We start from the raw sequence: 1,084,648 nt of genomic DNA, 5'->3' as shown, positions 1-1,084,648 counted from the left end.
TTCATTTATTCATTCAGGGGTAGTAACCAAAACTTTCACATTATACAAATAGCATTTTTTAAAAAGACACTAAAATTATTTAGTAGCATATCAGTGTAGGAACAGCAATATGTATAATCTAAAGACTTGTGTAAGGGTTGACTAAATGCTTTCCAGTTCTAGAATTTTAATGATTCTTCACCATGAGTGGACTTAGAATTTGATTCAACATTTCTACTTTTATATGGTCAAAGAACCTTTGAGCTAAAGTAGACCTTAGAAACTCCAGGCCCAACTTCTTGATATACATGACAAGTTTTGATCCAGAGAAGGTAAATGACTTACACAAGATCAAAATGATATTTGATAATATATCTGTGACTCAAGTAATTTTCATCACATTCTGACACTATACCTAAAAAAAAAAAAAACGAAAAAAGAAAAAAATTAAGACATAAGTACTAGTTAAGTACTAGGGGCAGTCACATAATTCAATCTTCCATTCTACTGGAACTCTTCTACATGATTCCTGACACACAATCAGCTAGTCTGATAAAAAAATGATATATGAACCTCGCTTCTATTATTGGGTATCTCTAATTGCAAGAAAGGTTTTCATTATATTGAAATAAATTCTACATGCTTTTATTTCTCCCCTTAGTCTTATATTTTATGTACAAAATATCCTGGCTTCTTGAACCATTCCTCTTATGTCATGGTTTTCTCTGGTCCCTCTGCCCTAGCACATCAAGATAAAGTCTCATGTTTCAGGCTGATGTCTAGAAATAAACACAATGTGAAAAATGGTGTCTGGGTATCCCTGTAAGTATGTTGAAAGGTTACTATCTCTTGATGATGCCACAATAACTTTTGTTTTTTAAAATTAACTGTACTTTTTGTGTAATTCCATTTGTCCTTATGAAACACTAAAGCCCAAAGGTATTTTTACATGGACTGCTATAAATAGGAGGCTCATTTGAAATTGGTGTGTTTATATGTATCCTTTTTAAGTCAAAATTGGCAGAATTAAATATAACTATTGGCTATCATAATCACCATAATCATTATAAAAACTACCAACTGGGATAGTTAGTGGACCCAAAAAATTATGGTGAGGCAAAAAGAGTTTAGTCAAATTTGAATTCATGATGATACAAAAATAAAACACAAATAGTATAACATAAATCATAAGGTACTTTTGTTGCACACATCAATTCTCCATATTTTTTCCTCCTAAAAATGCTATATATTAATCAGTATAAGTGTAAATCTTCCACCCTAGTTGTGCTGATTACCCGTCTTATCAATTCACTTCTAGAAATAGAGGGCAAAATAGTGTGGGCTTTAGGATATATATATTAGAATGGGTTTGAGCATCTAGAATTGAATTCTATTAATATGGGTCTGATTTTGAATCTTCCTGGCCTTAGTCTAATAATCAAGTTGAAATCACTTACTACATTCAAATCTCCTAGGAAATGAACTAGAATGAAGAACAGCCCCTTAGAAGAGAAGTTTAGCAGAAATGGAATGGTTCTTAGGGCTAAATAAAGCTATGGTTAACATTAGACCTCTAACTCCTCCTAATAGTGACCTTAATGTCAAATCATCCAAGAATATCTTCATGTAATGGCAGATTTCCCTTTCTAGACAACAGAATAATTTCAATCAAATTCAATTATAGGGAGGCGGGGCAAGATGGCGGACTGGTGAGCTGTATGTTTTAGTTACTCCTCCAGGAAAGTAGGTAGAAAGCCAGGAACTGCGTGGACTGGACACCACAGAGCAATCTGACTTTGGGCATACTTCATACAACACTCATGAAAACATCGAACTGCTGAGATCAGCGAAATCTGTAAGTTTTTGCGGCCAGGGGACCCGCGCCCCTCCCTGCCAGGCTCAGTCCCGTGGGAGGAGGGGCTGTCAGCTCCGGGAAGGAGAAGGGAGAACTGCAGTGGCAGCCCTTATCGGAAACTCATTCTACTGATCCAAACTCCAACCATAGATAGACTGAGACCAGACACCAGAGAATCTGAGAGCAGCCAGCCCAGCAGAGAGGAGACAGGCATAGAAAAAAAACAACACAAAAAACTCCAAAATAAAAGCGGAGGATTTTTGGAGTTCTGGTGAACATAGAAAGGGGAAGGGCAGAGGCTCAGGCCCTGAGGCGCATATGCAAATCCCGAAGAAAAGCTGATCTCTCTGCCCTGTGGACCTTTCCTTAATGGCCCTGGTTGCTTTGTCTCTTAGCATTTCAATAACCCATTAGATCTCTGAGGAGGGCCCTTTTTTTTTTTTTTTTTTTTTTTTTTAATCCTTTTTTCCTTTTCTAAAACAATTACTCTAAGAAGCCCAATACAGAAAGCTTCAAAGACTTACTATTTGGGCAGGTCAAGTCAAGAGCAGAACTAGGAGAGCTCTGAGACAAAACGCAATAATCCAGTGGCTGAGAAAATTCACTAAACACCACAACTTCCCAAGAAAAGGGGGGTGTCCGCTCACAGCCACCATTCTGGTGGACAGGAAACACTCCTGCCCATCGCCAGCCCCATAGCCCAGAGCTGCCCCAGACAACCCAGTGTGACGGAAGTGCTTCAAATAACAGGCACACACCACAAAACTGGGCGTGGACATTAGCCTTCCCTGCAACCTCAGCTGATTGTCCCAGAGTTGGGAAGGTGGAGCAGTGTGAATTAACAAAGCCCCATTCAGCCATCATTTCACCAGAGTGGGAGCCTCCCTACACAGCCCAGCAGCCCAGAACTGCCCTGGGGGGACGGCACTCACCTGTGACACAGCACAGTCATCCCTCAACAGAGGACCCGGGGTGCACAGCCTGGAAGAGTGGCCCACTTGCAAGTCTCAGGAGCCATACGCCAATACCAAGGACTTGTGGGTCAGTGGCAGAGACAAACTGTGGCAGGACTGAACTGAAGGATTAGAGTATTGCAGCAGCTTTAAAACTCTAGGATCACCAGGGAGATTTGATTGTTAGGGCCAACCCCCTCCCTGACTGCCCAGAAACACGCCCCATATACAGGGCAGGCAACACCAACTACACACACAAGCTTGGTACACCAATTGGACCCCACAAGACTCACTCCCCCACTCACCGAAAAGGCTAAGCAGGGGAGAACTGGCTTGTGGAGAACAGGTGGCTCATGGACGCCACCTGCTGGTTAGTTAGAGAAAGTCTACTCCACGAAGCTGTAGATCTGATAAATTAGAGATACGGACTTCAATTGGTCTACAAATCCTAAAAGAACCCTATCAAGTTCAGCAAATGCCACGAGGCCAAAAACAACAGAAAATCATAAAGCATATGAAAAAACCAGACGATATGGATAACCCAAGCCCAAGCACCCAAATCAAAAGACCAGAAGAGACACAGCACCTAGAGCAGCTACTCAAAGAACTAAAGATGAACAATGAGACCATAGTACGGGATACAAAGGAAATCAAGAAGACCCTAGAAGAGCATAAAGAAGACATTGCAAGACTAAATAAAAAAATGGATGATCTTATGGAAATTAAAGAAACTGTTGACCAAATTAAAAAGATTCTGGACACACATAGTACAAGACTAGAGGAAGTTGAACAACGAATCAGTGACCTGGAAGATGACAGAATGGAAAATGAAAGCATAAAAGAAAGAATGGGGAAAAAAAATTGAAAAAATCGAAATGGACCTCAGGGATATGATAGATAATATGAAACGTCCAAATATAAGACTCATTGGTGTCCCAGAAGGGGAAGAAAAGGGTAAAGGTCTAGGAAGAGTATTCAAAGAAATTGTTGGGGAAAACTTCCCAAATCTTCTTAACAACATAAATACACAAATCATAAATGCTCAGCGAACTCCAAATAGAATTAATCCAAATAAACCCACTCCGAGACATATACTGATCACACTGTCAAACACAGAAGAGAAGGAGCAAGTTCTGAAAGCAGCAAGAGAAAAGCAATTCACCACATACAAAGGAAACAGCATAAGACTAAGTAGTGACTACTCAGCAGCCACCATGGAGGCAAGAAGGCAGTGGCACGATATATTTAAAATTCTGAGTGAGAAAAATTTCCAGCCAAATTCAATTATAGGTGGTGGGATGTAGGACCAATTCAATCAGCCTGGCTTGTTGAGGACCTTCTTAAGTCTCACATCCCTAGGAGTTTACATGCATCTACCTCACTTTCTTATATCATTTTCCTGCTTCTAGGCTCTAAGAACTTGGAGGAGGAAGTATCAAAGTGGCAATCTGAGGTTGTCTTAATCTTATGAAATGTTCATGCTTGGTAGCTGGACACTTGCGGTCCAGAGGGAAGAAACTCGGTTTTAAAGGATCACGCAGAAAAGTCCAGGAATTATACATAAAAGATTTTGTGCCCTTTCTTCGAGATATACAGAATTTGGGACTAAGCTTTGTTTGGCTCAGTGTGTCTACATATTGTGTATTTCTGCTAGTCTCTAACCCACTTCTTAGATGCTTAATTGGATGAGGGCAAGGGACCTACAATGGGTTGTGCTGAACACAGAGTTGCCTGGGTCAGCGGTAATATCTAAGGAGAGAAGGACAAAACAGGGTGGCATAAGGAAGTTTTCCTCAAAACAGGCAGCAAATATCTTTTTCAGTCCTAAAACTTCTAAGAAGTGTTAAAAATATATTTTGTACCTTTGATAAACATGCCTTACATGATTTTATATAATTTATTAACACGAAATTTTGGGGTTAATTATTCTTGTGGTGGATGGGGAGTACTTGAAGAAAGTATTTTACAAAATACTTTTTTACAAACCCTGAGCACATCAAATAGTTCCAAACTTAATATTTAAAAAAAGATTTCTGAATGTGCTCCCGCAGAATCGTATTTTTAAAATCATATTTTAAAAGAACAGAAACCATAGGTGATTATTGAATGAGACTATAGAATCTCCTATGTAAAATCTTGCATTGAGAAACAGCCATCTATAATTTACTTAAGAGGTCTTTATATTATTGTAACTTAGAAGTATAATGTTTTCTCCTCAATCACAACACTGTGCTCCCAATAATCCTTGAAGCAGATAAATTCATGCATTTCACACATTAGGAATATATAACTTATAAGGTAATGATTCAGCCAATGAAAGATGGTATAAATAATTCTGTCTTAATTAAAATAAAAGTAAGTAAGCATAGTAAATAAAGGACATCATATTCAAAATAATTTACACATCTTAAATGAGGAACCATGGGTATGCACAAATCCTTTTTTTCATTCACTCATTTATTGGATTAACCAGTCACTATGCAAGAAGGTGGAGATACCAAGATGAACAAAATGATAGCTGACCTTTAGGAGTTCACAATCTGTTATATGGAGGCAGCATGAGAGCAAATAATTATAACAATATTTTTATAGTACATTTTAAGGTAGAAACATTTATAGGCTAAAATGGGGTCTTAGGGGTAGTAAGCATACAATAAGCCAGACACTCCAGGTACTGATGATACAGTGCTGAACAAAAACACTTATGTTAAAGTGTGGGAGACAGACAGTAAAGATAAATAGGTATAGAGTATGTTAGGTAGTGATGAGCAGAGATGAGGTTTAAAGTATTTAATAACCAATATGACTAGGTACCAACCTCTCAGGATAGATAACCAGTCACCCAGAATAGATGTTCATCCTCCCAGCTGAATACCAGCCTTGGAATCAGCACCAATAACTAACTAACTAACTAACTAACTAAATAAATAAATAAATAAATAAATAAAGCATGGGAGGAAAATGAAATTATTTAATAAGGGGCTGTTTTAATTTCCTGGCTGCTGAGAGAAATACCACACGAGTTGGCTTAAACAATGAAAATTTCTTGGCTCATGATTTTGAGGCTAGGAGATGTCTAAAATAGAGGTGTCAGCAAGGCAATAGTTTCTCCCAGAAGGCTGTGGCATTCTGGGGCTGGCTGTTGGCGATCCTTGGGGTTCCTTGGCTTTTCTATCATGTGACAGTGCACATGGAAGCATCTTCTTTCTCCTCTAGGTTCCACTGACTTCCAGTTTCTGGCTCTTCCCCTTGGCCTCTCTCTCTGTTCTCATCTCTATAAAGCCTCCAATAATAGGATAAGTTGGGCCAGACCTTAGCTGAAGTAACCACATCAAAAGGTCCTATTTTCAATGAGTTCACAGCAACAGGAATGGATGAAGATTAAGAACATGTTTTTCTAGGGTACATATCTCCAAGCCACCATGGAGGCATACTGAAATTTAGACATTTAGAACTGAGTAGGTGACTTTTAAGTGAAATTCTAAAGATAGTAAGAGCTAGTTGTGTAGATGTTGGAGAAGGCAAAGGCCCCTAAGTGAGGGCATACCTAAAGTGAGGAACAGCAAGAAGGCCTTCGTGGTTGTACTGGAAGGTATAAGGAGAAAGTGGAGAAGAGGTCACAGAAATGAATTAAGGACCTGGTTGCTCTTAGTAATAATGTTGACTTGTTTTCTGAGTGAGATGAGAAGGTTTTGAGCAGATAGCTGACATGATCAGACATGTATTTTAACAGGATACCTCTGGCTACTGGGTTGAACACTGAATAATGTTTTGTTGGAAAATGGCAGTGTCAGAAATTAATACTAGGGGAGTTGGTGTTAAGGTAATGCAGGTAAGAGATGGTCAGAGGTGGCGGCTATGGGGGTGGAGAGAGCAGTTGCATTCTAGATAGACATTGCTGTGAAGTAGAGCCACCTGGATTTGCAGGTAAACCAGATGTGGGATGTAGGAGAGAGCTGTCAAGAAGGTACCAACTGGAAGAGCCAAGTAACTACATGTGGAATAAGACAGAGTCCATCTAGGACTATAAGGCAACACAATAAACAATTACAGGAAAGTGCAAATATTCCCAAAATAGGGGAAACACAAAGTTTCAAAATAGGGGTGCTTACTCTAGTCCATACAGGTAAGGGACTGCTTCTCCAGGGATGAAAGGAATGTCTCAGTATGAAAAAAATGAATCAAATTTTTTTAGGTGAAAAGAGGGAATGGGGAAAAGAGAAAAGTAACTACATTTATGTGGGGTGGGGGGAGAGGGTCCCAAGCACTTTTAACTTGATTATCTTACTGATGACCTCATTGTTGTATCTCCTAAAGGATAGTATATTTTTGCCAAACAATTTCCTGCCACTTGTAGGAAGTGGGTTCAAAGTCTGTATTCTTATGCATTCTTTCTTCCAAAAAGTATTTATGGAGACCCATTTTATGCTAGGCCCACTGTGTTGAGTGCTGAGGATGAGTTACATCTGGATCTTTCCCTCAAGGACTAAGAGGATAGTTTTATCTTCCAAGCTAACACTTAAGTACTTAATTAACTTCACTAAGAAATGCTTTAATTCTTTCACATTGCAGGTACACTAGATTTGTAATGTCATCCATAGTGTGTGTTACTGGAGTTACTAACTATTCAACATAGCAGGTTTTTGTTTTTATTTTTCCCTCTATAGTATCCTTAGAACCTGTCAAACTGCCTGTCATATAATATTTGTTAAGTAATGAATATATTACTGTATTAGTCAGGGTTCTCTAGGGAAACAGAACCAACAGGAGATGTTTGTAAATAGTATGAGATTTTATAAAGCTGTCTCATGCATCTGTGGGGATGCACGAGTCCAAACTCTGTAGGGCAGGCTGCGAGCTGGTACTTTGATGAAGGTCTTCCATGAGTTTCCCAGGAGAAGCTGGCTGGCCAAAGTGGAGATGAAACGTCTCTCTTCTGTCCAATGAAGCTATCACATCCCTCTTAAAAGCCTTCTGCTGATTAGATTAAACATCTCTCACTGCAGATGTAATTAGCCACAAATGCAATCAACGTACTGATGACTTAAGTCCACGAAATACCCTCATAGCAACAGATAGGCCAGTGCTTGCTCAACCAGACAGCTTTTGACATGTGTACCTAACCACCATAATTACTTTTCCAAATCTAATCTCATTTTTGTCAAAGATCATCAGGAAAGCCATGAAGAATTAGCATACCTTTATCTTTTGTGGAGATTTATTCTAGTAATAACATTTCCATAAAGTACCTATGCAAAAGGCTCTTAAATTGTTGCTTCTGTTAAGGATTTTTTCACATGTAAAATATCAATCATTAATAATCGTGAACTTAGTACCAGTTATAGAAGAGAAATCCTCTCCTCATCAATGTATCTACTTGCCATCTTTCTCATCTCTCATCAAATACTCAAAATTAGAATTCCTACCAGTATGTTTAACTTTGTAACTGCTTTCCACAGATTCACAATCGTTTCCCTGTCAAGTTCAACTTATCATTCTTGACTAAACATTTGATTTCAAAGCCCTCAAATTTAGAACCTCCTTGAATCACTTCCCTTATCTTTTTATATGATCCCTCCCTTTACTTGAGGAAGAAAGTTTCTTCTTTCTGATTCCTTGTGAAATCAAGTATAATTTTGTTCTTATTGAAAAGAAAGATCAATAATGATTATAACTGTATTTTATTGTGCATATAACTTTATAATCAGAGTTACTCCATTCCACAGCAATTGCCCCATCACATTTTGTAGGGAAAAGGAATTGATCTAGCAGCAAGAAAGCTCAAAGTTATGGATCTGTGAAAGTTATTAACCTCTCAATACTCTGTTTAGCTTTTTCCATTCTGCAAGAATCAATGATAAACACACCCATCCATTTTATGTTTTTCATTAAAGCAGAGAGTTAACAAGAAATGAGCCCCTTTTCTTCTGTCTTTCAACTTGGTAATGTTTATATTATTCGAGGAAGATATCCCCTCCACCCTGGTGCCAGCACGAAGTGGCAGTGCTTTGTTGAGCTTCCCTGGACAGCTGTGACTGCGATGTAGGGAGCTCATAGCCCACTGTAAGTTCCTCTTGGTTTGAAAGTAGCACAATCACCACACTTCTCTCCTGAATGAACTGAATTCCACACATCCAGATGCTAGTGCATTATCAATCTGGCCATCTTGATTCCCTCTTACTTTCATCCTCTAGTAAATTATTTTAAGACTGTTTTGGAAGTCTGAGGCTGAGAGGTGAGGAATTTCGACTTGCTCTCTTCCTACTTGTTTCTCTGGGTTGGAGAGAGGCCACAAATAAGTGCATATTCATTACATTTAGTACCTGTCTTTTTGTCAAATCATCTTTTCAGACCCTTTTGTTTTCTGAGCATCCATTTAACCACAGTAGTGAAACAGTGAAACTGCTTATTGCCTTCCATTGAAAATTAGGTTGTGGCCCTAAGCCAAGCCGCCTGAGCCAGCACTAATATAATTCACAACTGGAAGAAGAGAATCAATTAATCAATACTATAATTTGGAACTGACCATGGTAGTAACACTCACAGCTATTAGACTCAACTGACTGACACCATTTAGGATTAATGAGGTAGCAAGAACAGGTAAACCCAAGGTTCGTTGAAAGACTTTTCACCCTAAAATCAAAACTCCCACTCAGTTTTGTTATTTTTTTCCTGTTCAGAGATGCCACAGTGGAATCTAATATAAGTATTTGAAGGCCAAATAATCTTACCCATTCTAGAGATCTGGAACAAGAATTTTGATGAACCTTCTAGGGATTTCAGGAAAATAATTCAGTACAGTCAGTACAGTTGGCTCTCCTGAGAAATCTAAAGGTCTTGATCTAAAATTGCTTTTCCAATATAATTTGGGCACTCCTCCATTCAATCATATAATCAACTATTGGTATATTTATTATTTAGATATATAAATAACAGCCTGTTAAATTGTAAAATTTTAAAATAAGATTTTTAGAATATGTCTAAGCTGAAATTTCAAAAGCTAACCCAGGGGAATTAAACATGTTAATAGATTTTTTTTTTTTTTTTCCAATTAGAAAGCAAAGTATAGAAGAACCTCGTTTAAGTCTGACTGAAAAGGGGAAGGGGGAGTAACATGATGTATGTCTTATCTCACCATATATCTGAGGGATATAATTTGACCAGCAATATAACAAAATCTGTAGAGAGAGAGACTCTATAACAAGGGTTTGCCACCATTTTTTTTTAAACTGGAAAATTCAGTATGGAATTATCTCAATTTAATCTCCTAATTTTATTATGGCAAACAGAAGAAAGTCACCTGGAATATACTCCTGGAATTTATGTTTTCCTTCCAAATACATGCCATCAATTCACAATCCAATGGACATTAAAAAAATAAAAGTCCTCTTAGGATCAAAACAGAGACAATGAATTTTATATCACTAGAATAGTCTAGAGTTGGTTAGAAGTCAAGATAGGAGTTTTTGTGGTATGACTTTTATGTGTGTTTCTACGTGTTTTTTGAATCCTATAAAGTGAAATGAAACTTTAGAAATATCATGGAAATTTTGGATGGGAGCAGTTAAAGCAAGAAAGGGCCCCTATAAGATTTACTAAGAAAATAGTGTATTAGAAAAGATGGGCACCTTCAATTAAAAGCCTAATGTAATTTTATCTATACTGAGTTCTGCTAATACAAATTTATATACATATTTCATAGATCTCAGAGTTTATTTCCATAATGAGAGTATAAATTCTAAACAAATATCATTTCCTGAAATAAATAACATTTCTCCAATTTAATATAATATTAAATTTGACCAGCAATATAACAAAATCTGTAGAGAGAGAGACTCTATAACAAGAGTTTGCCACCATTTTTTTTTAAACTGGAAAATTCAGTATGGAATTATCTCAATTTAATCTCCTAATTTTATTATGGCAAACAGAAGAAAGTCACCTGGAATATACTCCTGGACAGCAATCATTTTGATTCTACTAATCTACAATAAATTAATTAAATTTAAAACATTTTAAAACATGAAATTTAAAAATGAAATAATACTTAAATAGAAAAATGATTTGGGATCTTAATGTTACTCTTTAGTAAATACAGTGCTATCTTTATCTGAGAAAACAAAGAATAAAATTTAAAGTGGAATTTTGTAATTTTTGTGTGTTGACCTTTTTCTTAAGAAGAATCAAATAATGCTTTTAAAGTTTATGAAGTTGAAAATCAAGTGAATGGTAGTTTCTCATAAAATAATAAAGTAATCAATTCAATGCAACAAAACAGGGTTTTTTCTTTAATGTTTGGTTCTTTATTCATGTATTTTTTTATATTCAACCTCACTTTTAAGTAAAAAGCTTTTAAGCCAGCCTGCAAAGTATATACACTACTATAGGATTGTTTTATTTTATTTTATTATTTTATTTATTTTTATATAAAAAAATTGTGTTATTTTCTTTTTATGCCTATTTATCCCCAAAAGTATTTAAATTAGTTTTTTAAAGATTAATGCAATAGAGTAAAATAAAATGAATTAAAAATTCCTAAAATATATGGAGAAGGGAATAATATAGATAAGAAACTAAGGTGAAATATGGGAGATAAAAAATAATGGGTAAAAGTTAAAAAGTAAAGTAGATTTGGAGCAAAGCAGTATGCAGCAGTGCTTTGTAGAGGGTCTTATATAAAGGAAAATGCCAATCTAAGCTTTCTAGAGCAACAGTTGGCAACTTTTTCTGTAAAAGGCTATGCAGAAAATATTTTAGACTTTAAGACCCACAGAAACACTGTGGCAACTAGTTAGCCCTGTCATTGCTACATGAAAATAGCCATGGGCAAAACGTAAGTGAATGATCATGACTGTGTTCCAATAAAACTTCTTTTACAAAAACCAACAGAGGGACAGATTTTGTCTTGCGGCCATAGTTTGTCCCTCTTCGAGAGACTACAGCCAAGGAGGAAAGAGTTAGTTACCTACCTTTAAGATAAAAATGAAAGATCGAATTCAAAGAAGAAAAGATTTTCTTGACACTAAAATGTGAGAGGACATTCTCTAAGGGAGGTTTGACAGTGGGCAATGTCAGTTACAACATCCCTATAAAAATTGAAATAGCATTTTCCATATAGCAGCTGGTCATAACACCATGAACATCTGTAAACTGAGTGTAAAATTCAGTACAAAATCTAATTTTTGTCCTTTGTAAGCAAAAAAGTGGACTGTTCTTTTTATTTTTTAGTTGGATAGTATATCAGTGATATTTTATATTTTGGGATCCTTTTTCTTTTTAAGTTCATCTTGCTTTGCTTTTTTTGTTTGGCATTGTTATGAAATAGAAAAATTACTTCCTCGATATAGCATGTGAAGCAGTATACCACATTGCATTGCATTTTTTAAAACAAGAACCATGTCAATATTAGGAGAAAGGTGAGAATTACTATAGGAATAGTGATGGGAATAAGAAAGAAATTACAATCTAGTAGGGAAAATGAACATTTAAACAAAGAAAGTATGATAAAAGTTATGATATGAGGAGACATGAGTTCTGGATTTGGACTCAACTTCAAATTTCAGATTCACTATTTATCAAGTATGTGTGCTATAGCACACTCCTTACCCTCTCTGGGCTTTGAATTCTTCATTTGTAGAGTGAGAATGATATTAATGCTGTCTAATTGGGTTGAAGAATTTAGTAAGAGAAGGCTTAGTACCAATGACTTATAGTTAGTTCTCAATATTTAATTCAGTCAAGGCATATATTCAAAAGGGAGATTCTAGGCTGTGATACAAAAATTTCAGTAGGTAGTGATGTGGCTATAACTCTCAAACTTCTAACCCATAGTTAGATTTTTTGAAGAAGTAGTAGTTTTGCAGATGATGTCTTTGAAGAGAGATGTTTTGTGAATATCCTTCCATCACCAACACACATAGACACACACCCAAAGGGTCTTTAAGGAGACCACTTAAGGAGCATAAAGGGTGTCCCTTCAATTTAGGGGATGCAGTGGACTAGTATCTGAACCAAGCTGGAGAAGTCTAAAAGCAAGAAGCTGGCCAAGGTGGTCTCTTAGAGCAGAGGCAAGGGAGGCTTTTAGGGCGATGGCAACCCCAGAATCTGTAGGGACAGTGGGTTTATGTGCATTTCCTTGGAACCACTTTCAAGGCACACCAGGGAAAAGCTCCAGTGGGTTGGTCCTGACCTCACAAGCTGGTCAGTTGGAGAAGGTAGAAGGAATCTGCCAAGAGCCAGGGGGGCTGCAGAAGAGAGCCCCCCAGGGATGGGAGCCAGGGGAAGTATCTCTCAACCCCCCATGAAAGGAACAAAGAATTAGCTTTGAATAGCTGCAGACTCCAGAGAGGATGAAATTACATCACATCCACAGCATCAGCCAAGTAACATCTTTTCTGCTCCTCTTATGTCTCCTCTCTTCCCCCTATTCCTACATGGAAAGGTCAGAAGCCACAGTAAACATAATGGGGGAGGAGAAGAGGATCAACTTAAAATCAAATCTAGTCTTTTAGCATATTCATGAACTAGGACATTTTAATTACTGAACTGAAACTTTATTTTATGATTTAAAGTCACCCATAGGTCATTTTAATATATAAAAGTGGACAGAGAAGTAAGGGGGTCCACCTGATAAGGGACAGGATAGAAACTAGACCCTATGAAAAAAATTCAAAGAGGCAATACTGGAGTAGGAAAAAAAAAAGGTGGTTTGTGATTATGTTTGGTTGCTTCATGATTACATTCCATAATTTATACCTGTTTCATGTTATATAAACTTGCTCAATCTATATCTCTGTCTATCTGTCTATAAATGGATTGAAAGCCTAGGAGCCTATCTTTCTTCATAATAAATGCATATTGAACACCTCTGAAAGGCCAGGCACTGTGCTGTTAGGTATTGGGAATAAAGAGGGGGAATAAAGGAGATTACATACAATCTAATAGGGAAGATAGACATTTAAGCTGGTGTGTGAGGCAAAATGACCATCCCCAAGATGTCTACATCCTAATCTCCAGAACCTGTGAATATGTTGCCTTACATTGCAAAAGAGACTTTGAAAGTGTGATCAATTTAAGAATCTGGAAATGATGATATTTAACCTGGATTGTTCTGGTGGGTCCAATGAAATCACAAGGGACCTCATAAGGGAAAGAGGGAGACAGGAGAAGCAGAATCAAAAAAGGAGATGTGATGGCAGAAGCAGAGATCAGAGAGACAGACAGGTTTTTAGATGCTACACTGCTGGCTTGAAGATGGAGAAAGGGCCACAAACCAAGAAATGTAAGTGACCTCAAAAGCTGGAAAAGGTAAAGAAACAGATTCTGTTTCAGTCTCCAGAAGGAATGCAGCCATGCTGACCCATTTTAGATTTCTGACCTCCAGAACCATTAGATAATAAATTTCTGTTGTTTTAAGCCACTAAGTTTGTCATAATTTTTTTTTATTAGTTACGGTCTCTAGTTTATGTTGATTGCATCTCTCCCCCAATGCCTCACCATTTTTAACACCTTGCAAGGCTGACATTTGCTTATTCTCCCTCGTAAAAGAACATATTTGTACATTTTATCACAATTGTTGAATACTCTAGATTTCACCAAGTTACACAGTCCCAGTCTTGATCTTTCCTCCTTTCTTCTGGTGTCTCACATGCTCCCAACCTTCCTCTCTCAACCGTATTCATAGTTACCTTTGTTCAGTACTTACGCTGTTGTGCTACCATCTCCCAAAATTGTGTTCCAAACCACGCACTCCTGTTTTCTATCACTCTGTAGTGCTCTCTTTAGTATTTCCTTTAGGGCAGGTGTCTTGTTCACAAAGTCTCTCATTGGCTGTTTGTCAGAAAATATTTTGAGCTCTCCCTCATATTTGAAGGACAGCTTTGCTGGATATAGGATTCTTGGTTGGCGGTTTTCCTCTTTCAGTATCTTAAATATATCACACCACTTCCTTCTTGCCTCCATGGTTTCTGCTGAGAGATCCACACATAGTCTTATTAAGCTTCCTTTGTATGTAATGGATTGCTTTTCTCTTGCTGCTTTCAGGATTCTCTCTTTGTCTTTGACATTTGATAATCTGATTATTAGTGTCTTGGCATAGGCCTATTCATATCTCTTCTGTTTGGAGTACGCTGCACTTCTTGGATCTGTAATTTTATGTCTTTCATAAGAGACGGGAAATTTTCATTAATTATTTCCTCTATTATTGCTTCTGCCCCTTTCCCTTCTCTTCTCCTTCTGGGACACCAATGATACATACATTATTGTACTTTGTTTCATCCTTGAGTTCCCAGAGACATTGCTCATATTTTTTCATTCTTTTCTCCATCTTCTCCTTTGCGTGTAGGCTTTCAGGTGTTTTGTTCTCCAGTTTCTGAGTGTTTTCTTCTGCCTCTTGAGATCTGCTGTTGTATGTTTCCATTGTGTCTTTTATCTCTTGTGTTGTGCCTTTCATTTCCATAGATTCTACTAGTTGTTTTTTTGAACTTTCGATTTCTGCCGTATATATGCCCAGTGTTTCCTTTACAGCCTCTATCTCTTTTGCAATATCTTCTCTAAACTTTTTGAATTGATTTAGCATTAGTTGTTTAAATTCCTGTATCTCAGTTGAAGTGTAAATTTGTTCCTTTGACTGGGCCATAACTGTTTTTCTTAGTATAGGTTGTAATTTTCTGTTGTCTAGGCATGGTTTCCTTGGTTATCCAAATCAGGTTTTCCCAGACCAGAAAAGGCTCAGGTCCCAGAGGGAAGAAATATTCAGGATCTGGTTTCCCTGAGGGTGTGTCTTAGAAAATTGCTCCACCCTGTGATGCCTCAGGTCACTGTGCTTTTCTGCCCAGCAGGTGATGCCTGTTAGCCTATAATTCTTGACTGGTGTGAGGAGGTATGGCCATGTTCTCCCAGGCTCTGGGGTCTGGTTCTGAATGGAAAGGGCCCCACCCCTTTCCTCCTAGAGAAGACAGAACCTTCAGGTGGAGGTCATTAGCATTTCAGTGGTCTCTCTCTCTGCTTGTGGTGTCTCCACCCTTCCCCGAGTCACAGCCCTGGAAACTGAAAATGACTGGGGCTTTCTCCACTGAGCCAAAAAAGAAACAGATAGTCCCCTTCAGACCCAGTCCAAGGCGACCCTCCGGCTCTCCAAAATCAGTGGTCACCCAAAGCCTCTGTCTGTTTTTTGGAGATGCGTACCTGTAGTGAGTAGTTCACACTCACTACTTAAAACCCCAGTTGGAGCTCAGCTGAGCTATATTCGCTTGCTGGGAGAGAGCTTCTCTCTGGCACCACAAGGCTTTGCAGCTTGGGCTATGGGGGAGGGGGTCTCACGACTTGGATCCGCAGGTTTTACTCACAGATTTTATGCTGTGTTCTTGGGCATTCCTCCCAATTCAGGTTGGTGTATGATGAGTGGATGGTCTCATTTGTCCCCCCGCAGTTATTCTGGATTATTTACTAGTTGTTTCTGGTTTTTTGTAGTTGTTCCAGGGGGACTACTTAGCTTCCACTCCTCTCTATGCCTCCATCTTGCCCAACCTCCCTGTCATAATTTTTTACAGGAGTAATAGGAAAATAATAAAACAGAAATAAAAAATATGTTATGATAGGAAAAGTACATGAATGTTGAAGTCATATGCAGTAGGATTTGTTAAGCTAATCCACGGAGAAGGGAAGGACTTCCTGAGGAAGCAAGTCTTAAGTTCAACCTAAGACTTGAAGGATGAACAGGATCTACTGGAAAAGAGGAAGGCTGAAGAGTATTTCAGAGAAAGCAAAACAGAAATAATACATGAAGGCTTAGAGGTGGACAAGAGCAAGGAATGTTGTGAAGATTTGGAAGAAGGCCAATATGTTAAAAAAACAGAATTGGAGGAGGGAGATGAGTGGTAAGACTGGCCAGTACACATTGGTCAGGTCATAAAGGGTCTGGTCAGGTATAACATGTTTACAAGGGAAATGGAAGCCCTCTAAAGAAATTTAAACAGAGAAATTTCATAATAATATTTGTATAATGGGGGAAAACAATTTAGAGGAGAGAGCTATTGGAGAAAGCAAGGTAGATTAAGAAGAGGTGGAAACCATTCAGAAAGAAGACGGTAGTTCCCTGGACCTGGGTGGTAGCCATAGGAATACAAAGAAAGTATCAGGAGAGCAACAATGTAATCTAAGCGATCTGGTGATTTACTAGACGGGAGAGGTGCCCTGGGTAGATGGTGCTACCATCTCTGAGACAGAGAACACAAGAGGAAATCAATTGTGGAAGAGGGATGAGGAGATCACGGGAGTATCTTTTGACAAATTAGGCTTAAAGTGTCCATGAAATATCCAAAAGGAAGTATTAAGTAAGCAGTTGGATATCTAGGCCTGGAGCCCAGGAAAGAGATCTGAGCTGGGGGAATATATTTGAGAGCTATCAGTTTACAAATGGTCTTTAGAATCTTGGGAGTGGAAGATCTTTCCAAGGCATTCTTATATTAGCTTAATAATTCCTTAAGAGTGGCGGGGGGGGACTGAAACTGAGTCTTAAGGCCATCAGTATTCTAAATGAGAGTAGAGCAAAAATAACATTTGAAGGAAAATAAGGGGAGGCTAGAGGGGAAGGAGGCAAACCAGGAGAGAGTCATACCATGAGAGCCAAAGAAATAGAGCTTCATGAAAAAGAGAGTATTTGAACAGTATCATATGCTTCTTAGAAGTCAAGCAAGACAGCTAAAAAGTGTTCACATTTTACAATATGGAAAAATTGATAATCTGTGTGAGAGTGGTGCCAGTGGTTTATTGCAAGAAAAAATAACATTCGAGTGAGTTCAGGAAATTGGAACAGAAAATATAGGTTACCACTTTCAAGAATTTTGACAGTGAAGGGGAGACAAGAGAGGGTACTAGCTGCAGGGAGAGTTTAGATTGAAGAAAGTTTCCTTTCATTTTATTTTCTATTTTGAAAATGCTGAAAAACATGCTGAAACTCTGTGACTCATCGAGAAGGGAAGAAAAATTTAAAAAACAAGGAGGTGCAAGATGGAGAATTTACTGTTTCTAAGGAATCCATAGGGGAAAGGGTCCAGACAGCAGGTAGATGGTAGACAAATTATGTAGGAGAGTAAAATCTTCCCTGTCCAAGGAAAAGGAAAAGATGGATTCAAGTAGGTTTCATGGGACACTGAGATGTCCAGGAGGTTTTTCTTAATGGGATTAAGTAATCTTCTGAATTCAAGGGGACAGATGGATAAGCTGAAGATTTGAGGAGAGTTGAGAAGGTTTCAAATAGTTTCTGTGGAATTAAGTTTCATAATGGAAAGCTAATAGGGTTCCCTGGCATTGGTGAGAGCCTGGGTATAATTAGTGATCATGAATTTATATTTGCACCAATCTGATCCTTTGTGTAACATTGTCTGTCAATGTTCAGAAGAGTTTACCAGCATCAGTGCATGCTTAGAGAAAAATATCACTGCAGAGAATTTTCTAGATACAGTTGATATTAGTAAGAAAGTAGTTGAAGATCTTCATCTGAAGACCTGGTGTTCATATTTCTTCCTCTGACAATGCTGAGTCCTTTCTCATGTAGTCCTGCTATTCTTTTAAGATTCGCCACAAAGAAACTCAAGATGAAATGCCTCTTAAGCTTTACTATAAATTAGAGATTTGAGTCCCATTTCATTTAGGGAAGGATTTATGAAGGGAGGTTTTGAAAAATGCAGCTAATTATGGTGTTTGTGTGTGTGTGTGTGTGTGTGTGTGTGTGTGTGTGTGTATGTATAGCTTATGTTAATAATGTTTCCATTACTGTCATATAATGCATTACATATTTTACCATTTAGAAATAAAAGTATGATATGATACACAAGTGTATATGTATTTATATAAAACATATTTTAAGTGTATCTATAATTTTGCCACAGATGTCAATGTACAGCTGCATCTTTATCACCAAGAGACGTGAGGAGAATAATGTGGAATGCTGGTTTTCTATTTAGAACCCTGCATGAATCTTTAAGCATATTTTCCCCCAGGATTTTATTTTATTTTTTAATTTACATTTCTTGTTTGTTTGTTTGTTTTTTTTTTAATTTCTCTAGCCTCTCATTTTAATTAAAATTAAATTTAAAAATTAAGTTTCTACTGATAAACTGCTTGGATTGGAGCCCAAATAAGAACCACACTTTCTCCTCTGTCCATCTCCTGATGACTTTAGCAAATTAAGTATAAATAGGAGGAAAAATGTTCTACATACAGAAAGGAAGAATTAGCTCTCCACTTCTATCTTATGACCACTAATTCTTTAAGCTCTCACAGAGAAGAGGTTAACAGATGAGTACCTTTGCTACTTAACCTCTGAAAAACTGGAAATATACAGAGAGGCTTTGGTTAACCTCCTTGTGGCAGAGACTGAGCCTGTGAATTTTTTTCCTGCAAAGCAGCTACCCAAGTGGGGATTATATATTTCCCAGGTCCTTTGCATCAGTCTGGAGCCAGATTACATATTCTCACCAATACAATAGGAAAAGAAATGAGGAGTATCACTTCCCAGCCAAAGTAGTTAAGAGTCAGGTATGCTTTTCTTTCCTGATCCATCAGACTAACAGAGAGGATGCTAAGATTCTTGAAGAAGTAGACACACAAGATGGAAATAGCCTAGGTCCAAGTAGAACATGAACAGATCTGAGATACCTGGTTTGGATTTTGATGTGAGCCAAAAATATGTGAAGCAACTGAGAATCATTCAAATAGATGCACCAAATCTCCTCAGCCATACATTTACTGACAGTCTCTTGCTTATTCCTACAAACAGCTTGGTCTAGTAAATGATGTGTTGGTTATAACTAGTGTCCAAAATTAAATTTATTTCTAAGTTCTGGGAACTTCTTAATAAATACATATTTAAGTAAAAATGTTGTCATTATGGCAGGTATAAACCCACTCATATTTAAAACATTTAAGGGGCCTTTACTATAGCAAAGTGACTGTCTTAGCTTGCAAAGTATGGGTAAGAAATACACAATCATACCCAGAGGCCCTGCACTGATAAGCAATCCTGTTCATCACTCCAGGTTGATTTTGGTTTCAATGTGTGCCACCTTGTGGGCCACAGACATTTCTGAGAACATCAGCTTTCACTGGCCCTCCTTCCCTTCACCTAGTCCCCCCTCCACAAATGTTAGCATTCCCTAAACTCTTGCATTGTAGGGTTGCTGTTCCTATTTAGATGAAATGTCTGCATGGTGTAGTTGTTTATTATATTGAGATCTAATGCCTGTACAAAGAGGCCAATTTGTGGTGGAAAGGCACGGTTTTTATTTTAGGAAAAAAAGGAAAAAAAAAAAACTTTTACTTAATAGATTTCTATATTTAAAAAATCAAAAGGCCAGTATATCACCCACTCCTAAAATTAAAGCATAAAAACACCCTTCAGTGCATTTTAGAGATGACATATACTAAGGCAATAAGCATCCCCAATTATATATATATATATATATATAAAATAAACTGATATTGTTTCTATGTTTCTTGATTATGCTATTTGGTGTTGAAAGTCATGCTGTTGCATTTATGCATTCAGTAGACTGTACCTTCCCAAGCAGACTTTTAAACATCTAAGAATTCTCACATTGTAAACACAAACACACACACACACATTATAAAATGAGATATATTTTTTTCTTCCACAATAAAAAATTGAATGCATTGAAAATATAGTGAATTTAGTGAATTTTACCTAATGAAAAATATTTTCTACTGGTAAGAAAAAAAGCATTTCTGTTGGTATTAAAATATACAAAATGGTATAAAAATAAAAGTGGCCACATACACAAAAAACTGGTTTTGTTGTTTCAATCGTCCCACACCAGAATACCCCTCTCTTTTTATATTTCTGATTTATTTATTATTGTTTTAGGAGAAAACATGCACAGAGCTGGAACATTCTTTACTAATATATATTAGTCTGGTTATGATACAATGTTGCTGTGCCACAAATAGCCCCCAAATCTGTTTGATTATAACAAAAATATTTAGTTCTCACTCACAAGTCTGTGATCCACTATGGCAGGTTTGATTCAGCTGAAGCTCAGGTTGAGGTCTTCGCCAACTGTCTTTTTTATGGAATGAAGAAACATGGGCTACCAGAGTCACGCTCTTCCCATGGTTGGTGGCATGAATGCAAGTAGCCAAGTCAAGTCACACACAATTCTACTCAGGCGTGCCTGTATCACACGTATGCACATTCCATTGGCCTAAGCAAGTGACACGCTAAATTCAACAGCAATGGGACAGGATAGTACACTCCTCCAGGGGTGGGGGCAGGGAACAATGAATATGTGCTGCACTATAATGCTTAAATAAGACAAGAATTTCTTTTATGTGACACTTGAAAAGAAAAATATGTGATTTTCTCAAAAACATACACACAGATACCTGTTATATTGTATATATGCCAAGAAGGTAAGCTTATTCCATTCTGGGTAAATACAATTTTACCTTTATGAAACTTAGTAAGTCTATCTTTTTCTCATCCAATCTAGCAGTTAAGTTTAATTCATTCATTCGTTCATTGTTTATTTATAATGATTATAAAAACTGAGGCTTATTGAAGAAATAATAATCAAGCTGAGCTCAAAACCAGAAGAGTTATAGATTTGGCTCTCTCCTTCACATTTCTTCTAAGCCCAGGAACATTGGTGCTCACCTAAAGGAATGCCATTTGTAGACTAACATGAGGCTTCCAAGACAAGCATATACAATATTCAAGGGCCATACAGTGGTATGAAAAAATCTGAAATGCAGATAACCCAGTGTTTGCAATTAGAGGCACACAGTGGGGAGACTGTAAATTTGAATGTCAGCATCAGGCTCCAGAAAGATGTATTTGGTTCTTCATTCACAAGTAAATGTGTGCCCCTCTCATCAGTTCTGGTTCATGAAGATTTTAATCAAGCAATTTATCTGGTTCATTTCTCATATGCCCTCATCAACTGCAAAGTCTACTCAACAGCCAGAAAAGATGAGGTCAGCCTTGAAAATAAGTGTTGGACTTGCCCAAGGCCCAGAAGAAACTAGGATGAGACAAATGAGATCTACTTCTTTTGGACTGGTCTCCATAGGGTCACAGCAATATTTCAAAGGTGAAAATTATAATAGAGCTATTCATTTGGCATCAGGTATAATTCCCCCTCCCCTACTACCCAGCCATAAGGTCAATAAAAACCAGACCCTTAATTTTTTTCTGAATTCTATGCATATGTGTCTTCCCCATAGTCCTGTATACACACTCCCATCAAGATCCTGTAGGGACTGCCTGAACTAATATGTGAACATCATAATTTCCCCATTGAGACTTGGAAAGCATTTTGAGGCGTGAAAGTGCTCAAATTTTACTTTAGAATTTATGTTCAATGATGTGATGGGAGAAAATTTTACCAAGATGTATAAGACAGAATATTGAGTTATACATGTTAAATGAAGATAAGCAAGGGAATGCAAAGAAAAAATTGAAATCAGAGGTGACGTCTCTATGTAAGAATTCAAATCAGATGCCACTAGAAGATACTATAACTCTCTTTCACCTGGAAGGTGGTTAAATGATTAGCTATGCTGCTGGTTAGTATTAGCTGATGCAGGCAAAGTGCAAGGGTGAATCAGCAACCAGGTCTTCATTCTTACCCCATCCTATCACACAGAGGAATTCAGCCTAAATCATCAGGCAGAAAAAATATTCCACAGTACGTTTCCTATTAAAGAAGTCTCTGGCTGTCTGTGTTACCTCTAATTCATCCTACTATTTATGAACAGCAAGATCCAAATCAAATTCAGTCCTTAAGTGATTGATGAACAAGTTGCTCTCACAGGTTGGTTGATAAGAGAACAATGAAGACATTGTTGGATGTGACAACCCTCCTGGTTCTTGGCAACACAGTGGGTGCCATCATAAAACCAGCCCTGACGTGATCTGGAGTATTACTTCATTCGCCTCTTCACATCACGCTGCGATGAAAACTGTCACTATATACCTCTTTAGACACTGAGCAATCTGTGATTTATCGAAGTGCCGACTTGCTGATGAACTGAAAAACAAACCCTATTTCTTCAAAAACCAAATCATTTTACATTAAATATATTTTCTGATAGCTTCTAACATTAAATGTACAAGATGGATTCATCAACAGAAAATAAAAACAAAGGAAGATTTTTCAAAGATTTTGCTAGTTGATATTTAACTCTTAAGTTTTTGAAGTCTATCTCATTTAAACAAAGCAAACTATTTTAACTCTTTCATCCCAAATTCTTCAGAATCAAATTCAAGTTCAACTCACTTTTGACACATTCTGCATCCTTTCCAAGATGCCTGCCAGCCTGGAGATCACTCCCACCCAGGAAAACAGGCCTCAACAGCTCTATGTCTGATTGCATAGTTGAGACACAGGGCGATATCCCAGGATTTGGGAAGCCTGGGGGGTTAGCAGGTTTGAGAAATCACCTGCTCTTGAGCTGCTAAGCTGGGTGGGAGAGGATGCTGCGGGGCGGGGGTGGGGCAGATACGCAAAAGCATCTGCCCCAACAAAAGTCTAGATGCTACAATCATGAATCTGAAGGACTAGATTTCATTAAGATTCAAGCCAGCAATGCAGGAGAGAGGGAGAAAATTTGAGAATGATCAGAGGGGAGCCTAGAGCAATTCCGTTAAGTGAAAGATTGCAATTGTCTTTGAGTTGCGGAAGAAACTTTTAAAGATAATGGATACCTAAAGGGGAAGCATTAGTCTGGTAGTAACATTTAAAACATGATCATATGTGATCTTGTTTTCAAGGTGTATCAGCAGGTACTTCCGATTCTGCTTTTCAGTTTTTTCTACAAACGTATGCCTATGGCAGAGAGTCATGGACAGTTTCCCTAGGGAGAATTTAATTGAAACTTACATGTGTTGTTGTTTTTCTTTAATCAAAAGCATGTATTCAAAATTTCCATTCTATGTTATAACATATCTGCTAGTATTTGCTTTAATATAAAATGTATTTTTAATTTTATGATTCAGGTCCATAATGTGAGAGACTGTGTTTATTTTACTAACCACTATATCCCCCAAACCTAGCTGGGCATAAAGTATATACCTTCACTTTGGCAGTAAATATTTACTGCATATTTGTTGAGACTCTAGAAAGATGCAAAGGTAATACTGTGTAATATAATGCTCTGATGGTAAGAAGAACATGCAAGGACATGGCCATGGTTGCCAATATCTTCTTATCTGTCATGAAATGCATAACAGAAAACATCCTTTTATGTTTTAAAAAAGCAAAGCGACTTTCTGGATCTGTCACTTCTTTAGTGTAATGAATTGGGGCAAGTGATGATTGTTCCGGTAACGAGCAGCAGCACATATTCCAAAGCAAAGTATCATCACTCGTGTTTGTAAGTTGTCTTCACCGGTAGCAGACTTCCTGTATATGAAGTATTGCTAGTGTTTGCTCTTTACTGAGCCATTCGTCAACAGATATTTAAACAGAAAATAGCCTATCATGCATGGGGACTGAGCTCAGAATTACTTCAGTGACCTGCCTTAGAAAATAGCACAGCTTGACAGGGGCCAGCATGATGTCTTACCCCAAGGTGAATACAGAGTTGGAATTTACAGGTCAAGGCATAAGGACAAGAGTGCTTTTATTGACTGTGGTTTATTTGCAAATTTTAGCAAAGAATCAAAAAGAGAGCCATTCTCCTTTCAAATAAAAGTTAAAGTTATTACCATCAGCATGGTTTTGGATAGAGCCTGGATTCTTCCATGGGGATGACTTCAGTATTTGATGAATTTGGTTGGTGAAGCTGATTGCCAGGAGTGTCTGTGAATTTGCTCTGTGGAGTCACATGCACAGATTGCCAAAACAGCTTCTACAGAAGGGGAGCACTAAAATATTTTGAAGCTGATACAAAAGGCAATACTAGTGAAAAACTTGAACTGGGTTAGAGAGAGCTCCAAGTTTTTTGGTAAACTGAATACTCTTCTGCATATCCGTTGCTTCTCCCTTATCTTCACCATTGCCTTGCAAATACGGGATGAAAAATCAACAATGATTTTTCTCCATGTCCCAAGCATGAGGCTAAGAGCTTTGTGTGGATTATATCTTGGCATCCTCACAGAACTTTTAAAGGTAGACAATGTTTTCATCCTCTTCATTTCCTAGACAACAAACTGAGGTGGTGGCTCATTTTGTACCTTGCCTAAAGTTACACAGATAGTAATGGGCAATGCTGAGACTCCAACTTACAGAAACTGCAAAAGCTGAGCTCTTAACTACTCCAAATGGCACCATGCTTATGTGTTAAATAACTGAAAAGGAAGCCTCTTAAACAAGTTTACAGAACTCTTCGGAAAAGAAAACCCTCGTCTAACCTGCTTACTCTCCATAGGGAGTGTTAGCCAGCCTATTAAATCATGCTCTCAATTACAATATTCATTTTTAACTGCAACATTTTGTTCTAGCTATGGTAACCATTTCATTTTCTTATTTTTATCACCTCAGATTTTATTATACCAGTAAATAGAACTGGAATTAAATATTCATTAATATCCTGAATAAATATCACTGAATGAGGATGGAATAGTACACTGAGCCATTCATTGCATTAGAATGGAATGTTAAGAGCTATTAAAGGGTGTTCTTTAGTGTGCTTTTCAAAGCAATAGCCTCACTTAGATTATTTTATTATATTTTAAGATTATTAGCATTTATGCCTCCTTTCATCCTCACCTGTACACACAGTTTCAGTTCAGATTGGAACCAAGAAGTCTCTTCTTCAATGATAGATGCAGAAACGTCGGCCATTTGGGGGTGAGCACTTGGTGTTCAGGACAGTACATCAGGATCAGGTTCTTCTGTAAAAAGCGGCTGTCATTCCCTCTCCCTTCTGTTGAAGTTAATTTTATTTCCACTTATAATTACAGGTTGAGTTCCTTAACTTCATATATAAATAATTGAATTATATTGTATTTTTCTTTAAAAACCAAGCGGTAAGCCCTTTTAAGTACCATTGAGATTCAGCTTACCATCTCCTTTTCCTGGTTTATTAAATCCCCTCTGAGATAATTTTTTAAAGCCTGTTAAAATTAAAGTAACCCCTAAAGTGAGACAAGCAATTTCGTTTTTCTCTAGCAAAAGTTATCTCTCTGGCAACAGAGTGATCACCAGTGCTCATCATTTTCTTCCACATTTCTGTATGTTTTCCCTGCAAACGTGATATAAAAGCTAAATGAATCACATATTATGCATGTTAACTTACATTTCAAATTATTTTCACATATTGTGCCTTTTTAAACAAGCCCTCCAGGTGATAGAGTTTTTCAACCTGTAGCATGCTTCAGAATAATCTGATTTCTCCCTCTGATTCAGGAGGTAGGTCCCCAAAATTTGAACTTTTGTCAACAAATTCCCTGGTGATGCTGATGATGCTGGTCTGGGAACCACACTTTGAAAACCACTGTTCTAGAAGACAGATCTGCAAACTTTTCCTGTAAAGGACCAAATAGTAAAAAATTTAGACTCTACAGGGCATATGATCTCTGTCGCAATTGTAGTTATAGGAAGCAAAGCAGCCATAGATGACAGGTAAACAAATGAACATGGCTATGTCCCAATAAAACTTTATTTATGGACACTGAGATTTGCATTTCATATAATTTTTATGTGATGCAAAATATTCTTCTTTTAGTTTTTTTCAACTATTTAAAAAAATGTTAATCCCATTCTTAGCTTGTGACCTATTCAAAATCTAGTGGTAGGCCAGATATTATCCCACATGCCTTAGTTTGCTGACACTGACCCTAGAAGAAGGAGAGAATGAGCAGAATCTTTAGTAGCAAAATTCATGGCAAGAGCCAGATGAGGACCTTAGCCTCAAAAGAGATTGTTAACAATATTAATTCCCCTAGGAGGTTCATTTCTATCATAAAAGGGGAAAAAAAAAAATGGAAATCCCAAAACCACAGTAATTGATTCCAAAGAATAATTTTGCAATTGGTAGATTGAGTCATTTATCATTATTCAGGTTTCCAAACCCTGTAAAAAATAGATTCAGAGACTGCTACTTAGTTGGTGAAATCAGCTTTGAAATGCATAAGATCAAATGACAGAAAATATGGTCTATTCTTGTTAAGAGGTTCTAATGTCATATTCATCCTGTACTAACAATATTTCAGTTTGATGATGGTTAAATGTATGTCTATACACACTGATTGGGTTCAAGAACTTTATAATCTATCAACTTCTAAGAATCATTTGAAAAGTATTTTTTTTTTTAATTTACAGCAAAATATTTTTGGATGGCCGTGTTATCACGTCAGCCATACTATATGTGTGTTTTGTGGTTATAGCTCTAAAGACTTTCTGGAGTTAGTGGCTGTAGTTGCAAAAATGGTCCACCAGTTTATAAATTATCTTCCTAAATCACCCTTCTATGTCTAAGGCTCACTGTTTTGTTTTGTTTTGTTTTGTTTTGTTTTGTTTTTGCCTTTGTTACATTTAATGGAAGCATATTACAGTGTTACTGTTGACCACAGGCTCCAGTTTGCTGAGGCTCGCTTTTATTAGTAAAAAATCCATACTACTTGTCAAACATATTGTTTGGTGTCCAATAGTAGAAGTAATTGTTATTTTTATTTTTATCAGAAATAGTCTCTAAGGCTGGCTTCTTGATGAAATAATCAAATATTTTTGGAATTTCAAATGCATCTACATTTAATCATGTGGATGTTGAATGAGGTGATCTCCAAGGTCTCTTTGAGCCCTAAAATAAATTAGTTATAAGAATCTATTCATGGTGACTGCAAATAATAATCAAACGAAGACTTCTTATTACAGTGGTGTACAAATTTCCTTGTGCATTACAATCACCTGGGCTTCTTATTAAAAATGCAGACTCCTGAGCCAAACCCCAGAGATTCTAATTCAAGACATCTAGGGCCCCCAAATTTGCATTCCAAACAATACCCTGGGTGGTTCTGGCATAGCTGCTGGTCCACAAATCATACTTTGAGAAATACTGACTGACTCTACCTGTAGTTGTAATATACATAATTCAGCTTGACAGCAGAATTAAATGGAAGGAAAATTAAGAAATGAGCTTTTGGCCATGCACAGTGGTGGTCTAGCATAGGTACTACAGAGTAAACAATCTAAAATCATAGATTTCTACAGATATGGGTTTCTGGATCACTTCTGTTTACAAATGGTGGAAATTGCTTATTAAAATCCCTCTTTAAGCCTCAATCTCTGACCAGAACCCAGTTTTATTATATCTCCCTCCCTCCTTGCTGCTATATCAAGGCAGACTGTTAACTCCCCACTAGCATAGCTTAGACATGAGTACAAATCTCTCTTTACCTTTTTCTTCCTAAGATCTAGTCTTAGAAGTCAGATTCTTGTTATTATTGCCCCAGTAGCTTTTGCAAACTGGGGGGTGGGGGGAAGTGGGGGAGAGGTTGCTAAAGTTTAATTAATACTTTTTTATACATGCATTTAATTTAGAAATTAAAGCATTTTGATGGTCAGAACTTACTGACAAATATAAATGCATCCCTGATTATTATACTTTTCAAATTACAAGTACATTCAATATCTAAACCTAAAGATATACAGTACACTTTTCTTTTATCACAAAGAGAATTATCATAAGCAATACTCATAGGAAATTCTCTGTATATACCTTATTACCCACTATTCTATACTCATCTTGCCAGAGGCAACATTCCCAAAGGGAACTTCAAGAACTCTTTATTCATATTTAATAGCATACACAAATGATCTGGTTTAGTTAAGGCACATGTTAACTACATCAGACAATGATTTGTAGTAGCCAACAGAGAAATATTTCTTAGCAAAACATACTTTGATTGTTAAGAAAAATCAGAATATGCATTAGATCTTTAATTACATGAGCAGTGCTATCTGGAATTTGAGCCATCAGGCCCATGGTTTTCAATTATATTAAATGGTGCAAATTCCAATAATTCCTTTCAGCGTACCAAAATTTGTTACAAATTTGTTTGTTGAACTTTCAGAATATCTTTAAAATGACAGATTTCACATGTGGTGAAGAGATGTAGTTAACCAGGACATGCTATGAATACTCTAAATAAGTGATGAAAATATTTTCTTATGCTTTTAATGACAATATTGCTTTTGTGGTATGCCAAATTGCCATTAACAGATATTTTAAATCACTTCAATAAATCTTAATGTGATTTTCAGATATCATTTAACATTTCCAGTTGACATAACAAATGAACCATTTCAGATTTCATTGAAAGCTCTTTAGTACATGTCAGCAGACTATTTTGGAATGGTTTCCAAAAGTGACAAATTGCAGTAAGTCAACTCACGGCAGCTCAGCACCACTGCAGCCATTACAGGTAGAATGCAGTGCTTTGGAAATCACAGAAGATTACATATCAAATCAGGGTTTTGTCACAGAGCATAAACAGCAAATAAAAATATGTCAGAGTGGGAGGTTCTCTTTTCTAATACTTAATTTTATTTAAATTTAGTTGTTGTTGTTTTTTTTTAATAACACATTATATGGATCTGTAATGAAGAAAGGGAAATACTCTCTACATTCATTTATCAGACATTTGGCAGAGTTGCCATGCTTTCATGATCATGATAAGGAAAGAATTGACCTTAGAAGAAGTATATCATCTAGCTCCACAGAGAACATCTGCTCCTAAGAACAACAACAACAAAAATTACACCTCCTGATGAATGATCACAAAACATGTACTAAGATGTAATATATGTAATAAGAAATTACTTTGGGTTCATTTCAGATCTTTTGGTACAACTAGCTCAAGTTAGGTATTTTTTTATACTTGTGTATGTGACTGTTGAAACTAATGATTCTCCACAAAAAGTCTGGAGTTATCAGGCCTTCTCTCCTTTGAAGACGAGTTATTGTTCATTCAAAACTCACTACCTTTGGGCAAATTATTTTTCCATCACACACAATGTTTGTGAATGCCTGATGTACTAAACTTTAAATATTAAAGATATTTGAAGACCCATGTTGTGATGATCTCCTGTGATTGTTAATTATGCCATTATAAAGCATTCACACTTTCCAAAATTACTGTGATTAACATCCACATTACCATAAATGATTTGCATCAATGATTTTCATTTAAAAGGACTCCCTTTCAATGCCTCATCTTTACTTGGAAACTATAATACAAGGTGATAACGAGTTCAACGTTTATTGGGGATAATGCAGTTAACATGATTAAATAATTGTAGTAAATGGAGGCAGTGCATGGAGTGTGAGAAAAATACTGTAATAAGAGTCAAAATTGCCAAATTCCAAACTACTGATTATCTTTGTGACCTTCGGCAAATCATTTTCCTTTTCAATGTATCAAATACTTCAATGATAAAATGTGGCATATATTTTATATAGTTGGTGTAAACATCAAATGAGAAGGTTAACTTGCAGGGTCTCAGAGGGAAACAAACGGCATGCTCACTTTAGGAATTTGAAAAGAATTTAACAAAGACACTATTGACCTAGGTGAGAGGCTTGGCGACCAGAAGGTGGTGAAGTGCTACCACATGAACTGTTACCACATGAGGAGAGGGAGCTCAGAGACAGAAAACTGTGTGGAGAGGGCAAATTCTCAGGAGCTGTGACTTTCTGTGGAGGGAGACAGCCAGTTCCTGGCTCCCTCTGCTCCCTGCAATGCTCCCCAGGGGTTGAACTCGCTTGGAAGCCCACAGGCAGGGGGTTCAACAAAGTGGCCTCTACAGGTCAACTTCCCTGTACATAGAGCAGGATGGGGAAGGGGAAGAGTGGACCTGGAGGAGCAAGTGGAAGACAGCCAGAATAGGTGGGGTATGTGAAAATACTTTGAAAATATAAACTAATAGAAAGATATAATTTAACTACAGAAGTCAGAAGTTCTGAATTTTTCTCCTTTTCCCTATTCCTGTGTAACTTCAGATAAGTGTTGCAGCTCTTTTTTATATCCAGTGGTCTACAGAAGCTGCAAACATCTTTAGCTAAGCTTTAAAAATGCAATGAATGTTATTGGAAACTGCTAAAATACAGCAGTCAGTTTCCAGGTCTGGAAAAGTCCCTGCCAAGTTAGGCACAATTTCTGAGCACTGATTTCATAGCCAAAGGAATAAATACATTTTGAAGGTGCTGGTGGGAAATACTTACCCATCCCAGCTTGTCAGATTACCAAGATGAAGCAGTTGTGAAGAAAACAAATCCTAAGGACAATATTCTCAATATCATTATAATACCTTGATTAGAGAGACTATAATTATAGAGAGACTATAATTAACAGCTCTATTAACCCACCTATCCTGCCCCTTATGTCAATCATCTACTGGTCTTGGTTCTGGGTCCCTAACGAGGGAGATATTAGAGCTCCCTGGAGGTGGCACAAGAACATCTGCTGTGCTGCTCCTCCAGGACGTCTACTAGCTCTGTGAAGCTTAAATAGTAATAAGCCAACATTTAAAAAGCATGTGTCCACAGCCCACACGTTTTGTAGAACTGCAGGTAGTCCCCACAAGTGCAAGAAAAAGGCTGGAGCTTCAAATAGTTTGGTTTCAGCAGCACCTGGCCTTAATTTCCTAATGGTGCCCCCACTGAGAATATCAATATAAGGATGGATGTGTATATGCAGCAGATAAACCATGTGTTTACAGGCATCCCCTGGAGAAACTATTATTGCTCCCTGGAAGAAAAGGAACATAAAACTGGTTATTAATGCTAAGCTCTCCTGAGGCCCATGAGTATCTAAATTAGATAACAAAGTTTAGAAACTTTAAATTTAGAGACTTTCTTATCTAAATTAAATATATAGATATAGATATGAGTATAGATATAGATATAGATACAGATATAGATTCAGAAAATACTTCTTTATTCTTAATTATATGTACTGCTCCACAAATTAGGAGATTTGGCCTGTAAATTATGCAAAGACCAAACATAGTTGGCTTAGGGAAAGAGTAGAACATATTGAATTCTATCCTGTATCTTGAACTGTGTCTTAATATTGTAGAAAAATAATGAGCTAACTTTGTGCCTCATTATCTTCAACTCTAGAAAGATTATCTATAAAAGAGAAAATACCACTCTAACTTAAGTCAGAATAAGATAACTGCTATAACATATGACCTCAAAATCTCAGTGGCACAACCCAACAAACATTTCTTATTTCCTCACGTTAGAGCCCAATACAAGTTGACAGAGATTACTCTGTTCCATGCAGTCTTTCAGGGACCCAGGGTCTGTTTCCCCGTGTCTCATAGTCTTCCCCTGGGGGTGGCGAAGAAAAGAGAAGGAGGGTTTCAAGACAGAGGGAAAGACAGAGGGAGAGAGAGAAGGAGAGGAAGAGATTGCGAATGAACGAAATACCTTGCAGGAGGTTTTTAAGGACCAGTCCTGAGTTGTATGTAATTTTTTATTACATTTCACTGGCACTCAGTCATATGGAAATGTAGCTATATGCCCAGAGGGAAAGGATATGGGCGTTGTTGAACACATAGCACTGTCTCTGCCACAATGGCTTTCACAACTTTATTATTATTATTATTATTATTATTATTATTATTTGGTAAATGTCCTTTGTAACACAGAATCAGAAAAGAGAAATAGTAAAGGATGGCAGTCACAGCCTTTAAATAATATCCAAATCTCCTAGATTCAAAGCTGATTAACTCCAGCAACATTTGGATGACACCTGGGACCCTGAACTCTTCAGATAAACTCTAAAGGTTCTTAGTGGGGATATGTATGTGTGTATACAGGCATATACCTAGAATTTAGCAATACAGGAAAAATTAAAAGGGGAGGTGTTTTCACTATCAAGATAAAACTCTGCATTTAGTCACATGCTGGAAACAGCAAAAGAGGGCTTTTTTTTTTTTTTTTCCAAATACAGATTTATCGAGTGATTCAACTCCTGTGAAAGGAATTTTTTTCCAGCTTCTAATCGCAATTTCATTCTAAAAGTGATAGACTGTTCTGAGGTCTTACAAACTCCTTATTGAGTTTGGTTTCACAGCTGTATTAATTTTTTAAAACACAATAATCTCTCTTTATCAAGAACAGAAGGAGATATACATATAATTTATAATAGATATTACCACCAATTCTTAATGAATAAAAATCACAAGACAACCAGGTATTAGGATCCTAAAATTTTCTTCTTTTCATCCTTTGTATGTAAATTAGTCTGAATTACAAAATGTGCATTTCCCTAAGTTCAGACTAATACATCAAAACCTCATGGAAAGCCATTGTCACCAGTGAAGTCTGATAAAAACCAAAGACCACAGAATGTGGTGTTGATGTAAATGGATGCCTGTCCTGGCTCTGCTATTTACTGGCTATATCTTCTTGGGCAAGTAACTCACTAAAGACAATAACTACAGGAAGCTAATGAAAATTATCATTATTCTGCTGCTACCTACTGCCAAAGGTAGTTATAAGAACCAAATGATACTGAATATGTGAGAACTATACCTAACTTCAGCTTAGAGGGACAGCATAATCTTCAACCTGAAAGGGACAAGTTTGATCTTTTTTTTTCAAAGAATATTTACCAGTGCTTATTAGTACCAGATATTTAGTTCTATATAAAATTCTAGTTCTACATTAAAATGCATAGCACAAGTTCAGTTGTATCTCATGTTCCTCACCTAGTGAAAAGCAAGCTAAGCTATATAACTTAAAGCTGTAGATCTTAGTCTTTGCCTCTCCACACAAACACAGATGACCTCTTCCCTTATCACAAAGAATACATGATAACTCTAAAACGTAAAAGCATTTATTGAAAGTGTAAGATATGGAAAACTATTGCAAGTCACTTTGAAAACAGTAACAAATATTTTGTGATATCTATGAATTTCAAGTAAAGTCACCTAACTACTTTTGCTTCAAGATGTGTTTGAACTTTATGTACAAATAGTACTAAAGAAAGATAATACTGTATAACCTTCACTGAGAATTTCTAGGTGATTACACTTCACATAGTGATTACACATAACTTCCACCACATCTTGGTGGGAAGGCCCACAAGATACCCACATGAGAGAGATTAAAGCTGAGGCTTAAAGTGGGTAAAGTAATTGCCCTTGCCTACTCCTTTAGGAGCCCTCAGATAATATAGTCATATATGGGAAATTTTTAGATATACAGTGTTTCTGGCAGAATTTTTTTATTTAATTCAATTCAGCAGGTATACATTCTTGTGTTCTGAAGTATCAAAGCCTATCACAGTAGAAAACCTTGGAGTTTACTATTGGACTGATCTAACCAGTGGTCCAGCTTCACCGTTTACCAACTGCATAGTTTTCAACAAGTCATGAAATATTCCTGACTGTCAGTCTTCTCAACTGCAAGATGAGATAAGATCTACCTCATGAATTCTTTTGTGGGGAGTCAAGAAACTACAAACAAAAGACAGTACTCAAGAAATGGAAGATGACATTGTTTAGGCCTGAGTTGTGGCCAGAAATAAAAGAGAATAAAAGCAACTCCTTAACTCCTTGCTCCTCAGGCTCTTTCAAATCTTGGGAGATAGAATGATGCATACATGAATCCAGCTACGAATCACAACTGACTGAGAAATACTTTCAACAGAAACAAACACAATGTATTGTGAGAGTCCTCAGAAGAAAAGATTAATTCAGACTTGATTGACATTTTTGTTTAATACTTTTGTTTTAGTAACTCAAACACATTGGTTGAAAAATAATCCCAGTCCTGGGTCAAAACATTTTATAAATAAAGTCTTCTACAGATTTCAATATGCATCTGGCTATTCTATAGTGAATTTAAACAAATAATTTCATAGCCTCAGAGAAATTGCAGCTAAGAAGGAACTACATATCCATTTTTCCAATCTCCTACATACTCAGATGGGAAAACAAAGGCCAAGATAAATAAAAGCTCCTGCAGAAGTTTTCCAAGTGATTTATTAGTAGCCCTATAACTTCTCAAGCTCAGGTTTGATTGCACCCAGACAATTAAGGTTTACAAGTAGGAGCAGCAGAATGGTTCCCAGGCATAATTGTTGTACCTGGTTAAAAACAACATAGACCAAGGAAGTGAGACAGAAAACTAAATGTTTAAGTATAAATAATTGCTACAATAGAAATAAAAGTCCATGTATCAAAGCTGAAAAGCACCAATTGTAACAGGAGAATCAATAATTCCTCTTCAGTAGCAATTTGCCTTACTTATTTGACTCTGTACTCCGTAAACTGTGGAAACATTCTTCTGTGATTCCATTAGCAATAAATTACATTTTCAGCAAGTGGAATTCTGTAATTGGGCTTTAGAGATTGTTTATTGGTAAAACTGATGCTTTATTCTTAAGGACTAAACAATAAACCAGAGGAAAATATCACCTTCCTCTCAGTGCACTGTCAGTGGAGATCTAGTTTATACCTGGTTGAACCAGGGAAATAAGAAATCCCCTGTCAAGTGGCAAACGTGAGAAGCAATCCCAGATGGGCATCTCACAAATAGGAAATAAACTACTCTAATACGGATACTTTGTTTTCTTCTAAAAATTCAGCCACAGTTCCCTTCTCTTTTTACACTTACATTGAGTTCATCACATAAACCAGCACCACAGGGTTAATTTTTGGTATTTTTTCTTTCAAGGAAGTTATCTTCAAGGAAAAATGCGTACAGTCAACCTGGTGACTATTCTTTGAAAATCTGAGACAGCTAAATGGAGGCACTGTAAATGGTTTACTAAAATTGCTAGATATTTGACCCTTAAAATATTTGCTTTACAAAGGGGAATTCTTTAATGTGAAATTAAATCACTCTTAATTTCTCATCTTATTAGTAAACATGTTGGTCTTTCTCCTTCGAATCTTTTCTTCCTAGAATACATACAGCTAGTGATCATGTTTTGGTGCATCACCATCATCCACATTTATGTTAAAAGGAATGAAATTGATTTATTAACTTAGTGGAGTCCAAATGATTTTAAGGTGTTTGTATTTCATTCCATTGAGAATCTAATTTTTTTTATTAATTTGTATAAGTAAATAATGAAGAGGAAAATGGTTTATAGGATGCTACTAGCATCCTAAAATGAAATAATTAGGTCACCTTTAATCTGAAAACTACCAGGACTAAAAGTGATGTTAATTAGGGACTTAAAAATCAAGCTGGAACTAAAATACTTGAACTCCTAGTACTTAGCCATTTGCTTTTCTTTTATATAAACATAAACTCCTTGCCACAGTGAATTACTCTCTATTCAAAATTTGACAAGGTAGTGGAAGCTGAAAATTCATCTTCAGGTATCAGAACACTACTTTGGGAGGTTAATAGAGATGTTTCATTAACAAAAGAAATAACTTGCTCCCTTAAATTACTATGCATGTGTGTGTATTGGCAATGTATAAAATAATTTCACATTTAATCTTTTTCTCCTCTACATTTAAAAAGCTGTTATAAACTAATGAACACATTCCAAAATTCTTATTCAACAGTGGGGAACAAGAGGGAAGATAATAAACCGTTTTTTCAATATGATTATTCCTAGCAACAACCGGATATAGCTAATATTCAGTCTTTAAACTGTTAAAAATTCTTAATAGAAAATTTTTAATAAAATAGTTTATTACAACCTAACCCATCCATTATAGCCAAGATTCTAACATATGAGATATGCTTACAATATTTTGACCCAAATAATTCAGTACTGAAATAATGTCAGCATTTCTTTGGTAATTAGGTTCTAACCCAATTGTTTCCCTCTTTAGTTTCCTTTATCATGCTTAGCATTTTCTAAGCATGTAGCAGAGAAATAAAGCATAGGAAAACTTCTTCTTTCTCTCTAGCACTGTCTCTTGCAATGAGAATTAGTTGACAGTGATGTGAAGAACTCGTGGTGGCAGCCATAGCAGGGAAAAGGACCCTATCATTTTGGATCCTTTAGACTATACACATGCATTGATTTTTGGCTGGTTTGTTCAAACAATTCAATCCAGAACAAAGGCAGTCAAATAATTTCTCTGAACAAAAGGATTACATAGGGAGCAATAAATCAAGAAATACTTAATTATTTTACTACTATGTATAAAGCATTGTCCTGGATGCTGGGGGGATGATGTGATGAAGTATAAAACTTCTGAGTCAAAAGTATAAAAACAGGGTGGAGAGACGTGAGTCCCCTTTTCAGCTATGCTACTACTTTTGTGAATTTGTGTAACACACTCACCTCTTTTAAACTTAGGTAAAATTATAATTCCAGATGCTACTCTCCTTGCAAAGAATTTACAATCTGATTAACATGGGCATATGATCTCAAATTGCTATAATTCAAGGTAAAGCATGATAAGGCCTGTATGACTGTCATTGTTCTGTCATTGCACAGGAATAGTGGAATGGAAAGAGGAGGAAGAGTCAAGAACAACTATGTTTGGATGTTAGGAATGTGCAGTCACCATGAAAACTGTAGGAGGAGCAGGTTTGAGGGATGGAGATCAAAAGTGGGGCTGAGTGGCCTATTGGAACATGAAAATCTCCTTCTTGTCCAAGATATATATACCCTAATCCAGGCCTTGTTTCAATGTGATTGCTCTTCTTGAGTGATGTGGGACTGTGCTGAGGCCCTCCAGAGGGACTGGGACTCCTTCTATTCTGCATGTGCCCAGGAAGCCCAGCCCCAGGGCCTTAGGGCCTTTCACTGTGGTTGTGCTGATAATAAACAACTGAGATATCTGGGTGCTGCCCCATTTCAGACTCAGTGACCAAACATGACCACCATTTTCCAGAAACATAATGATGATTCCCTCAGACACCCAGGATGGTCCAACAGTGATTCCCTCAGACACCCAGGATGGTCCAACAGTGATTTCCTATATATCCACATACTCAAACAAGTCTTTTTTATAATAACTCTTTCAGGACTTAAAAAGCTTCCCCTCCCATGCATACATTCTTCTTTTTTTTTTTTTCCTTGTTTATGCAACTGTTCCAGTTTGCTAATGCTGCCATTTCGCAAAACACCAAAAATGGATTGGCTTTTATAAAGGGAGTTTATTTGGTTACAATGTTACAGTCTGAAGGCCATAAAATGTCCAAGGTAAGTCATCAACAACAGGGTACCTTCACTAAAGGATTGCCCTTGGCATCCGGAAAACCTCTGTTAGCTCAGAAGGCACATGGCTGGCATCTGCTCGCTCCCAGGTTGCCTTTTAAAATGGCGTTCTCGAAAATGTCAATGTCACCTTCCAATGGCTGTCTTCAAAATGTGTCTCTCAGCTGCAGCTCTTCTCCAAAATATCTCTCTCAGTTGCTCTCCAAAATGTCACTCACAGCTGCTCTGCGTCTGGGCCTCTGTGGCTCTTTTTAAAGTGCTCCAGTGATCCAATACAGACCCACCCTGAATGGGTGGGGCAACACATCCATAGAAATAATCCAATGACAGGTCTCGCCCACAGTTGATTGGGTCACATCTCCATGGAAACACTGAACCAATAGGTCCCAACCTAATCCACACTAATATGTCTGCCCCCACAAGATTGCATTAAAGAATATGGCTTTTTCTGGGGGACATAATATATACAAACCAGCACAGTGACCTTCAAGAAACTCCCTCTGCTTTTTCTTTCAGTATTCTTAATACCTTAGAATGAATTGATCATGTGATATTAAATGCATACTCAGTTAATATTCATTTGAAGTAATGTTGATTAATATTTAGAAAGCTCCATGTTATGCAAAGTAAAAATCCCCAGGGAAGAGGTTGTTAGTAAAAAAAAAATTAAGGAAACTTGCCAAGCTGGGGGAGGAGTTTTTTTAAGTATTCACATTCTCATCCCCATGTATGCAGCAACCATTCCCTACCCCTAATTCCATATAATTCTCTTTTGGTGGGTCTAGGATGGGCCCTATGATGTAATACACTCCTTTAAAAGGCACTATCCAATATATTCTGATCAGCCAAATACAAGAATCATTAGACAAAGGACCCTTTTAGTGTACCTGAAAATAACTCTAATTTAAGATATGAAATGAACCATGATGAAATTAATTAGTAAAATATCTTCTGTTGAAATCATTACTCTTAGAGTATTCTTTTAAAATTTGTGTCTTTTATTTGTTATTTAGAAACTTTATTTGATATGAATGATGAATATAACACAATTTATATTGCATATTCAATCTAGTCTCACCATCAGTGCATTCTCAGTCTTTTACATGTTTAATAATATATCACTCATTTGTATAAAAAGGTGATTACTTAGTCTTATATATTTGCACAAAAGCATTAATGTTCTGTAGTGCATTCCTTCCCCAAAGAGTGAGAAGGAAAGGATTTGGAATCTGTAACATTGCCTGCAGTTCATTTAATTAAGATTGCATATTTGGTTAGGGACAAAGTAAATTCAACAAAGCATTAAAATCAAACATCCTCTTAATTAAACTTGAGAAGAGACTGACTTCATCCTAGATATTGTTTATTTTTATTAATAGAATGAGAGTTCTATGACTTCAAAGAAGGGATAATTTCTGTGAAATAAAGATACCTCTATCCAGCTGCATTGTCTGTAAGCTCAAGTTTGACCCATATCTCATCCAGTTTAATATTTTCTGAACAAAGGATTTCAAAGCATGAAATCCTGTACAAAGTATTACCGTTACTGATATTTTATGTAGTAATTTGGACACATGCATATTGGTACAGATGGACTTTTCCCAAATCCTGGTGGATTTAGGAGACTACACAATCTTCAAAACTACTGGCCCTTACTTAAGCTTGGTAGACTAAACAAGTCCAGCCCCAATGAGAGAAGCAGTACAGCTGCCTTTCAAATTAATTAAAGCAAACTTCTCAAAGAAAGCCTCTATCTTGCTGATCAGTCATAGTAAGAAATACATTTTTATTACAGAACCACTACATACATAAATCCCCACCCCACCCCACCCCCATAGTTAAATTATCTGTCTGTTCCAGTAAGTATTTGAATTGGCTACCCATATGTGAGGTATACATTAGAAATAATTTTATTTTTTCTTAACAGAGAAGCTCTTTTGGCATATTCTGATGCTTCAATTAATTTCAAATAGCACTACATGCTTCTGCATACTTAAGCAAAGTCCAACGCACTTATTAGCAAATGCACTTCTCTGCAAACTGACAATTTTTTCCCCTAGAGTCTGTTACAAAGAGATAGAGTATATTAATGCATATAGCCTGGTGTGGCCGATCCCTACAATCTGTTCCAGAGGATTTTATTGCTTGAATTCATCTGTTTATGCGCAATATTTCCAACATATTGTTTACTGATTCTTCAAACACATTTGTATGGCCCACAAAGATGCAATCATTTCTAGTCATAGATTGTCTATGGCTACAGGTCATATTTTCTTTTGAAAAATAGTTTTATTCTCCCACAAAGACTAAAATTGGAAAGAAAAAAGAAGGCAAATTGAAATAAGATTTTAAATGTATCAAACTTTAAATAGCAGAGATAAATGCAAAGGAAAGGAAGAGGCACTAAAAAGACCAGTAAATATATGGTTTGCCCCAGGTCTCAGTTTTTATTCCCTCAGCATATTTTATTTCTTACTTCAATCTTTCCGTTAACTTTCTCCTTTCCCAATCTTTCCAGTTTCTCTTCCATCCTATACAACCACTGCATTTTATTTTTAAACGAATGGTTTATTTTGCATTAAAGAAAAAAAAATTCAGGCGACAAAATTCAAATTTGCAAAGATTAATGGAGATAAAATTATTTATGTTATAAAAGCATTCACCATATGGTCCATTAAGAAAAAAATGCTTCTAAATAGAGATTTGATTTATATGCAATTTTTGAGCCTACTTCTGATGCGTAAAGGAACTGCAACTCTATCATCATAAAACTGGCACCTGCCAAGGCCAGCTAGTAAAATAACTACCCCTAAATATCTCAGGAACCCAACAGAACATTTGTTTTCACTTGTTTTCAGTATAGGATACCCAGGTGATCAGAATGCAGTGCAGTCAGTCTTAGGAAAGACATGTGGAACCAAATAATACAATGTACATTCATACAGATTCAGTCTTAAAAAAAGTTTTCCCTCACTTAAGGGAAAGTCTGAATAAAAGAACAATAAATGCACACATGGTAATCTATAAGTATTTTCTCTGGGCCATTCTTATTTTGGCTCCTAGATACTGTTTTTTTTCTGGAATTTATCAGAACATTTTTTCTCCACAAAGAATAAATGAACTCTTTTTTGCTTGAGTTCTAAAATATTTATGAAGCAACACAATGAAACAAAAAGACAGGTCTCTTAAACAGTTGAAATGGTTCTGCTCACATGATTTGCTAGAATTCCAATAAAATTATCTAGAGAAACTGTATAATTCTCATTGGAAATCTTTACATTTCATTGTAAACAGCTGAAAAGGAAATGGCCAGTGTTTCATGGCAACCATTTCCCTTCAGCATCCATCATTAAACCAGATTTCCTATATTTAGAAAAAGTATTTCAGGACCTGGATTTACCCCTACCAAAGCTCTCATCACATTATACTGCCATTATGTTTTTCATTTATACATTTCCAAAAAAATATCTTCAGTGCAGGAACTGTCTTCTTCAGCAATGTATCCCTAGCACTTAACCTAAGATGCACCAGTCCATCTTAATTAAAAATAATGAAAATTATGGCAATATGTAAGATTTATGTATCGTACCATTCCTCAAATGCTTTTATTATACCCATCTTTTAAATGAATAAACTGAAGCAGAGAGAAGTTATATATGTGCCCAAAATTAAGCAGCTAGTGACAGAGGTGATATTCAAACCTAGGGAGTCTGTACTCTAAACACTGTGCTATAGTGCCTTGACTATAACTAAATCCATAATAAATATTTGCTGGTTGAACAAATATAGTCTTATTATGTATGTAGGATGTAGTTGAGCAGTAGGTCTCACTTAAAATCATGTAAGGGGGAAAACCTGGCTAATGACTAACTCAAACAATGAGTTGAAATAGGGCATTTCTTTGTTGGGTTGACACAGCTACCTTTATTAGGGTGGAATATTACCATAGTGGTACATAAATTGTAAAAATCCTATCAGCATTTGCAACCATACTAGCTCTCAGGGGCCAAAAGCCTTGGGATTTTTTTGTAGTTCTATTGGTCGGACGAGGGTTAGGAGATAATAACAAAAGAATTATATAATGAAATATATAACAGAGAACAGGAAGGGAAAGCAGTTAAGTTTTAAGATCAAATTTATGTCATGGTTAAATAAAGCCTAGCGTTAGGAATATATGTAAGAGCCATAACCTCACTAAATGTGGTTCAGGTGCTCATATGTTGAAGCATTAAATTAAGTTGTTGTAGATATTTCCCTAATATATTCTTTTATTGTTTACTTGTCAAATATTCATTTATTCTGACTTCCTTAGTGCAATTTGAAATTAGAGAAATGATGGTACACATAACATTTTTTGCTAAAACTTAAGAGTCATAATTTTAAAATTATGCTCAGATCACAAGAAAAAAAATACTACTATCTTTAGGTGGCAGCCATGCTAACTTCTCTGCTCTAATATTTCCAGTTTTACTCATAAGAACATAGCTGCTGCTATGATGTAATTGGCATTTTCTTTTACACAAAGCCTGAACTTCTTTTTATCTAATTGTACTGACTTCTACAATTAATTTGGTAGGCATGAATATCATTGCATGCATTATATATGTGTATGTGTCAAAAAATCATATAATAGACTATCATATACAGAAACCTGAGGTGTATTCATGCTAACTAGATTCCTAAGTATGCTAGTATTTACAAATAATTTGTACCATTTGACACAAAATAAGTGAGAAAATAAGCCATGATGATACTGTACATGCAAAGGTAATTAAATGCATGTTTTGATAAATGTGCATTTGAATATGGATATTTGACATGTAATTCTGAATTAGGTCTCCTAAGTAATCTATTTACTAATGATTAGACGGTGTGTGCTTGTATAGTTAAGTATTGTATATCTGTGTATTTATGTCTCTGTGAAGATCAGAGAATGATGAACTGAAATATTTTGAAATACAGATATGTCCCATATTCATAAAGACCTATTAACGATGCTCTTAATTTGTGAGTTTCATGAAAAAAAATGAAATAGAGAAAGCCATCAGAGTCAAGTATATGCTTTGAGCTTTTATTTTCTCCATGTATTAAAACATCCGGAGTTAAATTAAACACATATACACTATTTATTGTGTCTACTTCTTTCAATAATGCATTATATTGAGGAGTTAATGGATTTATTTTAGGTCCAGGATAAAATTGGTAGCCAACTGGGAAGATACCAAGGTGCATGGAGGTAAAAGAAATAAGAGAATGAAAAGCTTGGGATACTAGCCATCTTTCTCTGATATGCCTTAATTAATCTGCCTTGTTGAACAGGTATTCTGGCAGGAGCAAATGCTGGCAAAGTTAGGAGATAGATGAAGTTTAATGAGATGCCTTGTCTCACTAAATTCCTTCCCCCAAGACTTTCTCTCTAGTTATCTTCCTCAGTTCATTTTCTCCAAGCTTATTTTGATTTTTCTCTGTACCCTCTCCTGAGGTGATCTCATCCAGACCCTTGGTTAGAGGCTAATAACTCCTAAATGTCATCTCAGGACCTCACTGCCACCTTCAGCTCAAATGTGGAAGCTCAATCACTTTATCTTTTCCATATGGATGTTATAAAGATACCTAAACTTAGGTCTGAAACAGAACTTTTGACTGTTCTCTCAAAACTATTCCTCCTAAAGTCATTCCTCTTCCATTAAATTTGATTTACCAAAGATCCCTCCCTTTTCTAAGGACCCCTTACATCCAATCTATGTACAAGTCTTGCCAGTTATGCCTTCCAAATATATTTAGAATCAATTCACTTATCGCCATCCTTTTACCACCCACCTAGTTCATGCCGCCATTATTTCTTACCACATGCTGCAAGGTTAACCAGCTAGTCAACTCGTATTCAGATATTATGGTCTTTTGATCAGTGTCCATTTTAATTGGTTAGGTGGCTTTTCCAATTAATAGATGCCAAAGAAGATTTTAAGTGTTTTGAAGCTCACCCCTGTTTTCCCTGAGTCCTCTCTTGTCACCTTCGACCTATTTTCTACATTGCAGACAAAAGTTATCTATTTAATAGATTATGGCTATCACTCTCCTGCTTAAAACTGCAAAGCCTTCCCATTGCTCATAGAATAAAACCCCATATCCTAGCCATATAATCTGTAACTGACTACATTGTAAACCTCATCTCCTACTATTCTTCCCTCATTCATCCAGACATGCTGGCCTCCTTTCTGTGCCTGAAATACTTCAGGTTCTTACCCATCTTACTCCAAGCTCTTATCCACATGGCTGACTCCATCTCATCCTTCAATCTCAGGTAAAATACCACCTCCTCAGAGAAGCCTTCAGTATCTGAAACAGCCTTGCCCCAATCAGTCCTTATTATACCTTTGTCTATTTTTTAACTGTTCTTTACTGCAATTTATTTATTGTTTATGTAGTTGTTGTCTATCTCCTCTCTCAAAGTACAGTTCTATGAAAGCTCAGCTCTTGATTTCTGTTTTATTCCAGTGCCTAGTGCAGTGCTTACAATATTGTACTTCTCAGTAAATATTTGTTGACTCCTTTAGAACAGTGATTCTCAACCTGGGACTATATTTTCTAATGAATTTATTCAACAAGCATTTCTTGAGCACCCATTGTGTGCCAGGTATTTTGCATAGGGTTGGAAAAGTAAAGTGAAAGAGAAAGTCTTTGCCCTGAGGTTCTCATTGTCTAAAGTGGGAGATATCTCTTTTAGTCATACAATTACAGCACTGGAAGGAAAATGCGAAATTAGAGGTAAGTACAGGTGTGATGGGAAGAAAAAAGTTAAATGGCATTAGTTTTAGGCCTGCGGCTTACCACAGACTCTGTGGCTTAAAATAACAGAAATGTATCCTCTCACGAGATGTGAGCCGAGCCATGCTGCCTCTGAAGGCTCCAGAGAAGAAACCCTCCCTGCCTCTTCCCAGCTTCCGGCAGTTGTTGGCCATCCTTGGCGTTCCTTCTTTCCTTGCTGCATCACTCCAATCTCTGCTTCCCTGTTCACGTGGCCTCTTCTCCCTGAGGCTCTCTATGTCTGTGTGTGTCCAGATCTCCCTTTATTTATAAAATCACCAACCACAGGATTCAGGGCCACCTAATCCAGCATGACCTCATCTTAATTTGATTACATCTGCAAAGACCCTATTACTAAATAAGGTCACATTCACAGGTACCAGGGGTTAGAACTTCAACATCTTTGGGGGGAACAAATTCAACTCACTACATAAACTAAATCACAATGGTAGTGGGGAGGGAGAGCAATAAGAACCACCACCACCACCACCCCAGGAGATCCTTCCCTCCTTGCATGTTGATGGCCAAATAGGAACACTTCTAATGGTAGAAGAATCCTCATTGCTGCAAAAGCAGGGTGCCACACAAGGGGCAATTTGATTGGGGAATCTGAAGGGATACCCACCAATCATGCTGCTTACATAGTGGCCAACTTTCTTCAAGTAAGGAGCCAGGTCTGTTAATAAAACCTGCCACATTGTAGAAAAAACAAGGTTAGGTAGGTTTTACTGTAATGATTTCTTTAAATGTCTCTTCTCCCATCAGACTGTAAGAAGATAAAACAACCTGGCACACTGAAAGAACCAGAAAAGGTGTTGTTGAATTGATATATGGCAGGAAGAAAGAAATGGAGGAAGAAGGGAGGGAGGGAATGAGGAAGGAAGGAAGGAAGGAGGAAGGACTTTATTGTTATAAGGATTTAACAAAATAGTGACAGGGATATTCAGTGTTTGGGTAATTTTCTTCTCTTAAGTTGGTCCAGTGGTTAGCAACTTTTGAAACAATTTTGAAATCTGTGTAAAACAGGGAAGATTGCCCAGATTTGTGACTTCTTCATGGTTTTCCTCCTAAAACATTTTTGATGCAAACATAATGGCTTATAAACTGGCAGTCAAAGCCACAAGGCTGGATGTAAACTGGCCGACTTTAGCTTTATTATTTGAGGTCAAAAAAGAAATAAGGCTTGAAATAGCAGCCATCAGATTTGAATTCACCAGGAATCAAATGAATCAGATTTGGTGTGAGCTGAATATTTGGTTTTATTAGTTATTTTTATTAGAGAGAGAGAGCAAGAGAGAGAGAGGTGATTTTAGAGCAGAGATTCTATAATTGCTTGATTATTTTAGTCTTATAATTGTATTGAAAGAAATTGTGGTCATTTTCTGTCATTTCTGCTCTGGTTTGATTTCAGTCTGAATTTGACCAATCATATTAGAAAGGCACTAATAAATATATTGATTATATGGTGATATTTTTTAAAACTGCTTTAAGATTGGTATTTAGAGAAAGCTAGAGATTCTTATTTTGGCCCACAAAGAAATACATGTCTATATATAGAGATAGATTGATAGCTATACATAGGTACGTATATATACACACACACATACATTTATGTGTCCATAGATTCAATAAAATGTATAAATTTTATTGGTGTGTGTAAATTAAACAAGGATGATGAAAAAAAAAAAAAAAAATGCACCTCTTTTTTCCAGCCCTGGGTATTTGTTGCTATCCAATACCTCTCCTAAGAAAATATCTATTCTTGCATCAAAGGCCTGCCTAGAGGCGTCTCTGCCACAGTGCTTCCTCATGCCCAGTGCACACTTACAGCTGGTATGGCTAAGGCCCTTGCTTCCTATGCACAGATGTGCAGGTAGCTATCATTTTCTCCACACTGGCTTTACACTTTAGATACTGACTGTAATACTTTCCTAGGCAGTTTATGGTTGTCTCCTTCCTACCTTTCTTTTTTGAACAACATTCTGCCATAAACCAATGGCTATCCATTGGTTAATCTCCTTCTTTCAAGGTGTGATTTACTTCAGATATATACCATTTTTTTCCATTTCTCTGTTTTTCCATCACCACTCCCCACATCACCCTCCACCCCCATACTTTGATTGACCATTGATTCATATGTGGATATTCCCATTCCCATTGAACACTTATCAAAATAATTTTTGTTTTTTTCTCAATTTGCATTTGATGCCCTCTAAGTCTTCCTTCAGCAAATGTTATATGCCTTTCATTCTGGAAATATTCTCTGTCATAATTTAACATAAAATAAACTACATGCTTTTGCTGTGAAGGATTGCAGATTTGACTGTACAAATTATCATTCCTTTGTTTAATTTTTTTTTAATGGGAGAAGTTGTGGGTTTACAGAACAATCATGCACAAAATACAGGATTCCCATATACCACCCTGCCACCAACACCTTGCGTTGGTGTGGAACATTTGTTACAATTGATGATAGCACATTTTTATAATTGTGCTACTAATAAAAGTCCATAGTTTAACTTAGGGTTCATTATATAGTGTAGTTCCATGGATTTTTAAACTTTTTTATCCTGTTACCATATATACACTCTAACATTTTCCTCTTAATCACATTCAGATATATATTTCAGTGCTGGTAATTACATCCACAATGTTGTGCTACCATCACTACCATCTATTACCAAAACCTTTCCATCATTCCAAATAGGAACCCTGTACATTTTAAGCCTGGGAAGTTACAGCCTATTATTGCTTTTTAAACCTTAATTTTGATAGGAAATCATTTTATCAATCTATGGGTTAATTACTTAGCTAACTGTATGGCTTTCTTGATGCCACTGGAAAAACTTTTTTGTCTCTCAGGAGATATCTGATTGTATGTTGCTAAGGCAGTAGAGTGCCAAACCAGCTTTCTCATCTGGACTACAATCAGGCTTATGATTTTATACAATGTCTAACTGGTAGTCTCCCTCAAATTGATAGTTAATGTATGACTTATTCTATTAATGGTCCTCTCTGTCATTCCGGGGGAGACTTGAACAGGACACACAGCCTTCCAAATAGGAACCTGTTTTAGAATCACAGAGAGATGTCCTAGCACCAACACCCAGGTTTCAAACACCAAAACTATTTTTTATGCCTGATTTGGAGCTGCACAGCATAGACAGCAGGAGGCCTTTCTACAGTATTGTCCTTAAATCTAACTGCAAATGAAAATATTAGTGTTTCAGTGTTTTTTTTTTTTATCCTAGACTCTTTTCCATTAAAATTGAAGGATTCTCTTGCATGCACAGAATTGTCCTTTGACTCTGATTTCTCCTCCTCTCCAAGAATATAAAACTTGCTAAAAAAATAAACAAACAAAAAAAACTGTGGATATAAGTGTTTTATAAATGTAGTAATGCAACCATCTACATATTGTGACCTCTAAAGATGTATTTCTTTAAAAATAAACGGAAGTAGCTGTAGTAATGGTGTTGTGTTGCCCTTTTTATACAAAGATTCTATTTACCATCATAAGGAATGGGATTGGGTTTGCATTGTTTGTTCAAAGGGGAGATGAGTTTTCCTAGCGTTGTCAGTACTCTCGTGCATTACCCCATGCACTGGCAGAAGGATTGCTTGAGAGTATGGGTGCAGTCTGTGTCTGTGAAACATAGTGTAGCTAAATGGGAAACACAGGATTTCAATCCAAGGTTCTCTGGACAGCTGAGCTAACTAACCATATGTTCATGCCATTTACTGCCGCAAGGATCATAGCATTTCAGCATGGGAGGGAGCTTAGAAACCATCAAGCTTAAAATCCTCTGAAAGACTTAGGTAACACTATGGTTTGTCTAGAAAGGAATCCAAGATTAAAATTAAAAAAAAAAAAAATCCAACATGGAGATATGACTATAAAGGAAATTTTTAATTGTAATTTAAATTTTAAAAAAATGCCTCTTGATGGTTTTATGCTTTAAGCTAACTCTGAATTCATCAATATGGGACACTACTTATTCAACCATTTCTATCATATGTTAAAGTTATTCTTTGAAATATTTGTCATTGATTTTTGTAATTATTTAAAGAGAAGTAAAGAGAGTAGAAGTTCTTGTTTTAAAAGGCTAAAGTAACCCCATCTGGATATATCTTTCCAAAGGCTAGCTCCTCTGTAAGTGTTGCTTCACCTCATCAGCAAAGCTGAAACTAATATCTGACAGGTAACAATGCCTCTTTTGTAACACGTCATTTCATTGTAAGATCTCAGGAAAGCAAATGTCACTGAGTGACATGAAGTCTGCAAATGTTAATAGTGAAAACACTTTTCAAGCATTAATTTTTTTGTTTTCAAAAATAGATGTTCATTAACTCTTGTTGGGAACAGTAAATAAATGGTGATGGTGAGTATTTTCATGTTCATTGGATTTTCTTGGGTTTGTTGACTTCAAGAATCTTTAGAGCAATTCATGGGTCAAATAATATTGTTCAATACATGAAACAAAAAAAATCTGCTCAGGTTCTTTACAGTGATAGAAACTTTCAAACAAAGATAAATGCTTTCTCACACTGCCATATGTAGTAGATGATTATTTTAGGGTCTACACCACTTTATTTAGGTTCTGTTTACTACAAAATAAATTATCCTCAAATAATAAACCATTAAACTTAAAATTGGATTCCTAGAAGTGTTATATAACCTCTATTAGTTTTATTTTCCTCATCAATAAAAGAAGATAATAGTAGTATTTACATAATTTCATTGTTATGACAATTAAATGAAATAATCCATAAGGGTTATAATATAATACTATATATATATACAGTATATAGTATATGTAGTATAGTATAGTACTTAGAAAACAACCAGTAAGTGTTAGCTATTAGTTATGTTTTAGATGGAAGCACAAGATACTCTGACAATGATTTAAGCTGCCTTGGAACTGTTTAAGCTTAGATGTCAAAATTTACTAAAATGTTGTAGTCAGCGTCCTTGGAAAGTTTGGCCTAGATAATAATTCCCAAATCTGGCTACGTAAAATTTTCTGAGGAAATTTTAAGCTACAGATACCAGGGTCTTACTCCAAACCCACTCAACCAGACTCTCCAGGGGTAGCACCTAGGGATTTACATTTTTTTTCACAATCATCTCCTGTTTTCTGTTTCATGATTGAGAACCACTCATCTAGATAACTTCTGGAATACTAATCCATTCTAAGACTCTGCAAATCTATGTCTAAATCTAAAAAGGGTAGCTTTTACCAACAAAAGTCATACACAGCTTTTATGTTTGACAAAATTTTACATTGCCCCAAATCTCATAAATGTACGTTTGATGAATGATGACTGATGCCAATGAGGCAGGCTGCCTGAGTGCTGCTGTGTTCTCTTTTTCATAGCTTTCTAAAGTACCACAAGTGGCTCATGGCACATGGCCTCCAGGTAATTGCTGATTCGGCATTCCCCAGGCTAATGTTCCTGGGACACTGTTCTGCAAGATGTTATTAAGAAGTCACATAAATGACATCTTTATTCAAATAAATCTGGGGAACAGGTTTCTTTACGCGAGTAATTCTCCACTCCATGACTTCTCAAAGCCTTCAACATGCCAATGTGTGCTGTGAAACTCCAAGAGAAGGGTATGACCACATATATTACAGGGTATTTAGAGTATAGGTTCTTGATTTGTTGCCTGTCTGTTGTCATCCTTCAAGGAAAAAATGTTTTATGGAACACACCTTGTAAAATGGTATGACTTCATTCATTATGTCCCAAACACAAATTTAAAATGTTGTATAGTTTGTAAGGGAGAAAATGGCCAAGACGGATGCTGAAGTCATGTAATCTTGCAAAGTAAATATATTAGAGGAAGATTTCTCAGATTCTGGACCTATGTCTGGATTTCAAAATCTCTTCAACTTCACCCAGAGAATAAAGTTTCTTACAATGAAGACATCATAACCCAAAGAGTTATCTCTTCACCATTTTTACCAAATCAGATTAAGATACTGGGAAAAGGCCAATCTTTTGTTATTGTTAAAAGGCAAGAGGTGGAGACTAGACAGCTGGTTTAAGGAAGACAACTTATTGGTTTACTCAGTAATTTATAGTGGAGTGACTAGCTTATTGAACCCACGTAGTCACAATAAAATAAACTCATAAATGTTAAACCAATTGTGCAGAGAATGGGGACACCATATAGTAAAGAACATAAAGGTTCTGTCGGATATTTTTAGGGCTGCTGAAGAAAATATTACAGGTATCCCCAATAATTTGGGTGTCTTGGTCTTTCCACATGATATAGATCTATATTAAACAATACTTTTAGATGAATAATGTCCATATCTAGTGCTTACTAACTTTTCTTTGTAATTGTGGAATAAAATACAGTGTGATTTCAATTGCAGAACTTGTTTAGAAGTGATGTGATCATTGGATTTGTATTATAATTTTTTTAAAAAGGGATCTCTCATAATTTACTCTAAGGTAGAGTGAGTACTTCATCCTTCATTGATTAAATAGAATTGGAATAATGAAAATAAAATAAATAAAGTGCACAGTATATTGAATTCACAGCTTTCTGCTTACCTTATTTGTTCATTCATCAGCTGTCCGTGTTCCTGAGTAATTTCCAGGCCACCAGTAAGCCCCTGTCATCTCAATGGAGGGGGGCTGCATCTTTATGTATTTAAGAGCATTTAAAAAAAAAGTGTGAGCGAAGCAGAAAGATTTTAGCCTCTTTGCATTGTGCCATGTAGGAGAGAAAGCAGTTTAGATTCTTGACATAGAGAATAAAAACGAACCTTCCTAGAAAGCAGATAGGAAGCTAGGGCGTGACTAAAAGGTTGCCAGGAACTTTATCACTGTGCATCCAGTGTGAAATTGGGCACAATTTTTCTATCCTTGCTTTAACTTCTGCAAGAACTGGTCAGTTAAGTGGGGCTAAAAGGATTGTATCTATTCATTCAACCTGTGAATCCTTGTAGTTTGGGGATGAAGTTTACCACGTACTCTCAGCTAGATCATTTGATCAGGTTAATAATTGAGAAAGAATTTTAATATTATTATTTATGTAATTTGGAATATCTGAAAGCTCATTTAAATACTTTTATTGTATTATTCAGCTTTCAAATCCTGCAGGGCCATTGTTAAGGGCTGTAACAATTGTTGTCTGGGATTAGCAATACCTAAAGTATCGAGTGTCCGCTATACTCTGTCCTACCGGTCAGAGGCAGAGCTGCCCTGAAGCTAATGAAGTTCATGCTTCAGGCTCTGTCTTGCACAGGCCCCATCTAAGGACTTGAAGCTAAATTTATAGGTGTAATTTTTAAAATCATTTTTCTGAAAAACGCCCCACCCCCACCCCATTGTGTAAACTTTAGATACCACAAAACCTGGATCCATCTCTTAATGTTCAATTCTGTTCTTTCCTCTACCTCTTCCATTATATATCATGTAGTACATCAATATAGTTTTTTCAGGCAATGGGAAAAATTACAGCTTCATTATTTCCTAAAATATTACTGTCTGTTGACATTACAGTTAGTTTCATGCTGTAAAAGATTATTTTTCTTGACACATTAACATTAAAATAAGACTTCCCAAATTCTGTTTATTCTAGGAAAGACTCTGGATCCATTTGTTCATTTATTAATCTATTTATTCAGTAAATTTTTATTCAATAGCTATGTTGCAGAATGGTTCTTGGCATGTGTGCTAGTTTGAATGTATTATGTCCCCCAAAATGACATTATCTTTGATGCAATCTTGTGTGGGTAGACATATTAGTGTTGATTAGATTGTAATTCTTTGATTGAGTGTTTCCATGGAGATGCAACACACCCGACTGCAGGTGATAACTCTGATTGGATAATTTCCATGGAGGTGTGGCCCTGCCCATTCAGCATGGGCCTTGATTAGTTTACTAGAGCACTATATAAGCTCAGACAGAAGGAGCGAGCTTGCTACAGCCAAGAGGGACAATGAAGAACGCACAGGAGCTGAGAGAGGAGCTTCAGCTTACAGAGACATTTTGGAGATGGCCTTTGAAAGCAGACTTTTGCTCCGGAGAAGCTAAGAGAGGACAAACACCCTAAGAGCAACTGAAAGTGACCTTTTTGAGGAGGTGAAGCCTAGGGAGGAACGTCCTGGGAGAAAGCCATTTTGAAACCAGAGCTCTGGAGCAGACGCCAGCCACGTGTCTTCCCAGCTACAGAGGTTTTCCGGACACCATTGGCCATCCTCCAGTGAAGGTACCCGATTTGATGTGTTACCTTGGACACTTTATGGCCTTAAGACTGTAACTGTGTAACCAAATAAACCCCTTTTTATAAAAGTCAGTCGATTTCTGGTATTCTGCATAAGGCAGCATTAGCAAACTGGAACAGCATGTATAGAGATAAAGTTTATTTGAATAACAAAAGATCTCCTTTCTCAATATGCTCACCAACTCTGTGTTGTGGGTGGGCAAGGTACTTAGTGAACTTATCAACTATATAATAATTTTAAAAATAGTTGCATGCATGGTATTTTGTGGGGTGTAACCATTTCATGTAATTATCTGATGTGAATCATTTTATTATGCTAAGTACAATATATAAGTTATTAAAATGGTAACGTATAAGTAAAACAAGATGTTAATGTAATTATTAATGTGTAAGGAAGCTACGTTTTACAAATCTAACAGTCCTTTTATATTCAAGAATTAATTACTTGAATATGAGTTGAGCACATCCTAGGAAAAAATATTTGATTTCCTGAGCTCTCATTTGAAAAAGATCCTAGTTTTAGATCAGATTCCAATTACGAACATGCTAAAAGTTCACAAAGAACAAAAATTACTTCAAAGTTTCTATCTGGCATACATATATGATTCTTCTTCTTTAAAGAGTCACCTTCCTTTAGTATATTTTGGAAGGAGAAAATGGGGTCTATATCTGTCCTAAGCCATCATCCAGCAAACTCCTGTTCCTGCATCTCAAGCTCCTCTCTGCCGCTGACCTTTCTGGAGCATTTATCTTTTGACAAATAGTTAATGAACTCCTACTAAGCACCAGACATTGCACAAAGCACTGGGGAGTTAGGAGTAAGCAAACTATGCTGCTGGATTAATTAAATAATCACAAGCACATAATTTTAAAATGTGGCAAGTGCTGTGTATGAAAGCACAAGGTATTAAGAAAAGATAAAATTGAAGAACCCAATCCCTGGGTACAGGAAGCAGGCTATGCAAGTAATACTGAGGTAAAATCAGAAGAGAAGGTTGACTCGAAAATAATCAGCCTTTCCCCCACGCAAAAAACAAAATGTAAAGTTTTTAGTTGCATCAGACTTTGCTAAAATGTGTTCAAATAATGGAAATAATTATTCTCAAGATAGGTTTTTTCCCCAAATCTAAGGGAAAAGCATCCCAAATTTAACTCTCCATAAATATGAATATACCCCAATATCCACACTTACTTGCCTCCCCTGAGGGCTCCTCCCTCAGATCTTGATGGTGAAAATCCATTTCACTGCCAGCATACCTCCTCCTTCCAGGGATTCTGTGGAATAGAATGACCACTGGGCAATACATTTACCAAAGTCTAAAAGTTTTTTAGCCTGAAACAAAATCACAGACTATGAATACATGATCCTTTTTATACCCCAGGCCAGAAGAGCAACCCAAGATAGGTTTGGGCAGCCTAAATCTGACCCTTTCTGATGTCTTCCCAACAGTAGAAGATGGAGATTGACCTTTTCATAATCACAGTCTCTAAGAACAACACTTTTTCTTGAGCTCAGTACAGTTCCAATTCAAATTCAGGAAGAGAATCTCTGCTAAAATGCCCCATAAATCTACCCTGAGAATAGAGGTAGTTCTAAGAACAGCTTTTGGATTTTGCCTAAAGCCCACAGATACGCAAAACCTGGGGCCTGTATCCCCCAGGTTACATCTCCCCCTATTGCTAACCACCTAGCTGTAAAAAGGTGGGATGAAAGCTTCACATTGATTTCCTTTTGGGGATGAGCAGATGAAATGCTTGATCAGAGAGTGCCTTGTGATCTTAGTGGGAGGAAGGAAGGCACCCCAAACCTCTTTCTTCCTCATGACTCCAGGGATGGATGATGAGAGGTTCCTCTGACACATGCACTTAGACTGTGGTTGAGGGTTTGGGGAAAATGCTGTTGCTGTGGTTAAGCCAACCTGGAAAAGAAACTTGCTCACCTCTTCTCTGAAAAGTCTTTTCTTCTCATATTGTCTTGCTCTAAAAGTCAGACCTGTTCTTGTCTTTTTTTCTAATATTGAGTCAGTCGGTATATAACCATAGCACACTGCTATCTATAAAGAAATCTGAGCCTTTATTTTATTTTACTTTCTTGGAGATAATTCTTCAAAGTTTGGAAGATATAGCTCTGCTACCTTGTGAATATGCCTGAAAATTAGTGTGATATTCCTCGCTGGTACCCATGTAGCAACAAAAATAATTCTATAGCATCATTCTACATGTCACCCATAACACAGTTCAAGTACCAAATGGAAAGGCATGATTTATGGCACTTCCAATTCTTATATCTTATTGTTATTCTCAAAGTCTGCTCAACTACTAATTCTTGAAGTCTGGGACTGGAGTTCTGGGTGTCACCACTTCAAAAGCATTCCTTTCCTCACCACATTTTCTTTCACCTAATGCCACAGTAATTGAATTGGGGAAAGGATAACTTTGGTCTCTTCACCTTGTTTTCTGCTCTTAATGGATCAACTCAGTTGATCCTTACTATAATACTGGAAAATCCCTCAGAACAACATGTTTTTCCTTTATTACAGATATCATACCCTTCTTAGGACCTTATGTGTGATCACTTGAACATTAAACTTTTAACAAATTTACTTTAGGCTCCAAATAGAAGGTTGGGTACAATGAAGATTTGAATATATAAAAAAGGAAAGAAGCAGGTGCTCTGAAAGTGGTGGTTTGTCCTACAGTGATCTTATCAACAGAGAAAACACAGTTTTTGTTTTTCCTCAGTGAAGATTTGTGATCCAAACACCTGTCAAAGTAATTCAAAGGGTACAAAACACATTTGCTATGGTCTCATGGATTTTATCTGCTTTCAAGTTATCTCATTGGAAATGGGATTCAGAACCTTTACTTCCTCATAATTTCTTTCAGAATTTTATTCAGACTAAAAATCCTTGTGATTTTAAGCCTGCACATTTATTCTCTTTCTTAAAAAGCTTTTCATTTTGCCATTTGATGAATATTGGAAGTGAGTGGATTATCTGGATAAAAAGAATTAGTTGAGGTTTTCATCAGTCAAGAGAGTAAAGCCACCAGAGGCTTTGAAGGAGTGCCTTACAATATAAATAGTCCTAATCTCCTTCAAGAATCGACTTGCAAGAAAGAGAATTTTCTCAAGGCCAGTGTTTTCAATCAGCTGGATCTGCAACAAGATTGAAAGCAATGCTGGTGATAACGGAAGCGAGAGCAGGAGAAAAGGCAGCGAGCAGCCAATGATCTGAGTCATGAGGAATTTAGAGGCTGGAGAGGAGGGGGAAATTAAGAAATCTCGCAGATCCCTAACTACTTCTACCTCTAAAACAGTCATCCAAAGCCATCCCGGCCCAAAGTGAAAATGTACCGTCTGGATGAGAGAATTGTTAGCTAGAGGAGGGCACCCATCGTGATGCTGAAAATTTAAGCAGTGCTTTAACAGTCCCAGTGTTTTCATTTTTCATGCCACAAAGAATCAGTGCCAGCTACAAAACAGGTGGAATTACTCTAGCATGGTTTTGTAGGCAGAAAGGAGAAAGGGATATGTGTTTCACCTGAGATGGTGGGGCAGCAGTAAAAGCAGATAAGGTGACAGGCAAAATGAGAAGAGAAATAGCTCCAGCGACAAATTGTTGGAGCCTGGACTCCCCACCACGGTGGCCCAGACCTCCATTTCTGCACCCTCTTTTCCCCCAGAAGAGGGAACAGAAGTGCTTCTGCAGTGCCCATCTTTGGTGAGGGGAGGAGAGGTTGTGTTTTTAATGTTATGCAATTTAAAAAGGAAAAGAAGTAAAGAAAGTGAATGCCTCTATAGTCATTTCAGGTATATTTTCTTGAGTTATGAGTTTTCAAAAATGTTTTCCTCCAGTTTATTTTCTTTACAAAAAGGAAAATAATTTTTACTGGAAAAGGGGGAACATATATCATTTCAGATCTTGCATCCAATTCACCTTTAAAATTCAGTGGTGCACATATATTTGAGGAACAGGCCATAGACCCTAGGACAAAATTGTTATAACAATACTTCTCTTTCCAGGTCTCTTGTTAGCAGATGTAAAATGCAATCTGATAATCACTATGTCTGACAGTTCCCCAAGCGTGTACTGAAGTGTCAGGAAAAAAAACTGTTTAGAATCCTCAGGTAGAGTATCTCTGGTGCCCACCCCCCACCCCCAAATTCTCCCAGCTACACTGCATTATGTCTAACCACTTCTAAACTTAGGACCCACCGTGCCCTGAGCAACCACCTAGGAGGCAGTGCTCTGAAGGGGCCTGCTCCAAAGACTCAAGAGTCAAGTGTTTGTATGAAATGCTTATTGGACAATCAACTATATTGAAAACCGGAATGTATACATAATTAAAGTAAACACTGAGAGAAGTTACTAAAAATCAAAAACACAAAACCAAACAAACAAAAAACAAACAGCTATTTCCTCTGTTTGGAACACTTTTCACCTCTTCTCTTTGTCTGTCAAACTTCTACCAATCCTTCAAAACTCAGTTTTACTTCACTTTCCCTGAAAAATATTTCCTTATCTCCCTAGGCTGGGTTAGGTGGTCCCTCCTGACCTGATAACTAGCCAGACAGCTCACTTTAAATTTGTTCTTCCATGTTGGACTGTAAGTTCCATGAGAACATAGATGACATCTTTCCATTGTACGCCCAATGCCTAGTACAGGGATTGGTAAACATTTTCTGTAAAGGACCAGGTAGTAAATATTATAGGATTCGTGGGCCATACATTTTCTGTTGCAAACACTCACCCTGTTGTGAAAAAGAAGCCAAAAATAATATATGAACAAATTGATGTAGTTGTGTTCTAAAAAAGCCTTGTTTACAAAAATAGGCTATGAGCTAGATTTGTCTTGCAGTTTACAGTTTGCTGAGCATGGCCTAACTCAATGCCTGGCACAAAATAGTGATTCAGCAAGACCTTTTGATAGTACATACTAAGGTGATGGTGGTCTGTAGGGACGGAGAAAAGAAGATGGATTTGAAAACTATTTTTGGTTGATGATTTGATTATCTAACATGAGGGGTGGGCAAATAAGAGAGGACAAGTCCAAGGTTTTGGCTTGAGCAAACATTTGGAGCATGTTGAATATGAGAAACATGATATACTCTAGAACAGTGGCTCTCAAACTTTATTGTGCATCAGAAACACTTAGAGGGCTTGTGAAAACACAGGTTTTTGGACTCACCCCCACAATTTCTGATTCTGGAAGCACCCAAGAATTTGCATAATATTCCCAGGGGATGTTAAGATTCTGGTCTGAAGACCATCCGTTGAAGAAAACTGTCCTAGAGAGATGTGGCAAAGTTTTTATTTGGACATCATCAGTATTGAGAATGAAATTACTTGAGGAGAGAAAACCCAGGACAGAATTTGAGGATACCTTAGATGTAACAGTACACACACTGTTATCCCTTATGCAAATCATTTGGACCCCTTTGAAACCAGAGAAAAATTCCTTTCATTCTTTCCCTGCCAGACCTTCTTCTCTGATAAGGAACCACAGTGTTGCTCCTGTTCTCTTCCCAGCTTTGACTCCTACAGCTTCTCCTTGGATCTCCTGGTATGGAATCAAGTTCATTTGTTTCAGGCCTATGAGATCCAGCTGTGCAAATGCACCTCTCATCTTCAATCTACATAGTTATTCTTAACATCTGAACTTTCTTTACACCTGACCCAGTGTTCCCAGCCCATCCCAGACTTTCCCTGCTCTGATGGGGAAGGCCACCATCTCTAGGTAGATTCAAATAGAAAATAGACATTGGTATTAAACAACTCCTTCCCCACCCTTTAGCAGAACAATGAGGAAAATATTTGAAAGAACCACTCTTCAGCATCCCAGAATGCCTTTCTCCTTCCTGCAACTCCTCAAAGTAACATACACAGATGCTGCATTTTTAAGGACTTTGCTGCTAATCTGTAGAAGGATAGAGATAAGGTATAACAAGTTTAGCAAGGTTTCAAAGTTGAAAAATATCTTAAAAGTCTCTAGATCCTGATCTACATCAGGTTACAGTCTTGTAGATATGGATGTCCAGTTGGAAATCTGTCCTCATCGTTTATTCATTAAGAAAGGACCTCACCAAAGCTTACCCTCCTCACCAACCCCTCATCATGATGATGCTTGCCCAAAGGAGAAGAACAGGCTGACTACTTCATAAAAGAAGAACCCTTTTCTTAGCTTCTTTCAGGGAGTGGGGTTGGGCCTGGAATTTGGACAGGGAAGTAAGTTCAGTCATATCTGTATCATATCTTTAAGTGAAGATGCCAGCTATTTACAAGGATATCTCTGAACAATAGCCACATGCTTATCTTGAGTGTTTATTAGCATTCCAGAGCTCCCCAACCCTGTCTGAGTGGCAGCCATACCAGAGGGCCTCAGCAATTGCACAGCCCTTTATCTCTGAAAGCACCATGCCAGAGACAATTACTGCTCACCTGGTAGTCATACTCCCCTCGCACTGAGGCAGATGTTGGTTACTGGACCTGGACAATATGCTGTGAGCAGAAATAGTGTGTGTCACTTCTGGGCAATGCATTTAAGATCTGGAAGATGAGCCTCCAGTTGTTTCTTCCCTTTCCTTGGTGACTGTGGAGACCAAGTGATGTAGGTGGCACACCCCCAAGGTAAAAGCAGCTGTATCCCTGCATCACAAATAGAGAGGTATCCTTGAGAGTCCCTCCAACTTGGGTGAACGTTGTATCAGTGTGACAAACCACTGGCATTCTAATGATTATTTGTTATTGCAGCATAGCATAGCCTATCTGGACTAATGCAATTGCTCTTATTAATACTAAATTTGTTCGTTCTGCACCAGATCAGATGAAGGTTTCTATTGTTTCCACAAACTGTGTTCACTATTAATGAAAGGATTATGGCTAAGACTAGAGAAGAAAATAAAAACAAAAGTCAAGTGGAAAAAAAAATAATTCAAGAAATAACATTCTGAGAAGAGAATATTAAACCAGACAGACAAATGCAAAGAACAAAAATTGTAAACGAAAAATGTTTAACTCAAGAAAACTATGATTCTAAATACTAGGAAACAGTGTTGGATGATATAAGCCCTCAAGGTTTAGAGAAGTATTTATTACATTGTTTCTTATTTTAAAGACATAAGGAAGAAGTATGACTACATCAGAAAAAAAGGGAAAAGCAGTAAGGATGGAAATTTTGAAGGAAAATGTGGTTCAAACATTTGTCACATATAAAAAGTAAATGGCAGAGCATTTAAGCCAGATTTTTCCAGGAAATATACACAGCAAAGGCTTTCAAAGAACAAATAAAGGCATGTAAGCTGAAGAGGGCAGACTTAAGTAGAGTGCTTTTTAGCCATCAATCCTGGAGATGACAGAGATATGAGCAACTGTAGTTAAGTGTGTATCATAAAGAATGTGTTACCATCTCTGAAGAAAAAGACAAATGGTCTGCTCCTGGTAAGATATTCAGGAGAGTTTGTGGATGAAAAACTTCCCATCCTAAGGGACATGGCCAAGAAAGACCATATATAAACAATTGGCAGCTCCTCTGTATCTCTCACTCTGTCCCTCCCATTTCACCTCTCTCATGTGTGTGTATGTGCATGTGTGTGTTTGACTATACACTATTGCAAACTGATCTAAGCCAATTTCATAGTTCACTATTAGTAGGCTCCTTATGGCAAATAAAGTTTCCCATAGTAGAAGCAGGTAAGGGTCTTTTAAAGTCTCATGCAAACAAGTTACACTAAATACAAGGCTAACATGGAATTTGGTCATACATACATTTATTGACAAACACGTGTGCAACTTATTCAGTAGCCTCCTTGTTGGTGTTTTGACCCCACCTTGTGTGAAAGATTTGCTTGAGGCAAATGCAACAAATATTCTAATAGCAGAATTCAGTGTAGCAACAAGAATTCTTGAAATCAGTGGGTGTACACTGGGTCATTTCAGGATCAGGCCTGCATCAGGCCCCTTTCAAAGGATATAAATGACTAGTTTCTGGATTCTGACACTCCATTCCTGAAAAGGCAGGAAGGCCTGCACAATATTTGTATCATTTATATCAGTAATGAAAAATAATTTCTAATATCCATTATGCTAATCAGTAAAACTGCTTATGTTAATCAGACATAAAAATAACAGAGGTAAAGATAGCTGAAATGTGCGTCTTTGGAGTGTGGGCTTCTGCTTAGAAGATTTAAAATGCTAGCTGTCCCTGGAGGGTGTTCTCTCAGTTAGGTTAACTGACCTCCTATAAGGTATAGATTAAACTAACAAACACAGTATATATATGTATATATCATACTGTCTATGCTTAAGAATTTTACATGATAACAGACTACATAATTCCAATTAATAGGGATGAATAAGGAAAAGATTTTCAGGAAAATACAAAGATAGAAAACAACTATAATGTACTGAAATCTATCTCTATCTATCTATCTATCTAAATGAACATCTAAACCACCATAGATAGACTTTGCTCAACATGACTTGACTCTTATTGGTAAATAATAACCCTATTAAAGCTAGGTAGGGCCCTGCATAAAAGAGATTTTTTTGTCTATGAAAGATAGTTTGGACAGATTTGGCTGTCATTTAAAGAGCCTATTTGTAGTATACCATTTGAGTATGTAGACTCAGCATATTGTGTCCACATTCTGCCTACTTTCACACCCGTATTCTGCCACTTAGTAATTGTGATTTATAATTCATATTCTTAAAATGGGAGTAATAATTCTTATGGATGCTGAAAAAATTAAGTGAATTAACAAACAAAGAATTTAGAAGAATTCCTAAAACATGGCAAGTAGTGCACAACTATATTTTGTTGTCATTGCTATTATTATAACTTCAGCATCCAAATTCTGTACACTTCCCTATGCTACAGCCGTGATGTGTGAAACATGGTGATAATAATGACTGTTGCATAGTATCCTGTCTAGAATAAATGAAGTAAGGTACCTGAGGCCCTGGTATGTAGCAGTGTTAGAACTCTTTAATCTATAGTTTCTTAGGTCCAATCCCTTGAAATTCTCTCGTAACCCAGCCATATATCCCATTTTCTATATAATGATGTCCTAGAGAAAAGCACAATAGTTCTAAGATCCTGTAGTTCCACAGAATTTCTGCCTTAGGAACCTGCATACCCTCCTCCACTTCCACCCCTTATACCAAAAAGGACTCTGTGTGTGATGGGGAAATATACATCCATCCCTGTGGGGAGAGGGAAGAGATTGAGTCCTGCTCTTGTGCATTAGGCAAAAACCTTAAATAGAAGGAAGTCAGAAATGTAAAAGTTTAAACCCCAAAACTCTACTGCTACTTAAACAGAGCAGTATCAATTTCACTTTAGTTGGATGGATTTGAAAAGCTAAACTGATAATCCCCTGACCATTTTCGGTGTGCAGCTCTCTCATTCAGTATATTTAATCCACTCTCCTAGATCATTATACAAGTGTTTTGTTTGTGCCATGGGAAATTCTGATCTTAGTTGATGAAGTACTCAGCCACCTATAATCTTGTGAGAGCCACAAATGACGATAATTGCAATTTATGGAGTAGCCTGGAATGAAGGACACAATATGCTGAGTCTAAGAACTAAGGTAATTGTATTTTTGTTTCAGATCAGCAGAAAATTCTAAAAAATGGAATGTCTTTTGAGCATTATTTCCAAGTCCATTTTCTCAATTTTTATCAACTATAGTCATTAAGGAATCACGGAAGAAAAGATAAGAACTCTCCAAGTTGACTTAGAGAATCTTCATAGAGAAGAGAGAATAAACAATGTATAATTAGTAAAAAGCTATGGGAGTAGCAAGGAAGGCTTAATGTACTGGAAAGAATACTGAATTGGTACTAAAGAGCTTTGGAGTTTAATGAGGCCACCCCTAAAGAGTTGCATGACCTTGAACTTTTCACTTCTCCTGTCAGGGCTCCTTTTTCTTCATCAGTTCAATTTGAGGTCCTGAACATGTTACCACTAGGATATCTTTCATTCCTTAGTTTCTATGACTGTAGAATATGCAAGCCATTACAACACTGTTGTATAAATATTACACATGTTATCTGAGGTAATGAGTCCTCTCCTTTAAATGTCTTAGACTTATTTCTCAGAAGTCTTCATTGTAATTTCTACAAGCATTATTTCTTTTCCATAGCACTCCAGTTCTCTTCTCCCATCTTATAGTTTCACGCTTGAATCCAATCATCAGTTTGTCTCACTCACAGCTATTATAAGTTCTCACAGTTTGGGAATCAAGTATAACTCACCTCTGTTTCCCCAGTGCTTAGAAAGTTCCTGGCACATAATGTAGAATGTTAGAATGAACAAATGAATAAGTGAATAAATGAATGAATGAGTGGTTTCATATTAGTGAGGCAGAAAGTAAACACAGTCACTGAGCACCAAATAATCCCATGCAATTCCACTGTGCCAAGTTTTCTTCAAGCCCCTATTTCATCAGGCCCTTTTGTCCAAAACGGTTGTTAGGGCACTTGTTTTGGCTGGGTGCAGTGGCATTTAGAGAAAATAACAATGGGCTTGAGAATTAGAAGTAACTGTTTTGCTAACTTCATTGTCATCAAATAGCCATTACAAAACATCTACCTGAGAAGGAACAGAGTGTGTATATAATCCAAGACTTTATCATCCATCTCAGAGATTGGCAAACTAGTCTGTGGGCCAAATCCACCTCACCACTTGTGTTAGTACAGCCGGTGAGCTAAGAATGGTTTTCACAGTTTTTAGCATTTGTGAAAGAAATCAAAAGAATTATAATATTTCATGGCACATGAAAATTATAAGAATTTCAAATTTCAGTGCCCATATATAAAGTTTTATTGGGACACAGCCACACTCATTTATTATTGCTTATGGATGTTTGGATGCCTCAAAAGTGAGCTGTGTTGTTGTGGCAGAGACTCTAGGACACACAAAACCTAAAACATTTGCTATCTGGCCCTTTATAGAAGAATTTGCTGAGCACTCTTCCTTCAGCTGGTCAAAGTTCCTTCTGTACTATCAAAATCAATTTAGAAAAGTGGTGGCTTTGTGTTTTGGGGATTTGCCTCACCTTCAAGAGGGAAGTATCTGTATCTGCAAAATTTGAAACAAGTTCATTGTTACTCTTTCATTTTTATGGAAGCAGAGAGGACACACTAAAGAGGAGGAGAATTCCTCTAATCAAAGTTTATTTTCCCACCCATTTATTTACATGACATTTAAACCAAGAACTAGTGTGGGCAATCATTTTCTTTAAAATCATGTATTTCCATTTAACTTTATAAATTCATAGCATGTTTATTTATTTATTTCACATTTTCTTTTAATCCACAATAATTTACCAAGATTTTTTCCATTCTAACTCACATAGACAGCTGACTTTTTTTTTTTAAGACATTCGCCTTGAGACGTTCGTAAAGCAGCATTATGCTGTCCATGAAGTTGGTACTAAGAAAATTAAAAGCTCTTCTCTAATGAAATTAGGTGAATGGAAGAGTTCTCTTGACCTCTTTTGCTCAAATTGAGCCTGGGAGTAAGCCATTAGAAAATAATATTGATTAGATAAAAAGTATTAGTTAATCCCACTAAATAAAAAGTCATAACACAGAACACCAGCCACTGGCAAGACTAGTGAGAATAGCAGGGAGGCTCTGAATAAGAAAATTGGCTTGAAAAGTGAAATTTATTTTAGACCTGTTTGCTTTAGTAGAAGCCTCCACAAATAAGAGCAAGGATAATTCAGTATCAAGGAAACAGGGACTGCAAGAGCTAAACGAATGTTTTATTGTAATCATTACCTGCTCTTGTTTTCTATTTGGGAGAAAAAATCATTTTCCTCAAATTGGAGTATAAATTCCTTGGAATTCAAACTAGCAACTCACAAGTTTTGTTTCTGTTTTTTGTTTTTTTTTTTTTTTTTTTTTTTTTTTATATTTACATTTTTTTCTGAGTGCTGTGTTCCAAAAATGGAGAAAAAATGTCTCTCCCAGCTTAATTTTTTAATGAATATTAATTGGTCCAGTGGGATCAGGATCACTCCCTAACTTCCCTATATAATCACATTGAAAAACTATTGTAGTCTGTATGTAAGAAAATGTTGTCAATAAATGTTTGTCCGCATGGAGTCAATTATCTGTGTAACGAGCAACCATGGTGGGAAAGTGCATCTTTCAGCTCCAGTTTGATGAGAGGGCAAGTCATTATCTTTCTGATTGATGATGATTAGGGTTTTGGAGCAGATCTGGTCTAACATGCTGGAGATTGCCCAGTGGCTGAAGGCCACGTCTCTCTCTCTACATCCCCATTGTTGGTAGTTATCTTTGAATGACTTGGAAGAAGCCAGAGTTCCAGCAGCCTGATTCTGGCTCAGTGGCTCACATTGGCCATTTTCTCTGCTTAGGGCATTGCACGGACCCAGGCACTACCTGTTGGTCATCATAGTATGGTAAATTTAAAAATTAAATGGTAAATTTAAAACAAAACAAAGGCACATCATTATTTCCTGTTTCTTGCTCTCCTCTCTGGATAAGAGGATATGCTCACTCCATTGTAAGACTCCCTTAAAAGTAAAAAAGCTATTAAAAATAAAGTAGCAGTGACAACCTAGTTATGTTTAGAACATAAGCAAGAAAAACGCTGGTTGTACTCTTCAGTAATTATATATAAAAGTCTAGGAAAATATTTAAATTTTAAAAGAGGTCCTATATGCTTGCTCTAAAACACTGATCAGTACTTTTTGTCTTGACAGATGGTTCATTTTGGATCATTTATCTAAATAAAATCAATCCCAAAACAGATTTTTAAAAATATCATACAAGTATAGCCTTAAATTTTTTTGGTATTTTAGGGTATGTCAGTATTGAACTCAAATCAATCACTCAAGATAGTAAATTAAGAATCAAGTGTTTTAAAAATTTATCCTTGTATTTAGGAATAGTTGAAACAAGGTTTTCTATGTCTTCGATGTGGGAATAATTTCCTCCCAAATTTGAATTTTGAAGTAAAAATACTCCCACTTACTATACCTGAGGGTTAATCACATGAATATTAGGAATAGAGAGGTGGAGCAGCAAGTAAAAGGGACACGTGTCATGGCTGGGAGTATTAGCACCTCAAGGTATTTGTAGAGAATGGCCTGGTTTTAATGCTTCAGAATTCTTTTTTTTTTTAATCAGGTGATACAAAAGATAATAATTCTCTCATAATTTCCCTATTTTGCAAATGTCAGTCATAACAATCATGTGCAGCACTTTTGGTTTGATCATCACACCAAGCTCTGTTGCTTCATGTATGCACCAAGAATATCTTCAGCATCCCTGTTTTAGTTTCCGTGGCTGCTTAAAGCAATATACCATCAGATACTTCAGCTTGATCAATGGGAATTTATTTGCTTATGGTTAGAGTCTGGGAAAATGTCCAAATCAAGTCATCATCAAGGCGATGCTTTCTTCCCAAAGACTGTGACTTTCTGAGCCAGTGATCCTTGGTTCCTCTGTCACATCGCAAACTACATGGAGGTGTCTGCTGGTCTCTCCCTTCTCTTACAGGTGTACTTGCTTCTGTGGTTTTCCTCTCTCTTTATCTGAATTTTATTCTCTCATAAAGGACCCCAGTAAGAGAACTAAGGCCTACCCTGTGCCCCGTCTTAATTGAAGTAACCTCATCAAAAGGTCCTACTTACAGTAAGTTTATAACCACAGGAATGGATTAGCTTTTGCTTTTCCGGGGTATGCAGAGTTTCAAACGACCACAATTCCTTTCCTTCTCTAGTCTTGATTTCATGGGAGGTGATGATGATAATCAAATCTGTACTGGTTAATTTTTATAGAGCTGCCAGCAAAATCCTCCAGCTTGTTTAAGAACATCATCCGTCTATGATTATTCTTCTGCCTTCTTGAAAATGAGCAACAGGCATCTACCTAATATCCCAAATTTCACCCAATGATTGAATTCTCAAGAATCTATTTAATTCAGGTCTCTCTGAAGGATAATTTATTATATTTATTAATACTATTTATTCATATGCTGAACATCATTATCATTCATTTGCCAAAGCTCTCATTCTCTTGCTCTCTACTCTGTCTCTCTTCTCTTATGTTGGCCAATTTTTTCAACTTTGAATTAACTTCTTTTGCACTGTGTGATTTTTTTGTAAACATTTTTATTTCTTTATTCTTTCAGAATAATCTGGTATAATAAAAATTGACAAATAAACTTGCTTGCATAGGAGGGACGCTATGTGAAATCAATTCAATCAATTCATACATTATAATTTCTTAAGCAATCAAAATACTGTAAGTGATTATGCACACAGTGCAAATGAGAATTTGGAAATCAAAGTTAGTGATTTAATATGAGACCAGCAGCTCCTTAAGATTAGGACCTGCAATACATCACTGTGTGTTCACTACAGATTCTTATATCTTACGTCAGTCAATACATTATTTTGAAAGAAGGAATGGGCCTGCCTAGAAATATTCCTGGGAACAGGGCAGGAACATTATGTTCAGAGATACAGCTATTATCATATTCTCAGGACTCTTTACCTTATCTGAGAAGATGCTGTTTTTTTGTCACCACATATTTGTTTTGTTTTGTTAGTTTCATTGATTTGGTACAAACAAATAAATGTAGTGAGCATCTTCCTGAATAATGTTCTGTCTACTTGCTTGTTCCAATAGGATGTTAAATTTTCTGGTCATGTCATCCTGTCCCAACATAGACGAATTGTGGGGGTGGTATTCCCCAAAAGAACAGTAGTGGTTAAGGCAAAACCAGCTATTTACACAACTCTGCATCACTAGGGATGGCGTTTTCAAGATACGTTTCAGAAATCAGTGTATCTCAGAACGTGATGCTCTTTCCCCATAAATTTTGGTGCCAAATGAAAGTGCTACAGAGTTGTAGGCATATTTGAGAGCAGATGGCAATACCTACTGCTGTGTCCAAATAGGCTGGTAGGCATATTTATCTGATATGTTTTTGAGCTATTGTAGGAAGCCAACCATCTCTCTTTATTCATTGCCCAGGGTCACACACTTTCAAGTAAAGATAATCCTGTCTGTAGAACTGGCTTGTGAATTAAAACTAAATATATAATATACCTGCTGAATTTTTACGTCTCTTCAGTTACAATCATCACAAAAAGAAGATTCTTTCTATGACTCTCTTATTTTTTTCATTTAAAAATATTTCTTTAAAGATTATATATAAGTAAGATTTTGCATATTAACATTATACACTAATTGGAACACATTTTCCTCTGAGTTACTTAAAATATAACCTTTTCAAATGTGTCATGCTCCCTAACCCTTCAGTATTGCTCTCTCCCATTCTAATTAATTCACATTGCAAAAGCAATGAGTTTGATCTCAGCTGTAGATCTCACAGTGACTTATCCTTTCAATGAGGTGATAATTGGTGTCTGGTTAATTCTATTCCTAGAAATCATGGGCCAAACAAAAGTAATCCTCACTTCCATTACACAGCATGACACTTTCAGTAGCACCTATGCTCTTTCTTGTGTGGAATATTTTTATTCTTAAAACATAATTCATTTATTATTGAAATGTATCCTATAAGTAAATATCTACTAGCTGGACAGTAGTAACTCGAACAGATATTGTCCTCACGTTTTGCACTTAGGCACATGGCCTGTGGCAAAAAAGATGTTAGTTATCTCCAAAAACAGAAAATGCGACCCACCCAGGCAAAGTTAAGGTATCTACTTGCACAGTGAACTCTATACTCTAGGACAGGTATACTCCACAAACATTCATTCAAGACAAAGAAGATTGTTGATACACAAGGTGCTTTCACATATTCTAATTTTAATTGGATAATATTTGACATATATGTAAGTACATGCATATCCTTCTGCATATATTTGTAAACTCTGAAGGAAATAATAAAATCAATAATCATTAACCCAAGTGAGGTACTAGAATATTAGCAGAACTATTGCATTCACTGGGCACTCTTCCATCACCTACCCCCAACAAATATGTGCATTACTGCTTTGTGTTTATCATTTTATTGCCTTTTTAAAAATTTTATCACATTTATATATACACCACACGCATGCACACACTCACATATGCAATTTTATTTTTGCTTGGTTTTCTGTTTTATTGAGGTCAACATACTTTGTGTAATCTCTTACTTGCTTTCTGCATTCAATATTATGTTTCTGAGAATTATTCATGTTATACATGAAATCACACTTTGTTCTTGTTCACTATGATATAAATATTCTGAAGTGAGGCTGTACCAGAGAGTATGTATCCATGCTTTGGTCTATAGATATTTAGGCTATTTCCAGATTTTTATTTATATGGACAATATCACTATGAACATAATTTTATTTTTCTCCTGGTGAATACATGCAAGAGTCTCTCTAGAAGTAGTGAACTTGTAAGGGTTCAAATAATTAACCTTACAAAATATGTCCAAATTGTTTCCCAAAATAGCTGTTATCGATTTACATTTTCTCCAAAAGTATGTAAGATCCATATATTTGCCAACAAATTACGTGAAGCACTGGGGACATAGTAAAGAGTTGTTACGATCATTATTATCCTCGGTAACTTTGCTGATCACACTGTGGAAACAAATATTAATAACAAATGTGAATAATAAGAACAAGTATCAATGATAATGATGATGATAATAATAGATCTACCCATGGGACAAAATCCACAAAGAAGTCAGAAACATGAGGCAAGAGAGAGTGTACAAGCGTTTGGAAAGAGAGAAAGAAAAGCAATTGGCAGAAGAGTCATCATTATGAGGGTGACTTTGAGCAATAAATGGTTAAACAGTATTTAATATTTTTTTTATAATTACATAAGATCTTTATACATATATTTACTTTGATATACATATGTATACACATACATATATATATGCATGTGTATATCGATAGTGTTAAAAATTCAACCAATTCCAACAAATAAAAACCTTTGACCAGTGGACGATCACTTCCCAATTGCAATCACTTTCCCAGCAGTAATTATTGTTCATGGTTTGATAGGTAACCGTCTTTCAGAATTTTTATATATAATGTGTGTTACATATATATTTTTATACATGGTGCTAGACAAGAAGCATCGTTCATGTTTTCTTTTCTTACTAAATATATGTCCAGGAAATCTTTTCACCTCAGTACACAGAGCTTGACCTCATTTCATTTAACTGATGGAGGTACCATGATTTAACCATTTGACAATTAGACTGTTGTGGCTGTTTAAGTCCAAGCAGTGCTGCACTAAATGTGCAAGTGTGCCTTCATGCCCGTGAGAGAATATGGTTCTAAATTAGGTGCCTGAAAGTAAAATTTCTTGGTCAAACTGCATATGCATTTTGATTGTTAATAGTTACTGCCAAATCTCACTTATAAAGACTAGGGCTGTGAGAGAGAATTTTACCCCACTTTTAAGCCCTGACTGGGTGATATGAAAAGGGTCACGTGATACCTGCACATGTGGTGGGTTGATTTTACTGGAAATTTTGTAGGACGGAAGGGTCAGCAGTTTCACTAAGAAAATTTCACCGTTAGAATTTCTTAGTGCATTTTCTCCTAAATTACCCTTTCAACCATATACATGGTTCGCTGCCTCTCTAACTGTCCTTTAACTGAATTGACTCTAAATCTCATTTCTAAAATGGTTTTTATGTTTTTTTTAATTGAGATATAATTTACACATGGTAAATTCACTTTTTTGTACGCTATTCTATGAGTTTGGACAAATATATATATACTCGTATCATTGCCACCGCAGATCAAGATATAGAACAATTCCCTTGCTCCCCCCAAATTCTCTCACACCCAGACACCGATAATCACTCATCTGTTTTCTACAGTTTTTTCTTTTCTTATGTCATATAATTGGAATCATGTAGTGTGTAACCTTTTGCATATGACTGCTTTCACTTAGCTAAATGCATTTGAGATCCATTCATGCTGTTGCCTGCTGTCAGTAGTTTCTTCCTTTATACTGTCAACTATATTCCATTGTACTGATATACCAGTTTTTTTATCCATTTTCTAGTCATGGTAGATTGAATTATGTACTGCAATTTAGCCATGTTCTTAATCTTAATCCACATTCCTCTGAGTATGAACCCATTGTAGATAGGATCTCTTGAATACGTTATTTTAAACAACACTACAGTGTTGCCCACTGAATGAGGTTGGGTCTTAAGCTGGATGACTGGAGTCCTTTTTAAACAGAAGACATTCAAACATAGCATGAGAAAGCCACAGGCAGGAGCTGGAAGCCAGAAGTCCATGTAACCCAGAAGAGTAAAGAAACAACATTGCTGTGTGATGTGAGGCAGGACACAAGCCAAGTTCCTCAAGGGTTGTTGGCAACCAGCACCAGAATATTACAGATCTTGGGCAAAAAAGCATCACCTTTCTGATGTCTTGATATTCGACTTCTCCTAGCCTGAAAACTGTGTGCCAATAAACTTCCATCTTTTAAGCAAACAGATTGTGTGGTATTTATCATATCAGCCTGGAAAACTAATATACTAGTTGAAGAACATTGGAATTGTTTCCAATTAGGGGTTTGATTGTGAACAAAACTGCTGTGCATTTTGTGTGAGCTTAAGAATGGAATTGCTGAGGTACATAGACATTTTACAAGAAACTGTCAAACTGTTTTCCAAAGTGAATGAACCATTTGTATTGCCACAAGCAATGCATGAGGGTTCCTGATGCTCTGCATCCCTGCCACTTGGTATAGTCAGTGGGTGTGTTATTTGTTTTTAGCACTTCTAATAGGTGTGTGGTAGTGTTTCATTGTGGCTTTAATTTGTATTTTGCTAAAATGTAGTGATGTTGAACACTTTACATGTGCTTATTTGCCATAAGTATATACATTTTTAATAGAAATTTTATTAGAGTAGTTGTAGATTTATGGAAAAATCCTGCAGAAAATACAAGGTTCTCATAGACCTCCCCCCATTATAATTACCTTGCATTAGTGTCATACCTTTGTTACACCTGATGAAAAGAATATTATTTTAATTGTAATATTAACTATAGTTCATCATTTGCATTAGGGATCACTGTGTTGGACAGTCTTATGTGTATTTTTTTTTTAATTTTCATTGTAGTAACATGTTTTTCTGGTTTGGTAATGCTGCTGTTAAGCTAAGGCATCAACAATAGGGTACCTTCACTGAAGGTTGGCCATTGGCATCCGGAAAACCTCCATTACCTTGGAAGGCTCTCAGTTGCTTTTCAAAAATGTTATTCACAGCTGCTCTTAGTTCCTTCTGTTTGTCAGCTTTTTATATGGCTCCAGTGATTTTATTCAGCCCACCTTGAATGGGTGGGGTAACACCTTCATGGAAATTATCCAATCAAAGTTCTTGCCTAAAGTTGATTGAGTCACATCTCCATAGAAACCCTCATTCAATAGGTTCCAACTTAATCAACACTCATACGTCTGCCTCCACAAGATTGCATCGAAGATAACGGTGTTTTGGGGGCCATGATACATCCAAACTGGTGCACATGTGTATAGCCTAAAATTTCCTCTTATAACTACATTCAAATTTATAATTCAGTACTATTAATTACATTCCCAGTATTGTGCTACCATCGTCACCATCCATTACCAAAACCTTTCCATTGCCCCGAAAAGAAACTCTGTACCAATTAAGCATGAACGTCCATCCCCTACCCTTACCCCAGCTCCTGGTAACCTGGATTCTAGTTTCTGACTCTGTGAATTCACACATACTAATTTTTTTCATATGAGTGAGATCATACAATATTTGTCCTTTTTTGTCTGGCTTATTTCACTCAACATGATGTCTTCAGGGTTCATCCATGTTATTGCAGATATCAGAATTTCATTCCTTTTTATAGCTGAATAATATTTCATGGCACGTATATACCAAAATATATTGTTTTTCTGATCATCAGTTGATGGACACTTGGATTGCTTCCATTTTTTGTCAACTGTGAATAATAATGCTATGAATAATAAAATGCAATATCTTCTCAAGTCCCAACTTTCTATTCTATCTAGAAGTAGTATTGCCAGGTTATATAGTAATTATGTACTTAACTTTCTCAGGAAACATCAAACTGTCTCTATAGCATTTTACATCCCCACCAACAATGAAAGTGTTCATATTTCTCCACATCCTGCAAAACTTATTTTCTTTCCCTCTCTCTCTCTCTCTCTCTCTCTCTGTGTGTGTGTGTGTGTGTGTTTAAGAGTAGCCATTCTAGTGGCTTTGAAATGGTATCTCATTGTGGCTTAGCTTTGCATTTCCCTAATGGTGAGCATCTATTCATGTACTTATTAAAACAGAAGAGAGGAAGGCATAAATTTACAAATGCCTTGGTGCAGAAATCAGTAACAGCATCCAGTCATGAATAAGAATCACCATTTTATGTTCTGAGTCTGCTATCATTCCCAGGAGAATTATCTGTAGAGAAAACCTTTGCCCTACAACAGAGAATACTCTTAGCATTTAAAAAACGTTCATTATTTCTGAGAGGTAGAGAACATGATAATGGGCTAACATTAGCATGTTTGTAACAATAGTGAGCCCAGTGTTTTGTTTTCATCTAAAACACTACTAACCTTCACTATGGCAAATAAAAGTTTAATTTAAGAGCAAGTGTTATACATAGGCATTACTTTCTAACTGGAGGAAAATCCCAAAGGTCAGCTGAAAGAAAATAAGGTTACAGAGGCACTCAGTAATCAGTTTATAATCCCAGCAGATACAAGGTGGCAAAGGAGAGATAAGAAAAGTAAAAAAAAAAAAGAGTATTTTAATCAAGTGTTCTCAGTAGGTCTTATTCCCATACTCCATGGAAAACTCAGCTGATTTTTAAGCACAATTGTACTACCCAGACTAATCCTGATAGTAAACACTGCTATGACTCCCAAACCTGAAAGAAGGCTACCTTCTCTAGTGGAATCATAGACTTTGCTCCATTGGCTTGTTCTGTTAGGTTTTTGTTTATTTCCCTGGGACTGGGGACTTTATGCAAATTTAGTACTTGTTGCAGGTAGATAGATATCTGAGTCATTCTACATGACTATTCATTTACTTATTCATGCCACAAATACTTACTGAGTGCGTCAGGCAGTGCTAAGTACTGGATAGGGCTAGTGATAGGAAAAGCAGTTAAGCTGATACTGTAAATGAAGGACACTTTTAATTGTGGTAAAACAAATACCCATATTGGAACTAAGTACAATTCCTTCAGCCTAATAACATTTTACAAACAATTTGCAAGAAAAACAACATTTTTTAAGGAGTGAAACTTTAATGAGAAAGAGAATCATATTGTGATTGGAGATTTACCAGAATGTAGAGTTATTTAAAAAATGCAGATATTGAGGAAAAAAACCCTTGTTTGCTCATCATTGTCAATGGAATAAGAGAACATCAAGAACTCAATAAGACTTATTTCAAGTGAATAGCAACTTAACTGGGAAGGATGCAATTTGAAATTATGATGTTTTGTGTAAGGACATGGTCTTTGTTCAAGAGCCATCGTTAATATGACCCCACTTAGGAAGATGGAAATGTTCTTCAAGTTTGCATATAAGTGCCAAAATGCCAATTGTTATTGTTCTATCTGAAATTGCTTCCCCCAAACCTAAAAGCAGCATTATAAAAATCACAATTATAGACACCACAAGCCTAAATAGCATTGACATCTTCATTATCAAACCTGGGAAAATACTAGAATATTATAAATATATAAGAGTCATCACCCATGTGGTCCCAGTTTCAGGAAGATGTTCTGAATAAAGACACACAGCTCATAATCAAAAAACAATTCAAAATCAACTTTTCTTTTGTATTTTTCAGATAGAATGAACAGTATAATATGCCACTGCATCATTATTTCTTTTCATCATCTTCCCATACAGAGTATAGATGCTCCCTCATTTATCACTTTAAAACCTTCCACAAAATTATTTTCCCCAGCCCTGCATGCATGTCTATCTTCTTCTCCTATCCTGATCCTTTTCTACTTGCTCTGCATTATAAAGTCTCAAAATCATCAGTCAGGCAAAATGGGAGAGGAGGACTCAAGTCAGCAAATCAGGATTCGCTTTAGAAGAAGAGAAGGGGGAAGTTTAGGAATGGCAATAGAATAATAATTGTCATTTTGCTAAACGAGATTTCTAGGCCCTTCCATGCTAATAATTGGTAGAGACTTAATCTTAAGGGGGCTTCATGTAGCATTTATTCCCACACACCAATGAGGAACTTTGGCCAGAAAAGCTAACTTCACTGCCCTGATCAAATAGCAGTATTCAATGTACAACTGGAAATAGATTCTCCCAGCTGCATACTTATTATCTGAGCACTGCATCTATCGTTGTCTATAGCAGAGGTTGGGAAACTATGGCCTGCAGGCCAAATCTAGACCATCACCTGTTTTTGTCAATAAAGATTTGTTGGAATACAACCAAACTCATATGTCTACGTATTGTCTTTGCCTGTTTGCACACTCTAACAGCAAAGTTGTATAGTTGGGACAAAGACCATATAGCTCACAAAGCCTCAAATATTTATTATCTGGCCTTTCATAGAAGAGCTCCTTGCCAAGGTAGAGTAGCTGCTAATTTGTATGAGGTCCTTTAAGAAAGGGCTCCGTCTCTTCCCACACCACCCTACACACACATGAACACGACCACATAACAGGAGTTCTGTGGACTCTTCTTGTGAGTCACCAAAATCTGAGAAAGGCCGTTCCTTTGCTAGGGGTTAAAAAATAGGAGTTATATTGAAAGAAATCCCCTGAGGTCCCTTCAAAGTAGGTCACATTTAGTGTGTGCTTATTATTTTCCTGTGCTTCTCAAACTATTTTATAATATTAACTTATTTTATATTCACACCAAACTTACCATTATTGATTATTAACACATGGTATGGTTGAGGAAACTGAGACAGAACAAAGAGGTAAAGTTGGCCACACAGCTCTGAAGTAAACAAAGTCAGGTTTCACATCCCAGAATCTCGTTCCAGAGCCCACAGCTTAAGTTCTAAGCAAGTCAAAACAAACAAACAGAAGAAAAACAAAACAAAAAAAAAAAAAAAAAAACCTTTGCTTTTGCAACTCCAACAAGCCAGCACTTGGAAACCCAGGTCTGATCTGGGATAGTCTGGATGATATATATAAAGGGTAATGCTCCTTTCAAGCATTTTTCAGTAGATATTTCTTGACCACCTACCACATGCCAGACTTCATTTTATTGTTTGGAGACAGTTCCTTTCTAATGTCACTTATAATTTATCAAGAATTTCTTTCTGGAAGGTTCGTGGGGAAAGAGTGAGGGCAAAAGAACAAATAGTCAAGGGCTCTTTAGGGAATAAGGTTATTATGTTTTGTTTGACACTCAATTATGCTGAATGAAGAGCAGTCATATTGTTAAAATGGAAGGAATGTGGATTTTAGTACTAGAAAATCATAAATTTGAATCTCAAGCTTCACTTTTGGAGAAGTTACCACACACTGTCTGAGCATCAATTTCCTTATTTTTAAGAGTTTAGAGTATTCACTTTCTAAAGTTTTCTGTAAGGATCAAATGAGATCATGTATGTGATGAAGTCTAGCATAATGTCAGCAACTTAGCTGGCACTCAGTTAACATCCTATCCATTTGTCCTGAAAATATTTGCCTATAAGTTTCTTATAATTCAATTCTGACTCAGAGAACTTCTCCTTGAAATGCCATCAACATTCCTTTATGAGAAGACATTCCCCCTCAGGGTTAGAGAAGATGCTTAAGGAATGTATCACAGCCCTCCCCATTCAGATTTATCTAAATATCACTGAAAAATGGTCAAGCATGCATTCTATGTGTCCCCAAATGTTCATTATTTGTGATTTTTATTCTCATATATGTTGATGTGTGCACATTCTATTTCTGACTATGATATTACAAACTCTATTTAGAGTCGAGAACCAAAACTTTCGTTGGAAACTAATTAGGGTACTTTGTAAATGTTTTGCACATTTGCAGTAGTAAAACAATGTTAGTCTCTTTCAATAGAAAAGGACAAGGATTCACTAAGTTTGCATTAAACTATGGATGTTTATTAGAAAACTACATTGGAGAAATAATGGAGGCAAAAATCTCTAAGAAACCCTGGATAAGCTACAGAGCCAGCTCACAGACCCTGGAAGTCAGTTTAAGAAAGGGGAAGAATTAGGATCCAGACAAGGGTGTTAAATAGATTTTCTTTTGTCTTTCCAGGAGCATGGATTAGCAGCTCCATTAGGAAAAATTAGCTTGTTTTCCCTTCACTATCACCTTGTCAAGACTATATTTAATTATTTCTTTTCTCTTTGCCTCATTGTTTTTTTGTTTTGTTTTGTTTTGTTTTTTGGAACTTTGATGCATGATAAATGCTACATACTATCTTTCTTTGTATCTTTCTTTGCTTCAGTTTGCTACAGTCAACGTTTTTATGTTTTTGTTTCTTTCACTGGATCAAATTCCCCAGAAGATGCTTTTGACTGACCTAACCAATCATCACAGTCCACTTTTAAAAACAGAAATTCTGCTCAAAGACACACTGGGTGCTGTTATTCAGCCCATAGACATGACAACCCTTGGGATATGTACCCAATCTTGGTCATTTCATCTGTGGCCAAGGGGACAGGGTCCTGGGATATAGGCTTAGCCCCTTTATTTCCAGTCTAGGATCACTCTCCATACCTGGGGGTAGAGGTAAGGAGAGGAGCACTGTGGTTTAAGTACAGGATGTCCCTGGAAAGGAAGGTGAGGATTTAGCATGCATACCGGAGTTTATAATGGTGAGTAAAGGTACTAAGAGTCCAGGGAAGGAGACAAAAAAAAAATCAGTAACACAAAAGTTGGCATGTGAGATCGAAATCAGTCTCTAGTTTCCTGTGCTCCTTCAGAGAAGCAATTTTTTTGTTTCCTCGGTAACTAGCACAATATCTGGTACATAATAGTTCATCAATGAATGTTTGTTGAATGCCTAATGAACAATATGATACTGAATTAAACCAAACATGTAAATGTTAGACAACCATCATATGATGCTTTCATTGTGTCATCTTCTCAGTAGATGGTACGAAGCCAACAGGAAGTTCAGTGTTCCATGTCCATAGATTTAGAATATTCTCATATTTAAAACCTTTTAAGTGGAGAGTAGAGGAGATCAAACTTAAGTTCACTTGGTGCCTTTCTGGAAGTGATACTGATTTTTTTTAAAAAATGTAAGTCCCAGTTATGTCATTCAGTTAATCTTTAACAGCATCACCTTGAAAATATATTCAGTATCTTATATAACAACTATCATGTGTTGGCTGCATTCATATTTGCTTTTGTAAGCCTAACCTAAAATGTTTCCACTGGTCTAAAGAAACAAACCCACAAGCATCTGCTAAAAAGCGAGCAGCCTGTAGCTAGAATCAAGGAACTGACAATCTTTGCTGGGGAAAATTTTGATCTGAGTAAAAGACCTATATTGAGGGAGATGTAAAATAGTGTGGAACTTGGGAAAGTCTGGTAGCCCAGAATATAAGAAATGTTTAAAACTTCTGGACACTTTATTTTATAGTAATGCAGGAAAGAGATGCATTTGACCTCAAATCCCTGGATATGACAATAAGGCAGCAAAGAGACAATTAAGGAGAAAAATATGAAGGCCAAATGTCAAAAATGAGAGTGTTAGCCCTGAGTTGTGACATTTTTAAAATGTCCTTGACTCATATTGAAGTGCAAGTGCTAATGTGGCCATTTATTTGTCTATTTACAAGAGGAAAAAGCCCTGAGACTTCAAAAGTGTTTGGAAATGGATCTTATTTTTCCTGAAAAATAATAACAAGTTTCTATTTTAAACCTAAGGGTCAAGACTAAAGAGAAATGGCCATTAGTATCAATAAAAGCTTACACATGCATCACACACATCTTGAAGCACGCATTAGAACAGTATATTTTTATCCCTGATAAATACTAAAATTTTCTCTGAGACATAAAGAAACAATCATTATAAAATATTTACACTTGGTGAGAGCAGAATATTTTTCCAAGGATTCTTGAATATTGGCTTTAATATAATTTAAATGGTGATATATGCATGTTTCCATCTTTCTTCCCAATCTTGATGATTAGGAAAAAAAGAAAAAAAAAAAAAAAAAAACATTATAATGGGAGAAAGTGTTGATTTAAAAAAAAATCACTAAAGTATATATTTCTAAGGCTTGCAAGCAGTCACAAAATTTTTGTTTTCTAATTAAATAACTATAAAATTACTGACTCATACACTTAATCAATATCCCCTTTTTGCGTTTGAGTATACAGTAGAAAGCAGAGGAGTTTTAAAAAGAAATTCTTTTCAGGGAAAGATAATCTTTTTCTATATGTGCTGAACATGGTTGATTAAAATTATCCTCCATCCTATAACTTAAAAAAATCCATATGATAGTGGTTTATAAGTACTTAAGCATTAGAAAAAGTGCTGTTCATATTTTGATAGATGTAGAGATCTTTTTGGATGACCCTTGATGAGAGATCAAAACAACACTCCTTAAGCCATGAAACTCTCTACTCTTGCTCTTTCATCAAGTGGCCTTCTTCAAACATCTTGTCCACATTTGGTCCTATTGTCCATAATTTGGAGTACATGTTTACTGCCAACATTAGGGACAAAGACCAATACATTACTTCTGCTTAAAAATAACACTCTCAGAGCCTGTTCATTTGCAGTCCTTGGAATATTCTAGAGGCCACACACATGGACTTTGGCTCCCAGAAATCTGTATCTATAGTGGCATTGAAAAAAAAAAAACACAAGTAGCACATGAACACTTTAAACATAGCTCATCAGCACTTAACTTGGATAGGCATAGAGCTCTAGCACTTAGAGCTTACAGCCTTGGGAAGTTACCAATCTCTAACAAAAGAAAAATAAAATAATAGAGTTTCCCTTCTAGAGTAGTGACCAGAGAATTCAAGTAAAGTGTGTCAATGAGCACATGGAATATCATAGCTAATACTTTATAATGAAATTACCATTCACATATAGCTTTTGTTCACTGCTGGGTATGAAAATTTCACATTATTTGTGCATATTTTAAAAAGAATTTTTAAAACACAATCTGGACTAGAGTAGCAACATGGTAGGTTGGGGAAGAAAAACTTGACTTTGGGGTAAAAAAAAAAATTTGGAATAAAATCTGTCATCCATTTCTTAACCCTGTGTAAACTTGGACAAGTTACATCAGGTCTCTAGACATCAGTTTATTCTATAAAGTGGGAATCATAAATGGAGAAACAAGGAATAAAATTCAAGGGTCTAACACAATAATTGATGCTCAATCAATGCTTGATAGATCCTAGCTATGGATTATGATTGACCTAATTAAATTAAATAGATCGTATCCACAATTGTACATGTGTATTTTACATAAAATACCACTATACCTGAATTTAGAGCACTTGGTAAGTTTTTAATGATTTAATATTGCATTAGTAGCTTCGTCTAGCACACTGTGCACACTTGAATATTAAACTTCAATTGAGACTATCTGTGTTTACTCCAGCAATACATCATTCCCAGTGTATTAATCTGATAAACTCATGAACTGGATGGAATCCCATCTCTCCCATTTTACCTTTGTCTATAACTGCAGCATATGGCCTGAATTTGGGCATGAAGTAATCTGATACTCCCTGAAGTGCATAATCTGATGCTCCATCTAGATGTCCTCACTCTAAGTTTGCTCAACAGTCAAGAGCTTCCTGACAAAGGGCAGACATGTGACCACATGGTACAGGGATCCAAAGAGCCCACCCTCAATTTGGGGCAATGTTGAAGGGCCATCCCAGCTCTAGAGCTCACTGTAGGATCAGCTGAGTCCTCTGAATGCTCTGTGCGACCATATTGCACAGAGCTTCTCTCTGCGCCCACTCTGTGTTCCTCCTGTGAAACTCCCCAGTAAATCTTGTGCACCCAACCGCCTTCTCAAAAACAGCTTCCAGAAAACACGATCTAAGGTCTTCCCTGGTTTCCTAGCTTTTAAAGAAGTGAAATATGCGACAAATAATTCTTTCCTTCTCTATCATCCACAGCAGGCAGTGGATAAATTCAAAGGGGAGCTGTTTTAAGAAGTCAGTTGGCCCTTTTGGAAGCTACAACATGAATATAGCAAACATATGAAAGTGCATCCACATTACACTTAACAGTCATTATTTACTGACAAATTTGGGGGATGGAATGTTATAATTTTGCATTTGAAATTATTTAGCCATGTGCAATTGATTTGATTGGCTGTGATTTTTTGGCATACTCCAGAATTGGAAATTCTTTCAAAGTGAGAAAAATTTACTCACCAAAATGTTTTCAAATGTAATAAAACTTTTATGAATACGAAATTTAATAATTAATGAAGTTGATATAATGTTATGTATTGCAGACATTTAATTAAACATTTATTCATTTTGATTTTGTGGTTTACTTTTTGTATTCTAGAGCCAATAAATTTTATTTCAAGGACTCAAATTTTATGTGTAGGTCTTTAAAAATCTCATAGGCCATTGAAAAATTCAAGGCCCTTGAAAATATCAGATTGGAGAGCCAATATACATTTACAAAAGTCAAATCAAAGGCTTTTCCCTTTTTACTATTAGCTCTTCCTTCTAGGCTAAAGACAGGTAGACACCCTTACCATGGCTTTTATATAAATAGGCTCTTTAGAGCTAACTTATGCTTGAGAGAAAGGAGAGAATGGAAAGGGGGGAGGGGACTATGTGAACCCAAAATTAACTCACATAAAGGAAGGGCCATCCCCTTTCACATTTCCAAGGAAATTTTCCATTTCTTCCACCTTTATCTTTTATGTGTAGCCATATCTGCATCTTTAACCATGGCCAATCATGTGACTAGTCCCCTCCCAATAAAGTCATATTTCACATAGATCCCCCCACTGTGACTTGTTAATGTACAATCTATATACAAAAAACAGTCACATGTCTTTGTAAAAAGCTGTCCTATTTAAGTCTCAGAAACTGACTTCTTAAACTAATTATTTTAGATCCCTGCAAATATATAGTAAGAACAATAGATACTGAAAGGTGTGTGTGTGTGTGTGTGTGTTTGTGTGTGTGAATCAAGAGAAGCCAACCACTGCTTATATTCAGCTTGCTCAGTCATAAAATCATCAAAGTCCTCAACAAAGAACTACAATATCAGGAAATTAGGTCCATCAAGTTTGTGCAAAATAATATTACATTTTCAGTCATCTTGACTTAGTCCCATTCTGTTTCTAGAAACCATGAAGAAATATATGCCCATAATATTTTTTCCTTCACAAAACAATTTTTGTTATACATATTAATATGTCTGAGATTGTATGTGATAGGACAGTATAGGACTTTGTGTTTTACCAAATGTATCTTCTAAGCTAATTGCAGTTCTTATTTCTCAAAATTCAATTTTAAAAATCTCTTTGGTATTCCATTTATGTGTTAATATTACATATCTTATTAGATAAAAATATATAACCAGCTTTAGTCTATGTCTCACGCAACACGAATTCTACCCAGTACATATAAAATACATGGACAGGTGGAAAGAGTTGACTAACCCTCAGTTTATGAGCGCATTTCGGAATTCTACAAGAACCTCCATACCACTACTAACATCTACTAGATGTTGGAGGTCTGTTTTAATGAGTGCCACCAACACTGGTTATATGCAATTTAATCCTAAAGTGTTTTCACTATCAATGACCATTTTTAAAAATTCTTTTTTACGTCTCTTATACTCTGTGCTAGTCTTAATCTCTTTTCAATTATCCTTTATGTAAACTTCAGTATTTCAGCTATCATAACATTTATCCCATGAAAAGAACACAAAACCTAGGAAAAAGGAAGCTATATTCTGAAATGTAGTCATCATTTCACAGTCAAAGTTATTTAACCTCTCTCAGCCTCAATTTCCTCATTTGGAAATAATATCTATTTGTAGGATTATCTTAAGGATAATAAAAACAGCTCACATACAATGAGGCCTTAAGTGGGTCAGACACTGTGTTACACAATTGACATGGATTATCTCATTTAATTCTCACAACTTCTCTGGAAGGTAATACTGTAATGGTCCTCATTTTACAGGTGAGGTAAATGAGAATACTAAAATTATAGATAGGGTACCTAAAATTATATTCAACATACTATATTTTATATATGGAATCCCATATCCAAAATAATCAAATCTTTTTTTTATGAATTTTTAGGAACTAAAACTGGCTTTTATCCTAGGGGGTATATTTGATTTCAAAAAAAGAAGTCTCATATCATCTTGTTACATGTACTCTCAGAGATATAATTCAAAACCAGGCAATCTGATTCCGGAGTCCATTTGTTTATGATTCTGTTACATAACCAGAGCACATGTGAAAATATCTTTCACAACCCTTGGCACATATGGGCTGTAAATAAATCTTGGCTGAATCTGAATCCAAATCAGTTCAAGTTAGTCTGTGAATTTCCCAAGAGGAACCTCAGTCTATTACTACATAATGTTTTCTTCAACATGCTCTTCTCCTTTTCCATCCTTCTATTTGTTTCTTTGCTATAAACTGTTCCATTGTTTTCACCATTATATTGTTGAAAAACTGTTCTTTTAAGTCTTATTCTGAGCCTCCATATTTAAGATTCTAAAATTAAAAGTCTCTCAAATATGTTGTCAGTGAAAGTCTGTTCAGGATAGCTGGTAGCTTTTCATACATACACCTTTATTCCGTTCATATGCCCTATTTTCCAACAAATGTTTATCCATTTTCAGGTTCAATCTTTGTGTAAAAATCAATATAGAAAAGAAGGAATGTACATAGAGTAAAATGCGACTCCACATAGCAGTCTAACATGGTGGTTAAATTGTGAGCTCGTAACACAAGACCATTTGGGAAATTTACTTCAGCCCTCAATGCCTGAGATTCTCCACCTGTAAAATGGAGATAATCCTCATAATACAACATCCTAGGGCTGTAGTGAGATTCAATGATGTAACAAACATCGAGTGTATAGAATAGTGCCTGTCTAATAGGAGATGCTTGGTAGATGCAGAGGTATTTTTTTAAGTATGGTTAACAGGATATAAAAAGATGTCTTACTCATTTCCAGTTCACCCTTAAATAAAAAGGACCCTAATCAAGAAAGATAATAAACAGCCTAACATCAGTAGCACAGGATGTCAGATGCTTCTGCCTAATAGTTTTTAAAATTCTCCTTATGAGAATGACTTCCAAATGACAGTCCATAATCAAAGGCAAAATGGAAAAATTAAGGTATGTGTATATGTATGTGTATGATGTGGTGTGTGTGTGTCTAAATTGACAACTCTTTCTGGGAAAGGATTTTCCTTTATTCTGAGATCATGTCCACACTAAACGTTTTCTTATCATTTATTTTTGAAATAATATATTGATTAGATACCAGTTGGTGTTTTAAAAATGTGTTTATATTGTCAAATTAAAAGTTGGCAATCTTCTTTCTGTCCCCAGAATATATTCTGATATTATTCTGACCAGGTTCTGGGTTACTCGCACAGCAGTGTTGAAGAAGGGATGTGATGTATGAAGTGAGATTATAAAACAATGGGACTATTCCTATGTGTTACACACGAATAGTTTAAAAACTTACCTTACTCTTGATAGAAGGAAGGCAGGCTCTAACTTGTAAGCACTTTCACTTTCTATAGCTATAGAACAAGTTGCTACAAATTTAGCAGTCTCAAGCAACACACATTTATTATCTGATAAGCACTGTGGTCGCAGGTTTGGGCTTGGCTCATCTGGGTCCTCTGCTCAGGTTCTCACAGGGTATAGACTGGACTGTGTTTTCATCTGCAGGCTTGACTGGGCAAGAATTTGCTTCCAAGCTCATTCAGGTTATTGTAAGAAGTCCTTTGGACAGTGTGACTGAGGGCACCCTCTTTTTGTTGGTACTCTAAAGCCCTAGGGGCCACTCACAGTTCCCTGATGCTTGTGCTTCCTCAGTAGGACTCCTTCCATCATCTAGACAGCAGAGACGATCTCTCCAACTTGGAATCTCTGACCTCGGGGAGGGTCTAGACTTCTTTTTAGGGCTTTCATCTTATTAATTCAGGCTCACCCAGGATAAGCTCCCTTTTGATTAACTGAAAAGAACCTGATTTAGGACATTAGTTACTTGAGCAAAATCCCTTTACCTTTGCCATATTCTATTAGTTAGAATCAAGTCACATGTCCCATCTGCACTCAAGGGATGGGGATTATATTGAGGGTGAACATGAAGGGTGGGGGAAGGACCATGGAGGCCATGCCAGGGTCTTTCCACCACAGAAAGAGATAAGTCAGTTTTCCCAATCTCATTAAAGGCAGAATAGTTAGTGTTGGGAAATAAGCAGTAGCACTAAGATACGCTGGATTCTAGTCTTGACTCTGCCCTTCATTAGCTGGTTAAGCTAAACCAGTCACTTTGAACATCAAGTGCTTCACTTACAAAATATGAATAAATACAAATTTTGGACTACACAATTCTTAAAGTTCCTGTCAAATGCTAATATTCAATGATTTTAAGATCCTCAATCGAGACATCAATCAATATTAAGAACAGAAAATGTGTTCCTATAACTGAAATTTCCAAAGGTTATATAAAATTTGCCTATTGCTTTTATTTTTCTAAAGACAACAATTAATCAAGAAAAGCCATAAAGAATAATGTGGGTTTTGTCTACTTTTTAAATATGCAAAAATAAAAATCTACACTAAATTCTCAACTTCTTTCATATTAGTCCCTTCAGAACTTTGATAAAGTTGACTGGATCAACTTGAAATCTTTGAATCATTTGGATCAATATGGATACCTGTTCTGAAAGAAAAATGAGAATAGGAACATGCAAGAACTTATCACAACTTATTTCTCCACCTCTATGTAGGAATAAGAGGAAAATAGTATGATATTTCTCGTAGCAGTATATGACTCCTTACGTAAAACTGGCTTTATGAAAATCACCTCAATTTGCTCTTTGACAATTTGGCATCTTTGAATTGCATGAATTGCTTCTTCAACCTTTTGTGTAAATCTAGATAATCAAGTGAAGTCAAGGCAGAATCTTCCTAATTGAAGTCAAGATTTGCTTATGAATAAATAAAACGGTGGGAGTTATGAAGCTCAGCTGGTCTCCTAAGCTCTGCTGATACTTGAAATCCATGAGTGATTCCCCAAGGCCTTTGTCCATGCAAGAAACAACTAGGAGCATATTTTACAAGGAAGTATCAGTTTACTTTAAATTGTATTCTCTGGCAGACAATTGGGAGAAAGGTGGTTTTTCTGTTGTTAATTTTAAGGTGTTTTTTCCTCCAATAGTAAATAATAGGCAATATATGATCCTCAAGCTAACTTTACGTAATAGCTGGATGATTGAATTTGGCATTACTGGAGCGAACTCGCTTTTATACTACTCCTACTCCAATGTTGCCAGAATCAGTTGTGGATAATGCCTGTGTTTTCTACAGTAAATTAAGAGGTTTTTATGTTTCTTTCATCTTCACATTCTAGAACTACCTTCATAAACTCAGTTCAAACTGGTCAAGATTAGGAGGAGGTGAGTCAGGTGTTATATTGTTCACTAAAAAAAACCAAATGATTGGCATTTAATAAAAATAGTTGATGACTTGACTTTACTGGTTTGAATTTCTCAAAAACAGGCCAGAACCTCCAATTTAGGGTTGTAATCTAACAGCTGAGATAGCATCCTGATAACTTTTCTTGCTTTGATTTTATGCTTTGATTATATTCTATCAATAAAATTTTGAACTTATATTTCTTCCACTTGAAGACAAGTTCCTAAACTTAACTGCTTTCCTCTTATTCCAAATAGCCCCTTTTGGACCTAAAGAGCTTTATAGTGGTTGTATTAAAGTAAATTTTCTGTGGATACTATTGTGGCTAGTTTTATTTTCTCCTTTAAAATTTCTGTATTTCCTGTTTTTTTATAAGCACTTATTTATAAATTAAATAATGCTATTTCCATTTGAAAAAAATGAATTCATTTTCTATTTATCAAGAGTGCTTTAAATGTCTTCTTCTTTCAGCTATGTTAGTTTGTGGAATTATGAGTTTCTCCTTAGGAAACTTTTCCTTAAGTGTAAGAATTTTTATATATACATACATACTTTCCATCAGGTTACAATCCTATTTATCATAGAATGAAGGCATATTCTTAATTTATGCCTTTATTGGGCTCTTTGATATTTCATTTTGAAATCCTATTACAAAATTGGAGATAAATCTATATGCATTTCAGCATAAATTATATAAATATACCTGAACATCTTCCCATAAAGAAAGCTAATGTAAATCATTAGTTGTGGAATAAGGATAAGGTAGAATTTTACTGGGTGTTCTAGGAATAAAATATGAAAACTGACACCAAAGTGGTTATTGAAATACAGAATTATAGTTAATACTAGAAGTTTTAAACAAATCCAAGGATCACTCATATATTGTTAGTAAGAATGTAAAGTGACACAGCCACTGTGGAAAACATTTTGGCAATTTCTTATAAAAGTAAAGGTGCAATTACCATACACCCAGAAATTGCACTTTTGGGTATTTATTCCAGAAAGAGGAAAAATTATGTTCACACAAAATCCTTTATGTAAGTATTCACAGCAGCTTATACACAACAGCCCAAAACTGGAAACAACCTAGATGTTCCTTAGTGAGTGAATGGTTTAACAAAGTATGGTACATCCATTCCACTGAATACTACTCAACAATTTAAAAAACTATTGTTCCATGCCACAACTAGAATTAATCTCAAGGGAATTATGCGGAGTGCAAAAAGTCCCCAAAGATAACATCCATTTGATTCCATTTATATAACATTCTTAAAAAAAAATTATAGATACAGAGTAGTAGTTGCCAGAAGTTAGGAGATGGGTGTTGGAGGGAGAGTGGTTAGAAAAGGACGACATGAAGGATCCTTGTGGTGATGGAAGTTTTCTGTATCTTGACCATGGTGGTAGTTACAGGATACAATTGTAATTACATGTGATACAATTGTGTAAAACTTAATACACACACAGACACACACAAACCGATGAGTACAAGAAAAACTTGAGAAATCTGAATAAGATCAGTGGATTATATCAACATCAGTATCCTGGTTATCTTGCTCTACAGTTCTGCAAGATGTTACCATTGAAAGAAATTGGGTAAAAATTACACAAGACCTCTCTGTATTGTTTCCCAGAATTGCAAGTAAATCTATAATTATCTTAAAATTTAAAAGTTTAATTAAAAGGAAAGAGAAAGTCAAATCCAAAAATTGTTTCAGCCGTAAGAGTAACCAAGTGGCTAATTGAAAAGACCCTTGAAACCTCTGAAGTATATGAATACATAGAAGATAAGTAACAATAAGAAGGGAAAGAGGAGACAGGAACAGAAGTGTTACATTCAAGTAAAACTCACAGGATGCTCATATCTAAGGAACATTGTACGCGCATTATGATACACGCAACCTGAAAAAGAAGCAAAAATGAACAAAAAGAAGACCAGTGACTCAGAGGAGCAGAACATTCTAGCTCTAGAGTAAATGCTTCTTCAGCCTTATTCACATTTAAGTCACCCATACAAAAGGAAGAGCATCCTTAATACATAATAAACTGCTCTTATTCTGAGGTAACCCATTGACCTGAGAATGGCTTCTAAAAATTTCTTAGGTGATAATTGCAACAACCTTTCTATAACAAAAGTCATTTTATTAAATAGAAGTCAAAATCTTGATTGCAAACTGTGGGTATATTTAAGTGAATTTATTGGGCATGGACACAATTCATGTTTCCACATTTTTTATTTAAAAAATAAATAAAACACTCAAGGCCATGGAAAAGTACTTTACTGCAGACCAACCCCTCTCCCCAACATGAGAACAAATACAAGAAAAAAGTCTTTTTGAAGAATCAGAGAACAACTAAGGCAAGCAAAATACTAATAGCCAGGATTCCAGAGCAATATGCAAAATAATCCATTCTGGTGAAGATAACATCAGTCATAGCCTCAAATTTTATGTGTATATATATATATATATATATATATATATATATATATATATATATATATATATATATATATCTGAAATTATATATATAATTTGAAGAATAGTTGGTTCACAAAAAGTCACACAGAAGTAAAGAGCTCTATGTCTATAATATATATATTAATTTGAAGATTCATAGGTTTACAGAAAAATCATGCAGAAAAGTAAAGAGCTCCCAAATACCCCACTCACAGGCAGTTTTCCCTGTTATTAATGCTTTGCATTGGTATGGTAATTTTATTAAATTGATGAAGTAATATTATTATAATTACAGTTTAACTGCAATTCATAGTTTGCAATAGGGTTCACTGTTTGCGTTGTACAGTCCTTTCCTATGTTTTATTTAAAAAATTCTTAATCTGATAACATAGAAACAACCAAAATTTACCATTTAACCACTTTCAAATATGTAATTCATTGGTGTTAATTACATTCCCAGTGTTGTACTACCATCACTACCATCTGTTGTCAAAAATTCTCATCAACCCAAACAGAAATTCTCTACCAATTAAGCATTCACTACCCATTCCCTATCCCCACCAGCCTCTGGTAACCTGTATTCTAGTTTCTGACTCCGTTAATTTGCATATTCTAATTATTTCCTAACAGTGAGATCATACAATACTTGCCCTTTGTATCTCCCTTAATTCATTCAATATGATGGCTTCAAGGTTTATCCATATTTTAGTATTTATTAGTATGCCACTCCTTTTTACGGCTGAATAATATTCCACGATATTTTGTAATTTTCCCTGTGATTTCTTCTTTGGCCCATTGGTTGTTTGAAAATATCTTGTTTAATTTCCACATATTTTTGACTTTTCCAGTTCTCCCACTGTTGATTTCTAGCTTCATTCTACTGTGGTCAGAGAATACACATTGTAAGATTTCAGTATTTTTTGTATTTATTGCATCTTGTTTTATGACCTAGCTTATGGACTAACCTAGAGAATGAGCCCCGTGCACTGGATAAGTTGGTGTATTCTGTTGCTGGTGGATGAAATGTTTTATATGCACCTTTTAGGTGTAGTTGGTTTATGGTGCCTTTCAAGTCTTCTATTACATTATTGGCCTTCTATCTAGATGTTCTATTCATTACTGAAAGGGGTGTATTGAAGTCTCCAACTATTAATGTAGTACCATCTATTCCTTTCTTGAAATCTGTCAATATTTTCAACATATTCTGAGACCCTGCTATGTTTATATGTATATTTATTATTGCTGTGTCTTCTTATTGAATTGACTCATTTGTCAGTATATAGTGTCCTTCTTTGTCACTTATAGCAGTTTTTCACTAAAAGTTTATTTTATTTGATATCAGTATAGCTATCCTAGTGCTCTTTGTGTAACAATTTGCATGTTTTGTTTTTTCCATGCTTTCACTTTCAGCCTGCTTTGAATTTAAGGTGTCTTTGAATTTAAGGTGAATCTCTTATAAATATCACATAGTTGGGTCATGTGTTTTTATCCATTCTACCAATCTCCACCTTTTGATGGGAGGTTAAATTCATTTACATTTAAAGTAACTACTGATAGTTAAAAGTAGCAGTACTTTCTTCTGCCATTTTGCTATTTAGTCTTTGTATGTCTTAAACCTTTTCGTGCCATTTGGCCCTCAATTCTTCCATTAATGTCTACTTTCCCATTCTTTTTTTTTTTTTCAATAAATAGTCTTGGACTTTATTTTACTCAAAGATACATTCCTGAGACATTTCATGAAATGTCAATAATGTATGTAGATTAAAGTAATAATATTGTTAATTATCTGGTATTAATAATCGTACTGAGAACATCCGTCTGCAACTTTTTTCTTAAACGGTTTTATTCACATACCATGCAGTCCAAACAAAGTGTGCAGTCAATGGCTCTTGTTATAATCACAGAGTTGTGCATTCACCACCACAATCAATTTGAGAATATTCTCATTGCTACAACAACAAAAAAGAAACCAAAACAAACAAAGAAAAAATAATTGCTTATCCCTTATACCATCTTATTATTGACACTTAGCATTGGTATAGTACCTTTGTTACACTTGATGAAAGAATATTACAATGTTAGCGTTAACTATAGTTCATAGTTTGTATTAGTTGTGTTTTTCCCATATACAATCCTATTATTAACACCATTTAATAGTAGCACACATTTGTTCTATTTCATGTAAGAACTTTGTTTTTTTTAACCTTTTTTTTTTTTTCCGCAATACATCTTTTAATATTTTAATGTGTTACTCTGGGATTTATTCCCTGAGCTAACTGCTCCTCAATTTTGCATCCAGCTAGTGCTATGACAGAGATTTCCCTGAGTGCCAAGAGCTAGCAAAAGCAAATACACCAATGTAAAAATTCCTTTCATAGTCTTCGCAAATTGGTTCTGTGACAGCTGGTGCCATCCACCAGAATTTAGCCCTCCCTTCAAGAATATCAGCCTGAGATAAAAGTAGGTGGGGTCTATTCATCTTCTGAGTCTTTTGTCCTGGGCTTGTCCTCATGACCACAGTAATTCCTCTATTTATAGGAATCTGAATGCCCCCTATAGTCCCTGTAAAATAGACTTCCACCCACCTCCTGCCCTATGGTATGTCTTAAAGCTAATAATCCTTTGGCCCAGACTTCTTTGATTTCATTGTTTCTGACACTACTTTAACTGTCATCAAGCTACCTCTGTCTGCAGGGCAAGTTCTGGGAGTGCTAGCCAGAGAGGAGTGTCTTGTTTGACTTGTTTAGGCTGCTACCTGATAGACCGGCATCAAGATACAGGCACCCAAGTGTGTGCATAGGTGTTACTCTGCTCCCTCCGGAATGGGAAGGTGCTCACATATTGCACCAGGGAGGAGTTGGAGATGGGCCAACAAGAGTATGGGTTTTTAGTTGTGTTTTCTTGATTTGGCACTCACCCTGTTACTCTTACCCTTTAACAGTTTTCCAGAGTTTTGAGGAAGATAGCTCTGCCAGTTTCAAAGATTTGGGGATGAATGGCAGGCTGGAATGCCTTATACTATCTTGGTTGACCAGCTGTCTGTATCATATTTTTATTTGTGGTGTTACTAGTAAATGAATAATAAATAATTACTAGTTATACCAGAACACAGGATCAAATGACCAAAAACTATAAGAAAAACAAACAATAGAAGCAGAGTCAAAATGATTCAGATATTATAGTTAATAAACCCCAATTTTAAAATAAATATGATTAAAATATTAAGAAAATAATGCCAAAATGTAGAACTTGGCCATTTCAATGGAATTAAAAGTAAAGAAAATAAAGAATCAAGTAGGAATTCTAGAATAAAAATTCAATAAAATTAAGACTCAGTAGAAGGGGTAATGATTAGAAAAAAACAGAAAAGAGGATTAGTAAACTAGAATATAGTTCAATAGAAAATATCTAATCAAATGCACACAGATGGGGAAAAAAAAACTGAAAACTGAAAATAAATAAATAAATAAATAAAGCCATATAAGACAAAGGGAAAGTTACTTTGTATGTGCTTTGGAGACCCAGAAAGAAAAGAAAGGAAAAATGGGGAAAAAACAAAATTTTGAGAGATAAAAGGCAAGACTTTTCTAAAATTGTCAGAAAATATCAAACCACAGATTCAAGAAGACTATCTAAGAACTCCAAAGCTATATAAATAAAAGAACAGGTCCTAAAAAGCAGCCAGAGAAGAAAACACATATTACCTTTAAAATAGAAATAAAAGGACTGGCAGTTAACTTCTCATCAAAAATAAGGGAAGTCAAAAGAAAATAAAATGATATTTCTAAGATGCTAAAAGAAAATACTGCAATCCAGAATTCCCCAACCAGTAAAAATGTCCTTTAACAATGAAGGTGTTATTAAGATATTTTCAGACAAAAAATCTGACAGATTTTTTTTCGCTAGATTTTTGCACTAAAAGAAATGCTAAAATAAGATGGAGCAAAATGAAAATGGCTATAAGTGAAAGCACTGAAATAAAGGAAAGATATATATGATTCTTTCAAGATAAATATTGATTTATCAGAGTATCTTGTGAAATTTTTAATATATGTAGGATTAAATTACACAACATTGTTAGCACCGACAATACAGTGTAAATTGCATTAAATGATTCTATGGTTCTTGCTTTGTCTGGTAAATGATAAAGGTACTGATTTACATTAGACTCTAATTTAAAGTCCAGGATGCATGTTTTTACTCTCTAATGTAACTACTAAAAGACGAGGAAAAAAAAAGTGTGTAACTCACAATGTAGTGGAAGGCGAAAATGAAATGAGGAAGAAAGATTGAATAATCCAAAAGACAGAAAGGAGGAGGAGAGAACAGAATGGAGAATGAGTGGGACAAATAGAAAACAAATGTAAGGTGGTATAATTAAACCTACCCATTAAAAATAAACGGACAGGGGCTTTGGGTGGCGCTGAGGCTAGTGGGAGTCTGCACTGCCACCGCTGCCACTGCTTGTGCTCCTGCTCTTGCTCCTGCTGCTGCCACCGCCGCCACCAGTGGCCGAGTAGTTTTCTTTTTCTTTTTTCTTTTTTTTCTTTTTTTTTTTGGTTTGCTGGATCCGCCATATTGAAGAGGACGGGCATCCGCGGCTGCGGAAGCTAGTCTCCGCCGTCGCCAGAGCCACAACCTCCCCACACCCGGCCCATTCAGGCCTCTGCTGCGCCGAGCCCCTCCCCACCTTGCTAAATTCACCGGCCTCACGGGAGCCCGCCGCTACGCCTCTCCCCCATGGGAGGCGGCCGCCTTAGCGCCCGGTGCTCCTGTCAGTGCCGGGAGCGAGCTGCAGCAAAGCGACGAGGCCCGGAGCGGGGACAGCAGCGGCGAGCAAGGGAAGGTGAAGCTGCCACTGCGGGAGGAGGAGCCGGAGGAGGTGACGCAGGAGAAACGCACCGCCCGGAGCCCGTCTGAGATACACGAGAGCCCCAGCCAGAGGGGAGAAGGGGGAAGAGAACCGCCGCTGGCCAAGAAGGAGGTGGAGGAGGAGGAGGTGGCCACCGCCAACGCCACTGCTGAGGCAGGGTGGGCTCCATGAGGAGCGAATCCCGGAGCCCTTGTGCAACCCCGTCAACTTCACACCTACAGCCCCGAGCCCGGCCGCCACCTCTCGACATAGTTTGTCGCCTGTCATCCCCGGGCCTGCGATGCACCCACGGTCAGCCTTGTCCTGGGACTGAGCTTTGCCACCACCTCACGTGCCCTGGTTTTCAGGAAAAGACGTTTGGGTCGTGCGGTGAGGAAACTGAGTCCCAAAGAGGTTTGGAAACTGCCTGAGATCACACATTACTCCTCCATGAAAGTAGGTAGAAAGCCAGGAACTGCGTGGACTGGACACCACAGAGCAATTTGACTTTGGGCATACTTCATACAACACTCATGAACACACCGAACTGCTGAGATCAGCAAAATCTTTACTCTAAGAAGCCCAATACAGAAAGCCTCAAAGACTGGCAATTTGGGCAGGTCAAGACAAGAGCAGAACTAAGAGAGCTCTGAGACAAAAGGCAATAATCCAGTGGCTGAGAAAATTCACTAAACACCACAACTTCCCAAGAAAAGGGGGGTGTCTGCTCACAGCCATCATCCTGGTGGACAGGAAACACTCCTGCCTGTCACCAGCCCCATAGCCCAGAGCTGCCCCAGACAACCCAGTGTGATGGAAATGCTTCAAATAACACACACACACCACAAAACTGGGCATGGACATTAGCCTTCTCTGCACCCTCAGCTGGTTGTCCCAGAGTTGGGAAGGTGGAGCAGTGTGAATTAACAAAGCCCCATTCAGCCATCATTTCAGCAGACTGGGAGCCTCCCTACACAGCCCAGCAGCCCAGAACCGCCCTGGAGGGACAGCACTCACCTGTGACATAGCACAGTCATCCCTCAACAGAGGACCAAGGGGTACACGGCATGGAAGAGGGACCAACTCACAAGTCTCAGAAGCCATACACCAATACCAAGGACTTGTGGGTCAGTGGCAGAGACAAACTGTGTGGCAGGACTGAACTGAAGGATTAGACTATTGCAGCAGCTTTAAAACTCCAGGAACACAAGGGAGATTTGATTGTTAGAGCCACCCCCCCTCCCTGACCGCCCAGACACACACCCCATATACAGGGCAGGCAACACCAACTACACACGCAAGCTTGGTACACCAATTGGACCTCACAAGACTCACTCCCCCACTCATCACAAAGGCAAAGCAGGGGAGAACTGGCTTGTGGAGAACAGGTGGCTCGAGGACGCCACCTGCTGGTTAGTTAGAGAAAGTGTACTCCATGAAGCTGTAGATCTGATAAATTAGAGATAAGGACTTCAATTGGTCTACAAATCCTAAAAGAACCCTATCAAGTTAAGCAAATGCCAAGAGGCCAAAAACAACAGAAAATTATAAAGCATATGAAGAAACCAAACGATATGGATAACCCTGGCCCAAGCACCCAAATTAAAATATCAGAAGAGACACAGTACCTAGAGCAACTAATCAAAAAACTAAAGATGAACAATGAGACCATAGTACGGGATACAAAAGATATCAAGAAGACCCTAGAAGAACATAAAGAAGACATTGCAAGACTAAATAAAAAAATGGATGATCTTATGGAAATTAAAGAAACTGTTGACCAAATTACAAAGATTCTGGATACTCATAATACAAGACTAGAGGAATTTGAACAACGAATCAGTGACCTGGAAGATGACAGAATGGAAAATGAAAGCACAAAAGAAAGAATGGGGAAAAAAATTGAAAATATCAAAATGGACCTCAGGGATATGATAGGTAATGTAAAACATCTGAATATAAGACTCATTGTTGTTCCAGAAGGGGAAGAAAAGGGTAAAGGTCTAGGAAGAGTATTCAAAGAAATTGTTGGGGAAAACTTCCCAAATCTTCTAAACACCATAAATACACAAATCATAAATGCCCAGTGAATTCCAAATAGAATAAATCCAAATAAACCCGCTCCGAGACATATTCTGATCACACTGTCCAACACGGAAGAGAAGGAGCAAGTTCTGAAAGCAGCAAGAGAAAAGCAATTTACCACATACAAAGGAAACAGCATAAGACTAAGTAGTGACTACTCAGCAGCCACCATGGAGGCAAGAAGGCAGTGGCATGATATATTTAAAATTCTGAGTGAGAAAAATTTCCAACCAAGAATATTTTATCCAGCAAAGCTCTCCTTCAAATTTGAGGGAGAGCTTAATTTTTCACAGACAAACAATTGCTGAGAGAATTTGCTAACAAGAGACCTGCCCTACTGGAGATACTAAAGGGAGCCCTACAGACAGAGAAACAAAGAAAGGACAGAGAGACTTGGAGAAAGGTTCAGTACTAAAGAGATTCGGCATGGGTACATTAAAGGATATTAATAGAGAGAGGGGAAAAATAAATATGACAAACATAAACCAAAGGATAAGATGGCTGAGTCAAGAAGTGCCTTCACGGTTATAACGTTGAACATATATAGATTAAACTCCCCAATTAAAAGATACAGATTTGCAGAATGGATTAAAAAAAATGAACCAACAATATGTTTCATACCAGAGACTCATCTTAGACACAGAGACACAAAGAAATTGAAAACGAAAGGATGGAAAAAATATTTCATGCAAGCTAAAGCCAAAAGAAAGCAGGTGTAGCAATATTAATCTCAGATAAAATAGACTTTAAATGCAGGGATGTTTTGAGAGACAAAGAAGGCCACTACATACTAATAAAAGGGGTAATTCAACAAGAAGAAATAACAATCATAAATGTTTATGCACCCAATCAAGGTGCCACAAAATACATGAGAGAAACACTGGCAAAACTAAAGGAAGCAATTGATGTTTTCACAATAATTGTGGGAGACTTCAACACATCACTCTCTCCTATAGATAGATCAACCAGACAGAAGACCAAAAAACAATAGAGACGATAAATATCACTAAAAGTTGGTTCTTTGAGAAGATCAACAAGATTGACAAGGCCCTAGCTAGACTGACAAAATCAAAAAGAGAGAAGACCCATATAAACAAAATAATGAGTGAAAAAGATGACATAACTGCAGATCCTGAAAAAATTAAAAAAATTATAAGAGGATACTATGAACAACTGAATGGCAACACACTGGATAATGTAGAGGAAATGGACAATTTCCTGGAAACATATGAACAACCTAGACTGACCAGAGAAGAAATAGAAGATCTCAACCAACCCATCACAAGCAAAGAGATCCAATCAGTCATCAAAAATCTTCCCACAAATAAATGCCCAGGGCCAGATGGCTTCACAGGGGAATTCTACCAAACTTTCCAGAAAGAACTGACACCAATCTTACTTAAACTCTCAAAATATTGAAGAAAATGGAACACTACCTAACTCATTTTATGAAGCTAACATCAATCTAATACCGAAACGAGGCAAAGATGCTACAAAAAAGGAAAACTACCAGCCAAGCTCCCTAATGAATATAGATGCAAAAATCCTCAACAAAATACTTGCAAATCAAATCCAAAGACACATTAAAAACATCATACACCATGACCAAGTGGGGTTCATTCCAGGCATGCAAGGATGGTTCAACATAAGAAAATCAATCAATGTATTACAACACATTAACTATTCGAAAGGGAAAAATCAAATGATCATCTCAATAGATGCTGAAAACGCATTTGACAAAATCCAACTTCTGTTTTTGATAAAAACACTTCAAAAGGTAGGAATTGAAGGAAACTTCCTCAATATGATAAAGAGCGTATATGAAAAACCCACAGCCAGCCTAGTACTCAATGGTGAGAGACTGAAAGCCTTCCCTCTAAGATCAGGAACAAGACAAGGATGCCCGCTGTCACCACTGTTATTCAACATTGTGCTGGAAGTGCTAGCCAGGGCAATCCGGCAAGACAAAGAAATAAAAGGCATCCAAATTGGAAAAGAAGAAGTAAAACTGTCATTGTTTGCAGATGATATGATCTTATATCTGGAAAACCCTGAGAAATCGACGATACAGCTACTAGAGCTAATAAACAAATTTAGCAAAGTAGCGGGATACAAGATTAATGCACATAAGTCAGTAATGTTTCTATATGCTAGAAATGAACAAACTGAAGAGACACTGAAGAAAAAGATACTATTTTCAATAGCAACTAAAAAAATCAAGTACCTAGGAATAAACTTAACCAAAGATGTAAAAGACCTATACAAAGAAACCTACATAACTCTACTAAAAGAAATAGAAGGGGACCTTAAAAGATGGAAAAATATTCCATGTTCATGGATAGGAAGGCTAAATGTCATAAAGATGTCAATTCTACCCAAACTTATCTACAGATTCAATGCAATCACAATCAAGATTCCAACAACCTACTCTGCAGACTTGGAAAAGCTAGTTATCAAATTTATTTGGAAAGGGAAGATGCCTCGAATTGCTAAAGACACTCTTAAAAAGAAAAACGATGTGGCAGGACTTACACTCCCTGACTTTGAAGCTTATTATAAAGCCACAGTTGTCAAAACAGCATGGTACTGGCACAAAGATAAACATATAGATCAATGGAATTGAATTGAGAATTGAGAAATAGTCCCCCAGATCTATGGCCGACTGATCTTTGATAAGGCCCCCAAAGTCACTGAACTGGGTCATAATGATCTTTTCAACAAATGGGTCTGGGAGAGTTGGATATCCATATCCAAAAGAATGAAAGAGGACCCCTACCTCACCCCCTACACAAAAATTAACTCAAAATGGACGAAAGATCTCAATATAAGAGAAAGTACCATAAAACTCCTAGAAGATAATGTAGGAAAACATCTTCAAGACCTTGTATTAGGCGGCCACTTCCTAGACTTTACACCCAAAGCACAAGCAACAAAAGAAAAAATAGATAAATGAGAACTCCTCAAGCTTAGAAGTTTCTGCACCTCAAAGGAATTTCTCAAAAAGGTAAAGAGGCAGCCAACTCAATGGGAAAAAATTTTGGAAACCATGTATCTGACAAAAGACTGATATCTTGCATATATAAAGAAATCCTACAACTCAATGACAGCACAGACAGTCCAATTATAAAATGGGCAAAAGGTATGAAAAGACAGTTCTCTGAAGAGGAAATACAAATAGCCAAGAAACACATGAAAAAATGTTCAGCTTCACTAGCTATTAGAGAGATGCAAATTAAGACCACAATGAGATACCATCTAACACCGATTAGAAAGGCTGCCATTAAACAAACAGGAAACTACAAATGCTGGAGGGGATGTGGAGAAATTGGAACTCTTTTTCAGTGTTGGTGGGACTGTATAATGGTTCAGCCACTCTGAAAGTCAGTCTGGCAGTTCCTTAGAAAACTAGATATAGAGTTAGTGTTCGATCCAGCGATTGCACTTCTCGGTATATACCCGGAAGATCGGAAAGCAGTGACACGAACAGATATCTGCACGCCAATGTTCATGGCAGCATTATTCACAATTGCCAAGAGATGGAAACAACCCAAATGTCCTTCAACAAATGAGTGGATAAATAAAATGTGGTATATACACACGATGGAATACTACACGGCAGTAAGAAGGAACGATCTCGTGAAACATATGACAGCATGGATGAACCTTGAAGACATAATGCTGAGCGAAATAAGCCAGGCACAAAAAGACAAATATTATATGCTACCACTAATGTGAACTTTGAAAAATGTAAAACAAATGGTTTATAATGTAGAATGTAGGGGAACTAGCGATAGAGAGCATTTAAGGAAGGGGGAACAAGAATCCAATAAGAACAGATAAGCTATCATGGGTAAATTTAACGTTCTGGGAATGCCCAGGAATGACTATGGTCTGTTAATTTCTGGTGGGTATAGTAGGAACAAGTTCACAGAAATGTTGCTGTATTACATAACTTTGTTGGGTAGAGTAGGAACATGTTGAAAGTAAAGTAGTTATCTTAGGTTAGTTGTCTTTTTCTTACTCCCTTGTTATGGTCTCTTTGAAATGTTCTTTTATTGTATGTTATTTTTTCTTAATTATTTTTTTATTTTTTTATTTTTCATACAGTTGATTTAAAAAAAAAAGATGTTAAAAAAAAAACAAGGAAAAAAATATGTAGAGCCCCCTTGAGGAGCCTGTGGAGAATGCAGGGGTATTGGCCTACCCCACCTCGATGGTTGCTAACATGACTACAGACAGGGGACTGGTGGTTTGATGGGTTGAGCCCTCTACCACAGGATTTACCCTTGGGAAGACTGTTGCTGCAAAGGAGAGACTAGGCCTCCCTATAATTGTGCCTAAGAGCCTCCTCCCAAATGCCTCTTTATTGCTCAGATGTGGCCTTCTCTCTCTAGCTAAGCTAACTTGAAAGGTGAAATCACTGCCCTCCCCGCTATGTGGGATCAGACACCCAGGGGAGTGAATCTCCCTGGCAACGTGAAATATGACTCCTGGGGAGGAATGTAGACTCGGCATCGTGGGATAGAGAACATCTTCTTGACCAAAAGGGGGATGTGAAAGGAAATGAAATAAGCTTCAGTGGCAGAAAGATTCCAAAAGGAGCCGAGAGGTCACTCTGGTGGGCACTCTTATGCACAATTTAGACAATCCTTTTTAGGTTCTAAAGAATTGGGGTAGCTGGTGGTAGGTACTTGAAACTATCAAACTACAACCCAGAACCCATGAATCTTGAAGACAATTGTATGAAAATGTAGCTTATGAGGGGTGACAGTGGGACTGGGAAAGCCATAAGGACCACTCTCCCCTTTGTCTAGTTTATGGATGGATGAGTAGAAAAATAGGGGAAGGAAACAAACAAACAAACAGACAAAGGTACCCAGTGTTCTTTTTTACTTTAATTGCTCTTTTTCACTTTAATAATTATTCTTGTTATTTTTGTGTGTGTGCTAATGAAGGTGTCAGGGATTGATTTAGGTGATGAATGTACAACTATGTAATGGTACTGTGAACAATCAAATGTACGATTTGTTTTGTATGACTGCATGGTATGTGAATATATCTCAATAAAATGAAGATTTAAAAATAAAAATAAATAAATAAATAAATGGACTAAATATTTCAATTAAAACAAAGTGTTTCAGACTTCACACAAAAAGAGTAACATCCAACTCTGTGTTGCATACAAGATAGCACTTACATAAAAGGAAATATAAATTCAGACAGATTGAAATAAAAAAGATAAAAAGATATACTAACCAAAAACTCTCTGAAAGTCATCTGAAATCACTGTATAAATATCAGAGAAATCCAACTTTCAGACAAGGATGTTTACTAGAAGCAAAAAAGGGACATTTCTTAATATAAATAGTCCACCAGGAAAACATAGCAATTTTATAATTGTCTAATACTATAGACAAAGATAGACCAAAAATATGTAAAGAATACATTGACATATCCACAAGGAGAAATAGAAAAATCTGCAATCATTATCAGAGACCTAACATATCTGTCCCAGCAACTGATAAAACAGATAGTCAATAAAAACGATGTCGAAAATTTGAGTAGCACTGTAAACTCATTCCAAATGAAATAAATAGACTACTACATTCAACACTGGCAGAGTGGACATTATTTTCAATTGTACATGGGCCATTTACCCAAATAAACCATATGCTTGGTGAATGTTCTATTTTGCTAATGCTGCCAGAATGCAAAACACCAGAAATGGATCGGCTTTTATAAAGGGGGTTTATTTGGTTACACAGTTATAGTCTTAAAGCCATAAAGTGTCCAAGGTAAGTTATCAGCAAACAGGTATATTCACTGGAGGATGGCCAATGGCATCCAGAAAACCTCTGTTAGCTGGGAAGGCACATGGCTGGTGTCTGCTCCAAGTTCTGGTTTCAAAATAGCTTTCTCCCAGGATGTTCCTCTCTAGGCCGCAGCTCCTCTTCAAAATGTCACTCTTAGTTGCTCTTGGAGCATTTGTCCTCTCTTAGCTTCTCTGAAGCAAGTGTCTGCTTTCAACGGCCATCTTCAAACTGTCTCTCATCTGTAGCTTCTGTGCTTTCTTCAAAGTGACCCTCTTGGCTGTAGCTCCTCTTCAAAATGTCACTCTCAGCTGTACTGAGTTCCTTCTGTTTGTCGGCTCATTTATATGGCTCCAGTGATTTAATTTAGACCCACCCTGAATGGGCGGGGCAACACCTCCATGGAAATTATCCAATCAGAGTCATCACCCACAGCCAGGCAGGGCGAATCTCCATGGAAACACTCAAATTTACGGAATTACAATCTAATTAACACTGATATGTCTGCCCACACAAGATTACATCAAAGAACGTGGCTTTGTCTGGGAGACATGATATATACAAACCAGTACAGTGAGCGTGAAGGAAATCTCAACACATTTGACAGAATTTGAATCATAACAAAGTATATTTAAGGACATTAGAATCAAGCTAGAAATCAGTTAATAAATATAGAAAGCAAAACCCCAAATGCCTAGAAATTAAACAAAAGGCATATAAATAATCCATAAGTAAAAGAAAATTTTAAAATTGATTTTAGAAATTATTTTAACTTAAAAATAATATAAATATGACATAAAAACCTGTGGGATACAAATAAAGTTTAAATGGAAACTTGTGGAATTAAATGCTATAGAGAAGCTGAACATCTCAATTAGTTGGAAACAACCAACAAATTGAACTCAAAGAAGTACAAGAAAGGAAACAATAAAGATTAGCACACAAATAAAGGAAATGGAAAACAACTGTAAAATAGAGCAAAGAAATAAAGTCAAATGCTAGTTCCTTGAAGAGATTAACAACAACTGTAAAACTCTGGCAAAACTTACCTAGAAGAGAGAAAGGGAGAAAAAGAGAGACAGTGGGGAGGGGGTAGAGAAAGAGAACAAATGATCAATGTTGGAAGTGGAAAAAGAGGACATCAACCATAGATCTTAAGACATTTTTAAGAAAATGAGAGAATACTATAGACAACTTTATTTTAATGAATTTGAAATTTTAACACAATTTCTTAGAAAAGCAGAACCTTCCATACTAAAACAAGGAGAAATAAGAAATATGATTTTTTCTTTTGTTTTTTAGAGATTAAAATATATTTTTAAATATCTAGACACAAGGAAATTCCTGGCTCAGATAACTTTACCAGTGAATTCTCCCAAATATAAGAAGTAGCACCAGTCTTACACAAACTATTCCAGGGAAAGGATAAAGAAGGGACACTTCCCAACTCATTTTATGAGGGCAGAAGAACATTGTGCTGAAACATTGATACCAATAAAAGAAAAGAATATTAACCTCACTCTCTCTCATAAACACAGATATGACAATCGTAAAATATTTGCATACAGAATCCATCCAATCACATACAGAAAAGTAACATATCACAGTAAGTTTGCTTCTTTTCCTGAATTGCAAAATATGAAAATTAATCAACTTAATTCCCTCATTTTAAGAGAGTAAAACAAACAAAAAAAATCATTTGATAATTTTAGTATACGGAGAAAAAATATTCAGTAAAATTCAACACCAATTCATAATGAAAATTTCTAGTGAATTTAAATTAAAGGGACATTCCTTAATTTGATAAAGGATATTTACAAAACCAAAACAAACAGACAAAAAACTACAGTGTGTATCATCCTTAAGAGTGAAGTATTGAAAGCTCATCGAGAAATAAAAACAAGGATGCCCAGGACCACCCACTTCTACTCAGCATTGCATAAGAAGTCCTGGCCAGTGTATTAAGTCATTTTTTTTTTTTTTAATTTTCAAATTAAAGTGATAAAAGGTATAAGAATTGGTAATGAAGAAATAAAACTGACATTATTTGCAGAAAATATGATTGTATATGTAGAAACCCCACCACCCCAAAATCTATAGGTAAACCATTAAAATTTTAAAAATGAACTTGGCAAGGTAAATTAATTCTATGTTAATATGTAAAAATCAATCAAATTTCTATATATCAGCAATGAGCAGATAGAAAAGGAAAATTTTTAAAGACTGTTTACCAGCAGTAGATGTAAATTTAATGTGCAACATGCAAAATCTTTATGCTAAAACTATAGAACATTACTGAGTAATCAAAGAAGACCTAAATAAATAGAGAGATAAATCTTCTTCTTTACCAAAATGGATTTTTACTACTAATAGTAAAATAGTAGCAACTACAGCTAACATGTATTGAAATCTTTGTACTATATACCAGGTCTGCTGCCCTTTTTGTGGATGTTCTTATATATTTTGCAACATTACCTTATGAGTTAGTCACTGTTTTTAATACCATTTAGTAAATAAGACAACTCAGACATACTGAGGTTAAATGGATTATATTTGTGCATTACATTAATAAATAGTCTGAACAGATTCCACTAATAACTACTGGAGAAACCTTGGAAATCTTCCAGAGATCTTAAGGTATGATTTCAAGGAGTAAAGAGTGTGGCTATGGGAGGAGTTTGTGGTTTAAACCCCTGGTCCAAGCCACCATCATCTCGCTCCTGACTAAAATTCCTTCTTCTATCCTAGCTGGCAACCCCATAATTTACTTCCACTCCTAGTGAGCAGTGAGTTGTTAAGCTGTAATTCAGATATTATCACACTTTTGCTCAAAATCCTCCATGTGGTTCACACTGCACGTGGAGTTAGAGACAATGTCTTTATGAATGACCACAAGGTCCTACACAATTGACTTTATATCTTACCCATCTTCCCCTATGTCACTGCACTCCAGCCACATGACCTCAAACATTTGCTGTTCCTCAAACATGCCAGGTACAGGCCAGCTTCCTTCCCTGTGCACTGGCTGGCCCATCTGCATGGAGCATGCTTCCCACAGATATCATAGATTTCCCTTCCTATGGGACCTTTTCAGTCTTTCATGTTGTCACTTTTTCAACAAGTTCCGTCCTTACCTCTCTGTTTAAAATTAAAACCTCCAATCCCAAGGCATTCCCCATTCCCCTTATCCTATTTTGTTTTCATAGCACTATCACTTTCCAACACGCTATTAACTTAATTTGTTTAATATGTTATTATCTATCACTTCCCAGTGGAATTTAAGCACCAATAGTGAAGGGATTGTTACATATCGTTTATTTATACTACTATATCCCCATCTCCTAAGAAAGTGCTTATCCCATAGTAAATTCTCAAAGAATATTTGTTGGATGAATGCTTAAGCCAAAAGTCCTGAGATATAAAAAAAGAAAAACTGAGTTTGAGACTGATTGTGCAGAGGACAGAAAATTCAAGGGCTCTTCTATAGTTCTGTGCATTTATTTTAAAACACATGAAATTGGCGACAATGTTTTATATCTCTATGATTGCTGTCTAGATCCATAAGCTATCTGCTCATCTCAGTGTTAGACAATTTCTTCTGAACACTATATTCAGGTCACAGTCCTAAATACAAATCTATAGGTCTTTAATGAAACATTATTACTGCCATGATTTTCATCAATTTGACTGAATGTCAGTACTAACTGTGCAACTCCATACCAAGCAATGTTGTCATTTGAAATCACTGGACTAACATTATTCAGTTCAGACAGTTTCTGTTATCTTCAGGCAAAGCAATGGAAATGTATTTGGTTGGGGACAGTTTTTGAATATAATGGGCTTTTTTATCCTTTGATATTGCATGCCATGTCCATCAATGTCAGACAGAAATAGCCTGACCTTGAAATGTTTGGTACAGTGCCGTGGATGAACTGAATCAGATCAATCAAACAACTGATTGAATCATTGTGTGATAATCAGTTCTCAAGATGACCTGAGAAAAGGCTTCATGGACTAGTAAATACTTTGACTAAAGAATGTAACTACAGATTCGCTTTAAAAAAATCCTGATGACCTATATACAGATTACCCAGCAGACTATTTTATGCTAGAGTAGTCCAGGGAAATGCAGCTGATAGCCATAGTTTTAATTCTGTGAAACTTGGAATCTTTAAAATTAGATGCATACAACAAATAGCAATAACAAATAGCATTTCATATTGTAGAAGCTACAGATGCTAAGAAAACTTGTAAAAGTCACTTATTGCTCCTTAAATTTACTTTTAAGATGAGTAATATAAATTATTTTTCTGAAGTATAACAATTTGGATATTATAGTAGTAGCACAAAATGAAACTGATTCAAGCATTAAGTTGATTTTTTGCTAAAATATGTGTTTCACTTGTATACGTTTTAAAACCATGTCACAGTCAATAAATTAATTCTCTAGGATTAGGCAAAGTGTTTATTGAATTAATACTGGGTCATATAAAGTGGACTATTCTCCTTGTATTATTGCAAAGCCTCATCGTACTTAAGCCATGTATGTCTCCCATCACCTGGCAAAAGTGATTTAGGCTGATAAAATTTACAGATACTTTTTATTGGTCTTATCTATCACATCATCTTTCCTTTTGGCATATCTGAGAAAAACAGTCTTTCATTTTGTGGTGCTCATTAAACATCTTGCTCTTAAAAGGAGATCCAACCTTTGCAACCCTGGGTTAAATGGTTTTTTAATGCATTCATTTTCACACTTAACATGTGTTTGAGCCCTACTATGTGCTAGGCCTTGCCCTAGGCACTAGGAATTCAGTGGTAAACAAAATATCCTAAGTTCTATTTGAGAAGACAAATGTTAAAAAAATGAAAAAAAATTAAAAGATAATTATAGATTATGATAAATGAGATGAAGGAAGTAAATATAGTGATGTGCTTGTTTTAGATAATGGAAGCCTTCTCTAATACCCTGAATCACCTGTGAAGACTAAATTCAAGTTATTTGATGAGAGTAAGCATTTCAGAACCTTCTCTTCCAAACCACTATTTATGCTATTTACTTTCAAAACCAATTTCTTACCTTCTTAAGTATGAAGGATTACACTGAATCACAGAATTACAGAGTGTGAGGGCTGAAAGCCACTTTCAGGTTCATCTGGTGCCCAGTCTACCTCATTTCAAAGATGAGGAACCTGACTCAGGAGGTAAGATGAGGTAAAGAGTTTTATAAAAATTTACCAATGCAATTCAGAAGTAGAGGCAAGACAAACGTCGAGGACTTTCAGCTGAATGTTCATCCCAGTGTTCAACCCTGGTCATAGAACTTAAGTGTCAAGGCTGGCATTCTATTGAAAGGAAAGACTTAAATGTCCTGCACAGATTAATTTAAGTCTTAGGAACCTCATATGAAACCTACTGTCATTGTAATGTCACATTTCTTTTACATGGTACCTTTTCTCAAATTCTCTCTTGCAAGTTATCAAATTTATACTTAAAGCACTCCAGTGAGATAAGCAGAGGTCTTTTATTGCTGAAGATTAAGGGCTGCCTAGGATTCGGAAATAAGCCACAGGATGCCTATTAAAATCAACTCAGCAAACTCATTGTAATCAAATGTAGATATAAGCAGCCATATGATATTTGCATAATAGCATGGCATTTAAATTACTTGTGTTGTTTTCACTATTAGCGTTATAAACCCCCTGAAACATACATTCAGTCCTGCTTGCTAACTCAGCTACAAGGTAGGACTTTATTTTCTCTAGCATAATCATGTGTATTGTATAGTATCCATCATGTCAGTTTTCCTGTGGGGTGGAGTCCATGGAGAGCCAAGGAAAGACTGTGATGACTGACAAGAAATTGAGAAACAGATTTCCACATTTGTAAACAATGTGTGTGTGTTGGGCGGGGCGGGGAGGCGGGGAGGATTAGTTTCTTAAAGCAGTTCTGAGGTGCATGTAAGAATTATTAGTTATTTTGGTTATTTATGGCTAATTAGTTGTTTACTAATTAGACACTGTCCATACTTTATTGTTTAGTGTCTGTGCCTTAACAGCTATTCATTATTTCTGTCCTATCTCCCCTGGTTATTATAATGAAGGTCAAAGTGTGTTTTAACATGGAATACTATCTGCTTTCTCTTATGATTTGGGTAACATATTTGAGCGCATTTATATAGTTGGAAAAGAACATAAGTAAAATTTTATACTGCTAGATAAACTTGAACTTCAACCAAATGCGGTAGTAAAGAGAGGACTGGTGCATGAGAGATTGGGATTGATTTTATGGGGAAAGGGCATGACATGGGGGAGAAATATTTGTAAAATGATTGGTTTGTTAATGTTTCATGTTCAGAGGAATTTTTTGTATTTCTTCTGCTGCAGCTGATTCTTGGTGTCCATTATCCCCCAAAGCAATAGGGTTTGGCATGTTTTGTTTTGTTTTGTTTTTAAACTTGCCAGGGATTCTGTTTGCAGGAGATTATTTGAGATTTACAGCCGGAGCAACTCTGCCTCGCTACAGGAAGAGAGAGGAGCTCTTTATTTGACCAGCTGAGAGAAATGTGCACAGAGGCAGACCTGCTAGTGTCACCAGGTCCCAAGGCCCTTAGTGGGATACAGAGTAGCAGCTGTTTGCTACAGGGAACAGATCAGAGGATTTCCATTTAATAAAATGGTGATTTTCTTTTATTAATATTTTAATGGAGCCTGGCTTCACCCTGTATGGATGTAACCCTTTCCATGTACAATTTAGGGGCAGTCAAATTGACAGATAATCTGAACCACTCATGAACAGCTTTGGGGTGTCAGAAATATTAGCAGGCCAAGCTATCCATGGGCAGAAAGGAAAAGGTGGGAGGTACCCAGAATAAGTGCTCTGAGCCCGAGGAAATAGAATATATCCAATAGTTTTTCTGAGTTCTCATTGTCTCGTTGGTTGTTTGCTGTTATTATAAAACAAGATTCAAGAATCTAAGGCTAGAAATCTGAAAGAGGTTATTCATTGCATTAGAAACGGGAAATTGCATTGAAATCATTGTATTCATGGAAATGACTATGGACCATAGTGGCTGTGATTACAAGAAATGAACTGTCAACAATCCCAGACATGTGTTCTTTTTTATTTTTTACTTTTTAAAAATTGAAGTATAACACACATATGGAAAAGAGCACGAAACAAAAACGCACTGCTAAAGGATTTTTACAAAGTGATAGCCACCATCCTAATTAAGAAATAGAGCATAGCCAGGACTCTCTCTGAAAGCTTCCTTCTTGTCCCTTTCCAATAGTAACCTTTCCCTTCCTCCTTAAAAATAACCACTATCCTAACTTCTAATACTAAAATTTAATTTGTCTCTGCTTTTGAACTTCATGTAAATTAAGTCACTCAGTACGTACTGTTTTGTTTCTAGCTTCTTTTTTTCTAACATTATGTTTGTGAGATCCCATGTTGTTGCAAGTAGGTACAATTTGTTCATTTTTATTGCTGTATTGGATTTTCATTGTATGAATATCCTGCTGTTTGTTTTTTCTGTTCCATTGTTGATTGACATTTGAATTGTTCCACATATTCAGCAGCATATGGTATTGTCAATGATTTTAATTTTAATCACTATAGTGAGTGGGACATGGTATATCATTGTGAGATTTCTTTGCTTATTAATGAGATTGAGTGTTTTTTCATATGTTTTTGGCCATTTAAATATCCTTTCTTGTTAACTGCCCTTTCAAATATCTTGCCCTTTGTTGTTTGGAATTGTCTGTATTTCCCTTAATGATTCCTAGGATATTTGAATTTAGTCTTTCTGGTTATATGTGTTGAAAATGTGTTCTCTTGTGGCTTTCTCCTAGTCCTTTAATTTTCTTAACTTCTTTAGATGAGCAGAAATTCTTAATATTAATAAAGTCTAACCTATCTAAATTTTATGGTAATGCATTTTTGTGTCTAGGTAAGGAATTTTTCTTCTTCCCTAAGATCATGACATTATTCTCCAATATTATCATCACAATTGTTTTCTTTAACATTATGAATTGAAATCATCCTGGAAATGATTGCTTTGTGATGTAAAGTAGGAGTCAACATTTATTTATCGAGATGATTTTCCTTTCTCCACTGCTGTACTGCCTATCTTTATCATAAATCAATTATCTATATATGCATGTGTCTCTTACTGGCCTCTATTATGTTCCATTGGTCTATTTTTCTATCTGGGAAGGAATGTCAAACAATTTTCATGAATGCAGCATTTCAGTAGCCCTTGATACCCAATAGAGAAAGTCCTCCCCACTGGTTATTCTTCTTCAAGAGCATTTTAGTTGTTCTTAGCCCATTGCATTTCCATATAAATTTTAAAATCAACTTGTCAAGTTCCAACAGTACACACAGAAAAACAAATGGAGAATTATCAATTTAGATTTTATTTGGATTGCATTACATTTATAAAACAACTTCGGGAGAATTGACTTTTTAAAATATTCAATCTTCCAATTCATGAACACGGTATACATCTCCATTCAATTAAGTATTCTATTTCTCTCAAAAAATATTTTGTACTTCATGTGTAAAGACCCTATGCATTATCATGTTTATTTTGATGCATTTAAAAATGTTTGGTGCTACAAATAGTTTGTTTTTATTTTTTTTTCTAATATTTATTAGAAATGCAATTGAGTTTTATATATTTGCTACTTGCAATGCAGGCTTTCTTTCCTCTCCAACTGGGCCCAGTGGAAAACACTGACTGGTCTCAGGATTTATAACCTCAACTGGGTCCTCAGTGCTGCCAACACCTTTCCTATTCCCTCCTTTCTTTTCCTCTATATTCCATGACTCACAGCCACTTTCCAAACTGTTCCAATACTTCTCAGGCCACCAAATTTTTTTTCCATCTTCTTCTCCCTAAACTTAAGTCCCACCCTAGTTCACTGAGATCAAATTTCTCTGTTTAAGTTTCTTCAAATGCCCTCTGCTCCAACTGAAAATGTTTGGGGCACTCACCTTTATCTCCATTGTAAATATATTCTATATCCTCCCTCATTTTCTCCTCTTTTCCTCCTCCTCAGAGAATGCAGAGAGCTTCCTTTATTCAAAGCTGAACCTCACTGTAATTCATGGGTTCATAACATGTTCCTTCATGACTCCTCCAACTTGAGATTCTTTTTTCCTTTGCTTAAAAGAGCACTCTGTAAAATTTCTCTGACCTCTGTTGTTGTGTAGAGATTATCTTCTAAGTCAGCCATCTGTGAGATCTGGTCATTCCAATCCAAATCCAAATCAGAACCAAAACAAAGATCACTCCTCCTTTTACACTTCATAGCACTGCATAACACACTCCTTTATACTAATTCGCTTTTCTCAGTTGACGGGTGGAATTGCAACTCCATCATAGAACATGTGGCTAAAAAGCTAGTCATTGGTGCAAGCCATAGTTTTCCCTTTATACTCTGTTTTTAACATTTAAATATTTATTATTTGCAACATTTGCTCTTCACAAATATAAATTATGTTTTAAAATATTATGAATTTCTTTTTTCTTGTAACCCCATTTTATAATAGGGTCTTTGTAAATGTTAGGGAATTTAAATCTTTGTAAATATTGTGAAGTTCTACAATCAAGCAGGGTCTGCATAGTAGACACTTTATTTTTTCCACAAGAATACTTATTTTTATAAAATCTTTTCACCTCTAATTATGTTTTGCTTAGGCTAATATTATAATAATTTTCCATTCCTTGCACATGCCCTGACTAATTATGGGAATAGCAACTCAGAAGCATGTTTGATAGCAGTGGGAAAAGGTTAGAATTAAGCATTGTTATGAATAAAAACTGAGAATTAGAAATTTCATTAATATTCCCCACATTCTCTGAAGCTTCACTTACCCTTACACCTTTCTGATGTTACTTGATATATAGTGGCCAAATATCCTTTATTTCCTTTTTATATGGACACACTGTACCAGGCAAGTAGTATGTCAGACATAACTTTATATTATAATCCTTTCATTGTTCATTTACCAAAACATTTCAGGATTCGTTTGTGTCCTAGTAGACACTAAACCTACTATAACATATAGTTTTCAAAGTGAAATCCATTTAAACTATCTAGAAATCTTTATTTTATGTTCATGTTAAATCTTACACTATGACAAAATAAAGGGAGAGGGTTCCAGAATTGAGGACATTGAATTGGATGTTCTCCAAGGTCCCTTTCAGCTCAAATGTAGAAAGGCCTCAGAAAGAATAGAATGCTTTTAAGTTTGTGGATGAATAATTTTTAATGTATTTTGTTCATTGATATACTGAAAAAAATACCTTTTTATTGAAATGTGATCAGATTATTAACCATAATATTAAGTATATTTCAATAGCCTTTTAAGGTTTATGAAGAGTTTTTGATGAGCATTTAATCATCAGAACCTCCATATAACAGATAAAGATTAAGATTAAGATGATATAAAGATTGAGATGAGACTGAGAAAGCGTAAATGATCTACCCAAGATCACAAAATGAGTAAATGGTGGAGTTAATGCACATAGAACCTCTGGAAAGGTCATTATTGCAGTCTCAGTGGAGATGTTGTACTAACATTTTAATTTAATTTTATTTTATTTTTATTATGATGGTAGCATAATATTATGAATGCAATAAATATCACCAACATTAATTTTTTAACTTCCAACATACATATTGGAGATTTGTTTGCTTAAAAATAAATCACATAATAAATATGCTGTAATTAAGACATATGCATTGCTTAATAAATAATAATGAAGAAAGAAATTCATTAATGTGTACAGCTCTACCCCAAACATGGAGAACCTGACAATGGTGGTAGAGAAGACTGGGCGTTACTGGATGCTTTAAAGGCAAAGATGCATCCCCTCTAACATCCTCAACGGCATTTCTGTCCAGTAAGAAAGTAAAATGGTCCTTGGAATATTTAAACATCTCTTCTTTTCAGATGAAAGTACTCATTGGCATAAATTTCCCAAGACAAATTCAATCACATTGAGAAGGAACTGGGGAATAAACACTGAGTGACCATGCTCAGTGATTTCCTTGAGGAGATGAGTTAATTCAAAACTGTGAGGTGTCAGAACTCACCACTCACTGATGAGGCATATGATGCACAGGCTAATGCAGGATCTGTATTGCTAACAATGTTTATTTTCTCAAAAGTTGCACATTTGAATTTCTCAAAATACTTTGTAACTCATTTGCTGTATTGAGGGATGCAGGTTTAGATGTTCTTTGTTCTTCTCATGATGAGGTCGATGAAGTTTCTGATCATCCATAAAAGCATTCATAGATTTCCATCTTCTTCAACATATGCTACTCCTTGAACAAGGCAGCTTGTGGTGGTCAATACAGGATTGGGCTTCACAAATGATTTTGTCGTCTTGGCAGACTCTTTTGATAAATGATGTCTGTCAGTCAAGAGAACTACTAATGTCATTTTGTCGCTTGCAGTACTCAACATTTACTTATTCTTTCCTTGTAGCAAGTCTAGCATTAACTTAATCCGTTTTGTCAGACATTATGAATAAAACCCATTCACCAGAACACAAAAACAAAGGACACAGAAGCCCAGCAAAATAAACAACTTGCAAAATATTCTCAGAATGATGATGAAGGGTATGTGGAGTCTGCCACACTGACACTCATGACATATCTATGTTTATAAACATATGCACATTTCTCAGATTTTTAAAATTGTTTCTTATTCAACTCAAATTAACGTATTTGTACTGAATTAGGGGCCTGGATTAGTGCATTCACTAACTAGGCTGCCTCCACTCAGAGCCTCAAAACCATCCCCTAAGGAGCCATCCGTTTGTCCTACCAGAGACAAAAATCTAATCTCATTTTCCTCCTCAACCCCCTCTACAAGGCTTCCCAACACCTACAGATAATACCTAAGTGACTTAAGTTGGCCTCTAAGATCCACCATGGCCTATCCCTCTACTTAGCTATCAAATACACCTCCTGCCACTCCTGTCTGCCTCACACTTCATAAGCCTATAGTGAAACGTGAGTCCCTAAACACAACAGTGTATTTCACAGCTCCATAAATTGGCCCAGGCTATTCCCTGTGCCCCAGCTTCAACCTTTTCCAATTCATCACCCATCCTGTGCTTGGCTCACTCTATTATTTTGTTCATTTTATTTCATTTTCATACACACACAAACACACAATTTGAGTTTTCAAAACATGACACATTTTTTTTCTTTTTTCATATTCTCTTTCTATTTTTAAATAGACAGGAAATAAACATGAAAAATAAAGTTGAAGTCCCCCTTGAACCCCAATTTTAATCCCATTGCCCACCCTCCTTTCCAGGGGCAACTACTGTCATACAGTTATCTATTCTTGTAGCCAATGTTTATTCTTTTAAAAAAAAGTCCAATTGCTGTGTGTGTTTTAATTTTACATAAATAGTATTATACTGTATTTATCATTTTGAAATATTTACTCAATTTTTTTATATTTATCTATGTTGATATATGTAGCCCTATCTACACCACTACTTTAAATTCAAGTATTCTGTTTTATAGAATGGATATACCACGTTTTATTTTTCTATCTACATACTGATGAGCACTGATATTTCTAATATGAGGCTTTTATAAACAATGGTGCAATGAATATCTTCATACATATTTTCTTGGACACTTGTGTGAAAGCTTCTCTAGGTATATCACTAGAAAAGTTTATCACATATGTGCATTATCAATTTTATTGAATATTGCCAAATTGCTCTTCAAAGGGGAGATATTGGTATCCATTGTCAACAGCAATATGTGACGTGTCCTGATTCTTGCAAACACTTGATATTTTCAATGCCTTAATTTTCATATTTTGTGATTAATAGGGAGACTAAACATCATGTTCTACATTAAGCCTCATGAACATATTTCAAGACTCAGCTCAGGAGTCTTCTCACCCAGAACATTTTTCCCGGTCTCCACCTTTGTGTTCCCTTTCGCAACTTTTTCAGAGTGTGTAAAACAGAATCTTGAAATCACTTGTTTCCCCCCTGCCTGCCATACACAACTGTAATCTCTTCAAGGGCTGGGACCTATTCTTATTTACCTTTGAATTGCCATCTCACACCACAATGGCAAACATATGAGTATATAATCAATAAATGTTTTTTTAAGTAAAGTGGAATACGGTAGTGCTCATTTCCAAATTTAGAATGGATTTGGAACACACTTGGTGGAGATTGCTGGATGACAGGGAGAAGAGCGGCCCGCAGAACCTTGGCCTTGACCTTAACCATAGCATAGTCTCTTCCCATGGACTTGTAGTGACGCTTGACCTAACCATAAGAGATTATTGGTAAAAGTCAGAGTAATTCTACTAATTCAAATTTCCATTTATTCAGAAAGAAGTACTTAATGCTATCAAAGAATTGTTAGGATCCCAGAGAGACTGCATATACTGTGACACGCCCTTTGGTTAAACTCTTCAATATTGAACAAGGTGTTTTAGCATATTGAGTTCTTCATTTATTAGTGTGTGTGTGATGTTGATAAAGTGATTTAAGCCTTCTGAGCCTCAGTTTTCCCATATGGAAAATTGAGACAATAACAGAATTCCTCTCACAGGATGGTTGTGAGGATTAAATATGATGATACATGTAAATGTATCACACAATACGTGGCACATTTAACACATAAAATGTAAGATTATAAATGACATAGTAGCTTTAATTATTATCATCACTACTGTTGTTTGCCTTTAATCTGAAAAGGAAAAAACAAAAGAAAAAGTCTGCTTTTCTGCTTATTACTTTACCTTACCCTGTTGGCTCTTAGTTTTATGAGAAATATTGATCTTTTACTAAGGAAATTAACAGAGGATCCCGTCTGGTCTCATGTTCTTTATAAAAATGGTCTAGCTGTGCAGTTGAATCTTGGCTTCAATCCATAACAAGCGATTATACCAAGAATACATTAGAATTACTTTCTAAATCTAATCTGCCAATAAACCTAACCAGCAAATAAACATTTTCAGTTTCCTCCAATTTTCATTTATGACACAACTCAAGTTAATTTTTTATACATGTCTTCTTTTTTCTTTAATAATGGTATTCGTATTCAGGACATTCTAAATGTCTAAACCCATTGACTCAACCAGGATGAGTTAGTTGTATAGAGCAGGCATCATCATCATCATCATCATCTGATTAGCATTTCTTCAGCACTGACTATATGATGAGCACAAGGCTTGAAGTTTTATAAGGAGCATCTCTTAATAGCCCTGTTATTATCATGTAACAATTCTAAGTGATAGAACCAGAATTTGAACCTGAGCCTCCTATGACCAGATTCCATGATCTGAAGTGCAATGTTATACTCTTCTTCTATTTGGTTAAAACTCATGAAAATGTTAATATTCAAACATTTCACATATGGTTCAACCTAATACATGATATCTTCCTTCAAGAAACAAACAAAAAAATATATTTAGCATGTTCACATATATTGTTAAATAAGATTAAAATTAACTCGCTCAATTGTCAGGAAATGCTATTCGATATTTGATACTATTGTTTTCCAAATGGAAATTGTCGTTCACTTTCTAAACTTATCTCAAAGGTCACTCAACTCATTACATGAGTAAGTTTGCTGCAAATTTCCAGTAAGTAACATTATTCACAAATTGTTCTTAGAGAGATGGCATACTCAGTCAGCTGGCTAGGATGGCTCTATTTCCTTACAATATTATTTTCTATTGCCATGAAAGAAACATATCTCTCAGAAGCATAAAGTTGCCAATGCAGCTTACAAAGGAAGTTTAAAGTTACCCATTTGTGCCAGTTTGAATATATTGTGTCCCCCAAATGCCATTATCTTTGATATAATCTTGTGTGGACAGATGTTATCAGTTTTGATTAGATTTCTTTGAGTGTTTCTTTGGAATGTGCCCCACCCAGCTGTGGGTGATGACTCTGATTGGATAATTTCCATGGAGGTGTTGCTACGCCCATTTGGGGTGGGTCTAAGTTGAATCACTGGAGCCATATAAATGAGCTGACAGACAGAAGGAACTCAGTGAAGCTGAGAGTGACATTTTGAAGAGGAGTACAGCCAAGAGGGACACTTTGAAGAATGCACTGGAACTGAGAGAGGAGCTTCAGCTTACAGAGACATTTTGGAGACGGCCTTTGAAAGCAGACTTTTGCTCTAGAGAAGCTAAGAGAGGACAAATGCCCCAAGAGCAACTGAGAGTGACATTTTGGAGAGAAGCTGAAGCCTAGAGAGGAACATCCTGGGAGAAAGCCATTTTGAAACCAGCTTTGGAGCAGATGCCAGCCACGTGCCTTCCCAGCTGACAGAGGTTTTCCGGACACCATTGCCCATCCTCCAGTGAAGGTACCCAATTGCTGATATGTTACCTTGGACACTTTATGGCCTTAAGACTGTAACTGTGTAACCAAATAAACCCCCTTTTATAAAAGCCGATCCATCTCTGGTATTTTGCATTCTGGCACCGTTAGCAAACTAGAACACCGTTGCAAGCCAGTGAATCCCTTGCAGCTTTGTTCTATATGTACACTATAGTCTAGTGTACAGGGGGTTGGGACACTAAAGGCATGAATTCTGATAGTGGATTGAATCTACCAGTAGGGTCATAGACAAGTCATTTAGTCTTACTGGATTTCAATGTTCTCATTTATAAAATGAAATCAGTATATATATTTCTCTTGCCCAGACGCAAATTCTATGAGATTATTTTTGATTCATTATAATGTTTTTTGTGGCAATGGAACAATGAGATTAGGAATATATAATTTTGAGAAGGTAGGATTGGAAGAGAAAGAAGATGTGTTACCTTTTGAGTAGCATACAATTTGCCCCAAAACAATATGGTTGAAATCAATTTGGTAGAAAACAATTTGGTAGAGAGTAGTTGGTCAGTTCTACAACTGGGTAAAATAAAGGCCTGAAGCCCCTTGCTGTTCTCTTATTTTTAAATTCTATGTGATGATGGCCTCTAGAAACTGTCAACCTTTTTGTTTTATAATCATGTCACAATCTAAACATTAATTTATTCCCTGTACCTGCAAAAAAGCTTTCTAAATGGATTGGACATACAAATTTCAAATGTCCTACCTCTATTTTTTTCAAGTTTTCCTAGAATTGCCATTGATTTTTTGATTTCTATGTTAAGAAATGAAAAAAGAATACCTCTAAATTTTGATGACAGAATGTAGCACCAAATGACACCAAGGTTGGATTTTGCATTTAACTGCATTTACATTTAGATCAATGCATTTAGAGAGAGATACGCAATAGTCTGTTTACTTTCACTTGACTAAACATGCTGTACTGCATAATGAAACATTTCAGGCAATGCATGTTGGTGAATTTTAAAGCATCCCATTTAATAAAATAGACCCTTCTTTAAATAAACCCCCTTCATGCTTAAAAACAAACAAAACTACAAAATTATTAAGCTACAAAAATTCATATTATAGTAATTATTGTTACTATATTTAATGTCATGTGTTATTTAACAAACACATTTGTTTGTTAAATAGCAAATATGTACAGGATGATCTTGATAGCTGAGAGACTGTAAAATAGCACAGAAGTCCTTGGTTAGGAATCAGAAGGATGGGTCTTCTTTGTAGGAAAAAAAAAAAAAAATTGAGAGTAGTGTCCATGAATGAATTCCATGTAATCAGTCTAATTTCTGTTTTGTTGTTATAAAATGGTACATTTTTTTTTAATCCTCAGTATGTAGGGACAGAGAACACATTAATTGTCTTTGGATCCTGACAACATGGAAGCCTGGCAAAAGGGAGAAGTCTATAGTTCAAGTCTGGGTTCTATTATTTTCTGTTAATTGTATGACTTAACATTTCTAGGCTTTACTGCCTTAATTTCTAAAATAAAGATACTCTACTAACATACCTTTCAGTGTTATGATCCTATAATTTCCAGAAGATACATTGAATGATGCTTTTCCTCAAGGAGAAAATGGTATGGGAGGAAGTTTTTGAATGTGGCTTGTCATTTATGCCTCTTCCTGTGGCAGGACAATATTTTTATAGATTTTGGACATGAGGAAACTGAGATACAGTGAGACCAAATGAACTGCACCAGTGCACACAGATTCTCTAGGATGGGGCGAGGGTAGCAAGCGTCTTCATCTTCCCAGCTCAGCTTTCTTATTCCATAGCCTCACACCACACCTTGCTGCCTCCTAGATGAAAATGGGAAGTGACAGAGGGCCTGTTATTCTCAATGTGGCTTCATAAACTTGTGTTCAACCCCAAGATGATGGGAACTAACTTGTTTCCTTTCTCAAAGTCCTTGTGTATTTGAATGAAACAATCTTAATGAATGGCAGCCATAATCTCTAAAAATAGAATTATTTCTGTAAATTAATATAAAGCAAGACTCAAAAGACCAGAGTGCACTCTTAGAATAGGAATGTAACCATATCATCCCGTTAGGCTCTCGCCCATTTTACTGTGCAGTAGGGCCTGCATGTAACTTTGTGAGGCATACCTCCAAACACCCATGGCCTCTGATTTCCCTTCTGCTCTGCTCTAAACATACTTTCACATTGCATTCAAACGTTAATTCATTGTAGTAATCACGGACACTAAATCAACATTGGAATATTTTCATTAAAAAGATAATTCTTTAGAAAAATGCTTATTCCCATTAGCATCCCCTGACCCAATATGTTCCACTTTGGAGTTACACTTTTTATATTTAGTATCTCTGAGATGGCAAAATGTGAACCAGAAGTGAAAGACACATATTTATGTTAATCTCATCCTGTCTTCAAATAGGAGAAGAGGTTAGTTGACAATGATCTAAGTACCAGTATCCCAATAGCTACTATAAGCCAAAACTACATTTGGGGGCTTCAGATGGTTTGGGTAAAGCACCTATTCTTGCATTTCTCTACTAGGGTTCCATGAGAAAATTAGAGTATCTCTTTTCTCAGTCCTTCCAAGAATAGTACAAAACTAGAACCATTTAGTGCAGGAAAGAAGTGATCCATTACCTACATTGGATGCTTTAGGGAGTAAGGCATAATTGTCTAGCAAGAATGTCCCTTGAGAAGGCCTGCTAGACCTTAGTTGTTGTAAAGAAGCAAAAAATCTGAACTATCTTGAGGATAGTAATAATAACTAATGTTGCTTTCTAGGTTATTAGATGCTTACTAAAGATGGCAAACCATGGGCTATGGTCACCTATTTTTGTAAATAGTTTATTGGAACACAATCATGATCATGGATTTGCCTATTGTCTCTAGGTGCTTTCCCAATAAAATGTCAAAGTTGCTTGCTTGATTGCAGAAGAAGCCTCATGGCTTGCAAAGCCTAACATATTTATCATCTCTACCTTTAAAGAAAAAGTTTGATGGCCCTTTTATAGAGTAATATCTCATATTGAACAGATTTTCATTTCCCCCTAAATATTGTCAATAAAAGGAATAGGAAGACTTTAGTAACAAAATGTTCACTAATGCTCTATTCAAACTATTTGGAGTGCAGAAATGAGGAGTTATTTTTTTCCAGATTAAGAATCCAAACAGAAACGGTATTTATTCAGTTCTCAATAACAGCCACCAATTTTGTTTTTCAGAAAATTTCACAAAAGTGATTGGACTACCTTCATATTATAATCACCACAACTCCCACTTTGACCTATCGCATATTGTTGGATATCTTTCCTTGTTAGGATAGCAAGAGACTGGCATTTTATTTAAGTACTTAGGTACAATCTATATAAATTGTGTCTTTATATAACTTCTAATTATAACAACTAGCTTTGTATGTATCTGAGGCGTGAAGTGTGCATTCAAGTAATTAGAGAGACATTATCAAGTGACTTCCACTTTCCTTTTGAAGCTGGAAGATATAGATAATAAAGTATGTGTCATTTTTACATAAAAATAAAGCATGAGTGCTATGCTAAGATAATTATATCTTCGTTCATATTTTTAAGCTCTGAGTTTATCCTTTCTTTGGCACATAACAAACAAAACTGGATTAGTTTACAGACTGTGCAGAACTGAGGCAGCTGAGGAGCGTCTGGATAAAACTGAACTCAGCAGTGTTCAATGGTGTAATGAATGATAGAAGCCTAATCATTTCTTATATGCAGGTCAAACATTCACCACCCTAAAATGTCTGCATATCTCAAGCATTCTGCAGTTTTTACACCTTTCTGATCATCTACTATTTTTTTTTTTGTTTGTTTTTCTTTAACATAAAATGTTTCCAGGCCCCAACAGCTGGTGCTTACTGGCTAAAGGAATGAACAGGAAGACAATGTGTTCAGAGGATTATGGAGCAGGCTGAGAGGGAGAAATTATGCAGAGTTTTATAAGCTTAGTCAGGCAGAAAATAGATTGGGGTGCACAAAGAAAATAATGTGTCATTCAAAGCTCGGCTTATAGACATAGCTTCCAAAACACAGGAGCCACCATGGGTTATTCTTGCATCTGCAACTTCAGTTGTTACCTGGAAGTTTGGGTGAAATAACAGAAGCAGGTCATCATGTCTTTCTCTCCAATGGTTTTTATTGCCTGCTTATCAAACCGATCAAATCACAATTCACAACCCATCCCTCCCCATACACATGCACACTCACCAACTACTTAAAAACCTATAATAATGGCAAACATTCTAGCAGTGTGATAACTAAGTGCTAAAAAGAAATGGATCATCTTTAAGGAAGATGAAGAGCATCCTCCAATCAACATCATTGACCCTTGAATGAAGCCTTACATTTTTTTTTTTTTTTAATTAAGCTCTGCTGATTTCCAGCAACCTTCCTGGTCACTCATAATTTCACCTTTCTGATTCATCTAAGTGCTCTAAAATTCCCGAGGTTGTAGAGTGTATTTCATGCTCCTAATTTGAACCATAACAGAACATGTCTAGTGGGTTGGTTGGAAATGATAATGTTTCTTCAGCATCTTGTTTTTTTAATAGTTTGGCTGAATTTCTGTCATCAAGAGCCTTTATTTCACTTCATTCATTTGGTTTTGTTTTGTTTTGTTTTGTTTCTGTTGATTATCCCAATTCTGTCTTACAAGCAAAATTTTGGTCCTAGGTACCTTGCCGCAAATTGTCTGAATGGCACTATCTTGAATAGTTCTTATTAACAGGCTATTATGGCAACATATCCAAAGTAACTATTTCATTGGTATCCTCAAGGCTTAAAGATATCTGTCATTCCTTCTGAAAGTTGATTAAGTCCAAGGGAAACTAATGGGGAAAAAAAGAAGAAGCTAGGAGAAAATGTTTTAAAATATCATCACTGTTTTCTCTCCCTAAGCAGAAAATGACTTGAAGTTCCTGGTATGGTCAATCTGTAATGACTTCAAACGTCCTGATAAAATTCAAGTTAAGAGCCACTTTCTCTAAAGGGCAGAATTATTACAGTTTTCTCTAAAGTGCAGAATATAACAGTGTCATTATTATTATTAAGTTAGACAGCTACTGTTTTTACATTTGGCACTGCCCTGGAAGAGACAGAAATGCCTAAACTAGTGTTCACAAAGTGAGTGAACAAAAATATTCCTACCATTCATGTACTGCCAGGAGGCAGTGAGAAATCACATATCACCCTGTTTGCTTCAAAAGTGTCCTCAACAGCACTGGGTCAAGCAGCATGTTTAGATATTTCTGGCAGATGAGCACGGGCCACTCGCAAGGATCAATGGCATCTGTCCTTAGCAACTGTGTGTATATGTGCCCTTTTCCCAAACAAACAAAGCCCAGAGCAAAGATAAATTAATGAAATCTTTGGTGACAAGTTGGATATTTTCAGATGGTATTTACCCATAGCAACAATTTCTTGTCATTCCTTAGCAACTCCAGTCTAAACTTTTATTTTCCACCTACAACTGTAAACAGACTGGATGCGCATGTTGCCATATTTAAAACAACTTTTTAATCTTCATTGTACTTTGCAGCAATTGGAGATACACAGGAATACCACTAATATATCAGACTTCCCAAGGAAAACATTAGCTCTTATTTAAATTAAATACTGACTTTGGCATTAAAAGTCTATCAGTGAGTTTAGTTTTTCTACTTGCTCATGTTCCTTTTAGCCTTTGGGGCATTGGGAATCAGACTATTTTTTCTTTCAAGGGTGGGGTGGCATGTTCTGCATGAGAGTTTAGTTGAAAATAAGCTACTTATCAGCCCTGCGACCTAGTAGAACTGAAGAGTAAAACAGAGAAGGTCATGGTCACCTGATAACAAAATCCTAGACAAATATTAAACTCTGTATTGTATAGCTTACCAAGTATTTAGAAACCTGCACCTACACCAGAGTAAATTCTTCATCAAAACCTCTCAAGGAGGAGAGGTATTTTTTTTAAGTTTCCCAACAGTACAGGAGCTTTCCAGAGTTTTCTGATGCAGGCAAATTAGAGAAGGTGAGATTTCTGTATCTTAGTTGCAAGACACTGAAACTGACTCTAGATTGATTAAGCACAGTACAAGTTCAACGTAGTTACAGAAAGCTTACAATATCAACAAGAGGGCTAAAGAACCAGGATCAGAAATGTGCAGGAACAAAAGAAGTTGGCTAACAGGCAGGATTACCTTGAAAATAAGATAAAATTCCAACTCGGTCATGATGAAACACCCATGCTGCTATCACTGAGCGCTGGGTGCCGTAGCGTGCGTCCATTGCTGTCGCTGCTCCCCATCAACTAGATATTGCAGCTGTTGTTGCCCATTGACTGAATATTGGTATCACTAAGTCCTGATTCAAAGTTCCAGGATGGGTACATCTGATTGGCTGAGTGTAGGTCATGTTCTTGTGCCCTGGAAACTAAGTATGGCATTTTCAGTTTCTTTCATAGAAAATGTGTTTTATTTCCCATCAAGCTTCAAAAGATACATGATTCCCTAAAAGAAGGAAAGAGGCTCAGATGCTGAGCAGGCAAAAAAAAAAAATCTAGTTACTCTAACTTCTCATCTACCTGCCCAGCACATCTTTCCTCCTTTCTCTGGTGATGTCACTCTGATTCCTTTGAGGACCTGAATCCTACTCCCAGTGAGTCTGAGGGAAGCTGCCAGTCCTATTACACCATAGCCTCCTGGTATGTGTCTCCAGTTACCAGTTAGTCTAGAACAAATCCCCAGTCACTGTGGTCGATACAGAGATGTTCATTTGGTCTTAGCAGAACCCGTCCGCTTTCCACCACAGGATTTTCCTCAGTAAAACTGGTAGGGAGGAATTCTCTTTTCTCTTTGCTTATGAGGCAGTAAGGATGAAGACTAGAGCTACTAGAACCTCTAGTTCCAGCCTCATAGAAGTAACCAGCCTGAAAGAATAAAACCTACATACAGGGAAGAGGAAAGAAAAGAGATGTGGAAAGGGAGATCCTACTGGTGTTTGAGTCTCTAGATCTAATCACCCATAAAGCCAGCATCAGCCAAGTGCTCTTTTAGTTTGTCTATGTTTGCCAATAAACTTCCATTTTATGCTCAAACTAGGACAGATTGGATTTCTGTCACATCGACAGCCTTCTAGCACATTGTCCTTCTTTTTATTTTTTCCAACCCTAAGGAGACCTACAATAATTTCTTACATTTTAAAGACTTCTTGTTCAAACCATTTTAAATGAATTGCAATTCCTTTTTTTTTTTTTTTTTTTTCCTAGAGATCCAGTAGAGCTGAGTAGGAGATTAATTGGATTCAGGAGTCCTGCTTGCTTCTTCTTCCCAGTTCTGCTACCAATCAACTCTGTGGCCTTGTGCACATCACTTAATATTTTTAGGGTTTATATAATGCATTTGTATGATGGGGTGAATTAGGTAATCTAGTCATAGAAAGTGCTAACTTTCTATGACTAGAATTTTCCACATGCCGTCTAGTTGTGAATGTATTTGCTCACTGAAGTCCGTACCCCCTGGGGGATTAATTCTGTTTCCTTATTTAAGAGCATGGAGGGAGGAACAAAGAAAAGGAAATTTTATGGATTAGACTTTAAAATATATTTCTATATATATTTCTACTTTTAATTTTGTTAGAAGTCCTGTCTTATAAAAGTCCTATCTTATAACAGTATAATATATGACCAATTATTTTTATGAAATACCCACTGTCTGCGTAGCAGTAAACTAAGTGCTGTGAAGTAACACCTTGTCCTCTAAGCAATCTAGAGAAGAAGACAAATATAAGCATGTGGAACATTCACAAAACAACATCAGGGCAGTGCATAGCCTTTGTATGAGAAGGGACAAGCTCTGGTCCTAAAAGCTGGAGAATTTCTCCTTTAGCACTGAAAAAAATAATAAATGAAAGCTTTTCTGAGGTTCTAAACTAATGACTGGTCTCAGCAAGCAACATTAACTGCAAGTGTACAGTCTATTTTATGTCAAAATTTCTTTGAGTTTTGCTTGAAAGGAACATTTAATTCTTTTCAGCATTTTATTTTGAACAAATGATATGACTGTGATTATGCTCATGTTATTGATAACCTATTCTGCTCAGCTTTTAGAAATTCTAAAATACCTTCTTGCAGCAATGAATTTAAAGTACAACATTTAAATGACTTCAAGTACAAAAAAACACTTTTGGAGAAAAATGGTGGATTTTTTTTTTTAAAGGAAATGTTATTTAAGAAAATCAAGGTGTGATGGCATCAATTTCTTTATGCAAGAGCACAGTTAAATATGTAAAGTAGCTGGCTAAAATTCTGTTTTATAAGTGTTCAGGATATGTTTTAAAAAAAATTTTACATTTTTAAAATCTCTAGGATTTTCTAACTTAATCCATATTTATTAAGGAACACCACCACACCTTAGTGGGAGGAAGAGACCGAAGCATATGGTGTTGCTTTTTTAAGCCTTGCACCAAGAAAACTGCCAGGCAGTGTATGTCGTGTGAAAACACCATCGAGTAAAAAGTACTGGTATTCAACTCCGAACACCTGGTTTCAAATCCTGGCTTTGCTGACAAATAACTGTGACCTTAACCTCTCTGAGCCTCCCCTTCCACATCTGTGAAAATATGAGATTTATATCCCTTGCATGGGCTTGTAAAGATTAAGTGGTATTACATATAAAACATCTATGAGCTTAGCACAGAGTAAATGCTCACTAAATGTTAGTTTCTTTTTTACCTCTTTGAACTTAAGTCCCTCATCTGTAAATGGGAATTGCAAAACACTGTCAGAAAGAAAAGATAAACTGTAAGTTCCAGTGTTACCCAGGGAAGATGGACTGCCCAAAAAACAGATCCAGGTGAGAATACACTGGGGCTGGGCACCACAGTAAGCGGAAAGCCCACCAGATTGGGCTCAGATATGTAAATATTGGTCCACCCAGAGAGCCTACCCTAACTTACATAAAAAAATAAATAAATAAAACTTGCAATAGATAGGCCGATTATTATTCCCCAAATTCTCTCTCTTCTAGTAAAAAAGTATGCACAGGAGTAAACAAAAAAAACAGCAATGAATCAAAGAGACGTTTGATGACTATGAAACCAAGACATGTTAGCTGAATTTTCAGGGGTCAGCAAACTTTTTCTGTCAATGGCCTGATAGTAAATATTTTCAGCTCTGAGTGCTATACAGTATCTGTTGCTACAGAGTTCCTTAACTACCCACCTTTGTTTCTCTACATCCTTTGCTTATTTCCTTATTTTTTTCTTTATTACTTAGGGGGAGGGAAGGGATTCTCATGAGCCTCTCCCTCTGCAATTTCAGGTAACACACATGAAAATATAACAAAAGCTTCTAACAAGTACATTGCATTCATTAAAGATTCAAAAAACTTCCTGGTGGGGGGAGGATTTTTAAATAAAAGTAAGAATAATAGTTATGCATATTAAGCCAATATTGAATTAGTCCCACTTAAGATGATGTAAAGTGATACTTCAAGGTCTGAGGACAGACTAAAATAGAATGAAAAACGAATATATGGACAACAGTTCGTATTGGTGTTCAGTTCCATCAAGCTCTGTCATTCTAACTGGGGGTGCTTAAAAAAAACAGTAGAAAAAGAAAAGAATTTTACTGAAGAAAGTAAAATGAATACAGCTAGGAAGGACCAAACCAGCCTTGGCCAGCTGTCCTGAGGTTGATCCCCAGCTAGGCAAGTCCCTTTTTGCTCATCACCATGCTATCAAAAATGCACTGCCTTCTCACTTGCTCCCTACCTCTGACCCAAAATCTTTTTAGATTTCTTATTCACTCCACAGTAAAATCCTGGAGGATTTTGTATCCGACAGGGAACAAGGATGAGAATGGGAAAGGAGGACGAAAGAGATATGTATTTAGTACTTGCTATGTGTTTCCAAATTTTTATGTCTTCTTTAATTAGGATCCTCCACCCCAACTCTTTGAAATTATTCCCATATTATAGGTGAGGAAACAAAAATAGTATATTTAAATTGATACAAAACCATGCTTGCCTGCATCTAATGTCTCTGCTCAGGTTGTCAGCCAGTCACCAAGGTTGGTTGTCACTGTGCTCCGAGGTGCCCTGAAATCAGACCTCCTAAGAATTTGGCCCTGGTAAAAATCAGATTTCTTCCACCCTCCCTAGTTTACTTAAATGATGTATCCTCATGAGCTTTGGATTTCCCTGTGGCCATTTTCCTAACCTGCTTCCCACCACCTGAAAAACCTTTAAGGAAGGGAAAGACAAGGAAATAATTCCAAGGGTATTTTTACCTTAAGCTCTTAATTAAGGAATAAAATTGGTTTCTCCTGCTAAAGAAATCTCAGAGATCTGTTGGCAGCTGGGAGAGTTATTTTTAAAGCAAGGAACCCTCTTCAGAACTCTGAGTTATACCACATAGGTATGCTCTATCCCTGAGAGAAGTAGCCCTGCTCTCTCATATGTGTATAGCATGGTACTTCTGAAAACTTCTCCCTGGAGAAGCTCATCTTAAGGGTTAAATCATAAAGAACATTTTCACCAATACAAGCTATTGTCCATATTTTCATTTTTCATTCTATTTTAGTCCCTCCTCAAACCTTTTATGGGATGAAGTGACATATAAATATACAAACTGGAGTGGGGGGGAGAGGGGTTGACAAACCCAGTAATCTCCCTCAGCTTCATTTTCCTCATCCATAAAATGACGGAGTTGGACTAAAGAGTGTCTAAGATCTTTTCCAACTCTGACATTCTGGGTTTGTTTTATCCTTTAAATACACATTGCCAGACTCTCTAGTTTGGATATGGCCTAGATTTAATTCTAGATACAGGGCACAGAATGAATTATTTCCTGATATTAATTGACTTGCTAAAGGGAGATACAATTGTGTAAATGACATTTTATTTTTAACCCAGTATACAGCCTTGCAGTTTGCACTGTGAAAGTGTAAACCATTGTGCATTCATGTTCACACAAATTTAACTTTCATTCTTAAGGACAGTTGGAAGCACTTCAGTTCTTGGAACTATGAGAAAATGTTCAATGGCTCGGGTTGTTGGTGTAGGCTGTGTTCTGTATTTTGTTCTTGTCAAAACTTGGGCAGGTTCAACCAAGAGGTATGCTGGAGGGGATGTTATGTATAGGGGGCTAAGAAATGAAGACTAATAGGAGAGGGGTAAGGGAAAGTATTAAACACAACTTTAATTCAACATACATTGTGCTGGGCCTATGAATAAAAAGACAAATAAGACATTTCAGGATTTCCACCTTCAGGACTTTGTCTAAGTCTAGTCTCCCTGCCTGGACTTCTCTTTCTCCATCCTCATTTGATCAGCCATTTCTTCTGCTTCAGATATGATATAAGTGTTACCCATGGAACAGGTCTTTCATTACTATCTCCCACACTATTTTTTCTCTTATGGAACTCCATTCCCTTCCATCACAGCATTTACCAAGGGTTGGAATTACATTTTTTACATACGTGTTTGTTAATTACTTAATTATTTACCGTCTACCCTCCCCTACCCCCACACCCACCAGACTTAAGCCTTGTGGACAAAGAGACCATATCTGTTTTCCTAGTATGAGGATTAATTTCATGTGTCAACATGGCTAGGTTGTGTTTGGTCAAGAACTGGCTTGCTTGAGGATATTTTGTAGATGGGATTTGCATCTATAATCTGATGCTTCTACAATCATCAACTGAGATTGTTCATCCATTCAGTTGGAGGTCTTAAAAACCAGAATTGAGGATTTCAGAGATCAGAAGAATTTCTGCCTGAACTTTAGCATTGGCTCACACCAAAATTTCTAGCCAGACATTTTCCTCTGGGGAATCTGTACTGAGAACTTCATCATCACCTTTATCAGAGTTTCCGGCTTGTGGCCTGCCCTATGGAGATCGGACTTTTTGGACCCATGATTGTATGAGCCAATTTCTTTGTGCTAAATCTTTTAATATATATGCATACAGTTGGTTTTGTTTCTCTGGAGAACTCTGACTAAATACACCTGGTATCAAGCTCAGTGACTGAAAGGCAGCAGGTGTGAAATTAGTATTTGTTGAATGAATGAACAATATTAATATATAGATGGATAGATTAAAGGCTGAATTGCTAGATAAATAGATATTTGAATGGATGGAAGACACAAGAACTCATAGTCTGTTGGAAGAGACATAGAAGTAAAAAGACATCATATGTAATAGGATAAATGCAGTGAGAAATGTATGCACGAAGAGCATAAAGAGGAAGGTCCCTAACCCAGTCTGAGATCAAAGAAAAGCTCCTGAAGGGGCAATGACTGAGCTGAATTGTGAAGGTCAACAGCAGCATAATAGTGGAATTAGTCAGGACAGAGAGAGGAGCCTGTGTTCAAAAAGGCTTGGACAACTGGAACTTCCTTTACATTTTATCCATGGGGCCATGGCGCAGTTGGCTATGTCCAAGTGGATGTCAGTACCTGTTAGTCTAATCCAAGATATACAGAAAGATGAGGGAGCCTGGGTGGCTGGTGACCCTCAAAGAGAGGCACTTGGAGTCTCTTGTTTCTGGGTAGTCATTTAACAAGAGGAACCTCTGGATAAATATATATTCACCTACTTTTCAAAAGACACAATCATCAATTCCCTCAAAATTGTTTTCAGAACACACCACTCTTTTTTTGTTTAGTGCTTTTTTTTTTAATTCAATTTTATTGAGATATAGTCACATACCATGCAGTCATACAAAGCGTACATTCAGTTGTTCACAGTACCATTATATATTTGTGCATTCATCGCAAAAATTAATTTTTGAACATTTTCACACACACAAAAATATAATAAAAATTAAAGTTAAAAAGAACAATTAAAGTAAAAAAGAACACTGGGTGGCTTTTTTATTTTTTGCCCCCTTTTTTCTACTCATCCATCCATACACTGGACAAAGGGGAGTCCGAACACACCACTCTTGATCTCCTTTAATTTGTTTCAGGCAGATCTAAATGCAAGGCACAACAGAAGATAGGGTGTTTATTTGTTTCTTATTAACTAATCTCAATACCAGGGGTTTGTTTTATGACTGTCCAATAGGAATATAGCATGATCTACACATTTAATTTTAAGTTTTTTAGTAGTCACATTAAAAATCATAAAATCAAAAAAGTGAAATTAAGTTTAATAAAATATTTTAGTCAAGATAGCCAAAATATTATCATTTAAGCATTGAAATCAATCAAAAAATTATTAGTGAGTGTGTATTTTGCATTTACAACATATTTAAGTGCTTAATGTAGCTAGTAGCTACTGTATTAGACACCACAGTTATAGGCCCTGTAAATCATCACAAAGTCAATATTCTCTTTTTCCATCAGCCTTTAGGAGAATCAAAGTTAAAGATGTGGCCTTTAACATCTTTAAAAGTTAAAGATGTTTCCTTTAAGGGAAAAAAAAAACTTAAAATTTCAGAACAGTTTTAGATTTACAGAAAAATTGCAAAGATAGTGCACAGTTCCTATATACCCCACACTGAGTTTCCCCTATTATTAATATCTAAAATTAGTTTAGTACATTTTTTATAGTTAATGAACTGATATTGGTAAATATTAACTAAAGTCAATACTTTATTCAGATTTCCTTATTTTTTACCTAAAACTCTTTTTTCTGTTCCAGGGTCTCATCTAGGATACCACATTATATTTGTAGTCAGGGCTTCTTGGTTGTGAAATACTTATTTTTTAACCATTATTTTCCTTTTAGCTCAATTTTTCACTTGCTTATTTTTTGTTTTTATTTGTATAAGCTGTTTTACATTTTTCCTCTATTTAGCAGAGCACTAATTATTTGCTACATTGTTTAGAAGAGATTCTGGAAATCCCCTTTATGCATACAAGCTTTTCCCAAAAAATGCTAATCATTTTTTAACTTGAAAGTTTTTAAATAATGAAGGCAACCCTAGCCAGAGACCAATGAGAATTTATGATTATTGAATTTGGATTTTCCTTGGGCAGAAAGGGAATAATCTTTATTTGTGAGTCAATTGTAATTCTTAAACCTTACTCAGTTGAAGAATAGCCTAGTTAAATTTCAAAAGCAGTAGGCAAATTAGTTGAATGTTTATACAAAGAAATAGTTAAGGACAGCATTTTAGATGCCATCACTGTCTTAAAAGAATCTTCCCTCCTTTGTAAAATTAAGGGCAGTTCACACCTTCCTTCAATCTGTTCAACAGATTCATTAAACTAGGTTCAAGATTGGCCTTATCATCTAATTCAGATAGATGGTTTAACAACTCCAGTGCTGTCTATGGCCAATGCAAAAATAAAACCCATGGCAACTTGGGAATGAAAGATCCTAGAAAAATGCAGCTAGTTGCCTACTGAAGAGAATAGGGGAGTCAGATTGATATGAATTCTTGCAGCCATTCTTTATCTCCCTAGTCATCAGATAGCATTTAGCCTGGGAAACATGGTGTACTGCTTAAGAAGCCAAAAATTTATTTTCTCATTCATGCAACAGTACTGAGCAGTTGATCATGTGCCAGATTCTATGCAAGGAACTATGAATACAAAGATTGATGAGAAGTAAAAACCTAAACTCACCATCTAGTGAGCCAAATCCCATGAGCTGCATTGTTCTGTCAGTCCTCATACAGGTCCTCAGAAGTTCCTCCTGCAAACAGTTAAGAAATCCAAATACCTCTGGGCAAGACTTCAGACCACTCCAGGTGCTGAAAGTTCTTGCTTGGCTAGAAAAAGGCACCCTCTGAATATTCTTGCACGTGATACCAATCAAAAGCAGTGGCTTCTTTGCCCATGGTGCTCAAATGACCAATTCCTGAGACACCAGAATTGCAAAGAGAGAAAGAGTTTACTGCTAGGCACAAAGCAGGAGATCAGATGGCCTATCAGCCTAAAAATTTGTCTCTCCAAGTCTAAGGAGTTCAAGGTTTTTGTGGATTCAAACATGGGGAGATGGAGTCATTACCATCTCAACAGCAAGTATAAGCAGAAAGGAGGGGAGATGAGGTAATTACCATCTCTATAGCAAGTATAGGGATGTAAAATGTAAAGGAGTGGAACCGTGCTAGAACTAAGTCATTGGTTAGTTTTGAGCTGATTCAAGTTGTTCCATTAGCATTGGGGGGTTGCCCCTGTGGTTACATGTTTCTAAAGTAAATAATAATAATAATAATAATAATAATAATAATAATAAAAAAAAAAAAACTGAGAGTCAGTCACCAGGTTTTTACTATCACAAGGTCACAAGATGAAAGCTATACAATCATTATCAGATTTCAAGGCAGCTGGATTACAGTTCAGAGATTTCAGGTATTTCCCTCTGTCTAGTCTAACATACCAGGAAGTAAAAAGGAATTTACACATTTACACATGTTGCAGTTATTCTCTGGTAAACTAATAAGCAATGTTAACTGCATGATGTTTATGTCCCATGTGCTATGCTGTTGATTCTCACTATAGTCCTTTTCGGTCAGAATTATTTTTATCCCTGTTGTACAGATGAGTCTTGTGGTTGGGAATCCTGTCCAGAACCAGTAAATGGGGGAGCCTTGACAGGAACATATGTTTTTCTGACTCAAGAGTCTGGCTGTACTGTAGCTACCATATTTGAGTTTAGGTCAGGAGCAGGTCTGCCTCTCCAATGCCTGATGTCTGTATCTTGTAGAATTGTTCATATGCTTGTGAAAGAAGAGTGCCTCAAATAAGAATGATCCTCTTCATGTACAATGCACTTAACAGCTTTCAAGTTACTTTTTGTACATGGTTTCATTTGATTTGCTCAAAAATCTTGGGAGACAGGTAGGGCAGGTATTTTTAAACCCAAGTTAGGTATTAGAAACCTGAAATTCAGAAAGATTAAATTACTTGCCCAAAGTTAAACAGCTAGTGAGTTGAACAACTGGGGCTCCCCTCCAGACCTTCTGACTACTAGTTACCTGTGATTGAAATTGGGGAATCCCAGCCTGGAGATGGACTCTCCATATACATTTCTACCAGAAATACAGAGATTCCAGGATTTCATCCAGAGTCAACTACTAGTATTCAAGAACGGAGCTAGTTCTCCCCCTCTGGACTGCACCATTCAAGACTGTCTTAAGCATCCCATTTTGCTCTCCTTCATGAGACTCATAAATAAAATTCTGTGTCTGCCTGTTAATTCCTGTGGCTAGAGAGTAATGCTTAAGCTTTTTCAAACTTATTTTTACTGGATTTCTTGGAGAATTTTGTATATTTTGCTTACCCCAAATTGGGCTCTGTTCTGCAGTTTTTATTCAGGTAGAACTAATGGAGTTTCCCCAGAGTGAGGGATGTGTAATCAATCCCATTGTTTAATTTCAATGGCTTATTACTGAGTGGGAGAATTGTTATCGCAGAAGGCAATTTAGAAAATCAGGTATGATTGACTCCAGTCAATTTGCATATTGCAGTACCAACAGCAAAAAGTCATGGTGTTTCATGCCAGAGATAATGTAGTCATTAAATTAGACCACCTGAGCAACTACACTCAGAGGACAGAGCAGAGTGTGTGTATGATGTATGTGTGTGTGTCTGTATGCATGTGAGCAAATGTATGTGTGTATCTGTGTTTAAACAGGAATGTATTCAAAATTGTTACCAAAGAAGAGAAAAATAATCTTCCAAGTAATCGCTAATATTTTCCAAAAGAGATTCACAATCAGAACCATTAGTTGATGATCCTCTTTACAGATTCTCACATGGCTGCCCTTGCATGTGACATTTGGGTTTACTGTGACTGTATATCCTTCCGGAAGAAGCTGGAAAGATGCCTCTGAGAGATGAGGGGATGAATGGAATTCTCCCTAAGCAGGGCAGCAGCAATCTGGGTTCTAATTTGAATCCAGCCTTTAAATGTTCGTAAGTTTTAGGCAAGTTAACTCATTCTTATGCCTTTGTTTCATTGTCCGTATCAGGGGTTTTGATTAGATGCTTTCTACGGTCTTCTCCAAAAATACAATTTGGTGTTTCTAATCCTGTCACATCCTTGGAAAATGAATGACTTTGTCTGAAAACAATAACTTGACTATTGCCAAATTGTGCATCATGTCTATGGACTTTACGCAAAGAGCAACATAAGAAATGAAGATCAAGGGAGAATAGAGGGGAGGAGTACAATTGTCCATTCCAGCATGCAAATATATCTCCATTAGGATAGGAAAGGATAAGTGCATGCTTGAACGCTGCAAAAGAAGGATCATGAACACCCATCTTCACAGGAGAAGATAGGGCAGCCCTCGTTCCAATTATAAGGTGGTCTGATAGGTCCCTTACAGAGAAAGTTCTCTAGGACACTCTATAGGGAAGGAAAAGGAAGGCAGGCTGGAAGAGAAAGCACCAATATTTGTTAAGAACCTACTAGTTCTACAGTCATCGCAAAATCTACAGCCATTATATCAAAATCCTTAGTAACTCTGAGTTCCATTTGCAGGAACCTGAACTTGAAAAGGTTAAGCAACTTATCAAATTAAAAACAAAAAAAAAATTGGTGAGCTGGGTTGAAAACCTGGTCCTAAGCTATTCTCAGCTCGTCTACACATTGTACATGCAGAAAATGTAGCATCTTTTAAATTATATCTATTTTTTTTTCCTAGCACCCATTTTCCCACCCCCATTTATGCACACCCTTTTCAGAGCATCGCCCAGAGGTTGGGAACATTGCCTCCTGTCCCGGGGGTGGGGTGGGAGCAGGATGCATTCACTGCTCTCCATTTCTTCTCTCCCTCATAATCATTTCTGCTTCACAACAGCCCATTTTGTCCATCTCAGCTTATTAAAAGCAAGTCCTCTCTGTTTTTATATAATATTCTTTTTATTGTTGGGAATGAAGTATCTTTAATGGTTCAAAGGCAGGCTGGTGCCGATGCTGGGAGCTGTGTCAGCACGGAGAAAGCAAAGCGGCACCATGAAAAGCAATTGCAGTTTTGAGAAGTAGCAGCTATTTGCAATCCTCGTTTCAAAAAGATCACTTTCAGAATGTGGGGTTGGGTGGAAATGGATGCAGTCATCATTTTCAGGGTTTTTGTTGGGCTGTGGCAGCTGGGAACTCTCTTTTCTCATCTCCTGCAACCCACAGACCCTCATGCAAAACAGGAGGTAAAAATGCCGTTGTCCCTAAAATAAAACTCGGCTGTGTGGCTGCACATTGTAAAGCACTTCTTTCTAGATATGAAAGACAATATTTATTTAGCATGAGGAAAGAAATCAACAAATTCCAATTCTTCCAAAGTTGACACAAATGAAAACATAACAAAATCCAGAAAAATAGCTTATTAATTGCTTGACATTCTTTTATAATACTACTTATTAATACTACTTTTATGGCTGCCTACTCTGATCAGATCATTTACGTGGAGAAATTGCAAAAATAAGCCTGGTTTTCCTCTAGAAAGATTGAAATTCATTTTTAATTATCAATAGTTTAGAAATTTTATTTCAGCTTCATATTTTTAATTCTTTTAACTTTTTATGTTAAAATAATTTCAAATGTGTAGGACAGTTGCAAAATAATTCAAACCCCATGCAGAGAACTCCAGCATACCTACAACTCATGCCCTCCCAGATCCACCAGTTTTAACATTTTGTCACCTTTATCATATCATTCTATCATCTATCGATCTATTTATCGCCTTTCCATCTTCTGAATATTTGAGAGCAGATTGCACGTGGCATACTCCTTAAGCACATATTTCAGTGTACATTCCTTAGAACAAGGATATTCACTTATGTGATCACGTTAAGAGCACTTATCAAGTTCAAGAAATTTAATATTGATATAAAGCTTATGCTCTATATTCCAACTTTTTAATGTCCCAAAATGTTCTTTTGAGCCTTTTCTCCTCCATTCTTAGATCCCATCTAGTATCATGTATTGCACTTAATTGCCATTATCTCTTTAGTTACACATTCACTTTTATTAAGTGTAGAAACTTATATACAACATCAATCTTCCCATCCTAAGGCCCCAAAACATACCATTTGGTGGGATTAATAATATGCATAATGTTACAGTACCCTCATCACTATCCATTAATAGAGCTTTCCCTTCACAGGAAACAGAAACCCTAAGCCCATTTAGCATTAACTCCCCTTTCCCCTGCCTCACGCCTCTGGCAATGGTGACCTGTACTGTATTTTCTGTCTCTGTAAGTTTGCATATTCTCTGATATTTTCTTTGGCTACCACAAGGCTTACATTTAACAACCTACATCTATAACTTTCTCATTTGCTTGGATGCCAACTTAACTTCAGTAATATGCACACACTATGTTCCTATATTCCTCCATCCCCTCACCTTTATATAGTTCTTGTCATCTATTACATGTTTATGTAAGTCCCAAATCACTGATTTCTCATTACATTTTGTGCATTTTGCCTTTTATATCCCATAGGAATCAAAAAGTGGAGTTACAAATAAAAAATACAATAGCACTGGTGTTTATATTTACCTGTGTTGTTATCTTTACCAGAGATCTTAATTTATTCATCATGTGGGTTAAGTCTTGTCTAGGAGCCTTTCCTTTCAACCTGAAGAACTTCCTTTAGCCTCTCTTGAGGGCTAGTCTAAAGGTGACAAAGTCCTTCAGCTTTCGTTTATCTGGAAATGTCTTTATCCCTCTCTCATTTTTGAAAGACAATTTGCCGTATATAGAAATCTTGGTTTGCAATATTTTGCATTCAGCACTTGAAATTTGTCTCCCCATGCCTTCTTACGTGGCAAGAAATCAGCACTTAATCTTATTGAGGCTCCTTTGAATGTGACATGTTGTTTCTCTCTTGTGGCTTTCAGAATTCTCTCTTTATCTTTGGTATTTGAAAATTTGATTATAACATGGTGCAGTGTAAGTCTATTTAGGTTTATACTGTTTGGAGTTTATTGAGCATCTTGGATGTGTATATTCATTTCTTTACTTAAATTTGGGAAGTTTTCAGACTTATTTCTTTGAATGTTCTCTGCTCCTTTCTCTTTCTTTTCCTGGAACTCCCACAATGTATATATGGGTATGCCTGATGGTGTCCCACAGGTTCTTCAGGCTCTGTTCAATTTCTTTGTTCTTTCTTCTTTTTGATCCTCAGACTGGGTAATTTCAATCATTTTATCTTCAAGTTTACTGATTCTTTCTTCTGCCAACTCCAATCTGCTGTTGAAACCCTCTAGGGAATTTTTAATTTTTGTTACTGTGGTCTTCACCTCTTTTGGTTTCTTTTCATAATTTCCATCTCTCTGCTGATACTCTCTTTGTGCTCCTCTTTCATTTTCCTTATTTACTATAGTTTTTGTCTGTGTTTTCCTTTAGCTCCTTAAACTATTTAGGGCCTTTCAAAAAAAAATCTTTGTCTGAAATGTCCCAAGTCTTGTTCTCCTCATTGATGGTTTCTAATGCTTTAATCTTCTCCATTGCCTGGACCCTTCTTGTTTCTTTATGTGTTTTATAATCTTTTATTACAAACTGGAAATTTTGATATTTTAATAAGGCATACCCATAAATACATTTGTTTCCCTAAGGAGAAGCAAAGTTTAAAAACTGGTAGGGAAATAAAAATAAAAAATAAAAATTATCTCTGGAATTTAGACTCTGAGTATCTATTTCTTATGCTTGGATCCAGCCAGTTAATGTCATAGCTTTACTTGAATGGTAGGAGCTTTGAAAAAATTGGGAAGAAAAGAAAGCTCCTTTCCCAGTCTTTGCAAATGGACCTGTGTAAGTGCTCTTCTTCGGGGTTTAACTATACAAAGAGAGAATAGCTCCAGGCTGAAGCATAGGAGCCTCTTTGGTCTTTTCATGTGTCTTGTCTTGGGCTGCACATTTCACCCTAGAAAATCTCCTGTATACACAGATAGGAATGCTCCTTCTTCCCTAGAAAACAGTTTATTCATGGTCCTGGGTAATAAACTATATGTCCCACAGCCAGCAATCCCTTGCCCCAGGCAGCACGAGTTGACTGCTCTCTCACAGCACTCTATAGGAGAGCTCTGTGTGCCACCTTCCACATTCAGGGCAAGTTTTAGGGCAGTGATTCCCTCAGTCCACCACCAGGCAGACTGGGCCAGACATTCATGCTCCCGATACGTGCTTGAGGGTTATTCTGCTCCCTTCATAACTGGTACCAGTAATCTGCACTGGAAGCATGGGCCAGCTCCGTACCAAGATGGTGAGGGGTTAGGAAGGGGCCAGTCAGGGTGCCATGAGAACCTACCACTTTTAAGTAGCCCTTTTCTTGATTCAACACTTGGCTATTACTGAAGTGCTTTAATTATTTTCCAAAGTCTTGAGAAAGATATTTCTGCCAGTTCTTACTGGTTGTTCAAAGCTTCAGTGGGGATACAGAGCCCTGAAGCTTCTCACTCCACCATCTTAATTGGGGTGGAAACTTGGCATTTTTGGTGGGAATAAAAGCTTTTTTAAAAGGAAAAATGTTCACAGGAGTCCAAGTAAAATCTAACCAGGCATGAAAAATGAGTGGTTTTCCTTAATAAATATAAAGGAATAAAAGTCTTTAGATAGACCCAATAGGTACTCTTCCCTTTAGTAAATTATCTCCATTTTACCCTTCTGGGTCTACCATTCTTCATTGCCGTGTTGGAATGCCAGCTTCTGCAAGGACACTTTCTCTCACCTCATCCTAGAAGATAATTTTTTCTTCTTTAGGTTAACTCCTAATATGTTTTTGTCTGAGTTCTTCTTTTGTCAGGCATTTTGCTTTCCTAGCCCTACTCTGGTACTCATGCACATGTCTTGTATTCTCTACTAAGTCTGCAACAACCTTCAGGAAATAATTCATGATTTATCTGTTATTTGAGTGTTTGTGAGTTGAGGGTCAACTAAGTGCCCAGAATCTTCTAGGTAAATACAAATATTGATAAGATGGATAATAATCAATACTCCAAGGTCTTACATTCAAGTGTGGAAGATAGACATGTAAACATACATACAAATTGCAAACTGAGGTATGCAGGATGCATATTGGATTCATTTTTATACTCTTTTAAATATCTAGTACCTTATTGAATGAATGAATAAATGAATGCAACTCCACTTTAAGTAATGGTAAAGGCCCTAAGGAGAAACAAAGATTAAAAACTGGTAGGGAAATAAAAAACTCAAGTTATGACATTTGGGTCCTTGGGAGCCACATTACTTTACTTTCGCTAGCCAATGCCCTGACTCTCTCTTTATTGCCTCTGTTTCTTCTATGCATGGGATATTTTAAGTACGAAGGGAAATCCTAGGGATGCAGCCAAGAGGAGTATAAAAAACATAGCTTTGAAGCCAGAAGACAGTATTTAAAAAAAAAAGAGAGAGAATAATATTAACAATCTGAGGGAAGTGTTTGATTGAGGATACAGACATTAAATGCTCCTGGAAACAATAAATCTGACAGTATTCAGGAGAAAGTTTGTAGGATAGGAGTGCTTACCAAAGAATGAGGAAAGGGCATACACATCTGGAGGAAAGTCCAAGTCCGTTTCATGTGATCCAAAGGCAGGAAAAAAAAAAAAAAAAAAAAAAAAAAAGGAACATGTGGTATTTCTTAGATTTTATGATTGAGTATTGTATTCTTACTGAGTAATGTTTTGGTGGTAAAATAGTAAGATGCCATCTACTTCCTTAAAACATTTTCTCCTATTGGCTGGTCCCTATTCCTTTCTATTTTTCCTTCCATAGGCTCCATGATGCCATGCTTCTTTGCTCTTTTCCCATGTCCATGACTGGTCAATTTATCTTTGTACACCATCCTCCTCCCACAGCCCTTCCCATGGTCAGTTCTTGCCTCTGTATTTGAACTGTCAAAAATCACCACCTAAACTTTCCATCCTACCAAGATTGTTTTCCATCATTAATTTGACCATTTTTCCTCTGACTTCCGTTTCACTTTACCAAAGCCTTAATACTTTTACTCATGGAAGTCCCACCATTATCTCATATCCAGCCATCTACCTGTTCATTCCATCTTTACTCCATAGAATGTTATCAGAATTCTACCACTACAATACATTCCAGGGCTTAAAAACTTCTCTGCACAAAAGATTCTCCCATCGATTCCCCCACATCTGTTGATTTTATCCTTATTCTCCCAGTCTCCTCTGGTTATAATATCAGGCATCTTTGACTCCCCACTCTCTTCCTATCTCCATGTCTAGTCATTCACCAAATTCAGAAAGTCTTCTTTTACAATGTCTCCACCATTTATGCCATCTCTCTCCATTGCCGCCTGTTTGAATCAACTTTTGTCATCTTGTGTGGGCACCTTTGAACAGGTTATAATTGCTTTCCATGTTTCTAGCATCTAGCTTCTCCTAATCATTCTGCACTTTTTAGCCTGATTGCTTTTCTTAAAAATACATGTTTAATGCCCCAGTCCCCTTACAATTACTCAATAATTCCCTAACTCCTATTATATAATATGCTTTTTTACCTGGCATTCAAATCTCATCTCATACTGGTCTCAAGTGCCTTTCCAATACTAACTGCTTAAAATGCTTACTTTCATAACTGATACGTGAATTTATGATTATGTAAAAATAAAGTTTGGGTAAAGCAAATTCTCCTGCACTGTTCCCCTTCATATAACATCCCCAATTCCTCTAAATCCTCTCCTGCTGTTATGGCTTTGGTATGTATGTTCCAAGATTATTCTATGGCCTACACAGGTAGATGATAGATAGATGAAGAGATAGATATGGCAGGATAGATAGGTAGATAGATAAATAGATAATAGATAAATGATACATAGATCAATAAGTAGCTATACACCCTCAGAAACTGTTTTCATTGAGTATGAATATTTACATCGCAGTTACCAGCCATGTGGATTTTACCATAACTAGATATTTTTTCCTTCAAAATATGCCTACGAATCTATACTATTTCTTTCTTTTTCATTGCCTCCCTATCATTCTATAATATGAATAAATAGTTTAACCATTTTTTTCTATCATGGAGAGTTAATTTGATTATATTTACCTGATAACGTATCTGGTGCAATGATCACCTATTTACCTGTCCATTCTAAGGTTTAATACCCAGATGTGGGATCACTAGGTCATAGCATGTATGCATTTTAAATTTTAATAGACATAATTAAATTTAAAAATCAAACTTCCTATACCTACTTTCTTATACTCTAAAATTTGAAACTTTATTTTCCAAAACTTCCCAAACCACATACCCAAACAAAATCATCACTTTGAACAGGATAGACTAGCTCTTGTCGCTGTCCATAGATATTTAATTCCTCACAGAGTGAGCCACATATATAGTTTAAATCTTTTAATATCCACATTACAAAAGGTAAAACTAAAAAAAGGTGAAATGGATTTTATAAATAATATTACATTTAACCTACTATGTCCTAAATATCATATTAACATGTAATAAATATAAAAAATATGAAAAAGATATTTCACTTTTTTTATACCAAGTCTTTGAAATCACACATCTCAATTCAGGCTAGCAACTGTTCAAGTGCTCAGTAGCAATATGTGGCTAGTGGCTGCCATATTGAACAGTGCAGCTCTAGAATTTACCTAGTGCCCACCACCTCCATTGTTTGCTCATCCTATATCCCCCTCTATTCAACAAAATTAAATCCTGATCATATCTCAAGGTTCTCCCAGTTTAAATTCTAACTCTCCTGGACAGCCTTCCCTAATCACTACAAAACTACAATCTCATCTCTGGAGATGTGTTGGCCATACTACCCAGCTTGCATTTCCCATATGCTACTTTTTGTAATTAATTCATGAAAACTGTACCCAGGCCAGATTGTCAATATCTTGAGGGCTGATACTTTTTTTGTCCCTGATATTACGTAGCAGAGCGCCTTTCATTTACTAAGAGAAGACTACTCTTAGTAAATATTTGTTGATGGAGTGATATAGAATGGAGTTAAAATAGTATAAGTTTGTGGATAGACTTTATTAATCAATGGTCTGATGTAATTTACCTGTTGGCTGTGATAATCTATATAACTCATTTCATTGTAAGTTTAACTATAAATTTTAATAAAGATTTATTTTCTAATCAATCAGTTAGTTTTGTTTCAGAATGAAATATTAGACAGAGACAAGTAACACACATTAAATGGAAAGTCAAATGGAATTAATATAGTTTTAGTTCTGTGATTTATCTGTATATGGAGTGATGAGGATATTGATAACTGAAAAATAGGGTTATGGAAGAAATAATTTAGCAAGCTTCAACTGATTATCTTATCAGTGTGAAGTAATTCTTGGAAATACATTTAGAAATTTTAATAAATTTTTGAATGTGTTGGGAAAAGTGACTTCATAAGGGATCTTCAACATCAATTTGTGATAGGGAGGTTTTGTAAAATTACCTTGTGGAAATGTTTAGAGGCGGTGGTGAACGGATATTCAGGAAATGGTGAATGAAATGATGGGTTGTATGTTTATATATGCAAGGAACCCTTGAAGAGATTTCGCACAAAGAATTAGTGCTTAAAGTAATGAGTCCTGGTGTAGAGGATAAAGAAGTTAAACATGGACAAGATTTCTTTCATCACAGAGGATTTTTTAACCATCATTTTATATAAGATAGAACTGTCAGTAGCACACATGGTGGGTAGTATGAAAGGCATGACTCAATAACATAAAAATCTAGAGTAAACTTGACATGTTACATAACATGTTAAAATAACATTATTAAAATAAGTGAAATCTCTGCTTAGAGAAATCCAGACTCTATTATCATAAAATGCCCTATTCTCCCTTCAGATCTATACATCCCCTATTACAACTCACATAACTTCCATTATCTGTGCCAAGGCTTTTAATATGTATTTTGATTTTATTGAGAACTTTTGAAGCTTAAAGATTTCAAGACACAAATAAATGGGTACAATGACTGGTATTAGACGAACTAATTTAGGTTAAAGTCCCATTTCAAACTCTTAAGATTGTACTATAATCTTCCTGCTAATAAGACTAATGCTGAAGTCCAAAACTTATAATATTTACAACTGTAATTTAGGAAAAATGCAATCCTAAACTTGATCAATATATTTTTTTAAATCTCTGGATGACTAAAAACCAAATTATGGTGTTTGTATAGTATGCTTGCAATTTGTAAGGGTTTGTTTTACCCACAAAAGCTATTGTCAAATGGATAAAAACTCAACCTGCTAATGCATGAATTGTATGTCTTCTTATTCTCCTTATAATTCAGGTTATTGTTAATTTAAATGCAGGCAAAAAATGCCATAGGGGAGGGCAAATTCTGTCCTGGTTGATAGTTAAATTTGGCAAATTCCACTGGAGAAATGGAAGGGATGGATAGTAAGTGGGCTAGGCGAGATGAAGGTTGTATGACAGAGGCTAAGCGGGAACCTGAGGTAAAGCCTGACAGAGTGACAGGAAGGTCACCACACATAGCAGGTGCCAGAGCCAGAGGGAAAAGCCATAATGGGGAAAAGCATGGAGGCACAGTAGGGGAGGCTCAAACAGGTAAGAGGAGTTACTCAAGAGACAGGGCACTGGAAAGGGAGGTTCCCTCCTAGAATGTCAATTGAAACTTGCCTTTTTTGCCTGGTAGGGCTCAAATGTGTGAGAAGGAGAACCCAGCTTAAAGAGAAGGGACATGGAGGCAGAGTAAGTGGGGAATGAGAGAACTATAAAGATGTCTGTTAATTGTAACTCTTAATAAAATAGTTTGAATTTCAGAACTCTAATTCCTATACATATTTGTTGTGTCTTATAAATGCTTGTTCAGCACAGAACAAGCATGTTCAATGCAGAATATGCCTTAAGAAAAGAAATAGAAACAAAAAATTGAGAGCAATAATCAACTTTTGGCTTAAAGGATGGAAAAGCATCAGAGCTACAGGCAGCACCATGATGTAGAAAAAATAAAACTGAACTAAGTCTGAACTTGAAATCAGATTCCATGGCTGGTTTGCTATGTAATTCAGGAAAAATCACAGTTTTCTAACATATGGAATGGTCATCAACTTGATCATCTCCTTCTATTCCTCCTCCTTCTTTTTCTTCTTCTTCTTCTGTTTTTTTTTTTCTTTTCTTCTTCTTCCTCTTCCCCTTCCCCTTTTCCTTCTTTATCATCATGATGGTAGCTACCTGTTACTTTACCATGGCCAACTCCTTATCATGCTCTCCAACCCCACATCATCTAAGATCTGACCTATGTCTCTTCTCCACCTCTTCTCGTAAGAGGCACTTTCTGGTTTTCTATGCTCCAGTCACACTGGCCACATTTGTGTTCTTCAAACGCTAAAGCTTATTACTGTGTTAGAGTCTTATAGTTGATATGTTCTTTCTGGAGGTCTCTATCCCTTCTTCTTGGCATGGCTGTCTCCTTTTTGTTATTTGTATATTATCCCCTTTCAGCAAGACCTTACTGACTTTTCTACCCAGTATTACCAGTACTAACCATTCACTAACTCATTACCCTGAGGTGCATATTAAAAAAAATTAAAAATATGGTTTTATTTATCAAATTGTCAAAGTGATAACATTAGAAAAATGACAGTGTCCACTACTAACAGCAGTGTGGGGAAGTCAGCACTGTCATATCTTGCTGATGTGGTGGACTAAATCATGTACCCCAATTTAGAAAAGATCTTGGTCTTGATTCACATTCCTGTGGGTGTGAACCCAATGTAAATAGGATCTCTTGAAGATGTTATTTTAGTTAAGGTGTGGCCCAACTGAAAGAGGTTTGTCTTTATGATGGATTATAGTCCTTTATAAGCAGAAGAAGTTCAGATATCAGGAGACTTATGGGTAAGAGTCAGAAGCTGAAAGTCAGTGGAACCCAGAAGTGAAAGAAGAGGACATCACCATTTGATGAGAAAGCCAAGGAACCCAAGGATTGCCGGCCAGCCATAATCCAACCAACCCTGGGAGGAGGCAACCATTCTAGCCTCTGAAGCCATGAGCCAATAAATCCAAAACCATTCTTTGGTATTTGTGATCACAACCTGGCAAAACTAAAATGGCTGGTGGGACCGCAAAAGGACATAACCTTCTTAGATTGCAATTTGGCAATAGGTATAATTTTTGTCATTTTATATGCAGGCTTGACCAAGTCCAGAAATTCATCCTAAAGAAATAATCACAATTGATGCAAAAGGATGGTTATCACAGGGCTGCTTAGAAAAAGAGAAAACATTGATAACTTCCTGTTTGATAGGTCATGTTTCATCTATAAAACTTAAAGTAAAATAAAATGAAACTATGCAGCACCTAGCAATGTTGTACATACACAATTCACATCATTTAAAAATATTCATGTAAAAAGTATGTAAACAATAGGAGCAATATGATACAATTGTTGAACTGATAGTATATATATATAAACACATAGAAAAAGGCTACTGTATTAGGGTTCGCAAGAAAGCAGAACCAATAGTAAATGTGTGTGTGTGTGTGTGTGTGTGTGTGTGAGAGAGAGAGAGAGAGAGAGAGAGAGAGAGGAGGAAACATGTTCTTGTAGTTTTATCTTTCTTCAGGATCTGAAGAGTTGATAAATTATTTTTAGACATGATTAATGATTGGTAAATTAAGTACAGTACACAAAATAAATCCACCGAATATTTCTTTTTAGTAATATCAGATGCCGCCTTAGCATCTGCATCTGATTATTATTGTTGCAGTGGTTTATTTCAGCAAATTGTAGTTACTTGAACCATATACGATCTTTTTGAGTACTTATCCCACTTAATCCCACCAACACCCATGAAGTTGTTTGCACCTTTCCCATGTTACAGATGAAGAAACAAAAATCCAGCAAGGTTATGTGATTTCCCAGTATCCCAGGAAGGCTGAAAGCAAGTGGAAACTATCAAAATGAAGTCTATCATGGATTATTCTCAAACTGAGCATTACTTTGAAGAACACCATTATAGCAGTCATGAAATTCTGCTATATAAAAAAATGACAGTACAGATTTTACAGTTTCCTTCAGCAACTCATATTACAGTTTTGCACATTCAATGTGTGTGTGGCACAAAACAAACTATTTTCCAAGTTCTGTAACTAATATTGACTTCTTTGAGTATTTTAGCAAGTCTCTAAACTCCACTTCTAGTTTGATTTATAAAATATGTATGTTAAAAAAAGGTATCAATGTTGCTTCAGAGGTTTACTTTAGATAGGGTGATTATATACACCTATTAAATAATGAATTAGGCATCCAAGAGCTTTTTAGGATAATTTAAAGATTAAACCAGAGGCAGATACCATAAGGCTAATTTACTGAAATATTATACCTTTGTTTTCCTGCCTATAGTGTGGACTTTTAAACAAGAATTAGAAATAGTCTCTAAGGAGCATAAGCAATCATTAAAATTAGCCTCTGGCTATAGAGCTCTTTTCACCCCCATACTGGTTACTTTTTAGGGTGAAGTAAACCCATATTGACTCTTGGTTCCTTTATCTATTCTCATTCAATCACCTTTTCCTCCATTCCATGTGAGCTGCTTACTCTCATCTATATGCTGGCAATTCCCAAAATCATTTGTGTAGCTCCCAACTTTTCCTTTAAGCTCTAGAAACATTTACCAAACTTAACCCTTGCATTTGGTTGTCTCATAGGCATTTCAAAATTAATACCTGTATATCCGAAATGGATCTCTTATCTTACCCTCAAACCTAATTATGCCTCAATACTTAACCATCTCAGGAAACGGCAATGCCATATTTTCAGTTTCTCAAGCCAGAAACTTGAGCATCATACTTAGTTCCCTACCTCACATTACCCTCACATCCAGTGCCCCAGCAAGCCTTTTATTTATACCTTCTAACTATATCTTGAGTCCATTCAACAGCCTTTACCTCCACAGCCAATATGGTATAGCCCAAACCTCTTTATAGCACATCCACTCCCAAACACCTTCTCCCTGGCCTTGGTCATTGCACAACAGTCAGATAACCTTTTAAAACAAAAATTGAAATAATGCCAACCACCATTAATTTTTTCAATGGTTTATCTATACGTTTCATGCTCTACATTAAATATATATTTCATAATTGTCTATGTTTTAGAGCTTTATTAAAGAATAACTGACAGATAATAAAATTGTTAAAGTGTGCAATTTGATGAGTTTTGACGTATGTGTATACATGGGAACCATCACCACAATCAAAATAACAAACATACCAATCACTCCCAAAAGTTTCTTTATGGCCCTTATAATGCTTCTCTCCCTCCTTCCCCACCCATGTCCCTAGGCAACCACTGCTTTATGTCACTTAAAAGCAGTTGGCATTTTCTGGAATTTCACAGAAATGGAATAATAACTCCACTTGCTTAAACGGTTCACATAAAGTTCTAATCGATTCCTTTATTTCCACTCTTACAAAACAGGAAAAACAAAACAAAACAAAAAAAACCCTCAGGGTGAGCAAGTTTAGTGAATATCATTGGGAAAATTCCAGCATTATTTGTCCAGGTTTTAGAGTGACTAAACTCCTGAGATACTTTTAAACATTTATTTTTTTTTTTAAATCAATAATATTTTTCATGATTTTTCACTAAAAGTTTAATAAGTTTTTTACTCATTGCAATTTTAAAATCTAGACTTCTCCTTTTTTAACAGTAATATCTTTGGGGAGATTCTGTCTTTCTAAATACCCTATGATGTTAGTCAAAACAATTTTTACTCAATGGACTTGATGTGTGTTTAGCAAAGAACTAAACCTTAACAAAAGTTTGCAGTATAAGGAATACTCCCTTTTGTAAGAACTTCTCATAAACTTTTCCAAAAGAAACTTGTTTTTCTTATTTAATAATATTCTATTACTATGTTTTATCCTCCATATTGCATAAATTTTTTGAATATGGAGTATATTGAATTGTTTTTCTAAACTATCATTCTTCTTCCAAGAATAATCATAGCATTTTTGGTGTCTTGTTGCTTTAAAAGGAACATGCTATGTTGCTCTTTACCACAATGAGTATGAAGGAAAATACCAAAATACTAATTTCAGTTCTTACCAGAATTCAACATTCTCCACAAGCTAAGTGGTAAAAAAAAAAAAAAAAGACAAACCAAAAAAACCACTAAATACGCAGTTTTTAATAGCTTCGTTTAGCAACATTTTAATTGTTGTCACATTTCATCTTTGTTTAGGGAGACGTCTGGTGCACACCCGTGGGATCTAAAGAACAAGTAAGATTTAAAACATGCCGGGATTTTGTGGTGGTTGTTGTTCTCTTGCTTGACATTCAAATTTTCTTTGTTTTATTACTTAATAGTGTTTCTTTAGTACTGTCAGTTGTAGCTTATTAGAAAAATGTTAGTGATTTTATTATGGAGTATGGGGAATAAAGTGAACTTTCAAATTATTTGGAGTCTTAAGAAAAGACGCAAATTTTCTGTATATGGTAGGCAGGCATCAAAATGTTACAGATAAAGTAAACTTTCAAGCCCTAGGTAATAGGCATGGTTTTATGGTCAAGGGTGAATAAGAAACCAAAGAGTGAATATTTACAAGCTGATGGTTATAAATATGTTGGAATAATTATCTTATTCTGATCTGATGCCCATCTGTGGAATAGGTCAGTAAGTGATTGACTTGATTCCCTAAACCCTACCTGTAGTGGAAGCATTATTCTATTAGATCCCAAGAGTCTGGACAGCGTGACAATTCCCTGAAAACCACTACCAATATTCAAATGAGATGCATTTGGGATGATGAGAAGAGAGCCTCAAGTTAATGGAGTAGCTCATAGAAAGGATGGGGTAATAGTTAAAGGAAAACAAATAAGTAAGAAAAATAAAAAGAAGGGAGAATTGAAAATAATATAAAGCAATAAGGGAGAAGGCAGATCACCATAAGAATAAAGAGAGTTAACAGATTACATATAGGTTTACAATACAAACATGTGTCACTGTCAACATTTGGAAGAAAGCAGAGCTAAAACAAATTAAAGAGTAGAAAGTAGAGACTGGAGACACAAAGAGATAGAGGCAGAATATGCAATAGGTTGTCCTTGAAGGAAAGGGTGTAAAAAAGTACTAAAAATGGTAGAGAGAGAAAGCTGAGTTTTAAATTTTGCTACTTAGCTTGTTTGACAATTTAGTTAGCTAAAACTAGAATTTTAATGATGTAAAGAATAGATGCATGAGGAGTTTTTCTATTTCACTGAAAAAGAAAAAGTTCTAGTCATCATGTAATTATTTGATGTTTCTGAGAATCTTGCTTCATGCTCAATTTAAGCCATGTTTAAGTGAAGAAACTGTTTCTTGATTTATTTCAAGTATTCTAACCTGGCTATACTCGTGAAATCACTTGCCTTCTAAAAAGGGAAAATCATGCATTTAGGGTGGTGGAATAAGTCATTAAAGTGTATTTCTAATCCACAGAAAGCGTATGCTAAACAATTCACATTTTCAGTCAGAACATTTCAAATTACTCCTCTATTCAGAGACACAAAACCCTAGAATTACCCTGTAGTTATGCTGTAATTGTAATTGCTATTGGCTGGAGAAGGAAAGGTTAACAGTAGCAGTGATCTCAATTGTAATGCACGGATTCACCAAGGAATCCTGTAGAAATTGACAATTTGTCTATCCCAAAGCGTAAACTGTAATGTTTCACCAAGGTAACCTCGATTTTCATTGCCACAAAGATACAAATAAGTGAGGACTTGTTTGTAAAAGCACTTGGTGATGTGTGGTTCTAGGATTATGGTAGTAGCTACTGCTCCTTTTAGTTGTTTGTTTGTTTCGGTGGCTATTATGTGTTACTCGCTTATCATCACATAAAAGCAGTTTCTTGATAACAGGAAAAAATTGGGAGTCTTTAGGATCCATTATGTATGAAGCTATCACTACTACTCCACCATCCATCATCCATTATTTTTTCGTAACTGCAGAGCAAATTTCAACTGTTCTAGGGTAGAAAGAGCCACTGTCTCTGAATCTAAAGTACTGGCTGAAATTCCAGGGCCACCATTAAGATCCACTTAACATTGTGTCCTCAAATTTAAAATAGGGATAAGTCTGCCTATTCACAGGATTGTTACAGTGTTTGAAAAGTTATCGATCTGAAAGTAACTGGAACTTTGTCAGCATTACTGGATGACAATACTGGTGAGACTTGGGTTCTAGTTCCTTACATGCTCCCATCCAGAATCCCATGAACCACACAAATGACTTTGCTGCAAATGTTTGTACTTGTTATTCAACTTTACCATTAAAAAACATTATTTTAGGGACAGATCAACTTGTCATTTAAAAATCTTTGGCTGTTAACATTCATTGCTCCCATACCTGGAGTGTATGAAAATTCCTTCAGCCTCATAAAAATCTCCCGTACCGGCTGCCTGACACCTTCCATTCCTCCAATAGAATGAAGCTAGGACTCCCTTCCCCATTTTAAAACCACTAGGCTAGGTAGTTTTGCATACATTGCCTCCTATAATTTTCAAATCAATCATGTATGGAATATTTGGTCGTTTCCATTTTTCAGATAATTCTTAGAAAAGCTTAGAAACGTGTCTGAGATCGCACAGCTCTAAAAAAGAAAGAGTTGGAATTGGAACCCAGAGCTCTTTCCACAGTGCGTGTACATTTCAAAACAACCTGCTGCCTTCACTGGTGAAGTACAGTGTTTTCAACGCAAATATTCTGGGGAGAATTATCACAGTGATTTAGTCCACACTGATGTGGAGAAAACGTTTAATGGTAGAGAGGAGGGAGAGCAAAAGAGATGGCTGGTTCCCAAGAAGGGCAAGCAATGCTGCAAGTGAAAGCCATGAGCCTCAAAGGCATTCTCACTGACTGGAGTTGTGCCTTGGCAAACTTATTGGCAATCTTCTCTTCCTTAAGAAAATCCAAAGATCCTCTTTTCTGTGTGCCCCAGCTTTTTGCTGATGGTCTGAAATCTGTGGTTCATTTGAATTGATCTAAATATACTTGCTGAAGTCAGGAAATGCACATTGAACCATCCCTTTGAGACAGAAGTCTCTTGAACTTCTTTAAGAAAAGGAAAAAGCTATTTAAAAATAACAAAAACCCTGAGGCCTTTGGATGATTGGTTGTTTGATTTTGAAAACAATGTATTTCTGTTCAACTGCATTAAAATAAACAAGTTTTATGCTTTTTTTTTTTGACAAATGGATCCTAAATAGTGTTGAACAAAACCAACAGGTAATCCTATTCTTGTTCCTTCTGACATTTACAAAATCACGTGAGCTCAGACATGCATACACAGAAAGATACTTGCACACATGTACACACATAGAATACATCCCTTTCAATGAAATATTTGGTATTATATATTTTGAAAAGTAGTAATGTAGAAAAAAGTAATTTTAAGAATAGGTTGAAATAATTGAGCCTTACATGTATTATGACATCTCTAAACCTTAAATAATTTACACCTATTTAAACACTGAGTTTAAATAGTCATCATCTTCCCTTGGAAACTGAAGACTAAATGTGTTTAGAAATATGTTTTCATTGTGTTACTATCATAGTAGAGATCTCTTCTTCCTCAGATTGTCTCCAGTGTAAACATACTGCTTGATAAAAATGACAGTTAAGTTAACTTGATTGCTAGGTAGCTGTATTGTCATTACCATAGATAAACATACTTATTTCCTCTTTGGGTTATTCCTGGTAAAGAATTTTTGGACGAGCATAACGCTTTCTTTTGGATTGATTGTGATCTTATTCATCCTACGTAATCACATACATATGCTATATACTTTTGTAAATGTATAGAAAAGTTCAGCAGAGAAAGTTGACTATTAAGATGGCATATTTCAGAACACGATAAACATTTAGAATGATATACAATAGAAGGAATCCAAATTGTACAACCCAGGCTTGTTTCCATCTACACTGTGAGAGCCAAGCCTTATCTTGGGATCATGGGGGATTTTATTTGCAAATATCAATTTTGCTCATGAAGCTCAAATGAATGTTTACAGAAAGAAATAATGTAGAAGCAATGGACCAAACAGTTGTTTATTTTATATGACCACCTCTTTACTTTCAAAAAGGAGTTATTGTTCTGTGAATCTTACACAGAACTTACAGTTCACTTGCTATAGGAAAATGTTCATTATCTTCAGTCACTACTGATTATGAGGATCAGAAGGCATCAAGAAGGCAAACATGCAGCAGCTAAGAGCCCAAGGGTGAGGGAGCCCTCAGACTGCAGTCCCAAAGTGAGGCTGGCTAAACCGCAAAATGCACCTGACAAGGACTCATCTTACCTAGGAACCCTAGCTTGGGCACTGATACTTTCAAGCCACCAGATGCCCTAGAGTGAAGGGAAGAAATGATTTAACTAATGAGCCACCAGCTGTGGTGCCTTCACCACCACTATGAAAAAAAAAAACAAACCACAGTGGTGCTATACCCAGGTACCCAGTTACGATGTCACTTTGGGAGCCTGACTCAGGGCAGAGCTGGCCCAGTATGCCACACTCTGACATAGGATAATCATGAGTAGTCCTGGTGGCTGGCTCCTCTATGCTCTGTTAGCACTACATATTTACATGTGGGAAAAATGTCAGTGCCCTGAAGGGCTATTTCATGGTATGAAGTAACTGGCCTGTAATACAGTCAACAGTGCAGCAGAGAAAGGAACAGAAGGCTTCTTGCTTGTGCCGTTGGGGCCAGAAAAGAACTGTTATTCATTAAGCATGAAATGTTACCAAACACAGAAGTTAGGACTATTATTAGTTCTGCCTTGTGAGTGATCACTTCTTTGCTATCATCGGTGATCAAGATAGGGCTTGATAATGTCAGTGCATCACTACAGGATGCACTCATGGCACATTTATTTTCCCCATCACCTTGAGAGTGGTTTCCAAGATTAATTCTAACGTCAGTGGCACCATATATTAATTATTGCTGCAGAATCTCTGTTTAATATGTCAGATTTAGTCACCCTTTTGTACTTTGATGTGAACACCCTAAAGTCTTGGAAATTGAAAAAAAAAAAAGTATAAGCACTGGTAAAAATTTTTCAAATATCATTGCCCAACTTTTTTTAAATTAATGTCTGTGCTATCATCATCCCTCTCTTTAATGCCCTTTCTTCCTGCACCAGTTAGTGCAGTTTGGGGGGTTTATCTGTTTTATTCAAGAAATTCAGACCCTCAAAACTTTGGTGAGATCTTGACCTAAGACAGTGACTGACTAATACAAATTTGATATGCATTTCTGGGGGTCTAGACTAGTTAATAGTGAATACAAAGAAAGAGAAGTCATGGATATCCTTTTAGCATTGCTGTGTTTGTGAAGTTTTACTCCTCTACCTGATGTTACTGGATGTAAAGGTAAAGATATGCACCATCTCATGGCAGAGAATGGTGATTCCTTATTCTCAATAGCAGAATGGCAAAAATACATACACATGGCATGAAATTTAAATTGATGGAGCTAGATAAAAATTACAGTACTATTCTGTAAATCTGCTTTAGTCTGACTGCTTTGTTCTCACATCTGTTTTAAATAGAGTAATCATTTTATATCGTAAAGAGTTTTCCCAGACCTGTGTGTTCAGGAAAAGCATCTTACAAGTTTGATATATATATATTTTTAGCAATTTTTATTAGAAATCCCCTACTGTAAGTTTCTCAGGTGCTTGGATTTATCTGTTTTGTAATCTTCTCAAATACCATGAATAATTCTTGACTTAAGGTACTCAGTCAATATTTTTTAACCATGTATCTATTGGGCAGGTGTATCAGTTTTCCATGCTGTGTAACAAATTACCACACACTTAACAGCTTTAAATAAGAGATGTTTCTTATTTCACAGTTTCTGTGGGTAGGGGGCTGGGCAAGGCGTAACTGGGTCCTCTGCAAAAAGGCAATCAGGATGTCAGCTGGGCCTTGGTTATCATCTGGAGGCTCTACTGGTGATGGATCTGCTTCCAGGCTCACTCAGGTTATTGGCAGCGTTCATGTCCTTGTGGCTACAAGACTAAGGCCCCCACCTTCTTGCTGGTTGTCTGCTGGAGGTTGCCATCAGCTCTTACAGGCTGCCCTGTGTACTCCGGGGTGGCCCTCTCCATAGACCCTCTCACAACATGGCACCTTCCCCTTTCAAAGCCAGCAAAGAAGGAGAGTTTCTAGCAACAGTTTGCTAGCAAGACAGAGTCATGTATAATATGACATAATCAAAGGAGAGACATTCTATCACCTTTCCTATATTCTATTGATTAGAAGCCGCCCCAGTTCCCAGCTACATTCAAAGGGAGGAGAATATAGAAGGGTGAGAACACCAGGAAGTAGAGATATCTAAGGTTGCTGCTACCTTAAAGTCTGCCACCATATTAGGTGTCATGTAAGAACTAGTGCCGGGACAGCTCTGTAATCCCAATTCTGAATTATGATTGCTATAGGAGAAAAAAAATATGCAAGTCTGGTCTTACTAAAGGAAATGCGGAATAGCTGTTAAAATTGCTATTAGGTGGAAAGTTTTCACTATACTAGATTTACTAAATTGCCAAGTCCATAGCATATCCCATTGTAGGAGGTTGAATCTTCAGGGACTAGGAAATATTCTTAGCTATATTGGCAATGACTAGCATATGAACCTCTTTTCTTCATGAGAGCATTCTGAATCTCAGGACTTTGAATAACAGGGTTTGCTCTTAATGTACACCTCACTTGTCTACTATTGTTTGGCCTGTAACAACCACAGAGGTGATTATATGCTACATAATTATATGTTGCAGTTAATATGTGCTTTACCATCTATTTATCTATAGGTCTGTTTTCTCAAATAACCACTTAATCTATGATATTTAAATCAAAAGCTCCATGCTTACTAGTCTTCACGGATGTGAGAATAATAAATGAATTACAAGCTATTCCCCGGGAACAGTGTATTGGGATATGTGGGACCATGTAACATAGGAGAAGCCACATCTGATTATCACTGAAAAACACCCCAGCTTCATACCTTCCTGGAGTTCACAAACAGATACTATTTCTGAGTGCTCCTGCAGACCATAATTGCCACTTTTCACTTAGGAGAAGCAGTCTCTAAGGCAACCAAGATACATACTCCATAGCAATTTACAACTAGGCCAACTAAAATGCAAGCACACTACATATGAACCCCAATGCAAAGGAGACTTTTTGCCATTTCAAAAATAATCAGCATAAACCATTGAAATCTAAGAATAGTTGCATGTATCCATGTTAACTATTGTTGGGATATCCTTTATGTCTCTTGTGCACTCAAACACTTGATAAACACTTGAAATTGTTGGCCCACCATTAGCCCTTCTCACATGGAACACTGAAGTGGCAATCCAACTCATGTGTATCAGTCAGGATCCTGTCTGGAAACTGATGTGCACTCAAAAAGGGATTGAAGAGAATTTAATGAGGTGACTATTTACAAATGGAGGGACAGGATTAAATAATAGTGAAGCACCCTGGGCTAACTACTACTAGACGCTCCTCCGTGCCTCGACTTTAAGGGATATTGGGAGGAAATGATTGTCAGAACCCATAAATGCCTGTACTGTTGAAGAAGGTCAGCTAATAAGAGCCTCACCACAAGTAAAGAAAAGCAATATATGACAACATGTGACCCGTCTGGTAAAATAAACATCACAACTCCTCTTTTCTTCCACTTTCCAATATTCTGTTGGTGCCTCCCGTTGTCTGACCCAACCAAAAGCCAGAGGTCAGGAGAGCCTGGTCAGTGCCATCCATAATTGTCACCAGCCTCACCAGGCACAGAGTATGGGGGAGAAATAGTAAAGAATGGATCAGGAAGAAAAAGCAAGGAATATCAACCTGTCAGTGTGCATTGCCTTAAAACCACATCAATCATCTATTTCATTTATTCTGATTTTTGCCTCTTTCCAAAACTCATGGCATTTTTAAGAGGGATTATTGAAATCTTGAATGGTCTTCTAAACATTCATAATTGAAATTTCTTCAAGGAAATTCCTAAGAATTCCCATCTTCCTACAGGTTGCCCAATTTTAGGACATTTCTAAAACTCCAAATCTTTTTTAGAGGAAGACCCAAGGAATATATAAGGAACAAAAAATATTCAAGATGCCTCCACACAGGCTCCAGTCACCCTTAAATTCTCAGACTCCTTGAAAGAATGCTAGTCAAAGTCTGGAGAGTGTTTCTGAAGGATACCATAAATTATAGCTTATTACTTAGTAGTTTTTAAATCTGCTTTTGCATTCTTCATAAAGTCACAGCACCCAAAAAAAGCTTTATGCCTAGATTTGAACTAGAATATTACAATATTGTTAATTCATCACAGAATGACATACTCCAGTTTTATCAGTATATAGACCAATATCTACTACATCCAAACTATATTAGATCCAGTCCAAATCATCATTCAACTTCTATTTTATTTCTAAGCACTCTAAAAATTGCTACAAATCATTGCATATTTTTTGACCCATTCCAACTGAATTCTTATCTTCATTCAATCTTTCTCACTTCCAGCATTAAATTAAAAATAACCACTGAAATTCTGGAGAATTCAATCTTTCTCATTTCCAGCATTAAATTAAAAATAACCACTGAAATTCTGGAGACTTCAGACATTAATATTAGTTCTATGAAAGCTATGCAACCCAATATTTCAATTCTATTGAGTTTAATTTCAGGCTTTGTATGACTTTGGAGAAGCTGATTTTTCTTAAATCTCAATTTTCTCATTTGCTAAACAGATTGTATTCCTTATAAACACTTGTTGTGGTTTTGATGCTGTGTAAATAAAAAAGTAATATAAATGTTGATCAAAATATTGAGTGTAATGGGAAATTTTTCCTAAAGGAACATTAGGTGAATGAAAGAATATTTATACTTTTACTGAAAGGCCTCTTATTTTAGTACACATATTAGTTTGATTTCATGTGTTTTTTAATCTTTCAAATGGAGAGATTTCACTTAATGCAGTACATGGAAACTACTTTGGTTCTTCTTTTAATTACAGTTATATAATTTAAGATTTTTCTGTATAATTTCTAAAATTCTATCTTAGGCAAAACTGTTTTCATACTCGCTTGACATGATTCTTCTTAAATTAATATTGTAATGAAAGAGAGGAAAAATAAGATTTTAATGGCTTCTCAAAAAATAGTTATAGTAATAAGGAGTATTTTTCTATCATTTTACTAGTAACTCCTGGTATATTATTTTTGTTTTGTTTTGTTTTGTTTCCTTGCAGTTTTATTGAGACATAGTTACATACAATACAATCATCCAAAGTGCACAGTTGTTCACAGTATCATTATATAGTTGTGCATTCATCACACAGTCAATTTTTGAACATTTTTATCACTCCAAAAAATTATAATAAAAATAAGAATAAAAATAAAAGTAAAAAAGAACACACCAAACAACACATCCCTCCCACCCCCCTATTATTCATTTACTTTTTGTCCCCATTTTTCTACTCATCTGTTCATACACTGGATAAAGGGAGTGTGAGCCACAAGGTTCTCACAATCACATGGTCATACAGTGTAAGCCAAATAGTTATACAGTTGTCTTCATGAATCAAGGCTACTGGGTTGCAGTTCAATAGTTTCAGGTATTTCCTTCTAGCTTTTCTAATACACTAAAAACTAAAAAAGGATGTCTATATAATGTGGAAGAATAACCTCCAGAATGACCTCTCAACTCCATTTGAAATCTCTCAGCCCCTGAAATTTTTCTTTGTTTCATTTCTCTTCCCCCTTTTCGTCAAGAAGGCTTTCTCAATCCTATGAGGCCAGGTCCAGGCTCATCCCCAGGAATCATGTCCCATGTTGCCAGGGAGATTTACACCCTTGGGATTCATGTCCCACATAGGGGAGAGGGCAGCCAAGTCCACCTGTCCTGGTATATTATTTAAATGACTAGAAAAGACTCTTTACAGATGCTGAAAACCTTGTTAAATCATTATTGGAATATCTTAACCCAGAATTTCATCAGTCAATTTCTTTACGCTTCCTTTTCCTCATCAAAAACAGAAGCCAAAGGTATAACAGGTGAGAAGTTCATACCATCTCTTTTCCCATAGAGTTGCCAGATTGGAGACTCTAGAATGTATTCTAGTAAAGAGTCATGAGTTGCTAATCACCCGTCATGGACTGTTGTGTCTCAGTTAGTAGATAGAGCAAGTGGGCATCCTAAAATGATGACAATATTATCTTTTCATTTATTAATTTTCTATATCTGTTTTCCTTAAGCAGAGTTTTTTTAAAAAAATTGCTGATTTTTAAGTGATAGCTGTTTTCCATTTTTTAAAAAAGTGCCTTCAATAGCCTCTTCTTCCATGACTTTGGATACGAATTTTTAGCCTAAGGTCAGTAAGAAAGCATTGGCCTCTCCCAGCAGAGACTGTCCCTTTAGTTCTTCTATAAGGAGAGTATTCCAGTTTGCTAATGCTGTCATTATGCAAAATACTAGAAACTGATTGGCTTTTATAAAGGGGATTTATTAGGTTACAAATTTACAGTTCTAAGTCCATAAAAGTGTCCAAACTCAGGCATCAACAAGAGGATACTTTCACTAAAGATTGGCCAATGGTATCAGGAACACCTCTGTCACCTGGGAAGACATGTGGCTGGCATCTGCTGGTCCTTTGCTCCCAGGTTGTGTTTCAAAATAGTTTTCTCCAAAATGTCTCTGGGTTTCTGTCTTCACTCCTCTCTTAGCTTCTGTGTGTCCTTGCCTTCTTTCTCCCAGGGTGTTTCTGTCTAAGCATCTGGGGGTCCTCTCTTTGCTTCTCTGGGGCAAACTCTGGGTTCATCTCTTAGCTTAGCATCTCCAAATGTCCTTCTGTCAGCATCTCCAGGCATTTCCAAGTGTCAGCGTCTGTGTTGGCATCTGAGCTCTCTTAAGTACTCCAGTGAACTAACCAAGACCCACCCTGAATGGATGGGGTCCACACCTTCATGGAAATAATTTAATCAAAGGTCTCATCCACAGTTGGGTGAATTATATCTCCATGGAAACACTCAATCAGAAGGTTCCATTCAGCAAGATTGAGTTAAAAGATCATAGCTCCTATGGGTTCCGTAACAGTTTCAAACCAGCACAAGGAGTCATCTGTGTTTGTAAGAAAGACTGGCCCCTTTATTTGACTGGATAGATTTGTCTCTGTGGACCAAACAGCTTGGATTCTATCTATAATTTTTATACTGCTGGAAGGATGATTCTAAAATGCATATGATTGTATGTCTCATTCCTCCTTATATCTGAGCCCTCTATGAAGCATTCAGAACTCTTTCTGAACTGATTCCTTCCTGCCTGCTGGCCTCATCTCTCTACCCCACCCCCATTTCATGCATCCTATGCTTTAGAACCACTAAACTTCTCGTAATGTTCCCCCAAAAGTACTGTGATTTGTTTGTATGTCTCTTTCAGTTAATTCCATGGCACTGAACAAACTTCTAATAGCCCTTACTGCATTATTATAACAATGAATTTACTAAAATTCATTGTTATAATGATTAATTATTATAATAATGCCTGTACTTTCCAAATGATGGTAAACAATTTGAAGACAGGGACAATATCTAATTCTTCTTCGTATCACTAGGGGATTACCTAGTAAATAGGAGGCACCAAATAAATGTTCATAAATAAAAAAATCATACTACAAAAACTGAGAAGTCTAGAAGAATCCTTCCCAATGCAGCTGCAAGAGTTGATTGATTTTATCAAGCAGGAAGAATCAACCTAATAATTCTTATCATATTCACATTGGTATATGTGGAAAGTGTTACTAAACATTTGGGCCAAATAATAAGATTTGAATCTTTTTGTTTCCAGTTTGAAATCAGAAAGGTTATGTCACTATCTGGTCTTATCTTTAACTTTCAATAATTTTCTGGGTTTCAGCTGATGCCTCAGAATGCAAAATTATGTTTCAATGCTGTAAAAGAGGCAAAAATTACTATCTGTTCATCAAGTCAATCATAACATGTAGTTTGCAGTTGTTGGAAATATAATTAGTAAAAGCAATATAAAAGATATATCGATTCAATGCCATTATTGTAGCCAGAGTCAGTCAAAAGAACTTTCTAAGGGTCCATATGCATACCACAAACTCGCTGTGGATTTGTCATCTTTTCTACCTCTGAATGATTATTCTGTGTTCACAAAGGTATCTTTTTATACAAATGTTTTAAAAATAAATTGGCTGCCCTATTTTTTCAGCAAAATGCTAAATGAGAGTGGAGTACACACATTCATACATATACATCTATTCATATATGTACCTAGTACATTCACAGCAACTTTTTTCCCTTCTGGAGTATAATATAGTTTAATATATGTGAAAAGTAGTTTAAAAGAACATAAATGGTGAAATGTAAGCTCAACCCAAACTTAGGTGTCTGAAAGAAAGTACTATTCAACTAGAAGAGTTTCTTCTTTCTTTCCTTGTAAATGCCTTGACAGCTCCCATAGTAGTATAATTACTATTTTAAGTACTTAATGCAAAGAATAAATATTGAATGACATGATTTGGTGAAGATACTTCTCTCAACAGGTAGAAATGAAGTCATAAATTTCTAGAACCTCAGATTTCCATGCTAAGTAATTCCCAGCCCATTTCCTAATATATGGCTGATAAATCACACTATTTCTTATTCTTCAGTCTCTCAATCAAAATGAATCCTATCTTACATTATATAAAGTGTCAAAAACCATTTCTGCCTAGGTTGTACCCTGGTTTTAGGAGTTAATTAGAATACTGAATCTCATATTAATACAAAGTTCATGATCAACATATGTTTAAATATGAGACTTCAGAGAAATGATGGCATATAGAAATCAAACTATATCTCATCTGACTTTAAAACTCCTCTAAAACATCAGTCTAAAATTTAAAATCACAATTATACAAAGACATTGAACAGAAGAAGGGTAAAAATGGTGAGGAGATGTCAACAAATTTTTGGAAGATGGACAATGGATGAGTTAGCAAAGTGAAGAAATCTGAAACCTATGTTCCATTAACACAGATAGTGGTGAGAAGTGAGCCAGTCCACTGCCACCATTCTGAAAACCTGGAAAGGTTCAGTACTTGAACTTACAGGAATCATGGAAGTAAATTAAAGGGCTTGACACTGAAACCAAAGGAACTATCTCAAGGATGTGCTTAGATCACCAAATACACCTCTCTCTCTCTCTCTCTCTCTCTCTCTCTCTCTCTCTCTCTCTCTTTCTCTCTGTCTCTGCCTCTGTGTGTGTGTGTGTGTATAAAAAATCAGGACCATCTGTCCTCCATTCCCATAGGACATTAAGGGTAGAAAATTTCAGAGAAACTGAACAACAACAAAAAATTAATGATATAAAATAAGAGGAGGATGGGAATGAAGCATGGTTCAGAAATTGTGAAAAAATAATTATCTCAATTATCTTTCCTGGACTTCAATGCCTCAATCCCAGGGTACCAGAACAAGAAATGAAATTGGAGTATATTTCTTTGGAGAAACATAATAGTCCTTGAGGAAATACCTACATTTAATGATATTTAAGGTTTGGTATTTCAAAGAAAAAGCTATCTCATTACCCAATCATCCTATCATAAAGCTCTCAGAGTAACAGTCATCTCCAGCATACACACACCAATACAGAGTTCCCCATAAGAACTTTTTTTTATGGCATCATTCAGATAGTCAAAGATGACCAGATATAAGAGGAAGAATCTCAACATAAAAGAGGACAAAATGGATAAAGATATAATGCAGGGAGAAAAAGTTTTAAAAATATTAGATCTGTGAAATGAACAAAGGAGCCCATAAAAAATTATAAAAGTCAAAAGATCCTGGAAATTAAAAAAAAAAAAAATTATAGATGATATACAAGATACAAAAGAAGGAGTGAAAAGTAAAGTTAGGACAACCTTCTAGAAAGTAAATAAAAAAAGAAAAAGTGATGATCACTTAGAAAATATTTTTTAAATGAGAGAATTAATCCAAAAGATCCAACAACTGGCTAAAATGACTCCCATAAAGGGAGACTGTTTTAGTTTTCTAACTACTCATACAGTGGGTTGGCTTAAACAGTTATTTATTGGCTCACAGTTTTGAACTAGAAGTCCAAAGTTAAAGCATCAGCAAGGCAGTGCTTTCTCCCTGAAGACTGTGGAATTTCTGGGGCTGGCTGCTGGCTTTTCATCCTTGGCTTTTCCATTACATGACAATGCACATAGTGGCATATTGTCTTTTCTCTCCAGATTCCGTTGACTTCCAGCTTCTAGCTGTTCCCCATGGCTTCCCTCTGTATTCAATTTCCTTTGCTTTTAAGGACTTCAGCCCTATTGGATTAAGGCCTATCCTCACTCAGTTTGGGCACACCGTAAGTAATAACAATTTCAAAGGTCCTGTTTACAAATGCTTTCACACCCACTGGGCCAGGGATTGGGACTTGAACATGCCTTTTGTGGGGGACATGATTATAATCCCCAACAGAGAACATATAAAAGTTTAAAGATATAATAAAAGACAATTTCCCTAGAACTGAAGTCATGATTTTCCAGATTGAAAGGATCTAATGTAATGCTTAATGTTTAATGTTCAACATGTAAATTTAAAAAAATGCCGACTTTGAAGTACATTATCTGGAACCAGCATAAAAGCTAAGTTAAAGTTTCCATACCCAAAGGTGGCAGGGAGGTGACCAAAGATCATATACTAAGGAATGGGAATAAAATGATAATATAGTTCTTAAAATTACATTGAATACTTGGATGCTAGAAGCCAGGGAATCTTCAAAATTTTATGTGAAAAGGACTTGCAACTTATCCAGATTAGCAACAGAATGTGAAGGTGTAATAAAGGCAATTTTAGACAAGCAAAGTATTTTAAAAATAACTTCCCATCTACTCTTTCATGGGAAAAACTGGAAGATGTGCTTCAACAACACTTGGGTGTAAACACATAAAACAAAACAGAGATCCATGAAACAGGGGATGAAACACAGGAATGGGGTAAGGGGAAATTCCAGGAAAATAGCTACATGTAGACATCTAAAGCAACAGATCCAGATTGGAACAGGAGGGTAAAAGGGATGTGGCATATAGATCTCTGGGAAGGAAATGGAATTGATGGAGAATTTGTAGCTGTTTCTGGATGTTTAGAAAGACATATTGTTGGGCTAGTATTAAGTCTGTTGGAAAAAATAGGGCCAACTACGTAAGAAATTAAGTAAAATTTTAAAATTAGTCAGGAACTTCTTTGCAGGTATGTTTGTTTAACATGCACATTATTTTTCCTTCAATTTTACTACATGCAGAGTCTTGGGAAGGTGAGAGAAATTACCTTCTTCCCTTTGCCCCTCCAACCTGAGCTATCTTTGGAGCTCCTAGTTAGCACAAAGTAATTTGTTGTGGAAAATAGAATCAAGTGATTGAGTGTAAGTAGGATAGAGCTGGAAAGCTCTGTTGGAATTATTTTTCTATTTTCATAAAACATTACTATATGCTACTGTGTAAAACTCTACACACAACCTTACTGATAGTTTGAAATGAAAATTAATTTCTATTTCCATTTCTCTCTTCTTAATGTATGTGGATGGGAACACACACCTACACAGAAACACTCTTTTATTTTATTTTATGCTTTGAAAAACCATGCTGTCAGAAGAGGTTTCCATAAGCTGAACTGACTTTTTCTTTGATAAAAACAGACAAATGATTAAACGTAACAAAATAGTCAGCTTCCTCTCCCCCAACTTACCAAAGGTTAGGGTAGAGAAAGAGAAAACCATTAGCTTTACTTGTCAAACTTTTTTTAAACATAATTTTATTGAGATATATTCACACACTGTACAATCCCTCCAAAGTATAGAATCATTGGCTCACAGTATCATCACATATTGGTTTATTCGTCACCATGGGCATTTTTAGAACCTTTACCTAGAGGTAATAAGTATAAATATCACTCATCAATGTTTCGAAAAAAATCACTCCCTCCTTTTTCTTACAATTACTGCCTCATTAAATAGGGTTTTTTTCCACTATAAAAAAGAAAAGACTTATTGAAGAAAAATAGTCTGTGGATCATTTGAATTCCAATTAATTTTTGCCATTGATTTCTTACAAAGTTAAAGTGTGATTTTTTTTTTTTTTTTATTATCAGGGAAAAGGATTGAAAATATTGATAACACTCCATAAAATTAATGGTTAGACCAGCAGTCAGATTCTTACATAATATCTTTTCCCAATTTCAGGGTAAAAATAGCAGGTAGATTATGTGAATAAATATGGTAATTGCAGCCCAATGGGAATTGCAAATTTAGAGTTCAATCTCCATTTTAACAAGAAGAAACCACTTACAAAGATAGAACTCTGGGTATCAATGACTCTTCAGGATAACTTTGGCCTTTAGAATTGAGTTCATAAATACCAAGGAAATGGATGACTCTTTCCGTGTCTATTCCCCAACATCAATAGACTTCCTTTTTAAAATTATATGTTTTCTTCGTTTTTGAGAAGAAGCAGCAGACACCGAAGCTGAAGAAGCAAAAGCAGAAGAGGGGGAGGAGGACAAGAGGAGAAGAGAAGAGGAGAAGAGGAAGATGAGCAAGAGGAGGAGGTGGAGGAGGAAGAAAAGGAAGAAGAATTCCAATTTATAAATCATGCATCATTGTATTTGCTCTCAGAGCTTTTCTATTATAGGAGGACCTAGAATGACAGATTCTGACTTTAATGTTGAAAATCATATTACATCAATTGGATACACCTCTAGTCTTTCTTTTGTGTGATATTCATATGCTTCAGACATAAAAGTGAAAGAAGACTTCACTGAATCGAGTGAACCATGCTTCATTCTAAACCAGGTAGCAGCCATCATATGGTTCATTGATGCGTTTTGTTCTATGGAGATTAAAGACTATTTAAAGTAAGAGGAGAAAAAAAAGTACAAGTTATTCAGACAGAAGCCCTGGAAGCTCTCTAGTAAAGGAAATTCCAGAGCTCTATATTTCCCATCACAAATATGGATTTATTTTTCTATAGCAAGGACTCATCACTTAGTGAGACTAGTTAAATGGTCTAGAGTGGTAGGCTGGCCACTGAACAATGAGAGGTATGAATTTGTCTTCCAGACATACCTAATTATGATAAGAAATCTTGATTTTCTTCCCCAAGAAGAAAAGGGATCTCTCATTTAAGAAAGCCATGATTATAACCAGTGAAGCTTTCTAAAATGTATTAGAGAATAATAAAGTGAACTTTATTAAAAAGCACCCTTGGGAGCAATCCCATCACCCTCTACAGCTGAGAGCAGCAGAAATTGTCTACGGTCCTTTTATACTGACACTTAGATTATACTTAGCTTTTTATAGAATGCCTTTTTACTAAAAGGATTGGGAGAGTATAATTACAGTCAACTTTTTAAATGATCTATGAATGTTGAGTGGCTCACTCAAGATATGAATTAATTTTGTACCTCTTTGTTTTGTTCATTAATTATTTCATGCATATTATATCTCTCTCATGACAATTATAAATGCATTATTGTTATTAAGACCTATCATTCATTAAGCACCTAATATGTACCATTAATTGTGCTACTTTCACTTACACATACTGTTTGTAATTCTCAAAACAGCCAGGCAAGGAAGTTCCCATTTTATCCCCATTTTATAGTAGAAGTAATTGGGCCTCAGAAACCTGGGTCACTACCTTTGTAATTGGCAGAACTGGAATTATAACAAAGGCTTTTCTGGTTCTAAATCTCATGCATTATCACCATAGCACACTGACTCTCTTAAGCCAAAGACCAAGTTTTCAGTTTCTTCAGTATTATTCAAAATGTCTAACAATGAACTGAGTAGATAGAAAGTGTTCTATATATATTGTTGGCTGACCTCTGTTTAAGACCCTCTAGCTATTATACTTGCTTCCATTTCAACTAATAGAAACAGACTATTCAGATCTTTCCCCTTAAAAGTCTAGTAAAAATATATGCACTGGAGGACATAAAGGGAGCAGGCTAGTGAAGGAATGGTTGATTCCAGCAAATGATTCTATTGGTCTGTAATAAGCATAACACCTGGGAGAGCGTGCAAATGGCACTGAAAATTAGCTCACTTTTGACTTCCCCATGCCCTGTTCAATTGAACAGAGCTTGCATTGAAAATAAGCCCTTTTTTTGTATACACACGTGTTTTAAATATGAGTTATGGCTTAGTGCAATGCCCTTACGCAGAAAGAATAATTACATCAACCCCCTTACTTCTCTCTTTTTGTTCCATCAAAAGAGATGAGCTTTATGAGTTCCAGGGGAGATTTGTTTTTCAACCCTAGCTTTTTTACATAGGCAGTTTTGCCCCGTCACCTAATGTGCTATGTAGTTATATCATCCGAACATAAATTTCTTTTCTCCCTGGGACTTTTTCACCTTTTGAAAATGGGAATGATCCATATGGCTAAAGAATGTCAGGACAGGAAACATTTGGGAGGAATTATAAGAGATGCAGTCATTCTGGATTTTGATTATCTTAGCCTGCAAGAGCTGAGTAAGAGAACAGCCACAGAGGCGTTGTGTGCCAAAAGCTTAGCATTCCAATGTCTTTGGAACAGATAGGTGATTTAAAATCGCTGTGACCATATAGCTCCAAAACAGATTCATGTTGAGAAGGTTGAAATGTAGGAGGAAGACAAGGGTTTTTATTTTATTTTACTTTATATGATAATTTGTCTAAAAGATTTTATATATAGCCTGGAGATATTTCACAGTTTTTGTGTGTATGTGTGACATATTCTTAAAGTTTAGAATGTACTAAGGTAATGTGCATGCTTACTAAATTATAGATTACACTAATATGAATGATATTAAATGTCAAAACATAATAATTTGGAGAGTTTTGGTTGACAAAACCTATTTAATTTATCTTTTAAATGACAAAATGCTGGTGTTTAAGGTGTCAGAATTCATAAGAACACACAAAGATTTCTCTTAAGGAGAAACATAAAGTCATGTCTACTAAATATCTGTCTTTGCAGTGCAACAAATTATTCATGGAATGAGGGGACTTAATTCCAGAGTTGGGTCTGTTTGAGAATGCAATGGCCACAAAACCAGGAAATCATTGGTTTCTTTGAAAAGCAACAAAAAGCATCTGAAGGATATTGTTGATGTCATTGTCATTTCACTATGTATTATAATGTAATCAAGCATTCAGAAATTGTGATTATTCTGATTTTACTAATATAGATAGATCTTTAATAACCCTAAAAAGAAGAGAAGAAGCCTCTTACCAGCTATCACAGGGCAGTTCAGAAACACAGAAAATGGCATCTACTTAAGGACATACAGTTGCATCAGCACATAGTCAAGCAACTTTCTTGCTAATGGTGCCATAAAAGCCCAGCTCAGCCTGTCATCCACAATTTACTATCCATCACTAAAAATACCTCATGCAAGGGTTGAGTAAATGTCTATAACTGACATTAAACAGGGCATCCAAAATGAACATTTAGACCTGGCTGAAAATCTCCACTCTAGAACTAGTCGTGTTTTAGCTAACCTCCCTTTGAAGTGCATATTTCCCAAAACTATAGTTAAAATATATTTATGTTAATGGACAGCAAGCACTTTTAGTCTTTTAACGTGGGGAATCAGTTTATCAAATCAACAAGTCAAGGACTTGGCACAAGCAAGACTAAATAAAATATGAAATAGGGGTTGCAGAGGGAGGTTTTGGGTTACAAGACAGGTGCAGATGCAATAGAGAGACTGCCTGGAGTGTTTGCAGGGGTCACAGTTTTAGATTCAACGGGCTATGTCTCAGCTGCTCATAGCAGAATGGGGTGAAGGTGGAATGAAAGAGCCCAAATCTAGAACCACACTAGCTTGTTGTAGTGATGCAGTCACTTTAGGATAGTGCCAAATCAACAAACTGAGGCAAGATCCAATAGAATATTATGCAAAATACATATTTCAATATAAGTTCATGGTCCAAGGTCCAAGTAGAGTTATCTAATGTATTTTGAAAGACACAATAATCCAGTGTCGTGTTAGTAAGCCGGCTCACCAGTGGGGAAAAGCATTTGCTGATTTTTTTAGTTTAAATATTGCCACTGGCTGATTTCAAACTATCTTCTGGCTCATGGAATTCCTGAATATTTAACAGTTGACTCTTGCAAGCCAGTAAGAGTTGGTTTCAGCATACTGCTTGAAGTAGCATTGAAAAGCAAAGGAAGGCAATAGCGTAGGAAGCCTTTTGGCACATCATGGTGACCCTTCCTTGATGGACTACAAGGTAGGGCTCCAATCTCTTTGAATATCCCTGTCAAGCAAGAGCAGCTTCCTCGAGTCTTAGAGGGAGTAGGATATTAAAAAGATCATAAAAATATCGAGTTGGGCACAAGGAAGTAGGCAAAAATGCAGTAACCAGAATGAGGCCAAAGAGTCAAGTTGTTGAAATCAAAAAAACATCTATTTATATATAAAGTAACAAGTAATACAAACTAGACATTATAAGGGAACCTTATTGTTAATGTGGAAAATTCTATTTGTGAAAGAATACCTCTGCACTATAAATCCTCTGCTTCTATAGTCAAATGCTTAATTATATTAGGACCAGGCATAATTTCTGAAGACGGTAAAAATAAGTTTATATAATGCAATAATTAATTTTATTTTTCACTGTGATTGATGCATCCTTCCTTTAAATGTTCTTCTGCAGATTGGTCTTTGTGGACTAACTAATGACTTGATCATTATTCAGGTTCCTTTTAATTCTTTTCGATATGTTAATTTGTACCTAGCGATTTATGATACATTTTAGTGCCTTATTAATATTAAAATCCAGAAATGTTATTTTCCTGACAAATCTTGTGGTAAAGACTTCTTCATATTGAACATTTTTTTTTTCTTCCTTTACCTTTACATTTGCCTGTTCATTTGGAGAGGATAAATATCCCATCTTCTATGTAATATATGGTATGAGATTTTATGAATCAGGCTTGGTTAATAATCTTGGTAAAGCAAGTAAAATGTTTGTTTATGATAATTAGTGATTTCATCAGTGTCTCAGAATGTTGTGTTATAGGGCTTGAACGCCCCTCCACCCACTCACCTGCTCACAGGGTTCAAGTCATGGAAATCAGTTACTGGGTTTAAGAAGTCGAGTGGGCAGGAACTAAACAGGGATTCTTTGGAGGAAACAATTCTGAAAGGAAAAGGAAAAATGAGAGAAGACAAAATGTGTGTAATACATATTTCACTCAGGATGGTGTGAGCAGGAACTAGCATGGCAAAGTGGATTTTAAAAACCATAACTTTGGAGATGGTAGGTTGATAAGACTCCAAAAGTTGATTCATAACTCAATCATTTATAACTCTGAATGTGTTGTTTCCACAAAAGCAATGTAGTGGTAGTCCAAAAATCCTATCAAAATCCTAAAACATTTGACATTATACTGACGGGAGCTCCAAGCCACAGTTCTCCTAAACTCCCCTAAACCTCTGATTTTTGAACCCTGATCCAGAGTTCTAACTATTAAATCTGAAGAAGCCTTGCTGTCCATTTACCTCAAGGTGCCTGGAGCAAATAAGGCTGGAGGTGCTTGCCTAAAGAAAGTTTCCCCATTGTACAGGGAAAGTGCTCTGGAGGAAGCCTGGATCTTCATTCCATTTTTAAAACCCACTACCTATGCAACCTTGTACAAGTCACTCATTCTCTCTGAGGCTCAGTTTCCTGAACTGTACAAAAGGGAAAATAATACCTAATGCACAGATTCACAAATAGTTTAAAGGCCTCAACCTTTGACCACCATCTCCCCCATGCACCAATGGGAACTTAAGTTCCAAAGATGTAGGAATACTGCTTTGTCTTCTTGCTTATTGCCATATCTCCAGGACCTAGAACAGTACTTTGCACATAGTGGTATGTAATACATTTCTGTTGATTGTGTAGAATGAAGGCAAGAATGAAAAGTGCTTAATAAACAAGGTGCCCTTTCCTGTTAATTCTCCCACCTTTCTCCACAGTTAAGGCAGTTTAAGGAAGTGTTAGCAAAGGATATGTGCTCTGTAGTAGAAAGTAAGATGAACATGGCTATTCCTTGGATGGGTCATTTTCTACCTGAGTGTTTTGTTGGGGCTGCTTGTATGGTAAGATATGGCTCACCTGCAGCCCTGAAAGCTCTGCATGACCCCTCCATTGTGAGTATGCTTCTGGCAAAAATCCACCAGAGTATTTTTCACAGTTTGGTTTTCATGGAACCATCACTCTTATTGTTATAGATGTCTCTTCAGAATAAGCTTTCTGTGTAACACATTCACACTATTACACTCAATGTGATAATTCTGCTTAACAAGGTTTAATTTGGTGGAATGAGAGTTGCCTGTATGTTCAGCACTCAGACCTACATAATAGCCATCTAAGGTAGAATTCATCAATTATGCTGAAATGTTTGTTTTTAAAATGTTTGGTGTCCAGATGGTGCCGTGGCAATGGCAGTCACTAAAAATGCTTAGACTCACAGACAATCTTGACTAAGAAATGCTCTTGCTAGTGGTAGAGGTCAATAGCAGAGGCAGACTAAATTAAAAAAAAAAAAAATCATCTAATAGATTGAAGCTTCCCAAAATAGAGTTGAAACAAGCACCTTGAGATGAACCATAATGGGACTCTTCCTCCCCACCTCCCCATTCCTATGTATCCTCTCTCCACTCCTACCTGCTCCTCTTCATCCAGCTGGTCTCCCTGTAGTAAATTGAAATAGTTTTGCAAAACAGATTATGTTAATGAAGTCAGACAATGCTGCTCTTGCTATTGGGAATTTATCTAAAGATCTTGATGAGGACTCCGATGGTAGCAGGACTGCTCCTCTAAAAGGGTGTACATCTGCAGTGATTCAGAACATAGCTACACACAGAGCCAATGGTGGTATTTAAAGCAATCAGTGAAGGCATCCACACTTTCAGCCTTGCTTGACATTTGTCTTGTATAATGCTGTTATTACAGATCCTGAAGTTACACCCAGAGTCCACAGTTATTCCTAAAAGCAGCATTTGACCAGAGTACAAGTTAGCCACCAGTTCTCTGGCATATGGAAGCTAATATTTCTGATCAGGAAATGAAATCCTGTGAAATATTTGCTCTGCTTTCCAAATGCTTTCAACCCTAGTTTATCAGGCTTTTAGGATATTGTTAGGAGGATTTATTTTTCTTTAACTGTCAACACATACACACACGCCAACCATTACCCTCCACATAACTTAATCTACAAACTTTGGTGATCAAAGCAGGAATCTATAAAATTTCAGCAAATTAACATTATTTGGAGCATATTTTGCTGTTTTGGTAGAATCCTCAAGGCCTAGTTGATAAGCAAAGTAGGAATATCATTTGCAAAAGACTGTCAAAATACTCCCAATCACATTTACACATCATAGAGGAAATAATGCTGTTGGTCTTTTTAAAATTATTATTAGAGAAGTTGTGGGTTTACAGAGAAATCATGAATATACAGGATTCCCATGTAACACCCCACACTGTTGGTGTGCAACATTTGTCACAATTTATGATAGCACATTTTAAAAATTATAGTGTTAGCTTGAAGTCCATGATTTAACTTAGAGTTCACTGTGTAGTCTAGCGCCATGGGCATTTAAAAAAAAATTTAATCTGTTACCATATATGCAATGTAACTTTTCCTGTTTAATCCTAATCAGATGTATAGTTCAGTGCTGTTAATTGTGTTCACTATGTGGTACTACCATCAACACCATCCATTACCAAAACATTTCCATCATTCCAAATAGGATCTCTGTACATTTTAAGGCTTAATTTCCCATTCCTTATCCACACCTTTTCCCCTGGTAACCTATATCCTAATTCTGACTTTATGAGTTTGCTTATTCTAATTGTTTCAAAACAGTGAGGTCATATAATATTAGTCCTTTTGTGTCTGGCTTATTTCACGCAGTATGATGTCTTCAGGGTTCATCCATGTTGTCGCATGTATCAGAACTTCATTCCTTCTTACAGTTGAATAATATTCCATGTATAATGTGCCAGTTTGGATGTATTACGACCTCCAAAATGCCATTATCTTTGTTGCAATCTTGTGGAGGCAGACATATTAGTGTTGATTAGATTGGAATCCTTTGATTGAGTGTTTGATTGGATAATTTCCATGGAGGTGTTACCCCACTATTCAGGGTGGGTCTGAATTAAATCATTAGAGCCATGTAAACGAGCTGACAAACAAAAGGACTTCAGAGCAGCTGTGAGTGACATTTTGGAGAGCAACTAAGAGTGACATTTTGGAGGAGCTGCAGCTAAGAGAGGACAAAACACCCCAGGAGCAACATTTTGGAAAACGCCATTTTGAAATGTAACCTGGGAGCAAGCACACGCCAGCCACGGGCCTTCCAAGCTAATACAGGTTTTCCAGACACCAATGGCCATCCTTCAGTGAAGGCAAACCCTTACCTTGGACACTTTATGGCCTTAAGACTGTAACTTTGTAGCCAAATAAACCCCCTTTATAAAAGCCAATCCATTTCTGGTATTTTCCATAATAGCAGCATTAGCAAACCAGAACAAATGTATATTCCATATTTTGTTTATCCATTCATTGGTTGATGGACACTTGGGTTGCTTCCATCTTTTGGCAATTATAATTAACTCCAGTATGAACATCGGTGTGAAAATACGTGTTTCAAGTCCCTGCTTTCAATTCTTTGGGGTGTATAGCTAGTAGTGGGATTGCCAGGTCATATGGTAGTTCTGTACTTAGCTTTCGAAGGAACTACCAAACTGGTTTCCACAGCAGCTGTACCATTTTACATTGCCACCAGCAATGAATGAGTGTTCCTATTTCTCCACATCTTCTCCCATACTTGTTATTTTCCATTTGCGTAATAGCACCATTCTAATGGGTATGAAATGATATCTCATTGTGATTTTGATTTTCATTTCCCTGATGGTTAATGATGTTGACCATATTTTCATGTGATTTTTGGCCATTTGTATATCCTCTTTGAAGAGATGTCTGTTCAAGTCTTTTGCCCATTTTTTAATTGGTCTTTGCCACCTTGTCAAAAATCAGTTGGGGGAGTCGGGCAAGATGGCGGCATAGAGAGGAGTGGAAGCTAAGTAGTCCCCCTGGAACAACTACAAAAAACCAGAAACAACTAGTAAATAATCCAGAATAACTGCGGGGGGACAAACGAGACCATCCATTCATCATACACCAGCCTGAATTGGGAGGAATGCCCGAGAACACAGCATAAAATCTGTAAGTAAAACCTGCGGAACCAGGTCGGGAGACCCCCTCCCCCATAGCCCGAGCTGCAGAGCCGCATGGTGCCACAGAGAAGCTCTCTCCCAGCAAGCGAATACAGCTCAGCTGAGCTACAACTGGGGTTTTAAGTAGCGAGTGTGAACTGCTCACTACAGGTACGCAGCCCCAAAAAACAGACAGAGGCTTTGGGTGACAACTGACCTGGGAGAGCTGGAGGGTTGCCTTGGACTGGTTCTGAAGGAGACTACCTGTTTCTTTTTTGGCTCCGTGGAGAAAGCCCCAGTCATTTTCAGTTTCCAGGGCTGTGACTCTGGGAAGGGTGGAGACACCACAAGCAGAGAGAGAGACCATTGAAATGCTAATGACCTCCACCTGAGGGGTCTGTCTTCTCTAGGAGGAAAGGGGTGGGGCCCTTTCCATTCAGAACAAGACCCCAGAGCCTGGGGGAACACGGCCATACCTCCTCACACCAGTCAAGAATTATAGGCTAACAGGCGTCACCTGCTGGGCAGAAAAGCACAGTGACCTGAGGCATCAAAGGGTGGAGCAATTTTCTAAGACACACCCTCAGGGAAACCAGATACTGAATATTTCTTCCCTCTGGGACCTGAGCCTGTTCTGGTCTGAGAAAACCTGATTTGGATAACCAAGGAAACCATGCCTAGACAACAGAAAATTACAACCTACACTAAGAAAAACAAAGTTATGGCCCAGTCAAAGGAACAAACGTACACTTCAACTGAGATACAGGAATTTAAACAACTAATGCTAAATCAATTCAAAAAGTTTAGAGAAGATATTGCAAAAGAGATAGAGGCTGTAAAGGAAGAACTGGACATGTATACAGCAGAAATCAAAAGTTCAAAAAACCTACCAGTAGAATCTATGGAAATGAAAAGCACAACACAAGAGATGAAAGACACAATGGAAACATACAACAGCAGATCTCAAGAGGCAGAAGAAAGCACTCAGGAACTGGAGAACAAAACACCCGAAAGCCTACACGCAAAGGAGCAGATGGAGAAAAGAATGAAAAAATATGAGCAATGTCTCTGGGAACTCAAGGATGAAACAAAGTATAATAATGTACGTATCATTGGTGTCCCAGAAGGAGAAGAGAAGGGAAAGGGGGCAGAAGCAATAATAGAGGAAATAATTAATGAAAATTTCCCATCTCTTATGAAAGACATAAAATTACAGATCCAAGAAGCGCAGCGTACTCCAAACAGAAGAGATATGAATAGGCCTACGCCAAGATACTTAATAATCAGAGTATCAAATGTCAAAGACAAAGAGAGAATCCTGAAAGCAGCAAGAGAAAAGCAATCCATTACATACAAAGGAAGCTTAATAAGACTATGTGCGGATCTCTCAGCAGAAACCATGGAGGCAAGAAGGAAGTGGTGTGATATATTTAAGATACTGAAAGAGAAAAACCACCAACCAAGAATCCTGTATCCAGCAAAGCTGTCCTTCAAATATGAGGGAGAGCTCAAAACATTTTCTGACAAACAGACAATGAGAGACTTTGTGAACAAGACACCTGCCCTACAGGAAATACTAAAGGGAGCACTACAGGGTGATAGAAGACAGGAGTGCGTGGTTTGGAACACAACTTTGGGAGATGGTAGCACAACAATGTAAGTACACTGAACAAAGGTAACTATGAATACGGTTGAGAGAGAAAGATGGGGAGCATGTGAGACACCACAAGAAAGGAGGGCAGATAACGACTGGGACTGTGTAACTTGGTGAAATCTAGAGTATTCAACAATTGTGATAAAATGTACAAATGTGTTGTTTTACGAGGGAGAACAAGCAAATGTCAACCTTGCAAGGTGTTAAAAATGGGGAGGCATTGGGGGAGGGATGCAATCAGCATAAACTAGAGACTGTCACTAATAGAATCATTGTATTATGCTTCCTTTAATGTAACAGAGGTGATATACCAAGGTGAATGCAGATAAGAGAGGGGGATAGGGGAGGCATGTTAGACACTTGACATTGGTGGTATTGTCTGATTCTTTATTCTACTTTGATTTAAGTTTATTTTTCCTTTTGCTGCTTCCTAGCTGTCATTTTTTTTTGTTTCCTCTTTCTTTTTCCTCTCTACCTTCTTTGACTCTCCCTCCTGCCTTGTGGAAGAAATGTAGATGCTCTTGCTTAGTATGAGCAGAATGTTCAATTAGGATGAACTTAAATGTTTGGAAATGAACAGGGGTGTTGGTAGCAAGATGTGAGAATAACTAATAGCGCCGAATGGTGTGTGAATGAGGTGGAAAGGGGAAGCTCAGAGTCATCTATGTCACCAGAAGGAAAGTTGGAGGTCAAAAGATGGAAATGTATAAAACTGAATCCTATGGTGGGCAATGTCCATGATCAACTGTACAAATACTAGAAATCACTTAATGAACCAGAACAAATGTATGACAATACAATTAGAAGTTAATAATAGAGGGGCATATAGGGAAGAACTATATACCTATTACAAACTATATACTACAGTTAGTAGTATTTCAACATTTTTTCATAAACAGTAACAAACGTACTATATCAATACTAGGAGTCAACAATTGAGGGGGGTTGGTTAGGGATAGGGGAGGTTTAGAGTTTCCTTTTCTTTTTTTATTTTTTCATCTTTCACTTTATTTCTTGTCTGGAGTAATGAAAAGTTTCTAAAAATTGAACAAAAATTAAGTGTGATGGATGCACAGCTGTATGAGGGTACCCAGGGGCAAGTGATTGTACACTTTGGAACTTTGGATAATTGTATGGTATCTGAACAATCTCAATTAAAATGGAAAAAAAAATCAGTTGGTCATAAATGTGAGGACTGATTTCTGAGCTGTCAATTCTATTACATTACTCTATCTGTCTGTCTGTATGCCTGTACCATGCTGGTTTGATTACCATGGCTATGTAATAAGTTTTAAGATCAGGAAATGTGAGTCCTTTAACTTTGTTCTTTTTCAAAATGGCTTTAGCTACTCAGGGCCCCTTACACCCTTCCATTTAAATTTGATGATTGGCTTTACCATTTCCACGAAGAAGGATGTTGGAATTTTGATTGGGATTGCATTGAATCTATAAATTGCTTTGGGTACTATTGACATCTTAATGATATTTAATCTTCCAATCCAACGTGGAATGTCTTTCCATTTATTGAGGTCTTCTTTAATTTCTTTTAGTAATGCTTTGTAGTTTTCTGTGTATAAGTTCTTTACATCCTTTATCAGATTTATCCCTAGATATTTGGTTCTTTCAGTTGCTATTGTGAATGGATTTTTCTTTTCTTGATTTCTTCTTCCCATTGTTCATTGCTTTTTGGGTCTTGATCTTGTACCCCACAAACTTACTGGATTCGTTTATTAGCTCTAGGAACTTTGTTGTGGATTTTTCAGGGTTTTGTGTATTTAGGATCATATCATCAGCAAATAGGGAAAATTTTACTTTTTCCTTTCCAATTTTGATAACTTTTATTTCTTTTTCTTGCCTAATTGCTCTGGCAAGAAATTCTGATACAATTTTGAATAATAGTTGTTACAATGGGAATCCCTGTCTTGTTCCTGATCCCATAGGGAAAACATTCAGTCTTTTACCATTAAGTAGGACATTAGCTGTGGGTTTTTCATACATACCTTTAATCATGTTAAGAAAATTTCCTTCTATCCCTAGTGTTCTAAGTATTTTTTGTCAAGAAAGGGTGCTGTATTTTGTCCAATGCCTTTTCTGTGTCATTCAAGATGATCATGTGCTTTTTCCCCTTTGTATTGTTAATGTGGTGTATTAATTGATTTGATTGTGATGAATCACCTTTGCATACCTGGGATAAAACTCACTTGATCATGGAGTATAATTATTTTAATTTGCTGTTGGATTCAATTTGCAAGTATTTCATAGAGGATTTTTGCATCTATATTCATAAGAGAAATTGGTCTGTGATTATCTTTTCTTGTAGTATGTTTATCTGGCTTTGGTATTAGGTTGATGTTGGCCTCATAGAATGAGTTAGTGTACCCTCCTGTTCAGGTTTTTGAAAGAATTTGAGCAGGATTGGTATTAATTCTCCTTTGAATGATTGGTAGAATTCACCTGTGAAGCCATCTGGTCCTGACCTTTTCTTTGTTGGAGGTGCTTGATGAGTGATTTAATCTCTTTACTTGTAATCGGTCCATTGAGGTCTTCTGTTTGTTCCAGAGTTGGTGCAAGTTGTTCATGTGTTTCTAGGAATTTGTCCATTTCATCTAAGTTGTCTAATTTGTTGTCATACAGTTGTTTATAGTATCCTCTTAGATCCTTTTTATTTCTATGGGGTCAGTAATAATGCCCCCTTCATTTCTGATGTTATTTATTTGCATCTTCTCTCTTTTTCCCTTTCTCAGTCTAGCTAAGGGTTTGTCAATTTTATTGATCTTCTCAAAGAAACAACTTTTTGTTTTGTTGATTCTCTCTATTGTTTCTGCTCTAATCTTTTATTATTTCTTCCCTTTTGCTTGCTTTGGGATTACTTTCTGTTCTTTTTCCAGTTCCTCCAGGTATACAGTAGATCCTGAATTTTAGTCCTTTCTTCTTTTTAAATGTAAGTAATTAGGGCTCTAAATTTTCATTGCAGCACTGCCTTTGCTGCATTCATAAGTTTTTATATGTTGTTTTCTCATTTTCTTTCATCTCGAGATATTTACTGATTTCTCTTGCAATTTCTTCTTTGACCCACTGATTGTTTAAGAGTATGTTGTTTAATTTCCACATATTTGTAAGTTTTCCATTTCCCACTCTGTTTTGAGTTTGAGCTTCATTCCACTGTAGTTGGAAAATACACATTGTATTTTTTCAGTATTTTTTAATTTATTGAGACTTCTTTTGTGACTCAACATATAGTCTATCCTGGAGAATGACCCATTTGCACTTGAGAAGAATGTATATTCTTTTTTTGTTGAGTGCATTGTTCTATAGATATATGCAAGGTCCATTTGGTTTAGCTCTACTTCCAGTCCTGTATTTCCTTATTGATCTTCTGACTAGATGTTCTATCCTCTATTAAGAGAGGTATGTTAAAATCTCCTACTATTATTGTAAAACCATCAAGTTCTCCCTTCATATCTGTCAGTATTTGCTTCATATATATTTATAATTGTTACATCTTCTTGAATTTTTCCTTTTATCAGTATATGATGGCCATCTTTGTCCGTCATAACTCTTTTTGACTTCTTTTGAGTGCCTTCTTACTTTTATATGGATATATTTCATCTATTTTCCTTGTGGTTACTATGGGGTTAAAATTTAACATCCTAAATATATAACAATCATATTTGTTATGATACCAACTTAACTTATTTGAATTCCAATCACGTTGCATACATCATTGTGCCGGTTTGAATGTATTATGTCCCCCAGAAAAAGCCATATTCTTTGATGCAATCTTGTGGGGCAGACAGAATAGTGGGGATTAAGTTGGAATGTTTGAATTAGGTTGTTTGCATGGAGATGCGCCCCACCCAACTGTAGATGATAGGATATTTCCATTGAGGCATGGCCCCACCCATTCAGGGTGGGCCTTGATCAGTGGAGCCATATAAACGTGCTGACTCAAAGAGATGGAACTCAGTGCAGCTGTGAGTGACGTTTTGAAGAAGAGCAAGCTTGCTAGAGAAGAATGTCCTGGGAGAAAGCCATTTTGAAACCAGAACTTTGGAGCAGACGCCAGCCACGTGCCTTCCCAGCTAACAGAGGTTTTCCGGACGCCATTTGCCATCCTCCAGTGAAGGTACTTGATTACTGATGTGTTACCTTGGACACTTTATGGCCTTAAGACTGTAACTGTATAGCCAAATAAACCCCCTTTTTATAAAAGCCAGTCCATCTCTGGTGTTTTGCATTCTGCAGCATTAGCAAACTAGAACAGATTTTGGTACCAGAGAAGTGGGGTGCTTTTGCTGCTGAGTTTGCAAATACCAAACATGTTGGAGTGGCTTTTTAAATGGATAAGGGGAAGATTCTGGAAGAATTGTGAGGAGCTTGATAGAAAAGGCAAAAACTGCTGTAAAGAGACTATTTATGGAAATATGGACTCTAAAGATACTTCTGATGAGGACTTAAGCAGAAATGATGAATGTGTTGTTGCAAACTGGAAGAAAGGTGATCCTTGTTTTAAAGTGGCAGAGAATTTGGCAAAATTGAGTCCTGGTGTCAGATGGAGGGAAGAATTTGGAAGCAACAACCTGGAATACTTAGCTGAGGAGATCTCCAGACTACATGTGGAGGATGTATCCTGGCTTCTCCTTGCAGCTTATAGTAAAATGCGAGCAGAGAGAGATAAACTTAGAACTGAAGTCTTGGGTTCAAAGAAACCAGAAGCTGATGGCTTAGAAAATTATGAGCTTCCAGGGGGTGGAATCCCAGAAACTACAGCCCAACATGAGGATGTAACCAAACATGGAACACAGCTGCCATTTCAGTACAAGGCAAGATTGGAAAAGGAGTTAAGCAGAAAGGATTTGCGGAAAGTCCTATTGTCTGATGGCTTTGACCCCTGCGTGCTTCATGCAAAGCCAACAGAATTTTTGCGAGATCTTTATAGACAGAGCCATTGCCAGTCTGGACTGGAGGAGACAGACAAGGAACAAACTGAAGGAAAAATTTCTTCAAAGACAGAGCCATGGAGGTTGAGGTCTGGAGTCAAGAGGTCTCGGACTGGGAGAGTGGAGTGGCCCACATGCATGGCAAGGGTGAGTTTGCCCCAGAAGTCAAGGGTGGGCTTTCCGCCTCGATGCTCTGGAGGAGTTTTGCCACCCCAAGCCCCAAAGAGGGTGGAGCATATTCCCTGGGAATTGGGGAGAGCCTGGCTGCCACCACACTGTTCTGAAGGGGTTGAGCGTGTGCACCGGAGATGGAAGGGAATCCGGGAGCTGCCCCGATGTTTGAGGAGGGTGGGGCCGAGAAGGTGGTCTCCCCAATGTGTGGATATGTTGGAACACTCACCCAAGCATTTGGAGAGGAAAGGGCTGCTACAAAGGCCCTTAGGAAGGTTTAGACTCCCGCTCTCTCAAGCCCCAAGGATGCAACGTTGTTCTATAAATGACTCTCAGACTTTGAAATCTAATGGAGTTTGTCCTGCAGGTTTTAGGAACTGTTTTGGTCCTGTTAACCCTGTTTTCCTTACTCTTTCCCCTTATGGCAATGGGAATGTTTATCCTGTGAATGTCCCTCCTTTGTATATTGGAAGCATATAACTTGTTCTAAGTCCACAGATCCAAAGCTAAAGGAGAATTGTGCCTTAGGACCCACCATGCCTGTAATTGATTTTGATGGGATCTTGTACTTAACTTTTGTTACTGAAATGATTTAACTTTTTGTGATATTGTGATGGAATGAATGTATTTTGTACTTGGAAAGAATATGTTTTTCTGGGGTCCAGGGGGTGGAATGTGCCGGTTTGAATGTATTATGTCCCCCAGAAAAAGCCATATTCTTTGATGCAATCTTGTGGGGCAGACAGAATAGTGGGGATTAAGTTGGAATGTTTGAATTAGGTTGTTTGCATGGAGATGCACCCCACCCAACTGTAGATGATAGGATATTTCCATTGAGGCATGGCCCCACCCATTCAGGGTGGGCCTTGATCAGTGGAGCCATATAAACGTGCTGACTCAAAGAGATGGAACTCAGTGCAGCTGTGAGTGACGTTTTGAAGAAGAGCAAGCTTGCTAGAGAAGAATGTCCTGGGAGAAAGCCATTTTGAAACCAGAACTTTGGAGCAGACGCCAGCCACGTGCCTTCCCAGCTAACAGAGGTTTTCCGGACGCCATTTGCCATCCTCCAGTGAAGGTACTTGATTACTGATGTGTTACCTTGGACACTTTATGGCCTTAAGACTGTAACTGTATAGCCAAATAAACCCCCTTTTTATAAAAGCCAGTCCATCTCTGGTGTTTTGCATTCTGCAGCATTAGCAAACTAGAACAATCATAGATTTGGTTTTTTGGTTTTATCTAAATTGTAGTCCTTATGTGGATGCATCAAAATTTGTTTATACATTTACTAGTTGAAAGACCTTTGGACTGTTTTCACTTTGGGGCAATCATGAATTAAAGCTGACATAATCATTTTCATACAAGTTTTTATGTGAACATAAGTTTTCTTTTCTTTTGGCTAAACACTGTGAGTTGGATAGATGATGAGTTGTATGTTAAGTGTATGTTAACTTTTAAGAAAATGCCAGAATGTTTCCCAATGTGGCTGCACTTGTTTGCATAACCATCAACAATGTTTGAGAATTCCAGTTGTTTCATATCCTTGTCAGCATTAGGTATTGCCAGTTGTGTGTGTTTATGTGTGTGTTGCTTTGTTTTTTGTTTTAGCCATTCTGATAGGTATGCAGTAGTTTCTTATTGTGATCATTTGTTACTCAGCACAAATATATTGAATCCATGTCTAGAAATATATATTTAATAAAAGAAAGAGATTTTTCTTTTTCTTGGGGCCTTGCTATAAGATCACAATGTGTCAGTTTGCCCCCTCAGCTCATGAAAACAGCCTTTCATAACTCACAGCAGTGTAAAATATAAACTAGTATAATGCATCCTAAAGGGAATTTTTAAGAACTAGTATATATCATTGCAAAACCTGAAACTTCTGTGAATTAGCTGTGCTCTGATTTTCTGGTGAAAAAACAATTCAGTGGCATCTTCTGTGTTAGAGGAACAGATTTCTGCACTTTGTGAAATTCTGTTTAATAAATAATATAGAAGTACTATCTTGAATAATGCTCATTCAAGAGGGTGAGCAGAGAGTATTCACTGTGGCTCTGTAAGATCCCATGTACCTTAATGTATTGAATTGAAGAATAACTCAACATAACATAGAAATTTTCAATCATCCCCATAAGTAGAGAGAATAATGAAAAATCCAGGAATCCATCATTAAGTTTCAACATTATCAATATTTTGCCAATCTTTTTATTCTTATCCCAATTTAGGGAAGTGGGGGAAGCCAGAGTCCTTCAAAGTATATTCCCGAGATCATGTAATTTCACTGGTAAATGCATCATTATGTACCTTCAGCAGATAAGAGATTTTTAAACATAATGTAATACCATTATCACACCCAGGAAAAAATTTAATATTATCTTACACCCAGACCAGCTTCAAATTTCCCTGTTGATAACATCATGTTTGTTTATATCTCTTATTTTTAATGTCACTTATTTGTTGTAGAAAATTTTCGGTTTTCATATAGAATGTCTCTCACTGTATCCTTGTGATTTTGTTGAACATGTTCTTCTGCCCCTATATCTTCTGTAAATGCCAGTGAAATTAAGAGGCTTCTTACTTGTTTTAACTAATTGTGGGGATGTGAGAATGGAAGATTTGGAAAGATGTGAAAATTACATTACCACCTCCATCTTCCCCCAACTCTGAAGGACTGTTTCATCTCACTTTACATATCTGCAAAGTGTCCATTTAGCTTAGTTTCTACCTGTAGGGTATAAGTAGGGCAACCAAGGGTATTTTCAATTGTCTTTGAGATGAAATCCAAATTTATCTCTCAATATTACCCAACATGAATCCTTCACTGCTACTCTTTTGTGCCTTTTGCCTTGAATTCCCTCGTTATATTTCTCTGTACAGAAAAGTAAATTATATTTGCCTTCAATATCTGCTTACCATGTCTGTCCTGCTTTCCTATTATTGACAAAATCCCTCTCCTGCTCTTCAGGCAAACTGTACCCTCCTGCTACTTTCTAGTTGCTGCAAATCTCCAACTTTGATACCCTATATAAGTTCTCTATGCACAAAATTACTCTCTACTCTCGTATCCCTTTTCCTGTATTCCCCATTTTTCTAATAATTGTCTTATTGGCCTCAGCAAGTTGTTAGATATAAAAATCATTTGTTTAGGTAAACAAAACCTGGTTCATTTGCATCTACTATCTGCCAGGCACTGTGCTAGGCCTTGTTAAAAGAACTATCTCCAAACATGTTAATTATCCTTAAATAACTGCCTAATTCATACTACATTGTAAAAAGCTGATCACCTTATCCCTTCTTAATCCATTGCTATTTGGTAGAATTTCAGTGAGTATACAAAGTGAAGCAAGTCATTTTAAACAATGGGAAAGTTGGTTGAGTTGGGGAGAGTGGCATAAAGAAAGAGAGAGCTGGCTGTAGGACAGAGGGGGCCTATGCTCGGTTCATTAAACTCCCCACCGCCACCCCTTCTAAGCCTACACAGCACCTCTCTAAATCTTGCTCATTCTCCAAAAGCATTGCTCAAGTCATACTTTGTGAATAAATGTTTCCTGAATCCTTCCATGTGTACCCATGAAGTGGTTGTTCCCAAAATTCTTCTGATGTAATGATGACTCCTTCCTATGAATTCCTTTATACTTACCATCCATCAGTCTATTACAATAGAAACTTCTCTAGATATTTGCTCCTGTTCATACTGCATCTCTCCAAACTAAACAAACTCTTGTATAATTCTTTGGATCCCCCAGAGTGTGACAGATAAAGTAAGTTATTCAATAAACATTTGGTACGTAAAGATTTTTTTTTCTGAAAAGCCTGAGAAACTCTTCCTTCATCAGGGCTTGCATGAAATAAAGGAAAGCTATAAGTTTAGTAAAACATGTTGAACAGAACTAAGATCAAATATGCTAGGCAATCTAAGATTTTCTTTCATATCAGCGGGGAAATTAAAATTATCTTGATTTTTCCTGAAACTATTAGGAGAATTTTTACACAAATAAATCATTGTATTATTGGCCTTTTGATTCTGTGGTCAGTGTTGCTCAGGCTATGTACACATAAGCAGTTCAGAAGTAAGAAGTAACAAATTTTCAGTAGAATGGACAATAGGATGAACACCACACAATGTAGGGAGAGCGTAAGACTCAGTGTTCATGTTTTCAGTTTGTAATAATAGTAGCTATAATTTGCTAAATATTTCCTTATAAGCAGACACTGCTCCAGATTCTACAAATGAAACTGGTTCTTTTAATCTTCCAAACAATACCATGACACAGGAAGTATTATTAAATTTTCAGATGAGGAAGTGGAAACATCAAAAAGTTAAGCAACCAGCCCTGGGGCTCATGGCTTGTAAGCAAAGGACAGCCATTTTTCCCTGGCACTCAGGTTCCGGAAACCTATATGACTTTCAATAAGACCCTTTCTGTGCTTTCATGTAAGGCACAAAATGTAATTCTTCTTTCTCTGATTGATTACTGAGATTAACCTAACACTTTTCGGTCACTCAAATCATCTTTGGTAGCCACTCAATAACTTCCAACAGCTGGGTGAAAAAGACTATAGGTCTCCTCCCCTGTAACCACGTATTGAACAGTGTGTTCACCAAGAAAGCAAATCACAGACCACTGACAAATATTTGCACAAATGCAGACATGAAGACAGCCATAGAGCATGCAACGGCACCTTGCTTCACCAGTTTCCCTTGAGGCAATATTATAATTTAGTTAACTTCCTTGTCAGAGTCAGGCAACAAAAAAACTCCAATAAACATTTAAACAAAGGACTGATTCAGAATCCTAAACCCAGAGCAATATTCTGAAAGGTGTAGGCTCTTGGCTCACAAAATTAGGATCCCTGTTAGTGCAAGGCCCAAAGTGGCCTTATATATTTCTAGCAAATATTATATAGAAAAATATATTTTTCTGTGTCTCCGTGGAAAAATCATGGCTAACAATCATTGTGCTGAAAATAACCAAACCTCTGATGTTGATCAAAGATAAAGATAGCCGCCTCTCTAGACTTCAGAGCAACAGCTCCACTGGGAATTAACCAACCTCCCCACCTCCAGACAAGCTTATGAATTACACTTAAATATTTATCACACTCTTTATTTTGGTATGATAATGTAAACTATAGATAATGTAACAAGTGCAAGTGCAGACAAACTAGTTTGAATAGTCTTTTATTAGAAGGGTGCTTTGTCAATTGTAATTGTCATTGTCATACTCTGACACATTGACGCTTGACATCTCAAAGTATTTCTTTCCAACACAATTCCAGGTTAAAAAGTGATTTCCATCAGCAAATTTATATAGCATAACAGAATCATCAGACATCAGATTCCTTGCTTGATGCCGCAAACAGAAGGCGATTCCCTAGAAGAAAGTAAATGTGGAATATAGGACAATTTGAGCTATAAATTCACCACCCAACTTCTTTTTCTCTCAGACCCTTTCCTTCCTAAATGTCTCCAGAACATTCTTTATGGCTTTATCCTACCATTCTGAATGCCACAACTTTGGATTACTAGTTCTATTACTTAATACCTATCTCCCCATAACCATATCATATAATACAAAAAAAGAAGTCTGAAACGAAAAATCTGCCCAGCTACCAAGTAGGTTCATTTTCATGAACAGTTATTTCTTTCTTTCTTTTTTGTTCCTTTTTTTTTTTTTTGTCTTTTACAATGGGGTTTATTAGTTCACAAATTTACAGTTGTAAGGCCATGAAAATGTTCCAATTAACACATTGACAGGATGATACTTCTCTGAAGAAAGGCCGATGGCATTTGGGGTTCCTCTGTCACATGAGAAGGCCCATGGCCAGAGTCAGCTGGTCCTCCCCCAAGTTTAGCTTCTGGTTTCTGTGGTTTTCTCCAAAATGTCTCTGGGCTTCTGTTTTAGCTTACCTCTTAGCTTCTCCCTGGGGGCAAACTCTGGATTACATATTTTGGCTTCTCTTAACAGTTATTTCTTAATTAAGTTCGTATTCCATGGTTATAGCAATCTGCATGAGTCCCTCTGTGTTCTTTCTACACATCTTCACACTAGTAGCCATTGCACCAGCCACTGAATTTGGAGGATTAGAAGTCCCAGACTGGAGCAGCATTAGGTCAAATGTGCTGCCCCTTTCCTCCCTGAGTTGGTCACCTGCTTGCAACTACTAGGCAGTTGTCTTCTCTTGATTTCAAGTCCTTCTTTGTACCTTGGCCTAAAATTCCTCCAAGCTTAGGGATAAACCTTACAAAGATTTAATCTTATCCCTGAGGCCCAGTTCCAGTTACCACTGCTGGACATCTGTCCCCCAAGCCATCATGCTTTCTCCTGCAAAGTTGTCTGGCTGTTTGCTTTGTCTAGGTTTCCTTCTACTGTAGCCTTCTTATTCTCTTCCATTATGACTCCCAGCTAATCCTGGACTGGCACATTCCGTGAACTACCATATCCTGGATATTATAGAGGGAAAATTCTATCATGGATAATCAAAATCAGTGTGTAAAATCTAAAATGAAGGCATTTATTTTAAAGAATTGCAAGTGATTGAATCATTCATTTCCTCATATTCTCTGTATGATTTTCAATTTCACAATTTTAAAAATAATTTATAATTTTAAAAGCTTTATACTACTAATGTTTAAATAATATATTTCTACCCAAGATCCTATAACCTTAATTCTACTGTTCCATTATTAGTGTCAATGTCCATTATATAAATATAATTTTAGACAGCTATAATCTAAACTTATCTACTATTTTACCATCTAGAGATAATCACTTGTTTAAAGTTTTAGTGATGATGTATCTCTTTTTTTTTTTAATTCTAGCTTACTAATATTTCTTTAGAGTTATTCTAACAAGTTAGGTGTTTAGGGATATATCTATATCTATCTATATATATGTATACATATATATGTATATATATATATATAATTAAATATATCTCTGAATTAAGATATGCAGGCAGATTTCCAAAATCTTTATTATGGACAAGCAAATATATAATTAGCTATTTAAAATACTGTTGATCTGATGGACAGGGAAAACTTACCTCCTAATTAAAATTACCCTAGCAAGCATCTTGCACAGAACTAATTTGTAATCAAAGCCTTCCAATTAGGAAAAAAAGAGAAAAAAACAAAAACATTTTTCCCGATCCATTTTGTGAAATAATCTGTCTCCATTCTCCTCATTTCTTGTTTTATATTTTTATTTTTACTTCCACACATATTTAGAAATGTGCAGGCACATCTGTCTTTTGCACAAAAGCTGATCCGTAAAGGGCGTCTGGAATTAAGCAAGTGCTCAATAAACATTACTAGATTAAAATGGGGGAGGGGGAATTAAATAGTTTTGGGTACTCACACATTCATATATTTACTGAACACCTACATTGTGCTAGACATTATTATAGCCACCACGGATAAGCTTGCGTTCCCTGCTGTCTGTTAGCTTACATTTAGGTGTAAACAGAAACCTGTAGTTTCCCATTGTTACATGTACCTCAGCATGTCTTTTGAACATATTCTGTAAACACACAACACTCTCTCTCAGATGGATAATATCCTGTAGTTGGTTGTCAAATTCAGTTTATTTTTAACCCTTATACAAAACTGTATCTAAGTTAATGTTGCAATTAAACATGTAGAAGTAAATTCATGTTGGCAATTTGATTTAACTTTTAGATTAAACTATCTTTTAAAATATTTCCTTAATGTTTCTCCTTGCATGGGTCCATGATTTCTGTCATTACTCCTCTTAATTCATACTTGTACTTCATCTACATTTTGAGCTTAAAATACATATATATTCCAGATAAGATATACTCTTTTTTTTTTTTTTTAAGTGAGTGTGCTAGTCACCTTCAACATTAGTTACGTCTTCTGCTACCCATTAGACTAATGGAGTGTTAAGGTTGTCACCTGATTTAGCTTCATAATTTTACAAATGAAGAAACTGAGCTCTGAGTTGTTAGAACCCAAAGTCTTGCCACTGATTTGTAACATCCACTAATATTAATTGCAAAATTCATCAGAATATTATAAAGGATGTGCTATAAATATTCTTATTCTAGAGGAAAAAAAATTCCAATTCTGAATGCAGCAAGTTCCACTAATTCTTGCCAATTTTCTTCTGAATCAATACCCCTAAAGGTCTGATTTCACTTCTTTTGAACATTTCTGCCTTGAAGAAAAGGTTGGTGTCTTCTTGTCTTCAAAAGCCCAACACAGAAGTTCCAGGAAACAGTTCTTCCACCAAAACAACTATTGAACTGGGAGGAACCACCTGAATCAACTATTTTGAATCTCCTGACTCTAGTAGAATACTGTGCTACATCTGGGGAGGAGTGGTAGGAAGAGGTTGATAAACTGTGGTAAATACCAGTGAGTTTCACCCTCCCTGCAGTGGCTCCCATTCCTCTTACCCCAGCCTTGTGGCGGACAGCAGTGGGGACTGGAGTTCAGACTCCTGGCACAGCTTGCTGGTGCCACACTGGTACATAATGACCCAGTCTTCAAAGCTTCAGGAATGTGTGGTCTGATTGCTCATCGCTACTTTTGAACAACTACTTCAGAACACTGGGAGCCACTCCAGGGGCAGCCATTATTCCATGCCCCCTTGGGCAAAAGTAACAGAGAAATTGTAAAGACAGTAACCATCTTCAAAACTATGGAAAAGAGTTAAAGGGCTGAATTAATTGGCAGATCCTGGATCAGGAAAACAAATCTTCAAAATCCATAGAAGAAGCTCCTGCTGCTTTTGCTGGTCCCTTCCCATGCCCTCCACAATGAGGAGTGGAGCCAGCTTGCCCTCCCATTGTGTGTCCTTGGCCTTGTTCCAGAGGAAGCAGAGTGGCCTCAGTGTGCATACGAGGGTGCACATATGTCAGTGTTAAGTCTATCAGGTGGAAGTCTGAGAAACTGAGCCAGGGAACTTGTCTTGGGATAGCTCTCCCAGAGTTTGTCCTGAGGGCATAGAAGCAGTTTGAAGACAGCTGGGACAGTGTGTGAAATAATTAAGTTGAAACTTCCTGGGGCAAACTGCATTAAGTCACTCAGGAGGAGTGAGAATCTGTTGGGAAGGGAGGAGAAGGGGCATTCACTCAGAACTCCTGTAAACTGTAAATGAGGAATTCCTAATGCTTCTACCAAGCACAAGTCCAGGAAAAGAAGCAGGCTCCAGTGGCTCCATGTAGGCTCAAATAAGACAAAGAGGGCCAAATAAAACAAAAATGGGTTTTACATTTGCCTTGGTTTGACCTTCTTGATAAGAGGGCAGAGTTCTGAAGGACACCCCCAACCAAAGCAGAGCCATAGGCAAAGACAGTGAAAGGTGCTCTTTGCTTTGGTTTATCTGTTTGATTAGCACCTGGCATTCAAGGAAATATCTGTCCTATCACTAACTGGATACAAACTTTAGGAACAGACAACTTAGGGACTGAGTCCCAGAGTTCATACTTTAAAATATTAAAATATACAGTGTGCAACAAAAGATTACAAAGCAGAGAAACAGGGAATGACCCATCCAAAGGAACAAGATAAAAATCCAGAATCCTTCAACGAAGAGGATCAGACTTGGGACTTACCAGATACAGACGTTTTTTTTTCATTAAATTCAGTTTTATTGAAATATATTCACATACCATATAATCATCCATGGTATACAATCAACTGTTCATAGTACGATCATATAGTTGTACATTCATCATCACAATCTATTTTTGAACATTTTCCTTACATCAGAAAGAATCAGAATAAGAATAAAAAATAAAAATAAAAAAAGAAGACCCAAATCATCCCCCCATCCCACCCTATTTTTCATTTAGTTTTTGTTCCAATTTTTCTACTCATCCATCCATACACTAGATAAAGGGAGTGTGATCCACAAGGTTTTCACAATCACACTGTTACCCCTTGTAATCCACATTGGTATACAATCGTCTTCAGGAGTCCAGACTACTGGGTTGGAGTTGAATAGTTTCAGGTATTTACTTCTAGCTATTCCAATACATTAAAACCTAAGAGGTGTTTTATATATAGCATAAGAATGTCCACTAGAGTGACCTCTTGACTCCATTTGAAATCTCTCAAATACTGAAATTATTTCGTCTCATTTTGCATCCCCCTTTTGGTCAAGAAGACATTCTCAATCCCATGATGCCGGGTCCAGATTCATCCCTGGGAGTCATATCCAGTGTTGCCAGGGAGATTTACACCCCTGGGAGTTGGGTCCCACGTAGTGGGGAGGGCGGTGAGTTCACCTGCCAAGGTGGCTAAGTTAGAGACAGACAGAGGGCCACATCTGAGCAACAAAGAGATACTCAGGGGGAGACTCTTAGGCACAATTATATGCAAGTTTAGCCTCTCCTTTGCAGTAACAAGCTTCATAAGGGCAAGTCCCATGATAGAGGGCTCAGCACATCAAACCACCAGTCCTAATGTTTGTGACATCAACGTCAGTCCTGGTGAGGAAGTCCAACACTTCTGCACTTTCCCCCAGCTCCTGAGGGGGGGCCTGTAAATATATTTTTATTCTCCCAGACAGAGACTTTTAAAAAATGATCCTCAATGTGCTCAAGGAGAGACATGCAAACATGGAGAAAGAACTAAATGATATGAGGAACACAATGAATGAACAATATGAGAATCTCTTTGAGATTCTTAATTGGAAACAAACAAATATTGAATTTGAAGAACACAGTAACTGAAATGAAAAACTCTCTGTATGGTTTCAAAAGCAGATGGGAGGTGGCAGAAGAATCAGTGATCAGTGATCTCAAAGACAAGACAGTTGAAATGATTCAGGTTGAGGAGCAGAAAGTGAAAGAATAAAAAAAAACAACGAGAACCTCAGAGATCTGTGGGATACCATAAAGTGTACGAATATTCTCACTATTGGACCCAGAAGGAAAAGAGAGAATTGACCAGAATGAATGTACAGATTAATAATGTCAAAAATTTAAATAAAGACATAAATATGCATATTCAGGAATCCCAACAAACCCCAAACAGTATAAACTCAAAGAAAACTGTGCCCAGACACATAGTAATAAAATTATCCAATGCAAAGGACAAGCAGAGATTTCTAAAAACTGTAAGAGAAAAGCAACAAGTTATGTGCAAGTAATCCCAATAAAATTAAGTATTGATTTCTCATCAGAAACCATGGAGGATAGAAGGCAGTGATATGAAATATTGAAAGTACTGAAAGAAAATGATTGCCAACCAAGAACTTTATATCCCACAAGACTTTCTTTCAAAAATGAGGGAAAAATTAAGTCATTCCCAGATAAACAATAGTTGAAGGAGTTATTACCACTAGACCTGCCCTATGAGCAATGCTGAAAGGAGGTCTTCAGTCTAAAAGGAAATTACACTAGACAGTGGATCAAAGCATCGTAAAGAAATAATGAACTCCCTGAAGGTAAGAATATGGATAATTATAAATGCCAGTAATATTGAATTGTATTTTTTGTAAATAACTACACTTCATACTTACAGATGAGAAAATGCAATTGCATAAAAAGTCATGATAAATGAATTGTTTTGGACATTAATGAACAAAAATGCAATTTGTCACAAGTACAACAGAAAGATGGGGGAATAGAGGGGTGTAGGAACTGTGTATGAGTATGCTATTAAAGATAAGTTGGCATCAAATCAAACATGATTTTTACAGATTCAGTATGCTTAATTTAGGTATCATGGTAATCACAAAGGAAATATATGAAAAATATATTCATAAAGAAATGAGAAGGGACTCAAAATGGTACAATACCAAACAACAGCAACAACAAAAAATACAAATAAACATGAAAATAGGCATTAATGGGAAAATTGAGGGACAATAAAGATATAAGAATTACAAAGACTAATTAGCAAAATGGCAGAAAGAAATACTGCTTTCTCAGTAGTGACTTTAAATGTAAATGGATGCCCAGCTATCCCTGAAAATTGAGAGAATGATCAAATGAGAGGGAGGAGGTATAATTGAAATATTAGGATTTAACAAATGACTGTGACTACTGACTTGCCATATAGATACTTCTTTTTAGTGTCTATTGTTTTAGAATAGTCAGAAGGAAATACCCGAAGTTGTTGAACTGTAATCCAGTAGCTCTGATAATTGATAATGATTGTATAACTATAGAGCAAAAAAAAAGAAAAAAGTCAGTTGACCATGTTTGTATGGATCTACTGCTGGATGTTTTGTTCTGTTCCACTGATTTTATATATATATATATATATATATATATATATATATATATATATATATAGCAGTACTGCACTGTCTTAGTTAACCTACCTCTATTGAAAGTCTTAAAATTAGGTAGAGTACAATACTAGTGGTAAATAAGGGGGGAAGGGGAGTAAGTGATACAGGATGTTTGGGGTTTTCTTTTTTCTTTTTATTTCTTTTTCTGGAGTAATGCAAATGTTCTAAAAATGTTCAGGGTGATGAATGCACAACTATGTGATGATACTGTGAACCAAAGATTTTATACTTTGGAGAGATGATACAGTGTGTGACTATATCTCAATAAAATTATGTTAAAATGTAAATGGATCAAACTTTCCTGTTAAAAGGCAAAGATTGGCAGAATGGATTAAAACTAATGACCCAAGTATATGCTGTCTACAAGAGGATCCACAAATTCAAAGATATAAGTAGGTTGAAAATGAAAGACTAGAAAAAATATATACCATACAAGTAGTAAGCAAAATAGAGCTGAGGTAGTTATACTAATATCAGATAGAATAAGCTTTAGGTCAAAAATAGTTACAGGGGTCAAAGATGGTCATTATATAATGATAAAGAAGTTAAGTCATCAAGAAGATGTAACAATTATCAATCTATATGCGCCTAACAGCAGAGCCACAAAATATATGAAAAGAATATTGGCAGATTTGAAAGGAGAAATAGATGCTTCTACATTAATAGTAAAAGATTTTAATACATCACTTTCAAAAATTGATAGAACAGCTAGACTGATAAATAAGGATAAAGGAGAATTAAACAATACTCTAAAGCAGCTAGACTAAACAGACATATATGGAACACTTTTACCGACAGTAGTAGAATGTACATTGTTCTTGAGTGCACAGAGATCATTCTCCACGTTATACCATATTTTATGTCACAAAACAAGTCTCAATAAATGCAAATGTATTGAAATCATACCATGTATTTTCTACAACCACAGTGGAATAGAGCTAGAAATCAATAACAGAGGAAGAAATGGAAAATTCACAAATATGTGGACTTAGACAACCAATGGTCAAAGAAGAAATCACAAGGGAAATTAGGAAATACCCAGAGGGAAATGAAAATGAAAACACAACATGTCAAAACTTATGGCAGTAGAGAACCATCGATTATTTACTTGGGATGGAATGTATGGTGAGTGAACAAAACCATATTAAAAAAAAAAAAAATGGGTTGATGACAAAACCTCGAGGGCAATATACTGAGTGAAATAGGCCAGACACATAAGGACAAATATTGCAGGGTCTCACTGATAGGAACTAATTATTATATGTAAACTCATAGACATGAAATATAAGGTACCACGATATAGAACAAGGCTAAAGAATGGGGAGTGGTTGCTTAGTATGAGTAGAATGTTCAATTAGGATGAACTTAAGTGTTTGGAAATGAACAGGGGTGTTGGTAGCAAGATGTGAGAATAACTGACAGCATCAAATGGTGTGTGAATGAGGTGGAAAGGGGAAGCTCAGAGTCATATATGTCACCAGAAGGAAAGTTGGAGGTCAAAAGATGGGAATGTATAAAACTGAATCCTATGGTGGGCAATGTCCATGATCAACTGTACAAATACTAGAAATCGCTTCCACGAACCAGAACAAATGTATGACAATACAATTAGAAGTTAATAATAGAGGGGCATATAGGGAAGAAATATATACCTATTGCAAACTATATTCTACAGTTAGTAGTATTTCAACATTTTTCGTAAACAGTAACAAATGTACTATACCAATACTACAAGTCAACAATTGAGGGGGGTTGGTTAGGGATAGGGGAGGATTAGAGTTTCCTTTTCTTTTTTTCTTTTTTCATCTTTCACTTTATTTCTTGTCTGGAGTAATGAAAAGTTTCTAAAAATTGAACAAAAATTAAGTGTGATGGATGCACAGCTGTATGAGGGTACCCAGGGGCAAGTGATTGTACACTTTGGATCTTTGGATAATTGTATGGTATCTGAACAATCTCAATAAAAATGAAAAAAAAAAAAAAAAAAAACTTATGGCAGTGCTGATGGCTAAATGTATAGCTCTAAATGCTTACATTAACAAAGAAGAAAGATCTCAAAACAGAGACCTAGCCTCAAAACTGGAGGACCTAGAAAAAGCAGAGCAAACTAAACCGAAAGCAAGCAGAAGGAAATAAATAACAAAGGCTAGAGTCAAGATAAATGAAATAGAGATTTAAAAAAAGAAGAGAGAATCAACAAAACCAACATTGGTTCTTTGAAAAGATCAATAAAATCAGCAAACCTTTAGCTAGAACTGACAAAGAAAAAGAGAGAGAAGGCACAAATACCTAAAATCAGAAAAGAAAAGGGGGCACAGAAATAAAAAGGACTAAAGAGCATGCTATGAACAAATGTATGCCAACAAATTAGATAATCTAGATGAAATGGGCAAATTCCTAGAAACAAACTACCTGCATTTAATCAAGAAGAAATATATTTCAACAAACCAATAACCAGCAAAGAGATTGAGTTAGTAATCAAAAACATCCCCCCAAAATACACCACATTGTCAAAATAAAGGGGGGAAAAATCATGATCCTCTCAATTGATGCAGAAAAGGCATTTGATAAAATCCAGCACCCCTTTTTTTTAAAAAATATGATTTTATTGAGATATATTCACACACCATATAATCCATCCAAAGTGTTCAGCTATCCAAGTAGTCTCCCATCAGATCTCAGTACCTCATTTACAGCACAAGTGACCCAACAATAGGCACACTCCCACCCAACGGTGATGGGGTGAGAGGATACTGGAATGAACAACTCAAATAACAACTACAAAAAGGCCATCAGGAAGAACAACTTACAGGGTGATGACTCCACCTAAAGGTATTTGGGCACTGAACACTGGTGTGTAAGGAAAATAAGGCACTGGAATGTATGTTGTGAAATATTGAGCTTTGGGGGAGTGGAGGACCAGGGAGTTCCCTATTTAGGCCCTAAATGCAAAATCCCAATTGCAATATACCTGACTGTTCTATTTTCTCACTGGAATGCATTCATCACATGTGGGCTCCAGAACCCTTCTTTATAAAAACAATTAGAAAAACAGAATAAAAGGAAATGACCTCAACATGATAAAGGGCATATATGAAAAACCCACAGTTAACATGGAATTCAATAGTGAGAGACTTAAATCTTTCCCTCTAAGATCAGGACCAAGATAAGGATGCCCACTGTCACCACTGTTATTCAAGTACTAGCTAGAGCAAATAGGCAAGAGAAAGAAATAAAAGGCATCCAAATTGGAAAGGAAGAAGTGAACCTTTCCCTATTTGGAGATGACATGATCCTATATAGAGAAAATCCAGAAAGATTTGCAACAAAGCTACTAAAGTTAATAAATGATTTCAGCAAACTGGTGCGGTTCAAGATCAACATGCAAAATTCAGTAGTAGTTCTATAAATTAGTAAGGAACAATCTGAAGAAGTCTTGAAAAAATATTCGATTTACAATAGTAACTAAAAGAATCAAATATCTAGGAATTAATCTAACCAAGGATAATAGAGGACTTTTATACAGAAATCTATAAAACATTGCGAAAAGAAATCAAAGATCTAAATAAATGGAAGGAAATTCCATGATTATGGATTGTTAAGATGTCAATTCTACTCAGAGTGATTTACAGATTCAAAGCAATCCCAATGAAAATTCCAAGTGCCTTCTTTGCAGAAGTGGAAAAAATCAATTTTCAAATTTATTTGGAAAGTTAAGGGGCCCTGAAATATCAAAGCCATCTTGAAAAAGAAAAACAAAGTTGAAAGACTCATACTTCCTGATGTTAAACTTATTACAAAGCCACAGTAATCAAAACAGCAAGGTACTGGCACAAGGATAGACATATAGACCAATAAAATTGAATTGAGAGCTCAGAAATCAACCCTCATATATATGGCCAACTGATTTTTGACAAGAGTGCCAAGTCTACTCAATTGGGAAAGAATAGTCTCTTCAACAGATGGTGCTGGGAAAACTGGATCTCCATATGCAAAAGAATGAGGGTGGACCCCCTACCTCATACCATATACAAAAGTCAATGAAAAAATGGATCAAAGATCTAAATATAAGAACCCTTACTATGCAGCACCTAAACAAAACTTAGGGAAGCATCTTCAGGACCTGTGTTAGGCAATAGTTTCTTGGACTTTACATCCAAAGCATAGGCAACAAAAGGAAACAATAGATAAATGGGATGTCATCAAAATTAAAAACTCATGTGCATCAAAGAACTTTAAGGAAAGTAAAAAGACTACTTTTACAATGGGAGAAAATATTTGGAAACCACATATCTGATAAGGGTTCAACATCTAGAATATATACAGAAATCCTGCAACAATAACAAAAAGACAAATGACCCAATAAAAAAATGGGCAAAAGACTTGAATAGACATTTCTCCAAAGGAGATATACAAATGGCCCAAAAGCATGTGCAAAGATGTGCAGCATCATTAGCTATTAGGAAAATGCAAATCAAAACCATAATGAGATACCATTCCACAAACCCTAGAGTGACTACAATATAAAAAATGGAAAATTACAAATGTTGGAAAGGATGTGCAATAAAAGCAACACTCCTTAATTGTTGGTGAGAATTTAAAACGGTGCAGCGACTGTGGAAAACCATTTGGGGTTTCTCAGGAAATTCAGTATAGTTACCGTATGATCTGGCAATCCCACTTCTAGCAAATACCTAAAAGAAATGAAAGCAGAGACTCAAATAGACACTTTCACATCAATGTTTATAGCAGAATTATTCACAATTTCCAGAAGAGTAAAGCAACCCAAGTTTCCATCAAATAATGAATGGAAAAATAAAAAGTGGTATACAACGGAATATTATTCAGTCGTAAAAAGGAATGAAGTTTTGATACATGCAACAACATGGATGGACCTTGAAGACATTGTATTGAGTGAAATAAGTCAGACACAAAAGGACAAATATTGTATAATCTCACTGATATTAAATAATTAAAATAAGGCAATTCATAGAGTCAGAAACTAGATTACAGATTACTTGGGGTGAGGGTGGGTTAAGGAATGGGGAGTTAATGCTTAAGTTTTAGAGAGTGTATAGTTGGATTGGTGGAAAAAATTTGGTTATGAATAGTGGTGATGATAGTGCAACATTATGAATGTAATTATCAGCTCTGAAATACATATTTGAATGAGGTTAAAAGGGGAAATGTTAGGTTGTATATTTGGTATTAAACTAATTTTTTAAAAATCCATAGAATTTTACAACACATAAAGTGAAACCTAAGTTAAACCATGGGCCATAGTTAATAGTACAATTATAAAAATGTGTTTTCATCAATTGTAACAGATGTACCACACCAATACAAGCTATTAATAACAGGGTGGTATATGGGAATCCTGTTTTTTATGCATGATTGTTCTGTAAACCCACAAATTCTCTAATAGAAAAAACAGATTTTAAAAATTTAGTTCTTCCTGTAAAACAATATGTTGGGGAGAGCTTAAAAAAATAAATTTTGTAATGTTAATGAAAATGGAGGGATTACAGTGTTAATCCACTTCTATGGATTTCTTTGTGGAAATAAAATCCATCATGAGAGGAGCTGATAACATATTTTTATCTCCAGTAGCATAAAATTCCAGGGTTTACCAACAAATTTAGTCATTAAATCAAGCACTTTATTATCTGACCCTACATAATGAACATTAAGCAAAGATACCAACCATAGCTTTAGTTATAAAAACCAGGATTTCTTATAGTTTTTTTAAAGAAAAATACTCTAACAGATATACTGTTAAATGTGATAAAGATACTAATTGGCCTCTGTATTTTTCTTTAGTTTAATCACCTAAATACAACTATGCAGGGACAATGATAAGTTAATCACTGTAAATACTAAATTACCTTTGGTCTGCTTTCTGATTCCTTTGCTCAGCCACTAATAGCTACCTTTTCTTTGGCCAGGGAGAGGGTGTGGGTGGTGGTGTTTACAGTATTGACTCCACCTGCCTTGTTGAAATGCTTTCTTACGTTGGCTGCCATATGCCTGTGCTATCCTTGGAAAGTATCTGCATTTCCAGTTACTCCCCTCCCCTCCCCTTGCCTCTCCTCTCCTGCTTTCTTCTCTTTTGTCTTCTCTTATCTTCCCTACCCTTACTCTCTATAGATATGTCCCACACATATCTACCATTATGATTCAATCTTCAGCTCCCTGTTCTTTTTACAAGGGTCATTCAGTCCTGTAGCTTTAACTGTTACCCCCAGGCTGAGGTTTCCCAACTAGACCTCTAATCCTGATTCATCTGAGATATATTTCCTTCTTCCTATTAGACATGGTCCTTAAGTATTCACCACAATCTAAATTCCACTATCTTTCTCTACAAATCCCATCTTCCTCTCAATTTATTTCTCGATCAGTATCAGCATTATTCTGAAAGACTGATTTTGTGATTATTTTGATTAATCCTCCTTTCCTCCCCAGCAGTTATTTTCTCTCAAAATCTTGTCTTTTCTTCTTTAAAAACACCTCTTTTAACCATCTTATTCCAATCATTCCCACTGCCATCATGTTATCCCAATCCATTTCCACACATCCAAATGTTATCTGCTATATCCTCAGAGCTATTTTCCTGATTGTCATTACCTATGTCAGTCTAGCCTGCAAACTTTTATCAGACTGTTTTTCATAAACACTACATGTATTGAATGACTTCCCCACTCATGAAGCTATAAGCGTTGTTTTATTGTGTATATCAGCTCAAGTCTAAACCACTAGCCAATATAAACACACTTACATAAAGACCCACTCACACACTCACACACTAGCATTTATTATTGCACCTGGCACATATTATGCACACAAAAATTTTGGTGTTTGGGTAACACATACACAAACACAAGAGATTTTCTTTCTCTTCTCTGCACATGGTTACCACCATTTATGTATATCTTCACACCCCGTGCTTACATTTTGAAAAAGAGTGAGAAAAACTGTAATGTCACTGCACTAGAGAAGTAATCATTCTGTTAATGTACTAACTATATACTCCTGCTGGAAATAGTCATGTTCGAGCATGATGTTAATAAAGCCATAATACTGGACTCTACCTAGTAGAGGCCAATTCAACGAAATCCCCTCTCACGCCCACCACACATACCAATATGCACACTCACACATCTTCAGCCATGACAGGTTATCTCACATCTGGTGACAGAGATCGGCGGAAACCTAATACCACTGATGGCAAAAAAATCCATAGCAAATATGTTTCCTATAATAGTTCTTTTAAGACACAGGTAACACACTGTAAGCTCAGGTAATATTTAGCATGGTTCTGAGGCAGTTGAATTCCAGTGATGTCTTATACTTCTAAGAGAAATGGGTTCATGGTCTATTTATTAGTGCATATTTTTTGATTGCCAATAACAAATATAAGCCAGGAAGCAAGCAATTCACAAGAAAAGAAATAACTGATAACTAATACACATAAAAATATCCAGTTTTTCTAGTACTCAGAGAAAGGCAATTTTTAAGGCAAATGTCATTTTCAAATATCAAAAAGTAATGACTGAAAAACAATCTTTAATGACATGAGAGTGCCCTGAGATGGGCCTCTCACACTCTGCTAATGGAAATAGAATCAATTTGGTATAATGGGACCTTTAAAACACTCTTAAATATGGATCCAGTACTTCTCAATCTAGTAATCTAGCCTAAAAAAGAAGTAAGCATATAATTTTAAATTTTTCTACAAACTTATCTTCTAAGATTTTGGCCACAATTATTTATAAAAGCTAAATATTGAAATCAATCAAAGTGTTTAAAATTGTAAAACAGATGAAGGAATAGTATACAATGATTTGTATATATATGTTTGAAAATTAACAGCTTGGCTAAATTTTTATGGCATGTTCTTGAATGAAAAATCAGGATACTAAACTGTTTAAAAGGTATACAAAATTTAAAAAAAGTATATGGACATAACTTATACTTTTAAAATATGTGTACATATATATTTAAAAACAGAGGAAGAAAATTATATGAAAAGAAACCAGTCATTATCTCCTGATTTGAATTATAGGTGGTTTTGTTTCCTTCTCTACAGTTTTCTGACTATTCTGTAATGATTAAACATCACTTTCATAAATAAAAATATCATTCACTTATTTAAAGTAAAAATGAAATCAAAGTCTGGATATCGATCTACAAAATTAACATTTGGATCCTTAATGGAGAGTTTCATAGAAAGTTGACAAATGCAACTGTGGCAAAATCAAAAACAGTCAGCCGGTGCTGTGAAGGCTAGTTTAATTGCAGAGCTCACTTAAAAGATTAACATGACTGCAGACTAATCCTTGTATAGCTGAATTGTATCCTTGCAAGCCCTTACCAATGAATTCAAAAAGTTAGTTTTGTATTTTAAATCGACCACCATAAAAAAAGCTATTATAGCTATTATTTGATGGAAGCAGCGGAGCAAAAGAAATAATGGGAACAATAGAGCAAAAACACATCTTTTGCTAATTCAAAGTAGGAAATGTGATTTTGTTTTCCAGCTGATGTTTTCATGAGGGTTTGTTTAACCAGGTGTCCATGAATATAAAGGTCTAACCAGTATTTTCCTTAACATAGGTATGCAATAGCTTCATTAACCTAAGGTTATAAGGTACACAATACTATTGCTGAAAAATATGAAATTCAGTCAACACATATATTATGTGTTGGCTTTTTTTAAAATGATTTTTAAACACAACACTTAAGAGTAGACTCTGGAAACACTGGCAAGACTTGTATCCCAGCTTCACCACCTAATTCCTGTATGATCTTGAGCAAGTTGCTTAACCATGATGTACTTAGGATTGTTGGAAGGTTAAATGATTTAAATATAAGCAGGGCCCATAAGTTCTATGTGAGTGTTACCTCTCATTCCTATTAGCTAGTAAAGCCTGTGTTAACTAATTTATGCCAAAGTTACTCAATCTTTAAAGGTTGATTCAGTATTAGAATCTATTTCATAATAAATTGTAATTCTTACTGCAGAATATGAAATAAGAATTTTTATGTTCAATAAAATATCACCATCCAGTTTTATCACCAAAGAATATTTGTCACAAAACTTTACATATGTGTATATGCTTAATCTTTGTATATTCTTAGTATAAAATTTAGTTCTTCTGTTTCCAAAAGTCTAAATAAAATACACTGCATATCTAAACTTTTCATAGTAAACATGGCCATGTTTACCATTTTGCATTTCTGATTACTCAAGGGAAAAAAATGTGCTTTTTTTTTTTTTAATTTCAGTCCATTGAACTTGTTTCTTAAAAACTGAGCCTGCAGAAAAAGTTAGAATGAAACGGGTCAAAGGAAATCTTTACTAGCTTGATTAAATAATATCCAAAGCTCAAAGAAAGTAAGTCCTGAGCAAACACTGTTAAAAACAAACAAACAAAAAAATCAGATGAGTGGCATAATGTATCTCATAGGAGAAAAACGAATCAATGTTAAAGAATTAAAGATATTTTATTTAATATATAATCCCTGCATCCACACGTCTGCAAAATGAATTATTTTCAGAGGCACATTCTTATCATAGATAAATTCTGCAAGTGACACCATAAATACAGGGCCACTAAAGAAAGGACTAAGCCCAAGGAGAAAGCAAACAGTCAAACTCAAGGCTGCAGATGACTTCTGTGACAAGAGTGAGAGGTTAACTCACCAATTGACTGAATTTATTTCTGGAATTAGCCTAATGTGCCTGAGAAGTCAGAAGGAAGATGGATTTTACCACTGCTTACTTGCTTGTGCTTCTAGGATACTTCTCATCCCAAGGAATTTATTGTATGTATCAGAACAGTTCATAATTTAAGTTTCAATTTCCATCAGTATGGTGTTTTATCATTTTGTGTTAAACTTCAAATAACTTAAATGATTTTTTAGGCTGATACCTCTCAAAATGAAGCTTAGCCATCAAAATTTGAGGGTTTTGTTATTATAATATTCTCAATATTAATTTATTTTTAAGGAAATGATCAGTTTCTGCTCTTCACCTTTCTTCTTAAGACACATTTTATGACCAAGAACTCATTAAATATTGCTAATTGTAATATTAACCTAAAAAATTCTTGATAATAGCTTGTTAAATTAATAATTTAACTAAAAACTACTATATTTCATTGCAAGTAGTACTTACAAAATGGACTTTTCAAATGCATACACACATACATTTTTTAGCTGACAGTCTATATTAAGTAGGACACAAATATACTAAATATATGTTATAGTATATATAAATAGCCTAACATTATTTTTAGATATATTTACAGTTTCAAGAGGTTCATAGGGAATTTTAAAATATTGGTCTGTGGATTCAGACAAACTCAGATATACCACTCTAATGGTGACAAATAATTTCTCTGAGCCTCTCTTTTTTTGTATGTAAAAAAGCAATACCAATACCTAGCTTTTTAAGTTGTGGTAAGGATGAGATCACGAAAGTGGATAAAATATATTGTAAGTTTCCTAAACACAGAAGAGGCACATAATATCTTCTCTTAAAGAGACAGGTGTACAAACAATAAGAATGTGAGTTGGGACACTTGATATTACTGCAGGACAATATCATTATTGTCTCTAGGAAGAAAGAGTGGATAAAGATGAATTGAGATTTTCTAACAGCATCAGAAGCTTTTCCTCTAAATTATTTGAAATTTTCATCAGTTGCCATTCCTCAAGAAACACTTTATTTTTCACCATTCTCCCTTAATGCAAGACTGTATCACCATGAAATCATCACTGATGATGTAAAGAAGTTGGATTTCATCCACAGCTCATCACGTCAATTTTGGCCATTCTAATTATTACTTGTCAAAATGCTACAAGTATGAAAGCAACCAAAGTATTAAATAACTCATAATGGAAAACCAGAGCAAAGAAAAGAAATGATTTATAAAGAAAAAAAGGATAATTTTGTTACATCATGCAGATTTTCTCCACAATATGTTACAGAGTAATAGAACATGGTATATGATTCAGCTCCTTCCAAATGAGGCTTATTGATGATCCGCTTTAACCATCTGAAATGTTAGCCTTACAGTGAATCCCTATGGTTTTCTCTTCTTGAAGCCACACTGTGAACCAAAAACATAGTGTTTACTGTCTGATGATTTTCATGTAAATAGTCACAAAAAGGAGCCTCTGAATATAAGTAGTCCTGAGCATTGAGAAAATTACAAGGAAAATAAATAATGTTTGACTATATTTGTCATCTCAAGATATAATTGTTGATCATGAATGAAAATTTAGAAGATGAAAATGGTGAACTCAGATAATCATGAAATAGATAGGTGGGATAGAAGTAATTTTAGGAGCGTTTCTATCCCAGAAGTCATAAAAATGTAATGAATTGATGATAAAGCTGATGATACTGGAGTTATATATTATCTGTCCTTTCCCTTCAGGTTGTATTTTCATTTTCCTTAGAGGAAAAAAAGTAAAAATCATACATAAATGTCTTATTTGAAAACCAACCTACAAAACTGGAAGAACCAATTGATAATTATTAACATGCTAATTTCAGGGTTGAATTCCAGGGAAGCATTTGCTTAAGATAAAGGTCATTTTTGGCAGGAGAACAGAGAGAGAGACATCACTTATGAGGCCTATAAAGGGAACCAAATGTCAGTTAAAGTTTCTGTCTTAAAAACAAAAACAAAAACAACAAATGCATGGTATGTAGCACAAACCCAGAACCACAATGAGGGGAAAAGTCATAATTTCTATAATAAGCCACTGGGATAGGTGCATTTTGATTAAATAGCACTCAAAATACTGGGTCAGTCAGATCACATGTAAAATTTGATGTGCCCTAATACTTTCTCCTTTTAATCTCTCCTCCATTCTAGAATGTGAAAGTGTTAGATTTAATGTACTAAATTTATTATGAAAACCTCTATTTTCACTTTCATTCATTTGTTGGCCTGCTTTTTCTTAATGTTTTCCCTATTGATTACAAAATTCATACTCAGACTTTAGCTTTCATTTATACTAAGGCTATTTAAAAGTGACCTTTTTTGAATATAATTATTTATTTGCCTTTATAGTGATGATGGAAGAATGTACAGGTGTCCTCTTTCAATACAAGTATAAAAATCTGTTTATAGAGAGTGAGGCTCACCTTCCACTGTGATGATGGGATGATATTGAATGATCCCAAAATGTCAATGGAAAACCGTTGGAAAGGGAAAACAAATTATTTCTCAATGTAGCCCCTTCTTTCTAACAAGTGGATTCCTTCTAACAAGAGGTTTCAAATTTTCCTGATTTGTAGACAATTAGAAAACAAAACAATCACTTTACCTTCATACACAGTATTTTAAAGTTGTATTAGGTATATTCACATACTTGATCTCATTTAGTCTTCAATAAAGGCATATGTGTAGGAGGCAAGGAATAAATTGATTCAGAAGGTAATTATTTATGCCCAGTCCTTTCTCCCTTTTTCCTTTTTTGAATATATCCGTGCACATACATACATACATGTGCATGTGTGTGTGTGTACATATATATATATATATATATATAATAAATTAGCTGTTTCTTCATTGATGGGGGAAACAAGAACTGGGCTGCTACATGCAGTTGTGCCACTTAGATACTTGGATGCCCAGCCAAGTAAGCACCTTACAAGTTTTCCCATAATTATTTTTTGAAATATTTGAAACTCAATCCAATGGCTTCATGGAATTCCCTTGAACACTGTAAACACTTGACTTTATTAAATAATATCTGCATAAAAAACCTCAAACTAAAGGACCGAATCATAAGGCACAATATGATCTGGAATAATTTCCAGTCCTAAGCAGCACACTAACAAGCCTCTATTTTTTAGTGTGTAGAACCCCCTGTGATGGTTATGTTCATGTGTCAACTTGGCCAGGTGATGGTGTCCAGGTGCCTGGTCAAGCAAGCACGGGCCTAACCGTTACTGCAAGGACTTTCGTGGCTCCTTAATAAACCAGAAGGCTGGTTTATTAAATCATCAGTCAATTGACTGCACCTGTGACTGATTACATCAATGAAGGGCGTGTCTTTCACAATGAGAGAATTCGATCAGCTGTATTTAATCCAATCAGTTGAAGACTTTTAAGAGAGAAGGAGAGAGGACCTTTTCTTCTTCTTCAGCTAACCAGTGTCTCCTGAGGACTTCATCAAACACCTTCACTGGAGTTGCTAGTTTTCTGCCTGCCCTACAGAATTTGGACTCGTGCATCCATACAGTTGTGTAAGACACTTATAAAATCTTGTATTTACGGATATCTCTTGTTGGTTCTGTATCCCTAGAGAACCCTAATGAATACACCCCCACTCCCCCAATTAATCACTTTCTTCAAAAAAATGATAAACTCATTAACAGCAAGTAGTGAGTTCAGGAGCACCAACCTTTTTTTTTTTTTTTCCCCTTCATTATCTCCAGTGCTTAGGTGTTTATTATGTACCCAACCCAAAAGTGTGCTCATTCTGGAGCAAAATCTATGTTATATAATGGGAACTGATTTTGGTGACAAACAACCCAAATATTAGAACAGCACCCTGAAAACACTGGGCTCTTAAGAAAATAAAAGAAAAATAGGAAATTCAGTTTGCAAGTTGCTGGAGACAAGTAATTCAACACGCTCCTCCAAGATTATGGGGAGCTTTCAGTTTTGACTCCTAGGAGGCCCATACTCATAAGTCTGAGGTTAACGTCAATGTCAGTTTTAAACCCATTATCTCCGTACAAATCCATAGGATGGAATTTTGGGCTGCAAAAACACATATGTTATCACTTCATGGTGTCTTTTATTTCTTATTTGGGTCCACCCTTTGCCCTGTATGATTCATAAATCTACACCATGATTCCTGAGAGATCTGCTTTGAGAAATAGCTGTAAGCACTGAATTCACCTTCAGAAGGCTTGTCTTTGTTTTTGTCTGTTGCTCAAGATAGGAATTTGGGGCTACATACATTTAAAATAATGTTGTTTCAGCTTCTTCTTAATGGAATGCCAGAGCTATTTTCTCTAACAGAGAGATTCCTTTTGTTTAGGGAAACATAACTCTCAATTTGTCCACAGGGAATTTCCTGTGATAGTTTTAATATCCTTGATAATGTTGATAAAATTTCTAGGAACCTAATGTTACTTTCCAATAGATAATATAGCGTGATATTATTATCTGTTAGATTTATTCTCCAGTCCTTTAGGAATACTTCAGAGGACGTCTGAATATTACAGAATAATTTTACTCATTGTAAAGGCTTTCAAAAATCATCTAAAACTAATTTTTAAAAATGATCTTTTGAATTTAAAGGACTTAAGCTTGTCTAGTGTGTGTCTGTACAGGGGCAACTGACCTACTTTTAACTTTTAAAAAGAAACAGACAAAAATGAATTACAAGTCTGGGTTTGTTGCCAAAACTCAGATTTTAGGCTTCACAAGAATCCATAATCTAAAGTAAACATAAGATAAAGAAAAAAGATGGCAGCTTTAGTGTATTCAAATTAATATCACTAAAAGCCAACTCTAAATAACTACATGTGTTTTGCCTTGCAAAATGGTGGATATTGTCAAATTTTTGCAGTAAAGTCAAGCAGGTAAGACATATAGCTTTTGCTTCTCTAAAATCAGGTGCTTTTGATATTCTGAGCCTCATTTACCATATCACTTAAGATTCCATGTGACAATTAACTCTGTCTTCAATTGCCCTTTGTGTCTTTTACTTCTCACACCCCTGCCACCTAAGGCTGTGAAGATTATATTTGCGCAGGGCATAAATGGGGGGGGGCACGCTCCAGTTCCTGCTGCACCCACCAAGTCCCTTCCGTGTCTCAGGGCTGAGTACCTGGTCTTTGTTCCAGTTAATGCAGATGGGGCTGGTTCCCTCAAGAGGATTTTGCATAAAGGCAACCTGACGATTCTGACTCCAAGTACCGAAATCTCCCTCTGTAGTTTCTCATTAACTCGTTTCATTGAACTTTTATCGAGAACTTACTTGGTTAAAAGTTATTGGCCAAAGCTTTATGGAGGGTACAAAGGTGAGTTCTGAGTGCAGGGCATTTGTACTCAATAGAACCAATAAAGGACTTAAGCCATAATAACCATACTACAAGCAGAGATTAAATTTGTTAGGAAAGCTGTAAACCATGCCCCCTGTACTTTGAGATTTAGACAAATTCAGCTCAAACTTCTTATTCCACATCATGTGGGAATTCAGTACCCTGCCTTTCCCAAATTTCAGTTAATTAACTAAGGGTTTACTGATTCAAATTCACTTCCAACTCCCAGTTCCTGCTTCCTCTGGATTCCATCTCACAATTTGTCTTATCTCCTAGAACCATTCCTTTCTCTTGGCTCTAACGCTTTCCTTGATTTACATTAAAACAAAACAAAATGAAACACCCCAAGGCATTTATGTGTGTAAAAGACAACAATATAAACAAGCGAAAACTGAGTATCGGATGTTTGTAACTAAGACTATCTCACTGGGCCCCTTTCTCTGTAGAATTTCTGCTATGTTACCTCCTCAAACTGGTTCTCTCGCTGCCTGCGGTTTTTCCCTGCCCCAAATGTCTCTTAGTTTCTTCAGGAGCAGAATTTAAATCTCTCTTTATTGCCTGCTTCCAAGACCTGCCTTTGGGGCCTCACTTTCTATCTCTAGGTAGCCCACCAAGGCCCTTTCCTAAACAAAGACAGCACCTCTCCTAAGAGACAATTAGGGGAGAGCATAAAACATCAGTTTTTCAGTTGCCTCAAAAGATGTATTGATAAACTGTTTTACAAATGTTGAAATAGAATAAAGCATCCCTCAGATGGCATTTAAACAAGACTTTGAGAATTCAAAAGGATGAAGATACAAAAAAGACAGAATGAGAGTTTTTTTAGAGAGAATTGATAGATTGAATGATGCCACATAGAAGCCTTTAGGAAGCCATGATAGTTTAGTTTAAATGGACAAAGGTTAACCAATGTATGATGAGAACTAGAATGCAAGAAATTGGAAATGCAAGGTAGAAGCAGATCATGGAGGGTGGTATATTCCAGGTTAAAGCATAAGGTTTTTAGGAGATATGGGGAGATTTTAATGTATTTTTATCAGGGAATGACATGATCCAAAGCTGCACTTTAAAACTATGAATTTGGTAACAGTGAGGAGGATAAATTTTGACAAAGGGTGAAAATTTGAGGAGTGTAAACTAGTTAGGTAACCAGTAGAGTGTAAAGGAGGTGGGAATGTTTTTTAAGCACAATCATGTTGCTGTGGAAGTGGAGTAGAGGGGATAGATATCAGAGATATTGTCAGTACAGAATCAACAAGACTTGGTAACTTTATGGTTGGTGAGGGGAGCAAGTAATAGAAGTTGTCTGAGAAGCATGTTTGGAAAGTGAGAAATGAGCTCCATTTTGGAAGCTTTTTATTGCAGAACACATGCAAAACATGATTGCCATCTTGATGCCCAATAGGCAATGGGAGAGGCAGGACTGAAGTCTGAAGAGAAGTTAGGTGTAGAGATAAAAATGGGAATGTCACCCCAGTTTGGGGGGTCACCACCTTTGCTTTCACTTTACAGGCATGGAAAGTGTCCTGCTCTAACCCCTCCAAATAATCAACAACGTCAGCTTATATTCAGTGCAAAGGGATAGGAATACTCTCCAATCCCATTATTCTGGAAATAAAAGTATTTAAAGCTCATACTTGGCTATTAAAAAATCAGACAATGGATATCATATCATGTAAACAGACTATGGATCAAATGTTATCCATGATCAAGCTTTTCCAGTAAGGGAGAAGGAAGAGCATAAACTCAAAATTAAATTTGGCAAAACATCTCTTTATATTGACAATCTGATGCAGTTGTTTTAAGTCTGTGAACCACTTGGTATTACCCAGATTCAACAATTACATGTTTTGGCTGTGGGAACATGAATTTAATACGTATGCTTTTACATTTCATTTATGAAAAAACTTGATAAAATACACTCCAAATTATCAGGCAAATAATCCTTTTACATATTTACTTGGCCCTACCAAACAGCATAAGGAACCTAGTATTTGATGGTGATTACTTAGTTATATTTGAATAAATTAGATCCTATCAATCATGCATTAATTCACTTATTCCACAAACATTTCTCAAACACGCACTATGTGTGAAACACTGTACTAACCACCAGGGAAAGATTCAAAACTAAAACAGTGATTATCCTGTCTTGCAAACACCACAGTGAACTTTCTCCAAATAGGGCAAAAGGAAGAGAGGGTGTAGAAAGAGTGTGAGTTGAATTCAAATGAGATACAATGAAATTCATGTAAATCTTTCATTTATGAAGACTTGTCAGAAAAAAACTAATTTGTTTCCTGAGGAAAAATTTTAAAAAGTGAGGGCTTTTAAAAATAGTATTGACAAATTAGAAGAAAATTAAATGTCCAACTCTAAATGATTACTTAAACAAATGATGGCATATCTATACAATAGATTATTAAACAACCACTGACAATCATGTGTTTGAAGCATATGTTCTCATAATGTAATACCAAGAAAGTATAGACAAAATTTGATATCAATTTAAAATGTGTTGTGTGTGTGTGTATACACACACACATTCACACATATATATGTGTGTGTCTTTTCACCAGAAAATAAAACTTGAGAGCACTTAGCACCATTGCACCATTCTTGGAACAGAATGATTGTTCAGTAATTATTAGCAATCATCATCATTATTTACCTTGTGGTGTTTTCTGAGAACTAAAATAGGTTATATAGATAAAGTAAATGTTTTTTATACACAAAGAACATATTCAATATATGTCTATTTCCTTTGTCCCCTTTCTATGGAGTTGCTTTAATGAATGGCCTCTAAAAATCTTTCTTTGTGCATAGGATCTGTCATATAAGACACTATTCCTGTCTGCATCCTAATTCTTTTAATTGATTCTAAGGTTGGTTATACATGGCATATAGTTAGTAAATGGATAACAGAGATTAATAAATATAAGCAATATATATGGTCAATCCAGATAATCCATTGAGGGGAAAACGGCTGTTCTCTGACTGATGGCCACAGGTGTCATTCTGAAAATAACCCTCTGATCTTGGGAAAGTGGCATATTTTAAGAAATATACACAGGATTCCAGGCAGTAATAGCACTCTAAAAGAAAGGCAATTTTCTTAATTTGAATCATAATGTACATACTTCTCAGCAATAACTTTTAGCTATGAGGATTATTTTTTTCTACTAGGAGTCGTCCATGAAGAGTAATATGCCTTCAAATCAAAGTGGAAAGAAACTTAAATTTCATCTACTAGTCCATTGAAGTTCTCTAAAACAACAAGTTAACAAGAGAAGCAATGTGGTTCCTAGTTGGATGTTGTCAACATGTTATCAACAGTACATATTTATTCCTCAGGACAGCATACAAATATTAGTAGACTTTCACTCATAACATGTTCTTGGGAAATTACCAGATAGAAGTTTGAACTTGATTGTAAGCATTACTAAGACATTTTTAGGTTGTCTTGTTCTCAATTTTCTCATTCATAAGAAAGAAATCATTTTCATCATGGTTTGTTGTAGGAATTAAATGAGATAATTCATATTAATATCCAGGTCAATGACTAGCAGTTAGTCCTCAATACATACTCATTTCCAGCTTTCTTTTTCTTCTTTCTCCTCCTCCTCCTCTTTTTCTTCTTTCTCTTTCCCTTCTCTCCTTTCTTCCTTCCTTTTTTTCTTCCTTCCTTCTTTATTTTCTTCCTTCTACATTAGTTCTTCCTAATATGGGTATGTTCTAAGATAATTAGTATATATTCATTTAAATGTCTTCATCTTCTTTACTTTAAAAAATATTCTTTAAGTCAGAATATGTTAATATTTCCCTGCAGTATATTTTTGGCATTCATTTTTTAAAGCAATTTTTATTGAGTATATTCATACACTATACAATCCATCCAATGTATATAATCCATGGCTCACAGTATATTCAGAGTTTTTTATTCATCACCACAAACAATTTTAGAATATTTTCATTACTCCAAAAAGAAAAAACCCCGTACCTCTTATACTTAGCATTGGTTTTGTACCTTTGTTACAACCAATGAAAGAAAATTAAAATATTATTGTTAACTATAGTCCATAGTTTGCTTTATGTGTATTTTTTTTTGTATACAGTCCTATTGTTAACAACTTGTAATAGAGATGTACATTTGTTATAGTTCATTAAAGAACATTCTTGTATTTGTAATATTAACCAAAGTAATAGTCCACAACAAGGTTCACTGTGTTGTACAGTCCCATGTTTTATCCTATAGCTTTCCTTCTAGTGACATACATAACCATAAACTTCCTCTTTGGACCACATACACATAGATAATTCAGTGCTGTTAATTACACTCACAATAATGTGCTAACATCACCTCTATCTATCTCCAAACAATCAACCTAATTAAAAATTCTTTACAAATTAAGCTTCAGCTCCCCATTCTTCACCCTCATTCTATCTTAAGTTTTTTTGTCCATTTTGAAGTTTTAAACTTTTAATTGCAGTTAGTGAATATGAAAGTATTTCTGAATAAAAATAAATCTATATTACTAGAAAAAAAACCTATATTCTAGATGTTAATGCTATGACCTTGCTTATTATAATTAGATCATATTAATAAGATCATACAATATTGTCCTTTATGTCTGGTTTATTTCACTCAATATAATTTCCTCAAGGTTTATCTATGTTGTTGCATGCATCAGGACCTCATTCCATCTTACAGCTCAATAATATTCCATAATATGTATATACCACATTTTGTTATCCATTCATCAGTTGATGGACACTTGGTTGCTTCTATCTTTTGATAACTGTGAATAATGCCACTAGGATCTTTGCAAAAAAGCAGTGTCATGAAATATTTAAGGAACTGAAAGAAAAACTTCCAGCTGAGAATTATCTGGCAATACTGCCCTTCAAAAATGAGGGAGAGTTTAAAATATTCACAGATAAACAAGAACTGAGAGAATTCATCAACAAGAGACCTGCCCTAGAATAGATAATAAACAGAACTCTGCAGGCTGAAAGGAAAAGACAGGAGAGAGAGGTTTGGCGGAGAGTGTAGAAATGAAGATTATCAGTAAGGGTAACTAAAAAGGTAAAAAGAGAGACAAAAAACAAAGGTTAAAATGGTAAAAGCCAAAGGATAAATTGGTTGAAGTAAGTACTACCTGTAGAGTAATACCACTGAACGTTAATGGATTAAACTCCCCAATCAAAAGAAACAGATTGGCAGAATGGGTAAAAAATCCTGTGATCCATCTATACGCTGTCTACAAGAAACTCACCTTAAACCCAAGGACAAAAGTAGGCTGAAAGTGCAAGTTTGGAAAAAGGTATTTGACACAAACAGTAACCAAAAAGAGCTAGGATAGCTCTGCTAATATCAGACAAAATAGACTTGAAATGCAAAACTGTTGAGACAAAAAAGGATGATATATTTAATAAAAGGGGCAATCCACCAATAAGAAATAACGATCATTAATATTTCTGCACCTAAGCAGGATGCCCCAAAATACATGAAGCAAATGCTGGCAAAACTGAAGGGAGAAATAAATATCTCCACAATAATAGTTGGAGACTTCAATACACCACTCTCCTCAATAGATAGAACATCTAGACAGAGGATTAAGGAAACAGAGAACTTGAATAATACGAAAAATGAACTAGCCCTAATAGACAAATACAGAGCATTACACTCCAAAACAGCAGGATATACACTCTTCTCAAGTGCTTCAGGATAAACCACATGTTGAGTCACAAAACAAATCTCAATAAATTTAAAAAGATTGAAATTATACAAAGCACTTTCTCTGGCCATAATGGAAAGGAGCTGAAATAAATAACAGGCAGAGAACTGGAAAATTCACAAACATATGGAGAGTAAACAATACACTTTTAAACAATTAGTGGGTCCAAGAAGAAATTGAATGATAAATCAGTGAATATTTCAAGACAAATGAAAACAAGAGCACAACAAATCTAAACTTATAGGATATGGAGTGACGTCATCAAATGGTGGCGTAAACAGCTACTGAAAACCTCTCCCCAGAGAGTCAGTGAAAAAAAAGACAATGCTCACTTGTTCAGAACTCAGGAGGAAGGTGTAGACTGGAGAGGATCCCACAGATGCTGAACCAAAGAAAGAGAAAAATATTATTTTGGAAAGTTCCACCCCAGACCAGCCAGTCCTCTACGCTTCCTCCCATTTGGTCCCACACAGCTTGGTCCCAGAGGCAGCAGCCGGGACCCCTCTGACCTCCCACTGGGGACACGTGGGGATTATAAAGTCTCTCACAGCAGTGAGACAGATCCCCACCTATATCCCAAGCCCACAGCGACCCATGGCAGGACTTAAGCCATGCGGGAGGGTGGAACACAAAAGGGCAACAAGGAAGAGTTTCAAAATGAAGGATCAGGGAGGCAACCACAAAGACACCCCTAAAAGCAGCAAATAGCCAGGCAGTAACTATCCAAATCAAATTTTGGGGAACCCAGAGGAGAGGGGAGGACATTTCAAGGCCTAGTCAGTGAGGGATGAAATGAGTGAAAGAAAATGTGAACAGACACGGTGTTTCCAGCCCTGGATCCTGGTGCTCATTCCCCACCCTTGAGGAAAACAACAGCTGGGGGCCTGATCCTTGCCCAGGGGATGGCTGGAGACTGCAGCAACTGGGAGAATCCACCACAAGTAAAGTGGGGGTCACAGCCCCACACTGAACCAGATTTTGGCCAAAGAAGTGACAGCACAGGTTCTGAGGACAATTAAGTCAGTGAACAGTGCCATCTGCTGGGCAGGCCAGAAGGTGCAAGTGGAAACTGCAGGGATTTTCAGAGCCTCTCCAGACTCCATCATAGGCACATTGGAGCTGGTCTACACCCCCTGCACAGGGACATGGCCCTGTTTTGGCAGAGAATAAGGATGACCCAACTGTCAAAGCAGTGCCCTAATATAAACCCAGATGTTTCAGGTTGCTAGTGCCATTATGCAAAATACCAGAAATTGATTGGGTTTTATAAAGGGGATTGATTAGGTTACAAATTTACAGCTCTAAGGCCATAAAAGTGTCCAAACCAAGGCATCAACAAGAGGATAACTTCACTGAAGAATGGCTGATGATGTCCAGAACACCTCTGTCAGTTGGGAAGGCACATGGCTGGTGTTGCTGGTCCTTTGCTCCTGGGATGCATTTCAAAATGTCTTTCTCCAAAATGTCTCTGGGCTTCTGTCTTCAACCCTCTCTCTCTCTCAACTCCTGTGTTTCCTTGCTTCTTTCTCCCAGGGTGTTTCTCTCTAAACATCTGGGGTCCTCTCTTAGCTTCTCCAGGACAAACTCTGGCCTTCATTCATCTCTGAGCTTAAAGATGAAGTCTCTCTGTCTGCATCTCCAAATGTCTGTGTTGGCCCCTGAGCTCTCTTAGGAAGTCCAGTGAACCAATCAAGACCCACCCTGAATGGGTGGGGTCCACACCTCCATGGACATAATTTAATCAAAGGTCTCACCCACATCTCTATCTATGGAAACAATCAAAAGTTTCCACCCTAATCAAAAGTCTAATAAGTCTGACCCCACAAGATTGCATTAAAGAACATGGCTTTTGTGGGGGACATAATAAATTCAAACAGTACACTGGGCAAAAACTAAACCCTAGACAAGAAAGAGAAATTGCACTTCAGAATAGACACATAAGATAATTGGATGACCAGATACCAGCAAAAAAATCACAGGGCATACTAAAACTCCCAGTCAAAGAAACAGATCAAAAGGACAGAGACGATACCAAATCTGGAAAAACTAATCAAAGATGTGGAAACAAATCTCCTGAATAAATTCAAAGAAAAGAAGGGAAACATATAAAGAGATAAAGGATATTAAGAAGACACTAGAAGAGCATAAAGAAGAATTTGAAAGCATAGGAAAATAACAGATATTATGGAAATAAAAGGGACTGCAGATGAAATTAAAAATATACTGGAGACACACAGCACCAAATTTGAAGAGACAAAAGAAAGAATCAGCTAGCTAGAAGACAGATCAACTGAATTTGAACAGACAAAAAAATGGAGGAAAAAAAGGAAAAACTTGATCAGGGTTTCAGAGAAAAGACTGACAACACAAATCACACATATATACACATAATGGGTATCCCAGAAAGGGAAGAAAAGGGAAAAGGGTCAGGAAGAATATTCAAAAAATTATGGCTGAAAATTTCCCAACCCTTATAAAAGACATAAATATGCAAATCTAAGAAGCCTAACATGCTCCAAACACAATAAATCTGTATAGACCCACACCAAGACACATAGCAATCAGACTGTCAAATATCAAAGAGAAGGGGAAAATTCTGAAAGCAGCAAGAGAAAAGCAATTCATCACATAAAAGGGAAGCCACATAAGACTAACTGCTGATTTCTCATCAGACACCATGGAGGCAAGAAAGCAGTGGTACAATATATTTAAGATATTGAAAGAGAAAAATTGCCAGCCAAGAATTCTCTATGTAGCAAAGCTGTCCTTCAAAAATGAGGGAGAATTTAAAGTATTCACAAATAAACAAAAGCTGAGAGAGTTTGTTAATAAGAGACCAGCCCTACAAGAACTCAAGGGATTCCTTCCAGATGAAAAGAAAAGACAGGAGAGAGAGGTCCAGAGGAGGGTACAGAATTGAAGAATTTTGGTAAGGGTAATATAAAGGATAAAAAGGGAGAGACATAAAAATAGATCTGACAAATAAAAACCAAAGGATAAGATGGTTGAATCAAGAACTGCATTTACAGTAATAACTTTGAATGTGAATTGATTAAACTCCCCAATCAAAAGACACAGGTTGTCAGAATGGATTAGAAAATATGATCCCTCTATAAACTGTTTACAAGAGACTCTCTTAGTCCCAAAGATGCAAATAGGCTGAAGGTGAAAAGATGGAAAAAGATATTCCATGCAAGTAGTAACCAAAAGAAAGTTGGAGTAGCTATACTAATATCAGACAAAATAGACTTTAAATGCAAAAATATTATAAGTGATAAAGGACACTATATAGTAATAAAAGGGGCAATTCAACAAGAAGAAATAACAATCATAAATATCTATGCTCTAAATCAAGGTGCACCAAAGTACATGAGGCAAATACTGGCAAAACTGAAGGGAGTATAGACGAGTTTACCATAATAGTGGGAGACTTCAACAAACTACTGTCTCCAGGAGATAGAACAACCGAACAGAGGATCGATAAAGAAACAGAGAACCTGAATAATATGATAAATGAACTAGACCTAAAAGACATATATCGAACACTGCATCCCCAAATGGCAGGATACAAATTCCTCTCAAATGCTCATGGAACATTCTTAAGGGTAGACCATATGCTGGGGCACAAAACAGATCTTAATAAATTTTAAAAGAATTATGCAAAATACTTCTCTGATCATAACGGAATGAAGCTGGAAATCAGTAACAAATGGAGAACCAGAAAATACACAAATATATGGAGGTTAAACAACATGCTCTTAAACAATCAGCAGGTCAAAGAAGAAATTGCAAGGGAAGTCAGTAAATATCTCAAGAAAAATGAAAATGAGAACACAATGTATCAAAGCTTATGGGATGCAGCAAAGGCAGTGCTAAGAGGGAAATTTATGGCCCTAAACCCCCTATATTTAAAAGATGAAAGAGCTAAAATCAACAGCCTACCTGAACAACTGGAGGAACTGGAGAAAGAACAGCAAAGTAATCCCAAAGCTACCAGAAGGAAAGAAATAACAAAGATTAGAGAAGAAATTAATGAAATGGAGAATAAAAAACAATAGAGTGAATCAATAAAACCGAAAGTTGGTTCTCTGAAAAGATCAATATAATGAACAAACCTTTATAAAGACTGAAAAAGTAAAAAAGAGAGAAGCTTCAAATAAAATCAGAAGTGAGAAGGGGGGCATTACTACAGACTCCGAAGAAATAAAAAAGATCATAAGTGGTTACTATGAACAACTGCATACCAACAAGCTAGACAACTTACATGAAATGTGCAACTTCCTACAAACACACAAACCAGCTACACTGATTTGAGAAGAAATAGACCTCAACAAACTAATCAAAAGTAAAAGGATCAAATCAGTCATCTAAAACCTACCAAAAAAGAAAAGCCCAGAACTGGAAGACTTTACAGACGAGTTTTACCAAGTCCTTCATGAAGAATTAATACCATTGCTGCTCAAACTCTTCCAAAAAATTGAAGAAGAGGGATCACTACATAACTCATTCTATGAAGCCAACACTGTACTAATACCAAAGCCAGATAAAGATAACTACAAGAAAAGAAAACTTCTAATGTATATAGATGCAAAAATCCTCAACAAAATACTTGCAAATAGAATTGAACAGCATATTAAAAGAATTATACACCATGAGCAAGGGGGTTTTATTCCAGCTATGCAAGGGTGGTTTGATGCCAGAAAATCAATTAATGTAATACACCACATTAAAAAATTAAAAGGGAAAACCACATGATCATCGTGATTGATGCAGAAAAAGCATTTGACAAAATTCAGCATCATTTCATGATAAAAACACTTCAAAAGGTAGGAATCAAAGGAAACTTCCTCAACAAGATAAAGGGAATGTATGAAAAACCCACAGCTAACAACATACTCAATGGTGAGAGACTGAAAGCTTTCCCTCTGAGATTGGGAACAAGACAAGAATGCCCACTGTCACCACTGCTATTCAACATTGTGCTAGAAGTTCTAGCTAGAGCAATTAGGGAAGAAAAAAAAAAAAATAGAAGGCATCCAAATTGGAAAGGAAGAAGTAAAACTGTTGCTATTTGTAGATAACATGATCCTATATTTAGAAAATCCAGAAGAAAATGACAGCAAAGATAATTGAGCTAATAAACAAGTTCAGCAAAGTGTCAGGATATAAGATCAACAGGCAAAAATCTATAGCATTTGTATACACTAGTAATGACCTATCTGAGGAGATAATCAAGAAAAAAATTCCAGTTACAGTAGTACCTTAAAGAATCAAATATCTAGGAATAAACCTAACCAAGGATGTAAAGGACTTGTACACAGAAAACCACCAAACATTGCTCAAAGAAATCAAAGAAGACCTGAATAAATGGAAAGACATTCCATGTTCATGAATTGGAATGCTAAATGTCTTTAAGTTGTCAATTCTACCCAAATTGATCTAAGATTCAATGCAATACCAATAAAAATTCTAACAGATTACTTTGTATAAATGGAGAAGCTAATTATCAATTTTATTTGGAAGGGTAAGGGGACTTGAATAGCCAAAAACATCTTGAAAAAGAAGAGTGAAGTGGGAGGTATCACACTTCCTGACTTTGAAGCCTATTACAAAGCCACAGTGGTCAAAACAGCATGGTACTCCCATAAAGGTAGAATATTGTCAATGGACTCAAATTGAGAGCTCAGAAATAGACCCCCAGCTCTGTGGTCAATTGATTTTTGATAAGGCTCCCAAACCCACTCAACTGGGACCAAACAGTCTCTTCAACAAATGGCGTTGGGAGAACTGTATATCCATAACCAAAAGAATGAAAGAGCACCCCTCTCTCACACCCTATTCAGAAATTAACTCAAAATGGATCAAAGACCTTAATATAAGAGCCAGTACCATAAAACTCCTGGAAGAAAATGTAGGGAAACATCTTCAAGATCTAGTAATAGGGAATAGTTTCTTAGACTTAAAAATAGGTAACTGGGATCTCCCCAAAATTGGATAGTTCAGTGCTTCAAAGGATTTTGTGAAAAGGGTGAAAAAACAACTGATACAATGGGAGAAAATACTTGGAAACCACATGTCTGATAAGGGTTTGATATCCAGTATATATAAAGAAATCCTACAACTCAACAATAAAGAGACAACCCAATTTTAAAAATGGGCAAAGGACAAGAATAGACCTTTCTCCAAAGAGGAAATACAGATAGCTAAGAGGCACATGAAAAAATGCTCAGCTTCACTAGCTATTAGGGAAATGCAAATCAAAATCACAATGAGATATCATCTCACACCTACTTGAATGACACCATTAAACAAACAGGCAACTGCAAGTATCAGAGAGGATGTAGAGAAACTGAAACACTTATTCACTGCTCATGAGAATGTAAAACGGTACAGCTGCTGTGGAGGATGCTTTGGCGGTTCCTCAGGAAGCTAAGTATAGAGTTGCTTTATGACCCAGCAATCCCACTACTTGGTATTTACCCAGAAGATCTGAAAGCAGGGATGCGAACAGACATCTGCACACCAATGCTCATAGCAGCATTATTCACAACTCTCAAAAGATGGAAACAACCTAAGTGTTCATCAATAGATGAATGGATAAACGAAATATGGTATACACATACAACGGAATATTATTCAGCAGTAAGGAGGAATGAAATCCTGAAGCATGCAACAACACAGATGAACCTTGAGGACATTATGTTAAGTGAAATGTTAGACACAAAAGAATAAATGTGTTATGATCTCACTGATATGAACTAGTTATAATATGTAAACTCATAGACATAAAATATCGAATATAGGTTACCAGAATATAGAATGAGGCTAAAGAATGGGGAGTGGTTGCTTAATATGTGCAGATGTTTAACTAGGGTGAACTTAAACGTTTGGAAATGGACAGAGGTGATGGTAGCACATTATTGTGAGAACAATTAACTCTTCAAGATCTAGTGATAGGCAGTAGTTTCTTAGACTGCTTAGAGGTTAAAACATGGGAATGTATAACGCAGTGAACCTTGTGGAGGACAATGCCCATGATTAACTGTACAAATATAAAAAGTTCTTTCATGACCTAGAGTAAATGTACACTATCATAAGAAGTTAATAATAGAGGGATACATGGGGAAAATGTACCTATTGCAAACTATGGGCTATAGTTAACAGTAATATTTTAATACTTTAATACTCTTTCATCAACAGTAATGAATGTACCACACCATACAATGGGTCAATAAGATGAGGGAATGAGAAGTATGGGAGGATTAGGATTTTCTTTTTTATTTTTATTTCTTTTCTAGCATAATAAAAATGTTGTACATTTGATCATGGGGCTGTGTGCACAACTATGTGATGATACTGTGAACCAGTGATTGTATACTTTGGATGATTTCTATGCTGTGTGACTATATCTCAATAAAATCACATTAAAAAATTTATGGGATGTAACAAAGGCAGTGCTGAAAGGATAATTTGTAGCCCTAAATACCTACATTAAAAAGGAAGAAAGACCTAACTGTACATCTGGAGGAACTAGAAAAAGAACAGCAACCGAATCCCAAAGCAAGCAGAAGGAAAGATATAAAAAAGATTAGAGCAGAAATAAAGGAAACCAATAATTAAAAAACAATAGAGAGAATAAACAAAACCAAAAGCTGGTTCTTTGAGAATATCAATAAAATTGGCAAACCCTTAGTTCGGCTGACAAAGAAAAAAAGAGAGAAGATACAAATAAATAACATCAGAGATGGGGGGGGGTCATTACAACTGACCCCAAAGAAATAAAAAGTATCATAAGAGGATACTATGTATGCCAACAAACATGACAACCTGGATGAAATGGACGAATTCCTAGAAACACACACACAACCTACACTGACTCTAGAAGAAATAGAAGACCTCAGCAGACCGATTTCAAGTAAAGAGATTGAATTATTCATCAAAAACCTCCTAACAAAGAAAAGCCTAGGACCAGAAGGATTCACTGGTAAATTCTACCCATCATTCTAAGAAGAATTAACACCAATCCTGCTCAGACTCTTCCAAAAAATTGAAGGGGAGGGAACACAGCCTGTCTCATTCCATGAGACCAACATCACCCTAGTACCAAAGCCAAATAGAGATAATACAAGAAAAGAACATTACAGACCAATGTCTCTAACGAATATGGATGCCATTCTTTTTTTATTATATGTGTCTAATAGAGTTATCGACTAGTTGCTATCGACTAGTAGTTATCGACTAATTATAACTAGTTAATGTTATCAGTGGTCGTCATCTAAAAATCTAATACACATTATTAGCAACAGGCACTGTGTTAGTCTGTTGAGAAAGACATGCATGTCAACAATACATGTGATAAAATATAATAAATGCTAGCATTGAAGTATATGTGGGGTCACTTGGTCGCTAGGTAAAAGAGTGCCAACTTAACTGTCTCCTGGAATGGGTTGTTTTGTGTTAGAACATTGTGATTTTTTTCCTAAACTTAGCTTGTCACAGAATTGTATGTTGTTTATTATGTTTGCAATTTTGTGAAAATATTTGAAGAAAAAGAGGTTTGTATTAAAATGGTTGTTTAACTTAATTCTCATGTAGGTTAAAGTGAAGAACTAACTTTAGTGAATGAGTATTAAGCTGGCAGGGACCAATGTTCAAATCTCAGCTCCACCACTTGCAAGCTCTATGACATTGGAAGTTGTTTATTTCTTTGGTCACATGTTTCTTAAGCATAAAATAGGGATTATGCTGACATCTACTTCTCAGATTTATTTTGAGGATTAAATAATGTATATTAAATGCTTGTCATGTAGTAAATGCTCAATAATGTTTTAAGAAAACTGCTGTAGTTTACTGCTATAATCTAAAAATATGCTCTCAAGTTTTCAAATAATGACAGATAATATTCATTGAACATTTACTATGTATCAGACCCTGTCCTAAATAAACACTTGCATATATCAAATCTGTTAAGCTTCAAAATAACTCTGTGAATTAGCTATTATTGTCCTTCTTATCTCACGGATAAAGAAAATGAGATACAGAAGCCAGGTGGTGACAACAGTCTGTCTGCCCGAAAAGCCAGTGAATTATACTGTTTTTTAACAGGCAGAGAGAGGCATGTTTTGTGGGATTTTTCCCTCTTATTTTCTCAATTGTGAATTATTTATCTGATTTATATGTTGGCCAGCAGGAGAACACCTTTGACTAATAATTTTCAACAAAAATTTATCCTCTAAGCTGATTCATATCTAATACATTTTTCTTTTGCTTTTACACATAAAAGCACTTGGCTCAATATAAAATACTAGGACTGTAACATTAAAAAAAAATTCTATAGACTTGAAAAAAAATTCTAGAAACTTGAAGCATGGTCTTCTAGCATTTTAGAGTTGTAGAAGAGAAGAATGGTAGCAGCTTGACTTTGTTTCTTTGTTGATGACCTGAATTTCTCTCAAGATGCTTTTAAGCTTCTTAAAAATCTTTGTAACATAACATTTTTATAAGAAAACACCTTTGGTTGATTCTGTGTTCACTAATGTTTTACAAGGCACAATCAAGGTTTTCTTCAATTCAGAAACATGACTTCAGATGAGCTATTTTCATTATTGCTTCTTTTCCGTTTGTTTTAGTTTCTTTTTTAAAACATTTTTAGGTGGAACTGTTCACTTTTGAAAAGTTTCGAAGAAATTTTTTTCTTTACACAACTCATTTGAGTTTGTATAATGTCAATTTTATTACCTCCAAAATAGGATTTAATTTAGTTATTATAATTGTGGTTTCCTTTTTCAACTATTGAAAGACTTTTCTATTTTTATGTGTGCCTTTCTTGATATTCTGCTGTTTCCTTGTTACTTTTTGCTGAATTCTTGTATTTTCTAAGCACTTTCTTATAATCAGTCATGTTGATAATGGGCATCGCTGTCTTACTGCTGTTCATAAAGGGAATTTGTCTAAGGTTTCCCCTCTGAATGTAATGTTACTGTAGGTTTTTGGTACACAACTTTTATCAAGTTTCCTACTTTGCTAAGGGTTTTTAAAAATCATATACTGCTGATGAAATTTAGCAAATATTTTTCTGTATCTATGGAGATGTGATTTTTTCCACTGTAATCAACTTTTATGGTAAATTACCATGATAGATTTCTAGATTGACTCATTCTTGCAATCCTGAGATAAACATATTTGGTGTGATTCATTATTTTATGTTAAACATTTTTTTACTGTGAAATATAACACACACACAAAAGCATATAAAATATGTAAATATAATTAATGGATGTTTATAAAGCAAATGCCCGTATAATAATGAGCAAGTTAAAAAATTAGAACATTATTGGTACCTTAAAAACTACCATGTGCTACTTCCTGATCTCAAACCTGCCAAGCCCTCATAGAAGAACCCTGTCTTTTCTGATAATCAGTTCCTTGCTTTTCTTTATTGTTTTACCAACTATTCTCAAACAATAGATCTCAAATAATAGATTTTTGAGACCAAGTGGAATAAAATTTTATGCATTTTTATATCTAGCTTCTGTCATTAACATTTTGATAGTTAGATTGTACAATGTTTTATATGTAGTCATGGTTCATTCATTTTCATTGATGTTTAATATATTTATTTAAACATTTTATTTTTGGTAGATATTTATTCTTTATAGCTTGAATCTATTGCAATTATTACGAATAATGCTGCTAGGAAATATTTTGTGTATGTATTCTGATGTGCATGCACATGAGTTCCTAAGAGTTGAATTGCTAGTTCACAGAAGGAATATGTATACATATCTTCTCAATTTTAGTAGTTGATGCCAAATTGGTTTTGAAAAATGCTTGCACCAGTTTTCAATGCTCTAGGCAAGTTATGGTAGGCTGAGGCCTAAAATGTGATAGGTATATATTAACTGGTTTCTTTACTATACCATAACCAAAATCCTAGTAAAGGAGAAGTGAACTATTTTATCTCCACTCTTCCTTGATTTAGCTAATTCAACATTTTAGGATATGACACTTGCAACACCCCACATACAGTTATCAGTTAAATTAGGAGTGAATTTCTAATTAATTTAGAAATCAACAGAAGCCAACAGGCTGCATACACAGATTAATCCAAAGTTCAAATGGCACCATACAGGTCCTCTCTTGTTCTTTCTCTCTCTTCCTCCCTTCCTCCCTTCTTTCCCTGCTCTCCTATCTCTTGTCTCTGGTCATTTGATGTCACCCCTAAGATGACATCCCTCTTCGGCAACCCATGAGGAACGAGACAAACTCTCCTGTATGTTCCAGTAGAAAATTCCAAGGCAACATGTAGTAGCATCTCTGATTCATGTGCTTTCCCGGATTGTGAGGACAGTTGAGGATCAGAGCACCAAGACTGACCACCTCATCAAGATCCCATGGTGTGTAGAAAGTTGTTTCTCCAAAGGAAAGATGCGTATGTAACTTGTTCTCACCAAATCATTATTGGTTCACTTACATCTTGCCTCCCTTAAAGGAGTCATTCATCTCTTTATTCCCATTGTTGAACAGAATGCATAGCACATGACAAGTGCACAATAAAAGTTTATTAAATGTATGAGAGACAGGAAATGTCTCTTTTTACACTCTGCTATGTAAAATGTACTTTACAAGATCCCATCCTGCTATAAAGTGGAGACTAAATCTAAAATTGCATAGAATGACAATGCATTGACCAGAATTTTCCATATAGAATACACTTCATATATATTCCTACATAGTTATTTCTGCAGAAAATGTACTTTTACTTATTTCACCTTGTTTGGAAGCAGATTTTGGTGCTGTCACAGTGAGTGAATGTTTCCTAAACTGTCACATGGTGTACTTAGAGAAATTGAAACTGCAGCCCTGGATTCTGTATGTTTCTAATAGTGCCAGATGCCATGAAGTCATATGCAGATGTCTTACATCAAGAAAATTATAGTAACAGTTGGGCTTCTTCATCTGAAGACTCCTGTTTAGGAGGGTTAAGTAGCCTAGCAGGCAGTGGAAACTGAAACTTTCTGTTTGGCTATGGGGCAGATATAATGCAATCAGCCACAGAGGATGCTCAGTTAACATTCTCAACCTTGATGCAGAGGACTGCCTCAGTGAACCTTGGACTCGTGCTTGGTAGAAGTCAGAGTAGAGGGTGTGCTTACTTTTGGCTAGTAGAGGCACTGATTCTTCCAAGTGCAAGATTGACTCTGACCTAGTTGAAAGAAATACAGAAGCAGGCCAAATGGGAGGAATATTCCACAATCAGGGTCAGTCATTTCCCAGCAGGGCCTGCAACTGAAATCACCATGATGACACTGAAAAGGAATGTGAGATCTCAAGTGGCCTTTGGTTTGATTTATTTGCAACTTTTGTTTCTAATTCAACCCAAGAAGATATCATTGTGCTTTGTGTACATTCTGTTCTTTCCCCCTGGAACTTCCTTCCCTCCCTGCCCACCTGGAAAGCTCCCACTTGTTTATCAAATATCAACTCGGGTTTTATCTCCTCTGTGAAGTTTTCTCTGGGCCGATTTAGGTGTTTCTCCATGCTGAGTTCTACTGAAACTTTTACATGTCTTTGTGATTGCTGGTATCTCGTATTATAGTTGATTGTTGCCATATGCCTCCCTCTTAGACAATGAGTGCCGTAAAGCAATAGAATATTTCTTTTCATCTTTCTACTTCAATCCCTGGAACATGGCAGAGATTCAGCAAAAATTGCTGGCTAAACTTATTAGTAATTTGATGTAGACCTTTAGAATTTCTTAAGTACTTTCTTATCCATTACCTCATTTAATCACCCCAACAATCATATGTGGTAGACAAAACAGGTATAATTTTCCTGATTTTATTAATGAGGAAACTGAAGCATAAAAAAAGATACATAATTTGCTCAGAATCAATAGTCATTGAGTGTCAGGATTAAACTAGAATGCAGGCCTTTTGGCTTCAGCCAGAGTTCACTTTGAGCCTTTAATTTTCCCATAGACTAAGAATCACTGCCTCAGGGCTGCCCAATTTTTAAAAAGTAGCTAGGCCGGCTGGAATACTTTCTATGATACTTCAATACCTAATCACCTGCTCTTGTTTTCAATACCTGGCAGCTTCCTCTATCTTTCAAATGTGTTTTGAACCCTGTACTTCAGATTTCTGGGTATCCACGACAGAATTTGTCTGGATGACTTTTACTGATCCTGCTGCCTGCCTAAAGTCCAATGTCCTAATAGGTGTCCTGGTTACTTGCCGCACATATCTTTCTGAATCTGTCAAAGTTTCCAAGGTAGGGTGGGCCGGTGATCATTCCATTGTGCTGCTGTTCCACGTGGATCGATACCGTTTATATGTATTTATGGTTAACAGTAGTAATTACTAAATTTCTCAGTGCTTGCTATGTTCAGGGCAAAGTGTCAGAATAAACTCATGATCTAGAACTATTATTATCTCTGTTATTCAAAGAAGGAAACTGAGGCTTAGAGAAGTTATGAAACCTGCCCCAGGTGGCACAGCTAGTAAGAGTCAAGGGGAATTTGAACTAAATTGTATCTAATTCCAGAAGGGATCTCTCTTACCCTACAGTATCTGCAAATTTTCATAGAATCAGCTACTACACAGAGTAGATAAATGCACAAACACATGCATAATAGGACCAGGGGAAATGCAGTGATGCTGATTCATCACCTGATAGATGAGGTGCTCAATTAACACTGTAGGAATTTTCATCTCCAGACCTTAATTTGGTTAACTTTATAAAAATGAGAATGCTTTTGCTACTGCATCAACACGTCCTGAGGGCAAACATTTGTTTTGAATATTGTGAAGCACTGAAAAGTTTTCAAGATCATGAAACTTTATCCGCCTGGCTTAGTGGAGGATTTCAAAGGAAATATAGTTGCCTTAGCTTGGCGACACTCATAAGATGCCTTTTATTAACATTAATTCCCAGTTTCAAACATTGAAATACAAATTTGCTTTAAACACCAACTACAAAATGCAAATGGGTAGAACAGTGTTAATCTTCTGACATTTAAATCTGATATTTGTACTTGTTATGCATCAGAATTTTGGACCAAGTCCCAAATGCCTACCATGAGTGTCTTATTTTTTCTAGGGCTGCCGAAAGAAATTTCCACAAACCACATGTTTAAAACAATAGAAATGTATTGTCCCACAGTTCTGGAGCCTCAGAAACCTGGAGGGGAGGATTCTTCCTTGCCTCTACTAGCTTCTGGTGTTCACTGGTAATCTTTGGCATTCCTTGGCTTGTAGATACTCCAATCTCTGCCTCAGTCATGATGTAGTCTTCTCCCCGGTGTGTTGGTGTCTCTTCTCCCCTTCTCATAAGGATACCAGTCATATTGATTCAAAAGCCTACCCTACTCCAGTATGACCTCATCTTAGCTTGAAAACATCTGCAAAGGCCCTATTTCCAAATAAGGTCACATTCATAGGTATTGGGTATTAGGACTTCAATGCATAGTTTGAGGGGTTATATTCAACACATAACAGTGACTCTCAGGGATGTCCATTTCTTAGTGCAACTCTCCTCCTTTGTTCTAAAATTGAGTTCTTCATATTATTAAAAAAAAAAGTCATAATTCTTCTTGTTTCCAGAACTTCCTATGTGTTGTTCCCCCTGCCCCACTCTACCCCAGCTGTCTTCTACTCATATATCATATATCTCCTATATATGGATTTCTCTGAGCTCTAATTCATTAACATATTCTCCCCTAGTATATGTTCCCACAGCAGCCTGCACTCCTTGAATAAGTATGTTTTCAGTGTTCATCCTCTGGTATCCTTCACTGTGTCTTTCACATGGTGGATGTTCAATGAATATTTGATAAATTAATGAATGAAGGTATTTTTGAGTCAAAGCCAGTGTTGTATAAATAACCATTATTAAAACAAGATAATTTTAAGCAAATATGTCTTGGCTTAGAGAGCTAGTTTGACATTTGAAATCAGGTATGCTTTTTCCTAATGTTCTGTCTCAGTTGTCACAATCGCCGTATCGCTTAAGATATCTGGGATGGCAAGTAACAGGAAACTCAACCCAACTAACTTAATAAAAATTCACTGGCTTACATTGTAGGAAGACCAGAAGGAGGAGTGGCCTTTTGGGTAACTTGATTCATTAGTTGATCTGGATTCTTTCCTTCTCCCTTCTCAGATACTAGCTATTGGACTAGCTTCATCCTAAATCCTATTCCCCCTGTGATTGCAGGATGGCTATAACAATTAAGCATTAATAATTAATGCTTCCTTAGCCATGTCCAGTGGGAGAGAGTGAGAGAGAATTTCTCTTCTATGAATCTCTCCAAAAAGTAAAAAAAACATTTTTCCAGGAATAACTCACCCCCCTTCCCTTTGCTGCTTTTTGGCGCAAATTCACTCCTGTGCCTGTCTCTGAAATAATCCCTATCACTGAGGGATACCATGAGCTGATTGGCATAGGTTCTGGTTCCCGTGTCAGTCACTGATGAGGAGAATGGGATTATCATGATTAGTTTCCTGAGCCTGCCCTTGGAGCTAGAATAAATTTCTAAATCACATTGCTGACTCTAAATGGTCAGAGATGAGGGGGACTGGTCCCCTCCTATCAACTACTCAAAAATGCACCAGTACAACTCTCATGCTCTTTGATTAAAAAAAAAAAAAAAGTTTACAAATCAATCAGATTGTTATATCAAAAACAAGATTCATTCTGGGAGGAAGGTAGAATTTATCCTTTTGAGGGATACATGCAGGAAGCAATTATGAATTCATTTTTTCCTTGTGTAGTCAGAGATAGAAGTGATGAGCAGGGCACAGTGAAGGCAATGGTCTTCATAAGTTACCAAATAAGTAACTTTTTTCTGTTATGATAGCCAATTCTGGCATCCCTCTCATATTCAAAAGCATTCATTCAATACCCACAGGATGTAGGAATTTTGACAAGTCACTTAGGGTGCTGGAATTAGAACAAAGACTAATGAATGCATCCTTCTAAGAGCTTTGATTAGTATTACATTTTAAGGAATATAAAACTGATGGTTCTTCCATACTGAAGTTTTACTTTTCATCACTTTTTTTGTGATCTTCTGGAGAACAAAATGCACTCTAAGGTTAAAAATGGTCTTGTTTTTCTGCGAATGATTTTTTTTCTCTTTGGCTGTAGCATTCCTTTCTGTTTTGTCCTCCATGTGTCCCCATAAATATCATTTTGGCACTGGAATTCTGACAAGCACTTCCCAGCACTTGCATACTCAGCATTAAGCCACTAAGATGTGAGATCATGTAAGATCTGTGCCATTTAATCATTTTAAATTGCTTTAACCAATGTATATTGAGAACCTACTATGTGTGAGACCCTATGCCAGGTGCTTAGAGCTATAGATGAGCCCATGTCTAGTCTTTGAAGAGCTTACAATAGCCTCGAAAGCAAACTAAGTAAAGATACAAGGAAGAATGTGATAAATGCAGATTGAATGGTGCCAAAAATAAGTGCTAAAGACTGTGAAGAGATGAGAGGTTGCTTGTGAGGTTGAGAAATGCTTCCGGAAGCAGTATTGGAGCTGGGACTTAGAGGGAGATAAGGTTTGATTTTGGCTGAGCAGAGAGGAGTCAGCATTTCAAGAAGGGAACAGAAAGAAATTCAAGAAGGTAGGATTGAGTAAGGTGTTCAGAAAATACTGAATATAGACAAGGCTAAAAGGAGTTGAGGATTCATGCTGTGGAATAATGCACTCTCAAGTTGGAAAGGAAATCCGGACCATATTACAAAAGGCCTGGAATGCCCTATATAAAATGTTGAATGTTTTCCTGGAGGAGGAGAGAGTCACTGAAAATTCTTGGGCTATACTTAGAGAATAAAATGATGAAAGCTCTGTCTCAGGAAGATTCCTTATGTGTGGAAAGACCCAGCAAGGAGAGTGAAAATTATAAACTATTGTTCTAGCTCATTGTCGAAAGGATTCGACAAAAGAGGTGGCAAGGAGATTAGTGAGGAAGAGAAGGATCTAAAAGAACCAAGAAGGAATGGGTGACCAGGCCTTAAATTGTTAACCCAATGACTAAATTCCTTTTACTGCCATTTATAAAGTAGGGACACCCAAGTGGGTACCAATGGGCTAAACAGTAGTTCTCAAACCTAGTGTCACATTAGAATCACCAGAGGAGTTTAAAAATGCTAATTTTGGGCCCCATCAAAATATTTGTCTTAAGTGGGCCCTGGGCGCTGTTTTGTTTTGAAGCAAATGTGTTAAAGATTAAGACCACTGGGGTAGATTATGGTGGGTTCAGTTTCTGTGAAAATTCTTTCTCCTTATTGCAAGGTATAGTTTATCAGGATTTTTTAGAGGAGAGGGAGGCAGGAACAGAGTGAAAGAAGGGTGCTGATTCTGTCATGGTTGGTGGCATTCAGAAACCTGATAGTTGCTCCCCTATTGTGAAGCATGTTGCACAGCTTCCGTCCTTGCTCCTGACTTTTAAAAATACAATCCGACTCAGGCAGTGTGCTGTTATTTTTCAAAGAAATTTGCACATATCCCACTAGTCACTTCTATATTCAGAAATTACAAAATGACTTCTCACTTTGAGGATTGTTCATTTGCTGCTGCTTTGTTTGGAAAAAAAGATTATTTCTTAATTTGTTTGTAGGACAAAAGACATTGTAAAATTGTTGTAATCAGATGCATTAAACATTTATGTTTGAGTGTCAGTCCAAAATATGGGATTTTTCTTCTTCCTTTTCCTCCTCTTGAAATCATCTTGTGTTTTATAAGGATAAACATCAGGAGGTGATAGACTTTATTCATGGCTGTTTCCCTGCATAAATGCTTTATTCTTCAAGAAAAGCATTTCTAATCAAGAGCTTTATCCCCATCACTCACTCCTCACTCTTTGTTCACACTGGGAGGTCAGCACCTTATGTTTCTGACATTGTAATTTATTGCTGTTGGAAAGATTATTTGTATAGGATTTCCACCATAATTCTACTTTGTTGCTAGGTCTTACCAAGTATAACTTCTTCAGAATACTTTGAAAAGAATACTTGGAATTCAAAAATGGCCAGATATATTTGGACACAGCAAATGGGTATAAATATAAATAGTATAGAGACAGATTTAATGTAAAATAAGGTGTGCATATATGCATAGATATGCAAATGAATGCTATATGTAGGTCTAAGGCATGAGTTGCTTTTTTACTGCAGCACAGGAGGGTTACAGTTGAGATGATTTAATGAGTTATCACTATATATATTTCAGGAATTAGATGTATATGAAGACTTTTTTATTATTATTAAAAGGCATATATTTTAAATTTCAAATTCTGATGTTTCCAAATGTGGTGAAGAATGTTAAAGGTTTCTTGACTTTTTGTCTTGTGGCTTGTAAATAAGCTTCTATAGAAGACAATAAGAAGCAGAGATAGCCTTTCAGAAGAAAGATCATTCTGTGAAAGGCTAAGGAAAAGTTTACATTCAAGGGCACCGAGTAGAGGGAATGAGGGAAAGGGCACTTCTGTGTCCCAGGAGCTGAGCTTTTCTGCTGGTGATTGTCTTCCAAATGAGAGCTCCCCCTGTAGAATAATTGATGTAGGAGCTTGAGGGGGTATCTCTAAGTAGGGCTCCATCTAATCGTCTAAGCAGATGGTATCTCCTGATCTTCTGTTAAGAAGAAAGCCTATCTCCTGTCTCTAGGAATCCCAAGCAACCTTTACTTTCAAGGCTTTATTTCAAATGTTTAAACAAACTCAGCCAACTTTTTTTTCTTATTCTGACCTCAGTGGAGCTAAAGAACAGCTGGCCTGCATTTTCCTAATAATAGCCCTTCATATTTTCGAAGAGAGTTATTATATCCTTCTTCAGCCATCTCTTTTCTAGATAAAATAATGCAAACTCTTTTAGTCTCTTATCAAGGGTCTTCTCCATCAATTTATTGCTCTTTTCCCTGGATGCTGCCTAAGTTTTCAAAATCCTTTTAAAAGTACAAAAGCCCCCAGAGTGAACAGAGCTTTTCGCAAGACTAAGAAAGATGAATCTCAGAAAGAATGTGGTTGTCTATATTTTCTGTCTGTAGTAAAAACCGACTTTGCTATAGTTCTTTAGCATAAATCGTACATTTTACATAGATTATTCATGTTATTTACTTTACATTGTTTATTTTTCTTTCATTAAACTTTAACATGGTCTTGTGAATCCATTGTTCTTAACCATATTTTTTAGCTGAAGAAGAAACCACAGATCCAGTTAACCAAATCCCTGAGAAAACAGAAAGCAACAGAATTAGGACCAGGACTGACAAATTCTTTGCACAGGAACTAAGAGCACATTAGTTTAAAACTCATTCTGTTATCTCTGACTAGAACAGTTACCCCACAGTCCAAGACCACCACTCCTGCTCTTTGGCCGGGTGTTCTGCATTTAAGAGCTTTAATGGTCCTTCCTCTGGGAGGACTTTTCTGAAACTCCCACACCTTGCTTGCACGTTCACACACGCACACCAAAGAGACTGGCCTAGTTGCCCTGTTACGGGCTCCCGTCACAACCTACACATCTCCTTGTCTAACTGAAACATGTATTTTATCAGAAAAAAAATATCTATCCTAAGGAATCACTTGATGTATACTGTGGAATCACTGGAGTGGATGAACAGAGGCAGCCACATATTTTTGAAACTGTAAATATTGTGGTCCAGTAGATATGCACATATATATACTAAGTGCTGTTATGGAATGGAAGTCAGTGAAAGTTCAGTTGACTGTCTTTGCTTATGCCTTGATTGCTGATATGTATCCTGGGACTTCAGGTTATGCCATATTGAAAGTCGGTAAAATTTATTCATTTATTTTTGTCAAATTCTTTTAATCCCTTTTCTTTCTTTCATAAAGCTTTTGTATTTTTTCACCATAGGATCATTTCCACATTTAATCCGATCCTCTTTGAAAATCTCAATTTTACCACCTTTTAAAGAACCACAGAAACATATTTTCCTTTCTGTGAAAATACCCTCTGCCTTCAAACAGCCTGCCCACTTATCTACAACCTGTTGAATTCTTTTCCTTCTGGCTTCCTTGAATGTAGAGTCCCCATCATCTCTATTTAATTATTCTGAAGTCACTCTGGGTCAAAGAAAGCTTCATTTCCCAATGCTTATTGGTGTGGGATTGTGTATAAATATGTGTAAGTCTGTGTTAAATAGAAGCCTAATATTTACATTTGTGCTGATATAGCATAATAGTAAAAAAATGGATTGTCAGTTAATTCAAGAATATAGTTCTAGGCACTCTTTTATAAGAGAATGCAAATAAAATGCAATACCTTGGTTACAAGTGTTTATATTAATGTGTTAAGTTTTCAACTGAGTTCCAAATTCCATGAAATATGATATATAAGAAAAAAATTATCAGTTTGTTTCTCTGACAAGTATTTATTAGACGGTGATGTTTAGTATATAGAAATGAACAAAATAAAGTCCCTGGCCTCATGAAGTTCACATCCTAGTGGGAAAAACAAAAAAATTAAATATATATATATATATATATATATATATAACATAAATATTTATAAATACATATATGTACATATATACATATGATAATGTTAAGTGTTATGGAGAAATAAATCATAATAAGTGATAGCCAAACAAGGGAAGAACACCCTTCCATACACACACACACACACACACACATGAATATATAATATATTTTATTTATAGTCATAAAAGGCCTTTCTGAAGTCAAGGTAGCATTTGAGCCAAGACCTGAATGAAGTGAGCAAGCAGCATTGTACATCATAATACAGAAGTTGGAATTTATTTCAAGTGTGATAGAAACCCATTAGAGGATTTTGAGCAGGAGAATGAAATTATGTAATTTATGTATTTTTCCTGCATTTCTACTTCTGAGTAGAGCAGAGAAGGTAGGGGGCAAGAATGGAAGCAGGGAGACCATTTAGGGGCTCTTGCAGTTATCCAGACAAGTGATGAGAGCAGTCTGGACTTGGGTGGTTGTGATGAAAATGGTGAGAAAAGGTTAGACATTGGATGTATTTTGCAAATAGATTAGACAGGATTTCCTAAATGACTGGATGTGGAATGGGAAAAAAAATCAAGTCAAGGATGACTCCGATGTTTCTGGCCTGAGCAACTGGGTGAATAGCCATGTTATTTACTGCAATATAGAAGACAGAGATAGGAGATGGAAGGTAGGAGATCAAGAATTGGGTTGGGGACATGCTAAATTTAAAACACCTATTAGATAACAAGGTAGAAATGTCAAATACATCGTTAGCTATATGAATCTAGATTTCAGTAGGAAGTTCAGTGTTTGAAGAGATAAATTTGAAGTCAGTAGTCTACAGGTGATCTTGGACCTGGATTAGGTCACCTAAGGGTAATGTGAAAAAAGAAGGAAAGAGATGTAGGACTTATTCCAGCCATACTTCTATATCTAGAGGACTGAAAAAGGAAATTAAGAACGAGTGGCCAGTACAGTAAAAGGAAAACTAGGGAAATGTGGTAAACCAGGAGGACTATGGAGAAAATATTTGAAGTTTGTGTCTACTAACACTTTCTCTGTCCCTGTCTCTCTTATCACACACACACACACACACACACACACACACACACTTATCCTAAACGAATGGATTAATACAATCATAAAACCCTCAGATTTAAAATAGGAGTGACTGTTTACATAATGGACATAAAGGACACCAACATGCTTCTTTTAAATAATGAGCTCTTCTGGTGTATCCCAGATAAATCTCAACCAGCAAAACTCTTCTGAAACAACTCTGTTGCAAACAAGCTGGGACCCTGGAGGTAACTTCCAAAATATATTTGGAGTGATCAGAAATTAACAATAAAATCTAAAAAGGTAGAACAAGTAGATCTGGATTCTAGTCTTAGCTCTGATACTTAAACAACAAAACTAATCTCTCTGGGCTAAGTTTTCACATCTCAAAGTGATTCAGAAAAGAAAGGGACCAGCTCTTGGATTCTCTCTAGCTGTAAAAGAACTTGATTCTTAATGCCCGCAAATGAGTTTATAGGACTTGATTCTAAGTCTTAGTGTCCTCAAATGAGTTTATAGGATTCTGAGGAGTTCTACCTATTGGGAAAGCTGGATGCTTTTTCTATTATACATAGAGAGAGTTTTATATACCATGTTTTGTGTGAGATCATGGCATACAATATAATGTCATGTAAAAATAGGTTTCCATTGTCATTACAAAGAGAATTACTTTTATATAAGAAAACTTTCTTCCCCCAGTATAAGGACTTGTTTGATAAACTGTGCAGTGCTCATTTTTTTTTTTTCAGAAGGTGACTGAATTGGTGCATAGAAGCAGATGGTCTTGCCCCACAGCTTTCTCCTCAACTGGACTCACATACTCTTCTCCATATGTTCCTAAATTAAAATGTTGGATGTCAATTATGAGGAATATGTTTGAGAACTTTTAACTTTGTGCTTAAAATTTTGCTTGAACTGTTTTCTTCTACAATGTGTCTCCTAACCATGCCTACTCTCAAGATTGAGATCCTGAGCTGAGGAAGTGGTGGACAGTAGGTAGAGATATTTGTTAGATTATTCAAGCCTCCATTTTCCCCTCCCCATGAATAAGAAAAAGGAGACAGAATTTGAATCCAACAAATTTAGACTTCAATCCCATTAGTAGTTTCACCTTGACCAAGTCACTTAATCTTTCTGAGCTTTCATTCTCTCATCTGCAAAACAGAAATAATAATGCCCACTTCTTACAATTGCTATGACAGTTTACTAGTTAACTTTGGCAAAGCCTAACACAGTGCTATACATGGTAGGCCATCAATAAATATTAGTTCCTGCATTACCCATCCTTCCATGCCCCCATCCATTCTTGAACTCAATGAAGTATCCAAGGTGAGCAGATATAATTTTCATTTGCCTTCTGGATCTGCATTTTCATTTAGTTTATGACTCTAGGCAGAAGTGAAAATCAAATTGTACCACTATTATACTATAATTCAAAATATCAACCCATGGAAGAAAAAAATCCCACAGTGTTTACAATGTTTCATGCTAACTATCTGGAAAGATGTAATATTTTCAGTAGTAGTTGAACTCTTAAAATATAAAACAACAACAATAATAATAAAGCATGCTTATGTGGGCAAGCTAATGTTATAATGAGAACCTTAACTCTTACATTTGCTGACCTGAATGTGTTTGAATTTGTAACCTCAACATCACATTAGTTGGATGTTTTACATTTAAAATCTGGTGCATCATTTTATAAGTTAACAAGCTTCTAGGCAAATTTTCAAAAGCAGTACGTAAATGGAAGTGATTATTGTTTATGACTAATCTAACTGCATTTTGACTGTTTTTTCTACTAAGGCTTTTCATGCAGATTAAGCTATGAACCAAGAAGTAGAGTTGATAATGGCTTCATATGAATAAAAGAAAGTGATTTCTCAGTGTAGTCTTAATAATAATATAACATTTAATATCATATATTATTTTTCCCACTATTAACATGTTTTATCTACCAATTAGTTTTTCCTTGTGGTGGGAAAACATCTTCATACAAATACACAATTCTAACAAAGAGTGCTCAAATAAGTAGCAAAACAGAAAGCTCTTTCCAGCAATATCTCTGTGACCTGACTTACTTCTATTCTGTTATCTCTTACATTCCAAATTAAACCAGAATGGTGAATTTACCCATCCTTTCTTGTTACTCGAGTTAACTTATTCCAAAGCAGGAAGCATCTAATCTAGCAGGAATCATGAAGGATAAAAAAAAGATGGATCCTATTAATAAGATATAGCATACTTTGTAATTTATTTTGTGCCCCTACACAGGTATTCTATACAGTAAAACAAAAAATGCTCCACTGTTGCAATCAATTAACAGTTGTATTAGCTCTCTTTTTTTAAGCCAGTGGATACCAATAATAATAAATAAAACAGTTGAAGATACATGAGACATAGTGGTTAAGAGCCCAAATTTTCCAGGTATATGCCAGGGTGTGACTTCCTGGTGGGTGATCTGGAGTAAGACGCTGAACCTGCGACTGATGATAATAGTAGTACTACCTCATCCGGTAGCTGTGGGGATTAGATGAGTTGATACAAGCAAAGCACTTATAATAGTGCCTGGCACACTGTATTTGTTTCATAAATATAAGCTATTATTTTTGTTGTTGTTTTGCCAAGGATACATCTGTTGTGTCTTGTCACAGCACCCTCTCCTCTTAAGGTCTCTGGAAGGCATACAAATATGCACAGAGAGAAAACTAAAACCTGAGCATGACTGAGATGTTGCACTTCCTACACAACCAACAAAAATAAAACAAAACAAAAACCACAGCAGTCTGCAGAGTTCATCTGCACCATCTGATGAATTTCTTCCCTAGGCCACGGCAGCATGAGTGTCCTTGAATCAAAGCAGGAAGGCGGTCTGTCTTGGTTACTTTTCATAATGCTAAACCCAGAATTTAAATATTACTTTAGTGAGGGGGGAAAAAAACAAAAAAACCAGGCCACATGTACACTAGAGAGCAGCAGAAGGGAATGCCAGAAATAGTCTAAGAGAGAATATTTAAAGGAGCAAGAGTGAGACAGAGACATCTAAAAACAGAAAGAGACGGGGCCATAACCAGAGAGAAGAGGGAGAAAGAGACAGAGAGACTGAGCTAGAACATCAGAGGCAGAAAAACAAAAAGAAATGATGAGATCAGCAGAGGGACAGAGACATTAAGAGACAGAAACTTAGAGAAAGACAGAGACTAACAGAGAAAGAGAGAAACAAGAGATAGGTCAGAGACAGAGAGAGAATGTTGGAGATATAGAAAGGGGACAAAGAAAGAGACAAAATGAGGCTGAGACAGACCTGATCAGGCCCTGGGCTGTGCTTAACTTTCTAGGCTCCTGGAGAGAGCTGGCCAGGGATGTGTTAACATTCTGACCCCAAAGAAGGAAAAAAGACAACAAATAGACCACATTCAGAGGTCTTTTGTCTTTACATGGTAACAGCAGCAGCTCTCTACTTTCCCTGACACAGAAGGTAAGAATGGTGAATGGAGAGCTTTGTGCTTCTACCAAAGGCCATCCAGCTACAGTCCCTAAGCCTGTGTGGTGTGATATGAGCTTTACATATTGTCCTAGTTTGCTAATGATGCAGAATGCAAAACACCAGAGATGGATAGGCTTTTATAAAACGGGGGTTTATTTCACTACACAGTTACAGTCTTAAGGCCACAAAGCATCCAAGGTAACACCTCAGCAATCGGGTACTTTCACCGGAGGATGGCCAATGGAGTCCGGAAAACCTCTGCTAGCTAGGAAGGCAGCTGGCATCTGCTCCAAAGCTCCGGCCTCAAAACGGCTTTCTCCCAGGACGTTCCTTTCTAGCAAGCTTGCTTCTCTTCAAAACATCACTCCCAGCTGCACTCTCTCAGTCTTTTTGAGTCAGCTCATTTATATAGCTCCACTGATCAAGGCCCACCCCAAATGGGTGGGGCCACGCCTCCATGGGAACATCTCATCAAAATTATCTCCCACAGCTGGGTGGGGCACACTCCAAGCAAATCTAACCAGCACCAAAACTTCTGCCCCACACAAGACTACAAAGATAATGGCATTTGGGGGACACAATACACTCAAACCGGCACACATATATAATATCATTTAATCCTTCTCCAAGTCCAGTATCATTACCCCATAGATGAATTGGGGCTCATAGAAGTTAAGTAACATTCCCAAGGACACACCAAGGAGCTAAACCCTCCAAACATATACTCTACTGCCTCCTTGGGGAAAAAATGTCTTTGTTTTAAGCCTTTAATTCGATTAATTTATCTTAAACCCTGGTGACTGCCACCATTTTTCTGATAGTGAGCATGAGACAACATCAAAATGAAGGAAAAATAACGGAAAAATTCAAGAATAGCTAGCTGGCGGTGTTGATTTAAAAGCTGGTTATCTTTTTCTTGACTACAAATGCCTTCAGTAACTAATTTATACTGTGTATTTGGCATGTGTTTATGTATTTGCCAGCAAGGTTGTTCAGAGTTTTGTATAAGTGAATTAAATCAATATCTCATGTTCTTTCTGCAATAGTAACATGGCTTAGGGTACTTTTCCAGTGGAACATGTGTGAGAGACCCTAGAGTGTTTTTAGTTGAGGCAAGAATATATTGCAGCAATTAAGAATTTTAGTGTGATTTTAATGTAAGAATATAATTGTTCATTGGCTTATTTGGTTTCCTGTTGGGGTTGTGTTTTTAACTGGGTCTTTTAAGGAACAGTGGAATTTGGTCTAGCTGAGGAAAAGGGGGGTGCATTCCAGATTGAGGGAACAGTAGGTACAGGGGCACAGAGGGAAAGATGGGTGGGGCACCTGTGGGCATCAGCGCAGTGGGAATCATGTTGCCAAGTTATATAATCAGTGATAAGACTGGAAAGATAGAGTGGCATCAGCTGATGGGGCTGAAAGTCAGCACAGGGACATGAATCTGAATCACCCATGTGGAATTTATTTATGTCTTTTTGTAAGAGTGCATCATAATGAGAACCATGCTTTAGGAAGATTCTAGTGCACAGGATGGATTTTTGTGGAAAGCCAGGTGAAAAGTAATGAAGTGATGACAGCAGGGGAAATGGAGAGGAAGGAAAGAATTTGAAATTTATAGAAAAGGAAGAGAAGGAAAAGTTAAAAGTTTAAAAAAAAAAAAAGGAACAATCCTTGGTGATTGCTCTGATATGGACATAAGCTGAGAGAATCGGGGAAGGAACACATTTTTTTAAAGCTGTTTCTGAAGAATTATTCATAATGAAGCGGAAGTTCAGACTCCAAATATATAGGGTGATCGAGGACAACCATAGAAAGGAAATCAGTCCTCAAGCCTATTTCCACTGTTTCTTTTCCTGTTTTTTTGTTTGTTTTGATTTTTATATATTTTGTTTAACCAAATTGGAGGTCTTTTTACAACAGCACTGGAATCTTCTTGCGTTGCCTTCCCTCAGTAATATCAGTAACCACTGTGGGGTTTTTAATTTCACTTTCTCTCAGAGCAGAATCTTCTCTCCATATTCAGCGATATGTTTGAGCTCCACACTGACAGCAAGCCCAGCAAGCTGATGGAGACTGTGCATGTTCCTCTCTCCTGTGCACCAGTCAAATTTTAATGCCCATGTCACCAACCCAGTGAAAGCCTAATGCCTCATTGCATAAAGAGGAGGCAGGAGATCAGAAATGGCAACTTGTACCTTTCCCTTTAGACAGGCTTAATAGAAGAGTTTAAACCCAACAACTGCAGAAGAAAATACGTTCTTAAAGTAGTTACTGGTAATGGGGAAAGTGGAAACAAGACCTTTTAATTTCACCAATCGATCAATGTGATGCCAGCAGGTTGACTTAAGACCTTTATTATTCGTTTCATATTGACCAGTTAATTAAGGCCCTTTAAGAAAGTCCTATCCTTCTGTTTTCGGCAACCTATTTCATTTACCCTGATTCACTGAGAAGTATCTTTCTTTTAAAATTGTTTTAACTTTTAATTTTCCAAATATGATAGTATTACTTTTCACTAATATAGTACTTTGAATTTGCAAGGCACTTTCATATGTAAACTCCTTACAACAGTATTCTGATGTATTAAAAACATTATGTATACACACATAAGCACACACAAATGCATACATACACACACACATCTATATAATTTTATTCTTACTCCATAAACAATTCCCCAAATACCCCATTTGTTGTTTGTTGTTGCTTTTAATACATGCTTCCTCACTGATTTTGAGAAGACAAGATTAACCAGTTTCTTATTTTATTTTACTTTTTAACTTGATTTTGGTATAATCAAAGTGTTTATGAATAAAGCATAAAGGACATGTGCAGCCTGGTCTGGGGAGAGGGTGAGGTAAAGTCTCACAGATGATGCCCTTGAGAAGGGATATCAGGAGTATCTGATGGGGGACTACTGTCATGCCAAAATAAAATCCCAACTTTCAAGCTGGAAACTACACCTCCAGTCCATCAACACTCTTTTTGTTTTCTTACCTCAAGCTAAGTCGTCTAAGCCGTGCATCTTGGGCACAAGAGGTGTTGAAACTAGGCAGTGATAGGAGTCATTGTAATAGGTTTGGCCTTGGCCCTTTTTATGTTTTTGCCATGGTAGTTTTTTTTTTTTTTTAATTCAATTTTATTGATACATATTCACATACCATGCAGTCATACAAAGCGTACATTCAATTGTTCACAGTACCGTTATATAGTTGTGAGTTCATCACCAAAATTAATTTTTGAACATTTTCATTACCACACACACAAAAATAATAAAAATTAAAGTGAAAAAGAACAATTAAAGTAAAAAAGAACACTGGGTACCTTTTTTTTCCCCCCATTTTTCTACTGATCCATCCATACACTGGACAAAGGGAAGTGTGGTCCATATGGCTTTCCCAATCACATTGTCACCCCTCATTAGCTGCATTTTTATACAATCGTCTTCAAGATTCAAGGATTCTGGGTTGTAGTTTGATAGTTTCTGGTATTTACTGCTAGCTATTCCAATTCAGTAGAACCTAAAAAGGGTGTCTATATTGTGCATAAGAGTGCCCACCAGAGTGACCTCTTGGCTCCTTTTGGAATCTCTCTGCCACTGAAGCTTATTTCATTTCCTTTCACATCCCCCTTTTGGTCAAGAAGATGTTTTCCATCCCATGATGCCGGGTCTAGATTCCTCCCCAGGAGTCATCTTCCACATTGCCAGGGAGATTCACTCCCCTGGGTGTCTGATCCCACATAGGGGGAGGGCAGTGATTTCACCTGGTGAGTTGGCTTAGCTAGAGAGAGAGGGCCACATCTGAGCAACAAAGAGGCATTCGGGAGGAGGCTCTTAGGCACAATTATAGGCAGGCCTAGTCTCTCCTTTTTTTGAGAAGAGACAATAAGATCTGTTCAAGGCACAGTGCCCAAAGGGGCATCAAGGTCAAATCAAGGTCCTATATTTCAGAGAAGTATTGGCATGGGAAAGATGGAGAGGGTCTCCAATCAGCAGGCCAGCCATGGTATCAAGAGTTCCTAGTGAGGAGTGTTGACGAAATTCCTAACTCAGGGTGAGATGCTGAATATTAGGTATAACTTTTTGCAAGATCTGCAAAGAGTCTTAGTCAATGACTAAAAGTGTGAGGATTAAAATTTAGTCTTCTCGAGACAAAATGCAAACAAGGTTTCAGGGACTTCCATGTGGGCTGGTATTGAATTCAGAGCCCCAGGTGTAGACGGACTGAGCCTGGGATATAGGATGGACTAGTCTGAAAGCCTTTGCCTTTACAAGCATCCAACTCTCAGAATGTTGGTTTTTTTTTTAACAAATTTATTTATAGTTAGTTAAATACAGAATTGATTTATGTTAAAAGTACTAACATTTGAAACTACTCTAGCTTTATTTTTTACTACTTTGTTTTAAAAAGGATTAACTGAGTTAAAAAAAAGCCCAGAGGTAAACATGTTTAATTTACATTTTTTCTGAAAAAAAAAACTTTATAGTCTTTCTTAGGAAAACAAGAAAAAAAGAAGAATGAATGAAAAGCTTAGGAAGACTATTACTGACCAGATATGCCTTTAAGTGACCCTCAGTGTCCAATCATCATCAGTGTTTATCCACATTGGTTTGCTTTCATTTCTATTTAACCAGTTCAAATGGTTGAGCGTCTTAACAATGAAATATTCTCAGCTGTCTCCTATAATCATTTGCAATGGAAAAGAAGGATATCTTGGAGATATTCCTTTTCAGATTGCCTCTTTAATTAGCTTTAGAAAGATTTGCAGCATAGAGCCCAATTTGGAAAAAGCAGGTATGTGTACGTAACTGTGTATAGAGGGGTGTTATAATATATCATACACATTTACATAGATATATAGATGAAGAGCTGTTATAAATATCTCCACTGATTCTATAAATTTTATTTCCACAGTTTTTGATGGAGGGAGAAATGTTTTTTGGTCATAGTAAATGATAAAGCCATTAAGTGTTAAAGAATGTCTTATCTTTCAAAATAAAGTCAAGAGCATGCATCTGTCTCTATATATGCTTAGACGTCTGTCTATTTGATGTGGTTATTCCCACCTCACTACAAAAAGACTTTGGAGACACTCCAGAGCATTTTTAAATGTTTTAGATGTTTCTTTCCTTGAGAGCAATTCAGAACTCAGAACACAGAACGGAGATGAGCTACTCAAATATATATCAAGGTTCTTTCTGGTGTAAGGAAAATGTTCAAAAGTAGATTGGGGTGATGAGTGCACAACTATAAGATGGTACTGTGAACAGTTGATTGTACACCACGGATGATTGTATGGTATGTGAATATATCTCAATAAAACTGAATTAAAAATATATATATATATATGAAGGACAGGGAAGGAAAGTATCTCCATTCAGGAGGAACAAGAATGGTTTCCAGAGGCAATAAATACAGACTGAAATCATCAGCATGAATAGTAGCAATGTTATCATGCCCATTAAGAGATTCTGAAAGATCTTGCAGTATCCTAAATCCTTAATCATATCCTGTACATCCAAAATTCAGTAGCATAGTCCAGAAAATAAAGAAAGAAGCCAATGGCAAGGAATCCTTAACATACTTCAGTAATTTGGGGGCATAACTATGAGTGCCAACAACCCACAGGCAGCTTCTGTGTGTTACAACAGTGCTGGACAAAGGTTGGTCATGTAATTATTAAAGAGCAATGAAGGAAGGAGGGGATTTGAACTTGTTTTAATTAATATGCTAACTAAGCTAATGTCTTTACTGAAAGCTTAGGCAAGCTGAGCTCAAATTTGCTTTGTAGAAAGTTTGTCTACAAAGACAGTGCCTTGTGGAGAGGTTAGAATCTTCAGAGTAATGGCACCATTTTAAAAATTATTATTCATGGTGGATCATTTGTACTGAAAGAATTTGTCCCCTAAGAAAGTTCATGCTAACAACTTTCATCCTTGTCCTTCTCCTAAATGGATCAGATTCAACAATGACATTTTACCAACACTCAAATATGAGACAGAGTATACAGAAATACTGTACATACTATACTACATATTATGACAAATGAAAATCCTGACAAGTTCAAGAATACCTATTAGGCAACAGGGAAAATTCTGTTGGGATTAATGGGATAAATTTTGGCTGCATGATTGTTATATTTTTAATGTGGTTATAATATATGTTGCACTTCCCATATTACCCATCTTAGTAAATGGCACTTACACCCAGCTCAGCAATCTTAGCTGTGTTCTTACTTTATCCAGTTAATCACCAATTCCTTTAGACTCTACATCTTTAAAATGTCTCCCATCCATATACTCCATAGCATCTCTTGGACTGTGGCAAATTCTTATAAACTGATCCCCACCCAGAATAGTCCTTTTTGCAATATTTCATATTATTAAAATTGTTCCTATTCCTGCCTTCTCTTCTGAACTGTAAACTTGGTGAGGACTATGTAAGTTTCAGTCTATTCTAATAAGAATAGGTCTTATTCATTCTCTCTCCTTATCACAGAAAGTTGCATGTAGTGAAAACTCGTGAAATGAATAAATGAAATTCAATCGTATATTGTCCTCATTTTAAGTGGAAAATACATATTTAGTTCTCTACTTACCATTTGAATCAAGGCAATAGGTTAACACGATGTAACCCCAATCTATTTTTGAACATTTTCCTTACACCAGATAGAACCTTGATATATACATTTGGTACATCTCGTCCCAAAGTATTCTATGAAAATGGAGAAAAACAAAACAAAACAAAACAAAAAGTAATTGTAATCTTTTGAGGAAAAAAGGAAGAAAACCCCATTCCACTGTGTTAATCATTTATTTATCAAACATTTATATATTGCTTTGGATCTTGAATGCTGAGCAAGGGTGAAGGAGTCAAGGTTTGGGAAGGACATTTCAAGTAGCACATGCAAAACAGGTGAGCTGTAAGGAAGCAGGCTGGCCTCTTTGAGGACAGGAGTACTAACAACGACTGGACCATGGGGTGCACAGAGGAGAGGACGGGGAAGCACAGTAAACAACACCAGAACTTTCTTTGTTACAGTCACCAGAGTGTTTTCTTTCTGAGTGATCCAGGGCACTTTTGTTGTTGTTTTTGTTTTTGTTTGTTTGTTGTTGTTTTCAGGGCACTTTTGATGCAGCCTCTAGGTAACTTGAAAACCTAACCCCTTCTTATTTTCATCCCACTCATAAACTATAATTCTGAAGATGTGGCTTTATAGGAAAGAGAATCAGATGTGAACACACATAAAATTAAATATTTTTCTATATGTGACGAGATGTAGATTCTGTACAATTCTAGCTGTTTTATTCTATTTTCATGACTCCTGTGATGGTCATAAAGTGATAAGGTAATGTTTTAAATTCTTTGGGGACATTTTAGGGTTAGCACTAGGCAGCTAATCTACATTTTCTCAGCTAGCCTATTATGGAGTGGAAAAACCATCAAATATTCTCTAATATTAGGAGGAATACATATTATCAGAAAGTGATAATTAATGTATGGGGCATCTGCTCAAGAATTTTATTTCTTACCTTTACCAAAATGAAATAAGCCAAAAAATGTGCTCCCCTCACTAGATGAGTTAAGAATGAATTCGTAAGTATGCCAGTTTGAATGTATTATGTCCCCCAAAATGCCATTATCTTTGAAGTAATCTTGTGTGGGCAGATGTATCAGTGTTGATTAGATTGTAATTCTTTGAGTGTTTCCATGGAGATGCAACCCACCCAACTGTGGGTGATGACTCTAACTGGATAGTTTCCATGGAAGTGTGGCCCCGCCCATTTAGCAGCGGCTTTGATTAGTTTACTGGTGCACTATATAAGCTCAGACAGAAGGAGCGAGCTTGCTACAGCCAAGAAGGACACTCTGAAGAACGCACAGGAGCTGAGAGAGGAGCTGCAAATGAGAGACAGTTTGAAGACGGCCATTGAAAGCAGACTCTTGCTCCGGAGAAGATAAGAGAAGAACACCCCAAGAGCAACTGAGAGTGACATTTTGAAGAAGAGCTGCAGCCTAGAGAGGAATGTCCTGGAAGAAAGTCATTTTAAAACCAGAACTTGGAACAGATGTCAGTCACGTGCCTTCCCAGCTAACAGAGGTTTTCCAGACACCATTGGCCATCCTCCAGTGAAGGTACCTGATTGTTGATGCATTACCTTGGACCTTTATGGCCTTACAACTGTAACTGTATGACCAAATAAACCCTCTTTATAAAAGCCAATCCATTTCTGGTGTTTTGCATCCTAGCAGCATTAGTAAACTAGAACAGTAAGTAAATCAAATTACTCAGTAGCACTATTATTTATTTCCATTTCATTAAATTAATGTGTATCCCAAGGGACACTCTGCACATGAAACCACTTTTAATTGCCCCCTGTTTAATGCATGAACCCTTATCCTTTGAAAACTAGCAATAATTGATTATGACTGAGGTCTAATCAGGTACCTGAAGCAGTCAGTGGTAAAACAGACCCATGAAATTATATGAGTGTTATCATATGTTTGTGGATATTTTGCCACAGGCAAACTAACTTAATGTTTCCATTCCTATCTCTTAGTGACTATTTCTCTCCCATGTAAGCAGTCAGTTGACTTTCTAGTTATTCAAAGCAAGGGTGTCTTAGAGATGAACTACTGAAAACTAAGCAAATTATAATTGTCATATACACCAAACCCTAAATTGCTTATCTTCCATAATAAAGTCCTAGATGGTCCAAAATTACATAAAATTCCCCTTCCACCTTCCCTCAGTTGATTTGAAGAAGCATTTGTCACACAAGATAAATGTATCAGAAGCAGGAGGAACAACAGAGACCTCACTGGGGGCTGATAGAGGGTAGTCAAGCCACTTAGCCAAGGGCGTGGCCCCCACCAAAGTTACATCAGAACTTTAGGGGGGAAAAAAAACCTTCAAGATCCACTTTATGTATTGTGGCTACTGGGATCATTTGGAGGCACAGGGATTGTGTGTCATCATCTGTATTGGTTATGTAACCCCAAAGGGCAAATGTGTACTACTTTTGGAAAGAAAAGAATGGTTATGAGAAAAGGACTAAATTACTCGGAGTAAAAGTGATTATCTTGTTCTTTGGAAGAGCTTTTGAAAAATATATTTTTCCAGCTTCTCATTTCATACAGCATTAAGCTTCATGTAATTTCCTAGTGCTGCTAGAGTGTTTCCAAGTGAAGCAAGCAGTAGGCTTTAAGATGCCTTCTCCCCCAGGGCTTCCAGTAAAGATAGCAAAGGAAGTATCCATTCTTCAGGCTTCCTGGGGACCTGGTCAGTGTGATTATGAGGCCATGAAGAATAATGTTAGATAGACTTTCTATTATTAAGTATTAGGTAATATTTTAAAAATCTGTCATGGGCCGATTCTTCAAATCCTCAAGACATATTTCTTTAAAGGTGGTCACCAGCTACACTTGATATCTGTAGGTCCTGATTTGGGTTGTAAAAGTTGGAACCAAGTTTACAAATTGAGCCTTCTCTTAATTTCATGTTACTTTTTTGTAAATGGTCCAGGCACCAAACAACTTTGTCTTCCCATCCTTCCTATGCTATCCTATCCTCTCCATAGACTAATATTTACTTGTAGTCAGTTCTCTTTCTCACTCATCAGTTCAGCATTAGTCATTTACACATCTGGAGTTGAGAGAAGGAGGCTACGCGGTGACTAGAGCCAAAGTCATGACCTTCCTTAAGCTTTTCACCCGGAACACCAGGGCCCGATCTTTCCCTCCTTTCCCAGCCTTTTATTTACTTAACAAAAGACTAATCCTAACTCACCTGCTAATGAAACATTTTACCCTCTGAAATGAAATATGAAGACCAAAACATGACCACCTATAATACTGATGTGGAGAATTTGCCACATAGAATCTTAGATTTCATGATTTACTCTATTTTAAATCTTTAAAGTCTTTGAGCATGAATGGTGGGGAAGAGTAAGACGTAAGTTTGCATCACTTTCTTTTTCTTTACAGATACTAAAAAACCCTCTGGAATTTTCTGATGTAGATGTAAAAAGCTCAAAAATAGACTTGGCTGAAAGACCAAGAAGTAGCCATCCGATGATGGCTCATAGCCAGATATTCTGCAGTTAGAAGCATTAAAATACGTTGTATTCATTTTTAAAAATATATTAGGTTAGAATAACTATATCAGGTATCCATTAGCTCATTGGAAATCAGGCAATGCATTAGGAGACTGATTCAACTCATTCTTTTAGTGCAAACCTGAGAGGCATTTTATTAGCGTCACTGATAGAACATGCTCATGCGAACTCAGCTAATCCCTTTGAAATCATCCAGAACAAAAGCTTAAATTTAGTATAACAAAGAGACAAATAATTACCTGTATGTTACTCTGGAGTGCTCTCATGAAAAAGACTAATCAATAGTGAAGTATGTCTTAGAAGGAGAAGGAAGGGAGGGCTCTTGCTTCACAATGTTAAATGGGAATTTTCCAGAGCTAGTCCAAATGTAGCTACAAACTGGCTCTGTGACCTTGGATAAATCATTCAGTCTGGACCTCAAACTCCCCATCTGTATAAAAAAGAGATTGGGTGACATAATTTCAGAGGTTCCTTTGAGCTCTAAAATTCCATTTTCTAAAAGAGAAAAAATCTAATCCAACTCGTCAGTTTTTCCCTGGGTCCAAATGATGTTTTCAGCCTCCAATTGTGTTAATACGGTCTCAGAGACAGAAGGTTTGTAGAGAATTTAAAACTTGAATTCCGAATGTTTTGGAAGATGCTGTGAGACACTGACAGAAAGAATGATCACGAAGGGGCCACTTCCTCTTTGAGAACATCAACTGGATGTGTCCCCTTAGGGAGTTAGCATCCCTTTTCAACATGAGTGGGTTGGGGTGATTGCTACCTGGTCGTCCCTGGAGATCAGGAGGGTGACTGGACTGGAGGAAGGGATAGAAACAGATGGGATGGAGTTTAAAAAAGGATTATGAATACTGAATCTCTATATGATTTTCTTTTCCTTATTTGCTAGGGTATTAGAAAAGCTAGTAGGAAAGAATTGAAATGGTGGAACTGTAACCCACAGCATTCTTTGAAATTTGTTCTATAGCTACTAATTAAATTGTAATTTGAAAGGTATCACCTTTCTGTATATATGTTATATTTCACAATAAGGAAATAACTGAAACTGTGGAACTGTAACCTATAAATATTCTTTGAAATTTGTTTTCTAACTACTTGTTAAATTTCACTTGGGAAATTATAACTTCTATGTATATGTTTTATATTACACAATAAAAAATGATTAAAGATAAAAAAATAAAAAAAAAAAGAAGGGGCCACTACATAATTTCAAAGTGAGGTAGCTGGGTGATGAACATGTGAATATGTAACATGAGCAAGGAAGGAATGCAAATCCTGTCAGAATAGAATTCATATTTGGGAATGATTATTTCCAGTGGAGAGAATTAGGAAATTGTCCATGGAGAACATTCAGTCATTCAATGAGCAAGGCACTGGGTTAGACTCTGAGAATAAGAAAACTTAAATAAGATACAGATCCTTCTTTTTCAAGTTCATGGTCTCATGGAAAAAACCATCAAGTTAACAGACATTTACTCTAATGTATTAGGAATGCTATGAGGCAAAGTTTATAAAAATGCTTGGGACAGTGACTGGGATGTAGGATTCACCCAATAAATACTAGCTTTACTATTCTTGTAATTTTTATTGAAGTAAGCATACGATACTATAACAGATGGTGGATAGGGCAACTGATCCAGACTGGGATGATCAAGGAGATATTCCCAGAGGAGGTAACATTTGAAATGTTTTGAGGGAAAGTAGCAGCTGGCTTGGTGAAATCTGGGCAACAAGCAAAAGGGAAGTTTGGTGATTAAGCCATCCCAGCCAGAGCATGCAGTTTGGGCAAAGGGGAGAATGATGAAAAAAGGAATGTCATGTTAAAGGGGCTGCAAGAAGCTTGGTAGTGACTAGAAGTCGTGAGGTGAGCATAGCAAAATGTGGGGCTATTGAGTTCCCTCAGGGCCAGACCCTAAGGTCCATTTTATGTCCTTCTAAGTAGTTTGGGTTTGGCTTGGAAAGAGGAAAGAGTCAATGAAGGGTTTTAAGCAAGAGAATTGTTATTCTGACTAAAATATGATTTTAAAAAATGGATTTAGAAGGGACAACTTATAAGCAAGAGACCAATTTGAAAGTTGCTGCTATAATCCAGGTGACAAGTTGAGGAGGACTTGAACTGAGGTAGTGGTTCTCTAATAGAGTTGTGGGGAGGGAAAAAGTATGAGAGATCATTAGAGGTGGAAGGTACAGGATTTGATGCCTGGACATGTGGGGTAAAGAAAAAAAAGTTGTGGACGACATCCAAGCTATTGACTTCAAAACTATGTATCTCCAGTTAAGTTTGTGGTTTTCGAGGAAGTTCATCCAAGTAGAGGTAACCATCCCCTCTAAGATAATAAATAATTTAGAGAGCACAGATTACACAAACATGGTAGTGGCAATTTGGGGGATGTTTTGTTTTGTTTTCCCATCTTGTTGAACTGTTTTCCACTCTCAGGACAAATACAGATGAATCTCATTCCTCAAAAAATAAGTGGGTGAATTTTATGCACTTTTTAGGTTTTCACCTTTCTAATCATTGCATTTTTTTCATCTGGGATACTTTGAAGAGGAGGGTGCCCTCCTCACCAAGCCCACCCCCACCCTCATTATCCTTCACCAACCCTGCCTAAAGGATCACCCTTGCACATGGAGAGATAACCAACAAGTATTTGGGTCTGAGCCTCAAGAAGAAGCTTTAGACTGAAGATAAAGACTTAGGCTGCCTCAGCTTATAGGGTGTAATCAGAGCCAAGGAAGTAGACGGAATTTCTCAGAGGAAATGTAGTATAAGAAGAGAATCAGGCAAAGGACAGAAACCCGGGAGGGCACCAACGTTTAAATGTTCCTAAGGAGACTGATCAGGAAGTATTGCTCTAGTTTTATTGCCTAAACTATCACAGTGTCTTAAAATAGTTAGGGAATATAACACATGTGACCTAACAAGGTACAGAGGTCATGACAGAGTTCATATCTACCAGTCATCAACGACGTGAGCAAATGGCAACTGTGCCATAAATGACAGCTTTGTAGGCACATTTAGGTTACCCAACTTTTTGAAATTTCATGCATGCCAAGCTGTCACAAAGAAAGGGAATCAGAGAAACATATCAAGAATGGGGTAGCTGACTCAGGCCCAGCCTACTGAATGGCCAGAAATTGGCAGAGGTGGGGATGGTGAGATGCAACAGTGCAAGGAGTCATTTAGAATTTCCTTCTCCAGGCAAGATTGGTTCTGCAAGTAGAAGAGAGGAGTTGCTGAGTTCCCTAATGATGGAGAGCCCTCAATGAACCTGTCTGTCTAGGGAGCCGAGTTGGTAAAAAGCTAAGACAAGAGAAAGGGGCTGAAAGGTTTTATGAAATTCAAGTATTACTTTTGATTCCCTGATTGTTACAAGGAGTGTATTTGCCTTCTGAAATAAACCCTGTTTCCCACAAAAAGATGCAATGGGCTGAAAGCTCCTAGCAATGAACTTGACACATAGAAAGCACTCATTGAATAGATCCTCTTCCTTTCTCATTAGGGACTAGATTTTGTACTTGCTTTCCTGCTTTCCTTTGCACCCACCAGAGGGCTGAACAACTATTAGGAGTTCAATAAATACATGATTGAAACATTGGTTGTTAGGAAAGAAATCAAGAATATTTGTGCATTTGTGAAAGAATTACATTTTTGGTTGGTGGTTTGCCAATGTTTCTTTTTCAATACTGTAGATTTACTTAAGGAACTCCTTTTCTCAGAAGGCACTGAATCACAGGAGTGATGTGAGACTGCTGGATTTAATAGTATCTTAGGCCCCTGGGACTGTGCCTTATTAAGACAAATAGTAGACATAATAATAAAATTAAAATATTTCTACTGTTCTAAATTTAGAAAACATCTCTCATTTTATATATGATAATGGCTTGTAAAACAGTTCTGTCTTTTCAGCTATGTAGATGGTATAATGCAGTTTATGAGAATTTTTAATTAAAACAATTGGAAGATTCAAATATAGAATGCATCTTCCAAATTTTGCAATGCCTTGCTCAAAAATCCAGGACTTAAAATCACATATGATCACTGCTTTGTGTTCAAGGACTCTGTAATGACTTTAGAGGGGTGGTACCTTCCTCTGGCCCGTAGGGCCATGGCTGCTCATGTTTATTACTCCTCAGTAGGTACAATGAGTTTATGAACAGAGTATCAAAGAAACTGACAACATTTGGGGAACTTGCCTATTTTTTTTTTATTGTTTCAAAAAGATTTAAGGTTGTTAAGCCATGTTATTATTTTAGAAGTCTATAAGCAATTACTAAAATATAAAAAGCATTTAGGAGTTTAAGAGGTGTATAGAAGTGGTCATTCTAAACCAAACTATCATCCCTGCCTATTAACCCCCCAAACTTAAAACCTAGATAGCCAGATGTGAAAAGATGTTAACATTGTCAACTACCTATAGTAGCAACAGTCAAAATTATGCTAGCATGAGCAGATATTTCTCCTCTAGTTATTGACCTAGATATTGACATTTTCAACATCCTTCTGCTAAGACCAACATAATATGGATATTTGAGAAAATAACATATACATCTGTAAATATAATCCAGGATGCTGAGATAGGAGATAATGTTTCATTACATATATTAATTTTACTTCAGTTTTCCTTTATACTGTCATAAAAAAAACAGTACTAAATTAGTGCTACTAGTGCTCACGAAGTAAACAATATCTTAGTTGGTGAATCTACACATTTATTTCTTTAGAATCATCTTCTCTTTCCATTTAAGGATGTTTTGTACCTTTAACTAGTACTTATTTCTATGGAGAAAAAGAGATCTTGTTTCCACAGCTGCTTTAGTTTCCTTTAGCAGCTGAGCTTTCCTGAGCAGCCAATCAGAAACTCCTTTTAGTCAAAACTGACAGTGATTAATAGGAGCCTTGGCGATCTACTTACTGATTGTCTCCATCAGAAAACAGAGATGCTTGTTCGGATTACAGCCTCTGTTGTAGCATGGGTTAGTATTCTTTTACTTATTTCCATGTACCATTTGTACACACATGCTTAGGGAGTGGGATGGATTTGGGTATTAGTCATTTTGATTCAACTATAAAAATATGACCAAGGCAGATATTTTCAATGGCTTTCCTCATTTCAAATAGATTAAGGGAAAATATTTTCTTGTTAACATTACTTAAAAATGAATACTAGTGGTTGTAACACACTATGAATGTAATTATGCCTAAGATGGACATCTGTACCTGGAAAAAGCAAGGTGTTTCTATGTGAGACAGAGCATTCTCAGTAAACATAATGCCCTCGTTGATCAGGAGACTTTATTGAACCAATTTTCCAGAATGAATACTTGAAAATAGAAATCTATGTCTGTAGAGATGCATAATTATTAGAGGGAAATTTATCAGCAGACTTTAGAAATATCTTAATTCAGGCTAAAATTTCTTCTTTATCCACAGTACCTAGATATCTACTCACATCCTTTCTAGACTTCCTAGGATTATAGAGGATCAAATTGAATTTATAGAAATTATCTACATGCGTGTGTGTGTGTGTGTGTGTGTGTGTGTGTGTGTGTGTTTAGATACTGTCAGAAACAACAGCTATGTTTTCTAGGATGTGTTGTCTTTTTTTAGTTAAGCTTATTAGGAGTTCTGAGGTTTGTCAACAGACTAGTCCTGAATAAAAAATGAAAACACAATAAATATTACTTGTACCAGACAGGAAAGTAACAGTGGAAGTGGCCATAACAATACAATTGTCAAGTTAAAGAAGACTTGGCCCATAAAATTACGTTATAAACTAGCCTTTGCTTGATACTTTTAAAATGTACAAAACATACCAGATTCCTTCTCAACAGTTGGCAACTAATTAATCAAAACTGTATGTTTTAAGAAAAGCACCTTTTAATCCATTCAGAGAAATAAGGTGTGCAGTGTATTTTCCTATATAGACTAAAAGTAATCAGCAACAAAAAATATATTCAATGCTGTTCAATCTCACCCTCTACAGATGGGGCTGTTGTCTGGTTTGATTCAGTTTCAGTGCAATTGTTCTGAAAGAGAAAAGGCAGTTGTTGTTGTTTCAGGGATGAAGTCCCTTAATTCCACTGTTTAAAGAACAGTGGGACATGGTAATAACAAGTTCCAAAGTTAATGCTGATTTCCCAGCAATTCATTATATACTTCCATTCTTAGGCCTTTTCTTCTTGCTTGTTCTGTCTCCCTTTCCGGGCCAGGGGAAGATCTGCTTTCTGCCTATTTTAGGAGTTTGATTTCAGATCGTTTTGTTAGGCTGTGTAGGTCAGCAGGTGTGCACCGACACATTACCCAGGTGGTCACTTAATGCAGTGTGATTGAGCATGGAGGAAATAAGCAACCCTTCCCAGCAGCAGGGCTGGCTGGCTGCTCTGGCAGGTGAACGCGATTAACAACTGACTTTGGGTAGAGATTTCCCTATATTCCCAACAGATGTCCCCCTAATTGAAAGCTTGTTATGGCGCAGTTGATTCTGAGAGGCCCCAAATTCCCTATAAAGTTGTGTGCTCTTTAAACATATACTACACCTCCCATCCTCAGAAAGAGAAGCTTATTTAACAATTACTCACCTGTGGGGGGAGAGTGAGCAGGCTCACACTGCTCACACAAGCAAAATCAGCCTTTAAAATAAAAGTGTAAACCTGTTTTTGCCTTTCAGTTAAATGATCTTTGGCAATAAACCCTGAGGACTGAATCATGCCATGTTGCCAAATGTTCCCTTTATGGGAGTGAAAAGATGCCAACTCTGTGTTCGCCAATGAAGTGATGTACTTACAGGTACATCCTTCCTAACTGTATTGACTGCTAGGATTATTTGTTTATTATATATACACTGTTATATTAAAAAATCAGGACATATTGCAAAAATGCATACAGCACATGTTTTTTAAGGAAATCAGGGTGAGGATAAAAGCAAAGGAAAAAAAAAGAAGAAACCAGGGATGAGTTATGTAAACAAAGTTATGCCTGAAGTTCCTGTTCCTCACTGTTGCAAGCTTAGCCTTGAGCTTTCTTGTTCAATGAAAAGAGGAAAATACAATCAGTTATGTGATTCCTGGTGCCCATACAATAAAACAAGTCTATTCCTCCTGGAGAGGAAAGAGAGGTATTTATCCCATGAGGCCTCATAAAGAGAACACTGTTATATGCAGAATTTGGCTGAACCCTGTGGTTTCTGTGTACAATTAACCTTGGATATTTGGTATCACAGGAGATTTTACAAGAAAAGTTTGATCATGTGGTTCATACATTTATATATGTAAATATTTATTGTGGTTCATTACGTTTAACAGATTGTATTTTATAGCCCATTGTTTCCAATTAAAAAAAAAAATAGGCCATGCGTTGTGAGTGATTTCCAGAGGGAATGATGTCAGGCATTCAGGATGGATTCATTCGACACATTTTCAGCTCTGCATAAGGTACCTTGCTACTCTCTGATTATATAAGGTGGTCGATTTCAATGGGTGTAGTAAGGGACTATATCACTGAGAATCTTGTAATCTACCATCCTATTTCTCTGTCCCTTTCATAGTCAAACTTTTCTAAAAGAACTCTCTCCTCACATTGTCTCCAGTTCATTGTTGCTCCTTCAATCTTACACCTACTCCATATTCTGGCTAGCAGGGCTGCCCATCCACTTCAGCCCACCATAGGTTCCATTATGCAAAGGTCTCCTGGGTGTGCCCACTACCTTTCTGACCACAATTCTTAGTCTTTTTTGCAGTGTTATTCTTCTGATGCAGCAATGAAGTGTCAGAATTCCCCAAGGATTAATTTGGGGTCATCTTCTTTCATTATCAAGGCTGTGTTGGCCCTCTTCTCTCACTCTCTCCCTTCCATTAACACCTACATGCTCTTAGCTCACTTGTTATTCTCTCTAAACCAAACTTCACTTCTGAGTCTGAGACCCATCTATCCATTGATATATATTAGATGTTTCAAAGGCACCTTAAACTCACTAAGTTCAAGATAAAATTCCTGATCTCCCTCCATAAAACCTGGTGCTCTTCCCATCTTCCCTAGCTTAGTGAAATTTAACCACCAGCCATCAGTTGCTCAAACTGCAACATGGGGGTCTTTATAAACACTTCCCCTCCCTGACACCCATGCCCAGGTGATCACCAATCCCTGTTAAAATCTTACTTCCTAAACACTTCTTGTCATTGTCCATGTCTCTTTCATTCCACTGTCACCACCAGCATCCTCTCTTTTACTTAAACTAGTGTTATAGCATCTTTGAAGCACATTTGCACTGCTTTGCATCCAATCTGTTACTCTTCCTACAGTGACTTTTTCAAATTACTGATTAGGATAACTCCCCATGGCCCACATACTCTTCTCCCCAGCATAAAACCCTTCAAAGGTTTTCCAGTTTTTAGGATAAAGATGAAAATCCTCAACATGACTTGTAAGGCTCCACACAGTTTTACTCAAAACCCTATATCCTACCTATTACTAAGGTTAAACAATAAGTTCTTGATAAATGATAGCACAGTGATTGTAAGTAAAGGAAACAATTTGAATTAGTTTAATTTAATAATTGTGACCACTTGGGAGTTTTTGTGCTTAAAATTTAAAACAGCAAAACAGGACATGAATAGCAAAGTGTAATATTTTTATTTGGTAAAAACAAATTTAAGTCCATGCATGACAAATTTACTGAATTTGAGTAATATCTTTAAAACTAAAATTTATTCTTCTTTTTTAATTGTTTATTTTAAAATTAAAGAATAACTAAAAATAGTAATGAATAATTATTACATGAATATTACTGAAAATAATTTTGGAACATGTTAAAAAGAGGTATTAAAAAATGACCCACTCTAAAAGTCAAATCTCTGGGTATGACACTGCCTTGAATCATGTTCCTTTCCTTCAGAGCACTTAGTTCCATTTGTAGTCCATATTTAGTAGGCTTATCATACAATTAATACCTGAATACCTGGCTAGACTGACTACTACCTGAGAACAGGCACCATTATCCACTTGCTCACCATTGCATTGGCAGAATCTAGTACAATGCTCGCAGGAAGTGGGTACTTAAATGTCTGTTGCATGAATGAAGAAATGAACAGGTAAGTAGACGGGCCAGGATTCAATCCAGTTCCAATGATTCAGGTAAGTAGACGGGCCAGGATTCAGTCCAGTTCCAATGAGTCAGGATTCAATCCTACTCCAAAGTCTGTCCTAACCACCAAAGCCTTACCAGTTTCTAGCCTCCCCCTACATTGCCCAACAGTAAGCATGCACACAGCCAGAGAACACTGGTAACACCCATTCCATCACTGCTTCTGGTTGCTTTTTATTTGAGAGAGAAGGGAAGGCAAGGGAGAGTGAGATGGGGCAAGGAAAGTATGCCTTAATGAGAATCTCATTCTTGCTGAGCACTTTCCTAAACTGAGGCAGAAGCTTACCAATATAGTGCAGTTAGATGGAAGGCACCCATTATACCACATATTCATTTGAATTAAGGGAAAATAGGAGCTATGCCCGATGTATGCCTACTCTGAGTAGAACCTCTCATGTGTAAATATTATACTTTGCTTGATTTTTGTGGCTTGATAAAAACAGATTGATGTTTGAAAAATGCCTTATGTATTTACTTATTTATTTATTTATTCGTTCATTTATTTTTACCTTTGATGCATTTGTGAACATCCACCAAAGGGCTGCCTTTAGCAAAAATTGACAAGGGTGGATTCTAGGTGTAGCAATGACTCCAAAGGCAAGGAACTCATACTTTATCGTGCAAATATTTATGGAACACATGATGTTTGCTTCTTTATCCCTTGGTCAATTACTTGAAACCACATCCCTGGTAAGACTGTGCTTACATATATGTGGAATGATCAAATCATGTTCTTAAAGGTTTATTTTTTTTAGAAAATTCTGTACTATTTATTTTGAAAGGGTGCAAAGTACATTATAAAGGTGATGTTACTGAGTTCCTTAAAAAGACAGGACAAATGACCACAGAAGGCTTTAGACTGAAGAGCAATATAGACTGTTCAAAACTGATTCTTTAATAAATGACATCATCACCATTATATTAACATCTGTGTAGTGCTTTTTGGCTTACTTTCATATCTCATTTGAGCTGCACAATAACATTAAATACAACATAAGTATTAATATCTCTGCTTTACCAGTTAGGAAACTAAGTTAATTACAGATTGCATGATAATCTGACCAGAGATCTATGGAAATCAATTGAGCCAAGAGTTAAACCCACATCATTTAACTCCACATTTAATTCTCATTTTATTTAATTTCTAAACAGTGGATATTATTCAGAAGAAATTATACATGTCCTGAATTAATCCATTTTCTTGATTTTAACAGTACAACTTTTTCTTTAATTTAATATCATACAATTCCTCCATCATAAATGCATAATTCAATGTTTTTTCATAAATGTGTATTTCACATCAATTACTACAATCAAGTTTTTGAAAATTCTCATCACCCCCAATGCTCCTGTTTTCAATCAGTTCCTGTTTCCACCCTTTGTCCCAGAAAACCACCCATCTGTTTTCTGTCTCTATAGATCTCTACAGATCTTTCTTTTCTGGAAAGTTCCTATAAATTGAATTGTACAGTAGTGGTCTTTTGTGCCTGGCTTCTTTCATTTAGCATAATGCTTTTGAGGTTCATCCATGTTGTAGGGTATATCAATAATTTGTTTCTTTATATTGCTGAATCATATTCCATTCTATGGATATACTACATTTTGTTTCTCTACCAGATGATGGACATTTGGATTGATTCCATGTTAGGCTATTAAGAATAATGCTGCTATGAATATTTGCGTATACATTCTTTGTATGGACATATGCTTTCATTTCTCTTGGGTGGACACATAGGAACAGAATGCCTGGGTCATCTGAAAAGTGTATATTAAAAATTTTGTTAAACTGTAAAAACGTTTTCCAAAGTGGCTATGCCAGTTTTCACACCCACGAGTAATGTATGAGAGTTCCACTTTCTCCACATCTTCACCAACACTTGCTATAGTCAGTATTTTATTTTTTTTAATTATAACCATTCTAGTGTAGCTATGGTAGTATCTCATTCTCGTTTTAATTAACATTTTTCTAATGTCTAATGAAGTAGAATATCTTTTCTTATTAGACATTTATATGTCTTCTTTGGTGAAATGTTTATTCAAATCTTTTCTCATTTTTAATTGGGTTGTCTGTGTTTTTATTATTGAGTTGTAAAAATTTTAATCTATTTATCAGATCATATAATTTGCAAATATTTTCTCCAAGTCTCTGGTTCTTTTTTTCCCGTTTTCTTAAGGGCATTGTTTGAAGTCAAAAGTTTTCAATTCTGATAAAATCCAAATTATTGATTTTTTTCTTGTATGGATCATATATAAGAAATCTTTGTCTAATCCACAGTTACAAAGATATTCTCCTATCTTTTCTTCCAGGCATATTATAGTTTTAGTTCTTGCATTTAGGTTTGTTATACATTTTGTTCTAAATTTTCTGTAGGATGTGACGTGTCTAAGCTATCTTGTTTTCTTTTTTTCCCCTGCAAGTAGTTATTCAATTCTCCCAACCCAATTTATTGAAAAGACCATCTTTTCTCAACTGAGTTGCCCTAGTACCTTTGTTGAAAATCAATCGACCTTAAATGTGAGGGTTTTTTTCTGTTGTCTCAATTTTGTTCCAGTGATGTATCTCTCTCCTTAGTTCAATACCACATTGCCTTGAGTATTGTATCTTCAAAGTTCTTAAATCAATAATGTAAATCTTTCAACTTCCTTGTTCTTTTAAAAAATTGTTTTGGCTCTTTTTTGCATTTTCGTATACATTTCCATATAAATTTTAATATATCTACAAAAAAGACTGCTGGAATTTTAGTTGAGATTGTGTTGAATATATAGATCAATCTGGAGGAGAATTACCATCTGAACAATACTGTCTTCCAATCCATGAATATGGAATGTCTCTCTATTTATTTATTTATTCTTTAATATTTTTCAGCAATGTTTTGTAGTTTCTGGGTACAAGTTTTACACTGCCTATGTTAAATTTGTTTCTAAATATTTTATTCTTTTATATTATTGGGGATAGATTGCATAATTTCATTTTTGGATTTTTCATTTGTAATATGTAGAAATAAAATTAATTTCAGTATAGATTTTATATACTATTATCTGGTTAAATTCATTTTTTAGTCCTAATTTTTTTTGTAGATTCTCTAGTATTTTCTACATGCAGTGTCATGTCATCTGTGAATAAATACAATTTTATGCCTACTTTTCTAATCATTTTTCTTTAATTTCTTTCTCTCATTTGACATACTACATTGCCTAGTAAATCCAAAATAATGTTGAATTAAAAATAGTAAAAGCATACATCTTTGCTTTATTCCCAATGTTAGGGGAAGAGCATTCAGTTTTCACCATTAGCTATTAAGTTAGCTGCGGGGTTTTTTCTGTAGATGCCTTACTTCAGGTTGATGAATTTTCTTCTATGCATAGTTTGTTGAAAGTTTTTATTCTGAATAGGTGTTTGATTTGTCAAAAACTTTTCTTGTGTTTATGGAGATGATCATATGGTTTTTGACTTTTATTAATTTTGTTTGTTACATTACCTGAATCTGGGAAATTACACTAACTTTGTATTCCTGGATTAAGTTCCACCTGATCAAGGTGTATAATGCATTTTTTTTTTTTAATCATCATTTTATTGAGATATATTCACATACCACGCAGTCATACAAAACAAATTGTACTTTCGATTGTTTACAGTACCATTACATAGTTGTACATTCATCACCTAAATCAATCCCTGACACCTTCATTAGCACACACACAAAAATAACAAGAATAATAATTAGAGTGAAAAAGAGCAATTGAAGTAAAAAAGAACACTGGGTACCTTTGTCTGTTTGTTTGCTTCCCCTACTTTTCTACACATCCATCCATAAACTAGACAAAGTGGAGTTTGGTCCTTATGGCATTCCCAATCCCACTGTCACCCCTCATAAGCTACATTTTTATACAACTGTCTTCGAGATTCATGGGTTCTGGGTTGTAGTTTAATAGTTTCAGGTATCCACCACCAGCTACCCCAATTCTTTAGAACCTAAAAAAGGTTGTCTAATGTGTGCGTAAGAGTGCCCACCAGAGTGATCTCTCGGCTCGTTTTGGAATCTCTCTGCCACTGAAGCTTATTTCATTTCCTTTCACATCCCCCTTTTGGTCAAGAAGATGTTCTCCATCCCACGATGCCCGGTCTACATTCCTCCCCGGGAGTCATATTCCATGTTGCCAGGGAGATTCACTTCCCTGGGTGTCTGATCCCACGTAGGGGGGAGGGCAGTGATTTCACCTTTCAAGTTGGCTTAGCCAGAGAGAGAGGGCCACATCTGAGCAACAAAGAGGCATTCAGGAGGAGACTCTTAGGCACAAATACAGGGAGGCCTAGCCTCTCCTTTGCAGCAACCGTCTTCCCAAGGGTAAAACTTATGGTAGAGGGCTCAACCCATCAAACCACCAGTCCCCTATGTCTGTGGTCATGTTAGCAACCATGAAGGTGGGGTAGGCAAATACCCCTGCATTCTCCACAGGCTCCTCAAGGGGGCACTACATCTTTTTTTTTTTTTTTTTTTTCCCTTGTTTGTCTTTTTTCTTTTTTTTTTTTTTTTTTTTTTTAACTTTCCCTTCTTTTTTAAATCAACTGTATGAAAAAAAAAGTTAAAAAGAAAACAAACATACAATAAAAGAACATTTCAAAGAGACCATAACAAGGGAGTAAGAAAAAGACAACTAACCTAAGATAACTGCTTAACTTCCAACATGTTCCTACTTTACCCCAAGAAAGTTACATAATATAGCAACATTTCAGTGAACTTGTTCCTACTACATCCATCAGAAATTAACAGACCATAGTCATTTCTGGGCATCCCCAGAACGTTAAATAGCTTATCTGTTCTTCTTGGATTATTGTTCCCCCTTCCTTAATTGCTCTCTACTGCTAGTTCCCCTACATTCTACATTATAAACCATTTGTTTTACATTTTTCAAAGTTCACATTAGTGGTAGCATATAATATTTCTCTTTTTGTGCCTGGATTATTTCGCTCAGCATTATGTCTTCAAGGTTCATCCATGTTGTCATATGTTTCACCAGATCGTTCCTTCTTACTGCCGCGTAGTATTCCATCGTGTGTATATACCACATTTTATTTATCCACTCATCTGTTGAAGGACTTTTGGGTTGTTTCCATCTCTTGGCAATTGTGAATAATGCTGCTATGAACATTGGCGTGCAGATATCTGTTCGTGTCACTGCTTTCCGATCTTCCGGGTATATACCGAGAAGTGCAATCGCTGGATCGAATGGTAGCTCTATATCTAGTTTTCTAAGGAACTGCCAGACTGACTTCCAGAGTGGCTGAACCATTATACAGTCCCACCAACAATGAATAAGAGTTCCAATTTCTCCACATCCCCTCCAGCATTTGTAGTTTGCTGTTTGTTTAATGGCAGCCATTCTAACCGGTGTTAGATGGTATCTCATTGTGGTCTTAATTTGCATCTCTCTAATAGCTAGTGAAGCTGAACATTTTTTCATGTGTTTCTTGGCCATTTGTATTTCCTCTTCAGAGAACTGTCTTTTCATATCTTTTGCCCATTTTATAATTGGGCTGTCTGTACTATTGTCATTGAGTTGTAGGATTTCTTTGTATATGCAAGATATCAGTCTTTTGTCAGATACATGGTTTCCAAAATTTTTTCCCATTGAGTTGGCTGCCTCTTTACCTTTTTGAGAAATTCCTTTGAGGTGCAGAAACTTCTAAGCTTGAGGAGTTCCCATTTATCTATTTTCTCTTTTGTTGCTTGTGCTTTGGGTGTAAAGTCTAGGAAGTGGCCTCCTAATACAAGGTCTTGAAGATGTTTTCCTACATTATCTTCTAGGAGTTTTATGGTACTTTCTTTTATATTGAGATCTTTGGTCCATTTTGAGTTAATTTTTGTGTAGGGGGTGAGGTAGGGGTCCTCTTTCATTCTTTTGGATATGGATATCCAACTCTCCCAGCCCCATTTGTTGAAAAGACCATTATGGCTCAGTTCGGTGACTTTGGGGGCCTTATCAAAGATCAGTCGGCCATAGATCTGAGGGTCTATCTCTGAATTCTCAATTCGATTCCATTGATCTATATGTCTATCTTTGTGCCAGTACCATGCTGTTTTGGCAACTGTGGCTTTATAATAAGCTTCAAAGTCAGGGAGTGTAAGTCCTCCCACTTCGTTTTTCTTTTTTAGAGTGTCTTTAGCAATTCGAGGCATCTTCCCTTTCCAAATAAATTTGATAACTAGCTTTTCCAAGTCTGCAAAGTAGGTTGTTGGAATTTTGATTGGGATTGCATTGAATCTGTAGATGAGTTTGGGTAGAATTGACATCTTAATGACATTTAGCCTTCCTATCCATGAACATGGAATATTTTTCCATCTTTTAAGGTCCCCTTCTATTTCTTTTAGTAGAATTATGTAGTTTTCTTTGTATAGGTCTTTTACATCTTTGGTTAAGTTTATTCCTAGGTACTTGATTTTTTTAGTTGCTATTGAAAATGGTATCTTTTTCTTGAGTGTCTCTTCAGTTTGTTCATTTCTAGCATATAGAAACATTACTGACTTATGTGCATTAATCTTGTATCCCGCTACTTTGCTAAATTTGTTTATTAGCTCTAGTAGGTGTATCGTTGATTTCTCAGGGTTTTCTAGATATAAGATCATATCATCTGCAAACAATGACAGTTTTACTTCTTCTTTTCCAATTTGGATGCCTTTTATTTCTTTGTCTTGCCGGATTGCCCTGGCTAGCACTTCCAGCACAATGTTGAATAACAGTGGTGACAGCGGGCATCCTTGTCTTGTTCCTGATCTTAGAGGGAAGGCTTTCAGTCTCTCACCATTGAGTACTATGCTGGCTGTGGGTTTTTCATATATGCTCTTTATCATGTTGAGGAAGTTTCCTTCAATTCCTACCTTTTGAAGTGTTTTTATCAAAAAGGGATGTTGGATTTTGTCAAATGCTTTTTCAGCATCCATTGAGATGATCAATTGATTTTTCCCTTTCGAGTTTTTAATGTGTTGTAATACATTGATTGTTTTTCTTATGTTGAACCATCCTTGCATGCCTGGAATGAACCCCACTTGGTCATGGTGTATGATTTTTTTAATGTGTCTTTGGATTCGATTTGCAAGTATTTTGTTGAGGATTTTTGCATCTATATTCATTAGGGAGATTGGCCGGTAGTTTTCCTTTTTTGTGGCATCTTTGCCTGGTTTTGGTATTAGATTGATGTTAGCTTCATAAAATGAGTTAGGTAGTGTTCCATTTTTTTCAATGTTTTGAAAGAGTTTGAGTAAGATTGGTGTCAGTTCTTTCTGGAAAGTTTGGTAGAATTCCCCTGTGAAGCCATCTGGCCCTGGGCATTTATTTGTGGGAAGATTTTTGATGACTGATTGGATCTCTTTGCTTGTGATGGGTTGGTTGAGGTCTTCTATTTCTTCTCTGGTCAGTCTAGGTTGTTCATATGTTTCCAGGAAATTGTCCATTTCTTCTACATTATCCAGTTTGTTGCCATACAGTTGTTCATAATATCCTCTTATAATTTTTTTAATTTCTTCAGGATCTGCAGTTATGTCACCTTTTTCATTCATTATTTTGTTTATATGGGTCTTCTCTCTTTTTGATTTTGTCAGTCTAGCTAGGGGCTTGTCAATCTTGTTGATCTTCTCAAAGAACCAACTTTTGGTGATATTTATCCTTTCTATTGTTTTTTTGTTCTCTATATCATTTATTTCTGCTTTAATCCTTGTTATTTCTTTTCTTGTACTTGGTTTAGGATTGGTTTGCTGTTCATTTTCTAGCTTCTTCAGTTGATCCATTAGTTCTTTGATTTTGGCTCTTTCTTCCTTTTTAATATATGCGTTTAGTGCTATAAATTTCCCCCTTAGCACTGCTTTTGCTGCATCCCATAGGTTTTGGTATGTTGTGTTCTCATTTTCATTCGTCTCTATATATTTAGCAATTTCTCTTGCTATTTCTTCTTTAACCCACTGATTGTTTAGGAGTGTGTTGTTTAACCTCCAGGTATTTGTGAATTTTCTAAGTCTCTGATGGTTATTGACTTCTAATTGTATTCCATTGTGGTCAGAGAATGTGCTTTGAATAATTTCAATCTTTTTAAATTTATTGAGGCTTGTTTTATGTCCCAGCATATGATCTATTCTGGAGAAAGTTCCGTGAGCACTAGAAAAGTATGTGTATCCTGGTGATTTGGGATGTAATGTCCTGTAGATGTCTGTTAAATCTAATTCATTTATCATATTGTTTAGGTTTTCAATTTCCTTATTGGTCTTCTGTCTGGTTGATCTATCTATAGGAGAGAATGATGTGTTGAAGTCTCCCACAATTATTGTGGAAACATCAATTGCTTCCTTTAGTTTTGCCAATGTTTCTCTCATGTATTTTGTGGCACCTTGATTGGGTGCATAGACATTTACGATTGTTATTTCTTCTTGCTGAATTGCCCCTTTTATTATTATGTAGTGGCCTTCTTTGTCTCTCAAAACATCCCTGCATTTGAAGTCTATTTTATCTGAGATTAATATTGCTACACCTGCTTTCTTTTGGCTTTAGCTTGCATGAAATATTTTTTCCATCCTTTCGTTTTCAATTTCTTTGTGTCTCTGTGTCTAAGATGAGTCTCTGGTATGAAACATATTGATGGTTCATTTTTTTTTGATCTTTTAATTGGGGAGTTTAATCCATTTACATTCAACGTTAAAACCGTGAAGGCATTTCTTGAATCGGCCATCTTATCCTTTGGATTATGTTTGCCATATTTTTCCCTCTCTCTATTAATATCCTTTATTGTACCCATACCGAATCTCTTTAGTACTGAACCTTTCTCCAAGTCTCTCTGTCCTGTCTTTGTTTCTCTGTCTGTAGGGCTCCCTTTAGTATCTCCAGTAGGGCAGGTCTCTTGTTAGCAAATTCTCTCAGCATTTCTTTGTCTGTGAAAAATTTAAGCTCTCCCTCAAATTTGAAGGAGAGCTTTGCTGGATAAAGTATTCTTGGCTGGAAATTCCTCTCACTCAGAATTTTAAATATATCGTGCCACTTCCTTCTTGCCTCCATGGTGGCTGCTGAGTAGTCACTACTTAGTCTTATGCTGTTTCCTTTGTATGTGGTGAATTGCTTTTCTCTTGCTGCTTTCAGAACTTGCTCCTTCTCTTCTATGTTTGACAGTGTGATCAGTATATGTCTCGGAGTGGGTTTTTTTGGATTTATTCTATTTGGAGTTCGCTGAGCATTTATGATTTGTGTATTTATGTTGTTTAGAAGATTTGGGAAGTTTTCCCCAACAATTTCTTTGAATACTCTTCCTAGACCTTTACCCTTTTCTTCCCCTTCTGGGACACCAATGAGTCTTATATTCGGACGTTTCATATTATCTATCATATCCCTGAGGTCCATTTCGAGTTTTTCAATTTTTTTCCCCATTCTTTCTTTTATGCTTTCATTTTCCATTCTGTCATCTTCCAGGTCACTGATTCGTTGTTCAACTTCCTCTAGTCTTGTACTATGAGTGTCCAGAATCTTTTTAATTTGGTCAACAGTTTCTTTAATTTCCATAAGATCATCCATTTTTTTATTTAGTCTTGCAATGTCTTCTTTATGCTCTTCTAGGGTCTTCTTGATTTCCTTCATATCCCGTACTAGGGTCTCATTGTTCATCTTTAGTTCTTTGAGTAGCTGCTCTAGGTGGTGTGTCTCTTCTGGTCTTTTGATTTGGGTGCTTGGGCTTGGGTTATCCATATCGTCTGGTTTTTTCATATGCTTTATAATTTTCTGTTGTTTTTGGCCTCGTGGCATTTGCTGAACTTGATAGGGTTCTTTTAGGGTTTGTAGACCAGTTGAAGTCCTTATCTCTAATTTATCAGATCTACAGCTTCGTGGAGTACACTTTCTCTAACTAACCAGCAGGTGGCGTCCACGAGCCACCTGTTCTCCACAAGCCAGATCTCCCCTGCTTAGCCTTTTTGGTGAGTGGGGGAGTGAGTCTTGTGGGGCCCAATTGGTGTACCAAGCTTGCGTGTGTAGTTGGTGTTGCCTGCCCTGTATGTGGGGCGTGTTTCTGGGCAGTCGGGGAGGGGGGGTGGCCCTAACAATCAAATCTCCCTGATGATCCTAGAGTTTTAAAGCTGCTGCAATAGTCTAATCCTTCAGTTCAGTCCTGCCACAGTTTGTCTCTGCCACTGACCCACAAGTCTTTGGTATTGGCGTATGTCTCCTGAGACTTGCAAGTGGGCCCCTCTTTCAGGCTGTGCACCCCGGGTCCTCTGTTGAGGGATGACTGTGCTATGTCACAGGTGAGTGCCGTCCCCCCAGGGCAGTTCTGGGCTGCTGGGCTGTGTTGGGAGGCTCCCAGACTGCTCAAATGATGGCTGAATGGGGCTCTGTTAATTCACACTGCTCCCCCTTCCCAGCTCTGGGACATTCAGCTGAGGTTGCAGGGAAGGCTAATGTCCACGCCCAGTTTTGTGGTGTGTGCCTGTTATTTGAAGCACTTCTGTCACACTGGGTTGTCTGGGGCAGCTCTGGGCTATGGGGCTGGCGATGGGCAGGAGTGTTTCCTGTCCACTAGGATGGTGGCTGTGAGCGGACACCCCCCTTTTCTTGGGAAGTTGTGTTGTTTAGTGAATTTTCTCAGCCACTGGAATATTGCCTTTTGTCTCAGAGCTCTCTTAGTTCTGCTCTTGACTTGACGTGCCCAAATTTCAATTCTTTGAAGCTTTCTGTATTGAGCTTCTTAGAGTAATTGTTTTAGAAAAAGCAAAAAGGATTTAAAAAAAAAAAAAAAAAAAAAAAAAAAAAAAACGGCCCTCCTCAGAGATCTAATGGGTTATTGAAATGCTAATAGACAAAGCAACCAGGGCCATTAAGGAAAGGTGCACAGGGCAGAGAGATCAGCTTTGCTTTGGGATTTGCATATGCGCCTTAAGGCCTGATCTCCGCCCTTCCCCTTTCTGTGTTCACCAGAACTCGAAAAATCCTCTGCTTTTATTTTGGAGTTTTTCGTGTTGTTTTTTTTCTATGTCTGTCTCCTCTCTGCTGGGCTGGCTGCTCTCAGAGTCTCTGGTGTCTGGTCTCAGTCTATCTATGGTTGGAGTTTGAATCAGTAGAATGAGTTTCCAATAAGAGCAGCCACTGCAATTCTCCCTTCTCCTTCCCGGAGCTGACAGCCCCTCCTCCCCCGGGACTGAGCCTGGCAGGGAGGGGCGCAGGTCCCCTGGCCGCAAAAACTTACAGATTTCGCTGATCTCAGCAGTTCCACGTTTTCATGAGTGTTGTATGAAGTATGCCCAAAGACAGATTGCTCTGTGGTGTCCAGTCCACGCAGTTCCTGGCTTTTTACCTACTTTCCTGGAGGAGTAACTAAAACATACAGCTCACCAGTCTGCCATCTTGCCCCGCCCTCTATAATGCATTTTTATGTGACTGGATTTAGCTTACTATTATTTTGTCAAGAATCATTGTATCTATGTTCCTGAGGAATATTGATTTATGTTTTATTTTTGTGAAGTCTTTGGTTTAGGTATCAGAATAATACTGGCATTGTAAAATGGATTACAGCGTATTCTTGCTTTCTGTGTTTTTATAGAGTTTGTATAAGAATGGCAGTATTTCTCTTTTAAATGTTTGATAGAATTCAACAGTAAAACAATATGGGCCTGGGCTTTGCTTTCTGGGAAGATTTTTTAACTTCAGGATCAATTGCTTTATTTTTATCTGTCATTTCAGATTCTCTATTTCTTCTGGAGTCAGCGTTGGTTATCTGTGTTTTTCTAGGAGTTTGCAGGCTCTCCCATTTGTTTCCTTTCAGGTTTGCTACTTGCTACTCAAATATATGCTGCTATATGAGGATTTTTGAATCAAGTCAGTCCCCTCCAACATTGAAGCTGTGGATTTTCAATGCAGTCCCTTTTTACTAGAACTATTGAGTTGACCAAGTGGTGGAGGGCATAGGAGGGACCCCAGGCATTGACACGACAGAACTCCACCGTTCCTGCCTGAAATTCAGCAGCTTTCCATGAATAATTGCTTCTCCATTGGTTATTTTTTACATTTTTTTGTCCAGTTTTATAGTTGGTTTCTTCATGAGATGACTTGCTAACCACTTTAGTCTTCTACACTTACAAGTACCATTTTATTTGGAAGAGATTATTTCAGGATGAAGTCCTGACTGATTTTTAAATGTTTCTTTTACAATATAGTATGTTTAATAGTGAAAAAAAAACCAATGAAGTAATGATGATTATAATAATTTGGTAAAAATAATATTAATCGCTGCCATTTTTTGGCTGCTTATACTGTGTCAGGTGCTTCATTGCATTACTTCATTTACTTCCTTGACCACCTTGTGAGCTAGATTTTTTTTTTTTACACTATACAGATGAGGAAACTGAGGTATATCAAGAAAAAGTAACTTCCCCAAATGTACACTGCAAGACAATGAAAGAGCCAGAAATTACATGTGGTGTTTTCTATTCTTAATTCACTCAAAGGAATTACAAAAAAATGTGGGACAAGGTAGAGTTACTTTGCTCCGAAAGGTACCAAAAGGGAGAGAGAGAAAGAGAGAAAAAGAGAGAGAGTAGCTGAATCTCCTACCACTCAAACCTTTCAACTTCTATAAACCTTTATTGCAAAGAAAAACTGAAAGACATTGGTTTCAAAAGCTTGTTAAAAGATGAAAATCACCATCTGGTCACGGAAATTACTCAATCCAGAGTCACTATAGGGTGTAGATCATTAAAAATATAGATAGAATCCATCATTTTCATTTTGTATTCATAGCATTAAAGAAATGTTTGCCATGTGTCTCTGTGAACTTAGGACCTACAGATTTATCTACACATGTGAAAATGAAATGCAAACCTAAATTATGGTCACTTAAGACTGAACTTGGAAAACTCAAACTGTAGCATTCCAAATGAAGTGGGGCTAGAGTAATTTTTATTTTTACATTTGATAACGTGTGGTATAAATTAGCAGCACAGACTTATTTGTTTCCTCAGCATCACTGCAAATACATCCATCAGGCAGCCCACCTGCAGGATATTGGCAATATCCTATGTCAAGACAAATCTTCTTGGGCCAGCCCAGGAAGGGAGAAGAGCAGGCTTATCCTTTATTCTCTGAAGTGTGCTCATAGTCCCCCATCTTTTTAGCACATTCCAAGGAACCATCGTGCATCTGAAGGGCCATAATGTACACAGAAAGAATAGTATTTCCAAGGGCAACCTGAGAGAGCACATGGGAGTAAGGCCAAAGGAACAACCAAATGAATATACATCTATGAAAACAGGAACAGAAATGCAAACTGTGGCCAAATTAAAATCACCATGGGATTTTTTATTTTGGAATTGCTTGATTTGTTTTAATCATAAACATTGGACTGATTTGAGTGTTATATTGACTCATTTAACTTCATCTTGACTTTGGGCCACCCAATCAGAGGAAATGACTGGTAAGAATGACCTTTAAGATAGAAAATATTTTATTTTCTATACCCATAATTCTAATCCTTCATGTCATTAAATCTTGAGTGTTTCTTCTAACTCTGTCCTTATTTTCTTAATCTTGCCAAGTTTCAAGTTTTTATCTTCAAACAATTTTAGGGTATGCACACCAAAAATGTCCAATATTCTTATTTCACATACATGTGGGTATCTATGTATGTTTATACTAAAAAATAATTATGCGAACTGAATTCTACCCCAATTTTATGAAAATTTGTATTCTGAGTATACAATCAAATGTGAAACTTTCCATACAAGGGTATTTATTCTTTTAGGAAAATGTCAAAAGTTCTCAGTAATACACGATTTTTTTGTATTTATTGCAAATAGTATTAATCACAACAAAAAATGTCACATGTAACCTTTGATTGCAAGCAAGATTGATGTATAAAAAGCTATAAAATCCCATATTGAGACACTTGGAGAAATTTAACTGTGGATTATAAATTAGATAATAGCATCATATCAATATTGTATTTTCTGAGTGTTATAATTATGTGAAAAAAATGTCCTGGTTCTTAGGAAATATATACTGAATTATTTAATGGAAAGTGTCATGATGACTGCAACTAATGCATAAAAGGTTAAAAAAATAAAATGGAGAGAAAGAAAGTGTTAAAGCAAATGTGGCAAAATCAGTGAAGGAAATATGGGTGTACATTTTAATATTCTTGCAACTTTTCTGTAATTTGAGTTTTAGAAAATTGGAGGAAAAAGAAATCATTGAAACATACTATGTTACACAAAGATATAAATGGATAAGTTTATGCTTGTTGCTTTAAAAATTATGACTATAAACTACTTGAATCACATTTTTTTGTAAACAGGAGACTTATACATATCTCCGAATTCTCAATTCAATTCCATTGTCAATATGTTTATCTATGTGCCAATACCATGCTGTTTTGACTACCATGGCTTTATAGTAAGCGTCAAAGTCAGGAATTGTAAGTCCTCCTACTTCATTTTTCTTTTTTAGAATGTTTTTAGCAATTTGAGGCATCTTTCCCTTCCAAATAAATTTGATAACTAGCTTTTCCATGTCTGCAAAGTAGGTTGTTGGAATTTTTATTGGAATTGCATTGAATCTGTAGATGAGTTTGGGTAGGATTGACATGTTAACATTTAGCCTTCCTATCCACGAACACAGAATGTTTTTCCATCTTTTTAGGTCCCCTTCTATTTTCTTTTAAAGTTATAAAATTTTCTGTGTATAGGTCTTTTACATCCTTGGTTAAGTTTATTCCTAGGTACGAGATTATTTTAGTTGTTACTGAGAATGGAATCTTATTCTTGAGTGTCTCTTCAGTTAGGTCATTTCTAGTGTATAGGAACCTTACTGATTTATGTGCATTAATCTTGTATCCCGCCACTTGCTAAATTTGTTTATTAGCTCAGGTAGCTGTGTCATTGATTTCTCAGGGTTTTCCAAATATAAGAGCATATCTTCTGCAAATAATGACAGTTTTGCTTCTTCCTTTCCAATTTGGATGCCTTTTATTTCCTGCCATATTACTCTGGCAAGAACTTCTAGCACAATGTTGAATAACAGCAGGCATCCTTGTCTTGTTCCTGATCTTAGAGGGAAGGCTTTCAGTCTCTCACCATTGAGTACTATGCTGGCTGTGGGTTTTTCATATATGCCCTTTATCATTTTGAGGAAATTTCCTTCAATTCCTACCTTTTGAAGTGTTTTTTTTTTTTTAATCTTCATTTTATTGAGATATACTCACATACCACGCAGTCATACAAAACAAATCGTACTTTCGATCGTTTACAGTACCATTACATAGTTGTACATTCATCACCTAAATCAATCCCTGACACCTTAATTAGCACACACACAAAAATAACAAGAATAATAATTAGAGTGAAAAAGAGCAATTGAAGTAAAAAAGAACACTGGGTACCTTTGTCTGTTTGTTTCCTTCCCCTACTTTTCTACTCATCCATCCATAAACTAGACAAAGTGGAGTGTGGTCCTTATGGCTTTCCCAATCCCATTGTCACCCCTCACCTTTTGAAGTGTTTTTATCAAAAAAGGGATGCTGAATTTTGTCGAATGCTTTTTCAGCATCTATTAAGATGATCATTTGATTTTTCCCTTTTGATTTGTTAATGTGTTGTATTACACTGATTTTTCTTATGTTGAACCATCCTTGCATACCTGGAATGAACTCCACTTGGTCATTGTGTATAACTTTTTTAATGTGTCTTTGGATTCGATTTGCAAGTATTTTGTTTGGAATTTTCACATCTATATTCATGAGGGAGATTGGCCTGTATTTGTCCTTTCTTGTAGCATCCTTACCTGGTTTTGGTATTAGAGTGATGTGGGCTTCATAAAATGAGTTAGGTAATGTTCCATTTTCTGCAATTTTTTGGAAGAGGTTAAGTAAGATCGGTGTCAATTATTTTTGGAAAGTTTGGTAGAATTCCCCCATGAAACCATCTGGTCCTGGGCTTTTATTTGTGGGAAGCTTTTGGATGACTGATTGGATCTCTTTGCTTGTGATTGGTTTGTTCAGGTCTTCTATTTCTTCTCTGGACAGCCTAGGTTCATATGTTTTCAGGAAATTGTCCATTTCTTCTAAATCAACTACTTTGTTGGCATATGGTTGTTCATAGTATCCTCTTACGATTTTTTAAATTTCTTCTGGATCCGCAGTAAAGCTCCCTCTCTCATTTATTATTTTGTTTTTTCGGGTCTTCTCTCTTTTTGATTTTGTTAGTCTAGCTAAGGGCTTGTCAATCTTGTTGATCTTCTCAAAGAAACAACTTTTTGTTTTATCAATTCTCTCTATTGTTTTTTTGTTCTCCATATCATTTATTTCTGCTTTAATCCTTGCTATTTCTTTTCTTCTACTTGGTTTAGGGTAGTTTGATGTTCATTTTCTAGCTTCTTCAGTTGTTCCATTAGTTCTTTGATTTTAGCTCTTTCTTCCTTTTTAATGTATGCACTTAGAACTATAAATGTCCCTCCCAATACCACTTTTGCTGCATCCCATAAGTTTTGATAAATTGTGTTCTTGTCTTCATTTGTTTCTAGATATTTAGCAATTTCTCTTGCAATTTCGTCTTTAACCCAGTGATTGTTTAGGAGCGTGTTGTTTAACCTCCAGTTATTTGTGAATGTTCTATATCTTTGATGGTTATTGACTTCTACTTGTATGTTATTGTGATCAGAGAATGTGCTTTGAATAATTCAGTATTTTTAAATTTATTGAGGCTTGTTTTATGCCTTAGCATGTGATCTATCCTGGAGAAAGATCCATGAGCACTGGAAAAGACTGTGTATCGTGGTGATTTGGGATGTAATGCTCTATATATATCTGTTAAATCTAATTCATTTATCACATTATTTGGTTTTCAGTTTCCTTATTGGTCCTCTGTCTGGTTGATCTATCTATAGGAGAGGATGATGTATTGAAGTCTCCCACAATTATTGTGGAAACATCTATTGCTTCTTTCAGTTTTGCCAATGTTTGTTTCATGTACTTTGGGGCAACTTGATTGTGTGCAAAGACATTTTTAATTATTATTTCTTCTTGTTGAAGTGTCCCTTTTATTAGTATATAGTGTGCTTTTTTGTCTCTTATGACATCTTTGCATTTGAAGTTTATTTTATCTGAGTTTAATATTGCTACTCCTGCTTTCTTTTGGCTGTAGCTTGCATGGAATGTTTTTTTTTCATCCTTTCACTTTCAGTTTCATTGTGTCTCTGGGTCTGAGATGAGTCTCTTGTAAGCAACATATTGATGGTTCATATTTTTTAATCCATTCTGCTAATCTATATCTTTTAATTGGAGAGTTTAATCCATTCACATTCAATGTCATTACTGTGAAGGCAGTTCTTGAATCAGCCATCTTATCCTTTTGTTTGTATTTGTCAGATATATATTTTTCCTCTTTCTCTTTATTTCCTTTAAGTTACCCTTACTAAAATGCTTCAGTTCTGTGCCCTTCTCCAGACCTCTCTCTCCTTTCTTTTTTTCTCAGCCAGTAGAGCTCCCCTTAGTATATTTGTAGGGCAGGTCTCTTGTTAGCAAATTCTCTCAGCATTTGTTTGCTGTGAAAATTTTAAGCTCTCCCTCAATTTTGAAGGAGAGGTTTGTTGTATAAAGCATTCTTGGCTGGCAATTTTTCTCTTTCAGAATTTTAAATATGTCATACCACGGCCTTGTGACTTTCATATTGGCTGCAAAGTAGTCACTACTTAGTCTTATGTTGTTTCCCTTGTATGTGGTGAATTGCTTCTTTCTTGCTGCTTTCAGAAGTTTCTCTTCAGCATTTGATAATTTGATAGAATATGTCTCAGAGTGGGTTTATTTGGATTTATTCTACCTGGAGTTTGTTGGGCTTCTATGATTTGCAAATTTATGTTGTTTAGAAGGGTTGGGAATTTTTCCCCAACAATGTGTTTGAATACTCCTAGCCCTTTACTCTTCTCTACCCTTCTGCAACACTGATGATTCTTAGATTTGTGCACTTCATATTGTCCATCATTTCCCTGAGATCTCTTTCAATTTTCTTTTATTTTTTTCACCATTCATTCTTTTGTGCTTTCACTTTCCATCACACTATCCTCAAGTTCACTAATTCTTTCCTCTACCTCTTCAAATCTGGTCTTATGTATCTCAAGAACCTTTTTAATTTAATCAACAATATCTTTTATTATCATAAGATCCACTTTTTTTTTTTTTAATTTACTCTTGCAAATTCTTCTTTATGTTCTTCTAGGGTCTTCTTCAGCTCCTTTATATCCTGAGCCATGATATTGAAGTTTATGAGTACATCTTTGACTAATTGCTCCAAACTCTGTGTCTCCTCTGGCTTTTTTAACTTGGACATTTGGATTATCCATATCTTCTAGTTTCTTCATATGCATTATAAATTTCTGTTGGTTTTGGCCTCTTGGCATTTGCTCATCTTGACAGGGTTTGTGCCAGTTTGGATGTTTTATGTCCCCCAAAATGCCATGTTCTTTGATGCAGTCTTGTGGGAGCAGATGTATTAGTGTTGATTAGGTTGGAATCTTTTGATTGATTGTTTCCATGGAGATGTGACCCAACAACTGTGGGTGAAACATTTAATTAAATTATTTCCATGGAGATGTGGACCCCACCCATTCAGGGTAGGTCTTGATTTAATCACTGGAGTCCTGTATAAAAGAGCTCACAAAGAGAAGGAGCTGCTGCAGCCAAGAGAGACATTTAGAGACAGCCATTGAAAGCAGACTTTTGCTAGCCCAAGGTTTGCCTGAGAGAGAAACTAAGAGAACCCCCAGATGCCTATAGAGGAATGTCCTGGGGGAAACCATTTCTAAACCAGGACCCTAGAACAGACCCCAGCCATGTGCTTGTGACTTCCCAGCTAACAGGGGTTTTCCGGACACCATCAGTATTCTTCAGTGAAGGTAGCCTATTGTTGGTACCTTACATTCGACACTTTCATGGCCTTAAGACTGTAACTTTTTAACCAAATAAACCTCCTTGTAAAAGCCAATCCATTTCTGGTGTTCTGCATAACGGCAGCATTAGCAAACTGGAACAGGGTTCTTTTAGGATAAGTAGACTTATTTGAACACTTATCTATACTTTGACTGAGCTACAGCTTGGTGGAGTGCACTTTCCCTGATCTATCAGCAGATGGCACTTCTGAGCCATGTCTTACCCTCACACCAGTTCTCCCCAACTTCATCTATGCACTAAGTGGGGGTCCCAACCACATGGAAATCCTATCAGTGCACCATTTTTTCCATGTACAATGGGGACTGCCAGCTCTGTGGGTGGGGGGCATGCCCTAAGCAGTTTGGCAGGGAGACTGCTTCAGGACACAGTGATCCCAGCCTTTCCCGGGGCTGCAGGTAGTGTACCCTGGGGCTGCAGACCTGTGTGTCTCCCCCTCCAGTTCAAATGCCCTGCAGTCCCTCTCTGTGGGGTGCCCATGGATACCTGGGATTAGGGGAGGGCTCCTGGCACTTCTGGGTGGCACCCCTGCCTCTAGGCTGTGCACGCCATGGGCTTCTGTGGAGGAAGGGTGGATGCTGTCGCAAACCCACCAAATGTCAAATTCCCTCAAGCTGGATTTCAGCCACGGCAGTGTGCGGGGTGTCTCCCAGCCAGCTGCAATAATGGCTGCATGGGTCATGGAAAGCTACCCCCTTCTGCTCTCGTCTGCCTGCTGCAATGTCCTGTCCCTGGCACAGGGGTTCTTGGCCGCAGGTCTGCTCATCTGTGGCACTGGCTGCCTGTACCCTGGTGACTTTCCAGGCTAGACATTCACCCACTTGTCTGTGACTTGGCTGGCCATTCCCCAGCAGCTTTCTGGGCCAGGCACTCACCTGCTCGTCTGCACAATCTTTTGAAAAGTATTTCTTCTCCAAATATATAACCCTTCAAGGGGATGTACACCATGGAAAAATAAATAATAGTGTGACTGGTAATACTTAAAAAAAAGAATAATTTGTTAATGAATAGAAGTCAACACTACTCCTCTCTGAGAAATTATGAACCTTTTCCCTGGACATGCTTCTGATGTTCACTTCCCCCCCTCAAGTCAGTTGCCTGGTGTAATAGATTTTGGAATCAGATTGACTCCTAAACCATTTACTAGCTGTGTGTCCTTATGTAAGTTACTTAATGGATTGGGATTCCTGAAGATGGTGAATCACTATTCGATTTCTCATCATTCAAGACAATTAGGACAAATTTTGATCTCCAAATTCACTCATTTTTCTCTTTACTTCTTAAAAAAAACTTGTGAAGAATCTACCGGTGGTGGTGGTTGGGTGGATGGAATAAAATATCTATCCCCCTCATTGCTACTATTATCTTTTGAAAAAATTGTAATGGGAAAAAAAAATTATTCTGGTCTTCAAATGGATTTCTAAATCTCTCATACTATGTGTTACATAGCCAGATTTATGAAGTCTTGTTTCTCCTTCTTCCTAGAAACTTATCATCTACTGCAATGTTTAAAATGCATGCAAATCACTGGGGATCTTATTTAAAACGCAGATTTTGATTCAGTAAGTCTGAGGTGGGGCATGACATTATGCATTTCTAACAATCTCCTGGTTAATGCTGATTTTGCCTATCAACCTCACTTTGAACAGAAAGAGTCTCTAGAAAATCTCAGTCACAAACAAACATATACCTAGAGGTTCAGGTGGAAGGTGAAATGACATTAATTATAATAAATAATATATTGATAAAATACATGAAATACATAATTGAGGAATAAATAATAAGCAAATGGAATGTGTGTTGTATGTGTGTGTGATTGTGTAGAAAAATCTGACTAAAACACTAAATCTGTATCCCTTATTTTTCAAGTAAGGAAACTGAGATTCAGAGAATTGTATGGAGTTATCCAGACTTACTGATCCAAAAACATAAAGCTGGTACTTGTGCCCATACCTCTGACTCCAATTTCAGGGAAGGATTTCCTAATCTTTTACTATATTAACAATGTTACTATTTTTGGTAAAGAAGAAAGGGGAACTATAATGTCAGGCAAAAGAGAATAAGGAGATCTAGAAAGAGAATGTGCTGATCTGAAATAAAGAATATTTTGATGTAATTGCAAAGGTTTTCAAGTAATTTATTTTCTGATGTAAAATCAACTATTGTGGCTTCTTAATTAGGAGTGGTTAGAGAAGTAAGGGAAAGAGCTAAGTGCTGGAAATTAGGAGTCCTAAATTCTAGCCTCAATTCTGATATTTTACTGCAGGAGCTTGGAGAAGTTACTTAAACTTTGTATAATATTTTGTGTTTGGTTTTTTTTGGTCTGTAAAATGGGGATAATAATTTCTGCCTTACTTATTGCATGCTGCTGTTTGGGAAACAGATGTAAAACAAATGTGCAAAATTATCAGTGTCCTACAAATGTATCATTATTATAACTATCATGATTAATATTTATGAATAATGTTTCCTCCCTTCATCACGGAGGAAAAGGAATTTTTGCTGTCGATAGAGTCACTTGTTTCTCTCTCTTCTGAAACTTCCCCCAGCCAGTTTAGCTGGTTATCTGAACTCAAGTTCTGAGCTGCCAGAAGCTGTCAGATAGTGCTCAGAAAAAATAAATGTTGGCTTCATGTTATGGTGTACGAATCCTGCACTGCTTCCTCACTGCGGGATATTTCAGAGCTACTGAGCTCCAGTGAAGCCTCCAAACCTGCTGTAAAGTTCTCTGTGACTTCTCCTCTTCCTGTGCCTCATATCATTTGCCCCTTTTCAAGGTCTCCTCTAATTCCACCTGGTCCCATTCCCCTCCATCTTCCCCGACATGCCCTTTGATAGTGTCTGTTTTTTGTTTTTTTCTATATCTCATTTTCCAATCTGATAAAGCCTGTTGATATCAGCACTATTAATTGTCATACCTGTGCTTATATCAGCAGGACATTTTTTATTTTAGAAAAATTAAAAACCAGAGTTGGAAGGAACTATATAAAACTGCCAGTTTCAGCATTCATAGACAAGAATAAAATTAAATCAGTATGGTTACTAAAAAGCATTGCTGGTCTTGTGCTAACCAGAACTTTTTTTTAAACAACTGAAACTCTATTCAATCAATGATGAATTATTTGGGACTATTTGCCCCCATATTTAATTTACATTACATGCTAACTTGGTTTATCACCTACAAATGTGACTTTTTTCTCAACATTTTGGAGATTCTGTGGAAAGGACTTGCAGCACCCTTACCATGCTATTCATACCACAGCCTCAGTTTTATCCCACTTTATTTAAATATGATGACATAATTGTAACTGGAAATTGGCAGAGCATCACTGTTCAGAGTCAGATTCTGGCCAATCAGTAACCAGACCTGATTATTCTAAAATTAATAGTAATGTTACTCTTAAAATAAAATGTTTGAACAACTCTCTATATTTACATTAAATTGGGGTTTGTTCTTTACTGGTTTAAGGTTGCACTTTTTTTATTACACTTTTTTTCAGATGAACAAATTAGCGATCTTGAAAGATTGTTAGCAAAATCCAAAATGTTCTTTTGCTGTCATTTTCTTTCAAAGTCAACATCTCTATTCTTGTACTCAAACATTGTAATGATATAATCTGTTGCCCACCTTTAAGAATACATTTTTGATGTATTGAAAGATATTTCTTTATTACCTTCTAATGATGCTTTTTCTGAGGAATAATACCCTTGAACCTAATTATTTTTAAATCAAAATGGCATTCTTAACAAAGTACTTATATAATAATGTCACAAAAAACCTACTTGATTGCATTTGAGACAGGTAACAATTGAACAGAATTGCCCATTATCCAGCTTAGTAGTATCATTTTGATACAACGTTCACCAAACATCTCAGTAAAACATTTTCAGAAAGAAAGAGAAATGCATTCATGAAGGAAAATGTGTTCATACATGTTTGGAATAATTTAGATTTGTTTTTAACAAAGATTCATGTTTCCAAATCCTTTGCTCCCATTCTAAAAGCTTCAACAAATATTTGTTGCTCTTTACATGTCTAGATTTTAAGAGGATGATCTTTTCCCATTGTACTGTTTAAGAAACCATGCCGACTGCCAAGCACTGATACACAAGGACATCTAAAACATGCACATACTAGCATCTGGGCGAGATCTAGCAATCCCCATGGTGACACATCACAAATGCGAGTGAAAGGAGAAACGCTGTTCCAAGTAACTACTCTAGTCCAAACACAGGCTGTTTCCTTCAAAACCATCCTCATCAACTGTCCCACAAACTGCTTCTTGCCATGAAACAGCCGCCACTACCATGATGGAGGAAGGAAAAATGGAAACAATCTGTTTTACAGGCACTTTTCTGGCAGATTTCTGCTTTGAGATATTAGTCCCACATCCAAGTATCACCTGCAGTTGCTGTCTATCCACATACAGAGGTAGGAAATGTGTTGGTTTTTATTTGAAGAGGAAGAATAACAAAAATGTAGAAACCCAATCCGATCCCTTCAACTGTGCAACTGCTTGAATTAAAGTTTGAATGTGCAGTCAATTTTTAAACTACAGAAGCACAGAGTCCATTATCTTCAACTCTGTTTTTTCAAGAGGGCATGCTATCTTTAGTTTTAAAGTGTTGTAAGTTAAAACAGACACCACTTAAGGGAACCAAGTTCAGAATTATAATTATGGTGTTCCTGGATTAGACCTCTTTGAAGCATATGCCAGATGGCTTTATAAACCCCACTCAGCAGATAAAATAATCTTTTCATCTTATGTAGTACTCTGTTAGCTCTGTAGTGGAAGGAAACAGCTATCTTAAAGAGAGAGAGAGAGGAAAAAAATGATTTGACATAAGAATTCATGAAGGGAGACATTTGATAGGTGGATCACTGATGCAGATAATCCAAAACAATGAATTTTCACAAAAACACTTTTATGAAACACTGTTTGTATTACATTATTGCTGATTTGCCTTCCTAGTGACATTTTGCTTTTTTCTTTTTGTTGCTTTGTACATGAAAAGTAGCCTTCTTATATATAAAATAAATGTATCTTGTAAAATAATAAAATCCAGCGGTTTACTTCCCATACTTAATATGACGTTTCACAGATTGTCTGCCTGATGTGCATGTTTTCTTATTCCGTATCATCATGTCAATGTTAGAGATAATTGAACAATATATTTCATCAGTGGGAAAAATAAGCTGGTTCTGAGGACTGAAAAAAAATGCATGAAGATATCCTTGTCCAAATCTTATGGATTAGATATTCAATTAAAGTGTTTGATGCAGAAAATATGGATCTTATCCAATCTGTTATTTTTATTTGATTTTGAATATCATTTTGTATGTGTACAAAGTAATACAATGCTTTTAACTCTCATTATTGATTATTTTTCTAGTTATTTAACTTAATCCACATGTTATGGAGATCTAGGTTGCTATCTCCATTTTATAAATAATTGTCAATAAAAAAACCAGGCAAGGGATTTAAGGGAAACAAGTTAAATCAAAATAGTAATAGATGCAAAAATAGTGTCATCAGGATCATAGATTAAAACAACCAAATCTTACATTTTGAGGGATGGCCTTTCTGAGTTCCTAATGAAATACCACAAAGGAATGAAGAAAAAAAATTGATACAAAAAGTGAGAGATCAAAGGGGTTGGTTACATATCACATATTGGATATGTGGGTGATCAGCTTTACAGATGTTCTGAATAAGATCCAATTATTTAATGCAAGGAAAAATAGCTAGAAAGTTGGCAAATCAAGTTTTGGTTTACTATCCTACTTTTATTTTAGAAAAAAACAATCATTTTTTCCATGTGAGAAAGACTTCTGTTCTTTATCCGGTCTTCAAGTTGGGTTTGGATCCTTTGTGTGAAATGGAAGAGGTGAAGAAGTCAAACTCAGCTATAAAGGAAATTCAAACACATTTTCATTTATAAATGCATACAAAGGACTACCTTCCTTTCAACTTCTCTTGTTTTGCTTATTTCCATATTACTTTGCGTACACATCACTGGAAGAAATAAAAATATCACTTCCTGTATTGGAAGCACTTATCCTCTTCTAATTCTTAGCAATACTCGGCAAACCTTGGATGTGCCTAGACTTCCTTTTAGATGACTGTATTGTCCATGAGCTTCCTCTCCATGGTCAGACCTCAAGAAGAGCAGGGCCAACCACAAGAATGCTCTCCTCTGGGAAAGTCCATGTGCAGAAAATCTTGAGCCAAACCAAAAGTCTCTACTTGTAGAAGAAATTTGCACTGGACCATAAGGCACTGGAGAAACTGACCAATAATAGAGTCAACTGAATTATATATTAGACTTAAGCACGTGGGAATTTGGGATAATTGATGTGAGGGGACAACATGGGAAAAACAGAGATAATAGCATGATTCTGATGGAGCAAGAGCTAGTTCAGAACAAATCTCAAGTACTGTGAATCTCAAAGTCTTTAAAGCATCAGAACCTTATCATGTCCAACATCACCATCATCTTCCCAGTCTCAAAAAAAAAGCTTTACCATCAAAGATTGCTTCATGCTTGATGTTTTGGTTTGCTAAAGTTGCCAGAGTGTAATATACCAGAAATGGGTTGGCTTTTACAATGGAATTTAATTAGCTTACAATTTATAGTTCTTAGACCATGAAAATGTCCGATTCAAGGCATCAACAGGATGATACCTGGACTCTGAGGACAGGCTGCCAGCATCTGGGACATCTCTGTCACATGGGAAGGCACATGGCCAGCATCTGCTAGTCCTTCTCTCCTGGGATTCATTGTTTTCAGCTTCTGGCTGTTCTGTCTCTCAGCTTCTCTGGGTGCTTCTCTGAATTTCTCTTAATTTTCTCTCTCAGGTTCTGTATATGTTTTTTCCTCTTATAAAGAACCCAGAAAGAGGATCGAGACTCACTTTGAATTAGGTGGGTCAGTCTCAGTCGAAGTACCTAATTGAGGGGTCCCACCTACAATAGGTCTACACCCACAGGAATGGGCCTAGTTTAAGAACATAATTTTCCAGGTTACATAACAGCTTCAAACTACCACACTTGATTAGTCTTTATTTGTCCAAATGCATAATTAGGCAACATCATGTAAAGCTTTCTTCTAGCCTGTATTTAAAACAAGTTTTCAGCCTGTCCTTCTGGGAAATCCTATATTACCCTGAGCTAAGTGTAGAAAAGTAGTTTCTATACTATATTGATAGGAATATATGGAACAGTTTTGATAAAATTATCGTTTCCTTAAAGAATAAACAGATTTTAAGAAAAAAATACAGAAGCATCAGGTTATTTTTCTCCTCTGAATATCTTTCTCCTAACCACAGGCATTTCTCCATCCTTTTCTGGTTTTCTTCTGTAACCTTCTCCTTGGTGATTATTTATTCTCCAGCTATTCTACCCTCTCATTAATATGTCCTTCAGAAACATCCTCCTGGGACATGGAGTAGGCATAAGAAATGGTGGACTAGGCATATATGATCCAAATTTTTGGATAAAGCTTTTGTTTGCTGCCTCTTTGGGTAAGTTAAAAGAGGACCCCACCTCATGGCAACTGCTTCATTTTCTTTGAACTAGTGATTCCTCTGGCTTTCCAGTCATCATGTCATTTAAATGGAGATATAGAGGTGAAGAGCATAGATTACGAAGTCAGACAGACATGAATTTGGATCCTCACCCAAAACCTGACATAGCTTAGTGGCCTTTGGCAAATTATTTGCTATGTAATAGAGTTACTTAGTCATACCTGCCTTCAGACCTCCTGGGTCTTGTCTTGTACAGCTCTAGAGAATTAGAATTGGTTGAAGTCATCCAAAGACCTGGGTCTGCCTGGAACCAGGCAGCAGCAGGAACTATGTCAGAGCCTTATCCCCACTTCTTTTGGGTCATGGAATTATGTGCTACCTGCTGCCCTTGGACTATGACCTGGAGCACTCCTAATCCTCAACCCGTTTCATACTAATCTCTTCTTCCAGTTCTTTTTGGCCCAATCTTGAAGATGAGGCTACTGCCTTGAAATCCTCCCTGTAATCTTCTTTGCAGTTTCTTGTGAACTGTGGCTCTGTCCTTTAATCTCAACTGACTTGTTTGTTACCTAATAACTGTACCTAACACTTGATAGTCTGATACCTAAGTATATAAGATCCATCTCCCCATATCTCCTACTCTTAGGCATTCCTCAGGTTTTCTTGTCACAAAACAGAAGAACAGAACTTTACTGCTTACCACCTAAAACCTGTTGTTGGTTAAACCTCAACTGCCAGAGGCAACCCCCTGGGAGACCTCTTGAATCTCCTCATAGCTTAGCATATTAGAGCATGGTCAGATCATTATGAAGGGGTCAGTCTACACTCAGGTTTTCCTTAGCCACCCCATCCCTAACCCTCACTGTCCTTACACTTCCCTCTTTACTCCAACTGTTTGCTCCCAAGTGTAGGGCAATTCTGGAGCTCTCAGACGGTCATTTTAAAAGGAAGAAACAATCTCCCTTCCATCAAAAGTTTATAATGCAACTGGAGAGGCAATACATCCCTATATAAAAGAGAATATAAGTAAAAATGGATAATGTATAAATCATGGATAAGTGTCAAAGGCATGAAAAGTAAGGTTGACAAGGGATAAGGAGGAAAAGCATCCTGAAAAGAGTGGGTCTACTGCTGGGAAGTGAGAAAAGGATGTGCATTAGTGGAGAAGAATGGAAAGAGGGTTAGTGGTAGTGATGAACCAGTCAATGAATAAGACACCCAGTCATAGATGTTGATTACAAGTTTGAACACAATCATTCCCCAATTTATATAGAATTTCACATTTTACAAAGTATTTTTACAAACATTATCTCATTTGCTTTTCACCAGGGTTTTGTGGTATGTGCAGACAGGATGTTACTAATTCTCACATTGTAAAAAAGATTTTGAGGACAGAGAAGTTTGGGATGCTGCCAGAACTTCATGCAGCAAGAAAGTATGGGTCTAGAATCAAATATTTGATCATCTGATATAGAGTTCTCTCTAGCAGGGTGCATACCCACCTCTTGGGTTACTACCCTCTCTACCGATTCCCAGAGGGTCTTTACTTCTTGGTCATGTCCTCAGCTTCTCTGTCCATCGGGACCCCATGAAACTTTTTTCAGCTAGATATTGAGTTCTGGTTCCACTTTGAGGTATGTCTGACTAAGAAATTCCTTTATGTGTTATTTTTCTGGTGGTGTAGCCCATGATCAAGATTCCCTTTGGGGCTATCAGAAATCTTGAGGGACAGTTCCAAAATCTTTCGTGTGTTTTCTATGTCTGCTTTTAGAGCAGACACCATTGATCTCTGGCAGCTCCCCTCAGAGTTTTACTTCCTGTTTCAAACTTCAGAAATTGTTTTTTATTCGTTCAGTTGCCATGGTTTCTTCCTATCTAAATCCCAGCCCAGCTCAAGCCACACCTCCTTGAACGTTCTACGGCAAAAGTGATACATCTTTTGCAAATTTCTCCAATGCTTTTTATCTTTTCACTCTTTTACTGTTAATCAGTTTGCAAACACCTTGAGAAGAGTGTCTGTGTCTTATGCTTCTTTTATATTCCCCACAGCAAGAAGTCCATGGGCATTTACTGAATATTTCTTGCTCAGTTGATTTTGGGCCTTTGCTTCTAACTTAACAAAATGAAACAATATGGTTTTACTTGGATAGTTTTATAATGAAAATAATCATCAGCAAATGTGATTTATCTGCATGCATTTAAAAGAACTTTTTATATATTAAAGGTTCTATTTGAAACATTTATTTTCTCTAATTTTTATCTCTTTCAAAAGTGGCATTGTTAATTCATTTTAGTATCTACATGAAATTGGAGCTAACCTATAATTCTGCTTCTTGATCTCAAAACAACTATAGGTACCTCTTTCTTTACCAATTCAATTAGAATGATCAACTTTCTGATCTGCTTCAACCAAGGAGAAATCTTGAATCTATAATACAGATTCAAAAGAAAGTAAAGGAGACATTTTACGTGCCTAGGGAAAGCTTTAGTATAGTACAAATTAATTATACCCTTCCATAATCTTCCTGGAGTTTCATATATACAGGCCAATTGAATCATGAAATTAAACCTAAAACTATTCAAATCACACAGACTATGGGATGATATTATCTTAGGATCACCTATTCCTGTTCATTAATGTATTGATAAAGTAAACAGTTTTATTACCTTCTTCCCCAGCATTTGTTCATGGTGATAACTAGTTTCAAAATTTTACTAAAGTTAGATATTAGATTGTGATTCTTTATAATGAAATTTCATTCATCACTGAGCCAGTGTTAAATTTCTAGTGTTCCATGTGCTATTTTAAGCTTGGGTACAATTTCTGCCATCTATATTAGTTTCAGCAAATGAAGAACCCGCGAGTCTGTACTCTTCTACTATATTATTTTAAGCTTAATGTTATTAGAAGCTATTGTGCTTGCAGACAATGGCAATCATGTCCCACAACCAATTCTGAAGGCAATAGGAAATGGAGAAAGTAGTTTAATAAATAGCTATTTCCTTTGCCTTTTTAAAGAAAATCATATTTATTTGAGCAGCTTTCTCAAGATAATACAATCTGCATTTTAAAAGGCAATCTTTTCTCCCAGTTTATTCACTTAAATGAAGTCACTGTTGCTCACAGATGTATTCCCCTGGTTTGCCCCATGTCAACACCCTGACGAGTGGAGTTGGACAGAAAAGAGACAGGAAATAAAATTCTACAAGTGTCCAGGATTTGGAAGAAGAGCAACTGAATATTTAAATAGCTCTCTTGCTTTTTTTTTTTTTTTTTTTTTTGAATTTTTGTAAAAGCATACTACAGAGGGCAGCAAATATTATCTGGCTCAGCATCATGCTGAACCTTGGAATTAATGTTGGGCTGCCCTCCCTGTCTTTGATGAGAAATGTCCAATTTTTTTCTGTGAAATGTAGAGTTTTCTCATGGCTTTTGTTTCAAGACTTGTAATAGTTAAATCTAGAAGGGGTTTTCCCACCTGTCTTGTTAGCTAAATTCCAGATGAGTCTCTCACATTTCAGGCGTGTTCTTTATCTTCTTTAAAGGCTGCAATCAAGTGTTATATGATGAAGTGCCATGTATTAAAAACCCAGGGATCATCTGAACATTAAAGTGAGTGCAGAGGCACTGGAACCACAGACACACATACAGTGTGGTACAAAGGACATTTTGTTCTCTATTTTATTTAGCCAGAGTAAGTTGAATACTGTTTGGGTTTCCTGAAACTACAGGTTGCCTTGTCTGAGAGACACTTTCCAAATACTTGGTGTATTTAAGAATCAAGCTCACTGTCACTGAATTTCCCAAATAAAACTCACAATCTGTTTTTTGAAAGAATAGAGAAAATGGGCATATATTACCCACTAATAATGTTGAACTCGACTTATGCTTTTATTTTGAGGACCAAAGAGAGGGAAAAACCAGAGGTTCTTTGAAGGACTTGATCTCATCGTGGTGCATCTTAGAAAATAGTTTATCTCATAGAGGTTTGATGTGGCCTATTCTCCCTTTTCTGGGAAAGTCTGAGAAGCAGAGAAGGAAGCATTGTTGTTCTTTCTTCTACTTCAAACCCTGAGCTTTAAAAAATCAACAGATACTAGGAGGGTCACAAGATTCTTTAAGTGTTGATATATATAGTTACCAACATAGGATGAGAGTGCTGCACAAGACTTAAAGCAAAAATTAAATGAGTTTCCAACTTAAAAAGTGGAAATGGAAAGCTTGAGACACCGTACATGCAAAAAGGACAATGCTGAACTGAAGTGAGAAAGGAGGAGACTCAGGCTCATGTCCTGTTTTTTTTTTTTTAATAATGAATTATGACAAATAAATAACAAGGCACAGGAAATATGATAAAAACTCCTATGTATCCATCAACCCAGATTAAGTAAATGTTAACTTGTCATATTTACCTCAATTTGTTTCCTTTATCAAAGGAAATTTCTTGCAGTATATTGAACATTCAGAAAACTAAACACTTATTAAGTGTACAGTTCAGTGACTTTTCATAAACTGAAAAGACCTATGCAGCCGGCACCCAGCTCAAGAAACAAACTCTACCAGCACCACAGAAACCCTTTGTGCCCCGTTACTGTCTTTACCCCCAGGAGAATCCACTCTTCTGACTCCTAACAGGATGCATTAGCTTTCTTTTTGTTTTGTTTTGTTTTTGTTTTATATAAATCACACAGTACATACCCTGGTGTATGGTTTCTTTAGCTCAACCTCATGTATATGAGATTCATCCCTATTGTTGCATGTAGTTATACAATGTTTATTTTCATGACTGCATGATATTCCATTGTGTGCATATCTTCAAATTTATTTTACTAAATAAAATGTTAGAGATGCAATAAATTTGGGCTGTATCCTTTCTGTCTATTTTTGATGTATTCTGCATATACACATATATCAATTAATGATATCCAAGCTGGCTCTGTGGGTTTTAAAAATTTAAAGAAATGGTATTTTACCATACATGCCATTCAATAATTTGTTTTTCTCTCTCAACATTATGTTGCAGAAATGTTTCTACTTTGATACATGCACACATAGTCCATATTAACTCCTGAATAGCAGACCACTGAATAAAGATACTAAACTTAAAAATCCATATCCTATTGATGGCCATTTAGGTTATATTCTCCTAGTGCACATGCACAAGAGGTTCTCAGTGCATTACCTGGAAATGTAATTGCTGGTCGGAGAGTGTGTGCCTCTTCACCTTTACTGCATAGTGCCAAATTGCTCTCAAAGTGAACACAGCAAAAAGTTATGAGCTCCCACGTTTCCTACATGTCAACACTTGGATATGTCAGACTTCTATTTGCTGGCTTGTGTTTGGTTGTTTTTTGCCAATTTGCTGGGGATGGAATGGCATCTCCCTGAATTGCTGGTAATATTAAACATCTTGGTTAATTCTTAGTCATAACACTTTGTTCCTATACAATCCTTTTGCTTTTCCACCCTCAGCTCCCTTCTCCACTCTCTATGCAGAGTTTATAGGTGGCAATACAGATTTCCATCTCCTTTTCTCCTATTAATTAAAAAAAGGGGGGTATAGCTCAATGCAGTGCTAATCCATCAAATTCTAATCTTTATGCCTGTTCTTTTTAGCATCTCCCCCAACTTGCTTCCTGTTCTTGCTGAATCAGTTATTTTATCTTCCTGTGTACCATCAATGTCTTTCTCTCTCAGCCCTGACTTCTTTGAAAAAAAAAAAAAAAAACAAAAACCTGAAGTCTCTTCTATCCTAAACATTTTTTCTTTATTCAGCATCCTAAACAAATGTGTAACCTGTCAGTCTCTTCTTCACTATCAAACTTATTAAAAGACCTGGCCTTTGTCCCTGTCCTCATGCCCCATGTCCCACTGCAATCTGCCTCTATCCCACTGAAATGGACAATCAAGATCAATGACCTCCTAATTTCTATGACTAATGCAAATTTTACTGTCTTTATCTTATTTTATTTATATGATACTCATGCCCTATACCCCCTACCCATCCCCCATTCAGTGAGTACTCAGTGTCCTCTCATTTCTCTGGGTCTTGTCATGTCCAGTGTCTGGTAAAATCCCCTCCCCTCCCAACTTCAGAAGCAGTGGCTCTTTATTCTGAACTTCTGTAAAGCCTTGCCATCACCAAGGCTTATATATATAATGTATATATAAAATATATTTATATGTAACTATATATATATATATATATATAGTTTTCAACTTTGTATTGTAATTACAATTATCTATGATAAGAGGGACTAGAGAATTTTTATTTCTCCATCCCTAGTGCCTAGTACAGAGTCTTAGCAAAGCAAATGTTGGTGAATGAATCAATACATTGGGCAAGGGTTTTCCTGGGGTGTCTTCCAGTTATAACACACTGGTTCAGAGTCTGTGATCATGAAGAAAGTGCCTTTCATCCTATACGGCCTCCCTTTCCCACTATGAATTGTTCTCCACCTGTTGGAGAAGTCTTGTGCCAGAACCTGAAGGATTCTACACTGGTCAGAACCAAATTCCTGGCACAAACTGAGAAACAAGTCTGACTGGAGCCAGTCTCCACGCTCTTACAGCTGAGGCCAGCAGGGGAGCCAGCTGAAGCCCAGAATCCCATCCCTTCCCTCCCATTTCTCCAAAATCCATTCAATCAGAGAAGAGAAAAGAGGAAGTGAGAGACAGCAAAGGGAAGAGTACGTGAAGGAATAAAAGAAAGAAAACTAGAGCATATAAGGGGTTATTAAGAAGGTAAAGATAATCACAGGGGTTTTCACTGTCTCACATGAACAGAGATCAAATGAAATCTTCTACAGGAAAACAAAGCTTTTAGATCACTAAGTCTGCCCAACATCAAGATTGCTGGATTCCAAGTGAATTTACATTGTCAAAGAGTATCTTTATTTTTAGTGGCTCCTAAAACTCTGTGGCATTTTCAAAACTGTAAATACTAATAAATGCTTTCAAGGCCTCAGTCCTGGCAAAAGTCACAATTAACATGTAACTTGGCCCAGTCTTGCCCTGTGAGATGTGTGAAGATATCCTGCCTTCATCACTACATTTGAGTAGCAGGGGCAGAATTGAGGCCCTTGTGTGGCTTTCCTACTGAAATAAAATTGCTGTTTTCCAAAATCATCAGTTGTTAATTTTGTGTTAAATTGTATGCTGCGAACTCGTGCATATATAACAAATGGCTCTTTTAAGTGTTAGCATTATTTTTTTAGTAATTTTTTTCCATGTTTGTTAAAGAACTATTACCTAAAACAAACAAAAAATATTATATTAATTCAAAGCCCAGAAGCTCTGAGAGGGGTATACAACACCTCGTAGTCTCAAATACAAGGGTTAATTGATTTCCCAAAGAACTTGATCCTTATTCTTAAATTAATAAATTCCACTTCAAAAAGTTCCCATGATTTATATATGCTTTATAATGATAAATGTCAACCCATGAAGAATTCTAGGAGGCTGCTGAATCCAGTCTATTAGTAAGAAGGCATATTTTGCCCATTTCCTCATTGAGATAGGCAGCTGTTGAATGTGGCCTTCTCACTCCCACATTTTAGCCTGCTTTCACAATGAAATAACCAATGAAAATAGTCAATTATAATAGCATCTTGCTTCCTAGAGATCACTGTACCTGGAATAATGGCTGTGCAGTATAAATAGCAAATAGATTATCTGCTTGCCTACAATGGTATGGAAGGCAACATTCTCTTAAAGTAAGGTAAAGTAAAATTTAGCACAAAATTGGAAGTGAAATTGCTCTAGGAATAGAGATGTTTAAGGGCATCTGAAAATAGGAACCAAATAAATTACATGAAAATAAAGGTATATCCATGCAAAGGTCAAAACCACTTTTTCTATAACACACATTTTAAACCACGGTGCCACACTGATTTGACCCTGATCCAAGAGATGAATTCTAACTAGTATGTGTTTCTGTGTCATTTGTGAGTTTCCAGGTACAAACAAGAGGAAGCACTAAGAACTTAGGAAGGTTGACATGATCTCTGTCAGAGACCAAAGACTTCCTAGGCTTGTGCACAGCCAAGTAGGAACATGAAATGGAAAAAAGTAGGGCCCCCTACTCTCTAGTGTATTACACCTGATAAAAGAACAATTTCCTGATATATCTGGATATTGCTTTTCTATGTGTTTCATTCTCAGTCACATTTCATTTTGAAATGCTGTTTTAGTTTCCTCGTTGCTAAGGCATTATCATGCAATGGGTTTGTTTAAACAGCGGGGATTTATTGGCTCACAGTTTTGAGGCTAGGAGATGTCCAAATCAAGGCATCATCGAGGTGATGCTTTTTCTCCCAGAAAACTGTGGCTTTCTGGGGCTGGCTGCCATGAGTCCTTGATCCTTGGCTCCTCTGTCAGATGGCAGTGCCCCCTCTGGGGTTTTCTTCTCTTTCTGTGACCTTCCCTATGATAAAAGGTTAAGACCCATCCTGGGCTATACCTAACTGATGTAACCTCATCAAAAGTTCCTATTTACGAGGGTTCATATCCACAGGATTGGATTAAGTTAAAGAACATGTTTTTCTGGGGTATATAGCTCCAAACCACCAGAAATGCTATGCAAGCCTTTTGCTCTAGTCTTTGTTATAGGTCATAAATGCCAAATTAGATATTTGCATGTTTCTGATGAGAATATTATCTAAGTTATATTATTTTGATCATGCATTCTATTCAAATATGGGCGCTGAATATCACCAATTAGGCTGGTGATCTATCTCAGTGTGTGCTTTTCTCATTCATTCATTCAACAAATATCTATGATATTGGCTACTATGTGGAAGGGACTTTGTTAGGAGCTGGGGCTTCAAGGGTAAACAAGACAGATGCATTATGCAGTGTTTCCTCTCATACTCAAGCACACATTTACACACATTCTCTCTTTCCCTCTTTCTTTCCTCCATTTCCCTCGATTTCTGGTTTTATTGAGTAACATCATATCATCATTATCAAGATGCCCAAGCCGGAATCCAGGAAGCCATCTACACTAACACGCTTTCCTCCCCTTCATTCCAATGCAATACATTCCTTAGCCTATACTGGCTTTGGGTTACTGCCTAGAGCACTGCAGTAGCATGGACACAAGCCTAGTAAAAGACACAATGAAAGTATTTATTTAATATCTTGAACAATTAGTTTTATATTCAATATTACAGTTGATCTTCACAATAACCTTATTAGGAAAGAACATTAACAGATCCATAGCAGAGATAAGAAAACTAAGGCCCATGGCCTTGGAATTAAGAAGTGGAGGAGGCTGAACTTGAATCCTAGACTGTTTGACTTCAAAATCTGTGTTCTTTCCACTATTCAAAACTGGTTCACATCTCATGTAGTATTCCCTGACTGGCTTCTCACTCATGAAAGTTTCCAGTAGAGACCTCTTCACACACACCGTTATCTCATCCCTCTGAGGTGATATTTTATATCTAAGGTGAGGCATCACAGTTAGAAACAGCCATAAAAAGACCTCAAAGTGAAGTACTTAATTTTAGAATGGATCGTTAGACTGTAGTCTGGTGCAGTTGGGAAAAACTCTTTCACAAAAGCCCCTATTGTAAATTCTGGTTTCACAGCTCGACGAAATACTGTTGTTTATCTTTTGGTTTCTTTATCAAAATTCCCTTTGGGACTAGAGCAGGATTATTTTATTGTTTACATTTTTAGTAATGCACTGCCAGAAAGCTTATCTGCCTTAATTTTAGCATTCAGAAAATAGGTATAAGACTGTAACTGAGGTGTAATTTCAAGTGTCCAAATGATGTCATCCAATTATATAATAAATGTAAAAGTCTTTGTAAATTATAAATGGTCATTTAAATGAAAGGCATTAATATGTTGGTAGGTAAACTGAGTCATGTGGTATTTGATCAGCACTCTTTTTAAAGAAAGCAAAACATCATGACTAATGCCAATTGCTTATTCTATAAAATAGTGAGGGGCATCATTTTTCTTTTAAATTTTCTCACTAAAAATGCAACCATTTTGTTTAAAATTCCCAAATTTATGAGCATCTATAATAAATTTCTTAATGTACTATATGTTAAATGCATCAGAACCTGTGGTCTTGCAAGAATTGAGATGGCTCTTCCAGTGCATTTTGGAAAGATAAAACTTGAGATCAAAGGACTCATGCACTCTCTCCAACTTGTTTGCATACATAGTTGGAAGTAGTGGTGGGATGATCATAAAATGTAGATACATTATTATGTGTATTGTGAATTTTTAAATGGCAACTGCAGAAAAGGATGAGATACCAACTATTAATAAACCTCAAGGATGTAGTTTTGTGCTCTGCAAGTGCAGATTTCATAAGTGCGTCTTCTGAAGTAAAAATCACATCTCTTTGTAACTGGAATAGGTTCTGAAGAAACAAAGCTTCAAGAGCTTCAGATGGGCAATTAAATTGTTGTAATCTCCTACAAGAGAGACGTGATTTATAAGGCAATGTATTTTTTTATGACACATGGATGTTTGTAACAGACCAGGCCAGTAAGTGTGAAGTTCAGATTTAAAAGGAAAGAACAGTGACACAACTTTCCTTTACAGGTGTCATTTGGCTTAAAACAACCTTTGTTAACCCAGTGACTGAATCATTTTGGATGTGTGCAAGTAGGGTTTGTGTAACAAATGTATACTTCTTCTGTCTGTGTGCAGGAGCCAGCACCTGGCTGCCAAAGAGGTTTTTAATGAAATAGGACTAAAATGATCTGTACATGTCTGTGTTTGACAGCAGTCTTAAACCAGACTTGGAGGGCTCAGCAAAGCTATGTCTTTGCCATCATAGTCTCACTTTCAGGAGAGGCAGCAGAGTGCAGTAGTTAACAACATGGGTTACAGAGTCAGATAAACTTGGGTTCAAAAGCCAGCTCTGTCATCTGCTAAATTTATATTTATACGACCTTGGGCAAGTCATTTAAATTACATTTCTGCACCTCACTTAACTCATATGTTAACAAAGCTACCTCAGAGGATTATTTTTGAGGATTAAATAATAGTATGCACTTTAAATGCTGAGCCCAGTGTACAGTACATAGTAAATAATCAGGAAAGGCTTGATACTATTTTTCATTCATTTACAAAGCATTTAGTGAATAACTGCCATGAACCAGATGAAATACACAAATGTAGTTTGTGTGTGTGTATCTTCAAATAATGAAGCACACCCCCACACTGCCTCTGCTTTATATGAAAATGTATAATTAGAGTTTTTAAGCAGTTTCTATCCACTAGCACATTAGCAAACAACAAACACTATTGCATAGTACGGAGTTTGTTTACTTGGCAAAATGCAGATAATGCAGCTGCTTCACAAAACAGTCAAACAAGGGTGTGTGTGCGCATGCTGATTGCAGAGTAAATTGAGCCCTGGGACTATATTTAATTAGAATGTGACATCATTTTAAAACTTGAATCATTCAAATCATGTATTTTAAATAAGTATTCTTAGTTCTTTAAGAAAACCAGTGGAATATAGTATATGTCACCCCCCCTCCACCTGACTGCATTCAATCAACTAGAACTTAAAAAGAAAAGGGTTATAAAGTAACTATTTAAAAAGCCATAAGGTCTATGTCATGACATAGCTGTCTGGGTCAAAATATATGTCCTGGAAAATAATGACCACATGCTATAAAATATAATTGATATAACAGCATAGGTCAATAAGGCGAGTCTTCATTCTATCCACAGATATTAGCATTGTGCAAGGGTTCCCTATGGGAATTACATAGTTAGTGAAATATCATTATGCATATCTTTCCATATATAGTTGTGCCTGTCTCTGTATGATACTGAACATCTGTATGAAAATCGAAAATTTCAATCAACTCTCCAGATGTCCCCAACTATCAGTGTGCTTGGCTTATGGACAAAACAGCTGGACTTCTGTTTTTCATTTCATTTTCTTTCAGATGTTTAGTCTCCTGTAGACACAATCTCTTTTTCAGTTCTTTCCTGGCACTCACCTTTGAGATTACAGTGGAATTACTGAAAAACGAAGAGTTTACCATATAAACATGCCCTTCCTTTGTTGAAAGAGGTCATTAATCAAAGAACTAACTAGGTCATACATGGATGTCGGTTGACAAGAAGGCAACAATGAAAAGCTTAATGGGAGAGGGCTCACAGAAATTATTTAGTTCAAGAAATAAAATCCTCTCCCTGCCTGTGTTAAGAGAAAGTGTCTCATCTGACATCAATAAGTTTAGGTTTCCAAAGATTGAGACAGCTTTGTATAGTGGAAAGGCATAAGTATTGGCCTTAGAAAATCTTGGGTATGAGTTCAAGTCCTGTCCCTTACTTGTAACATTGTGAATATGCTACTTGACATCTATTTTCCTTATTTCCTCTAGGAGTGACCAATGGTCCAGGTTTGCCTGGTATTCTCGCTGTTTATGCCCTGGAAAATCCTTCAGTCTCAGGCAAATGGGGTGGTTAGTCAACCTTGTCCATATCTGTAAGATAAAGGTGGTAATAACTTCCTCGTAGAGTTGTAGAGCATAGTGGTAATAAGTAAAGCATCTAGCACAATCAAGAACAGGGTCCCAAATGGGAACTATTATTCTCATTATAAATCTCTTCCACATTTCCTATTCTGTCTCCTCTCAGACCACAGGCTCATCTATTTCCATTTTATTCAAGACAATCAACACTGCACTTGATTATGATAGTCACCCTAATTGATCTCACCACATTCCCAAAAGGACCTAAATTTCGACACTGTATTCTCCATCAGTAATGTAATGGTCATGACCTTTACCTCATCCTCATGGAATCCAAAAGATAACCTCTTGTTTCCCACCAAGCAGACCTCCTCTGGCTCACATGCACACTGTGGAACCCCCAGTGCCCATCCTGAGCCTGACACAGAGTGGCCTTCAACAGATATTTAACTTCATTGTTAAATGAAAGAATAATGCATGACAAAAAAATAGAAAAACACAGGTGAGCTATGGCAAACCAATAGAGTGAACATTAAATTATGGCCCTTCTCTTCTCTACAAACTCATCCTTTCTGTTATGGATTGTACTTGACTTACTGCAGAAACATTGTTTACTCTCGTTCAGGAATCAAACAGGTGTTCTTCCCTTCCAAAACACCAGAACAAAACAAGCAACTTTCAAAATGCCTATTGATCTTTACCAACGAATCAGTCCAGTCTGTCCCCTCCCTCTCTCTGGATACCATATTGTCCCTTGGCTCTCAAGCCTTTGGTTGCTCGGCTGCTGTGTTGAAACACACACAGGCCATTTCCAGCCTTATCACTTGGTACAGCACCAAGTCATGCTTCTGCTTCCAGCCCTCTTAATGCCTAAAGCTGCCAGCGGCCAGGCATAAAGAGCAGCGGGCAACGAAGCCTCGTTATTTCCTTTCCCTGTGTTGCAGCTAAGGGTCCTCCTTCTCCAGGAAGATTTTTTCCTGATGAGTCCCACCCAATTTCTACAGAGTGCCAAGCTACTGGAAATAGATAGAGTGAGGTTTTGAATTTCAGCTTTGCCACTTACTGCTGCAAGGCATTAAATAAGTGTTCTGACTTCTCTAAGCCTAGATTGCTTCTTTGATAAAATGGAGATAAGAATTGTACTTATGATCAAATGGGGAAAAATAATTATGACATTTAAATAAGGTATATAAAGCATGGGGCTGAGTACACCATCTATGACAATTCACTCACTCTTACTAGTCGTAATCCTCCCATCATTCTAAATGTCCTATTTCTCTCTCCTAGAATTTTCTGGAAGAAGATAATTGTGATAATTCTTGAATATATATCCCCAAGTACTTTATGCTATCTTTGGTAGGCTTTTTATATCCATTACTGGACTGATTCTTGAAGCTGTAGAACGCCACTCTGTTAGGAAAGAGGATTTAGACTGGAGATGGGGTTAGGACCAAAACATTAAAGTGCCCCGAGTTCTTATAAAAATGACAACATGAGACCTAAATAAAAGAAAGCTGTTTTAGTTTACTAATGCTGCAGAATGCAAAACACCAGAGATGGATTGGCTTTTATAAAAAGGGGGTTTATTTGGCTACACAGTTACAGGCTGAAGGCCATAAAGTGTCCAATGTAACACATCAGTAATCGGGTACCTTCACTGGAGGATGGCCAATGGCGTCCGGAAAACTTCTGTTAGCTGGGAAGGCACGTGGCTGGTGTCTGCTCCAAAGTTCTGGTTTCAAAATGGCTTTCTCCCAGGACGTTCCTCTCTAGCAAGCTTGCACCTCTTCAAAACATCACTCACAGCTACACTCTCTTTCCTCTTTGAGTCAGCTCATTTATATAGCTCCACCAATCAAGGCCCACCCCGAATGGGTGGGGCCACGCCTCCATGAGAACATCTCATCAGAATCATTGCCCACAGCTGGGTGGGGCACATTCCAAGCAAATCCAACCATCACCAAAACGCCTGCCCCACACAAAACCACAAAGATAATGGCATTTGGGGGACACAATACACTCAAACCGGCACAAAAGCCCTCAATGGGAAATTGTCAGAACCACAGGGGAGAGAGGAAAGCTTACACTCTTGACCTCTCACCTTAGCATTTTTCTTCCTTCCACTTTCAAGTGGTGAATAATCAACATGTCAGAGTTCATCTATATCTAAATCAAATCAAGTCTGACCTTAGGGATAGTTACTCATAGTTCCCATTAGGTGTGTACTTGGAAGAAATTGTCATTTGTGCCCTTTGTTCAGTTTTTAAATTACCCAAGTTTATGGTTCTGACCAATTAAGCCTACTGGCACCACCCATTGAATATCCAAGGAGATTAGCTGCTGTTTAAGAAGTGCCTAGGTATTTGTGCTGAAAAGGATTTTAAGAAATCACCTCTCACTAGTCAATTCATATGGAACAAATTTGAGAGTTGAAAATTTCCTTTGGTTTTCATCTAAATCCTTATGATAGTTTCTGGTCTATAGGTAATGTTACTTAACCATGATGCCCCTTGGTTTCATCATCTGTGAAATGCTCTGCAAGATATGTAAAGCACTCTGCAAAATTAGAATTAATATAAGTAATTCAAGAGATGCAGTTTTTGGCACATAGTAGTGATCAGTTAATGGTATTCATCACCAATAGTATGGGTATCAATAAAGCATTTACCAGGAATTTTTAACATCTGGTCAGTATTCACTATGGAAAAATCATATATATTCATGTATCTATATGCAAGTGTGTGTGTGTGTGTGTGTGTATGTGTGTGTGTGTGTGTGATTTCAATCAGTTCACAGATTTATTTTGTATGAATACTATGCTTTACTTAGACTGACTTTGGAAGTCATGCTCTAAAATATGTTAATCAAAGACTCTACAATTCTTGCAGCTTGGTTTTTGTTGGGGAAAAGAGTCAACAATATTGTTTTTGAGTGTTCATCCTTACTAATAATATAAATGAAAGGAGGAAAAAATAGAAGACCCTGTTCATTCTTGCCCTATTGTACTTTCTTCAGACTACTTTTACTTGAACCCTGGTTGACTTCTCAGGCACGATCCTCAGGATAGTGTGGGTACCCCCTCTCTCCTTTATTTTTCTACCAGCCTGCTTAATGCTGGTCAGCCCAATCCCATACAGCAGGATATAATTTTGCTCCTGGTGAGAAAGTTGAATGGTACTTTCCTTCTCCTTTCCTTCCTCTGAATAAGCTGATAGGAGTCCAGTAAGAGTCCAGGAAAATGCCTAAAAAGGTAAATGAGATTTTATTTTGATGGGAGGAATGGCCAAACAACCAAAGAGAAAACAATGACCGGATGAGTATTCATCTCTCTGTGAATTTATGTGTTTTTTTCCTGCCATTTCTTCTGCTCTCTGGTCTGTTCTATTATGACCACCTTTCACTCCTTCCACTGTGCTATGCTCCTGCATGCCCACACTTTTAGTAGATCTCACACATTGGATTGTGGTTAGTTGTCTATATGTCTGTTCTAATCATTGATTTACATTGCTGTAAATACAGTAATTCATCATGACATATAGTAAAGCGCTTTCACTGTGTTGGACTGAAAGAAATATATATCTACATCATAATCATTTGCAGAATCCTCGTACAAGGAAGGTATTCTCATGTTTGAAAAGAAAAATGTGGCTAGATCTAATAAAATCTGATATAACTGGCCTAACAAGACCAAGCTATTCAACTGAATTTTAACATGAATTTATAAAGTTTTGATTACTATACAACTTTTCAGGTATAATCTCTCTCATGCGACTCAGCTCCATAACAGCAGGGAACATATTTGATTTCTTTTCCATTGTACCCCTAGTGCCTGACATACAGCAAGTGCTTAATAAATACTATTGAAGGATTAAGTAAATAAGTGAAGGAATGAATTGTATAACTCATATAAAATAAGGAAGACCCTTTGTCAATCCCAGCTGAATATCAGAAACAGCCTTAGAAGTAAAGTATTTGAGGCTAATGAACCAAAATACATCAAAGTATTTTAGTTCTATTTATTTCATGTTTAGATGAATTTGTTGTTATACACATGGGTACTCACTTCTTGTTAACACTCAAGGATGATGAAGAGCAGGCAGGAGTTGATAGAAAAATGCAGAGTGCCTGGACCATGTGTTTGTTTCTGTCCAGGGGTAATACTATTACTCCTAAAATGCACCCTGAGATTAACCAGTAATAGTTGGCTGTAAGGGGTTAGAAAGTTGATCAGTGAAAATAATGGTATTAAAAGAAGTGAGTAGGAGTTGACTGTACATTGTATTGCTCATAATTTCCAAGAAAGAGAGAAGAAGAAGCAAGTGGCTGGCGATTTCAGCATATAACATTGAGTTGGGACGAGCTGAGACTGTAAGTGAAGCCTCGGTCAGAAAAACCAACTTGAGAGAAAATCTAAAACCCTTCCGTACCTCTCCAACAGCTGCCATTAATATGCTGTTTATTCAGTGATAATAAATGTGGCTATCATCCCAGTTTATATTAGGTAGATTACTGGCAGAATATACTGTGGGCTTTCTCAGGGTGGAACTGTGGAAAATGACTGTCTTAAGTTTCCCTACAGTTGAGTGCTTGCCACCCAGAAATCCCCCCGCCTTTATTTGGAAGACAACATTCCAGACCCTACAACAAACAGAGGGTATATTTTCTCTATAAACAGTGTTACAAGTGGAAGGTTGAAAATGTTTGCTTTGAAAATTCTGTTTTAGGCAGTGAGACCAAAAAGCTTACTCTCTGTCAATAGGCTGCTCATCCTTTGTGACTTGAAAAGAACACTCTTCTCTTGTTACACATTTCACTGGATCTCAAAACATGTGAAGGTTGTTTGGAGCAGCCTCAGAGTATGGATGACTAGAGTCTTGGCTTCCAGAGTTGGTCAAGCCTCTCTTCATCTATTTCTCTTTGCATAGAGGTGAAGAGCAAAGTCTAATGAACTTTAATTCAGGAAAGTTCTCTTACCAAATTAAAAGAAGTTAGAATTCCAAGATCTAGGATTTGATTCTGAATCACTGAAATTCTCCCTCCAAAGGTTTAGAATATTTTAATGAGCCTACAATTCTCAATTGGGATAGGGAGTTGGGCATTAATTGGAAAGCAACATCCAGAACTGAAACAATAGCTGGAGCTGACTGCCACACACCAATGAGTTCCATGTTAATGGACCAAGGACCCCATGGTGTCTGTTTTTTGCTCATCATTGCCAGTGTTTGACAGAGTGCCTGGCATACTGTAGGCTCTCAAGAGATATTTGTATGAATGAATGAAAGAATGAAGAAATGAATGAATGAGTGAATAAATGAAGGAAGGAATGAAGAGCCAAGCCTACTGGGCCTAATTACTAATACCTCACCCCCACCCAGCAATTTACTGAAATCAGTAAAATCAGGCTAACAAAACCATCCTGGGCAGCTTTGCAGGTGATTCTCCATCACTGTCACTCACAGATCTTGGTGCTAATAGATCTTACTTATCTGAGTTCATAATGGGTCTAAAAGGACAACACATGCCTAGACATTTGGGGATCCAAGTCTCTCTATGGAATACACAAGAGTCTGAAAACATGTACTTTAGGCCTCTTATTCAATCTTTGCCTAGGGTAAAGTAACACTTCCTATGATTAGTAGAGTAAAAGTTCACCTTACTGACTTGGGGAGCCTGGTGAACACAGAAAAAGAAACAACAGTGGCATGGGGAGATGTAGGACTGGTGTCCACCAAGAGTCACCATTCTGCCTTGTGTTAGGCTTCCCAAAGGGAATTACCAGGTGTAAAGAATTAAATTAGTAGAGCACTTCTCTTTTCCTCATAAGCATGTACAGTACCTCTTTGTTTAGACTTTCCTTTTATCTTCATTCTCCAGTCCTCTACTCTGGACCTCACACACTGGTCCTGTGTCTTTTAATTTGCTTGGATGGTTACAGAGGCAGCTGAGAGCACAAGTACAGTTGCCATCCTTATTTCCCTCCAAGTACTGTCTGTGCCTGGAATGCAGAACTGCACAGAAGGACATGGTGTGGACCAATTCTACTGCTTTCTCATCATAGAAATGATCCAGCTATTGGGAACACCAGGACACAGTGTTACGTTAAGTTCCTCTGTAACTCTTCATATGGCTTCCTGAGAAATAAGGAATGACTGACAATGCAGGCTAAGCATTATCTTGAAGCATTATTAATATATTACCTTTCTAATGTTTATAAAACACTAACCCAGGGCTCATAATTCAGGGTTCTCTAAATCTTCAAAATCAACCATATAAATTGTATAGTGGTAGGTGTCGTCATAACTTCCCTCAAGACTATGAGTGGCAACAGCCAAAAGGGGATTGAACCCTCTCTTCAGTGACACTTATGATGGATAATGAGCAGCACTGTCAAAAGAGTTATGTCAGTGGACACCACTGTTTCCACCCAACATCCTCCATAATTTTCATGTTTAACAAAGTGAGAAGTGGATTATCTGAGAAGAGCTAGGGACATTTGTTTACAATATTTAAATGGAAAAGGGGCAAAGGATGAAACAATGACCTCTGGAAACTTTGTCCATTGCTCTGTCTCCTTTGTGAATGTAAAATGTCACTGAGGGTTATCGTTCTTAGCACCTGTGACTGGAAAAATGTCAAGTTTTAACTGAGATCTGAAAGTCCTTTACATTTCTTCTTGATAAAACAGTATTACTTTTTTAAATGGATGCAAATGTGAATTTTTATAATTTGACCTATTGTCTGAAAAGAGCCACTGAAAGACCAAAATAACAAAAGATGTATGCTCACTAAAATATGTAGATCTATTTAATTTAATATGCTTATTTATTGTTGCTCTGAAATCCTTTACAGTAGGAGAAATAAGCTACCACTATAAAAGTCAACTGATGCAGTGTCTCATAGAAGTCTAAAAACAGCTAAAAATTAGAAGTTTACCTACTCAGGTAGATTAAGTGATGTTCTAATGAACCATTAATTTGACATAGAAGTTATCCTAGGTTATTCATGTTTGACTTCTTGGAACAAGGCCCAGATTATGTTTCTTCTTCTAATTTGGCTAATACAAATTATTTAGAATATGAAGCATGTTGGTAAAGGAAAGGGACAAGAAGGACACTTTTTAAATACAATGTACCTTGGCCACGTATCAGACCATGATCTTGAACTTTGTAACTTTTAAAGATGTTTGCAAACATCTTTTTTTTTTTCATTCAAATATTGAAAACCGGTCTTATTTACAAAAGGGTACCAGGTCACTCGGTAAAGTTTTACTTCAGTCCTTAAAGAACACTAAATGGGCTGAGTTAATTTTGCAAGTAAATTTCCCAGATTTAAATGGTCAGAGTGCATTACCTTAGATGTATAAACCAATGAATTCTTCCTGACTAGGTTTCTGCCAGGAGCAAATAACGAAACCTTTAACCAGGAAATGACAAAGCTCCAAATTCTTCTGAGGATATTGCAGTGAAGTGATTACCCTGTAATATTACAGTGCATGAGCATTACAAAGGAGATTTATAGGCACAAGGAATTTTCAGGACTCATAACATGTTTCCCACAGAAAAACAGATTCCTGGTCTATTTCCTGAGCTTAAAGGAAAAGGTAAACTGGTGTTTGGTTGATTATAGACTTTTCATTGCCTCATTTGGTTTGATGACTACTCCCCACTATAGACCTTGAATGTAGTACTATTAATAAAACCAATCTCAGTGAATTTTTCAGCTATCTCTTATGAGTTGTTTAAATAACAACAACAACACACACATATATACACAGTCTTCTTGGTTTTAGGTTAACCTGGTAGAGAACATTAGAGCAAAAATGCAGTAAAAGCACAAGATCAGGACAGTTCTGTGTGCTCTGTTCTCTAAATTATATGCTCACTTACTGAAGTAATGAAAAGAAGAGATGTGCCAGTTAGAAAGATTTGAGCTCCAACTAAGGGAAAACCCAGCAAAAATGCTACCTAAACAATAAAGATACTTATTGTCTCTTATTATAATAAACCCAGGGAGAGGACTAGGGTAGTTCCAGGGTTGGTTAATTCAATGGCTCAGAATCATAAATAATTTGTGCTTTTTTCCATCTTTCTACATCTCACAGCAACTATATGAAGTGGGTATATTTTTCCTTCCTTTACAAGGAAAGTGGGGCTCAGAGAGGTTTAGGAACTTGCACAAAGTTACTCAGCTAAGCAGCTGAGCCAGAATTTCAGCCCTGTTCTCCTATTCAATATAAAATCATAAAACACAATATAGATACTTACATAAGCATCTATCAGAAATGTCAGCTTATCTCATAATTATCAACTCCCTGTCCCTGCTATACACTTCTGTAAATACACACTGAGATGTTCAACTTAGGCTTTAAATATGGTGGCCAACAATTATAATATCTTAGAATAACATGAGCTGAGACATGATGAAAAGAAAGAGTTCCTAGTCATTCCACTAGTCTTCAGTTGATTATGATTATACTAGAACTTCCAGATAGCTTTCCCATCTCCACTAGCAAAAGCCAGACAGATGAGCAGTTATGTTATGTATCTTTAACCACTTGAATACATTTAGTGATTAGAAATCTTTGTTTCAGTTAATCATTCTCAAAATCTTATGAGAGCATTATTTTTAATCTCAATTTCACACATGGGTGGCTATCTTCAGGGCTTCCATGTATAGTTGTGTAGGTTGGGGACTGCACAACTGTACATGATGATCTTCTTCTGCATGTCACCCTTGCTCCACCTGAAAGGATCTCCTCACCATCCACTAGAAAAATGTCCTTCATTTTCCTGTTTTGAAAGTTGCTTTAGTATCGCTGACTTAGGTCCAAACATATATCTGGATATTTTGCCTAAACAGTCATCATACATTCCTTAAGAGCCTGGCTTTGTGCGTGATGGTTCCAAGTACATGATTTTATGTAGTCTGCACAATAACCTTGTGAAATAAATATCATTATCTGTTTTACAGATAAAGAATCTATGTCTCTGGGTGTTTTAATAGCTTACCTCGTGACACATAGCTATTAATAAAGTTAGGGACTATGTTCTCTCATCTCCACTGCAATTTCCACTGTGATAAATTAAGGGAGAGAGAAAATTCATTAGAAGAGCAAGGCAACCAGGAGGAGTACTGAGGGGACTGGAGTCAGGGTGGAGAGCACAAAAATGTTTAAAAGAGGCCCAGAGTGGAGAGAAGAGACAAGAGGAGGAAGGCCAATGACAGCCATTTCCTACTCACCTGGATTTTCCAGAGACAGAATCGGTTGCTAGGCCAATTTCCTATTTATTCCAAATCTATTTGGCGAAACCAAGTTGGGAAATGCAAAAACAAGTCTGTTTCCAACATATATTATTTGCATCTACAAGGAACAGAGCCTCTCCAGCTCTAACTTCGCTTGAAAAGAAAGATAATCTCTGAAGTTTACAACTGAAGGTTTTATATTTGGCAGGATCACTAACCACGTGTAAGTCATGGGCAAGTCATTGAACCACTGTCACTGTTTTTATCAGCCATTAAATGGGGTGGTAAAATGGGGACATTATTAATGGGTTGTAAATTGTTAGTCATTCCATGTGGGTACAATGTAGAAATACCAAGGAAGCAAGTATAATATTGTCTCCATAAAATTTTACCCTAGGTTTAAAAATTATGTATTAAGAGAACTCAAAATCTAGATAACATGGAGGTTTGCCTTCTCAAAGACTGTAAGGACCTGCAGGATTGTCCAGTATGAGCAAAAATGCAAGGTTAGCTTTGCTGACCAGGGGCATGAACAGAATCCAGAAGATGGTGCATAAATGTTTTTACTTTTCACTTGGGGTGAACTATCAGTCCATACCGAGTCTACTACTGATGGCCTCCAGGATTCTCTTCCTTACCTCCCTCTCTTCTTCAGTTCTTACCAGTTATAATTCTCTGCAGGGTTGTAGAACCGTGTACCAGGACCAGCAGGACATGATTCTCTGATCCTTTTACTCTTAAGAATTAGCCACCTACATGATGCAGAAACTCTCATTCTGTTACTATTGATTGAAGATAATAGTATAATTTCCAGGCCTCATTAAGATGAAACAAATGAAGAAGAGGAAAGAAGAAAATTAGAGACAGAGAAAACCATTTATTCATTCAATTATTCACTCATTCAACATTCAACACACACACATACACGTGTGTTTATGTGTATATATATGTGTGTGTATATATATATACATATACACACACACACACACATACACACACACATATATATATATATATATGTATATATATGACAGGCCTTTTATGTGCTAGGCACCATCCTACAGGGAACTTTACCCTCAGGGAGCTTATATTCTGGTGGACAAAAAGAGGAAATAAGCATGTATTGAAAGCAACCACATATAACATGAGAGGTGGCAATGATAACTCAGAAGAAAAATAAAGCAAGGTAAAAGGATAGAGAGGATTGTGGGTGGTGATATTTTGTGTCAGGAAGTGAGTCAGGGAGTGTGGCCATGTATACGAAGTATATAAGGGCTCCTTCATTCAGTATTTATTGACTGCCTTTGAAGAGCCAGATTCTGAGCAAGATACAAGATAAATAAGACATGGTCCCTGCCCTCCAGGTGCTGACAGCTCAGTGGAGAATCTCGCCACCTGCTCCATTAGGCAGACAGATTAGAAGTCTCCGGGCATATTGCTGCAGTAACATTGTACACAGTGACCAATCTGAACAGATTGTAAGTATTCCAAAACTCACAGTGGTTTCCATAAAATAATTCTCACTTTAAGTAAACATTTTCAGTTGGTGAGTAACTCTATTTTCCACTGACAGCACTCATATTTGAGGGTTTCCTTAATGCAGCGATGACTCGTTTTTCTAATTGGTTGCCAAGGATTGTTTGGGTCCTTATTGAAATGTACTTGCTTAACTCCTCCAAAGCAACTTGGCTGGCTGCTTGTTGTTGTACTGGCAAATGCTGTGTCCTGTACTGAAAAATTTGTTCTTTCTGAAAAATTTGGATGGGCCCTGGATGATTTTCATTAAAATTAAAGATAAAAAAGAATAAATTGAATAAATTATATATTTTTCAAAAGTAAGTGGTGAGGAGAAGAACAGAACTATCCACAAGATTTACAGAAATGTAGGGCACATCCTTGATGATGTGCCGTTTTATGCTAGTTTATCATGCTTTATACAGATAACTGACTTAAAATTTCCTGCTACAGGGAGAAGACAGAGAAAATTAAAATTATGGTCAAAATACTAGCTTTTATAAACAAGCTGCTCTCTTTATTGTGTTTTTAATATAGCCTCCATATCCAGAGCTATACAAAGGTCACCAGTAATAATATGACATTGTTAACAAGAAAACTCAATCATGTGAGTGAACACTGAGCAGAGAAGTCTTTGTTTTCCTGAAGACAGAGCCTTTTTGATAGTGGATGGGAGATCATATCACACAGTTGTTCCAGAGTAAAGGAGACAGTCTCGCTGATACCTCTGCTAGCACAGATGATGATAATCTGCTCACTCTACAGGTTCCATGTTGGAACCTTCATCCTCTTCATAGTCTCACTGTCAAATTCCTCACCCTTTGCCACGGTAGAAGACCCAGGAGGGGAAATTATTTTGGCTAGGCTGAGACATAAGCACAAGTGGTACCACTTGTTATAAACTTTTCAGTTTTTGTTAGAGCTATGAACAGACTTAACAGTAGTCTCTTTAGCAGTTTGTTCTGTCACAGAAATGGAAGGAAGAGCTTTTGGCCCTTGGTGTTGATTGATTGCGTTGCTACTGATTTCCACAGGCTGCCATCTTGCAGTGAGTACATTTCTTCTCAGTGGTACCTCAGAATGCTGGTGCCGACATGAATCACACACTGGCTACAGCCAAAGATCTTTATTTCCTTGCTTCTCCTGATGGTGGATTTGGGCAGTTCTGCCTATCCTGTGATGGAGAAATTTCACAACACATTTTAAATTCTGTTAAACTATTCCTTTATTTGCCGTACCAAGGTAAAACCAATTTGTCAAGAATTTTTAAACTTTGGAGTCCTTCCCATTGGTAAAGCTTTTGCTTTTATCATGGGCTTACATATGCAGCTCCTACTGCTAAGGTCATGTCAGCTTTATGGGCAAATGACAGGAAGTTTTCTATCAAAAATACTTTGAAGGGCCAGGAAAAGTCAATCACTGGAAAAGATCAAGATCTTAGTTGTAAATGTAAACTTCTCTTAAAACTTGCAAATAATAAATTCTGCCAAAGTCTAATTCTTTCCTAAAATTCCCCAGTGGGTTCTTTGCTCCTTCCTAAATATTCCATGTTTTAAGGATGTCACTTTCTCTCAAAGTGAGATTTACTCCATTGAATCTTAAGTGGCTGGATATGTGGCTTATGTGTATGTTCCACATTTCTTTGGTGATAAGGTGCTAACTTAAAAACTTCCATTTTCAGCTCTGAGAATTTTGATTCTGAGAACATGCTGCAATTAAGTCACTTTCCAGGGTGGTCTTTCCGAATAAGAAGAGTGTCCCAGTTGTTGGTGGGTTTGGCTTAGGTTATGCAGTTTATTTGTTTGGGTTGTATGTTTTGAACACATGCCCAGAGCTTTTTAAAAGAGTGATGGGATTATTTGTATAAATGGGGTGGAAAGCAAGGGAACTTGCACTGCCAACACTTTGTGTAACCTACTTACATGTGTATTTACTTGAGAGTTTAAAAGGTATAAGACAAAACAGAGGAAAGAGAGGGATTACCTGGTGGTCTCCAAAAGAATAGCTGCCTTTTTCTTCTTAGCAGTCAGGAAGTGGAAGACACAAAGCTCTCCTATCCTTTTGAACTCCCAAATATATGGCAAACCGTCATGTATCTTTTTCCCAATATCCCTCTCGCCTTGAAGTGATGTCTGGACAAATGATAAACTTCTAAGGCAGCCAGAACGGTCACTTATGTCAAATGATCTGAGTGCTTCCACTCCCCATCCCTCCCCCACCCCTGTTTCCTTCAAGGCTAAAAGAGCCAACAATCAGCAGGTGTTTAACTTACAGGAGTGTGTGTTTGTGTTCACGTGGATGTCATAAACCTCACTGCTTTTCCATTGCCCGAGGGAAAACCACCGAAGTCTTTGGAACATCTTTTTCTTTTGACAGACAATTTCCCAGAAATCATAACCAGAACACTTGGAGGTTTTTAAACATTAGGGTATTACTAAAGTTGGGGTGGTGAACTAAAAGAATTTGGAAAGTTGGAGAATTGGGAAGATTGCGATGGTTGACACACACTTTCTCTTCTTTTAATTTTTGAGGGTTTTCCACTCTTGCATCTTTGATTCTAGGCAAATGTATTTCATTCCAGACATAAAATCAAAATCCTCTTTTTGCCAGTCTTTGCATGGATTAGAAATAATTATAAGGTAAAAATAACTTTGACTCCTCCCTTGAAATGAGTAGTTTCATTCTAAAGAAGGCTTTTTTTTTTCAAGTTATATGTGAGATGGTATTTCCAAAGTAGCTATTACACTGTTCTAATATATGGGGGAGAAAGGCCTAGCTGAGCAAAAGGGTATTTTACATTTAAGGCTTTTAAAAAAAAACAAACAACTGATGAAGTAAGACACATAACAACACAAATAGGTAATGGCTGATTCTCTCCTTGAGTATAACAGCTGGAACTAGTGGGATGCCAGATAGAATGCTGAAGCCCACTGAAATGTCTGCAGGCTGCTGAGCTTGTACTACAATGTCCAGTAAATTTCATGTAATTACAGCTCCCTGCTGAAGGAGGCCTGTGTTTGCTGCAGGTTGTTAGGACCTTAGTTATGGCCAGAAGGGTGAGGGGCAGGACACAAGCCAGTGCCAGCAGATAGGAGTTTCCTTCCAAGTGGGGACAACTGTTAGAACAAGCCAGCTGTGCAGATCAGAATTAAAAAGCTCGAAGATTTAAGTAAACTAGTGCCACCTGTGATTTTTTTTTTTTTTTCCTTTTAAAAAGCATGGAAGAAAGAAAAAGGCAAACCCTAGAAAAAAGGCAGCCTTTTTGGAAACGCCAGAATCTGTTCAGCTGCACTGGGTTATTTTCCTAGGAACAATAAAACAAATCAATGCACTTGAATTATCACAGAGGTTTTAAGAATGACCTAAAAGGCTTGCTGAACATTCGGCTGCCCAGGAAGTAGCCCAGATGTTTTGATTCAGAAAATCTGGATAAATTAATGAGTTTGGGCCATCTGTAAAATGGGTGCTTTACAATGACAACATTATTTAATAACAGCATTACTGGAGACTTGTCTCTTAAAGTTTTCTGTGAACTGCAGAGTGCCACATCAATGTTAAATGTCGATAATTTACTGTAGTGTGGATAGTGTCAGAGTTGCTCTTATTTGTTAAGCACTGTGTTAGGAACTCTTAGAAAAATAAAAGAAGTTGGATCTAGCTGTGTATTGATAATTTTTTATTGTTAGAGTTCACTGAGAGTACTTCACTTTCAAGAAAATGAATCCCTTAAGGAAAAAAATGTGAGCAACACCTTCTTTCACTTTTAGAAGTAGGAGACTTAAATCTGAAAATAAAGCATGGAATTGAGAGTATTTCCATTTTGTTTCCAAGGAGGTGGTTTCAATCTTTGTTCCTTTTTTAAAAAAAAAATCAGATTTATTTGGGGGTCGAATAGGGTGGTTGGAATTTTGGCTAGTTTGATATCATTGTTTCCTCTTTTAGTTGGGTTGCAGAGAATGAAAATCATTAGGGGATGCTTGTATTGTTCTTGAATGGAAGGGTTTTCCTTAATATGTATGCATTACTCACAGCACACATTTTTAGAATGCCTTGATAGTGCATAGTTCACATACTTCACACACAGTGGAGGCCTAGATGAATGAGCAGTAGGATGAATGGCCCTACTTGAAAACTAAATAATAAGAAATGCTAAAAATAACACACCAGTATAGGAGATTTGGACTGTTTCCTTTCTAGATACTACTTAACAATGGAGTTCAGTCAAAGGGCCATTTCATTTTCACTTATATAATAAAAGCACTTTCACAAGGAATCCTAGAGCTGGAAAAAAAATTAGAGATAATCTAGTCTAGTGGTTTTCAAAACGTGCTTTCTAGAGCTGAAAGAAAGGTTACTCCACCTTGGCTATGCATTAGAATTATTTGGCAAGGTTTTAAAATACAGATGCTGGGACCCCATGCTCAGAGAATCCAATTCAGCTAGCATTGGAGGGCTCTGGGCATATGTTTTTAACTATTTTCAGGTGATTCTAATGTATAGACAGGGTTTTGAACCACTATTCTAGGAGTTTGGCAGTCCAAACATTTGGACTTGTGGTCTGATGAACACACTTTTACTCTCTGGGGTCAATATGGTAGAATATACTAAACTGGAACAGTTGGGATATTCCTATGCCATATAGTGTTCCCAATGATTTCAAAGAAAGCATTAGACTGTAGAAGAATTCAACTAAACAGGGTTCTATAATGTCTTTGGACCAGACACTCTGTAGGTGTAACAGATTAAGAAGATTTAAACCCAGTCTTTTCCCTTATGGCTTTGATAGCCTTTCAATCTGGAGACACATGTGGACAGAGAGGTTAGCCTATGGCAGGGGCATGGGGGGGAAAGAGACAAGTATAAATATAATTTTAATAAAAGGCAAGTATGTTATGGATGGCACCATTTAGATTGAACCACAGACAGAATTATATAGCTTTCAGAATTTGCTCTAATTTCTCATTTCTTCCATACTCTGAAAAAATTAAGCAGTTTTGATGTCCATACTCTTAAAACACAGGCATGTTTTGGAGGTACAGGGATGAAACAGAAAAATAACAGAAGTCTCATGTTCCTTCTTACCTCCACTTGATACAATGTAGGCTATTTCTTGGGACTTACCAGGCAGGTGGTCCCTCTGATGGAGGGGAAAAAATTAAAAAGGATGGGTGTTGATTGGTCTTTTCAGCTTCTAGATGACTGGCCATTGGTTGTTTGTCAAGGAGAAGGCAAGGAAGAATATCTGTCGGACTAGATTTCCTTTTGTGCTTCTTGAGGTAAAAAACGGGTATAGTACTAGGTTGTTTCATCTTCTTGCATGGATCAGGAACAAAGCTGAATTAAAAAAAGAAATTGTTAAATGTTTCCATATGTTGGTCTTTACTTTGGTCTTAACTCAGAATCATTGCAATTTCTTTATTTCCTTCCTAAACACAGTCACCTGGCACAAGATCTTTAAAGATATGACTAAACAATGAGGCCTTTTCAATGAGTGTAGATATGTTTGCATAATTTCCCACTAAGTCTATCCAGTGCCTGCTCAAACCTATATTATAATTCCAATTAATGAGTAGATACCAATAAAACAAGCTGTTGGACATATCTTGGAGGTGAGTGCTTTCTATGATCGTTTTATCGAATTTCAATAGAATATTTAGCATAAGAGATTCAAAGAATCAGATGTTCCAAAGGAACAGTATTTATCAGTGTAGAGGAATCAGAAAAAAAGCACTATTTAATGAGATGATACTTAAGGGATGCATGGATGTGAGTTCAACACCATCCAACACATAGGTGTCAGAGAACTTTCTGGCAGAGTAGGAAAACTGTTCCATTGTACACAAACAGTATAGCATTTAGGGTATTGCCAGTAGGGAAAATGAGAATGGAAAAATGGGTTCAGTCAGCAATCCATTTGTGGTGGTTCTTGAATGCTGGAAGAACAGGAACCACTGAGGTTTTTGAGCATGGAGGTTACATAATCAAACATGTGCTTTATTAAGGTTAATTGGACAGCCCAGTGGGGAATGGATTGGGGCCAATCAGGAAAAGAGTTTATGTAGAAGAATAAATAAAAGACAATTATTGCACTAGTTCAGAGAACAGTGAAGACATTTGGACTGGAAAGATGGGCTTGAGGTGATTAGAAAAGGAGACAAAATGTGATTCTAGAGGACTGAACACAGACATATAACCGAGTGAGAATGGTGCTTCTACATTTATAAAACAAAGACTGACTTTAATAGACTATTTAAACTAATCAAATACATGGAATAGAATAGTTTTTGGTTTGCCTCTTTCTATCTCTGCTAGACCTGTTAGTGTGACTAGCAATTTTGGAGATGAGTCCAATGACTTCTGAAAATTAGGATGGGTTGAAGTAATATGAGATCATGTACAAAAAATGTTTGCAGACAAATAAATTCTTGTCCACTAAGTAGAGTGTAACTAGTTAAAAACGAAAACTTCAGTACTATCAGAAGTATTAAGTATCTTCTTTCACTGAACTAATCAATTATTATGACATTTTGTCAGGAAAATTGAAACTTTATAATTACTTTCATCAAGAATCCAGTGGAACTATGAATCTATCTATCCAGTCCCATTCAGATTGCGTTCTTATTCCTTGTCTGGGACATTTTTGCATATGCTGTTATTGGTGAGACCAACTCTGGCCAAACTCTAGGTCACTGTACCTTTCAATGGAGGCCCAATAAAAAGGAATATTAAGGTGACATCTGACCAGCTAAAGTGGTATCTAAGCACACATTATCATCCATTTGTTTATTCAGCAGACATTTTTTTGAGATCTGATTACAGTTCAGGTTCTGTGTTTGGTGATAGTGATACAAACAAGGATCGTGGAGATGCTCAGAGTTTAATGAGGGTGCAATTATACTCAATGAAATAAAGAGCGATAGGAAATAAAGGAGGAAAAAAAAAAGAAAGAAGAATGAGAACCAACTGGCAGTGCCAATTCATCCTATTTAGCGGACTGCAGGAATCTTCATAAAGACAGTGTTACTTCACATAAAATGGACAATTGAAAGATAAGAGTCAGTTTTGTGCAAATGAAATTCTAAGCAAATGCTGCTCCACTTTTCTGTCCTCTTAAATAATATAAACTCGGGTTGGTCATGTAACCAATAATTCAACTTTCACTCAAAATTTAACTTCATTTTCAGGTTAGGTCCCATGACATTGACCTATAGATAATGAAACTAAACTTTTCCTTATTTCAGAGAATCTTATTACCCCTCCCAAGAAACACCTGTGATTCATTTTCATTGTGTGCCCCAGTCTTGTGTTACTCAGTAAAATGGAGCCTGCTTCATCAGTTTTGGGTCTCTGTAGATTTTTCCTCTATTGAATGATTAATTACTAGCTTTCAGTTGACTTCTTAATCTTCTGCATTTTAAAATATCCCTACATTTCATAGTGCTTTGGTGTAAGATACAAAAACTAAATGGAAAATAAGTAACTGCAATTACTTTCCTCTTCATTTAGCTTTGCCTTTGCTACTAAAGACATCATTTGAAAAATGTATTAAAGATCATAAAAGTTTAAAACACAAAAATAAACACTAGGCAATTAATTTCCTTATTTAAAACATTAGCATTTAATGGTTAAAGTGACAAAAATGTACTTATTCCTAATATTGCTCACATTGTACCCATTCACTTTCACAATAGTTGTATTTTTAAAGGATGCTGCAAGTATATAAAGATAGGTAACCTCTGAATGTTTAAACAGAATAAGTTTAAAACAAAACCAAGACACAATTTTATTGTTAGGAAACACTGAAATCCAGTGCTTAATGTATGCATTAATGGGGCTTCTTGACAAATCACCTGTTAAATTTTAGCTGACAACTTGTCATATATTAATTATAAATAATTGTAATATACAGCTATGATAACATGCAGGAACAAAAAATAGGAAAGGTAATTAGAGTATATCCTTTGTTTTCTCCCTTCACTTCTAAGTCACAGAAAAAAAAAAATGCCCCAATATTTCACTTGGGTTGGGACAGTGCCAATGGTTAATGGAATGCCCCAATCTACTAAAGAATTTAATGGGAATATCCATTTGTCACAGTCGCATGCTGTAATCTCCAGTAGCAGAGCCAATGGAAAATAGCACCGTACCGTAACGTCCTCTACACACTGCAGGTGAGGGTGAAATGTAGCAGCCGAACTGAGGAGAGTCGGGAGAGGGCCTGGCCCTTCTAGACCTTTCTTTAGAGAACAATGTGGATTTCTTTAAGAGGACAGTGCTGCCTGACAGCAACAAGAGATGCTGCTTGGAATAAAAAGAAAGTGCATTTATTTTATATGTAGAAAGGTATGAATGATTGTGTAGCATATTTTAAAATCTTTTACAACCTCCTTGTCTACTTGAAGCCCACCTGTTTATAAAGAAACATTGGGCAGTCGAGTCAGAAAGACTAGGACTAGAGACTCATTTCAGTCACCTTCTATTTCTGTGTTCATGGTAGCGTATTTCCATCTCTCTGACTGTCAGCTTTCAAATCTGAAGAATGAGAATAACAACACCTAAACTTGCAGTGCTATTGGTAGAATCCATAGGAATATATACATCAAAAACCTAGCACAGCACCTCTGTGGGTAGAAAATAGAGGTTACTGCCTTTCTCTCTTCTTCAGTTTAGGTGGAATTCCAGTGTTGTGTGATTATTTTATATGTGTATATCTTGTGTCCCCAAGTGAATAAGATTGTTAGTTTAGGGTCTGTGTCTTGTATTTCTTTTATCTTTCTCATTGGTCAGTTCTGTTTGGAGCATGAAGTGAGTTACTGAGAAATGCTATATGAATGAAATCTGAAAAACTGTCATAGAAATTTTAACACTTGCAGAGGTCTTTAAGTTACTTGAGGATGAAAACCATTACTTACTATTTCATTTATGCATTTAGCAGCAAATTAATGAGTATATTAGACACAACCTAGCACGTGAAAGAAGAGGTCTCAGATATTAATTTCAGTGCATTATGAAACTGTTTACTACCTTCTGAACAGGTCGCTTGAACCTGTACTGTGTTTCTCCATTCTAATTGGATTTAATAAAAAATACACTGCAGTCCTCACAAAGAAAATATGATTGGAGACAATTATTCAATTCCTCAGTTAATAATTTATAGTCAGAATAGAAGAAAAAGCACAGACTTTGAAGCAAAATGGGTTCTAAATTCTAGCTTAGCCACTCACTAGCTATGTCAGCTTGGCCAAAGTACTTATACCCTGTGATCCCGGTTCCTCCCTTATATAGTGGGGCTAATAATACTTAGTTAGCAAGGTGCGTATTAAGATTGGAGATGAGGCAGTAGCTTTCGGACACTTTCTTTTAGTCACCACCCACGACTGAAATATAAATTTTACAAAACAATATTTAGTACATATAATGAACTCTACTTTCTTTCCTTCCCTGATGTATTTCATTTAAAAATTGCCCATGACCTAGTGGATTCGTGACCCAGTAAAGGTCATGATATGTGCTTTTTGAAAAAAGTGGGATATGATATGTAATATGCTTAGCATGATGCTTAACATATAATACAAATGTAATAGATGATTAATATTATCACTATCAATAATGCTTTTAGTCTTTTCGGATGCTTCACGGTAGGTGAGAATAAAATCTTTCAAGTACTTCTAGGAACTAACTCCCTTGGATGGGATCCAAAACAGACTCATAGTCATCATGTGCTGAATTCTGCACTAGAGGGGGTTGTGCTATACAGCAAAGCTCCTGTGTGCTATTCTTCACTGACTGTTAAAGCTGGAATGAACCAAAGAATATGCCTAGGCCTACTGCTTCATTTTCCCTCATGTAAATATTTTTAGTTTTAAAAATATTCTATATTTGTTGCTCATTGGTAAATTGGAAAAAAGGCTTCTTTGATCCAAAACTTGGTGATAATGATGAGTAGGAAGAGGGATGGGTGGCACTGGATCATGACATCTGGGTTCTTGTTCTGCTTCTGCCACCAAATAGTTGAGTGGCCTTGTACTTTCAGGGCCTCGGTTTCCTTACCTATAAAACGAAGTCATTTTAAAAGATGATTGGCCCACCTCTGATGTTCTTGGATTTCAAATATCTAAATGGTGAAATACCCCAGAGCTTATATTACATGCCCCAGGATGCTGCTTTGTTACAAATCTGCTCTGAATGTGTTAATATGCGTGTGGTGGGCTGTAATCTTACCCCAACTACTACTCAGATGCACAGAGCAAGTTTGGCTCCTCTGCTCAGTTTGGTTTTCCTCAACAGTATTACTCTGAATAAGGCTCAATCTCTTTTGGATAATAACTCAGACTTCCCAATCACCTCCCTCTATCCTTATTTTGTTTTCTAAGATGTTTGGTTATAGTGGGGACAGGAGCATCTGGTACCTCATGGTATCAGGAAACTTGGGTCCTGGCTTATGTCTCCCCTAATTCCTGTGGTGAGGTCCCTTTCCAACCCGCCTGTTGCTCCCCTTGGTAAAATTAACAAGTGCCAAATCCTCTAGCTAGTTTAACTTGCTACCTGTGGGAAATATTGACATTTTCCTCCATCATAATCCCAGATAGCAACGAGATTTCCAAGCTGGGTTTATGCAAGGTCTAACTCTGGATGGGGAAAGGGGATTCACCAGTTTATGAAGGAGGATGTGGCAATAAGAAAGCCAAGTTTTTTACAACTTGGGTGAGAATCACCTATGTGGAGGCTCAAATTTCTGAATTCATCCTTAGGGCAAAGTGGCAGGTGTCCATCATATTGCTCAGGCTTTCAGATCATCAAAAAAATTAGAGTGTAAACTGCTTATCCCCTCCCCCCCGCCCCCAGCAAATTGCTGAAAAACTAAACTTCATTTAGTAAGGCTCCTTTAGAAAAATGCCACTTCTTTTGGATGTGCATGGTAGGCAGAGGATTACTAACCAATCCTTCAGTGCCTTTCAGCAACACAGCACGCAGAGGGTGAAAAAAATGGTGGGCTTGAGTCAACAGTTAGGACACCAGAGCATAAGGTTAAAACTGAGGGTGTCTGCTTACTTTGCTCTTTCAAAGACAACTTCTGGAATATGGGAATAAGTACTGTGTGTACCTGTTGGTCTGAAAACAGTGAGCAAGGGAGGTGGCTGGAGACCCTGCCTTTAGTTTATTTAACCTCTCTGACCCAAGTTTCTAATAAAATTTTGATGGGCCAATTGCCAATGGTAGCTTCCAGCTGCTGATTTTTTCCCCATATGCTGGAGATCCTATGAGGAGTGAAGCAGGTCTTTATCAACAAGAATAAAATTCACCTCTTAGCTAACAACTGCACAGTACACTTTAGCCACCCGCAGATTCTGATTCTGTGGATGAAGCTTGTGTAGCTTAACAACTGGGTGCCTATCTAGAGAAAGGGTTTTATGGTGCCCTTCAGAGAAACTCAGGGGTACTGCATTTCCAACATTATAAAAGCAAGTAGCATGAAAGCAAAACAAGAGTTAGTACACTAAGATTCGGATCCAATACTTCTCTTTCTTCCTCTCTGCCTCCAAAGTGGATCCTACAAGCATCCCTGAACGAGGCTGCGAAGGTTAACTGGGGAAGGCACAAACTGAGTCTCATCAAAGCACACTTCTTTTGTTATCACTAATTTGATTAGGGAGCGACCAGTATTTTCTCCTCCTGTGCGTTCTTCTGTCCGAGTGCAGGAAGCACCCGGGCATGCATCTTCAGGAGATGAGTGAATCTGTTACAGAGGGTCTTCTCTGGCCTGGTGGATAGATGCTGGGGAGTGACGTCACCTCGCCCCCTCCTCTCCGCGTGTGAGTGTGGTGTCATGCCTCGTCTGCCCAGCTCTGCTGCCTGCCCCTCCTTCGCCCAGCTCTCCTGCCCTCTCAGTGGGTCAGTGGTCCAGACTCAGGGATTCGCCAGCAGGCGCAGCCCGCCCAGCTCTCCCCGCGCTCGCGCGTACCCACACTCACACTCACTCGTAGGCAACGCGCACACACACTCCCCCAGCGCTGGGGCCACCGCGATTCCGTGGGAACCCTAGCACGTTACGAGGATTTTTAAAATTACCCCGACAAGGAAACAAAGAGGGAAGCCTTTCCAATCACTTTCCCGAGCTTTTTCATTTAATTTCCCTAACACATCTCCTTGCCTCCAACCATAACCCCCGGGTTCACGCCAGGTCTGAGGACTGGGCTGGGCTAGCCACTCCACTTCCCGGCCCGTTACGGTGCTCGGGCCCGAGTCCAGGCGGCGTCTCGTGCCCTCTTCCTCGCCGCTCATCCCTCCGCCCCACGCGGGCCTCAGTTTTCGGTTACCTCTCGCGTGCGCTTCACTTTTAGGGGGAAGAAGAGAAGAAAGGGGGGTGCAGAAGAGGGCAGCCGAGTTGCTATTTCTGGCCAAAGAATCCGCTTTAAAAGAAGAAGCTGCAGGAAAGAGGAAACAGGAGAGGCGGAAGGAGGAGAGGAGACGCGGCCCTAGACCCCCCAGCCGCGAGCGGCGGCGCATCGAGGAGCGGGAGGAGGAGGAGGAGGAGGAGGGAGAGGAGACACACAGCGGCCGCGGCGGCGGCGGCAGCCGGGAAGCGGGCGAAGGGCTAGCAGGAGGAGCAGGAGGAGGAGAAACCGCCGCGGAAGCCACGGGCTCAGAAGGGCTAAGAGGACGGCCCGGGAAGAGAAAGAGGAGGAGGAGGTGGAGGAGGGGGTAGGGGTGGAGGGAGGGCGGGGGGACGCGCTCCCTTGGATGCTGGATTTAGGCTTTTTGGACTCACTCGCTGACTCTCCTCCACTTCCTCGCTCTGGACTGGGCTGGCCGCACGAGGGCCGAACGGCGACGGCGACCAGGGGGGCTCCCGCGGCGGTGGCCGCTGCTCCGCGGGATTAAATTGGCCGTCCGGAGGCGGCAGCGCGGGCAGGCGCAGGCGGCGCGGCCGTGGCGGGGCGCGAAGGCGCTGGAGGAAAGTGCTGGTGGCGGCGCGGGAGGCGGTGGCGGCGGCTGCCCAGAGCCAACATGACCAGGTAAGTCCCCTGAGCTGACCAGGTCCGCCCCCTGTGCCCTCCCCTCTTGCCGCCCGGGGCTCGCCCTGCGCGGGGAACCGGCTGCCCCAGCCTCTCCGGCCGGAGCGACACGCTCCCGCGTCCACAATTCCAGCGGCCCGGCGCCGAAGCGCACACTTTGCTCTTCTGAACCTCCTTGGGCAGAGGTCCTCCCCTGCGCGGTTCGCTTTTCGCTCGAAACCTCGCAACTAGGAGAGAGGGGATTCTGGAGAAAGGGGGTGTTTGGATATGTGTATTTGAGCGACCTCCTTTCTCTTCTCCTGGGGTGGGCGTAGTATTGGGGGAAATGGTGGAACGGTGGGGCAGTCCGACCCTACCCAGGGATCCAGTGATTACTATTTTAAGGAGGGCTGGTTATGGTGAGGGGGCGATTTCTTTTCTTTCTTTGCTCTGAACTAGTGGGGAGAGGGAGAAATAGCAGGAATCAAAGTCTACGCGGCTGCCTTGGAGAGGAGGGGGATTGTTTTGGAGACCTTTCCATGGAAGAATCAAAGCTCGTGGTTCTGCTACGGGAATCGGGTGTGCTTACACACATGGGAAAGGGAACCCAGAATTTATAATGAAAAGTCCAAGTTGTAGAAAACAATTTAAAAAGAAAGCCGCGAACCAAAGGTTCTTTGCTTTCCTATAGGTTTACTGTAGCTTTTATGTCTACGTGTGGAAAACTTGCAGTGTCTCTTCCTGCGAGGCCGATTTTCATTTAGAATCACTAACAAGTGGAGTTAGTCTTCTTATGCTTTAAAAAAAAAAATCCTGGACAATAAGTGTGAGCTTGGCTTTCAGTAATTGTGTGTTCTAGGATTTCGAATAGTAGCTCCATTCTCCCAAACCTGGGACTATTAAAATCCACTTGTATTGTTTCCATTCGCCTCCAAGTACAGAACTCGCAAAACGTCTGCTCCGTTTTCTAGATTCTTAGAGTGATCCCCCAATCCAATCTACAGTTTTCCGTTAAGCACCTAAGAAGATTCCTGAGGGACCATTCCCCTGTATTTCCCCGTAAGGGTTCTTTGTTTTGTTCTGTTCTTTTCCTTTCTTTAATATGCCCAAAAACAAAGTGCCAAGGACTTAACAGAGAGTAACACAAACATTTTTGAGCCTCTAAGAAACTGCTTGTGAGTTGAGACAGATTTATTTGCTGGTGGGCTTACAGAGCTACAAACGTGGACCTTTACCTTTGGTGTGTTCTTTCTGGCCACCCTGTGCACACATATGGTGTGTGAGTGAGTACACACATACTTCTGACCGTTTTTGGCGATTCTTTCTCTGTTTCAGAGTGCATACACTCACCACTCAACTTGGATAAAGCTAGGGTGATATACGAAGACTTGAAACATTCTGATTGAAAGGGATCTCTAGACACTACCAATTTAATGATGATGTTATATCCAGAAAAATGCTTAGTAGCTGCTACATTCATTTGAAAATATATTGTTTTATGCCCCAGATAGATAGGTAGATATTACTTTACTTTTTGCCTTAGCATAGAGGGAATAAATATTTCAGTATCCCTCCAAATTCTTGAAACGGACATCCTAATGGACAATAAAAAGAAAAATTTCCCTACCTCCCACCTCCCATAATTATGGACTATATTTTGCTTTTCAATGGAGCTAGCAATTCTGTGACAGATTTCTTACATTCACCCTCATGCTATCAGCTATTATTGTACTTTCAAAGTGTGAAATTGACAAGCTGGTCAGTTTCAAGAATTCTGCTGTCAGATTCTGTCCAGTTAAAAATTGCTAAAAGCTGTAAATGTGCCTGCCTGGAATTTTCTTTTGTAAAGAAAGGACAGCAAGGGAATGGGGAGATTAAAGGGTGTTATTAATTGTAGATCTTTTAAAATAGGTGTACTCCAATGTAAGTGTGATCTCTGTTGTTGGGAAATATGTTTATATTTCTACCACTGTGAAAGTGGCATTCAGTTTATATCTATATTTCATTTTAAATAGTGAGTACTTTACATAGAAATAATCTGTTCCTAAAGCCCTCAGTAATACTATAATAGGAATGAGATTCAAAGAGGAAAGTGTTGCTCTCAAATATATTTTAATATATATAATGTATTACTTTTGTAATGACATGTAAAGAAGTATGCGAATTAAACATTTTATTGTGTAGGTTATGTAATACAAATTCTTCTTGGGCCAGTGCAGTTGAACAGTTGCTGAAATAATGAAATGCAGTAATCTACTTTAATATATGTATTTCAGTAGATTATCATAGAAATAGAGCTGTTTAAAATATTTAAAAAAATTATTTGATTTTTTTTTAAGATTGACGTTCATTTAAAACCAGAATATATCAACGTCAAGAACTAAGGATTGGAATCCCCCTCATCTGCTGTGCTACTATTTGCTAAGCCACTAGGGGCCTGTATAACTGTTCTTATATCCAAGAGATACCCTTGTATGGTATACTCAGACCCTTCCTAGAGAGATATTAAAAAACAACAACATTGAAATAGGCAATCCCCCCTCACTTTTTTTCCTTTTTAATCTATTAATTCTTACTCTGATGTTAGTCATAGAGGTTGACTGAAGGGTTTTTCAAGAACATTATTTAGGACTTCTCTGATACTATGGTGGTACAAGGAAGATTTCTCATAGAGAGTGTGAAACATAAGAAAAAGAAAAGGTATTTGTGCAGATTCATCTGTGATCCCAGTTTCTCTGTATGTCAAAGATAAACAAATAGGAACATTAATAACTTTTTTTATTGGGCTGATAGGGATGTTATTTGCATAATGTAGGGTTAAAAGATAAATGAAGCAGAATTACTTTACAGAAAGTATAGTCATAGATTGATGGTGTGATTAAACTAGCTTTGTAAGTGCGGTGCAAGTTTGCATTGAAGGAGAATCTGAGGCTCTGACTACAGTTTAGTCAGCACTTGCGGGAGCGGGACTGAAGATGCACTGTACATTTTAAATGCCAGTTTCACAAATTTGGAATCAACCAGGCATGGCAATCTTGATAGACATTAGGCAATGAGGTCAAGTATACTTACACTGTTCTTTTGTTGATTTTCAGTTTTTCAAACTGACAAGGGTGACTCTTTGTAAAAGAGCACATTGTAAGTATTTGCATATTGGATTTCCTTCACATCAAACTTCATTTATCAATCCATTGAACAATTCTAGTTTTAAAATGATGCCACAGATAAGTAAGAATTCATTAACACCACCACATATGAAAAGTATCATTTCAGGAAACGTGGGTTTCTAGAAGTGATTTTGCTTTAAAATTACCCTCCTTTAGCTTCAGTGTGTATTTGTGCATGATATGAGAGTTGAAGTGTGTGTCTGTTCTTGTGATTCTGAGCCTGTCATTTAGGCTCACATCTTTAATTCCCAAAAGTTTCTGGGAATCCCCAAAATGTATTTTACTTTTTATGTAGTATACTTAATTTAAGGCCACAAAATATACTTTTGAGATGCTTATTACAAGCACACTATATGAAATACCAAATGCCAAGATATAATTATCCAGTTTTCCAGAATTTACAAAGATCTTTTTTTTTAATTATCCCCTATTTTCTTAAAGAAACAGTAGTTTTTTGGTTAGCAAGGTTAGTGTGAGTAAAGGGGTTGTATGTTAAGCCAGGCTTACTCTGAATATCTTATTACCTCATGGACTTCTGTACCTCTTCTTTGTTTAATCTTTGTACTGTTTTGTTTCTTTGAAAAACACTTTTAGGGAAGCTACTTACTTGTGATGGCACAAAGGCAACTTGTAATCTCAAGCAAAGTCAGCATTTAATAACGTTCCTTCTTGTATTATCCTTCATTTGCCAAGATGCAGCCAAAGAGAAGTTGATCACTCTTGAGCTGTAAGACTGAGGTTTCCTATATAACATATCCATGGAAGAAATCTGATAATGTGAAAGAAGATTTCTTAGAGGGTATTTGTCAGTAAATTTCATTCCAACAAATGTCACTTGTTTAAGCTTCTGTAATTTCATAGCACAGTGACATTTTTACCAAAGGATATGTTTGTTTTGGGATATATTTTCTATATGGATAATCTCATTTGCTTCTAATTAGTAGTTGGTAACACTTATTAAAATGTCATGCTTGGCTTGCATTCATTTTGGCAATTAAAAGCGACCAAATTCTCCCCTTTAAAGTCTCCTAAAGCAACATTGATTTTTGCATAGAGTGTAGAAAAAAATTTGAGTATGAGGAAACCTATTTTTTAATGAAAAATGGGTTTCAGCTCACCACAATTAAGCCCTGAAGAAAGATAGCAAAAAGAATATCTGACTTTTGCTTTCTGATTGTTCATTATATAGAATTATGGCTTCACAATTACAAGTTCAGCATTTTCTTTGCATCACAAGTCTTGAGAAGTCAAAGAGCAAATGTTCACACATTACAGCCTTCTCTGACCTCATATAACCTAAATAATAATGTCATGACAGAGTGGTCATGCTAGACTGAAGCATTAAAGAAATAGAATTCTTACAAGATATATTTCACAAAATTTCATTTAAGGCCTATATCCCTCGTTTCACCTTTCATGAATTACCTATTTGCTTTCATGTGACATCAGTCAGTTTGCATTTTCTTCTCCTAATATTTTATTTATAAAATATTTTAAGGCTTAGACATTAAAGAATTTTAAGTATTATGTACGTGTGTGTTATACTCCTCGTATCTCCCATAGGGGGGAAAATAGACTAAAACAATACCTGCAATGCCCTGCCTGCTCCTCCTCAAAGTAATTCATTTAGTATCTTTCTATGCATTATTTTCAGGTTCATGCTGATACATTTAATAGTTAGCTGGTCTATGGCTTTTTGAAAATTGCAAGGAAATAAGAGAAAATTAGAGCTTTTTCTTGGCTTTTTAACCTCTGCTGTCCCCCAAATCAAATCCCTGGATATCATAGATCAGTACATTAAAAGATTACAATTTGTAAAACTAAGACATCCCATTCGGTCTGAAGCCAGCATAACAGCAGACAAATAGTATTGCGGTAACTTCCATGTTCTTCCTGTACTCAACTGCAGCCAGGAAGCCTTGCTTTCCTTTGCAAATGGCTACTTTTAGGTAACAAGCCCCTCTTTGGTTCCTTCAGCATTTACCAAAAATATGTAAGAGCAAAAGCCGCCATCGGAGCCCAGGCATTTTCCTAGTTCTTTGAATTCGCTGACCAGAAACACTGTTTAACTTGGGTTCCTCTTTGACATTCAGATAACAATGTCAGGACATTGTGACCTTTATCACATTGCTGTTTACTGGATTTAAACATTGTAACTCTGTCAGGTTCATGAGATTGATTGAATTTATACATTCTTAATTGTCTTTTTTAACAGCCCTTGAGCTATACCCTTTAATGTAGCAGTAGCTAACTAAATTGAGGTCTGTGAATTCCATTTAGAAAATAGCATTTCTCAGTATTGCTTCTGCATTAGGAGAAATTGTACTTCCAAATATATAAAATGATCATCTGTAATCATTGAATAACAAGTAACAAGAGACTTTTTGAAGCTTTTGTAGTTGGACTTTTTTTTAACAAAAAGATTTGTATTAGTACTGATTTTGTAAATAATTGAATATCAGTTATTGCTTAATTTTGTTTAATCATGCAGATGCAAAATGCATGTAAAGATAATGCTAAATATTTGCAAAATCTGGACCAACTCCCTTCTGTTTTTGCTGTAGTGGAAAGAGCATAGATTTGATGTGCCTCAGTTCTGTCACTTATGATGTGTGTGATCTTGGGGGAACTTGCTTAACATTTCGGAGTCTCAGTTTTAGCATCTGTAAACTGGAGAGAATAAAACAGTTGTGAAAAATCAAATTAGATAATAAAAAGTCTTATTTTATATTTTAAATTTAAAAAATCCTGAATGAAGGACTCATGTAATGAACATACTTTATTTAATAACACTAATTTTTTATGATAGAGTTCTGCTGTATTTTGCTATTTGCTATATACATTTTTGCTGACTGAAAAATTCAGTTCTGTTGGATTTAGGTTTCTTGTGTATATTTACCCTCTTTATACTGTGGGGTGTACATGGAATCATTACTAGATGCTAGAAATCAGATGCTAGAAATCTGTTCCTGTCTTCCACGTTTATGGAAGTCTGTACACATCAATGAGCCATGATGCAATATTTTCCCAGAAAGTTTTTAAAGCAAAAGCTAGAAATGATTTTACCTAGAACGCAAAAAGAACATTTCCCTTAAAAGTCAAAATCTTATTCATAGAGTCTTGACTGTGTTTGATGTGGAGCTGCAGTTTGGGGAAGAAATGTTTAGAAAAACAGTTAATTAAAATTCTGAACCAAAAGAAGTGGCTTTTTTTTTTCTTTAATGGTAGTGCATCTTAGAAAGCTGTTTAGCTCTTTGCCCAGTGCAGCTGTCCTTCCCTGAAAGATCAGGTTTCAAGAGCGATGATGGATGGTGGGTGCCTGTAGCCAGTTGTGGGGTTTGCTCTGAGGTCAAATGTATTGATGGAGGATAGGAATTTACTGCCTTCTGTCTCTCCCAAAAATCTGCTCGTACAATTTCATAGGAACGCTAGGTACATCAATTGCTGATCCAGTGTCCCATTATAGGTCAAAAATGCATTTATTTTCAATATTTATTTTTTTTTTCTCCATCTCTCTTCCTAATACTTCACCCTAACTAAAGTGACACATTGAGCATACACTAATGTTTTCTTACCACACAAGTGGTCCCTGGCCCCTTGTAATATAGTAACTTACTTGTAATGTTATTTTAAGAAACAAAATATGGCTACTAATTCATTGTTTTCTGGTTGATGTTGCTCGGTAGGCTTTTTAGATACATTGCTTATTTTAAATGGATGTACCAAGATTATCTGGCTAACTGGGAAAAAGAGTCATTTGAAATATACTGAATCCACTTACTGGCCAAGCTGTCAATTTCATTCTTCTCCTTGGGAAAAAAGAGGAAGGAATTGTAATACATTCCTTGAGGGAAAAATATTGGAACCGTCTTCTACTGGAAATCTCTTGGGAATAGAAATTGTTCTTTCTGGGTTCCTTCTTTGACCCTCACTTTCTTCATCAACATTGGGTTTGCTTTTCACTTGATGCTTTGGCTCTGTCTCCATCTCTCTTCCAAGCTTTATGTAGTTAATCTTTGTAGATTCTGTTCCTTATAATCTCTTCTAACTTTATCATTTCCTTTCCATTCCTACCTTTCTATAGGTAGATGCTCAGCACACCTTACTAGCTTCCTATGTGGATTTTGTACTTTTCTCGTTTCTCCTCTTCAATTCTTCCTAAAAATTTTGCCTATCTGAAATGCACACCTTTTCCAGTCTGCAGAATCAGGTGCAAAATCCTTAGCACAGCAGTCACAGCCCTTTACAGTCAAACCATAACTTGTTTATCCAGTCTCCTCTCACCATTACCCCCACACATGCTGCCTTCTGCAGCATCAGGTTCCATACCATCAAGGAAATTCTGCTCTTGGGCACCAGTTTGCCTCGGCCAATACTGCTCCTGAGTCCTCTTTCTCTCCTTACCAGCTGTCCTAACTGGCATTCATTAAAATCCTTTTAATTACGCTCTCATTTTCTAATGCTCAGCTCAAGTGTTCTTTTCTTTGAATTGACTTGAACTAAAGAGGTTTGAGTTGAATTTAATTGAAATCATGAATGCAAAGAGTAATTATTTATTCATTAGAAATCTCTAATGATGATCCAGTCACTTAGGTGAAAATCAGAATTCCTTTAATTTTCTTGGTATTGTAGATACAGTAGTGGTTAATGTAATAATATAATAATAGTGATAGTTGTGCAGATTTACTGAGCACTTACTATATGCCAGACATCCAGCTCAGCATTTTACCTTCGGTGTCATGTTCATTCTCCAAAATAACACTACTCTACGTGAGTCAGATGCTTTTGTTATCACGATTTTACAGAAGATGAAGCTGATGCATGGAGATGTTAAGTAACTTGCACAAGTTTGCATATCTGGTACATAAAAAAGATGGGACTTAAAACTAATATTTTCAGTCATGTAGCATTAGAGCCTAAACTCTTATCCACTCCATTCTTAACCCCCTCAGTGTTTTAAGTGTTTGATACGAATTTTTAAAATTTCCTTCACATGTACCAGCAGGTACACCCAGTGAGATGGTGCTTTCTTGACTCAAATTTAGGAAGAATCTTAAGCATTATGTAGATTGTTCCTCTACCATTTTTAAGAGTCTCCGGTCTCTGCTTGGGACCGGAGGTGTTGAAAAAAAACTTTCTACTTAGGGGGTTTGGAGTAGTAGATGGCATTTTTTTGCAGTTGTCTTCTAACTCTAAAATTATATGCTTTCTGGCCAGGGACAGAAATGCCTGAGCTCTGGGATCAGCCCTGGAGCAGAAGCAGTTAAATGGAATATTTTCACTAAGAGTGGTTTTTAAAATCACAATGGCTGGCATTTTCATAGCTTCCCAACAGGTAACGAATCAGAAGCATTTTGCTAAAGATAAATTTAACTTCAGAAAGGATATCTCAAGAGCAGTTGCCCATCAAGAATGGAATTATGTCAAGTGACTGACGTGTGTAGTCCATTTGTTGGCAGCCTATCCTATACAATTTTATATGGGCACCTTTTATCAATTTTAAGTTTTCTAAAATACTGTTTTCACTGCTTACCTGTTAATTTCATTATGAGTAACGGATTATTCAATTTCTTTTTGATGTTCCATTTAACCAATTTTATTTAAAAAATTTGCTTTAAAAATTTTAAGCTTCCTGGGATGGTTTCTGAATAATTACGGTTTTATAAATGATAAAATATAGAATTTTACATTTGTTTGATGATTTGGAAAATTATTTTTTCCCTGACAATGAAGCACCCTGAAGTTTTAAATCACACATGGTACATAAAACAAAGTTACATGGAATTTTTTTTTTTAATTGCTCTTTTAGTATCTAAAAAGTTGTCATCTTCAGCTGGGTTTCTTAAATGCTTCTCACATGGCTACCCTGTCCTTCTAGCCATATGTTTTCCTATGAGCTAATATATAAACATAACTTCCTAGAAGTATGAAGCAGGTTATCCTACCTTATTTGGGTAATGTGTAGTGGAGGTTCTTCTACAGTTAGAGTCTTAATAAGTGCTTTTCAATGATAATAGTTATAAATTAAGAATGACTAGTTCAATAATTCTGTTATGGATATTCAAACACTGCTTTAAGAAATGATCATCTAAATTTGAATCTGGTTTTTACTATTGTGCAGACTCAACTTGAGTTTGATTTATTTTTCCAAAAAGAGGGGAGGGATTTCAGGAAATATTTAAATTTTGATTTTAAAATTTATCATTTAAAATCTATTTTACCTTAAATAATCTTTTATTATTTCAAATATGCTAAGATAAATATTAGCTTCCTTTCAACCAAATTATTCAGTACCTTTTAATATGTCAGCTAGCATCTGTTGAGCCCCATCATCTCTTGCCTCTCTGTTTAGTTTTGACCTCAGTACAGTTGCTTCTGTTTTCTGCAGCTGGAGTGATCTTTAAGAAATTAAAATCTGATTAACTCACCCCCCTCCTTAAATCTCCCAGTGGCTCCTCATTCCCTTCTGTATAAAATTTGAAATATTCCTTGGCAAAAACACTGGGTCCTTGATGTCCATCCCCTTGCCTGTTTCTGGCGTGTGTCTTGCCACCTTGCCATTCTCATATTCATTCTGTCTTCCCTCCCTCTCGCTGCTCCCCCTACCCCCATACGTACATTCCAGCCATACTAGAGAATGAGCTGTTTCCTGAATGCACCAGTCTGACTCTTCTTCCCGTATTTGAGCATGCTATCCCTTCCTTCACGTGGAGGACACCCCCTTCCATTTTTGCCTGACTCTTGTCTTACCTTAGGTGACAACTGTTCCAAATAGCCTTCTGACCCTACCTCCTTGCCCCAAGCCTGAATACCCCTTTTCTGTTCACTTAAAGAGCATGGAATAAATTTTGCATACAGCATCTATCATAACAGATTGTGATTGATTATTTATGGTCTGTTTTATCATGAGTTCCTTGTAGCCAAGATCCAGGCCTTGTTCCCAATTATATCCCCAGTACCTAGCTTGTTGCCTGTCTCAGTGTAGTAGTAATATTGGCACATTATTATAGAATATTCTGTGAACAAAGAAGTGTGCCCAGAAAAATCAGAAATGAGTTAGTTCATGGTCCAAATCTTTTAACCAGAATGCTTATATAGTCAGTTGCTCTTCAGTAATTAATTTTATTTTATTTGAGCTAGGTTCCACTTACCTAGTTCCCTACCAAACCAAGACAAAGCCAAATCTGAGTAGACTGTGTGTATCTACTCATATGCCACCAGACAAGACAAATCTGCCTTTACATCTGGCTGTGGTAGGAATTCCCAGATGCACTTAATTCTGACACATGGTCATTATTGAACCAAAAGATTTTGCCTGGCATGATTATAGCTCTTATTTGTTTTTGTTTTAAGGGGCCTCATCCAGCCTGCTGTATGTACAACAGGTGCCTGAGTTTTATACTTGCCAATCTGTTGTTATTGAAATGACCACCCTAACAGAGACTAACAGTGTCTAATAAAATTTATCTCGGTTCTGGCAAGCCAGGCTCACAAGAGCAGCAGCAGTAGGAACTGCAGTGTGGAAATATGCTGGTGGCAAATGTGCCTGGTGGAGCATGCATTGTTTTGGAAGGTGACCATATGTCCCCCACATAGGCCTCTTGTTTATGTTGAGCCATGGAAACTTCCTGCAGCCTAGCATTACTCAGGATTTGTAGCATCTCATCTTATTTTCGAAGGACTCAGTGGTTGGCATGGAGACAGGACTGGCCGTGCCAGCTTATCAATGAATGGCTGTGCCATGCCTGTAAGGCACAGCCAGGCAGCCTATTCAGGCTAAACAGCTGGCATGTAAGACGGCTTGTATATCCTGTCATCAGAAATTTGTCTCACTGATTTCATAGGCCCTGAAAGGACTGAAATATTACCAGAGGAAGCTGGGAGAGGAGTGTGTCAAATGATAACTAATGTTTGGACACTTTGATTCAAATGGTTTGTACAAGTTTGTTTCTTTGTTGTTGTTGTTGTTGTTTTTTCATGCTTTATAAGCTGGCTTGCTTTAATTTGCCACCGAAGGAAATAATCTCTTGACAACTGTCTTTCAAACTTCAAAGTGTAAGTTATGGTAAAAGTTAGAACCAGGTTTCATGGGGATACAGAATTGTGATTTTTTTTTTTTTTCTGTAAGGATTTTGGAGCCTTCATTTTCTCCACTTACTTAGCCTGTCTCGTTAATGCATTCATTCTTTAAAGCATCATACAGTAAACTCTGCTAAATGCAGGACACTATGGGGATAAAGAGATAACGAAAACAATGCTAAGAACAGTTTGCACTGACAAATAGTGACTTGGACTTTTCGAATTTTGGAAAATTTTTGCTGGGATAATGTTTACTTCCAATTGAAGAGCTTTGTGTTGTCATGTGGAAAAAGCTGCTGAGATTCCACCGTGATGTTAGAGCTTACAGGTTCCACTAAATAGTAATAATGAATAATAATAATAATAATATTAATCAGCAGAATAGGAGAGGGTGGATAAATCCTGAACTGCCTAGCTACACTTCACTTAGCTCCACAGTTAATTGAGTTCATGTAATATCCTGTGACCTAGCATACAGAATATTTCTTAGGTTAGGATTTGGCTCTTATTGGACCATCTTTTTATATTATTTATACCCATCCTACTTGAAAAAGGATTTGCAGCAGCTATTAAATCATATGCTTCATTATCCCTAATAAATCACCTTGGTAGAGCAGACAATGGATTATTGTACAGATGGTTAGTTTCTGAGAAATTTTTTAAAATATGCAGTATCTTGGCCATTTTATTTCAAAGCATTTTTAAAATGGTAGAGCCGTTTAAGGTGTATACCAGACTCCTCACTTTAGGGACTAGTGTTCATACTAAAAAAAGATACTGAGGATAATTAATACAAATGTCATTAACACTTGTTAAGAAATATATTAAAATGACCTGTTATCATTTCTGATTGTGTAAAACCTTTCAAAATAATCTATTTACTGTATAGAAGAAAAGATGCATAATAATATAGTAGGACTTTACAATATTAATGTTCTTTGCAACTGGCATGGAAAAAATAGGGAAGTAAATGAACAGATAGTGAAAACCTTGCATCCACAAGCATATATGAACATGATATTAGTTGTAGTGTAAGTAAAAGGAGAATAGATTATCTTTTAGACATTTACATATAAAGTTTTTTTTTCTTGGAATATTTAGCTACCAAAGTGATAAATTATAATATCTTTCTATATCACTTGTGAAAACTAAATGATTTTTGACTGCAGTTGTTGACCCTTTGCCATGGTAACCATTTCTCAGTTAGCAAATGAATTTTCAAAAGATGCTGGAAAGGACGTTAGAGTTAATCCCATTTTGTATTGTTGAGGAAACCAAGACCACGCACTCCCCATTGAAGAAACTGCACTGTCCCAACTAGCCCTATGTTGATGAAACCCAAAACCAGTCCTTTTCATCCTCAACACTGTCCCCTCTTAAACTGCCAGAAATGGGGTCCTGACACATACATTGTTTGTCCTGAGAGGTAGGAAGGTCTTGATGTCTGTCTTGATGAGGAATCTCCTGCCTTTTCTCATCAAGAGTCAGAAAAGGCAGGAGACAGAACTTTTTTCATCGTAATTTTTTAATTTAAGAAACCAAGTGTCCTTATCAGTTAATGAAATTAGATATTATTTAAAAGTCAGTTCTAACCATGTGAGGCAAGTGGTTGTCATATGGGACAGCACAGACGTGGAACATTTTGCTCTTTGCAGAAGAGTATTGGCCCACACGAGTCTATGTGATAGGTCTGGAACATAATTTTCAGGGCTACATATGTAATAAAATAAAGATAGACCATTACATATGGAGAATACCCACTGAGCTTAGTAGACAACAATGTGCCTGCCAGATGTAAATGAAAGATACTGTATCAGAAATGTATTCTCAAAAAGAAAGTGAATTAATAGCAATTTCTGTGCATTTTGTCTAATTACAAATATGCATACTCGGATTTTGTACTATCCAATGTGGAAAAATATACTTCCATGGACGTCAAATAAGGAAACAAATTGAGCACAATGGGTTCCAACAAATCCCCCCTCAGATTTCCCAGTGAGCTTTCTCTGTGGTTTTCTGTTTATCTTTGTCTTAGCCATTTTCACTGCATAGCTATGTGGAACGGATTAAGGAGTGGCAATGTGGTTGAAAGCAGGACTTTGTAGAGTGGTCATGTAATTTAATATCCAGAGGAGATGCTGTGAGAGTGAATGGGGTCCCTCTTAACGGGACAACAGGTATAGTCTGGGCTGTTCTAGGCAAAGCTAGTGAGTCTGATGTCTTAAAGCTCCCTTTGCAGAGCACCCCAAGCCTCCCCTTGATGTCTTTCCCCTTGTCATTTTCCTTAATTATAGGGCTCTCAAATCCTGTCATGGTCAGGCCACTCCAATGTCCCTTGTAATAAATACTGACAGCACATTTCAGAGCATCCTGTTAGAAGCCATTGGAAGAAGTCTGGGAGCAGATGAGTGACCTCCAAACTCCACCTCTGACAATCTGGTGGGGATGAGAGGCAAAGTAGTAGAGAGTACTGAGCCAATACCTTAAACAGCTCACCTCTCCCCCAGAGAAGGGTTAAAAGCTCAGTTTAATGTTTTTACAGAACTGTAACATAACAGATAGGGAAAGGAGAAGGGATGAAAAGCTGAACAACTTTATTATGACTGTTGGAAACATAGCTTCCTTTTCTCCTACCCAGTCCCTCTGTTGGTCACAGAACTTGAGATAATTGCTCCCAAATGCTTTCTCTTTTCCTTTCCCAGCATATGTCTCTCTCACCTCCCGCAGGGAGCACTATAGGTATTGGTATTTTTAGTTTCAGCGTTTGCATTCTGCAGATAAATTTTTTTTTTTTTTGCAGTGTTAGAATTGTTCCAGTAATAAGTTGTTATATTTTAAATATGCTTTAAAAAGTATTCAGAAAGTTTTAATGTAGTTTTTTGTTGTTGTTTTTGAATCAGTTCTGAGATTCCGTTTGTGGGTATATATCTCTAGGTTTTGACCAAAATTAACAGAAACAGGTTAATTTTTTAATCACAGGGATTGGGGATTTTAAAGGCAGTTGGTTGGGAAAACAATCAGTTTGTGTATTAAGTAATGCTTTTAGGTTTAAAAAAGATAAGTAAGTCTCTGTTTGGGACAGGGACTTGTGCCTACAGAATACAAAGTACATTTCTGGAACATAATAAACTGACAGTTACTCAGAACCATGGACTGTGTGTGGCTTCTCCCACTCCTGAAAATTCCTAAAATTTAAAAAATAGTTTTTTTCTTTTTTTAATAGACTGGTGTCTGTGTCTGCTGTAGTGTTTGTTTATTAATATCCTTGCCACAGAGAATTCACTGCAAGGGTGGAAGTGCCTAAGCCACGTGACGTTAACAGCACCCTTTAACAAAGTGGACAAGTGGAAATTCTACTTTGGGCCATTTAATCCTGTAGAATCTGGGGACACTCATCTCTTGCAGACTCTTATTTTTTAAGTCTTGGCTTTTTATTGTAATGATATGTACCATCTTTATCAATGACTGAGGTGAAAATCAGGTTCCTTCTTGTAATTCAGAGATCTAAATCTTGATGGACACAGGGCTATTGCAGTAGGTCGGGAGCTCTATTAAACAGCCACATGTTTTTCAATCTAGAAGATTTTAGTAGTTCCCCTCCTCAGACGTGGCCACCTCCCTGTAACCATGGCTTACAGCACTTGAAGTCAGAAGGCAGAACTTGAAATTGTCATTATTGGAAGGATGCTGGGAACTTGCAGTTAAGGAAACGTTGTGATTCGTACATGTCACCCATCGCTGTTGATGGAAGTCCCTTGTTACCCGCACTTGCGGAAGATGCAGTATCAGATCCTGGACAGTACCTTGTTAATTGATGGGATCAGCGCCAAAGGGCAATTAATCCATTAAAGGGCAATTAATCACTTTCAGTTGTTTAATTGTCTGAAAAAAATTTTGGGATGGGCATGATTATTTGTCAAAAAGATGTGACTTAGTTGCTACTGTTTTAAATTTATGTAACTGTAGGCTTGCTGAATTAAATCCTGAGTCTCAGTGGTAGCCTACATTCTGAATAGAGTCTAAAAAGGCATTAAAATATGGTACATCCCACTTGACTTTGTCCAACAAGTGTCCAAGTAACAAAGATAGCTTGGGTTACAATGGTTATCAAATGGGATGATTTGAAAGAAAGCATGAATGAAGGTAGTTTTTCTAATGCACTGCACTAATATTGTGATTAAGCAATACTATTTTTACCTTCTGATACAATAATTTTTTTCCATCTACTTTAAAGTCATAGAAGTTGTATGAACTTGTTACAGAAAATTTAGAAACAGAAAAAAAGTTACCAATAATCCTGTTACCTGAAAACAAGCCACTGTTCTCACCTGGGTAACTTTTCTGGTCCTTTATACTAGTGTTTGCTGTGCAGTACTTTGTAACATAACACTTAGTGTAAGTGTTTCTTTTCTCACCTAGCCTCATCAGGACTGTCATCCTTAATTGGCTCCCCAATAGTTCATTGACTAGATGCGTCTGTGTTCCTGTTGTTGGACATTGTTTTTTTTCCCCAATTTCTCCCCACCATTACAATTGCAAAGCTTTGAGGAACATCTTAATGAGATAGTTTTTTTCCTGTATTTTGCCTTCTTATTCTTAGGATTGATACATAGAAGTGGCATGACTAGGTCAAAGGAGATGACTGTTTTTAAGCCTTTTGAAACATATTCCCAAATTGGACTCTAGAAAAGGCTGTACATGCTGATAATGCCACCTGAAATTATTGAGGGTGGTCGGTTTGAAAATTGTTTAGGTTCTGTGGATTTTAATAGGCCAAAAGACTACCTCATTATAGTTTTAATACGAACTTCTTTAATTACTAAAGTGATACTTTCTCCCTCTTGTTTGTTTGCAAGTTATTTTTCTTGTTATGTGCTTTGTCTCTAGATTTCCTTTGCTTAAGGGCTTTTATTCATTAGTTCATGTTCTTTTTATACTAGGCATATTAGCTCTGTCATATTTGTTGCACATGTGTCACATGCCTGTTTATTGGTCTTATTTTAGGAAATTTTTTTACATACAGAAGTTTTGTTTATAAATTTATATAATTAAAACTGATAATGATCTTTTTCTGTATTATTATAATTATTTCTGTTATATTTAGAATTGGAAGGTCTTTCCTTCCTAAAGATTTTCTTCTGGTTTTTCTGACATTTTGCTTCTCTTGTTACTAGTTTATAATTATTCTTCAGTCTAGTGATTCCAGGTGGCATAGTTACGTGGAAGTATTAAATAACCTTGAAATAGTGTTATATTTAGTTCTACCATACAAATCAGGTACTGCTTTGCCAAAAGAAAATATTATAAAATCACAGCCAAGACTTACATGGTGACAGATGTGTTGTTCAAAAGATGTCAAATTGAATAACCTGTTCTTTAATCAATAAGATACTTTTGGTTACTATTCACAAGTTGGTTTTTGATGTTGTTGTTAGAAAACAGTATAGAGTTGAGTAAATTATCTGTATTAAAGTAGTTTGGGGTTGAATTTGAAAAGGATATAATTGCTTGGTTTTATAAGTGAAACACTGCAAAGCAGCTCACAGAACCTGAATGTTTCAAAGGAGAGAAATGTAGTTTGAAAACTGCACCTTCAAATCATTTGTAAGTGATATAAGGTTGTGATATAAGGGAAGGTTCTCAATAGATTTTTTCAAAATTGCTCATTACAGATCCTCAAACAATGCAACAGACCATTCTTCCTTCCCTAAGTGTTTGTGATGCCACTTTTAAAAAAATATTATTTTAAATTATTATAAATTTTAAGATCTGCTTCTGTTTGATTTATTCTGCTTTATTTTTCTATAGCTCCATGATTAGAGCAGTTGTAATATTATTTCAATTATAGTTTTATTCTGTATGTAATAGCTTGTTGTACTGGACCTTCCCCCACTTTTGCCTCTTTTAGATTTTTATTCTGTAATTTCTACTGTTTATTTGTTGAAATGAATTTCAGTTGACTCCAAGATTTTGAATTAGAAACCAAGAAGTCTTAATTCAGATTTTTTTCACATAATATTTGGGACGTATGCATGCTCTGAGAAGTGCACATTTTATATAAATTGTGTAGTCAAATCCTTAATTATAGCAGGAAATCTCTCTTTACAATATCAAAATAAAACAAGCTGACAAACAAATAAAACTGCTTTTGTTTTAAAAGTCCCAGTTTTAAAGCAGGATACTAGATAACGTATTTAGGGAATGTCTATTTTTACTTAAATTAAAATTCAGTTTTCATGATTCCAGAATTTTGCCTCAATTTGTTTTCTAGTTGGAGGAAAAACAGCATTCAATCTGCAGATGCCTCAGTTTCCCACATATTTTCTTTCTTTTTCCTATTTTAAAAATATGTTTTTATTTAAGTTCTGAACTTAGGATACTAGATTACTTTAAGAATTTACTATTGTGTTCTAAACTGAATTGCTACATTTTTTTGTAAAGATGGATTTTTATTATATACTTGGTACATAATCAGTTGTTCTCTAGATACTGTAACATTAAAACTTTTTATTTTTAACTAGGAAAAAAACAATCCAAGAAGAATACTAGGTTTCAGTGATTAACCAATAACTCTGGTCTTTTAGAGATGTGCCCAGGGCTCCCTTACTTTGTGAAACAGAGTGTGTCTTGTAGTTTGCTTTGTTAGTGTTCTATTAAGCAATCAAAACATTTAAGTTCTACATTTTAAGCAGTATTTACGCTTGAACTAATTCTCAAGTGTGAAGGTCACTATCTTTGACTGTATTTTATTATTATTTACCAATGTAACTATCTTTTAATTTATGTCATAAAGGGATGTAGCAGAACATAAAATCCAAAACTCTAGGCATGAAAAATGTCATTTGGAAAATGTTGCTTTGAAATTTATTCATACATTAATTAAACAAATATTTACTGAATCCCTACTGTTTCCCAGACATGGATGCAGGCACTGGGAATACAGCAGGCACTATTAAAGAAAAGGTTATTTCCTTAGGACGCTTACCTTCTAGTGGGGAGATAGTAAACAGCTAAACAATAATGTGCAAAATAAAGCAGATAGTGATCAGCACTATGAAGAAAAGAACATGCAGGGTGAAGGGATTTAACATGACCAGTGTGGGGAGTGAAGTGGAATCGGTGCTGCTTTCGGTGACGTGGTCAGAGCCAGGTTCTGAGCAGGGGACTGAGTAAGAAGAGTTCAGCGGAGACCACGTGTGCAGTGCCCTGAGGCAAGAGTGGGCTCCAGCTGCATTCTTCAGCACCTTGCAAAAGCAAATTCTCTCAACTTTCTTTTGCAGAGGCTACCATTCCAGACAGATCCCATTGTCTGTGCCCACATGCCTTAAATGCTGGGCCAGATCCAAATGTGCCCTGTAATCTTATCCTGACTACAGCAGGTACCCATGGCCCTGGGCAATGTCTAACCAGGCACAAGGGCCAGGATCCTTGGATTCCTGTACCACTCAGTGCCCTGGTTCTGCCTTGCTGACTCTGATTTCTGATGCTCTGGGGACCACTTGAATATATGCCTAGACTCCAGCCTTCCCTGAACGACTGACCTTACCTGGGTCCTTGCATGCCTGGATGGTATCTGCCTGACCCTTTTCACGCAACTGGATTTCATGATTCGGTCATGTCCACACTTTAAGAGAAAGCATCAACCTTGCTTTGAGTTGTTACTTTGCTCTGAGTAACTCCATGTAAAATGAAAAATTACGAAGCCATCTGTCATAAAGTTCTTCATGTGCACTTTCTTCTCTGCCCTCATTTAAATAGGAGAAATCTGAAAAATGGAAAGTTTCAATGTTTTTCTCAAGGCATGTTTGTTAGAAATCTTTGTCTTTACCAGCGTTTAAATTCCTATTGTGTAACATATTTGATCTTCATTTTCTTTTTCTCTACGTAGGCATAACAATAATAGCACCAACCTACCTTTTGGTATTGGTGTGAATTTAAATGAGATAATGTGCATAAAGTGTAGTGCTAGACACTTGGGAAATTCAATAAATATTATCAATTTTATTAGTATTTCTGCTGATATTGTTATTATTACCTAGTCCACCATTCTTCCTCTTTATATGAAAGTTTTGGCAATTAGATACATGAACAGTTAGTTATTGGTAACATTGTTTCTGATGTAAATAAGAACAGATGAATTACAAAAGTTGGTCAGATGTTTGAAAAAGTATCTGGCACAATTATTGGAATATCTTACACATTTTTATCTGTAAAAAATAACCCCTATCATGTGAATTATTAATTTTCCTTTTTTTATATGTATGTTATTTAACCTCTTAAAATAAAACTGTTTACTTTCTAATAACATGTATTTTTTAAAAAACTACCTAAAAAGCCTACCTAATTAAGGAAGTTGTCCTACTAATTGTAATAACTTAATATCAGGGGAAAAATATGTGGGCATGCTTTTCCCCTAAAACTATGTGAGTTTGGTTTTTGTAACTAGTACCACTGTAGTTAAATTATTAATGTAAATGTAGATTAATGTAGGTGAATGGCAAGCAAACAGATTCATTTGTATAAACCCATGATTCTTTTTGGAAATGAGAGAAAAAAGACCAGATGTTATTGTAATTTCTGAATAGTTTGTGTCATTATGATATGAGAATTTATAAAAACTGAATGTCTACAAAATGTCAGCCTAGATAGATGAATTTTCTTTATCTAAAGAAAACAAGTCAGTTGCCTTAGTGTTTAGTATATGTGTCGTTAATTGGTTATTTTTATTAAATGAATGTGGAGGATAGGTAACATTTTTCTTTAAGGAGAAATGGAAAGCAAATAAGCAACCCTGAAGTAGAGTTGTTTTTCAGGGTCAGAATTTTAACACACTTGTTAAATCATTTAAATATATTTACTGAATATTTTCCATTCAACTTTGTCTGGACTATATGCTACTATGAATGGCGCTGATTATTAACATGGCTTCATCTGGAGAGTAGAGCTTTATGTTTCTTAATATGAAAAAGAGAGATCATTTACATTCTGAAACTTTCTTATGAAATAGAAGATAATGAAAATTGTATAATAAATGATTATATTCTAAAAAATAATTATATTGAAATAATTATTATTTACAGTACATATTTCTACTTACCGGACTGGATTTTTTTCTTTCTCCATCTTTTTTCCTGTTACTTTTTGTATATCAGACTTATGTACCATCAAAAGCATCTAAGCTCAGATGTATTGCAGAAATTTCAAAGGTCAGTTGCTCAAATCAGTGCTAATAATCTCTTCAGAGGTCAGGCATTGGTGGAGTACTGTCCAAATAGGTAACTGTTCACCAGAGTCTTCCATGTCCAGGAAGTCAGAAAAGAACAGCTCTAAACTTCCTATCTCAACCACTAAATCCCACTTTTTTCTTTCTCCCTGTAAGCCATGTTGCTGTGCTTACAGGGAACTAAACTGGATGCACTGGATAAACTGGGTGCACAACCCAACCACTATTGTTAAGATTCCTGGGGCAGATAGAAAAAATATCAAGTCAATTGGGTTGCCAATATTTTCCCACATGCAATCTAAGAATAGGAAAGAAAATGCCTTCTGTGTTACACAGCTTTCTTGATAATGAACAATGGATATTAAATTTATGAGAGTCATGACATGAAGTGAAAGGTTATATTTCTTTTCATTTAAGATATTATTTTCTGTTCTTTGTGGTATGTGTAGTTGCCCATTTCATGGAAAAATGAAGACCCTGGCAGTCTTGGGGGACAGGGGAAGAGAGTGATAACTCCAATTTAGAGAAATATTGAATATCCATTCTCCTTCAGAAATGATGAGTTTTACAGCTGAAAGATTTCATATGTAAAATAATCCTCTTTGTGAAGTCTTGTGATCCTGCAGTGTGACCATAAACTTAATCAAAATCACTTTGTTAACAAAACAGACACAGTAGAGCCAAACACTGGTTAATTTTCTGTTTCACATAACTTGAAGTATACTGTGGCCTTGATCTCTCGGGCATTTCTGAAATGTTATGTGGCTGTTTTGGTAATTGACATAATTGCCTTTCTCTCTTCTTTGTAATCCAGTGCCTATTCTCCCCCACAATTTTCAAATTGTTGTGTGGTGTTTGCCTGAAACATGATGGCTTTGGCTCTCATTGGCCATATATCATACACATGACTTCTTTCTGTTGTTGTTCAGCTTTTGTACCTACAAAAAATGCACTTCTACCCACTGTCTGATTGTGCAGTGTCTTGTGTCATTTCTTACAGGATTTTTCTCAAGCAATCCCCTGTTAAGGTAAATTAAAGGCTGAACCAGAGCTCTGGGGATTACTGGATCAGTGTACACCACTTTACATAACATTTCCTTTCTGGATCCTCAGGTACTGTCTTAGCAGTCATCAGACACAAACACACACACGCATGCACACACATTTTAATCCTCAGTGACTGTTTGCATTCAGTGCATGTTATAGCTCTCAGAAGATTACAAACACTTTTCATACTGCCTTTTATCTGTCAGGCTGTTTGAATGATTTTACTGGACACTACTAAAGTAAGAAATGGATACAAGTAAATTATAACTTCTACCCATTTCTAACTGTCAAAAAAACACTAAAAGGAAAATAGAATGTGGCCTTTAACATTGTGGTTTGGAAAGCAATTTTTGCCAAATTAGTGTATGTAAATGGCTTTCCTGTGTGATACTTTGTGGTTTTGCAGTGTTTACAATACAGTTGACTCTTAAAAATAATACAGTTTTGAGATGAATAGCAAAGCATTTTCAGAATAATAAAATTCATTTTAACTATGGCTGAAAGGGACATGTCTTCTGTGGTTCTTTTCATTTCTTATTTGGAGATGATGTGTCTGATTCAGAATGGCTTTGAGATTACATTTAAAGTGATTGGTATGCGTTTATAAGAAAGTTTAGCAAGCTTTAATATCATGCACCTTATTGTTTCTATTCCTTTCTGAAATGACTAGCTTTTGTGAGTTAAACTGAGGCTTTCTTTTTAATTGTATGTGAAGTTTATCATTTCAAGCCCAATCTCTGAGCCCAGTTACATAACATACTTATGTGATTTCATAATGGAGTAGTGGAGACAAGAAAAGTGTACTTTGATACCCAGTAAGCCAGATTGATTTATTTTTTTAACCAAATCAGAGTTGAACATTTACTGACATTCTCCTGGGATTAAATAAGGAGGCCCAACGAAGATAATGATCAGAAATGAGAATTCTAAAAAAATACAGGATTCAATTCATAAACATTTAGAGGAGAGTCTAAAGAAACCGTTTCCCACCTGTTTCTCACTCTCAAGAAAAACGAAAACAAAACCATTTTCTCCTTGAGTGTCTTAGGCCTTGGAACTATCCCCTTACCTAGCTTGTGATATAGTCACTGAACTTGACAGGTTCTGTGGATTTCTTTCTTTCCCTCCTTTGTTTTCTCCCCTTCCTCCGTTTCCTCTTTTCTTCTTTCTCCTCCTCCTACCTGCCTTCTTTCCATCTTACCTTATGAAAAATAGTCTGGAATTTTGTGGATATTGAGACTATGATCGCAGCAGGAGTTATGATCAGAGAGGATGAAGTTTAGTGGAGAAAGAAGCTAGCAAACAGCACATTTGTTTCCATCTAACCAAACAGTTTGAGTACTCAGGCTGCTTTTCAAAATGCTGCTTTCCTTAGGGGAGTCTTTGAGGGATGAGCCTGTGTATTTTTTTTTTTTTTTTTTAAGTTATTCCTCTTCTCGTGCTTTGTTGGGAACATGCTGTACACTGTGGATCAAGAGTCCAGGTGGAGGGGTGGTTAAAACAATTGTAAATGCTGTTGGCTTTGCAACTGAACTGTTTACTTTTCAATCGTGTAGCAGGCAGTGTTCCACACAACCCAAACACATTCGTGAAACGTGATTGTAGACTAGCTTACAGATTTAATCATATATACAAAATAGGTCAAAAGCATATAAAAATATATTTCTTTCCAAAACGTAATTTAAAAGAAGAAGAAAATTTATTTTGGACTAGCTTATACTCAAGAGAGGATATATTTAAGTGCTATCCATATGTTGATATTGCTTAGATGGGGTGTCTTTCACTATTTAGGAAATTATTATTGAAAAAGTACACTTTCTACTACCCACCTGACCCATATCCATTTATATGTGGGCTACTGAATATGAATTCCTTTAGTTATAAGGAATCGCTACTAAAATGAATAGCAATATGAAAAGAAATCTTTAGTCATTGAAACGTGGTGGCAACATTTTGTTTACAATTTAATGTTATTTTGTTTTCCTATGTAATCATCGTGTTTTCTGTGGAAACAAAATTGGAAGTTGGACAGCATAGGTTTGATGTGGAAAAGTTGGATAACTCTGCTGTAAATGCCAAATTAATCCAATCCAAATATGTCCTATCTGTGCCCTAGGTTTGTTGCAAGGATTGATTGAAATAACACATGCACAGGGCTTAGCACAATGGTTGGCACAGTAAATATTGCCTTGTGTATTATCATTGGCAGACATAGCTTCTCAAGGCTGTTTTTGTCGATGTCAAGCTCTGTGAATCTTGGCAAAATGATTAAACTCCCTGAGCCTCACTTTCCTTATATATGAAGTGTATGAGTTGGTGACAGTGATACTAAATGTCATTTCTAAATCCACAACTTTTCTTAGTTCGTATTTTACTATACAGCTGGATCATGAAAATTTGTCAAAAAAAACACACACGCACACACACAAAAACAAAAACAAACCAGTTTGGTGTTCTGAAGCATATAAACCTTACAATAAAGTAAATGCTCATATTACTTGTTGGTTAATCTTTACTGGGAGATCACTAATAATTAATCAATTAAAGAGATAACTACCTGGGAAAGAAAGCAACAGGTTATACTTGGGTGGGGTTTTGGCATATCTTAAGAGGTGATTTCAGTTCCATGGGTTTATGGACAGATTTGTGAGTAACCTTGCATATGAATGGCCATTTGCACACTGTCGTCCTCTTTGTTTCTTCTCAGCCAGATAGAGTGGCCTTGCCCTTTGCTGTGGACTCCAGTGGCCACTGTCTCGAGTGAACACGACCATCTTGTGAGCAGTGTGTGCACTCTCTGTGGCTTCACCATGGCCTCCTTTTTCTCCCCTCATTGGGAGGAGCTTGAGACAGCCCTTTCACACGGCCATTATTCAACTACTTTAGCCTACTTTCTACGTTCCTTCCTGTCTAACTTCTTACTTAATACCACCTTTTTTTACCCTGAGAATCCCTTCAAAGTACCCAGAAGTCTCCTTCAGAATTGCCACAAAATTTTCCTGTATCTTTTCATCCTTTGATGATGTTCAAAATGATTTGTGAACATTTACAATAAACAAAATTATTGAAAAAGAGTAAGGCTAAGTGGTTAAGAGTTTGGGCTCTGGAGCCGAATTGCCTTCTTTTGCCCCCAGCTCTGCATCTGGTGAGCAGTGAGACTTCGAGCAGGTCACTTCATCTGTTTTTCCTCATTTCCTCATCTGTAAAATGAGGATAGTAATAGTAGCTGCTCCATAGGGTTGTTTAAAAAGTTAAAATGGCTAATATACGTAAGGAAACTAGAACAATGCCTGATTCAAATATATCAGCCACTCAATTAATTCAAGCTCTTTTATTTAATATTTGAATTTTTTGTTGAGTAGTATTATCCAATACTTATTTCTGAAACCATTAATGCCTCAGCTATACTACAATACATTTTTACAGAATTATACAGTTTATAAAGAGATTTCAAACAAGTAATATCCTTTGACCTTTAGAGTCATTTTCTGACGTATTACCATTATCCCCATTTTGCAGATTAGGAAGTGAAAGTGAGAGGAGGGTAATGACCTGAAGAAGATTGTGGTTAGTTCGTGGTAGATTGGGCTTTTTGACTAGATCGTCTGAATCCATGGTTGTTTTTTCATTCCATGCTGTCAATATATAATAAAAATGAATATATTTCTACAGAGAAATGGATTAGGAGTTGTGTTCATTCTCTTCCCAGTTATTGAGCCCCCAGGTGGTTGTTGATGCTCTGTCAGGTCCTGAGATCTGCGAGTGAGATGTCAAGCTCGCTCTCCTGCTTGCAGGAAGAGTACAGTACAGTGAGAAGTTGCAACAAACTGTCATGTGCCAAGAAATTATCACAAAACATCATGTGTGTTATGAGTCCTAGGGAACTCTGATAACCTTCAAAATTCCCCCTCTGACTATTCTTTTAACCCCAGTGGAAAGTTACTCAGCAAAGATTCTTGCCCAGAACGGATCGAAAGAACTATGCTGTGTGAAAGAAGCCACACACATAAATGTATGACTTCCTTTATATTAAATTTAAAGTAGGTAAAGCTGTTCTATGGTGCCAATAATCCGAACAGTGATTATCTTGGCAGCAGGTGAAAGGGAGTCGGGGTGGGTGGATGGCTGGGTGAGGGCATGATGGAGCTTTTCTGGAGTGATGGAAGTGTTCTATATCTTCATAAGGATGTGGGTTCAATGGGTCAAAAACCTATTTGTCAGAATTCATTGAACTACACTTAAGATCTGAGTTTTCACTGTGTACATTATACATTAATCATAAAAAATGAAAAATAGTTTATATTATTTACATTTAGATTGAGAACACTTTACTGGTAGTTATCTATACAACTTGGGAAGCTCTCAAACAGTAAATGTAAATTGGATGCACCCGACATATGGCATTGCTGGCAGAATGTAGTAGAGTATTTCTAAGAATATTTGTTTCCCTTGCAAGTACTTCATTATAAGGAACACCTTTGCCCACACATGATGTGAAGATGAATGCACTTTGTGTTATTTTAAAGTAAAGGACAAATCTGTCATGCCTTGAGTTACCCGACTTTACTTGGGGGTAGCATTTCACAAATGATATATGACATTTAATTTTGTTCTTTTGCAAGTATTTATTGTACTTTACAATGAACCCATATCGAATGTGATCTTGAGATTTTTTTTTTAATATTTTTTTGAAATGTATAGAAAATAACAAGGTTAGTTTCCTTCCCACTTTTTGATAACTGCAGCTGTCACAGAACCTGATGCAACTTTGTATATTTCACAGTAACTTTGGGCATTTGTGTGTTTAACACAAATCTTTAAATACCAATCATTTCAAAGCATGAACCTTTTGAAGCCTGAAAATTATTATCTTTCCATCAGGCCTGTGTGTTTTGTAGTTATTGAATCAAGTTTTTCATCTGTGTTCTTCATCATCCGCTTTGTGGGATTACTTCCTTTGTTCATAATGGTCTTACTAGAAAAATAGATCAAACAGTGCCCAATACATTATTGAATATATTATCTTAATATTATTTTGATAATGGTGATAAGTGCTAATTAAATGTGCTTCGGGATATTGTATTAATAATTATGAAAATGTAGATTTTTTGAGAAAGATGCTCTTCTGAAGAGTTTCACACCTATAATTTTAAATGGATCTTATTTAAATTCACTTAGCTATGGCTTAATTGGATTAGACCCATGTTTAGATTAATTCAAAAATTGTAATAGCCTCTAGGGAACAAGAATAAATCTTTGAGTGAAGAGATATGATAAATATCCTGTAAGTTCAAGGCATCCACTCTTTTGAAATGTAAATGATGGGCTGACTTAAGTTGCTCACCTGGGGTAACTTTTTGTAAGAGAAAACTGAAATTCTTGCATACTAAATAGATTGATAGGTTAGGCATTTGGTTATTCATCATAGATTTTGCTAGACTTTGGGCATTGAAATATGAATTGGAAATCGTCCTCAATGAGCTTAGTCTAATAGAGGAAATTGGAGAACAAATTATAGCAATTTAGAGTGATCTGTTTTAGTAGAAGTTCAGTGATCCTACAGAAGAGGGTGTAATCAACTCTGTTTTGTGTGTATGTTTTCTGTTTGTGTATCGAAGGGTGTCTACAAAGAATAGAAGAACCACAGTTGGATCTAAAGAGTGGGCAGAAATCTGCCCATTTAAACAAGGGGAGAAAGGGTATTCCAGGCCTCAGGAGCAGTGAATGACTTGAAGGCTTGCTCGTTTGGGTAGCCCTTAACCTTTTAAAGGCTTTAGTCTTGAGATGGTTGCCATTTACTGAGATGGGAAAGCTGGTGAATGAACATGTTGGGGGATGGGAAGATCAGATTGGAAACCTTTGGTTTAAGGCCCCCAGGAAACATCCAAGAGGAGAGGGGATTATGTATTATATGATCCTCTAGCTCAAAGGAGAGAATGGGCTGGAGATAAAAATTTGAGAATCATTGGAACGTAGATGACCATGAAAGCTGCGGAAGGGATGGTCACCAAGGGAGACAACGTAGAGAAGGAAGAGCCAGTGAGATGATACTATAGCATTTAGAGGTCAGGCTAAGGAGGTGAAATGTCCAAGTAGCCCAAGAAAGAGCAGCCTAAGCGGTAGGAAGAAAACTAGGATGACATGATATGGCCGAGTCCCCAGAGAGGAGGGCATGAGAGGAGGATGAGGGCTGAGCTGTTATGTTAAAATGAAAACAGAACACTGACTATTAAATAGTTTACTAGGGCATTCGTTATTTGTTCACCTGTAGATGGGAAGGCATTGAAGGATTTCATGCTGAGGACTAACCTGACCAGAAGCGTATTTTAGAAAGATCAACTGTGGGCTCTGAGACATCTGTTGACATTTTCTACTTTCTAACATGTTAAACTACCTTATCTTAAAGTAAATGACTGCAGCACAAGGAGTGGTTAACAGAGAGGGGGGACTGTGAAACTTAACAGAACTGGACTTGTATTCTCTTCTTTTGTCAGCTGTGGGACCTTGGGCAAATTGCTTAACCCCTGTTGGCTAATGTTTCCTTATTTATGATTTGGGGAAAGAAAATAATAATCCCCTCCTCCCTCAAACACAGAGAGGGTTGTCAGGATTAATGTGAAGTACAAATTAATTCTCAATAATACTAATTATTATCAATACTGTATTTGTAAGCATGTGTATGCCTTTCATAATGATTTCATCTCAGTAAAGTCTTACATTTTCCTCTTCCGCTGTGATAGTATTTTTTTAAAATTAACCCTCAGTTACCATGTCCTTAATCTTCCAACCACGGTATAAATGCAACAATTCTACTCTCTCTGGGAGAATTTCCAAATTGTAGTGAGCGCCTGGCTGTGCACAATTTAAAGTGCACTTTCCCTGTTGGAACACATGTTTATATTGGTTTACACTTTAGCGTTTTATTCCCAGTTCTTATAGCCTTTTACTTCTTGGTCTACTTTTGCTTTTATAGCAGTTAGGGTACTAGAGCCCTTGTTAAGGCAGACATTACCAGGATGTGGATAAATGTTGTTGGGGCAACAGACATAGGGGACTGGTGGTTTGATGGGTTGAGCCCTCTACCACAGGATTTGCCCTTGGGAAGACGGCTGCTGCAAAGGAGAGGCTAGGCCTGCCTATAATTGTGCCTAAGAGCCTCCTCCCGAATGCCTCTTTGTTGCTCAGATGTGGCCCTCTCTCTGTAGCTAAGCCAACTTGGCAGGTGAAATCACTGCCCTCCCCCCTACGTGGGATCAGACACCCAGGGGAGTGAATCTCCCTGGCAACGTGGAATATGACTCCCAGGGAGGAATGTAGACCCGGCATTGTGAGATGGAGAACATCTTCTTGACCAAAAGGGGAATGTGAATGGAAATGAAATAAACTTCAGTGGCTGAGAGATTCCAAAAGGAGCCGAGAGGTCACTCTGGTGGGCACTCTTGCGCACAATACAGACAGCCCTTTTTGGGTTCTGGTGAATTGGGGTGGCTGGTGGTGGATGCCTGAGACTGTCGGGCTGCGGCCCGGAACCCATGAATCTTGAAGACAATTGTATAAAAATGTAGCTTGTGAGGGGTGACAGTGGGATTTGGAGGGCCATGGGGACCACACTCCCCTTTGTCTAGTTTGTGGATGGATGAGTGGAAAAATGGGGGAGGGAAACAAACAAACAGACAGACAAGGGCACCCAGTGTTCTTTTTTACTTTAATTGCTCTTTTTCACTGTGTTTATTATTCTTGTTATTTGTGTGTGTGTGTGGTAATGAAGGTGTCAGGGATTGATTTTGGTGATGAATGTACAATTATGTAATGGTACTGTGAACAATCGAATGTATGATTTGTTTTCTATGACTGCGTGGTATGTGAATATATCTCAATAAAATGAATATTAAAAAAAAAATGTTTCTGGGGCAAACGTCAAAGAGAACAGACATCCTAAATCACTGGGGAGACTGTCAGTGCCTTAACCACAGTGTCTGAATGAAGCTTGGTACAAAATAAGAAACATAAGAGGGGCATAGCCCCTTGTGCATTTTTGGAACAGTGGAAGCTGGAAAATGCTTACTAAGCAAAACAAAAACAACTGAAAAATGTGTTTTCTGCTTCTACCGTGACTTTAATTTTTCCTAAAGTGGTGGCAACGAATTCTGTAGCTGCATGTGATCACACAATTTATAAAGACTCCTCATTGTTTCAGAGTTAACTTTCTTAGACAATTAAGGGAAATGTAGCACATGTTTGAGGATAGTATATATCTGTGCAGTAGCATGAGTCATTATTTTACCAAAGAAATGTGTTTTGTCTTAGAATTAATGAACATTTATTCTGAAATACTCTTTTTAAAAATAGTCCAATGTACTAAATATTGAATATCTGATACATCCATAAGCAAATGCAGTTTTATTAGTGGACATATAAGTAATTAATGCAAACTATCAAAATAGAAGTAGTCATAAAGAGAGATTTTCCTTATAATAACATTCAGTAATTGGTGTTTACTTTCTTAAAACAACAATACCAGGATCTAAGAAAGTCTTACTCAAAATGAACCCATCATTCGAAATTGGTTTCAAACTTTTTCCTAATATCACTTCAGTTGCACATAGATCTAATTATCAGTATGTAGTAATGGTATTAAATTAGGACCTTTGGTTGTAGCCCTAGGATGATAGATATGAAATTGAGATTCTAGGTCAAGAGGCAGATTTTTGTAGGAAATATTGAAGATTGATTTGGGGTCTGGGCTGAAAAGAGGAGAGGATTCATGAAGAGGATTTCTTTGTCATGAGCTATGTAATGACTCTCTTCCCCACTTCCTCAACCTCCGTAATTGGGAAAGGAACTTTCAAGGGAACACCTTTAGAGGTTTACATGTCACCTGAAGGTTGGGGGATCCAGTGGGTTGGTTTTGTATTCTTGCTTAGAAAATCTAAAAAGGGGAAGAGCCAGGCTAGTTAGCTGCTTAACACAAGATGGAGAAAAGCTGAGGTGACTGTGCTGGAACCGGCCTTCGCTCCCAGGGTGTCTCCTGTGGACAAGTTATAGGGCACCTGTGAGAGAGACAGTTGAGGCCATCTTAGGTCCTGTTCAAAGAGGTGCCAAGAGAAAGGAACAGGCCTCAACAGAAGTTACCCCAGATTCCTAGGGGCTGTGGAAGGAGTAAGTGATACACGTGAGGATTATAGCATCCACATCAAGTACAGCAGCTGACAGACTTTTAGGAATGAGCACACTCTGAAGAAACAATGACATTATACAGGAGACAGCTCTAAACACTGGCCATATCCAGAGAGCATGAAATTAGCTTCCAACTGTGACCAGGTAAGAACTTTCTTACTTCCTGTGCTGATTTGAATCTATTATATCCCCCAAAATTCCATTATCGCTGATGCAGTCTTGTGTGGGCAGGAAACATATTGGTGTTCATTGGGTTGGAGACTTTTTTTTAAAAAATTCAGTTTTATTGAGATATGGTGTGCAATCAGCTGTTCACATACCATCTTATAGTTGAACATTCATCACCTCAATCTATTTTTGAACATTTTCCTTACACCAGAAAAAATAAGAATAAGAATAAAAAAAAATAGTAATAATAAAAGAACACCCGGCCCCCCCCCCCACCCCACCCTATTTTTCATTTAGGTTTTGTCCCCATTTTTCTACCCATCTATCCATACACTGGATAAAGGGAGTGCGATCCATGGGGTTTTCACAATTACACTGTCACCTTTTGTAAGCTACATTATTATACAATCATCTTCAAGAGTCAAGGCTACTGGGTTGGAGTTTGGTAGTTTCAGGTATTTTCTTCTAGCTGTTCCAATACAGTAAAACCTAAAAAGTGTTATCTATATAGTACGTAAGAGTGTCCACCAGAGTGACCTCTCGACCCATTTGAACTCTCTCAACCACTGAAGCTTTATTTTGTTTCATTTCGCATCCTCCTTTTGGTCAAGAAGATGTTCTCAATCCCACAATATTGGGTCCAGATTCATCCCCAGGAGTCATATCCTGCATTGCCAGGGAGATTTATATCCCTGGGAGTCAGGTTCCATGTGGAGGGGAGGGCAGTGAGATCACCCACCAAGGTGGCTTGGTTAGAGAGATAGAGAGGGCCACATCTAAGCAACAAAGAAGCACTCAGGGGGAGACTCTTAGGCACAATTATAAGTAGGTTTAACCTCTCCTTTGCAGTAACGAGCTTCATAAGGCAAGCCCAAGATAGAGGGCTCGGCATACCAACCATCAGTCCTCAATGTTTGTGAGAACATCAGCAACAATCCAGGTGAGGAAGTCCAACACCTCTGCATCCTCCCCCAGCTCTTCGGGGGGCCCCAAATATATATTTTTATTCTCCACCCAAATCACTTTAGGATGTGTTGCTATTTCATTCTAATCTGTACAGACCTACCGTAGCTTACTTCCTATTCAAAGTTCCATGTAATTGTAGTGTTTCAACAAACTGACTGTAGAAGTTATATTGTTTAGAAAATATAGATCCTACACCAAATAAACATCTCTTCCTTTGGTCTCACATGGAAGTTGAAGTTTGAACACAGTCAGTTTCAACCTTTTGGGTTGGAAACTTTTGATTGGATGTTTCCGTGGAGCTGTGATCACTCATCTGTGGGCGAGATCTTTCATTGGATAATTTCCATGGAGGTGTGGCCCCGCCCATTCAGAATGGGCCTTGATTAGTTTACTGGAGCACTGTATAAGCTCAGACGGAAGGAGTGAGCTTGCTACAGCCAAGAGAGACACTTTGAAGAATGCACAGGACCTGAGAGAGGAACTGCAGTTTAAAGAGACATTTTGGAGATGTCTTTTGAAAGCAGACTTTTGCTCCGGAGAAGCTAAGAGAGGGCAAACGCCCCAAGAGCAACTGAGAGTGACATTTTGGAGAGAAGCTGAAGCCTAGAGAGGAATGTCCTGGGAGAAAGCCATTCTGAACCCAGAACTCTGGAGCAGATGCCAGCCATGTGCCTTCCCAGCTAACAGGTTTTCCAGACACCATTGGCCATCCTCCAGTGAAGGCACCTGATTGTTGATGTGTTACCTTGGACACTTTATGGCCTTATGACTGTAACTGTATAACCAAATAACCCGCCTTTTATAAAAGCCAATCCATTTCTGGTGTTTGCATTCTGGCAGCATTAGCAAACTAGAATATTTCCGTTAAGTTTTCTCCTTCTCACCACCTCAACTTGGTGGTTCGTAAAGTGTTGCTACCAGTGGAGGAGTAGAGGAATGGGAAGAGAGGTAAAAAAGGAGAAGAAGGGACTGACCACATTCTCTTCCACTTGCCATTAGATGCTGATCTACAGCTCACTCTAGTTGGGAGAAGGAGGTAGCTGTAACTTGTAAGTTGAAGCATGACTTATATGATGAACTGGGAAGTCTAATTTCTGAATTGGGACTATGGTGACTTAAAGTGACTGTGAGATATTATATTATCCAAGAATTAGAAAAGTAGTTAGACTGCTTGAGATTTTATGCTGGAGACAGAGAAGAGAACCTTCCCCACTGCATAAAATTTAAAGGACAGTGAAAGTTAAATAAAGATGCTCTGTGACTACACTCCATGACTCTTGCATCATTTTCTCTCTCTTTCTACCTATCTATCTGACATATAGAGGGTATATATATTTTAACTTCAATGAAGCATTCATTGAGAAATCTAAAATTCTCCTTCCTTTAATTTCCTGACATTTTATACTTAGCTAATGAATTTGAGCATAGTTTATTACAGTTAAGATTATATTCTGTCTGGCCCCTCTCCCTTCAAATAAAAAGCTGGATTGAGGGCAGGGAGTCTGTCTTCCTCATTTTAAATGCTGAGGTTTAAAGGGCAGGTTATGGAGCTAGATTGTCTGAACAGAATCCTAGTTCTGCTCCTTACTAGCTGGGTGACCTTTGGTAAAATTATTTAAAGTTCTGTGCCTTAGTTTCTATATCTGTAAAATGGGCATGATAATTGTACCTGCATTATAGGTGGTTGTATTAAACACACACATATCAAAAATATAAATATAAAAAATATTCTATATATATGCTTAGAATAGTTCCTGTCACATAGTTAGCACTCAAGTGGTAGCTAATAATAATACTGTTTTCTATGTTATTACTCCTATATTATTGTTATAAATCTGTCAGTTTCTGTCTTTTTCTCTGTTCTTACAGAGAGAGTAACAGAATGGAAGTTCAGAATATCTAAAAATGTTGCTTTGAAAGCAGATTTTTTCTGTTGTGAAATGGCTACTTTAAAATCCTGAAGCAAGGGTACTCAGCTCAGTGGCCATGGAAAGTCAAACTTTTATAATAAGCTGGTTTGCAGAGAGTAGTGTTGTATGGACAAGGAGAACAAGATGCACGAGAGGCCAAGTGTGATCTTTCTGCTTGATTTGTGCTCGCTGATTATGTGTCAGGTGAAAGAATTATCTAATTCCAGCTAACAAGAACTTCACAATGCTGCATTACAATGGAATATGGCCTTAACTAAGACCCTCCCAGATAATTTTATTGAAAGGAATTAAAATGTAATATGTGCCCCAGGTTTCCCAAAACACTTTTATATTAGTATTTTAAGTTTTCAAGCAAAGTCAAATGTGTGACAAAATGTGATAGTGTTTCCACTGAGCCATGGGATGATCATGACTCAGAAAGAAAGTAGTAGATATTTTATTCTTCATCAACGCTAGTGATTTCTTTTATCCTAACAAGGTTAAAGATAGTAAGTTCTTGTGTCTCTTCACTTTGAATGTTCAATTCTTGTTAAATAATCACTTCCTAGCATTCTTCTTTACCTTGTTCTGATGTAGTGATATTTCTTATTTAACCCAGCAGTCAAACATTGCAATTAGTGGGCTTTGTCCTTTTCTTTGTTAGCTACAGAATCCTCTATTCTTCAAAGAGATAACAGGGGTACTCTTTAGAAGTAATTGTTTAAATCTGTTGTAAGAGCAGATTGCTCTTGTTTAGAATGGCAATATTTATATTGGTATAAAACTGGCTAAATGTATCCTTGAAAGGGAAAATTGCAGTTACCAAATCCATATTAACAATTTGTCTGAAATTTTTAAAATGTCATAAATGCTGTATTAGCAATGATTAAATATCATATGTATAAGATGTAGTGATTTTGGAGGAAGCACATCTGAATATTTGATTTCTTCTTATAATGTCGTTTAAGATGAATCTAATTTTGAATTTAGGCAACCTGGACTTTTGCTTGTGTGGTTTTTCCAGACTACTTAATCTCTCTTGAGTCTTCAGTTTTCTCATCTGTAAAATGAGAATACCTACTTAGAATTACTGTGAAAGTTGCAGATAAGCATATACACATAAATTTTATGATAATATAATAATATATGTTAACAATGAATAAAAAAGCTCTTAGGGCAATACTTGGCTTATAGTAGGTGTTGACTGATTGCTTTTGCTATTATTACAAAAAACAGTATTATGAATATATGAGTTATTAAACTTAATTAAGCTTCATTCTTTCCCCCTAAAATCTCTGCCTCTCTGAGGCCGGGAATACGCATTATAAATCTTCAAGTCGCCACACAAACGTAAAGTGCTATCATTATTTAATATTAGTTATATAATTTTATAACTAAAGACAACACCAGTTTCTGTTATTGTATTCCAAAGTTTTAGATTGACCTGTAGCTTATTTACATAAAACTTCTAGAAATTGAAATGTTGATTTATACAATGTCTCCTTTTACATTTTCTAAAGTGTAATTCAAAGTTACAGTTTATCTTAAGCTAAAGTGACATGAAAGTCCTACTAAATTTTGAGCTCTTCAGATATAGCTGGATGATCAGTTTGGAAGTTTACATTTAACATTATTGATGATATTTTACCTTTCAAAAATTTTTGAGCAACTGATTTTACTTTTATTTGGTCTAAACTCTCTTCTTGGTTCTTATTCCATACTTGGTCATAGTTGTAAGTGTTTTGGAACAAAGTCTAAATATCAGAATTCTGGAAAATCTACCACTGAGTCTAGGAAGAAGACAATGCCTACTTAAATTTTAAGATGGATTTTATGTCAGAGGCTAGACCCACTAACTATCCACTTCCGTGATCAGTTTGCTTGTTTGGTATCTTATGAATTTCATCATTCCATGAAAAAAAAATTGGATGCATTTTCTATAAACATAGAATATAAAGTGAGATCAAAGGCCTTCTTCTAGTATTCTTGAGTAAAATTACAGATAGACATAATAATGATTTACTCAACAGTATGCATGATTATTTTCTTGTAAAATCCAGTTGCTCTGGAGGTGAGTGTCAAGTTACTAAAGTCATTAAAGCTGTTACTCATGATTTTTGTTTTAATAAGTGACGTTAACATGAGGAATGTCCTTTAGAAATGGAGTTATCCAAGCCGGAAACCATGTCAGAAACATAAAACATCTTTCAAATGTAAGGCTATTGTAGGTATTACAAATTCATCATACCAAGCTGAGAGCAAGTACTATTAAAAATAAAGAATCCATATGGTTTCTCTCATCCATTCTTCTTGACTTGGAAAATGATAATTGGTAAAGCTAGGATTTTTTCTATGTATGTTTTAACTGTAGTACAAGTGTATCTGAAGCACAGAAGGTTTGCAAAGAAATGATGATACAAAATATTCAGCAGGATGAAAGAATTCTCTTGTGTTCCCTGGAAGAGGGAAAAATGTCCACTTTAGAAAAGGCATGCACTGCCAGGTAAATTCTTTTCTTTTACTCCCATCCCTGAGAATAGCTTTCAAGAGACTTTTATTTAAGTAATAAGATGGAACTTAACCAATTTAAGATGTTGATGGAAGGAGTACATATTTCTCTAATTTTATATAGAATTTGTGCTTTTCACCTGTCTCTAATAGGGTAACAAATGTAGTGTTAATTTAGTGGAGTTATAGTTTCTATATGAGTTTGCTAGCAGAAGTTGACGTAAAAGCCTTTGTGAAGAAGCTTGATTGGTTTGGTTACCATGGCAACATGGCTGAATGGAAGAATGATTTCCTTTAGGAACCTTTCCTAAATGCTGTTCTGTACCTTATAACGATATCACTAGCTTGCCATCCCTTGTGAGGAGGTGAAAAGAGATCACTTCCAGGGTCAACTTTGTTTCTTGTGTTTATAGATTATCTTCAGCAATAAAAGACTGCTTGGCTCATCTCATTCTTTCCATAGCTCAACAAATTCCGTTCTTCAGTATATTGTGATAATAGGAACCTCATGCAGACGTTTGTGCCTTGAAATACGCAAAGAATAAACTAGATCTAGACCAGTAATGCATTTCCTAAAACTAATGTCTGTTATGGACTTTTGAGTCCCCGCTTATCTCTGTTTGAACTTCTGCAATTTATCAATAATTTGTCCTGTGAGTGATGTTGCAGTTTTAAGGAGACAAAAGGACTTAACCAACGAGTAGATCAGCAGGGGCTTCATTTAAAAGCCTTAGCTGTGGTTTGGTATTCTGGAATTACTGTAAACCTTAAGGCTTACATTTGAGATTTCCTTTGTTGTGTAGTAAATGTCTGCTCCATTAGCACAGCACTTGTGTACAAAAATACATTGAATCAGTCAAGTACCACCATAGGGTGTTTTCCAGTGGTTAAAACAGGCTAATGCTTATTTCCCTTGTACATTGAATAATAACAGCAGTAAGGCCTATTATAACTATTTTTCTAATCAGCCATATGTTTGTATGTTTTCATTTTCACCCCTTGGTTTAGGTCTTGGAATCAGATACTCCAAAATAGACTTAATGGCTTTAACTGAAGAATTGTATCAACACTGTTGCTGCAAGTAGTACAGTGCCTTAAAAGTTGCTTAGGAATGATTTTGTGCAGGGGGGCATATAAAAGGGGGGAAAAATCCCACAAAAAAAAAACACATGATCTTATACTGATACCATGAATATTTTAAAGCTTGCAACACAAAGCTTCTAATTTTTGATCCCATAATTGGTATCATAATCCATACACAATAAAATAACATTAAAATAGAGTTAATGCTTTATTTTGATGAGTAAACGTTAGAATTCAATTTTTTGCAACTACTTCTAGGTGCTTATTTTCAATTTCTAAACGAATCCCTGTGTCCGAGTTATCTGAAATGACCCTGACAGTTAAATAAGCTATTGGGAAAGATTGAATACATTTTCAGTCTAACTTACCTCAAATATTTGTGATTATGTATTTTGAACTTTGTGGATTCTCTTGGAAATATATATGTTTTAGTAGTACGTCAGTCTCAGTGATTAAAGGTGAAGCAGTTAAGTTTATGACAATAGAAGCACCAGAGGCATGATTTGAAAACTGAGAAATTATGTCAAATGTGGTATTTTCAAATGAGTGGCTCACTCTATTTCTTTCTGCATTGCTCTGTCACTGTCTCTTCCCTCAATAAAAAGGAAGAGAAAATTGAAATAAAAAGCCACATTCTATAAAGTGATGCCACCTTTAAATGTGGGATATGACCATTCTTGTACACTACCTGAATTGGAGCCACAGGAAAGCTGAGATGAATTTATTAATATTTGAGAACAAAATTTATTGACTAAGAAGAGGTAGTTTCAGACAAAACTGGCATATTTGTTCTAAGTTACTGCCTTCTCAAATGAACCATCCCCATAAAACCACACAGCTGCACATAAAAAGAGACCTTTAGATTCAATCATGGAAGCCCTCCCCTTCTATTCAAGTTAAGAACTTCTGTTCTAAATAGTCTTTATTGTTTTTGTAGACTCAGTATATTCTCTTACCAGTTTGATTTATAGATATCTGGACTCCATTTATCCAGTTTAGAACTTTCCTTCTTAATTTTCTCTAATTATGATGAAAGAAAAACTTTACATGGAATTTAGGATCTCACAGCTTTATTGAGGGATTCATGAATTGGGCAGCATCCCATTCAGAAAATAAGGGAGCTCCTCTGAGGGGACTGAAAAGGAGAAGCTCATAGAGGAAACAAGTGAGGGAATATTCTTATTGGCTGATGTTAAATTTCCATTTTACATGGTGCGGGGGTCTTACTACAGGGGAGCAGATATACATTGTATAGTATGGTATGCTTGTTGATTCTGATAAGTGGTCTCTACTGGATCTAAACTAGGTTGTCACGGTATTGCTTATCTGTTGTTCTGTGGGGTGTGTTCTGTTTTCTTGGAAAGCCCCTGCAGGCCAATTGTTTCTGTCTTCTGGAATAGCCCTCCTCAGAAAGGGAATTTCCTGGGCAGCACCCAATGCAGGTGGTCATTTTATTTTTCTTAACAATTATTTCTTGGATGATCTGTGTCAAAATTGGTTTTGTGGTCTCCAAACTTTTATCTCTTCCCTTGGATGTCTGTCTTCTGTATTGGGATATATATGCATACTAGGTACATGAAAGGTAAGTAAAGAATTGTATCAGGACTGTTGGTGCAAGTAGTACGGTACCTTAAAAGTTGCTTAGGTATGATTTTGTGCAGGGGGTAAAATAAAAAAAGTTAAAGTCCCCCACAAAAACGCATGACCTTATCTTGATACCATGAATATTTTAAAGCTTGCAACACACAGCTTCTAATTTTTGATCCTGTACATGTACAGGATAGGTACTTGTACCTGACGCTTCCTCATGTCATTCGGGGTTTGCTACCCAGGTATTTCTTCTTTTTTAACTTGTGTGCTGCCTTTGGACACTGCTGACCTCGCTGTTTCTTGGCTATTCTTACTGACTTCAGTTTCAGGTTGTCACCCTCCCCTGGTTCTCCTCACAGTTCCAGGAACACCCCTATGGATTCTTCCCTATTTTCGCACTACACTTAGGGCAGTTCTCCCTGAAGACTCCTTGCTTAGTCTTGGCTTCCCTGCCCTCACTTATACCATGGAGTGGTTCTCAACCTGCCTGCGTATAAAATCACCACAAATGCAGGAGATGTCCTGCTCAACTTATTTAACCTTGACTTTCTGGCTATATGGAGGGCATTTCAGGATGGACCCCCTAGACCATGTACCTTAATATTTGTATAAAGCCCACTTTGCATTTTTGTGGTTTGTTTTCAGCCCCAAGTCAATGAACATTTACTGAGCATCTGTTACGTTTCAGGCACTGTACTTTGTACTAGGGATATACGGTGCATAGTCCTTGGTTCTGGCCCTTTCAGAGATTAGCATTTAGAGGAGAAATGATAAATAGAAAAACCTGACTGAACGACAGTGTTCTGTGACTGAGGAAGGCCAAAAGAGATAGGAAAGCACCTAAAAGAAGTGACTAACCCAGACTGAGAGAGGGGGGTGAAGGTGGACTAGCATGAAGGAAGGCTTGCCAGACATGCCTTATTGTCATTTGCTTTTAAATCACTTTCCTCAAAAAATGACTCTTTTCTATGATGTTAGATATGAGAACCTGTTTTGCTTAACAAAGTATTCCTGGAACTGAGCCGTGCATCTCTTGTGTATTTAAATACCAAATGAATAAACACAGTTCTTTAACTGAGAGGCGGAGGCCTCACAATCCAGGGAAGAAGGGGAATGTTGGGAGTGGGACCAGCACACACTACGTTTGTCCCTTGGAATGTATTCTGTTTGTACTCCTGTTTTCAAACTTTCAAGGTCATCTTGAATTCTGATTCTGTATTCCTTAATGGTAAATGACTCCCTCCTGCCTCATCCCCTCCCTTCCCTCAAGCCTTCCTCCTAGTCTGGTCTGTTGCAGACTTAATGATGGTTCTAATTATTCCACTCCCCAAGTCATTAATGAAAAATGTCCACCAGTGTGCAGGGCAGAATTGACCACAGTGGATCCCCATTTGTTTTGCTTCCTCTGAGGCTGACACTCTTACATCGATAGCTCCTTGCCAGGCATGACCTTCCTGCCATTCATAGCTATGCAGCATGGATTCTGTTTCCCCAGTTTATTGGTGATTATGTCAGGAGGCACAGAATCAAAAGCTTTGCTACAATCCAAATATAAATTGTCTCTTTCTTCTTCCCCTTGATCTACTGGACTAGTCACTCCATCAGAGGAGATTAGGTTATTTTGACAGGAATGGGTCTGCACCAACGTATGTTAGCTATTACTCAATACTCTCTGTTCCTCAAACTGTGGGCAACTAGATTTTTTTTAGACAATGTTTCTGAGATAATTCCAAGATCATAATTCTTTCTTTAAAAAAAAGAATGTTTGGGTTTTTTATTAGGCTTCAAACCCCACCCAGTCCTTCCAAGAGTTTTTATACTTGATCTTAGCTAAAAGTCTGAGAAGAAATTTTTCAAGAATTATTAATGTTTGCAACCTCGAAGGGGCTCAAAGTTGCATTGGCTAGTTCTTTTAGTACAGTAGGTTGAAGGTCAGCATGGACTATAAAGATTTGAATGAAGTCAGTTTATTGAACTCTCTTCAAATTTCCTCCACCCTCTGCCTCTTATGTTTGATCTTTTTTAAGATGTACCTTTCTGAATCTATTAGGAAGTTTTATCATCAACAGAAATTATTTCTTCCTACAAGAGTGAAAGAAATATGTATGAACTGACAGAGATAAGGTTACCAAAGCAGAGAGTTATTAATTTTTCAAAGCAATCACCTGGAAAGTTTAACCAACTATTCCTAGTTCTGTAAGTGATAATTTTACCCATGAATGACCTGCTTAGTTTATTTTTCTAAGAACCCATTTATACAGATTAATATGCTTTAAATATATCTCTATCTTTATATATCTATATTCATATCCATATCCATACCCATATCTCTATATCCATATCTCCTATATCTATATCTATCTATATCTATATATCATTGCCAGAAATAATGCAGCAGATCTGTAACTCAGGACATCAGGACACATCTTCACTTTTTTAAAGGATGGAAGTCTTTGAGGAAATTGTCATTCTGTTTTAGGAATTCTCTAATGAGTACTTAGTTTTTTCTGTTTTGTTTGTACCACATGTAGAATAGGAATGTGTAACTTGTTCTGCTATTTATGCTGAGGTACCCACTGTCACTGGTGTAAGGAAAATCCCCATCTTTCTGAGCTGCTCCGGTATTCCTCTGCCAGTGTCAACCTTCCTGAATGCAGACCTGTCACTAAGGCCTCTGAGGCCTGAGATCTGAGCCTGAGCAGATGTCTTTCAAATGGAAAATACTTTGAGAGACTTAGAGAAAGGTATATATATCAAGACAGAGTTTGCATGGGAAAGAAAGTGAATTTCTAGTTCAAGTGTAAAGAAAATTAAGATTTAGTAGTAGAAGAGTATAAAGTTGAATTACAATATGTTTTGTTTTCCTGGGGGCAAGGCTGATTTTTTTTTTCTGATTACAATGACTGTGTGTGTGTTTGTGTGTGTGTGTGTATATATACATATAATAAACATGAGTTTTTTGGTTGACACAGCACAGTCTTTTTCAGGAAACAAAGTTCAGCTTTTTATGTGAGTAGCATCCTTGGGTCATAAGGCCCTTTGGGGCAGGAGTTAAGAAATGATTGTTCTATTCCTTAGTGACCTTAGCACTGTTTCTACTGATTGGGTTTAGGTTATAGTTGTAGCTAATATAGCTCTATTAAAAATTCTATTATATTCATTTATTCAGATCGAGAATCACTGAAGGGTCTTTCCAAATAATAATTCAGTCTGTAGGTTTTTATTGAACACCTACATTAAATCAGGTACCGGAGCTAAGGGACAAGGTGCGGAGTCCCTGTTCAGAGTGCTTTTATAGTCTGAGGGGGCAGGGACAATAGACTTAACCATGAGTGAGGCAGTTGAGCAGAGTACTGCTGACATTGGGGTGGGTGGGGGCGCCTCACTGGAAGGGGCATGGCTGGGGGAGGTAGTCAAGGAAAACTTTCCTCAAGTTGTATGCAGATGGAGTCCGTGAGCCAAGTTAGCCCTGCACCTGTTATTCTTTGGTCTGAACTGGGTTTACAGTTATATTAGTTGCTATAGTAGTTGCTTTCTGTGCCCTGTCACATTCCCTCAGCCACCTCTGATTTCAGCCTGAGCTGTGATTCCTTGAACACTGATCACAATACACTTCAGGCATTTACTGACTTTCTGCTCAGGGCTTTCTCACAAACTGAGCAAGCCCACTCCGCACTTAGGTATAGATGGGAAGCACAGGGGACTCCTTTCCCTCAGGATCAAGCTTCAGCCAGTAAAAAATGGGAGCTAGGGGATAAATGCCCCAGCTCCCCTTGTCCCTAGGGAAAATTCTGGGAGCCATTTGTGTCTCTGAGGCCCCTGGGACCTTGCTAACACCTCCTTGGTTGGTTTTTACTCATTCCTTGTCTCACTTTGCTCTCTTTTGCTTCTTGGAATCACTTCCCAAATAAACTACCTGTGAGTTCTTGCTTCAAGCTCTGCTTTAAGGGGACCCAAAATTAAAAAGTTGCCAAGATTTAAAAATGGGAAGATGGCACACAAAAATTCAGATTTCCCACTTCTCTTGAAACAAAGATCCTGTAACCCGAGAGTACCTTTCTTTATGGCAAAGTCAGCTGGGACTGAAGAGTGGCTGCCCTTTAAGGTGAGGTAACTGGCACTCTTCAGTCTATTGTAACCTCCACCCAGTCTGCATTTCCTCGTTAAATTACCTGCCCAGGCTCTAGAAGCAGGGAGTTTGGGACCCAGACTGAAGCATGAGTTGAGTTTTTCAAAAGTTAGTAGGACTTTGCCAGTCCTGAGGGAGCAGTCCCTGCTTGGCAGAGCTAACAGTGGACCAAATTCAAGTATATTGTTCCTGTCTCAGCAGGATTTTTTATTTTATATTTTTTGTTTCGATAGCCTACCTTTTTCTTATCAAAGTACATCATGCCATGGCAAAGGATGTAGTCATTCACTAGCTTTACTTAATTCCGACTTTTCCATCAAGTACAAAAGCCATGACCATCAACAATGATTAATTGGATCGTTATACAAACAACCCTACAGTAATAAACACCCATTGTGTGGCAGTGAGACATATGTTTGTCATCTCCATTAGGGGAGCACTTGGAGCCCAGAGGACTGATGAATTTGCCCACCTTGTCTTACTGCACAGCTGTCATAGCAGCTCTGATAGCAGGTGATAGTTCTGCAAGAGCATGTCAAATTGGTGCTTATCTGTTATGACATCTGTTGATGGACGCTTCCTTTTAGGTCTGATCCAGACAGTGACCTTGATATTCTTGGCAAGAAGTAAAGGCTTGCAATTATTGTTTTAAGAGGGAGAGACTTGTAGCTTGTGCCTCACACCCGTCATATCAAATTATCAGGCTGAAAGTGATAATACAATGAACACTGGCTCTCGACAGCAGTGTTATATCTACTGGATTTGTACACACATTACACCTTCTCCCAGCTATCTAATTGAAATCCGTTGTGTTATTGTAGAAGCACCACCCAGGATTTCAGGATATGTACACAGAGACTCCAGTTGCAGAGGGTAACACTTGTTTCATGAAGAGATTCTTGAGCATTAAATCTTTAAATCTAAAAGGCAGAAGAAAGTCAGTGGCTTACTTGAGAGTTTTATACAAATTATAGTGAGGTCTGACTGAGGAAGACTGAGCTTTGAGACAGATGGTTAGAATTGGATTACTAGTTTCACAGTTAGCCCTTGGGGAAGTCCCTAAACCTATGGAAAACTCAGTTAGTCTGCCTCTAAGATGGAGATGTTAATACCTACCCTGACTACCTTACACCATTATGTCAAGGTGTTATGAGAAACTTGGAAATGTTTTGATTGGCAAAGAATGGTACAAACATAAACTGGTGGTATTAATGTTTTAGTAATTTTAATGCACAGGCTTTTTGAAAAATTAAATCATGAAGTTTAAACAACTAATGCTTTCGAAGTTTGTAGAGACAGATGGAGTATGGAAGGCTGGATTTGGCACTAGAGTCAGATCTGGATTCAAGTCCAAACAGTGTAACAGCTGGCTTGGTGATCTTGGACATGTCAGTTCTTGGCTTAGTTCGTCTTGTTGGACTATGGTCCCTGGCATTCCTTCCAGGCTTATTTTTCTATAGACTGTGGCTACTCTTGCTAATCTGGCCACTCTGTCATTTCTGGTCCATCTCTCGGTGTTACTTCATCTATTTGTGATCATGAAGTACAGGCATTCTGTTAGTGCCTAAGTCAATACTTTTTAATTGCATAAAAAGCACCTGGAGAAGTATTTGAAAATGTATATTCTAAGGCTCCACATCAAGAGAGTCTGATTAAGTGAGTCCAGACAGGGTCCCAGGAATATAAATTTTTATAAGTATCCCATTTGAATCTGATGCAGGTGGTCCTTTGAAAAACATTGGTCTAGAGCATACATATATTTTTTTGTTTTGTTTTATTAAAATTCAGTAATGATTTGCAAAGTCAAAAATATATTGTTTTGATTGTTTGCTATTTTGTATTGAGTCTACTGGTTTACTTCCATCACTGAATTGGTTTTACATAAATACAATGGGCCAGCTGGTTAACAAGGATTTTGAGTGTCTCTGGGGTTTACTGTAGCATACTAAGAGTTTGCACACTTACTTTATTCCTTATGACTTTATGACTTTCCTTTAAAATTCTACTGGCATGCAAATTTTGTGTGTATTTGGTGTTTCATCATAGTCATTTTAGAATTCCTGGATGTGGAATTGGGTTAATGCTTTGCCAAGCATCCTTACTTTGAAAAAAAAAGGCTTGGTGATGCATTATCTTCACTGAGCAGGATTATGGTGAAGGAAGCTAGCCGGGAGCAGGACTGTGGTTGCTTTTGGTTAACTCACACACAATTTCCCTTTAGTTGAAGGAACCACTTTCCTAGGTTGATGATCGCACCTTTTACTTGAACCTTTTGCTTCCAAATCCCAAATCACTTAGAGATGTGGGCAGGATGTTGGAGAGAGAAAAAGAGGCAAAGCTAGATGATGCTGTTGGGTTTGAGTTAGTGTCCACTAAAAGGCCCAAAAGGAAATCATTTGAGTGCTTTCACCGCCTCATGCTAGAGTGCAGATGATTTTCGTATTACAGAGTAAATGTGTCCCCAGGCAGTGTTTGAGTTTTACTTTTCTACTTTATGTTGACCTTTATATTCTAGAGCAAACTAGAGTATGTAATAGAACACAAGTTCCGTTTAGGGGTACACTCCCTCCTTTTCTCCCTATCTCACCCCTGCCCTCTTCCAATGTTTATTATATAAAAGGGGTTCGCTGCTAAGATAAGATGGAAGGACTGTGGATACAAAATGAAATTCAACCAAGGAGCAGATCACACTTTTTGGAATTATTAGTAAAGTTGGGTTCTGAGGGATGTTGAAAGACCTTATTTTGTTTCATTTCATACAAGCTTATTTAAAAGGAGGTTGATGAAGATATGAGATGGGCTCTAACAAAAGCCATATTAATAACCAAAATCCTTTTTTAACAAAAGCTCTTCTAAGTTCATTAACCATTTGCAAATAAAATTACCCACACAGAAACCTAGTAATACTATCTAAATAGTAGTTCATTTCTCTCCTAATGTGAGGTTGCTTTGTTTGTTTGATTATACTGATTATAGTGTTCATTAGTACTGACTGCGTAGGTGCAGTGGTTCATATCTTCACACATACTCTAGTCTGAATGCTCATGGCTTCTATTTTCATCTTTAAAACCTTATTTCCTACTTCTTTTAGTGCCAGCAGTTATTCACTTAACATAAATATTTTTGTCACTGTAATTATGATGGAACAAAGGAAATTCATGGGTGTTCCTGCATTTTAGTTGTCCTAGTTACTCCTGTGATGGGATTAGGTTTTTATTTCCATCAACTTAGTTATATCAGTGCAAATCTATTTCTGACACCATTATAGTAGATTTCAGTACAACAGCCAAATGGAGGCGGGAGTATGTTGAACAAAGCGGTTTTTAAAATACATTTATATTAGTATACCAAATATCTCTTCTTTCAAAACCCCTTTAATGAGATGTCACGCATAAAAAGTCTGAATAGAATCTCAGTTTGTTAGTTACAGACGAGTAATGATACCATCTCTTTGGCCAGTCAAGATGTGAAATTAAAATATTGGGTTGCCTTAAATATGTAACAGTTAATTTCTGGTAGGCGTTGTCTTTATAGGTAATCTCTGAGAATGCACTTTTTCAGCTACTGACTCATAGAAGTTAATGCAGAAAGGGAGAAGGTGGTTTTGTTTGAATGTGGCAGGTGCTATTTAAATCTCTGTAAGTTCTCTGATGAGAGGTGGGTTTAAATCTGTTCAGTCCGCATGGATGTAGGTTCTGTATTTTTAAAAAAATGTATTAGTTTGAATTTTGAAACCAGTTTCCTGGTGGTGGTGTCAGTGTTTTTTTAAATCTTTGAAAATGAAAATATGATATTTCTGTGCACATTAAAATGGGAGAGTTCATGCCTAAGATACCTAGAAAACATTTATGCTGTAAATCATAGCATTGACATCTGAAAGATTTTCCTTTTCTGTCTCTGTCTACTCATTTTTTATAGTTTTATATAGCAGTTGAGGTTTATAGGTAGTTTCCAAAACTAACATCACCGTCTTTCTTACCATGATTGTTGTATAAAGATTTGAGTAAGAATTTCATTTCTGATACTGGATTGGATTACTTTGATGTCCATGCTACCATGTTAGAGAGGAGTCCACTTAGCCTGACCTTTCAAATGGGAAAAAGTGTAAATTCTAATCCCAGCACTAACTTTCTTTTTCTTGAGGAGGTAAGCATTAGTTTTCCTACTATAATTTGGAGCATATAAAACTCAGAGATTGTTGTGAAATTAAATGATGCTAGACCCTGAAGAAAGCTGATACCTTTTTGTTTTTCTTTCATTTTTCTTGTTTTTCTAGAGGGTGTCTGTAGGGTAGAATAAAACCAAAATGCCACACAGTTTCTGACCACATGAACAGACATCCAGTAGAAGATTCTGGTCACAGGGTGATGTGGTCCATTGAGCCTCTCCTTTTTTATCTCTTACTCCAGACCAAAGGACAAATCTCTAACTGGGTATAACCATCAGGATTCCCTTTTAAAACTAGAAGACTTAGGACGTTATAAGATTTGGGAGGTGTTAAAACATTTCATTGACCAACACAACCTGTTTTTATGAATTTATCCATTTAGCCAAAGGAACAGATGAACTTTTTGTAGCCAATGATTGTGTCTTAGTCTCTATTTCTCCAGTGCATTGCAGGATAGACACTCAGCAAAGGTCTATGGAATCAGAAAGAAGTAGAAGGTGGAGAAGGGTATTTGTTCTGATTAAAAAAAAGTTCATGCTATATATGTTTCTTCAGTGAGGATACTTGGTTTTATTGTGCCTGAACTTTTGTGCTATTAAGAGAAATGGTAGATTTCAAACATAAAGGAAAAAATCCAATAAATACTAAAACAACAGTTATTGATGTATGTTTTAGAATATTTTAAGGCAATAAATGTTTTGTTTTTTTTTTAACATGACTCATTAGCAGTAGTGTGTTTTTTCTGTCCTAAAATGTTGATACTATAAATAGGCCTACCAGAACAATGATTTCACAATTTTTGTAATATAAATATGAATGTAAAGAACTCAAAGGTTAAAGGCAATAAGGCTGTAGATACAATTGCTATACGATCTGAAAAGAGTAGATTATTGAGGAGAGTGCCGAAGATCTTCCGATTGAGTTTGATTCTCTCTTGGGCAAAACTAATTCCATTTGAGTTTTGCACCCATTATAAGCTTGTTTATTCCTTCAGGTAATTCATTTGTGGAGAAAACCTAATAACTATGATATATGTTACTATCCATGTTATGTAAGGTATATGTTTGTTCAGGTAAGAGTAAAGAAGGGACCTGTTTTCACAAACACTTTTCAAGTGTGTGTACCCGTTCATAAATAAAAAGAATAGCTAACATTGACCGAGTGTCCACTGTAAGTTAGTTGCTTTACAGACATTCCCTTGTTTAATCCTTTGAATTGCCCTTTAAGGTAAGAATAATTATTATCTCCTTTTATTAGGATAAGGAAACTGAGGCTGAAAGAAGTTAAGTAACTTCTCCAAGGCCATAAAGCTGCTAAATGTCAGCCCTGGGTTGCCATGTCCTTAGAACTTACATATTCGTTTAGAAGGAAGGAACTAGAATTTACAGCTAGAGATGGTCATCGCTGATGAGAATATCTGGCAAGTCGGATGTGCCCAGTGTTCAGGCAAATCAAGATTTCAGCTACGCTGCATGAACTTTTAAAAATTACTCACTTTAGTTGCGCCTCTCCTCCCCCACTCCATTCAATTTCCTTTGGTGTGTCCTGACTTCCATCTGGGAGAGCACAGAAAGAAGAAGGCTGTGAATGGTCTTCTGTTTGAGGATGTTTAGGCTACATAGTTCCTAAAGCCAACTGATAGTGGGATGAGAGTCAGGAAAACAACCTCAGGACCAGTGTTGTTTCTGAAGCAGATGTTTCCATACTAATTCTTTCTATTCCCAGACTTGGACCTCCAAGTTGTTCACCAAATCACCTCAGTGGATTAATCTGTAACAAGTTGTGGGAAAATGTTGGCTTAAATAATCAACCCTGTTTCTTTCTTCAGTAAGGTTCTATGAATATATGAGTATGGGCAGCTGGAAGGACCAGGGCTCATAAAGAGTCTAAGATATAATAAGAGAGCACTTTGACCACCAGTACACTCTGACTCTAGCCATGGGATGAACTAAAAGTTTCAAATTGGTAATAATAAATAATATTTTAAGATTCCCTAACCCTCTCTGTCACACCGTTTGAGAGATAAAGTAGGTATGATCTCATTTCAGATTTCCCTTCTCTTTCCTTCCTTTCCCTTTCCTTTCTTATTTGATTTATTTCTTACCATTTTTCTATGTCTGTAGTGTGCAAAGCATTGGGTAATATCATCAAAGGTTACTATTGAAACTTAGGAGAGGTCAGTCAAAGTGCTGCACAGTGGAAGAGGCAACACTAGGAGCCAGTTACACAGGGTGACCCTTGCTCCACATCATTAAAATGAATAAAACATGTTCAGAATTCCTCAAATGTTTCCTAATCAGTGAAATAAATACACAGGTACCATTTTTCTTTCCCACAAAGGGATGCCAAAATGATCACTGAGACTGAAATTTTTTTTAAGTATAGCAAGATCCAAGAACTGGTAATTATTGTGAATTGATAATATCTTCAGTTCATTTTTATTCTGGATTTATCCTTGCATTTTGACCCTATTGAAGGTAGTGCCTAAAACCACCATCATTGTGCTCTTGTGACACTAGCAAGAGATAAATGTGTAAGGATGCAAATATTTGTTTCAAAGCCAGGCATTATGCTTTACATATATTATTATGTGTTTATTCCTTACAAAATAAGCTTACTTTACTTATTAAATAAGCTTAGTTTACTCATGAGGAAATCAAGGCTCAGAGAGATTAAATATTTGGGTCATGGCCCCACAGCACTGATGTTCAAAACCATGTCTGCCTGACCTGGAATCCCCAGCTCATTAATTTATAATGTCCTTCTGATATCCTGTTCAATATCTTTTGGCCCTTTAAAGAGACTTATGTGATCTATAACAGCAGTCAAGTTTTTAAAAAAATATATGCATGCATATTTTTAAAAAGTGAGCCAAAAATAAAGTCATTAAATAATTAAAAAGTCATTAAATCCTTTGATGTCAAGCAGTCATTAGAAATATATATGCATATGCATATATGTGGAAGGGGGAAGAGGATGAGATGATGTTTGCTATTTGATCATATGCCTGTATCCATGAAAAATGATGAAAGTACAGTTGTAAGCCTGTGTATTTTGTTCTTGTAAACTCATAGATATGGATGTTTATTTATCATCCTAACTAAAAATTTATGGTGCTGTACTATATTTTTAAAGTTTCAACCGAATCCTGTTGGCATTTGCTTGGGAAGAAGTATGGATTCTTTGCTTGAAAACAAAAATATTTTTCTTTGAGTCTGGGAAAATCTTCCCTGGATTGACTGGGGTCACATACCAGTTTGAAAAAAATGTGTGTGGGGGGTGGGGGGGGAGGCAAACATTAAAAGTGTAATTAGAAAGGAAGATTTCTCAGTGGAGAACAAGTAGAGTAAATGAAAGTGACGGGTATTCATTACAAACTGCATCAAACATAAAATAATAAAGGTTAAATGTTAATTGAAGCTGCCTGCATCTGCTACACCGTCTTTATTGAGGAAGGTGGAAGTTGTGAAGGTGGTTGGAGTTTTAGTTGGCTGCTAAATCTTTGAGCTGGATCAATTGTTGAATTTAGTTTCTGGGAAGAGATATAAGCAAGTTTCAACTTTGAGAATATTGAAGATACTAGGAGTTTGAATGGTAACACTCCCTCCCTCCCCTGGCTGCTCCTCAACAAAATGCCTCCTTCCCCTTCCCTTCCCTTTTAAAAAAATTGTGTTAGCATATTTAATGCTTACATCTTCAAACTGAACAATTCTTGATCTCCTCCAGCCAGAAGAACTTTAAAAGTGTCTCAGGGATTACCCTGACTGAATTCTGTTTAATGAATCCTGAAATGACTCAAAGGGTTCTTTCTCATACCAACCACACCGAAACTGACACATATTGTAGCATCACTTACCCTGGGATTTCTTGAAGAAGGCCTTTAAGGTAGATGACACTAGAAAATGATTGCTGTTGGACTACTGGTGATAAATATATGTACAAATAAATAAATGCATTCAATTTAAAAATACAGAAAACTTTTGGAGGACAAGTTTCTTACAGATACCTGTGTACTCTGACATCGAGAAGACAAGAGTACTGTATTACACTGCCATAGGACTGTAATTAGTGGCAAATAAAACAATTCATGTGAAATTTGTGCAGTATCTCGTTTATTTATGTTCAGTTCATTAGCACTTTTTCTTAGATCTGTTATTAATCCTCATAATAACCCTACAAAGAAAGCAGGGTGGAGCTCATTCACCCACTTTATGCATGAAACACAGGCTATGAGTTATGTGACTTCTCAATGGCACTTAAGTGTAGAAATGAGACTAGAACCTAGGTCCTCTGACCCATAGATCATTGTATCTTTAGTCTGTGACTAAAATAACTATTTGTATATGATTTTGAGCCCTAGTAGGAATGAGTGTTGCAGATTAAATATATTGAACTGCCTGTAAACTTCAGGAGGACACAGCTTTGTTTTATTAACTGCTCAATTCCAGCCCTACCAGCAATGCTTAACATACAGTAAGTGCTTAGTAAACAGTTGTTAAATGAATGCGTGAGTAAAAAGAGCTCAGAGCTTTTAAATGATTTGCTACACTGGCTTTAGAATGCACCAGGAAACTTCTCTTTATTATAGATGATTCAGAGCAATTGTGGTAGATTTAAATATCTTCCATTTATAATCTGTTTCCTGTTAGTAAATATCAGAATTTCTCTGTTGATTTATTATGCTTAGACCAGCAAACCCAGAATTGTTTGGTTTTGCATTCTCTAAATAATCCCCTGTTTGAAAGCATTATTATATGCATTCTTAGCACAAAGAATATTTACATAGCACTTTGGTACAATTTAAAAGTTAAAATGTTTTGAAAGTAATTGTTACTTTTATATTCCTTAAAGAATTTATGGAGAACTGGACTTAATGTTCCTAGGATTTACCCTACATCATCAGGTTATTCAGTTTCAAGTTTTAAGGCTTGATTGGGAGAAGGAATATCAAAGAAGAAAAATGAAGATATGATACATAGATGAATATTTAGTCAGATGCATAAAATTATTTAATTATATTAATGAAGCCATATAGGAGAGAATTCCATTCTGCAAAGAATAAAGGGTGGTATTCCATGGAAATCCAGCATGAGCTATTTTATACAACTTTGGCTTGAGAACTTAGAGTCAACTTGCATCTTTCTTGAAAGAAAGATTCTGTTTAATTTATTTGCTGAGCGTCTACTCTGTTTCTAGACACCAAAGAGAATACGTGCAAAGATGGGAAGACTTACGCTTCACTTTCAAGGACCTCGTAGTCTAATAGGGCACAGAAGACAAATACACATATACCTTTTATACACAGTGGGATAAGTGCCTCTGCTTTGGCTCCATGTACTTTTGGGGGAAGGGAAATCACAAGTATTTGGGGGATGAGCTTTGCATATGTGGTGGTGTTTGAGATGGTTCCACAGAGTCCTTGCAGGATGGGGGAACTTTTGACCAGCAAGGTGGAACATTTGTTTTGTGTAGAGCCCTTCATAGGGTGTGATCCTTAAGAAAGGGCTCTTCCCAACTGCTTCTCATCATTTTACAAATATCAAGATTCATTTTTGCTCTTTTGCTACTTTGAGACTTGTGTTGGCACAGAATAAATTTAACTCAGAATTAAGCAATCTATTCATTTGAAAGCTTTGGAAAATGAATTTATGTGGAAGAGTTTAGAATTCATGCCTAAATGAGGTTTTTGTATTACTGAATATTAGAGCCATGGTTAACAGAGCTGAGAGTAAATCTCTTGGCCATTGCGTAAGTCATATTAGGATTTACCCTAATTAACAGCTTGAATTTATGTAATAACAATCAAATCTAGTGTACTTCAAGTCCCTAAGATATGGACTAATATTAAGGAATAACATTTTATGACAAACTTCAGTTTATCCCAAATGGTTAGGAATGGAATGTTACAGTTAATCTAATATTTTCGTTAAGCTAAGAAATTACAGACATATCTTAAATGGGTTATTCAGTTCCATAAATTAGAATAAAATAAAATGTTTAGCAATTAAAATATTCTGAACATAATTTGAATTGAAATTCATATTTAATTATTCAGTGAGTCCCTTCAGATTCTAGCAGTGTTCTAGTTTGCCCATAGGAGTATCTGTTATTCTTTGTTTTCTGGGAAATAAATAATGGCTATTTGGCCTTTCTGATTGTTTCAAATCTGGATTAATGAAACTTGAATTTCCCAACCATAAAATCATGACTTCCGTTATTAGACTCCTCCACAAATCCATGAAGTGGATAAAAGGGAATCACACTTGTAAAGCATTGAATTATCAGGCATATGATGATTTGATATGATAGGTTATGTCTTTTCACTTAAGTTAATGGAAACCAAATCAGGAAGCCACAGATATTTGAAGCATTTTTGTAAAATTAAATATTTGAGGGAAAAAGATTTAGATTTCCAATTTCTACTTCATAGTCTCAAGTACACTGATGAGCAATAAATATTCTAGGCAGCACAGTACTCTCTTACTCTAATGTGAGGATTATTTTAATTTAGTGGGACCATTCTCTTATCTGTCAGCCTTCTAAAGAACATTTTGTATTAATATTAAAGGTTAAATGTTCCGTTCCACTGGCCTTCACTGGTCCCTATTAGAAGAATACTCTCCATTTTTACACATTTAAATATTTCCCAACCCCAAAAGAAAGTTAAACTATTACAGTCCAGTATTATGAAAATTTGTTTGTATCTTCACAATTAAGAATTAAAGTGCTTTGCACCCATTTAGCCCTTCATTGGAGACTTCATAACCCATCCATTAACCTATAACATTTTCTGCCATGGCTATCAACAATGTGAACAGATCATTAAAAAAGGCCAAACTTGATTAGTTTCTATCAGAAACCTAAAGATAATTTGGTTGTTGTATTACATCATTTAGCACTTAATTTCTTCAGATATATTTTCTTTTCAAAGTTAAAAGCTTTTTGTTCTGTCATGTAACTATCTGAGTTATAAAAAGTGCCTTTTGATTATTTTTATTATACACGGTGAATTATTTCTGTATGTTTTGTTAGTTTATTTTTTAAACTAATAGGGCATTAAGAAGATCTGTTCCTGTTCTTTAGAGCTTACATATAACCTAGTGAGGAGTAGCAGAGATTGCTGTAAATATTTTGGGATATACATTTCCCCTTTAAGAAAATGATTTACAACAGTATTCAAGCCCTACTAATTTAGCACTTTGCTAAAGGGACCTCATTATTTATTCTTACATGGACTCTGTTAAAAATATTATTGAGATAATATTAAACAATATATTGATTGGTATGTAATTTTCACTACCTGAGATTTCATCTACCAATCTGTTGATCCATATATTGATTTGCTATCTAGTGTGTAAAATCAATTTTCCACCATACTTTATTTGTTGTAATTCCTAAGTAGGCTATTTTGTCATATAAAATAAACAAACACTGTTCTAGGTAATAGTAATATTTAATCATTTTACCTGTGCCCAAGCAAGCCTAATGAAATCTTTAAATGACCTCTGAAAGTGTTCCATCCTTTAGGCCAAATGATGTTTTGAATCCAAGAGACCTAAGTAAATGCCAAGATGATGAGCAACTTTTCTTTAAGGTTGAGCCAAAAATCATTCATTTGCAATACAAAAACTTGACTTAATGTTCCTTTGTGTACTGTCAGTCATCAGCCATTTATTAAAAAAAATTTGAACTATTTGATGATTCTTTTTGCGTAATCCTAAATTCATGTCATTCCTTCAAAATCCGGAGCCTTCACATTGTTGCTACCTATTAACTAAATAATTTTTTTCTTGTTAAATCTCTGCAGGTTTGTGAGGTTAAAAATATTCTTGAAACCAAAAGACAACTCTATAATTTACTTCTCATTTTATGGGGAAGTTAGGTTGCCCCCAAACTTGGCATCAGTCAAATAATCTATATACTTTAAATACCACTTGAGAGTCTACTGTAATTATTTGTGATTCTTGCAGAGTGGTTTGATACAGATAAAAGGCGATTTTCCACACATCTTCTTACCAAACAGAGTGTAATCTAATGGGCAGCAGTATGTGAAATAGGCTTAAGAATTATTTTCTTTCCGTACTCTCTGGCTCCTCAATTACATCCCCTATCCCCCTTAAGTTAAATATGTTGCACTTTCATCTGCTCTACACTATAGATGATTCGCATCTATTTTTGTAAGGATACTTTTCAAATGATTTTAAAGAGCAGATGTTTTTACATAGAATCCCCTTCCTTTTTCCTGATGCCTTTCCACATATAGAGGAGAAGAAATGCATCACTACTATCCTTGGTGAATTTCGCATATCTCTTTGATTCGGGCTGCTGCACTGTAATGCATGATAATGTGACAACTGCAGTCAAGCAAGACATTTCTTTAGTTTCCTAGTATTCAGTATCATTATCGCAGCTGTGCTGCTGGGATTTGAAGAACTTCTTCAGCTCTTCTTAATTCCCCCTAGAATCCTAGGACAAAAACGGAATCCCACCAAACCTGTCCACCTCTCCCTCTGCTAGCATTGATTCAGAGACCGAGTTGAGACAAGTTACAGACTGCCACATGAACTACAAAATCCAAACACCGACACATACGTGGTATATTTTTAGCACAGACACTTTTATTATAGATTTTTTTCTGCCCTAGGATCCAAATAAAAATACCTGCATTATTTTAAATTACATGTGCAGCTGTCTATCTTACCTGCCTTTCTAGAATATGATTCCTGACAACATTTGTCAGACCTCTGTGAAAACTACTACAGAAGTTAGTTTGGTGGAGTAGGAAGATAATAGAACTAAGAGTGTGAACAATTAAATATTGTAATGTTATCTTTGCTGTATAACAGATTACCTCAAATTTAGCAGCTTAAAACAGCTCACATTTGTGAACTCATTTTTCCTGAGGGTCAGGAATCTGGGAGTGGCTTAGCTCCGTAGTTCTGGCTTAGGGTTCATGAAGTTACAGTCATGGTATTAGGCAACTTTGCAGTCATCTGAAGGCTTGACTGAGGCTCAAGGACCTACTTTCAAGATGGCTTACTCATATCTGTTGACAAGAGTCCTTTGTTCCTTGATGGCTGTTGTCACTTGGGCTTTTGCTCCATAGAGCTTTTCCTCATGGCAGCTGGCTTCCCCCAAAGTGAGTGGTCAGAGAGAGAGAGAGACCTGGATGGAAGCTGATGTGCCTTTTATAACTAATCTTGGAAGTGATAGATCATCATTTCTGCTGAGTACAACCCTGGTACAATAATGGAGGGTAGTACTACAGAAAGTATGTGAACATTAGGAGGTAGGGATCGTTGAAGGCACCTGGGAGGCTGGCTACCAACCTCATCTATTTGCTGCTAAATTATTAGGTGACCTTACTAAGTCACCAGCTCCCCGAGCCTCAGTTTCCTTATCAGTAGTTGGAACTGATACCACTTCTTCCACTGGTCACTTGAATTATGAAGATCTTATGAGATAATCGATGTGAAGGCATTTTGTAAATATGAAATAGTTTCTACATGTGAGTTTGATTAATTAACTGAGTTGCTTTCTAGAACAATAAAAGAAAAGGAAAAAAAATGGGGGAGAAAGGAATGGAGAAAGGGAATTAAAAAGAAATAGGGGGTGGCAGCAATAGGAGGAGGTAGGTACAGAGCATTGATTCATTCAGACCGTCTTCTGCACAGAGTTGGGAAAGGTTTTGCTCAAAGAAAGGCTGATGGGAGCAGATTCGTGATTCCCTTAGCCTTCTTGAGTCAGAGCCTTCCAAGGCAGCCTCATTTTTTGGTTTCTACCTTGTGGGAAATTCTCTGAACATCATACACAGCTATATTCAAATACAACACATACCAAAGCTAAATAGAAGTGGTTTTTGAATTACTCAGCCTTACCTGATATGCTACTATTCCCGTCTCTCCACATAAGACCAACAAAATTTGCTTGCGAGCACTTCTGCACAACCAACTCTGATTTTACAAAGAGACTGAAGAAAAGAACATGGGATCTGGAGTTAGAAGCCCTGGGTCCGACAACAGCTTGGCTACTCACTGGCCAGGGTCTTCTGCTCTCTGGAACACTGACAGCACCATGTGAAGAGTCTGGCCAGCCTGCTGGCAGTTGACAGGACCATGTGGGACAGATACAAGCCACATTGCAGAGGCCCCTAAACCAGCCAGCCTGCCAGCCGCCTGACATGTAAGTGAAGCCATCCTAGGTCATCCAGTCTGAGCTGTGCCACCAGCTGACCATGGAGGTCAGCCACGCCAACCCAGATCAGAAGAACTACCAGGTTTACCCACAGAACTGTGAGGAATGACAGATGTTTGTTGTTTTAAGTCACAGTGTTTTCAAGTGGTTTGTTATGCAGCAGAAGTTAGCTGATACAATGTCTGCTTTCTTATTCCATTGTGGGCACTGTGAAGGTCAAGATCATGCCTTGTTTGCCGAACCCAGGATCTAGCATAGCACTGGGTACATTGTGTCTGTCTGATTAATAATTTTAAAATGAAAACCCTGGATCTCAGGAGAGATTCTGACTGCAGCCTACTCTACACCCCATCAGCTAACATGCTTCCTCTAGCTATGCTCTTCCTCTGCGATGGCACTTACTACATTTTTGGTGGCTGCTTTGTTTAAATGCCTACCCAGCCAGACTTTGAAAGCAGGGACCTCCCTTGTATGTACTCACTGTTATGTCAACGGCACCTATGGTTCAGTAATATAATTGGCCCTTAGCAAATATATGTTGAATAAATGAACCAATGTGGAAAAAAAAAAAAAAAAAAAGAGAGAAAAAAATAAAAAAGAAATAGGGGATGAGAAAGGATGGCATCTTTTCTCTGAGCAGTGACCAGAAATCTTTACCCTGCTTTGCCTCCTTTTTATCAATAGATAAGTTCAGTTTGCATACAAAATGGTTGCTTATGTCCTCAAAATATTTTATACCCTCTCTTTTAGGATTAAACAAAGAAGAGTTATTAGGAGCTCTTCTTCTCAGCTAGGGCAGATTTGATTAAAATCAAATGAATTTAAATCAGTAGTCAAAAAGGCTAGATTTAAATCATCAGTGCCAATACTCCCTTATTGCCTTCATCAAAAACTGAGCTGAATGCTAACCTCCATTATAAATACTTCTGCTGTCCATTAGGAAAAGACAGCTAAGATAGCCGTTAGCATTTCCATAAGCCACTGATCTTGGCTCAGTATAAACTAGAATCTAGAAAATGACTGAATTTATTATCATTTTCAATGCATAAATTCTGGAACTCATTTCTCCTATGGATGACTTTCAATTTCATTTTGGCATCCAATTTGTGGAAAATTCTAAACTTCAAAATTAAAGTAAAAATCCCTCTTCCCTTGGTACAATAAGTACCTGGAGATCATTCACCAACTGGAGCCATAAATAATTCAAATTCATGTGTCCAGAACCAAATTATTATCTTCTCAATCTATCCACTACATACACATGCTATTTTGGGAAAGTTATTTGGATGAGGAGGTCATTGTGACATTGCCTAAAAACAGTCTGTTTTGGCTTCTTTCCCTCAAGGAATGTCTACAACAGATCAATCTTTAAATTTTCTGACCTCACCCATGACTTGCTCTCTTTCTTGCAGTCCCTGAGCTTCATGCTCTTTCATAGCTGAGCTTGAGGGTAGAATGAAGGGATGGGATGAGGATCTGGCCGTTGAAGACATTCCCTAGTTTTAAAATGTGGTTTTGCATCTTGATTTGACCATTTTCGAATATTCTTTAAGTCAAAACTCCTGGGTCAAAAGGACAGAGTTGCCAGTTTTCCACCCGTTAAAAACAAGATTCTCCTATTCAATCTCCTGGTTAGCTCGTCAGTATCCTCATTCCTTCTTTGCCTTCATCCCCAAGTCCAGTCAGCCACTCTTAATTATGCTAACTCTGCAGTGTTTTCAGATCAGCTCTACATCCCATTACCTTGTCATTCTCTTGCAACTGTTCCACATTTAAAAATCCTTGTAACTTGTCTCCCTAAGGCTTCCACTTTCTTCTCCCTTTAGTTTATTCTCTCGGTGACTGCCAGTTACCTTAAAAATAGATACTGCTGTATTCTCATTATTCACCACCTTAAAATACAGGGTTAGCTTTTTGTTGTCCACAGCAGTGCTGGTCACTACAACTTTCTGCAATGATGGAAATATTCCGTATCTGTGCTGTTCACGTAGTAGCCGCTAACCACAGGTGGCTTCTGAGCCCTTGAAATGTGGCTAGTGAGAGTGAGGAATTGAATTTTTAATTTTGTTTTTTAATTAATTTAATTAATTTTAAATGGCCACATACAGCTGGGGTTACCACATGGACAGTGAAGGGCTCCGGGATATTGTTGTGAATACCTCTTTCCCATTCCCCACACAATAGGCTTGTATACAAATTGTATGTAGTAGCCTGTACACTTTTTCTTTTGCCTCAATACACATTAGGAAATACATTTTGTATCGTGACTGAGACATTCTTAAATAGTTACATTATGCAACAAATATTTATTGAGTATCTACTATATATTGAAGCACTGTTGACACATCCATGAATTAAAGAGACAAGATTCCCTGACCTTCTGGGCCTAACACTCTATTGATCGAGAGAGACAATATAAAATATATGTATAAAATAATAAACACAATGAAATAGTAGATAGCATAGTATATCAGAAGTCGATAAGAGCTATGGAAAGAAGGAAAAAAGCCAAGCAGGATAGGGAGAATCAAGAAAGCTGGTGAGTGTGGGGGCACAGGCTGTTGTATTGAAGAGAGTGGTCAGAGTAGGCCTCCTGGGGAAGGGGCCTTTGGACAAAGACATGAGGGAAGTGAAATTCGCTAGGGGGTGTGTGGAGGGGAAGCGTTAGTTCCAGGCAGAGGGAGAGTTGGTTCAAGTCAGTGAGTGGCAGCATTTGCTGTAACGTGGCTGTTGAGAAGAGCAGCTTCTTGGCCAAGTGCAGGATGAGCATTCCATTAGTAGAGGCAGCAACTATGTTCATGCCTCCCTCCATGTGCCATGGCCATATAGCCTCTCTCTGAGATATTCTCTCTACCATGCACTAAAATGTCATCTTTGGTGAACCTTTTCTAGTCATTCTTTAGGTAGTCAATTGTCTTCTTCCACTGCAGATGCCTCTTGAGGTGCTTACGTAATTTTGAAATGACTCATTTCTGTGTCTGTTTTGGCTAGGAGCTCTGATGCATGTTGTGGTAGACTTGAGTGGCTCCCAAAGATATTCAGATACTAAACTGTGGACCTTGTGTTTTCTTATATGGGAAAATGTCTTTGCCGATATGATTAAGTTAAGGATCTTGAGACAGGGAGATTAGAATATCCAGTTGGGCACTAAATGTAATCATAGGTAATGTATAAAAAGGAGGCATGTATAGAGAGATGACTACAGACAGAAGAGAAAGAGAGCTGTGGGACTGAAACGAAGTGAAGCAGACAGAAGATCCTACACCACTAGCTTTGAGGATAGAGGAAGGGGCCGTGAGCTGAGGTATGTAGCTCTAGACTCCTGGAAGGGCAAGGAAATTGGAGTCTCCCCTTTAGACTCCCAAGGGAGCATGGCCGTGGTAACACCTTGATTTTAGGCTTATGAGACTCATTTTGGACTTCTGGATCCCAAACTTGTAAGAGAAAAAATTCTTTTGTTTCAAGCCACTAAATTTGTGGGTTTTTTTTTTTTTTTTTTTTTTTTTGCAGCTGGATTAAGAAACTAATAAGCATAGATAGCTAGATAGAGTTACTTTTATGAATAAAATATGACATTTATAAGGCCCTATAAATATTAAATTGGTGATATAAGCATATCAAAATATTTGAGGTGTCTCATCTGCACTCAAGTGGGAGTCCCATGAACTTCCAAAGTTGTGCTACAGTAGAGTCAATTCCTGAGAAAGTGATTGATTAATTAATAAACTCTGTTGTTTAAAGGTAGGTTTAATATGTTAAAGAAATAGGATTAACTCAGGCCATCTTTCCTGATTTTTTTTTATTTGATTTTGCATTTGAAAACAGTTATAGCCAATTTGAATGATAAGAAATGTCATCATAGTAGGCGGTTGTTCTGATTTTCCTCCATTATGACATTTTCTTTGTTGATTCTAAGTAAAATATTCTTAGCCTAAGTTCAAGAATAACATATGACGTGTATCAAAAGGTATTTGACTAATTTTTTCCATCATAACCATGGCTACTCACAAACCACCTTTTGCTTGCTAATTTAATTGCCCTAAATGAATTTTGTATGCAGAATAACAGATGTGCTCAAGCACAGAATGTTTTCAATATGTCCTGTTATTAAGAAAAAATATTCGGTCTCATTTTGGCATAATGAAATATTTTCATTATAGATAATAACTGAACTGGATCTACATATTTCCCAATGTTATCAAAGAACACTTTTTAAATGGGAATGATATTTGTTGATAGGGGCTACAAAAAAATAAAAATGAAAAATGCTATAGCTGGGGGAGAAATGCTTCTTTTCTATAGGATGACTTTTTATCCAAGATTATCAGCGATTTGGATGAGAGATAATTGGGCGTGGGGCAACTTGGGCCAGGTAGCTTGGGCAGTCATGCCATAAAAAGAGGACTAGTAGAAATACCTCCAGAGGCTGAGGGAAACACACATTTCTTTTCTCATGAGTGCCTAGTAGGAAGAATTCAACTCTTGAGCTTTTCCGTGTCATCTTACCTTCTCTCTTCATCAAAGTTGACTAAATGAGACTCCTCTTTTGGCCTCCCCTCTATCAGTTTTATTCAATCATTAAGTAAGAATGTGATTATAATGTCCAGTGGGTTCATGTACTCTACCAAAAACAAAACCTGTTTCCACTTTATTTATGTGGGTTCCCAAATTTTACCTCTGAAATGAACATACAATTTAGTAACATCTAAGTATCTTTAGGTAGGTGAAGCCACAGGGGTTATGAACTATATCTGAGTTGCCCCTACCCTTATAATAACTTCCATGGCAAGCCATCTGCCAATGTAAACCTCTCCCTCATTGAGATTTTCTTTTGGAGTCCTTTTACCTCTCTTCTCCTTCCCTTCCCTTTTCTTCTCTCCCCTCCCCTCTCCTGACCTCTCTACTCCTCTCCTCTTCACACCACTCCACTCCTCTCTTCTGCGCCCTCCTCTACCGTCTTCAGCCTTAGGTACTTTATACACCTTTCCCCGAGGATTGAGGCATTTCCAGGTGAATCTAGGTTTTATTTGACATCTTCATACCAATATACATCACCATGTACAACCCTCTTGTAGACATTATAAAATTAGGAAAATGTATAAATTACACACATCATAACATGTCAACTGGAGGAAATGTGGGGGTGAAATGTTTTAAGATGAAAGGGAGAGCAAGTTATTAACATCTATAATAGGTAAGGGAAAGCAGGATATTAGGGCCTTAGTACCCATGTCTAATTTGGAGATGCAATATTAATTTGACTTCATATCACCACTGCTCTGGTGAAGAAGCTAGAAGCTGAGAGTTCTTAAACAGCAATCTTGAGTTGTCACAACAGCCTTGATTAAGTAGCCTGAGTATCTGTCTTCCCAAGGTTATTATGGTTAAGGGCACAATAGCCACAGTGAAACTTCTGGGCTGTTTAAAACACAGTTTAATGATTTTCTCACTATGGCTTATATCCCTTCAGCAGAAACCTTGATGTCACTTTTGAAATAAACATTTTGTTAGGTGGTGATAGTTAAGAATGTGGGTGCAGACACTAGGAGTCATTTTCTTGTTATTGACAGTACATCCATTTCTGCGGTTTCTGATACCAAACTCCATCCTTTTCCATTTATGTCTGTCTGGGGCAGATCGTAAAAGTAGATAGTGCCTAACATCTGCCAAAAATAGAAGTGACCACAGTGTTAACCAAACTCCAATAATTGTTCTGGATGTATTTATATGATGTTTTGAAATTTTCAAAGTTGACTATTTAATAAAAATAAATAAGTGGTAATTAGTTACATTGTTTTGGAGTCCTTAATATATGAATTAGGCCATGGTCATTTGCCTTAGTTATGCCAAAATCTCTCTCTTTTTTTTTTAATATTCTGGGTGGGTGTCTGAGTTGCCACCAGTAATGGATAATGTACATGATGTACACACATACACACACACACAAACACATAATCCAAATGAAGAGTCGTCTCGGACTCTTTCCTGTCTGGTGTTTGTTATCCATTTATAGCAATTGGAAATGACCCTGTTGTACAATCTAGAGTGCACATGTCATTCAGGAAGAAAGATTTTAATAGCCTTTGTTTCCTTTCTAGAAGCCCGAGAAGCTACCTATATGTGTGTTTGTGTTTTTTAACTTTGTAATACAAGAGAGTTTTTGTGTTCATGTTTTTGCTAGTTTCTGTGCTGTCTTTATACTGACAATAACCTCAACCAACTTAGTTTGAAGATTCTGTTTAACTCACTGAACTTGGAGGACCTCCAGATAATTTTACTCTGTGCCTAAGATATCCTTGTTTAATCCTCCATAGCCTTATGCTATTTCAGTGTGATTTTATGTCATTTCCTTCACTAAATCAAATGACAGTAATTTTGTGACATGGCTTTGACTGGAGGAGTCATTGCTGATAGCTGGAGCCCAAATTCCTCCTGATGATTTGACTAAACTAATATGGAGTTAAAGGGAGTGGCAGAAAACAACGATAAGTCAATTCAGATTAGTTCCTTTTATTACAAGTGTGAATGCAAACTATAGGGCATCGCAAGATAGAATTCTTGTTGTGATTTGGACAGAACCATGGCTACAGGAAGTTTTTGAAATGGTTCTTGTATGTAATATAAGTTGGCAACCCTACCTGATGAAAGCCCCATACGTGATTCCATTTGCACTAATCAAAGTTATAATACAGTCAGCTCTCTTCGTAGCTACGTTAGATTTGAATGGGGTAGAGTTTCTTCCATGGATTACCTTTATTCCTGTTATTCATGTCATCTCCCCGTTGCAGTCTCTTTCTGTTAAATATGCACTATCCCTCACCGAATTTCTTTTCTTGTGTATCTATGTGTCTGTATACCAACCCTTATTTTTGGTGGGCTGTGGGAGGCCTAGTGGTTTCTATTGAACAGCTTCATAAGGAGCCCAGCTGTTAGCTGTCAAGGGTTTCTCTTTTATTAGTCTCAGAAGGCAGGGCTGGCAGGGTGCAGCATGTTGGTACAAGAGCCCAGCTGTTGTAATGGTGCTCCCGGGGTCCCTGATCATTTGAAACTTGAAGAAAAATTTGACCTTATTGTGGCAGTTGTTTCTGTGTGTTCATTTGTTTGTTTTTGAGGGGCTGGTAGTGCAAGCTAAAGAGATGTGGATGTGAACAGTGAAACGTACAGGCAGTATGGAGAAAAATTCAAGTTGTTTCTGCTTTTCAGACTTTTAAGTAGTAGACATTTTTGGTGGGGAGAGTTTAAGATATTGGGGAAAAATGCTTAACTAAGGTGGGTGTAGATATATTTATTGTGGCATGCCTTTATTTGGTAATTGTGCTAAGCAGTCTTGGCAAAATTTATTCACATTTTTAAAACCAGGAGATAAGAAAGCTAAGTATTTCCCAGAGGCACACTCTGAAAAGTTTGACAGAATTGAAAGGTTTCAGTGCTGTTTAATTAAAAGAAAGAAATGCAATAAGCCAGATTGTGCTTAAAAGGGACTTTGCTTCTTTATGTGGTCTTGTCTTTCAAGTTCTCTCAGTGATTTCTTCGTGCCAGTATTTTTGGAGATAGTTGATTAAGTTGACCAAATTATAATGGAATCATACCTTAAGAAATGTAAATATCTGCTTTTACCTCATTGTGAAAGATTGACATACAGAACACACAGAATAGCACACATTTATAGTTAAGAAATGTAACTTATCTAAAATGGGAAACCTTGAGAGAAATGCTTGGTTGGGACTGAGTCATTACCCAGTTAAAAATAACCTTTCCAGGTCATGTCGTTTTGTTTGCTGCAGTGAAATAAGTTTATTTCAGCAGAATGAAGCCATTATTAGCTTGGCAGAGTCCACTTGTCAGAACTTTATGGAGCAGAACACCGTTTGGCTGGGAAATTCAATAAATACTGTAATGTGAGAGGAGTTAAACTCCAAGGGCTGAAGGGGCAAAGTGTGGGGGATTTGTTGCTAATTCGTTGTTTTACAGCTCCAGTAAGAAAGCATTAGGATATGTGAAGAATTATTAGAGGTCAGACACTCAAACCAAGGCAGCAGGACTTGTGACTAAAATATAAACTCTGAGGTATATTAGGATGTGTATCACTGATGGGTTAACGTAAACATCAAAGTGTCTTCATTCTCCAGTTTTGTTTTGTTTTTTTTTTATTTTTCTTTTTTGGAGGGTAATATATCTTCTTTATCTGTTACCCTGCACTGTCCGGGAATTTCTAGAGGAATAAAGTACAACTGAAAAGCCTATGACAATATAATCCAGTCATCAGACTGGTACCCAGTATTAAAATGGAACTGAGCCATTTGTCATCTTAACAGTGCAAGTAAGAATGGCCAAACTCAAGCGACAGCGGGCTTCACCTTGAGGCAGTGTGTTGGAGTGACTCTGGTTTGGTGACACCAAGTTCCTTAACTTCATCAAGCCTCAGTGCCCTTATCTGTCAAGTGGGGCTAAGCAGTGGTACTTAGCTCTTAGAGTTGCTGAGAGACTAAATGAAAGAATGCATATAAAGTTCTTAGCCCAGTGTTCAATAAGTGGTAGCAACTTATTATTGCTAGGTCAACTCTTAGTTTTTAATACCAATAGCTTTAAAATATCCAGAAAATTACTCATGACAGGAAAAGTCTTTAACTTTGTGGGAAACAAATAACTTAATAAATGTTATGCTCTATTTATGTCATTCTACATTCACTTTTGAATGTCAGTGTAAAAAGGTGTACTTTTTTACATATTTTTTTGTTAGGTACCTGTCATTTTATTAGGTAGCTATTTGGGTTTAAGTTTTAAATTTATTCCTTTATGAACATTTCCATTCATTGTTATGATTCATAGATGTTATGTTTATTGGCCCTCAAATATTCTCATCTTGTTGATATTCTGTAATTTGATTGATCTTGTTGTGGGTTATTGAGGAAATGCAGGGTGAGTCTTTTAGGGATGGGAAAGATTCAGTTGAATGGAGAAAAATGTGGGTTAGGGAAGAAACCTGTTTTGAAGTATTTGGAAATTGTTTTCTGACCACTTACGCTGTTGGATTTGATATGAAGGGGAAGTATAAACTATTTTTATTTTCATTAATTCTTATCTCAGCACTGAGGTAGGTTGAAGGGTCCCTTCATATTTATTCTCAAAAAGGATGTATTGGGTAAAAGGTAGACATATCATTAAAAGAAATCGAGAATGTTGGCTGCAAACACCATACTTTTAAAATAATTTACTGGAAAGTCTCATGGACTGACCCTTGATCCACCTCACCTGCTGGGTGTGTCAGGCCTATGTAGTAAGATACAAGGGACCTTCAACTTGTCAGAAATTGTTAGGATGTTAGAGACAGGGCACACACTAAACCTCTTTTGGAAAAGGGTGCTTGGTGTAACATGTAAGAGTAGTTTGCATCATTTGCTCAACACCCTGACCTTCTCACATCCCCTGCAGAGTCTGATTAAGATTCAGAGTATTCTGGAATTCATTTAATTAAAGCACTGCCGTGGAGTCTATTATTGCTAAATATTAGCATAGTGCTCTTTGTGACCTTTAAAGTATAGAGTGTGGCCACAAAATACAGAAGTTATTCTTCCTTCATTTTTAGGATTTTTATAACATATCTTCCCTGTTTTCTTATAGTAATTAGTGGTACTTTAATTTTAAAAATATGCCTTCCATTCATGGTAAATATTTTGACGTATTTTTTCCTTAGATAGGATGCAGAGCTCCTGACCCTGTCTCTCTTCTTTCACTTAATACCTTTATCTCCTAAGGGTATTTTCCTTGGAACTGATAAATTCACCTCCATGGATTAAAACAGACATCACACCACGGGCTCCAGAGACAGCCTCTAAGCCTTCCAGAGGAATCACCAAAGTCAATTAAAAAGGAGCCCTTTGACTCCTACGATTCTTTAGATAAACAGTGCACCTCTTGACAGCTAACTGATTACCAGCTGCTGACAATCTATTGTACTTCCTGTGTCTTTCCTTTAATCTGAAGGTTTACCAAGGCAAAGCATTTTGCTGGTCATAAACTGCAGAATATTTTTATCTGGAACTGCAAAAAATTACTGGGGAAATAAGAGCTAACCTTCCCCTAACTCCAATTTAATTCTACTTGTAATTACACTTAAACCTAAGGAGAAGATTTCTTCTGAGTGTAATGGCTCCTGTGGGCATTTTTCGCTGGAGCAGGTTAATTTATACTTAAAATATCGGACTACAGCTGATCAATAACAAGTCTGTGATGTGCAAGCACTGGAGATACTGTAATCAAACATACCTCCGCAACTGATACACATCCAGCCACTTCCTAGCTTATCCTTGGCAGGAGGTCTTTCCTTTTCTGGCATCTATACACTGGAGTTTAAGGATGTTTTATTTATTTCTGTTCATTTATCTCAAGCTTCTTGGTAATACAGTATTTCTTGGTCTTAAGGGTCACACGTGATAATTCATATTCTTTTAAGGTGTGTCGTCAAGGCTTGTCCAAGATTGTAGGAATTCACCCTAGAGAGTCATGCTAGCTGAGTGCCTGAGCTGTCTTTGACACTGGGGTTGCTTCCGGTACTGTGTGTATAGACTGAAAGCACCTTGGCTTGAAAGTACCTGTTAGGGCCATGTTTGCTTGGAACTCTTCCAGGACCTTCTTCTCCCAGTGTGGCGGAAGTTGATCTCTTCAGTGTCAAGTGAACATAACCTAGTCTCGAGCCACATCCAGAGGCTCCTGACTAGATTATAAACCCCTGAGGCTAGTGTCAATATTTCTAATTATTTCCTATCCTCCACAGAGCCGAGCTCAGAATACATGCTTAAGGAACATTTCTACATGTTTCTCTCAAGGGAAAAGGGACAGGTTTGTAACAGTTCCCAAAGCTATCAAATGAGATTCTCTTTCATAGATTGTCTGATTCTGCGTGGTGGAATAATTGTCTAGAGTTTTTACTAAATTTAAGTATTACACTTTACAATGTTATGCTGGTAATTATGATCTATCTGGTGAATTAGAATGGTTTTATTTCCATTTATTTGGAAGATGCTATTCTTTTTCCCTAGCAGGAAGATACTTTACAGGTATTTCCAGAACTGGAGCCACTGGAGGCTTATGACTTTGAAAATTTGACACCTTAGCTTTTCTCCTACTAAGTTTTTGACAGTGCATTGTGGTATAAGATTTAAAGAACATTGTAGTTAATAATAGTAATTATTCCACTCATCTATTTACCTCAGTTAATCAAAAGGCAATTAAATGAGAGTCTTTGTAAGATAAACGACATCTCTTACTGAGACATCTCTCACTGATTGTTCCCATTGTCCAGGAAGTTTCCTTGGGACAAAAAAAAATCAACATAATGTGTGAGCAAATATGCCTTTTCAGGCCCTGCTGACTACAGCAGTCACAAAACCCCATGATTTGGCTGCTGAGTTTGTGGAACGCCAGCCTCAGGCAGAGAAGCTTGTTTACTGTGCTGATTAAAAGGAATGCTTGAAATCACTGAGGAGATAGTGGCATCTCTGACTGTGTGTGTGTGTGTGTGGGGGGGGGGGTGTTGGTAAAATTATTTGTAGTTGTAATAATGTGTTTGACACTCTTTGGTGGTGAATGCTAGCTGTAAATTATCTGTAAATAGAGGAGGATATTCTTCCCTGGGAATATACATTACTGTTTAGCTCTCTTTGACCCCTCCACCCCCTGCCCCCATCAGCATGCTCATCTGTCCTAATGACATGTGTGGTTGGAAGGGCTGAGAGATGGCTGAGAGGAGAGAGTGTTAATTCATAAAGAAAGGGTTGAGGGCAGGCCCGTGTTGCTTTGGTTGGAGGTTGAAATGTTTCCAGAAAAGAAAAAACTAGAAAATGTATACACAGAAAAAAGGAAAATGAATGAAAATTTCATTTTGTATTTTGGATAACAGAATCCTAAAGTAGTTCTTCACAATTTATATTATCTATTGTCTTATTCACCCCCCCCATATTTATATAGTGTGTGTATATATATGTATTTGTGTGTGTGTATTATAAAATAGCCCATTATGTGGAGTATGAGGATATTTCCTTTCCATTTGTGTAGAAAGAGGCTAGTTCTCTTCTTATCTAGTGTCTTTATCCCAGGCCTTGGCCCTGACCCTCTTCCCCATTCCCTTGACCTTTCTTTCTTAGAGTGGGTCCATACGTATGGTTGTTGTATAGAATTTAGAGTGAAGATATAATAAAGATTCATGTTTATGGCTTTTTACTCTGGTCTTGAAAAGTTGTTTTCTTGTTATTAATAGTGGTGATAAAATAGTCATCACCATGTATTAAGCCTTTAGTATGTGCCAAACACTATGGTAAATTCTTGACTTGTGTTATCTCATTTAATCCACGCAATAACCCTGTAAGGTGTGTATTGTATTATCTCTACCTTTATGTGCTGTAACTGAGTCTCAAGAGGGTGAGTGATGTACCCAGGGTCACCAGGTGGGTAAGCGGTGAAAACCCAGGCTGTCTGAAGCCGGTGATACCACTGCAGTCCGTGGCCTCCCACTTGCAGTATTATTGATCTTCCTAAGTACAGGTTTTCCTTCTGTTGCCAATTGAATGAGCTGAAGTACACACTCAAGAAAACAACTGAATGTATGTATTTTATGTATTAAGATGATGCTTTCATTAACAAAGCCGAGTGTGCCTACAGGACTGGGAAGTCCTAGCCCAGGTTATAGAGCAAAGGTGAGAATAAAAGAAACATCAGTGAGCTTAGTACGCAGTATGGAGTTTAGCTTCAGTGTTGGGCAGATGCGGGGTCAGTAATCTGTCCAGACACTGCCTCTGGTATCTAAAATGAGGATAAGTCTTCAGAGGTCATATGCTGACCTGTCGGGAACATAGCAGATACTGGCCAGGCTGAAAGTGAGACCTGAGGCCCAACACAAGTCAAAGGACAAATGAACTTTGGTGTCTCAAAAATATGATTACAAAAGGCAGTCCACCTCAAGTTTTAAGCAGGGAATCATTTTCATACTAGCTTTGGCTTATTCTAGCCAAGATGTTAAAAATTGTGTATCAGCTCAAGATGGCCTCAAATTAGAGCTGCTGTTTTTAGTGAATACACAAAACAAACAAACAAGCAAAAACCAACAAAATCCCTAAACACTAAAAAGTACCATGAAACTGTCCAAGAAAAAATGCAGTGTATTTGCATGCAGCACACAAAGGTTTCAAATCCAAGAGACCATGTTACCTCTTCTGAGACAGTGAGTAACCAAATCTAAGATACCATTTTCTATTTTGAAAATACTGCTGTGGAAGACCCTCCATGGACTGTTCAATACCTCAAGAAGGCCTCAAAGAGTTCTTTCTTCTCTTGCGGTCTCCATTGTGGATGTTCATGGTGGGTCATGGGGAGTACTTTTGGACAGATGGCACTTTGGATGAAGACAAGAGTATATGCTTGAATCCAGCCATTAAAATTAGGTCCCGTAGGGCCCTATCTTAGGCAAAATGGATCTAGAACTACATAAATTAGGAAGTGAAGTAAATAAAAATTACAGTAAATTTTGGAATATGAGCATCTCTCTCTCAACACTGATGATCATGCCACTGATGTTTATAGATGCATCATTTATGTAAGACTGCTAAATCCTGGATTATAAAAAAATTAATGCATTACATGCTCAAAATGGGAAACATTCTCAGGACAGTTTTAGGTATATTAAAACGAAAAAAGAGCATAGCTCTAATTTTTTTCCTGTTACTGAATTTACTCATTTTTATTAATTTTAGTTATAAACACTCCATATTCACCAAACCTACACTACTGCTTCCCCACTTCTCCCATGCCCTGGTAACCTCTAATCTATTTTCTGTCTCTGCAAATTTACTATTTCTAGACATCTCTTATAAGTGACATCGTGCGATGTTTGACATCATGCAATATGTGTCTTCCTTATTTCACCAAGCGTAATATTTTCAACATTCTTCCATATTGCACCGTGTCTGAGAACCTCATTATTATTTATGGTTAAATATTATTCCATTCTGTGTATGCCATTCATTTATTGGTGAATACTTGAGTTGTTTCCAACTATGTGCTGTTATAAATAATGCTGCTGTAAACATTAGTATACAGGTATCTGTATGAGACCCTGGTTTCACTTTCTTTGTGTATATGCCTAGAAGTGGAATTATTGGGTCATATGATAATTCTATATTAAATTTTTGAGGAACCAACCATGTTTCTTTCTACAGTAGCTGCAGCATTTACATTCCCAACAACAGTGCACTAGAGTTCCAATTTCTCTGCATTCTCTCCAACATTTTTTTTTTTTTTAGTAATAGCCATCCTTGTGAGTGTCAAAGGGTAATTCATTGTAGTTTTGATTGGCATTTCCCTAATAGCTAATGATGTTGAGCATCTTTGGCCCTTTATATATCTCCTTTGAAAAATTTCTATTCAAGTCCTTTGCCCATTTTTAAGTGTTGTTTGTCTTTTTGTTGTTGTAGGGTATAAGTTATTTTTATAGTCTAGATATTAAGACCTTATCTGATATATAGTTTTCATCTGTTTCTACCATTCTGTATGTTGTCTTTTCACTTTCTTGATAATGTCCTTTGCTGCAAAAAAGATTTCATTTTGATGAAATAAAGTCTTATTTTTTTTTTTTTCTTTTGTTGCTTGTGTTTTTGGTGCCCTATTTAAGAATCCTTTGCTGAATCTCAGGCCCTTCTAAGAGTTTGATAGGTCTAGTACATATAACCATGCCTTTGATCCATTTTGAGTTAATTTTTGTATATGGTGTGAAATAGGGGTCTAACTTCATTCTTCTGCATGTACTTATCCAGTTTTCCCAAAGCCATTTGTTCAAGAGACTATCCTTTCCCCATTGCAAGTACTTAGCACCCTTGTGGAAAATAAATTGACCATACATGCGTGGGTCTATTTCTGTGCTTTCAATTCTGTTTCATTGATCTATATGTTTATCTTTATGTTAATATCACACTTTTTGATAACTATAGCTTTGTAGCATAATATGAAAGCAAGAACTGTGAGTCCTTCAACTTTGTTCTTCCTTTTCAAAATTGTTTTTGGTATTTGGAACCCCTTGCAGTTCCATTGAAAAAAGAAAAGCTGATGAATCTTGATAGGGATTGTATGGAATTTATAGATTGCTCTGGGTAATATTGACATCATAACAGTGTAAGTTTTCTGATCCATGAACATGGGATGTCTTACCATTTATTTATTTAAATTATTCAGCAGTATATTTTAGTTTTCACTGTGCAAGTCTTTTATATCCTTGGCTAAATTTATTCTTAGGTACTTTATTATTTTAGATGCTAGTGTAGACAGAGTTTTAAAAAATTTCCTTTTCATATTGAATTTCTTTTCATAGAAAACAGTATCAACAAAATTATCTTTGTCTACAGTTTTGGAGAAGAAGGCATATCAACTATTTTCAAGGTTATATGAGAATGCCATGCTGTTAATTAATTTGCATTGAAGTCTGCAGTGAAGTTATTTTCCTCTTAATGCATATTTTCCCCAGAAGGAAATACGAAGGAGGACAAATGTGTTAATTTTTTACCAAGTTAGGCAGCACCTCTGTTTAAATTCCTTTCTTAAACGTACTAATTTGATAAGAACATTTAAATGATAATTTAAAGGTTAGATCTTATTAAAAAAAAGCCTATTCTAATTATTTACACACATCTCTTTCTGAATGGAATTTTTGCCCATCATCTCTTCTGTTTTGAGGATATCACATATACTGCTGCTAGAATATTTTTTCAGAGCATATTGGATCTTTATCATCACTGCTACTATTTTTTTGAATGCCTGTTTGCTGTACTACCTCATTTAATTGTGGCAACATTCCATTTTCCCACAGCAAACTGAGCCTCAGTACAGTTTTATGGCTTGCCCAAGATCCAGTCTCACTATTCACTGTCTCAAAATCAGGGTTCAGTTCTTCCAGTCTTCCATTCAGGGTCCTCTAATTTTTTGTAGTTACTGAACCAAACAAATCCTGCGATAGTTTCAGTGAACATTTATTATCACTTGCCCTTAAATATCAAAGGAAGGAAAACAAAACAGTCCCTCCCCCCCAAAACCCAAACTTCATTTCTTTTTGTTGTAACTCTTAATTTTCAGCACTTTGTTCCTAACCCAGCCTCCTTGAACTCTGCCTACTACCAGGATTCGGGAAATTCCATGCTATTTGTGCATTTATTAGTTTATGCAACTGGTACATTCCTCCATTCCTACAGGCTTTTGGATCTTAGTAATTAGTGGTTTATAATTGAGATGACAGAATGTTATATAACTGAGGTCTTTCTAGCTTTTTGTCCCTAATCTGAAATACTTATATTTTCCACACCAGTTATATATGGTATCTTACCTGATTGGCCTTTCCAAGAATATAGCTTTCCTACTGCAAAGCATTAAAAGACTCTACCAGGAAAATGCTCTTCCTTTAAATGCTGTTTTTAAAAATTGTGCTTCACCCTCTGCTGTTTGCTCTGAAGTATTTGGAACCATTTTTCCAGCTATGTATTTTAAATACCAATATAGTCAATTGATTAAAAAGTTGTTTGTAAAGGATGTTAGAGTATCTGCTCCATTTAATGCATCACTGGGCATAGCAAATAATGGGAATCTACTGATTATTTTGCTGTGACTCAATATCAAAGATTATTCCCCTCCATATCTCCTCTGCCCCACAATATAGGGTAGATGGGGGAAATCTAAGTCTCTTTAGATTTACTACATTTCTGATTGAAAATATACCCCATATAATGAAATATCTTGTTAAACAATAGTTGAATTACTGCTCACCTCTAATATAGTTTCTCCCTTTAAGGCAATTTTTTCATGTCCATTTTGATTACTCTTGTGTATTTGAAAGACTGGCATGTTCGAAGAACCCTGTTTCCATCTCCACTGTTGCCACTCCAGGCCAGTCCCCATCATCTCTTTTCTGGTATCCTGCAATGGCTTTCTTGTAGTTCACTGCACCCATTTCTACCACTCTATTCCGCTCCCTGCACAACAGCCAGAGGGATATTTTCAGAATGAAAATCTGATCTGGTCATTACTCTGCTTAAACCACTTTAATGTCTTCTCATTGCATTTATTTAAAGTAAAATCCTTCACAAGGGCTCTAGGGTTCCCCGTCATTTCACAGGTTCATCTCATCAGCTCTCCACTGAGCTCTCCAGTCTTCCTCCATGCTTGCTTCATAGAGTTCCCAAAGGCAGTGAGGTCTTTCCTGTCTTAGATTTTCCTCTGAGCAACCGAGCTTTTTGGACATTCAGTAGTGGTTTTTTTTTTTTTTTTTTAAATGTGTTTTTCAGATTAGCCATTGGACACATTTGTTCTAAGTTGAAAGGTAATTTGTCTGAAAAGGATGTCTGGAAGTTGAAAACAAACATATTGATCATATACTAGAAAATGTAACATACTGGTTAAGATAAATTAATCCTACGTGTGCCTACTTCTCGACACCCTTGTTACTCCCATTCCACAGAAAAGAAAATGGCGAATATGAGGGGCTTGTCCAAAGTGATAGCTGAAGAAATAGACGTTAAATAAAGTTACAGTACAAAGTAATGAACGCCATGACAGGAATAGGATGACAGGTGCCTCTGAGAATTGAGGAGGGCTGACTAACTCCTGCTTGGGTGGGAGTGAGGGAGAGCAGAAGGCAGTGGGGAGTGTGTCACAGAAGGCTTCATAGAGACCTTATATTTGTGTTGATTATTTGAGGATGAATAGGACTTTCTCAGCAGCCAAGGCAGGGAAGGGATGTTCTAGTCAGAGGGGACAGCATGTGCAAATGTACGGAAAGAATATGCTGTATAAGTGAAGCTGTAATTATTTTTATTTGTGAATAATGATTATTATAAGCAAGTGGCAGAAGATAAGCTGAAGGAGTAGACAAGATTTAAATTATGAAGCCAATTTTGAAATCAATCTAAGAAACTTAGGATTTATCTTAATTAGGGGAAGTCGGTAAAGTGTTTTAAGCAGGGAGTTACCTTATCAGATTTGAGTTTTATAAAGAATTTAGTTTTCAGGCAAGGGCAGTAAGGGATTGATTTACTCTCCTACCTGAAACAGACACGTATTTGAAACAACAGTCTTTATGAGAGTGGACATCAGGCAGTGAAGAACAGTGATGCCTGTCACAATAAACCTAGTGAGTCTTATGACTGTCCAAGCTTTTTGCTTTGAGAGAGTTTCTAGGCTGTGGCATGGGGAGGTGGAACCCAGGCACCAGCGGGTAGACCAATGCAGCTAGAATTTGCAGGATTGAGTACCTGAGAGGAGAGAGTGGCAAAGAGTACCTTGAGTGTTGAGCAAGGGTTGACCAGCAAATACATGTGAAGAAATTGAGTCTGGGGTAAAAATCCACCCAAAAGGATAAAAGGCAACAATCTCCATAGCTGGCAAAGGGTGGGGAGCAGTGCCTGTTTCTACAACCTAGGGTAAAATCCCGTAATTTGCAGGGCATGCAGTAGAAGAGTCAGAAGAGTTCTGCTTCCAAAGTGGGGAAAAATTGACTAGACTAAATCCGAGCTGCTCCTGCCTAACAAAAATTAAAAGCAAGAACCCGAACAATCATCATATTTCCAGTAAACTTAGCCACATCCCAGAACAGAGATTAAGAATATTTATTGGAATATAGAAGTATCAACACACACAAAAAATAAAATTAACAGGGTCAGGCATCCAATAAAAAATTACCAGGCATACAAAGAAGCAGAAAATTATCACCTATAATGATGCGAAAAATCAATCAATTTAAACTAATCCAGAGTTGACGCAGATGTGAGAATTAGCACGCAAGGGCAACAAAATGGTTTTAACTGTATTCTTTATAGGCAGCAAGATAAATAGAGACCTGCAATTAAAAAGAGATCTGAATTAGACTTCTAGACATGAAAAATACAGTGTCTGAGATGAAAAATATACTGGATGGGATTAACAGCTGACTAGACATTCTGAAATAAAAGATTAGTAAACTTGAAGGCAGATCATTATAAACTATTCATAAAAGAAATAGATAAAAGAATGAAAAGTTAATTCTAACATATAATTCTGTGTATATTTTTCCAGGAAGGAGTGAATAATTTTGATTCAGTGGTTACTAATTCCTACACTCTGATGTTTCCTAATATTGATTAGTCAGTGAAATACTATTTAGAACAGCTGTTTGATTTATGATCCAGTTTTGCTTGACTTGGTAACAGGTCTGGGTGCTCTGAAAAAGGTACTCCGGACAGTTTCCCAGGATGGTGTTAGGAAATGACTGATGCCTGAACGGCGTCAGGAACACAAAGCTCACAAGTGTAGCTACTAGTTTCATTGGCTAAAACAGTGATCAAATACTTGTCAGTGAACATATGTATGTGTACATGCAATTTGAGGAAAGTGTTCTATTTTAATTATCCTCCAGGTATTTTATTTTATTTTTTCTCTTTCAGACTTGGTACTCTGGCTAATTTTTTGTTTTTGTTTTTGTTTTCAGATATATTTTTTTCATTTTCTTTTTTTTATCCCTACTCCCACCCCACAAATCCTCAAGTGAAAATCAGGGACAAGATTTATTTTGGAGATTCATAATAAGGTCTTTAGCTTTTACTGAATACTTATTTTAAGTCCAGGTGTAAGTTTATTACCCTTACTTACACTTGTCACCTCTCATTAGTGGAAAAAAGATTTTTTGTTTCACCATGTCAGGTAAAGTGCTAGTTGATATATTAATGAATAAAATACTTGTCTTAATTCTAAACTCTAAACATTTCAGAAGATACAGTCTTTAGTATTATATGCATGTGTATACACACACATGAATGCACATTTCTGTATTCCTGGTTTTCCTTTATGATGGGAAAAACCTGACTATAACTAGGAAAATGTTGATTAAAAATAGATTCCATAATGAAAGTATTTCGTTGGAGAGAGTTGGCAGTTTTAATAAAGAATAAATGCTATTATCAAAGAAAGTGTGCAATGAGAATTTTTATTCAGTTCAGTGAATGCTGATAAAATCAGTAAGTTTTCACATTTCTGTTGTTTTGCCTTTCGACTGAGTTCATATATTTGAAATTTTTGCCCATTAATATATGAACGTTTTAGAAGAAGGCTACATCATAGTAATTAGTGGAACACACTATTTCAATGATATATCAATATTCTGTTGAAATATATATATTATATGTATTTTTTAATGAAAGTATTCAGTTTTAAAAAAGGGCTAACCAAATGCTCAAATAGATCCTTTTTTGTTTATTACCTGGGTTTTAGTCTGAAGTGTAAGATTTCACACTCAGAGAGGCTTCTTAGTTAACTAGAGTGAGGGATTGGCTGCACTGATGTCTACTAATCATTAAATTATCTATATTATAGAGTTCAGAGACATCATATTTTATGATAGAAAAATAAATTATTCTTGAATGGAAAATAGACATAGCACATATTTCTTTATTCTTTTGAAGAAATCCTCTCGTTTTTTTTGTAATCATTTTGTTGAGTTAGCATAGACAGTTATCTTTCACTTATTACACGTATCAAAATGATTAACAAGCTTTGAAGCAAACTTTAAAAAAATCATAGCTCTCTTTGCACATTAATATTTTGCAGGCAATTTCTTGGTTTTCATTCATCTGAATGTCCATTATTAACCATTTACATGTCCTCTAGCTTGTTATTCACTGGCATCCTTGCATGGGGTGAGAGGTTTCTATGTTTCTTTTTTTCAAAATTAAAAAAAAAAGTTAAAATTTGACTGTTTACAAGAAAAATTCCTTGTTTTTCTTTTTAGAGAAGGAAAACAATGAACTTTCTAAGATTTAATATTAATTGAAGAAAATTATCCCTTCTAACATCAGTATTTTCACATTAGAGCCATTTCATTTTCACATTGAAGGCTAAATTTTAGAAGGAAGCCAGTTTCATTATAGTTGGCATTCAAATAGAGTGGTGTGGACACATTTTTTAAAATTTTATCACATTGTATTTTTGGTACTTTTCCACCATATTTGAGAAGTGGGGAAATCCATATGACTGCAGATACCTTTATTGTCCATTGCCTAGGCCAATCCATGTACACTGCAGATGTCCAATAAAGATTGATTGATGATGTTATTCATCTGAAACACTCTCAGGTTAAACTTGGAGTGAGTGCTTAACATTTTCATCCTGCTGTAATTATGCTTGTGCAATTTCCATTTAGTTCTTAGTACGACTGTTTACAAAACTTGCATTGTGAGGAAGCAAAACGCAGATATATAAATAGTGAATGAGTAAATAAAGAAATTCTGAATGAATCCAAACAAATATTAGATACACAAATGTTTACTAACATAATTCTTAGTAAACATTTTAACATAAACTCATTTGTTATCTTTATAAATTTCCGTTGATGTTGGACAGTTAAATATACATATATAAATATTTCATCTGTTACATAAATATTTTATCTGTTATGTAATATATTATCCTTGAATGATTCATAAATCATTGATAAAGTTTGGCATTATGCTAACACAAAGGATTAGACTGGTTTCTTTTGGACAATCACTTCCCCTCTATCTCCCTGCCATAATTACAAACACCCTTAAAACACTGCAATACATCATTTTTATACACCATTATTGTATGGTAGAAACAGCATTAAACGATTAGTAGTACTAATCCCTTAGAAATTATTAAGTGAGTGTTTTATTCTGTGAGCCTATTTCCTTGATTCTTAAAAGAAGAACTAGATTACTTTAACCTCTAATGATCATGACAGAATAAAAATTCTAAGCATGTTTTATTTTCTTTTTGTTCCAAAAAAGTCTTTAGATTATATCCTCATGTCATCAGAATTAGGGGGAAAATAATTCATTAGCAAAGAGATCAGTAGCAGCATTAGTCTTCTGTGTGTTGTTTGTTGATTAGTTACTTGTTTTACTTTTTAACTGGGTGATTTGTCATATTGTAGCTAAAGTTTCAAGGATTTTTTTTATAGATGTAGATTGAGGGCAAATAATAATAATCATCTTTTATTCTAGACCCTGTAGCAATTTGAGAATTCTGTGAATATTGTCTTCCTGATCTTTTAATTACAGTAGTGATATATATTTCTTGCAAAATATTTTCAGAGTAAAATTTCCTCTTCACCCTGATTCTCACTATCTTTAGTTGCATATGTTTCCTTTTGGATTTTTTCCTGTATGTTGGGAAATGTGCACACCACAGAGGGCCTTTTTTCTTTGTTTTATTAACACAAATGAGATCATGCTATGAATGGTACTTAATTTGGGCTATACATTGAAATCACATGCTAAGCTTTAAAAATATTCTGATGACTGACTGAGTCTCATCTTCAGAAATTCTGATAAAATTAGTCTGGAGTGTGGCCTGGACATCAGAGTTTTTAAAAGTTCTCTGGTGACTCTGATATGTGGCCAAGGTTGAGATCTCTACCATGGATTTTGAAATGTGTTCCTTTCACTTAAAATGGATTATGGCCACTCTTCCATGACTAAAGATACAATGCATCCTCACCAATGATTTTTCAGTTTTTTTTTCTCATTTTTGCCATTATAAAAAAAAATGCCTGCAATAAATGTGCATGGTTCTTTGGGGTTTTTGTTTTGTTTTTTGTAAATTACCTGTGGGTACCATCCTACCATCCTAGAAGGGGAAGTACCCATTCAAAAAAATACAGGAAATATCATCTAGGCAGTTTACTAACTTCCTTACCTTCATGGTTATTTGTTTTGGCTTTGGCTTTGGTTTTGTTTTGGCTGAATTTTGGACATTCTCTCTTATCTTTGTTGAAAGAGACCACATGTGTTATTTGCATCAAGTCCCCACTGCTTGCAAGAGAACTCTTGGGATGGTCAGCACCAGTGATTATCCAGCCTCTTCTCCTCCTTCAAGGGCCTCCTAATGCTGTGCTATTCCAGTGGTCATCTTTTTTTTTTTTTTTTTTTTAATCTTCATTTTATTGAGATATATTCACATACCACGCAGTCATACAAAACAAATCGTACTTTCGATTGTTTACAGTACCATTACATAGTGGTACATTCATCACCCAAATCAATCCCTGACACCTTCATTAGCACACACACAAAAATAACAAGAATAATAATTAGAGTGAAAAAGAGCAATTGAAGTAAAAAAGAACACTGGGTACCTTTGTCTGTTTGTTTCCTTCCCCTATTTTTCTACTCATCCATCCATAAACTAGACAAAGTGGAGTGTGGTCCTTATGGCTTTCCCAATCCCATTGTCACCCCTCAGAAGCTACATTTTTATACAACTGTCTTCGAGATTCATGGGTTCTGGGTTGTAGTTTGATAGTTTCAGGTATCCACCACCAGCTACCCCAATTCTTTAGAACCTAAAAAAGGTTGTCTAAAGTGTGCGTAAGAGTGCCCACCAGAGTGACCTCTCGGCTCCTTTTGGAATCTCTCTGCTACTGAAGCTTATTTCATTTCTTTTCACATCCCCCTTTTGGTCAAGAAGATGTTCTCCGTCCCACGATGCCAGGTTTACCAGTGGTCATCTTTTACATCAAGGTTATAGCTGCTGTTATTGCATATATATTGTTCTATTTATTAGAGAAGTTGTGGGTTTACAGAGCAGTCATGCATAAAACATAGGATTAACTTAGAATACTATCCTTTCATGGCCAGTGTCAGTCTTGGAAATCATTTTGGTCAAAATCTTTGTTGTATATATGAGGAAATGAGGCCTGGAGGAGCTGTGTAACCCTGTTGAGTGCCATACGACTGAAAAGTCATAATCCTGGTTTGGAGACCAGGACTCCTTCTCAGACCCTTCCCTGGCCCATCAGTGTATTCTTACTACATGTTGTAGTGGTTACCTACTGCGGTGTAGAAAATTATCCCACATTTTACAGCTTGAAACAGCAAACATTTATTTCTCACAGTTTCTGTGAGTGAGGAATGTGGGAGTGACTTAGCTGGGTAGTTCTGGTAGAATCTGTCATGTGGTTCAAGTCAAAATGGAGGCCAGAGTTGCAGTCATCTCATGGCTTGCCTGGGGGATGTATCTGCTTCGAGGCTCATGCATGTGGCTGCTGGCAAGTGGAAAATCCCCTTCTGAGCTGGCTTCTATGGTTGCCGGCAGGCCCTGGTTTCTCACACTGTGGGCCTCCCCATGGGCTGCCTGAGCATCCTCACAATGTGGTAGCTGGCTTCCCCCAGGGAGAGGGATTCAGAGACAGAAGGAGTGCATGTGAGCAAATACCCAGGTCAGAAGCCACAGTCTTTTTATAGCTTTATCATGGCAGTGTCATCCATCTTCTTTGCCATATTCTCTTGGCTAGGAGCAAGTCACTGAGGCCAGCCCACACTTGAGGGGGACAGGGGATCATGCCACACCTCTTGAGGGAAGGCATATTGACACATTTGTGGACATTTCTTTAAACCACTATACTTGTGTTTAAACTTTATTCAGCATTTAGTAATGGCAAGATGCATTGTTTTGATTCAAAGGGCATTTTATTTCATTGGCTGACCTTAAAAAGAAACTAGTTGATCATTTTATCATAAGCATAGCAACTAAAATAAACTTGCAAAATTCTTATAGTAGCTTAGCAATGTCTTAGAGGTTGCCTAGTTTATAAATAGAGGATAACATAGGTTCAAAAATGTAAACCTATGTATCCTCATCCCTAGTCATGAAACAATGACTAAACTCCAGGCTGGCAGTTGTTCTGTTCATACAGATCCCACAACAAATCTGTTGGTTGTGCATGCAGCACGCAGGGGTCCCAACCTTCAGACAACAGGACTTTCCACAGATCCTTTCTGGATAACTCCGTCTCCAATTCTGATTTGCACTGAGTTTGGCTGACTGGTTAAATCATCACATGGGACTCTGTTCTCTGGGGACCCGCTTTCTGAAAATTTGGAGTTTTCTAAACCATCAATTTCTGGTTTCTTTGTACCTAAGAGTTCAGTTCTTAGCTTATCCCTTTCCTCTCACATTTTACTGTATATAAGCTGCAAGGAGAAGCCAGGCTGCACTTTCCACATTTAATTTAGAAATCTCTTCATTAAGTATCCCAGCTTGCTGCATTCAAATTCTGCCTTCCATCTGACGTCAATTTTGCCAAATTCTCTGCCACTTTAAAACAAGGATCATTTTTTCTTCCAGTTTGCGGTGACACATTCATCATTTCTGTCTGAGGCTTCATTGGAAGTACCTTTAGTGTCCATATTTCTACCAACAGTCTCTTCAAAGCAATCTAGGCCTTTCCTGTCACACATCTCACAGTTCTTCCAGAATCTTCCCCTTATCCATTTATAAAGCCATTCCAGCATTTTTGTATTTGTGTCTCACAGCACCCAACTCTTCTGGTGCCAAAATATGTTCTGGTTTGCTAAAGCTACCCAAATGCAATATACCAGAAATGGATTGGCTTTAATAAAGGGGTTTTATTTAGTTACAAATCACAATTTTAAGACTGTGAAAATGTCCAAATTAAGGCATCAACAAGAGGATACTTTCTCTGAAGAAAGGCTGGCTGGTGTCTGCTGGTCCTTCACTCCCTGGTTTTGTCGCTTTCACATTCTGATTCCGTTGGCCTTCTTTCTGAGCATCTGTGGGTTCTCTCTTGGCAGCTCCAGGGTGTTTCTCTCTCTAGGCTCTCTCCAAATGTCTCTGCCTTTTATCCTTTCACAAAGGACTCCAGTAAAGGATTAAGACCCACCTTGAAAGGCTGGGTCACATCTCAATTAAAACAACCTAATCAAAAGTTCCCACCCACAAATAGGTCTGCACCCGCAAGAATGGATTAAAAGAATTTAGTGTTTTCTGGTTTGGGATACTTAACAGCTCCAAACCAGCAGTCATTAAACGATTATATATTAATTTATTCATCACATGATCCCCTCTCTGCCAAATAGCCCATTATTGTGAGTATTCCATAAAGTCTGTATTTTTAGTGTCAGACTCATGATCCCTAAAATCTTAATGCCTAAATTCCAGATGCTTTTAATCTCTAAACTGACAGGGTGTTACTGGGAACATAAGGTAAATGCTTTGAAGCAAAACAATAATGTGTTTTCAATGAAGAAGCCTTTCTGTATTGCTAAAATCTGAATCAAGAGTTTGCCTCTCTTGCTGTAGCCTCTTCATACCATCCCTTATAATGAAGCATATGGCTTACATCACAGTTAAGTATGTGTAATAGGAAGAAGGAAAAAAACGTGTTTTACATATGTGTCATGTCTAATATGATGCCTTATGCCCAGCAAACATAGAAGACTGAGACTTGACATTGGTCCTGAGATAGAATAATAGAGTATTCTTAATTCACTTAAAATACTGCAAATGGTTTCATGTTTTCAAGTAGTTAATACTCCCTTCACTTTTAATATTTGCATTTTATTCTTAAGAAACAGTCCCCTAATAAATTTTAATGAACCCTTGGAACCATGACATTTAGAAAGCATTGAGAGAAAATAGTTCAGTCGTGCATTTACCATGTTTAGTGAGCTTAAAAAAAGGAATTCTTAAAAAGTGTGTTTTGTGACATTTTGTAAAGTATGTTTGTTTCCAGGTTTTTGTGCATATGTTCTCATTTTCAGGTAAGACATTTTAATTTGATGTTAGAGAGTGGTAATTTATGGTTATTTCCGTTTAGAAAAATAGTCTTCCCTCAAAATAGTAAAATTCAAAAGACTGTGACCATTGTTTTAAATACCTCTTTCTTTAAAATGTGTTGTTCCTTTCCTATTTTAAATTAAGAAATGATCTAGCAAGTCACTGGTAATTATTTAATGTAAAGGTAATGCATAGTTTAAGTTTGCCTTTTTCTATTTTTTAATATTTTAATTTTCTTCTTCAAATCACAATCAGTATATGGCTCAGAAAAACATTTCATCAGTCAATTTGAAGCTTTTTTTTTTTTTTTTTGTTAACAATGTCTAAATATTTCATTGGATTTTCAACTCTAATATTTGGCAGGTTTTATCTTTTCCAAGGTCAGGTATACAAATAGCTGCACTTTGGGTTAATCTGCAAATATCAGATACCGCCTAAGAGTCTGTTTTGACCACTCAGTGGGAGCCTTTTGGGGGCTATTCTTAAGATATGATTGGCATTATTATTCACAACTGGAGTCCTATGTATTGATTATATAGTCTCTTCTGTCTCAAAGCTAACAAGAAAGATTGGGGAGAAAGTGTATCTTCTCTAGATCTCACTTAGCTTGAGACCATCTTTACTTGGTAAAATAACCAGGCAACTGCTGGAATCTGAATTTGTATCTGGACCAGTCTGAGTTTCTGAACTGGATCATGGCAATTCCTGAGCCCTTGGGTTGGTTATTAAACATGGCAGCCCATTGGGTAGCCTGAAGAACTATGTGTGGCATTTCCCTGTCACCCTGGACAGTGAGTCTCCATCTCCTGCTTGAGATAAGTGCAGGCAGCCAAGTCCAGTGACCCTTTGTCCCACGCATTCTGTGCTTTTTCTCACCATGGGAGGCAAGCTTTTTCTTGGAGGAAGCTGTTTTGGATCACTTCCATATAACTGTATCCCTGGGTATTATAAAGTCTTCTCCCTGCCATAAAGAGAGACATTTTTTCCTATGGGTCGGCTGGAAAAGAAGAGGTGGAGAAAGTGCTTTTAATTTCAAGGGTCAGAAGGTAGGAGAGCATGTTGCAGCAGGCCATTAATTTTGAAAGAGGTTTTCTATTGAAGAAGACTGTTCATCTGGTGATATGATAGGTTAGTTGTGTTGCTCTCTCCTCAATGCCACAGAGATGATCTTGAGGAGCAACGTATTGATTTATTTAATTGTTTTCTTAAGGAAAATGCTAGTGATTGGATTGAATTAGAAAAAGTAAAAGGACTTATGCTAAGAAGCAATTATTATTATTGTTATTATTACCATTTTGATTATAAATCAAATCAACATAGTTGATTTGTCCAAAGGGTTGAAAATGTCCATGAAGGTGATATGTGAAATTTTACTGATATAATTCTAACCAGAAAAGGTACTTGTTTTGTACTCTCAGCTGGGAAAAAAATTCCAAAAATCAGCCTCCTTTCAGTGTTAAAACTTGAATCTCTCTTGCATTGTATATCTTGGTGAAAATTAGAAGTGAGATAGTTTTATAGAATAATAAAGAGAGATGATCAAGAATTGCACTGATATATTTAATTCAGTGAGGGATACTTTCAGTTTTTTGACTGCACTACTTTCTAAAACTCTCAGTACATTGGGCCTTCCACTCTCCCATATGGATCTGTATCCATATCCCAAAGCTTCTGTAGTTTAGGTCATTAAAATAGTTAGGTTTAATCTTCAGTCTTATATCCCCACTCACGTTTCTTTTAAAATAACTATTTTTTAGTATACCTAAATTGAGTATCTGAGTTTGTTTGACCCCCCTGTGATTTATGTGTTAATGGTGCCTCAGAGACCCTGGTTTACAACTCACCAGAGAAGCAAGGAATAGTGGACTGTATTTCTATTTCTAGGCCACTTTGCAGATACATTTTAATATTATCTCTGCAGTGGCAGAAATTACTGACCTTTAAAGTTACTTTTTTCCTTAGTATCACTCTCTCCATTTTCTTTCCCATAATGGACTATACATCTTTCCATTTCTTTTCTTCCATTGAGGTTATTAAGAGTATTATTACATGTTTAAACAAACTTTACAGGCAGGATTAGCTGTATGTTCTTAGGATTATAGCTCCTTAGAAGATGTATTTTAGATCTTGTGGCTAACTTTTGCACCATCTGCTTTCTGCGCTATCACTATGTTTGTGCTTTGAAATCTCTTGGAGGGTCATCTCTGCTCTATTTCTTTGTTACCTTGATTTGTGCTCTCCATCCCACAGTCATGATGAACAATAATATCATGTGGCACATAGCTTTATGCAAAAAAGCCATGCCAAGAAATGTTGCAATTGATTGTAGCCGTGAAAAAGAACGAAGTTTTTCCATTTTAAGTTTGTTATTCATATTATACATTACTAGATTATTTTTTCCTGAACTACTGAATTTGTTTCCTGTTAAAATGTCATGGTCACTTTTTGTAGTTACCATATTAAAGTTATTGTCCATATCTCAGTTGAGAATTGCTTATTTGCCTTGTTGGGATGTAAGGGCAACCACCTTCTCTTTTATCTGTAAAGTCTATTTAGGTCAGTTTTTAGATCAACTGCTTCTTAGACTAAGAAATAAAATCAGCTTCCATCTTTTCTCTCGTATTTTCCTACTTGCAGCTTCATTCCACAATCAGCTGGTGACACAAGAAATGCAAAAAAAAAGCTTAATGTCATTGCTCCCCCACATTATAATCATTTCAGTGAAAAAAAAAAAAAGACTGAACGTTAAATTATTCATTTGTGAAATTCCAAAAAAAAAAAAAAACAATTGTATACCTAGTTTTTGGTAGATACTGCATCTAGAAGTAAAACTAGTCACACCTCTGAAGTCACAATTCCCAAATTCTGTTAAAAGGAAAGCAATGTGCGATTTTCTACCTCAATTTGCTTTCTTCTTCACTTGGAGAGAGCAAATAAAATCTTTTTTTTTTGTTCTAGTGGAAAGCCAGACCACCAAAAATGGTCACGTGAAAGGCCATTGTCTTCTTCAGATCCATATTCACATCAGAGAGGTGTACGTTACCTTGTAGAATCTACCAGTTAGACTAGGCCGGCACCTCTGTAACACACGCACACGCACACACACACACACACACACACACACACACACACACACACACACTCTCTAAATACTTTGAAACAGAGGTCAGCAATAAAAGTAAAAAATTAACTAGAAATAAAATAAGGAACCACACAAAATCCCGAGCAAAATAAGACTGATTTCATTTATTTTATACCTGTTATTTAGATATAAGAATCAGGCAAAGGAGAGAAAAGCTGAAATTATTTAAATAAAATAATAAAATGTATTTTTTAATGACTGACTAAACCTTTCTTGTTAAAAAGGTGTTAGATTGGCATCCCTTGACATGGCTTCTCCCAATTTCCCCTGAAAATATTCTATGGACCCAGACAAAGAGAAACTTTGAGTAACACTGGAATCTAAAACTGACAAATTCTTTGATCAAGTTCTCATGGGCATTTCCAGTAACACAAGGCTAGTGGACTAGGATGGAGGGGGGAAAAAATCAGTGTTTTTTTTTTTTGATAATGGAAAAGAGCAGTTTTTCTAAAAAGAGAAGAAATCCTAAGAAGATAGGACTTGGTCCCACCTTAACTGTATCCCCACTGACCCAGAGATCCTGTATTTGTGCCATTCAGAAAGTGGTTGGCAATCTTTTGACTGTACTACTTTTAAAAATTATCTGAACATCAAGGCCCTCCACTTTGTATTTTATAGTAGTACATTTTGGGTACTCCAGTCTTTCCTACATTCCTTTGATTCTGTTTTAAGTTAACTAGGCATTGGGAGTATAGGAATTTCTCATCTTGATTCAGCAGAACCACCTTGGCTCAATCCAGCTCTAGCACCCCTGCTGCCCAGCTCTGAAGAGGACGTTACACTAGCATCCATATGGGTAGCAGGTAGAGAAGAGACACAAATTTTGCTGCCGAATCTATTGACAAACACAGTGTTTGGATAGGTCTGTCAGAATTTGAGGATAGTAAATAATAAGAAATAAATAAACATGAGTCCATGAAATAATACTTAAGCACAAGGAAAAAGGAAGCTTGTCCTGAGTCTTGGGAGGACTGGAGGAACCACTTTTCAGAAAAGGATTTATTATAGTTATCAGGAGAGGAGTTTTGAATGGATGTTTTCATCCTCAGCAGGGAGTACAGAAAGTCATAAGGAGCAAGAGAATGAGGGGAAAAAGAAAAGAAACTGAAAGGGAAAGGGAACTTGATTAGGGAAAAAGAAAATTTGAAGAAAACAAAAATTGGTGACACCAGATTAAAATACTCAGTGGCTCCAGCACAGAGCAGAATTGACACTGCAAAAACAATTGGAAAACTGTTATGAAAAATAAACAATTCTAGGATGCAGAGGACCAGACAAAATATTGAAAATAGTGAGGGAGATGAAAAATGGAGGGCAGAGGGACATATCTGTCCCTTTGAAATTATTAGTTGTCTCCCAAAGAAATAATAATAATGAGATCAAAATGAAGATTAAAAAAGAACATTGTGAGCTTAAAAATTACCTGATTATACAGATTGAAAGAGCTATCATGTCCTAGGCAAAATTAATTAAAAAGGGTGCACACACAAATACACACATATTTAAATTTTCTTATAAACATTCAAATAGAAAAGAAACAATGTAATTAAAAATAGTGTACAACTCAGTGTCATTCCTGAATCCTTTTTGTAATCAATTCTGGTTTAATATATCAATTTTTTAAAAAATTATTTAATGATAATGATAATAATAATAATAATAATAGTATTAGTTAACATTTATTGGATGTTTTTTATGAGCCAGGTCAGGATGAAGTACTTTATGTGCATTAATTTATTACTCATCTGATTTTTAAATTATGTACTTTATATTTATCCTTATTTAACCATGAGTTAAAGAAGTGATTTGCCCAAGGTTACACAGCAGCATCAATCAAAAATCCATGTGTCAGTCTCATCAGCCATCCCATGCAAAGACAATCTCAAAGAACATAAAATGAAATAGATCCTTTTCACTATCACTTTATCATCTTTACCTTCTAAAATAACTAGAGGGCCTTCCTAATTAAAAAGTCACTGTAATCAGGACTCAGGATATGATGAGGTTAGGAGATTGTATCTTCTTAATGGAATTAAGTAGAAAATTTAAAAATAGAACTGTTTAATATGCCCCCCAAAGGATACATATTGATTATGCATTGATTAATAAACCAATAAGAGACTATTAAAATTTAAATATATAAGCATCTCATAAGACATGTTTATTTAACATGTAATTTGTAATTGTGATAATTTTTGAAGCATCTGAATATCAAATAAAACCTGTTGATTACCATTCTCCATAGCGTGAATACCTGAAAATATTTAACCATATATTAGAGAGTATAGATCCATTTTTTAAATCAAAACATTAATGAGATTTTAATTTTTTTGCATTACATAGTTTAGTACAGTTTAAACTTTAATAACTTCAGAACAACAAAGATTACAAACTTAGAGAAAAAAATAGTTTACTAAAATTTTACTAAAACTTATTTAGTTTTGTGAATTTTGAACTGTAAATGTTAAATTTTAATTCTTTGTGTCAGTCAGCATTTGTCATCTTGGTCTACATTGCCTTATCTCAATCATGGTTTGGGAGGTGTCTGATGCTTGGTAGCTCCGAACTTTTGGGCCATGCACTGGTTGCTCCGTTAAACCTCAGTTTTCTCATCTGCACATGGGGATAAATCCTACTTTGAGGGGCCTTTGTGAGATTAGACAGCCGTAAGAGGGGAGCTGCATAGTGTAGTCCAACTGACCTGCTACTGAGGCTCAGCCTCTCCCAGCTTTATTATATGTCAGGGAGGTTATTTTTCCTGGAGTCTTGTTCTCCTCATCTTAATCAAAAAAGAATGCTTATTTTTGAAGAAGCACATTGTGTAGAATTTTAAATGAGCTCCATAAATATTAGATATTAGCTGAGAAATTCTTTACAAAAAAGCGTTTTATAAACTGTAAGGTATGGCACTATGTTTATTCTTTTCTTGCTTTGTTACTTCTTGGTGACATCCCCAAATTTATGGGCCATTCATTCTAGTATTGTTCCAGCTTATTTTATTTTTCTTCTAGAATATAGTGAGGCATTGGATCTGTAGGTCCAGAAATATATTGCTTTGTCTCTTAAATAAAATGACACAAGATACCAAAGCCTAATTTAGAAATGACATACAGTGCCAGCTCTTCCTAGCCTTAATTTTGCAGGAAAATTCAAACCTAATTCTCTAAGGCATCTGTTGTATTTGATGAATTAACTTCTCTCTTGTGCATGTAGAACAGTACTAGCTTTGTACCATCCTTTGGTGAATTCAGTCACTGAAATTATATTCTTCAGGGTTTAATTATCTTGTGTAATCCCGGTTGAGAAAGGCTGGCTAAATTTTGTTTTGTTTTTAATGATAATAGTCACTAGTTTCTTTCCTCAAAATCTTTCCTGCATCCCTGGTTTTAATGCACTTTTGTTGCTCACTGATTTTGATGAGGTAGGGAGGAGGCAGCCGTTATTTCATTTCACAAAGATGGAAATCGAAGCACGATGTCAGAAATTGTCTCCAGAGCCTTCTTGAAATAAGATAATGACAAAGTGGAGAATGCAACACCCGTTCAACCCAACCACTAGACTGCTTCTGTGGGATCAAGATTTCAAATTATAATATGATGTCGTGTGTTTTAAACAGATATCGATACCAAGGAAGTAAGAAATGTCTAATGCCACATAGTACATAGTGGGATTATATTATCACATCAGTGGTGTGATTTGCATAAGCTTTCTTGGAATGCAGCTTTATGGTTTATTGTTACCTCGTTCATTAATATCTCAAAGACAGCCCATTGACAACAGCGTAGTTCTAGCCTTTTCTTTTAAGTCATTTGAGATTCATAGGTCCACGTACCCTTACTTTTCCTGCTGCTAGTTTGAGATTTACTGCCCTGCAGGATAAGCTCAGCCAACCTTGAGGGCCTACTACAAATTGTGTTTATCCACATCTTAATTCCTTGTGTATGATCACTCTAGTGTATATACAGTGGCCAACTTCTTGACTCCTGAAAATGCTTTGAACATACCAATCTCTAAATCTTGTACTTATTACTGAAATGTTTTTTATTCCTCTCAAATCAAGATCTTACATAATCTTCAAGATCTTAGGCAAATACACCACTTTCACAAGGTCTTTGCTAAATACTGAGAACATATTTTCCTCCTCTAAACATACATGGTGTTTATTATCAGAGCCATTTATTTGGTTCCTAACATATATTTTCATGCATTGTTAATTTTTCATATTCCTTCATTTCCAAACATATAGTAAATTCCTCAGAGGCATTGCCCTTGTCTAACTTTTGTGTCTGACATCAGTTAGCATGGTGTGGGATACCGAGAGTTGACATTCAATAAATATTTATTCATTCTTTGGAAAACATTTTAACTCTTTGGCTTTATCATTAAATAATTTATTTTCTTACTATTAGTGTATAAATAAATGGAAGAAATGTATGCTGAAATTAAGTTGTTATTTTGAGGATTTACCCCCTTTTTCAGTTCATGTAACTACCTTGGAAGTCCTTAAACATTGAGTAAAGCTTGCAGATTAGGCAGTAATTTCTTCAAAAGGCTAGAACTCGAGGGCTTTATAAAACCTATCCTCAAGTAACCTAGCACTGTTCCCTGCAAAGGGTATACAGTCATTGTAGCCAACTGGTAGCCCACTGCCACCACCCTCAGCATCACCTTGTGAATAGGAAGAAATTGCAGATGGGATTACTGCATTGATTTTTATGTAATTTGCAAAATAAGGTTATGCCATGCATGTTTCTTATATGTACTTTTGCACAGTCATAGATATTTAACAAAATTGAAAATTTTCCTCTCTGTGAGACTTATGGTCTATTGGGAATGGGGACAATAAACATGATCAATAACTTATATGAGATGTTGAAAGTAATAAAAGTTATAACATAAAACATCTAGGAAAATAGAGACAGAGAAGGGTAGTAATGTGGCCAAGATGAATCAGAAAGACAGTGCTAAATCTGAGCTAGAACTCTGGTTCCTTGACTGCTTGTCACTGCCCCTTTCTTTGGACTCCACAGCTTCTCCTGGATCCATGGGTCATCCCTCTTTATCCACACTGATGCCATACCCCATGTTTCAAAACCATTTCCTCCTACTTGGAACCAAAAGGCTATATCTGACCTAGTAACAGAATGTCATAAGTCTTTACATCTCAGTGCTTCTGGTTGGTCACTTACTATTTCTGCCTTCTATAAATGTTTCCAAGAGAAACTCTAATTTGCATGTAATGTTGACTTATGTAGTGCTTAGTGACCAATTTCTTTTATTTTCTTCAAAATGATCAAGGTATACCTATGATAAAGTATGCATTGATGAGCAGCTTCCCAGAAACAAAACACTATTAAGTTTTCCCAGGTGAAGTTTTTTTTCTTGTTTTTTTTTTTTTTTTTAATTTTCATTGATTTAAACAAGCAACCCATTGTATGAAGACAGCACAATTATTCATTTATTCTAGCATTGATGAACATTTAGGTTATTTACAACTCTTTTGAATAATGACATTTATATTAATGTTAGGGTAATACTAGAAATGAAAGTGTTGGGTCATAAGGTAAATATATATGTAGCTTTATTAGAGACTGACAGTTTTTTTCTTTAATTTGCTTCACTTTATTGTGCTTCAGAGATATTGCGGTTTTTTAAAAATTCAGTTGTATTAAGATATATTCACGTACCCTACAGTCATCCACAGTGTACAGTTGTTCACAGTACCATCATATAGTTATACATTCATCACCAACCTTTGAGCATCTTCATTCCTCCAGAAAATAAAAAAAAAAATAAAAACAAGAATAAAAATACAAGAAGAACACCTAAAACATCCCATCCCCCATATTATTTGTTCAATTTTTGTTCCCATTTTTCTAATTATCTGTCCATATACTGGATAAAGGGACTGTGAGCCATAAGGTTTTCACAATTGCACAGTCACACCATGTAAGTGACATAATTATAAAATTGTCTTCAAAAATCAAGGCTACTGTGTTGCAGTTCAACAGTTTCAGGTATTTCCTTCTAGCTATTCCAATACACTAAAAACTAAAAAGGGATATCTATATAACACATAAGAATAACCTCCAGAATGACCTCTTGACTCTATTTGAAATCTCTCAGTCACTGAAACTTTACTTTGTTTCATTTCTCTTCCCTCTTTTGGTCAAGAAGGCTTTCTCAATCCCATGATGCAAGGTCCAGGCTCATCCCCAGGAGTCATGTCCCAGTGAGTTTACCTGAAGTGTTGGCTTAGAGAGAGAGAGGCCACATATGATCAAAAGAAGAGGTTCTCTGGGAGTGACTCTTAGGCACAATTGTAAATAGGCTTAGTCTCTCCTTTGCAGTAACAAGTTTCGTGAGGGCAAGCCACAAGATAGAGGGCTTAGTCTTTTAAATTGGTGATCCCCAATGCTTGTGAGAATATTAGTAATTCCCCAGGTGGGGGAAGTTTAATATTTTGGCATTTCCCCACAGTGCATCAGGGGGCTTTGCAAATACATTTTTATTCTCTACCCAAATTACTTTGGGATATCTCGGAGTTTCACACTAACCTGTATAAACCAACAAGATCTTACTCCCTATTCAAAGTTCCATGTAATTATGGTTTTTGAGTAAACTGACTGTACAAGTTAAATTATCTAGTGTGCTACAGAAAATATAAATTTTTGCACCAAATAAACATCTCTTCCTTTGGTCTCACAAAGAATTTGAAGTTTTGAAACATAGTTAGTATTGTCCTTTACCCTTTAGTCTGAATTGCCTTAGTCCTTACCAGATCTGCTTTATTCATATCTCTAATTGAATTCTGAACTCATTTTCAGCTTTTTTTTTTTTTGTAACAGTTGCTGTGTGGAATGATACGACATTCATAGCTACCAAACTCTAGCTCTGAGTCTCAGGTGTCACACAGATACTCGAAATTCTAGGGACAGTCCAGATTATATACGAAGAGCTCAGCCTCTCAGAATTTAGAGATAACCATTACAACTCAGGAATAGATGTGACTGCTGTAAGAGCTTACAACCTAGGGACCTTTACAATAAGCCTTCCCCTGACAACCTGTGCTCTAAGATTCAATTCTCAAAGTTTGCACATCATAGTTAGCCTGTATTAGTGAGGCATTATAATGTTTGTCTTTTCGTTTCTGGCTTATTTCACTCAAAATGTTGTCCTTAAGATCCGTTCACCTAGTTGCATGCCTCATAATTTCATTCCTTCTTGAAGCTGCTCAATATTCTATTGTATGCATACACCACAGTTCACCATTCTGTTCATCAATCAATGTACTCTTAGGCCGCCTCCATCCATTGCAAATCATGAATACTGTCACCATAAACACCAGTGTGCAAATGTCCATTTGTATCCCTGTTCTCAGTTGTTTCAAGTATATACCCAATAAGGAGGTTGCAGGATCCTATGGCAGCCCCACACTAAGCTGCTGGTGGAACCACTATACTGCCCTCCGGATGGGCTGTACCATACTACTTCCCTATGAACAGTGACTAGGTACATCCCTCTCTCCATGTTTTCTCCAGCAGTTGTATCCCTCTACGTGTTCCCTCTCATGCAATTTTATGGAGATGTATTCACATATCATACACTCATCCATGATGTACAATCCGTTGTTCATAGTATCATCATATACTTGTGCATTCATCGCCATAATCATCCCTTGAACACATTCATTACTCTGAAAAAAAAATTAAAATGAAAATAATAAAAAGAATAAAAAAACAAACATAAAAAGGTCAGACAACACCACCACCACCAAGAATCACTTACCCTCCCTTATATGCCCCTTTTACAGACATTTAGCTTTAGTATATTGCCTTCATTACAATTAATGGAAGCATATTACAGTGTTACTATTAACTATATACTCTAGTTTTCCTTGATTATATTTTTCCCCAATACCATCCATTTCTCAACACCTTGTAAAGTTGATATTCATTTGTTCTCCCACATGTAAGAACATTTTTATGTTTGTACATTTAATCACCATAATTGACCACTCTAGGTTTCACTTAGTGAAATACAGTCCCACTCTTTATTTTCTGTCTTTCCTTCTGGTGTCATACATGTCCCTAGCCTTCCTCTTTCAACTTCACTCACAGTCATCTTTGTTCAGTGTAATTAGAATAGTATGCTACCATCACACATTATTCTGCTATCCATTTCTGGATCTATACAGTCAATCTTGTTGAATGTTCTATACTCCTGCAGCATCAAATGCCCAACCTGTACCCTCTTTCCGTTTCCTGATAACCTGTGTTCTCAGCTTTAACTCCCGAAGTTTGCTCATTAATGTTACTTCATAATTAGTGAGACCATACAATATTCATCATTCTGTTTTTGGCTGATTTCTCTCAACATAATGTCCTGAAGTTTCATGCATATTGTTATATGCTCTGTGACTTTATTCTGTCTTACAGCTGCATAATACTCCACCGTATGTATATACCACAGTTTATCCACTCATTCTTTGATGGACATTTGAGTTGTTTCCATCTCTTGGCAATCGTGAATAATGCTGCTATAAACATCAGTTTACAAATGTCCATTCATGTCTTAGTTTTCAGTTCCTCTGAGTATATATCTAGTATTGGAATAGCTGGGTCATATGACAAATCTATACTTAGCTTCCTGAGGAACTGCCACACTGTCTTCCAGAGTGGTTGCACCATTCTTCATTCCCACCCACCAACAGTGAATAAGTGTGCCTCTTTTTACATCCTCTCCAGCACTTAGAGTTTTCTGGGTTTTTTTTTTTTTTTTTTTTTTTTTTTTTTGACAATGACCATTCTAGTAGGTATAAAATGATACCTCATTGATTTGTATTTGTTTTGATTTGTATTTCCCTAACAGTCAGTGAAGTTGAGCATTTTTTGATATGTTTTGAGCCATTTTTATTTCCTCTTCAGAAAAGTGTCTGTCCATGTCTTTTGCCTATTTTGATTGGGTTGTTTGTCTTTTTGTTGTTGAGTTGTGGTATCCCTTTGTGTATTTGGTATATTAAACCCTTATCTGATACCTGGTTTCCAAGTATTGTCTCCCATTGTGTAGGCTGCCTTTTTACTTTTCTGACAAAGTCTTTTGTTTTACAAAGGTGTTTAATTTTGAAGAGATCCTATGTATCTATTTCTTCTTTCATTGCTCACACTTCGGGTGTACTGTCTAGGAAACCACCTCCTATCACAAGATATTTAAGATATTTCCCTACATGTCCTTCTAAAAGTTTTATGGTCTTAGCTCCAATGTTTAGGTCTCTGATACATTTTGAGTTAATTTTTGCATAAGGTTTGAGCTAGGAGTTCTCTTTCATTCTTTTGGATATGGATATCCAGTTCTCTCAACACCATTTATTGAAAAGGCTGCTCTGTCCCCGTTGCAAAGGCTTGACCACATTATCAAAGATCAGTTGTTAATAGATGAGAGGATCTATTTCTGAAAACTCAATTAGATTCCATTGGTTGGTGTAGCTATCTTCATGCCAGTACCATGCTGTTTTGAGCACTGTAGTTTTGTAATATACTTCAAAGTCAGGTAGTGTGAGACCTCCCACTTTGTTCCTCTTAACATATTTTTGGCTATTTGGGGCACCTTGCCCCTCCAAATAAATTTGGTCATTGGTTTTTCTATTTCTGCAAAGTAAGTTGTTGTGATTTTAATTGGCATTGCATTGAATCTATAAATAAGTTTATGTAGAATTAACATTTTAACTATATTTAGTCTTCCAATCCATGAACACAGTATGTTCTTCCATTTTTGTAGGTTCTGTTTGATTTCTTTTAGCAATTTCTTGTAGTTTTCTGTGTATACGTCTTTTGTGGCCTAGGTTAAGTTTATTCCTAAATACCTGATTCTTTTGGTTGCTATTGTAAATGGAATTTTTTTCTTGATTTCCTCATGTTGCTCATTACAGGTATATAGGAACACTACTGATTTTTGCGTTTTGATCTTGTACCTTGCCACTTTGCTATATTCATTTATTAGGTTTGATATTTTTGCTGTAGATTTTTCTGGATTTTCTACAAAAAAGATCATGTCATCTGCAAACAGTGAAAGTTTTACTTCTTCCTCTCCAATTTGGATGCCTTTTATTTCTTTTTCTTGCCTGATTGCTCTAGCTAGAACTTTCACCACAATGTTAAATAACAGTGGTGACAGTTGGCATCCTTGTCTTGTTCCTGATCTTAGAGGAAAATCTTTCAGTCTTTCCCTATTGAGTATGATGTTAGCTGATGGTTTTTCATACATTTCCTTTATTATACTGAGAAAGGTCCCTTCTATTCCTATCCTTTTGAATGTTTTCATCAAGAAAGGATGTTGAATTTTGTCAGATACCTTTTCTGCATTGATTGAGATGATCTTTTGGTTTTTCTGCTTTGATTTATTGATGGTGGTGTATTACATTAATTGCTTTTCTTGTGTTGAACCAGCCTCACCTACCTGGAATAAATTCCACTTGATCATGGTATATAATTCTGTTAATGTGCTTCTGGATTTGATTTGCAAATATTTTGTTGAGGATTTTTGCATCTATATTCATTAAAGAGATTGGTCTATAATTTTCTTTTCTTGTGGTATCTTTGTCTGGCTTTGGTATTAGGGTGATGTTGGCTTCATAGAATGAGTTAGATAGCTTTCCCTCCTCTTCAATTTTTTTTGAAGAGTTTGAGCAGGATTGGTACCAATTCTTGAATGCTTGGTAGAATTCAATTGTGAAGCCATCTGGTCCTGAACTTTTCTTTTTGGGAGCTTTTTGATGACTGTTCCGTTTTTCACCAGCCAGCAAACCCTGGGATTGTTTTAGAGTGCTACTTTACCTGTTGGGTCATCCCTATTTCTCAACTTAAATGGGGCCAGTTTTCCGGGCAGGGAATGTAGACCAGTTCCACTGGCCCTGGGATAGGGTCTAGAGAGGTTCTAGGAAGTCCTAAAATTCCCTTGTACCTTCCGGTCTGCCCAGAAGATGGTGCAGTTCAGTAGCTTAATTGTCCTCAGAAGGTGTTTACCTTGTGGATCCAAAGCTGTGTATGACCAGGTGAGGCTGAATTACCTCTTGTTGCCCAGGTGAATCTGGCTGGGTGGGGCTAAATTACTTTTTAGAGCCCAGCTGAGTCTGGCTGTGTGGGGCTCAATTATCTCTTGGATCCCAGCTGAGTCTGGTTGGGTGGCGCTGAACTGCCTCCTGGTGCCCGTTGTCTGACCAGGCATGGCTGAAGCTCTGCGGGTTTCCTACACCCGCACTTTGCTGTGTCAAGTCTGACTCAGTGTGGGGCTGTGTCCCCCACTCCCTCTTCGGCAAAGGACTACCCCAGCTGCCACAGTTTTCCGATGTCTCCCAGGCAAGTATCTGGCCACTGGCTGTTATTTTCCTCAATGGTGGGGGAAGGGCTTTTTCATACTCCGGCTAGAAGTGGCCTCTGCCCACGTTTTCTCAGACTCTTCTTCCCTCACTGATCTGGGCTTTTCCCCCTGCTCTCCAGATGATGGGGATCTGTCCCCCACTGCTATAAGTGATTTTTTAATCTGTGTTCCTGGTGGGAGGTGAGAGGAATCCTAACTGCTGGTTCTATGTTCCCTCCGTTCTTCCGGAGACCAAGTGTGAGAGGGAGGGGAAAGGACCTTTCAGCCTGCAACCGAATTCTCCTACCTTATATCTTTTTCAGTTTGGCATCTGTAGGGTCCTTCTCCCGTCTATATCCTCTTCCAGAGTTCTGAACAAATCAAGGTTATCTCCCTTTTCTGCTGAATATCTGGGGAGAAGTTTTCGGCAGATGTTTATGTCGACATGTTGATATCCCCTCCGATATTGCGTTTTTTACAAATTGAAGGTGACAGATTTTCAAGGTGGTTTTACCAATTTGCACTCCCACCAGCACTGTATGAGTGTTCTAATTATTCTACAACCTTGCCAACATGTGGTATTGTCTAATCTCTGATTTTAATTTTTCTGCAGTGTTTATAGTTTCTCATTGTGATATTAGTGTAAATTTCCCCAATGACTGATAACTTCAGTAGCATTGCATATGTTTAGTGACCATTTGTGTATCTTTTTATGACATGTCTGTTCAAGACTCTTATCTATTTCTCTCTGTGTATGTCTCCTTCCTGCACATCGGTATGAGAAAGACAGACAAAACAATAAAAAATTCTGTAAATAGTATTAGTACTGTGATATCTTCTTCCACTCTGTGGGTTGCCCTTTCTTATTATGTATTTGGATGTACTGACATTTAAATTTTTAATTAATGCCAGCTTATTTCACAAATATTTGCCTTTCTCAAGCTCACAAAGATATTCCCTTGTGTTATTTTCCGTGAGATTTATTGTTTTTCTTTCACGTTTAGGTCTCTAATCATGCAAAATTAAGTTTATGCCTAGTATGAGGTAGGGATTCAAATCCGTTTTTATTCATATGTATATCCACTTGACCCAGCCTCATTTATTGAAAAGATTATCCTTTTCCACTGTATCACAGTGATGCATTTGTGTATGTATCAACTTCCAGTGCATAGGTGGGTCTGTTTCTAGACATTATTTTTTTTCCAGTGGTCTGTTTGTCCTAGAAACACTACTTCATTGTTTTAATTTCTGTGGGCTTATAATAAGTCTTGATCTCTGTAGTATAAATACTTCAATATTTTTTGTTCTATAACATTGTCGTGGCTATTCTTGGGTCTTTGCATTTCCTTATGAGTTTTAGAATCAGTTTTTCAATTTCCACAAGAAAAGCTGAAATTTATATTGAGATTATATTGAGTTCATACATTCCTTTGGGGAAAATGGGCATCTTTTATAATAATGAGTGTTTCAAACCATGTACCTACTATAATCATCTGTTTAGTTAATCTATAATTTCTTACTAGTACTATGAAATTTTCTGTGTAGAAATATTGCCAGTTTTTGTTAGAGTAATTCCTAGATTCTTTATATTTTTTGATGCTGCTGTAAATAGCACATTAAAAAATTTATTTTCTAATTGTTTGTTGTAAGTTTATAGTTCAGTTGATTTTTTGTATCAACCTTGTGTTCAACAAGGTTGCTTAACTCATTTATTCTAATAGCAATCACATCTCTTCAGTTTTTCATTCATTGTAGTAAGTAGTCAAGTTGACAGACACAGCCAATATGCTCTCAGGAACAAGCCTGAGGAGCACACAGGCTGTGCAAAATGTCATTTCTGTAAAAAGCTGGAGTGAAAATTGCCTTGCTTTGAGATTATTAATCCAACTTGAATTGTGGGATTTATCCCTGGGCAGAAACTTCTTGAGGAAGACAGCATCTAGGGGGATAACATTATGCTAAATACTACCTGTCAATGCACTTGGTGAGAACAATTGAGATTTCAGACATATACGTCACTTCAATTATATTATCAGGAAGGAACGTCATGCTATGTGGTTTTAGCCAGTGCTTAAATACATTCTAGAACAACTTTGCTCTCTGAGCTATGTCATAGGAGGTATTTATAATAGAATGAAGGGGGCAAAGAGGCAAAATATGTTCCAACTTACTGAGTTTTTGAAATTATAGAACATGGTATCCTGCCTAGAAGATCTAAAAGCTAGTGATAATAATTTTACTAGGAGAAAAAGGAAAAAATTAATTCACTTGTTAGCCATAGGAAGCCAACTTGCCTACATGAGTGTTTAAAGTGGGGCAAAATTACAGAAAAAACATATATTTTTTATTTTTGATTTACAGTGAATGAGGTAAATATTTAATCCATTGGTGTCATAAACTTTTTTAATGCAATTTTATTGAGATATATTCACAGACTATAAGCCAGCCAAAGAATACAATCAGTGGCTCACAGTATCATTATATAGTTGTGCATTCATCACCACAATCAATTTTAGAACATTTTCATTACTCCAAAAAATAAATAAATAAAAATAAAAACAATACCAAAACATCCCATACCCCCCATCCCTCCCTACAATTCATTTACTTTTTGTCCTCATTTTTCTACTCCTCTGTTGATACATTGGATAAAGGGACTGTGAGTTGCAAAGTTTTCACAATCCCCTGGTCACATAGTATAAGCTATATAGCTATACAATCATCTTCAAGAGTCAAGGCTCTACTGGATTGCAGTTCAACAGTTTCAGGTACTTCCTTCTAGCTTTTCCAATACACTAAAAATTAAAAATGGATACCTATATAATGCATAAAAATAACCTCCCGAATGACCTCTTGACTCCATTTGAAATCTTTCAGCCACTGAAACTTTATTTTGTTTCATTTCTCTTTCCTCTTTTGGTCCAAGAAGGCTTTCTCAATCCTGTGATGTCAGGGCCAGGCTCATCCCTGAGAGTTATGTCCCACATTGCCAGGGAGATTTACACCCCTGGGAGTCATGTCCCATGTCGGGAGATGGCAGTGAGTTTACCTACAGAGTTGGCTTAGAGATAGAGAAGTCACATCTGAGAAACAAAAGAGGTTCTCTGGGGGTGACTCTTAGGCACAATTATAAGTAGGCTTAGCCTCTCCTATGCAGTAACAGGCTTCATAAGGGCAAGCCCCAAATTTGAGGGATTGGCCTACTACAGTGGTAGTCACCAGTGCATGTGAGAATATCCCCAGGTGGGGAAGTTTAATTTTTTTTAATTTTCTGTCCCAAATACTCTGGAATATATCAGGGTATTAAATAAACCTGTACAGAATAGCAGGATCTCATTTCCTGTTCTAGGTTCCATGTAATTACGGTGTTTAAATCAACAGACCATACAGGTTAAATTAGATAGTGTGCTACAGTAAATTTAAATTTTGCACCAAATAAGCATCTCTTCGTTTTCACACAGAAGTTGATATTTTAAAATACAGTCAATATCATTCTTTACTTTGTATTCTGATTTACCTTAGTCCTAACCAAGTCTGTTTCATTCATATCTCTAATTGAAGTCTGATCTCTTTTTCAGCTTCTTTGGCAGTGCTGCCTTTCAGAGCTGAAGAACTGTATCTCTGGGTCTCCTGTGTCACTCAGATACCCAAAGTTCCAGAGAACTACTGGGCTATACCCAAAGAGCTGAGCGTCTCGGAATTTGGGAGTAACAGTTAAAACTCAGGAATAGATGCGATTGCTATAAGAACTTACAATCTAGGAGCCTTTACAATGAGCCATATTGAACATTCTGTATTCCTAACTCATTGATTGCCCAATCTCTGCCCACATTCTATCCCCTTGATAACCTATGCTCTCAAATTCAATTCTAGTGTTTGTTTATTATAGTTAGTTTATATTAGTGAGACCATACAATATTTGTCCTTTTATTTCTGGCTTATTTCACTCAACATACTGCCCTCAAGGTCATTCACCTAGTTGCCTGCCTCACAACTTCATACCTTCTCGCAGCTGCTCAATATTCCATTGTATTTATACACTACAGTTCATCCTTTCAATTCATCAGTTGATGTACTGTTAGGCCACCTCCATCCATTGTAAATCATGGATAATGCTGCCATAAACACCAATTTGCAAATGTCTATTTGAGTTTCTGCTTTCAGTTTTCCAAGAATATACCTAATAATGGGATTGCAGGAGCATATGACAGCCTTATACTTAGTGTCCTGTGGAACCACCATACTGCCTACCAGAGGAGCTGCACTATTCTACTTCCCTGCCAACAATGAATAGGTATATATCTCTCTCCACATCTTCTCCAACACTTGTATCTCTCTGTTTAATTTTTAAACAGTTTTATTCACACCCCATCCTAAGTGAACAGTCAGTGGCTCCTGGTATGATCACATAGTTATGCATTCACCATCACAATCCATATGAGAACATTTCCATTGTTACTGCAAATAAAGAGGAGGAAAAAAGAATAAAAATTCAAGACGTAAAAAAAAGAAGAAACAACAACTACAAGAATCCCATACTCCTCTCTTATATCCCCCTCTTATTGACTTTTAGCTTTGGTATATTGCCTTTGTTACAATTAATGGAAGAAAATTACCTTGTTACTGTTAACTGTAAACCCTAGTTTGCACTGATTGTATTTTTTCCAAATACCATCCCATTTTCAACACCTTACAATGGTGACATTCATTTGTTCTCCCTCATGTAAAAACTTTTTATAGTTGTACATTTATTTACTCACCATCATTGTCCACTCTAGGATTTGCTAAGATATCCAGTCCCAGTTTTTATCCTCTGTCTTTCCTTCTGGAGTCATATTTGCCCCTAGTCTTCCTCTTTCAATTGTACTCACACTCAGCTTTATTCATTATGCTTACAATATTGTGCTACCATCAGATAGTATTGTGTGTGTTATTAACTTTCGCTGCACAACATACCGTCTCAAAGTATAATAGCTCAACCCAAGCATCTATTTATTTATCTCACAATACAGTGTGTTGGCAGTATCATCTGGGCTCAGCTGGGTGATTCTTGACTGATCCACTTGCTGATCTGGGCCAGGCTTGGCTGATCTTTACTAAACTTGCTCGTAAATCTTTGGTCAGCTGGACCAGCTGGGGGATGGCTGGTCCAAGGTGGCTCACTGAGCAGCTCGTCTCTGTTCCACATGGTCTTTCATCCTCAACCAGCCTGCCTAGACTTGTTCACGTGGTGGCAGTGGGAAGCATCCCCATATCAGCAAGTCGAAGGTAGCATGCAAAGATTCTTTCTGAGGTTTCCTGGGCTTCTCGAGACCCAGGCTCAGAACTCACACAATATTGCTATTGCGTCTGAGCTATTCTGTTGTTCGAGGCATGTCACAAGGCCAGCCAGAGCTTCAGAGTTAGGGGGACTTTTTTTTTTGACACCTTTCATACCCTCCATGCAACAAACTAGTGTTCTATACTGCATTTGTAAGAACAAAGGTTAAATACTGGTAGCCTTAAGTCTATTTAGTTAACTAATAAGAAAAAGAACAAAACTAACTGACTTCATGTTGGGGTGTTAAAAGCCTTGCTTCAATAATGGAGGAAATCCTGCAGTGAAAACTAAGGGATGAAATGTAAAAGATAACTAAGACTTAAAAGCTAATTTGGGAAGCTGGTCTGCAGTTGACTCACAGCGGGGCCTAGAGTCTAAATCCCCAAAAGAAAGGATTTTTAAATTATTGGAAAGGCCTTGTTTTCTAGTAGTCTGAATTCTCTTAGAATGTTATTGAGTGTTAGTATCACTACTAACATTACAAAGTTTAAAAGGATCAAAAAAAAAAAAAAAAAAAAAGACTTTCGTTGTACCAAACTTCAGAAACTTTTATTTTATTTGTTTTTTAGTAAGTATGTGTAGAAAGCCTTTCCGGAATCAGAGATTGAGAAGTGTGACCACTTCAGTGAGGCCAGGTATACTCATCACTTCTTTGTGCAAAAAAGCTGATTTTTTTAGTTTTCAGGAATGCAAATGAGAACTAACATGAGGTACTTCACTTTTCAACCAAAAAATTCCAAAGAAGTTAGATTTCTCAATAGGAGAGCAGTGGAGGAAGAGAAATTTGTTCAGTTTTGCTATGGTATGTTGCTGTGTAAATGAGAAAATGGCAGCTTTTGAAAACATTAGAAAAGTAACACATTCTTTCTGATGGTTTTAAACAGAATTGGGAAGGGGAGACCGCTTAGGAATGCTGAGAAGTAAAATGGGGAGACTTTCATAACGGGTCAAAAGACTTCAGGATCTAGCACAATGGCTAGGTTCAAATAAATGAATTGGAAGTCTCTACAAAGACTTGGAGGCAGGGTGGGGAATGGGGGGTGAATGCATTTTAAAAACCATTGGCAGACAGCCACTGAAAAAGTCATCTAAATATAAATCAGACCAAGTCACTCCATAGTATAATAACCTCCAGTGTCTTCCCATTGCATTTAAAATGAAATCCAATCTCTTCCCTGTGGCCTACAGGCCCTATGCCATCTGGGCCCAGCTTCTTTTCCCAGCCTACATCTTTTATAAAATTGTCTGCCCAGCCTGCGGGCTCCTGCCACACCCAGCTCACTCCTCTCTCCAGGCTTCTACCCTGTCTGGTTCAGGGCTCAGCCTGGAAAGCTCTTCGTGTTGTCTCGTCATTCAGGTCCTAGCTTACCTGCCACCTCATTAGGGTCCTTTCTTTCCACTGAGCTAGAGCCCCCCTCTTTCCTGCCTCAGACCAGCTATTCTTACCCCAATACCTTGTTTCATTTTCTTTATCACACTTACTAGTTAAGTTGTGTTTTCATTGCTTGTATTTTTGTCTCTTCATACTGAAATATATCAGGGACCTAGTCCCTTGTCATCATGTTCGTTCTTATATGACTCGTACCTATCACCATGTCTGGCTCATAGTAGGTGTTGAAAAATTATTTGTGAAAGAAAAGAATGAAGGAATTCACTTTCAGAACAGAAACAAAGTTGGTCTATAACATTATACTAGATGAGCATAGCTAGTTTACAATAAAGTGTGGACATTGTATGAAAATCTCAAAAACAATAATGTCTTTGCCCCTCTGTGTGTTATGTCACACAGAGCCTTTAAAGGTTTGTTATTACAGCAAATGTTTGAATCCAGAGGGGATTAATGGACAAATCAGTAAAAGGTTTCATTTTTGTCTGTTGTAACCTACAATAGATGTGGAAAAAAAAGCGAACTGCAGAATATCTAGGACAGCAGTCCCCAGGTGATTTGTGTGGTGTAAGAGACAATTGTAGAACTTCTATTTCTGTTTACTTATTTTTTAACTTTCAAATTTTGCGTGTTTGACAATGTATTTAGCTCATTAGTAGTGTAGTACCTGTATATAATTCATATATACCTCTTCACATTTTTTATCATGCATCATATTTATTCAGCAATATGGGACTTTTCAAAGTTTTTCAGAAAATACTATAGCACATCATAGATAATTTTAAAAATATTAAAGGAAACATAATAAAGGAAAGAGTCAGTTTATTCAGTTCGTGGTAGAAACAACAGTGGGTAGACCATGAAAGGTAGAGAAATTCCTAAAAAGATGGTATCATTTGGGGCTTGATCCCCCACTAAATAATAGCTTAGGCATCACTCCCTTCTCAACCACTCTCCCTCCACATCTGCCCACTAGCCCCATTCCTTGCTCTCTCCCCAGGCTTGTGCCTACTCTATGGGATCTGGCTACTCTTCTACCTTGGAATATAAAAATCTGTGTTTCAAAAGGCCCATATAATGCCTAAATCTAGCAGAACCCTCTGGTGGTTGTTCTTATTTGGAATTTCCTTTTCGTTTAATGGTGTGGGCCATTCTTTTGAGATTACAATTCATATCTATTAAGTTTGGTGTTGAGAAAGTTACCACATCTAGTTTCTAGTAGGTTTTTAATGACTTCTAACTCCTTTTTTTTGATATCTGCACTGTGTGTTTTGTTTGAGTATTTTATAGATGTATAATAAAATGACAGTATTTTACAAAGCCTTTATCTCGAGGTCTGGAATATACTTTCTAAAAAAGTGACTATGGGAAAAATACATTTTTTTCATTGTTGATCTGATACATCCTGGTATAGAAAATGCGGAGTCCTTTCAATGCTGCAGGAAATTTTTGTACTTTATTATCAAATCACTGTAAAATGCCAACTGCTTTTGAAAAATAACCGCTGTGCATCTTCATTTCTTCTTTCAATATGGCCGTGTTGCCCTCAGCAATGTTATAATAACGTGCACTGGCATCTTTCCGCCTGGATAACTATACTGTATGACTCTTGCATTCACCATCTAACATATTCCTGCCTCTTCCCAATTAGTCAACAGTATCCTTGCTAAAATGTAAACAAAAAAAGTCCATAAAAGAGAAATTGATGAGAATATAAAAAATCATTATTCTTAGGGTAGAATAAACATGTGTCTGCATGTTAGTAGTTCACTTACTACCTACTAGTTAGTGGTAGTCAGTAGTAGTTATTTATATGTAAACTCTTTGACTCTAAGATACACAAGTACATAATAATGGGTTACTGAGTTAAAGATTTACGCTTTGGAGAATTTTTGACTCATGCAATAAACTTACATTCGTGAATTATTTATCTGTCTAGGACAGTGCCTCTCAAATACTTTTATCCGGTGATATCCTTTCATCCTTCCTCCCTACAACCCACCTTTAAGGTTTCCTTCCCCCTTCATTTGTGCCAATGCTTATATTGTCCCTCATCCAATTAAAGGAGAGAGTTTTTCCTTATATTGTTCATTCCAGAAGTAATCATGGCCCCACCTAAGCTAGGTATCTCTGTTTTAGTAAGTCAGTGATAGAAGCAGAATGCTATATCGGAAGGAAAATTGTCCTGGATTCTAAACCTTCCTCTGAGACAAACCGACTGGTTCTGTTACATCCTTTTCCATCTTTCATTGTCTCTTAAATGAGGGGGTTTCCCAAGATGTTTCTTCTGTTTTTTGACAATCTGTGGTTCCATTCAAGGAGGGAGGTAGATGTTTAAAAAAAAGAATGTACTAACAGTAAAGCGTATAATATAACTGAATAAAATAAATTTGCAGAGTAGGAGAGGGGGAGGCTGTATTTTGAATATCTGTGATTGATATTTGCCCACTCTGTGTTTCCTTAGGTTATGTTCCTGTTTGTTTTAGTAACCATTTATTTGGTCTCCACACAAAACCTAATTCCCTCACTATGTGAGTGGTTAATATGATTTGAAAGAGACACAGGCTCAATCATGAGGACAACATTGAAAAAATTAAAAGAGAATATTCTCTAATTCCAACTTTCCCAGCTGTTCACGGTGGCCTCTCACCATTGCACTTTCTCTCTCTGTCACTAGCACTGATTTGAAAGAACACTCCCTGGAACTGAATATTCCTTTCCTGAGGCTGTGTTCCCTGGAGAAGAGCTCAGCTCCCATCACTCTTGTGGGCCTCATGTCTATTCACTGACAGACATCAGTGCAATGTCTGCTCCGTTTAACAGAGTCATTCTTTTAATTGGGAACAATAAATAATTGCCTAAGTCTGTGCACTGGATTTCCCATAAGGCAGGCCAACTTTGATTCTAGCGTAGGACAAAAAGGGAAATTTAGGTGTCATCCACAGTGTTTTGACTTCCATGCCCAGAAATTCAAATCTGTTTTGTGTTTATGTATTAAAATTGCACTGGAAATACTTACAATTGGTGAATTTAGAAAACAATGTACTAGAAATAGGCCTTGATTTTTTTTTTGAAAATTTCCTAAACATTAATGAGCTGTTCTAGGATAGTGTTGTTCAACCTCAGCACTGTTGACATTTTGGGTTAGATAATTCTTTGTTGTGGGGGGCTGACCTGTGCATTGTGTGATTAGCACACTGCCATTAGCATAGTACCCCTTCCACTGTGATAACAAAACTTCTCTCCAAACATTGCCAATTCTTTCCTCAGAGTGGGAGCAAAATTGCCCTTGGTTGAGAACTATTGGTTTAGAAGTTTGAGCATACTGAGAGTGGAGCTGTAAATATACCATCTGCGACTAGGTATTTGTCAAGCTCTAGTAACGAAGTATGTAAAATGATCAAAAAGCCCTTCATTTTGTGGTAACATAATCTTAAGGGGTGGGGAATCAATGCTAGGCTAAACCCAGTGGGTTAAGAGAATATAAAGAAATTTCATTTCATTGTAAATAAAGTAAAATATACCATGTAAGGTAAGACTTCATTTCTATGTATGAATGAAGTGGAAGTAATAATGAAGTAGTGATGGAAATAAAACAAATAGATATAATACTAGTGAAAACATTATCTGTGATGTATTATAAAAAGTTAAATATGTTTAAATAGAAAATATTTTGCACGCTTTAAAAAAAGCCCCCTTTTAATTTATCAGATAATGAAAAAGGAAATCAGTTATACTGAGTTAAGAATGATGGTTTCACATTAATTTAAATGTCCCAAAATCAGAATGATAGAATCTGGCTGGGTTGTATATGTGTCTATACTTTGTGAGAAAGATTAGTTCCTACTGATTTTTTTTTTTTTTTGTGATGTCTTTTTGGAAGAAAGGAACAAGTAGCGGAGTCCCAGCATGTTGAATAGATTTGTATATTAATTTTTCCATTGCTGGATTCCACTAGTGTCTTATAAAATTAGGTAGACTATTTCCCTTGTAACAATCATTTAAAAGAAATTAGATGCTGTTTTCTAAAGCCATCCTTCTGATCACACTCATAAATTATAGCTTCATTTGTAAGGAAAAAATAGGTAGGGAGGGAGATGAGAGTTTTTTTCCCTTTCCTTTCTGTTCATTTTTCATGGCATACCTCATTTTTACTTCCCAAAGGAGAAAGAAAGTATCAAAGTTAATGTCATTTTGCTGCTTCTTTAAGTAAACATTTATGTTCACCTCAAATGTAAAGTTACTTGAAATCCTAAAGTTACTTGAAATCCTATATTTATAGTAATTTCGAAAGTGACTCATACTATATAAAGTTCAGACCAATAACTATTGGCCTTTTTCTCCATGTATTGTAACTAAACATGCAAAAGGATCTTCTAAGGTGTCCATGTTGGTAAGAACTATTTCACGCTCTTAAAATTCATTTCATTTTTCTGAAAAATTCCTGTGTGCCCACTAGCAGTCACTTGGTATCTTCCTGTTAAGTGCTGCGTAAATCCAAAATGAGAAGACTAAATTATTACTTTGTATTTATATATAATAGCTCGTGAACTCTGTCTTCATTTTTTTTTTTTCCAATTTACTGTCATGAAAACATGTTTAGTGCAAAATCGAGAAAAATTTAGAGCTTTTTATGTGATGTGCTATTATGTGCAAGTATAATTTTAAGGAGTTTTGGGTTTCTCCATAAAAATAATTCCTTCTCTTCTTTGGGTGTGAGTATTTTATCCAGAACTATATTGGCTGTGTAGTTATCTTTTGGTGTTTTATTTAATGTAACAACTATCTTCTGTTGCTATTTTTTTTACTGAGGCATGTTTTCCAGAGTTGACATTGAAGTTTTTATTGTTGTACCTATTTACAAATGTGTTTGGCCTTTCACTAATATGAATTAATTCTGTGTGGCCATTTCAGAAAAACTTGACAAATCATTTCATGTAGATGTTTAGAAATACACTTGCCTTTCCTGTCTATGCAACATTGTCATATCTTTGCTGACAGTTCCCATTTCCATTATATTCCAAATGGGTTTTCAGTAGTGAGAAATGCAGCCCTTGTAGCTATGATAAGAAAGTCCATATTTAATATATTTTCCCCTTCTAATAGCAATATTTCTGTTTGGACATTTTCCCGTTATACACTTATCCACTTATCGATCCTACCTTAACATTCTATGAAGTAGTTTTAAAAAATGAACTGCTTTTTTTTTTTTTGGCAGGATAAGGACAGGGATGTGGAAGTAAGTGACCCACATGTTAAGTGGGCTTCTTCACACAACACAGTGAATCTTGAGAGACTGATCATTAGGAAGCCAAGTGCTATAAGGACTCAGAATTTCCCCTTCATTGTTTTGGTCTGCAATCCAGAAAACACAGACCTTGCGTATAGCTGTGTTGACCAGTGCTGTTGAAACACAGAGCTGTTGTCTGTGCTGCGCACTGTGGTGACTGCTAGCCACACATGATTTTTTGAAGTTGAATTAATTAAAACCAAATAAAATACACATGTTTTTCCTCAGTTGCACTAGCTGTATTTAAAGTACTCAATTACTGGTCAGAGCCAGTGGCTACCGTTATTGGCTAGCGAGGATAAAGCACATGTCTGTCGTCGTAGAAAGTTCTACTGGACCACGCTGGAGGATTCCAGTCCTGTGCCACAATAGACTACTTAGGGGGCTCTCTTCTCTTGGAACACCAACATATAAAAATGGAATATTGAAACTATTTTTATTTCCCCTTCTCTCTTCATGTCCTTGTGCTGTAATTCTACAGCGAGGGCACAGGGGATTCATAGAGTGCCCCCCCATCCCACCCCCCGCAGGTCTCCATCAGGCCCCCCACTCCTGATTTCAGTGAGAGCAGTTCTGCTTTGATCTGTTTTACAAATTGGAGCTTGCTGGTAACACATCTTTTGTACAAATGGTTCCTACTCTTAAATAATTGGAAACCTGTTTTAGTAGATTTATGGAGGGCTTGGTTGTTGGTTCCGGAGGCTGGTAAAAAGAAGTCACAGCATTTGGAGACTTCCTTCTCCCAACACCAGGTTCCCAATACAGTGACTGACTATATGATTTGTACTCAAGGAAATATCATTATATTTTTTGCTTCTCAGATGTGTAGAATTGAGGGTAAAGGTTGTAAGACAAATGTCTCTATTAGAGACAGTAGTGGTTTTATTTTTATAAGTTTTTGTAGAGAACTTCTTTTTCTTTAATGCTCAATTCTTTTCCTTTCTCTTCCTGTTTTCAGAATAATTATTTGGTTTCCTAGCTTCCTCCTGAATCAACCAATACAATTTTTAAAATTATGAACTTATGAATTTTAATATAGTGTGTTTCAGTTCATCTCACCTATTATTCTTTTTGCCGCTCATATTTTCCCGTATTTGACTGATGGAGCATCTTTCCTTGGCCCTATTTTTAGATATAACCTAGTAGTCCCTGAAAGCTTCCTTGCTTCCTGGTATGACAATATGTTCCAGACTCACTTTGTACATATCCTACGCAAAACCTACAATCAGCTATTTCTCAAAGGGACTCATGATATTTTTAAAAGAAGAAAAGCCTCATTTTGCCCTTTTTTCTTTAATGTTAACAGACTGCAGAAACACATATCAACAGTACAGAAAGCTGAAAAAAATAACAGTCCTTCAGCATCCATCTTAGTTTGAATATGTATATAGTTGTTGCAGAAAAAGGTTCCATTATTGAATTGAAGAGAAAGAAAGTTGGATATGTGTCAGTTTATGTGATCACTTAAAACAGTGATTCGTTAAGGCTTTTAGCCAAGTGCGCTTTTTATTGTTCTAGTTCAAATTATATTACATGCACTGCATGACCCTCTAAATTGTTAGCTTCTCCAATCACAAATGTACATAAATGCAAAATTAAATATTAAGTTACCTGGAAATCAACACATTTTTTGCTTCGTAGGACCTTTGTGCTGTGAAAAATAAGAAACCAGGGGGCTTTTTAAAAATTTTAACTCATGAACAGTTCAGTTTTGTCTGTGTGTTCCTATTAATGAAAGACAGAAGTGGTAAAGTATATAAAAATCTAAAAGGTAGCCTATTCTGAGAGCTATTAGACGTAGCAAGGTAATCTGTGTTGTAAGCTGAAATGTGGCACTTTTAATATCTTAGAACTCCTTTTCTTGCCCTTTAGAGTGTCTGGCAACCAGTAATATGGACTAATGGAAACTACTTGTAATATTCATTCATTCTCTTATCATTTGTACTTTAAGTGTTCCCTTACTAAACCATTTCTCATTTTGTTCTAAAATTTACATTCCACATAACTGATATGCCAGTCAGCATTTCCCTTTTGGCAGTGTTTCCTCGTAATAAACAAGATACAGTGTGGGGATTGGCTGGGAGGAACGTACAGAATAGGTTTTATCATCACATTTCTGATCTCCTTTTGCTGTGTCTTAGCCAAGGACGTAGTTCATTTAATCGTAAATATGTCTGTTCATATTTGCATACATTTCTAGACTGCTAGATCCTATCTCTCTTCCAAGTCCAGAGGTAACATTTGTAGGTTCTTTTGAAAGAATTTGCTCTAGTAGGAGGAAAAGCCAAATCATCCCTTTCCTGAGAGAGTGTTTCATCCATCTCCATCTTTGTGATTGCACAGAGTCATTATGTAGCAGTTGGCTCTGATACGCTTGCACAGACACAAATTGAGTCGGACAGGACTGATGTCTCCTGGATTCTGCTGTCATTTGAAACACTGGCGATGAAGAGGGGATGAGTGGGGAAGAGCTGATTCCTTTAGCACTTTCACGTGATGTTTTGAGATTTTTAACATTTGATAGCCGTGGATTGCTTGATACGTTGTTTTCCAGGTTAGATTGATAACAATACCTGATTCATAGCAGCTAGTTAGTTTTTGGTTTCAAGTAGATGTATTTCAGTATACAAGCTGCTCTTCATGCCACCCAGAAATCTGTTAAAAAGAAAAAAAAAAGCTATCTAGTGGATGGTAATTAGAATGATTTTCACCCTTCCTTTTATCTTTCTTGCATGCAAACCACTCATGCATAGTAATGAAAAAGATAATATCTTTTTTAATTTTTATTTTCATGCTCAGGCTCAGTTCCAGAAAAGACAAGCTATAGTATCTGTATTACAATTCTTTTTAAAGTACATGTTATTTTAGTGGATTAGGATATTTCTGGATATCTCTAGTATTTCATGTAAAGGATTTTTGTATGTGTGTTTAAAATATCCCAATATACCAAAATTAAAGGTATGCAGTTTCATTTTGCCAACTAATTTTGATAATCATTCTCAGGTTCTTAAAGTGATAGAGGAAGCACTAGTGTTTGGTTTACTCTGTATTATTTTATTAAGAGCCTACTCTGTGTAAGATGCTGTATAAGATTTATTGAAGGGTCTACAGGAACTATTATTTATCACTTAAAGAGTTATGCTTCAAATTATTGCTTGGAGCCAATTAATCATGGCTTCTTCTCCTTTCCATTCCCATCAGGACCACCATCACTCTTTTATGTCCTGTATTACTTCTCACCTGGGACTCTCTCTATGGCCTAATAGCATTCTCTAAGTCATCCCATATTCAGCTGCCTGTTAATCTTCCCAAAGCCTGCTCCCATGTTGTTCCTCTGCTCCAAAACATTAAATAGCTCTTTTTAGACTGACGTCCAAGGTCCTCCATGACCTTTTTTTTTTTTTTTTTTTTTAAGCCTGAACCTTTTTTTTTCTTTTTTCTTTGGCTCATTTTTATCTGGTTCCTTAATGTGTCCATCATTCCAACTCAATGTATGGTATCTGGACCAGCAGCATCAACCAGCATTACCCAGTAATGTATTGAAAATGCAAATTCTGGGCCCTACCCCAGATATACCAAATCACGCAGTCTCAGGAGGGAGCCCTATCTGTTTTAACAAACCCTTCAGGAGATTCTGAGGCATGCTGATATTTGGGATGCCCTGCTCCAGCCAAATGAGGCAACTCACCTTTTCCAAGGTATCTTTCCCACTGCCATAACCTTTGCACGGAATGCTTGGAATGCCTTTCCCTCATCTTGTTAAAATCCTTCTCAGACATTCAAGGTCCAGCTTGATACGTTGCATTTTCCATGGTGCCATTCCTGATCCTAACTTTTATGGTATTGTTTGGTTTCCCTTACTAGTACTAATTGCTTATTAACTTGTACTAGTTATCTGTTGTACCTGCCTTATTTTCCTTACCAAATTGGAAACTCTTCGAGGATAGAATCTAACTCATCCTTCTAACTCGCAACACCTTGTGCTAAGTGGCACTCGGTGATACCTTGCACACAGTAGGCTTCTAAAAATAGTTTGTGGTACATTGATTTTACACAGAAGGTTGAGAAAACTAAGCCCTTGCCTGGGAGGCACATAAAAAACCTATTAAGTCAAAGAGGCTCATGCTAACTATTGTTTTGACTTATTGAAGCCAAACTAGACTTGAATGTTGATGTGTCTTCAGGGAAGAAGCCAAATATGCTAGTGTAAAAAATTGTAACCTCTACTGTTTATTTGGAGATGTTGAATTAAGCCTGTCATTTCACCTGGTGTCAAGAAAGCAGCTTCCATTATTCTGTCAATAATAGGCTTTTATCCGACATGATAGAAATTTCTCTAAATCTCTCTTATAGAACTGGTGTGCTCTCTTCCACTGATGTATTCACATAGTGTTTCCTCAGAAGCAACAATTCCTTCTCCACAGTGTGTTGCCAAAAAGGTGTCCCAAGCAGAGAGTGAAATGCAACATGGTTGGCTTTAGGATGCCCTTAAAATGGGAACAAGATACATTACGGCTTCCATGTTTCACCAGCCAAGTTGTTTCCTTCTTAATGCAAAGGAATCATGGTTCCAAATTTATGGTGTATTTAACGTGACTTGTGTCTCTTAAGATGGGAAAAAGAGTGAGAAATCTAAATATCTTTGTGCTTTCTTCCCCTTCTTTTGTTTTCCTCTCCCCTTGCAGGCTCTGAAAGTATTTCAGCTGAGATTTCAGACCGGACAGACTTGCTGTAGCTTCAGAGGCAGTGATTCCAAGCTGCCCCAGCATGCTGCTGCCAAGCTACAGGATGCTGCACGTAGCCAGGCCGCTGTTGCTGCTTCTCACTTTCTTCCTCCATGCGGATGCTGAGAGTAAGCCATTCTCCCCTGTTCTAGGGGCTCTGACTGTAATGAATGGTTTTGTTTGCAGTTGGCACTAGGCTCAGGGCCTCTGAATACATTTCCTTTGGAAGTAAATCCTGGGACACTGTGGGATCCTCCTTGGCTACCAGCCAGCCTTTGAAAGAGATTATTGATGTGACTTCCTTACCATTTCCTGTCCTTCTTAATGCCTCTTTTCTTGTGCATCTAACTGCTCCTATTGTTGTTGTTGTTTATAATACCTCATACCAGCCTGGTGGCAATGGCATTATGAGACCTGTGGTATAACTCAAACAGAGGTTAAACAGTTGGTGGTACCAATAAGTAAACATTATTCAGACCCTTTAGAAATTTCTTTAGTTTTGTGGATTATCTCTTAAGTTTAAAAAAAATGCACAGTGTCACATTTAGCCCGATTTAATTGGCAAGCCCCTTGTAGCTGTCATAGCAGCTGTTCTAATGTACTGTTTCCAACAGCTGTCGTCGCATACAGTATTCAAACAAATCAAGCAGAACTGACAACTTTGTGGCTGGATGAATGGTGTATGAGTGTGAGGAGAATTCTGTGGCATGCAGATACGAAAGTTCAGATTACTGGACCCAATTTATGAAACTGAGATTTTGGTCAGTTAGCTTGCCAATTAATGAGAAGTTAATATCTCCTTTGTAATTAGGAAATCATTAGGTGTACCTTGTTTACATGTGTTTCTTTCCCCATCTGTTCTGTGGCCTCTGGAAGAGATGGCTTGAAATAGGCATGTCTCAGGCTTGTACTCACTAACATGTCTAGTTTCTTGGTAGGGGTTTAGTTCACATAGGAGTTGGCATTTTCTTTTGCAGTCCCCTAGTACTATTAAAACGAGTGACATCTGCAGTTATTAACTTTTTCCTCTATTGACAATTTCAGTGAGATTGAATTTGATTCATGTAAAGGATGTTTTGAAGACAAGGATCCTGTGTCATCTTGGCCCCTAACTATTAATTGCACTTGAACAACAATTCCCTCAATAGCAGCCAATTTCCTTTTATAAAAAGGGGGCTCTCTTTTCTATAGAAAATTTTTGAGGAAAGAAGTTACATTAATAGTAGGATACATATGGGACATGCATGTTTTAAACACAGCCTTCTCCAGTTAATAATGTATATAGTCTCCTAATTAGCACTTGGGAGTGTTGGTTTAAGGGGAAGCCAAGGAATTTCTAGTGCAATGCCAGCAAACAATTAATTGGGAAGAGATCCAAATGTAAGATGCTCTTGTTTATTTTAATGTCATTTATGTCAACATCTATTTTAAAGTTGCAATGTAAATTTACTTCATTAAGAAAATGAGACGTATGGTTTTATTTTTCTGTTTTGGCCTGAGTGAAAAAGCAAGTTGTTTTACACTTGTTAATTTTTGGCAAAGGCATAGTAAGAACCCAGGAACCCACTTTAAAATCAGAAGGCAGCTAGAGATATTCCTAAAGTTTCTAGATACAATTGTCGTAGATCCATGAAGTTATCCTTCGAGATAAGTAAAAATCTTCTGCTGAGCTGCTGCACTTTTGCTTAATTCCCTCATGCAAAATGGGAAGATTTTAGCAAGTTCTTTTAAAATCATTTTTAAAGAGCAGTCCTACGACAGACCTTCATCTTCTCCTCATTTCCCCCCCTCTTTTCCTTCTCCCTCTTGCTCTCCTTCTCCTTTATCACACTTATTATATGAGAAAGGCCTACAAAAGAAATCACTTAAGTCCCTCCTTTCTAGCATTTTTTAGTAAAATTAAGATATTTACCATGGTATTTATTTATGTGATGCTAGCTTACAACCTGAAGATGTTGCCTGAAAAAGAATCCATTCTCTCCTACTCTCTCACCCTTCCCATTGCTGATAAGGAGAGAGGACAGGCTTCTTCTTTGACAAATGATTTTGTTCAGTTTTGCTTTTGTCAACTTAACCTTGATTAAGAATATGTTCCCTTTAACAGATTCATTTGGCACTGTTGCATAGCATGTGTATCCTGAGAGTTCCTGGCAAAAGAGGAGAAATTAGCCATATTTTTTAGGTACATTTTAAAAGAAGAAAGAACATCGATTAGTAAGAACATCAATTAGTAAGCTACTGGAGGATATTTGCATGACATGAAAGTATGTGTTAGAATTGGAGATATAATTTAGTCGTGAGGAAGAGTTTAAAGAACTGTTGGTAAAATAAGATCTCAGTCTATTAAATTGTGTCCTTGTCTTCTGTTGAAACACAGAAAAAAAAATGAAGGTATAAGTAACACTAAAGAAAAATTTTATTTTTCACCATCATGTAATGAGAATATTTCTCAAACTTCCATTGCCTGGGCCATTTGTTTATGCTTTCCTTGGCACATGTTGCTATATTTATTTTTCCTTTTACCTAGCTGTGTTATATTTTCATCCAAGGGTTCAAGAGTTGTATTTCAGAATTTAAGCAAAACTACTAATGTTAGGGCAATTTAGAACTCTGAAATAATGTTGTTTTTTAAAAAAATTTCCTCCCTTTTGAAAAAGAGGACTATGTGAGGGTGGGGGTAGCAAGGAAAGAAGCCCTCTAGTTTACCATGTTAATTTAATGTGTTTAACTCACTCCCTTTTGAAATGAGTAACTCCAGATAGCTGAGGAATCTGGATTATAATCCACTATGTAGAATGCCTTAGCAAAGTCTTGGGTGTAATGTTGTCTTAAATAGGGGAGCTCTTATGAGCCTTGGTTCAAACCTAAGTTGAAAAATTTAAATAATTTAGCAGAAAATTACAGTGTTTGCCATTGCCAACTTAAAATGCCCTATAGATCCCCACTGTTATCTTAATTAAAGGCTAGATGTGTTTATGGATCTCATTTCTTTTCATTCCTCTGTCTTGAATGCTCAGAATGATTTTGCTCGTTTCTTGAATGCATGGATGCAGGGAGAGCGGTGGTCCAAGGGAAGGGCCAAGTGTGACTTGTGAATGAGCACCATGAGCAGCTCTTCCTCGTGCAGGGCCAGAAGGTTTTCTGGTTTAGGTATATACCGTGGTTTGATTGCGGTCAATTCAGTGGTGACATGCATGCACGTTAAAGATGAATTTACACTACATTAGTGGAATCTTGAGGTGAATTCTTTTGGTTGAGTTTTCATAATAGCTTCTGGTAGTTTTATTTCATTTTTAGCTTTAGTTTGCTATTTGTCTTTTTTTTTTCCCCCCTTAACTAGATGAAGGTGAAGAACCTGCTTTCATCAGACCAGTTTCACTCTAATGAAATTGCTTACAGTTTACTGTTACATTCCAGACCTGAGTTTATACTTTGGCCACTATAATTGGAACTGAGTGTTTACTGGCTCACTGTTAGAAATCCAACCCTTGATAGTTTAACTCTTCGAGTGGTCTGGTTCATCCATTTGCTTGTTGACATTTTTTTCTGTCTCAGGTGGAGAACTCTCCCTCACTTACCTTTCTTATTCCAAAGGAACCTTGCTGTAATCACCACATACTAAACGTATTTTTGTCCAATATGAAAACATTTACTTTTTTGTTTGTTTGATTATATCCAGTGGATCGTCTTTATTTCTTGAGCATTATAGAACAGACTTGTGTCTGTGAATAAGTTAATCATTGTTGCCTTAAGTATTTCCTGATGGGTAGCAGAGAGTATGGTTTTGAATTCTGGCTGTCGCTTTGTAACCTGGAGCAAGATACATCATGCTCTTTGCCTAGTTCCCCTGTCTTTAAAATGTGGATGATAGCGATGATAATAATGATGATGATGATGATGGCATACCTACTCTTCGGCTTCTGTGAAGATTATATGAGTTTATGTAAAACATGTAGAATGGCAGTTGACATATGTTAGGTATTCAGAAAATATTAGCCACTATTCTGTCATTATTCAGCACATATTTTTATTGAGCATGTGTATTAGGTACTGTGCTAAAATCTTTTATTTGACCTACCAAATATTAAAATTTAGGTGGTTGATAAGCCAGGCTTTCTGGCAGCATTTTAGAGTCCCCACCTTGCTTCTTTATAAAGTCCTAAGCATAGCTGATTCTTATAAACTCTTGCCCCCAAGAATTAAACAACCTCTGAAGATCAAGAGGGGAGAAATATGAAGCATGTCTGCTTGAAGTTTCTCTCTTAGAATTACAAATTTAAACTTAATTTGGCTTGGTCTAATGAACAATGGAAGGTGCACCATCTTTCTGTTCTATTGCTTTTTGTAATGCATTTTCTTGAGCTACTCAGAAAGAGAAGCTGTAGATAATTATTGTAAGTAAAAATGCAGTAATGGGCCAGTGACCCAGAAAACTGGAGATGTGGAGGTGAACGTGATGAGGAAGAAAGTGGGTGCTGGTGAGTTATTCTGGGTGGCCAGGAATTTAAAGGAAGAGCCAAAAGATGGGATTGAAGGGCAAGGCAAATAGTTCCACTGGCATTTTACAGAAATCATTGTTGAGAAGTAGCCTAGGTCAAGTAATGACCAAAATGAAGTTAGGACTGAAAAGATGCCTTTCCTATATCACTAAAATGTATACCTTCCAGTAGGCAGAACAAGTTAAAACTTGGAGCATTCATATGTCTTTTAAAACATGTAGAATGGCAGTTGACATATGTTAGGTATTTTTTTTTAGCTTATGAGTGTTTTTTGCTAACTACCCCAAACCATTTAACAGTCTTTTAATAGGTAAATTTCTTAGGGTGATGAAAATGTTCCAAAATTAGATTGGGTTGGTAGTACTAATTGGGTTTAATGTTACTAAATACATTGAACTGTGTACTTCAAATAGATGAACTGTGTGAAATGTGAATTATATCTCAGAAGTACTATTGAAGAAAAAGATAAATTGCTGCTTATCCCAACTCTTTGGTTAGAGTCCCTTTGGTGTAAGTGACCTAAAAGGAAATAGTTTTTTTCTTCTTCTTTTTTTTTTTTTTTTTCCTGTCCACTTAGAATAAGGCTTGCTCATTTAGGAGAGCCGGGAGAAAGCCAGTTCACTTACCAATTTTATCAACGCCTTCCTTGTTTTCATTTTTTTCTGAATTTACAGAGGTGTGGCAAACAGAAAAGCGTTGCTTCTCTCTTCTCTTTCCTGCCTTCACTTCAAAATAGCTAAATTAGCAACATCCAACTACCTGCAGCAAGGAAAATATTCTAGCTATTTCACTGATCTTTTAGCCCCATTGCGGAGCTCCTGTGCTTTTCTAAATTAATTGCTCCCAATAAATCTGTTCCTACCTACTAAGGTTAAGAATATTTCACAAAATCAACAAATGTGTATACATCAAATCATTTTATTGAGTGTAGTGGGACTTCCTTTTTTAATCCAAAGTATGACATATATATATTTTTTTAATCTCTAATCTCTCTTTGTGATGAAGCTGTATGCTTGAAGGGTAGAACAATATCTAAAATATTTGTGAGATAGTTGTTACTATTGCTAGAAATCTGGTGGTATCTGACACTACTGTTTTATGACTTCCTCATTGCTTTCCCTACACATTCTTAGTTTCTTTAATCTTCCTCATTCAGCTACTGTTTACCTGACCCATTTCAAACAACTTTGGTTTGTTTGGGGCCCTGACTCCTCCTGGCCCTGTTGACATGCTTCTTTCGTGAAATGAAGAGTCAAAGAGAAAGTACAGGTGATTGGGTGTGGAAAAGCTGTTTTAGAGCAAATGACCTTACCTATAATTTTGTATTTTCTCCACTTTGCTTTAGCTTTTCTTAGTCTGTCACTAAATTATTGGGGTGTGTGTGTTTTTGTGTGTCTGCTGTGTGGAAAGCTTTGTGCAGAACAGTGGGGATAAGATGTTGAAAAAGTGTGGTTCCACAATAATTTGTAAGCCATCTTCAGATTTCATTGCTTAGTTTTCAGAGCTCTCTAGCAATATTCTCAGACTTTATCGTCAGGCAGGAAGTAGTGCTTAAGAATGTGGGTTCTGGAGCTGGAGTGCCCGGGTATAAATTCTGCCTCTGCTGGGTGGTGATTCCCACCACGGACAAACTACGAATCTCTTGTCTATCACTATATCTGCAAAATAAAGAGAAAAACTGCACATACTTCATATACTTATCATAAGGGTTAAATAAAGAACTGCTTGTGAAGCATTTTGTATAATAGGATTAAATACTTAATGTTAGTTGCTACTATGCTTTTTTTCTCATTAGTTGGCATCCTTTCCAAATTAGAAGCATCTATGTTTAGCTCTCTCATGGTACTTATTATCCCATTAACTTCATAATTTGAGCACTGTATTTTAAAAATGTAAACATGTGTCTTTACATGTTTACATTTGTAAGTCCAAAGGGAATTGATGATTGACTCATTCATGTATCCCCTTAATACATGTTTATTAGTTACATACCAGGTGCCATGCTTTGAATTAATTACTGGAGATACAATGGTGAGGAAAAAAGATGTGATTCCTGCCCCAAAGAGCTTGAAGTTTCATAGGCTACATAAATATTAATATTAATGTGAAAAATTTACATTTTCTGTAATAAGTGTTATGAGAGGAAGACACCAAGCTAAGTGCCTCATCTGGTCAGAAGAGTAACACAAACCTTTCCTGAGGGAATGATTTATTTGTTTTTTTTATTTGAAATGCTTTTAAACATTTCAGTAAGTAGCAGGAATTTTACAGGGAGTTGTTAGGCACCCTTCACCCAGCTTTCCCCACTGATGAAATCTTACATAAATACAACAGCAAAACAAGGAAATCAACATTGCTACAATGTTATTAACTAAACTATAGACCTTTTTTTGATTTTACTAGTTTTTTAATATACACAGATTTTTTTACGGGTATATAGTTTGGTTAAATTTTATACATGTAGATCTAAAGGAATGGTTTTTGAGCTAGTATCTGATGGCTAAATAGAAGCTCACTCAGCTGCACCTGAAAGAGAAGAGCTTTTAGGGCTGAGGAAAGAGTGCTCAAATACCCCAGAGACAGGGATAATCAGGTGTCTTTTGACGTTTGAAAAACCCAGTACAGCTGGAATCCAGACAGCTAGGAGAGAAGATTCAGACATGGCTAGAGAAGTAGACAGAAACTGGCCAGTGCAAGGCTCCATAGACCTCCTTCAAGATCTGGGTTATTATTCTAAGAATAGAGCAAAACACTGGCTGATTTTTAAGCAAGGGAATGACAGGAAGAGATTTCTATTCTAAAAAGACCAATCCAGCTGCAGGATGGAGACAGACTTTGGAGCCAGGCCAGCCAGAGTGGCTGTAAATCTGTTAAGAGGCTAGTTGGAACAGTTATGAGGAGGATGTGGTACAGGGGACCAGGGAGGTTAGAGAGGGGAGATGGCTTTGAAACCTAAGAAATAATTTTAATTGAGTATTGTGAGATGCATTCTCCTAAAATTTGACCATCAACACATTGTTATAATTTGGAGTACAGGAGAGATGCAAGCTAAAGCCCCTCCCCTTCCCTCCTTCCTTTCTCTCATTGCTATTAAGTGAATGTTTAAGATGTTTATAAAGGAGGGAAAGGGGGAAAAAACCCTTTAAGATGCTTGTAAGAGAGTGAGAGAAAAAAGATAGCTTGTTTGTTTACCACTAAAAGGACATTTGAATTTTTAAGATATAATGATTTCAAGGTTGGTAACTAAGGAAAACCCCTCTAATTTCTATATTTATCTTTCAAAAGTAAATTTGGATCACATCATTTATTTTAAAATTAATAATACTCCATTCAGTAAGTGCCTGCTGTGTGCCCAAGACAAGCCAGATCTAGGTCCTTGTTCTTACAGAATGTATTTCTAGTTGCGAGGGCCTGGGAGGGGGCAGCAAGACAAGGCTGTGAACAAAAAATAAATGAACAACTGACTTTGAATAGAGATAAATAGTGCAAAGATAGTGAAACAGGAGGATGTTGGGGAAGGGAACACTTCTTCATTTTATGTCAAGGAAGGCATTGCTGAGATACGGCATTTAATTTGAATGACGGGAAGGGTCAGCCATGAAAAAATTGGAGTTCAGAGTACCTGGGCAGATGAACAGTAATTGCAGAGCCCTAAGGAAAGCCTAGAGGGTTCACAGGATAAGCGGTGACCTGGGAGACAGCAGCATAGCTGGGTGAGGAGAGAGGGAAGAGTATGGGTAGGGAGAGGCCAGATCAAGTTGCCCTGTTGATGTTGGAAGGAATTTGGATTTCAAATGTTAGGCAAGTGTGTTGGGACAGAGATATGTTCTTTGGATACGTATTTGTAAAACTTGAGTTGGGTACTACTGTCCTCTACTGGAATGAGTTAAATCTTATTTTGTTCACAAGTAGCGCACAGAAGGTTTGGTACACCTGATCAAGTTATACATTCGTTATCTAAACAGCCAACTGAAATCTCCTTTGTACTAGCCACCATATACTTTGAACACTAAAGCCCTTGGTGAACAAAAGCACGAGTGTCTGCTTTTAGCTTTTTATCTCTGGCCAGTCTTGTTTTTCTTTTAAAACAGATGATAGTTTTATATTGGAAACATGTGATTAAGTCTACACTTCCCTTCATCAATATCCATTGCTGGATAGGGCTAAGGAGGGTGCTATGTAAAGTCGGGCTGTAACTGGAGGGTAATAGCCAACACAGAATTGCAGGGAAGAAAGGGACTTGAAAAAGTCTTTTCTCTATATTCTTCCATTTACTCAAGATTATAGCAATCGAGTTCCTAAGTGATGAGTATATTTCCTGTGTAGATGAAAGCTTTTTCATAAAACCTTTCCAAGTAAACTTCCATTTGGGAAAAGGTATCTTTATTGCTTATGTGATTTAACATATTTGGATTTAGTTTAAGCCCAGGTGGAATGTGGGGTAATAAATAAAATGAAGCTTATTAAACCATAAGTTAAATGTGTTTTCTCTAAAATACTACATGGTGTTAGCAACCAGGTTGGGCTTAAATTCTGGTTCTTCTACTTACCTGGAACAATTTTCTCAATTCTTCTGATCCTCTGGGGATGCTCATGGTTCTCACAGGTTACTGAGAGGTTTAAATGAGATACCATGTATGGAGGGCTATGGGTGCCTGATTCAGGATATGTTCATTTTTATTCTTTCCATTGAGTATATGGTTAATACCTGAGCTATCCAGAAATCACCTATCTAGCATTTTCACCTATTGAGATTATTTTCAGATCAAGAAATTAAGCAGCATATACCTTAGAACAACAACAAACAAGACAAAACAAAACAAAAATATCCCTTGTATCATAGATTTGTATTACAATTCATGTGCTGAACTTACTGAAATCTCTCCATTTCTGGGTTTATGGCATCATGTAGCCCAGAGTTTATCAACCTTGTTACTACTGACATTACAGGCTGGATAATTATTTGCTGTGTGCGACTGTTCTGTGCATTGTAGTGTATTTAGCAGCAGCACTGGGGCCACCAAAATATCTCCAGACATTACTAAATGTTCCCTGGTGAGCAAAATAGCCCTGGATGAGGACCACTGGTGTAGTGGAAGGATTGGAGCAGTGTGTTGGGGCAGAGGCTAAGAGAGGGAGATTTCTATCCTTTCAGTTTCCATGGGGTTTGAAGGGGGGAATTTCATCAGAGATATGATGGATTCACAAGTTCATGAAATAATTTATGCAAATTGGAAAAGATAAATCATGGTTCTGTTTAATATCTGTATAACTAGAGGCAGATTGCCTAACTTTTTCAGGTCTTGGTTTAGTGACCAAATGAGTTAACCAATGCAAAGTGCTCAAAACTACACCTTGCACATAGTAAGCACTAAGTAAATATTAGCCATTGCTATTATTATATTAACTATGTATTCTATAATTTATTAATTATATCATATTAATTTTTTTTATTTTTGTAATAGAATGTGAAGATAGCCATCCCAGAGCAATGGTCATGATAATGGTTTCCCTTTGTATAGTTATTTTAACCCTATTTCTTTGATCTCTTCTGTTCCTGAATATTTTAAGGGTAGACAGGTTACCTTTTATCATCCTGACTTCTCACGTGAAATGAACCAAGGGTCAGATTCGCTGACCTGCTGAGAGCAACAAGGTGAGTAGGTTATACAAGAGCCTGGAACTCAGCTCACTTGACTTCTTATTTAGGAAAGAGGCAGAACATCTGTCAACAGCAAGCACAGGAATTCAAAATTCACCACCGGAAGGCCCAGCTCTACAGTATAATGTGGATCTTCATAATCATAATGCACATTTGGAGTCATGAAGGAAAGGTTATATTATATTTACAGTTGAACTGTGTAAGAATTAGAAAATCTTTGGATAACTTTTAGGAATGCTCCCATCCAACTGTAATTTAAAAAAAGAACACTTCAGCAATATGGAAAATACTTGAGTTCTATACAACCAGTGTTTTATTGTAAAATTATTTTCACTTTTCGTTTGACTTTCTTTTTGCTGTTACCTGTCGATTGGATTCCAGATTGTCAGCACTAAAGTCTGCCTTCAAGATTTTATCATCTTAATCATGATACTTGTGACCATGCTCATCATCGTGGTGTAGAAGATTAGAGATCATGGCCAAAATATTTTACAACTGTTCTCGTCAAGGTGTAGTCTGTTTTTCTTCCCTTAATGTGGGTTGGTCCCGTGACTTGCGTTGGCCAACAGGATGGTGCAAAAGTGATGCTGTGTCAGCATGGGGCTGAGCCCTTTGGAGGCTCAGTCGTTTCTACACCTTCTCGGTGGCAATTTGAGTCATATATAAAAATGCCCAGCTACCCTTTCGGAGAGATCCCACAGAGAGAGAGAAATGCCCAACCCGCCACAGGCTGCTAAGGCCACCCCCTCTGAAAAGCCAGATTTGTGAGCGAGATCATCTTTTGGCTTTCCAGCCCCAATCCAACCTTGGCCCCCAGACTGTAAGCCACCAGAGTGGTCTCAGATGAGGGCAGGAGAAGAAAGGCCCAGCTGATGCTTGGAGGGCATAATCCTCTGCAAAGAAATCTTTTCCTTTGGCAAGTTTTGGGATGGTTTGTAATGCAGCAGCAATAAATTAAATGAAATAAATAACTGAAGCACATGGTGATTTTTAATTATTGTCAAAATGAAGAAACTCCCAACTTGAGGAGCAGTCTTGGACCTCTAGTACTTTTAACCTTACCTCTCCTCTGAGATTGTAACACAGAGGATGTTCAAGATATCAAGCACTTAGATGCAGTTCTCTATTGGAACAGTGAGCCTATTAATATACATCATTTAAAGCCCTACCTGGTTTTGAAATGCTGAAAGTTCTTTTTTACACATTTTGCACTCCTTTTGACCAGTGGTCCACAAACAGTTTCTGTAAAAGGTCGTATGGTAATATATGGTAATATTTTAGGCTTTGTGGGCCAGCTTGTCTCTGCCATAACCAATCGACTCTGCTGTTTTAACAAGAAAGCAGCTATAGACAATACTTAAATTAATGGGCTTGGCAATATTCCAGTAAAGCTTTATTTACAAAGATGTGTGGTTTGCTGGATATGGTTCGTGGGTTATAGCTTGCGGATCCCTGCTTTTGATACTACTTACTTACAATTTCTCACCACTCAAGGGAAAGTGGAGAATATTGATAAGCAGAGAACCTTATCTTAAATTGGTGAGATAGTTAAGGGAATGAGTAAGTTTCATTCGCCTCTTTTAGCACTTTTCTTTGTTAGTAATGTTTTTGGGAGCAGATTAATTAGAAAAAATAAGTTCAAGGAGCACATCTCTTGATAAACAGATGTTTAATAGTGTTTAACCTTTAGAATTTATGCTGGAAAAGCTCTGTTACTGCAGTTTATGTCTTTAGGGGTGGGTGGGTGCTTCATATACTCAACTTCCAGTGCTGCTTCAAGTTGCAAAATCTTGTGGAATATGAATAATTTATTAGCTGTGGGATAGTTTTCCTTGAATCATAAGCCTGACATTTGGAATTGTGAGCATCTTAAATATAGAGAAAAAGATGCTGGGAAGTGTTACATTTGCAAGGAATGTTGTAAAGGGGTCTGTAAAACAAAACAAAACAATATGAAACAAAAACATGTTTGTAATCATGGTATCGAAGCCTGATAATGGTTTCATAAAAGGAAACGTCACGGTGAATTTGATCACATCACAGGCATTAAAGTGAATTTCTGGTATTGATGTATAACGTACCATTTCAGTGCTTACAAATCCAAAGCAGAATAAAACTTATAGAGGAAGCATCATTGATTCAGCAGTGCAGTGCTCCGAAATAACAGTTATGATCTACTGTGTCAGCAAATTGAAAATCCTTCTTGGGAGATGAGGAGGGGGCAATAGGCAATTTATTGCCATTGGAATGCCTGACTCATATAGGGAAGTTTAAAGAACCAACTATTGCTAGTTTGTCGTGGCATCTGGTAAAAGATGCAAGTTTCTGCAAATGTATGAAGAGCATAACTATGTTCTCATAGGGACTGAGACTGTTTAGAGTTGTATGAAGAAGTAGGCCTAATTAGATTAAACAAAAAAATCTTGGCTGAATATGAAGGAAAATGACTAATGGTTACGTCTATTCAACTGTGGAGTAAATTCCACAGGGAAAGAGTGAGAGCCCCACAGCATGAATCATTTGAAGTAAAGCAGCAGAAACCACTGTGGAGAACTACTGTTTCTGAAATAATTGAAACTACACCAGCAAAGGGATAAAAAAGATCATTTAGCAATTGCAAAACACATAATTCTTTTTTCATTTTAATTGTTCTGATTTGAAATGAGAGATGGAAACAGAAGGGATATTATGATAATTATAATAAAACAATTCCTTGTATTCTGGAATCTGTTTTCTCCAGCGAGCTTGCAATTTAACAAATGAATCTGACACCACCATTGGATAGGGAATGAATTGGCTCACTTCCCCTTGGTGTATTTACTTAGGCCACTAAACACCTCTTTGAAGCCTAAAAGAAGCTTTCACAAATTACTCAGTCACCGGTATTCTGGTTAGCTCAAAAAGTTCTGCCCCCCCCCCGCCCCCCCCAGCTTTGCTTGTATTTTCTCCCTTTCCCTTCCTCACTATTTACTGTTGTTCTACCAAGCCTTACCTACTTTTCCACTTTTATTCTTTTCTGCTTTGTCCTCTCTTTTTTATGCCTACTTTGTTCCTAAGCACATGGAGATAAAAAGATGAAACTAAGTAACAGTTCTTAGATTGGTGGGAAGATAATAAAAAATAATTACAATACAGGGAATTAAGTGCAGTTGTTAGAGGGATTATTAATAGGTGTGAAACAGCCAAAATTGTGGAGGGCTTTAAACTTGAAGTTTGCCTAGGATATCAGTGATTCTCAAAACGATGACGCATCAGACTCTCTTGGGGATACATTATGGATTCCAAGATCCCACACTAACCAGTAAAATCAAAATATGTGAAAATAAGGACCAGGCATAGGTATATATATATTTTAATGCTCCTTGGTTCATTCTCAAATGTAGTCCAGCATTACCATCCTCTAGTCCAGGCAAATGAAAACTGGGAAGTGACGGTTCAGTGCATTTTTGATAGATTGTGCACAGCTGTGTGGAGGATGGATTTGAGAGGTTGTGAAGGAAGGTTTAAAGATGAAACAAGATAAGGATCAGGAGAATCTGAACTGTGGTCGTGGTTATAGGATAGAGAAGGGGGGCCAGATGCAAAATGCATTGGGGAATTGGAATCTGCAGGACTTTATAATGGGTTGAACTTGGTAAATACCAATGAGTCATAGTAGGAACAGCTAAAGAGGTAGGGGAGATGTAGCCAAGGGAGTGGACACTTATTTGTGTATTTCTCTTCCATCTCCTCCCCTCTTTGAACCTAATGCACTTTAATATGGTTTTTGCATGTCTCCAGAAGTTATCGTAGTTGTCCTATATTAGTGTTGTCTAAATGTCTTATTTCCCATGTTTGGAGCAAGGACATTTACTCACCTCACATCCTTGCCTCCTTCCCTCCATTCCAGTTCCCATCCCAGTACTGGGCCTTGAAGACGGCCAGTGGTAGCAAATTCAGATGTCCACAGTGACCAGGCAAGTAAAATTAATTATCGAAATAGGCCAGTTCACCTCTTTGGAAAGATTGTAGTGGGTTCCATGAGGGAAGCAAGGACGTCAGCCAATTGGAAACCCATGCCCATGCTGATTTTTCTAGAAAAGCTTGAAATCCAGGTTTATATGTGAAATATCCTGAATATTTATGTATCGTCTTGCGTTAAAAATCATTAGCAACAGTCATACTGTGTGGGAGGCCAAAGGGAATACCTCTTCAGGATGTATCTGGTTTGGGACCACAAGTTTTCAAGAATTGGAATGACTAACATTTCCCAATTCCAGCAATTCCCAACCCTTTCTGCTGGTAACAATAGCAGAAAATTTAACAATGCACCAGCAGCAAACATTTGGGCTGCTTCTTTTTGTAGAAGGTGAATTAGAGAATGGATTCTATTACCTGGAATCTTGCACTAAAATGTGAAGTAGAAGGACAAATTTAAAATACTTAACTGCAATTATATTACATCCTTCTGGTGAATGGTTTCATAAAAGGAAACGTCACGGTGACGTTTCTAGAACGATGAATTTTTCATTCACATCTGTTACTTCCCCATTTCCCGCATTCTAACAATGAGGTCTAAGGACCTCAGGTGGCCCCTGAGAGCCTAAGGCTGGGGAAAGAGGCATCCTCTCTCTGCTCTTGGTTTCATCCATCTCCTGAGCCAAGGCAGCTTTGGTTGCTGGGGCTCCTTTTGCTCTCAGGAGCTGCTCTGGCTACCCTCTGTGAGGCCCTGGAATGTTTAAGGATAAAGAGCAGTGGAACAGTTGTTCAGCCAGTGAATTAGCATTTCAAAGGGCGATGTTCAGAAGGGCACTGCCCCAGTGAGCAGCTGGGTGGAAACAGGAATTTACTCATACAATAGTGTCTGGGTAATGAGATATTTCTGTGAAAATGATTTTCTAATTATCTGAAGACTAAAGGTTTGGTAGTAAAACTTTTTGCTTTGTCCTTGTTGATGGAATTCTTTCTGAAAGGTACTTTGCCTTTCTCAATATTAAACAGATCAAATGAAGCATGGCTGTTGCCTGGTGATTTGGTTGACACAAATTAGGGATATCAATTTTCATATTTCTTTCTGGTATATTGAGATACCCTCAACAATTTCTGTGGTATATAGTTGGCCAGACTGCTGCATTTTTGTAGGTCTATCTATGCTTTATACTTTTAATCAGAAAAAATATGGTATAGTGAAAAGAGCTTTTGCTTTCAAATAAAAAGATGAGTTCAAAACCTGTCTCTTGCTGTTTATTAGATGGGTGGTTGGACAAGTTTATGGGCCTCTCTGGGAATGGGTTTTGTTTGTTTGTTTGTTCATTGTTAAAAAAATAAATCTACTACCTGCCAGCATTTTGCTGGTTTCTGGGATGTGATAGTGAAAAAGAGACAAGCAGGGTCCACCTGTGTGTACCTTTAGATAGCTCTTCTATAAAATGGGGGATGAGAGCCCTATCATGCAGCTGTTTCGTGAGGATTAACTATGATAAAGTATGTGACGTAACTGGCAAAGATTAGGGTCTCAGTAATTGGACGATGTAGCTGCAGGATTTGTTTCTTTCCCCACTCATAGTTGCCAGTGCCTTCTAATTTGTTACCTTAAATTTACGCCTAGCTGTTTTCTTCCAGTGATATTTTTTGCACCCACATTCCATTGCACGGATGTTCAGGTCCTGGAAGCCTGAGCTTTCTACTTTCTGCTTTCCAAATACTTTGCACACATGGTCCTTAAGCGTTTCATTCATTCCAGGGCTTTTGAGATACATCAGTGACCAAACAGACCAAAAGAATACCTGCATCATGAAAGTCCTGTTCTTGGAGGCTCAAAATTATGAAGTAAAACAAATGCCTCCCAATAAGAAATAAAAATTATGAATAAGTAAAGTAAATGATATGTTGATCAGTGATAAGTGCTATGGGGGAAAAAAGACCAGGGTAGGGGCAATCAGGGGTGTGTGTGTGTGTGTGTGTGTGTGTGTGTGTGTGTGTGTGTGTGTGTGTGTAGGAGACATTCAGATGCAATCTGGAATTGGGTGGTCAGGCCAGGTTTCATTGAGAAGGTGATCTTTAAGCAAAGATTTGAAAGAGGTGAGGAAGTATACCATGGAGGAAAAGTATTCCAGACTGGAAGAACAGCCAGTTTAAATACCCTCAGTTAGGAGTTTGCCTGGCAAGTTCTAGGAATAACAAGGGGAATAAATAGAAAGAATGCAAGGAGAGAAGCCTGGCGCAGAGAGCCTGTTGGGGAGAACTGACCTAGTTAGACAGGTCAGGAGGCTTCCCTGGGGCAGTAGTGAGTTGAGATCCTAAGGACTATTTAGGAGTTTACGAGTTACATGGAGATACAAGAGCCTTCAAGACAGAGACAACAGCTTGTGCCAAGGCCCTGAGGCTGAGGGAACATGGCAAGTAGGACTGACTGAAGGAAGACCAGTGTCTGCAAAGGACAGGATAAAAGAGACTCAAGGCAGAGGGCAATGAGAATCTATGCAAGGGGGAAGGTGAAGATGATTATGTTTGGATTTTGTTAAGTTATGCTGGTGACAATATGGAAAATCTTTTGTTGCGCTTGATGCAGTGATGGTTCAGATGCAAAAAATCCTCTTCCAGGTAATGGATTCACATGAGCACAAAGCAGAATGAATGAGAAAGAAAAAGCACCTACATGTAGGGAGTAGCAGTTCGGGAATGTCCCAGAGAGCAGAGTTCAAACCAAATGTCAGTTCAAGCCTGGAATTCTGGCCCTGAACAATTAGTTATGTAAGAGAAGTTGAAATTTAAAAAAAAAATTCTTTACTTTTCATTCTCTTAGGTTCTGTTTTAGAAATAAATTAAAAAAAAAAAACACACATCGATGCGTAGGTTTCTAAGCATGCATTTATTTTGAGATATTTGAGTTTAGTAAAGAACTCAGTATTTTCTTACTTTCTAACTTCATTAAAAATAAATGACCTAATGCTGTAGATTAAGGTACATATTCTCTAGAAGATGAGCTATTTATTCAGTAAGCTGATTCTTCCCTGGTGGGACCACCTATGAAATAGCTGCATTTTCAACTCACTTTGTCCTTGGCTTGTAAATGACCACTGTTCTGCATCCATGAAGCAGTCCCTGCCACTGACCACTTTCAGGAAGCCTTTACATCCCCATGCTATCACCACCCCTCCCTCCAAAAAAGGACAGTGTTTAAAATAACACCTGTAAAAGGTTTTTATAAAACCTTTTAGATTTTAAGAATATCTTATGTTGTTCATTATTAAATGGTCACACAATTGGTAAATAACATATTTCCTATTGAAATGACAGAAATATCAACCTTTTTGGGGTAATGTTATTCTTTTTTATTCAGAACAGGAAAATTCTGCTTCTATAGTCTATCCTTAGCCTTACAGTATCCAGTCAAAATACTATTTTCCAAAATTATGGAAGATAGTTCCTTTCTTCCCTGTCTCCTTCAGTACAGTTATATGACACATTTGTAAGGCAGTTAGATTGATTTGTCACAGTCTGCACTCTGTCTTTACCTCCACGTCCTGGGTGATTTTAAAAATTTATATACAGTAAAATTCATTCTTTGTGGAGTACAGTTCCCTTGGTTTTGAAAGATACATGGAGCTGTGTATCCTCCACTGCAGATACATACAGCGGTTCCATCACCCCTGAAATTTCTTCATGCTGTCCCTTTAGGGTCAACCAACTCCTTCCCCTCCCCATCAGTCTCTGATGACCAATGATGTGGGTTCAGACCCATTGCTTTACCTTTTGCATTTAAATGGAATCATAGGATATATAACCTTTTGGGTCTGCTTTTTTTTTTTTTTTTTTCTTTTTCACTTAGCAAATGCATTTAAGACTCATCCATTTTGCTGTATGAATCAAGAGTTTTTTTGTTTTTTTGTTTTTTTTTTTTTTGCTTAAGTTGTATTGTATATATAAACAGTTTGTTTATCCATTTATTGGTTAAAGGACATCTGGATTATTTCAAGTATTTGGTGATTATGAATAAAGCCGCTATAAACATTTACAGACTTGGGAAAAAATAAATAAGTCTCTGAAGGAGTGGTTCTTGGAATTTTCTTTAAAAAGAAGTGGGGGCGGGGGGAGACATGCCCAGGTCCCAACCCCAATGAATTGAATTAGAATCTCTGTGGATGGGGCAAGTCTAATGGTACAGTATAAAAACTTCCCAGGTGATCCTATTGTGCAATCAGAGTTGAGAATTACTGCTTGGAGACATGTATTTTTGGTAAATCAGCTCTCTAGGGTTTTCTTTATTATTTTTTCTTGGCAAGGTTTAGTCATTATATTTAGGTACTATAAAGATTCTGCTTTAAATTAGTTGTTTCTCTTAAGGATTTAATTTCATTTCCAGTAGGGAGATACTGTATGCTAATTAAACCAAGGCCTTTTTAAAGGTAAATTTACTGAGGTTTAAGTAGTCATGATAGAATTGTATTTATAATATGCCAATTACATGCCTCAAATATATTTTAATAATTATATATTTGATTAAAAGGAGTACTTGTTAGTATATAGTGTAATTATATGTTTGAATAAACCACCACTAGAACTGAATGAGCTTCCTTAATTAATAAGATAATTATTTTATATTGCTGATGAACTATATTATTACCCTATATATATTGGTAGTGAGTTCTTAAAATATTTTATAATGATCTCTAACAACTCTGTAATCAATTATGTTGCATTAAAGAGTGAAACAGCATCAATGTCCTTGTGAATTGGCCATTTGAGATATTTTACATTGAAATAAAGTAAGACACATTTTACATCAAGCGTTAATTATATAAGAATACATGGAAATTCTTAAATTTCCCCAAACCAACTAGAAATGTTATTTTAAAGTTATATAATTTTATGATCAAAATGTTTACCAAGATGGGCTTTTTTTCCCGCTTTACCGTACCCTAGTTTTATTCTGTTGATAAAACTTGAAAAGATCTTGAAAATAATAAAAAACTAAAGATGAAAAGATCTTGAAAATAATAATGTGATCACCAAGTGCTAGAAATTTCTTCACAGTCAAGTTCCAAGAAATAATCTTTTTAATAAAAGTGTTCACAGTATTCAGCAGGTTATACTTACCTAGGTAATTGTTCATTTTGATGTAAAAACACATTCATGATAATGGAACATATTGTTGATATCTTGTTGATTTGCCTCTTACATGTTAATTGTTAATGGACATGAGCCTAAGTTAAATATTTACCCTAGAACATTGGGGAGACTCAAGAGTGTCAGAGACTTGCTTTCCTGCAAAGGGCTGAAAGGAAACTCATGACCTGGAACACACAGGGTCCACTCTCAGGAGAAAAGCCTTTCTGGCCTCAGTGACAGAAATAGCTAACAGTTATTGAATTTGCATGCTTTGTGACTATAAGGATTATCTCATGTAATAATTACAACAATACTGTGATTTAGAAACCTTTATTAGCCCCATCCATAAGATAGGGTAAATTGTAATGCTGAGAAGTTAACTAACTTGTCCTTAGTTGCTGTTCCTAGTAAGTGGTGAAGCTGTGATTGATACCCAGGCAGACTGACTTCAGAGATCATGTGCTTAATCCCGCCACCACTCTCTTTTAGCATCATTTGCCCCTGCCTTTATTAAATTCGAAGATACGCTATGCCATTCTCCCCTAGCACACTGGACTTCTTTTGTAAGCCTAGTCACTTTTCATGTGTGTGTGTGTGTGTGTATGTGTGTGTGTGTGTGTGTGTGTTTGTGTGGTGATTCCTGTGTTTGGGTCTATGAACTTTTCTCCCCTTTGGGCCTAGAGGCCTTCTTCTGTGTTATGGGTATATTTGGTCAATTTTGATTTGAAAGAGAAAACACGCACCAGAGCAGGTGGACTGAGCAGTGGAGTAGATGTGAGAGTATGGATTTGGACACTGGTATGTGTTGCATGGGTTTTTGCCTAGGGAAAGGTCATTAAAAATAAATGCATTCATCCAACAGTTACAGCATTTAATGTACATAATTTAGATTATGCTATAAGAGGGATCATGGTTAAAACACAGTAGTGCAAGGGTCTTCTGCATTTAATGTACATAATTTAGATTATGCTGTAAGAGGGGTCATGGTTAAAACACAGTAGTGCGAGGGTCTTCTCACTGAGTTACATCCAGTATGGTTAGGGAATCAGACCATAAAACATTAAATTCTAAAGTAGAAGGAATGTGGGGAGGCAAAATGTCCAGTATTTTAACTATTCTCTTCTTTAGGGTTGTGCCCCCACCTCCCACCCCCAAGTAATCCTTGCTTCCTGTCCACATGTCTTTCTTATAAAATCTGTGAATTTCTTAGCCTGTACTAAGAAATTTAAGAAACTCTTCCAAGAACAATGTAGTCACGTATCACTGCTACTTTTGGATGGATTTCAATAAAGGTTTTACATTCTTACATGCTTACTTTGAAGTAACTCGAATTACAGAAGTAAGGCGACCAAAGGGACATGTTCCTGTCTTTGGTGCACTGCTTGCTTTAGATAGACATACTTTGGTTTAAAATTAAAAAAAAAAAAAAATTGTGGCATGTTAAATAGCCACTGTCCAGATAACACCATTTCACACCCATCTGTAGCCAAAGAATTGTTCAAATGACCTTGTATTTTTGCTTCAGGTAAGGTAGGATTATATCCCTTGTAATTTGTTCTGTATTATACTCACATATTTTACTGCAGGAACTGAGGAAAGAGTGTAGTCCTTAAGGCCCTATCTTCAAAACAGAAAGTTTGGATAAAGCTAATTGATTGTAGGCTTGTTGTTGTTCATTATCTTAATTAGTCTAGATAATTAAATCATTAATTGATTGGAGCTGATCCCTTGCTAACAAACAGTAAAACTCAGTGCTTTTCTGCTTGATCCCATAAGAACTGCCATTTCAGTTCTTCACATACTTCTTTATTTGTGGCGTTTTGGGCTGTTGAACGATGTAAGCTTTTCTTTGCCCTTCCAGCAGAGACCATGGCACAGGAGGATAATGTTATCCTGTGGTTGGAGCTGCTGCTTATGGGATGTGCTTCAATGAAATCAGGAAACAGTCCCAACCTGACTGTGGTTAATTAACACTGGACGGCAAACCGCACAGATGCAATCCGTTATGAAGACAATCCTGAGTCTGGCAATTAACTTTCATCTTTTGTTGTGTTTGTGTGACTCTGTTCCTGTGACAGGATTTCCATCAAAGGGCCTTGACACCCATTCCTGCCTGGTGTATGCCCACACAGGCATCTTTAGTCTTTTTCCCCCATCCAAGTTCACAATGTTGGGATAATCCGTTTCCTAAATATATGAGGTTTCTTTTTAAACTTCAGTGCCATCTCACGGGGCTGAGAGAGGAGGATGCTAAATAGAGGGTTTCTGGTGAATTGGCAAAGCCACAAAACTTGTCTTCAGGTGCTAAAATATGACATGTTTCACAAAGCCATTTTAAGTCTGAAAGGTTGGCATTTAAAGCAAATCACTAATCCAATAATTGCCGTAACACTGGAACCAGACTAAACAAGAGGAAAAGGTAAGGGAGTAGCCGTTTTACTTTGTAATTATATTAAACCTCCAGGTCAATCCCATCATATTTAATTTCAGAAGGGAAACTTTTATAGTAAACTTGGTTTTATCAGGTTTCCTTGAATACTATGAGTTTTTCTTTCTTTTTTTTTAATTTGATGTTCTTTTTTATTCTATTCCTTTTGAGGAGACTTGTGGGAGTAATGAAATTCATAATGAGCTTCTTTTCTCCTTTGCTTGAACTAACTGAGCTTGGCAGTTACTTGGAAGAATTTGAGTCTTGTTCTTTTTTGGTTGACACGAGAGCAAAAAAGCAGCAGAAGTAGGTTTAGATGAATGCCTGACTTGGAATGTACACATATGGATATGATGCTGCATGATGCTCCTAATCACAGCTAGCCATTTTTACTACTGACACGCTTCCAGACAGTTCAGCTTGTGGAAAAAAATAGTGAACAAATATAAATCCCAAGTGGTATTAGCAAAGGAAACTTCTAAAGAATTTTGGTTTCTGTACCATAACTACTTTATTATGGCTGGAATTTTAAAGAACAAACATATATGTAATTATGAATGGATTTTCCATATAGATGTGTATATGCCTCCTTTAAAAATATTTTACATGAATGTAAAAATTGTGATTTGATAGTCTTAGTGTAATATGCATTTAATTGCATTATATCCCAGGAAGCAGATATAGCTATATATCTTCTTTGCTGTTGCTTCTTATTTTTTGTAAGAAAGAGACAAGGAAATGCTGGTTCAGAAAATGAAAATGATGTTCCCTAAGTAATAGAAGAAGAATTGAAAGTTCGAAACTTTTATGAGTATTTTTCTGTTTATATACATTTGTTTTACAATTTAAAAATATTTTGTTCTAAAATAAATTTTGGAAAATGAGTGTATCAATTGAGAATTAATATTTTTTACCTGCAGGAAAGAAAAATTTTGACAGTCTTTGGTAGAGGAGAGGTCAGGGGCTGAGCCCTTTTCAAACTTCCCGTTGAAAATAAGAACAATGTAATGAGAGAAGTTAATGGGAGTGTGTTGTAACCTATTTTACATGGATATGAATTTTATGTAGTTATGACTTTGAAACAGTACAGAGAGAAAAGAAAAACATTTGGGAGCCACTGAACACCCATTTCTTTTTACTATCTAAACTACATTATCTGTGTAATAGGCCCCTGGGCTGTTTTATATGTTTTATTTATTTATTTATTTTTAATTGGGTTGTTAGTCTTATTATTGAGACTTACGAGTTCTTTTTTTTTGGCCAATTTTAAAAATTTTATTTTATGAGCAACACTCCTCCACTCCTCTTCTCCCATCCATCTCTTCCCAGCTGTCTATCTCTGTGAATTAGCTATCTCTAGTCATTTCTTATCAGTAATATTATACGATTTTGCATGCTTTGCTTGTTTCACTGACCATAATGTTTTCCAGTTTTTTCTATGTTGTATCATATCTCATAAGTTCATTTCTTCTTATGGCCAAATAATATTCTATTGTGTGTATGTAACACATTTTGTTTATCCATTCCTTTGTTGATAGACATTTGGGTTGTTTCTAGCTTTTTGGCTATTGTGAAAAATGCTGCTATAAACTTTGGTATACAAGTCTCTTTGCAGCCCTGTTATCATCCTCTTTGGTTGCATACCTAGAGGTGGGATTGCCAGGTCAAATGGTAACTCTATATTTAACTTTTTGAGGAACCACCATATTGCTTTCCACAGTGGCTATACACTTATACATTCCCACCAAAAATGCACTGGAGTTTCAATTTTCCACATTCTCTCCAACACTTATTTTCCATTTTTAAAATAATTACCATCCTTGTAAGTGTGAAATAATATCTCATTGTGGTTTTCATTTCATTTCCCTAATGGCTAATGATATTCAGCGTCTTTTCATGTGTTTATTGTTCATTTGTACTACTGTCTTTAGAAAAATGTCTATTCAAATCCTTTGCCCATTTTTAAATTAAGTTGTCTTTTTGTTGTTGAGTTGCAGGCATTGTTTATTTATTATGGATGCTAAACCCTTATCTGAAATATGGTTTGAAACTGTTTTCTCCTATCCTATAGGTTATCTTTTCACTTTCTTGGTGATTTCATTCAATGCACAAAAGTTTCACATTTTGATGAAATCGAATTTATCTCTTGCATCTTTTGTTGTTCGTACTTTTGTTGTCATACGTAAGATTCCAATGCTAAATCCAGGGTCGTGAAGATATCCCCCATGCTGTCACCTAAGAGTTTTATAGTTTTAGCTCCTATTTTTAGGTCCTTAATCCATTTTTTGTTGATTTTTGTATATGGTGTGAGATAGGGGTTTAATTTCATTCTTCTGCATGTGGGTATCCAGTTTTCCCAACACCATTTGTTGAAGAAACTATTCTTTCCTTACTGTATATACTTAACACCCTTGTCAAAAATCAATTGCCATAGATATATAGGTTTATTTCTGGACTTTCATTTATGTTCCATTGATCTATTTGTCTGTCTTTCTGCTGGTATCATACTGTTTTACTTTCTGTTGCTTTGAAATGCAATTTGGAATTAGGAAGCGTGAGTCCTCCATCCCTGTTCTTTTTCAAGGTGGTTTTGTCTATTGGGAGCCCCTTGCAAAATTCCAAACAAATGTGAGGATTGGTTTTCCATTTCTGCAAGAAAAAGAAGCTGTAATCTTAACAGGGATTTCATTTAATTTGTATTCTGCTTTGGGTAATATTGATATGTTTACAGTGTTAAATTTTCCAGTTCATGAAGATGGGATTTCTTGTCATTTATTTGTCTACTTTAATTTCTTTCAGCAGTGCTCTTTAGTTTTCAGTAAAAAAAAGTTATTTTTATCTTAAGGTAAATTTATTCCTAGATATTTTATTCTTTTAGATGCTATTGTAAATAGAATTGTTTTCTTAATTCATTGTTTCTTAATTTCTCTTCAGATTGTTCATTACTAGGAACACAATTGTTTTTTGTGTATTGGTCTTGTACACTGCCACTTTGCTGAATTCATTCATTAATAGTTTTCCTGTGGATTCCTTAGAGTTTTCTCTGTATAAGATCATATTATCTACAAATAGAGATAGTTTTAGTTCTTCCTTTCCACTTTGGACACCTTTTAGTCCCTTTTTTTGCCTAATTGCTCTGGCAAGAACTTTTAGTACGTTATTGAATAGCATTGGTAAAAGAGGCCATCCTTGTCTTATTCCAAACCTGGGGGCAAAACTTTAAGTCTCACCATTGAGTATCATGTCAGTTATGGGTTCTTCATTAATGATCTTTATCATGTTGAGAAAGTTCCCTTCTATTCCTGCTTTTTTGAGTGTTTTTATCAATAAAATGTGCTGGATTTTTGTTGAATGCCTTTTTTTTTTTTTTTTTTTTTACGTTTATTGAGATAATAGTGTCAGTTTTTCCTTCATTCTATGGCAATAGTGTATTGCATTGATTTTCATATGTTGAACCACTCTTGCATTCCTGGGATGAATCCCACTTGGTACTGGTGTATAATCTTTTTAATATGCCATTGGATCCCCTATTTCTCTTTTAAATTCTATCAGTGTTTGCTTCATTTATTTTGGTGCACTCTGCTGTTAAGTAGATATGTGTTTATAACTGTTAATTCTTCCTGTTGATTTGACCCTTTCACCAATATATAATAACCTTCTGTGTCTCTTATATTATTTTTTACTGCTTTTAGGTACACATGTTTATAATTTTTAATTCTTCTTGTTGATCTAATCCTTTTACCAATATATAATGTCCTTCTTTGTCTTTGTAATAGTTTCTTTTCTCTTTTAATGCAATTTTATTGAAATATATTCATATACCATACAATCATCCAAAATGCATAACAGTTGTTCACAGTGTCATCATATAATTGTGCATTCATCACCACAATCACTTTTTGAACATCTTCATTACTCCAAAAAATAAAAATAATATAAAAATAAACGTAAAAAAGAACACCCAAAACATCCCATACCCCTCCATCCCCCCTATTATTCATTTAATTTTTGTTCCCATTTTCAACTCATTTGTCCATACACTGTGAAAGGGAGTGTGAGCCTTAAGGTTTTCACAATCACACTGTCACACGATGTAAGCTATATAGTTATATGATCATCTTCAAGAATCAAGGATACTGGATTGCAGTTCAACAGTTTCAGATATTTCCTTCTAGCTATTCTAATAAACTAAAAAGTAAAAAGTGATATCTCTATAATGCATAAGAGTTACCTCCAAAATGATCTCTCAGCTCCATTTGAAATCTCTCAGCCACTGAAACTTTATTTTGTTTCATTTCTCTTCCCCCTTTTAGGAAGTGAGTTTATCTGCCGAGTTGGCTTACAGAGAGAGAGGCCACATCTCAGTGACAAAAGCGGTTCTCTGGGGATGACTCTCAGGCACAATTATAAGTAGGCTTAGCTTCTCCATTTCAGTAACAAGCATCATAAGGGTAAGCCCCAAGGTCAAGGGCTCAGTCTTCTAAGCTGGTAGTCCCCAATGCTTGCAAGAATATTAGGAATTCCCCAGCTGGGGAAGTTTAATATTTCCACATTTTTTGCCAGTCCCTCAAGGAGGCTTTGCAAATACTTTTTATGTTCTGCCCAAATTACTCTGGGATGTATCATGGCTTCACACTTACCTGTACAAACCAACCAGATCTCACTCCCTATTCAAGCTTCTCTGTAATTATGGTGGTTGAGTAAACTGACCATACAAGTTAAATTATAGTGTGCTCTAGAAAATGTAGATTTTGCACCAAATAGACATCTCTTCCTTTGGTTCCACACAGAAGCCAAAGTTTTAAACCACAGTTAATAACATCCTCTGTCCTTTAGTCTGATTTACCCCAGTCTCACCCAAGTCCATTTTGTTCATATCTCCAATTGAAGGCTGATCTCCTTTTCAGTCTCTTTAATAGTTGCTTCATGGGGCAGTGCCAACACTCGCAGCTGCCAAACTCTTGATTCCAAGTCCCAGGTGCCACACAGACACCAGAAGCTCTAGGGACGGGCTGGGTCACACAAAACAGCTCAGCATCTCAGAATTTAGAAATAACTATTATAACTCATGAATCAATATGACTGCTGTAAGAGCTTACAATCTAAGAACCTTTACATAAGCCTTCCCCTGATAACCCATGCCCCCCGATTCAATTCTCAGAGTTTGCACATTATTGTTAGTCCATATTAGTGAGGCATTATAATGTTTGTCTTTTCATTTCTGTCTTATTACACTCAACCTACTGTCCTCAATGTCTGTTCACCTCATTGCATGCCTCACAACTCCATTCCTTCTTACCACCACTCAGTATTCCATTTTATGTGTCCACAGTTCACCCTTCAGTTTATCAGTTGATGTACCCTTAGGCCATCTCCATTCATTGCAAATCATGAACACTACCGCCACAAACACGAGTTTGCAACTGTCTACTCGTGTCCCTGCTCTCAGTTCCTCTAAGTATACAACCAATACCAGGGTTGCAGGGTCATATGGCAACCCTGTGCTTAGCTTCCTTTGGTGTTCCTTTTGGTTCCTTTGGAACAACTTCACCGTCCTCCAGATGGGCTGGACCATTCTACTTCCCCCACCTAATGGTGGTGAATGAGTACATCCCTCTCTCCACATTTTCTCCAGCACTTGTATCCCTCTGTTTATTTTTTAAACAGTTTTATTCACACAACATACAATCCATCCTAAATAAACGCTCAGTGATTCCCAGTATAATCACATAGTTATGCATTTACCACCACAATCTATATGGGGACATTTCCATTTCTTCCTCATTGAAAGAGGAAGAGGAGAAAAAAATGAAGAAAAAAAAAAATAGAAGAAAAAATAAAATAAAATAAAATACATTGTAAAGGTCATACAACAACAACAGCAAGAACCCCGTACCACTCCCTTATATCCCCATCTCATAGATATTTAGCTTTGGTTTATTGCCTTTGTTACAATTGATGGAAGCATATTTCTTGTAATAGTTTTTGACTTAAATAGTTTGTCTGATGTTAAAATAGACCCTTGCCATTCTCTTTTGATTACTATTTGCATGAAATATTTTTTTCCATCCTTTCACTTTCAACTTATTTGTACCTATGGATGTAAGATGGGTCTCTTGTAAACAGCATACAGTTGGGTCATGTTTCTTTATCCATTCTACCAATCTCTGCCTTTTGATTGGAGAATTTAATCCGGTTGTATTTAGGAAAGTTACTGAAAAAAATCAAGATTTTCTTAATGCCATTTTTCTCATAGAGTTTTGTAAGTTATAACATTTTTGTCCCTCCTTTCCAAGATTACTACTTTCCTTTTTGTTTAGATGATCTTTTTACTGAATCATTTTGAATCACTTATCCTTTCCTTTGGTGTTGCTTTTCAAGATGTTTTATTTATGATTACCATGGGGATTAAATTTAACTTACTAAATCTGTTGCAATTTAATTTGCGTTGATTCTTACTTGACTTTAATAGCAGACACATACACAGTCCCTGTATCACTGCACCCTCCCCTTTGTGTTCATGTCTCAAATTACATCTGTAAGTATTGTGCACCCAGTAACAAACATTTATGCTTGTTTTGTATGAATTTGACTTTTGTTCTTATAAGAAGTAAAAGCATTACATGTTAAGCAACATTGGCATATATATTTACTCATAAAGTTACTTACACTGGAGATCATTAATTCTTCATCCAACATCAAGGTATTGTCTAGTATCCTTTCCTTTCAACATGGGTGGCTCTCTTTAGCATTTACGGTAAGGCAAGTATATTGGTAATGGACTTCCTCACTGTTTTTCCTGAAGTGTCTTAATTTCTTCCTTACTCTTGAAGGACAACTTTGCTGGGTATATTATTCTCAGGTAACAGTTCTTTCTGTTTACTTTTTTTCTTTCAGCACTGTAAATATATCCTCCCACTGCCTTCTGGCCTCTATTGTTTCTACTGAGAAACAGAGTGTTAAAATTATTAAGGATCCCTTAGGTGTAATATGTTGCTTCTCTTTTGCTCTTTTATAAGATTATGTGTTTGGGCTTGGCCTTGGACAGTTGGATCATAATGTGCATTGGAGCAGATCTGTATGGGTTCATCCTGCTTTGTGTTTGTTGAGTGTCTTGGATTTGTATATTCATATCTTTCTTCAGATTTGGGAACTTTTCTGCCATTATTTTTTCAGATATTTTTTTCTAGCCCTTATCTCTCTCTTTTACTCTGGGAGTTCTGTGATGTGTGTATTGGTATGCTTACTGGTGTCCCACAGGTTCTTCAGGTTGTATTTTTTTTTTAATTCTTTTTTTTTTTTTTTTACTTTCTGTTCCTCAACCTGGACAGTTTCACTTGTTTTGTCTTAGAATTTGTGGATCCTGTCTTCTGCCTCCTCAATCTTCTCTTGAACCCCTTATTGAATTGTTCACTTCAGTTATTGTACTTTGAGTTCCAGAATTTCCATTTGGTTCTTTATCATTTCTATCTCATTACTAAAATCCTCATTTTGTTCAGAGATTGTTTTCCTGATTTCCTTTAGTGCTTTGTGTTATTTTCCTTTAGTTCATTGATCCAATTCCTGAGAGTTGTCCTAAGATCTTTTAATTAGTAATTCCAGAGACTGCACTTCCTTTGGCATATTTTCCATGAAATTCCTTTTTCCCCGAGACTGAACCATATTTTCTGTCTCGTTGTGTATTTTGTCACTTTTTTCTTGAAAGCTGGGCAGTCTGAATATTATGTTGTGGTCACCCAGGAAACCTTGTTCTCCCAGTCTTCAGTCTACCAGACTAAGAACAAGAAGGGGGGAAAAAAGGAGAGAGAGAGACATAAAGGGGGTGTGGGGGGAAGAGAAAGGGAGGATGGAGGGGGAGAAGGAAGAAAAACAGACAAAGCACTCACTAAAATAAATGAATAAATAAAGCTAAAAATATATAATGAAGTGCAGTGTCTCCAAATCTCTTCTTGTGTGCTATTGGGAAGCCAGAAGCTACTGCTTTCAAGGTCAAAATCCTAGGCCAGTTTCCCTGATTATCTCTCAGGGATCTGCCAGACCAAGCAACACATGAAAGAGAATGAAGAAGTTCAACCAAGAAAAGGTGCAGTGGATCATTAAGTCTTGGTAGATGCTGGTTTTATGCTACAAGCCTCTGCTTCTCTGAGAAGGTAGAAACCAAGGCCAGAGACCATGCTGTGTCCTCAGGGATCTACCAGACAGGGAAACACCTGTATCCAGAAGGAAACAAACAAATAAAAAACCAAAAAGACATGAGCTTTTTAAGTACAGGTAGATCCTGGTGGGAGGCTGGAGGTGCTGTTCCCCAGAGGACTGAAATTGAGGCAAAATTGCATGCTGGTTTTTCCTGGATCCCTCAGACTGACCTTGATCCTCCATCCCAACTTTTAGAGGAGAAGGTTTCCTTTGCCAGCGTTAGTCTCAGCCGGCCCCTCCTGGGATCCAGACAGTGTTGCTGCAGCTGCAGCCATTTCTGCAGCAGTTGCTGAGGTGTTGAGAAATGGAGACTGGTCACTGGTTAGTGCATTCACATATAAAAGCTGAATGCTTGGCAGCCTCTTCTTCCTCTGGCACACCTGTAGTTGTTCTAAATATCCATTCTTGTTCTAGGGTTACCACCTAGTTAATTCCACCTCTTTCATTTTTTCCAGCTCCTTCATTTTTCTAGTGGAGGGAATGATATTTAAAAATTCCTACTCTGCCTTTTTGCATCTGGTCTCTCATTTTATATGTCTTAAGCTCCCATATTTATTTGTATAATGTTTTGCAGTATACATAGGACTTTCACACACATAACCTCATTTATCCTTTATTGCATGTTCTGTGAGGGGGACATCATGCCCATTTTAGAGTTCACAAAACTCATGAATAATGAGCTAACACTCAAATCTTATTCTAAAAGCAGATTGTCCTTTAATTTTACTATAAGCCTGTTGCATGCCTTCTTCCCTCCCTCCCTCCCTTCCTCCTTTCCCTCCTTCTTTCCATTATTCATTATTCAAATATACCTATGAGACCCTGTTACTGAGAGAAGACCGGTGTGGCTGGAGTTCAGTGAGTGTAGTGAGAACATCAGGAAGTGTGGCAGGAAGGAGAAGGGCAGCCAACTCTGCAGGGCCTTGTTGGCCTTGGTGACAAGTATTAACCCTGACTGTTCTGTGAGGTGAGAGAACATTTTGCTTACACACTGGTGATGTCTGTGCAATTGGAGAGAAGTGAGTGGATTAAAAAAAAATGCAGAAATGTGGGATAAACAAGACTGACTAAATTATTTCATCAGATGTAGAGGGTGAGAGTTAGAAAAGTGGTGACTCCGAGATCTCTGTTATGGCCCCTGGTTGGATAATTGTAGTATTTATTGAAATTGGTAGCATTAGGGAGAGGGCAGGGATTGGTTGGGTTGGATTGGGAATCATAAGTTTGGTTTGAAACATTAAATATGAGCTGCCTGTGAAATAACTGACTGGAAATGCCAAATAAAAAACTGGATATTTGGGCCCAGAACTCAGAAGAGAGGTCTGGACCGGAGACAATCTCTTGGGAGTCAATGGTATATAGACCCAAGGAGGAAGATGAATGAGAATGAGAAGAAACAAGCCCTTGGTTCAGGACACAGCCCTTGGAGACCCCCAGCTTATATAGAGGTTGAATACAATTGGAGAAGTCAAGGGAGGGAAAGAGAGAAAGAAAAACCACAGAGTAAGCAGAAGAGCTGGGGAGGGTTGTATCCTAGAGATCAAGCACTGAGATGTTTGGAGGAAACACAGAGTGGTCGATGCTGTTAGATGCTACTGAAAGGTCTGAAAAATGTCCATTGGATCTGTTCACTTAGGGGGGATTGATGACCTTAGGGAAACTTGAGCTTGTAGAGCGGTGGAAAAGAAGGGGTAGGGTGGAAAAGTTGTTTAAGAGAGAGGTAGAACACAGAGAATTCTGAATCTGAAAGTGTTCATTTAAACAAATAACTCAAAGCAGAATATTTTTGAAATGGCATCATAAATACTCATATAACTAAAAGGAAAACTTTAAACTTCTAGGTGTCTAAACATTATAATTTTTCTTCCTTTTCTGCTAATCTCTTCACAGTATAGTTTCTGTATCACTACCATGAATATTTGGTACTTTCTTGGGGTTGTAGAGCTAAATGATTTTTCATATTATCAATTGGTATAACCCCCAAATCAGTTCTTCATGATCTAGTCTATGACCACCCTCCTGCATTTTGTTTGAAGAAGCCCTCTTGTTACTCTTCAATCATGCTGAATTTAAAGTTCTCCAAATACATTGAGTTGATTCCGTGCTGCTGACTCTATCTGAAATGCCCTCTTCCCTCTTACTTTTAGACTGAATTAAATTGCACCTTCTTTATTAGGCTTTCCTTTAAAGACCCTGGGTGATCCTCTGTGTTCCTCTACTGAACAGATTTCTATAATAAAAGCTTCCAACTCTCCTTACCTGTTTTTATTTCCATCCATCTCTCCTAAGCTGGAGTTTCCAGCTTGTTTATTTACTTTGTGTGTTTATATATTCTCTTTGCCTAATGAAGTAGGTAATCAAATATTTGTTGAATGAGTAGATGAATCTCAGGAGCTCTGAAAAGTACAGGGGAGGCACAACAAATAGGTGTAGTACTTTATTTAAATTCCTGTATGCCTTACTTGCAGCCTATTTCTTTGACTTTACACATAATTCTAAAATGCTTATTTATCTGGCACCTATGCTTTCCTGTGTAAGCTTAGAGAAACCCCAACATCCAGACCCACTGATAAACCTCATAAAACTAGTGGCTGTCTGGAAGTGAAATACAAAGCTATTCAAATTAGTGGAGAACAAAAAAAATTCTAAAATAACAGTGAACAAAATATGAAAAGTAGTTAAGAGTACTTTAAAAGAAAAAACAGTGCTTTAAAAGAGCAATAAAAAACAGGTGGTTTACTAGAGCCTCCCATCAGTCTAAAGAAAAATGAATAAATAAATGTATTTACCAAAATATGATGTAACTAAACCCTAACCTATTGGAAAATGATTTGGACATGTTTTATTTTCTAAAAAAACTGAAAGGCCTTTAATGTATTTAGAAAAATTTTTCATCAACTAAGCTTAGAATAGAATGTGGAAATAGGTGCAGTTTATTGGAAAAACTCACTTCTGTTTGACTTATTTCTAATGATGGCAGTTGTTGAGATGGTATTGTAAACACAACAGAGCATTTGGGTAGATTAAAAAATTGAGGTGTGGGTATGTGTAGAATAAGAATTCAGGCGATAAAGAATGAGAAGGGAAGAATAGCATGTAGCAAACATTAGGGAATTTAGGGGGAATCGCCAAGCATTAACATACATACATTTATTTTCTGTCATTATAATAATGGACTTGAATTATTAAATGTGTTGTTCTATCTTTCCAGGGTTGGATACTGTATCTCCAGGGCAATAGAAAGGATTCTTATTTCTACTTTTTTCCTAAATTATGGCACTAAGACAAAAACAAACTACCTTCATTAAAAATCTTCAACTTCTATACTTCCTCTTTTTTAAATTAAATTGTTGATAGGCAAAAAGGCAATGGTATTTACAGGACAGAGATACCGCAAATAAACATAATTAATATTCTAGCAACTCAAAGACTGGCTAAAGGTTATTTTAAAGTAATATATCAGAGTTAATGCAATGTTAGATTTTTTTTTTTTTTCAGTTGTTCATTGTTTAGTGTTGTTAAAATCATGGGTTTTTTTTTTTCTAATTACTCCCTGTGAAAAGATTTTTTCCCCCTTCTGTGTACTTCTAGATTAAATTTCTGATCTGTTTTCACAAATGAATGAAAACACTGACATGACTGAAGTTCTGTAACACAGTGTATTATTTTTCTCATTCCTTACAAATAATAAAAGCACATCATAATACATCTCTGCTTTTAACAACTGACCTCTACTGTGCTGTGGAACTGTGTAATTGAATATCACTTTTTGTAGAGAGAGATGCTGAATAGAAAAAATGAATTTAAGTACATCCTGACAATAAAGCAGTTGCTTGACAGTTGTGAAAGTTCTGAAATGGAAAAGCTGTCTTTGATTGCTCTTGGCTGACTATTTTTCTCTTCTAAGTGGAATTTAAGAGTTTACTGTAATACAGTAAATAATAATTTAGATGCAGTTTTACTGATGGCAGCACAGTTTCTTAAATGAAAGTAATATTGTACTATGAAGATAAAATTATATAGTTTCCATTAAGAGATACACTAGCAGAATGTCACATGCATTGATGAAAAGAATTGAGTGAATTCTGGAAAAAATGAGCTATTTAAAGTGACACCATAGAGAAGAGATTTAGGAAAAAAAACATTATTGAAAATTGTATTGCAGTTCTGAAATTGCTGATATATTTTTGCATGCTCCATATTTTAAGAATGCAGCCCTCTTAAATTTTGGAAGTGGTTCCTAATTTTTCTGACATTTGAATAAGGTGAACTGTTATAAACAGGAAGAACATAGAGAATCTGATTTATAGATTTTTAAAATTCTATAAATTAGTGTTTTTTAAATGGCATTTTTGGTTTTTGCCCCCATCACAGTAGATTACTATCTTGCTCTGCTTTCTATTGAGTTTAATGTAAAATGTGGTACCTGATTGTGTAACATGTAACCACAATGTATGGATGTTTTTCTACCATTGCACCATCTTCTTTTTCAATAATGTTTTAAACGAGGTAGTGTGATGGATAATATTTCAGAAAAGAATTAATTTCTTGCAACTTAGGTTATCCTAGTACATTAAACATTCATATGAGTATATGAAGTTGTATTCATGGAAATCACTGGCTCAACCAAGTAGATTCACAAGTCAGAAACACTTGGTTTTAATTTCAATAGGCTTTCATTAGATTATTTTCAAATGTTGTCCAATGGAATCAGTTTATTTTCCCATTTTCTCTATTAAATAAAGCTATTAAATGTATTCTACAGGATCCACTGTAGTGGAATTTAATTCTGGTTGTTAAAGAATGTGTATAAAAATGTCCCTAAATGGCTTATAGTGAAAAATAGTGGTGGATTGAGAAGAACATTGGCTACCTATTTAGATTCTTTCGGGAATTAATCTCTTTACTTTTAATAATATGAATTCTGTTGATATAGCTTCTTTGTCTGCCTCATCTTTAGATCCAGGATATGTCTGAAAGTCCTGCAAAAAAATCAGAAACTTGATTTAATAACTTGCCACTGCAGCTGTTTGGCATCTGTCCTCAAGGCAAAGAGTTGAACTGATAGGTTTCATAAAGAAAATGAGAAATCATCAAACAGTTCATCTGAATTTCATTACTTGTTAGAAATTCACTCAAAGGATCATATTCAGGTTTTTTTTTTTTATTTTTCAGGAGTTATGAAAAAAAATGGTGTGTAAATTGTGATATCAAAAATTCTGATAGGATATTAGAATTTCATCCTTTAAGAAAAAGGATTCATAACTTCACATGAGTGCTGTCCTCATGAAAGATTTGCCCAGGAGTTGCATTGTGCTCTCAGTTTCATAAGTACAGATCCTGGTGTTGAGGTGATGCTTTTCAGTGCTGTAGTAATTTTGTTGATATTTTGAGTTTGGGAACTCCCACACAAGAATCACTTGTGAGTTGAGGAAGGCTTTCCAATAAAAGCATAAATTCTTCTCACATTTTTGCCAAGTTTTACTGATTCTAGCCCTTTTGTACTCTTAAAGTATGATATACAGCTTTTCACTGTGTTAGATAAAAAAGATACCAATAATGTAATGAAACTTTATAGCACAACTATGAACATGTATTTGTGACCCATAAATTAAATACCAGGTTTAATAGTTTTAAGAAATATGTACATTTACAAAACATTTGATCTTTTAGGTATGATTTTAGCATAAGGGCTGCAACCTGGGATGACTCTTCTTGGGCCTTCTTATCCCCTTCATCATACCCAACACAAACATAAGTGTCCCGGTTCTTTCATTTGGAACTAATATCCCTGAATTGAATACAACAATGTCTTACTATTCTTGGCTTGCAACCACAAACATTTATTTGGATCCTCACATCATACATGGCGGTTGTGGGTTGGCTGTTGATGGAGTTCTCTGTCTTCTCATTTGGGAGTCAAGCTGGAAGGGATAGCCCTTGTTAAACATATGCCTTTCTTATAGTAGTAAATGAAGGCGAGAGGTTGGGCTGATCCACCAGTCACATTTAAATCTTTTGCTTGGACCTAGCATGAGTCATGTCTGCTAAATTCCACTGGCCAAAGCAAGTCACGTGGCAAACCTATGATAGGGAGGTATTCCTTTTACAGGGAAGAGAGCAAAAACTTGGAAATGATCTCTCACAGACAGATAATAAATTTGATAGCAACCGTTGTAGCTCCACATTTGGTAATTGTAAATTTTGGTTTCTCTGTTTTCATGTTGAGCATACTGAAATTTCTGGGACCTACTTCAGTTTCCTTGTGGGAAGACGTTTGCTGTGGTTGTTGAGCAGTGAGACAGTATTTACTGGGCATATTAAGAATGGGAAAAAGCACTGAAAACCAAGGATAGGATTGCTATGCAGTATCCCAAACCAAAGAGACTGGTACAAAACTGTATAGTTTCTTATAAAAAGGCAGTTTCTTTTTTTCTCTGGAAAAAAAGAAATTTCTTCTTTATGCTTGCCCTAGGGACAGTTTTCAGGCTATTTGAAGATGAGGTTGAAGGTGTAGAATCCCATCAGGAGGCAATTGAATGTATGGTCATGGAAGCATGCCTATGTTCAAAGATAAAAAGAATTTTTTTGTGGTTTTCCACAAGCTTGACTCTTAAGTAAAGCTTGACACAGTACAAGCAAAGATAAAACTTTCAACAAAAAATGGCAGAGGGATATTGAGATCCAGCTATTCGTTGATAAATGTACATCACCTTTACACTAGTGTCGCACATCTTATTACATGTATTTTTTATGTTTAAGCAATCTCAGAGATCCTGTCTCGAGAAGTTGAACTATGCCTATAGTTACAATTTCTAATGCTTTCCCTTCCTATTGTTTTCCCTCTCCTTAGTCGCTGGCTCTTATCTACATTTCCAAAGATTGGCACAATCTTAGAAGCTACAGCATTTATTACAAATGAAAATGAGCTAATATGAGAAACACCTACTGGCATACAGTAGGTGTTCAGTAGAAAGTAGCTATTGTCAATGCTTCTACTATAATTTTTATAATATCTAAATGATCAGCTTGGATCCTCATCTCTCCTGTGTGAGTGACATTTAAAATTGCCTGCCTTAAATGGAAAACTGTGTAAAGCCTTACATTTGCATATAGCTTTAGATAATAAAATTTCACAAATGCTTATTGAGGACTTGTGGTGGACAAGGTGTTCATTGATGTACAGTAGAGACTACAGCAAAATACAAGCAATGCCATCCTTGATCCTAGAGGGTTTTCAGTCCCCTCTGGTCACTTACAATTGAAGAGCTGATGAGCTTTATGGTATTGGATGGAAAACTAAGGGCCGTATTATCTGAATGATAACCCAGATTCACCAGTAAGCTCTGGCAGAAAGTCTTAAGTTTTTCCAATTATTTATTCTTCTCGCCAATTCCGTCAATAATGTGTTTCATAAAATTGTGTCACTCAAACACATGCACATGCACATACACACACGTATAGGGTAACCTTAAAAAAAAAAAAACCAAACAAAAACCAGAAACAACAGATTTTATTTGAAGTGTGTGTCAAAGGGAAATCAATACAGTCTGGAAACCCCACTAAGTCAAGTATGCTTGAATATGTATTTAAAGAGCTCCATGATCCTTCTCGTTTCTCCATGCATTAAGCTGATGATAGTACCTGAAGGGTACTTAAGAGTCCTTTTCCCTTTTTGTCCCCCATAAATGTAGTTAGTCTACAGAAAGTGAGACTCTTCCTTTAATATTCAGCAGACTCTGATTTAATTTTGTTCCTAGTTCCATGGTTATGATTTTCTTCAGTAGTAACTTGAATTTTGTCAGAAGGCTATTCAAATATTAGAAGATAGTCCTGTGTTTTATTGAGGGGGAGCAAAATTGAATTCTGCTAGGCCAGAAAATGTTATTGCTATCTCCATGCTTCCAAGAGCATTTTGTAGCCAATTTGATTTACAAATGAAAGAGAAGAAAAACTAAACCGAATAAATAGTTTTTGGAAATTCCAAGGGAGCATCTTTTCCTTCTGCACACCTCTGGTAATAGCAACAATAGTTGATACTAATCTGGAGATGGATATTTTAAAAGGAACCATTTTTACAGCTCTCAGAACCTTCTGCAGCAGATGCGATTACTGCCAGGGTTCATAGAACCATTAAAATCTCACATTTCTTGTAATAAACTCAGAACCCCTTTCTTGACTTAAAAGTCTGTTGGTCTGGCGACTGTGCTCCTTCCTGCCTTCATTTGTGTGAAATGTAGGCTCACTACCTTTTGGTTGCCTTGAGAAAGACTTCATGCATGGTCTTCCCCTCTTCTTGGAATTTTCTCTCTGCCTGACCTAATTGATTCTTTCTCACCTGCTCCCTATTCATTGAGGCCTTTAGTGACCATGATAAGTAGGTCTTTCTATTCTGCTATCTCTGCCTCACCGCAATTATCTCAATTAAAACATTTCACCTTTTGATGACTTGATTATTTCTTGCCTCCCTTTTCCAGGATCATAGAAACTGGACCTTTTTTTCTCAGTGCACCTAGAGTCTATTGTAGTATTTGACACAAATAAGTGCTCAATAAATATTTATTAATTAAATGAATGCATCAATGAGTTAATGGGAAGGAGCTCAACTGCATTTCAGATATTTAACCCCCCCATCTGTAAGATGGGAGAAAAGGGCCATCAGAGATAAGGTGCCTTGTCACAGTGAATTTGTTGCATGGCAAAAACAGTAGAAGCCACATCTCTTGGTTTCCTGTTCAGCATTTTCTTCTTTCTATTATTTTATGATGCTGCCTTGAGAAACCTAACCTGAAGCTGAGTTTTGGTCAACCATCTGCCTGCTGCCAGTCTGTTTCCTGGAGTGTCTCTTGGGTTGTACTTTTACTCTCTTAGGTCAGGTGTAATATTGGACTTTTTAAGGGATCAAATAGGAAACCCAAACATATTAAGAAGCCAGTTAAATTTTTTTGTAATCTGGAGACTGGTTTGGAGCAGGTGGTTGGGTTAAATTTCCAACATGATAATGTGGAAATAGAGAGATAGTAAATGAGTGTGCATATATCACTCCTATATTTATGCATAATCATGTCTAATTTAAGAAGACTGGATATTCACAAACAAAAACCTTCCATTGAAAGGACTTTTTAAGCAGTGAGCTTCCCTAGCACTTTAAAACATAATTTAGCTTATCAGAGATTAGTTTATCAAATATCAAGGATCATTTCCCTTATAATTCTGTGATTCTATAAAATTTAGCTGTAGTAACTTTGATTTATGGGTGAGAAAATAGAATAAAATGTGTACTCCTTATCAGAATTTACCTGTAATCATTTATGCAACTAATTACCAATGATAATGGCTCTTTGGAATGCAAATTGGTATTTGAAAGTGCCTAAACATAAAACAGATTATTTGACAGACATTGTTGGTTGCCTTATTGATAGGTGTTTCCTTCTCACTTGTTAGTAACAGAACCCAAATTTTCTTTACCATCATTCTAAATGGAATATGTGCCAGTGGAGACTGGTTCCTAAGTGGCAAATCTTATTGGTCCCAAAATATAGCAGTCTCACTTTCCTGGCCAACTGATGTGCAGTTCAGTTCTGGCCAATGAAAATCAAAAGAGAATCTATTGGGAAGTTTTTGAAATGAGTTTCTTCCCTCACAAGATAGGGACATAACACAGGCGTGTCCCATTTTCTGTTCCTAAACTTTGTCTTCTGTTTGTGGTGGTTGGGGCTGCTGCAGGCATCTGGGGGTCACAGGAGGGGCCATTAGGAGAACAAGGCAGTGCAATGAGAAAGGCAGACAGAACAGAGGAGGGAAGGAAACTGAAACCTTAATGCTGTCATCCAGTCATGAATAAACCACCATGTCTCAGGTCTTATTATGTGGGAGAATATGCCTTTATTATTTAAGCCACATTTAGTAGAGGTTTCTGTTACTTGCAGCCCAAAGTATTTTTGGCAGATACAAGTTCTGGAAACTAAAATAGTTTAGGTAAACTAAAAAAGATGTAGCAGAGTTTACAGTCCCAATCCACTAGGCTACACAGTGAGAAAGATATCTACATCAACGTTACTTGTTTTAAGATTTAAGCAGCTAGAAGGCTAAACAGAAAAAAATAAGTAGTATACAGACTGCCAGCATTAACAAATATTGGAGACTAATTGTCCACAGTTCAAAAAGAAATCAAGATTAAATTTTGTGAACTTTGTTTCATTTGTCTGATTTGTGTAGAAATGTCTAGGCAAAAGCAAATAATTTTCCTTGGCACATGCTGAAAACAAGTGTTTTTAATCCTGAAGAAAATGTATTGTTCTTTGTCATTTTTATCTCTTGCTAGTGGGCATGTTTAGAACCTACCTAAAAATATTTTTCTTGTAAATTCAACTTTTCAAGGAAAAATACCAGTTCTCTGAACATTTATATTTCATTGGGATTTGCTACAAATCATATTTTCCATCAGACTTTACTCTAGAAGTTGCTGTTAGTATGAATGTTATCAGTATGAATTTTCTTTGGAGTTACAGATGTCTCTAAATTGGGTACCTCTGTGGGTTTGCTTCTTTTTATCAAAAAAGAAAATAATTCCAAGTTTTCCATTGCTCCCCTATGGCTATTTTCTATTTAAGCTTCACGTTTCTTCTAGAGTCAATTTAGGTAAGTTGTATCTTTTCCATAAAATTATTTATTTCATTCAGATTTAAAAATTTATTAGCTGTACATTGCAAATATATTCAATTATTTTAGAGAATTTCCTTATCTATTGTTAGATCATCTTTTTACATATAGGTAAAATATGGAGAGATTTGTCTCCTTTAAAAAATAAGTTTTAAAAGAAGTGTGGTAGAAGAAAATTAATGACACAGTTTCCTTTAGAATACTTTACTGGAAGTTGTACCTAGAAAGATGTGATCCCCAATTGCTTTTGAAAAGTAAATATTATTTACTGTTAAATTATTAAAACATCTGCTTCCTCCTACCTCTTCGTAACCCATAAGTCTAGAGCAGTACTTTTCCACTTGGTGTTTAGGAAAATCTGTTTGGGTGCTATTAACAGGTATATTGAGAAAAAGTCATCCATACACAAACACGTTGAAGAAACACAAGTGCCTTAGTTTTCTTGTCTTATGTGTGGAGGGGATTGTTCTTTCTGTCTTGGTTTGCTTCTACTGTGGGACTACTCAGAGCAAGTAATATGCAAATGTATGCAAAGTAGTCTCATAACTCTACTCTATAGGAACAGCTCATTCAATTCAGTTAACGTGCTGTATCTCCTCATAGCCATAGCATATTTTCTTAGACTTCTCTTCTGTCGCTTACATTGAATATAGGCAGTTGATCTATATGTTTCCCCTCATAGGATATGAGCTTCTTAAGGAAGCTTAACACCTTTATTTTCTCTGTACTGGCAAAGAGTCTGTGAAGACTTAAGTATTTGGAGGAGTGAAATAATACCTTAATATTTGTTATGGGCTGAATTGTGTCTCTCAAAAAGATATATGTTCACATTGTAATCCCCTGCTCCTCTAAATGTGACCTTATTTGGAAATGGGATCTTGGAAGATGTAACTAACTAGCTATGATGAGGCCAAAGAGGATTGAAGTGAGCCCTAGTCCAGAATGACTGATGTCCTTATAAGAAGAGGAAATTTGAACACAGGGACAGACAGACAGGCATAGGAAAGAACACCATGTGATGACTGAGGCAGATAGTGAAGTGCTCCAGCTTCAAGCCAAGGAAGCTGAGGGTTGCAGGCAAACAATGGAAGCTCGTCGAGCCAAGGAAGGATTCTCCCCTACAGTTTTCAGAGAGAGCATGGCCCTGCTGCACCTGGATTTCAGACTTCCAGCATCCAGAACTGAGGCAGTACATTTCTGTTGCTTTAAGCGACCCAGTAGTTGGAACTTTGTTATGACAGTCCTGATAAACTACGACAATGCCTACATTCTGCTATGTGCCACCAGGATACAGGTTCACTCTGTGTTTTCTTATATCCCAGTCTAATTCCTTTGGAGAAGTTGGTTGTGGAGAAAAAGGCTAAGTTTGTCAAGACAAAGAGAGCAAATGGTCCTATGTGGGAAGTTTTCTGTCAGGTCCATGAAAGACAAAGAGAAGGTAGGGGTGTTTTATGATTTGAGTAAGGTTTCAGGAAATGGGCAGAATTTTTATAGCTGTTCCAAAAGCAGGGGTGGGAGATGTGGTGGCGGGCTGAGAGGCAAAGAAAAAGGCTGTGAAGCTACTGTTCGAACTTCAGATGCTTAGGACATGAGCAAGCTTCTCAGAAGCCAGAGTGTAGAACAATACCACATGGCTGGAGAATCACAGACATTACAGTTTTCACCTTTTTAAATTTACTTCAGGGTTCCATGACATGCAGTATTTATCTTGAGATCCTTTTGAGCCTGGATTTGAATCACACTGGTATTAAACCTGGTGTCTGTGAATGGGATCCTTAGCTGACAAGGGAATCTAGTTTACTCCCAAGCTTTTGCATTTTGATTTAGCTTTATACTTTTGTCTTTTTCATAAAGTTTGCATAACTCTTGGGGAACATTGCAAACTATATTTCATTTTCAGAAACAACCCACTAGTGAGAAAATCTTTAACTTAATTTGCTGTATGAGAATATGAATAGGAAAGAAGTGACTTTTGTCAGAAATATGCTTCAGGAGAAGGTCCATAAAAATGTTTCTGAATTTGTGAATTTGTGGATTCTAAAAAACGTGAAAAAAAAGAATGTTTTTTGGATGTCTAGAGGCCTTTGTGCCATATGTTTACATAACACTTCAAAAGCACTGCAAGTCCCTTATTTCCTGGATCCTTACAACAGCTTTTTGAGGTAGATTGGAAATCAAAGATTGGGACTAAATGTGACTTTCTATGGTAGAGATTGCTTGTGCTCATTGGTATGTTCTTTTCTTTGTGAGCACAGCACTAGATCACGTTTTCCAGCTTCCCTTGCAGTTAGATCGGGCCATGGTTAATGGAATCTGAATAGAAATGATGTGGGAGTTGTGCCACTTCTAGGATAAGGGGTTTAAGAATGGGAGTGCCTTTTTCATGCTCTCACTTGCCTCTCATCTGTTGGCTGGAGGCAGGGGATCCAGTGGAAGAGTCTGCAGCATTAGGTGATGATGAAACAGAGAGATGGAGGAAACAGAGTTTCCTGAATGTCTGCATGAAGCACAGCCTCCCTGTGATATTAATGAGAAATAAATTATATTCAGTTAAGCCACTGAGATTGTAAGTTGTTAGCCTTCTCTAGTATACCTTCTGACTCCTTAGTCTAATGCATTTTCGTTACTTGGTGTACTGATTTGAATCTCTTTTGTACCCCAGAATACACCATGTTCTTTTTAGTCCTTTCTTGTGGGTGCAGACTTATTGTGGGTAGGACCTTTGGTTTTGTTGTTTCAATTGGGATGTGACCCACCCAGTTCAAGGTGGGTATTATTATTTTCTGAAGCCCTTTATGAGAGAATAAAAGGCAGAAACACAGAGAGGGCAGAGAGAGAGAGAAGCACCCAGAGATACTAAGAAAGCATCCACAAACGCTCAGAGAGAAAGCTACTGAAAACAGAAGCTAAACGTAGGAGAGAAGGACCAGCAGACACCAGCCATGTGCCTCCCCATGTGACAGAGGAACCCTGGATGCCAGCAGCCTTTCCTCAGAGAATGTGTCTTCCTCCTGATGCCTTAATTTGGACATTTCCATGGCCTTAGAACTGCAAATTTGTAACCTAATAAAACCCAATTGAAAAAGCCAACCCATTTCTGGTGTATTGCATTCCAGCAGCTTTAGCAGACCAGAATACTTGGTATTACCCATTACACAAATGAAAATCTTGTATTTTATGTATAAATTAATGCAGAGTTGTTTTAGAGTCTGAAGAAGGAATGTGGTATGATCAAAAAAGACAAAGAAGACTACTTGATACCATTAGGGTGGAGTTTGAGGCTGCTAAGGGAAGAACAGTCAAATAACTAAGGAAGTAGATGCCCTCAGTTCTGGACCCAGGAGACATTGAAATAGAAGGAAAGAAACAGGGTGTATGCAGGAAGAAACAACATGTTATGAGTTGAATGGCATTCTTTCAAGGCTTTTGGTTTTGAAACATAAGCCAATATATTCTTGACATGAGACAGGACTAATAGGAAGGAATAAAGTTGTACAAGGTTGCTTTTGGTATAAAGTTAGTATTAAATTACAGGACTATTTGATCATGCCACAATGGGAATGAGAAAGAAGTCATGACAAAGTTATTTTTAAGTAAGCTGGCAAATACTGAGGTAAAAATTGTTAGGTCATTTGGAATCTAGTTACTATTTTACAACCTTGAAAGTAGTTCAGTATGCTTTTGCATCAAAAGAATGTGAGGCAAAGCACCTTCAAATTCTGTAGAATTCTTATATAATGAAGATGTCAAGAGACTTGTGAAATTTGAAAATATATTGAAATTCTCATGTACCAGGAGAGGCTTATTCATTCCTTTCTCTTTTCCATGTTTCTGTCTCTCTCTTTCTCCCCTGTTTGAGGCAGGCATTACTAATCACTCATGTTATTTATACAGTACACATGCTATTTCCATACCAATTGCTCTGTTATTTCTAGAGGATACAAAGTTCTCTAAACATGGTGCCCTGGACAATCCCTTCAGGAGTTTTTTTGTTTTTGTGTTTTGTTTGTTTGTTTGTTTGTTTTCTCTTTTTTCCTCCTGGAGGAAAGGGAGCATGGTCGGGAGGGGGGAAATAGAAGTGAATACCCCTGTGTTTGTATCAACTGCCACTTTAATCCAAGTGGCATTCTGGTCCCTCTTTTCTACCCTGTGTCCTTGAATCAAATGAGAGAACACACATTTTAGAGCCATGGCCATGGGGAGTATTTAGGGCTATGACCATGAGGAATAATTGTGTCAATGTCATTTAATTAATCACCTAAATTCTTTTCTTCCCACTCTGTTTCAAAATTGTTTTTCACCCTGGACTCTTAATTAAGAGAGACATCATCACTTTCTTTCACTTGCTCTCAAAGATTTACCTTTTCAGGAATCATTAGATCTTCCCTTGGTGTAAGGAAAGAAGCAACATCCCAGTCAAATCCTTTTCTACACTTACTATCAAGTCTGCTAAATATTAAAAAAATAAATTAAAATTCTTGGCTAGCAAGGAAGCTTAGGTACTTGAATGTTGAAAGTACATATGCATATTTTGAATGTTGAAATAAAATAATAAATTCTTTAGCTTCAAACTTTGTCTATGAAGAAATCTTACCCAAATAAAATTTTAACATTTATTGGTTACACCTTTCCAGAATTTGCCCATGTGGCAGTAGTATTGTGAAATTTTTTTTTTCCTTTTCTCACCATCTTTTGTTTTTCTTCTCTCCACTCCATTAATACCTCACTCTCTTCTTTGTAATTCTAACCTCAATCACTTGGGGAATTTTGTTCCATTTTAAGAGAAATATGTTGTCCATTCTCTTGAATAAATTAGCCCCTCTTGATAAATTGCTGAATTTATTTTTAGGTCTAAATATTTTAAAGAGGTAATTTATGCTAAGTCATGAGGTCAAGAAAATAACCCAATGTTATTACTCTGTTACATAATGGATTCAGGATTGCTGAGAGAGAAAATTTTAATCCTATCCAAATAAGCATTCCCTTTTCTTTCAATGTGTACAGAAACAGTAATAATTGAAATTCGAGGTGACTAAATGGATATCGCACCCTGCAGTGACAGATTTCTCCAATAAGTGGGAAGACTCCAATAAGTCTTCAGGTAGCAGGAAGTGAACTAATCACACAGGGAAAAGTAAATTCCTTTCTCAGCAGTGACTTACTCATACTCTATTTTTTTTTTCTTTTCATTTTTCTATCCATCCAATTTTTGTTATAGTAATAATGTGACTGCCAATTATAGCTGGAATCCTATTGCCGTATTTTAACTTTTTTTTTTTTTTTGTAAAGATGAATCTGAGAGTCACTTTACTGGTGACCAAGTTGCTGCTGTGGAGGTGCTCCACTTTCCCCAGAGAGATGGCTTTTAAGAGTTGCCCAGCCTCACTGGGGCACTCCCATTGTTCAGGAGGAGTGAATGTATAGAAAAAAATTATAATGCATCTACCATGCTTCTCATCAGGAAACTCAAAGAGCCTCTGTTTGCCCATATTTCAGTTTCTTTCACCCAGACTTACACAATTTAGAAGGTCCTTCCAGTGCATTCACAAGCGTATTGTAGTATGTAGTATGTAGTAGTATGAGAATGGGCACATATGTTTAGAATTATGAAGTTGTAGACCTGCAGGTGACTTTAGAGGTAACTGGACAAACTCAATTCATTTTATGGATGAGAAACCTGACATTGAACATACTTCAATACATAGTTGTTTTGTGCATCCCTCATAATCTCATTTAATAGTAGATGGAGAGATTGGTAGGAAGAATGTATCATTTGCAAAGGTCATGTCCCATGTGATGTGACTAATAAACCTCAAAAATGTGCTTTATACTGTCTTAATAATAGTAACAGCCCCATCTCCAGCAATAATAACAGTATATATTTATCCAGGGCTTAATGTATGTTGCTTGCCGTTCTAAAAGTTGTATACACATATCTCATTGAGATTCTATGATGACCCCATGTAGTAGATGTTGAGTGAGGCTTTCCCTGACGTGAGAAAATAAATCCGAGGCTGAAAAAGTTAGTGGCAGAGACAAATTTGAACCACAAAATTCAAAGGCTGTTCTCTTTATCTCCTTTGCTGTCACTGCATTCCTTTAGTGACCACAGAACTAGACATCCCAGAAGAACTAGGAAGACTCCAAGTCCAGGGCACTTTCAGCTCAATCTGATGGTATTCACAGTGTCTGTGTACTGAAGTTGGTAGTTAATTCATTTCTGGTGCCTTTTCAAGAAGTACTCTGCTCTTTTAACTAGAACATACAATAACTATATCCAGGTCTAAATCTTTCTCTTGTTAGTAAATATTTTTCGTTTTAAATCTTGAAGTATCTATCTTTTACTTTTTATCTATCCAGATGTCATTTGATTTATTTATTTATTTATTTATTTATTTCATTTTTAGCACAGATCTGAATAACCCAGAGTATATATTATTTTTTCTTCTCCCTGTACTGAAAGATTAAGGGCTAATGGGGAATCAGAAAGATAAGAAGGAAAAAAAAAAGGAAAGATAAAAATACATGTGTCTCTTGCTTCTGAAAACTTGATACATTTTGCAACATTATTAGTTTAATGGCCATGGGCAAGAGAGGGGATTAGGATGATTTTTCATGCATTTGCAATCTTTTTTCTAAAACCAAAGAATTCTACTGTCATTACATTGTGAACTTTTTTGTTGTAATAAGGAATAATTTTTCAGACCTTCAGAATTTTAGAAGACTTTTCTGATCCTTTGAGAGGTTACATATGTAGGTAAGCAAAGAGCAAAGGTTTCAACCCAGGTCTCTTAATTCTTAATCAGTCTCACCATCTACCAAATAGCAAAACTGATGTTCGAAGTTCTCAGGGACACATTTGGTGCATCAAGTGTGAAACTTACTATGAAAAAAAAGGAGAGCACCTGGGAAACATGTGACTTTAGTATTTGCCTTTTCCTTATTCCACATATTTTCTTTGGATAACAATATTGTACCCCAAAATGTCAGTTTTCTTGCTTGACATTAAAAAATTGGACTGAGGTTCATGGAACCCACACTTCTTTCTGACCTTGGCTGTAACTGCAGCCGTAGTAAACACTGTTGTTTGTTGATGTTGGCACTTCAGGAGGGACATATCAAGTACAAGAAGCCACTGAGACCATGTGGTTCACATCACATACCTGGAGCATATGGTTTGTATTGTCCTTGCCGAACTCTCTTTAAAGGGCATTCATCTTGGTTTTCTTTCGAAAATGCCATAGTTTTATTTCTGGATCTATTAGAATTTTTTTTTCATCCTTCATAAATTTCTGGCAGAGTTTTGAGACACACCAAGGCAAATTTTAATATAAGAAATTGGAAAAGCTTGAAAGGAAGCACTTTCAAACCAAATGCAGGATAAGGATTGTTTTCTCTATGTTTTCTGCCAGATATTCCAGATATTCCCTTAAACCAGTAAAATCTAAGGACTGACTTTGATTTAATAAACAATATATATGGAATATTCTTTAAGTAAAGTTTTCTAGAGCTTGCTGTATTCAGAATTGTGACCAGTGGCATTCTTATTCTTTGGGATGGTATAGGATGTCTTCCAGGAGAACTTTAATTGACTTTTCTTTCAATCAAGAGACTGAAAAACCAATCTTATACAGGCTCTTCACTCTCAGAGGAAAAATCCTATCTATATGTTAGATTCATTGAGAAGTTAAAAGATTTTAAAAACTTGATCCAGTTGATCTACATTTGTTTGGTTCTCTGCCTTGATAGAATGTAAAATTAAACTCCCTGTAGCTAGCTTTCACCACTTAACCTATGCCTTAGAAAAGTATTTTTAAATGCATCAAACTTATTTTGGTTTTCATTTTATTGCGTGGTTTCACTTAATCACAGATGATATTTTACCTCTTCATCATTTCACTATTAGTTGTTACTAAAATTAGGATGGCATCTTGTTAGAGCTTCATTCCTGGACCTCCTAATCAAAATAATTTTGCTTCAAATCCCAGCTTTGCCAGTGGGAAGTTTGTGAAGCCCATTTTTAGCTTCTTTGAGTCTCCTTTAACAGTCTCTAAAATTGGGGCTGTTATCTATTTTATGGAATTGTGATAAGGATCAAAGGGGGCAATGTATATTCAAAGGATGTTATTTCTGAGATATAGTAAGTGTTTATTAACCTATCTGAGTTATTTTCAATGAGAATTACAATCTTGTGCATGTGGATTTTTTCCATGAGATGGTTCTCTGTGTAAGACCTGAACATGGGGAATTCTCTCCCTACATCTCCATGCACAAATGCAGTCATATCTCAGTACTCTACTGCTTTGAAATGTGTCAAATTTGGTAGTCGACGCATTTTTGTGCAAGAATTTTGTCCTGGTACTTGTTGTTTGTTTGGTACTTGACGCACAAGCTAGAACTTGTTAGTGTCAGTTGCCTAGTGACTTGCTACCCTTTCCAGCAGAAACAGAGGGTCACGCGTTTAGTCACAAGGTAGCTTTTGCCCTCTGCATGTCCCTTTGTGGTCTTATCTTAGTTTCTGTGGTCATTTTTTGTATTTTGCACTTTTCTTCTCATCATGGGTCCTAAGAAAATGAGCAGTAATAGTGCTGAGCAGAAAAGAAAATTACTTCACACCACCATTGAGCGAAAAAGGTAACAATAGGCAAATAAAAGAGCGGTATTCACATTACTGATCCTGCTAGGGAATACGGTATGCCTAGAACAACAGTCTCCACCGTCATGAAGAATGAAGAAGCAATAAAAGAGACTGATGTTGCAAAAGGAATTAAAGCAATAACAAAGCAGCATTACCAAACACCTTGAGGAAATTGAAAAGCTGTTACTGTATTAATTTGGGTAAACCAGAAGCAGTTAGCAGGCGACATTGTATTTGAAGCCATGATATGTGAAAAAGTGAAAGTGTTGCAGGCCTATCTTTTGGAAAACGAACCGGGACTGAGTGATGGGAGTGTTGAAGTTTTTAAGGCCAGCCACAGCTGGTTTGATAATTTTAAAAAGAGGACTGGCATCCATAGTGTTGTAAGGCATGGTGAGGCAGCGAGTGCTAATAAAAACACTGCTGATGAATTCGTCAGTGAATTTCAAGACTACGTAGAGGCTGAGGGTTTTATTCCCCACCATGTTTTTAACTGTGATGAGACTGGACTTTTTTGGAAAAAAATGCCAAGTAGAACCTACATCACAAATGAGGAGAAGGCATTGCCATGCCTCAAACCAGTGAAGGACAGGCTCACTCTATTGTTTGTGAATGCAAGTGGAGACTTAAAACTCAAGCCTCTACTAGTCTGTCAGTGAAAACCCATGAGTTTCAAGAAGTGTAATGTCATAAAAAGCAATACCATGTGATGTGGAGGGCAAATAGCAAAGCCTGGGTCACAAGGCAATATTTCATCGAGTGGATAAATGAAGTATTTGGTTCCTCAGTGAAAAAATATTTGCTGGAGAAAGATTTGCCTCTGAAAGCTTTCCTACATTTGGACAATGCACCTGCCCTCCCTCCAGGCTCGGCGGATGGCTAACTGGGGGAGTTCAGCTTCATCACTGTAAGGTTCCTGCCCCTCAACACTACTCCTCTCATCCAGCCCATGGACCAGCAGGTCGTTTCAAACTTCAAAAAGTTGTACACCAAGGCGCTTTTCCAGAGGTGCTTTGAGATCACCTCTGACACCCAGTTGACCCTCACAGAATTCTGGAAGGAGCATTTCAATATCCTGCACTGCCTTAACCTTATTGTTAAGGCCTGGAATGAAGTCTCTTAAAGGACAATGAATTCAGCATGGAAGAATCTGTGGCCAGAAGCTGTGACTCAGAGAGCCTTCAAAGGGTTTGAGGCCGACCCTGAGCCTGCAGGTACAGAGGGGACAGTTGTGCAGGATATTGTGTCTTTGGGCCAGTCCATGGGTCTGGAGGTTGAAGCAGCTGATGTTGAGCAGTTAGTGGAGAACGTCGTGAGGAGCTCAGCACTGAGGAGCTGCAGGAACCACAGAAGGAGCAGCACAAGAGGTGGCTGAAGAGATTTCTTCAGGTGAGGAAGACATAAGGGAGGATGTCCCCAGTTCCTTGATAAAAGAAATGTGTGCAAAATGGGCAGAAGTCCAAAACTTTGTGGAGAAGTACCATCCAGACAAAGCTCTTACAAGCATAAATGTGAATTTATTGAATGACTGAACAATTTCACATTTTCGGGGAATTCTGAAAAGATGACAGAAGCAGTCCTCATTGAATAAGGTCATAGTGAAGGTGACAAAGAATGTGTCAGAGACTGTGGTGCAAGTTGAAAAAAGGCAGAAAAGAGAAAGAACACCTGAAGTGCAAAAGTGCCCATGTTCTATTGAAGGGGGCTCTTCTTCCAAGCAACACTCCATGTAACCTCTCCTCCTCACCACTCGCCTTCCACCATCCCACTGGGCCATGGACTCTCCTCAGTACAGCTAAAGTGAAGTTTTTATTTTATTTAATCTAAGTATTTTTTAATTTTTAGGTTTATTTTTCATGTAAAGTAATGATATACAACCGTATCTTTTATGTATTGCCTTTAAAATGTGCATTGTCTATGGTTGGGGAACACATTAAATTTATTTACATTATTCCTTATGGGAAAAATTTGTTTAGTACTTGTTATTGGTACTTGTTGCACTTCCTGGAACCAATTGACAGAGTACTGAGATACCACTGTACAACATGCAGGCTTGTACATATGCGTTAGAAACACGCTCCGTGCTAGCTGTGTTCGATCTTGAGTCCTTTTTTGCATATTCTTACATGTGGTCAATGTTGCTTAAAACTAATTTGAGTTTTTAAAAAACTTGAGTTCTTGAAATAAAATCAGCATAATATCTTAAACGGTAGCAGAGGAGTCTTTTTTCTTTTTTTTCCCTTAAGGATAGAATTGGTACATAGCGTGAACTGTGCACTGAATTGATTAAGAAGTTCAAGGCTTGTGAATGCTTTGATAGTGTGTGTGTGACTTCAAAGGACTATTGTTTCCCTTGGGAGGCTCCCTTAGTATTCAAATGAGGGCACTTGTTTTTGAGCATCGCACCAAGAGCCAGACTGGACAGATGTTTTTTAAAATATGTTGCTGAAAACAACTGAAACTAGAATTTAAAAAGAAAACCATCAAATCTACCTTTAGTCTTTTATTTTAAAGGCTGAGTCTAGAATTTGGCATATAAATAAGGGTGGGGGGTGGGGCATGGTGATCATCCAACATTTTCTTTAAATGAAAAACAGCTTATGTTAAGGTACTGTTTTTGGAAAGATTTCAGTCTGAAAATGAAAATTGGTTCATTTATACTGGCCTATTCCCCTTGTGTGACTGTGTTATCTCTTTGCATTCTTGAGCATCTCCAAATCTATATGCTCCTTCTATGTTGTTAGCCTTACAAAATACTTAAACATGTCTATCATTCAGTCAATTTAAAAATAGGCCATTTGTGTTAAAAAAAAAAAAAAAAAAGAAAGAAAAAAGGCTCAACTGGTTGACTGACATTTTATAAACCAAAATACTGGCTGGTTTCCAAATTGTTCCTGATGTGTTTGTTGCCCTGATATAGATATACACTCAGCCTGTTGCACATGCAGTTTATCCCAGGAATCCTTCTGGAACCCCAACAAAACGGAAACATTGTGGCTGTGTGCAGTGTAAGCTTTTGGCTGTCAAATTTGTTGACGGAACCTTCAAAAGTGATTTCTTTCCCCCAAACTTCAGCAATATTCATGAAAGAAGACTATTGGTCCATTGGGCCTCCCTTCTTCTCCATTCCAAACACAATGCACCTTTCCCCCCTCTTTCTACATTTATACACGTCTTTATAGAGGCCCTTTTTGTTTCCTTTAAAAGATGATTACTTTCATCTTTTGCTTTTGTTTTCATTTGCTGCCAAAGAAAGCTTTCTCTTGAAGCTTCCAAAATATAAATATGGCGTTTTTATAAGCTCAATCCATTGTAATAAAATGCAATGCCTTTGTCCTTGAAAATACAGAACAGAAGGGCACCTGACATCCAGCTCCTGATGCAGCCCATCCCTGGAATAGCATCAGTACAGGTGCAGAAATTTACTCAAAATGACCTCAGGCTGGGGGAAGCTGACCACTTTTTCTCCCTCTCTAAAATCTTGAAATTTGTGAATATTCTCTTGACGCATGCATATTAATCATATACCCACAGAGAGCAGTCAGATTCTTTGAATGAAAACATTCATTGTGAAATAAATCAGTATAATTATAATTCATAGGAGCACTTTTGTCAAAGAGCAATTTGTAACCCTTAAAATCAAAACACAGCAGGCACCCTTAATATTTTACAAAATAAGTGTCTTCTTCCTAAATGGTTTCCTATTAATCGACTTTAATGTTGTACTCCCTCTTATTCTTACACTGTTTTGCATGAATATATCTAGAAGGAAATATAATTTCATATTAATCTGTAAGTCATATGGTCCAGTGTCTTTGATTGAGATTAGTCAAAAAGGGTGAAATGGGTGAGGATTGTTTCACTGAGCCCAGCACCCCAGCTGGGGCCTTAGTGTTTTGCTATCCCTGTGACGTGGACTTTCAGTGTGAGGCCGGGAGGAGGAGGGCAGGATGGTGCACTTTGCGGTAAGGAATTGGGCTCCAATCTTGGTTCCACCATTCAGTTGTGCAGCATTGAACAAGTTGTTTAGATTCTCTGAGCCCGTTCCTCCTCATCTGGAAAAGGGGAGGGGTGGGGGTTGGAAAATGGTTGTGAGGAGAAAGGGTAATATTCAAAATATAGTTCTTGGCCTGTAATGAATGTTTTTATTTCTTCAAAGATTTGTATTGTTGGCAATGAACACAGCATGTGGGGAGTGTTCCAGTTACTATGGCTGTGTACCGAATTACACAAAAACTTGGTGGCTTAAAAAAAGATAGTTATTATCCTCATGGATTCTGTGGTTCAAGAATTCCGACAGAGCACAGCAGAACTGACTGTTCTCTGCTCCACAGCATCTAGGGGCTGAGCAGAAAGACCTGAAAGTGGTTAGCTAGAATCATCTGAAGGTTCACTCATTTTCACACCTGCTGGTTGGTATTGGGGAGACTGGGTCATGGAGGGGCTGTTACAGAGGTGAGGTCTCCTCAGGCATCTCTGTATCTGGATGTGGCCTCTTCATATGTTCTCTCCTGCATGGCAGCTTCTGAGTGGTTGGAATTCTTACATCTTGGCTCAGGGCCCCTAAAGCACCCTTCTAAGAAAAAGGGTGGGAAGGAAGACAGAAGGGAAACACCACCAGGAGTAGAGCTGGTGGAAGCTGTATCCTTCTGATGCCCTAGCCTCAGACGTGGTATCATCCCTTCCAGCCTGCTCTGTTGGCCAGTGCAGCCCCTCGCTGCACTGAGACTCAAGAAGAGGAGTGCAGACCCCCACCTCTCAGAGGGAGGAGCTTCAGTATATCATTGTTGTAAGAGCTTGTGGGATGTGGTATGTACATTTTTGGAAAATACTGTCTGCCACAAGTTGATAATGAGGATAGTGCTCTTATCTAGAGCAGAGGAATTTTGTTTTTTTTACTTTTTTTTTTTTCCTCTGACGAAGAGTGTAGATGCATTCTGAGAGGCAGTTGGAGCCAGATCTGGAGGGTTATTAATGCCAGTGTGAAGAAAGGGACCTATGTTTCTAGGCAGTGGAAGTTCACTGGAATTTTCTTTTCATTTCATTTTCTTTCTGTGAAAGGGATTGACTTCATGAAAAAGATGCCTACCCGAGTTATGAAGTTCCATTTTTCAAAGAAAATTATCTTCTATGGCCTCACATTCTCTCCTGTGTTTCTGTAAACATGGCTTTCAAACCTGACAGTCAAATCATAAATCCAAAGTCAGATCTGAATAGAATTGATGAGAATCCCATTAGAGAGACATCATAACATATGCAGAAAATGCAGCGCTTTGCCTGGCACCCCGAAGCAGTGTGCTTTCTTGAACAGGCTCACCTATTCTTCCGAGTCCTCTGCCCTTTCTTTATATTCCTATCAAGAAAACTAAGATGGGGAAGTCCTGTAGACTCATTTAGCCATGATTTGAAATGTTGCTGTTGGGATTATAGTGAAAACCCATCTATCTGGAAGCCATAGCCTTGAATGCTAAAAACAAACAAGAACAAATACTATAAACAAAACAGCAACCCCTCCCCAATACAAGAGACAGTAAAATACAAAACCCAAAACGATCACAATAGGTCTAACTGAGAAGAGCTAAAGTAAAGTAAAGAATGTCCATTCCTTGCACTTACAGGGTGGGGGAAAAAGAACCAAAACCCCCCCAGTTTAATAATACTAAATCCCTAACATACAATGAAAACATGCTCATGCAAACCTGTTCCTTTTTAGCCTCCTTAATTTTCCTCAGATGGCAGTGTTCTGTTCAACTATTTAATAACGTAAAAGCTTTACAAATCAACTTCCATGAGGAGGATAACAATTTGTCTGAACTATTGATAAAGAAATTTCTGCAGGTATAAGTTAAGGGTAGAAAAAGTGTTAATTATTTAAAGGCAAAGTTCAGGCTCTTGCCTGTGGGAGCTCCTGTTGTTAATTTTTGTTTGTCATGCTAAGAGTGTATATCCTGGCAGGAGTCACAGTTTCATTGAAAGGGCTTAATGAATAAATTTATATTCTTACTTAGTCTTCTCTAGTGTTAAAGCACTATTTGATATTTGCCTAATACATAATGCATGTTTATAGTGTTTTGGTGCACCACATGCATTGTTGTGGCCAACTTTTTCTTGAAGAACAAATATTAACCCTTACTGCTGTTTTGCTGTCTCATTGAACATGATGCATAATGTTATGCTCAGAAATGTGTGATATGAAGTGCTGGCATTTTTATATTTAAGGGGATTTTTATGTGATCACATTCTTTGTGAGAAATGTTCTCAGAACTTTTTGGATGCCATTGTGCATTGTGTTATTCTACAGTGGCCTGTTGTCAAGCACCTTTTAGAGTCTAAACACTGTATTAGATACTGTGAATATATTAATAGATATGCTTTTTAAGGGAGGAAGGGTGATTTTTCTGGTTTGCTAATGCTGCCGTTTATGCAAAATACCAGAAATGGATTGGATTTTATAAAGGGAGTTTATTTGGTTACAAAGTTACAGTCTTAAGGCCATTAAGTGTCCAAGGTAAGGCATCAACAATAGGTACCTTCACTGGATAAAGGCCATTGGCATCTGGAAAATTTCTGTTAGCTGGGAAGACACGTGGCTGGTGTCTGCTCGCTCCCAGTTTGGGTTTCAAAATGGCATTCTCCAAAATGTCTGCGTCAGCTTCCATCAGCCGTCTTCAAAATGTCTTTCTCAGCTGCAGCAAGCTCCTTCTGTCTGAGCTCTTACATAGGGCTCTAGTAAACTAATCAAGGCTCACACTGAATGGGTGGGGCCACACCTCCATGGAGATGATCTACTCAGAGTTATCATCTACAGTTGAGTGGGTCACATCTCCATGGAAACAACCTAATCCAAAGATTCCAACTAATCAAAACTAATACATCTGCCTCTACAAGATTGGATCAAAAGATCATGGCTTTTTCTCAGGGACTTAATATATTCACACTGGTACAGTGATTAATAAACAAATATTGCTGTTGTTGCTTCTTCTATTGAACATTTTGCTGGAAACAATGACAGTGGAGAAATGAATTTATATGCAAGTATGAGGATTTTAAGGTCATAATTAAAAGAATATTTACAGGGGAGTATCTCTACAAAAACCATGTTACCTCTGGCCCTTTCACACTCCTGAAAGCTGGGAGCCTTACTCCAGCATTTTCCCTCTGCTAACCTGATCCTTGTTAAAGAAGACGCTTCCCCAGGATATATAAGCTGGTGGGGGCAGTGGGTGGGAAGGGAGGGTGGTAGGACTGAGGAGTAGAGCTTTAAAAGGTGCAGTGCTTTTCTCAGTGAAAAGAATAAAGCTAGAAACAGTAGTACTATCTTAAGTTGCATGTCTACACATATGTGTAACCCACTCTATAACTTTTTTCTTTCATTTTGTTCACCAGCTACAGTTCTTTCAATTTTTAAAAAAAAAATTTGCTTTAACAACTAAGATCTTTAAAGAAAAATGTATGTTAAAATGTTTGGTATGGTTATAGGGATTTTACCATTAACTGAAAATTAATTCCTGACGTCTAACAGAGTTCATCTGCACATGGGTTGGTAGGGGCCTTTGGGTGAAGAGGTAGGGGAGCTGGGGAAGTGTTGGCATGAGGCGCAGTTGGGGATAATGCAGATCTCTGCAGGGTCTACAGGCTGAACAGGGAGGGCAGCTCGAGGGTATTAGCAAGGCCAGGAGACAGGTGGAGAAGAAGAGAAGGATCTCTTCCCAAAGGTGACTCCTTCAAAGTTTTGGACCTGGAAAATGGGGTAGCAAGCTTTCTTTCTCTCCTCTTCCATCCTCCATGGTCCTACTCCTTTCACAGCATGGCTTCCTCGTCCTGGACCGGAACCTCCCCTTAGTGCTCCTCGTGCTGGGATTTTAAGACATTGATGGTCATATTATTTCCATGGAACATTAGCTCCAAATTTCATATAATGTATTTATAAACAGATGTGCATACCTTAGATTGTTCTGAGGATTGAAAGATACATAGAAGTATGTATATAAGTATATACATAAAGCTAAATATCACTATAGAAAGTATATAGATTTCCATTTGTGTTATATATATTGTCTATATAGAATAAATATGTATAAATATGAAATTGCTATTGAATTTAATATTTTTTTGCAATTTTGTTTTAAGAGATTTCGAATCTCATGATCACACGGATGTGGAAAGGTGGGCAGGCACTCATGATGTCAGGGAGAATGAACAGAGGAAAAGACATGGCAGTAACTGAGTGAAAAAGGCTTATCCTGGGAGTTGTGTTCCTTTCCGATTTGAGGAATAAAGGAAGGAAAGAGATGTAATTAAACTTTAGAATATTATGTGTCCTAAGGTGTATTTTAATTAGGTTCTTTTCTATCTGTGGTTCTTTCTATTTTATTATTTTTTTTATCAGAGAAGTTGTAGGTTTACAGAAAAATCATGCATAAAATATAGTTCCCCTATACAGCTACTATTAACACCTTGCATTAGTGTGTTATATTTGTTGCAATTGATGAAAGAATATTTTTATAATTGTATTATTAATGTAGTCCATGGTTTACTTTAGGGTTCACTGGGTTGTACAGTCCTTGGGATTAAAATTTTTTTTTTTTTTATTCTAGTGACTTATTTAATTAGTCTTTGAGGAAGAACAGGTGGTATAATTGAAAGCTGTGGGTTCTTTTCAAAATGGGTTTTCCATTGTTAGCTCTTTATGCTTCTGACAGCTTTTAGAGCAATTTCTTTTTAATTTGTTCTCCTTTGATTAATTAAGTTGATTTCATAATATATCAGATTCTAGATGATATATTTCTAATTGTGAAGTGGAAATTAAAGAGCTGTATTATTTAATATTTACAAATAAGAGTTTATAGGTGATACCTCAATATGACATTTAACCTCCTTGTTAATGTAACAGATTACATATGCATTTGAAGGAGATAAATTTACTTCCTGGTCAGTTGGTTATCTGTTCTCTAACAGATATGTGATGATATCCATTAGAGAACCATGGTCTACAAAATATAAGATATTGTAGAACCATGGACTACAAAATATAAGATATTGGTGTTAGAATTACACATTTATAAATTTGAGAACCTTTTATTAAACTAAAAGTTTAGGAATATACATACTACACTCTTTTTATTCATCAATCATAATCCATCCAAAGCTGAAGCTGTCAATACCGTAGTGGAGGAAAAGCTCCTCAGGCAAGAAGACACAGTTAGTGGAGAACAAAGCCTGCTTCCGCGGTGATCTCAGCCATGGCAGGTGTCTCACGGGAGAGACATGATGCCACTGTCTGTCCTTTCACCTGACATCTAAGTATTGATTGTAAGTGTTTATTTCCTAAGTCACATGTGTTTTCCCAGCAACATATTTGGTGAATCCTTTAAAAGAAAACATATGGAACAGTTGTTAAGTGACGTTGTGCTCAGGTGCCAAAGGTGTTCTATGCTGTCTGATAATGTTTCCTATGTAGAATTATGGCCTCACATATACCCCATAATGGTGGCAGGAAGCCTTGACTGAAATCATTCCCTTCATTAACTAAGGTGATCACAATGAATGAGAGGCGGCCCCATCATGGCTCATTTATCCTTCTCATAATTGTAAGAAAGCACAGAAATTTTGAAACAATTTTTAAAATGAGGAATTTAGAGAATAATTTTAAAGAACGCCTCCATTTCCAGACCAGAAATCAAGTCAAGAGAATGTGATGTGCTGAAATCAAATCTCAAGGGTTTGCTTCAAGGAGGTTGTGGGATGATACGAGTAATAGGATGAGAATTCACTGCTTTAGGATGCGCAGTACTCATTTTGAAACAACTGCGTTTTCGCAACCATAGATGGAGTCCTTTTTGTGGGCTGCTGAGGCTAAGGGTTGTTACTCCTGTGCTACCATCTTCCAATCCTTTATCATCTCAGTTTCTACCCCCATCCCTGTATGTGTCTCCAACAGGGTCATCAATTTAACTTAGCAATTCTGAGGTTTTTGTGTTTTTGTGATACGCATTTTGGCATGAGTTGCTCTGTATATTATTGGAACAGGGTGGTTAATGCATATTTGCATATATCATTTTCTTTTTTGCCAAAGCATTTTATTTTAGGTCATTTAAATTATCCTTGCTACTACGAGACCTTACTTTAACCCATACATTAGAAAACAGGTTTCAAGTCATGTAATCAGTTTTATTTGTTATTAGAGTGGGTATAAACGTGCTATTTGTTTTTATGTATCTTTGGCCATATGGGCATAGTTTTACACATAGAGAAATCTGCTCTGCCAAACTACCAGAAAATACTTATTGCCTTTCAGAACCGTTAGTACTGGAAATGGCTTTGGGAGATTGGGATTGGTAAGTGTACTCTCTTCTCTGCAGTCTCATTCTACTGAAAGCAAATGTGGATCAAGACACAGTATGGGCTTTATTAATGGAAAGTATTGTTTGGAGACCTTGACGGTGCTTTCCTTTGCCCTCCTTGAACTTGGACTCTGGAACCCCCTGCCCTTGTATCACCCACTTATCTTCAGACTAGGAAGTTAGAATCACATTTCCCTTTGTCTGTTAAAGTCATGGAGGCTTGTGCTTAAGCACCTGCAATGACTGACCTGGGAAAGTTTGAGTTGGACAAAGGGAGGAGAGATGGGAAAGAGTAGAACGTGAAAGAGGAAGAGTGGGCAGGAGGAGATACACAGGCTGGGCATTTTATGCAGGGGTTTTGCTCCCCTGGTTAATAGGATCTGGACGATCAGCCTGCCCCTCCCCTTACTGTAGGAAGGAGGGGAGGGGTGGAGGGAGGTGATATGCATCATATGTCATATACTCCATACTTCCACCTCCTGGGAGATAGAGCAGAAAGTCCTTCTGCTCTAAAGAAATGCGAGGCATTCTACTCTAAGCACTAACTGGTCTTAAAACATATCTTCATCTGAAAAGCTGTTTTATAGTATAAATAAAATGCATAGGAGTTCAAATAGACTGTATAGGAGTGACTCAGTGTCATCACTGCAGGACTTTCCAGAGTATTTAATATGGCATATAACATTATACACTGTTAAGTCTCCAAGAAGTTCCTTCAACTTAAGTGACCATGGAACCTGTTCTCAGTAAAGCAGCTGTGAGGACCCAGTGGCCAAAGGAAGCAATTCTCTGATGATTTCCTAAAAGATGGAGTTGCAGGAGGAGGAGTGTAAGTTTGATTTGCTCATACCTGCAAGTATGGATATGCATTAATGTATACACACATGCATTTTTTTTTTACTGGGACATCTATATTATTTATGCTCGTTTATATTGATGTTTTGTTCTTATTTAATTCTTATGTGGAATACCCAGAATCTTATTAACATTTTTATTATTCAGTGTTTGTAATGCACTGCCTTCACTCTGACATAAATGTCAAGCTCTGAGACCATGGGAAAACGTCAATATTTAAATTAGAATAATTTTGTTTAGTTACCCACCATTGTTTTATGATTGCATTTTGTTGAATGATAATACCTCTCAAAGTTACTATTTTAGTTCCATAAACCATTAAAATCAGCTCAGTTTAAATTTCAAATAATTTTACTTAACCAGTAGTTATGTTATCCTCTTCTAACATTATACATTTCAGGTACCTACATGTAGAGTTAGAAGTAGGAAATATTCAGAGGCTTATGGTCATTTTATGAAATGTGTCAGGTGTAGCTATTATATTGAGAGACAGACAGAGACAAGGATGGAGAGATACAAAGAGATGTAGACAGCAATAGAGAGAGACAAAGATGGAGACAGAGAGAGAGAGAGGGACAGAGAAAGACAGACATGGAGACAAAGAGAAAGAACTAAATTATGAAGAAAGCAGAGGTTCTGGCTTCTCTCATCTCACATTATGCCAAAAAAGTCTTGTTTTTACTTCTGTTAAAAGAACAAACCACATAACAAACTCAAGTTTCATTGGATGGATGTTAATTTTTGAGAAACCATGGCTTTGAAAAGGTCAAATAGTTGACATTAACTTGTCAGAACAGTTAATCTAGGATTTCTGGGGTCAGGGTGGTGTGGCACATGGGGTGTGAAATGGAGCCAGAATTTGATTTGCCCTTTGTTCCCTGTCCATGAGCTCTACCAAGAAATTAGTTTATCTGAATGTTTAATGCATTGAGAACTTTTAAAAATGAAATTACAATATGGAATTCCTGTATAAATTTTTGCACGTGTTTTATTTTCACACTTCACGGCTGGGATTCCAAGCTGTCACACAGGGAAACTGTCAGCACTGAGACAGCACGAGAGATGCAAGTGGCCTATAGACTTGCACCCACAAAGAGTATGGGACTGGGGGGTTCAGGCACAGAAGGCACTGAGATCCCCAACTGATCAAAACAACCAACCCCCATACTTCCTCTGAACCATCAGTCTCAGAGCTAAGTAAACGCAGTGTTCACTTCCCAAATGCTGTTCCCACTGTTTCTGGTGCCAGGGCCTGTTAATAATTTAGCGAGTATTGCAGTGTCTCACAGGGAAGTAAGACATTTTGGAATAAAAGTTGTAACTGACATTCTACTTTCTGCCTGGCCTGTCTCTGAAAACAATCCGGCTACCACATTTTGATTGTTGGGACTTTCAGTTTAGAAATCTCATGAGCTGGGACTTGAAAATCAGTCCTGTGTGGGAAATCTATAATTTTGTATTAAAAGGCAATAAACTTTATGGCCATATTAGGCACACGAGTCATTTAAAAATGCCATTTGCTTATGTCTTTGTCCGTTATGGTTCTTCAAGTCAAAATGAAACCTCTCACTTTCCCCAACATTCACTCTATTCATTTGTTTCATTCATTAGAACATTTTATAAAAACATGTTTTGTGTGCCTACTGTCTGCCTTACATGCAATACTTAAAAATATGGATAAACAAAAACCATATGAATCTCTGGTTGCTAAATTAAGTAGAGGAGATAGATGAGAAAGCCAGCAACCACAGCAAAATGGTAGATTCCTTAAGGTAGGTTCAGGGAGTTATGGGGAGGAAATACAAATAAAGGAGCATCTCTCAGACCTCAGGAGATCCAAAGTGTCTTCCCAGAGGAGGTGATACTTAAAGGAGATCCTGATATCCTGAAAGTGAGCTGGGCAGACAGATGGTGTGGAGGTTGACATGCCAGGCAGCAGTTCCTCTACATGCAGAGGCAGTAGGAGCCGCGTCACCTCTTCAGGGCCCTGGAGGGGTTTGCTGTGGTTGGAATAGGTGTGCTTTTGTGTTGAGTACTGTGGGGAAAAATGGTACAGAGAAGGGGCTCGGGTCGTGATGAGCCCTGTCTGCCGGACTTGACCCTGAAGGTGGGGGTGGGAGAGGCTGTAGTACAGTATATCATGCAAGGAAGTAACGATCCGGGTTGTGTTTTAGAAAAAAATACCCTGGCTTCACTGTGAAGGGTAGAGCAGAGTAGGGTGCTATGCAAATAGAAAGATGAGTTATAAAACTCCTATAATTGTTCAGAGCAGAGAGTTCCAGGGGTTGACCCACAAAGGGGCCATAGGGGTGGAGAGGAAGCGATGGATATGAGATCTAAGATGCCAAAGGTAACATGAGATGATGGATGTGAAGCACAGTACCTGGAAAGTCAGCGATGGTGTTGACGGAGCCACACTACTCCATTTCGTGAGTGGAAATTGGATGTGGTGAGCAAAACGGAGGGACCTCTGATTACCAGTTTTCTTCCTTTTTTTCTTTTGGTGTGTGGTGGGGCAGGTAAGTAAGTGGAGGAAGGTGATGACATGAAGAAATACAGAAAGACAGGTGGATTTGGGAGTGGAACGAGTGGGGTTTTCATGTGAGGAAATGCTGACTGTGACGCATATTCATTGTTTAATGAATCCTTAATGCCGGTTAACATTATTTAAACACTTAATATGTGCAAAGCAGGTGCTAAAGCCCTTATATTTCAACTTTGCAACAATTTCATAAAGTAGGTACAGAAAATTTCGCTCTTTACACGTGAGGAAACGTGCTTAGAGAGGATAACTAAAATGCTCAAGGTCACAGAGTGAGCAGTTGAGATCGGGATTGAAACGCAGGTTAGTCACCTGCAGAGCCCAAGTACTCAAGCAGCACCTCGTAAGGCCTCCAGTAAGTCTCCAGTGGATACGATATTCACTTAACCCAATCATTTAATATATTAGGGCCTGAAATAAAGAATGCTGATGTTGCCCTGTGTTTACTTACTGTAGGAGAGAAAGCTTAAAAAACAAACAAATAAGCAAAAACAAAAAGAAAACAAAACCAAGGAGAAATGTTGTGCCTTGGTTATTTCGGTTGTAATTTACAAGCCTTTTCAGATGCATTGGAGATTAAATGCTTCTTGACAGTATCCAGATTTATAGTAAAGTTCAGAAGTAGGGGACCTTGGCTAGGTTAGTGAAGAAACTAAAGAAATCTTGGAAAATGATAAAGTATAGTTCGTTTTGAAATGGACTGTGACCTTGTGAAATGAGAAGCATTTTTTCATCTTTGAATGTACCTTAATCATAACTTAGCCCAGGGGAGCCAAACATTTTATATGTTTTAACAAGCTAAGTGATTTTATAAAAGTGCTGTTAGAAGTATTTATTTTAATTGGACGTTAAGAATTGCTTTAAATCACAGCTAGCGCTATGCATAGAGCCTTATTCCAGGTTAACTTTCACAAGTAAAGTAGCACAGCTAATTTTTTACCCATCAAAATAATTCTCAGTATTGGAGTTCTACTTATTTTTACTTGTATTAAGTTCCCGCATAGTACATGCATACTATTTTTAAAATGTGTGTGTGCAGTTTAATGAAATTCCCATTTAATAGTTACTGTATTTTTACTCTGCATTAGTTACAGCAGTGTGACATACTGAAAGGAATAGTTTTACTTTAGCCACAGTGATTGTCTACCTGGGGAAGGAGTCTGTTCTCAGGAGACAGTTGGCAATGTTTGGAGACATTTTTAGTTGTCCCAGATGGGTGGGGGTGCTACTGATAATGTAGTGGGTAGAGACCAGGAAATCTGCTAAACTTCCTACAGCTGCCCACAACAAGGAATTATCTGGCCCAAATGTCAGGAGTACTTAGGCTGAGAAACCCTACTTTAGTGCAAAAGGTACGCCAATTGAACATGGCAAGGAGATATTTCTTAGCAGCTAAGTAAAAAATACTGATGCTAATTGATATGCAGGATGAGCTAGTAATATACTAGGTAAACAAAGTAAAGGAATAATTACAAATATAAGAAGAGAAAAATTGAGGGAGATAGATGAAGGAGAATTAAGAATGGAATAGAAGAATGGCAAAGTGTAGACTATAGTAATCATTCCCCCAGGGGTACATAGCCTGGAAGACTAAAGGGGGTATGAATAAGTGGCAGTTGTGATACTCATGTTTTCCTTCATATTAAGAAAAATGTGTTATTGCTATTATTAATGATTTATAGAGCATGAAAAATGTGTTAAGTGCAGTGCAGAATATAGACTCAGTCACCACCCAGAGGGCTTTGAGCTTATAATTATGCAAATGGACATACATAAGCTTAGGATGGGGAAAGTAGTTGACAACATGACAGAGAGGTCACAACTGTTCTGAACATACGATTTGCACTCACATTTCAGTTAAGCATTAATTGTGTTTTGTTTTTGTTTTTAATGGAGAAAAAGATTTTGAGAAGTGATTTGATACCACCAAACAAAATACAGAGATACTGGGTAATGTGAATTAGCTTGAAATATTCATAAGGTATTATAAGGCAATTCCATAGGAAATAAATACAGGTTTTTTTTTTTGGAAATAACCAAGTTTAATAAACTCATTTTAACATAGGAAATAGCTGGGAGGTCTTTCTGTTTCTTTTCCATATGAATTTTCCAATTACAATCATTTGCTTTGTCTATTGGTCTTAATAGGCAGAATTAGAACAAAGAGGAATAAAAGGATTTAGCCCTGTGAAAACATAGACACACACACACACACACACACACACACACACACACACACACACACACGGGGGGGGGAGAGAGAGATGAAGAGAGAGAGAGAATTAAAATAAAAATGTTGCAGAATGAAGGTATGTTGCACTTTCCTTGCTTATTATAGATACATTTGAGTTCTTAATTGAAAATTCTTTTATTGGTTTGCATTTTAATGTGTTTATCTGAAAAGTATACCATTTCTGGGGCAGAATATGGCCTTCTCTAGTTATGAAATAGTACTTTGCTAACAGTATTTTATAACTGAAGTCTTTCCATTGGAGAAATTTCTAAATTTGTGTACATTCTTTTTAACTCTTTGGGTAACAGAAGAACAAATTATTAATTGCAAGAATGCAGAGTTAAATTTGAATTACAAGACACCCAGCATATTACTATCAATATAAGTAAGTTGCTGTTGAACCCTAATAAAGCATGAAAGGGTAACAGCTAGATAAAGGTGGAGAGCTGAAATGAAAATTTTAGTCAATTATTTTTTGTGCGTATATGTAGTATCAAATTATTTGGGAAAATTAATGTCCAACTCAGGTGATTTTTTCCCTTTTATTTTGCCTTTGGCATCAAATGATGAAAATCTATTTTCATCAACTACTTAAATCTCATTCTGTTTGATTAGAGAGCTCTGTTCTAATAAAATTATTTTCAAGTCTTCTTAGATGTAAGAAGATTTAGCAGTAATTTTTTTAAAACAAGAAGTTTATATTAGAGGTTCCTTTAGTGTTAGATTGACTTTAAATAGTCATGAACATGAAAAACATGCAGAAATATGATAAAAATCAATAGATTATTTAACACAAGTTTGAGGAGATAATAGCATTAAGGGAAAATTAAGTCTAGATGGAAATTTGTGACATTTTCCCCATGTATGTGAAATGTTTGTGGACCTGTTAGATGCTTGCCTTACCTGCATGATTATGTAAGTATTGTTTTGAGTAATGCCTGTTTGGCAATGTTCGGTTACTCCAAAATATCTGAAATTATCCTGGGTTGTTTTCATTGAATTCAGGAAACATAGTGCCAGGTGTAGGTGTGATACTTTGTAGATACAATTCTTTCACATGGAACCACAAAAAAGACATTGTAAGATGCCAACTTTTGAATCAAGCAGCCTTTTCAAGAAGTAGGTGGGTAGGAAAATAATTGTTTGGGATTGCTTTTTAGCTATATGTCCCTTTTAATTAGATGCATCATTTTATATTACTGGACTTGAGTGTATTTCCACACTCAATAAAGACATTTCTCCAACTCTTTTAGATAAAATATTTGGCTAGATATGGTTTTTTAAAATGGGTTTTGGAATTTATTGCTTTACCATTTCATGGATTAATTTTTTAAACTATTTTGCTATTTAACATTTTCTCTATATTGGGGGAATTATTGTTCCCTTTGCTACTTTTAATTTTAATTTTAATGATACCACTACTGTTGTCAGTCACCTTTTCAAGACCTTACTCATTTATGTGTTCTTTTAGTTTCCTAGTTGCTAAAACAAATACCATACCACAGATCAGCTTAACAACGGAATTTACTGGCCCATGGTTTCAGAAGCTAGGCGGCTTGCTTCCTTCCAGGGTCAGTATCTTCTGTTTGACTGGCAATCTTTGGGGCTCCTTGGCTTTTCCATCAAATGATGATGCACATGGCGGCTTCTCCTTTCTCCTCCAGGTTCCATTGGCTTTGGCTTCTGGCTGCTCGCTGTGGCCTCTCTCTCTCTCTGTCTGACTTTCACTCTGCTTATGAAAGACTCCAGTAATTGGAATTAAAGCCCAACCCGATTCAGATGGGCCACACCTTAACTGAAGTAATATCTTGAAGAAATGTTATTTACAGTGGGTCTACACCTACCAAAATGTGGATGAAGACCATGCCATATTGGGATACATAATTCATTTGACCCAATATGCCTCACACCTTCCTTTACTTTAATAGCATTTTTAGTCCATTTAGCAAATATCATTTTTTAGGGATGTTACCTTGCATATTTTAAAATTATATTAGACGAACCATATGATTTTTCTACAAAATTAAACAGCTCAGATTTGAGATTATTCAATTTAGGATGCATTTATTTTCTATTTTGCCCTTAGTTCATTAAATTTTATTTTTTGCTTGTTCTCTTCAGCTGATACTCTCCAACCACTTGTGCACAAGTAGAATTGGAGTACAGACGAATATCTTCATTGCCAAAATATTAAGTAAAGGAGAACCCCCGCCCCAAGCAAGCTGTGTTTGTCCTCACACTTCCAAGAAATTTTTGCCTCAGTTCCTACCACCCACTTCCCTTCAATCTGTCTTCCTCCGGAGAAACTTAGCTGAAGTTGCTCTCTCAAATTTACCAGGGATCCTCTAGCTGCTAAAAGCAATGACCTTTCCTCAGGCCTGGTTCTCTGTAACCCCTCTGCAGCATTACATGTATGAGTTCTGCAGGGCCTTGGCATCACAACACCAAATCACTGTCCTTTTCTGACATTTTCTTCCTACCCCAGTCAGTGGGTTAGAGAATAAAATTTGAGGTTCAAATAGTGACCTGTCCATTTGCTAGCTAGCTGAGTGATTTAGATGAATTATTTGGAATTCTTATTTGATTAATTGCAAAAAAAATTATCAGAAAATACCAGATAACATCAGATTAGCAATCTGAACCTATTCAGCACAAGTAAGTAAGGGAGGATAGAGGAAGAAAGAAATCATTTCATAGGGAGCTGGAAAGCCCCTATTGGCCATTCCCTTCTCCTTCCCCACCCTACAGCACCACTCACTCCATGGCCCTGAGCCTCCAGGAGCTAAACATTGCTGATGGCCTTTATTACTCTAACCTAGCATTCTGGGTGACCCACTTCTTAACTCCAACTTAGTTTTCCTTGCTTATCTCTTAACTTGTCTCGAGCAAACCTGCTGCTCTAGCCACACTCTTCTAATTTACTATATCTTAAAATATCACCATCATTTCCTTTATCCATGCTGTTCTTCCTGTGAGGATTGTCACCACCTCTGTTTCCCATTTAACCAAATGCAATGCATCTTTTAAAGCCCTCTTCATGTCCTTCTTTCTCCATGGCACTTTCTTAGATGAATTCAGTATGGACAGGAAGGGAATGGACACCCACTGTCAATACTGAACCCCCACAAAGCTGATCACTTCCCTTGTTTGAGCCCCCTTCTTGGGGCAGCTGGGGAAGGGCTGGGTTGGGTGAGGTGGGTACTGGGGGCAGAACCTGCTGTGGAACTTCTCAGTCAGGGCTGCAGGATGTGGCTGTACCCATGTGCTAGGAGTTAGTTCTCTTCAGGCTCCCTCTAAAATCTGGGATTCTTTGCTCCTTTTGTCCTCAGTTTTAGATCTTGGACATAATACTGAGTCTAGGAACATGCCACTTGGAATTCTACTATGGTCAGGTTGTGAGTTTTAATTGAAAGATAGTTGATATGAATCACTTAGCACAGTGCAGGTACATTGCAAGATGTTCTAAATGTTTCCCACTATTTTATTATTATTACCATTTGCTTTCTGCATTTCTTTCTTTCGTAATAATTTCACCAACTCTTTAGATAACTGACTTAAAAAATTATAAAGTTCTGTGTCTCTGTTTTGATGCAGTGTTAGATTTTTTACTTAAGATTTAAAATGAGAAAGGATTGTATTCTATATAGAATGATATTTTCTGAAATACCACAAATTTTTTTAGCTTAATCCTGAAGTTGCCTAGAAAAAGAAGTGCATGGAAAACCATTGTGAACATATGTATCTCCATGTATTTCTTTGCATGTAATCAGAAGGTAAGCTGTCTAATTTGGCCTTATTTGTATATTTGGTACTTAACCTAATTTGTTCTTTTTTAGGTACCCAATAATCCCCTTTTAATTAGAACAATAATTGTGATCATAAGGAATAGATTTCACTACAAAGAATAAACTAATACTTGGCCCTTGTCAGGCCTGCTTCTTCATTATTTAGTATCACACTGCTTTTGGTGGTGTTACTCTGAGTGAAATGGTGCTGAAAAGGCCAGTTAGCACCTGGCATTTCTTTCCAAGATGGTGTATTATTTTTTTTACTTTTACCAGTAAGTAGCCAGTGGCCATTGGGAATCATGTCATTTATAAAAATTTAAATAAAAGCAGCCAACCTACCCCAAGATATTACTTTTCTAGTTAGTTGTTTCTTCATTTTCTCAATTTGTATCTTGGAACTGCATTAATTACTTGTAGAATAAAGTTTATCACGGGTGTGGTGTAAAAGGATAGATGAGAAATAATATGGAAAAATTTTGAATTTTCCAATTTTGTTGAAAACAGGTCCTTCCAAACCCCTTTACTTTTGTAGATGATATTTAAATGACATTGTCTAGATAATGTGTGTACACAAGACAACATGTTTGTGGTTAGAGTGGAGAGCAAAAATTCACAGATTTTTATAGCGGGGCAGTGCCAGAAGGTGGAGGTCCTGGATGGCTAATGAGTAGCATTCATTCAGAAGGAGATTACAGACTGCCTGATGTCTTTGCAGAACAGTCAACAGGACATCCATTAACCTGGAAGCTACTGAGAATTAGGAATAATAGACTTCAGTATGTATTGCACAATTATGTCTCCTTTTTCTTAAATGTTGCCTAGAAGTGTGTAGATCTGTTGGGCCAGAGGGATGCATGTATCTTCCCTTCCTCTGCTTGTCTTGGAACATAAATTGTAGGTATTCTGAAGAAGGCAGTTTCTGTGAAAAAAGAATATTTGGCTTCAGTTTTATAGCTAGAATTTTATGAGACAAGTGACAGCTATGGGAAGCCAAGTCAACTCCATTAAGATTATGGTCTTCATTCTTAAAATTTCTATTCCACCCCCTCTCACAATATATTTGTGTGGTTTATCTCTAGAAAACAACAGAAACAGAAAAGGTAATAAGGAAATCTCTTGCTTTTCCTTCTGAATAAACATTTAGTTTCATTCTACATTGCATGTTGACCTAATGCTTAAAATATTTGAAGTGAATCACAATCATCATTTGAGTTGTACTTTCTTGTTCTACTATATTTAATGATTTGCTCAAATGTTGACATGATTTCACAGCAGAAAATTAAAAAAAAAAAAAACTTTCCATTTAAAAAATCAGAGTTTCAAGTAGGCCTTCAGTATAAAAATATGGACAAAAAGTGGCATTTTCTATTGCAATAAAAAGCTGTAAGTGCTCCTAGTTTCAAATATAAAGTGGAATTCATTCAGGAAAAAAAGCAGTTATAAAATACTCAAATTATTGAGCAATAATAATTAGGGAGAAATAATTGTTCAGTTCTTTATTTAACATACTTTATTTTAATGGAACCCTTTGAATTAATAAGTATACCCACACATTTTTGTGTGTGACAGTAATAACCACAGCATATCTTATCAGATAATTAACTTCCACAAACATAATAACAAGTCTGTGGAACAGCAATGACACTGTTATAATAAAGTATTTCTTTGGATGTTGAAGTCTTAAAAGAACTGCTTAAATTCAAGCTGCTTCCTTTTTGCAAAAGGACTGCCACTTTTGTTACTATGAGAAGTGTAGGCAGGTATTCTGTGAAGAGAAATAAAAGGAGGGGGGCAATATAGAATTAGATAACAGAAAAAGAGTGCAAAGAGATTTAAAAGTAAGCACACACACCATCAGGGAAGGTTACATCACAACCCTGTATTATTTTGGTAGACTGAAGTCCTAATAATATCTACATTGATCTTTAATTAGGATAACCGACTTCATAGTTGAACTCTTCTTTCTAATTCTGGTAAGCGGTCCTCTCAGTTGCTCTTGAAAAGATAAACTCATGGGGGGAAAAGCTGCATTTTATTTCTTTTCTCTCTTTTGAAGTAATTTTTATTAAAAAGCAAGCTTCATATTATACAGTTCCGTGTGGACACCATGTAACTCACCAGTGAAATATAGCCAGCAGGAAGGGGTTTGGCGGCATAAAACAGTTGTTGAAATACTAGGAGAGAATGAAAACCTACTGCATTTTGGTGGGGAAACAATAGCTAGGTTAATATTTGTTTCTGTTTTGATAGTAATGTGACACATTTCAGACAAAGTCTTCAGTTTAAAAACGTCTTGTGAAATAACTGTTTCTTGCAATAAAATCCAAACTTGATTAGTTTTTGAAGGTAAGCAAACATTTTTCTTCTGATTTGCTTTAACTGCTGCAGTCTGACAAATCCTAGGTGTACTCCCTGAGAGATTTTAGCATTCTACCAGGAAAGGATGAAGTATTTTGTGTTTTACATAATTTTTCAATTGTATGCAGTTGGCAAAAATTTTCCAGACTGTGCATATTGAGTTTTGCCTTCAAGGTCCCATCATTGTTAAGAAGTTATGCAGGTAATTTCCTTTTCATTAAGCTGAAATGCATTCCTTGGTGATCTATTTATGGAACACAAGAGATTTAATTTTAAAGTTTGGTTAAACCTGACTGGGAAAATATTTCAAAGCAGTTTCTGGCTGTATACAGCAATAGCATAGTGGGATACAAACAACACAAGTCATGTCTATGTCAGCAAACGTGCATTTAAGAGGATTATATACTATAAAAGCCAGAGCTACCCACACAGTAGTAACCTCACACAAAGTAAGTATAAGCTCTGATATTATCCTCCTGGATTGAATGTTTTCAACCCCTTCAGTATAATTGAAGGGGGTTGAAAATGATTGATAGCTTGTCAAATCATGACTAGTGGTCCACTTTTCTACATCAATTATAGATAACCCTCCTATATTATTGTTGCACTTTAAGCATTTAAAGAGACCTATGTTTTAGGAAATGTACTATAAAATTAATTGTTAGATTCAATATTCAGTTTAATATACAAATGCTATGAAATTTTAGAATTAACCAGAAGGAGATTTTTCATTGTTACTTCACTATAACTGCATGGGTCATAATCACTCAGTAAGTAGGAGGAGAATTGAAACATAAACATTGAAATAACAGTTTAACTATGAATCAACATTTCCATTTTGTTTTTCTCACCGCATGGCAGAGTAATAGTAGGATATAATTAATGATAGTATTGCTATTTTTTTGCTTTCTGCTTATCTTGTTATATGATACCCAAAAAGCTTAAAAGTTACAGAAATAGTTTTAAATGGGGTAAAATTGCTGTTATTCCTGTTTTTTTCTTTATCCTAACATGTAACAGTAAATTTTCTATTGCTTTTGTTAGACTTTTTAAGTGAACTTTTTATTTCTTTTTAAACATTTTACTTTCTAACACATTTATTATTCCTAAACATTAAAATTTCCCTTAAGAATGCAGATCTATTTTCCAAAAACTCAGAGTAGGTCATGCATCATACAGCCTTTATCTTAGAACTGGAAATGCCTACACCATAAATAAGACATTCTGCTTTAATGGGTAATGAGAAATGAAACTGATATGAATACTTGAGTTTCCTTCAGTCTAATTCAGAACAGTGAATCAAACTCCTGGACTGAACTGAGAACTGACCATTATGAATAAAGGCTCTCTCCATCAGAATTTTCTCTAAGAATTATAGTGAAATATGATTTATCTGATGTCCTCAAATGCTTTATGTCTAGGAAGGTCTTTATGTCCAGGGCATCTTTGTCTCCTCGGCTTGTAGGTGCCTGATTTAAAATAAAGGACAGGAAATGTAGACAGAATATCTGAACTTGAGACATTGCTCTGTAGCTACAAAGTTTTGTGAGCCTCTGATTCATCATCTGTAGAAGGCAAATACTATAAGATCTTTCATAGTGTGTGTTTGTGTATCTATTAAGGAAGCAATATGAGGGGTTTCTCTGAACTTGGAGATGCTATGTGAACGTTAGTTTTCAGGGAGTCATACTGATCACAGCCACTACTGTCCAGGACACCTGTGGGGGTTGGGAGATGTCCTCTCAGACGATGCAAAGAATGTTAGGAATAATGTGGAAACCAAGAGTCCTTGTATATAAACCACCCTTAGTCTTTGTTGGTTTCTTTTTTAACTGCTGTGCCTGAAACAACATAACGCTTAGAAGATTCAAATCCAGGGGTTTGTGAGGTCATGGCTGAAGAAAGGAGTAAGTCCAGGTCAGTTTGTGGTCTCAGAAGTGGAATGAGGGCAGTCAGCCAGGGTCAAAACCAGAAGTTCAATGAGAGGCTATGAGCCAGCTAGGAGGAGATGCCAGAGACACAGCTGCAAATGGGAGCCAAGGATAGATCAGTGTCAAGAAAGTAGAACTGGTAACAGGAGAAAGGAATGTGGGAAACAATTTTTTTATGCAGTCCAACTAATTTGGATTGGTGTTATCTTTGCCAGTGTGTCTGACTCAGGCATCCTCCGTCAGTGGGCTTACCCCTCAGGATCACTGCTGTGAACTGAGCTACAAAGATTCACAAGCAGTAAAATAAAACAAATGAAACATCCAAACTATAACCTTTAAATATTTGCAACACTAAAAAATAAACCCTCTATTTGTATAGCTTTCATTGCCAGGGTTTGCTGAGTCTTCTTTAACATTTATTTCCCCTCTTACCTGGCTTATCGATTCTTCTTTAGCATACGTTTTTTTTTCATTCACCTTGCTCCTCAGTCTGTCCACCACAGTTTATGATCACAGAGTATAAGTCAGAGGAAGAAGGCAGAAAAGGGCTCTGTGAACACGACAAGAAAAGTGAATGCTGTCTGGTTAGCATTAAACTGAAGTAGACATAGACATTATTATTGTATTTTAAATAGTGAAATTTCAAAATGATGACTTTAATTGTAAAGATATGCTAAGTTCACTTTGGTATCCTCTGTCTTAAGAATTAGATAGAATGTGTTTGTTTTATTTTAGAAAGATTTCAATAAAATATTTTTAATATTTGGGAAAACTAAGATGAGTATGTTTGCCTTTGGGGGAAATCGTTTCTAAAGAACACATCCTTGACTCATTAGGAAAAGGTAATGGCTATGTTAGACATTTGAGGTGTACAGAATGCCTCCACTAATTTAGATGACTTTTTTTGAACATTTTTTTTTTTTTCTCATAGTAGGTGGGCTGTTATTACAACATCCTTCTAAGTGGTATCTTTCTGCCTTATTTCTCCTCTGGTGAATACATCCCTTGTGCTGATAGCAGAATACTCTTCCTAAAACTCAAATTTGATCAGCATAGAGAAATAATTTTAATAATCATAGTGAAGATTGATATTAATTGTAAGGACATCCAATAACTTAGGTAGAAAATTCTCAAATTTGAATTCCTCCTTTGTTCTCAGACAAATCCCCTTAAAATGAAATGACTGTGAATAGCCCCACATTTGCTTTGGGGCTTTCCCTTCTTTTACTGCTTGCTTCACCCACTTAATTCTGTGTACAGTTCTGGGTTCAAGACCCCTCTGATAGGAATCTCTTGTACTGATGTTTAAAATTCACATAACATACTCCTTCAGAACGTTGTGTATAATCTGTAAGAAGTGATAGATACTTTGGAAGACGTATCCCTGGATGGAAAGGTTTAGAAACCTTTCTTCTTAACTGGTTTTACTAATTACTTTTGACTTATGATTGTTATGGTGATAACAAAAGGGTAGATTTGGAGGAGTCTTAATGACATATTGAAATATTTTGGCTGATAAAATATATAAAACTTTTTCCTGTCTTGAGTCAGTTTTGAATTGGAATATTTCATAACTTCTCTGGCATGATAGCCACCATCTGGCCACCATAATCTCCTAAAATTCTGGCATCCAAATTTCCTTGGCATGTTCTTTGAAGAAATTCATTTTTCAGATTTCTCTAGAACCTCAAAGGGCCGTGACTATCAAAAATGGGGAGAAGAATACCGGGTGTCATAACTATCCTGTCCCTTCCTGTTCAGAAATATTCTGCTTCTAAGGGATGGCACCACTTTTTCCTCTTGGACTTTCTTCTGTCTTCTGTCTATTGAGACCTCATCTATTTGCAACAGCCCTGAATCCACCTGGCCCACAAGTGGCTGAATCTCTTGCTTAGACTTTAAAGTTTTGAGGAAGACTATCTGATCAATTACTTAGAATAAGGTACCCATTTTCTGGACCAAAAAGCCATTCCTAGGAAACAGCTGGATCCTGTAGGGTCCTGTAGGAGATGACTGGATCCTTGCAGACTTTGTAGGGTAAACAATGAGAGCACAGCTCTCAGCCCGTCTTCTTAGCCCATCTTCTGTTACCGCTTCATATACCTACTTCCATCTTGTGCTCCACCTATTCGGATTTACATGCCATTGGTTTAAAAATCATGCACTTTGATTCTTCATTGCCTTTTCTCTGATTGAAATTGCCATCCCATAATCCTTCTTCATTTTATCCTAATTATATCTATTTTGATGTACAAATTACACCTCTTAAAAGTCTTTAGATTTCAGCCAAAAGAGATGAAAGAAAAAATATATCAAGTAGAGGGGACAGCAAGAGTAAAAGTACAGAGGCTTGAAATTGAATATTTCTTTCTTTGGACTTTATCAGATAGCATTAACAGATTATTTTCTAGAATAATGTAGTTTTATTTTCTTATTTGTCATGGTGAATTAGCTCTAAAAGATAGTGACTACAATATGGTATTTTTTTACTCATGAGGACTTAGTTTAAATAGATGTCATTTTAGATCAAGAAAAATCCTTTCTCAATGTTTTTAAAGTTTTATTCTTTCTTCAGAAAAGCAGATCACTGGTAATTCTGATTATGGCAACATTTCTCAGGTGGAAATTTATGTGATCATGGATGTTAGTGAAAGTAATATTCACATGGTTTGTTTTGATGAAAAAAACCATTGTGGAGGCAAATAAACTTGGAACCTACTCTCTTGCAAAGATACAATGGATTCTCAGTTGTCCTTGTCAGTGGGAGACTTGCATGGTTTCGTGTGTCTCTGTCCTCAGAGAACTGGCAGTCATGCTGATGGTATTTATTAAAGAGCCTTTATTTCTCAGGAGGCAATTGAGAAATTCCGAACCTGGACACTACTCTCCCCTTTTTGTATGAATCATCTTGCCATCGCTAGATTTAAGTGGGTTAAAAAAATATTGGGTTATTGATTAAGAAAGGCTGGTCTAGTGACTGCTGAGCAGAGTCAGCATATAAAATTTTACAGAACATACTCTTTTTGGATGTCCAGTTTTCAGGATTCAATTTACTTTTTCATTAAATCAGTAAACTCATTATATCAGAGGTCTTTCTTCTGAGAATTAAATCTCCTTATAAAGTCTGCCAAGTCTGCATACAGTGGTAAGGTAAATTATTAGTTGTTGTGAGAAAACTAAATTTAGTGGCAACTACCTGGTTGTCTGAAATGATAAACTAGTAATTTCTGTGATGGAGATCATTTTTAAAGTTTCAGCTCCCTCATACTTCAGAGAATTGTGGTATATGCTAAAGTGCATGAAACCCAACATAGTGTTCTTAGGACAAAGAAGTAGCTTAATAGATGTTAAATCTTTGTTTCCTTTTCCCCTCCATCCTTTTATTTTTCAGGATACATTATTAAAAGGTTAGTGTACCTAATTGTATCATAATTTTGATAAACCTTGAGTGGAGAACTTTTATATGACAATCCTAAAGACATCCTCAAAATACAAACTACAAGAACTGATGATGAATAAAACAGTCAAAATCGAAAGTACAAACATAATCTTGAAGAAGGAAAATGCTCTAACTTTCAAATAATAGTAAATCACCAAGAGACTTAAAAATTAAGAAATAAGTACAGCAAAATCTGCAGTATACCTAGAGCAAATTACATATATATAATTTTAAAATCTAGGACTAGCTAAAAGAAAAAAAAGGCTCTAAGTTTACCTGAGAATAGTGGTAAAAAACAATCATATATGTTTACTTAAATGAAAATAAAGGCTAAATTAAAGTCTGCTACAGATTAAACCAGGTCTTGGAGTTTAGACAGAGAGCTCCTGGGGACTTACAGTCTCCTGGACCTGAGAACATCTTGCCAAATCAGTGTCCCATCCCCGGACCCTCTTCGACATTGAGGGTTGTTATGCTGCAGATTCACAGATGGAACATGGTTCCTGGTGGGCTGAAAGCTGAGTCGACAGCCCTTAGGGCCTTTGAGCAGCAGCTAAACCTGATCCTGACAGAGTTCATCTGTAAGATCTGTTCTGGTAAAATAGCTGTAAATAAAATCCCCAGGTATTCTCCAAGAGTCACTTTAGCTACTTGGTTGACCGTCTTCCTGAATCAACCTTCTGTATAAGGTGGCTACTAAAGGACAGAGTTATTCCATCTTGGGTTTTGTCTCTCTTCTTTTTTTTTTTTTTTTCCCAGTTCCTCTTTTGAAATTTCTGAAGGATGAGAATAAATCCAAGGCTTCCTAAGGCTGAATGAATCAAAAGGCCTGCAGAGAAAATAATCAGCTCATGAATAATTAGAACAGACACTATGTAAAAGTTGGCAATAAAGATGGGTTTCAGAGCTTAATTATCATTCTAGTTAATTGTCTGGAGATCTGTTGCATTTTTATGTATTTCCGTTGGCCATTTTGGTTATCGGTAATAGAGTATCAAAGAATTGCTTGGCCAGTCAAATCCCCTTGAAGGAAGTATTTTCCAGGAGCAGCAACAGAGACCAACTCACCCTGTGTAAATAGGGCGTGGTTTCCAGCTAGGTACAGAAAAGGAGAATTTTTGACTTGGCATTACTTCTCTCCTCTTCACATATGCTCTTATCTAGGTGCTAAAGAAAATTGCAAAAGTAATTACAGGGTGCAATTCACAGTATTTTATGGAACTCTGAAGGCACATTTGGCAATCTAGTCCCCTTGTAGAAAGTTCTGAAGTCATTTGATAAATTACACTTAGATTGTGTACTGATACTAATAGGCAGGACAATGTCTTCTGATAGTTAACTTATTAAGAACTACCCATCAAGGCTCTTGATAAACTCTGAGAAAAATTGCCTTAATGGGAAAAGTCAGAACAACTTAATAGGACACATGGGAGTGCTTTGAGGGAACCTGTGCTAGTTTTCATGTAGTACTTGTGGATTTACCAAATACTGGAAATTTGTTGCAATTAACTGTATGATTTAAAAAAAAAAAAAAAAAACACCAAATTAGATTCTTATATGCAAATAAACATTCATAATAATATGCGTAAGAAAAAAATCAGTTCTTATAGAGATTTAATTCCTATAATCTGTATTACTACAAATGTTATTTACAGGTGTTCACTTATATGTTAATTAGACAACATGCTAGGTTCCAAAATGAACAGGAAAAACAAAGTTCATTCTTACAATTTTTGCTTTATGTTCTTAATTCATTTATTTTGAAGAGAGAGAAAAAATAAATGTTCCCTATAGATAATTAATTAAAAAGACAAACAATATTTTGCTGCTAAGATTTTTGGCTGAAGGGAAATACATCTGTTAAATTTAGAAAAAGATTCTGAGTATTTATTATAAAATAAATATTAAGAAAGGGATTCAAACAATGTAATAAATAATTCGAAGTGGAGTGTGTAAATTCAATAAACCTTTACTTATAGGCTACTGTGTGCTTTGTGTTGTTTTGTTTTCCCTTGAATCCTGTATGCTAGTTGCTGCAGAGGTTATAAAGCCTAGTTAAAAGTGTGCCCTCCCTTCTGCAGTATTTAGCTTTGGAGATAACTTGATATTATGCAGGTTAAATTAAGGACCAAGTCCAAGGGTTGATGGAGAGTTTGGAGGCCCAAAGCCTGTACAATTTGGTGGGGTCTTTTTCAGACAAAGAATTCAAAATTATGAATACACAATTAGGTACAACAATGAATAATTCTTTAGAATAAGAAAAGAAATCATAGCAATCATAAATTTTTAGAATGCTGATGAATGCTAGGAAAATAATAAAATCTAAAAAAAGTATAATATTTTTATTAAGTCTCTGCTGCACCTCTAAAATTTTTTTTCCATTATATTTATTTTGTTTGTCTAATCTTTGTCTTTTCATTTGTCTATTTTGTAATATCACTTTCCATAGGCAGAATACAAAGATAGTTTAGTATTCCCTCTAGTAATGTTGATGAAAGTTTGTTTTTTTTTTTTAATTGCTATAGATTAGAAACTTTTAGTGTAGTTTCATCACTTAGTATTGGTAATGTGATAAATATCTATGATATATAAGCTGTGAGATTTCAGGGCAGTCCAGTTTTCTTGTGTAGTGACAGATCATCACACTCTCTGAATCTACGACACTCATCAACCAGTTTGTCATTGATGTCCTCATGTAAGGTGCTGGGTGAGTTGGCAAAGTGAGCAGTAGGACTATTCCTGGAAATCTTTCCCACACGGGCAGCCAGCAAGAATTTAACGTGAACCACTTTAATATGTCGCTCTGAACCCAAACTAAATATATCCCAATTCAATTTCCCTAGCTGATTCCACAAAATTTCCTGTAGCCCCTCTCACAGCTACTCTGCTTGATGGGAAGTATGAGTGGCCTTAAAGCAATTGGGAGAAAATTTCTTACTATTGCAAATTTTACAAAATATACGATCATGTCAATACATGTAGAGCCTGTGCAAATGAAAGACTCCGAAGCTGAAGCTTCCTTAATGTGAAGGTTAATCTGCTTCTGACCACGAGAGAGGTCTAAGTTTTCAGAGACCTTAAAAGAGGTACTTGGTTGAGATCAAAAAAGAATAGGCTTCCAAGCTGCAGATATGATGCAAAAATATTTTAGAAGAATGGAATAGCTTTAACAAATATGCAAAGACAGGGTTCTAAAACTTTAGTATTCTTAAAGATCATCTGGGGGAGAGGTGAGCAACATAGAATCCCTGGCTTTACTCTGGACATTCTGTTCATGATTTGAACTGGAAACAGAATATGCATTTTTAACAAGTTATACAAGGTGATTCTGTTGCAGGTTGCTGTGAATAGTATTGGAATTTTAAAAACATATATGAATTGTAATATTTTCTGAAAGGCAATGAGTTTGATCTGTTTGTGAGTAGTGAGAGTTGAGGTCATGTCATGTGAGTTAGGGCTCTGATGTACAAAGTCTTGTCTGCTAGTTTTAATTAATTCTTTCAACAGAGCTTCCTGTCCGGCATGAAGTGGGCAATAGTAGGGAGCTGCTGAGGACGTTTGAGTAGGCCATGACCTGATAGGAACTGCACTTTAATTGGACAGCACTGTCTATTAAATGGATTGTGTGAGTTTGGGGAGGCCAGGTGTACATTGTCCTTTTTAATAAAGCTAAAGTGATAAGTCCTGCACAAGATGGGATATTATAAATGAGATGGGTGAAAGAGATATTAAAAAAATTTCACGGAAGTGAGAATGGTCAAGAGTCGTGCTTCAGGGAGGATAAGAAATATGAAGATTGTAAAAAGTCCGTATGTGTGGTGTTCCCAGAGTCATTAGTGACTGAAATATAATTGCTCTCTTGCCATTGAATTTTTTTCAAAGTTTCTTAATCCCCTTTATGTATTTATGTAACACCTTCATATCCTTACTATTGTTACTTAAAATTTGAAGTTCAAGGTGTAATATGTAAAGTTAGTAAAACAAACACACTTTGTGGAATGTCCTTTTCATAATTTGTGGGGAGAGAGGCCACTGTGCACTCAAAGCAAACAAAATTGTTGAGCACTTTGCTGTTTCAATCCTCAGATTCCACTAAATTCTGGCCAAAACTGGCGTATCAGCCTTCTAGCTGTTACGGTATGTATTCTAATCTTAGTTTTAAAATAAACTTTCCCAAAGGGATGTGTAGGAAAGTAGAGATCATATTTGAGAATTACTTAGGTGTTTTAGGGAAAATAACACGTGAAGCATCCTTATGTATAAAAAGTTCTACTATATTTTGGGATAACCAGAGAGTTGAATACTTTATCAACTAGGCTGAGTTGCTACTTTGTGATAAATATGCTCTCATCTTTGCTTTCATGTTTTATTTTATTTTTTAACTACTAATCATTCAGTTTTATTCTCCTTGCCTGTTTATTATTAATCTAGTCCCAGTTGAATTTCCCAGTTACACATAGGAATTTTGAATCAATTCATATTATTTTATGTGCTATATATGTGAAAAAGTATTACTATAAAAAAACAAACAAAACAAAACCTTATCAGAAAGACTGATGAAGAAATAAAAAAAAATCTTACAGGAAAAAAAAAAGAACTAATAATATCACCTATTAGAATCAGCTTGAGAATCTAGCCACAGACTTGGCAAGTTAATGATCTTGAATAATATTACAGTCCTTGTGGCAAAATTCCAAAGAAAGGTTTAAGTACATAGGAAAGGAAACCAATTACATTATTCATGTATTAAGTTTATTTTATTTTTTTTTTACCAAGAATGATTATTGGTTGTTTCAGTAGGCACTTTTTCTTCATTGTAACCTTTAGTGCTATGAAGAAGTGAAAATATATTTTAATTTCTAGCAGTGTTTGAATTCCATGGAAGGATTGGAATCTTTGTATATATGTATTTTTATACTGGCTTGTATTCATAGGTTAGAATGATTAAATTACTTTTTCAACAAAAGTAAAAGTAGATGCCTGATTCATAAATATTTATTTTTCCTGCATTTGGCTTTAACCAATATATGTTCATATATGAAGGATACATGCTCAAATCTCATGAACTCACTAATAATTCAATAATAATTTTAGTTGAGACAATAAGCCTTGGTTAGGGCTGCAATATTAGATGAGTGCCTACTGATGACATGGCCTTTGTTAGGTGATAAGAGTAGAGATGAAAATATCTCAGGCTCTGCCCACAAGAGGCTTACTAGCAGGACAGAAAGAAGATGACCAACTAATTATAAGCAGTGTGAAATGTGTATAATGGAAATAGTTACATGGAACAGAGTAGTACAGAGTGGGGATTAATTCATTCTCTTTGGCAGGAGTCTGACTCTGGGTGACCAACCGTCCTGGTTTGCCTGGGACTGTGGGGTTTCCTGCGATGCAGAACTTTCAGTGTTTAACCTATAAAAGTCCTGGGCAAACTGGGACAAGTTGATCATCTTAGGTCTGACTTTTATTGAGCACTTACTGTGTGCTATTATTATTCATCCCTATGAATTATAGGTGTTAACTCAAGTGCCCAATATCAAGCAGTTTCAAAGGCAGTAAAGCCATGATTTGAAACAGGTCTATCTGGCTTCAGAGCTTGTGTCCCTGAAAACTGCCTTGTATATACAAGAGACAATAAGGCTGTTCCAGGCATATGCTGAAAGAAATAGATTGATCTTTTGGGGGAACTACAACTTGTTCTGGTTTGTTGGAGAGTCAAGTGTTATTGAAGAGTTTGGCAGATGAGTCTGGAGAGGGACTTGGGGTCTGGAGAGTGAGATATGAACGTGTTGATGGACTTGGAATGCATTCTGGATGCAGAGCCAGCAAAGGACTTTAGGGAAGGGAAGGATATGACACCTTTGTGTTCTAGATAGATCTCTCAGGTGTAACATTATAAGGGCAAATTGGAGGGACAAAAACAGAAAAGGATAGCAGCTGAAACGTCATGCTTACTCAAGTGAGTAGATATGAGGGCCTGGATCACAAGTTTGTGGCATTAGGGATGGGTTAGAAAAGAGTGAAAACTAAGTATATTTAGATATACAGCCAGGCTTGCTGATCGGTTGTGTGCCTGAAATGACAGGTAGGATTGGAAAATGAGGTCAAAAGATTTATAGAAGTAGGTGTACTAGGGTGGATTAAGGAAGAAGGGTCTGAGAAGGGGAAGGAAAATTCCTTTTTGGATATACCTAAATTGAGGTACCCAAGGGATATGCAGGAAGAGATGTCTGATAAGTATGAAGTAGGCAGTTTGGGAGCTCAGAGCAGATGTGTAAATTGGAAATATAGGATCATTTGTCATGAATCAGTGCATTGTAGAAGGTTAAGTTGTCAGGGAGCAGACAAGTTTACTCAAAAAGAGTGAAGAGTGAGAAGAAATGAAGATTGAGGCATGGCTGCTGGAAACTATGTCAGAGGATCTGGCAAAGAGTGTAAGAGAATAAAGTCAAAGTCTGAAGGGAAGAAGGACCATCCAAATAATGATATATTCTGGAAGCCAAAGCAAGAAAGGAGGAGTCTGTGGAGCCAAAAGTCAGAGGCAAGATCAAGACTGAAGAGCATTAACGATTGGCCTTATCCGTTAGGATGTCTTGGTGACCTTACAATGAACTTGTATCCTGAGATAGTAGTAGAAACCAGATTGCAGTGGATGAGGAAACAGAGATGATGATAGATAATGCTTTGGAGAAGCTTAGATGAAGAGGAAAAGAGAGAAAATTAAAGGGAAAAGCAGAGATTGGGGAAGGTGTTTTAGGGCTGTTCTAAAGCAGTGGTTGTTCTTAATTGGGAGGAGGGAGGCATGATTTTACCCCCACCCCCAGAGGGGATATTTGGCATTCCAGTTTTGGTTGTTAAAACTGGGGAAGGATGTTATTGGCATCTAGCGGGTAGAGGCCAGGGATGCTGCAATGCACAGGACAGTGCCCCACAACAAAGAATTATGTGGCCCCAAATGCCAGTAGTTAGAATCCCTGTTCAAAGGGAAGGGGCTTTTAGAGAGAGACTGGAGATCTTGAAAGTGTACAGAGATAGTACAATTAATGAAGGAAGGTGCTCCGGAGGATGAAGAGAAGAGGTTTAAGAGCACAAGTGAAGCAGTTGTTCTAAACAGGAGAAACTGAGGGGAAGAATGGTAAACAAGTTAGAAATTCTTGCACAGTGGATAGGATGTGGTGGCCATCCAGTTTACGCTAGATGGTATTATTTTCTCTGTTGAAGTAGGGGGCAAGAACATCCATCTCTTGGAGGTGAGAGGTCTGTGTAAAGCTGACTTCTGGAGAGTGGTAAAGAGTGAGAGGATGATTGATAGTTAACTAAAGATACTCTTGAGGCTGTAGATCATGAATTTGTAATGGCAGCGGCTCTTACAGTGCTGTGATTTTCTCAGGCAGGGAGCAACCATTCAGGATGACAAGAGGAAAAGGCATGCTACCGAACTTGTAGCGGATCCGTCTGACAAGTGCTGTGCATGGGAAAGTGTGAGAGTTCCGAGCACTGGTGCGAGTGGTTCAATCGTTAGGCTGAACTGGGCTGGGTAGTGAGGAGAGCCTTTATGCTGATCCTTAAGGAAAATAATGACTATATACCAAATGCGTTTCATTTAGTCCAGTCTCTTAAGGGTACGTTTTATAGCTGCTTTGCTCTCCACATTCTAGTCACTGGCTTTATCTTTCTTTATAGTTTATTTTGCCATAGAAAGATGCTCTAAAAACTCCAAAAGCTATTTATTTAGAGATTTGGAGTAACCAATACATATTTAATCATTAATTGCAGCCTGTCCATTTTGATGCTCTTTCTTCTTATTCCTCTCTGCAACAACAACTCTGAAAAGAGACCTACTTTCACGACATTTTTAGATCCACTTTGAAAAGCAGCTTTGACCCTGGGATACCAAAAAATTCTGACAGTAATATTTGACAAAGGCACCACAAAGAGCATTAAAGCAAAATTTCCCTTCATTAATTTAGTGACTGTGACTAGGTTATGTCATGATTCAGAGAAAGTAGTAGTGTGTATCACTCAACATCATTTGGGATCCTAGAGGCTTTATCTTTTCATTTGCTGCTGAATAAAGGTTTATCGTAGTATAATTGGCTGCAAGCCCTTCTTCTAATTCTGGAAGATTAAGTTCATCCAAGCCCTTCTTCTAATTCTGGAAGATTAAGTTCATCCAGAATCTCACATATGTGGTCCAGCACATTTTCACAAGTGCTCCTGTTATTCAAATAACAAGGAAAGCATTTTCGTCCTTTCCCAGTGATCTGTGGTCACTTAAAAACACTTTAAGACGTGTCTAAAACTGAAAGTGCTTGGAGTTACACATGGATATTTTAGAGTCATGTAAAAAGGCAGCACAAATGTTCAATTGGAATTGTTAATATTTTAGAGTATTTATAGCAACTAAAGCTGCATCCTACCTGGCAGGATGTCCTTCAAGAGTGTCATTTATTTTACCCAGTGTAACATGGGCAGTGCATCCCTGTTGAATGAATAGGGTGGCTGCAGCATGCCTCAGTCTGGCAAGAGGCCTTGGGTATCTGCAAATGTGTTCTCAGGATAGCAGGGGGCTGGGTCCATCAGCTGTCAGCCACAGCTTCTGTTTATGCTCTGAACAATAGCCATGTGCCCGGGCAGTAATTATTGGTTGATTTTCCTTCTAAAATAAGTGTCCTAATAATTTGTCACAAAACCAACTTAAATTGCTATGATGTTGCCTGCAACAGTTAAATTAGCGGCGGGGGTTAGTGAGGGAGAGAAAGAAAGAGAGCCACAGCAAGTAACGTTTCAGTTCATTTCCGTGTGTGTGGTGTATTTTGGTAAATAGTGTAATTAAAATCTCGTTTGCAGGTTTTTCACAAAGGTTACTTCTGTGTAGGAAAACCCTTTGTTTTCCTACTTAATACCATGAGCTGTAAATTAGAGAATGGGGGGTGGCGGGGGGGCGGGGAGCTCTTTGGCAAATAAAGGTCCTTACAGTCTAGGCTGCTTTGGAATGCCTCCCATATTCCTGGGGCTCAGATAATGTGTTTCTCTAGAAAAGCATGCATAATCTGCCCTGAAATGAGCTGGTACCAGGGTCTGCACAGCCCAGGGATACAAATTAGGGACTTGGTATTTAAAAATCAATCCAACTGAAAAGTGTTTCCAGAATATTCGGGTAGTCTTACCGTGTAACTTATAGGTTCAAGTGTTACCCAAGTTCTCTTACCAGGAGAGGCAAAATGCATATTTATGTAGATAAATCCAGAGCTTTTCAGACAATGGAAACAAAATGATTGGTCGGAGCATAACAGATTGGGGAAAGCAAAAAAAAGCCCTTCTCCCTCCTCTTGTTGGTTTTCTAAGTTTGTAGTGAGTATGTATTTCATTTCACATGTGGCAACCGTGAGATATTTTCCTCCTCATATTTACATGCTGTCATGTAAATGCTGATAGGGTTTTTTTCCTGAGATGTTGCTTATAAAAAAGAGCAAGGATTGCATTATCCATTATGCTCAGTTCCATCTAGGGTCCATTTTATTAAAGTTCTTTAAGGGTTTATTTTTATTTACAAACCACCAAATTTAGACCTATCCTCTATCTCTTTGTCAGGCTCCAATTAATGTCAACTTGAGTTGTCTTTATGGACAGGGACAGACCATGGCTGTGTGTGATCATCTATTATTATCATTACTTGCTTGTACATGACTTCACAGCCCTAGCATAGAACCAGTTGTCATGCTTTCCATCTTTTGTGCCCCCAAATAGCTGGTTGAGTAGACTCTGGGAATGGGCGGGTGATGGGCCCTACTTGAGAATGCAGAGATCATTCTTGGTCAGCAAGATTAACTCAGGGAGACATATTAAGGAGCACTTTCCCATGTCAGACTTGCATACATGAATGTAGATTCTTTCTTTTGACTCCAGAAATGAACTTTGATATTATTTTAGAAAAGATAGATTTAATATGTATAATAAATACCATTCTGTTGCTTGTTACATGTGCCCAATTGGAAGGACACCAGAAAATAAATATTTTTAATATCCTACAAAATGTTATTGTTCTATTGATTACCTAATATTGAATAAGAATATTTGGAAGCCTGCAAATCATTGCCAAATACTTTTTGGCTTAGACTGTTTGATATATAGAGAAATGAATTTTAAAAATCCCTAAATTTAGCAGATGATACCTGGACATGGACCTAAACTTTTCATATTACCAAAAATAATTGTACTTGCTTTAAAAGTTTTGGATACTTACAGTATGCTAGTTATATATACACTTATGTCATAAAATTATAACACAAGCTTTGTGAACTTAGTATATTGTGGTCCCTTGAAGGATATTGGTTGAAATGTGAATAATGAGGGGCATTTTTCAAATATATATTTTTAAAATTACCATTTCAATCTTAAAATAAAAACAACACTGGTGGATGGGGATTACTTTTTTTTTTAAGTTTGTAATTTCTCTTTTCCAATGTTTACTTGTTATTCATCTAAATACTTACTATCAGCCCATGACAGTAGTTGAGCAGACCTTAAATAAACATTGAGTACCAAGGAAAGATTTTGAAATAATTAAAATTTTTTAAAATCCCATCATTGGAAATATTTAAAAGTCAAAATATTATTTATTTAAATGAGAATATCATTATAGACTTTCCTTAGAAAATACCATCATTTTTATTCTATAGAGATACTATTTTGCCCATTAATAGATTTCTTATGATAACACTTCTAAATTTGACCAGTAAATACATCTGAATAACTTTTAAAATCTGTTTTATGACTCACTGAAAGTGTGCATATGTGCACCCACACTCTTGTTGTATCTACATAGGGATATTTTAGGGACTTTGATTTCTCACAGTGACTTGCCAATTTAACCATTGTGAAATTGATAGATGAAAAATTGCAATCTATTTACTCTTGGAAGACAAATCTAACTTACAAGAAATGATCCAGCCTTTTGCCAGTTGTGGTAACACCTCACTTTGGAGGACAAGGGTTTTAGCAATTCATGTGGGCTCAAGGTCTGTTAGCACTTAAAGCCACATCAGTAGAACTTCTCTTTGTGGGACTGGTTGGCTACTGATGTCTCAAGTGAAGCTGATACAGCTTATCATTCTTGTTTTTCTTAAACAATAATAAAACATAATTAACATGATTGATACGATTGAAATATCTTAGATGAGAAATAGTAGTATCTATATTTTGAATTCTGAGAACCTAAAACCAAGAAAGACAAATTTTTGTCTTTCTTTTATTTTCCTCTTTCTTTGCCACTTCAATTATATTTGCTCTCATGTTTCTTTTCAAATAAGCCAATTACCTTTACTGTGTGATCCAATTTGCAGGTACATGATAAGCAGCAGGTTAGAATAAAGAATAAATGATTACTTTTAATGATGATCAGCACATCTGATATGATAAATTATGATTAATGACTAAATTAGCAGTGAATGATGTAAATGAATCTGCTTTGAAAACTGAGTCTACAAAAAATATGCTGAAGGTCGGTAGAGCATTTTTTTTCCTTTCTTTTTTCCATCAAATACAGTGTTTGTGTTTAATAGCCTTGTGAGTGTATTACTATTTAGAGGAAATAAGAAAAATTTTGTGTGATTTGCCTACATCTCTGTTGTATGAATCTGGGAGATTGCATGACTTTTCTTCTATTTTAGTGTTAGGGCCTTATCACTCTACCGAACAAAAAAAGATGTGCAAATATGCATCTTGAATGTATAAATAGGTGGGAAGCAAACCTGGAGCTTGAAGTGGGAAATGGTGCTGCTGGTAGCTTGTTTTCATTAAGAATGCAAGACTGGCATAAGGTATGGCAAGAAAGTTTTCGCAGATTGTGCCTAAGAGTGATTCAGGACCACTTGCATGCTTTCCTGAAATTTATGACACTAACCAGTGGCTCCTGTGATCATCTTATAACAAAACAGATGGCCAGACTTACCCAGCACGTCCATAGTTCAGGGAAGTTTTATGGGCTAGACACACTGAATGTAGAGGATTATTTGTTTGGGTCATAATATTCCAAGACTCTATGTTAAATGAAAAAGTTATGGTGGTAAGACCATATAACTTTTACTGTTGTAAAGCAAGTGTTTATGACCCAAGCATTATTATACCTTGAATTATTTATATTTACACCTTGCCACAAAACACTGGGTAAAAAACCACTGTTACTTTGCTGCTCTGCCCCAGCTCTTGTCTCCATGCAATGAATAAGTCCTGTTGTAAAAGGCGTACCTGTGTTGAGAAGCAGCAGAATCTGGGTTGCATACTGTTTTAGGTGTGAAGTAATCTCAGGCAAGGTCAGAGGTGCTGAAGGCAGTTGACAGGGCAGTCTGATGAGGGCATCCTGCATGGAGAGTGGGGGTGGTTCTAGAGCTGAGAGGTTAGTGGGCGGTGCTCATGAGGTCTGTGTTCACCGGCCGTTCACTAGATGCTGAGCTTTGTGCTGTGTTTTCTAGTATCTCATTTAAACCTTCACAAAAGCCTATAAGACAGGTAACTGTTATTAGCTTGATTCTATAAATGAGTCTCAGGTTTAGAAATTATGTAATTTGTCCAAATTTATGCCTTTAAGTAGCTAGATCATTATATATTGTATTTTCATTCAAATTTTGAATATATTTGATAAATAGTCCTATTTCTATTAAAGCTGGACAAATGACTTAGTCCTTAAAGTTTTTCAATGGAAGGTCTATCTACTTTCTTATAATGTTGTAAAATAAATTTTTTTAAAGAAGGGATGAACCAAATGTAAATCAACTGTATTTTCCAGGCTTACCAGAGCTCCCAATTAATGTTAACCAAACTGAGATGAGTTTCTGCTGAATATTCCCAGGATACCGCCATTCAAATTAAAAAAAAAAAAAAAAAAAAATTATTAAATATAAAAATAAAACTTAAATAAAAAAATTTAGCATTCTTTGTACTCCATTATCCAAATAAACGGTAAATATTTGAAAATTTATATACATATATAAAAGACTTAATGATTTGTTGGTGGAGCTAAATAAATCCTAAGTTAGGAATTTTCACACAGGGCCAAGGGAAGTGACTGAGATGAAGAGATAACCCTTATATTTGAATTAGAAATTTATATACTATCATAAAATGACTAATTCATTTGAAATCTTATCTGAAATTTTTGAAAAATAATTTGAAAGACTAAAATGAACTTGAATGTCTTAACGTTTTTAAAGTAAAAATATTTTTCTATACTATAAGTGCTTTTTTCAATAGTTTCATTTTATATCATTTTTTTCTGTTCTTTTCCTCTTTCTTCATTGGTCTGTAAGTGTTTATCTCTAAGTATTGCCCTTACACTCTTTTTTCACACAAGAGAAAATGGAAAAGGCAAGGTTTGAGGAGATTTTTTTTTTGAGAGATGGATTGTCCAGTACTTTCCTCAAAATTGATCACCCTCTGATTCATTTTCCTCTTTCATCTTCCATCCCTCCTGTTTAGCTAAAGAGAATCAAAATTGGTCAATAATAAAGTGATCATTCTCAGGTTTAGCGATGAGCCAGGTAATTGAGTGCTATGCCGTCACTGATGTAAATAGATGCATTGCTTTTTTTTTTTTTTCATTTTTATTGAGATTGTTCAGATACCATACAATTATCCAAAGATCCAAAGTGTACAATCACTTGCCCCTGGGTACCCTCATACAGCTGTGCATCCATCACACTTAATTTTTGTTCAATTTTTAGAAACTTTTCATTACTCCAGACAAGAAATAAAGTGAAAGATGAAAAAAGAGAAAAAGAAAAGGAAGCTCTAATCCTCCCCTATCCCTAACCAACCCCCCTCAATTGTTGACTCGTAGTATTGATATAGTACTTTTGTCACTGTTTATGAAAAAATGTTGAAATACTACTAACTGTTTTAGTTTGTAATAGGTGTATAGTTTTTCCCTATATGCCCCTCTATTATTAACTTCTAATTGTATTGTCGTACATTTGTTCTGGTTCATGGAAGCGATTTCTAGTATTTGTACAGTTGATCATGGATATTGCCCACCATAGGATTCAGTTTTATACATTCCCATCTTTTGACCTCCAGCTTTCCCTCTGGTGACATATATGACTGTGAGCTTCGCCTTTCCACCTCATTCACACACCATTCGGCACTGTTAGTTATTCTCACATCTTGCTACCGACACCCGTGTTCATTTCCAAACATTTAAGTTCATCCTGATTGAACATTCTAAGCAACCACTCCCCATTCTTAAGCCTCATCCTATATCTTGGTACCTTATATTTCATGTCTATGAGTTTATATATTATAATTAATTCCTATCAGTGAGACCCTTCCATAATTGTCCTTATGTGTCTGGCTTATTTCACTCAGTATATTGCCCTTGAGGTTTGTCATCAACCCATTTTTTTTTTTATATATGGTTTTGTTCACTCGCCATACATTCCATCCCAAGTAAATAATCGATGGTTCTCTGCATGGTCATACATTTATGTGTTCACCACCTTCACCACTATCTATCTAAGGGCATCTACATTTCTTCCACAAGGCAGGAGGGAGAGTCAAAGAAGGTAGAGAGGCAAAAGAAAGAGGAAAAAAAAATGACAGCTAGGAAGCAGCAAAAGGAAAAATAACCTTAAATCAAAGTAAAGAGTCAGACAACACCACCAATGTCAAGTGTCTAACATGCCTCCCCTATCCCCCCCTCTTATCTGCATTCACCTTGGTATATCACCTTTGTTACATTAAAGGAAGCATAATACAATGATTCTATTAGTTACAGTCTCTAGTTTATGCTGATTACATCCCTCGTCCAATGCCTCCCCATTTTTAACACCTTGCAAGGTTGACATTTGCTTGTTCTCCCTCTTAAAAGAACATATTTGTACATTTTATCACAATTGTTGAATACTCTAGATTTCACCAAGTTACACAGTCCTAGTCGTTATCTTTCCTCCTTTCTTGTGGTGTCTCACATGCTCCCCACCTTCCTCTCTCAACCGTATTCATAGTTACCTTTGTTCAGTGTACTTACATTGTTGTGCTACCATCTCCCAAAATTGTGTTCCAAACCACACACTCCTGTCTTCTATCACCCTGTAGTGCTCCCTTTAGTATTTCCTGTAGTGCAGGTGTCTTGTTCACAAAGTCTCTCATTGTCTGTTTGTCAGAAAATATTTTGAGCTCTCCCCCATATTTGAAGGACAGCTTTGCTGGATACAGGCTTCTTGGTTGGCGGTTTTTCTCTTTCAGTATCTTAAATATATCACACCACTTCCTTCTTGCCTCCATGGTTTCTTCTGACAGATCCACACATAGTCTTATTAAGCTTCCTTTGTATGTAATGGATTGCTTTTCTCTTGCTGCTTTCAGGATTCTCTCTTTGTCTTTGACATTTGATAATCTGATTATTAAGTGTCTTGGCGTAGGTCTATTCATATCTCTTCTGTTTGGAGTACGCTGCACTTCTTGGATCTGTAATTTTATGTCTTTCATAAGAGACGGGAAATTTTCATTAATTATTTCCTCTATTATTGCTTCTGTCCCCTTTCCCTCCTCTTCTCCTTCTGGGACACCAATGATACGTACATTATTGTACTTTGTTTCATCCTGAGTTCCCGGAGACATTGCTCATATTTTTTCATTCTTTTCTGCATCTGCTCCTTTGTGTGTAGGCTTTCAGGTGTTTTGTTCTCCAGTTCCTGAGTGTTTTCTTCTGCCTCTTGAGATCTGCTGTTGTATGTTTCCATTGTGTCTTTCATCTCTTGTGTTGTGCCTTTCATTTCCAAGATTCTGCTAGTTGTTTTTTTTGAACTTTTTATTTCTGCCCTATATATGCCTAGTGTTTCCTTTACAGCCTCTATCTCTTTTGCAATATCTTCTCTAAACTTTTTGATTTGATTTAGCATTAGTTGTTTAAATTCCTGTGTCTCAGTTGAAGTGTATGTTTGTTCCTTTGACTGGGCCATAACTTTCTTTTTCTTAGTGTAGGTTGTAATTTTCTGTTGCCTAGACATGGTTTCCTTGGTTATCCAAATCAGGTATTCCCAGACCAGAAAAGGCTCAGGTCCCAGAGGGAAGAAATATTCAGTATCTGGTTTCCCTGAGGGTGTGTCTTAGAAAATTGCTCCACCCTTTGATGCCTCAGGTCACTGTGCTTTTCTGCCCAGCAGGTGATGCCTGTTAGCCTATAATTCTTGACTGGTGTGAGGAGGTATGGCCATGTTCCCCCAGGCTCTGGGGTCTGGTTCTGAATGGAAAGGGCCCCACCCCTTTCCTCCTAGAGAAGACAGACCCCCCTAGGTGGAGGTCATTAGCATTTCAGTGGTCTCTCTCTCTGCTTGTGCTGTCTCCACCCTTCTCCGAGTCACAGCCCTGGAAACTGAATATGACTGGGGCTTTCTCCACTGAGCTGAAAAAGAAACAGATAGTCCCCTTCGGACCCAGTCCAAGGTGACCCCCCGGCTCTCCAAGGTCAGTTGTCACCCAAAGCCTCTGTCTGTTTTTTGGGGTTTTGTACCTGTAGTGAGCAGTTCACACTCGCTACTTAAAACCCCAGTTGGAGCTCAGCTGAGCTATATTCGCTTGCTGGGAGAGAGCTTCTCTCTGGCACCAGGAGGCTTTGCAGCTCGGGCTGTGGGGGAGGGGTTCTCACAACTTGGATCCTCAGGTTTTACTTACAGATTTTATGCTGTGTTCTCGTGCATTCCTGCCAATTCAGGTTGGTGTATGATGAGCGGATGGTCTCGTTTGTCCCCCCGCAGTTATTCTGGATTATTTACTAGTTGTTTCTGTTTTTTTGTAGTTGTTCCAGGGGGACTACTTAGCTTCCACTCCTCTCTATGCTGCCATCTTGCTGTTTATATGATGCATTGCTTTTTAAAGATAATTTTTTAATAAGTATTAAAAGTCCTAAAAACATACTGGCTATTTAAGTCCAGAAATTTTACCTATATGACTGAATCATGCATATCAGAATTTTGCATACAGGAGTGATTACATATAGGAATTACAGTGTGAGCAGAGGTATAATTACAAGAATGGCCATTCAAGCATTTTATTATCCTGAAAAATTGGAAACAACCAAAGCATTTAAAAGTCAGTTAAAATATACCTATATTCTTTATTATGTAAAAATAATGTTACATTTAGATATTTCTCAGCATAAAAATACTTACAATGTATTTTTAAGTAAAATGTTGGTTATAAAATAATAGTATAGTGTCTTTTTCTTAAAAAACGTGATTTGCTAAATGAGCATAGAAAAATTCTCAAGTTTTTCTCATGAAGATGATAGCCGTTAGGGTGTTTAAAAATATCTCTTTTTTATTTATTTCTTTTTTCTAAATTTACCTATAATAAACATATGATCAAGACAATGAAGTCATTGTACTTAAAATAACACAAAAATGTTAGGGAGGAGAGGGGCTCTGTGACACTGGTGACAGAGAGTAATATTTATAAAAGAAATGAGATCCATTGCATTGTATTATAATTCATCTGAGCTTATCTTCTGTGATGGATGGGGCGCATGAATCTGTGATTTGGCTATGCTGCATTTTGCCAACTTAGAGCTTGGTATGGATCCATTAGTCTCCCACCATGTCTCATCAGTGTTTTGCAATGTCACTATGTATTACATATAATTTGTATTCCAGAGCTAATTTATCAAGCTGTAGGTAAATGTAATTCAAAAATAGGCACAGTTATCATGTTTACAATATTATTATCCATTCTAAATATTCAAAAGGGGCTAGCTAAGCAGTGGAGGGTATAGCTCCTTGGCGAGCCTCTTATCAAGCACATTTAGATTCAGCACCTACCACCATGGGTGAGGCATGATTAGGAGTCATCAGGCTTCAGAGGTGACTAAGGCATAAATGTCTTTTCGAGGTTCTGTTAATGATGGGAGAGAGCAAACAGTCGTGCATAAAATAACCAAAATTAAACATAGATTGTTGTAACACATAAGAGATGTACAGAAAGTGTGATAAGGGAGTTGAAAGGATGATGAACTACGTCAAGATAGGAAAATCAGAGAAGGCCTCATAGGATTTAATTTGAGCTTGAATAATGGGTAAGTTGTATAAATTCCAAAGTGAGGAAGAATCCATTTTGTACGAGGGAACAGCATGTACAAAGGCATTGAGGTGGAGAATTTTCAGTTCGTGAAAGAGTAGGAAAAATATATATGAAAATAGGTTGATTGCCAGTATCCTGAAAGATTATAAAGGCCATATAAGACTTCTGGTTTTATTTTATAGCAGCAAGCTAAAAAAAGTTGGTTTGGTTTTTGAGTGGACAAGAGCTGTAATCATAGATGCATTAAGAAACCAAGGAATGAAAAGGGAAGGGAAAAGGAAAGGCCCGCAGCAATGTGTAATATTGATTGTAAGGCTGAAAACCTGAAGTTAGGACTACTGAATGGGAGGTTACTGATATGATTCAGTGATTCTCCATCCTGACTGACATTGGAATCCTCTGGGAATTAATTACCATTGCCCAGACCCATCTACCAATTTTCTATTTTAATTGGTCTGGGATGGACTCCTAGAATCAACATTTTTTCTGAGGCTCACAGGTGATTCTAATGTGCATTTAACATAGAGAATCACTCCCAATGTGGTTGGATATGAAAAAGAGAGAGTGAAAATTGTGAGAGGTAGAATCAGCAGGACTTAATAATTGATTGGTTGTGGGGGCAAAGAAGAAGAAAGAGGATATTGAGGCTACAAGGCTGGTGTTTTGGGGAATGGGAGTGTCACAAACAGAAATGAACCTTCTCAGGAATTGTAAGACAGATGGCACTGTGTGTTTTCAACATAATAATTTTGAGTTGATGCCGGTTAATAGTCCAGGCAGTTAGCAATAAGGACCTGGAATTGAGGAAAAGTTCAGGCAGAGATATCTTTTCATTAAATCAGATCTGTTTTTCCTGTCTTCCTTTCTTCCTTCTCTTTCTCCTTCTTTCCCTTCTTCCTTCCTTTCTGTTAGTGTACATGTCAGTCCTTTGTCAACTTAAATATCGATAAACAGAGACATAGACGTTATCTATCCAATGGAAGAATACTTAATAATCACTCTCAAAGAATTGAAAGTTGAAGACTTAACATAATTTAGGATGTTGAGTTGCATAGAAATATGCAATTGAAAAGCCTTGAAAAGGAAGAGGGTATATCAGTGTCAAGAACTTTCATGGGGCATTTATCTTTTTGCATCATGAGCAAACTGAATGTAAAATAGAATATACTGAATTTGTCTACTATACTAAACTTAGAACTTAGGTGATTTGCTTATAAATTTTGTGCCATTGATTTTGCCTGTTGACCAGGTATCATAATGAGTTATAGTACCCCTAGTTTTAATTGGCTCCTTGAATGATATTATATCTTAGGAGAAGAATTTCCATGGGTAGCACATTCTGGATAAAATATCTTACTGAAGGATAATTGCTGTAGTAAGCACAAAGTACCTACCAAACCCTTGAGAAAACAATCTATATATACTTTGCAGTTAACTAAAACAGATTTCAAAATATACAATAAATACATTTAGATATAACTTATTGTCTGTGCAGTGCTTTTGTAACTTTCCTTCTTGTAATTTGGCACAGTGAAATATCAGGGCTTCACCATCAGATCAAAAGTCATTGATTCACTCAATCTCAATGAGCCTTCTTTCCTTTATCCCCTACTCCCTTATCCCTCCTACCTTCTTTCCTTTGAAATTTCTTTATTTCTCTAAATCTCTGTATAAATCTACAAAACAGTAATAATTATATTATCTTATAGGACTGTGGAAAACAGTGGATATAATCTATACATACAAAATTTAGTCCCGTGCATTAAAGCCACTAAAGAATAATTATTTTATTATGTCATTCTGAAGTATAAGGTTCCTTAAATGAATCAAATATTAAAGGCAAAATATTGTTTTGGGAGTTGTATTAAAAATGAAGTACCATAAATGATTAAAAAATTGACTTTGAAGATCCCTCTTGGCCATGAGTGTTAGAAGTGACCAGGTTCAGATTTTAACATTTCCCACATTTTTGTTGTTGTTTTTAAGCAGTTTTATTGAGATAAATTCACATTCCATATGATCCATCTAAAGTATACAGTGTCTTCTAGTATATTCAAAGAGTTGTGCTTTTATCACCACAATCAATTCTAGAACATTTTCACCCACAAGAGAGTTGACTATGTTATACAGCTCCATGTTTCATCCTCTGGTTTTCTTTCTAGTGACATACATGACCCTAAACTTTCTCTTTCAACCACAGTCACACCCATATATCATCATTGTTGATTACACTCACTTTATTGTGCTCCCATCACCTGTATCCATTTCCAAACATTTAAAATCAACTGTATTAGAAATTCTGTACAAATTAAGCATCAGCTCCCCATTCTCTGCCTTCAGTCTGTCTTCTGTTGACCTATGTTCTGGACATTAACACCTTGAGTTTGCTAGTTATATTTAGTTTATTTTAGTGAGGTCATGCAATTTTTGTCCTTTTGTGTCTGACTTATTTCACTCAACATAATGTCCTCAGGATTCATCCATGATGGCACATGCATCAAAACTTCATTTCTTCTTACAACTGAATAGTATTCCATCATATGTAAATGCCACATTTTGTTCTGTTCATCGGTTGATGGACACCTGGTTTGTTTCCATCTTTAGGCAGTTGTAAATAATGTTGCTATGAATGTTGGTGTGCAAATGTCTGTCTGTGCCCCTGCCTTCAGTTCTTCTGAGTATAGATCTAGTAGTGGAATTGTTGGCTCATATGCCAGTTCTGTACTTAGCTTCTTGAAGAACCACCAAACTGTCCAGAGCAGCTGTAGCATTCTGCAGTGAATAAGTGGGTTAGATGTTCCCTTGGGCCACAGTTTATGTAGAACATCTACTGTGGAAGCACCTCAGGCCAGTGTCTGTGTCAGTCCTCTGTCCCTCCTTACCAGTGATGGTCACACCGGGACCTCTCTTTTCATGTTTGTCCATGTATTTGTACAGCTGTCTTACACACACTATCCTTACCATACTCCAATCTCAGTAAAAAATCAAATGAGCTTTACCGAGAACCCATCAACCACACAAACTCTGGCTGTGTTTGGGGCAGTGGCAATCAGATGTCCATGGCTGGTAGGGAATGTAAAACCTCAGGACAGCTCTTGCCCTCAGTGCCTTCTCCTGGCCACAGCCCTTAGGACAATCGAAACTCCACTCCTGTGCCCTGCGTCCCTCCCTGTGCCCTGTGTCCCTCCCTGACCCCGGGGGCCCTGTTCCTGAGCTTTCCTTCTCAGTCCTCACCCTGGCCCTTCCAGAGAAAGATAGATCAGAGATGGACTCAATTGATGGACTCATAAATTCTGCAGATACTTTTTAAGAATGATGGAGAAGTGTAGCCAAAGTGATACTTTTTAAGAACAATGGGAAAGTGTAGCCAAAGTGAAGACAGCAAACTTTGAAAGGAAGGAGATTCTTAAAAGACAGGACTATCAGCATATTTTTATTGAACATTCCCTTATCCTCTCCCTTAGTATCATTTAATAGCATTATTAACCTTCCCCTTTCAAGATTTTAAGTTCATTATTGTGACAAATATCCCTTTAAAAACAAAGATCTCTATTTAAGGAAATGTTAATCAGCTATAAGAAACAAAGCTGATTAGTTACAGGCTGTTAATTCTGTTCCCCATGTGACATATTTTCTTGATGTCTGCAAAAGCAGCTTATCATTAGAATTAAATTAAACAAATGGTACCCTCATTTCTTACCTTCACTTTTGGAGCCTGTAATCCTTTCTCTGAATTTGTTTTAAGTGACTCTCAGTAGGCCAATCATGTTACCTCAAACCTGAATTTTCTTCTTAACATTTAAGAATTTTTCATAAATTCCTTTCTTCCATGGATGTTGCTAGTAGATGTCAATGACTGCCCTCCATTAATGTCTAACTATACTTAATGCAGTGTACTAAAAGGAGCATTTTGTCCTCATTAGAGCAATTTGTTAAGGACAGTAGAAGGCAGTTTGCTGATCTTGGTTGGTTCTCTCTCCTAAATTTAATAGCCGTAAGTGTGGACTGAGTTTATCACTTTGTCTTCAGAGAGCCTCGCAAGTTGAAATGCGATATGGCATCAAAATGTAACAACCATTACATGCAAAGGTACTGTACATTGATTATACTTTAAGATACAATCTAATCGCTTAGGAGTAAAAAAAAAAATCAGTCAAGAACCTATGGTTACTCTTGAGCTGTGTAGGAAGTAATAATCTCCTGGATTCCTAAAGCTACTGCCTGTTCTGTGAATGCATCCTGAGAATGCTCAGTCCTTGAAAATAGTAAGAGAACATGACTGACACGTTCTAGAATATCAGCCATGCTTCTCTTCTGACTCATGCATATTTAGCTTCTCTACTTTCCATTTAGAAAATAGACTTTCTGGGTAATAGTAATTTGACCTCAACAGGGCCCAGCATTAGTTTAATAAAGGATCACACCCCTCACTTGTCAAAACTAGCTTGAGCAGAAATGTATTTTGCAAAGCACAGTGTTGGCAGGTGCAGGTGGATAACAATGGCAGTTAACTATAGCAGTAATGGACGGGCATCTCTCAGTACTGGTGACTGAAAGGTCCTAATGCCTTCCTTCCCATGTTTATGCTCTTGATATTTCTTTTTCTGCAGACCATGTTTGGCATTGATGATTGTGTTTCATGGGATAAAAAGAAGAGGTTTCATTATTCAGATCTGAGGCTGTCCTTTTCTGTGACTCTAGTAGAAATCTTTGTTTAATGGTTTACTCGTTTTCTCTTCCTTTTCTCCCCATTTTCAGAACCACTTAAATTTGGGTGGTATCCATGACAAAATAAGGCAGAAGATTCATTTTTTTCCTTTTATTAAGTTGAGATATAGAGAAGGGGAAGTGGATGCTGTGTATTGTTATACCCCTATGAAAATAAACATTTTTTCTATGCATTTCACTTTATTTTGCATTTTTCTTTCTTGAGCATTTATTAGGGTCATGAAGCTTTGTGTCCTTTCTGTTGCAAATCATTTCTGTGACTGGATGACTGACCAGCATTGATGGCATCAGTCTGAGAGGTTGACCAGCCAAGACAATTCATTGTGCAACCAGTATGCTTATTGAAATAATTTTACTTTATTATCTAGACTCTTACCTTATATTATAGAATGATAGCATTTCTCCTTTCTATGGTTTGGATTTTTTTGGCAAATGTAGAAAAGTTGGCATTGGGACATGTAAGAAAGTCATGATTTTCTTGTCTCTGAAGGCCAATGTCCTTCATATATAAAAAGCAAACAAATAAAAAATACAACTTAGGTTACATGCTTCTGAAATGCCCCTCCCTCACCCTTCCTTCCTTCCTTCCTTCCTTCCTTCCTTCCTTCTTTCCTTCCTTCCTTCCTCTTTCCTTTCTTCTTTCCTTCCTTCCTTCCTTCTTCTGATCAGCTTCTTTTTCTTGTTTTCAAAGACTAAATGGAAGACCCCCTTTCCCCATGCCCTTTTTGAGAATACTGAACCATTGCAATGGAAGGTAGTAAGATTTAAGAAGATAGGGTTCCAGATTCTGAAGTGGATTCTGATTGTTTTCTTAAAGAAATTTTCTACATTTTGATAGATGAGATCATTTACTTGACGTTGCCTTCCTCAAAATTCTAGTAATAACAGACAATATTTGTGTCTTTGGTACATTCTTATACTTGTGAAACTTCAAGGTATGATCAGAAAATAAAGCGAATTGGGATGGTAGATATGTCTCATCTCAGAGTGCATGGAAATTTACCTTGTCTGCTTTTCTTTTAGAAAATAGAATTTCTATTTTTAATGCTAGGACTTCTCTGGAGTCCTACCCACTCAGTTATTTCCAGGTGACCTTTCTACCCTAAGCCCTTACAGTGGCAGCCAGATAAAAGAAGCACTTGCCCGAGTAGCCATTGTCTATTTGCAAGATTGTCCAAAGCTCCACATTTCCTTCACTCATTGGGATGAAAGATGAATACTACCACTTACAAATCCCAGTGTAGGGAAAATGGCATCTTATATTCTGGACTAATTTACTTTCTGATTAATACACACTTGTTTTATATGACTGCCCTTAGCTCCCGTCACACGTTTTTGCAAGAAATTTCAAAACAGGACTTAAATAAGAAGCTGGGGTTGTTAGAATTTGTTTTTATCCAGCTTGAGAATTTTGAAAGTATGGACTAGATAAGGATTGTACCTAAAAAGACAGTATTGCAATGTTTACTAGTGTAACCATACAGTGCATTTTATCTTTTTCTAGGAAAATTTCCTAGGAATTTTAATTATATAATTACATTTTCTATATTAGATGCTGGCAAGTGAGTGGTTATTATCAATTTGCATTGTTTGTGACAGCAGAATAAAAAAAATATCAAAACCTGTAATATCTGATGTGTGTTTGTTTTCAGAAAAGTGACATCAGTGCACAATATTTTTTAATTCCTCTCACTGTTAATCAATTTCAAATCATTTTAAGTACTTTCAGCAGCTTCTGGTAATCATCTAGTTTGTATTGCTACCCAGCAATGCGGTGAGATGTGGTATCTTGCTGGGCTGTTAAAACCTGCTTTCTTTCCCAGTGTTTCTGAACTTTAGTCCCCATGTCCCACCATTTCTATTATCACCAGTAAGTTGAATTTGCAGGTATGGTGAAGACTCATTCTCCAAGATTAGCATTACAAAGGTGCCTTTCTCCCTTTCTCTTCTCTCCTTCCCTTACATGAACATATTATACTAAGTCAGAAAACTTTAAAATTGAAAAGGGTCTCTCCAAGATGATTTATTTCATATCTCATAATTTTGCAGGGAAGAAAACAGTTAAGTTAGGTGATTTTTTCCCCAGATCATCCACATTCATAATGGCAGAGTTGAGATGGGATCTGGGTCCCTGACTCCAGGAAAAACAAAATGAGTGTCAGAACACACCATGTAGCCAGTAGGCATATCATGTGGGAAAGATGGAAAGCATGTAGAGAAAATAGGGTTGATGAGCAAACAAGGATGAACTGTCTTCTTTCTTAGAATCTGAAGATTGTTTTCAATATAAATCATAGCAGTGGTTAATTAAAAAGATTTTCCAAATGACAAAAAACTGAAAAGCACTAGGAGACAATACTCCTTGTAGAACGGAAACAAAATAATGAAGTGGGAAAGTAAAATATTTTCAGCTTTTAAAAATTTCCTATATAACATAATTGTAAAAATTCAAGGATGTGCAAAAAATGTAAAGAAGTGGGAAAAATATGTAAAATACCACCTTCCAAACCATCATCATTAGCATTTTAGTGTAGTTTTCCCATCTTTTTCTATGCATTTTCTTTATTATCTGACATCCCTCATATATTATTTTATATTATGCTTTTGAGGCTTATCATTGAATCATAATACTAGAAATACTAGATGGAAGATAAGTAGCTTTTTAAAAGGAAGAATGAATGTTAGAAACATTTAATGGTGATGGAGGACATTTAAAAAGCCTCCAATTTCCAGCCTTTCATCCTTAGGAATCTTTATTCTTTATTCTACTTCTACATCTTTCTTTAAAGAAATCTTTTTTTATTTTGGCTATTACTTTGAGGCTTCTTGACTTATCTTCTTTTGCACATATTGTGGGGTTATGTTTTAAGTGAGGCAGCGCTAAATTTCTGGGTTAGAGAGGCATTTACCATTTTTTCCTATTCCTCTTGCATGCCAAACCGTGTAATTCAGGGCTACATTTCTTGCCTCTTTAAATTTTTCTAGAATTTCTCTTAAATGTCACTAATTTTAGTAGCTCAGCAGTGGCAGTGCTGCTTTCTGGCACTATCATGATAGTGACAGCAAAGCAAAGAGCTAAAATTTTACTCACTTTGATTGATGAGCTCATTTTGTTACAGAGGACAAATTGGATTTTTTTAAATACCGGTAATAAAAATTAATGTGCGATGTTGCTATTTGGATGTTATTGGACCTCTCCCTTAATACTGATTTTGGCAATAAAAGCACCAACAGATAGCTTGACCAGAAGGTTACCTCTTTCCCCTTTAAACTATCCTCAGAAGTAAAAGGTGCCTTCCTAACTTTGTACTCCTAGTACATTTATGCATGTCTCTGTGTATGTATGCACGTATGTGTGTATTTATTGGCAGAAGTGGAGTTAAGAGCTGTGGGGAGAACAGTAGTAGTAGTCTGTTTCAACTTTCCCTTTAACTGTAATGCTTATTTCTTTTATTTCAGCACCTCCAAGGTTTACACGAACTCCCGTTGACCAGACAGGGGTCTCTGGTGGAGTTGCCTCTTTCATTTGCCAAGCTACAGGAGACCCAAGACCTAAAATTGTCTGGAACAAAAAAGGAAAGAAAGTCAGCAATCAGAGATTTGAGGTATTAGGTCCATTGTTCTGTTTCTCTGGGGGAAGAATGTATGCTATTTATTTGTTTCACTCTTATATAAGGCACCATAGTCACTGGGATACCAACTGGCATTTTTTTGGTTGCATGTGATGGAAAACTCAACTCAAAATGGCTTTAAAACAAAGGGAATTTGGGGGTTCACGTGGCTGGCTGGCCTTTGTCCTTGTGCCAGTGCGCAAATAGTGTTCCAAGGATCCATCGCTGACAGCTTCATCCTCGGCTGCTTCCCTATAAGGTTGTAAGATGAAGCCTCATATGCTTGCACAACCAAGTCTAGTCTCATGTCCCTTCTAAATTCTTCCTATTCCATTGGCTCTCATTGAGTTACATACCCAGCCCTGACGCAATCTGTTTGCACAGGTGGATGGTATAGGCTAATTAGTTTAAGCCAATCAGAATCAACCTCTATGACTATGAATGGGGACAACAACCATTGCGTAGAATGAGGGAGCAGCGTTTTCCTAAAGGGAATTCAAGTTCCTATTACTAAGAGGAAGGGAAAGGGATGCTAGGCTGCAAGTGAAGTTGCCCACTACACCTTGCACCTGTATAGCATGAATTATACTGACAGTTTTGCTCAGTGTCTTCGAATAAAATGTTCTTCTGTAAGAAACGCACACAAACAGGTTGATAGTATTGTTACACCTATTGAAAAAAATTGCTTTTTTCTATTCAAGATAGTTCAGTGCATTGAATATAATGAAACATAAGTGAGAATTCTTTTTAGAGTGTGTAAGGAACCCAATGGTTTAGGAATTGACTCATTCTGAAGAATAAAAATCTGTGATAAGCTACAAAGAGAAAGCTTGAAAGAAGCACACATTGTCAAATCTGTAATTTAAGACTTGAAAAGGATAGCATGATTCTTAGAGGGTACTAAGACCCCAAACTGTCCCAAATTGGAAAACCCAGTTCTCACCTGTGTGTCTAATCTGCTTCATGGCCTAATTCACTATTTGGCAAATTAAACATAATTCCTAGTTCAAAGAAACATAGAAACTACAAAATTCACAACCTTTTAACTTTATTCATTTTTCAGAAGTTCTCATAGTGGTAAATGATTCAAGTAGATAACAAACGTAATTAGTTAAGCCAGAGAAAATTGAAATCTGGGCTGTAATTTGTAAATGATAATTTAAAATTGAATTTAAAATTAAATACTCACAGTTATTTAAAGATTTAATGGGAAAGAATGTCTTAAATAATCTTTGGAAAAATATTTCCTACATCATGTAAAATTTGAGGGGAACTTTTTCTTTTTTTGTTTAAGTGAATTTGAATTCCTTTGTCAAAGAGGATTTTGACATTCTTGCCAGTGACCATTGCTTCTTGAAGATCATCTTGTAATAAAGATTAAAGTAGAATATTAAGCATTTCAGCTATGGACTCCCCTCAGTATGTAATTCCTAATGAGAATCCTATAAACACATACAAGGAAAATTAATTACTTTTACATAAAGCACCTATATCATACGTTATTGGGTCTTGTGTTGAAAATCTTTAGTAGTATCTGTAACAGTAGATGTATTTTTCCACTTGTCTATAAAGTTCATGAGAACAGTGGATGTGGCTTTTGCTTCCTTTTCCATCCTAGTGACAAATAGAGTGTCAAGCCCCCATAGGCACACAGTCAATATTGGAAATTATATGTGTTTTTTCAAGTTGAATATTATACTACAAAATAACTCAGAATTGTAAATTGTACAGTTTAGTATTAAATATGTATTAAATATGTTTAAATCTTCCTCTGCATTAAGCAGTAGGATACACATACATAATTTTTTGAATTATAGAATATTTGACAAAGATTCCAGTAACTATTAAACTTTTCTTCCCTGAGACTCATAGTAGATTCATTCTAAAATGTGTCCTTAATAGAGTTGGAGATAAATTATTGAGTGAGAAATAGGCAATTTTGGATATCTTCATGAGTTTAGAACACACATAGAATGAACTAAGGACTTGAAGTGGATATATATAGAAAGCATTCAGTCTCCTTCCTCCATCTGTTAACAGTCACACACACTCATACACAAAATCTGGGATCATACACAAAATCTGAGCATCACATATATGTATTTATAATTCATTCTCAATTTAGTCACAATTTAGGAACATTTAAGTTTTACTCACAGAAAAATGAAAAAAAAAAAAAGAAAAAAAAAAAGCACAGTAAATAGAAAGAACACAGCATAGCTATAAAAGAGTCAGGTAGAGGATTCCACAATCTTGTATACATATTTATGGTCATCATCACTTTTGAAAAGTAACTTGAATTAGCTGACAAGTACTTGGGATTACCAGTGTTACTAAACTGTTTCAGAGTAGAATCCATAATGAGGGAGAATTCCAGATTACTGTTTAGAGCATTAATTTTCTGCCTGGTGAAGCAAGAATGCCCTAAAAATGCAGAAAATGCTAAACTAGAACAAATACTGGAATGATTTATGGCAAAATTAATGCATGCCATCAGGCTCTTGGGTTGTGAAAGCCGTCCCATTGGCTGCCTAAGTATTAGATTTATGCAGTTTTTCTTCATGGTTCGCTCATCTCTACTGTTCAGGATGAGACACTTTAAATCAGAAATGCTATGTGTGGTGGCATGCATTAATTCTTCAGCCTACTGACCAATTATGGAACACATCTTCATGCATGTGCTTATGTGCTGTCAGAGACAGAATAATTTTAAGAGTTTATCCATCATAGCAACAAGTCTCTTGTGAAATTAATAGGGCCAAATTGCCCTAAATACACATGCTGGAATATTTTCATGAGTAAACCCTGAACAGTTTTCAGTAGAGCCTGGAAAAATCTGCATTTTTGCATTTGTAATTTCATGTTTTTTCCTTTGTTTGTTAGGTAGAAGTTTCATTAAATTATGCTAAATATTCCATTTCACTTCTGTATCAAAATTCAATTTCAAAATTCTGTTAAGTTGGTTGGAAGCCCCAGTGGCTGGTTCACCACTGCATTAAGAGGTTTAGCTGAGAGGTAGACAACTGTAACAACACCTGTGACAGCTATTGTTTCCTCTAATAGGTAATAGAGTTTGACGATGGATCTGGATCAGTTCTGAGAATACAACCCTTACGGACTCCGCGGGATGAGGCCATTTATGAATGTGTGGCCTCTAATAATGTGGGAGAAATAAGTGTGTCCACTAGACTCACAGTTTTACGTGGTAAGTGCTCAAGTTTATGGCTGTTGCTGTGTCTTTGCTGAAATTCTGTCTCTCGGGTGTTCCTTTGTAGGACTGTGAAAAGGACTAGAATTGTATTAGCACTTAAATGTGAAACAAATTAAAATGAAAGGTTTATAAGGTCACTCTGGTGGGCAGTCTTACTCACTATATAGATAACCCTTTTAGGTTTTAATGTATTGGAATAGCTAGAAGTAAATACCTGAAACTATCCAACTCTAATCCAGTAGCCTTGACTCTTGAGACAATTGTATAAAATGTCACTTACAAGTGGTGACAGTGTGATTGTGAAAACCTTGTGGATCACACTCCCTTTATCCAGTGTGTGGATGGATGAATAGAAAAATGAGGACAAAAGCTAAATGAAATATAAGGTGGGATGAGGGGGATGAGTTGGGTGTTCTTTTTTACTTTTACTTTTTATTCTTATTCTTTCTGGTGTAAGGAAAATGTTCAAAACTAGATTGGGGTGATGAATGCATAACTCTATGATGGTACTGTGAACAGTTGATTGTATACCATGGATGATTGTTTGGTATGTGAATATACCTCAATAAAACTGGATTTAATTTTTAAAAAATTAAAGGTTTATAAGGATCAAACTTATAGACAGTGGGAGCCTTCCCTTGTCATGGTGTTTTTAAGAAATGCTAATCAGAGAGAAAGAAAGAACTGATTTCAAAATGCCAGGTACCAGTTTGCTTTTTGGTAGAGATCTTAGAAAGGAAATAGGGTATGCGGCTCTTTTGCATGTTATCATTACTTGTGCATGAATTTTTCATACCTGGTTCAGCAGTTACCTTTTAACAAATGATCAGAGCTGACACTGACATTAGCAAAATTAAAGGAAGAGCCTGGACCTAAAAATGAGTTCTTCTCATTAAGCAGTTGGTTAGAAACAAGTATGAGAAAGGCACATTTGTCCTTAGTGTCAAACAAATATGTTTCTATTTCCGTCTTGTATCATTCTTGAATCAACGTCTATTGATGCAAGTATAAAGGTGAATCCTCTTCTATCTCTGACTGCATTGCTTCTGTAATTTGACGAAAGCATGGGATGCTTTGCCAAATCTCCAGTACGATGTGTCCACCTTCTGACATGACAGTGCTAGAGAATAAAGGATAATGATTAATACTCCATCGTATATCTCTATTTCAGTCTTTTGTGTAGAGATAAGAACATTGCCTGAGTTGGCTTGCCTATCAATTGACATTTCTCGACTATAGCACTTCTGTGTCTGTTCCTCTTTGCCATTTTTGTCTTGTTTTGCTTTGAGCCACATTTTGTTTGATGCCAGCAATTAGGAGATTAGACTTTCTTAAGATGAAGGGAATTTGAAAGAAGGGATCAAAATTTAATAATCACAGCTGACCATAGGTAGATTGGGAACACCCCCCCCATTCCATTATTTTTTTCCATTGAGTGATTTTTCTGTTTCATATTTTTTATAAAATCAGATGCATTTTTCCTTCCAGATCTATTTGGTTCCACATCTTGGTCTCTTTCTAAAAGGTGCACCCTTCTTTGGAAGGTATGCCAGATTTACCTGGTAGATTTGAGATTAAAAAAAAAAAAGCACAATACAAAATATCTAAACAAAAGTAAATATTTAATCCAGTAATCATATAAAATGTGATTATTTATTTATACATCCTTAAATGTGTTTCAAATGATATAAATAACCACCTTACTATGTTACAGGGAAAATATTGATAACTGGGTGATCTTCTTTTAAATTCATTAAACAGAATACTTCTAAAATACAGAGGAGTCAGATTTGAGCTCCATTTTGGCCATTTTTGTAAGCTAAGCTGATGCAAGAAGTTCTCCATTCCACTAAAAATACCTAGGGATGTTGACAGAATATCTGAAAATAAAGTACATTTCCAGACTTGCAAACAAGTAGGGAATCCTCAGAGAGGACGCCATTTGTAGCCTTATAGTTATAAAATAAAGACAATAATGCAATGGGTTATATGCTTTAGGGCTGGAGTTTTAACTCGCCAGAAGGACAGATGATAGGCAGAAGAGGAGAGAGATTAGTTTCTATATAAAGGTGAGCCTTCTAACAGTATGCCTTTAGTGTAGTAACTCAGAGTCCAGAAGATAACACAAAAGCTGGTCAACATAGTGACTCTCATAGAGCCTATCGAAACTCCTCACCCCACAGGGAAACCTTCACAGTCTGGGACAGAGGATGCCAGAGAAGGTCGTAGTGCCTCAGATGGGCTCATATACTGCCTACAATCCAGTTCCAACCCGTGAGGGACAGTAAGCCCAAGCAGTGAGGGAAGAAATTATAGCCTGTAATCTACAGTTAATTGAACTGTAGTACTGGGCTTTAAAATAAAAATGTTTAAAGTATTGGAAAGCATAAGGAAAGTAATACAATGTATAGGGTAAGAACAGCGCATTAGAAGAAAAGAGCAGACAGGAGTTAGAACTCAGATTTTAAAACCAGAAGGAATCTGAGACTCTGTTCATACATATTACATATTATGCACTACAAAAAAGATGCATATGTATGAATATATATGCTCATATAAACATAAATGAAAGGTCTGAAAATTGTGGAGCGTTTTATTTAAAAGATATTCATATCTAAAGCGTAATCGGACTCATTTGTTGATCTCCTTTTAAAAATTGATCTCCATTCGTTCACATGGTTTAGAACTAATGCTATTATATAGAAAGGGTATTACAAAGGTACATACAATGCAATAAAACTTGTTTGAAAATTCTTAGTTTTTTATCTTCCAAATCCCTTGTACCACTTAAAAGGAAAATAATTAGTTATTTGGCTTGACTTTATGCATTTGATGAAGACATTGACAAAAAGTTGGAGGAAAATATGACTATATTTCAATATTCACTGGATGTAAGTTTTCCTTCCTCCCAGCTAAAGTATTCCCTGTCTCATCTGCCCTTATCTAACTACACCATGGGTACAACAAATGCATCAGAAAATTTTAATAGCGATCTTGATTTTCTATGTGAGTATTTGTCAAATGGAAGTATATTTGTAGTAAATTTTATGATTCTGGTAAAGTAGTTAACTCTTCCTTTTTAAAAGAATATTTTTAGCAGTTTTGGAAATGTTTCCATGAGAAAAATTCAAAGATATTTTGTAATATGAAAAAGTAGTCTAAACATAGCCTTAAAATAGAATACTTTCATACATCCTTGTAGTATGAAATAAATGGGGTTGGAATTATCTTTCTGTTTCCTAGAGTTATTTCTATTTAAAATTTCTAAATAACTACTAGTAATTCTACTTATAATAGTCTTTTAAAAATATTCCAGTGTTAAACTGACATTCACAGAATATCAGCATTGTAAACAGTTAACTAAATGAATATGAAGAAACTCACACTACGTTTGATGAGCTTTTTGTCCATTTCAAGTTCACATTCTCTCACAGATCATGTTGGCAGACTCCCGAACTCCTCTCATCTGCAGTACGTGGAGGAGACTTTGCTCTCTTCATCCAGTGGCCTGCATCAGATGCCCGTTTTGTCCACTTGAGTCGTTCCCTTTTTCCTTACTCTGCTGGCAGTGCCAAAAATGTGCCAAGTGTTGTGACAGGCTTTGTCTAAGTGGGTTGGATTGAGATCACCAATTTATTTCACACAGGCTGCTGGAGAGCTTTATTAATTGGAGATTCAAACATCTGATCTGTCTGGCTAATGCAGAAGACACTGCAATAATACTCTTACTGCCCATGCATATTGAAGGGAGGATTTCAGGGGAAACTTCCTCTTGGAAATTGGTTTCGAATTACTCCAGGTCTCAAAGACTGTTTTCGTAAGGAAGGATAACTACCAACTTTAGACTCAGCATGTCCTGCAATCAGGTATTTGGCTCATTGCCATTTTTACACTGTTGACCATGGTTCATGAAAGAAGGAAGAGGAGATGAGGGAGTTACATTTGGTACTTATGATCCCTAGATAATTTCTAAAAATCTTTTTTCTGATTGCCCTTTCTGTGGAAACACAAACAAATACCAGTTTCCTAGTAGGTAATTTCTAAAAATCTTTTTTTCTGGTTGTCCTTTCTATGAAAATACAAAAAAATACCAGCTTCCTAGTCATGTATCACAGTTGGAGGCTGAGTATATCTATCATACACATGCTTTCCTCCTCAGCAGAGCTTTAAGTGCAGGCCTCAGGTCTCACAGAGAGGTTATTAAGGGCTGGGCCTCACCTAATTGTGGGATGCTGCTAAGAAATATGAGTTAGATATTAGGCTCTCAATGAGAAGCAAGCATAGCAGTAGAAAGGGTATTTTAAGAGGAATCATCTTCCCAGTGTGCACCTGAAATTGGTTCTGTCTGAACCTTTGGTTCATTGGCCACCATTTCTTCCTGACCAAAGATATCAACAGAAAAACTTGTAATATAAATTTACCTAATGATAACTGGGGACAGAAATGTTCTCTCGTATACATGTGATCAGCCACTGGGCAAGGAAAATGAGGTATCACAATGCATAGACTTTTCTTCCTATTAAATGAGCAGGCGCACCTGTCATTTGAGGGCAAGAAGAGAGGCATGAAGAATCCCTTTTTCTTGCCCGCATAATTCCCTTTCTGTAAGAGCAAGTTGTAGAAAATTTTAATCAACTTTGCCTCCAAAAAAAGTCATGTTTCTTGACTTTATTTTTATTTTTGTTTTTGTTTTTATTTTTATTTTTATTGTTAAAAGTAGTAATCAAAATACATGTCACATTTTTTTGGCATCTGAAACAGCATTGTCATTTTTTAAGTTTTCTGGATTATTTTCCCAAATAGCACTGCCCCCAAACTACCACCTCTACCACCAAACAAGAGGTTGTGATATCCAAGTGTTGCTTATAGGAAACTGGCTTATACCTGCAACATATAAAAAGTAAAATTAACATCTAAAAATGTTAGCTGAACAAATGTGAGACATTTTAGTTATCTAGTTTAAGCAAACATTTCTCACTAACTGATATTTATGTCAATGCTTATTGTACATATCAATATATTGTATTTCATGATTGATCAACATAAAGACAGAAGAGAATATACAAAGTTCCCAAGTCTTGGAGTCAGGTAATCTGAGTTCCAGCTCTTACTCTGTCACAAAATAACTGTGGCATCCTAAGCAAATGTGTTAATTTTCCGGTTTTGGAATTTTTTTTGCCTCCCAGTGAAGGCATTGAATTGGTGATCACTCAGATCACTTCTCTCTAGCTTTCTGTGATTCAGTGACATGCCGATTTCAGTAAGTCAGTTCTTGCAAGATGGAAGAAATATACTCCCTGAAGGTGACTGTTACTAAGATAGTAAAACAAACAGTGAGCAGTCAGATGAGGCAGAGAAGGCATTTCATTGGGAAATAGAGAGAAATGTTTGCATAATATGTCTGTTTAAAAAAACGTGAGCTGTTCAAGCAGTTGTTAAAAAAAAAAAAAAAACAGAAAACAACTTTTACAATCTTTCAGAGAGAAGGCAGTCAACTCTCGGCCATTGCGCAGTACCCTGTGATCAGAATTAGCATGTTCATTACAGTCTCATTTTATTAATGCCTCTTTTTGAAGATGAACACGGTTGTCCCCGCTGTGAAAATGGTACTTTGCCGTTTATGTTATAAAGTGGTCTCGGCTGGGGATCCAGGCTTGGAACATTAAAGAACAAAGCACAGCTGCTTGACTGTCACACAAAAGGATTTTTATGAAAGACTAAAACAAAAGGAAGGGTGGCCATCACAGAACAAACTTGCTGGCAATTATGGCACTGAGTGAAGATTACTTGAAATAGCTTATAAAATAGTTGAGTACTTGGAATAAATTGATAGCAACATGATAAATTCTTCCTGTGTACCCTATTTCCATGCTGGAAAGAGGTGGTGTAGGCCAGAGCCATTTAAGTAAACAAACTTCTGGCTTTCTGGTAGTATCATTTTTAGCACTTAAAAATAGCTATTTTTTACAAAATCGGGAGCCATTGTGGACAGTTCCATGGGAGACACTATTAAGGGGAGACATTAAAACTGAGAAGATTTGGGTGAAAATGGATATATAAGCTGAGACTGTTCATGGTTCCTTGTGATCCATCTTTTGAAGTCTACTATGTTGGTGGTACACATTGACTTCTTTTGAAATAGTATCACTTGTTTTTCCACACTTGGGATTGTCAGTGAAAAGTGGTCAGAGAGAATGAGGGTACTTGTAAATCATTGCATTTAGATAAGAGTACTTTTCTTTCTTGGCCTCATATTAAAATATTGTTTTTAACATTTTTGTATTGAATATAGAGTCCTATGATTGCTTACTGTTGATTGATCTATTAATGAAGTATGAAAATATGCAGCTAGAAGGGAATTGTGGACTTTAGCTAGCCTGAGCCCTTTATTTTAGATATAAGAAGAAACAAGATCCAGAGAGTTTGAAAGGATTTGTTCTTGGCCATATGTTTAAGAGTCTCTTTGGGTTTTATCTTTTCAGAAGTGATCTCTGCTGTGTTAGACTGTGACAGTATTTTATCCCTTTAGATATTTACTTTTGATATATAAGACATTGTCCTGGAGGGACACTGTTCTTCCAGCAGACGAGTCCCCAGCCAACCATGATGTGTAAGAAAATAGTGCTTAAAACACTATGGGTGTATAAGGTGTGGTAAAGGCCTGCCTGGATGATGTGTCCTAGCAGGTAAGAGACCTCTGAGTTGAGCCTTGAAGAATGTGTAGGATCTTACCAGATGAGAGAGTATTAAAGGCAGAAGAAACTTTATGACAAGATTGCGTCGATAAGCGATTGCTAAATATTTAGTGGTAGTGGTGTGGGGGGTTGTAAGCATTAGTAGCTCAGAATGGGATAGAAGTAAAAGTAGTAGTAGAAGAAAATGAGGTTGGGGCATAGTTCGCTGGCTGTGGAGATTAAACTACACAAGAGTTTTCAGGTCACTAAGTTGACAAAGACCATCTCTGAGTTGAAATTGGCAAAGAAGAATATGAAAATGCTTTACTTCAAGTGATATATCAAACAATTCAGTCACAAGCATAATTGATGTTCATAATTTAAAAACAGGATATATGGTTAGCTTTCATGGATAAATTTTGAACAATTTTTTAAAAATTAGATTTTCTGGCTTTCAAAATTAGTTTTATTTTAAGCCACTAATTCTGATGAAGTTTTAAAAGTTGTACAACATAATTTATTGGAATTTGGGGCATAGATATACCAAATGCCTCATCTAATGTTTAATTATCAAAATTCTAATTACCTATCTCCTTAGAAGACTAAATAATTTATGTTATCTTATTAAAAAAACAATGACTTATGAATTAACGCTACATTAAACATAACTATGATGACACACATGCTAGTATTTGTAATATATCTTATTGAAGATATACAGTAAAATTTTAAGTCTATTTTATCTGTGCTCTTTCAAAATGAGTTTGTTATAATTTAAACCTCAAAACCTTCTTATACCCCTTTTTTGTATCCTTAAACTTTACTCCTGATATTTAAACTTCACCCCTGCATTAAACATTTATTATTTGCACTCTTTAACACAGTGTATTTTTTTTCCTAATAGATTTTGGCCAGAAGTATAGCTATATTAAATGTTTTCAGATATGCATGATATGTGTGTTCTTGTTGTAAATTTGATCACAACTTGGGTTTTCCCAGAGAAAAATCCTGTTTTTTTATTTTATTTTATTTTATTTTATTTTTTTAGAGGATAATTCAGAAAGAACAGTTTAAGAGAATGTATAGTGAGACTACCAAATCAGTGTTAAAAGTTTTCAGGCATTTTCTAACCTTCTGAATATTGGAATACATAATCCTTTTAGTTTGTTTTTATGTTTATTTCTATTGTTGTTTACTTCCATGGGTAACCACCAATCTAACATTTAGCAACAACTAGAAAATTAAAATTAAGTTCTGTAGAAAAGTATTAGCTCATAATGATGGCTTTCAATAAAGGCAGTTATGAATTATCAATACATACACATTATGTAGTTAAAAACTGTTGAGAAGATATATTTTCATATATGTATATTTTTCATGCAATGTATATATAATGTACATGTTTGACCTGTTTAATTTGACTTTTTAGCACTTTCCACCATGTGAAATAGTACATGTTATTTCTTAAAACTTCTTCCTTTAACATACCTTTGAAGCTGAGCTGTTTATTTTGCCTTTCTTGTGCTCTGATTTTGTTTTGTCTTTCTTGTGCTCCGATGAATCCCTAGCCCCTAAAACAGTACCCTGCACTTTGAAATTCAATAAGTGCTCATTAAATGAATGCCTTGTTACAATGATGGGAGGGAAGCATCAAGAACTCTGGAAGAGAAGTTTCCTGATTTCCTGTGTCTTATAAAGTATTGTTCAGTCCAAAGGACTAAAAACAGCTTTTTACATGGAAATAAGGTGATACGGGAGTTGGGCAAAAAAAGGCTAAACACTCCTGTCAATACTGTGCACATGTATTACTGAGGTATTTGAAAGACTAAATGTTATTTATTGGTACAACTGTCACTAGCATGCAATACCAATAATTTTAACATATTTTTCCTCTTAAATTTATGCTTATTATTGTCTTAACGCACATTACCATGTTCTTCAGAAAGCCTATACATTAGGGCCAATTGGTCAATTACTTGGACTGCCTGGGTCATATATAATATAATTTATTTTCTATTGCATTGGGACTATCATGGGTCACAGAACAGATAAAAGCCTATCTTTGTTTTTCAATGCCTATGAAAATGCAATGTTAGTTACAATTTAGAAGAAACAGAAAATTGCAAACATCAACATTTCAAGAGTTAATAAAAGAGGTATTTTGTTGTTTTATCTATGTTACCACCTTTGGTGTAGGAGAAGTCACAAAGTGTGTTAAGACTATGGGTTCTGCAAACAGACAGACCTGAGTTCAAATTCTGGCTCTATCATTTGTTCTATGGCCATATGCACATTTCTTAACTTCTCTAAGTCCAGGCTTCTGTATCTGTCAAGTGGAGATATTATGACTACCTACTGCCTAGGTTTGAGAGGAGGATTAAAGGAGATGATCCAGATAAAGCTCTTAAAGTGCCAGGCATTTGGTAAATGTGAATTGTGGTGGTGGTTATCATTATCAACAATATTATCACTAACATACTACTATAATTATCAAGTGTTGACTTTAAATTATTTTGATTAAAGGTCTGTGCCCTATTTGTGAAGCAGAATTTTCTGGCAGAAGGAGAACCATCCTTCTAAGGCTAGGAAAACACATTTTTTTTATAGCCATTAGGTAGGGCTACCTTGTCCACTAAATTGCCGTGTGTTGCAGATGAATGAGGCACCATTTGGACAGTGGGCTCCACTTCATATTTGAAATTTGAATGTTACCCTGTTACAAGTGACTGGAGTGTGCACTTAGAAACTGAGATGAGCTTTCCTTTTATCCTAACCAAAATCATGCTTACCCTAGAGGTTCCATGAGGACAGGATTTTATATTGCCGTGAGGGAGTATAGTGCTTGGTTTGTTATAGGTTTTCAATAAATATCTATTGACTAAGTGAAGGAATAACAAGTTTAACAATGAAGTTCCTAAATATTTTCCCCCAGAATTATATCATTTAAAGTTTTATTATAAAAAATCAGAAATACCAGAATATGTTGCTTCTACATCTAAGATAAGCATTCAGTATTTGAGAGCAATTTATTCATTAATTTATCCATTCGGTAATATGGCTCTCTCTGTGAGAGAGGAGTTGTGCTAGACTAAGAATAAAATGATGGAAAAGACATTACTCCTGTCTGCCTTCAAGGAAGCTATAGTCTCTATGATATGAAATCATGATTTTGGGTAAATTGACAAGACAGCTATACATATAGACTGTGGATGGAGATAATGAAGCTTATTTTTATAAGAAAAGTGTTCTCACAGTAATTCTGCTTACACCTTTTCAACCTAGAACTTGTGGTAGGAGCTAATGTCTCTGAGTATTCCATCAATATGACATTAAAGTTTGTTGAAATGTAAGATGTGTTTGACATATGAGGCACTGACTGACAGAAAAATTCAATTCACCATTCTTTTCTGGTGAAGAAAAACGTCTGAGAGAAGATTATATTTCATTTGTAGGAAGGTTTGCAGTATACTTTGCTTGGGTTTTGAGAAAATATGATGCAATAAAAAATCTTAAGTAATTACCTTGAGAGTAATATTCCCATTTGTTTCTCTCCCAACTAATAGTAAAAGGAGTTTTTATTACTGCACTTAACATTTTTTATGACTCCTTTTTGCTCTAGGTGGAGATGACAAAGCAGACCTAAATATGAAATGATTTTAAAGTGTACTAGTAAAATACCTTAAAACATCTTCTCCCTCAGAAGACTTCATTAGGCAAAATTGATTTTCATAATAAAATAGTCATTTATTAAAAAATGGGAGTTTTAGGTGTTTACACCCTTGAAGAAAAGCCATTAACATCAACTCCAAACAGGAACATTCTTAAGACATGTTATTTTTGTAAGACCTGACAACTTGGGTTAAAACACTGTACCCTAAAGAACCTTTTATTTATACTTGGGTTTTACACATGCCACTATATCTTACGATGATAGATCTGAATTTCCAGGTATTGCCAAGCCTGACTACAAGTGCTAGAACCAACTTACTATGGGTCCCATTAATCATTGTTGTAAAGATGCATTAATACAGTTAGCACTCACTGGCGCAACAGCAAATGGAATTCCCTCCTCTCAGCTTACAAGCAGATAAATCATTGTCTAGAAGGGAGAGTTCACTCTGACTTAAATTATTCTTCACAGTAATTTACCATAAAACAACTACAAAGAGCCAGGGAGGACATTAAATGCTGCCCAGTAGGACTGAGGTTTTGCCCAGTATAACTGGGGTTTTACCGAATTTTTTCCTTAGTTCTGTATCAACATGATGTAAAATATGGCTCTGATAACTTGAATACAGATAGTTTTTTTAAAAACATAAAAATGTTTTACCACATTTGTAGCATTTACTGCATACAACATGATGCAAAGGTTGAGTTGATTTTAAATAAGCCTGACTAAATATATGTCAGCAGCACTGACTAGCTCAGGCACCCCTCTTCCTGTGCCCTTCAGTGATCGTAATGCATCATTGGTCAGAGCCCCAGCCAAGCCATGGCCTTACTCCAGTGCGAGAGAATCTATATGGGATTGGCAGAGTATTCTAGTTTGGGGTTGAGATAAAGGCACATTTACACTGCAGGTAAGGAAGCTTCAGTGTCTGGGCCCTCACTTGCATACCCCTTCCGAAGATCTGGGAGGGCCTAGTGGTATGTTCTGTTGTATGTTTTTTAATTTGCAAATGAAGGATTTTTTAATTTGTTTTCTTTAAGGTATGCCTCTAAATTTCATAAGCTTAAGTCACAAAACATGGCTTTGCCTGGCATAAAACCAAGGGAAAGAAGATTTGCATTGTATTTTACAGACGATTGAAAAAAATACAGTCCTCCATACCAACGTGTCTGCCATACAGGGGCGAATGTCCCACCCCTGACCCTCCCCCAGTGATCCTCATAGACTTAAGTACCTCACCCAAAATTCATAATTATGAGTCCCTAAATTTATGGAGATGATCTTAGCTCTTTTTCTTCCTCCTCTGTTTAACATACCGTTCTACACATGAACTGTTCTCTCCTATAATGGGACAGTTGTGCTCATTTCATAAAGATTCCCCCTTTAGCCCAGCTTTAATCTGGTAATTTTTTTTAAAATTTCTCCATTCTTGAAGGTCAATTTTTTTCTATATCCCCTTTTTCTATCTGAACATCACCACCACCATCACCACTGTCACAGATGCAAAGCAGTCTTTTCAGAAAGACACTCTAGATTCATAATTTTATTCTAATATAATGTAGTTCTAAAATTCAGTGTCATTATTCACTAAAATCCACCAAATGATTTTCTGAGCTTACTCTCTCAGTGATAGCTTGTCACGTGTATCAAAGCAGAAGAGACAAGGAGGGACGAGCGGTTGGGGCTGCTTTCATAAAAGGTTCATCTGTAAAATGAATATTTAGAAGGTCTTTAGATCTCCTTTCTCAGTGAGCAGACATTACAGAACCTCTTTGCTCATGAAGGTTTCCCAGGTTATTGGAAAAACAGAAATAAAAAACAATTCCTATAGAATTAAGACTCACCAAATATGCAACACAATATACAGATGTGTGAATTTTAGTATATAGGTATTCCCTGGACAAGATCCCAAGAGATCCTTAACTCTGGAAGAGGGAACTGCTAAGAACTTGGCTAACTGCTTAAGGGAGAGTTAATGAATATTGTGGAGGAGCTATAGGCTCAAAGGTGCCACAGTTCAGAAGTGGCTTGACCATACTCTCATAGCTATTAGATGTGGCTGTTTCCCATGTTTTCTGACTCAAAATCTTGTTCTCTAATCACTGCTTTCTGCTGCATTTTGATGCTGTGTTCTGAAGGGAACACTCTCATACAGTGTGACATGGAAAAGTAGAGGGGTTGATTTTTTTGAGGTAAAGCTCTAGATCCTGAGTAGAAGGATGGGGGTGTGAGAAAAATTTCTTAACTGCAGTAAAAGGGACCACCAAGTTGGCTATTTAAGGGGCATTTTGTCATCGTGCTTGAGTTTTTCCTTAGTGAAGGTAGGAAGAGAGCCATGAGAGCATGAAAGGGTGGGTTTGAGTGGGATATAAAAGGGATGGATGGTTGTGAAAAAGAAAGCGAATTAAAAAGTATATACTTTAAAGAAGACTTAGGGATCACCAAAACAGCAAAACGCTGATTAAAAGGGTGCCTCCTAAATGTCTGTCTAAGTTAACTACAGGAAATTAAAACGTCAATGCTAGTCATTTCAGACATATTGAACTGCATCATGATAGTGTTTTATGACCCCATGACTTTCTCTTTCAAACCTCTGGTTGATGGAGATTAGTGATCTCTCTCATCCTGAGCCTGATTTTCTAACAAAGAAATAGTTCTCCTTCATTAACAAAATAGTTCAGAGAATCTTTGAGCATGACTTTATACGCTTTATATTTTCATGGAAATGAATGTATATAATCACTTTGCTGCTTCTTTTTGAATATTATCTGTTGCTAGAATTGTTGAGATAACTGAAAATACCAAGACTCCATGAGTGTGGTCTTTGCTTAATCTTTACCAGAGAATCAGGGGCATGGCAATCTCTTTGTCATAGCCCAAATAACTAATTATTAAAGGAGAAATATTCCCTTTCCTATGCCACAGAGAGAGGGGGCCATTTTGTGAAACAATTTTCCTTCCATTGCCCATTGAGAACAATGGTTGGTGGAAGTTTTACAGGTCTTATTGTTGAGGAGGTGACTTTAAATTATTTTAAGTAAATGCTTCTGCAAATTAAGACTGTAGAAGCAGCAGTGAGAAGATCCTCACAGTTCTACTCGGTTGGACAATTCTTCATTATACTGACAATTTAATTGGGTGTAAAAAGAAATGGCAATTTTAAATCAAGGGCTTTAAGTGGGACAACCTAACGGTTTCAAAGTTAGTATGGTTTAAAAATCAGCAAGATTCACAGAAGGTACATCTTTAGTTCTCTACTTAGTTATTTCCTATTGAGAAAGTTCTTTGTTGAAATCGCCCTATCTGATGTGCTTTTAAATGGCGACTTTTTCAAGAGTCTGAAGATGAAGAAATTGAATTCACCCTAAGTGAATGTATATAGATACACATATAGGAATTCCTATCTTTATGAAGGTTCTTCCACTCAGTTTTATTTATTCCAATGCTTGAATGACTATTGTTTTATTGTTATTTATTTATTTATTTTTAAATCATATTTTTATTGTAGAATATAGCATATAAACATAGAAGTGATAACTTTCCAAGTGTAATTCAACAAGTAGTTAGGGAACAAACCTCAAAGAATATTATGGGTTACAGTTCCACAGTTTTAGCTATTTCCTTATTGTGAAATACATTTACAAAAAGTTAATATCTTTTAAAGATACTTTCAATGATTTAACAACTAGTTATACAGGACCTAGCAGAATGGATGCTGTAGAGCAGGCATTCAATAAATATTTGTTGAAATAATATGTGTTAGTAAATTTTATGAGTTTGTATTGCCTAAGTGACACATCTGAGGTTGACTATAGCCTGCGAATCAGGAATAGAAATATGACTTCCATATAGCAGGTTTTGCATATCCACTTGATGCGCAGTCATCAAGCATTTCTCCAAGATGATGTTGCAGTTCCCTCTCCTGAGAAGTATAAACTTTGCGCTGCCTCCCACACCAGCCCGTATCAGAAGTGCTAAGTAAAGTTCTTAGTTCCTCTTTTTCTCTATCCCTTCTTTCCTCTCTCTCTTCCTTCTTTCCACAGATATTTTAGGTAATTGTCATTAGTAGCCAGCAACTTATTGTATACCCATGATCCACCTAAAGTTCATGAGCTCCCAGTGTATTTTGAGTTGTATTCAAAGGAAATGTATTACTTTTATGAAGAGGAGTCAAGTGAAAGTAAGAAGATTTGTAAAATTAATATTTGGACAAAATTACAGAAAGTAGAGTGTGTGTGCATTCATGTGGGCATTTGAATAAATGCCGTTTTATATATTAGCTTTCTCCATTTAGACCATTACCAACTAAAGTGCTTCTAAATAAGGAAGTGGTGGTGTTGTGTGCCAGCTGAAGTTCTGGATGAGTTTCATATTAGATGATGAGGGTAGTCTCAACAACGTAGAGGGCATAATCACTCCAACAAGATTAATAGCAAGCTAAATTGTTAGCAGTTTCAGCCAGAGCAATTTAAAGCCACAAAACCAGAGAATGAAGCTTCCTAGAGCCTCTGTAATAACATCAGCACTCTTTAATTCTCATTTGAAAAGTGGTTCTATTTATGAGATACTCTGTGAAAATAGGACTTCTACTTGAGTGCTTTCAACTTATGAATGAGATTTGTCTATATGATAAAAACAGTCAATTATGTTTTGATAAGGAAAGGTGAATTCCTTTTTATATTTGTTATCATTCATAATTCTCTTAACCATAGACCACAGTTCATTATCTAATCTGGAGTTGTCATTCTTTATTCAGTCCGTCACAATATCTGAGTAAGGGTAAACTGCTTTCAATTTTGAGATGCCCCATTTTTTAATGCATTGCCTTTTAAAATTCCATGAAGATATGGTAGCTACCTCAAACTATCAAGGCATGGTATTTAGTATTAGAAATACAGAATGATGCCCTGTGGACCAGGTATTAGATGGCATTATAAAAACTAAATTTTTACCTAGATCATCTGCCAGGTTACACAATTTGAAAAGCCTCCTGATACCTCAGCACTTACATAAGCTTGGCGGGAACATTCTTTTCTCTTATCCAAACTTTTCTGCAATGTCATTGACCTATTGCTGTCCAGTAGTTTTGTACTTATAGTCCAATACCTAAAGTACTTTGTCATGTATTTAGAAAGTCAGGAAATGATGATAAAGAGGATTATAATATGTGTAAATAATCAGTAATTCACTCCTATACCCTTGATGTTGCTTGATTAAGTAACTCTTCTTTAAACACTTATAATTCACAAACTTCTTTTTAAATTTCAGGGAAAGTATGTGAACAACAGAAAATGAATACTTTTTAAATGGTACTAAATCAGTGAAGATTATTTTCTCCAAGGAGGTATGCTCAAGACAGTGAATATAGACAAGACTATATTACTACAGACAAGACTAGCTAACATATATTTATATTTTATTGAAGCTATAATATGTATTGATTCCATGTTTAAAACTATGGACAGGTCTCTTAGAATGGAAAGAAAATTGTACTTCCCAATAAGGTCAAGTTTATTATTTGTAGCAGGCATTTTCCTCTTAAATCTATTTCATTGATGCCAGGACAGTTTTTTCCTAACTGTAAATTAGAATAAAGCTATTAAGTAGAAGGCAGGAACAGTCATTGGGTATATATTGATAGCATGCTGGATTTTATGTGTAGGAAATTCTCTTAGAAGGTCTTATTAGATATTTTATACCTGATTCTAGTCTTCTAAAGCAATGTGGATTAATGCTTATGAAAATACATATAACTAAACTTTTAAAGCAGAGGCACGACTTTTTATCCCCCAAACACATGAAAGGCCAATGCTTACTTCCACGAGGATAAATGAAATGAAAATAGACCTCATTCAGACAGCTTTTTCCTCATATATAAATAGCGGTGCTAGTTTGTCTTTTCCCCAAGCAAGCACACTTGATTTTTCATGAATACTTGGTGTACTTACCATGCCCTCCTTGAAAAATTTGGGCCATAAGGTTTAATTGCATACTCATCAAGCAAACAGACTTGGAGGTATATTCTCTGAGCTGTGGACTCCCACAGCTCCCATTAATGCTAATGGGAGTTATACATGTGTATTGAGGAGAGAATAATACACTCTTTGAAGCTGGAGTTGCTAAATGAGTGCTTTCTTCAGCTGTGCTCAGCTTCAGTGGCTAAGCTGAGTTAGAGTGGTCTAAAATGCCTTTCTCAGCAAAGCCCCCAGAATGTCATCAAAGCAGTGTGGCAGTGAGAGAGGCAGCTAAAAGAAGGCTTTCTCTTCTCCAAAATAGAGAAAGAATTATCAGGCCAAACAGAAGAAGGAGCAAAGAAGTCAAAAGAATGGACACTCGTTTTCTCTAAAGTGGCTTGAGCTATTCAGTTAAGAAAACTAGACAGTAATTGGCCCATTTCTTTGGGGTGGAGATGGGAGTGCTCATCCCTTGTGGATACTTGGTAAAGTATGAGGACTACCTTGGGCTGAAGATTATGCAGCTTTGTCTTAATCTTAGACCCACAGACAGGCAGAGGAAGTACTGATCCATATAAGTCATTTGATGCATGTAGTAGTAGCCTAGACTTTCATGATCCCAAATTTCCCCCTTTTGCCTTGTATAAATTCCTTTCAAGCAATAGCCTTTGTATGGATATGAGAAAATTACGGAATTCAAGGAAGACAGGGTTCTACACAAAAGGGAAAGGAAGTTCTCTTGGTCCTAAAAAAAAAATGTGTAAGTGATTATCTTCACTATTATTAAATTTATTGGGTTGGTTTCATTGATATTGGTTTGGGGGCCAACTTCTGTAGTTGCAATATAAGACTAATGAGTTCAGCAGTTCAGTCATTCTATGACCAGGTACACTTTTGTTCATGGTGAGAGACTTCCCTGCCCATAATCAGTCTGATGTGACACCACCCAGATTAATGATGGAAGCTGTAAAGAAGGCCAGTAAAGAGTTTGTGGATGGCTCAGTATAATGCCGTCACTACTTGTGGAAACATAACCTAGATCACATTTACTAATAATGGATTAATCACGCCATGTTTGTATCTGAAAGGCAGTATGTTACAAATAATGTGTATGAAACGACAGAATACAAGAGAAATTAATATTCTGGCTAATTGCCTTCTAGATTTACCAAACTCTGGGGTCTTCAATTTTACTATGTTTTATAGGAAAAAAATAGTACAGGAATAACAATATTCTTCTATGAATAGGAACCGTTTCTAAGAAGACAGGCTATTTATTCCTATAAGAAGTGTTTGCAGAAGATACAATTGGGCTGAGAATGTGGAAATGTAATTCTTTTGTTCCCTCAGGGGGTTAAGAAAAATAAACCAGTTATGAAACTGGTGGTTGCTTCTGTGGATTGTCATGTAGAAGAGGGATTAGACTCATTTTGTTTTAGCTCTGACAGCAGAATGAGGAGCAGAGAGTGGCAGATTTTTGGATTAATCCCAGGAAGAACTCTGGAATGATCTCAGCCTCCTGAAAATTACTGGGGCAATGTTAGAATATAGAGAGAGGTGAACCATTATTTCAAGCTTCAGAGGGAAAACAGGGCATGTTGTCACAGATTCTATGATGCTATATTTTAATCTGCCCTTCATTCCCACTTGGATTTATTTTTAGTTGAAGAGAAAAAAGTCTCATTAGAGGAATAGTCTCTCAACTATTTCTTGGTGTGGCTAAAGTGCTCTGTTCCCAGGAAAAAGGCATATTAATATTTTGTAATGATAACATACTCTACATTAGTATCAGGGCTGTGCTGGTCTCTCCCTATTCTCGTAGCTCTTTTTCTCCCATAAATAAACTGAGGCTATTAAGACGAAGGAATTCAACTTGTCTTTGAAAACGTTTGCTTTGTAACTTCGTCTTAGTATGTACACGAATTTTACATGTTGTAAGCAGTCTTTTAAAAGCCATAATTGTTAAATACTTATTATGTGTTGGATGTAATGGTAAGGTAAAATGCAACCCCCTCCCCCACCTCACATACAAGATTTAAGTAAAATATAAGCCTTTTATTAATTTAATAAATTTCAGGATCATAGTATTGACTGAGGCTGATGAATATAAACATGAAAATATTTGTTATTGGTGTGATTTTATTGATCCTTTTCATTTTGTAAATTATAACAGCTAATAATTTTTCAAATGTACTGTAGTAAGTTAGCAGTGCCATAGCAGATTGCAGAAGACATCATGATTCAAGGTCATTTATTGAATTTTAAATAGTCACACTTGAGACAATTGTTGGAGAATGTGAACAGTCTTTCATGGAAATTAATGTAAAATTTCTTCAAAGTTTAATTTCACTTTTAATGTTTTTTTATTGTTGAACCATACACAAATGATACATAAATGCATTCTCTTTGAAAACATTTCAAACCATAAGAAGTAAAACAGTGAAAGATTCTCCTCATCTCCTCACTCCCCAGAAGCAACATATGGTAGTAGTTCGGTGTACATCTTTCCAGATCCTTTTCAGTTTACTGTAGTTCTATAGCTGTGGAATGCACATATATGGATTTATAGTTTTGAGTTTATTTTGCTTTAACCAGTGAAGTCTTATTATGTGGATTGTTCTGCAGTTTGGTTTTATTCTTTCATAACAATAACTTGCTTTTTTTCCATAGCTTGCATGATTCTGGTGTCAGAACATACAGATCTACCACTATAAGGCTACATAGTAATCTGTGGTATAATGCTCTGTAATTTATCCATTATTAATGACTATTTCATACAATGCTACTACAGAGAATGCTACAAATACCCTTAAAAGATGTCTTTTAATTGGGGTAGCTGGTGGTGGATACCTGAAACTATTAAACTACAACCCAGAACCCATGAATCTCGAAGACAGTTGTATAAAAATGTAGCTTATGAGGGGTGACAGTGGGATTGGGAATGCCATAAGAACCAAACTCCACTTTGTCTAGTTTATGGATGGATGTGTAGAAAAGTAGGGGAAGCAAACAAACAGACAAAGGTACCTAGTGTTCTTTTTTACTTCAATTGCTCTTTTTCACTCTAATTATTATTCTTGTTATTTTTGTGTGTGTGCTAATGAAGGTGTCAGGGATTGATTTAGGTGATGAATGTACAACTATGTAATGGTACTGTAAACAATCGAAAGTACAATTTGTTTTGTATGACTGCGTGGTATGTGAATATATCTTAATAAAATGATGTTAAAAAAAAAAAAAAAAAAAAAAGATGTCTTTTGTGCATGGTAGAATTTTTGTAAGATAGCCTAGAAGTTGATTTAGTTTCAGGTAAATTAGCATCAGCTCAAGGCCATAGATAGAATACATATAGGTTTATAATATGTATAATATTTGAGGATCAATGTCACTGAAGTAATCTGAAGTATAATATTTTGAGAACACTTTCATAGTATGTATTACATATTTATAAAATTGTATTCTCTTGAAAAGTTATTTCAAGTGAACATTTTTTCACGTTTACTCGATTCACTTTAAACTTGTTGCCTGATATAACTTTTAACCAGAATTTACATTTTATTTGTGTTTGGGGATTTTAAAAGAACTTTTCAGGAGAGTTTTTTTCTTTATGGACTTTGATTATACATCAGTCTGAGGCCTCAGACACCTCCAGTGAGAGGGGGAAAGACATACACACCCACAAACTAAAATTGACTGTATAATAAATTCTAATGTGGACAGAGATTTTAAGGGTGGAGAAAACCTTTAATCATCATTAATTACTATTTTTTAAGCCACCAATGCTCACCTGTAGAGAACTGTTTAATCTTATATCATGGAAAGGAGGGACAATTCATTCCTATGAAAAAGACCCTGCACATTAAACATAGAAACTATACAGATACTTAAGAAACCAGGAGGTAATGAAAGAGCAAATGCTAAAGTTTTAAAAAGGTTATCAATAATTTGGTAAGAGTTTAAATGCCATAGCTTGTGCCTAGAAAGATGTACAAACCATCAGTGACAAGGCTGCAGCCCTCAGTTCAGACAATATAATCACAAAAACAGGTAAGTGCATCCCTGAGTTTGGATTGGGACTTGCTGTCATTTGCCAAGTTTACTTGACTATATGGGGCCATTTATCCCATCCAGTAGTACCTCAGACAATAACCCAGTGAAGATGAGGTTTATAGAAAATTATGCAGACTGACTCTCAGCATAAATACATCAAGTTTGGTTTCCTAAGAGAAACACATTTCTTAGTACAGACTGATTTGAAACCAGTCACAATCTTTGGGACCGACATGCTGTTGGCACAGGCTGTCTCTATTCCTCTGAGTAATTTCCTCATTATACCAGGTCAATATCAGTTGGAAGAACCATAGCATAAGGACTTGAGTTGGGTGCTTTGGCCAAAAAGGAGCGACTATAACACTGATTTCTGTAGGCTTCCATGTTTCCTGCTGGAGCAGACCTACCTTGGTTGGCCGTTGTCTGTGGTAAGCTGCCCAAAGCTGATTAAGAATTTTTTTTGTTGACAGAAAACATATCCTGTTGTTTTCGTTCAAAGGTGAAACTCCTGGCCCACTGGAATGGGATGTGGGGCTGCAGTGGATTGTCATGGTTAGAGTTTACAGAGATAGCCACCTCTCTTCTTTTGAATCTTATTGTGACTTGTAGCATGCCAGGAAAGTAGAAGGAAAGCAAACCTGGTTTCCTACTGGAGAAAGGTCAAGTTTCACTAATACTTGGATGGTTCCATTGGGCTCAAAAGCAGGTTTCCCTCTCGGAGGCCACATTCTTCTTTCAGCTGGCAGCACGGCTGTCTTGCAACTTCATCCAAGTTTGAACCCTCTGGATTTCCCTTGACGCATCCCTCTGCCTTGCCTTTTCTGACCAGTCATCTCCAAGTCTTGTTAAAACCAAGTCTTTCTAAAAGTTACAGCATAATGCCCTTTCTGCTCTGTTTCTCTCCTCCCATCTTTCACACTTGTCACTGTTCCCAGTGATCTCCCTCACCTTCACCTTCTAATGTTGTCTTTATGAAAATGTCATTTGTAAGTAGAAAGTCCTGCCAGTATTTGTGATAATTTAAAATATGTATGTCCTCAATGACTTTGACAGAGTCAGTATAATTTAGCTTTGGGCTTTGTGACTTTCAATTGAACAGTTAAGCATTTTTCCCTGCACTCTAGAGGGTTTTCTTTTCATAAAGAAAAGGGTTTTCAGTTGTGAAAAAGTTAAGGAATTAGATTGGTTTTAGTTATAATAAAAAAAAATATGATCTTTCAGGTATATAATTTGTCTCATCAAACTTTTGAATGTCCCAGTATTTAAAAAAAAGTATAATGGTGAATTTACATTTTAAGACTCATATTTCAATTTTAAAGTATAAAATCCTCATGGTTGTTAGTGTGGAAAATTTTTATGTAATTATCTAAGCTTAGAAAAATTCACTTTCAAAATGGTAACAGTTGATTTAATACAGTTATTTTCTGAGGCTTCTTTTATTTTTTCCCCTCTCCTCCAAATCAGATCACTTCCTGTTGTGTCATTTAATGAAAGGGTTATATGGATAATAAAAATGTTAGGAAATTAAAGGTCTTCAAATAACTAAATAGAATAACACTGTAAGAATAGACTGAGTTGAAATAATGCCCATGTGGTCTAAAGTAGTGACTGAAGCCACACTGGTGTGCCAAGGCAGCAACATAGCACAAGATTATTAAATTGAATATTTCTGAGTAAATGATTTCACGTCATTCCGTAAAACCTCACACATCCACTTCTTTACCCAACTTTATAACACACAGTGCTGTTTAACCCTGCATATAGAATGGCTTAAGTTTTCATTTTACCTAACAGAGCAAGAAAGGAGAGAAAGTCCTCAGCCCTTGTATTTGGTTTGTGCTCATATAGCTGTAGGGGGCCATGTGCTGTGGAGAGAACACTGGACTGGGAATCAGGAAACTTGGGATCCTGTCCTTGAATTGCCACTAAATGGCAAAATGACATTGACGAAAATTCTGTGAAGAGCACAGTGTTGTCTCTACTTAACAGGTATGGAAACTTAGGTTCAGAAAGTTGGAAAACAACCTGGCTAATGCCAGAAAACTACTAAGTGATTGTCTTACAAAAGCAGTTGCACCGTGTTCAAGTGCTAAAAATACATATTGTTCTTATGTTTACAAACCCCTGTAGCCTACATATCAGCTTGTCAATCTCGGTATGGTCCTGAGGTGTAGGTAGGGAATTACTTCTCCCATTTGACTAACAGAGAGGCTGAGGTGCAATGAGACTTAGTAACTCAACTAATAATCAGAGCTCAATCTAAATCCAAGCTTGTCTTCCTCAGTAATTGCATGGGAATTTTTTTAAGTGGGAAATATCCTGATTTTTTTTTCCCCTGTACATTATGTGTTAAGAAAGGAATAGGTAGAGTTAAAAAGAGAGAGAAGGTGAAGTGATAAAGACAAAAAATTTAAACTTGAAAGAGTTCCTTCCATTTCTATGAATTATTGGCAGACCATTTATTATACATTAATTTAGTAACAACCTTAGAAGTCTATTTGTGAAATAAAATACAATTAAATGGAGACTTTCAAAATTGGATTTTGTGTTGATGTAAAGTTTTTATATAATTTTACTCATTACATGCCCCCACTGTATGAGAGATGGTAAATTGCTCATGTTTTTGACTTCTCTGTATGGATGATCAGAGACCTTCACATTATTATGTGAGCTTCCATGTATTGAGTGTCCACTATGTATTATGTGCTTGTCACACATTACCTCCCTTTATCTCCAATATAACCCTACATGGTGGGTGAGACTTTCCACAACTCACGGATGCAGAAACTGAGGTAAAGTAAAGTGCTCCAACCCACAAAGTATGGAGCACAGCCTGACTTGGAAAAACCCAGATTTTAAAGTCCATACAGTCCTTCCACACCATGCTGCTGACACTGTTGGAGTGATCCTAAGAGCATGTAGTCCAATGCTGTCATGCTAAAACACTCAGGTACTAGGGCATAACCAAAGGTATGCAAAGTTAGCAAAATGAACATGGCCCATTGCGGTGGTTTGGAGCTATGTACCCCGGGAAAATGTAATCCATTCCTATGGTGGTGAACTCTTGTAGATAGGACACTTCGATGAAATTACTTTAGTTAAGATGTTACCCAGCTGCATCAGTCTTAATTCTATGACTGAAGGCCCTTTAGGGAAGGTCATAGAAAGAAAGTTCCAGAGGAGCAGCCAGAAGCTGTAACTCATTGGAACCCAGAAGGGAAGGGAGAAGCCGGGAGAGGCCACCGTGTGCATTGCCAGGTGACAGAAAAGCCAAGGACCAACAATAGCCAGCAGCCAGCTCCAGGATGCCACAGTCTCTGGGGAAAAAGCATCACCTTGATAGCACCTCGATTTTGGACTTCTAGCCTCAAAACTGTGAACCAATAAATTCTTGTTGTTTAATCCAACTTTTTGCATGGTATTTGCTTTGGCAGCCAGGAAACTAAAACACGCTTCTTCCTGGAATATCAACCTTACTCAGAGATTTAGTGAAAACTAGCGTTATTTTAATATTAAAATAAAATTAGATTTATTGAAGAGTTAAATAAATGTAAAATTATCATTTGGTTTTACGACGAGATATTACATCAGAGAAATTTTGATGTTATTTAGGGTTTCCTTGGACTCTGTCCCCGAACCACCTTGGTCCTGTGACTTAAGGCGTACTCCATGGAAAATACTGTGACACCTATCCTTGATCTGGTTCCTCCACTGGGAAGTCATGCCCGAATGTATGTAAAATGTTTCGGCCACATCGACTTGTGCTGATTCTCTCTTTATGGGCCACTGATCCCTTCCCAATGGTAGGTATAGAGAACATATGGCCCAATTAATGACGATCCCTGATGAAAAATGCTTTTAGGAAGAAGACTTTTAGAAAAGCCTCCATAATTAAGAAAATCAAGAGAGAATTTCTCTCTCTCTCTTTTTTTTAATTCTTCAGGCAATTTCTTAAGTTCTTTTTACATCATCTATTTGCTATCACTTACCCAATGGGAATTGCTAGTCACTTACTAATTCCAGCAGAGATTTTCCAATATTTTGGTTAATTTGATAACTGTGGGTAGCCAATTCAGATTCCGAAATGTCGTGCAGCAGAGGAGGGTCAAGCCAGAGGAGGAATGGCAGAGACTCTTACAAGCTCTAAGCGACTCTTTAGAAGGAGTGTGCGCTCATCCGGTGACCAGGGGTCCCCAAATGGTACCACAGTGATGTTTTGTTAAGTGCTGTTTTAGGGTTCAGAAATATACCATGCTCCTCCTACTCAATTTTTCCTATTATTCCTTTTCTAGGGTAATCAAAACAATTTGCTAAGATTTCACACTACACAGTTCTCCATTACTCTTCAATGACAAATGAACTAGATAATTCAAAGCTCCAAATTCCACTTTGAGGCTTAAACTATTTAGTTCAACTATTTGGTACTATCCTGTTAGTAAGGTAATAGTAAGATTTTCACTTTACCTTGTAATTGTGTAGACCAGTCCTACAGAAGAGTCTAGAATTTGTAAAAATGCAGTCTAGAAAGTCTAAGTCCTATTCCAAGCTGTATGTGGAATGAAATAATGGAAAAATGTTGTCCTAGGAGATGGGGTTACAATGTGATACATGTGAGAGGCCAGCATCCTCTAATTATAGGTATGTGTGTTCCATGTGTGGGAAGGAACACTGCACAGTAACTTCAGTAAGGTGCTACTCAATGCATGCACATGCATCACAAAAATAACACTTTTTCTCATAAAATTAACCACAAAATGAAAACATCTTTTAAGGTTATTGTTGCCTTAAACTTATAGATCTATATTTGCATCTCACTGTACTAAAGTGAATATTTATTTACATCATTTACATGGCCAGCCTGTTTCCAGAAATGTATTGCCCAACGTCTCACAAATCTCACAGTAATTAGCAGATTGGGAATTGGACCCTGGACTCTCTGACTCTCAGACCTCTGTGTTTTCCACTGATCTACACTGATGCTCTTCTCCTTTGTGTTCAGTAAAAATTCCCCATGTTCTACAACCCAGCAATTTCAGGTCATCTAAAAAATTGTTTTGGTGAGAAAGAAGGCAACTTTCGAATTGTTAGCTTGTCCAGTCTAGTGAGCTCAGAGAGCAGGCAAAACTATGATGATGAAGTTAAATTCACAACCCATTAAACCTAAGCCAATAGTTAAGTACAATTATGCTTGGCATTTTCAGCTTACATAAATATGAAATTGTCAAGTTTAATAAGCTTCAAAAATTGCTCCCCCCAGTTTCTTCCAGCTGCATTGCTTTAAGGTCTGCCAAGGCATATTATTTTGGTAAAATGTCTTGTTGATGAAGAGGTTGATAGAAAAAGAGTTCACTTGTGTCACTTGATTTTTGATGTATGGGCAATTAAACAATTTGACAGGCTAGAGGCTACCAAAATAATCCAAATAATAGATTTAATAGATAGTAGTTTTGTTTTGTTTTTTAAATAACTTAAAAACTCAGAAACCAAATTGCTAAATAAGTTGCATGTATGAGGCTCATTGCTACCGTGGCTTCAAGAACCAAAATCTTGATCCTTAGTCATTTTTCGTATGTTTATGGCTCATATTTCTAATAGCACACTGGATAGTGCCATCTAAATCTATTCCTGTAATCTTAAACTAAACATGTTAGAAGCTTAACTCGTTTTCTCTCCCCATTTGCTACATCTTTCGTCTCAGTTAAGGGTACCACCATACTCCCTATTATGTAAGCCAGAAAACCCATACTCTTCCTTTGTTACTCTTTTCCCCTTATTCCACAGAAGCAAGTACACCATAGATTCTGTCCATTTTACCTCAGAATTGCTACTTACATTTGATCCCTTTTCATCCAGTCTATGGCTGACTTAGCTCAAGCCTTCATTACTGCTTTTGGGAACTTTGCAAGAGATCTTACCTGGTTTCTATGCCATGTATTCTTGGCATCCATTCTTCTGTCACCTACTTTGATTTTATTCACTAGTATCTATAGGATAAAGTTCAAATCCCACCATATGAGTCTAAGGCTCTTTGGTCTGGCCAGTGTCTTTCTCTGGCCTCATCTCAGGCTACCCTCATCTCATGTAATGTACTTTATGTTCTTGGCAGACTAAACTCCGTTCCCTTCTCAAAAAATGCCATGCTGTTCTTGATGGGAAACACCTTCTAATGTCTGCTTTTTTAATTCAAAAGCACATGTTGTTATTATTTTAAACAGAAATAGAGACCCATGAACTCACCCTTCACTCATACCAGTGGTCATCCTTCTCCTAATCTACTGAAGTTTTCCATTAAGGGATTTTAACATGATTTCAGTAAAACTAAATTGTGAAATCTTTGCAGGCACAATCTCTTGTTTCCTCACAAGCCTGCACAGTACTTCTAATCAATATGTATTTATCGATAAATGAATTGATTTTATTAGTGGATGGTAGAGTTGTGCCATGCACTTAATGTCAATTCCCTTTAAAAGTATCAGCTATCCTTGAATTCATATTCTAAGTGGATTAATCATCTAATTGCTTGCTAAACATTAGTGACTGTAATTGAAAGCATCTTCTCTAATAATTGAAGTGTTTAATTTAAGAAATGTGGTTTGGGGGGCTAAGGTTCTTCTCTCTTTTTATTCAGATCATGGAAATAGTTCTCAAATTAGTGAGGAAGGCCAACATATTAAGGGGAAGCAGTCTTCATATTTCAAAGTAAATAGTCTCAGGACTAATGACTGGAAAAGCTGTCATTACGGTCATAGACCCAGCCTTTCCACCTACACCAAGAGTTTAATCTGTGGTCTAAGTACAGTATAATATTTAAGAAAAGATATATTTTTGAAATTTTTTGTATTGCAATTACAATGAATATAACCTTTAAATCCAGTTTAATCTAATAATTGTCTGTGTGGTACCCCTGCTGCTGTTTGCAGAGTAATGAATGATTTTTCTAAGACTAAGTTAAGCAACTTAAAATGTTGAAAGCTCCGAAGTCAATGCAATTTCATTAAAATCATTATTAGTTTCCGGTAACGATTATAATATACTTTCCATGGAATACAAATCAGTTTGAAGGTAGTAGAATATTATTTGTGATTGAAAATCCTTCTTTGAAAGTTAAACATTTATTAAGGCAGACAGTTATATTATTTTGCAGTGTTGTTGGACTCTCTTCATCTTCTACATAAACACTCAGAAGTCTGTGGAAGACTAATTCAGTGATGGGTTTCACTAAAGAAACAACAAGAGGAATATGTTGAGCAAGTATATATACAGATGTATAGAATAAAGATGTAGTTAAAGCTATGATACAGATATAGATAGGTATATATGCATCTGTTTTTATGGATATATAAATGCTTGCATATGTATATGCATGTATCTACATGTATGATATAATTAAGTATTTTTCTTAGTTTAGACCTGGTGCTCGCTCTGGAAAAAAATATTAATGCATATGAATTCATTCAGGTTCGACTGTCTTTTCTCTTCAAGGTTGTCTGTGGTGTCTTAACACATGGGATCATCACCAGAGGAGGTTGAAGGGAGGGCCTTTCTGTTTTTATGTCAGATAAAACATACTGATTCATATTGGATTTTTAAAAGCATATATTTTGTTTCTCACAATGTATATCTTTCTCACAGAAGTTCACAGTATCCATTCTCTCCTGAAAGAATGGTCTTCATGGTTTCCTCCTTCTTCCTGGTGAGCTTCATAAAAAGGTTTTATCTTATGGCAAGAATCACAAGCAGAGAACAATATGAAAGGCACCCTATGTCATATTTAGCTTCATTAACAATTCTTAATTTGTTATATCCTCATCAAATGTTTTGAATTTAAGACTATCTCCCTTCCCTCCCCCACCTCTGAAGTCATCTGCAATTGCACATAATTGGAAAAGAAGAGGCAGCACCACAGGCTTTTAGAGACAAGGTGGTATAAAGTCTCAGAAATCCTGGATAATAAGGAAAGTGAGTGTCAGTGATGTCTAAGGCCCTTTATGCCTCTACAAATAGACATATTTCAAAGGACCTCAATTGTGAAAGCATGTTAATGTTAATGGCTATATATTATACAACTATAGGCGTGGTAGAAATGGTAGGCTGCCAAGATGGTTTGCCAAAGGCGTTTGGTTGGCTTCCTCACTTTCCTTTCACCAGTTTGCTGGATATTGTGCCTTAAGGTATGTGTAGAGGGAGTTCCCTTCATGTTCCATTTGTCCCTGTTCTGCTTCTGTTCTGTGGCATGCTGCTGGGTGTCAGTGACTGGGTGGGAAGCTGGAGGTCTGCCACCTTCTGCCCCATTCTCTCCTTGCACACAATGCACTGTATCATCAGTGTTGGGGCTTATCATTCTTCTCCTTACAAGACTGAGCCCCCCCTTAAAAACTGGTTCTGTGCTTTCATGTCTAGATTCCCAGAACCTAGCATAATGTCTGACATATAACAGGTGCTTGATACTTTAGCCTTGAGTTACTGAAAAAATTAATAAATGAGTTAAATTTCATTTTTCAACCACGATAGTCTTTGCCCTTGATCATTTGGATTATTTGCTACTAGCTTAAGAAACTACTTCGTAACACCACCGTCAATCAATAGGGTAAAAATCCTCATTGGTAGGGTAGAGCTAATCCAACTCATAATGGTCTGATGTTCCTCATTGGTGGGTAAACTGCAACTCATGCTGAAATCTGGGTGGAGTTTTTTAATGATTTACAGAAATGAAGTTAGGTGCTTGGGTGATGAACCTGTTAATTTGGAGGAATAATTGAAATAAGAATGTTCAGGAAAACCTAATAAAGTAGTACTATTTTGTATTTGCATATTCAAGCCTTCTTTTAAATTTAGCAATATTAAAATACATTATGCTTATTGTTGTTTGTGTTCAAAATGACCACATTTGATATGTTAAGCTTTAGAGCATAGTTGTTCATTCAAAAATTAATTACAAACTCTCAGATTCAATTAAATGTAAATGTTATATCTTTTTTTTAATATAAATAGAGCGTCGAATGCTGAAGAAATGTAAGCTGTTCAGTACCTTTTGTGTTTTGTGAATTTGTGAGGTAGAAATTGAGAAGAGAACACATAATAATCGAAAGGAAATTATTTTGTTTTCCACTCTTACTATTTACCCCTGTTTTGTATATACATAAAGTGTTTCATAGCCACTTGTGCTTAAATAGACTTCCCAATTTAACCTCCTTAAGGTTCTTGGTTTTTGCTTTTCAATTAAAGTCCAACATTTTCCTCTTTTTCCTCTAATGGAACAGAACCCTACACCCATCTATGTTTTGCTACCTTTGTCTCCAGGTATTTAAATTTCTAGACTTGGGATTAATGATTCCAACTCTCTCATTGATTAACAACCCAAACATTTTAACACCGTAGAAGGCAGCATTTCTCTGAGACGGTCAGATGGTTTGGTTTCCTTTACAATGTCTTTTCACATGAAAGATCCTCTCCCTTTATGGTATTCTGAAAAGCGAGCTGGACTGTACACTTGATTGGTTTTTAGGAAAGATTTGCTGGGGTTAAAATGCATGATCTGATATAAAAATTGTGTTTTTAGACAATTTTCTAATGGTCACATAAAATGATTTACTCTTCCATGTTAAGTGATCCTATATCCTATTCTTGTAGCATTTCTTTCAATACTTTGACATTTCTCAGATACTGGTTATTTTTTTTTCCTGATAACACTCTGTAGAAAATTTGGGGACCGCAGAAAAGTCTAAAGAAGTAAATAAATCAGAAATTAAAATTACCATTTTCCTGTGGCTCTGGGATAACATTTTGGTGGATTTTCTTTCAGGCTTTTTTTCCTATGCTTATATGTATTAACTATTAAAGAATTAAAAACTAAATATTAAAGAGATAAAAAGGACTTTTTCTTCAAGTCCCAAAATGAGAGATGATAAAAGAAGGCATAAAAAGTTTTTAATGCCTTTGCAGTTTTGTTCATGATGCTGAGTCCTTTGTATCTTTAAACACTTAGACCAAGAAAAATGGGTACATTTTTCTTTTAAATAATAAGAAACATTGTGACAGTGTAGTAATGGATTATACTGTCACAAGAGCTTAATGAATAATGAAAACAATTATCTGAGTATTGTTACCACCCCACACATTCTATAGCTATGCTAAGCAACTTAAGTCTTAGGGAATACAGGCAGGGTTCTCATAGCTAGCATTCACGGTGTCCAGGGCCATATTGGATAAAGAAGCAAAGCTGCCTGGGAACATCAGTGAGCATGAAATTGATATGGATTTAATGCCTTACAAAAAGTGTTCAGAAATCTGAGATGTAGCTCTAAATGTAAACTTGAATGCTTTCTGTTTTTTTTTTTATCTTTCCTTTTTTTCTCTTCTGTTTTCTTCCCTCAGTATTTTTTTCAATTTATTTTTTTTCTTGTATTGTTTGTACAAATGCACTGTATGCTAAATTTTTTCTGGAACAAGGCAGGCATAGTAGTAAATGCATCAATAAATAAACAAACAAAACTTACAGTACTGTACAGTGAAGATATAGTAAGTTTCCTTGAACTCAAAGTTTATCAGTGAGTATAGAAAAATAATTTACATTAAGAGGAAAATGCAGATGTGTAGATATTTGAATCTTAATCCTTGCCTTGGTGTTTTCTTACCTTTATTCCCAGTTTTTGAGGCTAACCTACATTGCATGTAAGCCATTTTGAAGACTGTTAAGTCAAAGACAGTTCTTCCAGAGTTAAATCTAGGAAAATGTAGATTCTTACTTAACCTTTCCTTATGGGAATAAAGGAAAAGAATTGGTAATGACAGTCATTTGTAATTTATGATTGTAATTAAAAAAATACACTTGCTTGTCCCTGTTACAATTGATTTCTTGAAGCAAATCTACCATATTTTTTAGTGTAATTAATAGAAGCCATAAATCTTTGCAAGCTGTTTCTGTTAACAGCACAGTAATATAAGAACATGAGGTTTTAGGATGACATTATGTTTGATATTTAGCTAAAAATTACTTGCCCCATTTAATAAATGTGCCAAATGGAGTCCACACATAGCTCATTAAAAACCAAAACTTTCAAAAGTTTAACTTGGTTTCCCAACACCTTCTGTAGTCAAGCTATACTTTTCCTTAATAATAATTATTATTTCATTTGCATTGCTTTGCTTAACTGGGAATTATTTGGGGTTTTTAAATATAGATTTTATTAAATGTGGTTTATGTGTATAGATTTCCTGATAGTTTTATATATATTGCAAGGATTTCTGTTAATTGATGATGTGTTAATTAAACCCCAGTTCCTTAAGATGACCAATGGATGTATCTGAAGCAACCCCATTCTTCAAATAACTTAATTTTGGCATTCCTTACTTTCCACATTGTTTCTCATTCTGTGAAAGCTTTGTCATATAGTTTCTTTTTAAATTTTAGTGATTTTTCTTCTAAGATAATAACTAAATCCATGGACTATACTGTAATATAGATTTGATTGAATAACAGTATGTAATGAAGTTTTTTGTTTGTTTGTTTGTTTTTACCTCTCCCAGTAAACTCAAGAGTGATTTAAAAGTAATTGTTGAGGCGTTATTAATTTTTGAGACAGTACTACTGATACGTAATTTCTGAAATGGGATATTATATTCATATTAATTAAGATAATTCTTAATATATAAGGTAATATATGTTATAGTTTTATATTTCATAATGATTATTAACTCTCACATTAGCTTAAATTACCACAAGAAATTCTCCAGTTTCATTGAACAAGATGAATCACTTCTATAGAAAAATAAAATATTTTTAGATTCTGTGATTCTCGTATCATTTAAATAGTATTAGGCACACAGATCTGCAATTTTAAAAATATCCACACCATGGATTAATTTTACTTTTTATTTTTAAATTAGGCTGTCTGCTCTGTGAAGACAAGGAGTTCTTCTGATTCATCTGTATATCCTCTATTACATTAAATATAGTAGACAATAAGAAAAGAATGTTTGTTAAATTAACATTAAAATTCATTTCATATCTTAAGTAATAAATGAAACCAAATTTTCTAAGTACAAAGGCTATATCTTGATGGTCACTTAAATTGGTGCCTGCGACTTTGTCAGTTGTTGACTTGTTATATCTTATATATATAAAAGATACAAACACGAAAGATATGCACATACACACCCACTCTCTTTGTTTATATCCTGGTGTAAATTATAGTACACGTGTTTAAAAACCACATTAGTGTCTTTCTTTTTCTACCTCTAAGCAAAGAATGCCCCTGTTGCACTCCTTTCCCCAACTTTTCTCTTCCTACCATGTCTGTCAGAATATGGATTTATTGTCTCTGAGTCAGCTCTGATTGACTGTATTTCCACATTTCAACATCTGCCTGAGCCTTCTAGTCTTCTTTTGCCTTTTTTTTTTTTTAAGAGGAAGCACATTACACAATTGCTTCTGCCCTAGCTATGCCTATGTCCTCAATCTTTTCACACATTTTGACCTATGAAATTTATCCTATGTAATTTTCAGTACAAGAAAAACATCTTTAAACTCTTAAGTGGACTTTTTGGTATACCAAGGGTGGTTTGCCAGGATTTTCATTATATATTTGAGTTTCTGGATAGTTGTCCTAGTAATTTTAATGGTTGGGAAAAAGAGAATGGTCAGCTATGGTATGTTTGATGAAGTAAATATACCTTATATTTTGAAGAGTGGTTGAAATTTCTTTTTAAATTTGTTATTTTTAAAACATGATCTAAATCATTAGGATTTTTTGTCTTAAAAAACAAAAGACTTTAAAACAAAGGTTAAATTTTTTAAAGAAATTGATAGGGTTGGGGAGTGGGGGTTGTAGAAGAGAGGTTACACTTACTGTGCATGATTCTACATGTCAAACCAACCTGGAAGAAAATCACTAGAACCAGTGAAAGTTACTGGGATTTAGACTGTATATTAATATAGTACATTTTCTGGTTTTGAAAATGGTAACTTGTGGTGTAGAGAGGTCCCTGTCCCTGACATATGTATATATGGTATATGTGCATATATGGGATATGTCTATATGTATATCCTAGTGAGAAGGGCCACTGTAGATTCCAGAGGCCAGCTTCTTGAGAATCAGTGGCTCAGTGGAATTGTCAGTAGTGAAAGATGGAAGTTCTCTCTAGTCATGTTGTATCCATCTCAGCAGATTGTATCTTTCTCACCAGCCATTTGCCAAAGCTGCTCTGGCCATCATGAAAATCCACAGTACATGTTCAGTGTTGTTGGCAGTTGTATTTTCTATAGTGCTACGTGGCTTTGTCACTCTTCTTCTTAAGGATATGACTCCAAAACCATGATTCACAGCTATCACCCCAAAAGTAGATAGTTGCAGCATTACAGCCCCTTTCTGGGACACCCCTGAAGGACAGTGTTCATTCAGTGGACTGAAGTTCCAGTAGCGTAGCGTAGTGTAGTGTAGTAGTGAAGTTCCAGTAGGTTGTTCATTTTTCTTGGAAGGAGATGTGGCCAGAATCCTATTTGTATACTTATTCATGGGCTTTGGCCAATGGTTTGGCTGGAGGCTCAGGAACTTGGAAGGAACATGACTAGAAAATTGGTGAAAAAGATGTCTGGGGGAGAACTATATGCGTACACCTTTTTGAGTGGGTGAAAAACATGAAGATATTTATGTCCCATGTAAATGGTCACCATGGGGTGACTTTATGAAAGAAAGTTTTTAAAAATCAAGTGGATGGGATGACCTGTTCTGTGAATACCAGCCAGCATCTTTCCCCAGCCACTCCTGTCATTGCCCCTTAGGCTCTTGAACAAAGTGGCCATGGTGTTAGGGATGGTGGTAATGCATGGGGTCAGCAAATGGTCTTCCACCGCCACTGGTGAGTGCCCAATCTGCCAGTGGTAGCGACCAATACTCAATCTCTGATACGGCACCATTCACCGAGGTGATAAGCCTGCTACCTGGTGGCAGGTTGTTTACATTGGAAAATATCCATCCTGGAAGGGGCAGTGTTCTGTTCTTAGTAAAACAGACACATACTCCAGATACGGATTTGCCTTCCCTGAACACAGTGTTTCTGCCAACACTACCATCTGTGGACTGCCTTAACCACTGTTATGGTGTTCCACACAGCATTTGCTTCTGACACTTCATGGCAAATGAAATTCAGGAATGTGCCCATGCTCATGGAATTTACTGGGTCTAACTATGTTCCCCATCATCCTTGAAGCAGCTAGATTGATAAAATGGTGAAATGGCCTTTTGAAGACTCATTTATTGCACTAACTGAATTAAAATACCTTGCAAGTTTGGGGTAGTGATCTCCAGGAGGCTGTATATGATCCAAATCAATGTCTACTCTATGTTGCTATTTCTCCTATAGCCAGCCTTCATGGACCCAGGAATCAAGGAGTAGAAATGAGAGTGGCACTGCTGATTATTATACCTAGTGATCCACTGGAAGATGAGTTTTCTTCTTGTCCCCTTGACCTTAAACTCTGCTGGTCTTATAGGTCTTAGTTCCAAAAGAGGGAGTGCTACTACCGGGAGACTAATTTCAATGAACTGGAAGTTAAGACTGCCACCTGGCTACTTTGGGCTCCTCATTTTTACTGGCTGGAGTGATTGATCCTGATTATCAAGGGGATTTAGGACTGCTAATATTTAGTATTTAATATTTAATACCTTGTGGTTGAAATGAATGGGAAACTGCAACAGGCCAATTCAGAAGGACTGCTAATGACCCAGAACTTTCAGGAGTGAAGATTTGGGTCTCTTATCAGGCAAAGAGCAGAGAACTGCTGAGGTGCTTGCTGAGGGTAAAGGGAATATGGACTCGATAGCAGAAGAAGGTAGTTATAAATATGAGCTATGTCCACAAGGACCATTTGCAGAAACAAGAACTATGATGGTTATGAGTATTTCTTCCTTGTTTAATTAATATGTCTGTGTATATACATAAAGCAAATAACTGTTTCTTCCCTATCTTGTCCCCTTATCATATAAGTTGTGACTAACCTTATGACTAACTTTATGTCACGGTATTTAAGTTACAGGAGATCCAGTTTAAGGGTGAACATTACCCAAGGATTTAGATTCATTTCTGGGGAAAGGATTAGTGTATTTCCACCTGTATGCAGGAAAGTTCAATTATGTTTGGCAGAAGTATGACTGTCAGTGTTTTTATTTAAAGCTATATGTATGATTTAAGGAGATGTATATGGGTGCCAAATTGAAAGAGGGTGCATTGTGATGGTTAAGTTCATGTGCCAACTTGGCTGGGTTATGGTGTCCAGTTGTTTGGTCAAGCAAGCACTGGCTTGATTGTTACTGTGAGAGTATTTCATGGATTTAAATCATTAGTCAGTGGATTGCATGCATCTATGGCTTATTATACTTCCATCTACTAAGGAGATTGCCTTCAGCAATGACAGAAGTCTAATCCAACTAGTTGAAGGCCTTAAAGGATTTAAGGATGGATTCAGCAGTCAGAAAGAACAATTTCTATCTACTTCAGCCAGGCAGCTTTTCCTGGGGAATTCATTGAAACCTTCACTGGAGTTCCCAACTTGCGGCATTCCCTTCAAAACTCGGATGCCACTCTTCATGGTTGCATGAGCCAATTCCTATAATAAATCTCATAACATTTACATATATACATGAAATATAGAAATTAATATATGGATATAGATATAGATACAGATGATATAGATATAGGTATCCTGTCAGTTCTCTTTCTCTGGAGAACCCTGATTAATCCACACAGCAATCTCTCTGTCCTTACCACTGATCTCAGAGTCAAGCACTCAGTAACTGGTCAATTCAACCTTTGTTGAACGAATAAAGGGAAGACTTCTGGAAACCTGTTCCTTATGTAGCTGAGATACATTAAAGAACTGCGGAATTAGAATAGTCAGTGTCCGAGTTGTGAGTGTCCATGGTTTTGACCCTAATCAAGGTGAAGGATGTATACCAAGTCTACCTCCTTATAGGCAATATGCACATTGTTTATTATCACTGAAGCACAGGGATGCTTTAGACTGGTTTTAAAGGTTAGTCAGCTAAAAAAGAAGGTTATTATATCTGAGCAAGTCACACTTGGTGTTAGTTGATTGTATTTGAGGAGAGTTCTTTTGAGTTTGAGTAGTTGAGGATTTCATCTTCAAAAAGAGCCTAGGAAGAGGTCATTGAGTTTTATCTGGTTAAAGGACTGTATGTTCAATAACTCTTATTAGAAAAAACAGCTAAAATATTTGAATTTCCATGTTAAAGTCACTATGTGTTGCTATTTTTTAACCCTGTATGTTTAATCTTAAAGTCATTTTGATGAATATATGAAACTATGAGGCTGGACGTCAGTTAATTCTGTAAAACCAAAAACAAGCTAGCTATCCTAGATTACCATGGATGCTATGGCAAATACTACAAACTAGTTGGCTTAAACAACAGGAATTTATTGTGTAACAGTTTTGGAGACTAGAAGTCCAAAGTCAGGTTGTCTCAGGCCATTCTTTCTCTGAAGCCTGTAGCATTCTGGTGGTAGCTTGTCAGCAACCCATAATTTGGTCTCTGCTCTGTCACGTGGCCATTTGTCTCCTGTCTCTTAGTCCTGACTGTGTCCAAATTTCCTCTGCATATATGGACTGCAGTCATATTGGTTTAAGGTCCCCCGATTCAATTTATTGTCTCCTTAACGCTTTCAAAGATCCTTCTTGCAGTTGGGTTCATATTCGTAGGTCCAGGGGTTTGGGACTTGAACATGTCTTTGTGGGGAGACATGATTCAATCCACAACACTAGCCATTTTTTTTTTCTCTCCTCTGCCCAGAAAACTATACTACTTGATATCTATCCAAACTTGAAAGAGAAAAATTGAACTTATTCTCATTAGTGGTAAATAGACTCTTTATACTGCAAACTGTACAGTTAAAATATTTACATAGCTAATACGGAGTTCAAATATAAAGCTTCGAGTTCTGTATCTCATGACTAAACTGAAATTCTGTAATATATATTATAATCGAGGTTGTTATTTCTACTTTGGTTTGCTCTTGTGGCTCATGGAATGTCAACTTGTTCATTACTCTGAGACTTGGTGCTTTAGCCAAGTAGACTTTTCCTTGTGAATTCTTAAAATAATCTCCAATTAAATCATTTGGAAGAATTCTACCCCCTCCCACATTCTTTCTCCTCTTACTTCCATTTTCCGTAAATTATTCTGTTTGATTTTGATTGCAATCAAGCAGCTATCTTTCGAAGATGAAAACAGACCTGCCAATAAAGAACCACCTTGGATCAGTGTGCAGAAGGCGCAGAAGTCAAAATGAGGCTGGATTCTCCCCGCTGAAGAGTTGAGATGCATCTTCCTTTGAAGAAGTTTTGCCCGTCTTAGAGCAGTAGCAAAATGTGATTTTATTTATACAGGGTTGTGGTATACATAATATTGCCCATCCCAGGATGTCCACATGCTAATCTTGGGGATCTGTATATATGTTACCTTACATGAAGGTAGAGTTATTGTTGCTTAGACTAGGTCTAGTGTCCTTGATTATCCAGATGAGCCGAATGCAATCACAAGGATCCTTAAATGTGAAACAGGAAGGCAGGAGAGTCAGTGTCAGAATGATGAAATCTGAGAAAGACCTAACTGGCCAGTTCTGACTTTGAAGATGGAAGGGGAAACATGAGCCAAGGAATACAGATAGCCTTTTGAAGCTGTCTAGAGCCTTCAAAAATGAATGCAGCCCTGGTGACACCATGATTTCTGCCCAGTGAGACTGACTTTCTGTTTCTCTCAGGCAGAACTGTAAAACAATAAATTTGTGTTGTTTTTAGGTACTGAATTTGTGAAAATTTGTTACCTCTGTCATAGGAAACCAATTGCCTTCCTTCATTAGATTTGAAATCATCCTACTTCTTGGTCTGTAGCTTATTAAACATAAACCTCTTTTACCATCCATGCTTTGTGATCCCTGCTGTTATACTGAAGAAACATTTTCCTTAGAGTCATGCATGTGTTTGAAAATCATCCATTGAGTTCATACCTAGAAGTAGTCACAGTTAACACAGTGTCTTTGTTGGGTTTGGAGGGAAGAAAAACAGACAATATAGCCCTCAAATGTAGAAATAAAATCTCTAGGAGGGGAGGAGAAGGATTGGAAAATTGGTAAAATTATGGTCCATAAAAGACACGGGTACCTAAGACTTGATTGGTCACAACTAACTGTGCACCCCCTGATCAGACTGCTAAACACCCGTATTTCAGGTAGCATTTACTACCATGAAAGTCTTCTCCAGGCAAAATACTCCAAAACAAGGCATTACTATCCTTAGAATCTCATACTTGTAATATACCTGTGTATCTCTTAAGGGATATAAGAAATGTATCTGTTTAAGATACTTTAAACATCTGTTTTCCATTATCAGCTTTAATAAAATCAATTTTAACTCACTCTATACAATATCTATATAACCTTAAGTATGGCCATATTCAATTTTCAGAAATCATTGCCCATAACCCCAGTAATCTTCTGTTACTAATAACAATTCTATTACTTAACCATGTGAAAGCAAGTGATTTCTGAAGTCTCCAACATGATTTCCTTCTCAAATTATGTATCCCAAATTTGCAGGTGCAAGTTTTGAAATTGCAGCTAGCCACTATGTGATCTTTTGAGCCTTCAGCAACATTCACTGCAATGTAAAAATGTCATAACAGGTTGTGTGGGCATAGTTCAAAAAGCGGAGGAATGTGTCAAGTTTCTCATGCCAATGGAAGCATGACTGTTGATTTTTGAGGTGGCAGACATGCCAAGGCATCCAAGTACCAGGATGCCATCCAAGGCAGGTTTCTGGAGAGGAACAACCCCTGCTGGGAACTCACTGTCATCTTCAGAAATTGGATTGTGTTCTGAACTCCATGTTCTAGTAGTCAAGTGACAAATAGCTTATGGTGACAGCATATCTCTACTCCAAGTACCATCTTGTTTTCAACATTGTTAACTCATAATTAGAATTAGATTGGAAAGTTTTCATATTTTCTTTCTTCTTTGCTTCTTCTTGTGATGGAAGATACATAAATAAAGAATGAGGAGATGAGTCAGAAAGCTATTGAAATTAAGGTTTGTTGTTTAATATGCAATCCCATGATTCATGAGAATCATATCTAGAATGTTTTATGGATTCAAATGTTATTGCATGAGGTACAGACTTTCAGTGTTGTATCAGTCAAAAGTTTTACTTTTCCTAAAGGCACACATCCTAAGTATATGTTTAACTTCTTGAGGAGCATGTTTGGTTGGTTGGTTTGTTCGTTTAGCACAGCTGTTCCTCACAATTTAAGGGTTAACCAAAATGAATTGCTACAAAAATATTTTTTTTTCAAAATCTTACTTTATACTGGAAATTTGTATTCTGAATAATGTCAGTTTCATCCACTTTCGTATCACTCAGAATTTTCTATATCACTTTCATATTCTTTATTTTTTAGTTTATAGCAATGCACAAAGAATTACATAAAAATACAAATTCCTAGGTTTCTCAGTGGAAATTCTGAAACAATGGGTTTGAAATATGGTACAAGAATACCTGTTTTAACAGTTTCCTCGGTGACCCTTCTGAACTATAAGTTGCCCAAAGACTGCTTTAAATAAGAATGACAGTTACTATTATTTCTGCTGGTTGATGAAGAAAGTGAAACAAAAATTCAGTAATACTTCTTAAGGTCACCAAGCCGGATGAAATCTGGCTTCAGCTATTCTGAAGTTGGTTCTTGGTTCTTTCCATTGGTTGATGGTGCAGGTATGTGTATGGGAAGAAAATGAAAACAGCTTTCATCTTTGTGTTTTCTGGTATCTGGTTCTTTTACAAGTCATGTTTATGGAATCTAGTTATGATAGTACTAGCTATGATAGATTTATATAAGAATATACTTTTGCCAAAAGATCATTATTTCTATCATGAATCAAAGAATTTAAGTGCTATTAAATCACTCATGGTAAAATTAATTCATTTCCTTTCCTACTGTTCTCATACTGTAGGAGAATAGAGCTTCCATAACACATTTTGGTTATAGCAGTTGCCATGAGTTTAGTATGTTTGTGACACAAAGAAATGTCAGCTGGTAAGATTTTATTCAAAATATAAAGACTACAGCTGGTTTCTTATTTCTGTCCATTCTAAAGATACTGCAGCTAACCTAATTTGTATGGGCCCACTGGATCGTGCCTATTTGAGTTAATGAAGCTCTTCTCTTAACAGGAACCCTCCAAAGGAAAATAAAAACACAGAATGAAATTTCAGAATGCAAATTAGCCTGGCTTTTCTGGCTTTCACTCTTGCAGGTGGAAGACACAGAGTAAAAAAAATCTTTAAATTAAAGCCAATTACACCACATAGTCAAAGATCAGGTTTACCTAAAATTGTCACAGGGGATCTATATGTGTTCTGGGGAGAAGAGCCCAATCGCTGGTAGAGTGTTGAATGCCCTTGGCCACGCTTGAGATGCAAGGAGCTGTTATATACTGCTTAATTCTAGTAACTTGGATTATTTCAAGTATCTGTAGATATCTTTATGGATTTACGGTTTTCATTTAATCAAGGGAAATATAAATTAAAGAATTATTTGCAACACAGAGGATTTACATTTATGGATCTCTGTTGAAGTGTTGCCCCTTCCTGCTAAGTAGTTTATTCCTGTCTCCTAACACATTTCAAATTTCCTGGTTACTTGGCTCTAAAGGGCTTTGCAGGGCCTCTGAGGTCAACTTATTTCAAACGTAAGTCTATATTTTCCTTCCAGGATATAAGAGAAATTTTAGTCTACGAAATTTAATTTGATGTCTCTCCCTCATTCATTTCCCCGTTGAATTTTATATGATGAGGAAACTTTAAGGAATATCATAATAGAATGGCTATATTTTACTGATATTACTCAAATAATGTTTATATATATTCAAATCCTGGAAATATGTTATGTTACAACAGTGACAAAAGCCAACATAAATTCACTCTCAAAGTATTGGAAAGAGGTCAGCAGTATTAGAAAAATCATGGAATTATTGTAAAATCTGCTGACTTTTTGTATTGTTTAGAGGTGAGCAGAATTAGTAGAAACCTAAGAAATCAAAGTTAAAATCTAAGTAACAATTTTAAAAGTGTCATGTGCAGACTTCTATTATTTGTAAGCGGTGTATGGTGTTAGGCTCTGAGTTGACTAACTCACTTTCACATTTTAAGATCAGTGGTGAGAATTTCACCTGGAATGTGTTGTATTCACTTGAGCCCCAAAGAACTGAATTATTTCCTGTCATTTTTTAAAAGAGAAGTATAGTGTTTGTTATGTGCTCGCACCCAATGTATTATGGGGGTAGAGCCCTTAGACAGAGCCTTACGATTGTTGAAAAATAATGGAAAATCACTTAAATATGTTTAAAAAGAATGAGTGCATAGTGACAAACAGAAAGAACACCATCCTCATAGCAATAATAAAATGCAGTTTTATTTTTGCTGAATTCCAAAATGCCCAAATGTTGAAAGAATGACACAATAAGTGAAAGCATGATAGTAGAGAAAAATCTAGGAACTTTATTTTGCAGTAACCAAACAAAGGATTAAAGAAGTACCAACACCAGTATTTATTACACACACACACACAAACACACACACACAGACACACACACATCAGCAATCCAAAGGGAAGCCAAGATCTTTGACACCTCCTTACCCAACACAGTGGTCAAGGGTTTGGTTTCCAGACATTACCAGAGGAGAAATTTTGTTTGTATACCGGGATTCTTGTTCTCACTGATATGACCTCAAAAATAATTAAATGATTCCTAGGATAAGGTTTAGAAATGTGTTTTTTTTTTTTTAATGAAGGTACAAGTAAACAATTTTGTTTTGTAAATATGAAATTAAGAAAGTACAGAAAATAACATAGTGGATGAATACCTATTGAATAACGTAATGGATACACATCTATTAAATGCTTTAGATATAAAGAAACAAAAACGTTATAATTGAAATCCACTTATCATCATCCTCTTTTCCTGTCTACTTATTACTTCACCAGAGTACAAAACTATCAAGATTTTGGTATATATTATCCCAAAGGAAGATTTATATTTGAATCATATGCATGTATCTTAAATAGTATATAGCATTGTTTTGTTTCCAAACTTTATATAAATTGTTATCATAATTTATGTAAATAGTATATTTCTACCCTTTTTTTGCCCAATGTTATGTTTTTAAGTTATCCATGTTGACACATGTAGCTCTAGATCATTCATTTTTTTTGCCTTTAATATTCCATTGAATTGATAAATCCAATTTTATTAATTCATTTTTAAGTTAATAGACATTTGGAGGATTTCTAATTGTTCACAGTTACAAGCAATGCTGCAACTGATATGCTTGTACACGTCTCTTTACTAACATAAGGACAGACACTCCAGGTATTTGCCTTGAATTTCAATTGCCCAATTGAATAGAAAGAAAAATCTTCAACTTTACTAGATAGTGACACATTTATCTTCAGTGGTTGTACCAATTTAAATTTCTGTCAGGGAATAAGGTTTATTTTTTTCTACATATCCTTGGCGAAATTGGTATTTTAAGAGTTTTCTATTTTGCCAATTTGATAGGTGTAAAATGGTATCTTGATAAGTTTTTTTTTTTTTTTCCTGGTTCCTAATGAGACTGAACATTTTTATATGCATATTTTCAATTTAGGTTTCATCTTCTACAAATCGCCACTTTATATCCTTTTCCCATTTTTTCTCTATTGTATCATTTTTTTTCATCAATGTGTGCAAGTTCTGTATTAATTCTATGTTAGTTACATCATCACAAATATATTCTCTGTGGGACTAGTCTATATACCTTTTTTTTTAAAATTTAACAAGAGTTTTAAATTTTAGTGTAGTCAGATATATCAAACTGTCTTTATGGTTACTGCTTTCTGTGTCCTGTTTGAGAATTGTTATCTGTCCCAAGATCATAAGTACGTTCAACAAGATTTACTTTTTCACATTCAGACCTTTAAGTCTCATGAAATTGATTTTTCTCTTGGGTGTGAACTAAGGATCTGATTTTTTTTCCCCATATGTCCAGATTCTAACTTTTGGATAGTCCATCCTTTCTTTCCTTATTTGAAATGCTGCCTCTGTCCTGTATCAAATTTCCATGCTTGGTGTGTCAGTCTTTTTCTGGTTTCTTTATCCTGACCATTCTTTGACCATTCTTAAAATTCTTTCACTTTCAATAATTTATACTTTCTAGAAAGTTGTGTTTCATCTAAATTTCAAAATTTATGGGGACGTATTTTCTTTGTATTCCCTTATACTGTTTTAAAAAATGTACTTTATCTCTTGTTCTATCCTCCTTATCAACTTCATTTGGTTTTTTTTTGTGCCTATTCTCTTTGTTCTTAATCAGACTTACTGGAAGTTTAGTTATTTAATTAATGTGTCCAAACAGCCTGAATTTTGTTTTGCTGATCCTCTCTACTGTTTGTTTGCTTTTATATTTCACTATTTTCTACTTTTACCTATTACTACTTTCTGCTTTTTAAAGATTACTCTTTTTCTAATTTTTTGATTTGAATAATTCACTCATTTATTTTTGGTTTGATTTTTTCTTCTTAAATATATTTGCCTGGTGTCTACAGCATCTTACTTCCAGTCACTTTATCTTGGCTCTCTGTATCCAGCTTCCAGTAGTTCACATCCTAAAGCTGAGTCTCAGGACCATTCAAACCACTAACCAATTAATTTGGGTAAAATAACACCTTGCAGAGTGTGTGCCATGATAAACATGAGTATATGCAAATACAAGTTCGAATTATCAAATACTGAAAATTAGGGTTTTAGCAGTTACCAACCACAAATCTGCTTTTTATTTGTTCACCAAACTTATTGGGAAACAGGATGCACATGAATAAATGATCCGCCATGTTTAGCTTCCTACTTACCAGAATCACTGCTAAAACATTTGTTTCTTATTCCATTGCTAAGGAAAAAGTCACCCACATTTACCACTCATAAAGGCATTGTATATATTATATAAATGTTCATATATATATATATGTGTGTGTGTGTGTGTGTGTGTGTGTGTGCGTGCGCGCGCTGATTTTGTTCAACTCAGTGTGTAATATCCATTTTGTGGTATTTACAAGTAGCTCCATGGCAAGTTAGCTATTTTCTTTAACTGAAAAAATTTCTAAACTGTAGCTCACTATTAAAATAGGACTGTAGACTGTGTCATAATGGACACCCAAGATTATTTTTATTAACTTGTCAAAGACATTCTGATTGTGTGGGTCAAGTCATCATGTGCCTTGTTATCTTTACATAGCAAGATATGCAAGGTGCTATTTTCCCTCGCCAGAATAAGAAGTCCACCAGGGACTGCAAATTGCAGTATATATTTAAAACTGGAGGAAAGAAATATTTTGGGTCAATATTGCACAAGAAAAATTTTATTGCACTTTTTAGTTTTGTAACTTCAGGTGATCTGTAGTGTTACAAGCTATTTTCTTATTAGTGCTTCAGTGTGTTAGTCATGTATCATTTTAAATCTCTTCTGGTTGTCAGCTATCTCAAGTATAATATGTATTGCATTTCTTTGCAAATCATCTTGTTACTTCATTTTTCCAACAGCAAGCTTGTTCTTTCTCGTGTCTACTGCTATTGATAACAATTTTACTATAAACACTTAGCAAACTGCAAATATGCTGTCTTGATGCCTGACATTACCAGGACACATTTGTTATTAATAGATATGCAGCCACCCCCCACCCCTTACAGTGATTTTTTGGCTGCAAGTTTGTGGAATAGTTCAAAAAACTATTGTAATTCCCTCAAACACTGGCAAATGTTAATGGCTATCACAAAGGAGTGAAATCTGATTATGTCACTGTCCTGTTTTCATACCTCTAATGATTCACCTTTGCCTGTGGGATAAAATCCAGACTCTGTATAACCTTTGACTTCTATTTATCTCGTCTCACTAAACTTCCTACATTCCTGTCCCTTCTGCTTAATTTCCTGGTCTCCTTTTTCACTATTAGTAAATTTTTCTCATGTAACACAATCCCACACTTTAAAACTCCTCTTTGCAATTATTTGCAACTCCTTTAACACAAATCTGGTCAATAAATTTCTTGATCTGTAATATCTTTATAAAAATGTCTTAGGTAACATTATGGTTCTTTGGTTTACAGCTATATTGTGCCTTTTGTTCCTCTAAAATGTGAGTTCTTTTATGGCAGAGACTGGGTTTCTTGTCCTTTTGTTGCCTAGGACTTATTAAGATGCTTGGCATGAGTAGGTGATCAATAAATGTCAGTGTGAATGAATGAACGTGCACTGAATGAACAATCCTTATCTCTTTCTACTGGGCATATTTTGACACAAGGAGTTTATATTTGATATAAAAATATATTTAGGAAAATTTCAGCTTTGAAATATCATTCATGTCACTTTGATTATATGTGCTTTTCTTTTTAAATTTTTTATTGAGTTTCGTTTGTATCCTAAGCATGGTGTTAATACCAGGCCTGAGGTGAAAAGAAGCCTGTTTATTACAAAGATTAAGACCCTGAGAAGATGAAATGGACAATTGGTCTGAAATGCTAGTTAAACAGTGCTTGCACATTTAAAAAAATACTTTGTCATCTCTATCAAATTATTTTACGAGAATCTGTCATAGCAATTTCCTTTTTTCCTTCTTTCTTTGCCATTATTTATTAATCAAATTATTTAAATTTTGAGATCATTTTCCTCACAGATTGTAGCTATTTGAAACATGGAGTTGCTAGATTTTATATATACAAAGTGCCCTCTCTGGGATGAAAATTCAAGTGTTGTAGAGCCAATTTCTTTCTAACATCCCGTGTTATGCCATCACATAACAGACTGTCGTATCATGGGTTCTAGTTCATTTCTCTTTGTTGAATACTTAAAAAATCTGTTGCAATGGAATATATAGTGCACTAGCTCCTCTATATCTTGTATTTGCAAAGGAAAAATTTAAAAATTGTTATGTTTTGCAATATTTAACTTTGTATTTATTTGTAATTTTTTTCCTAGGGCAGATAACAAGTATGTGATTTTTTTCTTAAAATTTATAAAAGTATAAAACAAATAAACTTTGGTTCCTCAAATAAGTTGTTTACAATATAAAATAGTGTGTCCATTTTCAAAAGCCATTGAGAAAGAGCCAAACTGCTCATTTTTAAAGTGAATTATGTCTTGAATGTCACTTTAGTGCCATTGTGTTGACTAAAACTGTCTGTGAACTGAATCGTGTCCAGCAACAGGGAGATCTCCATGAGAAATCTATTTCTGCAGTATTAAGTAAAATTTTATTTCAGTAAATAGGTTATTTCTCAATGCAAACCTATATTTTTAAATAATTCATTAGTATTTTAATAGCAAATTGCATTATCTAAAATGTGGTAGATACATTTTATTTATTTCCTTGTTATATGTTAATATATACATATATAAAATCAATTTCACTTTAGACAGTATTTGTTCAAATGTTTACATTCATCAATTCATAAAAAAAGTATTTATTGAACATCTACTGTTAGACACTCTTCTGGCAAATTGACTTCATTTTTCATATTATATACTTCAAAATAAAATGATAAAGGGGAAAAATTATCCTGCCCTATAACATCCCTCTTTAATTTAATAATCTACTTCAAAGAACTATCTACACATCATCTAAACAACTTCAAAAAAAGTGAAAAATCAGTTCACCTAGCATGATGTGGCCTTTAGAAGTCATGATGTACCATGTAAAATATTCTGTACAATTAATTTCCAATTCATTGGCAGTTCTTATTGTCTGCCTGCCTTTCTACCCTCTTTCCTTTTTTCCCTCATTTCTTCCTTCTTCCCTTCCTTCCACAACATTTATTTTCTTACAGAGGTGAAAAATATATTACCTCTGCCCCAAAGTACCTCAGAAATATCTATAAATCTAGTTTAATACATTTAAAATTTTAGATCAGCAGTTGAAGTACTCCAAGATAGTAGGGGCAGAAGATGATACCTGAAATGAACTCAATTTTAAAGGACTAACTCCATGTAATTTGAAATTTTAATTCCTATCTATACTTTTACTCAAAATAATTAGCAGAGAAAAATTATGTGAAAATTATGTTCAAGTCAGTATTGTACTAAATAGTCGCCATGTGTAAAGACACTGTAAATGGTACTTAGGTGTGGGGAGTAGAATGCAAAGCCTAGCACCCCGTTCTCCTTCCAGGCACTTCATCATCCTGAAATACATGTTTAAATATTTTGGCCAGTATGGACGGACCCTGATCTCCACTGCTCGGGCACGAAATTGCTGCCTTAACACTTATCAGCCCATATTTATACCACACCTGACTGGTAATCAAGGCCTCCACAATTTCTTAACCCATAGATAGCGCATTTGTTGTGTGGACAGACTACAGAGATAGGATGGCTTTCCTTATAGATAGAGAAACAATAACGTTCTAAGACGCACAAATCTGAAACCATGTATAATAAAACCAAATGATATGTAGGAATTGGAAGGCTCTAAGCTACAGCATCCCCAGTTGATTGCCTAAGGAAATGATTTGTAAATGGGCATTCACTCATAGCAGCAGCTCATGAATTAACGATCCTGTGCCCTTGCATGGAAAGACCCATATGTGATTTTGTATTCATTTTTCATGGTGAATGTGTATGATGGTAAAACTGCTAGCAATGCATGATGTAAACTATTGTTTTAAAATTATCATCTAATACCTCCCTAAAATTTAAAGTGTCTTATGTACAGACCCTTGGTGTGTTAACAGACTTTATAAAATACGACTAAATTGACTGTTAAAGTCTAAGCAGACTTATCAGTTTTTTTGCTCATGTATTCAAAAAATGTATATTGTATGTTCACAGGAAAGATGAAAACAATGAAAGAAACCTCAATTAAGTGAAGAGTCTGATATGGAAATGGAAACGTGATTTAAATAGAGCAGCCATTCTCAAACATCAGTGTGTATCAGAGTGCTTGTTACATCACAGATTGTTTGCCTTCATCGCCAAAATTTCTGAATCAACAGGTCTGGGGTGGAGCCTAAGAATTTGCATTTCTAACAGGTTCCCAGGAGATTCTGCTCTGTGGACAATCCTTTGATAAGCTCTGCAGCAAAGTATGAGTAGAACGATAAAAATGAACAAAAAGTACCTCCAGAAATAGAAACAAGGCGACCCTAAAACTATTTGAGAGTTAAAATTGGCTTTTACAAGGAGGTAATAGTCCTGCCAAGACTCGAAGGCTGCCTTGGAGGTTCCTAAGCAGACAAGAGGTAAAGGGCATTCCAGGCAGAGATAATCGCATATGGTAAAATGATGTGGTGTATTCACAGAGCCATGAGTAGATCAGAATCTGGAGTGAATGTCATGTTGGAGAAAGTAGAAAAGGGAAGGTGAAGAGGTTGGGTAACCTTTGAAGGAAAAAAATAAAATCACAGAAAAAAATGCAATTTTGAAAGTTGGCTCTGGCTGCAGTATGGAGGAAGAATGGATTGGAGGGATGAGTGCTGAAGTTAAAATAGACAATATAAGATGTGGGTCCAGACCAATCTAGTGACAGGAGGATGGGAAGGAGAAAGAGATATGACTCAGATGTAACGTCAATAACAATTGGATGTGGCCAGTAAGGAAGAGTCACTGAAGTGACTTTGATTGGCCTGCTGGTTTGGTAGAGGTGGCATTTATTGAGATTGGGTCTTTAGAGAATAGAATATATTTGTAGAGGTTGTAGTAGAAGGAATAATTTATTTTGGTTATGTTACGTTTTGTTCTGTCTTGTTAAACATGCTGTCAGAGAGGTTCAGGAAAGAGGCATGGTTATCTGTATATGAATTATTTTGCTGCTCTATTAGCTTTGATATATATAGCAAACAAAAAATATCTGTGTTTATATATATTCATATTGTATATATTAATTTATACAAAAACAAAGCTACACATAACCCTGATTTAATTATTATGGCCTCATCCTACAAAAATTTTGTTTGCCTTACTTTTACAATACTACTTAAGAAACAACCAAAATCTGAAATTTTAGAAAACATTGGAAAGGGCATAAAGTATAATGGATAATCTGTAAAAATGAAAATTTTGGCCATAAAGCAACCATCTTTTCTCCCTACAAGTAATAGTAAGAATCTTTGATTCTATCTTGGAGGTCTTCCTCAAATGCAGAATTATTCCTCTTAGTTGGAAATGGTGCTGTAACAACACTTAATCTCATTGTTTACACTTAGTATAGACATTAACATCATTTTTATAAATATACATTCAGGAATTTCTGCAAGTATTACATACCAATAATTGGTTGAAAACTGTGCACATTAATATTTAAGAGGAAAGAAAAAAAAGGCTTCAGTAATCCTCCAGCATTTCAGGATTTGATGTTATAGGGATGGAGAAATAGTTTGTGCAAACATTATTCTCCTCCAAGCTGCATGCATACTAAATATCATCTATTACAATATGTGTGATTGAAAGGCTGTTAGGGACATCTCATTTGTAAATGTTAAGCTGACCAAACTGATTTCTCTGCTGAAATCATTGTAGCACATCTCCTGTTTAGCAGAGACCTTCAGTCCTGAGAAGAACCGTACCTACACAGCACAATGCTTCACACATAGTAGGTGTTTCATAAATTTTACTTAATGAACTTAACAACTTAGTGTCACATCATTTCTTACACCTATTTCTTCTTTGTTTTTGCATCTTAAACTTATTTTGAAAAACTGAGTAGTTGCTTTCTCCCATTCTGAATTTTTATTGAAGAAAAGGTGTGTCTACTTGCTTTTCTGACATTTTAATGGAATATTTGTGGACTTTGGTACTTCATCTTTGCTTGCAAAATAAATACACAAGCCTCTTCTGCAGCTAAGTTTTTACAGAGCTATCAGTCCAAGTTGACATTGTTACCAGGTAAAAACAGATAGCCTGGGGGAGAACAAGATAGCAAAGGGTGCTTATTAGCCTGTAATTTATCTGAAAAATTGAGAGAGTCGTAAATATGAATTTTCATGCTGGCAGCTCCATATAGAGCTATTTCATGAATTTGGAATTGAATCACTGCTTTTTCTAAAATTTGAGGTTAGGGCTTTAGAGTAAAGAGAAAGTTCACGAACATGTAAAAATTTGAGTATGTTGGTTCTAAGAACTGAATAAGAAAATCTTATTTTTTTCTCACACACACACACACACACACACACACAGTTTGAGCTACCTTCAGGAAAAATCTGTCTCACTCAGAAAAAATACTGTAACACCAACTCAAAAAAATCTCATCCTGCTAAATTCAAAGTCAGAGATCTTCTGTCTGTCTGCATTCTAAACTTCTAAACACGTGTTTTCTGAATACAGTAAGTTATATAACCCCTCTGATGAAGTGTGATGTATTTGTATCACTTTAATTAAATAGATGAACAGATTATCTCCATGATTTTATTGCTTAGGTAGGATTGGTTTGCTTTTGCTTGTCTTTATTTGTGTAATATTGATTTCCTATTTGATGAAAGCACTTCCTCTCTTGGGTATGCACATCCTTCTTTTTAAAATTTATTTTATCATTTGTGACTACATACGGATCTCAGCATATCATTTTATACTTTTTTTTTTTTGGAGTTTAGCATTGAGTCATTAAATGAGATTGATAAGTAGTTGAGCAATTCATTGAGTTTTAATAGCTCTGGGGTAGGAATGAAACTCTGGCTCAAGATGGATATTTATTTCATGGAATGGAGAAAAATGAAAAGAACCCACAAGAAACTGTGCTTTGAGCTCTACAAGTAATTAAAAATTTTTTCTGGAAGATTCAAGAGAAATAATATTCCTTCTCTCAGATATTAGTTTTCATTTTGCTGTGTAAAAACACCTGATAAAGTGAATGTTCTTTGGGTGCTTTGAAATTATGCTTTAATGGACATTTTATTATTTAATGCCTTTTGATATTATTTAATTAATATTCATTATTTAATAATAATAAGGTAGTTTTAGGGATTCTGAATTAAAGTTTCCAGATAAATTTATGAGGGTGGTGTCACTATAACCACTATGATTTCCAAATTAAATACTTTGAAGTGACACTTCTTGGGATGGTAATAGTCTTGATTGACATTGCCAGTAGAATATTCCTTATTATAGTTTATATCAAGTACTAATAGTTTAATGGTGATATTAATGATGGTTTTGATAAAATTAAGAGGCAACTTCCATTTTCTTCCAGTCTTTTCTTGAGATCAATTGAGAAAAGTTTCAATCAGAAAGACTGAAAGATGAATGGAATAACAGGCCCTCTTCAGTATCTGTAGGAAATGTAATAGATTTGCACTGAAGTTGAGAGGGAAGCCGAAGCATTTCTAGAATACGAGATAAATGGTTTCTTGTTGGGGAGGAATAAAGAATGCCTCTGGAATTGACACTTCTGTCAAGTGTCTGAGAAGATAAGGATGAATGATTAGTGTTACCATACTCAGCCCTAAATGAAAGTTAAAATATTCATCAGAGGAATTATTTTCCACCAACTTCATGCACACATGAGTTCTAAAATTGTTCCACTGGAATTGAAATATAAACAAAATGTAAATATTACCCTCATTCATGTTATAATCATAATATTAAATAGTAATTACAGTGTTCCTCATAGGTGAAAAATGCAGAATTGATAACAGTGTTCCATAAATAATCCTGCTAATGCTTTTTGCTTATGTACATATTACACAACTTTTTTTTTTAGGGAAAAGAGAGGAACTTTTATCATTTCCATGCAGAAGAAGTAAAACAAAGGTTTAATGAAGGTTAGCGACGTGGTAGATAGCCAAGAAAGATGACTCCATCACTTTTGAATTGAGAAAAAAATGAGTTCCTTCTGGCTTTAAGCCAGTTTTGATTTACCCGGCTGATTGCAGTGAATCCAGAGTGAACTGACTTCTGAAGACTGCCTCCAGCTCTATATACAATGTGGGGTCTCCCCATTCTCATATCATTCCAGAAACTTAACTTCCTCTTCATTCTGTTGAAATAGCCTGGTTTTTCTAGAGTATTTATAGATTATTTGCCTATCATTTTATTGATGGCGTAAGTAGTTTAAATATATGAGAAATGCATGTGCATGTCTTTTAGTAGCACCAATATCTTTCTTAAGTTGCATAATAGAGAAAAATATGTATGTTTTCTGTAATTTTTGTAGCATATAGTAGCCTAATTATAATAAAAATAAACTTAAGGGTATCATGGTAGTTTGAAGCTGTATGTACACCAGGAAAACATGTTCTTAAATCTAATCTGTTCCTGGGGGTGTGAACCCACTGTAAATAGGAACTTTTCCAATCAGGATGGGTCTTAATGCTATTACTGGAGTCCTTTATAATCTGAATGAAATTCAGACAAAGAAAGAAAGCCACAGAGGGAGCAGCCAGAAGCCAAACATCAGCAGAACCTGGAAGAGGAGACACCGGGAGACGCCACATGAGCCTTGCCTTACGACAAGCTAAGGGCCAAGGTTCACCTCAAGCAGCCCCAGGTCTCCAGTTTTCAGGAAGAAAGCATCGCCTTGATGATACTTGATTTGAATTTTCTTTTAGCCTCAAACCATGAACCAACAAATTCTCATTGCTTAACCCCACCCATTTCGTGGTATTTGCGTGAGAAGCCCAGGAAACTAAAATGAGGGATTAACAACGACAACAAAACAAATAATAAACCCAGTATTGACAATATAATTTGTGAGAACCAGTTCAAAATGAAAATCTGGAGCCCCTTGTTGGAAAATTCTTAAGAATTTCAAGGCGGTGATGGCAGATCCTTAAACTCAGTGTGTGGGGTCACTGTTCAACTGCACCAGTTGTACACTCATGAAGCAGTCCTTGAACAAACCAACTCACAGAAGTTTATCCTCACTAGTGGTCAAAGAAATGCAAATCAACAAAGGAATCTATACAATTTGCAAAGCTATTTGAACATTAAAGTAACATTAAATTATATTTAACATTTAATTTTAACATTAAATTATCAGAACATGTTAAAATGGCAACCCCCAGTTGCCTACCATCCATTCACACCTACTGCATTAGAACTAACAAATAGCAAGAAGCCTGAACTACTCATATCCTTTGATCTGGTATTTCTAGTCCTTTTAGATATAGAAATAATAAATTTGATGAACAAAAATAGTTAGTATAGGGATTGCAATAATGGCAATAAATTATAAGCAATCTAATGCACTCAACTGGAATAATAAATTATGATATTTCAACAACAATGAATATTAAACAGCTTTTAAAATGTTAACCTTGTAATACAATGTTGAAGCTTTGGAAATGTTTATGATCTATGTGAAAATAGCATCGTGTAAACTAATATGAACATAGTACCATGTTTACTCTATGTAAATATAGTATGCACATATGCAAATATATTAAAATGTGGGGTAATATGCAAAAGGAGAAAACTTAAGTTAGTGGGAATGTTGCTGCATAGTCCTTTAAATATTTTTTCAAGCCGATGAGTGACACATGTAATTCCAACCTAGACTTCCTACTAGGGTTTTATCTAATCTATTTCTGAATACCTCTAATGAGGATGAATCAAGTAACACTCAGAGCAGTTATTCTATTGCCTGATTGTCCTTGGAGAATATTTTATGATGTCCAATTTCTTCCCTTTTAAGCTTTAGATCATTATTCCTCATATTAGCCTTCTAGTACCATTTTAAAAATAATTCCATAATCCTTTCAAATTCCTCAGTTGCTTTTTCCCAAAGTGAATGAAGTCTCCCTGAAGTCATCTGTTGTGTGACTGTCCCATGGATGCAGGTTGGAAAGCCTTGGCTCGGCAGTGCTACTGCAATGTGAAGACCTCTATCCTCACATCATATACCAAGGATTTTATGTAAGAGAATGTAATAGAAGATTTTTTTTGGAGGAATTTTTGGGAGGGTTTGGTTTTGCTTTTTATTGGAGAACCTTTAGAGACTCTCTCTCTATCCAGACCGTTATTTTACAAATGAAGAAACTAAAGCAGAAAGATTAATACTTGGCCAGAGCCACAGCTAAGTAATAAAGATTGTGAAAAAGCATTTTGCACTGCAGTGCCAACCTTAAGAGTTGTCAAATTTTGGCTGTACACAGAAATAGATTAGATAAAAACCTAGTAGGAAGTCTAGGTTAGAATTACATGTGCCACTCATTGGCTTCAAAATGTGTCCAGTTTGAAGGCATTACTGTAGGGACAAATCATATCTGATACTTTGAGTTTCCCTTAAAAGAAAACAAAACAAAAAACACTTGGTCTATCTACTTACCAAATTTATTTTTTCTGTATCTAAAAGTAATAAATTCCCAGAATGATTTTGCTCAGTTGTTTATCCACCAAAAAACTAATAAGCCCTCCCAAGCAAGTGTGTGATTTAAAAAAACAAAACAGAAGAAACATTGTTTTTTTAGTCGCTTAACTTTGCAAAGTGCTTAGTTTCATTTGTTTATGCATAGATGTTTTTATGGATGTATTTATGGGGTTCTGCATGCCAGGCTTTATAATTTTCGATTTTCTTTTTAATTTCTGGCCGGTTTGCTGCCACTTAAATGTCTGAGGTTGACTCTTGCAAGAAGTAGAGCGGAAAGTCTTGTTGTTGGAACCAGCTAACCCTGTTTCTTAGCTGTGTGGCTATTCACCCCCAAATTCCACACGGTGTTAGAGAGTGAATGGTAGAGAGATTAGTAAGGGAGCCTTAAGAGAGAAGTTTACTAATGACAAGAAAGCAAAACTTGTTCAGTTCTAGTGATAAACACCAAATGGCTTATTGCACAAGGTAAAAATTGACAAATGGAAAATACCCTCGAAACTCCTGAGCATGAGCACTTTGCCCTTACTTGTGGGCACACCGTAGCAGCAGTGTGAGGGCTTGGTGCTTTTATGTGTTTGCCTGTGGAAACGATTTCACTTCTGAAATGCTTCAAGAGTGTTTAAATATAATGGGCTTTGTAATGCCCGCCTGGTCTGTAGCCTGTGGAGTGCATTCAGCCCATTCAGCTTGAACTCCATTTTATCTAGCTCTTTATCCATTAATTTTCTCCTGACCTTGGGCATAAAATATACTGGCTTTTTATGCTATGGCACTTTTGCAGACAAAGAGAAATAGCATTACCGATCCATCACCATTATGAATGATACAGCTTAAAACAAACACAGGTCAGAGACAGATATTTTAAGAGCAGATTTGTATTGATTCCATCACAACATTCAGCTAAAAGGAAAAGAACTCTGAGACTATAAATGATGAAGCAAATTTTGACAAATAGCCACAGCCGTGCCAGTCAGCTTAGGAATGTGCCTCACGGGCAGTCATTGCTAAGAAAACAAAATTTGTTGTTATTATTGAAACCCACCTCCCTTAAATGTATTTATTAGCTTACTTTACACACCACATTTTGGCATGACAGTTTTTTTTTTTTCCTTTTTCTGGGTGACTCTGACTCCTGAAAGCATTTTTGTTAAAAGAAACAAGAAGACTTACGAGATTCCTTAATCTTTATTAAGTTGTTGCTTTTGTAATAGTTACACTACCCTTTAATAGTAAGTGGTGGCTTATTTGTTTTGCAATTTGTTTTTGAGTGCTGCTCTTTGGGTCTTTGAAAGTTTCAGTGTTACAGCAAATAGCATGTTGTTCAAACATAATAAATTGTGATTAGTGTATTTCTTATCACCGTTACTGTTAATAATCCCAATTCACATATACGGATTCCCACGATTTAATATAATGGATTCACGTATATCACCAGGTTATGTGGACTTAACCTATTTTCCTAGTCGTCGAGATTCTGACGGACTAGAAGTCTGCCATAGGCACAGTCATGCTGGTTCTCATAGGAGGCTGCACAGCCAAGGAGATAACAGCTATTCATACTGTTGGGATTGCACTTCCACTGCAATTCCATTAGGCAGTTTGTATTTTTTATTTCCCAATTCACTATATTGCATACCCAAATGCTGTTGTTGTGTCAGAATTGACAGTAGATAGCTAGAGAATAGATGCTGAAAGAAAGCATATCAGGAATCACGTGAACTTTTGAAAATTCTGGGAGGACAAAGGAAGACATCTGTTTTTTCTGAGAGATGAAGAAGTCCAAAATGTTAAGCTGATTTTCCCAACACTGACATATGACCTTATGGAGTGTTTTATAATTAAGCCAAATGGTTTGTTGCTGCTTTACAAATGACAGTATTGAAAATATATTTTAATAATTTTCATCTAATATTCCTGTCAGAATTATGGTAGACCACAAAATGGGTCAGCATTGCTATTGAGCATCTAATTCACATATAATGTGAATTTAGATGTACAATTACATTGTTATCCAATTGGCATTTGTCAATGCAATACTGAATATGAGTCTTTTGATATCCTCTGGACTCAACGGTTATGTGTTCACAATCCCATAGTATATCTCCTATGTAAAATGTTGGATTGTTATAAAGGTAAATTGCTTTTTATACTTTTCCAAATTTATTTTAATACATTTGAACTTAAGATCTGTAGTGAAAACTAAAGGAAAGAACACTGGATTGAAGTCAGAGGACTTCACTTACGGTATTGGATCTACCACAAGCCACAGACAAGCCATTCTCTCTGCATTTAGTTTCCTTGTGTATAAAGTACAGGGTGGAACCAAATCACTTCCTTCTTCATTCCTTTCTTCCTTTTCTCTCTCCCCTTCCTTTCTCCCTCTCCATTATCTATACTACATTATCTATATTATACTGCATTGTTTTGAAAATTAAGCAGTAATGTATGAAAAGGACCTTTTAAGGTATTTGGAATGTAGCAACTACTAAAAATTGGTAGAACTATTCCTTCTTCCTGCTTTCTCTCTTCCCCACCTACTACCCTTATGCTTGAGTGGTTTTTATATGCAGAGCACAAGTCCTGTGCAGGATGCATCATTTGCAGAACCTGCCCTCTAAGTGTTCACATTCTAATTGAGGAACAAAGATTGATTATATATACAGACAATTTGCAAAAACACAAAATGCTACCAAATTAATATCTTCCTTAAGTAAAAATGAAAAATAAAAATCAAACTTGCCTTTGTAGAGGGGATTCATAAGATATTTTTCAGGGATTTTTTAAATATTGAGAGCTTTAAAGTCTCTTTTTTTAAGGATATTACATGGCTACTGTTCTGATAAATCAAATGAGAATAATCAAACCAAATTGTAAGATGTGATTCTTACTTCTCATTCTTTAAGAATAAATGGCCGCAGATGAAGGAGACTGCAGACACATCAGTGCTTAGACGGGCAGGAGGAGGTGTGACACATCAAGGGCTCCAGTTTTTCTCCAGTTTTTATAGGAAGTCATATCAGAGATGCTCTTCCTTATAGAGAAAGAAGAGCTTTTCTAAGGATGACACTAATAAAGATCTTCACCTCTTTACCTGTCTGTAACAGAAGAACTGCAGGCATTTTCATTTTACTGTTAATTTCTACAGGTCTATAATTTCAAACAGGTTGGAGGTAACTGTCCACCTGATGTAATTTGGTGACATTATGTAGGGTAAGCTTTCTTCTGCAAAGTATTGACCTAGCTGTCTGTAATTCTGCTCCATACCCTTTTCTTCTGGGAGTTTTAAGGTAACAGTTCCTTGGAGTGGAAAGAGATCATCAGTTGAATCCTCGTTAGAGAATACCTGAAGGAAGTTTCTCTTAAGGGTCTAAAATGAATTTACTCGATCTAAGAGAGGTTCTTTGGTCTGAGACGAGAAGGCTTCTGGAAACAGGAAGGGGGTTTCTGGTAGAGAAGGTGAAGCACTGTCTACAAACGTCATGATTTTTGTTTATAGCCAGACACATGTTTCTGAATATAAATTTGAGAAGCACATTTCTATTCAGTGGAAACCATGTCAGTGTTTGTACTGCCATATCTGAAGTATTCGATTTGGACGAATAACAAACAAAAGTCATGAGGACTCAACTAAGTATTGCCATGTTTACTTTATATAGTACCTAGAATGTAAAAGAGTATCTATCACTTATAGACATCTCTTGGAATGCTGACATTTCTTCTAAATTCTATGGTAGGTAGAGCCCTTCATATGCTTCTAAAAACTTAGGTTATGCTGGAGGGTTTTGTTTGGCATTTGATTTAAGAGTCATTAGAATCAGTAGTTGTTATCAGTTTAGAAGTAATCAGGAGTGTCTAATAACTGTATAGAAAATCAAATCTACTGCAGACCTATAATCTGACCTTTTTCTCTTGCTCCTCAAGCTGAGAGCCAGTCTGGTGTGTTCTCTTATTTGTGTTTTACAAAAGGTTAATAATCAGCCTTTCACAACCACTCAGTTCAAAATCTGTTTAGCCCAGATATCTCTAGCAGCTTAATTACCAATTTTTTCATAGGTGATTTCAGAGTGATAGGAATGAAAGGTTCCAGAGGGATGAACAGTAAGTCTTGGCTTTGGTTGGTAATGCACAAGTTTCTGTCATAGTACCTTGAATTCGCCATTAGCACAAAACAAAAAAAAGGAAATAAGGGAGGAAAAGAGGAAGGAAGGGAGGAAAAAAGAAAGGATAGGAGGAAGAGAGAGAGGGAGGGAAAGTACTCCAAAGTATGCATGGGCTTTCCAGTTCTAGTTGAATAGCTTTGAGATGTTCAAACCCAAATATTAACTACACAAGATGTTGATAAACTACATTAATTGTAATTTAACACCTCCACAATGTACAGAACACTCATATATGATCTTGCTAAGAAAAAACTTTTTGGATTTTAAAATTATTATTAATGGATCGGATGAAGTATTTTGAAAATATCATGCTTCTGTTTCTATTTTAATGAATTGTCTATGAATATTAACCCCTTACATATCTTAGGAGAATCCATAGAAAACGTTGACAGCTAGTTCTGCTAAATCCCCATGGGGAAAATAAAAAGGTCTCCTTTCTAAATATCTACTCACAGTGATTCCTGCTTAATTTAGTCCTCAGGTAAGATTAATTCACCCAATCATGCATTTTTTCAACATGTCAAGGTATACCCGAAAGAATTCTATGCTTGGAATCTGAATACTCATATCAGGATTCTACTTTCTTGAATAAACATATATAACTTAGCCTATTAATCATACCCCATGTGAGGAAGTTGGATTTGAAAAAAAATGATGATTTCTTACAGCCTGAAAGTTGAAGGATTTGTTCATTCATTGATCAAGCATTTTGGAATATCTACTATGTGCCAAGCCAATACTGAATTAGAAATTTCTGGACCTGAAAGGGCTCCCAGTCATATGCAGAAGATAACACAAATACAAATTCATTCATTCATTCATTCACTAATAAAATATGAGCAACCACTATGGTACCCAGCAAAGTGGTGGAAGTAGTGATGACTAAGGTGCCATCCCATTCCTCAAGGAATTCAGCTCAGTGGAAATCAGAGTGTTTCCCCAGATAATTGAAGCACACGTCTGTAGTGAGGAAGGAGTTGCCCACATGGTATTGTGGATTCACATGAATAACTGGGATGGGGAATAAGAAGATTTCCTGGCAAAAAGTGGACGTCAAGGCAGGACTGAAGTTTCTAACAGGAGCAGAAGCCAGAACTAAGATGAGTAGAAGCATCTACCCAAGGAAGTGAAGAGGATGAAGAAATTTTTCTGAGACAAAACATTGGTAGACAGTGTTTTCTGAGACAAAACATTTTTCTGAGACAAAACATTGGTAGCGCTTTCTTTGAAATTGTCAACAGGGTGGGGATCTAGGTAACTATGTTTCAAAATCTCCTCTGTTCTCAAAAATTATAGTTTGTAGATAGTTCATCACTGTTCTGAATGTTAGACTCTCATTTGCAAATATATGATGTGTATCTACCATATTTCAGGCACTGAACTAGGCACTGAAGATCCATAGATGAATTATTCAGTGCCTGCTGCCCTCAGGGAGCTTACAGCTTGTTAGAGTTTCTGGTGGTCTACTCAGATCTCTGATCCTTCAAATCTTGTTTGACTCAAGACAGAGGTATGTCTGTACTGAGCTCACCATTAGGGCCAACCTCTGTCCTTTACTGAGCTTCTGCAGTGGGGATATTCCCAAAATGGTAGGGTTTGATCGCCAGCGTTTGACGTGCAGCTTTCCTTATAGTTCAAAGAGCAATTTAGGGAATGTAGCTTCCAAACCTGTCCGTTTCTTTGTTTCTTAGGAACAGGAGCGAAGAAAACAAGGGAGTTCCAGCTATTCCTACAGATTCCTAAACAGGGATCCTTTTATTGATTTCCTTCTTGAAGTAAAAATGCACTGAAACCCTAGAGCAAACAGTTCTCCCACTTATAACCTTCTTCATATGTTTCTAACAGTAGCTTAAAAAACTGTCTCTGCCAAAGGGAGTGCATTGGTCTATAAATGAAATTTATTCTATCCGTTTCACATTCAGTATATTTATTTTCAAAGGAAGTATTTTCAATTCTTGTTCCACTGGTGATTTTATTCTGTACCCAGCTTACCTGGGAGCCCTAGTTTTTTTATAACTTTCGCATATGTGATATATAATCCTTCAAAACCAGTCCTAAAGTAACTGAAGTCTCATTAAGTTAGTCTTGTTTTCTCTATGTAGAAACACTTATTGAAATGAGACTTTCTGTTTCTGTAATATAGTATGGTTTCACAAGGTATATTTTTGTTACTAATGTTTTGATGGTAAAACAGTTAGGAGCAGCCTATCTCCAATTATTTATAATATGCATTTCAGAAATCTTACAGAATAATTAACCAGAAAAGTGAAAATTTTCATGATGTATTTAGCAGTTTAAAATAATATTTAATAGCAAAAACTAAATACACTGTTGTATTTTTTTCTTTTCTTTTTTCTCTTCTTCATGACTAAACAGGGTAATGTACTTTAGTTGATAGAATTTTTGTTATGTCAAGCATGGTATTCCCAATGCAAAAAAAAAAAATCTATTTGTATTTGCTGTACTGCTTCCATGTAGATTTAAAATATAAAATTGCAAGGGGAGAAAAATATGGGAGGAAAGTGTCTCCTGGAACGCTGCCCATGCTTGGGAATTGCCTTTCAAACTCAAGTCTAATGCAATGATCTGCACTTAATATTTGATGAGAAAATGAATCTCACCTGTTTTGTGGCTGATGAATTAATAGCTTATTGCTCAAGCAACCAAATGTGGTTCTCACACAAAAACAGCTGTAAGAAATTACTGTTCTAAGAAATAGTCACATATGAAAATAGCAGTTGGATGATCACAGTAAGGTCTACCACCTCAGGATAAATAGTCTTGTGTGAAGAACTGTGGTATCTGTCACTGCAAGCTCTAAAGGCCTCCGACCCCACCCTTCCCTGACTTAGCCATGTTCTTGTCACTGTGGTTTCTTGTACTCAGGGCCACGGTGGTCAGCTTGAAACCATACTAGTGGGGAGCAGACAGCACTACCCCCTTATCAAGGTTTTTTTTTTCTATCTTTATAACAGCATTCATAGTTACTTTCATTTAAGTGCATTTTTGAGTGAAGAATCCATCATAATTTTAGAGATTAATTTTCCCAAAGATTTTTTTTAACCAATTGCTTAATTGTTGTATACCTAGAATACAGGGAAAAGAAATATGTGCTTAATTGGACACTACAATGTTATATCATTTAGGTTGTTTAGATCGTTTTTTAAATAATTCCTGAGGTTCTCTCCCCAAAAAGCAAACATATGAACATATTAAACATACCTATATACTCATTTGAATAAACAGAATTTTCAAGAAATTCTTACCTAATCAAAACCAATGTGATATGACTTGATTGTGATGTTAAGTTTTCATTAAGAATAACCTGGTGAAATATTTATCATACATACATGCGTGCACGCACACACATATTTGCAGCTTTATTGCAGTATGATTGATATATGATAACCTGCACATATTTAAAGAATACAACTTGATAGGTTTGAAATATATGTGTCAAATATATGTATGTATATAGAGAGGTAGTTGATAGATAGATAGATATCCCTGTGAGACCCTCACCCCCGTAATCCTCCATCTTGCCCACACCAGCCCTCCACCCCAGACCTTAACCCCCTCCCCAGGCAAACACTGATATTTTTTCTGTCACTATAGTTTAGTTTACAAGTTTTAGAATTCTATATAAGTAAAATCATACAATATGTACTCTTTTTTTTGTTTAGGCTTCTTTTCACTAAGCATACTTGTTTTGAAAGTTGCAGGTTGTCGTGTTTATCGGTAGTTAATTCTTTTTTATTGCTGAGTAATATTCCTTTTCATAGATTTCCTTATCCATTCACCTGTCTTTTCAAGAAATAGTGTTAGAAAAGTTAGACCTTGTGCCAATTTGAAATTGTTGTGAACCCCAGAGGAGGCATGATCTTTTAACCAAATCTTGTTGGGTGGAATCTTTTGATTATTTACATGGGGATGTGACTCACCCACCTTTGGGTGAGAACTCTGATTATATTATTTCCATGGAGGTGTGGCCCTGCCCATTCTGGGTGGGTCTTAATTAGGTCACTGGAGTCCTTTAAAGAGAACTCACATAGAGCAGTGAGGACAAAATTCCCCAAGAGAAGCTGAGAGAGACATTTTGGAGAGAAACTAAGAGCCAGTACAGATGCTGGTGCTTGGAAATGCTTAGAGATGCAGACAGAAGGATGTTTGGAGATGCTAAGCTAAGAGATGAAGACCAGAGTTTGCTCCAGAGAAGCTAAGAGAGGACCCCCAAAGGCTTAGAAGGAAATGCCCTGGAAGAAAGAAGGAAGAATGCACAGGAGCTGAGAGAGAGGAGTGAAGACAGAAGCCCAGAGACATTTTGGAAAAAGCCATTTTGAAACCAGAACCCAGGAGCAAAAGAACAGCAGATGCCAGCCACTTGCTTCCCGGCTAACAGAGGTGTTCTTGACACCATTTGTCTTTCCTCAGTGAAGCTCTGGCAAACCAGAACAGACCTCCATATGCAAAATTAAAAAAAAAGGAACTTCATCCCGTGCCTTGCACCATGTGTAAAATGAACTCAGAATAGAACATAGACCTAAATATGAAACCTAAAACTATAAAATTCTGGAAGAAAACTTAGGAGAAAAGTTTTGTGACTTGGGTTAGGCAAAAAATCCTAGATACAGCCCCAAGACCACAATCCATAAAAGGGAAAAAAAAATGTTAACTTGAATATCATCAAATACCTCAAACCATCAAACAAACAATACCTCGCTTCAAAAAAACACCCTTAAGAGAAATGACAAGCCACAAATTGGGAGAAAGTTCTAGAAACATATTTAGTTTTAGAGAATTATACAAAATTGCAAAGAACAATGTAAGTAATAGCATTATGTAAAATTTTTAGCATAAGAATTTAGCTTCAAGTTTTGATAAACTTAATGAACTGAGGGATGGGAATTTATAGCTCAGACCATGAGCCCTCAGTACTTTGCACTATGGAACAATTTTATCAAACCTGTAATTTATTGATACCTGTAGGACATATTGTTATTAGTTAATCGAGATTTAGAAAATCAGGAGCTCTCTGCCACTGGCACTTATTCAGGTATATACCTCCATCTTGAATTTCCTCTTGCTTCAAGTGTATAAATTACCTCTGTTTCCATATAATAACAGTTCCTGTTGGTATAAGCTATTCATGATTTTGTGGTTGAATGATAGGTCCTTTAGGAAATTGGGCCAAGTTTTTCTTTTAAATTCTACTGGGTGTATCAGTAGCATTCTGGTGACCCGATATGCAATTTTTAAAAATAGATAGCCTTTAAAGCACTTGTAGTTTTGTTTAGCATCTAGCTTGGGTTAGATGGAAGTATTTAGAAGTATTTATTAAAAGTATTTAGATCATAAAACAAAATGTATTTAGACATCTCAGTCTCTACCCTTAGTATTTACAACACCACCAACACTGCTTTCCATAACTTGGCTTAAAAAAAAAAAAACAAAAAAAAAAAACAAGGAATTTTTCCTAAATACTCCCTAAAAGTAATAAATTCTTCATGTTTTAATCCATTTATCACCATGACTATAGAGTATAAAAGGAAGGGAAACTTTGGCATCTTTATTTGCGCTTGGGTTAAATAGCCTGTGAAGAATTTATCAACTCAATTCAGCTTATCAACAATAAACTGAAAAGATAGGTTCACTTACCAGTGCAGATTTTCTTCTAAGAACTGGGTAGCCCTGTTTTAAAGAACATTTTATGGTCTTTGTGAAGCACAGCATGATAAATATATCATTTTGAAAAATGACTGCTCATCTTAAACTCTTGAAGGGTATTGTTTGATGGTTTAAGGGAGCTACTACAAAAGTTGAATTACATATTCAGTTTATTTATATGTTGAGTATTCTTAATATGAAAGATCTTCTATGGCATCGAAACAGAATATATATTTTAAAAAGAAAAAAAAAAAAATGAGTAGTGACCATCATCCATTTAAATTGTTCCTGCCTAAGTTACCTTGTTTATTATTTTTTTCCCCATACTGCATTTTGCATTTGGTCTTTTCATCAACAAAGTTTTATACTTTGTTATTGATAAAAAATATAAAATTTGGTCTCTTCATGGATTACTTAGATTTTTAAAATTCATGATCTCATCTTTTTTATTTGGTTTATCTACATGATAGATTATAACTTGATGGATGAAAGATTACCAAATCTGTTCAATCTGTAATAATTGTAAAAAGCAGAATGATGACTCTTTACTTTTAAGGTTATGCAAAGTGAGGCATGCTTAAAACAAAATCCCTCTCTTAGTGAAAAGAGAAGTAGCATCAGCTGGGATTTACCTTGACATCCTGCTTTCTCGCCTACTTACTGAACATAGACTTTCTTAAGAATTTCCTGGTAATGATATCAGTTGAAGAGTGTAGGAATGAAGTCAATATACTATTACTTTGTGAGAGATACAGAAAGGTTGTCAATACAGACTATTCTACAAATTAATGTTAATTGCTCTAGATAGATAGAAATGACTGACGAAGCTATACATTTACATTGGAAAGGTATTCTGAGAGTCAGTAGGGTATTCTTTAAAGCTGACTTCTTATGGGGCTTGTAAGTTAAAGCTGTGATATTTAAACTGTACTGGCTCAAGCAGTCAGCAAGGGTGTCAGTTTAAAATGCACTAGAGGGATTTCTTTTCAGGCCCACTTCATAGTGCATTTCTCAAAGTGTGACTGTGACGTGGACATTGGCACTATTGCATGGCCTTATGTGCAGAAAGAGTGAAAATGTTTGGTTTCTCATCCTTGAAAATTGGAACTTACCACATTGCCCTCATCATGGGAAAATCTATAAAGGTGACATAAGGTTGATAACTTCTGTTTTCTCTATTCAAATAAAATAACAAGAAGCTAGGGCCATTACAGGTCATCTTAGAGTGAACGGTAATGATGTTAAATATCCAAAACCATGTAAACAATCTTTCTGAATTTGGTATTCTTTAATATATCTTCTTAAAAATATATTTTTCACTAAACAAGATTTAAAGGGGTAGACCATTGTGTTAAGTAAAATTTACTTGCAAGTCATAGAAAAAAAACATTTGATTTATTAGATATTTTTGCTCATTTCTTAATTTTTCCTTTTTTTAGGAAAATTAATTAGGTATTAATTCCGTCACCTCAATAAGAATAAAAACAACTCCACTGAAAACTAGAGGAAACAGGAAGAACTTAAATTAACTATTAGATTGTATATAAGCCAGGCCTGTGGTGCTGATTTTGAAAGCAGTTTGTACCTCATGAATATTATTATTAAATTGTTAAATACCATAATTTGAGCCTTTTGGTATTTAATGAGTTCATTGATGAAAAGTTCTGATAAGTATTTATTGTTCCTGAAGGAATTTTCAAGTAAAATTTAAGTATCTTATTCCCCAAGGACCCTTTTGTGGAAATCAGCCATTTTCTTTCAATTCAGCATTGCATGTAAGCAAAGTAATGATTACATGCAGTGTAAGAACGTGTTTGCTAAAAAATTATTTTGAGCTCTCATTTACTCTGAAGTAAAGGGGCAGTGGTGACAGCAAAAATAAAAAATCATGTGCTTTGTTTTGCTTAGTCAAAAGGTTTATCCAGTAGTCCAAACCAGCTGATTTGTGAGCGTCTGGGCTTCACAGGCCTGCCATGAAAACTCTTTAACTGTTGCCTTTGGAGACACAGTAATCTGACAGTTTAAAAGCTGTCTGACTGGCCCAAGGATGTACAGCCTGTTTATGCGCATTGTAGATGCCAGATGGAAACCTGAGGTTAGAATGTGGCGGCTCTGTGAGATTCGCATAGTGGTCCCAGACATTGCAAAGGAGGAAAGGAGGAAGGGAAGATGTCCCTGCTGCTTGGGAATGCAGTCTCCAGAAGGGAAACAGTACAGGTGATTTAGCTCACATTTATTTCCAGTGGCAAGACTGAATGAAAAAGAAAACGGAGAGAAGTTACAGGGGAAGAAAATAAGGCATCTTTAGCCGTCTCCATTTACATAAGAAAGTAACTAATCACTGATCTGGGGAAAATGCTGAGTATTCAACATTTAAAGTTTAGAAGAGTCAAACTTACGTAGGCAAGAGAGGACTCCTCTCTTTGTCTTATTTTTAACACTTTTCTAAGCACTTCACCATTATTTCTAAATTAGAAGAAGAGACCAAAGCTCACTTCTTTAGCATACCATAGCAGAAATAATAGCTTAATTAGTTACATAGATTTTTTTTTTCAGGAACCAGGCTTAATAAACGCTAATGTGTTGTAGAAATTGAAAATGGTGGCATAAAAGTATTAAGAAATAATAGTAAATATAACCAAGGGAATACGTGATTTTTTACTTTCTCTTTCTATATGTATTGTCTAAATATATACACACCTCAGTATGTATAAATATATAGATTTATTGATTTATGAATATACAGATATGTGGATTTATCAATCATTTAAATACATTTAAATATGTAGATTTATAGATTGATGAATATATGGACATGTAGATTTATATATGTAAATACATAAACTTGTATTTACATATGTTTTTACAAATGAGATATTGAACTTTACCTTTGGAGAAAAATAAAGATTTTAATACTGAAATACATTTTTTTAAATAAAACAAAATGCAATGGGTGATATTTTGATTCTAATAACAAACCCCAGCATTTTATAGCTCTTGCTCCATGTCAGGCGCTGTGCTAATCTTGGGTACACTTGGCTGCAGTAGGTTCTCTCTCTTTAGTAATGACCCTTCCTCCTCTGGGTCACTGAGTAACACATAGGTACACACTTTCAGGTGACTTCACTGCACACTCTGTAACCCAAATGGCTCGTCTTTGCCATGATTAGGTCCCCTGTCCCGTGGCTAACACAACCAAACAGCCTTACACTGTTCCCTTCCCTTCCACTGAGCCCTGCTCCCTGTGGGCGCCCTCTTCCCTTCAGCTCTCCTTTGCTGTCCCACACACCACTTCCTAGTAACCACCAAATTCGGCTATGGCGTTGTTGGTATAAAACTACCAATAACATAGTTTCTTTAATGGGAGAATTCAAAGGGATGTAAACAATGGAGACGATGAAAGTCAACTTGGGACGCCTTTGTGTCTTACCTTCTTCATCCACTAATGAAGTCAGTGACACAGGTTTGTCACCTGTGTGTCACCTTCAGCCTCCTTACCAATCCAGATGTTTTCAGTTTAGATTTCCCTAGCTTGAACTCTTGCCTTTTTTACCCATCAAAAAATGATTAATTTCAATTTTTCAAGCCAGAATCAGTATGTGAAACAGTTAAATGCATAATGAAAGTGGCCCCAAACATAGCAAACTTTTGCATCTATGAAAATGGATTCTTTGGATAGGAAGGAAATGCATGACTATCTTATTAATTAAATGCATATTTATCCCAGCAGATAAAAAGAAATATAAAATGCACACATGTGCATGCAATATACATATACACATGTATTTCACTTTTGCTGGCTAAACTCTGCTTGAAACACAGTTTATTTTGGTGGCCTTAAAATATCCTTCATGTAATCTGTCATGGGTGAGAAAGCCTTGATTGGCCACAGATTTTATTGCTAGTTTGTTTCTCACTGATATCCACAGATTGTTAGGGAAACATTCAGAGCTAAGTTTATCCTGGCTGTTTTGTGACAGAATTTCAACTTTGATGCATAATGAGTAACCAAACATAGCCCCCAATTAGTTGTAAAAGATGTTCCGGACATCGTAAAGCTGAATTCAGCCTAGGAAACTGGATAGATATGCACAGAATGCCTTTAGACTTACATTGCACTGTAGAGAAGTTCAGATAAATTTTTATCTTCCTCCATGACAGAGTGGTTGAAAACTGACAGAAGTCTTAAGCAGGGTGAGAGCGCTTGAAATTCACTCCTTCTATTCTGCAAAACAATGTTACAGCCCAGATGTTTTCCCAAAGGGTAGCATGCTCTTTCCAGATCGGCAGAGACACGTTCCTTTCATGCATCTGTCCCTGTTCCACATTGGAGAAATGAAGATGTCTTTACAGACCTACATCTGCCTTGTCCCATTTCTGTTCCCTCATCCTGCCCTGATGGTGGCAATAAAAAGTCCAGGACTGGCCTTGACCTGTGGCATTTTTAAGTGTTATTATTTGTTGCTTACCCTTAGTTCATCTGTACTCTGTGTTCAAGTGCTTCCAGCATGTGTAGAGTATCTCCCTATATTCTATAGGATGTAGACAGGGCATCCTTCCCCTTACTTCAGATTTTCTTGACCACCTCACTCTCCCTGTCTTAGCATAGAGAACCACATTCTAAGTTGTGTCTAGAAATAAATCCCAGATTTGGGAGGTGTGCAAAGGAAGATGAGAAACCAGATGGCAACTAGGTTTTCGACATTCCTGACGTTCAAAACTGGTATTTCTCTGAGAAATTTGGCTTTAGGATTTGAATGTCATGAAAAATCTGTGTGGATTGAAATTAAAATGTCCCTCAAGATAAACATAACATCTTTTACAGTATTCCGGGGCTAGCCAAAGCTAAGGTTTAGGTAATCAGCAAATAAGAGTTTTGTTTATTCTTCCTCTCTTTGAGTCTTAAATTTGAGGAGGTATCTGGCCTATTTTGGGGAGTTAAAATATTGTAATAAGAGAAAATAGCTAGTCTTTCTAAACAGTAAGATTTAGAAAATTTATAGCTAGTGGTTTGAAGGGACAATGATAAATGTACCTAAGAAATAGGATTTTTAGTAGTTACGTCATGGTTTTCAGAGACATAAAGAGACTTCAGTTTCAAGATGGTGGGCTGAAAACATAGTATATTTCATTCTTTCCGTGTAAAGCCTATAAGAATGATAGAAAAAAGTATAAAAACACAAATATGTTAGTCTGTTATGAATTTTGTGGACTTAATTGCACTTCATATATTTCTTTGGTTACTGCTACAATAGTTACTTCAATAGGTCAAAAGAAATAAATACTTATTGGACAATTAATGAATTTCTGTCTCAGGATTAGCTTTATTTCTAAGCGGAACCTCCACAAATTGTGTCTCAGTGAATACCTATCCATCCAAATTTGTCTGCATACATTTGATAATTTGTTAACATGGCACACAAGGTCCTCTAGAATTCCTTACACTATTAAAGAATAGGGTTACCATTATTCTCTCCCAGTTTAAATGCCTGGACCCACAGACTATCCATGGCTGTATTTAGGAGGTGGTACATTAACTTATTTAATTTTCCCTACTGTCAACTTTTCTAAATTTTAAGAAGTTTCTCTATTAAAATACACTTTTTTATTTTAAAAAACACGTGAAAATAATATTTTTTCCATTGTCAACAATATCAGCTTTCTTTCTATCTTTCAGACAAACCCGAAAATCCTCCACATTAATAGGGGTTTTGTAGTCCTCCCTTTCCCATTTATAATCTGTGACCTTTCTCCCTCTGAATTTCAGAGGGGCCTGCCTTCTTCTTTCTTGTATAATAGTGTATGGATAGAATTTGCAGGTGAACAGCAAGGCCACAACTTATCAAAACAGGGTCAAGTTATTTAGCTTCTCTGAGCCTATTAATGCTCTATAAGAATAAGGATTCTCATAGGATTTTGTGGATATTAAAAGAGATCATAAATCTAACAATGCTTTGCCCAGTACCTGTCATAAAGATATACCTGAGTTCCTTATCCCATTTCGTTCCTAAATCTGTCTTATCTATCATTATTCTCTTCTTGTAGGCAGTACAGGTGATTGCATAAAGTAGCTATGTAGCACATGATTGGTGAATGAAAGAATGAGCTAATTAATTTAGAATGGGGCACTTAGCTTCAACTCACCAGAAGATAAGTTAAAGCAAAAGAAAATTGCTCCTTTTTCCAGTGCCACCATATACTATTCAGGGCCACCATTTGAGTTATAAACTGTTCAATGTTAGAGCAGTTCTTCAGAGCAGATCTACCTAAACTATCTTCTTCTCCCCAGAGGGAATTCTTATTTTTCTGTTTTTATTTTTGTGTTTTAATAATATTTCTTTAAAGGAACAGTTTAAGAAAAATTATATCATAGCATTTTTAAGTCTATTCAGGATCAGAGTTCAGTTGACATATATAGGATGATAAAACAATAAACCCTGTAAATCAGATAATTCATGTTTGGCCCAACTCTTGTTCACAGGAAAATTAACATGGCAGCCATTGGAAAAATCCTGCAATGATCCTTCAAAATATTCTACTGGTAAAAAAAAGAAAAAAGAAAAACTGACCAAATTAATGCAGAGAAAGATTATTATAGTTTTTTTAATCATATTTTTTATTGTAGAATATAACATATATACATAGAAGTGATAACTTTCCAAGTGAAATTTAACAAGTAGTTAGAGAACAGATTTCAAAGAACATTGTAGGTTACAGTTCTACAGTTTCAGTTATTTCCTTATTGTGAAGTATAGCATATATACAAAAAAAGGTAATATCTTTGGAAGTATGCTCTAATAAGTAGTTATATAGGAAATTTCCAAAGTTATGAGTTATAGAACCATAGTTTCAGTTATTTCCTTATTGTGAAATATAACATATATACAAAAAAAGGTAATATCTTTCAAAGTATGCTCTAACAAATAGTTATATAGGAAATTTCCAAAGTTGTTATGAGTTATAGAACCATAGTTTCAGTTATTTCCTTATTGTGAAATATAACATATATACAAAAAAAGGTAATATCTTTCAAAGTATGCTCTAACAAGTAGTTATATAGGAAATTTCCAAAGTTGTTATGAGTTATAGAACCATAGTTTCAGTTATTTCCTTATTGTGAAATATAGCATATATACAAAAAGGTGATAGCTTTTAAATTACAATTTAACACATAGCTATAGAATAAATTTCAAAGGATGCTATGTGTTACAGTTCCACCACTTCAATTTTTTCCTTCTAGCTATTCTAATACCCCAGCAACCAAGAAAAAGAAAATTATATAAAGATTTAGTATTCATAATCCTTGCCAAATTCCTAACCTCACCTCCAGTCCATACACTCTCCCAATCTTCAGGGATGTCTACACAGTGGCTACCCAAGTTGTTCATGTTAAAAAGGGGTGTCAACTTTATGAGAAAAGGGGACACATTTAGTTGGTGTTCTTGAAGAGACTGTTGCCTCTGGGTTTTGGGACTTAGCTGGCATAGGAGCTCTCTGAAGAATTTAAGTTTCTGAAGAATAAACTTAGTGAGTGAAACCTTTATAGAATCTCAGATAGGGATCTGGGTATTGTTTAAAGTTTTGGTTACTACTGTTGACTTGGGCTTATCATACTGCGGTCATTTGGCATATCTAAGTGAAGGTTATGTAGGAGTAACCTCCAGGACAGCCTCTTAACTCTATTTGAATTCTCTTAGCCACTAAAACCTTATTTTGTTGCCTTTCTTCTCCCCCTCTGGTCAAAAAGGCATTCTCAGTTCCTCGATTCCAGGGTCAGGCTCATTCCCAGAATCTGTATCACATGTCACCAGGAAGACTCGTTCATCTGGGAGGGTCCTGTCCCTTGGCAGGGGGAGGGTGATGAATTTATTTGCCGAGTTGGGCTTTTAGAGAGAAAAAGTCCATATTTGAGCAACAAAAGAGGTTGTCTAGAGGTGACTTCTGCCTAGGAACCCCTATCTATATTTGTGTTGCTGATCTGTGTGTAACATGCCTTTAAACAACTCTTTTATAGGTGGGCTTAGCCTCCTCTTTATAACCATAAGTTTCACCCAAGCAAGCCTCAAGATAGAGGGCTTGACTTACAACATAGGGGGTTCCTAAGTTTGCAAAGCATATGTTATGTCCACGATAATCCATCCATATCTCACATTATCATCACTTAGTTGTACAGTCCTCATCACTCTCCATTTTGAATAATCCTCATGAACCAAAACATGTCGTAGCTCTTGTCAGTCCTTAATTATTTGTCCCTAGTATTTGTGTAATCCTAGTATGGTATTACTATTAATTATAGTCCCTAGTATACAATATGTAGATTTTTCCCATATACCCTTCTCTTGTCAACTCTCTTTGCTAGTGTCATACCTTCGAAGTATTTCATGCAAGCCCATGTCTATATTTGTGTTGCTGATCTGTGCGAAACGTGCCTTTAAACAACTCTTTTCAATCTTATCTGCCTTCAGTACAACTCTGATACTTATAATCCCATTAACAAACAGTCATCACTGCTATCCATTACCATAACTTTGAATGCACCATCATTAACATATCTGAACATATTAGATTATCATTCCCCCTTTCTAGCTGCTGTCTATCACTACGTCCCCAGTATTGTATATTATAAGACATTGATTTTACATTGTTCAGAGAATTTATAGAAGTGGCAGCATAAAATATCTCTCCGTTTGTTTCTGACTTATTTCACTCAATTTTATCTTCAAGGTTCATCCATGTTGCCAGGATCTTTTTCCACTTCTTACCACTGCATAGTATTCCATTGTTATGTATATACCACATTTTTTTATCCACTCATATGTTGAAGGATGCTTGGATCATTTCCATTGCTTGGTGATTGTGAACTATGCTGCTATGAACTTCAGTGTACAAATGTCTGCTCATGTCAGTGCTTTCAGTTATTCTGGGTATATACCGAGAAGTAGAATTGCATGATTGTAGGGTAATTTGATATCTAGTTTTCTGAGAAAGCACCACAGTTACTGTATCATTATACATTCCCACTAGCAATGAATAAGAGTTCCAATTTCTCCACATCTTCTCCAGCATTTATTGTTTCCTGTTTGTTTAATGGCAGCCATTCTTATTGGTGTGAGATGATATCTCATTGTGGTTTTGATTTGCAGTTCCCTAATAGCTAATGAAGATGAACATTTTTTCATGTATTTTTTAACCATTTTTATTTCCTCTTTGAAGAAATGTTTTTTTTCATATCTTTTGCCCATAGGGCTGTTTGTACGTTGTTGAGTTGTAGGATTTCTTTATATATGCAGGATATCAATCTCTTATCAGATATATGGTTTCCAAATACTTTCTCCCATTGAGTTGACTGCCTCTTCATCTTTTTGACAAATTCCTTTGAGGCACAGAAGCTCTTGATTTTGAGGAGTTCCCATTTCTCTATTTTTTCTTGCTTTGTTTGTGCTTTGAGTGTAAGGACTAAGAAGCAACCTCCTAATACTAGGTCTTGATGATATTTCCTTACCTTATCTTCTAGGATTTTTATGGTACTGTCTCTTATATTCAGGTCTTTGATCCAATTTGAGGCAATATTTGTATAGCATGTGAGGTAGGGGTCCTCTTTCATTCTTTTGGTTGTGACTATGCAGTTCTCCCAGCCCCATTTGTTGAAAAGACTGTTCTGTCTCATTTCAGTGGATTTGGGGGCCTTATCAAAAATCAGTTGACCATAGATATGGGGGTCTATTTCCAAACTCTCAATTCGATTCCATTAATCGATATGTCTGTCTGTATACCAAAATCATGCAGTTTTGATCACTGTAGCTTTATCGTAGGCTTCAAAGTCTGGAAGTGTAAGTCCTTTCACTTTGTTCTTCATTTTTAGGATGTTTTTGGCTATTTAAGGACGCTTTGCCTTCCAAATAAATTTGATAACTAGCTTTTCAAGTCTGCAAAGTAGGTTGTTGGAATTTTGATTTGGAATTGCATTGAATCTGTAGATCAGTTTAGGTAGGATTGACATCTTAACAATGTTTAGTCTTTGTATCCATGAGAACAGAATATTTTTCCACCTATTTAGGTCCTTTTTAATTTCTTTTAGTAGAATTTTGTAATTTTCTGTGTAGAGGTCTTGTATGTTCTTAGTTAAGTTTATTCCTAGGTACTTGCTTTTTTTAGTTGCTATTGTGAATGGAATTTTTTTTTTTATTACCTCTTCAGTTAGGTCATTACTAGTGTATAGGAACATTACTGATTTATGTGCATTAATCTTATATTCTGCTACTCTGCTGAATTTGTTTATTAGTTAACATAGCTTTATAGTCGAATTCTCAGGATTTCCCAAATATAAGATCATATCATCTGCAAATAATGACACTTTTACTTCTTCCTTTCCAATTTGGATACCTTTAAATCTTTGTCTTGGTGAATTGCTCTGGCTAGAACTTCTAGCACAATGTTAAATAATAGAAGTGACAGAGGGTATCCTTGTCTCATTCCTGATTTAGGGGGAAGACTTTTAGCCTCTCACCAGTGAGTACTTTGCTGGCTGTGGGTTTTTCATATATGCCCTTTATCATACTGAGGAAGTTTCCTTCAATTCCTACCTTTGTAAGTGTTTTTATAAAAAAGGGATGTTGAATTTTGTCAAAAGCTTTTTCAGCGTCTATTGAGATGATCATTTGATTTTTCCCTTTCAATTTGTTAATGTGTTGAATTATGTTAGTTGATTTTCTTATGTTGAATCACTTGTGCATGCTAGGAATGAACTCCACTTGGTCATGGTATATAATTATTTTCATGTACATTTGGATTCAATTTGCAAGTATTTTGTTTAGTATTTTTGCATCTATATCCATTAGGGAGAATGGCCTATAGTTTCCCTTTTTGTAGTATCTTTATCTGGTTTTGGTATCAGAGTGATATTAGCTTCATAAAGTGAATTAGTTAGTGTTCCTTTTTCCTCAGTTTTTTGCAAGAGTTTGAGCAATTTTTTGAAGAGACTTTTCTAATTCTTTTTGGAAAGTTTGGTAAAATTTCCTTGTAAAGCCATCTGGCCCTGGACTTTTATTGTATGTAGATTTTTGATGACTGGATCTCTTTGCTTTTGATTGGCTTGTCGAGGTCCTCTGTTTCTTCTTGGGTCAATCTAGGTTGTTCACGTGCTTCCAGGAAATTGTCTGTTTCCTCAAATTGTCTAGCTTCTTGGCATACAGTTATTCAGAGTATCCTCTTATGATTTTTTTTTTTTTCTTCAGGATCTGTAGTAATTATTCCCTTCTCATTTCTGCTTATTTGTTTTGGTCTTCTCTTCTTTTGACTTTGTCAGTCTAGCTAAGGGTCTGTCAATCTTGTTGATCTTCTCAAAGAACCAACTTTTGGTTTTATTTATTCTCTCTATTGTTTTTTTGTTCTCCAGCTCATTTGTTTCTGCTTTAATCTTTGTCATTTCTTTTCATCTACTTGCTTTAGGATTTGTTTACTTATCATTCTCTAGCCTTTTTAGTTGTTCAGTTAGGTCTTTGGTTTTAGCTCTTTCTGATGTATCCATTTATATATTACAAATTTCCCTCTCAGCACCGCCTTTGCTGCATCCCACAGGTTTTGATATGTTGTGTTTTCATTTTCATTCGTCTCTAGATAATTGCCAGTTTTTCCTTTGACCCACTGGTTATTTAGTAGTGTGTTGTTTAACCTCTGTGTATTTGTGAAAAACTTGGTTCTTTGGTGGTTGTTAATTTCTAGTTGCATTCCACTGTGGTCAGAGAATGTGCTTTGAGTAATTTCAATCTTTTTAAATTTATTAAGACTTGTTTTGTGCCCTAGCGTATGCTCTATCCTGGAGAATGTTCCATGGACACAGGAGAAGGATGTATAACCTGGTACTTTGGAATGTAATGAACTATATATGTCTGTTAAGTCTAATTCATATATCATATTGTTTAGGTTCTCAATTTCCTTATTGGTCCTCTGTCTAGTTCTATCTATAGGAGAGAGTGGTGTATTGAAGTCTCCCACTGTTATTGTAGATGTGACTGTTGCTCCCTTCAGTTTAGCCAATGTTTGTCTCATGTATTTTGGAGCTCCTTGATTGAGTGTATAAACATTTATAATTGTTATTTCTTCTTGTTTAGTTATCCCTTTTATTAATATATAGTGTCCTTCTTTATCTCTTATGACATCTTTACATTTAAAGTCTATTATATCTGTTATTAGTATAGCTCCTCCAGCTTCCTTTTTGTTACAGTTTCTGTTGAATTTTTTCCCCATCGTTTTACTTTCAGTCTCTTTGTGTTGCAGGTTCTAAGATGAGTTTCATGTAAACAGATATCAGTGGGTAATACTTTTTAATCCATTCTACCTGTCTGTATTTTTTAATTAGAAAGTTTAATCCACTCACGTTCAAAGTTATCACTGTGAAGGGAGTTATTGAACCAGCCATCTTATCCTTTGGTTTTTAGTTGTTCCCTCTCTCTGTTTTTTTTTTCTTTTAAGTTACATTTCTTTTAAGTTACCCTCTTCAGTTCTGTGCTCTTCTTAAGACCTCTCTCTCCTTTCTTTTTTTTTTTTTTCCCCCAGCTGTATAGCTCCCTTTAGTATTTCTTGCAGGGCAGGTCTCTTGTTAACAAATTTTCTCAGCATTTGTTTGTCTGTGAAAATGTTAAGCTCTCCCTCAATTTTTGAAGGAGAGCTTTGCTGGATGAAGAATTCTTGTCTGGCAATTTTTCTCTTTCAGAATCTGAAATGTGTCATACCACTGCCTTCTCACCTCCATGGTGCCCGCTGAGTAGTCAGTACTTAGTCTTAAGCTGTTTCCCTTGTATGTGGTGAATCATTCTCTCTTGCTGCTTTCAGAAGTTTTTCTTCTCTTCAGCATTTGACAAGCTAATCAGTATATGTCTCGGAGTAGGTTTATTTGGATTTATTGTATTTGGAGTTCATTGGGCATCTTTGATTTGCATATTTATGTCATTTAGAAAGTTCTGGAAGTTTTCCTTAACTATGTCTTGAAACTCTCTTCCTGGCCCCTTAGCCCTTTATCCTCCTTTTCTCCTTCTGGGACACCAGTGATTCTTATATTTGTTCACTTCATGTTGTCCATCATTTCTCTGAGATACATTTCAAATTTTTTGATTTTTTTCCTATTTATTCTTTTGTGTGCTCTCATTCAATTTTCTTTCCTCAAATTCACTTATCTGTTCTTTTGCCTCTTCAAATCTGCTGTTGTGTGTCTAGTATATTTTTAATTTAATCTACAGTGTCTTTTATTTCCAAAGGTGCTATTTTTTTGTTTACTTTTTCATATTCTTCATGTTCTTGTGGAGTCTTCTTGATTTCCTTTTTTTCCTTTATGTCTTTAGCCATCTTGTTGAAGTTGTTTGGGAGATTTGTTTGTACTTCTTTAATCGGTTGCTCCAAATGTTTTGTCTCTTCCAGCTTTTTAATTTATTCTTCTGGCTTATCCGTATCTTCTAGATTCTTCAAGTGCTTTATAAGTTTCTGTTGGCCTTAGGGCATTTGCTTGTCTTGTAGGGTTATTTTGGTAAACGTAGGATTATTTGAGCATTTATATACAATTTGGTAAAGCTATAGCTCTCCGGAGTGCAGTTTCCTAGTCCTTCCAGAAGGTGGTGCTCTTAAGTAGGTCTTCCCTGAATTTTTCCTGTGCAGTGGGCAGAGTCCAAACTGGATGGGGAACCAATCAGTGCACTGGTTCTTCATGTGCACTGAGGACTGCCTGTCCTAGTGCTACAATGTGGTCCCTAGCAGGCAAGGCACCCTGCAGATGGAACATGGGTCCTGCCTGCCTGCTCCCTGCCTGCTTGCTGCCTGCAAGTCTCTGGGGTGTGGGAGGGTGTTCCAGTTTCCTAATGCTGCCTTTTTGCAAAATACCAAAAATGGATTGGCTTTTATAAAGGGGGTTTATTTGGCTACAAAGTTATAGTCTTAAGGCCATAAAGTGTCCAAAATGAGGCATCAACCACAGGGTAACTGCACTGAAGGATAGCCAGTGGTGTCTGGAAAACCTCTGTTAGCTCGGAAGACACATGGCTGGCATCCGCTTGCTTCCAGGTTGCATTTCAAAATGGCATTCTCCAAAATGTTGTTCTTGGGGCATTTTGTCCTCTCTTAGTTGCAGCTCCTCTTCAAAACGTCAACTCTCAGTTGCTCTCCAAAATCTCACTCACAGCTGCCCTGAGTTCCTTCTGTTTGTCAGCTTTTTATATGGCTCCAGTGATTTAATTCAGACCCACCCTGAATGGGTGGAGTAACACCTCCATAGAAATGATCCAGTCAGAGGTCTTCCACAGTTGATTGATTCACATCTCCATGGAAACACTCAATCAGTAAGTTCCAACCTAATAAACATAATCTTGTCTGCCCCCACAAGATTGCATCAAAGAACATGGCGTTTTGGGGAACATAATACATCCAAACTGGCACAGAGGGTCTCCTGATCACCAGTATGGTGCCTCTCTCTTACCCACTTCTCGCCGTTGCAACCCTCCCACCCCCACCCCGACTTCAATGGGAGGAGAGCAAATGCTGTCCGCCGGGTTCCCTCACAGGAGTTTCCCACCAACTGGCTGTGGAGGATCACCACCCCAGCTAACTGTCAAGGTAGCTGCATGGGAGTGGAGAGCTGCTGCTCACTCCCTTTCCTGGTTGCGGTTTTGTTGCTGCTGGCCTGGAGGTGGTTGGGTGGGAACAAACTCACCCTGTCCCTCAAGCTGCCGTCTCTCTTCCGTTTCTGTTGGTGGCCCCCTCCATGTACTGTCAGGGACCCTCTGTGACCAGTCACAACTCTAAACTGCAGTCCCTGGCATCCTCCAGCCCCTTTCTATTTCCTTTCACATAGGAGAAGCCCGTTCTGCCTCACCTACTCTGCCATCTTCCTGGAAGTCTGATTATTGTAGTTTCGAGAAATGAAAATTGTTGGCATTATTTTAAATATTTTTCTCAAATCCTACTATGCGATTCCTCGAAAAAACTTAGGCAATAGAATACTGTTATTCCCTATGAAAGATATTAAACAGTTTAGATATTATTTTACAAAAAATACACATATACACATATGTATCTATATCTGTCTGTACATGCACATACATATACACAATGATACAGAATGTTGATGTTCTGTAAGGTTTCTAGGATCTTGATTATGGTTATAATTACTGGTTTGACTAAAATGCATAGCAGGGTTTATTTATGGATATTGGTACCCATAATTGGCTTGAATATAATATAATCTAGTGGTGCCAAATGGCACCAAGCAAAGATTTGTCAAGCATCTGGAGAAGTAGCAAAACCTAGTAGTCCATCCCAAGAAGTCCACTTTGGGATTCAAGTCATCCAAACTGACTGTATCCATTAATAAATCGGCTGGGTAGGTTCATGTCTTCAAGTATTGTTGGATAGTAAATTCAGATACTTTGAATCTAAAGTTAGGGTTATAGACTGTTGCCAGTATAAAACACTGTTACTGACATCATTTTCAAGTAAAAGAATAAAGGGTACTGGGAGTTTCAAATCTTAACTCTTGAGTTCCTTTTCTTCACCAAAGAAAGTCTACCAAGACTTATTTAGTTCATAGAAAATTGCTTTGTATGGTTTGGGTAATTGAGAAAGAAACAGAACTATTCAAGAATCTATGGAGACACACACAGAATTTGAACCAACAAACATAAGTATGTGAAATTTATAAACCCCTCCCCCACCTCTACTAATTCAAGTATAAAGGTATTGCAAATATAAGGCAGTAACATGAAATATCTAACCAGTTTATGGAGGAATCTCAATTTGTTGGATATAAACATACAGTGGTTTTTATTTTTTTCTGATCAATATTTTCAAGGGATATGTTGAATTCATATTTCTTAGTCTGTAACATCTTAAGCAGATGCCATAATTCTTCATTCACTTTCTATTATTAAAACTAAGTTTAGCCTACTTTAAACTTGAATCTCCTTCCAGTTTCTCTACTGTAGATGGCCAGAACCAGGTCTGGATTAGCCGCACATTTGAACTCTGGGATTGCAGATCTTGGTTGTTCTTGTCAGAAGTTCTCTAAGTGAGCTGTGGAACACAGTGGCCAGAAGATACTTCAGGAAGTAGGGTTGGACTTTATGGTATCACTGTTTAAAACCCGAAATCTGGTTTAAGATAGGTTAAACTTCAGTTAAGTGATTGAAAAACAAGGCCTCTCCTCAAATGTGGTATAATTCTTTGCACAAATTGTGTGGAAGTGTATACGTGCCTGTAAGTGTGTAGGTGTCTCTGTGTATGTAGTGGCTAAGACAGGTAGCATCTGGTTAGTCATTTAATCAACTGCAGTGTTCGTTAGACTGACAATATGTGAGAGCTACTCAGTAGTTATAAGGAATATGGAATGTACTTTTGATTTTGTTCTTCACCTAATACAGTGTAGTAGCAGTAGTAGTATTAGGGGTAGTAATAATAATAGTAAAATTATTGAGTATTTACTATGTGCTAAATCCAGATCTGCATGTTGCACATGGTCTAAATTATTTAATCTTTGCAACATTCCAAATCTTGGAACTGCCATATATATGTAAAATACATATACTCATCTTAGAGACTTTAAAATATGTGTGTGGGAGTGGAAGCCCCTTATTTTACATGTTGGTGCAATTTCCAAGCATATAGAACATGAAGAATGTGTTTTTGTATATGGCAAACTATTATTTCTTTAACATAGATTGGGTCTTAATTTTTCAAATTCCTGGAAAAAGGTCTGTTTCAACTCTGATTTCCTGTTATGGTTTTGATTTGAACTTTGTTCAATTCCAGTTAATCAATTATGTTTGTCTTAATATTTTGCTCCTGTATTTACTTGACTGGCCTTTTCTCATCTCCTCTCAGATGTTTCACATCTGATTAATATGTGAATGGAAAATCTTATTATAGGTACTCTAAATGAAAGTGTTCGAACCATTGGCATCTTCTTTGGATGATTATATGGGTTGAAACATGAGTTAAAAATAGCATCCTTCTTCTCTTATAATGATTAAAAAACAGTTTGCTCAGTATCCCAAGATAACATTGGATTCTTGTTTCTAAGTTACAACTTGAGTAATTTTATATTGCCTATTTAAATAAATACCCTAGAGGTTTGTTTCTCATACTTATTTTGTTTTACTTCTTCTTCCCTTCTGAAATTTGTATTGTTTTCTCATATTCTTCTCCTTTCAAGTTATTTATTATTTCATACATATTTTTCTACATGTTTAAAATCTACAACTTGTAAAAACTATAATTTCTCTTATTATATTTTTTCCCTTAATTGAAATAAGCAAAGGTGTTCTCTATGAAAAATATGCGTGGAGCATGTCGATTGATTGATTTACAGATGAAGCATATAAAAATGTTCCACATGATAGATATGGATAAAATCCATATACAATAAATTAGAGTTACCAGTAGAAATTATGTCATCATGCAAAAAGCTCTTACATATGATTATGTCCCATACTCTTCTAACTAAATTCTTCCCTGGGTCATCTCATCTATATTCATATCTCCAACTATCAATTTAATATAAATCATACTTGAAACTATATATCAGATCTTAAACTTTTCCTGTCCCTTCCTATATATCTTATATTAAATAATATCATCCCTGCCAACCTACCACTATTCACCAAGGCACTAAAAGAGGAGAGACTTGAGACTTTCTTTTATTGCACTGTTCTCCCTTAAGGCAAACTAGGGTTCAAGGCCTGTGGAATATCTCTCCAATGTGTCTAACTCACCAACTCACCTCTTCCATTCTCTTCTGTTGAATTGTATCCAAATATTGTAGCAACCTTCTAACTGCTCATTCTCTTTTTTCCCATCCACTACACTCTCTTGACAGAGATCATATTTTAACTTAAATAATTTTCCTTAAACTTACTTGGTACAAAACCATCCAATGGATCAACACTGTCTACCAAATAAACTCTGCACTCCTCCAGGTTCTCACAGTTGCTCCCATGCAACCATTTCTGCATCATTTTCCAACACTCTTTGCCACACTATCCTCTTAACCCCACTTCCAAGCAAATCCACCAAGGAGTAGCCACAGTTCGCCCTGTAAGCACCATCTATTTTTTCTTCTTTGTACCTTTGATCATATTCTTCCTTGTGCCTGGAAGGCCCTTTATTATCTTCTTTGTTTGTCAAAGCTCAATTATTGCTCTTAGGTGTAGCTTCCCTGATCTCTTCAGGAAAATTTCATTATTCGCTCCTCAATGTTCCCTTAAAAACTTGTTTACACATTGATTATTTCACTATTTCCTTCTGTTCGCATCCATGTCTCCGTCATTATCTTAAAAAGTTTTTGGGGGACTTCAAGTGCTAAACACAGTGTTTTACACCGAGCCTGAGAGATGTTCAACAATGTTTATTAAAACTTGGAGTAATGTAAATTCTTGTATCTTTACTTCATGCAAGTAAATGTATACGGTATGTAGATATATGCATGTGAATATGTACATATGTGTATATATGTTTATATGTATTTTGTGAATATACATTTATGTATGTTTGTTTGGGGATATATGTTTCTGTCTTTTGTTTCCAACTTAGGAGATACATTCATTCAACTTTATCATGGGCTGACTCTCTTAATAAAAACAATTTATCTGAAATAGAAGTAAATAACTTCTTCAGTCTGTCCTTTCCTCTCCCTTTTCCTCCATTTATTCTTTTATTTCTTCCTTCAAGTTAGAATTCACCCAGGTAAGGCTTTTCATGCATTCTCTCATGTTCTTGCTTTCTGGAATTTAGGATTTTTGGTTTGTCCTAACTGGAGGTAACTTCGATTCATTTGAATGTCTGTCTCTTAACATCTTGTAGATCACCTCATTTTGTTATTATGTATTTTCAAAAGATCGGTTATACAATATTTATATCTTCATATATATCATAACCTTTCTTCGAAGGGATAGGAGATAGTTTCAAGAGAAATGTTTTATATAACAATATAAAACAGTACAGTGGTGGAACAGGAAAATGTATTGCATGTGGTAAGTTGGTGTTAGGTGTGAAGTTAGAACACAGCCCATGCAAAGGACTTCTAGGCTTTTCCTAGACCTATACCAGAATTTTGGTTCTAAATCTCCTCACAGCCTTGGAAATGAGAAAGACCAGACATGTGACACAGTTGTCCAATGTCCATAAAATAGAAACAAATCAGGTCTTCAAAAGCAGTAACTATTCTTGAGACTGAAATCCTGGTGAGAAAGGATTCTCCCATAATTGTCATATATTAAGGAATATTCTCTGGGTCATATGCATGTTTAATGCTGCAGATTCATAGGGTGTTGCTTATAAAGTCATAAGTATAACTTCAGAATTACAAATTATACCAGACACAATTTTAGTAAAGCCATTTCTCTAGCGGACAACAGAAAGCAGTCCTGGTACCCAGCTCTCTGATCCTCTGGCTAATCAAAGGATTGTTTTTAGATTATGCAGAGGGATGGATGGGATTGTAAACTTCAGCCATGTCTCCATAGTTACCACTTCTCTGGCCACATTTTTTTTTTTTTCTTTAACATTGTTTATGTCTGAATGAGTCTTGATGATAGCCTTTAAAAATACCGTTTAACATAATATTAGATACACAATTATACACATAATATTAAATACAAAATGCACATCAGATACATGAAACATGAAATCTCATTAATGCAGGGAAGATGAGGTTTTTGTACATCATATACGTTATCATTTTGTGAATAACTCCTGTATGATAATGACAGTTGCAATCATCAGTACAGATTAATGAGTTTATACTACATACTAGGCACTGTTCTTTCGGCTTTGCATGCAATATTGTTTTTAATCCTCACACTTATCTTTGAGGTAGGTAGTTTTTTACTATAGGATGTGACCAAGCCCAAAAAGTTTAATTTATTAACAAAATGGGCATAACCAATGAGTGGCAAATCTAGAATTTGAACTCAGGTTTCTCCAACACTAAGCCTTAAACCCAATGTTCCACTACCTTCTACTATTTGTCCTTATTTATGGTGTTATATACATAGAATTGTGTACTCATATATAAAATAAATTTATCTTTTCTTTGGCCACATTTTGAAAGTTATTGACCATCAGTTTGAGGTTGAGATCCCTGATAAGTTATTAAAGCATAACTGTATGGTTGGTTAGAGAAGCATTTCAGATTTTAACCCTGATCTGGGATAAGGCCAGGTCTGTAATATCTTATGAAAATTAAGGGGCCAATAATAGTATGTGCTTGGACAATTCAGATGCCCTGTACAAGTTGGTGGATAAAGTGCACATCCATAATTTCAGCTAGAGTTTGTATGAAGCATGTTGTATCTCTTCATACATGGGATTAATTGGGAAATTTAAAAAAAAACTACCAATCTACACCATAATATATGGATCCAATAATTTGAACCTGAAAAGTTATTAAGAAAGTATAAGCAAATGCCCATCTCATTCATTAAATTTCAAACAAAATTCCTGTGTAAAACACCATTTGAACATTTACCTTTGATCAGTTAGTTACAATATATGTACCTTGGTAACTGATATTACCTCAGTCACTGAAAACAGTTTATCCCTTTGACTTTGGTACTGTTCATCTGCATAGAACTTTTTTTCCTCAAACTCACTGTAATAAAATTTCTGATTGTTAACTCTGTTCTAGGGTCCAGTATCTTATATTTTACGGAATGGCACAGAGTTTCTGTCAGGGTTATTTCATGTCCTCCAATTCATAAATAATTTTAGTGAGATATTTTCCATGTAGCATCACTTTTGAAGAATCCAAAAGTAAACAGCTCTTCTCATTTAACTCTGTAGTGCTCCTGGACTCCAAGAACCTCTTCTTTTCTTTTTTTTTTTTTTTAATTGTTTTATTGTAGAATATGACATATATATACATAAAATTGATAACTTTCCAACTACAATTGAACAAGTAGTTACAGAGCAAATTTCAAAAAAATATTATAGGTTAGTTTAACAGTTTCCGTTATTTCCTTAATGAGAAATATAACTTATATACAAAAAGGTAATATCTTTCAAAGTATGATTTAACAAGTAGGTATATAGGAAATTTCCAAAGTTTTTAGGAGTTATAGTACCATAGTTTCAGTTATTTCCTTATTGTATATGCAAAAGAGATGATAGCTTTCAAGTTACAATAAAAGTAGCTATACAGAAGAGGAGGAGCTAAGATGGTGGCATAGAGAGGAGTGGAAGACTGTTAATTCCCCCCGGAACAATTCATAAATAACCAAAAAACTAGTAAATAACCTGGAATAACTGCGGGGAGACAAACGTGACTGTCCAGTCATCATCCACCAACCTGAATTGGGAGGAATGCCCGAGATCGCAGCATAAAATCTGTAAGTAAAAACTGCGGACCCACGCTGAGAGCCGAGAGCCCCTCCCTCACGGAAGCCTCGCGGTGCTAGAGAGCAGAACTCTCTGAACAATCTAGTGGACCTCAGCCCAGATCCAACTGAGGTTTTAATATTAACCGCTCAGTACTGACAGCGAACCCCCAACAAGCATGCAGAGGCTTTTGGTGACAACTGACCTTGGGAGAGTCAGGGGACATATCTTTCTCAGGATGGGGAGCCCAGAGGATTGGGTGCTATCTCTGGCTGATGGGTGAATCTGGGAGCTTTCTGCCCCTTTCTCTTTCTGTGGAGAAGACCTCAGCCATTTTCAGCCCACAGTGCTTTGCAGTAAAGAAAGCCTCAGCCATTTTAAAATCAAAACACTTTGATCAGCAGAATCAGAGAAACAAAGAACTTATTGATATGCAGATAACCTCTCTGGAGGGGGCATAGCTTCCCAAGAGGAAAGGGATGGGCCCAGCTCTACTGCCTGCCTTATAGGAACCAGACCCCAAAGCCTGGGAGAGGAGAGCCACAGGCCACAACCTCTTACACCAGCTGATAACAGGCTGACAGGTGCACCTGCCAGGCAGAAAAGCACAGGTGTGTCAGTCCTCTAAGAAAAACCATCAGGGAAACCAGATACTGAATATTTCCTCCTTCTGTGACCTGAGCCTGTTCTCATCTGGGAAAACCTAATTGGGGTGGCCTAGGAGGTCAGATACCTAGACAACAGAAAACTACAACCTACACTAAGAAAAACGAAGTTATGGCCCAGTCAAAGGAACAAACGTGCACTTCAACTGAGATACAGGAATTTAAACAACTGATGCTAAATCAATTCAAAAAGTTTAGAGAAGATTTGGCAAAAGAGATAGAGGCTGTAAAGAAAACACTAGGCATACAGAAGGCAGAAATCGAAAGTTCAAAAAAACAACTAGCAGAATCTATGGAAATAAAAGGCACAACATGAGATGAAAGACAATGGAAACATACAACAGCAGATCTCAAGAGGCAGAAGAAAACACTCAGGAACTGGAGAACAAAACACCTGAAGGCCTACACGCAAAGGAGCTGATGGAGAAAAGAATGAAAAAATACGAGCAACGTCTCTGAAACTTAGGGATGAAACAAAGTACAATAATGTACGTATCATTGGTGTCCCAGAAGGAGAAGAGAAGGGAAACAGGGCAGAAGCAATAATAGTGGAAATAATCAATGAAAATTTCCCATCTCTTATGAAAGACATAAAATTACAAATCCAAGAAGCGCAGCATACTCCAAACAGAATAGATCTGAATAGGTCTATGCCAAGACACTTAATAATCAGATTATCAAATGTCAAAGACAAAGAGAGAATCCTGAAAGCAGCAAGAGAAAAGCAATCCATTACATACAAAGGAAGCTTCATAAGACTATGTGCAGATCTCTCAGCAGAAACCATGGAGGCAAGAAGGAAGTGGTGTGATATATTTAAGATACTGAAAGAGAAAAACCTCCAACCAAGAATCCTATATCCAGCAAAGATGTCCTTCAAATATGAAGGAGAGCACAAAATATTTTCAAAAAAACAGACAGTGAGAGCCTTTTGTGAACAAGACACCCACCCTGCAGGAAATACTAAAGGGGAGCACTACAGAGTGATAGGAGAAGACAGGAGTGTGTGGTCTGGAACACAGTTTTGGGAGATGGTAGCGCAGCAATGTAAGTACACTGAACAAAGATAATTATGAATACGGTTGAGAGAGGAAGGTTGGGAGCATGTGAGACACCAGAAGAAAGGAGGAGAGATAAAGACTGGGACTGTGTAACTTGGTGAAATCTAGAGTGTTCAACAATTGTGATAAAATGTACAAATATGATCTTTTATGAGGGAGAACAAGCAAATGTCAACCTTGCAAGGTGTTAAAAATGAGGAGGCATTGGGAGAGGGATGCAATCAATGTAAACTAGAGACTGTAACTAACAGCATCATTGTATTATGCTTCCTTTAAAGTAACAAAGGTGATATACCAAGGTAAAGGCAGATAAGAGAGGGGGGATAGGGGAGGCATGTTAGACACTTGACATTGGTGGTATTGTCTGACTCTTTACTCTCCTTTGATTTAAGGTTATTTTTCCTTTTGCTGCTTCCTGGCTGTCATTTTTTTTTTCTCTTTCTTTTTTGTCTCTACCTTCTTTGACTCTCCCTCCTGCCTTGTGCAACAAATGTAGATGCCCCTATATAGATAGTGGTGAAGGTGGTGAACACATAAATATGTGACCATACAGAGAACCGTCATTTGTTTACTTAGGATGGAATGTATGGGGTGTGAACAAAACCATCTTAAGGAAAAAAAAAAAAAAAAAATTGGTTGATGACAAAATCTCTAGGGCAATATACTGAGTGAAATAAGCCAGACACATAAGGACAAATATTGCAGGGTCTCACTGATAGGAACTAATTATAATATGGAAACTCATAGACATGAAATATAAGGTACCAAGATACAGGACAAGGCTTAAGAATGGGGAGTGGTTGCTTAGTATGAGCAGAATGTTCAACTAGGGTGAACTTAAATGTTTGGAAATGAACAGAGGTGTCGGTAGCAAGATGTGAGAATAAGTAACGGTGCTGAACGGTGTGTGAATGAGGTGAAAAGGGGAAGCTCAGAGTCATATGTCACCAGAAGGAAAGTTGGAGGTCAAAAGATGGGAATGTATAAAACTGAATCCTGTGGTGGGCAGTGTCCATGATTAACTGTACAAATATTAGAAATCTCTTCCATGAACAAGAACAAATGTATGACAATACAATTAGAAGTTAATAATAGAGGTGCATATAGGGAAGAAATATATACCTATTGCAAACTGTATACTAAAGTTAGTAGTAGTTCAATGTTCTTTCATAAACAATAACAAATGTACTATACCAACCTACGAGTCAACAATTGAGGGGGGTTGGTTAGGGATATGGGAGGATTCGAGTTTCCTTTTCTTTTTGTCTTTTTTTTCTTTTTTCATCTTTCTCTTTATTTCTTGTCTGGAGTAATAAAAAGGTTCTAAAAATTGAACAAAAATTAAGTGTGGTGATGGATGCACAGCTGTGTGAGGGTGCTGGGGGCAACTGATTGTGCACTTTGGATCTTTGGATGATTGTATGGTATCTGAACAATCCCAATTAAAATTTAAAAGGAAAAAAAATTAGCTATACAACAAATTTCAAAGGATGCTTTGAAGATTTCAAAAGTTACAGTTCCATCATTTCATTTCTTTCTTTTGAACTATTCTAATACCCTAGCAACTAAGAAAAAGAAAGTTGTATAAAGATTCAGTATTCATAATCCTTTGTTAAATTCCATCTTGTCTGTTGATACCCGTTCCTCTAGTTCAGTCACTTTCCCGATCTTCAGGGATGTGTAGGCAGTGACCACCCTAACCTGTTCACGTTGGAAAGAGGTGTCAACTTTATGAGCAAAGGGGCCACATCCAGTTGATGTTCTTGAATCGACTATTACCTCAGGGTTTTGGGACTTAGCTGGCATAGGAGCACCCTGAAGGATTTAAGTTTAATGAAGAATAAGCTTAGTGAGTGAAACATTTATAGAGTCTCAGATAGGGATCTGGGTATTGTTTAAGGTTTTGGGGACTACTGTTGACTTGGGCTTATCATACTGTGGTCATTTGGCATATATATCTAGGTGAAGCTAGCATGGGAGGAACCGCCAGGACAGCTTCTTGATTTCCAAGTACCTTTTCTCAACTCTGCCGTGGGTTAAATAGAATAACTAAAAGTTAAATGACCAGAAACTTGTCACCATATGTCTGCAAAAACAATAGGCTCCTTGACAGAGATAGAATGTACATACTATGTTATGTGGCTCAGCTGCTATTGCCAGGGCTGCAGATCTGTCAGGGTCCACACATGTGCCCAGCAGGTTCTCAGTAAATGGAAGTCTTTGGGCTTTCAGCCCCAAGTCTCAGGCTCTCGGGTGGGCTTTGATCGCCATTCAAAAGAAACTAAATTGAAAATGTCTTTTTCTCAATGGGTAAATATTCTTGATTATATTTTATGTTCTTTTGAGGTACTTCCTGAAAAACTACAAAATTTGCCCATTTGTTAATAATTTGCTCATGAAACCTGTCATGTATAATTTACAAAGCTGTATTGTGTATTATTTTATTGTTGTAACCATAAACACTTAAATAGCACTGGTTATTTTAGGGATCAGTGGCTGAAATACACCCTCTTACTTCCCTTAGTAAATGCACACACATTATTCACTCAGCCTCCTCATAGCCGTCATCACTGAGCAATTGAAGGGACATTAATCTTGCAGTAGCATAAAAACCAACCACTTGGGCTGTGTGGAGAGCAGTGGGAGATGGCTTTCTATGCCAGTGAATTCAAGGCTGAGATAACTTCACTTGTCAAGTTGCTGTCACTTTGTTAACAATTAGAGATTGTTTCCTAAATTTATAACAATATGTCAGTCTATTACAACTAAATGAAAATGAGCAACTCTGGGTCGTTTTCAATATGTAAGAGAAAGGTTTATTGCATTGCTTCTGACTTTCTTGATTGGACACTTGCAAATATTTAAATGGCATGTAGTATATTAAAATTTCTGTACTTTTTGATAGTGGTTTTGGCTGTTGTTGGTTTATCTTCTATCTGGTTGTTTTTTAGAAAGTGGGAATTTTAAAGTATCTGTCCTCCATGATAATATCTCTGATATTTCAAAACTATTGAATAAATTTCTACTCTGTGTTTGTATTTAAATACAATACGGTTTTGTTTGGCAGATTATATAAAGAGGGAAGAAAGTATGAAAGGTGAAAAAAATTGAATTTATGGATTTCTTTGGGTAGTTTCTTGAATGAACAGCTTTTTAATTCCAAATACTTCCAAGAAACACATTAATGGAAAACAAATATATAATAGTTTTATTTGATAATTCTTTGGTGTTGGATTTAGGGTCAATTTTGCAGTATAAATATAAAATTATTTGTATTTAGGGAAAAGTTTCCTCCATAGGTATGTAAAATAATCTTGAAACACAGAGGTTTATGTTTATTCATATGCTTCTTAGACTTTCTTTACAGTGAAACATTATATATATGATGTTTGGTGTTCTAATATTCAATCTTTTTATTTTCCCAGATATTCCCCAAATAAAAGTGGTCATTTATTTTCTCCCTTCCAATAAAACAAATATCCACCACAGTTTGCCTTTAAATCTATGAAAAGTTTGACTGAATGGCATAAAATAGTGATATATTCTTTTCAGAAAAATTATCTGGACATATCAGAATCACTTCATTTTTGTGCTTGCTTCTCTTGTCCCTACTCCCATAAATTATTAGACATCACAGGATCCCAAGCACTTTTCTTTAATGTTCTCTAATTTAAGGGAGGAACTATGAAGCACTGGGCAGAGGGTGGATTTTCCCTGAAAAATTTTGAAAGCATGACTTTAGGAATAACATTTGGATTTCTGAAGCTATTCTGTGTTTTGAGTTGATTTGATGATGTTGGACTAAAGTAGGAAGGAAAATTCTCAAAAAGTTAATCTTTTATCATAAACCTTCTCAAAATTCTGGAAAGAAAATTAGCTAGAGGGATCTAACCACTTTTCTTTTTAACTTCTCCAAACAAAAATCATAAATGCCAAATGATTTCATTACTTCTTTAGATTTTCTTTTCATGAACTTGTGCCTTGCTCTGGAATTATCACTCAATTTTGTTGATTGTTAGGGTTGACAATTATGTATAAATCTTAATTTTGCAGGGATTTCCCTATTTCTAGACCTATTGTGATTTTATTGGATAGTCATCATTGGTGTGAATGGATAATAACAATTGAAATGTCATTTAGTCTTGGCATTCAAGAAGGTTTCAGATGAAGGGTGAATTTTGTAATATTTTTCAGCATTGGAACGGAAATGCTTGAGCACATCCAACTATCCGGAAGCTTTGGGAATTAATGTTTTACTACTGAGATATTAATAAGTTAATCTACAGATTTTATTAAATCTTATTTATTTATGATATCATTGTAATAATTTATTTTACATATGATTTTAACATTTTGAAACCACTTCAAATTTACAGAGAAGTGGAAAGTATAATATGGAAGAATTTATTTTACTCAACAGTTTGAGAGTAAGTTGTCGACATGATGCTTGATCACACCCAAGTACTTGCATGTATTTCCTTCAAAGGCATCCTCCTTCTTAACCACAGTATGACTATCGTGTATCAAGATCAGGAAGTGAACACTGATGCGTCACAACCATCTAATCCTCAGACCCCACTCACCTCACAATGCATTTCACCAGTTGACCCCATTCCAGGTTTGCCACTTGTCCCCATTCACATTTAATCAGTTGTCCCTCTTAGGGTTTCTCTGATTGTCCTCACAGAATCCAGTTCAGAATTATACTTTGCACTTACTTGTCAGTCTGGAAGAATTTCTAAATCATTCTTTGGCATTTCTGATCTTGATAGTTTTGAACAGGCCTTTTTTTTTTTTTTTCATAGAATGTTTCATTTTTCTGATGTTTGCTCATGATATATTTAGGTATGAATATTTGGCAGGAATATCACAGAACTGATGCTGTTTTTCTCAACACCTGTCTTTGATCTGTCCCATTGCTGATGATGTTAATTTTGATTTCTTGATCAAAATTCTTTCTGTCAACCTCTTCTGTTATAAAATAATTCATTTTCCTTTATATTTAATAAATAGTAGGTGGGGGAAGTAATTTGATACTATATAAATATGCCATTCTTCCTGAAACTTTGCAGTTAATTCATTTATTTTTATTAGGGTGGACTCCTGTTTTCCTATTTATTTTGCTATGCAAATTGTCCCACATCTGGCCACCGAGAGCCCCCTCAAGCTGACTCCTAGGTCCTTTTAACATCTCTATCGTTCTTTGAGTATTTTCTTATACAAAATATATCCCAGATTCAAATGGTGCTATTTCTGCCCCAGCACCGGCTGTCATCTGCCATTTCTCCAACAAGCCCTGGTTCCTTTAGAAACCAAGATGTAGACACTAGTGTGCCCTTGCTATTGGGTATCACTGCCCCCAGACTTTCTCGGTTCACACAGCTAGGAAATATGGGTATGTCGGTACATGTGTGTGTGAGCTCTCATTTACAATTATGTTCATTTCTCTCTCTCTCTCTCTCTCTTTCTCTCTCATACTAATTCCAATAACAACACCACACAGTTCATTCTACTTCTCTTTTTTGTATAAAATTTTATGGCTTAGAAAATTTAATTATGTTTGTTTACATTCACCACAACACAGTGAAGCAGTTGGGGGTGAGTGTTTTTCTTGGCCTTTGAATTGGACTGTAATTAGAGTTAACTAACTTTCACAAAGCCAATAAATAATGGAGGCGGGAGCCAAACCTGATTGTCTTTTCATATTTACTATATCTGCCTCTGGAACTTCAGCTCCATTGTGAATTTTTATTTATTTTTTCTAGAGAAATAAATTGAAATAAATTGAAATTCATAGTATGATGTAAATGTAAATTTATGTAAAGTGGTTAATTATTTTAATATTCAGAATAAGGCAAAAGTTTGAATGGTTGCAGAGAGTAGATATCATGGCACCTGTTTGGTTGTAAAAAAAAAAAAAAAAACTCTGAAAACAATTTGTGGAAGTAGATGGTTATTGGATTTTGTTATCTAGATAAGATTTCCACCCCCAAGTAGGGAATAAAAACACAACTCAGACTACTAAATATTTACTTAAATTTCTAAGTTTTAGTAGTGTCAGTAGGAGGAGATGGTATTCCTTCCCACCTCCTCCCTCCCTCCACCACCCCCCAACCCCTACAGTGTGATTATTTGCCAAGACAGAAGATTTTGTTAGGGACAAATTCTAATAACAATGGGGGTTAACTGACTTAAAGCAACATGAAATTGCAACTACCACATCCATACAAATGATAATTTAATTTAAGTGGGTTTGTGTTCTGCAATATAGACATTACTTTGTTATTTGTAGGATAATTGCATGCATTGCTTGTAAACAAGTTTGTTTTATTTTGTGCCAAGAGTGCCTTACAACCTCCTCAACATAGGAAAAATATTTTAGAAAATGGAGCTTTGCTCTGGAATGCTCTATGAGAAGCTGGTTAGTATGCTGAATATTTAGTAGCTGCTAACGAGGCGTCTATGAGCTTATCAATGTCCAATTTTCTGTTCTTGTCTGTTACAAGTCTATGAGAAATCCTTGGAGACCGTTGTACCCAGTAACTGCCCTTAACACAGATGCCTATATCCATTCTGGAATAAAAGTTTCTCTCATTGATTTATACCTATATTAAGACAAGCATACCACTTGTACATAATAACTTGCAAAGAGAATCTCAGACTAAAAATTCAGTGTATCTTGTTCATACTTGGGGAGCAAATCTTATTTTTATTAAATATTCCATTTGGAATATCATTTATTAACTGGCAGTCTTCTCCTGCTTTAGATAATTTCTTTATGGCTTAGAGTAGCCATTGACTTATAATTAGAAGTATCATTATTTATATATTTTTTCCATTTCATTCATATGTATAGCCTTTTCATAATGGCCCAGAAGCGTAACTTTGCTAGAAAACGTTGATTTAGCTTTTATTTCTTTTCTTCTTATTTTTCTGTTTTCAGTTCCTTTTCAATTCACTTGAAGGAAAATTGATTTTGAATAATACAGTCATGATGTCAAAACAGTACAAATTATACCCTGCTGCCATCTGAAATGGTGAAAATAAAAGCTTTATTTACACTGTTTTCTTTAAGAAAAGAATAGTAAATGTTCTTTCCCCCACTTCAGGGATTGTATTCTGGAAAGAATATGTTTCTGGGTTGTAGTCTGATACTGTGGTTTATTCTGAAAGATAATGACTTGAAAACTCATTGCTGTTCAGTAATGTAGCAAATACTCTAATCAGTATCCCTCTACCTTCCAGTCTCTGAGTCACTGTTTCCTAACCTAGAAAAAGCTTTGGGGTAGTGGTTATTAGCCCATATTACAGAAGAGAGAGCCATGTGCCCCAAGGTCATATAGGGCTGAGATAAGTGGCTTTAGGTGTTAACTAAGAGGACTGTTGCCTGGTTCTTTGGTTTGCAGTGTCTTTTAGGGTTTTCTCAAAGCAGAAATCCTACCATTTATATCCGTTCCCAGATAATTAAATAGAAATTACAGAAGAGTTATAGCCATAGACACAATGCTGAATTTGAGCTCTTCAGGGAAATTATTTGATATATATCATTCTTTTCACATGCCTCCACTTTTCATCCAGCTTTTACTGCCCAAGAGACATGGTAGAATTCCATCTCATAGCCAGTGCCAAATAAATGAAAATCCAATGATGTATACCAACAGTGGCTTTCTTTTTCATGTAGTTATTATTGCCTCCCATAGAACTTTAACCTTATCTGCTTAAAAATTGAAAGTACAAGATGGCCATGTATTTGAAACTTTTTAGTTGTACTTTCCATTGTGGGTTGATTGATTAGGAGTTCCATCACTGTTCATGATGAATATTCATTCTAAGAACAGCGACTGGCATAGAGAAAGCATCATTAGAGAGAGAGAGACAAAATCCAGAGTGAGCTAATAGACTTTCTTTTACTTTTTGCTATATGTGTTACTTGAACAAGTAACTTAATTTGCTGATTCTTTTGTTCTTATATCTACAGAAAAAAAGGAATAATAGTATCACAGTTGCCTACTCAATGAGTCCTAATACAGTTCCAGATGTATTGTAGATAGTGAACTTTATAACACTCTATGGTGTGTCAAATGTTGCATTAATCTAATATGATTTTGTTATATTAAATTCCATTCTGTTAGGGGTGTGGGCTAATTGAATTGAGAATTCCTCCCCTACTTCTAGAGCCAAACAATTAATGGAGCTATCATAACTAGCCTTGTAAGGATTTTGTGCAGAGGTATTTCTTGATTTATATCCTTTCGCTCAACAGTTGTTTTTTGAGTGTCAAGACTTTTAGGGGGAAAAAAGTCTCTCTAACTTCTTTGCTTTATCTTTTAAAGAATCCTATTACCTAAGAAAGCCATATAGGCTTCTTAACATCACTTTACTCCCCAAGATGAAAGATATTTAATGCCCCTCCTATGAATAACTGACAGAGAAACGCCACTTGTGATCTAAAGAAAACTATTGGTTCCAATGTTTTCAGTCATTCACAGGAAAGCTTTGCTCTCCCAAATATTTAGAGCTATTTTTTTTTTAATTCAGTTTTGGGAACAAATCATATGTCAATATGGATTCTTTTCATTTGTACCAATTATCAGTCAAAGAGCAAAGAGCCTAAAATCTTGTTCAAAAGGAGAAGTGGGTTTTTTATGCTTTGAAGAAGTGACTTGGTACGGATAGTGCCTTCTGCATTGATTACATGTGTAAATAATTCCTGCATTTTTATGATTTGAATAAAATACTTAACCATTTACAGTTTATTACTGCAGCACTTGTTATATCAAGATCTACTGTGGGAGCTTGGGATATAGTTTGTACTTATATGCTAATAGTTTACTAGGTCCCAGGCACTAGCAAACAGTGCTAGGCACATTCAGTGTACCATCTCACTCAATCATTAGGCCTATGTGCTGGGTACCATTATGACTCCCAAAGAATCAAATTATTCTCTAAATACAATTAGATTACAACAATGTAGAGATTTTCTATATCACGTCATACCCAGTACTTGGCCTAGTCCCAGCACAAAGGGGCCTTCAATAAATATTTGTAGAATGAATAATGCCATCTATTGTCTAGGCATAGATATTTAGAAGTAATTGTTCAAAGCTCTTTTTGTTTGTGTGTACTGCAATTTGCATAAATATGAAAATACTTTCATTTTGACCACCTTTTGATCCATATATATTTAAAATTTCCAAGAGAATGTGTCCCTTTATATGTAGATTTAGATATAGATATAGATATGTGTATATATATATATATAGAGAGAGAGAGAGAGATATAGATATATCTATCTCCCCACTGACTTTATGCTACATAGCTTGGTACTTTTTCTCTAGACAACTGAAAGTGGATTTCAACATATTTAGAGGGTCTAAGGTGTTTCCTTGCTTCTTCGTGTTACTGAAAACACTCCTAATTCAATCCCTCCACCCTTTTGAAGAAAACATCACTTGCACTTGCTGTAAGATTACATCATGAATCCCAAAGCCTTCCTATATCCAGTCACTGAGAATTCTTTTCTGTGGTCAGTGAAAGACCAGTAGTGTTGTTTCAGCCCTACAGATGGCCAATTCACTTCAGTTTTGTCATCAGTTTGAACATCAAGAATTCCATTATTCTAAGAGATGAGATACCAGTAGAGTATTGGTACATATTCCCGTGTTTCATTGTGTTCACATGTGAGCTTTTGTCTTGGGTGTAGTTTTGATTGCAGAAACCAATATATGCAGAAAGGCCTCCTGTACAATTAAGAAAGCAGGAAACGAATTGTGTACTTCTCTTGCATTCACTGCAATAATTTAAAGAAAGAAGCAGTGCAAATTACACATCACAATGGATAAAAATTGTTTGCTAATTGAAAAAAACCAAAGACTGTAAAAATAAAACATTTAACAACTGTTTTCATGAATCTATGATGTAATACTGCCTAAGACACTATAAAAAATAGGAAGCGATTGTAAAATAATTTTTGCCCTTGATAGGCTTATAGTCAGATTGGGGAGGCCTAATGAATAGTCATAAAATAATTAAAGAATGATGAACTACTTAATTGTGTGGCATTGAATAATCCCAGTAGGAATTCAGAGACTGTCACATGAGTGAAAGCTGAAATAGTTGCCAAGTCTTCGTAAAAAAAAAATCTAATGTTAAGTGTTTATTGAACACTGTGAAGGTTGCCAAGAAAATATATAGCCCCTGCCCTCAATGAGCTCATAAGAGTTCCAGCTTACACGTTGACTATAATAAGGGATTTATTGGTAACAGCAGCGGAGGATTTAAAAAGGAGCTGCAGGGAACTGTTTGGTACTCAAAAAAAGAAATGTTAGGGGATGAGTTCCCCAAGAATACAGCTGCTTATGTCTTCCCCCATGTTCTGATTTTGCTTTACTGCACCACCATCCTCACCAAAGTCTCTACATCGTCAGTTCTGTCTATATGTTCAGTTATAATTGCCAAATCTTAATATTGCTCTTGAAGAAACATACCATTGATATAGTTAACATGATTTTTCTTCACAGACATAATTGCTATAAAACTGAAAAATTGAGAATCTGATACCATGGCAAACTTCATCGAAAAGTATTGGTTGGGATTAGAACAGCAGGATCAGTCTGTGGAATTCTCTTAGCAAGAACCTGCCACATTAGGCAAGAACCGCTTGGGGCCACCTTGGAAAGGGGGCTGTGGCCTCAACAGGCAATTTAGAGTTTTGTCGCTTCCTGTCAAATATGGGAGATTCGAGGTTTGAGGAATTGGAGTGAAAGTAAAAGCATCATTAAAATTGTTTATGAGTGAACAATGAAAGCAGCTTAACTGAGCAAATTAAGCAAACATTGTTGCTTGATCATTCACAGATATCTAAGACGTGGCAGCTTGCAAAACAGTGTCAGACTATTTTTCCCACAGTTTCCTTTCAAGTCTTGGGTAGGTCAGGGTTTGTTAACATAAGTTGAGCAGCAATAGGAAGTTAACTCTAGAAAATGCTGACCTTCATTTTTCTCTTTCCTTAATGGAACTGAAAATTTCATATCAGCATATTCCACTTATACACCAACAGACTCAAAGAATGTGCTGTATTTCCAGGTCTATTATAGCTGCCTTTCCAAACAAAATATGTATGACTTCTACGATTCACTAAGCAGAAGTATGTAGTAATCTGCCCTTTAATGGGCTCTCAAAATGACAGACCAAATGACTGTGTGAAGGTCAAGTCTGATTTAAATTGTTGATGAATTAGTAGCTAATTCTGCATGATTGAATATTAATATGGAATAGTGATAAGTAAGGCACTTTAAAGCTTAATGAGCACATTAATGAATAGGACAAAATGTTTTTCTTTTCACCTCATGTAAAAGTTTAAAGCTACGAACATATTGACAATTTGTTAATTTTTGATAGCTGCTTTTTTCTGTAGAAGTTTATGTGGTTAAAGTATAAATGGTATTGATTTGATTCCCAAGTTCCCGGTACCACACATTTGATAAGCTGTCAAAATTGATGTTATCAAATGGCCAATATAGTTTTTTATAAATCACTAATAAATGTAGAGAGTGAAAGAAAAAGTAATTAACGTCCTCTAAACTACACCCACTGAGATAAGCATTCCAATTAGAAATTTCATTATTTCTACAGTTCGCTTTATGTTGAATATTGGGTTTTATTGCCAAATACCTGACAGTCAAATTGGACACAAGCCACAACTGTCAAAGTGAGACAGCTCTGGCTATTTGAATCTGTTACATTGTGATGTTTCTCATGAAAATTTAATGAAGAAAGTGCATTCAAAGAAGTTCTGTGCAAAAGGGGGATGGATGGAATTTAATTACCCTTATTAAAAATAAGAAAGGAATGCTCTTTACATACTCTGTTCAATTAGTATGCAAGAAAGATTATCTTTGTTGTGCACTTGTGTATATGAAAAGGAGGCTCTGGAGTGTTCCTTATGAGCCAGGAAGGAAAGGAAAGGTCATACAAATGTGTTATACTGCTTTCAGTAGGGCACAAGTCAGTTTCGTCAGCTATCCCCAAGGTGAGAACTTCATTTCTTATAAATGGTTATTAAATCTAGATTTCTTTGATAAGAGCCTTTAGTAAGTGGCTCAACAATCTGAAGCCTTTGACACTTGCCACTGATCAGCTTTGAATACTGACTTGGTTCTTCAGAGAGATGAACTTAGTAGAAGAGAAGTAATGACTAGTAGAGCAATAGTTATGCATGCTAATGTAACTAATAGTTAAACAGCACTGGGGAGTTTAAAAAAATTAACTGGAAAATAAAAAACCATTCAGAGATCCCAAGGTGATTTTTTTTTATTAACTCGGTTGCTTTTGGGGTGGTTTTAAAAACTGAGTGGGAAATAAACAACAACAAAATGTAAGAGCTTTTTCAGAAATTCATTTCTGGATAACAAAGGCAATGTAGTTTACTTTGGAGCACTTGAAGTAAATTATTTTTATCCTTTGAAGCATTTTTGTTTCAATAGCTGCCAAGTGAGATGTTTAATAATATAATGCATGTGGTTCAGTAGCTATTGATCTTTATACTCTTCTTTTTTTCTCTGTCCTCCCAAACAACATTAAAACTGCTCTGTAGATGTAAATACATTGACAAAACCTTTAAAGCCATAAAGAACAGTCTGACAAAATTCAAGTGGAATAGATTATTAAAATGAGCATAGCACAGTTTGCAAGATGCTGTTCATCCCACTTGTAATTTTTCATTTTCCCTGTACAACTTGAAAAATCATCTTGGAATTCCATTCTTAACCGCGGTTTCTGACACTTGTGCACTATAATCCTCTGCTTGGCTGGGGGTGTGTATGCACTCACATAAACAGAATGCATTACTGCTTCCTCAAAAGAGCCAGACCTCTTAATTCTGGCTTGTAAGGCCATTCCTGTCAAGAGATTCCAAAGACACTGTTCACTCTTTCAGTTCTTGGATGTGTTTAGTCTAGAATAATTTCAATTGGTAGCCTATGAAAGCAAAACAATTCCCAGCATTCATTCAGGTAATGTTTCAAGACTGCACACTAGGTGCCAGGCATGGAGATTTTTTCTGGAGAGGTGGAAAAGTGTAATGATACAAGGTGTGATCTTTATAGTGATGAGGATGGGGAGAGATGGGGAGCACACCCCAGCCATGCTGATGTCTTTGAACTTAAGTAAACTTATTAAAGTTAACTATTTTTGTGATTTTTATAGACCCTAGCCCTAGCTTGTTAGTCTGGCAAGAAAATACTCTCTACTGAATCCAAGTGTCAACCTCAACTTGCTGCACCTTCTTTCAGTCTTTCCCAAATTGCTAATATTAGTTATGTACCTATCCATCCTGCCAGTGGAGAGACAGATTCTACATGTGTCCCCATAAGCCCCTCAATTTTCTTTTATAATAACCCAGATCTTTTGTTTACTGACTCTTCCCTTTCTTGGGTATTTTATTCTTTGTCAGTATTTTCACATCTTTTGCTCTTCGAATACATCTCTTTCTCTAATCCTTAACTATTCCCCTGTTCACCTGTCTACCAGAAATTCAGTGCAGTACAGAAACATTTTCCATAATCACTGATATATATTAATACTTAGGCCTGGGAATCACTGGAGATTCTCTTAATATTTGGAAGTCCAGACTAGCTTAATGGCAAGGGATTTGGATACAGATGAAATAAGGAGGAATTATGGTATAGAGGGAGAAACCACTGATAAATAAGTAAAAGACAGTAGTTTTAGTTTTGCTCTGGTAGCATTAAAGAAGACAAAATTTAAAGAGTTTGAGGGCATTTGGAAAAGTTTTATGAAGAAGGTGATTTGAGCTGGGTGGCCTTCTAAAGGCACAGAGTACTCTAAAGATATGATATATCTGGGGAATGGTAACAATTTCTGGGCCAGCAGGTAAAGTTTCCTGGAATCTTGTGATTCCTCTGAGCTTGGCTGAGAAAATGGGGCATAATTTTAAAGGCCTTGCTAGCCAGGCTTAGGCTAGCCCTGTAGGCTACAAAGGAGAGTAAGTGGAAAACACTTGAGACTGATTGATAGCACAGTGGAAGCATGAAAATGAAGCCTCTTTACTAGAAATTATAATTATCTTAGACCTCAGTGGACTCCACAGGATCAAGTATGGATGCATGGGATCTTAACAGAACTTGTAAGAGTCTGGGTGCTACATCTGTTGATTACTAATCTGATAATCACTAATGTTTTGCTCGCTGATGGGTGTGCTTTAAAGTCATTCTGGAATTTGTTGCTCATGAAAATTCATAAGTGATTGTGAGAGAGTTTTGATTAACTTAAGACCAGACCCAATGGAAGTCAAAATGTTTCATGACGTTCTTCCAACAAATGGCCACATTCTAATTTGGATAATTATCACCCATCTAACTAGAGTTTCTTCATTTCTTGGACAGAATACACTTTAGTAATCCTAACTGGAAGAGCTGCCAATACAGGCTATAATTGTGGGTTATGTTTAAGGGATTTAATTGGACTTTAATTTCTCAAGGTATGAGATCTGGAACAATTTTAATGCAAAGATTGGGTGAAGTGAACTTTGGATGAGCTAGAGATTCAAAATTTAGGGATTTCAACTTTTTAATTACTAAAAATGGTTCAAGACTTTGAGATGGACAAAACTATTCATTTAGCCTAAGGAATGTATGCTTTTGTGCATTAATGGGGAACTGCCTTTGTTCTTTTCTCCTTTTGTAAGGAAATCTGTCGATTTTCTGATTATTTCAAACTCCCTACAAAGGAATTCATTCAGGTAGAACCTTATGTTTGTGTGAAAAAATATATATATAGTTTTATTGAACAATATATGTATAAGAAAAACACGTGTTTCGAATACAGATTCAGATGCATGCAATTCTCACTCACCTGCTTGCCACCCATGCCCTCTCCACGCTAGCCCTGCTGGATTCCATGCTTTCCCTTAATGAAAACTCTTCTGCTTCGGTGCCTATACTTGTGATGTTCCCATCTTCCTAAAATCCCCTTCTTCCTGTTTGTGACTTGGCAAACTTGTCTCATTCCTAAATCCCAGTTCAAATTTGAGTTTCCTCTTGGTACTTACCAACTCCTCAGACAGAAGTACTGAATTTACTCCCCCCTCTGTGAGACCCTAAACTTGGTACAGCCCTTTATCACCCTGTCTGAGCTCTCTTTTGGTCTGATGGCCTCCTATATAAACTGTGCTCACTTCTGCCCAAGGACCGCATTGTGACTACATCCTAATTTAAGGGTTGAGTGCTGCCTGGTTTTTGTTAGTTCTCAACAAACATTGACTAAGATAAGGGGAGCGATGTATGGACAATATCTCTTCAATCTTGGGCATCGAACATAACATGTTGGCATCACCTTTTGTCTTGCAGAGGATCAAATCCCCAGGGGCTTCCCAACCATTGACATGGGCCCACAGCTGAAGGTGGTTGAGCGTACACGCACAGCCACCATGCTTTGTGCAGCCAGTGGTAATCCGGACCCAGAAATCACTTGGTTTAAAGATTTCTTACCCGTCGACACAAGCAACAACAATGGCCGCATTAAACAGTTACGATCAGGTAGGGTCGTGTTACTGTTTCCACTAACTCCTAGAGAATTTTTTACCTTTCTCTTTATTTTTACTTTTATATTTTATTTTTTTAATTTTTAGGTATTGATTTTTCTCCCTCTTCTCTTTCTCTGTTATTTAATGTGTTGTCCATGTCTCTGATGTCATAGCCCGTTTCAGAGTCTGTCTTTCTCCTTCTTTCTGTGTTTTGCAGCTTCTGTTTAATCCACATTGTTCACTGCTGTGACTGTATTTTTGATAATTTTTTAATTTACTGCTTTTTTTGCAGTATTTGATGGATCCATTTTCTCCTCTTTCTTTCTTCTTTCTCTGTTTTCTTTTGCAACAAGTTTATTTCAACATTGGACTTCATTCAGAACTTGCAAGGAGTTCCAATGGTTATATCCATTAAAAACCAAAATGTTCATATTAAGCACTAAAATGATTCAATTTTATTAAACTGTGTTTTCTGCTGCCTTTTCTACATTTGAACTCATCAAAGTACTAAAGTAGTAAGTTTGGGCACATCTGCTTTCTCTTCACTAATACATAAAACACAGAAACGTTATCCATGAGTAACCAGATGTATTTTTTTTTCAAGTCCTATATAAAATACCAATGAAAGGAGGGGATTTTTTTATTTATATGATTATTATTATCATTATTGCGAGTCTGCATTTTGTACACATTAGCCACAGTACTGTGCACCCACTCTAAAATATTTTTGAACCCTCCAGTTACTGGATCTACAGAAGTCTGCTTATGGTGTAGGCGCCAGCGTTTGCTTCTTTCTCTCTCTCTTTACCGTTGCCCTTTCCTCCCTCTCCCATCCCTACCCCAAGTTTATTCCTTTGCTCTCTTTAGATTAAAAATAGAGATATTCTAAATTTCTTAAATTTTAGAGCCTGTCCCTAGGTAATTTCATGGGGACATATACTGATAAGCTGTTTGCTTTGACATTGGTAGTAGTATTGATATAGAAATCTAAGTTGTTTAACTGCCTGTCTTCCCAGAATTCTCAGCTTTTGAACTGTCCTGTGATGTTACAGCGTCTTGTTACATGCCTCTTGCTTGTTGTCAGCAGAATTGTGTAGATTAGCATTCTGTTATTGTAAATAAAGAATTAATTATTCACATGTAACATAGATGATTTAGTATATAAAGCTTTAATTCTGAAAAATTTGTACCAAATTATAAGGAATATAATAATATTTTTATGCTGTCTTTCTTCTCTCCGTATTTAAATCTCCAGAATCTATTGGTAAGTGCTTAGTTCTGAAGCGCACTTCACCCCCACTAATTTCCGTATTCAGAATATTATTATTATTATTAATAAAATGCATGGCATGCATTTTACTAACTGTCAGTGTAGAATCAGATCTCTCTAGTGGCGCACACATGCACACCTCCCAGAACCTGTTATCCTAAGAACACTATGTAGAAAATAAGATAGTATACAAGTTCTATCACACCGATGTAGCATATGATAATCCAGTCAGCAGTGTATGTTTCTAGTTAGTCTTCAGAATTTCCTGTAACAGTATATATATATGCATACCTATATATATACTTAAATAGATTAGCCAGTATTTTCCTAAACTATGCCTTTAAAAAGTATTGTATAGTTCTTTTGTTTTGTTTTGTTTTGTTTTAAGGATATGAGGCATATAAGATATCATTCTAACCCTATATGACCCCAGACCTAAGAACTCAGTTCCTTCTCTGAGAAAGGCACTGCTGCCTGTTATGGTCATTGCCCTCTGTGGTATACTGCAACTTGCTTTTATGATCTAATAATACTATCTAATATATTCCTGTTTTACCAGTATAGTAATTCAAGTTTCTTTTAAGACCTTATTTAATTCTGTAAATCTAATTTAATTCTTCTCCCCCGCCCTAGCCTCCTTCTTCTCGTACTAATGCTTCTTCTTTCTAATCTTATTTGCATTCATATTATCCACCCAGGTGGTACACCAATAAGAGGTAAGAGTGCTGAACTAACGTTCACAGAATGATCTTACTCATTCTTTCTGTCCTTTCATCCCTCTCATCTTTGTCCTGTTTTCAAAATCATTCCAGTGATGTCCATCAACTTTATTTTTCTCCTTTATAACTGTTTGGTTATTATCAGTGACTCTCATATTGTGAGCTTTCCTTTTCTTTTCCTTTTCCTCTTTGTTTTGTTCATTTCTTTCTTATGAAAATGATTATTTAAGTTGTGATATGCTTCAAAGAAAGCATATCCAGGTCTTCGGACCACAGACCAGTCACAGCGTACCATCTGTCCCTTTTTTTTTTCCTTTTCTTCTTCTTCCTTTTTCTTTTTTCTTCTTTTTTTTTTTTTTTTTTTTTCTTCTTTTTCCTTTTTTTTTGTCCAACTGGAGAAAAAAAAAGATCATTTTTTTCTTCCTTAGCTGTTCTTGTTCCGGACCAAAGCCAAGATGGTCTGGAGAACAGTAGCAGACATGCAGAAGACAGCCTGGAACATCTGCTTTTTGTCTTTATCTTTCAAAAGGATTTTGCTTTTGTTCTTCAATTCTTTTTTCTCTTAACGTCTTAAAAGTCAAAGAATGACTCCCCTTTCCACCTGATCCCACTCGCCTACAACCTGACAGCAATGCTTTTTTCCCCACTTCTTTTTTTCTTGGATTACTCGCCTCTGGATTTTTGGATCTTCTGTCCTTCAGGCTATGGAGACAAAAGGTGCTCAGCATTCTTGGTGGTATGCGGTATTGCTGGTTTTTCATGCTTTGACACAGTGTTCATTTCTTTTGTGATTCTTGTTTTATATTTTTCTTGGGGTTTTGTGACACCGCACTGCTAATCCCACTGGTGGATTTGGATGGGTGTCTTAGGGGACCGTCCTTGAGGTCCTCAAGCCGTGGCTGGTTGGCTCTTCCTTGGTGGCATAGGCCGTGCTTTTTAACTTTTTTTAAAAATCTAATTCAACTGCTCTTTGTTTTTCAGCAAATGTAATAAATGATTGTAAGTCGTGGCAAACTGTCTTTCTTTTCTTAAAAATCTGCATGTCTTAAGGGAGTTTTGTTTCTTTAAGTAACATTTTGATAATTTATAATGACTAATTTTAATTTTTCGCTTTGTGCAGCCTTTTTGTACTCGCTGCGTATTTTTGGCTTTCTTTAGCAGAAGACTTTCTTGAAAACCCGGCCTGGTTTTTTTGAGCATATCTATCTTTTGCGCCACTTTTGATACCAAAATGAAACAAAACAAAAACAAAAACAAAACTTAATCTTTTGTTTTATTTAAAAGCCATACTTCCTTGAAGCAGTCTCACCCATCTTCATTTTATTAGTCTAGGAAATAAGAGTGTTAATTATGACTAGCAGTCTTGCTTGGGAAAAGAGATATTGTTTTCTTATGCTAGTTTTGATGATGTAAAAAAATAATCTCTATATGTTTTTCTCATCGCATCATTTTCTGTCTGTGCACCTTAGCAAGAGATTGAATCGACGTTGAGTGGACCTTCGCTTTGCAGGGCTTTTCATATTGTTAAGAGGCTTAGCTTTGTGAACTGAGAAATCCTTCTCTGACCCTCTCTTTGGCAATATATTTTATATCCATACAGGCGCCCTTCAGATTGAACAGAGTGAAGAATCTGACCAAGGAAAATATGAGTGTGTTGCCACCAACAGCGCGGGCACTCGCTATTCTGCCCCTGCCAATTTATATGTCAGAGGTAGGAAAGACATAACCCTGGCACTGGGTCTTCATTCAGGCTCAAGGGGAGTAGAGTTACTCACAGGGTCTGTGTTATCTCTGTATTTAACAAACCGATTTGGCAGTAGTTGCATAGCACAAGCCTTTTAATAAATAGAGATTTAAAGTTTTTATGTATGTTATTGTTGGGGAAAAAATAATAACTTGAGTGCAATCTATCCTGAAGCTTGAATTATGTAAGTATATTTACATTTTTACATCCTGGTTTATATTTTTTACCACTTTGATTGAACTGCGCTTTGCATTTGTTTGGGGTTTCCTTCTTTTTCTCCTTCTCCATTTTCCGTTGTTTTTCCTCTTCTGTTTCCTTATCAAACCCTGAAGTAATTGCTCGGTGTGCTACTAATCAGTTCTCTGTGCAACTCAAGCATAAAGGTGTTTATGTCTTCGTGACCTCTGCTGCCGAGCTTTAAGGATAAAGCTGCTAACTTGCAAAAAAAAAAAACAAAAAAACACACACACACACAAAAAGTTGCTGCATGCAAATGGTACAATTCTATTTTCTTCCTTATTTCCATACTTCTTATTAATAAACACATAGTATGTATATATGTGTGTGTGTGTATATATGTATATATGCATACACTCAGACACACACCAATTCATTTAAATTATTAAAAGACTTGCCAACAAGTTTAACCTTTCGAGTGCCATGGAACACTGATTATATTATTTAAAAAATATTAGTTGTCCTTGGGACAAGAATGAATTGTGAGGATATATTCATATTTTTCATAAATGATAGAAACGGTTAAAATTTGAGCTTATGAATGGCTGCACCTTTCATTTCAACTAGAAAGAAGATGTTCCCAAAGCTGGTTCCTAACAGTTTTCATCCAGTGGGAATGCTGGTACTCCTGGAACTGGTCTACATGTCTGTGAATCGCCACAGAAGGCAGGGTGGGGGTGGGCATGGATAAAAGGCTGAGAGGGCTTTAAGCTTTTTACAATAGGGTGGGTTCCCTTAGGAAAATATCTAGCTTGATTTTGAAATTTTTATTAGAGTTAATTTTGTTTCCCTGGGGATGTTTTTCTCTCCTCTTTCTTTGGAGTCTGGGGTGGGAGAATGTGAAAAGAACTGTTCCCTGTCTAAATTCTTTGAAAGCCCCTCGATCCTTTTTCTCACAATGGTGACCTCCTCTGCTGCATGAGGCATGTGTACCTTCTTCAATGGAAAATTTCAAAATGATGCTAGCTATTGTTTCTAATACTGTGTTAGTCTGTGAGATACTGCTAACTTTTCCAGCTAAAGTAGGAAGGATTAACTAGAGCAAATAAAGATGTTCAAGTAGCAGTTGAAAGCCTTGATATGGCCTTTTTACTCTCTCTGTGTTTCCCTTGTTTTTCTCCTTTCCTCATTTCATTGTGTTCTGCATCAAACCCCCTACATCCCTCAGAGCTGCGAGAAGGTTGGTGTGTTTTTTACTTTTTACCCACCTTACAAAACTATTAATTAAACCAATAACAAAGAATACAAATGAAATGAATGTAGCTGCATTGTGGTCTTCTTTTGGTTAATGGTATGTTTTAGCAGAGAATGCCCTGGCCATGGTTTCCAGTGCTTGCTGGTGATACCTAACTGTGGTGCATGATGGGAGAGAACGTACCTGGGTGCATGGTAACTGGTAACACTTAACTCCCTAAGGTCTGGTGAGCCTGGTCAGTGTTCCTGCTTTCCTTCCTGCTCTACTCTTCCCATCTCCCACCCTGCCTTTAAGTTCTGTCTTATAAAGATAAATGCCTGCTGCCCAGAGACTGACTTTTTGCAGTGGTTCCCCTATTCCCAAGCATGAAGACTAAACTCTCCTCCATTTTTTCTTGACATGTTCCTTGATACCTCAGAATCTACACTGACTCCTGCTTGCATCGTGTAACCTCTGTGAATTGGCTGCAGGAGGCATGCTTAGCTTTCTCTTGACTTCTCCTAAGCCTGTCATTCACTCATGAGGCCATCGCAGTGAGCCCACTCCAACTGACAGAGGTTTATCTCAACCTTGAGCGCAGCCAAAATGTTTTCAGACAGAATTATTTACTTATTATCGTATTGGGGTAATGAGGTTGTTTGTTTATCGGTTTATTCATAAATTTATAAATCATTTTAACATGTGTATTTAAAATGTGCTCCAAATGATTGCCCTCTTGTTCTAAACCATTCACGGTGTAACGATTTGCCAATTAAAAGCCCAAAATGAGACATGTTTGTCTCTCAGCCTCTCCTTGTACCATGTCCAACACAAGTGTACTTAAACACACATAAATATGCAGATTATCTGAAGCAGGAACACTGATCTGTAATTGCTTGGTAATTTTATCTGTGTTGTGTTGCTTTGCTATCTCTTCTCTTAATGTTATGTTCCACTGTGCATTTTAGGTCCAGTGTCCCTCAATTTGAATGTGGGCATAAAATGCCTCTTACTAGATTATGTTGTCATTTATGTTGTTTTACTGTGATACGAACTGAATGGAATCCTAAATGTGAAATACCCAACTCCCTTCCTGAATTTACTATTTTACCTTTAACAACTTGAGCTTAATCCAGTATCTTCCTACTTTCAACCTTTTCATCCCCTAAATCCCTGTCTAAATCAGTGTTATTGAACTCATGTTTATTTCTACTCCCCCATTATTTCTTCTGCTGTCATTGTTGTCTTTTGGGTTCCCACCATAATCCCATTGTCCTGAGCATGGATCTTGAGATTACATCTGGTGCATGCCTTGCATGATCCAATCTAGTATCTCTTCTGGCATTGACTTGTTTCTTCTCTTGTACCTGTAAACCAATTTTGTATGTATGTATGTATGTACGTGTATGTATATGTATATGTGTATATATAGATATATGTATATATATGTATATCTATATATATATCTATATATGTCTATATATATATATATATATAGGTAGATAGATATTTCTGTGTTTGTTCAAGTGGTAGTGTGAGGTCTTGAGGCTGTGTCCACTCTGAGTCTGAAAGCATATCAAATTGCACTTTCAGTGTACTCTAGATGATGTTTTCCAAGGCTGGGATGTGACATTGTGGTCCCACATGTGCATTCACATCAACTGGAAGTGTATAGCACTGAAGTTGGTTTTGATACTCAACTCAAACTTGCTGGTGACCTTCCAGTCCTCTTTCCTGCGTATACATGCATGCATAGTATCATTGTCATATGCATGCATGTATATGCTTGTGTGTTTATCTTATGCATGATGTTTGTGTATTGTTAGTTTGTAGACAGTTTTTGTGGGGCCCTGTAGGTCTGATCAGCTTTTGAATGAACATGTCTAAAATATCAGTGACTATACAAAATAAAATTTTCTGTGTATACACACACCATACTTGTATGGTCTGTATTATCCACAGTTTTTCTTTATGTTTTGTTTTTGGACAGTCCACAATATGTTTACATTCTTTAATTGTGTATGTACAGTGCATGTCATGTGTTACCAAGTCATCTTTTTCTTGCCTTGTATATGTTATTATCTTCCCTTGTGTTTTATTCCAGTTCGCCGTGTCCCACCAAGATTCTCTATCCCACCCACTAATCATGAAATCATGCCAGGTGGAAGTGTTAATATCACCTGTGTGGCAGTGGGGTCACCAATGCCTTATGTGAAGTGGATGTTGGGGGCAGAAGATCTGACACCTGAAGATGATATGCCAATAGGAAGAAATGTCCTAGAACTGAATGATGTAAGACAGTCAGCAAATTATACCTGTGTTGCTATGTCAACACTGGGTGTCATTGAAGCAATAGCACAGATCACTGTCAAAGGTATGCTCAATGGCTCATGCTTTGAGGGTCTAGGAATACTCAAGCCACTTGAGTAATGCCTCCAGAAAGTCTACCCTGAGAATTCTAAAATGATTCATTTCATTGTTCGGTGTTTCAGATGCATATATTCAAATAATACATGTGGTACCCAATAAGATACACATATCTAAGTAGTCACATTCTCTCTTAAAGCTACTTAAGCAACCCAAGTAGGGTAATAGTGTACACATTAAACAACAGGCTCACTCCACACACTAACCAGGCAGAATGAAGAATGCTGGCCACAGGCAACCATTATGGCAGGATAGATGCACACAGGCTTAATGTTAGTCCAGAGCTGTGATGACAATCACATGACAGAAAAAATCCAAATATGTGTTAATATATATGTATAAAGTCCCTGAAGGCAAAGGAAAAAGAAAAGAAAGAGTTGAAATCAATATGATCTAATAATAAATGCTTTAGTTATTTAATGAAAAATAAAAATGCAAATAACATGATATTCTGTATTAACTTTGCCTGTTTCCTTGTGAAGATAAAGTGCTCAAGAAATATTCTTTATTTTGAAAGAAATGTGCTAAATATAACCAAGGTGTTATATTCCAGATATATTTTTGAATCAAGGGGGGAAATTTTGAGTATGTGAAGGAAGAGGCAGGTATTGGTGGTTTTTACTCCGTGTTCACAGAATTATAGAAGACTTTTGCAAATTAGGTATACTGAGGGTGAGGGTTATTATAAATGTCTGGAATACAAATTATCTTCCTTTTCTAGGAAGCATGATCGTAGAAAATGCAACATGTGTCAATCTATAAATTTTGCGGAAAAAAATGATGTCATAGTTTAGCAACTATGACATCCTATCTCCAACCATGCAGATGCATTAAATATATGCCATACAAAAGCAGTAATGTGACATGAGAACAAAGATTTGCCATTGTCAACAATAGTCCTTTAAGATGATAATGTTGTATTTCATCTTCTTAAACTACTGGGCAGACTTGCACTTATCCATACATGACATATGTAAAATTGTACTGTATAATAAATGTGACTTAGTGAAACTAATGCCCACTAAATAGCAGTAAACTCACCTTTAATTATCCTTTTTTTTTTTTGCCTTAAAGAATTCAGAGACATCTAAGAGAAATATGAAGCACCTTGAAAAATGCCTAACCATAATATTTGGACAAATGACTCCTTTTACTATTATTTTCAGTAAATTCTCTTGCTCAAATATTACCATTTCCTAGTTTTTACAGTAATGTGTAAATATTGAATCACCTTTTTCATAAGCAACCATTTCAGCTTTAAATATTTGAATATTTACTAAAGACCTTAAAGGTTTCAAAAGCAGGAATCACATTAAACTAATATCTTGTTCAACCTCTTATCTTTGTTTTCCTGACTTTTCTCCCACCTCTCTACCCACTCCTTCTCAAAAATAAATAAAACATAAAGGGGAATCTGGAAGACAAAATAATAATTATAAAAATGATAATAATAACAGTAAGTAAATGAAAACCAAAAGAGCAGCTTGAAAGATGTGAGGAGATTGGGTACTGACTCATTCATTCCCTCAGTCACTTAAACAATAATGCCTGAAAACCTGCGGAGTGTCAGGCAGTGTTCTAGTGTCGGGGATAAAGCAAAGACCAAGATGTGCAAGTTTGCTGGATCTTGAACAGCTGACATTCTAGGCCTGTCAGACATTTGCCTTCATGTTGACAGGGAAACAGAGGCCCTAAGGGGCTGATGATATGAGTATTCCCTTCTGAGTTTTCTCTAAAAAAGTCAGCTCATAGAATTCCTTTCTTCCTAACACCTTTCAGAATCATTGTCCAGGGTGATGCATGTCCATAGGAGACCACCAATGTATAGTAGCATTTTGAGGTGTGTTCTTCTGCTTAAAAAAAGAATTGGATTTCTAAAAAGATGGATTTAATTGAAAATATTTGTCTTGTAGCTATAAGCTCAGATATTGCTGATGTAGAGTGCAGAATACATTTATTGTTATAAAATACTTTAAAAAGCGATTTGTGAATATGCTTTAATTCAGTTCCTTTAGTAGCTTTTGGGTATAAGAGAAAAACATTTATTTGAAATAACCAGTCTTTCTTACCTTTAAATTCTTGGCTAGATTATTTCTAAGAAAATGTTAGCAGTGGTACCTACGTTTTACCATTCTTTCATAGCAACTTAATTCCAATTCAGTGTGCTCCATATTTTGTTATTTTCAATGTTTCTTGATATTTAATTATATATTTTACTTCTCTTAGTAAGGAGCTAATTTGGCAAGCTTTTGGAATAATAATAATAATTGCAACTAATATTTTGAAGGGGCCTGATGACATTCTAAGAGCATTACTGGACTAATTCCTTAATCTTCAGAGCAAACCCATGAAATACAGTTACCCAACTGTAAAACACAACTCCAGTAATAGTTATTCCCATTTTTAAAACAAGGAAACTTAATCAAAGAGAGGTTCAGGAATACACCCAGGATCACACAATGAATAAGTGCTAGACTTGTATACAAGCTCAAATTAGTGCGACTCTTAAATACAACAATATGATGCCCTTCTAGTAGTATGAGATTTTTGTCACCCATACATATCTCCCTGTATGTTCCTGAAAACTTAAGAAAACTGTCCTTTGGTATAGTCTCATGCAATTAAATCTTCAGTAGTTACATAGTCCTGTCACTCCAATAGTAGAGTTTATCATTTCTTGTAGCACTTTAGAGATTATGAGTAGTCACTGTCTTTGTTCTCTCCCCAAGCCTTACCCAAACCACCAGGAATGCCTGTGGTGACTGAGAGCACAGCCACAAGCATCACACTGACATGGGACTCTGGGAACCCTGAGCCCATCTCTTACTACATCATTCAGCATAAACCTAAAAATACTGAGGAACCTTACAAAGAAATCGATGGGGTGGCGACCACACGCTACAGTGTTGCTGGACTAAGCCCTTACTCAGATTATGAGTTCAGGGTTGTTGCTGTCAATAACATTGGACGGGGACCTCCCAGTGAGCCCGTGCTGACTCAGACGTCAGAGCAAGCGCCATCCAGTGCCCCGCGGGACGTCCAGGCACGGATGTTGAGTTCCACCACCATTTTGGTGCAATGGAAGGAACCCGAGGAGCCAAATGGTCAGATCCAGGGATACAGAGTTTATTATACAATGGATCCCACTCAGCACGTCAACAACTGGATGAAACACAATGTAGCTGATAGCCAAATCACTACTATCGGCAACTTAGTGCCACAGAAAACATATTCTGTCAAAGTCTTGGCTTTTACCTCAATTGGGGATGGTCCTCTTTCAAGTGACATACAAGTCATCACTCAAACAGGAGGTAAGTTTGGTACAGGATGTGGGAGTAGGACATGAGGGAGGGGTTGGTGCCAGGAGGCAGGAGGGGCAAAAACAAAGAATTGAAGAACAAAGGGAGTATAAATTTTAGTTTTTGAGATTTTGGGCTTCAGATTAAGGGGATTAAAATTAATCTTTATACGAAATTAATAAATTTGTATAGTTTATAAACTAAGATAAGATTTCTGGAAAGGAATAGAGATGGTTACCTGAAACATTAACAACTTATTAATGCAGTATAAAAGAGGAATATGTTTAGCTTGCTTTCTCTTTCATTTGTACCCAGTTGACTTGAAGACTTCTACATGAGATGCATGAATGTCTCTTCCATGCTCCAAATTAAGAATAAAAGAACTATGCTTTTCTGTACTAGCTACTCTGGTCGAGTACTCTCAAAAATATGTATTTATTTTTTGTAAAATAGGATGGTTTAAGATAAAGTTTAAAAGATACAACCTTTCAGGGAACTAGAGATATTTAAATGGCTTGTGTTTACCAAGAAACCACAATGCTTAAAAATAAATATTCTCTGAATGGCTTTTTGATTTTTGTTTAATGGCCTCAGTACATGAAAAAAAGGCAGTTGCCAAGATCTGTGATCAAACTTTGGGACCTGATTCACCCATTTTACTGGATATTTTAACAGAGCCCAAAATATTTTATGAAGAAAAACTTAGCCCTACTGTTGGTTTTATTTTCTTAGGAGGTTACCAAACCTTCCCAGTCTATGATTCAAAGTGATCAGCTCTGCAGCAGGTTGGGAGCATCAAATAGCTACTATCTCCTTAAGTTTATCTTGAGCATTTGAGGACTATGTGCTTGACTCATTGCGTTAGTTCCTCATAAACTTGTGTTGATTGATAAATGCTTTGGCAGTATACCATTTGTTTATTCTGAACATCTGTATAAGAACCATATTATTGGAGACAGTAATTATGATCTGCAAGACCATCTCTGCTAATCTGGGGAAGGAATAATGAATTTTCTCAGGTGTCAGAAATATAAAACCCTGTATTTCACTTAACCACTGGTTAGTTTTCATGTTATGGGCTTTATGAATTATATGACTGAGTATATTTACCTTCTTGTCTTTATTACTAGGAATCTCAGAACATATTTACAGCCTTCCTGGCTTTATTTTATTTTCCTATCATTATTTGCTTCTCACAGGCTTGTTAGTGGATTTATTATTTTCCCTAATACTTGTATGAAGGCTAATTATGAAATATATGTTTCTCCACAATTGTACTAAAAATCATCCATCTATCTTCCTACTTGGCTATTGCAATACTTCTGTATTTATTTCAGGACCAGCAGAGAAATACTGTTGGCTGTTTGTACCATAAAAGCTTCCCTTTGCAAAATGTAGAAATGTGTGAATTCTTTTCTACTTTTTTCTGACAAAAAGTGGTCAACAGTTATGATATTATTTTCTATTATACTATTTTTGTAGCTCCATAATCATTAAAAGATTAGGAGAAAATGTATTGGAACTTATAGTTCATTTTAAGTTTCTCAAATTTTGCAGCTGTAATTTTTGAAAAATCCCTGGGTCTTGGAGTGGCATGACCAGGATATGAGTTCCATTCTGCCATTCATTTGCTCTGTGACCCAGGACCAGTAACTTCATCTCTTTGAGCATCAGTTTTCTCATGTAAAATAATAACCACCTTATAAGCATTTGGGGATATAGAATATATAATGAATAGAAACATTTTGTAACTTAATAAATAATATATGATCATCATAATAATAGTAATGGCTTGCATATGCTGGGTATTGTGTTATCTCTGGATATGATAACTCTCATTTAATGAAGTTAGAGCTGGAATTATCCCATTTACCAGTGAGGAAATGGAGGCTCAAAGAAGTTTAAAAAAGATTCAGTAACTAGGCTAGGGTCATAAGGTCAGTAAGTGGAAAAGCAGAATTTAAATCCCACCATTATCTTTCAAATCAATAGTTTGCTGATGTGATAGTTTTCGTATTTTTGTTCCTACTATGTCTCCAATAAATGTGTAGGATCAGGAGAGAAAAGCACAGTGTGTCATATAGGTATGTCTTTTTTTAAAAAGACATATTTGCTTTTTATCATTTGCTTCTGATTATTCCAATGCAAAGTATATAAAACATTTAATATGAAAAAATAAGTCTATCTAAAAGTTATAGAAGGAATAACTCTTTTCATAAAAGGTTGTTGTACTGGATCACTAAAATTGGCTCTGTTTTCTAACCACAAATTTAAACATAGAAATCAACAGAGTTTCACAAGCTTTATTTTCTGATGATAGGAGGATTTATTTTTCTATGAAGCAAACTCTTTCTTAGAACTAAATTCAACCAAAACATGAGAATCATTGAGAATCACGAGAATCCCTGAATGCAGAAAATTAAATGACAGATAATGCCTTCAGTCACAATTTATTGAAAGATATAGAACTGATATTTAAATAGATCATATTTGGATTTTCTACATTATCAGGAGGCATAATGTAACTAAATCATAACTCAGTGAAGGGAGCATTGTGCAAAGGGCAGCTGAGTTAATATGATGCAGGGTCTCTGCTTTCTGATGGTATGATTTAATTTAATGGCAGAACTTAGAAAATCTAGATGAATAGGTCATGGGTGTATTAGAATAGTTTTTGCCAATATCTTTTTGACTAAACCTTTTTAACATTTGGATATTTCCAAGAACCTTCCATAATTGCTATATTTTAATACCCATTGATTGAGAAGATATATAATGACATAATGACTTGTCATGATCAATAGGCTAAGAAAACCCTCCAAAATAACACAATGGTTTGATCTATTCTATAGGCTTAATTAACAAAGGCCATTTAATGTTTATGGACACCTGCCAAATTCATTGTGTTAATTCTGACATAATTATTGCTGAGCTGCTGCTTTTTCTTGTTGCTGACTGGCTAATTCTTAGAATCATTGCTAGGTGAAAATATAAAACCATTCTGAAATACCCCTTAGAGAAGTTATATAAAATTCAAGGATTTGATTATTTTCACTGAAGTTTCATATCTTTAAAAATCCAAAATTTAGTGATAAAACACAGATATGACTTTTAATTTTAGTTTCACATACACTTTGCATCAGAGACGTCTTTTAATTCATAGATGTACATATTAAATTTTGCCTTATGTACCTGTGTGGATAGATATTGATCATCATAATCAGCCTATATATACATGTGTGTGTATTATTGTGGAGTCTTTTGTAACGTGGCTCTGATGCAGAGAAATGTAAACTTTCATGTCTTCTAGAATCTGAAAGGTGTTCACCTTATTTCATTATCTTTATTCCCCAGACACTAACATTCCTATTTTTATTTAAAATCAGACTCAGAAGAAGCAGTATTTAGGAGCAAAGTGAGTTTGGTGGGGAAGTCATCATTTTTGATCTTATCTTAGTTGACTGTCACAGTCTCATGTAAATGGAGGACGGTGGAATATTCAAAAAAGATACCATTTCCCCTTCACTGGAAATATTAACGCAGGTGACAATATTAAGTAATCATTTAAATGGCTCTAATTATAAAAAGATTTTGGTTAAGATAATTATTTCCTAGAAATATGGTTCAATCTTCAAAATTTTCCATAGCTTTAACTTCTATCATTACACTCACTTGTAACTAGTTTGCCTTGAAAATATTTTGAATAGATGGCCATTGATGAGGGAAATGTTTATTTTGTGCTAGGAAAAAAATTCCCATTATTAGGAAGCATTCAGGAAGGAACAGGGGACAGCCCATAGTTTTCTTGCATAGATAGTTATAATTAGAATATTTGTAAGTATTTATATTTTGCAAAAGAAATACAAATAGAACTGTGATTAAGAAATGTAACAGGTTGCATCTTTAAGCCTAATGTAGTAAATTAAACGTATTTAAGGCCCGTGTTAAATGACGGCACTCTGAATCTATTGTCTTAATATGTCTTTTTTTTCCCCTGAACTGTCTTAAGAAAGAATGTCTTACTTCTAATTCTTCTGTGTATTTAATATTTTCTTGGGGAAAATCTGCTGATTTATATGTGTATACCTCAATAGATATAGACCTGTGGAAGAAAAAAAATAATATGCATCTACTAAATAAATTATAATGAGTAGTATCAACTTCAAACATTTTGAGAAAGTTAATCATGTTACAAATTCAGGGCATTGAAAAATTGTAAGAATATAACATTGTAACATTTAGAGACAATGTGCTTAAGGCTTCTAGAATTTTATAAATCATCTCAACAGGTCTATATAAGCAAACTTGAAAAAGACTGCTTTCTAATAACCAAAATTGTTTTGCCCAATTTAAATGGCTTTCTCTAAATAGATCTAAATAAATCTATGAATTAAAAGACGTCTCTGATGCAAAGTGTATGTGAAACTAAAATTAAAAGTCGTATCTGTGTTTTATCACTAAATTTTGGATTTTTAAAGATATGAAACTTCAGTGAAAATAATCAAATCCTTGAGTTTTATATAACTTCTCTAAGGGGTATTTCAGAATGGTTTTATATTTTCGCCTAGCAATGAGAAAAGGTGCTCTGGATATAAATACAACTTTAATAAAATTTAACTTTTTCTTATTGATATTTAATGACAGTTCAAGTAAGATTTGTATGGGTGTTTGTGTATTAAGTACTTATATTATCAATGATCTAATTTTGGGTGCTTACAGATCAGACAGTGTTTTGAATATTTTGTTTTGTTGTATTACTATAATTCTGGCTGTTGCATTTATTATTATTACTATTATTTATCAACATGCTAGACATATACATTTCTCAATGTGTACCTTATTAAAGTACCTGATATTTTAGCCATAATGGGTTTTTTTTTAGACTCTTTGGTAATATGTCATGTTTATAATATGACAAGATGAAACTGTTTAGCCGTTTACTTTGTGTCAACCTTTTTCTCTTTAGAAATGAACCCTAAACTGATCTCTTCTATTATCAGCATTTCAGATGATACGCAGTCTTTCTTTCATTTCTTATTCTAGTTGCCTTCAGATACTTATATAGAGAATAATTATAGTAGTACTCAAGTACTTTACATTTATCAATGGGATTATAATGATCTTATTTTAGGGAATTGATAGCTCCTATATTTATTTCCTTATTGAGTATTAATTAAGTAATCCAGGAAGAATGATGTAACATTAATACCATTTACAGGACATAAGAATTTCTTAAATATAATTAAAAAAAAAAAACTTTGTACTTCCATTTTTTATTTCCACTTTCCATATCTAAACTCTAAATTTGGTTTTTGATCTATATTGTACCATCTCCTTGTTTTTAAAATGTAGAGTGATTGCACTTAAGTTTTGGATGCATTTTTTTTTCCTATTAACTTTCCAGAATCTCAAATTTTCCCTCCAAATTTATGCTAATTGGTAAGGGAGATACCACAGTATGGAAGACCTCGTTAAATAAAATGAAAATTAAATAAAATAGATATAGATGCCAAAGAAGAGATAAGTGGAGATAAAAGAATAGCAATAAGAAGGTGTTACAAGAGAGCATTTTTAAACATATAAAGAGAGAGACGCTAAATACAAATATAAAACCAAACCTCTGCAGCCACAGTATTTTGTATTTAAAAAAAAGAATTTTTTTTTTGACAGAAAATACAGTAGTCCCCGAGTCTCTATGTGATACAGAGAAAACAAAGACAGTCTGGAGGAATCCTCCAAAGTCTTTTCCTCTACACAGGTATTGTGATCATTAGAGAGATTGTTTTGGGGGAATTTAAAAAATAAATCCGTTAATTTCACAGTCTTTTTTTTTCCCTCTTTGAATCATCAGCTTCATTTGTTGTTGTTTCAGATATGACAAAATGACCCCAAGGTGTTTAGACGAACTCTCAGTTCCTGAGAAAGTCAGAGTAGTGGCTTCCTTCAGGCATTTATTGAGCTCTTACAGAGCAGAGAACCTGAAAGAATAAAAGTATAATCTTAAGTACTGGTCCCTAGGCTGAACTTAGCCTGGACAGACATTTTGGTCCATATTGTACATGTTTAAAAATTCAGTTAGTTTCTAGTCATTAAAAATGGAAAGATTTTACCTGGAAGATTATTGACTTCTACTGAAAAATCAGAAGCTCTGCTGGGACTGGGCCATCTTTGTAGCAATCAGAATATGACCTCCTTCGGGTGGGGCAGCCACCCTCCAGTTGGCCCCAAATGTTCCAACTCACACATCCCCGTTACCTATCTGACACCTCTTGGCTTTTGTGTTTCCACCACAAGTTCACAATGTAGTAGATGAAATGACACTCCAGACCACTTCAAAAGGAGACTGGGGAAGCAGAGGAGAACCCTCTGTATTCTTATTGAGGATCCTTACCTCCAAGCCGTCTAACCACTGCTGACCTTGCCCAAGACTAAAAATGACAGTGTACCCTCAGGGGCTTTGATATGGAATTTAATTCATTATTTAGAGGGAGGGCCCCTTGATAAAATCGAACAGAATTAGATCAGATGAAACTTGTATCACTACACAAAAATGAAACATTGACAGTGACTAGGAATTTATTGAAGACAATTTAAAAGCAAGAAGAAAACAGTATAAATAAGAAAAAAATAATTAGGTTCCAAGATGTTTTCAATCAATGTCATTTAATTTATTATTAGAATTAGTCATGGAGGAAATATGAAACATGCAATAACCCTGAGAGCAGTCCTTCAACATTGTCTGTGTTTTTCAATCTTGAACAATACTGTTTTCAAGTTTGGTTTGAGTCAGGGGTTAATCTATCACAAGGCTTCTTCTTTCCCAGACTTGTGGAAATTGGGGAAAAGAATGAAGAGTATAAAACTAGACAAAAAGATGTGACTCTGCACCTAAGTATGTGCCTGTGTTTTTTAGGCTGAGAAACCTTTCATCATCTAAGTATTTGACTCCAATTGTAACTTCCTCATCTGTCTGATCATTCCCAGCTCCCATTTGTTGCTCCTGCCAGTGCTTTTTGTATTTCCCTATTCAAAGTAATATATTTTTCATTTGCTTTGTTATTTGCCTGTTTGTTTTTATTTCTCTCTGCTTCTCCTTCTCTTGCTCTTTGGTCTTTTATCTTTTGTCTACACTTCTCAGTCTGAATGACTGTGTTGGGTCACCTACTGGGCTAGTACTTTAAAAAAAAAAATAGATACCCTGCTCATAAAGCAAGTTCTCTGAGGCATCAAATTAATGAGAACCACAAAGCTTGTGATAAAAAGAGAGAGAAAAGATGATGAAGCAACTAGAGATAGGAAACATCGATTATTAATGGCTTTGGGCATCAATCCAAATATGAACACACACACACACACACACACACACACACACACAGGTTGACAAACCAGACAGAGTAATAAAATGATCTTTAGGGATCCTAGAAACCAGTCTTGTTGACCACTTTAGACTTGTAATCTTTCTTTAAGCAAAAGGCATTTTTTAAGTCATACTACAAAGAGATGGCTATTGAAAAAAAAAAGGAGAACCTTTTAAATCCTGAAAGGCCTCCTTTCCTGTGAAAATGGTGTTTCAAGTACTATTAATATTAATAAAATTGTGATGTTATGCATCAGCTGCAAATGTTATTTTATACGTGTTTTTGAAGGCTCATACTCAGGTTGCCATAAACACACTTCAAGAGTTCTTTTCCCTTCTGGTGTGAAGTATTTTTGTTCTTATTTTTTATTAAATACACACGGAATTCTCAGCTAAGGCACCTCGAGACATGCCATAATATCAGGGTAATGATCTAAATATTTAACAACCAGCAAAGCTTAGGGACCTACTAATCAGAGCAGATATTGGCCAAGAACTAAGATACTAGCTGTGCTGGTGACTCCGGGCCTTGTGTGACAGAGGGCAACTAATAGGGTTAATTTTTGTCTAGGAGATTTGGGTTAGTAAAACTTATTCTAGTACAACATTCGAGTAAAGTGTCTTAAAGTGGAATGATTCCCCATTCTTTATTACATCTTACAGATCACTGTTCCAGATTGTCTGTTGCCTGGGTTAAGCTACTAATATATGTGAGAATTATACATGACCTTTACTAAGTGAGCCATATTTCTGATAATAAGTGTATTCTATAAACTTTTTAATTCATATAGTAATTTAGCTCCATCTCATTAGGGATATTATGTTTTTAATGGATCTAACCTATCAAATAATTTAAGGTCATTTAGAAATTGAAAGCAATTATTTGTAAGTGATAGGGTTTTGGGTTTGTTTTTTCCTTTTTTCACTTCTTTCTCATTATGTGGGTTGGTGAGAAAAAACACTAGGTGATTCTGATTGTCTCTAGGTTTTGTTAATGTAGTACAGGTAGGAATTTATAAATCTAATTGGAAATAATTTTGAAAGTTACATCCAGTGCTAAAAAATAAATTCCCATTTGGTTGTAAAATAATAATAGCTTACGTTTATTTAGCACTTATTATGTGTTAGGCTGTATTCCAAGTGCATTATATAAATCACCTCTTTATTCCTCACAACTTCATGAAGGAAATATTTTTAAAATTGACTTCAGAAACTATTAAATTCTATACTTGCTAACTGTACTATTCAGAATAGATATTAAACTACTCAAGGACAGAAACAGTATTCATAATATTGTCCTTGCCCTTAAAGGTGGAAAATGGGGCTTTTGCTCACAGGTTAACCTGGACAATATAAGACACCTAGCTGTCCTTTAAGGTGATACATGCAGACACATTTTGAAAGGGGTTAAACAGATGCACTAATGGAAGAATTTACAAATATGCACACTGATGGTGAGCTCAGTTCTTTGCCTTCCTGTTTTTAGTACCAGGGCAACCATTAAACTTCAAAGCAGAACCTGAGTCTGAAACAAGCATTTTACTCTCTTGGACCCCTCCGCGTTCAGACACCATCGCCAACTATGAACTGGTATACAAAGATGGGGAACATGGAGAGGAGGTAAGGCTGTATTTCTCGCCTTCACAATTACTCGCTATCCTGGGCCACTACTTTTGTGTATTTTAGCCACGGTCTGGTAAAAGATATCCACAAAGGAACTTGATAGAAAAAAATTTGTTCATCATAAGTTGAACTTGACCAAAAAACACCAGAATGCTTATTTGGATCCTTTGGGGGTAAAAGAAAAACTATTACTCCTACTGGAACTCATTTCTATTCAGGTTTCATGGAGGTATTAGGTTATAGAAGAATGGAAACCCCCTGAGTCTTGGAGCCTTCATTTTTGTCTCTTCTGTATTTCAAAAGGCCTTGGCTAGATGAATTTGTACAGATTGTTTTCAGAGAAAGAGGCCGCATAGCAAATGCTTATTCATATGCTAAGGATTATTTGATATGAATGTGAATTTATATCAAGTTTGAAAGTAAAATTATGGATTATAGAAGGTATGGAAATCATTGATATTTTATGAAGCGAAACAAAAATCAATATAAGATTATAGCTAATACATAAATTACTAGATACTGTTCTAAGCCTTCACATGTTAATTCATTTAAGCTTCACAATAGCGTGCCATGGGTTAGCCACTGTTAATTATCTGTTTCACAATTAGCAAAATGGAGGCACCAAGAAAAATTAAATAATTTTTCCAAGGTCTCACGCTACTGAATGGCAGAGCTGATGTTTGAATCTAGGAAGTCATGTTTCATAACTGCCGTTCTTATCCGTGAGGGTATACAGCCTCTAGGGTACATTCTGAATAGATTGTAGAATTGGTGTTCAAATCTAACAGTTTCAGAATGGGAATATATAATAGTAATGAATATATTTCTTTGGTTATTGTGAAATCCTATAGGAAACATTAGGAAAAAATTAGTGAAACTATATGAACACTCAATCTACCCAAGTCATTTTATTATAACTTTTAGCATTCCTTGAATAAAATAAGATTTTCACAAAGCTAAAACGTCTCTCCATTTTAATAAGGAATAACTTAAAAAAAACCCACATACTGAATGAACTATTGTCACTTAACTTGGGGTCCATTATTTTGAATACTATACTAAATTAATATGTTCCTGTTGTATTATCTGTTTAAATTGAGCAGCATCTCCAAAGAACAGGTTTTAAATGCAATGCTTTTAGATTTAGCTAACAGAGCCAATATACATTAAGCACTCAAATAATTGAAATGCAGATATACTTTAAAGTACTCATATTATTTTACTTAAGCTATTGGACTTTTTAGTAAGGTATAAAATCAGCATTAAATTATTTTAAATCTTCATTACCAACAAATTAAAAGAGAAATCAAAAGAAGAGTGAAGGAGAACAGCAGTCTTTCAGAGTGCTATAGATGCTTGAGTGTTAGCACCCCTACCTTGCTTTACAATTGTTTATTTAGACAATCCTTGTTGTTTTTTGCCTTGTTATTTGGTAAATTGGAAATTTCTGAAAGGTTTTTTATTTCCAAGCCAGAACACCCTAGGGGTGTTTTCTCTAGTTTTATATTTGAATTCTCCTTGACTGATTTCTGCAAGCACTATTTGATAAAAAGCCTTACGATTATTTATGCCATTACTAGATTATATATTAGCTTGTATTTTAAGATTTACTACAGGCTAATATTCGGTGTGAGATTGATTACCCATTGACAGGTGTGTTTTTGCCAAAATGCAAAGGCAAATTTCAAACACGAAAAGTTAAGTTATAGCATTCGATTAAAGAAATCTTATTTGAAAAGCCTTTTATGATGTTAAAAGTTGCAGAAGAGTTCAGGTTTTTTTGTTTTTTTTTTTGTTTCTATCTGCGGGTTCTATATTCACAAAGAAAGAAAGGAAGTTTTAAAATTATGTAGAGTCAGCCTAGACTAATTACATGGCTTCAGATAAATTATCAAGCTTTCTTTAGTGACTAACATCTGATTTTTATACCATCGTAGCTTGGCAATTTTGCGTCTCTTTTATACAACCACATGTAAATTGTTTTCTAGTGACTGTTGCTAGATCTGATAGAACTTTCTTTGCCCCTTATTTAGATTAGGATCATGAGAGATGAGTTAGACATCTGTTCTGCCATTGAAATTATATGCATTGGGCATACTTCCTAACACAGACAAGTGACAGATTCCATTGAGCTTTGTGTCACATCAACACATGCACCTTAAGGGTAGAACATATTTATGTGTGTTGGCTTCTCGGTCTCCTTAACTGATGCATTTGGATAACTGGACCAAAAATCAGAGGATACTCTGGCTTCTTTATTACAGTTGACTTATTCTTTGTTAAAACTTGACTTTTAAATGCTAATATTTCCATTATATAACTTCTCTTATGTAGTCCTTGATACTGACCGTGATTCTTTTTGTGATATTCTAACAATACTTTAACCCTGATGTCAGGAATAACACTGATGTGCCAGGCAGTGTGATTAAGAAAATATTTGCACGAATCTTAATGAAATTGACCAAGTTCTCTTGTTACTTACCTGCAGCAACGAAATACCATTGAGCCAGGGACATCTTATAAGCTGCAAGGGCTGAAACCAAACAGCTTGTACTACTTCCGTCTGGCTGCCCGCTCTCCTCAAGGCCTGGGTGCTTCTACGGCTGAGATATCAGCTAGAACCATGCAGTCAAGTAGGTGTCTCTCTTTGCTTACTTTCTGCCCTTTTTTCCCTAGAAGATTATATCAACTTCAACTCCCACCAGCAAACAAAACTGCTAATATGCTTAAGAGTCACTTGTCTTTAGGCTAAAGTACATCCAACTTTGGGGATTAGAGTATAACCATGATCTGTGTTGGTGTCAGACTTGATCCAAATAATAGACCTTATTCTTCACTTCCTGAATTGAAAGACTCAGAGAAGTTAGGAGACCTTCATGGGAGAAGTGGGTGAAAGGATAGATCAGGCCCCATTTACTGAAGTATAAGGCTGTAAAGAAAAGTCAGGTTGAAGTAACTGCAAAATGATCAGAAGACGCCATAGCAAGCTAAAGTGGCAGCAAAAGACACAGCTTCTATCTTTTTTTTTAAGTACACAGGCTTTAACTTTGCTAACAAACAGGGCTTTATTTCAGGTATTTGTTCCCACTCGGAGAAAAGCTCAGCTCTTGTGACTAGTTTTTTATTAACTCTGCAAGTGTTAAATGTGAAATTTGAAACAGGCACAGAAAATCTGTATTTGGCCAAATTTAGGAACAATGGAATAATGACAACCACATTTGCAATCCTAAATTGTATTTTGTTTCCTTGGGTTCGATTTCTTTTTGGAACTGTTACTCTAAAGCATAGTTGTGTTTATCACAATGGGGGTTCATGGTGGCCAGTGCAGACTGATTTGCATAAAGTAATACATGAGAGATTGTCTTGACTGAAAGTTTGGTGGCTTATAATACTACTGTGTGCCCTTCATTAATAAGTTCTGAAAATCAATCTATTAAATAATCATTTACTTTTAATGACGAGTTTGGGGCGTTATTTTCTTAGGCTTTTTGAGTGATATATGTGCCTTTGGGCATAGTGACAAATGCAATAGATATGTATAATATGAATACATTGATTTTGTAAAGAGGATGCACTCCCTGTGTGACCTAATTTTTAAACCCATTAGAAAATATGAAATTTATATCATTTTAAAAATTGAATTTCCTTTTGTGTAAGCAGTTCTTCCATCATTTTCTGTAGAAACTTGAAATGTTTCAGGGTTTTTGGTGATAAAATTCATATTATCTCCTTTACTCAATACATTGTTCATATGAAGATTATTAGGATTCTGTTGCCTAATTCATTAGTGACTATAGCTTACTCCCTCAACATTTACTTTCCTTTAAAACTGAAGCATGTAAATTAATACAATTTTTGTGTGTCTGCTTTGAATTTCAGGCAGACTAATAAATAATATTGTAGAAAATAATTTGTTACAAACTGGCATTTAGTTAAAATAAATCTGACATGCCTCGATATGATACTTTGCATGGTTTGCAAACTTCACTTTTTTGCATATATACATACAGAGAATGAACTTTATAGCCATATCAAAAGCTTATCTACTCTTTACTTAAGTGAAAGTGTCAAATGTTTATGAATATATTCCCACAGAATAGGAGGTCTGAAGGTAGCAATCTGGTGAAAACCAAATAAATTTTTTAAGAGTAATTAAAATAAGTCCTTGCTGTTGCACGAACAGCTCAATTTATTATGAACAACGTTAATGCATATAAAATAGTTTTATAATTTGAGATATAGGAACCTTTACTCAGAATCAATAATGATTTTCTAATATCATTAATATTCTAATATCATTTTAATAGCCACACAATATTAAGACCTGTAAAATCTAAGGAAATCCCCAAACTACACATTTGAACATAAAAATTAGAAGTGCTTCACTCATTCTGCCCTATAGGTTGCCTTAAATATACATCATTTTATACCTCTTTGTTCCTCTTATGAAACACATATTCTTAAATTTAAAAACAACTTATGATACTAGGTACATTTCTCTTTATCGCATTTTGATTTTTTTCAATAATAATATATTTGGTGAATTTGATGAAAAATAATTGCTCCCGTGACCAGTTTATTTTAGAATGGGTAGTAAGAAAGTATAGCTTTTAAGTTTAATATAAAATCTACTTTGTATGAATAATTATGTACAAAGTAAAAGAAGTTTTGCATGTAAGTCATATCTCTTCCAGATGGTTCTAAGATTTTTTTTTTAAATGTTCTTTTTAATGGCTGTGTTATTGACATTTTGTAAGGGATAGATGATTATTATTGATTTTACCAAAATTTGCTGGTGGGATCTAATTCTTCACTAGCAATGGTGTCTCGAGAAGAGTTATAATAAAAATGCAGAATGCTGACGTAGGGTAAGTACAAGTTTCAGTCAGAACCAACAAGCCTGACATTACCCTCGGGTAGGTAAACCTTGGACTATGCATTTTCATCATTTATTGATTCTGCATGCTCACTGTATATGGGCTACAATCAATGTTAGGTTGACACTTTTCATTAAAGCTGGTCAGGGAAACCCAGGTTTTCAGATAGAGTAAAAACCCTTTTATGTTTGTTGAATGTTTTATTTCTTTGTTGTTATTTAATTTGAACTGCTGGACAGCCAGCAGTCATTGCAAATTTCCAGACTTAAGAACCCCTTCACAAATGAATACTGTGTATGAATTGTCCTCCTTTTAGAATGTAGAAGTGACAGTTTGGAAACATCATCAGACTCTGAAGTAATAAAACTTGCACTATGCAGCTTTCATGAAGCTGAATAGTCAGTATAGCTAGGGGTTGGAGAATTTTGAGGGATTGTTTTAGAAGAATTTAAATTGCAGGTAGGTAATTTTATTTGGGCTCTGTTATCTTAAGATTTCATTTTCACATATTCCCCCCACCCATTATTTAACAATTATTTTAGTTCATTTATTCATTTTTTGGTTTATTCATATTACTAAGCCAAGGTACATAAATTTATGTTTTAAAATTTATTTTGTTTCAAAGCCTTATTTTTATTTTGTTGCCCTTGTTGTTCATTTATTTATTTTTGCTTTTTCTTTTGTTTTATCATTTTTTTTTCCAACCACTCCTGACCTTTCACTCAAATCCTCCTTTAACTCACTACCAAAATAAGAGCCATCAGCTCCTCCTCAAGACATTAGTTGTACCAGCCCAAGTTCCACTAGTATTTTGGTAAGTTGGCAACCTCCACCAGTGGAAAAACAGAATGGCATTATCACTGAATACTCCATCAAGTATACTACAGTGGATGGCGAAGATGACAAGCCTCATGAGATTTTGGGAATTCCTTCGGACAGTACCCAATACCTTTTGGAACAGCTGGAAAAATGGACTGAATACCGGATCACTGTGGCAGCCCACACAGATGTCGGCCCTGGCCCCGAGAGCTTGTCCATACTGATTCGAACCGATGAAGATGGTATGTTGCCTCCGCTACGTCAGTTTGCACCTTCTGACACACTTGGTCTGCTGTCTTTAATAGGCTAACAGTTACACATATATATATATATTTTTTATTTTTTTTTCCTGCTCATCTTTTTTACCTAACATCGTGTTACTTCAGTATTTTTTCCAAAGACCTGTTTTTATTACAGCTTGGGCATTTTTTTTTTCAATCTCTACATGGTAATTTGCTTCCTTTTAAAAGAACAGTCTGCTTCTGACCTTGCAATCCAGCCCCTTCTCTGTAACTCCATCTAACGTCTTCTGTGTTTTTCTGGGCTTTTTGTAGTCACTTCTTTTTCTTACATTTTGAAGCTAACTTTTCAAAACTGCCTTCTTATCTTCTTGTTGCCTTTTTGTCTTGCATAATTCAGAGACACTGATGCTCGACATTCAATTTTTGGCATCTGTTGTATGGAATACCTTTGATATGAGAAAAAAAAGAGAAGATGATTCATATATAATCAAGCACTTTTTATTCTGCTATTTAAAAAAAAAAAACAGAAACCTTTAAAAACACACAACAATCAACAACCAGTTTTTGTAATTATTTCAATGCTACCTCTTTGTGCTTTAATGCTTTGAATTCAAAGCATCTCCTTGGCTTTTGTGCATTTTTACATGTTTTTCTATTTCTCTGATACTCTTTTTTTTTTCCATTTTTTTATTTTTTTGCATCGGTCATGTTTTTTGATCTTTTCTTAAAAGGTAGAGCAGATTGGTTGAGCATTTTCATTGGTTGAAAATGTTTGTATTCCTCAAAGGAAACTTAGTGGGTCTACCCCAATTTTTTTTTTTAACCTAAGTAAAGAAAATGCTCTGACTGGGTGGGACAAGTGCCTATAATTTTCTTTTATCCGATGATGTTGTTCCAGTTCCTAGTGGTCCTCCTCGCAAAGTCGAGGTGGAGGCTGTCAACTCAACATCTGTTAAAGTCTCATGGCGCTCACCTGTGCCCAATAAACAGCATGGCCAGATACGAGGATACCAGGTACATTATGTGAGGATGGAAAATGGTGAGCCCAAAGGCCAGCCCATGCTGAAGGATGTCATGCTGGCTGATGCACAGGTAAGCCCCTGAGATTGTGCACCTGTTTTTATATATTATCTTAGTCTCTACCTTGGGCCCTGTTTTAAAATTTGTGTTATTATTAAACTGCTGTACAAAATTCTGAATTTTTAGTGTGTAAAACACATTGATAGGCATTTACCTTTAAGTTTGCATCAAGTGATAAAGTTATTTGTAATGAGATGACTCTCAAGATTGATTAAAACATTACTGTTTTCTTAAAATACAGATATTTAGCTCTCTATAGCTACATCTAAGTTTGTATTTCTAACTTCAAAAAAGGTGATTGCTTTGATCAAATCACAGGGAAGAATTCTAAGCCATAATTTTGCTAAAGGGTTTACTTTCTGCTGTGCTGAAACTGCTTAGAGCTAGCTTGATCTAATTTTTAAATGTATGACTTCTTCCATAGAAGAATAGATATTCTTATTTGGAGTAAAGTACCCACATAGTATTTTATTTAGTACTTGTTTAGCAAGTCCCATATTTGATGGAAGGAATTGTTTCATGGCCCAGAAAATGAAGATAATGAAAATGATAAATATGTTAGAGTTTACTAGAGATTAAATGGGATCGTCTATGCTGAGCTAATTTAAGAAACGTCAAGTTGAGTTAGTAGTTGAATACATGAGAAAATCTGTGGATCCAAGGGCAGTGGTTCTAAACCATGATATCACACCTTTTTCTGTAATTAGTTGTTTAAAACAGAGCACTGATAATTTTCCATTTCGTTTCATAAATTAGAGATGATCCAAAGATAATCCCATAATGAATCCATTTGTATTCCATATGTGTTCCCAAAAGGAAGAGGAAGATCTGGATTTATAACAGCCTTGGTGGGAGCTATGTATAACCCATGGACTAACTTACCTATGCTAAGTCCCGTGGCCATGGGATATTATAAATATTGTAGGGATTTGCATTCCAGCAAATTGGTGGCTGGCAGGGGAAAAGGGGTTGGTTTGTCAACATTTGAAATTTATTTCAAATGTAAACTCCTTCTTTTTGTGAAAGTGAAACAGATTATGAACCAAATTGAGAACTGCTACAGCAGGCTACCAGGTTTTACATTCTTGTCTCTATGAAAATAAGAGGGCAGTCAATATTCCTGTAGCTCTAAGGAAAATATTTGCCCTGAAGTTATAATGTAAGTGAACTCACAAAAGTGCTTAGACGTTTGCTGATTCAGGCTTAAAACATACTACAGAGTTCTGGATTAGTGGTTCACTTATATATTCCAAATCCAGTTTTAGGGTTTTGATTTGAAGGCTACTTGTATGAATTTAGTGGCAATGCACATTATTCCTGTGACTTCAGATAAGGGCCATTGTATTGATTTTATAAAGATATATTTTATACTGCTTGCCAAATAGAAGAGTTCTCATACTATAAAATTAATAAATCCATTATGGCCTTATAAAAATCTGTGATTATGAAAAAGAAAAAATATGCCCATCATGCAGATGTCCGTCTTTGGCTCTTAGATACTTTACATTATACAGTACAAAACTGTAATTCTGTCAACCATTGACATTGTAGAATATGGCAGTTAATAGAGTTATATGATACAAACACCTTAAATGTTAACCAAACTTTTTTTCTCTTCTTTCTGCTTTGGCTTTTCTTTATTAATTGCTGATTTTCCTTGTATTTTTTTCTTGCCCATCTCATATATTCTCTTTGACTATTAATTGAAATTTAATTAACTCTCATAGGACTTCATTGGAGATATAAGATTTCAATATTAATGAAAGATATTCATCTAAATAGTTGACTTGAATTAATTGTGCAACCTAAGACAGGAATCAAAGTTAGTGTCACAAAGTAGTGCACTGTTAGAAACTTTAGCTTCTTGCTATGCCTTGTTGGTTCATTCCAATGAACCAGACATAAAAAATTATTACCTACTTTTAATGATAACAAATATCAGAGTATAGTTACTTTTACTCTCCCGGTTGAGGGTGGAAGGTGAAGGATGTAGGCATAATATGCTTATACTCGTTGAAATTTTGTCCTATCTGTGCTTCAATTACTTATTCTTGCTTTTTTTAAAAAAAAGAAAAATCTAAGGAGGGCCACATTGCTTTCAGAAAGCTACAAATTTCTCTTCATTCCTTTTTATTTTGTTTTTTCCCCAAAACTTCTTAATCTCAATCAGTGGGAATTTGATGATACTACTGAACATGTGAGTAATTATTGACGGGTTTGTCAACAGCAGATTATATATGCTTGTGTTTTCTGATATTCCTTTTTCACTTATTTGTGTTATGTCATCACAGTTTGCTCAGATGCATGAACTAACAAATTATTGTAAAATTATCTTGACTATGTGGCACAGTTTTTATGTTGGTTTTTGTTTTGTGAAATTAGCATGGCCCTACTGATCACATAAGGAATGTCGCGATTCATGTTCTTTGTTTTAATGGCCACTACTAACTTTGCCTTGCAACACATTCAGAGGAGTTTCCTTTAACTGGAGCAAATTTGAGAGATCAAATTGTTTGATGTCCTCTGCTCATGGAGCCTGCTCCAGGGTTTGCGTATTCAGTGGATCTCATAACATAGATATGGCATTAATTAACCCTATTTAGAAGTGGCAACTCCATGATGCACACAGATTTGAATGAAATTGAATGAGTCATGCAAGAAGCAGAAAGTATCACAATGAAGGAGGAATGTTTTTAAAATATTTGAATGCATGGTTTATGTTATTTATAGAGCATCTCTTATGTAGAAGGTGCAATGGGGAACACACAATGTGACATCTGCCTTCCAAGGGCTTACAATATAAGTGGTTAGGGAGGACATAATCTGCTGAAAAATTACGTGAAATACAGCAAGTAGATGACATAAACTAATGTGTAATGAATAAGCAAATGAATGGCATTGTCAATCAGAGCTATGAGTTCAGACCCAATAGACCAAGATGGCAGAAGAGAGGTCCTGAAATTCAGTTGCGCGCTTATGGGTGAGTAGGATTGAATAGGTGAAAGCGTGTGTGCACACGTCCTGAGGGTAGAGTGGGAACATATTTGCAAAGGTGAGAATAGCATTAGCAGTCACTGAGGCAGTCAAGAGTATAGTATATTCAGGTGGTGGTGAGCTTGCCAATTTGTTGGAAATGAAGGGTTCCTGTAAATTAGTGGTAAATAAGGCTACAAAATAAATTATAATGTTGGGAAACCTGATGTATCCAGCTAAAGACCTGGTCTTTAACTCTTTATTACTGGACGGGTATGGGGAACTATTAAACAAAGAAATAAAGATAAAACTGTTTTGGAGAAGATGAAAACTAACAGGAAGTATTCTTTCTTTCATTCACTTCATAGATATTTGTGGTGTCAAAGCTCGTATTGGAAATTCTTGGTAAATAAGGTGGATGAGGCATTAGTTCTTATGGAATTGATACTTTTTAAAAGTGTTTTATAAACAATTTTGACCATGACCCATAGTCAGAAATACATGATATGCCATGACCCAATGCATAAATACATGTATACATTTAACTGAAGTAAAAATTTTACAAAGCAATACTTCAGTTTAAATATATCATAAACTCTAATATTTTGTTTTCAAGCTTATCCTATTTATTTTTTTAAAAATTGCTGGTCTTGAGAGACTAAATTGATTTCATGACCTCCTATATATATTATTATCTGCAGTTTCAAAACAGCGATTTAGTTGAGAGATTAGAGGGATAAGAGAAAGCAAACAGAGAAACAAGTAAAAAGGTGTTTTTTTACTAATTTAGTCATGAAATAATAAAAATTCAGCAAAATTGAAGCAGCAGAACTGAAGACAGGACAGTTATGATCAATATTTTAAAGAATGAACTGGCAAAAACTTGCTAAGAATTTGAGGAAAAGAAAGAAGTTGAAGACAGCCCCTAAGTTTTGAAGATGTATTACTGTTCATTAAAATATCAAAGGAGGGAGAGCATACTTCTAGGAGTTATATTTAAGCTTTAGATAAGTTGAATTTGAGTTAACAGTGGATAGTCAAGGGAAACGTTATGCCAGATATTTACCATGTATTTGTCACTGGAGCTCAGGTGAGAAACTAGGGTTAGAGATGAATTTGGGAGATACGCAGAGATAACTATGTAAGGTTTGGAAAGGAATGCAAATGTTTCAGGCCTGGAGAGATGTACAGTGGTCTTCTGCTTCTCAGGGAATGAGAACTTTTAATAGGCAGGGGCAAAAGGTGAAGGAGAAATGGGGCAAGAGGCATTAGAAAAAGGAACTGTCGCCTTCGTATCAGACACAGCACCCCACAGAGTATACTGACACCACCAAAGCAGTGTGCCCACAGCTTAAAGAATGAAAATTAACCCAAGAGATGATATGAGATGATATGATCAAGGCAGATAATATTGTACCCAGCTGAGATTATTCCACTACAGAGGACTTGACCAGTTTCAAATTGTGTTACTTATATTATCCTGTAACAATCTGTGCAAAAGGAAGGACACACATGGTTAGCCCCTGTTTTATAGATGAGAAACTTAAATAAGGCTCAAAGTGGATAAATCCCTTGCCACATATTTTAGTGATAGAACCACATCTTGCTTCTTTTTTCCTCCTAACGTTACCTGCTTTCAGTAATAGCCCAGAGGCGTGTGAGGTTGGCCTTGGAAAAAAATAATGAACAATAAGAATTCAAGTCCTGTTACATACTTTGGTTTTATGGCCTATTCTAGAAACCACCAGAAAATTCTCCCAGATGGGTAATGATTTTAGTTCATAGCCCATACAATTAACCAATAATAAAAGTCTCATATCCTAGGAAACTTCTCTGACTCTCTGCATATCTAAGTCCAACAGATCAGTCATTTGGCAAACACTTAGGTGGTGATAAAACAGACCGTGTTGGCATCAGCTCCATGAGCATTATGTGGGCCAGGCTGCAGCCAGTGCATATGGAGAGCTGCTGGTATAGATAACGGCTAGTGCCTGGAGTGCTCATTATGAACCAGGCATGGTTCTAAGTGTTTACCTGATTTAACTCATGTAATTCCACCAGTAACCCTATGGGGTCCTAGTATTACTACAATTCTCAGATAGGAAACTGAGGCACAGAGTGGTAACGTCACTTGCTCTGGATCACCAAAGTAGTAAGAAAGCACAGTCAGGTTTAAATTGAAGGATTCAGGAAGTCTGTTCCAGATTTCACACTTTTAACTACTATCCCTAAGAGCTGCCTCTAGGATCACTGAAGACCCCACTTGCATGTCCGCATGAAAACGGATCGTCCATAGCATGAGCTCCAGGCATGAAATCTAAAGTGTTTGGCATGGCTACAGAGAACATTCATGCATGATCACAATGAACATGTATGGCCTTGTTTTACTCCCATGGCATTCACTTAGTGTTTTGAGTCAGTGTCATTCCATTGTGTCATTTCAGGACATGATCATTTCTGGGCTACAGCCTGAAACATCCTACTCCCTCACCGTAACAGCCTACACCACCAAAGGAGATGGCGCTCGCAGCAAGCCCAAACTGGTGTCCACCACTGGGGCAGGTAATCATGACTGTGTATGTGTTTGCCTTGAGCATCTCCAGGCAACAATAATACTGATTTTCCAAATGGTACAGATTGGTCCTAGTATGCCTTTATTATGACAAAATCAGAGATCAAAAATCTACTATGTCAACTTTTGTTTGTTTTTGACACATAGTCCGGGAAAGAAAAAAATAACTCGAGTACATGCTTTGCCCACATTATTCAATCATTCAGCAAGAAATTTTCTGAGCATCTACTATGTGTCAGACACTATTCTCAAAACAGGAAACACAATGATCAACAAAAACAGAAAACGGCCGTGCTGTCCTGAAGCTTACTATTTGACCAGGACATAGATGATAAACAAGAACAAATAAGCGTAAAATAAAATGTCAGGAAGGGGCATGCTGAAAAGCAGAGGTGGGTAGCCCAAGGAGCATTATGGAAAGAGCAAGTGCTCAGGGAAGGTTTCTTAGAGAACAGATATTTGAGCTGAGACTTGAATCTTGTGATGTATCAAGTCTGTGAAGGCCTGGAAGGAAGACTCTCAACAGAGAAGTCATTCACCTGCAATCTTTTCCGACCACAGACCCCTTTAGAAGAGCTGCCCTCCTGAACAGGGTTGGTGATTTATTTTTTGTCATTTTCTCTACCTCACCCCTTGCTGTGGGGATTCTAAAGAAACCACATTGTTGAAAAGATGGGAATCAGGAAAACCAAGAAAAGCAAGAGGGCTAAATAGCCTAAAATTCCTCTTTCCTGAAGAACAGAGCATCCTCAGTGTTCTTTAGGGTTGCTTCGGTGGGCCCATTAGGAAAAGCTGGCGTGAGGGGAGACCTGACATAGGAAAACCAGTAAATTAAGAGATAATTACAAAACAATTCTCCTCCAATCCCTTTATGCCACAGGCTCCCATGGAACGTTTAAGCCATGATTTGATTTACTCCCCCCGAATCACTTCTCACACAACTTTTAGGAACACACCTCTATGTAAAGGCATAAAGCAAAGAACAGCTGTGATGTGAGGGCCCTCCTGGGTGCCGTGCTCACTGCCAGATTTATCTAAATGTCATAAGATTTGCCTCGTTCACATCCTGCCACCTGGAACTGCCTCAAGCAGCAGGATTACAGATGGCAAAACTCCTTCAAGGCAGAGTCTTCTGGGCTTTTTTTTTTTTAAGAATATCATAGTATCAAATTAATTTAGTGCCCTGCATAAGAGATAAATGCTCCATGGGGGTGTGCTGATTATCTGGCTATGAAACCAGCCTTTTTTGGAACATAGACAATCAAAGGTAAAGACCCTGAAATTGAATCCCAAAATGAAGAAAATACATTTCCTTCACCTACATTTGTAATTATCCCCTGATAAGCCTGAATTGTCTTATATGAGGCATCAAACCTTATTGCTCATAAGATGGTAGTCATGTAAAGAGGAAGAGAATGTGGATGATTTATAGCCAAGGAATGTGAATCCTGGAGAAATGCATGGTATTGTCTATTTTAATTGCCACTATGACTAGCTCATCACTATTTAGTATTACAGAGAAAATTATTTAGGATTATGGATCTTGTTCATTATGTAGAACTCCACTGAAATATCCATTCACAATTTCAGATCACTTTAATCAAAGGAGATGTGGATACTGAGACAGTAAGGACTTATAATTTAGATGCCTGAACACTTACTTTCTTGAGACCTCCTCACTGAGCATGGGATGGAGGTGGGAGAATCCAAATTTATAGTTCTTTTAAGAGAAAAGCTCTAGTTTTCCTGTGCTGCCAGCCTACCAAGCAAAAAGTATTCCCTAGTCATGGTTTATTCCTTTGCCATGTGAACATATTAATTTCTTTTGTTTGGCATAATGCAAAAAAAAATCCTCATGTATTTATGTGACTGTGGAGACTTACTGAATTTATCTTACAGATGAGAATTTCTAATGATCACAATTATAAGATTTTTTAGTTGCAGCTTCCATGGAAAATTCGGGAATTCTCATGAAATTTTCTTTTAATTGTAAAATTCCTGATTATGAAATATGTTTCTATGATCCTAGAATCTGTTAATGACTGTACCTTTGGAACAAGATTACTGGTTTATAAACTTAAGCAATCCATGCAGGATTCATGGAACATGAGTTATGCTTTTGAATAAAATATTGGCCTTTTGTTTCAGTGATTATGAAATTTTCATAGTTTCTTTATTAATACTCCCATCTTTCTACATCAAAATAATTGGTCTACAGCCTGAGGCGTTGAAGTTTAAGGTCACCCAACAGATTTGTTGGTTTGAAATCTTTTCTCTATAAATTTCAGCTATGTTTAAGTAGGATTGAAAAGATGACTATGACATGGAGAACTTGGAAGTAATAAGTATGGACCAATCAATTATGATTGCTGCTGCTTTGATGTTAAGTTAAATTGAGGCTACATTTGGAGCCATTGGGAATGAGTGCCTTGGTTTTGATCTCCAGTGATCATTATTGCTCAGACAAAAAGGGGAAAGAGCAGCACATTTCTGAAGTGCCAAAAGACTTTTAAGAGGGAAGAATGTAATAAGGAAATAAGAAGAACTTAAAAGGTAAAAGGGAGAAGAGTTTATGTGGCATAACCTAAATTAGAGTTACCTTATTTCCTCTGTGGCTGACCCCTCCTTGCTTCTCCCTGTATGTTCACTAAAACACTGCTAAAGATGACCTCCAGGACTCCAGAGCAACTGCTTTTTACTCCATCATGCTAACCCTCCAGCTTGAATGCTGGAATAGGCAGAACCATCGGCCCCTCAGCCAGGATGGCTTTTAAAAGTGGTCCACACAGTAACTCTAAGGCATTGGGAACCCTGAGCCTGTCTTCACATATAGTATTTCCTATGCCACCTCTTTATTTCCCCAACCAACTAAGTATGTGCTTATTAGAGGACATGAACCCTGCTGTATCCATCTTTATTTTCCCACCCAAATGCCAGTGTGCCAGTGGACAGGTTTTTGCACAAGGTAGATGGTTGGCAAATATTTTTTTACATAAAGTTTCTGGAAGCTGGAAATGGGATGATTTCATTGCCAATATATGGAGTTTGGGTGAAAATTTTTTAACCATATATGCATTGATGCAGAATTCTCGTTCCTTTTCATTTCATTTTGTTTTCTTTCACTGCCTAGATGAAATACCACAACTGCCCCAGAACCCTTACCTAGAGCTCATTGAATCTGCGTCTGTTATTCACACACTTCAGGGACTTTAGGTATGCCTTCACGGCCCAGCCTCTCCTGAGGCGATATTGGGAGTTCTTTCCCCGGCTGTCTCAGCATTCAGTTCTTGCCTGAATCCCTCACGTGTGCCTTCCGGTGCTTTCAGCTGGTTGTCTCATAGTTTTCAGGCTTAGTGAAACCTCTGCCAGGGAAAGGAAAGACTGTTGTAGGCCTGGCAATGGAGAGCAGGCTGTGATGCTCCTGTCAAAGCAGTGGAAGCCAGTAGATGAGATCTGGTGCCCATGTTTCTGGGGCATTACTTTGATGTCATGATTCCAAGCCCACAGCCTTTTATCCCAGAACAAGAAAGGACATGCCAGCACTGGAAAACAAAAGGCATTAATCCAACCCAAGCGTTGTCTACCACAGAAGGAGAGATGTACGTATTCATAAGCTCAGGGTTTTTTTTCCTTAGAATTTAACAGTTCAGTGTATTTCTCCAAATTTCTACCAAAGCAAAATTATAAGCTAAAACATCAGAGAACAAAAAAATACCCATATCTGAATGACGAGTATTATTAGAATGCAGTCTATATTTAAATCAAGGGAAAAAATCTTATTATCCACCCTGGCTTTACGTGCATATTGTAGAAACAAAATGTGTGGTGCATACCATTAAGCAGTTCCATGGATTCAGAATTTTAGAAAATTTTAATAAACTGTATTGTCTCTATGGACTGTTAAGAATTAATAGTTAGGTCTCCATTCAATAATTTTAGCTGTGTTTCAGTTATAGAAGGATGTATACTCAGCTGAAAGCCCCATTTCACCATAGGTTATTCCTAGCAGAAATTCAGGTATTTTACACTGAGCACCATCACTGACATTTTAATTGGCAAATCATTTAAGTGCTGAATAGTCATAAAGAGAAATTAAAGATATCTTCCAATGTCTACCTTAAGGGGATATTTTCAAATGAAAATATTTTAAAATTGAAAATAAATGGAATAATTCAGGGACTCTCCGATTTATGAATGACTTGTGTTCCAGGAATACATTTGTTCGTTGGTTGTTAAGATCTACGAGCGCATTTACCCATGAGACACCATGGCACACGTGGTGTTCTGGTTCTGGGGTCAGCCCTCAACACACGTACGTGCAGCTGCCATTACAAACCTCAGGAACTGCTCTTCCCATACACTGTGGGTTAGCTGGGTTATGTGAACTTACCATCAACCTAACCAGTATATGAAATAAACAAAACTATTGCTCCATGGGTTAAAGATAGAGATATCTTAGTGAATATGTTCGGGGGCAAAGCACATCACTACTTGGGTCTCAGCCTTCTGAAATATAAAATGAAGAGGTTGACCATATCATCTTTGAAGTTAATATTCTATGTATTATTTCATCATCATTCTCCTTTTTTACATTTACATCCCCATGACACTATTTTTTATTGCCTTTCATCCATTAGCATAAAACTGCCCTCCCTTTCTGTTGTTGTTCTTCCCATTTCTATTACTTGAGTAGTTTTGGTTCTGGCCATACTTTCTTCTCCCTCCCTCATCCCACCCATTCCCAAAGAAATCCCAGGCTCTGAGTTGTTTATCAGCTCCTTCTCCGTGGAATTCCAGGAATAACTGTTCTCCATTAAAAAAATAATTATATATATATATATATATGTTTATGTGTTTGCAGATGTAACACAGCACTGAATGGGTAGATTAGAATTCTTTACAAGTGTTTCTGACCTATTTAAATTAAATATAAATAAATTCTATACTCATCAAAAACTACCCTGACCACAAAAAGCTTAGTATTCTGATTATGAACAATTATAATTAGTGTTAATGGAATATAAAGCACTGTGCTTAGACTTCTACATTCATTTTCTCATTTAATATTAACAATAATATGAAGTAGGTCTTAATATGAAGATGAAAAACTTGATGAGGATAACTAGTGTGGATGGTAAAGTATAGATAAAATTACAAGCTAGATACATAGCTTATCAAAGCAATATTTTGCATATTTTGTAAACCTTTTAAGGTACATAGCAGTATAGTTAAGTGGTCTATGGATTCAGACAGACTTCTGTTTGTTTTAAAGCTTTTTCACTTATTAGGCAATTGACCTTAGACAATTCTTCACCTCTCTGGGCCTCAATGTCTTATTATATGAAATGGCGATAATAATAACTAATCAGAGAGTATAGTGAGGAGTGAGGAATGCAAATCAAATGAGCTGCTACATGTAACGCTCATAGAACAGCGCCTGCTGCATTGCATGTATTCAACAAATAAATATTCATTATAATTATTATTCTTATTAGCTGTATCTAATTGACTAATTTTTGCTTGGATTGATTTCTCCATGGCATGAAACTTTATGTGTGAGGCTTTTAAATGTGAAGATGTTAAACAATTCCCTTAAATTATTGTTTCCATAATAGTCCCTATTTTGTATCAGCTATGAAATTCTAATATCCCAGCCTACCTTTGTAAAATAAGAGGAGCATATTTTCAACAAAGGTATAAAGCCCAAGCATTGTTTCTCTGTTTGTTTGCTTGCTTGCTAAAGATAAAGAAATGGAAATGCCAGTAGAGTGGTATTCCCATTCCGCAGTGACGGGATGGTGAGCATTTATATTGGCTGTTCTTACCACTCCAACCCTTATGCTCCAGTTCCAGGGAAACCCCGGCTTGTGATCAATCACACTCAGATGAATACTGCTCTCATTCAGTGGCACCCCCCTGTGGACACATTTGGACCCCTTCAGGGCTACCGTCTAAAATTTGGCCGCAAGGATATGGAGCCACTCACTACTCTTGAGTTCTCTGAGAAAGAAGATCACTTTACAGCTACAGACATCCACAAAGGAGCATCATACATCTTCAGGCTCTCAGCCAGAAACAAAGTGGGCTTTGGGGAGGAGATGGTGAAGGAGATTTCTGTTCCAGAAGAAGTCCCAACTGGATTCCCTCAAAATCTCTACTCCGAAGGCACCACTTCAACCTCCGTCCAGTTATCTTGGCAGCCACCTGTCCTGGCAGAAAGAAATGGTGTTATCACCAAGTATACACTTCTCTATAGGGATATCAATATCCCTCTTCTTCCGATGGAGCAGCTTATTGTTCCAGCTGACACCACTATGACACTCAGTGGCTTAAAACCAGATACCACATACGATGTAAAAGTACGTGCTCACACGAGCAAAGGGCCCGGGCCATATAGTCCCAGTGTCCAGTTCAGGACACTCCCCGTGGATCAAGGTAGGATTTGTCTGCTTATGGCCTTCCTCCTTTAAAGGAATGTTAGTGTTTGGAAATCAGTATTTCGAAGCTATAAATAACTGATCGGCCCATTCATATTAATAGGTTCAGCAAAAACCAAAAGGTAAAGTATGTAAAACTTAATACATTTTGGATGCCTTAGATTTCAGTTTACGGAATGTCAAGTGAGTCTGGCTGACAGCACCCCAATGTCCTCAGGTAAGGAAAGCACAATACAGTTAACTGAATTGGAGAGAAAGGAGAGGTCTTTATGAGAATGGGGTGTTAAAATGAATGCTCTAAACAGGTAGGCACATCATACTTCTGCTTCTGATCAAAATAGACAGCATCTAGCTTAAGCCCTGTGGTCCATGGTGGAGAAGGACAGGTCGTACATTTTTAGAAGTAGTTTCAATACACTATTTTTCCTTTTCCAGCAGTGTTTGCAAAAAATTTTCATGTCAAAGCGGTAATGAAGACTTCAGTGTTGCTGTCTTGGGAGATTCCAGAGAATTATAATTCTGCCATGCCTTTCAAAGTAAGTTGTTTTCTAATGTGTAAGATGTTACGGGTTAAAGTGGAGAGGGCAGTTTGTCTGGGTAAGTTATTTGCAAAGCATGCAGACTGCTTTGATTCAGCCACATGTACTTGCTGTTCTCATAAGTGGCTTTCACGTTAAGAGGTTGTTTGCTTCTTTGGCAGTGTGACCTTTCCATTCTAATGAGGGAACAGACACTCAAACCTAGGACTAGCATTATTGTAGGTCACCTAGAACTTCTCACTTGAACTTTTCACATCCAAGCTACTGCTTTTGTTTCTCCGCCAGAGAATGAAATTTATTTGCTTTCTGCCTATTGATAATGCAGTTTACCGGGTGTTTTTTGACCTGAATTCTTTGCACATTTTGAGCTCTGATTTGGCCTTGAGAGATGTTAGCAAGAGGTATAGAAAGTAAAAGTAAATGTAGAAACAGGCATGGAAACCTTTAAGAAAAAAGTGATATGGATAATACATTGAAAACCTGAGGCATTTCTGCATATGTTCAATTAAGATCACATGCCACTGATGGTCACAGATTGGAAAGATATTATACCTTTCTTTGTCATGGATTTTTTGTTATTTTATTTATTTCAAGTAATTTACAAGACTACTATTAAATGTGGGCTTTCAAACACATTCTCTTAATAAATGGTGATCTGACATTACTAACTGTCCTTAGATGTGTAAGGAGAGATAGGTTGTTCTTTAAAAATATATATATTTTTTATTTTAGAAACATAAACACAACCTTTTTGCCCTTTAACCACATTCAGATATATAATTCAGTGTTGTTAATTACATTTATAACATTTTGCTACCATCACTTGTCATCTATTACCAAAACTTTTCCATTACCTCAAACAAAAAATCTGTATGTTTTGTATTTTTGATACATGTAGAAATATTATAAAGTTACATAGCATGAACCAAAAGGAAAATTGATGCAATCTCTACAATTGTAAGTACTCATCGGTTTAGGAATTTTTGGAAAATAGAATTGACCTGATATGCATTTTCCATAAGCAAGTGCAAGTTTGTTTAGAAAGTGTGTTTTACCTCTTTGATAACCAAATCTCTTTGATTGGTTGTATTTCTCTAGATTCTTTATGATGATGGGAAAATGGTAGAAGAAGTGGACGGGCGAGCCACACAGAAGTTAATTGTCAACCTGAAGCCTGAGAAATCTTACTCATTCGTGCTGACAAATCGTGGGAACAGCGCCGGTGGGCTTCAGCACAGGGTAACAGCAAAGACTGCACCAGATGTGCTCCGTACAAAGCCTGCCTTCATTGGGAAAACCAACTTGGATGGCATGATTACCGTGCAGCTGCCTGAAGTACCTGCAAATGAAAATATAAAGTAAGTTGATTGAAGGGTTGGAGATGAAGGAGGGGGACTAAGAATTGCAGGTTAGCAAGAAAAGAAAATTGTGTCTCAGTGTTATATTGGTTGCAAAAGGGTATATTGCTATATATAGGGAAAGATTCTTCTTCATAGGCTCAGTTTTCTTATCCATGTCTGCTGCACTGTGTTTTCTGTATTCATTTTAACACTGATTCTCATTTATGTAATAAATATTATGTTGAGTGTTTTCTATGTGTCAGTTAACAATGTTACTAAGTGAAAATAAAAGACACATAAAGCATACAACTTAATATAAAGGAGTTTATATTCTAGTATATTGAATAAGGTGAATATTTGAATAATTAACATTTGACAAAATATTATAATTGTGAGGAAGACTTACAAAGTACTATAAGGTCAAAACAAACTTTGGGAAATTAGATAAGCAAAAATGTTACGCAACACTGATATTATATATGTGTGCTGAAAGATAGAAATTTCAACAAGTAAAAGGTCAGGATGACATTAGAAAAAAAAATGAAACTTAGCAAATGCAAGTTTCTAGTTTGGGTGGAGCTTAGTATAGAGGCCAGTGGGCCTGAAGTGGAAAATTAAATCTAATCAATTGTTCCAGTTTGCTAATGCTGCCATTATGCAAAATACCAAAAATGGATTCGCTTTTATAAAGGGGGTTTATTTGGTTACACAGTTACAGTCTTAAGGCCATAAAATGTCCAAGGTAAGGCATCAATAATAAGGTATCTTCACTGAAGGATGGCCATTGGCATCCAGAAAACCTCTGTTAGCTCAGAAGGCATGTGGCTGGCATCTTTTTGCTCCCAGGTTGCATTTCAAAATGGCATTCTCCAAAATGTTGCTCTTAGGGCATTTTGTCCTCTCTTAGCTGCAGCTCTACCCAAAATGTCACTCTTAATTGCTCTGAGGTCCCTTTGTTTGTGAGATCTTTCTGTAGGACTCCAGTGAACTAATCAAGACTCACCCTGAATGGATGGGGCCATATTTCCATGGAAACATTCAATCAAGAGGTCACACTCTAATCAGAGGTGTCACTCACAGTTGGGTGGGTCACATCTCCGTGGAAACAGCCTAATTCAAAGATTCCAACCTAATCAATACTAATACATCTGCCCCAAGATTGTGTTAAAGAATATGGGGGCATAATATATACAAACCAGCACATCATTTAAAGTTTGTCCAAGGGCATATAAGTAGTTGTTAACAGTGCCAATGGAGGGGAAAAACTGTATTCACCAAAAGTGTATTAAGTATAGGTACTATGGTGGAAGCCAGGTAATAGAAAAGGAAGATGGTACTAACGGGATTGTGCTAATAGAGTAGTAAAGAGAGAATTATGAAGCAAAAAAAGAAAACAAATTATTATAGAAGAAAAATTGTGTTCTACAAATGAATTCAAGATTCTCAGAATATATTCTGGCCACTCCAGGGAAAAGGAAAGAGTGAAAGACAAGACTAGGAAAGTACTTGAGGGGGAAAGTATCAGAACATAGGAAATGAAAAGCAAATCCCCTGGTTGTGTCTTAGATAATTCACATTTACTGTGTTTCTTAAAAATAATAGCTTAAAGTTACCCATCCGGCCTTCTAGATTGGTTCATGAGACAGTGGGCAAGTATTGCAAGAGGCTCTGTTGTATGCTGTGCCATTTGCAGTAGTTGGTAGTTTCAAGTTAGAAAGGCTGCAGCTTTTTGTTCAGTATTCCACAGTAGGAAAGAGGGAAAGAAACAGAACTGGTTCCGGAGCTGTGGGGTGGGTTTCTAACTTTTATTTAGATGAAAGCTATCTGAAAGAATGCCTCCAGTTTTTCTTCCAGCAAAATACAGAGTTTATGATTGAAGGCCGTTTTATTCACCAACAGAAAATTCCGGCTGAGATCATCAGGAGTTCTTGAATCCCCAGCCCCCAACTTCTGACCACCTAAACACAAAACTGTTTCTTGTAAATGTAATTCAGACCCAGATCTTTGCTTCCATGTTCTGTCAGACTTGGTTCTTGTGTTTTTTATGTGGAGATGCAGGGGGTCTCCCACAGATAAAAGCTCAATTTCTCCTGAAAGAGCTGTGCAGGTTCTGCTGGTGCTGGCATGGGGGTTCTGTGGCACTTCAGCCTTCTCTTTGAGTGATTTTGGGGGTCTGAATGCCAGTCAGAAAATACAGTGATGCTTTCATGTTCAGAAGCAAATTGTGGTGACAGCAGGGAATTTCTATGACTTTACAGAGCTGGATTTTAGTATAGGTGTTAAGAAAAAATATACCACACAGATTGTACTAACAGAAAAAGCTGCCAGGAGCTATCAAATATAAATTAAATTCACAGCAACCATTTTCTGTTTATGCAAAATGGAAATGAAAAATAAAAACATTTTATGAAATTTTAAATTCCTTTGGCTTTTAGGCTCTCTTACATTTGCTTCTTTAAAAAAAAAAAAAGTATTCCTGGAAGCATGGCTTAGAAAGTTGCTTCATAAAATTTGTGGGCCACTCTTAGCAGCTTAATAAAATGCTAATCACATGTTTGTCAATTAAAGAAGTAAAACCTTACATTTGTATAGTGCTTTATAATTTGCTGAGGATATAAAATGTTTTATTTAAGCCTCACAGTAACTCTGTCAAGTATATATTCTTTTCCACATTTATAGATGAGCACTTTACAAATGAGGAAAATGAGGCTTAAGACAATTAAGTAACTTACATATGTCAACATACAGCCAGAAAGTTGTGAAGCCTTGATTAAAACACAGAAACTGGAGGGATCGTTCACCCTGCTTTGGTTTTTCTATGGTTAATTAATTTGATTTAGGCAATATATTCCCAGATGACCAAAGCAGGGGGAAAAATCAAAATTATGTGAGGAACATTATTCATCATTAAACTCCGACACACATTTTAAACTCCCAGTTAAACAATGAGTTTGAAAATGCTAATACAGACTGCTAATACAAAAAGCCTGACTGAATTTGAAGTGGGACTTCCACAAAGACCACAGCTTGCCTTCCCATATAATTATATGGAGTTGGGTCCCTTGATGATAACATATTAAATAAAATTAGTAAAACTTACTTAATATAATTAAAATTCTGAAGGTTAGATTTAATTTATCTAACTGAATCTAATTTACTAGGTAAAAAACTTCCTTTATAAGTAGTTAGGGTTTTCCAGATATATAGATTTTGAAGTTATTTATTTTTCTATTAGTTTAATAGTGATAGTCTGTGTTGAAAAAGGTGTTTTGAGCCTAAACCCCAGGCTTAAGGAATATAGATGGAGAGTCTTCGAGTTTAATTTTACCCATATATAAAGCTGATTCAGCCCTGAAAGCTCAATTTTTTTCATTTCAAGCAAGTTCTTTCAAGTCATATGACATGGTTGATAGGAATTTGTAGGACACATACTAGCTCCTGATTTCACTCCTACGATCTGAATCATCTTATCTTTTTTTAATGTCCCATGAGATTAGAACAAGGTTCACCACTAGTAAAGAAAATAACTTTTTTAGAAAAGAGTTATATTTTCTATAAACTCTATTTGACCATGGCATTGCTGGTTTGGAGAAAGGAATAAAAGCTTTACAAAATTATTTGAAGGTTGGAGGTTCTAATGCAGGAGAAGAACCCCAAAATGTTTTTGGCTGCATGATTCAGGACAGTCATATGTCCCTGAGAACCACTGAACCCAGCTACTTCCACTTTTCAGTGGGGAAAAAAGAACAACAACAAAACCTCAGTGATAAAATAGCAGTTAGCAACTTTAGGACAGATTATATTTATATCTGCTTTGGCAGTATTTTTCTAAATATTTTAGCAAGTCTTAAACAGAATTAGAAAATTATAAACTAAAAACAGTGCATTGAGACCATGTAATAGGGGTAATTGATCTCATCAGAGAAGTCAGGGAAGGTTTCATTTAAGAAATAATAAGTGAAGTGAGTTTTAAGGGATGTGTGATGGTTTGAAGCTGCATGTACCCCAGAAAAGATCATGTTCTTAAAGCTAATCCTTTCTGTGGATGCAGACCTCTTGTGGGCAGAACCTCTTGATTAGGGTATTTCAGCTGTGGCCTGCCCCAGGTGGGTCTCAATCCTCTTAATGGAGTCCTTTATAAGATGCTGAGAGAGAAGGACTCACACAGAGGCAGAAGCTCAGAGAGGAAGCCACTGAAGCCAGAAGCTGGAAGCAAGGAAACCTGGGAAAGAAAGGAGTGACCTGTAGATGTTTCCATGTGCCTTCCCATGTGACAGAGGGAGAAAGCACTGCCTGTCGATGCCTTGATTTGGACATTTTCATGGCCTAAGAACTGTAAGCTTATAAGTTAATAAATCCTCATTGTAAAAGCCAACCCATTAACATTTTGTCAGCTTTAGAAACCTAAAACAGGAAGAGTTAACTTGGGACAGGTAGCAGTGACAGAAGGTTACAGGAAGGTGTAAGAGGATGTGCAAAGGTTCAATAACAGAATGGAGCAAGATAAGATTGAGGAACTGAAAGCTGATGAGGCTGTTGACTCAGAGGTCATGGCAAGATCCCACAGGGTCTTACGATGCCTTTTGGTGTTTGTCGTAGGGGAAATGGGGATGCATTGAAATGTTTTACAAATGGTAAAGCACAATCCATTTGTATTTTGAAATGAAATTTCAGAAACTGGACTAAAGGAGGCTAAAGTTGATGGAAAGAGAAAGGTAGAAGGCTGTGTAGTAATCCAGGCATGAGGCAATGAAATAAGGGGAGGTGGAGAAAAGTGAACACACTCCACGTAGATTTGGGATGTGATGGGACTTGATGATAGATTGGTTATGAGGGAGGGAGCAAAAACATGGTCAGTGATAACACCTAGGTTAATAACAGGTGTGCTAAAATGGTGGTGGTGCACTTTTGGAAGATTTATTTCATTTTAACCATGGTAAATTCAAGGTACTTTTGTGACATAGCCATGGAGGTATAAAGTTGTAATTGGGTATACCTGTGGAGTTCAAGGGAGCGGTCTGGGTTGATGATAAAAACCTGTGAGTAATTTGCATCTAGATGAAAACTGATGTCCTGACGAAATAGTTTCAGTGCTGAGAGATTCCAAATGGAGTCGAGAGGTCACTCTGGTGGACATTCTTATGCACTATATAGATAACAGCTCTTAGGCTTTAATGTACCGGAATAGCTAGAAGTAAATACCTGAAACTACCAAACTCCAACCCAGCAGTCTGGACTCCTGAAGACAATTATATAATAATGTTGATTACAGGGGGTGACAGTGTGATTGTGAAGACCTTGTGGATCACAGCCCCTTTATCTAGTGTATGGATGAGTGGAGGAATGGGGATAAAAACTAAAGGACAAACGGGGTGGGATGGGGGGATGATTTGGGTGTTCTTTTTTCACTTTAATTTTTTATTCTTGTTCTGGTTGTTTCTGATGCAAGGAAAATGTTCAGAGATAGATTGTGGTGATGAACACATAACTGTGTTATCATAGTGTGGACACTGGACTGTATATCATGGATGATTGTATGGTGTGTGAATGTATTTCAATAAAACTGAATTTAATTAAAAAAATAGGTAAATCAAAAAAAAAAAAACAAAAAAAAACTGATGTCCTGAGCAGGAATGAGTTCACCTAGAAAGAACATAGTGAAGAGAGAAGTCCTTGTGCAGTCTTGAGAAACTCCCAACATTTAATAGCTATGCAGTAGATAAATCCCACAAAGGAATTCAGGATAGGATAGTGGGAAAGGTAAGTAGAATAACCAGAAGAGGTGTGTCACAGAGGAAGGGCTGAGAAAGTTTCCAAAGTTTATCAGTATTGTCAGATTCTGGTAAGACGTCAGGTAAAAAGAGGATCAGTGAGGTCACTGATGACCCTGGCAGTGGCAGTAGCAGTGGCAATAAGGTGAAATACTGTGCAGGAGCTAGAATGTAGTCGTCTTGGAAGTGAATAGAAGGTGAAGAAATGGGAAACAGCAAAAACATGCAGCTATCTTAAGAATTTTGGTAATAAAGGGTAGGAGAGAAGTTGGGTAAAGAATGGAGTGATATGTGGTTTTTTTATGCTTTTTAAATGTGAGGTATTTATGCCTGGTTTTAAGCTAATGGATAGAATCCAGTGGGGATGGAGAAGTTTGAGATATATGCTAGTGCAGGGATACAGTGTTTGGTAAAGTTCCTAGGAAAGTGAGAGATGGGAACCAATTCATGGAATAGACATCCTTAAAAAGCAGGGGCAGTCCCAAAGGAACGATATTGGTTTGAGTACAAATAAAGGTAGGTTTGAAGTTTGGAGAATAGCAGGGTTAGGTAACCTGAGAAGTTAGGATTGCTAGGCAATGCTGAGGACCTGTGTTTGCAGGTCGTTATTCTGCCCTGATAGATTATATTCTCCAGCTGTATTCAGTTGCTTGCGTTCAGGCATGGAGAAAGGCAAGCAGAGCTTTCAGTGAAGGCAGAGTGGAGAATGTGGGCTTTAGAAAGGAAGAGCTCAATGATCTGAGAACCCAGAGTTGTAAAGGTTTTCAGCCCTGTAAAGGTTGAAATCACCCAGGATGATGGCAGAGTTTTGGAGGAAAGGAAGTGTGGTGGTTTGAAGCTGTGTGTATCCCCAGAAAAACATGTTCTTAAGTTTATTCCATTCCTATGGATGTGAACCCATTGGTAAGTAGGCTCTTTTGATGAGGTTACTTCAGTTAAGACATGGCTCAGCCCAATCACCATGGTCTTAATCCTTTTACTAGAGTCCTTTATTAGTGGAATGAAATTCAGACAGAGAGAGAAAGCCACTGGGAGCAGCCAGGAGCTGAAATTCAGTGGAACCAAGAGAACAGAGAGGCCAGGGGAGGCCACAATGTACCTTGTGACAAAGGAGAAAAAGACCAAAAATCACTTGCAGCCAGCCACAGAACATCAGTCTTTGGGAAGAAAGCATGGCCTTGATGATGCCTTTTATTTGGGATTTCTTTTAGCCTCAAAACTGTGAGCAAATAAATTGCCATTTATAAAGTTCTCTGACCCATTTCATGGTATTAGTGTGAGCAGCCCAGGAAACTGAAACACGATGACTGTGAACTCTGCAAAGCCATCTTCCATAAGAGAAAATAGATGCCGGGGAAGTTGTTAAAACAACAGTCATGGCGAGAAGGGCATAATATAGGCGAATTACATGGACTTCAAAAAACAAAGGCTTTGTTTTGTTGTATTGTGTTGGCAAGAAGGTGGAAAATGCATGCCTGGAAGAAGCAATGAGAGGCAGGAAAGAAAGAAACCTCAAGCCCTGACTCAGGTTTGTGGTGAAGAGGAGGGATGACTAAACAACCCACATGTAAGAAGGCTGCAAGGGGAGCCAGATCCTCAGGGTTGTTTACAAAGTTCTGGTTGCTGAGAAGACAATGGAAATGTGTGGATTTAGACCCAGGCAAGACTTCCAATAATTCTGGAGTTCAAAATTTCTAATACCCCATGTCTTTCAGTGTGCAAGAGCTGTTTTTGAAACCATATCCACTTTGACTGCCATAGGCTGATGCATTAGAGATCAGTGGAGAGAAAAGGTTATGGATATATGGCCGTTCTGTTAATTAATTAGTATGGGGGAGGCTATTCAAGTCTTATCCCAGCCATAAGGAATATGAATAGTTGGGGAGTGCTGCAAAAGAAGAAAGAATGGATTCTTTTTTCATGTAGAAAATTGGCAATTCAAAGTATGAAGGCAGAAGAAAAATTAATAGAATTCATCAGCCTAACCTTGATTTACAAGATTCTGAATGAGGACAATGGGAGCTGTCTGATAATGTGTAGTATCATTACCTTAGGCGAAGAGAGGCTCTCGTGACGTTGTGCTCTTGGTAGTGAAAAGCAAGAGGTTCCTTGACAAGTGTGTTTATCAAGTACATCTGCAGTGTTATTTTGTATGCTCAGTTGCAGCCTCTGTCATTCTTCTTCATGCTCATTTAACATGATAGACTTGTTTGGCAAATCCTTCAGGTGATGGGAGGACAGAAAGAGGACGGAGCTTACTGTGGATCATGAAATAAAGGATATTGGCCTCTCTTACACACTCCAACTCTTCTTTCTCCTCAGCCTCCTCAATCATCATGATTATTTGTAGTAAGGAAAATAAATGGCTAGGCAATGTAATCCTGTGCATCTGTCGATTAGTTGCTCAGAGCACCATGGAAAAAGGGGTGTGGTGTATTTGACAAGTTCCAAACACTCATCTCAGGGAGTTTTTGCTGTGACGTAGTGAAGAAGGTACTTCACCTGTATCTCTCCCACCTGATGGTTTGTTGGTACTAGCCAGTAACAGCTGGTATCTGGGTAGTGCCACATGCCACCCATGGCACTAAGCACTTGGTGTTAATTTTATTTATTTTCCCCCAAAATAAGTCTGATTTTATGTACCCCCATTTTTCAGAATATACAATCAAGATTCAGGGATCTTAAATGATCAGCCCAAATCACGTAGCAAATTAGTGGTAGAGTCATAATTCTAAGCCAGATATTTCTTCAGATACCACATTCTTAATCAGAGCACTCTAGAGTACCTCTGTCCAACAAGTATTGTGCAAGCCACATATGAAATTTTAAATTTCCTAGTAGCTATGGTAAAAAATAAAAAGAAACAGGTGAAATTAATTTTAATAAAGTATTATAGTTAATACAACATATCCCAGATATTATCTTTTCAACACATAATCACTGTCAAAAAATTATTACTGAGATAATTTACATTCTCTTCCTCATGCCAAGCCTTCAAAGTCCAACATTTCTTTTTCACTTGCACACATCTTGGTTCAAGTGTTTCATAACTGCAGAGGCGGCAGCAGCTACTGTGCTGGTCAGTACAGCCGTAGGCTCCATTTGTAGCTTCCTTCTCCTCATCCATTTCCTCTCTATGGCAGCCTTCTCTTCAAAGTGTGTGTGTGTGTGTGTTTATTTTTATAATTCTCCAAAATATTTATTGACTCCTTAAAAAATACTTTATGGTATACTGAGGAAATTTTTAAAAGAAAGAGAGTATTGCCAAGATTAAGATAAATGTAGGTTTGAATCTCCTTACTGTCTGTTTTAAAACTCTGTGCACTTATTTGCTCTCTCAATCTCTTTGTCTGCTACCTGTCCTTATAGGATTGTAGAAGGGGCAAAATGAGATCATGCATTTAACGCAATACCTGGAAGTAGAAAGTAATTGATAAGTGGTAATTTTCATTATGCTCTATGTTCAAAGTTCTTGTATGCATACTACCAAAGATTGCTATGAGCAAAGCCCTTTCCCTAACAGTAAATACAGGTGCAAGGTATAAACTATATCAAAGCTACAAAACAAGTTTACAGATAACCCATATATATTTGTGAACAGGTACCTTTATAAATTACCTAAATTTTATTTGGCTATTCTCAATGTGAGGGTTTGGTTACTGTTGTCTTTCCCTGTAGATTCATTATATTGAAATCTATGAGGGCGCTGAAATCACAATCTTCTCAGGTGTTTGCAGTGCTTAGCTTTAAACTTTGGAGCTTGATGGGTAGAAGGGAAGAGGGAAGATTACATTACTTCATGTAAGTGTTGTTAGATTATGAGTAATTTGTATGTTTTTAATATTATCCAAATAAAAGTATTTTACATTTGCATAAACAAAATAATAATGATATAACTATTTGTATGGGTGAGGAGTAATTTTTATTATACATTTCTTTAAGACAGTGCCTCTTATAAAGTAATGTCACAGAAATTATTTTAACAGCTTGTGTGGGTGGATTTTACTATACCAGCCTTTCATGTGTCCAGCACCAGGTCCTAACAAACTGACTGCTCTGTTCATGCTACCTAATAAAGAGCAGTCAACCGTGGTGATATTACCATACAAGATCATTGAAGTCACGCATAAATGTCTACCCATGTGGTTTTTAAAATTGAACAAACAGGTGGTTGTCACTGATACAAGAAATAGACAAGTTACTCCATATCCATAATTTGCCTTCAGTCTCAGTCACTGGTATGTGGAAGATTTAAGAGTATATTCATTTCGTTTTTCCTCTGAACTAACCTTATTTTCATCTATCCATACTTTTGCAGAGGTTACTACATAATAATTGTGCCTTTGAAGAAATCTCGCGGGAAATTTATCAAGCCATGGGAGAGTCCAGATGAAATGGAATTAGATGAGGTAACTATGTCTTTGTTGATTGTGTCTTTCCTTAGTTATTTAATTTATTAAATATCATCTTTCCCCTTGTGGCATCTAAGGGGAGTGCTGATTCCTCATGGCTGGCTGGTCAGATGGTGTAGTGCTGTGGACACATTAACCTCCAGGGGCCCCAACTAAGATACTATTGCTTTAATTAACAGACATTAAGCTGCACAGCATTAAGCTATACAGGATTACAGTCTGTGTAACCTTTGTTGACCTTAATATTTTGCTCCTTGCCACTTGTAAAACATGATGCAGAGGTGTGGTAGGTGAAATGAATTGTCAGCAAAGACTCAATCACTGTGGATATGAATTCTGAGGTCCATTTTCTTGGTCTAATGGTTCCTAAGACTATTGCAAACAAACTGTGATTTGTACCCGTGTTTAACATTTGACATACTGTGTGGTCTTCATCAGGTTTTCACAGATTTCTGCGATGGGCAAATATTTATGTTATTCTTTATCCCATAGGTTCTCAAAATAAAAAAACATATTATGTAGGGAGGAAAACAAAATACCTTGCAAAATCTTGAATGAAGCAAGAAATATAGTATAAATAACGGGGTAAACACTACTAAATAGTATGATTTGTAATTTCCGAAATCTTACAAGTATAGGTTCATGTTAACTTGTACTCTCATTTCACTCCTGAGAAACTATTTATACATTTGTGGTTTTGAAAGTTAATACATAATATGAGGAACCAGACCTAATTATTACATATTTATATTTACGTGAGAAAACAATCATCCAGAACAGTTAAGCCCAATCCCCAGAGAGCCACAGCCAGTTAATGGCTGAGAATCACATTTTGAAATACCGGAGAAGAGTTTGCCATTTTAACATTATGCTGTTGCAAATCAGTTCATGAGGCCCCTCTTGGGGGCAATATGAGATTTTAACTTATTGGTTGTATTTACAACATAGGACACGTCCTAAAGCCCAGCCTATTTCGAGGCATATTCTCCACCTCAAAATTTGGTAGAAACGGGGCAAGAAAAAGGGTAAATTATTTAACTACCTTACATTGAGGCAGTGTTTATTTTGTACATGTCCACATGAAGGAGACACCCACTAATCGGACAGATTAGGGCTGTTAGCTTCGTTTGGCAGACAGGTGTCATCTCTAGGAGTGTGGTTCATCATGCCCCGGTTCATTGAATCTGAGTTAAATTTAATCAAGTCAAGAAGAGGAGATGAGTTCAAGGCTAAGCCTATGCTTTGTGTCACTGTCTTGTGATTAGAGCAGCACTGGATAGGTGTAGGATTCCCCAGACACCATTTCAGTAATGTCAAATAATTTAGGTACATTATAAATTTAATTTTTTCTGTTGATAATAAAAGGATGAAATCATTATTCTGCGATATTGGAGGAATAGCAATCCTTCATCTGGTGATGCAGAATGATTGGCAGATCTTTTGTAAGCATTTCAAAGTAAGACATGATTTTACTTGCAACTGATGAATCAGGTAATCGCTGTATTTTAATCAGTTCTCGGCTGAACTGTAGAATTTCACCATTCTATTTTAACTGGAGTTGGATTTAAAATGTAAAGGCAACTTGTATAGTCTATGAATCTTTTTACATATATATATATGTAAGCAATTTGCCAAGGCATTAAGATCCAAGCCAAAAATGACATCAAAAACTTTTAAATAATAAACTAGCCTTAGAAATAGAGCCATTTGGTAAAAGCTGATTTTCTTTTGCAACCAGGTTTTAACCTCAAAAACGCACAGCAATGCTGACGGATTAAAGTATAGGGCTATATGACATTGAACTTTCTTGCAATTAAATTCTGCAGGTCTGTGCTGCTGATTCCCATAGCAAAGGGTCATTTCAGTCATCCCACAAGTTGTGGTGCATTAATCTGTATAATAGTTTGATAAAGAACATTTATTAATTCAAAAATTTTGGGTCAGGATGGGTTGTTTCCCACTTTTCTTACTGATATAATTGAGACCACATTGTAGAACTAATGGTGGAAGAAATAAGATATGCATTGACTGGAAAATGAAAATTATTTCTGATAAAGAACTAAAGCCCTTGATATATCTCCTGGAATTACCTCCAATACATCATATAACTATTGTGGAGGGGAATAAATGAAAGTAGGCTATGGCCTTACTTTATGCTTACTCATCCAGTTTCGGATCCCTATAGACAGGTTTTTTTCCCCTACCATGGATAATAAAAGCATTGTAGTAATTTTATCTATAGCTTGGTGCTGCCAGGTTTGACAAAGCAGTGTTCATCTCTTAAATGCATTTGGCCAAGTGATTTTCTTTATAAAGGCCTATAATTCAAATTGTTGGAACCATATCATTGAATAGAATGGTCGCCTAAGGGAATTTCCACATGTATCCCTCACATCTAGGCCCATAAAAAATTGGAAGAGGCCTTCTAAACAGAGTTACCCTCAAAATTATCTTCTGAGTTCACTTTCCTCTGTCTCAGAGTACTCTCCACATGATAAATTCATAGACTGAAACTCCTGTTGTCAAGGTCAGATTTGGCAGAGCAAACATTGATAGTCACAATGGATTTTGGACAGAACGACTCGCAAAATGTTTGTTACACTTAATTCAGGGCCGGTCTTGTAATATATCATAAGCTTTCTGGTGTGTTGTACTTCAAAGTTTTGCCTTAGAATAATGCGTTCGTGTGTGGTAGCAACTTCAGCAAACTGGATAACTTTCTTGTCATCTGAGCACAATTGAGCCACTTAAAGTATAATGCAGGAAGCATCCTACAGAGATCAGAGCAACCCCCGGGGGGCAGGGTTGATCCAGGCTTGACCTTAATGAATTACTGCATTTGGTTTCAGGATCCAGACAAACCAAATATTTTATTTTAAAGTACTTCCGAGGGGGCGGGGCAAGATGGCAGACTGGTGAGCTGTATGTTTTAGTTACTCCTCCAGGAAAGTAGGTAAAAAGCCAGGAACTGCGTGGACTGGACACCACAGAGCAATCTGTCTTTGGGCATACTTCATACAACACTCATGAAAACGTGGAACTGCTGAGATCAGCGAAATCTGTAAGTTTTTGCGGCCAGGGGACCCGCGCCCCTCCCTGCCAGGCTCAGTCCCGGGGGAGGAGGGGCTGTCAGCTCCAGGAAGGAGAAGGGAGAATTGCAGTGGCTGCTCTTACCGGAAACTCATTCTACTGATTCAAACTCCAACCATAGATAGACTGAGGCCAGACACCAGAGACTCTGAGAGCAGCCAGCCCAGCAGAGAGGAGACAGGCATAGAAAAAAAACAACACGAAAAACTCCAAAATAAAAGCAGAGGATTTTTGGAGTTCTGGTGAACACAGAAAGGGGAAGGGCGGAGATCAGGCCTTGAGGCGCATATGCAAATCCCGAAGCAAGGCTGATCTCTCTGCCCTGGGCACCTTTCCTTAATGGCCCTGGTTGCTTTGTCTATTAGCATTTCAATAACCCATTAGATCTCTGAGGAGGGCCGTTTTTTGTTTTTTTTTTTTTTTTGTTTTGTTTTTTTTTAAATCCTTTTTGCTTTTTCTAAAACAATTACTCTAAGAAGCTCAATACAGAAAGCTTCAAAGAATTGAAATTTGGGCACGTCAAGTCAAGAGCAGAACTAAGAGAGCTCTGAGACAAAAGGCAATAATCCAGTGGCTGAGAAAATTCACTAAACAACACAACTTCCCAAGGAAAGGGGGGTGTCCGCTCACAGCCACCATCCTGGTGGACAGGAAACACTCCTGCCCATCGCCAGCCCCATAGCCCAGAGCTGCCCCAGACAACCCAGTGTGACGGAAGTGCTTCAAATAACAGGCACACACCACAAAACTGGGCGTGGACATTAGCCTTCCCTGCAACCTCAGCTGAATGTCCCAGAGCTGGGAAGGGGGAGCAGTGTGAATTAACAGAGCCCCATTCAGCCATCATTTGAGCAGACTGGGAGCCTCCCAACACAGCCCAGCAGCCCAGAACTGCCCTGGGGGGACGGCACTCACCTGCGACATAGCACAGTCATCCCTCAACAGAGGACCCGGGGTGCACAGCCTGGAAGAGGGGCCCACTTGCAAGTCTCAGGAGCCATACGCCAATACCAAAGACTTGTGGGTCAGTGGCAGAGACAAACTGTGGCAGGACTGAACTGAAGGATTAGACTATTGCAGTAGCTTTAAAACTCTAGGATCATCAGGGAGATTTGATTGTTAGGGCCACCCCCCCCTCCCCGACTGCCCAGAAACACGCCCCACATACAGGGCAGGCAACACCAACTACACACGCAAGCTTGGGACACCAATTGGGCCCCACAAGACTCACTCCCCCACTCACCAAAAAGGCTAAGCAGGGGAGATCTGGCTTGTGGAGAACAGGTGGCTCGTGGACGCCACCTGCTGGTTAGTTAGAGAAAGTGTACTCCACGAAGCTGTAGATCTGATAAATTAGAGATAAGGACTTCAACTGGTCTACAAACCCTAAAAGAACCCTATCAAGGTCAGCAAATGCCACGAGGCCAAAAACAACAGAAAATTATAAAGCATATGAAAAAACCAGACGATATGGATAACCCAAGCCCAAGCACCCAAATCAAAAGACCAGAAGAGACACACCTAGAGCAGCTACTCAAAGAACTAAAGATGAACAATGAGACCCTAGTACGGGATATGAAGGAAATCAAGAAGACCCTAGAAGAGCATAAAGAAGACATTGCAAGACTAAATAAAAAAATGGATGATCCTATGGAAATTAAAGAAACTGTTGACCAAATTAAAAAGATTCTGGACACTCATAGTACAAGACTAGAGGAAGTTGAACAACGAATCAGTGACCTGGAAGATGACAGAATGGAAAATGAAAACATAAAAGAAAGAATGGGGAAAAAAATTGAAAAACTCGAAATGGACTTCAGGGATATGATAGATAATATGAAACGTCCGAATATAAGACTCATTGGTGTCCCAGAAGGGGAAGAAAAGGGTAAAGGTCTAGGAAGAGTATTCAAAGAAATTGTTGGGGAAAACTTCCCAAATCTTCTAAACAACATAAATACACAAATCATAAATGCTCAGCGAACTCCAAATAGAATAAATCCAAAAAAACCCACTCCGAGACATATACTGATCACACTGTCAAACATAGAAGAGAAGGAGCAAGTTCTGAAAGCAGCAAGAGAAAAGCAATTCACCACATACAAAGGAAACAGCATAAGACTAAGTAGTGACTACTCAGCAGCCACCATGGAGGCGAGAAGGCAGTGGCACGATATATTTAAAATTCTGAGTGAGAGGAATTTCCAGCCAAGAATACTTTATCCAGCAAAGCTCTCCTTCAAATTTGAGGGAGAGCTTAAATTTTTCACAGACAAAGAAATGCTGAGAGAATTTGCTAACAAGAGACCTGCCCTACTGGAGATACTAAAGGGAGCCCTACAGACAGAGAAACAAAGACAGGACAGAGAGACTTGGAGAAAGGTTCAGTACTAAAGAGATTCGGTATGGGTACAATAAAGGATATTAATAGAGAGAGGGAAAAATATGGCAAACATAATCCAAAGGATAAGATGGCCGATTCAAGAAATGCCTTCACGGTTTTAAAGTACTTCCTATGATTCTTCCAAAGAAACCCCAGCAAAAGGTACTCATGGGAATGACAGTGATGTGGATGATTTATGACAGTTACCTACGTCTAAAATATGAATGAAATCTAGCTAGGGTTTATTCATTGAAGTGGAAGAGGAGACATAGTCACATGAACAAATTATGGTAGATTTTTTGATTAACCAGCTTTCGAAAAGCTGTTCAGCTCATCTGCGGTATATTTGTCCTCAAAGTAATGGGTTGCAGTCATTTACTGCATATCAACACTAACCTTTATAATGGCTTTTCAAGTAAAACATTTCTTTGAATTTCTGGCATCAGAGTTCTTAGAATAAGCATGTTAAAAGAATCCAGGTAAAGAAACTCCCAGTTCACTTTCATCTATGAATGAAAGCAGATGCACTTGTGTGTGTGTGCATGTGTGTGTGTGCCTAAGTATAGGCTGAGTTAAAATGATTTAGATTACCAGCAGTGAAACTTCACGCATTTTTCTTGATATTGGGCAACCATTAAGTACCTTAAAATATGGTTGAAAAATCTTCTACATGTAATTTCATTGTGTTTCACAAATTAAGTCCAATCATATATTGCCAGTTTCAATTGTGCCTCAGTTTCTTCATCTGTAAGATGGGAATAATAGGAGTAATCTAACTTATAGGTATATTGTGAGGAGTAAACAAGCTAATACATGTTTAGGTACTGGCATGTAGTGAGTGCTCAATAAATGGTAATTATTATTACTTTTATTATTGTGTTAATGATAAAACTGATAATTACAATAACTACACCTAAATCTGACAACAAGAGTGAAAGATAATGCTGAATAAGTTCCTGACTTTGCTTTATTGCCAATTCTGCAGCCTTCCGAATTTATTATCAGCCTATCAGAATTTATTATCAGTTTGTCCAAATTTACTAAACAAATAATGCCCAAACTACATGGTTTTCACAGAAGAGCTTACATTTCCTATACTTGTAAGTGTATCAATAAGCTGAAATGTCACATAAAATTTTAGAACATTATAAATTATTACTCAAAAATAACATGGACACAAAATATCTATATAGGCATAATGGTGGTTTTTACATTCTTAGTTTGCAGTTTTCAACCAGCTGAGCACTTTTATGACTCTCAGTCTAGGACAGAACCTAGTGCACCAACGGGTTACTGGCTGAAGGGTTCGGTGTTCGCCATATGCACAGTCCCAGTCTGCAGCACAGAAGCCTGGTCCTTGATTATGCCAGGTTCTCAGTTCTAATAAGTAGCTATCACTACTTTGATTTTTACTGTATCATTTCCATTTATAAAAACAGGGGTAGTAAATATTTTGTCACAGTGGTCCAATGAGTACCTTAATTTTGTTTATCAATATGAAGACAAGATTCAATTTTCCAGTTTACCCTCAGACACAATATTTTCTACATAGATACTCAAACAAAACAAAAAAATTGTTTACCTGGTAACTAATGAAAAAATTGTCCCTTACAACGAAAGGCATCCCACACTGATACAGACTTCTTTGTCCCAGTTTACCTTATGCAATGCCAGTATTTAATGGGGGAAGACAAAGGTAAGGTCAACATAATTTAGAAATCAGTAATCATAAAATATCATTAACTTACAGTTTTCTCCAAACAAGAGTCAATGCAAAACAACAGATTACCTAAAGATCATTTCTACTTTTTTTTTTTTTTTAGGGATACATGAAGTATGTATATATGTATATGCACATCATACATTTGGGTTTTTATTTTTCAGGGTAATAATAAAATTATTTTTTACCTACCATGCCTGTATTACCTGGGAAGAGAATTCAGCCTTCCCCAAAATCAAGATGCCAGAAGGAGCCACATAATAAAATGTGGTTAATTGAGGAGCCAAGTTGAGGAAGAAATGGCCAAATGAAAGACAGTGTCTATTTATGTTAAATTTAAATTTAAAATTGTTCATTGGAATTTGCTTGTGCTGATTTGAGGGAATTAACATCATGTAAATTATCTCATTTCTAAGAACAGTCTAAAATAATACTAAACTCTCCTGAAACTTGGTCATGTTTAATGGCTCTATCTGAGGTTACTACTTGATTAATAAATTTTCCTGCATGGCGGACTTTTATGAATCAGGCTGCCTTTTTATCCTTGGATGAGTCTCAGTGCACTGTTGCCCTTTGGGAGGATTTCATTAGAGTGGACAGTGATATGAGGTACCAATAAAAGTTCTAATTGCTCTGTGTTTATAGCCTGTGCCTTGCAATATCAGCCTAGTGTCTTACCTTAACAGGAAGGCAAACATTTGAAAGAGCACGCGAATTCAGATTTTGTGATGCTGACGTGCTACATGAAATGTGAACAAATTGTATTTGGGTTCTTCCCAGTCCTGAATTAATTTCTCCCATTAAACACTCTTTCTGTTTCTTACTTTTTTCCTAAAGCTGCTGAAGGAGATATCTAGGAAACGCAGAAGCATCCGTTATGGGAGAGAAGTTGAATTAAAGCCATATATTGCTGCTCATTTTGATGTCCTTCCCACCGAGTTCACCCTGGGGGATGACAAACATTATGGTGGATTTACAAATAAGCAACTCCAAAGTGGTCAAGAATATGTCTTTTTTGTGCTGGCAGTTATGGAAAATGCAGAATCTGTAAGTTAATTATGATGTCTCTTTCCTATGGTATTCTTACACTTTTTTGCCAGAATATGGTCATTTAAGGGATATGCATGTATAGCCATCCTAATTATTCTCATGAACCATGATTAACTGAAATGTAATAAATAACAGTCTGCCTACTCATGGGACATTGTTGGTTATGTTGCTGGAGGTTTCATTATACATAAGACTATGTCCTTGATGACAGGAAATTTAGGTGGATTTCTAGTACATGAACAGCCAAATTGATAAGTCATATTTCTTGAGACCTTTTGCTGCAATTCACAGATTTATAGCATGATGGCCCCCATCACTGCTTACAGTCTTGTTCCTCTTCCTTCTTAAAATGACTGCTCTCATTTTGAGTAATAAATGGTAGGCATTAGGGCATGTGATAACAGCAGGAACTAACAGGCTGTGATACTCAACGTAGTGTATTTCAAGGTATTTGGAAATACTGACTTTGGGGTAGATTACATTTTTTTCTCTCCTATAACTGCCATTGAGCCCACAGTGTTCTCTACCTAGATTCTCCAGGAAGGTCCATCTACGAAAAAACAAGCACCACCAGGTTCCTTAATTGTAGCAATTTACTAGTGACTTTATCAGTGAAAAGCGAAGAAAGTTAGAAAATAATTCACTAAAACGGAGAATTCCTAACGTACTCTAAATAATGAGTTGTCTTCTTTTATGTAATTCATCTTGTTCTTATGTAGTTTTCTGCTTGAGTTGCTTTAAATGTTAGAGAGAGAGAAATTGAGGGTGGGAAGGGGGGGTGGATTTTGAAGTGGCAGTTTGCATTAACATTTAATATATGTATTCCAAACTGAATCTTTCTAATCAGGGCCTAAATCTGACAGGCATGACAACTCAGTTGTGCTGTCACTTCCAGTATTTAAGAAGCCTGGGATGTATCAAATGCTTCTCCACATCAGGTGTGGGTGCATACAGTGAGGTTTCTCTTTCATTGACTAAAGGAATTCCCCTGTGGAAAATCAAAATGCGGAGGCAGCCTTTCTGGGTGGTTTACCTTTGTGCCCAGAATGTAATTTGAAAACAAAGTGACAGGCTTCCTGGAATTTTTAATGCACGATACACTTTCTCTTTTTAGTTGAAGGTTTTAAGGCAGCGCATCAAGGGAATGGAATGTTGGAGATCATCTTTATCTCTCTTTTTTTTTAGTGACTTTTATATCTTTGAGAGGAATTTTCTTTAAATAGCTCTAGAAATGTTTCAGAAAACACTTTTCAGAGCACTGAGGCAGATCAGAGAATCCAATTGCAGAGAAGTCTCCTTGGATCACCCAGGCTGACTCTACCACTGTCTGATTTCTCATCTCTCCCAAATGTTTCCTGAAATGTTCGAATACATCGTCAATAATGAAGAGTATACCCCTTCACTTCATTTGCCATCTTTCTGTTTCATTAACTATCTAATTAGGATTTTTTCCCAAATATGTTATCTGAATTGTCCCTTTTCTCCATGATTTTTCTCTGCTTTGCTCTCAAAGCTAACAGCATTTCCTTTATGTGTCATATATGCTTTCGGCTCAGCATTTAAGTTGTAGAACAGACTTGTCCTTGTGTAATGTTAGCAGTGACACAGTCCTTTTTTAAGACTCAAATTGTCATGACTGATTGTTAAATAACGTGCCCAACCACACCAAGGGTAGACTGATATCTTGCACAGAGAAAATACCCCCTCAAAAAACACCATGAGCTTTCTCCAACCCAGTGCCTGAGATGAAGAATATCAGAGGACTGGTTTAGAATGGCCTGAAGTTTCATCTTTTCTGTTACCCCCACATGCTGAACAGATGCCACTTTTCCATAAGGCTGGTGTCACTTTATGGCTTTGTTTTCTTTTCATTTTCACATGTCTGTTTCCTGATTGGGTTGGAAATGGAAATATCTGTGTGCTTTGGGAGAAGCTCTGCCTAGATTTTCATCCTGGCTGACTGAGATTATTACCTCAATTCCTTTTGGTAAAAAATTTCAAATAAGAGAGTTATGCTTCTGTTCACCAAAAAAAAAAAAAAAAAAAAGAGCATGGCCTACAAAATATTAAAAAAACAAATAACTATACTTATATAAAGAATGTTTCTTGGATATTTGGTTTGTTTGACAAGTCCTTTGTGTAAATCCTTATGCCATATATATCCTTTTGTTGTTCTCGTTAGTTGCTTTTGAGAACATTGAAAATACACTGTTTTTTCATCTTCTTTTGATGCATTTGAAAATCTAGTTAATGTCTTTCCTGGGCACACTGAAGAAGATAGGAATGACAGAAATATCCAGGATTCCTTTTCTGGACCTAGATTACCAAATGGGAAGGAAGAGAGGTATATAAGCATTCAGTGGGGCCTGTATTCTCCAGATTGGCTGTTGAGCTTGCTGTACTTAAATCCAGAATATATACACTAAACACATTTTTTAAATGCAGATTAAAAATTAAATATATTTACTGATCATGAAAAATGAGTGGCATTCCCATTTGAAAAATGAGCATTCTATTTTAGTCAACAAATATTTTCTGAGAACCCGCTAAGGGCAACGGTCTAGGCTAGCTGTTTTAAGCATACAAAGACAAATAGAATATAAATCCCTACCTGACAGGAATTTATAGTCTTGTTGAAGAAAATAAGGCATATGCACAAATTAAAAAAAAAAAAAAAAAAATACTGGAATTTGGTGGGTGCCATTCAAAGTGGAATGAAGGACTATTTAAAAATTTTTTATTGAATAATTTCCCTGTATTTCTTGGAATGACTGATTACTTCCACTTAAAAAGAGGTGGCCTCAGTGGAGGCAGTATTTAAGCTGGCCTTGGTGATTAATTGGATTTCAAGAGCAAAATATTGTGGGGTTTGTGAGAGATTTAAAGAAAGAGAATAGAGCATTTGAGGAGTAGAAGCAAAAATTCACTGTGATGAAATATGTTGTATATGGTAAAACAAAATTGCAGAAGCCTTTGAGAACCATTCAAGAAATCTGGGCTGTGTTTGGGAAAACACTGGAGAGGCTCCTAAAGGTTTGAGCAATAATTCTAATAGCAATATAGACTGTTATAGCAAGGAAGAAACTCGTAGAATGGTTTGGTTGAATTGTGAATGAGGTCTTGGAAAAAGTGGTATCCCTGAAACTAGAAATAGAATAGATGGACCCTGAGGGTTATTGATAAAGTAAAATCAGTTTTAATTTCTGGACATTGGAAGGATGAGAGAAATTGAGTCAAGAGGAAAGTGTATCTAAGAACCAGGGGAATATACATGCAATTCTTAATTTGAGGATACGTGTGGAAATCTGCAGGAAAAATTGGAAATGAAGATCTGGGAATTGGAGAGTTTCTGGCCGTAGGAGCAGTAATAAAGAAGTAATCTGCATAGAGGTCAATGGTTAAAATGGGGGATGCACTTGCCATCAAAGGGAGAGAAAGAGAAGCTAGCTGAAGATAGCACTTAAGAAAGCTGACCCATAGGATGGATTCGTAAGCAGTTAACTGAACAGGCATGCATGAGCAGTTGGAAAGATTAGGAAGGGACCAATTGAGTGCAGATTTAGGAAAGCCAGAGAAAGGAATCTTAAGGAAGGTTTGATCAACCGTGGCAAATCTGGAAAGATGTCTAAAAGACTGAACATTGAAAAAGCCATCCAGATTTGGCAAATGAGAGAATAGGACCAGTGGTGGTGTCACAGTGAGAAAAGCCTGAGATGTGAGTAGTAGAATGAGTAGGGGGAGAGGGGGTCTCAATTAGAGTTGGGAAGGAAAAGGAAAAGGAAAAGATAGGACTTTGTTGGTTAAACAGGACAGAACAAAATAAGATAGTATAGAAACAAAATGTGTAGACATACAGTCCATCCCTTCACGAAGCTATATTTTTGAAAAGTATATGTATTATCAGTTATCTACTGGGAATAAGCGTATCAACTTTTGAGCAGTAATTGTAATAAAATTAAATTCGAACTGCTAAATCCTTCTAAGTTCTAAAATTCTGTTCTAGAAAGCCATACCACTAATTGTATACATCTTGCATTGTTAATTTGAGCATGGCACTTTCTTTTTTGAAATTATAGATTTATTTTTCCATTGGCCTCAGTTTCCTAATTAATGTACAATACTAAGAATTATTTATATATTTTAACATTTAATACATTATTTTGCTCTGTAAATGTTTATTTTGTTACTTTGGTATCCTAAACTGAAGTGACAATGCCCTGAAGGCTGGAACCCTAAATGATATTTTTCTTGATCTCACATAGCACCTAAGCATTGATACAATGTAAATGCCTATTGAACATTCTGTGACTGAGTAATTACTGATGCTTTACACTTAATAAGATCATTTAATGTGCCATATATACATCCCAATTTAAAAGTATGAAGTAATTTTTGTGAGCAAAAATGATGTTATTATCAAATATTTTGGTCTCGAAAGAAACTATTGCTTGCTGTCTTTTCTTCTTTCCTTCTTTCTTTTCTTCCTTTCTTTCTGTCTTACACACACTCTTTCCTGTCTCTCACTCTTACTAACGTTGCTTCACACTTTTATCAAATCCACTCTGTCCTGTATCTTTCTTCTTGATATGCTGAAGATACTCTTTCAGAAGGCTTTAGTTAAAACTAAAATCGAATCTATTTTTCTCAGAAGATGTATGCAACCAGCCCCTACTCCGACCCTGTTGTGTCAATGGATCTGGATCCACAGCCAATCACAGATGAAGAAGAAGGACTGATCTGGGTTGTAGGTCCTGTCCTTGCAGTGGTCTTTATCATCTGCATTGTCATAGCTATTCTTCTTTATAAAAGGTAGGTTTGCCTAATATTTCTATTGAAACTTCAGGAGCTGCCTTCTTTTTGACAAATTCATAATTGCTCTATGGTCATTATGTGGTTGATTTTAGTAAAAATACTTTGGTGCAGTCTCAAATGTTAGAATCATGTTTACATTAGAGTTGGAAACAGAATGTCAAGACTACTATTTAAAATGTTATGCAATATATGGTGTAGGCTTTGTTGTCCAGCGTGCATGGATCCTAGCCTACATCTGTTTTGAGTTGCCATGTGCAGTGTAAGCACTTTGTATGACATTTGAGACATTAGTAAGTTTACAAGCAGATAATTTCCACAAAAGCTTGCATTGATTGTTTTAGATGATTAACTGCTCAATTTCAACATGGGTTTTGAACCACTATTACAAATTTGCACATTTATGACCATATTCTAAGATTTTTAATCTATAGCTATTTCTCAAAATTTAGCAGAAGTAACTAGAAGTTGAGGATTAAGTAAAGGAAAAAGAGGAGGAGGAGAATGAACTACCTCCTTTCCCACTTTTCTTCAAACCCTTATTCCACATTTTCAGTAGTGAATTTTCATCTTTGTCCAAGAAGAGATTAGAAGTACCTGCTTCCTTTTTTAAAAAAATTTGACCTCAGTCTTTCTACTCCCAAGTATTAATCTGTAATAGTGTCTTTGACTACCTTTAGGATGAAAATAATATGATTCCTATGCACGTTTTTCTGCTCTACTCTTTTTAAGTCCTATTTCCATCTCCATCACATGTAAACAAGATTTGTTTTTCTATTCACTGCCCAGTTAGTTGTGTAGAGGACATTAATAATTCTTCCCCTAAATCCTTTCAAACTTAAAAAAAAAAACAAAAAAACAACTGTAAAATTATAAAGATATAAAAGTGTAATATTATTACATAATTTGTTCTCTTAAACTTTAAGAATGGCTGAATCCTGAATTATTTCCATTTCTATCAACTTTTCTTTTATTCTAATCCAAATTTTAATTCCATAAAACTTTAATCTCTCACATTGTGATGTCTTTCAGAATGCTGCAAAAAATGATTGCTTTCATCTACTACAAGATAACTTCCTCCCCCACAATCTCAGTCTCTATCTCTCCATAACTTTGGCTTTCAAAATCAGATGAGAATATCTTCATTTGATTCTACTTCCATGCTTAATCTGATAATCTTGTTTCAAATATTTTCTTTTCCTACCCATACAGCTCTCTCCATTAGGTTTATATTAATTCTGTCTGTCCCTTTTCCCTTGTTAAATATGTTGTTCTTATATTCCTGAAATAGTCTATTTTATAAATTATCTTGACCCTTAAAAATATATCCTTTATCCTTCAAAACACTTCCCCTTTGAAAATTATTCTTCCGTAAGAATGTATTCCATTTAATTCCAGTGTGAGGAGAGGGTTGAGAAAAAAAAAGACAAATTAAAGAAGTTCATAACCATAATCCATTAAATTACCTCTTTTGGAGCTAGAAAGAATGAAAGAAATCCATCATTATTCCTTTTTCAGTTGCTGCCATCACTCAATTATCCATGCCGTAAAATAGCTGAGAAAGTGGCAGAAGGCCAAAACCTCATTTTAGTTGATGGTTTCAATCTACCCATGCAGTCCTTTATCAGCGTGTATCCTAAGGAGCCCATTGCATTTTACTGCCTCTCTCTTGAGGAAGGGTTAAGGGCAGGAAGCTCGAAGCACCCACATGCCCCAGAATAATAATGGATCCTGTTTGAATCCAAGCAGGAGCTGGTGCCCTTTCTGTTCTTGTGCTGTGCTTATTGCATAAGAAAATACAACAATTAAAAAAAGCAAAGGTAGAACTGTGATTGTTTTTTTGGGAAATATTCATTCAGGTGGTCACATTCTACTGCAAGATTCAGATCACAAAACAAGTGCTTGGTGACAGTTGCATTTCTGGAATATGTCACATCATTACAGTGGGCAAAATGCCTGTTTTATGTTTTAAGTTGTTCTTCATTTTGATCTGATTATCATTACGTTGTGCCATTTAAGAGGGATGAGCATAGCATTTGCGAATCAGTTACCTAAATGTAAAGAAATAGGATTACAGCAGTGAAAAATTTAAAGATTTCTAATTAAAAGTTTTCTGTTCTTCATCTGCATGTGTGATTATAACTCAAAATTATAACTCAGTCACAGTTTTGCCTAATCCTGCAAAAAAAGGGATTTGTTTGAAGGTTTTATGACTCTGTGAAAATAGAGTCGCATTTTAGTGTGTGCATATGTAAGTATCGTCTAATGCAATTGTTGGAAAATGCACACATCCTCGAATGCTAAGTATATTTAGCTAACCATCTGAAGGCCCATGAAGCGTTTCTGAAATAGAAATGCTTGCTTCAGCAGTAAAGAACATTCCTGACTTGAAATTCAAGTAGACTCAACAATGTCCTTCTTGATTATCAGGAGGCTGTTCAAGAGGAAATTTTCTGTACCCAGTGAATAGTGTCTTTTATAGCTTGGATTCTAAGCAAAGTTAATTATAAAATAAATGCTTTATCCTTCTCAGTTTTATTGCTTCTCAGTTTATATGCAGGTCATTGATAATGACTCAGAATTGAATTTATTGTTATTATTAATAATTATTAAAATATTTTGCTTTGAGTAGGAAATGAGTTTAAAATATCATTTATTCACATGGTTTTGTAATCTTTTATCATATATTCCTGCTGACAAGATGATTGTGTTGGGAGTAAAGGAGTAGTTAGGTGTAGCTATGGATGAATGGTCTGTTCATATAAAGAAGGATATTTTACACAGTTGCCTGAGATCTTGAAATTTACTCCTATTAATTAAAAATGAACATGGAAGTTGTACACTCTTACCTGGCATTCTATTTGAGTGTGTTTATAATCTGCTTATTTGTATACTTTCAGTACAAGGATTATCAATGCCAAAATGTATCACTGAAGACTTGTAAGGTCCTAAGATACCTTCTAAATCATCAAAAAATTAAATTATGTTTGGTGGGTCTTTAGCTTTATAAAATCTCTTGCACTGTGACTTTTTTGAAATGCTGTGCTATATACACGATATGTGCGATGATTTAAAAATTTAAATTAACCAAAGGTGGTTGCAAGGTTTAGAAAAACACTGGACTGGAAGTCAGAAAACATGAGTTTAAGTCCAAGTTCTGTGACAGGCTGGCAAAATGGGGTAGAAAGTCATGAAAGTCATCGAGCCTCAGTTTCCTCATTTGTAAATCTAGAACATAGACTAGATGATTAAACTTTTTCGTATAATCTGAAAACATCAAAAAACCATCAATAGGGCTAGTACTACATGATTTCTGCTTCCTTTGTTGGTTTGTTTTTAATATGGCTCCAGGCTAACCTTTATGCATCCACTCCCACCCCACCCCCATCTGTAAAGTGATTGAAGGTTTTTAGATATTCATGGGCCCTGTACATCTATTACAGGCTTTTCAGTCATTCATTCTTGAGTTGTCCATGAGTTTTATGTATAGAAAATGAATATTTTTAAATGTTAACTTAACTCTTTGGAAATGCACTGCAAGATGACTGAGAAGTGTTTACTATATACTATTTGGGGAAAAAAAAAAAAAAGGTTGGAGAGGTCTAAGGCTCAGCCTAGACAAAAAAATTTATCCTTGGATGCTAATAGTCTAACCTGAATTGACACTGTGAAGAGAAAAAATAATTTCCCTATACCAAGATACTTACCCGTGAAGACCATGAGGTACATGTGACGAAAACAGGCTTCAGCTTTTGTGGTTTTTCTCAGTTCCATCTCTGGCTGTCTGTGGGCTTTGCCTCTTTATCTTCTCCTCTTATATCAACCCTACATATATCTCCAAGCTATCATCAAAGAAAGAAATATAGTCCAGAATATTTTAAGATGCTGTGAAGAAATGTTCTGCCACGCCCAGCCACGCTGGGCAAAGCCGTTTCTGCCTTCTGCCCTTTGAGTAGGCCCCTCCCTGAGCCCGCCGTGCTTTCCTCTCCCTCCCCGGCCACTCCTCTTAGTCTGGCTAACTCGAACTCATCCTTCCGAAGTTAAGCTAAGATGCCACCTACTGAAGAAAGCTTTTCTGGTTGCCCCCCCACCCCCATTCCATTCTCTCTACCAGTCCACACTGCTTAGTGTCGTCTTTTCTGTGCTCTCAAAGTACTTTGTACTTTCCTTTATTACAGAAGCTGCTGCGCTACTGTAATTGCCCACCTTTTTGCCTGTCTGCCCCCATTAAACTGCAGTTGAAGGACTCTGTCTTATTCTTCACTGTATCCCTTGTACCTAGTACAGTGCATGGCACAGAAGGGTAGTGAATAGTTGAATACAAATCAAAAAGATTAAACTGTTAGTCCACTTGTTTACTCCATCACTCAATGTCCTCTTCATCTTGACTGGAAATGCTGTAATCAACCCTATTTATTATTTATTTAATTTCACCAGTTCCCAAAGCCTTCAAATTTTGCTGATGCCAAATGTACACGTGTGTGGTGAGGCTGACATATCTGTGGAAGAGGAAGTGGATCTACACAGTGACTGTGCATTTATTCATCCAAATGCTCAAGCAGCCTTTTAGTACATAAAACTGATAATTCACTAAGTGGTTCTCTTTCATCCGGAGGAATAGATTTTCCTACAACAGACTCACTGATAATCTCATTGATAAAAATGAGCAAATTAGACTTGTACATGGAGGGCTCTTTTAAACCTGGCGCACTAGGTAAATCACTGTAAAATTAGGAATAAAAAGAATGAATCAGTGTGTTTGATATCATTTTCATCATTCACTTTGTATGTGTGTTATTTGTACAATTTAAATGTGTATTTTTTATTTTTGGAAAAGAGGTGGACTGGATTATTTTATAGAGCCAGATACTCCAGGAACATTTGTACACATCTCATTGCAATAAGCAAGACTCAGTCCCTTTATTTTTGAAATTGAAAACTCACAAAATAATTGGCATTTTGCATTGAAGTGAAGATTGGTTAGATGAATTTATTTCAGAAAACTTGATACTTTCTGCATAAAGAACGTGGTTATTTAGACAGTCCACTATTAGCATAAGTAAAAGTGTGGATGAGCATGAGCTTTACATGCTCACAGGCAGCAGCACCTCTTTTAACAGGAAAATGGCTTGTCAATGGCTTGTAATAAAATGCTTTTCTGGATTAGCCCTGCTATATAGATGGGTCATGCTCTCTAGATTTATTATGATAAGTATTATATATTTTTTGGAACTGAAAATGTATTTAATCCTTTATTAGAAAAAAAGATTTGTGATTACCTTGCTTGTCAAGAGGTGTTTGAAGAAACCATTTCTGCCACTTTATTACCTAGTGGTATATTATACAATTGTGCAAACTTTTTGTGCAGTTCAATGCAATTGGCAGGTAGTTGATATTATCAGAGGAGTAGCATACCTCTTAACCAAAAACTTTTTAACTTAAATAAACACATTTCTTAAATGGAATAATGCTGCATTTCCAGTAAGTACATTAGTTTTCTTGTGGCATGTTTTGTGAAATTCAAATTATATTTCTTGCATCAAAGACCTCCTGGGATAAAATTAATTATTATTTTGTTGGTGATGGATAAAAGTGAATGTGACATTAATGCATAATATGGTTTACTCAGTGATGTCCTCCATTTACTTCAGGGTTAGAAGCATCGAATATTTTGATACACTATCATTTCCTACTATGTGTCAGTTGTATGTCCTCATTTGTGAGCACTGTTTCTTAAATCCTCGTTGTCATGGTTACCTTTGTTACCACTGGCCAACTAACATTGAGCCTTTCTTTTTCCCTTTTTGCTGCATTAAAATGGAGCAGTAAACCTGACAGGTGAGGAATAGAAAAGAAACCCCTATAACTCTTAGTAAGAAAAGATAAGATACTTGGAGACATTGGAAGTATTAAGGGGATGGGGGTGGGGTTGGATATAAAAGATAATGCCTGACAGGTGGAAGATGGACAGATCCTAAATATGTGAAGCAAATTTTGATATGAGAATGATTCTATAGGAAATACTTTATTTTGTCTCAATAAGTACGGAAAAAAAGCTATGTTTTTTAAAGCCAAATTTAGAATGCAGTAAAACCAGTCTGAGTTTTGTGTGTGGTCAGGGTTAAATGAGCATCTGTGTGTGTTAATGTATCTGCAGAGCAGATTTGTGAGCTGTCCCATGAGCCTTTTTGTTTGTTTTGTTTGTTTTTACTGAAGATCAGTTTTCAAGTTTGATCTCAGGTCAATTCTCAATACAGTGTTACAACTTTCACGCCCTGCAAATGTTGATGGCACTGTGTTAGTGAAAACTCTTATCTAATTCAAAATTATATCTTCTAGTTGTGAATAATAATAGCAAAAACAAGAACAATAATAACAAATAATAGCTAAAATACATTGAGTGATTATTGAATGAATGGTACAAACTAACCTTCTAGGTTTCTAAGTTTTATATATATATATGTGTGTGTGTGTGTGTGTGTATGCACTATGACACTGTCTACATAGTAGAACTTTATCACTGCCTTCTTGTTCTACTAAGACAATGGAGTTGGATAAAAACTTAAACATCATCTTCTAATCTTCTACTTCTATTTTGTAAAGAAATTGAGAGGAAAGTTGGTAGTTAACTTACAGAAGTAGATATGCACCAGTGGTGGCAGAGTTGGAATTAAGTTCTTAACGGTGTTAAGCGTTGATAAATATCTGAAGTGATTTCTCTGAATATTAGCAGTAGAGATTTCAAATATATCTTTCTTTCACAAGCCTGTGTCCATATCTCTGAACATCTTTGCTTCGAGTACATAGATGTGATCTTCCACACAAACCTCTCTTTGTTCTTGCTTCCCGCTCTACCCCTAGATGAATCAGGTGTGAATCAATGAAAATAAAACACACCTTATTCCATAGCATAGCATTTTTGTTGTACATTATCCACATCTCAAACAACCACGTGTTTGTTTTACTATCAGGAGTTTGTCTGATCTGACACGCCACTTGGTCTTCCAATTCCTTTGCACCCACAGAACTACACATGGTTGATACTTCTCTCTGAAGGAAACAGATTTGCACTGGGGCTCATAATCTTTATAGGAAAAAAAAAAGTACACGGTAGCTTTTCAAAATCCAGAATCTGTTTTAGTCACTATTTTTTTAATTTTTCTAATTGAAATGAAAATGATGAGACCTCTGATGACTGATGGGGAAAAATTTCACTATTTAAGTCCCTGTTGGGCCTAATTTAGACCATTATGATATTTAATACTTAAAAAATTCAATTTAAAGCTCTTTACTCTTATTACTAGCAATGACCAAACTCGTCATCTTCCAAACATTTCTTAGAAATTCTTTGTGTTAGAAAACAACCGTTTTAACTTATAAATGCTTTAAATAGTGCAATAAGAATGTGGGCAGTCAGGATTATCCATACTGTGATCAAAAACAAACTAGGGAAAAGAATGTAAATGGCTGGTTTTTCCGGGGGGCTAGGATTTTTGGAATCTGAGGTCTTCAGGGTCATTTCACTTGAACATTTAGAGTGAGAAGTTAGTTTTTGAATGTCAGGAACTCCCAGCCCCATAGTTCATTACAAATATGAGTTGCATTTATAATCCCATTCTCGGCATTATCTGAGGCTCATATTTGGTAATAAGAGATGATTTCCAACTTTTCTGGTACCAGGGAAATTGGTTAAGTTTCTTTCGACTATATTGGAGAAAACCCATAATCAAGGATTCTACAATGTTCTTTCTTATCCCTTGGGTTCAATGGGACTCAGACCAGCCTCAGTGAAAAAAGAACATAAGTAGGTTGTTTCACAAATCCTGCAAGAGTGAAATAGTTTCCTTGCCCAGATATTTCTACTTCTAGTTTCCATCATCTTGCCAGAATGACAGTGGAGCCACTTTGAGGAGAGAGAAAAATGCAGGTTTTAGTCATTGGACTCTGACATATAAGTAAAGAAAAATATCTATGGCAACTGTGTGAAAAGAATAAAATCCGAGCAGGGCCACTGATAAATTTTGAAGTAGAAGACATGTTAGACCTGGGATTGATTGACTGTCTCTGCTCAGTGGCATTCCATCAACCCATTTAGATTTTTGCATCCTCCCTGGTAAAGTGGGTCTCCCAGTGTTGCAAGGCAGCATCCACATCATGGTAATGTAATTCAACCTGGAAGAAATGGATAAAGTCTTAGGAACAACATTTTATACTCTGGGACTCATCATGTCCTCCTTTCATATGGTCTTCCAAGCCTCTGTTGTTCTTCCTTCTCATCTCCTTCTTGCCAGCCTTCCATCATGTCTTTTCCTTTCCTTTTCCATTTCCATTTCATACATCAAGCGCTGCTGGTATCTTTGGCCCCGTCTCAGATTCACCGCTCATCTCTGACTGACTTATGGCTTGGCAGTACATTCTGTCCTCAGGCTGTGCCTGACACTTTCGAATAGTAACAAGGGAGCCTGAAACAGGTTAATCCAAAGTACAGAGATAGCAGGGTGTCTAATAGGACTCGCCCAAGGAAAATTCATTTCAGTGAGGATGTTTTGCTGAAGGCATTGCACTTGAGCAAATCAAATGCACCTTCTCTTTCCATCAATCTTTTCTTCATCCCCTGGTTAGTTTTATTTTACACAAATGAGCAGAGATGGAAAGAAAGGCCATTTAACAGGAGCCTCCGGCTAACTGTGGAACGAACTGGGTGGCTTGAATGAGAGCCTATTGCCACAGCAACACTAATGAACTGTACCACAGCCATATCAAAAAGAAAGGGGGAGAGTCCTTAAATATTTTGCAGCACCCTTTTCCCCAAATAAGAATACCTTTGTTTTCAGCAGGGTGAGATGGTATGATTATGACTCCAGCATGGTGATTGCTGGGAGCAGTGTTTGAAATGAAGCACTGTTTGGAAAAGGCTGCCATTTGTTAAATAGATTTTTAATGTAATTCAACCTGGAAGAAAATAATTAGCTACTCTTCTGTGCTTATTTGAGTTTGAAAAAATGGATAAAGTCTTAGGAACAAAACTGACATTTTTTGCTTAGATATTTTATAAATTACAATGTAACAGCTTAAACAAGTATAATTAATAAAGTTAGTGGATAGCTTTTAAAACAAAGATAAAATGAATTGTGTGAAGAATTAGATTTATAACAAGGCACCATTAATGGTTCATATGCCTTGAATGATCATCAGGAATAGTAGATAACCTACTAGGTGAAATTACGGTTTTCTCTGATCTTTCTATGATGTGCTTTCATTAACAAAATACGAATGACAGTTAGCTTAAGACCATAAACAGCCAATACTCTTTTTCCTTAAAATTTGGAAGAGAAAGGGGATGTTAGTCTCTTCCAGGTATTCAGGTGACTTGGCATCTTAGGAATGCCTTTACTGTATTTACCTCCCTTATGGGAAAACTTGATACATCTCTACTCTGTGGCCACAGTGACATTTTCTTCAAAGAGACAAAAGGAGCAGATTTACCTGTTCAGCTTGAGGTCCAGTAGTTTCAGAGCTCTTCTCTATGGTAACATCAGTTTTCATATAGCACCCCATCCTATTCTCTACAAATATAACTAGTTGAGATGAGAGAATTGCTGAAGAACTGTCCAAGTGTATCTCATCAATGCTCCCTAATCCCTAAAGGGTCACTAATTATTTAATTCCAGAATTGAAGGAGAATTTAGAGATTAAACACTATAGCTAAAATTTTAAGCATAAAGAAGTACTGTAGGCAAAGAGGTGGAAAGCAATCTGAACCAGGTCACAAAGGTAGCCAGTTGAAAAGTTTTAAGACTGAAAACCTAGGGTGAGGAACTTTCTACTTTTTCATCTGTTCACTTGGTTTTTTTTTATTCTTAGATGTTAATTTTATCCCTATAGGAAAAGGGCAGAGTCTGACTCAAGAAAGAGCAGCATACCGAACAGTAAGGAGGTCCCTTCACACCATCCAACTGATCCAGTGGAACTGAGGCGCCTTAATTTTCAAACACCAGGTAAGAGGCGCCATTCATCTTGTCCATAATACAGTCTTTACTGAATGTTTTATCACTCAATTGAAATTGTCTTCAGAGATGAATATATCATTATGTTTTATTTATTTTTATTTTAATGTTATTGATATTTAATTTTAATGTTATTATTTTAATGTTATTTTTATTTTAATGTTAATTAATGTTACTGAGATTCACCCAAGCATAAGTCAAAAAAAAAAAAAAATTCTTTGTAAAAAATGGGATGGGAAATTAAATAATTCAATTCAAAGTTTTAGACAAACTGTAGTATTTATAAGAATATATACCACCTTTTTTAGGCTTTACATAGTTTATTGTTAATAATAATACCAATCTGGAGAGAATTCACTTTCTTGTCTTATAAAATGAATGAATGAATGGATGGAAGATTTTATGCATAATTCATCCCATTAGGAAAGCATAGATTTATCTCCTGTTTTCCTATTTCTTTGTACTGTATGGTACTCCAAAAGAAAGAAAGAAAAAGGATGGATAGATGATCAGAAGGACATGTGGAAGGGACGGACAGAGGGAGGGAGGGAGGAAATGAGATGCTAGAAATTTTAAGATCTTTTTTAATATTACCTATACCAAATCTCACTGACAAAGTCCAGTTTCTTACTGGGGAGACACATAAAGTGACTTAGGGTAAGAAATACGCTTGTTTCTTAAAATAAAGACCATTAAGTACTTCAACAGAAGAAAAATATTCCTGCTGAGGGGTACTTTGTACAATATTGTTAATTCGAGCCTAGCTCTCTTTTGATTTCTATTAAATAAATCTTGTTTATTAACAAAGTAAAGATCTGATCTAAGAAGCCTGTTAGCTGCTCGTTTTTCTACTTTGGTTGTAGTATTATACCCCAAATTGTCAAAAATTTCTTAGGGGTCAAAATGGGTGTTTTAACTCACCATAGGAAACACCACAGATTTATTAAACTACGTTTGAATTGAATGGCTTTGAATTGAAGACACATAGTTTTTTGGTTTAGCATATTTTTTTCTTTACATGTGGATGTATCATAGTAACTGGTAACTCTTCAACTGGAAGAAATAGTCATCATTTTTAAGTGGCTATACATATCATAATAAGTGTGGGCCCTTTTTTTTTTTTTTAATTCTAACTCAAATGAAGTTAGACTTTTTTTCTTAAAGCAAAAGTACATCTTCATCAGCATAAAACTGGGAGGAAAACGTTCCTGTAGCAAAAATCTCGTGCATGTGGTACACAAAGACTGATCAATGCAGAATGAGAATATATGCACAGTGACCGAACAAACTCCTGCAGTCCCCCAGGATCACTGTGGTCCCCTGGGAGCCCCACTCTAGGTGCTCACTAAGGCTGCTTGACATGAATCAGTACCATAGTAAAACTTAGTTCAGCAGTTTTTTTAAAAAGAGGAGTAAAACTGACTACTTCAGGCTACAAGTAATCCCTTAGTAATGGAACCAGAATTTGGTGTACTTTTCAATTTGGCTAGTCCAATGTATAGAGAACTCAAAATCCAAGAAATTATCTGCTATGTGATTCCTTGCGTATCTTGCCTCATCTCCCTTGAGAGCATTGTGGAAATAGAGAAAGTGGCCGTGTTTCTCAGTACCTTGCTCTCGTGCACTGCTGCCACTTTCTCTAGCTACTATGAAAAGAGTGTTCTGTGCTAGGGCCAAACTTGGTCTTCCTGCAAGAATGAAACAGTTTAAGGGTTGACCGGAAAGGCAAAGGTAGCCCCCAAAGTGAGCCAGTGGTAGTGTTCACCCTTACCTCTTCCAGCACCGAGAGAATGTTTCCAGGAATAAATGGGAAGTTGGAATGGGATTTTTGTAGAAAGAATTCTTATCAGAGTGCTGGTGACTGCAAGCAATGGAATAGGAATGCCTTCCAGCCAAGAAACCTCCATCTTCAAATATTGTTGTACAGGATTTTCTCACTTTGACAGGTAATTGTGCAAATATGGGCAATCTCCAAAATTCTATTAAGAATCTAATTTCCCAATGTACGTGGTAATATTAGATCCACTTACAGAGGGAACCTATTAAATGTCATATAAGACACTGGAAAAGAGAATGAATGTCATGATTGAAATGACATTCTCTTGAATCACCACTTTTCAGAATTAAAATGGGGACCTAAGTATATAAGAAGGTATCATTTAACTGAGGTTAGACATCACTTCAAATGGATAATGGCACAGAATGGGAAAAATGAGTAAAGAAGAAGAGAGGAGAAATAGAGGAAGAGAATAGAAAAGGAGAAATTGTCCTAAAGTCTTAGCACATCTGTTCACTCAGGAAGCCTTGTGCTGTGCCCTTTAGCTCACATAAGCAATCCACTTGTGCTTGATTTGTGGGCATAGTATGTTTGCTCCCCAAGTTCCAAGCTGTAGGCTGCTGTCTTGAAAATATGACCACTTTAAAAAGGAAATAAGCTCAGCTGTTAATGTGGCATTCATAGAAACGTGACCATTTGCTTCAGCCAGTATGGTTTGCAGCCAGTGGCTGTGAATTGTCTTGATTACTTGCCCATAAAATGAGAGCAGAAGGGTGGGACTGTTAACAAAGTAACTTTTTGTGCCTTTTCTTCTTCTCTTATTCACAAATAATCAAAGGTTTTCCTGGCTGATGATATAAAATAATCCTTTATTAGGTGTTGTCTAGCAGGTAATATGACTCTACTTAACAATTTTTGGATTTTAAATCCTTTACATTTTACTATCTGAAATTTGCCTTTATATGTATCATACCTAAGTATGTGTAATTCCTTATCCCCAACCGTTATAACATTTGAAACTATTTATTAATGGTATGCCTAAATAGGTAATTAATAATCTAACTGTTCATTAAAAAAAAAAAAAACTTCAAGAAAAATGACTGTAATTTATATAACCAGCCCCTAGCACAGAGCTTGTTCATAAAAGCAAATTGACTTCCACTTCTGATGGGTCTGTTGTAGATTATGAAATGTCAAATAAACATTACCATGTGAAATTTAGTAGACCTTTCAGAAGATAAAGGAGGTACATTGTTTATTCATTGATTCTATAAATTGTATTTCCCTAGGAGAAAGATCGTTTTGTGAATGAATGATCCACTTACCTTTTCAGTTATTTATTCTTGTTGGAAAGTCTAGATTTAGAGAGTTATATTGTTTCTCAGTAATGCCCCGATTCAAAAGGTATTTGAAATACACATTCTGAATTTCATCTAAATCCAGTACTCTGACATTTAAGTGCTTTAAAGTGCTGTACCCTTAACTAAGTTATCACAAACACAGGAATTTCCTGGGTCAGGAAAAGGTGTGGGTCAGAATTGTATTGACTGTTGCTCGGCTAAGGCACAGAAAGAAGACACAAAAACTTGATGTTTTCAATAGTGACATTGGGGGTCTGAGTGGGGAGCAACATTGTTCTAGCATGGTTTTGAAGTCTTTAATAAGAATGAAAGCACTCTATTAGTGAACACCATGATCAAGCATTGGAGCAGGTGGAGAAGTCTCAGGCTTTGTGAAAGTTCAAAGTAGGCACCTCTGCTTGTAGGTATTTTCCCTGAATATGTATATGTAAGTCTTCTTAAAGGTCAAATGGCAGTATACAGCCAAGTTGTATCTGAGAGAACCTGAACTACCTCATCTCTTAAGAGAATAATGGTTTACAACAATAAGTCCTCAATTATTGGTGTATGGGGTCAGTCATTAAGAGTGAAGAACACCTGGTCATATTTTACTAGAATTAATTAACAAGAGAGCAAGTTTTACAAGTCTTCAGGATCTGTGGAGGAAGGAAAGGAAAGAAATACTCCCTTATAAAAGTTGCCTTTACAAGAAACCTCTATTAAGCCTCACACATCTCTGTGGGTAGCAGTAGCTAAGTATGCTTTTAGGGTAAGTTGATAAATGCATTCATTGCACTTTAAGCAAAAGTGAGTTGTGTCCATTAGCCTGGACTGGGTAGAAGATTTTTCTTTTTTGTGTGTTTATTTTTAATTTCTAAGTCATTTTAGCTTTTCCCAACCCCATATTTCTTATTCTTAATTACAAACCAACACATGTTCATTGTAGAAATTTTGGAAAATAGAAAAAAACATTAACAGTTATTGACAATTATTGAATCTGGCTTGTAGCTACATGGGTGTTCAATATGTTATTCTTCAAATTATTTTATATATTTGAACTTTTCAAAGACAGAAGTTGGGAAACTAGCAAAAAAAATGCCCAAAAAAAGGAAATAAATATGACTCAAAATTCCATCACTTATTTTTCTTTTTTTTTTTTGACATATTTAGAGTTCAAATGTCAAGCAGTTTCTACTATCTACTCCAACTGTACCTCCAGATAAAATAATATAGGTGTATAGATAGATGATTGATAGATATAAAGATGGGTAGATAGATGGATAGATAATAGATGATAGATACAGACATATATACCTACAATTTGATGTTTTAACACTTAACTAAATAAAAATATAATTATTTACTTTTTTCAAGTCGTATTGGGTTTTTCTTTTTAATAGCTGATGATATGAATGGTATTCTGTTCTATATATATATCACAAAATATATTGAATAATTACCTATTAATGGAGGCTACATTATTTTCCATGTTTTGCTTTTGCAAATAATGCTGTATTGAAGGATAGTTAGCCCAGATTTTCACACCATTGTTGCTTTTCTGAATGTTAGAGCCCTGAAAGTGTGATTGCAGGGTCCTAAGTAGGCACATTTACTATTTTGAAGGAGATTGCCAATTCCAGGTTTTTTTAAATATCCTAAGGAGCCTTTGCTTATAGTGTAGCCCCTTTGACCCATGGCCTCTAGAATTGGACAAAATTCCAATTTAAGTTAATATGAAATCATCAAAAGTTGATGATGTATAAGAAACCAAGGAAATTACTGAAAAATGTTTATATTCCTAATTTTTCTCGACAAAGCAAATTTAGAATTTCAGCATCTTATGGCAGTAAGTTTTCTTTCCAGTTCAAAAAATGGAACATGCAGTTAATAGTGCTGTGGTTCGTTGGGGCATTGCCTTTCTCTCTGCTTGCCAACCTCCATCTTCCAATATCTGCTGCCCCTGCTTGAGTGCACCCCTGCCACCCCCCCCAAAAAAAAATAATGAAAACATTCAAACAAAAGCAAAGCTATAGTGTTTATACTTGTACCCTTTAGGAAAAGAGATTTAAAAATTGATGATCAGATGTTACAAAGTAAAGGCCTCGTTTTCATTCAGCAGATGACCTTAATATGTTTTGCCCTAAAGCATACATGGATGATAGGTGATTGATGGTCTGTGAAAAACAAAAACAAGCTCATAAAAAGTTAACGGATCAGAAATAGTGGTATCAGCAGCAAAAATGTCTTCACAGCAACTGAGTGGGCTTTGAAAGCTCCTGTGGCATCTCCATGGATCCATTAATACTTTTAATTGGATCCCTTCTAAGAAGATTCATTTGTATATAACTTTATTCTTATAGTCACAACTTACATTGTACTGTAAGAAACGTAGGCACATGACCTGGGTTAGAAACACCAGGTGTGGTCTTTGCATTTTGAAAGCCCTGATTTGTTGAATCCAAACGGTAAATTTCTGATGTAAAGCACCATGATTTGCTCAAATTCTGCATTTTGAAAAATCCTAAAATAAATGAATTTTAATTCTGCCTTCTGAGTGCTCACCTGAAAAAGTAGTCTTGGAGTATCTTTCAAGGATTTTTGGATGATCTTCCTCATGAATTAAATTGTCATTATTGTTTTACCACGAAGGAATTATACCTTAAAAATCAGTGTTCTCTTTTGCATTTAATTCATCATTTGTTCATGAAACAAATTATAAACCTAGCAGAATATTTATATTTCATTCAGGGTGTTCTAAGTTATACACAGATTATATTAAAATCCAATTAATATTTAATAAACACACTAAAAATATTTAATAAACACTGATAAACATTGATTTGATTCTCTCTGTCCCATGACCACAAACTCTTCTCCACCCTTTATCACAATTTTGTGAAAAGGAATACTATGAAGAAAAGTATTATTGTGTTATTCCAAACACACACATAATCAAAAAAAAAATCATTTAAAAGATGTTTCACCACTATGAGTGACCTCATATCTTCTAGTTAGTGAAAGAGTTGCAATATTGTAAAGTCCCCATTAGCATTTCATGCAGGGTTAAAAAATGGAACAAGTATTTGATGAACAAACATTTCTCTATGGATTATTAAGTCATACTGTTGATTATGTTATTGACTTAGCAAAATATAACAGAACATTTGAAAAGCAAAAACACCATAAATTAGTGATTTTTTTTAATTTTCATTTTCTGTCAAATAACACTACAGTTTATAACATTTTGAATGTATACCTTTAGTTCATGTTTAATGGAAAATCACAAAGCTTCAGTAAGAAGTAACCAGAAAATCCATACATCTGTATGAATACTCTTTTCCTCTTCACTACCACCAAACCAGACATACCCTCTAAATGAAACTGAGGATGGTTTATGATTCCTGTTAGTGTTGATGGCTCAAACATTCTTAAAAGACTGTCTTTACATGCCATCACACTTCCTGTTTGACAGCATGGCATAATGGAAGCACCCTAAATGGGAAGTGGCAAGATCTGGGATCAAATCCCCCATGTGGCTGCAGTTTTGCTGATAGTGATAACTTTGGTCAAGTCCTATAAAACCCCTCTGAGCTTCATTTTCCTAATTGGTAAAATTAACAGAAGTAGGGGAGAGTAGGATAGATGAACCCACAGGGGGGATTATACATCTTTATATCCCCAGTACAAAGCTTAGTGTCTAGCCCACTGCGTGTGGAGACAAGCACACAATAGATCGCTCTCAGCATTCTTTGATTTCAATTTGGAAAAAAAAAAAAAAAAGATTTTGTTCTTTTAAAACAGAAGTCACAAGCTAGTTGGCCAAATGAGGCCTGCCAAGGTCTTTCGTTTGATCTCTGTAGGTTTCAATAAAATTTTGAGTCAACATCAAAAACTAAAGAGATGTCACATGATAATTTGGCTTTTCAGTTGTTACTGAAAAGCTGAAAAGTCTGGCCCTATTGAGTGTATTCCCACTTAGCCAATATCTGCCAGATCTGAGTAGCTTCACCCTCCCCAGAAGTTTCCCACAATTCACACCATCCCTAAAGATGACCCTGACATTGAGGCTGAGGTTTAGTTGCCATTCATCTTATGCTTATTGTTATTTTTCCATAATATAGAAATCATAATAATTTCCCAACCTTCCTCAAAAGTGGAAAAATGAAAAACGGCCCTAGAAGGCTGCTTGTTGTAAGGAGATGGGAATACGTGCATTTCTCTGTAAAAGAGTTCACTATACAATACCTGGCTGTCTTTGTTTACCTTCTCCACTGACCTTGGCCTTCAGAGACTAAAGCCTTTGCCCTCCGCCATTAGAAGAGTGTAATTGGCATTCCAGAAATTAGTATAGTAGAAAGAAAAACCAAAGCTGGTTGTTAAGATTTTCTTATTGAGTGGCTAGCTGACATATACAATTCATTGATATTTTCTGAAATTCAGAGTCCTCTTGTAGAAAATGAAAATGCTGGACTGTCATCTCTAAGGTACCTCTCAGCTTAAAATACCATAATTTTAAAGTTTTGCCCCTTATAACAAAGCCATCATGACATTATCACAAATATGTACACCATTACAAGTAGCTATCATGTGTTTTCTTCTAACCTAAGGCAGATTTTGATAACTGCATCTGTCATTTTTCATGTTGACACTGTGTACTGTGCATATGATAGCTTCAGAATGAAAACTCTGCTCAGATTCAATGTGTGCCTTTAAAATGAGTTTATGTTTTACGTTTGTAGCTTTGAACAGATGAGGTCATGACACTGGCTAGTCCTCATCAGTTGTGAGCTGTGCTTCAAGTTCTTTGCTGCTAATAATAGCTAAATTCCTGGAGCTTACTAATGGGGAGTTGGAGGGGATTCCAGGATATCTCCAGGATCTCATTCTTGATCTCTTTCTCATAAACCCTGATAACATTTTTGAATGGAGAAAAATAACAGATTATTTACTAATAATAAATAGGCACCCCACAATGAATTCCCATAGTCACTGAGAGCCATTGCTTGGGATCTTTAAAATACCAACAACGCCTGGCTCCCACACCCAGAGATTCAGGCTTAACTGGTCCAGTGTGAAGCCTGGAAAGAAGGAATTTTAGAAGCTCCTCAGATGATTCTAATGTGAAGGTAAAGGTGTGAAACATTAGTCCAATCCAAATCGATAGTAGTGATCAAACCATGTTATGGGCACTAGCCAGGTCTCCAGCCAAATACTGAAACGATAATATGCTGAGGTCAACTTCATAGTTTTCTTAGTGTCTACTTTTGCATTTAGAATCTAGCATAACTTGATTATATCTTATAAAAGTTTTTAACATCAGGAATGGATAAAAGTTTCTGGGGTAGTGCATAGCTATTTTAAAGTATCTCCTTGATGATTCTTTACTTATATAAACAAAAGAGCTTCATGTCTGAGGAGTTTCATCTCATATTTAGAATAATTTTTATGTTGACATTTGGTCTCTTAAAATACATGATAGTAAGACATATCAGAATGTACTATTATTATGGTTAGCTTAAAAAATGGTGTTAGACTTTAAATCATTCAAAAAGTTGGCAATTCAAGTACATAATAGTTTTGTGGGGTTTTTTGTTTGTTTGTTTGTGTGTGTGTGTGTGTAAAATGTAAATGTTTCCCACGGTTCAAAGGAAAGATACAGTAACTTCTGGATCCCTTACGTATCAACCAAATCCAATGAGACCCTTCTTTTTTTTTCTCCCATATGTTCAGAAATCCTATATGTAGTAGAAATGAAAGTGTTTTAAAGGAGAAGTTGACTTCAAAATTTATCCACCACTAGCCTATTATTTTACAGTTAAAGAAATTAAGGTTATTGACAATGAAAGTAGTTTGTACCTGTCAGTAGATGGCCGAGCCCATGTCCAGTATTCTAGTCCAGGATTCCTTCTGTGCTGTTGGTTTCCCACAAGTACTCCTTGTGGGAAAAGTTTCTCTTTTCTGAGAAACATTCATTCTGCCATTTTTACTTGTCCTAGAATTTTGGTGTGATATGGTACATATTGATGTTGTAAATGATCGCATGTGATATAATTGTATAGTTAACGTAATGAGTCAGTGCAAGTTTGTTTGGATTTCTCTCAAATTAAATTCCAAAGTAATACTTCCAGACTATGTGCCAGCGCATGTCAGAAGTAAATATGTTGATTGCATCTTTGGTTGATAATTCTGGTTTTCTACTGCTGTTATACTAATGCTTTTCATCTCCAACTGGCTTTACTTTTTGCAGCTTTGAGCAGTAATTCAGTCCCCTACGCATCCCTGATTGGCTCTGTGTCCTCCCTCTCTAGCCAAACCACCACTCAGTCCATATATGATAATAACTCTCTCCCACGATTCGCTCGAAAAGGTCTAAACATCTGTCTCTATTATTTTCTCTGTTTAAGCACTGTAATGGATGTCCACATCAGTCCATTCCCATCTCTAGACAAGCCTAGAGTCTCTTGTGCCTTTGTGTTCCCATTCTTTTCATTGGGGGTGCCTCATCTGGATAAGATCACCTTAACTGTCAGACCACTGTCACCCACCCACTCCCTCCACAGAATGTTAATTAGTTCAATTTTACCCTCTATGTGGAAAAGTTCTAAAAATGGGTTCCAAAACTTCAGTCAAAGTGCATAATTAATTATCAACAAAGAGCTTCTACCTCCAAGTGAACTCATTTTTATTGGATCTTCTATTAAGACTTTAGCTGACTGGAAGCAGACCCTCATAGCTGGGAACACTAAAACACCGCAAGTCACAGTATTGTGCTAAGGTGATAATCTGGGGGAAGCAAAGTAGTTCTCTACTTAACTTACCAGAACCATTGCTAATTTGGCATTTGAAATAAAGGAAATTGCTGCGTGACTTCCAATAATGGCACAACTTCTAAAACACCATAAAGTAATCACATTGTCATGTTCACTTAACAGTGAGCTGTTGGACAGCCCAACACCCTTCCAGAGTCACAGTGACGACAGAACTTCAACACGGCTGCCAGTTTGAGCCCCTCCCTCATTCTTTCCCATTGCTGTTTTTCACTTCGGAGGCTTCTCTGGGGGCATGCTAGTTCAGGTTTTTCTAGCTAGCAAGACTTTGTGTCTATAAGACACGAGTCAGCAATGCTCTCTCACGGTACTCTTGCTAAGATTAATCAGAAAGAAATAAAATGCAGTCATGTGAAAAGTGATAAAAGATTGGAAAGATACAGGAATCCTCAAAATAAGCTGTGGATTCTTTTTTAATGGAGTCTATGAAAATATCACATATTCAGCTGGCAGACTGAACTAAGATGTGCCATCCCCCATTGCTGCTTTATTTCCTTTCTTCCACCCCCTTTCCCTTCACATCCTTTCACCATTCACTTACTTTCCTGCCTTCATTTACCATCAGTGGACAAAGATGTTTACACCTGAAGTAGATTGTAGGTTTGCTGGGGTTTGAATAATGGATAGCCGGGGCAAAATATCACAAAGTTAGTGTGGCCACTTATAAATATCCAGAAGAAGGCTGCAACCCCAATCTCTACAATCTGCTACTAGTGGGAACATTTTTGAAACTCAGTTTTGTGTCTGATTTTGTCATCAGTGACTATTGTTGATGAACTGTGGTGCATGTCCCTTTCTGTGTCCATAATTGCATGTGAATGTCAGTCACTTTCAGGTCTTGTGAAATATTAAAGTGATCTTAATCTAGTCACAATGTACAGTGAATCCTTCAAAAATTGGTCGTATTTTTATTAGCCCTTTTTAAAAGTATATCAAGCTATCCATTTCATTTGTTTTTTTTTAACAATTCTATTTTATTTTATTTACACCATCATTTCCTTTGCAGGTTCAGATGATTCCGGTTACCCTGGTAACCTTCATTCTTCAAGTTAGTTTTCCTTGATTATGCATAAGTCACTTTATGTTTCCTATCAAGCTACTGCTCTTTCCCTTTTAGGCCTTTCTCCGTGTCTGTTTTCTTAGTTCACTTTACACCGTTTAATTCCATACAACTTCCATTTCACACAGTGCAGGAGAAGGAGTTTGAAATGACATAACAGTCATTACTCAAAGCAGAGGTTGACATCAAGCTTGACTGCCACTTTTCTCCGCTAGCTAACCTCATTGATTCATACCACAATAACACTTTCTTTTACACTAGGAGCGTTAGTTTTGGGATTATGCTTGGTGACTTTTCATTTGGCCACAAAATCCATCCTTCCAGAGCATGTCCTGCTTTGAGTAAGCAAACTATCTGCCTGCTTTCTCACATAAAACATCTTTACTACTCACATATTTTCAGGCCATTTCTAACTTTAGTATTCTATATTTTGGAATAGTTAGTATCATTTTCATGTGTTTTCAAATGTACCTTTTCTTTCTTTTTAATAGGTATGGCTAGCCATCCTCCAATACCTATCTTGGAACTTGCAGATCACATTGAAAGACTGAAAGCAAATGACAACTTGAAGTTTTCCCAGGAATATGAGGTAATTCAGCTTACTTATGCTTGATGGTAATTTCAGGAGTTGCTCTATCTCTTTCTTCTTTTTATCCACATTCTTGAAGATTAACTTCATCATTGCTTTTTCCTTTAAGTGACTCAAAGTCTATATAAAAATTATAATGAATGGCCAAGTTAAAGTGTCTGTCTGTATAATCAATATGATAGCTGCATTTTTAAACATTGTTGAACAGTTTACATTTGTTGAATGTTAATTAATGAGGTTGTTTTTTTTTTTTTTTCTGGCTTTAAGTTCATAGAATATACCAAATTGATAAACTTCCCAGTATACCAAATGGTTGCCAAATACACTGATTCATGAATGAGAATTCTCCCCTACAAAGATAATGGGATAAGTAGATTTCTCGATCTGTTTTACCTGGCCTGAAAACTATAATTATTTTGCACATATACATGACTACCCTACAGTCTAAAATAATACTAGAGCTAATAATAAGATAGTAATGTATTCCCAGAAAGTTAACTTGTTTTTGAAGGAATGATTAATTGAATGGTGTTTTAGCATACCAGAGTCCTTAAGAGAGAGTGGTGTAAATTCTTGAAGATAGTGAATTTAAAAGGCTGTGGTTGGGGAACAGGAAGGTGGGGGGAATAATGTGGCATTTATCTATTAGAAAGTTGCAAAACTCATTATCTCTGGTATTCCCCAGCAACATGGACCCATAATAAAACCAAGTTATGAATTATTGATAGCTGGACCATCATTACTCTTTTAGACCAACTTAACATTAGATTAAAATGTACATCTAGAATTTTGTAGTTGTGCTAAAGAACAAAAGGTTGCTGGGTTCTTGAACTGCCCAAATTCTGCCATAAAGCATTTCTACTAATGCACTTAATGGGAATTTTGAAACACATTCCTATTACCTCTCTTGGCTCTGGTGTTTCACCTTTAAAATGGAGAGGCTGGGCTAGATGATCTCTCAGTCCCTACGACTGCTAACATTCTGCCATGCCACATTCAGTAAGAACCACTAAGAGGAGCCCCAATCTGAAGCATTTAATGGGGTAGCAAGTATGTGAAGAAGCTCCATGTAAGCAAATATGGAGAATAGACCTGTGGCAATCTGGATATCTGCACAGCCTCCCTAAAGACCTTCAATTATTCAAATTTATCTTTGGCCCCCATGTGCCTCAACTTCAAGAGACAGTCTTTTTATCCAGTTTGCATACTCCAGCATCCTTGTCAAATATTTGATAGAACACAAACGGAATTTTTCTTGTTTATTTTCTTGCTTATCAGTTAAGTTATATTTTCCTTCATTCTGTTCCAAGCATTCAGGAGAATATTTTCAAATTCGGGAAATTCAAGTTGGATTGTGAATTGGCTTATTATCTCAAATGGTCTGCTTCTTATCTCTACCCTGTTCTTCCTCTTGATCATAATGTCTCTCTTTATGCAGTATTCTTTAAAAAAGTTTTTGTCATTTCTGATTTGGGGCTTGAGGCTGCAAATTGAGTTTTAAAAGAGAAAAGAAGGCACACAAAGAATGCCATGTGGGGAACAGTCTTTCAATGGAACAGTCTTTCACCTCCTCAAGTTGCTCTTAATTTATAGCATTATTCTTCTTATTCTTCTATTATTTTGCTATGTCATATTTTCCTCATATCCCTGCTTTAATATTTTGTGATTGTAAGTGATGTAATGGTCACAAAAATAGAATTTGGTAGCTCACCCTGCTAGTAAACCACCAATCCATTCTCCACCAATATAACTTTAAAGCATTGGCAATGATATTTGATTTACTCAAGCAATCACTGAATGAAGGAATCAGTTGTATCCATTGGATACAATAAGTGACCTCTTTTAAATATGTAATTTCTCAAGAAATGCTCCATGTAAAGATACTCTAATGATATTCATTTAGCCATTAGATTAGAAGTACTCCTTGAGAATAGTTATGAACTGCATGCTGGAGATGCTTACATTAAAAACTCCCCCATTAGCCAATGACATGATAGCCATGCTGGTTCTTTACCATTTATCATGGCGATCATCTGTGATTAAAGCTCCCTGGGCATTGAATTGACTCTGCTGTGCCTTAACAGCCATGAAGGAGATATTTAAGTGTTGTGTTCATCTGTGATAGTAGGCTTAAAGCCTCTACATGGTATTACAGGCCAAAGAGCAATACTGAAGTTTTTTGAGTTTTGTTTTTCGGTTTGGGTTTTTTTTTGTTGTTGTTGTTGTTTACTTATGATCTTCAATATAAATTTAAATAAAGCTTACTGATTTTCAGTGAAAAAAAATAGAGGAAAGGAGACTTCCATTATTTTCAAACACCTAATCACTTTGGCATAATCACTATGTATTAATGTGTGCTCATACCTCTCAAGAAGCTAAGTTTGTCACTCTGATTCTAAGATAAAACAGAGCTTAAAGGCCTGAATGCTGTTGCACTGATCCTGAGGTTAGAATAGGAGAAAATAAATATAAATTTTAGCACAGTGTTAGAGCATATTAGAGACCTCCTTTATTTAAAGGAAATTGCACTCAGACACCAAATACAATGACAGCTAGAAAAAGAGACCTCAGAAATTAATGTAACCCGCTTTTCTGAAGATCTTTACAGACACTTTAGGTTTTAATTTTCTGATATGAGACTACAAAGTTTTACTAGATTTTAAGTAGTGAGAATTTTTTTTTAATAATTCAACTTTATTGAGATAGTCACATACCATAGTCATACAAAGTGTACAATCAATTGTTCACAGTACCACCATATAGTTGTGCATCCATCACCAAAATTAATTTTTGAACATTTTTATTACCACACACACAAAAGTAATAAGAATAAAGATTAAAGTGAAAAAGAACAATTAAAAAAGATCACTGGGTGCTTTTTTTTTTGGCCCCCATTTTTCTACTCATCCATCCATACACTGGACAAAGGGGAGTGTGATCCACATGGCTTCCCCAATCACATTGTCACCCTCATAAGCTACATTTTTATACAATCGTCTTCAAGATTCAAGGGTTCTGGGTTGTAGTTTGATAGTTTCAGGTATTTACTGCTAGCTATTCCAACTCCATTAGAACCTAAAAAGGGTTGTCTATATTGTGCATAAGAGTGCCCACCAGAGTGACCTCTCGGCTCCTTTTGGAATCTCTCAGTCACTGAAACTTATTTCATTTCACATCCCCCTTTTGGTCTAGAAGATGTTCTCCATCCCATGATGCCAGGTCCAGGTTCCTCCCCGGGAGTCATATTCCATGTTGCCAGGGGTATTTACACCCCTGGGTGTCAGATCCCACATACAGGCGAGGGCAGTGATTTCACTTGCCAAGTTGGCTTAGCTAGAGAGAGAGGGCCACATCTGAGCAACAAAGAGGCATTCGGGAGGAGACACTTAGGCACAATTATAAGCAGGCCTTGCCTCTCCTTGGCAGTAACAGTCTTCCCAAGGGCAAGTCCTGTGATTGAGGGCTCAGCCCATCAAACCACCAGTCTCCAATGTCCGTGAGCACATCAGCGACCATGGAGTTGGGGAAGCCCAACACCCCATGCATTCTCCCCCAGCACTGTTCACATTAGTGGTAGCATATAACATTTCTCTTTTTGTTCCTGGCTTATTTCACTCAGCATTATGTCTTTAAGGTTCGTCCAAGTTGTCATATGTTTCACAACATTGTTCCTTCTTACTGCTGCGTAGTATTCCATTGTGTGTATATACCACATTTTATTTGTCCACTCATCTGTTGAAGGACATTTGGGTTGTTTCTATCTCTTGGCAATTGTGAATAATGCTGCTATAAAGACTGGTGTGCAGATATCTGTTCGCGTCACTGCTTTCAGATCTTCTGGGTATATACCAAGAAGTGCAATTGCTGGATCAACGGGTAACTCCATATCTAGTTTTCTAAGGAACTGCCAGACTGTCTTCCAGAGTGGCTGAACCATTATACAGTCCCACCAACAATGAATAAGACTTCCAATTCCTCCGCATCCTCTCCAGCATTTGTAGTTTCCTGTTTGTTTAATGGCAGCCATTCTAATTGGTGTGAGATGGTATCTCGTTGCGGTCTTAATTTGCATCTCTCTAATAGCTAGTGAAGCTGAACATTTTTTCATGTATTTTTTGGCCATTTGTATTTCCCCTTCAGAGAGCTGCCCTTTCATATCTTTTGCCCATTTTAGAATTGGGCTGTCTGTACTATAGTCATTGAGTTGCAGGATTTCTTTATATATGCAGGATATCAGTCTTTTGTCAGATACATGCTTTCCAAAAATTTTTTTCCTGCTGAGTTGGCTGCCTCTTCACCTTTTTGACAAATTCCTTTGAGGTACAAAAACATCTAAGCTTGAGGAGTTCCCGTTTATCTATTTTTTCCTTTTTTGCTTATGGTTTGTGTGTAAGGTCTAGGAAGTGACCTCCTAATACAAGGTCTTGAAGATGTCTCTCTAAATTATCATCTAGGAGTTTTATGGTACTGTCTTTTATATTGAAATCTTTGATCCACTTTGAGTTAATTTTTATGTAGGGTGTGAGGTAGGGGTCTTCTTTCATTCTTTTAGATATGGATATCCAACTCTCCCATCCCCATTTGTTGAAAAGACTGTTATGTCCCAGTTCAGTGGCTTTGGGGGCCTTATCAAAGATCAGTCAGCCATAGATCTGGGGGTCTGTCTCCAAATTCTCAGTTCGATTCCAGTGATCGATATATCTGTCTTTGTGCCAGTACCATGCTGTTTAGTAGTAGTCAGAATTTGAAGATGATTTCTAGAATGCAGACAATAAAGTCCCCCTTAAGTTGGTATGGCTGTCAGAATCAATGTTTTAGGGTGGTGGATCTTGAGACTAAATCAGAATAAAATTATTGGTTTGCTTGTGTTGTGTGAATCTTGCCAAACAAAGTCTAAGGTTCTCCATCTTTAATGTACCTGAGAATCATTTGGAAGCCTACTTAGAGTGCAGTCCAGGGACCAGCCTAGGAAATTCTGGCTTGTTAGGTCAACCATGGAATCCAGGAATCTCCATTTTTAAAAAGCACTTCAAGTGAATTTGCATGCTGTCTGAAGACTTCACTTTGAGAAACATCATTGGTTCAGGGGAATGCATTAACAGAGCATAATTCCACACTCTTCATTTCACCATTTCCTGAGATGGCAAATAAACCAGTATATTTAACATTTATACAATAGGCCTCACAGTCAGCATTATCATTACCAATATCATATATTCAGATCCTACTGTTTTTAGATTGGTTATAACTACAGTCCACTAGAGTTTGCATAAGGGAGCATGAAAGGGTGTTTGATTTGTTATAGTACCAAAAGCTACAATACAGCTGTGCTTCAGTTCCTGTCACCTGAAACTAGAAGGCTCTGGGGATTTCCTGAAATCCTCTCTGGAATTCTCATCTCTCTGCCTTTCTTTCGACTGACTTTATTCTTCCCCCTCTGTAGGCCAGCTTTTTCTGTTTCTTTTACTAACACAGAAAACATGGTCTTTATCATATTTTTACGTATATATAGGTCTTCTAGAGAAAGATACAAAAATTTTCTTGCCAGTAAATTCCAATTCCAAAAGCCAGTAGATAATCTCCAAAATCCAATTGACTCAGTTTGTTACAGTAACACGCATTAGGACATAGGTGCTAACAGTCCATCCACATAGATCTGGGTCCTTCCTTGGGTTAGAGATAGGGAAATTACCACAACCACAAGCTCCTGAGCGGGAAAGATAATCCAAAAATTATCCACTATGCTACTACAGAAAAGCACCATGCTGAGAGCTGGGAGGAATATAGAAGTTACAAGAAACCTGAATTTCCAGTATGTCTAGTTGGCAAAGTCAGATATATACAAAAATAAGAACACCACCACTAAGGAGCAAGTCCTGGGAGCTAACAGAATGCTGTTGGGATTCAAGAAAGATCCAAGTGAGGTGGAGAACTTGGGTAAGAAATTGAAAAAAGGTTGGTACTGAAGGGAGGATTAGGAGCAACAGGAGTGAAGAGCACTTTGTCAAGAGAAAGGTCAAAGGCAGAGAGGAAAAGATGCTCTGGTACCTTCATACTCCAGGAATCAACTACAGTCTAACACTGTTGACATTACCTGGGAACTTATTACAAATACAGAATTTTAGGCCCTATCCCAGACCTACTGAATCAGAATCACAATTTTAACAAAGTACTATGTTGATGTGTTTGCATAGTAAAGAATACTTGGAGGGAGCACTAAGTAGACTTGTTATGATGGAAAAAATTGTTTATGGTAGGAAGCTGTATAAGATGAAGTTGGGCAGGTTAAAGAGGGACAAGAATTATAATGGGATTTCATTGTCAGGCTCACCAGTTTCAAGGCTGGGGTAGTTTAATGGTGAAAGGGCATGGGCTTTGGGCTTTGGACACAGAAAAATTTGTATTTTGACTTGAACTCTTTGTATGGTGCAACCCTGGACAATTATATACCCCTGTGAGTTTCTCATCTGTACATTAGAGAGTTAGAGAATGCATGTGTATATGTGTATATATTCCAGCACACACAGAAAATACATATAAATGGTAGATTAAAAGCTAGGCTATTTTTACATAGCGTGTCACTGAAAGGCTTTCGTAGAGAAGAAATTATGACCATTTATTAAGCATTTACTAAGTCTTCCACCATGCCTACCCTAAAGTAACCTATTCTCTTGTCAGACAGACAGGGATGTCAATGAAAAATTATAATAAATACTCCCAGGATAAAAGTTTCTTAGGGTGTGATGAGAATTCAGAGGATATTTACAAAGTTGTTTTGGGGGGAATTATTCTGTCATCATCATACATAACGTAAAGAAACAGAATTAGGGGGCAGGAAGAACAATTGGATTATAAAGCTGGCCTTAGTTTAAGAACACACACATTCAAATTGTATGTCCAAAATGATAGATTTATCATTACTTTTTTGCATTTTAGCACCCTTAAGAAGTAAGAAATGGAGTTATATACCAAAAAATACAAAGCAATAGTACTGGCATTTATGATTACCTTTACCAGAGATCTTTATTTCTTCAGGCCACTTTGAACCACTATCTAGTGTCCTTTCCTTCAGTCTGAAGAACTCCCTTTAGCATTGCTCGTAGGGCAGAGCTGACGATAATGTACTCCCTCAGCTTTTGTTTATCTGGGAATGTCTTAATCTCGCCCTCATTTTTGAAAGAAAGTTTTCCAGATATAAAATTATTGCTTTCTCTCAGCACATTAAGTATTCTAACCCACTGCCTTCTTGCCTTCATGGTTTGATGAGAAACTGGCACTTAGTCTAATTAACACTCCTTTGTACATAACACGTTGCTTTCCTCTTGCAGCTTTCAGAACTCTCTCGTCCTTCGTGTTTGACAATTTGATAAGGATGTGTCAGGGCAGATTTCTCTTCTGGTTTTTCCTATTTGTACATATTCATGTCTTTTGCTATGTTAGTGTAGTTTTCTGTTATTATTTCTTGGAATATTTCTTCTGCCCCTTTCTCTCTTCTCCATCTGGGATCCCATAATACATGTGTTTTTTTTGCTTGATGGTTCCCACAAGTCTCTTAGACTGTTTTTTCTTTTAATAATTCTTTTTTTTTTTCTTTCTGCTCCTTAGCCTTGACAATTGTTTTGTCTTTGAGTTCACTGATTCTTTCTTCTGCCAGCTCCAATCTGCTGCTGAAAACCTCCTGAGAATTTTTGATTTCAGTTATTGTTGCCTTCCACTCCAGTAGTTCTGTTTGGTTTCTTTCTAAAATTTCTCTCTTTATTGAGATTCTCATTGTTCATTCACTGTTTTCCTAATATGCATGGTTGTTTTTATTTACCTTCATCTCCTTCACTATATTGAATATTATTTTTTAATGTCTTTGTCCAATGAAGACAGTCTGGTCTTCATTGAGGTTTCCCAGATTTTTATCCTCTTCCTTTGGATGGGCCATCATTTCCTGTTTCTTTGATTTGTTTTGTAATCTTTTGTTGCACATTGTATTATGTGTATTTTTGTTGTATATAATATTTTAAAGGCTAACGCTGGGATTTATTCCCTGAGATGTCTGTTACTTGAATTTGTATGCAGCTAGTGATATGACAGCATTTTTCTTGAGTGTCAGGAGCTCATAAAACTAAAGAAACCTAAGCACAAACACCTTTCACCATCTGCAAATTGGCTTTGTGTTGGCTGATGTTCTCCTTCAGAGTTCAGCCCTCCTATGAGGCATATGTCTTTTCTGGGTCTGTGCTTTGTCCTGGGCTTGTGCTTGCTAATGGCCTTAGGAGTTCCTTGTTTACAGGAGTTTGAATGTCCCCTCTAATTCCCAGGAGACAGACCTTCTCCCTCTCCAGGGTGTTCCACTGCAGGACTTAAAACAGATAAACCTTTGCCCCAGGCCACCTCCCTCTTTTCTTACATTGCTTTCATTGTCTCAAGCTGCTTTTCCTGGAGAGCAAATTCTGGGAAGGAGCATGCTGCAGAGGAGTTTCCCTGCTCTGTCTTTCCCAGCCAGAAAAAGGCCAGAGACCCACTAAGGGAGCTCTGGGCAGCTCCACACTGCTTTGGAGAGAGATGAGGAAGGAACCAGAAATGACACCATAGCTCCCCAAAGCCATTCTTGACTCGGCACCTGCCAGCAAATGCAGACCTTCAGCTATCCTCCACAATTTCGGGGCAGCATACCATCTTCTTTTTGTCCATTGGAGGTGGAACAGTGGCCACCCTGCAAGCCAGGCCGCCAGTGATTTGAAGTAACAAAACAAAAGCCGTGATAAGTGATCAGACCAACCCCCCTTCCCCACATCTCCTAACCCCACACCCCCGGGTTTTTATGTCCCTTTATGGCACCAGCACGTTGGGCTAGGGGCCAGCCTTCACTGCTGACTGCAGCAAGAGTGAGGGTGGGCCATGGTAACCACCACGTGGAGGGAGCAGTGCAATGGTATTTATCACAATTTTTCAGCCTCTTCCTCCTGCTCTTCCCTGGATGATGCACAGTACTCTCCTGGATTCCAGAATTTTAAAAGAGTTGATTCAGACAGTTCCTGCCTATGTAAAAGTTGCTCTGGTAGAGAGACTGATTCCAGAAGCTTCCTACTCTGCCATCTTTGTCTAATAAGCTAAAATTTCACATCCCAGGCAAAGAAAAAGATACATTATTTCCTTTTTGAATAATGAAATACATCAGGATTATGTGTCTTGGCACATTATACTGTGCCAATACATGTAGAAACATAAAAAAATATTGCTAAGTTCTATTTTTAAATTTTTAGGGCTAGAATAGAACTCAGAGATCATGTGCTTTTACCCCTCTCATTTTAGAAGTAAGAAAACTTGAGACTAAAGAAGGACTGACCTGCCCAAGATCCCACAGCTGGTATGTGGCAGAACCACAACACAAATTCATGTCTTCTTATTCTGTTTTCACGGTGCCTTAACTTACCTACTCTAGAGACCTAAATATTTTATTGTTTGTTTCTTACTATGCCTAGAAACCTAAGTCTTCAACTGGATCGAGATATTTATAAAGAAAATTGCTGTGAAAACATGATAACTCTACCAATTTGCATTGCATTACTATACCTGGGAAAACGCAGTGGCTTTCCTATGGCATGCTAAGGAAGAATTTCTTTTGACACAGACATTTTCTCCATTTCCAATTGTCAACATTGTATTTCACCATGAAAACAACAAAAATTGTTTTGTCATCAAAGCAATGACTACAAAAGAAAACATTTCTAATTTCCCGGGGAAAAGGTTTTTGGTATATATGACCACATGTACCAGAGAATATTCACAGGCACAAAGCCATCATCAGTGTTTCATAAACCTCTGAGCAATTCTAATTTAAAATCTCTTATATCTGCTTTCAACCGGTTTATAATTTATGGGTAAACTCATGAGAGTGGACATGCATATTACAGACAAAAACAAGAAGCCAGGAAAATAAAACAAAATGAAACAAAAACGCCAACAAAGCACAACTGACATTTTGCCAGCTTAGAATGCAAAATATTTTTCTCAGAGGTGAATCCTCCTCTTTCTAAAGGAGGAAAGGGATAGATGACAGATTTCTTCATCCCTTTTGGAAAGTCTAGGACAAGGGAAACCCCTCCATCTCTGGGTATTTTTGACACGAGTCACAAGAGAGGGATAGTTTCGTTTTTTAAATTTTAGAACAAATTATGGTGATCTGTGGAAAGAAATGAGACAAATGAGTGATTTTTTGAAAGTAAAAATATTGTGATCAAAATTACTAGTACCGACAACAGGAGCAAACAGAACAAAGAATGTCTTTCTGTAAAAAGAGCTTCTTTTCCCAGTCAATGTTGCCTCCTGATCTATCAGCACTGAAGCCTCATTTTCAGGTCCTTTTCTCTCAGAAAATAGACTGTTATTATCTTTTGACAGTACAGAAGTAGATAGAGTTTAATATAGATCCCTCAGATTTAACTCAAAACTACCTACTGATTGAATTCCCACTGTGGTTTTTAGAGTGAAGGTGGGCCTGCCCAGTGGCAGTCTTAGAAGATGCTTTCCTTGTTCCGAGATTAAGGACCAGCCTCACTGTGTAAGACAGAAAGGCACAGAAAGTTCCCTCCTAACAGCTACAATTCTGCATCTTGGAAACAAACCTAGTGTAGGACACAAAGATCCAGCAGTTCACCTTAGACGATCATGATATCCAAAATCAGGGTATGTGTTTTTTTATCTTTATAAATTTCTCTGGTTGGTAGAACTCAAACTGCGACCAAATTCTCAAATTGTAAAGCGTATTTCTACTTGGACATTTTTATGTTTGTTCATTCACTCACTTAAAAAAAAAAAAAAACACGCCAATGTTTCCCCTACCAAAGTTAAACTCCATATAATTCATATTTGAGCCTTTAGGTTTTTTGTTATGGGGGTCATATTCATCTTGTGGAAATCACATATAAATGCAGTTTTCTGTCTTTCAATTCTTGTTCTGACACACATAAATCCAGTTTTCTGTCTCTCAGTGCTTGTTCTGACACAAGTTCCCCATAACTAATTAGCTTTTGGTCATTACTGGACACTGTCCAAAATGCCTTCCCACCTGTTCCTATGTGGAGTCCGAGGCTCTCAAGAAACAATTAAGAACTAGAAAAGAGGTGGTTTTGAGTTTTATATCGCTTTTCAAATGAGGTTGGGATTTTAGGGCCAGGTAATAATTGTTCACTTCGAGGGACCCAGTAGCAGGTGACGGAGAGGCAAAATGCAGTCAGTATTTTGACTTGGCCAGTTAGTAGTTGCACTGCTTGACCCTGAACCTGTTACTTCGCCTCTGTAGCCTTGGTTCTCTCTTATTTAAGATGAGCATATTAGTATCTATTCATAAAGTTGATATGAAGATGAATATATGTTAGGCAGGCTGCTGAGAGGTGAGGTGGGAAAAGCAGATGATGATTGTACCTTTGAAAGGCCAGGATACATGCAGAGGAGTCCGCACTAGGTGATCTCAAACATATTTTCAAGTCATGGAAATCACTTCCTGCTTCTACTACTGAAGTTGCAAGTACCCCAAGGGCCAAATGAATGTGTCTGTGTTTATATCGCTTCCTAGAACAACTTTTGAAGAAATCTCTGCAGCAGCAAGGGATTGAAGCCTGTTGCTACCCAACATCATAGGGCGGTCTATATTTATCTATTTTGTATTTATTTTTAAATTAAAAGATGGTAATGGCAGTATTATTTACCATGGTTTTTCTATTATGGCTAAACATTTTGCTATTCTTTTTTTAAAAAAAATAATTGTTGGCAAGTTCCCATGTTTGGGAAGTACACAGAGGATAAAGGAGAAGGAGATAAGCATTAAGATGTGACACGAATTAGTGGGTTTGGCTATGCCTTGGGAAACATCAGGCTTGTAGTCGTCACAGATGCAATTGGAGTATTTGGCTTTAAAAAGTTCATGTATGAAGCATAATAAGAACTGCATTATTTCTCACATGATGAGTAAATTTCCCTAATGATGGGCATTCATCAGCCATCCAAACTCCAGCATAAGAGGCTTGTAGAGATCCTTAATTTATTTCATTCTCCACCACCGCCCCCCTTTGTCTCTTTCTTTCCCTTCCTCCTTCCCTCCCTCCCTCCTTCCTTGCTTCCCTTCTGTTTTCCTTCTAGTTTGGCAGACGATGTCTTAATACATTCTTTTGGTATTAAACTACATATAATTTTAATATCACAATAATAATAATGACTGGCTTTTCTCATGGACTTTACAGTCTAGAAAATGCTTTGCAGGATGCTAATGGTGGGAAATATTTTTATCACACTTACTGTGTGCCAGGAACGCTTCTCAGCACATTACATGTTTACACACTCGGCCCTTCCAGTAGTCACTATTAGTATCCCCATGCTACGGAAGAGGGTGCTGAGGGAGGGTAGAGTGACTGCCCAAGGCCACATGGCTGGTTAAGTGGAAGAGCTGGGGTGTGAATCCGTGCAGTTCAGTTTCAGAGTCATATTCTGACCACTACAGATAGTTTAAATAGTTGCCTCTGATGGTTGATCTCCTTCTACAACAGTTTTCATTACAGTTATAAAGTAAGATGTGCTTTATGTCATTATCATGCTCTATTAAGATGGTCACAAATAGTAATCATGAGTATCTTCTGATCCCCAAGTAAGGCATTTTGACCCAAATTTCTGACTCGTATAGTTATATTTTATTTTCTGTTTTTCATGTCAGAGACATTCTTTAAACAAAAAAGGGAGAGGGAGAACTTGTTTTGCTTTGAATAAGAACCTTTGTACCCAACTTTCCCCTTCATGTTCTTGTTCAGTATTGATTAAAAATTAGCAAGTTTGAAGTTAATGAAGAGTTTCACTTTATACCTGAAAACAAATAGCTAGCATTCCACACTTATCAAACATAGAAAGATGTATCAAATTAGTTTGGGTAGAGATCATCAATTCACTAACTTGACTCTATAACTTGTCCTATGTATTAGTGAATGCCTTTGACTTCTGATCTTAACCAATTCATAGGAATATAAAGTAGAGAGAGGAAGCAGAAGCAGATGTTTGAAGGGACTGAGAAGTTGTAAAGGCCAAGTCTTAATTCTCAGAGAAGAGAATTAAACAGCTCTTGTCTTGACATTTTAAATTGTAGACCAGAGTTTACTTTTTTGTCTAATCCCAAGGATTAGAAAGAAATGAAGACATACACTGGCAAGGTGCCCTCCTCTGCACTTATCACTAGTCAAATTACCACTTCATTTAAACATGATGAAAAGAAATCTTGTTCACTACAATAACTTAAGCTTTGCAAATCTATTAGAATGATATAAAGTGACATTTACCCTTAAGATTTATTAAACATTCTTTCATATATGCAAAATCCTCTTTTAAGTTTTGCAATTTAATTTAGTTAAAAAGCCGCCAAATGGTTTGGAAAAAAAAAATAGAAAACTGTTACTTCACAGTCAAAAGTTTGTCAGATTTCAAGATGGCAGGAACACACAAACTCGTTGCCCACTTACATTGTTTTTCCATTAGCTTCAGTGTTTATTGTTGCAATTGTTTTGTTTGTTACAGCTCCAGGTTTTATTTCTGTTAAAGTGAACAGTGTGCCAGTAACATACAACTTAATGATCTCAACCATCCAAATTTATAGCTGGCTTGAAAAGACAGAAATTCAAGCTTCAGATAGGTGACTGGACTGGGTGATGTTTTTAGATTCTCTCCCTCTACCTCTAAAATTCTTTTTCTGTGGTTATAACCAAACATGATTTGAAGAAAATGTTTAAAGATCAGGTTTTCCTTTGTGTTTTCTCATTGTGGAGCTGTCCCAGCTGCCCCTCCTGTAGGCTTTGGTTCAGTCTCTTCTATTGGTATTCTGTAACTTGGAAGTGCAGACGTGGCTGCAGTGATTGAGAAACCATAATTAGTGTAGTTAATGAACAGTGAAATACTGCCTCCCTTTGTATTAAGAGACATTAGGGTGCTGTATTAAGGGAACTTAGGCCCCATTTTTCCCCACAGGAATTAATTGACTCAATGTCATCAGCTGAGACGTGAGAAAAATACAAATTTTCAGCGTAAGTGTTGGAATCAGTGGGTGTTGCTGTGCAACTGGACATGGATTTCCTTTTCTTGTTCCTTTTCTACTCATTTTGCATGGATTCTTGCCGTCATACTCAAGGAATTCTTCCAGTATCTTAAAAAAAAAAAAAAAAAAAAAAAATTCTTCATGAACTTCCAGAGCTTTGAATTCAGTGTCAGGAAATTTCCATTGTAAAATGATATTTGAGGATTCCTGTAATCTTAGAATCTAATCCACTCTAATCATTTTACTCATGAAAAGACATTTTCAAAGAGGTGGAATAACTTGGCTGAAGTTGTACAGTAAGTTTCACATCTAACAATAAGCAACAACAGACATTTTCTAGATAGACTCCCTAGATAAAAACAAAATATGAATAAAATTAAATGTTTGGGGAGGAAAAAAAGAAACTTTATTAATACATCATAAAGTCTGGTTGGTTACCTTGAAATATCAGAGATGTTTTTCTTTCTATATGAGAATCCAAATTGTAAACAGTACTAAGGATATGGATAGCTATCAAAGATTGTGGTAAAAGAGATGATTTTTTTAATGGAAAAAGTAGTTTTAGACAAAAAAAAATGGTTGATATACTTTATGTATTTTGCTTTATCATTTTAATATTGAGATATATAATTCATATACCATAAAATTCACCATTTTAAAGTGTACAATTCAGTGAATATTCTTTACATTTGAATTTTAAATGAACATATTATAAAGCGTTAGGGAGATGACCAGGCCTTTTTTTTCCCACCTTGGATGAAGATTGGTTTTCTTTTGTTTGTATTGCTTTAAATGCGGAATGGAGAAAGCTAATGGCAGTGAGGCGTTGTTTGAAAATGCTAGTGTCAGGGTCTGGTTTGAGCACCAGCTTGAGATGTGAAGATGATTTCACCAGTGTAGATGGTAGATCTGATTTGATCTTTGCTGTGCTTAAATTCATTATATTTGCAGAGGATTGCAAAGTCACTGGTTTACGTGTGTGTCTTCTACTGGAATCAAAGCTTCTTCAGGGCAGGGAAGGTATCTTATTTATCATGATATCTCCATGACTAGCATTTTAAATGTTTTTAGAATGAATGTTTGCAACAGTTTGAAAAATGAAAGAGGATCCTGGTTTGCTCTTTGCTTCTTTCTCTTCCCAAGCATAGTCATGTGATATCAAGATCATTTATCAAGTCACCAATAAAGATGCCTCATTAGGTTACAATATTACTGTAGGGAGGAGTAAAAAAATGTCATGGGCAAAAGTCCTCTATTTGGGTGGAGCATTCACCTTTAGCTTTCCTTGGTGGCCCTTCCCTGAGCAATATATTTTCAGGACAGTACAGGACATCAATCTCCTATACAATGATTCTGTACACAGGTAGAGGAGCTGTTTCCCTGCCTGAAATAAGGCAGCCAAGGATGCTGACTGCCGAACTCAGTTTTCTTACTCTCCCAGCATCTGTAAAGAAAAACGATCTGAAGTATCCATGTCTCAAAGTAACTCTTGGGGGGGAGGGTGGGGGAGTCTTTTTTCCCCAAAGCTAAACATTTGCTAGAAAGTTTCACAAAGATTAGCAGTTTCAGTATTTATCTCTCTGCAATTTTATCATAAAAATGTAGTCATGGAAAGAACATCTTTGATTCCTTAAGACATCATCTGCTCTTGCTACTCATTTGCTCTTGAAAAGGGATATAATGTTTTGTTTTTGATATATAATCATTCCCACAGCAACCGTGACGCCACAGACCAAGGATTATAATTTTCGTTAGAGAAAAAACAAATGAACTCTGAGAAACAAAGCTGCTCATTTCTTCCAGATATCCCTGAGAATGATGAAAAGCAATTCTAAAAATACTAGCTACCTCAAAAAAAAATTTCCAAATCATTAATACCGATTTCTTTAGAGATCTGTTACTCTTTCCAGCTTTATATTCAGTTCATCTCATGAAACAGACTTTTACTGCATTCTTAGTATGTGCCAGGTATTTTGCTAGACTCTGGAGGTACAAAGATGAATTATACATAATCCTCGACAATGAATTCTACGTCTAAAGTTTCCTTCAGTTTTTTTAGCCAAACTTGAGGCCAAAGCCACAATAATTGAATTTTGTCAGGATTCCAATGTCAAGCAGCTATGATTTTACTCCAGTGTAATAGGACTTGGATTTTTGTCTATATTTGTTATATCCAACATATGAAGAATGACGGATTTTTTTTTTTTTTTTTTTTTTTTTTTTGGTATTCTAACATACAATAAATTCAAGAATTTAGAAATTCAGTAGGCCTTGGCAGTGAGAGTGCTAGCAGCTATCCAAAATCTGATCTTCAAAGTCTGATTTATTTGCAGATTCCTTGGAAAGAAAAGTAAATCCTTCAAACTCTTAGGTTTTTGGATGCATTTTAGAGAAACCTCATATTTCTCTTTCTCATATTCTGTTACTTGGATGTTTGTTAAATAAGATTAAGGAACAGCATTTCTTTTATTATGTTTCCCTGGTAGGGTTTCTTAATGTTTCTGTAAGCTGTGGGAGGAGTCATCAAGCATAGTATTTTGTATTGTAATTTCAACCAAAATTCCCCTAACTGGATGAAATATATTCCTCTAGAAATAAAAAGGGGATGCCAAAGTATCTTATAGATCTCTTTCTGTTTATCTTTATTGTGTATGATTTGTTAGGGTAACTACTTATAGTTCATTATTATTGGTAAAAGAGGATCTATTTGTTAAAACACATCCTTTATATTGCTATTTATGATTGGTTAGCCTTGTGGTATTTTTGTTTATCTTGTTAAATTAGCCAACTATAACCTCAAATTAGAATAAATAAGATATAGTCTGTGTAATAAAGAGCAGAATATATGGTCTAATAGTTTTTCTTTAAAAATGATAGGTGTTTCAGATTAACTCGAATATAGTTATTTGCCTTTTCCAGAATAAAACTGTATTCATTTTTATTGGATTGCTTGATTGATAATTTTTATTTTCATAAAACTCATTTTTCACAGTTACATTAGCTATAGAGAGACAAATACAGGTCTTTTGGGAGAGGATATGTCCATTCAGAGTTTTCTAAAATTGATTCTGAGAAGGAGTATTTTTATTCCTCTAATATACTCAAGTCCTTGTTCAATCTGTACTAATATAATGGAGTATAGATTGGCCAAAGGGTTAGTTTTCAGCACTCTTGAATATCAGTGGAGATTGCTGTAGATTCAATAAGTTTACAGGTTTCAGCATTAATAGGGAGATAATCTGAAGGATGAATTCATTTTATCCTCAGGTTGAAAATTTTTGTATGCATTTTAAAATTCAAAATATAAATTGGGGAGGGAGGAGTATAATTGCAAGAGAAAAGAGTCTCCCAATTTCAAAAGAATTCCAGGGAAATTGAGACAAAAATCTGTAATGGCTAAAATTTTATAAATACATTTTGCATGCACCTGCACTGGGCTAGCCATTTTGCAGAATGAAAAGACAAAATAATTGACTGTATTTCCCTTCAAGGACTTCCAGCAGAATTGGGAAAGTAAAGAATAAACAGATGAAAGGATAAATTACAATAATGAATTTAAACTTTAAAAGAAGAAATGCTACAAGGCTATACATAGCTAATTGCCAAGTGTATTGTCCATATTGTAATTTAAGGTTGTGGACATATGTGAAAAAATGTGGGAGGAGTCTCTAGGTAGGAATGAATTGGGAAAATGGGATTTCAGCTTGGCCTTTAAAATCACGTAGGATATAGAAAAAGAGAAAGGATAGCAAAGTATTCTCCAAGCAAGAGGTAATTCCAATGTGAAGAAACCAGAATTGGGATCCTTTGACATGGGCAGAGAACAGAGTGCCAAGGTCTGGAATTTAGGATTATTCACTAGGACTCATTATAATCAATTCCACATTTGTATTGAGGTGGTGTGCACACTGAGGGGCATGACATGGCAAGCCCTAATTTTAAGGAACTTTTAAGTCTGTACAGTGAAGAAGACAATATGAAATGTGTATGGGACAAATGTAGATACAGAATGTCATAGGCATTCAAAAATGTATCATCCAAAAGAATTCACTATTTCAAAGAGAGCTCCAACTAGTCTTCGAAGAGTCAATGTTCACATACCTTTGTGTTCAGATAATACATCTTTGCACAGAGAATAGGACAATAATGATGAGCTTCTATAGCATTTTGTTTAATGTCTACTACAGCCCCTTTATATAAATATGCCTTATATTCTTTCGCAGGTAACCCTACATTTTGAGCATATAACTGATTCTCTCACTAGTTAATGGAATATTTGGAGATGTGGATAATAATATAGGATGGTGACTGCCATAATGTTTTGTGTGCTCAGTTTCAGTAAACTATGGCTATGTAGTGAACCAATCCAGTTCTTTGTTAATGACAGATTTATTGAAGACCAGCTTTCAGAAGGATTCTACTAGAATCCCTATTAAAGTGCCATCCATTAAACCATTAGAACAGTCATTAAACCTGTTAGTGCAGACTTGACTTGTTATTCATGAGTTATTGGTCTCTCACCATTCTCAGTAGTTTCTGCCAATACAACTCGAGCTTTGCTCCATTGTGGCTATTCAGTTCTAAGGAATTAATGTGCATCAGCTTTCTTTCTCTCTCTTCAAGCAGAACTTGTTGGGGGAGGCAGGGGTAATATGCATGTGAGATTGAGAGAGAGAGAAAAAAAAAATGAGAGAAAAATTGAGATTGTCTCCTTGTTCTTGATATAGGATAAAGATTGCAGTTAAGATCCCACTGTTTTGGAAGAGCTAAGAATTGTGTTGAAATCCAACCATATGGAAAATTATAGCCTGCCTCTCATTATCAAAAAATTTTGGAAATAAAATCTGTGGCATGAATATATTGTTAAGTCCACAACTGACAGATATCTGTTGTCAAATCTGTTTTCCTTAGTGCCCACAGTTTTGAAATAAGGAATTAAACTTTGAGATAGTAAATTTAAACTTATAATTTATATATGTGCATTATAGTTTAATGATTCAGAGCTCAGACTTCAAAGTCAGAAATCCCTGAATTCACATCCCAGCTCCTGTACTTTATGGAATACTAGAGTGACTTTTAGAAAGTGTCTAACTCCTCTAAGCCTCAATTTCTTTATGTATAAAATGGAGATGATCACAGTATCTACCTCTAAATTTGTCTTAAGGATTACAAGAGATTTAGTGGATGATGATGATGATGAGTACACCAGAAGCAATTTAACTTGATTATTTCTAAGTACCAAGTGATTAAGGGGAGATGATCTATTCTTGTAATACCCCTTTCAGTATTCTTTCTCGGTCATAAATCTATGTGGAGGTTTACCTCCCTAGAAGACCATGTAGAAGCCATTTGAAATCACCTTGCCAAGAATTTCACAAAATATCCTCCAGATGATTGAGTCCTATAATCTGCTCCCTCTGCCTCTCTAATATCACAGGAGGAAGTCAAATATGCAGGCATACAAAGTGTTCTGCAATTTCCTTTTTGTTCTCCCCATTTGGACAGTAGCACATGTTCACAAGTTAAAAAATTGAACACAGATAACAAACATAAAGAAAAAATTAAAATTATTATTAATCCCCACATCCCAGAGATCAGTGTTGGTAGCACTAGTGTATAACATTTTACATTTGTAGATATGTGCATGTATCTATATATGTAGTTTGTGTGTATATATATGTGTGTGTAAATGTATGTATACATGTCTGTATTTTAACAGAAGTATTGTTTTATTATCTTTTTTTACTTTACAGTAAGAGAACATTTTTCCATGTTAATACATACATATTAGTGGTTAAAGTACTTATTTTTTTCATAGTATAAATCATTTAAGCAATTTCCTTTTATAATATATTAAGGCTATTTCCAGTTCTTTTCGCTATTGAAAATAATTTTACAATAACCAACCTAGGTATTTGTCCAGGGGAAGGACGAGCCTTTTAGGCAGAGTTTAGTGTCTGATGGTATGCCCAAAGTCTAGGCCTAGGGGATGGGTGAATCTGTGATTAGCTTGCTTTGAAGAAAGTTCCCAGTGGGATGAACCTGCGTTGTAGGGGAAAGGCAAGGTGATCCCCAGCTAGGCCTCCAAACCAGGGAAGTACCTTGTTAACATCACTTGTCTCCAAAACCTGATTCTTAGTTGTTTTGGTGGTTTTTTTTTTTTTTTTTTTTTGCTTTTTGTTTGTTTTTAACATTTTTTTACTGTGAAATATAACAATATTTCAAATTTCAGAGAATATTACGAGTTACAGTTCCACCATTTCAGTTATTTCCTTCTAGCTGTTCTAATACCCTAGAGAGTAAAAAATATATGTATATATATGCATATTTACATAAAGGTTCAGTATTCGTAATCCTTTGTTAAATCCTGTCTTGTCTGTTGCTACTCCTCCCTCTTGTTTGATCTTGGAGACAGTGATCAAATGATCTTAGTTTTGTAAGCGTAAGAGGTCATTGGGCTCTGGGGACCTCACTTCCATTCGCTGCTGGTTTAATGATCATGTCTTCAATCTTTGGGACTGGATGCTGCCATCTTTCTGTGAGGACCAGATACCTCTGGCCCTCCATTTCCTAGGCACCTGTGCTTGAAGTTCTCTCCTCCCAGCATAGGGTTTCTTTAGATATGTTAAGGCAGGCAGATGTTTAAAGATATGTTAATATACGTTCTAATAATTGTGAACATATTATATTTGGAGGCATGTGTGAAGGTTGAATTGTGTAATAGTCAAAAAATGGAAGGTTTGTAATTCCATTTCCAAAGCTCTAAAATATATATATATAGTAATTACACATAACTTTTCACACATAGTCTTAAAATATTAGACACAATAGATTAAAGATTGTATCTGTAAAATGAGCCATCAATAATTAGGCCTGTTACATATAAAATAAGTTCTTTAACTTTTTTCTTTTCTTCCACAAAATGGACATATATCTAACCAGCTTATGCAGCACCAACTCTGGCCATGCCCCAAAAGAAAAAATGATAATCTGATTAGATTAAATTGCTGGTTAATCAAAGCAGGGTAAATGTATATTTAGAAGCCCACACTCTGTTCTCTTCCCCTCTCTCTCCTATGCAGCTTCAAAGGTAAATTGAGCAAGGGTGAATCATTGTATCAGGTCAACCACATTCTCTCCCTCTGTCTTTCTCATTTTTGCATCAGCAGGGTAGTTAAAATGAGCCAGGCCTTGCCCTGCACAAATACTATCTGTACTTTTCCTCACCATCTCGTCCATGTGATGGAGTACAAAAAATGGGCTCCATCTTTAGCAGAGCTTGCCATCTCTCTGTCTCCCCCTGTCCTTGCTCTCTGGCCACATCTACATCCTCACCCACACCTGTGATGGTTGACACCTTATCATGAAGCTCACCTGGATCCCAAGTTACTGATACATATATGAGGAAATTGGATGGGCTGTTCTAACCTGAAGTGACCATATAAGTTATTGCCCAATATGAGACACTTTCAGAATAAAACAGGGTCTTAGTAATATTTACCATGGCACAACAGGTGTAAACCAGGGTATAGGGTCCCCCTAACACTAGCCCAGGCTATATTACAGAGCTCTATTCTGGGATACTTACCCTTCCATCTGAGCAGGATTCTCTCACAATTCCCAGCATAGTTCTTTGAAGCCTCAGAGAAGCAAAAAAAAAAAACAAAACAAAAAAAACAGTATTAAAATGGTCAAATAATTGTACAAACACATGCAGAAAATTTGATAATATGATCTATACAGAACTGTCGCCTGCCAAGTGGCCACTATATAATATTGCACCATAGTCGGTGGATATGCATGGTAGGAAAGGCTGTACAGAAGTTAGCTTAGAATAAATGTCAAATGTAGCGAAGACAGGAACAGCACTTGTGAATTAGGTTACAGCCAAGTGTGAGCCTGGGAACCATTCTATCTAGTTACAGTGATTTTACTTATCTGGTCTGTTTCAATATGTGTTTACTTTATATTCACACCTTCAGAGGGGAAGTTTTTTTAAAATGTTTCTAAAGTTCCAGGTAGACATCACTGCTGCCCTATATCCTGCCTATAATACATTTGAGTCATTCTACATTTTATACATCCACTAGATGCTAAACACTGAGTACACAACATCAATAAATCATAACCTCTTTATCATTATTTGTCAAGTGATTCCAATTGTTTTCAAAGGGCAAATATGTAAAATTATCAATATGCTGATATTTTTCTAATATAATATTTTAACTGGAATGGTCTTTAATTTTAAATATAAAAAGCCAATATGCATTTTAAACAAAACAAGTAAATCTTTGAAATTAATCTTTTCATTGAGAAAGAAACATTTCTAGGTTGTATTAGTTTGTTCAGGAACTTATAGTTTACTTATAAGAGAGACCAAAGTATACTTCACATTTTGGATTCTGAATACTTTCTAAGATACTTGAGTGTCATGGGTATAGATAGTATAATAATCGGCTTGTGTGTGTCTTCTGTAATTAGGAGCCTATATTCATGGGGTGTATCGTTACCTTGCCTATGAGTAATGCTGTTAACTGCAAGGGGTTCTTGGTATAGATACTGTGCCCGTAAAGCACCTGTGGAAATTCATGTGTTTGAACTATATAGTTGCACTAACTATATTTGGGAATAGAATAGGATGGGAGAATGTTTCAAGTGATTGAGATTTTCTGTACTGTATCAGACTTAGGAAAGCTTCAGTTTTTCTCATTTGTTTGGATGTAGAATTTTTATTTTTTTGAACCAGAAAATAAGACTTGAAAGACACTAAATAATAACAAACAATTATTCATATTTCAATTTGGAAATCCATCTGTTTTTTCCCTCACATCTGAAAATGAGTGAGGAAAGAAAGATTTAGCAAAGTAACTTTTTGTTAATAGGCATGGAAGGCAGTGCCAAAGGCCAGTAATCCACTTACCTGTGGAATGCAAAGCAAAAATAAGAGGAAAAAAAAGTGTTTTAAAATTAGGCTAGAAATTACTATATATGATAAAGAAGAATTAACGTTATCACTTTAAAAAGCCCAATTAATCAGACTTTTATGAAACAATGTGATTTTTCTTCCCTAATTTTTTATACTATTGTTTATTTATTAAATACTATTGTAATAAGGGCCAGTTTTAAAACCAAGCCATTCATTCATCAATTGGTTTTTCTTTTGAATCTACTTTTGAACTGGATTTCTGAATGATCAGGTTTCCATTATCAAATCAAATTGAAAAAGTAAGAAATATATGTGACCACGTGTGCTCTTTTTTGTTATCTCTGCCAGAAAAATAGATCAGGGTCCAAATTATATAGTTGTCCATAGTGTTATGTAGCAATTGGGAAGGCAAAAGTGGATTTTTTTTTCCTAAATTATCTGGGTAATTGCCTCATTTTTATGCTTCAGTGGCCATTTAGGAGATCCATTTAGCATCAGAAAGAAACTAGGCATTCTTTGGATGCTAAGATTTTCTTAGTCTGGAATATTCTTATATACAACAGTGAGTGGAGGCAGAAGGTTAAAAAAAAAGAATCTAGCATTCATTTAAAGGCAATTTAGCATATTATGCCTTACACAAATTACTTCACTTCAGCAATACTTTGGGGTCTGTACAGATGTGCAACATTTACAAAGAGTGTCAAGGAATTAATGCATTTGTCTTGTTAATTCTGGGCCAAACCCTGGTGCCCTGTTTTCACAGGAAAGAAAGGAGGCAGCTGTGGATTATTCCATTTCCTGCTCCACCTGGTTGCACTCAATAACAACAGATAACTTTATTTGCCTGTTACCTTTACATAATTGCCCTACACTTCAGTGTCCCTAGATGTGCCCAGCCAATTTTAATTGATAAATATCTTACTGTCTAAACTATTTGCTGACCAAATAACTTCTTTTTATAAATCATTATAATTACTTTCTGCCAGTTTAATCAAGTTTAATCCATTTGTTTCTTTAATCAAAACAGTTTAATAAATTTCTAATAGCATTTCTTTGCCCCACAATGTCTGGAAAAGATTTAATACCTCTTCTTTTTCCAAATAGCATCTGAACTCCTAATCTGTGAATTCTTTTTGAAAAAAGATTCTTCATGAATTTCTAGTCTTAAGAACATCAACTCTCATTCTGCCCATCCCTTTCTTAGTATTCACTTTAATTTGAAGTAGGAGATAAATAGCTTAAAACTAAAAAATAATGATTAAAATATATCACTACTCTCGTTTTCTCTAGAACCAACATTCTAGTTGATTCATAGTCTTCAGGAACTAGGAATTAGTCTTTCCTCTGCATGCAGTAGAGTCCAGGAAAATGTTGGGGCATATTAAAAAGGAGTGTATAGTAAGAAACTGGCTTTTAAGTCTTCAGTTCTTAAAATTGTATGTTCTTAAAATTGTATGTTCTTTACTGAACTCTTATATGAAAGGATGTCTCAACAATAATCTTTTCCATAGTCACACATAGAAAGTATTAAAATAGTTCATCGGAATTCTAGAGACTAAGTAGAATTGCCCCCACTGAGTTGAAAATCCAGTGGTAGTGGCGGTGGTAGTAGTGGTGGTGGCAGTAGTTTTCTTTTGCCTTTTTTTTTTTTTTTTTTTTTAAATTCACTTTGAATCCATGGTAAATTAGGATAAGTTTAGTGTACTTCTGGGAATAAATTGTATCCTGGGTGACATAAACTAACTCATCCTTAATACCAAAGTGTAATTTAGAAGCAGGTATTTATTAACGGGTTGCCTCAAGTGTTTACTCACTTCACATGGTTGAATCATTTACTCTGGGTATACTTTATCCTTTTTTATTCACCACATATCAATTCTAATAATAGATAGGGACATTATGACTTCAGGTTGTTTCTACAGAAGTTTTATATGTTATAATCAAAATTTCAAAACCATTGGATAACCTATAAAATTGAGGCAATTTTATCACATACCTGATGAAAAAAATCATATTGACTGTATACAAATATATCTGACTGAAATACTTTTTGATGCTTTTGACTAATGTGGTATATTTATAAATTGTGTACATGTTTTCTGCTATTAGAGGTGGAACCCTCTTACATCCATCTAATGCATGGAATGGAGTCGTGAAAATCCTCCAGTGAAAACCTAGATCAGAAATGTTTTTAAAGGGGAAGGCTCAGTAAATTTTGATAACTAGTTGGCTTAAGGGATATGAGAGAAGAGGAGGGCAAAAACCTGATACTGGGGTGACATTTATAGGAGAAGGGAACATATAGCAAACTGAGACCCAAGTTACATTGACCTGCCAGACCTAACCATGGTCACAGAGAGGGCTCGCCCCCGGTCTCCTGACTTCCAGACTGCTCATCACCACACTTTCCACCCCTTCCTCCCATTCCAGTTTCTAAAGCATCCTAGCATTTATCTGAACTCATACGTTTCTCCTTGAACTAAGTATTTATTATGCCAGTTGCAGGCTTTTGCTAATTGTGCAAACTACAGCCCTTCCAAACCATGAAAACATGGCTGTTTTTCAGATGGATACATAGTTATTTGCCATTTGAAAACTGGGAGAAAGAGAGAAAATGTAAATGAATAAGAATGGGGAAAAAAAGGCTTTACTACAGAAATACACAGGCATTTGCAGATTGCTCTTCTAGACCTCAAAAAGGACTTGGGAATATTTCAGGCAAACCACACCAAGTGAGGACCAAATGAGCCTACTGATGGGGAACGATGTGGAAAGACAGTATTTCTTTGGAAGTTGAGGTCACTGAAAGTTCAATTCCCTGTAGAACAGATGGTTAGTCTAACCCATAGTTTGGCTAGTCAAGTAGCTGGTCTGTTCCTTCTATGTAATTAGACTTTTGTTAGCTGTTTTAAAAACACACACAACAACAGAATGGAACTATCTTTTTGTGGTTTCTCTTTGTTGAGCTTCTAAAGGGAATATTTTGAGGTTTGTCTCTTGGTGCAGAGGGAGTGGGAAGTAGGACACAGAACAACTAGTATTGTGTGGTATTCCATATATGTAACTTTCATTTGTCTTCTTGGTAGAGAAGTTGAAGTTTTGCATAAACATATTTAAAGGGTTTTTCTTTAAGATGACAACTTCAGCTTTATTGAAAAAGGTCACTCTCATATATAGATATAATTTTATTCAGCGACTATAATTGATGTGCAAATTTATGAGCACTCTTTTGTTTTGGGCTTAGATTTATGTAGATCAGCAGCCCACTAGATTTTTACTGAGAGCCGTCCTTGCTTGGTGTTTCAAGAGAAAATTGAAAGGCAAGTGTGAGGAATATTCACCAGCTTGACTTAGAAAAGAAGCATAGTATGGCAGCTACACACTCAAACCTGGGAGCCAGAATGGGGATTCCTCCATTTACCAGCTATTCAACCCTGAGAAAATTAACTTCTCTGCCCTCTAAGTTTCCTCATCTACAAAACTCTGATAGTCATGGTGACTATTTCTTAGGGTCTTTGTGAATATAAAATAAGTTAATACATATAGAGCACAAAGAAAATATAGTATTATTTAAGTATTAGTTATTATAATCATCAGATGTAAATATCTAAATTTTAATTCTGGCTTGTTATCGAGAATACTGTGTAGAACTTTATGCAAAATTATGAATCTGTTATATGTAGCTTAATTTTCCACTTGCCTCTTTAAGAGAAAGTTCTAAAAAGACCCTCAAGTGAACAATTACATAAAGACAAAGTATTCTTTATTATCAGATGTTTATTTGAGCTTTTCGTTTCTTTCTGACATCACTCATGGGAGTGGGGATTCTCCTCTTTGGTCACTTTTGGTAAGACAAATCCATTTTGTTGACGATCTCTTGCTTTTAGCATTAGAATGATGCTACCAATAACTATATAGGGGAGTCTAGTGCTGGGTATGTCGACAAGGAAGCAATATGAAATAGTTTGGCATCTCACTCAAGTTTTAGTTGTTACATAAGGTTCATCCTCGGACCTGATCTTTGTTATATAGTATCTTTCAAGGGCCTTGTTAAGTGCCTGGAGTAGCAAAAGTATATGATGTAAGTAGTGTTCTTGCTTATGAATTCTGTGACAATGTAATGTACACATTTCATATAGCTTATTTTAAGAACTCCAGTAATCAACTTGGTTGAATAAAGCTAACTTGTTTTGTTTCAATCTGGCAAAATTCCCTTCTCCTGGGATGCTGAAGAAGGCCGGGCCAGGATTCCAGCTCAGGGATGAACTGTGGATTGAATCCTGAGAAGACTGGCATATCCCACAGAAGGTTGTATGGACAGACAGAGATAGAAAGATGACTAGAGATACCTGAGAGTCCAGCTCAGGGAAACCAAATAGAGCTTAAACTTTTAGTATGAGGATGCATGGTGATGGGAGACGCAAAAAATATGAAGTTGAAGTGGAAACCAACTTTTCTCAATCACCCAAGATATGTACTGCTTTCTCCATGTTGGCCATTCTAGTCCTCCATAAGAGGATCACAGCAAAAGAAGCTAGAGAACAAAACAAATAGGCAAAGCACCCATGTCATCACCAGTCCTAAGAAAAGCCTAAAATGTGGGCTCCAAGAACTAGACTCCTAGTCATCCATGCTATCTTTGCCTCATTAACATGAATAACTGAAATTTGATTTTCCTTAGATCCTGTAACACCTCACCTACTTTCAGTAGTTATTCTTCTTTGCTGAGTTTACCACTATCAGTATTCTGACATACTCCCAAAAAATGACCTGTGCTGTGTATTACTACAGGTTCAGTCAAACAGATAGATACTGATGGATGAGTGCTGGGTTACACAAAGATAAGTCAGCATTATTTAATCAATGTTTGTTTGATCCATGTAAAATGAGGACAAATGTAAACTGCTTCCCATCTGCTTTATCATCCATGTGAAGCCGACCTCATTTTTAAAACTTGATGTCTTATGTAATTGCCCCAGAATAACATAGAATGATAAGTTGGGAAGAAGAATCATTCAGCCTGGTGATATAAAGAATGATCATGTTTTGCTGTCTTTTCTATGTTGGTCTTCTTGGTTTTGCTGTGGCATTATGGGTGGTTACATAGCATTGTGGTTCAATAACTAACAGCTGCGCTTTAGAGTCACACAGACCTGGGTTTGAGGGTAACTCGGTTGGTTTACTTATGTGAGCACACCTGTCACATAGAAGGCCCTTGGTAAGCTTTATTGAATTAAGGAGCTTAATCTTTTTTAACTTTAAATCCATCATCTGCAAATAGGGTAAACAACAATACCCACCTCATAACAGTTGTGAAAGTTAAGTAGGCTAGTTCATGTAAAGTTTATTACAGTGCCTGGCAAATGACACGGCAGTTATGATTATAATTATGTTGCTACTGACTGGTCTTCTTCCCATGGGCCACACTTTAAGCCTAAGTATATTAACATATGTGGCACAGAACCCATGTTTCCATTCCCGGTTTATAAATTCATCAATGTAAGTATCAAACACATCATGCAGAGAACTGCGAACTTGTTGACAAAAGCAGAAATGGACATGAGTTATCAGTGTCTTTTGAGTTGATACATGCAATTTCAATACCCTAAGTAAATGCATGCCATTTTACACGTCTGAGGTGATCATAATCTGAGTAAAACAAGGCCACAGAGGGAATAATATCTTCCAAAAAAAACACTGTATATCAGAGAACATTAGTAGCTTCTTGGGATATTTTAGAGAATGATGTGTAAGAAGCTTATGAACCCAGTAATGCTCAAATGTAAAGATGAATATCAGTGGCAGTTGTAATTTGAGGCTGACTTAATTACTAAGCCATTTGTTAATGAGAGCTGTATTAAAATTTGGGACACTATACTTTGCAGTTCTCACAGTTTTTTCTCTAACTCCGATGTTATGTTGAGGAATTACATCATAAGTTCTCTTTATGAACTCTCAACATTTCAGTCATCACTTCAATTCATTAATTCATTTAATAAACTTGCATTGAACCATTTATTGAGACAGGTGTAGTATAGAGGAAAAGGTGACTAAAGTTATATAAGTAACTGGGCTGTGGCTAAGGAACCTGGAACTTAAACTGTAGGTGTCCCCGAGAGCCAGTGGAAGGTCTTTCTTTACCAGGGATCTCTCCAGTCCTGGACTGTGCCTTAGAGAGGCTGCCGTGGCAGCAGTGTGGAGAATGGATTAGTGGAGAGAGACCGATCAGGCAATGGATACTGAAGGTCTGAATTTAAGGAGCGGCAGTGGGAGTGTAGATTTGGGACTTATTTGAGTGATTTTGTAGGCAAGTCCTGATCACAGAACGAAGATCAAAGTTGATTGACCTGAAGGCTTGTACCCTAGGCGCTGAATGCTCAGCTTCACTTTGATACACTTGGAGAGGAGTAAATTCAAGGGGAGATAATGAGCTTCTCTGGAAGAACAAACTAAAAAGCCCCTAATTGCATTATTCTTGGGACTCAAAGGCATAGATAATTATTTTGCTGAATACTCTTCAATAATAGACTTTTATTTATAGATTAACTTAGGCTAAGAAAGGAAAAAGGCTTTATAATACTTGGTAAATCAGAAGCTGCAATCTATACTGCTGAGAATTTTAGTATGTTTGGAGGCTATTAGAGGCTATTAGTAGGCATGACTGTTTACATTGGTGAGCTGTATATCATGGTGAACTCTTGTCCCTTTAATATCGTAATAACTGTTGGATATGTTTTACTTTCAAGTTCTGGATATCCATATAAAAGCATGGAAAATACCCAACATCAAAAATAACTGCTAAAAATTCTATGAACTTTTCTTTAATTTCACTTATGTATAAACATAATTTATCATTATTTCTGGAAAGTTCATTTTGATCATTCAAAATCATCTTTATGTAATTATTGAACTCATGTTTCCACATACAATGAAATTATAAATCTTAAAAGGGTGTCAGTATCTGGGATTAAAAAAGAAGATGTTTTGATTTCTGTAACATTGCAGGAAATTACAAAGTCCCCTACAGTTTTATAAGCAAAACCTGAATTAGTTCTTTCAATAGTAGTTCTACTTATATAGAGAAAAAGAATGTATGTATTATTTTATATCTGGGCAATATTTATTTTTAGATTGCTAATTCTGGTTGAACTAAGGTATCAAAGACGCATTAAAAATAAGGAAAAAAAGTTTAAAATAAGGAATAAAAATAAGCCTATGAACATAATGAAAACACATAACAATAAAAGGAAAACAATTAGATCTTATCTGCATTAGGTTATACATTGATATTCTGACTAAAATGATAATAGAATTAACTGACCTCCCTTTTTTACTACTATTTTTAACTACTTGAATGGTACAAATTGCCTCGAGATATCAATCATGGTGTGTTATGGAGAAACAGACAAAACCTTACATTGCCATACAGATGTGAGCATGTAGGAGAAGAGAGATCAAAGAAGCCAGTACCTAGTGAAGCAAGTGAAAAACCAATCAAGTTAAAGATGGAAGACTAGCTAGGTCCAGGCAGGAACAAATTTGAAAGAGTAATCAAGATAAGATAATGTTCATAGAACCAGAAGGAATATTGAACCAAGATAACTTGTAAACTACAGAAGCAGAAAGGGAAATGGAAAAGTAAAAAATAAAACCCTGCTTTCCAATATTAACAGAACACCTATATTGATATTTTTTTCATTTGAATCAATGTCGGTAACTATCAGTGTTTCTCACTGTGATTAATCATTTCATGTAATGCTGGTTACCTTTAGTGTTCAGCTTCACAGCTAGGGTCATCTTGATGAAGTATGACTTCAGAATTTTCTTTTTTAAATCATTTGTTATCTGTGATAAGTGCCTGTAATTCACTGTTCTTCAGTATTGATTGTGTGTGTGTGCTGTTTTTCTTTTAAAGTCAATTGACCCTGGCCAGCAGTTCACATGGGAACATTCAAACTTGGAAGTCAACAAACCAAAGAATAGATATGCAAATGTAATTGCATATGATCATTCCCGGGTTCTCTTATCAACAATAGAAGGTAAGGAAATGCAGGTGTTATTCATTTCTTTATTCTCATTTAAGGATGGGTATGAAAATATAGTTTTAGCTACATTATAAGCCATCCATGAAAATAGTTGCTTAAAATTTCAAGCATAGCTTGCTTTTTTTCTTTCTCACGCACATGTGCACACATACACACACAGCATACCATGCACAGACACACAGTATCCCTCACTGTCTTCTTGTGTCTGCCATAGATGAAAGACTTGATAATGTAGTTGGTGTTTATTGCGGGAACCAAATTGGGGTTGTACGTTTTACTGATGGTTGCTGACAGTTACAAATGAACAGGTAAATATCAGAAGAGGCCCATAAACTAACTGGCTATTTAAAAAAGGGAGGGGGTACTTTTTTGCAGGTAAATCTGTATATCTACAAGGAACAGTCTAAAGTTAGGAATTGGTGATGCAATGATTAATATAAATTAATAAGCACATTGGAAACATCTGGTGCATCTAATTTGTGGATTACTTGGTAATCTGCCTCTCACAATTATACAAGGAGTATGTTCCAGAAGGAAATGATTGCTCCTAAAATATAAGGGTTACTCACAAATACACCTGGCTACCTTTAAGGATTCATGAGGGTATTTTCTAGTCAATGCTTTCCAATTAATAAATGCCCCTCACATGGCATATTAAAGCAATTAGGAGCTCATGCTCAATGGTCAGCAGTGTCTTTTGGGCTATAGTAGCACAATGGATTGCTGTCCTTAGAAAACAGTTCACAGTTTCATGTAAAACTACCTGGAAACCACCAACTATCACGAACCACCTTCCTCTTGAAAGATCACTGTTTACTCTCTTCTAGATGTTTGTTTTTTGTTTTTTTTAGCTTAACAGCAGGAATTTATTGTCTTATGGTTTTGGAGGCTATAGTCCATAGCATTCCAGCAGTCCTCTGTCACTTGGCTTTTTCTCTTCTTGTGTTTGCTCCTCTGATTTCTGCTGACTTCTGGCTCCTTCTCCTGCTCAGTCATCTGTGTCTCTGTCTAGATTTTCTCTCCTTATGGATACTGCACCCATATGAATTAAGGCCAACCTTGATTCAACTTGGCCCCATCTAAACAGGATCTTCAAAGATCTATTTCACAAATGAGTCCTTTCCTTAACTAATAATAATGTCTTCAAAGTTCCTATTTACAAATGGTTCACATCCACAGGAACATGGATTAAGACTTGAACATTTCTTTTGTGGTTGACATGATTCACTACCCAACATTCTTTTATTTATTTATTTATTTATTTATTTATTTATTATTTTGAAATAAATTCAAACTTAAAGGAACAGTTGCATAAATAACACAAACCCCATACATAGAACTCCAGCATACCCCAATCCCCCTCCACCAATACCCCAGTCTACCAACTTTAATATTTTGTCACTTTACCATTTCTTTCTTTCCCTCCCTTCCTGTCTATCATCTATTGCTCTGTCTTCTGAACATATGAGAGCAAGTTACACATATCCTTGAACAAATAATATAATTCACATATACATTTCCTATGAACAAGAATATTCATTTATGTAATCACATTAAGTGTAGTTAAGAAGTTCAAGAAATTTAACATTGATATAAAGCTTACATTCTATATTTCATTTTTTTACTTATGTGCCAATTGTGTCCTTTTAAGCCTTTTCTCCTCTATTCTTAGATCTCGTCCAGGATCATCTATGGCATTTAATTGTCATTATCTATTTAGACTGTCTTTTTTTTCAATTGTGGAAATTTATCTACAGCATAAATCTTCCCATTCTAACCCCTCCCAAGCATTCCATTTAGTGGGATTAATTCACAATGTTGCAATGCCATCACCTTCCCATTCATTACTAGAAATCTCCTTTCACTCCAAACAGAAACCCTACACTCATTTCTTATTAACTCCCCATTGCCCCTTCCCCCACTTCTCATAACCCAACTCTACTCTTCATCTCTATGATCATATTCTCTGGGATAACTTTCTTTGTGTTTACCGTGGGGCTTAAATTTAACATCTTAAGTCTATAACAATCTTATTTTCTTTGCTATGAACTTAACTTCAATAGGACACATGAACTATGTCCCTATACTCCTCCATTCCCCCACCTTTATGTAGTTCTTTTCAAAAATTACATATTTTACATTGAGTCCAAAACCACTGATTTATCATTACACTTTATGTATTTTATTTATTTTTTTTTTTTTTGTTGAGGAAGTTTCCTTCAATTCCTATCTGTTGAAGTGTTTTTATCAAAAACGGATGTTGGATTTTGTCAAATGCTTTTTCAGCATCTATTGAGATGATCAATTGATTTTTCCCTTTTGACTTGTTAATGTGTTGTAATACATTGATTGATTTTCTTATGTTGAACCATCCTTGCATGCCTGGAATGAACCCCACTTGGTCATGGTGTATGATTTTTTTAATGTGTCTTTGGATCCGATTTGCAAGTATTTTGTTGAGGATTTTTGCATCTACATTCATTAGGGAGATTGGCCAGTAGTTTTCCTTTTTTGTAGCATCTTTGCCTGGTTTTGGTATTAGATTGATGTTAGCTTCATAAAATGAGTTAGGTAGTGTTCCATTTTCTTCAATGTTTTGAAAGAGTTTGAGTAAGATTGGTGTCAGTTCTTTCTGGAAAGTTTGGTAGAATTCCCCTGTGAAGCCATCTGGCCCTGGGCATTTATTTGTGGGAAGATTTTTGATGACTGATTGGATCTCTTTGCTTGTGATGGGTTGGTTGAGGTCTTCTATTTCTTCTCTGGTCAGTCTAGGTTGTTCATATGTTTCCAGGAAATTGTCCATTTCTTCTACATTATCCAGTTTGTTGCCATACAGTTGTTCATAGTATTCTCTTATAATTTTTTTAATTTCTTCAGGATCTGCAGTTATGTCACCTTTTTCATTCATTATTTTGTTTATATGGGTCTTCTCTCTTTTTGATTTTGTCAGTCTAGCTAGGGGCTTGTCAATCTTGTTGATCTTCTCAAAGAACCAACTTTTGGTGATATTTATCCTCTCTATTGTTTTTCTGTTCTCTATGTCATTCATTTCTGCTTTAATCCTTGTTATGTCTTTTCTTCTACTTGGTTTAGGATTGGTTTGCTGTTCATTTTCTAGCTTCTTCAGTTGATCCATTAGTTCTTTGATTTTGGCTCTTTCTTCCTTTTTAATATATGCATTTAGTGCTATAAATTTCCCCCTTAGCACTGCTTTTACTGCATCCCATAGGTTTTGGTATGTTGTGTTCTCATTTTCATTTGTCTCTATATATTCAACAGTTTCTCTTGCTATTTCTTCATTAACCCACTGATTGTTTAGGAGTGTGTTGTTTAACCTCCAGGTATTTGTGAATTTTCTAAGTCTCTGATGGTTATTGACTTCTAATTGTATTCCATTGTGGTCAGAGAATGTGCTTTGAATAATTTCAATCTTTTTAAATTTATTGAGGCTTGTTTTATGTCCCAGCATATGATCTATTCTGGAGAAAGTTCCATGAGCACTAGAAAAGTATGTGTATCCTGGTGATTTGGGATGTAATGCCCTGTATATGTCTGTTAAATCTAATTCATTTATCAGATTGTTTAGGTTTTCAATTTCCTTATTGGTCTTCTGTCTGGTTGATCTATCTATAGGAGAGAGTGATGTGTTGAAGTCTCCCACAATTACTGTGGAAACATCAATTGCTTCCTTTAGTTTTGCCAGTGTTTCTCTCATGTATTTTGTGGCACCTTAATTGGGTGCATAGACTTTTATGATTGTTATTTCTTCTTGCTGAATTGCCCCTTTTATTAGTATGTAGTGGCCTTCCTTGTCTCTCAAAACATCCCTGCATTTAAAGTCTATTTTATCTGAGATTAATATTGCTACACCTGCTTTCTTTTGGCTGTAGCTTGCATGAAATATTTTTTCCATCCTTTCACTTTCAGTTTCTTTGTGTCCCTGTGTCTAAGATGAGTCTCTTGTATGCAACATATTGATGGTTCATTGTGTTTGATCCATTCTGTGACTCTATATCTTTTAATTGGGGAGTTTAATCCATTTACATTCAATGTTATAACCGTGAAGTCATTTCTTGAATCAGCCATCTTATCCTTTGGTTTATGTTTGTCATATTTTTCCCCTCTGTCTATTAATATCCTTTATTGTACCCATACCGAATCTCTTTAGTACTGAACCTTTCTCCAAGTCTCTCTGTCCTGTCTTTGTTTCTCTGTCTGTAGGGCTCCCTTGAGTATCTCCAGTAGGGCAGGTCTCTTGTTAGCAAATTCTCTCAGCATTTGTTTGTCTGTGAAAAATTTAAGCTCTCCCTCAAATTTGAAGGAGAGCTTTGCTGGATAAAGTATTCTTGGCTGGAAATTTTTCTCATTCAAAATTTTAAATATATCGTGCCACTGCCTTCTCGCCTCCATGGTGGCTGCTGAGTAGTCACTACTTAGTCTTATGCTGTTTCCTTTGTATGTGGTGAATTGCTTTTCTCTTGCTGCTTTCAGAACTTGCTCCTTCTCTTCCGTGTTTGACAGTGTGATCAGAATATGTCTCGGAGTGGGTTTATTTGGATTTATTCTATTTGGAGTTCGCTGAGCATTTATGATTTGTGTATTTATGTTGTTTAGAAGATTTGGGAAGTTTTCCCCAACAATTTCTTTGAATACTCTTCCTAGACCTTTACCCTTTTCTTCCCCTTCTGGAACACCAATGAGTCTTATATTCGGACGTTTCATATTATCTATCATATCTCTGAGGTCCATTTCGATTTTTTCAATTTTTTTCCCCATTCTTTCTTTTATGCTTTCATTTTCCATTCTGTCATCTTCCAGGTCACTGATTCGTTGTTCAACTTCCTCTAGTCTTGTACTATGAGTGTCCAGAATCTTTTTAATTTGGTCAACAGTTTCTTTAATTTCCATAAGATCATCCATTTTTTTATTTAGTCTTGCAATGTCTTCTTTATGCTCTTCTAGGGTCTTCTTGATATCCTTTGTATCCCGTACTATGGTCTCATTGTTCATCTTTAGTTCTTTGAGTAGCTGCTCTAGGTGCTGTGTCTTTTCTGGTCTTTTGATTTGGGTGCTTGGGCTTGGGTTATCCATATCGTCCGGTTTTTTCATATGCTTTATAATTTTCTGTTGTTTTTGGCCTCGTGGCATTTGCTGAACTTGATAGGGTTCTTTTAGGATTTGTAGACCAATTGAAGTCCTTATCTCTAATTTATCAGATCTACAGCTTCGTGGAGTACACTTTCTCTAACTAACCAGCAGGTGGCATCCACGAGCCACCTGTTCTCCACAAGCCAGTTCTCCCCTGCTTAGCCTTTTTGGTGAGTGGGGGAGTGAGTCTTGTGGGGTCCAATTGGTGTACCAAGCTTGCGTGTGTAGTTGGTGTTGCCTGCCCTGTATATGGGGCGTGTTTCTGGGCAGTCAGGGAGGGGGGGTGGCTCTAACAATCAAATCTCTCTGGTGATCCTAGAGTTTTAAAGCTGCTGCAATAGTCTAATCCTTCAGTTCAGTCCTGCCACAGTTTGTCTCTGCCACTGACCCACAAGTCCTTGGTATTGGCGTATGGCTCCTGAGACTTGCAAGTGGGCCCCTCTTCCAGGCCGTGCACCCCGGGTCCTCTGTTGAGGGATGACTGTGCTATGTCACAGGTGAGTGCCGTCCCCCCAGGGCAGTTCTGGGCTGCTGGGCTGTGTAGGGAGGCTCCCAGTCTGCTGAAATGACGGCTGAATGAGGCTTTGTTAATTCACACTGCTCTACCTTCCCAACTCTGGGACAATCAGCTGAGGTTGCAGGGAAGGCTAATGTCCACCCCCAGTTTTGTGGTGTGTGCCTGTTATTTGAAGCACTTCCGTCACACTGGGTTGTCTGGGGCAGTTCTGGGCTATGTGGCTGGCGATGGGCATGAGTGTTTCCTGTCCACCAGGATGATGGCTTTGAGCGGACACCCCCCTTTTCTTGGGAAGTTGTGGTGTTTAGTGAATTTTCTCAGCCACTGGATTATTGCGTTTTGTCTCAGTGCTCTCTTAGTTCTGCTCTTGTCTTGACCTGCCCAAATTGCAAGTCTTTGAAGCTTTCTGTATTGGGCTTCTTAGAGTAATTGTTTTAGAAAAAGAAAAAAGGATTAAAAAAAAGGGCCCTCCTCGGAGATCTAATGAGCTACTGAAATGCTAAGAGACAAAGCAATTAGGGCCATTAAGGAAAGGTCCACAGGGCAGAGGGATCAGCTTTTCTTCTGGATTTGCATATGCACCTCAGGGCCTGAGCTCTGCCCTTCCCCTTTCTATGTTCACCAGAACTCCAAAAATCCTCCGCTTTTATTTTGGAGTTTTTCATGTTGTTTTTTTCTATGCCTGTCTCCTCTCTGCTGGGCTGGCTGCTCTCAGAGTCTCTGGTGTCTGGCCTCAGTCTATCTATGGTTGGAGTTTGGATCAGTAGAATGAGTTTCTGATAAGGGCTGCCACTGCAGTTCTCCCTTCTCCTTCCCGGAGCTGACAGCCCCTCCTCCCACAAGACTGAGCCTGGCAGGGAGGGGTGCGGGTCCCCTGGCCACAAAAACTTACAGATTTCGCTGATCTCAGCAGTTCCACGTTTTCATGAGTGTTGTATGAAGTATGCCCAAAGTCAGATTGCTCTGTGGTGTCCAGTCCATGCAGTTCCTGGCTTTCTACCTACTTTCCTTCACTGGAGGATGGCCAGTGGCATCCAGAAAACCTCTGTTAGCTGGGAAGGCACATGGCTGGTGTCTGCTCCAGAGTTCTGGTTTCAAAATGGCTTTCTCCCAAGATGTTCCTCTCTAGGCTGCAGCTTCTCTCCAAAATGTCACTCTCAGTTGCTCTTGGGCTCTTTGTCCTCTCTTAGCTTCTCCAGAGCAAAAGACTGCTTTCAACGGCCATCTTCAAACTGTCTCTCATCTGCAGCTACTCTCTTCTCGGCTCCTGTATGTTCTTCAAAGTGTCCGTCTTGGCTGTAGCCACTTTATGTATTTTAGATCCTGTAGGAAGTAAATAGTGGAGTGACAAATCAAAAATACAGTAGTATTGGTATTTGTATTTACCATGTGATCTTTACTGGAAATCTTTATTTCTTCATGTGGTTTCGGTCAATTGTTTATTGTCCCTTCCTTTCAGCCTACCCAGTTCCCTTTAGCATTTCTTATAGGACTGATCTACTGGTGATGAAGTCCCTCAGCTTTTGATTATCCGGGAATGTTTTCATCTCTCCCTCATTTTTAACCTCCAGGTGTTTATGAATTTTCTAAGTCTCTGATGGTTATTGACTTCTATTTGTATTCCGTGGTCAGAAAATGTGCTTTGAATAATTTTTTTTTAATTTATTGAGGCTTGTTTTATGTCCAAGCCTATAGTCTATTCTGGAGAAAGTTCCGTGATCACTAGAGAAGAATGTGTATCCTGGTGATTTGGGATGTAATGTTCTATATATGTCTGTTAAATTTCTCTATATCTCTCTCTCCTTTCTTTGTTTCTCTGTCGGTAGGGCTCTCTTTAGTATCTGAAGTAGGGCAGGTCTTTTATTAGCAAAATCTCTCAGCATTTGTTTGTGAAAAATTGAAGCTCTCCCTCAAATTTGAAGGAGAGTTTTGCTGATAAAGTATTCTTGGTTGGAAATTTTTCTCTCTCAAAATTTTAAATATGTCATGCCACTGCCTTCTGGCCTCCATGGTGGTCACTGAGTAGTCACTACTTAGTGACTATAGTCGTATGTTGTTTCCTTTGTGTGTGGTGAATTGCTTTTCTCTTGCTGCTTTCAGAACTTGCTCCTTCTCTTCAGTATTTGAGTCTGATCAGAATATGTCTTGGAGTGGGTTTATTTGGATTTATTCTATTTGGAATTCACTGGGCGTTTATGCTTTATGTATTTATATTGTGTAGAAGGTTTGGGAAGTTTTCCCCAACAATTTCTTTGAATACTCTTTCTAGACCTTTACCCTTCTCTTCCCCTTCTGGGACACCAATGAGTCTTATACTTGGATGTTTTATTTTATCTAACATAGCCAAGATCCATTTCGATTTTTTTGATTTTTTTCTCCATTCTTTCTTTTGTTAGTTTGTTTTCCATTCTGTGGTTCTCAAGGTTGCTGAGTCATTGTTCAGCTTCCTCCAGTCTTGTACTATGAGTATCCAGAACCTTTTAATTTGGCCAACAGTTTCTTTTATTTCCATAAGGTCATCTATTTTTTTACTCTTGCAATTTCTTCTTTATGCTCTTCTAGGGTCTTCTTGATGTCCTTTATATCCTGTGTCATGCTCTTTTTCATGTCCTTTATATCCTGTGCCATGCTCTTGTTCTTTGTCTTTAGTTCTTTGATTAATTGCTCCAAGTACTGTGTCTCCTCTGATCTTTTGATTTGGGTGCTTGGGTTTGGGTTATCCATATCGTCTGGTTTTTTCATATGCCTTAAAGTTTTCTGTTGTTTCTGGGCTCTTGGCATTTGCTTTACTTGATAGTGTTCTTTTAGGATATGAAGGATTAATGAAACCCCAATCTCTGATTTGTCAGAACTGCAGCTTGGTGGCGTACACGTTCTCTAACTAACCAGCAGATGGCATCCGCAAGTCACCTATTCCCCTCAAGTCAGTTCTCCCCAACTCTGTCTTTGTGTTGTGTGGGGGTCTGGTTCTTGTGGGCTCCAATTGGTGCACCAAGTTTGGGTGTGTTGTTGGTGCTGTCTGCTCTGAATGTCGGTTGTGTGTCTGAATGGTTAGGGAGGCAGGGCAGCTTTAATAATCAAACCTCCCAGGTGTTCCTGGAGATTTAAGGCTGTTGCAAGAGTATAAAACTTCATTTCAGTCTCGCCACAGATTGTCTCTGCTGCTGACCCACAAGTCCTTGGTATTGGTGTAGGCTCCCTGGGATTTCCGAGTGGGTCCCTCTTCCCAGCCGTGCCCTTCCAGGACCTCTGCTGGGGGAAGGCTGTGCCATGTCACAAGTGTGTGCCATCCCTCAAGGGAAGCCCTGGGCCGCTGGGCCATGCAAGGGTGTTCTCAGCCTGCTGTGAAGATGGCTGAATGGGGCGTGTTAACCTCCCCCTTTTTGCACAGCTCTGTCTTTCCAGCTCTGGGACAACCAGCTATGAGCGTGTGAAAGGCCACTGTCCATGCCCGCTATTGTGGCATGTGCGTGGTGTTGCCGGAAACACTTCCTGTCACACAGGGTCCCTTAGTGTGGCTCTGGTCCATGGCTCCGGCGCTGGGCAGGAGCATCCCCAGCCCGCCAGGAAGATGGCTGCAAAGGGCGTGATTTTTTTCTCCTTTTGGCTCACCTCTGCCATCCTTACTCCGAAACAATTAGCAGTCGGTCCATGAAAGGCTATCTTCCATGCCAGATAATGAGGCGTTCGCACAGCCCGTTCCTGCCTTGCTTCACTGTGTGGTTCTTGCTGCAGCCGCTTTTGGGTTATTTTAAAAAAGAACTAGTCCACCTCCAAATGCCAACCCACGGTTTCCCCCACACCGCAGCATGGCTGGCCGGACATTTAGCAGGTTCACTCACTCGTTTCAGAACGCAGACTCCCAGTTTCACCAAATGCATGGTCCCTGTGGATTTAGCAGACCTTGTCCAGCTGTGCATCACTGGAACTGGTGTTCTGGGTCACTCTCTGGCTTTTATCTAGTATTTTTCATGGAGATGTTTTTTTGCCCTGTCTCTCCCAGCCGGCATCTTAGGAGGTTCTCCCAGATGTTTTATAAAACACCGAGTAATACTACCTTCAGGCCCAATCCTTGTTAGAACCTTACATTTCAAACATTTCTATCATAGTTGTTCAAATATCTGTCCCTTTTTGCTGCTTCCAGAATCTGTAATGACATCACTTTGTCTCACTAGTCCAGCCAATTCCTATTTGTTTCCTCAGAGTCAGAGTTTTCCCAGCAAGCACCAGAGGCAAATACTTCATTTGTTTACAGTCTTCTGGGAACCAGAAGTTTCAGTATTTGGGGAAACTGCATACCTGCACCACCAACCTCTTGCCTCAAAATGGTCCTGTGTGATATAGATATATTTTTGCAAAATTCTCACAATCAGTTATACTTTTGATGTTGAAAGATATTATAATCCCTTTTTAAGATCATTAAAGGTAGTAGGTGTCCAAGAGTTAACCCAATTTTTCAATGCTGAAAAAATTGCTTAGGTACATCAAAGTTTCATTGATGCTAGGCAGGTTAGTGTTAAATGGGTAATTACTTCAAGTCTTATTTTGAAACCATAATTGATACATGTGGATGATTTTCACAGAGTTTATGTTTTTATCTCTTTTATTTCCAATTTTAAAATCTAAAAAAAAAAAAAAAATTAATAGTAACATCTTGGGTTCAAGTCTCTGAAATCATCTCCATAGTAAATAAGAAATGAAACTAAGTCACAAATAGAGGACAGAAATCATTTTCCCATTAGTGAATCAATGTAAATCATAGAAATGAAGTAAATGAATGTAAGTTGAGAATCTAGAATGATCTTGTCTGGGTAACTTGTTAGTGTGCCTTTGCTGCATGGTAGCATTGTTTCCATTCAGAATTAGATCCTTCAAGACAACCAGTTTCCTGTACTTTTGCCCACTTTGTCACTATTTTTCTTAACCTGTTATTTTCCACCATCTTAACAGTAAAGTAGGTCAAAAGATAATATACTTCCTCATACCTCTATTATGAAGTTATAAACTACATACACTTCATTCCTATGCTGTTTTTTCAGTACAGAAGCCAAAGCACTTGAATCAGACTAAAACCTGCCGTTTATAGCTCCCTGCCTACAAATACACCCTAAATCTAGAGCTGACCTAGAAACCAAATGTCTTTCCATTTTAAGTGTTATTCAAAAGGTTAGAAGCATTTAACTGAAGTTTATGGGCTATTCAGAGAGCTTTGTTCTAGATTACGACCATAAACAGCATTTTTTTTTAGACTAAACCCTAACCAGCAGGTATTTAAGGAGGAAGACAATCATTCTAGATCTTAAACCCAAAAGAGAAAATGCTGGCATCTTAAACCACAGAACTACGAATGGAAGCTTGTCCCGTAAAGGACACTTTGATTCCACAGGACCATATTTTTCAAGTATATTAAAATGTTAAGTAACTTCATGCACAGTTCATACAAAATAACATGCTAGCTTTGGTTCCACCTGTGGTGCTAACTTAGATGACTGATCGAAGATTTAACTTTGGGCGTTTTTGTTGTTATTTTTTTTCTCAGTTGTGCTAGCTGCTCTCTTCATGTTACTTTGCAGAGTGGTTTGTCAGAAGACTACTGAAAAAACTGGAAGTTTCTACAGTGATTCGTGTTTTCTTTCTCCTTGTTTAATAGAACAAAACTGTTACCCTATTTCCTTCAAGAGATGGCAGGGGTAAAAGTTAATCAAGAAGTATGTGTGGGCACTAATATGCTAACTGAACTTCTTGAAAATAGTAACACTTCTTGACATTTTTTCCAAATCACAGCTATTTTATTTATGTTGGGAAAAATGCAGAATAAATTCAAAAGTCTGAATTACAAAATGCTTTCATTTGTTGAATTATGGGGCAAGCGATATGGATAGCACAATTGAATTTTCAACCAATCCAGTTAACATTGGTGTCCCCACATGTACACAATTCTTAAGAAAAAATAGCAGTTCCCAAAGAAGAGAGGTGTTGGGATTTATTTTAATGACCTAAGATAAATATTTTCAAGTAAAGCCTAATGGAAGATAATACTTGTATATGCAGAAATATAATATATAATAATATACTTAATCTGCTAAAAATCCAAAGTTCTTCAGGAAGCATACTTCATTAAAGTAGGAAAAGAGAAATGGACAAAGTGTAAGAATAAGAACAAGGACATCTAGGTTTGGGTTGCTGCTCTGTGACTGACTAGCTTTGTAACTTTGACTTCTCTGAGTATCAATTTCCTCGGCTCTAAGCTCTTTCACTGTTGACTGCTAAGGTTATTTCCATGTAGTTTTCTTATCAGTAATCTTATTTACTGTATACAACAGTATAAGTATTTGACTAGATATATCTGTATCATATTAGAAAAAAGAAAACTGACTCTCAGGCAGAGAAGTAATTGCCCCAGAGTTGCCTGGTGTGTACTGTACGTAGTACAGCTCAAATTAGAATCCAAATCTTCCAATTCCTCAACCAGGCCTCTCCCTGGCCCACATCACTCAGCTTTCCTACTGATACAGGATGATGTGACTGTGACTAAGGAATTCAGCATGCATCCAAAATACCAGCCTTATCTTTGTGCCTAAAAATTCATCTTATCATTTGCCATCAGCCTATGGAGAACACAAGACATTACATTTTACTATTTTATTTCCTATTTGATGGCATAACTAACCTGAGGCAGTAACACCATATGTGGAATAATCAGTGATCCAAATGCATCAGGGTCTTAACATTCAGAAGTAAGGCCAAGTGCATCTGTCTGTACCTAAATGATTTCACAGGTGATCTACTTACCTCAAATATGGTCTTATGTATCCTTAGTTTCTCAAAAATGCAGGAATATCATTCAGCAGCATATTATTTATCGTAATGCTGTATAGCTAGCAAAAATTAAATCATATTACTACAATTCTGGATAACCAAGGGTTTTTTTTTGTTCTTAACAAAATAGTTCATCTTCACTTTTGCCCGAACTATGCTTCCATTAGTGAGAGTATAATTAATATTTCACTTTAAATGTCACTTGACATGGATTTTAAAAAATTGTTGGCCACATCTAAAAAATAAAGCAAAATTTAAAAATCCTGCATTCCAATTAAACAACAAAGATAAGACGTTATAATAGATATGATTATTTGGGAAATACTATGCGTTGGGCACCATGTCATGGATTTTATGTCCATTACCTGTGGTGTTCAGAATAACCCCAAAAGCTAGGTGTTGTCATCCATTTTACAGATGAGAAAACTGAAAGATTTAAAATATCAAGTAACTTGTTTAAGATCCAGTAACGGAGCCAAAATTCTAGTATGTGTCAGTCAGACGCAAGGCTGCTCCTCCCCCCGTGGACTGCTCAGGCCTCGAACCGCTTTTGAAGTCATGTGGCTGTGCCTGTGCACGTCACATCTAATTCAGAAATGATGCCTTTTTACCTGGACAGACTGTCCAGCATTTTTGAAATACACATTTTGAAGCACTTATATGCTAGAAATCTTAAGAGCTCGAGGTCTTAAGTTGCATTCTTAGACTCCAGTCAAAGTGCATTTTTCAAAAGATGAAACAACATATTTCAGAACTACTTGATGGTTTCCAAGTGAAGTTTTAGTTCGTCTAAAGTACTTTTTAAAGGTATATTTGGAAGAACACTGACTAGAAAAACAAAACTAGAAACTTAATCACAGTTTAAGGGGCCATGTAACCCAAGCATGTTACTTAATGCAGTTATAGTAACACTTCTGTAGAGCTGGATCCTTTTGGGAATTTGATGAATGTATTAAAGCCCACTTGAAAACAAAGGCATCAAGACCCATTATTGGCATACTATTTCCGAGGGTTTGTGGACACACAAGCCCTTTGCATGCATGATCTCCAATTTAGGAACTCCTGGTTTAGTATCAGTTGTCCTGTTGAAAGTTGACTTTAAAACCAGATATAAATAAATAATGTGAGTGAACAAATAAATATTAAAGCTTGGACAATACGGAACTAACTCTTTCAAGAAAAAAGCATTTAAGTCAGAGAGTTTATACCAAATAGGATCAGATCATTGGCCAGTGTGTGACTCTCCCACCAAGCCAGGTTTAAATGTTTATACCTATGAGAAATTGAGAAATGACAAAGAATAAACCACATCATGTCATATGCATTCTTCAACATGAATGCTAGATAAGCTGATAAAAGCTTAGTAAAATATGTTTTGTTTTTTTCTGGTTTGGGGGGGCATATATAATTTCAAGTGATGAAACAAAGAAAAATTCAGTTCTAACTCTCTAACAAAAGTACCTTCTCAGAAGGGTCCATATGCTTCTCAAGAACTTCTTTCCTGTTAAAGTATCCTAGGTTCTTCTTGCTTCTGAACTGCCCTATGTGATCTTGGACAAGTTACTATGCCTTAGTTTCCTCATCCATACAATGGGTTTAATAATAGTATCTACCTCATAAAATTATTAGAAGGAATAAGTGAAGTAATGCACGTAAAGCCCTCTAAATGTGTCTGTCACAAAGAAAATGCCTACTAAATACTAGGAACTATCAAGATTTTTATCAGTGTTATTACGAATTCTATTACTACAATATAGATGGGTCCTTTTCTGCTGAGGTGGAATTTCTTTTGTACATGATCTATGGAAAAATTAATACTACCCAAACGATGTAGCTGCATATATTTGGAGTAATCTCTGAAGCAAAAGAAAGTATTGGTGTTTGATAAATGCAGACCAGACCCATAATAGCATTACAAATTTCAACAGGGGGAAGAATATGCTCTTTTAAATGGAAATTCAAAATATATCATCTGCTGTTTGATTTGCATAATAGGAGCAATTCAAAAAATTCCAAATGTAAATAATATAGATGATATAACATCAACATGATTATTTGTGAGATGGGCAATTTAACACCTTTAAAATGAGAAAGCAGATCACAGGGAATCACCACCCCTGAAGTAAATCTAATAAAAAAAATAATAGTAAATGGCGAAGAAACTACTGATATTCCCCTGTAATGTTGGCTCACCAGTTGCCGCACACTAGTGCTTTACCCTTAAGTCATGTCTTAGCCTCTCTTTTGCCCAGTTTTCAATCAATGGATAAGTCTGTACTGATTCATTTAAAATAGCTGCCAGCATATGCTAACATATTTTCCTCTCTCACATCTTACCCATGCTGTGAAGTATCTTTTAAAACAAACAAACAAACAAACAAAAACAAGTCATAATACCTAGTTAGCCTGATGTATTTTCAACAAGTAAAAAACCAAGCCCCAGAAAATAAGTTAGGACAACCTAACCAACGTTTTCTAATAGATGTTTAATGATAGCGAATGTCAATGTTTCATATAAAGCCAACATCAAATAATTAAAATTATTTCCTCAGTAAAGAATTCCTTATAGTTGTCATGTGTTGTTCTCCACATCACCTAAAAAATATGAGCCCTGTTCTTGTCTCCAGTTTCCTTTTTTCTTTCCTCTGCTTTCTTCTTGATGGCTCTCTTCCTTTGGTTAGCCTAATCGCTAGTGAATAGTTTGTGGAAACCTGGTGTTTATTTTATTTTGCTTTTGAAATTCTATTTAAGGTACTGAAGGAAGTTTGTTAGAATACACACTCCTTTTGATAAAATACAAAAACTTTTTTGAATTATATCCAATTATTGGTTGGATTCATTTTTCTCACGTTGTTCAAAACATCAGTCATTGATTTAGGCTAACACAGTTTCTTTAGTGTTTTCGGTCTTTCGCTTCTCAAGTTAATTATTTACAAGCATGACAGATTTTAATCCTTTTATTTCAGTTTTTTTTTTTTTTAACACAGAAAAGCATCTCTCTTTATGAGTAGTGGTGCATAGAAAAAATGTTTATAGCTTAGTTTGGCTTAAATAGAAAACTGAATGGGACTTAGCCTTTGGGAACATGGAACAATTTCACAGGGAGCTTGTAACCTGTGTAAAAACTACCATCTAATTAGAGCTATTTAAATGGCATCTTTCTCCTATGAGGAGGTGAGCAATGATTGTGCAGGTCTGTTATTCCCCAGCTCCTACTTCAGCCTCTATCTGTAGTGTTTCTTACCTGGAAAAAGAGAGAAAGCATTTTTAAGGGATGGCTGGTTGTGTTATTTTTTTCTTTTTCTCCTGTTCCCAGGAAGTTAACTGAAGACTAGATCAGAAAATTCTGTGAGTTTATTTTGATCTCTGTTGTCTTTTGAGTTCAATTATTGGGATTTTTTTTTTTTTTTCATTTTAATTGCATGTCTATCAGATTAATGAATCTGCACTTCATTACTCTGAGGCTATTGAGAAACTGCATCATGTGTTGTATACGGCTCTGCCATCAGATCATAGGCACAGGGTGTAGATTGCTGGGAAGCTGTAAAACAATTATTTTTGTCCTTTTGGTTTAAGAGGAGTGCTGTTGTTTGTTTCTTTCAATTTGGAAGCTCAAAGGGGGCTTTCCAGATTTAGAATTACTTTTCAGTGGTAAATATTTAGGAATGATTGGGCTTATTTAATTTGTGAATAACCAATATATGTGTGGCAGTTTAGAAATTTCAGGGATGTAACACATTTGATTGCTACAGAGATGTTGGGTGAGGACAGTATGATGATGATGCTCAGATATTAGTGATGAGAGCACTGAGGCTCTGAGAGATTCTTATGTCAGAGCTCCTGTAGTTCTGATCCTGACTACCTCATTGCTAAATGAAGCCCTGTAATAACTGCATCCTTAGTGATATAAGTAATTGGACCCCAGCTCTGTGATGTGGCTTAAAATGTGGCCCACACTCTGCTTTATTTCACAGCAGGGTGCTCCCTAATTAGAAATGAGTCCCTTCTATCATAGGGCCTGATATTTACACAACACTTGAAGCTAACATTGGAATGTACTAAACGATATTTCAGTCACCCACAGTCTTCTCAAAGCCCAGCCTCCTCAGGAGTATGGAAAACCAAGTAGAAGAGTCCACTGAACATTCAGAGGGTGAAGATTGGGCCCACATAATATCTGAATGTTACCCATTTTCCCACTGCTTCTCTGTGGTGAGCTGCAGTGCCTACAGATCAAGGCATGCTTTTAACAGAAGTTGTCATGCATTCTGCAGTTACATCTGGGTATACCATGGTCAATAATACACACTGCCTTTGCAAGAAATACTGTTTTCTCTTGTGCGCTGCAAAGAGAATCCTTCATTCTGCCATTGCAGATCCAGCCATTAAGGGTAGCCACCATGATACAAGTAAAGGGAAAAGAAGGTCTGTGTCCTCTGGAATTAAATAGATTTACTTATAAATTATTACTGGAATTTGGTTTTCTACTTTTTAGTTTTGCTGGTGCCAGCAAACAAAGTAAACATTATTTCTGCATTGTGGGTGGTAAAAATTGTTATCTAGGTCTTAACCTGCAGTGGGTTGTCATTAGTTATGTGTTTTAGAGTGGAAGGGACACGCTTATTAAATAATAGGCAGCTTTCATACTCTACTGGGTCTTGAATACTTCTATATTACAAGAAATAAACAGGCTTATCAAAAAACTATTTTTAACCCAAACCTTACTTAACTAATGAGTTGAAGAACTTACAGGAAATAGAAGTACCTGATTTTCATTGTCACAATGTGAGTTGGAGCAAAGTAAGCTACTCAGATGAATGTCCATATCCAGCTTTGCTGTGCAGCAACAGTGTATCCCTTCAGCCGTGGATGGGATTCCTGCCTCTTAATCATTCTTATCTCATAAACCCCAAGAAGAGCTTTTTTCCGTGGAGGGACCACTGACTAGCCTAGTTCCCATCACTTCCTTGTGTTGCTTTTATAATTTATTTTGTTTATTTCTTACCTCATGAGCTTCCAATCAAGATTTGAAGTGTCAGTCACACTGAAAAATCTCATTTTAGTACATCAGAGGTAGACACGACAGGCATCAGCTTGAAGGAGCATGTTCCTAATCAGAGAGACACAAAGCTTCTACTTATCTCAAAATAACTTCACAGAGATTTCCAAATCCAGGAAGGTTAAGAACCCTAGAGGGAGACCTCTTATTTTAGGGCACAAGAGGACTCAAGGGAATCAGTTTGTCCAACATGACTTGTTTAATAGATAAGCAATCATAGTTCTGGACAGGAAGAATAACTGGCCAAAAGTCAAAGAACAAACTACCAACAGCCCTAGACCACAAGTCCTCATTTGCTGGATCTATTTCTCCAAGTTCCTAGCAAGTACTTTGTATTGTCCGAAAACAGTAAAATGCATATATGACCTCCCTAAAGTGTGGGTGATGTAATCATACCCACATTATCCTCATGACTGTGTAATTTAACATTGATAAAATAATTCACGTATTATTTGGGGTCCTGCTTTTTCACTTAACATCAGGTCAGAAGGCTTTCCCCACATTATTGAACACCCTTTCAACAAGAGAAATCTTTTCAAATCAAATTATCAGCTGACCTGCAAAACCGAATCCAAAGCAAGTTGGATGTTTTGTTATTTTTAAGAGATGTATGACCCAATTAGTCCTCTTCAGATTAACAGAAAGGAAATTTCTTTCAACCCTTCTATGACAAAACAGCTCAGATCATATGTTCTTTTACTTTGCTACTTTATTTCAAGGTTTTAAAGCATCCTTCAGTAACTAATTATTCATCACAAATATTTTTTTCAAACAAAGTAGCTTCTCCTTCCCATGGATTCCCTCTCCTGTTAATATTCAGACACAGGGAAAACAATGTCATCAAGCCCTATCTTGTTAGTCCCATGCTTAGATGAAGAATAAGGGCATTGTTCTTGCACCTTGAACTGATGATAAAATTGCCACAGTTTTGCAGACAATTAAGGGAAAGTTGAGTCCAAAGTCCATGCCAAGGCTTATTTTTCCACCAAAAACTGTAATTAGCAAGTACCAGAAAATAAAATGAGAGACTGAAACTTGCTCCGTTCTGTTCGAAGGGCCATTTGCTATGGCTTGCCATGCACAAAACACACAGAAGCATAGCTCTAACCAATTACTTACCTCTATTTAACCCCTGATGTTCTTAAAGGCCTGAGTTTTACAACCCCACGTTGCATTTTCCCCAAACTCAAAGACCCAGTATAAGATGGAAAGATTATGTTTTTAAATACCACATAAGAGAATAGTCCATTAACTGATAAAATACTTCAGAATATAGGAATGAGACATATTGGCATAATATGAAGTCAGATAGTCTTAGTTTCTCATTTATAAAATTAGAATAAAAAATCATTTATGTCATTGGAACTAAGCACATGACTATTATTAACTGGAGAGTAAATATGAGACAATGCATGGTAAACTGTGGAAATTTATTCACTTATCAGTGTAGCTAAGCCCTGGACTGCTAGGAAAGAGCAGGTCTTAGATCAGAGCTGCACTTCTTCAACAGTGACAGTAAGATCAATTGACTCCAAGAGACAGTTCCTCCAGCAGGGCCAATCAGTCCTGAGATTTTTCTCTGTGGCAAACTAAACATAATCATTTATATCATGCTCATGTTATTTCAATAACCCTCCCCCCCCAAATTAACAGACACCTTTATTGCCTTATTGGAAGGAGTTCTCCTTGGCTTTAAGATATAAAAACAATCAGCTAATTTATAGTAATTCTGTATTCTCTCAGTATTACATTTTAAGTTAGGTTTCCATCCAACATTGCCCCAGAGGAATTCAATTAATTATCACACACTTCTCTTGGATTAGTAGTGTACTCTGATTAGTATTGCATTAACAGATGCAAATCATTTTTTAATAAGTCAGGGAATTGAAACCTAAATAAACAAATACACATTCTATGGAGAAGATCACTCCAAAAATGTAAGACAATTTTGTAGATCCAGCCTCCCTAGCAGAACTGGTCCAACAAAGAGCTACTCAAGAGGCAGTCATGGCCCATGTCCCAGTTTGCTAATGCTGCCGGAATGCAAAACACCAGAGATGGGTTGGCTTTTGTAAAGGGGGTTTATTTGGTTACACAGTTACAGTCTTAAGGCCATAAAGTGTCCAAGGTAACACATCAGCAATCAGGTACCTTTGCTGGAAGATGGCCAGTGGTGTCCGGAAAACCTCTGTTAGCTGGGAAGGCACATGGTTGGCGTCTGCTCCAAAGTTCTGGTTTCAAAATGGTTTTCTCCCAGGATGTTCCTCTCTAGGCTGCAGTTCCTCAAAAATGTCACTCTTAGTTGCACTTGGGGTATTTGTTCTCTCTTAGCTACTCCGGAGCAAGAGTCTGCTTCCAACAGCCTTCTTCAAACTGAAGTTCCTCCCTTAGCTTCTGGGTGTTCTTCGGAGTGTCCCTCTTGGCTGTAGCTCCTCTTCAAAATGTCACTCACAGCTGCACTGCACTGAGTTCCCTCTGTCCGTCAGCTCATTTATATGGCTCCACTGATCAAGGCCCACCCTGAATGGGTAGGGCCATGCCTCCGTGGAAATATCTCATCAGAGTTATCACTTACAGTTGGGTGGGGCACATTTCCATGCAAATCTAATCAGCACCAAAACGTCTGCCCCACAAGACTGCATCAAAGAATATGGCTTTTTCTGGGGGACATAATACATTCAAACTGGCACAGCCTAAAAACAATGTGAGACTGCATATTGTCTATTTCATGGGATTGATTGGACAATCTTTAAATTAATATGAGTCATATTGAAAACTAGGGTGTCTTCTACTTGAAACAGACTTTTGGCTGTTTAATTCTGGCTTTCAGTTTGGGGTTAATACTTTTAAAAGGGCAAGCCCCAACCCTTTCTAAAAGCTTTTCTCATTCATGATTCTACTCAGCTTGTCATGCTGGATTGTTTGAATAAGGCCAGGACACATTAGATCTTAGAAATTCTGGAAAACAGAGCCGTCTCTCAGTCTCCAAATTGCAAGGGACCTGTGAGAGAGAAAGAGTGCACGTGAAAGAGTGAGAGAGAGAGAGAGAGAGCGCTTACCTGACATGTCTTTCACCAGAGTGGGCAAAGGGGTTTGCAAGAGGAGGCTTTCATTCCAGGTGCTACAGGAACTGTCTTGTTACAGACAAGCATTGAAATTAAAGAGGAGAGTCAGCATTATTAATTATTAATGGATTTTTGTTATCAACTCGCTTCTTTTCAAAATATCAAGTCCCACCTTCTTAAAGCATTTAGTGATGCAAAATTGATCCAGGTCCCTTGTAGTCTTCGGGCACAATTTTTTTTAAATCATATTTTTTATTGTGGAATATAAAATATGCATAGAAGTGATAACTATCCAAGTGCAATTTAACAAGTAGTTAGTACATTTCAAAAAATGTTACGGTATACAGTTCCACAGCTGCAGTTATTTCCTTATTGTGAAATATAACATATATGCAAAAAGGTAATAGCTTTCAAAGTACATTTTAACAAGTAGTTTTAATGGAAATTTCCAAAAATGTTGAGTTACAGTACCGTAGTTTCAGTTATTTCCTTATTGTGAAATAAGGCATATATACAAAAAAGGTGATTAACTTTCAAATTGTGATTCAGCAATAGAACAAATTTCAAAGAATGCTATGGGCTACAGTTCCACCATTTCAGTTCTTTCCTTCTAGCTATACTAGTACCCTAGCAACTAAGAAAAAGAAAATTATATAGAGATTCAGTATTCATAATCCTTTGTTAAATTCATCTTGTCTGTTGCTACCCCTTCCTGTCATTTAATCACTTTCCGATCTTCAGGGATGTCTAGAAAGTGACCACCCTAACTTGTTCAGGTTGAAAATGGGTGTCAACATTATGGAAAAAGGGGACACATCTAGTTGATGTTCTTGAAGAGGCTATTGCCTCTGAGTTTGGGGACTTAGCTGGCATAGGAGTTCTTCTGGAGGATTTAAACTTCTGAAGAATAAACTCTGTAAGTGAAACTTTTAGAGAGTCTCAGATAGGGATCTGGGTATTCTTTAGGGTTTTTGGGACTACTGTTGACAGGCTTATCATACTATGGCCATTTGGCATATCTAGCTGATGCTTGCATAAGGAGTAACCTGCATGACAGCCTCTGGACTCTATTTGAATTCTCTTAGTTACTAAAACCTTATTAACCTTAATTTGTTGCCTTTTTTCCTCCTTTTGGTCAAAAAGGCATTCTCAACCCCTCGATGCCAGGGTCAGGCTCATTCCCAGAATCCGTGTCCTATGTTGCCAGAGACACTCATTCACCTGGGGAGGGTCCTGTCCTACGTCGGGGAGGGTTATGAATTTATTTGCAGAGTTGGGCTTAGGGAAAGAAAGTCCACATTTGAGGAACAAAAGAGGTTCTCTGGAGGTTTTGTATTCTTATTCCTGGGAAGTGAAACCATTATTCAGTAGCAACTCCCATCACCCCCTCAAAAAAAAAAAAAAAAACAGAAAATGCAAACTAGCAAACTATTTTGTTATACATGCTTGAACCGTATGTCAAAAACTATTCATTACATAATAACTGCTATTTGTGCAAGAGCATCAAATGGGTCTGAGTCCTTTCCTTTGGTATGAATCTCACATCCATCTCCTTCATGTCCTCGGATGCATTATTCAGACACACTTGTTATCCTTGAGAAGAAGAAAAATGGAAAAGTGCCAAACTGATGTGTTTTCTGAGTCATTAACCCAGATTTCTCCATTCTGAATTTTCTCAAAAAAAAAAAAAAAAAAAATCTGTATATTAGCACTGAGTGAGCTGAGTGAAGCCCTTAGCCAGAATTCTTATCAGTTCTTTAATGTTGTTAACTGCCAAATTGAAATTTTTTGGAAGTGGGCTTTTCCTGTATTATAAGATGGATTCATTCTTGGCTCAGAACCAAATCCTGTGGACATGTAGATGTGCATGCTTCCCAGTGACTGCAACCTGAGGAGTTTATTTAAACTGTCCTTTGAATCTGCAGTAATTTGGTGTCAGGAAGGAATAGGATCTTTATCAACAAAGGACTGCCAGAATCCAACTGCTTCTTGAGTAGCTGTAATAGATGAATAATGTTACAACCAACCGTGCATTTGAGTTTTTGTTCAAAAGGCTTTTCAGCTAATGCTGGTGGTATTCCATAGCCATATGTTCATTCTGGAGTGCAATAGTTTCCATCTGACTTTCATTACTTTTCTTGGGAAGATCAGTTTTACAATTGGAATCAGAAAAGCAGTCAAAGTAATTGCAAGTGGCAATCAGTGAAATATAACAATTTTAGCTCAGGAGCATATGTTCCATTATAAAGAAAATATTCTCATTTTTTTTTCATAATTCCAGGTCTCATATTTTCGCAGGGACCATGCACACATTCTAGTCCTCCCTCCCGTCTCACACTGATGTCCCTGGAAAGTTCTCATCCCCCTCCAGGGATAGGTAACTCATTGCCTCGTAAAGAAATGATTCCCTTTTGGCTGCTGACAATATAAAAATTCTTTATTATACTGGAGATGAAATCCATCTCTCTGTAGCTACAACCTTCAGAATTGAAAACGTGTATCTCAACAGAGTAAATCTAAACCTTTCTTTAGATACTCATGGGCAGCTCTCATCCCCAACCCCAAACTCTTCCTTTGCTGGGCTATAATATGGAATCCTTTCCCATATGGCATAGCTGAATATCCTTTAAGTCACTCAGGCCACCCTCCTTGGAAGTATTTCAGACTTGCCTGTCTCCTTCTTAAAGGCATCATGGTGAAGGAAAATTAGACTTGCAACCAGAATATCTAAGTTAAATGACAGCTCTGTTACTTATTAACTGTCAGACCTGGGACAGATAATTTATTCTGTCACTCAGCATTGCAAGAGTTAAAATAGGCAGTAAGCAGTGTAACAAAGATATAACCCCAACCTGGAATAAGTGGTATGAAGGGTTGTAGGAGGGAATTCTGAGCCCCAGGGTTCTAAGGGCAGGCCTTCTGAGATGAGTCTGAGCATTCTCCAATGAGGAGATAAGGAAAGCATGTTTTCAGATGTACAGTGTTAAGGTGGGAGGGCAATGGAAGCAGGCAGGTTTCGCTTCAGTTTGGAGGGCAGGGAGGTGAGTGGAATGAGATGAGTCTGGAGCAATGTAGAGCTTTGTAGGCAATGTTAGGAGTTTGGATTTTATTTGAAGTATAATGGGAAGCCATTGTTGGTTTTGAAGAAGAGAAGTTCCAACATCTGATAACATATTTTTTTTAAATTGTTCTTGTTCTGATTGGAGAACAGACTGGAGAGGGCAAAAGTGAAGGTAGAATGAACAATTAGGAGGCAATTGCCATAATCCAGGGAGAGGTTCATCTGATATGTACAACTCCATACAGTTTAAATGAGAAGCAATGCTCTACAGAGATTTAAAAACATTGCAGCCTGACTTGTGTTTTAACTCAATCCCATCAACTTGAGCAAGTCTTTTAACCTCTGTGTACCTTGGTATACTTCTTTTGTGAAAGGCACATCATGACAAGACTTATTTCATAAGGTTGCTGTGAGAAATTAAATGACTTTACATATGAAGCACTTAGAATAGTGCCTGACCATAGTTAGTGCTTTATGTAAGTGTTAGCATTATTATTGTTATACAATCTTTGCAGACTGTAAATTGCACTGCAAATATGATGCATTATTGAACTAGCAAAAGGTAGAGCAGAAATGTCATCCTTTAATTCCACATACTTTCTAGTTCTTTCCACGACCCCTAAGAGCACATTATCTTTTGAGGCAGCAACAGTGTACTGTTAACTGATCTCAAGTTCCTTGTTAGCAAACTCTGCAAAGAATTTTTCACAATTATAACGTGCTCCACCATATATTGCATTCTCAGACTCAGGCATTATTTTATTTTATTTCGTTTTTGTCTAGGGACAGGGAAGAACTTGAGTATGGAACATGACCAGATTGTTTATCCTTCTTTGCAAGCTATATTTTTCTGGGGCAATGAAGAAAATAGACAAAAGTGTGATAGAAAAGGCATTCTATGGATCATCAGTTTAATTTTTTTACTCTTTGGTAATCCACCTTGTCATATTAGAAAGACAAAAAGCCTTGAACATTGCATTTCTTTAATAAGATGATCCTCGTAAGACCTGTTTTTAAGCTTGCCTAAAACCGTAGCATAGTGTGCAACAATATAACATGGCTGATAGGCCTCATCTCCTACTGCTTCTTCTTGTGATATGTTTACCTCATTGAATATCACTCTTTGTTTTGCAGGCATCCCAGGAAGTGACTATGTGAATGCCAACTACATAGATGGCTACAGGAAACAAAATGCCTATATTGCAACCCAGGGATCTCTCCCTGAAACATTTGGGGATTTTTGGAGAATGATATGGGAGCAAAGGAGTGCCACAGTTGTCATGATGACAAAACTGGAAGAACGATCGAGGGTAAGAACAGATATCCATGTCCTCTCCCTTAAAATCTCCCCTCAGGTAGTCTCTGTGCTGCATATTTTGTTCTGTTCAGAATCCAGCCTTTCCCTGGGTTTTAACTTTCCAGCAGATATTAGACACCTTGGTTAAGAAATACATATTAGCATAAACCTCTCCCTAAAACTCAAATTGAACAAGAAAGCTCAGGCTTTGGGGAGAATCACACCAATATTTACTTCTCCTAGTATTTTCAACATTTTTTGTCCTCACCGTCTGTAGTATAAAATCTAAAATTCTGTGGAAGAGAGTCTTATTCAAATTACTTAAATTAGCATAAAATCAGGACAGCCAGAAAAATGATGTGCATTATGACCCGGCTGAGAAAACATAAATGTGTACAGGACATTTGGCTAGTTTAGAATTCTCCAAAATGAATAGATTATTAAGGTCCAAGAAAGGAGTTTTATTCATCATCTGGGTCCAATATTATGATACATGGCACATTAATTCAGTGCTGCTTATTTGGAAATCTAAAACATAATGGGTAAGTAGTGTGTCATAGTCCAAAGTGAATGTACAAATATTGTAGCCTTCAATATTGTACATTCTGATGAAATACAATCTTCAACCACAAGAATTCCACCAAGGAGCCTCTGAAAGATCACTGAAGACAGCACATACTCTCACTGAAAAGTGGGACATTCTGTGTAGAGGTGGAAGCCACAGCTGAGAGGGTTGCTTTCACTGTGATCTCAGTAGTCCCTAAAAGGATATTTAGAAGGAAACCAAAGCCCAATTTTCCATTTATTTTGGAACATTTGATGGTCTTCAAATTTTCTTCTAAGCTCAACACATGGCAAATTCTCTTAGCCCAGGTGTGTATATGAGGGGAGAGTTAAAGACTGCCCAGAGGATTCATAAGGGGAAAGCTCAGATATAAGAAAAAAAAATTTTTAAGCACAGCTGTTACCCTAAAGGTGGGAAATCAAAGCTATAGTGCACAGCTGGTTTAGTTAACCTAAAAAACAATCAGATCTTTTCAAAATGTGAATTCTATAGAGATTTGAAATATTGTCTCAGATGAATTTGGATCAAAACTCGTATGATTCTGAAGACAAATATCTTTGTCATCCTTTGCATACAAACCCCATTCAAAAGATGTAAATGGATCCAATATTAATTTATGTACTCAGGGTAACCCCTACGTAATATGCATTTTCTTTAAAAACAGTACTCCCTCTCCCCCACTCAAATGATCCTTGGCTTAATAATTATAGCAAAGTTTAACATAAAAATTAGGTACACATATATTTCACAACAGCCCCATGAGATAAATACTGCCCTGCTCCCCACTTTATATATGAGTAAACTAAAGCCCAGAAAATTAAAGAAGGTCACCCAAGGTCATCCAGCTACCAAGGTCAAAAATGGGAATTGAAGACAGGCAGACTGGCTCCAGAACATACGTGCTTAACCATCATACCATATTGTTTGTTAACACTTCTGAGTTGCTGAGACAGCTGAACTATTATATTACAGCACGTGTGTAAATCCAACCTAGCCTCACTGCTCTGCGTGGAGATACCTGCTGGTAACAAACAGTCATTCTCAAAAGCTGTGTTCCGTAAAACACACATTTTATCTTGAGACTGCAGGCCTTCATTAAACCATGCACAGAAACTTGTTTTGAAATAACCAAATGAAATTCTGCCCCTTTTCTCTCTAATTGCTTCTAATAATAAAGTTAGTTCTAACTGGCCTCACTGCCACTGCAACATCTGATGATAATGAGCATTCCTTGGCAGTAGGCATTATGACTTAAATACCTACAGTTTATCTTTATGTTGCAGACTACTCCCCCCTCCCCCCTCAACCAGAGGAACTTATTTGGAAGTTACTAAATGAATCTATGTTGGCTCCCTTCATTAATTACTCTTTGCTCTTGCAAGTTAGCTTTATCCTTTGTTATATGGCCTAAGGAAGCCAATTAAAATGCTGTCGTGTGATTTTTATTCTGTTGTGGTTCAGCCTGTACTCAAACTTGTGATGGCCATATAAACCAATAGGCAATTTGGGTCTCAGTAGTCATCAATCTGACAATACAATGTGAGCACCAATCAGCAGGGGAGCCCTGACCCCCAAGGCCCAAAAAACCCTTTGTTCTTCAGTCTAGAACACTTGGGAATAAATGACCTAATGCAAGGAAGACACTTAACAAATCACCTGTGTCCCAAAGTATCTCTCATGCTCTTTGATCTACCTCCCTTAAATCTGCCCACCTCACTCCTTCCATATCCAGTTGCTCTACACCTAAAAGACTAGGAAGAAAGGGAAGGCATTCCTGGATTCTCAAACCAGAACTTGGATTGACTTTCACTATATAAACAGTGTTATAAATAGTGGTTAGTTGTCACTAAAATAATAGCTCCATAGTTTAGGAACTTTGCGGGATCTGTGGGCTAACATGGGGTCTCAGTGAATTCTCAATTCCCAGCAGCTGACTTCAAAACAGGCATTTGAACTAGCCTGGCTCTCCTTGGGAACTGCCTGTAGTCTCCTTTATAAAGGGAAGTGGTCAAGGTAGTTGAAACAAAGCACCTGCCTCTCCAAGGGCTGAAGCCTGATATTTCATTATTTAGAGTATGGTTCAGGTTCTTGAAATAATATTCATCCCCTTGGTATGTGGGGAAAAAAAGTGTGTGTATGTATGTGTGTTTCAACACTGCTGTGGATCTGAAGTATTTAGGAATATTTCCTGACTGTAGATTTGGAGTTTGGAAGAGAGAAGAAAGGAAAGGAAGATAGCATTTTGATATTATACAAAATTGCACAGGGGCCACCATCAGAAAGAAGGGAAACTGTATGCTAGAGTTCCACATACAGGTGGGCTTTTCAGTCACAATGTCTAGGTTTGGATCCCAACTCTAGCTCTTACTAGCTATGTGAAAATGAGCAAGTTATAAAACACCTCAAAGTCTCATTTCTCCTTTTAGACTATATAGAAGGGTTATTGAGACGTAGCAAGGTGATTCAGTGGTCTCAACTATTGTATAGTAGGCTGGCAGCTTTACTCATTACAACTTCATTTTCCCCTGAAGCTGGCCTCCAGTTAATTCCATTTTTGTTCCAAATGAAATGAGTTTGTCTCTCTCTGATCGGCGATGAATCCTGCCCAACCTCACAAGTCAAACGTGGTTTATTCTGCTCAAAGTTCCCAGTGTAGCACACCCAAGCGTTTTGGTCAAGGGGAATACAAAGCTGAGAATGTGGGATTCTTTTGCACTTAACTTCCCCCAGAACTGAGCCTCCAGATTGGAATTCCCTGAACTTGCTAACTAGACTGCAAATAGACCAAAATAGAATATTCTTCTTGCTGCTTTCACTGCAACCATTTCTTGAAGCAGTACAGTATAAAAATAGCTAGTAATGTAGACATGGGTTATATGTTGTGATAACTGTTACTAAAAGATAATGTATTCTTGACACCATATTTCCTTTTGGTTAAGTTTTGCATCGTCCTCATCTCCCCATCTTTATTTACTTTATAATGCTAGGTAATTTACTTATAAGAACCAGTCTCCACTGTTTTCAAGCTTTCTATTTTGCCTTGGCCTGGCTGACTCTCACGTTGTCCTTCAGGCCTGTGTTATCAGCTGTGCTGGTAAACCTTGCTCAGTTAGAAGAGCTCAAGCAGCTCACTCAGACACAAGTCTGTTGAATTTATTAGCACATATTAGAAGTTTCACTGAATTCTTTTTAGAGAACTGACCATTCTTAACATTTGAATGGATAAAGAAGCCCTGTACAAGTGTAACTTGTGACTAAAGGGTTAAGTTGGTCATTTGAAAACTTATATTCTTTGATTTTCAAAATGCCATCACCCCCCCTCAAATGAGGCCTTGAAAAAGAATCCCAAACTTAACAAATAATACTATTTGCATAGGATTCTACAGTTTACATAGTTTTCTGGATAGAAAAGTGTAAGCTGAATAGTCATATGAGTTTCATTAGGATATATAAAGAAACAAAATTAAGGCTATAAACTGGAGATTTGGAAGGTAAAGTATATTTGCTGCCTGAGAATACACAGATCAGCTGAAAGCTGTTGTAGAATGTACTATGTGATATGAGATACTGTTAGTGGTTTTTTCCCCACAGTTTCCATTTTTATTGCCAGATCTTCTCAAGTTCTGCGTAGTTCATTGATTCTGTAGCGAGTCATTCTCATGCCCTAGAATGTGGTCTCTAATTGTTTCCATGTTTCATAACATGCCAATAAGCACATGAATTGGTCTGGGCAACCACATGGAAGGAGGAAAAAGTTCAGAAAAAATGAAGCACTGGTAGGAGAGTAAACTGTATACAGCTGGGACTTTCACACCAAGGGTGTTATTTGTGGGCAACATGGGGCACATGATTGGCAGCCTCACTTGAAGAGTTGGAGCTCCACTTAAGTCTGTTTCCAATACAGTGTTTGCCAAGGTGATTCCTGGCCCAGGAAGCACTATTATTTAGTGAGTGATTATCCACTTTATTTTTTCCCTTCATCTATGTGCTTCTGGCTTTCTTTTCTACAGAGGGAATGTGTAAACCTCACACTTGGCAAATTGTACTCAGCCCTGGTTAGTGTTAGGAGCTGAAATGGCTTTAACAAGGTCAGAGAATATCTGACTTTTCACTAGTCCTCACCAGCCTGCCTTCCAGCACTGAAGATGGTTGAGATTCGTTTTTGCTTCTGTTGTCATGCAAGCTCTGTATCAGGGTTTGATTCCTTTAAATGCTGTTATTATGGCTGAATTTACTACTATAAATGTTGGGGATACGGAGTGAAATTTTAAACCCAACGAATGGGTCATGATATGAAATGTCATCTAATGTGGGCCACATTGATAAATAGTAAAAGTATAGGACTAGAATTAAGGAATTTTGTACTTGGTTTCCAAACTAAGTCCCATTTTCTATCCCCAAATAGAGAATTGTGCAAAGCAACTGCTATAGAAGATCAAATATTTAGTGCATCATAACTTCAGTTGTATATTAGGCAAGAGAAAATGGGAGAATCCCCATTCCACTGACTTTGCATATTTGTGCTAATGAACAGAAGTTAGATGCTGCTGAAGCCAGAGGGACTCGGGCTGATGTTAACTCCACTGTGTTGGCTGTTTGGGAGATAAGAACACAAAGACTCACCATTTGGCCAGTGGAGTCATTTCTGACCTAATGACCACTCCCTCCACCTCCTGTGACCTCCCTAGTGGAGTCATTTCTGACCTAATGACCACTCCCTCCACCTCCTGTGACCTCCCTAGTCCCTTAGTTAACTTCCCCCAATAGAAAGTGAAGGTGAGATGATGACACATTCACTGTTGATTCTGTGGCTAAGAGGGCAGTTCTGGTCAAGCAGCAGCAACAATGGAGATTCTTGCCAAAAGTATTCTTGTTTTCCTGTAAAACAAATGCTGAGATTTTTTTTCCAGATTGCAAAGTCTATTTAGGTTAAAAGTTGACAGACTCTGATTGAAGATTATTAATGGCATTGATATTGTTTTTGTTGTTGTTATCGGTTTGGGAAGGCCCTCCCTTGGCCAGTGGTAGACTAATTCTTGGTCCCTCTGGTTTGTCAGGGTTCAGTAAGTTTAATGGAGAGCAAATGCTTTTCAAATGCCAGGTCCGTGTCCTTTTCCAAATGGAACTGGAAGTGCCAAAGGCCCTGAACATTCCATTTCTCAAACTGCAGCCTAAAGCACTGTCTATGTAGGGCAAAAGAAACTGCTTTTTCCATAAGCAACTTTAGGAATGGCAGCACGAAACATTGCCTTTAGAGACTGCATGATGTATGGCATTGTTTTTGAAAAGTGGTAGATACTTAATGTAAATAGGACTCTGGCAACAAAAACAATGGTGCTCATGTTGGCAGCCTAAAGGATGTTTGGGCCCTTATCTAGCAAGTTCCACACTCTTGGTTTTCTCTTGTCAGCAGATACACTGTCAGATAAAAGAGAAAGAATCCACCAATTGCTTGCTGTTTGTTAGCTTCTTTCCTTCCCAAATTTTCTACCTTAATTCTCCACTCCACTTCCTCTATTTAGAATGGCAGCCCACAAATTCTGGCTCATGGCATTCCTATTAAAGCTAATTAGAGACATCATGGTCTAAGGAAAGAGCCGGACTGGGAGGAGGAGATGCAGCTTTGCTCCTGGTAACTTTGTGCAAAGCCTCTCTCATTCTCCACATTCATGTCTATAGCACTCCCTCTCTGGAGGAGGTCAATTCTGAGGTTCTAAGAACTGTGGATTAATCCTTACACTCTTAAGTGTTTAGGGTCCAGCATATGGTTTTTCTCTGTCTTCTACCAGCAGAATGTCAGGCAAAGCTGGAGTTCACTTGGTATGCACCTATATGATTGTACAGGTAGTTAAAATATTGAAATTCACCAATATTGGCTGGTATACAGGAATTATCGTTTTATTGAAACTGTAAGTCAGCTAATGATACTACTCAGAAGCACTGACAATGGAGTATTGCTGGCCATAGGCAGCCACCAGATAGACCAAAACAGAAACAGGGCCATGTGAGGTGCCCAGGAACTCCCCAGGAGGACAGAGGCTGACGTGTGCTCTCTAAAGTGCAGGCCAAGTGGGAAGAGCTGCTCTCCAGGTGCCATGACAGAGGGGCAGCTCACCCAGGTATCCTCTGGTCACATCAAAGTGCCGGAAACCTGAGATAGAATGACTATCGATTTAATGGGGGAAGGTTTTTTAAAAGTTTGATGCAGCTCCCTGTGTCAGCTTCAGGCAGACACATCAAACAAAAAGGTTTATCAACAATTTGTTAAATTAATAAAAATTAATAAATGATATGGAATGTGTAGAATGGTTTGATGAACTTATGATACATCATTTGGTTAATTTATGGAAAAATTTTGTTTTCGTTTTATGTAGTGGAAAGCTATTGTTGCATTAGAGGGTAGATGCTTCACTATCACTATCATTTCAGGTTTTCCATTGCCTCTTGATTCCTCTACCAAATAGAGCTCCATAAAGATAAAATACAAAGGGAAAATAAACAGACCAGACTGTTTTGCCATTTTGGAAACTGGTATGGCCAAATATTGAGCGCAGAGAAAGACATTATTGTTCAAAGACAATTGAGTCATTGAGATGATCTTTGTCCTTTTAGTGGGTAATCAAATATTAAATCTGATCTTAAAAACTGCTAGAAGAGGTATTATAACCAATATAAATAGTTCATACAATTTTTCTGTCCAGTAAAATATGTTGCCTTCTCCCTTATCAAACGGGCATTAATAATTGGGTATTAACATTTAATTCTTCCCAATAATAACTTTGCTTTGAGTTATCTAATGTTGGTATACTTACTGTCCATCCCTTATAGACTTATCCTGACTCTTTGAGCAACCACTCTGCCCATACTTCCTAGATACTGAATTCCAGTCACTTTTAGGAAATGCTGTGAATTTATGCCCCGTCTTGGTTAACCATGTATCATTTATCACCTATTCTAAGTCCTTCTTTGGCTAATGTGGCCCTAGGCAAGCTTTTCAAAGTACCATGTGGCAAACACATTTTGTTTCAGTGATGCTGGAACCCATTAGAGGTATTGGTTTCTTAAGATAGAAATTCTGATGCTTATGATAGAAATTCATGCTGCCATGCACCATGAGTATTTTTTTAAATTGAAGTAAGGTTTTGTTTTCAATTTTAAGCAATTTAAAAATAAGCCAACCTAGACCACAGTACAGTTGATCATGAAATTGGCTCCCATTTGAGTGCCTGCGATATGCCAGGCACTTCCACAATAAGCCATGTAAAAGTAAAAAGGGAACTGGAAGGAGAACATTTCCCCAGAGCACAGTCAGCAGACCACTAGATCAACCATTGTGAGATATTTCCAATGATAAGTTTTTCCTCTGATTATATTTAAGTATGTTTTATTATACAGGCAACTTGCTTTTCATTGTTTGCCTTGAAAGAACTAGAATGAATTAAATCCATACCACAAATTAAGCCTTCATCAACCTGTCCTTTCCATAACGATGGAGAAATGAAAGTTTACCACATTGAAGAGTAATCACTTTGGGGTAATTAAAAGAAATACCTCCCCACAATTCAGCCAAAATGAACTGTGTTGTTCAATTTTTAAGTAAAGGCTTTAAAGTTACTGGGATATGTTTCTAAACCACATCCTGGATAGCAGGCTGTACTGCTCTTTCCTATTGCATCCTCAGAATCTAACACCTTTCCTTCTCATGACAGACCAGGGTCCAGGTAGATTAAGAGACTTGTTTGGAGTCTCACAACTACGTATATGAAAAAACCAGGAGTTCAAAACACACCTCCAAATTTGATCAATAAGGCTGATGGAGTGTGGACAGGGCACTTCACCGTAATGTCCTGCAGCTGCTAGCACCTTGCCTTGCACATGGGAAGTCCTAAATAAATATCTGTTAAAATTTGTAGCATATTGCTTTTTCACATTTAGAATGATTTGCATATTTTATAACAACAACAGAAAAAATCCGGAACATAGTCTGATAATTATTATAACTAATACTTGTTGAATGCCTGTTTGTATAGATAAATGAGTTAATTGTCTCAGATACATCATTTTTTATCCTTACAATAGCCCTGTAGTGCCAGTGATATTGATATGGTGAGGTTTAGATCCTGGAAATAAAGCAGCAGCCTGCTGGTCATCCAGCGATACACCATCTTACCTTCCATGACTCAGTCCTGAAGGCGAGCTAATTTCACTTCAACATCAACTAGGAAAAGACAAAACTCAGTGTTTGTAATAAGTGGTTCCCACCTTCCAGTTCTTATATACTCAAAGGGGAGCTGCCTATATTTCTCAATTCTCTAACTTAGCTTTATGCATGAAGCCTAACTAACAGTACTCTCTCTAGATATTCCTTATGAGATTTTCTCCCAGGAAAAAAATGGGTGCAGGGCAGGGAGCTGTTGGTAAAATACAACATGTCAAGAGAGGAAAATGAAGCTAGTTCATTTGCATTGGTTAATTAGGAAAGAAAATCATTTCTATTGTTCTCCCATATCTTTTTTTTTTCCTCACTGCTCTTCAGATTTGCTCTGTATTGTTGAAATCAACAGTTGTTTAGTATATGGCTGAAAACTAAAGACTTAAACGGAAAACTTGTCAGTAGACCAAAGCCCTTAGATTTCGCACTCAGACATCAAATGGACACAGTGCAGGCTCCTCAAAGAATGAGGAAGTGCTGAGGTACTAGTAAGTGGAAAAATGTACCTGTGTTCAGAAAAATTCAAGGAACACTGCTAATCCTACTTCTGAGCCCATGCATGTGCATGGTCACAGAAGCTAGAGTATTATTTCTCATGTGCTCCCTTTCAGAAATATTTCCTGAGAGAAGATGGCAATGTTTAAATATATTTGCTTTAAAAAAAAGGCAAAAAACTTTTTACAGTTGAGTTTCAGACATTTTTAATCACTTTTTTTTGAAAAATAAAATTAAGTTGCATTCTTTATACTGAGTGCAAATCATTTCTTTTTCTCCCTTTAGCTAGAAATTTTCACATTTACTCTTCCTAGTAAGACTTCATGGTATTTTTTTCTAAAGAGTTCAGAGTCTAACCAACCAATAATAGTTGCTGTTTCCAAACTTATTGCTAGAAGTGTGAGAGAAGTTAGTAGACTCTCAGTTTTTTTCCACTTAGGGATGGGGTGGATCTTTAAATGTAAATCACTAAATAATGGAGTGGTTTTTCCAGAGGTCTTTCCAGTTCTTTACTTCATCTCCTTTGCCTTACCTCAGCCAAAGGTCTGAGTATAACCAGTTCCCAGCTTTGAAATATAATTGTACTGAATTTGGTGCAGTACATGAAGCTGACCTTATACAGTAGATTATTTTTTTACATTACCTTGTTTCTGTACCCTTCACACTGGTGTTGTCTTCATGGGATTTGATCTGTTGGTTTTGATTTGAAAGGGTTACACTCTGTCTGAAATTGTTAGTGAGTTTGAGTTTCTCCCTTAATTCTTTAACTCAACATACTGCCCTCATCCTCTTGAATGTTGGACTAGGAGGTCTCCAAAGTTGCTTTTGTCCTTTGCAGCTGTTCTATGATGTCTGTTTGGGCCTGATTTTAGTGATTCTTTTCCATCTGAATTGTGGCTACATAAGTAGTGTTGGTTCTATCCAGTGGGAGCCTTCCCTAAAATATTTTATTTACAACTTGGGTTTTAATAGATAGAGAACATTTAGATGTTCTCAACCCTGTTGATGCTATATCAATATTCTCTTTAAAGTATTGTCTTTTCCCTGTGTTTGTTTTTTTTTTTAATTAGAGCATGTGATAGAAATATGAAACACCAGGATATTTTATGCATTTAGGAAACATGCAAAGTATTTAAAAAAAACAATCCTATTAAGGAAGAAAATTTCCATTTTAATATGAACCACTTGGTTTTTCATAAAAAAAGAATTGTGTGGTCTCAGTTTAAATAAAGGAGCAGAGTCAAACCTTGTGAATTCAATTTCTGGCTTACTGTACAACTGTACATTAATGTGTTTTTCTCCTTTTTCTAGTCCAGCAAATTATGTAGAGGATAAAACCTCTCCCTCTTTAGAGTGCCCAGTATCTGGTTAGGGAAAGCCAGATGCTATAGCTGTGAAACAGAAAATCACATTATTCACAGAATGCTACTGATATTTATATTCATCATTAAAGCAAATAATTATCTAGTAATTCTATTCACTGGACCAAAACTCTAGAGTCTATGACAACAATGCCTTATTGCTTGTGTTTAAATCCAAAGATTGTGAGTTTCAATAACTTCTTTTTCAAGTAGAAGGCATGCTTACTAGTATAAAATTGTAATAAGATTTCTTTTCTTTACCTAGAGAATTGTTTTTCAGTTGGCTTCAGTTAAAAATTTACTCCCATTTTTCTTTTAATCTGAGATATAAAGAGTAAATATATTCTGATCTATGACAAACAGTGCTGTGTTTGTCATTTTCACTTTGCTTTTTAATGTCCAGTGCACACAAGTCAGTAAATTTGATGTTTACTGCAGTCTTGGAACTATTCTTTGTTGTATGTTAAACTAATTGGATTGAGTACCTTTTATGTGCTTTTCCTCATCTCTGCATAGAATCTGTAGATTATTCATCTAAAATGATTGCATTTTTAATTATTTAAACCTTGTGCTGCTTTGGGTATGACCCTCTGGGGCAGTTTTTAAAGAAAAGACAACTCTTTTTTCCCCAGACATTACAAATTTAAGTTGTTTTGGATGCAAATACCATTTATCATGTATTTAAAAAAAACAACATATGCTTATGTTGTTTATTATGCTTTGATTTACAAATTATTTCTACTTTTTTTAAGCAAGCATATTTGGAAATTCTGGTAGCTCGAGATGAAATCACTTGTACTGTTTAGATCTTGATGGATGAGCACTAACTCAAGATGTAGTTTAAATAAGTGTAATCTTTCCTGATGCAATTCATAAGGTCTATCCCAGAACAAATTTGTGTTTTCTTTTCAAGTACTCTGAAGTTTCAAATATTTCTCTCTTTATTTTACTCAGCAACAATCTGCAACTTATTTTTATTCAGGAAAATTGAATCTGTTACTGCTTAGTATTCCTACCAGTTAGAAAAAATGTGGTTTATATTGGCATCAGAGCACTAATTTACATATATTGGGATAACAAGAATGCATGCCAGAAAAAAAAAAAATCAATGTAAAATGAAATGCAGAAAAGCTGTTTTCCTTTAACAGCAACTCAAAGTAAAGCTAATAGAGAAAGTGATGAGCATCTGCCCTGAATGTGTCTACTTGTTTCTTCCAGGTGAAGTGTGACCAGTATTGGCCTAGCAGAGGCACAGAAACCCACGGGCTGGTCCAAGTGACACTGCTGGACACTGTGGAGCTGGCCACGTATTGTGTCCGAACATTTGCACTATACAAGGTTGGCTTTCTTTTTTAATCCCCTTCCCTTTTCATCTCTCCGTTATTCAAAGAAAGCTGCTTTTGAGAAACCAGGTCTCTTGAGAAACCAGGTCTCTTGAGGCGTCACTTAAATCTTGATCCCACTGGCAACAGTGAAGAATGAAATAATTCCTCCATTATTGCTTAGCCATTTTTCTCCTTGTCTGACGATTTATCAGTAAATATGGAACTCTTGCTCTGAATGAAAGTTTCACCAAATGAAGAACAGATGAAGAAGAACTAGTTCTTCTTCTGAGATGGAAAGGAACACTCCTGATAGTTAAACCTGAAAAATGTAATGCTTCTCATCTAAGAATTTTATCTTCCCAAGCAAATATTTATCATTTACGAATAGCTTGCGATTTGTATCTCCATAGAGTGTTTCTTTCCAAGGGATATGGTTTAGGGGACGGAATCAAGATAGCACATTTTAGTGTCACCCCTTCCATGTTATTAATCATTCCAAACTGAGGCTAGGGAAACAGACTTTCAGCCAATGTTCCTACTTCACAGAATGGTTCAAGCGAGAAGAGAGAAGTGAGACAATTCCAGTTCACCGCCTGGCCTGATCATGGTGTTCCAGAACACCCTACACCTTTTCTAGCTTTCTTACGGAGAGTCAAAACCTGTAACCCCCCGGATGCAGGTCCAATGGTTGTGCACTGCAGGTAAGGACCATTGAGAACTTTTGCTTTACTTGTAAACAGAAAGCTAAACTGTTCCTAATTGGATGTTCTCTTTGCAACTTCTTGATACTCTGGGACAGTAAATTTCCTCATAAATAATACGTGTGATCTTTTTTAGTCAAGTGAGGCCGACATGAAAGTCCGTAGGAAGAATTTTCTGTAATTGAATATTTGGCATCACCTGGAGATAGTAAGCAACTATGGTCTGTTGCTATTTTCTCTTTGTGGCAAAAATAAATAAGTAAACACGTAATTAATTGTGTGCATGGCCATAAATACTGTTTTGGTTTCCCAGCTGCTAAAACAAATATCATACAATGGGTTGGCTTAACCAACACAAATTTATTGGCTCATGGTTTCAGAGGTAGAAGGCTTGCTTTCCACCAGGATATAAATCTTCTGGCTGGCTGGTGATCCTTAGTCCGTAGCTTTTCCATTACATGGCAATGCACATGGTGGCATTTTCTCATCTCTCTTCTGGGTTCCGTTGACTTCAGCTTCTGTCTGTTCCTGGTGACCTCTCTGACCAATTTCCTTTGCTTGTAAGGACTTCAGCCTTGTTGGATTAAAGCCCGCCCTCATTCTGTTTTGGCACACCTTAACTAATAACATCTTCAAAGGTCTTATTTGCAAATAGTTCATACCCACAGGATCAGAAATGGGGACTTGAATATGCCTTTTGTGGAGGATATGATTTAATCCCCAGCAAATATATAAAACAAAAAGGAAAGTGAGAATTAACCTTGTAATTAGGATCAAGTTTCACCTCCACTGGGAGGGGTTGGCTATTCTAAAAACATTTATATGAATTGTTTGGTAAGTCCTTTGGCTGAAAAGGATGAAACAACCTTTTTACTATTTATAGGAAAAAGAATTGCTAAGAAAAATAATATTGTAAACATACAAACCTTTAGGAAGAATGTCTTACTGCTTAAAGATGCCTTCTGCACATTAGCACTATCAAGTCACATATAGCAAATATACTAATTCCACTAAAAATTGTTTTAATGATTTATATGCAAAGACCTAAAATTTGTAAGTTTTTTCCTAATATTCCTGGAAAGAATGAGCCTGTACTTTTCCTGAAATGTTGTATAATTTATATTTTTTATTTAACTCTGACTAACATACTCTACCATCCCCATCAGATTCTACTATATATAAGTATTCATGCATTTTTAATACTAAACTGATTTCTCCCATTTACCAGAGTTACTCTTAAGTATCTTTACTAAAGGGCTACTCCAGATCTCTATTCAGATTCTATTACTGTGAAGTAATTATACAGTTTGTATAATTCATAATAGCGCCTTATAACCTGAGTAATTAAGATAATATGGCTTCTTGCACAGATAAGTAAAACTGGAGTGTGGAAGTATATGAAAAGGGAAAGAAAACATCTGTCATAAACAACTGCATGACTCAATAGCATAACAATCCTTCACACCCCATATTATACTATAGCATAATACTGGAGACACTAGGAATGGGGCAAAGGATAAAAAGCAATGAGCGGTCAGTATTTTTTTGCAAAAAGAGGTGTATAATGGATGAATTGGAATAAAAACGATAAAATTTGTTAAACAATGGTCTCATATATTCCAAACAAGATAATGTTTTATTTCTCTTTATTGGCATTTTTTTTCAAATAAAATCTAATAATCACATTACCTTGTATTTATATAATAATTCAGAAATTCCAAAGCACTCTCCAGGCTTTGTTTTGCCTGACGTTTATAATGATAGCATGTAGGGTCAAGAGGGGAGGAAATGAGAGGCTGTAGGGCTTCGCAATTGGCCTTCTGCCTTGTGAGGCAGTTTTTGCTCTGCTGTAACCAGCCTTTGAGGACTGGTCACTGGGTTGCAGTTTTCTGCATGATTCTAAATCAATAGAAATTATTAGTTTGAGAAAATATTTTTACATTATGAAAGCAGATTCCTGGTTCTCCTGCCTGTTGGTTTCCAGTCAGGCACTAGTTTAAGCAGTGTATACACTGTTTTGTACACTTATCAGGCCTCAAAGAACCAGTGTGACTGGTGACAGAAAGCCGCTGGTTGGTGTGGACTGAATTTGATTACTGAGATCACATTTGAGTCGTTTTCAGAAGGGAGCAAAATAGGGAAACTGGTAGTTTGGGCTCACTGAAAAAAAATGTTGCTCTCATATGCCTTAATGGCAAAACGGCAAATTCCCCGTGTTGTTAAGCATAGTGAGAGGCTTTACTCTAAGTACTCTGAAGGATCCAGAACTTTGCCAGCAAGTGGGAAAGGTAAGATAGCAATAATGCCCTATTTTGAGAAAACACACACACAAACATGTATTTTAAGCCACCTGGGCTCACTTCTGAAAGATGCAGACTAAGGAGAAATAAGGAAACAAAGATGAATGTGCAGGGCTAATAGCTGCTGACATTTGGATGTGCTGTGCCTAAGGCGCTGGAGAAGCTGTAAAGAGACTGTGTATTAAAACAAACAGCAGAAGAGTAGGTAAAATGGTGGAAGAAATTTGTTAGCAACTTCAAAACAATAAGGGAAAGATACAGCATAAACTGAGCTCTGTGAAGTAAGTTGTGTTCACCCATAAGCAATTTCACGTCTGGTAAGAAATCTTTGCCTCTATTTAGGAGAGGCCATGTCATCACTGCCATTGTCCAAACCATTGTGGATCCTTGATTTGGATACAAGTATGTATCCAATCTTTCTGACAGAGTGGACGATTAAAGTCATTCCAGATAACAATTACTCATGTAGTATCCCAGTAATGCAAGTTTAGAAACCATCTCTAAGCAGGGAGGAACTATGCAAAAAAGCCGCAATAGCCAAGCTACAAAGGGGTACCGATCACCCTTAGGGTGACCAGTTGCAAACAATCACACCGAATACTCTGGAATGTAAATAATAGATTTCAGGCTCTGATTTCTCTTACGATGTATGATGATTTCTTTCTTCTCTAAAATGAAGAAGTAATGACAAACTCCAAGTAAATTCAAGCCTTCTGCCAAGCAGATCTGTGAGAATGGAGGAAATTTTAAGAGAAGGTTGGTAGATGCAAAAGATAAAAAAAGGAATGAAGGGGAGAAAAACAGCAAGTATACATTCCTCCAACAGTAATAAAGTAATGAAGGGAATAAAGGTGCCAGGGCTAAAAGGAACCATCATGAATAAAAGAGAACTTCTAACAAACAAAAATAGAGTTATGGTGATAGCTAGTGCATAAGCACAGATAAGACCCTGGAAGGTCAAGGGGAAGGACAGGGAATGTAACATTTCTCAGAAGGAGAATGTCTGGTTCAACAGGCATAGCAGGAAAGACCAACTCTAGGTAATACCACTGTCAAGAGAACACACTCTGGAGACAGACTGCCTAGGTAAAACATTGTCTCACTTATTGGCTATGTTCCTCTGGGCGTGCTATTTAAGCTCTTGTAGCCTCTGCTTCTTTACCTGTAAAATGAGGTAATGCTATTTATTCATAACAAGAGAAATGTTATGAGGTTTAAATGAAATGATAGAGCTTAGCATAGTGTATGATATATAGAAGTATTTAATAACAGTAAATTCGTAGGGTCTTAATTATTGAGTGAGTTTTAACAGCTGTATGTATTTTTACGACTTTAGAGAGAAAAATTCAACATGATCTTGGATATCCTCTATCTTGCCTGAGCTATCCATCCTGTTAAATAACCAAATGTTTATAAATGACCAAATATTTAATTGAATGGATTCTTAAAATTTAGATTTGTTCCATCACAGTTATTCCATCAGACTTTTTTAGTGATAGAGCATATTTTAATGCTGTCAGTTAGACTCATTTATAATAATAAAGCTGTTTTCATAAAGATGTGAGAAACTACTAAACTCCTAAAGGTACTGTTAAATGCTGTGATTTTTGATGCCTTCGAAATAAAGTCCGAAATTTTTAGTATTGTGTTCCCAGCCCTTTACAGTTTGGGCTGATTTCACCCTCCCCACCCCATTGTTCACTCTTTCAGGCCACCTACCACTACCCATGCATTCCAAGTACTTTCATCTCTGGCTCTCAGCCTTTGATATTTATTCGGTCTAGAATTTTACCATTTCCTCTTCTTTACCTGATGATTCCAACCCTGCTTCAAATCCAGCTTAATAGCACTTTCTCTGTGTATTACAAAGGTGGCAAATTGGCCACAAGTGTTTTTGTTGCTGTTCTTTTCTTATTTTTTAAACATATATGGTAATATATTTCTTTAGTTGAACTTGATTGCTTTTAAGCAGGAATGCATGGTCCAGTTTTCTAAGCCCCAACTCCCTATTGTTTTATACACAGTTCATCCATTTATGTGACTTGTTTCATCCTGTAGGCATTTAAGTTGTGAGCCTTGAAGTTCTTTCCCCATTTCTCTTCCCACAGGGGAATTAAACACTCTCTTTTCTGAGTGCTCATAAAATAAGTTCACGCTTCGTACATTTAGCTAGCTGTATGTGTGCAGATCATGTATGTGTTGAGCTCTGAGAGGGCATGGGCTGTGGTTGTGCACATTTGTCTCCCAGTTCCTACAGCACAGTAGGTGCTCTATATTAAGTGAACCCCATATGGCATTTTAGGGATTTGTACAGAAATGCTAACAATTTCAAGACTGGGCTGTTTTTGTTTATTTTTTTTAAGTACGGGAGCTAAATATATATATATATGTTAAAGGGGAGTTTAAGTATTTTAAATTGCTTTTGCCTTACTTATACCTAGTTCTGAGTTCCTTTTTTTTACTATTCTACCTTTTTTGTGTTTTCCCACATGCCTTCCATTCCAGGATTTAAGAAAAACATAGGTCCCTGTTTTTTAGCCATAATAATAGTTAAGGACAGTTAGCCCCTTATTCAACATCAAATAACTTATCAACTGGAGAGGCCCAATTCAAGTGCTTTGCTTGTGTTGCTTTTTTTCCTCCCTATCATCCTCAAAGGTAGGAACCTAATTCTCCCATTTCACAGAAGAAGAATCAGGCCAAGAAAGGTTAATAGAGCTGTCTGAGTTCATGCCCCTTGTGGGTGGCAAAGCCATTATGAGATAAATATAAGGAAGTAAGTAGTCTCTACAACAAAAAGATTCAGAACTGGATTATATTGGCAAGTAAACAGAGCATGGACTTTGGAATCAGGCCTTAGCTTATGAGTGTGTGACCTTGGACAAATCACCTGTAAGCTTTCCACCCTTGTTGTTCCTCACAAGTAAAATATTTTGTTTTGTTGATTAAACAAGTGTATCTTAAGTGCTTAGTAATACCTGCAAAACAGTAATGGGCTCAGTAATTGGTAGCTATTGTGATTGTCTGTGCTTGAAGGATCAAGGGATGAAAGAGACTCACATGGTGGCAACTGCCTTTGATAAAGAAAGAGTGAAATAAATACTGGTCTATGGCAACGTGATATGGAGTCAGAAAGGAAGGAGAAGCTCATTCTGACCAGGTTATCAGGGAAGACTTAACAGTGAAATAACCTCGAAGTGGGTGGCAGAAGGAGAGGTCACAGAGCAGCAAATAATCCAAAGACTGGAGAATTTGCTTGATCTATTGGGCCAGGCAGCCTGGAGCACCTTGTTCCTTACACTTAATCTCCTTACTACACACTTGTTGAATAAATGCTAATCAAGTGGATATTTGCCATTATCTCTTCACAGATATCTATGCAGTGCACGATTAGGGACATGCAAGATTTTTCTTCCCCCTTATTTATAAAATTGGATTTTTGAAAGAGACTAAAGGGGATATCTTTCAAGCTATTTATCAAACTTTGATGTTCATAGAAGTTCATGTATTACATTTTACCATAATATTTCAGTCTTCTCTAGGCAGTAAAGAACATACGTTCCCTTTCCTCCCTTTTCAGCCTTGTGCTTTTGTTACTTCATGGAATAATTTGTAGTTTATATTCTACTATGACCAAAGGGATATGACAACTAATTTGCTCAAAGTATTTGCTTCTTAAGAATAAATCGGGATAAAGATACAATTTCATCGAATCAATTAGAAAACAGTGACCTGTGATACTAACTCTTGAGTCACATTAATCCTCTTAAGACAAAAAGAACACTGTATTCATATGACAGATTTATGAATAAATATGATGGGGGGGGTTTAGATACAGACCCCCTGAATGTGTTTTCTAATTGAAGCAGTCCCAAGGAGACTAAAATAGACCATCTTGAGGATCATGTAAATCTTTCACATCATGGAATCAAACCAGTCTCGAAAATGGACAGATCAGGAACCACAGGCCAGATGTACACCACTGATGTCCTGGAAGCACTAATGTCACCCAAAGGTCACACTAAGAGTGTCCAACAAAAATCAAATGATAATTTTGGGTTGGAAAGATTCCCAACATCGATTTCCATAATGTTTTTTGACTTTGCATATGAAAGCATAAGCAAGATTACTTTAGTCATAACATAACCATGGACCATTAAGAACCAATCCAATATTGAAGAAAATAGTCTCTTCAAGGTCAAAAGATTTTGGATAGCAATGCATCTGAGCATAAAAATAAAAGACCTTGTGATCCAAAGAAATTATAGGTGCTTTGGAAATTTGCTTAATTCATTTTAATTATTCTTTCTAAATTCTATTCTCTGTTTCTTCCAGTGTTCCATTCAAATGTCTCTGCAGATCAAAGACAACAAATATTGCCAAAGCATGTGATAGCTAACAGATACTGACAAGTGTGGACCACAGACCCATTTTTCCTTAAGCCTATGTTTCATTTTCATGTGTAAATTAAGTAATAGGAGAGCTAGCCTCTGTAGATAAGAGACTGGATTGTTAAAAGTATCAACATCCCTGAATGAAAAAAGGTGGAATATCCAAATTATGTCCTTATTTATGGAAATATTTTAAGGTGAGGAGAAATAATTATACCATTTGGAACCAGTTATGCCATTTCTGTTCTTATATACCAATATTCTGCATAAAAAGCACATTCTTAGTTTAAGAAGCAACTTGGTGATACAGAACAGGAGGCTGGGCCTTTGATTTTTGAGTGGTACACTCCTATCAGAGAAAAATACCTTACCTCCATTGAAATAATTCAAAAGTTGTTAAACAAACAACAAGAACAACAAAAAAAAAAAAAAAAGAAAGAAAGAAAGAAAAAGCATTGAAAGGGATTGCACAATGGCCTTAGGAAGTGTAATTTGCAAAACTTAAAATGAAGGTGTTTGGGGTGCTGGAAGGAGTACCTCAGCTGCCTGATGAAATGGAAAATTCAGTTGAAAAAGAACTGTAGGTATGAAGGCAATAGAGGGCAGGTGAGGCCAATATTAAAAGAAATAATGTGACCTTGACTTATATCATGACAATCCTTCAAGTGCAACTGAGAAACTGTCACCTTCCTATTCCCATCCCATGCCCATGAACAGCAACCAATTCACATTTGTGTAAGGATGTGACCATTTACAGAGCATCTCCCCATCATACATTTAATCTTTACAACAAGAATGATCAATGTGACTTCTTAGTGTCCTCACTCTCCAGATGAGGAAAAAGAGACACTGAGAAGTAAAGTGACGTGCTGAAGAATACACTCCCGGATAGGAAGTGGAGACTGGACAATAACCCATGTTTTCTGATTCTAGATCTCCTCTCTGCATGCACCTTACTTCCCTTTTCCATTTTGCTCATTGTATTTTATATAATTGAGAGCAGAATTGTCCCTAGCCCAAAACAGAGATGATTTTAGCAGATATGTGTTCTTTGGGTGCAGCATTGCATGGTGGTAAAATTTGTGCATTTGGAATCAGACTATAAAAGCTCAAATCCCAGCTGTATCTATGACCTTGGTCAAGTTACTTAACCTTTCTATCCCTCAATTTCCTGATCAGTAAGTGGGGATATCAGTAGTATTTCCTTCATAGTGTTGTTTATAAAGATTAAACAAGATGATGCATGTAAAGTGATTGGCCAGGTTCCTGCCACAAACAGAAGTCGATAAATGTTTGCTGTTATTGATGTTTTTATTATTATTGTCTTTTACTCCTTATAAAATACATGGTTACTTAAATTAGCTATATTAATATAAAACAAGGAAGAATATGGTCACATTTTCTGAAAGGTGAGTTAGTGTTCTATGTAATTGATGATTTTGAAGAGTAGAGAATATGTGTGTGTGTGGTAACCAGAATACTTTAAAAATGCAAAGTACTGAAGTAATTATTTCATTGCATTAGAAAATAATGCTTCACTTATTAGAATGGGTTGTTTCTAAAGGGAAAGATTTCTCAATGTCAGCACTATTGACATTTTGGGTTAGATAATTCTTTGTTGTGGGGGACTATCCTGTGCATTGTAGGATGTCTACCAGCATCTCTGGCCTCTACCCACCAATACCAGTAGCAACTCCCTCCCCACCCAGTCGTGACAATCAAAAATGTCCTCAGACACTGCTAAATGTCCCTTTGGGTGCAACATTTCTGGTTGAGAACCACTGCTATACCTTAGTGAAACTGTTTTGTTATTGTGGTACAATGTATGCATGCAAATGATAGCCTTCCTCAAAGCTTTCACCCGGAAAAATCTCCTTTTAATGGCATCCTTATTTTAAACTTTCAGAGAACGTAAGAATCACTTTTTAAAGCATACAGAGAACTAGACTCATTACTTGGAAAATTATCTAACAGTATTCCCTGCCTTGGTCACCAACTTACAGACCAAAGACTTGGCTCTAGATGTCTCTTGACCCTTAAAAAGAAAGTTAAATCCACCTTCCAGGACAAAGATTTGCCACCATTAAGGAATTCAAAAGAACCTAAAATCTACTGCCAAAAAGGAGTTCCAAAAATATTTTTATACCATACCATGCAGCATTGCTGCAATAAATCCTCAGCTCCCCAAGTGGCTACTTCGAAAGGCCATACTCTTTGGGGTTGATAAATGCTTGTATTTTTGCTAGGGTATCAGTCACATTGCTTTGTATTCACACTTGGTATGACGTCCAGCGTCTGGCAGTTCAAAACAATAACCCCAGGAATGCCCTTAAGTGGCATATGATTTAATGTGTTGTCCCCTTTTTCAGTGTTTAGTGAAAACCAGAGATGAATGGAAGGAAAGTGAGTCATAAGGTTAGACTCCCTGCCCAAGCTTGCAGCTTTCTGAAATCCCTTGCCCTTTGATTTCAGGGTGTTTATATTTCTGGTACAGCATACTCTATTTTTAAATCACAGAATTTTACTGAAGGTAAGTTTCTCATGAAATACTGAAACGCATTTGGTTTGTTTGTTTTGTTTGTTTTTGCCACCATCATCTAAGGGACTTGTGCAGTCTCTCTTATTTCTCTTTTTATCCCACCTCCCCTGTAAAAGTGAACAAGCAAAAATCCTTCTCTAGCCTTTGTTCCATCAAGGGAGAGGCAGCAGTTAATACTTTTTATCAGTCAACTCTGGTGTGCATAGGCTTTGGTTTCTGATATATCTAAGCATATTTAAGGAAAAAAAAAAAAAAAAAAAAAAATGAACCAGATAAGATGGAGCAGGATTAACAGTGGCTTTTCCATTCTCATGATAAAGGCTAAAAATGCTACTTGCTGGAATTCCTTTTAACATTTGAAAGGAGAGGATTATGATAATTATGAATATTATGAGAAACTATGCTTTTCCTATCTCTCTGTATTTGTTCCTTTGTTTTGGTTTGGTTTTGAGCATTGAATCATGTGAAAACACAGTTAAACTATACTTCTGTTTCTGGTCCCTCTGTGTGCCTCAGGAGTCGGTGACCTCTCTGAAATGGAGGGTGTATCTATCAGTTAGCCATCGCTGCCTGAAAATACCACCCCAAAATTAAGCGGCTTAAAAGCGCAGCAGTTTAGTATTTCTCATAGTTCTGTGGTTGACTGGAAGGGTCATCTGCTGATCTTGTCTGAGCTCACTCTTTCACAGTGAGCTGGAAGGGCTGGCGAGGCTGGGCCCCCCTCTCCCCAGGGTCTTCCTCCCGCGCTTGGGGGTCTCAAGGTTCTGAGGGAACAATAAGGGAAGCTCCACAGCCTTTTGTGGCCAAGCCCTGGAATTCACACACTATCACCTCCACTGCGTTACTGTGATCACAGCAAGGCAGGGACCGGCCAGGATCCAAAGGGCAGAGAAATAGATTCCACCTCTTGATGGGAGGAGCAAGAAATTATCAGTGACCTCATTTAATCTACCACACTGCGGAACTTTATTTTTATTGGACGAAAAGAGCTCTCCTTTCCACCCTCATCAGCCTCCCTAAGTACAATATGAATCCCCCTCACGAGGATGGACGAGAGGAGCAGACTCACCCTGGACTACAGGTTCCTTTGTCAATCTATGAGACAGATAAGGAAGTGGTAGAAAGTCTGTTTAATTTCTTTCAAAATTCTTACCTGGTTTTTGTGCTGAAATATCCTCTTATTTACTGTGGTCAAGAGAAACTCGTATTCCTTACCCTGCCTTCGTTCTGTCTCAGAAATATTTTAGCCACATTTTCCTCTAATTCCAGAACTACTGAGTTAATAGGCTTCTTTTTAAACTCAAATTTCCAGGAGAATGATTCATTCATGGTGAAACATAGACCCAGAAAAAGGACATTTCAAGCCTCCAGACCACATCTACCCCTCACCCCCCCACCTCTCATTTCAGAGATGAGAAAATAAAATGAGACCCAAAAACACTGACACGTTTCCCATAGACTCTTGCTGGACTCAAGTCTTCAGATTGCTGGTGCAGTGTATTATGGTCATTTTAAGTTTGTTCAAATTAATTTGACTGCAGGATCCCTTAATATTTTCCAGGGGGATTAAGAAAATAATCAGAAACTACTTGTCTAAGGGGAGGAAGCATTATATTTGATACAGGGATGATCAGAGTAGGTAATTTTGAAGTATTAGAAAGAATTAAATGTCATAATCTTTAAGACCATGAATGACTGAAAGAAGGGCAGTTGGGTTTGGGGGAGCAGCCTGAATTCTTGGCACCCAGGTGATTAAGAGGGTGGAGGCAGAATTTGGGAGAGGGATGCTAGAGGAAGATGGAGAGAATGTCAGAGATAAGCTAACCGCCCTTTGCAGTCGTGCCTGGGGCCGTGCTGGTGGAGAACCACTTCAGGCCACTAAAAATTACATTACAAGCTGTGTTGGCAACCTGCTCTGGTTCCCAGTGGCTGCCTTGTGTATCCGCTGCTCCCAGTGGAGCTTGAGCCAGCTGTACCACCGCTATAGCATGAGGTTTTTAGTGTCCATATGCCTGGGAGGCTCGTCATCCACAGTTTCCTCATCTCAGTCCCCAGCCAAGTGTGGCAGATGCTATTGTTGCTTCTTCTCAATGAAGCAGGAAGCAAAGAAAGAAAGAAATTTGTCTATATTGTTTTTCTGCTGAAATGAGATAAAAACCGCCTGTGATATACCATCCAATGGTAACCCATGCACCAAGTCTCCATTTTGTGTAACGCTTTTACATAGGATAAGAATCTGCTCCTCTATTTCTTAACATAATGTAAATGACCTTCTTCATTCTACTGTAGATGTGTTACAATTATAGCCATTCAAACTTCTCAATTTGGATTGGTGCTATTTCTTGCACTTGCAAACCCTGTGCTTCTGACCATGCCATCTGCTGGAATCATTTATATTTCTTACACACACACACACACAGTGTGTGTTATATGCCTAAATCTTGCTGGGCAAAACTCTGAAATTGTGCATAAAAATAAACAAATGTTTATAACTATTTTTAAATCCTTTGCCTTGATAAGTAGCATTAATAAGGCACATTTGCCTGTCTAAAGTAAGTACAGCTGCTGAGAGAATTTCTTGTTACAGAAATGTATGAAGTGACAGCAAAATCAAAAGAGAATCCCTTTTGAAATAAAAGCCTGCATACCTAAGCAGTCTCAGTGCTAAAGACAAGCTAAATGATAATAAATTAAGCAAACAAAAAGGCTCTGTTTGGGCATAGAACACACCTGGGGAAAAGTCTTAAAATTCTTTACTGTGTCACTGGGCATGTTATCCCATCACACACCTATCTGACCCCAAATGTGACATCGATGTGCCTGTAAGTCTCCGTTGAGCTCCTGTCCTCGTAATTCTCACTGCTCTGCTCCCATCAGCCTGGCTACGTGCAATGTGAATTTCCTGCACAAGCCTGGATGAGAGGAACAAAACTCCCCAGTCCACTGCAAAATACAGACTCCTTTTTCAGTCTATGAAATTGATAAGAAAGTAGAGGAAAAGTCTATGAAATTGCTTTCAGAACTGATTTTTTTTTTTTTTTTTGCCGTTGCCTCCTGGTGTCTTTATTTACTAATTAGGTTTTTCCTCTTGGGTCCATAAATACCCCCAGATGTGTATATAAGAGATGTGGTAGGAGTGTCTTTTTCTATCTAATTTTCACCTCAGTGTCATGGTCTCTGGCCATAAAGTGGGCAGAGCCCCCTCTTGTCACTGGGGCTGAGCTTATTCAGATTGTCTGAGGATGCCGGTTTTTTTTGTTTTGTTTTACACTCTCCTTTATGAATGACCTGACAGGAAGTTCCATAGATAAATATAGACAATCAATATGAACAAGATGTAATCTCCATAGGCCACAATTTTAAGCCTCTAAATTTTATAAAGACCCAAGGTTGTTAGATTTTTTTAATGTGGACAGAGGACCACAGGTGGTCTCAGAATATGAGCTGTGTTTCACACAATTCCTGGAACCCTAGTAAAGATCAAACCCTTTCAGTATAAGTTCATACCTAGTAGGGAACTTTAAAATGTAAAGAAATGAAGTTCCTGGATCTTAAAGCCTTTAAATGTATGCTAATAAGACCAACTCTTAATTCCATGACTTTCATTACATACTTGGCTTCAGACTAAAAATGACAATTATATATTGAAAAATGTAAGAGATATTGTACTTCCTTAAAACTATGTGATCTTCACTCAGTTTCTATTTCTCTAAAAAAGTGGTAGCAATTTATATAAGTGGGGATTCTGGTCATCTGACCAGGCATTTTCTCTACATGGGAAAATTGGGTAAAATTTGCATACTCTTTGCTTATTTACAATGAGGAAGAAGAGGAATTTTGGTTTTACAGAAATTTTTTGGTTTTATAGAAATTTCCCATCTTCAACTTCAGTCCAAACTTGGGTTCATTCTCTTTATCTTAGAAAACTCTCACTTTGTCAAGCTTACCCCACCTGCAGTTCCACTCAATTGGGCATAGAATCTTGCTCAGTCTGGACTGATGTTTGTAACCTGCATTTGAAAAACCATACCCAGTACTCTCACAAACCATAAAAAATCTTTTATAACCTATGGTTACCATTTTATCCCTCTATTTGTGTGTCTGAAAATGATTGACCTGGTTCCAGGCTATTTTCTCTAAAGCCTGGAATTCACTTGTTATCTTGGTTCAATTAAACTCAAACTTATTGGTTTGTAGAGTACAATAGTAAAGCCACATGCTTAGCTAAACTTTTTCCAGAATTCAGTAAGAAGCTCTGAAAATGTAGCCCAGTTAAAAGAGATAAGTAAGTATGTAGCCTTTGTTGTTGTGTTTATATTTCTTAAAGGTTTAAGGAGTAAACACATTTGAGAAATTGGAGATAATTCTGCATGGAAATCATTTTTAGAATGAATCTTTGTGGCATATATAATGCACAAAGTTACAGCAATTCCTAAAGTGGTCTTTGTACCGCTTGCTTAATTTTCTGCCTGCACTTACATATGGGCAATCGTATCAAGTTGTACTTAACATCACAGTTTGCATGTTGAAGCCTTACCATGTCACAATTTGGCTATGACACAAGAAACTAGCGTCCAGTTCTAGCTTTTGGAACTAGGTTAATGGGTCTATTTCTCCACCTGGGAATCTTATATTTAGAAACAGCTTTATCTAATGGGGGAAAATGGGGCCATTTTTCCTACATTGCTTTAGTTTGGACATTTTCAAACATACACAAAAGTAGAAAGTATAATGAATCCCCAGGCACCCATTACCCAGCTTTAGTTATCAGTATTTCTGTGTTCAATGGCAATTTGTTTACTAATTTTTAAATAAACTCATAACTGCCATTCAATATTTGACATTTTAATAGGGTGGACCATCATATCTCAGGTAAATGGTCAATTTCCATGGACATACGTAATATAAAGGCCATTCATTACTACTTTCTCAGCTCCAGGTTGAGTATCCCTGGACTATATGTTACACCCCTGTAATCTTAGACTGCCTTTCTAAGGCTGAAGTCTTAGAAAGTCAGTTTTAGAATGATTCTAGACTATCAAAGCCACCCCCTCTTTGCAGAACTTGCACTCAAAATTTTTCCCATAAGCAAAATTTAACTTCCAGACTTTTTTTTAAATTCAGCAATCTTTTTTTTTTTTTAGTAAATGTTAATATTTTAGGCTAGGTTCATCACAGACCTCACCACTCCCTGTAATTTCACATCCTGTGCTTCATGCTTCCCTGATAAAGCTTTCTTCTTTTTATCTGGGAAAATGAATTCAGATATGTTTTGCTAAATGAATTCAGATTTTTTAAAAAAAAAAGGAGAAATAAAAAATAACAGTTTTACAAATCCAAATTTTACAAATCCAAGTGCTGACCTAACCAATCACTGGCATACATAATGTGACAAAGGGTTTTCATGCCCATTCTGGGTTCTACAGGAAGTATGATAGAGTCTCTATGGAAACAGAAAAATGAACTGAATATAAGCAGACAAGGCTCTCAGAGAAAACTTGAAATACTTCATAATGTATGTGCACATTGAGTTGTGGGTTATTAGAGATGTAGGGGATAATCAATTATGGCTTAAACTGGTTTCTTTAGAACAGGGTTTTTCAACCCTATAAAATCCTGATTTCCACTGTAAATCTCCAAGAGGAAGTTGCCAAAACTTATTTAAACATAAACTCTTTTTTTCTTGGGATTTCCCTCAGGATTCTAAAAAGTGCTTATATGAAAGAACGTTCCCTGTAACCTGGATGATTTGCCTCACCTCGTTAAAACAGGACGACAATGAAGTGCTATGTGTAACAGGTATCAGTCAGCAGCACTCAATGAAATATATAAAAATCAATAAAAATTTATTAGAATTTATCTGTGCAGGGCATCAGGCTATGCAGCATGGAAGGCAAAACAGTAAGGCATCTCTTTCAAAGAGTTTATAACAACATCCATGAAGATACCTAAAAAATTGAGACTGTTTGGAAGAAACCTCATTCTATGTGTTCAGTAAAGACTTGGTCAGTTAAAGTTTCAGTTAAAGCAGGGAACCCTAAAAAGTTATGCATACAATTAATAACTTTAAATATATAATTGTATATTCATTAATTAGCTTTTAACTTATCTAAGATAAGACTAAGGACTTATCTTTGAGTATGACTTGTGATTAACAGATTTGGTATTATCTAATATTGAAAAAGAACTTGATATTTTTGAAAGAACATCAGTATACAATTCTTCCAGGCATTTACATTTTGTTTTTCAGGAATTTATAGTTGGTTCGCCCTTACCTAATTCAGCAGTATATTTTTGTTATAAGTTTTTCCAAATCAGTTAACCTAGTTTTCACAGAAAGAGCAACTTGTTTATTTTGTAACCTTTTCTATTTAGTTTATAAATAATGTTGTTTAATTAAAATAACTGGTTGTTTTGGAATAAATACACTGTGACCACAAATAGCACTAGGAATAGTCTCCTAGCCTCAGGCAGACCTTGAAGAGTGAGCAACAGGCAGGGGCTTTTTAGAGAAAAGCTTATGTTAATCTGTTATATTGGTTAAATGGAAGTCAAATAAGAAAATGCCTGTAGCTATCATATGCATACGAAAGGAACAAATGATGCAACAAGCAGTAAGTGCTACTGGAGATAAGGGGAAGAAGAGAGAATTTGGCATAAAACACTGCACCTGAAGTTGGAAATTCTGATTTTACTCCTAATAAGCAGTTCTCTGGACTTCAGACTCTCCACCTGTAAAAATGAAGGGATTGGCTTGGATGGGTGGTTCTTAAATTTTAGCGTGCATCAGGATCACCTGGGTCCTTGTGAAAACTCAGGTCAGTTGGCCCCACCAGCAGAGTTTCTGATTCCGGAGGTCAGTGGTGAGGACTTGTTCCAACCCAGATTAGCCCCAAGATCAAAGAACACGCCTAGCACGGAGTTACCCAGGAGTTTAATTAGGAACTTACAGGAAAGAATCTTCCTGATTATGGTAGGTCAGGAACAGTGAAGCCAGCATTGCACACACGGGGTTGGAGAAGGGCGGGTGGAATGCCGAAGGTGTTCCTTATAGAGGTTTGTGACAGTGGAGTTTCTCACAAGATTTGGTTACAGCGAGGTTTTGTTACAGCAGGATCTCCCAAAATTTGGTTACTAACGGTGATTAGGGGAGGGAAGTCTTAATGCTTCTGCCCCCTGGGGGTTGGAGCCTGTTGTCGAGTCATGTAGGCGGCTGCATGTATTTCATATTGGAGGAGGGTGTGGGGCCCTGGGCCCTGGGACTTCACAGGCCTCAAAATGCGCATTTCTACACAGTTCACGGATGCTCCTCCTGCAAAATATGGTGAGGGGTCGACACTTGGAGAACCACTGAATTAGATCATCTCTAAAGCCCCTTCCAAGTCCAAAATCTGATTCAAAAATTTATTTTTTTTCCTGAGAGGTTAGAAATCATCAAGTATAGGCTTATTATTAGGAATATTGGTTTCATAAATTAATAAGTATAAATCTTGAATATATACCATGCAGAAACTGAAAGGTTGCATACCAACTTGGCCAGTAAGCCAACTGAATTAAAATATTTAACTCTAAGTCCTCAATTAATAGGAAAGAGAGAATAAGGAAACATTTATCAAGAAAGTTATTTCAAAGGAATTCTGCCTATAATATCCTCACAGCATCTTTAAGGAATGGGTTTGTATCTTTTTTTTTTTATTTATTTTTTTATTGTGAACTTTAACCTATATACATAACAGTGATAACTTTTGAAGTACAATTTCACAAATCTCAAGAATGTCATGCGTTACAATTCCACTTCAGCCGTTTCCATTATTTTAAAATATAACATACATACAGAAAGGTGTCATCTCTCGATGTACAGCTCAATAAGCAGTCATATAGGTAAGTTAAAATTGTTACGGGTTACAGTTCCACAGTTTCAGTTCCTTCCTTATTATGCAATACAAGGTATATACAGAAAGGTGAAGACCTGCAAGGCACAATTGAATGAGCAGCTATAGAAGAAATCCCAAGGGATACTATAGGCTGCAGTTCCAACGTGTCATTTACCTCCTTCCAGCCATCCCAACACCCCAGCATCCAAAAAATACATATATAATTATATAAAGCTTCAATATTCGTAGACCTTTGTTCAGTCTCGCTGCTACCCCTTCCCCTCATTTAATTTCTTTCTCCCTCTTCAGGAGTGTCTAGGCAGTGAGGAATGGGTTTGTATCTTACAGGCAACAAAACTGAGGAGGCTCTGTGAGGATGACTAAATTACCTAATATTATACAGTTTGCAGGGGAAGAGTCAGATTTTGAATCTCTAAAGGCCAGGCCCTTTGCATTTGCCAAGCAAGCAGATCACATCAGAGACTACTGTTCCTGTCATGCTTTTTTTTTTACCCCTGGGGCTTAGTGTTTTTGTTTTTTTTTTTAACTTTATTTATCAAAAACTTAAAAAACAAACAAACAAAAAACATTTCAAACAAAACAAAGGAATAAGAAAAACAAATAACCTAAAATAACTACTTTGCTTCCAACATGTTCCTATCATACCCCAAGAAAATTAACAAAGCATAACCAAAGGCATAAGAAAAACCAAATAACCTAAAATAACTATATTGAAGCTATTTTAAAAATGCAATAGCTTATTTTTACTTTATCAAAAAAATTAAAAAAAAAAATTCAAACAAAACAAAGGAATAAGAAAAACAACCTAAAATAAGTACATTGCTTCCAACATGTTCCTAGCATACCCAAGCAAATTTACAAACCTAAATCATTCTTGAGCAATCCCATAACATTGAGATTATCCTCAATAGCTTATCTGTTATTAGTTATTATTCCCCTTTCATTAGTTATCTATCTCTATGTCCCCTACACATTTTACATTTTTCATAGAGTTCACATTACTGGTAACATACAATATCTCTCTTTTGGTGTCTGGCTTACTTCACTCGGCATTCTATGTCTTCAAGGTTCATCCATGTTGTCATATGTTTCATGACCTCATTCCTTCTGACTGCCGTGTAATATTCCTTCATGTGTATATACCACAGTTTGTTCATCCACTCATCTGTCAAAGGACATTGGATTGTTTCCGTTTCTTGGCAATTGTGAAGAATGCCACTATGAACATCAGTGTGCAAATATGTGTTCATGTCACTGCTTTCAGATCTTCTGGATGTATACTGAGACGTGAAATTGCTGAATCAAAGGTAACTTGATATCTCATTTTCTAAGGAACCACCAGACTGTCCTGCAGAGTGGCTGTACCATTATACAGTCCCACCAACATGAATAAGTTTCAATTTCTCTACATCGTCTCCAACATGTATAGTTTCCTGTTTGTTTAATGGCAGCCATTCTAATTGGTGTGAGATGATATCTCATTGTGGTCTTAATTTGCATCTCCCTAATAGCTAGGGAAGATGAACATTTTTTCATGTGTTTTTCTAGCCATTTGTATTTCCTCTTCAGAGAAATCTCTTTTCATATCTTTTGCCCATTTTATAATTGGGTGATTTGTACTACTGTCGTTGAGTTGTAGGATTTCTTTATATATGCAAGATATTGGTCTTTTGTCAGATACATGGTTTGCAAATATTTTTTCCCATTGAGTTGGCTGCCTCTTCATCTTTTTTGACAAATTCCTTTGAGGTACAGAAGCTTTTAATTTTGAGGAGTTGCCATTTATTTGTTTTTTCTTTCATTGCTTGTTCTTTGGGTGTAAGGTCTAAGAAGCAACCTCCTAATACAAGGTCTTGATGATGTTTCCCTACATTATCTTCTAGGAGTTTTATGGTACTGTCTCTTATATTGAGGTCTTTGAGCCACCTTGAGTTAATTTTTGTGTAGGTTGTGAGGGTAGGGTTCCTCTTTCATTCTTTTGGATATGGATATCCAGCTCTCTCCAGCCCCATTTGTTGAAGACACTGTTACGTCCCAGTTCAGTGGTTTTGGGGGCCTTATCAAAGATCAGCCAAACCATAGATCTAGGAGTCTACCTCCGAATTCTCAATTCTATTCCATTGATCAATATGTCTGTCTTTGTGCCAGTACCATGCTGTTTTGACTACTGTGGCTTTATAATAAGCTTCAAAGTCAGGAAATGTAAGTCCTTCCACTTCGTTTTTCTTTTCTAGAATGTTTTTAGCAATTTGAGGCATCTTTCCCTTCCAAATAAATTTGACAACTAGCTTTTCCAAGGCTGCAAAGTAGGTTGTCTGAATTTTGATTGGAATTGCATTGAATCTGTAGATGAGTTTGGGTAGAATTGATATCATAATGACATTTAGCCTTCCTATCCATGAACATGGAATATTTTTCCATTTTTTTATGTCTCCTTCTATTTCTTTTAGTAAAGTTGTGTAATTTTCTACGTATAGGTCTTTTACATCCTTGGTTAAGTTTATTCCTAGGTACTTGATTTTATTAGTTGCTGTTGAGAATGGTATGTTTCTCTTGAGTGTCTCTTCAGTTAGGTCATTTCTAGTGTATAGGAACATTACTGACTTATGTGCATTTATCTTTTATCCTACTACTTTGCTAAATTTATTAGCTCAAGTAGCTGTGTCATTGATTTCTCTGGGTTTTCCAAATATAAGATCATATCATCTGTAAATAATAACAGTTTTACTTCTTCCTTTCCAATTTGGATGTGTTTTATTTCTTTGACTTGCTGGATTCTGGATTCCTCTGGCTAGCACTTCTAGCACAATCTTGAATAACAGTGGTGACAGCGGGCATCCTTGTCTGGTTCCTGATCTTAGGGGGACGGCTTTCAGTCTCTCACCACTGAGCACTATGCTGGCTATGGGTTTTTCATATATGCCCTTTATCATATTGAAGAAGTTCCCTTAAATTCTTACCTTTTAAGTGTTTTTATCAAAAAAAAGATGCTGGATTTTGTCAATTGATTTTTCAGCATCTACTGAGATGATCATTTGATTTTTCCCTTTTGATTTGTTAATGTGTTGTATTACATTGATTTTCTTCTGTTGAACCATCCTTGCATGCCTGTAATGAACCCCACTTGGTCATCGTGTATTATTTTTGTAATGTGTCTTTGGATTCAATTTGCAAGTATTTTGTTGAGAATTTTTGCGTATATATTCATGAGGGAGATTGGCCTGTAGTTTTCCTTTCTTGTGGCATCTTTACCTGGTTTTGAAATTACAGTGATGTTAGCTTCATAAAATGAGTTACATAGTGTTCCCTTTTCTTCAATTTTTTGAAAGAGTATAAGTAAGATTGGTGTCAGTTCTTTTTGGAAAGTTTGGTAGAATTCCCCTGTGAAGCCATCTGCCCCCAGGCATTTACTGGGAAGCTATTTGATTACTGATTGGATCTCTTTGCTTGTGATTTGTTTGTTGAGGTCTTCTGTTTCTTCTCTGGAAGTCTAGGTTGTTCATATGTTTCCAGGAAATTGTCCATTTCCTCTACATTATCTAGTTTTTTGGCGTACAGTTGTTCATAGTATCCTCTTATGAGTTTTAAATTTCTTCAGGATCTGCAGTAATGTCCCCTTTCACATTTATTATTTTGTTTATTGGGGTCTTCTCTCTTTTTGATTTCGTCAGTCTAGCTAAGGCATTGGAAATCTTGTTGATCCTCTCAAAGAACCAACTTTTGGTTTTATTTATTCTCTCCTGTTTTTTTTAATTCTCTATGTCATTTATTTCTGCTTTAATTCTTGTTATTTATTTTCTTCTGCTTGGTTTAGGATTAGTTTGCTGTTCATTTTCTAGCTTCTTCAGTTTCATTAGTTCTTTGATTTTAGCTCTTTCTACCTTTTTAATGTATGCATTTTAGAACTATAGATCCCCCCTACCCCCCCCCACACACACACACACACACACACAATACTGCCTTTGCCGCATCCCGTAAGTTTTGATATGTCTTGCTCTGGTTTTCATTCGTCTCTAGATATTTATCAATTTCTCTTGCTATTTCTTCTGTAACCCACTGATTGTTTAGGAATGTGTTGTTTAACCCCCAGATATTTGTGAATGTTCTAAATTTCTGATGGTTATTGGCTTCTAGTTGTATTCCATTGTGATCAGAGAATGTGCTGTGAATAATTTTAATCTTTTTAAATTTATTGAGGCTTGTTTTATGCCCAGCATATGATCTATTCTGGAGAAAGTTCCATGGGCACTAGAGAAGAATGTATATCCTGGTGATTTAAGATGTAATGCTCTATATATGTCTGTTAAGTTAAATTCATTTATCACATTATTTAGGTTTTCAATTTCCTTATTAGTCCTCTGGCTGATCTATCTGTAGACAGTGATGTACTGACATCTCCCACAATTATTGTGGAGACATCTAATGCTTCCTTCAGTTTTGCCAATGTTTGTCTCATGTACTTTGAGGCACCTTGATTGGGTGCATAGACATTTATGATTGTTATTTCTTTTTGTTGAATTGTCCCTTTTATTAGCATACAGTGTCATTCTTTGTCTCTTTTCACATCCTTGCATTTAAAGTATTTTATCTGCGATTAATATTGCTACTCCTGCTTTCTTTTGGCTTTCGCGTGCATGGAGTATTTTTTCCCATCATTTCACGTTCAGTTTCTTTGTGTCTCTGGGTCTAAGATGAGTCCCTTGTAAGCAACATATTGATGGTTCATATTTTTTAATCCATTCTGCCAATTTATATCTTTTAATTGGGGAGGTGACTCTATTTACATTCAATGTTATTACTGTGATGACAGTTCTTGAGTCAGCCATCATACCCTTTGGTTTTTACTTGTCAGATATATTTTTTTCCTCTCTCCCTCTTTATTTCCTTTAACATACCCTTTCTAAAACTCTTTAGTTCTGTGCTCTTCTCCAGACCTCTCTCCCCTTTCTTTTTTTCTCAGCTGGTATGGCTCCCTTTAGTATTTCTTGTAGAGCAGGTCTCTTGTTAGCAAATTCTCTCAGCATTTGTGTGTCTGTGAAGATTTTAAGCTCTCCCTCAAATTTGAAGGAGATCTTTGCTGGGTAAATAATTCTTGGTTGGCAGTTTTTATCTTTCAGAATTTTAAATATGTCATGCCAATGCCTTCTCATCTCCATGGTGGTCACTGAGTAGTCACTACTTAGTCTTAGTTCTTTCCCTTGTATGTGGTGAATTGCTTCTCTCTTGCTGCTTTCAGAACTTGTGCCTTCTCTTCAGCATTTGACAGTCTGATAAGGATGTGTCTCGGAGTGCGTTTATTTGGATTTATTCTGTTTGGAGTTCATTGGGTATCTATGATTTGCTAATTTATGTCATTTAGAAGGTTTGGGAAGTTCTCCCCAGCAGTGTCTTTGAATACTCCTCCTCCTGTCATGCTTTTGTGAACTATTATATGAAACTTTTGTGAAATAAAATATTTTCGTCACCTCAGCCAGTGCTGTAATTATGTTCAAACTATTTCAATCAACAGTCAAAAATGAACCTTCAAAAAAAAACATTGGAGCTTTTTAGGTATAGCAAGCCTTTAATTCCAGGAGCAAAACCTGAATTTCTTCTCTGTGCTTGCAACCATTAGAGGTATGAGGTCAGAGATGGTGTCTGCGAATCTCCCAGTGCATCCCTCTCACCTACAACTGTGCCACACATGAAACAGGCACAAAATACTTGATGGATAAGTGAACACTGGAGTGGAAGTGTCACAACTCAAAACAATGCCAGGAGGAAAACCATAGGAGAATTCTAAATGGTATGATGATCTTCTGGGCTGTGTAGGTAAAAAAAGTTATAAAGAATAATGGAATTATTACTAAGTGCTGCTTAAAATGATTTTCCATTATTACTTTGTTGGGTGTTGGGGGGAGGTTGGGAATGTCTATTGACTGGATTTGGTGGGCACCAAGCCTGCAGGATATTCCATAATCATTATGTCAGATTTTGTAAGTGCTGAATCGGGAGCTTGCATTCTAATTAGCATTGTATCTGGCATTAAGGGAAATGTGAAATGTATGCTGCATCCCTGAGAATTGTCAGGGTAATAAGCATCCCATTCCCAACATTTTCCTCCCTATATGAGGTAGATTAAGTCTGCAAAGAAAAGTATTTAGCACCCCTAGAAAGGGAAACACCATATAGTGTCCCTGGTGTTAAGAAAAAGTTCATTTTCTTTGAATGGGTCCCTTACTAAGGAGCAGTTTGCTCATCCCTGATCACCATGCTCCTTTCATTTCCGGAACAGAGAGAGAGCAAATAAAACAAGCTGTTGCTCTCCTCAAATACAGTATATTTGCTGCTTATATGGCCTCCATTGAATCCAGCCCTTAGGTTTACCCCTCTTTGGGGGGTTCCAGTCCACTAAGGAAGGCAGCTTGGGGTCCCAAAATTGGCCTAGACTCTGTGAGCAGGCTGGTGAGGCATTTGATGGAATGAACATTGCCCAGCTGTTCCTACTTCTCTTGGGAAGCTGCAAAAATGAGGCATTGCCTTTGAAGAGAATCTTCCAGAGAAAATAGCTTCAAACTCCCGAAATTTGTATTCTTCATCTAGCAAAGTTAGTGATTGGAGAGTCAGAAAGAGTTGGGGTGTCCCCAGAAACTCCTCTCCAGAAAAAAGGTTATTCGCACAGCAAAATGATCCTAGATTGCCAGGTTCCTCCTGCCTGGTGTCAGTTATGGCTGGCATCTCAGATTCTACCAATTATATAGTTTATGTCAAATAGATGGCCTAGAGTTAATCTTTCAGCACATTAAATAGCCTACTCTATTACTCAAATACAATTATTTTTACGTTCCCTTAATAAAAAGGGTATTTTTCAGATGCTGCCACTCATCATCTATATATTTTAGTGCTTATGAGTATTTGCATATAATTATATTTAATACTGTAAACTATAAGTGCTGTAATTTCCTTTGACCTATGTTGCAGTTAGAGACATTACTTGATCAGAGCTCTCAATGAATCACTTTATGCACACATATTTAGTTAATTGGTTATTATTTTTCCTGCCTGTGTTTATATGTAATATACTCCTGTACAGGAAAGGAAATCAGCCTGCTTGCAGCTGAGTCTGGTAAAAGAGCAATTAGGTTCTATCAGAGTGAACAGCTGTCAATAATGAGTTCTGAATTAAAATTACTAGCAAAGAAAGGAATCTAGACATCTGCAGGAAATGTGAAAATATTTTTATAACCTAATAGCTGAGATCTGGACAGGGGGATCACTGAGTTTTCCCAGCTGTACCTCCAATGCATTTTGAAATATTCCCAGACTGAAAGAACACTAAAATTCATTGCATAAACTTGACAGCATTAAAAAAATTTTTTGGCTGCCTTTGAAAAGTGTGTGTTTTGATTTCATGTAATCAGCATGAAAACTTTCTATTTCAAACTATTTTCTTGTGCCCCCTAGTCATAAAATGAAGCTTAAAAATAGCTCTGTTATCTTTGTATTGTATCTTTTCAATCAGGGCTCTATTGCCTGGATATTTTTCTTTCTCTCTTTGGAAAATACTTTTGGGTGTTTTTGCTTGGTATCTGATTTGCTCACTTCCGGGGTTGTTTCTTACAAAGAAAACTTGCAAGGTGGACTTCTGGCATCTGAGTTTTATTACGAGATAATTCCACTTATTTTCAGGTATCTGGAGATATATTTGGTCTTTCAAATAAAAGCAAACTTTACATTTTTGAAAGCAACCTTTTCAGTCTCCCCTTTCCATAGAAGTTTTAAATCAACAAGGATAAAAATCTACATCGAGAGATCAAAAATTTTTTAAATTATATATATGTACCTATAAATATAGATATACAGATACATACTTAGGAGTATATTTGACCCATCAGTTTGCCCTCATTTACTTATGGAAACATTAGGAGTGTCCTCTCTAAGCCTGTTACCCAAAGTGTGTCCCATAGACCAACAACATCAGCATCACTGTAGACCTTGTTGGAAATGCACATTCCTGACCCTGGAACCCCACCCCCACCCCATATCTACTAAATCAGAATCCCTGGGGCAGTACCCAGGAAACTGTGTTTGAAAAGTGCTCTAGCAGTGTTTGCAGACCACTTGGATATATAATTAATCAATGCCTGGTGGCACATTGTCTGGTGATTGATACATAGAGGACGAATCTCTCATTTTGTATTTCTTTTATTGAATTACTGCACATTAACTTCCATCTCTTGATTGTGTTTTCCATCCTCTGGTATTACCCCACATGAGAGGCAAACCCTGTCTTTTTACTCCCACCTCTAAAGATGACTGGTGTGTCATTCTAAATATACTCAATACTAGTTTCTTTGTCATCCTTATATATGCATACCACCCTTAATTGAAGTGATCCATAGGTCAAAACATTCTACAAGAGATAGTGCTGATGTAAATATAACTAGTTAATTCCTAGCCATGTACACAGAGATCTATTTTGACAGTACTTCAAAAACCATTTAATTCATTCCCTTTGGGTAGTTCGGCAGAGCAGGGAATACAGTGTTTCATAAGTAAAGGACAGATTCAGGTACACCCTTTCTCTTTCTGACCAGCATTCTTGCAGCCTAAATTGATAGAGCTGTAGACCTAGTGTCTATCAGTATTTTTAAGGAAAACTGTCTTCTCTTTTCAGTAAAACTCCCAATGCTAGAAACATGATTCTGAGAAACAGGAGGCATGGACCCAAGTCCAGCTCTGCTAGTAACAGCCATGTGATCTTGATTAAATTCCTAACTATAACTAGGTCTTGATTTCCTCCTTCAAAAAATGAATCTAAGTGAGCAGAAACTTGTGTGTGAGAGGTCCAGTGAGGGCCCTGGGATCCCTAGCATAAAGGCCTGCTGTGGAGGTCAGCAGGGTGACAGAAGCAAGTAAAATTGGCCTCGTGTAAGGCAGTGGGTAAATTGATTGTATTGAGACTAAGATTCTCAACGACTTATAAAAACCACAGAAGTCAAGCAGAAGAACCAAACAAAACATGGGGCTACCAATTTGTAACCCCTGATTATAACTTCAAAACTTTTGGACTGTATGTTTGATTGAAGAGAGAAGTGTTTTTTTAAAAACAAAAACTAACTACAAAACCCCCAAAATCTTGCCCTTGTGGAAACACATTGACATGCTTTCTAAAACAATCAACATCAAGTTGCTACAGTTTAAAAGTCTTCTAAGTACCTTCCATTGGCTCTTCTGTTTCACTCTGCTTTACCTGACCCAGGAATAATAGCATCTACGTTGCTAATGGCGAGCAAGCCTGCTGTGAAGACTGAGCAGGATGTGGCGACGACTCTGTGATTAGCCCATTCTTGGGTTGAGCAGTACACAACCTGAGTAGCTTTATAAGGCAAGCCTGGTTAATGGTTGTACTGAGTTTCAAAATGTGGATAATTGTATGTCATTCTGAACAGAATTTAGAACTGAACAGATATGGGCATTTACAAAGGAAATATGCGTAAATGATACAGTTCCTTATACCCTCCTCATAGGATCATTCAATGGACCACTCTTCAGTTTCAAGTCAACTGCCAATTACTAGGGCTGTTTGTTTCTCTCTTTGCCTTGATGCCTCCTTAATCCATCTGTAAAGTGAGACCTGTTAATGGCATATTCAGGTGTTCTTTATTTAAACATATTAACCTTCTAATTTATCTTGAGCATCATGTTGTAAGAATAATAGTGAATGTGTTTGACACATAATGTTGGGACAGAGCCAAGATCAGGAAAAATCTTTGGAGGATATCTGTTGACTCTATATATATGAAGAAAACTAGATTTGACTCCTGTGAATTTAGTTTTTTGTTGGCATTCCTTTTTGGAAAGTCCCCTCACCCATCATGAAAAAATAAAATGCCCCGAGGGAATATGATCTGGGGCAGTCACTCTTTTCCTCTCCATATTCTAGACTAGAACCCATTTCTGGTCAGAAGCTCTATCATTATTCTCTGCTTCGGCTGTATTAATGAAGTATAAACTCCTTTTGATTGTCAGAGGATGCCACACAAGCGTGCAATGGACTTTTTTCTTTCTACAGTGACCAAGGTTCTGGTTTGTGTCATACTAACTTTTCTTATTCTTACTCTCTACGAAATGTTCTCCTCTCTATGAAGCCTCCTATTCCCCCCTTCTTTCAGGAACTCATTCCTTGAAAGCAGGCCCTGGATGACAGGGCCAAGTCCATGCGCAGAGCCACCAGTGTCACCCCATGCCTCCTCCTGGGAATCCATCTCCAGGCAAGGCAATTATCCCCAGTAGAGAGAATAAGTCATATCCCTTTTTTCTGCCTTTTGGGGGCCTTAAGTGTTTACTGATCTCTAATTATGATTTTTATTATATTACCTTTTATCTATTATTTTACATTTTTAAATTTCCATTAATACATATTTTAAAAAGTCAAACAATTCAATTGAAGTGAAAGACAACCCCTCCCACCTCATTTTCTGTGCATTAACAATAAGTACATATAAAAATAGGTAATTTTGTTGGGATTAACAATGTCTTAGAGACCTTTTTTGTTAATACATGGATTTATACCTCATCTTTTTCTTGCTACATAGTATTCATGGTATCAATATGCACATAGTTTATTTAACCATTTCCCTAGTGATAGGAATTGTTTTTTCCCAATTATCTGGCTATTTCAAAGAATGCTGCAATACAAATCCCTTTCTCAGCATCTGTACATAGGTATACTTATATCTCTGTAACAGATTTCTGAAACTGGAGGTGTTGTGTCAAAGAACATGTGCACTTCAAACTGTAATGAACACTGCAAAAGTACCCCCCAACACAACTACATTATATAAGCATATACAGTCTGTGCTCAACAGCAGGGATAAATTCTGTGATTCAGTGACAACTTGTTCAGAAATACTTTTAAAATATTACATAATAATATCTAAAAGCCATTTAGGCAGATGAAAATTTATGCCAAAGAAATCCATAGAACTCCTATGGTCATTCTAGGTGAAAGAGATGCCAGAAGACTTAATGCAAAATTATTTATGGCTTGGTATTAGAAAATTTGGGGCTCTTTATAAAATACCAAGCCATAAATACATAAAATATCTATTAATGGAAATTCAAAAAACTCAAGCCATTCATAAAACTCAAGCCATTCTCATAGGTGTCTTTTCCTCACTCAATTTTTATATACTTGCAGTTAATAGGCATTTATTATAGCTTAAGTATAATATCCAATCAAAATAAAGACTGATATATGTATAAAAAGTTCACAATCATTTTCTGCCTTATTTTACTATCTTTGCATCCAACAAAATGATCTGTGAATCTCTTTAATTATATTGACTTTCTTTGCCAGATCACTGAAGTATCAGTCCAGGTCAGTATTGAAATTAATCAGAAAAGCCAACTTTTAAACACATCCCAAGAATGGATTTTAGTACAAAATAGCCCCCTTATGCCTCTTAATTTTTCGTTTTGCACATTACTACCATATCACATCACGGGACATTAAGCATATTTCAACTCATGGGACTAACTCAATCATGTTTTTAGAAATTGAAAACAAATGTTGCAACTGGATGAATGATAATATTGAAGTAATAGCAATTTCCTTTTAGATGTACTTAATGGATTGCATATTCTTGCAGCTTGTAAACACTAGAATGTCTATCACTCACTGAAATTTTTTAAAAAGGCTAAAATTTAGCAATAATTCGGTTTACTGTAGAGGTCAAACCAACAAATATAGAGTTTATTTGTATCCTGATTCTCATTAGTGAAATCATTATCTTCAATGGAAGGTAACCTGGAAAGTTGATTTAACTTCAGGGGATAATGGGGACCAATGTAATACTAGACTTGATTTAACTACTGATGTCTTCCATTTTTGCTGGAATTTTCTGTAAATAGTAAATGTACTGAATTGTGCTGGCCTCAGTCTGAAGCACAGAGTTATGCCCTCTTTTTTCTTTTAAAGATATTCAGAAAAATCTTTCTCAGTGCTTGGCAGCTACTCCCACAGAAAACAGATTAAAATAAGGGTGGTTTATCAGTGTTGCTGTTCTTATCATGTTTCAGGTTGAAGGCTGTTGAAATGGTGAAAAACAAACAGCACTAAATAGGGTTCCATCATTATCACTGGTATGGGGAGCTCAGTTTTTCAGGATCAAAGAAAAATGCATTTGCTTTTAGAAATACAATCCTTCATTTTGAGAGGTGTACTGCACTCAGATACTGATGGGTGGGAAAAAAGAGTAAATTGGAGAAGGAAGTAAAATACGTGCTGCTATGGGAACTTAGAAATTCAAAGAAAAGTAGGCTGGCATACTTTTAAAAGCCCTGAATTTTCAAAGTTCAATTTCTTTAAAAAAAAAAAAAAAAAAAATAGTGACTGAGTTTTGTTATTTCTGAGCAAATGGAGTGAATAAGCACAGGTTGTTTCCATCTCATCAAATTATAAAAACTCCCTTTATCTTTGCAAACATTTATCAAAGGTATAGTCCCATGCTGACGGCTTTGGGGAATGATCCTCTGTATGTCATTGATCCAGTTAGAGGGTTTAATTTTTTTAAGTTTGTGTTTTTTATTTTACAGCTCAAGTTGAGTGCCTTAAATTTCCTTGGCATGGAAATTGCCATGGGAAATTGTCACACATAGTAGGGACAAGGAAGCTGTTGTCTTTCCCCTCAAGAGGACACTCAACAGGCATAAGGATAATAACCAGAAAGCAAAATAAAGTTAAGACAGTTACTGAGAAAGAGGTATAAATTGTCATAGGAATCCAAGGAGGAATTTATTAAGGAAAGAGTCTTGATCAAGGCTGATGCAGCACTTAAGGTGAATTTTGGGAACGATGTAAAGGAGGTGGAAGGTCTTGCATAAGCAAAAGCACAGAGGTGGGAAAGCATAGAATACATTCAGTTTGACTGGAGCTGAGAGAAAGCCATGAATCTTATAATAAAGGTATTCTCTGAGTGTCATGCAGTTTTAATGGTGAAGTCTGTACCTTAGATACATCCTGATGAAAGTTTTGAACCTCCAAGTTACAAGAAGAAATCCCAAAAGTAGTTGGGGCAGAAGTTACTACTAAAACAGCAAAAATCAGACTGGCATAAGACCACCTCAAAATATTAAAGACCATGAAGCAATATATTTAAAGTCTAAGGAGATAAACTTGGAGCCCAGTGAATCTGCACATGGCCAAGTTGTTGGTCATTTGTAAAGGGAAAAAAAAAAATACTTTTTTCATATGTACGGGGCTGAGAAATAACACCATCCATGTACATTTTATATGACATTATTCCAGCCATCCAAGAGATGCATCAAAATAAAGAGCTCAAGACTAGATGATTCATATCATAAGGTGAGGTACAAAACATGTAAAACAGAATTATTCTAAAAAATTGGTAATATGGTTGCAAGTTTAAGAAATTTTTGAAAACAATCCTTGAAACAGAAAATAAATGTTATGGAACTTGCCCTCTTTTCTTCGCCTCATTCCAGCCATCCTGGCTGTCTTTTAGTTATTCAAATATGCTAAGTATTTTCACTACAGTGCCTTTTCTGGGAATAATACCTCTGTCTTCAAAAGCTTTCCCAGCCCTTCTTTACTCAGCTAATGGCTATTCATTCTTTAGGAATCAATTTGAAGGACACTTCCTCAAAAATGCTCTGCCAGTACCCTGCACATTTACCTCTCAGCAGTTACTGAGATTTGTTGTTATACATTTACTCATGACTAGTCGTTAATTCTTCCACTAAACTCTATGTCCATGATGAAAGGATCGTGTTTCTTTGGCTCACCTCTTCTCTGGTGTAGTACATGGTAGGCAGTCAATAAATATCTATGGAAGGAACAATGATATGCAGTGTAGACTTGTGAAAGAGTATACAGCAAATGTATAGTCAGTATAGGGTGGTAGATGTGTAACAACCAGCTCTTGGAAAAAAATGCAGCATTTTCCAGTTTCCTTGGTGTAAATACTGCCATCATGGCTGAGTTCAGACTGCAAAGCTGGGAAAAGATGCACAGCAGCATGCCATTAGATAATGTTTACATTTCAAGAGCATATAGCGAATAGGAAAATACAGTAAAATAGGAAGTGATGATTGTTGAGTGTTTATTACTTTTGTTTCTAATAGTTTATTTAACTAAGTTTATATAATTTAATTTTAATAATGGCTCGCAAACCAGCAAGCAAAATTCCTGAAAATTTAACAGTTGATTTTTACCATCTCCAGCACACCACTGATGGATAATTGTATAAAATTGTGAGGGTCGAGTACAAAGGAATTTATAATTCTTGTGCAGGGCAAGAGGCAAAAAACAGTTTATGGTGATTCGCAAATGTTAGACCTGAGTGTCTCAGAGACAGCAAGAGTGGAAGGAGCATATGTGAGAGGAAAAGATGCTGACTAGCCACGAGATGCAGTTCAGTTCTTTGTAATTTCATGTACTGCCATGTATGAGGTTATTTTGTGTTTAGGATAATTACAAAATCTCTTCCCTTCCTAACATCAAACTCCAAGGGGATATTTGATGGTTTCCATACTCCCTTAACCAGTGTCATAGAAGCCATGGAGAAAGGCTTTTCAGGGAACCCACTTTAGGGATTAGGTGCTATAGAGGGCTATCAGAGGAGTAGGTTACAAATGCCACCATAATTGGCAATTGTTTCTGACCCAGTGGCAGTGAGCAGTGTGACGCAGTGGTGGTGGTGGCATGGAAGGTGGTGCTAAATTTGAACACGTGAGCACGAACATTTGAGATCCTTTGTTTTACTGCTTCCCATTTGCTGTATGACTGACTTCAGGACAGGTCTCAAATGTTCTGAAGTAGAGAAGGTGTTACCGCCCAACAGGGCTTGTTTGGCCAATGCGCATGAAAGCCAATACTGTGACACCAGGATTTTGAAAAAAAAAAACAGTTTATTGTACAGTTGACAAGCAAGGAGACTGGAAGCAAGCCTCAAATCAGTCTCCCTGATCCAAGGGGCCGGACACCCCACCAGTCTCCGGACCAGTGTCATTCATACCAATATAACAAAGCCAAGCTTAGTAAAGCAAAGCAGCACTTTATTCTCTGGCCAAAGAATGGAGAAGGGTGGATTTGTGTCCAAAAGGCAACTTCTCCCCAAAGGGAGGTGAGTGGGAATCTTTTATAGCATGCAAGTGGTTGGGAAAAAGGGGTAAGGTGGTTTCTAAAGAATTCAAGAGGTTTTTCAGAGAATTGGCTTTGAGCATGTGTAGTCCCTGGTCATGCTAAAACATGCCTTTGCATACACTTTGTTCAGAAAATGGCATCTAAACACCATCCAGAGGCAGAGAATTTACTATTATAATGAGCAAAGGTAACAAATGGCCAGGGTTGGGGGCTGAGGGGGCGATGGCTGCAGGAGTTGGAGTTAATAACAGCTTACCTTCTTTGCAGGTATTTGCAGTTATATTTTTCTGAAAATAAGCACAACTCAAGCAAAGACAGAAGTTAAATAGATTTTATGAGCAACCTTCAGGGTCAGAATTCACCCTAGTGACAAAGCAGCTGGGCATCTTTATCTGGTTTGGACAGGGCTAGTCTAAAGGGGTGTCTAAGGATGGCGTGAGGTGACGCTTTAGGGGCAGGGATAAGTGGCGCATGTACTCTAGCAAAACATGCTTGCTCGTACATCGCATGTTCAAAACTGCTGGCTTAGCATGACTAGTGGGTATGATTTTAATAATGATGGAAAGGTGGCTTATGATCAGGGCTACTCCTTACTGTGCATGTTTGTGCAATTAGGGCTGGCTAGAACTAGTTTTAACCGATGAAGCTTATCCATGGGTTATGTAAGCTTATGAATATACATTAGGAGGTGGGGGTTCTAAGAAAAGGAATAGGGAAAGTTCTGCAATTGAATGGAGGGGCGGGGGCTGAAAAGTGGATTAGCAGGTCGTGACTTTGGTGGAGACTGTTGCTAGCAAGGGATGGAATTACCCCAGAAAGAGGTGATTTCAAATGGAGAAAGAAACCGACATTTACTGAATGCCTCCTGGGCGCCAAGCTCTGTGGTGGGAAGGCTCTTTACTGCATCTCATTTAGCATGCCAATATAGGTGAAAGCAGAACGTTCCTCAGATGTGAGGTATTATTTATTAGAAATTTTATTAGAAATATGGGGAGAAAGGGAGAGCAGCTTGATGGGGTAGATGAAAGCAAGGTTTTAAAAGCCCAATCTCAAATGATCCTGCAGTGATCCTATCATAATTTCCCTAACACTGTCTGTTACTTGTTGTCATCTTCAGAAAAACTGCCTCTTCTGTTCTGCTTGCAAAACACTTGGTATGTTTAATTAAGACTTAAGACTTACTGGATAATTAACTCTAGATAATTATCACTATCACAATTTAAGGAAAATGGAAAACAGAAGTTAAGTGACTTTCTCAAGGTCACACAGTCACAGGTATCTGAAGAAAGTGTTGGAACCTCATGATCTTGCTTCAAACTAGTATTTAAAGCTCCCAAGATCTTTTCACCCCAGAGAAGGGAAAACACAGGTCATCTTCTTCCCTGTCTTCCATATAAACAGCAAGATTGGGCAGTTAAAAATACATTGTGTTTGGGGTTAGGGGGTGGGGACACGTTTCGCTCAAGTCATGGCCTTTCTTCTTTTATGTCTTTGTTTCTTCAATATTCATGATTTAGACTCAGGCACATATTTAATTTCTTTCCTCCATATTTTTTGGAAAAAAAAATGCATCACTATCATCAGGAGGTTGATAACGGTTTGGAGCTGCACTTATTCCCACCAATTTAGCAAGATTCTGTGGTATCTTGCTGCCAGAATATAGAACCATACATCGTCCAGTCATTTGAATGGTCCCTGATGCATATTTAGAGAAAATATTCCTGCCATTTTCTTGAAATCTGATGGCATTATCAAGAGACCAAGGCATGGAGACTACTCAAAGCATTTTTCCTGTCTCCGTATTCCCTATCAAACACTATGTGGAACCATCTTCTTACATTCCTGGCATAATTATACCCTTTGTGAAATGTAGGAATTCTTTGACTGCTCAGAGTCCTGGTTCCTCAGTAGGCTTACCTTACCAGATAGGCTGCTCAATACCTAAGGCGTCATATGTCATTCATTCATTCATTCACTTATTCTACAAACACTATGAAGCACTTACTGCATGCATGGGGCAGGGCACACAAAGATGACCAAAAAAATGCAGCTTCTGCTCTCAAAATATACACTATTGTGTGTGTTTGGCAGCCTCTCAAGACTAATAATGGGCACCAAGAGATCTGAGGAAGGCAATTAATCCTGCCTGGGAAGGAAGGCATCATGGAAAACTTGCCATCTTGCAGATTTATATAGTTGGACAAATGAATAAAAGAGGACTTTGTGGATCATAGTGAATTGGAACCACTAGATCAACAGAGTTCTATAGTAATGCTTGCATCAGGTTTCTCAATGGTTCCATGCTAAGCATGTGCTGTCATTTCTAAGACTCTTTTTTCCAGATGGCATTTGTGTGACATGTAAATGTCATCTGATTTTATGGGTTTAAATCTTGAGTGGAGTCTTCACTCAGAGGCCCTCTGGCATAGGACATAAAAAAACAAGCAATTTTAAAATAGTGGTTGTATCATTACCTCTTAACTTAGTCTACAAACCACAGACCTCCTGTATGGAGACTGGACTTGATCTACACTGTTCACTAGTTCAACAAAGGTAGTACGTCATTACACAGTGCTTTCTTACCACCTTGCAGCCACTTGCCACTAGAGAGAAACTGACATTTGAGTTGAGAGAGGCACCCTGGTGCTCATTAAACTTACTCAGTTTGAAGTTCTGGTACCTTCCTTGCACAGGTGTTCCACCAGGCAGATGAAAGTTTCACATGTAGCTCCCAAAGCCAGCAGTATGATTACAAAAACGATTCCTTCTCCTTTGTCGTTCCAGTCTCCTTAATTCCCCACCCTTCCTATCCTTCCAATCCCAAATGCCACATCATCCACAAGATCAGCACTTCTTTTTCTTTCTTATATTATAAATATCTTTGTAAAAGTATTATCTTTTTTGATGGACTCAGAGCTCTTTCAAGGTAGGATCCAAACCATGCCCTCAATTCACTGAGCAGAATACATCATTACTTACTGAATGAAGAGATGGATACATGGATGGAGAAATAAATGAACATATACATGTATATAAATGACAGGAAACAGTGGTATGTATCAAACGAAAGACGCTTCCTGTTGCTTGATGTGTGAATTGGTGGATATATTCCTATGCCTGTTGATTACATGTTTATCATCCACATAAACATCCGTGATCAGGAGAAAACATTTTGGATTGACCCATATTTGATACAAAAATGGACTCAGCCTAAAGTGCTTGATGAGTAGAAAGACGCAGGGCTTGCCTTGAGGTTGTAAGAACACAGACATGTTATTTTCTTGGTATTCTGTTCGACACTTGAGGAAATTCTGATGTTTCAACCACCTGACTCTGTAATTCAGTTCAGTAAATTAGATTGTCTCCTTGGAACAGGAGACATTGCCTAGCCATTGTGCTTTTTTGACTCTCTCACCTCTTCTTTGAAACCATTTCCACCAACTGGAAAATGACCTGTAAGTCCAGAAGTAATGAAGTTTAAAAAATGCCTCAGAGCTTTTCAGTACCAAAGACTGAGGCTTTTATTTTCCCACACAGAATACTTGAACTTCTCCTGGATTTTTAAAATACACTGAACTCTGAAAGAAAAGAGAGCAAAAACAGGAAACACTCCCACACTCTCTAGTGATTCTTTTTTATTACAAAGTTCTTTCCATTGAGAATACCCTGTACTATTTTCATTGTGCAACAACATTTTAATATTTTAATTATATACTTCCCACTAGGTTAGTTTTAGAACTTCCTTGCTGAGTTTTATAATATGAAATGTTTCAAGTTGAATGATTTACTAGATTGTTTTTTTTCTTTTTTCTTTTGTTAAATTGAACTGAAATAGACTGGAGGGGTTTGCAAAAAATATAGCCTAGTTAGATCTTGACCTATTTTTCATATTTTTTTCTAACTAAAAACAGTATAAATGCTTGCAATTTTTCATTAATGTTTTCAAAATAATGTCTATTTGATAATGTATGATCAAGCAGCATAGTTATTAGGAATTTTATATTACTACATTTTGAAAGTAAACCAGTTTTACTCAATACATTGTTCCCTGTACTCTGGTTATGGTGACTTGATAATGCTTTTGACTTCAGAGTCCTTCAAAATCACAATAGCCAATTGAGTGGAATTAATGACTTTAAACACTAATTAATAAGGATTATAAAAATAATTTTATTGTCTGCTGGTTTCCTGATTGGTTTATTTAAACTTTTCTTATCCCTTTGTTTTCCTTATAGTGCGGGAGTTGGCCGGACTGGTTGTTTCATCGTAATAGATGCCATGTTAGAAAGAATAAAGCATGAAAAAACTGTAGATATTTATGGCCATGTAACTTTAATGAGAGCCCAGAGGAATTACATGGTGCAAACAGAAGACCAATACATCTTTATCCATGATGCACTGTTAGAGGCAGTGACTTGTGGAAATACCGAAGTGCCAGCTAGAAACTTGTATGCCTACATTCAGAAGCTGACACAAATAGAAGCAGGGGAGAATGTCACAGGAATGGAGCTTGAATTTAAGGTATGGCATTGGATGTGACGTGGTGATTCAGGAGCAAGTCATTCTGGGATTGTCCCTCAGTAACAGCTCTATTTTCTCAACCTTTGAAATTTGTGAAATGAACTGCAAGATTCACTTGACCTTATCCTAAAGTGTCTGGCTATCAAACATTGTCTTTCTCTTTCCCTCTGCTCTTTTGATCTTAACAATACCTTGAGCTCTTGTCTCCTACGATAAATTGGCAGATCATACTCCCAGAACATAATATTTTAAAAATCCAGTAGGCTATTTAGAATCATTTTGGTAGAAGTGTAAAGCAGGGCAGTTTGAATAGTCATTTGCTCTAAAGTAAACAAAAGATTTATACCCCCCCACACACCCCCAAAAAGTCTTGCGTACATTGCTTCCAAGTTATAGGCTAAAATTATCTTTGTTTTTCTTTTTCTGCATTCAACAGCGTCTAGCCAGCTCTAAAGCTCACACCTCAAGGTTCATCAGTGCCAACCTTCCTTGTAATAAATTCAAAAATCGCCTTGTTAATATTATGCCATATGAATCTACGAGGGTATGCCTGCAGCCTATCCGAGGAGTAGAAGGATCTGATTACATCAATGCCAGTTTTATTGATGGATACAGGTACACACTGTTGCTGTCCTGACAGTCCAAATCTTTGATATTTACATGTGCCCTCATTTCGTAACCAGAATGAATTTCATCTGTTCAAAGCCATTTTCTTTCTGCTTAGGTCAGCAGCCAGTCCCTTGTTTGTTTGTTGTTATTACTTTTGAGTAGAGTACAAAGCAGCAGTTATGGAGTTCAAATCTGGCCTTCTGCACTTTGCTTTCAGAACCATTTGGATAAGGAAGGAGTTAATAAAGAAGCTGTTTTGCACCGTATTTCATAAATGTAATAGATTGTGTTAGTGTCATTCCTAGAAAATGAAGCAGCACAACTGTTTCTTAAGCGATTTGTATGACACATGAAATTGAGCTATCAGCATTGCACTAAAAGTTAAATAATAATGATAAAGACATACATCATAATATTAACAAAGCAATTTCTTTTGCAAAGTCCTCAAAATATTCCAAGTGCTCTCATTTGATTAAGCAGTTGTTAACAGGAACTTACTGCAATGGTCCTAATGATATGTTTTAATATTTTTGTTACCACATATACTGTTTACATGTCAAGTTTGAGCCTTTGCATGATCTCTGATTACTTTAACACAGTCTTTTCATTCTCTGTAATCCAGACAACAAAAAGCCTACATTGCTACCCAGGGGCCCTTGGCAGAGACCACGGAAGACTTCTGGCGGATGCTCTGGGAACACAACTCCACCATTGTAGTGATGCTGACCAAGCTGCGTGAAATGGGCAGAGTAAGTGTGCCGCCCCTATAAGTGTGTTTCTTCATGAGACATTTACCCCATGGAGAAATGGGGATTTCATTTCAGTAACCCAAGTGCCAGCATCATCTCTTTGAAATACAGAGGGCTCTGGATGCCATCTGGGCCATTACTTTCTGTTGGTTTCCAATTTGCAAAGCCTCATTAAGTTCTTTGGTTTGTGTATTTGGAAAAAAGACCTAGGGCTTTGTTTCCAGTGAAACACAGAATAGAGAGAAATAAGTGGGTGGATAACTCCTTTTTGGCTTATGTCCTGACCCTCAGCATACTCTTATTTCCTTTGGCTTCAGGTATGCTGGACTTTTGTGAACAAATGTGCCATAGGTTCTGTGTATGTTGATTTTCTTTATCTGTGCAGCAAAATCTTACTTGCCCATCTTCCACTTCCAATTGAATGACGTGTTAAAAAGTTGCATACTTTTTCTAAAGATATAATCTGGTAATCTCAGATCTACCTTTAAAAAAATGACTATTCTTAAATATATATATATATAAAATAGTATGAGACACCTAAGGACCTATTGCTTAACATTTTGCCGTATTTGCTAAATATATTTTCTCTCCTCTTCTTTACTTAATTTCAATGCTAGAGGTACAGCAAAAACCTGACTTCTACAGCCCAAAGAGACCAAAAAAAAAAAAAACTGGACTAGGAAAGTAAATAACTATTCTGATTTGGCTATTGACTCTGTGGCGTTTCACCAAGTCGCTAATGAGGTCGGACTAAATCAATTCAGAGGTTTCTTTTTGCAGTCATACTTCATGGTTCTCTTCATTCCAAACCTGATGGCCCTAGTCTACTGCAGTGCATGACTGACAGACATGGGCACCATTGTAGCCAAGGACTGATATATTTGTTTAGATAATTTGTAGGTATGAAGACCCTTATTCTGTCAAAATACTCAATTCAACTAATGTGTATTAAGCACCTACTACTGCCAGGTACTGTGTGTCCAATATGATGGGCAAATATTGAACCAGATAGTTGCCCTGTCCTTAGGGAGCTTGTGTTCTCAAAGAAGAAATGAGTGAGTCACATGGCACTGGAATTGCCTTGAATTTTGAAAATTTTGGCAATGAGAGAAGGGAATTAGATAGATAAAACCTTACTGACATTTTGCATAGTACAACATAAATCTTCTCTCCTTTTAGGAAAAATGTCACCAGTACTGGCCAGCAGAACGATCCGCAAGGTACCAGTACTTTGTTGTAGACCCCATGGCTGAGTATAACATGCCACAGTATATCCTAAGGGAATTCAAGGTCACAGATGCCAGGGTAAGTTGGAGCAGCCATATTCTTATGGCTTATGAAAAGTTCTCTAAATTGTACCTCTGGGAGAAACATTTACCAAGGCACCATACTCCCAAAGAGGAAAAATATCACCCATCCTGGAGGACTAAAGTAACTTTTCCTCTGTCTGGCAAGTGTTCTCACAAATCCAGGTTTGGCTTCCCTTCCAACTTAACATCTGGCAGCCCAACTTTGGGGATGTACGGGGTGAGTGAGTGTGCTGGGAAGCATATACTGATGGGTTGGCTAGGCTTACATTCACCTTCTCAGCTCATTCTTTTCATAGTTTTTTTTTTTACTTCTTCATTACTTGAGGTTCTAAATATGTTGTTGTTTTGCAAAGCCCTTTAGGTCATGTGGACTTGAAGGGTAATTTGGTATGATTTTAAAACTGCAGAGCAAATGGCATTCTTTAGAAGAATCTGACAAGCTCTGCACATTCTAATTTGATTCCTGGCATGGTTGATTCCTCCGTGTGCTAATGTGTCTGTCCATGAAAGCTGTGCACCTACGACCCTTGTTGGCTAATTTTCATTCTGCATTTCTTACCGAGATTGCTGAGTCCAAGGTTCAGCCCTGATGTAAGATGTTCTGTGCATAAACTTTAATATCCTTGCCTGTAGCCACTTTCAAACTGTGATTACGAACACCTCTTAGGGGAAAGCAGGGTCAGTCCAAGCCTTGCTTTGTTTTTGGAACTGTCACAGTGGATGTGCTGAATAAAAACTCCAGAATAGAGCAATTTACTTGATTCATCTTTTTTTCTGGAAAGCAGGTTGCTCAACCAACACTCATGTTTGGAGATTGCCTCCTAATCCCCAAAGCCTGGCCCTGGCTGTTGACCTACAGTGAGAGAAATTGGTTAGCAGCTTGATGTTTGGTCTAGGTGACAACCCTGTTAATCCGGGAAAGTCTGAAGTCTTAACTAGAAGGTGACTGTACTCAAGACAGCAGTTAAGTCCCTAGGTCTTATTTTTTGAGTTCCAAAGCACACGTGCCTTGGTGACCTACCCTATTTATTGTGTGGAAGAAAACAAAACAAAACAAAAAAAACCCATGCCTTTTGGAATTTATAATTAGGTATGTGAGTGAAAACTGTTAAGAGCATTTCAGGCAAACTCACCAACCATTTCTGCTGATAGAGTCTAGGAGCCTAGCTCCACAAATGGCAGAGATACTGTCTTTATAATCCCATACGCACCTGAATTCAATCTGATCACAGTAAGCAAAAGAAAGATTGAAATAGGAACTTACAGGGTTAAAAAAATCTATTTAATGTCTTAGTTACCACAGCACTTGGTGTTTGTGCTCCTGGTGTGTTTCCAAACTCCACCAGGCTAGTGATACACAGCCATCACTCTTTGAGCTGCCACCTCTTCTCAGTATCACTAAAGGAGAAAGAATGAGTCTAGGCCTCCTTACCCAGAAATGTCCTAAATCACTGTAACATGGAAAGAGCTGGTTCAAAAATGGAATGGGGGAACTTTAGTGACAGCTTTAGTGGGAGCAGAGTCTCTTCAAACAAATGGGATCAGTCACCCTAAGCTTGTAGTTTGGAATTATCTCTTTCTCTGATGAGTCAGGGTGAAAGCTGGTGGATATAATTATTATTCTTGCTTCTGTAAATTGAAGGTCACTATAGCTTTTGCTGTGCTTCCAAAAAGACTAAAATTTCAAAAGGAATCAGAAGCAGCCTTACTGTCTTCTTTTCGAACCATTTATACTTCTCAGACTCAGAGCAATTTTGCCTAATCATTTCAGGAAAGAAAGTCTCCTCATGCTAGTTTTCTTCCTGCCTTTTGGTTTGTTTATGTTTCTGTCCCTTCACAACATCCTTAATTCCTGTGATCAGCCATGAAGAGTCCTTTTTCCAAATAGAGTCTTTATGTACTAATAATGTCTTTGGTCTCCTTGGGGTGTGTGTGTGGGCTAAATGGCATAGTGAAGTGTTGTACGCTGTGTACCCTGGCATGGCTAGAAATCATATGCCATTGAGACATGTGGGGCATCCAGGTTAACAGCAGTAACCTGATGCGAGTCAGATCCTTTAAATGTCACCATTTACCCCTTGACAGACAATGGTAGCAATAAGCAGACTGAGCAGATGTGAAGTTATTGTGACAACAGCAAAATTTCTGGTCAGGATGACACACCTAGCTGCTCCTTTCAGTGTTGTGAAATAGCATATGTGTCCCATGTTGGAAATGGCCAATTATTTTAAACCCAAACTTTAAGTCTCAGAAGCATTTACTTACGTGGTTGTGATCTGGCTAGTTACTGTCTAAGAATCCAGGTTTTTAACTTGCATTATAAGAGCAAATGAATTTGCATTTTAAATATATGTGACAATGCTAATAGCAGATAAGACACAAAGCTTACAGTAAGAAATATGAAATTTCTAGTTAAACATGTTCCTGACTTTTTTTCTTTTTGGGGAAAGAAAAAAAAAAGTGATAGCTGCTGGAGTCTGCAATGCCCCCGGAATCCTCCTTTGTGGTCGATATTTGCCTTTCCCTTTACAGGATGGTCAGTCCCGAACAGTGAGGCAGTTCCAATTCACTGACTGGCCAGAGCAAGGAGTGCCAAAGTCTGGAGAAGGATTTATTGACTTCATTGGCCAAGTCCATAAAACAAAAGAGCAGTTTGGCCAAGATGGACCCATTTCAGTCCATTGCAGGTGAGTTAAACATGAAGAATGATTTAAGTGATAGTGTCTATTCATTAACTACACAAACTTGCTATAGTGAATATACATAACTTATAGTGAATATACAAAACTTAAATTTTTCTTTCCATAAAATGAAAAAATTACCTCTTGTAACAAGAACCAAACAGTGGTTTTCCTTGGCAATTTTACCTTAACAGTAATTGTTGGGTGATAATTTGTTCTGTTAATCATTTCTTACTTGCTTTGTTTTCACAGCATTGCAGTGATAACTATCTTTCTTCTAAGTTTGTCTTCTTGGAAAAACCATTAATAGCTTTCAAGCCTAATGATAAAACTAATTATTGCCAGTCAATAAGTGATTAGAACGGTACCTCAGTTAAAATTGCAATTTGCTTGAAATTGTTGCTGTATCAGAAAATGAAGCACCTTCAAGTTAATTATTTTCAATAGTTTCCAAAAACATTTTATAATTCAAGTCATTGAAGTTAATGGAAATTGCAAGTAAATGGTTCAAAAAGGACATTAAATATAAATTTAGTGCTTTTGGGAGTTGCTATGCAGAAAACTTCCAGCCAAAGGAACTCACCTTCCTTTAAACTAATATATTGTAGGATTGTAGTAACTTGAAGTCTCAGTTTCTAATCTTTTTATAGTCCAACAAGTTGAGAGCATGCATTAAAAAAATTTTGTTTCAAAAAATAAAGCTGTAGTTCTTAGTGCCATAGGAGGCACTGTCTCAAAATAGGAAAACTATTACATATGGACTTTAAGATATCTAAGTTCTTATCTCACTTTCACCTCTGTAACAATAGGAAAATCTCTCTGGACCTCAGTTTTCTTAGCAGATCTCTCAAATCCTTTCCTGCTCCCTGTGTCCTAGGCATGTTATGTTATAGGATTATTAGACCTTACTTAGACACATTTGCTTTGTATTAAGTTATCCAAGATTATGGGAGAAATGGCATATAAACTGAAATATTCAGAGAAAGTGGATATATTAGGCTTGAATTTTCCGGATATTTCCCTTAGTTTTCCATATAATTTGCCTAAATGTTAATTCAGACTTTTCTAGTATAAGCTATAAGGAAAAGAATTTCTTGGATTTAAACATTCCTGTAGTATAAATACTATGGTTTGTTACTTACATAGCTTGTATATATCCAGAAAACTTCTATATGTTTTCGCCTATCTAGGAACATCCTGAAAATACTACTTATTTTATTTATAATTTATTGAAGTGACATGATAAAGCCAGTAACTTCAAAAGTTATAAGGCCAGTGTCTGCTCTTTTCTTGAAAGTGCTTAGTAGAAAGTCAGAAACACTATATTTCTTTACCATTTGAGCAATCAAATTGAGGTGAGAGGCTTCAGAAAACCTGAACCATTCAATAAGCAGATCATAAATCACAGTCTCTCAGGATTAAGAGAGACATTCAAGGTTGAAAGGGACCTTCAAGGTCATTTGCTCTAACTTAACATAGAGCCCTGACTGCTACTAGACATCCTTGCCCACTTCTGAAAGACTGCCAGTGGATTTTCAAGCTTCAGTTCACATTTCTCTTTTGACTTTAGAAATCTCAGTTCATAAAGGGACACCACACTATTTATATACGCCTGTCAGCTACATCCCAAAGTAAATGAATCCATCCATTTTCTACAGCCTGTACCCAAGCGTTACACATGCCATTTAATTAAGATCAAAAAAATACAGGGATTGTTCAGATTATTTGCTGTTTTCCTCATTACCTAAACCTCTGGATGCTTTCCTACTTCTTAAGAGCACAAAAGCTTTGAATTAATTTCCTTCTCTTGCAGCTGTGAAGTTTCTACATTATCTTAAGACAATAAAGGAAGCAAAGAGAGAAACTCTTGCTAACCTGGTGGAAAGAACCCTGATGTTTTAGCTCCTGCGCATCTCAAAATAGTGCATAAGTGTATATAGATCAGTGATTCTTAACCTTTTTTACTAGAGACCCTTTTGGGAATCTTATAAATAAATAACAGTGTACATAGAATATTCAAATTTAGATGTTGGTTTTGATATGATAAAGAGATTATGACTAATATGCATCATACATTGATTTTAAGTGGCTACAAGAAGTGAAGAGTGCCATAGAAAAACTGAAGATGCCGAATTTATTATAACATATTCTGAATTATTTCAAACTTTAAAAATTTTAAATAAGGTCTACAGTATTGTGTTTTATCCATTTAAGGTCTACAGTATTGTGTTTTATCCATTTATTTTTTACAGTACTTATGTTTTCTGGGTCTTTCCAGAATGGCCTATAATGCCAGTTGAAAACTCATTTTCATTTATAAAACATCATCCATTCTCACTACACATTCTTCCAAGAATGGTCATTTAGTGAGCTCGATGTCACATGTTCCTGAGGACCAGGATATAATGTGGAGGCTGGGAGAGGCGTGTCCACCTTCAGGGAAGTGTGGCCAAGGCTGTGAGCATCTCACTGAGTAACGTTACCTTTGTTATTGTGGCAGTGCGGGCGTTGGAAGAACTGGAGTCTTCATAACCCTAAGCATCGTTTTGGAAAGAATGAGATATGAAGGAGTTGTAGATATCTTCCAGACTGTCAAAATGTTAAGAACACAACGACCAGCTGTGGTGCAGACAGAGGTGAGAAGAATCTCCATGAGTTAAAGAGCCAAATAATAGCTTTTACTAGTCAAGACCCGCTAGAGGCCAGGGACTCATAATATCAGAGGCAAAATACTGTGGGGAAAATGTATTTAATATTTTTAAACCTCATTTTCCCTCTCTAAATAGGGATGACAATGTCAATAGGACTCTTGTGAAATTACTTGAAAATACATATTAGGGTGAACCATTTTTGACAAAAAAAAAAACAATTGGCTCTTTCATATAGTTCAACTTAAATATCTGTAACTCAATGCCTGGCACCTAACAGACCCACAGCCCATTTTATTTCCGAATGCCCTTTCTGTATATCTAGGTGTTAGATTTCCTGTGCACTATATTTTGGTTACATTAAATATTTCAATCCTGGATAAGCCCTAGAAAAATTAGCAGCCCCCCCACCACACACACACTTCTCTATTCCAGTATTGATACGGAAATTTTAGCAGTTCTCAGAGTAGCATGAGAGTATAAGTTAGCCAGTCTGGTCTATTGACTGTTCATTTTTAAGGATAATATATGAGTGGTAGCATTTATATTCCTCTAAAGTATCTTCCAGAATTTGATTTCAAAATAGTGTAAGCTTTTGGCTTACAGTACTCAAAACATTATGTCAGCCTGACAACTTTAATGGGTCTAGGGGTGACAGAGGGAAATTGGACTTTCAAAAAGCCTTAACACTTAGCCAAGCAACTTACTGTGACAAGACAGGAGAGGAAACTCCATTTGTTTTGCATTACCATTTTTACTGTAGAAAAATGCACATTTAAGCAAAATAGAAGCTATCTACTTTCAGCCCCATTGGCTATGGAAAATAAGTTTATTTTATGGGGAAAATCCTACATTTTTCTCTTCCTAATTTCTCTCCAACAATGCTCTGAGTTATTTCTATATGACACTGTTCCTCCATGTCTGGAAAAGGGCATATCTCATACAATGTCTATCTTAGTATGGGCCATTCTAGAAGAGGCATCTAGCAGTCACTGAATAAAAGTCAAATGGCACAGGTACTGTTTTGTCATGGTCCTGATCTTGTGATGACATTTTTGGGGGATGAAAAGCTTAAAGGTCCAGCACCCTCTGTAACAGTGCCTGCTGTACTCTTTGGCTGCCTCCCCCCCATATATGTGAATGTCAGAAATGATGGTTTACCATCTAAATATATTTTTTCCAGAAAATTCAAATTTTGTTGGCAGTAGCCCAGAAGATAAATGAATCCAGATTTTCCCCTGGATATTTGTGTCTGCATTAACCTCCCCTAAATATGCAAACTGAGAATTAGTTAAATCATCACAAATAAGCAGGTAATTGCAAAAGACTTACTGTGGCATATAAGGAGTTTGTGTGCTCAGTTGATGGCAGTTGTTTTATACTACTTGGAGAAGAATTCACACTTGTCTGGAAGATAATGTTCACTCAACCTGTCACTACCTGGAACTAGCAGGCTATTTTAGTCAAATTGATTGTTGACCCCCACTAAATCTACCTTTGTTTTGCAACATTGATTTTCACTTTTCTATTAAAATAGACTCATGGTCCCTTCTCCTTGTTTTTCCCACTCCTTCTTTCCTGCAGGATCAATATCAGTTCTGCTATCGCGCTGCACTAGAGTACCTGGGCAGCTTTGATCACTATGCAACGTAGAAACCCCCAACTCGCTCTGGATTTTTTACTGCAGGCCCTTCAATATCCATGGAGTCTCTTCTGAGCCATATGGGGCACTTGAGAAGTCCTTCTTAACTCCTAGCTAACAACCACTTAGTTGGACTACTACACACAAAACAAATTAAACACAAACAAAAACTATTCCAGGTGGACCAAGAATTCACAGTTTAATAATCTAACCTGAACATAAGAGAGAATCCTGACTGGTGAGGTGTCTACGGATTTTATTTGCAGATACCTCAAGGATTCAAAATAAAGGGAAAAAAATCACAGCAAAGAACCACCACCTTGTTCAGGATTGCTTTAGAGGTGCAAGGAGAAACTGCAAGAGCCCTACAGTTCAAGATGTTTGCTGGTGTGGCTTCTCACAACAAAACGGACTGCTTTGACATCACCCCTTCCCACCATACTGCTCATAATACCATTTTTTGGGGGGGAAAGGGACAGAATGTTTTAAAAGAAAGTCCTTGATTTAGTTTTTTAGTATTGTAAAGATACTGCTGACCTGTGCTTCATTTTTAAATGTGTAAACTTTTTTTTAACAAACTGTATCATTCGATAAAGTAAATTTTAAAAAAGTTACATAACTTCATTTTTTTTAATTTCCAAATGATAGGTTTTTTTAAGCTGTAGAACTGTTATCTGTAATAATTTGCTGTAGAAATATCTAATAATTTGAAAATTTGCACATTTTTGTGCAATACTCAATCTACAGTGTCAGTCTTGTCAGATACTGCTTTTACTCTTCTATTCAGTTTTGATTGGTAAGCAAGTACCCAGTCTCTTCAAGTAGCCAAAAGAGAATTTTGTTTCATTTTGTTTTGGGAATCAACAGGGAGGCGCAAAGTATAAAGTTGCTGCTAACATGTATACATAGATACCCATATTTTATAAGGGTCTCCATGTATATATAGACAGTGTATCCACACATAAAACATATACTGTAAACATCATTTATGACATTTGTATTTCTTAATATCATGAAACTGACTTTTTTTTACGGGAATTGAGGAATGCACATCAATGATTGTCAAACCTCACCCCCTAATTGCCTACCCAGTCTTTCCCCACCCACCCAGTCATACTCACAGATAACATTTTGTTAGCCAGGCTTCCAACAAAGTTCAATATTTGTAACACTCTAGTGCAATAAAAATTAAATATCTAAGAGGTGTGCATGTGGAAAAGGTCAGTACATATCCTGTTAGGAGGGAGAATGTTGTAATATATCAGCTACCAAGTTGTTTTTAAAAAAAAACTGTATTCAATCATATATCCTCTATAGTATGTGCTATGAAATTTGCATTTATGATATGTAACAGGGGCAAAGCCAAACTCATGTTACTTGTGTTCAGTCAGAAACATTTTGTGGCATACAGCATTCCTGGAAAGTGCTGTACTCCATTTTGGTTTGGTTTTACTTTTGCATTTAGAGTGCCTTATTATAATTGATGCCTATTTTAATAGCATTTCTTTTTAGCTTTTGGTTCACATTTTCATTAGTTCATACCTGTTAACACTTCCAATTGTATTATCTGTTCACATGTACAAAAACTCTTTGAATAATATGCATTCCTAGTTTTCAACCAAGTCGGGGATATTAGCAATTATACCAGCCCAAAGCACTTGGATCATCAGGGCCTATCTTCCTTTTGTATTTGTCAACATCAGGAAAAACTGTCTTATTTACAATCCCTTACAAATCTGCTCTGGAACATGCAGCAACTGCACCAAATTTATCATAACTATAGCCATCAGTGGCAACATTGGAATATCTTTGATATTTCATCAGGATTTTTCCAGAGGGGTAAAGACATGAACAAAACAAATAGATGATAGATAGAGATCTTCCCCAAGTTTTCCAACTTAATTTCTTTTGGAAGCCATGGATGATGGCATGAGTTTGCCATAAGCTTACACAATTTTAAAGAACCCTCAAAATATCCAAGGAACTCGTACAGAGTTTTGGTTTAGGTATACTACTATGGTTTAATTTTAGCTACATTGATGTACTGCATGGAAGGATTTTTGTTTTCCACATTTTTCCATTGTTAGCAGAATGAAATCCAAGAGACCAAACACTTGCAAGCATTGTATTTGAGCACTTTTGTAAAAAAATTTTTAAAAAGAAAAAATATGTATAGTACTAAAAAAAAAAAACAAGTATCTTAGAAGGCTACCTCAGAATGAGACTCTCTGACCTACATCAGAACCAGAGAAGAATGTGCACTATGTGGGTCTATTGTTGTTATTTTGTTTTTCAGTTTTTATCTTTTGGAGAATTAGCCAAGTGCCAGATTACTCAGTGCTGTCATTTTCTTTTAGCCAAACAAAGGGGGTCTGACAGACACTGCATCATCCAGACACACCATGTTGGACACGGAGACTCTGATGGAGTACTGCACACCAGAACCGTTGGCCTATCAGTAGTTTCTCTCCCTAAAATAAAAACTGCCCACAGGGCAAAGGGAAAGATAATAATAATCACGAAAAGGAAATGAATGGGATGCATACCATAGACAAATGAGGCAGAGACTATTCCAGAAAACTTACTGTTCAAGAGCTATACCTAGAATTAACTCCATTAACTCCCTTAGTGTCATTGATGTGCATTCCACTCTGTGCTTTTTTTCTACAACCATTCTAGTTTTAATTGCCCAGGTAAACATCTTTATCGTTATCATAAACTTTCAAGTTTCCAAATTATTTTCATCCTCATAACCAGTACGGTGCTATTATTTACCTATGTATGTGTAGTTATGTATAATTTTGTAATTAGTTACAATGGTAAAAAAAAAAAAATCAAAATATATAAAAAGTGATTTGTACAGAACTTTATTTTAGCTCTTTTTTAAAAATGATTTGCATGGCTAGACAATGGCGAGGACAGCCAGGGGAGGGAAGGGCCTCTAGGGAACTTTGCACTTTCTATACCTTTGTACTATGCACTGCCCTATTGATTCTACATCCAATAATGTTATTACTTGAACCCATCTGTAAGAAACTGCTTCAGAAATTCATTTGTGTGTATGTAAATAACATAAAGACAGGAAGGGAAAAATTCTGCAGTAATGTACAGATTTTTTTCTTTCCTATTTTTTATTTTGCTTTGTTTTAGTCCCTCCCTTTTTTTTTTTTTCTTTTTTTTTTTTTTTTCCTTTTCGGATTTTCGTTTCCTTTGGGTTCATGGGTGCCCTGATACTCCAGCAGAGATCAGAAGGCTACAGATCCATCCTATCCATCCGTTACATGGCTTTGCCATCCAAGCTTGGAGTGTCTTTACAAAGATAATAACAGTTGTGTTCTTTGCTCTCGTTTTGGATGCATAGACTGAAAAATCTAAAAAACAAAAATAACTTGTAAAATGGCTTGTTAAAAAAAAATACAATTACCTCTAATTAGTAGTACGCGTAAATGTTTTACAGAATGAAAGGCGTGCTTTTTATTTTCTTACTTCGTTACATTGGTGGCGAAAGAAGTCTGTATGAAAATCAGTTCTTTGCTGACACAAGTTCCATTTGTTACAAATGAATTCTAATAAAAACGTCAGTGTTATGCAGCCCTGGCCTTTGTTTTGTCCACTGAAACATACTGGTTTGGAACTGACTATATATCGATTCCCTCTCCCTCAGTAGCTATCTGGTTGGTAGCCTTATGCTCATAGTAATATGTTGATAGAGAACCTACAGTTTAAAAGTGCCTACCCTGAGATAAGTAGTATATCCCTATCTATCTCACTGAGATAAGCAAACTGAGGCTCAGAGAAATAGTTCACCCAAGTTCACACAGCAAAGGAAGGAGCAATTTCATTCAAATTACAGCTCATGTGTAACCTTAAATTCTGTGGAAGACACTACTATACATATATATTTAAGTGCATTACAGTATATACAAGTATTATCATCTTGAAACAACTAAAAGTTCTCCTGTTTATAAAAAGACCTCCATAAAACTCATTTCTTAAAATCTTTGGAAACATGGCTAAGGAAATACTTGGCTGAATTATTTATTCAATCATTCAGTATTACTGAGTGTCAGAACTGGGCTAGGCATCGGTTTTGCAACTCTGAACAAATGAGATGCTGCTGCTCTCATGGAGACTACAATTTAGTGGGAGAGGCAAATATTAAATAGTTATAAGATTACACTTCTGACAACTGCTATAAAGAGAAATGCTGGATTCATTAAGTTAGGACTTCGAATTGCTCATATACTAACACATTCAGAATATGCTCAGGCATAGCTGGATTCAGGGCTTGGGTGATGTCTCAGGGTTGATGGCTCTCCCTGTCTCCCACCTTGGTTTCTACTTTCTTACAGTTTAAAATCTCCCGGGTCTTAACACTACACACCAGAGCAGTGGAAGAATTTGTCTAAAAGCACAAACCGTCTTAGAATGGAGTGGATTCTGGAGGACCCTAATTGATCTGACTTGGGATAAGTGATCATCTCAGGAACCCAAGTATGGAGAGGAAGACAGAATGTACCGATTGAGTTATCAGATGAAGATAGATTTAGGGTGGCTATCACTGTGCCAAAGCAGTGAATGTGGGTTGGGACCAACAACTGACTGCAAATCAACCTGAGTTAAAGTAAGACCAAGAACAGGTATGTTGGTTATGGTGCAACTACTTGTGGCCACGGAAATGATGAGAGAATGAAACAGTGCCATAATCCAAACATTATTGTGGAAATCCTGGTACTAAGAGCCAACTGGGCTCTTTTTATCTCCTTTTTTTCTTGCCACCTAAACGGCCTTTAGAGTCGTAAATGTGATCACCCCGATGACTGTTTAGGCATGCAATCCTTAACCAGAAAAACAAGACAAGTTGACGGTATATCATATTTGATATGCTGACCATTGTGATGCAATATGACACAGAAATGTCTGACTGGAATGCCAAAGGGGACTAAATTTGACGTAATTTCACAGGTACACAGGCACAAACATTGTTAGTTAATAGCTAGTTAATTGTTTTGAGACTTTTTATTCATGATTAAATTTCACAACTTACAATTGCCAAAAATTGAAATATAATAGTTTATTAGATAGTAAGTGTGGATTTTAAATGGGTTTCTGCATATTGAGGAAATAAATATAGATCTATGAAGTATGAAGTTATAGATTACAGTATTTCTAATAGCAAAATAAAACTGGAAACAGCCTAAATGTCCAAAAGGGAATGATTACATGTATATGTAAAGTTGTATGTGTTTACATACACACATGCATATATAGTCTGCGTGTATATATATAGTATATTATACTATATGTAACATAGACATACACATAAATACCATTATACCATACGCAATGTACTACATTAGGCATAAAATTGCTTTTGAAAAGATATGGCATGAAAAATGATTATGTTTTAAAAGAAAGATGTAAAATTGTGAAATTTTGTATATACATAAGAATAAGTAATAAACTAAAGGAAAAAATGCATCAAACTAATAAGTAATATGTGGTAAAATTACCCTGTTGCACTTGCTATACGTTCTAAAATATTTACAAGTACTCTAACTAGTAATTAAGGGGTATTTGGAAATATCTGGGAAGATGAAAAAAATTTTAAAATTCAATTTTAAAAGACAAGGGTGGAGAGAAAAGAGAACCTAGGACAGATGGGACAAATAGAAGGTAAAAAATAATTTGGTAGACTTAAACACAAAAATATCAATAATTACATTAAATGTAAATAGAGCATATCCAACTTAAAGATGTGGATTGTCAGTCTAGATATACAATGCTTGTAAGAGACACACCTAAAATAGAAGAATGCAGAAAGAGTGAAAGTAAAAGAATGGCAAGAGACACACTATGCAAGCATAACCAAAAGAAACCGGCACAGAGTTATATTAATATTAAATATAGCATGACTGGAGATAGTCAATTCACAATAAAAAGCTTCAATGTACCCAAAACATGTAACAATTCTATGTTTATATGCACCTCATCACTTGGCTTCAAATTATAGACAGTAAAAATGGACAGAACTAAAAGGGGAAACATACATATCCACAATCATAATGGGAGATTTTAAAACACCTCTCTTAGTAATTGATAAGCAGGCCAAAATATCAGTAAGGCTACAAAAGATAGCCTGATTAACCAAACTGATCCACACAACCTATATAGACTACTATACCCAATAACTTAAGAATACACATTATTTAAGAGCTCATGGGACATTTATCAAAATCAACTTGGAACTGGACCATAAACAAGCCTCAACAAATTTTAAGAGATTTAAAATATACATAGTTTGTGCTCTGACCACATTATAGTTAAACTAGGAATCAATAAAAAAGATAGTCATCCTGATATGTATGGTAATTAAGAAATACTCTTCTAAACAGCCAGCACGTCAAATAAGAAAATCACAATGGAAATAAATAACTAAAATATTATTAAATATTACATATCAAAACTTGTGAGATAAAGCTAAAATCATATGCTAGAAGTAATTTTACAGTATTAAGTGCATATGTTAGAAAAGAAAAGCTGAAAGCTGATGGTCTTGCATCCATTTCAAGAAACTAGAAAAATAACATCTAATTCAACTCCAAGAAAAAAAAAGGAAGGAAATAATAAGAGCAAAAAGTGATTAAATTGAAAGCAAATATAGAAGATGGTTTAAACAAAATTGAAGTTAAAAGTTGGTTCTTTGTAAAGCTAACAAAATTTATAAACTCTAGCAAACTGATTTAAGCAAAAGATAAGTGCAAATACTATGAGGAATTTTAAAAGAGTGATACCAATGCACATGTACCAGAATGGCTAACATTAAAAGGACTGACAACAACAAGTGTTGGTGAAGATGTAGAATAATCGGATCAGTCATACCATGCTTGTTGGAATGCAATTTTTACAAACATGTTGGAACATAGTATACCATTACAAAATCAAGTACCACATATACACATCCTATCACCCAGTAATTCTACTTGTAGCTATATAATGAATAGAAATGTGGACATGTGTAACTAAGAGACATAAACAAAATATCCATTGTAACAATGATCATACAGCCAAAGAACTCTAACACAAATGTCCAACAAAGGTAGAATGGATATATAAATTGTGGTATAATTGCACAATGAAATAATATACAGCAGTAAGTGACTATCACAGACATAACACTGAGCAAAAGAAATCATAACACAAGAAATTCATACTATGTGATTCCAAAGTAGTTCCCTCTCAAGAGGAGAAAGACAGAGGTACTGATTAGGAGGGCAAAAAGCAAACTTATGAGTTGCTAGCAGTGTTCTATTTTTTTTTGACTGAGATGGTGGTTCCAGAGGACTTTGCTTTGTGATAAATCACTGAACTGTACAATTATGTTCTGTGCACTTTTCTTTATAGATGTCTATAAAATTTTCTTAATGACTATAATCTATGCACATACATACACATGTGTAACACACATTGGTCATTAAAATGTGAAAGACTGACATACTTAGGATGGTGAACATCTGGTCTGTAGGACTACTGAGAATGGGAAAAAGCAGAAATGTGCTCAAGGTTCAACTTAAAGATCTGTAAATTGAAAGGAGGAAGATATCCTTCTGATGATAATTATCACTGGAATGAGTTACTCTGGATGATACAGATCCCTTACTCTTTCAGACAGCTGGCAAGGACACAGTCATAGGATTAGACTGAAAATAATCAAGGAAAAAATGTAAAAAAATGTGGTCAAATATTCAGTTGGTTATAGGAGTGTTTGCCACTATTAGACCACAGGGTATCCTAAGAAAGACCTGGAAGTCCATGGAAATTTATGTGGGTAAAGACCACTTTTCTCTAACCTGGCAAGCTAGTCAATGTTGCTACAACTTGGTGGTAGAAATTTTTGTGGCTACATTTTGGTGCAACCCAAATTATTTTGGTTTCTATAGTTCTTTATTAACACTTTTCATTTCCTCCTGGGAACAGGCAATAAATGTGGTAAGTGGGATGAAGGGACATTAATGCTTGTTTAGACCATTAAAGTTAATGAAGTTTTGGGATTGAACTCCATATAGGCCACAGAGATTTAAGTGAATTCCGTGGGCCTAGAATGTGCTACTAACCTGTCCAGGGAATTGAAAACTGTGGATCACTGGCTACCAAGACAGACAAGCAGGAAACTTCAGATGGATAAGTACTAGCTTAAAATAATTCCTGGAAATGTCAACTAAAGGTCAAAGCCTACTGACCATGACAAAGTCATGCAGGAGGAACAACACAAAAATCTTGCAATCAAACTTTGGTTCAAATATTACCGCCATCATACATTAGCTGAATTGGTCCTAGGCAAGTTACTTAATCTTCTGAGCCTAGGTTTTCTAATTTATATGATGGGGATAAAATTATCTACCCTCCAGGCTTATTGTACAGATTAAGAAATAATTTATATAATGTACATAATAGTTATTTGTGGAGGATTTATGCTTATGTTGACAAATTCTAACATCTCCACTTTCCCTTTAGAAAGGCACATGTCTTAAAGAACAATATTGAAAACAAAAAACAATATTCATCTATAAAACATCTTGTAGTAAATTCATAGGCATAGTTTGATTCTCTTTTGTAGCTATGGGGCACTTTTTTAAGATACAGAGAAAAAGAGCCATTACTGCAAAGTCACATAGGAATTGCTCTACTGGTTTCTCCCTTATTGGATGCCAAGTTAATTACTGTGAAATAGACTTGGTTGTGCCATGTTGGTGTTTGCATAATGTTGTGTATTGCAGAGTGTTTTATGGCTATTAATTATTGTCCTCACGATGTCCCTGGGTAGTGGACCACTGTGCCCTTCTTGGAGCACTAATTAGAATTCCGGCACAGAAAGATCATATAACTTGCTGAAGGTCATTCACCGAAGAGGGCAGTGAAGATTGCAGAGGTAACTGGGTACCCGATTTGCTGAAATGGAAAGAACTACAATATGGAAATCCAGAGGTCTAGGATCTAATCTCAGCTCTGCCACTCACTTTGTAACCTGGGCAAATGACATAATCTTTCTGAGCCTCATTTCCTCATGTGGAAAATAATTAGAAGATCTCAGAGAAATCAATGAGATCTACATTCTAGGATTAGAATAGCCTAAAGTCTCAATGGGAACATACATTGACAATTTTATCATTAAAAATATATATTTCTGCCATTTAAAATAAAAGTCAATAACCATCTGAATACATGTGCCACATGGGAACATAAAGTTTGAGTGGAAAAATACTAAATGGAAGACTTAGCATAGCAACCCAATGGAGCTGCATTTAACCTTCAAAAGACTCAGTTTTGTTAGGGGGCATGTGATTTAGAGGAGGGCAACCAGGGTGTGTACCCAGGCTCCTCTACTTAATAGCTGCATGTCTTGGGTAACGGACTTCACCTCTCAAAGCCTGTTTCCTCCTGTATAAAAAGGGATATAGCATCTCTGTTATAAAGTTTTTGTAAGAGGTAAAAGGGAAGACATAGAATAAGGACAAAATAAATAATAAGTGAGAATACTTTCCTTATTTCTACAATGGAAATTATAGTAATAAAAAGAAAAAAAAAAAAACACAGAAAGGGTGAACTTCTGCTCATCTACACCAGCATGGTAATCTATAACAATGAAAATATATTTCAATATATTAGTAAGAGCACACAATTCTTCTTCCCCTATGAAATGTACAGTTGACATCATCTTCTGAGCTAAGAAAGACCATCTTGTCAGCCCGACTGGCAGGCACAGTGTTTGCAGCTACCAATAAGGTTGCCTTCATAGTCCTTTGCCACTGTTGCCTCCTTCGTTCATTTTTTTTTTCCTTTCATTTATTCAGTCATTTAATAAACACTCGTCTATTTTTCACTTCGCTGGGCAGATAACTGGTACATAAGGGACCCTCAGAAAATAGCATAAGATCCCTCCCAACAAGGTGGTTCTGTGTTAGGGAGGCTTACACAGAGAAATCATTTCACCAGAACATGAAGAGGATGTGGTAAGTATAAATGGAAGAACTCAACTCCACCCAGGAAAGTCTGCTTAGAAATCTTGTCCTCTGCAAAGCTGCACTGCATCTTGAAAGATGAGTAGGTTTCAGTCAGATGGATGAGCTTGGGAAGCACACTGCAGGCAGACAGAGCAGTGTGCCAAAGGGCAAGGGGACGTGGATCAGCATGGCAGGTTTAGGGAATAACAAAGGCTTTGGCATCATCAGAGGGCATTGCACACAGGGTTGCACGGGGAGAGGCAATGCTGGAAATGGCCAAGGGGCCACAGACAGATGATAGGGAATTGGCCTTTATCATGAAACTTGTCAAGTTGGCATGGAAACGAATAAGACACAGAATTGACATAATAAACAAATGGAAAGACCAAAAGTTTCTGCTTAGAATTGCTATGATCACAAAACTCTCACTTGTGAGGAAGGAGAACTTTCAGCCTCTTTCCCCCATCAGGCTGGCCCCTGCCCCATCATTTCTAGCTCATGATTAAGGGAGAAAATGTTGCTAGCCCTGCATGGGCATGATTACCACTCTGCCTTAAGAGGCAGGAACCCATGCTCTACCCACCCTTGACACACCCTTTTCCACTCTGGGTGGCAGTTGAGTCAGTGATTTTAACTCCTCTTAGGGTCCAGCCATCTCACCCTCTCTTCAAGAGCACCTGAACATGCTAATCCCAAGAAGGAGACGTGTACTCCCAGGGGATGGAAAGGGCAGGAAGAAAATAGGCACTACCTAGGCCTTGAGCCAATCTTATACCCAGGCTTTAAACTGTGCAGCTATTAGTAAAGTGGTACCCAGATTCTGCTATTATCCTCGAGGGATAAGGAAAGTCATGGGTAGTGGGTGTGTAATTGTCAGAATAGAATTTAGGCTTTCCTACCCTAATCGTATCTAATGCCATCCTTAACCTCTACCCACTATTTCTCACAGAAATCCTCACCAAATTCCTTGAGGATGCACTGACAGTCTATCACTTGATCATTTTTAAGCTTATCTCAGTAGAGTGGGAAATGAAGATTTAATAAGCTCATTAGATAATGGCACCATGTGGAGTAGATATTGCTACATTTAAATCACTCAGACTATCTGCTGTGAAAAGATACCATGAAGCCCTCAAAAATTCTCATTTATCAGACATTCTGCTTTGCACTGAGGGTACAAAGATGAGTTAGAAATATGGAGTGATTACCCTGAAGGAACTCTGTGGTGAAATAGGGGAAGTAAGATAACAAATACAGGGCAAAAATGTTACCATCTTACTAGAGGTACAAATAGATTATGATATGGTATAGGGGATAGATACAGAGGTGAGCTGGAAAAGTTTATCTTGGCATTCCAAAAGAGCCAACTCTGAGATTTGAACCTCTCAATTTATAGTGTCTGTTTGGTCCACAAATATCCCCTATACTCTGCATTACTGTGAATCTTGACATTGGACAGCATTTCAACAGATAACTCTAAGAAGAGGAAATTCTACTGGAGGAAGTAGTGAAGACAAAGTTTAAAGGGAGGAAAGTGTGATCAGTACTTCAACTCAGCAGTCATAGGACCTCAAGCTCCAATACAGGACATTTCTTCTCCCACCTCCCAGTCCACTCCCACTGCCTCATGAGGTTCTCAGTCTCTCTTACAGGCCCCTTACTATGTTGCTAACAAGCCAGCGTGGCTCAGGCTCTTTCCAGTTTGCATACAGACAATACTTTCATAAATGGTCTTCCTTGCTTTTTACTTCTCCTGAGTTTCCAGAATAGGTTCCAATTTCAGATAAATACTTCTTAGGATTCTTTTCTCAAGCTCTAACTCTCTCTAACCAGATCAGTGGAGGGTGTACAAAATGAAAGGTTCCTGCTGGATGGATTTTCTGTAAGTTTGCAGAATAATATCTCCTTAGAGAAATCAAATTCAAAGAAATAACAAATAGTGGATTCTTCTAAAAGCACCTTATTCAGAAGTGCACCTACGATGTATATCAAGCTCTTATGTTACAATAGGGTCTGTAACAAAACTATAAGCTTTTGACCTATGAAAACTCCTCTGGGTGGACCCATAGCCTACCTGGTCTCTGTGGTTCAATTCAATGTCAGCTCCATTTTTATGTAGTAGAAAGGACTTCTGTTTAACCTCCCAGGATATTTTCCGATCTATCCTTAGTACGTAGTCAGAGACCAGAAAGTCCCAAGATTTCCGTGTCCTGCTTCAGCCAGTAAGGCCCCTTATGTACATCATGTGCCTGCTTTCATAGACACAGAATGATAACCTGCAAATGCAACTTTGGAATGAATAGAGATCATTTAGCAATGGGGCTATAAATAGTGCGCTTTAGAACCCAAAGCGCATCCAGCCTGCTTCTCTCAGCAGAGAGGAAGAAAGGTTTTATTATTATAACAGGAGCAAGGCTTTCCTTGCCTGTAAAAGCACCACATAATATACTCAACGTGCCTACTGGATCCAGAACATAAATCACACGGTCAGTTCTGAATGGCATAGAAAGGGCTTTCCCTTATCACAATTATTAAAGCTAGAGAGCATACTTGGGCAGCTCATCATTGCGAAAGAGATGCTAGTCATCTGGGCTTCTATATCTCCTTGTGAAGGTTTCAGTCAGCGGGCAGGATGTAGCAGTATCTCTACCATCATCAGTTGAAATTTCTGGCTGTATGAGAGGACCTAGATGAGCAGATAAGTCACCAGGTAAGTCAAAGTGGGGCTTCCAAATATATGGAAGATGCATCAGACTCCTCCAAGTGGCCCCAAATAGTGGGGCCTCAAGGAGGAGCAATAAATGGAAGAATTTTCTGTAAGTCATATTTGTCCAAAGAATAACCTTCATGGTATCAGAAGTTGACTGGCCACTTGGACAAAGATACTAGAAGTGGGGATGGAGCAACAATGGGTGGACTAGATTAGAAATTCACATAAAGCCCCTTCCATCTTGACATGCTCGTATGTAATCAACTTCCCTCAGAATACAAGTCAAGTCATAGTCCACAGGGAAAAGCTCATTCCTATTCAGGGAAATGTTCCCATTTTGTCCATAGTTAAAATAGGTTCAAAGCTCCCTCATCTATCCATCAGGCAAAGGCCTCAAGTACTCTCACACTCAAGAGTCTGGAATATTTTCATCTTTCAAAAAATAGATTGGACTTGTCTCTGGTTCCATTATGCAAAGGAACCAGTTCTGGGAAAGCTGTTTGAATTGTAAACTATGTTTTGAATATACTGAGGATGCTTATTACCTAAAGGAAACCTACGAAAAATTCATCAAGATGTTAGAGGGGGAGGGAGGTGGGGCAAGATGGCAGCACAGATAGGTGTAGAATTTAGTTAGTCCTCTAGAGTAACTAGTAAATAGCCAAGAACAACTAGTAAATAGTCTGGAACAACTGCTAGAGGACAACCGTGACTGTCCACACATCACACACCAGCCTGAAATGGCTGGAATGGCTGAGATCACAGCATAAAAGCTGTAAGTAAAACCTGCAGACCTGTGCAGGGAGCCCCCGCCCCCCACAGCAGGCTGAGCTGCAAAACCTCACTGTGGGAGAAAGCAGCAGTCCCTGGTGGGAGCAAGCAAGTATAGCTCAACCTAGTTCCAACTGGGGTTTTAATTAACAAATGTCAACTGCTGAATACAAGCTACAAACACAGACAAACCCCAGCAAGCAGCAAAGTACCCTGAGGTTGCTCCCAGTAGAGAGGTGGGGCTGACAGAAAAAAAACAAGATGCTTTTGGAGACAACAGTGCTTAGAATACTTGAAAAAGCGTGTGCCCCAAGAAAAGGAGCACAGGCACGCCAGGCTCTATCTGGCCAACAGGTGAAACTGGGCGGCCAGAGACTGGCTCTGAAAAGGGGCTTTCTTTCCCCTTTTTTTCTCTCTCAATCTGAGTGGCTCAGTGGAGAAAGCCTCAGGCATTTTCAGCTCTCAGCATTCTGACCCAGGAACAGGTGGAGTTGACAGAGTCAGAGAGACAGAGGAATAATTCAAGTGCAGAAAATAACTCCCTAGGAGGTATATCTTCCCTAAGAGGAAGGGGGTGGGGCCCAGCTCAAAAGCCTGCCCTCCCTTCAGAACTCAGACCCCAGGGCCTGGGGGAAAACAATCAAACCAGAAACAACTTAAGCTGAGAATACCAGTGGGGAGCAACAGGTTGAGAGGCACCACCTGCTGGGCAGGTTAAGAAAAGCACAGTGGCTAGAGGCCACATAGGAAAGTCTGTCAATCTTCTAAGACACACCCTCAGGGAAAACTAATACTGAATATTAGGTTCTGAGACCCTTCTAAGACCTGAGCCCATTCTGGCCTGGGAAAACCTGATTGGGTAACCAAGGAAACCAGATGCCTAGACAACAGAAAACTACAACCTATGCTAAGAAAAATGAAGGTATGGCTCCGTCAAAGGAACAACCTTACACTTCAACTGAGATACAAAAATTGAAACTACTAAAGCTAAATCAATTCAAAAAGTTTAGGAAAGATATGGCAAAAGAGATGAGGTGTATAATGAAAATAACTGGGCAAACATAAGGTAGAAATTGAAAGTTTGAAAAAACAACTGGCAGAATCTATGGAAATGAAAGGCATAACACAAGAGATGAAAGACACAATGGAGACATACAACAACAGATCTCAAGAAGCAGAAGAAAACACTCAGGAACTACAGAACAAGACACCTGAAATCTATACACAAAAGAACAGATAGGGAAAAGAATGGAAAAATATGAGCAACATCCCAGGGAATTGAATGATAACATGAAGTCCATGAATGTATGTGTCATGGATGTCCCAGAAGGAGAAGAGAAGGGAAAAGGGGCAGAAGCAATAATAGAGGAAATAATCAATGAAAATTTCCCATCTCTTATGAAAGACAAAATTACAGATCCAAGCAGTGCAGCGTACCCCAAACAGAACAGACCTGAATAGACCTACACCAAGGCACTTAATAATCAGATTATCAAAAGTCAAAGACAAACAGCGAATCCTGAAATCAGCAAGAGAACAGCAATCCATCACATGCAAGGGTAGCTTGATAAGACTATGTGTGAATTTCTCAGTTGAAACCATGGAAGCAAGAAAGCAGTGGCACAATATATTTAACATACTAAAAGAGAAAAACTGCCAACCAAGAATTTTATATCCGGCAAAACTGTCCTTCAAACATGAGGGAGAGTTTAAAATATTCTCTGACAAAGAGACAATGAAAGAGTTTATGAACAAGATGCCTGCTCTACAAGAAATACTAAAGGGAGCACTACAGACAGATAGGAAAAGGTAAGAGTTAGAGGTTTGGAGCACAACTTTGGGTGATGGTAGCACAGCAATGTAAGTACACTGCACAAAGATAACTATGAATATGGTTGAAGGAGGAAGGTTAGGGGCATGTGGGACACAGAAGGAAAGAGGGAAGGTGAAGACTGGGACTGTATAGCTTTATGAAACCTAGAGTGGTCAATGATTATGGTAAAATGACCAAATGTGTGTCTACATGAGGGAGAACAAATGAATGTCAATCGTGCGAGGTGTTGGGTGGGGCGGTGTTGGAGAAAAAAAAAAACAATTAATGCAAACTAGAGTCTATAGTTAACAGAAACATTGTATTATGCTTCCTTTAATGTAACAAAGGCAATATACCAAAGCTGAGTGGCTATAAGAGGGGGACATAAGAGAGAGATATGGGATTCTTGGCATTGGTGATGCTGTCTGACTCTTTTATTGTATTTTAATTTTATCTTTTCTTTTGTTGCTTTTTAGCCGTCATTTTTTTTCTTTCTGTTTCTTGTTCATTTGTCTCTATCTTTTTGGACTCTTCCTCTTTCTTTGTGGAAGAAATAGAAATGTCCTTTTATGGATAGTGGTGGTGGTGAATGCATAATTATGTCATTATATAGGGAACCATTGACTGTTAACTTAGGATGGAATGTATGGTGTGTAAACAAAACCATCTTCAAAAAAATGGGTTGATGGATGAACCTTGAGGATATTATATTGAGTGAAGTAAGTCAGACACAAAAGGACAAATATTGTATGATCTCACTGATAAGAACTAATTATAATATGTAAACTCATAGACATGAAATATAGGTTACCAGGATATAGAATGAGTCTAAAGAATGGGGAGCAGTTGCTTAATATGAGTAGGATGTTTCACTAGGTTGAACTTAAGCATTTGGAAATGGACAGAGGCGACTGTAGCACATTAATTGAAAGAACAACTAACAGGGCAGAATGGTGTGTGAATGTGGTAGAAAGGTGAAGTTTAAAGTCACGTATGTTACTTTAGTTGGAGAAGGAAAGTTGGAGGTTAAAACATGGGAATATATAACACAATGAATCTTGTGGTGGACAATGTCCACAATTAACTAAAAAATATTAGAAATTTCTTTCATGAACTAGAACACATGTATGAAACTATAACTAGAAGTTAATAATAGAGGGGTATGTAGGGAAAAATGTACCTATTGCAAACTATGTACTACAGTTAGTAATATTTTAACATTCTTTCATCAACAGTAACAAATGTACTATACCAATACTACGAGTCAATAATGGGGGGGGGTTAGGAATATGGGAAGATTTTTTTGTTTTGTTTTTTCTTTTCTGGAGTAACGAAAATGTTCCAAAATTGAAAAAAAAAATTAATCATGGTGTTGAACACACAACTATATAATGGTACCATGAACAACGGATTGTATACTTTGGATGGTTATATGGTATTTGAATAATATCAACAAAATTGAATTAAAAAAAAAAGATTTTAGAGAGTCACTTTTTTTATTTGCCAATTTATAAATCCATTACAGTGGGCCTTTTCTTCCTTTCCTTTTGATTGACTCAGGTTTGAAAGTCTTCCTAACGCTGAAGAATCCATCATTACATGAATCTTGTACAAAAACAGGGACTTGACTGCAAGTCCCCACCCTTGCCCCTGTCTCCCACAAAAGAGCCGAAAAGCCCACTCATTAGTTCACTCTGAACCCTGGAAGTCTGAGTGTAGACAGATCACCTGAACCAAGTCAAGCAGGAGACAGAATTCATTTAGGGTATATCAGAGCTCTTGGCTACGTCCAGTGCTGGCATGAGAAGAAATACCAGGAGCTGCGTCCAGATTCCTAACCAGCAATGGTAGCGGTGGTGCCTAAAACAAATTCTTCTTACAGACTGTCTTTGCCTACAGTGCTGACAGCCTACCTCCCTTGGTTCTTACCGATTTGTAGATTTGCTTCTCTAGCCTTTTCCTCTGTCTCTGAGCAAGATAACGCCTCCCCACAAATTCCTTTTCTGCTTAAATTACCCGAAGTCAATTTCTGTTTGCAATTCAGAATCCTGGCTAGTTGAGTAGTATCTCCCCATGTCCATCCCCCTGTCTCTGTCTGTCTGTCTCTCTCTCTGTTTCTTCTCTCTCTTTGAAAAGGGTTAATTAATACACTTATAGAGTAAATCTAAGAAGAGATCAAGTGGCTACAACTTAGAGATATATTTTCTAAAAGGGATGTGTGGAAATAGAAAACTATAAGCCCCCAGCTGTGAATACAGCAAATACAAAAATCATTTTATACAGAAACCACTGACTACAAGTCCTAATTGTAGTTAGCAAGAAATCTTTGGAGGATAAGAAGATAGATGATGCAAGTACCTTTGAAAATGCAAAACAATGGTGGGTGAATATCCTGAGAGAGGAACATGTATACATGTTCTCTATCTTGAAAATATAAAATTGAGTTTCTAGGTAGGTTGTTTGCTGAGAATGACCGGAACCTCTCCTTTGACTTTCTGCTCTTTAAGTAAAATGTTTTACTGTTATTTCTTCCACAATATAACCCCTAACCTTGAGGCTACGATTACTGCAAAAACTGCTTTATATATTTGTTATTGGATATTGTATTTACTCTCTGTGTGTGGTTATAGGAAATTCTATTTGTTAGAATATGTTTGTTAAAGCAAATTGAATTTAGCATCTAAGTTGTAACGTACACATGAGTTATCTGATGATTTTCTTGTTATAAATGATCACGCTAACTTTATGTTCTGTGAGCACATAAATGCCTTGAAGTAACTCCCCAGTTAAAGAGTGTTATGACCCGCATCTTGGCTTTATTCCCGCAAATCAGTTTCAGAAAACTAAGCTGTAGTTCTAAAAGACTTATTTATAAAAGCAATCTGATGCTTCTTTCATCCACAGAAGAAAATAAGAGGCATTGCTCTCTAATTATAAACATTAGAAAGTTAAATCTATCCATGCATACAGATAAAATTGTAAAGGAATTATCTGAAACTGGATACCAATCTTTCTGAAAATTCATAATTATTCTGTTATTCTAGAGATGGAGGCAAAATTCACCTTTGGAGGCTGATTTATTTTTGAATTGGTACTTTCAGGTTATCAGATATAAAGCCAAGCTCCTGTTCTGAAATGGGTGATGAATGCAATCATGTAAAGGGTAACCTTCATTGTAAGGAGCTGTTATCTCTAAATTATTGCATTGCATAGTAGCAGTGGACTATTGGAGACAGGGTTGCCTGGTTTTTTCCCTTTGAAAATTGTCAGTTGTGTACCAAGCCTCTTACTCTTCTTCTTGGGCATATACTTTGGTTACATTTCCCAGCCTCCCTTGTAGGTAGGTGTGGCCATGTGACTGAGTTCCAGCCAATGGATGATGAAAGAAAGTAATGTGCTCTACTTCCATCCCTGGTCCATAAGGAACTTTCCTATGCTCCTTTCCTTTCCTCTGGCTTGACTCAGATGAGCTCAGCCTCCTTGGAAGCCGTATGATGAAAATGACAGAACCACAACAGAGAAGCCACATGATGAAGATGACAGAACCACAACAGATAAGTTCCCTGAGTTCTGCAGTTGTATACATACAGTAAAATAAGATTTTGGAGTATGAACTACCATGCTGATTTGCCCTGACTCACCATAGCTGCAGACCTCTTCCCACTTAGCAGATAAACAAAGGGACACCTTTGAAGACAGTCTCCACAGACACATTGAAGACAGTCTCCACAGAGAAGCCACAACATAATCTACTAAGTTTAAAAGGCATTAAAATTTGGGGTGAGTCAGAAGCAACTTGCTCAGTGATATGAACAGATTTTAGGGTACAGAGTACAAGAGAGGAAGAAGCTCACAGGAGTCCATCTTCAATACAAAGAGAAGGGGGGACTGAGAAGGATAGAAGATACCCAGAAGTTCAGTGCTTCTTGAATAAGGAGATTGGTGACCTGCTTCACTCATGGAATGTTTTAAGGGTTTTCTGTTTGTTTTGTTGTGTTTTTTTTTTTTAAGATGAAGTTGGAAAATATGCTGCCCTGCTGATGTGACCGATCAATAGAGATGGTGACATGGTAAATCTTGACACAAGCCTAAGACCACTGTGGTAGATCAAGTTATGTATCCTAGAAAAAAACATGTTGTTATTCTTAATCTGCATTCCTGTGGGCATGAATTCACTGTAATTACAACTTCTTGGAGATGTTATTTTACATGAAGCCATGGCCCAATTGAATGAGGGTGGGCTTTCATCTGGATTACTGGAGGACTTATAAAGAGGACCCAGAAGTCACAGAAGCTAGAAGGAGAAGAAGATATCACCATGTGACAGGAAAGCCAAGGAACCTCATGGATTTTCAGCAGCCAGCATCTCAGAATGCTACAGTCTTTGGGGAGAAAGCAAGACTTGTTGATATCTACATTTAGGACTTGTAGTCTCAAAACCATGAGCCAATAAAATCCTGTTGTTTGTGATACCTGTGACAGCAGCTCAAGCAAACTGACAAGCACCACCCTGTATTTCCCTTCTGACCTGCAGAGCCTAAGCTGAGCTAGATGATTTCTCCTCTTTCTTGTCTTCTCTGCTAGAAGATGGCCTTCAACCTCTCAGATTGCTTGCAACCTTCTGTGTAGTTCTCATTGTCAAGAACACTACTGGAAGTCTCACTCATTCTTCCAATTAATCTGGCAAAGTCATAACATCTCCACTTGAGTGGATTCCCCCATTTAGGAGCCCCATCATCAGAACACACACCAGTGCTCAGCTCATGCTGACTTTTTACCCCTGCAAACCTGAGACATTGCTGCTCAGAGACATAATCGGCAGAGCCAAAAGAAGCACTGAAAATGCACAGACATTTACTCTCAGAACTTGGGAGTCATTTCAAAGACTCCTCAGTAATACATCTGAACAGCGGGAGAAAAGGCTCCCTGTACTCAGGCTCCTCACCCAATGAAATGACAAGGAAATATACACAGAGGTGATATCAGTTCTAACAGGAAGCACGAGGCTAGAGAGCCTGAAGGACAAGGAGAAGAGGCTCTGCCCAAGGAAAGAGACTTTGTTCTCTTCTGTGTCCCATAAGGCTCATCTTAGAGACCATTATGAAGTTGTTCTAAGTCTCCTATTTAAATATTTCTTAATTACAAGTCTTGTCTGGAGGATGACTTAGAAACTCTAACATGTTAATAGGGAAAGGCCTTAAAAGGGGATTTCTTTTTTATTTTTATTTTTTTTAATAACTATTCTAAGTAGCTCTTTACAGAAAGCCTCAAATATTTGCAACTGGCCTCTGGACCCAAGCAATGGAGAGCTGAGATAGGTCTGACAGACAAAACAATGAACCTAGTGGGGGAGGTAATTCCCTAAAGGGCATAACTTCCCCAAGAAAAGGGGTATGTGGTCCAGCTCAAGTGGCAGTGTTCCTTCAAGAAATTCAGACCCTAGGGGCTGGAAAACAGAAACTAGCTTCAGTCAGTCACACCTCTGACAGGGACAGAGTCTGCAGAGAACTAAAGGCACTGCATCTCTTTACACTGGTGGGGAGCTGGGAACTGACAAGCACCACCTGCTGGACAGGATAGGAAAAGCACTGAGTCTACAGGTCTCCTGGAAGGGTCTCATTCTCAGGGAAACTCCATATCCTCCTCCTGAGACCTGGGACTCTCTAGACTCAGAAAACCTGCTTGGGGTCAATAATATCTGAGGAGACCCTCTCACAAAAATGTTACATAGAGGCAGGGCAAGAAACAGAAAAACAAGAGGTGAAAAATTCTGATCAACTAAATAGAAGCTAAGTTTGAGGTTTAGAATAAGTTGAACTGAACATTAAAGGATAGAGAACAAAGCCAACCAACAAGAAAACACTAGAACAAAGAGTGAAAATGAGCTCCAGAACAAAAAATCAAGAAAATCAGATGCCTAGACAGCTTAAGATAATGAGCCATACTAGGAAACACAAAAATATGAACCAGTCAAAGGAACAAACTAATAGTTCAACTGAGATACAGGAGTTGACACAATGAATTAAAGATGTTCAAGCAAATCTCCTAAATCAAGTCAAAAATCAGTTCAGCGAACTGAGGGAAGATACAGCAAAAGAGATGAAGGATACAAAGAAGACACCGGATGACCATAAAGGAGAATTTGTAAGCTTGCCAAACAAATGGAAGAACTTACGGGAATGAAAGGCACAATAGGAGAGATGAAAAACACAATGGAAGGATAAAACAGTAGATTTGGATAGAAGAAAGGACTGGTGAACTGGAAGACAAGACACTTGAATTCATACACACAAAAGAATAGATAGGGAAAAGAATGGAAAAATACAAGCAGGGTCTTAGGGAGCTGAATGACAACATGAAGTGCATGAATATATGTGTTATAGATGTCCCAAAGGAGAAGGAAGGGTAAAAGGACAGAAAGAATAATAAAATAAATATTCACTGAAAATTTCCCAACTATTATGAAAGAAATTAAATTACAGATTCAAGAAGTACAGTGTACCCCAAACAGAATAGATCCAAAGAGACCTACTCCAAGACACTTACTGCTCAGACTCCAATGTCAAAGACAAAGAGAAAATCCTGAAAGCAGCAAGAGAAAAACAATCCATCACATACAAGGAAAGCTCGATAAGGCTATGCACAGATTTCTCCACAGAAACCATGGAGGCAAGAAGGAATGGTAAGATATATTTAAGATACTGAAAGAGAAAAACTGCTAACCAAGAATTCTATATCTGACACAACTGTCCTTCAAAAATGAGGTGGAGATTAAAATATTTTCAGACAAACAGACACTGAGAGAGTTTGTGAATAAGAGTCCTGTGCTACAAGAAATATTAAAGAGACTGCTACAGGCTGATAGGAAAAGACAGGAGAGAGAGGTTTGGAGAAGAGTAGAGAATGAAGACTATCAGGAAGGGTAAAATGAGAGAGAGGAAAAAAAAGTAAGATATGACATATAAAATCCAAAAGACAAAACGGTAGAAGAAAGTACTGCCCTTACAGTAATAACACTAAATGTTAATGGGTTAAACTACCCAATAAAAAAAAAACTTAGACCAGCTTGGGTGGAGGAAGGAGCGGCCGAGGCCAGCAGCCCAGCTTCGTGAAGGCTTTTGGTACACAGTGGCCTGCAGCACCTGGCAAGCACCTGCTCTGTCGCCAGGATGCCCAAGAGGAAGGTAAGCTCAGCCGACGGCGCGGGGAAGGAGGAGCCCAAGAGGAGGTCAGCGAGGCTGTCAGCTAAGCCTGCTTCTGCGAAAGTGGAAACAAAGCCAAAAAAGGCAGCGGGAAAGGACAAGTCTTCAGACAAAAAAGTACAACCAAAAGGGAAAAGAGGAGCAAAGAGAAAACAAGCTGAAATGGCTAACCAAGAAACTAAAGAAGACTTACCTGCAGAAAATGGAGAAACTAAAAATGAAGAGTCTAGCCTCTAATGAAGCAAGAGAGAAAGAAGCCAAGTCTTACTAATCTCGTATACCATGTCTTATCAGTGGTCCCTGTATCTCCCTTCTTGTACAATCCAGAGGAATATTTTTATCAACTATTTTGTAAATGCAAGTTTTTTAGTAGCTCTAGAAGAAACATTTTTAAGAAGGAGATTGAAATCCCACCTCATCCCATTTTTTAAGTGTAAATGCTTTTTTTTTTTTTTAACAGGAGAAATCATTTGCTGGTTGTTTATTTTTAGGTACAACCAGAAAATAGTAGGATATTGAATTCTGGGAAGCTTTGTCTTGGTTGTCAACTTTAACATTGCATAGGATGGGGGTTGACAGTTTTTATACCCTATAATACAACAGATACTAAATGATGATTTGGAGTCACAGTGCTGCATTTAATATGTCTTGAACATTTTAAATTCCTTCTATTCCCATGTTTTTAGTAGAACAGTTTCCTAAAATTGCTACCTGATCTTGGCTCTCCCTGTCAGAACTGTGTACTGTAACATCCTTGGTTGTGGTTGTCCAGTTTTCCTAATAACTTTGTTACATGCTGTGAAAGATTGGAAATGTATGTAGTGTATATGATATTAAATAGTGAATTAGTGGGACTTTTCACGATGTAACGGCCTATCAATATTTGAAGATATTCGTACTTGATATCCTCTTAGGGAAAAGATGCCTTCAAATTTTAAGATGGAAAGTCACTGGAATAACTTTAGAAAAGAATTACAACTATATGCCTTCTTAGATTTTCGGTATATACATTGTGTACAAATTGTTCAAAATGTCTGTGAACAACCAATAAAATCTCAATTATTAAAGATTTTTTTTGAAAAAAAAAGACTGGCAGAATGTATTAAAAAAGTAGGACCCATCTATATGCAGTCTAAAAAAAACTCACTTTAAACACAAGGACAAAAATAGGCTGAAAGTGAAAGGCTGGAAAAAGATTTTTCACGCAAACAACCACCAGAAAAAAGCGGGAATAGCTATATTAATATCAGGCAAATTAGACTTCAAAAGAAAAACAATTAAAAGAGACAAAGAAGGATACTCTATATTAATAAAAGGGTCAATTCATCAAGAAAGTATAACAATCATAAATATTTACGCACCAAGCCAGGGTGTCCCAAAATACATGAAGCAAACACTGAGAACATTGAAAGGAGAAGTAGATATCTCTACAATAATAGTTGGAGACTTCAGTACACCGCTCTCATCAATGGATAGAACATCTAGACAGAGGATCAATATGGAAATGGAGATGTTGAATTGTACGATAAATGAATTAGGCTTGAGAGACATTTATAGAACCCTACACCCCACAACATGTATCCTTAAGTGCTCAGGGAACATTCTCTAGGATAAGCCACATGTTGGGTCAACAAAGTAAGTCTCAACAAATTTAAAAATATTGATATTATACAAAACACTTTCTTGGATCATAACAGAATGAAGCTGGAAATAAATAACAGGCAGAAGGTCGTAAAATTCACAAATATATAGAAGCTAAACAAAACAAACTCTTAGAAAACCAGTGGGTAAAGGAAGAAATTACAAGAGAAATTAGTAAATACCTAGAGGCAAATAACAATGAAAACATAGCATATCAAAACTTACGGAATGCAGCAAAGGCCCTGATAAGAGGAAAATTTATTACCCTAAACACCTAATATTAAAAGAGAAGAGAGAGCAAAAATCAAGGAATTAACTGTTCACCTCAAGGAACTAGAGAAAGAACAGCAAACTAATCCCAAAGCAAACAGAAGGAAAGAAATAGCAAAGATTAGAGCAGAAATAAATGAAATTGAGACCAGGAAAACAATAGAGAGAATCAACAAAACCAGAAGTTGGTTCTTTGAGAAAAATCAATAAAATTGATGGACCCCTAGCTAAGCTAACAAAAATAAAGAAAGAAAGAAAGAAAGAAAAGAAAAAGAAAAGCAGTGCAAATAAATATAATCAGAATTGGGAAAGGAGACATAACTACTGACTCTGAATAAATAAAGGATATAATGGGAAGACATGATGAGCAACTATATGCTAATAAACTAGACAACTTAGATGAAATAGACAACTTCCCAAAAAAACATAAACAACCAACACTGACTCGAGAAGAAATAGACCACCTCAACAAACCAATCACAAGTAAAGAGACTGAATCAGTCATCAAAAAGATCCCAAAAAGAAAAGCCCAGGACCAGATGGTTTCACATGAATTCTACCAAGCAATCAAGAAAGAATTATTACCAATACTGCTTAAACTCTTCAAAAAAAATTGAAGAGGAGGGAAAGCCAACTAACTCATTCTATGAAGCCAACATCACCCTAATACCAAAATCAGACAAATACACAACAACAAAAAAAAAAATTATAGACCAATCTCTGTAATGCATATAGATGCAAAACAACTCAACAAAATACTTGCAAATAGAATCTAATAGCACATTAAAAGAATTATACACCACGACCAGATGGGATTTATTCCAGGTATGCAAGGCTGATTTAACACAAGAAAATCAATGAATGTAATACACCACATCAGTAAATCAAAGCAGAAGATCCACATGATCATCTTGATTGGTGAAAAAGAGGCATTTGACAAAAGTCAACATCCTTTCTTGATGAAAACACTTCAGAGGATAGGAATAGAAGGGAACTTTCTCAATATGACAAAGGCAGTATATATAAAAAACTCACAGCTAACATATACTCAATGGGGAAAGACTGAAAGCTTTCTAAGACCAGGAACAAGACAGGGATGCCCACTGTCATCACTGTTACTCAACATTGTGTTGGATGTTCTAGCTAGAGCAATTAGGCAAAAAAAAAAAAAAAAAGAAATAAAAGACATCCAAATTGGAGAAGAAGTAAAACTTTCACTCTTTGCAGATGACATGATTCTATATGTAGAAAATCCAGAAAAATCTACAGCCAACCTACTACAACTAATCAATGAATACAGCAAAGTGGCAGGCTACAAGTTCAACACGCAAAACTCTGTAGTTTTTTGTTGTTTTTTTTTAATTTTATTTTGAAATAAATTCAAACTTACAGGAACAGTTGCAAAAACAATACAAAACCCATACACAGCACTCCAGCATACCCCGCCCCCCCACCGATACCCCAATCCACCAACTTTAACATCCTGTCACACCATTTCTTTCCCTCCCTCCGAATCTATCGTCCATCATCTGTTGCTCTGTCTTCTGAACATATGAGAGCAAGCTGCACACATCCTTGAACAAACAATATAATTCACATATACAATTCCCATGAGCAAGAACATTCTTTTATGCAATCCCATTAAGCGCAGCTAAGAAGTTCAAGAAATTCAACATTGATACAAAGCTTATGTTCTATATTTCCCTTTTTTTTTTTTTTTTCTTTATTATGTCCCAACTGTGTCCCTTTGAGTCTCCTCTCCTCCATCCTCAGATCCCATCCAGGATCATCCTTGGCATTTAAATGTCATTGCCTATTTAGGCTGTCTTTTTCTTTTTTTTTCTTTTTCAATTGTGGAAATATATATATGGCCTAAATCTTCCCATTCCAACCCCTCCCTAGCATTCCATTAGTGGGATTAATCACATTTAGAATGCTGTAATGCTATCACCTTCCCACCATCCATTACTAGGAATTTCCCTTCACCCCAAACAGCAACCCTACACCCATTTCTTAACTCCCCACTGCCCCTTCCCCCACTTCTTCTGTAGTGTTCTTATACACAAGTAATGTGCAACAAGATGAGGAAATCAAGAAAAAAATTCCATTTACAATAGCACCAAAAGAATCAAGTATTTAGGAATAAACTTAATAAAGGCCAAAAAAGACCTATACAAAGAAAACTATGGGAAACTGCTAAAAGAAATCAAACAGGACCTAAAAAAATAGAACATACTGTGTTCATGGATTGGAAGAGTAAATATGGTTAAGATGCCAATTCTACCTAAACTGCAATACCAATTAGAATCCCAACAACTTACTTTGCAGAAATAGGAAACCAATAACCAAATTTATTTGGAAGGGCAAGGTGCCCCAAATAGCCGAGACTATCTTGCAAAAGAGGAACAGAGTGGGAGGTCTCACACTACCTGACTTTGAAACATATTACAAAGCTACAGTGGTCAAAATGGCATGGTACTGGCATAAAGACAGATATACTGACTAACAGAATTGAATTGAGTATTCAGAAACAGACCCTCGCATCTACGGACAACTGATCTTTGCTAAGGCAGTCAAGCCAAAGCAACTGGGATAGGGCAGCCTCTTCAGTAAATGGTGTTTGGAGAACTGGATATCCATTTCCAAAAGAATGAAAGAAGACTCCTATCTCCCACCTTATAAAAAAATTAACTCAAAATGGATCAAAGACCTAAACATTAGTGCTAAGACCATAAAACTCTTAAAAGAAAATGTAGGGTAATATCTTAAAGATTTTGTCATAGGAGTTTTTCCTAGACCTTACGCCCAAAGTGCAAGCAACCAAAGAAGAAATAGATAAAGGGATCTCCTCAAAATTAAACCCTTTTGCACATCAAGGAACTTTGTCAGAAAAGCAAAAAGGCAGCCTATGCAATGGGAGACAATATTTCGAAACCATATATCAGATAAGGGCATAACATACCAAATATATAAAGGGATCCTACAACTCACCAACAGAATGACAAACATTCCAATTAAAAACGGGTAGAAGACATGGACAGACACTTTTCTGAAGAGGAAATACAAATGGCTCAAAAACATATGAAAAAATGCTCAACTTCACTGGCTATTAGGGAAATGCAAATCAAAACCACAATAAGATATCATCTCACACCTACCAGAATGGCCATTATCCAAAAAACAGAAAATTGCAAGTGCTGGAGAGGATGTGGAGAAAGAGGCACACTCATTCACTGTTGGTGGGAATGTAGAATGATGCAGCTACCCTGGAAGGCAGTGTGGTGGTTCCTCAGGAAGTTAAGTATAGATGTGCCATATGACCCAGCTATTCCATTACTAGGTATATACTCAGAGGAACTGAAAGTTAAGACACGAATGGACATTTGTAAACCAATGTTCATAGTGGCATTATTCACGATCGCGAAGAGATGGAAATAGCCCAAATGTCCATCAATGGATGAGTGGATAAACAAACAGGTATATACACACGATGGAATTTTTTTTTTTTATTAAATTCAGTTTTATTGAGATACATTCACATACCATACAATCATCCATGGTATACAATCAACTGTCCACAGTATGATAACATAGTTATGCGTTCATCACCACAATCTATCTCTGAACATTTTCCTTACATCAGAAAGAACCAGAACAAGAATAAAAAATAAAAGTGAAAAAAGAACACCCAAATCATCCCCCCATCCCACCCCATTTGTCCTTTAGTTTTTATCCCCATTTTTCTACTCATCCATACACTAGATAAAGGGGGTGTGATCCACAAGGTCTTCACAATCACACTGTCACCCCTTGTAATCTACATTATTATATAATTGTCATCAGGAGTCCAGACTGCTGGGCTGGAGTTTGGTAGTTTCAGGTATTTACTTCTAGCTATTCCAATACATTAAAGCCTAAGAGGTGTTATCTATATAGTGCATAAGAATGTCCACCAGAGTGACCTCTCGACTCCATTTGAAATCTCTCAGCCACTGAAACTATTTCGTCTCATTTTGCATCCCCCTTTTGGTCAAGAAGATACTCTCAGTCCCATGATGCCGGGTCCACATCCATCCCCGGGAGTCATACTGTGCATTGCCAGGGAGATTTACAACCCTGGGAGTTGGGTCCCATGTAGGGGGGAGGGCAGCGAGTTCACCTGTTGAGGTGGCTCAGTTGGAAAGAGAGAGGGCCACATCTGAGCAACAAAGAGGTACTCAGGGGGAGACTCTTAGACACAATTATATGCAAGTTTAGCCTCTCCTTTGCAGTAACAAGCTTCATAAGGGCATGTCCCATGATCGAGGGCTCAGCACATCAAATCGCCAGTCCCAGTGTTTGTGACAACATCAACACCAGTACAGGTGAGGATGTCCAACACTTCTGCACCTTCCCCCAGATCCTCGGGGCTGGGGAGGGGGAGGCTGTAAATATATATTTTATTATCTGCCCAAATTACTCTGGGATGTGTCACTATTTCACTCCAGCCTATACTAACCTACCGTATCTCACTTCCTATTCAAAGTTCCATGCAATTGTGGTGTTTGAACAAATCGACTGTAGAGTTGTACTGTTTAGGAAATTTAGATCCTGTACCAAATAGATATCTCTTCCCTTGGTCTCATATGGAAGTTGAAGTTTTAAAACACAGTCAGTTTCGACCTTTACCCTTTGGCCTGGCTTGCCCTGGTCTTAACCAGGCCTGCTTCATTCATATCACTAATTGAAGTCTGGGCTCTTTTTCAGTTTGTTTTTTTTTTTTTTTTTTTTTTTAACAGTGGCTATATGCACTAATACTGACATTCATATCTGCCAAGCTCTAGCTCTGAGTTTCAGGTGTCTCAGAGATACGCATTGTTCCAGAGACCACACACGATGCAATATTATGCAGCTTTAAGACAGAACAAAGTCACAGAACATATAATAAAGTGGATGAGCACGTTATATTGAGCAAAGTTAGCCAGAAACAAAAGGATAAATACTGTATGGTCTCCCTAACGTGAACTAACATTAATGAGCAAACTGTGAGAGTTAAAAGCTGATAACACAGCCCATCAGGAGACAGAAAGAGAGTAGAGTTCGGGCATTTGATGCTGAAGGACAACAGAACGCTCAGCAGGATTGATTGTATAGATCCAGAAATAGATAGCATAACACTGTGTCATGGTAACACAATTTGTAAGTACACTGAACAAAGATGTCTGTGAGTAAAGCTGAAAGAGGAAGGCGAGGGGCCTGTATGACACCAGAGGTAAAGATAGACGATAAAGACCGGGAATGTATAACTTAGAAAAACTGGAGTGGTCAATGATTGTGACTAAATGTACAAATACAAAAATGTTTTTACATGTGGGAGAACAAATGAAGGTCAACCATGCAAAGTTGCAAAAGGGATGGTATTGAGGGAAAAATATAATCAAAGCAAACTGGAGTCTATGTTCAACAGTAGCATTACATTAAATGTAACAAAGGCAATATACCAAAGGTAAATGTATATGAGAGGGGGATATAAGGGAGGGATATGGGATTCTTGGAGGTGGTGGTGTTGTCTGACCTTACTATTATATTGTATTGTACAATGCTTTATTTTTCTTTTTATTATTATTATTCTTTAAAAAAAGTTGTTTTCATAGTAATCAATATGTTTAAGTGCTAACTGGGGTGATAAATGCATAACTATATGATGATACCATGAAAAATTAATGTATATTGTGGATGATTATATGACATGTGAATATATCTCTATAAAATTGTAGGGAAAAATATAAACAGAGATAACATTGCTGGAGAAAATATGGAGAGAAGGAAGGGCCTATTTACCGTTGGTGGAGAGGGAGAATGGTATAGCCTATCTGGAGGACAGTGTGGTGGTTCCACAAGAAACTTAAGTATGTGGGTGCCATAAGATCCTACAACCCCATTATAGGGTATATATTTGGAAGATCTGAGAGCAGGGACATGAATGGACATTTGCACACTAGTGTTCATGGAGGCAGTATTCATGATTTGCAATGGTAGAGGTGGCCTAAGAGTACAATCGACTGAGGAACAGAATGGTGAACTGTGGTGTATGCATACAATGGAATATTGAACAACTGCAAGGAGGAGTGAAGCTATGAGACAGGCAAAGAGGTGCAAGGATCCTATAGACAACAGTTTGAGTGAAGTTTGCCAGAACCAAGACAAACATTATAATGCCTCACCAATACTGTCTAGTTACAATGTATAAACTCAGAATTGAATCTTAAAGCATAGCTTATCAGGGGAACATTTATTGTAATGGTCTCTAGATTGTAAGCTCTTGCAGCAGTCAAATCTATTCCTGAATTGTAATGGCTATCTCCAAATTCTGAGATGCTGATCCCTTTGTGTATAACCTGATTGGTCTCTGTAACTTCGGGTATCTGTGTGACACCTGAAACTCAGAGCTAGAGCTTGGGAGATATGAATGTCAATATTAGCGCATACAGCAACTATTAAAAAAAGCTGAAAATGAGTCCAGACTTCAATTAGAGATATGAATGAAGCAGAACTGGTTAAGACTAAGGCAAATCAGGCCAAAGGGTAAAGGATGATACTGTGTTTTAAAACTTCAACCTCCATGTGAGACAAAGTAAAGAGATGTTCATTTGGTGCAGGATCTATATTTTCTGTAGTACAGCAAATAATTTAATTTATATGGTCAGTTTATTCAAACACCAGAATTACATGGAACTTTAAATAGGAAGTGAGATCTGGTAGGTTAGTGCAGGTTAGTGTGAAACAGCGGCACATCCCAAAGTAATTTGGGCAGAGAATAAAAATATATATGCAGGGCCCCCCCTGAGGAGCTAGGGGAAAATGCAGAAATGTTGGACTTCCCCATCTGGGTTGTTGCTGATGTTCTCACATTGAGGACTGACAATTTGGTATGCCGAGTCCTCTATCTTGGGGCTTGCCCTTATGAAGCTCGTTACTGCAAAAGAAAGGTTAAACCTACTTATAATTGTGCCTAAGAGTCTCTCCCAGAGTACCTCTTTGTTGCTCAGATGTGGCCCTCTTTCTCTAGCAAAGCCACCTTGGGCGGTGAACTCACTGCCCTCCCCCGCCATGTGGGACCTGACTCTCAGGGGTGTAAATCTCCCTGGCAACACAGGATATGACTCCCAGGGATGAACCTGGACCTGGCATCACGGGATTGAGAAAATCTTTGTGACCAAAAGAGGGAAGCAAAATGAAACAAAATAAAGTTTCAGTGGCTGAGAGATTCCAACCAGAGTCGAGAGGTCTCTCTGGTGGGCATTCTTATGCACAACACAGATAGCCCTTTTTAGTTTTTAGTGTATTGGAATAGCTAGAGGTAAATACCTAAAACTATCAAGCTGCAACCCAGTAGCCTTGACTCTTAAGGATGATTGTATAAGTACGTAGCTTACATTGAGTGACAGTGTCATTGTGGAAACCCTTGTGACTCTCAATCCCTTTGTCCTGTGTACGGATGGATAAGTAGAAAGATGGAGACAAAAACTAAATTAAAATAGAGTGGGATGGGGGGTATGATTTGGGTGTTTTTTTTTTTTACTTTTTTTTTTTACTCTTATTTTTATTCTTTCTGGTATAAGGAAAATGTATAAAGATGGATTAGGGTAATGAATGTGCAACTATATGATGGTACTGCGAACAGTTGACTGTATAGCATGGATGACTGTATGGTATATGAATAATATCTCAATAAAACTGAATTTTAAAATATCTGATATTAAATGATGTCCAGAGGCTAAAATCAAGCCTCTGTGATTTTGTCCAAGGGTGGCCTCGCACACAGGGCTTTTACCTCAAAGACTGGCAGCAATATCTGCTCTATGGAAAAAAGTGATCCCTAGCCTAGCAAACAGATGTTACTAGAAGGATGATGTGTGCAGCAAAGAAGTACCACAGGCCCTTGACAGCTTCCAAGGTGGTGTCAACAGGAAACTAAAGAATCTGGCAGTAGCTGGTGGCCATAACCTACTTGCCTGCATCATCCCTCTGCTATGAAATCTACACCATGTAATATGATGAAACTTCTAAAAGTAAAACTGTAAAACTCTGTTAACCTACCCCAGTGTAATTCTGTTGTTCAAATTAAGTTCAAATGATGGCTGTGAAAGGATGAAGAAATAGCTAGATTGGTTGGTGATTCCTTTCACCAGTCAGCAAAATTTTCCCAGGATGCCTTCATTCCTGGTATTTCTAGCTATCACATTGTTGTGAAGAAGAGAGGAGAGTATTGATTAAATAAATAAATAACTCTTCATTCAGCAACATATATTGACTCCCTACTATGTCCCAGGAACTACTATGTCAACTTCTTAAAATAAATCCCAATGACTCACACAACCCTTAAACTACATCAAAACCTCAAGTACTTGGGTTTCACTTCTGGAAGGTATATAGGTTTTCTGCCAAGCACTTTCTCCATTATTCTTTGCTCCTTAGCTTCCTGGTTTTCATGCCCACTTTGGCTCCATACCTCAGTTTCTACTATCCAGCGAGCTGGTTGGTTTGGTAACTTGAATTTGGTCTTATTTTGCCTTGGTGATAATTTCAGACACGACTTTCAGATCCTGGACACTGGTTCCATATCCTTGATCTACCACTCTACATCAGGTCTGGGGTAGGGAGAGAAATCTATAACTGGCAGTATGTAGGTAGAAGACATTTGGACCCAACTCTCAAGGTACTTCTGATTTAGGTAAAGAAACATCACAATGAATATCTTTACTAGATTCTAAGTATTCTGGGTCGATATATGAAAAATGCTAGTGTGCATAGTGGAAGAAGGGATTAGTTCCATTTATCAATGAGAGGATGAAAGGAAGGTACTTCAGAATGTTGAAATTAAGCTGTATTGTGAGAACGAATGCAGGTGGAGAAATGGTGAGAAAACATTGTGGGTGGAGAAGACTGAAGGAATCAAGGCATGAGTGGAACACTGCAGTGTCCAGTTGCTTGATTATCTGGAGAGAAGGAGGAGCAGGTAAAGCAGTGAGATAGCAAGTAGGAAAGAGGGATTGAGAAGGGCTTTATATGCCATAATTAGTGGGTGTCACTTAATCCTGTTGGCAACAAAAAGGTCAAAAAGCTGCATGCAAGATAAGGGCTGGTTGTGAGGGTCTGAGAAGGTATGGGGTGACAGCCTCAGGAAGATGGACGTGGCAAAGAAAAGGGAGGCAGCCATTGCCAGAGGGCCTGTCCTATCTAATTTTCCTGGGCTGAAGTTTATCACTGCATTATCAGAATCAGATGTCAGCAGGTTAGGACCAGCTAACAGCTTCTCACAGAAGCCAAGGTCTCCTTCACCAGGAAGCCACGGGGAGCTCACCCAGTTTGTAACTTGTCATCTGTTGGCTCTGCAGCATCACCTGATCCATAGCCTCATTAACATCACACTCCTTGGAATTTTTTATGGCTGGTATAGCCAACGCTGCCTGTCCCGGAAAGGAGCTTGATTTTGTGAGCTGTCCCTGCCTGGCCCACTCCCTAATAAAGATGAGCTGAGCAAATCAGTTTGCAGGTAGGAAAGTGACTTTTTCTTTTCAATTAAAGAAAAGGGAGGTCTTTATTCACCATCTGACTTGGTGCTAATGCAGTTTTTATGGAAATTATAACTTTATGAAATGTATGTGGTTATATACCTCAGGCAAATATTAAAAATGTTTTCCTGAGATGAAGTAATGCCTGGAGGCTAGAATCAAGGCCAATGCCCAGTGTGGTTTTATGTTGCCTAGTTAAGGTGTCGCCATAAAGCCTTTCTGATAAAGTGAGCTTCATAACGCTGACCCCGGGGGGCCAAGTATATTCATAGAGCAGTGCATTTGGGGAAGGGGATGGGTTACTCTTGTCTGAATTGCTTCCTTTGTTCTGATAGTCCAGAATATGGACAAGGCACCTTGTTCAAAAACTTCCAAACTGAGGAAGAAGCTGAGTAATTGAGATGCTTCAAGATTCTTATATCACTTCTCATCTTTCTTCAGAAGACCTCAGATTGGAGGAACTGTGATTCTCTTCCCACCCAACTCACAATCTCTCTCACACACACACATACACACGAAAGAATAATTTCACTTGTTTTGAACAGTAACAAAGAAAAAAAATTAAACATTAAGACGAGTACTTCCCAATAACAAAGCACTTTGTATGATCACCATGTTCCTGAGTGCTAAGGTACATAATTAAACTGGAGACCTCATGTTTTAAAAATGGAGAATAACAGGATACATGGTAGAATCACATCTAAGTCTTCTGATCGCAAAACCCACTTATTTCACACAATTTCCCCACCCTCAGAAGGATAATATTCTTAGAGAAAGGGAAGCAACTGCAATTACTCCAAATAGTGGTGACTTTCCAATAATTCTTCAAGGCAACATGATGGTGCTAAGATTGTTTTAAACAGATGAAGAGGAAGCAGTGCAAGACCAAGTCAGTGTAATTCATAGGCCCTCGATGACGATGTTTGTTTTAATGTGCATACATTCCTACAAAACAATCGTGCAGGAACCCCCTAACCCTCCCACCTCCATTCCCTCTAATGTGAGGACTCAGTTACAACTCTGCCCCCTCGTTTATGTGGGGCAGTTTTACAGGTGAGCTGTTGAACGCAGAGTTGCCCACAGGGCATAATTCACAGTGACAAAGTTCCATTCACCTCAGCATGACCAAAGCTGCAGGTGATCCTCCTCACCCCATTCTGTGATCAAGGTTCAGAGAATAAAATTTAGGAATACTAATCCTACCACATGGGGAGTGATTTCAATGGACCAGTAGGATACAAACAAGGCTTTTTTCCAAAAATTTACTTCTACAAATAATAGTTTCCAGAACTATCTTTACCTGTACCAGTATACATGCCCAGCAGGCAGATGAAACCATCAATCTGTAAATCGAAGTTTATGGGATATGCAAGTAACGGTTCTCCATTAACATGTGTAGATGATTACACTATGGATGCCTAATGAATCACAGCTTTGGCTAACCCATTCCCAAACTGATGCTGAGCTTGGTCACGTTACTTGCTATCAGCAAATATGCGGCAAACTGAGGCTTGTTAAGTGCTTATGTGTTGAGGCTTTACCTCTTACAACACCAACACCGCTAATTCCATGTAAAGAAACTTAGTCTAGCCTTCTGAAGGATGACAAAGCAATTGAAGAGAAAGGCCCAGCATAATCCACTTCCTCAGAGAAGCAGATACTAAGACGGGATCAGATGTACATAGTGTTCAAATCCTAAAGTGCACAGGGAGGGGGGCGAGCAGGAAGAGGTGGGGAGAACCATCACACTGTGATCTGGGTCTGACCCTATGAACTAGAGGGGAAGGAAAGCATGTCGGATAGGCAGAGCCTCAGCCTGCATGTGGTTCTAAGGGAGTTTCAGCTATGCTGATAAAGGGATCTGGATCCAAAGTTGGCTGTCTCACAGAAATAGGTCTGCCTTCTTCTCCTGCCACGTTAAGGCAATGGCTGAGAGTAGCCTGTGGGAAGTGTGGCCTCCAGGGTCACAGAGGTGGGACTGTGGGTCAGTTACTTTTCCCTCAGCAGGAGATCTGAGTGGCATATTTTTCATGGCACCCCAGCTACCAATATTTATCAAGCTTCACATTCCTCAGCTCCCACCATCAGAGAAGACAGATCCTCTTCCCTTGGTTTTGGTTCAAAATTCCTGTGGAAGGATATATATGACTCAGCTTTGTTTGGTGACAAAACCTGGTCTCATCAGCTATGTCCGGAGACAAGACCATATGCAGTCACAGAGGAGAGGCATGACTGCTGATGGTCCATCCCCGTTTCAACGAGACCATTCTTAGAGGAGGGAGACTCATTGTGAGCCAGGAAGTCACTGACACTGAGAGGAGAAGGAATAAATAGATGCAGCCAGAAATACTCTAGCTCACATTCTCCCCCTCCCCCATTCTAGGTGCTTCATCTGCAGAGGGATCCTGACATCCTTGAAGCCTTCCTAAGCTCCCAGTTGAGGATAAACCATTCCTTTCCTCTAAGTGCACAGAACTTTCCCCTTAAACACTTAAACTTTCCCCTTCAACACTAACGAAAATTAAATGAGTGTCATGGGTTGAATTGTGTCCCCCAAAAGAAATGTTCAAATCCTAACCTCTGATCCAAGAATGTGATATATGATCTTATGTGGAAGTAGAGTTCCTGAAGATGTGATTAGTAAAGATGAGGCCAAACTGCATTGGGGGAAGGCTTAATCCAATGTGACTTGTTATCTGCTAGGAAGAGTGAAATTTGGACACAGAGACAGACAAACACAGGGGAGATTGCCATGTGATAATTGAGGCAGAAATTGAAATGCTGCAGCTACAAGCCAAGGAATGCTGGCAAAAACCAGAAGCTAGGAAGAGGCAAGGAAGGATTTTTTTCCTACAGGTAGCAGATCATGGTCTTACTGACAGCCTTGATTTAAACTTCTACCCTCCAGAACTGAGAGAGAATAAGTATCTGTTGTTTTGAGCCACCAAGTTTGTGATACTTTGTTACAGCAATCATAGGAAACCAATACCAAGATTTAACACATTTGAGGAGCTTAGAACAGAGCTGGACACAGAGCAAGTTAAGTGCTTAACAAATGTTAGCTATCATTATTAATAATATATTTTAATTATTAAAGTAATACCTTCATTAGATGGTGTGTCACTTTCAATCACGACTGTTTCCTAGACATCTTAGCATATGGTAGAGCAAGTCAATCTCCCAGTGAATGGCTGGCCAATTGCATGGAATCTTCAAAGATTGCTCTGATGGTAAAGCATCTGAAATGCTGGAGATTCCTCCCATACAACAATGTGTGAGATTTTTTCTTCTCGTGCAATCAGATTTTATTTATCTGTGTGTAAAGTCTTCACTTCTTGGATTAGCAATAGCAATGTTTAATTCCCTGTCACCAAAATGTTTCTGGGACTGTGCCCTGAGTTGGGATCAGTTGGGAAAGGAAAGGTAATTTTAATAATTAGCCCATTCAGAGCAAGATCAAAAAGGTTAATCTTCTTCTCCCCAAAGCACACAATGCAGACAAATGATTTTTAGATTCTCCACCCTTTTCTCTCCCCTGAATCATTATGTACGATTGAGGGTTTCCTGTAAAAACCATGATTACTGTTTAATCAATGAAAATCGTGGAAGTGATGATCTCTAGATGGTAGAATTAGAGATAATTATTATTTTTTTTACCATTTTGCTTTCATATATTTTCTAGTTTTAAAAAAATGAGAATGTCTTTTTGTATAACAAGAAAGTTCCCTCCTTTCCCCTACCAAATTGTTGTGTATTACATTAGAAGAAGTTTCATGGTGTTCAAAAAAATTCCAGAATGAATTAAAATCAGATAAACTACTGTGTGATCTTGGTCTAGTTATTTAGCTTCTCAGAGTCTCAATTTTCTCATCTATAAAATGGTAATAAAAATAATTACCTTAAAAGCCTAGTGTGAAAAATAAATGGCATATAATACAACACATAGTTCATGTTTTGTGTTTTAATTTCCTTTTTTTAAACTGACTTTTTTGTGATCATGAAAAGCACACACCTCCAAACAGCAAATCCACAAAACTAATAAGATATCATATGATATATTCAAGCTGTCAGCTTATACACAGCCTCATTCTGAGGTGTTTTGCAAATGTAGTATCCCACGATGATATGCAGGACCCAGTGTGATTGTTTGAAGATCCTTATTTTTATCCAAACAAAGAACAAGTTCTTGAGACAACTGGGCAAAGGAAAGACAGCTTGCCCCACACTTGCTCTGCCTCACTTATCTTCTGAGAGATGTGGAAAGTAGCCATCTAAGGCTTGTAAATTTAGATTGCTGTGGAGAACAGCAATTTCACCTGTATGGAGACTAATAATAAAATAGAGACTGGTGAGAAAAATACCCCAGATCAGAGAAATTGCTTTACGTACGGCAAGAGTGCTCAGGCACTCAACAAAAGTAAATCAGACAATTTCAGAAGGGAGAAACAGCAGCTTCCAACAATAATAGTAAGAATGTTGATCAACATCCCACCCAAATATTTGTGTAATTACCATGTGCCACGCAGAAGCCGAGAATTTTACATGCATTACTTTACAAGAGTCCAGCGAAATATCTACTATCATGCTATTGTGCTCTTTTGCAGAAGAAGCAATTTATGTTTCAAAAGTTTAAATAACTTTCCTGAGGACATCAGCTAGTAAATGCCAGGGCTGCAATTTGTCTGGTTCAGGAATCTGGGCTCATAACCATGACTAGTGTGGGGCAGAAAGAACCATGGACCTTGGGTGCTTAACACATGACACTAGCTTAGAGAAGACAAAAAAAAAAAAAAAAAAATGGCCCCATAAGGCAGGTAGAGAGGCTCACAAGCTGAAGGGGAGAGAAAGTTTTGTTAGTAAGCCATGCAAGATGCTTCTGGAAACTATGCAGGATCTGGGTTAGGATTTCTGGAGGTAATTTATAAGACTGTGAAAGTCTCTTACAAGAGGGGATGGTGGTAGGTAGGTATTTGTTTGGGAGCTATGCTTGCAAAATCTGTTCATGCTTAGCTGGTTTATCAGGGGTAGCTTGAAGTGGTCTGATACAAATAATTAGGGAAGGGGGCACTAGGTCTCTGCAAGCTGCATCCTGTACAAGTCCAGGTGTGCAATGCAGCAGCCCCTGGAGAGCACCATCCCTTGGGGCTGTCTCCGACTGTGGCCCTGTCAGATGCCATATGTGCATTGCAAATCTACAACGAACAGATGCTTTCTATCAAACGAAACTCTTCCTGAAGCTTTATGTAACAGACACTCTCCAGGACCAGGCTGCCCAGTAGAGAATACCAACCGTGCCAGATGCTATGCAGGGACTCAGGCCAAGTAACTGTGATACTGTTGTTCTCCCCTTCCCCCCTATCAAATTAGCATGAACCATGACCAACAGGAGGATTGTTTGTGTTAGAGGAAGCACAGTAATATGACCAGGCAGAATCTCAGTCTAACAGAGAGACAGGAAAATGACCCCGTTCCAGAGTTTGAAAGGCTGGCAGTGAATCCTGGCTGCTAATGCCCTCTCTCTTCATTCACAAGGCAATTTGCTATGTTGTTTGGATTCTCTATCTTCCTTTTCTGATTCTGTATCTCTTACCCCTTGGGCTGCTTTTGAGACAGGTTGTAAAGAGAAATGTCACATTACAAGAAGCAAAGCTCTACACAGTGGTATAACCAGGGTGTCCCAGGTGGACTGCAGCTGGCAGGTGAGGTCAGATACTGCCTCCACCCCAATCTTTCCAATATTTCTTTTTTTTTTATTTTATTTTATTTTGAAATAAATTCAAACTTACAGGAACAGTTGCAAAAACAATACAAACCCCATACACAGAACTCCAGCACACCCCGACCCCCCTCCCCCAATACCCTGATCCACCAAATTTAACATCCTGCCATGCCACCATTTCTTTCTTTCCCTCCCTATCATCCATCATCTATTATTCTGTCTTCTGAACATATGAGAGCAAGTTGCACACATCCTTGAACAAACAATATAATTCACATATACATTTCCTATGAACAAGAACATTCTTTTATGCAATGCCATTAAGCGCAGCTAAGAAGTTCAAGAAATTCAACATTGATACAAGCTTAGATTCTACATTTCCTTTTTTTTTTTTTTTCTTATGTCCCAACTGTGTCCCTTTGAGCCTCATCTCCTCCATCCTCAGATCCCATCTAGGATCATCCTTGGCATTTAATTGTCATTATTTAGACTTTTTTTTTTTTTTTTTTAATTGCGGAAACATATATATGGCCTAAATCTTCCCATTCCAACCCCTCCCAAGCATTCCTTTTAGTGGGATTAATCATATTCACAATGTTGCAATGCCATCACTTTCCAACCATCCATTACTAGAAATTTCCCTTCACCCCAAACAGAAACCCTACACTCATTTCTTAACTCCCCATTGTCCCTTCCTCCACTTCTCATAACCCATACTCTACTTCTCATCTTGATGGTCATATTCTCTGATACTTTGTGTTTACTGTGGGGCCTAAATTTAACCTCTTAAATCTATAACAATCTTGTTTTTCTTTGATACCAACTTAACTTCAATAGGAGCATGTTCCTATGCTCCTCCATTCCCTACCTTTATGTAGTTCTTGTCAAAAATTACATATTTTACATTGAGTCTAAAACCATTGATTTATCATTACAGTTTATGTATTTTAGATCCTGTAGGAAGTAAATAGTGGAGTTACAAATCAAAAATACAATAGTATTGGTATTTATATTTACCATGTGATCTTTACTGGAAATCTTTATTTCTTCATGTGGTTTCAGTCAACTGTTTAGTGTCTCTTCCTTTCAGCCTGCTCAATTCCCTTTAGCATTTCTCATAGGACTGATCTACTGATGATGAGGTCCCTCAGCTTTTGATTATCCGGGAATGTTTTCATTTCCCCCTCATTTTTACCCTCCAGGTGTTTGTGAATTTTCTAAGTCTCTGATGGTTATTGACTTCTATTTGTATTCCGTGGTCAGAAAATGTGCTTTGAATACATTCCATTTTTTTTCTTAATTTATTGAGGCTTGTTTTATGTCTCAGCATATGGTCTATTCTGGAGAAAGATCCGTGATCACTAGAGAAGAATGTGTGCCCTGGTGATTTGGGATGTAATGTTCTATATATGTCCATTAAATTTCTCTATATGTCTCTCTCCTTTCTTTGTTTCTCCGTCAGTAGAGCTCCCTTTAGTATCTGAAGTAGGGCAGGTCTTTTATTAGCAAAATCTCTCAGCATTTGTTTGTCTGAAAAATTTAAGCTCTCCCTCAAATTTGAAGCAGAGTTTTGCTAGATAAAGTATTCTTGGTTGGAAATTTTTCTCTCTCAGAATTTTAAATATGTCATGCCACTGCCTTCTTGCCTCCATGGTGGCCGCTGAGTAGTCACTACTTAGTCTTATGTTGTTTCCTTCATATGTGATGAATTGCTTTTCTCTTGCTGCTTTCAGAACTTGCTCCTTCTCTTCAGTATTTGACAGTCTGATCAGAATATATCTTGGAGTGGTTTATTTGGATTTATCCTATTTAGAGTTCGCTGTGCATTTATGTTTCGTGTATTTATATTGTGTAGAAGGTTTGGGAAGTTTTCCCCAACGATTTCTTTGAATACTCTTTCTAGACCTTTAACTTTCTCTTCCCCTTCTGGGACACCAATGAGTCTTAAATTTGGACATTTTATTTTATCTATCATATCCCTGAAATCCATTTCGATTTTTTCAATTTTTTTCCCCATTCTTTCTTTTGTTCTTTCATTTTCTGTTCTGTGGTCCTTGAGGAGGCTGAGTCATTGTTCAGCTTCCTCTAATCTCGTATTATGAGTATCCAGAGTCTTTTTAATTTGGCCAACAGTTTCTTTCATTTCCATAAGATCATCCATTTTTTTATTTACTCTTGCAATTTCTTCTTTATGCTCTTCTGGGGTCTTCTTTATGTCCTTTATATCCTGTGCCATGCTCTTCTTCATGTCCTTTATATCCTGTGCCATGCTCTCATTGTTTGACTTTAGTTCTTTGATTACGCCAAGTACTGTGTCTCTTCTAATCTTCTGATTTGGGTGTTTGGGTTCTCCATATCATCTGGTTTTATCATATGCTTTAAGATTTTCTGTTGTTTTTGGCCTCTTGGCATTTGCTTTACCTGGTAGGGTTCTTTCAGGTTATAAAAAATACCGATCTCTAATTTGTCAGATCTACAGCTTGGTGGCATACACTTTCTCTAACTAGCCAGCAGATGGCATCCGCGAGTCACCTATTCCCCTCATGTCAGTTCTCCCCAACTTTGTCTTTGTGGTGTGTGAGGATCTGATTCTTGTGAGGTTCAGTTGGTGCACTAAGTTTGGGTGTGTTGTTGGTGCTGTCCTCCCTGAATGTGGGGCGTGTGTCTGGGTGGTTAGACAGGCAGGGCAGCTTTAATAATCAAACCTCCCAGGTGTTTCCGGAGATTTAAGGCTGTTGCGAGAGCCTAAGCCTTCATTTCAGTCTTGCCACAGACTGTCTCTGCCACTGACTCACAAGTCCTTGGTATTGGCATAGGGTCCCTGGGGTTTCTGAGTGGGTCCCCCTTCCCAGCCATGGTCTTCCAGGACCCCCGCTGAGGGAAGGCTGCACCACATCACAATTGCATGCCGGCCCTCCAGGGAAGCCCTGGGCCGCTGGGCCATGCAGAGGCCTTCCCAGCCTGCTGTAAAGATGGTTGAATGGAGTGTGTTTATTTTCCCCTTTTCGTGCAGCTCTGCCTTCCCAGCTCCAGGACAATTAGCTGTGGGTGCACTAAAGGCCACTGTCCACAGCTGATACTGTAGCATGTGCGCGGTGCCGTGGGAAACGCTCCCTGTCACACTGGGTTTCTTGGCGCAGCTCTGGGCTATAGCCCCGGCCCCGGGCAGTAGCGCTCCCAGCCCGCCGGGGAGATGGCTGCAGGGGGTGAGGTTTCTTTCTCCTTCTGGCTCTCCTCTGCCCCTTGACCCTGAGACAATCAGCAGTGGGCTATCCTCCATACCAGACACCGAGATGTAGGCACAGCCCGCTCTTGCCAAGCTTCACTGCGTGGTTCTCACCGGCATAACTGCAGCATCTCCCGGGGTTTTTTGTTTTTTTTTTTTCCCAAAAGAACTAGTCCATCTCCAAACGCCAACCCATGGTTTCCCCACACTGCAGCATGGTCGCCGGACTTTCAGCCGACTCACTCACTCATTTCAGAATGCAGACGATTCCCGGTTTCACCAATTGCACAGTCCCTGTGGATTTAGCAGACCTTATCGGCTGGTGCATCGCCGAACTGGTGTTCTGGGTCACCTTCTGGCTTTTATCTAGTATTTTTCACGGGGGTGTTTTTTTGCCCTGTCTCACCTAGCCGCCATCTTAGGAGGTTCTCCCAGATGTTTTATAAAACATCAAGTAATACTACTTTCATCTTAGGTTCTCCATCCAGTATCTCTTTTGTATTGGGGCTGAAGAACCTCCAGGAAGGATGAGAAGAGGACTCAATCTTGGCTTTCTAATTAGGATTCAGGCTTATAAAAGCCTATATAGAGCACTGGACAGAAGCCAATTTTTGCCAATCTCCTGAAAGTCCAGATACAGTCATCATCAAGAAAGGAGGTTGATATGTTGAGGCTGACTCAGTAACCCAGCAGAGGTCTGAGGCCATTAGTTGTTCCAGGTATTATGAAACTTGAATTCAGCCCAATAGCTGTATGGTGTGTATGTGCTTAGCAAGAAATAGGCTGTGTGCTTAATTTCAAATAGCTACCTCACAAAACTCTAAAACACTCCATGGTGGAACAACTCTGCCTAACAAAGCATGACTACAGATCACAACTCCCCTCTTTGCTTCCTATATGACTCCCAGGAGACCGCTACATTGTGAAATCTAAGGGTCCAGTGACTGGAGTAATTGGCCAGAAGCTGCATCCAGGGGTGCCACCTGCACCTTCCAGAGACAAACATGGTGGTGGCTGCAGCACATCTCCACACGGCTACGTGCAAGCTTCTGTGAAAGGAGCAGAACCTCTGTGTGGACTGAAACACCTTGGGGACCCATAGTAGGGTATCACTGTGTTCAGGCTTCAAGCTAGAAAAATTCAGGTATAATATGAATGTGACAACATCTCTCTCCAAACACTGGTAAAACCTGGGCATACTGGAAGCATAACCAGCAAAAGCAAAACTTTTCTGTTTCTTTCATAGCATTCTTTAGGAGAAAAAGTTTTCTCCATTCTAAGGTGTCTCTATTTCTAACAGAAAAAACAAAAAACAAATCTAACAGAAAAAACAAAAAGCAAAACAAACAAACAAAAAACTATTTTAGCAACTAGACCTTAAGCCTAGTGGGTTAAACTTAGGTAGATCGGAGAAAATTATCACAAAACAGGTATCATAGCAAAGAGTAAAGAGGAATCCTGAGTCGAAGAACTTAGGGCCCCTTGGATGGTTCCTAAGAATCTAGTAAATGGAAAGAATTAAGTACTATGCTGTAACCTGGCACAAGCTGAGTGCCCCACAGATGTTAGCCTTTGTAGTGTTACAATGCCAGGTGCCCGTCTCTTCATCCTGCCTTTCCACATCACCCGAGGATTCTAACAACCATTAGTGTTCCAGGTGTCTCAGACTAAACTCATTATCTTCTACAAGGCAGCTTCCAATGTGCTAGTCAGTGGCAGAGTCAGGATCTGAACACTGGTAGTTGGATGCTAAAGTTTCCATGCTTAATTAATCATCATCCTATGCCAACTGTCCAGCTTAGTTAGTGCCTCATATCCCATCCTCTGTAACTTATCTTGCTCCTTCAGGTCCTAATATGTTTCCACAGCCTGGGGGATGAATAGGCACCGGACTCCACTCCCCTGGAACCTGGCCAGTCAAAGGAGGATATATTAAGTGGCAAGCAAATGGAACCAACAAGTTCCTCAGAGAGAGAAGGAAATGCATTTTTAAAGGCCATAGTTTTGTGTTGTTTCGTTTCCTGCAGGGATTCAGAAATGAGCTCTAAATTCCTCAGGTCTGCAGGAGATTTCTTTAATTCCTGAACTTTCCATAGGCTTCTGATTTATAATGTGTGTTCTCTGCAGATTGTCACAGAACAAGAAACTTGCGTAACCAAACATAATGGAGGCACCAGACCTCTGCTCATCTTCTTGGGGAGCATCAGCTTGTCTGCCATGGGGTGTGAACAGTCATCCAGAAAAGAAGAAAATAACATAAAGGAGGGGGATGACAAAGGGAGGTGAAAACTGTCTTGAATAGCAGTTTGAAGAACTACCTCCTCCCCAGTTTTGTATGTGTTGTGGTTTGTATGCTGAAGGACCAAGAAGATAAAAAGAAGGTATCCTGTGCAGTGTTAGAAGTAAGTGGGGTTGGATTCTAGCCCTGTTTCTTTTATTAATTAGTTATGTGACTTTCAGCAAGACCCTGACCCTCTTTGAGACTCAATTTCCTCATTTCTCCAATAGATATGGTAATGTCTGCTATGCAGATCAAAAGATGAAAAAGATGTAAAAGAATTTTAATTCATTCTTGTACTCAACAAATATGTATTGAACTCTGTGGTAGTTTGAAGCTGTTATGTTCTCAAGAAAAGACCACATTCTTTTAATCCATTCCTGTGGGTGTAGACCTATTGCAGGTGGGAACTTGATTAGGTTATTTCAATCGAGATGTCATCCACCCAATTCAAGGTGAGTCTTAATACCCTTACTGGATCCTTTATGACAGGATAAAACACATACAGAAGCTAAGAGATGAAATGAAGAGAGAAACTCACGGAAGAAGCCCCAGAGAAGCTGAGAGACAAGGACACACCCACAGAAGCTCAGAGAGGAAGCCACTGAAGCAACCACCTAGGAGAGAAGGACCAGCAGACGTCGCCATGCATCTTGCTATCTGAGAGGGGAGCCCAAGCTTGCTAATAACCAGTATTTAGAGAAGGTATCATCCTGTTGATGCTTTAATATGGACATTTTCACAGCTTTAGAATTATAAACTTGTAAGCTAATAAAGCCCCACTGTTAAAAGCCAGTCCATTTCTGGTATACTGCATTTTGTCAGCTTTAGCAAACCAAAACAAGCTCCAACTAACAATCAGTCACTGTAGTCTGTGATTGTAGTGGAGGCCCAGATTCCAGAACAAGTCACTGGATTTTTTTCCCTTACTTTTCCCATGTCTAAAATGAATGTGATAATGGTTGTCTACCCTGACTCGCACAATGGAAGTATTTTAATTTAAAAAGACAGGCAAGTGAACAAAAGAGCTTTGTAAGGATATATGAAATTACTACTATTTTATCCATATTGGTATGCATTTGAAGCCACTTCTAAGGAATTTAGTCACCACATTATCAACAGCACAACCCCTGGAGAGAGACCACCTTATAACCAAGAAGTTAGGATTTAGGAGCTGATTATGATTACTGAACCATTATATCGATATTTCTTTTTTACTTTCCAGTATATTAGAATAGACAGTGGGAAATACCTGAAATCTCTACACTGTAATCCAGCTGCCTTGATCTCTGATAATGACTGTATAACTATATAGCCTTTATCTTGTGATTGTAAAAACCTTGTGACTGATGCTCAGTTAAACCTCCTTATCCTATTTTTCAAATTTAGAGTCTTATGATCACTAAAGACAGCCCCTAATGGTTATTAAAGAAAGGCCTTGAGTCAGCCCAGAACTAACCTATCCCAATTCCAAATCATCTCTAACCTCATCATCCTGAGCCATTGTGCTCATTAACCTAAAACCTGCCCATTTTGTGATACTATAAAATGATCAGAGTTACTGCAGCTTGGGGAGACCGATTTTTAAGCCAATAGGCCTTCTGATCTCCTGCTCTGCAACCTAGCAATAAACTCTCTCTTTGAAACCCTGATGTCTCAGGAATTGGTCATTTGAGCTCACTGGACAGAGACTCCACCGCTTTTGATCAATATCAATCTCAGTTCAAATCCTAGTGTGTACTGGCTATGTAACCTTGGACAGGTTCCTTAGGTTCCCTAAACCTCCTCCCCATATCTTTTTTTTAAAGAAACATATCTATCACATAGAGTTGTTCTAAGGATTAAATATTTATACTAATGAATATACATGGGGAAAGAAAGGCAGCAATATTCAATGATTTGCTAAAAATAAAGAGATCCTGGAATGTATATAAAGTACTAAGCAAAATGCTGCCTAAACACCTAAAAAACTACTATATATGTATGGCATATTATACACACACAGACAGGTTGAATTATGTACCCCTCAAAACACATGTTCTTAATCTGCATTCCTGTGGGTGTGAACCCGCTGTAAAGAGGAATTCTTGAAGATGTTATTTTTAGTTAAAGTGTGGCCCATCTGAATGAGGGAGGGTCTTAATTGAATTACTGGAGTCCTGCATAAGCAGAAAAAAATCACACATAGTGAAAGAAAGCTACAGGGAGGAGCAGGAAGTTGGAAGTCAAGGGAACAACATTTACAACTAGGAAAAGAAAGGAGAGAGGATGGCCTTGTGATGGGCAAGCCATGGAATCCAAGGACTTCCAGTCAGCCAGAATGCTACCGACCCAGGAGGAAACAAGCCTTCTAGCCTCTGAAACCATGAGACAAAAATGTCCTGTTGTTAAGGCAAGCCACTATGTAGTACTTGTGTTATCAGCCAAGAAACTAAGATAATATACAAGACACATTACTCTTGTAATAAAAATATTAAAGTACATTGGGTGTACTGTAAGGGAATTGAACTCCAAGTTAAACATCATGATAATGATAGTGATGGTAATTAAAATGTTTTTAACACCATGTGCTAAGTACTCTAAGTATTTTATATGCCTGATTACCTTTAATTCTTAAAACAATCAGGAAATATGATTCTTATCACCAGTTTAGAGATGAGAAATCTGAGGCACAGAAGAATTTAAATATTGTGCCCTAAATCATACAGGTGTAGGGAGTAGAACCAAGATTCAAACCAAAGTTTAAAAAAGACCTTTAAGGGTCTGCATTCTTTACTCTAGAGGCTAAACTAAATGATCTCCTGTTGAGTCTTTTGCTCCTTGTGCCCTGGTATACCCTGCATCAGGCCAGCTGGATGGAGCCACTTGACTATTTCCTGGGAGTGGGGGTTGCCAGCCTTCTCAACCAATGCTCTTAGGCTGGACTTGAGTACCTGCTGAGGAAGTCCAAGGATATGTCTCCAGTTCCATCACCAGAAAGAGAAGGGCAGCATAGGACAAGGGTCATAGTGGTGGTGGGGTGGGAATGACAACTTAAATTTAGAGTTAGCCCCAGGAACTGAGTGTGGTGACATCATGGCCAAATTAGTTACTGAGCAGTGCAGCCAAGCCCTCAAGAGCAGAGAGCTCCCTCCAGTAGGTCTTAATACAAGGAACTTCAGATATTTGAAGACCATAGTGGCCTAATTCTGAAAAGTAGTTATTTTTCAGGGAAAGTGATCTATTTCCTCCTGGGGACACAGATAAAAACTGATTTTAAAAGAATGATTTAAGTTTAGAAGGATTGGAAAGGCAGAAAGTTGATAAGTTTACTGGTTAGACAACAAAACGAAAACAAGGCTATAAAATGTATTGTTATATACTGCAGAAATAAAATTTAATAAGACAGTGTGGGGGGGTGTCCATGCTAGGCAGAAAGTGAGAGTCAGTAAGGGAGTTGAGGGACTCCTCTGAGTTCTCCCTTAATCAGACTTTGTTCTCTGTTGGCCAGGATGCAAAAGGACAGGTGGGCATGTATTCTCCTTTTCCTCTTCACCTTTGAGCTTCAGCATCTGTATGTCTTCCCTCCACTAACTAGAGTCTTTCAGATGTGCTCAAGGATGCAGAAAGAGAGAGAATGCCTTAGAATGCAAAATATACTCTCTCTCAGCAGCTACAAAAACCATCCATAGGAACTTCTTCTGACCTAACAAGCACTCAGCTAAACACAGTTGCTCTAGCTCTCCTTCTCTCACCAACTTCTTGGTCCCTTGCATTTGAAGTAGAAAGATTTTACACTAATAGTAACTACAGCTAGCACTGGCTAGTAGGAAGACCATATACTTGACGTCCAAACCATGTTTTTTTTTTATCATGAGAAGGTATCCCACAAAAGGCATAAATCAAGACTGTCCTGGGCAAATAGAAGACATAGGATCACTCTCTTTATTGAGCACTTACTTTGTGCTGAGCTCTGGGCTAATGGCTTTACAGGCTTTAGTTCACTTGATCCTTTGAACAATCCTCTAAGTGTTATGAGCCCCATTTTGTTGGTGAGGAAACTGAGACTTGGAAACATGCCTAGAGCAGAGAATCTCACCCAGGCATAATGGCAGTGTGCTCCACACCTGGCAGAGCCACCAGCCTGGGGGCTTAGGGGAGCCCTCCGGGCAGCTGCGCTTTCCCTCAGGCTGCCAGGCCCTCTCTCAGCCTTGAGCAGACACCTCCCCTTTCCTTCAGAAATCCACCTCCCCACCCCCATCACCTGTGCCAAGTTCATGGGAAGCCATGAGTGACAACCTGAATGACCAAAACTTAATAGTATACAGAGCAAGGCAGATGCCAGATTAGGTATCCCTATTATTCCCCTCACAGGCATAGAAACTTTAGAAATTGCTCTCTTTTTTCATGGGAAAAGAGGGAGAACTTTTCAGAAACTGTTACACTACAGCCCAAGAGACAAGAAACAGATGGAATTGGAGAGGGGTAGTTCAGAGGACAGTTGCATTCACCCTCATAAAATTTAAATGTGAATTCACCTTCAAAGAAGGCTTTCACCTGTTTAAGAAATGACATCATGGTGGTAACTTCAGAAAGCAGAAAGGAGAAGTTGTTGTTAAAAAGAAAGAGAGGAAACACTAGAATTCCTTTACTTCAGTCTGAATGTACAGACACCGAAGCAGAGTGCATGGCTCCCTTACTTAGCAGCTGTGTGAACATGAGTCCATTACTCTAATTCTATCAAATTCAGTCTTCCTCCAAATAAATATGGAAACATCTACTTTGCCACATAGTTGTGAGGGTTCGAGGACTTGATCTCAATAGAATGCCTGACTACAAAGACCACAGCTTTGAGTATTTCTCATACAAAAAGAGAGGAAGAGGCTCAAACCCTGTGTTTCAAGGTGAGCACCTATCGTGACCTTCCAGAACCCAGACATCACAAGAAACAAGTACCTTTGTATGGGTTGCCCAGTGCACATCACTACGTGAAGCAGAAGGCAACCCCTAGACCCACTGACTAAGAAACCTGAAGCAGATCTTTGCATGATTGAAAAACCCAAATATCCCCATGAAATGGGAATAGTAAACCTGGCAACCCACTAAAAGAGGGAGGGCTGTATCTTGGAAAGTATTTTAGAATCAGCAGACATTGTTTTGAATCCAACCAAGGTCAGCTACTTATTAGCGATGGGATCCTGAGCAACCTTTCTGAAACTTACTTTTTTTCATCAGTAAAATGGGATGAAATAATGAACTGAACAATTGTGAAGATTTAGAGAGAATGTATATAAAATGCCTGTAGTTAAAGTAGTTGAAATTACGAATGGCAAAATTTTATTTCATTTTTGCACACAAAGGAAAAAGGCTCACTGTAGGATAATAAAAATATTCCCTCTCAGTAACATCATATTATATGAAAAGAGACTAGTTAGACAATCACCATTAGGCTAGATACAAAAAGATAACAGATATTTGGTTAAAGGTCACTAGACTCTTGACTGATCGTCAGTTGACAGCAGGTGGGTAATAAGTTACCCTTAAAATATATTGCAAAATTGTTTTACCATTTTATTGGGAATGATATTTTCCTCTCAGAGCACATTGTGAGTTATATCATGCAAAAATTTCTGACCCAACAAGGTTTGAAACAACTTTTACACTGCCTGGTCTGGTGCTTGATGTATAGAGATCAATATAGAGCAACTATTCTATGGCAATTAATGCCATGACTGAACAACCACTGTTTTGCAAGCATTTAGCTTAAAGCCAGCAAAATAAAGCACAGTCTTTTTTTAAATACGCATTCACAGAGAAAAGCTGGAGCACATATAATGCAAAGCAGAGGGAAACTAAAGGAAAAAAGAAATCAGGAAATGGTTTAAAAAGCTACTGAATTATTGTTCTAGCAGGAGAATTAAATCATTAAATCTGTCGGATTCAGCCAGTATTATCAGTAACTGTTTCCCAAGTATGTACCAACTTATGGTGAAGAGCAGAGGAACGTGGCTTTGGTTTTCATATGTTCCCTAGCATTGAAAGTAGAAAATCTACTTAAGTAATTAGTATTTCCTGTACCATCAGAATGTCTGAGAAGACAATGTAGACAATCTTTTGATCCTCCAGCCATCAGGAACAGCCAAGGATTAGGTCTTGACCAAACAGGCATATTGAAGGAGTGAATTCTTTTCCAAAAGCCTTTACCCTTACAAAAACTTTTGTTTCTCCCAAATGTTAAATGCAATGTCATTTAGGCCTGATCCTACCATGCCTTGTTTCACTTGGGAAACTTTCAGAATTGAAAATGTGGTCAAAACACCAAATGGATTTTTCTGCCTCTAAGTCTCCCAGAATGATGAATTGCAATGGTTAAGGTCTTTTAAGTCCACCACATTATTGAACCTGAGCCCAAACTGGACAGGATGTCTGAGGACATCAGAGTCATGCCCACTTTTGATTCCATGACAATTATTTTTATTTTTCTTTATTCATTTCTGAATATTAATGAATATTCATTTAAACTTTGATTAAACAAAGATGCATTTAATAAACTATCAATTATTTTCCCTTTACATGCCGACTCAGGGAGTGGATTTCACCACTCTGAATCGACCAGGGACCTGATGTGACCTTACTGTTTGCTGGCTTACTCAGCTCTCAGTTCTAGCTGCCCTGTTCTCCAGCGCAGACCCAGGATATATAGCGCAATAGCAGGCAGTGATCAGGCACTCAGTAAATAGCTGATGAATGAACGTCCTGTGTAATATCTAGACATTTGAATATAGAAAACCAGAGTGCATACTGTGTCCCAAAGGCAACTTCTGCTTACCAAGTCCTAGTCCTTGATTCATGGCATGTGTTTGAGCCATAGTGGTACAACCTTTCCAAACATTATAAAGCAAACACCCACAGCATTCTTTGGAGTGATGAAATGCACCAATAATCAATCTTTCTGGCTAAGCCTGATTCGTTCTCAGAATCCTGCTCAACATAGGCGTTTGGATAACCACTTACCAATCAGATGGCACATGCAACAAAGCCTATTTGCTCTTGTTACTCCAAAAGAATCATGACATTTTGATCACTGTCTAGAGCAAAAGAACAACAACAACAAAAAAGACTTTCCAACGGAAAACTTTAGCTCTAGAGGAAAGTAATGTCTTCTTTACAATCCTGTATCTCTCTTACCCCACCCACCCTGGAAACATATATACATGAACACGCAAAATTGCTTTCACACACATTCATGCACCCACACACAGCACATGTATTCACTTCTGGCTGTATATCCTGCACACTTACCTCCTAAAGCATACTGGGAGGCAGAAGTGATCAATCCTGTGGAAAGTCAACAGCTGCATTTGATGGCTTGGACCAACTTTGCTCAACCAGCTCATCACGGGCAATTATGTTCTCATTTGTATCCTCAGACTGCAAAAGGAGAAAGGTCAGCTGGTTAGGGATCCCTTATACAGCTGTTTCAGATGTTTATGGAAGAATTTGATATACTGAATCTTTCCCAGACGTTTAGGAAAAAAAAAAAAAAGGACTCGTGAATGGGATATTGAAATCTTTAAATTAGTGGCAGCCAGCAAACAGATTTCCTTTGTTAACTGACCCAGATCATTAAACTGATTATGTAATTTAACTTCACCATTCTATTTGATAGCTGCCTATTAATACTGCACCCTCCCACCTTATAGTCAATTGCAAACTCTAGAAATGGAAGAACATATTTATTTTGCTTGGAATTCGCAATTTTCTGCCACATGAACTATCAGCAATCTGTGATTTCTTTCTCCAAGGGGAGCTTAGTACCCCAGGACTATGATCACCTCTATTTGAAATGTGCAATCCTTGGCGCCACTTTCTCTTCTTGTCTCATTCCTTGTTGTAAGGGAATATGATATTTGAGGAGCATGAACGTGAATCTGTAGTAGGGGATGTGCTTTCTAACCTTGAGAAAGGTTGTATCTTATCTAGAATCCCTGCCCACTGTTCTTTTATCCCATGGAAAGTCAGAAACAAGAGAAGAGGAACTCCTGGAAGGGCCATGGTCAGCTGCCAAATAGAAGGCAATGAACTGCAAAGAGGGTGCAATTTCACCTTGGAGCACATATAAAATAACCTAAGATGCGTGTTAAAAATCCAAATTCCTGGATACCAGTCCCAATCAACTAAGTCAGAATATCTAAAATTTTAAACAAGCTTTCCAAATGTTTCTTATGCACACACACTAAATTTGAGAATACCTGGAGATCTGAGTTCTTAGAGAACGACATAGAAAATAGGGAATAAGAATAACTTTACTCAATAAGGAGAATTTTCAGGTAAATAGAGCTGTATGATATATCACCCTCAGCAGACCCTTACTTCAGATAATCACAACCTCACCATGGTGTTTCAAAGATCCAAGACAGTGTGTGATTTGCATCTGTCTCCCTCAATGTCCCTCTAAATTAACCCCAAATTCAAACAACTTTCAATTTTTCCAAGGAAGGCCTATTTTGTGTTGATTTTATGCTCTATAGGCTAAATCCGTGAAATACTGTTCCTTGCTTTTACTTATTCTTTAAAAACATAAAAGAAAACAAAGAAAAAACTGAAAACAGTCATGAAAATCCCTGCTGGTATTTTCCACTGTGGGTATCAGCCCTCCACATTCCACTTCAGCCAATGATGACGGCTGGGACCTGACCCCAGGCAGAACTCTCCAAAGAACATAGCAGCCAAATTATGCCTCCAAAATTCCCAATGACAGTTGAAAAGAGCCAAGGAGACCAGGTGCTGGGCAGGAGGACATTTTAAGCTTGGCTGATAGTCCAAATTGTATACTTCCGTTCTCTCTACCAGTACCATCCATTAAAAAAGAAGAGCCTGTATCTTCCTCTCCTTGTCCTCCCCTTTTTCTACTCTGCACCTCCCCACCTTTTCTATGTGAGGTATGTGAAATTATTTATGTAATATGTAAAGTACTGACAAAGTGAAGGATCTGAGTGTCAGAAAGAAGAGGGTGGTGACTTCTCCCTTCTTTTTTTTCCTGACAAAGAGCATGGAACACTGGTTGACTAACATGGAGGAGAGGCACTGAGGAACCCAGAGTCAAAATAGTCCCAAGATTTGTTAACAAGTTTAGATGTTAGGGGCACAGCATTAAAAGTGCCTTAGTATTAATGTAGGGCCATCCAGTACAGGGAAAGTCAGTCTCTTCATTCTCTTTCTGCTGAGGCCTTTTCCTGAGAGTTCTCTTTTTCTTGTACATCTCAACATATTCCTGAGCCCCATAGATTTATTCTAACACTATGTTTTCATTTGCTCCCTTTCTCTCCAACACCATTACCACAATTTCAGCTCAGGTCCTCAAGAATTCTAAAATTCTCTTCACATTTCTTGCTGAATGAAATAGTCTACAAACTGGTCGCTCTGCCTCTGGTACAAGTCCCTCCATTCCAAACGGCTACCCGTATGATTTCCTCTAACAGTTCTTATCACGCTCAGCCTAAACACCTTGAATGGCTCCCCCACTGCTCAAAGGCAAAAGTCTAAACCTGCTTCACCTTCCTCAAGTTCCAAAATGACTGTTCAAACTTATCTCCTAAGACCCATCTGTATACCCTATGTTTCTGCATATCCAAATGCTCACTCCTCCCCGAAGTGCTATTTCCTTTCACACTTTCACAATTCTTTCTCGAATGCTCTTCTCACCCCTCCAAGCATTTTGAAATGCACTTACTCAATAAAGTCCAGCTGAAAAAACCAATTCTGTGAAGTTTTCCTAATTTCCTTCATCAGAATTAATTAGTCCCTGCTCTGTACTACATTCTCTGTTTACCATCTCTTCAATATCTTCAGTTTAGTTTAGGAGACTGTAAACTCCTATAGGTTAGGGATGGGTTTATCCACTCTTGTACAAGTTGTCCAGGATAGTATGTTGCCACAAGCACAACTCCATTTATGTTGGTTTGTAATAAATGAATGCTTCAGGTTCAAAGCAGGTAGCTTCTCTCCACTGCCTACATAATTGAGTTGTAATTTTCACTTCTACAGAGAACCTGTAGGAGAGAAAAGGAAAAAGCAGCCCAGGGTGGAAAACAGTGGAAATTTTTGAAAGACACCTGCCCTTCAAGGCCTAACTTCATTATTCACCACAAGAACTACACAAAGACGATTTTCTGCTGTCTCTCTCACCTCCTTCCAGCTTCTAGACTTTTTTCATATTCTTATCTCAGTTGCACACGGCTTCTTGGAAGTGGTTTTATTAAAATGTATTCAAGGCAGTTGCTGGTCCATTAACACCTCCTTGCATCCAGCTGTGTCAGATAAGCACTAAGAGACTTTTATTTTTCCTCAATTAAGAAAAATTATAGCTCCAGACACAACCAAGAGGCTTCTGGGTCTACCCAGGATGCAGTAACACCACAACATAAACAACACAGTTGCTATGCCCTAGCAGCTAATATTCATGTAGTTTACCAAGACCCAGAGCCCAAGCCAGGGAAACTTCTCTGCAGCCAAGTCCCCCTGCCAGGGCCCATGGCAGGTTCCAAGTCCAAGAGATCAATTTGAGGATTCACATTCAAAACTGAAGTAAAAGAGCAAGAAGTTGAAAGATCCAGAGCTAAAACAGTATAATAGACAAATAAAAATTGCTAGTTATATAACCCTAATTGCCCTCTAAGGAGGGTGGGTACTACTAAGTACAGGACTCTTGGTTCTGCTGGGGATTTTAAGGGATTGGGTCCTCGAGTTTGGGGGAGGGATTGGGGAAAACTAAACTACTTTGCACGATGGAAAGAAAAGAATCGCAAGTTCCCAGATAACAATCCATATATGAAGAAAAGAGGAAAAACAGTTAAGGAACAAAGGAAAGGGAATTAGTAAGGTGGGTGGAAATTGGGCTCTTTGTAATATGAGAAAATGGAAGTTGACAGAGGGTCTAAATTTCTCACTCAAGCTTTTAAACAGAAGAATTATAGTTATGCACAGACTCCAGACTCAAAGACCGAGAAACCAGGGGACTGGACAGAGTTGATTTAAAGGCCAAGGATCTTGGACCTTAGAAATATGAACACCCTTCCTTAATCTGGGAGAAAGATGAGCTTGTTACACCATTACTAGTGTTCTGAGAGCCTGGAACAGTGTAATAATTTGCATATCTTAAAAAAAAGGAAAACAGAAAAAGCATGAGGTATTCTCTAAGGTTTTTAAAAAACCTTTCTCTCCATCCTGAGAAATTATTCATGTTTATTACTTTGTAAAATTTTTCTTAGAAAATAGTAATTCCACATCTCAGAGACCCAGATGGAAAGGAAAAGTTGTAATTGGATGTCACTCCTGTCAATCAGCTCAACTATTAAAAGTCATCTTCCATGTAAGTAGCAATCACGCCTTGCTTGCAGCTTTTCTGTCCACTGACTTCTTTTTGTCTGTTCCTCCTAGTACAGGGGAGAGAAGTCAGAGACAGAAGCCAGAGACAGAAACCTCACCAGCAAAGGCCTGACAAATCAGGATGGGTAATATCTTGTTACTTGATATTCTCGAGTCAAAATGAAAAGGAATGTTGTTAAACACACACACACACACACACACACACACACACACACACACACAAAGCAACCCTTTGATTGAGTCTGACTCTTAGAAATCTGAAACTTTTGGTCACACCTTTAAGACAAGACCCAATTAATTAATTTAGGGCCCGGAAAGAAGGAAGTATCCCTTGATCTTTTGCCATGAATGTTCTTTAACAACTCCACATAGGCAGGAATCACTACATATCACTGGGAGGGCTTCTGGATTCTGTCATATCATGGGATTGAATCAAGCATGTCTAGAAATTTAGGGAGAAAGGGACCCACCTGACATCTAAGTTATGTACAGAAGATTAAGAGGACAAGCCACAGAGGCAATTGTGTCAGAATAAGAGAAAATGGGGCAAATTGCAATCATTAGCCAGCAGTCAGACAATTTAATTTAATACTAGAAAGTGATAGATACAGGAGAGTTTCAGAGAGAGAAGATAATAAGATTTGAGAAAAGATTTGAAGGTCACGAGTAAGATTTTGACATGTATCCCTTGTTTTCCAGCCCTAGCTGGCCTCTGGGATAGTCGAGTAATTGTGTGCCAACCTGCTTCCCTGTTTGGCTTTTGGGACCACAGAGCTCTCCTTCCTCTTTCTCCTGCAAGTTTTAGACACCTGAGGCCTCTTGGGTGCTTGTATTCAACCTTCCTGCAGAGGTGAAAGGGAGGTTTCTCTGTCTTCTGACCAGGCTTGCAAAGGATGGGCTTCTCAGCATTTGTTGTTTTTTAGGCCCCCATTAGTAGCTGGGCACTGAGAGTAAGGGTCCTGGGGAGGTACGCATTGACTGGAAAACTCCGCAGCGTGACTGGGGGAGTGGTGCCTGACCTACAGGCTTCTCTCCTCCAGGCTCTGCCGTGGGTGGCGGACACCATTCACTATCCATTTGCCCCCAGAGTTCTGAACAGCTTCATCTTGTTCCCTTTTTTGGTTTAAAGCTGGACTTAACCTGGTTAGCATTCATTTTAAACCTGTGCCTCTACACTGATGCACGTGTGTGTGTAAACACACACCCACACTCACCCCCCACATGACTAACAAGAACAAAAAAGAATTCCGTGCTCCATGGAAGGTGATAGCTGAGGATTCTCCCTGCCAGTGCTCTCCACATTTTGTTCTATTCCAACATCTAACAGTTTCTTTCCCTTTGTTGTCTGGTTCTGGGCAGCTTCCTTTGCCACCTTCCTTCCTTCTGGACTCAATGACCGATTTGGCTCCATGGGGTAATGAATCCTCAACAATCCTAAGACATATCTGATCTCTTCCCTCTGGTATCTCACACTTCTGGCCACCGGATTAAGCAGCCTAGCTAAATGCCCACACGGACTCCCCGGCCAAGTCAAAAGTTAGGACTCTATTAGTTTCCTAAAGCTGCCATAACAAATTACCACAATCTTGGTAGCTTACAAGAGATATTCATTCTCTCACAGTTTTCGAGGCTAGAAGTCCAAAATCAATGTATCAGTAGGACCACGCTCTCTCCGAAAGCTCAAGGAGAGAATCCTTCCTTGCCTCTTCCAGCTTCTGGTGGCTCCAGAACCCTAATCTCTACCTGTGTCTTCACATGGCCCTCTCTTACAACACTTGTCACTGGATTTAGAACTCACCTAATTAGGGCTGATATTTTCCCAAAGTCCTTAATCACATCTGCAAAGACCCATTTTCCAAATAAGGTCATATTCACAGGTTCTGGGGGGGCCTACATTTTGGGGGCCACAATTCAGCCCACTACATCCTAAGAGAGTATTAGGGGACTTGTACAGACTTTGAAAAACTTTGTACTTTGAAAAGGGGGTTATTACTATAAATAAAAAGGGTACCATGTAAAAACATTCATAAAATAGAATCTCGGCACCAGGGGAAGGGAAGGACAAAGAAAAAAAGGAACTCCAACATGTTGTCAGCCACAGATTGCACAGATTCCACCGCCAGTTACTTGTGGACAAGCTCAGAAGATGTTATTGTAATCTTTTTTTAAGGCAGCACTTGGACCTTTTGAATTCCTCTTTTCAAATGGAAAATGCCACTTCAAAACTGCTTCAGGAACCATCAAATAGGTTAGAACCCCACAGACTGCTGCAATCCTGTAGCAAGAGCAATCTAGGGACCAAGATCTGTGTGTGAAGATAGAGAAAGGAGGAAAATGCCGCAGTGGGAGTACAACGCAGTGGGGAGTGTTGAGAATTCAAGAGCATTACAACACGGCAGGATCCCTTGGCCTCAGAAAACCCAGAGTCAGGCTGCCTGCTTCAGGATCCCAACTCTGCCTCTGACCAGCTGTGTGGCCTGGGGTAAATTACTTAGCCTCTCGGTACCTCCGTGAAGGGCAGGATGAGGATTAAATGAGTTGATATTTGTAGAGTGCTTGGCATCCTACGTGACATGAGGTAAGTGCCAAGTAAGTGCTAGCTAGGAAGGTCAGACAAATAAGGCAAAGGGGTGAAGGGTGGGGACAGAAGCAGACACTGCAGGGGTGTCTCTATGAGGAAACAGGAAGTGTGTCAGGACCTCAAGATTTCCATTTCTTCTGTCTCATTCCAAACCCTTTCCTCTCCAATTCAAAGTACCGACAGCACCATGGAAAAGTCTAGACACATGAAACAGGTTTAAGCAGCTTGCAGTTGTCACTTCAGGAAGTTCAAGAAATGTGTCTTGTCTCCCCAACACTTCTGGGTTTTCCACCCTCACCTAAAATCCCTGTAAAGGGGGAACAGATTCAGGGAAATTCTAGCCAGCCAGTACCTCCAGGGGAAAGAAATCACCCACAAACTCTCACTAGGGAGGGAATAATTGATAGCAAACTCATCCCAGAGAGCAGCCCCAGGGCTCTGAGATAGGAAGACAAAGAAAACTTTAGGATTCAGAAAGAGGACTTGCTAATGCAGAACTGCATAAAACTGCAGACAAGTGCTTGAGGCTGCCTTGCCCAGAAGCAGAGACAGGATTCACTCCCACTGCACAGTGGGAAGAGCCTGGGCTTCCATTCCTGAAAAACATGCAATAAAATTCCTGCTCTGCTCCTTATTGTGTGCTATGAGAAAAAAGTTCCTCTGCATCTCTGGAGGCATCTGTTTCCTCAGAAAATGTATCATAACAGCATCTACCATGCAGAGCTGATATGAGGATTAAATGGGGTCAGAAAAATCCTCAGTTCTGGGTCTGGCCTTTGGTTCTGCCATTTCCCTCCATGCGGCAACTGCCCCCTAAACCCCCAGCCATCTCAACAGCCACCACCACCCATCTTCACCGTGACTCAATCGAGATTAAATTTGCAAAGTCGCCCACTTTTGTCAAGCCCTGCTTAGATCACCAGAATAAAGTGGACTTGAGCTTTTGTGAGTCAGTTCAGAGCAAAGTTATCTATTGAGGCTTGGTTGAGACTTGGCTAGACAGAGCGAGTGAGAGTTAACTGCTCACATCTTTACACCACCGAGACTGTTGTAGTAAAATTGTCTCTCCAGCCCTCCTGCTGTAGGGTTTGTGGTGGCCATTTGCACAGTGAAGTGGGCCCATTTCTTTTTTCCTGTATTAAATACCCACAGGCAATAATCCTCATTATGGGCCAATGGCTTGGAAAATGTTATTATTAAATCAAAGCCATTTGCAATAAGGGGAAAAATTCATCTGCAACTATAAACTCTGTTGCTTATAGCTGGGCATTAAGGAAACAAATAGTCACCAAGTCCCTTCAGGCTCAGCACTTCTAAGCTTAATCACATGGCAGGTCCTCCTGGGCCATGCTTGCAGTGGGGGAAGATCTGACCCAAGAGGAAAATTCCAGGAATGTGCACAGTTTTTCATGGAGATCTGACTCAACCTGAAGTCTTGGGGGCAGGGCATGGTACATGATGGCCTAGCTAGGACTCAGGACATGCTTTTACTTAGTTTGTTTTCTAAAAATATATTAGCAAAGTTTAGCATATATGGGGCTCCCATTTCCTACTATAAAAGACTGAGCTTTGGAATTAGATACCTGGGTTTTGATTCCAGCCATATCACTTACTAAATAAATTCAGACAAATGATTCAAAGTCACTATTTCTACCCCTGAAGGCTGTGATGAGGTTATAAAGATTGCTGGATCAGAACATGTTTTTTTTTTTTTTTTTGAGGTGTGGCAAAGCCTCAGGTATAGATCTTGGGGTCTTAGAAGAGTCAATACCTTATCTTGGTTGGTCCCAAGTTCCTCTACTCTGTGTTCACTGGGTCTACGCTATGATACAGGCCAGTGAAACTCCCCTGAGGCATGTCCTCTTTCACCCATGCCCCCCCCACAAAGCAGCCGAGTCTGGTCTCCAGTGAGTGAAGAAGACTCAGCCTATCCAAGGCTGCTAATTAGAATCTGGGGCGCTCACATGGACACTGCAGTCCTACAACCAATTAATTCAGGCTCCCTGGCATCTGCATAATTCTTAAAATTCCCCTTCTTTATCCTTCTGGATTCTTTCAGAAGATTTGTTACTTGAACTCCATGGTCCATGGTCTGATAAAGCCTATACATTCGTCACTGAAAGGTTAACCAATAATTAGTGTGATGCTGTTCTACTATGGAAGCCTCTTAATATATTAGAATACTTTTTATTTAACTAGATTTCCTCTAGAAAAGAAAATGGGAAAGAATCCTTCCATCTCGCTTCCAAGACAAAGGATGCTGAAGTGATACTGGGGTTCTCTGATCCTGGAGCGGACAAGAGGGAGGGGCAGAATTGTAAAGCATGAAGGCACTTCTGCATGCTCATCACTGCTGTCTGCTACCATAGGTGCTGGAGACACAGTGGTAAACGAGACAACCGTCCCTGTCCTAGAGGAATTTATAATCTAGTAAATGTAGAGACAATTCATTTAAAAAAAAAAAAATTCCATCAACCTTATCTTATCTGAGCCTATTTGCACAGTTGCACGTGAGAACAAAATCAGGAGGGTAATTCACCTGAGGCATAATTCAAAGAAGCTGAGCAAGGAGCAGAACCCAGGTTTGGGGCCAGCAGGCCATAGCACTGAGAACTGGGGTGAAGAGAACATGCATTCTGCCAGACCCTATTTTCAAGGTCTGAATCTGGAAGGGACTAATGGAGTTATAGGGAGTTACACATATCCCCCTTCACAGTGTTATTTGGAATAGAGTCCAGCATTTCTCCCAGTGGTCATGGGGCAGTAAAAAGGCGGAGCATCCAGCTGAGATGTGATGAATATGGGCCAGGGCTTCCATTTAGGCTGCTTCTCTTGGTGATTTGTCTGTTCCTAGTCTCTGGGACATTTTCTGCCTACTCCATTCCTCTGGGGTATCCTAAGGAAACAGAGCCATGCAATGCAGCCTCTCAATCCCTGCTTCTTTAAATGAACCCAGCTGTTAGCCCAAGGTATGCTGGGAAGGCTTAATAGCTACTGCAGACCTTCCAGCACACCTCCACTAGAACTCACTGGGCCCTCTGCTGCTTTCTCTACTCTCCCCTAGTTCCCATTCCTCACCAAATTTGGCTCTGTAGTCCAGTTTACACAATTCACTGTCTTTCAGCAACCTTCTACCTGCCCCCATCAATAACCATGTCAGTCCTTTCCTTCCCAATAAAGTGCTTGGTATTAGTCATCTAGTATTCGGTACTCTAGTATGCCCCCAACACCTCCCTCATCTGCCCATCCCTACCTTAGCCCTCTGGGCCTGTTCTTTGCCTTGGGATCATACCAGTGATGGTAGTTATGAAGGTAAGTAAAGTAGAAGCTTCTGATCAGGAACCCAGAAGAGGCTTCCCTGCCTTTGACAGGTTGATGAATTAATGCAGTGACAAATAGTGCTGTCATGAGCAGAGATTTTTAATATGTACAATGAAGAGTATGAAGCTTAGAACTGGCAGAGTCCTAGAGGTCATCATCATCTACTGTAACACCCTCATTCTACAGAGGGGATCACCGCTGCACTAAAAAGTTATTTAAATGGGGTTGCCCAGTTTTAAAAACAGTTCTTAGTTTCCCAGTCTAGTATCCTTTACACTTAAAAAAAAATACACACACACACACACACACCTTGCTGGATCTAAAATGTCACTTCCACTTGCCTAAAACAGGATTGAAATTGCTCAGCCACCCACATGGGCTTGGTCTCCAGAGCCTCTTGTCTGTAGTCTACCTTGGAAATGGTTTTCCCTAGGGCTGTACAATGCAGAAGTCCTGTTTGGATGGAAACTATGCACCAAGACTGGAGGGTCTTCAGGGGCTTTTATCTTGGTGGTATCACCAGTGGTTCAGGGTCTGGCTCTCAGGTTCACATTCAGAAACTGATCTCTTGATTTAGGAATGGTGATTCACATTCAGTCACTCACATGGGTCTGGAATATATAAATCACAGTGCCATTTTTTTCCCCCATTTAATATCAGAAACAGAACAGTCAAGCTCTTAAACTTGGCCATTGGCTTAGCTAGAGGAATTAAGGGCAGGGGTGGAGCACAGGCTAGTTGGATTAAGATCTTCATAGACATAAGCACTAAAAAGAGAATGATATTCAAAATAAAACAACAGCAAACTTACCAACAAGTGTCTAGCTTTTCCCACAAAGGCAATTTTGATGCTTTTTTTTTCTTTAAATTCTTTCCAAAATCTTCTTCCTGTTGTTCCTACGTTACTGGTGCCTGGACTAGGCAGTAAATGCTTCTCATCGCAACTCTCCTAAACCCAGACACCTAGGCCAATGCATTAAGCAGTGAGTGCTGAGCTTTTAAAAAGGAAAAACGCATGCACATTTAGGTACAGTGGAAGGACAGAGGCGTGATACCTCGTGCAGGCGCACCGCAACTCTCCTAAACCCAGACACCTGGGCTAATGAATTGACCACAGCACTGGGCTTTTAAAACGGAAAGACGCATGCGCATTTGGGTTCCGCGGGAAGAGGGGTGATACTTAGTGCTCTCCACCTCTATCTTACAGCGGAGCGGTCGACTGGGCCAGGTGATCCCTTTCAGGGGCGAGGTGGCTGGTGATGTTACCCAGTCTCCTGTTCTGCCCCTATTTAACTGCATATCCAGCGGGAACTCGAGGGCCAACTGGGTCGCACAGTCTTATTCTGTTAAACAGGATACAGACCACGGCAGTGCTACTCCCTAAACAGGCTCAAAACTTTTATGGTGTGTCTTCCCTGCTCTTAACATAAGGAGCAAGATTATTCCTCACTGGTGCATCCCACTAATATTGTTACATTGCACATTAGATCTTATTGGGTCTAATTTCTAATTTAGTTATGTACTTTGAGGTTTAAAGGGCCCAGTAAATAACCACCTTTTTCTCCTAGGTCCAAATCAATGGAGAAATAAGACTTGAGAAAGTGATAGGTGGAGATCAAAATGCTAATTTTTAGTATTGATAAGCTGATTGGAGATCATGGCTTTAAACCTGTGACCAAAAGAGCTTGTTAATATTCCATGCGTCATTCCCCAGTCCAGTCCTAGGGACAGCTCACCTGAAGGAAAGTTCGGTGTCACAAAACTTGTTTAGTGGTAGCAACAGTAACTGCCTCACACTGGTCCAGGATGTTTAATATTCTCAGCTTCTCTATGGGAACATTTCTCTGAGGAATGTTTTTCATCTATTAATAAATTTTTTCTTTTCTTCATTTTTTTTTTCTTATGGTATCTTTGTGTTTGGATGTGTGTGTCTGGATAGATAGATGATTCTATTTGATTCGATTCATTTAGATAAATATCCATCACTGAATGAGTTGGTTTTCCTGGACTAGTAACTTGCAGCAGTGTGGAAGGACTACAGCAGCTTTCCAGGCTAGCAGGTGTTTATCACACAAAGGCTCTCAATTACTCCATTACCACAAAAATAGGCTGATTCCCTCAAATGGGAAATTTCAAGAAGCCCTGTGTCCTCTTCTCTGAGAAAAAAAAAAAAAAGAGTTTGGATTGGGGGCTTCTGTTCTTGCCTCACTCATTCCAACTTCCATACCAACTCTAGAAGCCAAGAAATATAGTTTTTGTCCCTCAGCACGTTCTGCTCAGGAAATGATGTTTTTGTGAGCAGTTTCTGAGATCTGCTTTTGCTGGGTTCTCCTTCCACCGAAATTTCTCCTCAGCTTTTCTCACTTACCCTTAGGCTTCAGTGCGATCTCAGCTAGTTTTGACTCCCTTTGAAATATTTTGGAGTCTGTCCCTTAGTTTTAAGAAAAACGTAGTTTTCAATATTCTTTTTGTTGCTTTTGGATGGTTTCCAGGAGAAGGGGGAAATGCCAAGTGCAGCCATTCTGTTACTCAATATAAACAAATAGCCAAGGATCATAAGACATTTGAAGAAAGTGCATAAAATTAAAGATAAAGATGAAGATTAACAGAGACAGAGAATCAAACAAGTTTTTTTAAAAAAAGATCCTTACAGAGATAAGAAAAAAATGTTGCATTCATGAAACAAAACCAGGATGCTGTATATAGAATTATTTAAAGAACTATGAAAAGATATTGAAAATTAAAAATATAATTTTAGAAATTTAAAATTCAAATACACAGGGTGTTTACTGTAAATTCTTCCAACTTTGATGTAAAATTGAAAATTTTTGTTTAAAAAGGTGGGAAAATGCAGTACAAAAGGTGAAATGTAAAGTCAAGGAAATTTCCTATGAAATAGAACAAACAAGAAGGAAAAAAAAGGCGACAGAGCAGAAGGAATTTAGGGAATCAACTCAGGAGGTCCAATGTCTTGACTAATAGACTTCCTAGAATGAAAAACAGAGAAAAGGGGAGACAAGAAAAGTTACAAATCCAAGGGCGTAAACTTCAGGTTTCAAGTGCTTGCACCTGCGTGAAGACATAGCGACAGCAAGGCACCCCGTGACAACATTGCAGAACTAGAGATAAAGAAACCTTAGAAGTTTGCATAAAGAAACAAACAGTTTGCATGGAAGGGATTAAACATTCCAAATGGCATTTGACTTCTCAAGCGCAACATTGAAAGCTGGAAGATAACAGAGCAATGTTTTCAAAATTCTAAGGGAAAATATTTTTCAATTTAAGATGCTCCAACCAGACAAATTAACACTCGAGTGTAAAGGTAGAAGAAAGATGTTTTCAAGCAAAAGGTTCAAAAAATTTTACCTTCCATGCACCTTTTCTCAGGAAACTTCTGAAGAAGATAATTTCCATCCAAAGGAAGGATCAAAAAAGAGGGGATCTGATACAGGGGCAAAGGGATTTCTCAGGGGGATGAACTCACAGCTCTGGAAAAAGTAGTAGGCAGAGGGTGCCTGGCAGAATGTGGGACTGGTAGGTTTCCTGCCGTATTCAACCCTTGTAAGAGACATTTTATACCCTGGGAGAGACTCTGCAGATGGTTTGTTGATAGAAAGAGTGGCAAATAGACACCCCGCCCAACCCTCTTGCCAAAGCAACAGTTAATTCCAGGGAAAACAAAAATTAATAAGAAATGAAATATAATCACAACATATGCAGATCAATGTTAAAAGAAATCTACATAGTCAAAATAATGTAAATGCTGAATTTTGATTTAAACACAAATAATCTTATTTAAACCATAACTCCTCCCCATCCTTCTCTAACTTCCTACCCTGCTTTTATCCTCCCTAATAGCTTTTATCTACCTGATCCTATATATTTATGTATTTGTTCTTGTCTGTTTCATTAAAATATAAGCACCATGAGGCCAGAGACTTGGTTTAATTTGGCTACAACTGTATCTCTACAATGCCTAGAACAGGGCACATTGTACATCTCAATCATGAATATTTAAAATTAGAGGGAGTGGAAATGTGTGTGTGGGCAAGCACGCATGTGCATGTGTGAGCATGAGGTGATAGAAACCTAAATTTTTACTCACATAATGCTCAATAGATAATATCTAAAATAAAAAAAAAATAAAAACAGCAGCAAACCATGCTATGAAGGTAAATAGCACAGAAGCTAAAAGAGTAAAAAGTGGCCCCTCTGGAGAATAGGAGTGGACAATGAAGAGGTTGAGATAGTAGCTGTTATTGTTTTTGTTTTAAGATTTGAGGTGTTATTTAACCTTTAAACCTAGCACATGTATTACTTTGATAAAAATATGAATTAAAAAAACTAGGGAAGGTCAAACACTTTCATTTATTATACATATCACTAAAGTAGAGATTTATGTTTCTTTTAAAAGCAAAGAGTCTATTGGGAGATTTAGGCTTGTTCGGTAGAGTAGGATTCCTTTCTAGGCACATCAAGCCAAATTTCTCAGCCCTGCTGTGAAAAACCAAATTCTTGTGAACCTTTTGTTCCTAAAGAAATAGGAGCTTCTGCTTACCCTAAATATCTTTGAAGTTCCTTTCCATACCTTTTGAAAATCAAGAACAATGGACAGGCAGGGCTCAAAATATAAAATCTCTCATTCTTAACACTTCCCATTTGCTAAGACGTCAACTTTAACAAGTCATTTATCCTCTCTGAGGATATCTCAGTGAAACCCCAGTACAACTTAGATATTTAATATCTGCTGGTTCCCCCCCCCCCCCCCGCCCCATCCGTTCCTTCTTCCCCAGGACTGACTGAGGTCCTAAATTAACTAATCAGAAAAAGAATTTATTTGCCATATCAGTGACAGAATTTAAGTTTCTGCAAATCTAAAAAGAGTTGAGGGAAGTTTACCCTTCCTCCACACTACTGGACATTTCCATGGGAAAGCATGGTTCATACATTTAGGGAAGGGACAGTACCTTCACCGCACTGGTATTTTCATGAAGGCTGTCATGGGGGACAGTGGTCCTCCAGTCCACCTGGGCATCTCCCACGGCATCTAAAGCTCTCAGTAAGAACTCAGCCAGTGCTCCTGAACGTGATTGGTACATTGAGAATGGTGAATAGTGGCTGGTTTGGGGAGGTTCAGGTGTCAGTTAGGACAGAGGTAAGCTCAAATGTGAGAAGAGATGTAGGATCTCAAATATTGAATTAAGTCATCTTGTTTGTCAAAGATATTGCAGACACCCCTTCCCTGGTCGGGGCCTGTGGAATGAATCTTCTAATAGCTCCACGAACTTCTCTACAATAATTTCATCCTCTATTACAAAGCCTTGTGAATGGTCCCCAGGGCTGTCCTTGGTAAAGGGAGAGAAGGGCTTGTTAAGTATTAATGATCACAGTAGCAGGTTCACAATATCAGCTCCTCCCCGGGAAAGAAAAGCTCACTGCATTGACATTTATCAAGGGAGTTTCCCACTGGGGACTGATGGCACAGACAGCATTACTGTCCACTATGGGCACAGGGGAAAAGGCAGCTTCTCTCCCATCTGATACTTGCTACAATTTCCTAATGCAGAAATAAATGAAGCTACAAAGATACAACAGGGATGGCAACGGGAGAGAACGAGTATTTCAATTTAAAGAGGGATTATTGTGATTCTACCTATATAATTTAAGAAAAGTATTTGCTGATATGGTTTGTGCTGATACTATTCTTTATTTTCTTTATTTCCAATATCTGTGCATGGGAAAGCTTCTTTGAAATCCAAAGAATAAATAGTCAATCTGATAGTAATTTGGTTCCAATCAGTGCAAATAAATAGTCAATCTGATATTAATTTCCAACCAGTGCAAATAAGCAATTGTATCTCTTCTGTGTGGAGTCCTAGATGATAGGTGTCTTCTATGAATGGAGAGAATAAACTGAGGACTATCCATACCTCTTTTCTCCCCACACACCTCAGGAATGAAATTTGAAGTTCTGAAAGAATTTATAAGAATGTTTTTGGTGAAGGTCATCTCTGGCAAAGTTCTCCCCCTCCCCCTTATATGATGTAGGAGGTATTGCTTTTGACCCCTTAAAAGATCTGCCTCTTGTTCTACAACAAGGAGGCATTACCTGCACACAGCTCCCCACTCCTCCCTAAAAGAGTCAGGGAGTCAGACCAGCCTGCGGGAGACTGTCCACTCCCCCTCCGCAGATGATCTGGACAGTAGGACTTCCTGCACTTCTCCCCATGTCTTCTTCCGGTTTCTCCCCCATTCACCACCCTCCACATGGTAAGGAATCTCTGATCACTGGGGGTCCAAGGTATCCTCTTATTCCCCTGCCTTTGTATCGATCCTGAAGGTGTGACTTGGGTGAATAACTGAACTAACTGAGGAGCTGGGAGGGCACCGGAATCACATAACCTCCATCGACATCCATGCTCACTACTTTGTTATGTACTCTCTGGATGGATAACCTGGGGACAAATCATAGTTTCAGCATCATTTTTGTAATCTTTGTTGCTGAAAAATTAGTCAGACTTGTCCATATAAAAATTTCAGCCTAGTGTCCAGTACAAAGAATGCTCCAAATAAAATGTAGCCATTAGCTTCATCTATGTATGATGTGTTAGAATATTTTTCCAAAATTTCAGCTAAGCATGGATACAATACGCAGGCAAATATCTACTGATCCCTTAAAAACTGAGTAAACACTGTTGCAATTTTGGCAAACATACCAAAGTCTCTCCCACCCCCAGCCCCACTCCCCTCTTTCTCTCTCTCACTTTGGATGTTTTATGGCATGGTGTATACTAATAACTTCTAGTTTTATACTTGAGATCCTGCAAACCATACCCTTATGATCTGTTTCCATCATTTCAAATACTCTCTGTACCCAAATAACCTTTTGGAACAAATGTTTTCATGGATCCCATGAAGAAAACACTTGCAATGATAATGAAGTAGTGAGATTGAGAAATGAGCAAAGTTAGACACTAAGGAATCATAGTTTGGCCATTTGGAAGGTGGTGTGGGTAAACAAGTGCTTGCAAAGGGCAAGCAGTTCTAGGACACCTTTCTTCTCCCCAAACTAAGTCCTTCCTCCTGTGTTCTATCTTCCTATAATTATTGTAAATCTATTACCCTAAGTAAGCAATCAGACTGAGATAATGGAAAGTGCATCTATTTCTTAATAATCCTAAAATCATTTCTATCCCAGTGACTACACTGTACTTGGCAAATACTAAGTATGCATTTATTAATATAACTACTAAAAAACTGATTTGTGATTCATAGAGTGCTGAGGTGAGATATGTAGGAGCAAGGTGGGAGAAAAAGAATAAAAGAAGAGTTATGCACTGACATTGGCTAGCCCACTCACTAGCTATCATGCTGCTTTGCTCTCCTTAACTGTTAAAGACAACAGTCTATCTACCTTAAGGACACTCAGTCTCCCTAGTCTGCTAACTCAGGAAACCCCCAGAACATATATATAGCCGAGTTATACTCAGGCTTTTCTACCTGTACTCATTGTTTTATGATCCCTACTCTCTAAGACATAGTAGGTGCTCAATTTCTTCTAGATTAATCTAACATCCCCAAACATGCCTTCCAACTTCTCATTTCTGCTTTTCAACATTCAACCCATTCCTGAAGCAGAGTTCAAATGTCAGTCTCTCTGTGATAGTTTCCTTAAATCCCCACATCTTGATTCCAAGTCAGAGGCACTAACCATCTGAGCCATTTAATATTAGACTATTGCATTCTATCTTAATTATTATTTATTTTTGTTTATCATTTTTTTTTCTTATATGTTATGTGGCTAAAGGAAAGTGAGTATGGGAGGGGGAATGCTAGAAGATAAGGTCTGAGAGGGATAGGAGACATATCGTCTAGGGTTTATCACCAAAGGCAACATCATTGGTATTATTCTAACTGTAATGAGAATTTTGAGTAGTGATAAAATTATTACATTTCAGAAAGACCACTTACTGCTGCTTGAAAAATATACCACCAAGAGGCAGAGATGGCAGCAGAAAGATAAGTTAAAAGATGATTACACTAATCAGTGTAAATAATTATAGCATCTTGAGCCAGGTGATAGCAATAGAGATGATGATAAAAGGTTAAATTCTAGTTATCTATCAATGGTAGAGCCAATGGGTATTGGTAATGAATTAGTTAGAGAGTGTGAGAAAAAGAGATGAGTCAAGAATGACTTTGAAGTTTCTGATCTGAGCAATTAGCGACATTTTGTTTTTTAAAGTATACAAAGAAGAGTTTTGAATTTGGGAATTGAGAGTTTCATTTTTGGACAATTACATCTGAACACTAGACTGCTAAGAGAAATATTGGGACCACTGTATATGTGACTCTGACCTTCAGAAAAGAAGGCAATCTGAAGCTACAAATTTAGGAGTCTTCAGTGTAGAAAGGGTATTTATAAAATCACATCCTATAAGACTAGAAAAGAAATCATGCAGACAGAGAAAAGGAGCCCTGGAAGTCCAATGAGTATACTTTAGAGTTTTGAAAGGAAAGGGAAGGGGAGACTGAGAAGTGACCAATAAGGTAGGAGAAAACCAGAAAAGTATGATTACCTGGAAGCCAAATTAACATGGCATTCAACGAGGAAAGAGTGGTTGTGTCAAATGTTGCTGGTAGTTCAAGTATAATTGGAATTGACCATTAATTAGACTTAGCAATGGAGAGTCAGCAATGGACCCAACAAGAGGAATTTCGGTAGAGTAGTAGAGGCCAAAGCATGTCTGGAGTGAATTAAAGAGTGAACTAGAGGAGATAAATTGGCAACTGCAAATAGGGAGATTTCTGAGAGTTTGTTGCAAAGGCTATGTCTTAGTTTGCTACGGCTGCTATAACAAATACCACAGACTGGTTGGCTTAAAAAAACAGGAATTCATTGTCTCACAGTTTGGTGGGCTAGAAGTCCAAAATCATGGTGTCAGTAGGATCATGCTTTCTCTGAAGTCTGTAGATTCTGGTATGGCTTGATGGCAATCCGTAACTCTGTCTCTGTCCCAGTCATATGGGCATCTATCTCCTTCTGTCTCCTGTCCTACTTCTTCTTTCCTATGTCCAAATTTCCTCTGCTTATAAGGATTCCAGTCATATTAAATTAAGGTCCACCTTGATTCCATTGGCCTCATCTAAACAGGATTTTTAAAGATCCATTAACAAGTTAGTTCACATCTACAGGACAGGGAGTTAGGATTTGAGCAGGTCTTTCTGGGAGAAACGATTTAATCCATCACAGTGCAGCATAGTGGGGCAGTAACTGGAAGGTGGTAGCTGGAAGGAAATGGAAGCAAGATAGAAAGGTATTTGTTTGTTTTTAAGATGGAAGAAATTACAGCATGCTTGTATGCTGATGAAAATAATCCAACAGAAGGGATAAAGTTCCCGATGTACTTTTGGATCAATGTCCTTGAGGAGGTGGGAAAGGATGGACATAAAAGACAAGGAGACGAAACGGCCCCAGATATAAGCATGTAGATGCCCTTTCTTGTTTGAATTAACTGGCTGATTTGACAGAAGGCTGTTATAGACACATCATATTGTATTTGTAGTGGTGACATTTATTATATTCCCAGCTTTCTGGCATCTTTTGAACTCCATCATTTTGTTGTGGATTTTTTTTTTTTTTTTAATTAGTCCTGCTTCTTCTTGGTAAAAGGCAAACCACTCATTTCCTAGCCTCCCCTCAGTGAAGGAGCAGTAATGTGATCCAGCTCCTGCAATCAGACACACCCACATGAGACTTCAAATTAGAAGCAATCAACAGTATGGGCAGAATCCATTTTCTGGTAAAGATGGCATCAGCTGCAACCAGCGGGGTTACAAGTCTAGATGCCTTATGCAGAATTTTCAGCATTGGAGTGGGAGACATTGGTTACTGTAAAGTCAAGTTCCTGGTGCTCAAGAGCAGAGATACAAGCTCTAGTATCTAGAGTTTGGTGGAGGGGGGTTTTCATAAGACTGATTTGGGGGAGTAATTTAGGGTGTTGTTCCTGGAAGTTTAGGATGGAGCCTGATTTTCTGGCCCTCCAAATGAGTCTGGGGAGCTGTTCATTATATATTCAATAAAGCTCTTTACTCCTTAATCTGTCAGATTTAGTTTCTGTTGCTTGCAATTAAGAACTCTGACTAGTATACAAAAGATAAATTGCTACACTATTCTCTATCTCAAGGTTACTTTTTGTTGCTAGGTTATGTTTTATGTTTAAACAGTTACTCCAAAAGAAACAAACTGTGATATTGAGAAGTGAATGTTCAAGATAGGCAAAAATCTGATCATTCTCAGACCACTGAAAGGTAGTAGCCATGGCAATATGTGATATCCTTTTTGTGATAAATATATATATTATATATATACACACACACATACACATTATATATACATAATATACATATGAAATCATAATTTAGGAAGAGAAAATGATAAATAATCTAACAATGCTAAGGGGATTAATGGAGATGGGGCTGAATATTTGAAATCTATTCTTTTTAGAATATCTAGGACTTCAGTACACAAGCACGTAAGTGCATGAATATGTAGATGTACACCATGTGTGCATGCCTAGAGTCTAAAAACAAAGAAAATTTGTAACCAACTACCCCATACCATAGCTGTAACTATAGCAACTGAAACTATTCATTTTCTGTCTCAAATAATGTGTGCAAGTCTGTCTCACTAACAATCCAGAAAGGGACATTGACAAATGATCACTCTATTCACCCAGCCATTTTAAATAGGAAGACATTTGGCTGAATTCTAATTTGACCAATGAATATTTAACTGATAATGCTGCCAGATAAGATACTGGCCAAAAGAGAAAGAAGAGAAATGAAGCTGGAGTTGCTACCATGCAAAAATCCTTTAATGAAGGACATGAAAGTAATGTGAATTCTGGGCTGCAAATCTGTTCTGTATTGGGAGATGGGAGAGCAGCTGGCCCACAATTTAGAAACTTTGAAGATTCTGTAACCTCCAGGTTGCCCAAGCCATGGAAGATGTTTTCCCTCCTTTGTTTAATGTTTTGTATTTTCAAAAGAGTACGAAAAATGTCTTAAATTGTTTTAAGTCAAAGCAACAGAAACAAAATGAAATATCAGAGTGCTGGAAAATTCAAAGATTCTGCCAAATCCTAAACTTGACATTTTTCTCTTTATAGATTGCATTACATAATAACATCCCAGACAAATGTTTTGATTTCTTTTGAACCTTCACTGGCCCGAAGAGTGTAGCTCAGGGTAGTACACTAAGTTCCAAAGAGATCGTAAATTCAGGTTGAATATTCAAGTATTTTTATTTGCCCAGGTTGTGTTCTAAATAATTGGGTCCCTTAATTTTCACAAAAATTATCTGAAGTACATAATATTTTTATTTCCACTTTGCAGATGATGAAACCAAGGTTCAGAGATGCTAAATAACTTGCCCAAAGTTGTACAACCATTAACTAGAGGTGGAGCTGGGAGAGGAATCACTGCTGAGCCGCTGGGTTTACGTCTCCTACTTCTCTATTTCTCTAACTTCTAGCTCATTTGCCCTTCTCTTTTCCCCTTGTCTTAGTTCCCTAGGGCTGCCATAACAAAGTGCCGAAAACTGGGTGCCTTCAAACCACAGAAATTTATTGTTCCACAGTTCTAGAAGCTGGAGGTTCAAAATCAAGGCATCCTCAAGGCCCTGCTCCATCTGAAGTATGTAGGGAAGAGTCTGCTCCATGCCTCTCCCCTGGTTTCTGGCAGTGGCTTGTTGGCAATCCACGGCAGTGTCTGCTTCAGTCGTCAAATGGCGTTCTTCCTCTGTGCCCAATTTCTTCTTCTTATAAGGTCACCAGTCATATTGGATTAGAGCCCACCCTACTCCAGAATGACCTCATCTTAACTAATGACATCTTCAAAGATCCTATTTCCAAATAGGGTCACATTCACAGGACTGGGGGTTAGGATTTCAACATATCTTTTTGCGGGACACGACTCAATCCATACACCCCTTTATCAATTGTTTTCATAAAGCACAGACATATAAAGTAGATGGAGAAAAATAATGCATATAAAAGGTATAGTTTTGCCTGACCCATATTAGTCATTCAATAAATTTTATTTATTCATACATACATTATTTGCAATATTGGCCTTTGTTGCTCAGCACATTTTCTTTGCATAGGAGAGTTACTGAGTTGTCTGCTTACTATCAGAAAGTTATTTGGAAGACATAAAATAAGAACGAGATCATTTAGTAGAAAATCATAATGGCTAGAGCCATCAAGCTAAGATAAACTGGGGCACCCATCCAAGGCCATTCTGTCCATTGCATTCAGTAGACACGATGCTTGGGAGTAGGGCCTCATCAAGGTCTTAATAAAATAGTTAAATCCTGAATACAAAAACGAAATTGCCGTATCAAAATTCTTAGATGTTTATTTACATGTGTACAAATTGAAACATTATGTCAACTTCTTTCATTAGCATGTTTTGTTATGTTCAAAAACAATTTGCAAACATTCCAGAGAATGTATAATGATTTCTAAGAAATTATAGTCAATGATAAATGAGCAACCTGTAGCCAACTGTTTTGAAATTCAAATTACAAATTTCTTTTCCAAAATCTTTAACCCAAAAGTGTGTGTGTATGTGTGTGTGTATAGATAATGAGGATATATATAATGAGACTGTGGGTACATTAAAATGTGGGTACATTAAAATATATAACGAGGATGTGGGTACATTAAAATGTGTTTGAGATGCTGGCCTTCTAGGTCTTAATGAAGTCTGAAAATGTTCCTGTGGGTATCCTCCATATAAGGATATCTTGCTGCTGGATTGACAAGGATTCTGGGATCATCTGATCAGGGATTCTTTTTCCTTGGATAGTTAAGAAGACATGCTGACCTCATAATTTTCTTGAAGAAGAGTTAATTTCTTTATATATTTTGCTGGTAACTACTGATGCTTTGAATGAAGGTTTTTTTTTTTCAGCAAAAGTCTATCTTCCACTCTTCTTGTTTCCTTAGTCCACCATACACTTTAAAGTTGGTTAGTTGCCAAAGAGATTGATAGTTTCTATACTCCAGGAAATATTATTAATTGGTTTATAGAATTCTGCTCCCACACATCCCAGCATTCTAAAAAGTCATCTCAGTACGAACAGAGGCTATATTAGCATAACAATAGCAGGTCGCATTAAACAGCCCAAGAAAGAAATTGTCAGTTTGGTTTCTCAGGCAAAGATTTCTCTGTAAAATGTCTGCTCATGGGACATTCAGGGAAAATGTTGGGTCAGTCTGGCTCACTGAAAAGCAATTCACGGGTTACCAAGACTGTGCTATATCTAAAAGCAATGATCAAAATGGGGCCTTTGTTGCCTGTGGATTATTTAGTGTTCTCAACACATGTGGTCTGCCCTTGTGCACCTAAATCTAGGAAACAATTCTCTTACATGTTCCCAGTGCCCTGGATTCAGACCCGCCCACTATTCATCACCCAGGAATCTGGGGCCCTGGGGGTTGGAAGTGTCCATTTGGAAATCAGAAGAGGATTGAGCCAAAAACCGAAGAAGGCAAACATGGACAGAAAAGGCTTCTGAATTTGGGAAGTTAGTGTTGAAAATGCTAGAAGAAGGGCCTAGGAGATGGGAAAGAAGTCCAGGAGTCAAAGTTAAGAACTCCAAGACGAATCTGTCTAATTGTAGCAAAGAAGGAAGAAAAAGGAAATAGGAAATAGGGTTCTCTCAGTGGAGTTTAAATAGCAGGTAGGTTTATGTGACCCCCTTCTGGCACAACTACCAAGCCCAATTTAGACATAGTTACTACCACAAAATATGTTTAAAGTAGCCCACCTCATCCGATAGTAAGGTCTAGTGAACTTGCATGGATTTGGGGATTTGAGGGACTTGGTTTAGAATTCCAGAAAGACCCCTCTATAAAATGGGAGTAATATTTGTGGAGTATTGTGGGATAATGGATATAAAATATCAGCAAAGTATCTGGGATATGTTAAGAGCACTGTAATTAATAGATTCATGTCAGTGGGTAAAAATAAATCAAACATTACTGTACTTTCAAAAAAATGAGAATAAAAATAGCAGGATTTTTCCTAGTTTTCAAGGTCAACAGCCATTTCTTCTTGTTTTTATTGCTGAGACAGAGAGAGAGGGAAAGAAATGGGGACTGAGAGGGAGAAGGAGAGAGAGAGAGGGACAGAGAGACGGAGACAGAGAGGGAGAGGGAGACAGAGAGAGAAGGTGACAGGCAGTGGGAGGGGGAGAAGAAAGTAGTTTCGCTTAAGTAGACTTGTTTTACACAATTCAGCAATCATTTATTATTAAGCTCCTACTATGTGTGAGGCACTATTTTATTCCTCCCCAAAGTCCAAGGAAGGCTAGTCTCAAATTAGTCAAGTATATCAACTTTTCAATTGACTTAAGTGTGGATATTACTAAGAGTACAGCTGCAGGCCCAGAAATTATTGACCCAGAAAGCTGAGAACCCGGCGGGAGTAACAGTCCCCCATCCAGGCTTTAGAATGACAGCTCTAGTACTAACCCCTGCAAGTGGCCCAACGTGTGTGTGCATCTTGGTGAGTCTCTTATGGAAACCAGGGGTTGGAATGGGTTACTTTAGAGAGTGAGTAAAGTACCTACTTCTACTACAATTCTCTCACTCCCACCCAAATTAAAACTACCTACCATCTTTCAGTATCTGGTCTTTCTTTTAACATTTACTGCTTTTACAGCATTATGTGCTTCATATAGTTTAGTGCTTCCCTGTGTAACATATTGCATTATTTTATATTGGTTCATATATAATTGTTCTATTGCCCCCAAGAAAGAATGCCAACCTCCTGACTAGTAGGGGGTCATACCTTATACTTTTTAAATTTTGCACCCTTACTATATAAAATAATACTTAGAAAATGAGTAGTAAGAGCAATTAAAATGGCTCTTGATTGATGGATTACACATGGCTGTCTCATAGCAAAAGACACCTTTGTTTCAAAGTGATTTCATAGTTGAACTTTAATATTTCTTTGTGTGATTACTTGAGTCATTACTTGACTATTAGCTCCACAAGGGCAGAGGCCAGTTTTATTTTTGCTCACTTTTTGTAGTAGGTTGAATAGTGTCCCTCAAAACTTCATGTCTATGTGGGTCTTTGCAGATGTAATTACGGAAAGACTGAGGTGAGATCATACCGTGAACAGCTCTGGGGAACCTGTGGCAGGGCCAGCTTCCTTTAAGGCACCTTCCCCTGCGATTTTTAATCCTGTTACTCATGATGCTTTCTTCCTGCACACCTGAAAGAACAGCCTCAAAGTAAAAATAAAACTTGGGGGGTTAGTTCAGCTCCATGACTTTATATACTAGGCCCTAAATCCAACGAGAATGTCCTTAATAAGAAACAGAAGTGCAAACCCAGCAACACAAAGAAGGTGATGTGAGGACGGACACAAAGATTGGAGTGACATATACCAACAAGCCAGGAAGATCAAGGATTGCCAGCAGCCACCAGAAGTCAGGAGGAGGGGCATGGGACAGATTCACCCTCAGAGCCTCCAGAAGAAACCCACCCTGCCAACACCTTAATTATGAACTTCTGGCCTCCAGAACTGTGAGAGAATGAATTTCTGTTATCTTAAGCAACACAGTTTGTGGTTATTTGTTATTGCAGCCCAAGGAAAATAATATACCATCGTGTCCCTGTTATGAAGCAAAGTGCCTGGCACATAGGAAGGGTTCAATAAATATCTGTGGGAGGATGGTATGTAGGTCTGTTCGTCTTCTAGATCCTTTCCTAATTCAGTGTTTCTGTAAGTGTAATTCTTGGAGCTTGCTCTTTCAGAATCACCAGGTTGCTTACTAAAAATACAGATTCCCAGGACTACCCCAAACCTCCTGAATCAAAATCATAGGGGTTTAGAATATGTTTCTTTAGTAAGTTCTCAGGGTGGGTTTTATGAGAACTTTTGAGTTGGTGCTCTTTTTTTATTATAATTCGTAAGGCTCTTTGAATTTTATCAAAGGCATTTCTGTAGCCAGGTGGACAATGCACCTGATGGGAGGAAGTTTGCCTCCTTGCAGCAGGTGTGAGGCTGACCTCCTCATTACCGCTGCTGGCAGCTTCTGCAGCAGAATACTCCAGCTGTTAGTCTCTTTTTTCATGGAGGACACATCTGGCTTTTTGACATGACCCCAAATCCTGCATGGAGGTGAAGTTTACATTTCAATAGCAGTTTTCTCAAGACACGAATCAAAGTCAGAGTATGAGAGATGTAGAATCCCGTTTCCTCCAGTGATCTCCCAATAGCATTGCATGCAAACTTCTGCAAATTTCTGACTTCCAACTTCATCTACATTTCTCCTCTTAAAAACGTGACTCTCAAAAGATAGGTGACAGTTTAATACAAACAGGCTGTTTGTGTTGCATATTCATCACCTATTTATGACTCTCTCATCCAATTTGCTGAGTCCTCAAATCAAAACACATCCCAGGCTGCAAGCTCAAACTGGCATCTGCAAGTCAAGCTGTGAGCTTTCTGCTGTGTGCCTCCCCCCAGGGGCTCTCAGAGACCTGCAGCTGTCATCCGCGTGGGTGTGAACAGCTCTTGGGGACCCTGTGGCAGGGCCAGCTTCCTTTCAGGCATCTTCCCCTGCGATTTTTAATTCTGTTACTCATGATGCTTTTTTTCTGCATACCTGAAAGAACAGCCCCAAAGTGAAAACAAAACTTGGGGGTTTAGTTCAGCTCCATGACTTTGCACTAAGGCTGAGAAGATTTGTGCTCGTCAGGAGGGGTTTGTTGGAAATCCCAAGTGAATCATAGAGCAGAGGTGGATATTAAGTCAAAGAGGCAGAGGAGTATGAAAGGAAGTGTCATGGAACATGTAGAAGCACTTTGAGTTAGATGAGGGGCCCTGACTTTAAATAATCACCTATGTGCAATATTAAACCTCTGGCTTTGAATAATAAACTACAGTGTAAACTCCTTTTATAACAGAATAAGCCAGAGACACCAGACTTCGAAGTAGGTTTGAAATAACATTTCAACCACAAGAAATATAAAGTTCAGCCAACCTGTCTTCATTTTTCTTCTGCAAATCTGACACTATCCATCCTTGTCACATTGCCTTGAAATCTCAAGGTTACTTTTAGCTCTCACTCTCTCTTTTCCTCTCCCCATATCATGTCTGTCATGAATTACTGTCAATTTCTTCTATGAAACGTTGGTCCCATATGTCCCTTTCCCAAGGCCTGGTCCAACTGCTCTGGGTAGGCCACATGGCTCTGCTGACTTCTTGACCTTTTGTGACATTTGTTGCCTGTACCATTCATTCTTTTGAAAATTTAATCATCTTCTGCTTATCCCTCACCTCAGCTCAAGAACTTGAAGTTGTATTGACTCACATCTTTACCCTTCTCCTTTTCACTCCTATTACAAAGGCTGTTCTCTCTTCATTATTCTCATCCCATCCCCATCTGAGATGTCACACACCTGAGTTTCAATATGAACCTGTCTTTGGATACTAGGAAAAAAATTCTGCTGATGGGTTTCCTTTGCCATTTCTTTCTTTTTTTAAAGGAATAATATGTTTAATACTTTTACCTGCTAACAATAAAAATAGCTACTATTTATTGAGCTACTATTATGTCCCAGAAACTTTGCTAACACAGTACAGAAATTGATTCAGATCTGATATGGAGACTGGGAATCTGAATTTTTAGCAATTGCCCAGTGAGAATCACTCTTCCAGAAAGACTGCTCAATGTACTATGGAGAGACAAATCCAACTCTGAAATCCATTTCATTTTCTCTATTTTGTGGGGAAGAGTAAGGATATGTGGTGGGTTCTTTTGTTGTTATTTATGTTGTTATAACAACATATTTTGTTCTTTGGTTTTTAAAACACTTTAGCTTATACCCCAGCACTGTTTTTCCAGTATTCATTATTCCATATCTACCATCATTAAAAATTAAGCACTGATCTTAATAGTCACTCTGGGGATAAACAAGGGGGTACATCATGGCTTAAAGTACAAAATAGATTTAGAACCATGTTTTGGGGACAGAAAAGCCTTTAGAGATCAAAGATGAAACTCATGCTAGCAGGAGTTTCATCTTTGCAGCGGAAGAGGTCATTATTTTTAGATGCTCCCCAAGGAACTCTTCCCCTTCTCCTCTTTACTCTTAGGATCCTAAGGACACATCCCTGTCCTGTATTAATATTTAATATTGCACCCAGATGATTATTTCAAGTCAGGGCCCCTCAGAATTTTAGAGTCAGAAGGGACACTATTCATCCAACTGTCTTATTTAGAGATTTTATTCAAAAATCATATGTGGTATAAATATGATATGCAGCCAAGTGAAGAGCCAATATAGTGAAGGGGCTATGCTGCTAATAGCTACAAAGAAGACAATGAAAGGGTAGTATACTTGTTCTGGTTTGCTAATGCTACCAGAATGCAAAACACCAGAAATGGATTGGCTTTTATAAAAGGGGGTTTATTTGGTTAAACAGTTATAGTCTTAAGGCCATAAAGTGTCCAAAGCAACAGTGTACCTTCATTGAAGGATGGCTGATGGCGTCCATAAATCTGTGTTAGCTGGCAAGGCATATGGTTGGCGTCTGCTTGATCCCAGGTTGCATTTCAAAATGGCATTCTACAAAATGTCTGCATCAGCTTCCAATGGCCATCTTCAAAATGTCTGTCACAGCTCCAGCTGGCTGTGAGCTCCTTCTGTCTGAGCTTATATAGTGCTCCAGTAAACTAAAGAAGGCCCATGCTGAATGGGCGGGGCCACACCTCCATGGAAATTATCCAATCAGAGTTATCACCCACAGTTGGGTGGGTCACATCTCCATGGACACTGAACCAATAGGCTCCAACCAAATCCACACTAATATGTCTACCCCTACAAGAATGCATTAAAGAATATGGCTTTTTCTGGGGGACATAAATGTACAAACCGGCACAATCCTGGTCAAAGGGTGCCCTACTTGGGGAAGAAGGAATTGTAGAAGTCAGTGTGGTCATTTTAGTAGGGTCACTGGGGGATTACCATAGTTGGAATGAAATTACTTCCATCACTTGGTTTTAATGGGAAATTATATGCGTGTGTGTGTGTGTGTGTGTGTGTGTGTGTGTGTGTGTCTATCCCTTCAGTCTAGTTGCACACATTCTATTTTGAGTTGTTGATTAATGAAGTGGAATCATTTTCATTTAAGGTGAGTCACATGAATCCTGTCATCCACTTCACCCTCACCCCTCCTATTCCACCCCCCTATCACCCCCCACACACATGGATTCCCCTTGAAGTGACTACTGGAATACAGAATCCTAAAGGAAAACCTGTAAAAGGACTGGTGTTTAATGCCATAGGCCCGACACTTTAAGGAATTTGATACAGATATAGTTCAGAGGGAAACAAATTGAAGCAACCCCTTTTGAAAAAGAACAAGGTCACCAGAAAGAAAGTACAGAAGAGTCTAGCCAAATCCCTCCTTAATTCCTTGATTTAGAATGGGGAGAGTAAACAATATTTCCATAAAACCTTCTGCTTTCCTTGTTAATAATGTCTTTCTGTGGCCTGTACTATAACGGTGACTGATGAGATAATTCTTATGCACCCAGGCTTTCTTCTATTATCAAGAGAGATTAGAGTGTGGACTCTAAGTAATGTAAACTGGGAAACAATTTAGCATAAATTACAGTGGAAATGCTAGCAGGAGTTTCATCTTTGCAGTGGAAGAGGTCATTTGCTTAGATGCTCCCCAAGGAACTCTTCCCCTTCCCCTCTTTACCCTTAGAATCCTAAGGACACATCCCTGTCCTTTCAGGCAGCTGATGATGGATGACTCAACTCCAGAGAATGAACGTCTGCCAGCCCCAAACCCTGGAGCATACAGGAGAAAAGGGATTAAAACGTTTCCTAGTTAGGGAAGGAGAGAAAAAAAAGAGAGGGATTAAAAGAAAAGACTACTAAAGGTGGTTTTGTGGTTGAATAGGAAACTGGACTACTGAGAACCCACAAAAGATGACATATCATCTGGGGTGCTCTCTGAATGGGCTGTACCAACAATAAAGGGTGCTCTCTGGAATTGTTTTACGGAATTATTATTTTGGAATTATTTTGTCATGGGGCCTAAGGACAGAAGTAAAGACCTCTTCCAATCTACAGGCAAATGATCCCTGCTTGTGATGATATTAAGTGTGAAACTTGCTTTATAAGGAGACTGAAGAATGAAGGGATATTATATCCCTTACTTGATCTAACCACTAGCGGCTACCAACAGTCACCCAGAAGAAGTTTATAGTCACCAAACTGGCTTAGGTAGGGCACTTACAATGATTAATCCTGCTAATAATACCATTTGGGGTGAGTGGGTGGGATTTTAATACCTTTCTAACAATAAAGGGTTTAGTGATAGGATTACACAATCATTTGTTTAATGTCAGCCTTTACACACGTATTTATTAAATTGTGTGAAGAGAATGTCCAAGCATTATTGATTGCTGTTATATCCTCAAGGCCTAGTGCTATGTATGCCACACAGTAGCATATAAAAATTAATTACTGAATGAAATGTTAGGTGAATAATGTAAGTACAATTAGCTCCAGCCCAATGGCTTTACCAAACACAAAGAAGAAAATGCTACACAGAAATGTCCATCTGCTGTGATTAGGTATAGATGGAGCTCTCTCATCATCCAGGAAGGGCTACTGCATCATTGAACATCCTTCTATTCAAAATCTGCGCGGGCACCCCAATGGAGACTGGCTGAGTTCAAGGAGAACTCATCCTCCCATCATCTTTATGGTAAAACATAGCAATTGAAGAGAAGTTTTTTCAATTAAGAATGAGTAACCTGAGAAACAAACACGTCAATCACAAAGGGCTTACGAGAATATTCTGTTTCAGAACAGAATAAAATATGTTCTGTTTATTTATTGATGCATAATAAATTATCCCCCAAAACTTAAACTTAGCCATTTAATACAACCATTTTATTAAGTTCAGGAATTCTGTGGGTTAGGAACTGGGATAGGATGGGAGTGGTTTGTCTCTACTCCACAATATCAGGGGCCTCAGCTGAGAAACTCAATTGCTAGGAGCAGATATCATGTGGAGATGCCTTCACTCATTTGTCTGGCTGTTGATATTGGTTATTGGCCAGGACTGCAATAGGGCTGTTGCCTGGAGCATCTACAGAGTACATGCATGTGACTATTGCATGTGGCCTGGGCTTCCTCATAGCATGGTAGCTTCAGCGTGGGAGGGCTTCTTACATGGCATGTCTTGGCTACAAAAGTGAATGTCCCATGCAACAAGGGGGAAGCTGCCCATCTCAGAATCATCGTGTCTGCTGCATTCTATTGGTTATAAGCAAACCAAGAGCAACGAAGATTCAAGGGGCAGGGGATAAGACTCTTACCACTTGATGGTGGAGTGACAAGGTTCTAGAAGAGCATGTTGTATTAGACATTGTTAGGGACATCATGGGAAAATATAATCTGCACAGAGTATAACAATATAAAGGAAGGGGCATGCTTCAGAAAATGTTTGCTATTAAAAAAATAAGTAAATTTAAAATAGTTCCTTTGTATTAAATAAAACATGGACTTTATGAAACAGGAAAGATGAGAAAAGAAGCTAAGATTCAGGAACTGGATAATATAAACAAATATTTAAAGGATACTAACAATGCAATAGCAGAATTAAACCTTCATTTGAGACAGTAATAAACATAAAATTAAATTAGTGGTATGGAAAATGAATTTGAAAAATATTTCAGAATAAAGATGAAATCGACAAAGGGAAAGGGCATAATTAATGAAGGGCAGAGAATAAAGATCCAGTGATCGGGTAATTGATGATGCTGAAGTAAAGAACAGACTAAATGGAACTGAAAACATAATAAAAGAAAACTTTCCCCAAGTCTGGATTAGATGCCTTTAACGCATAGCCCCTTAGCAACCTATACATCAGAATCGTAGCCCTTATCACATTATATTTAAATTGTCTATTCACTGGACTGTGTCTCCAACTGAAGCCTTAAGTCCTTCCAGGCAGAATCTTATTTTGTTATTGTTTCATCCACAGAGCCTAGATACATAGCAAACTCTCACATATTTGTTGAGTGAATGAAGAAAGAGTGAATTAATAAACTAATTTCAATTTCTTCTCTATGATATGGAATGCCAGAAGATAATAGAGTTCTGCTTTTAGAGTTTTCATAGAAAAAATATTGATTCCAGCTAAGCTTTCATTAATGTGTAAAAGCAACAAAAATATATTTTCAGACATTCAAAGGCTTAGAAATTATACCAATCTTTTAACTGCTCCTATTCTGATTATAGTACAGTCTAAACTTCAGTTGCCCCATAAAGTCTCTCTCATTCATTATAACTTTACTGCGGGGATACAAAGATAAATAAGACCCACTTTGTGCCTCTCTGCTGATGGTGATCATTAGTACTATTCACAAATACCCTGGCTCTTTCATGGGCACATGTCAGGATCGAAGTTAAATGTAAAATTGTGACTTGCTTTGTCCAATGAAAGGTGAGCAGAAGAAACTTGCATCACTTTTGGTTAGAAGCTTTAATTGCCTCTGTGTGATTCTCCATGGCTTTTTTTCAAGTGTGTGTCAAAAAGGAGCACACGTTAACCTGAGGCCCTGAGTGATTACAATAAGCAGACCTCCTTTACTGATCCATGCTTAAGCCTCTGTAATTAGCAAATTCTGCCATAGGAGAATTCTGGCCTATTCTGACCACTGTATGCCCCCTCCCTGTCCTTTAAGCCAGTCACTAATATTAATAATAGTAACTGCCAACAGCTATGGAGAGTTTTCCATGTTCTAAGCTCTGTGCTAAGTGCCTTACAAGTTTTATGCCACTGTACCCTTATAACAACACTATGAGACAAATGCTATTATGAAACTTATTTTATAGACAAGAAAACTGAGGTACAGAGTGTTTACAAGATCTGGTCAGAATTAAGTTTGAAAGCTGGCTCCAGAGTTTGTCTTCTTAACCATAAAATTACTTCAGCTAGTTCATAAGTCAGAAATGCCAGTTCTCCAAAGTATGTCATAAAAATACTATTTTTATAGAAAATTAACTGGAGTTTCTTAAGAAATGCATTTAAATCCTGTGTTTAAATATGTTTATGAAACACTGAGTTAAGCATAGTAGATTTTTAAAAATCTCTTTCAAAGATTTTATATATAAATCTTAGACTTAAAATCAAAGATTATATATATGTATTTCTATGGATATATATGCATATGTACATATATGCATCTATCTATATCTACCTCCATTCTTCTATCTATCTATTATCTGCTTAATCTGCTTCAGCTTGCTCTCATTTTCCTGGCCCCAGGTTTCTTGTTCCACTCCTTCATTCCATACTTGTTTCTGGCCCTATAGGGATTAGTAAACCTCTCCATTCCCCTGACATTGATTTGAACCTCAACATTCCAATATGTTTCCTTATTTTGATGGCTCCTTGGACTTTGGTATCTCCTCTTATCTTAGGTGATAATTCTCCAAAACAGCATTCTGGTTCATAATTTCCTGGTCTCTTTGTTCATTATTCAGCCCCACCCACTGGTGTGTAGATATATATCTAATGCAGTAAGAATTTTTCCTGATCTGCTTTCCAGTTCTACTCCTTTACACATTCCCAGAAGCTTCTCTCATTGCTGTTCTTTCTATGGCCTAACTGAAATCATTCAGAGTTTCTAAGCTTTTCTTGCTCCCTGCTCTCCACATTCAATTTGAAACCCTCTGAAGTATGCCAGCAATCTTTCGTCAAATAACTTCTTTCCTATTTTCATGAGTAACAGGTGTTTAAAAAATCTGATGGTAGTCAGGGCATGTTCAGTAATTTTCCAGAAAGAAGACTAAAGCTTTCTTTAATCTTTGGAAAGTCTTTAGTCTGCATAAAGACCAAGCTTGCTTACGTCAAGGAGCTATGGGATAGTCCAGGAGAGACAAAACTTTGAAGGTCATGGATGTAGGACTCAGACAGCTAGAAGGCAGCTGACTGAAGAAAAACTTTAGCAAGATCTGAGATCTGTAGGACATTTTTTTTTTTAAATTACTTTGAGAACTTGGTGAATGCTATTGAATCTTTCTCTGTAAAACTGCCCTTATCTCTATCCATGCCAAATATTGCTGTCTTGGGCCCCTAAGGATCATCCACTGGTCCCTTTGCTAGAGTGCCTGATAAAGGAGTATTATAAATAAATATGAGCGCCATGAACATACTGTCCTCTTGAAATGTTAAACTGAGACTGGACTGTACCATCTTATTATACTAAAGGGGACTGAAATCTTGTGCTCCTCCCAGTATATGTCTTTTGCACTCAATATGCTTCCAGCTATATTGGGAAAGGGGTAGCGGACAAGTCAATCTTTTAGGGTTGTTTTATTCTTAAGGTAACATTTTTTTAAAAGTAAATTTGCAAAACCATGCAAGTAGTAGCATAGTTTTACCATTCTGAAACAAATGTTCAACTAATCTGAAATATTAAAAACCACCCTTGTTCTCTTCACTCCTGTTGAAATCTTGTTCCTTATAAATACCATCAAAAGAGAATAAATCTGGGTTAGACATAAACATCACAATGCTTTGCTATTGTTGCCATTCGGAATAGTCACTTTTCTGCCATTGAAAATCACTGATTATTCAGAGTTAGTTATAGAGAGCAAAATATCTATGTGATTGCGTGGTTTCGATTACCATCATCATAATGTTATGTTCAAAGGCTGATTACCTTCCATTTTGCACTTCTTGTTAAAACTGGGTTAATAAGAGACTTCACAAGGTTATTCTCCTCCTCACATGAAATTGTTTATAGAAATGCAATAATTAAGATTATTTTATTGTTAAAGAAAGAATTGGCCTATTGTACAATTTTTGTGGTGGGTGACAATATCTCATCATTAATGAATTTATTGATCAAAATACTTGCTTTATATGAAGCAAATTTCAGTTTCCTATGTATTTCTAATGATGGTCTCAGTGAGATATGAATCCAACAAATTAGAGCTGCATTCAGCTTAATGTTGCTAGACTTATGACTGTCATTTTCTGTCTATATGTATGATCAGTATTAATAACTTAGAACTATTTCATTTCCAGAGTTGCTCTGTAAAGAGTATGAGTCATTTGTAGTGACTTTTTGGAGAATTAGTAACCTCTTTATTAAAAAAATACATACATATATGATTTTTTTCATAAGCATTCAACAGTCAGAAGAAAAGACATACAGTTGATATAATTTCTTGATGGATAGAGAAGCATGTGTGCATGGACTGTGGAACAGAGGTAAACTTCTCATTTCTAATCTTGAATTCTTTAAGTCCCTTCCTTTATCCAGGCACAAATTGCCCTATATGTAAAATAAGGGGTTAAGGCAGGTTACTATCAAAAAGTCCCCAGTTAATGACACCCTTCAGAGTAGCAAGACCCCCAAAATAGAACAAGTAGAGAAATGAGGAGGGGGGAGGAACATTTCATGTTTTTCTACTCTTTGATAGTATCTATGTTGACTTTGAAGGGTATGCTTAAACTGCTTACTCATGGGAAGTGATGTGAAATAATGGAGGTTGAGTAAAAGGAGGAAGAAGTCTGTTTATATTTCTCTTGAAAATGTTTCTTATTATGATTTCACTTGTGAAATCAGTGTCATAATTGCAAACCATTTAAATCTTTGGGCAGTTAAAAAATTGGGGGAGTTATAACTGGGGCAATATGATGTATTAATTCAGATTCTCTGTTATTCATTGAATGGATACAGGGCACATGCCAAGCAGCACTACTTTTCACCTGCTGGCAGCTACCTGCACTCTTAGCACTTCTCTTGTTAGAGATCTGTTATATGCTGTGTTGCAGCAATTTCATAACTACTCAGTCCCACACTAATAAACTGCAAACCTGTTGAAAAATATCAGTAACACCTCAAAAGGCTAGTGGTTATAGGCTCATACTCAAGTGATGCAAACTGCATTCTTTATCCCTACTTCACATTTCTCAGGGCATAGAGACCTACGACTTTGTAAACTTAAGGGATGGTATTGTATTCTGTGCAGGAAAACAAGGGTGGGGAAGGGGTGATGTATTCTTGAAATGATAAAAAACAAAGTATTTTGTTGGTAAAGGCATATAGCATTTTTTTAGAATTAAATTTTCTGTTTAAAGCATAAACAGAAATAAATAAAAAGAAGATAAACCAAACAAAATAACAAAAATAAATAAAAATAATTATATATATATATACATATATATGTATGTAATAAAGTATCAATTGACCTAAAAATTTCTGTACCTATTCATTCAATCAATCTACTTGTATGAATCTATCATAAGGAAATTACCCAAAACATCAAATAAACTTTACATTTAGATGTTCATGGTAGCATTATTTATAATAGCTAATTGCTAGAAACAGCATAAATATATAAATATAGATAAATGGTTGTATTAGGAATTACACATTTGATGGGAAAATTATGCATCATTTTAATAGTGCAAATCATAATATAAAATAGGGAAATGCTTACATGATGACACTAGTTTAGAACAATAGAATTCAAAGTTGTACAGACAGCATCATTACCAATATGTAACACAAACACTGGCACAGAACAGTAACAAAAGGACATGTCCCTTAATGTGGTCATATCTGGGTGGTGGGATGACTGAGGAGTAAGTGGTGAGACTGCTGTTTTCTTCTTTCTAATTTTCTGCATTTTCCACATTTTCTATAATAAACATTCATTTTGATTATGTTGGAAAATATAAAGATTCCATTCAGACTTCTATTTAAATCCCTCCAGCTCTCAGGTAGCAAAGGAAGCCGGTTTTCAGCACCAGTCTCTAAGCAGTCTCCCTCCCAGCCTCGGAATGCTCACTAACATCCTTGATAAGCAGCTTAGTCCAAAGCTGGCTCTGCAAGCTCTCCTACCAACCCCAGCCTTTCTGCTCAGCAGTGCCTGCCTTCCCTTCATCCCGGATCCAGATCACATTAGATCCTCTTCTCCCTGAGCCTGTGCCCTCCTCCCCAGAGCCCCAACACTGCCTTTCTTCTCTTCTTTCCTGATTTCTTTTCTTAATTTTCCCAGCATTCTCATTCCAAGGCCAGATGGCTGATTTTCTGAAGAATTAGCACTTCTCTTCTGCTGACTTTTAGCTGCTTAAAACCCTTCACCCACACCTCCGTGGTAAACAGGCTTCTACCACAGCAGGCTGCCTGGCGGGGTTCTGGCAAGTGTGAGGAGGGTGGGGATGGAGAAACTGAACAAAAGGAAACTGGCCAGTACGCTCACTGGGCTTTGCCTCATTCATTTCAAACACTTGGAAAGAACAGGGAGTGCTTAATGAGGACCCACTAAAGGGAAAGCTGGGTTGTTTTAAGAGACATCAATTGTATTAAGCCAGATTCAGTGATTCGGAATTTGATAAGTAGAATTTCAGTTTTTGCCTCAAAATTAGATATCGCTGTTGCTTATGTCAAAATAACCTACAGATAAAAGACTTCACTGACATTTATTTTACCTGGGCTTAGGCTGGGTTGTAGCTGCTAATTTGCTTTGACTTAGTAGTGAATTGGAAAACATGAATATAAACATCAAGTCCTTCAAAACAGAGGAGAAAGGAAAGTGCATCATGCCTTTGGTTTGGTTTCAGAATAGCTATGAATAAATTGAATTTGCTCTGGGCAAATGACTATACAAGGAATGGTGACTGATAAGCATGGATGAATACAAAGTCTATGTCCCCAAGGAGGCTACAATATAACTGGGGAAAGAAATATATATATATGGTAAATAAAAGAAATATTCTGTTGAAATATTTGATAATAATATATCAACCATCTTCCACAAAGCTTGGCATAGAGTACTGCTCAATAAATTCCTTTCCCTTATTCATAATGTGCCCAAACTGAGCATCACTTAAGATGCTTTTATCTTAAATAGTTCTAACAATAAGAATGACTAAAATTTCTGATAACAAGAAGTAAAGAAAGGGTTTCCCTTTTTGATGTGTCAATCCATGTCCAAACAGGTAAACATAAATCAATGTAGATTTTTTTCAAACAAAGGAAATTTAATACAAGGAATTGGTTACCAAGGTGGTGGGAGAGCTAGAGAAGCAAAGGAGCAACCTTTTAAGTATACTTGCAGATAAGGTTGCTGGGATGCCACTGCTACCTGTCACTGCTGTTGTTGGACCCACAGTGCTGCCATTAAGCCAGAAGCCATGGCTGCCTGCAGTGTCCTGCTGCTCTTGCTCTTACAGGCAGAGACGGAAAGAATGACTTCTCCCATCTTCCAACAACCAGGCTTATGCAAGTTTCTTGCCATTGACAGAAGTTACCAGAAACCAGTTGGCAAGGGAATCTGGGAGAACCTGTTTTCAGGGTTCCTGCCCGCTGTAACAAAAGATTGGAATGGGTCTAAATACCAACAGAAAGCATCTGCCAGAGTCGGGTAATTCCGCAGCTCAATGACATCATCGAGAACAAACATTAGTCTTTCCTCTCTACCACCCTCAGGGTTGTAGGCTTTTCCTCTTAGGCAGGATACCTTAAACACCCCAAGATGGCTGAATGTCGAAGACAACATTTAAAGATGGAAAGAGGAACTGTCCCTTTCTTGTGTTCCTTTCAAAGAGTGAGATCCTGTGTCATTGGCCAGAAAATGTAATATAAACTTTCTTAAACCAATCACTGGCAAGGGTTAAAAAACAGATCTCATAATTAACTAATGAAAAGCATTATATAGCACCATATTATCTTGTGGTAAAAAGATTAGTTTATTAAATGTGAACTTTAAAAATTTTTATAAATCTATTTTGTATTCATTTAAAAAATTTTTACATTATTATTATGTCACTGTATACTCATAAAGTAGAAATAATAGTCATGGCCATTCTCAACCTCTGAGAGGCTCTGTGGGGAGGTTGGGCCTGCCCAGGAAGACTTCATTGAAAAGTAGGAAAAGTAGGAATATTCTAAGCTTCTTTGGCCAATAATATGGTTTAACCAGTAGGAAACAAAATAAATCTCCCAGCAGGGGATCAAGCTGACTGGAACCAGGCCAAAAAAGTCTCTGGAAATTATGAAGTGCCTTTAATGGTTTAGTTGCTAACCCTGAGTTCTGGTGTCATTTTGGCAAAATGAATGAGAAAGAATCACAGAGTGAGTTCTTTCCTGCCAATAATGAAGCAATGGAAATTGACTTCTTTCCATTCCAGCTGTATCAGCAGGAGTAAATACTGCTGCCAACAAAAAGCTCCATCATAGTTTAGAGTTGAAATACTGGTCAAAATGAAGGGCAGGGAGGTGACATTTAGTGCAGACAATTGCCAGTCTTATGCCCAAAGCTTTGTTCCCTCTGCCACACACACCTCCTTCGAGATTATTTGTTTATTGCCTTCTAGCCCTTTTGACTGTTAAACTATCCACCAACACTCATTGGTAATAATAACCATCATCTCTACATTGGTTTGCAAAGCGCTTTTCCTTATATATGATCTCATTTATTCTCCACAACCTCTCAGTGAACTAGCTATTGTTATTACCTCCACTTACCTGGTATCATAATCAGAGATATAATCTTGGTAACTTGCTCAAGGTAACACATATAATAAGCTGTGAAAATCATAGTTGAGCCTCTTAAAAACCCAACATTAAACTGGGTTGTGCATGATACAGTTCTGGACCCAAGGAAATTTACTTTGTAGCTGGAAAAATGAGGAATGCAAACAAAAACAATATCCAGCAATTAGATGTACTAAATAAGAGGTATACTCAAAAAGTACAATGCAGGTAAGAGAAAGAAAAAATGATCACTTGTTGGGGTTGGTGAAGACTTATTCATTTGCCCCCTTTCAAGGTGGAGGTGAATTACATACTTTCTTTGATAAAAGGAAGTGTTGATATATCAGGTTTTGATATTTTGTCAGCTTCTAGATGACATTATATGATACTCCTGTGTGTTCCATGTCCAAGGGCAGAAATAGAAAAACAGGCCTATCTTTCCAATTCAGATATCAGTGTAAATACTATGACCTAAAATAAATCTTAACTCTTGAGGTAATCAAATTCAGATATTCTTTTCAGTAATTGCCATGAGGGAGAATTTGGGAAAGTCATACTAATTTGACAACTTAGAGGGGAAGTAAAAATAGCCAGGTGACAAATGTCAAATGCCATAGAAACACTTGAGTTCCAGAATCCGGCTTTGCTCTTTTGAACTTGGAATACTGTCTCCCTTTCTGCTTGCCACATACTACGGTGAGCATTTCTAGTCATAGAAAATACCCCTTGATCTCCCACAGATCAGCACATCAAATATAGATAGGGGCTTGCAAGATATACTTCTAAGGTATGACATTAACACAGAGAGTTGACAACAGAAGGGTATATGGGAAAAATCTACATATTGCATACTAGGGACTATAATTAATGGGAATACCATACTAGTACTACACAAATACTAGGGACAAATAATTAAGGGCTGACAAGAGCTACAAAATGTTTTGGCTCATGAAAATTGTTTAAAATGGAGAATGATAAGGATTGTACAACTAAGTGATGATGAAGTCAGATATGGATGGATTATAGTGGACACAACATATGCTATGTGAACTTAGGAACTCCCTACTTTATAAGTCAAGCCCTCAAACTTGAGGCTTGCTTGGGTGAAACTTATGGTTGCAAAGGGGAGGAGAACCTCTTTTGTTGCTCAAATGTGGACTTTCTCTCTCTAAGCCCAACTCTGCAAATAAACTCATCACCCTCCCTCTGACGTGGGACAGGATCCCCCCAGATGAGTGAGTCTTCCTGGTGACCTGGGACATGGATTCTGGGAATGAGCCTGACCCTGGCATTGAGGGACTGAGAATACCTTTTTGACCAAAAGGGGGAAAAGAAAGGCAACAAAAATAAGATTTTAGTGGCTAAGAGAATTCAAATAGAGTCAAGAGGCTGTCCTGGAGGTTACCCCTATGCAAGCTTCACCTAGATATGCCGAATGACCACAGTATGATAAGCCCAAGTCAACAGTAGTCCCGAAAACCTAAAGAATACCCGGATCCCCTATCGGAGACTCTATAAAGGTTTCGCTCACTAAGTTTATTCTTCAGAAACTTAAATTCTTCAGAGAACTCCTATACCAGCTAAGTCCCAAAACCAATAGGTAATAGTCTCTTCAAGAACATCAACTAGATGTGCCACCTTTTCTCATAAAGTTGACACCCCTTTTTAACATGAACAAATTAGGGCAGTCACTGCCTAGACATCCCAGAAGATCGAGAAAGTGATTAAACTAGAGGAAGGGGTAGCAACAGACAAGATGGAATTTAACAAAGGATTATGAATACTGAATCTTTATGTAATTTTCTTTTTCTTAGTTGCTAGAGTATTAGAATATCTAGAAGAAAAGAATTGAAATGGTGTAACTGTAACACCTAGCATCCTTTGAAATTTGTTCTATAGCTACTTGTTAAATTATAATTTGAAAGCTATCACCTTTTTGTATATATGTTATATTTCACAATAAAGAAATAACTGAAACTATGGTACTATGACATAACAACTCTGGAAATTTCCTATTTAACTACGTGTTAAATCATAGTTTGAAAGATATTACCTTTTTGTTTATATGTTATATTTCACAATAAGGAAATAATTGAAACTGTAACTGTATCTTATTCTTTGAAATTTGCTAACTACTTGTTAAATGCACTTGGAAAGTTATTACTTCTATGTAATAGCTTTATATATATAACATATATTCTACAATAAAAAATATGATAAATAAAAATGCCCCTTGATCAATTAAAGGAGACTCTCAGAGGAGGTTTTTACACTTCTACAAATATTAGCTTATACTTCATCACTGAGGGTATGAGGCTTTCCCCTGTGGAACCAGACCACACATAATCTCTTCCTTGTATCAACCCCTAGATCCTAGGTTTTTACTTTTGAAATTACCTGTATAAAATTATCAGACTGATTAGTCAAGCTTGTTTCATTCTACTGGTAATTGGACAATAAGCAGACATGAGTCCCTTACCGTAGAAAAAGCTCATAAGATTATCCCCAAGTGTCCTCGGGATGCTGAAGAATGGGAATTTCATATTCCCTGAACTCAAACCTACCACAAGTATCCAATGCTTTGGGGGAAACCACTCCTCATTTCTGGAAGTGTTCCCTAAAGGGTGGCTCCCTGAATGTGTACTACGTCTACTGTGCAGCCAAGACCCCATCCACCATACTACGTTCTGTTCTGAAGCCACTTCTCTGAAATTCTTTAAGACTAAGATGTTACCAGCAGTACCAATGGAGTAGGTACTCATAAGATTCAATGTGCAAAATAGTCTTTAGCAAATCACCCAACAAAAGGGTTCCAAAGGAGGTCTTTTAAATTCTCTACATTCTGTGTGTGTGTGTGTGTGTGTGTGTGTGTGTGTGTGTGTGTGTGTGTGTGTTTTAAGAAAAGTAACAATGACAGAAAAACCTCTATTAGTCGCAAAAATAATTTAAGTTAAGGCATTTTGTAGTTGTATCAAATCTTTGATTTCAGGACTGGTGATGATGTATGAAGGTACTTTCAACTCTGTGTAAATATTATTAATTTGTGCTTTGAAAACAGGAAATTAAGGAATGGCAGAAGGATAGTTAAATGGTCATTACAGTAATTTTTTTTGTTTACCCATTTTTAAAATCAAATAAAAGAAAAACTTCAAATTCAGTCTCACTTGGGCTAAACTAATTCTCAGGGTATTCCTATCAGAAGTCTTAGGTAAATTAGCAAACTAGGTTTTTCCTGGTCCTCAGATATATAAAGCTTGCACCCCTTTTATGCTCAGTGCCCTGAATTTAAGGCCAAGAGATGTCCTGCAACTTATATACAAGTTGTCTCTTCCAACTAAAGTAAAAGGGAAAAAGTGCAGAGCAATTGTGCAAGCCTGTAGCTTTCACTATCGATGTTGCCTGTACACTTGTTAGTATTATTATTTACATTTGATTAAAGGGTGGGGAAAATGAGGGAAGGGGGGACACCAGTAGGGGGAACCCACCATAACCAGGGCCAGGCCTGGGAAGCCTGAGAGGCTGCTTCTCCACTGAAAGACACGGGGACAGGCCATGGTTGGAGTAGACAAAGGACAAGGAATGGACATGTGGGCAAACAGTCCCAGGAGAGGCAGAGTGATCTATTTGTCATCATGGGGTCCATTTCTCCTTCAACTGGCATTCAATCCAGTACTTATGGGCAGAGCTCTGGCTTCAGAGAATCTATATAGTGTCTTGATATTCGAAATCCACAATAATGATCAGTGACTGCACAATCAGTTATGTCTTCTATACACACTAGAGTTATCTGCCATTAGGGTTGTCAGCTGGCAAGAAATCATGGGAACAATGTAAATGCTTTCACTCAATCCAATACTATTTCAATCTCTTATGCTTAACTGGAACTCAAAATGGATAGAGAGGCTGACAGAATTTCTGACCCAGCTTGGAGCTCTTCAAGATTTTTCACTCTCATCATTATTAGACACTTAAAATTATAGAAAGGAAAGGTGTTTCTCTTCAAGCCCACTCCTCCACCCTTTCTTATTTTTCGCCTGAATTCAATTTTGCAAGGTCAATAATTGACAATGAAATGTGGCTGCAATAAAATAATAATCACCAGACAAGCTGACTTTGGCACCTTTTAAAAAAAAGTTCTATTTTCAGGGTGTCATAAAATGTAAATATCTTTTGTAATAAAAGGAGGCAGGGAAGGAAATTTAAGATAAACTGCCAATAAATATGGTATATAAAATATAAGACCTAGCAATATAATTCGGCTTACAGAAACACTCTGCACTCAGTTGTCACTGGATGGTCTAATTAATTTTTTTTGTTACATTATGTTGAAGGTAACCATTTCCCATTGGCCAATTTGAGGTGGAGGAATGTTTGCAATTTTACTTGGAAGTCTTTTCTTTCTCATATTTTCAACTCTGTAGGCTCTTTTTTCACACCATTCCTCTTCCCATTTGTTTCCATTTTCTTTGCTAAGAATTTCTATTGTCCTAAATTCCTGAATTTTCACCACATCCTGGACATTGACTTGAATTAATGTTTGTGTTCATCACACAAATGTGTTTTCATTTAGAACATATGTTTTTAAGATCCCAGCTTCTTCAGAGAAGCCTTTCCTAACCTCCTATTTAGGCTGAAGTCCCATTATCTGTGCTATGTACCTTTCCTTAATATCACTTGTCAACACTGTAACAACAATTTATTTATATTTTTCCTTGTTTAATGGTGGATTTCAGACAAGATTCTAAGACCAATATGTGGTCAGAGTGGGTGCCTGGTTTTGCTTTCCACTGCTTTCTCAGTGTCATGAAAATAGTAGGTGCACAATCAATATGTGTTTAGTGAATGAATAAACTTGCAAAGTCTTGCTGTGCCTAAATTTGCAGTCTAACAAGCATCCCAAGGATAACAGCTCCAAAACTGAGGTCTCAGTCTTCCGTTCCAAAATTATTCTGTAGTATTCTCCATTTCAGTAAATAACAGCTCAGTCTTTCCTGTTCCTCAGACCAAAATCCTTTGCATCATCTTTGACTTTTTCCTTCTCTCACATCAAATGTCCAATTCATCAACCATGCTAGTTGGCTCTACCTTCAAAATCCTGTTTATCCAGAAGTCAACCACATCTCACCACACCCAATGTTAACATTTCGGTCCAAGCCATCATCATCTCTGGTTGTATTGGTGCAAAATCTTTCTAACTGGTCTCCTTTTTTCTGCGCTTACTTCTTGGGATGTTTAAGTTTATGTGTTGACTTGACTAGGTTATGGTACCCATCCAATTGTTAGGTCAAGCAAGCACTGGCCTGATTGTTACTATGAGGGTCTTTTGTGGATTTAAATCATTAGTCAGTTGACTGCATCCGTGGCTGACTACATCTAAAATCAGCAAAAGAGACTGCAGTCAACAATGAGAGAAGTCTCATCCAAACATTTTAAAGCCTTAAAGGGAGAACTGAGGATTCCAGCAGTCAGAAAGAATTCCCGTCCCTACTACAGTCAGCCAGATCTCTCAGGGAATTCATCAAAACCTTCATCGGAGTTCCCAACTTGCAGCCTGCCCTACAGAATTTGAACTTGCCAATCCCCAGGGTCCTCTGAGCCAATTCTTATAATAAATATAATTTTTACATATACATACATATCTATATGTTTCCCTGGAGAACCCTAATACACTTCTCCATGTCTACTTTCCACACAGCAAAGTATTCTTTTGAAAACAAATCAAATCATGTTGCTCCTCTTTCAAAACCCTCTAATAGTCTTCCCAGCTCATTCATGGTCTAAGTCCCTCAATGGCCTCTCCCCCATGACAACAGGGTGTTCTCTTTGTTGTGTTTTCTGCTATATTTGTATTGCACAGAAGAGTCAATGGCACAAAGTAGCCTCTCAATAAATATTTATTGAATGAATTTGTAAATCCACAAATATGAAACAATACCATTTTAAAAATATTATCTGACTCTGGAAGCAAAAAAGACTGCTTCTAATGGGTTTCAATGGATACAGTAACCCTTCAGTTAACTCATACTAAGAGTATTCAGTATGTATCATGACATTTTGAACTTTTTTCCTAGGTCCTGCACCTGAAAACATACATAACAATACTATTGTGAAATCAATTTTGACTTGTTAGGAAGATAATTACTGCAATTAATATTAGCTCAAAAAATTTTCAAGGGTATACTGTGTCATAACGCTGACTACTGTGGTTGATTGAATTTAGAATTACAAAGAAAAACTGCCACTCTGTAATTTAATCTGTTTTTTTGCACTAGAACAACAGTTCAGCTTGGTGGTGATTTCGGGATATTTTTCAGATAATAAAAATCATAATCCTTGAAATTTTTGTTGGGGATTTTTAATTTGTTAAGGCATTTTAACAAACTGGAAAATCAGTAAATCCTATATTTCAGTTCTATAATGAATCATAGATAAATTCCATTTGAGTTTGCTTCCTTCAACTGTTTGTGGTATGAAAATCTAGGGATGGTTAACTTAAAATTTTTGTGGAAAAATAGGGCAAGGGGAATAAAGTCACAATAAACCCCTGAAAACAAATATAGATTTGTTTTTCTTCATATGATAACATAAACAAGTAAAATGAACATATTAAATTGAAACAATAGACACTTCATACAGTTTAAAATAATGGCTAATGTTAATGAATTTCCACTTGTTTTTGATCCCAAGACAACTTCCTGAATTCATTATGATGATCAACTTGAGATTAGAGATGATAAAAGGGGAGGAGGTAGATGGTAGATGATTAGAAGTTAGGCCTCTGAACTGTTCATCCTTCTTCAAACCTATACATTTCTATACTTCTAAGGTTATTTAGTGGTATTTCAGAAAATTCAGTTTTGTTCTTGTGGCTTGAGAAGCTTTATCATTAAAAAACTACATCTCACTCATTCAACCAATATTTATTGAGCACTTATTTTGTGCCAGACACTGTTCTAAGGTCTAGATATATAAATGTGATCGCATCCCCATCCTATTGTCATTCAGAATTATGTATGAAGGGAACATTTGTCTCATGGAGGGAGTGACTTCCGTTACCTAATCACATCTGAAGCAAGAAATAAGAATTTGTTCCATATGGATAAAGAAAAATCATAGTTAGCAAAGAATTTTCCTAAACTCACACTCCTATTTGCTCCAGACATTGGGAATCTGACTGGAAGAATTGGGGGTAACATTTTGTTGTAAATATATTTTGCAACTATTTAATACAATAAAAATCTTCTTGAATAAAATTTCCAAGGATGTATTGAAAAAAAAAAAAATCATGTCATTATATAATCAAAATTTTTTGTACAAGTCATCTTAATGATTGGTTTCCATAGTATTGATTTGTTGCATGTATAGCCAACCTGAGTTTGGCATTAAGACTGCTAAAGCATAAGCAGAAAGGAAACAAAAATGAAAAAAAAAAAAAACAACAAAAAAACCCAAACCCAAATCAATGGACTGACTTTTCTTTATAAGTGACTTTTGCCATGTAGAAATGAGAAAATATGACACAACACATCAATAGATTTGGGGGCTGCTATTCACCTCTGCTGAATCCAATCCAAGAAAATAAATCCAAGATCTTTCCTTCCATTTATTTTAATGAAACAGTTGTTGCAGCAGGAAATTCAAAGAGATGATATACACTTAAGGGTGAAAGAGGAATTCACTCTAAGGCAAAGAACAAAAACAAACAAAAAAGCAGAAGTATTTAAGCTAGTTTTACAACTATCAGGAAAAGAAACTCTATGAACCCTCTAAAAACTAGGGCTCATAGAAATGTACCACATACATATTCAACATTCAGATAAGCACATTAGATCCTCGGGCATCTTTTAAAGACCCATATGTTTGGTGCAATTGTACTAAACAAAGATAAACTTCCAAGGCCTGAGAATGTTTAATTTCTTTTTTTCCCAGGAAGAAGGCTGCTCAGGCAATAGAGCCCTCTTCAGAAACTTCTGACCCAGAATGGCCTGGAGCCCACAAATGGAGGGAAGCTATTGCACTGTAGAAGACAGACTCCAAAATAGTAAAAATTATTTATCCTTAAAGAGGATTACACATATCCTCAACACAGAGAGCCCAACAAAGCTGAAATTCTGTGTATTTGCATGTACACATCTAAGCAATAACAGTTAACCAAAATGCAAACTATCAAAAACACATCACTGAGCTACCTAGGAATTTTGCTGTCAGCTACAATGTTGCAGTATGAACCTTACATTATATGTCACACTGTCTTGGCTCTGCTCATCCAAAGGCCTTTAACAAGCTCTGAACAATTCTCCAGGAGAATGCTAGCTGGTTTCTTTTGGAGAAAAAAAAATATATGATGCATGATTATATGTTAGACTTAAATTTCTGAGATCCCCCTCACCCAACATACATACCTATCATAATAAATTTGAATTATTCTTTAAAGTACATAGCTAAGCAAGTTACATTCAATGCAATATTCTCCTCACCAACTGCTGCACCAAGTGAACTACAGTTAAATGAGCAACAAAGGGAATCTTAAAAGGAATAGATGTCAATTCAGGAACTTGAAGGGTGGAGTTTGAAAATGGAGAACGGCCTTTCCAATCCATTTTCTTGATCTGTGGGTTTGTTTGTGGCCTGGGTAATTCCAGCTAAACTTGAAGACTTGTGTTTGAATGACTATGCTGCTGAAGTCTTGAGAACTAGCAGTTCCTTGTGGTCTGTTTGCCTGTGATGATTTACTTAAGGACTTTTGTTTATTGGCCGAAAGAGGAAGGTGGAACTGGAGGTTCAGAAAAGGCAGGACAGAGCAGTGGACATGGTGGCATCTTCTCTCTCACTTTTCATGGACTGTGGAATTTTTCTTTCATTTACGCATAGGCCCTGAGGAGAGCAGGGTTTCAGCAAAAGCTGAAGAAGCTGTCTTTGTAAAGGAGAGAACACTGATTAAAAAACCTTAGGAAAGAGAAATCTCTCCATTTCTGTTCTGAACAGAACAGGACCCTACCCTTAGGCTGGTGACTTCCTTTTGCTTCTCCTTCTCAGAGCATGTGGAAAAAATGACAATTCATTTTGTGGTGACTGGAGTGCCTGGAGCCTCCAGCTGCCTTTCCAAGGCCCAGCTAGCTGAATTGTTATTTCTGCCCAGTAGACTTTTGTTCCTTTCAGGCACACGGCCTCACCAAAAGTCTCCTGGCTGCCAACCACAGGCCACAGTTCACCATGAGTCAAGCACAAGTCTTTTAACAGGTTGGCAGAAAAGAGGCTGTATGCTGTGTTTCCTGGCCTCAGAAATTCCTTCTTGTACATATTTAAGTTTCCTTGATTTATTCCCCATATGGTCCATGTGGTTAACCACAGTTTTACTTGTCTTAATAGCAGTAAAGAGAGACTCATCATAACCCTTCTTCAGGCTCATCACTCTCTCACTCAGACCCTATAATTTATTAGGAACATCCTCTGTGGGGATGAATGGCTCAGCTATTTGGTAATAGGATATGGAGCTTTTATGCACTGTGAACTGTGCTGCTCAGGGCCAGATGACAGTTCTCGTAAGTCTGTGAGGGAAGTGAGAATCCATCCTCCTCCCGGATCTACTGAACAGGCCAGGTAGGCCCTAGGCTGGGTCAAGAAGGGGCCACTTCCTCCTTTGTGTTGCCTCAGTGCTGTCTGCTGGGTCTAATAGAAAGGGAAGGGACATTTGATCCAGCTGACTTGATTTTGAATTCAGGTCTACTATTTGCTGCAGTAGTTCTCAACCATGGGTGATTTTGCCTCCCAGGGAACATCTGGCAATGTCTGTACATATTTGTGATTGTCATGACTGAAGAGATGCTTCTGGGAAGAGGTCAGGGACACAGTTATATTTCCTACAATGCACAGGTCAACCCCTCACCCCTGTAACTCCCACAATAAAAATTATCCAGCATGGAATGTCAATGGTACTGAGATTAAGAAATCCCACTTTACTGGTTCATACTAATGTGCCGGATGGAATGTATTATGTCCCCCAGAAAAAGCCATATTCTTTGATGCAATCTTGTGGGGCAGACATATTAGTGGGGATTAAGTTGGAATGTTTGGATTAGGTTGTTTGCATGGAAATGTGTCCCACCCAACTGTGGGTGATGACTCTAATTGGATAATTTCCATGGAGGTGTTACGCCATCCATTCTGGGTGGGTCTAAATTGAATCACTGGAGCCATATAAATGAGCTGACAAACACAGGGAGCTCAGTGCAGCTGAGAGTGACATTTTGAGGAGGAGCTTACAGCCAAGAGGGACACTTTGAAAAATGCACAGAAGCTGAGAGAGTAGCTGCAGATGAGAGACAGTTTGAAGACGGCTGTTGAAAACAGACTAAGAGCAACTAAGAGTGGAATTTTTGAGAAACTGCAGCCTAGAGAGGAATGTCCTTGGAGAAAGCCATTTTGAACCCAGAACTTTGGAGCAGACGCCAGCCATGTGCCTTCTCATCTAACAGAGGTTTTCTGGACACCATTGGCCATCCTCCAGTGAAGGTACCCGATTGTTGATGACTTACCTTGGACACTTTATGGCCTTAAAACTGTAATTTTGTAACCAAATAAACCCCCTTTTATAAAAGCCAATCCATTCCTGGTGTTTTGCATCCCGGCAGCATTAGCAAACTAGAACAACTAAACAAGCTTCTTTACCTCTTCTAAGATAAGACATACTTATTAGTCCTAGAGGGTTGTAGTAAAGATTTTAAATTCAAATAAATAGTGAATATAAAATACCTGCACCAGGAGTAGAACCAATACAATTCCCTTTCTCTTCCCTTTGGTATCTGTTCTAGTTTGCTAATGCTGCCGGAATGCAAAACACAAGAGATGGATTGGCTTTTATAAAAGGGGGTTTATTTGGTTACACAGCTACAGTCCCAAGGCCACAAAGTGTCCAAGGTAACACATCAGCAATCGGGTACCTTCACTGGAGGATGGCCAATGGTGTCCAGAAAACCTGTTAGCTGGGAAGGCATGTGGCTGGCGTCTGCTCCAGAGTTCTGGTTTCAAAATGGCTTTCTCCTACGATGTTCCTCTCTAGGCTGCAGTTCCTCAAAAATGTCACTCTTAGTTGCACTTGGGATATTTGTCCTCTCTCAGCTTCTCTGGAGCAAGAGTCTGCTTTCAACGGCCATCTTCAAACTGTCTCTCATCTGCAGCTCCTGTGCTTTGTTGGCTGTAGCTCCTCTTCAAAACATCACTCACAGCTGCAGCTGCACTGAGTTCCCTCTGCCCGTCAGCTCATTTATATGGCTCCACTGATCAAGGCCCACCCTGAATGGGTGGGGCCACGCCTCCATGAGAATATATCATCAGAGTTATCACCTACAGTTGGGTGGGGAGCATTTCCATGCAAACAACCTAATCCAAAGGTTCCAACTTAATCCCTACTAATATGTCTGCCCCACAAGATTGCATCAAAGAATATGGCTTTTTCTGGAGGACGTAATACATTCAAACCGACACAGTATCATAGTACCTACAAGATTTCTATTTTTTCTTATCCTCTGCTCCCCATTACAAATATGTTTTGCTTAAGCTAAATTATTCTGTGTTATTCTAACAGCTCCAAAATCTAGGGGACTTTCACCAATGATGGTTTGTTTCTCACTTCTATAAGTCTCTGTGAAGGGTTGGCTCCAGCTACTTATCCCACGCCTACATGGAAGGAGTCCCTTATCTGGGACATTGTGGTGGCAGTAGGAAAAAGAATGGAGACAAAACAACATGAAAGTTTCTGCACAGAAGCACTCTACATCACTTCTGCTCATTGACCCACACAAGTGACATGGAAAAGTTGATCTTAGAATTAAGTAGATGGAAGGGAACTTGAAGACCACTTATCATTTTAAGTCAGTGGTTTCCACACTTTCATTTCTGTTCATGGATACTTTGGTTCAATGGGATCGTATTTAAGCATCATCACCACCACCAACAGCGATGATTTCAACATCATACCTAACAGGCTTGAAAAAGGAAAAGCTCCTGGCAGCTCCATGTCTCCCCATCCATTCATAAAGCCTTACCCCTGTTTCACAAATGAAAAAGGAGACCCTGAGGAGAGGAAGTGATTTACTGAGTTACGTAGTAGAGTTCATATATTATGGTGTGAACACATATTTCTAAGCTAGAAGGAACAAATTCCATGGCAAAAAAATATAGGAAGGGAAAGAGGCCAGTGGATGCTGACAACAAGTACACGTGGCAGAGAAGGGGGCAAAATGATGAGGGAAATGTAGAAGAAGAGGGTAGGAGTTAATATGGAGAGGAGAGGAAAGACAGCAAGAAAAGCAAGCTGGAGTCATCAAGGCCAATCCAATATGCATTCAGGTGATGACCACCAAATCTCTTTCTCCAACCAAACCAGTACCCTGAGACATGCAAATTCAACTGCCTGCTTGACATCTTTACTTGCAGTCTAATAGGCATCTTAGTCTTAAAAGTCTTGATTCCCCACTTTGCCACTCAGCCTCTCCTAAGTCTTCCTGACCTCAGTAAGTAGCACCATCGACTCACTTTCTCAAGCCCAATATTTAGGCATTAATCATGAACACTTCTGTTTCCCCTACTCCCTATAGCCAATCCATTAGCAGGGCCTATGGTTCCACCTTCAAAATACATCCAGAATCTGAGCCCTTCTCACCAGCTCTGCCACTTCTTCCCTCTTTGGAGCACTGCAATGGTCTCTTGTCTGGTCTCTCAACTTTCACTTTTGGATTCCACATTTTGTGCTCCTCACAGCAGGCTGAGTGACCTTTATGAAACATAAATTAAACCATAGCACCTCTTGAATGAAACTCTAATTATTTCCCGTCAGTATATAGCATAAAATCCAAATACTTTATCATGATGCACAAGGCCCTACTTTGTTGGGCCCCAGCCTACCTCTCCTAGACCATGTCTTATCACTGTCCTAATTTGCTCTGCTTCTTTGCCACACTGACCTTCTTGCCATTCTTAGAACATTCCAAGATTGTATTTTCATGTAGGCTCTTTCCCTAGACTTTTATGAGGCCTTACCCTTCCTGTCATTAATTCAAAAAACTAATTATTTATTCAGGTTCTAAATATATAGCAGGTACTCTTTTAGGCACTGGAATTCTCACCTCAAATATCTCCTCCACCGAAAGGCCTTCTCTGTACCTTGTCAGCCATCACTCCTATCACTTTTTATACCCTTAACTTCCTATTATTATTATTACATTATAAAATGACTTCATATTTTTTACTTGTTTATTTTCTTTTTCCCTCACTATGATGTAAGTGCCCCAACTATAAAATAGGTTCTAGGAGTATAAAATACTCCAACATTGAGCAACTCACCATCGGAGAAGAGAATACTTTAAATATTTTGATTATAGATCACTATAACCAAGTGAAAAGTATTTGTCTGGGATGTCAGAAAATGATAGTGGTGTCATAGATGGTTAAGGAAATATAAAAATATTGGGTAATCCCTCAGCATACTTGGACCAGTAGCTGAAGTAGGGTGGTTTACTCATTAGTCCTTAGACCTAGCTGCAAGTAAGAACCTTTTGAGAGTGATTTTCAAACATACAAGTTCTTTGGCCCCGTCTGTGGAGATTCTTACTCTTTGAGGCTGGGATAGAGCCTAAGAATCTGAATGTTTTCAAAATTCTCCCCACGATATTCTGATGGTCAGCTTCATTTGGAAACCCCTGGGCAAGTAACTTGCTGTCCTCCCATGTTTTTAACAAACTAACCAGGTATTTGAATAAATTGGCCAAACAGGTTGCTTTGGGTTTCAGTTCCAATATTGCTGATTGGGGACTTCATTTTTTCCATGCCACATCCTGATCCTTGAATTCAGGCTACAGAGAACACCTAGGCTATGTTAGATCCACGAACCAAAGTGAAATCCTTGCTTATCTCTCTCGTGAATATTTGCCTTTTTCCAGAATAATTTTAAAAGCAAAAAACCTAACACATAATGATTGATCCTTCTGCACTGTGTAAATAGTGAAATGTAGAATGCTGAGTACTGATACCCACATCTTCCTCTGCTACCACAGAAGACTGACCCCTTAGGTTCAGTGACTCCTCAGTCATACTTACTAACTTCTGAATGCCAGTTCATTTTGCTATGCTCTGAGATGTGCCAGCAATGACTGCTATGATTAAATCTGTCTAATAAATTAAAGCATCTCATAATGAAATGAAATAGGACAAAATTCTCATGCTAGGCTTCTTTTTCCTAACTGGGAGTTTATTCTCCATCCGGAGGGAATAAAAATGGGGCATAAAAGTCTCTAGCTTACAGCATGTTAGTTTTTGGTGTTCTGGACTCTTTCATGGCCCAGTGATATTTGCTGATTGTATTTACAGAATACGAGTGATTATGAACTCATAGTACATTTGGGAAGTAAAACCTAATGGGCATGCGAATAGCCAATTGCAGTGTCAGGAAAATCAACTCAGAACATTTCCAATCTTTAAAACTCAAGTTCTCTGCAATGGATTGGCACAACAGTATGAGGATTTGAGTTTTATGAGTTTGGATGAAAACTTTATATTACTGTAAAATGGAAAGAAATAAGGATTTTTCTTAAGTTACCTACACATTTTATTTGAAGCCAGGTTATTCCCACTTCTAAAGCTGCAGCTATAAATCCAGATCATGTCTATGAATCTTGGTGCAATGGGGTGGGAGTTTAACTGCAATAAGTCCTCCTTGACAATATATTGATGTCCTAAATCATCAGCAATGGCTGACCAGCTAAAAGAGTTTGTATCGGCCTGCTAGTTAATCTGAAATGCAAATACCACCACCAGACAGCCTGCTTTTCTGCAAATTCATTTTAATAAGGAGGGAACATTGCTAGGAGCTGAAGCTCTCCTGATTCTGTCTAACGAATGAAAATACTCATTCCTCAGTTGAGAAGGAAGCAAATGAAAACCATTCCTGTGATTCCTCGCTCTAGTCTTAGCAATGGGACAAGGGGAATTGTTTTTTCCTCCTAGCCCTACATTCCTATTTGGTATTCCATAACTCACCTAACAGGATTCCATAACTCAGATAACAATCTCCCAAAGAAAATTAAACTGACTCCATCCCACAGTTGCTTTTAATAGGTCAAAACACAAGCCTTATTTGCATGCTACTGTTTAATTAATAAAAATTACAGCAGAATAACTTACAGAAAATACAAATAAATACATGCAATAAAAAAAGACATCCTTTTATAGAATAAATGCAAATGAACTATCAATAGAGAACCTTGGAAGTGACAGATCTATCTTGGTCAAAATAACCCTCCTTGGCTACTATTTCAATGATTGGAGATGGGTATTAAGGAATGGGATATAGCGGCCCTATAATAACTACAATACGAGGTGGCAAAAGCCATAAAAAGAGAGAAGTAAAATACCAAAGGATTTCAGAGTTGAGGAAGTAGCCCCAGCACCCCTGCCCCACCCTGGAGGCTTCATGGAAGAGGTAGCATTGAAGAGGAAACTTGTGGGGTAGAAAAGACTGGGCATTTGGACTTGGAGATAGGGGAAGGTGCTTCAGGCTAAAGACACAGCGTGAACAGTCATGAAATGGGGAAAGTGGAGAGAATGTGTAAAGAATAGTGGGTAATACTAGTTTGTTTTGTTTTGTTTTGGCTTTAGGGAATGTGGCCAGAAGAAGTATATAAGCTTAGAATATACTGCGGGGAAAGTAGGTTGTAATCAGATTACTGAGGAAATTGAATGGCACATTAAGAATTCTGGGGGCAATGGGAGGCTATTTTTAAAAATCAGGGTGCAAACAAGTGTTATAATGAGAACTGATTTTAGGAAGATTCAAATAGCAGTAGTATGTAGGGAGGGACGGAGATGAGAAATCAACATAAAGACCCTGTTTAATGTGTCTTGATATTTTTTCAGGGAGCCTAATGGAACTCTGTGCCTCAAAAAGAAGATGCTGAATTCAATTATTCACTGAGAAACTTTGGGTGTTCAACCACTAACACTTCAGTTTTTCTATCTGAAAACAAGGAATACAAATGACTTCCTCTAACCTTTAAAATCTCTTTGAAGGAAAGAAATTACAATTTCAAGATGCATGAATAATGCTGGAAGTATGAAGCCATGCGTTCTAGTTTGCTAATGCTGCGGAATGCAAAACACCAGAGATGGATTGGCTTTTATAAAAGGGGGGTTTATTTGGCTACACAAGTACAGTCTTAAGGCCATAAAGTGTCCAAGGTAACATATCAGTAATCGGGTACCTTCACTGGAGGATGATGGCCAATGGCATCCGGAAAACCTCTGTTAGCTGAGAAGGCACGTGGCTGGCGTCTGCTCCAAAGTTCTGGTTTCAGAATGGCTTTCTCCCAGGATGTTCCTCTCTAGCAAGCTTGCTTCTCTTCAAAACGTCACTCACAGCTGCACTGAGCTCCTTCTCTTTGAGTCAGCTCATTTATATGGCTCCACTGATCAAGGCCCACCCTGAATGGGTGGGGCCATGCCTCCATGGGAATATCTCATCAGAGTCATCACCCACAGCTGGGTGGGGCACATTCCAAGCAAATCTAATCAGCACCAAAACGTCTGCCCCACAAGACTACATCAAAGATAATGGCGTCTGGGGGACACAATACATTCAAACTGGCACACCATGGCTTGGCTCAGTTTCTCTGAGACCATACCTTATATTACAACTTCTCCAATAGAAGGCAAGGTTTTCCAGGAGACAGTCACATTGCATAAAAAAATAAAGCTTTTACGGCCATGTAAAAAATTTAAAAAAATACAAACAACAATGACACCTCCAAAACCAAACCCAAACCAACCAAACTAACTAGAAATAACAGCAACAACATTATATTGGGTCTGGTCCTAGATGTTATTCTCTCTTTGCTATCGTGTATGTTTGGGTAAAATTATTATTTGGATATCTGTTCTGTTTTGTTTTGTTTTGTTTTGTTTCAGTTAAAACAAACAAAGATATAGCCTACTCTAATTTACTCCCTCTTTTCAATTCTTAGTGTCTATGATTTTCAGCCAAATTCAAGTGTGCTGGTTCGAAACTGTTACATATCCAGAAAAGCCATGTTCTTTTAATCCATTCCTGTGGGTGCAGACTTATTGTGGGTGGGACCTTTTCATTAGGTTGTTTCAACTGAGATGTGACCCACCAAATTCAAGGTGGGTCTTAATCCTTTATTGGAGTCCTTTATGAGGTTAAAGACAGAAAAAGACCAGAAAGCTAAGAAAAAAACACCCAGAGAGGTTTGGAGAAAACTTAGAGAGAAAAGCCTTAGTAAAGCAAGCAAGGACACATGGAAGCTGAAAGCAACAGAACCCGGAGAGAAGGATCAGCAGATGCTGGCCATGTGCCTTCCCATGTCACAGAGGTGTCCCCGATGCCGGCAGCCCTTCTTCAGGGAAAGTATCCCTGTTCATGCCTTAATTTGGACATTTTCATGGACTTAGAACTATACACTTGTAAACTAATAAATCCCCATTGTAAAAGCCAACACATTTCTGGTATATTGCATTCTGGCAGCCTTAGCAAACAAAAACAGTAACGCAATGAAATTTTATTAATATAACATGTGGCACCAGAATTCCTCTTAGAGACAAAACTCATTATTTAAGAAAACTTTTTGATAAACAGCCTAGGAATAAAAGAAGAGACTCTGAGAGCATGGATCAGCAAGAGCAAAAACCCCAAAGAGGGAGTAAAATTGCTGTGCATTAAAAAATAAAGTGAGTGAAATTGCTATGCATTAAAAAATAAAGTAACAGGAGAGAAGAAAAGGGAGAAGACAGAAGCAAGAGCCTAGAGAAATGATGGGAGCTAGAATCTAAAGCTGTGTAAATAGCTGAGGGACTTCTAGGATAAGGAATCACTAACACTGAATTTTAGATAGGGTATCCATTTCTCAGCTGCTAAAACGAATACCATACAATGGTTGGCTTAAACAATGGGAATTTACTGGCTCACAGGTTTGAGGCTATAGAAGTCCAAAATCAAGGCCTCAGCATCAGCAAGGTGATGCTTTCTCCCTGAAGACTGTGGTGTTCTGGGCCTGGCTGCTGGCAATCCTTGGTCCTGGGTTTTTCTGTTATATGGCAATGCCCATGTTAGACTCTTCTCCTTTTTCTTCCTGGTTCCATTGACTTCTGGTTTCTTGCTTTTCCTGTGGCTTCTCTTTCTGTCTAATTTCCTTTGTGTATAGGACTTCAGACATATTAGATTAGGTTAAGGCCCACACTCACTCAGTTTGGACAAACCTTAACTAACAGCATCTCTAATTGTCCTATTTACAAATGGGTTCATAGCCAAAGGCCCAAGGGTTGGGACCTGAATGTGTCTTTTGTGGGGACATGATTCAATCCCTAACAATGCTCTATTCCCTCTCAGGTTAAATCATTGTGCATAAAAGTCTTGGAGAAGTCCTCTTGGAAATAAACCTGCTCGACTTTTTTTTGGCCTGTGTTTCCTAGACTTATTTGACCATGGAACTCTTCTGTGTAATACCTTTAGTGTTTCAAGGATCTACTATTTCTCAGAATACACTTTGTGAATCACCAGTACTATACAACTCCCTGAATTTAATCCTGAGGAGACTGCCAATGGGAAACGCTGAGACTGTTCAGGGTTTCAGAAGCCAATGAGTGGCAGAGAAAGCAGGTTGCCTATCACCTAGCCTAGTGTCTTTTTTTCCCCCTCACTTTTTCATTATATCTCTGTCAAATAATTCATGGCACAGCCTAGTGCTTATGTGCTCCAAGTCTCAGCTCCACCACTTACTAGTCTTATGAACCTGGATGAGTCACTTCTCTAAGCCTCCAATTTCTCACCCTCATAAACTTGTGAGAATTAATGAGGTAATGGTTTTAAATGGTGTTCTGGTTTGCTAAAGCTGCCCTTATGCAAAATACCAGAAATGGATTGGCTTTTATAAAGAGGATTTATTAGGTAACAAATGTCCATAAAAGCATCCAAACTAAGCCATCAACAAGAGGATACCTTCACTGAGGAAAGGCCAATGGCTTCTGGAACACTTCTGTCAGCTGGGAAGGCACATGGCTGGCATCTGCTTGTCCTTTGCTCTTGGGTTGTATTTCAAAATGGCTTTCTCCAAAATGTTGCTGGCTTCTGTCTCTCTTAGCTTCTGTCAGCTCTCTGCTTGGTTCTCCTGGGGCATTTTTCTCTAAGCATCTGGGCGTCCTCATTTTGCTTTTCGGAAGCAAATTCTGGGCTTCATCTCTTAAGCTTAGCATCTCCAAATGTCCTTCTGTCTGCATCTCCAAGCATCTCCAAGTGTTAGCATCTATGCTGACTCATGAGCTCTCTTAAGTACTCCAGTGAACTAATCAAGACCCCACCCTGCATGGGCAGGGTCCACACATCCAAGGAAATAATTTAATTAAAGGTCTCACCCACAGTTGGGTGAGTCACATCTCCATGGAAACACTCAATCAAAAGTTTCCACCCTACAATATTGGATTAAAAGATCATGGTTCTTCTGGGGTCCATATCAGTTTCAAACCAGCACAAAGGGCTTAGTAGATTTAGAAAATGTATAGTTTTGCTATAGGTTGTCTAGTATTCTAGTATTTCTCTAATTGTTTTCTGGGTATAAATATTGACTCCTCTAAGCTCTAAGATAGTATTTGTTTAATATACTTAGTTAAATTCCCCCAATCCCCATGGTATATAGCCAAGTGCTAGGTAAACGGTAGATATTAATATTGTTGAAAATTATTTTCATATTGAGCCAGAAGAATAACAAAGTGAATGCAGCCAAGAAAGTTTTTAAAAAGAATAACAGAAGAAAATTGCTTTGCAAGATAATGAAATGTATTTTAAATTTAACAAAATTTTAAAAGCCTATTCTAAAAAGGCCATTAATAAAAACACATTTTAAAACAAGATACTATAAACATTCAAACCAGTGGGGAAACAAAAGATCATTCAAAAAAGAGAGTTTTGGGTCCACTGATGAACTTCTTAAATTAATTAAATGTAATTCTCTATATTAACATCATATTTCAGAATTAATCCCAAATGGATTTATGCTGAAATATAAACAATAAAACTGTAATAGAACAACAAAAAAATACAAGTAGCTATTTATATAATCTAATATTAGGGAAAATTTTGCTAAAAATGAATGAAGAGAATCCATGAAAGGAAAGAGTCATAGATTGTACTATATCAAAGACAAAATTTCTACAGACAAAATATACCATAAACAAAATTGAAAAGCAAATAGAAAATCTGGAAAAATATTTATAATATATATGACAGGTTAATATTTTTAATTTTCTAAGAGCTCTTATAAATCAATACGACAAAGATGATGAACACAATAGAACTATGGGCAAAGAAAGTGAGGAATCATTTCACAAGAGAATATATACAATGACCAGTAAATATATGGAAAAGACATTTAATCTAGTAAGTAATAATTTAAATTAAAACTAAAACAAGAATGGAATACCATTTTGCATCTACCTAATTGACAACAATGAAAATAATAACTATAATACCACTCTTGGCAACGCTGCAGGGAACTTGCACTTTCATATAATGTTGGTAGGACCACAAATTGACATAATCTTTACAGAAAATATTTCTGCAATATGTTTAAAACCTTTGGAAAAATGCACATTCTTTTCTATGCTTCTAGAAAATTTTAACAAGGAATTAATCATCAATATTCACAAAGATAAAACTAATTAAACTAAAAAGATGCCCTTCAAGGCACTTCTTATAATGGCAAACATATTAGAAATAATCTAAATGCCCAACAATGCATGGGGGGTTAAAAATATCACGAAATATGCATTAAATAATATATTATTTAGTATATAGTGATATTGAACTTTAAATGGAATAAAATAACCAAAAATATATATTAGTGTGGGAAAATAACTAGTTACAGGATATTGTAGATAGAGAGTATAATTCCCTTTTCCTTTTTTTTGTATATGGTGTAAGGAAGAGATTCAACTTCATTCTTTGGAAATTGGATATCCAGTTGTTCTAGCACCATTTGTCAAAAAGACTATTTGTTCCCCATTGACTTGGCTTAGTACCCTTGTCGAAATCAATTGACCATGAATGCTTTTATTACTGGACTCTCAATTCTTTTCCATTTATATATATGTCTATCCTTATGCCAGTTTCACAATATCTTGATTGCTGTATCTTTGTAGTAGGTTTTGAAATAAGGAAGTATGGATCCTTCAAATTTGTTCTGCTTTTTAAGATTGTTTTGGCTATTCGCTGTCATTTGCACTTCTTTAAAAAGCCAGCAGGGATTTTGATAGAGATTGCATTGAATTGGTAGATAAATTTGAAGAGTATTGGTTTCTCAACAATAGTAAGTCTTCTGTTCCATGACCGTGGGATGTATTTTCATCTATTTAAGTCTTCCTTCACTTCTTTTAACAACATTTTGTAGTTTTCAGAGTACAAGTTTAACACTTCTGTTAAATTTATTCCTAAGTATTTTATCCTCATTGATGCTATTGTAAACAGAATTGTTTTTTATTTATTTCACTTTCAGAGTGAAATAGTGTATGGCAACATATTTGATTTTTGTATATTGCTCTTGTATCCTGCAACCTTGCTACTCTTGTTTATTAGTTCTAATACTTTTATAATGGATTCCTTATGATTATTTGTATACAAGATCATGCCATCTATACATTTAGATGCTTTCAGCTTTTTATTTCCAATCTCGATTCCTATTATTTTTCTTGCTTTATTGCCCTGGCTAGAATTTCCAATACGATGCTGAATAGAAGTGGAAAGAATGCCTTCCTCCTGATCTTAGGGAGGAAACATTCAGTCTTTCACCATTAAGTACAATGTTAGCTGTGGGCTTTTCATAGATCCCCTTTATTAGGTTGGGGAAGTGCAAGCACATATCATTTTTATAAGAACATTTAAAAAAAAAATCAATGCAATGCACAAATGAATAAATGCTTAATGAACTGAATTGAATTCCATGATATAGGCATTAAATAATATACTATTTAGTATAGAGTGATATTGAAGTTTAAATGGAATAAAAATACAAAAATGTAACTTAAATTGGGAAAAAGCTAATTATAAGATTGTAGACAGTTAGACAATATAATTCCCCTTTTCCTTTTTTTTGTATATGGTATAAGCAGATCTGAATTATGTTACTACCCTTGATCTCAAAAAAAGAAACAACTGAATTCATATTCTTCTGAGAAAGTAACTTTAAAACTTTAAGGCCTCTATTTTACCCATTTTTTTGTATGTTTCCTTCTAACCAGTCTTGCTACCTCTTTTATTCTTGTGTTACCCTGATCTTCATTCTGGTTTTAATTTTTTTTAACAATATAATCCCTGTCTCTAATAATCACTCCAATAGCTGTTTCCCTCACATTGTTCATTACCAGAATCTGCAAGCTGCAGGTGAAGATCTGAAGCAGTTCCTTTAAAAAATAGATGTATTAGCTATGAATAGTTTTAGCCATTTCAGGAAATGATGAAAACTTGATCAAATGGAATCCCCAAGGAGACTATCTTCTGGTAGCTCTTTATAGCCTCTTTTAACAATAACAGTTCGATTAATAGAAGACTTACCCCAATGGATAACATTGAAACATTAGAGCACTCATTTTAAATGAACCTCATTGCTAAAAAGATATCCACTTGTACAAAGAGTAGGAGTTGGAGGAGTTGTTGCATTAAGAAGATTGCATAATGTCAATTGTGCAATCTACACATGAATATTGATTTTTTTTTTTACCTCTGTACTCTTGTAGCTCATAATGCTTTCTATATTTCCACTCATTTAGCTTGCCTACTACTCAGAAAGCACCATATTTTGCACAGCAATTCTTACCTAACATGAGAAGATGTATATATATATTGCAAAGTTCATTAGAGATGTGTAAACAGAAAGGCCCAAAAGAAACAGTTTGGCAATGGTCATTGGGGAGGGGGGTGGAGTGGCTATCACCTTAATATCAGTTTTTTTTTTAACTAAATATAGAATATTGCAAGGGGTCTCTACTAAAGATAAATGTATGTTTTCTTCCTTTCTAGATTGTTAATTGAGTGTAGAGTGAACCCTTAAATGATTTTTAGGGAATTAGTTTTGAGGGTTGGACTTAAGAAATAGGAATTAGAATCTTTGGGATGGGTGTTTTAGCATTTTTCCTTGCGAATTATCCACTAGACGACATTCGTAATACCACCTAGCCAGAAAGTTATTGCCAAGCCAGAGTCATGCAACCTTCCAATTACTGGATGATACAGCAAAAGAAAATAGCTTTTGAAAAATTAAAATTTCTCTCCCTGAATAACAACAGAAAGCTCTTTATTAGTAGCAGTCCAGAAAACCCCCAGCTGACATTATCGTTGGCTAAGAAAAAATAATGATAAGGAGATTTTTGAGCATAAGTATGTAAGATTTGCGATGGTAACAATCCTAATTTATATTTGATACAAATATACTCAGCTATGGCACTAATGTTACAAATACAGGCCCAATCAGAGAAGCAAAAAGGAATGCCTTTGAGATAGATTAGAACATTTCTTTTTTAAAGGGTAAGAACATGGGGTATCTAAGCAAGTGATCCATGGATGGAATTCAGAGGGCCTAGGAACTTGGATAATAAAACAATTATATTATTATTTCACTAATTATAACCAAAATAAGGTATACCCTTCAGTTATGAATTGAAGGCAATAATACAGAGGTGTATTAGCTGAAACTGTGGCCATGACCAATAGGACTGCAGATTTTTTCAGATTCCTTTATAGTTCTTGCTGATACCTTGAAACATTTTTTGTCTACTACTTTGAAATTATACTAGTTATTAGATTTATGGTATTGATGATCATTATTGATTGACAGATTTTTCTGGTGTGTTCCAGGGGCCTGTCTTAGTTTTCCAGGGCGGCTGTAATACAGTACCACGGACTAGTTGGCTTAGCAACAGAAATTTATTGCCTCTCAGTTCTGGAGGCTAGAAGTTCAAAGTCAAAGTGTCAGCGGAGCCATGATTCTTCTGAAGTCTACAGTTCAGACGCTCTCTGCCTTGTAGCATATCTCAGTCTCTACCTTCATCACGTGGCTCTCTCTCTCTCTCTTTCTCTCTTTCTCTCTCTGCCTGTGTCCAGATTTCCTCTCCTTATAGGGAAACCAGTCATGTTGGATTAAGGCCCACCCAACTCCAGTTTGGCCTCATTTTTAATGACAATATCTTCAAAGATCCTATTTCCAAATAGGGTTCCATTTACTGGATCAAGTGTTAGGACTTGAGCATACCTTTTGGGGGGATTCAATTCAATCCATAGCAGAGCCCTTAGGTGTTTCAGGGCCTTGGGTGAGGCCGGGGTGTGGATGCACATGTAGCTGAGGTGAGGGACCCCAAACGCTTGTGGAAGGGGTGGAGGGTGCACTTGAGGGAAGGAGGCTGCAATGTCTCTTCTCTGGACCACTTCCATAATGCTGAGTCCAAGCTATCAGACCTGGCTTTGCTCTGTCTCTTGGCCTTTATGAGAGAGGACAACATAGTAGGTAATTCTAACAAGCTGAATCTGAATCTGGGAACCCCTCACAGGACTAGGTACACTCTTGATTTAGTTATGTTTCTCCACAGCTAAATAAGAAGGGAGCCAGTGGAAAGCCAATGGAGCCGTTTCAGGCTGTGTCCTTAATCTTCTTCCCTCTGCCTCATTCTCCAAGAAGCCCAGCTCCCCTCACCTGCCATCTTCTTCCAGGAACACTCCTAACTCCCTGCCAGGCTAGGATGGGTGACACTTTCCTGGGCTGTCATAACATTCTGCAAGGCCTTGCATGGCCTTGTTCAGTAATTATCTATATTTGTATGTCTCTTTCTCATGCCAGAAATCTTCCAGGGCAAGCACTGTGTCTTATTAATCTCTGTACCCAGCTCCTAATATCATTCCCAGACATAATAACTACTCAAATAGGGTTTGATGATATTGAACAGGATTGCCCAAATGATAAATAAAGTGACTTCATTCCCAGGTATGTCCACAGTGCCTTTTCCAACCTATTCCTCTGCCCCTTTCCACTCAACAAGGGACACCAATCAAGATGTTTTCGTGACTTATTTCAGTGGTCTGCCCTAGGTACTTGCATGTACTTGCATGGAGTTCTACAGTAAGGATCCAGGAAAATAAAAAGAAAACTCTCCAATGTTTTAGTTCAAAATGCAAGTCTATCAGGCTATTAATATGCAGCTAGCATGATGACCAGGCTTCAGTATTAAATATCATTATGATTTTTATTCATTCTAAGGTCATTGATATCCATCTCTCAATAAATCAAGCCAAATTTAATATATATCAAAGAGCATGATTAATAGTAAGGAGACACTATCAACTCATAACAGCCCCAAATTTGGGTTTGAGAAAGACTGAGACTAAGAAAATCCAGTGAGAGGAAAATTATTTGAAAGATATTTTTAATCTGATGGAAAAAGGAAGCTGACTAAAATTACACAAACCACTATAATATTTCAAACTCAAATATCCAAGTTTCCTTCGAAAGAGGGGAACTAGAAATGCAACCAACTCCTTAGAGAACAGAAGGCACAAGATCTTCTAATCCTTTCATGTAAATTAGTCTTCACTCAAGACTAATTAGAAGGTGGAATATGGAGACATTAGGAGCGGATGTGGTGGTTTGAGGGAGGTGAGGGAAAGACAGATTTGGTGAGGGTCATCAGGATCTTTTTGCATAAATATCAGCAATTTCTCAAAGAGATGCCCACAGCAAACAGGAAAATCATGCTAGTGGCACTGAAGGGGAAGAGCTGAACCCAGGCAAGATACAGATATTTGATGCTCCTCAACATGCCGACTTTCCATGCTCCTTCTTTTACACTCTCTGTCTGAGAGTCAAGGGGGCCAATGTTCTAATAACAAAGTGCTCAAAACTGTCCCCTTTGACATTGGCTATATTTCTTCTGTAAACTAGAGATGGATGTAGTTTGCTCATGGGCTATTTTTAGCTGGTAAAACATGAATGAAGTATAGTAGCTTAAACATTTATCTATTCCAAGAGTGACATTTACACTGAGCCATAGCTTTCAATACCTTCTTAACCAAATGATATGGTTAATGGTGGAACTGTTTAGAAGGTCTAATGGAGTGCTGAATTTGAACAGAAAGAATGCTTTATACCAGGAAATAGCAAGGTAAAGGGAATTCATCCAGCAAGTTGTTTAAGGTGCTCCATTGGGAAGAAAATATAAGCATTTAATTTATAAGCATTTTAATTTATATTTTATTTTTGTTATCTTTTAAAATTTGATAGTACATAATTTATTGGTATAGTAGGACTCATTTAAAATTTATAAATAAGTAAATTGACATATGTAAGGGTGCCTACCTAGTTTTTTGTCTTGATAATGATGTATATGCATTATCCCATTCAAACCATGCCATGTTGATGGCTACTTGAAGACTTTCCCATTGTGACTCAACTGCTGTAGGGTCCCTGGGCATGGTTGTTTCTGCTCTATTTTAGTAAATGTTTAAGGAATCAGGTGCCTGGTTATAAGACAGTGTTTTCCTTTCCCATAGAAAGAACTCATGCTGATTGAGTTAAGGAGACTCTGTTTTCCAAGGGTTATCAGTCTAGAAATATTGAACTGTATAGACATTCTGCACCAAATTATAGATCAAGGAACACTGAAGAGGTTATGCTTTTTAGATGTATTACCCATAATTGCTTTTCCATTTTCATGATTATTATATTTCCCTACTCATTTAAAGCCATCAGTTTGAAATGATAATTTTCCTCCAGTAAAAAATCCTTACCCTGTCTCAATCTGCTTAAGGAATACAGCTAAAACCATTCAAAACAGAACTTTAATATTATAAAAAAACACATATTTAAAATTTTTTAGAAAAATTCTAATATTGAATTACAAAAGTAGAGCATGGAGATTAATGGAATTCAATTTCTAAAGGGGAGAAATGCACCCTGCAAAAGTAGGAAGAAAGCTCACTGATTATTCAAAATAGAACACAATAATATGTTGAAATAATTCTCAATTTCAAGTCCTAAGACTGCCAGTGTTTTATAAAATATTTTCTATAAAATATAATACCAGCTCCTTGAACCCATTTTTTTTCAGTAGCTCTGGGTTAATGGGAGAGCTAGGATAACTTAAAAAGGGAAAAACACTCATCTGGCTCATAGACTAAACATCAAGCCTAACATCAATGCAACAAGGACAAGGGCATCTCTAGCCTAGTTCTAAATGGAAATTTTGAGTTAGGCTTTTCTCCTTTGCATTCTCTTCAGTGACAGAGGATGGAACAAATGTTGCAGAAGAATGGTGAGAAATCAGCCTGCCATTATGATTCTCCCTTTTAATTAAACATGATTATCCTGGGAGATCCCTTTGTATATCCTCCTTTTTTATCCTTAGCATCTGGGAGAATTCAGTTTGGGTTGCTTCTCTTATCCAGCTTCAAGAAATTATATAAATATAGAAATTCCACACATGTTACCAAAATTGGTATGACCTTAGATGCAAAATGGTGGATTAGTAAATTTTACAGATTACTCCCTCCACAAGAGAAATGACTGAGCTGGAAAAAGAGATTGCAATTAACTAGGTAGTAACCCCAAATCCAGGTTGAGTATTTAGAACAATCACAGAACTGCTGGATGAAGGAGAACCTGCTGGGAGATAAGCTTCAGTAAGTGAAGGTGAGCATAAACCCATGACCAGCCCCTCGGCCACAGCAGTGGCAGCTGTGGAAATAGTGGTGGCTGCAGAAATGCAGCCTGGATACTGGCAGCAGCCAGTGGGAGCCAAGGTAGGCAGAGGAAACCTTGTCCTCCAGAAACTGAGGTTGAAGGGTGAGGTTGGTCACAGGTATCCCTGAGGGAACTGTGTAGATGCTAACCTAAGTTTCAGTCCTCTCAGCAGCAGTGGTTTCTAGCCTCCCATTAGAATCCACCTGAACAAAAAGAACCAATGCACCTTTTTTGTTTGTTTGTTTGTTTGTTTGTTTTTTGTGCATGAATATTTCTTGATCTGGCAGATCCTTGAGGGCCAAATATGGATGCTGGCTTTGGTTTCCACAGTAGCTTCTGGCATCACATCAGCATCTTCTGAGATATAAAAAGCAATTGCACCTTATTTATTTTTCTTTTGGATTGGGTCTATTTCTTTCTTCTTCTTGAGTGTTTTGGTCTGGCAGACCCCTGAGGGAAGAGTGTGGAGTCTAGCCTTGGTTTGGGCACTCTTTGCCTCAAAGATTCTTTATCATAAGATAAATTAGATGATATTTAGAGATGAATGAAAATGAAAGTACAACATACCAAAACTTATGGAATGCAACCAAGGCAGTGCTCAGAGGGAAATTTATAACTATGAATGCCTATATTAAAAAAGAAGAATGATCTCACATCGATAACCTAACTTCGTATCATGAGGAATTAGGAAAATTAGTGCTGAGTAAACCCAAAATTAGCATTAGGAAGGAAATAATTAAGGTCAAAGCAGAGGTAAATGAAAAAAGGGAATAGAAAACAGTTGAGATAATCAACAAAACCAAGTTTTTTCAAAAAAAAAATTTTCAAAAAGTTTTTTCTTTGAAAAATATGATATTTATAAGCCTTTAAACTGACAAAGAAAAAATAAAGACAAATAACTAAAATCAGAAATGAAAATGGTGACATCACTACTGACACTACAGAAATAAAAAGGATTCTGAAAGAATATTATGAATAATTACATGCCAACAAATTAGATAACCTAGACAAAATGGAAAAATACCTGGAAATACATACATTACCTAAACTGACTCAAGAAGAAATATAAGAATTATCACTAATCCTTCTCAAACTCTTCCAGACAATTCAAGAGGAAGTAACACTTTGTATTTCATTCCATGAGGCCAGCAGTATCCTGATTTAAAAGCCTGATCAAAACATCACAAGAAAAGAAAATCATAGACCAACTTCCCTTATATAGATGCAGAAATCCTCAAAAAAAAAAAAAAATACTAGCACACTGAATTCAATAGCATATTAAAAAGATTATAAAGCATGAACAAGTGGGATTAAACACAGGTATGCAAGCATGGCTCATTATAAAGAAAATCAATCACTGTAATACACCACATAAATAACATGAAGGTAAAGCAACACACGATTATCTCCATAGACATAGAAGAGCCCTTTGACAAATCCAGCAACCTTTCTTGATAAAAACAGTCAGAAAACTAGGAATAGGAGGAAACATTTTCAACATGATAACATGATATAGAGCATTTATGAAAAACCCACAGCTGACTTCACATTTAATGGTGAAAGACTGAAAGCTTTCCCCCTAAGATCAAGAATGAGACAAGGATGTCCATTTTTACCACTGCTATTTAATAGTGTCCTAGAAGTTCTAGTCAGAAAAATTAGGCAAGAAAAATAAATAACAGTTATCCAAACTGGAAAGAAAGTAGTAAAATAACCTTTATTTGCTGACGGCATGTTCTTATGTATAGAAAAACCAAATGACTCCACAAGAAAACATTAGAGCTAATTCAGCAAAGTGGCAGGATACAAGATCAACACACAAAAGTCTACTGTGCTTTTGTACACTGTCAATGAACAATCTTAATTTCCTTAAAGAGGAAATTAAGAAAGCAGTCCCATTTACAATAGCATCTAAAAGAATAAAATATCTAGGAATAAATTTAACTAACAACATAAAAGATTTAAAAAGTACCAAACACAGCTGAAAGATATTAAAGAGGACCTAAATGAGTAGTAAGACATCCCATGTTTATGAATTGGAAGATATAATATTGTTAAGATGTCAATATCACCTAAAGCCATCTATGGATTTAATGTAATCTCTATCAAAATTACAGCAGCCTCTTTTGCAGAAATGGAAAAGCTAATCCTCAAATACATATGGAACTGTAAGAGGATATGAATAGCCAAAACAATTTTGAAAAAGGAGAACAAACTTAGAGGATTCATCCTTCCTGATTTCAAAATGTACAAAGCAACACTAATCAAAACAATGTGTTACTGGCATGTGGATAGACAAATAAACCAATGGAATAGAACTGAAAGTCCAGAAATGGGTACACAATTATAGTCAATTGATTTTTAATAAGGGTGCCAAGTACATGCAGTGGGGAAAGAATAGTCTTGTCAACAAACAGATTTGGGAAAACTGGATATCTGCTTGCATCTTACCCCTATCTTACACCATGTACAAAAATTAACTCTAAATGGGTCAAGGATCTAAATGTAAGCACTAAAACCATAAAACTCTTAGAAGATTACCTAAGGATAAATCTTCATGACTTGGGATTCAGCAATGGATTTTTAGATATGACACCAAAAGCATGAGCAACAAATGAAAAAAGTAGATAAAATTTGACTTACTCAAAGAATGGAAGAAAACAGTGGTAAACCATGTAACAGATAAAGGCATAATATCCAGAATATGTGATGAACTTTTACAATGCAACAACAAAAAGAGAAACAATGCAATTAACAAATGGGTGAAAACTTCAACAGACATTTTTCCAAAGATGATGAACAAATATCCAATAAGCATATGAAAAGATGCTCTATATCATTAGTCGTTAGGGAAACACAAATTAAAACTTAATGAGCTACCACTTCACACCCACCAGAATGGCTCTTATTAAGAAAATGGAAAATAACATACATTGTAGAGTATGTAGAGACATTGGAACTCTAGTGCATAATTGAGAATGCAAAATGGTGCAGCCATTAAGAATGTAAAATGGTGTAAAGTGGAAAGCAATATGGCAGTTCCTCAAAAAATTACATATAAAATTACTATATGATCTGGCAATTCCACCCCTAGGTATATATTCAGAGTCCATGAAAACAGGGTCTCAAATAGATTTGTATATCAATGTTTATAACAATGTTATTCACAGTAACCAAAAGGTGGAAACAACCTAAGTGTCCATCAATAAATAAATGAATAGACAAGATATATATATTTACAGTGGCATTGTGTTCAGCCATAAGAAGGGATCAATATCTGAGACATTCTGCAACATGGAACTTACTTGTATGATGTCACTTACAAGAAATATCTAGAAATAGAACATTCACAAAGACAGAAAGCAAATTGGAGGTTACCAGGAAATGGGGGGCCAGAGGAAAGGGGGAATTTTTGCTTGGTCATAAATAAAAATTAATTTTAAAAAAACTGGTATGACCTGGTACACAGACTTGAATTGAAAATATGATCACATCACAATTACTGTTTTCAATCAGTAAAGTGTAGGTGGTGGATGTGTACTACTCACATAATTAACTTATAAAAATATACCTACAGATACTTGCCAAAAGAATAATGTGAGAATATCAACTTAAATAGCATGGGCAGAATTTGGGTTGTTATTTAAGCTGGGTGATGAAGGTGAAGGATCATAAAGGTTTCTTATACTCCTCTGTCTACTCTTGTACGTGTTTAACATTTACAAAATAAAGTTTTCAAAAAAGAAGCAAATAGCAGGGGCATTCTGCCAGTCATTACATTCATTGAGCTGTGCCCTCAAAGAAGTATCAGCTGTTCCCTCAGTGAGTTTTGGTTACTGTCTCCTCTCAAAGTGGGAGAACCTTCCTGCACAAAGAGTAAGTCTAGGATTCTGTGAGATGTATTTTTTGTTTAAAAAATATGGAAACCAAACGAAAGCCAATTTCTTCATCTGATACTCAAGTGATGAAGACACTCCATCTGCTCTAGTGCTAGAGATAATATCTGCACATGATTTAAAGTTGGTGGAAAAGTGAACTTTGTTGCAGTATTGAGAGAGGGTCTCAAGTACAACATTCTCCTAAGGGCTTTTCAAGGGTAATTTCACTACATTTGATTTTTGCCTTATGTACTGGCTTGAGATCCTACCTCCCTTGTTTTTTTAGCTGTTATTTTATAATTTTATTTGACAATAGCTGTTTTTATACATACTGACAGTCTGTAGGTTCTTGGAAGTGGTGACAGGTATGTAGGCAATCAATGTCCATAGCTTGGTGAAGCTTCATCCTCATTATATTTTCTGAACAACTGTACATGGATACAGTATGGGGCATTTCTTATTCCTTTGGCCCAAACAGCATTGTTGAGCCTGGTATCAATGTGCATATCTGGTGTTTGCATCTCATTCATGCAGATTTCTGGATTTCTTTGTGTGCCTGAAGGCAACATTTCTGAAAGCCCACTCCATGGATATGATTGTGAATATTGATGATGTACTCCCTGGTCACCACCTCTTTGATGGCAGAAGGACCCACCTTCTTTTCACCACCCTTCTTTGCAGGAACCACTTGGCCTGAACAGGTTGGAAAGGAAGAGAGTGAAGCCTTACTTCCCTTTTGAAGCAGTCTTCCCACTGCCAATTTTGCAAGAAGTGCCTCCAAAAGCCAAAGAAATCAGAAGTTGCATTAATCTCTATTAATGACCTGGTCCCATAATATTCCACAATGAATACTGGAAACTTGCCTTGTTCAGCCCAACAGCCATTCTTCCCTAGGACCTGAGGGGTTAACAGCCCCCCTTTCTTCCATGTAAATTCACCCTCTTCCTCCCAAGAAATTCCCTGAATCTGATTGAACAGTTTTGACCACTGAGCACTTTTTCATCCTTTCTTCGTTATCAAGTGTTGGAAATAAGGAAGAGAAATGAAAGGGTGGGAAGACAGTAGATCTGTGGCTCTATGGTTTTCTGAGTCTGGAAACAATCTCCTGTTTCTCCCTTGGAGGAAAGTCGTAGGCCTGAGTTAACTAACTCTCCTTGTTTGGGGTTCATTTGAATTGAGAGTAAACAAAATTATTCTGTAATCTCTGTGGTGAACTGAACCATTTCAAGCCTAAATTGACTGCAACTATTAACAAGGGACAGACAAAACCAGAGAATCTGAGAAGCAAAGACTCAGGGCCACCTCATGTGGGTCCATAAGGATGCAGCTTATAGATGCTACAGAGTCTTCCAAGAGGCTTGTCCTGAAAATCTCTATTTATAATATCAATATCTGTACATAAGCAATATATTCCAGTGAAATTAAAGACTTCATTTCATATGGTACTAAAAGGAGGTAAAAGAGTGGAGGAGGAGGGCAGACTTGAGTAGGGGATGGAATTGGACTGCTATGGCAGTGATACCTCCTTTCATCCTGTTCATTGTATTTCCATTGACATCCCTCTACCTCCTAAGTCATTTCAACCACTGAGATATCTTAGGCTAATAGGTAACTAGGAACTCTTTTAGAACCAGTTTTCAGATTGGTGGAATTGTGTGACTACGTATTTTCCTCTAGGTAGACCTATTTTAAAATCTCACCTCTGCCATTTACTAGGTATCATCTTAAATTGATTATTTAGTCCTTCTTTATTTTTAAAACAGAAGCAAGAATATATACCCCAAAATATGCTGTGAGGGCTAATTTGGAGACCATTTGTAATGTATTTTAACTCAGTAAATAGTCAGGAAATCTTAGTTCTCCCCATCCTACCCTTTAACACTAATTCAGAGGGCATCTGAATCCACACACAGCCTCCTTCCCTTATCCCAGTTCCCTTAAGTCTTTGAAATGTAGATTAAAAAACCAAGCAGTGAAGTTTTATTACAGGAAAAATGACCAAAAGAAACCTAAAAGGGCCTAATGAAAATAAATCAATGGGACTAAAAGAAACTTAGATGGGCCTAAAGAAAATAAAGCTGTGGAACTAAAAGAAACATGGGCTTTGTTTCTCTGGATCCAAAACAACCAGCCAAACTGGATTAACTTAGCCAAGCATTAAATCAAATCAATAAAAAAAATCATTAGCCTAGCAATTTGTTCGTTTGTTGAGGTTGAGGTAATGTCATCAAAACAGTCGTAAGCATAAGGCTTTTGTGAACATCTCACTTTTATCTTTCTTACTTCTCCTTTCTATATTGCTTATTCTGCTTTGAAAATTATAAAATAATACAAGCTCATTGTCAAAAAAATAAGCAAAAGGAAAATATGTCAAGTACAAAAGGAAACCTCTAGCTTTTTCCAATTTATGCTTGGAGATGGCCATAATAATAGTTTGTTCATAATATGATTTTGTATGTTATCATTCTTCAATTTACTTTTTCACTTAACAATGCTTCTCATCTTTCTAAATCAAAGGTTAAAGAATTACCTCATTCACTTTAACTGCAGTGAGTATTACATTTTAAAATGCAGCCTAAGCATATTTAACCAATCTCTTGATCTATGGACCCTCTCATATTCTTTCTTGATGAAGTTCTATTGAATCATTCATTTCATAGGCTTTGGTGCCAGAGGAAAAGTTGGAATCTCTCTGCCAAGGGATCTTTAGGTCTTTAGGTTCTTGAGATGCAGGAGGCAACAGTGACACATGAAACCACTTAGAAAAGCAAAAAGTCTCATCGGGCAGTGTGCTTTTTGCCAAGGTACATTTTTGTGGGCTAACCAGCATTTCTGGTGTGCTTGATAAATTTTGGAAACACCTCAAAATTCTCTTAAATTTGCTATATATTATCCTTAGCTCTCAAAATGTTGGTGGTGGTGATCTGGCTCCTGTCCAGTCTCAGTGCTCACTCCTTCCCCACATACTCTCCAAGTTCTTTGCCTGGAATGTTGTCTTCCTCTAGTCTTGCTAGTGAAATATTCCTGTCCAAAACCTTAGTCTATTGCTTCCCCTGAAAATCTTCTCTTCCTCTTCCTCCTCTCATCCCACCCCATAAAACTAGGCTATTTTCTCCTCATTTCCAACACATCTTGTACATTTCTCAGATAGGAAACTTTGGGCATCTTACTGTAATAATGTGTTTAAAGTATGGCTTCTTTTCTACGGATGGGATTCTTGAGGGTGGGGGCTGCAATTCTAGAGTTTAGTCCAATTCCTGAGCCAGAGGAGCACTGACTAGGTGTCAGGAGGCTGTTTGTAAAACCACCCGGCTTAAAGAGGCAGCTGCCTAGAGATGCTCTTCTTCATCCAGCACAGGCTCTACATGAGAAACTGGTGGGGTACTATTATGGTCTGGAAGTGCATGTGGAAAGTTTTATGACTATATTTCAGAAGTTGCCTTTTCCACTCAAGTTGTCGTCACACTGAGAATTATGTCATCCTGCCTTTACTGTACACTTTCCCTACCACTAAGTATTGTTCAACAGTGAGCTGTAGCATCCAGTACAACAGCAAGTTCCATATGGCTCCTTACACATTTACTTTTATGTTCACTGGCAATTTAGAATGGCATTGTTCATTATATTTCATATGTCAGCCAGGCTGGAGCCTATCCAAGGATATGTACTTAAACTGTGAGAAAGTGAAAGGCTGACATTGGGCATGACTCATTACTGTGCAATACATGTGAGAGAGCATTTCAGAGGAAAAACAGCTTTAATCAGTGTCAGTAGATGTTGTGTGATTTTTCCCAATACTGGTAATGCATCAGTTCAGAAGTGACAGCTGCTGGACACCAGTCCTTGTGTCATTGATGCTTGTCCATACCACCAGACACCAAACTCTAGTCATTGACCTAATTTGCTTCTGTTTTTGGAGTACCAACAGCAATAACAGCAATAAAAAATTTAAAAAAAAGTATCTTTTCTAAAGAAATGAGGTATGTAACCAGAATGATTACCATAACTGCAACTGTATCCTGGTTATCTTAGTTTGCCAGGGCTGCTATGACAAATATGGCAAAACTGGTTTGCTTAAACAACAGTAATTTATTGTCTCATGGTTTAAGAGGCTAGATGTCTAGATGTTCAGAATCAAAGTCTCAACAGGCCAGTGTCTATAATTCTCCCAGAATCTAGCATTTTGGTGCTATGTTGCCAGCAATCCTTGGGGTCCCTTTGCTTTCATCTTTGCATCTGTCACATGGCAATCTGCCTCATTCTTTGGCTTCTACTGACAAGTGTAATTTCCTTTGCTTATAATGACTTCAGCCAAATGGATTAAGGCCCACCCTGATTCAATTTGGTCTCATCTAAATAGGATCTTTGAAGATCCCATTCACAAATCAGTCCACACCTTAACTAATAATACCACCTTCAAAGGTCCTATTTACAAATGGGTTCATAGTTACAGAGGTGGGGGTTAGGATTTGAACATTTCTTTATGGGGGACATGAGCCAATCCCTGATAGTGGCTTTCTCTTTCACAGAGAAGGCTCTTTGTGCTTACCTAATGCTTGAATGGAAAAAGTAAAACTTTCTGGTTTCTGGAGATACTCCTAAGGGTAAGACTTAGGTTCTTTCAAAAAGCTTATCATATTTAAGCTTTGTAAAAGTACTGTGAGGTGTTCAGTGGCTGAGAGATTTCAAATGGAGTCGAGGGGTCACTCTGTTGGACATTCGTATGCACTATGTAGATAACACCTCTTAGGTTTTAATGTATTGGAATAGCTAGAAGTAAATACCTGAAACTACCAAACTCCAACCCAGCAGTCTGGACTTCTGAAGACGATTATATAATAATGTAGATTACAAGGGGTGACAGTGTGATTGTGAAGACCTTGTGGATCACACCCCCTTTATCTAGTGTATGGATAAGTAGAAAAATGGGGATAAAAACTAAAGGACAAATGGGGTGGGATGGGGGGATGATTTGGGTGTTCTTTTTTTCACTTTTATTTTCTATTCTTGTTCTGGTTCTTTCTGAAGTAAGGAAAATGTTCAGAGATAGATTGTGCTGATGAACGCATAACTATGTTATCATACTGTGGACAGTGGATTGTATACCATGGATGATTGTATGGTATGTGAATGTATTTCAATAAAACTGAATTAAAAAAAAAAAAAGTACTGTGAGGTGGATCATCATCTTCATTGTGCAGGTGAGAAAACTAAGGGTCACTAAAATTAATAATAATTAAATGGTATGTTCCACTAGGAAACAGTGGAAGACTCAGGAGTACTCAAATGAGGACTTTCTATCTCCATGGCTTTCAAGGTAAGTACTTATGACAGAAAAATGCTGCATCAAGTCAAGAAACCAAATTGCAAATATCTAGAAGAGCTCTAGATAAGAAAAGCAAACAAAGTAAAGAAGTTGAAAGGGGATAACTTTCCCTAAGAGCTTTGCATTTTCCTCCTCTTGGCTCTATCCTTCTGGCATCTCAAAATGAGCCCAAGAAACAGAAACCGTCTCTAGTTTCTCATTGCCACAGAAGCACCTTAACAAAATATCAATAACTATATATTTTTCCATTTTGTTGCTACCATAGAAATATGACCGGTTCATTTCTCATCACATTATTTCCATTAATAGCTTCCAGAAGGCAAAGGCCTTGGATAGATCTCTGTTTATAATACAGCTTTGAAAATAGTTAATCAAGCGTTTCTTCCATTAGTACGACAAGAAGTGAACAAAACTATTTTCTCCTTATGGAATAGACCCTCTGAGGATGCCTCTAGGTATGTAAAACCCTGAGGATAAACAATGATATGCCACCATTCCCTTGCCCCTAGGTTACCCAGGATGGATTCCTCTCTTCTCTATAACTTTCATTTTCTTCCTATACCTTAACAACTCTGAGAAATGGTAAATCTGAAAGTCATGGCTGCTCCAATATACTGGGGTTTTAAAAGACAGCTTGATAGGGTCCCACAAGTTCTTCAACTGTGTAGCTGATGGATTCCAGAATCTCACAACCTATTAAAGCTCCTTGTTCTCTAGAATCATTTCTGACATGCCATAAATAATTCCTGAGTACTTCGGTTAAAATTTGATTCTTACTAGAAAACAACATAGGTACAAACTACTCACTACCCCACAGTCATGGCACATCTTTTTTGTTTGTTTGTGTTAGATAGGAGGTGGATACAAGCAAATCAAGATACGGTTAAACAGACAGTTGTTTCTGTTCAGAAAAACAAAAACAAAAACAAAAACAAAAACAAAAAACCAACATCTGGCAAAGTGAATATCCTTAAAGTCTTTAGAGGAATATGGAAAAGTATTAACTTGGATGACAATATAGTTAGTATATTCATAGTTTGTTAAATTATTATATCAAGTATTTTGATTGAGACATTGAAGAAATATTTAGTGGTATGTTATATATCTCAGGGCAATATTAGAATATCCTTGTTTTTAAAACACTAGTTCGTTTCTGCCAAGAATTTATACTGCCTCCCCAGTGACCAGATTTTCAGAAAGTCATTTTTCTGGACTTGATAATTATTCACAAATTATTTTGAAGTGATATTTTAAATTGTGTATTGGGGAGACAACTAGTTAATGGTAACAAATCAAGAGAGAGTGCTTCTTTTGTGGCAACGAAATAATTGCTGGGGGCTGGGGAGATGGTTGAAATACTCCTCAATTGAAAATATTTAAATACTTAAAGTATTTGAATTGATTGTGAGAGAGTGTGCTGAAAATAGATAAAAATGACTGAATCCCTCTGTAGTTCCTGACCCCACTGGTTAGGCCTCTGGCTGAGGTAAGACACCAAACCATGGGCTCTTTCTCCAGAGAATAGAGAAATAGCTGCCCAGAGAGATTGCAGTGTGGTCACATGACTAGTTTTCTCCAATGGGATGTGAGCAGAAGTTTGATGTTTCACTTCTAGGGCAAGGAGGGGGTGTTCTTTCTCCATTCTTTCTTTACCCTTCCAGGAGTTTAATGAAGATGGGCCTGAAGATACTAGAAGCCACATCATGAAGCTGATTGGAACCAGAAGATGGATGGGACCTGAGTCCTAACTCACTGGGTAGAGAAGAACAGCCCACAGCCCTGCAACACCCACATCAGACCATTGTGTGAGTAACAGACAAACTTCTATTATGTTGAGACACTGAGGTTCTGTTTTGTTTTCTTTTCATCAGAGCTGGTGCCACTTTAAGTAATATGGTCAAAACCCTGTAATAATCATTGCTTTGCCCATTAAAATGGGGCAGACAATCTGACAACACCTTGCTTTCTAGACACAGTGGTCTGTCTGTGACAAGTTTGGGATAACCCAGTGTCTGAAAGGTCACAATTGCCAGGACAACTGTTCCCTATTCTTTTGTCACTAGCTGCATGAATATTAGGAGAGTAAAAACTTTCATGTTTTGCATTGTGCTAAAACCTTCTACACCACCATGGAGTCTGGGACCTAGGGATGGTAGGCTCCGGAAATAAAGTTTATATGTGTTTGAATGTCAGTTTGTCTCACACAAAGCATTTTATCATGCCATAGCATGCAAGAGCCTTAAAACAGAACAGGCCTATGTTAAATGTTTCATCAATAACTTGGGTGATGATATGGAGTACATGTTTTTCAAATTATGATAGAGACAAAGATAAAAGGGATAGCTAATACAGTAGATGATAGAATATGTCATTTGCTCTCATGCCTCCAAGCTACTACCTATATCATTTCTTTGGCCTGAAATTCCCTTCTCTCCTTTTCATCTAGCTAACTCCTATTCATCTTTCAAAACTCATCTCAATTGTCATCCGCTCCAGGAAACCTTCTGTCTTCCCAGCTGATTTAGATGGCTTTCTCTGTGATCTCTTAGTACCTGTGCATATCTCTATTCTCTTCCTCACTTTTAGCCCTGTAATCATTAATTTTATGTTTCTTGACTCTAATTTTACTTGTGCAGGCACTATATCTTATTCAACTCTGTATCTTCAAAGTTTAGCACAGAGCCCAACACTTTGATTGTTTTATTTGTATCCTTTCTTATTCTAAGAATAATTTGAATTGATTGGTACCCTGAATGAATCAAAGACCAAATAAGTATATTTTTTAAAATGATCAATAATCTCAACTAATAAGCTCAAATACCCAAGATAAAATGAAAATAGCATCAAGGCAAAAATTCCAAGTTTTAAAAAAATCAACACAGACATGACAGAAACCAAAATAATAATAATAATAATAATAATAATCTCTTTTGCAAATAAAGAATACAGGGATCCAAAGCTTCAAAAAAACAATGTAAATGAATTATGATAGATGTACCACACTAATGCAGGGTGTGAATAATAGGGTGATGTACAAGAACTCTGTGTTTTATGCATGATTTTCTGTAGAACTATAACTTCTGTAAAAAAAAAAAAATCCATGTAAAAAAGATATCTTGAAATTTAGAGAATCACAAATTCAGAGGAACCAAAGAAGAAATGTTGCACAAATAGAAGCAGAGGGTACTGTTCATCACAGAGAGTAGTGCAACACTCTTTCTAGGGAAAAAGCACATCTAGAGTGTTCTTCACAATGACGGGTACCATTACTCAGGCAAAATCAGAGGATGCTGAAAGGACAATGACCAGAGTAGTGACTGGGATAGACCTAGGATTCTTTAAAGGAAGACCCTGTAAATGTTTGAGGACTACCATACGAAAAAAGGAATCAAATTACTCTGTTGGGCCCCAGCAGTACAACCAGGATACATACATAAAAGTTGAAGAAGATGGGTTGTGCCATTTTGGAGAAAAATGTTCTAATAATTAAGGCTTTTCAAATATATCAGAGGCTACCTTGGGCAAGTTGTGGGTTAGGGAAACAGCTGAATGACCTTTTATCAGAGTTGCAATAGAAGAGAGTCCTACATTAGGAGGAAGGTAAACAAGGTAAATTTTACTGCCCTTTACAGCCTGGATATTCCGGATACGCTACAGTGCATCAGACCAGTCAAATCTTAATCCACTATATGCATAAAACATTCTACCTTTCCTTACTGCTCTCTTTACCTCTTCCCTGCCTCTTCTCTCTCCTTTCCATTTACTCTCTCTCCTCTTCTCCCTTTCATCTTTTCTTTCTCCTTCCGTCTCACTAATATTTACTAGTATAGGTCAGGGAATTTAATAAGCACTGTAGGTTCAATAATGAACAAGCTAGATAGGGTTGCTATGCTTACAATAGTCTACTGAGAGACACAGACAAGTAAACAGATAAATACAATGCATACTGTAAAAGACCATGAAAGGATGGAACTTTGAATAGGAAGTGAGATACGGTAGGTTAGTACAGGCTGGAGTGAAATAGTGACACATCCCAGAGTAATTTGGGCAGATAATGAAAAATATATTTACAGCCTCCCCCTCCCCAGCCCCGAGGATCTGGGGGAAGGTGCGGATGTGTTGGACATCCTCACCTGTACTGGTGTTGATGTTGTCACAAACATTGGGACTGGCGGTTTGATGTGCTGAGCCCTCAAGCATGGGACTTGCCCTTATGAAGCTCATTACCACAAAGGAGAGTCTAAACATGCATGTAATGGTGCCTAAGAGTCTCCCCCTGAGTGCCTCTTTGTTGCTCAGATGTGGCCCTTTCTCTCTCTAACTGAGCCATCTCGACAGCTGAACTCGCTGCCCTCCCCACTACATGGGACCCGACTCCCAGGGGTGTAAATCTCCCTGGTAATGCAGAATATGACTCCCGGGGATGAATGTGGACCCGGCATCATGGGACTGAGAGTATCTTCTTGACCAAAAGGGGGATGCAAAATGAGACAAAATAGTTTCAGTGGCTGAGAGATTTCAAATGGAGTCGAGAGGTCACTCTGGTGGACATTCTTATGCACTATATAGATAACACCTCTTAGGTTTTAATGTATTGGAATAGCTAGAAGTAAATACCTGAAACTACCAAACTCCAACCCAGCAGTCTGGACTCCTGAAGACAATTATATAATAATGTAGATTACAAGGGGTGACAGTGTGATTGTGAAGACCTTGTGGATCACACCCCCTTTATCTAGTGTATGGATGAGTGAAGGAATGGGGATAAAAACTAAAGGACAAATGGGGTGGGATGGGGGGATGATTTGGATGTTCTTTTTTTCACTTTTATTTTTTATTCTTGTTCTGGTTCTTTCTGAAGTAAGGAAAATGTTCAGAGATAGACTGTGGTGATAAATGCATAACTATGTTATCATACTGTGGACAGTGGATTGTATGCCATGGATGATTGCATGGTGTGTGAATGTATTTCAATAAAACTGAATTTAATTAAAAAAAAAAAAAAAAAAAAAAGACCATGAAAGGAGATTTTGAGAGCACTCTGAGAGCATTTAGGAGGGCTTACTAGCTCAGGCACAGAGTGTTCAAGAGAAGTCTGTAAGGCCTCTCAGAGGCAAGCTCAGCCCTGCTGGTTACATTGATAATCAAAAACATGCAGATCCAGTGTGAGCTGCATTCACCTGGTTCTTTGAATTAACTTATTTCCATGATACTCAAAGCACTTTCCAAATTAATTTCTTTAATTATCAAATATCCCTGTAAGGGAAATATATAGCATATCCATTCACCTCCATCTGACAGCTGTCAGTGCAAGTGTTCTGTGCTTGGCAAGTAGATTTGTAGGAGACAGAGAGAGAGAGAGGAAAAAAAAAAAAAAAGGGAGAAAGAGAGAGAAAAACAAAAAGATGAGAATTACCTAAGTCTCCCTGTGCACATGGCATCTTTTGATGAGATGTATTTTAATTTCAGGGCTGGTTGTAAGCTAGTGCTGAATATATAATGGCTAACATGATTGCCTACTGAGCACCGTCAATCCAGATTTGAAACTCATTATTGTAAATTGCTTTGGGATACCTTGAGCATGAAAAATACAATAAAAAACAAACTCTATTTTGTAAAGAAGGTGGTTAAATTGTAAGGACAAATTTTAGAGCACTCCTTATAGCCTTCACAGAACTGAGAAACCAAAGAGAATACAAGGGACCCTTGTCTGCCCACAGAGAGCAGTGGTATCTGTCAAAAAGAAGAGAAAAAAATAAGATTAAAATAGTTGACTTTGATCCCTGAGAAACAACAAGGAACTAATTAACTGAGCCGGTTTCAATGCACTGACCTTTATTATTTGTTGTCTATTAAGATGTTTCTACCAGAAGCCAGTGGTGACACATGCTAATTGCATCCTATTTGTGTTGACTGTCATGCCCTCTATAATGACCATTTGTTTTTACAAAATTGCCACATGTCAACACTTCAGCTGAAGAGTCCAGTTAAACCACATGTGACCATCCCCCTCACCCCCCACCATGGGCATAATTTTAGTTGGTTTTCATTCTTTGTCAGTCTGTCAAAGAAAAGCAAGAAAACCGACTAGCACCAGAAGTGACTCCAGTTTAGTACTGAAAATGTAGTACAGATGTTCTTCCCCTACCCCCCAGAGCTTAACCTGTCTTCTGCTGCTACAAAATACCTTATTCTACTTAGATGGAAGTACATACTTCCTGCAAAACAATGTTAATGAAATAACTTTCCAAAACACATTTATTTTAATTGGTCATGAGAGACAAATGCTGTATTTTTTGAGACCAAAATCTTTACTAGAAACTATGACTGGCCTAGGAAAACATAATTTCAAACCCAAATGAATAACTTCATCTAAGAACAGGAGCTTAAAGGGACTGTGTTCCAGTTCTGACTCAGTCACCAACTGGCTAAGAGATCTTCAGAAAGTCTGTCTTTTTGATATGAAATTTCCTTCTCTATCAAACACGGATAATAATCTGTTTGCAGACTTCATGTTCCTTTTAATGCATATTCTTGGAGTTCTGTGAATTTTTTTTTTCCTTTAGCACCAATCATAGTTGTATGTGTACTTTTATTTTGTGGTTCTTTGATTAGTGACTTTCTCTCCCATTGATGCTCCATGAAAGCAGGGATCATGCCTAATTTTGTTCAAGATTACATCTCTAGCTTCTAGTACAAAGTCTGTTACAAAGTAGGCACTCAATGAATACTTCTTGGGTAAAAAAATATATGAACAACATTTAGAGAAGATTCCAAGTCTTAGAAATGACACTTCTTCAAAAATATTTATTGACTAACCCACTCTACACATGACTTCTCTAAATTTCCAGGGCTGTTTATCTATGCCTGTCTTAGACAATGTATACCCTTCTATCTTGAATTACAATATTTATGTACATGGCTTATCTTCACACCTGGGATTCTGAAATCACATGCCTGGATTGACTGTACATTGCCCTATACATAATAGGGGCTCAGTGAATATGTGTTGGACATGAGCCTTTTAGAGACAGTTCTGGGCCTTATTTATCTTTATATCCCAAAGCAATAAATGTTTAACATTGCTCAGTAAATTAAAGCTGGTGACATTTCACCAATTTGTCGGGGATATTTAGATTGCAAGAAACAAAAATATCAAGTCAAACTGGCTTACTCAATAAAGTCACAATTTATAACACATAACTAAAAAATTCAGGGTTAGGGTACACTTCAGGGGAGGCTTCATTCAGCAGTTAATGTTATCACTGAAAGTCCATTTTTCTATCTCTCCTTTCTACTTTCCATAGTTTCTGCTGCTTCTTAAGACTCTCTCTAAAATGGCTGTCAACATCTTCCTGGAGCAATATTTATTTTATTTTATATTGTTTTCTATATGCCAGGCACTGCTTTTAGTATTTAGGATGAATTAGCTCATGTAATCCTCAAAACAAACCTCATGGATAGTGTGGTGGATTGAACTGTGTACCCCAGTTTGGACCTGTTCTTGGTCTTGGCCCACATTCTAGTAGGTGTGGACTCATTGTAAATAAGATCTCTTCAAAATGTTGCTTCAGCTAAGGTGTAGCCCAAGTGAATCAGGCTGTGCTTTAATCCAGATTACTGGAGTCTCTTCTAAGAAGAGTGAAAATCAAATAGAGAGAGGAACCATAGGAGCAGCCAGAAGTGGGAAGTCAATGGAACCTGGAAGAGAAAGGAGAAGATGCTGCTATGTACATTGCCATGATAGAAAAGCCAAGGAACCCTAGAAATAGCTGGCCAGAGAAGTTACTCACCCCTGGAGGAAGGAAGCCTTCTAGTCTCTGAAACCCGAGCCAATAAATTCCTCTTGTTAAACCAACCATTGCATGATATTTGTTTCAGCAGCTGGGAAACTAAAACAAGTAGGGATTATTAATATCCTCCTTTTACATATGAGAACACCAAGGAATGGAAAGATTGAGTATCTTGCCCAAGGTCATACAAGTAGAGGAGCAAGGATTTTAAACCAGGTAATTTGTCTCTGGAGTGACTGCTCCTAACCATTACACTTTCTTATTCAGTTCCTCAAAGACAGCTCTTCTTTTGTTAGATTCCAAAGAATAAAGAGGAAGCATCTTTCTCAGAAGAACCGAGCATCTCTCTGCATCTTATTGGCCATCTTATTGGCCTGACTGGGTTATGTGCTCATCCCAGTCATGCTTTGTGGCCAGAGGCTGGATTGAAAGGATTGGTTTAAGTCTCTTGGGACCAAGATCTGGAGCTGAATGGGGCTCAGCTTCCCCCAAATCTCATGTCCTGACTAGGGCAGGGTAGATGTCTAAGCAAACTCATTGATACTGTTACCATGAGTATGAATGAGGATATGCTGGGTGGACAAAATAAAGCGAATGTCTACTGTGACTGGTAAATTCCAAAAGACATTTTAAGAAGAGTCAGATGGCAAATCTGTGTCTTCAGAGAAGAAATGAAGTCATGGATAAGTTAATTGAGATATAGCAATTTAAGTTTGTGTGAAAATTGTAGTTGAACAATTTAGTACCTCTTATCAGAGAAGGTCTATGTACATAGCAGCCAAATATAATTGATTACACGGAGTAGGTGGATAAAGGAATTTATTTGATTGAACTACAGAATCAGAATTGCTCTATAACTGCTCTATAACTGATTTTGTATAAATAATTGATTCCAGTCTACAAGAACTCAAAGGATGTATTTACTGAGCTTTGATCTTCAATAATGCAATGATAAACACTCAGATAAAACCAACTGATACATATTTGTAGTTTGAGGGGAAAAAAAGAAGACCATATTTTTGAGTAACTAAGTGCAAGATAAATCAGCACTTAAAAAAAAAAAGGTAGTCTTCCAACAAGTTTATGGACTTATGCCTCCAAATTGAGTCCTCTGCACATAATCTAGAATGCATCTGAGCATACAGTATGCTTAACTGAAAATATAAAGGATCTGGGTTAGAAAATAGCTGACCTGAGCTGAAAACCAGATGCTTGCAACTCAGCTGAAATTTCTGGGGCAAATAATTATGGACAAAATCAACATTTTAGAAACTCTGGTGTCAGTCAGTAAATGGGCAGCTCCAGACAAAGACTGATGGAAAAAAAAGCATTGTTATTTGAGGATGGTAATAGAAGTAATTATCTTCATGCCAGGAAAAAAAAAAAAAATAGCACTAAAAGACCATGATGAGTCCATAGAATCGGTCAACAAAAGAAATTTTCTAGAATTATTTGACCTAATTGCAACAGAGAATTTGCTGGCTGTTTTTGTAAATGTCTTAAGGATGAAGCACATGCCACAAAATGAGCTAGTATCGTTAATAGGTCATGCAATTAAAGCCCAGAGCCAAAAGGAGCCTAAAGACTATGGACAAAGCACAAACAAAGCACTGGGAATAAAATGAGCAAATCAGGCATGCGCAATTAAGACACACTGAAGAGAGTAGAAATGAGGAGAGAATCTGAGGATCTATCTTTGTAAAACTAAATTTCAATAAAATAAATGCAGAGCCATAACTCCTTGAGGTTTTGGTCTTCAATAGTGTGAAGGGACATTCTAACACTAAATTTTGTTCAGATCATCCGCTTCATCATCTCATTATCCCTTATTTATTTAGTATCTATGCATATACCAAACAAAAAAAGTGATTAAAGGTTATTGCTGAAGAGTAATTAGCAAAGCTCTTATTCCTGACCTCAAAGGATTATTTTACATTAATCAACAATCATTTCTTAAAGCCTAACAGAAGACATTTAAGAATATACAATTATATTTAAGACATGACTTATGGTAGAGAAAATCATTCCCAACATATTTTAACCACATGCTAACCTGAAACTTCTAGTCAATGCACATTTCTGGGAAGTTCGCTTTTCTCTGTTACTGTTCTTGGGTTGTTGAGTATTGCTTGAGAAAACCATATTACTATGTTAGTTGGTTTCCTTACAAATTAGTAATTTCAGAACTCAACTTGTTCTTTTATATGGCTTAATAATTACTTACCTCTCTTTTGCAATACTAATTTTTTAAAGCTCCAAATTTTAATGCACTCCTTAAGATCTGTTCTACTTAACACCTTCTACCTTCTCTCCTGTTTCCCCATGATGACTTAACCTCCTATTTCCCAGGCAAAACCCAACCTAAATACATCCTCATCTAACTCTTATTCATATCCACATTTTGGCCTATTTGTTGTTTTCCTCCCTATATCAGAAAGAGTGGGTGGGGAATGGCATGATCCCTTCTGTTGTCCAAGTTTAGTCCCTCTATTATGTTCCAGAATACATTCTCTTCTATCTCCATCAAAAATCACTATACCATCTATCCTTTATTTATTTATCTATTCTCTCTCTCCCTCTTATCTTCTCTTTCCTCTTTTTCTTATGTTCAAATCTCCTAAGAAAACATTGATTCTTTTGCATAAGGAGACACCACTCTCTTTTTCTTGTCTTCACAGGCAGACTTTGAAGGCTTTGTTGAAAGCAGGGCTTCTCAACCTCAGCACTATTGACATTTTGGGCTGGATATTGTTTGCTGTGTGGGGCTATCCTGCGCATTGTAGGATGTTCCGCAGCATCTTTGAGCTCTACCCGCTAAAAGTCAGTAGCAACTCCCCTTGTGGTGACAACCAAAATAATCTCCAGACATTGCCAAATATTCCCTGAAGTATGAAACTGTTCTTGGTTGAGAACCACTGGACTAAAGATACCAGTTTCCTTTGTTTACATCCCATTATTCTTCAGCTCCTTACAATACACCTTCTGCTCTGACAACTCTGTGCAAACTGCTCAACTATAGAACATCAATATCCAAATGCCAAATCCAATGATCCCACCTTCTTAAGATTTGATTTTGTCAGCCGTATCTCCTTATTGGCTTCTATGGATCACTCTCGTAGTTATTTTTCAGTCTCTCTTGCTGGTTTTCCTTCTTTTACCATACTCTTAAAATTTAGGGCTTGGAAACACTTCTGTGATTTTAACTAACCAATGACATATAAGTCAATAACTCTCCAAACTTAACTCCATCCTAGACTCTAACTTTAGACACATATTTATTGCTATGATGGCATTTATTTCTTGTTGATATCCCAAATGTGCTGCAAAGCTCAACATGTCCAACTGAACTTCTCATGTATGTCTTCTAAAATCAAATCTTTTGTGTTTACTATCTCAGCTAAATGTAACAGGGTCTACCAGTCAGCAGTCAGCTATCACTGAATAATCAATCATCTTTGACTCTCCCACCATTCTGACTTCCTAAATCTGTCAGTTACCAAGTCCCTTGCTCTCTGCTTTGAAATCTCTTCAACTCTATCCTTTCCTTATCATTCCTATGGACACTGCCCCAATTAAAACAATATTCCACTTTTACCTGGATTTATGCCTTTAATTTTGTCTTTAATCCATCTCCCTCATTGATGTCAGTTATCTTTCTAAAATACTTATCTGATTATGGCAGTTTACTTATTTATAAATCTCTCAGGGTTCCTCATTGTCTATACTTATATTTTCCAAACTGTGGTACATATAACTTTTGATGTCAAGAAGATGACTTTAGATGATATGCACTTCTTAAAAAAATTTAAAATGTTTTGCACTAATTATAATTTTGTAATTTGTGTTAGGAAAGAATATAGCTAGCACATCAAATCTGTGATTTCACAGACATATTTCTGATAATGGGACTAAGTAAAAACACTGAGTATTTAAAATCACTCTAAGGAAAAAAAATTCAGGCAAATGATAGTATATAGTGGTGGCAAAAATTGTATCGGTGGCAGATAAATGGCTGAAGTTTGGTAAATATGAGCCTGTTATATAAAGTTCAAGGTCCTAAGTAGGTTATAAAGGTGCCTTCATATCTGCCCCAACCTCTCTACTGAGACTTCTTTAATAATTCCCCAATATCTACTCTTCATTTTAGCCACACAGAACTTCTTTCTATTACTGAAGAGGGCATGTAATTTCATGACTTCCTATCTTTGCTCTTGCTGATTTCTCTGTCTGGAATGGTCCTGTGGCAGATCCAGTGTATTGCTTCCCTCAATATCCATTCCAGTCTCTTTCTTGTGTGCTTTCCTGTGTGGCAAGTCTATAACATTTCTCAGACTTCCATGCAGCTACATTTCTGGATGTGATTTCGGACCCATCAGACAGAAGCACATGCATGAGATTTAAAGTCAGAAAATTACTCCCCATGAGACAAGTCTTTATTGCTTCTGCTCCTTCTGCTGGCTACTGCAGTGTGGAGATGCTTGGTTTTCTGAGGAAGCATTAGCAGGTAGCTCAAGGTTTAGCATGGGTATTGAGATATAGGGCAGGAGCCAGCCATTTGTGGCAGGTGTCATAGCAGAAGTGGGATAGCCCCAGAAGCAAGAGATGTGATAGGGAAATTTCAGACCCTCGAGTTTCTGGATCATTCTCTAGCTTCTTCTTAATAATGATGGAAGTGTTAGGTTTTTCCGTCCAAACACTCCCCCACTCCGCCTTTTCTATAATGAATATTTATCACTTCAACAAATGAGAAGCTTTATCATACATACTATTTGTAAATACTTGCATACCTATGAGTATATATGATGTGTAAATATGCATATCCAAAGAAGACAGGTGCCTGCAGAAGAACCTGAAAAATCCACATAGTAATACTCGCCAAATGCCTGCTTTTCTCTCACCATGTCTTTCCCCAAAATTGCAGTTTGTTTTTGGATCTCTGCTGCAACTCTATACTGCAGCTTTGGTTATTTTAAATCCATAATTCATTGAGTCAGTGCATGGCCTGTTATCTCCTGCATATATCAAAGAGTTGATTATGAACTCCTGCCCTCTCAAAAGAAGTTGTGTAAGAAACCAAAACCTCAAATAAGAGCCCCTGACCCCATCCAAGCCACCTTCCAATTTAAACAAGAGCCCTCCTTGCCACAGTGACATTACATGTGCATCCAGAGCAAGCAGAAAGTAAATGTCTATCTTTCTTGGCACATTGTACTGGTTATTTTCAAAGTCTTTAAAAGGAGATGTTTTTATTTATTTATGTCAGGTTTCAGCACAACTCCAGCAGGCATTCTCTGTTTGAGTTCTCCCTCTTTCTTGACGTTTTTATTCTCTGCCAGCAGAGATGTGTTTCTTAGCAGCACGCAGGTTGAAAGGCTGACCTCAGCCTGGATGCTGCTACTAATCAGACTCCTGGTTTGGTCCAGCAGTTTAATTCATTTTATATATTTATTTACATGTTTGTTTATTTTTTCCTCCTGGCTTAGAAGTGAACTATGGCTGTGTCTGCATATTTCCACAGCTTACAAAGTAAAAATTTAAGCAACTGAGGTTCCTCTATATACATACAGTAGATAATTCTTTTAACAGTACTCTTCCTCCAGAGCCCCTTTAGTTGTTTGAGATTCACATAGGTCTCTATTACTCTAAGGCAAATAAAACATAGTAGCTAACATTAATTGAATATTTAATATGTTCTAAATGAATCACATGCATAAAAATACTTAATTCTCAAAAAAGTCCTATGAGTTAGATCCTAATTTCACAGTTGAAGAAACCAAGGCTTAGAAAAGTGAAATAAAACTTAAACGAATACAAAGATTTCCTAGGTATGCATTTATGAACAAAGCTGGTATTGCTCATTTCTCAGGCCACATCACTCTGGGAATAAATTAGACTGCCCACAGTCTTAGCAAAATCATAGTCTCTTATTTTGCCTATATATTTAGAATTGTGGGCACTTCAGACTCCAGCAAAAACTAACCACCAGCTCTAGGAGTGTTCTAGGGTCCCCTTTGTGCAACTGTCCTCTGGAACATCAGAGAGCTCTTTCATTGCCTATCTTTTTGTTATTTTTAGTCCTCTGTGCCTGAGATGCTTGCTACTATTTCTCTCTAGTCTCTATTCCAGAAGTGTGGGTACTGAATCTAGAAGTATCCATTCTTCCAGTAGGAGTCTATGTTAAAACTGGAGAACTAAGAGGTCAGAGTCGTGAACACTGCTGATTTTGAACTGATATCAGAACCAATGGTATGGAGTAAGTCAAAACTGGATGGAGGACATACCCCTAAAAGGGGCACTCCAAATTGGTATGCGATAGACAAGGTCAAAAATGTGGAAAAATTAGCAGGAGGAGCCAGACCTCCAGGAGAATTCAAAGCGCAGCCACTGAATAACTACACCACCTCAAATGTCTTTTAAAATACCTCAATTTCCCTGCCAGATGGGTACCAGAACTGACTCAGAGGAGGTCCCTAGATAGGTCAGAATAGAAACAAGTTCTTTATTGTTTCCTTTTTTGATAGAATAGTATCTGACACGTAGTAGACACATAATAAATATTATTTGGGAGAAAGGGCATGCATTCTGAGATGGAAATGGTTAATCGATTAAAATCAAGGGTTGTTAAGTTAGACTGAGGAATTGTGATTTGCCCAGAACAAGCTCCCTCGACTTTCAGCCATTCTGGGTTTAGAGCTGCTTCCATCTTTTTGCACTTCATTGCTATTTATGACTGGCTGGAAAAAATGTATTAGTTCAGAAGGAGAAGACATGCATACCTCCACACACGGAAGCACGTAAGGCTTCCCCAGACATCAAATAACTCTATTGATGGTTTGATGAGTTAAGGACAAGTGAACCAGAAATTTATTGATTCAATTTCCTCTGTAATTCACAAGGGTTTACAAATTCAGGAAAAACCTCAATTCTAAGATACCAAGTTTAAGAAATAGAAAGCAAAACTTTGCCAAACCATGGTATAATCATTTTCTCCCAACCCAAGTTCAGAATGTCTATAAAATGAATTGTCAATATATTTAAGTTTGGTTAACACAAAATAGTTTTGGGCTATTGACCCTGGGCCACAGTTTCTGCTTCTGTACAAAGAAGTGATAAAAAAAAAAATAATAGCTAGTATTTATTGAGGCTTTAGTATGAGTTACACATTGTTCTGGGGGCTTTACATGTATTGTCACATTTACTTTGCACAACAGTCCTACAAAAATGGGCACAATTATTATACCATTTTAGAGATTAGACTACTGAATCCCAGAGAGATTAAGGTACTTGTCTGTCATACAGCTAATAATTGAAAATCGACAACTGAAACCCATGCAGTCTAACTTCAGTGTCACATACTTTAATTCCTTGGACTAGATATCCTCTGAGGTCCATCTCAGCCTAATATTCTTTAACTAACTGCCTTTTCTTTTCCGTGGTGCTGTTAGAGACATCAGAATACCATGTCACCACCCATGGAGGACTCATGAAAGGGAGATAAGGCACAAATAAATTTAACTGTCTTAATCACTGTTCAGAAAGCCAAAATGAAGTATCTAGGGTTTCAAGGAACACCTGCCATTTTAGGAGACGGGACTAGAGGATCTGAGCTCCTGAAGCCTGAGCTGTGTCTTCCAGGTCCTCCAGGAACCCACATGATTAGAGGATGACTTATTTATGTGCCCTATGGTATCTCCAAGTGAGCTGAATAAAGCGAAGCTTTAATGCCCGTTTTACTTTGTCTTGGGTGGCATAATAGACTTACTCAAAATATCTAACCACTATAGAGTACCAATCATTTCCAGTAACTTCAAGTTTGAATTTTATTGCTCTGACACATAGGCTATAAAAAATTATATTTAATTTTCAATCTTGATCTGGGGATATGGTATCCAGGGTCAAGAAAGGAATAAAGTATGGTAATCTAAAGATAAAAAAAAAATTATGGAAAATGACCATTTAAACTCTGACAGAACCATAAAATGGGTATTCTTAGACATTAGTAATGTCGGTAATTTTGTTTTTCTCAAAACTTGAGAGCTGCTCATGATAAACTACATAAAAATAGCAGAATAGAATATTGGAGTAAAATGTAACCGTAATTATGTAAAACAAACAAAATAAATAATGCACAGAAAAAAGACTGGAAGGAAATTGACTAAAATATTAACAGTGTTTGTCAATAGGTAAATATATAGTTATTTTTTAGTGATGTTCATTTTCTAAATTTCTAATTATGAACATTATTTTGTTATCATAAAATAGTATCAATTTTAAAATATGCAAATATTTTTCAAGGTAGTCCATGAAATTTTTAGCAAAATCTTTACTTACACCTGCAATTCTTGTGAAAACCCTAATGATGGTAAGATAGTTACCAGAAGAAATAAATAAATGGCATTATGAAAAGAATAATGCATTATGAAGCAGATGATGTGGTTTCTTGGATTTGCCATTCACTAACTGTAAACTTGAACAAAATCATTTAACCTCCCTGAGACTCAAGTTCTTCATAAGTAAAGCAGAAATAATATTTGTCCTGCCAAAGTGTTGAGTTGTTGAGAAGATCAAATTTGCACATAAATGCTTTGGAAAATTTAAAGTAACATAAAATAGACCCTATTCTTAATAAAGTGTGATTAAATGTTCAATCTCTGTGAATAATATTGGAATTCTTACTTATCTGTTCCTTAACCTTTACTATTTAGCTTTTCCAAATCCCCTGAACTGTTAATGGTTAGTATTATCCTTGGGTATTATAAATAAAGGCTGGGATTTGCCAAGTTCTAATAAGAGCAGTGGCAAATTGAGGAATGGAGCTCATATGACAAAGACTGAAGGAGCCTCCTCACTGTATTCAACATCCCCACTGGAATCCTAGTAGAATCATGGGGGAGATTTTAAGCCCGTTGAGAAAAACAGATGTAGTAGATCCTGCCTGAGAGACAGAATGTGCCTACAAGTCAGGAGGTCCACAAAAGAGGATCCTTAAATTAGAGAATGAATGCCTTCTCTTCTTCTCCTACAAAAATGTCTTGATACCCACTTTGAAAACAAATCATCATGATGCAACATGCTTAGTGTTAATAACAGGGATAAATGCAAAGGGCTTTAGGATCATAGAGAAGGATGTAGATAACTTTGCCTACAGGTGTTATGAAGGTTTCTAATGTAGGTGAACAGAAAGCTGGATCGTGGAGAATCATATATGGGGAAGGAGGGGAGGAGCATTACAGGAAAATGGAAGAGGAAGTAGAGTGCCAGAGAAGCACAAAAGAGCAGGGCCCGTCACTGGCGTACCCCTCTGGAGTACAGACTTAACTAGGCGAATGAGTAGGAGATGAGGACACATAACAGTCGGGACCAGCGTGAAGTGCCTTATATGCCTTTAGAAAAAGTTTTTACTTCAGTCTAAAAGCAATGCTAAGACAACCAATGTTTTATAGCCACAGAATTACATGGTCATGTTAGGCTTTTAGAAAGGTGACACTGGCAGCAAGGCAGTAAATGGATGAGATGGGAATTTGTCTGGTTGTCAGAGACCCAGTAGGAAGCCACTTTTCTAGCCTTGGTAAGGGTTGATAAAAGCCTGAAGGCAAGAGCAGGGGGGATATGGGAAAAGAGTAGATGAGGCAGATTTAAAAGGTAATTTGGAGTTAAATAAAACTAGCTCATATTTATAAATTACTACATGCCAGGCACTGTATGATGTGCTTTATATGGGGTATCTTATTTTATCCTTAAAACAGTATGATGTGGGTATTACTATGATGGTTATTTAACAGATGAGGAAAAGAAGGCTTAGGGATTTTACATAACTTGTCAGAGGTCAAATAGCTGTGAAACTGGAGTCTAAACTCAGGCTGCCTAATTTTATGTGTTTGATATGGAAATGGGGCTGTTTGAGAAAGACTGTGAGAAAATGGGAGCAGTCTAGGTGACCTCCTGAAGTTCCAGATTAGGATGGATAGAGAATGACTGATAGGGGATACATGAGGGACATGTTTAAGGAGACTGACAGTATAACTGGGACTGGAACTGTTGGATATGAGAGAGCTGGGTAGATATTTCAAGAGGCAAGTGGAAATACTGGTTTAGCGTCAAGGTGAGAGGTCTGGGTTGGAGATAAATGTTTAATTCATTCATTTGGATTTTAAACTGTTACTAAAAGAAAATGATATTAAAAACCTGCTGTATTAAGAACAAGAAAGAAAGAGAAAGAAAGAGGGAGAGGGAAGGAAGAAGGAAGGAATATATGCAAAGGATGCCAGAATCAACCTAAGAGAAGCAGAATCCCAGGCTAGAATGCACTTGTTAAACTACATTGAGGGCTACTGGACTCAAGGGACACATTTCCTTTTCTTGAGTTAGAAAAGAGGCGTAATGAAATTCAGAGTTCACTATGAGCATGCCAGTGTGATCTGAGGTTGACAAAGAAATTGTGCTTGGGGCAGCCTCTAAAACCCTGAGATTTTTGTTGCAATCCGTTATTTTTCCCCACACAAAAGAACACTGCAGTTCCATTTGAACTCTGTATTTGATCAGTTAATGAAGAAATCCAGTGTTTATTCTGAGACGCAGCTAAAGCCACGTCTTAACTTATTGACTGTTCTGGCTTTGACAGAGCAAATTACACACCGTCATGGAGCAGTCAGAATACGCTTCTCTGAGAATAGTTCCCTGCCCCCTCCCAAGTTCCTTTCTGTTGATTCTATAAAGAACCACAATATCTGAAATAAAACAATGAAACCAGTCTTCATTTACATCAGGAAGTGTTTTAAACTCTGTACACTCTTTCTAAGTAATATTCTCCAACATGAAAGCTATTAATCCTTTCTGAATTTTAACGAACCCAAAGAGCCTCTCCATCAATTTCATGTGTGAAGGGCTGGTGAAGGGAGCTTTCTACAAACTTTAATTTTATAACAGAGCTCTTCAGTTCAAATGGGCTTTTGACCTGGCTAATTTAATTGTCTTTGTTACTGATAGCCACAGAGCTGTAAATAAACTTTGTCTGAGAATGTGCTTGTGAGGTTTACTTTCCAAACAGCATTTTGGATGACCCTCCAAGTGGCAAATTTCTCCTTTGTTTCTAGAAGGTTATACTGGTTTTCATCATAACCAACATTGGAGGGTGATGTGAAGTATTTATTTTGGCAGAATATGAGGCATAAAAGTGCTATCCTCCCCTAGAACCATGGCTCCACCAGGGGAAACAAACATAGTTAAGGAAATTAAAACATCCAGTTTATTGGACCCCCCAGCTCCATCAGAGTCAACCCTCCCATAACTGAAGGAGGGGGTGGAAGAGAATGGTCTTTCTAAAGGCAGAATAAAAGGAGACCATCTGTGAAGGATAAGTTCCCTTCCTCCCTGTCTTTCTGGAGTTTGGTTGAGCCACTGAACCACAGATCTACCCAGGAGCTTCTGGAGTTTGGTAGAACCATAGGGAAAAATGGCCAAGCTAAGCAGCTCAGCCTGAAGGGAAAGAGCCAAGACCAGTCCCTAAGACTTCTGCATTTCCTGAGGGTTTACAAATTTTTTTTGTCTTACCTTAGTACAGAGAGTTGAAATTACAACCCTTGGTTAGTTCATGGCTCATTGTCATCATGGGTCATGCAGGACCCCATTTGTTTGTTTGCTTATTCTTTTATTTATTTAGTCCCTGCTATCTCCAATCCCCCCTCCCATTCCCCACCTCTCCAATAAACGACCTCACAAACAAGCATGTTTTATATGTATTCTTTCATTTATGTATAGTCTAATAAATTGTCAGCTATATATATTTTAATGGATAGAAATGGAATTATGCTCCAAATCTCATTGTTGTTTCCTTGAATCACTTGAGCATGGGTTTTAAAGATTTATCTATGTTTACATCTAATTGGTTGCTTCTGAGTGCTCCATGGTTTTCCATAGGGTAAATGCAACATGTTTATTTGTCCAGTCCCCCAGTAACAGACCACACTTAAATGTCCTTGTACCTTGCCTCCACTCCCCACCATCTCAAACAATGCCACACTAAATGTCCTTATACATATCTGTCCCCTTTTCTTCAGTGATATATATATATATCTATATACATATATCTATATCTATCTATGTATCTATCTATATCTATATATATATATATATATACATATATATATATATATATAGGAGAGGATAACTTACATGGCATCTGATTCACTTTGGCTAGGGTGGTCTCCAGAAGGACTGTAGCAAGCTGCATCCCATCAGCAGGGCATGATTCTTCCTATATCCCCACTGTCCCATCAATGCTTGACATGGCCTATAATGTTAAGTTTATTAAACCTCATTACTGGTGAGTTTGGTTGTTTTCATATGCTTGTTAGCCTTTTGGGCTTATTCTTTTGTGAATGACTTGTCTATATATCTTTTATCCATTTTTCTATTCAGGTTCTTATCTTTTTCTAGTTGATTTTCAAGAGCTTCTTGTGTATGGTCTTTTGACTTTACAAATAACTTCACCAAATCTGTTACCTATATGTTAATTTAATTCCCGATACACATCAGTAAACAGAAATCTTAAAATGATAAAATTAATAACTTTTTATTTTTGATTTTGCAGTCCCCCCACATTATTTTTTACAGCCTTTATAATGTTATCATTTACATTTAAGTCTAATCTGGAGTCCTGTATTGGTTTGGGAATCCAGTTTGTGTGTGTGCGTGTGTGTGTGTGTACACACATACAGAGAGAGAACCAGTTTTCCAAGCAATCCAGTTTTTCCCATGGATCTGTGGTGCCACACAATCATACATTATTTCTCCATTTATATGTAATTTTATCTCTGAGCTCTCTCCATTTTATTCCAGAAACTATTTAACTGTCCTTGCACCAGTGCATGGACAACCTTTATCACGTAATCCATTTTAGTAACCTGTAGGACAACTCTTGCCTTTGCTTTAACTTTTCAAAGCTGACTTTTTCCCCCTTCCACACACATTGAGAACAAGTTCATCAGATTTCTCAAAAAACATCAAACTAAAATTTGTTTGGAATTGCATGTAACTTACGGATTAATGAGAATTTGTAATATATAATATCACACTGCCTCATCCAGGAGTCTACATCTCCACTTAATGAGCTTTTTTATGTTCTTTAGTAGAGGTACATTTATTTGCCACAGAGAGCTTGTGTTCTCTTTGTTAAGTTAATTTCTAAAGCCTTTAAAGGTTTGTTGCACCTGAACGATATCCTATTTTTTGTTAGATTTTCTGATTGTTTTGTTTCCAGTTCAGTTGTTCTTCTACTCTTCCATTAGCCCACCCTCCCTGGGTTTAGGCTTATATCTGAAAAAAAAAACAATAAAAAAACAAAAAAATCACACATCCGCATTCTCACTTTGTAGAAAGGCTATATTTTCTTTATCTGGTGGATCTAAAATACATTGAAATCCCAATTCTGGTTGAGATTGAAACTTTTATACCTGGGTCTACATAGGGATTGATAGCAACACCATTTTTATTACTAGAGAGAGTTGAACTTTCTTCCAGAGAGCTTAAAAAGCTCTGCAAATATCATACCTTAAAAATCCCACAGCATTTCTAAGAGATAATGGTATAGATGCTGTGGGTAAGACAGCGTTTTACCTCAGTCATCCAAGACCAAATCTTGTCCTCGTTTGATGTAAGCCAGTGAGAATCATGGATTAGCCCTTCATCAGTGAAGAAAAGCGCCCTAACCAGTACAATCAACCTATGTCCATGCATCGCGCTGTTCTTACCAAGGGCTCAATGCATAGGAACCGATGGCTAAAGCCAGACCAATGTTCCACTGAGGGAATATTTTGTTTCGCCTGCATTAGTTTCATCTTCTTCTCCCACTCTATCCAGCCAACCCCTTCCCTTTTTTTCTTCTTTCCAAATTGTTCTAGTTTGCTAATGCTGCCGGAATGCAAAACACCAGAAATGGATTGGCTTTTATAAAAGGGGGTTTATTTGGTTACACAGTTACAGTATTAAGGCCATAAAGTGTCCATCAACAAAGGGTACCTTCACTGGAGAAAGGCCATTGGTGTCTGGAAAACCTCTGTTAGCTGGGAAGGCATGTGGCTGGCGTCTGCTCGCTCCTAGGTTGTGTTTCAAAATGGCATGCTCCAAAATGTCTGCATCACCTTCCAACGGCCGTCTTCAAAATGTCTGTCTCAGCTCCAGCTGGCTGTGAGCTCTTTCTGTCTGAGCTTACATAGTGCTCCAGTAAATTAAACAAGACCCACGCTGAATGTTTGGGGCCACACCTCCATGGACATTATCCAATCAGAGTTATCAGCCACAGCTGGATATGTAACATCTCCATGGATTCTGAACCAATAGTTTCCAACCCAATCCACACTAATATGTCTGCCCCCACAAGAATGCATTAAAGAATACGGCTTTTTCTGGGGGACATAAATATACAAACCGGCATACAAATCCAGACACAGAAAAAAGTAGTCATATTTAATCCCAAGCAAACTGCCAAATACATTTTATAAGCTTCAATGTACCACTTAAAATGCCAGACTGTTAAACACCAGACACAGAGTGTATTATCACACCAATGACCATAGGTGGAATGCTTTTACTAGTATTTTGCCAACACCTTGTGATTTTAGTGCCTGCATGTAGTATTTTACTCTCTGAGGGGGGATAAAAGGTCTTCTCTTTCTCTTCTTCCCCCTTCCTCTTCTTTCTTCCTCCTTCTCTCCCTCCTTTTTCCTAATGGATCTTTATAAAATAAGGCAATGCAGGCAAAGGCATTTGGTGAAAACATAAACACATATTATGACCATTTCACTTGATCATTAATATCAAAGGAGATGAGAGGAAGAAAACAGTTTCAAATTCTGTCCAAGTCATATGAGTAGAAAATGGGGACAAATAGTAAATGAATAATAGGAGGGGATGGGGGTAGGGGATGTTTTGGGTGTTCTTTTTTACTTTTATTTTTATATTTAATCTTATTTTAATTTTTTTTTGGAGTAATGAATGTGTTCAAGGGCTGATTGTGGTGATGAATGCACAACTATATGATGGTACTATGAACAATGGATTGTATACTGTGGATGATTGTACGGTATGTGAATATATCTCAATAAAACTGCTTTAAAAAATTCTTTCCAAGTAAAATTGGAAATAAATTAAAATAAAATATATAAAATAAAATATATTAATTTTATTTTTCTTTGGAGTTAAATTAAGACATGGAGTTGGAATAAAATTTTTAAAAATTATTCTTACAAGTACTTTTGTGATCTTTTCCCTATGAAATGAAGACAAATGTATTAGATTTCTTACAGAAAAAACGTTTAAGTGCCACATCCCAAAAATCCCACTATAAAGATAATGATAATTCTTCCCCAGTCAAGGTTGCTGCTCATACCACATTCTAGTATATACATATATACTTCCGTATAGCTTTTCCAGAATTATAACAATTTAATTTGTGTATCCTTTAAACTCAAACTATTTGATCTGGGGTTGATTAGGAGGAGAAGAGCATGACAAAGTCGGAAGTGAAGTTTCTGCAATGCAGACTTGGAAGATATGAAATCATTAAAACATTTTGATTTTAGAACTCACTTCACCTGCTTGTTGACTTAATGGGGATATAGCCCTTTGGAGAAGGGGTTGATATATAATTAACCCAATTCTGGAAAGTTTTAGTGTGCGCTGACTTGAAGTCGTAATGAACAGACCTGATACTGTAAGTATTTGAGAAGTAAAAGTGAATTTATTAAAGAAAGATTGCTTTAATTTCTTTCCAACCCAGATATACAAGTGACTCCGTACCCTTGGGAATGGGCTATAGAATTCCAGAGGAGAAAGTTAACACTTTGAATCATAAATCAAAAAGGTATCAAACTAGAAAAAAAATTACATGAGCATATTTTTGTATATGCATAGATCAAGGTTCAATTATGGAATGGGTTTAATCCATTGAATTAGTTGCTTAAAAATGTAGAAGAGCTTGGAAAGCAGGCGCTTGATAGAGGTTCTAAGAATGACTCTGAAAGCAGCATTGGAGAACTGACCCACTGCTACTTTTGCCATAGCAAGGAAGGTGGGGGATGATCAGTAAGTTGAAGAACCAGGAAGCCATTGCCTCAACTGTGGGCGCTAGACCACTTCCCTTCTTCCACAATATGAGGATCAAGAAGCTGCTGCCAAAATAGTTGGCTCCAGCACCACATCTTCACAGTCACAAACCATGCCAACAAAATGGATACCTCATTGAGCTCTCAACCCTCACAAAACTATGGAACAGATACTTAGATCCCTGCTTTTGTTGTTGCCAAAAAGCCAAACGCTTCCACCACTATGCTTGTTAACTGAAGTCTCCCATCTCACTTCTGCCTTCCAGTTCTTGCACAGGTACATCTGCTTGGTGGGAGCCAAGTACATGCAGAACCCAAGCTGCAAGGGAGCTGTGTAGTAAAGCATTGTACAGGGGATTAGAATAGAGTTGAATGAGGCATTCTCTATCATGCACTGAAGTATGCTTATTATCTGAAACAAAACAAAAATGTTTAAGCAGCTCATGAAAAGTACTGTGGCAGAAAGCTCTTGTAAAATTACTAGTGCACAAAAATGGTAATAGAAAATTATAGTCCTAATTTATATTAATTTTCAATGTGTAAAATATCACTGTATTCTTCTTTATTTAGTATACCTTATTTTAATCAAGGTAAAACTATTTTTAATGGCTTCCATGGGTTCACATATGTTCTAGTTTGCTAATGCTGCAGAATGCAAAACACCAGAGATGGACTGGCTTTTATAAAAAGGGGGTTTATTTGGCTACACAGTTACAGTCTTAAGGCCATAAAGTGTCCAAGGTAACACATCAGTAATCATGTACCTTCACTGGAGGATGGCAAATGGCGTCCGGAAAACCTCTGTCAGCTGGGAAGGCACGTGGCTGGCGTCTGCTCCAAAGTTCTGGTTTCAAAATGGCTTTCTCCCAGGACATTCCTCTCTAGCAAGCTTGTTCTTCTTCAAAACGTCACTCACAGCTGTACTCCGTCTCCTCTCCTTGAGCCAGCTCATTTATATGGCTCCACTGATCAAGGCCCACCCCAAATGGGTGGGGCCACACCTCCATGGGAGTATCCCACCAGAGTCACCTCCCACAGCTGGGTGGAGCACATCTCCATGCAAACAACCTAATCCAAACATTCCAACTTAATCCCCACTATTCTGTCTGCCCCACAAGATTGCATCAAAGAATATGGCTTTTTCTGGGGGACATAATACATTCAAACCGGCACAACATACATCTTCAGTCCCCCAACCTTATTTTTCTTGTAAGTTTTCATATTTTTCACTTGTAATTCCCCTATCATACGAGCTGCCAGAAACCTAACTCTCAGAGTTAGAAAGGACATATTATAAGAATTATTTTCACTGGTATAGACTTTTATACTTCTAGTATTATAATGCCTTGAAATATCAACTGTATGCTTTCCTTTTTTGTACTACCTTGTATAGGAATTCCTAATCAGTTAGAGCTAACCACATTGTTCCCAAATATATTTTTGAAAATGAAAAATGAAGGCCTATTAATAGAAAGACCTAGAGGCTGCCCACCTATGGCTTCAGAGACAATGAAATGGGTAACCTTGACTGGAGAGTCCCTGGGATGGAGGAGACTCACAAGAGTCTGGCCTGACTGGGCGTGGGAGGTGTTGGGAGAGGAGTGGGGTCAACATCCTCCAGCCTCAAGGCTGGCCTGTGCAGAAGACTGGGACATGAGCCAACACATATAAGTCCCACTAATGCCTGCCACCATCCCAGGGAGACCCCCTCATCACCTGGGCAGCAGTTTGTACGGTAATGAGGTGAGGGTCTTTTCTGCATGTCACGAGAAAGAAGCTTCTCCATGAGGCTTTACTGAGCTTCATCTCGGCTGCCCTATGAGAAAATTTTGCGTACTTTAAACAATCCAGGGCACTCATAAGTCCCAGAAAAAAAGTGTGGGTGGTCTTGGTGGTCAAGGAAGAGGTTGTATGCAAGGAAAATCCTAGCACTAGTATTTGGGTGGCCTGGATGAAGGTGAAACACTCATATACATGTTTATATATATGCTTCCTTTGATCCTCACAATATCCCAAGGCAGAAGGCACAGAAGTTATTACCTCCACCTAATTAATAAAGAAATAAAGCTCAGAGAGGGTTTAAAAATTAGCCAAAAGTCACACAGCTGATAAATGATTGAACACAGAATGGAACCATGTTTTTTTGACTCTAAAACATCTGCTTTGTCAATGCACTGATTCTGTCGATGTACAACCTTTGTAAAGGAAAAAAGCAAACAAAAGTACAAAAGTGGCACAAAGTTTAATTTAGTCAAAAGTGCCATTGTAACTGTAATGGATTGAATTCAGTTAGCAAATTGCCTTATCAAAAGGAAGAGGGCTTTTTAAACCTAATTCAACTTGTATGAGTAGAAATACCCTGAAGCTGTATTATCATAAGCAGACAAATTTTTAGAAAAACATCAATGTCAAAGCAATGGTTAATTTAGTCAATTCACTTCAATTACCCATTAATTACATGGAAAATGTTTAAAAATGGGAAAAATACAGCCAAGGTACTTATTTGATGTTGTGAAGTCAGATCAACAATCATTACATTTACTTCACTTTTCAAATAATAGTATTGGCACAATGTAGGGAAATAAGTTATGAAATTCTAGAATCTTATATAATGTTTCTTAGGCAATATCATCTATTAAACTATATATAATCATTTATTAAACTATATATATAGTTAAATATATATATATATTTCTTTACCAAAGCTGAATTACTAACCCTGAATTTATCCTCTCCCCAGCCTCCTGTATTAGAAAATTTATTTGGATAATTTATTTGGCATTCATTTGTTTGTTTATACTTTCATTACATACAGTTTTAAGCCTTTGTGAAGTGGCAGGCACTATATGATTGTTATAATGAAAATTTAAAGGTGTTTCTGCATGAAAGAAAACCTGACACTGGACCCGTGCTTGAGCCAGAGCAGATTTGGTGTTTCTTTCTAGCTCTAGGCAAAACATCTCAGGGAACCTCCTCCCCCCACAAAATACTGAAAGATATCACTGAGGACACTGGCTATGATCAGCAGGAAAGAGTTCCAGCTTAGTGAAGGTAGTATTCCATCATGGTGAGGCTCCATGGGATCTGATAAATTGGGAATAATCCAAATGTTCTTCAGTGGTGAATAGATAAAAACACTGTTGTACATCCATATAACAGATTAGCACTTGGCGATATAAAGGAATGAATTACTGATAGCTGCAACAACATGGATGGATATCAATTCATTATGCTAAGCAAAAGAAGCCAGACTCAAAAGGTTACCACATGTGTGATTCCATTTATATAAAATGTCATTCTCGAAAAGGGAAAACTAGAGAAAGGAGACAGATTTTTGGTTGCCAGGGGCTGGGGTTAGGGGAAGGGTCTGACTACAAAGAGGCATGAGGAAATTTGGGTTGGTAATGAAACTATTCTGTATCTTGATTGTGGTGGTTGTTACAGAATATATGTGTGCGAAAACTCATAAAACTGTACACCAAAAAGTAGGACTTTTTCTGCATATAAATTATACCTAAAAAACTAGTATTGGGTTCTGGTATTAGATTTCTTATGTTCAAATCAAACCCCACCTTGCCATTTCTTATTAGTCTACTTTGGACAAATTACTTAGCTTATTTGGATTCATCTTAGAATCCTCATGTTGACATAAGTATCAAAATAATATTTATCTCATTGAATTGTCATGAGGATTAAGTGAAATAATCAATGTGAACTGCCTAATACAGTGTCTGGCATGTAATTTACTTTCAGTAAAGAGAAAATCAAGAATCTGTGCAAATAACAACAGCATATTCTACTGCTGCTGCCTCTTTGCTGCTACAATGATCCCTCCAGTATTCCCTCACATCCATACGCGTTCTAGAACACAGTTCATGTACTGGGCTTCCTCAGTTGTACCCAGTGCCAGTATTGCTACCCTGACACACCACAGTCTCATCCTTCTACTTTTGCCACTCACTGGTGCTCAGAATAGGTGGTTCCATGACATGTTTTTTTCTTAATGGCAGCCACACACTGAGCTTGTCAAAGCCAGAAAGAAAGAGATGACAGCACACAATTCAATCATCTCTCCCTGCTAATTTATTCATGATGTCTGACTTTTTCTATTTTTATCCTCATACAAAATATATATATAAAAAAAAAAGGAATTTACAAACAAAAATAAGGAAGGCTTGGAATAATATATGCAACTTCTTCCTTGTAATTCATTTCAAATCACTCCATTATTAAGCGCTGAAAACTCACTCTAAGCAGCATTATTTGATACTGCAGTGTTCCCTTAGATGGGGGTAAGGAAAAACTGAAATTACTTTCTTCCAATATCATGGCTAATGGTGAGGAACCATGGCATGGAGCATCTAAAACAACGGATAGTGCCCAAATTCTCTTCATGGTACAGTACTTCATTTTGGAAAGCATTATGTTTCCTTTTTCCAACAGACTGCTTTTCTAATTATATTTTGTTTATGCTATTGCCATTACTTTGCATTCTCTGAGAACTCAGCAAATCACAGTGGTTGTGAGAGAAAGGAAAATGACCTAGAAATATATTGGATTCACCTTTTAGGAGTTAGAAACCCCAATGTACAATTTTACTTCTTCACCTTGCTTAATGATGTCCAAACATAAAAGAAATTCATTCGTCTCTTAAGCCTTGGCCTTGTTAAAATTCAAATGATTCTGGAGAGAAAACATACTCAACATTATTAGTCATTTACACCTTACTAAGAACAAGTTTTCCATATGATTTGTTGATAAGAGTGGGATGGGAAAGAGAAGCAAAGGAGAGCCCTGGGGAACTAAAAGGAGTGTGGGAGATGTACTTCAGAGAGTTGTAATGATACAAAAAGTAACTAGAGTTACTAAAGCCTGACTTCCTACTTATTGTTGTCAATCCTATCAACTCTTGGGTCATAAAGTGGCCAATTTTTATGAATATAATTGGGAGCTGGCTGCACATTGATATTTTTTTTCCCCATATAACTAAATAGTACTCATTCTGGTCCTGGCTTTAAAAAAGCAAGATGCTGGCTTCCAACAGTCATAGCCACATTTGATGCAATTTTGTCTTCTTGGAGAGAAAAAATGCACGCACACACAACATACAACAACTCCTTTTATAAACAGGACTCTTTGGCCTCTTTTATACATAGATCAACATTTAATTTCACTCATTATCTGAATTCTGTGCATAATCTAGCATTTGGGTTGAAAGTTAGTAATAAATGAGGTAAACATTAAAATAAGATAATAAATGAAGAATACACACAGATTACAACGTGCATAGGTCACCAAACACCTTGGTTTTATTTCAATCATAAGCAAAGATACTTTAGTTTTGGTAGGAGTTTTCTGGAAAAAAATACTTTTGTGGCTTGATGAGTAAATGCAAATAATGTAGGGGCACATCTACCTTCAAAACAGAATAATAAACATTCTGTAGTCTTCAAAGATGGCCAACAGCAGTTTCTTCCTTCCCTGTACACGCATTCCACTCCAGCCATCAAGAAGTAAATACGTTTTCCCTCCTGTGATGGTTAGGTTCATGTGTCAACTTGGCCAGGTGATGGTACCCAGGCATCTGGTCAAGTAAGCACTGGCCTAACCGTTACTGCAAGGACATTTGTGGCTGCTTGATAAACCAGAAGGCTGGTTTATTAAATCATCAGTCAATTGGCTGCAGCTATGACTGATTGCATCAACGAAGGGTATGTCTTCTACAATGAGAGAATGCAATCAGCTGGATTTAATCCAATCAGTTGAAGACTTTTAAGCAAGACAGATAGAGGACCTTTACTACTTCTTTTGCTGACCAGCAAAGTGTTTCCTGAGGAGATCATTGAAGTTGCCAGTTTGTTGCCTGAGGAGTTCACCAAACATCTGCACTGGAGTTGCCAGTCTACTGCCTGCCCTACGGAGTTTGGACTTGTGCATACCCACAGTTGCGTGAGACACTTTTATAAATCTTATATTTATAGATATCTCTTGTAGATTCTGTTTCCCTAGAGAACCCTAAACAATACAATGCCTCTTCAATATGGATGGAAATATTGACTTGCTGTGACCAAGAGAATGTGGTGAAAATGACATTTGGGACTTCTGAAGCCAGACCTTAAGAAAACTAACACTCTCTACTTCCTCCCTGTCTGAAGCCAGCCGCAATGTAAGAAGTCCAGGCCACCATGTAAGACACCACCATGCTGTGAGTAGCTGGTCACATGGAGAAGCCACATGGAGGACCATCAAGGACCATACATGTGAGAGAGTCTTAGTGAGTTGGCTCTAGTAGACCCCACATAGAGCAGAAGAACCACTAAGCTGACTCTATTCAACTCACAGAATCAAAAAATAATCAATTGTTGTGACCACTAAGATTTGGAGTGGTTTGTTATGCAGCAACAATATAACTGAAACATTTCCCTTCACCATTCATTCCACATATGTCATCTCCAACAAGGATTAAAAGGAAGAAAGTCAAATAGGCACACATGCTAATAATTAATCAAGAATGTATCACATTCATATAAGTAATACTTTTCATTGTCAGGACCCAGGTAACCAAAAATTTTCAATTTAAATTAATCTTTCAATTTAAATTAAATTAAACCATCATGATCAATAATTTTTATATTAAGAAATCAGCTTCCATGTCTATCAAGTTTAGAATATCACCTCTCTATGTGGTATCTCATTCTTCTAATATAAGCTGAAAGCAGCAGTAAAGCCAGAAATGCATGTAATTGAAAAGTACATCCTTCTATTCATTCATGTTGTTTTCTCTGATACATCTAAACAAATTTATGAGCTCATTTGGAAAATGTGAAAGAAAAAAATCAATAGAGTAACTGAGATTTATAAAGGTGAAACCTTCATGTCATGAATATTTCATCACAGAAATGTGGAAGCCATCAGATTTTATCTAACCATCTTACTCAATCTGATGTGATTAATTCATAAATGAACTGACACCTTCGATTAATGGAGAAGATCATTGGGTATCAGGGAACAGCACAAGGGCTCCAACACAAACACCAGTTTTCAGAAGGCTTCAGAGGGGGTTGTATAAAGTCTGGTGCAAAGACAATTAAAAGCCATCAATGAGGAGAAAACAACAAAGAGAGGCCACATTCTTCTCATGTAACGAAGAGTTACCTCAAAGTGAGTCAAATCCCATGGTCTGCAGGAGACTGGTCTAGTTCCTCCTTCTTTTTCTAGGGCTGGATCAGATGCTTCTCTCAGAAGCCACTTCAGAGGCAACCCAATCACCTAAATTTGTCATGACTGTAGCTCAGGTTTTCCCATGTATCCTACTATCTTTGCATATCTCCACTCAGCTCTGAGAGCTCTGAAGAAAATAATACATGAAATGGAGAAGAAATAAACACAGCCTCACAGTCAAGCAATTAGTGATACAACCAGTGGCACAATAAACACTCATCGATCCCCAGAAAAGCAGGAGCAACACAAAGAAGAAGGTAAATTAGAATCAGATCAAAAAAGAAGCATATTCAATAAAGAGCTCAGGCAGAATGCTGCCAAGGCCAGCTCAGCACCAAGGTTTCAAACGGCAAAATCACGAGGGGATGGATTGCCCAAGCTATCTGGTGCCCTCACTAGAGATCTCAAAGGTGGCCCATGGTGATGTGATTTCATTCTCAAGTTATTGATTTCATTGAAGAAAACTGAAACTTTCCAAGAGTCATTGGGAAGGACTTACAAGGGGTCAGAAGTTAATTCAGCAGCAGGGGCACTCAGTAAGTCTAATGTATTTCCTTGCAGAGGAAATTAATCATGGATTTGAAGGCAGTCTTTTCGTGGCTCACAAAAACAAAGTCTGTACAGGTGTCAGTGCTTCCATTAGTGAACTTCTCAACCTGGAGCTAAAAGCGGGCTATTCGTAATGACGTCAGATCAGCACAAAGCAACAAGGAGGATAGGGAAGAGATTCAATTATGGTGAAGGGGACAATGGACATAATGAGAAGGCGTGTCCGCAGGAAGGAAAGCACATACATGGAGTGCAGCACCTCTAAATTGTAATTGGCTGTCCCTCATTGGTGGGGAGAACGGATGACTTTCCTTACCTAGGAGACTGGCCCCAGAACAGAATATGCATATTCAAAAGTCAGATTAGTACAGTAGAGACATTTAAAAACCTCCTAGCATGCAAAAATGTCCCTTAGTCTTTCTCTCCTTTAATATGAGGTCAGATTATATGTATTTATTTATAAATTTAATGTGGGAGAAATGGGGTCTGTTTTATCTACTCTTTTATCGTTAGCACCTAGCAAGTAGGTACTTGATAATTTTTTTTACTAAATGAATGAAATGAATGGATGGATGAATAAAGCTCTTGGAAGTCTCTCGGAAATACAAAGCACATTCATGTTTATACTTAAAGATTTAGTTTTCTTCTCCCTTGATTACGGTAACTAATATATACTAGAATTAATTGATTTAGAGCCTGGGTAGTGTAGGGAAAAAATAAACAAAGAGCAAAACAAAACAGAAAACAATGAGTTGGACAGATAGGGGTATAGATTCTTATTTCTGGAGTTTCACCAACTTGCTGGGGCCTTGAGAATTTCACCCCTCTGGATTTTAGTCTCTTCAGCATACAAGATAGGAAAAAGAAATGCTATTAAGTTCAAAATGCTTTCAAAAGACAATATTCTATGATTCCATAAAGAAGGTATATTTTTAGGGCATGACATGGGATTTATTAGTAACTTCATGAAATGAAAGAATCATAATGTGAGAGCTAAGGATAATTGCAATTCAGAAAACTGAACAGGAAGAAAATATTTTAAGGTATATTAAAAACTTTTTTTAAGTATAGTAAAGACCAACACTATACCTTCAGGAAGATGGATGATTAAAATATGCAGGATAAATGGTGGCCTGTCTTTCTTAAATATTTCCAGTCATGCCTTTTTATTTACTGATCTGGGATTGCTTAACTGATGAATGTGAATGTGAATGTTTGAATGGTATTCCCTCTCTCTCTCTCTCTCACACACACACACACACCCACACACACACCCCACATCACACCACAAAAATCCCCAGGGTCAGCCTTCAAACAACCTGATTAGTGAAAGAGGCACACAGCCTCTGAGTTGTTTGCTAGCCTGGTTGCTAGCCAACAGGACCTGATGAATGTGTCTTCCCTTTTCCTTACTATCCATTTATTCAGTAGCAGGTTATCCTGATTTTATTTTAATGGTAAAGCAATTTATGAATAAAAATGCCTTCTTTATGTCTTTTAGAGACCCATATTTTCATATTTTTGTTACACATGTCATTTTATAATCTTCAGTTCAGTAATCTGTGTATTGGAAGATAACTTCCACTGAATGAAGCTGAAATGGACTAAATCAAAACAAAGCATAATTCCTTTGGCTTTTCTCACTTCCTGCATCTCCACCTTTCCATCCCTTAATTGGCTGCTAAAATTGTTCAAATTGTACAGCTAGATGAAAAGTGGGAAAAAATATCCTCTAAAGAGAGGCATTGGCAGTTTAGGATATGTCATTTTAGATTTATGGCCTGTTATACATCTGATTCACCTATCAAAGAGGAAAGATCCATGCTCGTTTTTTTCCCTTCATTAGTAAAATCCACTTTAAGGTTTCCAGGAGGTAAATTATTTTTAGAATTAGTTTTTATTTTATTAGTCAGGTTTCAGAGTGTCAAAATTGCACTGAAGTCAGTGGCACTTCACTGAGCTTATTAATATTGATACGATCACTCTGTGTTTTGTGCTAAGGGATGTTGCTAACCTTCTGGGATAGTGAGGAGTCTTTTTAAAGAGACCACACAATTTTTTTGTAACAGATCCTCAATTCTTTTCTGCTGGTATTTGTGTCCAGGGCAAGTAGAATGTCTGCATTAGTCTTCTATAATTCAATTCATTCAACCAACATTTTCTGGGCACCAATGTTGGGCTAATACTATCATAGGTGCTGAGTCTGCAAAGGAGCTCCAAAGTGTGGCCCTCCCCCTCAAGGAGCCTCTAGTCTATTCAGTAAAGATTTCTCTAGCACCTATTATGTGCCAGATGCTGTGTTGGGAGTTATGGACGATTCCAAATGGCTAAGGTATTGTTTCTACCTTTATTAATAGTGGGGATGAAAGAATTATCTCATTACAAAGAGCTCCAAGGGATCAGTGGAGTGAGAGAGATGTCCATGGGGAGGAAATCTTCAAGGACAGGAGATGTTTGAACAGGACTCAGAAGGGTGGGTGCCTTATGAGAAATGGAGGGTAAGAGTGCAAACAAGAAGTTAAGGACTAAGGAAATGTTCAGAGGGAACAGCATTGGCAAAGAGAAGCAAATCTAACACAGATGTAGGTTCGAGAACAGCGAGTAGCCCCATTTACATAGAAAGAATGGGTTTGGGGATACAGTGAGTGATAGGGAAAATTAGGTTGTGGCCATATTGCGGAAGGTTTGGAATGCCAGATTGAACTAGATTTCCATACAGAGTTACGATCTAACCTAAGTTTCCAAGCAAGGAAGCAAACCAATTGCTTGTAACAACAGTCTTTGATACAAGGTTGGATTAATCCTTTTACAGGCAGGTAGCATATTTGGGATGGTATTTTGCCAAATAACTTTTTTAGAGTAACTGGAATCAAGCTTGTCATTTCTGGTACAATCTGTGAGTCAAGATAGAGCCCAGTGATTATGAAAGGTCAGAGTCAACATTCTATATACCGTAGGAGATAAGAGAACATTTTGCTATTTATATTAAACACATAAACAGGAATTTCTTAAAATGTAACTTTTTTTAGCATTATTCCCAGTTATTGTTGACAGCACATTCTAAATATACAACTGAGATTTCAGACAGAACATTCTGAAAGCTTCTTTCATAGCAGAGGAGAAGAAAGTCTAAGGTCTTCAAATCTTATGTTGCTCAGCAATGCAGTCTGCACCCAAGAGAGGACTTGGGAAACCTAAACTTTAATTGTAGCAAAACGCATGCAGAGGATAACATGATTTTGTTTGTTTGTTTGTTTCCCAAAAGTCTTTCTGGAAAATAGAATAAAGTATTTCAGGTATTCAGAACAGACATTGTAGGAATCACTTGAACTGAAAACAGTATAACAAACAAATCCTAGAAATAGAATTCTCTTACCTTACAAGGCATCATTCTTTAAAGATGAGGAGATGATGATGGTTAATCCCATTCTCATTCTCTCCAAAATACAACCTAACAAGTAAATTAGCCACAGCATCAATATCAATTTTGCTAAATGATTGCCTGTGCAAGCTAATGTACAAGGAAACAATTCTTATTTCCAATTTCCCTACTCAGGTGAGTGCTTAAAATGATATCAGTAGAAGAAGCTGTGTACAGGCGGGGCAAGATAGCAGCACAGGGAGGTGTGGAATTTAGTTAGTCCTCTAGAGCAACTAGTAAATAGCCAGGAACAACTAGCAAATAGTCTGAAACAACTGTGGGGGAACATCTGTGACTGGACACACATCATACACCCAGTCTGGAATGGGTGGAACGGCTGAGATCGCAGCACAGAACTGTAAGTAAAGCTCCACTGGCATGGCAGGCTGAAACAGAACACTTCCCTGTGGGAAAAAGAAGCAGTCTACTAGGAGCAAGGGAAAGTAACTCAACCAAGCTCCAACTGCAGTTTTAATTAACAAATTTGGACTATGGAATACAAGCTATGAGCACAGATAAACCCAGAGAAAGCAGGAAAGGAACCCTGAGGTCTCTCCCAGCAGAGACATGGTGGAACTGATGGAAATAAATAAATAAATAAAGGCAAACAGAGGCTTTTGGAGACAGCTGAGCTCAGAACACTGGAAAAAGGCTGTGTCCCAAGAAAAGGGGCACATAGAATTGGGTGCTAACTCTGGTCAACTGGCAAAATTGGGGGACTAGGGACTGGCTCCAAAAAGGGGATTACTTTCTTTTTTTTTTTTTTTGTCTCTCATTCTAAGTAGCTCATTAGAGAAAGTCTCAGGCATTTTCAGTTGTCAGTGTTGACCCAGGCAAGGGTGGAGTTAAGAAAGTAAGAGAGAAAAAGGAAGAAATCAAATGTAAGAAATAATTCCCTAAAGGTCATATCTTCCTTAAGAAAAGGGGGGGGGGGCAGGGCACAGTTCAAGTGGCTGCCCTCTCTCAGAGAATTCAGACCCCAGAGCCAGGGGTGGGGAGACAGAAACAACTTAAGCTTGGCTTCTGACACCCTCAGACCCTGACTGGTACAGAGTCCACTGAGAATTAAAGGCACTGCTCCTCTGTACACCAGTGGGGAGCTGTGGGCTGACAAGCACCACTTGCTGGGCAGGATAGGAAAAGCACAGAGTCTACAGGCATCACAGGAAAGTCTGACAACTTGCTGGGTCTCATCTTCAGGGAAACCTGATACTGAATACAGCCTCCTCCTGAGACCTGGGCCCGTCGGGTCTGGGAAACTCTGATTCGGATAATCAAGATGCTTAAACAACAAAAAACTACAAGTCACACTAGAAAAAACAAAGATACGGACCAAGCAAATGAACAAACTTACACTTCAAATGAGATACAGGAGTTGAAACAACTAATTAAAGATGTTTAAACAAATCTTCTAAATCAAATGAACAAGCTGAAGGAAAATGAGGCAAAAGAGATAAAGGATATAAAGAAGACACTGGGTGATCAAAAAGAATTTGTAAGCTTGAAAAAACAAATGGCAGGACTTATGGGAATGAAAGGCACAATGGAAGAGAAGAAAAATGCAATGGAGCGATACAAGAGCAGATATAAAGAGGCAGAAGAAAGTATTCATGAACAGGACATCTGAAAAGAGTGGAAAAATAAGAGCAGCATCTCAGTGAACTGAATGACAACATGAAGTGCATGAATATATGTGCCATTAGTGTCCCAGAGGGAGAAGAGAAGGGAAAAGGGGCAGAAACAATAACAGAGGAAATAATTACTGAAAATTTCCCATCTCTTATGAAAGACATAAAATTTCAGATCCAATAAGTGCAGCATATCCCAAATAGACCCACTCCAAGACACTTAATAATCAGATTATCAAATGTCAAAGACAAAGAGAGAATTCTGAAAGCAGCAAGAGAAAAATGATCCATCACATACAAGGGAAGCTCGATAAGACTGTGTATGGATTTTTCAGTAGAAACCATAGAGGTGAGAAGACAGTGGTATGATATATTTAAGATACTGAAAGAGAAAAACTGTCAACCAAGAATTCTATATCTGGCAAAACTGTTCTTCAAAGATGAAGGACACTGAGACAGTTTGTGAACAAGATACCTGCTCTACAAGAAACACTAATGGGAGCACTACAGGCAGATTGGAAAAGACAGGAAAGAGAGGTTTGGAGAAGAGTGTAGAAATGAAGACTATCCATAAGGGTAAAAAGAGAGAGGAGAAAAAAAAATAAAATAAGATATGACATATAAAATCCAAAAGACAAAACAGTAGACAGCAGACATTATGTTGAGTGGCACTGCCAGAAACAAAAGGATAAATACTGTATGGTCTCGCTAACATGAACTAACATTAATGAGCGAACCTTGAAAAGTTAAAATTTGAGAACACAGGTTATCAGGAAATAGAAAGATGGTAGAGATCAGGCATTTGATGCTGAAGGAGTACAGAATGTTCAACAGGATTGATTGTATAGATCCAGAAACAGATAGTACAATACTGTGTGATGGTAGCACAATATTGTAAGCACTCTGAAGAAAGATGAATGTGGGTACAAGTGAAAGAGGAAGGCTAGGGGCATGTAAGATGCCAGAAAGAAAGATAGAGGATAAAGATTGGGACTGTATAACTTAGCAAAGCCTAGAGTGGTCAATGATGGTGATGAAGTGTACTAATGTAAGAATGTTTTTACATGAGGGAGAACAAATGAATGGCATTATTGCAAGGTGTTGAAAACTGGATGGTATAGGGAAAAAAATGCAATCAATGCAAACGAGAGTCTATAGTTAACAGTAACATTGTAATATGCTTTCATTAATTGTAACAAAGGCAATAATGTCTATAAGAGGGGGATATGTGGGATGGTATGGGATTCTTGGTGGTGGTGGTGGTGTTGACCTTTTCAGTGTATTTTAATTTATTTTATTTTAATTTTTATTCCATCTTTTTTTATTCTTCATTTTGTTTTCTCCTCTTCCTCTTTCATTGTGGAAGAAATGGAAATGTCCTCATACAGATTGTGTGGTAAATGCATAACTATGTGATTATACCAGGAATCGTTGATTGTTTAGTTAGGATGAATTCTATGGTGTGTGAATACAACTGTTTTTCTTAAAAACTATACCAGTAAAGGAATGGTTAGTTAGATGCCAGGGAACCAGGAGGAAAGAATAGATACAATGATGTTTTACTTTAGCTGACCCCAACAAGAAACCATATCCATCTTTCTAAGTTCCACCTCTTCTTGGTTGCCTGTCTGCCTATCCTTTCTCCAAATTAAAAGTGAACAAACAGACAAAAAATGTCTGCATCTGATTCCATATAGCACGCATCTTACCACAGATAGAAAAATGTCTTCCTCACAGGAAGTAGGGGAAAATGCTAAATATGGTCCAAAATAAAAGGAATCTGGAATGGAAAGTATTGCCAACCATGGCAATACATGTATGTACAAATGACAAAGCAGATTACAAAACAATATCCACAGTATAGCCCCATTTTTGCCTGGGTGGCAAACGTATCTCCAGTTAGTTTTTTTTCTGATTTTTTTCTGTGGATTTCCCTTCTTGACTTTCTCTCTTGTACCCTAAGAACCATTTTCCCACCCTGAAAGCCAACTCCATTCTTCTAATCCCACAAGAAAGCAGAATCAAGGATTTAAAAAAAAACTATCAGCTAGACTCAGATTCTTCCCTTGAGGGCTGTAGCAGTCAGTGTTCTCCAACCAACAAGATACATGTATACACAGAGAGATTTATATATTAAAATTATATATTGAAATTATTCATATATAGTTATAAAAATATATAAATTTAAAATAAATAATATATAAATATAAAATATTTTATATCTGGATATTTTTTATTATATTATATTATATTATATTATATTGTATTATATCATATTATATATTTTTTTAAGGATTTGGCTCACATGATTGTGTGGGCTGTAAGCTGGTAGGCTGGAACTCCAGTCAGGAGTTGATGTTGCAGTCATGAAGCAGAATCTCTTTTCTCCAAAAACCTCACTTTTTGATTTTAAGGCCTTTCTACTGATTGGTTGAAGCCCACCCACGTTATCAAGAACAATCTCCTTTATTTAAAGACAACTGATATTAGATATTAACTACATCCACAAAATTCCTTCACAGCAACACCTACTTAATCAAATAATGGGGGACTATAGCCTGTCCAAGTTGACACATAAGAGTAACCAGCACAAGAGTATAGCCTTTCACTTCTGAGAAACTAAGACAGGCCTGTAGGAAGAAAAGAGAAGGGAGAAGGACCAAAAAAAAAAAAACAAAAAGAGTAAGGGGGGAAGAGGGAGGGGGAAGGGAGGGAGGGAGTGAGAGAGAGAGCGAGAGAGGGGAAGGAAGGGAGGCAGAGAGGAAGGGAGGGAGAGAGAAAGGTTCAGTTGGGCTGGAATATCAAGAAGACAGAGGAAGAGTCTCTAAGCTGTTTTCCGTCTCCCAACCCTAACTGTCACTTGCTTTTCACTGTCCCAGCAATTAAAAGTTCTCAGAACAGAGTGTGGGGGGTGCAGACAACTTGAGTTAGAATGGAGGCATGAGATCAGCTCACATGGAACTGAATGGAATCCATGTGGAAAATTTCTCTGTGAGTCAGGAAAGTTTTGTCACACAGTCCCCAAAGAGGTTACGTGGAAAGGAGCTGGGAAGGAAACTGTCTATGTCGGAAAAATTCCTTTTTGTTAAACAAATGGTGGGAAGATAAATGTGTTGATACCAATATGCTAACACAGGTTATCTCTAGATGATGAAGCAAATGTTTATTTAAATAATTAATACTTTTATGTGTTGTCCTAATTTTAATTAACATTCATTACTAGCATAAGGGAAAGAACAGTAAATTAAAAAAAAAAAAACTGTTATCAACCATATTTAACTTTCGGCTTCCTCTTCCTATCATACTTTATGAGTGGTCACGTTATCCACTGTCAAACATTCTCTGTGATGTCCCTTACTGTGGGAAGATTATCCATTTCATTCTTGATAAAGTCAGCAGTGGCCATGTGACTTGCTCCGCACATTGACACGAGGGTAGAAATGATGCGTGTAACTTCAGTGAAAAAGCTCTAAAAGCCAGCCCATGGTTCATCATGTCCTCTTTCCCTCTGCCAGCAAAAGAGCAGAGGAGAAAGGCTATTCCTTCAGCCTGGACCCTGGGGTGACAAGGATGAGGTGCAGAACCAGAGCTGACCTGTAATGCACATGGGGGTGAGTGTGAAATAATCCAAAAATGTTATAAGCCACAGAAATGTTGGATTTCTTTGTTCTGCAGTAAAATCTGCCTATCTTGACTTGTAAATATCTCTTCTATATTCTCCTGATGATGGTCTCCATACTGAAATTTTCTTAGTTCTGTCTTCCAAGTGTGTCCCCATCCTACTGGTTTCTCTTATTGTAAAACTTTGAAGTATGCAAGTAGCAAGCCCCCTGAAGCAAACTGAGGCTAGACTAAGACTTATACTTTTAATCAATACAATTTAATTAATTAAATACATAATTCATTCAATAAACACTACTGAGAACAGTGTCAGGCACTGGAGCGAGGCTCTGAAAAGGAATGGGAAGGTGAATAAGATTACTCTTGGGCTTAATAGTCATCCCGGTCTAATTGGAAAGTCAGATGTGTAAAGAATCATAATGTTAGTTAATAAGTACTATAGGAGATACGTATAAGGCATTATGGGATGACAGAATAAGCAGAAACTTGCATCATGTTTGACTGAATGCTCGCTATGTGTACAATATGCTGTTCTTTCTTGAATGATTAGTCAAGGAGACTTGAGTGCACACAGTTCTAACTGGGTCAGTTCTGGTGTAAAAGCCAGCTTCGACGTCAACATCTTCTAGCCTTATTTTGCTGGAGTGGTATTATCACTCTACTCTAAGGCACAAGGAAAGCCTCCTGGCTTCCTTGAGTTGGAGGTTCTCTACTCTGCTGTCTGAAACACTCACACCATCCTCCAGCTTTTTGGGTTCTATGTGATCATCATCAGAAACAAGGCCTTCATTAAGCCTCCCTATGAGTGCGTCACTCTGGTGACACTGCACAAAGGGGACTAAAAGCATGCTGTCCTTGAATGAACCAGACATGCAAAGGCAAACAAATGCTGGTAATTATAAAAATCAAAGGACTGCATCCAGGCTGAGGCTAGGTGAAGGGAACAGCTGAACATGTGGGATCCCAGAGCGAGGCTGCAGGGCCAGAGACGTGATCTTCAGGGAATGCTACACATCAGCCAATCTCTAGACCCTAAAGTGGGAGAGGGAGGCAGATGGGCAGGCTGGCCAACCACCATTTTCCCATTCTTCTCACCTCTCCCTTTTATCTCTTATGATTTTCCTTCTAAAATATCCCTAGACCAATCCAATCTGCCCTGGGATGAGAACATACACATATGTATACATTCACACACATATGTATATTCATATTTACACATATATACACAAATACATACACAAGTACATGTATTCCCAATCATATAATTTATATTCCTAACATGAGCTGAGAAATAACTATCATTATAGTAGGTGCATTCTAAAGAACAAGATTTGTTTTGTTCTTTTGTGACTTTTAATCAGTTTTCACTCTCCCTGATAAAAGTTATGATTCTTCTATAGGAATTAGAAGCTTCAGAACTGACTGAAACAGAGAAAGGTAAGTGACACTGAACAATAAGGCACAATTCTAAAGTGAAATGGTATGACAGACAATTCCCTTTTCTTTTGCAAACATGTTATCATTTCAAATGTTCCCAATTGTGAAAGTGGTGTGTTTGTCCCTGATTTGTTAGAAGAAAGCAAATATTACTACTGTAACAGATGCCAAATAGCATAGATTGAAAAGCTCTGACATGAGTTAATATAAATAGATTTTATTTTTATGATGTAATTGTGAATTATGTACTTGATGCACTGGTAATTGGAAAGTGGAACAGATGGAGAAGGTTTAGCCTAAAATCATGTCTCCATTAGAATAACCTGCACTGCCAAGTATCTATTCATGTTCATGAGTATAGCAAATTTGTTCTATTAAAATATGATTGGAAGATAAGGGTTTATTGTCATTATGTTGGAGTCATCCACCTAATGGGAGGGAAAATCCTCTGTAAATGTCAAATCTACCTATTATCCTGTTTTGCTTTGTAGAGGGTCTTAACTGGACATTTTGGCCGTTGTGGAAAGAAATTCTGATACTTGGCATCACTATTGGTTTTCCCATTTTCAGGCATTACTGTAAGGAAAATCAAACTAGCCGCCAAATTAAAGAGCATTTATAACTATTTCGTTCTGTGTTTATCTTTCAGTTTACTGTTGAAAAGACAGATGGCAACAAAGTTTTTAAAATATGATTATTGTATTTTCCTATTTTCAATTGATGTTTTGTTTGCTCCTATCCCCCACATATTTTTCCCAAGCTTTTGGGATAGCATATAGCCTGCTTTCTGTTCAGCTTTAATCTGCTTTTACAGGGATAAGAAAATGAAATAGTCCAGATTCCTCATTTCCTCCATCTGGAGGGAATGCCACATCTAAAGCACCACAACTGAGTGTATGGAGAGACAGGCCTGCTCATACATTGCTGGTGGGGTTGCAAACATGTAAGCTCTTCTGGGAAAGAATTTGGCAGTATGTATCAGGAGTTTTCAATAATTCCTAACCAGAAATCCAATCCTGAGAAGCAATGCTATGGGAATAACCAAAAATACAGACAAATATGTAAAGGCCCAAATATGGCCAAAAAAATTACAAACAAAGATGTATACCTAAAAATGGCCATTGCATTTAATTTATAATAGAAAATAATAGGTATTAAGCTAAATATACTATAGAAGAAATAGTTAAGGAAATCATGGCATAGCCACATGATGATGATAGTCCTCATTTAAATTATATATGTGAAGAATCTGTAATAACATAGGAAAATGTTTGTTATAATGAGGAATAAAAGAAAATGGACATAGGAAATACTAATTATTACTGATAGGATTTTGTATACCAGGCAAGCACTTTATGAGTAAGATATTTTATAATACAACAACCCAGTGAGGTTAAAAGTAGCAGAGCTGGAGAAACTGGGAGGAGCCAGCATCTGAACCCAAGTACTCTATTTTCAGAGATGCTGCTTTTATGCTAGATGCCTCCTCAGTAAGATAACAGCTATGTAAAAATAATACTAAATACACACATGCACTCACATATGTGCACGCACACACACAAGCAATGAAGAAAAACACTATGCAGCTTTTCCCAACAAGAGATGGAGTCTGATTTCCCTACCCCTTGAATCTGGCTGGCCTTGTGACTTGCTTTGAAAATAAAATGCAAAGTAAGTGATGCTGGGTAGTTTTGAGGCCAGGCCTTTAGAGACCTTGAAGCTTCCACCTTCACACTCTTGCAGGTTGCCATTAGGTTGCCATGGAAGGGAGCTGGTCTAGGCTACTGGAGGAACAGAGATAATGTGGCGGAGACTTGAGGTGCCTTGCCCACAACTTGCACCAACTTGCATACACATAAGCAAAGTCATCATGGACTTCCATCTCAGCCAAGCCTCCAGCTAATTTCAGTCATTTGAGTGAGTATAGGTGGAATGAACATGGGAAACAGACAGCTCGCAGAATCAAGAAAAATAATAAATCATTGTTGCTTTACTAAGTTTTGAGGTATTTTGTTTTTGTGCAGCAATAGATACTGATAAACCCAAAACACTATCAGATGTCTCTAAGAGCAATTATGGAAATACGTCATGTTTTCGTCTCTCCTTTTTTTTTTTTCGTTTTGTTTTGTATAAACTAATGAATCCTCTTTATGGAAATTGCATAATTTCTTTTAGACTTTTGAACCTGACTTTTGGCATTCCTCTGGAATGGACCAGGCACAGCTTTCTTGGATTTGCTAGACTGAAGTGGAAGTCTTTCAAAAAGAATAGATCATCTCAAGACATTGTTAATGTTTCTTTCCATGATTACTGAAAATAAACCCTCCTGGTTTGGCCACAGTGTGAATGACACAGAAATTTCTGAGCAGCTGCTTGGTGATTAAGTGGTGAGATGAAGAATCTGTGGTCTGGGTGATCTGAAAGAAAACACCATGGATAAATTCTGGTATTTCTCACCACATGCAGTAAGAAGTGTTGAGACAAATTCCCACATAAACACTAAGCTTGGTCCATTTTCCATAGGACCCTTTCTCTAATTTACTGTCCCTATAACTTTATGATTGGTTCCATGCCTCTCTCATATGAGAAAGAATTTCAACTAGTACCTGCTTATGCTCTGTTAATTCTACCTCTCTCAATGAGTCATAGAAGATCTGAAATTATCATCAGGGAGAGGCAAGGCAACTGTCAACAACCAAGTTAGGAAATCGGTATTTCACTAGGGAATTGTGATGAGTATTAAAATGTCAAGCTGAAAGTCAATTTCCAGCCACGCAACATCTGTTACTGTTGATCACTTTCTTTTCTTGGAAAACTCTCCTCCCTTAGCGTCTATAAACTTCTCTCATGACTTTCTTCCTATCTCACTGGCCATTCATTTCTAAGTATCTATCAAGGACTCTTTAAATGATCATCCTGGAAATGTTTGTATCATTCTTCTCACCCTAGACAATCTCTGGCTGACATAATTCATCTCTGTGCTTTGAATTTGGTGACCCCCAAAATTTACCTGTTGCTCCTGAGTTCCAGAGGCAATAACCAACTCTCCACTAGATGTCTTCATCTGGACCTTATCCAGATACCACAAACTTAGCAGGATCAAACAAAGCATATTACCTCCCCAGATAGGCTTCTCCTCCATTATATCCACAGAGTGTCCTTCCAGCCTTTTACCATCACATCAGATCAAGTTTTGCCCATTTGTACCAGTTAATATTTCTGGTATCAGCATCAAGTACATTTCCCCCAGGCATGGCACACATGGCTATCCATGGTCTGGCCCCTATGTACTTTTTCAGCTATTTGATTGCCCCTTTTACGCCCTGAGCTATAGCCATATCTATGAATTCCACACTGCAGGGTGCCCTTACATCCTCCTACATTGATATGTATAGTGTTCCCTAAGCAAGTACTCTTTTCCTCTGTTTTCCCCTGGCCTACACCTTGTCATCTTATAAAACTCAGTTTGAGGGACTTGTTTGAAGACTTTCCGTCTCCCCTGTGTGGATTAGGTGCTCCTCCTCTCAAAATGCTTTATGCACATAACTCTATAATTGATTTATTGCACTGCTTTGTAATTGCATCTTTTCTTGTCTGCCTTCCCTGGTAGACCTATCTATTGACTGAGTTAGGGACTGTTTTCATCTCAATAACTCTATTACCTAATTCAACACTTGGCTCCTAGTAGGTGTGCAATGCATTGTTTGTGGAATGAATGAATGTGATATAGCGAAGCCACAGAAGAATTATTGTAGAAGGCATCAGGGAGCGGTATTGGCTCAGTGTTTGTGAGTACAGGGTGAGATAGAGAAAACATAAAGAGTTCTAATATAAGACTGAGTGACTCACAATGTCCAAATATGGGTTAACCATATTTTAGTATCAGTAACATAATCAATTTGTGTCCAATCTATGATGCTGGACCAAACAACCACGTGACTATGAATGTAATAGGCATATTCCCAGATATGACAAATAGATCTCCTTAAGCCCCTGGTTATAGAGTCAAGTCCAACTCATTGGTCTAGCAATTGCAATATCTACCACTTGTCACAAAGACTCTTACGGCTTCAACCTAATAGAACCGTCTCTCCTCTTGGCTCTGACACTCATTACTTGAATATGAGGGAAGCTGCAGGTCTCCACTCCCACTCAGACCACAGGGATCCCCAATTTTACACTATAAGCATGATGGGAGGGATTATTTATTCAACGTTTGTGCCAGTTTGGATTTATTTTGTCCCACAAAACACCATTATCTTTGATGCAATCTTGTGGGGGCAGATGTATTAGTGTTGAATAGGCTGGAACCTACTGATTCAGTGTTTCCATGGAGATATGACTCAATGAACTATGGGCAGGACCTTTGATTGGATAATTTCCATGGAGATGTCACCCCATCCATTCAGAGTGGGTCTTTATTGGATCACTGGGGTACTTTAAAAAGAGCCACACAGGTTCAGATGCAGAGCAACTTACAAAGACATTCTGAAGAGGGCTGTTGAAAGCAGATTTTTGCTACAGAGAAGCTAGGAGAGGACAAAATGCCCCAAGAGCAACATTTTGAAGAATGCACAGGAGCTGAGAAAGAAGTTAAAATGCAACCTGGGAGCAAGCAAACACCAGCCATATGATTTCCCAGCTAACAGAGGTTTTTGGACGCCATGGGCCATCCTTCAGTGAAGGAAGGTACACTGTTGATGCCTTACCTTGGACACTTTATGGCCTTAATACTGTAACTTTGTAACCAAACAAACCCCATTTATAAAAGCCAATCCATTTCTGGTGTTTTGCAAAACAGCAGCATTAGCAAACCAGAACAACCTTCATTGACTGGAATAAAACAGAAAATGTCTGCATGTAAAATGTTGCTAAGATATTGTTTCTTCAAGGCATACCTGACCCTTTCATCTATGGTTTTTACCTTTTACAACTTTAAAATCTCTTTCTTTTGCCACAGCTGTGCAGAAATCCATTCAAACTGCTGTCTCCCCAGCAGAAGAAAGCACATTCCAATACTGTGTTTTTCTCTCCTCTATATGTGCCACATCCTAGTCATATATACTAACTGAAAAGAGAACACATAAGTTTATAGGCTGCATGTGTTTAGAGGATATGGCTCTGTCCCTTCTGCCAAAGCCATTTACATTGATTAAAACATAAAAACCAATCATCTACACTATTTATGCAGCTAAGATTTGCAAAGCACTAAAATAGGTGGTATAGGATATAAATGCAAGGAAATAAAAGACGTGATCCTGATAGACCTTAAAATCTCCTTAGGGATGAAGAACATAATGAATATATAGCAAATAACAAGTAAGGAAGTATATGATAAATTGCTTGAGAGTATGTAGCTCATATCTTGGCCCACAACTTTGTAAATTTAATCCTCATAACAATTCTATGAAGTAATGTGGTGATGGTTAAGGTCATGTGTTAACTTGGCCAGGTTTTGGTGTCCAGTTGTTTAGTCAAGCAAGCACTGGCTTGATATTGTGAGGATATTTCATGGACTTAAATCATCAATAAGTTGACTGCATCTATGGCTAACTACATCTACAGTCAACTGAGGAGTTTGCCTTCAACAACAAGAGACATCTCATCTAATCAGCTGAAAGCTTTAAAAGGCAAAGTTATGATTTCAGCCATCAGAGGAAAGAATTTCCATCTCCACTTCAGCCAGCCAGCTTCTCCTGGGGAATCCTTTGAAAACCTTCATTGGTGTTCCCAGCTTGCAAACTGCCCTATGGAATTTGGACTTGCATATCCCTATAGGTGCATGAGGCAATTCTCATAAAAATCTCATAATATTTACAGATATCTCCTGTCAGTCTGTTTCCCTAGTGAACCCTGCCTAATACAAATGTATTAGTAGACTAGAATTATAGGTGAGGAAATTGAGAATCAGAGATGGGAGGTGACTTTCCCAACACCACATAGCCAGTATGAATCACAGCTAGAACTCAGGCCTAAGCCATGATTTAATCACTATAATACCCTGTCTACTAGAGCCAGAAGAGTTTAGAAGAGGATGCAGTTGCTGTGGATTGGAGTGCTCGGGTAAATCTTACAGAGGAGGTAAAAGAGAATTTAGGCCTTAAAGGACTGATAGGATCTAGAGAAACGGAAAGGTAATCTAAGGACCTTTGAGGCAGAAAAATATCAATAGGACAGAGAGGGAGCTAAGGATTCCTTGGAAGTTCAGTGAGACCTATGAAAATAACAACATTTATTCAACCTGTGGCCCAACTTGCTTGTGCATTATTCTTTCCACAGTAACACCAAACTCAACCTGGCAGCACTGAAGCCCATAAATTGAAGGGATATTTGCAACTTAACTCTGCTATGGTAATTCTGTTTGCTGTCCGAGACTGTCAATTTGATATCCCATACTAACTCTGAATAGGATTTAAAATCAATGTGTCAGATAGCCATTGTTTGCAATTTATGCCATATAAAAATGAAATCCTCTTGAAATAACACCAGCTGAAGTGACCAGCCATTAAATAAATACATACACTTCTTTCCTGACCAACAAGCATAGCACTGAACTTTGAGAGGTCTTTGCTAACATGAGCCAAATGTTGACTGATTGGGTAAAACTTAATATTCAGCTTATGAGGCTTTTTTATCCATGACTGAAGAAGTCAGAAAGAGTCACAGTGATATGTGAGCTACAGCTTTGTTTGGTTGGCGAAATGAGTTGAGTGGCAATGTCTTCCTGTGTACACCTTGGCAGTGAGTCTGAATTTCCTTCAAATACAGGTTGTGAGCAAACAAACTCTACCACAAATACCTGATCCTCAGTGTGGCAGAACAGAAATTAGCCAAGTAGCCAGGGAATCAGAAGATTAGAGACCTGCACTGGCTCAGGCTTTTTTGTCAAAAGGAACTGAGGGTCCCTCTATGGACAGGTTCTCTTAAATATATCTCTTTGCATCCCCTCACTCTGATTTCCAAATTCATTAAGTAATTTTAATTAGTACTTTGACCAGCACTGTGGGCATCCTTTGTTCCCCATTCAGGGAAATAAGAAATCAAAGGCCTGAACCATAAGTACTGTGTTTTGACTTCAGTCCCAAGTCTGGTCACTTTGAACTCTGCTGCCACTTCTGCTGTAGCCTATACCTTCTTATCTCTAACAGCCACTAAGTGATAAGGCCACAACTTGCCTTTCTCTCACAGTCTAAATTGACTCACACCATGATATCAGGGCCACAGAGCTCCAGCCACCCCAAGTACCATCCTGCTTTGCTCTCAGACAAATTTTTGAGATTAAATAGGAAAATACTAGCATACCTGCTTTTCCAAACGACTCCTGAGAGCAACTCCCTATAAACATGAGCATAAAATACAGGATTGACTTAAAGGGGATAACCTATATCAAACATTTAGCACCCTGTCTACTGCATAAATTCTACTCACAAAGCTTAGAGGCTTCCTAGAACTTCTTAGAGAAATAACGCATCTGACCTTAATAGTGAGTGCAAGGTTGCATTTGCATCCACCTGTAGCCTGTACTTACCCATCTCATAATTTATTAGTTATCTAATAGAGCTTTAGAGGCTTCACTTCCAAAGTGCAGGCACAATCAGAATTGTAATCAAATTGTGCATCAAATTCAGTTTAAAAGATAACTGTCAAATAAAATTTAAAATTAATAGGCTAATATCCACTTAGGTCCACATTTGTAAGTTGACCACTCATTGTAATTGTGCACTGCCTATTCCCAATACCGACGGAATAATAGGGCTCTTTGTGGCCTCACATGCTGTCCCCTCATGGGCACTGCCCAGTAGACAGTAGTAAACCAGTAACTGAAAAAAGTCTCTGAAAAATGAAATGTGATAAGCATAGGAGCTGCAAGCCAAGTTTCATTTATGTTCAAATCTCTGTCATGCACAGACCTTCATTTCTATCCGCCTTTTCACCCCAGCTTCTGAATTTCATTGTAGGCATGTACATGTATGTGAGAGAGATGCTTTTAGTAATTGGTTGAGAAATGTTGGATCTTTCTGCCTGAGGCATTTGTAAAGTGTGAATGGAGATGGAAGAGGTAGAAGTGAAATAGAGTTATTTTTACAGGTATCCAAAGAGGGAGAAAAATGTAATGAGGATGGGAGAAGTAACCTGTATGCTAATCTTTCACTATCCATTGGCAAGCCCTCAATCTGCCTTGACCCCGAGGAATCCTTGTTCTGTGGCCCTGGCCAAGTCATATGAGTACTTGACCTTGTTTTCTTAGCTGTAAAATAGGATTAACACCTTGCAGAGTTGTGTAAGAATTAAGAGACAGGCCACATATGAAAGCATTGGACAGATTCTTGTCATATATCAAGTGCTCAGTAAATAGTAATTTCTTCCTCCTGAAGCTCAAAAGCAAAGTTCACATGAGTGGTCCATTCTATTGAAGGAAACCAGAAATCATCTATCAAATTCCACTTCTTCCACTAGAATTTCAGTATGCTGGTAAATGTGGTGTATCTTGCAAGGAGAATGAATTGAAATAGTTCATAGGATTCTACAAAAAAAATCAAAACTGCAGGCAAGATATACAAAGAAGATGATTTTCTTTAGATCTGAGGCCTGATTTTCTTTCAACTCGCTGATTCTTTTAAGCCCTGGGCACACAGGCATCTGCTTATGTTTTGGCGGCTAAGAAGCATAATTGGTTTCTCTGGTGACTTGGCATCTCTGTTTTCCCTCATTTCTCCTCTATCCTCATTTCTCAGAAGCACTGCCATCCTTCTTTCAAATGATAGGTGCTTCATACCTACTCCCTAGCTGTGATCAGTGGTCAGGAGGCTGGCTTCGCCTCTTTTATCTACCAATGGGTGGAACATATTCTTTTGATGATACATGAACTTGAGATGGCAGAACTTTTGATCTGGTTCTTTTATGGCTTTACTTGGTAATGGGTGAAAGGATTGGAAGTGAGGTTGTGGGGAAGGAGGAATGAGAACATTTCTCTCTAATTTCATGAAAGACCTGATTAAGAGTATTTCCCTCTTGCCCTAACTGGAGAGTACATCTGCATTTATAGATTGCTTTGATAAAATCTTTCTTTAAAATATACCAGAAATGAATTCTGAATCCTATATTTCTAAAAAGTGAACTAAGTATTCTTTGGTGATTTACTTGTCAGAGAGATTTGGCAAGATTTCAATGAAATAATTTAGAGATGAGTAAAACCAAGGCTACCTAGAAGGTTTGTGTTTGGTACTATATATATATATATATATATATATATATTTTATTAAATTCAGTTTTATTGAAATACATTCACACACCATACAATCATCCATGGTATACAATCCACTGTCCACAGTATGATAACATAGTTAAGCGTTCATCACCACAATCTATCTCTGAACATTTTCCTTACATCAGAAAGACCCAGAGCAAGAATAAAAAATAAAAGTGAAAAAAGAACACCCAAATCATCCCCCCATCCCACCCCATTTGTCCTTTAGTTTTTATCCCCATTTTTCTACTCATCCATACACTAGATAAAGGGGGTGTGATCCACAAGGTCTTCACAATGACACTGTCACTCCTTGTAATCTATATTATTATATAATTGTCTTCAGGAGTCCAGATTGCTGGGTTGGAGTTTGGTAGTTTTAGGTATTTACTTCTAGCTATTCCAATACACTAAAGCCTAAGAGGTGTTATCTATATAGTGCATAAGAATGTCCACCAGAGTGACCTCTCGACTCCATTTGAAATCTCTCAGCCACTGAAACTATTTTGTCTCATTTTGCATCCCCCTTTTGGTCAAGAAGATACTCTCAGTCCCACGATGCCGGGTCCACATTCATCCCCGGGAGTCATATTCTGCATTGCCAGGGAGATTTACACCCCTGGGAGTCGGGTCCCACGTAGGGGGGAGGGCAGTGAGTTCACCTGTTGAGATGGCTCAGTTAGAGAGAGAGAGAGGGCCACATCTGAGCAACAAAGAAGTACTCAGGGGGAGACTCTTAGGCACCATTACACGCAAGTTTAGATTCTCCTTTGTGGTAATGAGCTTCATAAGGGCAAGTCCCATGCTCGAGGGCTCAGCACATCAAACCGCCAGTCCCGATGTTTGTGACAACATCAACACCAGTCCAGGTGAGGATGTCCAACACATCCGCACCTTCCCCCAGATCCTCAGGGCTGGGGAGGGGGAGGCTGTAAATATATTTTTTATTATCTGCCCAAATTACTCTGGGATGTGTCACTATTTCACTCCAGCCTATACTAACCTACCGTATCTCACTTCCTATTCAAAGTTTCATGCAATTGTGGTGTTTGAACAAATCGACTGTAGAGTTGCACCGTTTAGAAAATTTAGATCCTGTTTGGTACTGTATTTTACTTCTCAAAATATTGATATTTAGCTTGATCACTTGCCAGTCTAGCTATAAATCCACTGGATTTGTACATTCCTTATTATTTGCAAGTGCTAATAATAAGTAAATAAGATACATTTATCAAATGCCTATGTGCCATTTCTGTTCAAAAAGATTTACATACATTATTTAATACTCCCACCAATCCTTTAATGAAGGTACTTTCATCCCCATTTCATAGATGGGACTACTGAGGCATCAGATGAGAATTTTAGAGCCAAGACACAAATCCAGGCAGTCTGGTTTCAGGATATCTGCCCTTAATCACCTGCTCCACACCGTGCCTAAAAATGTTTGATTCAAGAGTATGATCGTCTACTCCTTCTTGTTAGAAAGATATTAATACAACTGAAAATATATAGATGGGGTTTATCTTTCTTCATCATGCTTTTTGCAGACTGATCACAAAGGTGCTTCAATTTTTACTCCTCCCTGTAACCCCATCCCCTATAAAAGACTTTGCAGCAATTCCCATAAACAGGTAGAGTCTTTACCCCCACCCCTTGAATCTGGACTGTGACTTGCACTGATCACTAGAACGTGGCAGAAGTAAGTACCAGTTCCAAACCCAGGCCTCAGGAGTCACTGAGCCTTCCATTCTCATTTTCTCTCAGAATCCTGTTACTGCCTTGAGATCCAGCTTAGGACCACCTGCTAGAGGACGAGAAACCAAGCTGAGTTGTCCCTGCAGCCGGGAGCATCCTAGTACCCCAGCCTCCTACTGACCTGCCTGCTAATTGAGCAAACCCGTGAAGATTACCTAAGCACAGCAGCACCTCCCTCCTGACTTCTAGAATCACGAGAAATAATAAAAGGGTTGTTGTTTTAAGCCACTAAGTTTTTGTGGGTAATTTGTTATGCAGAAATAGCTAACCAATACAGTGCTGAATCTTTTGGGTTTTGTTGTTATTGTTATTTAGGCCCTAAACTGCAGAATCATCATGTTTAAAACTTTCTTAATCAACTTCCTCATTAAAATAACAGAAAGTAGAATTTAAAACACAAAATGCCAAAAAAAAAAAAAAGGGGGGAAAAACAAGGTCCACAGAGATTGGTTAACTCTCACTCTTATTTCTCTATTCCCAGTGCTGAGTCCTTCCTGTTGGTCAATTTCTATTAGTTAGAATTTATTAAAGAGTATTTTAAGCAGCAGGTTAGAGTCTACATTTCTAGGCTTAAACAAAATGCTAAATGGATTCACTGGAAATAATAGTTTAGCACATTTTTAAATAGTGAGCATGTATATACAACCTTTGTTCTATTTTTTGGTGAATGTCCAGACACATGACACTTGCTTTTTATTCTTCTATAGGGATCTTATGAATGAGTTTGAAATATGATTGCCAACTAGGCTTAGCAATCCTTATAAAAGAAAAGCATTGTGGGACTTATCCATCAGCTTAACACTTCCTCCCTCCCCCAAATCACAGAAACTCCAGAGATAGTATTTATTAGCTTGTTCTTTCTGCACATCAATTACCTTAGGCCCTATATACTTCAGCTCCATCAAAAGCATGAAATAGTTCCCAGTGGCAAATTCCTGGTTATCTTCAGCTCATGCTGTTAAGTAGGTTTCCACAGTCTTTATACCTCCAGCTTTTATTGCACTTTTAAAATGTTGGTTTCAGCTACTAAAGCCTAAGACATTGACTTAAAGGGAGAATATTTGCTAGCACAGGAGTGTCAAATTTGACTTTTTAGCTTCACCAAGGCCACTGGGGTTTTGGTAGCCTTGCTGCATTGGAGAGTTTTTCATAAGCTGTTTGCTTGGGTTTCTGATGTTGATATAGTTATATCTATATTTCTGATAAATCAATTGGCCCCTTCTCCTTGCTATGTCCTTGACCAGTTAGATGGCCTACCTTAACTTTCTCTATCTGGAGACCTTAATACTTCACAGGCAAACTTTCTGTCTCTTTTTTATTTTTTTATTTCCTGGGTTGTGGGACTAGGGGTGAAAGCCCACCTCTTTGTTCCCATGATGTTCAATGCCTTCTTCACAATGACCTTGGTTCTTTTTCTTCCTTCTCTGGGCTACTAAAATGACCAGTGTGATGTTGATACTTAATTTGTTTGCTGTTTCAGGATACCGCTCCTCCCTTTCTGCCTCCTCTACTTTTCTCAGGAACCTGAAATTTTCCTCTTCAAGAGGTGATTTACTTTACTTTTAAAAATAGACAGGAAAAGGAGAGGCTAAGCCTACTTATAATTGAGTCACCCCCTGAGAACCTCTTTTGTTGCTCAGATGTGGCCTCTTTCTCTCTAAGCCCACATGACAGGTGAACTCACTGCCCTCCCCCTATGTGGGCCATGACTCCAGGAGTGTAAATCTCCCTGGCAATGTGGGATATGACTCCTGGGGATGAGCCTGAACATGGCATCATAGGCTTGAGGAAACCTTCCTGACCAAAACCGGAAAGAGAAAGGAAACAAAAAGTTTTAGTGGCTGAGAGACCTCAAATAGAGTTGAGAGGTTATTCTTATGCATTATATAGATATCTCCTTCTAGGTTTTAGTGTATTGGAAGAACTAGAAGGAAATACCTGAAACGCTGAACTGCAACCCACTAGCATTTATTCTTGAAGACGATTGTATAACTATATAGCTTACCTGGTGTGACTATGTAATTGTGGAAACCTTGTGACCGATACTCCCTTTATCCAATGTTCGGACAGAAAGTAAGAAAATAAAGACAAAAAAATAAATAGATAATGGGGGGGGGGTACAAGGTATGGGATGTTTTGGGTGTTCTTTTTCTTTTTCTTCTTATTTTTAGTTTTTTTTTTTTTTTGGTGCACTGAAAATGTTCAAAAATTGATTGTGGTGATGAATGCACAACTATATGATGATATTGTGACCCACTGATTGCACAATTTGGATGATTATCTGGTATGTGAATGTATCTCAATAAAATTGCATTAAAAATAGGCAGGAGACAAGTTAAACCTGTCACAATTGCAACTTATACCAATATCTTCAAGGTTCTGCCTGGAGTTTTATTGCTGTCATGTCCATACAGATTTCTCAGTCAATGTTGAAAGGAAAACAATTCACTAAGTGTAGCATAACTTACTTTAAAAAATTCTATTACCTTTTTCTTACAATTCTATTTCCATTAGGTGAGAGATTTTGAACTGCTCTAAATAGAACAATTGGCCAATCAGTTAGCTTAATGATTCCTTTTCCTGAGTTTTAAAATTTAATTAGTATTAGTATTACAATTTGCCATTTCCTTCATTCAGTTATTTTGGGAAAATCTCTGTCCTATATTGATACATCTTTTCTCCCAAGTGATTCTTTTGTTTTATTTCACAAATAATTTTCTTACCTACTTAAAGCCTACTAGACCAGGGTAGCCAGACTATTGTTTTTTCCCCTCTCTGTGCACATTTCTTATTTTCTTAGAGCAAGCTTACAAACTTCAATAACCTTGATCACACTCCATATATATATATATATATATATATATATATATATGAACTAATGTAACATGCATATTGTAAAACATTATAAAAATGGAAATTAAATAATGAAATAAAAAACGTATCTATAAGTTCTAATATATTCTTCTTGAATATATTCCATATTCCATTTAAACACCTCTGGGTTAGAGATATTCACTATCTGCATATTATTTAAGCCAGTCAAAAATTTTAATATCACCCACATCTGAAAGGACAATAGGCGATAACTTATATAATAACAGTTGTCATTAGACTCCCATTTATTAAATGCAGATTAAATTAAAATAGCATCCAACAACCACCTGTATTCTTACTCCCTGATTATCATTGATACCTAACAAGCTACCTGCTACATAGAATTCTATTGTAATCTGTATTGCCTGTACTAGAACAAAGATTTTTTTTTTGCTTTTGTAAAGTTCAGAATTTTATGTCCTATCCAAAGGAAGTTATGAATTGCATGTACTCCTTAAAGGACATTAGTTGGCTTGTTTTTAGTCGATATCCTTTTAAATTGTAGAAGGCAAGCACAATTTGTCAATAGGGAAATAGTGCTCTACTGAACATTTTCTTTGGCTGTGGCTTGAAATGGTTTAGCAAGTGTAATATCAGATCATCTGAGGATGACTGGAAACAACATGGACATGAGGAAATTATGGAATAAATGATTCTATTTTCATATATGTATGTAGGAAAGAAAATGGGAGCAGTTTGGTTATCATTTTAATGCAATTGTGCATATACAAACAGATTTAACTCCATTTTTAAGAGAAATATTTGAGAAAATTTAAAACATTTTCTAAGATGCGACTATCTGCAAAACCTCTACGTATACATGTTGCTCTATCACTCTCAGACTTTAGTCTGCATAAGAATCACTTTAGGGGCATTTAAATACATATATATGCATATGTATATATGTTTATATATATTAAGGACTTTTGGTGTAAGACCCAGGACCCCCAGATGAGGGTAGGTCCACGGAAGATGGATCAGAGATTCATCTTTGGAAAAGATGCATTACTCATTCCCCTGAGTCCAAAGGAAAGACAATGTGTGCATGAAAGTTTATTTCAAGGTGACATTTAAAGATATGAGTGAAAAAATATTTATCTTGGGACCTAATCTGGGATATTCCTTCTCCGATGACTACTGTAGCTAGCTGTATGTGCTTTCCTGTATGTTAAACACACACACACACCCCCCCACACACATACATACACATTTTGTTTCCAACACCCATCTTTTTATATCAGTCATGCTTTTGTAATATTTTAGACAGTGCATAAGTCAAACAAACCTGAATACTGTATCAATTAATTTACTCTTACCTTTTATTTCTGGTTAGCAACAACAAAACAGGAGATGAAAATGACTGAAGGATATATTTTTGGCTTCTCCTACTAGGTTTCTTTACTTCTTTGTATCCCTCCTTTCTCCAGCCTTCTAGTTCATTATACTTTTTGTCTTCCTTATTGTACTTGTGATTACATTGGATGCACCTGTAGTATAGTTCTATGTACAAGGGTCTTTGGTTCAGCCTGCCAAAGCTGGTTCAAGTCTCAGCTCATCACTTATTCTGACTTTGTCTAATCTTTTCATGAATCACCTCCTCTCCCTCAGTTAATTTGTTTTAAAAATACATAAGCACAACTTACGATCCTTGAATCAAATCAAACAATTCAGAAAAGTATAAGGCAGAAGATTAAAATTAACCATAACCCATCATTTGGATATAATCACTGCAAACATTTCAATGTATATTCTTTCTGAAGATTTTTTAGTCATAGAATATCCCTAAATTATGTACACAAATACATATATTTAAAAAAGAAGATCAAATTTCACTTACTAGTTTGTAACCTGTGTTCTTATTTTGACAATGTATCATGGTCATGTGAAAGGAGAGTGCGTTTTTATTTTAATTAACGACTACATAATACGTTATTGTGTAGATAATCTCTTTAACAGATTTTAATTTTAGGCATTTCAGAACAAATGATAGAGAAGACATGTTTGGATAGTTGTGCTGCAACTCCAATTGTATCTATTTGTGGTGGGTTGAATTATGAACCCCAACAAACACATGTTCTTAATCTTAATCTGTGCCCTGTGGGTGTGAATCCATTGTAGATAGCACCTTTGGAAGATGTTTTATTTAGTTAATATGTGGTGAACTGAACCATGGTGGGCCTTGATTCAGATTACTAGAGGCCTTATAAAGGGAAAGCCACAGAGAGGAGCAAATAGCTGGAAATCAGCAGAAACCTAAATGACAGAACAGAGAAGACATCATCATGCGACATGAAGCAGAAATGCAGACCAAGGAATCCCAAGAATTATGGCAAGCCAGCACCAGAACACTACTGACTCAGGAGGAACTAAGCCTTCTAGCCTCCAAAACTGTGAGACAATAAATTCCCTTTGTTTAAGCCAATCCATTGTGGGATATCTTTGATAGCCATCTTGCAAACTAAGACAGTATATATCTACTATTTCTACATAGAGGGTAAGTTCAGTCTATGAATTTCTTGTACTTTGACAAATGGGAAGAATTGGGAATGTATAAGGTTTTAAAAGGAGGGGAGACTGAGAAAGACAAATTGCAATTGTGATGAGAAAAAAAGCAAACATAAGAAACTTGTTTTCTCCTGCCTTTCCATTTTCTCTTTGCTTCTTTATGAGTCCTTGGTTTATTTACTTATTCCTGAAAGGTAGAGAAATTTACTTTATAGACCCAAAGAGTGATCTCGATGTGTTGTGTATTGCTTTTTTGGAACCTAATCCATTACAAAATGCTGAGAGTTTATCCCCAAACTCCCTTTGAGGGAGAAACAACCCTTGGTGGAGACTGGCAAGGAGGAAGTGGAAAGATAAAGAGAATATGAAAGAAAGAGGAAAAGATATTTAATTCATAATTTTAATTTTTACTTTGATTGAACCAAAATTATATCCACATTACAAAGCATGTTTCTTTCTTCCATGTTAATGTTTGCTAGGACATGTGTGTTCCCCATCTTTACTATATAAGAAGGACCTTCTTACTTGCAGGTATTTTCAGAATTGCTCACAGTTGTGAGTAACAGGTAAGGTAATAGTTGTCTAATGTCTTGCATAGGTCCTGGCACACAGCACTTAAAGATGTTTATGGAAGCCGATTCTGAATCTTTCAAAGTGGACCACCACAACAGTCTCAACCCCTTAATTTGATGTTTAGAGAACACCATTCAGGTATCATAAACTGCTTGTTAGCTTCTTTTCCTGTTGAATGGATTACTAGCTTGATGCCTACAGTTATAGAAGGGAAGATCATTGAGTCTTCATATACTTCAACAGCTATAACATTTGCAGGGACTCCTGAATCAATCTTCTATCTTTCATTCAAGAACAGTTGTGAATTCCTTTCCTGTGTGAAATTTCATGGCCAGACTCAGCAATACTTCTCCCTGGACCTAAATTTGTCACTCTGTTGGGCTATGTTGAATTCTAATACTGGGAAACTGCTGTATATTTCAGCAAGATAATTCTGTTTGCCAAATCTCTGCTACCCTTATGTATAGAGGGGGACATCCATGAATACGAAGATTTAGTTTGCATCAACATTTAATGGAAACTTCACTATATTATCTCCTTGAGCCTTTCTGCATGACTCATGAAATGATGGTATAGCATCAGCTTCTTATTTTTGTCTCTGCTTATCTGTCTCATTCTAATCAAGCATGGCTGTCAAAACTGTGGGTTCACAGTGATAAGAGCTCATGAAATAAACAGATAGTCAGACTCACTCTGCTTAAGTGATCTTTTTGCTGCAGGGAATAAGCATTTGCCTATGTTTTAGATTTTTCGCATTCTTTTGAAGCACAGAATAATTGCATTATTTTATTCTTCTGCTTTTTTTGTGAATCTCATATAGTTGGATCTGCTAATATCTCTAATCCTGTACATTTAATTTTTATAGAAGGATAGGTATTTAATGGTATTGGAAATAATATAGTTAAGTACCTGTCAATCATCTATATCTATCATCTATCTATCTACTTTGAAAAGCAGTGAGAGACTGAAAAAATATTTTTTATTTCAATCTATTTCTAGTGAATTTTATTCTGATAGAATTTTTCATTTGTGTGTGTTTTCAGGTTCCACTGAATGATTCATAAGTGTCCCCAATTTAGAGTGGAGGAGCCACTTTTGAATCATCAGCTATATATGGGACAATAAGTTGATACTTCCCATTTTATTTAGGAAAAACGTACAAGTATATAAACATACTGACACAAAGTATAGAGCTGCACACCCTTAGCTTTTCCAATCTGGTTAAAAATATGACAGTTTTACTTGAGAATAAATAAGTGTCTTTCCCTTACTTCACATGTTGAAAGACACCATAGGGAACATTGCTGGGCAGCATAGTTGAAGAGCAGACAAGAAGTAGCCCTATGAGGAGATTAGATTGTGAGAAGCACACCAAAACATGTCATTGAAGAACTGGAATAACATACCTTTATAAAGAAAAACAAACAAACAAACCTCAAGAGGGGTATGTGGTAGCCATTGTTAAATATTCAAAAGTTTGTCTGGTGGGAATTGTTATTTTCTTTTAGGCCCAAAATGTAGCATGAACAGCAGAAGATTTAATGTCTTAGATGGAAGATTTAGCTCAATTATACATGTTAGAGATTCTGAGATGGCTCCTATTAAATAGCCCTTTAATATTTGGGTTTTCGAGAACAAAGGAGTAGCAGATATTGATTAAGCCATTATCCTTGTTAATGATGGAGTTCAACGGGAAGGACATTCTAAGTGTAAGTCAAATGGGCCTCAGAATTTAAGCAGATTTCTCTCACAGGCAGCACTGGACAGGGGAGGCTTTCCCACAAGAGCGGCACTCCTGAAGGAAGGAGTGTGCTCCCCGTATGTTCCCAGCTCTCACTTCCAAGAGTAGGCAAGTCAGGGCTGAGATAGTCAAGACTCTTTTTCATCCCAAATCTATCAAGCAGAAAAGCCATCTTCATCCTCAGCTATAGAGTGAATAAAGGGGCAGAGAGAGTCCAGAAGCATGTTTACATAAACTACCTTTACATGGAAATCCAAAGTGAAGACAGATGGAGACATATAATGATAAGGAAAGTCTTTCAAAGAATGAACACTCCCCAAGGTTCCATGAACTGCCTTTTCAGTAACTGAAACTTTTCACTCATTTGGTCAATAATTGTTTAGTATCCACAAGATCTCAGGCTCTGTGCTAAATGCTAAGGATACAACTGTGCTGGAAAACAGGCACAATCCCTCCCCTCATGGAGCTTGAAGTAGGAGAATATTCAAGCACAGGGTAGACAACCACTTGGTGGGAAGATGGTAGAGCAGTGACTCTCCACTTTGGCTGCCCTTTAAAATTACCTGGGGAACTGTAAAAACTATTGATGCTTGGGCACCCAACCAATTCTGATTCTGATTTAATTGGTCTAAGGCTCAGTCTGAGCATGAGGATTTTTAAAAAGTCCCCAGGTAATACAAACGTGCAGTCAAGGTTGAATAACACTGTGGTAATGGAGTTCAAGTGTAGGATATGTGGATGAAATGGATGCCTATATATGTTTTGGTCATGTTGATATCCTTAGTCTGCATATATTATAGGTACTCAAAAATCTTTCTTGGGCCCTTAAAATCTTTCTTTTTGTCATGTTTCACTTCTAGACAAGAACTAACATGGCTGAAATGTTTTCTCCTTTATTCACAAATTTTGTATGTCATTTCCCTACAGAGTTTCACTTTCTAGGATGATTCCATTTGACTGTTTTGTAGCTGTTTGATGATGTAGAATGGTTCCAAAATTGCTTTTAGGAGGAAGATTTTGAATTAGGCAGATTAACCACCATAGAATCATACATAGCAGAATTATTTTTAACCTGTTTTTAATGATCCCATTCTTTCACTTATTTATTCATTTGTGCATACATTCAACATAATTCTTTTTGCTTGCTGTGTTGCTGATTGCTCAACAATCTAGAATTTTTCCAAAGTCCCATCTTCCAGAAAGATGTTTATGCATTCAGAATTAAATGCAAAACATTTCATGGCTGAATCTTTTGTGAGTGATATATATATTACTTATTTTATTAATTTGGATGATAAATATATATTGAATGCCACCTAAGTGCAAATTCTAGGCATATATGATATAGTGAATTAGACAGTCAAGGTCTTGTCTCTCAAGGATCTTACATTATTGAAAATGGAAATGACATTCAATAAGTAAGCAGAAAAATGGAGAAGACATTTTCAAATAAGGAAAATAAAGACAACTAGATGATGGGATAGGAAGTAACTAGACCACTTTGGATAGAGTGATCAGGAGGGATTCTATGCTAAGGAAACATTTAAACTGATACCTAAATTATGATATAAAACAAGTACCTGGAACAGTATTCCAGGTGGAGAGAACAGCAAAGTGGGAAAGTACTTGATGCGGCTGAGGAAGGTTATAAAGCTAGGAGGCTGCAGCTTGGTGAATACTAGGTGTGGAGTGGCAAATGAATTTGTTCCTGATGGGAGTCAAACCTCTCTCGGGAATCATAAAGTTCCTCTTGGGAGTCATTAAAGACATACATTTTCTTATTTGAATTTGTCTTCTCCATTTTTCTGTTTTGTTGTTGAACTTAAATTTCTGATAATACAGAAGGATAAAAAAAAAGAAAATATCTTTTTAAATTTAGAGCTAAGCTCACAAGAAAGGAAAGGAAATTCCCAGAGGCTAGAAATGAACAGGGAGCTGGGAATCAGAAATGTAAACTGAAGAGGAAGCTTCTGATTCCCTGTAGAAGGAGAAAGGGAGCCACAGATGGGTAGTGTGAGTAACTAAGGGGCTAATGTTTTAATGGCCTTACCTATTATATGAGTACCTATAATATGTGCAGGCTAAGGATATCAACATGACCACGCAGACTTTCAGCCCACAGAAGGAGGGGAGTTGGAATTGATAACCCATTTCAAAGCCAGAACCCATGAAGGGTTAGACCCTCAATGAAAAAGTGGGAGAGGACTAGTACAAAACCTGCCCACCAATAAAGGAAGACAACTAGGAATCTATCTTGGCCTTGGTAGTAGGGGGTTAAAAAAACACCAAACTGAAACTGTAGAACTTAACCCATAACATCCCTTGCAATTACCTATATAACTACTTTGAAAGTTATCACCTTTCTGCACATATATTTCACAATAAGGAAGTAACTGAAATTGTGGAACTGTAACCTATAACATTCTTTGAAATTTGCTCTCTAACTACTTGTTAAATCATACTTTGAAAGTTATCACTGTTCTGTATATATGTTACATTTCACAATAAAAAATGTAAAAAAAAAAAAAAAAAAAAAAAAAAGACCAAGAATTTGTAACCACAAATCTGCCTCCAGGAATACCTGTGATACAAGTTTTTATTATAGTGTGATTGGGAAAGCACAAATAGAAAATTTAAATTAAATAGTAACAGATTAGTTATCTCTGATGGCAGAAAGGGGAATAAATAGGATGAGGAAGAGGTACCCAGAGGGCTTCAAATGTACCATTACTATTTTATCTCTTGAGTGGAGAGAAACTTACTGGGAGTTTGCAATATCACTCTTTAAACATATGTTTAGATTGCAATTTACTTTGTAAAATATTGAAATTAAACATAAAATGTTAAAAATAGTAAACTTTATTGAAAGATTTCATCACAATTACTTACTAATATTTGGTCCTCAGATTTTCATTATATGCAATCCTATACTTTGAAGTCAATTCTGTAGATCTACTACTAGGTATAATTTAGTCTTAATTATCAACGTCCAAACTTCATGTAATGGATTACACAAGGCAATCTTCAATTCTTCCCAACTTGACAGCACATAGTTTCTTTCCCAATCCTTCTATTCTCTTGATAGCAACCACCAATATCATCATTCCCATCCTCATTGTTAGAAAATTCCACTTCACATACAGGTCTTCACAAAGAGCACTTTAGGCAAGCCATTTTTACACAAAACTTTCTGGTGGCCAGAATAACATGCCGCAGCCACTGCATCCTGCCCAAAACCTCCCTTTCCCAGCTATATACATTCCAATCCTTAAAAGGGCATAAAAACCCACTACTCATTTCTCCATTGGCCCAGCGCCATTCCTCCCCAATTCACCACTTGACCCATCAGCTAAACCCCTGTCCATCTTTACCAAGTCACCACCCCCAAAAGGAAAGCAGAAATACAGCTCTCCCTTTGTCTCGAGTGGGCTGAAGCTTTATTTCAGACCACCACCATGCTGATGGTGCCTTTCCTTCGGACCCCCACCAAGCTGCTGTGTGAATAAACCTTTCCTACCTGGAAGTCGACTGGTCTCCGTGTCCTCTATTACTGTGCAACCCGGAATTTCTAACCCTCATAATTAACAGTCATCATCGTGCCTAAATTCTTCACTCGTCTTAGACCATAAGCATCATTTATGTCTGTGTTACCCAATTCCAAGCACAGGGCTTTGCATGCAGTAGACATCACCACTATCAATAAACCTTAACAGACACTACTTTGTATCAAGCACTGGGAATATAAGGAAAGGATGAGAAGTGGTCTGGCATAGAAAAGCTAATAATATAGCTGGATAGGGAGGGCATGTATGTAGCGGTGAGGAATAATGGCATCTTAACTGTTGGTATGAAACTTCCCTTGGGAAGGAACTGTCTTTTGGGGGAAAATATCTTGATATTTTGGGAGATAAGGTGAGACTCTGGTGGCAGGAGTATCTAGGAACAAAGCAACACAAGTAATGGCTTAGGCGCTCTGCTTGAGAAAGTGAGAGAAAGTTTGTTCTGTTTGGGAAAAGGAAAAAGGAAAGAGCGGAAGATAAACAGAGGACCCTGTCAGAGAGTGTGAGGCTGGGGACATGGCCTAGCCAATAAAAAGTCCCTGGTGACTGAAGGAACAGGGATGTACCATATTCAATTTGAGGTTGTTTGTGTTACCGTGAGGTGGGCCTCTCCTTCTCCAATATCCTCAAGACTTCCATAATGGCTATCACATCAAGAATGCTTTCAATGAGAGAGACAGGGCTCTCTGAAAACTAGAGGAGGAGCTGATTTTTATATTTAGATGAAATCAAAACAGAACAAAGACAGTACTCTGGGGCAATAAGATGATTTATAACCTGACATATTTCCAAAGGGGTATAATCCCATAGTCAGGTGACCATGTGAAATGTAAGCCCCCAAAGGACTTTGAGGAAATCTTGGGGAAGGCTTTGGATTTGCACTAGGTATTAAAGGGAGTTTAAAATTGATGCTATTTTAGATCTAAAACTACTGAGAGACCCTTGTTAACATCTGGGATACATTTGCAAAAGGCAAATAGCAATATAAGAGGGAAAATATGAAGAATCAAATGAGTGGTAATCAGTGGTAAGGCAATGTGGAGAAGGGCAATACTGAACTCTGGGACAGTTGGGATGGACTTCTAGAGGATATGGGATTTGAGCTAGATCTCCAAGAAAGAATAAGATGAAAAAAATAAAACGCTGTGAAGAAAGTGTTTGGAGCAAAGGGAATAGATTAAGCACAGACATGGAAAGGAGAAGGCTCAGGGAATATGTGCTCAGGGAAGGCAAGCAAATTTTAACAGTAGTCCAAGCAAAACATAAATTACTAAAACAATTATGTAATACATCCAAAATGCAAATATTAATAATGCTTGGATTTTTTGGTCTTTTGGATTAACTACCCTGTGGCTTCCCTCATTAGTGAATATAACTATTGCAATGACTTAGAGTCCCAACCTGTACACATAGGTATTGCCAGATGTGGGAAATATGTGTGCTGGTGTGTGCTGATACAAAGAAGTATTTGTATTCGTATGTTGGTGTGTTTGTGCACATCTGTGCATTGACTATACAGGTCAATCACATACTTGAAGGCAATTAGCAAACTGGTCTGTTTCCTCGGCATTATCTCAAAGCAGTAATGGTGTCTAGGAATGGAAAAAATACTAATGGGTGTGCCAATGGGCTGCTGTATGGTGGCAGTTCCTGTTAGATGAGCAGCTGACACCTTCCCTCCTGACAGTGGATAAGCTGGGAGGGGATGATGTGAAGCCTGGGGTTCATGACATCCCTCCTGTGGCTGGGAGAAGGGAGCACAGTCCTGGCAGCCTGAGAAGCAGGCTCTGGGCCAGGTGAATTAGGCAGCAGTTAGAGGCACCAGGGAGGGCTGAGAAACAAAGGGATTTATGCAGCACCACTGAGCACACACCAGGAGGCTGCCTCAGCAAGAATAGTAAGACCACTTAGCATTTATATGGAACTTTCCCATCATTAATTAGTTAATCCACGTAACACCCCCATAAGGAAGGTAAGCATTTTTAGTTCTTTTTTGTTTCCAAATGAGGAACAGAAAGCATAGTGAGGTTCAGTAAGTTGCCCAAAGCTAAACATCAAGTCAATAAATAGCAGATGTGAGGTGCAAATACAGAGTTTCTAAATTCCTGCTCTGTGTGCTCAGTCCCTAGGTGCTATGTGGTCTTTGGGGGAAGATGGCTAATATGATCCTCAGAGACTACAGACCCTTAGCTACAGTAACTGGTATATTTATTATGCTAAAAAGTCCTGCTTGGGGAGACTTTCCATTCCAAGATTTTATGCTTTTGCCTACTATGAAACAATAAAGCTCAAGTAATATCAACTGTAATGGAACATTTGGGGTTGGCTGAGCTCGGGCACAGGGATGAGTATCATGTGCCACCTGCCCAGGGTCTGAGTCCATCCGTTGTTATACATGGGGATTTCTGTGTTGTAAAGGCATGAAGGATACTGGGAGTCAGAAGAGCCTGAGGGAAGAGAGGAAAAGAGAGTACGGCATGGCGTCCACTTCTTATCCACCCCCTTGGACAGAGTTGGTGTCCTTGTGGCTTGAGAGATGAGGAGCAGAAACTGATGGAGGGGGGTGGTTCTTGAGTGTTTGTGAAATGCTGACACAATGATTATTACTTCAAGGTCCAGCGACCAGATGTGGTTCAGGAAAAGGAGGCACTTCTCTCTATTGTGCAAAGATTGGAAGCATTAGAACAGTTGGACAAAGACATGTTGGCACAGACTTTGACCACAGCAGGGGCAGTGATAGGACTTTCCTAAGCAGCTTTAAAGACAGTGGCATCAGTAGAAAGAGCAAAAGCAATGGAGAAGAAACTGGACAGAGTTCTTTAGTGACTTTGCCTAATGGACTGTACTGTGAGGATTTCCAGAAATACTTGGCGGGCATTTTGGAGATAGGCAAGTTGATCACTCAAAGTCACATGACCTAATTTATGGGTGTAGGCTGGTGAGGCCAGGGGCCATTTGGAATTTACCACTGCAATAGATCTTTGCTCTACATCTTGCCTGTCTTCTATCACAATAAGCTAATCTTTTTTTTTTTTCAATATTAGAAATCAATTGCAACTCCACATGCTTTACGATGATACCTAGATATTACAAGTAAACCTGAAAAGGTTGAGGAGTGATCACAATGAGACTGTCTTGGTTAGAAACGTTATTACAATGTAGTGCAGTAAGAAGAGCATGGCTTTGGGTTCAAGAGGCCTGGGTTCAAATCTCAAATCTGTTATTCATACCTTTAACCTTGGACAAGTCACTTATTTCAATTAGCTTCAATTTTCTCATCCGTTAAGTGGGAATATAATGCTACCTTCCTCTCAAGTGTGTTCTGAGAACCAAATGAGATGAAGGATGCAAAAGTACTTTGGAAAGTACAAAGGTCTTAGCTAGTTATAATTGCTATCTTTTAATCATTAAATCTGTTTTCCATAGATGACCTCATAATAAAGGAACTATGTACAAAGTTGTGGCCATGGTATAGGGAAAACAGATAGGATAGTGTGGTGCTCTGAGGCTATTAATCAGGGTTCACAGTCACCACCCCTAGGCTTAAAAACATGAGGGAAGGAAGCTGTTACCTGAACATGGAGAGAGCTGCTCTTGTCACTACTGGTTGAGGGACTTAGCCAGCCTTTGTCAAGACCACAAGACAGGAAGCCAAGGAATTTTTTCCCCTGGCTACATTCTCTTCCTTTCTTCCAATTTCTTGCCAGTCAATTGGAAGCCACGTTTAGGAGACCCACTGAAGTAACCCATTTGCCTGGAAGAGTACCAGTTTATACCATTTTGCTGACATAAATATTAACAGCCCCTCTCTTTTATCCTCAAGTCCCCCATTTTGGATAATAAATTAAGTGACCATTCTATCAGGAAGTGTCAGCCTCCTGTGGTTTATCAAAGGATGGAGAAGGGTGGTGACTGGATCTGGAGGGGGAAACAGAAGAAATCCCACACAAGATGTTACAGTATAAGAAACCAAGGCTTCAAGGTTAAACAACCTGCCCAAAGCCACACAAGCTAGTGAGAGGCAGAGTGATAATAACTACAGGTAATATAATAGCAATTTAGTAGCATAATCTGTCTTTTAAAATTTTTAAATTGTATTTTCTTATTAGAGAAGTTGTAGGGTTATAGAATAATCATACAGAAAATACAGAGTTTCCATATACCTCCTCTTACACACAGTTTTCCCAATTTTGCATTAGTGTGATATCTTTGTTACCAGTAATGAAACAAAAATATTATAAATATACTAACTATAGTCCATAGTTTATATTAGGGTTCACTGTCTGTGTTGGACTATCCTGTTTTGTTTTTTTTTTTAATTTTTATTCTAGTAACATATATACAACCTAAAATTTCCCTTTTTAACCATATTCAAATATATAATTCAATGGTGTTAACTACATTCCAATGTTGTGCTACCATCAACATTGTCCATTACCAAAACTTTTCCATCATCCCAAACAGAAACTTGGTACCAATTAAGCATTAACACCCCATTCCCTACCCCAACTCTGGCCTCTGGTAACATGTAGTCTAGTTTCTGACTATAAGAATTTGTTTATTCTAATTATTTCTTATCAATGAGATTATACAATATTGTTCTTTTGCATCTGGCTGATTTCACTCAACATGACATCTTCAAGGTTCAGCCATACTGTTGCACATATCAGAACTTCATTCCTTTTTATGGCTGAATAAAATTCCATTGTATGTATAGACCACATTTTGTTTATCCATTCATCTGTTGATGGACACTTGGGTTGCTTCCATATTTTGACAACTGTGAATAATACCACAGTGAACATCAGTGTGCAAATATCTACTCAAATCTCTGCTTTTAATTCTTTGGATTACAGTCTTGATAATAAACCCTTATCAGATATGCTCTTTACAAATGTTTTTCCCATTCTGTAGGTTGTCTTTTTACTTTCATGAAGTCCTTTGGCACCCAAAAGTTTCTTAATTTTGATGAGGTCATATTTATCTGGTTTTTGGTTTTTTGTTTTTTTTTTGGTCCACTTGTGCTTTTGGTGTGAAATCTAAGAAACCATTGTCTAATACAAGACTCAGAAGATGCTTCCCTATTTTCTTTTAGGAGTTTTATAGTTTTGGTTCTTACATTTAGGTATTTGAGCAATTGGAGTTAATTTTTGTATACAGTATGAGGTAGGGGTCCACCTTCACTCTTTTGCATATGTATATCCAGTTCTCCCAGCACCATTTGTTGAAGAGACTATTCTTTCCCAATTGGCCAACTGACAAGACTTGGCACACCTGTCAAAAACCAATTAGCCACAGAGGTAAGGGTTTATTTCTGAATTCTCAATTCTATTCCATTGGTCTATATGTCTGTCCTTGTGCCATTACCATATTGTTTTGATTATTGTCACTTTGTAATAAGTTTTAAAATTGGGAAGTGTGAATCCTCCATCCTTCTTTTTCAAAATGTTTTTGGCCCTTTGAGGCCCCTTATCCTTCCTTATAAATTTGATGATTGGTTTTTCCTTTTCTGCAAAAAAGCCTATTGGAATTTTGATTGAGATAGTATTGAATACATAAGCTGCTTTCAGTAGAAGTAACATCTTAACAATTTTTAGTCTTCCAATCCATTAAAATTGAATATCCTTCCATTTATGTCTTTCGTTTCTTTTAGCAATGTTTTGTAGTTTTCCATGTGTAAGTCCTTCACATTCTTAAATTTATTCCTGATTCTTTTAGTCGCAATTGCAAATGGAATTTTTTTTCTTTATTTCCTCTTCAGATTGTTCATTAACGGTCAAAGAAACACTACTGGTTTTTGATGTTGTTCTGGTACCCCACACATTGCTAAATTTATTAGCTGTGGTAGCTTTGTTGTAGATTTTTCAGGATTTTCTCTATATAGGATCATTTCATTAGCAAATAAGGAAAGTTTAACTTCTTCCTTTCAAATTTAGATGCCTTTATTTCTTTTTCTTGCCTCATCACTCCTGCTAGAACTTTCAGTACAATGTTGAATAGCAGTGGTGACAGGTGGTATCGTTGTCTTGTTCCTGATTTTAGAGTGAAAGCTTTCAGTCTTTTACCACTGAGTATGATGTTAATAGTTAGTTTTCATATATGCTCTTCATCATGTTAAGAAGTTTCCTTCTATTTCTAGTTTTCTAGAGTGTTTTTTTTTTCTTTCAAGAAAGGGTGCTGAATTTTCTCAAATCCCTTTTCTGTATCAATTGAGATGATCATCTGGTGTCTTTCCTTCATCCTGTTAATATGGTGTATTACATTAATTGTAATACTTTCCTTATGTAGAAAAGAAAATGTTGACCCACCCTTGCATACCTGGGATAAGTCCCACTTGATCGTGGTGTATAAAAACTATAGTTCTTTAAATATGTTGTTTCATTTGGTTTGCTAGTTATTTTGTTGAGGATTTTTAAAATCTATATTGTTAAGGGATATTGGTTTGTAATTTTTTTTGTGGTATCTTTATCTGGTTTTGGTATTAGGGTGATGTTAGCCTCACTGAATGAGTTAGGGAGTGTTCCCTTCTCTTCAATGCATATATTGGTATGTTTGCTGGCTCTTATTTTTTAATTCTTTTTTATTTCTGTTTCTCAGCCTGAATCATTTAAATTGCCTTGTTTTGGATCCACTGATTCTTTCTTCTGCTAGCTCCAATCTACTGTTGAAACCTTCTAGGGAATTTTTCTTTTCAATTATTTGTATCTTTCAATTCTGGCTTTCTTTGTGGTTCTTTTTTAAAATTTCTATCTCTTTATTGAGATCCTCATATTGTTTATTCATTGTTTTCCTAATATACTTTAATTTTTTCTCTGTTTTTTTTTTTTTTTTTTTTTTTTTTTATCTCCTTGAGCATGTTGATAATTATTTTTCTAGTCTTTTTCCAATAAGTCTAAAGTCTGGTTTTCTTCATTGTTGGTTTCTGGATTATTTTGTTCCTTTGGGTGAGCCATCATTTCCTGTTTTGTTGCTTGTCTTTTAATCTTTTGTTGCATGCTATTTATGTTGATATTTTAAAGTATTAACTCTGGGAGGTAGTCCCTGAGCAGTCTGTTCCTTAAGTTTGTATCCAGCTAGTGATATGAGTGACAGGAGCTAACAACAACAAACAGACCAATGCAAACACCACCTTTCACAGTCTTTGAAAATTGGCTCTTCATTAGCTGTTGCTTTCCTTCAGAGCTTAGCCTTCCTATTAAGAAGATAAGCCCAAGTCTAATGTGAAGTGTAGGGGCTGCTTCATATTTTCTGTGTCTGTGTCTTATCCTGGGTTTGTGCTTGCTTGTAGAATACAAATGCCTCTCCCTCTCCCTGGTGCTCTTATTGTATGACTTAAAGAAGGAAATCCATCACCCCAGGCTGCTTTGACTTTATTGTTTCTTACCTGCTTTAGCTGTCTGCAAGCTGCTTCTGCTTGTAGGGTAAGTTCGAGTCCAAGACAAGCTTCCTGGTTCGGTCTTTTGGGCTGTCGCCCTATAGAACGGCACCAACATACAGGTACTCTAGAGTATTCCTAGGGGTTGCTCTGCTCCCTCCAGAACAGGGCCAAGAGCCCACAATGGGAGCATGGACTGGTTCCACCTTGTGCCAGGGAAAGGAAGGAGGGGCCACAAGCTCGTCCTACCATTTTTAAACCTGCATTTTCTTGATTAGGCATTCACCCAGTTACTGCAACCCTTTAACTGTTTTCTGGAGTTTTGAGGAAGTTGGCTCTGAAAGTTTTTGCTATTCGTTCAAAGATTCTGTGGGAGAGCAGTACCCTGGAGTGTCTCATACTGCATCTTGGTCAACTGGAAGCCCCAGAAGCTAAGCTCTTAATAACTACTGCAGGAGGCACTTGGCTGGCATAGAATATTTACCTAGAGGAGGGAAATGTTTATTTTGAGACTCAGTGGCTTATAAGAGTCAGTGATTCTGAAGCAACTTTGCTTGGATTGGTGAATCTAGCACAGCCAACTTTCTTGTTTTGTTCTTGTCACATCCAGCTGACCTGAAGTTAACTCATTATAAAAGGAACACTGGGCCATATGAAGTTCCTGCGTCAGGAGGATTCCTTGGTTGCCCCCCACCCCCACCCCATTAAAAGAGTGTATCAAAGCTGCTAATTTCCACAGCCCCTTTAGATGTCCTAATCCAAAATTCATAAAAAATAGAAACTTTCAGTTCACCCTATCATTCTTCTCCATTTCAGTCAATTCTCCCTTAGTACTTTGGTGGAGTGAATCTTCCCAATGACTTACACTTATGGCAATAAGTAGAAATGAAGGTCTATAAAGAAAGTCCAAGAATGTTTTAGACTTAGGCTATTTTTAAATGAAGTGTCTGAGAGATGAAAAAGTTGGGTCCACAAGATAATCTGAGTCTCCTACAACCTTTTAACAACCTCTGCTTTCCCTCAGCCTGTCTACTAAAAACTGAGCACAGGCTGTACACGTTCAGCCACAGCTCTTGACAGGAAGCAGTAGACTATTTGATAACTTGTTTATTTAAATCAAATGCCTTAAGACTGAGCCCCTATATAAAATTGCTCCGGAAGCAACTTGTCACCATCATCAGAAAAAATTAATTAAGCACTCAATATACTCTTTGCTTGGAGAAAGTTACCCAAATAGATGATGCTCACTCTTTGAAACTGGAAATTAATTTGTCCACATATGAAAAGAATGCATAGAATAAGATAATGAGAAAGATGTGGATGGATGCAAATATTATATATCTCTGTGTGTGTGTCAATGGATGGTGGTGATGGTAACACAATATTGTGAATGTGATACCACTGAGTTGTGTGTTCAGTGGATAAAATGGGAGATTTGGGGTTGTATATATTTTAGTTTAATAATGTGATACCACTGAGTTGTGTGTTCAGTAGATAAAATGGGAGATTTGGGGTTGTATATATTTTAGTTTAATAAAAATTTTTAAAAAGATTATATGCTGTGTGTGTGTATGTGTGTGTAGATACATGAATCCCACTGTATGAATGAATATATGTATGAGAATTGATTTTAACAGTAGACAATATGGTTAGGTTTATAACAGAGAAGAAATTGGAAACATCTTATCTAGGCACCAGTGCCATAATTCCAACTGTCTAAAGAACATCTGTACTTGGATCTCCTATGGTCACATCAATTTCAACATAACTGAAACCAAACTCTTCTTCCTCTTCCTCTCCTTCCCAAATTAAGTCAAATATTTCAGAGTCGGAGAGATTTTTGCCAGAGAGTCATCCAGCTTATGCTTGGACTCTTCTATTCTTAAACAGCTCATTTCAGCATTGGCTTTTGAGCTCTGCAATCCCCTCCAGGTCAAAGTGAGCCCAGAGTTGGTTCAGAGGCGTTTCTCTGCTGAGCAAAGAGAGAGAAAGGGATTAACTGGCAACTGGAAGACCATAGTGTTCAAAGTGATCTCAGAAGTGGTTCCCAGAAATATAAAGAAGATCAAAAGCCAAGCAGACAGTCCAATAAACTGTTATTTGAGGGAGAGGGGCCAAGTCCCAGGCAGTGGAGTTGAGGCAGAATATACAAAACTGGATGGAGTGGGTTCAAGCAGTGGGTTGCAGGCAGCATGTAACTGAGCCACTAACTTTTAGCTCCCTGTACATAATTTATATAACTTGATCTAACAGTTCAATAGCATTGTGAAAATAGTAAATGAGGTTAGTCTAACCTGCCTGAAAGGCAAAATGATATCCCCCCCTAGGCTAAAACCTTGAGCTTGCTTCATAGTACTCTTACCTGTTTCTGCTTCATCGATTACCCCCACATCTATTTAGTCAATCTCTTTTTTTCCAGTGATTTCTTCCTTTATTTGTACAAAGTTGCTCCAGATTCTTGCCAACTCTGTTCCCCTGCAAGCCAGCATGGCCCCTCTTTCTCCTTTTCAATGCTAAACACGTGGAAGGAGTAATTGTACCCCCAATGCCTTTTCTGCTTTGCTACCATTCTTTTGCCACCTGGCGCAATTTGACTTCCACCCCCAAAAATGTACATAAAACAACACTTCACTCAAGTTACCCCTGGCTTCCTGAATGCTTTCTCCAAAGATACTACTCAGTCATGATCCCAACTCAGCAGTATATATGATCTTCATCTCCTTCACCTAGAAAGCCTTTCTCTATCTGGCTTTACTATTACCACTGTTGGTTCTTTTCCTAACTCTCCAGCTCATTCAATGGCTTCTCCTCACACTTTCATTTCTAGAGCTCAATCCTTAACCCATGTTTTTAATGCTCTCATTCTTGAGTAATCTCATTAAGTACCTGAGATTCTATATTAACAGCTCTCTATGAATAAAACTCATGTCAACTCTATGGCTTTGATTTTCCTCTAGGTTCCAAACAAATATTTTCATTTGCTTTTTTGCCATTTCAATAAACATGATCTATCAGCACCTCAAATTCAGTATTTCACAATAGAATTCATTATCATACATCTCAAACCTCTCTAGTTCTATACTCCCAATCTCAGTTCATGACTTTTCCACCCATCCACTTAAACAATTCTTAGTTATATGGTATGCAAACTCTCACCACTCACTTTTATATCCAGTAAGTAGTCAGGCTTTTGAGATTCCACCTCTGCAAGGATTCTTAAATTGTTTCCTCTAGTCTGCTAATTTTCACAGCTTCCAGTCAACCTTTTATCAACCTTCATCTGAACTAGTAAAACTGACTTCAGTATGATCTCCTCATTATCAATTTTTCCTTCTAATCCCTTCCCACAGTTCAGCTTCAATGCATGGTTAGGTTATCATTATAAAGCATAGATTTGATCAGTTAATTTCTCTGCTGAAAACTTCTTTGGCTCCTCCATTGCCTCCCTGATACAGTCCAAATATTCTCTTTGAGATTTAGACCTTCTATAATTTTGTGTCCCCTGCCTTTCTGGTCTTGTCTACTCCCCCATCCTCCTCCCTGCAACAATCTCATACCCTAAATTCCAATTATGTTTCCATTTCTTAAATATGCCATGCCCAGGATGTTCCTTTGCTCTTTTTTTGATCTTAATTTCCCATAATCCTACTGAGCCTTCATGAAACCTTGCCTAATTAACATAGATAAAATAAATCCCTATCCCCTCTGCTTACTTTAATACCTTCTTGAGAAGCATCTATGGACCTATTTTGCTCGGTACTGTACTCACTGGTATGTGCCTATGAAACACAGTGCTGCTTTGTCATCTTAAGGTTTCCTGCAGTGCTTGGCATGGTGCCTTATATATATAGATATACTCAATAAATGTTTATTCTATTGAATTAAAGTCTTCTTGATGGTTCAGTGAAAATATTTCTTGGATCTGCTATTCCTTTTATTCCAGTGATGCTACCCATAGTCCAGGCTGTAGTCACTGCTCACTTCGTTTATGATCTCCATGAACTTTCCCTTCTAACCCATCTCACATAAGTCACACTTTCATTATGCAATCCCCTCACTCTCAAACACACAATGACCTTGATTGGCTTCTGTACAAACTCCTCTACCTGTCCTGCTAGATCACTTGAGATCCACATTCACTCCCTTTTCAACACAAATATACTTCCTACTACTCCATAAACTGTATTCTTCATACTGGTAAGGTTACTTCCTCCCCAAATTCCTTATATGCCATGCTTATTCAAATTTTCCTGCCTTTGCTCACTCTCTTTCTTCTGCCTAGAATATCCAACTTTCACATCATGCAAAGTCCAGCTCAAATTTCACTTTCTGTAAGAAGCAATTCCTCACTACCATTCTTTAGTATACGGCTATTGTACTTTAAATCAGTATCCCAGGTAAACAATCAATTGTTCTCTCATTACTAAAGTCAATTAGTTTTCTCTCTCCAACTAGACTGGAAGCTCATTTTGGCCAGGTGCTGTCATACGCATACTTACTTAACCCCAGCACTTTTAAGCACTCTGCTGGGCACATAAGGCTTCCTGATTAAATAAGAATGGTTGGGGATAGGGGCTCCATCTCCTAATGAAATAGATAATATAAATTCATTTAGTATTCTGGGAAATTGCAGGGTTACTGTTTTCAAAAATAATTGAAGAAATGCTCCTTTAGTTAGGACCACTTGCATTAATTTATTCATTTAGTCAACAACAATTTATTAAGTGCCTAGTAAGTACGTGTCAGGCACTGCTGCAGGTGCTGCCCACAGGAAGTAGCTTTTAGAAGGGCTGCTGTGCTGTGGGTTGGGATGCCCACGCCAAGGCTCAGGTGGACATAGAAACAGGACAACAGAGCCTGCTGAAACTCAATGAGATGGTTTATTGTGCCAACCTCAATGTGCTGATCCCATCAACCCTAATCATAATCAACTAATTCTATTAGCTTCTTAAACCTATTTCAAGAGAGAGTGCATTATACCAAGCAACCATCATCGAGTAATAGAGTTATGCTCTTTCTACATCAGGCTCCATTCCAGCCAGTCAAGCAGAAAGAACATTTTGCATTAATGTTCTCATAGAAGTATACAGTTTCACTTTTTAAAACTTTGTTTCTTTGACCAATTATTTTGGTCTGAAAATGTCCAAAACAGGTGTGATATTTATCTGTTGATTTTTAAGAAGAATGGGCACAGTGAAATAAAAGGAAAGTGTTTTATTTCAAGCCGTCAAGGAAGAACCAACCTTGATTCTGCAAAACTTATTAGCTGGAGGTAATAGAAAAGGAAAGCTGTTGGAATGCTGTAATTGCTGCCTTTATGCTGTTATGCAGAACATTGTGCCTTCGGGCTATTTAAAAATATCTCCCCAATCCATAAAGACACTGTTATTCTCCACTCCCCAGTGTTCTGAAGCAGGTTAACATGAAATTTAATATAAGTATTAGGATGAGAGTAACCTGTAGAAATAAGAAGGCAAACACACTATTTATCTATACCTTGGCAGGTGACTCTGGTGACAGAGGTGTTTGCCAGGTGTACACTCCTAATCTGCAAACTAGAAGACAGTATTAAAGGATAATTTTCACATAAAGGAGAAATCATGACTCTTACACAAATATAAATGAACAGGTGCTAAAGATTTTATTTACAGAGATCTGGTTGATTTGTACAGGTTAGTGTGAAGCACTGATACATCTCAGAGTAATTTGGGCAGAGAATAAAAATGTATTTGCAAAGCCCCCTTGAGGGGCTGGGAGAAAAATGTGGAAATATTCAACTTCCCCACCTGGGGAATTACTGATATTCCCACAAGCACTGGGGACTACCAACTTAAAGGGCCGAGCCCTCGATCTTGGGGCTTGCCTTTCTGAAGTTTGCTACTGCAAAGGAGAGGCTAAGCCTACTTATAATTGTGCCTAAGAGTCACCCCAGAGAATCTCGTTCGTTGCTCAGATGTGGCCTCTCTCTTTAAGTCAACTTTGCAGGTAAACTCACTGCCTTTCCCTCTACATGGGACATGATTCCCAGGGGTGTAAATCTCCCTGGCAACAAGGGACATGACTCCTAAAGATGAGCCTGGCCTTGGCATCGTGGGCTTGAGAAAGACTTCTTGACCAAAAGGGGGAAAAGAAATGAAAGACAATAAAGTTTCAGTGGCTGAGAGATTTTAAATGGAGTCAAGAGTTCATTCTGGAAGTTATTCTTACACACTATATAGATATCCGTTTTTAGTTTTTAGTGTATTGAAATAGCTAGAAGGAAAACCTGAAACTATTGAACTGCAACCCCATAGACTCACATGGTGTGACCGTGTGATTGTGAAAACTTTGCGGCTCACACTCCCTTTATCCAGTATATGGACAGATAAGTAGAAAAATGGGAACAAAAATTAAATGAATAATGGGGGTAGGGGGGCGGGGGTGGAAATGGGATGTTTTAAATCTTTTTTACTTTAATTTTAATTTTTTTGAGTAATGAAAATGATCAAAAATTGGTTGTGATGAATGCACAACTATATGATGGTACTGTGAACAACTGATTGTACACTTTGGATGACTGTATGGTATATGGATATATCTTAATAAAATTGAATTTAGAAAAATAAAATAAAATAAAAATTAGAAACAACAAAAAAGTATTTTATTTAACTCATTAATGAGTGAACTGGTCAGACCTTAACTAGTTCAAAGAAGAATCCAAAGAACAGATGCAATTGTAGATCAGGAGTAGTGAAATGAAAGGAGGCAAAATTAACTCTTTCTCAGTGGGGGAGAAAAGTCAATCAAACCTCCACCAGATAGAATTTGGTTGTCAATGGGCAAGAATCATTTTGCATTGCGATCAGTTATCTCTAACTTACAGAGCTGTCCTCCACCCCCTAGAATTAGGATCACATAGTCTGAAAGGGTGTAATTTAGATAAAACATAGTTTTCCATCAAAGCATAAAATTTTCCTGGCAACAGACTTCTAGGGCAATATGTGAAATACAATGTGCTCTTTCTGAATTGAGGAATGGGACTTTTCTTAGAAAATCAGAAAGGAAAAGATACTACAAACAATCCTTATCATACTTTAGATATACATCTAAACATCCAGATCCTGATCTGAAGTTCATCCCTAAGGATAAGCCCGGCACACCAGGTCTGAAAGCAACCTCTCGGAGGAAGAGGGTGACTTAAAATCCTTTCTGTCTTACTACTTAAGTTTTTATTTCTATTTCCTTTTGGGGGGTGTCACTGTCCTTTTTGTCTTCCACCCTAAACGAAAAGAGAAACTGCTTTCGTGCACAGAGTAACAGTTACAAAGATCAGTCGCCAGCAGGTTTGGGGAGATGGAGGCTGGTGGGGAGAGGTTAGAGGCTGGCCCCAGCAGATCTGGTCACTCTTTCCTGGGCAGAGCAGGCTCGGTTCTGCCATTAGAGCTAATCATCAGGCTTCTCCCACCTAATCTAGGTCTTAATTTTAGACAACCAAAGAGACCATCAGCAGGGTTTTAATCATTTGTTTCAATCTGCACCAGAAAAAGGTAGGTGCTGACCTGATGTTCAGAAAAATTCTTGAAATTGTGAGCTCTCTGTACACCGAAACTTCCTCTATTACACAAAACCATCGTAACAGTTAATGCCTTAATGCCTGAAGCAAAGACTTCAGGACTATCCCTTTGATGGGGAGCAGCAGAATGTTTTTGTTTGATAGCACATCAATAAAAACAAACAAGGGATGAAAAGATCTTCTATGTGTCAGTCCCTTATTGCTGATAAATTGCTTACTCAGGCTTAAAAGCTGTCTAATGTCCCTCCTTTCTCCCGCTGCAGCCCCTGCAATACAAAGTTAGGCTAAGTTGTATTGCTTACCTTAGCTGACAAAGCTTAATACATCATGATTCTAGAGATTACTTTAAATGGGCTCTCAGACAGCAGATTTTTTCAGATCCTCACCATATTCTTTCAAAATAGTGGTCCCTTTTGGTATGCTCTCAACTCTGGTCCCAGGACCCTTTTCTAGAGTTCTCTCAGAAATTGTTTATTTTTTTCCCATCCCATGGGTCCTTCCTGCTCACCATAAGGTCCACTTCTGCAACTTGTAGGCCCTTTGTGGACCAGAAGAAAGCCCATGGTAGTAAACATCACAGTAGGCTCTCCATCCACAAAGAGCACACTTACAAAGAGGAGTTTAGATCTGGCATAACCAGTGGGTCTGTTGAAGGATCTCTCAAAATCAAATAGCATCTCCCTCCCTAAAATGAGACCTAAACTATCTGGGGACAGCCCTTTAAAAAAAATGATATTCTTGTTTTCCCTCCAATTCCCCCTGGCCCTGGGCCCTCTTATTATAGCAGACTCTGGAACCACCCAACACGATTATAAACTCCTTTAGACAAGGACAGGAGGGTCCTGCCCTGGTCCTCTTTGCTTAGAACGGGACAGCAAGGTGTGGCCTGCAAATCCAACCTACTGTCTGTTTTTGTATGGCCTGTAAGCTATACAAAAAAAAAAATCAAAATAATAATATTTTGTGATATGAAAATTACATGAAATTCAATTTTTAGTGTCCAAAAATAAAGTTTTATTGGACCAACATTCGTTTGTTAATGCATTGTCAGTGGCTACTTTCACAACACAATGGCAGAGCTGAGTAGTGCCTAAAGCCTAAAATACTATTTGGTCCTTTACAGAAGAAGTCTGCTGACTCCTGGTTTAGAAACTTGTCTTCGCCACTTTGTCATCCCAAGAGACTTCAGGCAAGTTTCGAAGCCTCCTGGGGCCTCAATTTCCTTATGTGTAAAAGGGGAACAATAATAGCAGCAACCCTCATGGGCTTGTGATGAGGATTAAAGGGCTAAAATACAAAAAATGCTTGGCAGACTGTCTGGCATGTAGTAAATGCAATATGAACACTAGCTGTTATTAGTATTAGTTCTATTATGGTTGCTACTTCTGTTTTTATGCTTATCCCCATTTATGGGGTGCCCTTAGGTGTTAGGTACTGTGCAAACAATTTTACATAGGATTTCTGTTAATTTACATGTGTTTTCTGTTCTCTCCAATTTTACAAATGAGGGAACAAATGTCCAGTGAGCTTGAGTAACTTGCCTAAAGCCACTCAGCAAGCAAACAGAAAAGCTAGGATTCAAATCCAGGTCTGACTCCAAAACCCAAGTTCATTCCAACAAACCAGTGCTTTTTAACAATTCTCTTTCTGTAATGGAATTTTTCCCAAACCAAATTTTATTCAGGATTCTGATTTCTCTGATGGTTGAAAATGTTTCTCCTCCGATCTGGTTGATACAGAGTCTACCACTCTCCCTGTCTTGTGCCCCCCGACCCCTGAGACAACCTTAGAGAAACGTGGGTCTCCTTGAATGCAGTATGACAATGGCTCCACAGGCTACCATGCCATGCCTCCCTCATAGCACAGCCATTTTGGATCTTCTTGCAGGACCACTGCTTGAGGGTGATGAGCATGAGGTTAAGAGGGCTGGCCAGCATCCCTGAACTCAGCTGCAATAAGAGCACACTAGTGAGGACTCAGATTTGGAGCCAGACTTTCTCTGTTCAAATCACAGCTCTACCGCTTTTTGCTTTGTGATCCTGGACAAGTCATTCAACTTTTCTGTGCCACAATTTCCTCATCTATAGGACTACCCCTAACATTTGTATAGCCTGAGGAAAGAGCACAAATGGAGCCACACATACCATATGTCTATTTGAAAGTCATAAATCAAGCTAGCCCACTGTTATATATTCTATCATCCTAGGAAAACAAAGTTCAAATTTAGAATTCTGAGGATACCAGTCTGGAAAATAGTGACACCAGGACTTCCGGACAGTAGCACACATTGCTTTCTTCTTCCATGTTCTTCCTTTACCATCAGGGACTTCAAATGCACTTGTTTGTACCACCTTGCCCTGTGAGTCTGAGTTCTATCTGTGCTACCACAAACAGCTGCCCCTGGGCCACCTCTTGACCATACTCCTGGATCCAACTGGGCATGTCCTCTTATCCCCATAGCCTCTTTGTCCATGGAGGGGGGTGCAATGGGAGGAGGGCCAGAGCAGGGCTCTCTAAAGCAGAGGGCCCAGGGTAGGGATCCATTTTGCATTGGCAAGGGGTGGTACTATCTATTAGCATACTAAAGATAATAATGGAATATCCACTGCTGTGAGGATAAATAAATTAATGTATGTAAGGTGCTTAGAACAATGTCTGGTAAATGATAAGGGTGGATGTGTGGTGTATATTTATTTGTTTGCTGTTACCATTAACTATCCCCACTGTTAGTGACTAGAAGTCTACACTTTTGCAAGTAACTAATAAAGAATGTAGCCAGTCAGCAGAGGTCTGAGACAGATCCAGGAGCAAATATGAACTTGAAAAGAAATCACATAAGATAGAATGGCTGTATACAAAATCAATATAGATTGCTGGCCAAGTCCCTTTGTCAAAAGAACTAAAACAAAACAAAACCAAACCCTGGGAGATGCTTTATGAACAAGTACTGGGTACTACTGATCAGGTAATATATGCTATGACAGTTAAAAATGTGAAGATTAACCACAGAGTGTTAATGAACCAATGACAATCACTGAAATATAAATCACAGCACTCCAACCAAGTAACTATAGAGTTGGCATGTTCTGAGATTCTCCACTGGTATGCCTGTAAAGGGAAGCCATCTTCAATCCTTTTCTGTCTACCAGCTCTATTAAGAACTGCTAAACTTTTGGAATTGTATGTAGAACAAGTAAACAAAGAAGTAAACACCATGTGACAACAAAAAATGAAGCTAATACAACCTGTCACCAATCTGGAATCTTTTTTTGAGATAAATAATAGTGCCATTGATAACTGCCAAGTGCTTTACATACTCACAAATTAGTATCATTATTTCCACTTTACAGGTGAGGAAACCACAGCTCAGAGAGATCCAGGCCACAGCAGAGCTGGGATTTGAATGCAGAGCTATCTCTTGCATAAATCCTCTCTTTTGACTCCAAAACATGCAGACTCTTAACATATGATGCACTTGAAGAGCATTTACTGTTAGGTGGATGCGATGGTGCCTAATGACTATCAACCAGTGAAATTCATCCTGTGTCTTGATGAATTTCAATCCAGGTTTATGTGCATCACCACATATGGAGGATTTCCTTTATGGTTCAGTTTCTGGATGGTCAAAGAGTCTACCAATATATCCATCATGGTCTCTGGGTTAAGTTGTTCAACTAAATTTCCATACAAGGGGCACTTTCATAAACATCAAAGATATCCATGGACAGACATTAAACAAATCCCCAGAAGAAACCACAATCTGACTCTACACATTCCATAGGGTTTCTCTGCCACAGTCTTGGCAAAAGAAATTGTTATTTTATTTTAGCTCTGGTAAGAGCTGGCCAGAATTGTTTCCTGGACTCAAATGTTCTTTGCCCAGACCCTTTCACCTCTACAAAGCTGTGTCCTCTTTCATTCCATGTCTGCAGTGTCCCTGCCATCTGGCTGCTCACAGAAAAGGAACAGATTCTGGAACATCACTTCCCAAGGTGAGATATATCCATTTCAGTCTCTAAATGAGGAAACTGCTGGTGCAGAAAATCACTAAACAAAAAAGCATCTCCTTCAAATGCCTTCATGAAAGGACACATTCCCTGGCGGTGGAATGAGGAAGTGAGTCACCATTACCAAGGGGCAGCAGCACAAGGAAACTCTGCTCATTCCAAAGTTCTATGCCAGTCCCCGATCTGCCAGCCATCACTATGCCAGCCGGGTGGCACTGACAGCAAGAGAAAGACCCCCAGCTTTAATGCAGGATCTTAAAAGTGGTGCCAAGAAAATCCCATGCTTTTAGCAACCACACTTCTGAGGTTCAAAAATCAATGCTTAACCAAGGCCAAAGTTATCTCAGCTCCTTCACAAGTACAACATTCTATTTTACCCTGGCATGATCTCCCTATTATGTTTTTTTTCTAAATACTAGGCTTTGTTTTCCAGGAATAAGCTGTATTACAATGGAAAGAATATTCTAACTTTATGTAAGATTAGGTTTCAAGTTCTAACTTTTGCCTGATATTACTTTCTTAAGCCCACCAGACTCTTCAAATATCAGTTTCCCCATTGACACAAAGGGAATGATAATATCTACTTCTTGGTGTTCTTGTGAGAATCAAATGGAATACAGTATATGAAAACTCTTTATAAAATTAAGAACATTATCCAAGTCTATGCTGGCAAAGTCTGGTTACTTCTGTTCTTTGACACTTCTCCATTTTAAATTGGCCCTTCCTTTTTGAAAGGAAGAAATTACCAAGAACTATGGAAAGTCAAAAATTCTGGGCTCCAACTCTCCTTTCTTTTCTCTTGAACTTCTAGCAGTGTTTCATCATAGTGTTTTTCACCCAATCCTCTCTTAAATGGCAGAGATCCCCATGTGTAGTGGATGTGTTAGGTGACAATGAGATAAGGATAGAGCTTGTTAAAGAGAAAGGGAAAGCTCTTTTCACATCTGGCTTCTGAGACTGAAAATATAACTTGCCTTGACTCTTAAGTGTTGTCAAATAGTTTAGCTGTCATCCATCCATTACTTACTCTTTTTTAGGACCGCTGGCAGTGTGATCACCAACCGACAAGCAAGTCTGAATATTGAGGCAGGTGAATGATTGCCGTTCTTAAACATGGTAAACATGAAGACTTTTCATCCAGGAGATGCTGATTTCACTTCTGGCAGTGATGAGGGATGGGCCATGTCAAAACCAAATAAGAATCTACAGTTCTGTGAACAGACTCCTAAGAAAGGGAAACTCAAAGCTGAACCTTATAATCAGTCTTCTCGTGTCTGCCTTCTCCTGTTTTCCACTTTTCCTTCTTCTATTCCTTCAGAGATTGCCCTTTACCTGTTATTCTTCTTTCCTGTCTCATATTCCACAACAGAAGACAAAAAGATATGATCAACACATAACATCCATACTGGATGCTATTTAAAGTGGCTCCTGAAGACGTGAGTGTTCAAGTCTCAGCTCATTCACTGATCTAGTTGTGCAACCCTGAGAATACTTATTTTACCATTCTCTGGCATGGAGATGGCAATGCCATAAGCTTCCCCACCCAATCCCCAAAAACATACACTCACACCATATTGGGCACATAATTAAGAAGTAGCGAATTAAAACTGATTGTGTTCAGGATGGAACTAGAGTCTTGTGTCTTCCAAAGAGGAAACAGTTGATCAAATCTAATTAGCTTTCAGCTCAACAAAAGCAGTGGAGCTACACAGATGGGCAAGGATGAATGACCTTGAAGAGGAAATGAAAAAATAACCTGAAGTCAGAAAACTTCTTTGGCATTTATTTGTTTGTTTCTTTATTGATTTTGAAATTTGTAGATCTTGTGAACATTAAGCAAATTTTATACCAGGCACTTCCTCCCTTATTTAAATGCAATGATATTTATACATAATAAGCTGGCTCACCAAGTTACTTCATCAAATACTTTATAAAATTATAGAGTTAGAAAGGACCTTAGACATGTTGAATCCAATCCCCTTGTTGTAGAGATGAGTCCTTGGCAGAGATGAGCTTAGGAACCATGTCTATAAAGTTCTAATTTATAATTATTCCTACTACATTAAGGCTGCCAGGCAAAGCTCCCAGAGATAAGCCAAATGTTTTGGTGGGAATCAGAGTATTATGCCTTTTCCAGAAAATGAACAGAACAAGGGCCTCCTGGCAGAAAATTTCTGAAACTTAGTATTCCTAAGTCCCTCGTAGCCATGCAACTTGGCAAATTATCTCCTCCTGTCCCAAAACACTTGTGCTGTTATCACCAGGGTAAATAAGTGTGTACTTGATTAAAACACTGCTGGAAGAAAGAAACACAGGAAAGTATGATCACAGACAGCCTGGAGTTGCATAGCCTATTTTCTATATGAATCACCTATAGAAAAGAGTCTTCCATGAAAGGCCAGCTGGGCTAAAGTGGAGACCTAAGAGCTAGCATAAAATTCACAGCTTGCAATCCATAGTAGAGCCTTTGAATTTTGAATTCTGTGGTGTGACAACGACAAAGAACAAGTTTGTTTGTTTCCTTCTTTCTTAACAACCTAATAAAGACATTGTGCAGAATTCATTATCATGTCTTGGCTGGAGATTTTGATCTAAGTTCTGATGCCCTAAGAGTCCAACCACCACCAAATGCCCACCCTGCTGGCAAGTCAAAGGTGGCAGCACTGGCAAAATGACAACAGCTATACATGTGCATGGCACACACACACATACACTGTATATCCATGTCTGTGTGTGTATAAAGCCCAGCCCATTCTCTTTAATAAGAATCTTTTACCCTCTGAAGAGCTGCAGAAATCTGAACTAGTACTGTAACTCTGTTAACAGCCAACTCTGTGACAAGGGCCTACTCAAAAGAGAGGAGAGTCAATAAAAGTAAAGTGTAAGTGTACTGTTAATGACAGGTTCTTGCAGGCACTTTCTCCCAAATTATACCATTCCTATTCAAATACCATCTCAAGAGTCTCAGACAGTGTCAAGTGCAATCATTGTTATTGCAGTTGCCAAGGTAATCAATTGAAATCATAATGAAGGGAACAGAAGGAAATCAATAGAGTCTGAAATTACAAATAAAGAGAAGCTATCGTTTAAGAGCATTTGGCTGAAATCTTCCATATTAATGGAGTCAGAAATGGCTGTGTCATTCAGAAGCAGTGTGGTGCATAATTCAGCTGAGTGCATTAGAACACCTAAAAGTGATTGCAACAATTAGGGCTGCCTACCAAGAATCTGTCCACCTTAGAAGGCACAGTGCTGAGTTGTTTATTATAGTTCCAGTGTGTTTTCATATTTTAAAAATTTCGGTCACCTCCCAGAGCATCCTTAGGCAGCAGGCAAGTCTAGCTGGCTCAGAGACATCAAGAGCATATAGTTAGTTGTGTTTGATTTTGAGATTGGGAGATGAGAGGGGCTAGTAACGCATTTTATTTCAAAATTATCTTCTTTTTCAAAACTGTTATTGATTTGTGTGGAATAAGGCAGGTAGTAGGGAAAGCAAGGAATAAATGTGAAAATAGATTCTAGTAAAATTGATTATTGCCCAATCTTTAATCACATGCCTGAAAAGTTCATTGGGCTCTGTTAGAGTGAATCAAAAATTTTCAGTTGCAATGTTATTTTCAAGGGTGAAATTAATATTCCAGAATTGCATAATGCTCATGCTCAACTACCCTAAGGAGAGACTAAGGATCCAAGTGACAATAAAGATTGAAAAGCTATCCAGTTCTTTTATTAGGAAATAGTCCATAAAAGGGATAAAGAATTATGAAAAAATCATGTAGTCATCTTACATTGGCTTATCATTGGGATTTGAAAATGACAGATTTATGGATTTCAGCAGAAATACGTTTATTACATTATTCAATATTCTATGACAGGCTTTCCATATTACACTTCACTGCTTTGCAGGCCTTGACTTAGAGGCTGTCTGTTTGAGAAATCCTGAACTTTTGATTTCAATTTACAGATGGCTGGAATGCATAAAAAGCTTACATGTATTTGGCACTGATATTTTGAGAACACTGGAACTACATGCACATAATTTATACAAATTCAACTATACCAATTCAACCAAATATAGAAAAAAGAAAGAGGAATATAACAATTAGCATAGTGTGAGTTCTGCCTTCCATTCCACTCAATGAACCCATGCCCAAGAATGGGCCTGAGATGGGAGGTTAGAAACTTTCTCCCACACCAATCTTAGTTCCCACATACCTCTCAGTGAGTGAGCTTCTCACTCTGTTGACTGTAATTCCAGTGTTTAAAGATATGTATTTATTTGTTTGTCCATCTATTTATATTTGTACAATATGTCACCTGTATGTAAACAGGTGCTCAACCAGAGAATCACAATCAATTTCAACACAGAAGGATAAAATTAAACTTATATTGAATTCATTGAGAGACATTATTCTCTTCTCCAAAATGTCCCCTTCCTATGATACTTCACAGATAATTTTATCCATATATAGATATTTTATCTATATTTTCCTCATCTGAGAGATACATTTTTCCTGAACAAATTTTCTGCCAGGCCTTAACACTTTATCTATCCACAGCAATGGAAACTTGTTTTCCAGAGCCCAAAGATCATCAGTGTTGGCATTTCCTGGGAGCTTGTTAGAAATGCACAATCTCAGGACCTATCCCAGATCTACTGAATCAGAATCTGCGTTTTAACAAAAAGTGTAGGTGGTTTATATGCTTGTAGAAGTTTGAGATGCGCTGAGAGGAAAATGGATGGCATTGATACACCCTCTTAGAGTGTTATCCAATTATTTACTAAGAAGAAAAAGGGAGAGAGTTAAAAAAAAAAAGCACATTTATGCATCTGTAATAGTTGGGGAAGAGTACTATTGCAAAATGTACTTGAATATGATACTCATCACATTAGCTTTGCTTATTAGTGATCATAAACAGATTCAGAATGTGTTCAGATTATAGCAAATCGAATCATCTCCCTTCCTACCTCTAGGCCAGAAGTATGCATGTAAACAAATAATTAAAAGACAACTTAACTTTTAATAGAAGAATAAATAAAGTGCTGGGGAAGCTTAGAAAATGCAACCATTTATTCTTCCAGGAGGGAATGAAAAGTGGCCTCCTTGAGCAGGTAGTCATTGAATTAGATATTGAGAGGAAGGGCATCCCAGACAACAAGAATTCACTAGAGGTGTTGAAAGACTTTGTCCTTTTGAGTTGCCAAAAAGTTACTGCGCTTAGAGCTCCTAGTGCGTGTGGTTTGGGATCTCTCTAGGTGAGGGGAGATTGGATAGGAAGAGACCAGCCTGGAAAAACAGAGGGAGAAGAAGGGGGCTATATTGTAAAGCTGGAGTATCACCATAAGGCCCAGGTCTACCAAATTAAATTTATCAGGTCCAAGATTAAAACTTATTAAAAACAACAAGAAATGGTCAGTTTTTAAAAAGTTCTACAAAACAACCACTTATATGAAATTGTACTCACATAGTCCTATGCGGTCACTCAAAATCAACTGCTGGTCCATCCAATAAAATGAAACCTGGTTTTCAGAGAACAACACAGATTGCAGTGTTTGATGCAATGTTTTGCAAAAGAATATATAATAAGCAATGCATAATACATAAATATGTACCTTATCTTCCCAATGTCTGAGGAAGCCGTTCTTTTGCTTTCAAGGATATAATTAATCTGGACTTGAAATCTCCAACTCTAAAGTCTATGGATAGTCAGGTCTTTCTCAAGACATGTGTATTATGTGGGGGCTTTTGCCCTCACATCCATCACTGTCTTGACTCTTGTACTGCAGTGTGTTGTCTAGATGCTGCACTGTGTAACTAAAGACAAGAAACTCGTCTTCTCCATGAGTTCCCACAAAAGGAAGCTACTCAAAGCATTACTGAATGTTTAAAGGCACAGTTTTCCACAATCCATGAATTCTTTTCTCTCTCCCTTTTCATCACTATGCCCCTTTCCAATGTCTCAAAGAACGTGTAAATACTTTTCCTCCATTAGAAGAGGCAGCTTCCTCCAGCTCAGGCGCTTACTACACACAACAGTTTTCAAAACTAAGAATTATATTATCCCTTACAGGAATTCTGATACCAGCTATTAAGAGAAAAACTGTTTACCTTGTAACAATATAGTTTATAAAGACACAATATACGTGTGTGTGCATATAATATTTGTGTGTATGTGTATATACATACATTATGAGTGTATATGTGTGTCTGCATATACATATATGTATATACATACATATGTAGACAGAGCCTGGAGGGATATGTGTAACAACATTAACCATGGTTATGTCTGGGTAATGCTATTATGGGTAAGTTTACTTTCTTAACTTTTACCTATATGCCTTTGTTATATGTAATTTAAAAGACGTTTAGTAAAAGAAAATGTGTTTAAAGCTGTATTTTCAGTTGAATAGTGCGCAAAACTGAAGTGTAAAGGATTACTGACTCAGTAGGTGCTTATAGATTTGGGTCAATCCATGTAAACTATGCTTTGGAGAAGCTGGGTCTTGAAAGGAAAGGGCAATTGGGGTGATAGTTCTAGAAGAAGAGTTTTTACTAAACTAATTCCAGAACTGGGGCCTAAGTAAACACATCTGTGAAATACTGTCATAAAGAAACTTTTTAACTTTGTCTAACCTAGCATTTCTATATCTATTTGACCACAGAAGCCAGTTTTTCCACAGAAAACTATACATTGAAAGATTGATGTTCCATTTTGGGAAATTCTGCTTTATGAAATAAGAAAGTTAGTGAATGTTATATTTGCCAAACCAGAGCTTGCTTGAGGCCTAGGGAAAGTAGATAGTGGAGAGGAAGAAACTGGCAGTGCAAGACAAAAGGAAAATAGTTTCTTTGACCGAAATCCCAGGAAAAAAAAAGAAAAAGAAAAAGCCTAAAGGAATGACATAGAAGACCTTCCTACTCAAAAGTATGGTTTCTGAACCAGCAATCTCAGCATCACTTCTTGAATCATTTTAACAACATCCCCAGGAGACGTACTTTGTACTTTATTTCTCTAAGAAGAAGTGAGATCAGAGGCCCCCCTAAAATGTAGGAAAATGTTTGAAACAGCCGCTATGGGAAATGTGATAGGGAGTTGACAAAGGTCCACTAGATACTGATTTTAATGGGTGATTTGGTTTAGTTATTTAAGTTTCTCCAATGAACTCAGAGCCCAGGAGTAGAGAAAGGAAGTTATCGAGAAGATAGCATCAACATAGCTGGGTTGGAGTTCATTAGGGGATCCAACAAAGCCAAAGGAAACTGACACTGGAGGCAAATGGGAGAGGCTGACAGACCTCAGGGAAATGCCAGGAAGTATAAAGTTGAGCTAAGTGATAATTACAGAAGCTGGGTTTGGAGGCATGGAATTGTAGGCTAGAGATGGTGAAGGCAGAGCAGCCTTGAGTGATGATTTTGTTTGACACTGGGTAGTTGAAGTACAATGGAAATGTAAATCTCAGAACTAAAGGTCACAGAGCTGAGGAATTCAGACGTTAGGGTTCCAATTTGCTCATCGACATGGAAGTTGAAGTAGTCAAAGATAAAGATAGGGAATGAGATGGGAAGGAGAAAAGATGGCTAGATGGCAAAACCAGCCAAATCCCTTCTGGAAGCAGAACCAGACAAAAATGAATCCATTTCCTTGTTCTCCCTCGTCTCTTGGGAGGATGTGTCCAAGAAAAGAAGAGACTTTGGGAAGGAGAGAGAAGATGAGGGAAACTAAGGGACTACAATGTACTGAGGAGTAGGAGAAACAGAAGAGATAAGGAAAGTCCATTGGGGAGCATTTTTCTTGCTGTCCACAGAATTGTTATGAAGAATACTGGGTGGATCTGAATTTCCTTTCCTCTCTGATCCCTAAATAAGTTGGAATATGCCATTGTAACCCCAAATAAAGGACTGTTTGTATATTCTTATAGATTTTATATGTGGCCTTAAGGAGCTATCAGTAAGACTTTTGGGTTATGACTTGTATCACACCAGCTTTCAGGGAACAGGTGCAGAGAACTCAGATTATAGGGGCAAAAACCAAGTTTTATTTTAGGAGAGGCAGCAGAGAAAACTCAAAGAAAGGTTTGAGTGTAGAGAGGAGTTTGATCACAACACAAGAAAGATAACCAAAGGGTGAACTGATGACTGCTCAAAATACTGCTATTACTCCTCCTCCTGCTGCTACTTCTAGAACATTTATTATTTGCCAGGTACCTCTAAGCACCTTGCATATGCATTATCTCATTCCATTCCGAGAACAACTCTATGAGGGAGGTACTATTAATATATTATACTAAGGATGAGGAAATCAAGGTATAAATATGTAAACTAATTTGTCTGAGGCCATGGAGCTAGTAAGAGTTACAGCCAGGTTTTGGACCCACGTAGCTAATTTCAGAGTCCTTGCTCTTAACCACCTCACTATGACTATCACCTATATGGGCATGCAGTGGCCATTTTCATCTTCGCATCATCACTGTCACCACCACCACCACCACCATCATCATCACTAGCATTTAACAGTGATATGCTACTCATATGATGAGACGATTCTCAGAGGTTAAATCAATACACACGGTTTCAACATCCAATTCCTTGCCTTTATACTCTGGCTTCTGCTCAAAGTGTGCTTTGTACCAGCAGTGTTAGGATCACTTGGGAGCTAATTACCAAATTAGAATTTCAACAATTTCCCTCAGAAGAGTGTACATTAATGTTTGAGACGCTCTGATCTATGCTATACTATATTATAATATATTCCTAGGTGGGACCATATCTGGCCAAAATTGAAGGAAGAGTATTATCAGAGCCTTCCTACATGACTCTAGGTTTCTCTCTTGGGAACATAAACCAGTTAGAAAGCTTTCTGCAAGAAATATCCAAAAACCTTAACGTGGGGCCCAGGGCCTGGGCTCCCCCTCCCTAATGGGGAATAAGGCCCCACAGCACATAGCAGCCTGTGTGACCAGGATAGAAGTTGAAGGTCATCAGACATCCTCAGGGAAGAAAGTATGTATAGACAGCATTGTAAAAAAGCACTGAAACCCCCCTCCTCTGTCATGAGACTCTGCTGAAATTCTGTTCTCATACCTATGGAATATCTTTGTCCTAAACTCTTATAAACTGCCCTCTGCATTCCCCACCCTTTGCGGAGCGCTAATTCCATTTCCCTTGATCAGCTGCCACTGAGAAAAATCTTTTCCCGTTTGTAAATCCTAATAAACCCAGGTGTCACTCTGTGCCTGGCATATTCTTCAGTCCTAGGGCTGTGTTGACCCAAGCCCTTCAAAGGGTTAGAACACTTAACTGTAATAGGCTTCTGCTATAAGGAAACGAATTATTGCACATAGCAGGAAGTCAACAAGTCAGACAGAATTCAGGGCTTTGTGAGTCAGTGACTCATCCATACCATTGCAGACCCCAGTTTCTTCATTTCTCTACTCTGCCATCCTCAGAGCATCAGCTTTGACCTTAGGCTGATTTCCCTTGGTCAGAAGATGGCTGCAGCAGTTCCAGGCATCACCTTCCTTCAGAGTGCCATTCAGAGGAGGAATAAGGGGAACCCTCTATTCCTTGTGTCTCATCTTTAGGTGAAGGAAACACTTTCTAGAAGGCCCCCAGAAGATTTCCCTTAGTGTCTTACACACCGGAATTGGGTTGCATGTTATTTTTTAAACAAATCACTGGGCAGGGGAAAGCGGTTGCTTGGACAGGTTTAGACTAATCTCTGGGGTGGACTGGGGAGTCAACTAACATGACCACTTCAGAATCCAAGGTACACATGCAGCCACTGGCTTCTGGGAGATTACTGCTCAGATCTCCCATCCTGGTGTCCTGGCTTTCTGTTCTTATGCCCTACTTGCTCTCAGTCTGCTGTCAAGATGATCTTATAAACTAACTCATACAGAATTAATGACAAGAAATTAATTTGGATGTTTTGCCAGCATAATCCAGCTGAAAAGCTAATCCAATTCCAGGTGACCAGTCCCAGTTTTAACAGCAATGTCTCTTAAATGGAAAAGCTGAGTTCATTAGGCAGTCGCCACTAGAAAGAAAAATAAAATTAAAAAGACTTCCATTGCTCTCCTGAAGCATAGAGTGCCAAGGCTGAGGGTGTGGAGATATGGCCACTAATTCTGGAGAGAGATGATGCGATGCAGGTATGCACAAGCCATTTCACCTATCTGAGCCTTGGTTCATTCATCTGTGAACTGATTGTCTTTCAGCCTGGTTCACCTTATATAATGAGGACCATAAGTCATAATGCATAGGAAGAAATGTTAAAAAAACAAACACCTCATATTATTGTTATGACTCTTCTTCATCCCCTCTTCCACCAGTACAAAGATCAGTGCCTTGCTCTAAATGTTGAATATATGTCTGTTGAATGAATGATTAATAGTGGTGTCACTTTTATAGGAAAACGTATTTGTATTTAACCTGAAAAAGTATATTTTACAGTGACTATCATTCACAGGAATCAGACGGCTAGTAGACTTTCTAAAGCTCTACAAATCACCCTTAGTCCATTTACAAATGTTTACATCTATTCTGGTAATACATGAAGGAAAATAGGAAGATTTATGTATTTTGAATAAGATAAAATACATAAAATACGTTTTAAAGTTAGAAATATACCCCTTTATGTTTTGAAATAAAATATTTTACTTTGATTATATAAAACAATACTTTTTACAAAAAGAAAATTAAATGATGTTGAAAAGTATAAAGATACAAATTTAAACCTTAAATAATCCTATCACTCATATGTAACAACTAATGAAATCTTGGTGCTTTTCAGGTTATTGGCTTTGCATACATATTAATTTATATTCTACTCTACCCATATATGCACACACGCACACACAGTTGTATAATTAAAATAGAATCATACTGCATATGCTGTTTATCAGTGAGTGTCTTTCCTAAGAAAAAGACTGGATTATATATATATGTTCAAATCAATAAATATAGATCAATATCACCATATTTTATTGTTCCCTAGTAGTTCCTTGTGTAGATATAGGATGGTTAATTTAGCCAATCATCTAGAAATGGAATGTTAGGTTTTTCTCCATACATTTTTGTTTTTCCTTCCCAGAGAAGACAGTGCCTCTTGTCACTTGAAGAAGCGTGTTTTGGAAAAGGAGATGAGCTTGAAATCCTGCTTCTTCCCACCTGAATGACAATGTGTGTTGCTGCGGAGATAACATGTTCAGGAGCCACAGAGAGAGAGAGAGAGAGATGAGCGGCATCTGACCAAATAACATCTGTGTAATGGCAATTACGCCGCAGCCATTATCTGAAGTGCTATTGTGGATCTGAAGAGCAGCAGAGAAACAAACACACATAATGCAGCCGGCCATCAGCCCATCAAGCAAAGCATGCTTATTAGAGCACTACAGAAATTGAGTCATTTCAGAAGGAAAAAAAAAAAACACCCATTTTCCCTGCTTTTGGCACCTCCTCTCTAAACAAAACTCATCGTAGGTAATTTTCAGACATCCTGCTTTATCCAACAGAAAAATAATTTTAGCTACAGAGCAGGAGATTGAATGTAGAGGTTCTCTAGTCTATTTGATTCTTTTTGTCCCTGAACTTCAAGTATGAGTTACCAGGTTGAGTGTTTGCTTGTATAAGCCAAACTTTCAGTTATTTCCAGATCAAAGAAGGTTGGCCTTTTGTCATTAAAGTTATTAAGAAAGCCATATAAGCATCAAGTCACACAGTAGATACCTACTGTTTTACCCACTATTCTCTAAAGAACTAACACACAAATTGTCATCTCCGGGGCACTCTTCTACCCTTTTCCTACACTAATCACACTCTTTGACTTCATCCCCATTTCCCTTATCAGAAGTCTTCCAGCATCCTGCTCTTTACACTCTTTTACTTGCTAAAACTTTTCTTTAAAAAGAACCTGATTAATTCATAAACACTGTGTTAATTAACTATTACAAAAATAATGCTGCATTATACCCCCAAACTCGGTAGGTTCCACTAAAAAACATTTATTCTGGGTCTGTGGATCAAATGTAGTTCTACTGATCTAGGCTAGGCTGAGTTGGGTAATTGATTTAGGCAGCAGGTTGGTTTTGGGTCCGCTCCACATTTCTCTCATCCCTCCTGGACCAGTACATAGCCAGGTACATTCTCCTCCTGGCATATGGCAGAGGCACCACAGGGCAAGTGGAAATACGCAGTGCCTTTTGTGGTCCTGGCTTGCAACTGGCATGCTGCCACTTCTGTCCACATTCTACTGTCTGAAGAAAGTAACAGAGCCAAGCTTGACATTCAAGGGTGAGAAAAGAAACTATCTCTAATAGGCAAAACTGCAAGGTCACATGCGAAAGGCATGGATGCGTAGTTCTAATATAGGAAGGGCATGAAGATTGGAGAAATGATGGTCCAATCTACCGTACATTCTGAGATTGCTAACAGATTGTTGGTCATTGTTAGGGAATTTTTAACATAGGGCACCAACTGCAAGCCAAATTCCAATGAAATTCCAAATGTGAAGTTTCAGACAGAATTAAGAAAGTCACATAATAATAATAAAGTAATAATAACCTACTCTGTTTCCTATGACTGCTGTGACAAATTACACAAACTTGTTGGCTTAAAATAACAGAAATGTATTCTTTCACAGTTCTGGAGACTAGAAGTCCAAGATCAAGGTGTTGGTATGGCTGTGCTCTCTTCGATGGCTCTAGGGAAGAATCCTTCGTTGCCTTTTCCAACACTTGGTGGTGGCCAGTAATACCTGACATTCCATGACTTGTAACTGTGTAACTGTAGTTTCTGCCTCTCTCTTCACCTGGTCTTCTCCACTGTGTCTCTTTTTTTCTTAGGAAGACACCAGTCTTATTGGGTGAAAGGCCCACCCTACTCAGGTATGATCTCATCTTAACTAATTCCATCTGCAACAATCTCATTTCCAAATAAGGTGATTTCTGGGGTAGTGGGGATTAGGTCAGTATACTTTTTTGGGAGGGACCCAATTTAGCCCATAACATCTACATATATATGATGCCTTGCAGTATAGAAATCTGTACCTTATCTCATTTTCAACAAGGTTGAGAATCATGCATTCAATTCACCCTTTAAATTGGGCAGAAAGACTCAGAGGTAGGTGACTTTCTTAAGGTCAGACAGCTAAGGAGAGGCAGATTCAGGACTTGAATGCAGGTCTTTCCAGTCTAAATCCAACAACCTCCTAAAATCTCCATCAGTTCTTTCTGGATGACAAGTTGCTGATTCAGTCTTGCTAGATCACAAAACTCTAAAATGGTATAGAGTGATTCATGCTCTACTAATATACCAATACCCAACTTAGAAATGATCAACTCTTTTTATAAAGCAACATTTTTTTCATTTATGAGCATAGCTCATTGAACACTTTGGAGAGTATAACACCAATAGGGAGAGACAAGCTTGACAGTATGCTGAATTTGATAAAAATTGTTTTAGATAATTTTGGGGAAGTTTGGGAATCTGGTAAATACAAACTATGATTCCTTAAAGTTTCTACCCTAGTTTTAAAATACATGTATTTTGTGGGAAATGTGATTCCTATGTTAGTATGTGTGCCTGTTTGGATGTATTATGCCCCCCAAAACACCATGTTCTTTAATGCAACCTTGTGGGGGTAGACATATTAGTGTTGAATAGTTTGGAATCTTTGGATTAGGCTGTTTCCATGGAGATGTGATTTAATTATTGGAGTCCTATATAAGAGCTCAGACAGAAGGAACTCGCTGCTGCAGCCAAGAGAGACATTTTGGAGATGGCCATTGAAAGCAGACTTTTCCTGACACTTTCCTCTGGAGAACCTAAGAAAGGACAAAACGCCCCAAGAGCAACATTTTGAAGAATGCACAGGATCTGAGAGAGGAGCTGCAATACAACCTAGGATCAGCAGACACTAGCCACTTGCCTTCCCAGCTAACAGAGGTTTTCCAGATGCCATTGGCCTTCCTTTGGTGAAGGTACATTTGTGTTGATGCCTTAATTTGTACATTCCATGGCCTTCAGACTGTAAAACTATAACCAATAAACCCTCTTTATAAAAGCCAATCCATTTCTGGTATTTTGCATAATAGCAACATTTGCAAACCAGAACAGTATGTATGCACTTTATGTACTGGAGTCTTAAAAATTGTGTAAAATAATTTCATAACATGAATTATTATATGTATACATTAGAGTTGCTTACTCTTTCATAGAATCATTGAATCTCAGAGCTATCAAAAGTCCTCAGAACTTTATGCAAACCTCCATTTTACAGATGAACAGTTAGACCCAGAGAAGTTAAGGAAGTGCCGCAGGTTACACAGTTAGTGGTAGACTAGAACACACACATCCTACATTCCAACCAAATGTCCTTTCCACTGCACTACAAAGAAAACAAATACAAAAATCTTTGTAGTAAATCATATTACAAGAGAAATGATAGTTTTGTTTATATTCAATCTTAATACTTCTCTTATCCTGATTCATGATATTATAAATTGAATTATTTTAAGCAGAACATATATACATATACAAACACATATTTATATAAAAATTCATATATCTATGTTTTATTTCAGTTTCCACACTAGCTATTTGCTTGCTTCAAATTATTAGATCCTCTGCAGCATGGTCTTATTTTTTCTTTACTCCAATAGTCCCCAACACATTTATGGTAATGTTATACACATACTGGGTACTTGAGAAATATTTGTGGTTGCTGATGGAACTGCCCCTGCTGATAAACTACTGTTGGAAAAGCCTGAGGTATATATTAGAGAGAAGCTTTTCTCCTCTAAACTATCGATTGACTCTTGCATGACATTTAATAAAACCATTCCATTACCAGTTGCATAAGAGCAATTAAAAACCTCATCAAATCTATTGTAACTGCTTAGAGTCGTCCATTGGGGAGCATTTTCTTTGGCAAACATCTGCAATAAAAGGCTATTTAATCTTCATAACTGAAACAGTCAGTTATGCTACTTTGTCTATTTTATTGTCAGTTTACACTGGAATCACACACAGGTTTGGTTCTTTGGAAACGAATAGAAAAGAGCACTGCTCCTCTAGGAAAAAATGAAGCTAGTAGTAAGGTCCCTGTCCCTAGAAGCAGTCACACCTGGTCCAGGTGACCATTTTCAGTGATGCTATAGAAGGGATTTCTTATCAGGAGTGAGTTGGACTAATGAAAATCTACATTGTCTTCTGACTCAGTGATTCTCCATTTCTGCGCTTTCTCAGACAACAAATAATGCTCTCAAACACTGGGGAAAGACAGTCCACATCAAAACTCTTCGAACCAGGTTTCAGATATGGGTAAAATCTCTCCATCTATGCCACTTAAAAAAAAAAAAATACTTTAAACTTTGTTTGACTTTATAATAATATGGGGACAAATTAATTTTTAAGCATTTAAGGAAAAAAAGCAGTAAAACTGTATATGCAATGTATTAGTTAGGGTTATCTAGGGAAACAGAATCAATGAGAGGTGTCTACGACTATAAAATTTATAAAACTGACTCACGCAACTGTGGGTATGCACGAGTCCAAATTCTGTAGGGCAGTCAGCAAACTGTCAACTCCAAGGAAGATGTCCAATGAACTCCTCAGGAAACTAACTGGCAACTTCAACAAACTCCTCAGGAAATGAACTGGGATCTTCGACGAACGTGTTCGATGAACTCCTCAGGAAACGAACCAGCAACTTCGATGAACTCCTCAGGAAATGCTTTGCTGGGCAGCCGAAAAAGAAGTGAAGGTCCTCCATCTGTCTTGCTTATAAGTCGTCAACTGATTAATTGGATTAAATCCAGCCAATTGCATTCTCTCATTGTGGAAGGCACACCGTTTGGTGAGTCATCAGTCACAGCTGCAGTCAATTGACTGATGATTTAATAAACCGGCCTGTTGGTTTATTAACCAGCCACAAATGTCCTCACAGCAATTGTTAGGCCAGTGTTTGCTTGACCAGACAGCTGGGCACTATCACCTGGCCAAGTTGACACATGAACCTAACCATCACAGTCCACCCCTTGTCAACTTGGAAATTATACACATCACCTAAAACTATACTTTATCTCTAAGTAGATAATAATAACAGACATATATTTTGCCTAACAATACTCCACTGTGCAGCATACAACTGGAAACGCACTAAATCTCTCCAGAATAGAGTACAAGTCCTTGGGTGACATTAGCTCTAAAATTGGTTTCCTTTAGCTTAAATACAGCAAAATGAACAGTACAGGTTATGCCATATGATAAGGGGATAAGATAGAGAAGAAAGCAAAGATATTTGCTTTACAGACAAATACAAACATAATCATAACAAAACAAGGAGGAAATAGTCATGCCTTTATAGTCCTCATTTCTGTAACTGGTCATGTGGCTGTAGTTCATATTTATCACTACCTTCTTCCACTACCCATTCCATGTTCCCTTTACCCTCAGCAAGCACTTCAGCTGGCCGTGGTTCTTTGCCTGGTGGGGTGACCCAAACCTTCATTCCTGAAGTTTCTTGGCCATTGGTAGTCCTGCCTGGATTGGGCTGTTGCAGTTTTCCATTGACTTTAATCACAGGGCATGGTAGTACTAAGAGGAGCCCTAGGGGATCTCCTGTATTCCAGGAAAACTCTTCTTTACTTCCATTGTGTAGTTGCAGTGCTATTTCCCCTTGATAGGATCAATCACCCCAGCCAGTACAGTAATCCCCTTCCTTGCCTGTTGATTCAGAGGCATAAGAAGACAAAAGTGGCCAGGTGGCATCTTTACTTCCAGTTCAATGGGATTATTGTTGTGTTTCCTGGTGGAAGCACTCTTCCTTTTGGAACCAAGACCTGTAGACCAGCAGAACTTAAACTTGCAGGGACAGGAAGCAAAAATTTACCTAGTGGATCACTAGGAGTGATAGTGAGTGGTGCCACTCCTGTTTCCACCCCTTGATTCCTGGACCCATGAATCCTGGCTATGGGAGAAACAGCACCATAGAGTGGATGCTGATTCAGAGCATACACAGCCTCCTGGAGAACAATGCCCCAACCCTGCAAAGTATTGCCACCTAGTTGGCACCGTAATTGAGTCTTCAATAGGCCATTCCACTGTTCTATCAACCCAGCTGCTTCTGGATGATGGGGAACATGGTAAGACCACAGAATTCCGTGAGCATGTGCCCATCCCCTCACTTCATTTGCTGTGAAGTGGGTTCCTTTGTCTGAAGCAATGCTGTGTAGAATACCATGACAGTGGATAAGGCATTCTGTAAGTACACGGATGGTAGTTTTGGCAGAAGCATGTCGTGCAGGGGAGGCAAACCCATATCCAGAGTATGTGTTTATTCTAATAAGAACAAATCACTGCCCCTTCCATGATGGAAGTGGTCCAATGTAATCAACCTGCCACCAGGTAGCAGGCTGATCACCCCGAGGAATGGTGCCATATCGGGGAATGAGTGTGGGTCTCTGCTGCTGGCAGATTGGACACTCTGCAGTGGCTGTGGCCAGGTCAGCCTTGGTGAGTGGAAGTCCATGTTGCTGAGCCCATGCATAACCTCCATCCCTACTGCCATGACCACTTTGTTCATGAGCCCATTGGGCAATGACAGGAGTTTCTGGGGAAAGAGGCTGATTGGTATCCACCAAATGGGTCATTTTATCCACTTGGTTATTAAAACCTTCTTCTGCTGAAGTCACCCTCTGGTGAGCATTCACATGGGACACAAATATCTTCATGTTGTTTGCCTACTCAGAAAGGTCTATCCACATACCCCTTCCCCAGACTTCTTTGTCACCAATCTTCCAATCATGTTCCTTCCAAGTCCCTGACCATCGAGACAAACCATTAGCAACAGCCCAGGAATCAGAATACAAATGCACCTCTGGCCAGTTCTCCTTCCAAGCAAAGTGAACAACCAGGTACACTGCTTGACGTTCTGCCCACTGGGAGGATTTCCCCTCACCACTGTCCTTCAGGGACATCCCAGAAAGGGGCTGCAGTGCTGCAGCTGTCCACTTTTGGGTAGTGCCTGCATATCGTGCAGAACCATCTGTAAACCAGGCCCGAGTTTTCTCTTCCTTAGTCAACTGATCATAAGGAACTCCCCAAGATGCCATAGCTGTGGGCTGGGAAAGAGAAGGTAAGGTGGAAGGAGTGGGGGCCATAGGCATTTGGGCCACTTCCTCATGTAACTTACTTGTACTTTCAGGACCTGCTTGAGCTCTATCTCGTATATACCATTTCCATTTTATGATGGAGTGCTGCTGTGCACCCCACTTTTGGTACCAAGTTGTATTAGTTAGGGTTCTCTAGGGAAACAGAATCAATGAGACATATCTACGAGTATAAAATTTATAAAAGTGACTCACACAACTGTGGGTATTCATGAGTCCAAATTCTGTAGGGCAGTCAGCAAACTGTCAACTCCAAGCAAGATGTCTGATGAACTCCTCAGGAAACGAACCGACAACTTCGACGAACTCCTCAGGAAATGAACTGGGATCTCTGGCTAACGTGTTCGATGAAATCCTCAGGAAACAAACTGGCAATTTCGACGAACTCCTCAGGAAATGCTTTGCTGGGCAGCTGAAGAAGAAGTGAAGGTCCTCTATCTGTCTCACTTGTAAGTCTTCAACTGATTAATTGGATTAAATCCAGCCAATTGCATTCTCTCAGTGTGGAAGACATGCCCTTTGGTGAGTCATCAGTCAAAGCTGCAGTCAATTGACTGATGATTTAATAAACCAGCCTGTTGGTTCAACCAGCCTCAAACGTCCTCACAGCAATTGTTAGGCCAGTGTCTGCTTGACCAGACAGCTGGGTACTATCACCTGGCCCAGCTGACACACGAACCTAACCATCACATGCAGTATTACCCTAATATAATAATGGTAGTAGTAGCAATAATAATAAAGTACTGAATGACAGTTATTCTCTGGACTTTTATGTTTGGAAAAATTTATGATTAAAGCCTAAAAAATAAATAAGGAAACTTAGTCGTCATGCATTAGCTATTTGTTCGTGCTTTCACCATGTTTTAGACTATTATGTGTTTTGGGTATGGCCAAGTTGTATTAAGGTATGTATATTTCAAGTTTCCTTCTCTTTTAAATACTGGATTATCCCTGACTTTTGTTTATGGAGTTAGGTTGGCTTATACTATATCACTCAATGTCCCCCTCTTTCTTTCTTTCTAGTCAAAAATCTAATCCTAAAAATGCCTATAAGATCAGAATTGTTTTTCTTTTATAATAGTTTTTCACATTCATTTTTATTTCTATTAATTTTAAATATTTACATCATTCAAACACAAACATTTCTACATGTCTACCTTTTAAAACAATTTTTAAAAGTCAGTGCTCTATCCCACCTGTCAACTTTTCCTGCTCTTCAGGTAAACACTTTCAACTCTTTTAGCAGATTACAGGGCATCTGTCTTCATATTCTTAAATAACATGCTGACATTGCTGCTGCTTCCTTCTCAGGTTTATGTATCATCTCTTTATTTCTCCCTTTTCCCTTTTTGCTTGCAAGATAAATTTGGTCGTAATTTGGTTGGTTTAATATTCATTGCTTATATTATGATCATGTGACTCACTTTAAGAGCTGAGCCCTATAGAAACCCATGATTATTTTACCTTTCCTGATCAACTTTTTATTTTCACTGAAGTTAATAGTTGCTTCTTGTTTGCTTAGATTTCTGTTTACTTATCAAAGAACTTCAAATTTTCTACCATTTGTGTAAATCTCCTCTCAACATATTGATATGTATTTTCCATTAGTTCCACATTCCTAATGAAATCTCATCAGCAGCTTTTCAATCTGCTATAATTAGGACTTGTTATAATCTAGGCCTGCTAGATAGCTAACTTCCTGGGATTTCCTTGCACCATCATCCTAGGGATTCTTCTCCCTGTGTCCTGCATGGCATGCTTTCCTCTTTCTAGGTTTACTCACCTGTTTGGGTGGAGCATAAATTTGAGCAGATTATCACAGCTAGACTGCATAAAAGATAAAATTTCTTAGATCTTGCATGTCTAAACATTTTTAAAAATTCTACTCTCAAACTTATTAGCCACCAGACTATCAAGTTTGACTGAGTATGGAATTCTCATTCAGAAATATCTTCCTTCAGAACTTTAAATGAATTTCTCCATTGTCTCCTAGTTTGAGGGTGGCTCTTGAGACATCTAATATTATTCCCATTCTCAATCCTTTTTTATGAAATCTGTTATTCTCTCCTCCCAAACACACACTCTCTCAACTTGTAGGATATTCTCTTTCTCTTTAGTTCATGACTTCATACACTACAACTTAACCTGCTGAAGAAGAAAACCTATGTGTTATCTCAGTAAATGCTGAAAAGCTTCAACTAATAATCAATATGCATTTCAGAGAGTAAACAACAACAACAAAAAAACAATGCCCCTCCTTATACTAGGAATACAAAGAAAGGTTTAACCAGACTGTTATCTACAAAAACCCAACATACATCCTACTCAATGAGCAAATATTAGAGCCATTTCCAGAAAAGGCAGGAAAAAGACAAAGATGTCACTATTAACTTTACTATCTAACATAGTCCTGGAGTCTTCATCAATGCAATAAGATAAGGAAAAAATAATAAAGGTATAAATATTGTAAAGAAATAAACTATTCTGATTTTTCTACAAAGAACATCCAAGAGAATCAACTGAAAAATAATGAGAATTCAGTTAAGGGTCTGGATACAAAACTAGCATTAAAAAATTCAATAGCCTTTGTGCTGTTTTGGATGTATTATGTCCCCCAAAATCACATGCTCTTAATGCAGTCCTGAGGGGGCAGACATATTAGTGTTGATTAGGTTGGAATCTTTGGAGTAGGTTGTTTTCATGGAGATATGACCTACTGAACTGTGGGTAATACCTTTGATTAGTTTATTTCCATGGAGTTGTGGCCCCACCCATTCAGCATGGGTCTTGATTACTTTGCCAGAGCCCTATAAAAGCCCAGACAGAAGGAGCTTGCTAGAGCAGCTCAGAGAGACATTTTGGAGATGGCTGCTGAAAGCAGACTTTTGCTGACACTTTGGGGTTGCTAGCCCAGTGTTCTGGAGAAGCCAAGAGAGGACAAAACGCCCTAAGAGCAACATTTTAAAAAAAGCACAGGAGCTGAGAGCAGAGCTGGAATACAACCCAGGATCAGCAGATGCCAGTCACGTACCTTACCAGCTAACAGAGGCTTTCCGGACACCATTGGCCTTCCTTCAGTGAAGAAACACTTGTGTTGACACCTTAGCTTGGACACTTTTATGGCCTTAAGATTGTAACTGTGTAACCAAATAAACCCCCTTTATAAAAGCCAATTCATTTTTTGTATTTTGCATAATGGGAGCATTAGCAAACTGGAATAGCCTTCTTTAATACCTACAGTAATGAACTAGAAATTAGACAACTAAATTGATGAATAATGAAAGGCCAGAAACAGTCCATGATGAAAGTAGCCTTTTAAATCAGTGGGGGAATGATGGACTATTCATGGAATTATTTGGAGAACATAGCTTTTTAATTCAGAAAAACATCTAACACAGTAGAAAAATGTGTTAAGTATATGACCAGGAAATTCATATAAGAAATATATGAGTGACCAATAGGTACATTTAAAAATTAATTTTCACTTCTAGTGAGGAAAATACAAATTAAAATAACAATCAGACTTTTGGTCCATCTGATGGGCAAAATTTCAAAAAAAAATTCATATAATATTGGTAAAAATGGTGGAAAACAACAAATAGATTTGAGAGCAAATGATTTGAAAACCCATTTGAAGGAATTTGGCACCGTCCACCAAAAGTTGAAATATACAAAGCACTTACCAGGTGTTTGATTTACGAACGCTGACATTATACAAAATACCAGAAATGGACTGGCTTTTATTTGGTTACAAATTTGCAGTCTGAAGGACATGAAAAGGTCCAAATTAAGGCATCAACATGAGTATACCTTCACCAAAGGAAGGTCAATGGTGTCCGGAAAACCTCTGTTGTCCCGGCCGGCGGGACGTTCAACGGAAGCTCCAAATCCTGTGAGGGAGGAATGGTATGGGACAAGAGACGCGAGGAACGACAGCAAGACAGGTTTCTGATCAAGCTGCAAAATTTTATTGAAGAGGCAGGGTATATATACTCTAAGGTAGAGGGCGTGGCTAGTACGAACGGGTGGCGACCTAGGATTGGTGGCTGCAAAGGCGGGTGGCAGTCTAGGATTGGCTGCTGCTGTTGCTAGGGTGGATGGCAGATGTAAGGCTAGCACAGGATTGGTGGCTACTGTTGCTGGGGTAGAAGGCAGGTAGTAAAGCTAGCACTCTAGGCGCAAATCTTAGGCGCGAACGGCTATCGCTTCCATAGAAGGCTGAGGGCAACTTAAGCCGCTATTGCATCAGCCCTAGTGGTCATGTTGCATATCTCCGGCATCGCTGAGGGTGGATTTCATACATGCTACCTTAATCGTCCCCAACACTCTGTTAGCTGGGAAAGCACGTGGCTGGCGACTGCTGATCCTGGGTTGTGTTCCAGCCCCTCTCTTAGATCCTGTACATTCTTCAAAATGTTGCTCTTGGGGCGTTTTGTCCTCTCTTAGCTTCTCTGGAGCAAACTCTGGCCTAGTATCTCCAAAGTGTTAGCAAAAGTCTGCTTTCAATGGCCATCTCCAAAATGCCTCTCTAAGCTGCAGCTGTTCTGAGGTCCTTCTGTTTGCAAACTCTTTTATAGGACTCCAGTGATTAAATCAAGACCCCCCGAAATGGGCGGGGCCACAGCTCCAAAGAAATAATTTAATCAAAGGTATTACAGTTGGGTGGGTCACATCTCCATGGAAACAACCTAATCCAAAGATTCCAAACTAATCAACATGAATATGTCTGCCCAAACATTGCATTAAAGAACATGGCATTTTGAGGGACATAATACATCCAAACCGGCACACCAGGTATTCTACTTCTAAGAATTTTTTCTATGGAAACAGTCTTACATAAACACACAGATCAATGTTGAAAATTGTTAATTAAATAATTGTTTTTAATGGAAAAAGTACATTGAAAATAATGTAGACATCAATCAGGAAAAAGCTTGAAATTTACTGTTATACACACCCTACGGAATGCTATAATTACTTAGAAGAATGAGCATGTACTGTCATGGAAAAATCTCCAAAATATTCTGATTAAAAATAGCAAATCACAAGGAAACATAAAATGAGATCATTTATTTTCAATTTAAAACAGAACTAAAAAATTCAAATAAACTGCTTATCAGAGACTATCTCTAAAAAGGGGAATAGGAGTAAGAATGAGATATTTACTTGTGCATTCTTTATTTTACAATAAGATAAATTATCCTTTTTAAATTACTTGAGAAATTATTTAATTAGAAAAGTGATATTATTTTCATAAATTCATTAGATGCTGTTATGGCAATTTTTCTTTATATTTATTTAAATGGGCATGTGTACATGAGTTGTACCGCACTTCCTACTGATCTGACAGAATAGAAGGAAATAGTCTCTTCTCCATCAGGCCTTCCCAGGTCTACCAACTGGACCCTCTTTTAACTAGTGTCAGTCCGTATTCATATTCTCACACCCCGAAAGATTCCTATCTCAGTTTTCTCTCTTGACTATTTAACATTTTTAATTACACAGGGAGAATTAAGATTTACATCCGTGTGACCTGGGCACTGTTTCCCTGAGGATTTTCCAATAAACTATTGGAGAAGGAGACTTTATACTTTAAAATGGGACAGGGCAGGGGTAGTTTCAAGAAGCTGAGTTCCCTGGCTTTGCTTCTTGGTATCAGCCTTGAAAAGATATGTCTTCTTTACTTCTTATGACTTAATTATAAATTTAGATACATGTCCATTAGACTTTCCTTTTCTTATTTCATTTTATTTTTTCTTCCTTAGAATCCTAGCTTTTCAAAAATTAAACTCAACTTCATAAGCCAATTCTGGGTACTGCTTACAAAAAAACATGAAAAGGAGGAGGGGAAACAAATGCCAAACAAGAAAAACTTGTTTGGCATTTGTGTGCTATATACAAACATACAAAGCAATGTTTGTATATGGGCCAAAAGTAAATCAGATAGGCATTTACACTTTAAATAGAGAATGCTTCTCTACTGTAAACCCTTCATAGCAGATCAATACTGTTTACTCCACTCACTTGCAGCAAGCTATAAATATCTTTCATCTCACCTGTTTCTAACCATTTAACATTGTTAAAAAGATAGCTAGAAACATTAATCAGGATGATTTCTCCTAAACTGAAAGCGGGTCAATTAGTCCGGGTGACAATCCTTGTGTGGAAGCAGGACCTGGGGCTGGAGTGGGGTGGGGATTGGGGGGGTGGGGGTGGGGGGAGAGGGTGTTGGATCACACAATGAATGTATATACATTCGTTTTCCAAGTTCATGAAAGTTAAGTTGGACTTCTGGGTTCAGCAAAAAATGCCAGAAAAGATTAAAAAAAAAGATTGCACTGTACTGTATTGCCAACTTGTTTGGTACGTATGTACTACAGATTGTCTAGAAAATCAATTATGCTTATGTATATCAAGTTGTATACCTATGTATATCAAGTTGAACAATAATTCTGAATCTCAAGCCCCTAACATTTGTCACGTCACATCTCTTCAGCAGCAGTGGAAATTAGTGATCAGTGCCATTTAAAAAGGAACAGATATTCATTATTAATAAACATGGCAAGAGTGAAATGAGGTAATCAAGTAGACATAAAGACATAAATTGTTTTACTTTGTTAGAGGGAAATAACTGCCAGGATTGATTGTTACCTTCATTTAAGTAATGTTTAGTGCAATTCAGAAATTCAGAAAGACTGAGGAAAAGCACATGCTGCATCAAGTTCCAAAAAAAGAATGTGGATATTTTAGGATTAAAAAAAAAAAAAAAAAAAATTGCTTCTTTGACAAGCCTTACATTGCGTATATTGACTGTTTAATTCTGGTAATATCATGTTTGTTTGTGTGAATTCACTCTGGATCCCAAACCCATTCCTGCTATGTTACCTGGCTAATAAAAGGAGGAACTGAGGCAGGTTAGAATTAGGGCAGCAGCTGGCTGAGGAGCAAAGGGCAAATTCCAAGAAGTGGTCAGTCACAGGAGAAAGATAGCCCTAGAAGAACAGCAGTAAACAGCACCTGGGGCCAAGCAACCCCACCTGAATGAGTCATCTAAGATCAAGCATCAACAAAGGAGGAAGAAGGGGAGGGTAGTAAAACAGTTAATAAAAATTACAAAAGGAACAAAAAACTATCAAAGCACACCCTTCCCACAGCCTCTTGTGAAAGTGCATGCGTGCTCCTCTTGTATATGTACTTAATAAACTTTCTACCTGCTTGCTGGATCTGTGCTGTGCCCTTGATTCTTTCTCGCGGCATGGCCAAGAACCTAGGAATTCAATGCCAGCAATAGAATGATACTGTAACATTGGGGCAGGGTAATCTGTGCTTAAATTGATGCCTTTTTTTCCTACATGAATGTGTTCAGTTTTCCTGGGAACAACAGGGAATATGGTAAGTAGTTCCTTGGTAACTTGGTATCCCCACCAGCTCCTTCCAATTCACTACTACATTATGGTGGAGAAGTTAGCAAACAACATTTCCTAGATCCCTCTCCCCCTTATTGTTCCAGGTTCAAGTTGGCCGATAAGAGGCACTTACATATGAGTTGGAAGGTAGTAGAGAAGGAGAAGTTGTTTTCAGAAGACACTGCAGGCAGATGTGTGGAATCCACACATCTTCCAGCTAATCCTTGAAAGCCACCCGTTTTACTCATCGATTATATAGCTGGTGGAAATATCCCAGAATTGAAGAACTTAATATTTGCGGTGGTTTCTGGTGAGCTGTTGAGAATCCCTTGCTTCAGGAATAAGATATCCTCTGGTGTTCCCTGACCATTTATTCCCATGTCCTTTTCAATGATTGATAAACTTAATTTTACTCTTGGATTACACAGAGTTGCTTCCATTTCCTTACCAACTCCCCTGACTGATATAGTATGATTAGAATCATCTTTGGATCAATTTGAGCTGAGCACTCTCTTGGATACAAGGCTACAATTACAAATATTAGAATCTCTAAGGCTCTTGCCTTGGTCACTCTGGACAGGATATGACACCTCTCGTAATTAACACTCATCAGTGTAAGGGTAAATAAAAAATGTAAAATAATAATAAAAGGCTTAATTCTCCCTATTGAACATAAGGAAAGAGATTTCCTCCTCCCCCCATCTCTCTCTGGTATTATTTTAGAAAACCTGTAATCATAAGTTCCCTTTTTCTTTGTCCTTTTAAAATGTATGTAAATTTAAGATATAAAAGGTTGAATGTGCCTCTTACAAATTTCACCTTGCAAGAAAGTCTCCAATTCTTTGTGATTTAATCAAGGAAGTTATTGCCCCTACCTTCCAGTTTTCCAGTTTCCTGGGAAGAGATTAGCATAACTTCCAGGCGGGCCCCTAGTCCCAAATTTTAAATCTACCTCAGAAATATTTTAAGAATATGTATGTAATGGGCTGTATCCCACTTGACCAGATCAAAAAGGTGAACTCCGTCTTTGCAATCTCTTTGCTGATGCCCATGACGCATCACATTGTGGTTTAATGCTTATTCAATAATAAAATTGTTTTTCTCTCTCTTCTACCTTTGTGGAGAGGTTTTCTGCATTGGGAGAAGATTTTCTTTTTAATTATATTTCCTCAACATCACTTGATACCAATCAACACAGATATCTGCTAATATCAGAGTTGCCGCTGTCTTGACAGGGAAGAGCTGCAGTGATATCTTCAGGGGAGAGTGAAGGCAAGGGAGTATTCAGTGAGAAGACAAGGGTAGGAGGGATTGTTTTCCATGGGGCAAAGACGTTAGAGGTGATGGGAAAGAAGAGGGGAGAGGAACACTGAACATGTGGATCAGGGGAGAGGGGCAGAGTGGAAAGAAATAAGGGTAAAAGATTGCAACAGGGATGAGAAGCATGAGATGCTTACCTGCTACCAA

The 1,084,648-nt window shown here is 37.0% G+C and overlaps 3 protein-coding genes and 1 pseudogene across 8 annotated transcripts; 2 read left to right on the top strand and 2 right to left on the bottom strand.

Moving 5' to 3' along the window:
* Positions 1-307,747: 307,747 nt before the first annotated feature.
* Positions 307,748-325,427, bottom strand: LOC119545203. Its single transcript, XM_037850759.1, has 4 exons — positions 325,399-325,427; positions 320,022-320,495; positions 312,374-312,586; positions 307,748-308,426 (listed from the first exon to the last, which is right to left on the bottom strand). The coding sequence occupies exons 1-4, from the start codon at positions 325,425-325,427 to the stop codon at positions 308,363-308,365; spliced, it is 780 nt and encodes a 259-aa protein (XP_037706687.1). The 3' UTR covers positions 307,748-308,362.
* Positions 319,983-849,181, top strand: PTPRD (protein tyrosine phosphatase receptor type D). Of its 6 annotated transcripts, none has more exons than XM_037796885.1 (36): positions 319,983-320,268; positions 435,434-435,600; positions 538,396-538,541; positions 541,611-541,752; positions 644,763-644,951; positions 646,194-646,202; positions 648,528-648,638; positions 650,077-650,088; positions 652,187-652,456; positions 655,239-655,820; positions 664,652-664,785; positions 667,277-667,421; positions 670,421-670,726; positions 671,625-671,818; positions 673,977-674,003; positions 677,224-677,341; positions 683,199-683,786; positions 684,224-684,324; positions 685,426-685,685; positions 695,757-695,847; positions 703,881-704,090; positions 708,742-708,902; positions 718,788-718,900; positions 729,860-729,901; positions 730,405-730,502; positions 761,403-761,526; positions 786,336-786,511; positions 798,350-798,469; positions 799,003-799,157; positions 835,666-835,951; positions 836,388-836,566; positions 837,183-837,309; positions 838,489-838,614; positions 841,152-841,306; positions 843,801-843,936; positions 845,533-849,181. In XM_037796885.1, exons 2-36 carry the CDS (start codon positions 435,516-435,518, stop codon positions 845,599-845,601), a joined length of 5,787 nt encoding a protein of 1,928 aa, XP_037652813.1. In that variant the 5' UTR covers positions 319,983-320,268; positions 435,434-435,515; the 3' UTR covers positions 845,602-849,181. The 6 variants fall into 6 exon arrangements, with proteins under 6 accessions (XP_037652813.1, XP_037652812.1, XP_037652814.1 ...); XM_037796884.1 differs by having other exon boundaries at positions 319,983-320,533; XM_037796886.1 differs by lacking the exon at positions 650,077-650,088 and having other exon boundaries at positions 319,983-320,533.
* An 18,873-nt stretch (positions 849,182-868,054) lies between these two features.
* Positions 868,055-868,324, top strand: LOC119545411 (non-histone chromosomal protein HMG-14-like). The gene has a single exon (XM_037850880.1). It carries the CDS (start codon positions 868,055-868,057, stop codon positions 868,322-868,324), a length of 270 nt encoding a protein of 89 aa, XP_037706808.1.
* A 101,285-nt stretch (positions 868,325-969,609) lies between these two features.
* Positions 969,610-1,084,233, bottom strand: LOC119545201 (annotated as a pseudogene).
* Between the last annotated feature and the right edge of the window lie 415 nt (positions 1,084,234-1,084,648).

Source organism: Choloepus didactylus, chromosome 10 (assembly GCF_015220235.1).
Source record: "Choloepus didactylus isolate mChoDid1 chromosome 10, mChoDid1.pri, whole genome shotgun sequence".
NCBI classification, from domain to species: Eukaryota; Metazoa; Chordata; class Mammalia; order Pilosa; family Megalonychidae; genus Choloepus; species Choloepus didactylus.
Note: the sequence above shows the minus strand (reverse complement) of the source record. Positions and strands in the feature narration are given on the sequence as shown.

Bases quoted from the DNA above. Each gene is read 5' to 3' on its own strand.
- LOC119545203 (XM_037850759.1), bottom strand. From the start codon at position 325,427: ATGGCGGCTTTTGCTCTTACATATTTTTG. The intron at 312,587-320,021 runs GTGAGTCCAAAA...TTTTTAATTCAG, and splicing joins AAGTGGAGGAGAGTCAGCGA to CTTTGTTCCTGATCCATGCA. The intron at 308,427-312,373 runs GTAAGTCCCAAG...TCTCCATCACAG, and splicing joins TCAGAGGGACCACCTGCCTG to GATAGGCAGAACTGCCCAAA.
- PTPRD (XM_037796885.1), top strand. From the start codon at position 435,516: ATGCTGCTGCCAAGCTACAGGATGCTGCACGTAGCCAGGCCGCTGTTG. The intron at 670,727-671,624 runs GTATGTTGCCTC...ATGTTGTTCCAG, and splicing joins GATTCGAACCGATGAAGATG to TTCCTAGTGGTCCTCCTCGC. The intron at 677,342-683,198 runs GTAATCATGACT...CTTATGCTCCAG, and splicing joins GGTGTCCACCACTGGGGCAG to TTCCAGGGAAACCCCGGCTT.
- LOC119545411 (XM_037850880.1), top strand. From the start codon at position 868,055: ATGCCCAAGAGGAAGGTAAGCTCAGCCGACGGCGCGGGGAAGGAGGAG.